Below are 982163 nucleotides of genomic sequence, written 5' to 3'. Positions count from 1 at the left end.
GTATGGCTGGGTACATAGTCGTGTTCAAATACTTATTGCCCCCCACTGTATGTGTGGACATGGACATCATACAGACAGCCATGGCAACCGCCAACATGAATCGGTGGGTGGTGTAGCTTGTGAAAATAATAATAATTATATCAACTCCAAAACCATCTTCCAGAATATAGCCATGATCGTCCTTGGGCATCATGGTAAATTCACTGGAATGGTTGTATAAATTTGTATACGTTGCTGAGCCACTCAACTAGCCTGATTAATCCGAGAGCTCTGGATTTTCGAAATTTTACGCCTCCCACCAACCATCTCCAGCTCATCTCCCTTCAACCCGTCCGACCAACTCCTCGTCCCTCAATCAAAAGGCTCCAATGAGCCACCCACGTATCCTCCTCATCAGCCTCGGCAACCCGGCGCCCTACCTCAACACCCTCCACTCCGCAGGCCACCACGCCCTCACAGCCCTCCGACCTCTCCTCGGTCCCTCCCAGCCACCCTTCGCATCCGAGCGCCATGCCTCCAAATCCGCCCTTGCATCCACCGGGCCCCACTACGCCCTCCTGCAGTCCCCGTCCGTCATGAACATCTCAGGCCGCTGGGTCTCGCGCGCCTACCGCGACCTCCAATCTCGCTGGACCACCCCGGCCTCAACTCATTCTCCCGACGCCGCATCACCACCAGCTACGGCGCAGTCGCCGCCGCCGCCGCCGTTAAGCCTCCTCCTCGTCCACGACGACCTGGAGGAAGACCTCGGCGTCGTGAAGTTGCGCAAATGGACCAGCAGCCACCGCGGCCATAACGGCGTCAAGAGCGTCAACGCGTCGCTGCGCCCGGCCGAATTCCCCGGCGCGAAATGGGCCAGGGTCAGCATCGGCATCGGACGCCCCGCCGCCCGCGAAAAGGCTGACGTCTCCGACTACGTCCTGCGCGAGATGACCGCGTTCCAGACGAGCGTGCTACGGGAGAAGGCTGGCCTGGGTGTTTTGCGCTGCTTGCAGGAATGGGAAGCCAAGCTTGGCTATACGGAGGTGTCGCCGTGATGAGTCCTGCGCTTCCCCCCAGCCCCGACCCAAAAGAAAACTCCTGAAAGAACTCCGAGGTTGACTTGACCATATAAGTTCCCTTTGTATTCATAATTTCATAATACTTCATTTCAGCAAGCATTGCTTTTATTTTCATTCTCACCAGCCATCTCTCTCAGCTAGTTTCCCCCTCCCTATTCCTCCCATCCAACCACTTGCTCATGTACGGACCGTCCAGCCAATATCCGAGCTTGGCATAATAACTCCTCACCCCAACCCCCGAAATGACGCTGATCTTGTCGCTGCCATGTTCGTCCCTTGCTATCCTCTCCGCCTCCTCCATCAACAGCGTGCCGAAACCCTGGTGCTGGAACTTCTTGGGGTCTCGCGCATGCACCGGGACGGCCGTACCGTAAACGTGCAGCTCGCGTACCAGGCTCGTCGGCTGGCCAACAAGCTCCTCGCGGTACGTGTACTTCTCGGTGCACTTGCGCAGCCGCAGCAGCGCCACGAGGATGTCCTGCTTGGGATCCTCGTACGCCAGGAACGTCTCCCAGCCGCCGTTGGCCGTGTAGTCGCGCCGGACGAGCTCCACCTGGTTGGGTCGGATCTTGTGCTTCACCTCGTTGATGCCCACCTCACGCGTCCGGACGTCGCGGCACGTCGTGCCAAAGTCCTTCATCCGCGCCAGCGCCAGCTCGCGCAGGTTGCCGTTCTCGACGCCCGAAGTGACCAGGGGCATGGGAATGTCGCGTTGTACGCGGTAGATGCGAGTCCACGGCGGAATGAGCGCCAATATCCTGGCGATGAGGTCGATCAGGCCGTTGGGCGTGTAGTTCTGGTATCGCCCCGTCCGCCACAGCTCGTACAGACCCGTGCCACGGATAACGAGGGTGGGGTAGATCTTGAGGCCGTCCGTCCGGAACGCCGGGTTCTCAAAGTACTCCTGGAACTGGTACATGTCCCTCTCCATGCCCACGTTGGGGAGGTCCGGCATCATGTGGCTGACCACCTTGTAGCCCGCGTCCTTGGCCAGGCTGAACGTCTCAGCGACGGCGGCCACCGTGTGCCCTCGGTTCGAATCCCGCGCCACGTCCTCATACAGCGACTGCACGCCAACCTCCAACCTCGTACATCCGTACCGCAGCATGTCGGATAGATGCGGCTGCAGACAGTAGTCCGGCCTTGTTTCGATGGTGATGCCGACGCACTTGATGTTACTCATCTCACCCGCCTCGACCGCCTCGTCCACGTTGGACGTCTGGTACCCGCTTAGCGCGTTGTGTAGCTGCGCAATGAAATCCTCCCGATATGACTCGGACAGCGACATGAACGTCCCGCCCATGATGATGTATTCTACTTTGTCGACCGAGTGGCCAAGCGACTTCAGTTGGTCGACGCGGCCACGTGCCTGTTCGAAGGGATCGTATCGCGCCCGGATGGCGCGCATAGATGTCGGTTCATAGCCGGTGTACGACTGCGTGCTGTACTCGAAATCCGAATCGGGACCGCCGGGGCAGTAGACGCAGATGTTGCCTGTGTAAGCGATGTGCGGGCACCGATGGGGCTTACACATTACCGCCACCACGGCGATACCTGATGATGTCCCTGCGGAAGAGTCAGCATATCAGAATTACCCAGCTACCCCACGATCCAGCGGAAACGCACTAATGGGCTTAGCAATCAGCTTTGGGAGGATGTATTTCTTGTAGTGCTCGGGAATGGCCGCGATGATTGCGGTCAAAGAGGGGATATTGGCAAGCTTGTGCTTCTTGGCAAACTTATTCCGCAGGCTGTTGAGATTGATATCCCGCGGGGGATTTTTTGGATCCTTGGACGCTTCATGGTCTTCGATGAGCGCGTTGGCGACATCAGCGCAGCAGCGAAGGAACCGCTCGTTCTCGGGGGGGAGATTCGCATTCTTTGGCTTGGTTCGACGGCCTGTCGTGACTGTGGCCGTTGCCGTTGCAGTCGCCATGTTGGCGTGTGTGATGGAAGCTTCTGTCGATTTGGCCTCCTCAAGACTTTGATGGTCGTAGTGGCGATTGGATCGAAGAGTGTGCTGAAATGATTCTGTTCTTGGGAGGAGTAAAGATCAAGGTGGCGGCCGACTGGATTTTAGTGGAGTAACAAGCGATAACGATAGACATGGTGGGGGAGAAGAGGTGACATGATTACTAATAAATGAACGCCGAACCACGTGCCGTTGGTATCCGGTCCACGACGCTAGAGTCCGAGCGGAATATTGTACTTCCGTGTCCACATGTCGCGAATTTTCCCGACTTTGTTGCTCCCCTGGAGCAATGCCGGCCGAACTAGGACCATGTCGGCTGCAGCAAATCGTCGAGTTCGCCAGTTTCAGTTTTAGCTGCCTGGTTTTATGATTTTGTGACGCCTACGAAGTCCTGTACGAGCTAAGCCGGAGCTTCCATCGTCGCTCTCTTCCCTCAGGTCATTCATTGTCAGCGCTGCGCCCCGTGCCACGCTCCTCATCCCTCCCTTTCGTCTTCCATATATCCCTTCGTCACAATGCAGGCTATCACAAGGCAGCTACGGCCGTCGAGCAAGCTGCTTCACCAAGCCGCTCGTCGTGCCTACGGTGTATCCGCCGCCGGCCCTTACCAGGAGACTCTTGACAATCTTCTCATCAATGCCGACACCAAGGTCATCTACCAGGGCTTCACCGGAAAGCAGGGAACGTAGGTTCCATCCCCCTCCCCCCTCCCCCCTCGGCCGTTTTTCTTTTCTCTCGACTTGCGCCTCGTTTCTTGGCCCTTTCAGGTAGCATGGAACCAAGCTGACACAAATACCTGCAGTTTCCATGCCCAACAAGCGATTGAATATGGTACGAACACCGAAACACATTCCCCTCCGACTGGTTGGCCGACATATTTAGTGATAGGGAGTCTGACAGTGAACAGGTACCAAGGTTGTCGGCGGAACCAACCCGAAAAAGGCTGGCACCGAGCATCTGGGCCTCCCCGTCTTCGGGAAAGTCAGCGAAGCTATGAAGGAGACCGGCGCCACTGCCACCGCCATCTTCGTGCCGTAAGCACTCCTATACCGAACCGAGATGCCGCATCTTCAAAGGTTGTTTCAAGCCAGCTAACCATATCCTCTCCCTCAGCCCTCCCGTGGCAGCTGCCGGTATCGAAGAGGCCATCGAGGCCGAGATCCCTCTTGTCGTCTGCATCACAGAAGGCATCCCGCAACATGGTACGAATGCGCATTTTCCGGCACTAGCCAGCGGCCCCAACTAACGCGCAAGGGTTTCAGACATGGTCCGCATCACCAACATGCTCAAGACGCAGTCCAAGACGCGCCTCGTGGGCCCCAACTGCCCCGGAATCATCGCCCCCGGCCGTTGCAAGATCGGCATCATGCCGGGCTTCATCCACAAGCAGGGCCGCATCGGCATCGTCTCCAGGTCGGGCACCCTGACCTACGAGGCCGTCAACCAGACCACCCAGGCCGGCCTGGGCCAGTCCCTCGTCGTCGGCATCGGCGGCGACCCCTTCAGCGGTACCAACTTCATCGACTGCCTCAAGGTCTTCCTCAAGGACCCGGGTACCGACGGCATCATCATGATCGGCGAGATCGGCGGCTCCGCCGAGGAGGACGCCGCCGACTTCCTCCGCGCCAACAACACCGTCAGCGGTGGCAAGCCCGTCGTCAGCTTCATTGCCGGCATCTCCGCGCCGCCTGGCCGTCGCATGGGCCACGCTGGCGCCATTGTCTCTGGTGGCAAGGGCGGCGCCGACAGCAAGATCGCTGCCCTTGAGGCGGCTGGTGTTATTGTCGAACGCTCGCCCGCTGGTCTCGGCAAGGCCTTGTACGATGAGTTTGTGCGCCGCGACCTGCTCTGAGCACGTCGTCCTTGACCATGTCGCAAGCTGAAGGTTAAGAGTATGTGTCTCAGGACGTGAGAAAGAAGGTTCTTATGTACTGTCTGTTTTCCATAGGGAAAGTGGACGTGTGCGGGTATGGGACTAGTGGCAAGCGACCATAGTTCTGCCCACCTAGGTTTTTTCCTTCTTCTTGTATCTTTTTCCTTCTTCGGATTCGTTATCAAATGACCAAATAGATTGGGCGGGCGTGGCGGTGAGGCACAAAGAAAGGCGCCGGGCGAGATCCACAACATCGCTGCCACGTTCAGTATCTGGAAATATCGTGTACACGGTTTGTCATTGATAGCGTACAGTATAGGTACCTTGGCTTGTTAATGAAGGAAGGATATCGTAATACAAGGAACAGACAACTGTCCATAAACGAGCTTGTCGGAATTTTGACAGAGACTTGGGGCCAGACGAGGTCTGGGCACCTCAAATTCATTCAGCACAAGTCACGATATCAGGCATCGCCGCATAACATGTTACGTGCCCCTAAACGCCGAGGAGGATAAGAAAACGGGGAAAAAAAAAAAAAAAAGCAACGGAACCAAGACTACCGGAAACACAAAAAATTGGCCAAGTTCCCTTCCCACGTTTCCTTCCGGCGCAATGCTCAATCGAAATCCATTCCAACTTGGGGCTAATCCCCTAAATCCCAACTCCCATAAATGCCGCGGGTCAAAAAATCTGATTAACTGAGGAGCTAGTGCTCATTGAAGAGCCGGGCGGTAATGTCTCCAATGTAAGCCTCCTCGAGTTCGTAGTCCTCTCCGTTGTTATGGTCTATGCCGACGTAGTTGAACGCATCTACGACGGTCTGGACTTCGAAGCCCATGCTGGCGAACCGATCCACGAGGTCTTTATTATAGCCTTGGTATCTGCAGGACAGATACCATGTTAGATTATTTCTTCTTCGTCCACGTCCTTTCCTTCTCGGTCTTTTGTTTATCATATTCACGCACCGGCTCTCGTCCATGGCTGCCTTTTCAGGGCTGCGGTCGCGACGGTAGCGACCTTTGTCGAGGGAAGCATTCGGAGGGGCACCAGCGTGAACGACGGCCCATTCGTGTGCCTTGATTGCAAACTCCTCAGGGCGCGACATCATCATCTTGGCGACTTCGGCGTCTTGGGGATCTTTGGCGTTGGGAAACTCGAGGAGCATGCGGAGGGAGAGGAGGGCCGTCTTCACGGTCTGAACGGGCGACCAGCCGGCCCCGAGGGTGTCGAGACAAATAGCACCCTGACAGATGTAGTGGGAACAGATGTCAGCCTTTGCGTGGTTCGAATAAGGAGACGAGGGAGGGAGAGCAGATCAGGTGTTGGAACAGGAAAAGGTGGGTGAACTAACAGTCTGACTGCTAATGTTAGGATGCCAGACTTTGGTGTCGAACTTCATAATCGGAGACTTGAAGGGGTAGTTGTCCGGGATCAGAATGTCAACGATGAAGCGGCCGCCGGCATAAGGTGTATCGGGAGGTCCGGGAATGGTGCCCTTTAGGTGCAGCACATTATGTTCACTGATAGGCTGCGCAAAGACACCTGAGTTGTCTCTATCGGCCTGGATATCAGCCAGCTCTTTCAGAATCCGACGCTCCCTTGGGGTCGACATGGCTTGTCGCGGTTGTTTTCGAAGCTGTTATCCAGGTGAGTGCTGGGTCTCGGCGGGGTTCGTGCTGTGTGACGTGAGGAGGGGTTGCTTCCGTGAAGTCTTATGTCGGGTAGTGATGATGTTAGGGATATGACCTGAAATTAGGAGGTAGAAAGTGGTAAGTTACGGTCAGGTCTACCCTCTTCTCCGTGGGTACACCAGAATAGTATTTCCACGGAATGTTCTGCTTACAGTACCTAACATGGAACGTAAAGGCCGGGACAATGAGCAGGAACAACGATGTTAGGAGGTGGCTGCCCCGCCACCAGCACCACCAAGGCCAATACTACAGACACGGCCCGGGGTGAGATTATCGGTCATTGTCACCCAACCCATCCCGTACAATGTACATGTACAACGTACCATATAACCCCTGTTTTATTGTGTTAAAGATACCTTCGCGGTTTACCCTTTTAGGAAATTCAAAAAGGTCCAAGAAACGTACCCTTACTAACAGCACCTATAATACAATATACAACGTATTCGTATATTAATCCTGGGTACGATTCCAATCCCCAGTTAACATCAGGTTCGGATAGCGAAAATACCAGCTAAAATAACTGCCCAGTCCCCGAGCAGTCTTAAAAAGAGAACAAGGACGCAAACAAGGGCAAGGACGATCGATATCAGTTACTTCAATGCCACGTTATTAGATAAGGAGCTACAAAGTGGACTAGCAGGATACTTAGTCCCCCTGGTTTGGTACCTCTAAACCCCTGTTTTTATATAGAAACGCCTTGCCTTGGATGTATCTACTTGTACTCTATCCGCTGATTTCCCTGATGCTATTGGTTTATTTGGATCCGCAAGTACACCACACACAATTAAACAGGGGTTGGGGTGTACATACACCAGTGATGAATCAGCAAGATATCATGCAAATCACGTGCACACTATACCCAATAAAGCATAATCAAATCCAAGGATGTCGCGTTCCTTTGGCGCCTTGAGGTCAGAGGTGGTCTGTAAGCTTGCCAACCTGCCTGGCTCTGAACTTCCCCATCAAGAACACCTTTCTCTTTTCCACCACCACCATCATCGCCATCCGTCCTGAACCCAGGTCGGTTCCATTGTTACATATCGACGTCGCGGCCGATTTTTACTCCACTTAGTCTTTTGCCCGACGAACATATTCAGAGCTCGCGGAGCTCCCATCAGGCATCATGGTACAAACTCGTCAACTACCACCGAAGCTCTTCCCAGGCTAACCATAGCAATTGCAGGGTCAAAATCAATCCGGAATGAGTGGCGGAGGCGAAGGTCGGGAAGACAAGGATAAGAAGGTACGCCGGTTGTCTCGCTACACCCACGCTCGCCGAATACCATACCTGGCTCGGCTTCCGATGGTGGCATCTCATCTAACCCTTCTTCGCAGAAGCAAAAGCCCAAGTACGAGCCGCCTCCTCGCCCAACCACCCGCGTTGGCCGCAAGAAGAGAAAGGCCGGCGGCACCAGCGCGGCGGCCAAGCTCCCCGCTGTCTTTCCCACTAGTAGATGCAAACTGCGCCTACTCCGCATGCAGCGCATCCACGACCATCTCATCCTGGAAGAAGAATATGTTGAGAACCAGGAGCGTCTGAGGAAGGCCAAGGCGGCAAAGGAGGGATCAACTGCCGGGGCCGAAAACGAGCTCGACCGCCTCGCTGACGAGCGAAGCCGCGTCGACGACATGCGCGGCAGCCCCATGGGCGTCGGCAACCTGGAGGAGATGATTGACGACGACCACGCCATCGTCAGTAGTACCACAGGACCTGAGTATTATGTTAGCATCATGAGCTTTGTCGACAAGGACCTACTCGAACCTGGCGCGAGCGTTTTACTACACCACAAAAGTGTGAGTGTCGTCGGCGTTTTAACTGATGATACCGACCCTCTCGTCAGTGTCATGAAGCTCGACAAGGCGCCCACCGAATCCTACGCCGACATTGGCGGTCTCGAGACTCAGATCCAGGAAGTGCGCGAGTCGGTCGAGCTACCCCTGCTTCACCCCGAGCTCTACGAAGAGATGGGCATCAAGCCCCCCAAGGGCGTTATCCTTTACGGTGCCCCAGGAACTGGAAAAACACTGCTGGCCAAGGCCGTCGCCAACCAGACTTCGGCCACTTTCCTGCGCATTGTGGGCAGTGAGCTGATCCAGAAATACCTTGGTGATGGTCCTCGTTTGGTCCGGCAACTGTTCCAGGTATGATTATTTCCCCTTAAGGCGGTTTGGTTTGTACGCGACATGACGGCTCGGCTAAGTATTATGTTTTCTTGTCTGTAGGTTGCCGCTGAGAACGCCCCCTCGATTGTCTTTATCGACGAGATTGATGCCATCGGCACCAAGCGATACGACTCGACTTCGGGTGGTGAACGGGAAATTCAGCGAACTATGTTGGAACTCCTCAACCAGCTCGACGGCTTCGACGACCGCGGTGACGTCAAGGTGATCATGGCCACCAATAAGATCGAAACTCTCGATCCTGCTCTCATCCGACCCGGCCGCATTGACCGTAAGATTCTGTTCGAGAATCCCGACCAGAACACAAAGCGCAAGATTTTCACCCTTCACACCTCCAAGATGTCGCTCAACCCCGACGTCGACCTGGAGGAGTTCATATCCGCCAAGGATGACTTGTCCGGTGCCGACATCAAGGCCATCTGCTCGGAGGCCGGTCTCATGGCCCTCCGCGAGAGGCGTATGCGCGTTCAGATGGCCGATTTCCGGGCCGCGAGGGAGAGGGTCCTACGGACGAAGCAGGAGAGCGAGCCCGAAGGCCTGTACTTGTAAGGTAGCCTATGGCTGTGTATATCAATGCTTCCAGGATGATAGAGAGCTGCGATGGGAGTGACAGGAAATACATCTGGTGGTGCCAAATACGTTCGAGTGTTGCTCCGTGTGTCTCGTTCTTCCATGGGGTCTGTCAACTAGCCCCCCAAGACTTACCTTGCGCATACGTTGCTACTCGTTTAAAACATGATGATCGCCTAAAGGTGTTCCGGCTTTTACCACCCGCGGTGGGAACTAGTAGAGGACGCACGTACTTGCGCTCGGACAAGGTCTGAGATGAGAAGAATACCATAACTAAGGAAAGGAGTAAAAAAGGTCAATACGCCGGAGCCGGAATATATGGCAGAACAGATATTCTCTGCATGGTTATAGAGCCAGCAATTCATTAACATGAGCACTGCCAAATCTTCGCCCCATTCGAAAATCCTCGTATGCAGACGCTTATCTGCCCTGGCAACGACTGGGGCACTCATTGCCCCGCCGAGAGATCTCTCTCTAATACAAATGGACTCGTAGCAGGCCATGCTATCCTCTCCAGGCTTCTGCATATCAGATCATCTTTTTCTATCTAGAAGCATCTGGCTTTATCAGGCATATTGGCAACCTGAGGAATCGAAACCTGACCAGGTATGTGACGAGAGGAACTCCGTAGAGTCCCCATATGCACTTCTCTTGCTTATGTAATGTGTGACCGGCCGAAGCCGCGCAAGGGGTAAAGACGTCACGCCGTTGGAAGTGGCTGGTGTGGTCCCGAAAGCCTTTATCCGGGTACCTTATCGTCAGGGGTACACAGGTACATGCGGTAGGTACACCCATTCCTCGGACAAATATTCGCGACACCTCGATCTTGCTGCTTCATGCGTCGGCCTACCCCCGCCGTAGGTCCGTTCCCAAAGCTTCGTTTCCCTTCAACAGCCTCATGCGGCCCTGTCTACAGAACTTGACGGCCCAGAGATGCCTCCAGAGACATCATGGACTTTGTAAGCTCGCCTCCCTTCAGGCTTTCGGCCATCCGCGTCCGTTGCCTGCACATCTAACATCAACTTCGTTCTCTGGTAGTGGACGCGCCTCCTAGGCACACCACTCTCGTCGAGAAACTCGAGGAGAGATGATGCAAAGAACCCGACGAAGCGGCTTCATCGCTTCGACAAAGAATTTAATCAGATCTTGGTATGCCGCTCGTTCTTCCCGGACCTACAACTACGAGGATCAAGTCGCCCACGCGGCCGTGGAGAGACGGGGCGCGAAGATCGTACTGACTCGAGACGTCTCAGCACCTGTGGAGGACCACGTCGAACCTCGCACAAGACGACGACCGTGCCGAAGCGATTGAACTCCGCCTTCATGAGCTCACCAACATCCTAAGCGACGAGGCGCGGAAACCCCTTCCCCATCCCTGTATCCAATACGCTGCCAAAAAGCAAATATACGTCCCCATTGGCAAGATCGCGACCACCTCATATAATGAATGGATCATCAAGGAAGCCGTCAATCTCTTCGCGACCCTCGTGGAGACAGACCAGGAATCTTTTGTCTCTACTCCTAGCTTCTCGGCAAGCGTGACGAACTTCCTCGTCCGCATCACGGGACTCAATAGCATACGGCTCGGCTCTGACACAGAGGCCGAGGTAGTCGAGCTCGCGTTCAGCATCACGACCAAGATCCGCATGGACCGCGATATTCTCCCCGCCTGGTTTGAGCCCGCGGTGGACCGGAACGATGGACGAGCTGGACCCCAGTCGGCCGCTCAGGACAAGCTCGAGAACTTTGTCGGACGCACCCAGAAGCAAGACTTTCCCCTTTTCTACATCCTGATGGACTACATCCACCATGAGGGCAAAATCGGCGATTTTGCGCGCACCGGCCTTCTATACATCATCGAGGCGGCAGCAAGCTCCGAGTCGCTCGAACAGTGGATAGTCGAAAGTGATCTCTCGACGCTCATGGCCACCGGCCTGGGAGCATTGTACAGCCAGCTGAGCCGCAAGCTCGTCATCGACCATCTTCCTCATGACCTTCCACCCGTTCTCGCGCTCTCTGACTACCAACACCCCGTGTCCAATCAGGAGATTGTCAGCTCCTGCTCGACCGAGTTCCAGCTGCACCTGCAGACCTTCCTTTCCCACCTTCTCTTCTGGCAGGATGTCCTGGAGCATTGCAAGTCGGTGGAGATCAAGCAGACGCTGCTCGAACATTTCCAGGTGATATTTCTACAGCAGTTGTTGTAGGTGCCCCTCGGTGTTCACCCCTTGACTGATAAGCTTCCTCGAATGCGCTGACGAGAATAGATACCCCTCACTTCTCGAGTCGTCCGATATTGATGGCGGCTCGTCCGTTGCAGTCCTGACCTACTTGCGACGAATTCTCGAATCCCTAGACCACCCCGACATGGTCCATCTCATTCTGCACTACCTCCTCGGGCTCTCAGATCGTACTTCCCCTGACTCGGCGGACGATAAGACGGCAATCAGCGACGCTCGCAAGCGCAAGTCGATGGACCTCGCCTCGATGCTGGCACAGACCCAGTCGGACTTGACGGCGACGCCTCTCTTGTTCAATCTCGTGGACCTAATTCTTGCCTGCCTACGGTCACAGAACCAACAAACCATTCATGTCACCCTACAGCTCGTATCAGCCATCCTCAAGAGGCATCACCGCTATGCCGTCATGACGCTTTTGCGAGCAGAGGGCGTCGTGGGAGAAGCGGCACGTCGGACGGCAGGCGCGCATGAGCAAGAAGTCGACTTCCTCGTCAACCTGGCGGGTTGCATCGGCGGCCGTGACAACTTCGACGAAGTGTACGAAAGCATTTTGAAGGACACCGTGGCCCGGCTAGAGGGCCACCCCTGCTCATTGAGGCTGGTGGCACCCAAGCTCTCCGCCCACAACCACCAGCTCCCAGCCGTTCCTGGTGGTTTGCCGGGTGCGCCCCGCAGTGTCCGCGAGCACACCTTACGTCCTGATGATCCGCTGCTCAACACTTTGCTGGACCTCATGGAGACGTTCTTCTTGAACCCCGTCGACACCAACCTGTCGCTCACCGACACCATCGTGAACCTGGCCACTTGCGGGTACATGACTATAGAAGGCTGGCTTCTCCGACATCCGAAACAGTATACGTACGATGAGCGACCCGCCGAACCTACCTCACCGACGAGTCCAACCACCTCTCCTGAGAGTTTGCCTATTGATACGGAGTCCCCGATGGGGGCTGAGCTGGAAAAGATCAATGCTATCAAGGGTTGTAAAAGACGTCCTCTATGGGCACCACCGACCCTGCCGCGTCTTCTGACTCTTTTACAAAAACTGTGCAATCAGGTATCGGAGTATCGTGGATCCATCCCCCGGTTTGACGATCTTCTTCAGCAGCGACGAGAGGCTTTCCATACGACCGACGCAGCTCAAGTGCCAGCGACGCCCCGCCCTAACCATAAAGCGACTCCTCACCAACAGGGGCCCACTCTCACACCTGATGGCGCGAGCCCCGACGCGGTATCCCCCGGTAGCGGATCACCGGCGCGACCCTCGGGCATTGAAGGATTCGCACAGCGGCTCCTGTCCGATCTCGGCACTCCCAGCCGGGGGACTAGCAGCCCCCGCGGATCAGGCGCCGTAAGCCCGTCGCCCAGAGCCGGATCCCTGACTGGCGGAGGAAGTCACGGCGTTGCGACCTCGACGGGACGGCCGACTCCCCCACCCAAGGATTACCCGCCGCACTACGAAGTTCGGGCGAGAGGCAGCGAACGAGTGCGTAGCATGTCTCCCGGTAGCGGCAGCGTGAGAAGTGCCGCGCAAGATGATGTGGTGACAAGTCAGATGGCGGCGTTCGCCGCTGTGGATCAAAGCATCCTGTCGAGGCGAGTCGGGATCCCGCAAAACGTGGAAGCGATACCCTTGAAGCTGGAGCGGGTTCAGGAGCTCTTTGGGGCCGAGCAGGCGACGCCGCATATCCCGCCTCCCAAGGACGACGATATGCAAGAGGACGAGGGGGGGGAAACAGAGGGCGAGGACAGTGGCGAGGGAGACGAAGGCGAGCACAGGGCAAAACAGGACGGAGATGATGAGGTAGGGGAGCCGGCGGAGGACGGCGAGCAAGACGAGGAAGAAGAAGAGGATGTGCGGATGGCATCCGTATCACATGTCCTTACCAACATTCTGATATTCCAGAGCTTTTTGTTGGAGCTGGCGGCCCTGGTGCAGGTGAGGGCGAGCTTGTTCGACGAGGTGCGGTTCGTCTGAGATTTCGGGTGGTCTTTACCTGAGCCTCCCTCCGATGAGGTGCTGGAGGCTTCATTTAGCGGCGTAATTTCACAGCCACACTGTTCGTCCTTATGGGTTTAGAGATGGAGATGGAGCATGCATCGAGTTTCGGGGCATGGGCGCAGGATGGCATATTCCGCTGTGTTACATTCATAGGGGTAATGGGCTAGGAGTCAGGATGCTCCGGGGCTGTGCGAATTTAACATTTTAGATGTTGTAGTTCTTAAAGAGCCTCCTTGACGCGTGGCTTTCGCTTCTTGATTCGGATGCGTCGTCGATCACGCTGCGTGTAAGGGAACAGGAGAAGACTGAAGTCGTTGGGATATCTTACACTGTGTACATACAGCGTACAACAAAAAAGCGGATTACCTAATTTGCCAATCGATAGTCAGTGACGTCGACGCGTCACCAACACGAATTCAGTCCAGCCCAACATTGAATGACTGCGTACATCGGCCCCAATTCCTCCACGGACAAAACTCGACGGCACGAAACGATCAGCGTCTCAAACATCGTCTTTACTTCCCATCCGCCAGCAGCGTAGACCCCTTGAAGTCACGGTCAAACGTTACCGTTATCAAACAACTGGGGCTACCCTTTATCCCCAGCCACGCGTTCCCCCGCCCTATAACGCCATGACGCCCGCATACGGTAAACGGCCAACCGACGACGATGCTCGTGGCGTCTACGCCTTCAGCCGACGCCAGCTCGACCGCATCATCAGCCCGTCCACGCGCCAGAATTTCTACGCCGCGACCCTCAACTTTGCCCAAGAGCGACCCCTCTTTTTCGTACGTTACACCAACCTTCCCCCTTCTCCTTTTTCCAGGTTGTTCCACCCACGGCCGTCTTTCTCGTCGATTTTTTCCCGAGGAATATCAAGGCTGCGATGGATATGTCCAATGTGCTGACACAGCGGGACCACAACGAAAAATAGGCCTTCGTCCTCTTTCAACTCCTCTTCTCCTTCCTCCCCCTCGTGACCTTTGCCGTCTTTGCGCTCTCGCTCGCCACGCTCGCACTCGGTGCGGCGATCGTATTCTCGCTTTTCTGGATTGGCGTCGCCTTGCTCGTCCTCGTGCCGACCCTGTTCTTGACCTCGTCCATCGGCCTGCTTGTCTGGGTTTGGGCCGCGGGGAGCTTCGTGGTCGCTAAGAGGCTCTGGGCGCTCGCGGCGCACGCTCCTTCTCATGAGCGGGGGGGCTACGACGGTGTGTGGAAGAGTGAGAAGAGGGGGGCGGATGAAAGGAATGGGGCGGCTGAAAGGAGTGCAGGTGGGATGAATGAGAGTGGTGAAGCGAATGGGGAGAAGACGGCGGTTGTTGTGAAGAAGGAGGAAGACTCGTAAGGGACTTTTTATTCATTTCATATCCTCGTGGACATGAATTGGCGGCATTGAGACACGGCGAATGGGCATATGAAAACGGCGAGAGGACCAGCAAGGTGGCATGGATTATTTGACGACAGAATGACCATTTGCTTTTGCCTTTGGGCTGGTACAGTTATGGAGATCCATGGGTATAGCAAGCTTTATGAGTGGGACATGCAAAGCAAGGAATAGGCCATGAGCTACAGATTTATATGCCTATTAGACGTTATTCTGGCATGGTATCTGATTGCGCAGCTCGATGGTCAATATCGGCCATATCGGAAGCGATGTGTCTATGAAACTTCCCCAGGTAACATCCGACTTCCTTACAAGTTCAGCCGTGGAGGATATGACCAGCAAGGCTCGGTCGTATTTCTTTGCAGGGGCAGGAACCGTAGATGCATACTATCACGAATATCCATCCTTCAGTGAATGCACGTTGTAAGCAGTGGTCGCCAGGTAGTACGTCATCCCGGAATTGAATTGGGTACCGAGACGAGGATGCAACTGCTTGGAGTGGGTTAGGTATGTGTCGGTAGGTAAGACTTGTTCTGGATTGGGAATAGCTGCGATGCAAGGCGCAGATCATCGTCGCGATGTGGGGATCCCGAGACACACCGAACGACACCGAGAACTTGCTGGCTCACCGAATATAGTGGTGAGCCTCCGTCTTTTCTTCAAAGTCTCTTTAGTTGTCACATTTATTAGGGAGATGCTTTGATGATAATGGTAGATAAACATGTATGGAGTTGTGATCTAAGGTTGCTTCCCCTGACTATAGTTGTTCTCTTCTTCTAGTCTTGTTCCTCCTTTATTATGAGGTGTAAAATATTATTACAGAATTACTCGGAGCCATTAGCTATTGCTCACTTGAAACATTGCTTGTTGATGCGTTGGCTTGTCTATCTCATTGCCTTTCTGGATTGGAGTCTCTAATATTCCCATGTCAGTCCACACGTATTGAAGACTGTGGTGGCATATTTGTCTTAACAGCAAAGGGTCTTCCATCTTCTGAGTCTTCCATTCCTCGATATAATGGTACCTACCCCCTTTCCTATCATAAGGCTATTAAGACTCTTTCAATCATAGTCCTCATCATCATCCTCCCCATCATCATCGTCGTCATCTTCATCCTCATCATCATCGTCGTCATCTTCATCCTCATCATCATCACCCGCTCCCTCCTCGTCCTCCTCTTCTTCATCATCGTCGTCATCTTCATCTTCATCACCCGCTACCTCCTCGTCCTCCTCTTCGTCCTCCTCTTCGTCGTCGCCTTCGTCGTCGCCATCCTCCTCCCCTTCCATTTCCGCTCCTTCCTCTCCATGGTCACTGCTGCCCTCTGATTCTTCATCAGCAATGTCCTCGTCGGGTTCGGGTTCCTCTTCCTCGGAATCGTTCGAACTTGACGACGAACTGCTTGCGACTGATTCTTCAATGTCTCCTCCTCCGTCTTCCTCATCCTCGTCTTCTTCTGGCTCGTCTTCTTCTGGCTCGTCTTCTTCTGGCTCGTCTTCTTCTGGCTCGGGCTCGGGTTCCGACTCGGATTCCGCCTCGGCATATTGCGACGCGAATCCGCGATCGAGGGTTGTGCCCTCGTCCTCCGCAAAGCGGTCGTCAAAGTTACGGTCTTGTGTGACTTCCTCGGACTCTTCTTCGTCCTCCGAGTCGGATGCTTGTACAATATTAGCATGTGACCTCCAAAAAAAAGGAATGGGGAAAGAGGAAACTGAACGCAAGAAAAAGTCGCGGAGAACGTACCAAGGGCGTTGGCAATCAGCGCACCGCCCAGTGCACCGACCGCAATACCTCCCGCTGCGCCCAGCAGAACCTTTCCGTACTTGCTGCTCTTTTTCTTCTTCTTCTTCTTCTGCTTCTCCGCATATTCGCCATCTTCATATCCAAAGGCCCTGTCCTGGCTCTGTTCGTACGGATTTTCGTGTCCCCGATCCTGCTCGTATCCGTAGTGCTGACTACCGCCGCGTTCGTAATAACCCTCTCCTCCGGCATCCTGTCGAGCCTGGAAGGAGTTATCCCAGTAACTCCGCGCCTCGCCCGTCGTGTAACCGTCGAGATCCCTTTTCTCTTCATCCAGGGCAGCCGGGTCATCTCCTCCGTCGTCTCTGTATCTGTCGTATGGGGATCGGGTAGGGGCCTGCCACTGCGACGCACCCGTGATTTTGTTGACAAAGTACCACTGGCCGTGCCGATCATCGTATCGCGCTATCCAACCTTCGGGAACCGGTGGCTCTTCGGGCTTTCTCCTCTCCTCCTCTTCATCATCTTCATCAACCAGGCTATCCTCATCGTCGCCGTCGCGTCTCTCGGGTCGAGGAGGGTAAGGCTGGGGAGAGTATTGAGAATAAGATGGGTATCCGGGAGAATACGAGTCGTCGGGTCGTGTAGCAGTTCGGACAGGATCGCTGGTGGAATAGTCCAGGTGTGATTGTTTGTATTCTTCTTCTCCTTCCTGCGGTCCCCCTGTGTATCCTTCAGGAGGCGCGCCAAAGTAACCCCCGTCGTAAGCCGAGTCATCGTGCGTGTATCCGTAGTCCTTATGACCTGGGCATTGTTAGAACATGGCCGACTGTACCCTCGTATGAAAAACACAACATGGAAAGCACGAGATAGAGATAGAGATGCGGCTGACCTTGGAGGGGCTCATCCGGATCGTCGGATATGTCGAAGATGCCCAACTTGGAGGCTATCCGGCTCACGTCTAGGAAAGACATGACAGGGTGCGGGGAATCGGGGACCAGGACGTGGATGTGGGACGAGTAGGTCGACTTGTCTCAGGGCCGGATTCCAAGTTGGCCGAGCTGCTTGGAAATTGGCGTGCCAATGGTGCACCGCTGCAGTCTGTACATGAAAGTTGGAAGTTCCTGGTCGCCAGTCACCGGGCAGGTGGGATGAAAGACGGGCTCGAGGAGGTTGACAGCATGGCGGGGTAAATGGGATGTCAGGCAGGAACAGCATGCATTGTAGTAGAAATGCCCAACCAATATCTAGAAGGCGCTTTTTTTCTTTGGTCTGCGGGCAGGTGGATCAGATGCACATGCAGTGTTACTCTGAGTCGTTGCACGGGACGCCGATTCTGATCTCCAGTGGCTAGGCTACCTGCAGGCCCAAGCCCCTGTTTTGCTCATTTGAGGATATTCCCACTAAAAAGCACGTTGACACCTAGAAAATCCAGCCACATGTTGGTGATTGGCAGGGTATAACATATGCCTCTTATAGTTAGCATGAGCCTGAGTAAGACGGCAATGGAAACTGTATATGGTTGTCGAGGAGCCTAGGAGCAATACTAGAGTCCGAAGGACTGGGTAAAAAGTAATAGGAGTTGGGAATAAGTCGAGGCAAAAACTGTCGAGATAAAGCAGGGGTTGAACTTTACCCACAAGTCCCTGGGGTGGCTCTCTGTAGTGCGATGGACTAGGCCGACCGCCGACCGAGGAGGTACGGGTGCTAGGGTGCATATAGCATCAAGAGGGCGTCCCGGGGTGTATCTTTACTCGCACCGAGACCCCTATACGGCGGGCACCGATAACAGCGTGACCGGCTTGTGTCCCATTTCTATCGGTGGACGCTACACCGTCGCTTCTCTGGGAGAAGCCGGCCATAGTCTGTCGCGGAACTCGCTCATGAATTTTCAAGTTAACTGGCTTTACGTTGGTAGCCACGCCAAAGCCAGACGACGGAGGGATTATGAATCACCGGATTAATTAGTTAATATAGCGCGATGCTTTTCGCTGTCCTTCTATCATAAGATAGATGTTTGTACAACTTTTCCCGTGTACCTTACACGCAGTGATGCAACCTTCTAATGACAAGATATAAGCCACCAAGTAAAAGCAAGGCGGAAGGGGTATGTGGCGCCAGCCCAGGGCGAAGAAAGCATTACGAGGGTATAATAATAAAGGCATTGGGTATAATAAGGGGGAGTGGTTTTGCAAGTCAGTCGAGGCGACATGTTGTAAGTGGTGAACATGGTAGGGGATGACGGCAGCGAAAACAAGAGTTAGCTCAACGCCTTCTTGCGCACATAGGGCCGGGCGATGGGCCGGGCGCTGACAACGCGGCCATACTCATCCTCGACAGGCACGGGACCAAGGGGCCCGACGTAGATGTTCATTATGTCGGTGGTGTTCATGCCGGCGGGATGGATCGACTCCATCTCTATGCGCATCTTGGACTTGGGCCGGCCGTCCCTGACGCGGCGCTTCTCGAAAAACACGTAGGCGCCGTAGTACACGCACGAGGTGTTGCCTGCGGTGGCGCCCTTCTTGGCGAGGAAGTCGTGGAGCTGCTTGGACTGGATCTTGCGCGGGGCGGGGAAGCTCTTGGCGATGGCGCGGAGGAAGTCGACCTGTCGGATGCCCGGCCGGCGCAGGAGCGCGTGGATGTTGCGGCGCACCTCGTCGCACGTGTCGTGGACGCGGACGGCGCCCTCGGCCTCGCCCGGCAGGCGGACGCCCGAGACGTCCAGGTCGTCCAGGCCGTCGTCGTGGCGCGCCTTCTTGGCCGGCGCCGGCTGGTGGAGGCCCTGCAGCTCGCGTTTGCGGAAGAAGCGGCACGCGCCGTAGTAGACGTCGCTGCCCACGCCGGCCTCGGGCCCGCTCTGCTTCATGAACCGCTGGTACGACGCCGCCGAGCAGTTGATGGTGGCTTGGAACTCGCCCACCCGCATGGTGCCCGACTGGATGAGGTTGCGGATCCTGCCGCGGATCTGGTCGCACGATTCCCACCCGAGGGTGTCGTTGAGTCGAGGGTCGTCGTCGTAGACCTTGCCATGAGAGAGGGTTGTGGGTTGCTCGAAGACTTCCGACTTGCGCTTCCTTGATGTGGTGGTTGTTGAAGCGGAATATACGTGGGTTGTGGTCGGAGTACAGGTGGTCGTTGACGTGTAAGTGGTCGTCGTCGTCGTCGTCGCCGGGGTGTAGGTGGCGGTGGTGGTTGTTGGGATTAGAGTGGTGGAGTAAGGACTTGTGCCGGGAGGATGAAGAACGGGGGCAGAGAGTATCGACGACGGGAGATGTGCATGCGGTATGCTCCCGGAGAAAGTTTTGATAGCCTGGACGGAATGGTTTTCATTTCCTGACGGTTCGAGCAAAGACGCCTGTAAATAATTCAAGAGCAAATGTCATTAGCAAGGTTTTCAAGAGTGCCAAGGCGAGTGGGAATACTAAGGAGTGACGGGACCGTACGATGCTCAACAGTGTGCTCGCCTGAGGAAGAGGGTTGGGACGAGAACTCTCATGGCTGGGTGGTGGGGGCTGCGTGTCCGTTTCCCAAGGCCTCCAGGACCGCATTGGAGGACGGCTGTAGAACCGGGACTTGAATGTTGGTGTGGTGCGGCGGGCTAAAGGGGGAACGACGGCCCAGCAGGTGGAAGACTGATTGGAGGTTCGTGGTTTCGTGATGGCGCTGATACAGTGAGAGAAGGTTTTGGTAATGATATAGCAGTATGGACGATGCTTCGAAGAACACTGAGATGTCGGTACGATGGGCGTATTCGTAGATCGGGGAACTAGATCGACAAGTAGTCTCGGTAGTTGGTGATGGAGTTTGGTCTCTGGGTGGGTGGTGAGTTTATGCGTATGCTTCTCCACTAACACTAACACGCTTTGGGCTGTAATTGACTGTAGATTGGTAATTTCAGCCCATGTGATACTTTTTTTTTCTTCTACACGTGTGATCCGCCTTTTGTGGTCGAATTGACGTTGTGTAATGGAGGCATATGTCGAGTATGGACGCTTAATATCCAGTACACTACCGAACCCCCTGTCCCGTGCCTGCATAAGTGTATATGGCCCACTCGTGCACACACAACACGTGCTGTGAGTGTACAACGTACTTGTACATAGAGGTACCGTGATGTATCTCATGTAGCCATTGTATCCGTACAAGTACCTTCGACCGTTAGGTCCACAACGGCTGGATCGGAGCCAGAGCCGCGGAGTTTCAACCCCCTCAGCCAACCAAACAAGGTCGTCGACGAGTACCTTAAGCCAGAAGAAGGCTAGCGTAATATGCCGAGTTACGTACAGTGAGTAAGCAAAAGTGGCGATTAGGCGACCCACATCCAAATGTTATCACGAGAACCTTATTTTGACCCTTCGAATATAAATATAAATAACTTTACGAATACTACTTCTAAAATTTCGGAAAAATTAGATTTATAGAGGGGAGTAACCGTATAAAAGGAATATCTAGTTATATCTTTTTAATACTTCGTGTACCACCCCCTAGCCGCGATATAAGCCTTAACCCTTCGCGGCATCGACTTAATTAGAGCCTATAGAAGCTCCTCTTTAAAATCGTTCTATACCTCCTCCGCGGCCCGGCAGAGTAATTCGTATAACGTTATCGTAGAGCCTATCCGTGCTAGACTAGGATTCCGTAAATAGATCCTCTTTTTTAGTATTTTCTATAGGTTTTCGATAGGATTAAGATTAGGCGAATACGGCGGCTAATCCAGGATAGTAACTTTATTCTCTAGACCCCACGGTAGTAACTAATTTTAAACGAGGCGCGCCTTATATACGGCAGCGTTATCTTAAACGAATACGCTGCCTGGTTCGTATATCGTAGGAAGCGCTTCTTTAAGCGTGCGCTTAATAACGGCTACCGTAACGCCTCTACGCGGTGCAGAGGGGTCCCCGTGAAGGGCGATTAATTCGGTGCGTTTATTATATAAAAAGCCGGCCCAGAATATCTGCGAATAGCGCGTAGGCTTATTACGAGGCTAAATAATATCCTATTAAAGTCGCTTTCCCTATAAATTTATTAGTAAAGGTATAAGCTCTTAATAAAGTTAACTTATAGGATAGCAGAAAACCTATTTCTGCCTCTACCCTTCTCCGCGCGCGACTATGGTTTTATCCGAAAAGATAACCCGTTTCTACTAGTCTAGGGGTTTAGAGGCGTGGCGTAGGCACCACTCTAAACGTATTTACGCGTGCCTTAGGGTCAGGGTCGGCCGGCGTAGCGCGCGGGAGTGCTAGAAGCCCTATAAACGAAGGTATCGTATAATAGTGTGTTTTAAGTAAGTAAGGCCTAGCTTAATCTTTAATTTAGTAGGTGATATAAAAGGGTTAAGCCCGATAGTATATAGGATACGTCTTTTTTTGTACGTATTAAGGGCCTGCGGGCGGCCAGACCGAGGTTTTAATCGGGCTGATATTTATGATTCGTAGCGGCGCGCGATACCAGATACCGACCCTAGAGATATATTGAATTTGATCCCTACCTCCCTTTGACTGAGCCTACTAAAATAGGCGTGCGCAATTAGGGTCCGTTTATGAGGCGAATGCTTAACGCGCGGCGTAATTGGGGGCATTTTCTGATTTTTGACGAATTTTTGAAGTTGAAGGGTTGATGGTGTTGAAGGAGGAAAACGCGCTGTAACGCGTTGGTGGGGTATTTCTAATCGTCAGTTTTGCTTACCCACTGTAGCTACGAATGACTCGCTTAATCGTTATCGCTCACGAGAGCTTCGTTCCTTATTCCAGCCTCGCCTTCTCCGCACCTCTCCCTCGAGTCACTCGACCCTCGGAACTCTCCATTTCTCCTTCTCCCATTAGTCTCTCCTCCTTCTCTTCTCTCAATTCTTCCGGAGCGTCCCATATTCGTCATGCGCAACACGTTCCGTCTCGCTCCTCTCGCCGTGTTGGCCGGCGTCCTCCCCGCCTACGCCCAGCAGCATGACACTGCCCAGGCCCCCATGCTTGGCCATGATGAACCTCAACAGCCCATCACGTCGGACAAGAAGCCTCTGGTAGAATCCGAGGCCCTGCAGAAGCTCATCAAGGCCGACAACCTCCTTGCCCGGGCAGAACATCTCTACGAAATCGCCAAGCTCGGAGAACCCGAATACAATCACCCGACCCGTGTCATCGGAAGCGAAGGTGGGCAGGCCTTCCAACCTCTCTGTTCTCAGTCTCCGTCTCCCATGGATCCAGATCGTTGACCCCTCCCTCGACCCTCCACCAGGCCACCTGGGAACGCTATCGTATATTTACTCCACTCTCGCTGACCTAGGCGACTACTACGAACTCACAAATCAGTCTTTCCCTGCCGTCACGGGCAATGTCTTCGAGTCGCGCCTGGTCCTGGGCACTGACGTTCCCAAGTCGGCCGCGCCCATGAGCCTGACGCCCCCGACCAAAGACAAGGGGCCCGTCTACGGGGACCTGGTTCTCGTTGACAATGACGGCTGTGACCTTTCCGACTATCCGTCCGCCGTGAGCGGGAACATCGCCTTCATCCGCCGCGGCACCTGCCCCTTCGGCACCAAGTCGGAGAACGCCGGAAAGAAAGGCGCCATCGCCGCCGTCATCTACAACTACGATAGCGAAACCGTCCATGGTACCCTCGGAACGCCGACTCCCGACCACGTCGCCACGTTCGGTCTTGGTGGTGACGATGCCCAGCCCCATCTCGACAAGCTCCGCCACGGCGAGGCGGTAGATGCCATCGCATACATCGACGCCGTGGTCGAAACCATTGAGACGACCAATATCATCGCCCAGACCGTCCAGGGCGACCCGGACAACTGCGTCATGCTCGGCGGCCATAGCGATAGCGTCCCCGAAGGTCCCGGCATCAACGACGACGGTTCCGGCACCCTGAGCCTCCTCGAAGTCGCCACCCAGCTCACCCACTTTAGCGTCAACAACTGCGTCCGCTTTGCCTGGTGGTCCGCCGAGGAGGTAGGCCTGCTCGGTTCCGATTACTACGTCTCCGTCCTTTCGCCCGAAGAGAACAGGAAGATCCGCCTCTTCATGGACTACGACATGCTGGCCAGCCCCAACTTTGCCTACCAGATCTACAACGCCACCAACGAGGCCAACCCCATCGGCTCGGAGGAGCTCCGCCATGTGTACGAGGATTGGTACGAGAGCCAAGGTCTCCACTACACTTTTATTCCCTTTGACGGCCGGAGCGATTACGACGGGTTCATCCGCCATGGCATTCCGGCGGGCGGCATCGCTACCGGCGCCGAGGGTGTCAAGACGGAGGAGGAGGCTGACATGTTCGGCGGTCGGGCGGGCGAATGGTACGACCCTTGCTACCACCAGCTTTGCGACGACGTCAGTAACCTCAACATGACCGCTTGGGAACTTAATACCAAGGTATGTTTCTTCCGTCCATCCCTCTCCCCCACCTTTCTTTTCTTTCTTCTCTCTCCTTCTTTTTACATTCATTTTTCTTCTCGGTTCTTTTTGTTACCCTGCTGATTTCCCATTCCCAGCTGGTGGCTCATTCCGTTGCCCATTATGCCATCTCCTTTGACGGCTTCCCGGAGCGAATCGACGCCGATGCTGCTGTGGCGTCTCGTCGGTACGCACATGAGACAAAGTACCATGGCAAGAGACTTTTCATCTAGGTGAGTGTCAACGATATGTCGATCGGCCGATGCATCTCACATCTCACAACTACCCGCATACACATGTCTACACATCAGACCATACCACTGTATCATCTGTAGCCACTTTGTTCATGTCACCAATAGAACTCATCCTTTTTCTGTCCAGTGTCGTGAGTGTCATTCGCATTAGACCGCTTCCTGGCCCTTTACCGCAGAGAAGCCAGGGTCGCAATCGCCCCGGGGGTTCCCTTCCACGCGCGGATGTTCTGATCCCTCACAACATCAGCCTCCTCCGGCGATCCAACGCTGAACATAGTAGGTGGAGTTCCAAAGTCATCACCGGGATTGATGATCTTGTCCCAGAGATACTTGTTCTTTTCATGTGTGTAGGCCACTGCTTTCTTGGCCTGCGCCTTCATATCATTGATGCGGGGCTCTGGATCTTGCGCCAGTTCAAGGAGGATGTCCTTCTGCCTGGTGATGGCGTTGCTCAGCCCTGCGTTTTCCAGGAGCGCCGCTTTCTCCTGGGTGGGCTTGGCGGTGCCGGCAGCGGAGATGATATCTCGGGCGCGTTGCAAATCCAAGAGGAGGCGAATCTTGAGCAAGGCCAGGCTGGAGATATGAGACGAGCTGAAGAAGTCGTGGTCCATAAACGGCTCGATCGGCTCTAGGGCATCGGCATCCTTGATGTTGAGAAAGTCCGCCCTGTCCTCCTCAAGGTAGGAGGCGGAGTCTTTATATCCGAGAGCCCACCATTTGATCAAGTCGTAGCACTCCTGGTCACGCCCGAGACGGAGCATCACGCCGGGCATCTCCTCGCGCACGCCCATGTTGTCCCTGACGGACAGGCGCAGCATGTCGAACTGGTGGCTTAGGCATTCCTCCAAGGCCAGGCGATTGTCCATGGCGGCGATGGTGTGGGCCAGCTCGTTGCGGGCGTGCATGTAGGGCCGTGTCGCGACGATGCCCCAGAAGTAGCCTGGTTGCTCCTCGAAGAAGTTCTTGGGCGGATCGCGTGGGTCCCAGGAATAGGAGCGGAGGGGGCGGGCTGCGTTCTCCACGTCGCGGCGGAGTTTGGCGATGATCTTGCAGGCGGCCTTGTGGTAGGGCCAGTGAACAGACTGGCAGTTTCTTCCGCAGTATTCCACGGCTTGGCAGGAGGCGCAGCGCTGCAGGGCCTGGTCTGGCGTGCGCTCCAGGTCGCAGGTCTCGCATTTCCGAGGTCCCAGGGGTGCGTCTGAGATTTGGTCCAAGAGGGCCTTGCCCTGGAGGGGAGCGTCCGATGACATTCCGTCGAGGGTCGTGGTCGAACTGGCGGTGAGCAAAACGGTCTAGTCGACGGTGCGGAAAGAGGAAAGCAACTATCTTTTTTTCTGAGAAGAAAAGAAAAAATAATCAGAAACAGGGCCAGCCCAGCCAAGGAAGACTTGTCGAGTGAGTGATGAGTGTGAATGTTGCTTCTGTGGGCGACAGAAAGAAGTTGATGTGATGACGATGTTAATAAGAAGGGAAGAACCTCATCTGGCTGGAGGGACATCAAAAGGCGGGGCGACAAGTGGGTCTCCAGGAACCGGCCGGGGTACGTACCGTTACAGGGATTCACACATGAGGCCGTTCTTGCTGACTCATTAGCTTCTCCTTTTAAATGGAGCACGAACTTCACGCTTTACACACTACAAGCGAGATTGGCAGAAGACCTAGGAATGCTTCACTATATCTAATTATCTATGACCGAAAGTCCTAAATCCAACCTGTCGTACCTTTCCCGCTGTCCATACTTGAATTCTACAAGCTTCAACTCATCTTCACAGAGGCCTTACCTTGCTTCCCTTCAACCCAGTCCTTCAGAGGTTGAATCCTCCCGTTCTGTCCCTGAACATGCCCCTCGGGTCAACATCCTCCCGCACCCTCGCGGCCAGCTCGGCCATCTCAGGCCTCAACCTGCCAGCATAGTCCTGGTCATAGAACGCATCATTCATGAACAGCGGCAGATACGCCTCGGGAAGCCGGCCTTGTTGCGTGGCCTCCAGAACACGCTCCCTCATCCCCACAAAGCCCCTGCGCACCGCGTCTTGCATCCTCGACGTGCTGGTGTCGAACGTGTGGCTCAGCGAAACCTGGAGTATGATGCGGTCGACGCTGTCGTCAAAATCGAGAAGATCGCCGCCCTTCTCGCGCGCGCGGCGGGCCAACCCTTTCGGGAACGGCTGGTAGGCGATGTTGGACGTCATGCCGGGCACGAACATGACGTCGGCGCGCACCGCCCTCCAGTGCTCGTGGATAGAGTCCAGGACGGAGACGTTCCCCGCCGTCGGCAGCGGCATGGTCTCGGTGCCTATGTGGTAGACCATGTCCTCCAGCACGCCAAAGTTGTTGGACGTCAGCAGCTGGTGGTAGCTTTGCCTGCGGCACGTGTTGGCGAAGGGCCCGATGGCGGTAAAGTTGTCAAAGGTGCCGGCCGGGGGCTCGGGCCCGTTGTAATATGCGAACACGACCCAGAGGTTGAGGACCCCCGCGCCGGCCAGGATGGCTGTCGGGATGACGGCTGCCTTTTCGTCCGGGTAGTGCTCTGTAAAGTCGCGAATGGCGCGGAGCATGGCGGCATCGGTGCTCGGTGTGGAGAGGTAGAAGAGCACGCCGCCCCAGATCTCGCCCTGTGGGTAGGCCTGCAGGAGGAACGAGGCCACCACGCCATAGGCGTTTCCGCCTCCCTTGAGCGCGCGGAACAGGTCCGGGTGGGTCGAGTCGGTGACGCTGATTACCGTTGCATTGGGCAGGACGAGCTCGTATTCGAGGACCGAGTTGGCGGCCCAGCCGTACTGTGTGCTCATGAAACTCAGGCCGCCTGCGAAAGACATCCACATGTCAGAGCGAGTGAGTCTCGGCCATCGTCATATCATCATACTCGTTTTCCCGTCCCAGCCATGGTCCTTCGCACTACGACTCACCTCCGAGCACAAACCCACCTACCCCGACATTACCGATGCGAGCTCCGACGGCCGTATAGCCAGTACCTTCCAGCGCCACGACGACATTCTCCCAGCGGTTTCCCGGTCCGACCCGGACAGTCTCGGCATCGGTATCTAATGTGACTTGGTTCAGCCTCGCGGTGGAAATCAAAGGACCGCCGTCGATGCTGGAGAAGTGGTTGTTCGCGTTATGGCCCCCGGACTTGACGGCGAAGGTCTCGTTGTTGTCCCGGAGGATGGACATGATGGCGGCTAGCTGGTCCGTGGTCTGGGGGTACAGGAGGCAGCTGGGCTTCATGTCCCCGGCGGCCCTCGACCAGTACTGCCTCTGCTCTCGGATGTATTCCAGCGACAATCGGTTGGTCACCACTTCGATCCCGCCGAGGGCGACGACATCGCTGCACGTGTCCGCGCGAGAGACTGAAGCCAGGGCGGCCAAGGCCAGGGCAAGCCTGAGGGTGAAGGTGGCGTGGCTGAACATGGTTCCACGCAACTGGAGGGAGTCGAGAAACGGAAGATGCATCAAGAAGAGCATAACTTGCACGTTCGATGGCGCGCTACTCGGTACTCTACTACTCCATACCGAGGCGTCCCTTTTTATACCCCCACTTTTGCGCTTTCAAAGCGTCTTGTCCTGCACTGGCTGGTCATACAGAATGTCAGATGCTCACTTGTAATCGGGGTCTACGTCGCGGCTTTGCACGTGGCCATAAATCCGACTAGACATGGGATGGCATATGCATGTAGGTCCTGTAGGCCTTGTAACGTAACAGCCTTACTCTGAACGAGTACCAGGTTGTTCGCATCATTGCGTTATCTTGGGATAGGTTGAAGACAAGTGCCATGAAATGGATGCCAAGCCGCTGCACAGGTTGATTGGGCTACGATAGGCTAGAATACATTGTGAAAGGTGCAAGTGACCGTTTCTCGTGATAAGAACCGGGCCTCAGACAGAGGACGCTGTGCGCCATCGTCCTAGGGGACCGTGGAACATCAAGTTTACCATGTTTCGGGCAACCTGGACCGAGTCTTGCTGCAACCTTGCTTGATAGCATGGAGAACCAAGTGGGTTGAGATGGAGAGGATCGTCAGGATAAGAAAGGCCAAGGCGAGGTCACATAGAACCGACTCACGAATGCGAATGTAACGTTATACACGGGGAGATACGAGAGGGGGGGAATCATCCGAGGAACAATCATTCGGAGTATAGCCTGCCAGCCTCCAGGGACAGCGCCTGGGGAGGGTGCGCAGTGTAGTCGCCGAGGTTGATGGGGCCTGCGCGTGCCTTACTGTGGCCAACATCCGTGTTCCGAGACACCTCGCCGATGGTTTCTGGAATTTCGAAATCCGGCTGGTAGTCACTGGTCAGTGATTGATGGGCAGTGTCCCGATGGTTTCACAATGACGACGCTCCCCCACGCGAATGAAATCGATGGTGTTGTGAGGTGAGTAAGCCTGTACGATCCGAGGGAAGGAGAAACAAAAAAAGGGAACGGTGGGGGAATAAGATCGTCTAAAAGAACCATCGATATGTCGTATCAGCGAGTATCACGGTGACAAAAGACTTTTTTCACTTTGTATCTATAGCTTGCTGTTATGAGTACTGATATCTGTCTGACATGGCGGGTCATATCAGACACAACAGTTTAACAACGTAATTAATTCATCAGGTCAATATAAGTCACATAAGAATTGAGTGTTCTGATCGTGAGTGTGACCGTCAAAAACGAGGCCGCGCCCCTTTTCCACTAAAGTCTCGGCCCGTGCGGCAGGTGACAACCACTTGGGCCCGGGTAGCCGACGCCGATAACAGGCCCACTTCGGGAAGGGGGCGGGGCGTACCGTACAGCACACCGTGTACCTACTGTACCTACACTACTTGGTGAGTCGTGACCTACCGAGTCATCTTCCAATTCTGAATTATATAATCGGATTCTTTAGCATTCAATATTGCATTTTGCATGTAATGAATAAAGTGAGAAATTTATATTTTGGGAATTAGACAAATATGCTGAGTAGGCCTGACCGGGCAGACATCCAGTCCTACTGATGGAGCTACAGTGACCAGACATAAGTGTCGGGTTGTATTCGTAGGTACATTGGCTCGACATTGACATTAGTGTCAAGTTACTGTACTTAGTAGTGTAGGTACAAGCAAATTCGGTGTGGTACTTATCAAGTCCGTTGGCTATGGCGTTATATGTCGCGGCAGCATTTTTAAACTCTTACCCCGAATTCCTGGCGAAAACTCGGCCACCACGATTAACCAACGTCACATGGCCGACGTGATCCAAGAGAAAACCCATAACGGGTGTTTCCAATACCAACCAAATACAGCCTGGTCGTAGCTCAACATTGGATCACTAGCCTTTGCGTTCGGCGGAGTGACCGGCGCCCGAGGATTGGCCCATGCCACCTTGCGAGGTCGGAGCCGACCCTTGACCTGCAGCTGCATGCCGATCGGCTGCACCCTGAGCACGCGCGGCGAATCCGCTAGACGTCATGTCACCTCCAGCCTTCGCCTTGTAGCGGCGAAGACATTAGAATCAACTCAAGTCCCTGAGCCCAGTCGCACGGACAGTTTGCTTACCTGGGATGACTGGATTCTGGAGGAATCCGATTTGCTCATTTCCTGCTTCGGCATTTTGCAAGAGGTGTGCAATAGAGAGTATAGTGGCTCTTGTTTACAGTGAGGCAAGATCAACACTGTTGAGGTTTGGCAGGTTGACAAGCTGAACTCGGGAAATGGTGAACCACATGCAGTCGCCAGACCTTTATACTGTCGTACGGAGAGGGGATTTCTCGTCTCAGACCACAGACAGTGATGTAAATTTGACCACATGCAGTGCTGTGAAGTCATCGGAATCGATGGCTGGGGTCTGGATGGGTTCGGTAATGTCATTCCACCCAACTCCTTGCCATGATGGCACGTGCATCGATCCGAGATCTGGCGACAGAGGCCTTGGAAACGCGTGCGTACATGCTAACTGACAATCGATGACAGCAATGAATTTGGCCGCCAAGCAAGTACATTGTACGTCTTTTGTCTAGGTCTCTATGGAATCTAGCCCACCGTAGATACTACTCTCCCGAGGTCCTTTCCTACTCCCAGTCGTAGTCCGCAAAGTACTTTCCGGTTGCTAGAACCCAGATAAGTGGGGCGTGGCCGGGCAGCGGTCCCGCGATATCGGTAGTACCTCCGGGAAGTAAGACACCTGACCTAGATTAGGCAGGTAACTTGTTGGACGCCGAATACCAGCGCCCACTTTCTACTGGATTGATGGCATGGGAAGAGATTGACTGCTAGCGTTGTCAAATTGACACCTGATTCCTGAGATCACAGGCGTTGAGTGGAAAGGGTATACAAGAGTGTTTTGTTTCCCGGTCGGAATCGGTCGACGGATTCGACACGGCGCCATTCGAAGTTTGGTCTCTAGGAGCTCCTTCGTCGTCGTTTTGAACGGGTGGAACCAAGGACGCGTCAAGGCTGCAGGGAGCCTAAAGAAATGTCATTGGTGACGTTGTCTTAACGGCTCTGCCATGCGTATTGTCCCTTGCATTCAATCTGGCATGGACTTTTTCCAGATCTCTTCGCGATTGTATTGTAGACTTCTACGTTCCAGCTAAAGTCAAGAGCCCATGTTGTCGCGTTGAGCCTTGTTCTGGAATGACGTACTGGGTAGGATGATCGGTGTGTTTCCAGACTGTTTCTAGGTACGAAGTAGGTATTGGTAATCTAAGGTACCGACCGAGTTGGAGCCGCTACACACATATTTGTAATCTATCTGTACGAAGTACGTGTACTTCGTATGTTGTATACTACACTGGTGTAGGTAGATTTGTAATTCGTAGGTGTTTGTAATCCTGACGCTTTGAAGTATATCTGTACGAAGTATATGGAAACGTGACGGAGATAAGAGCACCATCCGGCAACTAATTGCGAAGAAAATGGGAAAGCCTCGTAGGGCAACTACAGGGATTCCGTTGGGTGGCATGCATGCAAGGACAATAAGCGAGTGGACATGCTGCAGGTTGGTAATCATAGTAATCATGGTACACTACGGATGACGGCTGCGACGTCTACGCTGTGCAGTAACTTGACTTAAGTGTCGAGCCGATGTACCTACCAACCTATAACGCGGTGTTGTAAGTACATCGGCTCGACAGTTTTGTCTCGTCACTGTACACCAAGCCAGGATTGATACAGCGTACAGGGGCCAGGGGCTATCCCCGAGGTGATTTACACTAGGTGGATGCATGCGAGAGCTCATAGTACGTATGTTGTATGATTTGTAAAGCAACCGCCAACCCGTCCAAGGTCAGAACTCCCAGCCATGGGAATGGATGTACCAACGAGTATACAGGAGATATCGGAATTCAATTCAGAGCGACGATATCGTAAGCCGGCAATTACAAATCTCCGGAGAGTTAACTACCATGATGTGATTCATTTACGATCAAGTCGATTATATAAAGCAAGCGGACTTCAGGTTCATATGCTGACGCTGTTGTTCTTTGCAAGATAATCTGATATCCTATTCCCTCCAGACTTGAGCGTCTTCACGAATTCACAGCCAACTCATCAGCTTTCAATCCAGTCAAAATGGCCACATACGTTGTCACCGGTGTTTCCAGGGGAATTGGGGTGAGTTCAATTACATACAAAGATTCCATCCAGAGCCATGTCTGAACAATTTGCCAACCGCCCAACGCCCAATAGTATGCCTTCCTCGGCCTCCTGTCCCGGGATGCGAACAACACCATCGTTGGACTCGTTCGGAACAAGCCTACAACCGATAAGAAGATCTCGGAGGACCCCGACCTCAAGGATCGGACCAACATTCACATCCTGGAAGCCGATGTGACCGACTACGATGCTCTCAAGGTAGGGGTCAACTCTAAACTACCTGCCCCTGGTAACATTTGCTAACCCATGTGTCAATGGCGTCAGAAAGCCGCTGCCGACACCGCCGAGATTACTGGTGGAAGCCTTGACTACCTCATCGCCAACGCCGGTCTCGTGTCGCCTTTGGATGCCTATGATCCCATTGGACTTCTGTACGATTCCCCGTGTACTAACCCCCCGCCAAGGTTCGCATGGACGGAACGCTGATATGCCAACAGGGCCGACAAGCCCAAGGAGGTCGACGAGACCCTGAAGTCGCTGTTTAACGTCAATGTCATCGGAAACGTCCACCTGTATCACTTGTTCCTGCCACTGATCCTCAAAGGAAGCGCCAAGAAGATTATCGTCATATCCAGTGGCTTGGCCGACGCCGACTTCACCAACAAGTACGATATCGAACCCGGCTCTCTGTACTCCGCCAGCAAGGCGGCCATGAACATGATCACGGCCAAGTTCAGCGCCCAGTACAAGAAGGATGGCGTGCTTTTCCTGAGCATCTGCCCGGGCATGGTGGAAGTCGGCCACTACAAGGACGGTATGCTCTTCCCCCCCACATTCTTCTCATTCCTTGAAACTCTTTGGGGACAGGTCCCTGACACGTGCTCGTTTTCTCCACAGCAACCCCCGAGCAACTTCAGGGCGTTAGCGGCCTGATGGGCAAGTTCCTCGAGTATGCCCCTCACTTCAAGGGCCCAGACACCCCGGAGCAGTCTGCCCAGTCGGTCAAGTCGGTTTGGGAGAATGCCAGCATCGAGAAGGGAAATGGCGGCGACTTCCTTTCGCACTACGGCAACAAGCAGTGGCTGTGAGTCAGTTAAGCTGAGGGTAATACTTAGGGGGCCAGGAAGCGTCAGCAGTCGTAAATAAAGGAGTGGTACATGGTGAGCATGGATCATTTTTTACAAATCACCGCGTATTCGCCATCTGATGACACTTTGGTGACACTCGAGCGGTTCGTGTGGAGGTGGCCGTTATTCAGGGGGTGGCGGTCGTGGCTGTTGTGGCGTATGAGCGTTGAACGACGACTAGTCTTATATTCACTGTTCCTAGACCCGCAAAAGGCGGTTGCGCCAAGATGTACCTTCACTGTGCGCACGTCCCTTTTTGTTGCTTTTCGCCGGCAAAGACAGTAGTCCACAGTATAGAAGTGACCTGCTGCCCTAACAAATAGTCTTTAATTATCTTTATTTATCGGAGAGGTACTTCTATTTATATAGGAACGCCCGCCTAATTGGATATCACTCCCCGATAACGACCTGAACGTGCGCAACGCTTACTACCATACTATCCTGTTCGTACCAATCCTGTTTATAATAATCTTGTTCGTGACAATCCTGTTCGTAATAATCCTGTTTGTGATAATCCTATTCGTTACTATTATTAGAATTATACTTTAATTTTATAAGATCCTACTCTTAATTATAATTATATATTATACTTTAATATAACCTAAACGTGTATATATAATACTTATTCGTATTATATTATTAAAGTAAGTAAAGAGTATTAAGGAAATATAATAAGGTAATATATTAATACTAATATTACTAAATAAACTTTATATTTTTAATAAAAAGACGTAAAATAATAATTTATATAATAAAGTATATAAAGTAAATATTAATAATATATATAAGTATCTATATTATAAATAGTATAGGTAGATTAGTAATAAAGAAACGAATATATATTAGTTATATAATACTTTAGTATTAGCTAATATAAGCCTTAGTATATAGTATAGTATATAGTAAAATAATATATATTAAGATAGAAAATTAGCTATAAATACTATAAGATATATTTATTTATATTACTCTATTATAAACATTTTATAAATACGTATATAGCTCTAAGAAAGTATTTAAACTTATAGTAAGATTAAAACATTAAAGCATTATAATACGAATAATAATTATCTATAGTATATAATTATATAATTATATAGTATAAATAGTTAAAAATCTGAATCTAAACTTATATTAGGAGTAGAATTAGTTATATTAAAATAAGGATAATAATAAGGAGGAGAATTTTTCTATCTAATAAATTATAAATAAGATAGTTATATAAAGCTAAGATAGTAATAAGAAATATATTCTATAAATAGGTAATAGAATTTTAAACTAGGAACGGTAATATAGTATATAAATACAGGAAATATAAATATAGTGAAGAAAGGCGAAGCCGTCACTGTGCAGAACGGCTCCGCTAGGGCCAAAACAAACAACCAACCAATAGGCTAGCCGAAGGGATAGTCAGGCTCGTCACGGGTCCGTATCTAGAGCTAAAGGGTCCCGAGGAGACGGTCGCCGGGCCTCTAGAAGGGTCGGCAGTGGTCCGATCAGGGGAACGAATAGCTAGATAGGCAGGCGGGCCTACGGTCGGCTCTTCTGGATCGTCTAGATAACCAAAAAGGGAAGGATGATGCAAATTGTGATTGTGATGGGTGATAGGTGACGATCGTGAAAGATCGGACGAAAAGCTAGCTAGATATAGTGGGTCTATTCCGAAGAATAGCCGCATACAAGACCAGATCTCTGGGACCGCGTACGTGGTCACGTGATATCCATGACGTCCAGACCCGGAACACGGGTCTGCCCCTCTGCAATAGTATATATATAGCCACTATATAAAAGGAGAATAAATAGGGGGAGGGTAGATAGTATATAACAAGTTATATAACGAGTTATAATATAAATAGCCGGGCTAGAGTCTATACCTTAATCGAAATCTAAAGTCACGACTTTATAATAGTAAATAGTATTAAAACCGCCCTAAAATTATTAGAGTTATTATTAAATTTGCTTATATATATAATAAAGCTAATACTTAAAGTTTAATTACTTATTAAGAATATAAGCATATAGGTTTAGAAATAGAAATAGGATTAGTAATAGAAATAAGTATATCTTAGTTCTATAGTACCGTAGATATAGATTTTATAGGTCTTAGTATTAGTATTATTAAAAATGTATATACTAAAATAGAGAAAGTTACTTATAGTATTAAAGTTTATATAAATATAATATAATAACGTAGTAAAAAACTAATAAAGTAATTATTAGAGATTTATATAAGTAAATAATAGAATTAAATTAAATACATCTATTAGTATTTAATCTAATTAATATTTATATGTTATAATAAGTAGACAGGGAGTATATATAGGCTTTAGAATAGTTATTCTGTTATAGAAATTCAGTAGTATTAAGACTATATTATAACTATTTAACTTCTTCCTATACTTATATACTTATAATAATAGTATTATCTCCTAAGGTATTAATAACAGATTAGTGAATTTAATATAATAGTAAGGATAAAGAAAATTAAGTAATAGATAAAGTCGTATAGTATAAACTAATAAAACCAAATATATATATATATAGATATATAGTAAAGAGCTTTATAGGTAAAAATTAAGTTTCTTAGTACCCGATCTTTATTTTTATAAGCTAATAATATATACTATACATTATAAATACTCTAATTACTTATTTACGAAAACTATTTATAATAATATATTCGAATAATAATTTATTATATTAGGACCTTATTTACACCTGCTTAAGTAAATCGGACTATATATGGTTTAAAGTAGCTGTTCTATAATAGCAGTTAGTATTAAGACCTTTTTAGAGTTATTTAACTTATTATTATACTTATTTACTACTATAAGAGTATTATTCTTTAAATTATTAATAGGCAGTTAATTATTATTAGTTAATATTAAGAATAATAATTAATTAATATATTAATTCTTATAACCTAAAAAAATACAAAGGCGAAAATACTTCTTAGCTTTATAATAAAAGGATAGGCTTAATTATTAGTATATAACCTTTATTTTTATAAGCTAAAAATACTCACTATATATTAAAAATAATCTAATTAATTATAAGAATAACTAATTACGGCTATACGGTCGCTTAATAATCTATCGTATTAGGAGCCCACTTAAAATTAACGTGTAGGGAGCCAGCTAAAAATTGCAGCCGCGCCCGAAGGGCGAGATCTTCTCTCCTCCCCCGTAGGGGGAGGGGAGAAATCTCGTAAACGACACGCGATGCATGATGCGTGGATCGCCAAGGTATTATACATGCTCAGAGGATTCCTGTTGTAAATGCCCAGTAGGATATATTCAAATCATCAGCAAGTGTAAGTCATGACACATATCGTCTTTAAAACTCCTTGACTTCGTAAACATGGACACTGCCAGCCTTATTGCCGGCATAGAATAGACCCCCGTCCGCCGAGAAACACAGCTCGGTGATGTTTTGCGCATCCTTGGGCTGCTCCGCCGACCCCCCGGAGACTCTGGAAAAGACGGACGACCGCTCGCTGGAACGGGTCGACTCCTCTTCCCTGCCCAACCAGCACAGCTCCGTACCGGTCATAGCGTCCAGGACAGCCACGCCCGCCTGGGGATCACAGTAAGCGACGAAGCGACAGTCGGGAGAGACACAGGCGATGGCATCGGGAATGGCGTACGTCCGGGTGGTATTGGCCGAGAAATCCCACACGATGACGTGCCTGGCCGTGACGGGGACCGGCTCCAGCCGCACACCACCCTTTTTGCCCTTGCTTTCCACGGTACGGTAGGTGGCCGGAATCCAGATGGATACGGCGACGCTCCCGTATGTGGCTATGCAGAGAGGAAGGGCCATAGACAGCTCTGAGTGGGCGGCCGGCATGGTGAACTTGTATGGCTTGTGCGAGGGGCTGACGACGTCGTCTACTTCCCACGCGATGAGCATGGGACCATGCTCGGGGGGCGGATCACCTGGCCTAGGGGTCCGGGGCCCGGCGGCGGCGATGAGAAGGGGCCCTGTGGCTGAGTAGGCTAGCTCGGGATACTTGGGAACGTGCGGCAAGCCGGCGAGGCGGAGGTCGATTGTCCGAGGCTTATCGAATGGCTTGTCAAATGGCTTGTCGGCCCGGCCCTGCCTCAGGGGGTACAGGCGAATGGTGTCGCGGTCCTCTCGGTATGTGGCCAGGGGCGGCCAGTTGGCTTGGAAGATGTCGCCGGGGGCCGAGGCCCAGCGGTAGGCGTCGTCGATGGTCTGGAGTTTCTTGGACTTGGACCAGTTCCAGATCTCAATGGTATGGCCGAAGGCGGTGGCAATGGCGATGAGCGTTGCTGTTTCGGAGAGGATGGCATGGCTCCGGACAAAGTAGTCTCTCGATCGGGGTTGGGTCTGGACGTAGAAGCGGATTTGGATAGAGCTCGCCAGTGTACCTTCCGGCACGTCCCAGAGCCTGATGGTTTGATTGCCATGCTTGCTGGCCAGGACGGTCGAAGAGGGAGAGACGTCGATGTAGGAGACGCTGCCGCGATCCTTGTCGTTGTGCGAGAGCTGTTTCGAGGGAACGATGTCGATGCCCGGCGTGGCCTGGGACTGGGTCGGAGGAGGGGGGTTAGGTTGATATTCAGGTTCAGGTTCGGTGTGGGGAATGGTGACGGGCGAGGCTAAGGATTCAGCAAGCGCTTCGAGGTTGAGAGGGGTGAGTCTGCTTTCGCGGAAGGATCCGGTCCAGGATTCCCCTCCCGTAGACGCCGTGTGTTCTGATACCCCGGTGCCGTACGATGCTCTCGATGCCCGATGGCCTGGTGTTGATAGCGACGGTGTCGGTGATGTAGGCGACGCGTCGATGGTACTGTTGCATGGCAAACGTGGTCGAGGGACGGGTGGTAGAGGCTTCGTCGGTGGCGGATGCAGAGAGTTATCGGATCTTATGGTGAAGCGAGGCTTGGGCGAGGGTTTCGATGTTCTGGACTCTCTCGAGTCTCTTGACTCCCGTCTCGCCAACGAGTGGACGTCTCGTGGATCTCCAGGTTCCTGTGGACCATCAATGACATGCTGTACCCTTGGGTTCCTGACATCCCGCAAGGCATCGTGGTAGTCTCTCATCCCTTGCAGGGCATCATTGTTGCGTCTAGGTCTCCTCGCCTCGTTATACATGTTGCTATTCCTCTGCCCCGTGTTCTTTTGCACGAGCAGGGAGGAACGCGGTGCGAGGAACCCGCCTTGATCGTCGTCAGTGAACCAGGACGTGGACATTGCCTCAAAGCACGGGCTCAGGATGGGTCGGAGCTTGTCTCGACTCTCGAGAGTGAGGCCGAGGTTGAGGTAACGGTTCTCTCGGGACGAGTGACGAGGCCCAAAGCTTGCTTCATGTGAACGACGACGGAGAGGCGATCAGGTTTGTCGATTCGATTAGCCGGGACAGCCCAATAAGTAAGGGGTCAAGGGTCGCCAAGGTGACGACACCCATGTTGGTGTTGGGTAACTTGGGTTGGAAGAGCCAAAGGTCGGATATTCAAAGGCAGGCATGGAAGGATTGAGGGCCGGGCGAGGGTCAAAGCAAGGGTCGAGGGTCAAGGGTCGATGTAAAGGAGGAGAGTGGCAGATGGGTGAGACGGGGGAGGGAGGAGGGCGGGGGAAAGGGGCTTCCTTTCAGCTTTCAGCCACAACGTTGTTTCTGTCCCTATAAGGCAAGGATAAGCTTTTGAATCGGTCATTTACGCACTTGGCTGCGCCTCAGTATGACGTGAAAAGGGATTCGATTGGCGGGTTCTGTGGCTTGGCCCCTTGTCCCTTCTCCGCAACTCCGACGCCGCGGTTACCCATGTACCATGTACCCCGGGGCCCCATTCCCACGCGGCGAAATTCATCTGCACCATTTCCTTGTCGACATTGCACTCGTGACTTTGGGACTTCGGTCATTCCCTTGTACGTGTACAACGTATTCGTATCTTGTACATCTTGCCCCCGGGTCCCCAGGTCCTTCGCCCTTCAGTATGAAGTAGTAAGGCCCGGTGAAGAATCCCGAGGCCCTGTGATTGAACTTAAATTAGTCTACTCAAATAGTTAGCATCGCACAGATGCCACTATCACGAGCCGAAAACGATGAAGAACGAGTTGACCGGACGCGTATCGTTGTACACTAGGATGTAAGCGAGAAGGAGTGCTAAGCAGGGGGTACTTCGGGATACACTACGTCGGGGAAATTCTTGCCTAAAATGCAGGGGATATATTGGTTGGTTGCTAGCCGAACAGTTGTCACATGGTAAGCCAATAGAGTAAACCAATGGTCGGCGCCCGAGCGGAAGTAACCGGGCTGGACTTTGTTCTGTGAAGCAAACGACGGGAGTTGTCGACGGACAACTCCCGATCAAGTTAAAGCTCCCATTTAGTCAGTCCAAACGTTTCCCCATCTATCCGTACTGGATCTTCTTTTCGGCCCGACCACGATAACTCGCAAGCCACCAGACACGATGGACAAGGGACCGCATACAACGTACATGACGTACATGTTACAATTCATACGTTGTACGTATGCCTTGTTTGGCACTTGGGAGGGACGGTTATTGATATCCATTGCTCGGTATCTTGGGCGAGAAACACTAAGAGAAGCATGGCATTCTCAGCGCTGGCTATGCACCGGGGTGAAATTGCATCCATGGGGAAAGAGAGCAGTTCCGACGGGACTTTAGGATCGACTAGTATAGACGGTTAGCCTAGCCCAGGCACATGTAAAGACTTGGCAATTCAACAGATCGTAAACGAAGTTGGAATAGGAATTGTAACAGGCCGGCAAAGAAGCACGGGTGCCATCCAAGTCCTGCATCGACATAAACGCACTTCCGTGTCGAGTTCCCCGGAACGCCCCGCTTTAGCCCCGTTCACCGGAACCTCGGGTATGCCGTCTATCGGAGCCGATGAAGACTCCCGGCGCTTATTGCATCGAATTAAGAGCCGTCTCGCATACCCCGACTCGCGGTGTGTGCTGGGCTCGGGGCTAACGTAAGCCGACCAGGTACCACGTCTACATTCAACATTGTCTGGGCGGGATAAACTTGGGTATTTTCATCCAGTCTTGCCAAGTGGTCATATAGTGCAGTGTGCAGCGTTTCATTATAAGGCGGGAGGGAGGTAAGTTCTGGCTCTGAACGCTCAAGCTCTATCAAACTCCTCAGCTTGTCGAAGAAGCTGTCAGGGAGAGCGATCCTGTGTACTTTGCGAAAACAATCAAAACGCCCAGGCATAATGCGAAAATTCCAACCGCACAAAGCCTTGTCATGCACTGTATATACATGGGATATCGAGCCATGTATTCTCCAGCGCAGCTCCTACCTCGGCTCGTCTTTGCGTCCCACCAGAGGCACGACATTCAAGGATTCAAAAGCTGATAATGTTTGGTCCATGGGAACGAGGGTAGGGTACCTAATAAGTACGAAGTAAGTGACGGTTCCATGTCAGATGGTCACGTGTGCAATCTCATCAAATCTTATCACCACGTGATTTCGTGATTAGGCAGCGTTCGCGCCCCTCGCCGCCGCGGGTTTCTCGAGTCAGCGGTGACGCCGATGAAAAGTCCCCTTTCTCGCCTCCTGGACCTTGACTGAGACATCAATCTCTTCGTCATGACTTCTGTTCTCTCATTCGATAGTTGCGATGAGGACTACGACATTACCCTGGAAGAAGAGGCTTTGCTAAGTTCGCTCGTCACCGACCTTCCTCCTACGCCTCTTCCCGTCGAACTTCCCGTCGCGAAACCACCATTCGGCGGTGCGAGAACTACCTCCACCAGCTACCATGTCTCTTCAAATTTTCGCGGGCCGAATCGCCCGGCGAACAACACCATCGCTTCGGCCGTGCCGGGCCAGCGCACGGTCTTGGCGACAGACAGCCCAGTACAACCAAAGATTGTGTCGGCGGTCCTTCCGCACGACGACCAAGTTGTCAGCTATCCCGATTGTAAGACCGCTGGCGCTCGGTAGCTGAAGGGGTTTCATTGTGGAAAACTGACTGACTTGGAAGCGACTAGTGAGTAAGGCACTACCCAACGGCGGGACGCCCGAGTCCGTCAAGGAGGAGGAGGGGTCTGTCGCATCCGCGTCTACCGACGACACGCGGTCGCCGCTCCTCCGATTCCGCTCCTTTCCCAAGAAACCCTTCTCCGTCAGCGACCTCACGGCCGGATCGTGGTGCGAACTTCAGTACTGGTATACCCTTACGAGATTGCCTTATGGGAGGAAGACGCGAACACGTGCCATGAAGGAAGGAACAAGAGTGCATAAAGATCTGGAAGACGAAGTACATGTCACGGTCCGCATCGACATTGCCACGAAAGAAGACGCGTTCGGGCTGCGGCTCTGGAACATAGTCCAGGGGCTGCGGACCCTGCGCGACACGGGCTTGACGCGCGAGCTGGAAGTGTGGGGTTTTGTCGACGGGAACCTCGTCAATGGCATCATCGACGGGCTCAGCTCCGTGCACCCCGACCCGGAATTCGAGAGGGAACTGCGACGGAGCCGGGAACTCCAGCCGAACATCGCCGACTACTTCCCCCCCAGGAAACCCGGGAACGAGGGGGCCTCCCAAGTCTACTTGACCGACGTCAAGACGAGGGGCAAGCGCACAACGGCCAATGCGGCGTCGCTCCGACCCGCCAAGGTGCAGCTGTTCCTGTACCACCGGTTCCTGTCGGACATGGCGGCAGACAAGCTGGACTATCTGCGCGTGTTCCGGCGCTACAACCTCGACCCGGACGAGCCTTTCTCGGATTCCTTCCTTGCGCAGATGGCCAACCTGCACGACGAAGAGTTCTTTGACGCCTCGGAAACAGAGACGGATCTGGACGGCGACTTTGCCGCCCCGCCTTTGTCCGGCGCAAGCGACTCGTCGCAGTCCACATTCACGCAGCAGCAGCAGCAGCAACAACTCTCATCCAGCGGCCGGTTCGACAGCCAGCGCAGTTCGCCTCCCAGACAACCAGATCTGATCAAATACGGCACCCTGCGCGAGCTCGTACCGCTCCTCGTCGCCGAATTACGCCAGACGTTCCCCCATGGCCCGGACTCGGTGGGCCGCCTCCTCTCGGTCGAGTACCGCTACCAACTGGACGGCTCTCTCATCGACACGCGCATCTTCCCCATGGACGACCGCGCGTTGGACATTTACCTCGAGCACACCATGGGGTGGTGGCAAGGCAAACGGGAGCCCCGCGGCGTGTCAATCGAGGATGCGTGGAAATGCTCCACGTGTGAGTTTTCTGAGAGCTGTACTTGGCGTAAGGGCATGGACGAGGATCGGCTACGGAGTGTGAGGCGACGCCTTGAGATGAAGCGGGAGAGCAACGGTTGATTGGCGGTCTTTTTTCATCGTTTTCTTTTCTATATTTAGCCGCGGAAGGCCCCGGGACCTCTGGTTGGAACTAACGACTGCATGGCCGAGACGGACCATCAGATGATAGATGAATGCATGATATCATGATCTTTCCAATGTTCTAAACTCATATGGCGCATATGGCGCATATGTCTTTCAGACCGAGGATGGCTGGCCTCGGTGACCGCCTCTCAATGGAGCTTCACTGGTGGGTATTGACCGAGGTGCATAGACAGCGTGCACATAGCCCTTCGGCGTCGTGCACATTCTCCGATGAGGGGAGGAACATAGCCGACAGTCTTCCCGCTCCAGGAAGAACTTCCACCGGTCAACACCGATTTTTCCTGTTTTCACTCATTGACTTCCTGATGAGAAGGCAGTCAGGAATCGAAATGGCTTCCGACATGGTGTTCAACGGCAGCGGCATCGCCTTCAAAGACGCCGCATACGGGGCAAGTGACAGTCGCCTCCGTTGTGGCCAGTGATTGGGTAGGGGTGACAGCAGAAGCGGCTTCACCTTCACTGACGGCCCAGTTACCGAGATGCGCATTGTCGCCCCGTCCCTTCTTCACCTTGGCAGGCCGAATGTAGGCATCCAGCCCCAGCGTCTGAGCCGGGGGTTCATGCGCCTCGTCCTGCTCACGAATATCGCGATATCGCAATTTGGGTCCTCTTCCTCGACCACCTCGTCCCGCCCACCGGTCGTGGTCCTGGCCCAGAGCCTGAGTCTCGGCACCGGCTTCCCCAAGATGCTGCTGCTTCTGCTGCTTCTGCTCCTGCTGCTGCTGCTCCTGCTGAACGCCGTGACTAGCAGCGCTAGCGACTAAGGACTGTACCCTCCCGACCCGGCCATCAGTGAGACGGACCTTAATGCCTCTCGGGTGGTTGCCGCGGGTGAGGATGTCCTGCACGATGCCCGAGACGGTTCGGCCTGTGGGCTGGTCGGCCTTGAGGATGACATTGACCGATGCGCCGCGGATGACGGCGGCGGTCGTGGGCACTCGGCTCATGAGAGTACGTTGGTCGATGGACGAGAGTCAATCGTCATATCGGTTTAGAGTGAAGGAAGGAAATTTCTCACAGCGGTGTGTGATCCACAGGCAGGCAGCAACTTAAGGTACCTGGGTACATCGCGGGTACCTGGACCCACACGATATATCATGCGTCATTCGTCGTCAGCACGGACCACTGGTAACCGGATAACGTAATCGCGTGGACGCTAACCCAACCCACCGGCAGGCGCTCTAGGCAGCGCTATAGACATCCCACTGACAAAAGCCTCAGGTCTGTCTATTTTTGGCGATCGCACTCCCTTTACTCGACCATCCTCAACCCAACAGTCAACACGCAACACACACCTCTCTCGTACCATTAAATTAACTATGTGATGAAAATATCGAGCCTTAACCAAGGCATCTTGAACGTCGTATTCGCAAATGGATGACCGACAGCACCGAATCGGCTACTGATGCAGGCCGTTTCCGTCTTCTTGATCTCGACCATTCTAATCCGCCTTCTCTTTTCATTCCTGCGAGGACCTCCGCCTGTCTCCAAGCCGACCTTTCAGTGGGCAACATTGTACCCCCAGTTCTTCTGCGTACAACATCCATCTTGGCTTCAGCCCTACGTCTAACGGCGACTATCGTCGCCCAACCCTGTCGACCACCGACTGAGACTGATATACTTCGTACATAAAAAGTGAGTCGAGATCTCATCTCACCACGCGTATGTTCGTACCTGCAGTAACGAGCCGTCTCGATCCTATCGCTCAGGCGGAAGCGGTTCCGGGGTCCCTTGTCCTTGTCTTGAGTGGGGGACTTTATGGCTTCAACTCCAGGCAGCCGGAAAAGAAATGTTATTAAATTCCACACACATTCCCTCATTGCCATCCACCGACCGTCTTCTTGTTTTCATCGAGGCTCTCTGGTTTCCGGAAGGCGTTAGCACTTGGGTAGTGGTTACACCGCCGCCGACAGTTGGAGTTTAAACCGCCGTCTCAATCCACCACTGCAACTCCTCAACCACCCACCGCCACCACAACCAAATATACTGCAAACCTCTCGCCTCGTTATACCTTGGCTCACCTGTGCCAATTCTTACCACTCCCAAACCTAAAGCAGGCCGCACCATGGGAGCCCTCAACTCAGTCCTCGCCCCACGTCCCACCATGCCGCCAACACCACCGACACCACCAATACCTCACCACCACCAACAACCACCCTCACAACCATCCCCGCCAACCTCGTCCTCAACGCCCAACCCCAAACCAAAAGAAACGCCCACCTTCACCTCCCTCCCGACCGAACTCCACCTCCTCGTCGCCTCCCACCTAACCTACCCGGACGCCCTCTCCCTCAAACACGTTAACCGCCACTTCTACCACATCGTCGACACGGGCGTGAGCCTCAAGGTAGCCTGGCTAGTGGAGCGCCGCCTCCTCCACCTCGAGTGGCCCAACGACCGCCGCTGCGACCTCGGCAGCGACCTCAAGTTCTGCCGCGGCAGCGTCCGCCTCCTCATGCGCCGCCGCCGCGACCACTTTGAGTGCGAGTCCCGCCCCGGCCTCGGCTGCGTCGTCCTCGGCCGCACCACCTGCGAGCACCGTCGCCGCCGCCGCGCTCAGGAAGAGGAGGAGAGGGCCATGCGTCGCCGTCGCCGTCTTCGTCCATGGGGTCTCCTCTGTTCCTTGTTCTTCTCGCCTTTCTTCCTCGCGCCGTCGTCCTCGTCCTTATTCGCCCTCCCTCCCCCGGCCTTCGGAGACAGTCGCGACTTGGTCCCCGCCTTGTGTCGGGGCGCTTCCTCCGCCCTGCGATTGTGGCACGTGCTGCTCGTGGCTCTTATTGTTCCTCTTGTCCTGGCATGTGCACTTTGTGGGGTCATCGCTTTGTAGCCACTTCTGAGCGATGTTTACTGTGCTTGATGTTTTATGATACCATGTACCTTGCCATTTTATGCGATGTTTTCTCTTCCTCTTCTTTATTCTCATCCTTCTTCTGTTACTATTGCAATTCCTTCTTGTCGTTCTGTTTTTGTTTTTCCTTTTGGGTTTAGGGACACCCATCAAAAGCCAGCGAGCATCATTAATATAGTCCATGAAGCCAAGGCTCACACATACACATATAATGTATACTACATACATGCACCAGAAGGATGTTTGTGTGAGATCATCGTATTTACGCAGGCCTCATCCATATCCTCATACTCGTCCTCGAGTTATCTACAGATTATCCTCCATCTTTGGTATCGTCGCGTGCCATATCCCAAAAGTCCCACTCCATACTCCGTGTATGCATCATGTCTTGGTCCTCATGCTCGACTGCGCAGCGGCAGCCAGAATACCCGCTCCCTTGATCCCCCCATCGTGACAGGGACTGAGCACCACCCTAACAGGCGGCGAAGTCCCAAATTCTCGCTCCATAAGCCCGTCGACGAACCCTTGCGTGTCGGCGAGGTAGTCTTGGAAGTGAACGATGCAGCCTCCCGTATATCCCACACCTATTACCCGGGCCGTATCTCCGTTCGAGCCGTCTGTTCGTGTTGTTGGGTCTTTGCTCGTCGGTATATCTTCAGATACTTTCAGAAGAGCAATGATGGCCGCAGCTAGAATGCCGGCAGCTCGAGTTTGGACAGCCTTGGTGATGGTGAACAGGGAGGCAGCCATCTCCTCCGTCCACTCGAACGGCGGTCGAGCCGTGGACGCAGGGAACTCGGATTCGAGCAAGCCCGCGAGTGTCGAAAGGTCCGGGCCCTTGTATTTGCTGAGAAACGTAGTGGTGACGCCGAACCTCTTGGCGAGTGCGGTGGGAAAGGTGTCGGGTGCCAGGTTCAGGATCCGCTGGAGGTAGTCGACCAGAATGAGCCTGCCCAGCTCCCCCAGGTACCTGCCGGCCGTCATGTACTCCAGCGGTTGGAAGCCGGGGACTTCGCCGGCAGCGTCGAGGGCCGCGTCCCAATCGGTGACGAGGCCCAGTTTCCGCAAGGGCGCGGCCGTGCCGTTGATGCTCCACTCGGTGTTGACGGCGATGCGGACGTCGTCCAGGGACTCCCCGGGCAAAAGGCTGACGACGGGGGGTCGCTTGCTTTCGTGGAGGCGAGCGAGCTTGAGCGGCACGGTGGCGTTGCAGCCCGTGCCCACGATCAGACCCATGGATCCCTTGCCGTGCTCGCTCTCGCCATACTCGTAAATGAACGACACCAGGGTCGAGACCGAGTCATTGGCGATGGCGGTGATGCGCAGGGGGGGGAGGCGAGCGCCGCGGCGGGCCTTGTCGTAGCCTTCGAGGAGCAAGGGGCCGATTTCGAGGTTGCTTTTCAGGACGAAGCCTTTTCCCATGGCCATGAGGGTCGCCTCGCTAAGGGACCTCTGCACCATGGGGAAGCTGAAGGTGATTCCCAGGGGGATTTCTCTGTCGGGCGGGATGCTCCAGTCACGGCAGGCCTCGGCCACGACGGCAGCGATGCATTCGCCTATCCAGTCGAAGAGGTGGGTCGTGTCCATCGATTTGAGGGGTTCGGCAATGGGCCATGATCTCTCCTTGAGGCGAGAGACCCGCGGTGATGAAGCGCCATCGGTGCTGTCTGTCGATGCAACGCCGTTGGCAAGGGGGCTGTCAGATGGATGAATATCTTCCGAGAGTCCGATAAATCCGACTCGGAGGTTCGTTCCGCCGCTGAGAGGGAGGGAATGTCAGCACTCGGTCCGCTTGATGCCGGTTCGAAATACGGTCAGTGCGGCAGCCATGCCATGACGATGATACAGGTGCTGCTGCTTACATGTCTATAGCTAGATGTCTGCGACGAAGATTCAAAGGTTAGCCTCGGATTTCTCTCGTCTTTTTCATGCACAACAGTCGACTCACCTGCCTTGACCCGTTTGGCTCACGGGTCGCAGAATCGATTCGGATATAGGCGTGGGAAGAAATTGCTCGAGGTTGTTGGCGGCAAGGTCCACAAAGGTCGAGTAGAATGCGCTGCTGAGGTCATGAATGGTGTTGAAGTTGATGCGCATCGGGGCCAGAAAGTCCTCCAGGCTTTCCTGTGATTGAAACCCAGAATCCATGGTTTCCGTGGCTCAAGGATAATGGGTTGGCAGCTATGAAAGGAAAACCGCGGGCCTTGTCCTTGTGTGGTTGTGTAGTCGTGTTCATGCGGCGCTGGATGAGCATGTCAGCTGCGAGAAGGGTAGAGATGTGAGCCGATGACACCTGACTTACTGATGAGTTGGGGTTTGGCTAGAGGATAAACATGGACCCTGATTCTGGGGGAAAGAGGTCTAAATTATATTGGCATATTGAGGGTCTTTTAACAAGTGAACAGCGCGAGTGCAGATGGGCGAAGTGAAGCGGGAGAGGTCAGGTCGGGTCAGGCGCTGAGCAGCAAGAAATTGTGACTCCGTACCTATGTAGATAGTACGAAGTAGTTCGTGAATTGGAGTCGGGTCTTTTTACCCCTGAGTAAGTACCAGTCTTCGTATTCAAATGGCAGCTAAAAACACCAGACAGATCGGATAGGGATCGAGCGAAAAGCCTTATAGACTATACATGAACGTGGCTGCTTTGAAACATATGGCGTAGTCATTGCCTAGAATTGCGATATGAGGCAATAACGAGAAGCAAAAGAGGAAATGATTCCAGAAAAGCCTCTGTTGAAGCCGATGTATTCGGATTCCCAGGCCCAGAAGTGTACCTAGGTACTTGGTCTATAACGTATGAATACGGTGTACCGTAGGTACTCGTGTCTTAGTCAGAGGATTAGCTAAGGTAAGGAGCTCTTTCACAAAGTACCACCCGCCCCGCTCATTCGGGAACCAACATTGGCTAAGACCAAAGGCGTTAGACACATACATCTGGCGGTCGGGCCACTTAGCTCCAAAAAGAACGTACCACATTACCATCGTCATAATAAGTCCCCGATCTGTGCTCGCATCCATTCATCGACTGTCCACCGAGTCGAAATGGACAGATGCAACACCTACACCGTCCCCTCAATCCCCGCCTAGAAGACGTCTCGACCCGACCATCCTCAGTCTCGAATCCCCCGAAAAGATTTCCCGACCCAAAAATAAAGCCTTGTGACGGCGGCCCTCGCGCCCCGCCCCACGACAACCCGTCAACCATGGACGAAAAGAGAAGCCTCTACCTCCCCGCCGCCCGGCCCAACCGCCGAGGCCGGTCCATCATGCTCATGATGATGCTCTGCTTTGCGGCCTACACAATCTGGTGGACCGTCTCGAGCCCGGCCGTCGTCGTCACCCAGCCGCACGACACCGCGCCGGAGGTTGTGCAGAAGCAGCCCGAATCCGACGCCCAGAAAGCCCGAAGGCTGGTACCACTCGAGGCTCACATCATGAGCAAGTGTCCGGATGCTAGGGTGAGCCGAATCGGGGAGAGAATAATAGATCCATCTTCAACCTGAACATAGCCGACGACTGACTTGCGATGGGCGACATAGGATTGCCTGCGTGACATGATCTTGCCCGTCATGATGCAGACCCATGGAAAAGTGAATTGGACTCTATCATTCATTGGAACGTACGTTTTACCTTTTACAATGGCGAGGAATGATTTGTCCGTGTGCAACTTGTGTGCTGACTTGATTCGAACAGGCCGACCGAAAACGACGGCGTCGACTGCCGACATGGCCCCGACGAATGTCTGTCCCGATCCAATCTCTACCTTTTCCCACTCAAGCCTCACCAATGAACAAGCTAACAAGCCATGTCCTCCCAATAGGCATGGGGAACATCATCGAGCTTTGCGCCGCCAAGCTCTACCCCGATCCCAAGATCAACCTGGGGTTCACCATGTGCATAACGCGCGATTGGAGGAACATCCCCAAGAGAGACCTCATCGAAGCCTGTGCCCTTGAACACGCCATCGACTTTCAGGCGCTCAACGACTGCGCCGCCAAGGACGACGGAGCGTACGGTGTCGGCATGCTGCGGGACAGCGTGACGAGGTCGGCAAAGGTGAGAAGACCCAGATTTCCGTCCCTTTTTCCAGAGGCTCCTTCCCAGGGACGCCAGTGGAATCTAGCGTATATGTGAATATCTGTATATGTCTGTAGTGTATGTGTGCTAACATGTCTCACCCCTGTCAGGCCGGCGTCAAGTTTAGCTGCACCGTCCGGCTGGACGAGGAAATATACTGCATCCGCGACGGAGGTGAATGGAAAGACTGCCGGTACGGTCCGGGCGTGAATGACCTCGTGATGAACATTGAAAGGCTGTACCAGCGGCCGTCCATCGCGGGTCGAGGTTGACGGCCGTCGTTTATCGCAACAGATTCTGCTCCTTTTCTTGCTCCTCTTGCTTCTCTTGCTTCTGTTGCTGCGCCTTGAGAGGCGCAAACACCTCTGTCCATAGTTCGCTCGCCTCGCCTAATGTGTAGCTAAGAGACATGCAGTCCATGCCCCTATCGTCATCGTCCCCGCCCATGGCTTCCAACGTCTCGACGATGCTGTCCAACCCCACGGCCTTGCCTGTGGCCTGCGTGGCGCCGGCCTCGAGCTGGACGTGGACAATGTGGACGTGGAAATGGTAGTAGGTCGGCTGGTAATGCACGTACAGCTTGAGCTGGTCACGCTCGACCGACGGGTAGCGCGCGACGGTGGCGTCGACGAGGCGCGCGCGCATGTGGTGCAGCCAGGGGACGTGGCGGCGGCGCAGGTCCCGCAGGCTCCAGAGGTCGCGGCGCTCGACGAGGGCGAGGAGGTGCAGCGCGTCGAGCGTCGTGCGGTCCCAGTTGAGGTCCGGGAGGAGGAGGAAGCCCTCGTCGCCGGCGGCGCCGAGCGGGGTGCGGAAGATGACGTCCTCCACCTCGGTGCGCCCTTGGATGATGTTGTATACCCAGTTGAGCCGCCCTTGGTCCCGCTTGCGCTGCATGTACGGCCGCACGTGGTCGCGGTAGATCTGGGGCGTCTCTGTTACCAGCCGGACCGGTTGCTTGCTGTATTTTTTGATGTGCGTCTCCGTGCAAGGGTAGATGAGGTTGATCTTGAGGTCGGCGAAGAAGTCGTCGTTGTTTTCGGCGGCCGTCGTCGTGGCGGCAAGCCCGCTGCTACGGGCCAAGAACCAAAAGTAGACATCGTTCGCGCCCAGGTTCCGGAGCCGAGCGAGCGAAGTGGGCGTGGCACCGAGGTAGGCCGTGTCGGTAGGGAACGGGGCGCGTTCGAGGATGAGGAGAGCCGGTGTGCCGTCGATGCTACCTAGGAGGGAAGACCTCCTGCCACCCTGGTCTGCAGGGATGCACAAATCGAAATCAGTAAACGAGTGCAGCGGCTCTACTTGACACCATCGGGAAGTATTGTCCTGGAGGCAGAAGCACGATATTACAGTACGCAAAGGCCTAACTAACGATAGCAGGGTTTCTCTCCCAAACTTACCCTGATTAAGCAGCTTCTCAAGCTTGAACCGAGGAATCAAGGCCTCCGCGTTCGCCTTGGCTTCGGCCATGTTTGCTGGTTCCGGCTCCCCACAAAGACGAACAAGCGTACACTTCGTCGGAGAGAATGGCGGTATCGTATCGTGATGTATCGGTGTGCGTCTGGAGACGCGGTGGGATTTCGGTAGTTGCACACGCACAGGGCGTAGTGAGGGGTAGGTAGCTACACTGTGCCCCACCGAGGGGTACCTGGCCAATGTCACTCACTGATTCGTATGTTGATCTCCCTTCCGAAACGAAGACAACGAATACCTGCACTATATCCAAGTAATTGTACATGAACAATATGGAAATAGGGATAGATCCAGTACCTAATCACTCTCAGATATAGCGCCACAGACTGCATATCTTTCGGTCAAGATAAGTGCATCATACTTCGTAGGTGCTCACATCATTGTTATATTACTTCGTACGGACAGCGGATAAGCTAAAGCCATATACACGGATTACGGGCGAGCGGCATTACAGTCTCCGAATTCAACCTTGGGTAGCAGTACTAGTTGGCCAAGTACGACGTATAGCAGTCACCTTGCATATCGTTGTATAAGGTACCTACCTATACCTGTACCCCCCGGGAACGCGGCCGACTAGGTCCGTCTGCCCTCGTCTGGGTGATAGCGGCGACTATCAGGAGAGTATCAATATTGGTATCTCTGATATACGAATAGATTCCGGTCAATGTTTCAGGGTCCCTTGGAAGAATATCCTCTCGGGACTTAGAGTCGCTAAAGGATACGGTTCATAAACCGTTTGTGTAACATCGCGACGTGCTGTTATTGTTCCGTAGGTGGTGGATAATGTACTCCAAGTTATTCGAAGTCGTTTCTATCCTACCGCCACGTATTCCATTTTCCATTTTCTTTTCTTTTTTTGAGCCGCCGTTCCGAGGGAATTACAAAAAGTTAGACGTGCGCAACCTATATCGCCATATGTTATGAGAAGGGAAGAACGGTCAAAGACGTATCAAACGCAGACAGCTTGTTTCTTTTTCCTTTCCAGCTCGGATGAATGCCGGGAACAGTAAGAATATAAATAGGCATATCCCTGCCCGTCGCCAAATTATCCATCAGTTAAATGTGTATATATATAAGTTGCAAGTGCGCATGGAAAGTGCGGTATGGGGACCCCCTCGCCTCAAGCTTTCAGTGGTCTTCGCATCATCCGTGTGGAGCGGAACTGTACTTTCGGCGGCGCCACATCCATCTCGCCCAGTCCCTCGTCATCATCGTCGGCCTCTATGGGTGCATCATCGTCTGCCTCGATCTTGGCGGAGGCGGAGGTGTCGGTTGTTTGCCGCGCGGGTGTAGATGCGGGTGCAATGGCGGGTGCAATGGCGGGTGTAAGGACCGGTTGTTCCGCTTCGAACCCGTCGTCGACCTCGAGCTTCTCATCGACTGCCATCTTCATGGCCGCCGACAGAAACGGGCTCTTGGTCCGTGTACCGTTGTACTCCCGTCGCATGCTCGCCGGCCGGTGCGTCCGGGCTTTTCCCGCCTCGCTCGTGTCCTTCAGAAGATCTGGATCCTCCCGTTGTAACCTTTCCATCTCTTTATCCGCCAGGACCTTGGTCTGGGCGAGCTGTTTCTGAATGTTGCCTACTTCCTCCATGCAGTCGCCGTGGCGGAGGAACTGGTGGGCTGCATGCTCGCACATGGACTGGACAGACTCCAGTTTCTTGTCCAGGTCCTCGAACGGATCTTTCCCCGCGGCTCCCAGCACATTTCGCGGTGGCGTTTGGTAGTATCTCGGACCACCCGCCGTCAGGCCGGCCAGGCCTCCAGGACCCGTTGTACGCCTTGGGTTCATGTAACGCAGCGAAGGCAGCGGTTCTATATCGCCTCCGTTCGGTTCAGCGGGACCCGGATCCGGCTCGAACTCGGACCCGTCTTGTCCCCCCGTGTCCCGGGGAGCTTCCATCTCGGCGAGGCGGCGGATCTGGGCGACTTTGGCGGCCATCCTCGCTTTCCGCATGAGGTTTCGGCTGGCCGATACGAACTTGACGAGCTCTTCGAAGAAGCTCTGCACATAACTATCGTAGTAGACGATGATCATGGTTCGGGATCGATATTGGGTGGGCGCGTTCTCGGCGGAGATGATGGACCCGGGTCGGTGACGCCTCTGGACATGGGCGCGAGCGCGTGCCTGGGCCTTGGCCACGGCCTGCTGTGTTTGCCTCTGCACCGCCGACGGCGTCCCACTACTGCCGGGGCTTGGGGGCTGGTAGCTATTCCTCCCGTCCTGTCTTGTTCTGTCATCCGTCACGGGCGTTGCGGACATTCGGGCACAGGCGTCGTCGGGGTCGATGGGGTCTTTGAGCTTCAGCGACTCGGTGGAACCCTTGTTCTTGAGGGACCGGGCCGAGCTGCTACCGCCGAGGGCAGCGAGCTCGGCCTGGCGTTGGTCGATTTGGGTGCCGAGTCTGTCGAGTCGATCGAGCCAGTCGGGGACGTTGTTGGTGATGCTGCGGAGGGCATCCATGATCAAAACCCGGTGGTCGTCCGGGTGAGCCGTGGTGAGCAACTTGGCAAGACGTTAGGTATATTCCAACCTAACGTCTTTGGAAAAAAGAGATGGATGAATTAGGACGGATGGAAAGGCGAGGAGAGGAGAAAAGGAGCTGGAAATATAGGTATTGATCGTCGGAGATGGGGTGGGTATCCAATGGCTTGTAGCAATTGTGTTTTGTTGATGTTGAGGCGGCAAAGCTCGACTAACGGGAGCAGCAGAGGGAGGTGAAATAATAGGTCAGGTCGGTCGGCAGCTGTTCGTGCAATTCGTGCAATTCGTTCGGTAGGTTGAAGCTGTGTCGTACACTATGGCTTCTTTCCCCTTCTGCCACAAGCAGCGAAGCGGGCCAGCCGTTTTGTTATAAGGATGTCGTGTGGAATTGATCGGTCAGTCGTGTCGTGGCGAGCTGTGTGACAATGAGACAGAGTGGAAAAATGTTTCGGCAGTCGAGGGAGGCGCTAGTAGGCACTGTAATTACTTTGTGCCTCGTAAATGAGACCACGGGCGCGAACGGGCGAGACACGGAGCGGAGAGAGAGAGCAGAGTGTACGTTGTACGTTGTATACGTTGTAAGGTCGCGCAAAAAGATTGGGGTGAGGATGTGGGTTCGATGTTTCTGCCAATGAATTTGAATCTTTGTTGACGGGGCCGGCAGAGGCGGAGAGCGGGTCGAGTCCAAGGTTGTCCCGGAGCCCTAGCTCGTGGCCGCAGTAGTGTAGTAATACAACCCACTGCCCACTGTACATACAGCGCAGGTAGTGTATTCGTAGTTCGATAGCAGTTGCATGCAGCCAGGTAGGTACTAGAGTGCACTGTTCATCGACCCCTGTTCGGTCGGTGATCAGCAGACAAGAGAGGAGTAGATGTCCGCGCGCGGAACCCTGGCGAGCAAATTATACAATGGTGTCGGTAGTGGAAGCAGACTGAATATTTGTATGTATTTTTCCTTTTCCTTTTCTTTTTTTTCTTTTTTTTCGGGTATCCGGTTTCCGTATGCGTGTCAGTAGCAAGTATGCATGGATGTTGGTCAGGTGAAGGCGGGGAACGGGGCTGTTGTGGGTTTGTCGAAGGGGGGAAAGAGGTAGAAAAGGTTAGAAAAGCGTGGATCGAGGAGAAGGGGATCAGAAAGCTATTAAACGAAGCGTGTCAGATCAGATCGGAGGATGGAAGTTAGCTCTCGTCCATGCCTGCCCTACAAGATTGATGACATGCAAAATATGGCAAGTTCCGCGGCCTTACATCGTGGGATCGTGAGCTGTAAAGAGTGCAGGTACGAAGTATTACGAACTACGAAGTACGTACAACGTACCTACTACAGCATACTATTACATAAGGTATTCCGTGTGAGGTACAGTGTAAATACCGTACAGCTTAATTTACCCCAGTACACTTACACGTGTACTGCAACGGTGGAACGGCACGTAGTCTCCGCTTTCTGCTTCATTTTACGCCTTTCGACCGTTGGCAGAAGTGGGCCGCGATTCGCACGAAGAGTAATGGGAAAATCCAAATGTATTCGTACTTCCGAGTTTCAGAGATGCAAAAGTGATGCTTGTTCGTTTTCTCAATCAAGCTACCGGACACCTCCAACAACAGTTTGGAACAATGCGCTCCTCTCGCTTTACAGTGTTGATAAGGTACAAAGTTGGCCGCATACGTTGTAGGTATTCGTATGTTGTCATACAAGCGATGAGCAATACGAATAAGCAACCAACGCAAGGCTTCTGCTCCAACAGATTACCATTACCTCTTGGCAGTGTTTTAGGAAAGCATTGGACCGAGTCAGGTTTCATTTCGGCTTTCTATACTATTTGATGAGGTATGGATACATAATAATCAACCCTTCTTCCACGACGCGCTTTTGATGGTGCGGGCCGCCCCTAATTACCTACGTGCCCATACTAATTACCATACAGGTTACGATAGGTGCTTTGTAGGGTCCCGTGGTCACAAGGCATTTTACCCAATCTTGCAAAGGACGCGGATGCGTGTTTAATGCCGCAACTAAGCTTTCCCTCCATATCGACTGCCGTGGTTGCATCGTGTCAGCTACCTTTACTATTTGACTACATACTCCGTACTCCCTCGATTATCCTCGCCTAGGTAGCCTGCCAATGTTCATGTTTACATGCCTCGTACGAAGCAGGCGACGACGGTACTGATTGGAGCGGTCTGCAAGTGTGGTTTCATGCTTGATCTCGGCGTTCGTACTTCCCCACTGCCCTGGCCATTGATGTACCACTAGGTACCAAGCGAGCCCTATGCGTAGGTACATAGGTATGCACTTCATACCTTAGGTACTTACTGTACCTCTACCGGAGCCAGTGACAACTTGTTCTTCATGCCTGATCGATCGACAAACGGCTCCGCTGCCTGCCAGCCAACTCGCCCTCTGATGGGAGGTGTCTTGGATGCATGGATTCCGATCCCGTGCAGCATTCAGCTTCGCATGCCGCTGCTGTGCCACAAACAAGATTCCTTTGCTCAGATCGCTTAATCTGTAGATCCTCGCATGCGTATGGTACACTACGTTGTATATACGTTGTAGGTTCTTCGATCCTTCGGCACCCCCTCCACCCCATCGACATGCAGACCGCTAGATGGCCGCGCGCGTTGCGGTGCTTCTGCCAGCCAGTGCAATTGTACGCATCTGCGGCCGCCGCGGTCTCGCATAAGCCGGCCCCTTTTTCGGTGTCTTTGCACGGCCTCACAACGGCCCTCCGTGATCCTTTTGCTTCGGCGCTTACGATACTGGTCCGTATCCCGGGGCCACCTTTCTTTTCCTCTTTTTTACTGGTTCTCTTCTCTTCTTTCCCCTCCCACTGCACAAGGACTTTTCATTACCAGAGTACGAAGTACGATTAATATCCCTCCTACGGACCAACAACTAGCAAGAGAGTGTGGACCGCGAGGCGCGAGTTGAATACCCCAAAAGCTGCCGATATGCAGAGGAGTTGCTGCACCACGCACTTTGCAGCCCATCTATGTACTCAACCAATTCATTGGTCGAAACTCTTGCATGGCATATGCCCAACGGACGCATCGGGATATCTACTAAGTACACTAGAACAACAGGCATGATTAGCCCGGAGCTCACGGCGCAACCACCCTTTTTGGCCCATATCGGTTGTGGCTCGTTCGTAGTCCGCGGCATACCTAGGGCCGAATTCATTTCAAGCCGAGAGCGTCACTTTTCACATGCAACCATATATCCGCCCGTCACGATTTGATATCACGATAGGGATCATATTCGTAAGGTGCCTTCTCTTATCGCCCGTTGGCTCGGAGGTTGCTTCGCATGAGCCTCGCACACGTACCCATACCATATGCCATGTACCTTGCCGCACGGCTAGAATCAAGTGGGCTGCGATACGATATATCGCTTGTCTAAAGCGACCGACAGTCTCGGCCCGTTTCTTGGCCGACCTGTTAGCTTGGTATGTACGTAGGTACTCCTTCCCGTCCGCCCCCTATATCCGAGTACTATCCTCCAGAGAAAGGAGTCTCGCTCTCTCGGCATCGGAGAAGTGATGGCTTATTGCCGCGCCGGCCGTGTCGAATCCATCCGCGCACCGGCTCGGCCGTCCACCGCCTAAGCTTGGAAGTCGTCTCCGGGCCATTTTCATCCACGTTACACAACGCGTTCGTTGATGCATACGTGGTACGTCATCAGAGTCGGTTCGATTCGTTGCCGTTGCTAACGATACACAATGCGTCTCACTTTCCGCTGACGATGGCGGAGATTTTCTATTCCAGGACAGTTCGGAGGAGTCCGAGAAAGTATACAACGTAGTTTCAGGCCTTCCCCGGTTTTCGAGTCTCTTCCCGGAACCTTCAATATGGAGTCGGCGGGATGGCGCATTTCGGGAGGGCTGATGCGCATCAAGTACCTACAAAGTACTTGAATGGTGCCAAAATGGAACCCAGCCTTTCCTTTTTTTCTTTTCTTTTTTTCGTTGTTGTTCTGCGGACGCGAGTAAATCAACAACCGGAGTAGGCTGTCACTTGGCATAATGATTGACGTGTTTTGATCGAAAATACCTACGAACACATCGAGTTACAGCCGCTCTCTTGGCGATTCAATACCTATTGACGACACCGGTTCGTCATCTCATAACATTCCGTTTGTGTTGACAACCCCGAGATGTCTGACTGGTCCCTCGGGGAAGCGCTGCTCGATCCGGGTGGGGAAACTCCCGCGGTCTAGGCTTCTCTTGGAGCTTTGTAGAGCAATGATTTACGCCTTGGCTCCGTTTCCGCCAGGCACATCCCCGTCGACAATACAGTGTACAGGGCTGCCATGCGGATTAGCAGCGAAAACTCAGAAGCTGATCCGATTCATGAGGAGACGTGGCGAGAGGAAACGAGGCGGAAGAACCGGCACGCGACTTGCTATCATGATAGACGGGGAGGAGATTGATTGGATGCCAAACGAGATGGGCACTACGCAGTACTTCGTACGTATCGACTTTCGGGGGAGACAAACCAACGGCGCACACTTACACTACGACGTTCCGCACATCGAACGTCCGATCCATACACCCAACCACAGTCCCCGCGCCACCAATTCCTCGTATCTAGTGTACACTTACAGAGGGCGTTAGGTAGCACGCCAATACCCAACATCCACACGGCCATCTATTTGCATGTCCAAGGGCGAAAAGTGGACTGCGGCAGTTAACAACTACTCGGTGACATACGTTGTACTCGTATGGGCTAGCCTGGGTTGGAGCCGCTGCTTTGAAGACGCGAGGAATACGGTACGAATAAGTCGGTGAGGGTTCCCCGCTTGGCCACCATGTACTTCGTATATTATTAGCCTGCCGGCCGGATAGGCTAGGTTTGACGAATCAGCTGGCGCCATTCATGCCCGTAATAAACACCGTGTCCCACCCACGATCCCGTGGCGTCTGTGGCTGTGTTTATCGTGGCGTAGCGGGAAAGCGGCACGGCTCGACTACTCAGTACGCCTGGCATTCTGTAATGTAATCCGCTTTGCCATGTCACGTCGTGTGGACACGTGAGGTATTGTTATGTATTTCTTTCTATTCATTTTTGAAGAACTGATTTCGAGCTTTTTATTGTTAACGAATCTTGGCGAATGATTTTCTTTCGAATATTTCCCAATGAATTATATCATCTCTCCGTAGCCTACAGAATCATACTGATCAAACTACAGGCGACGACACCACCACCCACCCCCTTACATTTCTCCCATCAAACCAGCCCTCATCACGGCCAAACCTCCCTCTTTTCCCACTCCCCATCCAGAACCCTCCCCGCATGCTTCCCCTCCACAAGCTCATCGTCCCCTTCTCCGGCCTCGGCCCCGACCCGGCGGTACACCCACCGTCTCGGCCTCTGCGGGTCGCGGAGGTCGACCTGGTCCACCTCCCGGGGCACAATCACCACGACGCGGAAATTCGCCCGGGCCGCGGGGTCATACAAGTCCTCCACTCTCCTTCCCACCCTCTCGGCCGCATCGTCCGCTCCCTCCGGCGGAATCGGCGTCCCCGGTGCCGGGTTCGCAAAGGACCCGCGCATGAGGGGACCCAAGTTGCCGAAATGCGCCGTGACCTCCCTCGCGAAACTGAACCCTTCACCCCCCTTACCCGTCGTGTCCCGCATCTGGGATAGGAGGAATCTCTTCCACTTGTCCTTGCCCTCTTCCCCCCCTCTCCCTGCTCCCTCGCCCTCTCTCTTCTCCCTCCTCCCCTGATCCCCCACCTCATCCCGCCCCTCGATATCAGGCCCCACGACATACGCCTCCCCACGAATCCGCCACTGCGTCATCGCCTCCTTCCCGCCCTCGCGTTTCCTCCCGGGAGCCCAAAAGACCGCCTCGACGGGCCCTCCGCCGCCTGACCCCAACGTCCCCGCGCGCGGGGTAGCGGCGCCGAAAAAGTCGGGCACCTTGTCCATACGCGCGTCCGTGGTGAAGGCGACCATGTCGGATTCCATCCCCTCCCTGTTTCGGGGGGCCGTGTTCCGCTCGTTGGGGAGTAGGGTGCCGAACATGCCTCGGAAGATGCAGGTTCGCGCCCGCGGGACGTAGGTCTGCGGTGGCGGCGGGGGTGGTGCCGCGTCGTTGTCGTCGCCGTGCTTTCTTTGCATGCACGGCGGCGACGTTGACGTCAGGGGGTGCAGCGTCGCGAGGGTGAATTCGATGGGTTCCGCGCCGTTGTTGTATGTGATGTTGAGATGGTCGAGGAAGAGGTCGCGCCAGGGCGCGGGAGGGGCTGTGGATGTCATGGCCTTGTGGTGTGCAATGGACTCGTTCCGCCTGGATGGGGTGGGGTGATAGACTTGAGTATTGATGCTGCGACGGTGGATGGGGAATGTGAGGGTTTTGAGTGAGAGTCGTCTCATTTGAGGGGGATGATTAGTAGTAGTAGGGTGAGGTTGGTGTGGGAGATGCAGACTGGAGAAATAATGCATGTCCGAGCCCCGCCCGCCCTTGGCTACGTTCCGAGTCGCTGAGATTCCTCTTGCATCATTCAGACACCACCTCGACATCCGCCTCGAAGATTAGCATCACCCAAGGGAAAGAAAAAAAAAAGTAGTATTTCCATGGAATCGATAACCATGCAAATCGAGTCGGAGACCACGGATATTTTTGTATGCCGACCTGACACCTGCCGGCCCTGCTACAAAAGGAATCCCGACACAGCGAAATGGTGTAATTTACAGAGTCCAAGAAAATAGTCCATATGCGTCGGCATGAATGGGACAGACGTCCCTATTAACCCCAGGGCAGATCCCGTTCCCAAAAGAACCCAGCAAAATAAATCGTTCGCCTGCTGTACATCCCCATCATCCACACTCGATATATGAATCAGTTCTTCTCGTGGTCATCCCTCCCCGCGCCCGCAAGTTCCGACACACTCCCAGGCACATACCGAAACCCGTTCGCGATGACCGAGTCGGCCAACTCACCCGCCCCACCGGGATGGTTCGCATCCTCATATGTCGGCGGTCGCCCGTCGTCACTCGCGTACCCCGGCAGCGAGCTCGCCGGGCTCAAAGGGCGCCTCCACTCACTCCTCGCCTGGGCCACTCGCTCTCGCACTTGCTCCCGTTCGAGCATTCGCATCCTCCCTTCCCCCGCCGCCACCATGTTACTCACCACCATAGTCGCCTCCCGGAACCGCGCGAGGTCCATCTCCATCGTCGTGCTCATATCCGACACCCCGCTCTCGCTCTCGTTCTCGCTTGCCCCGTCATCGCTCTCGAGAAGACTGTGACCTTTCTCGTCGTTACTGTCGACATCCTCATCGTCCGAGTCTCTCCCCGACTCAGACCCTTCCGTACCCACCAGTGTGATGCTTTCGCTATCCCGTATGCTGCGCGGTCGGCCGAGCACGCGGCGGTGGTCGTCGGCTTCCTCGTCGTCCACATCACTTCCTATGGTGAAAAAGTCCACGGGAGGCGTGGCGACCCTATCGAACTGGGTGCTGTGGCGGTTGATCGGCACCCAACGCGGCGGTGGGGAGGGCCCGTGACCGTCCTCCAACACCCGCTGCCTTTCCGCTTCTTTTTCTTCGTCTTCGAGACTAGCACGACAGAAGATGCGGTCGAAAACCCTGCGTACGGACGCCTTTACGATAGCCCAGCGTTCAGTCACACGAGAGCGCCTCTCGGCCCATCGGCGGCGAAGCTCCTCGCGGCGGTTGTGAGCGCACCACGAGTCCCGGGACGCGCGGCGAGCGTTCCATCGAACGCAACAGCAGTGAAGCATGCATATGAGACTGATGACGGCGATAATGGGGACGAGATAGAATAACACGTCATCGCCATGGTCCTGGAATGCGCTCAGCCGAGCCGAGAGTTAGTCGGTATACCACGTCATACGCATCACGGGAGGGTGAAGTCGAGTTTGATGAACAGGAGGGACTCACGTCTAAAAACGACAAAGGCTTTTCTTCCCCAGCAAGAGAAGAGGAGGACCCTGGCGATGGTTCAGACTCTCCAACGAGCGGGTGTTCATGGGTTGGCTTGGGTCGCAGGATGGTGTCGATCGAGGTATCGGGATCCTCGGTCTGGTTTCGGTCCGACTTATCCCACGAGAAAAGGTCACAATTGCGGACCGCCTCCTCGCCGAAGATCTGGACGATGACCTTCTTGATCTGGTCGGCGATCCTCTGGACAGCGCAGCGTAACCGGCCCAGTTGGCACTCGCCCTGTTCGCCCGTCGTCGAGGTACGGAGACCATACGCCGACGCCATGTACGCCTGCTTACGGGCGACGGTCGCCTGGAGGTCCGCTAGCTGACGATGCAGCTCCTCGAGCTCGACGAGGTCGGCCAGCATGGACATCTCCTCCGCGGCCGAGAGCGCGGAGAAGTCGCCCTGGGCCACGACGGTCGCGGGGCCCATGATGTCAAGAATCTCGGGGTCGGTCTGGCGGAACTCAACAGCAATGTTGGGACCAATACGCCCGCCCTCGTCGAGGTCACGACCGCCCACGTCGCGTATGTGGAACAAAAAGCGTTGGAGTTCGCTGCCGACGATATCCCAGTCGGTGGAGTCCGGGTCAGATGGGTCTCGCACGCACTCGACGGCCCATACTGCTTCGATGGTAGAGATATCGGATGGAGCCTTCTCAGAGTCGACATTCAGGTCGAGGTCGCGGAAGACCAAGTCGCCAGTAAGGGGGGCGACGGAGGTGATGGTTGGGGAAATAGCTCTGCCATTCACAGTGATGTCGGGGGTGCCACATGGTGTGTCGACCTCTCCGAACTTGAGGTGGAGGTACTACAGATGCGTTCAAGTAGGACCATGGTGAGCAACAAGAGCCGTAAGGCGACACAGAACAAAGCTCTGGGAGAGGGACGCGAAAAAAGGGACAGGGCATGCCTACGTGAGATTCAGTGCGGTCGGAGCCATCGACGGCCGGAACATCGAGAGAGAGAAGGACATCGGCGGTTCGAGGGGATGCTGGCGCTCCTGCAGGTCCCGTCAATTAGCTCTGACCTCAATGACATATCCCGTCTTGATCAGGATTGAACCAGATTGGGCACTGATAATCAGGGGAGAAGCAGCTCACCCCGTGGTACTTTAATGTTGAACGGATTGTCCACGGCCAGGGCACCGACCAGCGGTGATGACCAGAGGGGCACGAGCAGAGCCCCGAGAGTGAGAGGCCCGCGCATGGCGGCTGTCACGGGGTACTAGGACTAGATCGGGGTGTGTCGACGATCTGTCGTCTGGCGGTCGGTCGGTCGACGTCGAAAAGGGCAGAAATCCGATCGGTCTGGCAGCACGCGACAACCGCAGAGTGGGATGTGGGAGGGAGAATCTAGGGCCTGCGGGAGAGAGATGCCCTTCTACCCGAGACGGTTCATGGGAGAACCCGATCTTCCCGTCGCGACAACACTTGAATGACGTGGCGGGAAACAGCGACAAAAAGAAGGCGGATTGGTGCTCCCGCCTTCGAATAATCGAGACGCCGTAAACGGGACGATACACTCGATGATTTGCGAGAGTTGGTTGATGAACGGCCGACTGAGTGAGGGAATGACTGAATGGACGATGAGTGGGAAAGGAACCAACGACGGGAAATGAGACGGAGAGGGGCTGAGCAGAGGGAAGAGGCTGTGCAACGTCTAGTTGGGTACTTTATTGGTACTTAATTATTGGTGCAATTACCGTAGGCTAAGCAAGTCACTGATAAGTAGCTTCATTGGGCGATCTTATTGGCGGCCAGGAATAACATTGACCGGGTCGAATTCTGGATTGATGTTGGGACCCTGTCGGAATCTGTACCGGCGACATGACACTGGAATATTCCGTCAGCCCACGGTTGGGCCTCGCCAAAAATCGGTAACCCTTTGGAGTAATGCCCCGTAAATTAGGACGTGTCCAGCTCAGGGACATATCGCTACCACTGATCTCTAGCCATTGACAGCTCTGTTAATTCGGCTGCCTGGCTGCACGCTTCCAAATGGGAATTGAAGAGCCGCCGTCAATCCATCTTTACCTTACCCTTCCGACAAGCTTGTTGACACTTGGCCTTATGGATCAACTAAACCCGGTAAAAGATCTGATACGGCAATTGACTCCAGACTCGGTCGTTGGCTTCTTGTCGTATCGTCGTCTATTCTTATACCTCCATGTGGTAGCCGATAAGCGAAGCCTGTGGGATTACTGCCCCTGTGAAATTTGTCATCATGCTAATGCTCTTATCCATTGTACGGAGTATCGGAACACTTTTGGACCGAACTCCGAGTTAATCCCGTCTTATTCCAGACTTCATGAACCCTACCCCCAACAACGCCAACTACCCATTGTACGCGACTCAAATTACAAAAACTCCCGTAACACTTGCACCCGTGACCGCGCCACATCCGACCCTTGCTCCCCCTCGCCCATGATTTGCATAATCTCAATCATCCGAGCTGGCCGCCCAACGTCAGCACTGCATGGCACAAGAAGAGGAGAAGATGGGAAGATATAGGGTCCGTCAGTATAAAGGGCACGCTACTCACTAATATCAGCCCGCGCCCGCACGAACAACGGATCCTTCGCCAGCAGGACCTCCCCGCCCACGTCCCTGGCCGCCTCGCGCAGTATGCTCCCGATGCACAGCGCCTCGAGGAACGCCCGGTGGTTGAACACCCACCACACGCGGGCCTCGTGCTCGAAGACGCTGAACAGCACGAAGAAGCTGTTGATGGCGTCGTGCGCCGCGTCCAGCGCCCCGCGCACGTTGACCGGCGCCTCCGGGCTCTCCGACGCGTGCACCAGCATCAGGTTGTGGTAGTAGTTGCTCGACAGGAACAGCGCCTGCCGCACCACCCGCTTGCTGCTGCCGTCCCCCGACTGCGCCAGCGCCGTCAGGCTGTTGGCGTCCCACGATCGGAACACGTCCGGGAACGACCGGTACACTGCCCGAAAGTCCGCCACCAGCCGCGACTTGTGCCGCGCCGTGGTGCAGATGGGCAGGTCCAGCGATCGCGGTGAGCAGATGGTTTCCTGCACGAGGTTGGCCAGGGTCCACGACCCGCGGATGTACGCCAGGTCTGTCGGGTCGCTGGCCGCGATCGCCGACCCGTCGTCCTGTAGGTCCTCCACCGACACGTCCGTGTGCGTGGCCGACGGCGGCAGCGATAGGAGGACCGTGAAGAACGTGTCCTGCAACAAGACCGCCTGCCACAGTTTCCTCCTCTGTTGTTTTTCAAATGGGCTTGCATCCGGAGTGACTATTATTTTCGATGACTGTCAGCAACCGGTTGTATGGCCTGGCTAGAAGTGTTCTAGGAGGAAAGGATGAGGCCAGGCGACCGGACAGCTTACCGATATTCGGATCCCTATGCAATCCCATTGCGTGTGCTTGCCGTATCAGTATTCCGGAAAAGGCCCAGCCGTCCGATGCATGATTGTCGTTGATGAGAAAGTAGGTTATCCTGGCGGTCCCAGGGTCAATTTTCGTCTCGGAGACAGAAAGAAAAATACAAAAGTACAAAAGAAGAAAACGACAAAGCAAAAAGACGTACAAAACCATGGCCTGTATAGACCGTATAGACGCCGTGCTGAGGTAGGAGAATATCCGCAGAGCCTGATTACTCGCCGAAGCATAAAACTCGGCCGTCTGCTTCCCCTGGTGCGGTGACGTCGAGACAAACTGGGTCCCAAGGGCCAGCATGGTGAAGATGAGCCCCACAAAGTCGGGATCGGCCCGGTTCTTCTCCTCGAGCGGCAAGCTCCAGAAATGCTCGTAATCGGCGTAGAAGGTCTGGCGGTGGATCATGGGGTAGACCGGGTCGACCACCTCGAAGTACTGCGACATGAGAATGTCGGCCTGGATCTTCTCGGGCAACACCGAGATGACCTCGGACAGGCCGCCCTCGAGGGTCCAGTAGTTGGCGAAGGGGTGCTCGGAGCCGATGCCGAAGACGTTGCTCGCGCCCGGCTGCGAGTAGGGGACGTTGGACAGGAGGCAGGTCGACAGACCGCGCGAGGTAAAGCTACGGCCGTCTATGGCGCCCCGGTCGGCTACGTTGGGGATGCTGGACGCCGGTCGGTCCCCGGCGCTCTTCTTGGGCGGTTTGGTCATTCGGCGTCCACTGGCCGCCGTACGGTTCGTCTCCCTGATATCCGGATGAGCTCGAGCCGATCATGACGGAGGAAAAAAGAAATTGGAAAAAAGGAAACATTGGGGTGAGAGTTGAACAAGAGAACCTACTCAAGCAAGTTGGCCACGGCGGCATATTTACATTCCGTCTGCCGCTTGATACAGGCCAGACAGTGCGGCCTCCCTCTGTCGCACTACGGGAGTGATTCACACCAGTTAGTATAAGACGGAGTTTTGTCTTGGAAGGCAATGCTGTAACACGTAGACATGGATGAGACGGCGCACGTACCTTGGTCTTCCTGTCGACACATGCCTGGCAGCTCAGCGTGGGCTTGTTCCGCTTCTGCTTTTTTCTAGGCGGCTGCTGATTCTGCTGCCCATCGACGGGGCTGGCAGGATTGGCAGGACTGGTATGACTGAGATAGCTTGCATGGCTGCCATGGGTGTCTGGGCTTGTGGCCGGATCCTCTTCCTTGACATGGCCATAGGCGTTATGCCCGTCGAAACCCAGGGGAGCGGCTCCAAGGCCGTTGGTGTGGCGGAGATAGGACCCGCTGTTCAGAGCATGGGGCTGGGGGTGCGGCTGGGGTGGCGGCTGTAGCTGCGGTTGTGGTTGTGTTTGTGGCTGGTATCTCCCGAATGTTGGGCCGGGTGAGTGGTAAATGTTCGAGGCGGCCGATATCGATGAGACCGATGTCGGGGTCAGGGCTGCATTGTGGTCGGGTGCGAAAGTGTGAGGGTCGGAGTGGTCCGTCATGACGGATGACGCTAGGGATTGTGACGTCGTTCTTTTTGCCTATTTTTTTCCCTCTCTTTCCCGTTTTTAACGAGGGAATTAATTGGCAACGGCTTGTCAGTTTACAGCCGTGTGCCGAGAATCTCGGGGCGTGCCAACAGGGCAGCCTTTTGCCGTCCCGACCGTTGCAAGTGTGTTTCTCAACGGCGACCTTCAACCCCGGAAAGTAATGCAGACGGGCGATGAGCTCCGCCGAGCCCGTTCCACGACCGAGCGTATTCCCAGGTTTGAGACAGTGGCCGGGGCCGTTCCGGTATTCCGATAGGATTGGTTGGGGGGTTGGGTTCCGGGAATAAGAGAAATGGCGCTGCTGTGCACCGCGGCGTTTCTTATGCCCTTTGCGACGGCGTCGGGGATGTGGCCGCCTTGTTACTGGGAATAAACGGGTGATGGGATGAAGCGGGAATGGTGGACTCGGGGAAGAGGGGGAGAAGGTGGGAATAACGGAGAAGAGGGGGAAGTTAAAAGATGAAAAGAGAAAAAAAGGCATGACACATGTACCTCCCCGATACTGATGGCAGGGCGCGTGGGAGGAGCCGGTAAGCTAGTGGGGTCTAGACTAGGTGGGTGAGCTAGCTTCTGCCGACGTCGCTGAGGGAGGCGATCAACCTGGACGGGGAATACTTTGGTACACCGAAGCTAACCCTAAACAAAAGCACATATACTACCTATCATGAGTAACGGATTTTCGCCGAGCATGTAATTACTATATTGCCGTGAATAAATGATAGGAAAAAGATGATATTATCTCGAATTACGTTCGATTTAGATACCCGTGTCTGGACATCCGAAGACGTACCCTCGGTCATTCCAATTGCTCCGTGCCATGCCGGTACAACATACGAAGTACATGTACTTCGCCCCATATGCCCGGAAACAGCGGACGGTACACAAGTTCCCTTCGACTCCTCAAGCATATCCACATACCAAACAACTCGCATCATGCTAGATACGTCTTTTGAATCTACCCAAGTGCCGTCTCTATAACCCTCCTTCGATGGAACTCTTTGTCTGGAAGCATGATCACGGGTGATGATCTTACCTTCAAGAGGTACAATCCCGCTGTACTTCCCAGAACCATCACCCAAATATGAACGCATGGTAGTTCTCCCCAATCTTCCTCACACCCTCTTCGAGCCCCCAACCCTTCACTTCACACACCTTGCGGTACATCGACTCGAGTGCCGCGTCCATCTCGTCACCAGCCACATGTAAATCGCTTTCCACCAACACCCCGTCGTCGGGGCACGTCCGCAGCACGTCCTCGAACTTTTGCAGTCCGCCCGCGGTCCCGAGGTTGATCGCCGTGGAGAAGGAGACGAATATGCGCGCCGGGATAGCCGGGTTCAGGTATTGCTTGAGCATCTCCGCCGGCCCCGAAAACGAGTGCAGGCATATCCTCGGTGGGTACGGTCCTCCCTGGCGACGCATCCCACTCTTATCCTCTCCGCGTTTCGCCGTCCTGCCACTCGCATGCATCGCATCCTCGCCCTCGTCCTCGGACGCCGATGACGACGACGACGAAAAGTCCTCCGCCCCCGGCGCAATCTGCCTCTTCTCCTTCCGACTCAGCACTTCCCGCTCGTGACCCTTCCAGCACGACGCCAGCGCATCGTAGAGGACCCCGTGCGCCTGCACGCCGTGCACGCTGACGGCCCGGCCGAGCTCTCCGGCCAGTCGGAGCTGCGCTTTGAGCACGGCGACCTGGTGGTCCATACGCACGCGCTGCGAGCTGAGGAGACGCCCGTCGCGACCTCCCGGGGTCTTTCCGTCGTCGGCGGCTTGGGTGGATCGGTCGTCGGGGAAAGGCTGGGGCAGGCGGAAGGCTTTGTCGAGGCCGATCTCGCCGACGAGGGCCAGCGGGTTGTCCAGGAGGCGTTTGCGGGTGGCGTCGATGTACGAGGAGATGGCTGCGGGCTCTGGGAGCGAGTCGAGAAAGGCGTCGTCGTCTGGTTTGGGCGCGGGAGTGAGAACGGCAGAGTAGTGGGCTCGCTTGGCGGAGCGGACATCCTTTTCGTTCCCGTCCGCCGGTGGGCGGTATGTCCTTTCGGATTCCGGGACGGTGTCGTCGTACAGCTGGTGGGAGAACCAGGGGTGCCAACCGAAGCAGGGCACGACACGTGCCTGGTTGCGGTCTCGGTTGCCGGCTAAAAGTTCCGAGACGTCTTTTTGGGTGCGAACAGCGAGAGGCGATGCGGCTACGTCGGCGACGAGGGATTGGTCCTGTGACCGGGTTGCCATGACGGTAAGGACGGCGGCATTCATGCGTGGGATATCCTCCAGAGAGACCATCGTGTCGGTGGGGTGACAATGAGCATCGTAGACGCCAAGTGACCAAGGGAAGGGATCCCCGGGGCCAGAGCCATCTCTAATGTCGTCGTTGGTTTGGCCGTGATGCTGTCGACACATGGTTGAAGGAAGAGGGAAATCCAGGCATCTATTACAAACCACTTTTGGGTATCAATTAATCACACGCGGGAGAACACGAGGAAGGCAAGCTCTAGGGAAGGATGTCGTGAATTCAATGGCTTGATTCTTCCTGGGGAACTGAACTGGATGACTCGATGCTGTGGTAGGATGATGTCAAACGGGCAACAAGAGGCCATTGCACGGACGGTACGTGCGGTGTACATACATCTGCCAAGTACCTACCTACCCACGGGCCACTCGTGAGGCACTCTGAATTACCCCGCATGACGACACCCTGTCTGTACTTAGTAGCTCTCTGTCAGTAATCATGGAATGCTTCACTGATTTGCCCCTTCCACAGTATCACATGGTAGAAGACCGACAATAAACGACTTTCGGTCACGGACTTTCAGTACTTCGTATTTTGTTTATTTAAGCTCTCACGGTGACGAGTAAAGTGCGGATACTCACTGCAGTGGTTTCAATTCCAACCGGTCGCCAGATTATAATCGCTCCAACGGTCTAGTAATAACGCCAGCCATTGTTCTTATCGCTATAGTTACGTACCTATTTCCTTATCAGCCAGGCACGCCGCAGGCATGTGACATTCCCGCCAGACTGAGACCATTCTTATCCATCGTCGCAACACCATAGCACTTCTCCCTCTGTACAACCTAGGATTATCCTCTCGTCCTTGTCATACATCCCCTCTTTGCGCAACGCCTTAAATTTACCTTCTCCAGTTTCTCCCTTATTAGTGTTTCACAAATATCTGGGAATCCCCAAGTGTCCCCGAGAGTCTCATCACTTGGCAATCCTATGCGCCCGTCCGGGCCACCCCGCCATTGCCGGCAGAGAGCGACCTAACTCTGTTGACACACCGTGGCTCGCGGGAAATTTAATCGACCTACTCGTCTGGCGGAACAGGATGCATTCTGGTTGAAGACGCCATTGGTTTGGCTGCGCCATCGGCACTCTGCCGACTTCAAATCATGATATTGAGATACTGTGAAGAGAATCAGAGCATCCGACTGCACTTAACAACCACCGTCTATCCATCACTGCCGCCCGATCGCCAGGGCTGTCAACTGCCCCCCATGGCTCTCATCAGCGCCTCGTACATCGTCATCTTCCCGTTCATCATGTTCTTCACCATCCCGCTCGCCATCCTTGCCGGCGTCACCACCACCATCTCCTTCGCCATCCTCATGTTCCGCCTCCTCCTCGTCTACGTCCAGCTCTTCATGTCTCTTCTGCCCTCCTGTCTCACCCCGATCCGCCACAGTTGGCACGCCCCGTACGGTCCCGTATCGCTTCCGCCATCGCCAATTTCTTCCCTGGGCTCCTCGCCGCCGGGCGAGTCGGCCCCGGTGTCCTCGGTCCCACTGCTTACCAACGCCTCTCGAAGCCTGAGCTTGAACCGCATCCCGCAGCGACGACGACCCCGCTCCCGCCGTCTGTCCTCGACCTCGGCCGCCGGCCGGGACGTCTCTGCCCCGCCACTCGCCAGCGAAAACGGCGGCAACGTGGGCCTCATCCCGAGCATCGGCATCGGCCGCGACTTTGAGGGCATTGGTGGCTGGCGGCTCGGATGCGACGACGAGACCGACGACGAGCGCTGGGCCATGATCAACTCGCGCCTCGAGTTCTTCGATAGGATGCATCAAGGTGCAAGACACCATCGCCGGGCTTCCAGCGGCGGCACCGATGGCGGCCTTACGATGAAGGGTAGGCGTCGCAGCAGGAGGCCCCATTCTGTGGTCAATAGCCCCGCCAGCGTCAGGAGCGTGGCGCGCGTGTCGCCCAACAGTTCGAGGGCGAGGATGCCCGGCGTCTCGTATTCCGATAGGGCACCGACGGAGGACGACGGGGAATACTTTCCTGCTGTAACTACTATCTAATGGTTGACGGGGTTGGCTTGACCGAAAGGGTTTGTCGTTTGACGCGCTGCTGTCTTTTTTACATGTTTTGCGAATGATGAATAAACGGCCAAAGACGGATGGGATCGTTAATGATCATCTTGGGCCAAGTAAAGGATGAAGGCCCGGTTGGTTTGTATGTGTTCTGAATCCGAGATTTCCATCGGCCAGATCGGAAACGAGGGAAACTGAAATGGAGGAACAGAAACCCTGCTCGTACGCCTATTCGAATAAAAGTATATTGTCAACATGAAATGCAAACGTTGGCTTCCGTGAACGTCCATCCGACGGAGAATTCACATGCCATTGGTATCAACCAACTCCAGTACGCCAAACCGTCACACGCCACCTTCTCCAACTACAACGTTTGCCAAAAATAATTGGCATAGAAAAACCGACTAAACTTCTTATCCATATTCACAACATGGACGTCGCCCTTGCGATCATTCCGCACGATGGCACGCGAGAAGGCCTCGCTGCCGCCGCCACCGCCGACAGAGGAGCGGCGGCTCTTGGTCCTCTCGTCGCCTCGCTCAATCTCGATGCCCAGGCTCCGGTACACGGTGAGGCGGAGCACGACCTCGTCCTCGAGCGGGTCGCGGGCGCGGCGCCGCCGGGCCTCCTCGTCCGCCATGCCGTCGACGCCCTGGACCTCGAGTTCCTGTAGCCGGGCCGTGAGGTCGGCGGCCTGCTGTGCGAGGCGCTCGGCCTCAATCTCGGCGTCCGACGCGGCTTTCGCTGTGCGGAACTTTTTGGTGTCGAGGCGGGCGATTTCTGATGCGTGTTTTGCAGAGGAGTGTGACGCTGTCAACTCGGTGTGTTGGGAGGACATGGTGTTGAGTGTTCGGGAGAGTTCTAGGTAAGGGTTGGTTAGCCCGGTACCATTCAGGCCACGAGAATGCTTATTTTTCATCATCATCATCATCATCATCCTCTTCTCCTTTTCCCTGTATTATCGTGGTGTCTCTGATTCCTGGCTTCGAGTAATGGCACCCGAGGGTGGGTGGCGCAACAGTGGGGCAATGTCATACTTTTGAGGGCATTTTCGGCTTCTCGAATACGGAGATCTCGGGCTTGCTGTAGAGTAGAGAGGGATTCGGCAACGCGAGCGCAGGCTTGTTTGTCGGGCTGAACATTGAAGTTGTTGACTGTGTGGTGGATAAGCTAGACAGAGAAAGCGGAGAGCGCCGGTCAGTCTGGGATGCGACAATTGCGAGGTTTTGGGGTGACAAACTGTGGCGGGATCCTCGGCGAGAAGCATCTTGGGCTAGTTTCCCGACTGGAACTTTTCGGTGGAAGATGTAAATGTGTTTTGACGGCAGGAATATCGTGATTCTTTCGCGTTTTTCGGGTTGTCGCGTGGTGTGTGGTGTTGACGAAGAGTAAATCCAGAAATTAGGAGTCCAGCCCCACGCCTCACGGTGAATGCCCAAACATGGACTGGTGTCACCGGGACGACCAAGGTCCGCGTCCCACTTATTCCTTCTTATCGGTTCTTATCGCGTTCCATGACCCCGTGACGTCGTCATACCGTGGCTGGCGCATCGCCGAGGATCATCACTCCTGGTTCCATGTACCTCGCGTAGGTACCCATAGCTTCTGTCACGTCCGAAACCGAACAAGTTTGAATCCATTTCCTCTACCAAGAACACCACTGAACACCACTCTCTGCATGCCGAAATCTTGATGCCTTCTCGCTTCAGAATTGCATCTGAAGAAGGGCGTTATTCGATATCTACATTTGACTGAATTACGCTACCATGCCGTCCGAACTACCTTGTATGTCCCCTCTCTCCGAAAAAGTCATGTCCCGCACCTCTCTGACCCCATTCGAGCAGATGCAATCGATGCCGAGACGTAAACCTCCTCACGATATTCATAACAAGAAAATAAAAGTCGTCCTCTAACAAGCGATCCTAGGCCTCTCAAGGCGTCGGAGCTCCAGGTCCTCCGCGCACAGTATGAAAAAGAAGGCGACATGGTCGGCGTTCAGACCAAGTTCAACTACGCCTGGGTACGCACCGAATGCGACCTCCCTGCCAACTCGTTTTTAAATTCCCTTGATCCCTCGAAGCTCTTTCGCGTGCGTAGAGGGCGAAAGATGTGCGACAAGAGAATTTGCGTCTCTGGGGTCTGGCTGACAGGAAAACCACTTTCTTTTAGGGCCTCGTGAAATCCGACAACCGACACGACCAGCAACTTGGAGTCCGACTCTTATCCGAAATCTTCCGCACGTCACCCGAGCGTCGTCGAGAGTGCCTCTACTACATGGCCCTGGGCAACTACAAGCTCGGAAACTACGCCGAGGCGCGACGATACAACGACCTCCTGCTGGACAAAGAGCCGGCTAACCTGCAGGCGGCCGACTTGCGGCAGCTCGTCGACGACAAGGTGGCCAAGGAGGGACTCATGGGCGTCGCCATCGTCAGTGGAGTGGCAGTTGCCGCAGGTGTGGTCGGGGCCTTCTTGATGCGGAACGTCCGGAAGAGGTGACGTGGGCGTTGTATGGAATTTGTGTGGATATGTGAGTTTTCTGCTCGGGGGGCAAGCACCACGACCGACATGGGAGAACTACACTTTGGAAGCCATTTGGAGCAGGATCCTGGGAGGAGGAAGCGAGATGTCATGAGAACACCTCGCACTGTCAAACCGTGTACTTTTACGAAACCATGTGTATTGGCGATGGCTGTGTCGATTTTATGCCAAGGACACGTAACTCTACATTCTAATGGACTAGCTTCCTTGCATGTCTAAACAATTTGCCACTGTAAGGGTCCCAATATGAACAAACAGTTTCTACCCCAGAATTGTCCAACCGTGTACCGCTGCAACTAGAGGGAGGTGCAACGCCTTCAACAAGTCTTTTCTCCGCAACGTCTATAACCCACGATAGATGGCGTCAGATTGGCTAAAATTTCCGAACTTAGTACCTAGTTAGAGGCAGTTTGCACTTTTGATAAGCTTCTGTGGGAAGCCGCAAACGAACCCAAACGTTACTTTTTTCAGAGAAGTTGATGGAATTCGGTGGAGCTGGGTTCGGCTCCATGATGACTCAGCAGACGACGTCCCGACCCTGAATGTTCCGATGGGAACGTCACTTTTACATTGGCAATAGCGTCAAGCTTGCCCCTCGATATCCCCTTTTTTAAACTAGCTTCTTTAATAATTACCTTTTTATACCTTAAACTTGCCTTCCGAACGTCAGAACGTCACGACTCATCAGCCCGAATTCTACGACGCAACTCAACCCGGAAACCTAGACAAGATCTTGAACGTGAATCACGTCCGCTCGCCGCCCTACCTAATCTGGACACATCTTACTTGCTCCACCTCGGTGCTCGCTCTCTTGATCGCGTGTACAGTCTCGGAATCGTGATTCAACACCCTGATTCACTATTGTGATTCAATATCGTGGCCATATCCAAAAAGAAAACAAGGTCGAGAGGTAAAGGTCGCCCTACATATACCAGCTGCACGTTCTTGGCCACGGAGGACAAGGCACCATCTCGGCCCAACCTACACTTCGTTGCAAGCATCGGGTTTGAGCACCGCTGACCAGGAACTCCTGGCATTTAGGCTCCAACATTTTATGCAACAGTTCTTTTCGTACGCCGGTTGACAATAAGTCATTGTCTTGCTGCCCTAACAGCGTCATATTCCGTACCACTCGCCACATCACGCTACTCTCCTGGTTGTCAGACTGAGTCCAGATACAAACAACTCTCCCAATCGACAGGCTGACCAAGCCGAGCTTCTTTGCGGTACTGGCATCGGAAACAACATTTGCACTGCGATTCATACATCGAAAGACGACAGCAACGACGCTCATTACTTCTCTCGCCGTATAACCCGGTTTCGCTCCTAGCCAGCCCAACTTTCGCAACCATTGCGTACCCGTCGTCAAAGTGGCATTCCGAGCGATCCAGACCGTCGGCCTGCTCGCAGGCCTTGGACTTACTGCAGTCGCCGCTCTGCGGCGTGCCCGAGAAGGGGCGGAAATGGATTTTCAAAACGTCAGCAGTGGTTCTGCCGACGCTTCGACCAGGGGCCGCGAAAGGGTCTTCTGCCACAATTGCGAGAATGAATGGTTCCGAGATGTCGCCGGCCTCGTGTGTCCCCGATGTGACAGCGATGTAACCGAGATTGTGAGTTTTGGCTCTTCTTTTCTTTTTTTTCCCCCCAGGGCAGTCGGAAATTACCCAAAGACGAAGGAGATGTAGCTGACAAAAGTATCCAGATTGATCCAGAAAACGATCCCCGCGAGTTCCACGATGGGCGCTCCCTTTCTTCGGGTGATGGGATGATACCTCACCTGCGCCGAGCCGCCGATACCGACTCAGATCCGGAGGAGGCCGATATAGAGGAACACGTACATCATGGGCCTCCTGGGTTCCACGTCCATCGCACCACCTGGAATCACGACGGACGCGGTGGGGATACGCATGGCCGCACACCCGGAGAGCGTAACCAACCGCCTGACCCCAGCGACACGGACCAAATCATGCACCGGTTCTTCGACATGCTCAACACGTTTGGCGCTGGCCTCGGGCCGGTGCCTCGGCCTGCGCAGGAGGATGAACCCCATTCAGCCCGGCGTAATTTTCGCATGCCCGGAGCGGCTTTTGGCAGCCCTGGAGGTCAGGTCAGGACGTTCACAACAAGATCGGGCAACGGTGGCTTTACGAGCTTCACTATCGCCACGGGACCCGTGCACTTTGGCGGTGCTGGTCGCCGTGGCCCCGGTGAAGCGGGGAATGATGATTTCCAAACGTACGTTAGACCCAAGTAGTTCTTTTCTTCTCCTACTTCCTCTCTCTTCCCCTGATGCATTTGCTAACTTGCTGAGCAGCGTTTTTGGTAACATCTTGGGCGGAGCGGGTCCTCCACACCCCGGCGGCAATAACCAGACTGGCCCGGAACAAGGCGCTCAACAACCCCAGAACCCGGCCGAGAACCTGGCGATAAGCCTCCACCAAATCCTGAACCTGTTATCTCCGGCAAATGCCCGTCATGGCGACGCTGTGTATACGCAGGAGGCCCTCGACCGCATCATCTCTCAAATGATGGAACAGAATCCTCAGTCGAACGCGGCTCCGCCGGCTTCGGAAGCGGCCATCAACAAGCTGGAGCGAAAGAAGGTGGACGCTGCACTGTTGGGACCCGAGGGTAAGGCCGAATGTACGATTTGCATCGACCAACTGAAGATAGGGGAGGAGGTTTTGTTCCTCCCATGCAAGCACTGGTTCCATGAGACGTGCGTCGTCATGTGGCTCAAGGAGCACAATACTTGCCCCATATGCCGTGCGCCTATTGAGGAAAGCAACAACAATAACAATAGCGATACCAATAACAATAACAACAACAATAACAACGACACAAACAACAGCGGCGAGGGTGGGCCCCGTCCCGACAACGGTCCGAACAACGGGCCCAGCGATTCTGGTGCCGGGCCGTCCAACTCGGGAGCTGGGCCAGCCCCTCCCGGCGGTGGTGGCGGATGGAACGGCATGGCTTGGGACTTCCCGGCTGGCGGAGCAGGTCCGTCCCCGCAACCGTCTAGTCGGACACAGGGCCCGCACATATACCGGTGGTCCTTCCAGTTCCCGCCACGGCCTACGGCGGGCGGTCCTGGAGCGAACGAAAGGTCGCGGAACGAGCGGCACATGTCCCGAGACTCCGACTCGAGAGCCGACACGTCACGCAGCCGGCGAAACTCCATGTCGCCGCCTTACGAATCGCCTCCGGTCCCAGTGCGGCAGCGTAGTCCGACGCCGAGCAGCCGGAGGCGGGACGAGGCACAGACGACGGGACACGCGCAGAACCAGGGCCAGGGCCAGGGCCCGTTGAGCTGGATCAGGAATCGGTTTTCGAGGGCGTCTGGGTATGGAGACGGGGATGCGGGGGAGCAGAGATAGCAGTAATGGGAGAGTTCTACTGCCAACGGCCGCTTGGGAGTTGCGAACAGAAAGAAAGGCAAGGCGGGGTGGGAATATACCGATACACATGCGGCTACATTAGCGAAAAGACGGCGCCCGCGAGTTAGTCATGACAGGACAGGCGTTTTCTTTGATGTTCCAGCCTCCCATTTACACTTGATGAACTCCCAAGGTGCCTGTTGAATATCACTTTCGTCGAGTAATACCTAGTGCTTGTGTTGGGCGAGGTAGTCCAATATTGGACTAGCACGATCTTCTCCGGCCATGACCACAGGAGTAGTGTGAATAAATTTGGATCGTTCAAAGTTACTCCTTCGATACCGAACCACCAAACTCAAAAGAATTGCAAAAAGGAAAAGGACATGAAAAGAGAAGGCATTTACACGTAAATCGACCTATAACAGGGAGAGGAAGGTGATGTACAAGTATTCGTAGGTACTTTGCCGGTACGTACTTCGTATGTAAGAAGGGCGTGCCCTGTCATCTGGATCAATCTCGCTTAGTAAACACGGGTCGGGTCGCTTCAGAGTTAACATGTACTGTACCTAGGGAGGTACAGCAACTCGCCACAAGTGTCAAACCGATGTACCTACCTACACACACCTATACCGTAGTGCTGTAAGTATATCGGCTCGACAGTTTTGTCTCGCTACTGTATGTACACTGTACTTTGTACGATGAGTAAAAGCAATGCGCTTTAGCCTATCATGGGCACCGCTGCTCGCTTTGTCATCCAAACCTTCGTGTCATGCGAGTCTCCAAATCGAAGCCTCCTCGTCTCGTCCCGTCTCCCACTCACTCTCCTTTCACCCTCTCCTTCTCTTATTAACTCGCTTATCCCAACCCTTGGCCCATCAGCAATTTCCACGTCGGAGGAACGGAATTACGAAGAAAGAAACGAGGAAAACAGCACTGCTCCAATGAGAATCACGAGCTGCTGATTCAGCCTCATGTCCTGAGGCCCCCGAACCTACACAACAGCAGCATTGCTCTCTCATGCCCGTTTCGATGATGCCACGCCTGTACGAGGAGGAAAGGCGACGACGAATATCGAAACAGTAAATGTCGACACGGCTTGCGGTCTCTCGGCATTTCCGATCCCCTTCCTCAGCCCGGAGCCTCGTCATACGCCTTGTCCTAGCCCGTCACCGAGTCCAAAAGCTTAACACCAACCCCTCGATTCTCATCTCACCGGATTTTTCTACCACTATAGTCCTTATTATCAACTAGCTACGAATCATCACCGTCTTCCGTTCAATTGACATCCTGTCTGCTTTGGCTTAGACTATCATATACGGTCACTTGAGCCCACCCCGTAACCCCGGACGTTGCCCTTGGCGGCTCTAAGGACTTTTCAGGTCGCCGCGTTTCTTCCCGATCCACTGATTCACACTGAGCCTCACCAAGTTGTCCCTGTGCACTGTTGTAGTGTATAGGTAATAGGAGCGGGAGAGCGGGCCACAACATTCCCAGCCATCGCTGAAGTAAGCTACCGATACGATACCGGTAGTCTTCTCGGCGCCGGAAACGACTTGTGACTCGGAAGAGTGCGTCTTGTCCGTCTCCTCCATCCCGTCCGTCTGGCCCTGCCATGGATGCTTCGCAGGACCTTCGCCATCCCGCACTGGTCGGACCCGATCCCTCGGGCAAGGGGGAATCTCTTGGCACCATGCCGGCCAAGGCAGGCACCGAGCCAAATCCCACACCTCCTCCCCTCAGCAAAAAGAAATCCCGCCGAGGTGCCGACCCGGCATCACAGAAGCGTCGATGTGTCAGTACCGCCTGCATCGCCTGTCGGAGGCGCAAGTCCAAGTGCGACGGCGCCCTGCCCAGCTGCGCCGCATGCGCCAGCGTCTACGGCACCGAGTGTGTCTACGATCCCAATTCCGACCATCGCCGCAAGGGCGTCTATCGGGAGAAGATCGACAGCACAAAAGCCCGCACGTCCACCTTGCAGATCCTCATCGAGGCCATTCTCAACGCAGCCGAGGACGACGTCCCCGATATCGTCAGGCGCATTCGCACCTGCGACAGCCTCGACGCGGTCGCCGAACAGATGCTCAAAAACGAGAAGCAGCCCGCCGATGCCGTCCCGGACGAGTCCCTGCAGGAAGACGACGGCGCCGCCCTGAGTCCTATCGAGGGCGAACGTGAGCTCGCCAGGAGGATGGGCGAGCTCCGGCTCGAGAAGGGCGCCTTCCGTTTCTACGGCGGCACCTCTCACCTCGTCTACCTCGGGGAGCCCATCGAGGCACCTTACCACGAAGCCGATTGGGATGACCTCGCCCTACAGGACGACGACCCCATCCTGACCTGGACCACCGTCACCAGGGACAAGGCCCTCATCAACCACCTCATGACCATGTATTTTACGTGGCACTACCCCTACTTCACCACCTTGTCGAAACACATGTTCCAGCGAGACTTTGCCAGGGGCCGCCACGCCCTGCCGACCAAGGGCATAGGATTCTGTTCGCCCTTGCTCGTCAACGCCATGCTCGCCCTCGGCTGCCACTTCTCCAGCGTGCCCGGCGCCTATGCCGTCCCCGGCGACAGCGGCACCAAGGGCGACCACTTCTTCGCCGAGGCCAAGCGCCTCATCTTCGAGAAGGGCGAGTACGAGAGGTCCAGGCAGACCACCGTGCAGGGCCTGGCCCTCATGTCGGTCCGCGAAGCCGGCTGCGGCCGGGAAGCCGCCGGCTGGGTCTACTCGGGCATGAGCTTCCGCATGGCCCACGACATTGGCCTCCACTTTGACGACGCCCGCGCCACCTCGGACCGGGAACACCTGGACGACGAGACGGTCGATGCCCGGAGGATCACCTTTTGGGGCTGCTTCCTCTTCGACAAGTGCTGGTCCAACTACCTCGGCCGCCTGCCGCAGATCCCCAAGAACTCGTACAACGTGCCCAAGTACGACGTCTTCCCCACCGAGGACGCCGAACCCTGGCTGGCCTACACCGATCATGGCTTCGACCGGACCGTGGCGGCCCAGCCCTCGAGGACGCGCGCCGTGGGCCTCGAGCTGTCCAAGCTCTGCGAGATTAGCAGCGACCTCTTGCTCTTTTTCTATCACCCCAACCACATCGGCCGGTCCAGCGGCAAGTCGGTCGAGCTGAAGAAACTGAGCGAGCTCCATCGTCGGCTGGAAGAGTGGCGCAAGGAACTGCCCAAGGAGTTTGAGCCGAAAGAAGGCCAACTCCCGAATGTCATCCTAGTCCAGTAAGTCGAGCCAGCCCAGAATAGTCCCCTTTCCCTATCGCAGACGACTAACATACGCATCTCCCATCGCAGCATGTTCTTCCACCTCCAATATATCCACCTCTTCCGCCCGTTCCTCAAGTACCGCCCCCACTCCTCCCCGTTGCCCTCCCACGTCTCGCCCCGCCGCATCTGCACGGCCAACGCCGGCGCCATCTCCAAGCTCATGCGCCTCTACAAAAAGTCGTGGGACCTGCGCCAGATCTGCAACATCGCCGTCTACATGATCCACTCGGCCTGCACCATCCACATGCTCAACCTGCCCGAGAAGACGGCCAAGCGCGACATCACCCACGGCGTGAAGCATCTCGAGGAGATGGCCGAGGACTGGCCTTCGGCCCGCCGCACTCTCAGCATCATCAGCGTGCTCGCCCGCAAGTGGAACGTCGACCTGCCCGAGGACGCCGCCGCCACCCTCCAGCGCACCGACGAGAAGTATGGCTCGTTCAACACGTCCGACGTCCAGACTCCGCAGTCGCAGTTTACAGTCTCCACCACGCCGTCGTCGGACCGGGACCACGACCACCGCGACGGATCTCCGCAGGGGGGAGGAGTAAACCTGCTTGATGAAGACGGGTTTGATCCCATGAGTCAGTACGCTCAGGCACAGCAACCGCGCTTCCCGTCTGGCCAGCAGCAGCAGCAGCAGCCCAACCCCCCGACGACGGACATGATGTTGAACGACGGGGTCACCTTTGCTTCGCTCAGCGGTGTCACCTTTCCGTCATCATCAGCCCTACCGCCGCAACAACATCAACACCAACGCCAACACCAATATCATCAACAGCAGCACCAGCAGCAGCACCAGCAGCAGTCGCAACCGCAACCGCCGCTCAGATCCATCAGTGGCGGCATCAACCCCGGTCTAGCGGACTGGTCCACCCCAAGCTACACTCAACAGCCACCCAGCTACCACCCCTCCAGCCATCACCACCCACAGCACCCGCCGATCGCCACTCAACGCGGCTTCAACCCGCTAAGCCAGAACACCCTGGGAAACCTGCCACCCCATCACCACCAACACCACCAACACCACCACCACACGCCACACTCCAGCGTGGCCAGCACGTCGACGAGACCCCTCGGCGTCAACCCTACCCACCAACCACCTCCACCGCCGCCGCAGGTATTCCAGGCCCTAGAGCAGGATTGGTTCCTCAACGACGGCGCCAAGTGGCATCAGAACTTTGAGGCGTGGGGAGTCGGCGTCGGCGATGGTGGACTCCTTGGCGCCGGCGGCCCGGAGCCAGGTCAGGGTCAGGGTCCGGACCAACAACAAAACATGTTCATGTTCCCGGGTGTAGGTCAGGCATCCGGGGAAATCGGCGAGGGATCGGGCGGCGCAGCGGCGTCGAACAGTCACGGCGGAATGCCGCGACAGGAGTCTGAGGACCGCGGTAGCAACAGTGGTGTGTTCGACTCGCTAAGCTCGCTTGGTACTGATACCGTTTGGTTACCTCCTGGTCTGGACTGACCTGGAGGAGAGAAGGAAGGAAGGAAGTGTGCAAGGTGATATATTACTGCACACTTGCGTATTCAGCTGTCATCTACAGATCTCTCCCTCGTGTAAGGGTTGATACAGACACGTATCCACACGCATGTATATACCGAGATGTACGTTTTTTCATTTGAATCACGATTTCACTTTCATATATGAATATATATATATATATATATATATATATATGTGTGTATCTTATGATTATCACGGTCCCAACACCCGAGGACGCCTCCGTCGGATGATTGGACTATATTGGCGTCAAACGGATTGGCATCAGGGGGTAGACAGACGGAGGGGACCACGACCCCCTGGACCATTTCCCATTCATGGAAATGGATTCGAATACAGCTCTCTCGTGTGAGTTCTTAATCCCATAGTATTCTCCAAACATGTCAGAAATAAAATATAATCGTCACGTATATACATGAAGGTATCATCGTAAAAAGGATATATGCCCATTGTCCCGTACCGTTGACCAACATGTTCACTCTCACTCCTCCCACGCCACTCGATTCTGGCTCTCAAATCGAAACAATAGGCGTCATCGTTGCACCTCTGTCGATCCTCTGCGGGCTGCAGCAGGCCAACCACCTCTCGACACATTCCTCCCTTCAGATCCAGATCCGGCCAAATCCCCGCAAGAACCCAGAGACTCCCGAAACAAGCAAAGAAAAGACAGATATAGATGTAATAATATAAATGGTCTCTGTTCCCACCGAAACCCCAGGATCAAGTAGATGAAGCAAGGGGCCAAGGCGGGCAGCAAGAGCCCGAGAATCGTAGGAATGGAAAGCTGCAAAGAAACTTCGCCACCATCACCGACTCGGCGGAGATGGTCCAACAGCCTCGATAGCTGTTGGCCTTGGGACTGTCGTCCCTCGAAATATAAGCCCGAAATACCCATCCTGGCGAGAAGAGGAGACGGCAAAGCGTTCCCTCTTCTGCCTTGTCCATAAGACGCCTACACGTCCCAATCGTTCCGTTTCCGTGCTGCCACGTGTGTTTCGCAATGTCCTTGCCGTGAGACTCCGGGAAAGAGAAAAGTAAAAGAAAAAATCCAAAATCCAAAAAAGAAAAAGAGCAAAGCGTAGGGGAAAGAGAAGAGGGGAAAAAAAAGAAAACCCCACAAAGGTTCCCAAGTCCAGATTTGCCAATTCCCAAGAGTGAAGATTGAGTGTCTCGAGCAAAAGTTCTCCGAACCCGGTCATTTCTTTTTTTCTTTTTTTTTCTTTTTTTTTGGTCATCCCGGCCATGTCCTCCTCCAGGAGAAGCGCGAAGAAATATCAGGAAACGCCGATAGAATCCTCTTACTTGATGGTGGTGGCATGATCAATCGTCTGACGGGTCGCTGGTCGCTAAAAGGGAAGAAACGAGACGATGGGGGAAAGGCGGCCCAGAAGAGAGAAAATGGCGAACAAAAAAGCAAAATTCGAGAATCGTACAGTTCGGTTTCGGGTGTCTGGCGTCGCCGAGGTAATTATAGAGCCAGGCCGGTGCCGTCGCCGGTCCATCGGTATAGAGCGAGCAGCTCGCGCCGGCGCTGGTTCTGTTCGCGTAGGTCTTCGGGAACGCGGCCGCGCACCTGGGCAAGGGCGCTGCGCATCACTTTGCTGAAATTACGCTGCAAGAGAAAAATACGTTAGCTTATTGTTTGTTCGGGAGGCTGAGTGTCCAAAAAACGTACCTGATACTCCGTATTCAGCGTGACTACGCAAGCCTCGTGAGCCCGGATAATAGTCTCGCACGCCTTGACGACAGCCGGGCTGGCCTCGAGCTGCAGCTTGTCGGCGATGAGCAATAGCAGGAACGAGCCCTGTAGCAGGTAGATGCCGAAGAAGAAGGGCATAAACTCGAGACCCGGGTCGAACTCGAGGATGTTGCTGATGGCCTCGGCGGCCGACACGGCGTGGCCCGTGGCGGTAATGAAGCCCTGGCTCGAGATCCAGAGGTCGTTGTCGTCGATCAGGTTGATGGGGTCCCACTTGCCCGCGAGCAGGATGTGCAGGACATGCATCACGTGCGTGCCGTAGGCCACGACAATCTTGGTCTGGATGTCCGACTCGGTCATGCGGTTGGACGAGTTGGTATGTACCGAGTGGACAGACGGGGTATTGGCGTCGACGGGCCCTGAATCGTTGGCCTCCGTCGCCGCCCCCGCCGCCTGCGCCTGTTGGTCGTTGGCCGCCTGCTTGTCTCCAAGGTGGAGCTTCTGGAAGTGCTTCAGACTGCTCTCGTAGGCGTTGAGGTGGCGCGTAATCTCGGCGGCTTGGTCGTCAAACTCCTGCGCAGCGCGGAACCCAACGCCAAAGCGGGGATGGTTCCGTGCGTGATGCAAATCGACAATCTCGCCGAGGATCGTCATCAAGGGCAAGAAGTAGCCGAAGATGCCATGACCGGTACATTCGAAATGAGGACCGCGCAGGCGGGTGTGCTGCTGTGGTTCGCCTCCGTTCCCGCCGTCGGTGACGACATTGCCGGTGAAGTTGTTGAAATCGCCGTTCTGCCATGCCGTATCATCCATGGGCTGCAGTAGGCCGGAACACTCAATGTCGAGGAGGAAGAGCGGCCGGTTGTAGCAAAGCGCAAGGTGACGGTCGACGATATATGTGAGCCACCAGATGCGGCGGCGCTCCTCGCGTTGCTCCTCCGTAATGACGCCCGGAGTGGTCGCGCCGGTGGTGAGGGGACCGTCGGGGTCGCCCGTGCCGTCAGGGCCGTTGCACATGGACGCCGGAGACGGGGGCAGCTCCCGACCGAGCTTCAACTCGCGGGCGAGGGACCAGGCCGCGTTCCACCAACGTATGCTCGCTCCCTTGTACTCGCTTGCCGACACGACGGTGGCCAGGTGAATGTAGGTGATGACGTCGTCGAGCTTGCCGGCAGCACCGAAGGCGCCCGATTCGCCAGAGAGGGCATCCATGCTCATGGAACCTGGCAGAGCAACACCGAGACCGCCCAGAGCGACGCCGTCGACGACGGGGCTTGGGGCAGGGGATCCCTCTCCCGTCGGCGTGTGGATGAGAGGCTTCAGCAAGCCGACGGTGAGCTCCAGGAGCTTCTGGCAAATCTTGCCTCTTGCCGACGGCACGCTGGTGAGGAAGGGGGCGTCGCTGGTCTGGGCTGAGACCCACAGCATGCTGGCCAGGAGCGCAGGCTGGCATTGCCTCGGCTGGGTCGGGTGAAGGAAAGATCGCTTCCGGAACACGTAGCCCAGCACGTACGGCGACATGGGGTGCATCTGGGCCGACGACGAGGATGCGAAATAGAGGTCGATCAGGTCGCAGGCGAGGGAGATGGGGATGATGTTTCCTAGGTGGGGGATCAGTGGTTCCAGAACCGGGTACCGCAGTTGCTGGCCGTAGCCGGGCTGCGGCATGTGCTGTTGCCGATACTGTGCCGTGGGCGAGGGCATGTCCATCCATCCCGGGGAGGCCGGGTCGCCGGCCATGGGGTACGTGTGCAGCGGGCTATTCATGCGGAACTGCGGATTGCTGGGAAAGGCGCCGGGGCTCTGGGCCTGCATGGGGTAGGGTATCTCTGGATAGGCCGCCATGTTGGCCTGCGTCGCGGCGTACGGTGCGTGAGGTGTCCCGTCCATCATGGACGGCCCCATGCCCTGCCGGTCGAAACCTCCGGGCATGTTCCCGTAGCCGTTCAAATCAAGAGACGAAGGATTCTCCATGTGCTCCCGGTTGATGCCGGGTGGCCCGGACAAGTGTTGCGGATGCGCTTGCTGGTGTGCGTTCATGTCACCCAGCGTGTCAAGTGGGCCACTTGTCTGTTCCGGCCGGATCGCGTTCTCGCTTGCATTCTCGGGGCCCTTCTCCTCCTTGGTCGGGATGTTCTGCGCCTCGTTCGGCGCGGGTTTTTGGTTCTTTTCCTTGCTGGCCGCAGTCGCTGACTCTGGTTTGTCAGATGTCTTTGCCTGCTCATCGTTGTCGGATTTGGCGGCGGCTGCTTGTGCGGCAGCTTGCTGCTGCGCGAGGTCCTTCCGTGACGCCTTGCCTCTCTTCTTCCTCTCTCGAATGTATTCGCAGGTCAAGCCGAATTCTAGCCAACTCGGTCAGTCCGGCACACTCCAGAAAAAATCCATCTCTCGTCTTTCGTTTTCCGTAGAAGCTGGGGGGAAAAGAGGGCATGAGGTGCTCACCTATACAATGGGCGCATGGGTGCTGTCCGTCGCACTTTGTCCTGAGTTGGTTACACTGGTCGCAGGCACGGCTGATCCTCCTCCTGACGGGCCCCGACGACCCGGACGCCCTGGTGCCCGGCCCGTAAGGATGATGTCGGGACTTGGGCTGCGGCGGTCCCGGTGCGCCGCGCGGCGCCATATGGGGATGCTGCACTCCTATATGCGGTTGCATGTGCTGAATGGGGTAGCCCTGTGGCATTTCATGGATGCCGGGGGGATGAGGGGGGTTGTTGGGAACATGGCCGTTGGAATACAAGGTGGAGGAAGGGACAGCGTGATATGGTGAGAATCGATGCAACGGATTTGAGAGCATCTTGTCCCTCATGCAGGGCGCATACAGGGAAGGGGGAAAAGAGAAGAAGGCGCTGGAGTTGTGATGTATGTTTGGCGGATCGAGAGCGTTTGGGTGCGGAAAGTTCGAGTCTGTTAATCGTAATTCATCGGCGGTCCAGTGTAGCCGTTGGAAGTGGCCAGTATAGTGAAGCGGCCAACGGTTATGGGCGCCGACTGTCCTTGCTGTAGTGTAGAGTTGAGAGAAGGTTATTTGGAATGGCGTCTTTTCAGACCTCCCGATCGGTCGTAATTGCGTCCCTCTGGACGCGGCAGCCAAGGAAAAAAGATGCTGGTCGACGGATTGGAGATGAGAAGCGGTAGACGATAGACAAGGAACGAGAGGCAGTCGTTTCTCAGAACGCCTTGTCGCAACGATTCGGTTTCCTGATGAGGGTTGAAGGAATGGCGAGCTGTAAGGAGCGGGTTTTTCTTTCGGTCGCTTTCTTTCTTGCCTTTTCCCGGACTTTGTCGACGCCTTCGTCGTGATGTCTGGCCGAGAACAGGTTACGCAGGTAGAGACAGTCAGACGGCAGGTTAGGCGAGTGGCGTGACGTTACGTTGAAGGGGCGAATACTTCACGGGTAGACGTTATTGTATGGCGTGTGTGTGCGTATGTGTGGTTGTGGTGATTATGGGGCAAAAAGGAGGGGAAGACTGCGGAGGAAAAGAGTAGAAAGACGTAATTAAGAATGGCAGTCTTTTTTTCATGAGACAGATCGCCCCCGGCCTAACTCGGACTGGGGAGGGGTGTGGGAAAGGGGCTCTCAAGCGAAGTCGGTTATCGACAGGGGTTCGAGCACCGCCTAGACCCAGAAGAACGACACTAGTTGTACTTTAGCAGCTTTTTCTTCATTGGGGGGCCCGTTGTTTCTTAGACCGAGTGACAGCCAGCACAGACGAGCACGGCGAGCAGGAGAGAAGGTGGAGCTGGATAGGTCAGGCCAGTGCAAGCAAGCCTTAGCCCTAGCAGATGCCGTGAAGGCTGGTGGGCTCGTAGGTAGATCCAGGTATCTGACTGACTCTCGGACTCTCGTCTCTCGTCTCTAGTCTCCGTACAACGTATCGTACTAGACTCATGTATGTAGTCAGTCTATGGAATACAAGTACAAGGTTGCGGGTCGGTCAACCGGAACGTGGGAGCGACGGATAGTCCATGTTCAGGGGTCTGAAGAGAGAGACACACACACACACACACAGAGAGAGACAGAGAGAGAAAGAGAGAGGCGCTGTCGACTCGCTCTGTGTCACGCCAACCCTGTTAGGGCGGGGATGCACAAGGCCCTGGGGCTTGGTCTCGGGGATTACCGTTACCCCATTCGTCGAAGATGGAGACGGTGGGTGACGACATGTTGCGGTAGGGGGACATAAAAGTCGGGGCCCAAGTTGACTCGTCAGTCCAAGTCTGGGGACCCCACCGATTCTCGACTGTAATAATAAACGGGTCCGAGTCGAGTCGAGCGAGTCGACACACAGCTCCTCGAGTTCTGGCCTGTGTCATCCTGGTTCTTAATTAAAGGAGTAGGAGTGCCGCACACTGAATTATGCGCTGGTGAGTATTAGCTAGAAACGACTAAGCTACAACGTACTCAGTACGCTGTATGTACAACGTATGTATGTACGTTGTATGCTGGGTCGAGGATGGCATGTCCGAGTGACCGAGTCCGCATTGTCGCATTGTCGCGCCACCACCTCGGTCAGAGGTCACCGGATCGGAAATGAAGCTGAGCATGGACTTGGCTCGTGTTGACCCAACACACGGATAGCACGAGGTCTTCGTGGTGAGGATTGGTGAGGAACTGGTGAGAATGGGTGGTGTTTGATGCGCCCACGCGTCTCTGAACTGCCAACCAACTTGACTGACTCCCTTGGGGTCCATGACATCGGGTCGGTGTGACGAGGTGCGTTGGGGGAAACGGAACACCGCGATGCGGGGATCACGGGATGCGATCTGCTACTTTGGTGCAACATGTTGACTGGAGAATCGCTGGGCACAAAGAAAAGCGCCCCTCTGTGATGGATCCTTCCCCAGATCTAAGCCGTGGCAAATCTTCTCCGCCGCGGGAAAGGAAGACCAATAAGCGAGGAGGATATTCCTTTGTAACGTCTGGTGTTGATTTTGGCTTGGACATACATTGTATGTACGTTGTACGCTGTAGAGGCTCCCGGAGAACTGGCAGCAAAAGGTGAGCAAGGGAGGTACAGTAGTGCAAAGACATGTCGACTAGGCCCCATGGAGGGGCCTACATCTACCGACCGATAGTCCGCGGCAAAGGGTTCCCGCGGCGGTCTGGTCTGGGGGAATGACCGGGACGGCTATCAGACGGCGTCCAGGTGCGAGCCGTTTCGCGGGGGACTCGATCACGGATACTTGCAAGTGGCGTCCAAGTGGCGTCGGTACTTTCAAAACAGGCACACAGGGGCAGCTGTCCAGGAGAGACTGGAATGGCGGACGACGGTGATTTGCTGTTGAGCGTACAGCGTACGTTGTAAGACACTGGGGTGGGGACTCGCTAATCTCTCTGTCCCTTTGCATGAACTCGTCTTGTCTTACCAAAAGCTGAGTTTTCTCCGAAGCTCGATACTTCGCACATAAAAGTCCGCGTCCCTTGCTCTTGAGGATACAACGTCCACGTACAACGTACATACGCTACGGAGAACAGGCAATCATTAGTGCGATGATGTCTCAGACCGGAGGTTGTCATAGCTTCGTTCCTGGGTGTTCTTGGGTCTTGGGGATGTCGATCCATGCTTTCCTCGCTATCTTTGACAATTCGGGGCAAGTCTCGGTGGGCTTTTCCCTTTCGTCGGCCAAGGCCCCAAGGTCTGGGGCCAATGACGATGAAGTCTCCGTACGTCGTATTTCTATTCGTATGCAGTAGCGGTGTAAATGCACCCCGACCAGGGGCAACCCCGGTTGGACAAAGGTGACGATGCTTTCGAGAAGCGCGGTCTGTGTCCTTTGATGATCGTGTCTTGTTTCTCCATTCGTTCTCCATTCGTTCTCCGTTTGTTCTTTTTTTGTTCTTCGCGCTTCTAGTGCAGTGTGCTTTGTTCGGCCAAGTCCCCTCGGACGTCCGATCATTGCCAGGTTGGGAACTAGGCACGCAGGACCCCCTTTAGCTCACAGCAGCTCCTATCTGGGATAGGAGAGAAACGGCCATTGTTAGCTCGGTCTGTACACTACTAGGAAGGTTTCGGTCTAGATAGAGTGACCGGAGAGACGCTTGCCGCGTTGGTACTGCAGCCGCGGCTTGTTGCATGCATGTGCCACGGACTTCCTGACTAGGCAGCGCTCAGACGCCGTGTGGCTGGCTGGTGGACAGATCAGTTGCCTCCTAGAACGGACGTAGAACAATCGTAGAACGTGCAAAAGAACAACGGAAGAAATTTGAAATTTTGACAAGGGCTGCGTTTGACAAGGGCTGTGCGCCCTGCTCGGGATGGCTTAGTGACGGAAGCCCCGGACGCCCTAGAAGGACAGCGGGGAGGGGTGTGAGTTGATGAAGAAGAAGGGGGAAAAGAGATACGGACTGAGAACATCGACTACGTAAACGGATAATCCTGATAATCTACTCGGTATTGCACCTAACGGATTGCAGTTAAGGCAAGCGTCTGCCAGTCAGTCGCACTTCCCTTTGGTTTATTCAATAAAAGAGGTGAGTGAGGGCGGATGGAGGAAGGCACGACCTGGCGTTACCGTTACATACAACGTACACTTGAAGCTCCAAAGTGTAGGTACATAGGTACGTTATAATTATGTACAACGTAGACGGCCAAGAAGGATAAGATAAGGTATGGGACTTACGAGGTACATTGAGGGCATTAAGACCTCGTACTATAGGTACATCTCCGCCAACCATTCCTCGTATGTAACAGAATGTACCATCGCCTAAAATCCACTCTAATCTTCTCAAATCTGCTAGTACATATTAAGTAGTACTTTGTACGTTATGCCGACTCCACCAGCCTGGATTTCAAGCTAATTGTTACCAAGTACGTAGGTAGTACCTACATCCAGGGCCCCACCGTTCGATGACTCGAAACTTTTTGGCGTGCTGGTTCCTGGCCACTTCGTACGAAACATTCTCGTCAACAAACCGAACCCAAAAAAGGCTTCAAGGCTTCAACCATGATCACCACGAATGTCAAAGCAATTGAGACTCATTTGATTCACGGCCCCATGACCCTGTATCTTGCACATGCCTGACTGTTTGACGAGGCACCCCCTCCAAAGCCAAGAAAGTCCCAGTCTCACGCCACATCGACGTCCACGCGTCCACCCAGTCGAAGGTCGGCAGCAAGGTCCATGGTCCAAGGTCCGTCCAGAAACACTCACCTGAAATAACAAAACACACCTCGTCCATTTGACACTACCAGGTTGGGATTCTTCCCCGCATCCTGCGCTGCTTACTAGCTAGCTGTCCCCACCGTCGTCTTCCATACCACCCACTCGCATCTCTCGTATCGTCACGACAGCTCCCCCCTTGCTAGTTGGGCTGCGGAGGGAAATTACCGTCTCCGCACTCGCTTCCCGCCCAATGCCGGATCTTCGTCTTCCTCTTCTTCTCGACCTTCTTTGTTCAAACCAGGTCCGTGTTTTTGTCAGGTCGGTCATGCCGGTATCCTGACACGCCGGGCTGTCTTTTCTGCTAGTCCTAGACGCAAGTGCGAACGCATGGAAGGGGACGTGATAGCTTTCCCATGACATAGTAATAACGAAATACAGGTCTGTCCCCAGCTTTTTTGGGGTGAAGAATGCCTCCCGAGTACTAGGTATTATTCTTCGGCAGCCTGCTCTGTTGACCTCCGTTGGAGAATACGGGTCATCCCTCCGGATTGGTCCTGCGGCAGGCTCCCACCAACGGCCGACGGTCCGACATTCCCACTTTTTTATTCGTTCCGACAAATAGCAGGGCGCCACTGCCTACGAGGGAGAAGTTGGTCTGCGGACCCTTGCAAGCAAGCATCGCCAGAATCCCTCCCGTCCGTCGTCTGCCACTCCGCCACACGACACGCACTCACCACATCGCACCACTCTTCTCATCCAGGTTCGAGTCGTGCTTCGTTCTCGCGTTCAGGGAGCCCGAGAGAAAGAAGCAGGCGACATATGAGTTTGTATTTCCCTAATGCTGCGCATCGGCGTCGTCGGCCACCCAGGCCACTGTTGACCATACGTTGGATGACGGGACTCCATGCCTTGCCAGTATCGTATGCTTGACATCTTGAAATCACTCCCGCCAGAAAAGAAAAAGGAAAAGAAAGGGAAAAAAAAAGAAAAGAAAAAGACACTACAAGTATAAAAGCATGAACAAAAAGCAAAACCACAGCATGCCATGACGGCCACCTCTCATCCTCTCATAGTAGGCTGACCTGGACCTTCCGCGCCACATATATCGTCCTATACCGCCTATGTGCCTGGCCTGCCCGTGGCGGCGCACATGGCTAACTTGGGAGGTTGGTTCAACGGTCCAGCACGATGCATTTCTCCTCACCGACACTCTCTCCGCTTTTTACTCCAGGACGGTCTTCGATGATCAGGAATTCCGGGGGGTGGGGGGAAACAACACACCAGTGGCTGATAGGACTGATCAACGCGACGGAATGTATTCGTAAGCATGCACCCTGCAAGACTTACGCCTGCTGGTCTCTTTGAACTCGGACGCAGGTCCGACTTCCCAAAACGGGTGGTCTCGCATCATCTCCGCGCTTACAACGTACTTCGTACAACGTACAACCACCACTCGACTGATGATGGTGGCGAGCCATGTCGTCGGTGTGCCTGCTGTCTGCCTACCGCGTAATGATTACCGTGCTTTTCGTGGACATTTGGACAACTTGTTTGGCTTTCCGGACATTACCATGGTTCGATCATCATCACCGCCATGCTGAGCAGTTGGTGGGCAAGAAGACAGGTGCACGTATACCACTACCCGTCACCTTTCGTCTCTCCATGACCCGTCCCTTCGTCTGTCTGAATCGGCCAACCATGGAAGAGCTTGTGAAACGACGGCAGGGTGATTACCAGTACACTGCCTAATACGAGTTAGAACGTCCCCTCTTAGCTTCAAGTCACCAGCGCCTGTCACAATTTCGATTTCATGCTGGCAGAGAGAGTCCATAGCTCTGAGGCTAGAGTCAAGGTAAGTTTCTCGGCATACGAAGTGCGAACGTCAGTTTGTGCAGCTCATTCAGCACGGTCTCGCGTCAAACTCAAGTGCCATTGCGTCCTTTTATCCACTCAACTGTCTCGTCCTTGTCCTCCTCGCTCGGTCCCCTTTTCATTCACCTCTGTCAGGACCAAACACTCCCGATCACTCGTCCATCACCCGATCGAGTGTTTCCTCTCCAGACCTCTCGGAAGGCCCCAAATTGGGCCACGGCGAGCGGGGAGGCCACCATCTGGACCCAGTTTCCCCGTTTGAGCAGCGCCCAACAGCAACACACAACACCCACCCCCTCCCCCCAGCCGACAGCGGGGCGGCTCAGTACTCCGAACCGTTAAAATCGTCCAACAAGAGGCTACGTTGTAGGCGGCCGGCACGCCCTCCTGTCCCACAGAGTAACCCAACCATGGCTCAGCAAGCGGAGCGCTGTCTGCAAGTAAGTAAACTGTCCGCTTCCTAGCCTATCTTTCCTAGTGTACGTTGTACCGTACCATGTATCATTATCCCCGGGTCCTTCTATCTGGTCCTTGTCATCTCGGGTATCTCTGATATCGAGCGTTATTCCCACCACCAGAGTGGTTGCGTTTGGAATACAAGAGGTATGATGGTCTGGCCTGGCTTGGCCTGACCTGTCATCAGAGCAGAAAGCTTGTAATATTTCAAATAGATGAATGGCCATGACCTATTGGCTGGGTGTGTCTGCAGGGTGGAATCCGGGGTACAGGCTCTTTCTCTTTCGTCTTTTGGCTTTTTACTCTGAATAATCACAAACACTGGCTGTTCTTGTTGGCCATCTGCACTGAAAGCTCGTACACCATATACCACCATCTCAAGCGTCCTGGGTTGTGTGGCTAGTTCGACTGACGGCCGAGGAAGAAGACTGCCAGCAAGCCTCCTTGTCTCACCTTCTACATCCACACTCTTCGACTTGGACCGCGCAGGCTGGCTGTCATGACACAGTTCCGATGGAGGATATGTGCCGAAGGATCAACAAGTCTGAACTCACCTAGGTGATACCCAGTGACCCGACCGGGGGATCCGGTGTTACCCGGTGACCCGGCGCGGGCGATCCTCTTGTCTGGTCCGACGTCTCGATCTCTTGAAGCTAGCCACCTTCGGCTCCTAATGGGGATGGAGTTGCGAGACATCACCAGGAGGAGGACAGGAGTCTCAGATGGGTCCTTTCACGCACACCTTCCCCATTTTCTCTGCTGTGATTCGTAACGCTTGCCACGCGCCACTGTCACATTCGATGCAGCGTGTCAGAGTGATAGACTAACCAGACCCGATACTGCCATCTTCCCGTCCAACAGAATCAATACCATTCAGAGTGGCAATCGTAGGTGACAAGAAAAACCCAGACCTTCATCCTTCCAATATGTCAATATGTATCTGGAACGATCCTAATCAAACCATCCAGCCAAGGGCATCCACCCGGAAACTGCCTAAATAGCTTCCGTGCCTGGTAGGGTCCATTCGGGTTGGGCCGACCTAATCTCACGGGTGGGAGGTAATATATTCTACTGGGCTTGCTTCCAGACCAGCATTTCAGTCTACACAGCATACAGGTCATTGTAGCCGGTCATATTTGTAAAAAGAAATCCAACCTTTAAGCATAGTTAGAAGAGGGTTCTGTCGAGGCAGGCAAGGCACTCAGTCCTTTTCACCCATCAGCAAGAAGTGTTGGTGGCTTTCCATAGAACCAACCATACACACGAACGCCCAGTCAGACAACGACACGCTGAAACTTGATAGCTGGAATTCTGGGACGAACCCGGTTTTCAAGTCCAGTAGCATGGTGATTTGCTTCGGTTTCGACTCGTTGTATCAATGTGGCCGCATTTCCAACCTACCTGATCTCGAGTAAGCTAGGTGATGATCGTGCGTAGTGCTGCCCCAGTCTTCGAAGTCAACCAACTAGTGCCGGAGAGGAGAAGTAGGGTGCGCCCTCGGACGCCCTTGTGGTGCTGGCCATCAACGAGCCAGCCAACCGCCCCTTGGGCTTTCTTCCTTATGTCGTCTCCTCGCCAGACCCGATTATGCGGACGGCAGCTCAAGAAGGGGGCTGAATAGAGTGCTAAATGGCAGTTAATCGCCTTAACAGGAAAGAGGAGTCGAACAGAGAAGTCGACGGCAGGCATATTCTGGACCGCCAGCATAGGTAATTAGGTGACCATGGATATGTATAGGCGTCTTGCATGGAAGCAAAAGGAAGTCTAAGGCGTGCCGTTGTAATAGTCCGAATGCGAGTCGCTGCAGGTACAGGTCACCCAAGTATGAAAGTAGGAGAAAGAACAGACAACAGACTTGGACTCGACGTTCATTGACTATCCATCCTCGGGGACTAGCTGGATCTCGCCGCTCCTCGCCTCGTATCGTCAGTCCAACCGCACCATCCTTCGAACCCGCGACGGCAAATCTCCAAAATCTCATCACCTCCCTTCATCTGCGTCCCGCCATTCCCAGGGCGAGTACATGTCTCCCTCGCGACCCTGGACTCGCTTCTGCGAGCCGCCAGCGCGTATGCTCATTTGCCTCTACTCAAAAAAACATCGCACACATGCAAAACAATTAAGCACCGGGCTCCTCTATCCCTGCGGCAGAGGCCGCTAGTGTCCCTCGGGCCACCATAAACACAAGGGACTGCCCTCCTCCCGTGCGAAGCAAAGGAAGGGGCAAGAAAGGTAAAAATAGGTGAAACGGACATGAACGAGAGTCAAGAAAGGATCCGCCTCAAAAAACTGGCGGATGCAAAAGAATGTACAGGAGAAGGGTGACAGCGACGGAGAGAGTAGCTGGGAAGTCGTATCAAAGTCGTCCCCGTGTGGTCCGAATTGACCAGTCTCGGGTCCGACGCTGAGGTATAGGCGATGACAGCTTCCCCTCCCGTGACGAGACCCGTTGATGAATCAATGGGCCCGGGAGGTAGGGCTGGCAGCGGACAATGCGTTCATCACATCGCCTGGCCGGGGAGTGGTTTGCGTCCTACAGGCCCAGTCGGCGGTCCTGGGGGTGATTCGGGCTGGCGGTGCTGAGGTGGTGAGCCGGCCGGGTCCATGCGACTCGGCTGAGGGGGGCTCCTCGCGACTCCAGCCGGGCTCTGGCTCCGAGCCATACCGTTGGGGCTCTGTGGCCGGGAGGCAGGAGGGCCCTGATAGCGGGACCCAGGGCTCATCCCGCGGGCACTGGAGGGCGAAGAGGGACGGCGGCCAGCAGGCGATGCAGGCCGGCCGGGCCCCGGCATGGGTCTCATGGGAGACTGAGGACCGGGGCCGGGGCCGGGTCGCGGAGGCCCGCCGTAGGGTCCGGGAGGTCCATGGGGACCTGGACCCTGCATGGGACGAGGATGTCCCGGGTGATGGTGAGGACCGGGCCCACGGGGTGGTCCATGAGGTCCGGGTGGCCCACGAGGCCCGGCATTCTGGGGCCTAGGCTTGACGGGACGAGTCGACAGGCAGGTCCGGGGAACGACACCTTGCTGGGAGCGGTCGAGGCGGATGCAGAGCGCCTTCATGGAAATGTGATTAGTAAGTACTTCCCTTCTACGTAGACAAGGGAAAAGACAGGGGGAAAACAACGTACCCATCCATCGTCGTATTCGTGGAGGAGGCGCACAAGCTGACCAGCCCTGAGCTCCATCTCATCTTCCAGGGTCGGTTTGAAGTCGAGCTGCACGCGATGAACGGTCGAGTTGGTTGGGCCTCCGGCAGCGGCGATGGCCGCGGCCGAGGAGGAATGTGGGATGGACTGGCCGGGAGCTTCCGAGCTGATACTGAACTCGGTGCCGGCAGGGCTGGGGGGCACTTCGGACAGAGGAGGAGGGAGAGTCAGATCTACGGCCTTGGGACCACCGTTGCGAGTAGAAGCCTTGCGAGTGAGGGTGCCGGCAGCCACGGCGGCGGCAGCAACGCCGGCGGCAGTGGCAGTCGCAGTCGCGGCAGAAGGAGCAGTCGAGGCGTGGGTGTCGATGGAGGGCGCAGATACCGGAGCAGGGCCAGGAGGAAGAGGCTTCTCGGCGGTTTCATTGTGATCGACGGGGTCGTCCTCGGGTATGGGCGAGGGAACCCGTTCTGCCTGCTGGCCGAAAGGATTGTTTGGGTCGGTGCTCTCGGCTGTCATGGGTCGGTCCGAAGGGCTCGGGCCCGGGGCTCCTGCAGCGATACCACCACCGGCGGCAGCGGTGGCGGGGCCCAAGGCGATGTTGGCACCCTTGCTCGCGCGCTTGTCGAAGCTGAAGTTGGGGAACAGTTGCGTGACGGGACGAAGACTGAGGCGCGGGGCGCGGGGATCGGATCGCGGGGTCGGGGAGGGTGGCCCAGCAGTAGCCATGGCGACGAATGGAGGAGGGTTGGCCTTTTCGTCGTCTTCCATCCGTTGTTGCTGCATTTGCTTCTTGCGGCGCCTGAAGAGGAAAAAGACGGCCAGGCCAATGACAAGCAGACCGGCGAGGACACCAATGACGATACCTGCGGTGGCGGCACCGCTGGTGCCCGAGCCTGTACCAGCTCCCGAGGGCTCCGAGCTGGCGGAAGCGGAAGCATTGGCGGCTCTTTCCGAGTCGGCGGAGCGAGTGGGGGTTGGGGGGATGACGGGGGTATTGGTGTCGACGGCAAGAGTGGCGGCCACACTCGATTTGGTCGGTTCGCTGATGACAGACGGCATGGTGGTGGTGGTCGTGGGCGAAGTCCCGGTGGTGGTTGTGGTCCGGTCGGTTCCGGATGTGGTCGACTGGTCGACTCGGATTGGAGGGGCCAGAGACTGGATGGTGGTAGCCGCAGACGGGGTCCGTGTAGTGGTGGTCGGGATAGCATCATCACCGCTGCTCAAGGTCCTGTAGCCAGCGATCTCGCCGGTGAAGGTGGGAGACAGGGTTTGGATGATGGTGCGCACGATCGTGGTACCTGCTTCGCGCGTTAGCTATCCGGTCATCCATGCGTACTCAGGACAGGCGAACGCCTGCTCAGCAACGCAGGAACGGGGTGGCCGATTCCAGGGCCTAGTGCACTCACCTCCGCCTGTTGTAGTCGGTTCATCATCGTCGCTGCCTTGTTGCCTCCTGTCATGCTGGTTCAAGCTGTCCCAAATCTCATCTGCCATGTTCTTCGCCCGTCGCGGCATCCGGTCAAGATGCCGGTGGTTATGATGGTGGGCCATGAGGGTCGAGAGATGTTCTTCGCTTCAAAAACACGCGCAGTATGACACGACGCAGTGCAGTATTGGGGTGGAGAGACCAGGATGGGCGAGACCGGGGAATGGTCCACGACAGTCGGGGTATGTATTGAATTGGTTGAAGGTCGTCGATCCCAGGAATTGGTCAAAACGAAGGCTGGGATCGAGGCTGGAATGTGGCTTTTGGATGCCGGAGATTGAGGTTGACGCCCAAGGAATGAGAGTGACGGGTAGTGGAGTATTCGTATATTGCCGAAGCGCGGATGGCTATTGCGTCAAAAGAGGCTGCTGAGTATATCGCAGGAATGAATGGAGTTGAAAAATGACGTGGTAATTGTACGGCCAGCGGGGGAAATGAGAGTCAAGTGACGAGACGATGAATTGCAACGTTCACATCCACCAGGTCAATCGAATGAAATGAATGGAGATTTGAGCTTTTGAAGCCACAAACAAGAAGAAAAAAGAATGGACGAATCTGGCAATTGTGTACAGGTAAGAAAATATTACCTGCTTCAATGCAGTTCTCAATCGCACACGAAGAGGAGGTTCGCGAAAGACCTGGCACCGACGTGAAGCGAAATCAGGTGGAAGGGGAAGAGGGAGAGGAAGAGAGATGGGGGCGGGAGATCAAAATACAAAATAGGAGAGGAGGATATGCCAGGAACGAGGAGGGCGGCTCGTGGTGCACAGATTCCCAGGGTTGTTGTCTTGGCAGGAAGTCGGTACAACGCTCTTTCCCTGCCTTCCTCACTATACTTCGGTACCAACTCGCACGAGGGAGCGGGTGGTTCCTGGGGAAGGAGTACATATTGCCTCCGCTTTTCCTTCCTTTTATTTCCCCTTCCCTTCCCTCCTTCCTTCCTTCCCATTTCCTTACCATATGTCTCGTAAGGATGTCTCTGACTCCTCGTAAAAACAACTCTTTTTTTTTTTCCTACAGCGCAGTCCATCCCTTGCTTTCTCTCAACCATTCTCTACGTTGTACAACGTACGTAGGTACTCTCAACAAAACACGAATGCGCAAAAGAAGACTCGGTAGGTCAAGGTACCTCTGTCAGGCTTTGGGCTTTGGGATGGCATCATACCCATGCATAACACGGATGGGCAGCTCCACTTGGACGACGCCTGTTGGCTGGCTTGTGAGGATCACACGACGATCATTATCACAAATCACACCTATTGTAAGTCCTTTTTGTTTTGTTTACTTTGTACGTCTGGTCAGCGAGTCCAGTAGACCAGTCAATTGGAACTGTCTACTCAAAGTACAACGACATACGTTGTGCCTACAACGTATACAACGTACCTTCTCGAGAGGTAAAGTGGTGTACTTCGTATATGACGCCGACACCATACGTCTGAGCTGCTCGGTCCTTCATATCCGGCCTCATCATCACTGTATCATATCGGATTCTTGTTCCCTTTCGTCTAGTACCTACTCACCGGTCCCATCTTCCTGTCACTCATCACCACCACGACGCCGCCCTCCTGGCAATGACCTCTCCTCGGTGCAACGGACTTATTACAACGTACAGAAGTACAGAGGCGCTACTGTCCGGACTAGCCAGGAACCCATGCAGGTACAAAAGGCTTTTAATTGGTAAGGCTCGTAGAGCCGTTGCTGGCAAACCACCTTTTTGACCAGTAAAAACGCCGTCTTTCGTTTTAGATGCGCGCATCCACCAATGGTATGCTTCGCCTTGTCCCACTGGCAGAAGACCCCTAGATTTATGGTCGCCGACTTGACCCCTGAATGAAAGCCGGAGTCCTCCCATCACATCCCCCTCACAGCACAGCCGCACAATGGGCGGAAGCTTTGGAGAGAGAAAACAATACGTTGTACCTCCTCGCCACACGCAATGGCCGCCAGCGTTGTCGGCAATCAGCATCGCATCCTCAGTATTCCTCCACGTGCTGGATTCTCCGTTTGGCTCGGAGCTTTACATTTGCTCTTCGGTTTCCAGCGCCCGCAACAACTCCCTCACGTCGAACATCTCTACAACGTACGTTGTGCTTGGGAAGACTCGGTCGCCATTTACCGCTTCTTGGCCTTTTACCAGCTGCTGCGATTCGGCAATTACCCGCAGCTCTCTGCAACTCGGTACATTAACGGCAATTGAATGAAGCAACGCTGAAGAAGACGGAAAATACAAAAATAGGAGAATACCCAGGGCTGAAGTCTCTTCGTCCCACCGCCTGTTCAACCGGGTCAGTCAAATTCGTTTGATGCGTTGGACATGAGGGCACTGCCAACTACTTCGTACAGTTTGCTTTTCTTCTGTTCTCCCCGTGCCCATCGTCACAACCAGGGCCTCCCCAGTTTCCCACCCAAAAGGCGAGGTGCCCCTGTACTTCTGAAACGCCGATGTCGAGTTTGCCCAGACTCTCGGCCCGCTTGCCTATTTCAGCTGAGTGCGGCTGTACATACAATGTACGTTGTACGTTGTATGCGGTGTGCAAACGTCCCTCTGATGCACACTTGCAAGGTACGCATACGTCTAGCTAGGTACTCTGCTTTTCCTACTCACTCTTATGTACGCAGATATGGTTAAGAGTATACCTAGTGTGATTGTCTTTGAAAGTCCTTTTCAATGCCCCAACGAAACCCAGCAAACAGGATGAAATGCGCAACTTGGGGATTATGTATGAGATGGATAAATACGCGCTGCGCGACTTTCCATCTCGAAGCGGCAGTTCACAATACCCAACCAATAATAGAAATCCGCGGAGTGTCCCGTGCCGGTACCTAGGTAGACAACACAAGCTCTCTGTTGTCCAAAACGTCTAATGCACTCACTCCATGAGATCAAGTGCCAGAGGGCGCAGCAGAGGGCGGCTTGGCCACACTACAACGTATTTACCCACCACTCCATCCTTAATTTTTATGTAGAAGAAACCCCAGCCAGCAGACTTCGTCCTCAAGGTCCCTGCTGTCACACTACCCCCAAGCCATCCAATCCCGTCATATCCCCCTCCCATTATCCTATCCCCCCGGAAAATCACCAAGCGCCGGCACAGGCAGGGTCCATCTGAGGCCCCGTCCCATATTCTAAACTTCACTTGATATATGAGGCGTGTCGGTGGGTAACAATAGGTACGGTGAAAGTTGAACGGCCCACAGATACATGGGCTGCCTCCGTCTCGGTTGGAAAGTTCAGGTTCCTCCAACCCAGCCAATTCTACCCCTGACTGTCCATCACTGCGGAGGGGGCGGCTGAGGCGGCTGCCATTGCGCCTGTCCCTCCCCGCCGCCAGCCTGTTTCTGCTGCTGCATCTGTCCCAGCAGAGCGGCCAGGAACGCCGGGTTGAGATACGCTCCCTGCGCGTTCTGCTGCTGCTGCTGTTGCTGTCCTCCATGTCCGCCGCTTTGCGGTCCAGGCGCCCAGTTCGGCGGAGGCGGAGGCACGACAGGGAACCCGCCCTGCCCAGGCTGCGGAGCAGGAACGCTAAAGTTGAAACCCGCTGCTGGCGGGTACCCAGCTGTTTGCGGTTGAAATGGTTGTTGCTGATACGGTTGCGGCGTCGGTAGCTGATGTGGCTGTTGCGGCTGCGCCCAAGAGTGACCACCGGAGGCTGGTGGCAGGGAGTGGCCATCTCTCGAGTCCCCCCGGTGCTGGAACCCGCCGCCTCCCCGTCCTCGACCTCCTCTGCCCCGGTCTCTGCCCCTGTGGCCCCGACCTCGAAAGTCAGCCCGTCCGCGATACGCGCCGAACCGCGGTTGGGGTTCTGGCTCCTGGCTAAAGTTCTGTTGTATCGGAGGACCCTGGCCGAAACTGGCCGGCCTTGCAAGGGGCTTGTATGGGCCGTCGTCCTCGTCGTCGTAGTTCAGTCCCGCGCTTGTCGTGTCAGGTTTCACCTCGTTCCGAAGCGGGTGGGGTTCTTTGCCTCCGCCCCGACCTCCCCCTCCTCCGCGGGCAGCCCTGCCTTCTCTCCTCTTTTGCTTAACCTGCCTCTTGTATTCCGCTTCCTTCTCATCGTCCGAAAACTCCATCTCGTCGTCTCCCACCTCCTCATCGTGGATATTACTCGCGTCTGATCCCTTCAGGTTCCGCAACGGCTCGGTAAATACGTACGACGCGTGGTCGACGGGGTAGTACACTTTTGTTCCCGTCGTTAGGCCGGCCTCGGTAATCGCCTCGGCCGTCGTGAACATGACCGTATACATCGGCTGCAGGACCTTTCCGATCGTCTCGGAGACGACGCCGAAGACGGTACGGTCTTCCGTGCACAGCACCGACCCCGTGTCGAGGACCTGGTATTCGCCGGGCGTGTAAGCCTTGACGACGAGGATGTTCTCGACAATCTGGTCGACCTCGCCGAGCGGCTCAATCTTGGCTTCCGGCGCGATGGTCACGTCGGGCTTGGGGATCACCTCTGGCGGCCGCTCGTTCTTGGTGCGCAATTGGCCTCCGCTGCCACCGCGGCCCCCGGCCCCGCCGCCTTCATTCTCGTCGTCGGAAGCCGCCTCCATCAGCATGCGCACCGTCTCGTCGATGCCCAGAAGCTCGTACCCTTCGTTGTCCTCGTCGTCGTCGTCCTCGTCCGAGGACGAGTCGGAGCTGCTCGACTCGGACGACGATTCGAGGGGTGATGAATCCGTCTCCCATTCCCGTTGTTCGCCTTCTCCGTTTTGTTGGGGTGCCTCTGATTGTGTCTGCGGTGTCGCTTGTGGCGGCGCATGGTTCTGGTCGTCCGTAACCATCGGTTCGGGTGGACCCAACGCTGCCTCCAATGCGCTCATCAAGGAGGGTGGGCTCGGTTGGCTGTCTACATTCATGGAATCGGGGTCTGCCTGCGGGGTGGCGGCCGAGTTTTGCGGTTCATCTGTCTTCTGCTCGCCTGTCGTCTTGTGATCGCCTGTCGCCGTCTGCTCGTCTGCCGTCTTCTGCTCGCCTGCCGTCTTCTGCTCGCCTGTCGCCGTCTGCTCGTCTGTCATCTTTTGATCGCCTGCCTCCTTCTGCTCGCCTGTCGCCGTCTGCTCGTCTGTCATCTTTTGATCGCCTGCCTCCTTCGGCTCGCCTGTCGCCATCTGCTCGTCTGTCATCTGCCGATCGTCTGTCATCTTTTGATCACCTGCCTCCTTCTGCTCGCCTGTCGCCATCTGCTCGCCTGTCATCTTCTGATCGTCTGTCATCTTTTGATCACCTTTCGCCATCTGATCGCCTGTCGTCATCTGCTCGCTTGCCGGGGCAGCTGTCTCGGCGTTGGCATCCGTTTCCGAGGGTTCATCTTTCTGCTCCTTGTTCTGCTCCTCTGTGGCGGCAACATCGGCGCCTCCAAAGCTAGCAGCAGCGACCAGTACGTCGGCTGGGACTGGAGGTAGGGTCTCGTTGGGCTTGGCGAATCCCAGGCCAGGAATTGTAAAACCCGACATGCTGGGCCGGCGAGAAGGTAGTCGGTCGAGTTCCTAGATTTCCGCCACTTGCATGGGGACCGGGCCGTAGTATCCTCGAGACGAGATCTTTCAAGGCACACAATCAGGCCAAGAGGTATATGGCGAATGGGGGTATCGCGTATGAAGAAGATATATGGTTTTGCAGGGGGAATATGAGCTTTCGAGAAGCAGGAAAGAGTAGAGGTAGAGATAACGAAAATTTTAGTGGAGACAGCTGAGAATTTTAGTGGGGCACTTCAAGCAATCTCGTGCTCACCGAATGCACCGAGATCAGCTGCCACTCACCGAGAACACGGAACTACAACTGAACAGACAATCGAGTAATTTTCCCCTTGAGATTCTCGTATCATAGGTAGGTACTTATGAGATACTGATCAACACTCTTTACTAATATCAAGATTGAAATGGATACGAAATATTCTTCATAAAACATAATAATGCAAAGTATCTAAATAAATCTAAAGGGTGATGCCAGCCCATGATATTGTTCCGAGTAGAACAGCAATATGGCATTAGAAAAATAGGCAGACTTGGCCCAGAGCCAGACACTGACTGACTGCGATGGCGCGTTAGCTTCTTGCTTTATATAGACGCATGGCGTGTATTCGACGACGTTGAAGATTCTGTCTATACTACAGATAAGAGAACTCTGAACAGCCAGAAAGAAATGTAGGAAAATAAAAGAAGGAACATCATAAGCTGAAAAACATAGAGGGGAAGATTAGAAAGCCGCAGCAAAGATATATTTAGTCCTCGTCCAAAATGAACACCAAACGAGACGATAGAGCACAGATGCTTATATGGCCTAGGCTTGTGTCTCATGGGCAACTTGAATCGTGAATCACTTTCGGGTTCAACAGCAGCCCTGCCACTTACTAAATCCTCAGACCATAACCGAACTCACTACCCCGGAGTTCTTACTAATCTAAGACTATGTCTATTCACGTACATATGATATGTTTATAGAGTAGATACAGATAGTTTAAATATCTAAATACAGAAGTTAAAACTTATAGAGCCGCTTTGTATATAATATTCTGTTTCTAAATACCATGATATATAACCGTAATATCTTTAGGATATAAGTTAGTAGTATAGTCGGCGGCTTATAGAGGAATTTAAATGATATGCTATTAATAGAGAGAAGTATGTATCTCCTTCCTATAGAATCAGCAAAGAATCAGCATAGGTCATGACTTAGTCGGCGGTCCCTATCAGTAAGGGAAGTGCCAATCTTAATCACTGTGTAAAGTCGTTACTTCCTGCTATGAACCAGAAGTTTACCAGATATAGCTCCTGACTATAATCATATATGGTTTCTTATGAGGCAGGCGCGTTATATGCACAACGCGTAACTTTCTTTTCTTTAGCAGACTCCTTATTTTGGTTTCTTTTTGTATTGCTCTGCAATATCCTTTTCCCTTTCCCGTTGCGCGTCTAAGGGACTGAACTGAACGTTCTGCTCCCTGAGCTTACTTGTTCCTGCAGGCAGTCCTTGCTCTAGGATATTTTGTTGCCTCCCGCACTTTGGCTTCTTAGGAGGTTAGTTACTATGATTTCCTTGTTTCTGTGCATGCAATCCTTGGCTTGAATCTCCTTGGGATGATGCTAGCGGGTGTCTATCATATATCTCTATCGTATATTATGCGTTCTCAAGCCGATCGCTGATCCTTTGTTCGGTCCAGAACATACATTATCACTTCCAAGAGTCCTTGCATGTTAGTTCTTGTGCCGGGACTGTCAAGGACTGCCAAGGCAAGACAGAGCGCGTACTAGTTGACTTGCTGCCTACATCCTTTGACCCCTTGCTTACACCTTCTGACCGTGAATAGGAAAAGTCCACCTTGCCCTACTTATCTCGACCCTCTACGGCTACCATGTCGTCATCAACAAAGACCTCGCCCCCTGGGTCCACCGATAGGGGCGATCCCGAGATGCTGGCCACCGAGGAACAGCACCTACGTCTCCGATCTTTGACCTGGATCCTTTCGCACACGAATGCCGGCCCGGTTCGGACCAACGATAACTCCGAGGATGGAAAGACAGGCGGGACCTTCCACCGGGCGCGAAACAGGGGCCAGCGGTTTTTGTATGAGAATGCCGAGATGTTTGCCTTTGTCCTGGAAAGACATCATGAATCCATTACCATCCTACCCAGTGATCGGAACGGCAGCCCTGCCTACGTCTCGCGGGCGTACGAGGCAAAGCCCCCCAAGCTCCTGGATCACATAGAGATAGACGTGGAAGAGCTCATGGCGTTTGGCCAGGTTCTGGGCATTCCCATGGAACAGGTCAGCCAAGACATCGCCGACCCTACCGGCTGGGGCCAGGATAGGTCTGCCTTCTTCGTAAGAATGTCTAAAGTGGCCCCCAACGACTATCCCGCGCCCACGGATGACGACCCCTATGCTGTTCCCTCTGGTCACGGTCAGTACCTCATGCGTCACGTCAAGGCCCAGATTAGCGAGAACATCTTCCTCACCGATATCTCCTTCAAGCAACACTGCGGAAACATCGTCGACGGCATCCAGCGCACTCACAAAGCCAGGAATGACCCGCTCAAGGTCAGCACGGCGCATACCAGCCTTGCCACCTACGTGTACATGGCTTCCGCCAGTGGCATCCAAGAGAGATTGCGGCGAGGCTTCACCGAGTTTGGCTTTGGACGTTATCTTACTATCCCCATGAAAGAGGTCTTGGAAAAGAACCCCGACGCCTGCCGCATCCCGCCCGAGGTGTACCTCGACGAGATAAACGTTGTTCCCCTTCCCGATGCCTTGCGCAAGCTTCAATCCGACCAGAGAACGGCCCTGGAAGACTTGCTGCACAACGCGCTGCCGGCGCACGGGATGGTGCATGAGGACTTCGACCCGGAAGCGCCCGGAAACCTCCTCGAACGGCCCGAGTTTTACGACACCCACGGCCGGATCATGTTCCACACGCTCCTCACCACCGTCATGAGCAGGCTGACCGAGGAGGTGAACAGCCTCGTCCAAGCGAAGCGGGCGGCCATGGAGGCGCAGGCGGCCGTCAACCGGGGCGAGGGCGACCACATCAGCGAAGCCCGCAGGGAGGAACTGGCCAACAAGGTCACGCATCACGCCAAAACGACGAGTGCCGTCTTCAAGATGCTGGACGCGCTGCGGGCCAACTTTGAATGGGCCATCAACAGCCACATGACCTGGCTGTGTCGCATCTTTGGCGACTTCCCGGAAGACTACGACTACGAGGCGGGCTGTCATCCCCAGGGGGGTTTCAAGGACCTTGGGCTCTTTGACGAGTTCGCGCCGCTGTGCCGGGATATCTTCGAGCGGGGTTGGCCCGTCTCGTGCGTGCACTGGCTTAAGTTGCTCTGCCTCCCCGAAGCGAGCATGAAGATGCTTTGTCGGCCGCTCCTCCGCCCGACTTCGCGGGACAACGTCGTGTCGGCCCACGTGTCCAATTGCAGGGTCGTCTACCTGGGCATCACGCCGGCCGCGCACAAGACGCGTATGATGCCCATCAAGCAGTGCCTCCAGAGCATGAATTATACCTCGGTGGAGATCAGCGACGTTATTGAGAGTCTTGTGGCAAAGGGAAGCATTCCCAGCGCCGAGGCGGTGGAAAAGGCCGAGTTTCAGGGCTGCGTGCACGCCGAGGCTTTGCAGACCCTCCTCATGAGCCTGAAGACGCAGAAGGAGCGACTCGAACTGTCCCCGGAAGAGGTGGCAGCATGGAATACACTGCAGAGCCGGCGAGAGTCCAACCAACAGCAGCAGCAGGAACAGAGACAGAAGAAGCAAGACCTCATCTGGTTGCCCAAGACGGCCATCACGTCGAGAATCCTCAAAGACCGCGCGCATGGGCTGGTAAGCAACAGCCCCTTCTGCGCCGGGTGCCGGGCGATCCTGAACTACGTCGCCAAAACGCACGTCTTGGACGGCAATACCCTCTTGCACAGGGGCAGCCGGGCGAATTGGACGCAGTTCGACCTGCCGCCCTGGACGCCGCGGGACGTCATGCAGGCGGCGCTGGAGGAGGCCGAGGCCGAGGTCGGCACGAGGATAAAAGACATACTGGACCTCGCGGAGCATAACCGGAGTCTCGCGGCGATGGACCCGGACACGGGGTTGTGGCCGTCGATCGAAGGGAAGGACGAGGACGGCAATTCGCAGTGGGAGGACTGCGATATGGACGATGATGCCAACGTTTGTTATTAGTGATCAACGAGGATCAGAGAACAAGGCCGCAAGTGGCAAGGTATGTATGCTCGCGCTGCTGAAAAGACGGGAATAGGAGGCAACGAGTTGGGGAAGAATGGACGTCAGACGTTAGGCAGACGGGATAGAAAGGCAGAGGAGACTGCGCGTGGGCGAGCCATGTATGTCCCTCTGAATGAGACGCTCGGCTGGTTGGCTCTTTGTTTGGCGTTTGGCGTTTTAGGATTCCATCATCCTTTGTCCTACAGTGGACCATCTGGGAGCGAGATGGGACTGGAACATGTCATTCTCGCTGGTCATGCAGAGATGACTATTGTCATGGTGTATCAGAGTAAATGAAAGCCGAGATACCCAGTTTTGAATTGGCTGTCGTTGAATTTGGTGTGGTTAAAGGAGACGGTGAAGATGTTGTTTGGCCGAGGACTCTGTGTTGTCTGTCCGTTGGTGATGATTTATGGTGTTGAGGGATGAGAACGGTACATGATTTGAAGTACCTCTACAGTATACACACTGTAAGATAACATGGTGGGGAATCGGCGATAATCGACGCCGACATACCGAAGTCTCCACTCTCAAGTCCCCGGCGTCGAAAAATTTCCAGAAGGCTGCTACGCTGCTGCATTTCTGCATCAGCAAACGAATCAAACCAGCCGGACATCGGAACTCGAGAAGTCGTCAGAAGGCCAAGATCGATCCTAGCACTCATTGTACGGCCCAAGAGCACGTGAAAAGAAATACAGACACGATGGCGCCCCCTACGAAGGGCAGGGCCAAAGGCAAACGACCGGTGTCCTTCAAGCGGGATCTCCGCCAGGAAAAGAGGAAGCAGCAGCAGCAAAGCATAGAAGCCCTCGAGAAGGCAGTAGAAGAGCTGGTGAGTAAGATGAAGAGGACACCTACCTGCAAAATATATTCGAGAGCTCACACAACTATAGGACCCTAAATCAGAAGAAATCAAAAAGTTCTCCGACCTTCCTCTTTGCCATGCCACCGCCGTTGGCCTCGAGAAATCCAGCTTCACCACCCTCACCGACATCCAACGACGAGCCATTCCCCTGGCTCTCAAGGGTATCGATATCCTAGGCGCGGCCAAGACCGGGAGCGGAAAGACCCTCGCCTTCATCGTCCCCGTCCTCGAGAAGCTGTACCGCGCGCGGTGGACAGAGTACGATGGCCTCGGAGCCCTCATCATATCGCCGACGCGCGAGCTGGCCGTGCAGATCTTCGAGGTCCTGCGCAAAGTCGGCCGACAACACGCCTTCTCGGCCGGGCTGATCATCGGCGGCAAGAGCCTCAAGGAAGAGGCCGAACGCCTGGACAAGATGAACATCCTCGTCTGCACGCCGGGACGCATGCTGCAGCACCTCGACCAGACGGCCGGCTTCGACGTCGACAACCTGCAGATCCTCGTGCTGGACGAGGCCGACCGCATCATGGACCTGGGCTTCCAGTCGGCCGTCGACGCCCTGGTCGGCCACCTCCCCGCCCAGAGGCAGACCCTGCTCTTCAGCGCCACCCAGAGCAAGAAGGTGTCGGACCTGGCGCGCCTGAGCCTGAAGGAGCCCGAGTACGTGTCCGTCCACGAGGTCGCCACGCCGTCCACCCTGACCCAGCACTACCTCGTCACCCCGCTGCCGGAGAAGCTCGACACCCTGTACGGCTTCATCAAGGCCAACCTGAAGAGCAAGATGATCGTCTTCTTTTCGTCCGGCAAGCAGGTCCGCTTCGTCTACGAGAGCTTCCGCCACATGTCGCCCGGCATCCCGCTCCTCCACCTCCTCGGCAAGCAGAAGCAGCTGCAGCGCATGGAGATCACCAGGCGCTTCGCCGAGGCGAAGCACTCTTGCCTGTTCGCCACCGACGTCGTGGCCCGCGGCGTCGACTTCCCCGCCGTCGACTGGGTCGTGCAGGTCGACTGCCCCGAGGACGCCGACACGTACATCCACCGCGTCGGCCGGACCGCGCGGTTCGAGCGCGACGGCCGGTCCGTGCTCTTCCTGGACCCCAGCGAGGAAGAGGGCATGCTGAAGCGCCTGGAGCAGAAGAAGGTGCCCATCCGGAAGATTGTCGTCAAGGAGAACAAGAAGCGGTCGGTCAGGAACGAGCTGCAAAACATGTGCTTCAAGTACCCGGACCTGAAGTACCTGGGCCAGAAGGCTTTTATCAGTTACGTGCGGTCCATCTTTTTGCAGCGGGACAAGGAGGTGTTCAAGTTTGACCAGATGGACCTCGAGGGCTTCTCCAACAGTTTTGGATTGCCGGGCCAGCCGCAGATCAAGTTCCGCAAGGGCGAGGACGTCAAGAAGCTGAAGAACGCGCCACGCCAAGGCATGTCGAGTGACGAGGACGAATCCGACGCCGAAGGGGACGAAGACGGTGTGAAGAAGAAGAAAAAGAAGAACGAGGTGCGGACCAAATACGACCGCATGTTCGAGCGGACCAACCAGGATGTCCTGTCTGGTCATTACAATAAGCTTCTCGACGGCTCGGAGCCGGCACCTGACGCGGGTGGTGATGATGACGACGACGATTTCCTCTCGGTCAAGCGGGTGCTGAACGGCGACGAGCTGGATAACGGAGGCGGGCACAACGGCGTCAAGAAGCTCGTCTTTGGAGACCAGGAGTTTGTGATCGACTCCAAGCGGCGAGAGAAGGCCCTCCTGTCCAAGAAGAAGATGCTCAAGTACAAGGGGAACCCGACGAAGCTGATATTCGACGACGACGGCCAGGCGCGGCCCATATACGAGTTGCAGGGCGAGGAAGACTTCGAGCGCGACGGTCCCGCCGAGGAGCAGCGCGCGCGGTTCGTCGAGGACGAGGCGGCTCGGGTGAAGGAGGCCGACGTGGACGACCGGGAGACGGCCAAGGCGAGGTTGCGCGAGAGGAGACTGCGGAGGAAGCTTCGCGAGGCCGAGGAGAGGGGCGACATGATCGGCGGGTCGGCGCGGGCGCAGGCCGCCAAGGCGGTTGTGGCTACTGGGCCGGGCGATGACGAGGACGAGGATCCGCTGGCGCTTTTGCGGTCGTTACCCACTGCCGGGGGCCCGAAGAGCGAGAGCGGAAGCGGGGACGATGAGGCCTACGAGCGGGAGAGGCTTGAGCAGGAGATGGAGGAGGAGAGGGAGAAGAGGAAGAAGAGGAAGGATGAGGAAAAGGAGGCGGAAAAGAAGCCCAAGGAGGAGAAGAAGAAGAAGAAGGCGAGGAAGTGGTTCCAGGATGATGAGGATGAGGAGGAGAGGCCGAAGAAGAAGACAAAGGGTGGCAAGAAGGTGCTGGAGATGGATCGCCAGCCCGAGACATTGGAGGATTTCGAGGCGATCGCGGCGGGATTGCTGGACGAGTAGTTGTAGTTGTAGTAGATGGACCTGGATACCCGAGAATGCACAGCATGCGTTTGTCGTTGATTCATCCCAGTATATTACTTGCTCAGGCCTCGCGAGACGTAACCACAAAGTCGTTGCATACATCATTCAGTCCGTGAATCAAATCTCAATTCAGTAGGAGGCGGGAAGAGGGTATAGAGAACCATGAACGCCGATCCGTCCTATGCAACCCCTTTCGCTTCCCTCTGACCGGCCACGAGAGTGGCAACAGACTAGCAATGCCGGCGAGCCAAAAGCAGAAAAATAAAATCAGAAAAATCAAAGGTAGAACAAAACCACACCAGGCCCTTGAGATTCGGAGTCTCAGAATGCTTGCCCCTTGCTCCTTGCTCCTTGCTCCTTGCTCCTTGCTCCTTGCTCCTTGCTCCTTGCTCCTTGCTCCTTGCTCCTTGCTCCTTGCTCCTTGCTCCTTGCTCCTTGCTCCTTGCTCCTTGCTCCTTGCTCCTTGCTCCTTGCTCCTTGCTCCTTGCTCCTTGCTCCTTGCTCCTTGCTCCCTGTTCGTTACGCGCAACCGGCTCGTCTAAGAATAATCAAGCAAAAAAAACCCCAAAACACCGCATGAAGAACAGAACCCCAAGGCCAATAGCCCAGGTATAGAGAAAAGGTGGCTCACGTCGGCTTCAACGGCAACCCCTTCACGGCCTCGCCGTACATCCTGACGCGGTAAAAGCACGTGTGGTCCTTCTGCCCGTAATTGCTCGTGGCCCGGAGGATGATGTGGTCCGTCTCGATGCGCATCTCCTGCAGCGCCGGGTTGAGCCGGTGCACGTACACCCCGTTAGTGGCCTCGCGCGACTCGTACTCAAACTGGCCAATCTTGACCCATCCCTCCTCCCTGAACGGCCGCGCCGCCCGTCGATCGGCAACCCCCGGGGAAGCAGCGGCGGCGTCGCGCGGGCGGCTGCTGGATGGCAGGGCAAAGTGCGCCTGGGAGAAATCCTGGGCCACCTCCCGCTGGGCGGCGTCGTCGATGTAGGCCCACACCTCGATGTCCTTGGGCCGGGCATCCGGGTAGAGCGTGGCGCCGGGGAGGATGTGCTCGACGACGATGTACTCGGGAATGACGCGGTGGCCGAGCTCGATGGACAGAGAGACGCCGTAGGGGAGCTTGAAGCGCGTCTGGGTCAGGGAGCCGCACCAGCACTCGCCCGCGTTTCTCCAGTCGAGGAGCGCCACGTACGGCTGCATGATCCTGGGGGAGCGGAGCGAGTTGGCCGAGCTCCGGATCCAGCCCTTTCTGCCGCCGCTGTCCTCATGCAGGCCGTTGTCGTCGTAGTGGCCGGTCCCCTTCACCTCAAAGTTGGGCGAGGTGTGTGTGGCGTCGATGACGGCGCCGTTGCCGCGCGCGAAAAAGTTGACACGCTGCCGCAGGTCGTGGTCCCATGTGGCGCTGATCTTGCCCTCTGCAAAGGCCCTCAGCCCGGCGCGACTCACGGCGTTGCGGATCTCGGCGTCGACGATCTGCAGCACCTCCACTCGTGTTACGCCGCCGCCGGTCGACGACGATGACGGCGACGACTCTCCCGGGTGGTAATTGGCGGCGCGCTCGAGCATGTCGTGAATGTAGGACGTGAGATTGCTCTTAAGAATCCCCTCGGTCTCGGCACGAATCTCGTTGCGGTATGTGAGGAACTCCGACTTGAGATGGGAGAGGAACTCGCCGCGGGTGAGCAGGGCACCGCCACCACTGGCATTTCTGATGGCTTGGTTGGCGTACTCTATGGCCGATTTCTCGAGCTGCTTCTCCACGTCGGCCGTCACCTTCTTCATAACATCGTCGCTGCTCAGCGGGGCGGCGGGGTTGAGAACCGGGCCTAGAATCTCGGCCACCTTGTCACGGTTCCTCTTCGCCCAGTCGGCCCAGGACTTGGGCACCTGCGACTCGACGATGCGGTCGACTTCGCCGCGGGATAGACTCGGCGCCGGTTGGGTGGTCTGGTTTGGCGTGAAGAGGTGCTTCTCCCTGGCCAACCTCGTCTTGACGGCCATCCAGGTCTCGTCGGACACGTCGTAGTATCCGTGGGATCCTCGCTGGAGAGTGACAAGCTCCCTATCCGCCTTCATCAGGTCCCTGAGGGCGTGGTAAAACGCCTCGTTCACGACAGGACGGTTGTTCCTGTCCAGGTCCATGTAGACGACGGCGGGAACGATGTTGGCGAGCTTGTCGAGAGAACTGCGGTGGAAACTATTCGACGTCTTGAGATTTTGCAGTTCAAACTCGATCTCCCGCAGCCTCCTCTGATACTCGACGGCATCATCGCCGCTGAAGATGGTCGACGGACGTGCGAGCCAGAGCGGGACCAACTGAGCCAAGTTCCACGACCACGCGCTCAAATTCCAGCCATACCAGTTGAGCGACGGGAGCGTGAAAGATTCCGAGGGTCCCGAATTGGCGGTTTCGGGGAACACGTCGTAGGACTCCCCCCACGAGTCCTCGCTCATGTATTGGGACAACATACCGCCTCCCACGTAGGCCATGGTGACGACTACGATGCCGAGGAGGATCGGACTATACTTTGCGTCGATGATAAAGTCGAGGACATCCAAGACGCGGCCGAGCATTCTAAGCAGCCAGCGTCGGATGGCCGTCCGATACGAGAAGCGACGCGGTACCTCGGGTTCGGCGGGGGTATCCGGCTCTGAATCGGAATCTTCCTTGGGATGGGAATTCCCCACGAAAGGCAAGTACTGCGCGACCTGTGCGCGTGCGATGGCAGGTTGATGGTCCGGTAGGATCAGGCTGGGCGGGATGTTTTCGGGAGTATGCTGAAGGCTTCCGCCGCGCTGCCACGGTCGTTCGATGTTCTCCTGCTCTTCGTTCTCAAAGTCATGGCGATTCGCAATGGCGGCCATGGCCGATAGGGGGCGGGGAGAAGCGTCATCTCGGGCCCTTGGATGGATAGGAGAGGTTTCTTTGGGATCGGCTGTAGTAGCGCGGTCGTCTTGTCGGCTAATCCAAGAATTCCTGCTCGCGGATAGAGCCTGGCGCTGACGCTGGTTGCGGAGTTGATTGGTGATCTCTTGCAGGCGCTGCCTCTCTTCTTGGGGGGTTCGTTCTTCGTCCGCTTCTTCCTCTTCCTCTTCGTCGCCCTCGTCCCCATCCTCATCCTCCGGCGCCGCGGTGTCTCGCGGGAAGGGCGTCGGCTGACGTGTCATTCTGGCCTTTCTCACGGAGCTGGTCGGTTCGCCAAGAGGGATGGTCCTAGTTGTGGTGAGAGACGCCGGCATGGGGTCTGGCGACAGAGAGGTCGGTTCGATGGTGGGATGCTGGACGAGATTCTGACTGGGGTGAAGGGGGGTACCATGGGCGGTACCACCTGGGGTGCTGGCGTTCAGAGCCGCGCCGCCAAATAGTGAGCTCTCATCACCAAACGAGCGAATCGAATCCGGGCTCCCGATACGCTGTTGGCGCATTGGCGAATCTGCCATTTCCACGTCGTTTGGACTCGTGGCCGACGCCGCTGGTTCTTCTATAGAGGGCTGTGACGTGGAAGAATGGCTTCGTAGGCGTGAAGATGCTCTCCGTGGTGGAGCAAGCAGCTGGGAAGGCTTGATGGGGTTACGGATGGGTTGACGCTGGAGAAGGCCGGCCGACCTTGGCGGGCGACGGGGTCCGGGGCGTGGTGTGAAGGGAGCCTCGTCAGGGTGGTTAGGTTGGGCAGGAGGTTGCGGGCTCGACTCTGGGGGGCTCGTTGCCTTGCGAGGCCTCTTGTGTGGGGGTTCTGGCTCATGGGCCAGTTCCTTCTCTGGCCGCAATCGCGACTCTGGCTCTTGGTCCAAAGGACGAGTGCGCTTTCTCATATGGCTCGGCGTGGACTCTTTCTCGGCCGCCGATCCTGGAACGGTCGAGGCGTCCGGCGGAGTGGACGGCGCTGCATCGGTTTCATGACTTGGCACCGGGAGGAGGTCAATCTGTGTCGACGGCACATCGGAGTCTGAATCGGATGCCATGTCAGGCATAGCGACCAGGTCCACCTCACCATCAGGGTCTGGTCCGGGACCAAGATCAGATGCCGGCTCGTACTCTGGGGCACCTGAATGCTGTGAATCAGGCGACTGGGGACGTGGGTCCGGCTCCTCTTCGATTCGGGGACGCTTCGGGGGTGATTCGGCAGATTTGGACGTGGATCTGGAGGATGCCGACGCGGAAGTGGGGGTGATCCCAGGGGGGCCTAAAGAGGCATAGGTGTCATGGGGGGGAGAAGCTTCGGTGCCGCTCACGGCGTCTGGGTTCTTGAGGATGCCATCAATGGCCGCTAGGATGTTGCGTTCCTTTCCTCTCCTGGGGTTGCGGACGCGTGGGGAAATGGGTGCAAGGCTAGATCGGACGGTAGAGCGCCCAAGGATACCTTCGCGAGTATGGTCGGGGACGTCTTCGTCGTGTGCCCTTTTCCTGGGGTTCGTTCTGGGCGGCATGATGACGACAGAAGGTCGGACGTCAACTAAGGAGTGTGGTTAACAAACGGCTCGGGTCGGTAGAAGAATGTCGGGGCTCAGAAGTCAGAAGGTGATGAAGGCAAGAGACTTGGGATGGTGAATGGGAATATCTATGGGAAAACAGTGGTATTGTGATAACGTGTGGAAGAGGCGAGTTGAAGGAAGGGGGCGGAGGGGGAAGATATGGACGACAGGAAGGGGGGGAAAATGAGAAAACAAAGGATAAGAAGGAAATTGAAAATAGAAAAAAAGGCAAGTGCTCGGATGAGTTGATGAAATTTTCTGGGCCGGCTTCAAAGACTTCTCTCACCTCTACCTTTGACAAAGAAAGCACATGGAATGCGAAGGCGAGGTCGTCATGAAAGAAAAACTCATGCAACGACGATTTGGTGGTGTCGGGAGTTGCTCTTGGTTTGTAAGGCAAGGGAAGGGAAGAAAGGATCCTTTGTGCCCCAGGTTCAAGGGCAACAAAACGACGTTTGAGTAGGTGGAATGCGCATCAACAATGTCGGAATAGGATGCTTTGAGGTGGTGATGGGTTGGCGATGAGGGATGTGGTGTCGTCGCGAATAATAGAATGGTCGGGGATCTCGAGGGATAAAGCGCATCCGGTTTTGGAAGACAATCCGAATTTGGTTCGAGGGCCAGATGAAGGTGAGGACCGGATGAGGCAAAGGGTAACAAAGACTCGAAGGTGGTCGTTGTCGTTGTCGTTGTCTGTTGAATAAAGGCGCGCGCGCGTGAATACAGAGTTGAGGTGAGTCGAGAAAGGTGAGAAAGGGAAAAGAATGGGCGGTGTAATCGGATTGTCGTAGAGGGTTGGGAATAGAAGGCTCTAGAGGTGGACGTGATGAATTCGGATGGCCTTGGGTATTTCGTTTCGTTTCGTTTCTCGTTTCGTGCTGCAGAGATGCGTGGAATCGGAAGGTTGATGTGAAGTTGTTGTGGGTGAAGCTTGAGCAGCTACCGTGACTTCCAGGATGTTTTTCGCGACGGAGTTGGCGCCTGGGGGGAAAGCGCGCACGAGCCACGCTGGCTGACGAGGTTGGGTACGTACCGGACTGCCAAGCTAAGCACCTACGAATACGTACATTCAGGTTACTCTCCAAGGTAGGTACTTCGTATAACATAAAAAGTACTTTGTATATTCTATCGTGCCTCGAGGCAGCCAAGATGCTTCAAGATACGAAGAGATACGGTAATGAAGTCTCTTGAGATGATCGAAATGTGATAAAAAAGAACAAAGAAAAGGGGAAAAACGAAACAGAAAAAAAGTAAAAGTAAGAAAAGACAAAAGAAAAAGAAAAAATATTGGCTCAATCCGCGATTCGAACGCGGGACCACCTGCACCCGAAGCAGGTATCATACCTCTAGACCAATTGAGCAATTGGGGGTGCAAACGAATTGTGAAAGACAGCCGTGCAATAGGTCATTAAGTACCTTTGTTTGCCTCCAACCATGACGGTCAGTAAATGTCAACCATCTCATTTCTGGTCCATGGCCTTCAATTGGTCAACATTGGTCAACATTACTATTACGGACTTGTACCTGTACTAAAGTACGCTTGCTGGGAACTATTCGTATGCCGGTTCGTCCTACGCTCGGCAGTTTCGCCGTAACACGGACTCGACGAATGGACGCTGGCCAGCTGGGCCGAATGCGATGATATCGTCGACAGTTCCATTTTGGGTCCTCTAGTACCATCCTCAGTCGCGACTATAATTAAAGTTGCCTCGATCCACCTCCTCCTCTGTCCTTGGGTTGAACTGACCAGGATGGTTCTACGATGTACTGACGGTGACGGGTCTATTGATGGTGGCAGACAAAGGACATCCAAGTGGTGATATAATTGACCCGAGATGGTACGGTCAAGCGCCAGGACTCTCGACGGGTTATGAACACTTACACTAGCATGCTTAAGGTTGGGGCGTTGATCAGCATCCAATTCAATTCCAATTCTCGCCGTTACGATCGGCGTCCCGTCCGCCACACCGCTCGTTGCTGTGCAGCCAGCCACTCAAGCCCGGGATTTGAATGCAAAAAGTCAACACCAGCCCTGTCAATTCCATCCCAATTTTTTCCACCCTACCCACCTCAAGCCCCTCTCCCAGGACTGGTAATGGATTTACCCCCTGCCATCGCCGCTAAAATACCCCGCCATCCCTCCCAGACTTTCCTCGCCAACCTCAACCCCACGCCTAAGAAAGGGGGAAAAACGAAAAGGAGCCACTCCAATTCCAACCTTGGAACATCATCGCGCAACATATCAACCAGGACATTCCCGACCCTTGCTTGACTACGTCTAGTTTCGTGCATCAATCAGGTCGCATCATCCCGGACCTTCTACTCCTTACTCTCCAGCTCCTCGCCGACCCCTCTGGCCACCATGGCTGTCGGAACCGTCCTTGTTTGCGGGTAAGCCTCTATGGCCTGCTTTCCCTCTCCATCTCTAGGTTTCGCCATCAACCTCTGCCGCGTGAACCTGCGACTGATCCCCCTGGACGACCTGCAGAGGCACCGGATACATTGGGTCCTTCACTGCCCTCGCCCTCCTCGAACACGGCTACGATGTCGTCATCATCGACAGCCTCTACAACTCGTCCAAGGTCGCCATTGACCGCATTGAGCTGATCTGCGGGAAACGCCCTGCCTTTTACCAGCTCGACGTCACCGACGAGGATGCGCTGGACCAGGTCTTCAAGAAGCATCCCGCCATCGACAGTGTCATCCACTTTGCCGCCCTCAAGGTGAGTGCGCCACTTTTTGTCCTCGTTTCTCTTTGAAATGCACGCCCGCTGACCCCAACAATTGGTAGGCAGTCGGCGAGTCGGGCGAGATCCCTCTCGAGTACTACCGCGTCAACGTCGGCGGCACCGTCACCCTCCTCCGCACCATGACCAAGAACAACGTGCCCAACATCGTCTTCTCCTCCTCCGCCACCGTCTACGGCGATGCGACCCGCTTCCCCGACATGATCCCCATTCCCGAACACTGCCCCATCGGCCCGACCAACACCTACGGCCACACCAAGGCCATGGTCGAACAAATCATCACCGACCACATCGAAGCCGAGCGGAACAAGCTGAAAAAGGCCGGCCAGCCCTTTGAGCACTTCAACGGCGCCCTGCTGCGCTACTTCAACCCGTGCGGCGCCCACCCCTCGGGTCTCATGGGCGAAGACCCCCAGGGCATCCCCTTCAACCTGCTCCCCCTTCTGGGCAAGGTGGCTACCGGCGAGCGAGAGAAGCTGCTCGTTTTTGGCGATGGTTTGTTTCCTTTTTTCAAAGTACAGGGGGGTTCCTTCAGGGCGACTTGCTGACAGTGACGGTACCAGACTACCCCTCAAGAGACGGCACAGCCATCCGCGACTACATCCACGTCGTGGACCTCGCGCGCGGTCACCTCGTGGCCCTCAACTACCTACGGGAGCACAAGCCGGGCGTCCGCGCATGGAACCTGGGCTCGGGCCGCGGCAGCACCGTGTTCGAGATGATCAAGGCCTTCAGCGCCGTCGTGGGCCGCGACCTGCCCTACCAAGTCGTGCCGCGCCGCCAGGGCGACGTGCTGGACCTCACCGCCAACCCGGCCCTGGCCAACAAGGAGCTCAACTGGAAGACCGAGCTCACCATGGAGAAGGCCTGCGAGGATCTCTGGCGCTGGGTGAGCAACAACCCCAGGGGCTATCGTCAAGATCCCCCGGCGGAGCTCCTCGAGGCGGTGAAGGGTTCCAAGACTGCTTAAGTTTTGTGGTTGAGGGAGTCTTATGTTGCGTATGTTTTCATGTTTTCTTTCCCGTATTTTCTTGCTAGGTCGTCAAACATGTTGTCATTTTGGGTAGCTTTGCCTTTGGATAGAATCGGTCCAGTCGATTGCACGTCATAGACTTTGGTAATCGAAATAAAGAACAAAGAAACGGAACCAAATCAAATCAAATGATGAAAATAGCTAACAAAAAGAAACGACAAGATTGAGGCCCCTGTTTCTCTTTTTTTAACTTGAAAAGGAAAGCAACGGAAAGGAAATGGAAAACAAGGGGAAAAAGAATACGAAAAAGAAAAGAAAAGCCTCGTAAATCGACAAATTATTCCGTCTTAATCAGCAGCTTGCCGATGGTCTGGCGCCCCTCGAGATCGCGATGCGCACTGGCGGCATCGGCGAGGTCATACACCTTGTGGATGGGCACCTTCACCTCACCGGCAGCAACCATGTCCAGGAGCTCCTTGCCGTACTTTTCGAGCTCCTCGCGCGTAGCCACGTAGTTGTTCACCACCGGCCGGGCGAGCTTGATGTTCTTGGCCCCGAGCCTCAGGATGTCTACGGGCGGCACAGCTCCGGACTGTCGGCTTGTCAGCTTGCTCCCCACCTACTCATACACAGACCGGGCGGGGCGACGAATCGTGTTGATTCATAACCTACAGCGTTGCCAAAACTAATCACCCTAGCCTTCCGGGCGGCCACGTTCAGGTCGAAATCGAACGTCGCCTTCCCCACACCGTCGAACACGACATCCACGCCGTGGCCTTGGGTAATCCGCAGCACTTCCTCCGCGAGATCCTCCCTCCGCGAATTGAGGACCCAGCCGGCACCATGACGCTTCGCCACATGGAACTTCTCGTCGCTCCCCGCGGTACCGATGACGCGGGCCCCAACGGCAGCGAGCATCTGCACCAGCAGCCCCCCGACGCCGCCGGCCGCCGCGTGGACGAGGACCCATTCACCGCTCTTCACCTCGCCGGCCTCGCGGATGAACGTCCACGCCGTGAGACCCTGGAGCCAGACGGCGGCGGCGGCCTCGAGGGAGAGCGCATCCGGCACGCGGACGGCCTGGGTGGCGGGGACGGCGGAGAAGTTGGCGTACGCGCCTACGGTGCCCATGAAGACGACCCTGTCGCCTTCCTTGAGGTCGGAGGAGGCCGAGACGGACGGGTGCACGGCGACTACGGTGCCGGCGGCTTCGCGGCCCAGGGTCAGCGGGAAGTTCGAGGGAGGGGTGGGGTAGAGGCCGGTGCGGAAGTAGGTGTCGATAAAGTTGACGCCGGCGAAGGCGTTGCGGACGAGAATCTCGCCCTCCTTGGGCTTCGGGACGGGGGCGGTGTCGTGCGATAGGACTTCTGGGCCGCCGGTTTGCGGGATCCGGACGGCGGACATGGTGGACGGGATGGGGGCCATTTTCGCTTTGGCGGTGTATGTGGACGGCCTACTCCGTGCGATGTTTTGAGCAATGAGCTTCGGGCGCGATAAGGATGAGTATGAGTGTGAGATGAAGGGAGAGGGAGGTGAAGTTGCAAAGAGCGAGAGGGCTGCGGGGTGGAGGTGGGGGAGCTGGAGGTGGTGATGTCGCGGTACTAGTAAGCGGCTCGCCGTTGGGGGAGAGACGATGATTCGTGCTGCCATGAGTGGGAATGCAGTGGCTGACTTCGTATTCGAAGTCAATGGTAAGCAGGTCGTTCAGTGACAGGTAGGTAACTTGCAAGTTTACGAATACTGAATACGTGTGAGTGGGAGCAGCTTGAGCGCCTCATTGTCCCGATACCCGATGTCCTGGACTTCGTGATCGGATGGCGGACGACCGAGTTGGGTGATCATGTCCAATTGTAAGTTGTATCTTCAAAGTACTCTTTAGTGAAGTGAAGGTACTTGGCGCGATAATTCTTTGTAAAGTCACCTAGTTCTCAACTTTGATACTCCGCTGCTACTTGGAATGGCCGTACTCCGCATGGTCCGGCTGCGGTGTCGGTATGACGGCATCCGAATCGGAATCCAACGTCGGGACCACGGCAGTTTCAAGCCGACATGGACAAATGAACGTGGAGTATTCATTACCAAACGAGTTTTGCATTTGATATTCTCACGTCACCACCGACAGCCCGATTTTGATAAACTGCCAGGATAGGGGAACAGATTCACAGACTTATTAGTGATCCGCTATCATGACCATGCCATTCGAGGCAGCTATGCATGCATACTTGTTGGTAATCCACTGCCCTTGCTTGCCGACATACACTGTGATAAGCCACAGATCGGCTACCGGGAGAACCACGTCATGTCGTGCTGGCGCAATGGTAGCGCGCCAGCCTCCTAAGCTGGAAGTTACGAGTTCGAGTCTCGTGTACGATGACTTTTTTTTTATCTGCGGTCTTGGGTTAGGCTCCCAACTGATATGGATGAATACCTACTTCGTACTTTCGTATCTTGGAGAATTTCGATCGTGGTGTGTTTTTTTGTTGGGTGACATTGAAATCATTGCTTATGTAAGGAGTGAGGCCACTGAGACGGGTAAAAGAAGCCCAGGGCGCCACGGACTTATCACCTTGTGTTCTGTAATTGTCAAGCTGGATAACATTAACACCAATACAATCGCATTCAGTTGAATAGAAGCTATATAATGGAATAGAGATCAAGTGGTGAACGTCGCAGAGAAACAAGATACTGCGATATTTGCATAGGTACTGAAAGCCGTTGTGGCTGTGGAACGCCTGACGCGTTGTGGCGGGTCCTCGGACCCACATCGATAACGAGGCGCAGCCTTCGCATGTTCGTAATCCCCTGTGCCATACGAGCTTCCCGACTCCCTCACCACCACCTTAAGTTGTCTATCATTCTCTCATCAGCTCACCTTCGTTTCAGCTTTGCATTGTGTCTATTTTGCATTGAAACGCCAGGCTAATTTCCCCGATACTCTATTGTTGTCTTGCATCACGAGACGGTCGCTTATTGAACACTGATTCACATAGATATGGCTATTATGATGAGCTCTGATTCCATGAACTGAGTGACGACCCCCATTTTACGACGAGTTGACAATTTTTACCCTTTCAGCAATACTGTGGCCTCTCTCTACATTACATATTTGAGGCTTCCATGTACCATTACTGCAGACCGAGCCTCTCGGCCGAATCACCTCCCGAAGGCCCTTGAGCTCCCTTTTCGTCATCCCTCCAGCCATGCCCCTACTCCCGCCTCATGACACTCGCCAGCGCCGTATCGCTGAGCTCGCCGATCAATGGGGCATTGTCTTGCCTCCCGCCCATTCTGCCCTCGCGCGACCTGCCCATACGCCAACTTTCAGGAATGTAGACGACGACCTCCACGCTGCGGAGCTTGTCAAGCGGCGGCAGCTCTCCCACGGCCGCACGGAATCAACCGGGAATCTGAGAAAAGCCTTCAGCTCCAAGAAGAAAGCCCACGATCCTAGACTAGTCTTCGATGTCCTCAGCAGCCACGTCGCCAGCGGTGGGAGACCCGGCGTCGCCGAGTCGCTCATCAACCTCTTGATTGCTTCTGGCGGTGACGTCAACCTTCCGCAGAAACCGAAGACCAGCCTCCTGAGCCGCCGTCGGAGCTTGGAGACACTCGGCGAACGAAGCAAGTTGTTGCAGCAGGCCGTCAGCAACAACCAGACCGATATGGTCGCCGTCCTGATACCCCACGCCGACGCCGTGGCTCTCGACAACTCTCTTCCCATCGCCATCCAGAACCGGAATCCCGATATCCTCGAGCTGCTCCTCCAGTACGGCGCTGGCACTGCCTCCACGGCCGATGGCCAGGACGCCTTCCGGGACCTCTGTGTCTCTGGCGGCCAACCGCAGCTGGTCAGTCTCTTGTTGCGGTCCGAAAGCCGGCCCTCTGTATCCTGGCTGTCTCAATGCATGATCGATGCCGTTCGAGCGGGTTGCCTCGAGACCGTACGGCAGCTGAGTCGGTCCACCGCGGACGGGAACTTCGCCCACGGAGAGGCTTTGAAATTTTCCATCTTGCACGCGCGGCATGACATTGTCCTGGCCATTGTCGCCGGCGACCACCCGCCGCAGGGACAGGTTCTCAGCGACGCCTTTGCTCAGTTGATGAGCCATGACTCCATGAACCCCAACGAGAAGGTGCGCGTGGCCGAATTGCTGCTCTGTGCCGGCGCCGATGGCGATGCCACGGCGGCCGCACTTCTCAATGCGGCAGCCACCGAATTCCTCGACATGGTTCACGTCCTTGTCGCCTACGGGGCTTCCCTTGAATACAGAGACGCCATGGCCTTGCGCAATGCCATATCCAACGGACGGCTGGATGTGGCCCAGATTATGCTGAGCGGGAAGTCGTCTTTGAACCCAATGCATGCTTCTGTGTGCGTCCAACTCATCCCTACGAACCTGAGCCGCGAGCAACGACATATCCTGCTTGAGCTCCTGCTACGTAGAGGAGCCGGCGGTAACCCCTTGCACGAGAAACTCATCGAGGCTGCCGAGGACGGTGATGCCAGTTCTGTCGCTTTGCTTCTTACTCGGCAGATCCCCAACGGCCATCCAGTCAACTCCCATTACCCGGGCAGGAGAACGTCCGGGTCCGTGACACCTGAGAGGCATGAAGTGGCTTCTGTGGACTACAAGGGCGCCCTGGCCCTCCATATTGCCGTCAGGAGGTGCGATGTTCCCATGACAAGACAGATGCTTGCCAGCAATCCCAGCAGCGACAACATGATGCGCGTTTTTCGCGAGACGGCAACCTTGTCGCCTCCCGACAGGCTCAAGATGGTCGAGTGCTTTCTGGACAAGGGATTGCCCGAGGCGACCTTGCAGGAGGCCCTGCAGGAGGCCATCAGCGAGATGCCACCACAGCGAGACGAAAACCTCATTGCGCTGCTCCTCGAGCATACCACCGACATCCAATCGAGCGTTGGACCTCTGACAACAGCCGTCCAGCAGCAGGATATCGACCTCTTGGCATCATTACTGAAGAAGAACGTCTCGCCTCAGACCGCCGCCGACATACTCCCAACCGTCGTTACCACCAGGGATCCTAAAGCGAGGCTGGAGATGACGAGCTTGATACTCAGTTCTGTCCCAGGCACAGATCCGGGCAAGATTTCGCTGGCCCTTACCCACGTCTTGGAGTCGAAACCACCCGACATGAGATTACTCCAGGTGCTCCTGCAGCAGGGTCGTGCTGACATTAACAGCAACGAGGGTGTTGCCATAGTCGCAGGTATGTTTTGCCTCGCCGCTCACTCTGTTGCTCACGGGAAAGGGGGACAATAAAAGGCTGACGACGTTGAAGCAATCCGCAGCCACGACCCCCCGGTCCTCGACATACTGTTAAAGCAGGGCAATCCTTCGCCAGCCACGACAAACCGAGGTCTCAATGAGCTATCAGACCTGCCATCCTGCGAGAAAAAGGCGGCAAAGTTGCAGACTCTCATACGATACACCAAAGAAACGGCCCTTCTGGATGACATCTTGGTGAAGGAAGTCCATTCACTCATCGGTATTCCACCCGAGAACCGCATTTCGTCTATAGTCAAGGTGCTCTTGTCGTCCGGCGCGAGTGTCAACGCACATAGCGCCGCAGCTCTCTGTCACGCCGTCGCCGCCGCAGATGCGCACCTTACGGACCTGCTTTGCGCTGCGGAGCCCACCGCCGCCAGCCTGGCATACGCCTTGCCCCACGCCCTTCGCATTGCTGATCCCAAGGACCGACGGAGTTTTGCTAAGAAGCTACTGGACGCTGGCGCCCCGAGTGCTGAAGCGAGCCGTGCCTTGGGTTTCGCCATCAAGACGTACGCCGATGACATGCCGCTGTTGCGGACCCTGTCCCGAAAGGCCAACACGGCAGATGGCGAGGCCCTCGCCGCAGCAGTACAGCGAGAGCGGCCGGACATTCTCGAGTTGGTCCTGCAACAAACGCACTCCAACGCCGTCGTAAATGCCGCCTTTGCCGAGGCGACCAAAAGCCGCAACAAAGAAACTCGCGCACTCATGTGCACCCTCCTTCTCAAACACGGCGCATCCGGCCCAGTGGTGTCGGAAGCCCTCCAAGCGGCTGCGGCGGACGGGGATCTGGTGCTGGGAAACTTGCTCGTGCGTCACGGTGTCGGCGTCGACGAGCAGGCCATCATTCAAGCCTGCCGCTCCGGTGCCGCGGGCGTTTTGGCCATGCTTCTCAGCGGCAATGCCCCGGTCGACGAGAAGACGCTGGAGCGAGGGTTCCAGGCGGCCACCGAAGTGGGCGATCTCAAGACGCGTGCAGAGGTTCTTGCACCTCTACTAGCTCGTGGCGTGGGCGGCGATGCGCTGAACGGCCAGCTCGTCTCGGCCGTTCGGTTTGGCGTCGATGGCGAGGATCTGGTGAGGATCCTCCTTCGGGCGGGCGCGGACCCGAACTACTATAACGGCGAGGCCGTCTGGGCGGCCACGCAGAGCGCATACACGGGGAGCTTGGAAATGATGCTCGGCACAGTTCATGTTCCGGACACCAAGGTAGGTTAATCTCGTGATGGTTCAAACTCGGTCCTTTCACGGGTGTCTGACGTTTCGACAGCAACCCAAGCCTACGGCCGCCACGCTCAAGCGAGCTCTACACGCCTCGGGCAAACTCAGCCCACAGTCCCGGCTCAGGGTAGTCGAGATGCTTTTCCAAGCCGGCCTCCCCGTCTGCGAGGAACTTGATATGGCGCTGAACAAGGCAGTCGACGAGGAGGTGCCGGACGAGAGGCTCATCGAGGCCTTTGTCAGGCACGGTGCGTCGCCTCTATCGAGGGGTCGGCGGACATTGGTGGACGCAGTGACCAGGTGCCTGCCCTCGATTGTCAACCTGTTACTCAAGGCAGACGTCTCTGGCGACGACTTGGGTTTGGTCCTTCAGCAGAGTTTCACGGAAGCCGCAGTCGGGGCATGGTTCAGCGAGCAAGGCTTCCTTGTTTTGCAGAGTATGCTCGATAATGGTGCACATGGGCAGGGTCTCAGTTCTGTCCTGGCCCTTGTACTTGACATGGTATCCGACTCGCCAGAACTCGCGAACCGCTTTATCGACCTCCTTTCCGTGCATGATGTAGACGTCGACTTTGAGGATGGGAAGCTTCTCGCATCGGCCGCATCAGCATGCAACGTGGCCTTGATCAAGAGACTTTTGGACAAAGAACCGCACACCGAGACGCTTTCGCGGGCTTTTTATAACGTATTTGACAGGACGCTGTCAGAAGATGAAGCACTGGAAGTCATTTCTCTCTTCACGGAATACGCCAACGGAGAAGCTCGCCTGGATGTCATGCACACGATCCCCGATACGCCCCCTATCCTGTTTCTTGCGCTCACGAAATACCCGAGGTCGGCCAAGATTGTCAAGACGCTCCTGGATGCGGGATTCTACCACGACCAGATGACGGTTTTCCGCGTGGATCCCGAGCTCGAGGAGGAAGAAGCCGTGACGCTGCTGACCTGGTCGCTTTTGCAACCGCAGAAGAAGATCAGCAGCAACGCCATCCACATGCTCATCGGCGCCGGGGCAAAAGTGAACGTCGAGACGCGGGTGTCGCGAGTCACGCCGCTCATGGCAGCGATTCAGGCGCGCCGGCCAGACATTGTCAAGGAGCTCCTCCTAGAAGGCGCCGAGGTGGACGTGGCAGATGCGAGGGGAAACACCCCGCTGGCGATGGCGACGGAAATCGGGGGCGACTTGGCGATCACCATGATGTCGAGCCTCCTCGCGGCGGGGGCGTCGAGGAACGACGGGTCACTGCACAACGCAGCGCGCGAAGTCAACCTGGCAGCCGTACAGGTCCTCGTGGAGTACGGCCATGATCCGGATTTTCCCAGCCACTTGCACGATGGACGAAGCGCGTTGGGCGAATTGTGTCTCCGCGCGGCCGACTCTATCGAGTTCACTGCGGCGCGGGAGAAGGCGGCCGAGAAGGTGATGGACTTTCTCATCGAGAAGGGGTCCGACATTACTCTCAAGGTTGCCGGCAAGTCGATTCTGCACCTCGCGCTAGAGTCACGAGACGCTCTCACGACCACCCGGCTGCTGCTCAAATGCGGCATGTGGAAACACATAAACAAGAAATTCAACCTGTACACCGACGGCGGGTACACGTACTCCCCGACAATGTACGTGGCCAAAGTGCTCCCACGGTCGGAGGTCCACGACCAACTGCTCGCCCTGTTACGCGCCAACAGGGGAGAAGACGTCTACTACGCCGACTCTGGTCGCCAGCCTGCCGACGCGGTGGGCCTCCCCGACGACCTCGCGCTGCAGGAGCGCGAGAGGCGGGCGCGGGCGGCGCGGCTCGCCAGCGAGCAAGAAGACCACCAGCTCTCGCTGGCGCGAACGCGGGAGCTGGCGGCGGTGCAGGCGCAGATCTGGACGCAGCAGGCCGAGCTGGAGGACGCGCGACGGCGGCGCACGCGCAACGAAGACATGGTGGCGATCAGCGAGCGGGCGCGGGCCGAGGAGGAGGCGTTCCGGGCGGCGATGCGGCTGCGGCAGGAAGAACGGGCGTCGGAGGTGGCGCACCAGCGGACGGTGGCGGCGGCGGCGGCGGCGCGGGCGCGGCAGGAGATGGAGGTGGAGGGGCGGCGGCAGGCGCAGGGGCTCGAGTGGGAGCGCAAGATGGCGGCGGAGCGGGTGGAGAACGGCAAGGCGATGAAGGCGCTGCGGGTCGCGGAGAGGGAGGACATGGACCGGATGGATCGGCAGCAGCATGAGCGCGTCAACCGGCGGATCGCGGAGCAGAGGAGGCTGGTGGAGAGTCAGTCGGGGCTGGCGGGCCAGTTGGCGGGGGTGGGAGTCGATGGACGGCGGCAGATTGGGTACATTTCGGGGGAGTTGGCTTAGTCAGCAGTGGTACTCCAAACAACCATCAATTTAAAACCACGATAATTCAGCCATGTCCCCGTGAGGCCGAGGACGAATTTACTTGTGCCGTTCTTGAATTATATACTGGGCCCTTTCTGAATTATTCCAAGTAGATGTGGTAGAGTTGTTCATATGTGAGCCCAAAGGTACTACTCTACAAAAACGTCGGTACATTTAGATGTGGGCTACTCGACACTTTTGCCGGCGTCCTCGGCGTTAGGTGCTGCGAAGGGGGCGTGTTTGTCTGTTCTTCTTCTTCTTCTTTTTTTTTTTTTTATATTATTATTAGTATTATGATTATTTTCGATTACTATACCATATCCTCTGTCCTCCATTCACGGAATACGCTGTGGTTACACCCATCCAACATGGAATATTCAGGCACTCATCCGAATCGTCGTTCTCAAGTACTTCGTATGTACGTTGTACGTAGGTACTTCGTACAACGTCTGCTTATGTAATTAATTCCGTGGGCCGTTCACGTGTACAGACAGTCCATGTACCTGTGGGGCAAGCGGCACAGCTCGCTACACCACTCGACAAGGGCTTCGACACGGATCCAACCGTCGTTCCACCCACACCAAGCAAACACCTCCACCACCACCACCATCACCCCCCCCCAACGTTACAACGTATGTAAACCGTCTTGCGGCCTTGCTCGGAATTTGCCGCGCATCGTGCATTGTGATCATGCCTGCATTGCATTGTGTCATCGTGCAAAGTAATCCATCTGTCGTGAAAAGAAGCAGACGGCATCAGACGGCATGTCGACAGTGAAGAGACTGAATCATTGCCTAGACACGGGACACCGGGGATGGTTTGTCACTGGCGCCGATACACCGAGCTGAAAGTCCCTCGACGTTTTACGCATTAGGATTGGATCCATTCGCGGCAAGGCTGCTAGCACACTGGCTGGGCTTCCATCCTTTGTGAAAGCAAAGAAACGGGCTTCAGGATCGCCAATGGGTCGAAGGGAAAATCTCCTCTGCCATAGGTCCCAGGACCGAACGGAAGAGGGTCCCTGAACTAGGTTGATGGAACCTGCAACCATGAGACCTCTGGGACTCTGGCATTTCAGCCACATGGCATAGCGGGAACCGAGACCATCGTCGTCGTTCCCAGATCGCTTTTGTTTTTCCCGCACCTTATTCGACAGTGTGGTTCCGGAATAAGACAAGACCCACGCCTTACCACGAGGTTGAGTGAGGGGATGGTCGATCGAAATCACCCGGCGACGATTCATCATGTCGTTCGTCCATCCTTTTTGTCTTTCGGCTCGTATGTTGAAGCGACAGTGCCATCAAGCTCACCGGTCTTGGGAAGCCTCATCCAGTCTGTGCTGACAACCTGCTCCTCCAGAGTAGTGATTTACCGGAGATATACACTAGAGAAGAGAGAGTGAGAGAGACAGAGACAGAAGAATGGGTGGAGCCGCGTAGATCACCCATGGTCCTGGTCGTCGGGCTTCCCTTGGACCCCGGCACGGCTTTGCACAGTATCTCCACCCCACCACCAAGCCCGCCACTCCCACTCGGCCTCTTCATCCTCTTAGAGACATGGTCCGAGTTCGAAAGAGGTAATGGTCTCTGTATGGAGCACTCCTTCGACCATGCTTGTCGGCTGTTCCCTCGAATTAATTAATCCGCCACCCTATTATTGCACTACCACCATTCGTACCACCTTACCTTTCTGCTGTCATCTTCTTTTTTTTCTTCCCCCATTCTGACACTGACCAGCTTCAAACAACGCAAGTCATTTTTTCTTTCTAGCCAGCCTCTTCTCGACGAGCCAACCGATTAAAGAAAACAAATAGCGGGCCTTTCTTTGTTTTGTCGACAGTCGAACAAAAGACGAGAAACAGAAGAGGAAAAGAAGAGGGTCAAAGGAAGGGGAATTGAGAAGGAAAGAAAAGGGTAAAGACAGGAAACGAAGGGGGAAAAAAAGGTTAAAAAAAGGAAAACAAAATGACGACAGATCCCTATCATCACAGCAATGTCATCGTGGAACCCGACGACGTGGATGACAATGATTCTTCCATCGGCGACGACGGCGCGGTATGTAAACTCCATGATGCGCCCTCCCCTTGCGATTCATTCCATCATGCCCGACCCACGACCGACGACTGACTCCCGCTGCCTATAGGACTCTTCCAGTTCCACCGCCAGCTTAAGGAGTTCGATCCTCGAATACAGGGAAGAGAATGGGAGGACATATCACCGCTTTCGTGATGGAAGTTTGTCATCCACCTTTTCTTGTCTTTCTCTGGCCGGCCTGTGCCGTGTGCGATTCCATGAGCTGACGCGACATCCGTCTTTCCTCGTCCATAGAGTACCATTTCCCAAACGACGAACTCGAGACCGAGAGACTCGGTGAGCACTGCGCCATGTCCCAACTGCCTTGCCGGGCCATATCCCGCTAACCTATGCAACCCCTTCCGCCACAAAAGACCTTCAACACCACATCTTCTACCTAACTCTCGACGGCAAACTGGGCCTTGCCCCCTCCATCCAACCCGGCACCCAGGTCGGTCGCGTGTTGGATCTCGGCACAGGCACCGGCATCTGGGCTATGGATTTTGGCGACGAGCATCCGGAAGCTGAAGTGCGTGTTCCCCCGTCGCTACCTTTCACTCGACCCAACGAAAATCACCTCGTCCTGACGTGCTGTGCTATGTATCGCTAGGTCATCGGCATCGATCTATCGCCCATTCAACCTCTCTTGTATGTTTCCATTGCCATCGCCCTCCATCGGTCACTGCTTCAAGGCACCACCCACGAATTTGGCCGCTGAGTGTGTTTTTCTGTTTTGTTCTTTCCCCTCACTTTAGTGTTCCACCAAACGTCAAATTCGAAATCGACGACTTTGAAGACGAGTGGACCTTTTCGCGTCCCTTCGACTACATCCACAGCCGCATGAACAACTCCAGCATCGCCAACTGGGAAGACTTCGTCCGCAGGTCATATGAGTATGCTCTCCATCTTATCCCCCTCACGATCAAGGGGATGAATACTTACAATCGTCAGAAACCTCACACCAGGAGGCTACCTCGAGCTCCAGGAATTCACCCTCCCCCTCTCCGACGACGGCACCCTCACCAAGGACAACGCCCTGCACCAGTCCATGGCCCACCTAGGCGAAGCCGCCGCGAAACTCGGCCGCCCCTTCCGAGACCTCAACACCCTGAAACCCCTCCTCGAGAGCGTCGGCTTCGAAGACGTCCGTGAGTACCGCTACAAGTGGCCCTCCAACACCTGGCCCCGCGACCCCCACTACAAGGAGCTCGGCGCCTGGAACCACGAGAACATCGTCTCCGGCCTCCAGGGCTTCCTCATGGCCGCCCTCACCCGGGGGCTCGGATGGTCCGCCAACGAGGTGAACGTGCTGGCCGCCCAGGCCCGCCGGGACATGGCCGACCGCTCCATCCATGCCTACTGGCCCATGATTGTCGTCGTCGGGCGGAAGCCCATGGGGAATAATAAGCAGGCGACGGAGACGGCGACCGAGTTGGAGGCATGAGGTGGCGGGAATCAGTGGGAGACTTAGGTCGTCGTGGGCTTTGTATATGTGAGCGCGGTTGCGATGCATATGCATGCAGGACAAAAGGACGAAAGTGTTTCCAAAAGACATGATGGCATGACATGACCTCACCGGCGTTTGAACAGAACATTTTCTTCATTTTTGTTTCCCCTTTTTAATACGGCTTGCTGTCCACTCGACTGTTCATATCGAGCTCCATTATACATGCGCGGCCAAACATTAACACCTTACATCTATTCCCCCTACCAAGCTCAATGAACCCCAGGTGCTCGGAAAAGACAGCACATAATTTGTCCTTTACTGTCCCAAAGTCCAAGACCGAGGAAGGGATAATAATATTAATAATAAGACAAGAAACACTTGCTCTTTATTCGTTTCCGTCCTCTCCTGCTCTGGTCTTGTTTCCTGGCCTTCTAGCAACTATAGCCTGTCAAAAAGCTCGCAACCTTTAACATCCCACACATTTGGACGAACGATGCCTCTCTTCCAGCCAAAACAGCGCATGAAAATCAACCCCAAGTGCCACCACCACCAGACCGCCCTCCCCTCCGCTGCGCGCTGAGCCGCCAGTCGTCCTCCCCGGCAAACTTGTTGTACAGAGGCTGGATGCGCTCCGCCTGGCGCCGCTTGGACAGCCTATCCGACGGCGCCACCTTGAAGAAGGTCGGCGCCGCCTCGACGAGCCACTTGGGCTCAATGGCGGTGGTGCGGTGCATGTACTCCTTGGTGGTCAGCACGAGGGTGTCGTAGATGACCCACTCGGCCTGCTTGCCGAACAGCGCCGAGCTGGGGTGCAGGTAGACGGGGGTGCCCTCGATGAGCGTCTTGTAGCCCTCCTGCGGGTCCTTGCGCGCCGCGTTGCGGAAGAAGCCCGAGCACAGCGCGCGCCGCAGCTTCTGCGTGTCGTTGCCGCAGCTGACAATCGGGTGCCGGTACCGCTCCATGATCTTGACCAGCTGGTCGTGCACGTCCTTGGACCGCCGCATCGACCGCGCCTGGATGAAGTTCTCGAAGCACCACGGCGCCGAATACCCGGACCGCTTCCACCCGTTGTACACGTTGAGCAGCGTCAGGTGGTCGCCCGACGGGTCGTGGAACTTGGCCTTCTTCTGGTCCGCCTGCGCCTGCTTCTCCTTGGGCCGGTAGAACACGTTGGGGAGGTTCAGCATGGCCACGATGATGAGCATCTCCGTCGAGCACTGCATGTCCACCGACATGATGAGCACCTTGGCCAGCGACGGCTCCATGGGAAAGTCGGCCATTTTGCGCCCCAGCCGCGTCAGCAGCCCTTCGTCGTCCAGCGCGCTCAGGGCGTAGAGCTCTTCCAGCGCCGTGAGCATGGTGTTGATGGGCGGCGGGTCCATAAAGTCGAAGTGCAGGAGGTCGTTGATGCCCATGGCCTTGAGCATCAGGATCGTGTGCGACAGGTTCTGGCGTTGTATCTCGGGTATCGTCGTCGGCAACATCTCCGTCTGGAAGGCCGCCTCGGTGTATAAGCGGAAGCATTTTCCGGGACCCGTGCGTCCGGCGCGGCCGGCGCGCTGGTTGGCCTGGGCCTGAGAAATCGGCGTCACCACCAGCGAGTCCATGCCCAGCTTCGGGTCGTACGCGTTCTGTTTGACGAAGCCGGGATCTACGACAAAGTAGATATTGTCGATGGTGATGGACGTCTCGGCGATGTTGGTCGCGATAACCACCTTCCGGCTGCCCGGCGGCGCCGGCTCGAAGATGCGGCTCTGCATCTCGTTCGGGAGCGCCGAATAGACGGGCAGAATGAGCAGCTCCGGCACGTTAGGTCCTAGCGCTTTCATCCGCTCGTATAAAATCTCGCACGACGTGTCGATTTCCTCCTGCCCCGTCAAGAAGAGCAGGATATCGCCCGGCGGCTCGGTGAGGTGAATCTGCATGACCGTGACCAGCGCAGCGTCGAGGTAATCCGACTCGGGTTCCCGCGAATACAGGATCTCGACGGGGAAAGTGCGCCCTGGGATGGTGAAGATGGGACAGCCGTTGAAGTAGGTGGAAAACTTTTCGGCGTCGAGGGTCGCCGAGGTGGCGATGACTTTGAGATCCTTCCTCCGGGCCATGGTCTTCTTTAGTAAGGCGAATAAGACGTCGGTCGAAATGGTCCGCTCGTGTGCCTCGTCGAGCATAATAACCGAGTAACGCTTCAGGTCGGGATCCATTAGAATTTCACGCTGAAGCATACCATCGGTCATGTACTTGATCCTCGTGGCCGGGCTGGTACGGTCCTCGAATCGAATAGTATACCCAACCTCCTCTCCCAAAGTGCATCCGACCTCCTCCGCCACACGCTTGGCCACCGACATGGCGGCGACTCGACGCGGCTGCGTACACCCGATGATGCCTTGGTTGGCGAACCCGTCCTCGGCCAGGTACTGGGTCAGCTGGGTGGTCTTTCCAGAGCCCGTCTCCCCGATGACGACGAGCACCTGGTGGTCCCGCACGGCGTCGAGGAACTTTTGGCGGAAGGCAAAGACGGGCAGGCTTTCTCTCTGCTGCTTGATGCTGAGGTTCGTCCTCTTGCCGTAGGACTGGTCCTTCGGCTGCACGGCTCGCTTCCATTCCGGGACGGCATCGGACTTGGCCTGTTGTTGCCTGGCAGCCCGCAGGTCGGCGGCGAACTTGCGCTTGTCGGCGTCCATCATGGGGTCGTTCCACTGCGTCGAGAGGTCGACCTTCTTCTCCTCTTGTTCGGCCGCCTCGGCTTCCTGTCGTTTCAACTCTTTCCGTTCCTTGGCCAGCGACGTGCCCGACATGGCCGCTCGGTTCATCGAGCCGTCGGGTGCCTTGATGACGCGGATGGGCGACAGCTCGAGCGACTGTTTCGTCTGGCCGGCAAGGAACGGCGGCTCTTCCTCGCGGACCTCAATGTCGACTTCTTCCTCCAGCTCCATGTCGCCTTCGCCCCGCAGCGTGGCGTTGTAGTCTTCCTGGAGGTCCGGGTAGTCTGACGCCTTTGCCACGCCGGATGCGATGAGTTGTCGAATTTCCCACCGTTCCGGGGACGTCATGCGCTTCTTTTGCGGCTGTCGCGGGCGCTGGTTCGGCGGCGGCGCCACCCCATCGTCAAACATGTTTCCGTCGTTGGCCCCTCCCAGGGCCTGGGCATTCGCGCCCGTCACCGCCATGGACCGTATCCTCGCCTGCGGTTCCAGGTCCATTCCCGTCTCTTGGTCGACTTCTTTCATCGACAAGCTTATCCGGTTCCCCTCGACGCTGATGACTTTCACCTTGACTTCCTGGCCCTTGGAGAGCAGATCGGAAGGGTGATTGACTCGTTGCCCGGCCACCATTCTCGATATGTGCACCAGGCCGTCCGACTTGCCGCGGACGTTATGTAGATTGACAAAGGCGCCAAAGTCCTTGATCCCCGTAACGTGTCCATCGTAGACCTTGTGAAGCTGCGGTGCATCGTCGAGCTCAGGTGCAGGCGGCCGCGTAAGCCTGTCGTCGTCTTCTTCGTCGCGATATCGTCGTCTGCTTCGTTGTTTCAACGAAGGTCCCTGGTAGTCGTTGTCGTCGTCGTCGTAGTCGTAGGATCTTGACCGCGACCTCGACCGATATCTGTCCCGCCCTCGCCTATGTTCCCTTGATCTCGACCTGTCTCTTCGTTTCCGCCTTGAATCGCGCCCACTCTCGGGACTTCTGCTTCGTTTCCGCGACGCCTTCTCTTGTCGGGCCTTGCTTTCCAGTCCTTCCAATAGCGCAAGTGTACCGTCAATAGCATCGCCGTCTTCCGCGTCAGCACCGTCAAAGACAGGCTCTTTATCCGGCAAGGCGAGGCCCTTGAAGATCTGCTCCTTCTCGGCAGCGGTGCGGTGGTGGTGTTGGTCATGTTCGTCGCTACCTGCGCCGCCGTTCTGTTGTTTCCCACCCTTTCCTTTGAGTTTCGGGTGCAGGGCAAGTACGAGACGGTCGACACTTTCGACGAGACTGGGAGGGAAATCGGCACCGATGGATTCCAGCTTCTTCTTGAAGCCGTCGAAGCCCGAGTCTGCGCATTCTACCCGCTGGGCGATGATGAACTCGGCAAGGGTCTTGTCGGCTATTCCCAGGTGGTTCTGGAACTCCGACGCGACCTTGGACACGAGCGAAAGGTACTCGAGTTCCAGAAGATCGTCCATGTTGCGAAGCGGTCGTGTTGTTGCAGGGATGAATGAGGAAAGACGGTGCAGGTAGAGGGGCGAAAAGAGATATCACGAGTCCAGACGCGGAACACTCAAGGAGTACGTACAGGCGCTGTATTCGTATGTACTCTGTACACCGTACTTAATCGGTGGAGTCGGTAATGATGGAGAGCCAATCAATATCGACTGCCATGTTCCCGTTGAGCCTTAGTCAGCTGCATATGTAAGCTAGCCTTTTTCACTCCTTTTTTTTTTTTTTTTTTTTTTTTTCCCTTCTACCAAGGGAACCGTGAACGTGAGAAGCCATGGCATCTCCATAGCCCACAAGTACGCCACCGTAAAGACCAGCACATAAAGCTATGAGAGCTGTATTCATGGAGGCACAACAGAATCATTGGTAATAATACCGTAATAGACTACTGAATGCCAACGCCCAGCGCCATCTAACATGCAAAGCACCTGTATCGCATCGTCTCTCCCAGGGCTCAAGTAGCTAAACTCGGTCCATGTCTCCCTCCTCATAAGCCAATCGCCATGTCCCGGGGGTATTTCATCAGCCTTTATGATGCCTCCTCTTCCCTAAGATGCTCCGACAGTCATGATCAAATAGGCACGTGGTGTATGCCGTGCGACAAAGGCAATGCCCTCTCTCGACGAGCTCGCGCTTGAGCGTTCGATTTTGATTCTGATTCTCGTTCTTTTTTCCCTTCTCCGTGACCCTCTGTCAGGACCCAGCGATGCTTTGACGATTTTGTTTTTATCTACCCTTTTTTTACCAACTGTTCATGCAGCCAGTTGCTCGAAAATCTCTATCAGCTTGTCAACGCCCGTAATCACGTTCTCGTCGGGACCCAAACCAGGGGTCCACTGCGCATGCGCAAAGTCGATCAGCTTCAGCTGATATATCTTGGGCAGAGACGACACCTGGTCATCGTCATCTTCGTCCTCGTCGTTGTCCGTGCCGGGACCGTCCTTGGCGCCGTTGGCTCCGTCCTCGGCCATCTCGACCGCCTCGGCGGCACGGTTGTTGGCCTCGATCGCCTCCCGCAGCTTCTCGCCGTCGCCCTCGAAGATGAAGAGCAGGCTGGCCGAGTACATGCGGGTTTCGTGGCGGCGGAGTACGTCGGCGACGTGGCGCAGGTCGCGCACAAAGGCCTGGGCCACGGCGCGGCCGAGGTCGGCGTCGATGCCGGCGGCTGGGTTGAAGACGAAGCTGCGGAAGGCATCCACGACGTTGTCGGTGTTGACGGTGAAGCGGCCGTAGTCCCTGTCGTAGATCTTGTACTCCTCCTCGTTCAGCTCCGACTTGGTGGTGGAGCCGCGGTAGACGCGCATGCCGGCGATGCGGAAGTGCAGGGCGGAGTGGGTGGTCTCGGACGTGATCTTGTCGAAGCGCTGTTTCTTCTGTAGCGGGGCGTCGTCGGCCCACAGGCGCCTGCCCAGCTTGGCATCGAGGATGTTGGGCCGGGCGAAGCCGCTCGAGGCGTTCTGGAGGACGACGGACTGGTCCGTCTTGATCTTCTTTGACTCCTTGGGAATCCAAACGATGTTATCCTTATCTTCCTTGATCGCGGCAGCGGTGGCCGTGGCGGGGTCGGGCGAAGCTGTAGGGGCAGTGTGCTGCTCCTGGGCGGCCTGGACGACGAGCTTGTGGGTGTTGATGTCGGCAGCCGTCGCCGCTGCGTCCTCGGAGAGCTCCGCATCGTCGGTCAAACTAAGTGTGCCGTAGAATTCGGGCATGATTTCGGTAAATTCGGGGTGCCTGGCGCTGGCCGCCTCGTAAAAGTCGATTTCCGTCTTGGTGCAGGGTTTAATAAACAGCTCCCCGTCGACGTCGCACATGGTTCCGGCGCTGGGTAAGGGAAAGTCGGGTCAGTCATTTACGCTATGCTGCGGCGCCCCGGGGGAGAAAAAAAGACGACAGAAAGAGAGGGAGAGACGTACTGTCCAGCTACAGAATATCTATAGTCAATGAGATCAGATAGGGCGGGGATTTGCCTCCCCCCGGTCTGCATTTTGTGGGCTTCAAGATGGTCTTGGAGACTGCTTCTCAACGGAGTGTTGGTGATTCAACGATGGCGCATGCCTTCTCGGGGCAAGGATGGTTGTGTCGCGGTTGCAGTGGCTAGCAGCTTGGTTGTAGGCGAGGTGAGGCGAGGTGAGACGAGGTGAGGTGAGGGATTGGAGGGGCCTCGGTGGTATATCAAGCCATCGGGGTTATGGCATGTAGTAATAATACTGATAGGCAAAGAACACCAGAGGCGGCCGCCCAAGTCCGGCAGACCAGCCGCATGGGCGACGAAAGGTCGAACTAGGAGTGGGGCAAGGAACGACGATACTATGAGCAAAGAAAATGAGGCGTCGAGGTGAGTTTCGTAAGGCGTTGTTGGTTTGATGGAGCTAGCTGTGGGACAGGTTTCTGGCGGGGGAGGGAGAGACTCAAGGGAGCAGCGCCCGGCGCCCGAGAGCGCACGATGTGGATACAGGGCGTGGCAGCTGGGACATGTGGGGAAACTTTTTGGGTCGTGCCAGGTACGGATGCACACAATTATTACAGCGTTTCCTTCATTGGTGCGAGATGAGTACTCAGTTGGTATGTACTATTTTGTACTCGCCATAAGGTACTGAATTGAAGTACGTTGTACCTATATATGTACGAAGTACATATAGGAACCCGTTCCATCGTAGTACTTCGTAGGTATATGTATACGGGCGACGGTGCTTTCCACGGGGAGTTCAAGCTCTTCGACACTCCAATTCCATAAAATTACTCCATAACGACCTCCAGAAAGCTGCTTAGCGTTGAGGGTCGTCCCGTGGGGTTCCCAGGGTGCAGTAGTCGAAACATCGGCTACCGGGGCTTGTCGGGCTCCCTGCATGGTCACAGCAGCTGTGCGGAAGATCATTGCTACAATGTGCGCACGTGCGGAAATATAGGACCGATACAGGAGATGTGAGAGATACCTACCTAATTATAGGGAAGAAGGTCCGAAGCCCTGTACGTTGTATTCGTATGCCCATTGCTATGACCAAGCTACAAGCCCAGTTCTCCAAACTACCGACTTTGTACCACAACTACAAGTGGTTTTGTTTGTCGGTGAAGACTTGCTCATGTGCCAGGTGTGTACATGTGTACATGCCTGTACATCCCCTGTTCGCGTTTGGCAGCCGCCCGGCTTCTCTGACGGATTCAACCCCAACCTCAACTCAAGCCCCTTGCTTTTCGCTTTCTCCCGTGTCCGCGTCCTTGTCCAGCAGCTTACCAGACGGCACCTACCATGTCAAACAATCATGTGATGGACTTGTAGCCCGACGGCTTGAAGGGTCATTTCACGATGCAGCGCTAGCTGCGCAAAGCCGTACGTTGTAGGTATATTTTACACGACGAAGTACAACACGTACCGAAAGCCACGAGCTCATTATACAGGCCTGGGTAGGTACCTACAAAGTACCTATGCATATGCTTCTCCGTCCCCACCTCCCTGCAGCTTCTCTTTTCTTTTCTTCTTTTTCCCCCACAGGCCTCCAACAGCCATGCGAGGAGGGACATGGCAACATCTGTGTTGGGCATCCTGCTTTCGTCACACAGGCCATGTAGCCGTGTGACGCAAACTGCTTGGGGTGATTCAATTTGCAGCTCCCCCGCATGTTGGCGGGAAGCCATGGCGTTTCACTGGTTATCCGTGACAGCCGACCGGGAAAAGGGGATTAGCTCGGTGAGGTCGGTGAGTCGGTGAGATCGGTGAAGCGGGCGTAAGGGACATTTCATATCAAACGTTCCTGCTCCTGCCTATGATGACTACATCCAACAGTCTCCGGTAGGAGTAGTTAATAAGGCAAGACGCAAGATAGAAGCGAGTGTCGTATCGTCAACGCAGGCAGGCTCTTGCCGTCCGCACATGCCTGGCCTATATTCCTTGTGCCTTCCAAGTCTGCCTCCGTATTGTTTGCTAGGCATTGACGGATAAAACAAGATGAACCAACGCGAGCGTCTAAGAAATCGTATTTCTTCCATCTCCTCCCCCCGTCTTGACCCTGTGTTTTGCCCGCCAGCCATAATCGTGCCTCCCAGTCCCAACAGTTACGCTTCTCTTCTGCCATCTCGTTACTCCTGAAGCCGACGCCATGCCCACGAGAGGCAAGGGCGGGAATGAGAAACAGGTCCCAGCACGGGGCCCTCTTTCCCTACCCAGGGATCGAGGGACGGGATTCGAGTGTGAGTGGACCGAAGTGCTATAGTGTTGCCATCCGTTCTGACCTCGTTCGCAGTATACTACGCAGATCCTCCCATGACACCGGAGGAGGCTGAAACCGAGCGGGAAATATATTCACCGTACGTAGCGATTCTTCTGTCCTGCTTTTCGTGTTCCCTAGGTATATTGTTCTTGTTGTGCGCAGAAATAAGCTAACAGCAGACATCTAGACTCCGATCCTTCCACGAGTATGCGCCATTATCTCTTCTCGCCTCCTATCATGTCCGGGTGACCAAACGAATCGCTGACGTATGTGAGAAAAACAGACGAATCGAGGAGTGCATTCAACGGTACCGCTCTCGGCGCCGCATCGGTCCACAGCTCGTGCGTTACTTCAACGAGTATCTCTTCCTCGGCGGCGTCGACACCACCCCGCGGCAGTTCACCGGCGGCCCCACCAGGGATGACCTCGACAACATGACAGCCGAGGAGATCCGCATATCCACCGCCATCGACGCCGTCCACCGCTCGCGTGGCGGCCAGTGCAAGTTCTACGCCGGAGAGGACGTGAACGACGCAGCTTCCGGGTGGACCGTCGACTTTGCCGGCGTCGCCGCCGGCTTCCTCTCCGAGGTGCTCCCCTTCATGACGGGTTACAACTATGCCGACATGGCTGCCGCCATTGGTGTCGTCGATAACTTCCTCCGCTACGTCCTCCACCACGACGTCTGCCCCGACTACGCCCAGAACCTCCGCGACGCCATCGCCATCTGCGAGCGCGCCAACGTCGACCTGCCTCGTGCCCACGGCGCCCTCCTCCAGTTCCCGGGCCAGTTCAATCTCGCCGCGGCCGAGCTCTTCTGCCCGAATTTCGTTCCCCACTTCCGCGATATCGATCATGGCTTCCGTCGTCCCGAGGACTTTGACCCCGGTGTCGCCTTCAAGACGGCCGTCTTACTGGCTGGGTCCGCCAAGCATGCCCGCCATTTGGTCCATCTCCGGGGCGATCTGAGCAATGAGCGCGTTGTTCGCGAAGAGGAGCGTTGTCTCGAGGTGGTCGAAGTACACAGTCCGGACGAGCATCTTCGTACAAAGTTCCGCTCCATCCGCGTCAACGGAAAGCTAGGCGTGTTAGCCCCCGTCGGCACCGCGGTCATGCGACCCTGTAGAATTGAAGACGGATGGGACGACGGAGAGATTGCGCGCGCTCGGCCGCTGCCCACGGAGAAGCAGACCTACCTTCTCGACGCCAACATTCTCTTCTTCCTCCAGCCGGGTATGAAGCTGCGCCTTGTCGCGTGCGACCTCAGTTTTGGCCTGACGTTCGTCAAACATGTCCTGGAGGTCTTGGTCTCGTGGTACACCTTCCCCCCGCAGTCGCTGATGAGCGAGTTTCGGGACCCCCAGGCCAATGATCGCCCCGCGCCTTCGGTCAATGATATTGATGCCGCCAACGGTGTGGATGGTCACGATGATGGAGATGACCGCATCCTGGGATAACCATCTTGGTAAACTTGATTTGCAATAAATATGATGCCATTTGCCTAGAAATTATTCCAATGGCCGTACCAACATTTGTACTGTGATTCCGAAATTCCCTGAAATAAGTCATCCAATGCCTCGCAGCAAAACGCCATTCCCGAGCTTGAACACAAAAAGCCAATCCATAATTAGCAAGCCGTGGGTCACCAGTTACACGCACACCCTGGCTCCTTATCCCGTCCATTTTCACCCACCAGGCTCGTGATCGCAAGTTAAACCTCAAGGTGTATCAATGAAGTGTATCAATGCAGTGTAGTGGACACAAGACATAAGGCGCCGCAGGACCACGGGCCTAGAGTGGTCATGTCCCGGCGCATCGTGCCATGCCAATTCAACGCTGGTCTATGACTGGTCTTGGACCTTGTGATCGCCGGCGACGACTTGGGCGTAACTAGGCGGCGCGGCATCGCTGCTGCCGCCTTCGCCTGCATTGTCGTGGTGGTGCTGGTCCTGTCCCTGGCGCGGAGGCTGCGGCTGCGGGGATTGGGGAGCGCGAGAGCCGGACGACTGGCCATGTTGCGATGTTGTTCCGTAGTTCGCGGTGCTCTGGCCCTGGGGCTTGTACTGAGGTTGGCTTTGAGGCGGCGGGGTGTGGACGAAGACGTAGGTTACGCGACCGCCTTCGCTGTCATGGCCTGGGACGGCATCGTACTCGAAGGGCGGTTCGGGGAACTTGGCGATGATATACCAGGCGTGGATGAGGCCGGGGAGCTGTGCGCGATGTTAGCGGGGACCGTGGTCGCATTTCGAAGGACAGGACGTGGGGTGGGAGAACATACGAAGCCAAGCATGAGAAGGAGAATGTTGATAAGGGAATCGATGGAGCAAATGCCACATTTGACCCAGACTGTAGCCCATCTGTTAGCAGGCGTCGTGTGGACGGGGGAGGCGCTCTCGACGTACCGGGCAGTGGGGGGAAAAGGATGGCTAGGAAGCCAAGGAAGATATCAGTGGAGCACATGGCTGGAGGATTTCGAGAATGCTTCTGGTAGGAAAAATCAAAATCCGACGGTCGGTCTGCGATGGGACTGTTGAGAAGAGCTGGCGTTGAGAGAGGGGATGGTCTGATGACGATTAATATAAAGGGAGAAAGAGGAAGAGGAACGCTGTAGCCTAGTAGCGTATCGTACGAAGTATGGGACTTCCGGTCCTGGCCGGGGCTGCGTCAGTTTCGCCGCGTGACGTATGATGTTACATCGCCCGGAGTACTGCGAGTCCTCATTGGGTAATCCGGATCAATGTAGCTCCGGACCCCGCTTTCTCGTAATGTTATGTAACGAGTCTCTTATGTAACGGTACGTTGTACATCAAGCACCCACCCCGCGTTGGTGTGCTAATGCACAGACCATCTGTAAGGTCCCAATAGCTGGGGAGAGAGAGAGCTCCTTCAATACGGGCCATTTTCCTTCTCTCGCACACAATATCGCGGCAGTCTGACAGGAACATCATCCTCGTAACTCCCCATGAGCCCCAGGTAGTAGCGATTATGTCCATCCCTGGTTTAGGCCGGGAGGCTGTCTCCCAGGCATGTTCTACGTTTCCCTCCGCCTCCCTCCCTGTAGCCCACTGCAGCTAGCTAACAACTTGGTGAACAGCAACCGGCCGCGCCGATAAGCACAAATCGTACGCTGACCCTCAATCCGTTCTGGGAATGGCGCTTTGAGGTTGGCTTCAACTCCGAGATCAAAATCAAACTCATCTCCGGCACTGCCGAGAAGGATGGCACCGAATTGGCCTCCCAGCAGGCCTACCGTTTCAGCGGCATCAAGTCCAAAATCTTCACCTTACAAGGATGCCAGATCGAGGTCGACGGCGTCCCCGCCGCCGAGTTCCTGGCCCAAGTCTACCAGCCCACCGACTCGCCCATGAACTCCTACCTGAACCTACACTTCAAGCTCACCGCCATGAGGGAAACCGCCGCGGCTGTTGGCACGGACGGACCTAGGGTTATGATTTGCGGAACACACAATACGGGGAAGACGAGCGTCGCTCGGACGCTGGCAAGCTACGCGACCCGCGTTGGCTTCCAACCGTTGTTGGTTAATACCGACCCCAAGGAGGGCATGCTCTCTTTGCCCGGCACCCTCAGCGCCAGCGTGCTAGCTTCCGTCTTGGACATGGAGGCCGTCGATGGATGGGGAACGACACCTACGAGCGGACCCAATCAAGTCCCCGTTAAGCTGCCTCTGGTCTTCTTTTACGGGAGATCGTCGCCTACGGAGGCGCCCGATCAGTACCGCGAACTCGTTAGCCGGATGGCGGGGACGACGACGTCGCGATTCTCGCAGGACTCGGGTGTGAGGAGTTCTGGGATTATCGTTGACACGCCTGCGGTGGATGAGGAGAGCCAGGCTGACACGGACCTTCTCGTGCATACCGCCGAGGAACTTTCTGGTGAGAGTCACTCTGTGATGGCAGCGCGGATCCCCTTGGCGATTCACCTAGCTGACATTCGAGGATCCCAGTGAATATCATCATCGTTCTTGGGTCTCCCCGCTTGACTGCGGAGCTTTCTAAGCGCCTATCCAACGAACAGACCAGCCTCGGGGAGAGGATTCACGTTATCCCTCTTGACAAGTCAGACGGTGTCGCCGAGCGGGACGAGGGCTTCAGAGAGCAAGCGTGTGAAGCATCCATCAAGGAATATTTCTTCGGCAGCGTCGGTCGCACTCTGAGTCCCGCCACGCAGCAAGTTGACTTTGACAGCCTGACGATTTATCGTTTGAGCGATTGTGCGTGTTCTCTTCATCCCCGTCTCTGGGCATTTGTTCCGTTGTGCAGGTTACATTTTCCTAACCCCAGGTTATAGTCTCGGTGAATGGAACGGTCGATGGCGGAATCATGGTGACAGAGCCGTCACCTCTGATGACGCATTGGACATTGGCCATCGCGCACGCCTCTACGAAGGACCCGCCTGAGACGATCCGCACGGCCAACTTGATGGGTTTTGTTTATGTGGCCGACGTTGACAAGGAGAGGAGGAAGATAAAAATCTTAGCCCCCGTCGCTGGTCGGCTGGGAGATCGCCCTCTTCTCTGGGGGTCATGGCCCGAGCCGTTCGTCAACCTGCTGGGCTAGATGTGGTGCAATCGGGATATGGCGCGAATCAGAAGCTTGATTTTGGGGATACCGATCATGGATGGGTGTACGACTACGAAGACGCATGATAATATCGCCACGGTTAGGTTTGTGAGTGTTGCTTCTTGTCGTCACTGGGACCCTGTTGTTGATTATTTTACTCACCATGCTCAGGGATGCCAGCGAATAGAACACACAAGGAAAGAGTCACTGAAGCGAGGATGCTATCTCCCAGGTCACCTGCTAGAGCCAGAGGCCGCTGCATGGAACAATAGGATGTTACAGGATCAAAAGTCGGCGTACGGCACAATGGCAACGAGACATGTAACAAATAACCCAGCGATTGCGCAGCAGTGACGACAAAAGGGGATCATGGCTATTGTCCAAACTTCAGTACCTCCTGTTTGCCAATAGCGACATCTCGAATGGTATTGCTTCGCGCTTGAGGCGGACACAGCCGGATTTCCCAACGGTTCTCCATCGGCGACTAAAGTGATCAGCCCAGGATTACCGAATCTCTGTAACTTCTCAGGATTCAAAGAGAAATACTACAGCCCCCGTTGGGAGACGCATGGACAATAAAGAGCCACAGTTATCCAACATACGACTTTTAGAGTCGTCGCCATGGGACGGAAGTCAAGCCGGCGCAGTTCGCGTCTTGAGACGTGTGATGCGAATGCCATGATGCCCACGATGCCTACAATAGCCATCACCTGCAGCCGAATACCTAAGGTTATTTGAAAGTCAAACTCGAGTACTAGTAAACCGAATAGGGGGTCATTATTGATCAAACACAATGCAGTCTGCTCTACGGATGCTCATGACAGGCGACGGCCACCAAACCAGGAAATATAAATGTTCTCTCGCCTTTTCGGGTCCTCGTCGATGCCTACTCGTTTGCAGCAGTTTTGCTGCGAGCACCATTATCAGTACCGTCAACTCTCTACGCTGCCTGGTTACTCTGGAGATCGTTGTTCCACCACCCCTCGTTACTTCACTTTGGCTCTTTTGTCAGCATGGCTCTGACTCTCATCAACGGGAACAAGCCCCGACACCCGGTAGCCTTTGCCTTTGACGTGGACGGTGTTCTTATTAAGGGGAAGACGGCTCTTCCTGGAGCGAAGGAGACCATCGAGCTCGTCCAAGAGCTCGGCATTCCCTTTATCTTCCTAACAAACGGCGGGGTCCAAACTGAAGCTGAGCACGTCAAAAATCTCGCTGCTCACCTGGGGCTGGCATCCCTCCACCAGGACCAACTAGTTCAATCTCACAGTCCGTACCATGGCCTGGCATTGAAATGCCGCAACGAAACGGTCCTCGTGCTAGGAGGCCACGGAGACCAAATCTGCAACCTCGCACATGCATACGGCTTCCAGAATGTCGTCACCTCCTCCAATGTTCTAGCGATACACAAGAATATTCACCCGTTCCCCCGCGCAACGGGGACGCCTCGCTCCCCAACCACGGCCTCCAGCAGGACGAGCAGCCCGGGTCGTATTTCTCCAACTCCGACTTTGAGTGGGCCACGGACCAGTGCCAGCCGCGATTCGCGCAGGGCGCTTTCCGAGAGGCGCTGAAGGGTATCTGGAGACATGCCACGGGGGGAAAGGCCGAGCTGAAGTACTCGGTCGTGGGGAAGCCGACGGAGACGACGTACGCCTATGCAAAAAAGGTTATTTTTGAGATGGCGCTTCGACTCCGGGCCGACGATTGCGCTGATATTCCTCCCTCTTGCCCGTCGATGGAGATTGGTACGGTCTACATGGTGGGGGATAACCCTGAAAATGAATAGTCGGGGCGAGCTCGTTTCGGTCGAGACACGGATCGGTGTGGAGGAGCATTCTTGTGGAGACGGGGTGTTTGTCCCAGGAACTGTGCCAGCGCATATGCCCACAAAGATTGCACGAGATGTGGCACATGCGGTACAGTGGGCGCTGGCCGAGGAAGGAACATACTTGGGAGGAAGAGGGGACGAGAAAAAAGGAAGAGGATGGAAGAAACAGTTGCCCTGTTGTGATGTCCTCTGGTAGCTAACATAAACTGTCCGAATCTCCGGATATTGAGCCTAGAGATGATCGGGGCGTGTGCTCTCTTGTTCGCGACAGATTGTGGAATGGGCTTAGACGCGCGGGACATGGACTGAAAATTGGCATGCCTCGCGATTCACATCACCCGCTAACATTGAATAGCAGCGGCCTCTGAGTGCTCGAGAATGCCGGAGGACGTGCGGAGATGCCATATTGCACTCACAGGCTATGGCCGTAGGCGACTCTGCAGGCGGACAGCCCGACTGATCGAACCAAATCGGCCACTGTGCCGTTGAGAAAGGGAACTAACATTTAGCCGGGCGCAATCGTATTCTCCCACCTCGAAGCAGTGATGTCATTCTGGTGTCCGACTCGCCTTTATGTGTCAAGCGACCGAAAAGGGCAGTCGACGGGGGAAGCCAGACTATAAAGGGACGAATGGGACATTGTGTGACAAGATTCAGACATGAATGCAATGTTACCAGCAGCCATGGGATGGTCGTTGTATCACCCGGCGGCTGCAGTGGCACACAAATGTAGGTCCGCGCGGTTCGGTTCGGAGGCGAGCTTGGACTCTAGGTACGGACCCGGCAATGGGGACCGAAAAGGTACAGTACCAAGTAGGCTGGTTACCGTATTCCGTACGGAGTACGTACCGTTGGCTGTTGGAGTCTGGGGAGCTGTCTGCGTGGCATCGCTTGGGCTTCTATATTCAATGATCGGGAAGCGAGAGCGAATTGAAATGTTATCGGACATAAAGCGCGGGTAAAGAGGTCTAATGGTGTCGTGCGAAATACAACGTACTGAAAGTCATGGAGGGTGAATGGTCGACGGTTGGACGGGGAAGTTCGGTGATATGGCAGGGTTGTATGGAGGAAGAAAACAGACGCACACTGATCCTTTATCGGAGACGACTAGCCAGGGGGCCCAAGCTCCATGTAACATCGAGGACCGGATCGGCGTCACAGGGCGATCGGACGGAAAACGTGCAGCTAGATGGTTGGATTCCATTTTCATCCCAGGGAAAGGGAAAGCAAAGCGGAAAGAGTTGCCAACTTGACGAAGAGTTTGTACAAGCAAGCCCTAATAAGCGCTGTGGTCCAGCGATAGGGCGCTAAGAGTCTAAAAATGACACGAGGCGCGAGAAACATCCATCCATTGTCGTTCTGCCGGTGTTTCACTCGATTGTTTCAACCCCTGACAAGCGCCTCGGGGCCCACAGTAGAGTGGGGCGGCATCAACGGTCATTCGCCATCGTTCTTTCCTAGGCTGCGTGGCTGCGTGTGATGGGGAAGGAGCGACTCGCTTTCAGCTACTCAGTACCTGCCTTAGCGCACGTTGTACGACGTGTACAGTACCTAGGTAGGTACGAATTGACGCTTATGCGGGCGTGCCTGACTTTTTGCATCGTGGGCGCTTGAAACGTTTCCTTCGTCAATACCAATCATCTCCTGACCGAACGTCTTAGTGAAACGGACTAACGCACTCTGGACCTCGCTTTCCCACCCACAATGGACTACGGACCCAGCCGAATAGAACAATTACCAAGAACAATGGGCGAAAAAGGAAAATGAACGACCCATTCGAAATCGAGGGGCTCCTCAGCTCCTGCTCTCCGACTGACTGACGTCCCATCCGACCATCCGCCCCAAGGTCTGAACCCCTCGTCGGCCTTTCAAGCTCCACGAAAATGCGAGAGTGGCAGAGCGTCGTCTCGTACGGAGAAATATCCCGAAATGACCTGACGAAGCTGCCCTGCAGTCTAGAACCTGGAGCCAAAAAATCATCCTGGTCGGATCATGGGAATGGGCATGGGTAGTCCCTGTCCCTGTTCTTGGACCGTCAGCCTTGGTCAGCCTACCTCTCTACCATTCGTCCACTCTTCATCCTCCGAGTCACCCCCTGTCCGGTTTATCGATGCCGCCAAAGCAACCTCAAGCGGGCGAGCGGGTATCCAACGAAATCCAGCAGATCCACATGCGAATCCAGGGGCTGCCACGCACATCGACGTTCGAGACTCTGTCTCTTCTTTGCCGCCAGTCAGCCAATACATGATAATAACCTTAACCGATGAATCCACCAGCTTACCGCTTTCCCCTGTGCCGTCCATTCATTCTGTCGCCGCTCGTCCTTATTTGAGACGCCTCTTTGTCGTCCTCCGATCTTCTTCTCCTCTCATCCATCCCTTTCTTATCATTCCATACACAGTCACTCTTTGAGCGCTTCCTTGGCCTGTTGTTTATTATTAGTTTTTTTCTTTTCTTTTCTTTCTCCATCAGGGCTTCCCTGGTTGGATTTGACCGATTTACCAAAGAAGAAAGAACAAGGCCCGTCGGCTCCGAGAGCCCACCGTCCAGGTCCTTACTCTGGGGTATCCATCCTCTACGACATTCTTTATAAACAAAGCCTACCCAACATCGTCTTCCGATTCATAGAGACACAAGACAGACGCAAAAGCAGACACTGCCTCACCATGGCACCCTCTTTCCTTTCTACCGCCCTCGCCACGGCGGCCCTTTTCTCTGCAGCCGCAGCTACCAATACCTTGTCATATCAACTTGCAGACACCTACGACTCTTCCAACTTTCTTGACAAATTTGGCTACTTTGTGGTATGTTCCCAGTCTGCCAACCTCGAACCTCCCCGGGCGTTCCACCGTGTGTGACAGCGCCGTGCCGCGACTCGGCCTACCTTGTGCTACAGTACTATGACCGCAGCCTCTAACATCTTCCCCCAGAGCGACCACTCGTCCCCCGACTACAATGATGTCGATCCAACCAGTGGCTTCGTCAGCTACAAGGGCCCTGCTGAAGCCCAGGAGCTTGGTCTCCTCAAGACCGTCGGGGAAGACTTCTACCTCGGCGTCGACTCAAAATCCACCCTCAACCCCAACGGCATCGGTCGTGCCAGTGTCCGCCTCGAGAGTAAATCTACCTACAAGAAGGGTCTCTTCGTTGGCGACTTCACTCACTTCCCCAAGCCCACCTGCGGTACTTGGCCTGCCTTGTAAGTATCCTAGCCGTCAACCTTGCCCGGGCTTCCCTTCTGTTTCCTCTTCACAGAAATTGCTTCTCGAGATCACGATGCTGACCTTGTACGCCACCAACCAGCTGGACCTTCGGTAAGCCTTGGCCCAAGGGTGGCGAGGTGGACATCTACGAGGCCTGGAACCTAGACTCCGCCAGCCGCTTCGTCATGCACACCGAGTCCAGCATCGGCCAATGCACCATCAGTCCCGATGGAATGACCTCCGACATGCAGACCCCGAACTGTTCCCCTACTGCTCCCGGCCAGAACCCCGGTACCGGCTGCGCCGCTCGAGACCCGGAGCCGCCCTATGCCTCCGAGACGGGCGGCATCTACGCCATGGAGTGGACCGACTCGCACGTCAGGATCTGGGCCTTCACCCACGACAACACCCCCTCGGACCTTCTCGAAGGCCGGCCCGACCCCACTACCTGGGGCATGCCGCGCTTCGCCACCGGCGATTGCGAGGTCAGCAAGTTATTTAGCGACGCTCAGATCATCATGAACATCAACTTCTGCGGAGTTGCCGGCCACCCGGGCCACTGGGACACGTGCGAGGCCGAAACCGGCGAGTCATCCTGCCAGGCCTTCGTCGCCAACAATCCCAAGGCATTCAAGAACAGCTTCTTCCAAGTCCGTTCCATCAAGATCTACCAGCTCGGAGAGGGCATGGAAGAGCCCCAGCCCGAGCCCATTGAATCATCGCCTGTCTCCCAGATTCCCGTGCCTTCGGTCGAACCGGAGGAGCCCCTACCCGAGCCCGTCGAATCCCTGCCCGTTTCTTCCGAAGTTCCTTTCCCCACTGAAGCGCCCGAGGAACCCGAAGAGACCACCCAGGAGGCAGAGTATCCCGTCGACGAGACGACCTCTCTCGTCAGTTCCGCGCTCTCTCCTTCCGTGACCAGCGACGGCCCTATCTCGAGCACCATCGAGGAGAGCATCCCCGCGCCGACGACCCCTCCGCCTAGCAGCACCGGCGAGGACGGGTTCCCCATCACCACCAGCGAGCGCTTGACCACCTTGACCATCTCGGAGACACTCACGAGCACCATCACCTCGTGCCCCCCAGACGTCGGAGACGTGTGTCCAGGCAGCGGCGTGACTATGACCACCGTGGTCGTCGTCGAGACGACTACCGTTTGCCCCGTCACCGACGTGCCGACCACCATCACTGTCTCCAAGACAGTCACCAATACCATCACGTCGTGCGCTCCCGAGGTGCCCGGTTGCGCTATTGGCCAACCCACGACCACTGTGGAGACGGAGATTATCGAGACGACCACCGAAGTTCCCGTCCTCGACCCTACCCCGAAGCCAACTCCCGGAAAGCCCGAGGAGCCTGAGCAGCCCGAGCCGTGCCAGCCAGGTCAGCCCGGTTCGCCCTGCCAGCCCGAGGAGCCTGAGCAGCCCGAACCGTGCCAGCCAGGTCAGCCCGGTTCGCCTTGTGAGCCCGAGGAGCCGGAGCAGCCCGAGCCGTGCCAGCCAGGCCAGCCCGGTTCGCCTTGTGAGCCCGAGGAGCCGGAGCAGCCCGAACCTTGCCAGCCGGGCCAACCCGGCTCACCCTGCCAGCCCGAACAGCCCGAGGTACCTGAGGTACCATGCCAGCCCGGTCAGTCCTGCGAACCCGAAGAGCCTGAGCAGCCCGAACCGTGTCAGCCGGGTCAACCCGGCTCGCCCTGCCAGCCCGAGGAACCGGATCAGCCCGAGACTCCTGAACCTTGTCAGCCAGGTCAGCCCGGTTCACCCTGCCAGCCCGAGACTCCTGAGCAGCCCGAGCCGTGTCAACCTGGTCAGCCCGGCTCACCCTGCCAGCCCGAGACTCCTGAGCAGCCCGAGCCGTGTCAACCTGGTCAGCCCGGCTCACCCTGCCAGCCCGAGACTCCTGAGCAGCCCGAGCCGTGTCAACCTGGTCAGCCCGGCTCACCCTGCCAGCCCGAGATCCCTGAGCAGCCCGAGATTCCTGAGCAACCCGAGCCTTGTCAGCCTGGTCAGCCCGGCTCACCCTGCCAGCCGGAACAGCCTGAGGTGCCTGAGGTACCATGCCAGCCCGGTCAGCCCTGTGAACCCGAAGAGTCTGAGCAGCCCGAGCAGCCTGGTCAACCCTGTCTGCCTGGCCAGCCTTGCCAGCCCGAGCAACCCGAACAGCCTGAACTGCCTGAACTGCCAGGTCAGCCCGAAGAGCCCGAGCAGCCTGGTCAACCCTGTCTGCCTGGCCAGCCTTGTCAACCCGGCGAGCCCGAGCAACCCGAACAGCCTGGTCAGCCCGAGCAACCCGAACTGCCTGAACAGCCAGGTCAGCCCGAAGAGCCTGAGCAGCCCTGCCAGCCGGGCCAGTCTGGCCAACCTTGCGAGCCCGAACAGCCTGAACAGCCAGGTCAGCCTGAACAGCCTGAGCCTGAGCAACCTGAGCAGCCCGAGGGACCCTGCCAGCCAGGCCAGCCCGGAGACGCCGGTCAACCCTGCCAGCCCGGTGCACCTGAGCAGCCAGAGGAGCCTGAACAACCCGAAGTACCTGGACAGCCAGTTCAACCCGAAGAGCCTGAGCAGCCTGAGGAGCCTGGCCAACCCTGTCTGCCTGGTCAGCCTTGTCAACCCGGCGAGCCCGAGCAACCCGAACGGCCAGAGGAGCCCGAAGAGCCCGTTCCCGTGCCGCCCGTCTCGCAGATCCCTCAGGTTCCTCCTCCGCCGGTGCCCAGTTTCTCTACTATTCTCAACGATACCCTTGTCACGGCGACCTTCACTCCCCCCGGCGCCGCCGAGCCTTCCGGTCCCGTCCTCGTCGATGCAGCCCCCCGCCTGGGTTCTAGCGGATGGACTCTGCTGGCCGGTGTCGCCGTCGCAGCTGTGGCCCTCGTTATGTAAAACAAGATACATAAGTTTGCATTCGTATCATAGGGGTTGGGATCTACGAAATTATAATGATAGGGAGGACTGAATCCTCAACGGGCCATAGAAAGGTACACGCACATATTTTGTATATTACTGAAGATTGCAAAGAGGGACGGAGCGTCATTCATTTAACTCTATATATATAGCGATTTTTTCAATTCTCAATACAACTCCAAGGTTCCTTTGGGATAATCCTACTTCCTGCACTGCTTCACTCCGGGAGAGATCATCAAGCGATAAAGCCGTAGTAAACTTGTGTAAGTACGTTGTGTAGTACATCGGCCCTTGGTCGACCAAATCCCAATGATTGCCATGGAGCCTTCATCTCAAGGCGGATGTCTACACCTCTGCTGTGCTGGTCGTCCTGACCGTCCCTTTGAACGGGCTGGAATCTGGTCTTATTACCTGGCGCGATCCCCCATGTCGAACCTGAGGTTATATCGGATTTGACAGCAACGGCGTTCTGTTAAGTCTATCACGGTAAGCCTTCTCGATTATGATCCGTTTATGAGGGCTACGCTCAGCGTGCGGCGTCACAGGAGGCATATTCGGTTCTTTGACGTATTTATTTTTTGAAGTCGAAGGGTTCCTGGTGTTGGAAATGGGAAGAAGCGTTGCGACGTTGTATGGCCCCACAGACTATGCCCTAATGGGGCATAGTTGAGGGGAAGCAATCTAAGTGACCTTCACGCTATCCAAGGTCATTATCCACTCAGAGGGCGTATAGCTCAGGGGTAGAGCGCCCGCTTCGCATTCAATATTGTTATCTGCGGGAGGTCTTGGGTTCAATTCCCAATTCGTCCATTTCTTTTTTGTTTTTTTGTGTCCCTGTTGTTTTGACCGTCACTTTTCCATTGCGGCACATCAAGCGTAATACCGTCAAGGAGTTATCCTCATTTCGCCTTTATATGAACAATCCTTCCCAGTACTACGGAGTATAATATCTCACGGGTTATCTCTATATATCCTCGACACGCTCCTATAGTGTACATACGTTCTTCTTGTATATAATTACGTTGTATCTTCTCTACCTTGTACATTTAGGCTTAAGGATACTCAAGTGGAGCCATGACAGAGGCGTGACGCTTACCAAGTACTGGCCTAAGTTTGATGTAGAATCAAGTAGCCACGCACATATTGTATCACAGGAAAAACGATGTTTGTCTACCTTGCTGGTACATACATACCGGGTGCGGTACTTGAATCAGGAGACCAACAGCCAAGGCACTGGTGCAGCCCTACGAGGGCCAAAAGGTATTCGTACGCGTATTCGTACCTATCACAGCCACTGTCCATGCAACGCCAACGCCAACAGTAATGCTCTCTTCCTTTATCCCACTACACAGCCCTCTTGGATCCTCAATTGGGCAGATTGCAATGAACGTCACAGCCAAAGATAAATATAATATAGACCCCATGCGTTCCTCTGTTGATCGCAGCTGTACCACTGACACCGACCATCCCGTGTAATCGCCAAACGCCCATTTGAACCCCTGTATTCTCATCGCCAGTCAAAATGCAGTCCAGTCACCAACACAACCTCGGATACGCCTGGTCGCAGGATATCGCCTCGGTGATTATGAAGCCGGTACCCGAACCCATCGGCATCCTCGACCAGTACATCGCGAGACAGACCGAGACCATCGTGCTCAAGGAGAAGATCCTCTCTCTCACCGGCGACAGTTTCGACATCAAGCTTGCCTCCGGGAAGCCCATCCTCCGTGTCGATGGCAAGGTCTTCTCCCTCCGCGGTAGGAAGAAGGTCTACGACATGTCGGGCCGTTACCTGTTTGACATATACAAGGAGCATCTGCATTTCGTACACACCACCTACGTTGTCGAGGATGTGGAAAAGAACATGAAACTTATGCAGGTCAGGAATTCGTTTAAATGTATGTTGGTCCTGAGAACTTGCCCTTATTCCCACGGGCCACTTTGGTCTTGCCGCCTGCCATTGGCCAGCAGTCGATGCGTCTTTTCAGCCGTCCCATCAATGGTGGTTGGAAATGCCCCAAATCGCCGTCCACCACGAAGAGACACCGTGCTGACATGCAACGCTTTTCGTCGCAGTGCTCGGATCCAAAGCCAAGGCCACTTTCACCTCTACCGCCACGGGAAAATCTCAATCCCTCGTCATGGAGGGTAGCTGGCTCGATACCAGCGCCGACATCGTGGACGAGTCATCCGGCGCCATTGTCGGTCGGATCGACCGGAAGATGCTTAATGCCCGCGAGTGGTTGGCCGGCCAGCAGACGTATGCCCTCGTGGTGGCACCGGGGGTTGACATGGCCCTAATGTGCGCCTTGTGCATCTGCCTGGATGAGAAGAATAATGACGATTGAGGGCGATAGCTAAGGGTTTGATTTCAGTCGAGAGTACCGCGTGGCGAGGCGTTTGATTTATTTCCGTTCATTGCGGGCATGGGTGTTTGAATTCACGGTTTGGCAGCCACATGACATCTTTTGATTTGTATCAAGGCGGCATTTGTTTCTCTCTCCTTCCTTTCAGTCTACAGTGGGTTTCAATAAGCGACGAGTAACTGGCCCCACCGACGCGTACCAACGCGTTTTCCCACGTCCAACACCATGCACAACCCCTTCATTCATGTGGCTATTGATTTGAATTTTGCCTATTTTTTTGGGTGAGGATATTCCGACTGGGGCAATCGGATATTCCGACTGGGGTCCTATGTTAACAGCCGGTAACACCCGCCAGCTTGTTCCGATTATACCCAGATACTTCCACATAAAAATGACCGCAGCGACGATACCGACGATACACTCAATTGATCGTAGTGACGATACCGACGATACACTCATTCGATCGTAGCGACGATACACTCAATTGATTGTGTACGTGTCTGTAAGTATCTAGGCACAAGAGGAAGTTGTTGCAGCTGGCGTCAGGCGTTGTCAGTAGGGCCCCAGTCGGAATATCCAATTGCCCCAGTCGGAATATCCTCACCCATTTTTTTTTTTTTCATGTAGAATTCGTAAAGTATTAATTTGTATTGGTACTTGATGGCGTTTTTGTGCGGCCAGATCAGTACATCTCGTAATGAGGGAGTTACTCGTGACTTGTGAGTTCCGTCAGGGTGAAAGTTACAACTGAAACTTACTAAGTACCAATACCATCACTTGCTTTACTAAAATTCCTCCCACCAATCATCTCTTGCATCTCTCACCAAGCATCTCTTTCACAACCCTCAACAACAACTCGTGCTCTCAAGCCCTCGTCCATCCACAACTCCTAGGCAAGGCCATCAATTTTCCTTCGCGCTGCCAGTCGTCCTCCATTATCTCTACCTAAAATTCATTCAGTATAATGGAAATTGCCAAGTCCGATGACACGGCACCTACCCGGGATGAACGACGCCACGTCATCAAGTGCTCGAGCACTCAGATACAGACATTCCTGGCCATTTCCAAGATGGTCCATAAGGAGTATCGCACATATGAGTGGTGGCACGACGTTGCGCTTTTCCTTTCAGCGGAATGGCGGAGCCAATGTACCAAACGCAGAGTGACGCGAACAGTTTGCACAGCATGGTTGGCAGTCAGGGGAGTACGCGAGATGAAAGTGGACAACCTCCACAGGGACATTATCGAGGGCGACTTAAGTCCTAACGTCGAGGAGGCTTTTTACGCGGCCTACTGTATCCAGATGGAAGGAAAGGAACGCTACAGCCGTAAATGGCAACAAGAATGGCTGGCTGTGCATTCTCGAATGGCGCAGAGGTATATTCTGCTCGATAGTGAGAATGCCTCGGACTTTGCGCAACGTGCAATCGCCGAAACAGCGAAATACAGGTACTGGGAGCACCCGACATTTGGCACAGACGCTTGGGATGGGACAGTGCGGGCGGACCAACGATGGTCAGTGTCGAAGGGCGGTTTCGCCATGAACAATCCCAACCGGGTTTTGTATGGAGACGATGCATATAACCCCCGCAAAAGCCCACTAAGTTCACGGACCGCAAAGAGTGTGCCGACGACAAGTATCCGAAAACCGCCAAAAACCATCAACCCACCGAACAAGGCGCCGGGCATCCCAAAACCACCAAAAACCATCAACCCGCCGAACAAGACGCCGACGACAGGCATCCCAAAGCCACCAAAAACCATCAACCCGCCGAACAAGACGCCGACGACACGCATCCCAAAACCCGCAAACACCATCAACCCACCGAATGAGCCGCCGACGACCCAGCAAACGCTCCAAACACTTATAGCCAGAATGTTCCTCGATTGGCAATATGTGTTTCTCGGATGTGGCGGTAAGCTCAATGATGAACTGTCAGCACAGGTTACTTCTCTCATCGGATCCATGTTGCACGGCCCGCCAGACCTTGTGGACCGTCTCAAGGCCAAATTAGCGAAGGAGGAACCATGTCTACACTATGCTATCACACTGGCCCTGCGAGATGAATTCGTCGTAAATGCTAATTGGCCAAATTTCCAGCATCGGGAAATGATGACTGACAAGCTTCGCGGATGGTATGAGGTCGCAGGAATGCTCCAGGGAAGAGGCCTCGATCTCCCAGTTCCGCTGACGGAGGACACAGCCATAAGAGACAGAAAGCCCCTCAGAACATTCACGATGCACAGGGCACTTCGAATACGCAGACACTAACGGCTATCTCTCAGGAAACAACCACTTCGCAGTCACTTGGTGGTCCACAACTTGAGGAACGGATCCGAGGTATGGAAGACAGGCTCCGTCAACATTTTGACAATGAAATGCGGTCGCTGGAGAGAAAGCTCTTGGGGGAGATTATGGACCGAAACACAGTTTTCGAAGGCGCGCTTCGAGACCTGGACGGGAAAATCACAAAAATCTTCACCGACATGAATGATAATCTAACAAAGGAGTTGGCCAATCGTGATGCAACCATGTCCAACATGCGAAGTGAGCTGGCCCAGCTCAGCGCAGATGTTGGCAAGCCCAAAGGATACTCGCTGCAACAAGTGGAAGAGGACACATTCGTGACCACCAACGAAACTAACACGAACAACCAAGTCGGAGCCAATTCTGTAAACGCCGACAGAACCAGCTTGCACAATCCGGCGGGCGACGAAGCCAGAGACGAAGCCATCGGGATGGTGGTCCCAGACCTTGCCGAATGGTTTTAGTGTCTGGGTTGCGATCCCGGATCTGACAAATGATTAAGGGGGCTACCGAACCAATTCATGTATGATGCCTACCTTATTATCGTCTGGGCTTATAGACCATTACGCAAAAAAGGAAAACAAAGTGAAAAGGCGGTACCTGGAGGATTAGAGGACAGGTGAGCTTTACTGTTCAGCATCCGCGACGAAAAATGTAAAGGCCAGTAATCGGGCGAGTGCTTCTTTAGGAGGCGCCAGACACAGGGGAGAGCGGCTTAGCCTCAGAGGTTAGTCTGTAAGTGTAAAGATATGTAGACATTGCATCTGGCTTCATGGTCTGATCCGCGAACAAAACCAGAGAACCGTCACATTCCATGTAATATCTTTCGGTTCATGATCAACGCTCCGTAGATGGTAGCCTTAAGTCTCGAATATTCATTGCGTTATGACATTTAACCCCTTGGCTCGGCCTACCTATTCTTGACAATTTGAATAGTCATTGCTTGAGCCATTCTTTTGGAGCCGGATTTTGTGTTAAGAGCAGGCTCCAGCACCCAATTGCTAAAACCATTTGGACGAAGCAGCATTGTTTGACAACTTTGCGCTGTTACTCTTTTCAGTCGATGTTGGCACTTTTATGGCCTTGTACTTCCGGTGAGCCAGTACTAAAGTCAACTTGATCTAGCATGCTCATAGAAAGTGGCTCGCAAAACTTGAAGCCACAACCGTAGTTGTGCGGATGCCACAGTTAGTCCACTGCGAATTCGGCCACGCCACCAATCTTAGCCTCAAGTCTACTAAGTATGTAGCGATTCGACACTTGTTCGTACGCCTCTGAAGAAGGCTGTTAGGGATCCTCGCAAACCTTAACTCCACCGGGGGCGCATGACATGAGGGTATTTAAACACTACCCCCGACAGAAAGATCCTCCGGGTCGTTAGATCCATCGACAGAAGATAGCGTTCAGGTCAGCAACTGAAGAGATGACAAAGTTGGTGGTTGAGCGGTTCGACCGCTCTCAGGTCACAAGACAGATGCTTGAGGAAGCCTCCAGCTTGTTCAACGAACACTATGGACTCCGGGGTCATGTGCCTGATAACTATAATCGATATTGCCCATTCAAGCCAGGGCCTCCAGGTAATGCTGCCGATCTCCCGCCTTGTGATTCCTCCACTCACCACGAAGAAACAGGCAGCCGAGTTAGATTGAGCGCAGACCTCCTGCTGGCCAAGTTTCTTCCGGATGGATCACGGGGCTGTTATCTCCGAGCCACTGTCGAAGGAATTTTCGCAGGATATGCTCTGGCATGCCGGTGGGCGTACGGGGATCGTCAGGTTTGTTGGGTAACCCAGGTCGTCGTCCACCGCGGGTATCGAGAGCGCCGTCTAGCTACGGCGCTCCTTATGAATGTCCGAGATGAGGGCGATGACATATTCGGCATCACAAGCCCTCATCCAGCTGCATGCAAGGCACTTGTCAGGGCTTGTGGAGGTAGGATGAATTTCCTTTCCCTTTTTTTCTTTTCTTCCACTCTCCCTCCAATTTCGTGGTATCAACGGAAATACGCTGATAATTAATCAGATTTCGTTCTGCCTCACGCCCCCTGGACCTTCGCCAGACAGAACGCCACGGACATCCTGGCGGCTTCTCCGATCAAGCACCTAAAGTTTGCGACGCCCCGCGGACATCTCTTCCGGCTGGACGACCGGGGCGGGCTCGTATCCGGGGTAGACACGGGTGTTTTCCTGAATTCCAAGGAAATCGTCGAGGCGCTGAAGCGAGCAAGGGAAGAGGGCGAATGGCCGCTCGGTGACTTGCCCGGTGGTCATGAGTTTTTGCTTGTGTTCAACGTGTCGGAGAAGAGGCGGTCAGCTCGGATGAAGCGAGAATGTGGGGGTAGATGATGCCGTGTCGCAGTGACACGTGTGCATCTGAACGAGTTGGTACAGCGGCTCTGCAAAAGTTAGACGGTGTACTTTGCGTACAATATCGTATTTACCTGTTGGATGTTGGAGATTGACTACGTCACAAGTACTATGTACAACGCATGGCAAGCAGGGAATCCTCGTCCCATGGACAGGCCAGATTCCCAGTTCGTCGGGCGATACCGGCTCCGGACCTCCTGAGCCCGAAGGCCGAAGAGCCAATGATTGTCGCTTAAAAGAAACGGAAACCGGATTATGCAAGTCCGAACACCTAACAGCTCACAAGAAAAGAAAAAAAGAAAAAGCCATCGCACAGAATGGTCAATTCCCGTCCGATTCGTCACAGTGTCGATGCGATATTTTTAAAAGACATCCTTGTTCATAATTATGAGAGGCGAGACTTGAGTTTCGCATTTCCGCGGCTTCCTCCATATATTCCCATTCACCTCACTGGCAAGAGTTTCGCCCAAATTAAATACACCAAAAGAAAAACCAACAGTATCAGGACGTCGGTATTTCATCGGCCATTCGGTTCGTCCAAGCTGGAATGAAGAGGGTGTGTTGCGTCTGTACGGTACCTGAATGAATCGGGAAAGACGATTGTCGATCCGATACGGTTGCATCGCCATTTCCCCTGACGCTCGACGCTACGAAGTGAATGGGATCTTACAAAGGAGGACAAGAAAGAAAGAAGGAAAAAGAAAAAAAAAGTAACAAACGCAGAAAAGACAATTGCTAGTCCCAGGGCCACGTACGATGACAGCGGCCCGCTCCGGCACCTGATTGTTTGGTTTGAGCGCCGCGGAGATGTCAATCAACGCATCGTGCCACATCCACTGTATTACCAAGGAGGCCAGGGCGGGCTACCTTTAGCGTGGCCTGTGCGATTTGATGCAACCATTCTCTACCGTGCGGTCGGCATGGCATGCTCGTGAATAAATACTTGTTTCGACCCCAGCATTTCGTCGGTTGGAATTCCTTCCACCTTTGACTCGCCACGAACCGTTTACCCAGCCTTACTTCGTACGATACCTACTCAGATCACCAACACATCCATCATCACACAACCACCATCATGGCTCTCACAGCAGCCCAACGGGCCATCGTCAAATCGACGGCCCCCATCCTCAAAGAACAAGGCACAAAGATCACCACCGTCTTCTACAAGAACATGATTGCCGCCCACCCCGAACTGCGCAACATCTTCAACCTGGCCAACCAGCACAACGGCGACCAGCCGCGCGCCCTCGCCAACGCCGTCCTCTCCTACGCCCAGCACATCGACAACCTCGGCGCCCTCGGCCCGGCCGTCGAGCGCATCGCCCAGCGCCACGTCAGCCTCCGCGTGCTCCCCGAGCAGTACCCCATCGTCGGCAAGCACCTCCTGGGCGCCATCGCCGAGGTGCTCGGCCCGGCCCTGACCCCGGCCATCGCCCAGGCCTGGACCGCCGCCTACGACCAGCTCGCCAACGTCTTCATCAACCGCGAGGCCGAGATGTACAGCGAGAACGGCGAGTGGGTCGGCTGGCGCAGCTTCCGCGTCGAGAAGCGCGACAAGGAGTCCGCCCTCGTCGACAGCTTCTACCTCGTCCCCGTCGACGGCCAGCCGCTCCCCGCCTACCACCCGGGCCAGTACGTCAGCGTGCGCGTCAAGGTCCCCACCCTCGACGACATTTTCCAGTGCCGCCAGTACAGCCTCAGCGAGGCGCCCCGCGCCGACCGCTACCGCATCAGCGTCAAGAGGGACCTCCCCGTCGAGGATGGCAGCAGTGACCCGGCGGGGTTGGTGTCGAACCTGCTCCACGACAACTACAAGGCCGGCGACGTCATCCAGCTGTCGTTCCCGCGAGGCGATTTCACCGTCAACGTCGGCGACGCGGCCAAGGCCGACGTGCCGCTCGTGCTCATGTCCGCCGGCGTCGGCGTCACGCCGCAAATGTCCATCCTCGACGCCGTGCTATCGCCCGAGTCGAAGATTGCGTCGCGCCCCATCCACTGGATCCACGCCGCGCGGAACGGCGACGAGGTTCCCTTTGGCCAGCGCGTGAAGGAGGTGGTGGCCGACGGGAAGGCCAACATCGACACAGTCCTCTTCCTGGAAAAGGTCAAGCAGGGCGAGGAGAAGGGCCGCGACTTTGACTTTGACGGCATGTTCGACATGAGCCGTCTCGATCAGGACAAGCATCTCTCCTTGAAAGATTCCAGGACCGAATACTACATCTGCGGTCCCCAGGCGTGGATGCTATCGGTGAGGGACCGGTTGGAGGGCCTTGGGGTCAGCAGGGAACGGATGCATATGGAACTGTTTGGTACTGGCGACGTGAACGACCAATAATGAGGACAGGTTGGATTTTGCGTTTACTCTTTCTTTCTACTCTATTTAGACATAGAGGAGGAAAAGTTGTCGGTTTAAAATGCATATACGGAGTCTTGTGATATAGCGTTTCTTTCAACATCATGGGCTAGACGATACGAATACAATTTGGGTAGGCCAATGTACCCAGTACGCAGGAAATGATATCAACTGGCAAAGCCGAGTCATCTTTGTCACGGTACCTACAATGTACATGAGTTCGGGTTTCTGAAAGTACTATACTTCGTAAATCAATACCTACGATACAGCTCGGTAGTGCCAGCAGCTGATCTAAGCGGTCAACACTTCGTGGCCTACGTCATCGACTGCCATAACCAACTGAGGATGCAAAGGAATAGCAGCAATCCATTCTCGTAAATATCCCCCCATATTCTCGTTCAATTCAAATCAACCTAGTTCATTGTAAAGTCGTGAATTCAACGAAAAACGCCATGACCTCCAAGATGGTATCCCAACTGGCCGTCAAAGGCCCCGGCCTAGCCCGAGTAGCCCGGCCGGTCTCGGCAACCGCCTCCCGGCTCCGGGTTCCGGGGGCCTTGGCGCCCGGGACCCAAGGCCGCCCACTCGCCCCGTTCCGTGCCATGTCTGCTTCGCACCAACCCCACGTAATGATAGAGGACGAGAAGAATGGCTACGGATTCATTCGCCATAACCCGCGCGACCCGAAGCCACGGAAGAAATCCGTCACCGAGATTCGCGGGCCCTACTATTCCGCCATGGGGAAGAACTATCTCCAAGACGTGCTAGAGACGTGAGAGACGTATCATACTCTTCGTGTCGAATAGCGAGTCTATTGCGCTGACCACCATCTTCCTTCAGCATGGGCTATTACGTCGACGGCCTCAAATTCGCCGGGGGTTCCTTTTCTCTCTTCCCCGAAGAGAAACTCGCCGAACTGATCTCTCTCGCCCATAGCCACGACGTCTACGTCTCAACCGTATGAATTTAGATCTCCCGCCCCAATTCAAACTCGCACCAGCTAATGCATCCCAAGGGCGGCTGGATCGAGCATGTCCTAACCCACTCAGCCAACCCACAAATCGCAGTGGACCGCTACCTCGAGACCTGCAAGCGACTCGGATTCGACGTCATCGAGCTATCCACCGGCTTCCTGTCGCTCCCTCCCGACGACTGGATGCGCCTCGTCGACCGCGTACAGGAAGAGGGTCTCACCGCGAAACCCGAAATCGGGATCCAGTTCGGCGCCGGCGGCGACACGGCCGCCTCGGAGCTGCAGAGCATGGGCCAATCGGACCCCTCCAAGGTGGTGAGTCTGGGTAAACGCTTCCTAGATGCCGGCGTCGAGCGCCTCATGATCGAGAGCGAGGGCATCACCGAGAATGTCGAGGCGTGGCGCACCGAGGTGATTCAGACCATCTTGCGCGACTTGCCCATGGAGAAGGTCATGTTCGAGGCTGCCGAGCCGGCGGTTTTTAACTGGTACGTACGGGAGTTTGGCATCGACGTGAACTTGTTCGTCGACCACTCGCAGATTGTGCAGCTGAGCGCGCTCCGGGCGGGTATCTGGGGCATGTCGGATACCTTTGGGAAGGTCACTAGTTTTCGCTGAGGACTGGAGGTTGGACGTTGGAATTTGGGTAAAGAATGAAGGCAAAAGCTGTGTATGAACGCTGTGCAGCTAATAATGTGGTGGTTATGGAATGTGTAGCTCTGGGTAGTAATATATAACCCCTGAATCTCAGACGGCAATAATATCATCATCATGTAACCCCTGAATCTCCATATAAAAGCCGAGTCCTCCCAAGACTCACATCATCCACCCACAATGTCGTAAGTGCACATCCCAATCCTCATCTCCAACGGTAGTGTCAAAATATCAAGTCTTCCAGGAATCCAGTTCTCGAGACACATGGCCCAATACAAAACCACCAGATTAGTATACATAAAAGTTGGCAGTTTCGGGATTGGCCTCCCTCATCTTCCTATTCTGCCTCTTCAGCATCGTGCGCATGAACCAGGCCAAGATAACCACCCCCACAGAGAACGCAATGCTCGCCATCCAAGCCGGCAGGTAGCGAGGGCCATGCGATGCCGGCCACATGTACGGCATATACACAGACGAGAGGTTGCCCAGCGTATTGGCAATCGCGATGGCAACAGCCTTCTTCTCGTTCGTCTGCCCCAAAGAAGCCGAGATCCAGCCCAGGATGACGTTATTGATCCCAAACGAGAAGCCAACGAAGAGGAAGATGCCGACCATGCGTGCCGCGATATTGTACGTGGCCGCCGGGATGATGAACCCGGCCACGACGATGGTCTTGCACACCGTGGTGTGCCACGTGCGTTCGTTGAAGCGGCCCGAGCTGTAGGCGATGGCGACGGCCATGACGGCGGCGAAGAAGTAGGGGGGGAAGGTGAGCACCAGGGTGATGGTCGTGTTGTAGCCCAGCGTCTGGACGACCGAGGGGAGGAAGTTCTGGAAGCTGATGGACGAGAGGTGGAAGTTGTACATGAGGCAGAACACCCACGTGCGCCAGTCCGATAGCGCCTCGCGGAGCCCGACCCAGACGCTGGTGCCCTCGCGGCGGTCGGTGGTGTCGAGGACGATGCGGTGGTGGGCGAGTTGACGCTGCTCCGGGGTAAGCCACCGGGTTTGGAGGGGGTGGTCCGGGAGCAGGAAGAAGGCGAAGACGGCGACGAGGGCGGAGACGGCACCTTGGATGATGAAGAGCCTAGAAGCCAGGGTCAGAAGAGTGGTAAGGGAACGACGTCAGGGTCGAAAGAGATCATGATCTTTATGTATGGAATTGTGAGCACGCTTACCATCTCCATCCAGCCAACCCCTTGACACCATCAAGGCCGGAGAAGATGCCGGCAGCGATGAGCCCCGAGAAAGCACTCGCCAGCATGTTCGCGGTGTAGAAGAGAGACATGCGCGTGGCAATCTCCTTTCGTGTGTAGAACAAGCTGATGACGTAGAGAGCACCGGGGTAGAACTAGAGAGCGCATCTGTCAGATCGTGCTCTCAGGAGATGCATGCCGTCTTGAATGGCAGAGCTGCGCTGGGGTCTGAACATACCGGAGCTTCGGTAATTCCCAACAAGAACCGGCAAGCCATCATGCTGCCGTAGTCATCGGCGAGGTAAGTGAGCAAGCTGACAATGGACCATGCCAGGCAAAAGCCGGCCATGTACCAGGACGGCCTGATGCGGTTCAGGAGCATGTTTGACGGTACCTGGCCGCAGATATACCTGTCCAACCGTTAGAAGTCCGATTTTATGATGTGCTGCGTGCATTACCGACAAAGTGAGTTGGCGACGGCGACGGCGAAAACGTACCCAACAAACAGAATGGAGACGCAAGTGTTGTACTGCGTGCCCTCCAACCCAAGATGCTCCTCCAGACCGTTCAGTCTGGCGTTCACCAGGGCGTTTCTGTCGAGGTAGTTGAACAGGTACATGAACCAAAGGATGGGCTTGACGGCGTGTCAGCAACAAAGCAGTCCTTCAACGAAATGCCGGTCCAGTGCTTACCAAGATAAAGAGATCCAGCTTTCTCACGAGGGCGATTTCCCTCGGGTCGGTCTTGGCGTGGGCACCAAACCGGTCGACCTTCTCCATGATGGGCCCCTTTTGAAAGGTGCTATCATCCCCCGCCGACGTCTCATGCTCGAGCTGGTTCTCGGTCGGTTTCGCTGTGCAAATGGCATCCGAGTGCTCGACACCAGTGCCGGCGCCGGCAGTTGGCTTTTCGGCAGCCATGGTCGACGTGGTGCCGATGAAAGACGGCCGGGGGAGAGGACGACGTTGTGTAGGACTCTAGGTAAAGCAGACCCAACTAATGCACCACGAGTGTAGAGAGAAGCCCAGGAGACGAAAGGAGGAAGGGCTATACGTGGTGGTGATCGGCGTTGGACTGCAATTCCCGTATCGTTCTTATATATTCCCCCCCCGGCGTACGAAGTACGGCACGGAGATGGAAGCGATGCGGAGAAACGCGGGGGCAACCTCCACCGAAAATTCTCGCCCTGCTCTAGCGGCGAGCTAGTTTAGCAGCCAGTCAGTGGAGGCGGATTAATCGGGGCAGAATGCGGGGGAGGGTGGAGGTTCCTTGGGGTAACTCTCTAGCGTCCATCGGCACTGGCGCCGGCACCAACTGCCTTGGAAATTGACGTGAATTACGGAGCATTGGCCCAGAGGCCTGGTCAGGACCCAGGCTGCTTTCCACTCGCTTTCCTTTGTTTGCCCAGGGCACGTCCCCGAAGCGTAATGGTGAAGGAGCAAGGCGAAGATCTGTGGAATCAACACGAACCCACACGTCATGGAATTAAGCTTCAATAGGTAACGGTCCGGCGGTCGCAAGAGTGTTTGTCTTGTGTCTTGTATGCGCCCCAACCAGAGAGTCCCCAACCAGAGAGTCGGGTTAACCACCAAGTCCATCTCATGCCCGCAATTCATCAACAAGACAGCAGGTAGCTTGGTATGATATTGCACAGAGTAGAAAGTCCGCATCTTCATACCATGTACCCCGACTTCAATCTTTCTTCCCCTGGAAACGCGGCTTCTCACGGGCCACAATCACAAGGGAAATGGATTGATAACAAGACGTGACCAACGCCGCCAACCCCTGTCGTGGTGCGGGGATCACCCCACATTTACCCCAAACAATGTGGGGTAAAATGGCCCCTCGGCCAACTTGCCGATGAAAATCTCGGACACGGGGCCGACACCGGTCACACCATGTATCCGGCAGTTCGAGAACGCCACCTCCACGGCATGTCGTACGTTCAGCATTCTTGGAATATAAGCCCTACTATGGCCGAGGCAGCAAGAACGAATCTGTTCGGTAGAGATGCAAGCGGTAGACGTTACGAGGGACTACCAAAGTCGTGCTGCTGCACGGTGCACCGCGGATGCGACTAGGTCCATATTCCCTCCACGTGCCGGTGTCGCCTCACTGGATTTCATGCGCGCCCGGAAGAAAGCCGAGCGTGTAGTCTGATCCCGATCGGCATTGCCGCTGATGATAGATCCAAGTCAAAAGACCGAGAAATTGGAATTGGGTTGCGGTGTCTTTTCTATTTGTGTACTTTCTCCTGTAGTCAGGAAGTGGCTTGACATCTACATGCCATCCACATGTGCAGCTATTTACCGCACGCGCGTGCGCAAAAGAGCCCCACGACCTTTGGGTCAAGGCATTATACACATACATCTTCTCATGGTCACATATGTGCTCGATATTTCATCGCTTCACCCTATCATTATAGACCGAGTTATCGCAGTCCTCACCCAACGGTCCACTACCTACCGCTGGCGAAGCGGTCCCTCTAGATCTTCCGATCAAAAACGCCCCTCGATGTCCTCTGGGTCTTGTCGGGCAGCTCGGGCGGCAGACCCTGGTCCGACGTCGCAAGTTCCACCGGAGGTTGGGGAATTTCTATACATTCCCCGGAGAGTTCAGCGCTTATCGCAAGGTTCCCCGGTAATTCGGCATCTGGTTGCCTTGGACCCTGCTGCGTCTGCAGCTGCGGGAGCTGGGTTCGGGGCTGGGCAGCCGATCCGACATACACAACGCCGGAAGGTATCGGCGTACTTCTTTCGTTCTAAGGGAAAAACAAGATCAGTACTCATCCCCAAACATTTCCAGAGAAAGGAAGGACGAAACACGCACCCGATGTGTTGCCGGGATCATCTTAACCCAAGCCGTCGCCTTGGAAGCATCGGTCCAGGCAAGAACCACGGATTCCTCTTCAGCGAGCGTCATGAACGCCATGGAAAACGAAGTCGATTTCGCCGTCAGCTCCTTGGACGTTGCCTTCTTGACGATATCCACAGGGCTCGAGTCCAGATTGGAGACGAGGTACAGGTGCCCCTTGTCGTTCACCATGGCCAGCTCCTTGCCCGAAGGCGAGAAGGCGGCGCATTGGATCCGGCTGCCAAGCTTCCCATGACGGCCGGGCATGTCGGTCTTGATCTCGCTCTTGTGGCCGTCCTGGGGCTGAATCAGCACGGGGGTGCCGGACTGCGTCCAGGTGGAGATGCAGACGAGATTCTCGGCTTCATGGGCCGGACCCGGTCGGAATATCGCCGAAGTCACCCCGTTATCCTCCGACTCGTGCAGCGGGACGGGGTACCGGCACGTCACCAGCTCCTGGAAGTCCAGGAAGGGGAACCGCCAGAGATAGACTTGGATCGTGCCGTTCTTCGCACTCCTGGTGCTGGCCACTAGGGAGAGCCCGTCGTCGGAAAAGGCCAGAGTGTCGACGGATGGAGATGCCCGGCCCTCCGGGTGGTAATAATCGTGCAGACGGTATTCTTGAGGTTGTTCCGAGTCTGTTGCTGTTTTGAAAAAGCGGACGACTGAATTCTCGAAACCTACAGCGACGCATTTCTCCTGTGGGTCGATGGCGATGCTCTTGCACCAGGGCGATGAAGGTATACGATACTCGGCTGCGGGGGATGACGGTTCGACGAGGTTGACAAGGCGGACCTATGGGTGCACGTGTTAGCGTGGACGAGAGGACGGGAACTCCACTCCTGGGGTTGGTTGGGTTTCTTGCCGTCAATTTCTGGTCCCTGGTCCCGATAATGTAGGCCAGGTAGCGTCGGCCGACTGCGGCCAGAATACAAGGACTTGCGGTACAAATTGACCGAGTCATTGTGGGAGGGGAGGTGCCCACGTCCCATAGCTGTATAGAAAGCTGAGCCCAGAAGAGCGCCAACGTCGAACTCCTAGAGAGGTGGACGTTGATGGTGTTCTTTGCTGGTCTGCCTTTGCTGTTTTTGCTGGATGCCTTCTGGGCTGAAACCAAAGAACCCAACGGGATCTCCTCCAGCCTTTGATCCTCGGCGGTCGTAGACGACAGGGAGCTCGAGTCGCCACCCGAGATGGCGACCGAAGGCTGTCTCCTGGACGAGCTGGTAAAGGGCAGTCTCCATCGCGACCTGCTTTTCTCGGCGGTCCTTGTTGAGTACATGCCGGTGGTGTCGGTAGGGGAAAGGGGCGACAGCTGGTCGCTGGGGGTATGGCTTGGTTTCCGAAAATTGGTGAAGCTCTGGATAAACGGCGTCGGCCTTGTAAAATGGGAAAGGCTCCTCCTGAGTTGGGGTTGGTCCGCTGAGTACTGTGATTGTTGTTGTCGCTGTTGTTGCTCGGAGATGCCCCCTTTTCCAGCCACAGTGAAGAAGTTGTGGTGCGGAAAAAGGCCACTGGGCTGGAAAGTGTCGGGTGCGAAGTACGTGGTGGTGGTGCTGGGGTACGGAGAGGTCACTTGGGAGTCGAAGCGGGTGTACTGTGAGGCGTGGGTCGATTCCCCTGAACTGCTCCCATGGCCTCCCCCTCTCGCTCCGCCGGCGCAAAGCCTTGGTGGTTCCAGCTGGAATTGGGTGGGTAGGTGTCGCTCGGCGTTGATGGCCTCAACGTCATGCTCGAAATGGCGGAGGCGGTCCCACACTCTTCTGGCCAGAGGCACCTCGCGGGCCAAGGTCACGGTTTGGCCGCAGGTAGGACAGGTCGATGACGGGGGGATACGAATCTCGAGGGCTTCTCCGGGATCAAGCTGACAAAACGAAGAAAGAAAGAAACGTCAGCTACCAGCCCAAGACGGTGTTGTTATTCGCTGCTGGAATTTTCGTCGTTTCGCAACGTACCGGAAGATTGATGCCCGCCGATCTGAGCTGGGACCCCCCGACCAGGTGGCAAGCCGAGCAGTTCAGCACGTATAAGCCAGGGTGGGCGGTGATGTGATACTGGCCACCGGACGGGTCATCCTGGGCAAGAATCTCCTTGGTGACCTGGGCCACGGCGTTGTTGAGGTCGATGTCGCTCACGCGATGGATGGCCTGTCGCTGGGCGAGCCTCTCACAGAAGAGGCCCAAGGCGTCGAGCTCGTCATCGTCCGGGTGCGAGTCATTGGAGGGTCGTCGCGAAATGCCAAGGGTGTCGGGGAGGATGATGCGAAAGATGGCGTCAAAGGTGGCCAGCAGGTCGGTCTCGGAAAGGTGGCGGGGGAGGCGGATGTTGTTGGCGGCGTTGAGGACGGCGTTGCGTGCCTTCGCCGACGATGTCTGGAGGCGCACGTCGCGGGACTCCTGGTTGGCGGTGTACTGTATAGACGCGCCGACAACGAAGTGGGAGACGTCGCGCAGAACTAAGAACTGGGCGAGCCAGTCGCCAGGGAGTTCGTAGCTTGGCACGAGGTCTGCAATGTAAGGGGGCAGCAAGCAGCGTGGAAGGGGATACTAATGAACACCAAAGGGTGAGAAGAGGTGTGAGACGAAGGCAGGTACTGACTACGTTGTAGTGTAATTAAACAACCGAAGGACCAGACAGAAGTCCCGTCCCATCAGAGTGGGGTCAAGGGGCCCTTCCTTGTCGTTTAAAACGCGATGATATAGGTAGGGTCTAACCAGAAGGAGAAAGACAGACGAGACGTACCAATTCCGACGCCAAATTGGGCAATTCATGGCGCATGCGGTGGGGGAGGGCAAAAGCGTTGGAGTCTTCCTGGAGATGGGCGGTGACCTCCTGGCACACGACCAGCAGAAAAGATTTGGGGCCCGGGTAGGCGTCGGCGACAAGTTCCAGCGACTTGTGAATGCGGGCGAAGCGGTTGCGGCGGCCCCTCGCCCTTTGGTTCGCGGGAGGACGAGGGTGAAGGGAGAGGAAGCGAAGGGCGGAGAGCAGGAAGTCGGGCAGGTATTTGTCCCTGACGGACCGGGCGTCCCAGAGGCTATCGCGGCCTTCGGTGACGACCTGGCAGACAAACTCGACGGAGCGAAGGGCCACCTCCCAGCTGACGAGGAAGCCAAGGAAGCGACCGACCTGGTGGGAATCCGAGGGCAGAGTGAGACGTTGGAGGTAGAAAATGACGTTGAGCTGGGAGAGGAGCGATGTCACGAGGCGTTGGTAGGCCTCTTTGTTCTCGGGGGAGGAGGTGGTGGTGGTGCCGGCGTGGATTCTTTCTAGGGAGAAACGGCCGAGCAACTCGAGTATGATGTCGTCGACGTCGCTGCGGAGGGATAGATGCCTCCAGGTGTCTACCAAAAGGGTGAACATGGGAGACGACGGGCCTGGCGAGGCCATCACGACGTGGACGGCGTGGGGAGCAAAGGAGCGGCAGGGCGCAAGGTCCACGACGGACAAGAATGTGTCCTGATGATATGCGTCGATGAGCACATGTCGTGGTGGCTGGGGCGTGTTCGGCTGAAGAGTGCCGGACAGTGGAGAGTCGCCCCGGACGATAGGGAGGGAGAGTCTCAGAGGGCCCCCGAGGAGGTGGCTCCGGTAGGCTATCCGATGACAGATGTGCTGTGACAGGCTATGGGACGGTAGATCCAGGGCATGTCTAAGGGCGTGCTAAGTGACTCGGACCACCTGACCCCGTGCTGCTTTAGCGCTGTAGATAGTGGGGTGGTTGTACCGGTACAGCGTACGTTGCGTTGTAGTGTACTGTAGGTGCCTGTAGCGGGACTGTGACGGTACGGCACTCTCCGTACAAGGACGTACCCGGAAGGTCACGTACCCGAGCCTGTCGATGCGGGGCTGGGGCCGCCCGTTGCTGGGTCTTTGTTTTGACCTTTTGTTCCTTCCTCTTCTTTTTTTCTTCTTTCTTTCTTCTTCGTTTTCCCTGGCTGATGTCTTGCGGCCTTGATTTGCCGACTAGTAGCCACAGCTGAATCAACTCGACTTTCGTAGATTTTCGTGAGCTTTCGTAAGCCGCGACTGGAGGATATCGAGTGGGTGATTAGTTGAATGTTAGGATGACTCGGCGAATAGAAAGGCGACTGATTGGACTTACGATGAATCGGCAGTCCTATGGACTGTGTGATGAGAAAAGAGGAAGATGATCAAAGGTCGGGCGAGAGAGTAAGAGGAAGGAAGGAGAAAAAGAGGCGGCTGGAAGAGAGTGAAAGAAAAAGAGCCGATTGGGATCTTCTAAGCAAGTGTAAAGTCGGTCGTCACTTCCCGGGCAGATCACCCGTGCGTAGGTAGATTAAGGAGGGGGCAATCCACTGTACATAGGTATATTACCTACCTTATGAGAAACTCTGCTGGGGCTCTGAGGATGGAGAAGAGACTCGAGTACCTAGCGGAACATGGAAGGGCATGTGCATGCTGCAGTAAGTACGTTGTACATATGTAATGTACCAGACATCGACGGATCGAGCAAAGTCGACACGTACAACGTACGTTTTACTGAATATAACGCCTTTTGCTTTGACTCGGCTACGATGTGCCCTGTACAACGTAGCTGGCTGTCCTTGGCGTTGAGTATGAGGTACTCAGGTGGGAGGTAGGGTTACATCACAGATATGTACGCCCTTACGCCATTCAACACGTGTGTACGTTGTATAGCGATTAGCGCCCAGTTATTGGTGGAGCAAACTCGATAATCGTTCTTTCTTGTGGGAGTGCATGTACGTTGTACCTGTACATGCTAAGCAGGTACTTCGTATGTCAACAGGAATGTCCTCGGGGACAGAGGTAGAAACAAAACGACAATGAAGAAGGAATATGTACTTACTATTAGAAACGCATCGACTCGTCGTGAAACCCTCCCAGCCTGTCGGGCTGTTGTGCCCAACGTTTTGGTTTACCGGTATGTAATCAGCCTAGCTCAGCCACAACCACGGATACGTTGTACGTTATATGATCGATTTCCTCCGGTCCGCCACGGCGGAGCATGCGCCATGCTACAACGTAAATCCACAGAAACTTGCTTTGATCGCCGACCACTTATCGATCCATGTAGTGTACTGCATGTACCGGAGCCTCACAACAAGCATGGACGTTGTACGTTGTCTCGACCCCAACTCGACTCCTAGATGGCATCGTAAAATCCGACAGAACTATCGACATATTAATTATTAACGAATTTACATTTTTCCACCTGGAAAAAGCGACATCATACAATGAAAGGAATAGCCGTTTTCACGGAGTACATTCGCCGTGCCAGGTTAGGTGCTGCCCTAGTTCATGCGCCGGGGCCCCTGGCCCGTCTGAGCCAAGACCACGGTGCAACGTCGCAACAAGATGATTACCTACCACAGCACTTGCTGCATATACCCCTGCAAGCTCGCGTGCCCTTCGCGGCACATTGGTCCTTGGGTGGAGGACTTTTCGAATGGGGAAGCAGATGCAAATGGTGCACAATCCCCTCTGTTGATGATCATCCAGTACGGATCGGGAAATTGGACATTGGAAGCCAGGCCATCCTATAAGGCCAAGAAGGGACCCTGTCCTGGCAGTGTCCTATGGACTGATTCTTGCCGGCTAATTTTTGCTCTTCTTTGGCCCGTTTCCCAGAACTGGGAAAAAGTCCTGCCTGGTACTGCTGTACCCGTGCCTACAACGACGAGGCTCCTCGTCACATCTTCGTCGCCAGTGTTCACCATGGAGCCCAAAATGGTCGCCACTCCTCAGATCCTGCACCATGCGATGCACAGCGGCCATTCTCCACATCCAGACGACGTAGACGAGGGTCCGCCCAACGAGGGCCGGAGGGAGCGTCGAGGTGAGAGTCTATGGTATGGGGCAGATCATCAACAGCCAGCTTTTTTTTTTTTTTTTTTTTTTTTTTTTTTTGCTCGGACTTTGCGTCGCGAGGGTTTCCAACAGGTCAATGATACCTTTGCTGACACGCAACGTTCCTTTGCTATAGGCGCGTCTTGAGCGAGAGGCAAATCAATGTAAGCCCGCGAGACCTCCCTTCCATGGACCATGGACCATTCCTACGAGACTCACTTCCAATCAGGGCAACAAAACTGACGGCCATGTCACGAAACTAGATGATAGCCTTTTCGGGGTTCGTACACCGTCGTTGTGCGACACAAAATATCCTCCTGTTGTGGTTCTCGGCCTAACATGATCACCGTTTGTCTTGACAGAACGATCGGAAATGGTAGCTTACCACCCTTCCTTCAGTCGCAAAGCCCTCCGAAACGCAGACTCACACAACAATCGCTTCTCTTGGCATTTAGGTCTATTTCTCGGAAGTGGCAGATCAATTGCCGGTGCAGGACCCGGCGGCGCCGTCCTCTGCTACCTCCTCATGGGCACCGTCATCTCGTCCGTCATCTCCAGTTTGGGTGAGATGACTGCTCTGATGCCCGTCAATGCCCCCATGATGGAGTTTCCCCGCCGTTTCCTCGATCGCGGTGTCGGCTTGGCCGTGGGCTGGATGTACTGGTAAGACTGGGAAGAAGAAAAAAAAAAAAAAAAAAAAGGGGGGGGGACCAGGAAAAGGGGGGAAAAGGAGGAGGTTTATTTGACATCTTTGCTGACTGCGCTTGGGCCCATCAGGTTCGCCTACACCGTCCTCGCCGCTGCGCAGCTCGTCGCCGTTTCGAATCTGATCCGATTTTGCTACGACGACGGAAGGACATTTCTTAACTGGGAGACCGGCCAGAATGTCGACAATGCCGTCTGGATCACCGCCTTCCTCGTCATTGTCATCATTGTCAACTTGTTTCCCGCCAAAGTGAGCATCGCCAAGGGGACCACGATCGCATCACATCCGCTAACCACGCCTCTCAGTACTTTGGAGAACTGGAATACATATTCGGAAGCCTCAAGCTCGCCTTCATCGTCGTTCTCATTTTAGGAATGTTCGTCCTGGGCGTTTGTGCACGTAAGTCGCCAGATTCCCTACTTTCTTTTCCATCCCAGCACCTTAGTCCTAACTTGTACCTACAGCAAATGCAGAGGCGTACTATGACACCGCCTTGGGAACAAAGTGTATGTTGTCCTCTCACGTTCAAGAAGCACCTCCCCCAATGATGAGCTCGAAAGCTGACCGATGGTAAAAACAAAAGTATGGAACTCACCTTACTGGTTCTTCAATTTGAACTACCCGGTCCGCGACCAGGAGAACGAGGTCCAACGAGTCATCACCGGTCCCGTCGGCACCCTCCTCGGCGTTTGGTAAGACCAATGTCACGCATTCCTCTCGACACAGCTTTTCCCGTGCTTACGAGCTACGCCGCCGTCACCAGGACAACATCCATCAACGTCCTCTTCTCCTTTGTAGGAATGGACATCTTCGCCGCCACCGCCGCCGAGAGCCGCGCCCTCTCCGACTCGGAGAGCATGAAGATGGCCGCCCGCAAGATCAACATCCGCATCATCACTCTGTACACGCTCTGCGTCCTGACCGCCTCCTTCCTCGTCCCCACCGACCATCCTTTCCTCAACGGCGGCGGCCAGTCGGTCGGCTCGCGCTCCGTCTTCATCATCGCCGTCGTCGAGGCCGGCATGCCCGCCGCCGCCCACGCCTTCAACGCCATCTTCGTCTTCTCCTCCTTCACCTGCGCCATCAACTCCCTCTACATCGCCTCGAGGGTGCTGCACACCTTGGCGCTGCGCGGCCAGACGGGCCCCGAGTTCATCACCAGACGACTCAGGCAGTGTCGGTCGGGCGTTCCCATGCGCGCTGTCATGATGACTTCTGCCGTGATGCTTATCGGCTACATGGGCCGCTCAGGTTCACCAGGCGCGGTGCGTACAGCCCTTCATGTCCCTTTTTCCATTGTATTACGACTGGATGCACGTGATGCCAGAAAGTGGGCAGATTCTAAACTCCGTTGCAGAGATTGGATGAGCTGGCCAACAACTGCACCGTGTCGTACCTAATTGTGTACGGCACCATCTGCGCGACATACCTATGCTTCTATAGGACGTAAGTATGCCCCTGGGCCCTGATCTACCATGGGATCTCAGGATCTGTAACGGGCTCTATGTCCATGAGCTCGCTGACTCTTTATTATACAGCCTCGAAGATGCCAAGACATACGAGACCACGTCCGAAGTCCAGGCTGCTAGTTACGACCGGAACAACCCCCTGTATCCGTACAAGTCGCACGGCCAATGGCTCAAAGCCTGTTACGGAATGGTATCTTGCGGTATATTGATGCTTCTCAATGGCGTAGGGGCCTTCTTAGAGACGCCCTTTAACGCCAGGAAGTTCATCTCGGCCTACATCAGCGTACGTGACTGCAGAAGATCGGATATATAATATACAGCGTCGATCGTGCTGGAGAAACAAAAGCTGACTTTTTGGTACGCCTAGCTTCCCATCTTTATCCTCCTCATAATGGGCTACAGGCTACGGAAACACGGCCTTCGCTTTTCCAAATGGGGCTTGGAAAGGTCCCTGGATTTGGGCGGTGCCGTGCAAGCCGCGAGCGAGAAGCGGAAGGGAAGGCTGGAGTTCCCTGACGAGGGCTTCACAAGAGATAACTGGAGGGAGTTGTTCCATTGGGTTTGGGTATGGTTGCAATAACATTGCGCGTCTGGACCCATGTTGAAAATGTGCTGTACTTGATTGCCATGTTGGATGAGGTTAATGCCGGTTCGTGCCGGAGTCGGCGGGGTTGACAAAATGTATTGCTACGACATTGATGTCATTGATGAAGGATTCATGGGGATAGACTTTAGCATTTTAGAAATACCCTAGAGGCGCGGGCTTAGATGCTCATCCGTGCCGGTTCTGTCGTTATACCTGACGCTATTCCGAGACACGGTTAAAGGAAATATTTCTCCTACTGTAACCTGTTACACCGCCACGGTTGCCGCTGATGAGTTGCCCGGATGTCAAGGCAGCAAAGTAAAGAAAAGTAACATCCCCTTGAGATCGGCCCCACGTCCGCCGGGAAACCGGTGGGTCTACGGCAACCCGGAGGTTGGGTAGGCCGGCATCCAAACCTGAAACTCTCGAGTGAGTCGTCTCCTGCTCCGGTCCAAGTTGAAATCCACTAATAGTAGTCTGGAGTCTGGGGATAAGTTATAGCCACGTGTCAACCCCGAACCTGGGACCTTCCGGTGTCGGACTGGGAGTCGGGACTAGAGAGTCGTCTCGGAATAGCATACTTTCGCTAGCAGGCCACTACCCGCAATAGTGCGCGACTATGGGCCCCTTACAAAGGTGTCCTTGGGGAAGAGTCAGATTTTGGGTCGTAATCCATCCACTACCATAATGACTCCATGGTGACGCCCCCGGCGCAAAACAATTTCATCAACGGGACAGACGACCCGATAGCCGCTTTGTTCTCTTACACTTGTCAAAGTCACAGCCTCACGCCAGTTCTCATCAAACCAACCAACACGGTCAAGCCATGGTATCCTCGTCGGTGATAAAGCAACTAGCCCGGTTTACCAGCTGTGACGTTAGCATCCCGCTCGGATCTCCAGGTTTCGTCCACGCTAGCCGAGAGAGTGCGACTAACCAGGTGTAGATCGGGGATGCGCTCGTCAAGCTTGGCCATCCGTACGGAGGCTTCCTCAACGGCATTCGCATGTGGTCCCCTACTTTCTGCGCCGGGTCGCGGAAGATGATCGGACCAGCAGTCACGGTGAAGATGGTCGAGGCCAGCGACACCAGCGCGCCGCAGCCTGGCCGACATTTTGCCGACTACAACGAGGCCGGGAAGGTCATGTACGTCCAGCAGCCCAAGGGGCTCTATTCGGCCTGCTGGGGCGGCTTGATGTCTACTCGGGCGGCCTTCCTGGGTGCTCAGGGCGTTGTGGTAGATGGTCGGGTGCGAGATCTCAATGAACACCGCGAGAAGGATATCCCGGTGTGTTGCTGATGCCAACCTCAGCCATGTTAATACGAGTCTTTTCGTGAGAGATCAAGCTGGGTACATGCGCATTGCATGTCTGCCCCCCCGCTAACTTGGACGGTACAGGTCTTCGCTCGAGATACTTCCATTCTCGGCTCTAGCGGTTTTAGTCGAGCTTCCGAGATTGATGTTCCCTTGCAGTTCGATGGAGATGTCTGGATCCATCCTGGCGACTTTCTGGTGGGCGATGTGGACGGCGTCGTGGTTGTTCCCCCTTCCTTACTCGAACGCGCCATTTCTCTCTGTGAAGAGCGCGCCACGGTTGATCGGAGAATATTGAAAGCCCTTCATGAAGGGATGACCATGGAAGAGGCCATGGCGAGGTTTCGAAACTGAAGCGAAGATGCTGTCGCGTACCATGTTTTGTTATTGGACGATCAGAATTGATGTTGGGGCGGTTATGTGGCGAGCACGGGGCGTCGTTTATGCACGATGAGGAACTCGTGCTGGCTACCGTCTGGTGTTTGAGGAGGCCGAGGGCGTTTGACGCCAGGACGGGACATTTAATTACCTGGTGACCGTAAAACTCGCCTGGCGTGCTTATAGGCAGGTTGTCGGACTGAGAAACCGTTCACGCATGGTGCCTTGTCACGTCCCGACTCTACAGAGTAGCAGGGTGGCCGGTTCTTGGTGTCGAGCCGATTATTTGTCTCCTGCAGTCGTCGTATTTTGCGGCTTCTCGTAAATAACGGATCAAGCCAACGCCTTGCCTAGTTCGGAAACACTGCAACGTATATGCACGTGGCCCACTTCCCGGTGCTTACTCCTTAGGCTATATATCTGCCCCCTTGCCGCTCTTGAATGTTCAGTTGTCTTTAACCTTGCCGAAGAGCATGTTTAGAACGACAGCCCCAGATATTAAAGGTCAACTACACTACAGTCTATACTAACGGCGGTTAAATACAATCCTTTACCGCTTATCTCCCTGCCTCCTTCTCTACTGTTGTCCTTCACACGTACGCGACTAGGTAGCCGTGTCTTTGGAAATGGATGATCCCATCGCCTTTACTTCCTTCTACGAGTCTAACACAACCACGATCGTCCTCTTACACGGCGCCACCTCTTCCAGCCGGGAATGGGACTTTGTCGTCCCACACCTCTCCAAGTACCATCTTCTGCTCCCCGACCTTCCGGGCCATGGCCGGTCCCGGTCCCACGGCCCCGCAACTATCGACAACTCCGCCGCCCACGTCGCCAGCCTCATCCGAACACACGCGAAAGGGTCCAAGGCGCATATCGTCGGTCTTTCCATGGGAGGCTACGTCGCACAGCGCCTGGCTCTCGACTCACCGTCCCTCGTTATCTCCCTGTTCGTCACGGGTGCGTCGCCCTTTCAGGGCTGGACTAGATGGATGGCCGAACGCCCCAGCCTCATCTACTGCTCGTTGAGCGCTTTTGTACACTTGCTTCCGACTTGGATGTACTGGTACATTGCATCCGCAACGGGATTGAAACGGCACGATCGACTGTTGGAGGATCAGCGGCTGAGCCTCACAGTGCAGACTATCCGAGAAGTGTACGAGTCGATACTGCCGCTGGACTTTGAGCAGGTAGGACAGCTTCGCGTTCGGACGTTATTTGTCGCGGGTGGTCAACAGGATGATGTTCCTGGCATGGCCAAAATTGGTGAAATACTCAGAAGCCGCGCGACGGAGGACGGCTCCCGTGCCGTGGTTGTGCGTGAGGCGTTGCATGCCTGGGATTTACAGTTCCCGGAGCTCTTTGCGCAAGGTGTGCTTGGCTGGATTGAAGAGAAGCCGTTGCCGGATGAGTTCAAACCACTGTGAGTCTGTAATTACTAATTATGTTTGTGGACTGGGTGGTATGGGGTGACAGTTGTTTGAAGATCCTGAGGTGGTCAAGTTCGTACCTGGTTCCATGGAGAGTATGTGGGTAAAGTTCCCGCGGCGAGTCGCCGAGTCCTAGGGGGGGATTGACTGCAGATGATCGGATTGAACTCTACACCTTCAGCCGCTTTCATGAATTTGCACCTTTAAGCGTGGCATGGCATCAATTCTTCAGGGGCTCAGGGGAGGGCCGGCCATGAATGGGAGCACAGAGAACACTTGAACTACAGCAAAGGCGAGGATGGCACCTGACGATGATATCAATTGCTAATGGCTGGGAGGTGAAACGCTTTCATTATTATAGCTAAATACACATTCACATCTTACTATTATCGACATCAGCGAATATAAGAGATTCTCCTGCAAGGTTTGTCAAAACCCACGAGGTCCTACTGGGCCGGCCCATTAGAGCCCGTGGACTGCATGGGTCCAATTGAAATAAGCAGGCTTCTACTGGTTTCTGTCCACTTTCCCAATGGGCGGCCCATTTGACGGTTCGAATGAGTTTTGACAGTGCTCAATGCTAGGCGGTTGCGAAGAATGGCCTTCGCAACAGCTGGCAAAGTCGAGCAAACGAGTTCGAGCACGACCGGATTCCGGAATAGGACATCTATGCTGGTCCGAGTCGCTCGCTATACGCACCCAGCCAGTTGTTTCGGGTTGGGAAACCGTCGCCCAGGCGAGCCGGATCCGAATCGGGCCCCGAATAGCCCCACTTCGCCGAGCCGGCCGAGGAGTCCGGTGGTGGGTCTTCCGGCACCGGCGAAATAGCTAATATCTAATAGCGAACAGGATCAAGACGATGAATTCAGACCACTCCCTCCGTAACTGCCATATAACGACATACTGTAAATACAGACTTTTCGCTAATGGATTCAATATAGGCTTAGGCAAAACCCAGAAGAACCAAATAGGCTGGACCCATATATAAAGCTATAGCCCAATAGGGGTGTCCCAGGTAGGCCCAGGGGCTTAGATAGGCGTACCTAATTAAGCCGTTAAGTATAAACAGATCTTAACGGGTACCCGGCAAAGCCCAGACGTCAAATTAGGCCGCCTATATAAACCCACTGCGTTTATATAGGCTTTATTAGGCGACCTGATTAAGCCACTAGGTTCTACTAGGTACCTATTAGGAACTATTTATATTTAACGGCTCTATTAGGTACGCCTATTAGAGCCCCTGGGCCTAACTAGGGCTTAGATAAGCAGGGAGGCGATAAGCAGGGAGGCGATAAGCAGGGAGGCGGTAACGGTTAGCAGGGCGCCGAAGTCGAATAAAGTAAACCCCTCGCGCTACTAAGGGGATAAGGCACGATCTTCTATTACAGCTCACCTCTTACCTTATATTCGGGCTTATATTTAGTATACGATAATAGATTTTATTATTACGATAATACAATTAGTTATAATATAATAAAGTATACCTAATTAAAGAACTATTCTGTTATGCCTATAGGAGATATCTTAGAGAGTATACCTAATTTATTATATTATTACCTATATCTACTATTATAAAAGAACGTTATTCGAGCTATCTTTCTTTTCCCTGACTCTCCTTCCTATAACTATCCTGCTCCTTTTCTTTAGTTACAGAGCATCGCCATCACCACCGCCTTTTATTCTATTTACTATACCGCCGCCACTATACCTAAATTTATAGGAAGTAAGTTATCCCTTATACTCCCTAATATCTTTATTATACTAATCTTATTACGTAGAATATAAGGCAGACTCCGAATATTCGGAGAACCCCTACACGAAGCGAGCCTAAGAGTAGCGGGACCGTATAAATCCTAATACTAGGGCGATCTTTAATATTAAATATAAATAGACTTCGAAGAAGTCCCGCTGTATTATGTAGTTTAAAAACTCTACGGAGTATAAAAATATATCTAAGGAGTAGTAGAAGGCCTAGTTAGCCGTATTTAAGTAGTAACTAGATAATAAACGGTACGTATATATATAGTACTCGATATAGTAATTAATATAGTAATTAATATAGTAATTAATATAGTAATTAATATAGTAATTAATATAGTAATTAATATAGTAATTAATATAGTAATTAATATAGTAATTAATATAGTAATTAATATAGTAATTAATATAGTAATTAATATAGTAATTAATATAGTAATTAAAAACTAATAATATCTAGTAATACCGAGGTGGCGGTAAAGGAGGCCAGATAGGCTAATAAATCCGAAGCCGCCTAGGAAGACGCTAAGTCTAACGATAAGGGCGATAAACTTAACGTCGAAGTTAAAACCAGAAACGATAAGCTCTAGTATAATAGAATAAAGGCCGCCCTGCCGTTTAAGTATTTTATAGTCTGGGTTATAAAGAAGGAATTCTACGATTATAATAAAGATATCGAGGAGGGATTAGTTAATAAGTCCGTTATTATAAAGTGGCTATATAGTCTTCTAGATAAATTTAAGATTCCGTATAATAGCGGCCTAGAACTAATTATCGCGTTTCTGCACGGTTAGTATAACGAGTTTACTAGTAAGGTAAAAGCGCCCTCTAACCTTCGGCTCTAGTTCAGGGTAAGTGATCTGTTTATCCCTTAGTATTAGGAGTATACTAATATTAATAGGCTATTACCGAGTCCGGATCTAAATAGGCTTAGGCTACTTACTTTGCCGAGGGTATATATAAGCTATACTATAAGGTACTAGCGTATAAGCTAGGGGCGCTTAATTATCAGGGGCCCCCTATCGATATTAAAGATATCACGACCGATTTCGAGAAAGTTATGATTCGCTGTATTACTCGGCTTAATAACCGGGCTATTTTCCCCCGCTAAAAGCGTAAAAGGTGTGTTATAAGCTCCTATACTAAAGTCGAATAATTAACTAATAGTACTAGGGCTAATATAGTTTATCGGCCCGTCGGTCTCGGCTTATTAACGGACTATACGGTGCCCCGCCTTCGTAAAAAGGCCACTTTTAATCTGCCTCTTTTATACTAGAAGAAGTAAATTCGGTTTATTAGGGATTTCGTGAACCGTTATCGACGCTCCTATAAGTTTAAGTACTATATTAATTACTATATTCTTTAATTACTAATATATCTATATTTAGCGGTTCTATTAGATAGTCAGGATCTTAAAACCGCCTTATCTAGTATTACTATCTAGTAGGCGCGTGACTTCCTCCGCGGCTTAGTAGAGGCAGATTTAGCGAAGGATTTTATCGCCTCTAAGGATAAGTAATAGGATAGTAAGAGTTTATACAGGGTGGTAGTAGGCGGTGTAATAGTATTATAACGTTTTCCGCTCCTAAAATTATAATTAGCTCGTGATATACGTCCTTATATTAACCTTACTTATACTCGTTATATTATTATATATTAAAGTAAGAATAGTATAAGTATTCCTTAATTAAATATTATTATCGCTTTATTATAGTCTATTATAAGATATCTTAATAATAATATCTTTAGTACTTATATACTATTTAATTTAGATAATTATAACTAAGTTAACTACTATCTATAAAAAGAGTTATAGTATATTATACTTTCAAGGCTTTATTAGTATATTAATATATACTATAATATAACTAAACGTAGTATTACTTTGCTTTTTTTAAGTTTTAAGAATTTACTCTAGGTATATAATACTATATTATTAATTATAAGATATAGATATCTATATAAGCTAGACTATATATAGCTTTACTTTTATTTATACTATACTATATACTATATATTCCAATATATTTTAACTAGCTAACTATTTTATATATTTAGTCCTAGATTATAGAATTATAAATAATATATAATTAGTATTAATAGAAGCCTATAAGTGTTCCTATAAGACTTATGGGTAGATTTATATTAGAGTATAAGGAATATAAGTAATAAGTAAAGTAGGTATAAGTTTACTTAATACTAATATCTAGGAATATATATTATATTTATAAGAGTCTACTAGTAATAATTATATATGGAATATTCTCTAAGCTAGATATATATAATTAACTCTATATTAATTAAGTAGTATAAGATAGTACCTTAATTATAATATAATACAATGCCTAGATAGCTAGTTTAGCTTAGCTAGGCGAGAATAGTATACTAAATAATAATATAATATAAATAGATCGTCTAACGTATATAATATTATATATCTGGAATCTAATTCTTATTTTACTTTAAGGCTTACCTTATTATTTAGTATATTATACTATATATATATAATAATATAGTAAAATCCTAATTATTACTGATTCTATTTATACATTAAAGGCTATTGTATATATTATATATATATAACTATAATATATATATATAGACTATAACTTTATATTATATTACTTAATATATAATACTAAGATATCTTGTAAGTATATAATCGTAATTATATAAACTATATTAAGCTTATATATTATTATAATGTGATATTATATATAAGTTAAAGTATAATATATATACTAGAGTATATTTATATATATTATATATTTAGTGTATTCTTATATAATAGCTAAAATATATTTATAATATATAATACTTTTTATATATCTTAGCTAATAACCTAAACGCAGTATTTATATCTTATAAGATATTATACTATATAAGATATATATTCTTAAATATTCTAGATAGTATAGTCTATAAGTTACTACTTTATCTTTCCCCTTCTAGTTTTAAGATTATATATAGAATTTTATATAAGATTTAAAAGTTCTATATTATATAGTATTTCTATAAAGGCGTTTTATCCGGTCTTAGACGTAATTTTTCTTTAGAAAAGGAATAACCCTAGATATCTAATTAAGCAGCCTAAATAGGTATAGATATAGTAATAATAATATAGTATTTCTATATTATATAAAAAGTTTCTATAACTAAGTCTTTATCTTTTAGTATTTATATAAAACTAGTATTATATTAAATTTACTATTCTATCTATTAAGTTAATTATAATCACTTATTTATTTAATAAAAGATATTTTAAAAATCAAAATACTATATTATATAGACGATTACTAACTTATATCTACCTAGTATATTCGTATAAACTAATATATCCTTAATTTCCTAGCCGATAAGCCGTTACCCGCCGCCCTGACCTTATCGATACCTATATCCTATCTCTGCCTTAGCTACTCGGTGATTAAAGACGGAATTAAGATATCGGGGGAGAGCTAGGAGGTATAGATCCTAGCTATATATGCTACGAGCCTTGCGACTCTTAAGAGTCTTGCTCCTGCTATTATTGCTCCTGTTACCTTTACTGCCCTTATTAGCCCTGTAGCCCTACTGTATAGATCACGGATAAGGCGTCTAACTAAGGCTCGGTTATTACCCTATCCGCTATATCGTAATTAAGAGGGCGTTAACTAGTTAAAAGACTTAGTAGCTTAGGCGAATCCTTAACTAATTATAAATAGAATAATTCTAACCTAATATTACCCGGGGTATATATATACTAAAATAGTTATCGAAGGTTATCCTGATTATCCTTATTCAGATCGTTATCTTTATACTCCTACGGAATTAGTCTCTCGGGTACTATTAGATCCTTATACCAGGTTATTAGAATCAGAGCTATAGCGGTAGTCTTAGGTATAAGCCTGGATCGTTAAGGTATATAAACCCGCTTTATAAAGCTTTATACTCGTTTAATATTAACGGCTAAGGGAGGAATATAAAATAGATCCTTTGCTAGGGCGGCGAAGCCTTAATACGAGCTCTCGTTCCGTCTCTAGAACTCCGTAATCGTCTTTATAGGCCGTTTCCCTATTATATATATTAGTAATTAATAGTATAGTAATTAATAGAGTAATTAATATAGTAATTAATATAGTAATTAGTATAGTAATTAAAAAAAAGGAATTACTTACGTAACGCTAAGAATTCTCTTACTTTTACACGAATATAGTTATTATCCGAATTTAGTGCCGGCCTCTAGTATATCCTTTAGTACTTCGTAAATACTTACTTTAACGGATAAGTTAAGTAGGGTAGTTAACTTACTCGCGTAGGGCTAACTAGTAACGCACTAATAAAAAAGCTAAGACGCTCCCTATTCGCACGATTTATTACCCTATTATTCTCCTGATCATACTCTTTATAGTATAGCGTGTATATTATTATTAAGAAGCGAATAGCCTATTACTAGGGGTTATAATTAGTAGGTGCCTCGAAGAACCTCCCCTAATCCGTAAAGCGCTAGTTATCTTCGCCCTCTAAGATCGGGTATAAAAGACTAGTAATAGAGTAAAGGTCGATATTATTTTCGCTTTATATAAAACCGATATATTTAGCTAGCTTCTCCTTTATAAGCTTAATACCCTCGCGGAGTTTTATTACCTAATTATCGCTATAATTTTCCTTAAGGAGACTATCGACGCGAGTTAGCCACTTATTTAATACGATATAGGTCTCGGTTAAGTTCTAGACTATTCTAATCGACTAGGAACCTATATTATTTATAAGCTAAGTAAAGAATTTCGTGATATCGATAATAAACCCGATCTAAGTCTACTCCTTTTCGGTAAGCTATTAAAATCCCTTAGATTTATCTATAGTGCCGATATATTCGTGGATAATAGCGCGAAGGCGCCACGCCCGCTTAAGTATTAGATAGGTTAAACTTTATCGGGACCTAATATCTTAAACTAACTGCATAGTATCTTCCCGGCCTATAATCTATCGCTATAGTTATTTAAAGGCGTGCCTTTATTTAGGTAAGCGATTAATATATACTATAAGCTTCCTAACCTTTTATTATATTAGTAATATATAAGTAATATACTAAATATAAATATTACTTACTATTTTAATATAGTTAAATCCGTGTCTAACTATATCGTCGTTATTATCTTCGCCTAGTCTAAGGCAACTTAAGAGGTCTTTTAACGTAAGTTAGATAATATAAAAGATACACCGAATATACCGAATCCTGCTACTGCTCTATATCGTGAAGTCACTAAAGGAAGGCGAGGTATCGCCGTCTTATATTATTAGGCCACGAATAGTCTCTTTAATTCGATCTACGTTAAATAGACCGCTATTATCCGAGGTTATTATTCGGACTTAAGACCAGAGTTTATACTTTTATAGGCATTCCCTAACCAGGGTACTTAACCTAATCTTAGTATTATCGCCTTAGACGTTAACGATATCAAGGAGCAGCTACCGGCGGTTCTATTTCTCGTTAATCTAGTGCACTATAATACTAAGTAAATTAAAGTTTATAAACGGGGTTAACTAGTAGTCGATTATTAACGCTATATATACCTATAAGGGGATTTACCGAAGCTATTCGGAGATAACCTCGCCGGTATAGGTCCTAAACCAACGTGTAAGAGTACTAGCGTATAGAATCTAGGCGGCGAAACCGGGATATAGCTATTCCACGAAGAACTTAAATCCCGGGGCTATAGTTATATTAAAGAATAAGGTATATATAGTAACTATTATAATAAGACCTAGCTAGGCGTTAGTGAATCTAGTACTAGCGATATTATCGAACTTCACTTTATTAGTTTAATTACTATATCGAGTACTATATTTTTAGAGACCTATATTTACCCGATTCCGCTCCCTATATAGGGCCCTGTTTTATACTACTACCCTATATACCTCTAATCTAAGGTGCCTAGTCGCCGTAATAGTGCTACTCGATTATCTAGGCGGGAGGTTCGGATACTTTAGGTATATATAATAACCCCTATAGATTAGGCGAGGTGTTCCGACCTATCTTTTAGCGCTAATAAAATACTTATCGGCACTCCTTATTACCCTACAGGATATCGGTTAGATAATAGGCCGTAGAAGAGTCTCCTCTAGAACGCCAGCTCCACGCTAGTCCTAGAACCATCCTATCGTCTTCTACTAATCGATCCACGCCTACTACTTAGTAGTATTATCCGGGTTATATATATAGTGGCTATTAATTACTATTACATAGGCTTACCTACCGGGGGGGGCACCGTCTAACTCTATGGCTATAAGCGAAAGCCGTGCTTCGAAGTCTTCGTTTTACAAGGGTTTACTTATATATTTTCTCTTACTTTATCTACGTTTTAATTATTTTTATCCATAATCTAATTATTTTTTATGTTCAAATCTTTACCTAGGAAATATATCTAATAAAAAACAAAAAGATAACTTATTTCCATCGCCTCCCGTTTACCTTATCCCTTTTAGGTTATACTAATAGGGTACTATTACGTACTAGATATAGAACCCCTGGACCATAACCTATCTCCTCTTTCTTTTATTTATCTATCTCTTTTTCTTTTCTTTTATCTCGCTCTTATATCTTCCTACTACGCGGCCTTATATAGATAAAAATACTACTAGTAATTTAATCGAGTTCCCCTCCGTTAACCCCCCCTCTATCAGAGACTTTAAGTCCTAGTCCTAATAATATTTCTAAAGATTCCTTTATATATAAATTACCGCCTCTACCTCTAAACTTTAATCGCCCCGTAGATTAGTATTACGATACTAAATAATTAGTTATTTCGCTATTATTATAGCCTATATAGCCGGAACGATTATCCACTATATAATCGCCTACTCTATAGTTAAAAGAGTCCTTATAATCTAGAGAACCGTCGTAATTAGGAGAGTCGTCTACGCAGCTAGGCGGATCTACTCCTTAGTCGGATCCACTATCTCTACGCCCTCGGTTAAGGGCATAGACCGCTACACGAATAGGGACCGGTAAGCCCCCTATTTAACGGCTTATACCGTAAAAAAGACGTCCGTAAACATAAATAAAGAAGCGGGTTAACCGTTAGACTATAAGGAAGACTCTAATAAAGACGGCGAAGAAAATACCAAAGCAAGCAAAAAGGGCCACCTCTTAAACAGTGCGGCGCAGGCCTAAGAGTAAGAGTATATTTTTCTTTTTTCTTTTTTCTTTTTTCTTCTTTTATTTCCTTACTAATAAATAGAGTATAGGTCTAATCGAGATACGTTAATCTTAGCGATAGTTCGATCTTTTAATTCCCCGATTATCTTTTACGAGGCTTATCCGAGAGGTAATCCAGGATATAAGTAAGAGGATAGACCTATAAGTATACGTAACGGTAATAGGGGCACTTTAAGAAGCGGCAGAGACTTAGCTTATAACGATATTCTAATATACTTAAATAGCAGCGATTTATATAAACAGGATTATAGTCACGGAGAAGGATATAAAATATATTAGGGATATATTAGCTTATTATAATATTATTCTATAATAACCCTCCCCCCCTACTAATAAAAAATATAATACTTATTAAGTACTGTATTTCTTAGCCGAATAGAGGGGTCGGGTTAACTATCTATATAATAGTCTTAATATACTCTATATCTTCGGCCTTAATAGTAACCCTCTTAGTATAGAATACCGCCTTTTAAGATACTAGTTATTATTAGTTAATTAATTACTATTTCCTTATTACGTTAATTTATTAGACTTACTAGTAAAAAGTGTTATTAGCCACTATTCGGCTAATTCTTAAACCGCTAGGATAGCGTCGCGCTGCTAGCGTATATATAGCCGGAAATCCTAGGAAATTTCCTTTACTAGGCGTATAAAGGGTGCATATAGAATCAGAAGTTACTTAGACTTCTAATATCTACGGATCTCCCGTAATATAACGGCTATAGTATAGTTAGTATATATACTAAATTAGTAAATAGGTTAGTTTACTTATTACACGGCTTATTATAGCGCTTTTTCTTTATAGCCGAAACTAGCTGCTTCCTAATAGCCCGATAAGCTAAACCCTTCTTAGGCGCCTTTCCGCCGGTGGCTTTATTAGCGGGAAACCAAGGTATACCCTTAGGGCGAGTATATAACAAAAGGAAAGTCCGTAGACTTCAGTCAAGGAAAAGATATCACAGAAAAGGCTCGATAGCTTAATACCATAGAGTAATCGCAGTATATTCGTTAACTAAGCGCTGACTTTAAACCAAGACTTTAACTTAAGGGATTAAACTGATCCCTTAACGTACACACAGAGATAGGTTCGGATCGGTGGTCCGTGCGCGGCTATCGGTCCGACTATATACCGATAGGTCTACGATTATCTTATTATACTGCCCCCCCCCCCTAATAAGTCTAGTCCCGCAGACTTATATTATCGTGATGCCTCTAATTACGCGTTTATCGCGATTAATTATCTTTATCTGGTTCTACGCGAGCCCTCGTTAAAAACCCGTAGGGAAAAAGAGTGGCCGCTCCTTTTATTTACCTTTTTAGTGTTCTATCGCCGACTATATACCTCGTGATTTATCCGAATATTACTATAAAAACTCCGCGATGCTTATTATTATTACCTATAGTTATCTAACCTTTCGCGGATAATATACCTAGCCTTAGGTAACCGTTTAGCGGCGAGTATATAGTTCCTTATATAATTTCCCTTATAGCTCCTACTTTTCTTCCTATAACTATCTTCTATTATCATAATCGCCGACTATTCGCCGATTATTAGTTTACCTATCTTAATTCTATTACTATCAATAATATTAATATTATCACGCCGACTAATCACTATTATATTATCGGTTAATTTATAAGTTACTATAGCTCTTCGCGAGCTATAATATAATACCGATAACGGGTAGGAATCGGTCGTTAAGGATAAGGCTCCCTATTTATTTTATATTTCTCGGCTAGATTTATATATTAGTATTAACTGTTTCGATAAGGCCGGCGATAGTATAGGGGCTAGTCGCTACGTCGCCTATACCCGGGGTTATTAGTAATACGTCGCTATAGGTTCGCCGACTCTTCGGCGTTTTTCTATACTAATTAGTCGTTAAATCCCCGATTTTATACTAGGTGCTACTTAGTTACTATAGAATAATAATAAGCGTATTTATATAATAGATAATAATTTAACGCCGATAGCCCGGCATCGCTCTTATAAGCGTATCTCTAAGGCCTATAAATAGTTCCGCGTAGTTATAGACCGCGGTAAGAAAAAGCTTACCGCTAAGGATATAAGTTTAATCGCTAACCGCTCGGCTACCTATTCCTAACGATTAGCAGTCTTAAATACTAGTTCTAGACGAAATCTTGTCCTTACGCTCTATAATAACGGTTAACTTTATACACCGTCTTAGTCGTATTAATAACGCCGAAGCGTCGGCGTTATTAGATTAAACCCGCCCGCCTCGCGAGGGTAACCTCCACGACGTTAAGTCGCTTATTTCTTTCGTTAAGGACTTAGCGATAAACGGTTACTGCCTGTTCGATTATAAGGATCGCCTTTAAGGCCTTAAGGCGTTTCCGTCTTTAGATAGGCTCGCCGACCTCTTAGCGGCTATTAATAATCCCCGATGCCCTACTCTAGCTTATTGTTTTATTAGTCGCTTAGCGGCTACTCGCTATAGTTATGCTTTTATTAATAATAATAATAATCCTTTTAGCGATAGTTTTAGCGAGGCTATTAAACCTATTCCTTATCCCGCTACGGCTTGCCCCCGCTATCCTACTTATTATCGGGCTTCCGCCGCCTTATCGGCTACTAACACCCCGGCTCCCCCTAATAATACCGCGTATACGCCGTTAGCGTTTACCTTATCGGATAAGGACGATATCCCTTATCGGCGTATTCGTATACCCCGCCGTTATACCCCCGCCGCCTAGCCGGCCCCCGCTAATAATAATAATATCGTAGCCGCCGCTATTAGTAATAAGACCGACTTTTTCGGTTTTAGTAACTAAAATTTTTTTTTTTTTTATTCGCCGAGCCACCGCTAGTAATAATCGCCTAAAATAGCGTTAAACTTTATACGGATAGTTTTATAATTTTAGGATTAGTTAGGGCTTAACCCTATTTTATCTAGTTATCGTTAAGGAAAAAGGTTATTATAACTTATAATTAAGTTCTTATTTTTATATCCGATAACCCTTTAGCGCCTTATATTATCTTATAGTTATCCTACTTTTTATATATATGCTTTTTATGCTTCTAGTACCTTTTCCGGATCCCTAGAGCGTTTTCTAAGTAGTCCTCTAGTTCCTAGGTATTATATTCTACCGGCTAGCCTGCCCACTTTATAAGATAGAACGTTTTCCCTTATTCTTTTTTATAATTAATAATATCTTCTACCTCCTATTTATTTTACTCCTTTTCTAGGAGCGGGAGATCCTTCGCCGATAACTCTACGGCTACTCGGTCTTTCCACGGCTTTAATAAGGATACCGGGAATATATTATGTATCCTTATATACTACGTAGGAAGGCGAACCCTATACGCCTACTTACCGATCCTCTTAGTTACTTATACCCGAATATATTACGGTGCTAGCTTTAACCCTTACCGGAATCGGAAGTTCTTCGTGGATAGTCTAACGATATCGCCTACCTTATACTGCTACGGTTAGTAGCGCTTATTATAGTGCTAAGCCTAATGCTTTATAGCACGCGCTTAGTATTCACGGACCTTTCGCCGAACTTCCGCTAGCTTCTTAATACGTTCTTAGACGCCCTGTACCCGGGTATCGTCCCTAGGTCGAATATATTCTATTATACGCGGATAGTACCCGTATAACGCTTTATATAGCGAGATACTAAGCGAGGAGTGCTTACTATTATTATAGGCGAACCTAGCTTTTAATAACTAAATAGGCTATTATATTATTATATTACCGGCGATCGTTTATAAGTACTTAATCAGGAACTAATACGTTTATTCCGTCTAACTATCCGTTTACGGGTAGTATATAGTAGATAGTCGCTAAGCGTTCGCCCGCTTACGGTAAAACTCTATCTAAAACTAAGTAGTAAATAGCTTATCCCGGTCTATTACTATACCCTTTAGGCTACCGAATCGGCACTTAATTTCCTTATATAGCAGCGCCGCTAGCTAGGGTGCTATTAGGTCCTTCCGTATAGGAATAAACAGAGCGTACTTTATATACCGGTTAACGATTACTAGGATAGCGTTATATATTTACCCGTCTACCCCTTTTATAGACGGTAAACCCGTGATAAAATCCATACTAATCTCTTAGAACGGATATATAGGTAACGGCAGCGTCTATAGCTAACCGTACGGCTTATATCGCGGCACTTATACCCCTTAACACGCTAAATATATAGCGATATAATCGTAAACGTCCGCCGCTAAGTCTACCTAATAAAACTTTCTTAAAATCAGCTTAAGCGTCTTATTCGCTCCTATATACCCGGCTCTAGGGTTATCGTAGTGCTATTATAGGACCTCCGCCCTTAGGGCGCCCTATATAGGTAATACTAACCGTCCCTTAAATAATAGTATATCCTTATTTCCGAGAGAGTACCCCGCTCTTTTTCCGGTCCCTTAGCGAATATTCTTAATTAAGGATATATAACCCGGGTTAGTAGTTTATAGCCCTTTAACTAGATCTTTTAGTTCCTTACTAATAATACGCCGACCTGCCGTTTCGTTCCTAGCTAGCTCTTAGGCTATAGAATATAGGATATACTAATCCGGTATTATAGTAACCCTAGCCTTATTAGCCTCGGGTATCGGCGATATCTTATCGGCGACCCTTCGCTAGGCAGTCGCCCTATACCCCACGTCTTATATTTAGGAGCGGGTAATAGCAGCGATAATAACACGCCGTATACCGTTAATAGGATATAGGGGTTATAGCCTTTTTCTGTCCTCGTATTCTCTTAAGCTAGGCAGGGCCCCCTCCTATAGAGTCTATGCCCGCTTATATTTACTAGGCCTATATTCGGGTAGTATTACCCGAGCGGCTTAAATATATACAATCTTTACCGTGTTACTTATTAGGGTAAGATAGATACTCGCGATCCGTTAGCGAACGCTTATTAGGAGGTCGCTAACTAGTTATAATCTTTACGATAAGGTAGGAAGCACGTTATCGTATAGCGTCTTATCCACTATATAATCCGGCTATCTTAATAGGCCATTTACCGGGTTCGTCTTACCCGGGCGGTATTAAACCTTAAAGTTAAATAACGATAATCAGTATACCTATCTAGTAAGCCTTCCGCGAAGGTCCCGCGCCGGCGCGTTTAGCACGCCCTTAAGCGCCTAATAGTCTATTAGCACCGTAAACGCCTATCCTATGCCTTCGAGATAGTGGCGCTAATACTTAAGGCTCTTTATTATAGCTAATAGCTCCTGCTATCCTATACCCTATCGTTACTCCGTTTCGGAAAGCTTCTATAAGAAGTAGGCGACCGGTCGCTATCTAGTCTTATACTTCTAACTTAGGATCCCGGAAATAGCCTTATTTAAGGCGTCCGTCTTAACCCTTATATCTAGCACTAGGTTTTAGTGCCGTAGAATAATCGCCGACCTAAAGGCGACTTTTAGTAATTTAAACGCCCGCTTAGCGCTATCCGGGAACTTAAAAGGTCCTTTCTTTTTACCCGCCTAACTGCCTTTTAGTAGCGTAGTTAACGGTATAGTAACTCTAGAGTATCCCTTAATAAACCTCTTATAGAAATTAGTAAAACTAAGGAAAACTTAGATATCACGAAATAACCCGGGCACCGGCTACTCGGCGACCGTATATACACGTTCCGGGTCTATTATAATACCCTCGCGGGTTACTATAAACCCTAGGAAATCCACTTAGTTATAGTAAAATTCGCACTTTAATAGTTTCGCGTATAGCTAGGCCCTATAAAGCTAATCCAAAACCTTCTTTAGGTTCTTTATATACTATTCCCTTAACGTGGAATATATAAGGATATTATCTAGGTAAGCGATATAATATATATCTAGTAAACCGGTAAGCGCTTAGTAAATATACGCCTAGAAGGTAGCCGGAGTATTTATTAGCCCGAATAATATAACCGCGTACTTATAATAGCCGTATCGCGTTCTAAACACCGTCTTCTAGCGGTCCTCTTTCTTAATCCGGATCCTATAATAGGTATCTCGGATATCCACCTTAGAAAAGTACTTTGCCCCGGCGAGCCTATCTAATAGCTCGCCGACTAGGGGTAGGGGGTACCTATTCTTAATCGTTATAGCGTTTAACCCTCGATAATCGATATAGAGTCGTAAGCTACTATCCTTTTTAGGCACGAATAGCACTAGTAAGCCTATAGGGCTCGTTGACCGTTAAATACGATCGCTCGTTATCCCTTTAGCGATATACTTCTTTAGCTCCTTTAGCTAGGCTCGAGACAGGGGATATAATAGCCCGAATAGCGGTTCCTTCCCGTTTTATAAGTTAATCGTGTATTCGGCGTCCTTTAGTAAGGGTGGCTCCTTTATAGCCTACTCCGAAAATATATCCTAATAGTTAGCGATTTCCGGCGGTAGTTCGATAACTAGTCCGTATATCACCTTATCGTTATCTATAGACGGAATAGTTATATCCGGCGTCCCCGGTACGATAATAGTAGCGGTAGCGATATATATAATATACGCCTTTGCTCGCTTTTCGATAACCTTATAAGCCTATAGCTCGGGGTCTATAATTAAGATCGGCCCGTAGATAAACGTTCGGCGGGCCGTATTAATTATAATACCTTCTTAACCTATATTATCGTTTAAAAGCAGTAATTATCCGGTACCCTTAGGTCGATCCGTATATAGGAAAACCCTTTTTAATAGGCGTGGCCGCCCTTCTGCGTCTAGTAAATAGAAAGCTAAGCCGTACGCTCCGCGAACCCTCGCCGGGCTACTATCAAAACCTTTAATCTCCGGAGTCTCGACCTCTAAGAGCGGTTTTAACCTTAGGCGTTCCACTAATACTAGGCTAATAATATCTACCTACGTATAGGTATCTAAATCCACGCTAAACTCGATCTCCTTTCTATAACGGATTACTATCGCTATAAATCTCGCCACCTCGCTAACTATAATCGCCGGCTAGTTATTAGGCGTAGGTCTAGCCCCCTTATTACCTACGCCGACTTATTTCCCGATAAATAGAGTTCTCTAACCCGAATATCGTTATTAAGGTTATTACGTATAGTATACACGTTACTAACACGGGCATAAGCCTTCGCCGCCCCGTTATCGGTTATCTATCGTTCCTTATTATTATAATAGTCCTTAGAATAATAACCCTTTTTACTATAGTTATAGTACTCGCCTATAAAGGCACGCGTACTAGGCTACGCTTATAGAGGCTCTAGACCCGAGCCTGATACCTTTTAACCCGTTAGGGGCGCCCCCTTCGAGTCCGTCTTACCTGGCTCGGCGGGCGTACACCGACTAGTCGCCGGGGTGCTTACCCGACTTAAACGACCGTCCGAATACTAGAAGTTTAATAGGGTCCTCTTATAACCGGTATCTAATCGCTTACTGCTCGCCTTCTTAATAGGGTTTATATCCTAGAATAGCTACGCCTCTTAAGCTAGCGTCACCGCCTTATCTAATTCGGTTTTCTGCTCCCGTATCTTATCCTTAATACGTAGGGGTAGCCGACTAAAATAGTTATAGGCACGCTCTTCGCTTCTGCTTATTTCCTAGCCTAATAGCCTATATAGGTTATCCTACCGTTTAAATAGCTTTATCGGTATTATATCGCCGGTTATTTATAGCTTACGAAGTTCCTTACGGTAATAGTACTATTATATATCCCGGGATAGGTACTCTTACCGAATAAACGCCGTAAAGTCGTTCTAATTCGGGTTAGTAATCTTCCGGGCATAATACCTCTAGGATATCTAGAAGGTATATTCGAGCTTCGTTAAAGCCTATTCGATCTGCTATAGCACTAGGGCACCAGGTCTAAACTAGTTCCTAGCCTTAATCGCTACTAACTAATCGTCGATTTCTATAACCGTGGATAACTCTTTAATTAGCTTATAATTATATACCGGCGGTTTTTTATAATCGCGCTAGGGCGCCGGTTATTTAGTAAGCTTCTTTATAATTACTCGATTAATCTCGCTTTATTACTAAAGATATTACGAAAACATCGTAATTAACGCCTCTTATATCGACGTTAAGGGGCCGGCGATAAATCGCCGATCGGCCTATAAACCACTATCTTCGGGACCGAGTATAACCGGTATATCCGTTAACCCCTTATTTTTATCCGACGGTTCCTATTCGGCCACCGTCGTTATTAACCTTAGTACGGCGGGCGGCTACCCGGTGTCCGCTTTGCTAGCTCCCCCCGGGGGGACGCTCGTTCCTTAAGTCCTTCTTAGTGGTATCTTCGGCCTAACTACCTTAAAGGTATAGAAATTAAAGAATTATAACGAAAGGAAAGTCCGTAGACTTTAATTAAGGAAAAGATATCATAGAAAAGGCTCGATAGCTTAATACCGTAAAGTAATCGCAGTATATTCGTTAACCAAGCGCTAACTTTAAACCAAGACTTTAACTTAAGGGATTAAACTAATCCCTTAACGTACGCACAGAGATAGGTTCGGATCGGTGGTCCGTGCGCGGCCATCGGTCCGACTACATACCGATAGGTCTACGATCATCTCGTTACAGAGTACTAGCGCGACTATAATAAGTTAGTAAAATACCGATCGTATAGGGTCTAGATAAAAACTTATAGCAGTATAGTGGTAGTAATAGTGGTGGTAGTAATAGTAAGGGTGGTGATAATAGTAATAATAGTGATAATAGTGATAATAGCGGCGTAAGTTAACGTGATATTATAGATATTAATAATAGTTAAAAAAAAAGCAGTATAGCTTTATTTAATTATAGAATAAAAAATAAAGGCGTTATTTACTTCTTAGACTATTATTTAGTGCTTAAAGGAAGATACTACTAGATATAATAAAGGAGGTTTATTTAGGCAGCTTATAAAAAATAATAGTATAAAGGCAGGAATAAAGGCAGGTACGGTTATTATTATTCCTTCCTTAATTAATACTATTATTAGATTTCTTTTATATTTCTTTAATATTTACTACCTCTCTTTACGATTAGGACTATTATTAACGAGTATTATTTATAAAGCTTTACTCTTTATTTAATACTAGTTTATATTTTGCTTCTTTTAGCTTATTAGATATAGTACTTAATATAGTACTTAATACCTATATATAGCGGCTTTACTAGGCCGCCCCACTATTATCCGCTTTAGGCCTGCCTAATTAAACCCAGACCCTCTATTAGGCGGCCCAGGAAAGTCTTAGAGTCCTAATAGGTAGTCCCGCTCTCGCCTAGAAGAACCCAGGGGTCTAAATAGGCACCTAATAGGAACTACTAGGTTCCTTTAGGGCTAAGCGGGGTAACCCATTACAACGCCGAGACATACTTAGGCCGCCCAGTAAAGACCCCGGCTTCTAGTAGGCAGGCCTACTAGAACCCCTCGATCCAATTAGGGCCCGTTCAAACAGGCAGGGCCCTAATGGGTTAGGTCCACTTTTTCGTTTAGGCGCCCAAACGGCGGTTCAAATGGGTTTTGACGAAGCCTAATTCAATATCATTTCCATTCTACTTTGTAGCATATAGCCACCGTTTCTTAGCACCATTTTCCACCTGACATGTATATCATGGGGACCAACATCAAGGACAACATCAAGGACCTGGTCCTAGATTTCATGTCCTTGCTTGACTACGTTATAACGCTGCGGTGTCACGTCTGTCCGTTAACAGTCTGAGGATCATGAGCGTCACCTCGCAGCTCGGGAGGACCTTCGGTCTTGGGCGACATTTCTTCGATGGTCGAATGTCTGCGCTTGGGGTAATCTTCGCCATCCGAGTCCTGCCCAGGGTTGCAGTCCTGATAACGCATGGAGCGAAGTAGAGCGTAGAAGCCGCAGGCCAGCAACGATCCCAGGATGGGGCCCACCCAGTAGATCCAAAAATACCCGGGGAACGAATGGTTAACTACTGCGGGACCAAGAGAGCGAGCCGGATTGAGGGAGCCGCCGGTGAAATAAATTCCTATCAACGAAGGAGCAAGAGATTAGCACGGCTTTTACCTGTAGGGGAAGTGGTTATGTTACTCCCCCGCCGGTAGATCAGATGGCACGGGAAAAGGAGGAAAGGCCTAAAAAGTAAAAAAAGAACAAACACACCAATTAGTTCCGCCAGGAAGAAGGTCGTCCCAATGGCCACAGGTGCTAGGTAGGTAGACCGGTGTTTCTCGACAGCAAGCATAAGGATGACAAAGACGAGCTGTGCCGTCAGGAACATCTCAATGAAGAGACCCTGGGCGATATTGGCGTGGCCTCCTAGGAGCGTATCGACCGGCATCGGGCCCGGGAAGAGAGCCGATACCACCGCAGCAGCAGCAATGCCGCCGAGGAACTGGGCCAGGACGACGCAGATGGCACGGATGAAAGGGAGACCCCCGCAGAGCACCAAAGCGAGAGTGACCTAAACGGCGTGTCAGGGGTTGTCCGGAATGGTGGTGATAAGAGGGGCTGGAGCCATTGGACGTACAACAGGGTTAAAGAGGCCGCCGGTGATGCGGTAGAACGCCCAGACATTGGCGGTCAACGAGACGCCGAACGCCAGGCTGACGAGGATCAGGGCCGCATGGTTCGGAGGCGCGCCCTCGACGGGCTTGGGGGTGTTTGCAATCTGGGTACCGGCGAAAGAGAAGAAGAGGAAGAGGAAGGTCCCCACGAACTCGCCTATAGTGGCGACAATGTTGTTCCGCGTGGTGTCCGGGAGGAAAAGCGTCGGGAGAGGGCCCTGACCCGTGCGTCTGGCGCTCGATAACCGGCTTATACCCTGGGTAAGACTGTTGACCCGGCTGGAGGACGAAAGGTGTCGGAAGGCGTGCATTTTGGAGAATGGGCTACGGCGGTATCTAGGAGAGGAGCTTCTCAGGCATGAAATGATGTAGTTGTTGGATACAATCGAACAGATTATCCAGCCATGTGGATGTGGGTGACTGGTGTTGGTGTGCTTTTGTATTCGTACTCTTGGTCTTGACGACAGCCCGCAATAGTAATATCTACCGTTAAAATGGAGGGAGGGATCGCCGAATATGACATGGAAGACAGGTCATGATATATAAAAATTTCAACCCCGCCATCCTCTGGCCCGTCTGGCGTTAACGGGAACTAAGAAAGCTCGAAGCTGTACAGAGTACTCCATCGTTGCGACCTTGGGAAAGCAGCGTTTACACGGGTTACGTACCTAACCAGGGCCGGCATAGAGCCTAGGAGGATAAGGAACACGGGGCGTCCTACGAGGTATAGAGCCCACCCTCTCAAAGCATAGTCGTAGCATCCCATGATAATGCGGCGTAGTCTAGAGCGGCAATAAAGTTCCGGGCAAGGTACCCCGTGGGATAAGGTGCGGAGACCTGCCGCCTTCTGCAGTGACCGGAGTAATTACCGATTCGCTCCTCCACTACATCCCCTCCTCCACTACGACATAGGGCTGGTCGAATTCAAAGTCACGTACTCAGTACGAGCAGTTCGGGGGTTGCGACGGCTATTATTACGACAAACTTACGTATTCGTACATCCAGCTTCCAAGACGAACTTTTGCTGAGATTGACCCTTTGCGCCGAAATTTTGGACCTGATAACAAAGCTGGCTGACGGAAACGTCCATGTAAGTTATAACGTTGCCCAATCGAATGTCGCTGTGGCAAAATCAATGGCTCTTTGTATGAAAACAGCATCGATGGGATGGGGTATGGGCCCATGGGGATTCGAGCGAACACTGTTACACGGACTGGATGCGGAATGAACTCAATTCCAGCTGAAGACGAAAAAGGGTCTAGACCGACTGTCGGGGCTGCGTCCGCACCAAGTCATGTCTGAACCAGGTACGCCGATTCAATCGAGTTGAACTGACGGAATACCAGGTAAAAGAAATCGTCATCGATCTCGATGGAGATGGACACTGCGAACTATACAAATCGATGCACGGATCCCATCTTGCTAACATTTGATTGAAATGTTTACTGGAACGACTCAGACGAGTGACTTTGACTGAAAGGATGGACATTGTCTGAACCAATATCCGTTCGGAAGCTAATAGATAACGACGAACGGACACAACCAAGTGCGCGGGATATTTTGGCCAAGCCGGCGGCCTAAGAAAGCTTCTTTTCTCCAACGCCTGAGATGGCTATCAGTTAGGCCTGGTCGGCGGATCGCTGACATGCAGCGAATCAACGGGTCGAGGCATAAGAATGGGGACAATCTCTAGAGTCAGGGTCCGTCTCTCGTAAGTCGTCTGAATAGACAAACAAAGACATGCATATCACAGGGCTGAGGAACCTACCAGAAAGAACTACACTCACACTCTTATCCTCTCCTCCATCACGTGAGCCTCCCAGCAAGCAACCTCCGAGTCTCGTGGCGGCAGAGAGCCTCCTAGTCAATTTCAACCAGAAATCACGTCCTTTGTCCCCTTGATCCCTTGTCGTAACATTACCCTACTGCGACCTATATCTCCAATGCAGTAACGACGTATTCGCATATCAAGCTTCCCCTTGTACTAAATCAGTGTATGCTGTTGGTTGATGATATCGAGGATAAGGGTGCTGTGCTGGGGCTTGTTTCTTTATTGCAATGTTCTCTATGGATAGGACGTCTCTTTCATGAACAATATCTGTCTGTGCTACTCTCTTTGAACTGACCTGAAAGACTTGTTCAAGGGCGAGCCGACAATGCCTTGTCTGTATTACTCTCTTTGAACCCGACTTGCAATGGGCTTGTTCATGCGAGGTCGAACCTATGTTGTTATTCCTGAACAACACTGTAAGAACATTCATGATGATTACGATCTGAATGATTGTTTGTCCGTTTATGAATACCATAAATACAGGCGAGTTAGACCTCGACTTGAACTTCTCATTCCAACTCGGCCATCCAACATCTACTACTTTCAGCATTCAGCCAATACTCGACTACTACTACTACTACTACAAGCTCAAAGCAAATACACAACACCCAAACAACCCAAAGAAACCCATCCACCAAGCAACAATGCATTCTTCCACTCCCACTCCTGTCGCCGCCTCCAAGGCTGGCGCCACCACCCCCTCCACCAAGAAGACGGAGAACATGTCCGCCCCCGTCAATGCGGCCCAGGTCCAGTGCACTTGCGAGTGCGGCTGCCGCGTGGTCGTCCGCTTCCCCGGCGGAAACTTGTGCGAACGCTGCAACTTGTACTGCCAGTAAGTTATCACGGTATGTGCAGTATCTTGCTAACCCTCGCTTCCGTTGCGAGCTGTCGCCTCGGAGCTGAGTTGATCAGCTTCTCAAGGCTGGGTCACCATACTACCTCGAGTATGGGATGCGCTGGATCGCATTCATAGGTAATAGAGTAATAAACAGGTATACTCTCACTTTTCGTCTTACAATATGCATCGTGACTGTTAAAACTTGGTCGTTGGGTGATAGGAGATAGAGTCTCTTGTCTTCTCCTGGCGGAAGTATAGTAATTGCGTGAGTGAAGGTTTTGGGCCAGAGCTATGGCCATCATGGCATGTTGTTTGGATGAGCTGTTCGGCGCTTGTTAGAGCACTGAGATGTTATTCACTAAAATTCCCAGGCGTACAGGGAGGTCGATGGTATATTCAGGGGTTAGAACTTAGGGGGTTTGTGTCCGGGATAGGTAGGCAATCCACCGATTGCTGGCCGGGAAACCTGAAGATCAGAAAGATCATGATCTCTCTTTTCCAGTCGCACAGACCTGGTCTCGCTGTAATGTATTCCATTCTTACCTTCTTTTCGCTCCAAATATCTGGATTTAAAGGAAATCCCAAAAAGTATAGACTGCCAACAAAGTCAGGACGGTCAAATTCACTTTTATAGTATTACAGATTTAGATTAGATAAGCGGACCCACAGCTCGTTAAATGTTACCGGCTAGGAGTAGCGTCAAGACCAGCTGGTGGCATCTGACAACCGGGACAGACTTCTCGCGCCCCGCGTCGCGACTCGACTTCCTAACCACGTCCTCGACCAAGTCCACACACCACACCCCGCGATCGAAGAATTTTCCAGGAGATCCATTCCCTCTATTCGTTTCCCCCTTCTTCGTTAGATTCTGCTACTTGCCAGGTCGCGGAGACACTCAGAGCTCATCACCAATGGCGCTGCCACTCCCCTGTGGCCTCGTGCCCAACGAGGTCGGATTCCTTTGCGAGATGGAATCCGTGACGGTCGTCCCCCGGCAGAGGCTCGATAGCATCGACCTGCTAAGTGTGAGTATATTCGGTGGACTGTTCTCACCACGCTCTTCGACCCAAATCTCATACTGACGTCCACCACCTCCAGGGTCAAACTCCCACGCTCCGCCCTCCATACCGCGCCAACCTCCCTCTATGGCTGGCCCTCCTCCTCAAAAAGCAACGACGAGCGAACATCGTCCCCCCGCCGTGGCTGCACCCCGATTCCCTCCGCGAAGTGATACACTACGAGATGAAGATCGACCCGGACGCCTTCTCCCCCCCTCCTCCACCGCCCGCCCGTGCCGATGCGCGCGGCAACGCACACCACCACCCCACGAGACGTACCAGCGACGACGACACCATCCTCTCCCCGCCATTCCTCTCCTCCTGCACGTCCGACGCCCCCGCCGGCGCGCTGCCATACCACTGGTTCGAGGTCGCCGAGATGCTCCTCGCCCACGCGGCCGACGACATCCCCTCGGCGTCCGAGGTGCGGTCCCTCCTCCGCGACCTCCACGAGATCCGCGCGGCCAAGATGCGCAGGAGTACAGCCGACCTGGAACAGGGCGTCGGGGGGGTCCTGCGCCTGCGCGGCGTCGGCGCCATGGAGCTGGCCGAGAGCCGCGCCTTCATCCTGGGGGTGATCGAGGGCGTCCGCAGGCTGGGTGCCAGCGCCGAAGCTACGCGTCGCGAAGAGGAAGAGGAGGGTCGCGGCCACGATGGTGATGAGGATGACGAAGACGATGACATGTTCGGATGAGATGCCGACTTTGGTTTCACTGTTTCAAACCGCTAGCGAGGAACTCGCTTGCTCGCTCGTCAAGAGTGGTCTTTCTCCGCCGCTCGGGAGGACGCTGCTACCAGGGCCGTTCTCGCGGTGCTCACACCTCTTGTGCGCCTCTGCCTGGGCCGCGTTTGGACTGCGCACTGGGTACACTCGGACTTGACACTGCGAAACGCATTTTCTCACGGTTTCCTCGATCGCGACGAATCTACTTTCAGGTAACTTTGAATCATGTTACCGGCTATCTATCGCTTCTCATTACAAACCCTTGTCATCTTTCAAGGGGCGTGGGGAAAGAAACAGGTAATCGTCATCTTGCGGGGAGCATCGGGTTCAGACTCTGCTGAAGGCTGTGGGCCCTCGGATGCAGTGGGCGAAGAGGCGCCTGAAACCGACGGTGAATACAACTCCCCAGCCGAAGACGAGTTCGAGGTATAGGTGGATGTCCAAGTCCACGACGTGGAAGATCCCGAAAGCGACGTTGGGGCCGATTCGGCTGAAGAGCGAGATGGGCCTGAGAAGATGGACGGGGCTGCAGGCGAGGGAGAGTCGGAAGAAGGCGGTGGAGTCGGGAAGACCCAGGGAAGTGGAGTGGCGGGGAGAGAGGCAGAGGAAGGTGGAGTGGGAATGGGAGGAGTGGACGAAGGTTGGCTTTCTCCCGGCTCGATTGTTACCTCTTCCTCCACCGCGACGACCTGGAAAGCTTCCGGGGGTGGCCGTCCGCGCTGGTCCAGGCCTTGGATCGCCCCTTCGCCGGCCGCTCGGGCTGACGCGCGGGTGTGTCGCCGGTTGGGGCCGTGACATTGCGGGGCCGGACGACCCTGGACGCCCGAAGCCTGGCTCTTCTTCGAGCTGTGCCTCCCAATGGCAGATTTGCCGGGGGTGTGACGGTACGCCGGAGTGCTGGTGGTTGTCATTTGGATGGATTTCGCTGGGAATCGACGGGTCTTGTTGGGATTCCGAGGTTCGATGAGAGGAGTGACGGAAAGGCTTTTGTCCAACTGGAATGCCTGGTGATGTTACTTGGTGCTGGACGACTTGTTTCTGCAGTTCTCTCTAATCGATCAGAACCGGATGACCTTTATACTTGGTGCTCTCCACCGGTTCAAAGAGGCCAAAGTTCCGTGGTCTTTGTATTCGAAGTCCAAGAGTCGTCATGTCGATGAACACCATGGCCAACATACAAAGAGATGCAACTGTTCCATAAGCGGCAGTATTCGGTTTATTGTTCACTCGAACTTATTTTCATGTCAATAAAAGAGACAAAGGTCGAGGAAATGTCGGGCAGAGAGAAGGGGACAATGCGGTGTCTATTGTTTGCAGCCTGCGGTCGTGAACTTGGGCCCAGTAACACCAGTGAGACGGAACGGAAACAAAGGAAATCAGAGCCATCCAAGTTGACGATACGTATAAGAAGGGAAGAGAAAAAAGAAAAGAAAAAAACAAGAAACGAAGATAAAGAGGAACAAAGCAGAAGGAAAATAATTCATTGAAAGACGATGTACAAAGCCTATACTTGGTGGCATCCGCCATGGTAGTTCATGCGGTTGACTCCGTAGTTGGTAGGACCGGAAGTTCCGACTGTGTATGCAACCGGGCGTGCAGGTCTAAGGCCGTTGGGCAGTGTCAGTACTACAGTTCAGCAAAACAGTTTGACTTTCGTAACTTGCATCTCAATACTAGCAAGGTCCGTTGATGGCGACTTGCCGGGCCAGACAAGAGGATTATCCACGGCCACTATATAACGGAGCTATGTACCGGCTCCCGGCCCCCGGCGCCTACACCGAACAGCCAATGTATCTTATACGTACTGTAGTCACATCAGTGGTCACCCACACCTTGGCTAGCGGCCCCCCGGAGCGGGACGACGGGAGCCAGCTCCAAACTTGCGCGTCGGGCAGGGCGTGGGATGTCACCTTGCAGGGGTTAAATTATCACAAGGGGCTTTACCAGGAACATGATGGTTAACTTGCTCAAATACTCTCATAGATCTGGTACCGTACCACACCCAAGACTCCAAGACCGCATATCAACCAACCTTGGGCTCACTCCTTGACAGCCAAACCTCCAATCCTACCCTTCCCATTACCAATACCTGCACACCGGCTTACAGAATTGTGCATGTGACATGTGATTCGGTAGCATATACTCCGTAGCCTTCCCCTTCCCCTGAAAGGGCAAGCCGGTGTTATAAAACCCGCACCTCCCAGACGCGCGAGCAACAGCACAGCGCGACAAGAGTTTCAGCGAGCAAGACGGTTCCCCCATGTCGACGATCCCGAGTGCCTGAGGACTGATTGACTCTCCCCGACCATCACAATGCGGTCCCGGTCCGCCATTCTCGCCCTCGCGGCAGCCACCGTGCCAGTTCCCAGCCGAGCCGTCGGCCTCACCGGCATCGGCACCTTCCCCGAGAACCCCCACTGCGCCGACGCCTGCTACAGCTCCCTCGCGACCTACCGACTCGACTGCTCCGTCGTCCACGAAGACGACAGTGCATCCGGCGGGGACCACCACCACCCCCACGTCGAGACCTCGCCCGAGTGCCGCGCCAACAACGACCACTTCCTCCGTTCCCTCGCCTGGTGCATCAGCACAAAGTGCGCCGACGCGGGCCTCTCCACCCCCGACATTGAGCATTTCTGGTTCCGCGTGAGCACCGGCGACCCGGAGGTGCCTCCCAAGTGGAGCTACACCGAGGCGCTGCGCTCCATCGACGAGCCCCCCGTGCGCGACCTTGGTCATGGCGATACCATCAACTCGACTGTGCGCACCCCTGAGTTTTGGTCCGTCTTGTACGGCACACACTCGACTCTCTACCATGAGACCAGGAATGGGTCCATCTTTGGGTGGGTTCCATACTTTCCAGGCCCCTCCTTTCCCATCCCCCATCTTTTCTGTCTGTGTTGCTGCTTTTTCCAAGCTGACCTTTATGATAGACTCGTCATCCTTCTCACCGGCTTCGGTGTCCCCATCCTCCTCTCCTGGCTAGGCCGCTTCCCCTACATCAGCACCCTATACGACAAAATCAACCCGTACCTCGTCTACCCGAGCCTGGTTGGCACCTACCAAGTCCGTCCCCTCCCCTACCAGCTAGGCAACGCCCCGACAATCGGCCAGGCCCTCTACATAGCCCTCATGGTCGTCGTCAACGTCATCGTCAGCGCCGTCGATTATCGCACCACGCCGGCCCATCTATGGTTCCAAAATACCTCCCAGCAGGTTACCGGCTACCTCATGTACCGCACCGGCGTGCTGTCCTACTCCATGGCGCCGCTGCTCATCCTCTTCGCCGGTCGGAATAACATCCTGCAATGGCTCACCGACTGGCCGCACTCGACCTTCCTGCTGCTGCACCGCTGGATCGCCCGCCTGTTCGTGCTGCAGGCGCTTCTGCACACCATCCTCGCCGTCGCCGTGTACTCCGAGATGGGCATCTACGACGCCGAGTCGGTCCTCGATTACTGGATCTGGGGCGTCGTCGCCACCGTCCTCGCCTGCGTCATGTGCGTCGTCTCCGTCGGCTACTTCAGGCGTCTCTCGTACGAGATCTTCCTCATCGGCCACATCGTCATGGCCGTCTTCGTCATTGTAGGGTGCTGGTACCACGTCGTCTACCGCTTCGACATCTCAGCCGGTTACACCACCTGGCTCTACGCCGCCTGCGCCGTGTGGTTCTTCGACCGCCTCGTCCGTGTTGGCCGCATCCTCAAGGCCGGCGTCCGCTACGCCAAAGTCACCGACATTGGGGATAACCACGTCCGCGTTGACGTCGAGGGCATCCGCTGGGGGGCGGCCCCGGGCAAGCATGCCTATGTCTACTTCCCGACCCTCAACCCGCTGCGGCCGTGGGAGAACCACCCCTTCTCAGTGCTTCCCACGTCGTTGTTCCACGCGACACATCAGCCTGGCACGGAGGCCGGCGAAGCCACCGTGGCAAGCACCGGAACAGACTCGGAGCAGAACGATGTGGAAAAGCGCCAGGCGAGCCCAATCGTGTCAACGGCCTTGAGCACCAAGGGCCCTACTCACAGGACGACGGCCGGGGTGACGTTCTTCGTGCGTAAGTCGGAGGGAATGACCAAGTCCCTCCGGGCCGAGAACCGACTCCTCACGTTGCTCGATGGGCCATATTCCAACAACTCGTCCAAGGCCGTTCTCAAGTGCGATCGCGTCCTTTTGATTGCGGGTGGCATTGGCATCACGGGTGTCTTACCCTGGGCCAAGGCCCATCCCAACGTGAAGCTCCACTGGTCCATCAAGGAGAGGGACGGGTACCTTGCGGATGCCTTGGGCGGGGCGTTGCAAGATGTGGCTGAAAGGGACATCAAGAGGGGCGAGAGAATCAATATTGAGGCCGTCTTGAATCAGGAGGTCGAAGCTGGGTGGACGAGAATCGGCGTGGTCGCCTGCGGGCCAGGCGGCCTGTGCGACGATGCGAGAGCGGCCGTTGCAGCGGCAGGCAAGAAACACAAGACCGTGTTCGAACTGGAAGTCCACGCCTACTCTTGGTAAGGTAGCTGGGCGTGTTGGGAACAGGCTGTGCCGCCATGTCGCTTCTATTTGCTTCCGGTTTTGCGTGCTTCGTTTGGTTAGCCGTCAGGCCCCGTCTTGGGTTGAAGACGGTTGTGTAGACCTAAGTAGATACCCATCATAGCTTTGAGTGGCAGAGTGAAAAATAGCACTGGCTCATTCGTTGAAGGCTGCCGCTGTGGGACTTTCTCCTCCTGGCGTTGGTTCAATTAGACGGATGACTGCGACTGTTGGCGCTCAGGGGTCGGAAGTCGGGCACCCTTCCCTGCCCTCTTGTCAAGGATGGCGTTTGCTGTTCCGAGGCCTGACTGCAAGCCTTCCAATGAGATATTGGGGCTCGGCAAATGTAGGTTACACTGGCGATCAGCAGACATTCTGTGCAACTGTGTCGGTACAAATCCTCAAAGACCAGCCCTGCCATCTTGAGTCGTGGCGCGGGCCAAATGGCCAGGTCCGCAGAATTGGTCCTTTCTCTTGATCCCAACAGCATTTGAGCGTCCGGAGAGCCGTTGGTGATTCTGAAGTCCTGTGTATAAAGTCGGGGGACGTGGTGTAAAAGGGCCGCTGTAGCCCACTGCCTGTTGAACCAAGGATCAAGAAGGCTCGTATTCGGAATAGATTATCACCGGTAGACTTGCAGCCGTCAGTTGAGCTCCTTCAGAATGGCTACCAACAAGAAACGTCTTTACATTGCCTTGTACCCCAGCGGAGTTAGCAACAATGAAGAAAGAAGGTGATTGAATCCACAGCCTCACGCCTGCTGCAAACTTGCCACGCTCACAATTTGCAGGTTCCATTGGGCTTTTCTGATTGGGCTTAAGTTCGAAAAGAAGGCTGAGGTCCCCGGCGTGCGTCTTCACGTGAAGAATCCAATCAACGTAGACTGGGTTTTCGAGGAGGGTGAGCTGCGAAATGTGCAAAACACAGGTACCCTACTCGCACGTGTCCTGATCGCAAAGATTGTGGACGAGGAGAGACTCCTTCACATCATCCGCACGACGCCAGTCGTCCAGAATAATCCTAACTGGCGGTGCCGGACGTGGGTTGCCGAAGTCCTTTCTAGGCTGGCCGAGGACGGAGGGGCTGTTGGTACCGCGGAGTTGAACTGGTCCAAGATCGAGACGGTGGCTCGCGACTATGTCCAGAGGAAAATTGCAGAGGGCAGGTACGCAAGGGGTTCGGATCCGAGGATGCCCAAGCCGACATGGGACATGCTAAGACGGAGGGAGATCGTGCCCTGAAGGCTGAGCGGCGGGGTCGGTGGCCGAGGCCCGAAAGTCGGGTGCTTGCTCGGTGCTCGGTGCTCATGTCGTTGATCCAACGCGGCTTGGAAGGGCAGCGCATATTGAAAAAGTCGATGCGACGTAACAAATACTCTGCATCTCGACTCAAAAGTCTCCCCATCCTGTTTGACGTGCAATGTCCATTTTCGATTCAGCAGGGCAGGGATCGAGAAATTCTGGAATCATGTCTTGCCATTCTTGCCGATACCTGTTTCCGTACCACGCCGAGGTATACTCCCAATAATGAGGATACCAGCCGGCGAACTCCCAGTCGATGATACTGACGACACGATCTCCGCGAACGAAGATGTTGGAGGGATTCAAATCTGCGTGGGTGAACACGGGAGGGGGCCATGGCCCATCTTGCATCGTTATCATACGCTCAATGTCCTTTCTGGTCCGGTCATCTTTGATTCGCGAACAGTCGTCCAAGCTAAAGCCTTCGCGAAGCCAGACATGAAAGTCCTGGATGGTTTTGAAGGGCCCAAACCTAGGCCTGGCGTGAGGAATACGGGCATCTGTCATGGAACCTCCCGCGCAGCTCTGCACCCCTGTTCCCGGAGGGGGTCGAAGGTCCCTAAGCTCCCGAAATATTGTTCGCAGCTGCGCCAGGATGCTTTTCATGTCGGCTTCCGATAACGATTTCCAAGCCAGGGCGATGGACTTTCCCTTGATACGCTCCATGACAATGTAAGCCATGTTGTTGTGGACGAAGGCGCAGTACACACGCGGCACGGGAATCGAAGTATTGGACGCGACGAACTGCATCGTGGCGGCCTCTGTGAGGTGAACGAACGGTCCCCGTTTGACAATAAGATTCCTAGAAATAGGGATGCAGACGCTGTCGGCCTTGTAGAATCGCGCCGTGGTCCGGAGCGCGAGGAGGGTAAGCCAGCGGCGGGCGAAGGTGTTGTTGACGGCCAAGTGTTCCGTGCCTTGATGCTGCGTGTCGTAGTCGTACGCAAAACGTTTGTCTAGTTCGGCCATGAGGTCGGCATCTGGATCGGCCATGATGATACACGAGCGACTATCTGAACAGATGCTGTTGATTATCTGCGTCTGTCGCGCATCTGCCTACTGCAGTGGTGAGTTGAGTGAAAGTTGTAGGCAACAGAATCAGGGAAGAAGAAGGGGAACCACAAAAATGCGGGGACTGGTCACATTACATAAGATCTTCCTTGGATTGTGGCGTTGTGGCTGAGTAGATACGTACCTACCGCCGGGAAACGAAACGGCCACTTAAATCTGCCGAGTGGGGCGGGCACGGCTAGCGTCGTAAACTTCAATGACCGCGCAGCTTCACCAACTGCCGGTGAAACCCTAATATATTCGCCTTACACTACCGCCGACTTGTTTGGAGATTGATTACCTACCCAGGTACATACCTACAACACTTTCCGACAACATGGTCGAGGCAGACATCTCGGAAATTTCCCGCCTCCATTACCATGCATGAAAAGACGCGGGGCGGCCGCGGCACGCGCCGACCCGGCTTACTAACTCGGGCCACTCCCACGTTAGCTGGCACATCGACGCCGCGGCGCGAACCATGCGAATATTCCATGGGACTGATCTTCACGCTGGGACTGTGAATCCTACGATGTTGCAGAAAGCCATATGCAGCCCTAAGATAAGTCATCAGACATGACTGGATGACTGGATGAGGGGTCGTCGTTTGTCCGTTACAGACTGAATTACTGAACAGTGAAAAGTCCATGAAGTTCACGATGGTGGTCCTATCAATCAGTAACGTCATCAATTCGTCATCCACTGAGCTGGACGATGCAATATAAGGTCCAGGTCAATCACACATTCAAGTGTCAGGTCATATTTCCTTTCTGCTTAACACGATCTCCGGAAAATGGTTCAGACACGGAGTCGACAGCGAGACAGAGCCAAGGGTTCTGCGGGGAACGCCCAGCAGAAGGAGGAGACGGGAGCTTCGCCGTCTCGGAAACGAAAAGCGGATCAAAATGGGACGAATACCCACCAAGATGACTCGCCTTCAAAACAAGCGCGACGGGCGAATGGCGAAAAACGCCCAAAGACCGAAGAACGTGACGCGAAACCATTGTTGGCCCGAGTGTTGACCGAATACGGCGGTCGGCCCCTGAATGGTCTGATTGACGAGGAGAAGACGCCGGCGAGCAACGTCGTCATGGCACATATACTCAACGCGCTCCTCTCGTCCGCTCGTATTTCGCATGATATCGCCATGTCGACTCTCCAATGCCTCATCGAGGAGGACTATCATGACCTTAATGTGCTCAAAGAAACCTCCTGGGAGCAACGGACTGAAATATTGACCAAGGGAGGCTATGCGCACTACAGAGACAAGACGGCCAACTTTTTGGGGAATTTGGTGGAACTCATGGAGGAAAAGTATGGTACGTATTGAGCGAAAGAAAAATCGTGGCCGTTGACACGTGGAACAGCTCGCGAAGGCATAACTGACATCGCATAACACATCAGACAACGACGCTTCTAATATGCTGCCCAGAGACAAGCGCGAGGACGAAGCGCGCAAGGCTCTCAGAGAAAGGGTGCAGGAAGTTAAAGGAATAGGACAGGTCGGATCCGACATCTTCCTCGGCTCCATCCAGAATTTCTTCCCCAATGTCGCGCCGTTCCTAGACAACCGGAGTCGCAAAACCGCCCACAATATTGGTTTGGGAGATGACCTGGACGACATCTTCAAGGCTGTCGGCTCGGATGTCGCGAGGATGGCTGAACTGGAAGTCGCCTTGACCAAGATTCGGCTGGATAAAAGGGAAGCCAAATTTACCACGTAGTGTCCCAACCCCTAATTGTTTAATCACCACCATATGCCTCATCAATGTGTTCAGCTGGGCCATCGGCCGTCTGGACTTCAAGAGGTGCAAAATACGGATGCTCAAGTGCTTTGATCGCAGTAAGCCGGTCCTGAGTAAGGGGTTAAAAGAAGTCGGATCGAAGTTTAGAGGAGCGCAACACACCTGATGATCCCAACGTAGTAGTCTATCCACGAGGTCGATGGCAGCATCATGGGCCAGGTGCTGATTCTCCTGGGTGACATAGCTGACCCAAGATCTCCCCTCGTGGAGTGGGATGTCGCTAACGTCGGGTGCGTCCATGTCGTATCTCTCGACGTAGTTGAGGAGTCCTTTCGTCCCCAATGTGATGGCGATTTGTTCGAGGTGGCTCAATCTGCTGACGCCAAGGAAGAATGGTTGTTTCCTGAAAACCATCGACGCCAACATCTCACCCAGGCACCACATGTCCAAACGGCAGTCGTACGTCACGAAATCCAGTAGAAGCTCGGGGGTGCCGAAGATTCGGGCCGCGCGTGCATCGTATGTTGTCCCCGGAACGTAGACTGCGGCCGAGCCCCAGTCGATCAAGCGCAACTGTTAACTTACTGTCAGAGCCCGGCATGGCAAAATAAACAGCAAAAAGAAGAAGAAGAAAAGAAAAAAAGAAGGAGTGTCCGTGCTGGCTTCGTTCTGTGCCAGTGCTTGCCTTTCTTTTAGAGGGATCGATCAAGACGTTCTGAGGCCTCACGGCCCTATGCATGATACCCTTGCTGTGACTGAACTCGAGGGCTCTGACGAGCTCTCTTATATAGTACCTGATTTCGATGCCGTCTAAGAGGGGATAAAGGCAACGGAAATCGACGCTATCTACCAACTCGAAGATCAACGATGTTGTGTTATTCTGTGTGTGGGGTGAGTTAGAGTAGGCCTTAATCCTTTCGTCTTACCCGTGAGTTCCGGCCTCGGATCGGGTTTCCTACCATAGGGTCAAGCACAACGTCCAATAGTTCGATAATATTGGGTCCGCCTCGTAGAGCCTGCAGAACCTTGATCTCGTTGATAACTTGTGTCTGGTCTACCGGTTTTAACGACTTGATGGCGCATCGTCGATAGTCGACGAGTCGAAGACCTTCGAAGACGTCGGAAAATCTGCCCCGGCCTTGAATTGAAGAAGACAAGAGGGGTAAGTCCGTGAAGCTACCCTGATGAATTCCACAATTCTCACTCACCCAGCCTACGAAATATCTCGTAGCTGTCTATTTGGCCGTAATCTGTCGGTGACCATGACTCGTGAGTTCTCACTTCTTAAGAGGCTAAGACGGGAGTCGGGAGATGAGAGACGTACTGACTTTATGAGTCCCTTCGTCTATGAAATTTCGTGGGGCATTCTGAACGTGTCCGTCAGCCGCCATGGCGCATACTTCAAATGACGCGGTCCCATGCTAAAGATTATGGTGAAGCGATCTCTGGGTGAAGTTAAGTGATTGAATCTGACATCACGTGGTCTCCAGACTATATGCACAAGTTTTTGTATGAATAAGCACAAAAAAAATTCCACCTATTACGAAGTACACGTGCACATGCACATATGGATGCCACATGTACGAAGTAACGAGTCAGTTGTGCTTCCAAAAGATACAAGAAAGATGCTATGACTTCATCCAGGGGCAGATTTTCATAAATGACATCATTGACAGGTCTTATCTGTTTTTATCGGCTGCCACCAACTGCCGTCTGAAATATATCCCCTGGGAACCTTCATCGCCTCGTCCTCGTCCCTTTTTATCTCACACCTCACATCACCAAGGCAAAACCTCAGTAATACTCACTGCTCAGTCAATCACTTGCACATTTACCTTACCCATCCAGAGACGAAAGATAAAGAGTGCAATACTTGCATCCAGGCTGCAACTGTTACCTATCTGGCCAGATGTGAGAGCTCACCATGTCCGAGGGCGAAGACGTTAACCCCGTCCAAGGCGTCGCGAGATGGCGTCTCGCCGCCAAAGCCGCCATCCTACGATCCGCTGCCTCCCTGGCCTTTACTCTCAGCAACTATACCGCGCCCGTTCCTCCCTCGCCGACGCAGACCGTATGGCTCGACTCGACCATTTCCCACTGGAGGGAGTCAAAGGCCATCCGTGTGTACGTGTGGGACCCGGCGTCGGCTGGATCGCCCAGCGAGACCGACGAGCCCACGACGCCCGCGTCGGCATCCCGTTCCAAATCCGAATCCGAGTCCGAGTCCGAGTTGGCACCCGGACCGGCATCGGCTGCATGTAATCAGGGCAAAGGCAAAAGCATTGGCAAAGACAAACGCAAACGCAGGGCGCTCATCAACTTCCACGGGGGAGGTTTCCTCCTCGGTTCTGGGACCGACGACGGTCGCTGGGTCGCCGCCGTTCAGGATACCGCCGATACCGTCGTCTTCTCCGTGGAATACCGGCTCGCCCCGGGTTACCCGTACCCCACGCCGGTGGAAGACTGCGTCGACGCCATACTCCAGATTCGCGAGAGGGCGGAAGATTTCGGCATAGACCCCGATAATATTATTCTCTCGGGCTTCTCCGCCGGGGCGACCCTGGCCCTTTCAAGCTGGGTGATCCTGCAGGACCCCGTCCGTTGGGGGTACCAGATAACCCGCCCACTGCCATCACCCGGGGACGGCCACGGTTTCATCGCCGGCATGGTCCTCTTTTATCCAGTGTTGGATTGGACTATCAGTCGGACGGAGAAGCGAGAGCGGAGCGCCAAGCCGGGCGAGACGCTATCGAGCAGCATGACGGACCTTTTCGACGCCAGTTACATTCACCCGTATATCCCTCACGCGCAACGCCTCGACCCGCGGCTTTCCCCCGGACTCATGCCGCCCGAGATGGTGGGCAAGCTGCCACCCATACATCTATGCTTGTGCGAGCACGATATGCTGCTGGCCGAAGGCCTCCAGTTTGCCGACAAGGTGAAGGAGGCCGGGCGAGTCATCACGTCGAGGATCGTGCCGGGCCAGAAACATGCCTGGGACAAGGCACCCCTTTTCAGTGCCATCCACTCGAGCGTGGCGGTTGAATACGAAGCAGCCATCGTGGCGATGCGGCACTGGCTGAACGGCGAGGCGGCCAATCTGAATGCCAAGGATGTGAGCCAGATCGACGACACGGTCGAGATGCAGGTAGACTTGCCAGTGTGAGCTTCAGAACTGGGTCTAGCTGGGTCGGAATGGAACCACCAACACGGCCGCCGTCGGGCGGAAGTGATACAGGAGTCGGAATCATTTTCTGGTATAGGCTATGCATGTGACAGGCGCCCGATGGAAGCTGCCCATGACTTACGGCTTTTTTCTTTTCATCATTTTCTTCTTCTTCGGACCGTTGGGAGTGTCCGTCTGCCCTCATATTCGTGAGTCGTCAGTCCCCATAGACACGACATAAACGCGGCGCTTCACGATCCATGGGCCACATCCTGCCGGCCGAATAAAGTCCACCAATCATCACTCATCGTTCCACGACATCTCGACTTCTTCAAGGCGGTATCCAGCTTGTTTCTCGCGCCACAATCACAAACTTCGCCTTACGCCATCCTTCAAACGATGAAAGGAACAGACGGAGCGCCTATGTTCCGCCTTGGCCCCTGATGCTTTTGGTTCATGGTAGTCCGGGGTGGGCGGTGGATCTATGCCACCAAGACAGAAAGAGGCAGCAATCAAGCACCCTTGTTCCAGAAGGAGAGCGTCCTGATTCATGACGCCCACTGTTCTTACGCCAATAGTCGATCCGTGACGGTGAATAGGTCGCTTCCCGTTGGCAGAACCAAACAAACTAGGCCCTTATATGACCATGGGTGCCTATATCAGGCAAGACGATTCGCAGCCTCGCATGAGCCTTGACCTTCGGACTGGCCGGTCTTATCAGACACACGTTCCCCGGCTGTCTCCCTCCTAAAGTGGAAGCCCGGACAAGGAGTTCCCTTCCACTTTCGACGTGGGCAGACCCGGGGAACCAGTCGGTTCTTTTGACATCGGAGCAAAGATGCTTAGCCTAAATATCACCCCGCAAACTATCGAAGAACCGCCCGTCCGGCCGTCCGGCTCTGCACCTATTCTCATCACATTCAGGGTTTTCTTTGGCTCCCTACTGGCTGCGACCCTCCCTCGCCTAGGCCCGACATTGGTGCATGCATCCTCATGCCGAAGCGAGAAGGTGCCATGCAGACATGTGCCGGCACTGTGAGGCTCTCTTTGGTTCTGTCACCCCACGTCTCGACGTATGACAGGTTTGACAAGTCAAACAGCTTGGCAGGCCGCCATGTCACCGTTCTCTCAGTCGACCAGAGTCGTGCTCAGGCTGGAACCGGGGACATACAACGTACCCACGTGAACCTCTCGCGATCATATTCTCCATACTACCATTCTTCCCTGGGAATGCACGTCTGGATGGGATGTGACAAATCCATGCGTTCCCCTGGCGGACCCGGGATGGTATTCGTGCCATCCACCCACTCACACCCAGCTCGAGCCGGTCCATACTGTGCAATACTAGATTATCTCGATGCCCTGACTGTTTCTCTTGCTGGGGACGAGTTCCCAGGGTATATATAGGCCCCGGCAGATCAGGCTATGGTTTTCTGGGAGTTGATATTCTCTTCTCTTTGGCAGGTAGAAAGCAGACCCGCAGATCCCAGGCCTGTCAGATCACTTTGTTACCCAACTGACTGTCAACATCCTTCTCAGCGCGTGGGAAAAGCTTCACGGACAACATGCTACCTAAGAATCTCGGGGCTCTCCTCGCTGGCGCCTCGGGCGTCAGCGCCATGCTGCGCTTCTCCTGCTCTCAGCTTCTCATCGACCGTCTCGACCCGTAAGCCTCGACCGAGGAAATCAGTGCTGCTAACATGCACTGTTTCCCACCCAGCCCCCAAAGATTCAACCAGTTGACTCTCTCCTCTCAGTCTCGTTCAGCCCGGTGCCAACCCATCCGGCCATGTGCACCAGATTGTCGGCGGCGTAAGTTACAGAGGGCCAAGCCGCCTTTTACCCCTGGTATGAGAAACACCCTGCTGATCAACAGTCTTGACCAGAACGCCTTCAACGTCACCATGGACCAGTCCCTGGACCTTGTTGCCAGCAGCACGTGCACGACTTGCACCTTTAGCGAGAACTTTTCCAACTACTGGACGGCGAACATGTACTTCCGGGCCCGCAACGGGACTCTCATCCGTGTGCCCCAGTTTGCCAACCAGTTCCTCGAGGGTGCCGACGGCGGCATGACCATCTATTATATTGACCCTTATGATGGTAGCAGCGTCACTGCTTTTGCGCCTGTAAGTAAACACGAAATCCTCCAGTGATTCGGCCGACAAAGGAAGAACCAAGAAGAGAGGGAAAACAAAGCAAGAAAACAAATCTAATCGGAGCAAACATAGGGCTTCCGTATGCTCGTCGGCAACCCCTTTCTCCGTGAGGACGAGAATACCCAAGACCAGCAGCAGTCCAGCTTCCGATGCTTCGACGCCAACTTTGGAGGCGAAAACGGCGCTCCGGGCACCGGTACTGATACAAGGCACTTCCCTACCCGGCCTTGCCCGGGCGGCATCCGTACCAACCTCTTCTTCCCCACGTACGTTTTTCATCTAAAGCATGGGGACGTATTTGGGTGGTTACGGCATAGGCCAACTAACAGGCTGCCTTTTTCTCGCTAGGTGCTGGGATGGTGTGAATCTCGACAGCCCCTCCCACAAGAGCCACGTTGCCTACCCCGTCGGCGGCACCTTTGAGATGGGCGCCCCCTGCCCGGCCAGCCACCCCGTCAAGCTTCCCCAGCTCTTCTTCGAAGTCATGTGGGACACGCGCCAGTTCAATGACCTGAACGAGTGGCCCGAGGACGGCTCGCAGCCTTTCGTCTTTAGCTACGGTGACGTGTAAGTCGGAAAAAGAAACAGAAAAAAGAGACTCATATACCCTTCCCTGGCATGGCATGGAGGAGTGTCCTTGAAACTGACCACGATCAAAACCGTGTAGTACCGGATACGGTCAGCATGGCGACTACATGTTCGGTTGGAAGGGTGATGCTCTGCAGCGTGCCATGAACGACCGCTGCAACGTCGTCTGCCCGACGCTCCAGACGCAGTCCGTTGCTGCCGCCAACCAGTGCAAGCTGCCCAGTTTTGTAGGCGAGGACGTCCACGGACGTGAGTCGAGCGCTCCCTTTCCCGGCAACCTTACCCCCTGGCACCTCTGTCTTTCCTACTTGACATTAGTATGCTGATGAATCATGTTCTCCTTGGTTAGCCTTCGACAAGCTCCCCGGCGACAACCCCATCACGGGACGCATTCCTGGCAACGGCAACCCGAGCCCCGGTCCTAGCCCCGGCCCCGGCCCAAGTCCTGGCTTTCCCCCTCCTTCGGGCGGTGGCGGTCTAGCCAACCGCTGGGACCAGTGCGGCGGCAATGGCTGGACTGGACCGACCCAGTGCGTCGCTCCTTATACCTGCCAGAGGCAGAACGACTGGTACTCCCAGTGTCTCTAGACCTATACATAGGAGGAATCCCAGCTCTCCGAGGGCCGAGACATGTCAAGTAGCAGCTTGTATGGACGCCGTTTGATGCACGGATGCAGTCAGCAGTTGTATTCTGACCTTTGCCCCCTATATTGACAACCAGCCGGTTTACTACACGGCCTCTTTCCGTTCTGCATTTCACGCTCGCTTTAGTATACTTCTGCATAGTTGCTTGCACCTTTGATAATAGCAAATACCTGACAATTGCTGAGTACAAATGGACTTGTTCATCGCAAACTTGACAACTCCTGAGAAGCGCGAATGGTTTAGTGGTAAAATTCTCCGTTGCCATCGGGGAGCCCTGGGTTCGATTCCCAGTTCACGCAAGGAGATTTCCAGCCTTTAAGGCGATCCTTTTTTGTCTGGTTGGGCACTTTTTTTTTTTTTTTTTTTTTTTTTTTTTTTTTTTTTTTTTTTTTTTTTTTTTTTTAAACAGCTGGTGGGCGTTTGACGCCCCGCGGCTCCGCAAACTACGAACCTCCTAAATGTCACTGATACACACAGTTTATTCAGGTACGTTGTCTATCATGGTATGTGCGCAGCACTGTATAAATACTGTATTTAAATCGTATGCAAGGCGGACGACCACTTTAGGCGTCCTTTGCTCTTCTTAGAGATAGGCTTGGGCAAAACCCATTTGAACCGCCGTTTGGGCGCCCAAACGAAAAAGTGGACCTAACCTATTAGGGCCCTGCCCGTTTAAACGGGCCCTAATTAGATCGAGGGGTTCTAGTAGGCCTGCCTACTAGAAGCCGGGGTCTTTACTGGGCGGCCCACGAAAGTCTTAGAGTTCTAATAGGTTACCCCGCTCGGCCCTAGAGGAACCAGCAGTTCCTATTAGGTGCCTATTTAAGCCCCTAGGTTCTTCTAGGCGAGAGCGGGACTACCTATTAGGACTCTAAGACTTTCCTAGGCCGCCTAGTAGAGGTTCTAGGTTTAATTAGGCAGGCCTAAAGCGGATAATAGTAGGGCGGCCTAGTAAAGCCGCTATACGTAGGTATTAAGTACTATATTAAGTACTATATCTAATAAGCTAAAAGAAGTAAAATATAAACTAGTATTAAATAAAAAGTAAAGCTTTATAAATAATACTCGTTAATTATAGTCCTGATTATAAAGAGAGGTAGTAAATATTAAAGAAATATAAAAGAAATCTAATAATAGTATTAATTAAGGAAGGAATAATAGTAACCGTACCTACCTTTATTCCTGCCTTTATACTATTATTTTCTATAAGCTACCTAAATAAACCTCCTTTATTATATCTAGCAGTATCTTCCTCTAAGCAAATAATAGTCTAAGAAGCTAATAACGTCTCTATTTTTTTTATTCTATAGCTAAATAAAGGCAATACTAACTTTATTTAGACTATTATTAACTTCTATAATATAATATTAATTTACGCCGCTATTATCACCACTATCACCACCATTATTATCACCACTATTACCACTATTATTATTATCACCCACCACCACCACCACTACCGCTACCATACCACTATAAGTCTTCGTCTAGAACCTACACGATTAGTATTTTACTAACTTATTATAGTCGCGCCAGCACTCGCCCTAAGGGCATACCTCGTTTTCCGGCCAGTAAGGCCACTAGTAGAAGGGCGCCTAAGAAGGGCTTAGCTTATCGGGCTACTAGGAAGTAGCTAGTTACGGCCATAAAGAAGAAGCGCCGTAATAAGCCCGGTAGTAAGTAAACTAACCTATTTACTAATTTAGTATATATACTAACTATACTATAGCCGTCGTATTATAGGAGATCCGTAGATATTAGAAGTCAGAGTAACTTCTAATTCCCCGTGCCCCCTTTATACGCCTAATAAAGGAGATTTCGCAGGACTTCAGGCTATATATACGCTAGCAGCGGGACGCTATCCTAGCGGTCTAAGAATCAGCCGAATAGTGGCTAATAACACTCTTTACTAGTAAGTCTAATAAATTAATATAATAAGGAAATAGTAATTAATTAACTAATAATAACTAGTATCTTAAAAGGCGGCATTCTATACTAAGAGGGTCACTATTAAGGCTAAGGATATAGAGCACGTTAAGACTATTATATAGATAATTAACCCGACCCCTCTATTCGGCTAAGAAATACAGTACTTATTAAGTACTGTATTTCTTACTAGTAGGGGGGGAGGGTCATTATAAAACAATATTATAATAAGCTAATATATCCCTAATATATTTTATATCCTTCTCCGTGACTATAATCCTATTTATATAAATCGCTGCTATTTAAGTATATTAGAATATCGTTATAAGCTAAGTCTCTGCCGCTTCTTAAAATACCCTTATTACCGTTACGTATACTCGTAGGTCTATCCTCTTACTCGTATCCTGGATTACCTCTCAGATAAGCCTCGCAAAAGATAATCAGGGAATTAAAAGATCGAACTATCGCTAAGATTAACGTATCTTAATTAGACCTATACTCTATTTATTAGTAAGGAAATAAAAGAAGGAAAAAGAAAAATATACTCTTACTCCTAGGCCTACGCCGTACTATCTAAGAGGTGGCCCTTTTTACTTACTTTAGTATTTTCTTCGCCGTCTTTATTAGAGTCTTCCTTATAGTCTAACGGTTAACCCGCTTCTTCGTTTATATTTACGGATATCGTTTCTACGGTATAAGCCTTCGAATAGGGGGCTTACCGGTCCCTATTCGTTTAGCGGTCTATACCCTTAACCAAGGGCGTAGAGATAGTGGATCCGACTAAGGAGTAGATCCGTCTAGCTGCGTAGACGACTCTCCCTCTCCTAATTACGACGGTTCTCTAGATTATAAGGACTCTTTTAACTATAGAGTAGGCGATTATATAGTAGATAATCGTTCCAGCTATATAGGCTATAATACTAATAAAACAACTAATTATTTAGTATCGTAATACTAACCTACGGGGCGATTAAAGTTTAGAGGCAGAGGCGGTAATTTATATATAAAGGAATCTTTAGAAATAGTATTAGGACTAGGACTTAAAGTCTCTAAAGGGGGGGTTAACGGAGGGGAACTCGATTTAATTACTAGTGGCATTTTTATCTATATAAGGCCGCGTAGTCGTTTATCTATACGTTATATAGTAGTAAAAGGGATATAGGAAGATATAAGAGCGAGACGAAAAAAAAGAAAAAGAGATAGATAAATAAAAGAAAGGGGAGATAGGTTATAGTAATATTAATCGTTTTATCCAGGGGTCCTATATCTAGTACATAATCGTACCCTATTAGTATAACCTAAAAGGGATAAGGCAAACAGGAGGCGATAGAAATAAGTTATCCTTTTATTTTTTATTAGATATATTTCCTAGGTAAAGATTTAGGGGAAAAAAAATAATTAGATTATAGATAAAAATAATTAGAATATAGATAAAGCGAGAGAAAATATATAAATAAACCCTCGTAAAATAAAGACTTCGAAGCACGGCTTTCGCTTACTTTATATATCCATAGAGTCAGATAGTGCCCCCCCCGGTAGGTAAGCCTAGTTAACGGTAATTAACAGCCACTATATATATAACCCGGATAATACTACTAAGTAGTAGGCGTGGATCGATTAGTAGAAGACGATAGGATAGTTCTAGGACTAGCATAGAGCTAGCGTTCTAGAGGAGACTCTTCTACGGCCTATTATCTAACCGATATCCCGTAGGGTAATAAGGAGTGCCGATAAGTATTTTATTAGCGCTAAAAGACGGGTCGGAACACCTCGCCTAATCTATAGGGGTTATTATATATACCTAAAGTATCCGAACCTCCTGCCTAGACGATCGAGTAGCACCACTACGGCGACTAGGCACCTTAGATCAGAGGCATACAGGGCAGTAATATAAAACAGGGCCCTATATAGGGAGCGGAATCGGGTAAATATAGGTCTCTAAAAATATAGTACTCGATATAGTAATTAAACTAATAAAGTAAAGTTCGATAATATCGCTAGCACTAGATTCACTAACGCCTAGCTAGGTCTTATTATAATAGTTGCTATATATGCCTTATCCTTTAACATAACCACAGCCCCGGGATTTAAGTTCTTCGTGGAATAGCTATATCCCGGTTTCGCCGCCTAGATTCCACACGCTAATACTCTTACACGTTAGTTTAGGACCTATGCCGGCGAGGTTATCTCCGAACAGCTTCGGTAAATCCCCCCGTAAGTGTATATAGCGTTAATAATCGACTACTAGTTAACCCCGTTTATAAACTTTAATTTACTTAGTATTATAATATACTGGATTAATAAGAAATAGAACCGCCGGTAGCTACTCCTTAATATCGTCGACGTCTAAGGCGATAATACTAAGATTAGGTTAAGTACCCTGGTCGGGGAATACCTATAGAAGTATAAACTCTAGTCTCGAGTCCGAATAATAACCTTAGATAATAGCGGTCTATTTAACGCAGATCGAATTAAGGAGACTATTCGTGGCCTAATAATATAAGACGGCGATACCTCGCCTTCCTTTAGTAACTTCACGATATAGAGTAATAATAGGATTCGGTATATTCGGTGTATCTCTTATATTATCTAACTTACGTTAAAAGACCTCTTAAGTTACCTCGGACTAGGCGAAGATAATAATAACGATATAGTTAGATACGGATTTAACTATATTAAAATAGTAAGTAATATTTATATTCGGTATATTACTTATATATTACTAATATAATAAAAGGTTAGGAAGCTTATAGTATACGTTAATCGCTTACCTAAATAAAGGCACGCCTTTAAACAACTATAGCGACAGATTATAGGCTAGGAAGATACCGTGTAGTTAGTTTAAGATATTAGGACCCGATAAAGTTTAACCTGTCTAATACTTAAGCGGGCGTGGCGCCTTCGCGCTATTATCCACGAATATATCGGCACTATAGATAAATCTAAGGGATTTCGATAGCTTACTAAAAAGGAGTGGACTTAGATCGGGTTTATTATCGATATCACGAAATTCTTTACTTAGCTTATAAATAATATAGGTTCCTAGTCGATTAGAATGGTCTGGAACTTAACCGAGACCTATATCGTATTAAATAGGTGGCTAACTCGCGTCGACGGTCTCCTCGAGGAAAATTATAGCGATAATTAGGTAATAAAACTCCGCGAGGGTATTAAGCTTATAAAGGAGAAGCTAGCTAAGTATATCGGTTTTATATAAAGCGAAAACAATATCGACCTCTACTCTATTACTAGTCTTTTATACCCTATCTTAGAGGGCGAAGATAACTAGCGCTTTACGGATTAGGGGAGGTTCTTCGAGGCACCTGCTAATTACGACCCCTAGTAATAGGCTATTCGCTTCCTAATAATAATATACACGCTATACTATAAAGAGTATAATCGGGAGAATAATAAGGCGATAAATCGCGTGAATAAGGAGCGTCTTAGCTTTTCTATTAGTGCGTTACTGGTTAGCCCTATACGAGTAAGTTAACTACCCTACTTAACTTATCCGTTAAAGTAAGTATTTATAAAGTACTAAAGGATATACTAGAGGCTAGTATTAAATTCGGATAATAACCGTATTCGTGTAAAAGTAAGAGAATTCTTAGCGTTACGTAAGTAATTCCGTTTTTTTTTTATTACTATATTAATTACTATATTAATTACTATATTAATTACTATATTAATTACTGCACTTTTAATTACTAATACATATAATAGGGAAACGGCCTATAAAGACGATTACGGAGTTCTAGAGACGGAATAAGAGCTTATATCGAGGCTTCGCCGCCCTAGCGAAGGATCTATTTTATATTCCTCCCTCGGCCATTAATATTAAACGAGTATAGAGCTTTATAAAGCGGGTTTATACACCTTAACGATCTAGGCTTATACCTAAGACTACCGCTATAGCTCTAATTCTGATAACCTGGTATAAGGATCTAATAGTACCCGAGAGACTGATTCCGTAGGAGTATAAAGATAACGATCCGAATAAGGATAATCAGGATAACCTTCGATAACTATTTTAGCATATATATACCCCGGGTAATATTAGGTCAGAATTATTCCACTTATAGTTAGTCGAGGATTCGCCTAAGCTACTAAGTCTTCTAACTAGTTAACGCCCTCTTAATTACGACGCAGCGGATAGGGTAATAACCAAGCCTTAGTTAGACGCCTTATCCGTGATCCATATAATAAGGCTATAGGGCCAATAAGGGCAGTAAAGGCAACAGGAGCAATAACAGCAGGGGCAAGACTCTTAAGAGTCGTAAGGCTCGTAGCACACACAGCTAGGATCTGCACCTCCTAGCTCTCCCCCGATATCTCAATTCCGTCTCCAATCACCGAGTAGCCAAGGCAGAGATAGGATACAGGTATCAACAAGGTCAGGGCGGCGGGCAACGGCTTATCGGCTTAGAAATTAAGGATATATTAGTTTATACGAATATACTAGGTAGATATAAGTTAGTAATCGTCTATATAATATAGTATTTTGACTTTTAAAATATCTTTTATTAAATAAATAAGTGTTTATAATTAACTTAATAGATAGAATAGTAAATTTAATATAATACTAGTTTTATATAAATACTAAAAGATATAGACTTAGTTATAGAAACTTTTTATATAATATAAAAATACTATATTATTATTACTATATCTATACCTATTTAGGCTACTTAATTAGATATCTAGGGTTATTCCTTTTCTAAAGAAAAATTACGTCTAAGGCCAGATAAAAAGGCTCTATAGAAATACTATATAATATAGAACTTATAAATTTTATATAAAATTCTATATATAATATTAAAACTAAGAGGGGAAAGATAAAGTAGTAACTTATAGACTATACTATCTAGAATATTTAAGAATATATATCTTATATAGTATAATATCTTATAAGATATAAATACTGCGTTTAGGTTATTAGCTAAGATATATAAAAAGTATTATATATTATAAATATATTTTAGCTATTATATAAGAATACACTAAATATATAATATATAAAAATATACTCTAGTATATATATTATACTTTAACTTATATATAATATTATATTATAATAATATATAAGCTTAATATAGTTTATATAATTAAGATTATATACCTATAAGATACCTTAGTATTATATATTAAGTAATATAATATAAAGTTATAATCTATATACATATACATATATATATATATTATAGTTATATATATATAGTATACTAAATAGCTTTTAACTTATAAAATAGAATCAGTAATAATTAGGATTATACTATATTATTATATATATATAGTATAATATACTAAATAATAAGGTAAGCCTTAAAGTAAAATAAGAATTAGATCTAAAATATATAAGATTATATACGTTAGACGATCTATTTATATTATTTTTAAGTATACTATTCTTGCCTAGCTAAGCTAAACTAGCTATCTAGGCATTGTATTATATTATAAATAAGGTACTATCTTATATTACGTAATTAATATAGAGTTAATTATATATATCTAGCTTAGAGAATATTCTATATATAAGTATTACTAGTAGACTCTTATAAATATAATATATATTCTAGGATATTAGTATTAAGTAAACTTATACGGTTATACCTACTTTACTTATTACTTATATTCCTTATACTCTAATAAAAATATACTTATAAGTCTTATAGGAACACTTATAGGCTTCTATTAATACTAATTATATATTATTTATAATTCTATAATCTAGGACTAAATATATAAAATAGTTAGCTAGTTAAAATATATTAGAATATATAGTATATAGTATAGTATAAATAAAAGTAAAGCTATATATAGTCTAGCTTATATAGATATCTATATCTTATAATTAATAATACAGTATTATACACCTAGAGTAAATTCTTAAAACCTAAAAAAGCAAAGTAATACTACGTTTAGTTATATTATAGTATATATTAATATACTAATAAAGCCTTGAAAGTATAATATACTATAACTCTTTTTATAGATAGTAGTTAACTTAGTTATAATTATCTAAATTAAATAGTATATAAGTACTAAAGATATTATTATTAAGATATCTTATAATAGACTATAATAAAACGATAATAATATTTAATTAAGGAATACTTATACTATTCTTACTTTAATATATAATAATATAACGAGTATAAGTAAGGTTAATATAAGGACGCATATCACAAGCTAATCATAATTTTAGGAGCGGAAAACGTTATAATACTATTACACCGCCTACTACCACCCTATATAAACTCTTACTATCCTATTACTTATCCTTAAAGGCGATAAAATCCTTCGCTAAATCTGCCTCTACTAAGCCACGGAGGAAGTCACGCGCCTGCTAGATAGTAATACCAGATAAGGCGGTTTTAAGATCCTGACTATCTAACAGAACCGCTAAATACAGATATATTAGTAATTAAAGAATATAGTAATCAATATAGTACTTAAACTTATAGGAGCGTCGATAACGGTTTATAAAATCCCTAATAAACCGAATTTACTTCTTCTAGCATAAAAGAGGCAGATTAAAGGTGGCCTTCTTATAAAGGCGGGGCACCGTATAGTCCGTTAATAAGCTAAGACCGATAGGCCGATAAACTATATTAGCCCTAGTACTATTAGTTAATTATTCGACTTTAGTATAGGAGCTTATAACACACCTTTTACGCTTCTAGCGGGGGAAAATAGCCCGGTTATTAAGCTAAGCAATACAGCGAATCATAACTTTCTCGAAATCGGTTATAATATCTTTAATATCGATAAGGGGCCCCTGATAATTAAGCGCCCCTAGCTCGCACGCTAGTACCTTATAGTATAGCTTATATATACCCTCGGCGAAGTAAGTAGCCTAAGCCTATTTAGATCCGGACTCGGTAATAGCCTATTAATATTAGTATACTCCTAATACTAAGGGATAAACAGATCACTTACCCCGAACTAGAGCCGAAGGTTAAAGGGCGCTTTTGCCCCACTAGTAAACTCGTTATACTAACTATACAGAAACGCGATAATTAGTTCCAGGCCGCCGTTATACGGAATCTTAAATTTATCTAAAAGGCTATATAGCCACTCTATAATAACGGACTCGTTAACCAGTCCCTCCTCGATATCTTTCTTATAATCATAGAATTCCTTCTTTATAACCCAGACCATAAAATACTTAAACGGCAGGGCGGCCTCTATTCTATTATACCAGAGCTTATCGTTTCTGGTTTTAACTTCGACGTCACGTTTATCGCCCTTATCGTCAGACTTAGCGTCTTCTTAGGCGGCTTCGGATTCATTAGCCTATCTAGCCTCCTCTACCGCCACCTCGGTATCACTAAACATCGTTAGTTTTTAATTACTATATTAATTATTATATTAATTACTATATTAATTACTATATCGAGTACTATATATATACGTACCGTTTATTATCTAGTTACTACTTAAATACGGCTAACTAGGCCTTTTACTCCTCCTCGGATACGTTTTTATACTCTATAGAGTTTTTAAACTACGTAATATAGCGGGACTTCTTTAAAGTCTATTTATATTTAATATTAAAGATCGCCTTAGTATTAGGATCTATACGGTCCCGCTACTCTTAGGCTCGCTTTATATAAGGGTTCTCCGAATATTCGGAGTCTGCCTTACGTTCTATATAATAAGATTAGTATAATAAAGATATCAGGGAGTATAAGGGATAACTTACTTCCTATAAATTTAGGCATAATAGCGGCGGTACGGTAAACAGAATAAAAGGCGGTAGTAATAGCGATACTCTATAACTAAAGAAAAGAAGCAGGATAGTTATAGGAAGGAGAGTTAGGGAAAAGAAAGATAGCTCGAACGACGTTCTGATAGTAGATATAGGTAATAATACAATAAATTAGGCACACCCTCTAAGATATCTCCTATAGGCATAACAGAATAGTTCTTTAATTAGGCATACTCTATTATATTATAACTAATCGTATTATCGTAATAATAAAATCTATTATCGTACACTAAATATAAGCCCGAATATAAGGTAAGAGGTAAGCTATAATAGAAGATCGTGCCTTATCCCCTTAGCAGCGCGAGGGGTTTACTTTATTCGGCGCCCTACTAACCGTTACCGCCTCCCTGCTTATCGCCTCCCTGCTTATCGCCTCCCTGCTTATCGCCTCCCTGCTTATCGCCTCCCTGCTTATCGCCTCCCTGCTTATCTAAGCCCTAGTTAGGCCCAGGGGCTCTAATAGGCGTACCTAATAGAGCCGTTGAATATAAATAGTTCCTAATAGGTACCTAGTAGAACCTAGTGGCTTAATTAGGTCGCCTAATAAAGCCTATATAAACGCAGTGGGTTTATATAGGCGGCCTAATTTAACGTCTAGGCTCTGCCGGGTACCCGTTAAGATCTGTTTATACTTAACGGCTTAATTAGGTACGCCTATCCGAGCCCCTGGGCCTACCTGGGACACCCCTATTAGGCTATAGCTTTATATATGGGTCCAGCCCATTTAGTTCTTCTGGGTTTTGCCCAAGCCTACTTAGAGATCTCCTAGACGTTAAATAATATCATCACCATCATCATCATCGCAAACTTGACTCGGAGAATTCATTCAGACAGTCGCCAGCGGTACCTAAGCGGATCCAACTCAGAGTCTGATATCCAATGGGCGATTGGTTTAGTGGTATAACGTCTGCTTAGCATGCTGAAGGTCCCGCGTTCGATTCGCGGATTGTCCATTATTTTTTCTTTTTTTCTTTTTTTCTTTTCTTTTTCTTTTCTTTTCCTTCTTTTTGGTCTCCTTGGCTCTTTTTAGATATTTCCCGACGACAACAAGCACAACAATCCATGTGTTATAGAAGTGCCATGTTCTTATCCTCCCGAACCAGTCCTCGATGCATGAACTGAGCCGATTGAAATCAAATGAAACAAAAAATCACTAAAAGCAGCTTCATAACCTGTGACTACTACTACTAAACCACGGAGATCCCATTCTTACCCGTTACACGCAAATGCCCCTCTCGGCAGCAAGCTCTCTCACATAGTCAATGAGAACAGGACCGACCTGTCTCGCGATGAGGGCGTCACCCGCAGCATTAGGATGAACACCGTCCCGAAGCATACCCGTCGTGTACCCAGCGTTGGTCGAACAGTCTGCAATCTCGATGGGCGATTCGGGGGAATCAAGTCGCTGCGCCCATCCTGGGATTTGGGCATTCAGCGCATCAATGGCTTGATTGTTGAAAGCGGCCGGAATCACGAGATCAACCTGCATTGAAGGTGACGTGTAAGCGCACAATCCCTTCAACCCCCTTCCCTTTTTGACAGCAATCAGGCAGAGCAGGTGGCGGATGGCGGGGCAGCGGTCGTCAAAAGAATCCCCACTCACAATGATCCTCATCTCCGGGTTCGAAGCCCTCATAAGCTCGACCATGCGCGTATAAGCTGCCATGATATCCGTGGTCGACCTCCCCTGGAACACGTCGTTGGTGCCGAGCATAAATTGCACGATATCAGGCTGCGTATTGGCCAGCCACCCCTGCAGATGCTGGTTGGCGATATCGACGGCCAGCCACCCCGAGTGGCCCTCGTGGTTGAGGTCGAAGGGACCAGACTGGGCGACGCAGTTCTCCGGGTTGTTGCTCATGGAGCCCACAAAGTCGACGATGTCGGCGAGACCCTCCTCGACGAGCATGTCCCAGACCATGGCGCGCCAGCAGGTGATCTCCGTGATGGAGTCGCCAAGGGGCACTTTGGTATCGAGTGTCAGCTGCGGAAGAGAGGAAAAGAAGAGCAAAGAGAAGAGGTAAAAACCCCAAGACGTAGCTTCTAGAGGGAAGATGCGATCTTACTAATTTTGATCTTTTCTTGAGCCAGAGCCCCTGACATGAGACCAAGAGCCACGAGGAATCGAGAGGACAGCATGGTGGGACTTGAGAGAGAGGAATGGATGAGGCAAGGGCTGAAGGGAAAGCAACAACGTTAAAGTCCGACGAGCAACGAAAAGACAATGAGGGGCTCCTCGATCCACGATGGTAGGATTCTGGGGTGCTTTCTTACATATTTATTCGATTCACGTCCCCCATGTAAGCCGTAAGACATCCCCCCAAGTTCCAACTTAACCGGTGACCGGGCATTTGGAGGTGCTGCAACTGCCGAGAAAAGCACAGGATATATTACGTGCATGTTCACTGCCATTGATGAGTTGAGCAAAACGACGGTAGCGCTTCATCTATTGCCTGTTCAGGTGGTCGATGTTACGTCCCCCACACGCGTGCCTCCTTTGGTCCGAAGCTAGGATGATAGCAACCAGACGGTGAAATGGAAACGCACGTATGGTTTCTTTGCTGGGTAATTCGCTTGGCCCGGAAAAAGCGAAAAGGAAGACGGGAGGATGCGGGATGCGCAGCCGGAGCTAGAACGGTGAGCCACTTGACCAGATGTCGTACACGGAGGTCTGTATAGATGTGGATGGTGGGTAGTTGAAGATGGATCGTCCTCTCATGGATCGTCCTCTTATGGATCGTCCTCTTATGGATCATCTCTCGTCGAAAGACAGCCGAGCCAATCCCACAATATATCCCAAGCTAGAATGCTGCCAAGTCATAATTCATAAACAAATGCGTCGACGGAGATTCGGTGTAGACTCCCAGAGGCGAAGCTCATGCCGCCAGGATGCCGCTGGCACGTGTTTCAACAACCTTGAAGCCATCGGTATTTCCTTTGCCCACAGCGGCTCGCTCGTAGGCATCATCACTCCTGTACCAACTCGTTAGCAAATCCCGTGCCGCCAAACTTTCCGTTTTGCTTCCCGGGGCGTTGGCTCTGACGCCAGGCCTCCAGCTCACCTGTCACAAAGAATGTCCAAGTCGTGGTCACTCAGAATCTCCTCGGCGCCAGTGTTCTTATACACCTGTGCGTCCTTGAGAAGCAGCGCCTTCAACGTCTCCTCGTCGACCCCCTCCTCCTGCTTCGCCAGCTTCTGGCCCATGGTCCGGTAGCTGCCCCCCTTGATGACGAGCTTCTCCAGCCGCCTCTTGGCCTCGACGCTGAGGAGCAACTGCTCCTCGACCGTGCCCTTGGTGGCCAGCCGGTACACGATGACGGGCCTGGTCTGGCCGATGCGGTGGCACCGGTCCTGGGCCTGCAGGTCCTGCTGCGGGTTCCAGTCCGAGTCGAACAGGATCACCGTGTCGGCGGCCGTCAGGTTGATGCCCTGCCCTCCGGCCCTGGTGGCCAGCAGGAACACCTTCAAGTCGGGGTCCTCGTTGAACTCGTCAATCTGGAGCTGGCGGTCCTCCTGCGACACGCTGCCGTCGATCCGGCACACCCGCAGCTTCCGCAGCGTGCAGTAGTCGTGCAGTATGTCGAGCTGCGTCTTGAATTGCGAAAAGATCAGGACCTTGTGCCCTCGCTCGAACAGGGCCGGCAGCAGACGGTCGAGAAGGAGCATCTTCCCCGACGCTGTGACGACCGTCTCGTCCACCTCGGCCCCGCCGGCGATGTTCCAAGGATTGTAAAAGTTATGGGGGCTGTTGGCAGCGAGACGCAGCTGCATCAGGGGGTTGCCCATTTTCTTCCGTGCCAGTTCCATCCTGGCAAGTTCGAGGCTGTGCGTGCGCTCCACCTCCTCGGGCGTCATGGCCGAGGCCGCGTCGTCATCGTTTTCGTGCGCCGTCTCCTGGGCCACCTCTTCTGCCAGCTTCGCCTCAAACTCGTCATCCGACAGCTTGTCCTCGTCGGAATCTGCTTCGGTATACCGGGCCCGTCGGGTGTTTCTGCGATTGCCTCGAGTGGGCGCCGCTGCCGCCGCGGGTGTAGAGTGACGGCTCGACTTGGCGCTCTTCGATGCGGGAGTCTCCGAGGTGGGTGGGCTTTTCCTCTTGGCCGGCGTGGATGATTGCCTACTGGACAATTGGGTCGGCGGTTCCGCCTTGACCATGGGCGAGCGGCCTCGAGTCTTCTTGCCCATCATGACGGAAAATGCGTTGGTCGCCGGCGCAGCGTCGTTGGAGTCGCCCCGAGTCTTCCGTGGACTGCTCCGGACAGGAAGCGAGAGTTCGGCGCCGGCTCCATGTTCATCGTCCTGCCTTGTCGAATCCTTAGCGACCGGCGCCGTGAGAGAAGAGAGGACCTTGTTCTGGAGATAAGCCCGGCTATCGACATTCGTGTCGGCAATGGCGTGGTAAAGATCACGCTGCTCCTCGGTCAACGGTGCATACAGGATGTATTCACGTTTCTTGGGCAGATACTTGGCCACGTCGGCCTTGACTCTCCGCAGCAGCAACGGCTGCAGGATGAGATGGATCTTCTTGACGAGTTCTTGTTTCATTCGGTCCCCGATGAACTCCTTGGTCGTCTCCGTGTCCTCCAAATCGCTAAAGTCAAACCAGGATTCGAAGGCATCCCAGTCGGTGAAGATGGCCGGAAGCAAGAAATGTAGCAGTGACCACAGCTCCCTGAGGTTGTTCTGCAGAGGCGTTCCGGTAATCAGCATTCGAGTGGCCGAAGAGAAGGTCCGCAACTCCCTGAACAGCTTTGACTCGAAGTTTTTCATGCGATGGCCCTCATCCTAACTCTGTGTCAGTTGACCTTGTGTGACTGCGGGGCAAAAAAGAAAAAGAAAACGAGTAGAAGCGTACTATGATGATGAAACCCCAGTTGACCTTGGAAAGAGATGCCTTTTCTCTCAGGAGAATCTCGTAGGATGTGCAGACGACGGGAAATTTCTCGGTTGGGCGTCCCCTGTCCAGGTGCTTCGCGACCTTGGTCTTCCACATTTTGGCTCGTTCTTGTGGCGTTCCGTGGAATAGGATGGCAGGGATAGAAGGACACCACCTCTTGAACTCGTTGATCCAGTTCGACAGCGTACTCAGAGGCGCAATGACGAGATGGGGTCCCAGGTACTCTTCCTCGCGCAAGAGCGCAATCAACGAGATGACTTGGACGGTTTTGCCTGTAGTTACAAAAGTTGGCTAATTGCGCTTGTGAAGAAAGGGGTAGGGACACGAGGACCATACCTAAGCCCATCTCGTCGGCCAAGATGCCAGACATGCCCTGCTGGCAAATCTCGAACATCCATGTGAGACCCTCAAGTTGGTAGTCGCGCATCGTCCCACCGACCAGGGATTTAGGTTGCTGTGCCATTTCGAGGTCGTGCTCGCCCAGGGCCTTGCCATCCAGACCGCTGCCCACACGGCCCAGAACCTGGGTCTTCTTGGTGAGAATGTCGCTAAAGGCCGCACTCTTTCGCAACAAATCATCGAGCTCGCGGGCTTTTTGTTCCCTCTCAGCTTTCGTCTCGGGCTTTTTGCCCTTTCGCTTTCTCTTCAAGGCAGCCTGGCGCTTCTGTTCCTCCTCCAGATTGGCCTGGCGCGCCTTTTCTTCCTCGTCCAGTATCTCGCGCTTCGTTTCGAGGGTAACAGGTTGCGCCGCGGAAGGTGGATCCGTGGGAGGAGGCGATGAATTAGGACTGGTCAGAGATTGGCTCCGCGACATGACAGAGTCGGCTTCTGAAGCTGAAGACGGGTCCATGGTGGCTAGGCTAGAGTGGGATCTGCGACTTGGAAGCGAGCTCGGATCAGCCGGTTGGAAGGAGAAGCGCAAGGTGTCGAGAGCGGTGGAGGGAGTGAGTCTTCGAGTACTGTCAGAGTCTTCGGAAGAGGGAACGGTACAGTTGTGAGGGTAAATAGTGGCGTCTAAGGTTGAAGCGATGTGGGAGAACAAACGGAGTTGAGGTCAGAGAGCAATGAAAATCCTTAGGTGGGACCGGGCCAAGGACTCTGTGACAATGAATTCGAAAGCAAGGTGACAAAGAAGTGAGGTAAAGAGAAAAAAAAAAAACAGAAACGAATGAGGAAGCAAGTATCGTGAAAGTTGTGGTTGCCGAAAGAAACCCTGGGTCGCGGAAATGGTCCAAAATTTCATGACGTGCCGAATTTCGAGTCGGGAGACGCGAAAAGGAAGCGAGGTCACTGGACCAGACGCGGTCGACGTGGGTGGGGTGGCTTGGACGCGGTTAGTAAGCTTCACCAAGCCACAGAGAGTGGCGCCATACACCGTTGGCTTAGCCCGTTGCACGAACAGCTGATAACAACTGGCGAGTCAGGGCGTGGGCGGCGGCAGACGGCAGAATGGCGGGGCACCGTTATTTACCCCGCTACCATTGGAATCCCGAGACGGAAATTTCCTTCCCAGACCAACGACCTTGACTCGTCCGTACCATTTTTTTTTTTCCCGTCAAGATCTTCAAGTTCGACTTCTCGTCCCTGTTCCTCACAAACCGCCAAGCTGCTGCCCATCCGCTCCCTTGCCCGCCCGAACTTCCTTCGGAGCATCACCACCGCTGCCACCACCGCTACCGCCACCGCCATCAACATGCAGGCCGTCTCTTCCCAGACCTACACTCCCACCGAGGAGGCCGAGATCCAGCAGTGGCTCACCACCGCATCTCGCGTCGAGGAGCACGCCAAGGCCAACTCGACCAACGACGCCCAGCTCCGTCCCATCCTCGACACCGTCAACACCCACCTCAGCACCCGCACCACCCTCCTCGGCAACAAGCCCAGCCGCGCCGACACCGCCCTCTATGCCGCCATCCGGCCCCTAGTCTCCGCCTGGTCCCCGGACCAACGCACCGGCGAGAACGGCTACCCGCACATCGTCCGCCACCTCGACTTTGTCCAGAACGCCCCCTCGACCTTTGATCTCACCGTCTCTGACGCGGACAAGGTCGCCGTCGACCTGGACGATGTCCGCTACGTCAAGCCACCCGTCGACGCCAAGGCCGAAAAGGAGCGCCTCAAGAAGGAGAAGGCTGCCGCTGCCGCCGCCGGTGGTGCTGGTGCTGCCGACGGTGCATCCTCCCTCCCCGATCGCACCAAGAACAACAAGGCCGGCGCCGCCGCAGGCCAACCCGACGGCAAGGCCAAGCCGAAGAAGGAAAAGAAGGAAAAGGCCCCCAAGCAGCCCAAGGCCCCCGCCGCCGCCGCCCCGCTCTCGCCCTCCCTCATCGACCTGCGCGTCGGCCACATCCTCAAGGCCGTCAAGCACCCGGAAGCCGACTCGCTGTACGTCTCGACCATCGCCATGGGCGACCCCGCCGGCGACGACACCACCGAGTACGAGGGCCAGGTATGCCGCACCGTCTGCTCCGGCCTCAACGGCCTGATCCCGCTCGAGGAGATGCAGGACCGCAAGGTCGTTGTCGTCTGCAACCTCAAGCCCGTCAAGATGCGCGGCATCAAGTCGTCCGCCATGGTCCTCGCCGCGTCGCCCCGCGTCAAGGAGGGCGAGGTCGACGACCACAAGGGCCCCGTCGAGCTGGTCGCGCCCCCCGCCGACGCCAAGGCCGGCGACCGCGTCTTCTTCGACGGCTGGAAGGGGACCCCCGAGGGCGTGCTGAACCCCAAGAAGAAGGTGTGGGAGACCATCCAGCCCGGCTTTACCACCACCGACGACCTTGCTGTTGCGTTTGATGCGGCCGCCGTCAAGGAGCTGGGCAAGGAGGGCGTGGGCAAGCTCGTCACCGAGTCGGGTGGCGTCTGCACCGTCCCTACGCTCAAGGGGGCCGTGGTTCGGTAAATGACCTATACATCGTGCTGTCGCAGGTAGACAGAGCAAAGACCTGGAAAGCAGGGTCTTGTGAGAGCTTAGAGCTAGACGTATTCCACTAGATGCATCATAGAAGCTCAGAACCAATGTTCCTAAACATACATCTCTACCACCGTTCGTTGTGAGAAACACCAATCGACTTGGCCACTGGTTTCTAAATCTTTTAAATGTTTTTATATCGCCCGAGAAGGCTATGATACAGTACCTATCTTCTAAGGAGACCAGGCGTAGTGTACAAAAATATACAAGTCTTCGACGAGCCCGAGCCATCCCCCGGGCCTCATCCGAGTTTCTTTTCCCTTTTACATGAAATAGATAGCATAGCTGTATGCTCTGTGCCCATCCAACGCCGGCCCGTGTCACCATCAACATGCAATTAACGCCTCGGCACACAAAAGGCAATTCATACAACCCTTCTCCGGTACTATGCTTCCACCGGTCATGGAAATCACCACGGAAATTCTATCCCCAGCTCGCATTGAGATCGTTTTCCCGCCCGTAGATTATGAGAAGAAGTATTCACTCTTCCGTAGCCGCTGTACGTCAAAGTCGCCCTTGGCCGGGATCGCAGGGAACGACAGCGGCAGCCAAATCTGAATCGTCTTGACCGGCGCCTTCTTCTTCGCCGCGCTGGTCGCGTTGACCACGTTGTCGAAATGCGACCGCTTCAACTTGTCCAACATACCGGCGAGACGGGCATTCTCTTCCTCCTCGGCCTCGGCAGCCGACTCGTCGGCCGCCGCGTCATGCTCGTCCATGCCGTCCTCTTCGTCGACCACCTCCGCGGCAAACGCTCCCGCCTCGGCGGCGGCCGCCGCTTTCTCCTCGGCCTTGATGGCTTCGATCGAGTTGGCCCCCTCGGGGATGTCGCCGAGGCGGATCTCCTGCATGTCCTCGGGCTCGGCGAGGGCATCCGCCGCCGACATCTCCTCGAAGATGCTAGCGGGCGTCGTCATCTGCCGTCCGCGTTCGACTTCGGCGGGATCCTGCGACTTGAGGAGGCGCTGCCGCTCGTACTCGGCAAGCAGCTCATCCTTGGTCGACCACCTGGCCTTCTTGCGCCATTCCGAGATTTTCTTCTCCACCTCGGTGCCCTGGTTGATCTTGGCCAGGTAGATGGACCCCTTGTAGCGAGCCTCGAATTCGGCAGCGAGCCGGCCAATGACGTCCTCCTCGTGGATGCGCACGAAAGCGTCGCGAAGGACCGCGTTCATGGCGTCGACATCGGAGGCGTGGGTCCAGAACGAGTCGTGGACGGCGGCAAACTCGAGGCCGAGGTCGTGGCACTCCAGCGCGGACAGAAGCATGTGGGTGGCGTCGAGCGAGTGGATAAAGTTGGGCGGGAAGGCCTGGAGCTGCTTCTTGCGGTTGACGGGGTCGGACCGCTCAGGCACGGTCAAGGTCAGGTCCTGCAGCGAGGTCTTGATGACGCGCGTGCCGCTCTTTCGGTAGGGCTGCGCCACGGGCATCTTCAGCGGCGTGGTCCATACGATGGTGGCGCGGAATTGCGCCAGCAGATCGTCCGTCGTGTCCTTCTTCTCGTTGATCTTGAATTTCTTCACTTTAGACGAGTTGGGGATAATGCCGGTGGTGGCGATGCGCTCGAGCTGCTCGGCAGAGAGCGCGCGGCAGACGCGGCCTCCGATTTCGCCCAGCCAGTACTGGATGTCGTGGGCGCCACGGAACATGGACGACAGGGCTTTGAAGATGAGCGACGCGATGTAGGATGCGAGCACGATGGCGCTGAACCCGCTCTCCTGGGGCAGGTCCGGGTACAACGCGTCGAGCTGCTTGCACACCTGCTTCTTGGCACCCTGAAAGGTGACGCCGTAGACGTTGGTCATGACGGTCTGCTTGACGACCTTTCGCGTAATCTTGCCATCGACCGCCAGGGCAAACGGATGGCCCGCTTCGACGTCCTTGGCGATGTACCCCTTGACAATGTCGGCCACGGCCGAGTAGACATCGGCAGGCTTGTCGCCCGGCTCCAGGTTGACCTGACGAGCGCCCCACGAGTCGCCTCCCAGAGCGGCGTAGTGCTGAAGGCCGTTGCAGGTTCCGTCCTGGTGCACAGGCAGGTGCGACACGAACTTGGTGGGATCCGGGGACTCCAGGGCGGCCTTGAGCTCGATGCACGTAGCCAGGCATTGCCAGGGGTCCTCGGCTTGTAGCCACCAGCGGTTCCCCGTGAGCGGCTTCGTGGCCGAATCGAAGATGTTGACCACGTTGTCCGTGGCGAACGATTCTCTTTCCTTCAAGCTGGCCTTGTCGAAGCCGTACACGTTGGCGAGGTGGACCTTGAGCCACTTCAGTCCCCGTTCACCGAGTTCCTTGCCCTTGGCGAAGCGAAGCAGGCCGCGGACGTGATCGGCGCCCATGTGGTTGAGGTAGGTGGGCAGGGGATAGGCGCGCCCTCGGAAGTCGATGTTATGGGGGAAATAGAAGGTCTGGTTCCGGAAGGCCCGGGCAATCTCGAGTTGGAAGTTGATGAAGCACCGGACCGAGTGCAGACCACCCCGCTCGTTCTCGGCAGCCTTGACGGCGCGGATCCAGTTACGGCGTTCGGTCGGGTCGGCCGAGGAGTCGGGCTCCCGGGGGATGGGAATGTCCGGGTTCAATGCGGGAATGTTGGCGACAGCCTCGCCGCTATTCCAAACCTCCAGCATGGTATTGAAAACCGGCGTGTTGATGCGCCAGCCCGTCTTTCCCAGCACATCCAAGCCCTTGAAGACCTGGTCCATGTCGCCGCGGCTGATGGCTGCCTCGGTGTAGATGCGCTGGTCCTTGTCGCCGTGCTTGATGCGGACCAAGTTGGCGGAGCTCTCGAGGAAGCCGCCCTTCTCGAATTGGGTCCAGGGCTCGGGCTCGACCACCATGGGAAGATGTTTGGCCAAAAAGTCGCCTTGTGGCTCGCGCTTCATGATGGAAACCAGTTCCTTGTTGAGCAGCACCATGCCGATCTTCTTACCCCGGCGGAGCTGGGTGGCGTGCGAGAAGGCGGGCTGGTACTGGCTGATGAGGGTCTTGGTGTCCGGGTGCTCCTTGACGACCTTGATGCGGGCGGTGTCGATGAGGGCCGAGAGCAGGGCGGCTCCCACCCTCGCCTTGACGGCGACGGGCCAGGGGGTGTCGGGTGTGGGATCGGTCTCCTTGGTAGCGGTTTCCGGGGCGAGTTGGCTTTCTGGGCCAAGCTCGGCGCGGGCGGCATCGAGCTTCTTGGACGACTTGCCAGGGACATGGACGACGCGCCTCTTCTTGGACTTTGATTTTGTCGTTCGCAGGGCGGCTTGCGACTGGATATCCTCCTCTGCGAGTTTCGCCAGACTGCTGATGGCGGAGGAGAGGGCGATTCCCCTGTCGATGCCGGCCATGGTGGTGGCGCTCAGGGTACCGAGGATGGTGACGGCAGCCAGCCTGCTGGGGGTGGACATGCGGAGGAAAGGGCCGTACAAGCAGCGGTCGTAGTCCTCGGGGGTCTTCTTGGGCTTGGCCTCGGCGTCGTCGACTTTTTGCAGTTCTTCGGTGAGGCGAGCTTCGAGGGCCAGCTGCCAATCGTACAATCGGGAATTGAGCGTGGCGCTGGACACGGACGAGTTCAAGCCCATCTTCTTCAGGGATTCGTTCTCCTCCCGCCAGCGTTCGACGGCGGCGTCGATGCAATCACGTTCCAGCCTAGCTTGAATCTCCCTCTGTTGCTCCCGGGTGAGTGTGGAGATGTCGCAGTCTTGGGGCATCTTATCGAAAAGGGTGAGGGTCTGCTTCAGTGTCTTCAAGCCAAAGCCCTTTTGCGGTGTGGCCAGAACGGCGGGGACATTGTCGAAAGCGGCAGTCTTCTTCCCTGTTACGTTTTCCGCAGCAGCGGGTTGTACCTCCGCCGTAGGAATGGCGGACGTGGCCGTGGGAGGAGTATCGGGAGCTAGGTTGTAGGTGGGACAAATGTCGGTGATGACGGCGAGATCCTGGTCATTCAGGATATCGGCCATGGAAAGGACACGCAGGCCAGCGTCGCCCGGCGCCATGCTCATGTAGCGGGTGACCAGACGGTCCAGCCTGTCGGGTTGATGCTCGGAAAGCAGGGATGCCTTCAGCATACAGGCGACAGTCTCGGCGGTCTGGGGAAGACCCTTACTCCTGACGAACAGTTCATACCACTTGTGAAGCTCCTCGGCCCTCCTCTTGTCCGGGTACAGTCGCAATCGTTCCAGCGAAGCGCGCAGGTATCGGTTGCCCAGGAGAATCAAATCATGGCCGGGGATCTCCTCGACGGTTCCAAGGCGTTTCAAGACCAAGGCCGCCCGGTCCAGATTGGCTATCCTGAGACAGGCGTCGAAGATGGCAATCATCTCGTCGACATCACCCGGGATGCCGTGTGGGTTGGTGCGCGCTCGTGGGATGGGCGAGGCGGGCTCCTGGACCATGAGCGGTGCCGAGGGGTCGATGGGCCGTAGGTGATGATGATGTTGCGGGCGAGCAGTGAGCGGCTGGTATTGCGGTAGAATGGACGATTTGAGGGTATCGTAGGAGGATGCTGTATGGGGAAGGTGCGCGTCGTCCATGGCAGTGGCGAGAGACCGGGCATGGTAAGGCGTTGCGGGAGAGCCGAAACTTCTCCTCCTCCGCCGCAGTCCCAGCTGGGTGTGGGTGGTTAGACATTTGGTACAGACCCTACTGGGCTGAGACGCTATCGAGGGGCTCCTTGCGAGTGGTCTGGAGAGGCGGGTGACGGAGGCATGTTGGAGGGAGAGGTTTCTTCGGCTAGATCGTAGCAACATGTTTGCGAGGCGAGACTGGGATTTTTCGTGTTATTTCGGTCGGTCTCACGCGACAGACGGCGGAGGGAATGGATTTGGAGCTCCAAGGAGCTGGAGGAGCGAAACGATATCAAAGTACAATCAAATACATGTGGCTAGAAACAAAGGAATAAAAATTAAGATAGGTGCATATAGTTTAAAAGAGAGGAATTAAACTCGATGGGGGGTCGAGAAGTGGGAGAGGAACGTGGACATCGAGGAGCGGACGGAGAAGGCGAGTCGTCAAAATCTCGAAGCAAAAGCAATGGGTAGAAAAAATTTCGGGGACCTCCTGGGCCCACTCTTTACCACCAATGGAATGCGAGTGGGGCATGACTGACATGGGACGTTGAAATTGAGGTCACGTGCTCTCGCGTTTCTCTGGAAGGTCCGCTAGAAGTCAGCTTTATGAGCTGCAGAAGTCATCATGATGACAATGTTGATTCGGGATATCAACATCGCTTCCATTGTCTATTTCAAGGAAGATTTAGAAAACCTGGCATATTTACAATGTAGATGCAGGCGCCGTAAGATTGTCGAACTGAGTAATGTCGTCCCGTTCTATTCTGCCAGCTGTCAACTGTTGATGGCGGGTCCTGCCACTCCATTCTGAAGCGTGATATAAACGTGATATGATTGGTTGTTTGTTCTTGAGTGGATACCAGGTCTGGGCGCGAAACGATGGACTAGGTACTTTGTAAAAGTACTTCGACGAGGAGAAAACATCAACCATCAACCATCCACGAACCCATCTTGCCACTCTCATCTTTAGCAATCATGGCGTCCAGACCGGTTACGACGGCCTTCAGCTGTCTTCAATGTCGGACTTTGGTATTACGGGCCTTCTCGTCGGCCGCGTTTCCAGCCGCCGCCACACAGTTTCCTCGTCGCATCGGCCGCACAATACAAAGGCCTGACCTTGGCCAGCCTCGACAATTTATGAACACGGCGACGACAAGGTCAGCCGTAGATGTCGATGGGGTCAGAAGTGACAAAAAGGATGGACAAGTCTCTGGGGCTGTGTCGCAACAACCCGTCGATGCGACCACCGAATCACCAGCCGAAATCAAACAAGGCGACACAGACACGCCCTGGTATCTCCAGGTCGAGCCACCTCTCCATGCCCCCGTCGAACACATCCAAACCCTCCCCGACATCCCCGAAGGCTCTCCGCCCATCGTCGAACCGTTGGTGAATTTCGTCTACCAGGAGATGGGCCTCGATGACCTATCCCTGCTGGATCTACGCTCGCTCGACCCACCCCCAGCCCTGGGCCCGAACCTCCTCATGCTCTTCGGCACAGCCCGCAACGAACGCCACCTGCACGTCTCCTCGTCCAGCCTCGTCAAGTGGCTCCGAAACGACCATCGCATCGACGCCTCCGCCGACGGCCTCGTCACCCCCGGCGAGCTCCGCACGAGGCTTCGCCGTCTGCGCAAGAAGGCCAAGCTCCTCGGCACGAACGCCGTGGTGACCGGTGGCGACGACGGCATCACGACCGGTTGGATCTGCGTCAACCTGGGCACCATCGGCCTGGAAACCCACGAAGCAGCCCGCTTCGACGACGACGGCCGCCTGTCGGGCTTTGGCGGTCCCGTGCTCGGCACCACCATCATCGTCCAGGTCATGACCGAGTCGAGGCGTGCCGAGCTGAATCTGGAGGAGCTATGGACCAAGCAGCTCCGCAAGAATGAGGAGGTCGAGGCGATCCGTCTGCAGTCTGAGGAGAGGGAGTTTCAACGCAAATTTGGAAAGATTCTCAACACCTCCAGACCCAAAAAGAAGTACACCTCGCCGACCCGGTCCCAGGCACGATTCTTCTCCACCTCAGCCAGCGCCGCCCGTCCCCTCGCCCCTCTCACGCCACGCAAACAGCCCACCGCGGCTACTGTACAAGCCCAACCAAACACCGCCCCTGAACCCGGCACGCCGTCGACCTTTGACCAAGCCCGCACGCGCATCCGCGAAATCCAGCTAGGAGGAGCCGACACCACCGCAGAAGAAACATCCACCCTCCTCAGCGCCATCTTCCGCTCCGCCGCGCGCGACCAAGACCTCCCCTCCACCCACGCCGCCCTCGCCGTCTCGCTCCTCCAAACCATGCACGAGCGCGGCCTCCCGCTCCTCACCCACGACACCCTCGTCACCACCATCGAAGCCCTCCTGACCTCCGGCGCCCGCGGTCCCCGCGCCGCCCAGGTGCAAACCAGCCTCGAACACCTCCTCACCCGCGCCGTGCCCGCCCCGCCGCCCGACACCGCCCTCCTGCGCCTGCTGGACGCCTACTTTCGGCAAAGCGACAGCGACCGCTTCTGGCGCCTGGCCTGGCGTCTCCTCCCGCAGCGCGCCGCCCCGCGCGGGCCCGTCCTGTACGAGTACGTCCTCCGCCGCGCCGCCGAGACGGCCAACCCCGCGTGGTGCGCCGACGCCCTCCGCGTCTGCGTCCCTGAGATGCCGCACGAGGATCCGCCCGTTCGTCCCGTCGGCGCTGTCTGGGACGCCCTCCGCGCTTGTCTCGGCGTTGCTGACCCGGGTGCTGAGGAGCTGGCGTCTGCTACCTCGGCTGCCGTCGCGAGGGACCCGGAGGACCCGGACCTAAGCCGCCGCGCGAACGGTGAGTTTGTCCGTATGTACCGGCAGCTTCATGCGTGGAGGCAGCAGACAGTTGGTGTGTAATGTGGTGGAAGGAGGTCAGCCAGAAGTGTATTGTAGAATATCAAATGTAGATAGTTGGCATTTGCTGCGATGCTTCTATTATTGTGTAATATATAGCACGACGATGTTCGATGTATTGGTCGTATGCCCGCTTGTGTGTGTGTACCTATATCATCCGCTTCAAGTCCCATTAGTTCTGCGCCCCAGATCTCCTGAATTGTATTTTGCAACCCGAGAACAAGACAAAAAGGAAGGAAAATGAGAGTGGTCTGCTCGATTAACTCCATAGAACCAACTACAAGACCAAAGGCTCAGCCCTAATGAAGATACCAGCTGGGACAGTAGACTTGGCAAAAATCCGAGGGAACCCCGTGTTTGATATCGCTAACATTAGCTAGACAGTAACACAAGACGAGAAAGCAGGAGCAACAATCCATCGTCCTTCAGCTGACCACAAACATCTGGGACACTCTTCTGCTTCGCCCCATCATAATAACCCAGCCCTCGACCGGAATGAGAAACGCTTTTGCCAAGAAGGGTGCTGTATCGTATCAACCAACGCCCATCGCACCAGAACCCTCCTCGTCAAATTCGCCCACGATAGTCTGAAAACTGTACCGCACCATATCCTTCCTTTCCATTCCTCCATCCTTCCACTCGTTTGTTTTTTGGTCCTTGCCTCTCACCAGTTTTCCTCCTCTAATCGTCAAGGCCGGAAACTTGCAGCCAGGTCCATCTCGTACCGTCGTGGGCCCATTCACGTTATCATATGCTGATTACACCCATCTCCCTTTCCCGTTATCAGAGTGACCGCGCACTGACCATGTCGTATGCCTTTGTGAGAGTGTACGGCGGCATCTTTTCTCGCCAAAAGAATGCCTCGATGTAGGGATTTCGGTACCACGTTACGAGGTCTTCTTGGGGGCCGAAGCACCGCTCATGTAGCGGTTGATGTCGGTGTAGGCGTAGAACTGACGAACGCCGGTCTTCAGCCCCTCCCAGACTTGGCGGGCCTGCGGCGGGGTGCCCTGGTTGCCGATGGCCGAGTCGACGCGGGCCTCGAGCTCGGCCAAGCTGTTCTGGACGTGCGAGCTCTGGGCGTAGCGGGCGCGGACGAATGCGGTGTACAGGACGATCAGGATCCAGGAGCGGCGCTGGAATAGGAGGGCGGCGAAGAAGACGCGGAGCCAGAGGGCGAGCTCGAGCCTGGCGACAATGGACATGGACGAGTCGTAGTACTGCTTGACGAAGGCGCCGATCTTCTCGCCGATGGGGTGCGGGGCCGGCTTTGCGTTGGGGGAGGCGCCCGCGGCTGGAGCAACGGGCTGGGGCGGGCTGATGGTGGGAATCAGGTTGGCACGAGAGTAGGTGGCGACATGGAAGATGGAGTAGATGCTATAGGGCAGGAGAGCGAGAGGGTACTGCGGGAAGAGGAGCCACACAAGAGCCATTCCTGGAAGGGGTTAGAGGTCTAGGAGGAGAGCAGGATAGGTAAAACAACAAGAGCGACTCACCCAGGTACTGGACGTTCTCGTCACGGATGATGGTGAGAGGATGGGCGAGGTTCTTGGCGCCGGCGCGAGCTCGTGCCCTCCAGGTCTTGTAGACGACGATGCCGTAGGTAACGGCAGCGGCTAGGAAGGCGGTCCGGTAGGAGAACTGGGCCATGCCTGAATAGTAGTTCATGCGGATCCATGATAGGAAATAGCGGAAGGTGCAGACGATGAGGATAAAGTGCCTGGCGGGTTGTGGTCAGTATAGTGACGAGTCTGCATTGGCATTGGGGGGTGATGTGGTCAAAACACGGCAGATAGAAAGAGCAATGGCAGATAGTCGAGCCACAGGGTAGCCACCCTCGGCAGAGCATGATCGGAATCGTCCACGTCGGCGATGTAGGTTTCGGGAGATTGGGCGAAGCGACAAGGTAGGGTAGATCAAAAGGGAATCGGGAATCAGACATACCCAGCGAACCAACCGACTAGTCAAATAATGCGAGTCAGCATGCATCGGACAGAGACAGGCATCAAACGAGGCAAGAGAACGAACGAGGAACAAGGAAAAAGGAAACATACACTGCAAGGTCTGCGCAAGTTTCAGCAGCCTCTGAGACAGAGGAAGGTCGGCAGGAGGGGGCGCCATGGTTGGGGTGTGGTGTTGAAATATGACAGTCGGGTGGGAACGAAGCTTGTCAGAATAATCCCGAGGAGGGCTCCAGGAGCAAGAAAGAGGAGTGTTTTTTTTTTATCCGGTGTTGTGAATCAAGGCAAACGATCAGGTTGAAAGTCGGCAGCAACAGGAATATTAGAAACTAAAAAATCGGTGGTGAGGGCGAGTGGTGTGAGCGTTGAAGCCTTGTCGGGAAATCGGGTAGGTGGCAGGAAAGTGGAAAGATGCAGAGGAGCTGAAGTGCTCGATAGGCGGGTAGCAGGGTAAGGTACTTCGTAGACGAAAATGGTGGCGAGGTAAGGTCGGATGTGGCTTAGCCTGGCTGCGTGCAGCGAAGTGCGGGAGAAATGGGGCTGAAACCTCGTGATGATGCTTACGGAGAATTTATTAGCAACCCAACCCAGGTTCCGATTCACGTGTTGACAATCGACTGTCCTGTTGCATCACTTACGTTTTTCTTTTCTTTTTTTTTTTCCTTTTCCTTTTGAAATGCTTTCTTCCCAATTCTTTTCGCCAAACAATCGAATGGCTATTGTCAAAGTTGAGGAAAACGAAAGTACAATGGGAAGACGGTCCGATCGGAATGTCGTAGTGTTGTTGCAGAATCCAAAGGAATTCAGAGCCTGGGAAGAAATATAATATTTCAATATCGTACAACTACATTCTATACTCTCTGGTGCAGCTTCTTATTATAGCAGAATACTTCGTAGCAATGTCGATGTCGACGTCATGAATTACGTTGTGCCCTTTGCTGCGTGATTGCCCTTCGTCACCGCCGTATTAGGGAGCTTGGGCCAATGGCTGCACTGCGTACGGAATACCCATTCAGACTGTGCATCTCCTATTTACTGTATGGTTTTACAGTGTCAAGACTTCTCTCCAGACAGTGCGCGATACTTTGAGATACGTACCAATTGGAGAAATGCGGGACGAGTTGGGGAAGCTACGAGAAACGTTGAGCCAACATCTCCATCCAGACTCCAGCTTCAACTCTGCTACTCTTTCCAGTGTCCAATTCACACATGCTCGTCCCCTGAGCTGACACGGAAAAGTAGCGAATATGCCTCCTCAAGCTTCGCAACACCGGCAACAGCGAGAATACGTCCATCCTGCTGCCAGCCATGCCAAACGAAAGTGCGTCTTCAATTCCAATGGCCCTCACTTCACCTTTGCCTTCAACTCACCTCACCTCGCCTAACATCACTGTCAATTCCCTCCTCTCCCTTCAACTCGAGCCGACCTCCTTATACTAAGAAACCCCCAGACCCCCCAGTCCCTACGCAATAACCCCCCGCTCCGCCTTCTACTGCTTCCTCCTCGCCGCCCTACTGTCCGCCTGGTTCGCCCCCATCCAGGACTGCGACGAAATCTTCAACTACTACGAGCCGACCCACTACCTGTCCCACGGCTACGGCCTCCAGACCTGGGAATACTCCCCGACCTACGCCATCCGCAGCTGGCTCTACATCGCCCTCCATGCCGTCGCCGGGAACCTCCGCCGCCTCCTGCCCCGGCCCGCCAAGGTCGCCGAGTTCTACTTCATCCGCTACGCCCTCGCCCTGGCCTGCGCCGTCTGCCAGACCCTCTTCTACTGCGTCGTCAGCACCACCCTCAACGCCCGCATCGGCGTCTTCTTCCTCGTCGCCACCGTCCTCAGCCCCGCCAACTTCCACGCCAGCACCGCCTTTCTCCCCTCCTCCTTCGCCATGTACGCCGCCATGCTCGGCGCCGCCGCCTGCATGAACTGGCGCGGAGGTGTCAAGACCGCCCAGGGAATCACCTGGTTCGCCGTCGGCGCCGTCTTTGGCTGGCCCTTTGCCGCCGCTCTGTGTATTCCTTTCGTCTTGGAAGAGATGCTCCTCGCCTTCATCGGCGACCGGGAGAGCTCCATTGAGGCCATCCTCCGCCTCATCCGCGGTGTGACCGCCGGCGTCATCCTCTTGGTACTTTCCTTTCCTTCCCCTTTTTGGTTCCTTCACTCAAATCATTCGCATGTCACAAGTGCTGACACAAAAGCGTGCCAGCTTGCCGACACGGGCGTCAACACCTTCTTCTTCAGAAACATCGAGATCGTCCCCTGGAACATCGTCAAGTACAACGTATTCGGAGACACTGGCGGTCCCGACCTCTACGGAACCGAGCCCTGGACATTCTACTTCCGCAACCTACTCCTCAACTTCAACATCTGGTTCGTCCTCGCCCTGCTCAGCTTCCCCCTCTTCCTCCTCCGAAAGATCGTCGCGCCCTCCTCCCAAGACGTCCGCTCCGGCCTGCGCCTCTTCGTCTTCATCGCTCCCTTCTACCTCTGGCTCGCCATCTTCACTCTCCAGCCCCACAAGGAGGAACGCTTCATGTACCCAGCCTACCCGTTCCTCGCCCTCAACGGCGCCATCGCCATGCACATCATCCTCACCTCCCTCGGCCACGTCAGCGCCGGCACCCTCCTCGGCAAGATCCCAGCCCGGTTCAGGGCTCTCTCCGTCCTCGCCGGCCTGGTCTTCTTCGCCTTGATCGCCCTCGCCCGCATCTACGGCCTCGTCACAGCCTACTCTGCGCCTCTCGAAATCTACGCCCCGCTCGGCACCCCGGCGTCCGAAGGCGGCATAGGCCCGCACCACGGCGACTTTGTCTGTCTCGGCAAAGAGTGGCACCGTTTCCCGTCCTCGTACTTCCTCCCCGACGACATGCACGCCAAATTCATCCGCTCCGAGTTCCGCGGCCTCCTGCCGGGCGAGTTCTCCGAGGCCGGCACCGGTTTCGGCATCTGGAGCGGCACCTGGCTGCCCACCAGCGGAATGAACAACCGCAACCAGGAGGACCCGTCCAAGTACGTCGACATTCGCACCTGCTCCTTCCTCGTCGACACCCAGTACCCCGAGCGCACCGACCCGCTCCCCCCCAACGAGCCGGACTACATCGCCGACGAAGACAACTGGGCTGTCGTCAAGTGCGTGCCTTTCCTCGACGCCGCCAGCACCCACGTCCTGGCCCGCGCGCTCTGGGTGCCTGATTCGCCGCTTGTGCCGGAGAAGTATCAGAGGAAATGGGGACGTCACTGCCTCTTGCAACGGAAGAAGTGAAGAAAGAAAGGAGAAGAGGAAAAATCAGCATCGAGTGGAGAAATGGTTCGGGCGAGTAAAATTCGCCGTGTATATTGTTCTTCTGTGATGGATATCTACCTGTAGAAATGTATAAAGCCTGGAAATAAAGCCCACGGCATGATGACCTGCAACTCCAGGGTGCCGGCACCTCGCCAGCGTGGTGGCCATGGCCAGTCTCACGAATAAGCTAACCCCTGACACAGTAGTCCCTAGTTTGAAGGGGATAGGACAAGTTTGCGGTCTCATGGCATAGGATATCCGCAAGTTTAATCGTAGTGAGGAACTATGGTCTACGACAAGGTGTCTCGCCAGAGCCGACCCCATGGATAGCAAATTGGATTCGGGAGCATGAACTTGAAGGTATCAAACTGGCTCAAGCTCCGCTTACGATGTTTATTCAAAATCCAATTTGCTGCCCAGTGGGAAGACATTCATATATGTATGCCTCTCGCCGGTCGGATGCGGACCAGCGGCGTATAATTGGCTGCTAGACAACGATATTGAACTCACCTTCGACGCTGTCTCTCATTGTTTTACCAGAAGAAGAATAGAAGTGGTCCAGCCACTATCAGACGGCCCTATGGCCTACTCATCAGCTCGATGGGACGTGAGTCGAACTTACATGGAATCCCTACATCGTAGGCTATCTGAATCCTGGTGGAAGATCGAAGACCTAAGCTGCGGACGGGCGAATGAGGAAAACTTCAAATCTACAGAGTTAGCGTTCAGACAGTGGTCCTCAGGGCGTCGTGTCGTTAGTATGCGGCTAGCTGGTGTCGGCTTTACGAGCGCGGACGGGCCTGAAGGTAGGTCAATAGCTTAGAGAGAAGGTAAGGAAGAGAAGATGGTAAGAAAAGCAAGCGGTGGTCGTCGAAAGTACGAGACGTAAGCAAGGTGTCCCCCACGCCGCCAATGCGGCGGGGAACTAGAATTTTGAATCGTCGGTGTCCTGCCTCAGAAAGCGAGGCAGGCCACGGAGACAGCCAGCTTTTGAGTCTGAAGATTATGGGGCGCACGCCGACCTGGGAGAAGACCTGTCCAAATCCCATCCCCAACGCAACGAAGGAAAAGAGAAAAGGAAAACGTGGCCATGCGTCCCCCAGGACCCCAGACCTGATCCTCCGTCGTCCAGGCTTCCTCTGCTCGATCGCTGCCTTTGCTTTCCAGAAAAGAAAAAGGGAAAGAAACAAAAAAAAGAAGAAAAAAAAACATTCAAACTTCTTCAAGGGACATGCCCCTTGGGGGTATATATATTGCGAACCGAAAGCAAAAGGAAAAAAACTCCGAGGCAGTGCCACAATCAAGTCCGTCGTAGCGCAGGGGTTACTGCGGCGGAGATTCCCTCCTCAGAGAGCTCTCGTCCGTCGACACGGCAGGCGGGCTTTCGTCCTTCTTCTCCTGGCCATCTACCGGACCACACTGGCTCCCGGACTCCAGTTGCTCCGCCATCTCGGCATCCAGGCTTCCGAGCGTGACGAGGGGTGCATAGTCCATCTCGCCGTCCTTACGGCGCTGGGGCGGGACCAGGATGTCGAACCATCGAGGTAGGATGAAGCCGAGGGCGATCATGATCAGGGCGATGTGGGCGATGCCGAAGCCAAGGATGTGCAGCGGGTCCTTGCGACCTTCGGCGTAAAAGGCGGGATAGGAAAAGCTGTAGACGATGGCCAGGATCGGGGCGGCGATGTACTTGACCAGCGGGCCCCAGAAAACCGGGATATCCCAGTTTTTGCCGGAACCGACGATGACGTTCAGGTCGCGGCGAAGTTGCTCGGCCTATGGGAAGATAGTTAGAGAGGGAATGTCAAGGTAAAAGGAAAGAAGAAGAAAAAAAAAGAGGTTGGGGAGGGGGCTTACCGAATAGAAGGCCATGTACCAGAAGCGAGACAAAAAGGGATTCCTACCCCAGAAGGCGGGGGCGGGAATGTCTGGGGTCTTCGCAAGGAACACAGCGGCCACTGCGGCGACGGCGTAGACACCGAAACCGACACCGGCGCCCGCTTCGGCCGAAACGGCCTGGGCGACAGTCACGCCGAGAATCTGACCACCGAAGAAGGCGAGCTGGTAGGTCCAAAAGGCAGGCTTGCCGACCTGTCCGGCAACGTCCTTCCAGCGGTAGACGGTGGTCGAGGTCACACACTCGGCCCAGACGACGAAGACGAGGGCAACGTCGTTCACCCAGCGGTCGACGCCGGTAAGCAGGTGGTAGCCAAACTCGGTGCAGTAGGGGAGGGACAGCAAGAGCGAGAGGACGGTGAGGGAGGTGACGACGATGGGGCGCGGGGTCTTGATGCCCGAGTCCATGACCATGGTGACGACGGCGTCGAGCATGGCGAAGCCGGAGCTGAAGCCGAGAGTCATGAGGGTGAAGAAGAGGGCGACGGCCCAAAAGTTGGCGCCACTCATCTCCACAATGGCGAGCGGTAGGGTCTGGAAACCGATGGTGAAGCCGCCGATGCGGACGCCCTCCTCGGGCCACATGCGGCTGAAGCCCACGACGCCGTACACGGCGAAAGCGGCGATGTTCTCAAAGGCCACGTTGCTGCTGACGATGGCGATGGCGTCGACAACGGCATTCGAGTGTTTGCGGTTATACGATGCGTACGAGGTGAAGTAGCCAAAGCCGACACCGGTAGAGAAGAATACCTGGGAGAATGTTAATGTTCATGCTGCGTGCTACATGGACGACATGATAAATCATTGGTTTTGGCTGGGAAAGAGGTTGGCTCACCTGTCCACAGGCAGTTTGCCAAATCTCACCACGGCCAAGCAAGGAACCCCGCCACGTGGCCCAGAATAGCTTTACACCTTCCCCGGCGTTCTCGAGCGAAAGCGAACGGCCGATGAGGACGATGGTCATGATGATGGGGAGGCCCATGGTGAAGTAGACAACGCGACCGGTCAGGCCGACGCCGCGGAAGATGCAGACCCAGATGAGGAACCAGGTAAAGACCATCCAGCCGGTGGTTTCGGCCAGCATGGAGACGCCGGGGTATTCGCGGTAGCCCGAGGCACTCTCGTCCGGCTCGACGGGGACGGGGTTCATGACGACCTGGTCATCGAAGAACTCTTGGCCGCGGCCGGTCCAGGGCAGGGGGCTGGTGAAGGAGTGCCGAAAGTAGGTCATGATCCAGGCGAGGTTCACGGCGAAGTAAGGGCCGACGACAAAACTAATAAAGAGGAGGCTCATGCCGGTGCCCCGGAGGCGGCGGTTGATGTTGTTGAAGGCGATGACGGAGCCGCCGCGGTAGGCCTGGCCGATGGCGATTTCGAGGACGAGGACGGGGATGGCGATGAGGAAGACGGCCATGAGGTAGGGGATGAACCACTGCAGGCCGTGGTTGTTGTAGACCTGGGACGGATAGCGCAGCAGGTTCCCCATGCCGGCACACCCGCCCATGGAGGCCAGCAGGAAGGATGCGCGGGAGGGCCATTGGTCGCGACCATCGGCGGCCTTGGCGGGCGGAGGGGCGAGCCAGCGGCCGACCTTTTTGAGAATGGTTAAGGGGCCCATTGTGGTGTACCGAGTTGGTGAACGAGTGAAGAGGGAGGGAGACGGATAGAGGTGCTCTCTATGGTCTTTATTGTTGTCTTGGTGGGTTGAGGAAAAAGACGCAGACGCAGACGCCACAGAAAGGTTCTTTTGCAAAAGGATAATACCTGTTGAGTAATGGGATATCCGAGGTCACCAGCTCGAGTCTCAACGCATGTACCTGGGCTGGATGAAGGTTCACAAACAGGCCCAAGAAGTTGGCCGAAGATAACCAGGTCAGGAGTTTAAAGTACGAATTCTCCCAAGATTTTCTTTCCGTTTCTTTTGTCTCTCCCAGGGGTTGACCTGCAAGAGGTTTCTGGCAAGACCTCAAAGCCGAGGCTGTCGAAATTGTCGTTTAATAGTGAATGTCCACCAGCGTGGTAATGAAGAAGAGGAGGAGGAAGAAGACGAAGAGCGAAGAAAGGGAGAGAGGAAAAGGAACGGGGGTGCTAGGAAGAGATCGACACTTGGCTGCGGTCCCAATGTGTATTTAAGCCACTCTGGGACAAAGAGAACGAGTGGAATCGTCGAGTCGAAAGGAAGTGGGATCTTCGACCTGACCGAGTCGAAGCAAGCAAAAGGAGCGTGATGGCAAGATGCGAGCAAGGTTCAAGCAAGGAGAGGAGAACACCCCGGGTCTTGGCAGGGTCTTGGATGACCATACAAATGGAGTCACCGTAGCCCTAGGTGGTAGATGACACATCATGTCGTTGTACTGCGGAGTATTTGTACTTGTAGTGTAGGTAGACATATCAGTACCTTACTTCGTAGGTACATAGTATGTGCGTTGTACACATTGGGCTGGGGGCGATATGAGTACCTAGGTAGGTAGATACCTACATGCAATACGCACCTTAGGTTCGGGTGATATACACTACTTCGTAGTGTACCTACCTTAATGATGGATGCGTCTGTGTACATGTACAGCATGGCCATGTCGGTGAATTGTCGCTGATCGTCCATCCTCCTTCGATACCCGGCGGTCATCATGCAACGCCGCATGGTGTTGGCGCTGCGCGATCTCAAAGTCAGTGTAAGTGTAAGTACACTCAGTCAAATCATAACCCCAACTGCTCGGCTTCCCGTACTGGTACAACCGATACTGGTAGGGATACCTCTGACGGGTGAGGAAATGTCTGTCGGTAAAAGTTTGCGTATTGGCATGAACGAAGCGGTGCTCCGACAGACGCCGCTGTTCTCCGCAGCGCAAATACAACGGGGGTAATTGCGTGCTGCTTGAATCTCAAGCGAGGTGAATGTGAAGGCGTTTATGGACAGTGGTTGGCTAATCGCGGTGAGTTCGGGGACGCCAGCTTAGACTGTATCCATATAAGCCCCGGAAATCCCCAGGCGTCACTGTCCGTTTGGAACATTGGGAGGAGTGTACTCAGTACGCCGAGCCTGCGAATCTTGGCTCTTGGCTTTTCCAGCGGAGTATTTCACAGCCGCTGCCCCTCCACGGCGCGTCACTAGACCAGCCATGGCGCCTTGGCTGGACAGCCATTCCCGTCCGGCATATCACGGTGGGGCCCCGTGGGGCAGAAAAGAAACAAGTACAAAGCGGGATTTTTACCTTTACGCGAGGTGTACATGTGTACGTTGTATGTACGTTTATAGTGGGTGTGGGTAACCATTAATGACGAGTAGTTTCTTAGCCACGCATGCGCCTTACCTACTCTGTACCTCGGTGGGGGGTCCTGAAACCGTCGTCGCTCAGCCCAACAGACGGATCATGGCGCAATATTCGGTCGCCCAAGAAGTACACTACCGTGATTATACCTGTTATCCGTTGCTGGCGCTATTGTTATCATAACGTCAATGGCGGAATGCGGCGTACGGCGGCATATAAACCGGCAGACAGGAGATACCGCATGCTAAGTACACACAACGTACGAATTTTGTTGTACGTCATCTCATATAGGCTCAACCCTACCTACGAAGTTTTGTAATTTCCACCTTCAAAGTATTCCGTACGTGTAAATAGGTACCTACCTAGGCAGTAAAAATGTTTATTGGAATAGAATTTTTACCTTCTCCTACTTCGAGGTACACGACGAGAATCTGTTACCAAGGTACTTTACATATACCTAACATCATGCATGTCTCTATCGTATTACACGTACAGGGAAAGTAAGCACGATGCTTTGTACATTCAGGTACTTCGTAACACAGGACCGCTTGTTTAGGTACACGACGCCCGCGCCGCAGCTCCACTTTATCCAATGACATCATCATAAAGGAGATGTCGTCTTTACCGAAATTGTCCTGCTGAAAGAAAAAGAACTCAAACTCAACTTGTCGGCAGATGACCGAGGGAATCTAGCATCCTTTGTGCCCTTCAACTGACCCTTCCGGCTGATTGGCGCCGCTCTCGACTGGACTTGATCACTCCTCTTTTCGACACCACGTTGTCATATGTCCTCAGTTCCCGATCGGCACATTTATAGGCATCCATGACCTCGTGGACCCAGACTGAGCAAATGCAGAGGGATCAATCCTGCAAGTAAACGTGCAATGGCCCGTCTTTCCCGCGAATGGCACGGTGCTGCAAGGTACTCAATCGGAGCGGGCATTCATCTTAAGCCATTTCAGTATATGGCCTGCGCTGGCGCCGTCGAAGGCTTCTGTGCAGCGTATTGGATGCAAGTCTCGTCTTTCTCCGCCAGGTCAGATCACGACAGTGGCCGGCCCGTCCAATGATCCTTATTTGCTGCGATAGTCACTGTACACAGCCTGGGCGCAGCTCGCCCACAGCGCTAAATCTGTTCTAGTGATGCTGTGCCTGACGCCAGCGGCAGGGCAACCGGGAACTACCCAGGACTAATGACAAATTACACTCAAATTGGATATATGGTACCAAGCGATAAGATGACCTTTGTTATTATATCTTAATAAGAATTACCATGGACCTATGTGTCAACAGACCAGATCGAACATTCATTGGGACAAAATCTTGGCCTACCTAGTGCAACATTATGATCTGGAACACCGCGATGGAAGACGTCGGCCCAGCAGCCATACATAGGTATGGTTGCCGCAAGCCAAGCCAGTCAACCATGTTCAACTCATTTGCTCCCTTTACATGAATATGCGAATATCTAATGTCCCTATACACTAGAACATGGTTTCTAGGCGAGTCCATATTTGCAAAGATGCACGAACCGGCCATGACGCCCATGCAGTATCCAAAATATTGTCGAGACTCGACGGTCAGCCTCAAATACAAACAACAACTGCCAGTCCATCGCGCGAATTTACGATTATGCCATGCCCTACCCATCATGCCAGTCTACGTGATTGGCCATGGCGAAACGCATCAATGATAGCGGGAGCGCGGAAATCAAGCGGGCAGAAGCATCACCCAGAAACGAAACCAGAAACGCCTTGCGCCACGCCGCCAAACGACTGCCATGAAAAGAAAAAGAAAAAAAAAAGAAAAGAAAAGAAAGATAACCGCAGACCCAACTAACACCAACTAACAAGATTCCTTTTTGATTCCTCCCCATGAACCCCAGGATATTTTCGCTTCCCAAGATGGACGGCACAAGCTCTTCAAAGACCCCATTGCAACCGCTGCGCTTGCCGCCGTCTCTCGCGCCTCCTATGATGATCCAGAGACGACTGGCGGCAGGCGTCCACGCAGTGCATGATCATGCACAAGAAGTGGAGGATGGCGGCGGTGAGCTGGAGCCAGGCGTACCAGGGTGCCCAGACGGCCTTGTCGTCGCGGTACGGGTCGTGTCGGGGCCAGCTGGCGCCTTGCTCGGGACGCCAGCGGGAGCTGATCATAAAGTAGAAGAAGGACACCATGCCGAGGGCGCAGAGGACGAGGTCTATTATCATGAGCATGCCGGTGCGGAGGCGGGGGATCTGGTGCGTCGAGTTGGCGAGGGTGACCATTTCGGTCATGGAGAAGAGGATACCGCAGAGGACCTGGGGATGGTCAGTTTTAGGCGAGGAAAACAAGGAGGGGGGAGGGTGGGGAGAGGAAGAACGTACGGCTACATAGCCTAAAGGTAAGCTCTCGCCATAGCGGGAGAGGGTGATGAGGGAGGCGAGGGCGCAGACTTCGACGACGACGAGGACGAGGCGACAGCAGAACTGGAATATGCCGTATAACATGGGTAACCTTGGACGGGTCATGATGGACTATGTCGGATGGCGGAGATTTTGAGGTCTTGGAAAAAAGAAAAGGAGGCTGGTCGTGGGGATATCAGATGCTCTCGCCGATATCCAATCTGGGTCGATGGCGGAAGAATAGTCAAGGTCTAGTCGTGTCTGTAGCGATGGCGACGAGAAGGAAGGCGAGAATCGAAGAAACTGCACATCAAAGGCGTGTGTAATGGGTGCCGTGAGAGGGAGCACGGCATTCAGTCGTCGTGGAGGCGGGCGAGCTGCCCTACCGCGTCTTTTCCCGTCCGAGGCACATTCGAAGCAGGCCAGTCTAATGGTTTGCCAAGGTAGATCAAGAAGAACCGAGAAGGACAATGTTTTGTCTAGTGTAGTTGATTTGTGGTCGTGTCGTCGTCTTGTTTTGCGGCGGAGGGAATGCTGATTACAGGTTGGCTGGATGACGACGGCCAGGTGACTTGGGTTGTTGGGGGACGCCCGTATTTCCATGTTGACATTTGAGAAGGGAACATGGAAGTGAAGCTCAGCCACTGGGTGTCAATTGAGGCGCTGTACGAGTGTGGCGCAGCAGACTATGACGAGAAAACGAGGTCCCATGCACTCTCGTGCTGACCTTCTGCCTATTCCCCAGCTCCCGCTACCCGTCGGCCCCTAACGTACACGTGTGCCATGTTCCTATCGTCCCCCGTCATGACAAACTTTTCAAACGTGGTCTTGAGCGAATCGCCTTCTTCCCGCGGCGTCATGACCGGCCTTAACGACGTATTCGATGTCGTGACCCACACCGCATCAAACTGCTTCCCAACCTCAAAGTTCCCAATCTGGTCCTCGAGACAGAGGACTCCCGCTCCACCCAGCGTGGCCAGGTAAAACACCTCCTCTAACGAGAGGGGAGCCTCATTATCGTCATCATCGTCTCCGGCCCCTCCCATCACCGCCCTCGCATTGGAAGCGATCATGGCCTGCCGCATCACAGCCAACATCTGCGACGCCCACCCTCCGCCGCTATCGGTCCCCAAACCGACCTTGATCCCCCGCCGGAGAAAGTCCCGGACCGGCGCGACCATGAAACCCCCGCCGACAGTCATGTTGGCGACAGGACAGTGCGCCACGCCGCATCGCAGGGCCGCCAGGCGTGCCTTGTCATAGTCGGTCATGATGGTGCAGTGGGCCAGAACGGACCGTCTACCCAGCAGCCCGAAGGCCTCGTAGAGATCGGCCTCGCTCTCGTACCCCGGGAAGAGCTCCCTGGTAGCCCTGATCTCCTGTTCCGCCTCGTTGAAGTGCGTCTGCATCGCGAGCGTGTCGTCCCGCTCCATCATCTCGCCCAGGCCCTTGAGGAGCTCCGGCGTGCAGCTGATGGCGAACCGCGGCGTCAGGATGGGTTGGACGAGCGCTTCTTGTCGTTGTTCCCCGCCGCGCGTTTCGCCCCCGCCGCGTCCCGAGAGGCCGCGGATGTACCGCACGCACTCGTCCGTCTCGCGGAGTGACGCGGCGGCGCTCTCCTCGCGGATGTACTCGGGCGCGTTGCGGTCCATGTTGCATTTCCCCACAAAGGCGCGCTGGCCTTTCTCGTGACAAACGTCGGCCAGGATACGCGTGGCCTCGGCGTGGCGGGAGCCGTAGTACGAGGCGGTTGTGATTCCGTGGCGGAGAAAGTCGCCCACGCATTGCCCGTACGTCGTCCGGGCGTACGAGGCGTCGGAGAAGCGCGCCTCGACGGGGAAGGTGACCTGGTCCAGCCAGTCGAGGATGTGAAGGCCCTGGCCCAGGCCGCGCATGGGCCATTGCGGGGCGTGGTTGTGCGTGTCGACGAAGCCGGGGATGAGAAAGTCGCCGGGGGGGAGTTGATGGACCTTGGCCCCGGCAGGGATGCGTAGCTCGGGTGTACCTCGGGCGGATGATTTCTGAAAGGCGGCGATGCGGCCGTCGGCGTTGATGATAAGTGTTGCATCTTCTAGGATTTCGAGCTGAGTGAGATGTAGAGAATGGATCACAGTTCCGCGGAAGACGAGAGGCGAGTCCATGGCGGCTAAGGGAACAACGGTGTTGATGGAGGTCAATGAGGGGGTGGTTGGGTGCGTTGAATCAACATTGGACTAGATGGTCATGTAGTCGGTCTGATCCCATGACTCTAGCCAGTAGACTGTATGTATGTCGTATGTCTCACTGCATGCAGAGGTTGCAAGATGCGACAAAGTATCACGGTATAGATAGTGACGGAAGATGGCAACTTGCGACGCACCTATCACAGGTACCCAGACTCACGTACATACCTGTCAAAGGTACTTGCGTGTCAACGCAAAGAAGTAATCCAGGAACTGGAAATGTACATGGATGCGACAGGCTAAAAGTCTCTCGAGTTAAGCCTGTCGTACTTGGTACCTACACTCAACTCTGCGTATCAAGCCGACCGGATCTGTTGGCTGAGGTACTAGGTATGAACTTCTGCCACCACTGATTCCATCTCGTCTGTGAAGACGCCTTACCGATGACTTTGGTTGCCTACTATACAGCATGACGGCTGGATCGAACCCCGCCAACGCCCAGACATTCCGTGGATAAATCTAAGGTTATATACAAGTAAAAATGTCCGCCATTTTCCATTCCGTGTTCTTATCTATGCCTCGGCTCCTATATAGTACCCATGCTATGCAATCGAGACGAAGACACCAAGAGGTATCTGGAGGAAAAGGTGTGAGGAAAAAAAAAGACAAAAAGAATCTTGTCGGTGGACCGGACCAACAGAGAACGGTCTTCAGGGAGGAAAGCGGTTACTTCTCCTCGTCCGACTTGCTCTTCGCAGCGAGCTTGGCCTTGCCGGCCCGGTACTTGCGCCATTTCTCAAGCATGTAGCGCGTCGCCCGGACCGGACCGGCAGTGAAGATGCCCTTGATCGACTGCGCGGCAGCGGGCCAATAGACCGTCTGCTGGATCACGCGCCGGACAATGGACCGGAGCTCGGCCGGATCATCGTTGGCGATGCGACGCTCAAAGCCGCCGCCCTGAGAGTACTTGAAGGACGACGATCCCGAGGCGACCGCCTCGGCCTCGTCGCGCGCCGTCTGCTGGATCATGGCGTCGAACTCGCTGGCGGGGACCATGAACTTCTTCTGGTACTGGAAGTAGAGCCGCGTGCGGAAGGCGCTGGGCAGGCGCCGGACCATGTTGCCGCGCTTGATGGGGTCCATGTCCTGTTCGAGGTGGAACGTCTCGTCGGGGTCCGGGGACGAGGACGCCAGATTGCCCGGCGTGGTGCCGATAAAGTCGACGTTGGGGAGTGTTTCGATGAGCGGGGCGTACAGCTGGCGGAAGGCGAGCATGTTGTTGTCGACAATGTCGGTCACCTTGCTCGGACTCTCGGTCGGGAGGGACATGCGCGGGTCGCCCAGGTAGGACAGGCCGGCGATGGTGGCGTACAGCTCGCGTTCGGTGAAGTGGGTCGGCAGGAGGAGGAGCGCGGCGCGGACGGCCGAGAGGAGGTTGACCTGGTTGGCCAGGCGGACGCGGGGGTGGTCCCGCAGGATCTTAACCGGCTTCTGCAGGCGGCCCGCGAGGTAGAGGTTGTTCCACGAGAGGAGGTCGGTGCAGAGGTTGTCGAGAGTAGTGACACCGTACTTGATCTGCATGCCGTTTTGGGTGACATAGGGGTTGAAGTAGACGCCGGCGCCCCAGCGGTCCTGGGTGACGGACACGAGGCCGGAGCCCAATCGCTTCAGGGAGGAGTAGTGGTCGGGGTGCTGGCGAATGTTGAGGGAGTGCCAGTGCTGCGTGTGGGATACACCGAAGATGAGGTCGATGGACCGAGGGCCGGAAGCCTGGACCTCCTTGAGAGCGGCCGACGGGTGGGGGTGCACGGCCCGGTACTCCTCGTCGCTCACCGCACGACTGCCCGCTTTGGCCTGGGGGAAGACTCCGGAACCGTAGGCGAAGGCGTACATGATGGGGGCGCGGTACGAGCGCAACAGCTGGGTCAGCTCTTTCTTGAACTCTGCGTGGAATTCCATGTGCTGGTTGGTGCCAAAGAGCTTGTAGGGCAGCTCGGTAAACTCCTCGAGCTTGGCGTCGGCATGGTCCTCCCAATTATCGGCCGACAACGCAGGGCCGTCGCGACGGTCTGACTGGAAGTGTTCCTGACCAGGCCAGGCGAAGTTGATGGCGGAACCGCGGCGGACATAGGGGGTATAGGCGGGCGGCTTCTCGGCATCGCCATCACGGTTCTTCGCGGCGCTGCTGCTATTTGTCTTGACATTGCCATTCTCGGGAGGTTGGGGGGTCTCCTGGGTAGTAGGCCTCGACTCCTCCTTCGTCTTTTCCTCGACGCCCTTCTTTTCAAGTCTTTCTGAATAACCGCGTGTGATGATGATGATAGGACGTGGGAGCACATTGTTCGTACGGTAGATCGGACGGGAGAAGGCGCTGCGAATGGGAAGGGCTCCCTTCCGAGGGAGAGGGACGAGGCGGGTCGACATTCTTCGCGGGTTTGCGCCTCGGGAACGAAGGGATGTTCGGCCAGTTAAAGATGAGGGCTCGTGGGTTGTTCTATAACGGCGGCGGCTCACGTATGGCTAGGGTCGGAGTGGTCTCTGGGATGCCGCAGTGTGGTGTCCGGATACACTGGTGTCGAAGGATAACCGTAGTTGATGGCGGACACGGACAAGTGATAATTAAGGGGCATTGCCAGCCCGAGGCAGCGGCGAGGAAATCAGGAACGGAAACAGGCCATGTGTTTCTTGTTCGGGGCGGTCGGCACGGTGGGAATGACAAGGGGCGAAAGGCGAAGAAGTCGAGCTCGCCGGATCGGGGCGGCACACGGCGGCACGGGGACTTGCGAGACGAGGACAAAGGCTGCCCTGTACAGGGAACCTGGAGAGATTTAGACGTCTCGAAGTGGACAGGCGGCTTTGGTGGTCAATTTCTGGTGTGGATAGCAGTTGTAAAAGAATGAGTGTCCGTGGGAGGGAAGTGGAGGGGCAATGGACAGAGGGAATGCTTTCTGGATGAGACGAGAAAATCCCACGACGGGAGCTCCTACCTTGGTCGATGAGCACGGGTCGGGACGCGGTCCGTGCTATTACAGCGACAGGGACCTCGGAGTACTTGGAAAGGTACACGTACGGATCCGGGATAGGGCACATGTACCGGTACATCATTCCAAGCTCATCACCTGTTCACCAAGCTAGCAACCAACATTGATAATATAAAGGGCCCTACTAAGAAAGAAAGAAGGAGGTTTGGTGTCGGAAGGAAAGCAAGAACAAAGAGAACTAGAAACAATAAAGGAATATAAATCAGGGACCGAGACATAGTCAGCAAGCAACGAAACCCATGAGTTGGCCTAGGTAACTTCCTTAACTTCCTACCATCAATTGGGCTTCGGTCACCAAAGGACATTCATTGCCCGTCCCCGCCAGAGCTGATTCCTCATCAATTGATGGGGAAATGCCTTGTCCCATCGACCTCACGCTGGAACGACCGAGTTCGGAACGGGGTCAGTCGGGATCGGTGTCTGTAAGTTCCGGTCCAGGGTACCGTGACAGCGCCAAGGATGGTTTCAGGACGCCAGCGCAACAACATCACGTGACCACGTCTCCAATTCCACCCCGGACCTTTCCCGTCTCGTCGAATCCGCCAAACAAACATCGTCGTCCGTTGCTTGGACGCGTCGTCGACTTGCGAATTCCAGCCATGAGACCCCACACTCCGTCCGGTGATCCCCCCAGCGCACGCAGTGCACGGAGCTCGCTGTCTGGTCGGTTTCGCGCCAGCAGTGGCTCTGCTCTACCCCGACCCAACTTTCTCCGCGAATCCAGGGTATGTCTTGGAGCACACAAAGGCTCGGGTTTTGGTTCCCATGTCGCCAAGTTGGGAAAGGAAACAGTGCAGAACCAGCAAACTAACCCACTATTGTTCCAACCTCTTAGACATTCCGAGCTACCCAACCCAGCTATAATCTCTTTACCGGTGCCGAAAGCCCCTCCCAGCGACCATCGTCCCGCCACAGCCAAGCCCATGCGGTTGCTACCGAACCCGCGCGTGCCGTGTCTAGAGAGAGCTCCAAAGAGAACCTCGCCCCGGCCGACGCACAGGAATACGAATCGCAGCGTCATGTCATCGAGGAGCTCAAGGCCGAGGTCAGCGCCCTGCGCTACACCATCAGCACCTTCGACTCGGAGAAACAGATGGCCGACGCCCGCCACAATGCCGACATGGAAGACCAGCGCCGGCGTGCGCAGGCCGATTTCACCGCCAAACAAGCCGCCGAGTCGGAGAAGTCCCAGGCACTGCGCCAGCTGGAGGCGGCCAGGCACGAACTCGACGAGATGAGGGAGTCGTCCAGCCAGGAGAAGCTGAGTTGGGAAAAGAAAGTCCGTGACGCCGAAGAGGAGGCTCGCCTCCTACAAGAGCAGCTGGAGGATCTGGCGACGGCCAAGGACGAGGCGGCTCGCATCAACGAAAAGAAAATGACAGATCTCGAAATGCAGCTGCAGGCGGCGCAGAAAGCAACACGGGAGATGGAGCAGGAGGGACAAGAACGGGAAGCAGCCCTACAGCAGGTCCAGGCACAACTCGCGGAAAAAGACAACCAGATGGGAGACTTGGAGGCCGAAGTGTTGCGTCTCAAGGCCCAGACGGGCGACGCAGAGACCATGGCCATCATCAAGAAGGAACTCTCCGAGCAAGTCACCCACATCAGAACGCTAGAATCTACCAATCGAGAACAGCTCGCCGAGTTGAAGCACCTACGGCAAGTCACGAGAGCCGTCGAGGTGGTGGAGGAGGAGAAACGCTCTTTACAGCGCAAGCTGGAAGCGCTCCGCACCGTCGAGGACGAGCTTGCCGAGACGCGTATGCAGCGCCAACGCCTCGAGGACGAGAGGCTAGCGTGGACGGCCTACCTGAAAAGTACCAACGAATCGGGCGACGACGACCTCGAGTTCGACTCGCCCGAGGCCGTGGCGCGAGCCTTGGTCCAAGAGCGGCTCACATCGGCTTCGTTCATGGACAAGATGGGAGAGCTCCAGGCCGAGCTGGCGGCGCAGGAAAGCACCATCAAGTCGCTGGAGACGGATGTGTCGAGGCTCAAGTCCGAGGTCGAAAGGGCCAAGGTCAGCGCCAGCGCCTCCAGCGCGGACAAGATGCGCCTGCGGCTGGAGCGGCAGCGGGCCCTGGCGGCCAAGGAAGTCGAGTACCTCCGAGCCCAGCTCAAGACGTTCGACACGGAAGACGTGACGTTCCAGCCCGAGCAGTTTGACGAGGAAAAGGCAAAACGAATCCAAGAACTCGAGGACCTCGTGGACCAGTACAAGGCCGAAGTGCAAAGTCTACACACGGAGCTATCCTCCCGGGAACCTGCCGAATCGACACCGACCCCGGGCAACAAGCGGCCACGCCTCGACAACGACGACGACCGCGAGGCGGCCAACTCGGCCCTCGCGGAGCAGCTGGCGGAACTGACGAGGAAGAAGCGGAAGCTGCAGGACGACTTCTCGGCGCTGCAGTCCCAGCACGCGCTGGCGACCAAGGAGCTGTCGGTGGCGCGCGAGCAGGTGCAGGCGCTCCAGTCGTCGTCCAAGACGCGGATCCTTGCGCTGCGGTCCAACCCGACGTCGGACTACGAGCGGGTCAAGGTGGCGACGCTCAAGGCGCTGCAGGCGGAGAACGCGGAGCTGGTGGCGCACATGCGCGACCCGCGGCGGGCGCACGGGTTCCCGACGGTGCCGGCGTCGCAGCTGGCGGCGGCGCGGCGGGAGGTGGACGAGGCGCGGGCCGAGACGGCGAGCGCGCAGAAGCTGGCGCGCCGGCTGCGCGAGGTGTGGGGGGCCAAGTCGGCCGAGTTCAAGGAGGCCGTCTTCTCGACCATGGGGTGGGTGGTGACGTTTATGCCCAACGGCAAGATGCGCGTCGAGTCGCAGTACCACCCGTCCCGGACGGACGAGCACGAGAACAGCATTGTGTTTGACGGGGAGCGCGGGACGATGAAGGTGGGCGGTGGCCCGCGGAGCCCGTTTGCGGCCAAGATTTCGAACCATATCAAGTATTGGGTTCACGACAAGGGGTGTATCCCGGGGTTCTTGGCGGCCTTGACGATTGAGTTTTACGAGGAGAAGATGGCGGGGGAGTAGGGAAGAGTGACGATGTATAATGACGGGGCCTTTTCCTACTCCTTTTCCCTTCCCCATTCCTCTTGTCTTTTTTCTCTTCTTTTTTCCACTGGTTCTCTTCAATTTCTGGATGTACATACGCATCTATACCCATGGTATGGCAGGGCAGGACGGATCACCTTGGAGTGTTGGGCGTTGAAAAGGGCTGTAGATCGTGGGCCCTGATTTTTTATTTTATTTTCTCTTTTGGACCAGGACTTGGCTTTTCACATTATTGGGCCGTGACTTCAAGTAGTGTCCTGAAAATAATCCATTCCAGTCTTGAGCCTCTCCGTCAGTTCAACTGGGGTTGTTATATAATACAGAGTACGCCCTTTACGAAGTATTTGATGCCCACGAGGTCACGTGTACGAGAGTGGCGGCAGTCTTCCCCAGCCACTGTGGCTGTTGCTTACGCGTTCCCCTACCCCGCCCCAGTGTCCCGCGCCAGGGTCTTTCTTCCCTTTATCCTTCCCACATCCATCTCCATACTCGCCTCCATTTTCCATACTCGCCCTCAGTCTGCATTGCCCTTGAAAGGAACCACGATTCTTGCCTTGGCATTCCGCATGACAAACAGTCGGTAAAATGAAAGTCCTCGGTAGCGGTGAACGGCGCTTAGCTGTCTGTGCGCTGCTCACTGACGCTCGAGTCAGAATTGGCACCCTGTGTCCTCATTCTTTTGGCCCAGTCTCTCAATCATGTCTTACTTAACTGCCAGTGCTCGCGTCCTCTAGGCCAGGAAGAGCCGTGCCAACCATGCTCGGCACATCGACGAGCCGATCGGAAACATTCCCGTTCCATTGAGCCGGGGAGCGGGAATGACAAGGGTGCAGATTTGGGACATGCAGCCTACACGATTGCCCTATTTTTTTTTCTCCGTATTCGCCGTTACGAAAAGGCCCTCCCCGTCTTTCCCAAGCAGATGCTCCATCGTCGATAGGCGTCACCGCTTTCTTTTCTTCGACGGGGTCGAAAGCAACGGTGTGTGCTTTCAGACACTAGCAAGTCGTGTCATTTTCCTGGCCAACCGGCAACCGCCCAACCCAACCCACAACCGGACTGGACTTGTCTTGCACCCACCCCGCTGGCTCAAGTCAGCCTCTCAAGGCGGGAGTGATACCATACCGCCTCCTTCTTGTCATTCCTGGTGTGCCGATCCGCAGCAAACGGTCATACGAATATTCCTAACCATCTCGTTATCGCATCCGGGCTCGGTTCGAAGTCTCTAGTCAAGCCACCGGGCGGGCACTAGCTTGCACCGGCTCACTGTCATCGGCTGAACTAACCTGCCATGTTTCTCAGATGCTGGTGACGTCGTCCATGGCGTTACACGTACAGACACCGTACAACGTACCGTACCTCGCATGTCGCATACCACCTATTAGCCGACGACTTTTTGCTGCAGTCTCTCCCCGACTTCCCACCTGGTGACCGGCCGGTTCTTCCAGAGCTTCTCGTCAAGTTGGCCCGTACCTTGTGCCCCCCGAGCCCCGTCTTAGCCCAGCCCTATGTCTCTCATGTTCCCAACCTTCCATTGTTGTTCGTGTCATCATCAACTCTGCATCGTCAGCAAAATTGCGGAGCCTATCGAGGCTTGAAATTTTCATGGTACGAATATTTCATCGTCAGTCTTCCCCACACGTGGAATTCTACGTTGTACACCTTGCGACTACAGTGCCAAGCACACCGGCCCTGGCCTACCGTTGGACGTCGACGTCGGTAGGCGATTGACCAGACTCGAACGACTGACGGCAACAGACATACATCCGCTGAAACATCAATGATCCAGGGCCTTTCCCTTTCCGTTTCCTGTCCGTCGTTTTATCGTTTACCACCGGGGAATAAAACCTGCACTCGTCAATTAAATTACGCAAGACCGGGTGGTACCCACCTGACGCAACCAAGATCTCCGGGCCCGTCCGCCCATTGACAACCCGTTCCAAACCCGGGGGAGCTTTCGCCTCCAAGGGCTTCATCTTGGACGGGCAAACATTATATTCGTATTCGTCTCACTGAACTGGGACGGACAAGATCGAAAAAGGAGAGGAACTATTGATTCTCAAAATATTGTTCCACCAGAGTTCGATTTTTCACATAACCCGCGCACTACCAGCCGCCACACCGCCCGGCGGTACCATCGCCAACGTCGAGCGGCTCTGCCTTGAATGCGCGCCCTATGAGGAAATCCGTATCATCACTTGGTTGCGAGGAGAGGTATGCCACTCCCCGCGATCCGCCGCCATAGCCATGCCGCCACACTCCAGAGGGGCGTCGTCCCCTTCCAGGCCTGCGACCATCTTGGTCCGTGGTCTTGTCCGCGGCGGGTATGATGCCGAGAATGACCAATGGCACGCCTTTACCGCTCACGAGATTCACATTGGCCTATCTTCGTCCTTGGCCGTCTCCCTCCTCACCTTGGTCGCCTTGGCAATTGTTCTCTACTTCTTCTTCCGCATGAAGAGGAGGAGTTTCCGTCAAAAGTGCGTTTCCCCGGGCGTCACATTGTTGTAACGAACAAGCCTCACTCCGCCGTGGGCTGGCTGACGCATCATGCGCAGGCTGATCATGCTCCTCATGCTCTCCGACGGCTTACAGGCCATTTCTTTTTTCATTTTCCCCATTGTCGCGTTCACCATGGGTCCCATCCAATCCAAAACCGTCTTTTGCCAAATCAACGGCTTCATCCTATCCCTGGGCATCGAGGCTTCGGACATTGCCGTGTTATACGTTGCCATCCACACAGCTCTCTACGTCTTCAAGCCGTCGCAAGCCACCGGCCAGCTGGGCTTATATCCCTACCGGCGGGGAGCCTACGTTATCATCTGCGTCGTTCCCATCTTACTCGCCTCGCTCGCCTTCATTAACAAGCCGGCTTATGCTAGCGACGGCCTCCTCTGTAACCTCCCCGTGACCGCTACTTGGCCATGGCTGGCCCTCAGTTGGATTCCGCGCTACGTGATCATCGCCATCCTCATTATTCTCTACAGTTCCATCTATTTTTACGTGACCTTCCTCATGAGGAAGTTCGACCAGGTCGGCGGTCGAGGCCAGCACTGGTCCCTCTTTCGAGGCTGCTGTCATGATCATGGGGGGGAACGGGCCCGGGGTGAGGAGCGTCGACGTCCGTCCGACTCGTCGCCTTCAACCCCTCCACTCGCTTACCTCCACCCCGCCCGCTCAGCACCCGAGTTACCCCCGTGCTCCGCAACAAATGGAGAACGACAGTGCGGGACGTCGGCGTCTTCGGGGACGTGCCCTGCGGATCAGAAAAGAGCCGCCAACCTATCCGATGGGCGGCGGCGCACCTGGAAGCCGTCTTTCTTCCAGGAAAGATGGCGCTGGAGATGGCCAATCTTATTGTCCACGAAAAAGAAGGCCGACGTCAGCCGCCGGTCGAGAAATGTCCCTGCGGCCCCTTCTCCTGGCCACAGTACGGCGACAACCGCGGTGGCGGCAGCGAACCGTCCCAACGCGGCGCCTCCGCCTCTCGGCGACGACGAAGCTGGACCGGTCATCCTGCAACCCGCTTCTCATGCCGCCTGCCCGGTCAGCCATCCGTCGTCAGCTCACAGTATTGCCGAATCCACCACATCTCTTTCCCCGACACCCCTGCCGGAATCTGCCCGTGATCCACGGCGTGGTAGAAGTGATGATGAGCTCGGGGATGGTCCACTGGCTAGGGCGACTTCCACCCGTTCGGACTACTTCAACCGCCCCTATCTCATCAGTAGCAGGCACCAATGCGACGAAGAGCACGGGCAAAGGGAGAGCACGGATCCTACTCGGAGGCCCCACTCCGACAGTCTCGGCAATATCCACCCCGCTCACAGCCACCACTGCACCTGCCCGCTCGCTCCGTGGCTGGCCGGTGAAAGTGCGTCGTCCATCGGCACGGCAGACCGAGCCCGTGCGGGGGAGGGGAGGGGAACGCAGACGGAGGAGACGGAGGCGCCCGACTCGATGGCGGACCAGCGCGACCAGATGCGGCGCCAGTTACTCTACCTCTTCATGTACCCCCTCGTCTACGTGCTGGTGTGGGTGGCGCCCCTGATATCCTACGTGATGCAGTGGCGGAATCCGGACGGCTACGCCCCCTACGCCCTGGTACTGCTGAGCCTCATCAGCTTGTCCGGCCAGGGATTCGCGTCGGCAGCGCTGTTCGCGAGCCGGGAGAAACCCTGGCGGTACGGGCGAAAGCGCACAAAGGACCACCCGGACGAGGAGTTATCTGGCCCTTGGTGCGGGGAGTGGATGGGCTCGTGGTCGCGGCGGACGTGCTTCGATTGGAGGGCGTGGCATCACCATGGACATTCCGGGGTCGGTCCGACGAAGGATGAGATGCATGTTCATGGGCGCCTGGCGCGTATGCGGAGGGATAGGGAGTGTGCCGAGTTTGAAGAGCAGCGGAGGGCGCGTGGCTCTGCCGGATGGAGTAGCAATGGAGGGGAAGGGCAGCAGGGGGGGATGGAGTGGTGGGAGCGGCTTGAGAATGTGTATGGGTCTGAGTATGGCCTTGATGTGGCCTCGAGAGGGGATGGTGAGGAAAAAGGAACTGGAGTCTGAGGTCGGTCGCCGGGTATACAATTTAGTCTGTCGGGAGCATTCATTTGGCGTTCCAGGTGGGGGAAAGCTAAAATGGACGGGAACGAGGATGGGTGGCGTTTGGTGGTTCGATGGTCGTCAAGCATCCGGACGATATTAGCCTGTTGACCGGCCGGCGTTGATGAGATGGGGGCCTGGGATTCTTTTCACATGAGGAGGGGATACCATTGCCGTCTAGTGGAAAGGTTTTTTTTTTTACTCATCTCAGAAATAATGTGGAAACCAGGCCAAGAGGGTCAATAGTTGGAATATTGGATGTAGGTGTCGGTGATGTCTATTTACCTGGGCGGCATGACAACCTGTCGCCCTCACGAGAGCTCCTTTTTCACATCTTAATTACCCCTGAATTCGCCATCCAAGATCACTACTCCCGCAAAAAGCGTAAAAAGCCCCGCGCAACAGCAACGCCATCATGTTCCCGGTCCGCACGGGCGAGGGCCTCTTCCACAAAGTCGTCGGAAAAGATGCCCTGTTTATTGCGGGTGCGCAAGATCTCGGTGACGATGGCGCCCGTGAACTCCGGGTGGCCTTGGACTGTGACGTAGCGTTGCGGGCGATGGAAGCCCTGCACGGGGCAGAGGTCCGTGTGGGCCAGGGAAATGGAACCGGCCGGGTTGTCAGTTACGATGTCGCGATGCATCTGGTGTATGCGCTGTAATTCCGAATATTTTGTCAGAAGGCAAAGAAGAAAAATCGAAAGGCCGGCCGAAGCAAAGGGAGAGGGAAGGATGACAACTGACCAGCTTCTCCAACCCGAATAGACGCTTTCCCGTCTCGGTCAAGTCCACTTCCACCACGGCAACCTCCCACCCCTTATCGCTCCGCTCGACGGGGACGCCCAAGGCGCGGCCGACGATCTGGTGGCCGAAGCAGACGCCGATGACACGTATCCTCCCGCCCTCGATGCAGGAGCGGGTAAAATCGACGAGGTCGCGGATCCACGGCTCGTCGTCGAAGGCGTTGTGCTTGCTCCCCGTTATCAGGATGGCGTCGATGTCCTCCGGGGAGGGGTAGGATACTGGGGCGACGTCCGAGTCGGGGACGACGTGGTGGGCTGTGATGGTTAGGAGGGAGGAGAGGGGGAGGGCTTGAGATGTGGCGGCCCGGTCGAAAAGGGAGGTGAAGACGCCTGAGTAGCCGTTGTACTGCTCTTTGGTGTTTGGGAGGGGGGTGTCGGTTTCGAGGATGGCGAGCCGGGGGGGTGGCGCGTGGGAGTTCATGGCGACGTATGGAGTGGATACAGGGTACAGAGCCGAGATATACAGGTAGTTTCGAGTATTCTGGGGTTTCTGTGAACAATGAAAAATGCTGAGTTCAGTGCAAAAGGGCAAGTCGAGATATTCCGTGTAGTCCTCGGGCGCGCCCGATGGCGACAAGGTGAGCTCACGGCCGATAGCGGGGCATAAGACGGAGGGGCGATAAGATAGTGGGGTGAGATAAGGGCGATAAGGATCATCCCTACGTGTCTCCACCAGCGTCCAGAAGCGGCCCTCACGGTGCCTCACCGTGAACTCTTGATGCTTCCTAGGCCTGCGATGGTCGGACAGAACACCGGCAAGTCGCGCGACATGCCATTGCGCCCTTCCCTCACTACCTTCCTAGCCAAGGCCAGAGAGGTATTGGCTAGCCCAGCTGCACAGCGGCCCAGTCCATTGACCTTGGTCGTCGGCAACGAGTCTGCAGGTAGCATATCTCCTCTCTACTACCCCTGGCCATTTACGAACGAATGACATGATCAGAAACCTAACACCTCTAGACCTCGACTCCCTCTGTTCCCCCATCGTGTACGCCTACCTCCGCAGCACCACCTCGCCCAACCCGACCCTCCACATCCCGCTCTCCAACCTCCCCCGCGCCGACCTGGCCCTCCGGCCCGAACTCACCACGGCCCTCGCCCACGCCCGCCTGCGCCCGTCCGATCTCCTCACCCTCGACAACCTCCCTCCCGCCCTCGACCCACGCGCCACTCGGTGGCTGCTCGTCGACCATAACGCCCTCACGGGGCCCCTCGCCGCGCGCGGGTTCAGCGACCACGTCGTCGGGTGCGTCGACCACCATGCCGACGAGGGCCGCGTCCCTTCCACAGATGGGACGGGCGAGCCGCGCATCATCGAGAAATGCGGTAGTTGCGCCAGCCTGATCGCGAGCTTCTGCCGACCTGCATGGGAAGAGGCGTTGCGTAGCAGTGGGTCCCGGGGCGAAGAATCGGATGCACACCTCGCGCGGCTCGCCCTGGCGCCCATCCTGGTCGACACGGCGGGGCTAAAGGCGGAGGACCGAACGACCGACACCGACGTGCGGGCGGTGGAGTTCCTGGAAGGCCTGCTCAGAGACGACGCGAGCTACGCGCGGGAGGCCTACCTCGAGGAGCTGACGCGGGCAAAGGAAGACCTCTCGGCGCTGGGGGTTCGCGACATCTTCCGGAAGGACTACAAGCAGTGGGACGAGGGGGGTATGGCGCTGGGCATGTCATCGGTTGTGCAGGGATTTGATTACCTCCTGGGTGAAAAGGCGGGGGGAGGCGGCCCAGAGGTCGTGCTGGGTACGTTCCGCGCGTGGGCGGAGGAGAGGAAGCTGGACGTGGGTGTTATCATGACGACGGCGCACCCCGGTGGAGAGTTTCGGCGGGAACTGCTCGTCTGGGCCTTCAACGAGGCAGCCGTGGCAGTGGCTGAGGATTTCGTGAAGACGTGTGGTGAAGAGTTGGGCTTGGAGACTTGGGGCGACGGGAGGTTGGACCTCGTTGAGGAGGGGATGTGGAGGAGGGTGTGGTTGCAAAGGAATGTTGCGTATAGTCGTAAGAAGGTGGGACCTATGCTAAGAGAAGCGATGAATGGGAGTTCGAGGTTATGATCGCCAGTGTAGTAAAGCGAAGGGGAGAAACTTGTCTCCCGCGGAGCTGTGGGTGAACTTGAGGGCAAACAAGACAATGACCTTATGTTCTAGTCATGGGGGTATGGTCTAGTGGTATGATTTCTGTTTTGCATTCCTGCAAATTTACAGACGGTCGTGCGTTCAATCCGCGCTACCTCCAACGTGTCTCTTTTTTCTTTTTTCTTTTTTCTTTTCTTTTTGTTTTCTAGTGCTTGTGTGCAGATACATAGAGTACCTTATCTCAGTGGGCTCAGACCGTTTCACAGGCATGTGTAGGTAATACAACTAAAATGCACGCTAGTATTTGAAGCGCTGTGATTGGCTAACACGGAAAGTAGTGGGTCTAACGCGTACATTTATGCGTGTAATTGTATCTTATCGTCTAATTATATATCCCGCGCCACTCCAGGGAGGTCTGAGCCTACTGAGATAAAGAGTACCGACCTTGGGCGTCCTTTGCTCTAGGTACAGTATATAGAGACACCACGACGTTAATAGAAAAGCAATACGGATAAAATAATCGTCCCTGGAATCGCCCTCCTAGTCATTGAGTTCCTCATTGCCTAGGCTAAAGCTTTCAACGACATCTTAGACATGGTAAGAATCTCGCTCTTACGTAGATGCTAGATAACTGAATCTATGGTACATACGTGCCTTGGTTACCAGACATGTGGATCTGATAATCTGGTAGGGCTGAGAATAATAGCACGTGAACGTGGAGACGATCAACGAAAATATATTATATAATCACACGTTTCCGTCCGAGGTCAGTACTTATTCGTATTCGTATGGTTTTCTTCCCTTTTCCAGGCGAGATCACGTCTTTGAGTGGTAGGAAATCCGCCATGACCTCCCGTTACTTGGCCTTCTTTCCTTACCATGACATTTCTCGCTTGGAGCAGGTACTGTTCAACAGGACAATATTCTGCCACAGCCCACATGATCTGTCCACAGACGTAATCACCGGTCCACCGTCGCCCAGTTATCCTCTCTTGGGACTTGCTTCTCTTTTGAACTGCATGCCTGAAGGGATGCCTGAAAGCTTTGTTTCCGCAAAAAAGTAAGGCATGGGCACTCCGGACTATGAATAGATTCGCCAGGATCAGATCAGGTGTAATCCCTCTGTAGAGGCGAGATTGGCCCAACAGTACTGGGAGGTCTCGTAACCATGGGGATAGTATTTCGTACGTCTCAGACAGGCGGTTAGACAGACCACCTCGGCGACCCGGAACCAATTTCTTCTCTATTCGCGAATCACAAACAACCCTACTGTCCATTGGCCTGATCAGACCGAGCTGGTCTCGTCATACGGGGTTCATACCTTCGAGGGGTGAGGTCTGGTTTTGGCCCGTCGGCACAGCACTCCCAGGCTTACGAGACGACTCGGCGAGAAAGAAGAGAGGGAAGGAAAACACGACCATCCCGCTCATCCTGGAACACTTAACAACTCTGTCCTCGATTAAGAAGCCATAAAAGTCAAGTCTGGTCTGGTCTTACAGGTCCTTAAGACAGCCATGGCATCTTTGCTTCTTAATTATTGACAGTGGAAGAACGCGACGCATCGTAGCCATTCAGCCAGCCTGGATGGATTCTATATTATACGACGAATATAGTTACTTTCCTTTCAATTAATATATACTATTCCGTCGTCCCCGATTGCTGGCAAGGACCAGACGGTGACAGCTGGATCCACTCTCCTACCCCTGCTGCGGAACCGTCGACTTCTTGGACGGCATCGCGACTCGCAAGACACGCGACACAAGCTCACATCTTCATCTCCTCCCTCTCTCCCACGTAATTGTCTGCCTCTCACTCCTAGTCATCCACTCGATCCTGCAACGACCAAGTCGACCGACAACAGACCATGGCCATCTCGGGAGCTTCGCCCAAGCAGGGCCGCGACTACTTCTACCTGGCCATTTTCACCATTCAGCTTTGTGCCATGCTCCGTGCGTCCTCCGCCTCATGATTTTCCTCGCACATTGACCTCTTATGCTCTCTCTCACCCCTGACCCTGATCCTTCGCCCTCGAAGCCATCGCGAAAAACCACCATACGTGCAGATCAAAACACTCACACTGAACTTGATAGTCGTCGACCTCCCCCCGCTATACCCATCTCACCTCTGGGAGCCAGAAGGCTCGCCCCTGAACATCCTCCTCGGACTGCGCGGACTGTACGCAAAATGGACCAACGACCCTTACTTTGTGACGCCGCACGCCGAGCTGCCGCCCTGGTTCCGCCTCTTCACCTTCATCGAGGCTGGTTACCAGCTGCCCATGGCGCTGTGGATGTTCCGCGTCTTCAAGGACAGCCGACGGGGCACTACGCCTGGCTTTGAGCTCGCCTGCGTCGTCTTCGGCCTGCAGGTGGCCCTTACCAGCCTTGTCTGTGTCTGGGACGTCGCCTATTGGGATCCCAGCGTGTACTCTGTCTGCGACAAGAACATGTTTGTGTTTGCCATTTACGGTCCTTGGGTTATCATTCGTATGTTGTGTCCCTACTCCAATCCCTGTACGTGTTTCGTGCTGATGGGCTGACGGCAATGGCTAGCGACCGTCTTCGCTGTAGATATGGGCAAACGTTTGCTTGCTCGGATTGAGGAGGGCGAGAAATGCAAGGCTGCATTGGAGGAGAAGAAATCGCAGTAATGAGTACTCTTTGTTGTACGCGTAATGGGAGGCATACCCCCTGTTCTGCACTGTATATCTCCTGGCTCTGTCGAGGCATGCATAGCGACACTCCAGACTTAAGCCCCTGCATATTCCAATCACCTAATGTGCATCAACAGGGCATCTGCTAATCCATGCGCTTATATCCCCATCCATTGCCCACCCCGTTCACCCCAAACCCAAGAGGCGTCGCCCCGCCGAGGCCGCGACCCTTCAACCGTCTAGGCAGCACAACGCCCAAAAAGTAGGCCCCCGACGCCACAATGCCCGCAAGGAAGCTCACAAGTGAATAAAACACGGTGCTGGCGTAAATATGACCGCCCATGCCCTGCCACTCCACCAGACCCTCCGTCTTGGGCAGCGCAGGCGTAGGGAACCACCGCACCGACAAGCGCAACGGCAACGCATCGCCAATGACCAGCCTCGTCGACGACTTGGGGTCCAGGGGGCTGGTGCTGTACGCCACCCCAGAGTCGAGGACGCCCGAGTCCTTGGGCTGGATATGGCGCTTCGGCCTCGCGTGCAGCAGCACGTTCATGTGGGTGCCGATGTGCAGGTGGGACAGCTGGAGGGTGCCGGCCAGGGCGAACACGAGGGGGATGTATTCCTGCACGTAGGGCTTCTGGCCCACCACGTGGACCTGCGGCGCCGGCCGGACGGGCAGGCGGCAGGTCATGGGCGCGTCGTTGTGCACGTAAAACTCGAGGAGGTGGTAGGTGGGGTCGTCGATGAAGGGGATCGTGCAGTTGAGCTCGCCTTCGTGCCCGTAGCCGAACTCGAGCGGCCTGCCCGTTTCATTGCATGCCGGGAATGGGATCCATTGGAGTTGGTCCTTTTCGTCTGCGATGTGTTCGCCCGTTTCCCTGCCGAGTCGCTTCGTTAGAGATTGTAGGTGAAAAAAAAAAAAAACGCTTCTCGCAGCCGAATCCCGGGGGAGAGGTTGACAAACAGTCAGAAGACGGCAACGGGCACTCACGAGCTCCGGTCCAAACACTCCACGTGAATTGGCGCCCCGTAATGGTACGACGGCAGGCTATCCTCTGGCTTCGAAGCTGCTGCGGCCTGCAACATGCCTAGGCCGGCAAGAATCGCAAAGGAGATGCGGGCCATGGTGATGGTGGTGATGGCTCGTAGCGTTGCAGTCGCTAATGATGCACGCACGCACTATCTGATCGTCACACGCGTGCGTCTCTGGGATCCAGTCCAAACATGATTATGCGATCGACCGACGGGCAACGCAAATTGGGTTCCAAGCACGCAAATGAGGGTTGGATTGTTTTGGTTCGGCCTTGTCCCCGAGCATTCCATCTCCTTTTTGGGAGGGAAACATGTCCATGCTTGGCTGAATGTCACATGACTTGATGACAAAGTACGATTGTGGCTGTGCTCTACTGTGGCTGTGCTGTGGCGTATATATGGATCAACGACCATGGACCGACTGTTCAACTCAACACTTTTAGGTACATCGCATCTTCACGCAAGATGAAGGTCATGCGGACGGTGTCATTGATCAGGGGTATCATTACTCGTAAAGACTATCCCAAAGCGCCCCTGCCCCGGCTATAGTACAGAAATCACGCACACGCCCAGTGATTGCCTCAAACATGGCATGAGAAAGGACGCCCGGCCATCAAGCTTTACCGATCCATCCCCAGTTGACGAAACAATCAAAAATCCGGCTGCCCTTTTGAGGATCTAGGCGGCAAATATCCCGAACTTGCTTCTTTTTCAGATAGCCGTTGCCGCGCACCGCCTCTTTCATGATTTCGGCCTTGATGAACATGTACGCCTTGGGCTGCAGCCGGGTCACCTCACACAACTTAAGCTCGTGCGGTGTCATCAGCTGCAGGTCCGGCGTGCCCGGGTTGTGCTGCACGGGGTTGATGCCCGGGATGGGCGCCGGCATAAACAATGAACGTTTGGCCGGCGCCGGCGTTGCTGCGACGTGCGCACCGTTCGTGCCGCTCGTTCCGTTCGTCTCCGTCTTTGGCTGCGGGCCTGGAACCGGGTTGCCATCGGGATCGATGGCGTAGGGCGCGTTCGTGAAGGGGGAGAGCCGTTCGGGAAGCTCAGGGGTCACTAGCAAGGAGGCACCGCTCGGTGGCTCCGGCGCCGCCGCGACGGCCTTATTGCCGCGTTGGGCCGAGGCCAACCGATCGAGGGAGCTCATGGGCGTGTTTTTCTGCGCACGCTGGGCCTTCTCCTGCTCGTATTTCTCGCCGCTGCGCAGGTCGCCGATCCCCATCTGGCGCCACTCCTGAAGCTGGGCGATGGCCTGGCGCAGGTTGATCTCGTCCAGGAGGCCCTGGACAAAGTTCTCATAGTCGGTGCGGTTCATGAGACGAGCAAACGGCTTGGTCTTGTTCACCACGTCGCGCTCCTCCTTGGTGCGTTTCTTCTCTTGTTTGGTGTTCTCGCGGTACTCGAGGAGGTTGTGTTCGAACATGATCTTCTTGCGCTCGGCACGTTGCGTGAGGCGGGCATTGTAGATATCCATGGTCACCAGTTTCAGTTCCGTCTCGGGCTCGAGTTCGCCCGTGCGCGGATTGATACCGTCGCCCGGCTCGAACTGCATGTGCTGGACGGCCTCTTCCGCCTCGTTTGCGTATTCCGTCTCAAACTCGAGACGACCGGGCATGTAGCCTTGCACTTCGTGGCACGACGGGACGGACGCTGTCGGCTTCGTCTTAGGTTGCAGAGCGGGCGCGTTCTTGGCAGCTTCTTTGCGCTCCTCGATCCGTCTCTTCTTCTTGGCCTGGAAATCCTCGCGAGAAATCTGGTTGGCCAGCTCCATGTCGTGGGGGCTGCATCGTTCCGGGAGTGGATAGCGGGACGACTCGAGGTATGTCTTGTAATAGTGGTCGCGGACCTCATCCTTGTCGCGGAAGCCGCCGATGTGGTCGGCGATGTCCCCCCAGGAACCGAGACCATAAATCTCGGCACCTTCCAGCAGCAGCAGCTCTTCGTCTGCGCCCCAGTCCGGGTCAAAGATGGGGAATGAGTTTTGTTCGATGACGCGAAAGGGGTGCGTCTCTGGTTTGTGGTTGCCGCTGGACGAGCCTTGCGCAAAACAACTCACGCAAAGGTCGTAGTCTGGACACGCGCTGTGGGCGCATCGGATGCGCACCTACATCTCAGGGTAAGCATGCGGGCGTACTCAGCATTGATTCGAGCATTGCGAAAAGAGAAAGAAAAAAAAAAAGGGGGGGGCGAAGGGACGAAGAAAAGATGCCGGGTCTGCTCACAGTTGAGGTGATATCGACGGAGCAGACATCGCAGTGGTATTTCACCCCTCCCTCCCCGCCGCGAGTAACGGTTTTCTTCCTAATGACACCCATACCGTCCGTTCCTGTCGAGTCAGCTGTATCGGCCGAAGAGGAGACGCCGGGTGCGTCTTTGGACCGGGTGGACAGTTTGTGGTACTCGGATGCAGCGCCCAACCGCGCTTGGCCCGAGGGGTGGGGAAGGACTGGGAGCGCAAAGGTAGGGCGTGTCCGGTGTGTCGGGGGTGCCCGTCGGCAGTTCTATCCGTAACCACAGTGTAAGAGTTGTGGTCGGTGTGACAATTCGGTATTCGTCCTGGTTTAGGTGTGTTTCAAACGGGTGACGGAGGAGAGACGGGCTGAGAGTACGATGGCGATGGGCAACGGAAGTTGAATGCTGGAAGGTTATCGAGGTGGTACGTCAATGGTCCGGTTCTGGGGTAAAGTGGATCCTCAGATCGATGGCTAAACCTCGGGTGTAACTAGGTCGGAAACCAGGAAGCCCGAAGTATACCTAACCAATACCATCAAACGATCACTACACTACACTACGAAGTACTCAGTACTTCGGAGACGGTGATTCTGTGCGGATGTCGATGGTTTGAAGGAGCTACATGAACGGTGCGAGATTCCAGCCCAATGTGTAGCCCACTCGACTTTGAATTTGAATGTGGAGATTCTGGAGATTCTTACGATGATATCGTTGGAGCAATAATGGAACCAGTCCCCGAACAGAGACAGAATGAACTTGACCGTGACTCGGGAGAGTTGTAGCCGACGGTCCTCCCACCACATCGTCTACCTAGGTACCTCGACGAATATCTGTTCTCCTCGCATACGTCTAGTCCAATACGTCTAGTCCAATTCCATCTCCGAAATCATTCATATCAACCTAGTCTTCCCAGGAAACCAGGTCAACTTGCTGCTATTCTCTCGTGGTTTGCTCTGTCTCTTATCCAATGACAGTCGACACTTCGGGGACGGACCTCGGCGTGAAATACCCCGCCATGGGCCGATCTGATGCCTTGCCCCGCCATCGTCATTGTTGCGCCAACCTTCAAAATTCCACCCGCTTTCTCATTGAAGAGGCACAAACTATCGGATTTGAAACTACTACCAAATCAATCCCAATCTAGATTGCGAAAATAGAAATGCCACATCAGATCCTGGACGACATCTCCCATCGGAGATACAATCCACTCCGCGGCACCTGGCTGCTCGTATCACCCCACAGGACCAAGCGACCATGGCAGTAGGACACACAGGGCGACCCGACCCCTTGAAGGACGAGAGCATCATGAACCGGAACTGAATCGCCGTCGTCTAGGGGCCAGGAGGAGAAGCCCTCCAAGAACCAGCTTCCCGAATACGACCCGGAGGTAAGCCGACTAGGCTGAGGTGCCCTGGCCTTGCGCTGTGCTTCTAACTGACACCATGTCTTTACCCTAGTGCTATCTCTGCCCTCGGAATGCCCGCGCGGGTGGCCATCGGAACCCTGACTACACGAACACCTTTGTCTTCATCAACGACTTCAGCGCCGTCAAGGAGGACCAGGCTACTTATAGCACTGAAGTCTCGCCAGATGGTAAGGAGAGCACCTTGCGCCTGTTCTTCAACCATCCACGACGTCTCCTTTTCACTAAGAAAACATTTTCATAGACATCGCCTCGACCCTCCTCCGCGCTGAATCTACCACTGGACGATGTCATGTCCTCACTTTCTCGGCCAAGCACCACCAAACCCTCGCCGACATGACAGCCGAGGAGATCCTCCCCGTCATCCAAGTCTGGACCCAAGCCTACGCCGCCCACCTCCGTCCCGACGGTCCCCTAGCAGCCGCCGCCTCGGCATGCGTCGCCAGCCTCCCGTCCCTCCCGCCCGAGAACACCATGACACCGCCGAAGACCCAGCTGCGCTACATGCAAATATTCGAGAACAAGGGCGCCGCCATGGGCTGCTCGAACCCGCACCCCCACTGCCAGATCTGGACCACCTCCAGCATGCCCGAGGAACCCGCCGCCGAGATGGTCCAGCTTGCGCGCTACCGCGCCGAGCACGGCGGCCGCCACCTGCTGGCCGACTACGTCCGGGTCGAGATGGAAAAGGGGGAGCGCGTCGTCTTCCAAAACGCCGGGTTCCTCGTCGTGTGTCCCTGGTGGGCCATCTGGCCGTTTGAGGTCCTCGTCATCCCGAAGCGCCACGTCCGCGCGCTCGTGGACCTGACGGACGAAGAGAGGTTGCAATTTGCCGAGGCCATCCAGGAGGTGACGAGACGATATGACAACCTCTTTGAAACGAGCTTCCCTTACAGTGAGTGGTCTTTCCCGTGGGCAAGCTCCATTGCACGGTCATTAGCAAGAGATAAAAGAGCAGAACTAAATCATTTGCAGGCTCTGGAATCCATCAAGCTCCTCTCGATGCCACCGAGGAAGAGGCCGATAACAGCTACCTTCACATGCACTTCTACCCTCCACTGCTCCGGTCAGCTACTGTGCGCAAGTTCCTGGTGGGGTACGAGCTCATGGCCGAGCCGCAGCGAGATATCACGCCCGAGCAGGCAGCGGTGCGTCTGCGAAACTGTGGAGGAGAGCTGTACCGTAATCTATTATCATAATCATACGTAGTGGCTTAAGACACGGCCTATATAAGGTAGGCATCGGTTTGGTGTCATCCGAAGAGGCATCAGGAAGTTTGAATTCGTAGGTACACAGTGTAACACGCCTGCTACTTTGACAACATGAAGCCACAGGAAGTTGCCCCCCAGCACCTTCCACTCCCGTAACGTGCCTGCCCCCTTTGCCAGCGTGGCGGTATCACATGCCCTCGAGGGATGATTCACCGACATGGGAAGGAACCTAAGGTTTATATAGCCCTTCCGCCCAATTACTTTCAACCATCAGGTCTCCGTCCCCTTGCAGAGGTGGAATGGTGCAGTGGCTAGAGGTGTTAAACAAATACCCGACGGGCAAGCCTCTAGGTCCCATAGGGCGCGCACAAACGTGGGCGTGAGGAGGAGTAGTCGGCGCGATCGAAACGCGCTGACAGCTCTTTTGCTTCTTTTTTTTTTTTTTTTTCCTTTTTTCTTTTTTGCCTTGCCTTATTGCTTTTGATATTACATCACCTCCTCTTTCCATTATACTATCCTAGGCTGATATTCATATCAAGACTAGCATAGAAAGAAATGCTTTCCCAACCACCCTAGTATATCGACCCTCTATGTGTATTCCTTTTCATTTCTGCCTCTTCCCACCTCCTCCCACCTCCTCCACCTGGCATGCTTACGGAGAATCCACGTAGTAGCTCCTCGTCAGGGGCATCCAGAACAGGGCAAGCGAAGCAAAGACGAAAGGTCCAATCTGGGGTTTGCCAAAGGTCATGCTCTTAAAGATGAACATCTCGCTCGAGAAGTGGCTAAAGGCGATGACATATGTCCACCACGCGAGGTCGAACATGTGGCCGTGCCGCAGGTGGTAGGCGGCGTACATGCGGACGATGCTAGTGATGAGGGTCCAAGTGCCGAAGAGCCGGCCCATGAGCGGCGTGACCTGGTCGGCGGCGTTGCTCGAGGCGGCCGCGGTGGTCGCGGGGACGAGCTTCTTGGCCGAGTCTTCCGGGTCGTAGTTGGCGGTCTTGGGGGGTAGGTTCGTGTTGGCTACGAAGCGGCCATTGTAGACGCGACGGGTGAAGTGCAGGGTCAGGAAAGCTTGCGCGGAGTTTCCTACGGAGATGAGGGAGAGCTAAGGATGGGTGTATTGTGTCAGTCTGGCTTGGCAGTGGTATTGACTGATTTCTGCTGACAGGAACGTCGTCGGTCGTAGAAAGATGGGGGACGTACGAGCACCATGTAGTAGGGGAGAAGCCCATCCCCGGGAGGAAGAATATCGGATAGGGAGACCATTGTCGGAATCGAATGGTAGGCTGAATGGCTGGTGTTCTCAGGTGGGTTTGCTGGATTCCGAGGTAGTCTTATGGTTCGTTGGGAAGAAAGCAATTGCTCGTGGGACCGTCTCGGGAAGTTTTGGAGTCGCGTTTGTGCTACAGCGCCGGCGCCAGGGGTCAAGTGGGCTCGACCATATCCACATGCCCAGGATAAGTGCCGCGTAGTCGGTACTAAAATTAAGACGGTTAACATGTGCGTCAGTGGGGTACTGGTACCTCTTCGTAATCAATCACGCTCTCGCGTTGTCCGGCCCAACAAAATTCCAAGTCCTCCATTGTCCCTACCACTGTCGCCCTCACGGAGTACTAGTTGGGGAGCTTTCTTTTTTTTCGTACAACCCCTCGCCAAACCATCTGCCTCCCAATTGACGATTGTTGGAGCTTTGCCGCATTCGAAATTATCAAGATATTGTTCCATTTTTCACATTCATTTCGACACACAGGCACGATGGAGGCGATTGTCGAGTTGGCGGAAAAGATCCCCCAGCCAGTCTTCTTGGCTCTCGCTGGCCTGGGTGCTCTCGTTGTGGGCAAGAAGGTCCTCGCTTACCTGAACTTCGTCGCCAATGTCTTCCTCCTGAGCGGCACCAACGTGAGTCCTAACCTCAGCCCGTCTGTTTTCGTTTGAACTTCCTAGCCCGCGTTCCCTCGTACCACCGCTAACCCCATGGTCCGTCCAGCTTCGGAAGTATGGTGGTCCTGACAGCTGGGCCGTCGTCACCGGTGCCTCCGATGGCCTGGGCAAGGAATTCGCCTACCAACTGGCCGCGCAGGGCTACAACCTCATCCTCGTCTCCCGGACCCTTTCCAAGCTCAACGACCTCGCCGAGGAGCTCCAGAAAAAGTACCCCAAGGTGAAGACCCGGGTGCACGCCATGGACTTCTCCCGCGACAGGGACGAAGACTACGCCCAGCTCGAAGCGGTCGCCGGCGACGCGGACATTGCCATTCTCATCAACAATGTCGGACAGAGCCACTCGATCCCCGTCCCCTTCCTCGAGACGACGCGCGAGGAGCTCCAGAACATCGTCACCATCAACTGCCTGGGCACTCTGAAGACGACGGCGGTGATCGCGCCCCGCATCGCCAAGCGCGGCCGCGGCCTGATCCTGACCATGGGCTCGTTCGCCGGCTGGATCCCGACCCCTTACCTGGCGACGTACTCGGGCAGCAAGGCCTTCCTGCAGCACTGGAGCAGCTCGCTCGCCGAGGAGCTCAAGCCCCAGGGCGTCGACGTCCAGCTCGTCCTCAGCTACCTCATCACCACCGCCATGAGCAAGGTGCGCCGCGCCAACGCCATGATCCCGACCCCCAAGGCCTTTGTCCGCGCCACCCTGAGCAAGATCGGCTCCGGCACGTACCAGAACTGGGCCTACACCTACACGCCCTGGTGGTCGCACGCGGTCATGCTGTGGGCTGTGGAGAATACCATTGGCGCCGGTAATTCGCTGGCCATCTGGTACAACCTTTACATCCATAAGGACATCCGGAGGCGTGCGCTTCGCAAGGCTGAGCGGGAAGCCAAGAAGGCGTAGGACTGCGACGTTTATGGGCTTGTCGCGGACAATTATTCTTTGCGTTGAGTGCCATGTCATACGGCAAAACTGACGTTAGAAACACTCTTGCACTCTTTTCGTGAGGGCGCCATTGTATTAATGACGGGTGTTTCTGGTGCGAGGGATTCGGTCTGTACGGTTCGGGAAAATGAGCGACTTGGGACTCGGACAGTATTTACAGTAGAAAATGTAAGGTAATAATGGTACATGGGGACGGCTGAAGGTCAAGCCGTGGTGTGTAATTCCAGGTCCAATTCAACCGAGTGTCTGAAGCAAGCCGTCTAAATAAATAAACAAAAAAGTCTACCAGCATGAATTGTAACCTTCAATGGACGCATTTTGACAACACGGGGAGGTGTCCGGCATTTCCTGTAAATATCACCGAGAATCGTGTTCGAAGCTTTATAGGTACATTGTAGCTCCATTGGGTACACCGAGATCTTCAACACGTGATTGGATGGCCTCTCGGTGAGAGCTTGACAAAGCTCCAATGACCAGAGCCTTGCGCCCGATTCGGTTTAGCGCATTGATGGGACCTTGCTCTCAGCGCCAGGGCTGTCGCGAAAATTCCACGCGCCTTCTCTCGATTCTCTCAACTCTTGCCTGTTGATCTTGCAGCTTCTTCCTCATTCACCACCAACAATCATCCGCTCGAGGTGTCAACCCCCACCTCCCTTCCATCACCTCGCTGCTCTCATTTTTCTGCCGGGGTTATTTCTATTTAATTTCGTCCAGACTCACTCGGCCCGTCTGCACGCACCCTCTTGATATCTACTCTGTCTCGGTGTATGGTTGCCTCAACCCCCGTCGAGCCCTTGCTGGCCACGCGTTGCCTGCATCAGTGAAGCCGTTCCCAGTTTGAGAGATCGTTCGCTTCTCTGCTCCGCTACTCCATCGAAGATTTGTCGAAAGAGCAGGCCCCATCCTGCCCCGTCGTCGACATCGACAATGTCGTATCCTCAGCTTACGCCGGCACGTCCCGTTCCCGGCGCCTTCGTCAATACCCCGGCAATATCGCGCTTTCAACCCAGCAGCAGCGATGACCCCGTCAGGAGGAGATTGTTTGGGAACGACTCGGGCACTGCGGCATCCGGCGTAGGGGCTGCCGGTCCCCTTGGGTCGAGGCCGAACCAAGTCGCCCCCCCGGCTCAGCCGACTTCCGGCCCCAGTGGTGCGCTGGCCGTGCCTCCTCAAGCGCCACAACCGCCGCAAGATGTGCCGCCTGTGACCAAGGCCGCCCAGGCTATTAATCGCTTTCTTCAGGCCGACCAGAGCTTTCCCGAGCTCGACTCGTACGCGAGATGTATGGTTGCCGTCTTACTATCTCTCTTACTGCTCTCATCCCCTGGCGTCATCCATTTCCATGGTTATCAAATGCTAATCGGTTCCATCTCTAGCCGGTGTTTCTTCGGACTACGATCTCATCAATATCGATTCTGCCTGGGCTCCCTTTCACAAGACGCACATGTACCCGATTCCGAACGAAGTCTTCAACCACTACAACACCGGTCAGCTACAGACACTGATGGGTCTGTTCGCCGAAATTAATCATGCTTGGGTTGCTATCGACAACTCGCTGTTTCTGTGGGACTATACTCATCCCGACCCCGAGCTTATCGGTTTCGAAGAACAACCTCACACCATCCACGCCGTCGCTTTGGTGCCCCCCAAGCCTGGCATCTTCGTCGCTGAAATCACCCACATGCTGGTCGTTGCCACAGCCTCCGATATCCTCCTTCTGGGTCTTTCGGCGAAAACCAATGCAGCCGGCAACAAAACCGTCTCCCTCTTCCAGACCAAGCTCAACCTGTCCCTCCGCGGCACCGACGTACGAATTCTCACCGGGTCGGCCGATGGGCGCATCTTCTTCGGCGGAAGCACCGACATCGACATCAACGAGCTCTATTACCAAGAGGAGGAGCGGTGGTTCTCCAACCGCTGCGGCCGCATCAACCACACCCATCCCAAATGGACCTCGGTTGTGACGCTGCAGCCTTCCTTCTGGACGGCCAAGACCCCGGAGTATCTGATCCAGATTGTCGTCGACGACTCGCGCAAGCTTCTCTACACGCTCTCGTCCACCTCGACGATCCGGACGTACCATATGGAAAGCCCCAACAAGCTCACCAAGGTGATCGAAAAGGAGAAGAACCACTGCTTGCGAGACATCACTCACATGATCAATGGCTCGCCCCTCATCAACGACAAAATGCACATCGTCTCGATTAGCCCCATCTCCTCCAACGAGACCCCGAAATTACATCTCATGGCCCTCACCAACACGGGCTGTCGCCTCTTCCTCAGCGCTACAAGTGCCGCCTCATACATGCTGGGCGGCGCGTCCAGTCTCGCCCCCCAGAGTATGATGGTCCAATACATCAAGTTCCCCCCGTCCGATCAGCTAGGCCATGCCGTAGCAAACAGCGCCGGCGAGACCGTGCTGAACCTGGCGTCCCGGACCCTCGAGCAGAGCAGGCTGGGGGAGCGATTTGCGCCCGGTTACTTTTTGGACTTTGTCGTAAAGGAGACCCAGCCCAACTCGGACCTGCTCTTCGTCTCGGCCCCGGAAACCGGTCGAATCAAAGCAACGGCCCCTACTACCGCGCTCAAGTACTGGGAGCACGGCAATTGGATCGATATTGGCAGCCGCGCCGAGGCCGTCGGCCTAATCACCAAACCTTTCGCGGCTGCCAGTCAGCCCCTCGGCTTCGGCAACGAGCTCGCCGTCCAGTTCGACGATCCCCCCAGCGAATTTGCCGTCCTTACAAACACCGGCGTCCATGTCATCCGACGACGACGTCTTGTCGACGTTTTCGCGGCGGCCATCCGGAGTGCCGTGGGGGATGAGGGTCTGGAGCAGGAGACGCGCAAGTTCATTCAGCTCTACGGCCGCGTGGAAACCATCTCTTGTGCTTTGGCTGTAGCTTGCGGGCATGGGGGTGATGCGCGCCCCGGTGCGCCTCGTGCGATCGACCAGGTCACGGAAGATCGGGCCCGGACCGTCTTTGTCGATTACGGCGGCCAGCCGACCATTGCCGAGACGGATAGCAGGCCTCTGACCACCGAGTCGGTGCGGCTCTCCTCGAGGCACGACGCCCTTTGCGTCTACCTCATCCGCCTTATCAGGACGCTCTGGAAGTCCAATGTCATCGAAGTGAAAGGCGCCGCCGTCACTTCGCAGATCGCCACAACCAAGCTGATCACAGTGCAGGAGCAGCTGGAGAAACTACGGCGGTTCCTGAATACCAACCGCGGCTTCATCCAGGGTCTCGCGGGACCCGTCGATCTCCAGCAGGTGGCCAGCAAGCAGGAAGAGGTCGCCTTGCAGGCCGAACACCAGGCTCTCCACGCTATCCAGAAGCTCATGGAGGGCATTTCCGAGGGTATCTCGTTTGTGCTCATGCTCTTCGACGAGCGCGTTAGCGACATCTACATGCGTCTTGAGCCTGCCACGCAGCAGCAGCTCAGGGAGCTCACGTTCGAGAAACTCTTCTCTCAGGCCTCCGGGAAGGATCTCGCCAAGATCCTCGTCAAGTCCATCGTCAACCGCAACATCGAGAACGGATCCAACGTTGAGACGGTGGCCGATGCCCTGCGGAGACGATGCGGGAGCTTCTGCAGCCCCGACGACGTGGTCATTTTCAAAGCCCAGGAGCAATTGAAGAGGGCATCGGAGCAGGTGCTGAACAGCAACCAGTCGCGGAGCTTGTTGCACGAGAGTTTGCGACTGTTTGAGCGCGTCGCCGGCAACTTGTCGTTCATGAACCTGTCGTCGGCCGTTTCGCAATACATCGAGCTGAAGTACTACGCCGGTGCCATCCAGCTGTGCCTGGTCGTGGCGAAGGAGCGCGACAGGGGGAACAGCGCCCTGACGTGGGTCAACGACGGCAAGCCGGCGAACGATCCCCGTGCCAGCGCGTTCGCCGAGCGCAAGCGGTGCTACGATCTTATCCACGATGCGCTGCGCCACCTGGACACGGCCATCAGCCAAGAACCCGAGGAAGTGGACGGCCGGTTGACCCTCCTCGGTACCAAGCGCCTCGAGGCGTACGAGGTCGTCAACGGGTCGGACGACGAGGTGTTCCACTTTGACCTCTACGAGTGGTATATTCAGCAAGGGTGGAGCGACCGTCTGCTAACGATCGACTCGCCCCACGTCGTGACCTTCCTCCAGCGCCTGGCCGGGACGAGCGTCGAGCACGCGGACCTGCTCTGCAGGTTCTACACGCAGCGATCCAGGTACTTTGAGGCGGCGGAAGTGCAGGCCGAGCTGGCCATGTCGGACTTCGCCATTGGCATCAAGGACCGCGTCACGCTGCTCAGCCGGGCCAAGGCGAATGCGGAAGTGAAGACGGTGGGCGTCAGCCAGCAGCAGCAGCGGATCCTGATCCACGGCATCACCGAGCAACTCGACGTGGCCAACATCCAGGCCGACCTCCTCGACAGGTTACGGGCGGACTCGCGTATTGACGACGAGAAGAGGGTTGAGATTAACCAGGTTCTAGACGGCACGGTTCGGGACCTTTCCGAGGTGAGAAATGAGAAACCCCAGCCCCAACAAAGAAAGAAGATTTCCTGGCCCTTCCCCCTTCCCAACATGAAAAAAGAAACAAAAAACGTCCCGGATGATGAGAAGCTAACGCACATGCAGCTCTTCAACAACTATGCCGACCAAGCCTGCTACTATGACTTGTGTCTCCTGATTTACGACGCGGCGAATTATCACAACTCTGCGACGGTCAAGCAGACATGGTCGAATCTGATCGAGCAGTCACACGATGAGGCGACCCTACGGCTGCAAGAGGCCGGCGAAGGCGTGTCGGTCGTCCCCGCGCAGTACGAGTCGGTGTCGGACAAGATCCTCACGATTGCGCACCGCGTCCACCTGGACAGCGCCATTTTCCCCATCGAGTTTGTGCTCGGCGAGCTGTGCCGCTACTCGATGGACTACCACCAGGACGGCGAGATTGGCGCGCAACCCACCTGGCCGGTGAGCCTCTTCGCGCGGCTGAACGTGCCGTACCACCAGATTGTCCGGTCGCTGGAGAACATCTTCGACCGGCAGGAGACGGGGTTCACGGGCAACCGGCGCATCCGGGTCATCGAGCTGATCGTGTTCGCGGTGGAGGCGTGGCAGAAGGAGGCGAGACGGCACGGCGGCGTGACGAACAATGGCGAGATTACGTGGAACTCGGTCAGGGACCTGCTGACGCGGTGCGAGGCGGCGCTGCCGTCGGCTGGGCAGCCGCAGGCGAACTTGAATCCGGGGGGTGCGGACGTGGCGGATCTCCGGCGCGAGCTGCGCACTGTCCGGAGGGATGTGGAGGGGCTTGTCGAGAGGAGCCAGGGTAGCCTGCGTTTCTTGTAACCGCCCATTGGTCTCTAGGGGAAGGGGTAAACGGGGATAGTGGCGAAGTAGAAGAGAAGAAGGGAGAAAAGCGTCGCTTTGCGTGCTTGTACATAGCAAATCAAGGAGAGGGGGATGGGCCGGCTTTTGATGCGCCCCGGTTCTCTGTCCCTATGTTGTGTGTGGAATGGATACCTCGTTTGGGATGTTTGTTTATTTATTACATGTTAGGTAGAAGAACGGTGTCTGCCCTGGCCAAGGCATCAGGGGCCGAGGCGGTTCTGGCTTTATTCTCATCAACCTGCCATTTTACGAGGGGAGCTCCGTGAATGTGTGCCGAGTATGATGGTTCCCGCAGACTTAGACAGGGCGTGAATGTATTGGTGATATATATCAAGCTCTCAGCATTCCTTTGCTGAATCTTATCCTATCGATATGTGGATGCGTTTGTGAGCCTACGTATCCCTTTTCCCTTGCGCCAACGAATCCAAAGTTCGAGGGTGAACAAGCCGTAACCGTCCAGGACAGTCTGGAGATTCCTAACGCCATCCATTTCTGAGTATCAGTGCCGGCGTTTCGACAACCGGGGCTCATTAACAGTTGTCGCGAATGGTGCAACGCCAACTGTATCGGTATGGTCCCCCAACCCGATTTCACTCGTCAGTTGGCGGCGCCTTCGAGCTTGTCCTGCTCATATATGACGCGCTCGGCAACCTTCTTCTCACGGCGGTCCTTTCTGCAGAAGTACCAAGCCGCGATGGCCAGCAGGGCGGTACCGACGACAGATCCGATGACGATACCGGCGATGGCACCCTTGGAAAGTCCAGATGAGCTGCCACCGTCGTGATCATGGTCGCTGCTGTTGTCATCACTGTCGCCGTGATGGTCGTCATGGCCATGCAGCTCGAAATTGCCGGTAAAGTTGAAGCAGGGAATGTCAAAGGTGAAGGCCTGGGCGGGGACGAGGGTGACGTCGGCGCAAGAGTAGAAGGTCTCGTTGGAGGCCATGTGGCGCTTCACCATGTCGCGGCGGTGGTGGTGGGCCGGGTCGACGTACTCGGCGGTGTAGCGGAGGCGGATGGTCGCGTTGGTTGAGTCGGAGTCGGCATCGGCGGGGAGGGAGATGGAGGGGAGGTCGATGCAGACGTGGGACCAGTCCATGACGCGCATGCGCTCCTGGGGGATGAGGACGTTAAAGTCGTTGGCGTCGGTGGGGTCTGTGCCGTGTAAGTCAGCCGTGACCAGCGCAGACACAATGATGTGGTAGCCTCTATGGGATACCATGTGTGCCACAAGTGGTACAGATGTGAAGCCAAGAGCTTGCATTGGCCGGGAGGGGAAGGGGTTGGGTTACGGACCATTGTCGAAGGAGATGGAGACTTGCAAGTCGTAGACATTCTGCTTCTGCTCCAGAGACAGAGCGCCGTTGGCTACAACCGAGAAAATCTTGGAATTAGCATATCAATGGCAAGAAACGTTGATTCAGGGGTCGAAGAACGGGCTCCTTGTCCGCCGTGCCGCGAGACCAGGCCACTTACTCAGGGGAAATTCGGTCCTGTCGGCGGGACCTTGGTCGGTACCACAAGGCCCCGTCATTCCCATTTCGTCGTCTACCCATTGGCGATCATGAGGCCACATGAAGCCCATGGGGCCCATGTTGTCAAAGTCCTCCTCGGAATGGGCGAGGCATGGAGAGGGTAGGACGGTGCCGAGGATCACGGAAGCTCCGAAGAGCAGCTGCTTCATGGACGCCATGTTACTCGTTCCAAGAGAGAACACTTATAGGGGGCTCCTAGAATGTAATCTGGGGCGGTAGAGATGGGGATGGGGATGGGATAGGGGAAAGAGGAGGGAATTCATGATGGGGATGGAGAATCCCATAGATAATGGTGAAAAATCATAGACGAAGCGGGGTAAGTCCGACGATCGCCTAAATGTTAACTCATCGTAGTATCGACTAGTGGGGGAAGAAGAAGACCCAGAATAAAGGTAAAAATTAAATAAAAAAATCAAGGCACGAAAAAAGGCCCTCCACCTTGGACGGTAAATGTACCAATTCGCGGCATGTTAGTGGTGTACTTCGCCGGTCCGATGCCCCACAATGCCGGTCCGGTGGCTTTGCCGGCCGGCTCCCGGTCAAATGAATTGAGGGTATGTACCTGGGCGTGTTATTAAATTTCCCGTCTATCGGTTTTAATAACACAATGGCCCAGGGAAAATTCCAGAGAAACGAGACTTATAAACCCCGTTCCTATATATTGGCTACCCGTGCTGCTGGGACGGTAACCGCTAGCCCGAGCCACATGGTTCTCTGCCGAGACCCAGGAGCTTAGACCAGCACCCAAGCTTTGCCAAGGAAGCTACCATAGGATCTTACTGGCGCCCCGGGATTAATCCCGATTCAGACAGCATCTATAATGTGCCGCAGGAGGAGATATCAACAGAGAGTTTTGTAATAGATTGCAATTACCTCGTCCATGTCCCTTTGAGGACCTACGGATGATAATTAGTCCGTAGACAAAGGCTAAGACTTGGACAAGCCACACTTTTGCGGGTACTAGCCACATCTAGGCAAGCCACAGTGATGATCTCCCGAGGACAAGTGACTATGACGTCAGAGACTGGCGTCGACATCACACCGGCCAAGTTTGGCCCAGGAAAGAGCCTAGACATGAGGGACTTGTAGTGGGAATTTAATAGCGCGTGGTACGCTTGGGACGCGTATAGTTGTGAAGTACCGAGTGTCCAGAGACGTTTATTTTATGAAATCACACCATTCCCTCTCGACTGTCGAGTCTCGTCCATATTATTTAGCCGCCATTTCTCGAAACGACGAAAGACTACGGCAACACCTTATAGCTTTACTTGGTTCTCGACTGAATTCAAATCACCATGCCGTCCATGCTAGGCCTCACTACAGACCCGTCGCCGCACGGGCTCAACGCCCCTCGCACCCAGCAAGAGCGCTTCGACGTCGACGACGACTCCAACCAAGGCAAGCAGCTCGCCACCCGCGCAAGCCACGCCATGACACGCGGTGCACCCGACAACAACGACACCCGTAGCGCCCAACCGCCGCAGCAGACACAAAAACCGCAGAGCTCGCCAGACGACACCAAGGGCCGCGAGAACACCATCAAGGCGCGGAGCCACGCCGCGGCCGTCGAGATGGAGAAGCTCCTCTGGCAGACCCTCTGCGACAGACCGTCGTACGCGTGGAGGTACATGGGCAAGGACGCCGTCATGTCCAACTGGCCTCTCTTTGGCGACTCGGATGCGCGGGAGGGCGACGATCTCCGCGAATCCCTCGAGAAGGCAAACGACGAAAACCGGTTCCTGTCAAGCCGCATGGGCGAGCCCCATGTCGCTGAGATTGGCCTCATGGCCGTGGCTATCGCATACCCTATTACCCTGTTCCGGCCGAGTGGGAAGCCCGAGGCGGATGGGAGTGTCCGGGTCAAGACGGTGGAGGCGCTGGTGTCGAGTGCCTGGAGGCAGGTTGCTAGCGGGGATTGGGAGCTGGCCTCTACCATGGTTGCGTGATGGTTATGGGCTGATAAGGGGTGCTTTTCTCTGCATGCGATTGTATTGTAAGTTGTGTTATACCGTGTCAGCTAAGGCGTTTTTTCAGTACTCAGGAGTCGTTACAAGTATGGCATCATGACAATAAGAATGACAGTATAATGGAAGGAAGACGGTTCCATAAAAGAAAGACATGATTGATTATCCTGCTTCACCTTGGAAAACATGAACACTACAGATACTCGTGCATATTCGCATGCACCGGACGGTTAAAGGCATTCCCAGCCCGAAGCGAAACGTGCTGCCGCGGTTCCACCATGCCAGCCAACCTCACACTCTTCCCTGCGTTTGTCAATAACACCTTGAACGAGAACCCAAGATCATCACACACGGCCCGCTGCAGGCACATGACAATCTCGTACACCTGGTCCCGCCACCCGTGCAGCATGGTCTCGAATTCCGATATCCCATCAATGACGCAAAACACCCTCGACTCGCGGGGACTCTGTCGCAAAATACGGTTAAAGCAGTGCAGCAAGGCGCCGAGGTCGTGCTGGGCCAGCCAGTGGCTCAACTCTGCGTCGACGAAAGCGAGCGTCGGGGCGGGGAGATCGGGGTACACGAGGAGCTGCATGACCAAGCTCCGGATGAGACCCAGGGGACCGGCGAGCGGATCGGACGGCGACTTGTGGGCGCCGCAAAAATGGTGCAGGACGATGGACCGCCCCGCACTAATAAGGCTGGAGGCCAACGAGCCGGTAAAGACGGCCATGGGAGACGTCGTGCCATAGCTGCTCCCGGAGTGGCCGTCTACCACCAGGATATCTGACGGGGCGGACGCCAGCCAGTGCCGGAACTGGTCCGTCTTGATGAGCCAAGCTGTATGGCCGAGGTCTTTCTCCTTCAAGCTTTTGGCATGACGCTGTACCCTTAGGAGGTCCTCCGTCGGGGCCAGATGCGGGACGGCTATGGCGTCTAGGAGGTCTTCCGTCGTAAACCTCGGCCTCTCAAATCCGTACGGTGAAGGGCTTCGAAAGTGCGATATGTTGGCTGGTTGTGTATCTGGGTCAGGGGGTAAGTAAAATTGTAACATATCAGTAGGCTGGCGAGAAGTCAGGGGAAGATGCGAGGGGCAGTGACGGCTGCCCAGCTCCTCACCTTGGACGTATTTGTGTTCAATCACGATTCGGTATATCCCCGTCTGAATCAGGGCGTCTAGCTCGGCGTTGCCGCTTTGTATGGCTATATCCCTCTTCGCACGAACCTCTTCACGGAGCGTCTCGACGACCTTGGTTAGGGTCTGTACCTGTTGGTCAACCCCCTGTACACCTGCACGCACGTCTTCGCTGTGTTGGACGACGGTATCCCGGACGCTCAGCATGCCGGACCGAATATCGTGTCCCGTGGTCTGCACCTCGGAGATTTGGGTAGTGAGTTGCTCGTGGCTCTCCTGGGCGGCCATACCCATCTTGTCCAGCTGGTACTTGGTTGCGTGGACGGTCTGCCGGATGGCTTTTGTCTGCTGGAGCCCTTCGACGACTGTCTTTTCCGTTCTGACGAGTTTGGCATCTACAATGTTCTCGCGGCACTGGCTCAGCTTGAGCGTTGCTATGGAGATGTCGTGGAGAATCTCGTCGATCAGGACGGCCTCTCGCGTGGGCAAGTGATTGAGGATGCGCATAGGATCTGGGGGTTTGGTCAGATATATATCAACAGCTTCCGTCTGTTCTCGACTCAAGCTCTGGATCGATAGACGTATACCTAATAATGATGCATTATGCTTATGAAGCAAGATATCCGCAAGCTTGGGGATGGAGTAGAATAGAGTCGCGCAAAGGTCCTGGACGCACTGCCGGAGCTGCTGATCGCCGGGGAATATTTTGCACTTTTCGCAGGCGTTGCTGAGGACCATGGGAATCTCCTGAAAGGTGTGGAAGATCTTCTCGCGGTTTTCCTCGCGCTTTTGAACCATCTAGAGAGAATCGATTAGGGTAAGTAATGAACTGGAGCCGCTGGATACTGCTCTTTGAAGCACATCTTATAAGGCGATAGCAATGTCACTGAATGTTTATGCGTACCTTGAATATAAACACCAAGCCACCTCGCAACACACTCAAGCCGTCTTCTTCAGGGATCATCTCTGCCAAAGGGCCCAGCGTCTCGCCGATTACCCTGCCGTGCCGCAGAGCTGTCCGTATCGGGTTGCCGCTTGCTCGTGCTGTGTAGACGGACTGGGCCGCCTCCATGTGGTCCAAGACCTCGTCCCAGGTACACCGCTTCGGGTCTTTGTCTAGCCTGATGACGGACTGGTACTGGGAAAAGACATCCTCTAAATTGCTAAAGACGGAGTGAGTTATAAAAGCTGGGGCAGCTTATGGGAGGCGGGCAGCGGGTAAGGCTTACTGGTGTGGTTTCCGAACCGTAAAAGCAGCTGTCTGTTTCTCATAATGAGTGGCCGTCTTCATGGCCGAGAGCATGTCGCCCCCTGAGGCGCTCCTCCACTCTTTATACACATCGAGTTCCTTGTCGTCGTTTAGTAGCACTTTCATCTCCCCTGACACGGGAGCTGGTCGAAACGCTTCGACCATACTTGCTTGAGACGATGACGAGGAGGATGAGAGGAGCTTTGAAGTTGCTACGCAGTAGCTATCAGAGCACTGCTAGTAAACCTCTACGACTGAATGTTAGCTTGACAGATACTCCCCCTTATCAGCAGAGCTCTTTAGAAACTTACTTTAACAAAGGTGACACTTATTTGACCGGTATGCTGTAACTGGCTCACTGTTCAGTGTTCGGCAGCGTTACGTGGATCGCCCGTCGACCTCAGTTGGTGAAGATCTCACGAAAATGCCGCGGTGTCGTACTATGTAATAGGGGTACACCGAGTCTGGAAACTATGATATCAGTATCCCTTGTAGTCGACACGGCCTCACAGGCGCATGCAGCGCCAGCGAGCAGGCTGGCAGCAATCAAGAGGCGACGGAAGTGAAAGGGATTTGTTTAGGAAGGAGGGCTCAGAGGGGAACAAGACCTGTAGACAATAGTCTATAGTTCATGGGCTAAGTATGCTCATGTTGTATTCGATTCTTCATGCATGCATCCCGAGGCTTTCTGCATACCTTTGTGTGCACATCATGACTTGAAGACGAGGTGAGCTCGCCTACCTGGGTATTAAGAGCCCCAGTTCCTACGGCGGGATAGGGCGAGTCGCGACCCCTGTCATGTTGGCTCGGCTGGCAAAGGGCTCTACCGTATGGATGTATGGCGGCATGGGGCACACCTACAGATAGAACCCTGGTTATATGCAGTCTGACAAGCAATCTGACAAGGTGGCCAGAAAGGCACAAATCAGGTGTAAGCAGGGCACATATCCCGCCATCGTGACCCATCTCGACTCGGTTTATGCCCAATGACTGTTCGTTTCTTCCTGCAGCTAACCCCTTACGTTGTAAATCATGCGAAGACTCGACGAGTGAAAAAATGGCAGTATGTAGCACCGTGGCAGGCTCAAGAGGGGCAGTAGGCATGGCCGCATGGGCTGCGGGAGAAGTCTGTAATGTCTGTCTGTATTTATAACTTGAGCGGAAGCCTTAGTGCAACGTCGTTTACTCTCTGTGACCCCGATCGCCCGTCACTTCTCTCTGTCCTGCAGCCGCCATTAGAAGGCTAGCAGCCAAAACAACAGGACAGCATGTCCGAGGGTCACAATGAATGTGCCAGCGATGGAGGTGAGAGTGAGACTGTCGACAAGCAGGAGCAGGAGTCGCCGATCCTAGATATGGGAAACGACCGAGAGTCCTTGAGAACCTCTCAGCTTCATGCTCGCATCGCAGCACTCGAGCAACGGCTGCAACGCGTGGGGGATAGTAAAGTTCGCGGATCGGGCGACTTGAACTCGGAAGACGGCAAAGACGAAGCCGACGACGAGACGGACTTGAAGTTCCCGGAATCCGTCATACCCAAGGTGCGCTTCTGTAACTGGGAACAGTTCAAGAACCGATATTCCGAGGAGGAGGGATCCTACGCCATCGAAGCCCTCTGGGTCCATCCCGGCTCCGAACAGGAGATGCTAAGGGAGGCGCATCGGCGAGCCCCTACCAGGGCGAGAAAGGAGTACATCTCCGCTCTCCTGAGTTTTATGAGCGGGCACCCCAACAGGCGTGAAGAGGCGACCGATTCGGAGAAAGAATGGATCGGCAGGGTCCGCATCCAGTCACCCGTCGTTCTACAGGCTCTCAACAAGGTCTCTGGTGTCAAGACCTGGGGTGCTAAGCCGCACACTTTTGCCCTCCCGTTTCGCTACTTCATCTACCACCAAGACAAGATGAAGGAGGAGTTGGCCGTGGTAGAAGCTATGCAGCAGCGCAAGTCCGTCTCGAGGTCAACTTCTTCTTCTTCTTCGGTCGACGCGGGGCAGGGGACCAAGGTTATCGGAGACGCTTCGTCGTCGCCTTCTAGACCCAGTTCTGACTGCGGCGGTGAGTCTTCGTCGGCCACAGAACCGGAAGATGAGCATATCAACACGAATACCCCCTCGACCGATGCGGACGACCATAATGATAATAACGGCCATGACAACGACAAGGAGGCTGAGGATGAGAATGAGGATAAGCTGTCCTGGATCGAGCTCTACAGGAAACCGGGGTCCCTCGAGGAGATGCGCTGCTATGTCAACTTTGTCGAGGAACACCTCATGCCCTTGTATCGTCGATTCGACGACGTGGATCCCACGAAAACCTACAAGATTCGTCACGACGAGCTGTGGTACATCTTCCGCTTTGGCGAAATCCTGTATTACCCTCCTCCTCCCGCAGACCTCCTCACCAGTCTGAGCAAGGAGACGAGGGACGAGCTGTCGGGTCGCCACAGGCTGTGGAGGCTATACAAGCTACTCCCCCCTCGCTTTGAACATGAAGGCGACGTAGTCGACGATGGGGTCCGAGACAGTGAAAACTCCCGAGCAACAACCGAGACGCAGGTCTGGTGCTACTACATCGACCACGATGGCAAGGACTGGGGCGCCATGACCGACATTATTCGCATCAGCGAGTATGCCGGAGAGAAGGACGTCCGGAAACTGGGCATCTACCCCCTCCGCTTCCATCCCGACCGGGACAAACTGTTGCGCGAGGCGAGAGAGCTGGGAAAGAAGGTGGTCGAGTCGACCGAGAAGAAGCACGTCGCGTACAACGGGTGGACCGTCATCAAGGACCCCCTTTCCAACCCCTATCTGACGTCCGCGGGGACGGACATGACCAGCCCGGACCACATCGACAGCGACATTGTCATTGACGCCAGGGAAGCCTTCAACGCGCTCCCCAGCTGGGCCCCGAGCTTCGAAACCTACTCCGAGTACAGCATCCGCACGTTGACCGCGGCGGACAACGTCGCCATCAACGTCTGGTCCGACGCCAAACGGACCACGGTCCGGAGGAGGCTGCTCGAGCTCGTGGTGGTGGACGACGAAACCGACTCGTTTGAATACAACGAGAACATCAAGCGCGACAAGTTTATTCGACAGTCACAGGAGACTGGCAGCGACATGGACACAGCCCCGCTGAGCCCGACCTTTGAAGGGGACGACTACGCGCTCCTCCCGCCGCGGCTGTTCGCCTACGCCCTCCGCGAGCGCAAGTTTGTCATTGTAGACGTCCGCGGCATCCAGCCCGTGGCAGAGCAGCTGGACGCCTTCCAGTACCTCCAGATCGAGGAAAGCCACCGCCGCATGATCACCTCCCTCACCAACGCGCATTTCCGCAAAAAGGCCATCGAGAAGAAGACGGGCCGCATCGTCACCCAGGACATGATCCGGGGTAAGGGCCGCGGCGTCGTTATCCTCTTGCACGGATCGCCCGGCATAGGCAAGACGGCCACGGCCGAGGCTGTCTCGCTCGCCCATAAGAAGCCCCTTTTCCCCATTACGTGCGGCGACCTCGGCTTCACGCCGCAGACTGTCGAATCGTCGTTGAGCGAGATCTTCCGTCTGGCCCATCTGTGGGATTGCGTCCTGTTGTTGGACGAGGCAGACGTCTTCCTCTCCCAGCGGACGAAGGAGGATCTACAGCGGAATGCTCTGGTTTCCGGTGCGTCGGCCTTTCCTATCTATCCCCGTGGTACACCCTTGGAGCTAACTAGGATCGACAGTGTTTCTCCGTATCCTCGAATACTACAACGGCATCCTCTTCCTGACCACCAACCGTCCGGGGATTCTCGACGAAGCCGTAAAGTCTCGGGTGCACGTCTCCCTCTACTACAAGCCCCTCGGCGAGCGCGAGACGGAGAACATCTTCAAGATGAACATTGACCGCCTAGAAGAGACGGAAAAGATCCTCAGCGAGGCGGGCGGGGAGCAGCCCCTGTACATCTTCAAGGACGAGATCCTTGCCTTTGCACGCGAGCACTACTGGAGGCACCAACACGGCATGGGGAGGTGGAACGGCCGGCAGATCCGCAACGCCTTCCTCATCGCCGCCTCACTGGCCCACAACGACGCCGAGGAGAATCCGGGCGCCCAAAAACAACTCAAGGCGTCGCATTTTAAGATTGTAGAGGACGCCACCCTCAACTTTGACCAGTTCCGAGCCCAGGTCCTCGGGAAGGTCGATGGAGAAATCGCCCTGGAGAGGGAAGAACGCTTCGACGGGTTCCAGGCCACGGCCCCTGAGCGTCAGGGGTATTACGACCCATCGTCGCGTGGCACGCCGTATGGCGCGCATAGTCGACAAGATTACCGGAGGACGCCAATGTCGACTCAGCCCCTGGGATACCCTCCTCCTCCTCCTCCTTCTCGTGGTCCCACGTCACCGTATAGCGGCGCACATACACGGCACAGGTCACATTCACAGCAGCACCAGCTCCACGCACCGTCGCCGTACACACCGCAGACGCCGACGCACAGCCACGCTGCACATACACCAAGTCCTTCACTTGTCCCTGGTTCCGGCGCCGCAACCAGCGAGTACAGATACGGGTCCTCGGGTCCCTCGGAGAAGGGATACGGACAAGAGGCCACGTACACCGGGCAATATCAGCACCAGCCTTACGATCGGGACCCGGCTGGCCCTCCTGTTCCTCCTGGTGCTGAGGGACCCCCTAGCCAGTATGACACGCCTCCGCCCACTGCACATTCAGGTCCGGAACAGGGGTATAATGGGTCTGTAGGTCGGGGGCGGGCGTACTTCCCGCCTGCATCTGAGATGTCCAGTGGCATGGGGCCGGGTCCGCCGGTTGGATGGTAAGGACTCGTGGAACTGCGTTAAACAAGTCTATGAGTTGTAACCTATAACTTCAATATAATAAATCATCTAACTGTCCGTGCCGATAAGATCATGCGTGGATATAATGTGGGCATTGTGGCTACTATACAGTTTTTCTATCATTCTTATGTCACAACGTAGACCAAAAGCCCAGTAGGAGATGGTAGATGGACATCGAATGAGTCCCGACTGCTTGCTAGTCCGCTTTCTGTTTCGAGGCTGGGTAAAATGCAAGAAATAATGCAGATTATAAAAGTCAAAAAAAAAAGGAGGGAAAGGGGGGAAAGGGGGCCAGGGGGCCAGGGGTAAAGGGGGAAAAAAAAAGGGACCCCCTCAAGTCGAAGAAACATCAACGGAAACCTCCTCTAGTCGCCGCCTCTCCTTCTCCCGCATCTCAGCCAGTGCTTTATACCGCGCCGGGATCCTCCTCTCCCGGGGCCCCCCGATTTTCCACTCGGGCAACGAATCCTTCCCTAGGGCCCTCATAGTCGTCCGTTCCACCAGACTGTACTTCCCGTCCGGGCGGTTGAAGCTCTGCGGCTCGTTAAAGTGAACCGGCGGGTTAGTGATGATGCGCAACTGGCGGCGTGGATTCGTAGATGCAGAATGCACCATGAAGGGATGTAACAGGAACACATCGCCGACTTTTCCCGTGACCTCGACAAAGTCTTTTCTATCCAGAGACTTGACCATGTCAAAGTAGAAGCGTAGGCCAACTTCCTTGTCAAAATCGGGATGGTCCCGAGGCATCATGGAAGGGGACACGCCCTGGGGGTGATCGTAAAGGTGCTTCGCGATCCTCTGCATCCCGGCAGGACAGAGCATAGTACCGCCACCGCCCGGGCCAATGTCGGAGAAGAGCGGGATGACGAGCAGAGCCTGCTCGGGGGAGTCGAGGTAGTGCACGAAAAAATCGCCATCAACGTGCCAGTTATCGAGGTCGCGCGGGTCCGTGTCTTTCCCTTCGTTCTCGGCGGTGCCCAGACTGACGATCAGGCCGTCGCGCCACTGCCGCGACACGTCGACGAGCTTGTCCTCGCCGCCGCAGAGCTCGGTGATGGCGGACCAGGCTTTGGGGGCAAGGATGGAGGCGTCGAAACTGCGGTGCGACGGCATGTTGGTCTTGCCGCGCCAGGTCGACTTGTCGTTCGGGTCGGAGCCTAGGCGCGTCCAGACATCCTGTACGACCCAGTCTGCTTGTTCTTTGGTGAAGCAGTCGGGGATCCGAACCCAGCCGTGAGTGAGGAAATGCTGCTTTTGCTCCTCGGTTAAGGGTCTTGGTGCGTGGCGGGGGTCGTTTGAAGAGGGGGCGTCGGCCCAGGTGGTTTTGAAGGGGAGTTCGGGGATGATGGTGGGCATGTTGGGCTGAGGGGTCAAGGGTGTTTTGCGGGAAGTAGGATTTTCGTTCTTCACAGGAATGGCAGCGACCTGACGATGATGTTTGTTTTCTTTTACAATGACGATGCTCTCTCAGGAGTCAGGAGTCAGAGACTCGGAGTTCCCAGAGCCGGGAGGTTTACGAAGCAGAGACGCAGCTATGATGGTCAGCACATCCGCGTGACGTGAGCTTCAACAACGGATTGGCGGGAAGATTCCTCGTACATGAAGGAGATCCATGCTGATGGGCCAGCGAGACGACGGCGGGATGTCGGGTCCGGGATCCGGAAGTAGTCGACAAATAAGAGGCCGGGGCTGAAGGCCGAACAGTGTCCGGTTGTGACATAAACACTGTACATGCACCGACCCAAAGCTCCGGGTGGTAATGGCTTCACTGTGTCCCCGACTTGGTAAGACGAAGACAAAATATGATCCGAAGGCGGATATGATGTTAACCGTGGGATATATATTGGGGAAGATTATATCCAGCGTAGTTGATTTTGACATCGGTAATCTTGTGACTACGTACCAGATTGTGCTCTTTTTTGTTCAATTTTATAAGTAGGAGTCCTTTTTTCCCCCCTCCCTTCATTTTTGTTTCCTTCCTTTTTTTTCCCCGGCCATGAGTTGCGTGGCATGCCTGGAGTCTACGTTGATAAGTATATCTTGCGAATATCCTGATACACAAATGTTTTCCGAATAGATGAGGAAGAAATAGCAAACATCGAGCGTCTGATTAAGTTCATCTTTAGCACAGGACTAACATTATGGAATGAAACAGAGCTGTTCAAAAGATTGTGAATTGTCTCTCTTCTGTATAGCAAGATATTTGAGAATGTCAATGTGGCGGTGAGCTCCGTTTCTTTCCTCCTCCCCTTTTTTCCTTCCCCCCCTTTACCGCGCTCTTCGCCTCTTAGACGCTACCCCAGAGACCACTGGGCCCGCCTGTGCTCGCAATCCCCTACTCACCATGGTGAGTGAAGTTGCCGTATCATATCCACGGCAAACTCGGGGCACTGTCTGATTGTATCAGCGTATCGTCGCGCCTTCCGCATCATGCCGGTGTTAAGAGCAGCAAATGAAGCTAGCAAATTCCGTAAGGCGTCCCCCTTGCGGGTGCTTCCATACGCGTGAAGAATCGCGATTGCCAAATCATCGTGGGCATGCTCATAATCCCTTAAGTGGGGGAGGGTTCTGAAGAGTTTGAAGAGACACAGACGCTTGAGGTGCCCAATCCCATGCATTCTCGCCAGGAGATAGAGCTTGACATGGCACTGGAAGATGGCCAAGTATCCGTCTCCATTTGAAGGCTCCAGGTCAGGCTCCCAGTTCCGAAAGCGTTCACTTGGTGTCGGATACAGCTCCCTTCCTCTCTCGACGAAACCCTTGTAAGCAGTCAGAATGATTGCGTGCCTGCTCTCTTGGAAGGCTACTTCATCTCCGCCGCCGGTATCCATATCCCAGTCGTAGTCTTCGAGCGACTCCATGATTGATGGGGGCTCATTGAATAATTCGTCGTCCAGTGGCTCCAGTCCCGGCACAGTATAGTCGCCGGTATAGGCATACTCGATCAAATTCGCAAACACGGAGGGGTCGACGTTTTTCCAGTGAATGGACTTGATGTCCTCGCTGCGATTAGACTGGTCGAGTGCGGCGCATACATCACCGAGCACACCAGACTTGACGATATGAGTGTGCACATGGTAATGCTTCTTTGCCTCGCCGACCACGAAGGTGATTGTCTCTTCCCCAAGACGGCTTGGTAGCCATCAAATACCCAAAGTTAGCTCATGCAAGTGGGGCAGTTTACGGCATAAGGTGTACAGACCTGTGAAAGTCGGGAATTCCACTATTACTCTGATGAGTCGGGCCCATGTTGACCAGGACGTGGGGAGACTGGTCCTCGCAGGGCGTTGACGACGATCTCTCGCGAGGTGAAGGATATTAGAGCCCAGAGGTATCGATAGCCTTAAGCTTTACGCACACCGGCTCGTGGCGTCGATGATGGCAAATACACGAAAGCAGTGCCAACGGTTGGAAGTAGAAGAGAGAAAAGAAGAAAACAAGAGGACGCAAGGCAGGGCTTTATAGAGACAGAAGCCGGGAAGACGAGGTTCGTGAAGAAGATCCGAGGCAGGCAAAAGTGATAGAAGCTGGTCGGAAGGAACATGTCGTATAGTCGGCAAGAACTGAAGATTAACCGATATAGGTATGGTAGTACTACCACGTTATATCTGATCTCCCGCCTGGTCTAATATTCATTGTTCTCTATAAGGGGGAAACTGGATATAGATATTAACTACTAGTCTACTACTTGCCAGGATACGTCCTCGAATCAAGATTCTGTGACTTCTTGGGTTCGTATTGTAAATTGACAACTTTAACGACCTGAAGCACTGTTTTGCTAATGATGCTCGCAAGTCCCAGATCTTTGAAGAGTAATAGAAAGCTTACCCTACGCTACACCGAGACCTTGGTCTCTTCCATGCGGTATAACGACTAAATTCTGATTCTCCTCTATGCAACCACAACTAATTCTGAAAGTACACGCACCTAGAAGAAGCATAACAAGTCTCACAACTGTCCGTGTTGTGTAGTCTAAAACATGTTTGTCTTTGGTCTTCTTTTTCCGTCTTAAGAACAGCCAGAAAGCCCAGGCTTCGACTTGAATTGTGTAGACGAACAAGAGAGATAAGACTCAGTTCAGAGATGGAAGTAACTGATGGTTGTAATTCAATATGGGACTAGAACCATAATTAAAGCTATCATAATCCACCATTATCGCAAAGTCGTCCCATCAAACCGTGTTTTCTGACTCCTCCTGATAGTCCACCCTTGACAGGACAAAGCTCATAGCTTTCCAGCTTGCTTCAGAGCCTTCTCCCCATCAACGAGCACACACCACCCTTCACTGCCGCGCCCACCCTCCCCGGCCACAACGGCCCGGAAGGCGCCATCCTCGCGCGCAAAAGCCAGGACAGCGTCGTCGAACGACCCCGGCTGGAGCCACACGGCCGGGACGCCCTGTTCGCGCGCCTCCTTGAGAACCTGTAGCGTGGCGGCCGGCGGGGTGATGACGGAGAGGGACGTTTCCTTTGGGTGGGTCAGGGAAGAGACGCGCGGTACGGCGGGATGCTCTTTGTTGAGGGCCGAGATGGTTGCCGAGGTCGGATTGATGGGTGTTGCGGGGATGTTGTGCGCGAGGTACCATGAGAAGACTGGGAGGGTTAAGCGGCTGGAACCAAAAAGACAAACATAATTATTTGGGCCGAAGGGTTGGTTCTGGCTGACGTACTTTTGTGTCCAAACTTGGATGGGTTCGAGCTGGCGCCTGCGACGGCGAAGCGGGGGGAGGAGAAGAAGGCGCGGGCGGCTGCTTCGGTCGACATGATTGTCAATTGCTGCTCAACTGGATGAATGAATTATGACGCGATAAGGTGTCCAGCGGGGAAAGTTTAGTTGTTGTAGACTCGGCGAGGAAGAAAGATGGCGAGATAAAATGAAGTGGCGAAGGAGGAATTAATAAGTAGCATCAATGTTGGAGTGTAAGACAATCCATGGACCCCTCACCGAGCCAGGTGAATACTTCACCGACGGGAATCAGGTTCTCGTGCCATTCCGTTCCCCTCCCTATGTCCGAGACTACCGAGGAGCCCAAGACTCTTAGCGGGGATTTTACCATTGATCGACGATACTCGATTGGCTAATAGACCAACATGACGAACGGGTTACTGGTATGGAGGCATTGCGCACTCGACCAAAGTGAGATGGAGTGGGAGGAGATCGATCCATAGTATAGATCTTGGACATTCCCGTCTCACGAGCGGCATCACTTCACATTTACCTGGTTTTCGAAAGTCCCGAGAGGATTCACTTTTCAAGATCTCGAAATGGCCACCTTCTCGTTCGTAGCCCATTCGGTTACCCTGTCCGATTTACCAACGACTAACGCAAAAACGTCAGTCGGTCAACCTTTTCAGCTGCTAACTACGCAGCCTTCCGCCCCTCCTACCCCCCATCCCTCTTCCACTCCATCCTTCAGCGTACCCGCGCCCGAGGCGCCACCGCGCCCTCTCCCTCCGGCACGCTCCTCGACCTAGGCTGCGGCCAGGGACTCGTCGCGCGGGCGCTAAGCCCACACTTCGACCGCGTGGTCGCCATCGACCCCAGCCCGGGCATGGTACGCCAAGCCGCCTCGGCGACCCCCCCGGACGACCCCAAGATCACGTTCCGGCAGGGACAGGTCGAGGACCTCTCGTTCCTGGCGGACGGGACGGTCGACCTCGCGGTGGCCGGCCAGGCGGCGCACTGGTTCGACTACGACCGCGCGTGGCCCGAGCTGGCACGCGTGGTCCGGAGCGGTGGCGCCCTCGCCTTCTGGGGATACAAGGACAACATCCTCGTCGGGCGGCCGGGCGCCAACGCCGTGTTCGACGCCGCGTGCTACGGCGAGGAGGACCTCGCCCCGGGTGTCGAGAGCATGGCGCGCTACTGGGAGAAGCCCGGGCGGGATATCCTGCGGGATTCCCTACGGGCGGTGGTGCCGCCTGCGGAGCAGTGGAGGGACGTGGAGCGGATCGTGTACGACCCGGACAGGGAGACGGCGAGCGCCGGGGAAGAGGGCGGGGAGGCGGCGTGGTTGCGTAAAGGACTAAAACTCGGGGAGTTTGAGGGCTACGTGCGGACGTTTAGTGCGTTTCGCGCTTGGAGGGATGCGCATCCGGAGGTGAAGAGCCGGGAGGAGGGGGGACGGGGGGACATTGTCGATGTGCTTTTTGATAGAATCCTGGAAGTTGAGGCGGACTGGAAGGCCGAGGGAGACAGGTGGAGGGATGTCGAGGTGGATTCAGTTTGGGGGACGGCCCTCATTCTGGCCACGAGGAGGTGAAGACAGTGAAATGCCTAGGGGTATTACTTGTGGACCTGGAGTGAGAATTGTGCTTTTTTGTGCTGGTTCTTAGCGCTGCATATTTCAGGAGCTGGGATTTATGCGTAGGGAGCAAATGGAGGACGAAGCTGGGAGGAAAAGAGTACAAGCTACTCGTGGTGTGATTGGTTGTTGTCTTGCTCTACCCACTGGTTGCCGCGGCAATGGGCTTTGTCAGCAGAGTATTGTACCTAGCAGCTGGCAATGCGTCCAGCTGGCCCTCACCGCCCTCGGCCGCAGTGCTTGGGCCCTCGAATTATGCTGCATCGCACCATAGCACTGTGGGTTTGGGAAGGGAAGATTACATACAAACAATGCAAATGGTCAGGGACTAGAAGCGGTCTTTCAAAAGTCACTTCAAACGTGCAAGAAACATCACCACTTCCTCAACTCCTCGACGTTTTTGGGACGTGATTTTTCGATTTTCCCCCAACAAAACAAAATGGTACGTCTCTTGTTCCTCCATTGTTTACATTCCCCTCACGGAGTGTAAACAATTGCCTTTTACCCACTAGGACCGCGGATTTAGCGCTGGTTGGCGGGGCAGTCTTCCCACGGGGGGCGCCATAAACAGGGAAAGAGCGTCACGTTTAGCGGGCAAGTCGCTATAACTCGAAGGCGCGGGATCGGGAATTTGGTGTGCATCCATCACGAACGACTCCAAGTTCCGATTCTCTCCTTTTTTCTCCTCCTCCCGCGTTCCGCCATAACCACTTGCATCTGTCCAGCTTCATTCCTTTTTTATTCCCCATCTTCGTATCACTCGTTATTGCCAGCCGAGATACCAAAAGAGTCACCATGTCATCTAACCAGTACGACGCCCAGGCATCTACCAACTACAAGGAGGCTTTCTCTCTGTTCGACAAGCGCGGCAACGGCCGTGTTGCGCTCGACAGCCTCGGCGACCTCCTCCGCGCCTGCGGCCAGAACCCTACTCTGGCAGAGATTGACGAGCTCGAGAAGAATGTGGGCGGTGACTGTACGTCAATCCCTTTCTCTGTTTAGACCTTCCCGTTGCTGCATTTCTCCGACCGGCCCTTTTCTCGCCCGACAACACCACACCACATCACAACCCAACAGCTTTGCGATTCGAGACGATGGACAAAAAACTGACAGCGCAATGGTAGTCGACTTTGAGACGTTCCAGCGGGTGCTAAACCGCCCCGGCGGCTTCCGGGACCCGGGCGAGCCCGACGAATACTGCCGCGGCTTCCAGGTCTTCGATAAAGACATGACGGGCTTCATCGGCGTCGGCCAGCTCAAGTACATCCTGACCAACCTGGGCGAGAAGATGACCGATGAGGAGGTGGACGAGCTTCTCAAGTCGGTCGATACAAGCTCCGGTCAAGTCAACTATACCGGTACGAGTCCCTCGTTTTTCTTCTGTTCTTGAACCTTGTAACTGACCTGTTCTGTTCCACACACCAGACTTGGTCCGTACCATCCTCGCCAACTAGGCTACATTCAAATTACCTACGGTTGACTTGACTACCGGGAGAAACATGACACGATACGCGGAAACGAAGTCGTAGCGGACACTCGGGATGGCCTGGCATGGCCCAAATAACAATCTGGGGGAAATGACGGCGTTTCTTGCGTGTTGGTTCTTTTACTGCTACTTTTTATGTTCATACCTGAATCGACGCGCATTGCTCGGCTGTATTGCGCAATCACGGCATTTTTCCTTGCAGTGGCGTGGCTCTGTGGGCGATACTGAGCTGCCCGAGGGAGTGGCAGGACGAGGCGTCTCTGGGAAGTGGGAATATTCTCATTGCTGAGATAAATCCCCGCTTTCTTTGGCTTTCGGGGAAACACGAGTGGACTTGCCCAACGCCACTTGTCTCGATGTCGTCAATAATTGAGCCCAATTATTGGGACCTGGGACGCCATTATAATAGATTACATTGCATTTCATGTCGAAATAATTGAACGTCAGTGATTATAAAACTTGACTCTCGTCCTGTCTAGAAATGCACCAACCTTTGAATCCCTCGTCAGTTCCTGTTGGCCCTAGCAACGGTCTACCAGTGCCAGCCAGTGCCGGCCAGTGTTGTCGACTACAAAGTACTTTGAAACTCAGCGAGTCAGATGCAAATGGATTCCCAGGCCAGTGACGAAACTGCCAAGAAAGGTCCAGGATCTGGTACCGGTACCGGACACCAGCACTGGAACTCGGCACCAGCACAAGTACCAGAGACAGCACAAGTACATGCACAAGCCCAGGCACAGGACTCCCACATCTGGCCCCAGGTCACGCTTCCTCCCTTTGTCGCTTTTCCGTCACGTCTTAATAAATTGTAATACTGTCACCTACTCCTTCCATCTACACATCTACACATCTACTCCATCTGCTATTCCCACGCCAATCGATCTGCGAGACGTCCGTCTGACCTTCCCCACAGTACTAAAAACGTCAATCCGATCCTTCCACTCGTCGAACCCCACGTCGATAACCCTCGGACGAGCCGTTACGCCACCGAGAAGACGACTACCACGCCGACTCCTACCCCGACTCCCACCCCGCCTCTAAACCGACGCCGCTCCTTCCCCTCGTTCCCCTCACCAGCCCTGGCTCCTCCCAGAACCCCCCGTGGCCCTTTGTGTCTCATCCTCTTCACTCTCCTCCTCTTCACCTCCGTCTACCTCATTACCGTCACCCTGGCGTCCCCACGGTCATTCACCCGTCTTCAGTCTCTAGCTACCCAGCTACGCTTCAAAACCGTCGTCGCCAGTCCGCTCTCCGCCGCCACCACCAGCATCGTCGCCACGGCTTACCGACCCTTGACCACCGCCGCCATGGCACCCCCCAAATACCAGTCGCCTCCGCAGGCGCCGCCCTTATTCGTCGGCACCAAGGACTCCCTCGCCGCCGATGCCAAAAAGCTGTGTGATACCACGCGCAGCTTGCTCGACAAGGTCGTGGCCGAGGTCTCGCCCGAGCAGGCCACCTTCAACAATGTCATGGTGCCCATCGTCAGAGACGAGAACCTGAGCGCCCTCCAGAGCCGCATCCTCGGTTTCTACCAGTATGTCGCCGCCGACGCCGAGCTGAGGACCGCCTCCACCGAAGCCGACAAGATCCTGGACGACTTTGGCATCGAGTGCGCCATGCGCGAGGACGTCTTCAAGCTCGTCGATGCCGCCTACGCCCGCCGCGACAAAGAGACCGACCTCGACCCGGAGAGCCTCCGGCTCCTGGAGAAGGACCGCAAGAGCTACATCAAATTCGGTCTCGGTCTGCCCGCCGGACCGCAGAGGGACCGCTTCAAGGAGATCAAGAAGCGTCTCAGCCAGATCCAGATCGAGTTCACCAGGAACCTCAACGAAGAGAACGGCGGCGTCTGGCTGACCCCCGAGCAGCTCGACGGCGTTCCCGAGGACGTCCTCGTCGGCCTGGAGAAGGGCACGGGCGAGAACGAGGGCAAGCTCAAGCTGTCCTTCAAGTACCCCGATCTCTTCCCGACGCTTAAGTTTGCCAAGGACCCAGAGACCCGGCGCAAGGTCTTCATGGCCAACGAGAACAAGTGCAACCAGAACGTCCCGCTCTTCCAGGAGGCCATCGTGCTGCGCGACGAGGCCGCCCGCATGCTCGGCTACCCCAACCACGCCCAGCTGCGCATCGAGGACAAGATGGCCAAGACCACCGACGCCGTCAACGACTTCTTGTCCGACCTGCGCTCGCGCCTCACGGCCGGCGGCGCCAAGGAGGTCCAGCATCTCCTGAAGCTCAAAAAGGCCGATACCGAGGCCCGCGGCATCCCCTTTGACGGCAACTACTACCTCTGGGACCACAAGTTTTACGACCGCCTCATGATCGAGAAGGAGTACAGCATCGACGAGACCAAGATTGCCGAGTACTTCCCCATCAGCTCGACCATCTCCGGCATGCTCAAGATCTTCGAGGAGCTCCTGGGCTTCGTCTTCGTCGAGCTGCAGGCCGAGGACCGCGCCCGCCTGAGCCCCACCGGCAAGGCCGAGGACATTGCCTGGCACGAGGACGTCATCCTCTACAGCGTGTGGGACGACGCGTCGGGCGGCGACGGCTTTGTCGGCTACCTCTACCTCGACCTCCACCCGCGCCCCGGCAAGTACGGCCACGCCGCCAACTTCAACCTGCAGCCCGGCTTCCTGTACGAGGACGGCACCAGGCGGTACCCGGCCACGGCCCTCGTGTGCAACTTTAGCAAGCCCACGGCGACCAAGCCGTCGCTCCTCAAGCACGACGAGGTCGTCACCCTCTTCCACGAGCTGGGCCACGGCATCCACGACCTGGCCGGCCGCACCAAGTACTGCCGGTTCCACGGCACCAGCACGGTGCGCGACTTTGTCGAGGCGCCGTCGCAGATGCTGGAGAACTGGTGCTGGACGCCGAGCGTGCTCAAGTCGCTCTCCAACCACTACGAGTCGGGCGAGAAGATTCCCGACGACCTCATCGAGAAGCTGCTTTCCACCAAGCACGTCAACTCGGCCCTCTTCAACCTGCGCCAGCTCCACTTTGGCATCTTTGACATGACCATCCACAGCCCCAAGAGCCACGAGGAGGCCAAGGCCTTTGAGTTTTCCAAGCTGTACAATGAGCTGCGCAGCCAGATTTGCGGCATCAAGGGGCCCGAGGTTCAAGGCGAGAAGCCGTAAGTTTTTTTTTTTTTTTTTTTTTTTTTCCTTTTTTTTGACGCATGCTAACTCGTCCAGGGACTGGGGTAACGGCCAAGCCTGCTTCGGCCACCTCATCGGCGGCTACGACGCCGGCTACTACGGATACCTGTACTCCGAGGTCTACTCGACCGACATGTTCTACTCGGTCTTTAAGGCCAACCCGATGAACGGCGTCGAGGGCCGGCGGTACCGCCAGACTGTGCTGGAAAAGGGCGGCAGCCAGGACGAGATGACTTCGCTTGAGAACTTCCTGGGCCGCAAGCCGAGCACCGAGTCGTTCTACAAGGAGCTGGGTATCACCCAGTAAGCCGGGGCGGTGCGAGCATGCGCTCTTTCTGGTGCTTTCTTGGAGGTATCATCTTCCAGGCGCATTGGAATGTAAGGAGTAGAGGGGTTTTACATCATTTTTAAACTACAGTAGATTCCACTCCTGGAGGTCATTCGCCCTCCATATGTACTTAACACCTGAAAGACGATTAGAAGTCACCTTGTATCATGCTCCGTGCTCTATTCCCTGATGTTAAGCCACATCGGCCCTCAGCCACAGCTGCGCCACCCCACCCGTTACCGGGCCCACTTTTACTGCAATGTAAACAAACGCGGTCCCAACCGTGACCCTTTGCCTCGTCAGTTCCAATCGCTGCCTCCCTTTGTACTTTCATCCTTCAACCGATTCCTACAGCACGACACTTGACTTGTTGACGCTCCATTGGCATTACGCTTTTTTTTGCTGCATTTCCATCTTCCCACCTGCTTTGGAATCGCGTCTCAATGGACAATCTCTAGCTGCGCTTACTGAGCACATCACCTCGATCACTCCTCGAATCCGGTCCGCGACTTCTTGATCGACGGGACCGCATCCGAGATGGCGCGGGATTCGACTCTCAGGATGGTGGCCGCACCCGACGGCGTCCCTCCCGAATTCACCTACGATGGCCGCTTGGCCTCTTTCAAGAAGACGTTTGCTGGACCGAGGAAGCGCGGTTCGACGGCCGGTGGCCGTCCACCGAAGGGGTCGACCTGGCCCCATTCCAAATACCTGCCAGCGGACAAGGTGAGAAGGGTCCAGTCTATCAACATTGCACATGGCTCGTTTGTACATGTGTGTATGTGTGTCGTTCGACAAGGGCTAACCGCGTTCTTATCACCAGCTTGCCAGAGCAGGCTTCGCGTGGCAACCGCGCCCCGAGGCTCTCGACAACGTTCGCTGTTTTCTCTGCAATAAATCCATGGACGGCTGGGAAGAGGGCGACGATGCGCTGGAGGAACACCTGAAACACTCTCCCCATTGCGGCTTTGCTATCGTAGCGGCCATTGCGGCCGGCTACGAGCACTATGGGACGGAGGATCCCAGCGCACCTTACATGGTTGAGGCGCGCAAGGCGACCTTTGCGGAAATGTGGCCGCACGAGGGCAAGAGAGGGTGGAAATGCAAAACCAAACAGGTATATACGTGTCTTTTTCCTTAGCAGCGGCATGTGCTGAGCTATGACTGACATTTACAAGCTGGCCGAGGCGGGATGGAAATGGACACCGCTCAGCGAATCCGATGATATGGCGACGTGCCCGTACTGTGAACTTGCATTGGACGGCTGGGAGCCAGGCGATAAGCCCATGTGAGTGCCTTCCGCCCATCTCTACTTGACATTTCGACATTTTCTAACTGAATCAAGGGACGAACATTATAACCGATCGCCCGACTGCCCGTTCTTCACACTGACCCACCACTACGCGACCATGAAGAAAGCATCGAAAGGCAGAGGAGGTAGGGCCTCCAAAGTCTCTCGCGCGTCTGCTCAATCGATGTCCACGGCCGTGTCCGAACTTCCCTCCGTCATGGAAGATGTCACTGCCAGCGTCGAGGATAGCGTCATGACGACGGCATCGACAGCGGCTGGCAGGAGAGCCGGTCGTCCTAAGAAGACGACGGCAGCGAAGGGCCGCAAGACGAAGGCGAAGAGGGACGAGCCCATTGAGGTGATGGAGAGCGAGCCTGTAGAGGAAGAATATTCACTACCGCCTCCCACCAGATCCACCCGCGGTCGAAAGAGGAACAGCGATGCCATGGATGATTCGATGGCCACCGTGTCGGAAGCCCCTGCGCCGAAGAAGAGGGCCACGCGAACTCGCGCTGGCCGTGTGGTGGAAAGCTCAGTAATTGAGCACTCGGATGATGACATGGACATGACGGACGCGCCGCCCGCGAAGAGCAGGGGCCGAAAGAGGACGACGCGGGCATCCACGACGCGGAGCACGCGCAAGACTTCAAGCGCGTCAGTACATGCCACTGCTTCCACGGCATCCCTGCGAGCCACGCCCGCAGATTTCCCCGACGATGACGAGATTGAGCGGCAGCTCGAGGCCGACCTCGAGCGGCCACTGACAGACGACGAAGACATCTTGCAAGACTCGGATTCCGAACGCAGGAGGGCACCTGCTAAGGGCAGGGCAGCCAAGGCGGCAAAGAGACAGGCACGGAAGAGCGAAGAGGTGGAGGAGCCTCCCGAGTTTACTCTTGATCCTTACCCTCCAGAGGATGAGGAGGAGGTGGAGGCGGAACTGCAGAGACTGCAGGAACAAGTGCATGCAGAGGAAGCAGCGGCAGCGGTCGCGGCAGCTGCTGAGGCTGAGGCTGAAAAGACTAAAGAAGAAGAAGATGATGAGCCTCTGGTCGTTCCTAAGAAGGGTCGTAAGACGACGGGAACACGTAAGGCGTCCAAACCGACCAAGGCTCAGATGGCGAGAGAGGCCCGGGAGGCCAGAGCCGCGGCCGAAGCTGCAGCGCGGGCTGAGGCGGAGGCGGCTGAAGAGGCGGCTCGGGCTGAGGAGGCAGCTGAACGTGAAAGGGAGGCGCTGGAGGAGGACGAGAATGAGCACGACGACTTTGTCATCCAAGAGGACCCTATGCCCGTCGAGGATAACGACAGCAGCACGGCCACGGTCAACAGGATATCCACCGACTCGCCTGGCAGCACCGGAAGGAAGCGGGGTCGGCCGTCTAAGAAGTCCGCGACGTCCCGCGCGTCCCGCTCATCGGCCCAGGACAGACAGAGGATGATGGATGAGGATGAACTTGCGGTGCATGAGGATGAGCCTGTTGCGGAAGAGGCCGAGGCACCTGTGGAGGAGATGGAGGAACTCGAGGAGCACGAGGAACACGCGGAATTCGAGGAACATGTGGAACTCGAGGACCATGTGGAACTCGAAGAGCACGCGGAACAAGAGGAACACGAGGAACAAGAGAAACACGAGGAACACGCCGAACAAGTGGAACTCGAGGAAGCCCATGACGCCGTCGAAGACGTTGCCGCGACTTCAGACGCGCCCGAGATGCGGGAATCGCCTGCCTCGGTTCATCAAACACCAGAACCAGAAATAGAGCCGGCGGATACACCAAACGCGGCAGCCTCGTCTCCCGAAGGCCCTCCGTCACCGTCGCCCCTGCCGCGAAGCAGAAACCTCCAACCGCCGCCATCGACGCCCAGGGCACACATCTCACCGGGCACGTCGGCGCGGCAACTGGGAGTGTCGCCGTCTCCGTCGCCACAGGCATCCGACGCCGAGAACCAACCGCCGTCCGTGCGGCCGGCCAACATAATACAAAAGCGAGTGGCGCTGGCGCCGATCACGGCGACGCCCAGGCGACCGGCAGCGGGGTCGCCGTCGAAGCGCAACGTGGTGGCGGGGCTCCGTAGCACGGTGCCCTGGACGGCGGTGGACCTGGAGGCGATATTCGGGACGCCGCGGAGGGACAGGGATGGCGGGGAAGGGGACGAGACGGGCAAGGAGAATGACTACGAGGGGGCCATGGCGCGGTTGGTGGCGCGCGGGGCGGAACTGACGAGCCCCGAGAAGAGGATGACGGTGGAGGAGTGGATCTACTTTAACGCGGAGAAGGCGGAGGAGCAGCTGAAGCACGAGTGCGAGCGGATGGTGAGCCGGTTTGAGAGCGAGGGGACGCGGGCGATGCGCGTGCTGGAGGGGTTGATTGTGGACTGAGCCACGGTTTGTCTGGGGTTTGTTTTTTCTTTTTTGCATTTGTTCATGATCATGTTGGGATTGGATGGCATACGGAATGGAGTCTGTTTGGTTTACGGGTCTAGGGTCGGATACAGGGCCGGGATGGTTCATAGGTTCTCTCACTGCTGCGTCTGTCGAGATGGTCGTCTAGGTCAACGTCTAGAGTCGTGGGAAGGATATGATGGACATTTGCTTGTCCTAGTATGTCTACTTGGAATGCTGGCGCAAGGCGACGATTCCAGAACATTAATGAATAACACGAGCTCTATTGAAACCAACGACCGACTTGTTGCGTTTGTTTTCCCTCTTTGCTGTACGGCTTGGGGAGTCTTCGGCGATGCCACCTCGGTGAGACTCGGTGTGAAAAGGGGTCACCGAGCACACCGCCTTCGGTGTAGGTTCACAGTGTCTGTCCCACTTTACATACTGTCCGGCCCCCCTTATCGCGGCATCACCATGTCCTCCCCTCCAGCAACCCAAACTGTACTTCCTAACGGACCTTTCTTTCAATATCGTCGTCTACCCATCCTATAACGTCGACCCATCCTGACGTATTTTGGCCTGGCCTGGGATCCGCTCTGACTTTTGCGACGGTCCCTCCGTCACTGCCAGTCGCATCACGGTCGAGGTAGCCGGCTATTCAACATGGCTGCCTCACCTGGCATGTCTTCTTTTATGTTTTCCTCTTTCGCATCTTGAATAATATTCCGCTTGTCATCATGCCGAGTGTTTCTTTCATCGAGGAATTGCCCAACGAGGTACGTGTGCTGCCTGTTGTCTTCCCAAGCAACGATCAAGTGCTAACTGTCCCACTACAGCTCCTGCTCGCCGTCATCGAACCCCTCCCGACCCCGACCCTTCTCGACCTTATGCTTGTCTCGCACCGCGTCCATACCATGGCGACCGAAGCGCTCAAGCGCCGGCTCCTGGCCACGGCTGACCTGGGTCGCCACGAGATACTGCTAGAGTGCTACCACCCCGCCGCCAAGCTCACGACGCCATCCCTCGCCTGCCGCGCACGCTCCATCCAGCCCCTGGGCTCCCCCCTATCGTCCTCATCGTCCTCATCGTCCCCATCGTCCCTTCGACCCCTGGATTCCGCAAACTGGGCCCTCGCGGACCTGGGCCGCCTCTACTCGCACTTCCGGGTCGAAGTAACCGATACCCGTGGCGGCAGGAGGGTCGACGCCCAAGAAGGAGCGCCTAAACCCACGCAGCATGTGTTTCTGGACGACGCCGAGCTGTTCTCCCAGCTCTGCGCGTCGACGAGCATCGTGCGCCAGGGTCCGCGGCCGGGCATCTTCCTAAGCCACCACGGTATCGGCGAGGGCGTGGTGCGGGTGTGGCGCGATTGGTTGGCTGAGGCGGCGGGGAGGGGCGAGTCTGGCGGGACGAACAATGCTGCTGATGGTGCGACGGCGAAAGGGGAGGGCGTGTTATGGGCGGATGCGCAGAAGAACGTGGGCTTGCGGTTCACGGTGCGTAAGACCGAGTCGGACACTACGCGGGCGCAGGGTGGGCATCTTCTCGTTTTGACGGAGGAGCCGCCTGTGGAATATACTCTTCAATATGAAGGTACGTGTCAAGATACAAGGAGAGGGAGGCTGTGCTGACGTGTGATGCTAGAACTACTGGTTCGCACCACCAAGATTCTACGTGCCATGGAGAAATCCGCAGTGCAAGAGATTACCAATGCAGGCAATGCCATCGTCATTGCGTCGTATCAGGTTTGAGAGTGGGAAGGAGAAGGACAGAATCGACTACTGAGTTTTCCAATTATTGTCCACTACGAGCGCCTCAGGGCACGTTAACGGTCCACGCGGTTTCTCGCCTTTGGAGGGCCTACGATGGCGGTCATGTCATAAGATAGACGGCGATCAAGACAGACAACGTCAGTTTGACGCACGACGCATATCCCTTGACAGTCTGTTACAGCGAACGGTCTTGGCACAGAGCACAAGGCAATTCTGCACGGCAAGGCCGAAAGTAAGTCATGATGCATTTACCTCGATACGTCTGGGCCAAGTCGACTCGGATGGTCGGATAACCGCAGGGCCGATGATTCTGTGGCGGGCGCCGTGTCACGGGTAGCGGAACTGTCAGATCTGTCCCGTCTCTTGCCGACCTGTACTCGACCTATCCTGCCTCTTGGTCAGTCGTTTCTTGTTTCTGCCACTGGTCGATAGACTTCCCGTGTCGTGATCAGGGGCCAGGGGTCAGGGGTTGAGGTTGCATCTGTCACAGGTGAACGGGTCCTTGGAGGTGCAGCCCGTCTATAATAGCTCCCTCCTATAGGTGTACGAAACACCTTTCCATGTCGCTGTGCAGATGTCTGGCTCTTCGTCGAGGCGTTGCGAATGGGATCATTGATCACGTTGGCATTGAGGTCTGTCTGCATCGAGGCCTGTCAGCACTCAGACCTCATCCTAAATCCTCTACCTTAAACGACATCCACCATCTTATTCTTCCCTTCTTTCTCGTCTTTCTTCGTCTCTTGGCCCTCAAGCCATTGTTTCGGATTGTTCCCCGTCACTGCCACCCATGTCCCGGCTCGCGCGTCGCGACGTCAAAGCGTCGGCATTGCCTGTTCGTCTGCGCATGATCCTCTGTCTGATTTACACTCCGCGTCCTCGGTTAGCAGGGGGTCCGAATCCGAATCGCGACACGATGCTACCACCTCGTCGGTTGCGAACCAGGATGTTACATCGCGACCAAAGTAAATGTCGCGTTGGCATGGGTAGGGCCCAAGACGTTTCTTCTGTCAGTCCCTCGTGTTTGAAGGCTTTCTCGTTTACATCTTCGTGATCCAACCTCTCTCACTTGATCCTATACCCAAGGACGTGCGTGTGGTGTTGCAGCTGGCCTGCTATTTCGCTTCTTTCTGATCATTTTTCCTTCTTTTCTCCTCGTCATCCTCTAGATGGCTGTTTAATTTATTCTTTGGTCTAATTATTGTGTTTCTACTTCTTCACTTCTTCTGCGAACCTGCTGGGAAGCCCATGGTCATGAGGACCGGTGCCCGGTAGGCGACCTCACTCCACGAAGGCTGGCCCTCCGAGTTTACATGGGAGACGGACAACCGCCGACTCGAAGCCACCTAGTCTCCTCCCCTTTTATTTACTTTTTTATTCACTTAGTTCAGCCATTACTTTCTTTCTTTCTTGGGGCAACAGGTCAAGACCACGAGAATAGCCGAATCAAATGGAAACGGACCAACCGAGGCGGGACGACGGGCCCTCAGAGCCAGGGAATAACCTCACGACAGCGACATTGAGCGCACAGCCGCGACTCCCCTCACTCGATCTCCAAGTCCCTCCGCCTGTACCGCCGAAAGATGATCCCCCGGCGTCACGCCCTGGGACGGCTTCGACTGCGGGCTCTCGCACGGCAACCAGAAGCGGGAACGAAACCACGGGACGCAAACCAGGCACGACGACGAGCTCAACCCCGGCTACGAATAATGCGACGCCCAAGCAAGGGGCGGAGGCGAAAGGCAAGAGAACGACGGGTGCGACGGGCGCGACGGGTGCGACGGGACCGAGCATAGCGGGCACCATGTCGACGTCCCGGCCTCATCATCGCTCCCACCCCAGCACGAGTACGACCGTTAGCAGTCACTTCGGCCCTCCCACCGCGCCGCCTCCCGCGAGAGAGTTACCACCGCCACCCACGTTGGCAAGCGCTTCAAGACCCAGCACCGGGAGGCCCGTGGGCGACAAGTCTGGCACGGCGGAAGAAGTCGAGACAGCGCCTGTCCCTGATCCAGTCCCAGTTCCAGTCCGGCCTCTCCCCGACTTACCACCGTCCAAGTGGAACGAGGCGAGAGTGACGGTCAAGACGGCCCTTTCAAGGGCAAAGAGCGTTGCTTCCGAGGCGGGAAGCAAGCTATCTGGTTCGACTTTGACCATCGCGACCAGTGTCAAGACGAAGAGTAGGTCATACGCATCAGCGTGGTATGGCGCCGAGAAGGCCGAGTCGGATCCTCCCACAGCGTTGATACCGCAACCTTCCGACGACCAAGAGGATCCCCTGGTATGCACCCTTTCCCCCCTTTTCTTTTTTTTCTGTTTTTTCCTGACACCCCCAGAACTGGTCCTCGAGGAAAAAGGACCTCACCCTCTTCGCCCTCCTAACGGCCCTCGCAACAACCTCGGCCACCAAGACAATCCTCCTCCCCCTCGCCGCCCCCCTCGCCTCCCACTTCGCTGCCTCCCCCGCCGCCGTCGCCGCCCTCACAGCCGCCCCGCTCCTCTTCTCCACCCTCGCCGTGCACGCCAGCGTCGTCGCCTCCAAGCTCTACGGCAAGCGCCCCGTCTACATCGCCTCCCTCGCCCTCCTCCTCAGCGGCTGCGCAGCCTCCGCCTCCGCCCCGACCCCCGCCACCTACCGCGGCTTCCTCGCCGCCCGCATCATCCAGGGCCTGGGCTGGGGCGCCTACGACGCCCTCCCCCTGGCCTCCGTCCACGACCTGTACTTTGAGCACGAGCGCCGTCCGCGCCTCGCCCTCCTCGACGCCGTCACCGCCATCGCGACCTGGGGGTCCCCGCTCCTCGTCGGCGTCGCCGCCCGGGACGCAGGAGCCGAAGGAAGCCGCGCCGCCCTTGCCGTTCCTTTCCAGGTCGCCGCCGCGTTCATCGCCCTCTCGATCCTCCTCGTCGTGTTCGCCGCCCCGGAAACCGCTTTCGATCGCTGGTTCAGCGGTACCGGTGGCGCATCGCCTACACCGTCGCGGCGTCGCTCGTCCGTAGGCACGACATCCACGAGGACGACGACGACCAAGCAAATCGAATTCGGGACGTGCTGGACCGTCGAGGTCCGCGTGCCGTCGCGCGAGACGACGGGCCATTACCTGAACCGCATAAACCCCGTCTCGAACTTCCGCGGCTACCGCGACGCCCGGACGCTTCTCCAGGGACCTCGCGCCGTCGTCACCCCCACGACCGTCCTCCTCGCCCTCCTCACCATTCTCCCCACTTCGGCCCTCTGGGGTCTGACCCACGTCGCGTCGACCCTCTTCGCCGCGCCGCAGTCCGTGGCTCTCGATCCGGCTCAAGTCGGCGCCCTCCTGGCCGCCCCCTTTGTGCTCGTCGTGCTCATCTCGGTGCTCTCTTCGCTCTCGACCATGTCGGACCGCCTGGGCGTCTCACCCACCGCCGTCTCCACCTCGCACATCACGGCGCGGCGCCTCTTCGTCGTCATGGCGGCGGGTACGGTGTTGATGATGATAGGAACCCTGGCGTTCGGTCTGGAAACCCACGCCCGCGCCGATGTGCCGGGCTCCCTCTCGTTCCCTCTCCTCTCTGTCCTGCTCGGGTTCCTCGCGGCGGGGATGTACGGACTTGGCGGTCTGGTACGCCCTCTTTCCTGGCGCTCGGCACGGGACAAAACGGACAACCCGCACGTCTGTCTGAGGGTCGTGGCGGATATGGAAGCTGGCGTGGGATGTTGGCGCGCTTTCTTCGCCGGTATTTTCCTCCTGGCGGTTGCTAACGCCGTGGAGCGGTCTTCGGGGGTAGACGGCCCAGCTGAGGCGGCTGCCGGAGTGTTCATTCAGGGAACCCGGGGTCTGCGAGCCGCGGTAATCGGCATGTCTGTTGCTCAGGTGCTCATCGTGGGAATTGTGGGTGCCGTGTGGTGGCTATGGGACGAGAGGGTGCTCCGTTTGGACGGACGGGTGCTGGGGCTGGTGGATTTGGCCACGTTGAAGAGGTCGGCCAGTTTCTTCGACCATGATTAGTGTATGCGCATCTGGTCTCTAATGTAGTCCTCTTAGTTGAAGGAGATAAAAGGATGGCAGTGAATCGTGATGAATCGATGGACTCTTCCCGTCCCTGTCTGATCACGTGATACGGGTCTCACCAGCCACACAGCTAAGCCCCACCGTTTTGTCAAGCCACCATTCCCTTGTCCGACAAGACCGCATGGTGATATGTCGTGTAAGTGCTCTTATATGGCCTGGCGGATTGGCATGGCCCTAGATTTACGGTGAAGTCCTTCGAGAATGTTACCAGCCATCGTTCCATCCGCAGTAGTAGTCTATAGTAGTCTATAGAGACGTAACAAAATCCACCCTTCCAACAATACCAGGCTACCCAAGGAGCGCCAACTCTCATCTACTCTCCACCATATCTTTCGTCACATTCCCCCCTGACGACTCGTCCCTCCTGGCCTCCCCTTCGCCGGCGTGTGGCACTCCCAGCTCCTCCTCCCCAGCAGGCCCGCTCACCCTCACGCCAGCCAACGACTCCACCTCATCCGCTGTGCCCTGTCCTCCTTCACCCACCGTCCCGACCTCTCCCCCTTTCTCACCCCCACGAGCTCCCTCCCCACCCCGTACCCCTACCTCCAGGCTCTTAACACTACTCGCCTTGCTAACGTCGGCGCTAGCAGGGTCCGCTACCCGCAACCCCAAGTCCTTCTCCCCCAGCGCCGGCTCGACCTCGCCATCCCCGCCCGCCCAATCCGCCGGCTCCATCTGCGGCACCTCGGTACCCTCAGGCGGCTCGTCCACCGGCTCCCCTCCCGCCTCCGTCTGGTCCACCTTGGCGCCCGCCGTCTCCGCCGCCCCAGGTACGCGCCACACGACCACCATCCTGTCCAACGCCCTGGCGCCCTTGCGGCTCGACCCCTTAATGCCGTCCATGCTGTCCCAGTCGATGGTGAACACGCCGCTCGCGTCCGCTTTGCCGCCCTGCTCGGGCCCGTTCCCTTCGAAGAAGGCGTTGAACCACACGTGTGCGACGGCCGTCACCATGGTGAGGCCGAGCGAGGTTGACGTGCGGTTGCGCCGCTCCACGGCGATGTCGACGTCGCTGTTCGGCACGCGTACCGGCGTCTCGGGGCGTAGGATGACCGCCCTGCCGCCTGGTTCTTCTTGCTGTTCCGTTTCGTCCTCCGCTTCGCTGGCCTCGAAATCTGCTGCGACGTTCGGTGGTATACGTGAAGATGATGCACGCGACGAGGCGAGTGCTTCGTCGACGGTAGCGGCCGTCTTGTGTGTGAGGGCCGAAATGTCGTTTGAAGCCTGTTGCAGGAATGTCGCTGCCCGCGAGGAGAGACCTTTCACGGAAGTCGTCGGCGGTGTCGTTGTCGCCGTCGCTGAACTATTAGACTTCGAACCAGTATCATCTTCACCTCCTCCCTCATTGTTCCTCTCTTTCCCCTCGTCAATTGTCTCCCCCGGGCCTTTCCTGTTACCCGCCACGTTCTCCACGGCCTGCGACACCGAAACACCTGCTAAATCGCGCATCATCTCCGCCATCCCCCCCGACTCGGGCGGGTTCCCCTCGACGATATGGCGCTCGTTCCTCGTGAAGCCATGGAACACCTTGATCCTGCGCCCTCCATCTGCGAACCCCTGGACATCAACCTTCACCCCGTCCCGCAGGCCCCAAATGTGAATCTCGACAATCTCGACCGGCCGGTCCACGTAGCGCTTGCCGTGGCGCGTCCAACGGTCGACGTAGCTTATGGTGCGCAGCTGGCTGGGGATCGACACGCCGGCGCCGAACCTGGGCCGCATGCGCCGCTCGGTGAACCGAGTCAGGGCTTCCTCTGGCTTCCACCCGCATTCGGAGATGAGGTAGCTGCAGGCGACGGTGCCGCTGCGACCCTTGCCGGCTTTACAGTGGACCACGGCGACGCGCCTCTTCTTCCTCTCTTTCCGCTCGTGCTCCTTCTCCTGGTCATTGGACCATGTCATGCCGTCGCCAGCGGCCTTGTCGGTGGAGGCATCCGTGCTATGGTGGAGTTCGCCGCCGTGAAGCCAGTTGCGCATGCTAGCCATGATCATGGGGACGAGTCGGAAAGGCGGCGGGTGGTGGTCCGGCCAGGGATAGTGTCGAATGCGACCGTAGACGGCTTCATCTGGGTAGCCCGTTCCCTCGGCTCGGAACTCCCATATAGCCCAGTCTTCTCCATGTTGTTCGTCTAGGAATTGAACCGTCTTGTCGAGCGGATTTCGATAGGCCCGTTTCGGCCACGTTGCTGAGGGACCGGAGCTTTAGGCAAACATAGATCATAGCTTGTCAGGTCCCGGCGGCACGGTGCACCATGGGCAGCGTCAGAGAGGGGATGGCTTACATGGCGATAAGATTAGACGTTATGTAGGACAGATCGAGGTTACTCTCTGGATGAGGCGCACGAGGTCCTGCCACGAGCTGACGGAGGAGCGAAGCCATGCTGTCTAAAGAGGACGACGAGTAGAGTCGCGGGACAGCTATGACTATGGGTCCGGAGAAGCTCAGAGAAGCGGGAGGCGGGGGCTGCTAGGAGCAATGATAAACGAATAGTGAATGCGGACAAGAGTATGTAGGGTCATCCTCGATGATCTTTCGCCGTATTACTCGCAAGACGACGAACCCGACCAGCTGGACATCTGACGTCACACGTAGTGTACGGGGTACGAAGTACGAAGTATGTACAGGACTCGGTCAGAGGCGTACGGCACGGCACGGGACCCCACTCCAGGGCTGGGTCACCTGACCTGTCGAAAAGGGGAAGTCAATCTCACCGACTCACCGCTCACCGAATCATTGACCGAGATTCACCGACCAGCCGCTGACATTGTACTCCTTGCCAGCTGCTGGGTTCAAATATACCCAAGCGAACGGGAATCGATACTATAAAGAAACGCTGTCGATGGTCGGTAGTAGACTAGATAGTCCCGCCTGGCGCGAGCCCGTCAACCCCCGCCCCCAGCAGCAAACGGACTCTTCCTCCTCAACGCCTCGCCATACCTCCACAACAGCACCGGCCCAGGCCACCCAATGACAACGCCCAGCAGCGCAAGCAGCGTATTCCCCCACCCGTAGCCAAGCCGGTCGTACATCGTCGGCGCGAAGAGCGGGAACCCAAACCCAGCAAGACTGCGCAGCACCGTCGCCGCCCCGACCGCGCTGGCCGCATAGCGCGGGTACGCGTCCACCAGAAACCCCTGCACGCACTGGAACCCCACCACCAGCCCTGCCGCGAACACCCCGGCCCCGACGTCCGGCCCGGCCCAGTGCGTCCGCGCCTGCGCCGTCCACCCGTACACCAACAGGCCCGCCGGCACCAGCACCGCCCCCGGCGCCATGGTCGGTGCGCGGAACTCGGGCCGTCCTACCCCGCCATGCCGCCGTTTCAGTGCCGCATAGACCCGGTCCTGCGCCGGCGCCGTCAGTTGTGCCCCGAGGAAGAGTCCCACGCCCAAGGCGATATAGTGGAGCCCCGCCAGTCCCACGGGTTGGCCGTAGACGCCGGTCCAGAGAGCAGGGAAATTCGAGAGGACGAGGTACATGATGCCATATAGGTACATCATGTAGAGGGAGAGGAACTGGACGATGGGCTGGGTGGCCAGAAGCCGGAAGGGGCGCGTCAGGGCTGTTGCCACCACCATGACTGTGCGCGTCTCCTCCTCCGGGCCGTCAAACTTGGTGCGCAGCGCCGTGTTGCCCGTCTCGCGGATGAGCCGTTCCTTGCGACGGCCCAGCAGCACCGGCGCGTACGTCTCCTGCAGGACAAAGTACCCCGCAACCTGCACCGCGGCCCCGAGCATGGTCGTGCTGTAAAAGATCCAGCGCCACGTCGTTTCCTGCGCGATGAACCCACCCGCGATCGGCCCTACCGCCGGCCCAAGTAGCGGCGTGAGCGTGTATATGCTCATGGCGCGGCCTCGCTCCTCCGGCGTAAATAGATCGCCCAGGACCCCGCCTCCGATGGCCAACGGCGCGGAACCGCCCATGCCGGCCAGGAAGCGGAAAGCGATCATTTGGGCTTTCGTACGGCAAAAGCCGCAGCCCAGGTTGAACGCGACGAAGATCACATTGGCGAGTTGCAGGATGATGATGCGGCCGTATACTTCCGAGAGGGGACCGAAAAGCAGCGGCCCGATGGCGTAGGCCAGCACGAAAATGGACATGGTCAGCGCTTGTTCGAGGGAACCGGGGATGTTGAGGTCTCGGCCGATGTCTGGGAGCGCCGGGGCCACCATGGACGAGGTCACGGGGGAGAGGAAGGTAAAACATGACACTGCGCTGAACAGTCAGTTCCGTTGTCAAGCTGGCCTACCGTACAGTTGAGGAAGGGGAAGCAGGGCTGACTAGTTCAAAAGGAATAAAAAAAGGAAGTGCAAAACATACCGCAAAAGACGGCTGCCCACTTCCTTCTCCTGGACCATTGTTTTGGATTCTCCGGGTCAAAGGGCTCCTTCCAGGTAACCAAGTTGGTATCTCCAGACGTCTCATCCCCCTCCTCGGCCTTCTCATGGTCATCGGCCCTGCCACCGCCATGCTCGAGATCGTGGCGGGCCTCGATGGCGTCTCGGACTTCAGAGTCCGTTGGCGATGGGGCCTCCCGAGTCACCTGCCCATCGTCTTGCTGCTGATGATGATGGATAGCCCGCATTGCCTTCCAAGGCAGAGTGGAATCGTTCCCTTCGTATCATGGGATGAAGGGATATTCACAGGATCCCGGAATGTCAAGGTCAGACACTCGAACTACGGTGGTGTGTGGCCAGGATTCGCTGGGAGACGTAGAAGCTGATGCAGGTGTCGAGCCGATGTAAGGTGAGCGGACGAGTAAGCGGACCAGTGAGGAAGAAAGAAGAAGAGAAAGCATCTAGCCTCTCCATCAAAACGAAGACCTCCATGTTCGGTGTTAATATGTCCATATTCCCTCGTCCCCGGACTTTGCAGCTTCATGGTGTCAGTCAGCCCGAGAGGTGGGAAACTTGATCCATATGGAAAGCTTCCCGATCCTCTCACCCAATGGCATTGCCCAATCGATGCTGAAAAGTGGCGACCCCAACGATCGATTAGCCGATGCCGGGAGCCGCTAAGGCGCCGAACTTCCGGGCAGCGTGGATGGGTATGACGCGGAGGGAGCGAGTGGAATTGACTGGTCTTCACGACCCGACGGACTGAAGTGAACTGCTGCGATGGTATAAAACGAACGGTAGGAAAGAGTCGGCGGTCGAGTTGGGTCCACAGATGGCTGCACCCTATGAGCGGATCATGGGCGTGGTGTAATAGAACCTCATGTCCATTGGGACGCTTTCTGCGCCGTCCCCTTTGGCAACGTTTTGCGATTTCTGCGCGATATGAGATAATACCGGACCGAATGCCGGGGGTAAAGCCCTCCTAACGCCCGAGCCTGAAAAATGCAAGGGATAACGAAAACAAAGTAGAGAACGGATTCGACAACCCATGCCAGACCAAAACAGTCCATATGGCAATCCACAATAACACTACACACGCCGTCCCGATCGACGCCGTCCCGATCGATGTAGCCCAATGTCTATCCACCCATCCGTGTATGTCCGCCGTACATGTGCCGTTCGCCAGACTGATTTTTCCATGCCCTCGCCGTCGTACATGATTCAATCGTCACGGAACCGGTGTCGGTACCGGTGCCTAGGCGGCATCTGCCTTGGTATCGATTTTCTTTGCTTGTGGCTCGGCAGCGCGGTCATCCTCCGACCGCGGTCGCTTATTGTTCGCAGCGGCCGGCTCGCCGCTGGCCGTGGTCGCTTGGATCATGGGTTGCGCACTGCAAAGTCGCAGTCAGTACAAACTCTAAAAAACGCTCTGAAAAGAAGGGGATAAAAAGAAAAAAAAAAGGAAACGGGACAAAAACATACCCATTCCGGTCGTCTCTGGGCTCTTGGTTGCCGTTCCTATTTCCGTCATCGCGATCCCGACCACCCCGGCCAAACCCTCCTCGGCCCCGTCCGCGACCACCACGGCCACGACCGCGACCATGACCGTTTCGGAAACCACTCTTCTGGTCGCCCTCGCGACGCTTCTTCCAGTCGTCCTTGTCGACCCGACCGCCCTTGCCGCCGCGGCCGCGCGAGTGCTGCTTGCTGCCCTTCCCTCCCTGGCCCTCCCAGAAGCGCCTGTAGCTGCTCTTGGGCTCAATCTCGCCCTTGTCGATGAGCTCCTTCTTCTCCCGGACGTACGCCTCCTTGGACATGATCTTGAGGTCGTGGCCCTTCCACTTGGGCTTGGGGTCGAGGTCCAGAAACTTCTTGGCGCCTTCCTCGTCGTGGAACTCGACAAAGACGGAACCCTTGAAGAGCTTCTCCTCGGTCCGGCGGAGGCGGACCGAGTTGACGTGGCCAAACTGGGAGAAGAAGGCCTCGAGGTCGAACTGGGTGGTGGGCTCCTCGTCGCCAAAGCCCTTGACATACACGCTGCGCTTCATGTGCTTCGACTTGTCGGTGCTGAGGACGTAGGGGACCTTGCGCGAAACGGTTTCCTCGCCCGGCTCGCCGGCAATCTTGAGCTCGGCGCTTTCCTTGAGGGCGGCGACGAGGGCCTCGTAGTTGGGGAAGCGCTGCATGCGCGAGAAGGCAGAGATGTGCTTGAGCGGGACAGGCTTGTTCTCGGGGCCGCCGGTCAGGTTCCACATGTGCTCATCCATGGGAAGGTTGGCATCGTTGAAGTAAAACTCGACCTGCACCAAGAAGCGTTGCACGTCAGCAATTGGCCAGGAATGCCGTGGGAAAGACGAACGAAGAGACTGGAAAGTAAAAAGTAAAGAACAGGGACATCTAGCTTACCTGTCTGCGCATGGCGTCCGGATCTTCGGAGGGTGGGAGCTTGGACGCGTCATACTTGCTATTCTTCGAGGGGTTACGGTGATCGATGGAGGCGGTTGTCTTTAGGATATTGGCCGGCTTCGAGTCCTCGGTGGACTTGGCAGACTCGGTCGCCTCGGTAGGCTCGGTAGGTTTGGAAGCATCCTGTTTCTCATCACTGGGCGCGTCGACTTTGGCGGGCTCCTCAGTGGTAGCCTCGGCCTTTGCCGGTTCGTTCTTTTCTGTCTCGACGGCATCGCCAGTCTTGACGGGCTGTTCTTCGGCCTTGACAGGCTCCTCGGCAGGGCCAGTCATGGTTACGGCGAATTGATCAAGAGCGGGTTCTGGTCAACGGAAGCTTCCAGGAGAAATGGCCGAGACGACGGTATTCGGTCGACGGAGGCTAACGGGTTCGTCAATGGGCGAAACAAGATGAAGAATTCGCTCGACGACAAAAAAATATGATTGTTGCACTTTGGGAGAGAAGGCGATTGGGGACGAGACGGATAAAAAAAAGCGGAAGGGGAGAAGAAGAAGAACTCGGTGGCGGGGTAAAATTTGAGCGAGACGCGCGAAGCGAAGAATCAGACAAAAGAAGTCCAGTGACTTTAATCCAATCAGCTTACATACCTCGAAAAGGCGATTCGGTACCTTGACTATTCGTATAACAAAAGATTTTTTTCTCTTCTCTTCTTATTTAGACATTGAAATAAAAAGAATTGTACGTTGTCTTGTTAGATATTTCGCGCGTCGTGTTCTCTGTTTTGCGTTTTGTTTTATTTTATTTTATTTTATTTTCTCTCGGCGGCTCGTCCCTAAACTTCTCGTGTGCTGCTTCAGGGAAAGCGCAGGGGAAGGCGGATCTAAACAATCCACATGCCCACTTGCCGCCGTCCGCTTGTCCTATTTTTTTCCTACGTGCATACAGGAAGCAAGCACAGCAAAGCAGCAGCAGTTGCACCTGACTTGGCCACAGCCAATTGGTCATTATTGGGGAACATGATTCTCGTCCAGTGGGAAGCTTTGAATTCTGCCGCTCCACATGCTATAACTTTTCTGACCGCCCAATATATCGTCTTTTGGCCCCACATGGCTCCAGTGGAGACGTGAGCAGAAACTTCATTTGAACGACAGGGAAAAGAGAGAGAGGAAGTGGTCCAAGCTCGCGACCACATAGTCACGTGACCTTACTTCGGGGACGCGGCATCACCAAATTTTTGGACGTTCCGTCTCTGGCGTGTCGGTATCGCATGCTTCCTGGGTGTTGTCGACTCCAAACACAACATCCTTCTGGTCCAGCATTCTCACTTGGCCGGACCAGTTTTTCTCCCTTCTATCAAAATGAGGTCACGTAGACCCAGGTTTTATAACCTGAAGCGGCCAGTACGTCCATCTGCGTGGTCCTAACCTCCCATCCCATCAGCCTTTCGTCTTTCGTCCTCCGTGCCGACCATCACCCCATGTCTTTCTGGTTTACCGCAGCCAGGGAAGCACAAAACTGACAATGCCTCTCACAGAAAGTCCGCCAGTCATGGAACAAGTTCAACCTCTTTAACCTGGCCCGCCTCACCGCCGGTCCTATGGGTCGCTACAACCGCACCTTCTTCCAGCAGAAATGGATAGCCAAATCCATCGCCCGAGGCTACCACGGCCCCCACGTCCGAGAGCGGGATTGGGAGCGCATGTTTTCCCGCCGCCTCCTATCCTCCGTCGAGCTTCACCCTTCCTACCTCGCTCAACATGACGGGTCCGAACAGGCCGCCGGCCGCGGTTCCGGCCGCGAGCTGGATCCCAGCGGCGACAACCCTCCCGTTTCGGCAGAAAACTTCTCCCCCACCGAGGCACTGCGTCGCAAACACTTCGACCAAGGCGCCGAAGCGGAGGACGGAGCCCGCTGGGCTCACGCCAACGCCCGGTATTTCAACCGCGACCATCGGACCCCGCCCATTTTCGCCAAGCCCGTCCGCGACATGACCCCTTATATGCAGATGACCTTTGCTCCTCTAGAGAGGCGTCTCGACATTGCCATCTTCCGCGCCATGTTTGCCAGCAGCACTTTGCAGGCTAGGCAGTTTTGCGTTCACGGCGCCGTCAAGGTCAACGGAAAGACGGTAAGACCTCCATACGTCCTTCGTTATCGAGCCCTCGCTTTCCATGTTTGGCCCCTATTCATCTGTAATGATCACCACTGATCCGGCCACTTTTCCAGATGAGACACCCAGCGTACCTCCTCAACCCAGGCGACATGTTCCAAGTCGACATCGAGCGCGTCCTGTACGCCACAGGCGAACCCAAGAACCCTAAAGAAGCCGCCCGGATCGAGAAGATGCTCCAGCAACAAGAAGAGCGAGAGGCCGCACGGGAGGCCAAGGCCGCCGCCCTCCACGAAGCCAAAAAGCAACAGCTCGCCGACAAGTTGAACGCCGGCCAGCCGAGCGGCAGCGAAGGCTCCCAGGCCGAGGCCTCCGAACAGGCGGCCACCGCCACCGACACATCTGTCGAGGCCGAGACCGTAACTGCGGACGAGGGGGCCGCCGCCGAGGCGACAGCTACCACCGGCCTCGACAAGGACGGTGAACCGCTCACCGAGGAGGAACTGGCCGCCGAACACCGTAGCCAGCTCAAGGGCCTCATCCGGGACGCCAAGCGTCTCCTCAGCGACAAGGACAACATGGGCGCCAAGCAGAAGCAGCGCGTCCGCCTCTTCATGTCCGAGGCCAAGCGTGCCCTAAGCCGCCTCGGCAAGACCGAAGCCGCCTCCCTCGAGGATCACAGCGTGGGAACCGCCGCCGCCGCCCGCGAGGGCCTCATGAACCACCTCGCCGCCGTCCTCAAGGGCCTCGACCTTGACCAGCACCCGAAGCAGGCCGCTGCCGAAGCCGAGGAGGGTACCGACGCCGACGCCGAATCTGCAGAGGGCTCCTCACCCCGCACGTTCGAGGAGGAGATCGAGGGCCTCTCGCAGGAGGAACAGGCCGCCCTCGCCCAGCTGCTCAAGGAGGACGCCGAGAACCCCGTCGACGAGTCCAAACCATACCTGACGCCCTGGCGGCCGCGCAAGTACCTCGCCCCGTTCGCTTTCATCCCCCGCTACCTCGAGGTCAACCAGAACATCTGCGCCGCCGTCTACCTCCGCCACCCTGTCGCCCGTCGTGGTTCCGCCGAGGTGCCCACGCCGCTTCCTTACGAGACGAGCCAGCTCGCCTTCAACTGGTACCTGCGGAGGAGGTAAACCCGCTACTATAGTGCGTAGGTTGTGTATTGCTTGGAGGTATGTAGGAGGCGATGAGAGAGGTGGGTGGCGTGTCATGAACTGTATAATACATAGACCCGAACGAAACCAACGGACAGCATGTACAATCTACTACTACCAAGTTGAATGTAGACGCGACGGGGGGAAAAGGCGATTTGGGTAACCTTGGCTGAATGTATCATTATTTCTCTTACCTGTAACTCGCGACACATTGCGTAGAATTTTATGGATCTTTAACTTTGGGGAACATGGCAATCATGAATTGTCACAGGCACGTTGTCGTGACATGATGCCGGCACATGTTGCCCGATGGAGACACGTGCTGAGTAATCACTCCGTACAAGAAGCACTGGTTCACATGGAAGGGTACGGAGTACTCAGGTACATAGTATACAAGAAACCATTTACAATTAACAGAGAAAACTGAGAGCTAGCGAGAGTGACCAAAGGGGAATACTGCAAGGAAACCCAACGTGCTAAGAGAAAAAGGTGTCGGAAGACGTCCCAAAATATAGCCGTAGAACCGACCATCAGCCAACGGGGAGGTCAACGTCCTCGCCCGAGACCTCATCCTTTCCTATCCTGCTTTTTTTTGCCTTTTCCCAGACGTTAATAATCCCCTGCCACCTGGTGTAGCTAGAATACAAACGTCCATCACTTTATTACTAAACCTTGCGACGCCATAGGTTAGGAGAGTATAAGGGGGCCGGGGAGGAGCCAGACGACCAGGATACACAGATGGCATCGAAGTATGTCTTCGTCAATTAGGTATAGAAAGGTGCTCGGCCTAGCCTCAGCCGCAGAGGGCTTTGCTTCGGGGAGGAGACGGGAAGACGAATTCCCTGTAACCGCCTCGCTGCACGGTCTCCAATCCTCGTTCCTCGCTGCAGCTTCCATGCCCTCCTTGTTCCCTCGGCTCTCGAGGTGGACCGGACAAGCGAGGCCCGACGATTGGCCTTGGGCAAGTTGGTTCCTCAAACTCCATGGTCGTCCGAGATGCGTAGCCTCCCAGAAGCTCGAATCTGCTTGGTGATATGTTGGTTCGACGTAGGCTGTCGAGTCGAGGATATGATTAGAGGTGAAGGTCGAGAGGAAAGGCCCGATAAAGACACCAAGTCAAAAAGAAAATAATAAAAAACAACCAAAGAAACGCGTCGAGCTGTAGTTGTATGGGCATCATGGGTACTCAAACATGGGTCGTAGAAAAAAGAGCCAAAACGGGGCCAGCTGCCATCAGGCGTTCGTCCAAGAGGTGCTGCCATGTCCTTAGCGGAGTGAGAAGCCGCCCCTCTTCTTGCCCTCCTTGCCGTCTATGGGCCGGCCGCTCTCGATGCGCTGCTTCTTCTCCTCGAGGTCCATCCGTTGGCGTTCTAGCTGCTCCTTCATCTCGCGATGGCGAGCGTACAGCTCTTCTTCGCTCTGCTTGAGCTTGCTCTCTTTCTCGGTCACCTTTTGCTGGAACACCATCTTCATCTCGGCCTCCATCTTGGCGAGCTTCTGCTCGTGGAGGGCGCGCTCCTCCTCCTGCTTGACGGCAGGGTTGACCTCCTTGAAGACGCTGGGGTCCTGGGACACGCCCATGGCGATGAGCTTGTCGGTACGGTAGTTCTCGTACAGGGTGTTGTTTGTGTGCTCCTTGAGCTCCTCCATGTGGGTGCGGATGAGCATCTGGCGGAGCTTGACAAAGTCGCAGTGCTCCTCATTGTCCACCTCAATGATACCCCAGGGGTAGGCACGACCGCGAACCTTGCGGCCGTCGGGGGTGGTCACTTCGTTGCCCGCCCCGACAACGGCGAAGGGGACCTTGGACATAATCTCGTTGTTCTCGGCAATGGTCTCTTCATCGTCAAGCTCGTACCTCGGACCCTCGAAGATCTGGATACCATGGTACTTGATGTCGGCCAGAATCTGTGTGGAGAAGACAAGTCAATAAAAAAGACAAGCCACCAAGCGAGATATTGTCAGTGAACATACCCTGGCCTTGAAGCTGCTAATCTCCTCATCGGTGAGGGTGTCAGCCTTGGCAATGACGGGGATCAGGTTGACCTTGGTGTGAAGGCGACGCATGACCTCGATATCGAGAGGCTTGAGAGAGTGGCCCGTGGGCTGGATGAAGAACACGCAGGCGTGGATACGGTTGTCGACAATGTTCATGCGGTTGACCTTGTTCTCGGCGTCAAGGTAGGCATCGTAACGCTGCTCAATGTTGTCGACGATGGGCCGCCACGACTCGTCATTGTTGACAAAGTCGCCAAAGCCGGGGGTGTCAACGACGGTCAGGCGCAGGCGGACACCGGCCTCCTCAATGTCGGCGCTGATGGACTGGATGGAGACGGTCTTGGGAACAATGTCGAGGCTAGGGCCCTTGCGCTCCTTGGGAGGGTAGAGCGAAGTGTTGAAGAGCGTGTTGACGAGTGTCGACTTGCCAAGGCCGGATTCACCTGAGAGAGCAGGTTAGATAAGGGAGGTCGTGATACGGCGTTGTGGAGAAGCGGGTAACAAACTCACCGACCACCATGACATTGAAATTGAAGCCCTTGCGCACACTCTTGCGGTGCCACTGATTGGGAAGGTTGGCAAAACCAACGTATCCGGTCAATTTGCGGCGGACAATGTTGCGCAGGTCAGCGGAGGACGCAACTGGCGAAGAGGTCAGCAATGTTGAAATGGGTCCGGCCATTCATTCGCGAGGGGATGGAGAACGCACCCGACGGGGCTGAAGGAGCGGGCTCCTGGGGGGGCGGCGAGCCAGCAGGAGAGACGTCGGCGGAAGCTATATAGCGGAACAGTCAGCGGGCCGCAAAACATGGGCAAGAAAAGAAAGAACGAGGTAATAAGTATGAAAGCGGCGTGGAAAGGCAAGAGGAGCTGCGCTGACGATTGCCTAACTGGTTAGTCCAGGCGCTGGAAGCATCGCCGACCGTCATGCCAGTACAGGCCGCGCCGTCAGCACCGAGAGGGGGACTAGGTGGCGGACGCGAAGGTGCACAGGCCAGAGGAGTCACGGCGGCATTGTGAACAAAGTCATCGGTCGCAAAGTCATCGGTCGAAGGTTGTCCAGGGCCAAGCACGGGAGATTGGAGATCGAGCATGCTCTTGGATCGTTCGTAGCCATGAGCCGTGGCAGAACAGGTTCCAAAGTCGGTCCAGTGTGGTAAGCTGCTGGACCTTGGAAAGGTAGAGACTGAGATGACATCGTCCTGAGCATCCAAGTCGCTGCTATCATCGCTTTGGTCCAAGTAAATGTTCCGCGGCATTGATTCGACGTGTATGACCTCCATTGACAAACGATGTAGGTGGAACAAGATAGACACTAGGTCGGGAATGGTTTCTCGCGTCGTCTAACTTCTCGCGTTTACCGGACAGGCCAAGGTGGAGCTTCTTCAAGGTAGGTCGATATATGGCGTCGTAGGACCGGCTGACAAAAAACGCGTCGTTTGCCAAATACCAGTGTGCTCGGGGGATGCGAGAGGAACTGTCTGGAGACCCAGGTCTGGTCGTGTAATTCCCCTTATCGACGCAGCCAGACAACGCAGAGTACCTCTTGCCTTTCTTTTCTCGCAGTCTCGCAAATGGGATGTCAGGATACGAAATGGTGGCTTACCCATGTTTCAAGGACGAAGGATCGGAAGTCGGACAAGAAATGGCAGGATCTAGGTAGATAAGACGGCGGTTAGCAGGTACGATGGAGACAAAAGCTAGAGGATGGCAAAGCCGTGCTGATAGGGGAGAATTGAAGCCAGGGAAGGGAACAGGAAAGGTAACGGAAAGTGGTAAGGGAATCAGCGTAGATGGCAGGAGGCATGAACACCGCCAGCCACCCCAAAGCACCACACCACGACAACAGTATCCCGGCGCAACGTGCCTGCGTGTCTTGGAACCTTGCCATGGCTCCTAATATAAGGATGACGAGAGACTTTGTCGAGAACATACCGAGAGAATGACGACTAGTCGCGTGTCGAGCAAGGTCGCAACACGATGAACAAACTCAGGGGCCAGGTAGCAAACAAAACTGACTGCCGACGACGAGGGCACAGTATCAGCCGACGGGGCGAGAAAGAAAACAAAAAAAAAATCAGTAGACGAGCGAGCGTTCTGAAGTCCCAGGACTGGGAGGTTGGAATTAAGAAACGTCTAGTAGAGACGATGGGGAGGTGGTGAAGTGGAACAGGATGGGTGACGGGTTGGGTGGATAGAATAGCAGACACGAAGAATAATTTAGGGGAGATGGATGCTCCAGCCAGCAAGTAAAAAGTGGGCACCGCGAAAAGATTCATTAAGATTGGTGCTGAGCTGTGCGGTACGACTTTTGTTTCAGGGACGTGGCTTTCCCCTTGCCAGTCCAGTCCCGTCTTAGTAAGCCAGTCCCTAGCAAAGTCCGTATCTCGTCCAATTTTTGGCTCTTTGTATTTTCTTTTTTTCTTTTTCCCCTTTTCCACCCTTCGTTCCTGCTCCCAATGTCTCGTGGCTGGCAAAAAGACAAAAGGGGTACTTGAGTTGACTAGTCCTACTTTGGGCCTAGCACTCATTTGCTTGACCCTGGCGACAGGGGCAACTCTGGGATGACGGTTGGGCCGTGCTCCGGGGACACCCAAGTTGATGTTGTTGATTGGCCAGGTTTCTCGCAAGTCCAAATGAGATCAATTGCTCGACCTGGGGCGACCTCATAATCACGGCGTACCACGTATTACAGGGTGGTGAGTACTGGATGTACAGTCTGTACCTCGACAAACAAACGTTGACTTTTGTTTGCCTTTGCTACACAAGCCGGGTGCCAGTTGTGAGTCTCGTCAGTTGTTGGGACGAAGTAACCCGGTACTTCGTTTGCGACGTCCAGACTTCAGTTACCTCGGTGTATCTCGGTGTGTTTCGGTGACGGATAAACCTCGAAAGTCACTCGCCAGGACAATGAAGGGACAAGAGGCAATCAATGCTAACCTGAGAACTAACAAATACCTTCAGTGGTTTCGAAATAAAATATCTAATTAGGTACAGAACAATAGTACTCAACCTACCAGTATCTCTACAGTATTGATGCCCAGCTTTCGCATCATCTCCCAACCTTTACGCCCATCTTACGCCGCATCTCTTCACGATTTCCTCTTCCTGGGAAACGCCCTTTCCCGCTCCTCATTCACCCGAATAATCGCCTCTCGCGCCCCAGCCCAAGCACTCCGTTTACCCGTCTCGAAAAGCCGGTACATATGCGGCGAATAGACGCCCCAGCCAATCATCCCGCACAGCTTCCTCTCCCTCAACCAGAACCACCACCCGCGCCAACCCCAGCCCATGTACTCATACATGCCCGTCCCTGCCGTCCGGTGCAGGAACTCCATCCACGGGTGCATCCTGCCCTTGCCGAAGTACGTGGCCGGGGCAACCCGCATCCGCCACGTGAGCCATCGCTGATAGTCGCCGACCTGCCTCTCCATCGCCTCCCGCGACGGCAGCGACGACCTGCCCGCCCACACCTGCGCCACCGCCATGGCCTGCAGCTCGCGGAAGGGGGCCGCGCCCTCGGTGACGATGCCGTAATTGAGGCACGCCAGCGAGTCGGCGTACGCCGGGGGGAAGATGTTCTGGAACAGGTCGGGCAGGGCGGGCACGTCGTCGCCCCATTGCGTGAAGGTTAGGTCCGGCAGCAGCGAGAAGTCGGGACGGTACCCCGTGCACGCGATGACGGCATCGATCTCGTCTAGCACCGAGCCGTCGTCCAACTCCAAGGACCGCGGACCCGTGAACCGCCGGATCCCGCGCACCGACCGGATCTTGCCTTGCCGTACCAGGGGCACGAGATGGTCGCTGCATATGACGTGGCCTCCGTCCCCTTCGAGGCCCCATTCCGAGACTGGCTTTTCGGCTTCGTCATCCGTGGAGTCTGGCCTACTCAATCCTTTGTTGGCTTCGACACTGTCGCTGCCGCTGCCACTGTCGCTTTCAGCATCGCAACGTTTGATGGTACGACGCTTTATCAGACCGTTGACGACCAGCTGGAAAAGACTCGGTACGTGATGTTCTGCCCAGAAACAGAGGCGGATCTTATTCCAGGAGAAGAAGGTGTCCATGGGTCCTTCCTCGTTACTGCGTGGGACGATTTTCGCGCCTCGTCTGTGGGACAGGTAGACCTTGGAGGCGTAACCGGTGAGTTCCTAGTGATGTAACGTCTTAGAAATGAATGTCCTTGCCCGGGTATTGGAAGCAACTGGCGAGAGACCTACAGACGCGGTATCGGCAGCTGAATTGCCCATTCCGAGTACGACCACGTTCTTGTCTTTGAAGTCTACGGGACTACACGAAATTTAGAATCCGATTTCCCTGGCCAGGACGGTAGGGGGCATGGTTTCTCATACCTCTTGTATGCTTGACCGTGGAGAAACTGGCCCTCAAACTCATCGTGCCCTTCTATGACGGGCATGATGGATTTGGTCTCCGACCCTGAGGCAAAGACCACTTTGTCAAACGGTACGGGGTCTGTTTGGCCCTCGAGGTGGATGAGCCATTTCGCATTATCATGATCCCGAGTGATGACCTTGATTATCGTGTTGAACTTGATATGGTCGTATAATTTGAAATGCCTCGCATACTGACGATAATATTCGGACCACTCCTTGGACGGTACATGGACCGGCGTCTCTAGAAAATAGTCAGTTGATGCTCCGCTGATGCCAAGTACCCCGGCATGTCCTACCGTCCGGGAAAGGGAAATCCGACATGGGCGACTAGTTATTTCCGTGTTAGCCATTCCATCGTTCGCACGCATTCGGATGGACATGGCTCACAATATATTTGCTGAGCTGAGATCTCGTCCAGTCGGTAGCCGACGTGACGGTCGAGTCGTCCGAGAAGGTGAAGATGCCACCAACCTCGGACCGTCTTTCGTACACCGTCACGTCGAATCCCACCTCGCGGAGCTCTTTAAGCGAAGATAACCCTGCCGGTCCTGCATGCCCATTAACGACATCAGTGATCTAACGATGGTGTCGTTTCGGAGGGGAGAACACCCTTAATACCTGCACCGATGACGGCGACCTTGACGGTGGTGGGCTGGCCCCCGCGAGAAGAAAGCAAGGGACGGCTCATATCGGAGTCTTGCCAGTGGTATGGCCGATCGGACGCGATGGGAATCCAGGAAGCAGTAAGCGAAGACCGCCAGAACATGCTCGCCGGTGTCAGTGTCAGGTGTAGGGCGAAATAAATGACATGGGATTCCAGGAGACGCCTCTCCTTATAAGGCGTCCGTCTTGGCCTGGCTGCACTGCATGGCGATCCCCAGTCTTCACAACCCCTGGGCGACATCTCTAGAGTGGAATGGTTGGCAGCGCGCAAGCGGGCGGGACATTACGGGCAGAACAATGGCGTCGGTATTTGAGAACAATATCAAGCCAGCACCCTAGCGTAAAAAGGGGGGTACAGTCTACTTGGGTCTTCCGAGGCTGTCAATAGACGAAGATGAATCCTTGTTCGTTTCTCTCTGACAGCAAAGGGAATGCTTATGGACCCAGAATAGGACCAAAGCTGAGATGCCAACATTTGCTGGTTTTACTGGCGTCGTTGTTGGACTTGGTTTGAGTTGTACGGAATACCCGTAGCTTGTACTGTGAGCACGCCGCTATTAAAGATACCTAGGTAGGTCATATTATAAGCACGTAAACCACGTATTGTTTGTTTCTTTGTCCATGACCTTCGTACGCGCCTTTCATTTTCCCATGAGGACTCTTTTTCGTTTCTAACAAACCAAACCAGCTTTAATTGTAAAGCGAAGCCATCAAACAACGCACTCTTAAAAAAAAAAGTTGTTTATCCCTCGCTCGCCGATAATCAACCAAAACCTCTGTTGCTTTTTGGCGTCAAACTACAAGCTCTTCGTCGGCAAGTACGTAAAGATATATAGCTCTGGCAGGCCCGAAGAGACTTACCATGGAACTATAGCATGTCTCCTCATATTCGGCCGTCCGCCACCATCTCCTCCCATAATTCTGCTTAGAAAGCGACAATGGTGGATAAAGGAGGCTATAGAATGGCGAGTGGAGAGGCCATTGAGAAGGTCTACTACGATGGGCAGAAGGCCACTAAGGCTCTTCAAGCCCTGGAGAACATCTGGGTAAGTTACCAGCACTTTACTTAGGCCATACATGGGTTATATACTGATAATAACAGGTTAAACGTGACCTGATTCTGCGTGAACCAAAGGAGCTCAACCTGTCGCGGCCGTCTAACAGGGAAGCCGTTATGATGACGATCGTCGGCACGGCGGCGCCAACAGAGTGCAAGAGTTGCACCAAAAAAGACGGGCCGTTCGATGGATGCTTCGTGGTCCCGGGTGTGGCCCGCGGCAGTTGCAACAACTGCCATTGGAACTCGGAAGGCATCAAATGCTCATTCCGGCCCCCCTCGGCCAACGTCGACGATACGCCCGCTCCTCGTAGTAAGCGCCGTGCAATTGAGGGTAAGCTTAAGCTTCATAACCGTTGACGACCTCTACTAATTATTTTACGAACCTGTAGAGCCCACCACCACCGCCCTCTTCAAGAAGAAGGCCGCCGCCACGGCTATGACTGCGACGGCTGCCCAGGATGCCACTACGACGCCTGCTCAGGCTGTGACTATGACGCCTGCTCCCGCCGCGGCCAACGTTACGGTCGGCAACTTCGAGGTCCTGCCGCTTATACTTCCTCCTAGTATGACGAACGCGCAAAAGCGGCTGCTGATCCAGACCTTCCAGAACATGATCATTGTCTTGGAGAATAGTCTGACAGATATGGTCTGAGGATAACGACGGATCTTTTGTATGACGGTAGGAGAGGGTTGGTTCTTAAAAAAAACAAAACGGCCCAAATGAAGCCAGGCCGGTCAGAGTCTCCGTCGTTTTTGATAATGGGTTCTTGGAAGAGTGAGTTACGGAAGAGGATAGTAAGACGTGCGAGTTACGGGCCAGGCCGTTAGCATGATTAATCTCCTAGAGTGACTTGCTATTTTGCTGTACGAGTTATACATAAGGAAGTACCTTGGCCTCGACTGACAGAAAACCATGCTGTGCTGAGGTATCGAGTACTTGACGGGGTTTACAAAGTCCAAGATGGGCGGATGCGGTGAGGCCGGGGCGGGAAGAAAAGTGTAATTATACGATATCCAGCAAAGCGTAAACTATTGTGATATGAGTATAGCGGAATATTGTTGGCATTGACCAATCATCATGTCGGCACTGCATGCATCCACTTTTCCCTTTCGGGGCCTGGGCCGGGTGGCTTCAATGATGTCACACGTCAACGGAATGAGGCCTCGACTAGAAACGGAAAGTGCTGGCACTCATTCTCCGCCGAACCTCAACAACACACACTCTCTCCCTCCTTTTCAACAACCAGGGAACAACATCACACACGGGATCAGACCTTTCCCTGAATGAGCGCATAAATTGAACGTTTTGAATTCAAAGACCAAATCATCAGAGCTACCTTTGTACAATATCGTACTTTCTATAACTTGTTGGAAGCATCACATCACACAAGCATCGCTTCAACATTGACGATACCATAACATCCTCGGCAGCTCTTGCTGTCTAGCTGCCATTGACTACCGTCGGCGACACGCTACGCGGCTTGTCATGTCTCAACTCCTTGGTGCCTCTCGCATCCCGTCACCACAGGCACCATGAGACTCGTCCAGGCGTATTCACCGTCCCACTTGCTGCGACCATGGACGACATGCTTACACCTCACGGCGAGGGATCGCTGCTCCCCGCACGTGAACCTCCGGACACCCAGAAGCCAGCATCGTTGCCTCTCCGCCGATACCTCGCAGAAACCGCGCTCTCCCGACCGTAAGTCCACCACTTCCATCCCTGCGGCTATCGCCTTCGCAGGCCTGTTCATATGGTGGCTTTACCCCACCGAAGAATTTAACCGACTTTCAGAAGCAGCCAGGCGGTCTGAACGTGGGGAGCGGGTCTCGGACGAGGAAGGCAAGGACGGCGCGCCCAAAGACAGGAACGGCACCTCTGCCGCGTGGTCGCACTTTGCGTCGGCGTTTGAAACCGTTTCCGACGCCGCCGCCATCGAGTGGTCGGCCGTATCGGACAAGATTGTCGACTCGATTTTTTCCGAGTGGCAAAAGATGATCCCGGGATATCTGCGGAAGCTGCAGCGCGAGATGTCCATGGCTCCCGGCTCCCTCGCCGACGAGATATGGAAAGAGGCTCATGATCCCTATGTGCACCCGGAAATTCGACACACGGCCTCGGTCCGCGTGTCGAACCAGCTCTGCGACGAGGAGAAGCAGTTCCTCGCTCGCCGGAAAAAGTTCACCAGAGCCGCGCTGGCCCGCTTCCTTGACATCAACGAGAGCGATATCCACCCCGACGACGTGCCCGTCATTGCCATGTGCGGCTCCGGCGGAGGTTTACGCGCACTGGTCGCCGGTTCGGGCTCCCTGCTTGCCGCCGACGAGGATGGCCTGTTCGACTGCGTCACCTACACTGCGGGCGTTTCTGGGTTCTGCTGGCTTCAGGCACTGTACTTCTCCACCATCGGCCAGCGGAGTTTTCCCCGTGTGGTCGACCACATCAAATCCCGAGCCGCCGTCCACATCGCCTACCCTCCTGTCGCCTTCCACTCCCTCGTCTCTGCACCCACCAGCAAGTACCTCCTAAGCGGGTTGGTCGAGAAGCTGCGGGGTGACAACCACGCCACGTTCGGCCTCGTTGACATTTACGGCTTGCTGCTCGCCGCCCGTTTTCTCGTTCCCAGGGGCGAGCTGGGCGTCTGCAGTCGGGACTTCAAGTTGAGCAATCAGCGCGATTATATCCAGTACGGCCAGAACCCGCTACCCATCTACACTGCCGTGCGGCACGAGATTCCGGGACTCGACGGTGCAGGTCGTTCCGTTTCGGCCGAAGCGGCCAAAGAGGAAGCGGACAAAGAGGCCTGGTTCCAGTGGTTCGAGGTCACCCCTTACGAGCTCTTCTGCGAGGAGTTCGGCGCCGGCATCCCCACCTGGGCCATGGGGCGGAAATTCTTCAAAGGTGTCGACGTCGAGCCGGAGCAAGGCCTCCACCTGCCGGAGATCCGCATGCCTTTTCTCATGGGCGTCTTCGGCTCCGCCTTTTGCGCCACGTTAAGCCACTATTACCGCGAAGTCCGCCCTCTCGTCCGGTCCATCACGGGATTCAGCGCCATCGACGAGTTCATCTCGGGACGCTACGACAATGACCTGAGCAAGGTGCACCCCATCGATCCGGGAACCGTCGCCAACTTTGTCCACGGCATGCATGGGAAACTTCCGCACACGGTACCGCAATCCGTCTACGACCGGGAATACCTCGAAGTCATGGACGCCGGCATGAGCAATAACCTCCCCATCTACCCGCTCCTTCGGCCCGGGCGAGACATCGATGTTCTCATCGCGTTCGACGCGTCGGCGGATATCAAGACGGATAACTGGCTAGCTGTGGCCGACGGTTACGCCAGGCAGCGAAAGATCAAGGGTTGGCCCATTGGCATCGGCTGGCCCCAGGCGGGCGAATCGCCGGAGAAACACGTGCAACAGCTCGAAGAAGCCGAGGCTACCACAACAGCGGAAGCAGACGCCAGATTGCAAGAAGCGAAGCGGGACCAGAAGGTCGCAGAGAAGACACAAGACGCCCCAAAAAACGCCACTTCCACTGAGTCGTCAGAAGCCGTCAAGTTCAGCCCGGGCAAGCCCGGCTCGGGAGATCTGGGCTACTGCACGGTCTGGGTCGGCACGATGCAAGAAGGTACCGCCGAGCCACCCCAACCGGCCAAAGCCCTCACGGAGGATGACGCGGAAACCGAGCTCTCCCGTCCCGATGCCGGCCTGGCCGTCGTGTACCTCCCCTTCCTGGCCAACCCGTCCCGGGTTCCCGGTATCAACCCCGGCACAACGGATTTCCTGTCGACGTGGAACTTTGTGTACAAGCCGGAGCAGGTCGACCAGGTGGTCGAGCTGGCGAGGGCGAACTACGACGCCGGTCGGAGGCAGATCCGCGAGACGCTGAGGGCGGTGTACCTGCGCAAGAAGAAGGCGAGGGAGGAGAGGGAGGAGGCGGCGAGGACGGACAGGTATCGGAACCGGGTGAGGCGGGGGGTGGGGACCCGGTTAGGGGAGGGTGATCACTTTAGCTAACGGTGGGAGGAGAAGGTGGAGAGCAGAAGAGATATCGGGAGATACCCCAGAGAGGAGCACGGCGCAAGAAATAGAGAACATCTGCGAAGATGAGGAAGAAACTGAACTGTTGCAGTGATTCACTATTGGTTATACACGAATTTTATACATCTACAGACGACGTACAGCTAGCCTGACTGTGCGGGTACCATTTCCCCTGATTGCACGGAATACAAGACTTGTGTTCTGATAAGAAAAAGAAAAAGGTATACACTGCCCGGACAACCCGAGCAAAGGCGATGATGATGCCGCCTTGCAGTATGGCGTACATGACCCATCCACCATACAATCTTTTACATTCCCTTCGTTTTCCCCCAACGACATGATGTTCTCCGTGTCTTGTTATGGGTACACTTAAATAACCTCTCCAATATCAACATACACAGGCTCCCACTTCTTCGCTCCCTCGCTGAGCATATCGCTCGGCACACGGACGTTGTGGCCAGGGCTGTAGAGGTACCACGCCTTGAGGGCGTTCATGCAGGCCTTCTGGCGGGCAAAGTCGAGGCTCGCACCGGTGCCCTCGCCGAGGAGGTCGCGGCCGCTGTAGATGCCGACGACAAAGACGGGAGTGCGGCTGCGGCGACCCGTCTCGCTAAGCAGGCGAGCGACGGGGGGCTCGAAGCCCTCGCGGGCGCACAGCATGGCGAGTTCGCGGGTGGGGAGCTTGAAGCTGAAGAGACGCTCGAGGTCGACGTGGCGGCTGAGGACGTGGGCGCGGACAAAGGCGTGTGCGGCGTCGCGTCCCGCGTGGACGTACAGGGCGCCGACGACGGCGCGGACGAGGGCGGCGTGGGCGTCGTCCCTCAGGCCCTGGCGCTCGGCGGCGGCCAGGTCGTCGGCGCGCTGGGGGTCGGCGGCGAGAGCCTCCTCGTCGCGCGGGTTGGGGTTGGGGTTGTGGACGGTGTCGCCAAACTCGTCGTCGAGGACGGTGCGGGAGCTGAGGCCGCGGCGCCAGCGGAACTTGTCGAGGTGGGCGGCCTCCTTGCGGACGTAGCCCCAGCGGGTGTGGCGGACGCCGGCGGCCGGGTCGAGGGAGAACTGGAGCAGGCCCGGGTCGACTTCGGGGCCGGGGGCGGCGGCGTGGTCGACGCCCCAGGAGCGGGCGACGCTGGCGAGGGCGGCGGGGCCCGAGTAGGCGCGCATGGCTTCGAAGAGGACGGCCATGGGGAGGCGGGGGTAGGAGACGACCAGGCGCTCCGAGGTCAGGTAGCTGAGGAGGGAGGAGCCGACGAGGGCGAGGTTGGCGTTGTTGAAGTGCGGGTTCGGGTCGGCGGAGGGGTCGACCAGGCACCGGGCCAGAGTCTGGAGGGGGAGCTGGGAGGGGAGGGAGAGGCGGGCGTGGAGGGCGGCCAGCTTGGGCGAGGAGAGGGCTCGTTCGGGGAGGGGGGAAGGGTAGGGCGGCTCGCTTTCGAACGGGTTGGCGTGGTATTCGGCCGCAGCGGCAGGGGGCGTGGCGTCTGCAAACGCGGGAGCGACTGTCGATTGTGACCGGACGGATTGCCGGAGATGTGTTGTCGCTGCTGGCGTCGTCGCCGCCCTATGCAAGGAGAGAGGTATGGGCTTGGTGCACGAGGTGGAAGCCCCGGTCTGGGCCGAGAGCAATTGCCCTGAGCATCTTGATATCCGTAGTCTCTTCATCTGGGGGAATTGGCAATGAAGAGAAGAAAGAGGGGCAGACAAGAGAAGGGAGAGTGGCCCAGGTGATGGCGAGGATATGGTAGCTCCTCGTGCTGGCTTTGGTCTCTCGTGACGAAAAAGTTTCCCGAGTCCCAGGCGAGTCGGTGCAAGGTCCATGAGAGGGTAGCCAATGGGATGATGCTGACGGGGGCATATTATTCCGCTCCGGACCAGTCAATCACTCGGTGTACAGGTACAACGTAATTACTTACATCGGAAGTTCTGTAAAGGTAGTTCCTCAGATAGGCACATGTATTTGTACTACATGTCTAGGAGCTCTCGCTTTATCATAGGAACGGTAACACAAGACGCTACAGATGGGTATGATTCCCGAAATAAAGGCAACGATTTGTGAGAATCTCGTTTCGACCCCTTCTACGCATATAGGCCATGATGTCGGCCCAAAAATCAACAGTCAGCATCCGCCAATTGCCGAATTGGTCTAGTGGTATGATACCTGCTTCGGGTGCAGGTGGTCCCGTAAGTTGCAACGCCAACCATAACAGTTTGTTGGAATCTATTTCTAACAAGTCTGCAGGCGTTCGAATCGCGGATTCGGCCAACTTTTTTTTGTTGCACTTGGAAATTGCGTTTCTTTGGCATGTTTTTTATTTTTGTCGTTTCCGGTGCTTGATTCTCTTATAGCCTGTTTGAGAACTCAAATGTACTTCGTAGAGTACCTAGGTAGGTAGTAAGTACTTTGTAATTACCAGTCGCGTACATTACTTGGGTACATGGTAGTGGGTCCACGAACTAGTAAACCACGTGACCTCCAATTGCGAGAATCAGTTACCGGCCTCCATCAATCGACTCCATTCCCGTCATACCGTGATCCAGCAACAACCATTGACATTCCCCAACTCCCCGAATCCGCTCATTTCGTCTACAGTCAAGATGGTAAGTGTCGATCGAGTGCCATGCTCCAATTTTATGCTAACCGTCTTTGTAGGGTGGCGGTCCAAGAGTCCCGTGAGTGCTCTCCTCCCCGACTCCCTCCCACGATCCGACGAGTTCACCCCCGAACAATGCGACAAAGCCCGCCGACCCTAACGCCTCGATCTCTCTAGGTATCCCAAGCACGTCTGGTCGCCGGCCGGTGGTTGGTACGCGCAGCCGGCCAACTGGAGGAAGAACACGGCCATCGCGGGTCTCGTCATGTTCGGCATCGTGGCCGGCGTGTGGAAGCTTAGCGCCGAGCGGGAACACAGATACGTCATGCCCAAAGAGGGCTCCTTCTTTCCCAGCAGATAGTACGTCTTCCAACGCGACGGACCTCCTCTTTTTGCCTTCGGGACTAACATGGAGCGCAGCTGGTCGAGGCAGTTGATCGAGTACGACCGGGAGCAGGCGGCGAAGAAGGCGGAATCGAGCGAGAAGAGCTCCTAGGATTGGTTTCCTTCCGGTGCATCTGGGAAGCTGTACATGTATCTCGTTAGAGTGGGAATGAAAGAGTTTTGAACCCATTGGGCCACAAGTCCGGTCCGGTCGTCATCCAGTCATCTCCCGCGATGGTCAATGTGTCCTGCTCTGTCAAGGGCTGGGCAGGCCCTGGACCAGCGTTGCAAGACGGCCCTCTAGGTCTTCGGCGAGTATTCTCGGCCATGACGAACTCGTTTTCGAATCTAATCCGTTGCCACACTAAATGTCCATCTATCCAGGTCAGTCGGAAGAGATGCGCCTGCAAGGACTTCAAGTTTCTCGAGTAATCACCTCCACCTGGTCCCATGATACCTCAGATTCCGCAGTCGACGATAACCAAGGCAAGGCATGGCATAGCATCCCGTGATCGGATGATTATCCTCTGACTAGTAAGCATTGGCGACTTTTGGGCATCAGCTGAAACTGGTGTCTAGACAACCACTCCCTTTGGGCTCCCCTCATCCCCCTGTTCGCCATTGTCCGGTCCAAAAGCCCATTAGACTCTTCCTGGCCATGACTAGCAGAGCCAATATGGTCCTTCATCGTCCCTGGCCTATGGGTTTCCGCTTCAGTTCGTTTTTCTCTAGATTTCACAAAACAGATCGGCCCTCGGACGAGGCTCTATTTACGACAGAGAATTCGTTTAACCTGTCGTATGTCCCGGGTCGATATATGGCTTTCAGGATGGGATTACGAAGAAGCGTCACAGCCCTCTATTTGCTGGGAGGTTCTCTGCTGTCAACAAATTCTGCGAGACATATTTCGAAATACTGCCTCCAGTGCGCATGCGCCAATCGTACGTTTCCCTAGGCCTTTGGTTTTGTCTACCCTCCTCCCATTGCCCTGCCCTCTGTCTCCCTTTGTCTCCCTGTTTTGTTCCACTTTTGCGGACGAAAAGATAATTCAAACCTAGTAAAGACAGGAACGGCGAAGACCAACAAAGAATCCTTTGCTAATTCCACTCCTCGCATCCTCCCTCACCGTCTGCCCTACACCCCCTGGTCAACCCCTTCCCTTTCAGGCCGTGCTGGCACATTGGCGTGGCGACACGTTACCTCACTCCTTCAGGCGGCCCCGGGTAGAAACTTACGCCGGCGTTCCTTGTCCTCGTCGAAGAGAGTGGAGGACTGGATGACGAGACGACTAGGGAATGGCTGAGGAGATTTGGAATTCGCCGTCCGTTGCCACTTGTCTGACGATCATTTGAGCTCACCTCTCAAGAGCCTGGCCCTCTTTGACGAGGTGTCTGCCCCTTGTCTCCTTTGGCATTCAAGACTTGTTGCGGTCGGCCGTTGTATTGGACACAATGGAAAGAAAAACGGACAAAGAGCTCAGATGCTGGACGTCTTTGTCTTGATAAAGAACAACGTCTACCACGGTTCTTCTTTCTCCCAGTCTTCTCATCTGGAGTCAAAGGCCTTATCCCCACGCTGGAGGCTCCAAGCTCATAAGCCATTGTTTCCTACAAAGAGGTCTCGACAAAGTCTTTGAGACGACTAAGGACATGCGAGTCTTCATTATGAGCCGAATGAAATAAGGACAGACAATAATGAAGAGCTTCAAAGGCATGCTCATACCAATATCCTCACATAGGGTCGTGTTTCTTTGAGAACTTCGACGAGCATCGCGACAAAGCCGTGGACTCGAATTAGTAGGCATCATGGCATCGAGGGTTGACTTACACAGACTCGACGCTTGGCAGCCCAGTCCTACACCCAATTTGGTGCGACTCTTTGTTGGCTGGACTCTCGAGCCTGTGCTTTGTTCCCGTCTGGGACAGTTGTTCACTCCTTTGACGTATGTTTTATAACTCGAGTGTTTTTCCAATGTTTTGACCAAGATTGATCTCAGTATCAGACGTGTGAATAGCAATGACCAGTTTGACCGTGGATGAAGCTCAGAAACCACCCATTCCCTACAACCAGTCCAGCTATCCATATCCAGCCTTCAGCACTCACACTACTTACTCTCGACAATGCTCAGTCCACACGAGGAGGCCGTCGCCGAGATGGCAACTGTCCTACTCCGGCCCTTGGCCTACCTGTGGTCCGAGATGAGAGCCCCGTCACCCAAAACCTACACGATCCTCTTCCTCCTCATCCTCATCCTCCGCTGCACCCGCATTAACAACCCCAGCCGCATCGGACGCAGCTACAGACCCGTGCGCCCGAAATCCAGATCCAAGCGCTACACCCAGAGAGACGTCACCGTCATCCTCCCCACCACGAACCCGGAAAGCGACTCCTTCGCCGAATCCATCGTCACCATCCTCGAATCCCACCCCTACGCCGTCCTCGTCGTGACCGTCCAGGGGCCCCTCGCCGTCCAAACCCAGCGCGTCCTGGAAGCCTACCGCCACTCGTACCCGCAAACCCGCATCGGCCTCGCCGCCACCAAGGACGCAAGCGAGAGGGTGCGCATCGCCCACGCCGTGCGCAGGGTCGCCACCCAAATTACCGTCCTCGCAGACGACACCGTCTCATGGACCCGCGCCATCCTGCCGTGGCTCCTCGCCCCTTTCCAGGACGACGACAAAGTCGCCGTGGTCAGCATCGAGAAACGCCTCCGCCGCATCGGCGAGGGGGAATGGTCCCTCGCCTCGGCCGCCAACCTGCTCGCCTGCCTCTGTTTTACCAAGCGCGCCCACGACCTGCGCGAGGCATCCAGCGGCCGAGGAGCCGACTACAGCCTCATCACCGCGTTCCTCCCTTTCCCCTCCGGCCGCACCACGGCGTATCGCACCGCCTTTTTGGACGACGAGGCCATCCAGGCTCGACTCCGCGACACGAAAGTACCCCTATCTGGTGTCTGGGGAGGGTATGGCAAGGGGAAGCGCCCCAGGGAGGAAGCCGACGACATGGACATCGAGACGTTCCTCGCGCGCGAGGCCGTGGAGAGGCGAGGCGCCAAGCTGGTCTTCCAGTCCACCTTCGCCCCGGTCGGGGACGACCCCGTCGTCGAAGTCACCCCGGCCGTCGCCACCCTGCCGAGCTTGAGCCACCTGCTCGCCCTCGACGCGAGGCGGACCGTCCGTGCCGTCCTCGCCGCGCTGTGCAGTCCGAGGCTCCTTTTCCAGAGGCCCAAGTCGTACATCCTGTCGCTGTTGACGGCGTTTCTCACACTCCCCCTGGCGTGGGACTTGGCGCTGCTCTGGACCTTCTCGCGCGGGACGCTATGCCGGTACGTCGATGTACAGAGTGGCATGGGGTATTGGTCTCGGCACCGGTTCCTGGCGCTCTGCGCTTTGATGGTCTTTGTCAAGTGCTTCCGCTTCTCATCGCACTTTGCGCGGTACCCGGTTGATCTGGTCTACCTTCCGTGCCACGTCTTATTCGGCTTGGTGCATCCCGTAATCAAGATCTGGGGCTTGTTCACTTTCAAAGTCGATGCTTCGCGTCGTCAAACCTCGGACAAGCTGACGGACAAGCTGACGGACAAGCTGAACGGCCCAGCTGAAGGGTTTGTCGGGGACATGAACTCGTGGAATTTTCGTGCTGTGCTGTGAAGGTAGGGAGACCGATTGGAGTAAGGAAGTTGGTGAATGTCGTGGGTGTCGTGGGTGTCGTGGGTTAGATCTAGACCTGGATCCCTGGGCGGCTTTGTCTGTTTGATAGTCCTTGTTCTTGTAAGAGTTGGCGATACCAATGATATAGATTGCCGTGTAACGCCGTGTCGCAGTCGCTGGGCCCAAGTTCGTTGCATGTCGAATAGTGTGTGGGTTGTTCACCATGACATCTGACTGCCGGGGAAGAAATGTGCGTCCTGGATATAACTTCGTAACCCCTGACTTTCTGTGCTGGGTCATCGTACAAATATCTGGTATGCCCTGCTCATACCGTCCCGTCCCCCCATATACCGTTCACGCCTGCTATTCATGCTATGCCGAGCAGCTAAAGCCTAGCTAGCCCTGGGTATCATTGCTCCTTTAACGCCAGAGAACATATGTTTTATGCACCACCCGTTGAAACGCTACTACCACGCCATCCTGGACCAGTTCTAAATGCTAAAGCGAAGCCGAGTCGTGAGAAAAACTAGCGGCGTCGGTGTCCCTTCCTGCGATCTCGGTTCCGTGGATATGGATGCGAGTTCCATCCGTCGCCCCTCTCCCTAGGGTTCCGACGCTCGGGCTCGGGAACCTTTTCGATCACGTCCATCTCGACCTCCTCGTAGTCCTCGTGCAGGTACGAATTGATCGCCTCCCGCTCCTTCTGGGCCTGGTCCTTGTCGAAGACGAACCGCATGGTCCCCTCGGCGCTGCGCGCGCTGCGCCGGACGGCAGGGTTGCTGCCCGAACCCACGGTGGCGGGAGACGTGGCCGAACCGGGGGTGACACCTGGGGTGAAGCTCGGTGTGAAGCTCGGCGTGACGGCCAAGGAAAAGCCCGTCGGCGGCGGCTCCACTTCACAGGCATCACACCAGAACGGGATGGACTTGACTGTCTTTTCCTCTTGCGCGGCTTCAATATCCTTATTGATGTCGATGCGAATCTCGATGAACCTGTTCAGGTCGTATTTGGACCCGAGTTTGGTCGCTTTGGTGTGATGAGTGTAGAGATCAAGAAGGTCGACCAGAGTCTCGAGCACGTCGTCGCGCGTCGTGTGCCATTCGGATGGCTGGACGCGTCGGATATCCTCCACATGGGTTCCGGTGATACGGGCCGCGAGCTCGATGACGGCCAGGGCCATGGTCCAGGTTGCATGCTTGATGGGGGCAAAGGTTTTGTGGAGGTCAATCCCGATATCGTAGGTGAGGGTGAAGAAGTCCTTGGATGCCTGCGGTCCCAGTATCACGCGGGTGGCCTTGACGATGTATTTCTGGACGTATCGGCTGCGGAAATCGAACCCGATGGTCTCTAGAATGAGACGCTCCAAGCCTGTAATTATCCGCGACGGCCCTTCGAACATCTAGACCAAGTTAGCGCTAAGGTTGCAAAGGCAGTGAGTGCATGGCCGTAAAAAATACCTTGTCGTCTTGGGTCGTAGGGTAGTCGGCATTTTTGATGTTGTACGCAGCGCACAAGATCTCCTTGGACTTCTTGATGGTGTCTTCCACCTTGCAAGCCAGAAAGAGTGATGCCAGAGCGGCGTCCTGGTAGTTGTACTCCACGTCCCTATGGCAGAGTCGGAAAAGGTGGTAATAGAAGCAGGCGGTATCGAAGGTGCGGACGGGTCTAGGGAGACCAAGCGTGGCTTCGTTAGCTTTGTTCGTGTGACAGCAGTGGTGCAGGGAGACAGCATCGGAGCAGCAACTCACAGGTGGAGGCTTTCGCGGACGCTATCTATCAAATGAACGCCCTGCAGCCGGTAGGTGTCCTCGCGCGCCGGGTCACAGCACTGCTCCTTGAGCATACGGCGCAGCTTTTGTTCCAGCGTGAACTGGCAGGCTACTTGGACATGGCCCGGGTGAGGTCCCCTGGGGGGATCGGAATGATCTAGAGGCACGACGCCATCGGGGATGGGTGATTGTTGAATGAGGTCGTCGGCAGCATCGCGCGAAAACGCTTGCGACCGAGGACCGTTGGGGGGCATCTTGGGTCGACGCAGACGGCTGATGACCAGGCTATAAGCGAATCAAGGCGGCGCTCCTCCAGTTGGCATTAGGGGTAAGGGATGAAGGAGGTCCAAGCCATGTCCCGGAGTGACCAGAGATACCAGAAGTGCTGTATTGTGGTCGAATAGGCCGGAAGTCCGGTATAGGTCGATATGACGACTCGAGACCTATATATGGATGTAGGAATTGGGAGAGATGTCGCTTTGGAAAAGGGAACTGTGGCTCATGATCATGTCACGAGCATCGCGGAGGCCAAAATTAGTTCTGCCGTGAAAGTAAGTGATGCGGTTTGATAGTGGTAGAGGCTGTATAGCTGGAGAGTTGACCAGGTTGAAAGTGAAGCTATTCAGCTCGCGGTCGAATTCTTGCTGCTGGCTGCCATGGGCGCCGCGTTCCGGATCCCGTCAGTCCATGTCACGTGGGTAGTAGGTAGCTTGACAGGTGGTCCGTGCGTCCTTCCCGCGACAGAGGTACATTCGCTTCGTATTCAAGTCACTCCGTTGGGTCTCGTCGAACCCCCAAATCACGAAACATGTTGCTATTCTCCCCAATAAACCCCCTCATCATCTCCGTATACGTCCCCAGTACCGGTATTCTTGAGCAGGCGGTGTCACAAGTCCGCTAGGAGACCTCACTGACGCCACGAGCTGAGTACAAGTCGTTGCATGGAAAACGTGAGCGACACTGGAACGGGACCATGTAGCCGGCCAACGGCTTCAAATGCTCACCTACTGGTTACGAATGCGCCGCAGCGAGCGTGCGATAATTAATATTAGTTGGCGCTTTGCACCAGGCATCGCCAGTCGTCACCCATCTACAGCACCGTCCGTCACAAAGCAGTCATACCCTAGCCCCGTTGAGTTCCATGGAAGAAAGCCCACAGAGAGCTCAGCCAGTCCTTCGAACGCAGGAGAGGTGTACTGATTAGACCTGAAGGCCTGTGGAAACCCCCGCGACGGATTTGCACACCTACGGCCATGAGAGACACCAAAAGTCCTAGGCCGACCAGCCGCGTACGGAACAGCGCAATCGGGGAAGCCCTACTCTTCTCCAAATCATTGGCCACCTCGTCGATGGTTGCGTATTGGCCCCTCCAGCAACGCATGATGATGTATGCAAGAGGGCCCGGTACACCCTCGAGGCTGGGATACTGGTGTTTTGCAAAACGACGGCGGACTTCGTTATCGTCGAGGTCTCGCCACAGGAGGTGGCCGGAACTAATCTCGTAGAGGACAGTGCCGAGAGCGAAAAGATCGTTTCTCTCGGTTGGATCTGACTGGTCCTGATGTCTCCCTGGCATGGCATAGGGAGCTGGGGCGAACTGGAGACATTCGGAGCCGTCGATCCTCGATCCGCCGAAATCAGCTAGTGCTAGGCTTCCATCGCTTGTCACGAGGATGTTATGGCAACCAAAATCCCCGTGGACGATGCTGCACGAATGTATGTGTCGTATGGCTTCAATCACTTGTCTCGCCCACCTTGGATTGATACATGTTCGTTAGAATTTCAAGGAGCAAAGGGCGGGAGAGGGTTGACTTTACTCGGCTCGCAAAGTCCTAGTGCTCGTAGTGGAGATGATCTTATCCAGTGTTCCTTGCTGGTGGTACTCTAGAATGAGGCCTCGTAATACTTCTTCGCCCGAACTTATGCAAGCCTCGCCGAAGAATCGCACGATATTAGGATGGTGTCCTAGGCGTTCGTAGGCCATCTTCTCTCTGTCGAAATACTCATACGCGTTATTAGACGGGACTTTGACGACATATCCCGACTTGCCGACACGCCCCACCTGGGCAAAGGTGCCGAAGCCAATGCCTTCGATGTCGTTGACATTTACGTGGTAAGGCACAAATCCAGCCATGATGTGATGGACCAAGTGTTTGATAGATCTACAGAGGTACTCCGTAGGTGAAGGGAGACCAAATGACGGCTATACTTCGGCTTTGAGCATACATCGTCGTCTTGACAGTTCCGACATGGATGGCAGCGGAATGCCATTTTTCTTTCATTTGAACATGGTCGTCGGTGTTTGGTCGTTGCAGAGTGTGTACTTGACCGGACTGTAGGAGTAGACACACATTGTATACTTGTCTTGAAAGATAACAGCTCAGTTAGCTGACAGGCACCCAAACTAAGCCTCCCAGAACGAACACACCTGACTATAAGAGTCAGAAGGTGGAATATTTCGTACTTGCATTGATCACGGAAGACGCGATGGCGTACGAAGTCCTCCGGCTCAATTGCTCCGAGCATTGGGCATCTCGACTTTCATTTGACCGCTCGGCACACTTTTAAGCACAGCTGATCTCGGGCTCGAGATCCTGGTTTGAGACACCCAATCAGTGCGACGGCTTCGAAATGTGTAACAGAGCCATGTAAGCGTGACATTGGTTTATTCGATTGCCTAGGTTGTTTGCTATATACCAATGATCCTCTAAACGACCAGTCTCGCAATAGCCTACGGCTACCTGGGACATCAACCGCGACGCGACAACACCGAAGCCTGTGAATGTATTAGCCGCGATCCATGCATGCATATGCTCTGTAATATCGAGGTGGAGAAGAAATCTCAGCTACATGCTTGGTTTCATGGTGAATCAATCCCGTCTTGAAACATATTTGGGTGGGTTGCATATCATCAGGTAGTCTTGAACAAGGGACGCAGAGGGTGAGTTGCACATACCATAGTGGCCTGGACTGAATCGCAGCGCCTTGTTAGCAAGATTGGCCAGTCTTTTTCTTTCTCCATCTGGCCAGCAGACCACGTATTCAGCCCATGCGCTGGGCCAAGTCGCGACAAATTTGTAAGGACAGGAAGAGGTTTATTTTAGAGAAGAATATTCCGGAACTTCTGGACCAGCGAGACTTTGCACTGCATTGGTCCGAGCGTTATCGGGTCATCATTGTACCGCTTCCGTATTTCAGCTGATGATTAATCTCAATCAGATAAGCTAGCTCAGAGCGCTACTGATTGCTACCTATTGATAATCACATCACATGGATAACCGCCGCCCGTCCTGACCACCACCAACGTTCACATCTCCCATCTGAACACCCAACATGAAGCATCTCCTCACCTGGGCCCTTCTGGGCCTCAGACCCCTAGTCACCGCGGCGCCCATTTCCGACGACACCCCCCTCCCGCTCGTCATCTGGCACGGCCTCGGCGACGCCTACAACAGCGAAGGGATGCGTCACATCGCCTCGCTCGCCGAGGCCCAACACCCGGGCATCTTCGTGCACCACATCCAGCTAGGCGACGACCCCAACGCCGACCGCTCGGCCACCTTCCTCGGCAACGTGAGCGCGCAGCTCGAGACGGTCTGCGCCGACCTCGCCGCGCACCCGATCCTCTCGACCGCCCCCGCCATCGACGCCGTCGGCTTCTCGCAGGGCGGCCAGTTCCTCCGCGGCTACGTCGAGCGGTGCAACCAGCCGCGCGTCCGCACGCTCGTCACCTTTGGCGCGCAGCACAACGGCATCGCGCGGTTCCGCGCCTGCGGCGACCGCGACTTCCTCTGCCAGGGCGCCATGGCCCTCCTGCGCTTCAACACGTGGTCGTCGTTTGTCCAGAGCCGCCTCGTCCCCGCCCAGTACTTCCGCGACCCGGCCCCGGACCAGTTTGCGCGGTACCTCGACGGGTCGAATTTCCTGGCCGACATCAACAACGAGCGCGCGGAGAAGAACGCCACCTACGCGGAGAACCTGGCCCGCCTCGACAACTTGGTCATGTACATGTTCGAGGACGACAAGACGGTCATCCCCAAGGAGACGAGCTGGTTCGACGAGGTCAACGGGACGGAGGTGGTGCCGCTCCGTGCCAGGGCGCTGTACCGCGAGGATTGGCTTGGGCTGCAGGCGCTGGACCGCAAGGGCGGTTTGAGGTTTAGGAAGATTCCGGGCGACCACATGCAGATTGGCGACGAGACTCTGAACAAGACGTTTTCCGAGTTTCTCGGGCCGGCCGGCAAGACGTTTGCTGCGGAGAATGCGGCGGATGAGCTGGTGTTTGAGGAGTTGTAGTTGTGTTGTCTGTCGTTTGTCGTCCGTCTTTTCTTTCCGCTTATGGTTTAGCTAACAGTAGAGCAAACAGCGCAATAAACTGATCAGTTGTCATCGCAACGATGTTCCTGTAATCTAGTGTATGTTCTTTCTGTCTACGCTTCGCCATGCCTACAGTGGAGGCTGGTCTTGAGTGGTCACAGTTCCTGTCGACGAAATGACGAAATGACGAAATGAACGCCGTACGCCCCTCCCTCCCGTCATGCATGGAATGAATGTACAAACATCCCCCCCGGGCCATGTCTCTCCCTTTTTCTCTAGTCCTCGAGCGCCGCCTTGGCCTTGGCCTTTTGTTTCTTCAGCTTCGCCTTGCGCTCCGCAATCTGCTTATCGAGTTCCTCATCGTTACTCGCCGGCAGCGCAGCTTTTTCTTTTTCCTTGTCCTTCTTTTCCTTTTTCGCCTTTTTCGCCTTCTTGGGAGGCGTACCCGTAGTCGCTCCCTCCTGCTCCTCCTCCTCCTCCTCCTCTTGCTTCCCCTCGGTCACAGCCTTGCGCTTCTTCCCAATGTTGGGCTTCTCCTTGATGGCCTTCTTCTGCGAATCGGGAAGCTCGGCCACGACGTCCGTCTCCTCGAGCCACAGCTCCTCGGTCAGCCAGATGGGCAGGGCGGCCGTCTCGGGCCCCTTGACGTAGATGCTCTTAACGTTCTTCCACTTTTGCGGCACCCACTTCTCGACGAGGCCGGCGACGACGGCGTCGACGTTGGCGGCGAGCTGCTCGGGCGAAAAGCGAGCGAGACCGATGCGGATGCTCGTGTTGGTGGAAGGCGTCAGGTTGACGAGGGCGGAACTGAGGGCCTTCTCCACCTCGGCGGCGATGCTTTCGGCGCTACCGGCATTGTGACCCTCCTTCCCGTCCTTGTCCTTGTTATTGCCTCCCTTCTTCTTGCCGTCCGACTTGGCGGCCTTGGACTGGATGACGACGGGGATGGGCCGCTTGGTGGTGGTCTTGTAAAAGGTCTTGCCGAGGACCTTGGGTAGGCGGTTCACGATGCGGTCGTCGCCGAGGAAGACGTCGTGCTCGGAGAAGAGCTTCCGCTGGGCCTCGTACTGGCTGAACTTGGCCTTGAGGTGGGAGTAGTCGATGACGCGGGTGATGCGCTTGCGCAGGGCCTCGGGGAACTCGGGCGACGCGACAATGTCCTTGTAGGCGCGTTGCGGGTCGGCGGTGATGAGGCAGACGGTAGCGTGCTCGTTGTCGTTCAGGGAATGGGGTAGGCGGATCTTGCCGGGCTTGAGGCGGCTCGAGTCGGCGATGTGGCGTTTGGTGGTGAGGTTGAGCCAGATGGGGGTCTCTGCGATGGCATCTTCATCGTCCACGAGCAGATTCTTCTTGCTGGGGTCGGAGGTCTTGGCCTTTGTGGTCTTGTGGATGTGGGCGTGCAAAGCTTTGCATGCCTTGAGGGTCTGGGAGGGCGTAAGTCAGTATGCGCGCGGAAAGGAGAAGGTTTTTTTCGTCTTTTTGACTCACCTGGTCCGGTGAGATGGTGGCCACTGTGGTCTGTGACCTCGTAGCAACCTCGTTGGAAGGCGACATGGTGATTATGGGAGGAGGAAAGAGGCTGGATGGTGGGGAGTATCGTATCGTTGCGATTGCGAGGTTGAAAAGAAGATTGTCCAGAATTTTTTTTGGGTGGACCCACATTCGAGCGGTCTGCAAATCTGCGCCAGAGCTGGGCCGTTGGAGTCGGAGGATCGGAGCGCCGGGGGCCGATAGTGGGTCTGATTTATGGCACCCGATCGGTGTTGAACTCGGTGCCTCACCTGGTATTACGCTTCCTCCGTCCTTTCACCTCGAATAGACAATGAGTGCTATTGCAGTCATACGACGATGCCCATTGTCATAAAGCCTTGGGCAAGCCAGGGGAGATTGTTCAATGAGTTCAAAAAGGTGGCTGCTTATTATAGAACTACATGGAACATCAATTATCTGGTGTCCATTGTACTACTACAACGTACGCTCTTTCCCATATCCAGCGCAGGCGAAGAGGTAATGGTAATAGCTATTGAGGAATGATACAAGTCAGCATCGCTGAGGCCATTTTGAGGATTGGCAGTTCGGCGGCGGTGGATGGTCCGTTCTGAGGGACCCACGATTCCAAGACGGTATATTCCTGCTTTCGGCGCTTGGCTCAACCGGCCACCAGTCGCGTATCGGTCGGTTCATGACGCGGGATATGATCACTTGGGGCCCAATGCGGTGTTTTAGTATTCTAGCGGATGCATCCAACGCAATCGGAAGGGAAGGTCTTCCTTGGCTTGACAGCTGATCAGTCACGAAACACCTGAGACCAGTCGGAAGGGAAGGCCGAGAGGAGTAATGACAGAACCGAAGCCCGGGAATACAATTGTGCAAGCACTACAAGTAATTAAATCAATGTAGTGCATGCGTTCTTGCCATAACAGGGGCTTCTTCTTGGCTTGGTCTGAGCACTAGCAAGGACGCGCTTCGTAGGATTGATACAGGCGGGATGGTGGGGACGTGAATTCGAGGAGGCTGGTGGACGGACTGAAGTGACGCAAATGCCTCAGACCTCAGATTTCAGAGATGGAATAGGAAATGTATGAGAGAACTGTATTCTGGCCACTGAATTGATGGTAATAGAGTCAAATGGAGGAACAGAATGAAGAAGTAGAGAAGGAAGGGGAGAAGAAAACCCAAAGAACAAGTCCCATCGTGGCTCATTCCGTGATAGTACAGACCAAGTACATTGTACTTTAGAGGACCTCCCTGTAACCAGCCACTACGACGCGTCGTCCGTAGAGGCAAGCCCCCTGTAACCGCTGAAGATTGGAGGCTTACAGCGCATATTGTGGCGCCCGACAGCAAAGTACAGCCACCGTACAGTACCGTAACACAGGCGACCCACAGCACCGTGTCAGGGATCCGCCCAACGCCAACGCCAACGCCAACGCGATGCGGCCGCGTTTAACCACCAAGACACGCTCCTCAATTTCCCTCCCCCGCGCTCCGGGCCTCGATCAAAAAGGCCACAGATCCCACGCCTAGCTTTTTTCTTTTTGCCCTTGGCCTCTTCAAACCCGGCCTGCCACTACGAACTTTTTGTTGAAGAATTGGTTCTTTTCTTTTTCTGCATCCCTTGGAGCAAGAAAGATCTTCTCATCATCCACATATCATCCTCCACCCATATCATACTCCCATCACCCGGCATTGGAAAGGCAGGTTAAGAAGCCGGCACGAGACCCAAGACACGTGATACTTGACTTGACGTCTGTCTCTACATCTTCTCCAATACTGTCTTTTTGCCTTTGCTCTCTTGTGCGTCAGTATCGAACACTCAGCAGTTTCACCCTGATGCAGAGTCGCCCTCAATGATGGACTCTTCACCCCCCACCAAGACCCAGGAGCCGACCCTCCCCGTCGCGGGCACCAAGCGTCCCGCCCCCAGCCTCCTACCCCCCTTTGAACCTCTCAGCTCCTCGCCGAGCTTCCCTCGACCTCTCAAGCGTCAGGCCCGACCCGGCTCCGTCGGCTCCTCCGGTGCCTACCTCAAATATCCGACGCCCGTCCCGACATCGAGCACCGGCATCCTCTCTTCGTCCCCCCCGCGTGTCGGGCTCGGCCTCTCCCCGTCCCAACAACATGGAAATAATGGCACATGGTCGCAGGGGCGGCACGGCCTCTCGGAACGCGCCCCGCTCGCCTCGGTCCCGGCCGTCGAGCTCAACGAGAACGGCGACACCCTCCTGCTGGGCCGTTCCAGCAACTCGTCCCACTACCAGCTCTCGGGGAACCGCCTCGTCTCGCGCGTGCACGTCAGGGCGCGGTACATCCCGGCCTCGACGCCCCTCGAGCCGAACAAGGTCGAGATTGTCTGCCACGGCTGGAACGGGCTCAAGCTCCACTGCCAGGGCCGCACGTGGGAGCTGCTCAAGGGCGACTCGTTCACCTCCGAGACCGAGGGCACCGAAATCATGGTCGACGTGCACGATGCCCGCGTCATGATCCAGTGGCCCAGGAAAGACGCCCGCGGCGGCAACCTGTCCGACTCGTCCTGGGACGACTCCCCCCGCTCCATGGTCCGTGGCAGCGGTGCGTCAGGGCTGCAATCGAGCCCCTCCAGCCCCCTGCGCCGGGCCGCACGCATCAAGACCCCCGAGTCCCCGACCCCCGGCGTCAGCAACCTCGCCTCGTCCCAGCGCATCGCCTCCCTCCTGCCCGGAGGAGACGAGGATGGCGAGATCCACATCTTCGAGGACCCGAACTCGGAGGATGATGCTGAAAAGGAGGAGAAGGAAGAGGAGGAGTCTCGGGATGTGGGACAGAGCTTCGTGACCGAAGTGACCAACTCGTTCTCCTCCGATCTCAGCGAGCCGGACGAGGACGAAGACGATAATAACGGGGACCCGGACGAGGAAAACGATCCCATCGTGCACTCGTTTGGTCCCTTTGGCGCCGACCTCTCCAACCGCCTCGCTTCCATCACCGCCACCTCGCCCCGGAACCCCGCCATGTCTCCCACCAAGCCACGCTCCCGCAATCCCCTCTTCGCCAACAACCAGGCCAAGGCGGCCTCCCGCAGCCTTGCCGCCATTCGGGAAGCCCTCTCCCCGAAGAAGAAGGACGTCGAGATGATGCCAAAGGAAGAGAACACGGCCGTCAAGAAGGAGGCGGATGGCACGTCCCGAGACTCTTCTTCGTCGTCCCTGCTACACAACGTCGACGTGCCCACCATCCGCAACCACGTGGTCAACCAGCTCGCCTTCTCGCGCCTCTCCTCCTCCCCCCTGTCCGCCATCCTCGGCAACCTGCCCGCCGACGAGCGCCGGGACCTGGACACGCGCCAGCTGCAGGCCGTCATCGAGGCCACGCCGTGCATCGGCATCATCACGCGCCAGGGCAAGGATGCCGCGGGCCAGCCCCTCGAGAGCCAGTGCTACTACATCCCCGAGGCCGACGAGGACGAGCAGCGCCGCCTGGCCGTTACTGACGGACTGCGGAAGCCGAGCCTCCGTGCCTGTCGGAAGCAACACAAGGTTCGTCCTGCGTCTCCATTTGAACAACGTTACACTGGAACTTTTAGGCTGACATTTGTCTTTGCAGCAATACTACTGGAAGCGTCCCAGGACACCTTGATTTGTTGCCTTGAGCAGGCTGCCGTTGTCCATTTTTGTGTTCTTTCTCTGTATTATGACGAGACGAGTTGGCCATTCTCGTGTTTATTATACCCACGACATAACCCCCTGCGTCGAGTATACACCCATCATGTTCCCCCTATTCCCCTGCATAGCGCAAGGCGTCTTGTTATTTTATTTCCCCCGGTTTACCCTCTCGACTAGTCTTGAAGGGGGGCATACTTTCGGCTCATGAAAAGTCTCGGTCTTTTTCATGAATGGTTTGTTTTTCTGCTATTCTCAGGAGGTTATCTGTCTGCTCTGGATGGCGCCATGGCAAAGGTTGTGTCTGCATTTCCCCCTTTTCTTTTCCCACTACCCTCGATCAGACTTGGTGTCTTCGGTTTGTAAGGCAGAGGACATGCGATCGGACGGTCCGACTGAAATGATAATGGGAAACATTGTTCTACTACTGCCCACACTAAGTCCTTAGTATTGGATCCGCGTCGTTTGCCACGAGTAGTGTGGCATGATAGTAACGCCTCCATCTCACCAGGAGCCCGACTGTTTTATTATAATGGCCTGTCTTTAATCTCGCGCCATCGTTCGTCTTGGCTCCTACTGGAACTTTTTATAACTCGCTGCATTCGTCGTACACCGGGACTGCCCGGCCACTAGGTCTATTAGCCACCCGTAAAGTGGCAGCTCTCTCTGGCGACGGTGGCGATGCTGAGTGACACAAGGGCGTCATTATCCACCTAGGACGTGATGGAGGGCGCCATGCTCGGCGACAATCGTAGCATACCAAGGTAGTAGTGAGATGCAGTGCCGTCTGTTCCTTATTTCTGCAAGGTTACGTGATGCGTTGCATGAAATATAAGACGTCGAGTTGCCTCTGGATACTGGAACCATCACATCATCAATACAACATCGTTCACACATAACAACATCACCGATAATCACTGATAATAACATCACTGGTACGGATACAAATTCATTTGGCTCATCTTGGCCAGGAACCAATTCATATAAAAGCCACATACCAATCCAAATAAGCAAAAAACCAACCTCCAACCAAGAAAACACCACAACCAAAACATACAAGAACACAAAATGTCGGGCCACCAAGATCTAGACAAACAAATCCACGACCCCCTGACCTGCACCTCATCCTCCCCCCCTCGCCAGTACCGCTCCGCCCATGCCGCCACCGAGGCCGCCCGCGCCATGGAGCACACCAACAGCTGGACCCCCTCCTTCGCGCGCCGCCAGAGCTGGAGCAAAGAGGACATGAAGCACCACGTGCAGATGGGGGGCATCCACGAGTCGGTGAGGACAGGGCCGGGGTTCACCGAACGGGAGAAGGCGATGGGTGGTCGAGGGTAGAGGACCGCCTGAGAATGGTCCCACGAGATTTCGGCGATGGTAGCGAGCAGAACGGGAAGAGTGGTGGATATTCCCCGGTCGGTAGATTGACGGCCATGTGTTTTGTTCTCAGTTGCTTTGGGAATGGCCAGCGAGAGCAATGGAAATGAAATGGAAAAAGGGGCAAAATTGGGAATCGTTCAGGGGCGTCAGTAGTGTACAGCGAGGACCGTATGGATTCGTGGGAGATAATAGCTACGCCAGGAACATGAACATCAGAGACTACAAGGACGGCTCAATGGTCAATGTACAACGTACGAGCAGACAAGGGACCGAAAGGGATGTAAAGTAAAACTCCATGCTCTCATTCTCAGTCCGGTCCTATCGCGTAAATGGTATCCTGATATTCCCAACGCCTGCCATTTCCTTCCCATCCCGTCCAGTAGTGGGCCTAATCCATACACAAAAGGAACGTTGGAAAGAAAAAACATAAAAAGAAAGAAAGGAGAGCCGCAGCCAACCTGTGGTGCGGACCGTCCGGCCGATCAAACCCTCGTGGGCTGCCCCGTGCCCTCCGCACCCCCGGTCCTAAAGTACTCGCCCAGGAGCCCGACCGAGTACGAGAGGCCCCCAACCCCCAGCGCCCCCAGTACAATCTTCTTGCCCCGTCGTTTCGCCTTGGGAGGCTTGCCGCCCGAGTCCGTCCTCGCCGATCCCTTGGATTCCGTCGACCCCGTCGATCCCGTCGACTTGTCTACCGTTCCCGTTTCCGGCCTCGTCTCCGTCTGAGACCTGAAAGGAGGCGGCGGCCTATGGGCCACCTCGGCCGTGTCCGCGTCGTAGCCCACGTACCCCGTCGGACTCGCCGAGAAGGGACGCGGCGTCACGGGCTGCCTGCCCATCAGGTCGATCGGGTTCACATTCGAAGGTTGGAATCGCAACGGCTGCTCCCGCCGAATGTGCGACGACGGCTTCCCGCCCCGGACCTTGCGGAACACTAGCACGTCCCCGCTCCCCGAAACCATCTCGTAGCCTTCTTCTTCGAGCACTTCGAGGTGCGGGAGGAACTTGACAGGGTTCGACAAGCGCTGTAGCACCTCGGGAGGTGCCAGAGGCGTGATTGTGTCGGCCACGGTGGACGTTGTTTCCGCCGTCATGACCGTCTCCGATGCCGGGTCATACGCTAGGATCTTGTACTGCGACGGCTCTTTGGTCTGCTTTCCACCTGCATCGTCATTCGATTTGGTCTTCTCCGAAGGTGGTTCCTGGTCAGGCTTGGTGGCGGACCCTTCAGCCTTGATGGATTCGTCCTTGACAGCACTACCGTTGATGTCGTTCCCAGTGCCTGTTCCCTTGGCAGCAGCGCGCTCCTGCGTCCTGTTGGCAGGGGTAACGCGGTTCAATGCGGGTTCCAGTTGGCCAACCTGAGATGCCGTCTCGAGTGCCGGGAAGCTTTCGTCTAGAGACGCAATGTCCACCTCGGCGCCGGCTTCGGCCTGCCCTGCAGTCGCAGATTGGCCGAGCAGAGGACTCCACGACACCTGAAAGTCTTCCGGGAAATCCCGGACGTAGTTGCCGGTCAACTGACGTTCTTTTCCACCCGCTTCCGTCTTGTATGCCATGTTAGCACGAATATCGCTGGGTCGGAGCGCGTCTAAATCTTCGGCCGTCTCACTGGGCTCATGACGAAACGGCTGCTCATAGCGATGAAGGTCGGTGTATTGCTTGCTGGATTCTTCAGGGTCCATTGGCGGCTTCCCGTCCGGCTCGTTCCACTCCACTTTGCCGTATTGGTGGAGATCAGTGTATACCTTGCTGGTCTCCTCTGCGGTTGGCGCAGGCATTCCATCAGGTTCGTTCCATTCCACCTTGCCATACTTGTGGAGGTCGGAGTATCGCTTGCTGGCTTCCTCCCCAGTCGGGGCAGGCTTTCCGTCCGGCTCGTTCCATTCCACTTTTCCGTACTTGTCCAGGTCGGTATATTGCTTACTATTCTCCTCAGGAGTCGGTGCAGGCTTTCCGTCCGGCTCGTTCCACTCAACCTTTCCATACTTGTTAAGGTCGGGGTATCGCTTACTGTTCTCCTCAGGAGTCGGCGCAGGCTTTCCATCCGGTTCATTCCATTCCACCTTGCCATACTTGTTAAGGTCGGTATATTTCTTACTGTTCTCCTCAGCAGTCGGCGTAGGCTTTCCGTCTGGCTCATTCCATTCCACCTTTCCGTACTTGTCGAGATCGGTGTATTGCTTGCTATTTTCCTCACGAGTCGGTACAGGCTTTCCATCTGGCTCATTCCACTCGACTTTTCCGTACCCGTCGAGATCCGTATACTGCTTACTGGCCACCTCGGCCGTCATCGGCGGCTTACCATCGGGCTCGTTCCAGCTTACGGGCCCATAACGGCGAAGGTCGGTGTATTCCTTCGAGCGCTCCTCGGCGGTGGGGGGCAGTAGGCCGTCGGGCTCGTTCCACGAGAAGGGCCCGCCGTACTTATGCAGGTCGGTGTACTTCTTGGACAGCTCCTCCGACGAAGGAGGTAGTTTCCCATCGGGCTCGTTGAAATGATAGGAGCCATTGTATTTGTGCAGGTCGCCATACTGCTTCGAGAGCTCTTCCGACGAGGGAGGTAGCTTCCCATCGGGTTCGTTGAAGTGGTAAGGGCCGTTGTAATTGTGCAGATCGTCGTACTTCTTCGAAAGCTCTTCAGTGGTCGGCGGGAGCTTGCCGTCGGGCTCGTTCCATATAACGGGTCCGTAAGTGTGGAGATCGTCGTAGTTTTTCGACAACTCCTCGGCGGTTGGCTGGGGCAAACCGTCGGGTTCTCTCCACCGTATGGGGCCGTAGTTCCCCAGGTCGGTGTACATCTTGGACCGCTCCTCGGCGCTGAGTGGCGGCAGCCCGTCCGGTTCTCTCCACATGACCGGCTCATAGCTGGAAAGATCATCATATTGGGTTTCGGTCCTAGTCGCCGAGGCCGCATCTGGATTGTGATCGAAGTCCGTAGGCCTATATTTTGCAAGGTCATCGTACTTGGGGGCTGCGGAGGACGAGTCGGCTGCTGTAATTTCATCCATGACTGGCTTGTACTTGTCAAGGTCGGAATATGCCTTCGATTCTGTTTCCAACGGTTGCCACGGCTTGTCGTCAATCGTGACTTGACTATATCTTTGCAGCTCTTCTGTAGACGGAGGTCCATTTGAATGAACGGGCTCAACCCGGAGTGACTTGGGTAATGTAAAGTGCGAATGAGAGACTTGGCTGGCCTTGGTCTGTTCGACAATAGGGTTTGACTGAGACTCGGTGATATTTTGTGTAGCAAGGAAATTACGGATGTTCCGCAACGGAGACTGCCACGGGTTGTACTCGTATGGATGGGAAGCCAAGGCAGAGGCAGACGCAGGGGAAGAGGTAGAGGGATCACTGTGGCCGAAGAGATGGTTGATGGCGCTGCGCTCCACATCTTCAATATTCCGGCCTGGGCGAACCCCGGACAGTTCGTCCGACCACGATTTGATCTTATCGAGATCTGTATATCGACCGGTTGGCCAGGAGGCAGAGGCGTCCCAGTAACGGGTCATGAACTTCTTGAAGACAGCCGTAGGGTCTTCGGCGGTCGGGTGTTGCTGCCAGGAAAGAGCCCGGCTCATACGAGATGAGATGTACTTGTAGCCAAGGCGGTGGTGTCGGGAACGGAGGTCACCACGGCATTCCGATCCTGGGTGGGAGCACCACCTGCCGAAGCGGAAGCCGCGAGCCTGAACGCGGTGCCGCGATTGAATGAGGGAGGCGGTTGCTGGGAAACCTGGGAGTCGGTGTTGCACGGGAGAGCGAACATGTAAGAGCCTCGCCCGAGGTGGAACACGAGCGCCCGTCATCGACATGGTGAAGAGAGAGCACGAGGGCCAAATTATATGCTTAGCATACTATCGGTTCTGTGGTCACGATACTAGTTAGCATCCACGCGTGCCAAGTGCCACCAAAACAACGAACAGCGACGTGACAATGGCATGGAAGCCTTACGAAGTATGGCAGCGCAAAAGGTGGAAGGGGGCTGAGACGTGATGTAGGGAGAAACCGGAACAACTTACATGGTGGGCTGATGGAGAGACGGCAAGACACAGCTGTAATCCCAAGGTCATGAAGAGGAAGTCCAGGTATGGAGAGTCGAAGAGGAAGAAGAATGGCAAAACAAAGCTCTGCTCTGTAAAAGGTCACACGGGTTCGAATGCGAGAGACGAAGGAACATGGTTCGAGGCCCCCCAGGGCGCTTGCGTGGGAAAGTAGCGGGAATTTGAGGGAAGCAGTGACCGGATGGTCTCGGGTGCGTTTCCCCCAATTCTGCGACTCCAACCTTTGCTGCCGCGGTAGCCACAGACCGAAGTGGAGCACAAGCACTAACGCGTCCAATCAAACGACGCAACAAGGGTTCACAGTGCTGCTAATTGGCTTGGCAAATGCGGGGTAGCTGACCCACCTGCACTAAACCCTGTTCAGGGCTCTCCAAAAATCGTCCGAGAGGCCAATGACGACAGCCATCTATGACCGCATCGCCCTGTACCCTTACGGACCACCCACCCGCTCATCCGCGACTCCAAGTACATGCGTACGAATAGGTACACCGTACACGTCAGATCAGGTACCAACATCAGCCCAAGCTGAAAACGGATCTGTCCGGGGTGGTTACGTCGTACTGTATGATTTAGTTTTATGTTGTTACTCCTCAATTTCACACTCAATCTAGTACAACGAATAAGCCGAACATCAAAGTGAAGATGACAATCTCAAAGATTAGAAACAGAAGTAGAACAACCACGTGACGTAAGGCTGGACAGATGATTCCTCGGTGAAACAAGTCTTTGGCAGCAATCCATCTCATTGGACGGGGACGGGTGAGTGACATATCTCGCCCCACTGGATATGAAGTACTCGGTACTTTATACGGGTACTTCGTATGTACATACCTACCTTCATCACGTGTTGACCAATCGTAAACGTCTTAGTCGGAAATTGTAGGCTGATTACTGTACAACGTCCGCCCCACTAAAGAAACCCCACCAAACAAACCATGACCTGACCGATGACTGCATTATCGCGGGGCAGCTTTGTCCACAAAGAATCAATTCCCCGGCCTGACTCAACGCCACTGCCAACTCCAACCTGTCCTCGTCACCTACAAGGCCAATCCTATTCCTGATCTCCAATCACGTCTTATCGGTATCTGCAGCCTTGTGATACCACGCGACAGCAGCGAGCGAGGGGACACGAGCGTTTCCCCTCTGGCGCATAGCATTTCGTTTTGAACGACCTGAGCTCATGCCCCCAGCTTTCGTCCCCGGATCTCGTTCAATGGACTTCAGCTGTTCCTTTACAGCTCCTTTTGTCTTCCTGCTCTAGTCGACTCGCATAGTCGATGCTTGCTTTGTCCATCTTGTGCGCGCAAAATGTCTCGATCACAAGGTAAACGGGGTCGCTTTACTGGTGCCAATGGTTTTGCATCCGGCGCCTCCGCCTTTGGAGGCTTCTCATCTTCCTCTGGCGGTAGTGGATTGTCCTATTTGTCCGAGCCCCCCAACCTCTCGACCATCTCCGATGCCAATGTTGGCGTTTCCTTCAAAAACTTGCTCAAGAAAGATGCCACCACCAAGACAAAGGCCCTGGAAGACCTCGTGGCCCATGTGAAGGCACATCCGTACGACCAGGGCGGAGGGGCTGAAGACGCTATATTGGATGCTTGGGTGAGTGCTCCCGTCGTCGTCTTTTTATTTTTCGCAACTATTTCTGCATTGCATGAGAACAGCTGGTAACAACAATGTGCGTAACAGGTCCAGGTATATCCACGTATCTCGATAGACAACGCGCGCCGTGTTCGCGAACTCGCCCACATCTTCCAGGTCGAATTGATGCGCTCCGCCCGCAAGCGCATGGAGAAGAGGGTTCCCAAGGTAGTCGGGCCCTGGTTAGCCGGACTCTACGACAGGGACCGCGGTGTCTCCAGGGCCGCAAACGACGGATTATCCTCGTTCCTCAATACACACGACAAAGTTATGCAGTTCTGGAAGAGATGTCAATCGCAGATTCTGACATACGCCACCGATGCCATGCAGGAGACCAAGGATACCCTGAGCGACGAGAGATCCACCACTTCCGATGATGCCGACGCCAAGTACTTCCGTGTCGTGGGAGCGAGTCTGTCCCTGGTCCTGGGCCTTTTGCAGAAACTCGACCAGTCCGACCTCGATAGCGAAGCCGACGCCTATGACGCCTTCTTTTCCGAGGACAAAGTCTGGAAGTCCGCCACCTTTGCCGAACCAGCCGTGAGGAAAGTGTCCTGTCAACTCCTCTGGATTTGCCTCGACAGGCGCTCGGAATCCGTTGCCTCCCAGCTCCCCCAGATAAAGAAGATTTTCGTCTCCGAGGGTCTAAAATGCAGCCAGGTCGGCTCCGCCACCGAGTTCATTCGTGTCTTAACCCGACTCACCAACAGGCACCCCGAGATTTGGTCCTCATCGTCAGGCAGCAAGAGGCCGCCAATATCCCGGCTCTACGGCTTCCTTCAAAAAGGTTCACAAGCCAGTTCCCCCAAGTTCTGGGAATACCTTGAGCACCTATTGCTCTCGATACCTCAGGAGAGCATACCCGACGGTGGTTCGTCGGAGATTATGAAGTCGTTGCGGACTGGCATCACGAACCGCGAGGAGCCGCGTATGCACGCACCCACGGCATGGACTAGTTATATCCGTACCGCCAAGCACTTCATGGGCACCCTCCCGGCCGATGGACCTCGTACGGCGTTTGCCCGAGACCATGTATTCCCCCTCACTGCACATTACCTGCACCGTACCCCGGAGAATGCTGGATGGGATATTGGAGGAGCTGGCCGACTTGCTGTACTGGTTGAGGCCTTCAATGCCTGTACTGATAAGCATCTGGATGATGTGTCAGAGGCAACAGTGGAGGAGTGGAAGACCCTGTCTTCGGCTTTCTGTTCGAGGATATCTAACTCTGTCGCAGGGGAGCCGGAGGACTACGAGAAACTTCAAAACGCCCTCTCGGAAGAAGGCGCTCGATGGTTTACTCTCGTCGGTCAAATTCATACCAAGGGCCTGGCGGCACACCAGAAAACCCCTACTGTCCTCGAAGCTCCTTGTCGAGATATTGTCGTCACTTCAATACGTCTTCTTGCAGATCGCAACTTGGAGCCCTTCGGTGCGGCAGGGATACTGTACCATGTTGGTAAAGGCGCTCCGCACGTCTGGGAGGATGAAACTACGGCGTCCAAACTGGAAGCGTTTCTTCTGGAACAGGGGCGAGAGAACATGGATGCCATCCTAACATCGCGTTCGGCCACAAGCCTCTTTGGCTGCCTAGCTGCTCTGGGAACTCTTCAAAGCCGTCGTGAAATGCACAAGAAGGTTTGGAGTGTCTGGCTACACTCGTTGCTCCTTCGCCACGACCAAGCAGCAGCACTTGACGGCATCAAAAGCTTGGTCTCCCACTCGTCTTCCGCAGAACTAGCTGTCGAGCACGCCGAGCTGCAAAACTTGATCTCGGAAAAAGTCGTCCAGTCCATCCACGGCACAGCTGACGCATTGGTACTCCTTGAATCCGCTCTCTCCAGTGATGCGATTTCCGACTCGGTCACCAAGCGGATCGCCGAGGAGGCACTGGCTGCGCTCGGCCAGGACATGCCAAGGGCGTCCAGCGCACTGCGAGTCCTGGAAATACTAACCAACAACAAGCCCGAAATATTGTCGCAGGACGATACTCTGCACATGGCTCTCGTCACTGCACTTCTGGGCCTCGCCGAGCTGAGCGACACGGACATTTCGTCCCGAGCCCAGTCGCTTCGTGCTCTTCTAGACGACCGAGCTGATGGCAAGCAGGCTGCTGCAACGATCATCCAAAAGAATTTAGGAGACGCGTCGGCACAGTCCTTGGGAATTGGCACACTCTCTCAACAGGCGCAGCAAGCTCTCGCAGCTGCCGCTGTCTCGGCCGAGGACTTGTTCCCCAACACGAACATCTGGATGGAACAACTGCAGCTTTTCCTACACAGCGACGTCAACCCATCCCTGGCCGTCACTAGTAGTGTCGGAGGTGCGCAGGCCCTCGTGCAGCCGGAAGAGGTGGCCGCGCCGCCTCGGCTGAGGAGGGACCGCGAGGGCCGTTCGATTCCTGCTAGGATGGCAATGTACGCCTCCAAGCTGCTGTCGTCTGGGGTCGATATAGAGTCGCTTGCCCGGCCTCTTCTAGTCGAGGTCCTCTTCCTGCTTTACGTTTCCGTCCACCTAGTTACGGACCAGATCACTCTCATGGAGGAGAACAAGCTCTGGGCCAACTTGACCTACAGGAATTCTCTCGCGGAGGCATCAGACTTCGTTTCCGAGACGCGAGCATCCCTCAAGACCATGGTAGAAAAGGCAGAAGGGTGGAGAGACGGCTCCGACCCAGCATCGAGTGGGCTCATCGAGGATCTCATCTCCCTCATGATACAGCAGGCCCAGAAGCTGACTCCCATGGGACTGTACAGCTCGAGGGCACTTGGCGAATTGATTGAATCTCTGACGGAACAGCACGGTGCTCCACTGGCGATCGACGAGAAACTCTCCAAGTTTGACATCATGAAGGCCTCCCCTTCCACTATCCTCGGGGCCGTAGCTATGCTATCCGGCTTTAAAGGAGCGCTCGAATCCTCCAAACTGGTCAATACCCTCACCAACCGCCTGGTCAGCGACATCGCGGGCCTCAGCGCGCAGGCCGATAAGACTCTTCTGACTTTGGTCCTGCTCAACGCATGCGCCGAAGTCTATGAAACAGGTGAATTACCTGTTGCCAACAATCGGCTCGTCTTTGCGGTCAGACAGATCACTTCTTGGCTCGAAGATCCCATCGGACTATCACCCGCTTTGTCTGCAGAGATCTGCCGTGCGCTACAGAAGATTTTGCCTTGTATACCGGAAGTCTACGGTCCTTACTGGGAACGCACTCTTGAGTTTTGCACGACCCTTTGGGCAGACGCGTCCGACGACGATATGGATGATGCCATCCCGTATATCCATGCATCATTGAAGCTTTTCACGACCTTGGAGTCACTGGCGGACCCCAATGATGACCTCGAAGACGCCTTGAAGGAGGTGGCGGAAACGAAATCCCAGGCCCTTCTCAAACTCCTCGAACTTCCTCGGGAGAGGAGCACCCAGCCGATCGAGATTGTGGATCGCATCATCTGCAGGCAAGTCGAAAAAATCCCCTTGGGCCATCTCGACGACCTGTCCGACCTTTACCACTTGGTCGCCTCGGATTCGCGCGATATCCAGACAGCTGCGTTCGACCTGCTTCATCGCGCCCTGCCGGCGTCCCAGGAACAACTCTCGGTGGATATTCTCCTGGAGAAGAAGGGTAAGTCTCGGATGGTGTTGTCTGTAAACCGTTCTGCTGTTCTCTAACATGTGTACCCAAAGATGCCCGGCTACCCGACGAGCTGCTCTCCCTGCTTCTCGATGCACCGACGCTAGAAAAGTATCCCGACGACATTCTCGCTCAGTTCCCGACGTCCATCCGCTCATACCTCCTCTCGTGGCACCTCATCTTCGACGCCTACAGTACTGCATCGGTCAAAGTCCGAAACGACTACACCGAACACCTCAAATCCGAAAACGCCGTGGCCCCGCTGCTGGAGTTCACCTTTGACGTCCTGGGTCACACAGCAGCCCACCCCCTGAACCTCGACCGCGAGGGCCTGACGACCGACCATATCAGGTCATACGACCTCGGCGTCGCCGACGCCGAAGCCGACGAGCGAAACCTCCACTGGCTCCTCGTCCACATGTACTACCTCGTCCTGAAATACGCCCCCGGCCTCTTCAGAGCGTGGTTCATCGAGTGTCGCTCCAAGCAGACCAGGGCCGCCGTGGAAGCGTGGATGACAAGGTACTTCTCGCCCATCATCATCTCGGAAGTCCTGACCGAGGTGGCTTCCTGGGCCGCGTCGCAGGGCCATGCAGGCGACGACGAGAAAGAGCTCGTCGTCAAGGTGAGCCAGGCCGGGAAGGAGATCACGGCGGGCTATGAGGTGGACGAGTCGCTCGCATCCATCGCCATCAGAGTGCCGCAGGGGTATCCCCTCGAGGGCGTGACTGTGGTGGGCATCAACAGGGTGGCCGTGAACGAGCGCAAGTGGCAGAGCTGGCTCATGACCACGCAGGGCGTCATCACCTTTTCGGTATGTTCTCCCTGGTTTTCTTTTCTTTACTTTACCTTTCTTTCCTTTCTCCCACCTTCATTCCCCCCCTTTCCCCCCTTCCTGTCATCCTATGTTCAGGATTCTGTCTTAACACGGGTTCCAAAACAGAACGGCAGCATCATCGACGGCCTGACCACCTTCCGCCGCAACATCATCGGCGCCCTCAAGGGCCAGACCGAGTGCGCCATCTGCTACTCCATCATCTCGGCCGACCGCAAGATGCCCGATAAGAAGTGCCATACCTGCCGCAACTCCTTCCACCGGACGTGCCTGTACAAGTGGTTCCAGAGCAGCAACCAGAACACATGTCCTCTGTGCCGGAACCCCATCGATTACCTTGGCGCCGATGTCAAGGGTAGGCGTGCGGCTGCTGCGTGAAAGGCAGGGGCACAGGGTCGTTTGGACAGACGGACGTGCTGGACGCTGTCGAATTCCTGTCAGAATAATCATGATCATGATATTAGACGCAGGAGGACGAGGCCTTGCCATCATGCCTTCATTGACGGCCTCCTCTCCATAGAATCATCTTGTTCGAAATACCCACCCTCTAGCAATCTCATCCCGGAATAGAGACACATGACGACAAAGAGATCTTTGGCAACAGGACGGCATAATCGGCGTGTCAATAAATCGGTATATCGTAGGCAGACCCCCTATATAGGGAAACAGAGAAAACATGTGGAAATCACCCACATAGGTACCTACGTACTATCAGACAACAGGAACATCCGTCAACCTGTCCGTACATCTCTGTCCTTCTCCTTCCCTTTACATGCTAGGCTAGAAGAACAGGAAAAACCCAATGAGATAAGAACGAGCAAGACCATATCCAGGCCAAAAACGAATGATGAACGTACACCCTCATACAGCGTCATACTTGCCACCCACCATCTTTCGCACCAGCGACACATCCACCCACCGCTGCGCGTCCGGCAGGGCAGGCGAAGCAAGACTCTCGTCGGCGAACGGATCATCCGACTCGTCCTTTTCCTTCTCCTTCTCCTTGCCTTTACTCTCCTCCAAAGTCGCAATCGAGATGCCGCTGCCAACGACGGTCCCTTCCGGCGGCGAGTACTCCCACCTGGCCTCGACGTGTCCCGGCTTGGGTTCGGCGTTCTCGGCGCCGATGATGCGACACACAATCTTCTGCGGCTCGGACGTGAGCGTCACGTCGCCCAGCCGCCAGTATACCAAATGCCTGTCTTTGAGATGGGTCCCCGAGGGCTTGGTCTGCGCCCCCGAGGCGCGGGCTCCCTCGTAGGTGGCGACGAAGACGACGTTGTGGAGGGTGATGGGACCGGGGACCCGGAAGGCCGGGTTGAGGGAGTACTGCAGGAGGAGGCCGAGCTTGTCGCCCTGGGGTTTCCACACGGGCCGCATGAGGAGCGGGGCGTGTTCGGCCAGGCTGGCGGGGTCGCCGCCGGGGATGTGCATGCGGTATGTGAAGGCTGGGGAGGTCTTGTTGTGGAGGTGCGAGAGGTCGAGGGTGAATTCGTCCGGTCGGTCGGGCGAGACGTTGTGGACGAAGATGCGGTTCGGTCCGATGGCTTCGAGGTTGGGGAAGTTGTTGACCCGGATCGTCTCTCGTTCTATTTTTCGTTCGTTATGTTTAGCAAAAGGAAGCAAGGTGTAACGGAAACAAGAGGGAAAACACTAATTGGCATGGGAAACTCACCTCGGTCGTCAAACTCGTCCCGACGATACGCAAAGGCAATTTCGCCACCAATCTTAGCATTCTTCACCGCGCCGTCTTCAAAGGTCGCGGATACCGTCTCGATAATGGAGCAGCTTAAACCGGGTCCGGCCAATTCAGGGTGCCTGATGTGGGCCAGGCTGGCGAAGGAGTTGGCGGAGCGGATGGATTGCGTGTCAGAAGTGCCAGCGACGCTCGCCTCCGAGGCAAGGGTCGCCACGGCCGGTGGCCTGGGGCTTTGTGTGACAGGCTGAAAGCCGGACGGGGGGAACTGCTCGCTACCGAGCTCTGGTGATGTGACGGGAGAGGGGAAGTATATGGTGTTCCTAACATCGCGTCTCCCTCTGACGGTGCCGAGCCTCCGGGATGGGGCGGCCATCTGCGTCAAGGTGCTCGCGACACTGGATATGGCTGCCTTACTCGCTTCCGGGTCTTCCTCGGCTATGGGCGAGCTGGAGATGTTGAGCTTGAAGGGCTGTTCGGATTCCTCGGCGGCCTCCCGCTGGGCCTGAGAGATGACATCGTTGGCGGGCGGGGGGATGGTGAAGCCCTCGGCGTCCTTGGAACCCGGCACGTTCTGCTGCGATGCCTGGGCGGAGGTTGGGGAAACCTCTTTCGTGCTGACATTGGCAGCTCCATTGATCGCAGTGGACGATCCACGATCGGATGGCACGGCGTCGTGGGGCTGAGCGTTACTTATGCCGATGCCGATGCCGTTGGTCCCCTCATGGTGGGACCTTTCGTCCTTATGACCCCCAGGCGACTGCGGTTCTCTGGGGGGAGAACCTGGCGTTTCTGCCAGGGTGGCCAAGCGGCCGGTCGACTCGGCTAGATTGCTCGACGACGCCTTGGGGGACAATCGACCGTGACCGCTGTTTGACCTGGAGAATTGACCCGGGCCCTTGTTGGGTGAAAGTGGACCAAAGCCGGCATAGGTGCTCTGTCTCCTACGACCGAGCATTGTGCCAATCTTGCTTCGCAGCTTGGACTCTGTTTTGATCCGTCAGCCTCTTGTCGTGGGACGGAATCCTCACCCGGCGCACGCCTCGCCTCGGATGGATTGCCATTACCTTTCTTCTCCTCGCGTTTCGCTTCATGCTTGGGTTCCACTGGCTCTGGTTCTTGCCTGCTTTCGACTGGGGTCGAATGCTCGCTGACGGTGTCTTCCTGCGGGGTGGCCAGGCTGCTTCCCTGTCTGCTCGGCGCGGTGCCTCTCCTTTCCAGCTTTGGCTTCCCAGCCACAACGCGTTCCTTGAAGCTCGCGATTTCGAGGTCGGTGCTGATCTCCAGCATGGCGGCCAGGGTTTCGGCGGCGGTGGCCTGGCCACGCTGGGCCTTCTCGGTCTCGTAGGTCTGGTATTGCGTCAGGAGGTCGCGCAGCTGGTTGATACGGTGCTCATCGAAGGCCTGCAGGGATTCGAAGATGAAGGGGGCTTGGGATTCCCACTGCTGCGTGGCAGATTCGAGCTTGGAATGGGCGGCATCGAGCTTTTGCATGTTGGCCTTGCCGGCCTTCTTGGTCTGTGCTTCGACTTTCTTCTGGGATTCCTCGAGGTCGCGGGCCAAGGTGGTCAGGTTCTCCGAGGTGGCTTGGATGTTGAGGGCCTCGCTCTTGCTCTGGAATGCGCGAAGGGGCCCTTCGACTTCGTTTTCGATGCGACCCGCGAGGAGATGGTGGGAGTAAGCGGAAGCCTCAATGGCTGCGATGACTTTGTTCCAGGGGGCCTGAAAGACACTGTGTAGATGTTCGTAGTTAGTTTGAGGACAAGAATAATAATTAAAGACGAAAAAAATGGATGGCATACCCAAGGTCTGACTGGTTGTTGGGAACCCGAAACTGCATGAGCCGATGAAGGCCTTGGACATACTGCTCCTCGACCCGTCTCCGTTCCTGCATGCGCGCGATAGTCCGTCAGCAACGCGAACTGGCATTCGGGCTCAACGGCGGCATCTTTGCATTTTCCGTGTTGCCATTCGTCTTCTCAGTGGCCACCACGCGGCATACTAGTCCGACGGGGTGGGGTTGGCGCGCATCATACCTGTAGCCAGTCGGCAATCTCGAGATTGATCTTGTTTATCCTTTTTAGTCGGTCATGAAGTACGGTAACGGCTTGGCCCGGCTGCAGGTGATCCTAATTGTGGCCGTTGCAAAGCGCATAGAGTTAGTGAGTGGTAGCGGGATTATGGGAGCGTGGTGATGCCCAAGGTAGGGACCGGATCGAGTGTAGACGAAAGACAAAACAAGCTCAGGCGGGTGTTAATAAGCATAAATGAAAGAACAAGACATCCAAGACGTAAAGAAGACGAAAGGAATGGTCGATAGATGAAGTGAAGGGGTTTTTCCTACCAGCATAGCCGGATACTCCGACCGAGACGTGTCGTCCATTGTGATTCAACGAGGAAGATGTGACGGAGAAGCGAAAGCGAGTCTAACAGGTGTTTGCAAAACCATGTGCAGAGAAATCGGCAACAAGAGCACGAAACATAGCGCGCATATCTATGCTTCTCCTATGTTCGGATCTGGCGACTCGAAAGTAATCGATTCAGGAAGACGATAGTCCGGTTGGGAGAAGACTGCACGGCACTGCAGATTCGACGAGTGGTGATGGGGAAGAGAGCATACGAAGTAGTGACGGGGACACGGGGGTCCAAAAAAGCAGTGATCAGAGCTCCGGCCTAGCGATAAACAGGTAACGGGTATTACCTCAGTAACGAATTGCGACTTGTGCGATTCGGCCCACTGTTTTGAACCCATCGGCCGACCACAATATGTCGTGATTGGACAAAATCGTACTGGTACCACTAATGTTACATCATCTTGTACTCGCATTACTTTCGTATTTCGCTATCTAATTAGGTAGTTATCGTACGTGAATTGATAATTGCATATCAGGTGGCTTCTAGAACTTCTCCAAGCTAAGAACGTACCGTAGTACCTTAGGTACGTACCAAGATGACAAAGTACAGGTACGGAGCAATAGGTACCTAATTACTCCGTTTGGTCTTTCGACCCAGCTCAGAATCGAGTCTCACCGACCAATGTTCACCGTCAGACAAGATGATGCCGGACATAGCAACAGCAGCAAACATACAAGCTTTGATTCCAGAGACGCTCTTCTCATCTGGTTTTACAAATCTCAGGACATCTTCTTTGCCCTGTCGATTCTAGCCTTTCGTCAATATAGTCAAGACAATGTCAGACTCGGCCGAGTCGGACTGGCGGCGTTCTCTCACGGCGTCTGAGCGCTTTGAGAATATTCAGAGAATGTGAGTGCATCCCACGCAATGAATGCACGTCTGGACTCATTAACATGCTTTAGAAAAGCGGCCTTGGAGTCGGCTGGCGCACATGATTCCTCGGCGTCTCAACCGGAGGCCTTCAAAATGGAGACCCAGGCTTATAATGAATGTACGAGCCGGGTGAGTACACCATCCCTGTCCACTGCGTCCTTATCATCATACTTCCAAGCTTAGATCTGATCTTCTCTAGTCACAATATGATCAAGTCTGTCTTGTCATAGGCCAAGGGACCCCAGCACCGTCAGGGCGAGATACTGCCACCTCCAGCGACCCCGATGATGTCGGCGTCACTATCGGCCCCTATACAGGCTGCCTGCCGGTCTCCAGCGGCGTCACCTCGGAGGTCTTCCGGTGTAAGGACCGCGCCCTCAAGGTCATCGTCGAGACGCGCAACATCGAGCCACACAACCCTCATCGCGAAACCAAGATCCTTGCCTCTTTACGCCGTCCCTGCATCCCACTTCTCGAGACCTTCCGCGATCAGCACCAGCGGCTCGTCCTGACTTTTCCCTTCATGCCAATGACCCTCGGCGACCTCCTCTCCAAAGGCGCCGTTCCTCCTCCCCGCCTGCGAGCCATATTCCGAGACGTCTTTACCGCCCTGCGGGACATTCACGCCCAGGGGATCATCCACCGGGACGTCAAGCCAGAAGCCGTGCTGCTTGAGAGCCCCGATGGGCCCGCCTACCTATCTGACTTTGGCACGGCCTGGCATCCTTCCATGTCAGCCGTCTCGGAACCACCCAGCGGCAAGATCCTCGATATCGGAACCGGGCCCTATCGTGCCCCTGAATGTCTCTTTGGCGACAAATCATACGGTACGGCCGTGGACATGTGGGCGGTGGGGACGGTGCTCGCCGAGAGCTGCCGTGATCCGCCCCGGCCCCTTTTCGAGTCGAGGGCGGCACATGAGGATGGAAATCAGCTGGGTTTGATCCTCAGCATCTTCAAAACCCTCGGCACTCCCACCAAAGAGACCTGGCCCGAAGCAGCGCACTTCAAGACGCCTCCTTTCGAGATGTATAGGATGATGGACGGCCATCCTTGGGATCAGATTCTGCCCGAGGTTGACCCTGTGTTTCGAGATCTCATCTCACGACTGGTGCGCTATGACAGTCAAAGGATGGTTGCCGAAGAGGTGAGTCTAGATATGCCAGAAATGTCCCTTCATCACGAATTACTATGCTTACCAAGGTTAAAATACTCACACATCCAGGCTCTGAATCATGAATGTCTATCAATGTCTCCTTGACTCGCACTTTTCTGATGATAAAAAAATGAATACAACTGATTCAGCGTGCCTTGTATGTTCTGACAGGAAGTTGCCTTTCACTTGTGGTGAGCTGCATTGCTTGTTCTCTTGCCGTTATTCCAACTCAACCCCTACTCAACTTCGCAACGTCTGTTATCTTTTATTCTCGGTTGCCTTCTTTCTGACTCAAACCCTTCAGTTCTACTCTTGATTCTGTGTCCTTTCCCTCGACTTGAGCTTTGCCAGCAAGCCTCGACTCAGTTCGTTCTCAGCCCTTTGATCTTGAAAGTCTTGGACGATACGACGATTCCTTAGACGGAAGGCAGTTTCTTGATATAGAAGGAAGTCTGTTCCAAAGACTTCTTTCCCTCTTTTCGTCCATGACTTCCTTCCATTAGACTAAACTCATCTTACTCTCTCCTCCGACTCAGTATCTGAGTGTTATACACCCTCAGACCTCTCGATTGAATTTGCCTCCCTCTCTACACTTGAACTACGAAATCTCTTCGAAATCTATATGCAGGTGTTGAATCATGAGCTTGCCAACCCTTCGCTTCATTCATTTCCCCTGCTGCCGTCGTTCAAACTAATATTGCCTTTGATATTATGACACAGTTGACCTCGCCCATCCACCATCGAGCCAACACTTACACAGCGGACATGCCGGTCAATCATCAGGGCCAGTCGACCAACTCTCCTCGGCCAGAGAATGCCCGAGAACAGGCAGCGGTGCGGCATAGTAAGGAACGGCGTGAGTTCAAGGAGCATGTTCGACGGGAAATGATTATCAACGGACCTGATGTATCGCCGGAAGACATTCGACTGCCTCAGTCCAACACGCGAAGGGCATGGTATGGAAACGCCGGTGATGGCTCGGCCGATGAAGAAGATGTGAACGGGGACTCGTCCCATATCCAGGAAGACGCCGAAGCCGCCGTAGTGAACAAGAAGCGACGCTTCGAAGAAATTACGCAGTCCATCGGGGAGTCCGGGTTAAATAACCGCCACGCATCAACCCAAAAGGCCGACCTGGAGGAAGCCATCACCGTCTTCGGCTACAACAAGGTTGAGTGTATCCAGAAGGACGGAGAGGGTAGCCTTTATAGACTCGCGGGAATGAAAGTGCTCCTCAAAGAGTGGCAGTTGGTCGCCGTGGCGTGGATGGTCAAACGGGAGACGGATATATTCCCACCTTTTGGCGGTGTCCTCGCCGACGTGCCCGGTATGGGTAAAACGGTCGTCTCGCTGGCCGCCATTGCTGGGAACCCGCCCACGAAGGAGGATGACGAGGCTCAAAGGGCAACACTCATCGTGCTGCCCAATGCGGCAGTGTTGAAGCAGTGGGAAGAGCAGATTCACATTCATATGAAGGTCGCAGACAGCCAGAAGCCGTACATCTTCAAGGGCAGCCAACAGAATCAGCTCAGCAAGGATCAACTCGGTCGTATGCACATTGTGTAAGAGATATACCATCCATGGCGCTGGGACATGCTCATTATATGATATCACCCTTGCTAACTCGACCATCCTTTCTACTCTAGGCTTACGACATACTACGAGCTTCAACGAAATCATCCGTCTCGAAAACAGCTTTTCGAACTCCAAGAGAAATATACACGCAAAGCTGACGGCGGCTCCAAGGAGGAGGTCTTTGACCGGCCTGCGTATGAATCGGAGAGGCTTAAACGCGTTGGCGTTCTCTTTCGTGTTAAATGGTACCGCGTGATTCTCGACGAAGTCCATCAGATCAGAAATCACGACACTCAGAGTGCGTAGAGAACCTGGTACCTCTTGATCCCCTTCCTGGACACAGGGACTCATGCAAGTTTGGTTACTAACCTTGACGATATAGCCTCCTTCGCAACAGCGAAGCTCCAGGCAAAGTATTTTTGGGGCCTCAGCGGCACACCATTGATCAACCGCCCTCGAGGTATGCTACTTTTGCGTCCCTTAAACACTCACCTCAGGACTGGTGTCAACTTGGGGCAACTGCTAAGGAATCCCGTATAGAGCTGTTCCCTTACTTGAGGGTCATAAAGTACGAGGACGCAGAAACGCTGGAAGACTTTGATGCGAAGTATCTCGACGATGTGAGATATTCCCCTCTAATGAAGCCCCTGTGTCCTTCTCGTCCACGGACCATGGGTGTTGGCTCACATATCTGGCAGACCAAGGAACGAGAGGATCTTGACGCTCTCATCTACCTGATCACATACCGGCGGTATTTTACGACATCATCCAAGCACAGCAAGCAGAAGGAGCTAACTCATTGCAGGACCCAAGGTGACCTTTTCCTCGGCCGGAAAATGCTCAGCCTCCCACCATCGCATCCGGGCGATCAGTGGGTGACCCTGTCAGCCGAAGAGAGAATCATTTACAAGTAAGGAACAGAGAGCAATGCTTCCACATCCATCACAGAGCACACCCTTTCCCGCCTTTCCTCGCTAATATATATTCTATATTCCTAGTCTAACCACTGAATGGCTTGGGAATCATCCCGGTTTGCTTCACCGCCAGCAGCAAGCTGTCTCGCACCCATACCTGCTGGAGAAATTCTTCCGGGAGGCAATGGAGAGCGATTTCCTTTGCAATTATATCGAAGAATTATCCAAAATCGAGGGGCAGACGCCCGTGTATCTCCAGATGGGAAGCTGGCAGGACCGTCACACGCTGTCGGATTCCGACGAGCCAAATCCAGGGGTCGCCACGGCCCGGCCTCACCTTGAGCCTTTTGGGAAATCCCCATTCGGGGGCACGTTCAAGATAACCGAACTCCTGGGTCTCGTGTTGAACGAGTTGGTCCTGGAAGAGGCGGAGTGCGGGATATGCAAGGCCGAAACGGAAATTGAGAGGCCCGTGATCACCAAGGAGGTATTTCTTTGGCTTTCTCTCGTTTAATTCTTCCTGGCCCCTGCTCGATATATGGGGGAGCAATTTCTAACATTGATTGATAGTGCAAGCATATCTTCTGCCGAGACTGTGTCCGTAAGGAGATGGACAAGTGCGGGATGAGCGGACCTCTGGCCATGAAGTGCCCGACCTGCCAGGCGGTCTGGAGTGGAACAGAAGAGTTCGAGACACTTGACACTTCGAAAGAGCGAGCTGCCGAGGCCGCCATGATGACCAACAGGAGCGGAGTAAAGCCCAAGAAACCTTCCAAAAAGAAGCGAAAGAGGTCGGCGAAGGCGCAGACAGAGGCTCCGAGTAACGACGCGATGCGGCGACCGGGCGAGGACTTCTTGGGCATGAAGCCGTATTTTGGAGAGAACGAAGGGGATTTCTTCACAAAGGCCGTCCATTCCACGGAATGCGGCGGCATGGGCGTCCCGGCGCCCGGGGCCAAGATTACAGCCGTCAAGGACACCGTCTTGCGATGGCAGGAGGAGGACCCAGACGACAAAGGCATCAGTAAGTCGAAGAATCAAGACACGGAAACGGGGATGTTCATATGGTATACCGGTATACTGACAAGCCCATCCTTGCGGCAGTCTTCACTCAGTTCATCATGACGTCCCAGATCATCGGACAAATGTTGCTTCTCGAAGGCATCGAATTTGTCTATCTGAACGGCAGGATGACGGCGAAGCAGAAGCTCAAGGCTGTCAAGGTCTTTCGAGAGAATAAAGATATCAAATACATGGTGAGTCTCGTCCAGTTCTTCCCAAAGGTAACGAAAGCGTTCCTTTCACCAGTGCTCCCTCTAATGACATGTTCCGGGTAGATCGCATCGATGCGCTGCGGTGGCCAAGCGCTCAACCTCACATGCGCGAACCGGGTCATCATGGTCGATGCCTGGTGGAACAAGGCAGCCGAAATGCAAGCGTTCGGACGGGTGTTTCGACTCGGCCAGATCAAGGAGACGCATCACGTCCGCATTCTGGCGCGCGAGACGGTGGACGAGCGCATACGCCAGTGGCAGGATCGCAAGGACGATGAGATTGCGCGCGTGCTCCAGGACGACGGGCATGTGCTGACCGAGTCCTCCGAGTGGGCGGTTATCTATCGCCTGTTCCCGGACTTGTACAACAAGATTCTGGAAGAATGTATGGACGAGATCAGGGCCGAAATGGCCGAGGGGGGAGGTGATGGTGACTCTGGACCTGTGCAGGAGATGGAGATTGATCCTGTGCCTGCGACGGAGGAAATGGAGATTGATTCTGTTCCTGTGAAGGGGGAGATAGACGATGATCCTGTGCCTGCGACGGAGGAGAGGGATGATGCTAAGGAGGAGAGGGATAATAATGAGTGACGGCTTCTCTCTCCTCAATACGGGCCACGATGATACATACCCGGGTTGGCGGTCTATTCGGGGAGGCTTGGGCTGTTGTCGACGGGGTCGTCACTTTTCTTGCTTCAAAAGTTCAAGTAGCTACAAAAGGGGTAACAACAGAGGAAGCTCACACCAAGTTACATACCAGGGCTGTCTCACGCCTCTTTTATACCATGAATCAATCAAACAACGTGCCTACTTCTTCTTCTGCTTGGCCGCCGACTTCCGCTTCACCGACGCGACCAACCCGCTCAGCTCCCCCTTGCCATCCCCCTTGGCCTCCTCCCTCTTCGGCTTCTTGACCTCCCGGACGACCTCCTGGCCGTCATCGGCCCTGCGCTTCTTCCTGCCTTCCTCGAGCAGCTTCTGCATGCCCTCGGTGGGCTTGAACTTGGGGTTGGACGGGTCGATGGCGTACTCGTGGCTCTCAAAGACGGCCTTGAACCGGTCGTCGCCGACGTCCATCTTGAAGCCCGCCTGGAGGCCGCCGCCGCGCTCGTCGTCGTGCTTGCCCTTCTTCTTCTTCTGGAACTTCTTCTTCTTCCGCGCCTGCTTCTCCGCCCGCGTAATCTCGTTCATGTCGAAGTGGTCGAGCTGGCCCGCGCCGTCGTCGTCCTCCGCCATGAGGAGCTGCAGCTGGGCCTTTTGCTGGGCCTTCTCGGCCTCCTCGGCCTCCCGCGCCGCCCGCTTGGCGAGTCGTTCTTCTTTCCGTATCGCCGTCTTGGTCTTCTTCGTTTCCGCCGGTTCGGCTGTGAAGAAAGGGTCGTCGAAGCCGAGATCCTCGTCGTCCTTGTCCTTCCCGCCCTCGTCGCCCTCCTCGTCCCCTCCTGGCCCGCTGGCGTCCTCCTCGGCCGCCGCCGCGTTGGGGTCGTGGCCCTCGCGCCGTGCCCTGGCAGCTTCGCGTTTCCGTTCTTTCCTCTCCCGCTCCTTGCGCTTGTATTTTTCGATTGTTGTTTCTTCCTCCTCGGTTTTCTTCTCTTCGGCTTCTGTCAGGGCGGGGGTGAAGGTGATTTGCATTTCGCCGACGGGGCCTTGCTTGTTCGACTTGGGCGCGACCTCGTCGCCCAGACCGAGTGCAGCTCGCATCTTGCGCCGCGCCAGCTCCTTCTTGGAAAGCTTGCCCTCCTCACCCTCCCCGCCGTTCTGCCCTTCTCCGTCGTCCTCCGCCTCGGTCCCGTCGTCGCCGTCGCTATCGCTGGCCAAATATGCGCGAAGGTCGTTCTCTTCAATGTCGTTCCGGCTGCCCGTGAACGCCCGTTTGATCGTGTCTTTCCTTGCGGCCTCTTCGGGGTGGAGGTCCCAGGTCAACTTGACCTTGGAGTGCTGCAGAGCATCCGTGGTAAATTCGACGGGCTTGTAGTTCTCGGGGACCTTGTCGCATTCGTCGCGGGGCTCGTCGTCGAAAGTGACATCGTCTGGGACGAATCGCAGATCCATAAAGTTGGACGACGACTGGTATTCCGTGCCGTCTGTTGCCTCGTAAATTTTGTGTGCGGTTTCCTTGTCGGAAAATGTGAGGACGGCGTAGTAATATCGCAGGCGGTCTAGTTGGTATGCCCGTAATGCGTCGCTGTCAAAGTCCTTATCGTCCCCTTCCTGGATGAGAGACTTTTTGATCTTCTCGTCGGCTTCCGGATCGCTCGAGTCGTCGCTGTCGCTGCCGCCGTCGCCGTCCTCGTCATCGGAGTCGGAGTTGGACACGCGGTTTCGGGACGACCTGAAAAGTTCCCTGGGCGGGCCCTCGAGTTCCTCTCGCTGCATCCGTTCCTTGCCGAATTCGCTGGGGTAGATGGCGATTTTTTCTATCCTGCCGCCGTGGGGTGGGAGGAAGCTGCTAAACAAGGCCATGAGGTCGCGGGATTTGACGTGGTCCCAGTCGAGGTTGACGACGGCGATGCGGTTCGTGATTTCGCCGGCTTCCACCTGCGCCTCTTCGTCGCGCAATCGCTGCATGGAGGCCTTGCCGTCGACGGCCGCGTCGCCATCCTCTTCGTCGTCTTCGTCGTCGTCGCTATCCGAAGACGAATCCGAGTCGGAGGACGAAAAGCCCCCGCCTCGTGCGGGATCGTACTTGGCATCGGCTGCCGCAAGCTCGCGCTCGACGTCATCGTCATCATCAATCTCGCTTGGGTCCTGCTCCTCGTCTGACTCTCCTTCCGACTCTTTGCCTTTATCCTTTGTCTCCTCGTCGTCCTCCTCTTGTTGGTATAACCGTTGGAGAGCCTTCTTCCTGGAGTCGGTCTTGATCTTGCGGCCGTAGCGATCGACCTTGGAGGCGGAAGTGAATTCCTCGTCGTTGAGGAGGCGTGAGAAGCGCTTGTCGATTGTGGTCTTGGCTTTGCGCTTCGACGGCAGTCGGAAACGAGGGTCCGTCTCGAAATTGGCGAACCGAGGATCCGTAATCCTATTAGCTTTTACCATGGTGTCGAATTTGGCTGGCAAAATAGGCTACGGGGTGGATGTGACGGCGCGATCAAGTGAAATTGGCAAGCAGTCGGCAATTCTACTTGCCAATTTTCGTAGGCAATGGCGGAGGGGAATTTTTTTAGTGGGACATCCGGCAGAATGCTTGAGCGAGACTCACCGAAACTGACCGCCTTACTACAATGTGTAGGTAAGCAACCTTTGATTGGCCATGAGTTTCCTCCAATGAGACTTCATCCCAACGGTCCAGTACGCGATACGGAGAGGTACCTAGGCATGTACCCGAGACTAAAAACCACCCAACGTCATCAGACACGATGCCGTGGTACCTGGCTTCTTCACTTCAACGGTCAGTCAAACTTCCGATGCTCCGAGTTTTGGTCCGATATTTTAAGCATTGGCATGGAAATCCCCCGTCTCTCGGGCTATTTCCGTCAATGTGGCTGTCCCATCCCACACCGTCCCAGCACCACCATATCACAGCTCTCGAACGTGCGGACAATGGACCTGATGTTGACGCCGAGTATGAATGATAGACGGCAAACCAAGATCAAAGGCTATGTAAATGGGTATAAACGCATGCATCTGTTTCTGCTTGGTCGTCGAAAACATGAACTCAACCCATTGAAAGCCCAGTCCACCCGCTCTACAACTACGTTGTACGTTTGGGTGAATCCAACTCACTGCGTAGTTGCTCGCCGAAATGCGCTACTACGAAACCCAAGATGGCAAAAATAGCCATAGACCATGGCATTGTATTATTTGATTTGATCAACGCCTTCACAGTTACCAGGGAAACATGAGATTATATCGTAATGCGTTCCCGCAGCATGACATTTTATGAGATTCGGAGATTGCAACAGCCACGGAGTGGAACGAACGGAAGACCTTGGGTCACGGGGCGACAAGGACTTGTCGGAGTGTGGAGGCATTTTAGGTGGAGTCCCCATCGCTCCGGTGATCACAGTGGTGTGGTCTCACGGCTGCGAGATAAAATAGTGGAGTTTTTCTGATGCTTTGCCTCGGAAGATTCGACTCGGCCGGAATTATACATACAATGTACACTCTCAGCACATGTGTATTGGTATTAGGGGTGGACATGTCAGTTATAGTTGTGAAAAGAACAAAGTCCTGAGAGCGAAGTAATTCGAATAAGTGCCCTCGAGAATTGATCATAGGTGTCGATGAATGACTCGTAGAGCAGCCGCCGCCCACTTGATTCAAATGATGCAGGCCACCTTTTATTTCCGTCACTTCCAATTCATCCCAAAAATGAAAACAAAATACATAAACAATGGCGAAAACGATGCCACACGGCGCCGCCACCATTGATCTCCCTCCGTGAAATAGGGACGTTGAGCTTGGTGCTGCCGCTGGTGCCGATTCTGACCCCGGACCGAGTCGCCAGCCGTCCATTCAGTGCGTGCCACGATAAGGTGAAAGACGGGGGCGGGGCAGTCTGCATATAACGTACATAAACGTACCTAGCGAATACGTACAACGTACAACGTACATATCTGTTCCGTACCTAGTGTATACATATGTACTCCGGACTCGGATGCACAGATCTGCGAACTCCCCGCCGCATAACAGCACAGCATAACACAGCGCCAGTGATGCGAGGTCATGGTCTCTGAGTTCAAGGTTCCCAGGTCTCAAACAAGAAACTAGACTCCTGACTGCAAAAGCCACTGGTTAGAGTCTGTCAAGCGTCTATGCCGAGGACGATGTACATTACATTGAGGTCATGCTGCTTTATGCACGTCATATCATTCGTACCGTATGTAAGTAGATTCATAGCCCATGGCGTTTCTAGGAGTAAAATCTGTATCAAGGGACGTGGCTGAGGAAGGGACGAGGTTGGGCTTTCTACCTACCAGCTAGGTATTGTTTACTTGTAATTACCATGTCTTGTCTTTGGAACCCCAACCTCTTGGTCACACCGCAGGAGTAACATCGGAACTCCTCGGTTACGAGCCCTCAAATGTCAAGCGCTCAGCTTCAATACGGAGTACAACGAACGTACAATGTGACATTCGTTCTCGTGCCAGTCTATAATGCTCCCAAAGATGCCGCCATGTCCTACATGTCCATACGGCTAGATATATACAGGTAGATACGAAATATTTATGTAGTAACATGTCTTTTGTCCGTCGAGGCATCACGGGTAGTGACAATATGATTGTATTTCGTAGACCTTACCAAAGCTCGAGTACCTGAGTAATACTCCGTAGCTCGTACTCTTTAGTGCCTGGTGTTGCTCACACTAAAAAGCTACGAGTGGCGGGGCCAGACGCTAACTGGGCAGGTCACTGATCAGGGTCCACCATGCCCCTGTCGATTCACAGGGTCCCCTGTCAGGTTAGCAGTCTAGCCTATGAGCTTGCGCCAAAAAGGCCAGCCGCTCATTTTATCACCGAGTGAACCCGCCTTGACCATGAGGTGACGAAAAAAAGGAAAAAAAGAAACAAAAAGAGGAAATAAAAAATACAAACAGAAAATACCTGCAGCATAAGCCGACCGCCTTTTCACCACGGACCCCCCCATTCCTCTCTTCCCCTCCTCTTCTTCCTTCCACCCCCTCTCAAAACCACTTGTCAGCCTGCTTGCATACCAGGCGTCAATTTTCTCTGCTGCACATTTTATCGTTTTGCTCACGTCACTATGGGCAACGTCGTTTCTGTCTTTTCACCCAGTAGTGGTGAGGACAACCCCAAGGGGGAGAGGGCCGACCTCGAGAGGCATCTCGCCGAACAACTAGAAAGAATTGACGCTCTCGAGTCGGACCTTTCCAAGAAGGAGAAGGAGTATAACACCATTTCAGAGGAGGCCAACGACCTACGCCAGAAGATCACCGAGCTTGACGCCCAGTTGACATCAGCCCGGAAAGAGGACCAGGACGAAATCACCCGGCTCCGTTCCGAACTCCAGACCAGCAAGGACGATGCTGCCGCACGGCTCCGTGCCAACGACGAGGCCACCGCCGGCCGACTCCAGGAGCTCGAGGCTGTCAACAGGCAACTGACCTCCTTGCGTGAGCAGCTCGAGGCACTCCAGCAGGAAAAGTCGACCGTGGCCGACGAGCTGGCCGCCGCGAACAAGGAATTGGCCGAGGCCAAGGAGGAGCGTGATTCCCTCGAGTCGTCTCTGCGGGACGAGATTGCCTCGCTGCAGGCCAGGCTGGCCCAAACCGAGCAGGGCGAAGGCTCGCTGCGCGAGACCCTCAGCAAGGCCGAGTCCGACGCCGCCTCGGCCAACAAGTCGCTGTCGGAGAAGGAGGAGGCACTTGCCGCCCTTCAAGGCCAGCTGTCCACTCTCGAGGGCGAGCACCAGAAGCTCAAGACCGACTCCGAGGCCGAGCTCGCCGCCGCCAGCTCCAAGTACAGCGCTCTGCAGCAGGTGCTGGACAAGCTCAAGGCCGACACCGAGTCGGAGCTGTCATCTGCCAAGCAGGACCTCTCCGACGCTCAAGAGAAGCTGGGCTCCCTCCAGCAGAACCACGACACCCTCAAGTCCGACTCGGAGTCGCAGCTCGCTGCCGCCAAGCAGGACCTGTCTGACGCCAACGACAAATTGACCGCCCTACAACAATCCCACGATACCCTCAAGTCCGACTCGGAAGCCCAAGTGGCCACGGCCAAGAAGGAACTCGACACCCTCCGGGAGGAGCTCGAGGCCCTCAAGGAGACCCATGACAAGCAGAAGACCGACGCCGAGGCCGAGCTCACATCCACCAAGAAGACCGTGGCCGAGTGGGAGGAGAAATACAGTGCCCTGCAGCAGGCCCAGTCGGATGCGGACGGGCAGAGCTCCCTTCTCCAGAAGGACCTGGCCGAACTTCAGGCCAAGTACTCCGACCTGGAGAAGACCAGCGAAGCCCAGAAGGAGACGTCGTCCGCCGAGCTCGAGGAGGCCAGGAAGGAGGTTGCCACCTGGCAGGAGAAGCACACCGCTCTCGAGGCGTCCCAGGACACCCTCACCAAGGATCTCGAGGCTGCCAAGCAGGACACCGCGAGCTGGCAAGAGAAGCACGCCAGCCTCGAGGCCGCCCGCGACACCCTGGCCGGCGACCTCGAAGCCGCGAAGAAGGACCTCGCCACCGCCGAGGAGGAGAAGAAGGCCGCCGAGGCCAAGAACGACACCCTCACCGCCGACCTCGAGGCGGCCAAGGCGGACGCTACTTCCTGGCAGGAGAAGCATGCTGCGCTCGAGACCGCCCGCGATGCCCTGACCGCCGAGCTCGAGGTCGCCAAGAAGGATGCCGCCACCTCGCAGGAGAATGCCACCGCTCTCGAGGCCGCCCGTGACACTCTGACCGCCGACCTCGAGGCTACCAAGAGCGACCTGGAGTCGGCCAAGAAGGACATCACCGCGGCTGAGGAACAGAAGAAGGAGGTCGAGGCCAAGGTCGAGGCTCTGACCAAGGACGTTGAGGCTGCCAAGCAGGAAGCCGAGGCAACCAAGGCGGAGCTGGAGTCTGTGAAGAAGGAGGCCGAAACTACGAAGAGCGACCTTGATGCTGCGAAGGCGGAGGTTGAGGCCACTAAGAAGGAGGTCGAGAATGTCAAGACCGAGCTCGAGTCCACCAAGACCGAACTCGCCGCCGCCAAGGGTGACCTGGAGGCTGCTTTGAAGGATGGTGCCTCTGCTGCCGAGCAGACCAAGGAGGTCGAGGCTAAGATTGCGTCGCTGACAGAGGACGTTGAGGCGGCCAAGAAGGAGGCCGAGACCACCAAGGCCGAGCTCGAGACTGCCAAGGGTGAGGTCGAGTCGACCAAGGCCGAACTGGACGCGGCCAAGAACGACGTCGAGGCCACCAAGAAGGAGGTTGAGACCACCAAGGCTGAACTCGAGACTGCCAAGCAGGAGGCGGAGACGACCAAGGCTGACCTCGAGGCCACGAAGAAGGAAGCTGAGGCGACCAAGACCGAGTTGGAGGAAGCAAAGAACAACGTCGACGCGGCTAAGAAGGAGGTCGAGACTACTCAGGCGGATCTCGAGGCTGCCAAGAAGGAGGCGGAGTCGACTAAGGCCGAGCTCGAGACTACGAAGGGTGAGGTCGAGTCAACCAAGACTGAACTCGAGGCGACGAAGAGCGAGGTCGAGGCCACCAAGAAGGAGGTCGAGACCACCAAGGCTGAACTCGAGACTGCCAAGACGGAGGCTGAGACTCTGAAGACTAGCCTCGAGGCGGCCACCACCGACGCCGAGACGGCCAAGAACGGCAACGAGGCGCTGAAGAAGGACCTCGAGGGCGTTCAGACCGCGCTCGACACGACTAAGGGCGAGCTCGATGCCGCCAAGAAGGAGCTGGAGACGGCGCAGGCTGGTCTTGCCGCTGCCGAGGAGCAGAAGAAGGTCAATGCCGATCTCGAGGAGGCCCGTAAGAAGCTCGAGGATGAGCTCGCCGCCGAGAAGGAGAAGGCGGCCAAGGATGTTGCTGAACTCGAGAGCAAGCTCAAGGCTTCGACTGAGGATCAGGATTCTCTGAAGAAGGCGTCCGAGGAGCAGGCTTCCAATCTCCAGGCTCTCCAGGAGGAGCACGACAAGGACGTGGCCAAGATCAAGAGTCTGGAGGAGGAGCAGGCTTCCCTGAAGAAGCAGCAGGAGGAGGCCGAGGCCAAGGTGGCCGCACTCCAGGAGCAATTCGACGCTGCTGAGGGCAAGGCGACCAAGACGGCCGAGGAGCTCGAGTCGCTCAAGAAGGTAAGCCACCTCCCGTCCCTCCCAAATCTTGATGATCATCCACTTTGATTTCCGGCTCGTCTTGCTCTAACACGCTGTTCTCACAGGAGAAGGAGACTCTCGAGGCCAAGGCTTCCGAGCTTTCCGCCGAGGCGGACAAGTCCAAGAAGGCCGAGGCGGACCTGAAGGAGCTGCAGACCAAGCTCGAGGCCGACCTCAAGGAGCTCCAGACCAAGTTCGAGGAGGCCGAGGCGAACCTGGCCACGGCCCAGGGCGAGAAGCAGGCCGCTCTGGACAAGGTCGAGGCCAGCGAGAAGAAGCTCAAGGAGTTTGAGGAGAAGCCTGCGGCTGCGACGGAGCAGGCCGAGGCTGCGTAGACGAAGGACCACGGGCGGAAAAAAGGAACAAAAAACGGGGAGTGGAGCGGTTCATGATGCATGAAGTTGAGAGACGTCCCCCGCAAGCGGAGGAATTATCATGACTGGTGTGGTGGCCCATGAATGAGCAACGCAACGCAACGCAACGCAACTCTAACGCTAACGGCTAACGCAACGCAACGGCTGATGCACTTGTGCTTTCTATTCTCCACGATGATACCTATTTGAGTTTTTAATTCTTAATGTATGAATGCTTTTAGTCTTAGTTTAGATGAGCTCTACTCCATGCAACAAAATGCAACAATGATTTACCTATAATGTCTTGGTGTGTTTTGATCTATGGTGTCGCTGCTTGTGGTCGAGACTGACGACCAACTCGTCATTCGCCGGCTAATATGGAGGGTCACTACTGCTGGTCTTGCTGTTCATTGAGTCGTGTTACCTATGACACCCACGTTCAAAGCAAGGATTGAAGATGAAGACATCGTGGGTCTCGCAGCAACAGCAACTGGAGAGTAGAACATGGCTTGCCCGTACAGATGAATAGCTTGACTCTTTGCTGTTACTACGTAGTCTCCGTGTGGCTGCAGCTGTCCACGTTGGCTTTTTTATTACTGCAAGTCACGATAGCAGCTGGAACTCGGCGTTGGATAGAACCAAAAAAAAAAAAAAAAAAAAAAAAAAAAAAGAAGAAGAAGAAAAGGAAAGAAAGAACGAAAAAAAGGAAAGAGAAAAAACAAAACAAAATCAAAAAGGTAGCATCTCTTGCGAGATGCTAGACAATGTGGACAATCCGCGAATCGAACGCGGGACCTTCAGCATGCTAAGCAGACGTTATACCACTAAACCAATCGCCCATTGCTTGTTGAACAGCGACATGAGATTTCTGTAGAAGAGACTTCGCCCGGATTAGGGCTAGTTGACTCGGAGGACAATCCCGTGTGGAGTGGGAGGGACGGAGATTGAAGAGCCGTTGAATTTCTAGAGTCCGGCCCTGGTAGTGCGTCTAGCGTGGGGTCGGCATAAGCACTGCGACCCTCTCGAGTCGACTCCACCTAAATTGCAGTCGAGATGGGGTTAAAAGGGGAAAACGTGTTTACTGTCCATTGCAATACATGATGATCCTGCTCCTGGGATCTAAATCGCACAGACCGCGAGATATCTACTGCCTGCCCATGGATGATACCCATAAATAAGGAACGAAGCAACAAATACCTCTTCAGAAACAAGAGAAGGAAAAGACAACGCGGGTGAGATGACGCTTTAAGGACCGAACCTGCGATCCCTCAAGACGCCCACAAGACAGGCAATGGAGACAACGCCTCAGACCCTCTGGGCGACCAAACTCATATAAATACCCCAAAGCAAGCCAACAAAACTCAGAAAGACAATACGCCGGTGAACAGGCACGAAACTGAAGCTGATGATGGACGCAATCGGCCAGATCTTGTACCCAGCCACAATAATCGGGATGGTTTCCTGCGCAGTCGCGTCAGCCGACTCCATCTCACCTCTCACCATTCCCTTTGTCGAAGAACAAGGGAAAATAAGTGAAGCAACTCAGGAGAGGACACAGAATACATACCGTCTGCAGATTGTACCAAATCTGGCCCCGGCCCTGCCCCTTCATGAACCCCATGATGACAAGAAACGCGACCGTGTTAAAGATGGCGCCGAGCGTGATGCAGTCGACGAACCACTTGGTCAGCGTGTTCTGCAGACTGAACCTGGGCTCGTCCGCCGCGGACGGCTCGTCGTCGTACTTCTTGTCGGCCGCCAGGGCCGCGTCGACCGGCTTCATCTCCACGTCGCTCAGCCGCCGGCTCGGCCGGGACGACGCCGCCAAAGGGGACGGGTAGGCCGGGAACGTGCGCTCGAGGAACTGCTGCCAGTGGTAGTTGGGCGGCGCCGTGATCAGGGAGAGCGTCACGAAGCGGAGGAACTGGATCACGTCCAGGGAGAAGGGGCGCTGGGGGTTACAGTGTTAGTGGTGCATGTTTTTTTGTACGTTTTTTTGTTGCTTTCTCTCCTCTTGTGATGATGCAAGCCGTCCAGCTCGGGGTTAGGAGAATACGGGATTGGGGGGATCTTCGATGAGAGTGACGCTGGACAGATATAAGGTCACGTGATGGTGATGTTTGGAGAGAGGGATCAAGGGGCCAAAGTGAACAAAGGAAGACATGACGAGGGACTCAAACTCGTTCTCTCAAGAACAAGTTTATTCAATTCGCCTGACCTTGTCTTGATACGCCGAAATAATCTGTGCACAGATATTGGAAGCCGACGACAGGGCAGTCGCTTGGAGCGTGGCGGTGACGATGGGAGACGGCATCTTAACGAGTGAATACACGGAGGTGAGGGAAGGAGCGATAGTAATGATAGAAAAATAGAGACAAACGACGGGATGGACAGGTTTCCGACTCGACTGTTGTCACGGTCGCCAAAATACTCCCAAAATACCAGACTCAGAAAAGCGGGTAGCAAGTCACGTGGCCTGGCACATGATGATCGGCGGTCTATCATTCTTGAGCCCCTGAGCCCCTGAACCCCTGAGTGTCCTGGGCCCCATTTCTATCAAAACAATGAATTCCACCCAACATAACCAAATATTGTCCCCGACAATCAGAATCCAAGCAAGGGCAGAACAACATGCCAGGCATTTCCTTAACCAGAAAAGAAAGCCACCACATACAACTCATCCCTTGACAGATCGCCAGCGCGCCAAAACCCCCTTCAACGGATTACGTCCTCGAAAACGCAACCACGTCGCAAAGTAGACGACAGCATAGTTGAACGCAATGAAGCCGCAAAAGATGCCAAAGTCCCGCCAGATGTTCCGGTAATACACGCTAAACGTGCGTCCAAACTCGTCGCCCGTCGCATACTGGCAAAACTCACACATGCCGTCCCCTCCCGTCCGCACGTACCCCATCCCCACCTGCTCAATGTACGGCTGCACATACTCATCGCAGCTCATCCCGTCGGGCGCATCGAACCGCGCCAGCTCGTCCCGCGCGCACTCGACCGGCTGGCCATGCACCGCGGCCGCGAGGAACGCCTCCAGGAGATAGTGGAACGGCGAGAGCCAGTACATCCAGCTGCGCCAAAAGGCCGGCAGCTGCGCCGGCGGGACCACGACGCCGCAGAAGCTGACCACGAACAGGAAGAACATGGGCACCAGCAGCGACGCCAGCAGCTTGTTGGGCGCCAGCGCCGCGATGGCCTGGCCGAAGCTGACGTAGTAGAGCTCGAAGAGCAGCACGAGCAGGAACGCGAACCCGGACGTGAACGACGACACGTGCGTCCCGAACACCCCGAACCACCAGCAGCAAAAGTACACGCACCCCGCCACCACCGCGTACGGCACCTCCGCCGCCACCGCCCCCGTCGCCCACGCCGCCCACGAGTAAATCTTGGCCCCGTTCTCGCGCGACTGGAAGATGTTGCGGCTGTCGAGGAACACCGGCTGCAGCTGCTGGATCAGCGGCGGCGAGATGGTCAGCGTCATGAAGATGGAGAAGAGCCGGTTCTGGTAGTCGACGCTCGAGTACCCCAGCTTCCAAAACGTAAACGTGTTGAACAGCCCCGTCAGGATGTGCAGCATGAACTTGCCCACGATGTACCCCGGCGACCGCCAGTATGCCACGAACGACCGCTTCATCACCTGCGCCATCTGCGTCCGCAGCGGCGTCGCAAACTCGCGGTCGTCCCGGAGGTTGGTCGACGGCTCGACCTCCCGTCGCTGCGCGATCATGTCCTCCATCTCGCGCATCCGCTCCTGTCGCTGCTTGGATCGCTCCCATACGTCGCCCCAGTCTTGGCCGCGGTAGTTCGGGTCGCCCGCCCCGATCGCCTCGAGCATGTACTCGGCCGGGTTGGCGTGAGGAGGGCACTTGGGCGCCCCGTTTGATTCCAGGTACCCGATGAGTTCCTGGCTGTCTTCACCCAGCGGTCCGTGGTACACGATGCGCCCGCCGGGTTTGAGGAGCAGCAGCTCGTCAAAGTGTTCGAACAGCACGCCCGACGGCTGGTGGATGGTGCAGAGGATCGCTTGCCCTGCATTGGCGAGTTTGCGGAGGAACCGGACGATATGGAATGCCGCTCCCGAGTCGAGACCCGACGTAGGCTCATCGAGGAACATCAGAAGCTCCGGTTTGGACGCGAGCTCCACCGCGATGGTGAGTCGTTTGCGCTGCTCCGCATTCAGACCCTTGCCGACCTCGCCAATCGTTGCCCCCGCAATGTCGCGCATTTCCAAGAGGTCGATAACCGTCTCGCAGTAGTCGAGCTTCTCCTGCTTAGGCACTTCCCGAGGCTGTCGGAGCAGGGCCGAGAACTGTAGGGCCTCCCGGACCGTGGCCGTGGGTTCATGCACGTCCATCTGTTCGGCGAACCCGGTCGCTCGCTGGAAAGATTTAGGGAGCGGTCGCCCGTCAACCAGGAACTCGCCCGTGACGGTACCAAAGTTGAGCCGCTGCGCTAGTGCATTCAGCAGCGTCGTCTTTCCAGCACCTGTTACAGAGTCAGCAACCGTGACGACATGAGTGAACGAGTAGCCTGGGAGACCACCATACCTGAAGCACCCATCAGGGCGGTGAGCTTGCCGGGACGGACGTAGCCTTGGATGTCCCTAAGAAGCGTCCTGTCGCCCTTCTCGTACGGTATTGTGTATTGAACGTCGCGGAAGGTGAACACGGCCTCATTCCTTGCCACTCGATGGGCGGCACTGTCGCTCTTCTCCATCCCTTTCTTCTCCGAAAAGCCATTGCCATTGGTCATTGCCTCCGTAGAATCGATAACAGGACCCGACTCCTCGTCGGAACCTTTCTCGCGGCCCCCGGTTTCAATGTTATTCTCGACCGTCTTTGGGACCTGACCCCTCTTGAAGACGGTAATCGCACCTCCACCGGCGTTCGGCTTCATCAGTTCCATGCCAATCGCGCCCAGGAAGACGAAGAAGAGAAGGAAAGCCCAGAGGAAACCAAAGTTGCGCCACAAATGCGCCCGGCTGTACGAGAAGGATGCGTGGATGTAATTGGAGCCCTCAACCGACGTCGAACCCGGCTCGCTCCCCCGAAGCGTGCACGACTGGTACGGCGGCCTGGCCTGGGGTCCCAGCGGGACCAAGTAGGGCGGTTCGCACGCGAGGTCGAGGTTGTAAAACTCGTTGGCGACGAGGCACTCGAAGCCATACTGGAGCCAGTTGATCCAGCGGAGCCAGCTGAACCACGGGTGCATGGAGGTAGGCGGGATGAGGTAGCCGGTGTAGACGACCAAGATCTGGACAGAAATGCCGGTGAAGCGGGTAGCGACGTCCATGGTTTTGCACCAGGCCGAGATGGCACGAAAAAAGGCATACGTGACCATGGTGACGAGCCACAGAACCAGACAGGCGATAAAAAACTGCGACGCCGTCCGAGCCAGGTTCGACATGAAGTAGATGATAATGTTGAAGAGCATGATTTGGACAAAGACCAGGGGTATGTCGACGACGGTCTGCGCGATGGCATAGGCGGCAGGACGGTAGAAGGAGAACGACTTGTGCTTGAGCAGGATGGGCTTGGACTCGAAGGCGGCGGTCTGCTCGGCAAGCGCGAGCAACGCGTTGAAGAGGAGGAGGAGGAACAGGGTACCCCCGCGGGGGAACGCCCCTGCGGCGGTGGTCGGCAAGTTGAAGAAGAGGCTGCCAACAATGAGGCCCTGGAAGACGATGCCGCCCCATTTTCCGAACAGGGAGGCGCGATCGCCGGCCATGACGAGGAACTGGCGCTTCGTGCAGGCAATGACCTGCTGGTGGAAGGGAAGAGTGTAGTTCTTCTTCTCCGTCTTCTTGGTCGTGGCGGCCTCCCGCTCCCGCCGCCGCGCCTCCAGCTGGGCCTCAAACTCTTCCATATCGGCCTTGTTCCGCTGGTAGGCCTCGCTGCGGCGGTAGGCGTCGAAGAAATCGTCGGCGGATCGGGGGATGCGGTCTTCCCAGCCGGGACGCACGCTGCGCTCGTGCTCGTCGCTCACCGAGGTCAGGAAATCGGCCGTGGTCCAGCGGTCGGGGCAGTCGAAGCCCAGGTCGAGGAAGTACTGCTTCGCGGACTCGGCGGGGCCAAAGTAGAGACACTTGCCCCTGTCGATCAGGAGGACCTTGTCGACGAGGTCGAAGAGGGGCTCGCCGGCCTGGTAGAGCGAGACGGCGGTGGAGACGTCGGCCATGTTGGTCATGGCGCGGATGGAGCGGACGTACTCGAGGGCCGAGCTGGCGTCGAGGCCCTTGCTGGAGTTGTCCCACCCTTGGACGGAGGCTCGCGTGATCATGGCCTCGGCGATGCTCACCCGCTTCCTCTCGCCGCCCGAGACGCCCCGGATGAACTCGTTGCCGACCTTGGTGTCGAGGGTGTGCTCGATCCAGAATAGCTTGGTGACGACGCGCATGAACTCGCGGACGTAGTCCTTGCGGGTCTCCCCTTCGAGGCGGGAGTGCTTTCCGGGGGTCCGGGTGCGCAGGGCGAACTGGAGGGTCCGCTTGACGGACAGGGTGGCGTAGTGGAGGTCGTCTTCGGGGTTGTAGATGATTTCGCCGCGGAACTGCTTGGCCATATCCTGGGCACTGGTCCCGCCGTAAGTGACGTCTCCCTCGACTGCCTCGAAACCGGAGCGCTGGTTGCAGAATCCCTTGAGAAAGGTGGAACAGCCAGCGCCGGGGCGGCCGAGAACCAGGAGCAGCTCACCCGGGCGGACGCAGCCGTCGAAGCGACTGATGAGCTCACGGACTGGTGGTCTGGCGAAAGCGGCCCGTGGGCCCTTGGTGAAGAGGTTCTTGAGGGTCCGTGGCAAGCGCATGAAGATGTCGCTGACGGTGGGTTGCAGGCTGGCACCGAGTCCGACGCCCTTGACGGTGAGATCCCGGAAGACGACGCCACTATGGCGAGTCTGGGCTTCCTCGGACTGGTCTTGTCGCGTCTTTCCGAACATGCGGGCCATGAGCATATCCATTTCTTCGGCTTCCCCTTCACGGTCCTCCACAGTATGCGCAGTGGCAGACGTGCGACGGCGGGAGAGCATTTGGAACAGGTCCTCCTCTGTTAGTGTGGTGCGTTGCTGTTGCAATGTTGGCCTCTCGGTCCTGGGTCTAGGTTTCAGGGGGACATGTTCCGTGGTCCCGTCAGAAGAGTAATGGGAGCTGCTGGAGTGGGCAGGATAGTCGGGAGAGGTCGAGGTAGATATGGCGGCAGCATCTTTGTTATCATCCGGCAGGCCCCTTGTTGCCTGAGATATTAACATGGCCGTTGTCAGAGGAGTGCTGTCGTCTTTGACGGTTGGATGCTTGTCCGTGGAAGGGTCTTTTTTTGAGGTCGATCCCTGCTCCAAGGCAGTGGGGGGGAAGTAGGTGCCAACAGCATGTTGTGGATCTCTAGCAGAGACAAAATAGCCTGCTGAATGGCCGGCATTGTCGACATCATGTTCTTGCTGGGCAGGAGTTGAATGATCGCCAGTCGACGCCTCCAAAGTGGGAGTCGTGGGGTATCCGCCGGGAATCTCAGTATCCTTTGGCGTCTGCAGCTCGACCATGGCGACAGGGTATTAGGGCAAGATGAGAGAGGGACCAAGGAGCACTAGGTCATGATAGGGCACTGGTTGACTCCTCAAGCAATGGCTCTATGGTCAAGGACGATGATGCCAAGGCGACACCAAGACGCGAGGATGCTCAAAAAAAGATAAGATGACCAGCCGCTAGGACAGGCACAAGAATGAGCTTTATCAAAGAGAATATAAGCAATGCAGGTCGGTCATAATAAGGGCAGTGGGAGAAGGCGAGAAGAGAAAGACGGATGCTCACAGAGATGACGAATTCCGTGGCCCATGGGACGGGTTAGGACGGATCCGGCAGTGGAAAGACTCCATTGCGATGATGACCAATTTCCCGACATGATGGGAGGAAAAGACCCAAACGATCCGGATCGGACGCAGCGGCCAGATCGATCGGCATGGTTTCCAGTCCGATGTGGTGATAGTGTGGGATCGGTGGACGCCGTTCAAGAGTTGCCGTGGTGTAGTTTTGCAAAAGAAAAAAACGAATGCACGGGTACGTACAGGTACGAATACATTATACCGTTTAAAACGGCCTAGACCCAGCCTAGACCCTAGCCAGCCACTAACGGCTCCAGGGGTCCATTGCCGATGTACCGGCGTCCAATAAGACGGAGCGATGTCGAGCATTGGAACCCACATTCGGTGTTGAAAAATACCCTTAAATTCGGTCATCAGGTATAGACGTCATTGATTTCTACCGAGTCACTCGTTTGTACCTAGTGTACAGTCCGATCCTCTCCATAAAGTACACTACCTAACACAGGTAGATACAACAGGATTTTCGCTGAAGAATCCGATTGGAAACCGAAAATGGAGAAGACGAGAGCTTCAAGTTCTTCTTTCCTTGCGTTTGACTCTCACCAAGTGACTCGTCTGCTTTGGAACCCCTTATCAAAAGCTCTAAGCTGAACTACGTTGTACGAACCTGATTGAGGCTTAGAGGCTAAGAGGTTATACGTCATTTCTTCCGTCTCCTTTTTCTTCTTCTGCTGTTCTTTCATCTGCCATCATCCTACGTGACTACAATAATGCAGTCTATACAACTTCAGGACGCTGCACAGGTAACAGCTTTGCTAATAATGCATCACTGATGATATCGGGAAACCACAGGTTGCAATGGCTGCAATGCCTGATCAAATACAAGGCATCTTAGTAACTCCTCTTTATAGAAAACCCAAGATTTCATGAATACATCCTTCTTTACCTGTCGCCAAGTTCTAACAAACACAACTACCATGTGTAGAGATCCATCAGCTCAAGCTGGTTTCTTGCCATCTTTGAGCTCAGGGTATCACGATGGGTACCTTATCCTATGTACCTATTCAAGGGTTTGAGGAGAATGACTTCTATCGTGACGAGTCTGACGACTCTAAAGTACCAGTCTTTTAACGCACATGGGAAAAAACTTCCCACACGGCAGGCATAACCCATGGGTCAACTTCCGGCTGGTCCTTATCTAGGGCAGCCGCAGCAGAGGACCGCAGCAGAGGACTTCTTTGATGCCTTCTTTCCTTTTTCCCACTTGCTGTGCTTTTTTTTCCCCATTCTATTTTCTTCTTAGTAAGACCTCACTCTCACTGCTTGGAGGATTCCTCTTCATACCATTCAACAGCTGACACTTGGATAATTGAGAACTGGCTGTGGCAGATTTCCGTTTGCCTTTTCCCCTCGGATATCAAAATCTTCTCCGTAGCCCTTCATTCCGCTATTCTTCTCCCATCCGCATCCTCCGTCCGTCTCGAACTAGCTAGTGGCTACACCAGAGTCGTCTCGCGCCCAGAATAGTCCTGACGGACTCGACGAACACGCCATGGCCAACCAGCTTAGGACCGACGAAGGCCCCTATGATGGACGGGACGCGGGTCAGGGCCGACTTCCCAAAGTCCGAATCAAAGTCGAGTACGCTTTTCTCCCATCTTTCCCCTTCGCCGCGGTCTTGCTCTCTGGACCTAAACTGCGGATGAACATAGGACTACGAATGGAACGGGGGAAACCTGGAGCTGCGATATCAACTTTGAGAATCCCCCGCATGTCCACGACGACATGGTTCAAGAACTCCGCGGCCTTATCACCAAGCTGCTCAGAGTGTGAGTCTCTCGTAGTCGTGTCTATACTCCCGAGTCCCCATCCCCGCTTCTTTCGTTCCCAATATAACTTATGGTCTATTTCCGTCGGCAGGGAAACTATCCGGAATGTCAAGCGTGCCGTCATTGTCGAGGACGGTCCCCGCTCCGACACTGGTAGGGGTAGGTCAACTGTTGGCCCCGCCAGTTCTGTTACCATCTCTCGGGGTTCCCCTACCAGGCCGGTTCTCAAGTAAGTCCACATGTGTTCCAATGCCGTTATCTTCATGCTGACAAGAGTCGATCGAACTTCAGCCCCAAGGCTCTCCCGTTTTCCCCGGTGACTCGACCAAATACCCCCGTTCGAATCACCAAGCCCAGCGTTGCTGCCACCAACGACGAAACCAAAGTGAACTTGGCTGTGAAGCAGACTCGGCCCGAGCCACAGAAGCAGGACGCTGTCGCTCTGTCCGTTGAACGCTGGAACAGCATTCTCTCTTCCGACCCTCCATTGCGCGACATGCTGACCAAGAGAGGGCACAAAGTCTATGAGTTTTACGAGTTGGAGGACGCTCGCAATGGTCCTGACCCGGGCCATGTGGAATCCCAGGAGAATAACAAGGATGGTAACACGGAGAAGAGCATGGAGAATCGCACAGACTCCCCTACCAAAGAGCGCCACGACGTTGAGGTGGACGGCAAGGAGGAAGGGGAGGTCGTCGTCAACAAACTTGACCCGGAACCTGTCGTCACCCCTCCCGCCCCTCAAACGACCCAGGAAAGCGCCCATGTCAACGGGTCTACGGACGAATCGAAGCGTCAAGAAGAAGGCCGCTCTCAACCTGCACCCGGACCTACCGACACTCCCATGCCTTCGAATAAAGGCATGACTTTGATTGACTTCGACGAGGTGGTGGCTGCTGATCCCCCATCCAAAGCCCAAGAGCAAGCCAGCAACACCGCCTTTGTACCTCCTCCTGCCAACCCAAAGCCGCAGCCGATCACCCAGGCCAGCCGGAAGATTCTCGACCCCCTGATCTGGAGCCAGTTTGAGAAGTTCCAGCTTTCCATTACTTCCCAGAAACCAGATAATCATGTTGCAGGAAATGCCGTGCCCGTTGCTGTGGATAGCTCCGACTCTCCGGCTGACGATACGAAGAAGTCCTCTTCTCAACTCTCGGCTGCACCTCAGCCTCAGGACCCCGATTGCCGTTCGTCTCAAACCAATGCAGCCGAGATGCGGACTCGACAAGTCGAAAGGCATCAATCCCAGGGCTCCGTAGGTTCTGGCTCCGCCCCAGGTTCCGAAAAAGGGCATCAGCGAACGGTGTCACAGCTTGCTCGGCGCCAGGCGCGGAGCCACCCCAATGTTCCACCAAAAGTGCGGCCTCACCAAGCTAAGGACAAGGGTCCCGTAAAGGTCGAATTGCCTCGCAGCGACGTTGATACTGCCACCTGGCGCTCGGCCCCTGCCAGATCTCCACCCAGGAAGGTGGTGGCTCCCCCGGGATTCTGGTGAGAGTCGTAGTACGCGTATTCTAAGACTGTTCATTGCTTGTGGTGTTGCGCCCTGCATCTTTGCAGGCACTCGTCTTACCAAGAGGGCGCTTGCATGTAGTGGCAACAGGCTACGGATACAGGTTAAGTGGGAAACTATGCGTTGTAATGAAGTGACATGGATTTTACGGATGGTTTCTGTGCAACAGGGCGACAGACTAAAAAGGGACAGAGTTAATGAAAGAACAATTTCTGTCTACTTGGCCAGCGCTAGACATGGTAAAGAGAAATGTAACCGTGGATAAGAGTCTTGCAGCGCAGGGGCTGTTGCACCTGACCAGTTCTGTGAGAGCATAGTGTGACGCGGACCGGGGATAGATAGATGATGACTTTGGAGGTGGGCCCTTTAACTTGGTCGGAAGAGAGAAACTAGACATGCACGTCTTCTCGGGGGTCTTTATTTCTTTAGAAAGACGTAGTCAAACTAGAAATGTACCAGGTTCTAACCTTGGTTGATGAAGATAACGTTGCCGGTATACTATAACTTTATCAAAGCCAGAGCGCCGCCTCATTCAGGAATGCGTTTCGATGCTGATGGGCCCGCCCGACGAAACCACCATCGTCGTGGCCAGGGGGTTGCTTACGATCTTCTGAGGGACTGGCGAAGGTGTCTGCCGATGGACTTGAGCCAATTTTCGCCACGGAATAGAACCTCCGCATCCTGAACCGCCCGCTCTTGGTACCGAACTCTGTGGACTTGCTTGAGCTGCTGCATGAATGCAAGCAGATCGTTCACGACCGACAAGGTCTGGTCTTCCGGCAGGTTTGCTTCCGTAACGGCCGCCGCGATGTAGTACGAGAAACGCACAAAGGGAGGTCCCTGGGCACGAGTTGGCTTGGGCTCCAGTCCGCCATGCTGTAGTTGTTCCCATACTCGGCCGTATCGTTCCTCACACCCAGGGATAGACCTTGTCCGCATTCGCCACTCGAGACGATTCCACATAATGCAGATCTGGCCGCCGGGGCGAGGAAGCCCGAATTGTTCAACCATATAGTCAGCCAGTTGACCCAGCTCCCAGCGAAAGGCAATCAAGGCAGCAATATCGTATCTCCCAGAGCCGACCTGTGTCCCCTCTATGAATCGGCGTAGAGTGCCATGCACCAAGGGGCCCCAACCGTTGTCCCAGTCGTCTGGGCATGTCTGAAGAAAAAGTCTGGCCATGGTCTCAAGGTGGTTGTTGCGTCTGCTCTCAGTCGTGTGATCAATGATTGGATTCCCAGGCTGGGGACCCATATTGAACTTATCGTCCGCCGAACCTGTGTATGGGATGGATTCAAGTTCATTCCACCGAGCTTCAAAATGACCAAGCGGGGTGCCCGTTCGGCCCGTCCACGAATCTGCCCATTTGTCATCTTGGGCATTAAAAGTGAACCCCTGATGGGGCCAAAGGCGGCGAACCCGGTTCTCGCAGATATCCAGGACTGAGCGACAAAAGGCGTTATAGGTCATGGTTTGCTCAGCGTCGGGTTTCTCGGGCTGAAGGGTGGGTGTAACTGTATTACCCGCATCATTACCATCTGGACCATCGATGAGGGGGCTCGAGGCGGACGTCAGCGTCTCAATTAGCGCGCTGGCAAACACGGGGCCGCAATAGCGGCCTATGCTAAGTGATCTTTGCCATGCATTCGAGGTTCCGAGGCTGTCGGCCGCTGCGCGCATCGCGGCATTCAGGGGGATGTGGGACGGATCAGTAAGATTTCGTGCAACCCATCCGCCTGAATAACAGGCCGTTGAGTAGAGCGTCGCGCGACACCCAGGCTCGATGGTCTTTGCGAGACGCTCCACTATGAGCCCTCTTTCCTCCTCCTCGTGGTCTAGGAGTAACGTAAAGTTGGGCAGGCCATGACAAAACACTAGAAGAAGCAGTGGGGCATTTTGCTGCTTCGCTCGCACCGATGCTGCCCTGACTTCACTGACGAAGCGATCAATCATGCCGGTGCTCTGCACAACGGTGACAGGCGTCAATTCGCCTCTCTCAAGCAGATCGCGACTGAGCACAATCTTTCGGTCCTGATACGGATTTCCATGCAGGTAGGGTTCCGTGGAAGGGCCATCCGCCTGGAGGAGTTCATGCGGGTCCTATGGCGAGTCGGTCAGTTAGAGATCATACTGGTTTGGTACATTTCGTTAGACGTACCGCAGCCGTGAGCCAAAGCTGTGAAGACCCCAGACCCTTCAATAGGTAGTTGAAGGCGTAGAAATCCGAGAGAAACCAACCGTCACTCTGCGGATGACCCGCCGTGACGGTAGGGGAAGCGGCCGCGATGATGATGGTATTTTCCTCGACGACGGGTGGTGTCGAGGAGATGAAAGACGCCTCGCCGCCTATGACGAGCGGCTTCTGGGCCATGGTGTCGAGCCACTATACGTCGTAGGAGAGCAGAGTGGAGAGAGTCGTGGATTGTTCAGAAAGTGGTGAATCCGATGGCTCTTTTATATTCCAATCTATCCCAGACAAATAGAATCGGAGTTGAGTCATAAGACCTATTTTGGCAATAACTTTCTGAGTCTTTGGCAAGCTTTTAAAGAGAGTTTAGAGTGCTTACCGAGATAAAGGTTACTTGTCATTGTGGCAGGTGGGAGACGCTGAGACTGGCAGTAAGTCAGGCGCCTCCTGTCGCACATGCCACAGAGACTTTGCGAGCATACGCGCTCCATTTTGGAAAGTCGAGGGAAAAGAGGAAGGGGAAAGGAAGGAGGAAAAGGCGTGGGCGGAAGGGAAGGCATGTCGACGGTTCGAAACGTCGAGTTAGAGTCCGGACAGGTAGGTGCTACTCACCGGTGGTCCAGTCCCGAGCAGACGGTTAAGATGAGTCAGCGGGTTTAGTTTAGTATCGCCGAAGATTATCCACCCCCTGCCGGCGAGGATTCCCAACTTCCCTTGCCCTTGTGGACGAAACTAAAATTAAGGTTCTACGAAGTAGCATCTCCTTTTGAAAGGAACTGAACTTGGCCATTTTCAACTCTGTACGACATTCTACTCTGTTGGGCCCCTTGAGGAAGCTGGGGAAAACCCTTGTATTGGACACGTACTTCGTACGAAGTACAAACGCGCACTTTGTACGTTTCGCAGTGTCCATAATCGATGCGTCTCACCCACAACGCCTGAAGAACTGAGTCTATGACACTTCCCATGACGCCGCAAAACCCTGGGTCGATGTTGGTTTTCAATACTTGGTGCGCCCAGTGGAGTGGTGGTGGCGGATTGCTAAGAATCTGTTTGGATTTCTTCTTGTTGACTGCAGGTCGACTTGCACTGCCCCGTCGTTGCTCGATCGCGCTGAAGAATGAGTGGGTGAGCAATTGAGAATCGGGCTGATTGGCAGCTTCGAAGCTTCAAATTTGAGTTGCCGTTTCCAAGGACGTATCTGCATACAGTATGTCTGTTCCATCTCAAGGGCGCTTTTTTACAGGTCCCGCGTCGTGGTACTCTTTCGTCTTCCCACTTTGGACGCCATGCATTTCGGAGACGAACGAGACAACCAAGCATGAAAATCCCTCCCAAGCAGGCGTAAACAAAAGGTCTGCGGCTAAAGGTAATGATTCTTGTGTGAGAGTGCTAAATTAACAACACCATTATGGAAACTGTGGGACCATTACGCCACCAAGTCCCATGTTGGAGTGGAAGAAAAGTACGAAGTAATATCCATTACTTCGCAAGCCATCTTCTTTGTATGAACGGTTGAGCTCTCAACCCGATGCTGGTGATGAATCATGAAACTACAAACATTCTCAACGTAATATGTAAGTTTACGAATACTTCCCCTTTCTGTTACTTCGTACAATCTTTTTCAAAGGACAGGTGGCTGGTTTCAGCTCCTCGCTGCCTATGGCGTCCGCGTGATGAGTTCTGAGTTTCGAGTCGACGGCGTGAGGCGCCGAGGCGTGAGTATTAGTTTCCAGGGGCTCGGGAAGCTTCCATCCATCGCATGCCTTGCGCAAACCCATGTATAAATAACTGGCCATCCTCTCCTCCGGCGATGGATTTTTCTCTTTCCTCTCTTCATCCGACATTTCAGTTACCAGTCTCACTACTCCACCAACACCCATCCACCTGGGTATGACGAGCCACTCTCACGGCTTCGCCGCTCCTGCTAGTCTACTTCCCGCCCATCGCACCGTCTGGCTATGGCAGCTGCTGCTCACCGCCGGCTGCTCTATGCTTCCCCTCTTCCGGGCTCTGGCCTGGAGGAATCCGGAGCCGCAATAGCTTGGTGCGAGGGGCCGGGAAGATGGGAGTCCGAGCTTTGCCGTTCGGGGTGGCTCGGGCATCTTTCGAAACTCCTTGTTCTGTCCCGGCGTTTCTTCGACTATGAGACTTGTACATCGTTACATACGCCCAATCATGTGCCATCCCAACACGACGACGTCGACGATCTACCTTTCACGCCGGGCTGTCGGATCGGACAAGGAGCTTCGGAAGTTCAAAATGACCAAGACCACATCAACATTGCAATCTTGGGGAATGCACATACTTACGATGCCCAACGGCGCGGGATGAGCCGGGGTCATCGATGTCCGTTCTATTCAGCATGTCCCGTGAAGCTTCCGCTGGACGGCTTCCGGGACTCATCCATAGCATTGCAGAGGACAATGGCATGCCACGGCAGGGCCTGACGTTTGTCCATTCAGTCTGCGCGGTCTCCTTTTCTCTTCCGGTCTGTCGCCTCTACGTTCATGGGAGCCCTTGCAAAAGCTATCCCACGGACCCGAAACTCATACCACCTGCACCGGTGTCGCTTTTTATGCCCTGTTTTGGGTTGACGTTTCCAACAACAGCAACCACAACGACCAGCATCAGAATTGCGCCCGGTGTTCCTTTTTGGCTTCTCGGACACGATACAGCCAAGGTTGCACTCAAACCTGTCCCCCCTTGACAACTTGACGACTTCAACATTCAATTTTACCCGACCATCGGTCAATGGCCGGGGCCTGAACAAAGAACACACACGCTCATAGTGTCACACACTCTCACAGTGTCAAAGACATGACCTTTTGCCCAGTATACCCCAAGCTGGCAACATTAGAATCAGACCAACGTCGCGACATACAATCACAATACTCCAAAGGCCTGGATCCCGTACATTTTCCATTTCCGACTCCTCGTTCCCACCTCCTTTGCATAAGAGGAGTGCTCGGTCGCTGGTGCCTCAGTCCGAGTGCATGGGCTTGACTATGGGCATTGGGAGCACAGCTGAAGACGAGATGATGTATGGAATCCCGCCACTACATTAGAGCTGTTGAGCAAAGAAGGGGGCCAGTTGCAGAGCATGCACCTTCGCTTTCACGTCCCATGGCGACAAAACAGGACAGGTGGGGAGACTTCGGACTTGGCGAGGTCGTGAAGAATTGGACCAGCCAGCAAATGAGAAAGAAAAAAAAGACCAAGAAAAAAAAGCAGGGGAGGATCAGGTCGGATTGGGTGTACCACAGTTGGCATCATGAGACAAGACGAGCCGGTTGCAAAACACGAGTCAACGTCTCTAATGCTGCGTGGTCGGCCATGTATGCCGGGACCTAATCACCAAGCCCAGCACTTTCTGCCGGATTGCCCACAGGGGCTGCCGGGGGAAGTTGGCGTGCTTTGGTGGGATCAGGGGACGCTCTGTTCAGGTTTACTAGTCGGAATCGAATCACAAAGCCCAATGCTTTCTCTTGGATTACCTTCAGAGGGGCTGCCGGAGAAGCTGGTGTGCTTTGGTGGCATCGGGGGACGCTCTGGTGAGGTTTACTAGACTAGCATACTTAGCAATTCAACCTGATTCCTCTCCATCTTGTCTGTACTTATTACCCTGAAACTATGTAAGTGACTCGTGAGACGCCAGTCAGTGGCAGTCCTTCATCTGGGCTTGCTCCAGCAAGACTGTCAACGGTGTTGTGTGAAAACCTCCAAGGAGAAGGGAGACCGAGAAGCCCAGTCAGTCTTTGTCAGTCAGGGAGTTGGCGTCCCAAACTCTTGTCAATCTGGGGTTCAAGTGATTCTCGCATGAGGGCTGCAAGTGTAAGAACTGTTGGAACTCTTCATAATACTGCGAGCCGTCTCGTGTTTCCCGTGATCAAGGCGCTGTCCGGAGCGTGGGAATTGCATTTAAACCCCCGTCGTGTGGCAACACATTACGAGCTTGTATGTACCTCATCGGATCCTTGAATGGCCTGCCGCAGGATTTATTCTCTCTATTGTCCATGCGTGAAAAGTCCTTGGGCGGCTATATCGTGGTTATCTCAGAGTAAGGAGCTTGAGTGAGTGCAGTTGTTGGCGTTCCCCAAGTTCGACAAGAGTTTCCAAGAAAACATGAAATAGATTAGAGATTATAGCATCCCACCTATGCAACTCCCTTACGTCGGATATCAAAGGTATAGATTGCCGAGATTACATTCAAAACTCAGTGACAAACATACCTTCCCCCTGGAGAACCTCTCGGTGTAATCTGTCGTCTTCCTCGTCCTCCTCTTCGTTCTCCTCCGCCCCATCCACTTCCATCATGCCATCCGCCCACATCCGGATTGTCCTGCGTCTGTCGCTGATAAACTTGCGACCGTAGCGCTCCTCTGCGCCAGCGTCCAGGTGCGCGAGAATACGCCCAGCCACCTTGCGGTTGACGGGCTGTGTCGCGAGAATCTGGGTTAACATCTCATCCCCGATGCAGGGCTGCAGGGACGTCAATCGGACGAGGTTAACGCCAAGGAACCTCCTCGGGAAGCGCTGATTCAGCCGCTTGAAGACGGGAACCGCCCAGGCCTGCCCGACGACGATGATGCCGCGCAGACACCGGACGAACATGTCGGCCGGGATGGGGGAGAAGTCGGTCGTGATTTTGACTATTTCCCTGGCAATGTTCGCCAAACAGTCGTCCGAGACCTTCAAGTTGGTCCATTCAGGCTTGGGAATCGTGCCGGTCAAGCCGAGGAAGTGCTCCAGGGCACGCTGGCCCGTCTCCTTCTCGAACGCCGCCGCGGCGCCGCGCTTGATGAGGCACCTGACGGCCGTCACGAGCGAATCAGCCACATGCGCCCTCAGCATCCACTTCTGCGAACCGTACGCCCAAACGTGGACAATGTCGTGCAGGAATCGTTCCCAGAGGCCCCGGCCTTTGGAGTCCACCGAGGCGAGCACGGCCGGGGTGAGGAGCTGGTCGTATACAAGAGGGTCCAGGGCCCGCGAGCACGCTGGATGTTCCGTCCTGTTGGGCAGCCGGTCGACGTCGTCTTCAAACATCAAAGGCGGATAGCCCTTGGCGTATGCGAGGAAAATAGCCTCTGCCGGCGTCTTGCCATGTGCGTTCACCTGGGGCGCCCTGTGCCACCGAAAGAAATCGACCAGGTCTCGGGTTGCTGAAAAATTAAGGCTGTGGAGTGCCGAGTTGCCTCGGTCGTCGACCTCGGCCACGTCAGCACCGGCATCCAACAGCCCCTGGGCTAGCCCCAGGCTGCCCCATTCGGCTGCGGCGTGGGAAAGAAATGCTGGGGTGGAACCCTGGACAAAGGATGGCTTTCCCTTGGAGGCCTGGAGGAGGAGCCGTGCAGCAGCATAGGGGCTGCGGCTGGGATACCCCTCGCCGGCCGTCGTGGCCCGCAGGCCCTCGAATGGGTACGTCATGGCTCTGGCAATGGGAGTCTGGCCAGTCTTCATGCGCGCTGCTCTGTTGGCCTCTTGATTTGGGTCGTTGGCGAGCAGCCACTCGAGCATGTGGCAGTCGTTGTTAGCAGCGGCGATGTGCCAGATATTGTAGCCCTGTGCATCGGTATCCGTGGTGTTGGCGCCGTACTCGACCAAGAGCTCGAGCGCCTCCCGCGACTCGGCAACTAGGATGGGCGTTTGGCCGCGGTGATTCCGAGCATGCACGTTCGCGCCGGCGTCCAGAATGTCGCGCATGAGCGACAAGAGGTTGTCCCCCACCGCCATGTGCAGTATGGTGCCGGGGGAGTCGACAGAGCCGGAACAAGGGGTATTGGGATCCCACCGGGGGTCTCGGATTAAGCGGAAGACCACGTCATGCTCATGCATCTGAACAGCGTCCCTGGCAAATTTTTGAAAATCGTCGTCGCTAATGCCCGCGATCTTTTGGCGGTAGCGAGGCCTGTCCCTCACCATGTCCAGTTCGTGCTCTCGCATGATGAGCAGCATGCAATTGAGTACGTGGGGATTGTCGATCTCTTCATATCGTGCGACGTGAGAGTCGAAAAGGCAGGTAAATAGAGGGTTCAGGAACGGGCGAAGGCTTTCGGACGTGTAATTCTCCCAAGACAAGGGCTTTAATAGATGGGTGACGACAACATCCCAGAAATTCTCGCCCAGGTCGAGGTACGGGGCCATGCGAAGGAACGGTTCGTGAGCCCGGAGGCGGAGGCAGGTATGGAAGGCGAGTGTTGACAGTGGGAGCAGCTCGCCGAGGCCGGGACTCGCGGCCGTCTCGGAGACGCAGCGAGGGATGGTTCGACGTGTGAAGAGGTCGATGGTCTCCGCCTGGGCGGTGCTGCTGCAGGGCAGTTGGGCGAGCAGGTTCATATTCTCGGTGCTGGCCAAGAAGGCCTTGGGGCCGATGAAGGAGCAGTATAAAGGTGTGCCGATGGGACTATACTGCCCAGGATCTGCATTGAGGTCGATCAAGTGGTCGCAAAGCTGGGCTAGACCGAGAGCGGCGGCGGCGTGAAGGGGTGAGAAGGGAGAATCCGTGACGATGGACAGCAGCTGAAGGGTATGGGCATGGTTCAGGGCGCGGTCCCCGTAGACCTCGGGCCATGTCTGTCGACAGTACTCCATGATCCAGTGCTCAAAGTTGGGCAACTTCCTGGGGTGAAACAGCTGAATGATGAGATGCTTGCATTGAGGCCAGAACTCCTCGGCGTAGCCTGGCCACGCGACGGCGCTCTTGCGGAAATCGTCCGTCTTCGTCTTGGCCGAGGCACGGTACTCGTCATAGCTGGAGATGCGCGTGCTGTACTGAGGGTCGAGGAGGGTCTCCAAGGCGCGGGTGAAATCATGGAGGGATTGTTGGTACGTCTGGGGCCCATGAATTGGGTCCGGTTGAGATGGGCCGAGCTGGTTGGCTGTGGACGCCGAGAGACAGAACGACGGCGTGGTGGAGAAGCACCTCTCGAGGGCGGGAAGAGATGTGGCCTGGGACGCAAGGTCAAGGCGGACTTGCAGAGACAGAAAGGCCTCAGCCATGCTAGAAGTGAACGAGTCGATATCAACAGTGCCGAGCGTGAGGTCGATGAGGCGTGACAGGCCATGAAGCGCAGAGTCGCAGGCTGCAAGGTGTGCCCGTCGTCCCTCAGCCTGGTCAGCCTGGGGTTTGTCGTGGCATGGTGAGGTGGCAGCCAGTTCTTCGGCAAGTAGCGAGGTGGAGTGAAGTTTGCCGGAAAGAGAGCGGAGAAGCGGCAGAAGCGGCCTCAGGGTCGCTGGACCGTTGTGAGGGGCAGCCAGGACAGAGTGGTATACGGTGTCCACATGGCACCTTAGGCGCATCAGGACCGCCGGGAGGGTAGAATCCATGTCATCTGTCGGCGGAGTAGGTGAGCGTTTGCGTTTGACCATTGTCGCGTCGAATAGAGGATTTTTGCACTGCGTTTCGTAGATGGAGGAGTAGACTTCCAGAAAACTTACAGCGAGTTGGGAGAAGACTGTGAGAGGCAGAGAGATGGTGGGAAAGGAAGTAGCTGGTGGTGAGGGCTTGGAGGGGGAGATTTCATAATCTATTCGTATGTATGGGTGGCTGATGTTATAGTTTCGGCGGCGATATCATGACCCAGCAGAATGTAGAGAGTGGAACACACGGTGTTGAATATCGCAATTCTGTACTTTATACTGTCTATTACTAATGTGGTCTGAAGGGGTTGTGCTTTGGTTGGGCCAATGGCAAGTAGGTACTCTCACGAAGTCTCCGCCAATCCTGACACGAGAAGGAACCCAGCATGACTCAGCTCGCGAATCAGTATTACTCAGCACGTCTACTAATGAAACACAAAAAAAAAAAAAAAAAAAAAAAAAAAAAAAAACCGTCTGGGGTATCCTCGCCTTCCGAGTCCAATGATCAATCATAACACATAAGAGAAGGATAGGAAACACGACCAACCAGTCTTCGCAAGTCACACAGGCAACAGAATGAGAACCACCCATTCCACAGACCCCTCTACGTCCTTCAAGGGCGTCCAGAAGCCCACGAGCCTTTCCGCGAAACCCATCTCCCCGACGAGACCCGACATGCCGCTCCGACTCAGTGGGCGACTGGGCCTCCTCTCCCTCCCAATCTCCCTCACATCCTCCCTGGACTGAGACAGCGCAAGGCTCGCCTTGTATCGCGAAAAAGTCGATGCCGACGCCGACGCCGACGCCGACGTCTTGCCCAGCACCAGATCCGCGGATGCCTGCTTCCCTTCCTCCAGCACCCGTTCCATGATGGTGGATCTGAATGCTTTCGTCACGGAGGGCGAGTGGGCGTAGTCGGCCAGCACGGTGAAGATGTCCTTCCCCGCGACGGCGTCGGGGGGCATGTGGTCCAGGCCGAGGGCCGAGAGGGCCGGTGGGGAGGCAAAGGCGACTTCGAGGCGGCAGGCTGACTTGGTTCCGTGCCTGTGCATGTTCGAGGAGGACGACGGCGTCCTGGGTCGTGCGGGCCGTACGTTCTTCAGCACGAGGTGGCGGGTATAAGGGCTTGGATTCTCGGGGTCCCAGGCCGCCGCCGTCGTCGCCGTCGTGCTCGACGAAGAAGAAGATGTCGGTGGTGGAGATTCGGGGATCGGACCGCTGATGCTGGCCGTGCTGATGGATGGTTTCTTGAACGGTTTGAAAAAGGACCGGGTTGCGCTCCGCGTCGAAGACCGCCGCCCGTTTGTGCTCACGTTTGTGTTGTTCGCGCCGAGGCTCGCCCGCCGACCATCTGCCCTGGTGGTGGTGGTGGTGGTGGTGGTGGTGCTGTCCCCTCCGCCGCCGTCCCGCGCGTTGCTCTGCCGCCTCCTCATGGGCGCATCCTGGTCTTTCTCTCCCTCCTGGTCCGAGCTGTGTCCCAAGATGCGGAGCACGTCGTCGTCATCGCCGACGGTTTCCGAGACGTTAATCTGCGCTCCGAGATAGAACTGCACGGTCCCGTGCTGGTCTGCGAGGGGAAAGAGGTGCAGGTAGTTCCAGAACGGCCAGCTGTCTCGTCTGTAGTTGAGGAGCAGCTCGACGGCCTCCTCGCCTTGCGCGACGGCGTTTCGTATCCTCATGGTGGAGCCCGAATCGGTCTGCGGGCCCTGGAGAATGGAGCCGTTTTGTCCTGCGATTTCCGTCCTGTTATACCCCGTCAGAGAAAAGAAGCCGTCCGACGCGAACTTGATGGGATCGTCGTCCGGCGCCGCTTCGCTGAGGCAAAACGAGGACCCGAGACCCGGGAAATCGTTTTGCCGGGGCCCATGGTTGAGAAGGGCCGAAGTGACGCAGGCGGCCAGTTGGTTCTTTACGAAAGCGGGCCAGAGGTGCCGTTGCACGCGCTGCTCGACGTGCTGCGCAGATTCCGTAAACAGGTTCTCGAGCCCCGGGATGACCGAAGCCATCATGTGCCTCATGTCGGAGGTGAGGCTCCTGGACACGTGAAACGGCAGGCCCGTCGGCTTGGGGACGAGGACCGCTTGGTCGATAAACTGCTCCAACGAGTGGGCGTAGCACTGCACCCTCATCAGGAACTCGACGTCGCCCTCGCACCCTTGCTTCTGCGCAAACTGGAACAGGCGGTGGAATGTGTGAGGGTCGGCCAGCGCCGCGTGGAGCATGTCGCGGCTGAAAAAGTCGGGCACGGGAAGACGGGGTTCGGGGTCGGCACAGTTGGGGGGCCGATCGACGGTCGTCGCGTTCGAATGTCGGCGGGCGCGGCCCGACGCCGGGCCGTTGATGCTACCCCATTGCACCGGGGCGAAGATGGGAGTCCGGGGGGTCCCATCCGAGTTGTAATCGGTGTATTGCCTCAGCGCGTCGTCGTTGGTGTGGAGTGTCAGTCCCGAGCTGCTCCTGAGACGAACGGACGATAGATCGTCTGGTGAGCCCAATACGGGAGTCAGCGGGGGCGATGCCAGAGCGATGCGGTTTCGCGCAGAGTCGATGGACGCATGTGTCGAACTATCGCTCGCACTCCCGTCGGTTCTGCACCCCATGGAAAGCCGACGATGGTGTTCTGTGGGAGGGGTGGGTGGCCTGGTCCTGGTGTAAGTGGACATTTTTTTTTTGTTTTTCCCTTCGTTCCCCTTTACCCCTTGCCGATATGATGTGAGGACCTGTTCTGACCACAGAAAGAGAAGGATGAAATGGTCAGTGAGTGAAAGTCTGAAATAATCCCAAAAGAGTGGCATCTGTCGAGAATCCAGGGAACGAGACGATTATCGGAAGCTAGAGTCCATTTCGTTCTCTCTGGGCGCTACGAAACGAAGGAAAGAGCCTCAAAGTTGGTGAGATGTCAATTCCTGAACATACCAGCAAGGACGCAAGAGACTAGCAAGAAAGGGCAGGAAATGGGAAAGAGGCGCAGGGGAAGCTCTCGCGGCAGGGGTTGTTATATGGTAAAAGGGCAGATCGAGCGTCCAAGAGCGCAAAGTGGATATCGTGGCGCTGTTAGTCGGTGAGGGAAAGCTGATAATTGCCACTCTAGCTGTCATGTGTTTCTCTTATTTCCCCCCCTTTCTTCAACTCCATGGGCAGAATCGGCCCCGAACGAACCATTTGTCTAGCTCGACGCCATGGTCTCCGTTTGCGGCAACGGGAGTGGGCCGAGCAAGGCGCGCCGCGGTCCGCTGATGGTCGGTCTCAGTTGGTCTGGGATACGGAGTGCGCCGGTAGGCCCCACGACTATCGACCGTTGGTGTCAATGCGTAGGCGACCGAAGACGATTCGGTGTTGAGTACTGGGCCCACGGGCACTGAGACCGTTAGTAATAGATCGCTAACCGACCTAAACTGATCCTGTCGAGTCAGGGGAGCGAGCAGTAGAAGAGTGGCCGACACGGCCGCTTTACATCGTCTCGGGCGAGTTGAGAGCACGCACGTTTTTCCGTCTTGTTCATCAGAAACACCAAAACACTCGCCCAGCATGGCGAAATGGTACAGGAAATAGTTGAGTACTGATGGTCCCATGCTCAGCTGAGAAATGAAAGATCATGACGCTTTACCCTGAATGGTAAGGAGTGTGGCTTTTCGCCGAGCACAGATGGGGTCTTTGCAGGGGTTATCCTGTCCTTTGTAAAGATTGGTGAGCTGCTCGGAGATAAGAAACTGAGACAAGAGCATTCTGGATCGTAGGGGGTCGGGTCGTTTTTCGTTTGCTTTTCCTTTCTTTTTCCCTTGGGTGAAGATATTCTGACCGAGGCGGCGCACGACAATCAATTCGAGTCGATCAGCAGTCAACAAATCCACGGCGTTTCCGTAATAACCAAGACAAGAACTGTCAGGACTGTCACCGACGTGAAAAAGAAGTATAGTTCTGTAGGTCGTTGTCGCCCTCAGAAGAGCGCAGTCGGCATTCCTATACAAAGCGGCCCCCAGGGGGTGCAGGGCTGGTCTAATGCAGACAGTTCGAGACTTACTGATCGGCAGCACGCGAGAGCTTTGACATTCGCTATAGATACGAGCCCCGTTTTGCAGTCCTTAAAAAGACCCTTATTGCAGTTCTCGTGTGATTATGTGATTTGCAGATCAATTGATGGATATGGATTGATCGACTGATCGACTCTGCAGGCACTGGGATTGATTGACAGGAGTGACGGCTGGGCTGTCAACACCTGAACGTCAGTCGAATATCCTCCTCCCTTTTCTTTTCTTTTCTTTTCTTTTGTCTTTTTTCATTTTTTTTTTTTATTTTTTTGCTGTCGTCAAACCTCCTTCGAGCTGCTCGCAGCCATCGCCGGCTTTAGATGTCTGACAGTCCCTGGCGAACCTGTCGCCACAACTTACCCCAGATAATAAAAACATCGACAAATGGTTCATTGTTCCAGACATGTCTGTTGCCCTCAAGCGCTTCTTCCATGGAGATGAGGGACATGTCGTGTGGACGCTCCGGGTCTTTGAGTATCTTCAGAGGCGCTGCTATCGGAAGAGAAGCTGGGATATAAGAGGGAAAAAGACCTCAAGCTCGATGCCAGTACAGGCCAGCGCGAGAGAATGCGTCGCATTGGGTCTATTATTCTATTCGTACGCTCGGCACGTCATGCCCTGCAGACTAACGCCCGCACGCATTACCGACTCCCGTTTCCCCACGTCGGTTTGGCTGTCGTGGATAGCGTCAAGTTCCGACGAGACGCACTTTCGGTCATGTCAATGGGAGATGAGATTCAGGCGGGAATGAAGACAAGAACCCCGGGGAATTGGACGATAAATGCCCAAGGTCGTTCTGCCTGATCATGGACTAAGGGGAAGCTCTGGGGATTTATATTGTTTACAACATTGAAGACTCTGACCCGGGAGAACTCCATGAGAGCACATGTGCATCATTCAGATCAAGAGAGCAGCAGGGGGGGCCGGGGGTTTCATTGCCGCTTCCATTGCCGCAGCATGACCCGACGTCAATGCCGTGATCTGGGGTGTACGGCACCAATGCGACGCTCTATGCTCGCTTGCCGTCAACGAGGAGGTGGCTTGCCGCACCTGCAGAGGAACGGGTCGTCAAAGTCCGAGACCGAAAGGCGACATGGAGAATCCGGAACATGCTGGGGCGCTCGGAAAATACCTCTCCGGTGCATGATTCGGGCGGCCACCCACGATTGCCTCTAAGAAGGCCAGGAGATGTTTATGCCGACTTGACATCTTGACGAGAGTCGTTGGATGATGTGCAAGATGGAAGGAATTGTCGCCATCACGACCAGAGACGAAATACCCACCGTCCGTTTCTTCTTTTTTTTTCTTTTTTTTTCTCTCTCGCCCTTTTCGTGGTTCCCTATGGACGTCAATTGGAGGAAAACAAAAAAGAATCCGATTTGTCCGTATATGGTTGGATTCCGCATGAGCAGCCATGAACGGAACATGAAGACAAGGAAACATTTCGACATGAATGTGCCACGAGGCAACCAAACACTTGACCTTGAAACTCCATCACAACTTGTGGACGGTCGGACTTTGGATGACGGTATGCCTTCTCTAGATCCTCCCGGTAAATAGCCTGAAAGTAAGCAGGTGGCATAGCATGGTGTACAGTATAACGTGCGGCATTCACGTGGGCCTATGACAGCCCGACTTCACTTGCATTATACGCTCGAATAAGGCGGCTTCGCACTCACATGGGAGGAATGAAAGAGAATTGGTGAGAATGGCGGAGGGCTTGGCCTGGGGGGCCAACTCCGGAGGCTAAGGTCCGACGATCCTGATCAGGTCTTGGGGCAAGCCGGGGGGTGACAACCCGCTCGTCGCAACCATGACCCAAAAGCGATTGTTCCGTGGAGGTACGTTGTATGGGTCTGCCCCAGAAAACGTTGATTCTGATATATCCTCGTGATGCGTATCTACAACGTACTTTTGTACAACAGCGCATTCGTCAGGGTAAAGTCGTCGCACTCCCCTTTGCCCACGGATGCTCGCTCGAGCGTGTGGACCAAGAGCCGGCAGGAAAAGCTGGAGAAAGCGGGGGGAGATCGACCCCCCGTTGTCCCGGCTCCTCATTCGGCCGTCGCGGAGGATTACTGCCAATGAGACGGGTGCAATGGTGCTAGCTGGGTAGCAATATCAAGAGGGGGAACAGGGTCCTTTCGGAGATGGGAATCCCTATTGGGGTCCTTACCTTGGTCCTGTCTTTCTCGATTGGGAACTGTCGAGAGTCGACAGCAATGAGATTTAGCCTAAAAGCCAAGCCTGTCGAGAAGGCCTTTGCTCAAGCGGTGCCTTGCCCAGTGTCCAGTGCCGCATCACCGCCATACCCAAGACGGGAGCCGATAGAGGGACCCGAGCTGCGTCTGAACCTTGGAAGTTGGAACCCATGCCGGGCCAAGGTCCCACAGCTTGGTACGACGCGGGGCGGAGGAGGAGAACCGGGGAAGCCTGTGGGGGTTAGCAGCAATGAATAATAATATATATAAGGGGATAGGACGTCCGAGAAATGAACATAAGAGACCCTGGTTCCCCCCAAGACCGCAAAGTCAAAGGACCAACACCAACACATCTGTCGCCTCTACTCAACACGGTCGTTAAGATGAGGTACACCGGTGTCTCTGCGCTCCTTCTCGTCGCCGGCGGGTTGCTGAGCGGCGTTGCCCTCGGTGCTCCCTCTCTCGAGGAGAGACAGAGCTGCTCGTCCCTCTGGTACGTTTTTTTTTTCTTCGTTCCACCACTCCATCACCCTCTTCGACTTTGACTGACAAACATCGGCAGGGGCCAATGCGCTGGAAACGGCTGGTCGGGCCCTACGTGCTGCGAGTCCGGTAGCACCTGCACGTACCAGAACGACTGGTACAGCCAGTGTCTGCCCGGCTCGTCGCCTCCTCCTCCTCCGCCTCCGCCTCCTCCTCCGACTACTCCTCCTCCCCCTCCCCCTCCCCCTAGCAGCACCACGACGTCCGCAGTGGATGACTGCCCCACGCCGAGACCCCGCGCCAGGCGCAGAGCGCCCTCGGCGTAAGCTTCCGCAGGATATCGGATCCGGATTATTACAGCCGCCGGCTCAGGGCAGCCGAGACCGGAAGCAGGTTGAGGACGCAGGGAAACGCTTGTCAGGATGGATGGAAGTTACATACGGAAGGGTACCTCAAACGGATCGTATTTGTATAGGAAAGTCCCTGTATATAAGTACCTCCACTCAACCCCATCTGGGATGGAGTGGCCAACTGTTCCTAACAGTTCCTTACAATTGACTGGTCCCCTTACGCAACTTCTGCTAGGCTGCTCCCAATCTCACACTCGGGAGCTACGGCGTGCCCTCCTCTCCCGACCGGACTCGGCTATGCATCGCAGAGCCTCTCGGGCCCTTTCACCTTCCACAGCGGCGCCAGGGTCAACTCGGCCGCTATGTTGAGTGCCGCCAGCGCGAGGTGAGCGCGCTCATGCAGCAGTATGAGCTCGGCCACCTCCCTCCCCCGCCCCAGTCGGTGTCCGCCTCGTACTGCGGCAACACACTGTCCATCATCGCCTTGGGCGGCGCCAGCATCCCCGTCCCCAACGGCGCGGCCACCATCACCTTCAACAACAACGAAATTGCCGAGTAGCAAGACGGTTCGTCGCGCGGCCGCGGCAAGTTCTACAACCTGTACGGCAACAGCCACAGCGCCGGCGCCATGACCGCCTGGGCCTGGGCCGTCTCCCGCATCATCGACGCCCTCGGCTCGCTCGACTCGTTCGGCTTCAGCCAGGTCGGCGGCCACCAGCACTGCTCGTTCAACATCGGAAAGCAGGGCACCGAGCTGTCTGCCTTTATCAGCAAGTTCCTGCTCAAGTCGGGCGGTGGCGCCACAGACATCCTGCGCACCGAGCGCAACCATGGCAGCTTCAACCTTGGCGACTTCGCCCCGTGGGCCGTTCCCAACCTCAGCTAGAGGTATGTGGTCATGAAGTTGTGAAGCGGATCGACAGGAGTCCAGGAAGATGAATGGATAACGGCTGGAGAGCGTCAGGATATTTCCTAGGGCGGTTGGAGAGGTTGACTGGGCAGCAACAAGTCATGGCTGGAGAGCTTGAGCTGAAGGCTCGCAGCTTCGACCTGCGAAAGTTTCATATTTCGTACGTAGTACAATTCAACAGTCTCATGGAATTCTTCCAGACTCCGAGTAGGAATAGGACGTAGGTGTTGAGATTCAGGGGAAAAGGTGATGACGAAATCATGTCGCGTATACGGTATTGGGGAGATGAGATTGATGAGTGCGTAATTTTCGCGTCGAGATAAGCCGAGCGTAGTAATCCTTCGGGCCAAGATACGCCGAGTGTAAATTGTACCTTTGTACACAGTTTCATGCGTGTCTATCTATATTCACACGGTGTATTCAACGGTCGCCATACTGGACAAGTCAGTGGAGATACAGTACGTAATCAATTCCATGTGTACCTCCCCAGGCTCCCCTCCAGTACAAAGTCGCATCCACCCCTCTCACAGCTCAAGGAGAGCGTCGTCTTCGCTTCGCCTCTCCTTTCCTACGCCGTACTTTGTCCTTGTCTCTTCGCTCTCCCCTTCCACCGCGACCCTCGACTCTCGACACCATGTCCAAACACCCCGCCCAAGACAGCAGCACGTCCATCCTCCACGATGGCCTCGCGCTCCCCAAACTCATCGTCTTCGACCTAGACTACACGCTCTGGCCCTTCTGGATCGACACCCACGTCTCGCCGCCCCTCAAACCCCACGCCTCCCACACCCGCGCCACCGACCGCCACGGCGAATCCTACGCCTTCTACCCGGACGTCCCCTCCATCCTGGCCACCCTGCCGCGCGCCGCGGGCATCAAGCTCGCCGTCGCCTCGCGCACCCACACCCCGGACCTCGCCCGCGACCTCCTCAAGATGCTCCACATCTCCCCCGCCGCGGCGCTCCCGTCGCCCAGCGGAGAGCAGGCCGAGCCATCGTCGTCGTCGTCGGGGCGCAGCAAGAAGGAGAAGCCGCGGAAGGCCATCGACTTCTTCGACGCCGGGCTCGAGATCTACCCCAGTAGCAAGATCCGACACTTTGAGTCGATCCAGCGCCGCACCGGCATCGCCTACGAGGATATGCTCTTCTTCGACGACGAGAGCCGCAACCGCGACACCGAGGGGCTGGGCGTCACCATGTACCTTATACGCGACGGGACGTCGTGGGTCGAGATTGAGGAGGGGATTGCGGAGTGGAGGCGGCGGAGAGGACATGCGTGAGATGTGAAGAGAGGGGGGAGAGGGTGGAAGAGGAAGGAAAGAGAACAGACGATAAACGTTCCGAACAAAATTCATAGAGCGAAAGATATATATCCTATGGTTATATCTGCTGTGCTTGGCTCAGCACACAACGCAGGGCTTGAAGGGGAAATAGAGGAAGAAGAAAAAAGCGGAGGATTTGCAGCGAAACGGCTTCCCATCTAATTTATGGGTATAAATGGATAGAGAATCATGATGCTGATGACTGAATGCAAGAAATTTCCAACCCAAACACCAACCAGCGCGCCCTCTTGATCCCTCCAATTCGATCGTGCCTCGTGTGCTATAGTATATGACCCCTTATCTCTCCTACGGGGCTCTTTATATCGTGTTCTTCGTTTCCGCGTGTCGTCTAGGTGCGCCAAGTGTTTATGCTCCTCCTCGCTCGCTCACTCTCAGGCCACAGTCGAGGACGGCGCAGCCGCAGTCTCCTGTGCAGCCATCTTCTTCTCGTCTGCCGGCTGGCCGTCCGGAACGGTGTTTTCCGAAACGGACAAGCCCTGAACGCCGTCTGTCAATTCCGCCGTCTTCTCTTCCGTCGTCTGGTCCGCCTCTGTCGCATCTTCGGGCCCCGGCCAGGTCCGCAGCACGGTGCAGATGCGCACGTTCCTCTGCTTGCCGTTTTCGGATCCGAGGCCGATGCCCTCGAGTCTCTTCCCGTCCTCGGTGGGGCGCCATATCATCGGACCGTTCGGGAACGCTGTGTAACCGTTGTCCCACTCGAGGCAGCCGTCCCAATTGGGATCCGTGACGGGGTCCATGCCGAAACCAAAGTCGAGCTCGCCGCCGTACTTTTTGGGGATGTTGCGCGGCTCGATGAAGGCCTCGAGGGTGGGCTTGACTTCGGCTTCGCTGAGGATGAAGATCTTGGAGACGGTGATGGGGTCGAACCAGCGCTTGATCCAGCCCCAGACGGTGGAGAAGAAGGCGGGGGCGCCGATGATGAAGATGCCTATTCGATTTAGAGTCAGGTATAAAGAGAAAAGAAAAAAAAAAGGACATACGGTCTAGAGTCTCGGGATAATGCGCAGTAGCCAGCTGGCTCGCCGCCTGCATATGCCCCTTGAGGTTCCAGAACTGGCGCAGGCTCACGCCGGAAATGTCGACAATGTTGGTGCTCATGGTGATGGGGACGTTGGGCGGATCGCGGTCCTGCAGCTGGGTGCAGAGGGGCATGGCAAAGAGGGTCAGGTTCTCGTACAGCGCGAACAGACGCAGCAGGCCGTTCGGGGTATTGCCGTCGGTCTTGGCGTCGCTAAAGGTCCCGCCCTCCTTGCCCTGCTTCTCGTACTCGCCGACGGCCTTGGAGTCGAGGTGGCGGACCTCGAAGACGTAGAGCGGGATGCCGCGACGGTCGCGCCGGCCGGTCCATTGCGGGTAGAGGCGGCGGGCGGCATCGTAGGCGGCCAGGTCGATGGTTTTGTAGAGGACGTCAATGTCGTTGGCGGCGCGCCAGGCTTCGGTGTCGGCAAACTGGACGGCGGCGTCGGCGGGGAACCAGCGGCGGGCGCGGAGGTAGCGGCTGCGAGGGGAGGGTTAAGAATGTGTACTCTGGTCAAATGGAATGGATGGAACCGGGCATGGGGTGAATGTACGTACAGGAGTAGGGGATCGTCGTGGGAAGGAGGCGGGCCAGGCTTGTAAAGACCGCGCTCGGTCAGGAGCTCCTTGAAGGCGACAAACTGGGACTGTTGGTAATCGTCGAGGTGGCCGCAGTGACCGTGCGGGTAGCCCCCGTCGGCGGTCGTCATGTTGGACGGAACGGGCTGAACGGGCTGCGCAAGGCCGGCGGTGCCATTCGTTCCAGCGTCGGTTGCCATGGCTGGTAGGTGAAATGCGCAAGGACGAAGATGGGGAGCGGAGTGGGCGGAGTCGTCGGAGGAGGAGGAAGAGACCGGGGGGAGGAGGACACCAAGACGCGAGGGAGAGTCAGGTTGAGGTATGCGGGGCCGCGGCGAAGTGGTCAGCAAAAGGAAAACAACACGGATCACAACATGTAAACTACAGTCTTCGACTTGAGTTTCGACGTCTGGTGCAAAGGCGACGATACCGCCACTGGAGAGATTTGTGAAGCAAAGGAAAAAGGAGCAAATGACTGGTGATAAAAGCACGCCGGTGTTTCTGGCCCGGTGGCTTTAATGCCGTTGGTACGGGTACGACGTTCCTGTAATTGCTGGTATTGCAGGTAGAGGTACAGATACAAACGATGGGTCTGGGGAAATACCACGCTGAGCCGGATGATTACAAATTGCTGGCCAATACGAAGTATGTTTGTACTGTACAACGGCTGGGTCATTACTCAGTACCAACACCTGGTCATTAGTCAGTGCAAACATCTGGTGATTACAAACCAACTGTACTGCATGTACATATATGTACACTGGAGTACTATTTATGGCCTCTCCCAGTCTGCTTTTCCGATAACTCCAACCTCCATTTCTACCGTTAAGATCCGAGTTTCAAATAGCGATAATAATAGCGATAATAAGCTGATTAAGGAGAAATATACGATCCTACCTATCAGCCTTCTGGAAGAACCAAGCACCAGCGTCAACTTTCACCACGCCGCTTATACATACGGCAACCGTCACAGGACACACTCCCTCCTTGCACTACGTACAGCACACTCTATAAAACACCGTATTTATTCGTATTATTGAGACAAATGCCGTTATGAGCGTTCTTCTCTTTGGATCCCAACGTCGAAGAATACAACACCATACATACCCGCGTATACGTATTATGCAACCACCTCTCCAAGCTCTCATAGCAAGGCGACGGTATTCATGAGCTGCACGTGGGGTGGCAAAGCTTCGCCCAATATCGAGGCCAATGGTCTCAAGTGAGATGTTCATCACAGTACAGTCTACTAGCAACCAGCAGCCAGCTTAACGCCAATAATAGTCGTAGAGGCACATCATTCATGGATCAGGGCGGTAGGTCCAGGTCGCATTGGATAGCATCTTACTAGCAGACGATTACTTTGTATTATCAAGATATATAATCGCAATACACACCTCTTACCTGTACATATATCTAGACAAAAGTAGGACAGTCTTATTTGTGCTAATCAGTCAATCATTGTACCTTTCTACAACATTTTTTGCCATAGGTCTTCTATTCCTCTAGCCAAGTGACGTTGCTGTCCAAAAGGATCACTAGAGCTCTGTGTCCGCCATACAAACCTCGCCATCGGCGGTGCGAGTCTGTAATGTCTTCTTCGCCGAGGGCCACACGGACTTCTTCACAATCTACCATCAATCGTAAGACGGGCCGTAAACCCACCGCTTCCTCCCGTTCCCCCCGCCCCCCCACCTCCCGACGAAGCCACACTAGGCTTTCGACCACAAGGTCATTTTGCGAATGCCAGGGTGTCATTTCCAGTGAAATCACCATTATCTTGAACTAAAGCTGTAGGGAGTTATAGTGATACAGATACTTCGTAGGCCAATACGCGGGTGCAGCTTAGGCGTCATTAGCCGCCCATGTCTCTTTAAAAAGACAGAGGATGGATCTTCAATATAGGTTCAATGTTGAGAAGAAGTGTTTGGTAAAGAGCACTTGAGGGTTGAGGCATCTACACACCCACAGATATATCCTGTCCGCTCAGCGCCGAGCAGCAAAAAAGAAGTGACCGATGATGATGATATTATTATTTAACGTCTGGGGGGTCTAGCAAAAAGGACGTCCAAGTGGCAGTCCGCCTAATGAGCAAAAAGATTGGGCGCCATCCGGGGATTGAACCCGGGACCTCTCGCAAGCTGTGCTTTTGGGTGTTACCCTAAGCGAGAATCATACCACTAGACCAACAGCGCTGTTTTTGTGTGATTGTGCTGGTCCTGGGGCTGGTCGATCAAGGAACCGACGAGCAGCGGCAAGTCGGCGCTGGGGTCAATCGGCCTTGGATTCAGGGGACAAGTATGCTCCCAATCTGCAGCTCACATCAGTCACTTTCTTTCTTCCTTTCTCCACTCCTCAACGGGAGATCAAGACGGCAGCAGGGAGAAAAAATGAAAGAAAATGAAAACTCACCCGATAATCGCGAAACAAGCACACATCAACGCGCCCTTCAGACCTCCCGCCTTGAGCGAACTGTTCCCGTCATTCAAAATCAAGAGGTTGACCAACAAGACCGATCCAACCAGGGTGGCCATCTCGAAAAAGTTGAAAGTGAGCGCTAGATTCCGATGGAGGATCCAGCCGGCAATGACGGTCAGCGGCGTCACGCACAGGGCAATCTGGATCGACGAGCCGACCGCCACGGCGATGGCCAGCTCGAGCTTGTCCCTGGCCGCGACGGTGACGACGGTGATGTACTCGGCGAGGTTCCCCACGATGGGCAGGATAATAAGCCCGATGACCGGCTCGGAGAGGTGGCCCTGGTGCGTCACGTCGTCGATGGCGCTGACCAGAAACTCGGCGTTCACCGACATGACCATGGACGCCGCGACGAGCACGATGACGGATTTGAGGCGCGCGCCGGTCGGGCGGGGCGCGTGGGCGGACGCGTGCTCGTAGGGGTAGCCCGCGGTGGAAATGTCGGATGTGACGGCGGCGCGGTTGTCGCGGAGGATCTGGAGGGTCGTGGGGCCCGAGCGCATGAGGGCTGTGGCGGAGGAGGACTCGAAGCCCGGGATGGCGCTGCCGGGGCCGAAGAGGTGGGAGGGGCGGGTGATGGAGGACAGGGAGCCGGAGTGGCGGTGGGCGATGCGCAGGGGTGGACGGGTGGAGGATGGCGGGCCGGGGCTGGAGGCGGGGCGGGTAAGATGGGGGCGGTGCAGGTCATCGCGGTCAGCTGTGGCGGGTTGGGAGGATGGGTTGTCGAGGTTTGCTAGTTCGATTTCCTCGGTCGTAGTAGTCTGCGGTTGCGTCTCGCCGTGTGTGGTCGTTTCGGACCAGGGCCTTTGGTTTGCGTTGGCGAAGCGCACGGCGCGCGGGGGTAGGGTGTTGGAGCGGCTTCGGGCTTGGGGTCGCGGTACGGCCGTCGTCCATTGCGGGACGTTCATCTCTTCGTCGGAACCGGGGCGTGGGGAGCCGGGCGCAGGTGGGGGACGTTGGGCGAGCGGACCGGTCCTGAGCTCGTGGATGAAGTAGAGCACGTAGATGAGCAAGATCATGAGGGACGATATCCTGCTCATCTGGAGGATGGCTTCGTCGGCGGCAGCCGAGCGTTCAAAGGTGTAGTCGAAAGCCGTCTGAGGAAAGTTGTGTTAGTCTTAGCTTTAGGTGTCAGGGATCTATAGGCTAAAGGGGTCAATAGGGGCAGCTCACAGGCACGAGGAAGACGAAAAGGGAGACCAAAAGAAGACAGCTGAGAAGTTGGGTGTTGGAAATGTGGCAGGCCGATGAGCCGCCAGTCACAGTGCTGGCCAAAAGAGCCGAGCCGAGGATGAGCAAAAGATTGACGAGGATGGAGCCGAGAATGGAGGCTTGGACGATGCGGATGTGATTGTTGACGAGGGCGACACTGGAAAGTGCACGTGGCGTCAGTAGACGAGGTCCAGGACTGAAGATGGTCAGGTCTTTACTCACACACTGGACAATTGTTAGTGACATGGATCAATGAGACAGAAGGTAAAGCCACGTGCATCCAGTGGCAACTCACAAGATGATCAGTTCGACGAGATTGCCCAAGCTAATGTTGAGCAGCGCACCAATCGTGTCGCCGGCATCATTGGCGATCTGTTCGGTGGCATCGGTGAGCAGAGCCGACAGGGGCACGATAGCAACGACGTTGGTGATGAAGGTGAGGATGGGGCTCGTGCCAAACACGTAGCTGGCGATGCCAATGGGGACGAAGACGAGAAGGGCGTTGACCCATGATGAGAGTAGCAATGCGCGGAAGCCGGTGCCGTGGGACGGAGAGGGGGCCGGCGGGGGAGCGGGAGCGGGAGCGGGTCCGGGGTCCGCCGAGGAGAGTCTCGGATGGTCCCGGTCAGGACCCGCCGCGTCGTCGGATTGTGGTACACGCGTCCAGGTCTGCGGCCGACGCGGGCTCATGGGTAGCCAGGGGTTGAGGGCGCGTTGGACGCCATCTGGTCTGGATCAGAACGGTTGACTTGGTAGGAACAAAAAAAAGAAGAGAAAAAATAAGTGCACTCACCTCGAACACGCGACCGGAGGCGTCCTCCCAGACCGCGAGAAGAATCCCCAGCTACACGAGCATGAAGATGGGCTTGGGTGTGATGGGGTAGTAGGTCGCTGTTGGGAACGTCGTCATCCTCGTCGCTGGCAGAATCGGCTACGCCTTGGAAGGGGATAACCTTGGGGCGACTGGCAGAAGCAATATCCATCAATAGAGGGCGGGCGATAGGCGCGCCGGCGTGTGAATGAGACGCGGGCGGCTAGAAGGAGGGGAATGGGTTTTGAAAGGACTAGGGAGAGAAGGGGAGAATGGGAGGACGGGGGGAACGAACGAGAGGAAGGGCGGCGAAAAGGAGTGCACAGAGAGTGAAGCTACCCCCTTTTTTTTTTTTTTTTCCTCTTTTTTTTCCCCCGTACATCATTGGAAACCGTTGGCATTTCATTGCTTCATCTAACGTCGACCCGGACCACTCGGCTCGATCCCGCTTGCTTGTCTGATTTGCTGCTATTTCCATCTCATTTCAGAAGGGCCTGGACTGTTCTCACGATACGCACAGATGGTCACTGATAAGAAAGATCAGCGGTGATCTCTTGGGAAGTGGGAGATCAACCTACCTAGCAGATTACATAAGGTACTTACGTTACAAGGAACTGTTAGACTCGATCGGTTGAGTGAGGTACTTGTACACAGGGACTTTCCCATACAAATACGATCCGTTTGAGGTACCCTTGCTCATGTAACTTCAATCCATCCTGACAAACATTTCCTGCGTCCTCACCGACGTTTTCCGGGAGAAATCCGTCATCGCTGCCCTGGGCCGGCGGCTGTGATGATCCGATCCGGACTGTGCCGTTCCGATGCTTGCACTTGCTTTCCTTCAATGTTCACTTGTTTCAACTTGTCTTGGGCTGCACATTTTAATACGTCTCACCCACACTCCAACTCGCTTTTATATTCAATTCGAAATGTCCAGTTCTTGTTGAGATGAGAGTCCATCGATGACCGTGAAGGCGACACGGTCCCTTTTTTTATGACTTTTCAAACGACAAAGACGACACTCAGGCAGATACAGATACATTACATATGTATGCCATCTTGGGCATGCGACCTAGAAGATACAATAGATACATTCAACCCCAAAATACCGTTTGCGTCAATTCAATGTTCACTAGCTGCGAGTCAAAACCCTCCCCTTTGCGACAATGCCCTTCGATTCATTCATACCAAGTATTGTCATCTCACCACATCAACCTTCGACCTGCAATGCTCTTCTTCACCGTCGGGGAAGCTCATCTCGTGGCGATATCCCCCCTCCTTGAGGCAAACGTCGTGGTGCTGTTAACCTGAGCATACGAGGCACAGCTGCACATCCCCCGAGCCACAGTCGCCATGGCGTCCCTCCAACATGATCGCCTCCCGCAGCCCGAACCGAGCATCAACACACCGCAGCCTACCCCGCCGCCCCCGGATCACCATGAAACCGCCGAGGGGTTGTCTTATGACGATCCCTCGCCAGGCATGTTCTCCTCCCGGTCCGCTCCCTCCACTCAGTTCCCGGCCAATTCGCATTCGCTATCCAAACATGCCCAGAGATCTAATCGGAAACATAGAGCGGCGGCGGGAATCCCAACATGACAAGACGGGTGAACATGGAGGGAGACCAATCCAAAAAGTCAACGACGATGACAATGGTGACAACGACGACACTGGAACGGCTGGCCATCAATTCCAGGGCCTGGCCGCAACGAGAAAATCGCGAAAGACAGCCTATTTAAAGCTCCTGGCCCAGTGGGCTACCAGCCTCGTCTTCGTTATCGCCGTATACGCCGTCCTGGTCGGCTATTCGAACAAGTCGGTCGTGACAAAGACTCAGAAGCGGCAGTTCAACGCCGTCATCACCGGATTGCTTATAGCACTAGGTCTTTCCACCGCGAGCCTCTTGACAGATGTGGCCATGGATTTGAGATGGTGGATCCTCAGTCGGCGGCCCAGGTCGCGGCGAAAGGTGAGCTGCCCACCGAGTATACGTTATCTGACCGACATGGGACTTTATCGGGTCCGGTCCCACGCGTTGACGACTGCCACAGGTGGAAGATATTCTACAGGCTCATAGCGTGAGGCGGGTTATCATGCTGTCGGCTCGTTCAAGCCGCGCTTCCATACACATCGTTGTGGCTTCTTGGGTCATCCTCATCATTGTAAGATGCCCTGGATGCCCCAGTCATCATGAAAACTTGCAAATTCGGTTCGATGCTCACCCTTCACAAGGCCTCCCAAGTCGGCTTCGCTTCGGTCAACCTATGCTATACGTTCGAGACCTCCGAGTCGAGCGCATTGCTCTCTCCCGGCAACGTTTCCATTGCCAACGTGTCAGATATTCAGACCACCAAGGTTGTCAAGTCGTCTACCTCGCAAAGAGCACAGCAATATACGGCTCACAGGTAGGAAAGACGACCCGGTCGCTACACTCGAAAAGATCGACTCGTAGGAAAACCCACTGACGGGCGCCAGCTTCGGAACCATCTCCCTCGCATTCCACACCGGGTCAACCGACGACAAGCCCACGCCCGGTGACCTGTGGTACTCGGACGACCCTCTCGTGTTCTGTGGTGCCAGCTACTGCCAGTACATCTTCCACGAGACGAACCCAAAAAGCCTAGACAACCCCGACGCGGTGCCCATCACCATCGCCACGAACCGCATCGTCAACGCCACCACGACGTGCGAGAGCTGGCCTGTCGTGGCCGGCGGGAGCGGCGCAGAAACCAACATCACCATTCTCCTCCCCTCGGACGAACTGCGGACCATTTCCCTCCCTGTACAAGGCGGACCCGACCAGACGACCTTTCTCACCGACATGGGCGACGATTGCGGGCGCGGGTGTGGAACCGTCACCGCCTTTGAAGCATCCAACACGTCCCCCTGGTTCTACCGCTGCAATACGACCATCGGCACCGTGGCGAACGCGACCCGCCGCGAGCACCACGTGGGAGAGAACCTTGCGCGCATGGCATCGGTCGCCATCGCCTTGCAGGGCTACACGACGGCGTCGCCGCCCGTCGACTACGCTCCGCGCGTCCAATCCGTCCTATTCCCGTCCCAGTCGACCTTTGGGGTGCCCCTGAACGGCTCCGCACCGGGCATGGCCTTCTTGTTATCCCGGTTCGCCATCGGCGTCGTGGCCGTCGCGGCAGAGACCAACGACATGATCGTGGTGCCGGGGCGCGTACCGACTGTAGGGCTGAAGCTGCATGTCGAGCATTGGAAGTATATCCACGTCATTTTACTTCTCGCTGCCGGCTTGCAGCTGCTTCTGGGGTTGGGGGCCGAGTGGCTTGCGAATAAGGTGGTCATCCCGCGGGGAGGTCCTGTCGCCGAAGCGCAGGTCGTCCGGGCCATGGTGGCGCGGCCTACTTTGGTCGGGAGATGCGATGGCGCCGGTGGGAAGGGCAGCAACGGCAAGTCTGTCTGGATATATCGGGATGTGCATGTGGAAAATGGCGTATATGATCTCTACATGGAGGAGAGGGTAGTACAACATGGGAAGCTCGCAGCAGTTGAGGAGAAACAGGAAGCTCAACCTCTGCCGGGGCGATATGGAGGAGCCATTTAGGAGGTGGTGGAATAAAGATCAATGAAGATCAATTACACCTCTGCAAGGATTAAGAAGGTTAGTTTGTGAATTCGCCCCACGTCTCAATCGCTCATTGGATTATGCTGCCGATCGGTATCTTCCCATACATTTTTATATAGAGAGGTACAAAGGGTTATGCCGATTTGAGACCGACGTTTAATCAGGTAAGTGATATCTAAAGCCATTGAAGCTATCACCACTCTGCCTACCCCAATACCATAACTGTAATTACTTATAACTTTACCAGTTATTCTATAATCCGTATCTTTAAGATATCAACGGATTTATCAGAATAACAGCTAAAAAATACCTTTATTTCACGACCTGCCTCCCCTACGCGTGCCTAGAGTCCTTAAGTGGGATATCGGGATACTGATTATTGACGATACTGATAGTGTTGAGTGGAGGAGATGATTTTTTTGAATAAGTAGAGGTACTTTGTTATACTCCTATTCTACGTATATAAATAGGTACATATACTTATAAACGTATTTGTGGGCCCTAGCCAGTCATATTTGATTGTATACACGCTAACCTTCTTAATCCTTGCAGAGGTGTAATATGAGACATGAAAACGAGGATCCATCTCGACTGGACTCACGTTCAGCCATTTTGCCGACAGCTTTGTCACGAATCCTCATACATCCACATCTCAGTTGAACCATCCCACTATAAACATACAGCCAAAATCATTCAACCAAGATGCCAATATATTAGGTTACGTTCTACTGTATCATCTATTGAAGAGACATGGACCAATAATGACATTAACCAGCATCCCAATAACGTTTGTCTATGAGCTACTCTGACGGTACAATGATGCAACAAACACTGATCATCACCTCCGGTGTCACCATGGCGTGACCACAGCCAACCACAAGGTCTCCAACTCCCATCGCCACCCTGCCATACGATCACCGGGGTAAAGCCAAACAATGGAGAGGGGAATGAGTCCAGTTAAACGTCGCCGATGGAAGATCGGCCCATCATGTTGATGAGACGCTGACCACTGACCACAGGTCTTGTGCCACGAACAAACATACGGCCTACCCTGTAAAAGGACGTCGCTCCCATGAATGCATTGCTTTGCTGTGCAGGTCTTTTACACCAGAAAGCTCCCCAATCGACATCCCCATTAACAGCACGCTTCATCAACCCTCTCAACTCCAAGAGACCTTCAGGGACCAAAAGTCGACCTCCATATCATCTGGATTGATACCACAGCCATCTCATCGAACAACTCGACTTTGCACTCCATCATCATGTCCACCGCCGCAGAAAGAGCAAAAGCCAAGTATCAGGCTGTCCTCGACAACCCAGGGAGGAGGGACAGCTCAGGTACGTTGAGAAGCTCGAACCCATGGTCAACAAAACAAGACAGAATAGAATAGATAAACAAAAAGAAAAAGAGCTGAAATCATCGTGCCATGTGCTCGCTGACAACCTGCGCAGGGATGAAGAATCGAGTGGCCACGACACGACAACCTTCGACCGGCGATGGCGGCATGGCCAACCGAATCGACCGCCGCCCAAGTCACGCCAGCCAGAATGCAAAGCAACACGACCGCTTCAGGGATACCGTCAAACGCTGGTTCTCGGGCCCGGCGTATTGAATGGGAGCGACCGGCATGGTCGCATCGTGCGAGGGAATTGTTTCAACAAGTCACGTCGGGCGGAGACGGTTGTCGGCATTTCTGCGTGGGATTGAGCAGTCTTCGGGGAAGCATTTGTATTGTGTAGTGTTTTGTACGAGAAGGGTCATTGCAATGGCCTAGTCCAAAGACTGTCAGCTCGAAAGCTATGATTGCTGGGGACATGAATCTTCGCTGCCTCGATTTTATGTATCTCCAAATAATCAAATAAAATAATAGGAATAAAATAAAAAACAAGAAAACAAAAAAAACAAGGTTCTAAAATGAAGTACATAGTAAAAACTGCCGTGGCTACGCACTGTGATGTAAAGCCCCACCTTTTCTCCACACTGTAACGCTGCAGGTTTACGTTATGCCTAGCCCCACTCCGATCACAACCCCCCGCACACCGCGCACATGTCCTCGGGTTTGCAATTTTCCCCTTTCGTTTCTAGCCCGGTCTGGAATCAGCCCCGACAACGCCCCCAATGCGCCAATGCACCGCATCGACCCTCTCAGCTACCATTGTGCCTAGCCCTGTACCTAGGTAATTCATTTTCGGTTCCTGCTACGACTTTTGTACACAAGGAGGAAATAATTCCGCTCACTGATCAGCCATGCAACGACCAGGAGACTGCATGTGGACCATGCAGGTGGCTGCTTGTGCAGAACCTCCAATACCCCTTTCCCAAAGCAGGATGCCGTCCGCATGACTGTGATTGAACAGTTGGTGACATTCTTCGCCTCTCGCAACAATCTTCAGTCTCTTCCCGACTGAGTATATCGAAAAAAAAAAGAAGAAGTGAGGGAGACAGAGAGAGAGATGGGGGGGGAGAGGTACAGTAAATATTACAGGGGTAGCCTATTATAAGCTTCCCCGGCTGCGATCAGCCGTCGAGTACACCCTGGGCCCCAGATCCTGATAATCCGTCGACAAATTCCCCTGGTTGTCTTCCCCCTTGGCCGAGTTCTTGTCGTCATACACGATATCGACGTCGGTGGTGCGCACAATGCCGGTGTACCGCATGATTTCCTCCTCGCTGGTCGTCGGGGAGCTGCCGGCCACGGTAGACCGGCCGCCCCCCTTTATGCTCCTCATCTGGTACGTTGAGTGGCCGTTGCTCTGGAGGTGGCTGGCGAGGTGGCCCGATTTCACCTTGGACTGGTTTCTGTCTCCCGTGCCTCCCTGATATCCGTACCCGGGCTGCTGCGACGTCTTGAGCGAGGCGAAGAAGCGGGGGAACCACTTGACGAAGAGGCCGCGCAGGGCCGGCGCCGAGGCGGCGATGATGGCCAGGTTCGTCTCGACGGCCGAGTAGGTGAAGCGGATGTCGTACATCGGGTCAGGGCCCATCGGGTAATACGAAGTCTCGACCATCCAGACGAGACGCAAGATACTCACGATGGTGACGCTGATCAACAGGGGCTCGAGTCAGCGGGCTATTTGGAAAGAGAGAGAGAAAAAAAAAAAAAAAGAAAAAAGCAGAGGCACGACTTACATGCCACCAAGCGCAAAGACGGCAAGGAGTGCAATCTTCACCCTCCTGGCCATCTTTAACCCCAGGAAGATGTAGAACGGAAGAGCCAACACGAGAAGGTCGGTGAAGACGTTGAGGGACGACGTGGCGACATAGAAAGCGCCCATGTCGATACATGTGCCGTTCGGGTCAGCGTCGGGCCCGACCCTTTCCCAGAAATGGTCGATGGGTTTGCATTGGAAGATGACGGTGATGAAGATGGCCACCATGAGCGACAGGTTGAAGGCGTTCACGCCGTGGATGGCCCAGCGGATGCGGCGCTGCTGGCCGCCGAGGCGCAGCAGGAAGAACAGAATCGACGTCTTGACGAGGGCGAGGATGGGGTTGTAGAGGATCTGGATGACAAAATTCCACCTCTGGCCTTCCCTGGGATCGGCCTGGGGGGGGATATCCCATATATGGATACCGATAAAGGCCTTGCGCATGGCGACGTAGGAGGCGCCCGTTTCAGCGATGGAGAAGGCCTGCAGCAAAAGAAGAGCACGTACGTCAGTCATTGCGTCGAACTGGGAGCCGCGATTTTTCCTGTGGGAGGAGCTTACCATGGCCAAAACGATGAAAAAGTCGTCTAAGATGAAGTCAGCCATCGATTTCACCATCTCATCTACGATTTGCTCACTGGCGATTCACGTACCCCATCCAGGTTGCTTCATTTTTGCCCGTACGTAGATCCGCATGGCGACGGCGATCAGGGCGAGCGACGGGAAGAAGAAGAGGATGAAAAAGCCGACATGCTGAAGCGGCGAGTAGGGATACTCGTAATCGTCGCTGTATTCCGGAAACTCGGCCGGAGGGGCAAGCGAATCCGTGAGGTCAAACAGAGTGTCACCGTCTGGTGCTCGGGCGAGGAGGGCCCTGGCGGCAGCCTCGATTGCCTGGGCCATGGTGGGCGAGATTAACGAACCAAAGACGACAAAAAAAAACAAGTAAGAAGTAAAAAGTAAAAAATCAGGGCTCCGGCTTCATGCTGAGGTGACGCTGTGCTCCTCTTTTTTTCCCCGACGCTTCTCTGGACTTCTCAAACGCTGGGCCCGTTGTCGAGGTGAGGGCGAGAAGACAACCGAAGTTGAGCTGATGGTAGTGAGAGAGGGAGAGGAGGAGGGGGGGGGGGGGGAGACAACGACTTGGACAAAAAAGAGTGGAGGGGAGGGAGAGAACCAGGACACCGGGAATCGAGCCTTTCAAATATGGGTCGATGTCGGTACAAAAAGCATTTGAATATCAACACCAAGAGACGCAAAGGAGAAAGAGGTGTAATAGTGCGTACCGGTATAGTTAAAAGAGTTTCTTGCTAACCGGAACGTCTCCGCCACTCTAGACTGCCGGTCAGACATAGAGGGGCGCCAATCGTCACGTACCGTTGGGCGCCTCGCGTCTCCCATACAGCTCCGAGCCTACGGGTACCCCAATGGGTTCTGGATGTGGCGTCAAATGACGAAGCGAGTGAAGCAGTACCCCAATGATATCGCATCAGTTGCGAGCGCCGCCGCACTAGAGTAACACCGTATCGCCCCTAGGCATATGCCGAGACGAGTAGCGTGTACGCTATGTGGATTTCCACGAGGCTCCCCGGTTGGGCTATCTGGAGCGAGGGGGATCAGACCCCCCCTTTCGCTTCTTGTGTACGTTGTAATTATGGTGAGTGGTGAGCGTAGGCTGTGGCTGAACGGGATCAGCGCATCGTCAAAGACCTTGGAAATACCGCCCGCCGCTTCTCCGGGCCTTGCCGCGTTCGTCCGTTCGCAGAATGGGCTGAGGCATACATACGAAGTAGCTAGGTGCGAGGTAAGTAGGTAGGTAGTTGTTCAATTGAGGGGAGGACTGCACGGAGGCGTCATCTAGGTGCACAAAGGGACCAGATGGAGGAAAGCATGACAAAAACATTGGCATGTGGCTTCGTTTACGGTGAAAATGAGAGGCTCGAGCTGAGGTTCACCTGGGGTAGCCTGGGTAAGTATAATAGAACCGTCTTATTACTATATTATGGACCCTCCAGTCTGCATAGCAAACTTGTAGCTCACGATGTGTATATACGAAGTAGTCGATAATAAGATTGTGGTAGTCACGATGAGGATATGGTGTAGTGTATTACTATACGTTGTATTCCGCCCTCGAGCGAGCTCTGCGAAGAGGATGCATGTGATTGAGGAGGCGAAAGTGGGGCGAAATCATGGACGAAAACGGAAATGGGTACAACGTACAGCGCATGTACTTTCAAAGTATATGTACAGAAAACCAGTAATAAAGACAGAAAGACGAATCAACGCAGTGGCGGCACCCAGTTATGTACTAGATACCTTGTATGTACGAGTAAATGTCGACCGAGTCGAGACCCGTTGAACGATCAAATCTGCAGCCAACCATTGGACGCCCCTTGGACCGACAGTTTGGTTGGGGCGTCGGCGAACCCCAAATATGGAACCAAGGCGATTTAGGACACCGGTCATGTACTTCGTAGTGTACTTTGTAGGCGCACTGGATTCACGATACAGCTGCCAGACCGAGCTGAAACCGGAGAGGAAAGACAAACTGAACTTGTAAGCGACTGGCACCCAGGTGGTCGCATTCTTCAAGGTGCTCGTACATATATACGTTGTCCTCTCATGCAAGTTCAAGGGCATGCAGGAATTAAACAGAGAGCAGAGTCCGAAATTTATCTCCTAATTCGTAGCGTGATCCGTGGTCTCTCGTCTCCTGAGCTAGAGCTAACCAAACATCTAGACTCGGCTATTATTGCACCATACAATGAAAAGCCCTGGGTGGGAACGCTCTAGTGCAGTTCGCCAACTATCACCAACCAAGCCGAGGTCGCCATCTTTGACCCGCAGACTACATAGTGAAGATATTTTTTTAGCTTGCTCTTCTTATAGGTTATTAGGACTGCGCTATTTGACGCGATACCAGCCACACGACGACGGTTACCGACCCAATGCATCGGGTTTCTTCTTGATCTACCCACGTGTGGCCATTGTCTGGTTATCATCATGCTACCCCGGATTGTTCATCGACTGCTGATGTTTATGACAGAATTTGTCGTTCCTCATCTCTGCAGATTACAATGTACAGCGTATGTACATACAACGTACCTATACAACGAAGTGAGCGGCTGCAACGGACTTTGTTAATACAACGTAGGGGCTGGGCGGACGTCGCCTTGGTTTCTTTGATGCATTACCGATCTCTGTACAGCGTAATGCAGACATGGATCACCCTGTGGCATGATACAGCGGTCCAGGGCCTAGCAGCGACAGTTTGCGACGGCGTGCAGGTCAAAGCGGCGCCGTAGCGTGGCATTTAGGGGCCCATGCACTCACCGCAACCTGCAGAGGCATGGGTAAGTGGCACCTCTTGGCACGGCGCCCCATATGCGATAATGAATGTCTCCTAGTGCCAGGGGCCAGGGGAAGAGCCAGGATGTGATGTACAACGTACGTTGTATTGGAGCTGGAATGCTGGACCAAGCATGCCTTGGTGTTTTCCCAGCACAACGCCCTAGCAGATAGGGTGTATGTGCGGATATTCGTACAAACTAGCGACAGTAGAGTCGAGTTGTATTGTACGTAATTAAACTAGGAGAGAGAAAGCCGACGCTTCGGGGCAATCGCCTCTATGAATGATGTTTCCGACGCTATCTTCGCGGGATGCTCCGCTGGCACGGATAACACGGAAAGGCGGATAACTATGTTGTTTGTGAGACCAGGAGCGAGACAGCCCTTGCATCAATGGAGTCAAGTATGGCGACGAGAAGACGTCGAGGGGCAAAAGAGACGATCCCCAGACAAAGAGCAAGCAAAGGGTGGCAAAGGCGCAGTGCGGAATTGTCCCAACATGAAGGCTGCAGGCACAAGCACTGATTATAGTAGGCATGCAGCCCACATTCCACGCGACTTTACAAACTAATCAGCACGGAATTCTCCTAGTTTGTTTATGAGTCTCCATAGAAGCTAACTCTTTACAGCACGCCTGAGCTTCAACCTCGCCCTTGGTCCCTTTGGTCTCCCAATGGCACCCACTGGCATGCATACGTTGTACAAAATACAGCCGACTGACGTATAGTCCGTACAAAGTAAGAAACATGGAAGAAACATCGAATAGTGCCGAATAGCACATACCAATATCGATACTACTATGAGTGGTTGCATGTATGGGTTGCTTGGCACTAGGGAGGCCAAATATAGCCCCCACTGCGACCCCCTTTTCCTCCATAGCCCCTATTTTCCAGGGGCACATCCAGGGTAAAGGTCATACAACGTACACAACACATTAACCGAAGAAGTTTCAATGCAGAAACAAAATAGGTATTGTATTGAGGTCTCATTGTATTTTATCACATTCCTGTACTTCATATGTAATCAGCCATAAATGACATGTCGGCAAAATGGACACATAACCCTGCCAATGCGGACATGTCAGCCGTCGGTAATCATCTCGCCCCCATCCCCGACCCTCTAAGCAAAGATTCCCCGTAATGCCCATCCATCCATGGCCTTGAGGCCTGCCGCGTCTCTATACTGCATAGTATACTGCAACTATTGCCTATCTATTGCCCCCAAGGCCGCGGACAATTATCTTGGACGATTCACGGGCCTTACCACGGGCCATGCTCGTTCCCGTTGCCCACATGACGTCTCTCTGTGGCCAATATGCGCTCTTTTCTTCCTCGAATGTGTCAATTCTCGGTTCTCGTCCTCGTGGCTCCAATATCCCCGGTCTCTTGGCCCTGCGCTCAGCTCCTGTATCGGGTTATCGACTGGGAATCCTCCCCCCACCACGGCCCACGATCCATCCGGCGGGTCGATGGAGCTTATTGATCCCACCATACAGCGTATATAAAATGCCTGCGTCTCTCTCCTTCATCATCTCCCGACCAAGCCGATTGCATTAGCCTCACGCTTCCCTCGCTTTGTCCCGCCAAAACACGTGGTAGCCATGTTTGTCAAGCGATTGGGTCTCACCGCGGTGAGCCTCTTGGCTCTCCGCCAAAATCTGGCCCTTGCCCAGACCATTGTCGTCAATGGCGAGACAGTCCGTAAGTTGGAAGAAGGAAAAAAAAAAAAAAAGGAGAGGGAACGTTCACTGACACGCATTCTTCTGCAGCGGCCGATGAAGTGACGGTGTCTCCCGCCGAAGAGGCCGTCGAGCCCCCTCCCGCCACCATCCTCTTCCCCGAAGAGACCACGCAACTGACGGATTCCGTCCTCGCCAACCTCACCGAACTGGAGCTGTCCAGCATCGACCTCTTCTCCTTTGACGACGACGAAGTCGACGATGACCCCGCCGTGCAGAAGCGGAACCCCCCCAACCAGTGCAAGACCTACCCGGGCGACCCGCGGTATCCCGTCCAGGCCGTGTGGAACGTGTTCAACCTCTTGTCGGGCGGCAAGCTCATCAAGACGGTGCCCTTTGCGTCCGTCTGCTACGACGACTTTGGCAACTTTGACCAGGCCCGGTGCGACTTTATCAGCGCCAACTGGATCAACAACTCGTACATCCACATCGAGGACCCCACCTCCATCAACGCCGTCCTCTTCGAGGGTGCCAACTGCCTGCCGCAGGCCCTCGACCCGGCGTCCACCGAGTGCCTCGTCGGCGGCCTGCCGTCGTACGTCGTCGAGGCCCGCAACGTCGCCCACGTCCAGCTGGCCGTCAACTTTGCCCGCAACATGAACCTCCGCCTCGTCGTCAAGAACACCGGCCACGACTTCGGCGCAAAGTCCACCGGCGCCGGCGCCCTGTCCATCTGGACCCACCACTTCAAGAGCGTCCAGTTCTTCCCGAACCACCAGGCCGACGGCGGCTACCAGGGCCCCGCCTTCAAGGTCGGCGCCGGCGTCCAGGCCTACGAGCTCTACGCCGCCGCCCACCAGCACGACGTCACCGTGGTCGGCGGCGAGGGCGCCACCGTCGGCGTCATGGGCGGCTACGTCCTCGGCGGCGGCCACTCCCCGCTGTCCGGCCTGTACGGCATGGCCTCGGACAACGTGCTCTCGTTCGAGGTGGTCCTCGCCAACGGCCGCTTCGTCACCGCCAGCGCCACCAAGAACCCGGACCTCTTCTGGGCCCTCCGCGGCGGCGGCGGCTCCACCTACGGCGTCGTCACCTCCGTCACCGTCAAGGCCCACCCCAAGATGCACGTCAGCACCCTGACCTTTGAGCTCGCCACGGGGCCCACCGTCACCCCGGACCAGTTCTGGGAGGCCATCCGCGCCTTCTTCGACGGCTTCATCGAGTACGCCGTCGACCACGCCAACTACGAGTACTTCCGCCTCGCCTCCTTCGGTCCGGGCTTCTTCCACTTCGACATGGGCCCCTGGTTCGCCCCGCAGATGACCTCGGACGAGCTGCAGGACCTCGTCGCCCCGCTGTTCGCCCGCTTCGACGCCATCGGCGTCGAGTACACCCCGGTCTTCCGCGACTTTGACAACTTCCACGACGCCTGGCAGGCCTCGTTCCCCCTGGAGCCGTGGGGGTCCAACTTTATCCGCCAGGCGAGCCGCCTCTTCCCGCGCGCCAACTGGGAGGACGAAGCCAAGCTCAACGCCACCTTTGACGCCATCAAGTCCACCGTCGAGGAGGGCAACTATGTCATCGCCTTCAACATGGCCGCCGCGCCCGCGGGGTACCCGGACACCGCCGTCAACCCGGCCTGGCGCGAGACGGTGATGCACTGCATCGCCGCGGCCATGTGGGACCCCGCGGCGCCCGAGTCGGCCATCAAGGCCGCCAGCGACAAGCTGACCTTTGACTGGATGCAGCGCTGGCGCGACGTGTCGCCCGGGGCGGGCGCCTACATGTCCGAGTCGGACTACATCGAGCCCGACTTTACGCAGGCCTTCTGGGGCACCAAGTACCCGCAGGCCCTGCAGATGAAGAAGAAATACGACCCGCGCGACGTGTTTTATGCGCAGAACGCCGTCGGCTCCGAGTTTTGGGAGATGTCGGAAAACATCCTGGGCAACCTGCCGTCGCAGAACAGCAGGCTGTGCCGTAAGAATTGAGTTCAATGTTGGCTACATGGAACAGGAATCTTATGAGATCAATGCGTAACAATGTGGATAGAGTAATGTGGAGGTTTATATCTAGGGGGCGATGCCGCGATATTTTGGACATAGATTTGAGTACTGAACAACACACGCAGCCTCTGCCGATAGAGGAATGACAAACAGTTAATTCTCAACGTCCTACTATGTGATGCTGCGAACGGCGGACTAAAGCATACATGTAGTCTCTCACGATATCAAGTCACATGTCCTCGGTTGTATCAATGTGATGATCTCAATCAAAGGCTGTCTTTGCCTCTGCTCTGCCTCTACCCCCTCAATTCCCAGTAGCATGTGCCCTCTTGGCAGACCGTCGGTGTTGCATTGCAGAGTAACTACTCTGCAGACTGCTCAATCTGCATTGCAATACGGCTCGTTGGTAGTCGTTCGTATGCTCCATGCAGGGGCTGCAGCCTTTTATCAGTTGGCCGTCTCCGCCAACCCACCGAAGGCATCCTGGATCACAGGAGAATGCCCTCACCGCGATATTGACAATCGAGAGCTGTCGACTCTATGCATAGTTGGGCAAGAGATATCTAAGTTCTGGATGGTCATCCGTGCCCTTTATACCTAGCATATAACCCTGGTCCCTGCTATAGGTCTCGTAGGCTATAGCGGACCATGACGCGACAGGGGTATGGAGAAAAGAAGAAGAGAAATGGGAAAGTAAAATAAAAAGAATTAGAATAAAAATGGTATACCGGTATGTACGTTGTATATGTTTGTCTATACATACAATAGAACGAAGAACGACAGATAAAATCACCACGCAGAGCCCCATGTGAAGAGATACGAAGACGAAGACGAAAGCGAAAGCGAAGTCAAAGCGAATGTTTCGTTCGTCACGGCGTCGATCCTCCGGACGTCAGAAGCAGTAAAGGGGGAGGGGTCAAAGGGCCATCTCGGACAATAGAAAGAGCCCGGCGGCGACGTTTAATATGCCCAACTGCACTAGGCCCGGCACTTGGCAACTAGCTCCAATGAAGTGCCGAGTCTCGAGGCTTGACCAACTGATTTAGGGGGGATTCGGTGTCCAAGTCCACCGGCTCCCCCTGTCGCCCAGGCTGGGGAGATGATTGATCGGCAGCTACCAGTAGGTTCCCGCAACTTGGCGTGTGGGCAGACCCAGCATGGTGTAGTAGTGTAGTGTCGTGTACTGATGATTTCATTATCGGTCTGCACCATAGCATCGGATGTGCGCTATTTATATAATCGTCTGTGACCCTCCCGCTGTTCATCATTGGAAGGTTTCGTCCCTCTGAGCCGTCTTCTTCCTCGTACGTACGACGGACTGTACCCCGTTGGTCCTTGGATTTCTGTCGGCCTCCTCCGTCTTGGACGACCATAGCCGGCCATGAACAATCTTACTGCAAAGACGGATACTATCGGCGCCGGCGACGGGATGGCGCATTGGCCCGCGGTGGCCGTTAGCATCATCACCGTTTCCGTCGCCCTCGTGCTGCAGTGGCTGCTGCGGGCTGATCCGCTGGCCACTGTGCCTGTTGTCGGAGAAGGAAACAAGGCCAGTCGGAGAAAACAATTCGTCTCTGGACGCGCGAGTGCCCTCTATTCCGAGGGGTACAGAAAGGTTGGCCTCCATCTCCCGTAGTCTCGACTCCTTTGGGCTGCAACATGAAGTTTGGACGTTCCGGTTAACCTCCTTGAACAGTTTCGAGATGGCCTTTTCCGAATCGCAACGCCAAGGAGTGAGTGTATCTTTTAGGGAGATCCGATGACTGGTGCGTACGTGTGAGTGTGAGTGTGTGCTTACAAGAGGTTTGTGTAGATTCCGAGAATATCGTCATCTCCACCAAGTTTGTCAACGAGCTCAGGAATCTGCCAGACGATGTTCTGAGCTTTGAGAAGGCCGTTTTTGAGGTAGGCCACTCTGCTCCGATTTGGGCACGAGGGCACGCTCATGAATTTTCATGTTCATCACTAACATCACTCACGACCAGTCCATGCAAGCGAAATATACAAAGTTGCAGACCGAGGTGCCGGCGTTGGCTCACACCGTCAAGGCCTCGCTCACTCCCGCTTTGCGTAAGGAAACATAAACACTCCGGCCCCGTCATCTGGCACTGCGAGACCTGCAACATGCATGTGGTTGGCCTACTAACGCACTGCACGAATGACCACAGCGCGCCTCAACGCCTCGGTCGCCGACGAAGTCGTCGAAGCCATGCGCCTGGAGCTGCCCCAGTCCGCCGACTGGACACAAGTCAACATCAACAGCAAACTCCTCCGCATCGTAGCCATGGCGTCGGGCCGCGTCTTCATCGGCGCCGAGCTCTGCCGGGACGAGAGGTACCTCGACGCCGCCATCAACTACACCGTCGACCTCATGTCGGCCGTGCAGGCCGTGTCCCGGATGCCGGTGTGGTCCCGGCCGTTCCTCGCCCCGAGGTGCGCCGAGGTCAAGAAGGTCGAGGAGCGCATGAAGACGGCCGACGAGTTCCTGCGGCCCATCGTCACCGCCCGCAGGGAGGCCGAGGCCGCGGCGTCGCCCGACTATGTGAAGCCCGACGACATGCTGCAGTGGATCATGGACTCGCAGAAGAAGTTTGGCGCCAAGAATGACAAGGAGCTCGCCAATTATCAGCTGGGTGTGAGCTTTGCGGCCATTCATACGACTACCATGACGACCACCAATGCGTATGTCTTTTGGAGGGAGAGGGGGAAACCTTTTCCCAACATTGAATACATGTGGAATACATGCTAACGGAGACCAGCATCTACACCCTCGCCGCCATGCCCGAGCTCCTTCCGGTGCTTCGGGAGGATATCCAGCAGGCGCTAGCTGCGAGCGGAGGCGAGTTCACGAGCTTGGCTATGCAGAACATGAAGAAGCTGGATAGCTTTCTCCGAGAGATTCTGCGTTACTACCCGGTATCCGCAAGTATGTCGTCTCCATTCACTCCAGTCTTCGGTACTTGCGTTAACAAAGCATCACCTCCCACGACAGCCTCCTTCCAACGAAAAGTCCTGAAGCCCTTCACCCTGTCCAACGGCCAGGTTATCCCAGCCGGCGTCGTCATCGAGCTGCCGGCCGCCGACGTCGCCTTTGACGGCACCATCTTCCCGGATCCCGAAGTCTTCGACCCCCTGCGCTTCTACAAGATCCGGCAGGCCAAGGACCAGGCCGGGTCCGGTGTCAAGGCGGCCGAGGCGGTCGCCAACGCGCAGTTTGTCAGCGTCGGGGCGTCGAGCCTGGCTTTTGGATACGGACGACACGCATGCCCCGGACGGTTCTTCGCCGCCAACGAGATCAAGATGATCATGGCCACGCTGATTCTTCAATACGAGGCCCGGTTACCAGACGGGGTGACGGAGAGGTATAAGAATCTCGAGTTTTCTGCGCAGGTGAGTTCAATCGTGTTTATTCATTTTCTTCCACAACCTCTTCGAATCCGTCGTCTGCTTCGGTTTCCCCTGACATTTCGCTAGTCTATCCCTGATCCCACCAAGACTATTTTAATCGGGAAATTATGAGAGACCCACTGAGTGAGAATAATGTGGCTCGAGTGGGTTGAGGCAATCTGCGGATAAAAGTGCAGGAGAGTGGAGAGAAGGCTCGGGCGTCTTTAATGAGGCGTATTCGTAAGGAAAAGGAACAGAAGAAAAAAAAAAAAGGGAAACAAAAAGGAAAACGATACACGATCATGGCCTGATGTAGTAATGATCTCCCTAGTCTTATTCCTGTCAACAAGGGGTCGCAGTTCCTATTCATCCGAGACTCCGAAGCCGACTCCGCTTGTCGGCTCCGGACCCACAAAAGAAACAAGAGCCAAGTCCGCGGCCTCGGCCGGGACTGGACAAATCTCCAATCACATGGGTCCTACAAATCATCCCCTTGTCTTTTCCTTTTCTTTCTTTCTTTTTTTTTTCTAGTCAAAAAAAAGGGAAGCCCGTCGACTACAGCTGCCATTGTCCCCGCCAATTCCAACTCCATCTTCTTTCTTCCCTTCGATACTCTCGTTGACTAACATTATCCTTCCGTATCCTTCCCTTTTGTTTCTTATTTTTAATTATTTCTTTCATTCCACCCTGTAATGGTATTGTATTTACCACATAAGGAGCGATCATGAGCACCCAGACTGTCGACCCAGCGGCAGTCGGTAAAACTGACCCGGCAACGCAAAACTTGAACTCATCCTCACCAACCCCAGACAACCACTTCGAAGAAAAGGTGGCAGCAACACCAACGTCAAACGAAGACAACGAAGACCACACAAGTCAACAGCAACTTAACCAACATGAAGACGACAACACAGTGTGGTGGGACGGCGACGACGACCCCGAGAACCCCTACAACTGGCCGGCCTGGAAGAAATACACCAACTGCGGCCTCATCAGCTTCCTCACCTTCGTCACCCCTCTCGCCTCGTCCATCTTCGCCCCCGGCGTGCCGCAGCTGATGCAGGACTTTGGCAGCACCAACCAGGAACTCGCCGCCTTTGTCGTCTCCGTCTACGTCCTCGGCTTCGCCTTTGGGCCCATGCTCATGGCGCCGCTGTCCGAGCTCTACGGCCGCCTGCCCGTCTACCACATCAGCAACCTGTGCTTCGTCGGCTTCACCGTCGGCTGCGCCCTGGCCCCGACCCTCGACGCCCTCATCGCCTTCCGCTTCCTCGCCGGCGCCATGGGCGCATGCCCGCTGACCAACGGCGGCGGCAGCATCGCCGACATGATCCCCCAGGAGCAGCGCGCCGCCGCCATGTCCATCTTCAGCATCGGGCCCCTCCTCGGCCCCGTGCTCGGCCCCGTCATCGGCGGCGTCTTGCAGGAGCACAAGGGCTGGCGCTGGGTCTTCTGGGTCATCGCCATCGTGAGCGGCTCCCTGGTCATTGCCATGCTGCTGCTGATGCGCGAGACCTACGCGCCTGTCCTCCTCGAGCGCAAGGCCCGCCGCCTGCGGAAGGAGACGGGGAACCCGGCTCTCCGGTCGCGCATGGATAAGGGTCTCAAGGAGAAGGACCTCGTCGCGCTGAGCATCGTTCGGCCCTTGAAGCTTCTGCTGTTCTCGCCCATCTGTACCATCTTTGCCCTGTACATGGTCCTGGTGTATGGGTACCTGTACATCCTCTTCACGTCCGTGCCGTTCGTTTTCCAGCGCTTCTACGGCTTCAGCACGAGCAACGTCGGACTGGTGTACCTGGGGCTCGGCGTGGGCTCTTTGCTCGGCATGGCCTGGTTTTCGGTGGATAGCACCAGGGACGTCAAGTCGATGAAGAAGATGCAGGCCGAGGACGACACCGGAGACGGAAACGTCGAAGTGAAGCCGGAAATCAGGCTGAAGCTGCTACCGGCTGGGGCTATCCTCTTGCCAGTCGGCTTCTTCATTTACGGATGGACGGCCGATTATCAAACGCACTGGATGGGTCCCATCATGGGCTTGACTGTGATTGGAGTTGGTATGTATTACGAGTCGAGTCCTTCCCCGACGCCCGTGCCCTTTACCACGTCTCCCCATTCCCGTTACGTGGACGCATATTAACAAGTCCTGTGCAGGCAACATCCTCTGCTTCATCACCGTCACCATGTATCTGGTCGATGCCTACAACATGTATTCGGCCTCGGCCCTTGCCGCCAATACCATCATCCGGTCCATTGCCGGTGCTGTCCTGCCGTTGTGCGGCCTAGAAATGTATGACGTGTTGGGACTGGGCTGGGGCAATTCCCTCCTTGGCTTTATCGCCACAGCTTTTATCCCCATGCCTTTCCTGATCCTGCGGTATGGCGAGAGGTTGAGGAAACAGTTTAATATGGACAGTCTCTAAACCCATGTCCCTTTCCGGGTGTAGTCTTGGTCTCTCCACTTTCGTCTTTTGCCTACCTCATGATACCTACTTCATAGCGTTAATCTATTCTGTACAAGCAAATAATCACGGTGCTAGATGAGAATCATACATATTGGCTAGACCTGAATTCGTCGCTAAGCCATGGGAATACCATTTTACTAGTAAGCACCTAAACAGTGGTCCTATGCCAAGGCCAAGTTCACGTGATGGCCCACTCTTGGCCGGTGATCGGCTTCCCACATCCGCCTCGGGGTCAAGGAAGACTCCGGTTTCCCGATCTTAGTAACCTCCCCATTTCAACCCGCAGGAGAAGAGAAGTGCTCGCCCGCGGAAGAGGTCGCTCAGTGAGATTCACCCTCTATTATGCCCCAGGAAAGGATCATGAGAATGCTCCCTTCATGAGCGGGTTTTCCTCAACTCAAGTTGATTTCATGTTAGTGATACCTACTGATAGCAATTCCCGCCCATTACCTGTGATTCGTGTTAATTATATTCGCCCAAACCTCGCAAACAGGGGAAATCGACCAGAATAGGTTTTTATAGTACCCCATTGAATGCAACTTGGAAAAGCGACCCTGATCTTTAAAACGGCCTGTTCCGATCCAATTCATGAGGATTGGTGATATGATCGCGAAGAGACGGACTCTTGCTTACTCGGCGGATAAAGGAGATAATAAGGAAGACTAACAAACAAAGGAACAGAGAACAAAGGATCTGGCAAAGGCTATCAGATAGATGCCGTTATCCGTCCAAGACATCCCGGACCTGGCCCGGAACCTTATTTTTTCGACCTATTACGGTGCTTTTCCGACACATTAGGATGTCGCATCAAGATCTTGGACTCGAGCGGATTGGTGCACTCAAGATTGAAGCAACCATTTCGTCATACGAGTCACCCAACATGAGAATGCCCATTTCCGTATTCGTCCTGTTCTGCCGACAGGAGGATGAGCCGCATCCTAGGCAGTCCAAGATGAGTACGTTGTAGGTGACTGGGTGGTTGGGCGATTTGGTTGAGTGCTGTGGTGTGAAGGATAATGGCTACAGGGGGGTTCCCGAGACGCAAGAAGACGACGTCACCAATATGTCATCTGCATGCAAGAGAGCTGCGGTAAAACTGATCTGATCAACGAGGATTCTCTCGAAAGTTAATAACCTCCAAGCCAATCAAATCGGGGAGGGCTCTTCTTTCTTATAATTGGTGACGACGGCTCAACGACCTGGGACGAACACAACCCTTGACAGTGCTGAGGTTCATGGTCCGGACGGGATTTGAGGTCTAGCCCAGTAGCGACGGAATAATTGATCGAGTTGACGTCTCAATGACGCTGTCCTGAACCCTGCCGTCAACCTGAGCAGTGAGGGGTCGAAAGGAAAGGCGTAGTTTATACTTAAAACTCTTCCCGGCTCGCTCATTCTCGGGAGTGACCCTCAGTCACACCCGTCAGCGACACTACAAGTCTATACGTAACGTCGGACTAATACCGACGCGACCGTGCCTTGCATCGCCGTCCTGGACCTCCGATCCGTGTCCTACGCCGCGAACTTGTCAACTATCCCCGACGAAGAGCAGCCGAGCCGAGCCTTGCGTTCACGACCCGCAACAATGCCGCCTCCCATTATCCCAGGCCAGACCGGCCCCTTTTGGCCCCTGAAACGACACGACGATACCGCACCGAACGTTCTCGCCGCCTCGGGCTGCACTCCAACCGTCGACCGCCCGACCCTCGTGGCCCGTCAAAACGGTCCTGCAACCGCAACGGTTACCGTGACCGAAATCCCCGTGGGGGGAAACAACAACCAAGGCGGCGGCGACAACAGCCTCAGCGGCGGCGCGATCGCGGGTATCGTCATCGGTTCCATCTTCGGCACCCTGCTCCTTCTGTGGATCATCCGGTCCCTCTGCAACCTGGGCGGCGCCGCTCGCCAACCCGGACCCTGGTATGGCGAAAAGGAACGTCACCACCACCATCACCACCGCCATCGTTCCCCTCATCGTCGGCGTAGCCGCGGTCGTCGTCGATCCTCGAGCATATCTGCCCCGCCGCCGGTAGTCATCCACGAGTATTCGAGGAGTCCGCGACGACCTAGCAGGGCGGGATACTGAGAAGACGATACCCATTCTACGTTGATATGTACGCAAAAACTGGGGATTCACGAGCGACGATCTTTTGGCGTTTATTTCGGTTCTCTTGCAATTATGTATGGTGTAATATTATACACGGGATGGCACTATGTGTCGATGTGACGGGGGTCACTCGCTCCATGGAGTGTGTAACAGGTGACGACAACTTGAGGAAAGAGGATATATTCGTATGTGTTCACGATAGTGGGGTCCCCTTCGATATAGTCGAGTCGGCCACATTGGCATGGGAATGTGTGTATGATAGAATCTATTTGCAAAGACGAATAAGCATGCGTTGAAAACTGATCAAGTGCGCTGTGCTTAGCAGGGACTCTGCATTATTTGAGTTAGTTGCAAGCCGAGTTGGTTATGGTGTCTCCCTACCGAATCGTCGCGACCACCACAGCATCTCGAAGTGGGAAGACGAAAGGGTCGGGTCAATCACCTCGGAAATGCCAAGGTACCTACAGTGACTAAGCATAGGTGAAGAGTAGGTAACGCGGACAGGTGGCTAAGAAACTACTCGTCATTAATGCTTACCCACTATAGGTCAAGGTCTCCCTGTTGCGTTACGTAAGCACCAGGTGACCAGTTCTGACACTTTCCCCCACCAAGATCACACTGTAAAGCTAAGTAGTTCGTACTGTATTCCGACCCCCATTCATTTCACCGCGTTCATCCCACGTGCCTGGAGTCGCGGCTATAGCAGCACGAAATCAGAGATCCAAGACATTCGTGATACCTTTAAAGGACGAGCTGAAGCCGGTGGTGATACTGCCTCGTCAATGTACTTGTACATTTACATTCATCAACCATGGCAGCTCACTACCACGCGTCAGTGGGGAGCAATGAGTTCGCATGAGTCAGTCATTAGGTCTACAAAGTACCCGTCTCCACCGTCTAATCAAGTACCCTAGGTCGGCTGCCATCGAGAAATAGTGGTACTTATACATAATGCGTCCATAATTGGCCCTGTCCGAAGAAGAATGCAATGAAGGTCTTGCGGAGAGTTGGATGAAGTTGTGTATCATTGTCAGAATCCTGGGGAATCCGAATGCCCTCCTCCTCTGCCGGCCAGTTCAACCGAAAGATATCACTGAAAAAGTACAGATACTTTCGAGTATGACTCGTGGCCGGATGCCGAGACGGCCTACAGTGGGTGTACAGTGACTAGACACAACTGTACGAGGTATTTACACCTTATATAAGCCAATATCACGGAGACCTTTGTACGACCTCATTCGGAGTACAGTATCCCTACAGTGCACAGCGGCAAGGGTTGGTGGGGTACTGCTCCAAACACCCACGAAGCCACGAAGCCATATTCCTCGCTCCTCATCCAACGCTTCCAACGTCCTACTCATCACCTTTTCCCGGCGAACAGGACGGGGCTTCAAGTCCATCATCTAGATTTATGTTTTTCACCTCGACTGTATAACTTTCGCCCGTGACCTCTCTCTTCTTTCCTCCCGCCACCTAAACCAGAACATCGTCATCGCGCATCATGGCTATTTACAGCGCAGTCCCCCCTCCACCGAACCTAGACCCCGCCAACGAGGCAACACCGCCGCCTCTAGCTCCCGCCGAGCCGCCCGATATGATGGCCCCCCAGACCCCGAGCCACCAGATGAGCTCCCGTCTTTTGGACATCGAGGCGTGGACTCTCTCGGCCCTCCAGTCGTTGAGCGTCAGTCCCCTCGCGCGTGGCACTGGAAGCCCGCTCGCCATCCCGCTCGACGACGTGGACCGTCTGCAGCATTCGCCAACCGCCCATCGCTCCGTCACCATTGCCATTGATGCACCCAAGGAGCCCATCCGACGGCCGCCGAGTCGTCGCGACGGCCAGAAGACGCGCGAGGCTCGTCTCAGAGGCCATGAGGGGAGTCGTCAGCGCCGTCGCTGGGAGAACGGTCCGTCTCTACTGCTGCGTCTACACATGGACATGCCATTTCCCCCTTCCCATTGATATGTCGAATCAATCTCAGACAGGGCGAACCTGCCATGTACCCCCCTTCATCCTCACTAATGTACACGCTTCGGTATATAGATCGCCTCCTCCACGTTCCCAATGTCGAACCCCCCCTCCCCTCCGACTTTGCCCCGCACCCGACCCACCGCGTCCAGCACGTTCCCTACCACCTCGCCGCCTACTGGGACCGCGAGCCCAAGAGCGGCGGCGCCGCCCTCCGCCAGCGGTTCGACGAGAAGCACCAGGCGCAGCAGGCCCGGCGCAAGAAGCAGCAGCTCGCCAACGGGTCGGCCACCGGCCTAGGCGCCGGCATGGTCCCCCGCGACCTGCGTGACTACGCCAAGCGGTCCCCCGCCGTGCGCAACTGGCTGCAGTACCTCGAGGAGCCCGTGCGCGGGTTCGCCCGGCGGCAGAGGGCGGCCGAGGCCGCCGCGGCAGACGAGGAGACGGACATGGACGGGCTTGATAGCGAGGACGAAGAGATTGTCTTTGTCGGGCGGAAGAACCAGGCGGCCGCCACGAGTGCGGCGCATGGCTGGAAGAGGGCGACGAGGGAAGTCGGCGGCAGCGGAGGACCCGTCGAGTCGGGGGTGGTGTTTGACGATTTGGGGGATGACGAGACTGCACGCTTCAAGTACGTCGTCCTTCGTTACCCCTCCCTTGCGGCCAGGCCAGACATGGCTCCATGGGTGCTGACAAGTTTTCGTTGTTTCAACTTTAGGCGCTGGCTCATTCATTCCCTCTCCACTTACTACGGCCTCCAATCCCGCTCTATTACGACCGGGTCGCCTCCCAAGAGGGTTGTGTACGTCGGAATCAAGGCTATGATTCCGAAGCGGGGACCTATCAACCCCTTCCGGAACGATATGCCCCGACCTCTGTGGGAAGTCTGCTGAATGACGAACGTGACGATGACCCGAGGTTGAATACTAGACGATGGGACGACGCATGGCCATTCGTTGACTTTCATGGACACATGGCGAAACCGAAACATGTGCTTATTTTGCTCCTGATCTTCTTATCTGTTGTCCAGACTGGCGGCATTCCGGTGATAGGACGAAACAGCTCGTTTTACCATTTTGAATACGATTCTTTCTTCTTCAATATGGGCCTTTTCGCAACGAGTCATGTCCATTGTGAACACGGAGCCCGATGCTGGACAGATGCCATGTTATTTCGTGCCACTTTGGCCCCTTTGGGATTTGATTGTCCTGGACCAACACAGAAGGTTGCAGATATCTCCATACGTACTGGGGTATATAACAGTATATATCCCGACTGAAAGAATCGCTAGTAGCTAGTGCAAAATGGAAGCGCCGGTAATGTATCATTCTCCCATAAAAGGCTTCAGCTTGCCCATGGTATGGTCCCACAACTTATCATCCGCTTGCTCCGTCCGAAGCTGGGCAAAAACGACCTCCTGCTTCAAAGAGTTCATTCCCATATCGACCAAGAACAACGCGCCTCCGTCCACCTCTCCGTCCACGGTCGTTGCCCTCGCCTCTCCCTCCGGTAAAGGCACGCCGGCGCCGCCATAGCGTGCGTTGGTAAGCAAATACAGGCAGCGCTCTCCGCTCTGCTCGGGCGTGAAGCCGAACAGCCACATGAAGGGCCAGACGACCCAGCTAGCCAGCGTGCCGAGGAACCCCCAAGCCTGGTGGAGCCCGGAGCCGAGGATGGACGTGTTGACGGCGCCGGGGTGGGTGTGGATGACAGTGACGGTTGGATTCTCCCTCGCGATGCGGTCGAAGGCGAGCGTAACATACGTCGACAGAGCCTTTAACATGGGTAGCACGCCCGAGTTCCTCGGCTGGGCGAGATCGAGGTCGTCGAGCGGGATGGTCGGGGACTCGAACCCGCCGGAGAGATTGACGACGACGCGCGGGTGCTGGGCGCGACGGAGCAGCGGGAGCAGCAGCAGGGTCAGGAGGACGCGCGAGTAGTACTGCACGGCGAAGCACTCTTCCAGCCCTTCTTCGGTCTCCTTCCTCTCGCCGAGGGGGAGGAAGCCGGCCGATAGGAACAGGGCGTCGACAGAGTCCTCTCGGGAGGCGATGCTGTCGGCCAGCTTCTTCACGTCGCGCATCCGGGACAGTTGGCCCTCGAGGTAGATGAGCTCGGCGGTCGGGTTGCTGGCGCGGAGGCCGTCGAGGAGGGCGGCGTGGCGGGTCGCATCGCCGCGGCCGATGATGTAGGCGCGGACCGGGTGGCCGCGGGAGACGAGGCTGGCGAGGGTGGCTTTCCCTATGCCGGCTGTTGCGCCGGTGAAGACGACGACGCGCGGGGCGGTGGACGCAGTGAGCTGGGCGTTGGCCGACTCAATCTGACGGAGGGGAATAGCTGTGCGGCCGAGAAAGGCCATGGTGAAGACTGATGTGAGTTGTGGCAGGACGAAGAAATGTAGGTGCCTAGAACCAGACGTCCGGGGTCTGGCGTTCAGAAGGAGTCCATGTCCCTCATTTATAGCCACCCTAGCTCATGGTGCTGACAGGCTCATCCGACGTATCTGACGCAATGGACAGCCCGGTGTGCGACAGGACTCGAACTTACTATTGACTCGAGCTTACTATTGTTAGGTCTGGCGATTACTAAAGTCCATTTCATTCAGACCATCTGGGGATCTGCGGAGATCGGAGTATTCGCAGGTATTCGTATGAACGAACTTTTTGTAGACTGCGGATTTGCGGGGATTACATAATTTCTTGATTTGTGATTACTTTGCACTCTTTACTACTTGAAAAGTACAATTAGTCATCTCGGCAGTAACAAAGTCCGTTCCGATTCAATCACGCGCGACTACAACCCACTTCATCCCACGGAGTCTCTCTTCCGACTTTTCATGCCAGCTTCCATCATCCCCGACGTTTTCCATATGCCACCCTGCAGCCAAGTCGGCTCCTACCCAATCTCCTGCATCTTCGGAACACCATGCCGAGTTTCCCAGCTTCTGGAATCAATCACTGCCGAGTGGAGACTTCCTAGGGCTCACCCTGTGGCTTATATTACCTATGAGTCTCTAATTTACAGCCCGCTGTCGATCTCCATCCTTCGTCACAATCCATGTCGAAGGCGTAAAATCAAGGAGGATGACAAGAATGAGAGACACGAACAGATGGAGCTCCGTCGATCCTCCCAATTTCGCAGCCGAACGCCCTCGCCTACAGAGCAGATTGAAGGCACACGGAACATGGACACTCTCTCCTCGCTGTCCCAACTCCCCCAGCAGTTCGTCGCCCGGGACGCTTTGATTCTGCAGGTCCGTGCGGTGTCGTTGACGTAGGATTTCATGCTGAAACAGAACGGGCCACATAATCACGACCTGCCCTGCTATTGCTTCGTTTATTTGACAGCCGGCCCAAGTGGGATTGGGTGGCAGCGGAGCCGCTTGCCCAATATCAGTGACGTCGAACTATAACGGAAAATATGACCACCAATCTCGCTCAGCATGAATTCAATTTGGCTATTCTCTCATTTCTAGGCGAGAACCGCCGGGGAGGTCGACCGTGGATGATCATCTTCCATTCGTCCCACCACTCTCCTCGCCCGTCGATCCCTGCCTCAGCTCTCTCTCCCTCTCTCTTGCCTGACTTTGCCGGTTAGAGAACACTCTGGCAATCCCGCTGTCAAAGTAGTCACAATCATTTCATTCCCACCTTCTGTCCATCGTCTCCCCCAGGGCCTCTCCGCCCTTGGATCACTCACTCCGTCACGTCATGTCGTACTGCAGGACATGCAAGAGCTTGAACATTGACGAGCTCGACGACAACGATGTCCCGTTTCATGGCAAGCTCTCCGACCTCAAGTCAAGCGCGCGTCGCTGCGAATTCTGCCATCTCTTCTGGCAATGCATCCTCGGCTCGTGGCAACCCGCCATAATCGACTCGCTCTTGAAGGGTAGGCCGCCGGCCGTCGCGAACTTCGATGTTGAGACGGGCAGCGGTAAGGAGGTCGCCTGGGACCAGACCCTGTGGCTCCGTGGCGAGTGCGGTGCTGGCCGTTCAACGTGGCAATATCCCATCAAAAATGGTGCCGGCATCTGGGTGAGCTGCGGCAGGTTGCCTTTGCAGGATTTTCCAAGCTCTCCCAAATTCTTGACCCTCGCCGCGCGGTTATCCATTTATGCGTAAGTAGACTTGCATTTGGCTTTTCTTTTCCCCCTCATTCTTTTGTTTTTCCTCTATTTTTGTCTCTGTTTCCTGACGTCGGCGCAGCATGCCTGGAACCCAGTGGTCGACACATTTTCGCGAGCGATTCTCAACATCCAAACACGACCCCGATCTGTACAGCGTCCTCGGAAGAAAATGGCTCCACGAATGCGTCACGTTACACCAACAGTGCGGTGCCGGTACCAACATGGCCCTGCCACAAGAAATGCCGACCCGGGTCATCGACCTCGGAAACCCACCAGGTCGGATCCCGCCCCGTCTCCTTCTCACCTCCCCGCAAATGCGCAAAAGCTACGTCGCGCTGTCATACTGCCGGGGCTCGTCTCCGAGCTTCTTCACCCTCAACAAGAGAACCATGGGTGGCATGTTACGCAGCTTCGCCGAGTCCAAGCTTTCCAAGACGCACCGGGAAGCCATCACCGTGGCGCGGGCCTTGGGCATTCAATACGTCTGGATCGATGCCCTTTGCGTCCTGCAGGACAACCCAGCCGACTGGGAACAGGAGACGAAGCGCATGCATCGCGTGTTCGGTAACGCCGCCTTGACTATCATCGCGGGACGGTCGGCGGAAGCCAAGTTGGGCTTCATCAACTCACAACTCCGCCAGCCGGCCCGCTCTTGCCCGATACCCATGGGGACCGCGTCTTACCAAGGTTGTCTTTTCGCCGCGCTCCCGAGGACACGGAAGGTCGGGCCCGTCACCTTGCGCAGGTGGTGCTACCAGGAAAGGCTGCTGAGTCGGCGCATCCTCGTCTTCGGCGAGGAACAGCTCTTCTTCCAGTGCCGGACGGGCACACAATACGAAGACGGCGAATCCGTCCTCCACGGGCCGGACGGCACGCTGTCCCCACCAATGCTGGGCGTTTTCCCCCCTACCACCAATGTCGACGCCGATCCCTCCGAGCGCAGGGAGTGGGCGCTGCGCCAATGGTACGAGATTGTAGAACAATACACCATGCGCCGCCTGAGCAACCCGCACGACATCTTTGCCGCCATCGCCTCCATCGCCACTCTCGCCAACGAGACGCTCCAGTCGCGCTACCTGGCCGGCCTCTGGGAGACAGACCTTTCCGCGCGGCCTGCTGTGGAAGCCGCGGTACCAGGCGGAGGAGGGACTGTTCCAGCCCGTCGCACGACCGGCGCCGTCCAGGCTGGCGCCTTCGCATCCCGTCAATCGCGCGCCGTCGTGGTCATGGGCCGCCGTCGACGGGCCAGTCAGCCAAATATACGACGAGGGCAGCTCGTCGCTCTTTCGCGACACGGACTGGGTCAAGATCCGGCCGCAGGATCCGTCGGGGCGGTGGACCTCGGCGGACGAGTGGGTCGCCCGGTGCAACGGCGTGGATAAGTTGCACATGCCGTCGTGCGAGCTGCGCATGGTGGGGAGGCTCGCGCTGGCCACGACCCTCCCGCTGGAAGTGCAGGAACACCTCCCCTTAGGCAAGGCGCGGTGGGTGGACTGGAAACACCCGTACCCGCCGGCGGCGCTGCGAGCGGACGCAATGCTGCTGGTGGCGGAGGACAGGGCGACGGCGCCGATACCGCGGGAGCTGCGCGTTGTCGTCGCCATTGGCGTGCTGGACGTGGGCAGTGAGATGCATGACGGGACTGTTTGGTGCCTGCAGGTCATCCCGGACGAGGGGCTGATGCTGCGCAAGATGAGCAACGGCTCGTTTTGTCGCATCGGGTGGTTTTTGTTGGAGCAGCCGAATTGGTTTGATCAGTGTAAGGAGGTGAACATTAGATTGGCGTGACTTTTTTTTGATTTTTTTTGTCCTTTTTTACTCCCTTTTCTTTTTCTCTTTCTTTGCTTTTTCGTCCAGAGCTACACTTATATACCCTTACGATATACGCGGAATGGATGTCGGGATATCACCCAAGGGTAGCATACGTAGGTGATCAAAATTGCGTTGTGCAGAGTGCTTCCCTGCCATACAACATATTAGATGAATTATTACCAAGGTTCTAAAGCCATTAACCACTGCCCTGGTATCAACAATCAGATGATTTATATAGTCCTGTCTGAACTTTTCCTCTACATCCCATTCCCTTCTAAACCCTCTGAACGCTCTCACTATCCGAAGGCTGGTCCACCGCCAAAGTCTGCTTCTCGTTCAGCTTCGGGTTGCGCATGCAGAGAGAGAAAGCGACGAGAGGCACGGCGAGGCAGATACCAGTGATGCACAGCAGGCGCTGGACATGCTGGTAGGCGGCGATGATCTGCGCGCGCTCCGGGGTGCCGACGGGGTACTCGGCGACGGCGGTAAAAGGGTCGGCGTAGGTCATGGTGGCGATGGTGTCGTTGTTGAACTGGGCCAGCTTGTCGGCGAGGGTGCCGGGGAGGACCTGGGACCAGAAGACGCCGGAGATGGTGTTGCCAAAGGCGGAACCGACGTTGTAGGTGGCGAGGTAGAGGGCGGTCATGACGGCCAGGTGCTCGTGGCGGAGCGAGGTCTGCAGCGAGGCCTGGGCCGGGTAGGGGAACATGCCGCCGGCGATACCCAGGAGGACCTCGGCGCCGATGACGCCGGCGCGGGCGGAGCCGGAGACGCCGCCGCGGTAGTGGATTAGCAGGCCAAAGGCGACGAGGAAGAGGCAGGTGCCGATGACGATGAAGATCTTGAGGCGGCGGACGCGGTAGACGACGAAGCCGAGGAGGAAGCCGACGATGACGGAGGTGAAGGAGTAGAGCGAGGTGACGCGGGTGGCGGTCATGATGCTCATGTCAAAGGCGACGATGAGGACGGTGTAGAGGTAGTTGCCCTGCATGTACCAGGCGAAGTTGAGGAAGAAGGCGATGCCGAGGGCGCCCCAGATGCCGCGGTCCTTCATCTGCCAGTAGGGGACGAGGGCGTGCGGGGAGCGGGTCTGCCACCAGAAGAAGAAGGGGATGACGCAGATGCCGACGACGAGCGGGGCGATGACGTGGGCGCGGGACCACTGGGCCTCGAAGCCGCCGGCGATGGTCAGGGGCACGAGGATGAGGGCGAACATGGCGATGAGGAGGATGATGCCGATGACGTCGAGGCGCCAGAAGAGGTCGACCCAGCCCTTCCGCCAGCCGAGGGTCTGGAAGGGGGTCTTGTGGTGGAGGAGGAGGCCGCGGCGGGCGGCGCGGCGGCCGACGATGTAGAGGGGGAGGATGAGGGGGACGGCGCAGGCCGGGTAGATGATGCACCACATGCCGATGCCCCAGCGCCAGGTGGAGTGGGTGAGGACGGCCTGGGAGATGTCGCCGCTGACCCCAGGTGTTGATGAGGAAGGGGGTGGCGGGGACGTAGGAGAAGAGCAGGCGGGCGCGGGTGGAGGTGATGTCTGCGATGATGACCTGGACGAGGAGCATGATCATGGTGTAGCCGACCTGGTAGATGATGGCGCCGGCGGAGAAGGTGTCGACGTCGTGGGAGACGGTCTCGACGACGGTGCCGAGGACGTAGAAGAAGATGGAGACGCAGAGGAGCTCGACGCGGCCGAAGACGTCGGCGATCTTGGCCGAGGTGGGCTGGGCGGCGGCGGCGATGACGGAGCGCAGCACGTTGACGGTGGAGAGGAGGGAGTGGCTGGAGAAGGAGGCGGTGGCGGTGGGCTGGTAGGCGTAGCGCAGGGTGCCGTCGAGGCCGTAGGCGTAGGAGACGAGGAAGATGCCGAGGAAGATGAAGAAGCGGTCGAAGCGGGTCATGACCGAGGTGATGGCCTCGATGCGGGCGACGCCGAAGGATTTTTCTGGTTCGGTCACGGAGGAGGTGGCTGAGACGGGGAGGCCGAAGCCGACGGCGTGGGGGGTCTTGCCGTTGCTGTCATTGGGCTGGTGTTCCTGTTGCGGTTGGTGTTGTTGTGGTTGTTGCTGCTGCTCCTGCTTCACGTCTGTCGCGCCCATGGGAGGCGACGGCCCGACGGCCTTGTCGTCCGCTTGAGAGGACATGATGGCGCCTTGCGCGTCTGCTGTCACCTTCCGATCAGTCAGTAGGAGGTCGAATGTTGCATCATTTAGTTGGCATGTTGAGGAGGCGGAGTGTCGAGTGTGGTATGGACGAGAGAGGAATGAGACGGAGAGACTAAGGGCTAAAAATCCCCCTGTGTTCTCCGCTCATGAAGGTTCGGATGACCTTAAAGTTTATCCCAGACAGCTCAGGAACGTACCAATTTTACCAATTGCCAGTGCCGGCCGGTGGAAGTAAGCTCAGTCGGACGTCAAGCCGTCAAATGTTTGGCCCTTGGTGAAAAAAGGGGGGCGGGAGCGGGAGCGGGAAAGGGTAGGGGAGGGAAGGGGAGGGGATGAAACGAAATCCCCCGTCTTATGTGAAAAGAGACGATGGACGTGACATTGGGAAGACAGATCGGGGCAATGGAAGAGGACGACAGCCACGTTTTATGCAGGTTATGGCGGAGAGTAATGGAGTAATGGTGGAGAGTAAGTTGGTCGGGCGCACGAAACAAGTTGCTTTCCGAAGATCGGGCTCTGGGTCCCTTTTTTTTTTTTTTTTTTCGTTTCTTTTTTTCTCCGACCGTACGGTATTCGCTAGTGACGCCCCATTATTTCTTTGATTTCTTCTTCTTTTTTGCTCTTTTTTCCATTCAGTAGCTGGAAATCTCCGTCCAGATGGGTACTGTCAAAGGTAGAGGGGCATCCGGACCAGGTTGATCCCCGGTCTACGGACCATAGGGAGCCAATGATGGACCTGAGAGCCTCCTGGGTTCCGCTAATTCCATCAGATAAGATTGAAGATTATCGAGAGCATGGCCAGGTGGGGAGAGAAAAGCTCAATGCTGATGGCGACGGGGTACTGAGGGGGCATCGGAGTTTCCAGGACCAAGGGTTGAAGGGGTTCGTGGTCGTGTACGAAGTAGATGAAGTGGATCTTGGCCGTTCCCGGCGTTCTGGAATCCGGTATTGTGATGCATTGATGGCGTGGACTGATGAACAGTCGAGCCGGACCGATTCATGTCATGCTGGACGGTGTTGAGCCTTGGACCTTGATGGGTTCCATGATGCTGGTTCGAACGCTCGACAAACCAAAGAGTGTTTGTGACTTCACGGCATGCCGACAACCATCTCGTCTGGTCTGTTCCGAGGTGTCGAGTCGTCGTGACTGTGCATGGCTTGTGGTTGGCGTGCAGTGAGTGCAGTGAGAGTGAGTGTAGTGGGAGCAGTGGGAGTGGGAGGCAGTGGGGTTGGCGGGGTACGGGAACAAAAGATTGCAGATTTTTCCTTATCAGATGCCGAGATTGGCCATGGGACCCACTTGCCTATCAATCAGGACGCTCGGCAATCGCCAAGCCCCACTGCCCATCTCCGGGAATTGCCGGATGACAGACCGAAATTGAAAAAGCAAGAGCTAAAGTACTTGGTACGAATGCGCTCGTACGAATACCTACGAAGTACGAGCAAGAAGACCAGGAGGGCTGCGCATGATAAAATAACTTACATCCCTACTCCATGATTATTGAATCCATTCCCATTCCCGACCCAAGAAACCATTTACGTACAAATACTTTCCAAAGATGCCGTGGCAGATGGCGCGATCGTCCCAGTTTGTGCCTAGCCCCGAGTGAAGAATCCATCTCACTCCGCGAGGTACATACCCACTACTTAGTATAAGGTACCGAGTAGATCTCTGCGGTATCTCCTACTTGTCTACCTCGGCACCGTCGATTTCTCCTTTCGCAATGATTCACCACCAAGGTACATAGCTCCTCGCTTTACCATTTCCCTGTCTTTACTTGAAACCTTGCTGGACTTCGAGTGGGCGGCACGGAGTCCGGTAAATAATCATCCGCCTTCAGCTCGGCTCTCCGAGTTCATCCATCTACTGCAGCCTGTGGCCTATTATAGGTACCAAGCCCATCCATTGTCTATTACGAATCACGATACTACGAATGTATGGCAGTATTGATTCCATGCATATGCCATCCGGACCATGTAACGGTTGGCTCATCCCCGGGGCTTTCATTACACCCCCACCATATAGCCTCCTAGGTAATGACTTTGTCAGTTACGATGCACAGTTACCAATGGTTACGGTTACGTGTGCCACTCGGGAGTCAGAATAATAAAGAGCAATCAATTCCTTTGTTTCATTCCTTCCCTCAGTATCCGTATAGAGCCTGGACGTGACTCGAGCCGTCATTATGGGCTAAGAGCCTACTACACCAGGGAATGCCCATGCTCTGCTGATGCAAGTCAACCAACCCCCAATGACGGGCTCCTGTGGCCAGGGATATAAGCTAAGGTACATATCCCATTCATGTCCGAACTTGGGCTCATGGAAGACCACCTTCCCTCTAGCAATACCCAATGACTCCCTCGCCAAAACGAGACAGCTTATAGCATTCAGTCGTCGTCGTCATCATACGTGTGGTAGCTCCGGTAGGGCGTGCCGATTCCGCCGGGCCGCAGGAGGGGTCTATCCTCCCGGAGCACCTGTCGCTCCTCGCGCTCGCGCAGACGCTCCAGCTCTTCCTCCGTATCGGCATATCGCTCGGGGTGCGCCGTGTACGGTCCCGGCAGGCCGTCGTGCCATCCCTCCGAATAGGTGCGGACGGGGTTAGGCCGGCTCGGAAGCCTCGGCTCCTCGGGATATTCCTCCGACTCCTCCGCGTCATCCTGGCCCGCACGGTTCTTGCACTCGTAGTAAATGGCCATGAAGAGCAGCACGCCCTGCATCGAGGCCGTCAGGAGGTAGATGCCCCAGGTGCTCCAGCCCTCGCCGCCCAGTCGCCTGTACAGGTTGAAGGCGAACGCGAAGCCGCCCGGCGTCTGCATGCACATCATGGGGATGCTCAGGCTACCGACGTGCGCGAGATGGTACGTCGTCCAGATCTGCGGGATGTACTGCACGGCCGCCAGCGCAGCCGCCATGACGCCGAGGAAATTGGCCCAGCCCGTCAGATGGCCACGGAAGCCGAAGGCGAAGACGCTGGTCACAATGATGACCAAGAGGCCGTGGAACAGGCAGACCAAGCCCACCGTCACTGCCGTACGCGCTCGAGGAGGCGTACCGGCCAGCTGTTCTTCGGGGACGCTCGCATCGTCGTATCGGAAGAAAACGAGGAAGAGGATTAGACTGTCCAAGGCGCACCACGTTAGTCGACCATGTCATGGAGAATCGTGTACGGGGAAGGGGGACTTACATCAAGGCGAAACAGATCCACTGGACGCCAAGCTGCGCAATGCCCAGCAGACCGACCAGGCACTCGGAAGGTTCGACTTCGCTACAGCACGCAAGATCCTGGCGCGAGGGCGGGACAGTGAGGATGTTGGCGAAACCCGACGTGGCCGACGTCGTACCCAGGAGGATGAACCAAGGCGAGATGCCCTCGGACGTGCGACGCGAGACGATGCGATAGTGCTGCGGCAGGTACGAGATCAGGAGGCCAAAGAGGATGACGCTGGAGAGGATATACGTCAGCCATTACGCCCAAGGTCGACGAGGTGCCCAAACACTGCGCCCAAGAACCAAGAATATTCTCCTCTGTTCAAAGCAAGCTGACTCACATGGACAGAGACAGGTTGAAATAATCGGGGTTCCGAAGCGCTTCGCAGCGGTCGTCGAACGCCGTGGGCAGCATCTCGAGGTATCTGGGCGTTTGCGGGCTGGATTCAAGTAGGAACTTCCAGTTGCTCGCACCCGTCTATCATGGGTTCTTCTGTAGAAGAGATAGATCGCAAATCGAGGATATCGTGGGCTTGTCGCAACGGGACAAGTTTCGTTGAAAAGGACGGTATCGAGAGACGAAGGAAGAAGACCGTGGAGAGAGGGAAGAAAAGAGAAGAACAAAGGGATATTGGAAAAGCTCTTTATTCAAAAGGAGGGAAGAGATTCAACCAACGAGTCGTAACGGAAAGCGGAGTCTTTGAAGCTGTGAGGATGGCCGGCGAGTTGGGACCTCACCGAGCTACCTCGGCATGGTGCAATAACCTGCGTACAATGACCAAGGTGAGGCTCACGGCGAGTCGTCCAGGTCGGTGAGAGTGTGTTACGACCAGCAGACCAAAAACGCGTGAGTCAAACAGGTGTGATAGCTGGATATAAGGACGGAGCAGAATGAAAGGGGGGAAGATCGACTTTTGGCTGTGATGCCTGTGGAGGTGGCTTTGCTGGGCGGAGGGGGCTTGGGTGGAGGACGGAAAACAGAGCTAGGTACGGATACGGTGTAGCCTGGGGATGAGGTCTCCACTTAAAATACAACCTTCAGATAATTCACGGCGGCGACAGCTGTCAGCAGTTATTTCCTCAGGTTCGCCAGGTGATAGCGAGCTAGGAAGGATTGAACTGTGCGCTCCACTCCCAGCCAATTGGATATGGGGACACTGGACCCTGAGTAATCGCGACCTGTTAGTAAAATAGTGACGTCAATGTCTCCCTGTATGCTTTTATTTCGGTAGGGTACTTGTGCAAAAGCATGAAACTAACATGGCATAGCTCGACTAGTAATACCGTATTTGTGCATTTGTGCATTCCGTATGGACTGGTTTCACATACTGTATTTTACACCTTATTCCCAACCATAGCACAGTACAAACTAATCCCTGCTACGATGCAATTTCTTGCTTCAGCCTTGTCTTCATATTTCGCTTCTCCCACTCCCGACTGCTGGCTGCCCTCTAGGGCGTCAGGTCAAGTCAAAGGTCCCAAAATTGGCTGCCTGACGAATCCTCGGATGGAATCGCACTCACATGGCGTCGAATATGGCGAGCCCGGCGTCCCAAATGGAAGCACGGCAACCTCCCACAGAGCAACCCGATGATCCACCACCGCCTACCGTGAAGGTGGTGGCGTCGACGGAGCCGCGTCTTCCCTCAAAGGGCAGAGACAGAGACCGCGGCCCCATGTCCGCCCAAGAAAATCATCCCGAAAAGCCTCACCCTCGTTCCTTCTACCGCGGTCTTCAGTGGACAGCCGATGGCACCGCAGTCATCACCTCTACCTCGGACAATAAGATCGCCGTCCACGTCCTACCCGAAGACCTCCTCGCTCCCAGAGACCAGCCCTTCCACCTGGAACCCGATTCTCAGCTCCGCTTCTCGGAACCTTCCTACACCCTCGCCGTCTCGCCATACTTCTCCCTTTCCGAGCCCCTTTCCCAGACCGTCCTCGTCTCCTGCAAAGACCACCCCATCCAGCTTCATCACCTCTTCCCCAACCCGCCCGCCAGCCCCTCGCCATCCAACCCCGACCCGCCCGCCAACTCCCTGGTGTCCAGCTACAAGCTCATCCGGCGCGAGACAGAGGCCTACATCTCGGGCGAGTCCCTCCTGTGGACCTGGCCCGGCACCCACTTCCTCGTCGGCTCCGTCAACCGCCTCGACTACTTCGACGTGACGCGCACCGGCTCCGACGGCCCCGTGCTGACCATCCCCACCATCCCTTCCAAGAGACACCTGTCCAAGGGCGGCGGCGTCGGCATGAAAGGCATGGTCGCCGCCCTCGCCAGCCAAAGCCCGGCCGTGGCCACCGACTCCCCCCTCGTCGCCGCGGGGACCTGGACCCGCTGGCTCGGCCTGTACGACCCGGCCCGCTCCAACAAGGCCGTCGCCAACTGGTGCATCAGCGGCGTGGTCGACGCCGAGTTCGGCCACAACGACGACGGCGCCGGAGTGGTGCAGACCCTCTGGAGCCCTTGCGGCCGCTACCTCGTGGTTAATGAGCGGCAGGCCAGCGGAATCCTGGTTTACGACGTGCGTGGCACCGGTCGGCCCGTCAACGTCCTCGTCGGTCGCGACGCCTCCACGCAGCAACGCCTCACTTGCGATGTTTTCGCCGGCAGCGCCACGTCGGAGGGGGGCTTCGAGTTGTGGGCCGGGTCGAAGGACGGGAGGGTCCTGGTGTGGGAAGGAGTCGGCTCCCGGCACGGCATTCTCAGCGAGTCTTGGGACTTGCGTGCTCACGAGTCTCCCGTCGGCGGGACCATGCTCCATCCCGGAGGTTCGGTCGTGGCCACCTGTTCCGGTGCATGGACGACGCCTTCGGACCACGAGCTGGACGAACAGATGGGGACCACGAACGACGTGGGCATTCCGAAATTGGCGTCCCCTCGTCTCACTGACGACTGCAACCTGAAGATATGGGCGCTGGGGATGGACACATCGTATGATGCCGAAGACGCTCCAAAGGGTGACGGCCTATAATTGTCTGCGGCAACATAGACTCCAGTCGAAATCTCAACCTCGGCGACTCTAGGGAACCAAGCTTTGATGTCACCAACTCGATGGGTTGTCCCGGAAAATCAATCTCCTGCCGTCCCTTTGGCGGCAATCCGAGTCAGCACACAGGTCGCAGTACGGGAATTGTGACACTGCACTACACCGCACCAGAGGATGCAATCAGTCCTGTTACTACTGCCCTGGTACTGGTTGGGATGGCGCAGCTCTCTGTGAGATGGTACCCCGGCCGCCCACGGATGCTTCGGAAGCGTGTACGGCCTACCCGATGGGATTTTAATCCGTCTTTCCCACCCGCCGACGGACTGTCTGTCAAACAAGACCTTCATGTCTCGTGCTTTGCTACGAGGTTGAGCTTTCGAGTTCCTAAGCCCAGAACTCTCTGTCCCAGCAATTTGGATGCAGTACTCCATACAGCTTTTCCCAACGGATTCTCTTATACTCTGGAGTCTAACTGGCGATCCATACGCTGGCCGCAGAACACGAATGCAGCTGAGGGTTCACCGTCAATTCTCACCCATAGACATAATCTTGAAGCTTGCTACAATCAGATACGACCGCTGAGAAACCGTCATCACGACTGATCGACCAGACCGTCTCTTCACCGACACGTTTCAATCACAGCCCTACGGGGCGGAGATGGTTCCCTTCGGCCTGTAAGCATCACCGGACTATAAATAGAGTAACAAGGGTGGTAGCGGGTAGTGACCGTGCCCCTAGGTTATGGCCTGGGTGGCACGATCCTGAGGCTTGTCAACCGCTCCTCTGTATTGCATCGGCAGGTCTGTCAGCAACTCACCGGCCCAGTACCCCTGACGGACATAATCCATTCTTTCAGCTTGGGTTTCATTGTTTCTTAGTCTGTCCTCCAGTCGTTCGATACCTTGACTTGCACGGCCTGGTCCGTCGGTCATCAACGCCCAAGTCAATCTTCGTTGCGATCGGCTATCGCCGTGGCCGACCTGGGAGCTAGGGTCTCTCCGTCAAACGACGCGAACATCCATCCACCAAGCTTACCCTGTAGCTGATGGTCCAATGGCCGCAATCGGATGCAACTCCGTTCTTCCTTTCTCGTCGAATCTCACCCAAGCACGACAGGTTGAAGCACGTCGAATTCAGATCTTACTCAACCCGCCTGCCACCGTCGGCATCCTCTCGGTGTCCTCAGCATGGGACAAGGTCCATTGCGGTTGCGCGGACCTTCTTCATCGGCTGTCACGATAAGATCTCACCATGGCGCTGCGCCGTTATGCCATTGTCCGCTGTGCCGCATTTCTACTTAAAGCCATGCTTTTGCTCTTCATCCGACATGCAACCCACGATAACTCACCACCATTGACTTACATCCCATCCACCCTAGATCCATACCCCCAGCTCTAAATTCCATTCCTCATCCTTGCGCTCTTCCTATCCTTCGACCCTCCTACCCACCATGAGGACTTCGCCTTTCCTCGCGGTCGCCTGCACCGCCGGCTTCACATTAGCCTACCCGGGCATGGACAAAACCATGTCCGACATCCAGGCCCGACAAGGCGGCAGCGGCCGCTCGACCGCCCTGCTAGGCGACCTCATCCATCTTTCCGACCGTCGACTCACCCGCACCGGACGCGAGATCAAAGCCATTCTCTCCGGCACCGGCAACCCGCAGGACCTAACCTCGTCCTACATCCTCGGCGCCCCTCCCCTCGGCTCGTGGCTCTGCGACATCGACACCTGCTGCGTCTGGAAACACATCGCCGACGAGATGGCCCCCGCCCTAACCGGCTCCGCGGGACGCTGCAACGACCTCGCCCGCGCCCTCATCCGGCTCGGCTTCCACGACGCCGGCACCTGGGACATCCACTCCGAGGGCACCGGCGCCGACGGCTCCATCGCCCTGACGGACGAGTGCAACCGCACCCCGGAGAACAACGGGCTCGGCACCGCCTGCGACCAAGTGCGCGCCTGGCACGCAAAGTACGCGAGCCACGGCGTCTCCATGGCCGACGTGATCCAGTTCGCCGCCCAGGTCGCCACCGTCGTCTGCCCGCTGGGCCCACGCATCCGCTTCTTCGCCGGCCGGAAGGATGTCGCCGTCGAGGGTCCCCGTGGCTTGCTGCCGGGGCCCTTTGACGACGCCGACAGGATCATCGAAATGTTCGCCAACAAGACCATCTCCACCGGCGGCATCGTGGCCCTTCTGGGCGCCCACAGCGCATCGCAGCAGCACACCGTCGACGTGGACCGCGCCGGCGACCCGCAGGACTCTACGCCGGGCGTCTGGGATACCGACTACTTTTCCGAAACCCTCGACACGGACGCCCCCTCTCGCGTCTTCAAGTTCCAGAGCGACATCAATATCGCCAACGACCCCCGCACTCACGCTACCTGGAGGTCTTACGCTGATCCTTCGGCGCAGTCCAGCTGGAATGAGGTTAGTTGGTCGATTCTTCTCTTCACTCCGCCCGCTTCCCCCCTTCTTCTTCTGTTTTTCTTCTCTTTCCCCTTTTTCTTTGCCCTTGCCTCCTTCCACCCGGTCCTATCTAATCATTATCCTGCCCATTACTGTTCCACATATACTAACAGTCTTTCAAAAAGGCCTATGCAGCGGAGTATATCCGCGTCAGCCTCCTTGGTGTCCCCAAGCTCAACACCATGACCGAGTGCAGCCGTGCCCTGCCCCCCTTCCGCGGCACTTTTGAGGCGCCTGACCAGTCTCAACTCGATCGCTTCATGCAAGGTCTGCTCGACACGGCCACCGACGTCCTCTACAACGGCGATTCTATCCCCGCGGATTTGCAGTGAATGACTCCTGTCCATTAGCTGAGGTTCGTAACTGCCTTTTAATTATTTTTGTACATATTTTGGGCTTGTATATTAGGGGGACTTTGCATGGCGACATATCAGCATTTTCCATGCATACAACATTGCATAGCGGAGGTTATATATGGGCATCAGCATGGGGATAAGTAACCGGGATCGGGAGTTGGGGTTTCACTTGCGGCTTTCCTTGTATAGAGCATCTCGAAGCGAGTTACCTTGTCATCTGGTAGAAATCTTCCTACCCTCTACCCGCTCACTTTTCCCTGCGTCTCGTGTTCCGCCACTGTACATTACTGTCGTGCAAGTTTGTATGGCAGGATATAGCAGTAACATCGTGACAAGATATCAGCAACGCTGCGAACTCGGTATTCCCAGCAAGCTTGGCAAGGTTACCCAGGTCACTGAAACGACCAGACGAAATTTGTCTCTGGCATATCACTGGGGATGTCCATGTAAGCGCTCCGACACTCTTCCCAGAAGTTCAGTTCCCAGCACGGGACCTTCAAGGGCGGTCACTTTTTCGTCTTTCGACATCTGGAGGAACATCATCAGGCCCTCACCGCCATACCTCTCCTCTAGACAACGAGTCAAAACCTGTGCCGCGTAGACGTTCATGCCGCAGCCGCGGAAGAAGGTCTCCCACTTGGTCTCCTCTGCGGACAGCATCTTCTGTACATCGGCGGGAGGCGTATTCTCGCATGCGATCCACGCAGCCCAGGCGCCCAATGTACGGGGCCCACCAGGAACATAAAAGGTCTGTACACTCGTACCCTTGAAAGACGTGGCGAAAAGGACAAAGTCAGAGTAAGCAGAGGCGTCGGCCTCGGATAGCTGCCCGGCTGTCTCGTCCTGGGCGTCTTCGGAGACGAGAACGATCAACCTTTCGTACAGTGGAGCAACTTTAGCAATACGTTTGCGGATTTTGGACATGACATTTTCCGATCCCGGGAGAGGCTTTTGGCGGACTTTGAGAAGTGTGGTGGCAATGATCCCAGTTGACGGGGAAACTACGATATCAGCTTCCGAGTCGAGCAGCGAAATATGAACCCCTTTATGGTTATGTTTTTCTGGGGCCAAGTTCCGAGAACTTTCGGGGAACAAAACACGATCCAGGAGTTCTACACCTGGTAGATGGTTGCGGAGGCTTGACATGAGGCTACGTGGTGTTGTAGTGGAGATGATGAGGCGAACGGGTTCGACAGGTGGATGGGACTGCGGGCTGGGAGCTGGCCATCGACATGGCGCCGTCTCAGTTTTCGGAATCTGCGAGTGGCTTACCCTGGGCTGGTTCCTTGTTCGAGGAGCATCCGTTGGGAAGTGCTTGCTGATAGTCAACTTGGCCTTTTTGGGGGCCCGCATGCTGATATAGCTTGACAGCAGCTTCTCTGTTGCGTGTGGATCGTCCTTGTTAGTGAACAGGGGTTCCATATGCGAGGCGTTGAATGTGGATGGTCGTATATGCGAAGAGGGGACATCTCGATTAGAGAATTCATTCCAACTCCTAGAATCGGACTGTCGCTTCCTGACCAAGGTCATAAGATCGTCGTCACTTGGCGGTGTGGCTATGACTGGGGGAAAAGGGGCAGAAATGTTCCTTTCACCGTCCAGCTCGGCTGTACTTTCTCTTTCGTATTCTGGAATGGCTTCGTCCACGTCATCCGGATGAATGAATCGGAGACCAGGTCTCGATGGAAGGTAATCTGCGTGAAAAGGGCTGGGTGAACGGTTGGAGATGTCGAGTTGTAGAGCACCTTCACTAAAATCGTCGATGGTCTCTTCCAGGTTCACGATGGCGGCTTTGGGTGGGAATGGAATCCAGCGGAGCTCCTTGTCGAGCCAAAAATTTCTTTTGCACGGCTTGGCGTTGTAGTGAAGTGCATGGGCTTGGGAGAGGTAGAAGAACATCTCCTTGGAAGTGGCAGTGTGCGTCTTCCAATCGGGGTCAGGCATGTCGAAATCGAGTACCGGGACGGGAATCCTGGCAGTCCCATCAAGGGGGTCCAGATGTTCTTGAGTAATCTCTCGCATTATCTGCTCACCTGTGTTCTCCATGAGCTCGAGTAGCTGTTTCTCATGAGTCGTGGAAGCTTCTACGTCGTTGGTAACGCTTTGCGTCCCTGGAGGGGAGCTACGTAGGCCGTCCTCGATAGACGCACAGATATCAAGGGAAGATCGGTCAAGAGTGGAAGGAGACCCGACAGTTCGAGATAGGACAGGGGGTTCCAGTACTAGATCCGACAGTTTGGCGTGGTGATCCGTCAAGGGAATATGGCCAGGCTCCGACGGACTGCTTGGGAGTAAGACAGTCACGTCTCCCGATAGCTGTTGGTCGTCGTCCAAGGCATCGCCCATGACTTTCTCCAAGTCTTCATCCATTAGAGTAGACGGATCCGAGAGAAAGGGCACATAGGCGTCTGCCTGAGAGGGGACGAAGGGCTCGGGGCTGTCGGATGCCGGCAGCAAAGGAGGTGTAAGAGCCTTGGGTCTATCCTATAAAGAAATGAGTACATCGCTAGAGGGTCTTATAAGGGCAAGGTCTCCGGAGCCTTCTCTTACTCGATGCTGGTCCAGCTCGTCAAGGACCAAGGAGGACATGTCAATCGGCGTCGGGTCGATGCATTGACTTTCGGCCACAAGAACGAGATGTTCCTCATTGTAGTCGAGAACCTCATGTCGCAGTTCGTCATCGAGACGCCTGCGAAAGGCATGGGACGAGGAAGGAAATTGTAAGCCGGCGTCTTCATGATCGTCAACAGGCTCACAGGGTAGAATAGACGTGCGCAAGGGGCTTGGCCGCGACTCGACCGAGAACTCGGCGAGAAACCGTCTGAGATCAAGTCCAGGGTCGCTCTTGAGTAGAGGAAGCTCTAGTTTCAAGTTGAGAACAGAGCGGGAGAAGCTCGCGAGGGCGGCTTCGGTAAGGTAGTGAGGGTCGGGAGAAGCATGACTGTCGTCATCTAAGTCGTGTAGGAGGATGGAAGCTGTCTCATCAGGGGGGTCGAGAGCGGTATCGAAGTCGTGGAACTGTATGGAGAGTGGCTGAGTCCATTCGGCCAGCAGCGGGACATCGTCGTTACTGAAGAAAGGCACGGATTTAAGAAGAGCTTCCAAGCGTCGTGAGGGTCGGTTTTGGCTGTCAAGAATGTGACCCGAAGCCACGAGGTCTCTCCGGACTTGCTCTAGAGTGGCGTGGTATTCAGCTATGCCATGATGATCATACCGAGCCCAACCCTCCATGTCCTGGCCAATGGAGGGAACACTATAGATAACTCGGCTCTGTAGGTAAGGCACGGCGTAGCGAAATGTTGGCGATGGGAGAGGGTTGAGTGAAGGGAAGAAAGGAAGGGAAGAAAGGAACAAGGGAAGCAGGAGGCCAGAGTCGACTCCTTTTGGGACGGGGCGGGAAAGGGCGACGAACACGCAGGGCACGGACTCGCAGTATACAACTGGCAATCGCTAGGTCCCAGGTACTCCGTAACCGAGTAGGTACGACCCGGAGGGTGACGTGCCTGAGGAAGTGACTTCCTGCCATGACATATGTGACGTCGGTAAACATCGGTAAGCCCTCACCGAGACTCGGCGGCCGACTCACCAAACTGCAGGGTTACGGACTACCCCCAGCCGTTTCTGTAGTCTTCATTGAATACTCACTACAGAAACAAGGTAGTAATCTGCATCATTCGTTTTGGCGGTCGTCTCGATCTCTCTCACACATATCTTTTTTTTTTTTCAAGGTAGTGAGTGAGTGAGTATGTGAGGAAGAGAGAAAGAGAGTGTACATAGGTGTTCATCACATTGAGCAGCGTCCTCTCAGTCGACCTTGACTCATTCGGTAAGGATATCCACATCAAGGAGTTTGCGATGAGATGTGGGCCAAATGGGGTCCTTCAGGGGTGATTTATTCACCTTCCGCGGGGTCCCCCGCACTCCCCATCACACGCTACAACGAGCTCCCTTCAGTCCCAGGACTTCCTCAAAAGAAGCAGCCTAACTAGGTAGAGAAAACACCACTCCCATCTTCCCGAGTCAGATTTCCCATGGTATAGTCGCTCCGGTGTCCGTATTGACTCAAATGTCCCGCCGGCCCGCCATCCCCGTCGAAATCCGCCGAGTTTTCGGGACCGAGTCCGACCTGCCCCTGCTCCGCCGATGCGCGGCCGTCGAGTCCCTCGCCTTCTCCGGTAGTGAGATGAGCCGTGTCGTCTTCCCAGGCCCCTTCGGTCCCGAAGCCAACGACAAACGCGCTCGCGACCTGCTCTCTCATTGTCGGGAGGAGCCAGGCACCCACATCTTCGTCGCCGTCAATCCTGAAGTCGACGGGGACGCCGACGATGCCGTGATCGGTTGGGCCAAGTGGGTCGTTTATCCGGACGCCACTCCCCCGCCGAAACCCCGCGTCTGGGGTCCCGGCGTCAACGAGGAGGCGGCCAATTTAATCTTTGGTGCCATGGATAAGATGCGCGAGCGCACCGTGGTCGGGAAGCCCTGCGTCTGTAAGTCTGCGCGCATCGCCGTGCCCATCGGTTGAATCCTGTCCCGTCTGTATGTTCTGCTCGGATTCGCTCACGACGTTGCCGCTCTCCCTTGCCAAGATCTTCAAATCTTGGTGATAGACCCGAAGCACCAGCGCCGTGGCATTGGCCAGCAGCTCATGTCATGGGGTGTGCAAGAAGCTGCCCGCCTCAACATCCCCTCCTTTCTTGAATCTTCCAATGCCGGGAGGAGGCTCTATCAAAAGTGTGGCTATCGTGACGTCGACGTGGCCGAGACCTCTTTGAAGCAGTACGGACTGGAGGAAATTCATCGAAACTGGGGCATGCTATGGGAACCTGTGAGAACCTCCTAGCAGAGTACTCATAAATATATCCTCTTATACTAGAATATCAATGTCTGTGCTGACGGAAACAAGTTCATAACGAATGCCGTACAAAGTAACCCGGCTGAAGAATTTCTTGGTCCCAACGCTTCTGAAAAATGATGAGCTGGAAGAACGTTGAACTGAGCGATGCGGTCACGAACGTAGAAGTATGGGGTTTCGTGAGATGGCTTGAAAAGGGCAGAGATTCTGGACGTCTTTTCGGTATGCTCTAGACCATCATGGTTGGGATAAGCATCAAGGGATGAAATATCATGATAGGGGTCTGCATGAGGCCGAGATGGGCACAGCCGCACTCAGAATGAAGATGATGAGTCCAAGTACAGATGGCGTATGACGGATCGGTAGCGGCGGCTTCATTGCCTCTTGAGAGACGTCCTCGATTCTTCAAAGAGCCATATAAAATTGTCAATCATAAGGAGTGTTTTCGTGGGAAGCTTCATAGACACAGGCGGACCTCTTTCCGTGCGACGCCGGACTTGTTCAGAGCGCTGTATGTCCAGGTGTACGAAGTAACGCGTTTCAACGCCTTGCTGTGTGGAGTGTATGATATGATTACGGAAGAAGCTGACAAATCCTGATAGTGGGGCCATTGAGCTATCTGGGCGAAAAGTGGGGTCCAACGTCCATCTTATCGATAAGCTACCCCAGCTCTGTGGGGCTTGTCATGTCCGAAGCCAGGAGCTCTTCCCTCCATCACATCACCGGTCGAGATATTGGGCTAGAGGGATACTCCGCCAAGTCACGGACTGTTGCTCTCTCGTCGCATTACGACAGTATGGCCTACATTGCACCCATCCACCGTCCAAGCAGCATACGTGAGGCCATCTCGATACGCCTCTGGCCGGATGAAGACGTTCTAGTGACTGCGTAGGTCTCCCACTCGTCCAGCCACTTAGGAGCGGCACCATTAGAGCATCAGAGAGCCGCAGCGAGCTTGTCTTGGTCGTTCAATCTCCCTCCTACGGGACTATGGGCGGCACTCAATCTGCTGGATGATCATCATACAAGCTCTTGACCTGCTTGGCCAGACCAACCCCTCTCCCAATGCTACTACCCCTCTACACCTGCCCCTCTGCCCTTGTTGTGACACCTCGACGACGGCCTCCGCTGACATTCTCCTAGAAAAGTAAACAGGATAGAGATTTCCCGCGTCAGTATCGATGGCATTACCCTGGTGAGCTCCGCCACCGTGTGCGGCACCATTACGTTCCTGCAACGACTCCAGCCGAAAACCTCCGACACGGACCTCTTATTCGTCGGCACCGACCGATTCCATTACTTCACGGCGAGATGGGATCCCGAAGCGAGGAGGCTACAGACCGAACAGGTGATAGATGACTTGGCCGAACCGCACATGCGCGAATCCGAGAGCCAGAACAAATGTCTCGTCGACCCCACAGGCCACTTCATGGCCATGCACCTATGGGAGGGTGTCTTGAACGTCATGCGACTGGGGAGCAGGAAGAACACCAACCTGAGGATAGAGAGGGACTGGGCCCAAGTGCGCCTTTCCGAGCTCTTCATCAAGTCGAGCATATTCGTACCTACCGAGACCAAGCACCCCACCATCGCCTTTCTCTACCAGACTGCCATCGATAAGGAAGATGCCAGCCTGTCCGTCTACCGGTTAATGTCCGACGATAGGAACACGGACGTCTCCCGCTTCGACCCTCGAAAGGACCGCGAGCTCGACCTCGAGATACCCGACCCATTCGCCCGAATCCTCATACCCGTCACTGTCGTGGAACCCACCGTCAAGAGGTATCATCACCGCGACACTACCGGTGCAAAGGCCCAGCTCGGCGGGTTGATCGTCGTTGGCGAAACGCTGCTCATCTACATCGACATCTTGACCAAGAGCCGAGTCAAACACACCCTCGAGGAGCCAAAGATATTCGTCGCTTGGGCGGAGCTCGATGTCTCCCACTACTTCCTCGCCGACGACTACGGCGGCATGCACTTGCTCACCCTTGACGTTGACGATGCTGTGGTGACGGGCATGTCGATCAAGCATATAGGAAAGACCTCCCGGGCGTCATGCCTTGTGTATATGGGGAACGACTTGCTCTTCCTGGGCTCCCACCACGGAGATTCGCAGCTCTTCTTGTTCGACATCGCATCTGAAACCATTCGCCTAGTACAAACCGTACCCAACGTCGCCCCGATACTGGACTTTGCCATCATGGACCTCGGTAACGCCGGTGATAACCAGGTTGGGAACGCCTTCTCGTCAGGGCAGGCTCGGATTGTCGCCGGCTGTGGCGTGCACCACAACGGAAGCTTGCGGAGCATCCGGAGTAGCGTTGGCCTAGAGGACATTGGCGTCCTGGACGACTTGCCGGGCGTGCGCGGGCTCTTTTCCCTGAAATCGTACGGCTCAGCTCAGGTAGATACCCTGGTCGTATCCTTCGTCACGGAGACGAGGGTGTTCCGCTTCGACCCAGAAGGCGGCATTGAAGAAGTCCCTGACTTCCAGGGTCTCGTCATGGACCAGCCTACCTTGGTAGCCGCCTCCCTACCGAGCGGTCACATGTTGCAGGTCACGCCAAGCACGGTTTCTCTTTTCGATTCGGAGAGCGGCATCAGCGTGAGTACCTGGACGGTACCCGAGGGGAGTTCCATCGTTACGGCCTCGGCGAACGACAAGTGGGTCCTACTGTCCGTCGACGGCACGCGTCTCGTGTCATTGGATATACCAGGGAACTTTGCTGCCACGGAGCAGGTCGTCGGGGGGGACATGGGGGGTGAGAGTGGCCAAATTTCCTGCGTCCATGTCACTTACGATCTGCCCGATGTGGGAGTTGTTGGATTCTGGTCCAAAGGGTCGGTGTCTATCATCAATCTACGGACCCTCGAGGCGCTCCAGGGACACACAATCAAACAAAACGACGATAGCGTCTCCGTCCCCAGAGATATCGCATTGGTCCAACTTCATCCGCCAGATGTTTCGGGCCCCACGCTCTTCGTCGCCATGGAGGACGGACAGGTCGTCTCGCTCAATGTATCCAAGGACGACTACTCGTTGTCTGGCCGCAAGAGCGTTACCCTGGGGAGCCGGGAGGCGGGGCTACACGTGTTGCCCCGACCAGGTGCGCCGGGCCAGCGGAACGTGTTTGCGACAACAGAGCATTCGAGCCTGATTTACAGCGCCGAGGGCCGCATCATCTACTCGGCCGCAACGGCGGAGAATGTGAGGTACATTGCGCCGTTCGACTCGGAGAGCTTCCCGGATTCCGTCTTCGTCGCCACAGACGAACATATCCGGATCGCTCAGGTCGACACGGAGCGGAGAACCCACGTCAACCCACTGCACATTGGGGAAACTGTGCGTCGCGTCGCGTACTCGCCGGGACTCAAAGCTTTCGGGATTGGCACGATCAAGAAGGAGCTAGTCGGGGATGAGGAGATGGTGTCGAGCGTGTTTCAACTCGTCGATGAGATTGTGCTGGGCCATGTCGGCAAGCCTTTTGCGCTCAATACCACGCCGTCGGTGGAGATGGTCGAGGCCGTCATCCGCGCAGAATTGCCCGACAGCACCGGGCACAAGGCCGAGCGGTTCGTGGTCGGGACAAGTTACCTCGCCGACCCCAGCGTCCAGGATGCGGGAGACGTTTTAGGACGTATCCTGGTTCTCGGCGTTGACTCGGACAGGAACCCGTACCAGATCGTCAGCCACGAGCTCAAAGGCGCCTGTCGCTGCCTTGCCACCATGGACGATCTGATCGTCGCCGGGCTGAGCAAGACGGTCGTCGTGTACGACTACATAGAGGAAACGACGACAAAGGGGAGGCTTCAAAAACTTGCTACCTTCCGGCCATCGACGTTCCCTGTCGATCTTTACGTGTCGGGCACCATGATCGGCGTCGCTGATCTGATGCAGTCCATGACAGTGATCGAATATGTGCGGCCACAGAATGGCCAAAAGGCGAAGCTGGTGGAGAGGGCGAGACACTTTGAGTATGCATGGGCTACGGCCGTGTGCCATCTCGGGGGAAATTCCTGGCTGGAGGCAGACGCACAAGGCAACTTGTTGGTATTAGAGCAGAACACGGACGCACCGACGGAGCACGACCGAAAGAAGATGCGGATGACGAGCGAGATGCACCTCGGAGAGCAAGTGAACAAGATCCGGCCGCTGCACATCACCCCTGGCGAGAACGACCTCATCGTGCCCAAGGCTTTCCTCGCAACGGTAAGTCACTTTGTCGGTCCCCTGTCCTGGACGACGAGCCGGCTAACACAGAAATACTACAGGTGGAGGGCTCCCTATACGTGGTGGCGGACATCAACCCGGCCTATCTAAACGTGTTGCTCCCGCTCCAAGAAAAACTGGCCAAGGTGGTGCGGTTCCTGGGGCAGGGCGCGTCGCACGATCCGGCGGGGTACTTTAATTCATGGCGCGGGTTCCGGAACGCGAAGCGGGCGGCGGATGCGCCATTCCGGTTTGTGGATGGCGAGTTTATCGAGCGGTTCCTCGACCTGAACGAGGTGCGGCAGGAGGAGGTGGTGGAAGGGCTTGGTCCGTCTGTCGAGGCGGTGCGGAATATGGTGGAAGAGCTGCGGCGGATGCACTGAGGCGGAGGTTTCAGTAGAGATAGGAGTAGCTATGACGACTTGTAGATGACTTGTATGATGTGAGTTGGATGAGAAGACCATCGCATTCCTGGTGGGAACGAGCAATGTAGTTCCCGACGAGAGTGGTTTGCTGTCGTCAGGCCTGTGGTGATTATTACCTCCGGAGTTATTAGAAGAGCAAAAGCCTTATATTATAATGAATACTGTAAACGCATAGGTAGCAGGGCGGTTCACCATTCACGGATTGTGCGCATTTGTGCGCTCACAGTCCGTATCTTGGGCCGCAGTCATCCACCCTGATCCCTAGAATAACACCCAACCCGAAATGAGCCAAGGAGGAGTGGGAGCTCTCGGCGGACGATGTTATGATGTGGCTATGACAAAGCAAAGCACTCGGTTACCCGAAGATATTCCGTAAGACGCCGGACCCTTCTCAGCCAATCACAAACACCAATGGCGACAGTCCCGAGAATTGCATACAAAGACTTGGATGTGCATCTATCCGTGTCTTCGGTTCTCCGGGATCGTCCGGGCATCAGGTGATAATCCGACCCAATGACAGACGTTCAATTTCAGAGCGGGTATGCCTGAGGCACCTACCAAAGCTTCCCATTCGGCAATTCGATCCAAAAAACCACCAAGACGCAAGTGACGACCGTGACACACGGAACTGGAAAAAAGAAACCGCTTTGCCACAAACGTCCATCCACGCACAACCCGCCCGCCAACACGGCCTCTCTCTCTCTTCCCTCCGTCCTTCGTTCTCCGACATATTTTCACGATGGCGCCCCTCGCACACGCTTCCCGGGCCTGCGTGCGCCAGCTCTCGCGGAGCGGTGCGCCCGTCCGAGCCCTCAGCACGACCGTCGCCCGGCCCGACTCGACCACATCCTACTCGAGCCCGTTCAAGGGCGCGCAGAAGGGCAACGAGATTCCGGATTTCAGCAAGTACGTCAGCAAGACGAGCGGGCAGAAGAACCACCTCTACTCGTACTTTATGGTTGGTGCCCTCGGTGCCATCACCGCTGCGGGTGCCAAGTCGACTGTGCAGGGTACGTCTTCTCCCTTCATCTGGTGGTGGGCCATTGAGGGCAGGTGCATGACTGACCGGCTGCTGGGGGATGACTTGGATGTGGCGGTTCAATTGGGCCGGGAAAACGTCTGAATTCGGCTGACATGAGGTTGATGTAGAGTTCCTCGTCAACATGTCCGCCTCCAGTGACGTCTTGGCCATGGCCAAGGTGGAGGTTGACCTTAGCACGATTCCCGAGGGCAAGAACGTGGGTTTTTTCCTCCTCCCCGTTTGTTTTCTATCCTCGCAAAGAGGAAGCCGGCTCTTTCTTTGACAAGGGTTTATGGGCGCGATATGGCGTGATAAAGAACTGGGAGCTGACGCAAAAAACAACAGGTTGTCATCAAGTGGAGAGGAAAGCCCGTCTTCATCCGCCACCGCACCCAATCTGAAATCGACGAGGCCAACAAGATTGATGTTGCCACCCTACGGGATCCCGAGACCGATTCGGACCGTGTTCAGCAGCCCGAGTGGCTCGTCATGCTTGGTATGTTTTCTTCTATTCCCTTTCCCTCCCCTCCCAAAATAAAAAGAGTCAAGGAAATGAGCCTCTGCACGAACGTCGAGACTGATATACCTCCTTCCAGGCGTCTGCACTCACCTCGGCTGTGTTCCCATCGGCGAGGCCGGCGACTACGGCGGTTGGTTCTGCCCCTGCCACGGCTCTCACTACGACATCTCGGGCCGTATCATGAAGGGCCCTGCGCCGCTCAACCTCGAGGTTCCCGAGTACAGCTTCACAGACGACGGCAAGCTTGTCATCGGTTAAGTGTTGGGCCATCCCAATCCTTTTTGTACGAATATCTAATTCGCGGTGTGGAGGTGGAAGGGGATAAAAGGACGAGACAATGGTTAGCGGAGGGTAGAAAACAAACACTACGCATAGATTCACGGACACAGCCCCAACCCAACCCAACCCGAAACAGACCCGACGCGAGACCGCCTTTTTTTCTTTTTTCACTTGTCTCTTCTCTTTGCACTTTGGGAGGGACGTCTTAGACAAGGACGAACCGGACGGGGGCATGTGTTTGCCGTTGTATAAACACCGCAAGTAGTTGAATGAGCGAGTAAAGAGCACAACAAGTATGGAGCAACTAGTATCTTGCATGCCACCTACTGACCGTGTTGATATCGGTGCATCATTGCATTATTGACGTCAAGGTAGGCTCTGATGTTCAGCGAGCATTGAGTGCCTTGGAGGCTGTAGAGTAGGCCCGGCACGTGCTTACATAAGAAATCACCAATACGTACCAAATCACATGACCTCCCATTCAAAGTCAACGATGAGACGAAGATGAGACGAGGAGATGTCGTCTCTCCCCACTATCACGACAACGGCGTTTGACCTTGGCCGGGTCTCCTTTTTCCCGTCTCGACTTTGCCCTTTGTCTCACGTTTCCGAGAACGGGTCGCTTTTCCTCAAGGACGACCACAAACTGGACTCTATTAGCCGCAGCATCTGTACCTGGCCATTGGGATGTAAAACGTCTGGCAGACGTAGTCGTTGTCATGGCTCGTCATCAACTTGAATGGCAATGCAGGCCGAAGCGACTCGACAACGAGCTTCAACTAACTTTGCTCTACGTTCGCCTTTCAAAGTTGACTCAAATCGGAGGACCAGGGGTTCGAGACGCCATCGGCTTTGTCATACCGATGTTGACACTACCAGGTCCTGTTCTCGATCTGACCCCGTCCGTGCCCTTGCCCATGTGTCCGACTTTTATCATCAACGCCTAGGATGCCCTCTGGATACAGTTGCGCATGGACAAACCGATCCAGGGCCCTTCTCGGACACTCAGTCAAACGCCAAGCACATTGACCCATGGCATGGACCTTGTGGCGTCGCTTGACGATACCAAGTCGTGCTCGACCGATTAGGCCTCTGGATCGAACATGCGGCCGACATTCGAGACGAGAACATGAGACGTGCCCTGGACGAGCAACGATTCCCCGTCAGGGCGAGATGTTTGATCTCCCTATGTGAAGCCATGCCATCTGATCTTCAGTCCATGGTCGAATGTCACCCACCCCCGGTCCATGCCATGTCGACATGATATATAATCCCCATCGTATCCTCGCCATCGTATTTCTTCTTGCTTCATCTCACCTCAACCAACCGGCCTAGCATCTTCTCATCCTAAGTTCTGTGAACTTGTTTCTTTCCTTCTTTTTCTTTTTCTGTTTCTTTCATTCGCTTCAAACTCAGGGCCGGCCCTTTTATTGTGAATTTCCCTTTACACCTTTGTTCATTGTACGATATACGAGATTTTCAACTTCTCTTGATATTGTCCTTTTCTTTTCATTCATCTTTGGACACGTACTATCACGACTCGACGACCAACATCATGAGATACCAGAGCTCTATCGCAGTGGGGGCCGTTTTGGCCGGCTTGGCCACCGCCGAACTTCCCCAGGAGCACTCCCACCGCAAATACCTGATCGCCGTCAAGGAGCTCCTCGAACTGAACAACCCCTTCAACATCTTGGACCCGGTCTTTGGTTTCCTCGGAAACGCGGCTGCCGCCGAGGGCGCAGGCGACGTCACCAACCTCGACTGCCTGCACCAGATCACCGCCGACTCGGCGTTCACCGGTGCAAAGCAGGCGGGTGACATTGACGGCATGGCCAGCGCCCTCATCTTCCGCGCCCTCGAGCGCAACACTGTCGAGGTCGGCCTGAGGAGCGTCATCTGCAACGAGACGGCCGTCAACCCGGAGATCGACGCCATCTCCCAGCACCAGGACCCGGCCGCTGAGAACGCAGCCGAGGAGAACAAGGCCATCACCCTTGCCCTGGCTCAGCAGCTCGCCCTCATCGGCGCTGACCCGATGCTTGCCCTCGAGTCGGGCACCTTCCCTCCTGGCGAGGTATGTGCGAGAGTCCTTTTCTCCATCCAAACCACAAGTGTGCCGCATCGGGAATATGGCTAACGGAGGTTCAGATTGGCGACCCTACTGCTGCTGGTAACACTTGCAACGACGAGACGGACGATATTGGCTGCATCTTCACTCTGGATCTGCTGGTTCCCGATGCCACACCCGAGGAGATTGAAGCCGCAGTCGCCCAGGTCCTCGGTGAGGGCGGTAATGCGAACGCAGACGACTTGGTGGAAAGTCTCATCCCTAGTAAGCTTGGCCTTCATCATTTCTCTAGAGGAACCCAAAATTCAACTGACATCGTTTTCAGTCTGCCAGTCCATCGGAGTAGATGTCGGCCTGGGCCTGGAGGATGAAGACGAGGCGGACTTGATCTCCATCCAGCCTCCAGGCCTCGAAGACGAAGTCGTCGAGGTAGAGGACCCCACCGGCACAACAGGCGCAAACATCCAGACCTTCACAGGCAACCTCGGCGGGCCCGCCCCGCCCGTCATTTCCTCAGCGGCGGACCCAGCGCGCCCCTTCGAGGTCAACGGCAACACGTTCCAAAACGCCGCCGCCGCCCTCTCCCGGTCCTGCGCCATCCAGAACAACGCCTGCTTCAACGCCGCCAACTCGGGCCAGCTGGCCGAGGGCACCGCCGCCTGCTCCGCCCAGGAAGACGCCTGCCTCGCCGCCGCCTCGCTGCGCAAGATGCGCCGCAACGCCCGCTCCATCACCTACTCGCCCAACGGGCGGTTCCGCTTCGCCCGCGCCGAGCCCCGTCTGGCCAGGCGCCAGGCCCTCGACTTTGGCTCCTGCTCCGATCCCAGCATCCTGTTTGCCGAGGGGCTCGACGGCCGCGCCGAGGCCACCTTTGGCCCCGCTGGCGACTTTGACCACGGCTCTGCGCTCAATGTCGACATTATCACTAGCTTCATTTGCGGACAGCTCGCGAGCCGCTGCGGTGCTCCCGATGCGGCTGTTGAGGCTTGCGAGGATGGCGCGGCCGACGCGAGTGGCCTGGAAGGACAGGCTGCTGCTGATGCGTTCAATGCTGCTCTCGGTATGTGATGAATTTGGGAATGCGACTAGATTGATGGATGTCAATTGAGAGAGGGAGGTTCTACGGGACACACTCGCCCTTCCCGGGAGCATTCAGAACGACCATGTACCCCAATGAACACGAGCCCACAGGGGCTATGCAGGTCGCCCTGGGGATGATACAGGAGCAGCACGGGGGAATTGGACTAACAGACATGTCCGGGGACCAACTGATATTCCTGCTGGGCACCTATATGAGGCGGCTCAGCGTAACGGCGCAAAATAAACATAATAAATTCATAAAAGACGTCAGCACTCGCTCGAGACAGGTTTACTGCGAGGTTACAAGAGTTAGCATGGCTTACTTTTTCTTTTCTTCATGTGGCTAGGTCCATCGTCTACCGTCCTCTCAACTGGTCCGAACCCGACCCGGCTCGATCTTCTATTCATCACAGCTCTCCCCCTTGGTCTACATCGGCCCTGGTATCCATCCGACCTTACCCACAGAAAGAGAAGGAACATAAAGCAAGTCGCTCCTTCGTGTATATCGTGAATCCCATCCCATGTCATGATGCTCGGCCTTGATGGAACTTCACTCTTTTTTTTATAGCTAAAACCTCTGCGCCCACGGCCGGCCGCTGCACCGTTTTGTGTGCGGTTAAAAAACGATTTCCCGTCCAGTCGATCGCTCAGTAGCTTCGTCCGAACATGACCCATTTCTTGGCGAGCGCCGAGCATTCGGGGCTCAGGCACTTGGTCTGGCCCTCGACAAGGCCATCGGGCTGCTCAAAGGGGATGCAGAGACTCTTCATGCCCATGGACGGGGCCCGCTTGCCCTCGGGAAGCAGCTCGTTCTCGGGCGAGGTGCTGACGGTGAGCTCCTTGATGCGCTCCTCGCACTTGGGCTCGAGGCAGAAGGGGATGATGACGACGTTCTTGGCATCCAGGGCGGGGACGACCTTGCTCCAGTCGGTGAGTTGGATCCTGTGCTCGCGGAACGACTTCTCGGCCTTGTTGTACATGTCCTGCTGGATGGTCTCGAGCAGTTCGGGGACCTTGGTGGCCACCTCGGTGAGGGGGATGGTGCCCTTTTCGCCCGTGTCGCGGCGGGCGTAGGTGACGACCTCCTTGGCGGCGTCCTTGGGGCCGAACTCGAGCCGCAGGGGGACGCCCCGGAGTTCCCAGTCGTTGAACTTCCATGCCGGCGTGTACCCCTCGCGGTGGTCGACGTCGGAGCGGACGCCGGCGGCCTTGAGACCGTCGGTGATCTCGTCGGCCTTGGCTTCGAGTTTCTTGCGGTCTTCGGGGCTCATTTTGGCCGTGATGCCAACGGGGACGACGATGGCTTGGATCCTGGCGACGCGGGGAGGGAGGACGAGGCCCTTGTCGTCGCCGTGGATCATGACCATGACGCCGATCACACGGGTGGAGAGACCCCACGAGTTCTGCCAGACATGCATGTGTTCGCCTCTCTTGTGGGGGTCTTCGATGGTAATGTCGAACATTTTGCTGAAGTTCTGGCCAAGACAGTGGGATGTCGCGCCCTGGATACCTCGACCGTTGGAGGGGATATAGCCTTCGACAGTGGTGGTGTAATAACCGCCGGCGAATTTTTCATTCTCCGTCTTGCGGCCCTTGACGACGGGGACGGCGAGCAGCTGCTCGTAGACTCCGGCATACAGGTCGAGAATCTCCAACACCTCCTTTCCGGCAAGCTCCTCGGACAGATGCGCCGTATGACCCTCCTGCCACAAGAATTCCCTCGTTCGGAGGAAAGGCGTCGTCTGCTTGGCCTCCCATCGCACGACCGAGTTCCACTGGTTCAGACGCAGGGGGAGATCGCGATGACTCCGGATCCACTTGGCGTAGTAAGGGTACATGACGGCTTCGGATGTCGGGCGGATAGCAACGGGAACCTCGAGGTCCTTGTCGCCGCTGTGTGTATGGGAAGGTGTCAACTGAGCTGTCTGCTTTTCTTAGGTGTATGGGTAGGAATGGAAAGGAAGCAGACCAGGGTCTCGCTTGGGTCACTTACGCCTTGGTAACCCACGCCAGTTCGGGGGCAAAGCCCTCGACGTGGTCCTTCTCCTTCTCGAGCGACTTGGACGACAGGAAGAGGGGGAAACTCGTCTCCTCGACACCCATTGCCTCGATCCGAGCAGAAAACCACTTCCGGATAGCGCCCCAGATGTACATGGAAGCTGGGCGCAGGACGAAGAAGCCGGCAATCTCATTATAGTATTCAACCATTTCGGATTTGAGGACGACTTCCTGATACCAGGCCGAGAAGTCTTCGTTCTTGGGTACGGTGATGCCGATTATGTCGTCGGTCTTCTTTCCTCCGACCACGGGGATAGCGGCCTTCTTGGAGGCCTTTGCGGCTTTCTCTGCGGCCATCTTAGCCTGCTTTTCAGCCTTTTTGAGCGCGCTCTTGGAAGGCTGCTGCTGCTCGGGCTGCTTGGCCTGCGCCGCAGAATCGGCCATGGTGGCGGGCTACGTCGAGGTCGGGAGAGAAGAAAACCGACGAAAAGAGACAGAGAGAGGAAGAGAGAGAGGCGGGGTACGATAACGAATCGCGGGGTTACAGAAGACGGAGATTTTGATGGCAAGTGGAAGACCAGAAGGGGGGCGTCCTAAAGGACTCGAGTATCGGAGAATCCCACAGGCGGACAATGGAAAGCGATGTTGCGAGGAAATAAATATTAGGAGGTCATGGGACCTAGAAAGAAGTTGGCAAGTCAGGTAGGTATCAATTTTTTGGGGGGGCCACGGGCGTCCAGGCCCGAAGTTCTCTGATAAGGTATGAGCATATGTAACACCCACACACACATAAATTCCAACACTGCTGGCGCCCTGAGTCACAGTACATGGGCTTTATTAGCAGTGCCCCGCATTGGAAAACTGAATTCAATGTACCGTACCTACAGCTGTCGTGCTAGACATGGGGTGGGGGGGTATGCAAAGGGGGGTGCATGGACGACCCCACGGTGCCCTGCCCTGGAGCGAGGGGTTAGGTTACCTAATTCAGAAGCCTGATTGTGGCTTTGGTGGCTGGACCGTTTCATTAGTAATCGGAAATCTCGCCATTCAGTGCGAGAAGGCGGTCAAAAAGCGTCACCAGCCACAGCTCAACCGGGACATGGATTAACTACCAAACCGAAAAAAGTTCAGGTTGGGGGGGAAGAACCAGGAGCTTCCATCACCGTCTGTCTAACCTACCGACCCGACCGCCTTGACCCTTCTCATCGGACGTTTTAATATCATACATACTCTTCAAGAGGAGAAACTACGCGCAGTCATTCCCTTATCATCGAGGTTTACCCGACTCTTCTCATCTGAAAAGTCTCAGTCCTCCCTCTTTCGTTCCCACCTCGTTTCCTCGCAACATAGCTGCCAGGATGGCGTCCATGTTCGAGCAGTCCGGTAGCGGCACCCTCTTCCTCGGTGGCCAGAAGATCTCGGGGCAAGATATTAGAGATAGAAATGGTACGCTATCCTCCCTGCTCTCGGACACCTTTTTGCCTTTTCGACTTGGCTTCTTCTTACGCTTTTATGTGTCCCGCAGTCTTGGCAACACAGGCCATCGCCAACGTCGTGAAGAGCTCCTTCGGCCCCAGCGGTCTCGACAAAATGATGGTGGACGACATTGGTGTACGTTTTATTACTATTCGGTGTCACTATGCTCTTTTCTCAGGCTCACTTCTTTGAGTAGGACGTCACGGTAACCAACGACGGCGCGACTATCCTCAGCCTCCTCGACGTCGAAGACCCGGCCGGCAAGATTCTCGTGGATTTAGCGCATCAGCAGGACAAGGAAGTGGGTGATGGTACTACCTCGGTCGTCCTGATTGCCGCAGAGTTGCTGCGCCGGGGCAACGATTTGATGAAGAACCGCATCCACCCGACGACGATCATCACGGGTTACCGCCTGGCTCTTCGCGAGGCCATCAAGTACATGAACGAGAACGTCAGCGTCAGCGTCGAGAACCTCGGTCGGGAATCGCTCATCAACATCGCCAAGACCTCCATGTCCAGCAAGATCATCGGTCCGGACTCGGACTTTTTCGCCAACATGGTCGTCGATGCCCTCCTTGCCGTCAAGACCACCAACAACCGCAACGAGACCAAGTATCCCGTCAAGGCGGTGAACATGCTCAAGGCTCACGGACAGAGCGCGCTCGAGTCGATTCTCGTCAAGGGCTATGCCCTCAACTGCACCGTTGCATCGCAGGCCATGCCGACCAGAATACAAGACGCCAAGATTGCCGTGTTGGACATGAACCTGCAGAAGGAGCGCATGAAGCTGGGCGTCCAGATCACTGTCGACGACCCGCAGCAGCTGGAGCAGATCCGGGCGCGCGAGTCGGGCATGGTCCAGGAACGGGTCGACATGATCCTCAAGGCGGGCGCCAACGTGATCCTGACCACCAAGGGCATCGACGACCTCGTGCTCAAGATGTTCGTCGAACGGGGCGCCATGGGCGTTCGGCGGTGCAAGAAGGAGGACCTGCGGCGGATCGCCAAGGCGACCGGCGCGACCCTGCTCAGCACGCTCTCCGATCTCAACGGCGACGAGAGGTTCGAGCCGTCCTACCTCGGCCACGCCGACGAAGTCGTGCAGGAGCGCATCTCGGACGACGAGTGCATCCTGATCAAGGGCACCAAGACGCACTCTTCGGCGTCCATCATCCTCCGCGGGTCGAACGACCTGCAGCTGGACGAGATGGAGCGGTCGATCCACGACTCGCTCAACGCCGTCAAGAGGACGCTGGAGAGCGGTGCCATCGTACCGGGCGGCGGCGCCGTCGAGACGGCGCTGCACATCTACCTGGAGGAGTTCGCGGGAACCGTGGGGTCGCGGGAGCAGCTGGCCATCGCCGAGTTTGCGCAGTCGCTCCTGGTGATCCCCAAGACGCTGGCGGTGAACGCGGCCAAGGACGCGGCGGAGCTGGTGGCGCAGCTGCGGTCGAGGCACGCCCTGTCGCAGCGCATCCAGGAGGGCGAGGCAAACGAGGACGAGAAGGTGGTGGCGCACAAGAAGAACTACAAGAACTACGGCTTGGACCTGACGCGGGGCAAGGTCATCGACGAGATCAAGGCCGGCGTGCTGGAGCCGACGATAAGCAAGTCCCGGCAGCTCAAGAGCGCCGTCGAGGCGTGCATCAGCATTATGCGTATCGATACCATGATTCAGCTAGACCCCGAGCAGCCGGGTGAGGAGGACGATGGACATGGTCATTAGACTTTCGTGTCGTCGGGAGCTAGAGGGGAGCATTAAGGAGGCGAAGAAAGAAAAAAAGAAGGGGAAGGAAGTATACGGTGTACCGGTGAGGGAATATAGGGGAAGAGTCCCAAAATACAGGGTGATAATAACGCCTAGGCGTTGTATGAAAGTTAGGATCCCCATGAAAAGCTGACTGATAGACCACGACCACCATGATCAACCACCATTTATACTGGAATCATGCCTCGATATACGCCCGATCTAAGTCTAACCCAACCATTCACCGAGAGGCCCCTTTTTATGAGGGTTTGTATTTTCATCCTGAAGCGCTCAATCTAATGGCTACTCTCCATGGCGTGCAGCGAGCACACTTTAGCTATCCAATGCCCATACCCTGACGTGTTGATAAATCTCGAGCCGTTCCTCGCATCTTCATAATCATATACATCTATGACAGGAAAGGACGAGACAAACGGACCGTCGACACTAGCACCAGGCATACTTCTCATTGAGGACCCAGTCCACCTCGCCCGGGCCATACCACCTCAGACTCGCGATGCTATCACTTTCCCTCTCGACAAACTGATGAGGCAAGCCGGTCCGCTCCGTCAATCGGCGGAGTCGAGGCGAAGGGTTCCAGAACTGCACATCGTTGACTTTCCACCGCGCGGCCTCCTCCCTCGCGATGCTCAGGACGGCACGCAGGCCCTCGACGAGCTCGGATTCCCCGCCCGTGGTACCGTCGCCGACGTCCCTCTCCCCGTCCTCGTCCTCCAGCACCAGGCGGAGGATGTGCAGCGTGTTGCCCACGGGCTTGCGCAAGCCGCCGTAGTAGCCTCGCATCCAGATGGCCCAGACGCGGCGTCCCGGCTGGCCGTGCATGGCGCCGCGGACGGTGGGCGCGGAGCCGAAGATGTGGGTCGTCATGTAGTCCTCGCGCATCATGTGCCAGAGCAGGGCGTCCAGGTCCGGGAGGAGGGCTACGCGGGTCTTGGGTTCGGTTCCTGGCGGCAGGGGGCGGGCGAGGCGTTTGCGGAGGAGGGACTCGTCTATGGAGGTGAGTTCGGCGAGGTGGTGGTAGGAGATGGGCGTCGCGGGGGGCGTGGATCCGGAGGTGGAGGTTGACGAAGAAGCGTCGGGGGAGGAGGGAGTAAGGGCAATGTGGGTGGACTTGTAGGGTAGCCAGCCGTTCTTTGCGTAAAAGGACTTTCCGATGTCGGAGTACAGGACGGAGAAGGCGACTTCTGGTTGAGGAGTGGTGGTAGTAGTTGTCGTACTAGCCGTGGCGTCACGGGCAGCTTGGCCTTGTTCTGCTCCTTCCGTCGCCTTCCCTGCCGGCATCCCGTCCCCTGGGACGACGGGGGAGGACGACGGGGAATAGGGGGAACCCTGCCAAGAGGCGAGTTGGGCACCGAGGAGGGCCAACATGCGGCTCGCGTAGCCGTGGCCTCGGTGCTCGGGCGAGGTGAAGACGGAGGCGACGCCGTGGGCGAGTGCCTCTTGGACGGAGCCGTCGGGCGAGGCGACGAGGCATCGCTTGCGGATGGACTCGCAGGCGGACAGGATGGGGCGGGCATCGGGCGGCGAGGACGGGTCGGTGACGATCCAGCTCGTGATGCCGCCGTTACGGGCCATGGGGACGGTCTGCAGGTAGGCCTCGCGGTGGAGGTAGTCGTCGAGGTCGAGGGCGGTGCCCCATTGCGGGTGGGTGGCCTTCCAGCATGCCACGCGCTCTGTCGGGGTGGGGTGCGTGAGGACGAGAGACGAGGACGCGACGGGGTCTGCCGACTTGGAGCCCATGGTGGAATCGTGGGATAGGGGCTGTCTTCGGTTCGTGTAAAAGATGGTTTCTGAACCCGGAGTGACGATGGGCGAAAGGAAAGAAATGGGCGTTGAAGAGACCGGAAGACGAGGCTGAACCGTTCTAATATGAGGTTTGAAGGTGGGATTAGCACTCGGGAGTCCGGGTGAACGAGGTCGAGTACGGACGGTCAGTTGAGTTTAGGTTTCTTGCTCGTGGCACCCAAAGAGGCGGTCAGCTGGTCCGCTAAGCGATATTTATGATTCCTGATTTTACGTCACTGGTCTCACGCTTTTAAAGGATCGTCACCCCTTTCTCATGGTGGTTTTTATTCGAAGGAGGGGTCCTTAGGTAATCTGGGTAAAAACTCCGTCGAGAGGTACTGATACATCGTCATACTCAGTACGAAGTATACCGCATGGCATAGCCGGTGGACGTTAGAAGTTGGTGGAGCACCCCCACCGAGTCACCTGGCCCTGTGTAAGCCGATGGTAGGCGTGACCCGGCGGGGTGACCCGGCCACCCTCCTTTTGGCCAAGTTTATATCGGCATGTCGAAGCAGCTGGAGATTCAAAGTGTGATCCAAAGTGGCAGATGGCCTTTCGTGGTCCCATGCACGCCTATACATATACCGCAGTAGGCCCGGCTTTCATTCCAACCTTCCTCTTCCGCAAGAGTAGTGGACGTAGGGTGTGTTAACGACTGGCCACTGGAAGCTCGGGCAAGACCTGATATGTAAGAAGGCTTCGTAGACAACACCATTGTCTCAGAGGCCACGATACTCGAGTTCCAAACCCATGATGGTGGGGGGAGGGGTACTGACGAGACTGGAGCTGGAGCATCTGTCTCCCCACATTGTTCACAATGCACTGAGATGTACGAACAAGTCCGAAAGCACAGGAAGGGGAGATGCCGATCTTTTTACCCCCCCCCCCCCAAAAAAAAAAAAAAAAAAAAAAAGAGAGAGAGAGAGGGGGCTCACTCGGACTCGCACCCGCTTGTGGCTCATGTCTCGCATCAATCAGCCACCAAAAGAACGCCACAAGAACGCACGGATGTCAACGGTCGAATCGCTTCATGTCTTCCCCTCGCACTCGCTTATCTTGACCCACAATAACGTCCTGACCTCCAATCATACAGCACTGTCTCCTTTCTCGCTTTCTGATCACTCATCAGTTCCTAGCATCACTATCCTCTACCAGACTGTCATGCCTCTTTGCCTTTCCCCTTCCGACCCGATTCGTCAGTCTTCATCTCGGAAAGTATGTGATCGTCCAGTCGTCCCATCAGCATGAGTGCCGGCCTTGGGACTTCAGCCCTATCAGGAAGCCAGGGGTCAGTGCAGGTCTGCTAGTCCCTGGCACCGCTTCGCATTCGGACTGAACGAAGCAAGGCAACAGGAAAGGGGCGAGCGAGCCTGTCTGTTGATTGATGAACTGCGTTTTCTCATTTGACCAACCCTGCTTGGCGGGAACCTCGCTTTCGCATAGCACAACGAGCCTGAAAACATGCTGCCACGCTCGGCATCATGTCGAGGGTCGTCCTTGGCAGCAAAGCTTTACTCGCGACAATGCAATCTGCCGTCGATGGCTTTATAAGTGTCGTCGACTGGTCGTGAAAATCCTGATCCTTTCAAATTTGTCCTCAAGCTTCCACGATCATCTCCAAACTCGTTTCTCAGAGTGCCATTGACTTCTTCATCTGACTTGAAAACCCCCTTGTCTGGCTATTTTGTCTTGCCACCATGGTCACACCAGCTCGTCCTCCGGCAAATGGCCTTGTCCAAACCCTCCGCCGCATCTACAACCCCATTGGCTTCTCCAGGGGATACAACTTTGTTCTCTTCTTCGTCCTCGCCGGTGCCATGACCGGCTTCTCGCTTGCCCGCCTCCCTTACCTGGACTACCACGGCGTCTTCTGCGGTCCCAAGGAGCCCCAGGGTGCCATGCCGGGAGAGTGCTACTGGGTGGGCCACGGGTACCGGATGGTCGGCCTGTGGATGCACATCGCTACTGTCCTCCCTGCAGGGCTCCTGGTTTGTCTCCAGTTTGTGCCCGTCATCCGCCATAAAGCCGTCCTCTTTCATCGCATCAACGGGTACCTTGTCATTCTCCTCTCGATTCTGAGCACTGTGGGAGCTCTGATGGTTACGAGGCATTCGTTTGGTGGGGGTACGATCGATGCCCAGACGGCGTCCGGCTTGCTATCCATCATGTTCTTGATGTCCCTCCTCTTGGGGTATATCAACATCAAGAGGCTGCAGCTCGAGGAACACCGAAAATGGATGCTTCGGGCTTGGGTCTACGTGAGTCGCCCGCTAGCCCCTTTTGCCTCCTCTGTCCTACACCTTGCCCAGTTGGCACAGTCCCCCCGTTCCCTTTTATTTACAGACTATGGACTGAACAGCAACACGTCCCAGGCCGGAACCATCATCACGTCCCGTATTATTGGGATTCTCATGACGACTATTGTCTCCGCAGCGGGCGGTTACTACGTCGCCCGCCCTTGCGCTCAGATCGACTTCACCTTTGACGGGAACCAGAACATGACCCTTCAGCACTACCCCGACTGCGCCGCCTTCTACGACGGCTCCGACCCGGACAAGTACGTCGTCGTCTCCGCCGACTTCAATGGTCAGGTTGCCGAGATTGGCGCATCCCTTAGCAGTGTGTTCGGCGGCGCCATGTGGCTTGCTTTGGCCATCCACACGATCGGCGTCGAGGTATACGTATGTCGCTCCTTGGTTTTGATTTCCCGTGTCGCGGGATCGTGTAGAGGCTAACTCAGGGGGGAAAAAACAGCTACAACTCACCCCGATGGAGCACGAGCGTCTCCGAAATATTTCCTATGTCCGTCAGCTTGAAGCTGGGATGAAGAATCCCGGCAGTGCTGGCTTGACCGCTGATCGGTTCGGCGATGCCAAGAAATGGGTTCCCGAGTCAGCAGGCTCGAGGGGTGACGGCGAGATGCAGGCGAAATTTGGCCAGGCGGATGCCGCGAGTCTCTGCGAAGGTAGCAGTCACGCTCATTCCCGGGAGTAGATTGGCGTTGGTATGAAGGCAGAAGATACGCGTTGTACCATGCATGGGTGGACGACGTTCTGAACGAGGATCAATCAGGTGCCGTCTAGATATTCGTGTCTAGATATTCGTCTCCAAATAATAAGAATTCAACCTAAACATGTTCAGAGACTTGCGGAAGCAAAGCCCTGAGATTAACTGGCTAGGTGAAGAGGCATGCCACATTCAAAGAGCGGAGGAAGGTGGGGGGGGGAAAAAAAGAGAAAAAAAAAAAAAAAAGAAACCAGATGGCTTCTGGTGAGAAGGACAAAAAAGAAAGGAATTGAATTGCCTCGTACTGGAATCGAACCAGTGATCTCCTCATTACTAGTGAGGCGCTTTACCACTGAGCCAACGAGGCGCAAAGCATCAATCCCTTCAATCCCTTGCCAGAACACGGAATCGAACCATGGATCTTCTGTTCGCACTTGGATACGAGACAGACGCCTTACCACTGGGCCACTCCGGCTTTTTGGGTTGTGATAACTGGTCCCGGCGAGACTCGAACTAAGGAGCTCTCGCAGTACCATGCATTGGTACCGTACTCTGACCAACTGAGATATGGGACCTGTTGAGCGGTCATTGGTGAGCACGTTTGTCTTGGTCGTCTTCAAGAAGCACCAGCACAACTTGTTATTATGCTTACAATTAGCGACAAATAATGACCGAATTTATCCGCAAGTACTTCGTAATTACATGCGGAGATTTGCAAATGAAAGTCGTCGCACGCTCCAAGGTCTTGCCCAACATCTTCTTCGTCCCCCAGAGTCCGCATGCAGACAGCGCAAAAAAAAAAAAAAAAAAAAAAAAAAAACCCTGTGGATTCTAAGCATTGGAGGACTTGCATGCACAAAGTCATGACTCTCTTGCCCAAGTCGGAAAGCTACCTGACTAGGTAGTAAACTCACCGGCGAAGAAAATCCCAGTGAACAACATGCGACCACACGGTGATTTACTGCAAGATTCGCGAGGCGCAAATCTCAAAGTCAGTCGAACACACCCATGCATACGAAGTATGGCCAGCAGGGATTCTACGAACCAACCACTCCGCCTAGAACAGACTCGGCGAGATTTCCACGTTCGACAAACGGGATATCGCGGAAATATGCCAGAGCTGTGATCCCTCGAAGGCGCCCGCCAGCAAATGTATCACAGTGTACTCGTGACAGGTCCGTACTGTACGTGGTACTTTCAGGGTCCATACGTTGTACTTCGTACGGACCTGTGCTGTTGCAAAGGATTCGTATCTAGTCTACCACAGCATCCAGCTCACCAACCTCATGAATCCTTCGTCACTATCCTCATCTGGCCATTCCCTGTCCTCAATCGCGCCGCGCGTCTCCTGGGCCTTCTTCGTCAACTCGGCAATTTTTTCCTCGTCTCCACCAATCTTGGCTTCGACTCTGGCAGCGAACCAAAGTGCCCTGGCCCGGTGTGTCCTCATTTCAGGAGCATCCTCGCTGATGCGGATGATTTCGCCCAACCATTTGGTTGCCAGGACAAGTCCGCCATCATCCTCGAGCATACGGGCTACCGTAAAGAGCGAATCCGCAACCCTCGGCCCGCCCTTCTCGCCGTACACACCGCGCCGCATCGTGACCGTGTGCAATGCGAGCTTCCGTGCCGCCGCCTTCTTGCCCTGGAGCCAGAGAATCCGCGCGAGGAGCATAATGTCTCCGCTGTGCTTGGGATAACGAGACTTCTCGATCTGCTCTTGCGTCATGTTCTGCAGCGCCCAGCACCCGTGTAAAGCCTCGAGCGCCGCGTCGGCCCGGCCCGCACGCAGGTGCGTCATGGCGGAGATGGCGAGCGTCCGAGACATCTTGCTCGAGTCGTGTGCATTGTGCACATCGGCCGCCCTCTGGAGATACCTGAGCGCGTTTTCCACCTCGCCGAGTTCCGTGTAGGAGTAGGCGATAGAGTCGCAGACATCGGCAATGGGCGGCGACTCTGGTGTCTCGAGCTCCTCTCGCAGGGCGAGCGCTTGCCGATACGAGGCAAGGGCTGCTCGCGGCTGGGCAAGATCGAGAAATACGTGCCCCAATAACCGATGTGCCTGAGCCGCGATAGGACCGGGGAGGTTGCTCTCGATTCCCAGGCCGAATTGGAAAAAGGCCCGGGCAAGAGTTGGCTGCTCTTTTTCCCACAGGTAACTTGGCAATCCAAATCATGTCAGCTATGCACAGCTCGCTCTCTCAGAGGGGCGAGTTAACTCACGTTCCAGTTCTAAAGACCAACTCTGCCCATAATGCAGAATCTCTAGGCCTAATCTTGTACTTTTCGGAAACTTGCATCAGTCGACGAACATGTGGCAGGATGGCACTGCATGTTTCCCAGGATTCCCAACCATGCCCCTGGTGAGCACCTCTCTGCTGCCAGGTGTTGGGGAAACCGAAATACAGCATTCGAACCGCTAGGTCAAAATTGGCGACTCGGTCATCACCCGGCATCTTGATAAATACGACGAGTTGTACGAGACGGTGCATCGAGAGGGACTTTGAACTTGCAAGTCGACTGATCATGGATGTCTGCGTCAATTCCACAGCCGCGTCCGCAAACCTAGGGGGTAATCGTTTGTTACACGGCATGCCAATAAGTATCCAGGGTGTGTATGTAGTACTCACTCGAACTCATCGAATAGGAAATCAAGTCGCGCATCCCCCATATGCGCCTTAATGTTCCTGAGAAAACGCTCCGGCACGAGATCAGGATCAAAAAACACGAGCAAGTTCTGCAAAGCCGTTGCTTCGGGGGATAGCGTCCGGAGCGAGGCATCCCAGGTGGCGAGAAGAGTGCGGTCATAGTCAACCGGTATCTCTAGCCTGGCGAAGACCTTCTCTGGGGATGTCTCAAAAATCCTCAGGAACTCCGAATATGAATGGTCCCTGTCGCGGATAAAGTCGCTAATTTCCACCACGACCAAAGGCAGTCCGCCGATGAGCCGACATATCTCACCAACTGCTGCCGTATCGTCCTGATCTGCCGGTGGTCTTCCTGTGAGGGACTGTAGTGTGGATCTACCTGTCTCGTCCGAGAAAGGTTTCAGTGCGATTGTCGTCGTGGCCCGTTTCGATGCTTGGGACGGCGACCTTGTCGTTATGATAATGGATCCGTTACCAGTCGCGGGCCAGATTTGACTAAGGAGCTCGGCATTTTCGACATTGTCAAAGATGAGAAGAAAGGTCCTGTTGGTGGTATTGAGCCAGTCTCGGACCTTCTGCACACACCGGTGGCCATTCTCGTTTTCTCTGTCTGTCAGGCCTAGCCTTCTGGCGATATTGGTCAAGGCTTGCACGAGTTTGGTCTGGTCATCTGCCTGAATCCAAGCGATCAGCTCGTACACGTCTCTTGACGTGTTGGCGTAGTGAAGCGCCAACTGAGACTTCCCAACTCCGCCGAGGCCGTGAATGCCGGCTGCACGAAGGCTTGTGTTTGACGCGGTAGGATCAAGAGCTTCCGTTAATCTTCTAAGCTCAGTGTCGCGGCCAAAAAGAGGCAGGTTGGGTCCATGAGGAATCACGAAAAGGGGAAGGTTGGCGCCGCCAGAAACACGCTGACGCAGATTCCGCGAGTCTCTCTGAACAGAAACTGTTTCAGTGGTGTACACCACCTTTGAGGAGCGAGGCTTATCAACGGTTTCATCCACCGTCCTGGAATACTCTTGGATAGCGCCGATCATCTGCGCACATTTGCGATTGAACTGGGGCCACAACCTGGCGCGATGCCTGGCTAGGTTCGGATTGTTGCGAAAGAAGATAATGGCGTGAGCAAAGAAGATGAGGATCTCGCGGTACATATCGACAAGTGCGTCTTCCAAAGACTCTGTCATTGGCGACTTTTCTTTGTACCTGCGCATTCGAGGAAGAGTACTTTCAAGGCTCTGAAACATTTCAATGACTTCTGGAAGAAAATCATGGGAATACTTTGCATTGTTTAGTAAGACCTGTGCCCGACTGAGACTGAGGGAACAGGAAAAGAGAGGGAGCCGCTATCCCTTGGCTAGGAGAGAGACGGTAGAGGTTGCGTTACCTTGACGATCAGTCGGATCGAGCCCCAGAGGACGACAGCTAGGGCATCATCCAGTGCCAACGCCCACGCGGAAAGCGCGGCAAAAAAGTCACTGAGACCGAACAGCACGGGCTGAAGCTGGCCCATTGACCGGACATGTTCGAGGGCAGCGATCTGTGCCACCAGCTCATTGGGACTCTGAATGCCCCAAAGCTCCTTGTTAATAGAGGAGGCTTTAACCCCTCCCTTGGCGAGTTCGCGGTAGTATTGATCCAACAGGGCCTGGCAAAGGGGGTTTTGGGGACTCTGCGGCTCCTCAGCCCTGTCGGGTTCAGCCTCGGGGATCACGACTGGGTGGGTGACACGAGAAGAGGAAGCCATATCCGAATCGTCTCTGGCCAGTGAGAAAAAGGATCTGTGCAACCCCAATGAGAAGAAAGGTAACACGATTCGACGATCTGTGTAACCCCAAGAAAGAAAAGTAACAGGATTCGGAGATCTGTGCGACTCCAGCGAGCAAAAACGGGAAGGGCAAAAGGCGAAAGGGTGATGCAGTGCTGTCCTGGCGTGGAGGCGACGAACAAGTGAACATTGAAATGAACAGACCAAGAACAGTTCATATACGGATAGTTGGCCAACTACAGACGGGGAAAGGTTCGATTTTCAATCATTCATTCCCCCGGGAAAATCTCAACTTTCTTCACAGACTTCGTGAGGACCCAGGTGCGCGGACTGGTCGCAGATACGTGCTCAGATGCTCACATGCATACTCAGCGAGGATTTCGATTCATCAATCGTGTCAGCAAGCAGTCGCTAGGCAGCAGGGCGGCAATGGCAGGCGCCTAGCATAGCTCCTTTGACTTGATTGTACGCTCAACGCCATGGGACTGTTGGTTTTAACTTGTGTTGTATTGACTGGTTATGGTCTAGCGTGGAATTGGTACGCGATTTCATTCGACGCGGGTTGCGAAGACATCGCCAGCGCCGGCGCGCCGGGATCTCGGCGGTTAACCAGTTGCTAAGAATGAACATTTCCCAGATCAAGATGGCCATGGCGTCCGCATAACCTTCGGACAGGTGAGCGAATCAATATCAAGAAATTGGGGCAGCGGCTCCGTCAATGTTACGACGACATACAAACACGCAGTCTGGTTTGCGAAAGCGACCTCGAGATCACAGACTAGGATGATCTCTTTGGTATACCGCGTGCTTCGCCAACAACCTGGCGAACCTCGTGCGAGCCTGTTGGTACATTGCAGCACTGTACACGAGACAAAGGTGCTCGCTTATAATGGCACCACACCGCTGCGGCAAGCATGTGTGAAAATTAAGGGCTCGGCATCAACGAGATGATAATTTTTGGTAGGATAGAGCACTTTTTCGACGCTCCTCCCCCATCCGCCCGCTTCATTTTCGAGCGGACGATAGAAAGTTCGCAGTACTTTTGCTCCGAGAGTGGGCTCGGCTCGGTGAGGACTGGCCCAATCGCCAGGTGGCGGCGGCAATGGGCGGATGCCCAGCAACTGATCTGAGGATCTGAGTACTAGGAAGCGCGTAGTTTCCCCTGATAAAGAGGATTGGACTAATGGCGCTCGAGACTACCCGGCCGGATTTCATCAGGGATCTCCTGTGTGACAGGCGAGACACTGTCCAGTTTTCACGTTCTGGCTTGTCGCCATCGGACTCGTCAGCGTAATCTTAGCGCCGTGCAGGTTATCCTGTAGGCATTCCAAATCGCGGAGGATGCTGAGAAAATAATTCATGAAAATATGATGGGGTTGTCGGCGTATCCGGCGTTGAGACGTATAGCTGACTAATACTTCTTGTTTATCATGTGACCTCATTATAGTCGGACAAACCCCTCCTTCAAGTTAGGTACGCAGGTAGCTTGGGGTAACCACATCGTCGTTTCATGCATCCTGTTTTCCATCTTACCTTCTGGTTTTCTCCTGTCACCTAGTTCGGTTTTCTCGTGTATTTACATTTAGAAATACCCAATTATCAGAATCTCACAGTGATCTCTGCTTCTAGCATCACACGCACTCAGCCATGTCTGTCACGCATACCGTGCTGTTCCAGTTTAAGAACGAGGCCAACCCTGACGATGTCAAGGCGGTGCGTGGGCACACTATGGATAGCTTCACAACAGTGCTAAACAGAAAGTGCTTTCGGGTGCTGACTTTTGGAACCGCAGGCCTGCGCTCGATTCCTCTCCTTGAAGGAGAACTGTCTTCACCCGACTGGCCATACTCCCTATATCGCATCCCTAAAAGGTGGCAAGGACAACTCGCCAGAGGGGCTACAGGTATGGATCTACTCTATTGATCTGCCGGCTCCGAATCGTTTTTCTAAACCAACATCAGAATGGAATCACCCACGGATTCGTCGTTGAATTTGCCTCTGCCGAAGACAGGGACTACTATGTCAAGGACGATCCAGCTCACCAGGCCTTCGTTAAGAGTATAGGAGGTTTGATTGAGAAGGCAGTGGTTGTCGACTTCACCAGTGGAGTGTATTAGCGTGGTGCATGCAGAAACGATACATGACTTGTCTAGTGCTTCGTGAGCCCGTTCCCGGTGCTACGTTACTAGTGGACTAACTGCATTCTTGGAGACGGGCGACAGGCGTCTTAAGTGTGCAACGTGTCTTAACGTCGTCTGATCAGCAGTCAACAAACTGACCTCAGCATACCTTCGCTTCTACGTACGAGGGAAATTCGGATAGGGGTGCAGGACTGCAGGTACAGCATCTGCCTTATTGCTTCCCCTCTCTCACCGCAGAAGATGCAGAGATTCGATATACTTTTGATTCAGTAGGTAGTCATGGTTACGCACGCATATGTTCTAGGTTTCCTTACGGATACACAGGCGCCGTATTCGTACGGGGCAACGCGTCTAGTGTAATACCGGGTGTTGGTCTCTTTCCGGCCCCCGGTCCCGCTCGGAATGGATTGGCCCGGCCCCGCTGGCCCTCTTCGGGGCGTGGCGTGACGAAGAAAATGCAAGTGAATAATCAGGCCGTATTGCTTTTAAAACAGTCGTCCCATCACCTCATCAGTAGTTACGAATACTCCGTATGTCTTGCATTCGTGATTTCGGCCCAACTAGAACGCGCCGTGGTCAGGGGTAAAAAGCAGGTACGTTGCAGGTACCGATAGTTTCATGTTGTCTTCGACGTAAGGTATTTTGTCCACGCCAACTCACCATCATTTCAAAGCTCTTAGAGGAGTTCTCCTGTATGGCTCTCTGAAAACATCAGAATACATTACCTGTCATGATATAGCCGAGTATACAGGCGTTAGGTCGACACCTACAACGTCATCTTAGCGTGATATTTTACAGGTCAGGCATTCTGGGATATCAGGAACTTCTTTGGATACAGAGTCCAGGTAATCAGAAGTCGCTTTGCATGTTGCCTATTGTTGCCAAGCGGGAATAAAATGTGGAAGGAGGTGCATGAGAATGTGGGCGGCCTCACAACTGCGGACCCCTGTGAGGTGAGATGCAACGTCTTGTCTTCTCTTGAGACCCACCCGTGATTTACCCGCAGCTGACGAACACCCGATTGTAGCCGAAAGTCCCTGCAGCGGGAAAAATGGATGGCCATCGGGATAAGTCGGGGCCCCTATCACAATGGTAGTAGACGCAAAGGATGAGCTGATAAATCAGGAGGCCAGGCATACGTTGTAGGATTCTTGTTTCCCTTTGAGAATGATGAAGGGAACGCGATATCATGGAATGGAAGGGTTATGATATGGACCGGTAAAGGACAAAAGATGATGAAGAGACATAGGATTGCAAGCCGAGATGTGACCTACTGAGCTCCCATGTAACACATGATACTGTTTAATGGAACTCGGTTGACGGACGTCCTATAGGATTCCGATATCCTGCAGACTTGCTTTGTCGGCATGCTATATGTGATTGCGCCCGGATCGGGGCGAAATGTATTATGCGGCCGGAGAACTTGTACACACGGAGAGCTGAGTAAGGAGATTATTTTGCACTGCATGCGGAAGAGTCAGGCCACACCGCAGTAATCAGTCGATCGTCTTGGATGAAGAGAAAAAAAAAGTATAGACGGGACTATGATGGGTTAGATCCAGTTTCAACCGACGGCTCGTCTAGAACGCATCCGAGTCGAATCTATAGAGTTCTGTGGTAAATTGCAATGGTGAACCGCAGACGTGCCGGATATTGTGCTACCGGTGTATGTATGTGAGACACAGCAGACACCATCTGTGGCCAGATCGATGGTCGCCGAGGGCCGATGACTCTGAACTCGGACTCGAGAGGGTTCCCGCAGGAGCGGGACAGAAAAGCTTCTCTTCAGCCATCTTTTGAGACGTGTCGATCGCTGAGGCCCCCGACCTCCCTGAGTTAGGGGACCGCCTATTTCTGTGTAATCCGGAATGAAGGCATCGGGCCTGTCGGGGCCCGGGATACTAGACGTATTGTTCTTAACGTTCTTGCTATTCGCAGCTAGTTGTACTTGCAGGACTACGTTGTACACTGCTTCGTACTGCGACGACTCCATAGTGCGGAGTACATGTGCGACAAGATGGCGGATAGTCGATAGCCGCCATTGGCGATGGGGATGCGTCCGTTAATTTGGGTCTGGGAAAGGAAGGTGGCAAAAGGCCGAATGGAACGAAAGCCAGCGTCTCAATATTTCTCAACTTGGGAGACCAAAAAGCGCCTGCCTGCATGTACAATAATACACTACGAACGTCGGAAATGTTGCCCCTGGCCAGCACACGGAGGCCACCGCGCTAAAATTGCCCAAGCTACGAGCCTTGGTTGGGATGACGAGTGCCAAGAGAGGCGGCGGAATGTGGAGGCGTGGAAGGGAAAAATGTGTTACCGACGATGAAGGCCCGATTGGTTGCGTTGGGCGCCAGGGACAGAATTTGCAAGGCACTGCCTCACGATTGGCCTGAAGGGTAATATGTAGCACCCGAAACAAAGACAGAGGGACCATGAAAATGTCGCGCCTGAAAATGTCACGTCAGGGGACACAAAAGTCCGAGTTGAGAATAGTACGAAGTACTGTGTCGTGCTGAATCCGTTGTAAAGCAATAGGTATTCGGTCCGGTGTACAGTCAGGACTCTACGGACAAGTACGTATGCACGATTGATCTATTGATTGTACGGGCATCGCCTGGCCGTTGCTCCGCTGCCTGGCGTCAAGAAAATAAATTAGAATCCACTAAGTACGTTGTACAACGTAGATCAATATGTCCACGATCGCTGATGAAAAAACACAGATTGATTTACTTGGCAGGTCCAGACACTCGGCAAATTTGTTGAGAACAAGGAAAATATATTGGATTGGCATTGGCATCAGGTGAGGCAAGACGATGGTTCGGATAATAAAGCTGTGTGTGGTTAGATGGAAGGGAAGATACGGAACAGGACGGTAAGCCCGGGGTTGGCCGGCCGTTTCGGAGCTTCTAGGATCATGAAGCAAAAAAGACGAGAAGCGGGGCGACAAATTCTAACCAAGACCAACGCTCAGCCCCAACAGTGATACTGTGCGGACCCGGCTCAGCGTCAGTCACCTCGATAGCTCACGGTGTTCCTCGGTCGCAAGCTTGGGCGCTTGAGGTTAATGCCTCGCTCGTGGCGATGATCCCTCGAACTGCAAGATACACCGTAAGCCTCACCTAAAGCAAAAACCCCTCAAGGAGGGTCCCTCTATCTCCCTGGATAAGCAGCGAGGCGAATCGACATTGTGTGTTGAGTGGAACCCAACCATAAATCTCCGTCTGTTAGGCGACAAATAGATGAGCCTTGCAGCATGGCACACCTCAAGAGGGAGTCTTGCAGGCGAGGCAGACCAATCACCTGTCCCATGCATCAAGAATGTCCGCACCATTCGCTGTGAGGACTTCCATGAGGATATGACGACCTTTTATGCTCGGTGCCTCGTTGCCCGGGTCCCCACCTGAATCACACTCTGAATTCTCCTTCGTGAAGTCGCAGAAGGGGGAAAGGCGCAACTGTAGATATGGGCTTCTTGGTCTCCAGTGATGCGTAAAGGCTCGACGTCAACGACACTGGCGAGAGACAAGTCGGCAGGCGTCGCGTTCAGTGGAATATATGGAGGTGTTAGGAGGATAATCCAGGCCGCCTCGTAGTACGCTCGTCGTTCTGATCGGCCGTGCGACTCGGCCGCGGCCGTCCTAGGTGTAGTCCCGCAAAGAACCACCCCTCCCGGATGTCAGGTACGGCGGCGGGGTGCAGGAGAATACAACCATCTCATCTGGATGGAGCGGCAGCCTCACCCGTCACCCCGAAGTTGACGAGTAAACGCGATGTCTCTGCGGTGAACAGCTGAGAAAGCGAGTGAGTAGGTATGTACTTCGTAGGGATCATACGAGATTATATTGGGGTAATCGTCGCACCGCCTCCAAAGAGTGGCTGAGTCTGAGGAGGACAAGACCTGAAAATCCGAACCGTAGTGCGTAGTGTACCTTTGTCGAGTGATGCCATCTTGCGTATCTTTCCCACCCCTCCTGAATTGCAATCTGTTTCTCCACAGACCCTCAATCATATCGACGGTTGGACCCCCGATGTGTGAATCTGGTAAATACAACGTACCTACACTCACGGTATGACGCCGGCCTGTTTCAAACCCATCCAAGCATAACCCGACTTCTGTCCTATCCTGCGATGGACCCTATGATGGCATCACAGCTGCCACCATTCCTCTTCTGGTCTAGTCTCGAGTCATCTCCTGCGTTCCCCGAGTTGCCATTGGATGCTTTACCATGACTGGACCCACTATATGCCCCTTCCCTCACCAAGCAGAACACTGAACCCAGCCAAGACCGCCAAGACGCCAAGACGCCAAGGAAACAACGAGGGGTACGGATGCTCACTAGGCTTGTACTCCGATACTCCCGTATCGATGCGCTCACCCTCACATCAAGGAACTAGGCAGTTGCCAGCCTTGGTCCCCTTTCCCTCGACTGGTTTCTATATAAGATCACGTTACCCCATGTGTTGTAGATCTCCTCTATCCAAACCCAACTTCATCCTATCGTGCTTATTTCAACGATACGAACCTCATCTTGATTCAATCAGTCAAAACATTGACTCTCAACACCTTCGCATTCACAAGCCCCTCCATCCTATTGAGGTGCTTTCCTTACTTCAACCCCACCACACCACACCTACTGGCAACACACTCAGCAACCCGCAAACATGGGTAAGACAGCTGTCCACTTTGGCGCTGGCAATATTGGTACGTCCCTCTCGATAAGCCCCTTTGAGCCTTGCGGAGACCGGGCTTGGTTATGATCGTCGACTAACATGCTTTGCGCTCTAGGCCGTGGCTTTGTCGCCTGTTTCCTCCACAACTCTGGCTACGACGTCGTCTTTGCCGATGTCTCCGATGCTCTTGTCGACGCGCTCAACTCCACACCGTCCTACCGAGTGATCGAGGTCGGTACTGCGGGTACAACCGAGAACGTCATCACCAACTACCGCGCCATCAACTCCAGGACCCACGAGGCCGACCTGATCAAAGCCATCTCCACAGCCGACGTCGTCACCTGTTCCGTCGGCCCCAACATCCTCAAGTTCATTGCACCCGTCATCGCCAAGGGCATCGACCAGCGCTCCGACGACCTCAACCCCGTCGCCGTCATTGCTTGCGAGAATGCCATTGGCGCCACCGATACCCTCGCCGACTTTATCAAACAGCCCAACAACACTCCCGAAGATCGCCTCGCGGACCACGACAAGCGCGCTCGCTACGCCAATTCGGCTATTGACCGGATCGTTCCCGCGCAAGAAGCCAACGCTGGTCTCGATGTGACGTTGGAGAAGTTCTTCGAGTGGGTTGTCGAGAGCGACCCTTTTGCCGAGACCGGCCACCCGGAGATTGAGGGAATCAACTGGGTCCACGACCTGAGCCCCTACATCGAGCGCAAGCTGTACACAGTCAACACGGGTCACGCCACCGCCGCCTACCACGGCTACAACCGCAGCAAGCGCACAGTCTACGATGCTCTCCAGGACAAGGCCATCCTCGCCGAGGTGCGCCAGGCGCTCAAGGAGACCACTGAGCTCATCGTCTCCAAGCACGGCATTGATCTCAAGGCCCAGCAAGAATACGCCGAGAGGATCATTCGCCGCATCGGCAACCCCCATTTGGAGGATGCCAATGAGCGTGTCGGCCGCGCCCCTCTCCGCAAGCTCGGCCGCAAGGAGCGCTTCATTGGTCCCGCTGCCGCCCTTGCCGAGGACGACAAGGACTGCTCCGCGCTTCTGCGCGCCATCGAGATGGCCTTCCGGTTCCAAGATGTTGACGGCGACGATGAGAGCAAGGAGCTGGCCAAGATCATGACCGAGAACAGCCCCGAAGAAGTCGTACAGAAGGTCTGTGGCGTGCAACCGTCAGAGAAGATCCACGCCAAGCTCGTTGAGGTTGTTCGCAAGGTCCAGGCCGATGCCGAGGATTGACTCGCGTCGAAACTGTGAATTCTTCTTCACACCTGTTCTCTTTTATTTTGCTTGCTCGTGGGACAGCCAGCATTTACGACTTGGGACTTTTTTTCTTCTTCTTTTGTTTTCACATCACTGGGAGCCGGGATAATGGGACTACATGGCAGCAATTGGCGTTCGGGTAAAGGGTTTAAATGTTATATCATGAGGGTGCGCAGGTTAGACTCTACCTGTGCTACAATGACGAGTTCCATAGCTTTCTCTGGTCTACCGCACCGAGAGCAGGCTGCATGAGGAATGGACACAATTATCAACAGCAAAAAATACAATGTGTTCTTGCTAAAATTCGTTTGATTTGCTCGTTGTTTCTCCAAGGTGAAGACAGGTGTTCTCTTACGACTTGAATAATTGCATAGAGTCAATTCTTCGTATTACCCTCTTGTGGAGGAACTCCCGGAATTCCCAGAAACCACCGCGTGAACGGCCCAGGGGACAACATTGCCCTTTTTCTTTCCGCTACTCGGCATATAGTATAGATTCGTAATGCATGAAGGCTTGTACGTAGAATGTTACGAGGAGACCGAGATGGTAGGTTGTCGCGATCGGCTTTTTGCGTGATTTCGGTACCTGAGGAGTGTACAGTTTTGCGTTCAAACATTTTGTTATCCTCCAATATCGATGACCACCAGCGAATACTCCTTGGTTGAAGGAATATCCTTTTCTTTTGGTCTTTGCCTTTTTTTTTTTTTTTTTTTTTTTTTTTTTTTTTTTTTTTTTTTTTTTCCTTTTTTAACAAGATCCCCAATCCCAAAATGCTGGTACTTTTTTATTGTCGGTGAGCATTGAGCGTGGGAGCTTCAGTTTCCAGCAAGTGAAATGTGGGGGGTACGTTCCAGCTGCCGCCAATTGTAATATTCATGCCTTACAGTACAAACCAAGATAAGGCATCCACAATCCCCTGGATGCCTGCACGAGTAGGTAAGGGACACATCGAATCAAGCTCCAATCGCCAAAGGCCAAAATTACGTCCACCGCAGCTTGGAGCCAGCTCGACCACCACCACGAAATTCAACCCACCCTTTCCTTCTTGCTGACCGATTGCACGGCTGTCGAACATCGGACTCCCGTAGCTTAGCTGCATCGACGAGAAGCACTCCCGTCAGCGCAGCCTCCAAAAACCCATGAACCGCTACTAAAGGCGACGTTGCAATAACACACCCCGCCGACCGCCTCTCTACCGTTGCATCCCTTTTTTTTCTATTCGTGCCACCACAGATTGACATATCATGAGGGTCGACGTGAAGGTTGGTTTGGACTGGATTTGCGGCTTCGTGGCAGAACGATGGCTCTTCTCGTCACCCTGAATATACTAACGCGTGTCGCCAGCGGCAACTCTTCGCCCGGAGCGAGAGGGTGAAGGGCATCGACTTTCACCCTCAAGAGCCATGGATCCTGACCACCTTGTACTCCGGTAAATTCCTTGCTCTCCTTTTCCCAAGCGTCACTCCATCGAATCTCGGATATCTAGACCTGTCGGTTTGTTCTATTGGCGTGATACATGACTGACGGCCGCGACACATAGGTCATGCTTACATCTGGTCCTATGAAACCCAGCAGATCGTCAAGACGTTCGAGCTCACAGATGTCCCCGTCCGAGCCGGCCGATTCGTGGCGCGAAAGAACTGGATTGTCTGCGGATCTGACGACTTCCAATTGCGCGTCTACAACTACAACACCTCTGAGAAAATCACGACCTTCGAGGCGCACCCGGACTACATCCGCGCCATCGCCATCCACCCGACTCAGCCTTTCGTCCTTACGGCGTCGGATGACATGACCATCAAGCTCTGGGATTGGGAAAAGGGTTGGAAATGCGTGCGGGTCTTCGAGGGCCATGGTCATTATGTCATGGGGCTGGCCATCAACCCCAAAGACACCAACACCTTTGCGTCCGCATGTCTTGACCGTACCGTCAAGATCTGGAGCCTGGGATCCTCGACGGCCAACTTCACACTGGAGGCCCACGAGACCAAGGGCGTCAACTATGTCGACTACTACCCGCACTCCGACAAGCCGTACCTGCTGACCACCTCCGACGACCGGACCGTCAAGGTCTGGGACTACACCACCAAGTCGCTCATCGCAACGCTCGAAGGGCACACCAACAACGTTTCTTGGGCCTGCTACCACCCAGAACTCCCCGTCATCATCTCCGGCTCGGAGGACGGCACTGTGCGGTTATGGCACGCCAACACGTACCGGTTCGAGCAGTCGCTCAACTACGGCCTGGAACGCGCCTGGTGCGTTGCGTATCAGAAAGGACAACAGGGCGTGGCTGTCGGTTTTGACGATGGCTTGGTTGTTGTCAAGCTCGGCCGGGAGGAGCCCGCGGTGTCCATGGACGCGTCCGGCAAACTGATCTGGGCGAAGCACAACGACGTGATTTCGGCGATCATCAAGGGCGGAGATGCCTCCATCAAGGACGGCACCCCCATCGTCCTTCCGACCAAGGATCTCGGCAGCTGCGAGGTGTATCCCCAAACGCTCCTCCACTCTCCCAACGGTCGGTTCGTGGCGGTTTGCGGCGACGGCGAGTACATCATCTACACTGCCTTGGCGTGGAGGAATAAGGCCTTCGGTTCGGCCCTCGACTTTGTCTGGGCGTCCAAGGAGAACAGCAACGACTTTGCCATCCGGGAAACCCCGACAAGCGTCAAGGTGTACAAGAACTTCACGGAGAAGTCTGGCGGTCTCGACGTTGGCTTCCAGGCTGAAGGCCTGACCGGTGGTGTCCTGCTGGGCGTGAAGGGCCAGGGCGGCATTTCCTTTTTCGACTGGCACACCGGCGGCCTCGTCCGACGTATCGAGGTGGAACCGAAAGAGGTGAGTACCTGTTTCTCCGAGATGATAGGCAAAAGTCGTGGGGGTGAGACAAAACTGACAGGCGTCCTGTAGGTCTACTGGTCGGAGAGCGGCGAACTAGTCGCCCTGGCCTGCGACGACTCGTTCTACGTTTTGCAATTCTCCCGCGAGGCCTATGTGGAGGCGGTTCAGAACGACCAGGTGGAGGATGACGGAGTAGAGGCTGCATTTGAGGTCATTACGGATATTCACGAGAGGTTGGTTCTATCCCTACGATTTTTTGCTCCATGGTAGCTGTACGCCAGGAGAATACTGACACGGCTCTAGCGTACGGACTGGCGAGTGGATTGGCGACTGCTTCATCTACACCAGCTCAACGAATCGGCTGAACTATCTGGTCGGTGACCAGACTTATACGGTTTCGCACTTCGACCAGCCCATGTACATTCTCGGCTACATCCAGCGCGATTCCCGGATCTACCTCGCCGACAAGGATGTCAACGTCACCTCATTCGGACTGTCTCTGCCCGTGGTCGAATATCAGACCCTCGTCCTCCGCGGCGACATGGAGACGGCGGCTGAGCTGCTGCCCAGCGTGCCCAGCGACCAGCTCAACAAGATCGCGCGCTTCCTCGAGGGCCAAGGCCACAAGGAGTTGGCGCTCGAGGTGGCGACGGACCCCGAGCACAAGTTCGAGCTGGCGCTGGCGCTCAACCAGCTGGAGATGGCGCTCGAGCTCGCCAAGGAGGCGGACGCCGAGCACAAGTGGAAGACGGTGGGCGACGCTGCACTCGCCGGGTGGGACGTGGCGCTGGCGGAGAAGTGCTTCACGCACGCGCGGGACCTGGGCTCGCTCCTGCTGCTCTACTCGTCCACGTCGGACCGCGAGGGCCTGGCGAAGCTGGCGGAGCAGGCCGAGGCGGCGGGGCTGCACAACCTCGCGTTCAGCGCGCAGTGGCTGACGGGCAACGTGGCGGGGTGCGTGGACATGCTGGTCAAGACGGGCCGGCTGGCGGAGGCGGTGCTCTTCTCACAGACGTACAAGCCCAGCCTGACGGCGGACTTGGTGGCGCAGTGGAAGCAGAGCCTGGACAAGAGCAAGAAGGGCCGGGTGTCGAAGCTGCTGGGCGTGCCGGGCGAGGACGAGGAGCTGTTCCCGGAGTGGGAGGAGTGGCTGAGGCTAGAGGCCGAGGGCGGCTCAGTGGAGGACAAGGCCAACGGGGTGAGCGAAGAGGCGTCGGAGGCGTCAGAGGCATCAGAGGCCGAGTCTAGCGACGCATAGAAGGCCTTTGCGAACCGAGGGGCGAGAAACAATGGTCAAGACTCGGTGGAAGAAGGGGCAGGGTTGAGGGGCGGAGGAAACCAAAACATCTAGACGTCGTCGCCGACGCTGGAAACAGCTCTCCATAGGCGTTGTATGGTAATGATGGTGTGTGATTTTCGTAGCAAATGGGACAGACGTGCATCTTTTGAAGGCCAAGCGGTGCCTGTCTACCTCTATGATACAGCTGAGGTTGGGAGGGCGGTATTGACTCGACTGGAAGTGACACTCATGTCAGGGCGAGGAAGACGTTGGGTTTCCTACGGGCGGGGGGGCCGGCGATACATGATCTGGGAAGACGCGGAACGAACCCAGAAGGGCAAGCAGAGACATCTCGCGAATGGGATCAGTGATTACCGGGCACTCTTTTCCTTCATTTTCCATTCTTTTCTCCTTGTCTTGCGAGACGAGAGGAATGATATGGGTGAGACAGGCAGCCACCCATGCGTAAGCCAGGATGTTTTGCTAAAACTTCTCATCAAGCTAGAGTATCGTAATAATCACCGCAAAAATACCAATGACCTAGAGCTTGCTGTCCTTCCAAATAGGCTTGCGCCTCTCCACAAAGCTCTGGACACCCTCCATCATGTTCTCCCCTCCCTCCATTTCCCTGTAGATGCCGGCCTCGACGCGGATGGTAGCCTCCTGCGGGTCCTCGGGCTCCAAGCCGCTCATGAGGCCCTCGCGCGAGACGACCACGGCGTCGGGCGCATTGCCGGCCAGCTTGGCCGCCACACCCAGGACGACGTCCATCAACTTTTGAGGATCGGAGCCCTCGACGACGCCGTTGACGAGGCCCCACGCCCGCATCTGCTCGGCCGTGTAGTTGGTGTCCCCCAGCAGGGTCATCTCGGTGGCGCGCTGGCGGCCCAGGATGCGCACGAGGCGGGGCAGGGCGCCGGCGATGGCGACGACGCCGCGGGTCACTTCGGGCAGGCCAAAGGTGGCGGTGGAGAGGGCGTAGACCAGGTCTGCGTTGGCGACCATTTCGAACCCGCCGCCGAGACAGAGGCCGTTGACGGCTACGATGACGGGTTTCTTGCCTCGGCGGTTGGAGAGGCCTCCGAAGCCGCCTCTTGCGGGCCACTTTTCGGAGGATGCTGACGATGATGGTAGTGGAGATGACGAAGAAGAAGAGGCTGTGGGGTCATTGTTGGTGTGCCATTCCTTGAGGTCGGCGCCGGCACAAAAGGCGCGGCCTGTGCCGGTGAGAATGGCGACTCGGAGGTGCGGCTGTGCGTCGTACCACTCGTACAAGGCCAGAAGGGCGGCATGTAGAGCCTTTGGCATTGAATTGAGTCTGGATGGCCGGTTGAGGGTGATCACCAAGACGTGCGGAATAGGGAAGGAGAGGAGGACATCGGGGACTGGAGGGGGTGGGGAGGTTAGGGATGATGGGAGCTTCATGATGATGGCTTTGCTTCTCGTGGGTCCTTAGAGTCGGGTAGATATCTGATTTAGATGGCAGTAGGGGTGAGTATGTGAAGGATGCGAGTCGTATTGGCTAGTAAATGATTCTGAGTTCTCTTCCTTCTTTGTCTCTGTTCCTGAGGTGATGAGGATAAGGTCAGGTCCTTTTCAGAAGACTTCCTTCGGTGATCAAGTAGCGAAACAAACAAGCGATTCGTCTTGGGTAATACCGTAAAGTATGATGAATAAACACCTTGTCCGTTGCCTCGGTTGGTCGGCTAGGAGTGGGCGGAAGACGCGATGATCCTGTCAGGGGTAAGATTTGGGGTGCGGGGGAGTGTGGGGTACACCGACCATTCTCGGTGAGGACTGACGGTGAGAGTTGTTGTCCTGGGTACCTTTACGAGGTATTACTTTGTACAGTAGGTACGGATACATACGTACAGTAGGTACCTCGTGGTTGCCCACCGCTTCTTCAAACACAAGGTCAGCAAAATAAACAAACCCCAACTTCCCAACCTACGCATTTTCCCTTTACACCTCTAAAACCCAGGGACCACAATGTCACAATGGCGACCCTACCGCCCAATTCGCTTCTCGCTCGCTCTCGGTCCCTGCGCAGCACCAACACGAATACCACTACATCGCAGTCCACTGCCATTCTGAACCCCATCACTCCAGCTACGATAACTCGCGCCTCCAACATCTCCGTCTTTCTGACGAACCTCCGGCTTCTCGATCTCGATTCGTACCCCGACTGGCCTGGCTTCGACGCCCAAACCTTTTCCATCCAGAAGAAACGCATCCAAAGCGTCGAATGGGCGCTCTACCAGCTTTTTGTGCTCTGGGATCCCGAGGAAGCGCAAACTGTACGTTCAATCTGGTCAATGAAGAAAGATTTATTCATATTTTCGTCCGCTATTGTCTTTCTCGTGCTGATTTCGTGACCGGCCGAATCCGCAGAAACTCGCTCCCTACTTCCCGCCTCGCGATCAGGTCCAATCCCTCAACCTCCGAGCCGCCCTCCTCAAATGTCTCGAGCAAGCCAAGAAGAACGGCGTCCTAGGCCGCGATGCCGTCGTCCGAAAGACCATGCTGGACGAGTGCAAGGGCGAGAGGCTTGAAGAGGTTCTCGCCGCTTTCTCCTCCGCCGTGCTCAAGAAGCTCGCCGCTGCCGCCACAGAGGCCGAAGGCGACCACCCTGCCGTCGCACAGCAGTTGGCCCTCGAAAACCGGGGTTACAGCGACGACCGCACCGAGCTCGTCGCGCTGACCCTGGCGCACAGGGTATCGCTTGGCAACCTCCTGCGGCGGAAAGACGAGGCCCGGAAACAGTACAGAGATTTATCCGAGTTGCTCGACGTGAAAGAGCGGAATATTGCCAGGAGACGCGAACAAGCCAGGGTTAGAAAAGAAACCGCGACAGGAGCAGCAGACGTGGAAATCACGGAGGATATTCGTCTGGATACGTGGAGGATGGTGCGTAATAATTGGGCCGGCAACGAGCGCTGGATGGAGACCCTCCTACAAGGGGACGCAAATGCCCGAACCGACAGTGTCCTCGGTTCACCCTTTGACAGGGTATGGAGGAGGGTCCAAGCCGATCGCCTCTCCGAGCTGGAGGACGAAGGGAAGGGGCTGCTCGAGCAGCTTGACCACCGCGTCAAGGTGCAGCAGGAGAGCCTGCAGAAGCGTCGAGATTTGCACCGAAAGATGTGCGGGCATGAAAATGGTGGAGCAGCGCCGCCTGAAAAAGAGCCGACCGAAGAGAGGAAGCGCGGTATCGATCTCGGTTTCAACGCCCACGAGAACTTGCACCTGGGCCGCATGGGTCCCAAGAAACAGCTCATCACGCAAACGCAGACCTTGATTCCCGAATATACAGCACTCCTTGAAAACTGCAAGAAAGAGCTGTCTGAGGCCGGACAGACGAAAGTCAAAGACTTCAAGTTGCCCCTTGCCCCCAGGACTCGCCAGCCTACGCGGCCGCAGATTACCCCTCCAGCCGCCAAAGGGCTTGAAGAGGACGCCATGTCCGATTGGAGCGACATTGAGGAGCCGCCTGTCCAGACATACCCAACACAAGAGCCTGCAGCGGAAACTGGCCTTCGGCAGATTAGCGAGCGTGGCGTTACTCTTACTCGGGGATTGTCACGGCAGGGTTCTTTGAAGCGGCCTGTTCTCAAGAGGATTCCGTCGCCGGGTTCAAACGATCCTCCATCTGCACCACTCTCACAACACCCGCCGCAACCCTCTGGCGCAACTCAGCCTTACGCAAGCAGATCGCCTGTCCGATCGCCCGAAAGGAAACCACGACCATCCGTTGTTATCGAGTCGCAGGAAATGGACGAACCCCCATCCCCCGCGCCTCCATCCCCCACCCAGCAACTGGCCGACGAAATCCTCGCATCCGTCACCAACGCCTCCCCTTCACCCGTCAAGCAGCCGAAACCTCGCCACACCCTCTCACTCGCGGAGCGCACGCGTCTCTCCATGGCGCGCCTATCCCGCGGTGGCAAGCCCTTTGACCTCGAGGACGAAGACGAAACCATCCCGCCAATTCCCCGCACACCCGGCGCCAACGCCAGCCCGTCTCCCACCGATGCTACAGCGGCGGCGACGAACGCCGACTCGGCTGCCGAGGGAGTGTACGAGGACCTCGCGGCTCGGACACGGAGGAGCATGGCCGGGTTTGAAGCAGCTCGGCAAAAGGCGCAACTGGAACGACGTAGGTCGCAGCGTAGGTCCAAGATGGCGCCGCCGAGGAGAGAAGGGAGCTATTTCCCAAAAGTCGACGAGGAGGGTGGCGGAGGGGACGGGGACACGTCGGTGTTGGCGACGGAGCTGATGGAGCAAGGAGCGGAGGATGTGGAGGCCGTGTTTCGGAGCCGGCCAAAGTTGCAGACGAGCCCATTGCCTTCGCCCGGGGGGACATGGGCCCAGTATGAGTATGATTAGCCTGGCAATGGGGCGTTTGATGGCTTTTTACGTTTATGTTTTTCAAAGGGAAGCGGGTAGATCTGGAGAACCACCTATGGGTCTGCCGGAGGTCGGCATGACATGACTGAGATGATAATTATAAACTCCCGTCACAAGGATGTCGTCCATTGCATGACTACCGGGCCGCAGAATGTGCTCTATTGTACATAACCGGATACAATACAGGGTTGGTCCTGGCCAACGAAACCCTCTTTTCCAGATCATATACATGTCCGATTTCTTTTCCCTGAATGCTGTGCTCACATTGTGATTCCGAACCCGCACCCGTAATCCTACACGACAAGAACCATACGTCTCACCACCCCTGCTTCTTCAGCTCCTGCACTCGCTTCACGGTAGCAACAAACCCCTTCTTGAACCGCACGCGCCAGCGCTGGCTCTTGAGTCGCTTCCGCTTGAGGCCGGGCCGCTCGTGGAAACGCTGCAGGGTGGCCTGGTGCCTGACCTTGTTGGCACCGAGGAGCGAGTTCAGCCTGCGGATGGCGCCGGCCATGTCCGTGTTTCCGGTGATGTGGATGGTGCGGCCCAGGACGGGCTTGGTGCGCATCTCGGGCTGCGGGCGGTCCGTGTAGTGCGCCCGCATGAAGGCGGCCGACTCGTCCGCGATCATCTTGGAGAGGTCGAATGTGTCCGACGTCGCGTCGTAGACGTGGTCTGTCGCTGCGGCCTTGTCGAGGGCGTTGGCGCCGCTGGATTTGCCGGATGAAGCAGCGGGCGGAGGCGGCGGCGGCGGCATCGTCGGCTGCGTGGACGTTGGGGGGTTGGCTCGGGAGGCCCAGGTTGGTTTCGGGTGGTTGGCGGAAGGGCGGAGGACGTCGCGAGGCGTCAGAAGGGGGGCGGTCGTTGTGAGAAGGCGAGGGGATGGGAGGGATGTCGGAGAAGATAGCTTGGAGATGTATGGTCTCGAGGCCCAGGGCAGGGCCCTCGGTTGGAGTAGTAGCCTTCTGCTTGCCATCCTCAGTTCTGTCGCCCTGTCGAGCGATTGTTAGAGTATTGTCGGTCCTTTGTTAAGAGATGGGATACTCACATATCGATTGCAGTAGCAAGTCGCCAGGGCGATGTTGAAATGGCAAAACTGAGGGCCCCAAAAGTTGGAATCTCGCGATGTGATATTTCTCGGACTCTGAAGCTCAGAATCTACAACGGAAGAATATTTTCCCGGATGCCGGACGTCTCCACTTCTCAGGCAGCCCGGACCAATCAGAAGGTAGTCGCGTCAAGGAGGGAATACAGAATATACGCGGGTGACTTCAACCAATGCCAAAAATTGTACACGAATGAGTCCAGCCTCGACTGTTGCCTCTCAACTTCCATTCTCCATTACACTACCTATTTTCTAAAGCATCGAGAACCACTATCGTCTTTTGTGCCACTCGATTCGAACGTTTTCGCGGAATTTGAGACTACCATAGGTCAATTTTCGTCGGCTTCAGTTTCAACCAGACAAACCAACTCAGCCCGGCCAAGAGGTTCTGCATCCATCCACCATTCTCTAGGATCGTGTCTGGTCTCTAGTTGAGCTGCTCCGAACAACAATATCTCTTGCGGCCCCGTCGCCAGAAGCGGCATCATGGCGTACAATCCGTATGCACGTAAGTTGCCCTTACCTTCTGTCCCGCTTGGATGCTTTAATGCTTACCGCCACAGCCAACCCTTACGGGCCGCCTCCAACTTATGGAGCTTACCCGGGAGCTGGCTCAGTTCCACCAGGTATGGCACCGCCGCCTGGTCTAGGTATGTCAAACTTCCCCGTGCGGTCGGCTTTCTCTTACGACTCATGCTAATCGCTGCCGACACAGGTCCTCCGCCAGGCATGTCCTCCGCTCCAGGCATGGCACCACCTCCCGGTGTTCAACCGCCCAGCCACGTACAAGCTAACCGACAAAGCGGTCTGCCACCGAACTTCCAAACCCCAAACATCCCCAACTTCGACTTTAGCGCCCCGGTCATTCGGCTCTCTGCTTTAGGCGGCAAGCCCAGCACCCCTGTCGACAGTGGCCGAAGAGATAGCGCAACGCCTACATCCGGCCGACCCGGCCTGGGCTCGGAAAGAGGCCCTGACCAGTCCAGAGCCGCCGCTGCACGAGAGGCCTTGCAATCACTCGTCCCTCCGACCCACGAAGAGCGACTCCGCACCATCTTCATCCACAAAATCCCCGCAGGCGTCGGCGGCGATAAAGGAATGGAAAAGTTGCTCAACGCGCTAGGTCCATTGCGACGATGGGACACGGCCGCTTCGACACTTTCCGATGCCCAGGGCGCCAAGTTTGGATTTGCTCAGTTCGAAGATGTCGAGTCGTTCGCAATAGCTGTCGAAATCCTCGAGGATACCGAAGTACCAGCCAAACAACAGAGTCCGAAGAAAGAATCGGACGAGGGAGATGCAGCCAGCGACGTGGACATGGTAAAGCTACAGGTTACGATCGATCCTGCGTCACGCAAATACCTGGAATCTTACAAGGAGAACAGGGGTGAAGATTCTGCCGCCGAATCGAGACTGCAGGCGGCCAGAGAGGCATTCAAGCAAATCGTTCAAGAACTTGCCCACCCCAAGGCGGCCGCACCGGCGACAGACACCGACGGCGACGCGGCCATGGCCAACAGCGGAGAAGACGTCGAGGTTGTGAATATCGCCCTCGCGCAAGACGACGAACTGGCCGATATCCCGGCCGAGATGCGCGAGGTTGTCGCCGCCGAGATTGCGGCTTTCCGCGAGCGCAGCATCCAGCGGGATATGGAACGGCTGAAACGTGAAGAGGAGCTGGAAGAGCGAGAGAGGCGGGCGAATGGGGCGCCGCGGCGATCGAGACTCGACAGCCCAGGACCCGACAACGCCAACAATGTCCCCGTCGGACCCCGCGGCGCGGGGAATGTGCCATCTGGTCCGAGGGGAGGCGCCAACGGAAACCGGTCGGTCTCATTCGTCAACGGCGGCGTTGCCAGTGCCGAATACTCCATCGACCGAGAGGACGAGGAGAGCGAGGCGGACGACGATGAACTCTACCAGAGACGCGTCGAGAAGGAAAAGGCAGAGGAGGACAAGATGTACATCGAGGCGGAGCGCAAGTGGTTCAACCGAGAGCGGTCCCGACAAGCAGCACTGGAACGAGAACGTGAGCGCGAACTCCGAGAGGAGGAGAGCATCGAGAGGCGGAGGCAGGAACAGCTGGAGCGGGAGAAGGCCTGGGACGACGAGCGGGAGGCGTCTCGGAAGACGCACCTGTACTACCGCGACCACGCCGCGTGGGTTCGCAAGCGACAAATGGAGAGGGCCGAGGAGGCGGCGCGAGACGAACACGACCGCCGGACCGAGGTGGAAGAGCGGCGCAGAGAGGAGACGGAGATGGAACGTGCGCAGGGCATGGCGGATTCGTTCCTCGACCGGCAGGCCGAGGAGATGGAGAAGAGGCAGCAGGCGGCGGCCGCCGCCGCGCCAGCCCCGTTCAAGCTCTCGCTCGGCGCGGCAGCACAGCGGGCGCAGGCGCAGCGGGTGGCGCCGTCGAGGCGCACGATTGCCGAGGTCGAGGGCCTGCTGGACGACGAGGAGCAAGAAAGCACGACCAAGCGGCAGCTCATCCCCATCCAGTTCGAGCCGACGACGGCGGCGGACAAGATGACCGAGGAGGAACTCAACAACGCGATCCGGGCGCTCGCGCAGGAGATCCCGTCGGAGAAGGAGGGGCTCTGGAAATGGGACGTGCAGTGGGATCACCTGGACGACACCATTATCCGGGAGAAGCTGCGGCCGTTTGTCGAGAAGAAGATTGTCGAGTACCTCGGCGTCCAGGAGGAGTTGCTGGTCGAGGTGGTGGAAGAGCATCTGCGGAAGCACGGCAAGCCGGAGGACCTGGTCGAGGAGCTCACAGGGGTGAGTTTTTTTTTTTTTTTTTTTTCCCGTCCCTTCCCCTCGGCCACTGATTCTCAAGACGCTTACTGACAAATTTTGCATCTAGGCACTGGACGACGAGGCAGAGGATATGGCCAAGAAGCTCTGGCGCATGGTCATCTTCTTCACCGAGTGCGAGAAACGTGGATATCCGGCTTAAAAAGGGCTCAACGGAGAGGGGACGGGTGTGGATGGGGGGTGGGGGGGACTGGACTCGATTCAAAGTGCATCCCTGGAAGACACGGGCGCGGAAATTGTGAGGAACAGGGACATGGAACCAGGCGAGGAGATGTCTTTGATACTCAGTGTACAACACAACCCAAAAGACATGTAATACGACAAGATTATGTTGCACGGGTGCCTCGGTCATCGTTGATGCCGGTGTTGGATTTGCCACTCTTGTTCGGCATCCGACGGGCCGGCCGGACCGGACCGGGCGCGGACTGACGAAGGGGCGGTTGCGCCCGAACACGGGGCTAGGGGCGACGAAAGGAGGTGAGCGGCAAAGGAATCGCACGAGCTACACAAGAACCTCACTCCAGTTATCTAAGACATTTCCCTTCTAACTCCCTAATCACGTATAGGTTCCACCAAGGTATTCATATTGAACACCAAGTCTCTTGCTTGAACGGAGCAACGCCAAGCTAATAGACATATCTGAACCCGGCGGCCCTCCTATCGCCCTCGTGGCCCTCTGGATCGGCGCCCCCCGTCTCAGCACGCTCCAGCTTCTTATTCTCCCATTTGTGCAAAAAGCGCAGCAAGAGCGCAAGCGCGGCAACCACGAGGCATACCACGGCGTTGGCGCTTCCGCCGGGGACGTACTGCGGCGCATCGGAACTCGGATACATGTAGGAGCCGTAGATACTGGCGGTGTTGCCGATCATGTTGGCGACAGCGATGGCGACCGAACGCTTGACCAGGGGACGGGGGAAAGAGTTTGCAACCCAGGAGACGATAATCTGGTCTGGAAGAGGAACGGATTGTGTGAGTGATTGGTTGTCTTTTATTGGAATTTGGACAGCATTGGCGCTGAAATGTCGACTTACATGCAGATACGGCGCCCATGGGCATTAGGAACATGGCGAAGAAACGCGCACCGAGTGCCGTAGTACCAGTTGCAATGGCATTCCCAATAGCTGCCAAGACCATGAGGACGGCGATATGAAGGGAGCGGTCTCTCGTCTTTGCCGAAGTCCATGTGACGCAGACGGAGATGAGGAACGTCGCGAACTGTTCAGAGGAGGGCGTCAGTTCTCAGGAACTCGTTTGTTTTCGTCTCTTTTCTTCTATCCTCCGTTACAAAAGCTCACATGTCACTTACCCAGACAGGAGCCGTAAGCCAGAGCGTAGTAATGTTGTCGTAACCGAGGGTGCCGACGATGGAGGGGAAGAAGTACTGGAAAGTCTGCGAGAGGAGACTAACGTGCTGCATCAAGACGAAGATGTAGAGTCGGTAGTCGGCCAAGGCCAGCTTCAGGCCGGCCCAGACAGTCCGGGCGTGGCGCTCGTCCTCCTCGTTGATGTCCTTGAGCAGTCGCCAGGCGGCAAAGGCCCGCTCCTCTTCGCTCAGCCAACGGGTCGTGTGGGGGTAGTCGGGAAGAACAAACCCGGCCAGGACGGCCAGGGCGATGGTGACGACTCCTTCCTGTTGGTACACGGGAGCAATGTGAGTCTCAGTCGAGTCTCTTGAGTTTGGCCTCTCGCGGTTGTGCAATGTGTTCGGAGAAGACATTCCAGGGGGAAAAGAAAAGGAAAAAGAAAAAAAGAAAACAAAGGGGGGGGAAGGGGTAAAATAGGGGCTACGAGGGCGGACTTACAATAATAAACAGCCACCTCCAACCGGCAACCCCCAGGCTCATATGGAGGTTACCCAAGATAGCAGCGCCCAGCAAGCCGCCAAACATGTTCGCCAGAGCGTTGCCGGCGTAGAACCAGGATATTCTCCGGGTGAGCTCGGCGCGCGTGTACCACGAGCTCATAAGGAAGATGGCACCGGGGAAGAAGGGGGCCTCGACGAAGCCCAGGAAGAAGCGCACGACAACTAAGCTCTGGAAGTTCTGCACGGCGGCGTTGCAACTCGAGACCGCACCCCAGAGAGCGCAGGCGGCGCTCAGGTATAACGAGGGCCTAACCCGCGTGATGAGCATGTTTGAAGGTAGCTGCATGAGTAAATACCCTATAGTTTAGGGGATTCAGTCAGCACAGCACAAGCAGTGCTTCGCGTTTATTTGAGACTCCGGAGAGTGTTCACCGAACGTACCAACGAAAAAGATGGACGTGGCGAGGTTAAAGTCCGTCCCGGACATGCCCAGGTCCGCCTCTAGGGTGCCCAAGCGAGCTTGAGCCAAATTGGAGCGGTCCAGAAAGTTGAGGAGATACATGACGATGAGCATGGGGAGGAGATGGGCATCCATCTTGCGTAGGAGCTTCTTAGACGTCGCCTTGCGCCAGGCGTCGCCTTCGGCCTCGAATTTCCCTACAAAGACGGCCTGCTTCTCCTTGGCACCGTCCAGTGGAAGGACGGACTGCTCCCTGAGTTCAAGACTCGGCTTGGGGGACCCGTTGTCCTTCATAATGAATATCGATGGGATGGTGACTGGTGAGTGTGTGATGGGACCGTGGGCGTAAGGGGAGGATAAAGCTCATGAGAACTGGATGATCACCGACACTGAAATCCACGGTGTCAAGGGGGAAAGGGTAAGTATACGAGGTGGTTCGCCATTGTTATAACCAAGACAGCAGGCTTGCTTCCACAGGGGGAACGAGACACCGAAGATCTTCTCCTGATTCTCTCCATGAAATCTGGGTACAACAACCATTGTTCGGCGAAAACGCCGATACATGGCATCATGTCACAAAGACCGACGTCCAAAGCCTGCTGCCGAGCCATGGAGCCCTGGAGTTTTATCCGCTTTGTTTACCCCGCGAGTTGCTTCCATCCTGCAGTTGGTTATCCAATAGAGAACATTGAACACGTCCGCATGTTGTTTGCCCCCCGGTCTGACCCCTGACCTATGATCACCTCCCACCTAACGTGCAGGATCCCCTCTGGGCCACCCAACGGCATAAGACGATCCAGCGTCTCCACCAGAGCTTATATACGCACCATTGAGGCGTGAGATACTTGACAAGTCGTCGAATGTTGGTGTGTGACGTAGTTGGACTGGGTTGAAGTTGCGCTGCCAACGGCGGTGACTATGTGCTCGGCGACGGAAAGGCGTCTTGACCCTGAGACGAATTGCACTCAACCTCATATCGGTTAAGGACAATCACGGATGGATGAACATACTTATAAGTCCTCTCCAGTGAAATACCGAGCCTCGAGTCTCAGTCTTTAGTGAGAAGCAATAATAATTGTTGTGGACGTCTGGCAGAATCCAGGTTGAGTTCCACCGCTCGGCAGTTGTCAGTCCCTTTATTCTTGGACTTACTTGGCGAATGCTTACCTACCTAGAATGTATGAGCCTCCCTTAGCCGACATCACGCATGCATTACCGGACGCCTCCTATTCGTGTCCCGGAGAAATTACCCCGCGGAGATCGGCGCGGCAAGGTGGCCAGCGGACATCTATACTCTGTGGGGAACGTACATTATCAAGACCTGCGGCTCACGTTCTGGGTGTCCCTGTATGCTTGGATCGCATCCTCTGGAGCTTCTTGAAGACATACTTCGTAGGCCTCGACATTGGACATTATCATGACTTTTACTGGCGTTCTGATCATTAGTTGGAGCCTCATGATCTCTACTTACGCTTAGATATGGAATCTACGAAGGACAGGTCGGCTGTTGGAATGTCGTCCCCTGGATCCCTTGGGCGTCTAAGGTCTTTGTGACCGTGCCTTGTGCATTTCATCCACGTTCCAACTCAACCAACGTTAGGATCATCGTCTTTGTCGGATCAACTAGATGGCTCGAGATCCATATGATATCTAGACTCTACATCAGCCCGGCATTGTTGCTGACGCCGTTTACCAATAATCCAAGCTCTGCTTCACCCTCGAAGTTATATGTTTCCAAGCATCGGTTCTGCGAAATTATTCACGAATATGTCTCGGATTCCTAGATCCCAACTCTTGACATTAGAGATGTTACAGTGCATATCCGAGTCCCGGGATGGTACGGAGGTCATCTCACCTCTTCCTTGTCCGTAGGGGAGTGTTGGTGGGCTTCAGGTATGCCTTCAACGCCTGTATGATATCTTTGACTTCCATTGTGTGATCGTACACATGGTTAAGGCCGCGAGACACGGTCTGCATGATATACAAGCGGACATGTTTGAGGTCTCGGCGTTGGCTGTCATATTCATCCCTGCGGTACCGCCAGATTGAATACTCACGGTCCCATGCAGCGGTATCCCATTCGGACTCGGAGCGTATGGTTGGAAAAGGGATGTCCTTGAGTCGTATGGGTCGTTCTTCTTCGTTGGGATCAACCAGGTCCTCAACGCCGTACATGCGGGCTATGAACAGGACCGATCGCAACCAAGGATGCCAGTCGTCTCGCCAGCGTAGGGGCTTTGCAATCGCTGACCATCCTCGGCTGGCTCTGCAACCCTTGGCCAATCCATCGCGGCTCGATAACAAACTGACTGCTATAGCAGATCAAGGTCGGTGAGCGGTGTTTGCACGGAGTGCCGACAGCTCTAGCCGCAATCGAGGCGTCGACGGGGTTAAACGGAGGAATCTAATCTGTAATAAGGGTCCATTGATGCTGCCCTTTGGATCGACCGGAATAGGATCGTTTACCAGTGCCGCTGCAGGTGTAAAAAAGATGCAGTTTCGAAGGTAAAGTACTGCGGACCGTGGCAAGAGACCTGTGTGATGTCCAACTATATAGAACTTGAAAATAAAGAGAACACACCGTAGATATATTGCCCATCTGTAAAGTCTTGTGTTGACGTGGCCCTGCAATGTAACCCTGGCCTTGGGCAGCTAGGCGGCAGGCCTGACAACTCCACTGCCGGAACCCGAACATGCGAGTTATAGTCTGTTCAGGGGGCGAACCCCGTCCAAGAATGCCACGGCATGGTGGCATTAAGGGGCAGTGCGATAGTCGGCTGAGTGCTTGGATAAAAAAATGCACCTGGCGAGAGCTTCAGGGGTAAAGGGGGAAGGGTATTGTATGAGCAGAGGAGTGGAAAACCAAACGACATGACTTGGGTAGACAAAAAGCTTCTTGATAGAACGTAGACCGGTAGAGACAAGCTCACACCGGGCTTCATCAACTATTAACACGCTCCTTCATTACGGAGGCTTAGGTATCTCAAGTACGAGCAGAAAGTCCACTCATAAAGAACAAGAAATCGAGATGGGGGATATCAGACATGAGTAAAAGTAGAGGATGTGAAATCATAGAGCATGATCCCGGCGTGGAGTGCTCCCGTCATGACCTTCCAAGTTCCCGTCCGTAGACGGTCAACACACGGCGCCGAACTCCAGGCCGTCGAGAGAAAACACAATTTTCCGCCGCGATCGAAAGAAGAAGAGGCATTATGAGGGGAAAACAGGATAGAGGTGAGGGAAGGGGGAATACAAAAAGAAATCAAAAAAAGAAACCAAAATTGAGGCTCGCTCCTCACTCGTCGTCGGACTCCCAACCCCCAGCATCTCCCATGACCTCAACCTTGGTCCCCAGGGCTTCCTTCCCCTGCCGGATCATCTCCTTGAGCCGCGTATTGAGGTCATTCATCCGCATATCAGCATCCTGCTCGGCCCTCCTACGTTTCGCCGCCAACTTTTTCGCTTCGGGCGTCAGCCGCGGGCTGTCCAGGAGGATCGCCTCGTCCCGCGTCTTGGGCGCACGCGGCGACGCAGCCGAGGCCCCGCTCTGCGTCCGCCGGTGCGTATACGGCGCGCCGCCGGCGTCGCCACTCCTGTCGCGGCGGTGGTACGAGTCGGCCGAGCTCGACGGCCGCGCGAACGGGTTCGGGCCGATGACGCCCCCGCCGGCGGGACGCGACGGCACGGGGATGCGGCTGGGGGAGGGCACCGCCGGGGACGAGGGCGTCGAGAAGGAGAGTCGCGCGCTGGCGAAGCTGGCGGGTTCGCGCGGGCTGAGGCTGGGCGACCCGGCGTGCGAGATGCGGTTCTGGTACGCGTGGGGGGTTCGACGGGGCGAGGCTGCTGTTGCGGCGGCGGCGGCGGCGGCGGCGGTCGGGGTGGAATGGAGTCGGGAGGCTGGGACGCTGATGCGACGGCCTGTGGAGATGGAAGGTCGAGAACTCCGGGACGGCCCGCGGGCCGATACTCTCGATACGGGTCGTGGATTCCTCTTCCGGGTTGACGCCGGTTCGTCTACGACGATCCAGTTCCTGCGCAGTTCGTCGGCTTCATCGAGCTGCCTGCGCTTCGCGGCCGGTCGTGACGGCGTCGAGTCGGGCGTCATTGTGTTTTCGAAACATTCCGGCCTATAGGGCGCGTAGTCGGACTGGGGGAACCCGCCCGGCACCATATGGTTGGCGACGGCAGAGGGGTTGAAGGTAGGAAAGTATCCATTCGCGTTCGGGGCTTCCTGGATGTTCGCTCCGTTGGCTGCTCGGGGATCGCATGCCCTCGGGGCTTGTTGCTTGCTGTCAAGATGATTATTCAGCGCGTATCCTTCTCCCCCACCGGCATAGAACCCCTTGAAGGCGCCGGTCTTGCAGAATTCCCAGAATTTCCCCACGACACCACCGATGGTGCTGAAAGCGAGTTTGCTCCAGCCTTCGCTCGGCTCGGTTTCGCGGTTAGGATTGACCAGCAAGTTCGGGTGGCCGTTCGCAGGTGACTCGGTTTCGGCAAAAGGTCTCTTGGATCCTAGGGCTTTTCGATAGTCGCTGTCCGAGTATAGACTGTTCTCAAGGCTGCCATTTTCGCCCGATCGCGCGGCTCCTCCCGGCGTCTCAAGCTGACCAGCAAGAGTGTACCGACCCAAGTTGGCTCCTTCTAGTCCTCCGGCCGCTGGGGTATCGAGTCGGCGTACGTGATCGGCCGCACCGTCCATGTTCATGTTGACGTCGGAGCCGGACCACTCTTGTAGCGGCGTCTGTTCGCGCGACGAGTCGTTTTGGTTTCGTTTCCGCTTGGCCTGCATGGCAGACGACGCGTTCTCGGATACCAGGCTCGCGGCTGACTGGGCGAGATGCATCGACGAGGCGGCGGATGAGGAGATGGGAGGCCGAAAGACGCTGGGGTGGATGCCAGTGGCTTGGCTGTCTAGGTATGCGCCCGGCATATAATAGTGCGACGATCGCGTCATTGTGCGGCGCTTTATTTCGGCTACACAAACTCGAGGATTTCGAGGCCGGGAAATGGGGTGGCGGTTCGGTTTGTGGTCAATCGGTCGTCGCTCTGATGATTGTTTTGATCGCTTTGACCGCTCCCAGCTGTCAATAGTTGTAGCGAACGACTATAGCCATCTGGAGGCGGCGCAAAGGGATAGCTCTTGGATGGTTTGTACGTCGCAGCAACCGGGAGGTGCGGAAGAAGTTGGTTAGGCTGCAAACGAACAAAAGGGTGAATTGTCCGACTCCAAAGCTCGTGATACCTGGACGACTACGAAGGTTGGGAGCTTCCTTTCTCAGTGGCCCGCCAACGGACATAAACAGACTTTCTGTAGTGTACTTTTGAGTGGGGAAGGGTCTGATAAGATAAGCATGATAAGATAAGCTTGATTAGGTACTTAATTACCCCTTAGACGGGGAGAGAGGAGTCGCCCCTTTTTAGAACATCACCCTTCCAAGTGGGCTGGCGACAACTATACCGTACCAATACCATGCCAAAGTGGCCAAACAGCCTGCAAATCTTTCGCGGAGCTTCAGAACCTGACCTTCAGCTGCATAGGGCGCCTTTGGTGAGAAAACGCCGGCCAGCCCGTCGAGATCACGGCCATGACACCGACTCCGAATCTTATACCTCTTCCCACCTACACGGCTTCACCGAGAGGAAGTCTTGGGCTGGAAAGAGGGTTGCCAGGCTTATCTACGGACAGATCGTCACTTGGAAACAGCTGAGGAGGTACATGGCATCATGCCGCTTTTCTAGGGAATTTTCTTCCTAGCCCCCTGGCCTGTCTTTGCGACATCCAACTCGAGGAACAACAAGACGCACACTCGCCTCACGAATACCAAGTCACAACTCGCAAGCCAGGCTTCATCACAGCTCAAACTCACTGGATCCAACAAAGGGTCCCACCCTCTAGTTCCTCGTCCTCCAGAATCTTCACTCTTGCACTTCCTTGGCTTCCCTCCCAGGCCACCACGCCGACGAGCATGGACAGATGAGAACCAAGCCAAAAAGAGCGGGACCCCAACCACGCATCGAATATCTCCTTGGTCTTTATCGTCCCTTCGGAGCGCGTCGTTCTGCGAATCGCCCAGTTTCGCGCCTGGAGATACTCTTGCATCATGGGAAACGTACGGTGCAGGTAAAGGTCGTACACCCCAAAGCTCGTGTGCACCTCGCCCATGCTTACATACATGGTTGATTCGTTGTTGAAGCGATCGAACCAGCTCTGGAACTCGGGGGTGTAGTCATCCACAATGTAGTATTCGACAAACGGATTGATCGTGACGCCATGTATGCCAGTAAACTGACAGAAGTAAGTAAAGGCCCGACGTTAGGCACGGACACCACCATATCTTGAACACAAAATAGCAGCGCGTCGCGGTAGAAATGAGCTAGGAGGGTACTTACGGCTGCTCCTGTCGTCACGCTCAGATTTGCCGAGTAGGTGATGTCCCTGTCACGATATGTCAGCATTGGGATTCGGGCTTGCCATGCCATGGCGAGATGCTGCCACATCGAGGAAGCCGACTCGAGCCTCACATCCTAGAATTCTTACCTGAGACGACTACCATAAGGCCGGTGCCAGCCCAACCCAAACGTCAAGGCCAGGTCATCGTTCCACTCCACACTAATAGCACCGTCTGGTTCCAGCGTGTATGCAGTATTAGGAGCCTCGTAATTGGGCGTATTCGTCCACCATTCATAGCGGTAACCTCCATGCGGCCCAGATATAGGAGTCCGGACGTGCGTAGCCGGAGTCGGGGCTTCGGCCTGCCTCGCTTGTAGATGGCTCTCTCGCGCCTCTAGAATGACACCGCTGGAATCCTGCGACGGCAGAGCCGTGACACCAACGACCGCCGCAAGGGCCGTAATAAGACCGACTAGAGAGATCATGCCAACTAGTCAATCACTAGAAGCTAGTCAAGAGGGATGTGTAAGGTAATGATTAAGGGGAAAGACAGTAGTGGACAGTGGCTTGGTCGGTAATGTTCAAGACAGAGAGACCGGTAATGCCGCTCCAGAATCGACTTTATATAGACGATATGTACACTGAACAAAACAAAAAAAAAACGCCGTGTCGTGATAGCTATAGTCGGGGGTTTCGAAATGCATATCCCGGCCCTCAGCGAGTCCATTGTTATCTGCGTGTCAGCCTGGCCAGGCTGCAGGGTTGCATTTTTGCATCCTCTCAAGGCCTCCCCTCTTGATTATGCGGTGTATCTCACCCTCCAACACAGCCACTCCGCAAAACCGTCGGAACTTAACCAATTGTTCTTCATCGGTTAAGGTAAACGGGCGCGGGAATGGCTTGTCGTTGTCGAGGTCTATCTGTATATAGACAGACGATGCGTCTTACACGCAGCACTTGGCAAACTGTGGGTCCGCCACACTTGTATGATCTCTTTTTCCCTTATTGAAGTCCCGAGGAGACGAGAGAAACTGTATAAAGCAACGGGACTGCATGAGAGCAACTGACCGTTGAACGAAGGCAGCAGGGCACTGAGTATGGACCATGGTATCCTCGCTTGCCCGTCACGTCACTACAAGGCGACGTCGCCTCTCTTGGTCTTCATCCCCAGTCCCCAGAATCTCGATGCCGGGCCGGCGGGGTTCGAGTCTTGACGCCAAGATGTTCGGCACGCAAAGACCTGGCCTTGTGGCTTATGCCGTAACCCCATTGTTGACTTATGTCCCGAGTCTTTCTCTTTGCATAATGCAAGACGCAGATCTAGCTTGTCCAAGAACAGGCCAAGAGAGTCACCTATTCAAGGTCGTCTCGAGCGTGCCCAGTCTAAAGCACCAAAAATGCAGCGTCCGAGATACATGTACTCGCCGCAAGGAGGCGAATAGGATCAAGGCATAATAAAGTGGAGAAACAGAGCGGGATCGGCCGGCAGCTCGGGAGGCCCCGTCCCGTCCGCTCAACCCACTGCCGTCGAGACCGACCACTCTTGGTTATGCACCAGCCTTTATAAGTAAGGTAGAGGTATTCGTGTTTGCTCAGGAACCTGGAATCCAGGAGACACATGATTTCCTTGTGCTCCACTGTCGAGTATAGCGGTCGTAAATCTGGATTTCCTTGTACGGGTGATCCCTGACCCTGATAGAGCAAATATCGAGTGCTTCCTTCGCATGCTCCTTGCGCGAAAGCAATCCGGATCGTTTGTCGTATCCCCCTCCTCCGAGGGGCTGGCCATGTCACACGCAAGCGGAATCACACCAACCGAAGAACGGCCTCGATCTTCCCACGCACCGCTCCTACCGGCAAGCTCGACTTGTCCTCGGCCAGAGCGTGTATATCATCCCGGAGACTCTGAAACTGCTCGTAGGGCTGATTCTCGACGAGCATCCGCACCATGGCCTCGTTGCCACGGCGGATCGCCGCGCTGATCGCTCCCACGAGTGGCCAGTGGCCCCGCGCGGCCGGTGCAACCCCCCCGCCCGAGACGAGCTTCTGCAACAGCAGCTGAACGCATGCCTCCACGCCGCTCCCCGCAGCCAGCTGAAGCGCGTTCCCTCGCCCCATATCCACGGCGTACAGGTCTTCGACGGAGAACCAAGGGAGAAGCAGCCGCAGCATCGCCAGGTTTCCGCGGCTGGCTGCCATGTGTAGCGCTGTCTTGCCGTCATCCGCCCTGGCAGACGCGAGCTGAGGGCAGTGATCTAGCAGGATCGTAGCCATCTCGAGATTGTTATTCGTCACTGCTATATGCAGGACAGTAAACCCGGCCGCCGAAATACCGGCCATGTGCTCCCTAGGCCACCGATGGCAGAGGGCCTCGACCGTCTGGGTGTGCCCGCCTTGCGCGGCGAGGTGCAGCGCTGTCTCGTCGGAATGCGTCGTGGCGGTGACGAACTCCTGAGGTAGCCTTTCCATCAAAACCTGAACGTCCTCCGTGCGTCCGTTCGCTGCAGCGTCGTGGAGCGGTGCGGCGGCGAACCAGGCTACGGTGTCCCGGTCTGCCCGTGGTAGTCGCTCTCTAAGGATCCGCTGCATCGTCGCGTATTCGGCGTCGACGCGGGACAACTGACGGTTGTCGCTGAAATTGACAGAGCGACGCTTGCCGGGCACTCTGTCGTCCAGGAGTTTCAGCACCGCCACGCTTTTTCTCCGTGCTGCCAGCTCGAAGACCGTTCTGCCCGAGGTCATCTTGGCGGAGACGTGTTTCGGCGGCCAGTGGTCCAGCAGAGCGCTGACGGTTTCGGGATTGCCGCTTTCCACCGCGAGATGGAGGGCCGTCATCCCCAGAGACGTCTTGGCCGTGAGGTACTTCGGCGGCCAGCGCTCTAACAACAGCCTGACGCTCCCGGCATATCCTCCCTCAGCCGCGAGGTGGAGTGCAGTCTCCCCCCCGTCCGTTGTGCACGTAAGGAGCTTTGTCGGCCAGCGGCTCAGTAGGAGTTTGAGGGTCATGTCGTGTGTGATTGCAAAGTGAAGCGCCGTCTGGCCCGCCTCTGATGGAGCTACCATATCCTCGACCTCGGGCATCCAACCCATAAGGGCCTCGAGGGCCTCGACGGAGCCTGGCTGATGAATACGAATCAAGCCATCGAAAGTGCTCCGCCAGGCGTCCCTATCGAGAGTTCTGCGGCCCTCTGGCCAAATTTCAACGAGCAGATTAAACATGCTCGGAAGGTGGGACGCAGTTTGAGGAAGCAGAGAATATTCACCCGATACTTCACTAGCAGCAGCAAGAAAATCTTGGGAAAATCGATCCAGGAGGACCGTGACGGCTTGAGTGTTTGCCCGAACTATCGCGACGTCCAGTGCGGTCCATCCTTTTGACGTCCGAGCTGTGACATACTCCCGAGGCCAGGAATCCGCCAAGAACTCGATGGTCATACAGCTTTTGTCGCCCGCAGCAAGGTGAAGTGCGTTTTCGCCGGACCCGGAAAGGTCAGCGACATGTTCGCGGGGCCAGCGGCCCATTAGGGCCCTGGTGACTTGAAGATATCCTCTTCGCGCGGCGAGATGAAGCGCAGTATCTCCAGCGTGTGACTTGGCAATGATGTGCTCTTCCGGCCAGTGACTGATCAAGAACTCGACCGCTTGCAGGTTCGCGTTTCGTACGGCGTGGTGGAGGACCGTCTTGCCAGATCGATCGCGTGCGTAGATGCTCCCATCAGCTACGTACTTTTGCAGGATGGTCACGATCGGGTCTTCAGGCAGACACCTCGCTGCCAGACTCAGCGCCGTGCTCCCGAATTTGTCCTCGATTCTGAGAGTGGCAGAGTCCAGTTCTTCCACCAGCCATTCAATGACCATGGGATCATTCCTGGCCACCGCTAGATGCAGGGCCGTCTGCCCCCACATGTCTTGTGCCCGGATCATGTCGAGGTGCAGCTTCAAGTTTAGGAGGACCCTAACCACGCCTCTCTGGTTGCTTCGGATGGCCACGTGAAGACAGTTTCTTCCGAATATATCCGTTTCTGCCAACGACACTCCTGCCGTCCTGAAGGCGTGCAGCACCAGCTGAAACGTCTGCATGTCCCCGACCCCTGCGGCCCAGTGGAGCAAGGTTCGGCCGTATTTGTTCTGGCTGGATATCTTGCCCTTTGCGTTTCTCACTTCCAAGATACGATTTCTCGCCACAGACATGGGAGCTGGTCGACCGTCCGGAAGCGGTCTAATTTGCTCTGATGTCGGCCTTGCGAGGCGAATGGAGACTATAGTGCCAGGCCCTGTGCCTGTAGGTGGCGTCGGCTCCGTGACGTATGTCTCAGCAGAGCCGCTCGTGGGGGTCGAGGGTTGCACGGATGTGTCACTTTGGCTGCTAGCGGGCGACGGGTTGTCGATCCCCCCCAGGTGTCGTAGCATGTCCCATGCGTCTTCCTCATCGTCCAGCTGCTGCCATCCCTCGACGTCTCCGATAAGAAGGTCAGTATGGGGGGCATGCTCAAGGTCAATTCCTGAATGGAAGAAGAGCGATCCCAGGTACTGGCACTTGAGTTTTGAACAGTCTTCTCGGTGCTTCCAGAGCTTGACCAAAATGCCTCGACCGACAGACTCGGCCGTCGGCTCGGCCAGAAGAACACACATCCTCTTATTGGCCAAGGCAGACTGCATCGCTCTCTCGACAAGGGGGTGAGACAATCCCCAGATGTAGGTTTCGGCAGGGATGGCATCGAGGTGGACGACTTTCCAGGAGCCCCTAAGCTCTCCCTGATCGGTGACTCGCAGAATGGAGCGGACATCTCCCCGAGCCCGGGGCAACTGGAAAAGGCTCGTGGAACACCAGCTGAAGCCGCCCGACATGGTAGCGTGCTTGTGGAAGAGGTGTCCGTGAGAGAGCTGGCCAATTTTGAGCAGGATGTCCTGGTAGATGGTTCTCTGGGCCCCCGACGCATTGCTGATACCGCTCAGGAGACCGGCAATGACGGCCATGTCTCTAGTCCACGAGGTGTGTCTCGAACCGAGAACGTCGAGAAGATCATCGAGCTGCTCGATTGGTCTCCGAAGAGCCCGGATGGATTTCGCTGCGGGATTGCCGTCCTTGACCACGTCTAGGATGTCGGCGTCGAGGTCCACTATCATGTCGTCCGCAAACACAATTTTGACACAGGGGGACTTGGCTAGTTCTAGGGCAGTCCATCCCCGACTGAACCAGGGTGACATGATGAGGGCAAAGCAGGCAGCGTCCGGGTCCTCGATCCACGGCAGTCTCCGCAGGAAGCAGTCATGCACCAGCGTCACTGCCGCATACTGATAGTTGATGTCCATGTTGTTGACGGCCGCAGACCGAGCGTCCTTGGCACTGGGCAGGCACACGGCGTCCCACCAGATGCCCTCGCACTGGAAGCTGCGAGCAATCTGTTCAAAGTACCGGAACAAGCAGGCATTTACCTCGCCGGCAGGCCAGCCGCCCATGCCGGTTCCGTCCGACCAGACGTGAGAGATGGCCATGAACGGCTGCGAGGGGCTGACGATGGACAGTCCATCCAGGGCCCAGGCAGTGGGACGTCTTTCGGTGAAGGACAGCTCCTTGACCAGGAGCCGCTCGTCGAACAGGCCCTGGAGACGGTAGCACGGCTCCACGCAGTAGAGCGGCTCGTGGCGTTGCACGACATTGGTAAAGTTGAGTGCTGAGCGTTCGCAGAATTCGACTGTGCAAGCCATGTGGTCTTGGGCATCAATCGCCCGGCCAATGTACTCGCCATACTGGAGGAGTAGCCGAGGGAGCTGGGTCTCCCAGTCGTCAAAGCGTGAGCCGATCTCCCAGACCCGGTTCGGACATATGTGGCAAGCGGTCGAGGCGTACTCGATGGCGTCGAGAGGCTCCATGGAAGCGTAGGGAGAGGTTACCCACGAACTAACTAAAGCCGGCACGGCACGGCTCGACAGCTCGGACAGGCGAGTCATTAGTTCTTGGACTAAAATGATTACTAAGGCTGGATCCGAAACAGCTAGTAACGGAGATCTCTGATTGGTTGTATCCAGAAATGGCTCAGCCTTATGAAGCCGCACAGCCCCAAAGCCTGTGGCTAGGTAGGAATCAAGGGGCGGCGGCCTCCACGTGATATCAGCCTCTGGTCGCCAAGCCTAAAGGCAGCAGCCCAGAAGATCGCACACGATGTCTGTCGGGTGATCCGCACACAACCTACCAGTCCTTGGGCACTGCCTTTTTCCAGTTTGCGGTGGCTAGGTAATCAGCAGCGCAACTCGGCGACGAACAATAATGGTCACGTATGCGTCCATGAATGGGACCAGGACGAAACAAGGCGCCTACTCGCCTGCCTGCCTTCGGCTCAGTTTCGTTAAAATGTGAGACCATTCTCCCGGTACGTGAGGGGCGTCAGTCACGGCGCTCACTCTCGCAAACTGAAGATAATAACATGGTGACCGTCGATTTCAACGCCCTGCTTCGGACGCACGACTGGGTCGAAGAGCTCGGCGGTCTGCTCCCCCTCTCGGCCCTGCTCGAATTCCTCGATGCATCGCACGTCTTTCACATCTATCAGCTCACCGGCGCCACCGCCTGGTGGTGCTGGCCTATTACCCCGGCCGGCTTCCGGATGCTGCGCTCGTGCCGCGTGAGCGACGAGACGTGCCTCCTCGACGAGTTTGACGCGAGCACGACGCCCGTGTGTCTCGACGGCCGGTACGGCGACAAGTACCCCCTCGCCAACCCCGAGACCCTGCGCCTGTGCCTGGGCGCCTCCAAGTCGCATCACGTCCCGAACAGGCACAAGAACATGCTTCGCCGTGACATTCGCCCGCACACCGTCGACCTCGTGCACGTCGTGCGCCACCCATCGGATGGGAACAAGCCGCCGCCGTCGTCCTTCTTAGACCACCCTTTTAACTTCTTCTCCCGCGTCGCCGGCTGGGTCGTCTGGGCCGGCCTGGTCGCCTTCTCGATCGTCTCGGCGAGCTGGCTTCTCCTGACCTTCCTCCTGCTGGTCACAGCCACCGGCTTCGTCGTGTCCCGTCTCTTTCCCGCCGGCCCGCGGCGTCTTCGCGTCGACCGCGGCAGCGGGTACAACCGCCTAGTCCTCTCGGCGCAGCACATGAACGCCACGCACTGGACCATCTACTACGGCGAGAGCAGCGTGGTCAATTCACTCCTCAATTGGCCGCTGCGGCTCGAAAGGGCGCCCGAACTAAGGTTAGTCGATGGGCAGGAATGGCAGGCCGTCTGGCTACGAAGGCTCCTGCACATGCTTATCCTCGGCCAGTGGGCCATGACCGTCGGCTCGGCGGCGCTCAAGGACTGGAACGCCTATGGCATCAGCTTCTGGATCTTCTTCTGCATCCTCATGAACACCTGGAGCTTCGCCACGGAGCACAGCGCCGGCACCTGGTTGCGGCATGTCGCCGTTGGCCTGGAGAGGTATACGGTAAGGGTGAGCTCGCGCCGAACGCTGCTCAACCTGGTGCTGGCGTTGAACCCGGACACGTTTGCGCTGGACGCGCAAACCCAGAAGACAGAGGTGAATCGCTTCTCGCCCGGGGCGGTGGCGTGGATGGACGATATCCTCAAGGCCGGGGATTCTCGCTCGGCCTGGGAGGACGCCTCCAGGCTAGCTATGATTAGTGCGATGGAGGCCAAGGGCATAGAATTGGGCACCGGCGTCGATAAAAGCGGCATAGAAAAACACGAGTTTATGGCTGCTGTCGAAGAAGGGCTGGAGAGGTACACTCGGATGTACTGGTTTGACTTTATCGGCGAGGGCATTCAAGTTGCTCAAGAACTGACAATGGCGGCAGGCCTTGGAGGTAGGATGGTCAATGCCGAATCGCCTCCCTCTAGATAGCGTTAGTTGAACAACATGCACCGCCTTCAGGTCCGCATCACTTCCGTCTTATTTATGCTTCCTCTAAGCAAGACTTCCTGTCTGCTCTTCTACCAGTAAGGTTCGGATTTGTGGCTGAGTCGGTGACGACGGGCGAATGGCCGGTGTTGTATGCGTTGTTGTTTTTGTTGAGTTTGTCTCTTTTCTTTCATTTCCCTGTCAGTTCAGAGCGCTTATAAGAGCCTCCCGTGGTTGTTCCTGTCACATACGACCATACCCACTGGAAAGCTCGGGATCCCGTCCGCTCTCCCATAGATAAGTCAGTGAGGGCCGGATTAGTAGTTGGGTCGGTGACGACCAGCGAATACCCGGTGTTGTATGTTCCTTTTTGGATTACCTACCTACTTTTTAGAGTATGTCTCCTTGAAAGGCTATATAAGAGCCTCTACACTCTTACACTAGTACATACGACCATACCCATTGGAAAGCTCGGGATCCCGTCCGCTCTCCCATAGATAAGCCAGTGAGGGCCGGATTAGTAGTTGGGTCGGTGACGACCAGCGAATACCCGGTGTTGTATGTTTTTTGTTTCTTTTCTTTTTCTCTTTTCTTTTTTGTTATTGCTTGCATCATACTTTTTTGTGACTATGGTAGGTACTCCTTGTACATCTTGTTATCCTTTCCTAGGCCACGCTTCTACATCAAGCCAAGAGTCCAAAGATGATGGGAAGAACCAGGGAGATTGTGAATAGCGTCTTGGTCATGACTTCCAGTCCTGCAACTCCGTTCTCGTCGTCAACTACCTCCGCCGACGGTTGGGGCGGTCCCTCGGAAACACCAGTCCCTCCGCTGGGTTGATTGTTGTCGTCGTCGTCGTCGTCATCGTCGTCGTCTGGGCCGTCTCCAGGAAGATAAGGCGGCTCTTCGACACCATCGGGGCAGTGCCAATGATCGTCATGGGCTACACATTCCTCGTCACCCGGGGGAGAGGTGGGCTCAGGGCCAGGCGTCGGGTCGCAGTGCCCTGCCGCATTAATTTGTCAGACAATATCCAATAGGCATACATGCGCACTTGATGGAAAGGGGAAGAAGGAAAGAAAAAAGGGGAAGAAGGAAGAAGAAACAAACACAGAGAGAAAGACAGAAACTTACAGTGATCCGCATGGGGACTGCAGACGGACCCTGTGGGCGACGGCGGCAAGGTGTAGCTCGTCTCGCAGGTGGTCGTAGTATGCAGCTCGGTGATGACGGTGTATCCGGCCTGGGTCAGGGCGTGCGAATCGTACACCCCGTACCCGGTGAAGCTACCACCCGGGTAGGTGTACACAGACGTGAAGATAAAGACCTCCTCACCGCTGAAAGTCACGCCGGAAGTTGAGTGGGCGCTGTCCATGGAGGTCATGAACCCATCAAAGTCGGTGACGGTGGCATCGATACCCAGCTGGGTGATGGTGACGGTCGAGCAGGCCGACTCACAGTCCCAGTGGTCCTCGTACCAACTGAAAATTCGCAGCGTACCAGTCAGGATACACAGGCACAAAGTTCTGATGGAGGAAAAAAAAAAGACGGCGGGAGATTGACAGGGAACACAACACAACTTACGTGCAATTGTCACCCGGCGGCGAGGGAGTCGCAACGGGGCTTTCCTGTGGAAGTGCCGCGGCTGGCAAGGCCAGTCCCGCGAGGAGCGGAAAAGCCGTGAACGGTTTCATGGCAAGCAGTTGACGAGATGGGTTGTATTGTGCGTCTGTAAAGTGGTGAACTTCCCCTTGGTATTGGCTGCGGGAAGATGTTTAGATTTCACTCGTCCTGGAGCTGCTTGAGGGTTGTAGCATAGGTATCTAATTTACTCACCAGTCACGCGCCTTGCCGACTCTTCTTATATACCTACAATATTGTCCCTAAGTACTCTTTCTCCATAAGGCAGGTGCTTAACTTGCCCTCCCTGGCCCCTTCCCGACGACCGTTGAAATGGTGGTGGACTCCCACCCTCTTCGCTTGACTTCCCTCTAAGCGAACACCACCTCTAGAGTCTAGACTACTCTGGGCATTTACTGTGAAGACACATGAACCTCTTTCCGTTTTGATGTGGTGTGGAACTTGCAGATATTGAACACCCTGATGGCCTCAGTCGACTATCACGGCACACCACTACCTCGAGTTAGGTAGGTTCCCGGTCATACTCGCATTGTCACACCCACTCAGAGCCAGCGCTCAGAGCTCACCCTCAACGCAGTCTGCAATACGACGTTTCGACCCATCTCACACGGCAACAGCTCATAATGAAACCCCAAAACTCCCAACCCCGCAAGAATATCCCAAGGGAACTGTAAACTTGTTTGCTAGGCGCTGCCGTCCCGTTCGGCGTCGGACAACCTAAATCTGGCGATGCAAAGCTGTGCTGAAAGAAGGAATCGGGATTCCCAAATCGAGTCAGAGCCGTTACGGATGACAAGAGGGACGAAGGAGATGGAGGACGATTCGACGTGAAGATAGACTTCATAAGAGATTATCCATGGCTATATAAGGAGCGACGGCTTCCTGGTTCCTGGGGATGAATCAGTGCATCCCATCATCGCACGTCTCGCACAGAACCACTCCCGAGTCTACCAGTTTAACGACTTCCAAGTCCACTACCATTCACTATTCAAGAACCAACATGGTTTCCATCAAGATCTTCCTGGCCGTCCTCCCCCTGGCCCTCCAGGCCGCTGCATTCCCCTCGCTGCTCAATCCCAACGAGGCCCGCGCCTGTATCGCTCCCAGCAACTGTTCGCCTATTGGCAACTGCCAGTTTTGCTGCGCCAAAGGAGTCAAGCCAAATAGCTCGAAGTGTCACTCTCACGGCGACACCGCCTGTGGACCGAATTTCGATCAGTACCACTGCGATGACCATTAGAGGGAGCTCTGCTTCTCGTTCGCCTCTTATGACCTTGACCAACCAAGATCCAACTACCCACACGCTCTCTACGATCGCTCACGGCCTGTTATGACGCCACAATGGGATTTCAGAAGCCCCCCACGGGCCTGACTTATGCTACATGAAACGGGTTAAAGGGAAATCGGAATTTGGAAAATCTCGCAGAGGACAGAGATGAACATGGACAAGGAAGAACAGGTGGACGGAACACGAGAAAAGCCCGTTCATTGGTAGCAGGCTTTCCCCCCAGGCATTTCACCACAGGGCTTAGGATCATGACAGTCTTCTAGTTCGCGTGGTGCGCTCTTTTTTCTTTCCTTCCCGGACATGGTGGTAAACTTGTACCACCGGTTCGCACTTTAGCAATATACGTCCTTCCACATGCCCCTGAAATGTTCAAACGTTTGACCAACGACGTGCAGAGACAAACCGTTGCCATGACGCCACACCCAAGCCAACTCGTCCACTCCAAGAGCTGTTGTGACACCCCAGATCGGCTGTTGTTACCCATTTCGAACCATGCTGTGATCCCGACGGGAAAAGCCGACTTGATAGTAACATACTGCTGGCCATCCGGGTGCCCATGCAGTACAGCACACCACCAACGGGAACCACCAGAGGGTGGGGCGGGAGACCGGGAGACGACCATCTTAAGACCGGGGAGGGGGGATCAACTTTGCGGTTAGAACGGGATGTACAGGGAGCACCAGACAGACATGTCTGTGAGGTCTGGCCCTGGCGGTTCCCGATAAGGCCCCTGTCGCAGGCCGGGACACGGGGAAGTAGGGAGCGGAACAGGGCTGATTGGATAGATGAGATTTGAATGGCTGTCTGTATGTAAACGCATTAGATCATGATGGTAATCGGCATTTTACGCCAAAAAGTGTTCGTGAAAAAGAAAAACCCACAGCACAAAATGAGTCAAGTCCGCCGCTCATGAATGTCGTCGTAGGACGCCCAGTCTATTCCGCCCCGTGTCCCGGCCCAATGCAGTTGTCTTCAGAAATGCCGCAACGCAAAAACCGTCCTCAACCCAACCTTAGAACCACCCCTCGTCCACTCGTTCACTCCTTGGTGTAATAATCGTCCTGCTTCTCCTTCGTACCGGGCGCCACCCCTCCCTCGACCCCCGCCTCTCCATGGACGTGCTCCACGGACCCCCAAAACTCCTCCCTCTCCTTGAGCAAGGCGTCGGCCCATTCCCTCGTCTCCGGCAGCGAGAACTTGGTAGCCACGTACGCAAACTCGCCCAGGTCAAGCCTGCCGCGGCCGCGCTTCTCATACTCGACCATCTGCAGCAGGAGCTCCATCTTGTCGAGGTCGTGCACGAACTGGCTCTCCAGCGTCTCGCTGTCCTCGTACTCCTGCCAGATGGCCCGGATCTCCGCTCCCGCGAGCCCCCCGTACACGTTCCCCAGGAGGTCCCGCGTCAGGTAGTTCATCGTGTCGGCCTCGCGCCGGTTCTTCTCGGGCTTGGCCACGCCGTCGACAGGCGTGATGTCGCCGACGAGCGACTCGGCCATGTCGTGTATCAGGCACATCTTCATGCACCGGTTGAGGTCCAGGCGGGGCGCTAGGGTCGGCGGAGCGAAGAAGGTAAGTAGGGACATGCGGTACATGTGGTCGGCGATGGATTCTCCCCTGCTTGCGAAGAAGAAAATGCCGGTCAGTCACAGTCTCTAGGATCGTGGTGGGGTTATCCACGCTCGTCGTTGTCCAGGGCGCAGGGCACATACCTGTCGATGCCAAAGCGTCGCCATCCTTCGCGTTTGGTCGTCTTCAACCGCTCGAGCATGTGGAAGAAGGGTAATGGCGAGCTGGTCCCGGAAGACGATGGCGCATCTTGAGAGATGGAAGCGACCACTTTCTCAACCGTCCATGGACCGTCGACTTTGGGCGTCTCGACGTAGCCAAGATCTGCGGACGAGAGCCGGGTGTCAGGACAGCCAAACACAAATCGGGGGAGAAGACAGGAGCGAACAGGCTGAGTGAATAGATATGCCACGCACTGCTAATGTCCACCTGGTCGTCGGCTTTGGCGCGACCGCCTACGCTATCCGCAGCGCTAGGAGACATGATTTCAGCCTTCAGCGTCCTCAGGCCTTCCAGGAACGTCGCGCGGACGGACGATAGGGGCGAAGTGGGTGGTTGGGCCGGCGAGGGAGCGGTCGGGGAGAAGAGGCGTTGGAAGTTCACCAAGTAGGTGGAATCAGTGATTGCACTGCGAGGGTCGGATTTCGCGACACTGGAAATTTGCTGTAGTGTCCTGGCGCAAACGGGGGTCTCAGGTGGACAAAACGCACCCCGCCAAAGGAGGGGCTGGCGGGGCGCCACGACTGAAAGTGCACTACGCCGTTGTACCTGAGGGGCCCTGACACACCGTTAGTAAGCAACGCCAACGAATCCCAGCCAGGGAGATGGTCATCCATCGCACCTAGGTAGGTAGGCAAAGAGCATCAACGATACCAGGATGTAAAAGGTCTTCGAATTCCAATGCCACGTTATCAGCGGTCATCGCCTTCAAGGAAAGCAGGGAAACCCAAAAACTTAGGCCATTTCGCCCTCGGGCTGTTCCATCCACTTATTTCCAGAGCCTTTAAGCCTTTACAACGTATGCACCTTTCGCCTCATCCACCGCGTTACCGGTATAAGGTAAGGGTCTATTTCGACTCTAGATCTAATCTGGGTTTGTATGGTATGATTATAGTGGTCCATCGTCCACATTGCCAAGCGGTTCCCATTTTCGCATCGTTCATAAGATGTCCACGGAGCTCACACGGGCAGCGAAAACATGCTGGAACTCGTCCATAATCGAACCAACCCCTCGACGAACTCGAACGTTGGTTGTTCATCGTTACTGGCGAGTTGCTGTCACGACAGTGCTCGCAATTGCACTGCGACCTACCACTAGAGCCCATGTAACCGAGGATTCCATGTTTCAGAGTCGCGCGTGGAGCTGTCCTAGATGCCCAGCAGCTTCTGTCATGTAGATTTACCTGGGAGCGAGGCCCGTGTTCGTCGCGAGACCGCTAGAACCGAAGAGGTCACCGGAAGGATATTCGTACGAGCAAAGGACAGCCCAGGAGAGGCCGAAACCTCCAAGCCAGTCCGCGGTCCTTGGAGGAGACGGCGTAGCGGGTAGGCGGACGTTGGCGCCAGCTTAGTACCCGTCCTTCCAGAGTTCCTTGTTGTATCCTTCGGTCAGGCGCTCATCCTCGCCATATGTTTCCTGCCAGCCGACGAAGCCCCGGTCGAGGAGGTAAACGAGCTGGTTGGGGTCGGATTCATCGGACTCTGTCGCCCCCGCCTCCGGCTTGACGAGCCGATCGCGTTCTCTTAGATACTGGAGGGCAGCGCTGGGCCCACGTTGCTGGGAAAGAGCACAGTGGAAGACGACCGTCTTTTTGTCCTGTAGTCGGCGAACGAGAGACGGCATCATGGCGTCGAGGGTGTGCGAGGGGACATTAATGCTGCCCTTGATATGCCCGCCGATGTAGTCTAGGAGGGATCCCGGTTAGTAGTCTCGTGTATGCAGAGAAACAGAAGATGCCCAGCCCGACTGGCCCGGGGAGAAAACGCACCATCGTCTCGGACATCGATAACCGCAACGGTGGGATCGGTGGCTGCGGCCTGCTCGGCGAGGAGCAACTGCGAAAGTTTGTTGGCCGTAATGCGCTGGAGACTGGCAACGGAGATGGTTGACATTGTATGTTTTGGGAGTAAGGAGTGATTAAAACTGGGACACACCCAAGAGATGGGGGATGTTCTTGGAGGGGTCCTCCTTCAGGTATCAGTACTTCGTACGCAGACCTAACCCCTCCCTCTACCAAGGGTCACGTGACTACGCGCGAGTTTTCGACGCGTTTATGCCCCCGCGTCGAGAACTCTTCATCTTCCCAACATCTCCGGACAGAAAACAGCCAAACGACTCGACAAAGCACATATTTCCCTGAAAGCCGACAATCGATGCCGGAATTCAAGACTATTGGGACGCTTCAGTCCTAGCTTGTCCCCGTTGGCAGGCTCGTTTCTGCCGCGTGGTTCAAAAGTCGCCGCCACATTATCGTGCTCTCCAGCTCTGGCTCTGCCCCCGTCAGCGTCGCCCGATTCCCAATGACGATCAGCCCGGATCGACAGCGCGTGAGTGCAACATTCATACGCCGCATGTCAGTCAGGAACCCGATCTCCCGATTCTCGTTGCATCGTACCGTTATGAACACCACTATGTCCGCCTCCCGGCCCTGAAAACCGTCAATACTGGAAACCTCGATGCCGCCGGTCAGACCCGACAACAACTGCTTCGTAAACTCGGCCTGACGGGTGTACGGTGTGAGCACCGCAATGGACTGTGCCGCGGCTGGCCTCCCTTGACCTGCCATGCCATCACTCGCCAGGAGCATCTGACAGACCCGAAGACACATCTCTCCCTGTGCCTTGTTCAGCTTGGACTTCTGGCCAAGTTCCTCCCTGGCAGCGCACTCAAGGAAGACCATACGTGGCGGCGGTACGCCACCAGCCGCTATCTGTTTCTCTGGGCCTCCGAGTCTCGCTTCTGGCCAAGGAAATGCTGACTGGACCGGGACTCGATCCCGCTCGGAAATGCCCGTCAGCAGTTTGCTATCATAGAACTGTTCTGATATGAAGCTGCAGATACGTGGATGCATTCGGTACTGCGTATCCAGCATCACTTTGGCAGGTGCGCCGCGGCCCTCGTTGCGATAAAGCCTCTCGAAAAGGGAGACGTCGAACCCCACCGAGGTTGCGTGTTGCCGTACAGTCGGTCGTAACTGGACGTGATCCCCGACCAAAATCGCCTTGCAACAACCCTTGGTCAGAGGCACCAGAGACGCAGGTTCCGTCTGCTGAGACGCCTCGTCGATGATAACGAAGCCAAAACTGAGCCCACGAAGCAGTCCTAGCCCGGCGCCCATGCAAGTTGTGAAGATCAACCGACTTTCTTTGACCTTTTTCTTCGCCTGTCTCATGGCGGCGTGGTCGTTGTATATTTCCTGTCCAGCCATGGCGTCACACGTGTACTTTCTGAGCTCCGCTGCTACTTTTCTGACCTAAGAGGATTCAATCGCCTGTCAGTCAAACCACCTACCTACCTACCTTGAGATATACTGCGGAACCATAGGTCGGGACTCGGGACTCAGGGGTCTTGACGATGAGACGACTCACCTCGGTAGACACCCGCAAGGGCTCCCTTTCGTCAGACTTGGCCTGATGTAAATACCTAGACATCACATTATCCACTGCATTGTGCGTTGGTGCGGTGACCAATATCCGATCCCTCCATATCCGTTCTCTGGAGGGATCGGATGATTTGCACGATGGTCTGTGTCTTGCCAGTTCCTGGCGGACCCCAAATCAGCGTCAGCGAATTCCTCACGGCGGCATGCACAGCCGCGGCCTGACTGCTGTTGAGTTGTGGAAATGCATCCCCATCCTCTTCTTTGGGCTTTGCTACGGGTCCCCAGCCGCGAGTTCCCAGCACCTCGTTCACGATTGGGCAGCAGTCGTCGGACTGCGTGGCCAATTTTCGCGCCGCGTCAAACATAGCCGCCGCGGTTACGAATGAACCGCAATAGCGCATCCTCCAAGAGCAACGCGGATAGAATGGGGGGAGCGGGTGAAAACACTCAAACCGGGCCATGCCCTGCTGGCTCTCGCGGACAATAGCGTCGATGGTATACCGCCTCCCGCTGGCAGAATTCGTCGGGGGGCCGGCCGCAAAGAAACGAACATGCGCCGACATCTCAGGGGTCCCTCCGGGGGTGTCTATACGAAATGGGACCTCAACCAATGGGTAGCGAGTGGGCTGGTCGCTACATGGACGGAGCTCGAGCAAACCTTCGCGCGTCTTCCCTCCCTCTCGAACCTCGCCGATGTGATCGAGCGCGATGCCAATCACGCTATGAACGAAATGACGAATTACCGCTGGCCGCCCCGTGAGGAGCCGGGTGCTTTCGGCTTCCAGGCACTCCAGCAAGAGATCGAGAGCGATGTCTGGTGACTGCACCGTCAGGGAAATCAATTCTACAACGTCGGCGAACTGGTCAAGAGTCAGAGACTTGACTTGGGACAAGACCGTTCGGAATGGCGCGACGACAAGAGTCTGGTTCACTTCCACCGCTAAGACGAATGCTCGGAGAATTTCGGCCCCGGATATGTCAAGGACGGCCGTCATGTCTTCGGGGAGTCGGTTCCAGTCTTCGAGCTTGGAGAAGCAGAGGGCAAGGAACGGGGCTTGCCCCAGAAACCCCAGCATTTCCCACAATAGGTCCTTGGGTTCGATCTGGCCGAGGCTGCCGTCTCGCATTTCTGACAACAAGAAGTCGTGACACCGGATCAGCAGAGCCTTCTGGTCCCTCTCCAAGAGCCAGCTAACGAGGTCGCGATACGCTTTGGTCGTCTTGAGGGTCCTCAACGTCGTCACGTTTTCGAACTTGGCGATTTGAGCGATATGTTCTTGTTCCGACGACCAGTCCACGTCTCGCAGCATGGATATGACGTACTCCTTTGGAGTCTTCTCGAAAAGCTCGTGTTTCTCTTCGGTGTCGATGTGCTGGAGCCACAAGTCCAGGGTGCGCATCGACTTCATATCTCGATTATTTATCACGTAAATCTCCTGCATAGGGATGCCATCAGAGGGTTTTGCTAGCAAGGTCCCATAAGGCGCCAGAGGGCACCTAGTCCAGGGTAAGGGGAGAACTCACCGCTGCGGAGACGCCACTTCGGTTTACGCGGCCAACATGGGTTTGCAACCCTCGACTGAATTTGTCCAACGCGATGCTCACTCGAAAGTCGAAATTGTTTCCCTGGTCTAAAGTGGCCTGTCGCTGTCGACGTCTGTCTCCCTTGTTCTCGATTCCCCGGTAACTGCTGTCGTCGGAAGCGGCTCGACCGATGAAGATCCAAGTATTACCACGCTGGTTCTCGAACAGCTGAAAAGTACTTCCGTCGCAGTATAGGCGGTATCGCTTCTTCGTCGGGAGGGCCAGCCGGCTCCGCCTCTCTCCACCGTGCGAATGAGGGAAGGCCAAGAGACGTACCCGGTCGTCGACGAGGCAGTCCTGCGATGCTTCGATCTTTTGTGGGACATAGATCGCAACGGTTAAGCGCTCGTCAACCCGAATCATGAGAAGCTTCTTATGAAAAAGTCCCAGGGCCTTACTGCCTGCCTCGAGGAACGTGGCGAGGCGGTCTCGGGAGGAAGTGTAGAATGTCTTCCACCGTATTCCGGGTGCGCCGAGTTGAAACCGGTCAATCTCTTCCCTGTTTAGTAGGTCAGAGCTGTACAGGGCGTTCATGACTAGACTCGGCGAATCGGCAGAGGGTGGCAGCTGGGTCATGACCCAGGCCTTTTCCTCGGCAGTGAGAAGATTGAAGTCGAAGAGGTGGAGGAATTCCTCCAACGAGTAGTCGCTTCGCCTGCACCACTTCAACGTCAGTTTGAATAGGTCAAACTCTGAGACGGGATATGGTCGCGGCTTAACAGCAACTCGAGGGCATCAAAGGTGTATCCTTCTAGATCGGCCATCCCTTTATCTTCGATGACCCGTCTCGCTGCGTCGTGGAGGGCGTCCAAGATGAACGGGGCCGTCTCTGGCGTTGGCGTTGGCGCGTTCTCCAGCTTCTGTGGTACTTTGATGCGATTACCGTCGACGCACTGGGAGAAAAGTCGATTCAGCTCCTGGCACTGCGGGCTCATGGGACCAAGAACTTTTGCCCAGTCGAGGTAGAGGATCTTCACTCGTCCAAGAGAAGCATTGGTATGCTTGGCAAAGTACACAAGCCTATCATCGTCCAAGATCGGCTTGAAGTTTAGCGGCTCTCGCCCGCCGGGATACTCGGCCGGTTGAGAGATGGTTCGCGGTATCAAGTCCGGGTCCCAGCATACGAAGACTTGTAGCCCTCGTCAGCGTTACAACATGACTGTGTGGGGGGAGGGGGGGGAGATACCCAAAATGGCTTACATGTATCTCCGTCCAAATCACCACCGGACATCAAGTCTGCAGCAGGCCTCTTCCCACGCGTGGAGAAGATGATGCAATCGGTAAGGTGAGAAAGTTCGTCCCGTTGGACAACCTTGAACTTTTGCAAGTCACCTGGATGCAGACAGGGATTCCTCGTCACGAGAATTTCCATGCCGCTCAAGGCGTACGGCTGCCCGTCCCCGTCCCTAGTGACTCTTACGGCACACTCGCCTTCTTTCAGGACACCCCAGGCGTCGCACACACCGAACAGGAGCCGAGACTGCGGGACAAGGATGCGGCATTTTTGCTCGTCTCTCTTGTTCAGCATCTTGTCGTATTCGGAGTTGACCAGCTTGGTGATGGCGGGACGAACGTCTTCGAGTGAGGTCATGAGCACCTTCTCTGCTAGATCCGGTCTGTTGAGGTAAGACAGGAAGCGGAAAGCGGATCTCGAGTCGGCCTGGGCGGCAGCAAGGAAGCCAAAGTGCTCTTGCTGCTTGCGAAGGAATACGGACTGGTGTATTCCGAGGAACTGCAGTAAGATGACAATCTCGTCATTGAGATAGCCGAAGACGAAGGGCTAATGGCAAGCAGGTCGTTAGAACAAGGAGAAAACATGGGATGCTTTAGGGGTTCGGACTGAAATACTCTGGAATGCTCGACAACCGCGAAGGAATAGTCGCCGCCACCGCTGAACTTCTTCATCGACTTGCGAAGCTTAAGCACAGGGCCGGGCGGCTTCATCCTCGGATCCACGGTCACGACGCCCTTGTACCCCCGATATCGAATTTGAAACACCGAGGGCGTGTATCGAGTGTTTCTAAAGACGACGCGGGTTCGCCTCGCCAGGTCTTGGGCCAGCCGCGGAGCGATCAACCCGCAGCCGTCGGTGAAGGTGTAACCATCCAGTTCGATGTCGGGGATATCCTCGCAACGGGCCGGATCGATAGTCAGCACGGTACGGGAGGTGGAAAAGAGCAGACCTATCCGTTTTGCCATCTTGGCCACGGTCTTCAAGCCGGAAAAGTCGCCCAGGGCGGCGACCTTGGCGGCAATCTCGTCCCGGGAGGCGGCGAAGAGGAAGCACGTGCGGGACTTGAGCTGGCTGTTGCTGTGGCCGTAAAAATTGTAATGGGTTCCCTGGATGCGCACGCCGGCGCGGAGGAGGCGGATCAGATATTCGGTGCATTCTCTTCCCGTGGCCGGGTGGTTACCGCTGATCTCCTCGCTGGGAGATGTCGGTCCTCCGCTCGCTGAGGCGCGGGCATGGAGGGGACGAAACTCGAGGGCAGAGACGACGAGAAAACGACTGGGAGGGTCGCCTGCTACTGCGCGGTTTGTGTTTAGAGATTCCAGACGGAGGCGAATCTCCTGCCTTCTCTTCTCGGCGTTTGTGATGAGGACGATTGTCTTGACAAGGTTGTGCGTGTCGAGGATGTACTGGGATGGAAGGTTGGGAATTTGGAAGTCCCAGGCACGGTCATCCAGGGTGATTGTATCCTGCAAGACAGCGTTAAATGATTTAGGATTCATGGTCCTTACTTTTCGGTCTCGCAGAACTTGGTTAGTGAAGTATGTCGCTGGAAATCCGCGAAAGTGGAGAGAAACGTTCCGAGTGTTTCGCACCGTGTTGGAACGGGAGGGTGTGGACTATCATGTAGTCCCTTCGTCCATGTCGAACTTGGGCGAGAGGGTCGCCTTTGTGATGTCCCGATGGAGGGCTTTGGGGATGGCGGGGTCAGGAGACGAAACGGACGGGGTTTAATATGCGGATGTAGTTGGGAGGGGAATTATTCCCGTTTCTTCGTGTTGTTATACATACCTCACTTCGATTCTTCGGATCCATTTTACCCTGCCTTGTAGTGTATAAAAGACAGATCTCCTTGGGATGGGCTAGGAGGTGTTTCCTGAGGGTACCATCCAATGCCCGTGATTCTTGCACAGGTGGTGCGGGGTCACTTTACCCCACGACCGCTCCAGTGGGCCCACAAGACCTCAAGCCCCTCCACCACCTCCCCCACCTCCCCCACCTATCCCAACTAAGGCAATCATACTCTTGAACTCATCCTATGATTGGATGTCACTGGTTGCCTCGGGAATCGGACAACCCCCACGTAAGTGTCCCCTATTCCGAGATATGAGCCCCTATTCTCGACGATTCGCTCTCCTATATCCAAGTGTATGTACCCTTGGGCAGAAAATGATGATTATAAGAAGCGGCCTACCATGGTAGAATTTCCTGGTCCGTGGGAAGCCTAGGTTTTGTTCCTTTCTTGTTTCTTTTTTCAAACTCGATCAGCTTTGGTCACCATCGTCGGATCGTGAATCGTCCATCAAATCAACCCCTAGTCACTATTCCCGCATCACTCTTGGCCATGCCTCTCCAACTCAGTCTCAACGGACAGACTCGAATTATCCAGGCCCTACCATTAACGCCTAAAGATTTTGCTTCGTTCGGCTACGTGCACGAGAATCCCCAACCCGACGTCCACCCTTCCGTCGAACCAGTGCCTGACACGCTTTCCCCTTCCGCCATTCGTTCCGACCAAGTCACAGCCTTCAAGTTCCTCTACCCATCCATACCTCTAAATCTATACCAGCAAGCCCCTTCTCAAAAACCCGGCGAAACGTCTCTCGGTGTCTTCGTGGTTGCCACACGCCCTCAGGACGTCCGAGACGGCCATTACTCTGTCCGCCTACTCGAGCGTCACCCCTTTACCACCCAAACCTTCTCTCCCATGATCACCCCGCCCGGCTGCTCTTACCTCGTTCTCGTCGCACCGAGTCTGCCACCACCGGAGGAGAGGAAAGATTGGGGCTTCCCCCTGAAACCCGATGCCCAGGGCCACGGCACTCTTCAAGGGAGTGGGCTGCCTGACCTGAGCCAGTTGCGTGCTTTCGTTGCTACGGGACAGCAGGCCATCACTTACGGTGCCGGTACATGGCATGCTCCCATGGTAGTCCTGGGTCCCCGAGGTGCGACGATGCAGTTTATGGCCTCGCAGTTCTCGAATGGTGTTCGCGAAGAGGACAGCCAGGAGGTTGTCTTTGGAGGGGGAGAGGATGAGGGGAAGGGCTGGATCAAGGTGCAGCTGCCGGAATGAATAACATGTCTTTGTGAAGTTTGAGATAACTGATAGAACCAATTTGTAAATAAATTTCCTCGCGGATTAACCAAAATATATTAACGCTCGGTTTAGAGTTAGGGTTTATGGTTGACCTCGCAGAAAACAACTATCAGCAGCCCAGACACCAGACACCGTGCTCTGGACCTCACCTTGAGATGAGAAAAGTTGGGGATTAGTTAATATGTATTTCTATATTCCCTACTCTTTGGCGATCAATGGATGTTCCTGACTCGACACTTCCCCCACTCTTCGCGATTACTCATTAGACACTGCAAACGTTGCATCATGAGTAACAATTGTCCGAATGCAAAAATAGTATGTACGTCAATAAAGAGGTGTGTTGACCCCCCCGCTAATAGGGTGACTAGATACAGATCGGTGTAATTAATACTCCGTGGTCCCTTCAAAGCGTTCACAGCAGCTGCGGTATGGAATTTAGAGAGTTCCAGCCACGCTCTGCGTGATACCACCGTCGATAACAAGATGCGAGCCCCAGATGTAATCGTTTGTGGCAAGCGTGAGGAGGCCCTACCGGTCGTCAGGTTAGCAGATTTCATCATATGCAGTCTGTGTGTCTGAACTTACGCTTGCAAGATCTTGTGGCTTGCCCATACGGCCAGGGGGAACGCGGGCACCCATGCCGACCATCTCCTTTTGGAAATCGGCGTCTTCCTGTGCTTGGCTCTCGTTGTTCTCGTTCGAGCCACCAGTGGTCATCTCACTGGGGTACCATCCTTCAAAATTCTACCGTCAGCTTTTTTTTCTCTCTCTTCTCTTGGTTTACAAGAGGATGATAGAAAATGGGGACAGCTCGACGTACCTGGCGCAATGGCGTTGACGCGAATCTTGATGTTCTCGTGGCTAAAGTCGTAGGCCAGTTGACGGGTCATGTGCACCGCGGCAGCCTTGCTAACCTGTATCGTGGTGTCAGCTTTGAATAGGAGATGGACGGATGCTGCAGGGGTGTAAACTTGCATTGTAGGCCAGCTGAGAGGCCTCGGACCTTTGTATTGTCAGTATCTTCAGTGTCTGGTCGTGCCCTGACGACAGGCTCATGGGAAACTTACATCCTAAGATGACCGCTGTTGGAGGTGGTGTTGATCACGCTACCCAACCGGCCAGTGTGGCTAGTGACGGACTTGGCCAGCAGCGGGAGGAATCCGGCAGTTACAAAGTAGATCGAGGTAGCATTGACAAGGAAGGCTTTCGGCGGAGGTGGTTAGCGTATTGACTGGCGAGAAATATAGGAAAGGCCTCGGAAGTGATTACCTTGCTGCCAAAGGTCGATCGACTGCTCAAACATGGAGTTGCCAAACTTTTCGGGACCATCTTCCGGGCCCGCTTCCGGCTTTGTCGTCCATACGCCGGCATTGTTCACAAGTCTGTTCCAATAGTCAGCCAATTTCCATCATGTTCACTCCTGGTAATCACATTATTCTCATGTATATTCCTAGTCAGTTTTAGCTGGGCAAGACTTACACATTAACATAGCCGTCAGTCTTGGTGATGTGCTCCACGGCAGCCTTGATGGTGTCCTTGTTGGTAACGTCCATGACGAGGGGGACGATTTTACCCCCAGAAGAGCCAATCTTGTCCTCAGATCCGTGGACACGGGCACTCGTTTCCAGGACTTCCTGACGGCGGCCGGTGATGTAAACCTTGGCTCCATTGGCGGCGAAGGCCTGAGCGTACACTTTACAAACACGTTAGTGGGCCAAAAGTTCCGGTATATGACGGGACGCACGGCCGGCTGGATGGTGCCGCCGCCACGGCGTAGGAGTAGTTTGGATGACGAAGAAGTCGTACTCAGTCCAATTCCGGTACCACCACCAGTTACTGATTGGACAAGATGTTAGTAGTGGGACTCGGAGATTTTTCATGTCTCTTTTTGCTTTTTTTTTCACTAACCGACAACAACCCAGTCCTTGACGCTAAGGAGGGAAGCTGCTGAAAGAGGGTTGGCGGTCATTGTGGTAGATTATGCAACGAATTTCTCAACGCTGGTGAATTTGAGTAAACAAAGCAAGGTACTGTGAATTATTGTGTTGATTGAGATGATGTAGTCGAATGCACAAGGTTGGTTGATTGTTTGTTCATTTGATATACGGATTCCTGTTACTACGACGCCTTAAATATCATGTTCTCAGCGTTTCTTTCTTCATACAGAGCCCTCACTATGAAGTCTGCACCCCGCGTTCGGTCGAATAGATTGTGATCCTTTGATCCTTCCCGAGATAAGATCGATCAATTCGAGTTGAAAATGCTCCGGCGGCCGATCACGTATGAGTATCTTTTTAGAGTCTCGGGTCATACCAAAGGTGCCAAGAGCCCGCCGTTAAGCATAAACCGAGATGATTGTTCACGGTCCATGGAAAGCCGAGTTAAATCCTAGGGCCGTACCCTCCAGGCAGCGCAATCCTCCGAAAGCGCCCGTTTAGTGCGAGGAGCGGGCCGTAACTCAATCGGGATACTAATGCAGCTGGCTGACCGTCCCCCATTAGCGTATCCGCTAGGACGCTAGTGCCTACAGCGATTGACAGGGGCGGTCAGCCTGTTGCATTAGCGTGGGGTTGCGTGCCCGTTCCGGGGTCTTGGCAACGGCCTAATAGCGCGAAACAACGGTCGGCTAGTGGGCTGACAGGACGGTCAGCCGATTGCATTAGCGTGCCAAGACATAGGGGCTCCCATGCCACGCCCTCACGGCTGACCACATAAGGCTATCACGATTCACCAGCGGCCACATCACTTAGCTGCGATCACGGCACTTTTTCAAGGGAGCATTGTGTTAGAAGAGAAGGGAACGATGCGCGGCATTCGGAGGTTTATGTTTCCTTTTAGCCAGGGTTCTGCCAATTTCAAAACCCCCGATGGACAGATGTCCATGATCCCTGTCCAGGTCTAAGCTGACCAAACCCATGATTACCCCCCATGCCAGGAGACACCGGACCATACAAGCCCAAGTATGAGTCTTGCGAAGATTCTTGATGGAACCCATCAGACGCAAGTCATCTCGGCTGTTCGCTTTCCAGGGACTGTACATACATGATAATATAATGTTCGTACCCACCTGTGGATAAGACAAGAGGTTCAGACTTCATAAACAAGCATGTCCGCCGATCATTTTTCTCCGGTAAGTGGCTGACTTCCACGACGGTCATCCGTTTGCATTCTTGGCTAGAAATTGCTACCTGGAATTGCCTGACAGAAGACTGACAGCCAGGAGATGAAGGAAGCTGGTTGGTTGGATAGGTTGGTTCTCTTACAATTTATTTGAGCCTTCTCGAGCCCTCCAGTGGTTCGAATTATTTCTAGCCCCTACACCGATTACAAAACGAGTCGCTACGGCTGACAAAAGGAATTTCAACTCGCTGCTTTAAAGGAAGCCTGCGACCTTCTCGACTCTCACCATTCGAGGTTCGACATTCCATCTTGTCTACCATACAATCAATTCCTCCCTACCTTTCCTCGTGGTAAGCCGCCGCCTCCACCTCGGGCCTCACAGGCGACAAGACAGTTAGAGGCCGTGAATCATTGCTGCGAGAGCATCTCCTCTCATCTCCTGTTCTGGTTTCGCCATCTTCACCGCGGCGTCCATCGCTCACCAGCCGCCAAAATGAGCGATCAAGAAAAGCAGGCGACCCTCGCCGACAGCCTCTCCACAAGCAACGCCGCCACCCCGCCGCGCGTCGAGAGCCCGACCGCCGATCCCGAAAAGTCAGCCGACTCGACCGACGGAGACGATGCGGGTCCCGAGTACAAGCGCGAGATTCACGGCGTCAAGTGGGTGTTGACCGTGGCCGCCATTCTCTCCTGCGTCTTCCTATACGCCCTTGACACCACTGTGGTAGCGGACATTCAGCCCGACATTATCGCATCGCTGGGAGACTTCCAAAAGTTCCCATGGCTCGCCACCGCCTACGCCCTGCCGTCCACCGCGCTGGTGCTTATCCAATCCAAGATGTACGGACTGTTCGACATCAAGTGGCTCTACTTTGGCTACGTGGTTCTCTTTGAGATTGGCAGTGCCATCTCCGGTGCCGCCCCCACCATGGACTCTCTGATCGTCGGGCGCATGATTGCTGGTATTGGTGGCTGCGGTATCTACGTCGGCTCCTTGACCCTGTTCAGCGTCGTCACTACCCCCAAGGAACGCCCTCTCTACATTGCTCTGATCTCTCCCACATGGGGTATCGGCACCGTCTTGGGCCCAATCGTGAGTTTTCTTTCCCCAGCCCCTGACTCCATACCACGCCTCACCGCAAGGCTGACCTTATTCCGCGCAGGTCGGTGGAGGCTTCGCAGAGAGCAGCGTCGGTTGGCGATGGGGTTTCTACATCAACCTGCTCATCTTCGCTGTCGCCGCGCCCATCCTCATCTTCCTCCTGCCTTCGATCGATTTCGCCAAGGGCCAAACCGCCAAGGAGAGGACGAGCAAGATCGACTGGCTCGGACTGGCCATCTGGACCGGCTGGTGCGTTTCCTTCTTCATGGCCATTACCTACGGCGGCACCCTGTTCGAGTGGGAGTCCCACAGCATGATCATCCTCTGGGTCTTTGTCGGTGTCCTCGGCATCGGCTTCATCCTGACGCACAAACTCCACCCCTTTGTCAAGAAGGAGAACCGACTGTACCCCAGCCACATGCTCCGGAACTTCAAGCTGGGCATCTTGCAGTTTGCCACCTTCTCCGCTGCTTCGGCCGTCTACATCCCCATCTACTACATCCCGCTGTACTTCCAGTTCGCCCGGGGTGAGTCGCCCGTGGAGGCCGCCATCAAGCTTCTGCCTTTTGTCATTGTGATTGCCACCGTCGCCATTCTCAACGGCTTCTTCATGTCGAAATTCGGCTACTACATGCCGTGGTTCTTTGTCGGCGCGCTCCTCGCCGTCGCTGGAGGTGCCCTCATGTACACGGTGGACATTGACACGACCGTCGGGGAGATTTACGGATACAGCATCCTGCTCGGCATTGGCGGCGGTTGCTTTATGATCACTGCCTTTGGGTGCGTCTCGGATATTGTCGAGCCCAAGGACGTTTTCAACGCCATTGGCGTCATCAGTCTTCTCCAGTGTATCGGCATCACCTTCTTCCCCTCGCTCAGCGGCAGCATCTTCCAGAACATCGGCGCCAAGTACGTCGCGCGGGTCCTGCCATCGGACTTTGTTAGCGACCCGCGCGTTCTGCTCGCTGGTGCGAGTAGCCCGGAGTGGCAAAGTTTTTCCGAGAACATCCAGGCCCAGCTTGCTACGGCCATTGTCGATGCCATGAGCAATATCTACACCATGACCATTGCGGCCAGTGGTATAACGGCCATCCTTTCGCCGTTCCTTGGAGTATGTATTCTCTCGTCTTACCACGTTCGTTTATATTGTACTAATCAGATTGCAGTTCGGAAAAGTGGGCGGCGACGCAGTGGCTGCCGGCGGTGCTTAATCGGAGACGAAATATCGGCGCGCTATTTCGGTGACAGCACGGCCACAGGAGATGGAATACGGCAACATGTAACAGAATTGGTCAGATGAAGGTGTTGCAAGGCCGCACGCGTGCTATTTTTATTATTTTATTCTCCTCTTCTCCTTATTCTCATTTCTCTTTTATTCATGCTCTTCGCTGCTCCCGGCGCGGTTGTTAAAGTTGGTTAATGTCACATATGGACTACTGTCCTCGTGCAGTTTGTCCTTGCAACTCTTAAAATCACATCATGGAGATAGACAGATCTTTGCGTGTTCATTCTTTTTTTCTTTTTCTTGTCGCATATAGAGGTACTGAATCCAACCAGTCTCTGGCACACTCTGCTGTCTGGTCTCTACCATTGTGCAATTCGAGTCTTCACCAGTGCCGAGTGCGAGTAAAAGCTGACATATTTGGCCAACCAGCTGTGCCAGTCTTCTTCAACACTTCTGGTAAACAGGATCATGTACTGGGCTGGCTTGTTGACCATGTGCTGTTCGTTGGCATGGAAGAGACGACGAAGATTGGTCTACGGTGGCATCGAGTCCATTCCTGATGCACAGGAGAGGAATCATTGTCTTTACATATAGATTTGTCTCAACTGGGTCTAACATAGTATGCATCACATCCGGCACATCATAGATTGCATGGGATTTTCCTGCAGCAGCACCCTCAGCTCGTGCCCCCAAACATGCAATGCAGTATAAGCCTGTTGGTTCGGATGGACGTGTACTCCCGCGGCATCAGTGCCGAAGCAAAGCCAATTCCGAGACTGTTGTGGATTATAAATATCAGCCAACCTACCGAGATGAAAGTGCCTCGATGGACATTGGTGCCGTTCCTTGCAGTCGTCTGGTCTCAACGTTGAAGATGGCCCGAGTCTCGATCCACACTCAACTGACATCGACCCCCCCATCCTTTGACAATCTCCTCGGTTCAACACGGAGAACGGACACTTTCGGGGTCTTGGCGTGGCTTAGAAAGCCAGCTGATGGTATTGGTGGTGTAGCACGTCCGCTGGTCCCGACGCCAGTGCCGATGTAGGCTGCATCCACGTAAGCTGGCGTATTGGATGTATGCAAGTCGATCCTGTGGCGAGGAACAAGCGGCAGACAATAAGCAAGCGGCACGGGTAGTACCGTCTATGTCCCGAGCCGGTCTCGACTTCCCGGTCCTAAGTTGGGGGGCGAGGAGGCGGGATAGGTACCGGGGACTGTCGTCCACCATCTCCGACTCCCGGTCCATCCGTCGAATGACACAGCGCGCATGCCATGAGCTCACCAAGTACTGAGAGATTCGACGAGTCCACATACTCGGAAGTAGAGCCCAAACCCGCCACCCGTCGTGATGACCCTGTCGCACGTGACCTGCAACTTCTCCATGTATATCAATGTTAACAACCCTCCCGAGGATCCATGGTATTTTCTGTAGGATTGTCCTTCCCACACAGCTTACACACCTCCCCAGCTCTTGTCTCTTTGTTACTGAGGAACGAGTCCCGTGTCCCGGTCCCGTATTTCGGAGGCTCATTCCTGAATTCCACTGCCATGTCGAAGACAGTGGAGAACCACGATATCAGCGAGGCAAGCTCAGGTTCCGAAAGGACGGAGAAGCCTCTCAGTGGCCATGCCGCTAGGTATGCCAAGGTGCATAGGTTCTTTGGCTTTACCCACGGATACAACTTTCCTTTATGTAAGTTCAACCGGTGTGTATTGTTCCTGTTCTTCGTTGCGCATTTCTCACGCGCCGTCCTTCAGGGGTAATCTTCGCGGGCGGCATGTTAGGGTTCTCTCTTTCCCGCCTTCCCGACTTGGACTATGACGGCCACTTCAAGGAGAAATTTGCCCTGGTGCCCGGCTACTGGTACTACTTTGGCGAGGGTCACTACCGCTATGGCATGCTCATCCATCTCGCCACCGTGTTGCCCGCAGGCATTCTCATGGTGTTGCAGTTTACACCCGTCCTCCGCCACAAATTTCTCATGTTCCATCGCATCAATGGCTACATCGTCTCGCTTCTCACCGTGATCAGTAACCTCGCGGCGTTTGTTATCATTCGACACCCGCAAGGTGGAAATCGGACGAGCAGCCATGCCGTCGAGACGCTCATGGGTATCATCACGACCGTTGGAATCGTCATGGCTGTGTGGAACGCTCGTCGGAAGCAGATTGACCAGCACCGGGCTTGGATGCTACGTACCATGTTTTACATGGGTGTCACCATTACGGCCCGTCTCCTCAACCTCGCGGCCACGCCGATCATTACGCGCATCGGAACGTACTGGGCCGTCTGGATGTGTGACGAAATCAGCTTCCTTTACACCAATTTCGGCCTGGACTTTCCCAAGGACGAATATCCGGACTGCTTTTTGCCGGACGGGTCCCTGGACCGCTGGAAGCACGTTGCTGTCAGCGCGGTAGAAAACCCGCAGCGGCTGGAGCAACTGGGCTCCAGTTATGTTATCGCTTTCGGGACCATGGTAAGCCCTTGTTTCTTCATTACGTGTACCCATGAAGTGTTGCCATGTCTGACGGGAAGAAAACAACAGCTTTGGATCTGTCTCTTTATTCACGTGGTCGGAGTGGAGGTGTATCTCCGGATGACTCCTAAGGAGTCGGAAAGACTCCGTCGCGTGAGCTACGAGAAGCAGTTGGAAGCCGGTTACCGCAACCCTGGCAGTGCTGGTCTCGTTTTGGACCGATGGGCCGACGCGGACCCTTGGACTCCTTCAAAGTAGGAAAGAAAAGAATGCGGAATACGGAGCATCTTTGGCTCGCGATCGGATGAAGCAACCCATGCACAAGATCCGCCGGAGGTCCACAGCGGCTATGATTCATGAACTGTAAGCGGCATCCTTGGACAGAAATAAGACGAGAGTTGGTAGACGTACATAATACACCGGAGAACAGGCAAATAGATTTCTAGACAATAACAGACTTGACACCTTTGTCCTCATGGCATTGGGAAGCGCTCATCTGCCTTGTCCTTGACTCTGAGAGGGGTTTAGAATTACTCCACTGCTTTTCTTGGTATCTGCAGAACGCATACATATAAGCAGCGAGTGGCCCATTACCTGGTTCCGATATCGGTATTGATACCAAGCAGGACGTATCAGGTGAGCTTGATAGGAATCCTTCGAGCCCTCACGTGCTTCCTTCAGTACCCAGCTCTGAATGCAGAACGCGAAGCATGGCGCCCCAGTACCGTAGCCCAGATGAACTACCACCTTGTTCGCTGGAGAGTTTCACGTAGTATGGGGTAATGGGACACGATTGAGGTCATAGAAGGGGTTAAAAAAAAAAAAAAAAAAAAAAAGAGGAAAAGGAAAAGGAAAAGGGGTAAAAGGGGTAAAGGGGGCAACAGGGGTAACAGGTTCTCAGGTACCTGTCATCACGGTAGTAAACCCCTTATGTAATCATCACTGGGTTGACTTGAGATCAGGAGAATCAATGTTGATTTGGCCATGTGGTCACCCGGGACTCTCTAGACCGCGCTGCATAGAAGGATTTAGTCTAGTCAGCCGTTCTTGGTTGCACTGGACAGTTCCGATTTTTTCCACCAAAGGAGCTCTGGTCTACGGCGTACGTTGTACCTATTAATAACGACCCCTGTGTCAGGACAGGACACTTGCTCTCCTCGACTCCACAACGCCAAGTATGTACGAACGTGGTTTAAACGACCTTTCATAATTAGTTAGACCCTAGACCCTGACGCGAATTAGAGAACCCATCGTCTACAAGTGCAGTGCTCCGTAGTGGCCGGGGTCTTCCCTGTAGGCGTTTATAATGGTGTGCGACTTGTCAGCCATATGCATCTTGGGCCGACATTAAAGTCAGCCAAGTGCACCACTTGGCACTGACACGGTCAGCCATACGCCTTGAAACGGGGTCCAGTCAGCCGAAAGCATCAACGGCGTCAGCCAAATGCATCCCTAAATGATGTCAGCCAAGTGCGCCCTCGCGTTTCCCCTGTATGATAGCCTACAGGGTCCCGTTAGACACAGGCTCTAGCCTCTGTTGAGACCTTGAACGTGAGTAAATGCGACATTCCCCTAATCTCGTGACACAGGGTCCACGCCAACACGGGAATGGAATGTCGGAATGGGATGAACATGAGCACCTCGTCGTGAATAAATAAACCGGGATATCTTTCTGAATCACAATTGATCTGATCAAACAGGTTCCAGCAAGTCATCGTATTCATCCCATAAAGTAATCATGGCCAAAAAACTCATCACCGTGCTTGGTATTACTGGAACGCAGGTATTCTCGGAAAAGTCCTTCACGCAAAAGCGCCCAAGCTCCGATCAGACGATAACCTTTTTGACTGTAGGGTGGTTCCGTGGCAAGCCGGTTCCTCAGCCACGCCGACTGGCGCGTCCGCGGGCTCACACGCAACCCCGCTTCGGCCAAGGCGAAGGAATGGGCCGGTCGAGGGGTTGAGATGGTCAAAGGCGATCACGATGATCTAGAATCGCTCAAGGCGGCCTTCAAAGGCGCGCACGCCATCTTCGCCGTCACTGATTGGGCCGCCAACTACTTCCGCGTCAGCGAGGACACGGCCCTACAGGCGCAGGCAAAGGCGGCGGGAAGGACCGTGGAGGAGTACGCCGGGGACCTCGAGAAGGCGCACGGCATCAACGTGGCGACGGCGGCTTCTGACCCGGAGGTCCTCTCGACCCTGGAGAAGTTTGTCTTCTCCACGCTGCCTGCCGTGCAGGCCATCAGTGGCGGCAAGTACAAGCATGCTTACGAATTCGACTCCAAGGCCGGCGCCGAGAGTTACATCCGGGAACGGCTCCCGGAACTACGCGCCCGGCTGAGCACGGTCACCATGGGCGTCTTCCAAGAGAACTGGGCCGACGTCGCCGCCTTTAGGCCGCAGAAGAAGCCAGACGGCACGTTCGAGTTTTTGCGCCTCAATGTTCCGGGCCCTCACCAAGAGACCCCCGAGGTGATTGCCACCAAGGACACCGGCGCCTTTGTCGAGGCCCTGGTCCTTCACCACCCGCCCGGCACGGACGTCCTGGGTGCCAGTGACATCCTCACCAAGCCAGAGTACGCGGCGCTTTGGGGTCGCACAATGGGAGTCGAGGCGGGCGCGCGAGACGTCGAGCTGGAAGAGTACCTCAGGTACATCCCAGAGGGGTTGGAGGAGACAATAGTCGACGATCTCAAGTTTTTCGCAGAGTACGGCTACGCTGGCGGGAACCCCAACGTCAAGACACCAGCGGAGCTGGGCATCAAGACCACTCCTTTGGAGGATTTTTTTCGGAGCGAGGAATCCGGTGCAGCATTGAAGGCCAGTCTATGATGCTGATTGGTTGATATACGCGCCGACAGTGTATTACCTACACGTTGGATGATCATTACCTGTCTATGGAGTACTGTACCGAGATCGAGGTTCCCATTCTGTTGGCATCACATCACCTTGGTTTTCTTCTCCCGAGGAGGGAAATAAAGAGACTACGAGTAGGTCCAGATGAATATCCTTAGAATTTCTTGAAAGAATGGCGAGAATTCTAGGTAGTTATACAAACAAATACGTTGTGTAAAGTCGAGTGTATCCCCATTCCTACAACTTACGGGCTCAATATACATAGGTAGCAGGTACAACGTACAGCGTACTTGGACATATCCCCTCTTCAGTGGACCTTATGTCTTGGACAATAATTGCTTCTGTCTGTAATGTACACTGTAATGTATGTACAAGCAAATGATCGTCCCATGCTACTCTTGAACATCACCCGGACTCGCCAGCGGCTTTTCGCCTCTTCGACTTCGCCAGTGATTGGTTGACACTATAATCTCTGGACAGCCTCGTATTACCCATCCCCAGTTTCGCAGGAAAGGTTCGCTTATTTCCCAACTCTGAGGATCCCAAGGCTCTCCCCAAACCACGAGCCCAGCCCATTCGTTCCTCCCTCCGCCCGACTCCATGACATCCTCAAAGAGCTGTTGCTCGTCGTCGGCCGACATGGTGCTCGCCGCCATCAGCAGGTTGTCCCGCATCCTGGGCAGCGGAAACAGGTCTAGCCACGGGTGGTGTCTCGTCCTCAGTTGCAGGCCCGTGGGCATGAGGCTGCTCGGTACGGTGTGCGCGAATGCGATCACCGGCTTGGAACTCGGTCCGTCGCGGCCAAACGGCGAGACCGAGTCGCAGATGAGCCAGTCAAAGTTGAAGCCTAGCGCCGCCGCGTTTCTTGTGAAGCCGTTGATGGTGTTGAGCTGTATGACTTTGAGGTGGTGATCGGCACACGGGTCGGCCGTCAGGTAGCTGGTCAAAGCCTGCTCGGCGAATCGCTTGAGAATGGCTCGCTTTTGCGAAACGTTCTCCTCGGAGCAATGACTGAATGTCGTCATGAACTTGTCTAGCGGAGAGGATGTCGCATCGTATCGTGAAAGACTCGCGGGGGAGGTCGTCTCAGGTGAAACAGTCCCCGCGGAAACGGCGCCGGGAGAAGCAGCCCCGGGAGAAACGGCCTCGGGGGAGGCAGTACTGTAGGCATTTCTTCGTTTCCTTTGCCTTGCTGATTTTTTTTCCCGTTCAGCTCATATTCACTTGTTACAGTGAAATTTGGGACACAAAACCACGCCAATCTCAAAAAAACTCACAAACTCGTTTATTCAGCCTATTCTGCAATTTCTTTCGCTCTTTCGGATCTGTTATACCTGACCAGTCTTCTCCGCTGTGTCGTATGTTGACTTCATGTGGCATGCGTTGCAACTCGAGACGATGCAAGTTCTCGACGCGCGAGACAGCGTGAGGGGACGCCATCATGATAACCAATGATGAAACGACAATGGTAATGGTGATAATGGAAGGGTGAGGTGAGGAGGCAGTGGAATGCTGCGCGGCAAGCTGCACGGGCTGCGTTGGGCCGTCTCCAATTTATAACTGCACTCGGCTGACCGTTGGACCCACCCACACCAACTCGCCTGGACACATTGGTCACACTCCGGTCTCCGCTGCATGCGGCTGACCTGCGGGATCCACTTGACTGGCCCGTGCTGCACCTGGCTGACCGTCTTTTCTGGGCCCCACCGTCCTAACCCGTTGTGTACCTAGTCGACGATCTGGCCTGAACCACCTGCACCTGGCTGACGATCTGATCTGCGCTTTGCACTCGGCTTGTTTCCGTTTCCAGCTTATACAGTATTCGTATTACTAATATCTATATACTTCGTACTTAGTAATGAGGCATTTCGTATCATCTTAGCGTCGTAGTAAAAGACAAAGTAAAAGACAAGTATAGAGCTATCTTATGCTTTAATCTATTAATACCTTGATTAACCTAATAGGTTCATCAAAAGCCATAATAATAACTCACTCGTATTAATCGTAAATTGAGAAACACTCAAGACGGAGAACAAAAGAAAGACCGAAGAAGTACGTTGTATCCGTGTCAAGGCAGCATGCGCAAGAAGAATAGGTTTACCGAGATTCTACAGGACAATCGTATTTCATTGGTAGAATCTTTGTCCATAAGGATTCCCACCCCTGGTTCGTTTTGCCGTGTGTGTCCGGCAGTCGCTGTAGACTCCGTGGACTCCCGATCCCACCATTACAAACCTTGCTGTGTCTCTCTAGGCCCTTGCTTAATACCACTGCGCCAGTGAATTGACGCTGTGACCCACTGATCTCTCCACTGACACGTGGAGAGAGAGTCGAACGATTGTAGTTATATTCCGTAGGGCCGCCCACTCATGCGACAGAAAGATTCCAAAGCTCTTCCCTCCTACCCGCCAAGGCCCAAGTTGGTTGCATCCTCGACTATCACAGCGAGGCGCTTTTCCGTGATTGGACGTGGCATAGGGTCACAGGTATATTGATGTTTGGCAAGTATGGCACTCGCGATTCGCTAACGTACGCGAGCACCCCGTCGCCTAGTAAGGCTGCGTCCATCGTCTACTTCGTATGCGAACTGGTGGGACTCCGGGGTCGCCACTAGGAAGCAGGTATCATCCTGCATAATCGGTTGCGCATTAATAACGCGGACCGCGCGCTCCCGCCGAGGGACCAGGCAATCCTGTAGTGGCCAAGTCGGATGGGAATCGGAATCGTTAAGCGGCACGGGCCGTTACAAAACCTAGGTCGTGAAATCGGCACTCCCTCCTATATTCAAGCCACCGTTGCAACCCTTCTGCCTCGTTTCCGGTGAGCAGCGGGAGTCTTTAGCCTGTCTCGCGAGGTAGTATAGTCATCGATCGCCGTTACATATTGGAGGATGAGAACCCTGGTTCGTTCTCAAGGCAGAATAATCCTTTCGCGCCCTCCCAGTCATTCCTTCAGCCCCTTAGAGCCAAAAAATGTAGAAAAATAGACGAGAGTTCGGCATTAGCATCGCCAGGCGGCAGGAGGCAAGTGGTCAACCTCGTATCTCCTTGAGAAAACCGAGCACGTCAAAGTGCCCATTTATTGTATAACTAAACTACTCGAGCGCTTCTTCCCCCTATAATAGATGTGAGCACGACTTTTTGCCCTCAATACTTCCCAGGATCGCCCATTGCAACACATCCCCAAACACCCCAATCCCACTACACCCTACTATCCTTCATTGTTACCTTACCCACCCTCCTACTTGTATACAAAATTGACCGCTGGTCGTTGGTCCGTTGGTGCCCGTCATTGCCCGTCATTAACAATGCCCCCTCCATCGGGCGTCCGGCTGCGTGAGAGCTGCCAAGCTTGTGCAACTTCCAAAATCAAGTGTTCCAAGGAAAAGCCGCAGTGCAATAGATGCATAGACAGAGGCACAGAATGTCAATACCTAGTCACACAGAGAACTGGCCGAAAGGTCCGTCCTCGAAGTGAGTCCAAAGAGGATCGGACGCAGCGACCAGCTTCTGGTCACAAGACCACGCGTACCTCACCCGCGACCTTGCCCTCCCTGGAGGGTGTATCGACGCCCGAATTCTCCCTGCTGGACTCGCAATTCGGCACCCTCGACACGGCAATGCTGGATCCAACTTCTCACGACTACTTCTCGATGCTTTCGGTGGACCCCAATTTCTCGCCCATTCAGCCCTATGCAAACGCCCCAGGTTCCTCTGACGGCTCCATTGACGACACCATCGGAATGTCTCACGGGACCTTGGCTGCAGAGCCTTGTGTCTCACATCCGTCCGACCTACACTTCCCGGCAGACCAATTTTACCTTTCTGGCCACGATCCGGTGCTCCCGGGCGGCGCACCAGACGGAACCGAATCAACCTTCACTGCCGGCGGCGCAGCAGCAGCAGCATACTCCCTCCCGCATAAGCAGCTATTCCAAGAACTCGGCAACTTCCAAAGTCAGACCCTTTCTCGGCAGCCGGAAAGCATAAAAATGGCCTTGCAGCTGATGGGACAGCTCTGCTGCCCACCTGACACGCCCCCCGACGCCGATCTCTCCCCATTGGAGCTTGAATACCGGGCCAATACGCTCATCGACGAATCCAGGGTGGTGACAGAGACCGTCAACGAAATGCTAAAGTGCCCCGGTTCCGACGACGGCTACTTCCTGGCCGTGGTCTGTTTAGTCATGTCCAAGGTACTGGACGCCTACGTCAAAGCAGCCCACGCCCTGAGTGTCCGCGAAAGGGAGGGGCAGATGTCAGGCGCATCTTCATCCTCGGGAATGTCGTCCTGGTCACACACTGGGGCCGACTCTGCCTCCAGCACCTCGCCGACAACGAATGGGAGAGACCCGAAAGCGGCGCAGCAGCTGTTGGACGACCTCTACCAAGTGCGGACATCAATGAACCACTTAGGGGCCAAGATTGTATCCGTGTGCTCAAGACGGGATTGGGTCCTGAGCGGCGACCTGAATCCTTCAAGCCACGATTCTCTCGTGGCGACCTTTCCTTTTTCAGCCGCGATTTTGAACCAGTTGTATGAGGAGCTGCGGAGGCGTCTAAGTGCCATATCTCTACAGTTTATCAATGAATTGAAGCAGTTCTGGGTGCAATGACAACCCATTTTAACCAATTTACCCGTCCCCTCGAGGACAAAGCTGACCCCCATGCACTTTGGTGACAAATAAAGAACCCTTGCACCGGCAACCTTTTTTCGTGATTGTGTATGTGCCGTGCATATACCTTTTTGCCCGAGCTGCCCATTGACTCTCCATATCCGCACATCAAGCCGCCATGTCATGTAGTGACAATACTTGCTAGGGCGGTGTACTGACCACGTGTGATTCGATCCAGGGTGCTGCTTGTGCCACGCCCCCTTCAAGTCGTAGTCTTGTTCTATGTCGGCGTTCGGTCTAATGACAAACTGATACAGTTCAAGCTGTTATAGCGCCCCTATTTTGAGTCTGGGACCAACATCGTATTATAAACCTAGAGAAGGTATCGTGATCCCTTACTACTAGTAGGAAGCCTATAGAACTCTATACCAACCCCTCTTTATATCTCTAATGTCCCCCCGCCCCCGAGAAGGTATAGATTCAAAACGCCGGTTAGGACCCTATAGTGCCAAAGTGCATCTTCGAACTAGACTATATATAGGACCCCTGCCTCTTTAAGAATAGAACAAGGTACGTAACGTGGGGGGATGGTCATGGTCCCTTAAGGTGAAATCGGCGGAGGATAAATCAGAGGTCGAGAGACGTTGATGATAGATAGAGTAAGGCGACGTAGCCACCAGCGTGTGAATCATCGAGTTGACCTGGTATTCGTTATATAAACAACAGTGTTGATTGTAAAAAAGCCGATATGGAGAACTTTGTAGAAGATTCTGCTGGCTTCTCTGCAATATTCGTACCACGACAAACGCGCGGCGTTATAGGAGGCATACTCGACTTTTCACGATTTTTTGAAGTTGGAGGGTTTGTGGTGTTGAAAGGAGGAAGACTCGTCACTTCTTGATACCCACTGTACCCTCTGTACTGCGTCAAGCTGGCCTCTCGTTGTGTTCCCTGAAGCGCCTGGAATGGAGGCTGGCCTATGGCCGAACTTGTGACTAGGCCGTCAGACGAGATCGTCGGCGAGTGATTGAGGCGGCTGTGGAAAGTTACCCACAGCTTCTGCTTAGGCCTCACTACCCTGTGGACTGAAACGCAATCTGGCGTTGTTGGTATTGCAGTTGCCTGGGTCTTAGGAGGGGCGACGGAGCTGTGGCGGAATGGATGGTTATCGAGGGGAGAAGATCGGGGGACTTGATGGTAAAACTTGCAGAGATCCAAAAGCCAAATAGAAGGTACAGTGTACGGTGTCCTTATATAAGGTACTTCAGGGTGTGTATCCCTGAACCTTGAACCTAGACCGCCCTCACGGCATCATCTTCGGCAGTGCTCGTCCCAAACATAATAGCACAAAAGCCACAGTGTCTAGTAAAACTGAGCTGTTAGTAAGAATCTGTCCTCACCATAAGACATGCGACCGGCGCCGCGGCCGCGCGATGCCTGGGAAGCCGACCGGAATCCTGCTATGAAACCAGGAATTATAGCACGGTTCGTTCGACGGCGCTAAACACATCTTTCTGTCTGCAATCACATCTATCTAACAGGCTGTTACTCTGCTCCGACGCGACCAGATTATCTCACCTTCTTCGACCATAGCCCCTAGCTCCTCCAGTCACGGTCTTCCGGGCCCTGAACAAATACAAATGGCTGTAGAAGCTGTTGCCTGACCTCAGGTGGGACGTGGCATAGGCATGTGACCCATATGTATGAACTAAAGAAAAGGTGGGCAGAGGGCCAATTGGTCTCTAAGGTGGTAGATTAACCGCACGATGTAATGTGTGGGAAGGGATGCTGATACATCTTAATACCTTAGTAACGTTGCTTCTACCTAGACCTCTTGAGATTTCTGTGTGCATAAACCCCACTCAGGGGCGTTCTATTTTCTGATATACCTAAGATATCGGACTTCCTGGGCTTGATTGGTCTCGCCGGAGCCACTGCCGACAACCCGCAGAGGACGGGAGGTCTGGTAGTTCCGTTTGTAATGAGTTTTGAGGGCTCTTATTGGAACTCTTCGCATGTCTCCTTTCTATTGATCTATATACTGCAGGCCCCCTGTCTATGTTGATGTCTTGATTAACCTCCTATAATTGCCTGTTCTCACTGCCTTTACTCTTCCTGAACCCCCACCGAGAACAAGGCGCTTCTGAACACTCCTATAACTTTCTTTAGTCGTTACTTTCTTAAATAAGAGCTGGGAAAAGGTATATGTTCAGTCTTTATATTGCTCTGTACTAGTCATAAGTCTATCTACGACTAACTCTGCTCTATTACCTTACACATTTACGACATTCTTATAGATTTTATTGAAATTTGAGACGATAATTCCCTGACTAGTTCACTACACCTCCCATCCAAGCATTTGAACACAAAAAGGTGGGAAGTTAGCATCAAGAGTTATATCACGTACTTCACAAAGACTCTAATTTACAAAGTAGACTTCAAGGAGAACAGCTGTCTATTGTTCATTTTCTACAAAGAAAATCTAAGATGTGTCTAAATAGCAACTGCTTCCAGAAAATCATCCCATGTCATTCATGCACCATCGTTCACGCAACGCGTTCCATCGCCATTCAGGCAGCAGCGACTCCATTGGCATTCATGCGACTGACGCCACTGACCAACGGAGCCATGTTGAGGGTGGTGCCGTTGACTGGGTTGAGGAGGCTGGCACCGTCAACACCGTTGGTGCCATTAGTGCCCTCCCTATCTCTCTTGACCAAATCGAAGGCGAGGCGGGCTGCGCTGGGCAGTCTATTTTTGTCACCGCTCGCTTCAATGTCGAGCATCTCCTGAGTCCACGAAATGATCGAGTCAATCAGCTTCCTGACTTCGTCCTTGGTGTTATGGGCGTGCAGCAGCAGTCGCACTCGGTCCTCTCCCTTGCCGACAATGGGGAACACAATGTAGCATCCGTTGATTCCGTCCCGCGTGAGGTGGAAAGCAAGGTACAGCGCGTGTTTGGAGCGCGGAGTCCAGAGCGGCACGATGTGGGTGATGGGCAACTCGTGCCAGCTTCCGTCCTCGTGAAGGGGCATGTCGAGAATTCCCTTCTTGTGGGCCTTCTTGTAGACGGGGTGAGAGGTAAGCGTGTCGAGGTAGAACAAGGTGAGTTCGTGCAGATAATCACGAGCCTGTGATGAGTTAGCCTGGATAACACAGAGAAGTAGGATATAATGGGATATATTACATCTTGCATCTTTTGGCTCTGCATGAGTCGGAGTCCGGCACGGCACGCGGCCAGCAGTGTGAACGGAGGCGCAACGGAGCAGATGAAGACCTTGGCCTGGTTGATAAGGAGCCAACGGATGGTGTTGTTGGACAAAATACATGCTTCGCATAATGTTAGTCGAAGGTCATGGGGGGTAGTCTATGGCAGTGGGCTTCGGGGCTCACTTACCGCCAGACCCAGCCAATGCCTTGCCAAAGGTAATCATGGTGATGGCAACCTCGTTCTCAAGGCCCTGCTCCTTGACGAAGCCCAGCCCCCTGGGACCGCAGACTCCGAAACTGTGGGCCTCGTCGACGATGAATTGGGCGTTACCGTGGGGGAAAATCTCCTTGGCGGCGTCGATAAGCTCCTTCAGGGGGCAAATGTCGCCATCCATACTATACCAGCTCTCGACGGCGATGATGACACAACGCTTGCCCGACTTGACGAGCGGGGTTGATTCCTTGACGGACTCCATGACTTCAATGAAATGGTCGACGTCGTTGTGGCGGAAAGGGATCTGCTCCAGGGCCAAGCTGACCTTCATGCCGGAAAGGGCCGTGGCGTGCATCAGCTCGTCGTACACAATGACATCGCCAGAACGGGGGACGGTGGAGAAAATGGCCTGGTTGGCGGTCCATCCGGAGTGCACCACAAGGGCCGACTCGACGCCCATGAGCGATGCCAGCTCGCGCTCGAACATGTCGTGGTACGTTGAAGTGCCGTCCAGGAGGCGCGATCCACCCGCGCCGATCTGGAAGCCGGGGTTGGCCTCGAGTTCTTTCATAAACTCCTCCCTCAGAATGCCGGTGGCGCCCATTCCGAGAACGTCACAGGAGGAAAAGTCGGTGGTATGGCTGGGGGTGTGAATGGGAAAGCCAAGGCCGATTTGTCGGGAGAGGTCCAGTTCTTCTTCGATATTTCGGTAGAAGACGGAGCTGTTCTTCATGCTGGGCCCCTTGATCTTCTGGGCAACGGCCCATTCCTCTCTCCACTGGCCGCCCAAGTCTTCCCCGGTCGTTGCCATTGTGATGATCGAAATGTGAGAATTAGAATAGACAAGCAACAGGGGCAAATTGGCTGAAGATGTGTTTGGGTGAAGATGAGCTTGAGTGAAGATGAGCTTGACTGAAGATGTGTTGGAGTTGAAGTTGTCAAGATTTGAAGGTCAAGTATCTCTGACTCGGGATCGAATGAATAGGCCTCCAAAGGCTGGCTGTTTATATATATCTATACATATATAAATGTAAATTTATATTCATATTTATTCCTGGAGCATGTAAGGTAGAGATCATATGGACTAACCTCATCTGTTTATCTTGCTCTTTCAGTCCAGGTGCATTACTACGTAATCCATAGCCGGGCAGCTAAATTGTACGGGTTGTTGTTTCAGCCGAGTTTTCACATCCGACGATACTACAAGCAGTGCGCAGACGGCAGAGCATGCCGGAGAATGAAGCGTCCTATCTAGGCTCCCGAATAGGCAATGCATAACACGCTATCCCCCGATCTGCATTAATTCCCCGATCAAATGATTGCCCGATCTTACGGCACGAGCCGCACGCCAGTGTCAGTCGGCTTTTCATTGGGCCGATCCCGTATCTTGGACCCACCCCCTATCCAAGCCCCGATATGGTACCTAGGTACAAGCGCAACACATTTTTGAGCTTGCCGAAGGATTTGATCCTTCGGTCTCTTGGCATCACGTGCAAACATCGGAGTGGGCTCGGACTTCTGGTCAGCTTTGGCCACTCATCGGCCAGTCACCATCTCCCAACTCAAAATCTCTGACCTCTCGACAACAACCATCAGCCGTCTGGTGGCTTATCGCGGACATAGAGCATCAGAATTCTCTTCTCCGAGCACCTCTCGGAGCTGTCGTCCCTATGGCTAAGGCGCCGAGCGGCCGAAGGATTCTGGCTGGACCCCTGATTCCTTGCCTTCGAGTTTAGAGTCTTCGAGTCGCGACAGGCAGCAGCATCTCGCAATGGAATCCGACTTCCGAATCTCAGCAATACGTGAATACGAGGGAGGAGATGCTTTCCATCCTGGCTCACCGGCGTTCAAGCTGCGAACCGGGCGTTTGCTTCCACTTTCGAGGGTCAGAAGAGCTCGACAAATCTTGATATAAGAACCAGAGCGCCTTCCTCTCCATGACGATCTTTTATGAGACAGACACAGACACAACAAACATTGTCCGACAAGAAGTCCACCCCACGACCACACTGTCCTTCAAGCGGTTCATTCGGCAAACACTGTCCTTCAAGCATTTCGGACAAACCAGCACTATCTTACAAGCAGTTTGCCCGGTAAATAATTGGTCTCACAAACAGCTTACCACGCCGTAAAACCACAACATCAGCAAAATGCCGGCCATCACGACCATGAACGGTACCAATGGTACTAACGGCATCTCAGACGCCAACGGTACCAACGGCGTCAACGGACACAGCAACGGCGTCAACGGACACGCCAATGGCGCCAATGGACACGCCAACGGCACCAACGGACACGCCAACGGCACCAATGGACACGCCAACGGACATGCCAATGGTGACTCTCACGCCAATGGTGTCAACGGTACCGACGGCCTGCACATGGACAACCCCAACGAGAAGGCCATCCCCATCGCCATCTGCGGTATGGGCCTTCGACTTCCCGGAGGACTGTCGACCCCTGAGGAGTTCTGGGAATTCCTCGTCAACAAGGGCGACGCGAGAGGCCGCGTCCCCGAGACACGTTACAACGTGTCGGCATACCACGAGACCTCGAAACGACCAACCACTGTCGCCACCGAGTATGGCTACTTCCTCGGCGAAGACGTAAAACTCGGTGCCATGGACACAAGTCGCTTCTCCATGAGCCGTGCCGATGTCGAGTACGCCGACCCTCAGCAGCGGCAGTTGTTGGAAGTTGTTGCCGAGGCCCTTGACGACGCCGGCGAGGCCAAGTTCAGAGTACGTGTTGTGTCTTCCTTGCTTTGCCATGGTAGTGGAAAAATCCGCACAGAATGCTGACAGTGACTTTGTAGGGCAAGAAGATTGGATGCTACTTCGGCAACATGAATGAGGACTGGGGCGAGATGATGAACAGGGACCCCCTGTGGCATGGTGCCAACAAGATTGACGGTTACCAAGACTGGATGCTTGCCAACCGCATCTCGTACGAGTTTGGTCTGACCGGACCAAGGTATGTTTTGCAGAAACCCCTTACTCATGGAGGGAAGGCAACAGGCGACTGACACTACGTAGCATGACCATCCGTACAGCCTGCTCATCGGCTCTGACTTGTCTCAACGAGGCCTGCCATGCCATTCAGCGGGGCATCTGCGAGAGTGCCATTGTGGCAGGTGGCAACTTGATCCTGGCGCCCGGAACGACCCAGCAGATGACGGAGAAGGGCATCTTGTCCCCGGAGGGCTCGTGCAAGACTTTCTCTGCCGATGCCGACGGCTATGCCCGTGGTGAGGCATTCACGGCTGTGTACGTGAAGCCTCTCGACGCTGCTATTCGAGATGGCAACCCGATCCGGGCCGTCATCAGGGCCGCCGCTGCCAACTCCGATGGCAAGACTCAGGGTATCACGCAGCCCAACGGGTCTGCCCATGAGGCGATGATCCGTCTGGCCTATAAGCAGGCTGGTATCACGGTAAGTGGTCGATGATTCCCCCGCCGGCTGGACGAACGAGGCACACGAGGCTGACATGTAACCCATTTTCTCAGGATTTCTCCAAGACGGCGTACTTCGAGTGCCACGGAACTGGCACTGCAGTGGGCGACCCCATCGAGACCGGAGCCGTCGCCAACGTCTTCGGAGACCACGGCATTCACATCACCTCCGTGAAGCCCAACGTCGGCCACACCGAAGGTGCCTCTGGCCTGGTGTCTCTCATCAAGGCCGTCATGTCCCTGGAGAACCGCACCATCCCTCCCAACATCAAGTTCAACATCCCCAACCCCAAGATTCCCTTCGCCGAGCGGAAGCTCACTGTTCCTGTCGAGCCAACGCCCTTCCCCGAGGATCGCGCCGAGCGTGTCAGTGTCAACAGCTTCGGTCTCGGCGGCTCCAACGCCCACGTCATTGTCGACTCGGCCCGCAGCTTCGGCATCCCCAAGCCAGCGCCCCGGGACAGCGAGCGGGAGTCGGACCCCCAACTTCTTCTCTTCTCCGCTTCTTCTGCCCCGTCACTCAAGTCCATGATCGGTAACTACGAGAACTGGATCGCGACGAACCCCGACGCCGCCGAGAAGCTCCCCGATCTCGCCTACACTCTCGCCAACAGGCGTGAGCACCATGCCCACCGCTCCTTCAAGGTCGCGGGTACCAACGACATCCCGGCGTCCCAGGGCAGGAAGATTCCGGCCCAGCCCGTGAACCTGGTCATGGTGTTCACTGGTCAAGGCGCACAGTGGCCTCGCATGGGCCGTGAGCTGCTCCTTCGCGATGATCTCGTCTTCCAGCAGACCATCCGAACCCTCGACAAGTACCTCGAGGAGATTGCCGAGCCCCCCCAGTGGACCATTGAGGGTGAGCTGCAAAAGTCGGCCCGGACGTCGCGTGTCCAGCTGGCGGAGCTCTCCCAGCCGCTGTGCACCGCCGTTCAGATCGGCCTGGTCAACCTCTTGGCCAGCGTCGGCGTCGAGCCCGCCGCCGTTGTGGGCCACAGCAGCGGTGAACTTGCCGCCGCCTACGCCGCCGGCGCCCTGACCGCAAAGGAGGCCATGATCGGCGCCTACCAGCGTGGACAGGCCGCCAAGCTCCAGAACAGGAAGGGCGCCATGGCCGCTGTCGGCATGAGCTGGGACGAAGTCGAGCCCTACCTGAATAAGCCCCATGTCGTCGTCGCCTGCGAGAACTCGCCCAAGAGCGTCACTCTTTCCGGTGACGCCGACGAGGTACAAGCCGCCGTCAACCGTATCAAGGAGGACCATCCCGACATCACGGCCCGTCTGCTCAAGGTCGAGAAGGCGTACCACTCGTACCACATGCAGGAGATTGGAAACGACTACAACGCCATGATTGAGCCGCACCTTGAGGGCAAGCAGGCCGTCAAGCCCTTCTTCTCCAGCGTGACGGGCACCGGTGAGCCCGAGCAGCGCAAGCTCGACGCCAAGTACTGGCAGCAGAACCTCCAGTCGCCCGTGCTCTTCAGCCCCGCCGTCGCCGGCGTGATCAAGCACATCAAGAACCCGGCCTTCATCGAGGTTGGCCCCCACGGAGCCCTGGCTGGCCCCGTGCGCCAGATCTTCGCCAAGGCGTCCGTCTCCCCGCCATACCTGTCTGTCATGACCCGTAACGAGGATTGCGTCGAGTCGTACCTCGCCGCCATTGGCAAGCTCTTCGAGCTGAACGTCTCGCTCGACCTCGAGGCCGTTACCCCCGTCGGCCAGACGCTCCCCAGCCTGCCGCGTTACCCCTGGCACTACGAGGCCGAGTACTGGACCGAGTCCCGTATGTCGGCCGAGTGGAGAAACCCCAAGTTCCCCCGCCACCCGCTCTTGGGACGTCGCCAGCTCGAGAGCACCAGCCTCGAGCCCAGCTGGAGGTCCCTGCTCAACATTGAGGACGCACCCTGGCTCCGCGACCACCAGGTCCAGGGCGCCGTTGTTTTCCCTGCCGCCGGCTACTTCGCCATTGCCGGCGAGGCCATCCGCCAGCTGACCGGCGTCGAAACGTCGTACAGCCTGCGCCATGTGGTGCTCAGCCAGGCACTGATCCTGCAGGACGGTGCCGACACCGAGGTGGTCACCAACCTGCGTCCCCACCGCCTGACCGACTCGGCCGATAGCCAGTGGTGGGAGTTCACCATCGCCTCCTACAATGGCAACTCGTGGGTGAAGCACTGCGTCGGCCAGGTCTCGGCCGTGGAATCTGCCGAGCCGGTCCAGGTCGAGGAGGTCAAGTCGCTTCCTCGGAAGCTGGATACCATGAAGGTCTTCCACATCCTGGACAAGGCCGGCATGGGCTATGGACCAGCCTTCCAGCGCCTGGACAACATCACTGCGGGCACCCTGGAGACCAAGGCGGTGAGCAGCGTGACTCGCGATCTGAACGGAGACGAAGACAAGTATCACCTGCACCCTACCGTCATTGACGCGGCCCTTCAAATGGGTCTCGTCGCCGCCAGGTCCGGCAAGCTCGATGCCAGCAACTGTGCCGCCATGCCCACCTTGATCGAGGAGGTGACCATTTTCAACACCGCCGCCGACGCCGAGATGACCGTGGCCGCGTTGACCGATGTGCAGCCTGGCAGTGGCGAGATTCGTGGTCACTTCCAGGTCATTGCCGATGGCAAGGCTGTGCTGAACATGCCCAAGGCCGCCTTCACCCCCATCGAACAGGGCGACAAGGACGTTGTGCACAAGCTCCCCATCACTGGACGTATCAGCTGGATGCCTCACATTGACTTTGTCGATGCGGCCTCTCTCATCAAGCCCGAGTTTGACGGCGAGAAGTGGACCCCCCTGCTGAACGAGCTGGCCGAGCTCTGCTTCATCTTCTTCCAGAGGTGCATCGAGGGCGTCACGCTGTCGGAGAACCCCACCATCCAGAAGTTCGCCGCCTGGGTCGGCCGCCAGTTCCAGGCCGTCGCCAAGGATCACCCCGGACACGCGCTCGATATCCCGCAAATCGTCGACCGGGCCCATGCCATCGGAGAGATCACGGCTGGGTCGCCTCTTTCTCCCTGCGCCGACTCCATCCTCGAGATTGGCCAGTTCATTGTCGAGCTGCTCACGGGCGACAAGGACATCTTCGAGGTCCTCTCCAAGGATGATCTCCTGACCAGGCTCCTGGCTGCGGCCAACACCGTCAACCGCTCGGCCTTTATCAAGACTCTGGCCCACGCCAGGCCCAGCCTTCGTATTCTGGAGCTCGGTGGCAGCACGGGACAGATGACCGCCCCTCTGATGAAGGACCTGCTCCTCCCCAACGGCGCTTCCCTTTACTTCAAGTACACCTACACCGACCCCACGACCGACTTCTTCGCCGACGCAAAGAAGCGCTTCCAGGACCTGGACAACATTGAGTTCCGCACGCTCGACGTCAGCAAGGACCCGGCCGAGCAGGGCTTCAAGGAAGAGGACAAGTACGACCTGATCGTCGCGACCAACTTTGTCCACGCCACGCCAAGCCTGTCCGACTCCCTGAGCAACATCCGTAAGCTTCTGGCACCCGGCGGCCATCTCCTTCTGCAGGAGCTCGACCCGGCCTCCAAGTGGATCAACTGCATCCTCGGCTTCCTGGATGACTGGTGGGTGGGCGAGAACGACGGCCGCCCCGATGAGCCCTACGTCTCCCCCGACCGCTGGGAGGTTGAGCTGAAGCGCGCTGGCTTCGCTGCGCCGGCCGTGCTGCACGACGCCCCCGCGCCATACCAGATGAGCGCCGTCATGATCGCGAGACCCGAAGAGGACGTCAACCCCACCCCCAGCAAGACTGTGACTGTGCTGGCCTACGAGCTCGACGGGAAGAATGTCGACGTCGTGAGCCAGAAGCTTGAGAGCCTTGGTTACACCGTCGACAAGCGTCGCTTCGGCGATGAGCTTCCGGAAGGGTCCAACGATGTGATCAGTCTTCTTGACGAGCAGGGTCCTTTCTTCGAGGACATTGACGAGAGCCGCTTCACGACTCTGCAGCGGATTCTCGCCAACATTGGTGAGAAGGGCCTGTTCTGGGTCACCCGCCCGTCGCAGATGCAGTCCACCGACCCACGGTACGCCACTGTCGTCGGCGCCATCCGCTCCATCCGTCACGAGGACACCATCGACTTTGCCACCTGCGAGGTTGAGGACGTGAATGCATCGCTCGACCGGGTCATTGACGCCTTTGTCCACTTCCAGAACAGATACGAGGACGAGTTCTTCCGGCCCAACTATGAGTATTCCATCATCAACGACACGATTAATGTTCCTCGCTTCTACACCTTCACTTTCGGCGACGAGCGGGTCGCCAGCCGTGTCGCCGAGGAGCGCGTATCTCTTGTGGCCGAGAAGCCGGGCCGCCTGTCCTCGCTGACCTGGGAGTCGCATCGGTCCGAGCCCCTGGTTGGAGACGAGGTTGAGGTCGAGGTCTTCCATGCCGGTCTCAGCTCCAAGGTACGTTTACGCCTCTTGCCTAGATTTGCTTTCCATGATACTCTCGTACTAACTCGACTTCACTCACAGGATGTCGCTGAGGTTATGGGCAACAGCCCGTACCCTGCCGGAGGTCTTGGCCGAAGCGCCAGTGGCAGAATTTCCGCCGTTGGCCCCGACGTCAAGGACTTTGCCGTGGGCGACCGCGTCATCGGCCTTGGGTCCGGCAGCTTCTCTTCGCACATGCGCACGTCCGAGGCTCTGGTTGAGAAGATCCCCGACAGTATCTCGTTCGAAGAAGCGGCCACTCTCCCGGCTGCTTACGCCACGGCCCTCGCGGCTCTGTACAACGCCGGAAACCTGCAAGCCGGACAGGTAAGGAGCCCAACCAATTTATATTCCCGACTGGAAGGAATACATATGCTGACACTTTCGCGTAGTCTGTTCTGATTCACAACGCCACTGAGGACGTCGGCTTGGCTGCCCTGCAACTTGCAAAGGCGCTGAGGGCTGATATTTACGCCACTGTCGGCACTGAGGACGAAGTTACCTACCTCGTCGAGAAATTCGGTCTCCTGAAGACTCGCATCTTCTCGTCGCGCGACGACAGCTTCCTGAACAAGATCTTGGAGGCGACCGGTGGCGAGGGTGTTGACCTGGCCCTGAACTCACTGTCTGGCGACCTCCTGCACGCCACCTGGAAGTCTGTCGCCGAGTTCGGCACAATGATTGAGATTGGCACGGCAGACCTCGTTGGTGCTGGCAGATTGGGCCTGGACGCGTTCCTGGGTGGCAGGACCTACACTGGCGTCAACCTCGAGGCTCTCGTGGCCAAGAAGAAGTCGGTCGTCAAGGGGTAAGTGAAAGCCGTCGAAGCATCCCCTACCGCTCTCAATCTGATAACTGACCATGAAGCGTAGACTGCTGCAATCCACTGTCAAGCTCTTGACCTGGGGCAACATTGTTCCCATCGCTCCTCGTGTCGTTTACGAGGCCTCGGCCGTGGAGGATGCCATCAAGCATGTGCAGGAGAACAAGGACACGAGCAAGGTCGTCCTTCAGCTCCGAGACAACGATGGTGCTCTCAAGATCGGCGCAAGCCCTGTCAAGGTCGCCGACGACACCTTCAAGGTCGACCCGACGGCCTCCTACATGCTAGCCGGTGGTCTAGGTGGTATCGGAACGGTCATCGCCAGACACCTTGTGGAGAACGGCGCGCGCCGCATTGTCTGCCTTTCGCGAAACCCTGGATCGCGTCCTGAGGACAAGGACACCATTCGCGAGCTCGAGAGCATGGGCTGCGAAGTGGTGCTCGTCAAGGGTGACATGGTGAACAGGGACGACATCTTCCGCGCTGTCCAGCAGGCGCCCAACCTGAAGGGTATCCTGCACTCGCCCATGCTTCTCCAGGACGAGGCCTTCCGGAACATGACGATCCAGCAGTGGATCAAGGCCACTGGCCCCAAGGTCAAGGGAGCCTGGTACCTGCACGAGGCCACGGTGGAGGCGGGCATCGAGCTCGACTTCTTCGTCTTCCTGTCGTCCATGTCGGGTATCACCGGACAGCCCGGCCAGGCCAACTACGCCGGTGCCAACACGTTCCTGGACGCCTTCGCCCTGTGGCGTAACAGCAACGGGCTGGCGGCGTCGTCCATCGACATTGGTGCCGTCGCCGACATGGGATACGCGGCTCGTGACCAGCAGCTGCTGCAGAGGCTCCTGAGGAACGGTTACTCGGGCGTCACCGAGTCGGAGATGATCGAAGCCTTCCGTGCGGCCGCCTCGTACACGGTGCCCACGCTGGACATCGACACCAAGACGGCGCCCTTCTCCCACCAGAACACCTTCGCCACGGGCTTCGGCTCGGACAAGTCCCTCAGCCACCCCGACAGCCGGCTGCACTGGAAGAAGGACGTCCGGATGGCCATCTGGCACAACATCAGCGACGGCGACGTCGACGCGGCGGGTGCTGGCGGCGATGATTTCAAGACGTACCTCGCCACGGCCAAGAGCGACCCGGAGATCCTCGGAAAGCCCGAGACGGCCAACCACATCGCGCTGGAGATTGGAAAGCAGCTGATGAGACTGCTGCTGAGGCCCGATGACGACCTCGACATCACCCTCCCCGTCCAACAACTTGGTCTCGACTCGCTGGTGGGCATCGAGCTGCGCAACTGGTGGCGACAGACGTTCGCGTTTGACATTAGTGTCATCCAGCTTCTCGGCTATGGTACTCTGGAGGAGCTTGGCAAGCAAGCTGTGATTGGGCTGACCAAGGCGGCGAAATAATGGGTTTGTGAAGAATGAACGCTAAATGTTGTTTATAGAATATTGTTTCGATGTTTCTGTATCTCTTTTGTCTTGTTTGTTTCTTATTTGGCGTTATATGACATAGACATCTGTTTCATAGCAAATCCAAGTTGTTAGACATTCACGATATTGGGGACAATGTGAAAACGTACATGTAGCGCCTGTTGCTGTAACGGGTGCGGAACAACGATATTCCGAGATGTAATTTGGCGAGGGTAACATTTGCCGCAAGATCTCAAGGTAGGATTCTACACACACGTCCGAGTCAATTGAATCAACGGATTTACGCCTATTTTGAGATCAGTACTGCCGGTACCCGGGCCTAGATTTCCATGTTAATATATAACATGATTTGAAGGGAAACACCGATTTTTATAGTGAAAATCATGAAAACATGGTTAGAATCATGTCGCTCCCAGAAATCATGTCCAGGGGTAACATGGAAATTTGCTAGTTTATATGCTGATTGGTTAGAAATTTATGTGGCTTAAGATAACTGACCAATTAACGACATTCATGGTTATGAAGATGTACCTCGATTAAAATGAGGTACCATCAATTGAAATGTACACGACGCACCCAGCCTCCTGTCCCCTCAACTTGCTATCCAGCCACCAGTTCAATATCAATCAATTGATTCCCGTTGTGGAAGAGGGTCCTGTGTGGAAGAGGTCCTGTTGTTGTGGAAGAGGTTAGCTTGATGGGACTCTGTGGATGGGACTCTGTGGATGGGACTCTGTGGATAGGACTCTGCTTACCTCTGTTATCGTGGAAGAGGTCCTGCTGCTGTGGAAGAGGTCTGCTGTGGAAGAGGTTAGCTAGATGGGACTGCTTGATGGGACTCAGTGGATGGGACTCTGCCTACCTCTGGTATCGTGGAAGAGGTCCTGCTGCTGTGGAAGAGGTCTGCTGTGGAAGAAGTTAGCTAGATGGGACTGCTTGATGGGACTCTGTGGATGGGACTCTGCTTACCTCTGCTATCGTGGAAGAGGCCTGCTGCTGTGGAAGAGGTCCTGCTGCCGTTAGAGTGGTTCTGCTGCTGTGGAAGTTAGCTCTTCGTCACGATCTCTAAGGGGGTGGGAGGACTCTGCCTAGGAGGGCTGTTGTTGTAGGAGGGCTGTTGTTGTAGGAGGGCTGTTGTTGTAGGAGGGCTGTTGTTGTAGGAGGGCTGTTGTTGTAGGAGGGCTGTTGTTATAGGAGGGCTGTTGTTGTAGGCTGTTGTAGGAGGGCTGTTAGGTGGAAAAGGAAGATCTTAAAGGAAAAGAAGATCCTAATCGTATTGAGTCACACGGCAGAATAACCACCGCCTACGCTGCTACTCCTGCCTCCCGAAGATATCGTGGAATCGCGGAAGGACCTACTGCCTGTTATATAAGGTAGGTAGGTACGACCCTTAGCCCCTTACTCGCTATTGGTTGGTTTCTAGGTTATTTGCCGGTTAACATGGATCCACGCCTTCGGGACATGATTTCGATGCATGTTGACATGATTTTGATCCATGTTAGCATGATTCTATGCAAGTTATCTATTTTTTGCCCTGGAAAACCCATGGTTATCATGATTCTAGGCATGAAATAAGTACCCCTACATGGAAATTCTGATCCTAGGACCCCCGCTAATGATACTCATTGTATTACGTTCTACAGGTCGAACGCTGCTGCAATATCTGTAATACCATGCTATGCATCCAGATACTCCCAAACGCCTTGTCATGCCTGGCATGTCCCTCGTCATCGCGAGACTAGACATGGCCACTAAAGGATGGTGGCCCGAATGCCACTAGCCTCCATATCGCGAAGGACACGATCCATGCAAGTAATATATGTTGTATCCAGCACCTCCTTGTCCTTACCAACCCCAGCCGACACGATGCCCACTATACGACCGTCCAAGTCCCAGACGGCCGTCCCCGAATCACTAGGTAGGGAGAAAGCCTGTTGCGGACCTGTCTCCGGGTGGAAAACGATGATCACGCAGATTTCCCAAGTCGGAATGTTGGTTGAAAGGTGTCGAGTGACAGACTTGACGTCGTTCATGATGCCGAAGGTCAGGTCGGACTCCCCGCCATACTTCCCTACTATCCTCTTATCCTGCGCCAACGGTCCTGTTCCTCGTGGTCAGGAAACTTCATTAAGTACCGGTCAAGTTTCTCCTGTGCGGACTTTGCCGCGTTAATCGCGTCTCTGGCCTGCTGCGGGATGTTCTCGCTGGTGGGAACGTCTTGGCTAATAAAATGTCGCGATGAGAGCTAAGAATCCCAACGGTAAACCTTTCCTGTGTCGCTGTCGTATCTGAAAACAACGTGCCGACAGGTGAGAATCGCGGTACAGGGCTCAAATGACCAGGTGTCGGGATTGGTCGGGGCAATTCGGAGGTAGATACCCTTCGTTCTGGCGTAGTTTATCCATGCGTCGGGAGTTAGACGAGCCCCAATACAGTCGGATAAGTGTCGTAGTGGAGCTATAAGTTTCCTGAAAATCGGTGGCGCCCCGGTGAGTACTTAAAAGATCCCAGGGTCGCGACTCGCCAGAGTAGAGGCAGTGGGAGTCGTCCATCGCAGCATCAAAAACGGTTGACGAGAGGTCTCCGAACTAGGACTCCTTGATCTCGACTTCAATATCGTTAATATCAAAGAGACTCAGGATCGCCTTACAGTCCGACGCGACAGGGTAGGCAGCTTCCCACGTAGCCGAGCCAGGATAAACTGTGATGAACATAACGACAGGGAGAGTCTCCGGGTCAGACTGGTCGGAAATCGATTCTCCCACACGGAAGATATCAATGGCGACCCAGTGAAGGCTCTCGACGGCGTCTATAATCCGAGAAGAAAGATCCTCGCCTTCTCTCCAATGTTCGGCAATAGGATGCTTGCCGCCAACTGGTACCAGAAACTTGTAATATCCCCAAAGGTCTTCGCGCGTCTTGGCCCACTGCTTGGTGCCAGTACGAGCAATAAGCTTTGGGCATGAGGGCAGGCCGCGAAAGTAGCAAAGTTGCTCCCATTCGGAGGGCGCCGATGGGGTGTTGTCGAAATCCATTGATGATGGCGTTGTATTCCGTGTTCGTCTAGAAAGATCGTACTATCTGAACGGGCTCGTACGTGCCTTGGCCAAGTGCGTGATGTGGAAGAGGGAGGGGTCGCCAGAGGATGTTCCAGTATGTATAGTAATAGCCCCATCTACCGATTGAGTTATGGTTATTCACTGTGGACTAACTTTATCATGCCACAGACAAGGTTTTAGCCTCAAGAACCTGTATATCCTTTCTCCTTAATAAACTCTAAGGGGCGTATAATATTTACTTACCTTTTAGATCGAATGCTTTTAATCCCTTAGTATTTATAGAGTACTCCGTGACATAGACTTTAGAGGTTAGGGTCTCGGGAGAAGTTAAGGGATACAGGAGAGGCGGGATATTCCGACTATAATTCTAATATATATACTCGTTAATTATTATCTAGCTATTATTTTTTACCTTAGTAAAGGAGATAGCGGTATAATACATCGTTATAAAATAATAGGAAATAATAATACAGGAATAAAGATTTAGGAATATAACGTATATATAGACGTAGGCGTAGAAGAGGTTATAGAGCTATTTCTATAATTAGCGTTAAACAGAGCAACAAGAGCAACAAGAGCAACAAGAGCAACAAGAGCAACAAGAGCAACAAGAGCAACAAGAGCAACAAGAGCAACAAGAGCAACAAGAGCAACAAGAGCAACAAGAGCAACAAGAGCAACAAGAGCAACAAGAGCAACAAGAGCAACAAGAGCAACAAGAGCAACAAATAAACAAATAAACAAATAAAAAGGGTAGTATAGTTAATGTAAACAGTTTGCAGTATCATCTCTCTTTGCTTAGGAAAGAACTAGGCAACTGTCTTTGTCACACTTGCCATTTCTTGCCCTACATACCACGATTATACATTCCGGTAGAGCATTGTCTTTTCTTCATCAATAAAGATACGTGTTTCTGTGTGCCTTGTCTATGCTCTGACATAATCCGAAAACACCAAATGGATGCCTTCAGAGGCAAGTTCCGTCTTATCCTGTGTAATTACGAATTCTGTGCCATCTGGTCCCTTTGCCTTGCAAACGAAATACGGTCTAATCTAGCTACTTTTCTTCTATGCTCCCTTTCTCTGAAAGAAGTACTTAGAGTCTATTATGCTACTATTGTTTCTGTGGTATAAAGCAATTGCTGTACTGTCTTTTATATCCTGCTAGGCTACTACTACGATTATCTCCGTCGGACCTGCCTTCTCCTTTAGCTGCCTCCTTCCCCTACTATCCTTTTATATTTTATTCCCTTCCCATCGGCTACCTCCGTCTATGTTTCCAATTCACCATTATAATACTCTCCAAGCTCCTTCCTCTATTGCTTTTTAAAAATTTCCCTATATCACTCTGCAATACTTCGTCGCATAAAACCCAGATCTTTCTCATTCAGTCTCTCCTTGGTTTTTTATCGTCTCTATACTCACCAACCTCATTACAAGAAGCCATCGGAAACGCCTACTTCTAAGCCCGCAGCCTGAAAAATTGAGAATCATGGCCAACGAAACACCCAGTGCCACGGTCACCACGCCTGCGGCCATCTTCGAACCATTCGTGCCTCCCGCCAGGCCTGGACACGATATGGCCCGGACTTCTTTGAGGCAAAGTGGACCGAGGAAATGCAGTGTCCAGTCCCCACGCCCTGCCCCCGGCCCAGGCGTGTGTTCATAATATCACCTGCACCATTCCTCCTACTGACGGCAGTAGTGCTGCGGCCACCTGAGCGCCGTTTGCAATTTCAGCCGCTTCGTTCCTCATCACACTCATTGGCGCAGGAGCTTCTTCAACTTCGTGCGGAAGCTATTCTGCAAACGACCCTTACCCAACGCTGTAGACGATAGCGCAGCTAAGGCCAAGGCCAGCGCCGCCAAGGCTAAGATGGTGTCAACATGGCTCTTAGCGGTGTCGACATGGTTCTTGGCGGTATCGACATGGTTCTTGGCGGCGTCAAGAGCCATGTCGACACCGCCGAGACCCATGTCGATCCCGCTAAGGCCCACGTTGCGAGCTGTGTCAAACTTGAGGATAGGTGTGACGCCCTCGAGACAACGTGCGCCGCCAAAGTCAAGATATTTACTAGGAAGTTGGTGGAAGGAACGGCAGAATTCCGAATTGGTCGTGTATCATCGGTGGGTGGGCACTGCGACATATACCTCAGACGCTGGGAGAAGGGACAGGGGAAGGTCAGTGGTCCCTTGATGTATTTGTGGGCGGCGCCTGATGGAGTCCTATGCTATGGCTGTAACTTTAATAAACACCTTCCCGACTAAACTTGTGTGTTTTTCACTATTTGTATTTACTTTGTAAGAAGTAGACGATAATCCCATTGTATTGAGGAGTCACGGAATTCAACAAGAGGCACGTTACTAGTTATGCCGACTACTGTTTGGTTACTCCGACTGACAACTGTATCTCTAATTGGTTCTAATCTTCTTATCAATCTCGTCAACCTACGTCGTTAATCGATATCGTTAATAATAATCCACGGATACAGGAGGCGGCGCGTTCCTTTGCCTAAGATGGCAACAGGTGTGGACATGGGCGTGGAAGAGGAAACCGACGACAAAGAGAACGAGTCAATCAAGCCGGTAATCTTGCTCGTGTGCGAATATAATTCTGCCGGGTCAATATTCAATCATTTCTTAATGGCGTAGTGTGGCCTGCGAGCGAACGTGTAATATCAATAATATTGATATTACCACCACCATCACCAATGCAAATTCCGGTAACAATAAACGTCACCATCACGATTCGCTTATATAAATAGCCATAGACGGACGCATCTCAAAACCCAGATCTCCCGCTTACTTCCATCCCTTGAAACATTTCCAGCACACCACACTGTTAAACATATCCACGGCCACTTCGCGTTCTTTGCCCTTCCTAAACATTTTGGAAAGTACAGACGACTACTACTACTCTACAAATCACCATGGCCTTAACACTCTGCGAATTGTCGACGGTGATGTCCGTCATGGCGATCATTATCACCTTCTTCAAGGAATGCGTCGTCCCGTACAATAACGACAAGATGTTGGGCGATATCGCCAAAAACGCCAAGATTGTCGCCGAGGCCGCTAAGACGGCTACCGATGCGGCTAAAACGGCTACCGATGCGGCAAACACGGTTGTCGATGCAGCCAAGACGATCGCTGATGCCGGCAACACGGCTAAGACGGCCAAGAATGCGGTAAGTGGCCACTGACTTCCGGGCCGCCGTTAAGATCCCTGCCTGACAAGTCGCCTCTCTACAACATACAGTAGCCTACACCACTAGCCTCTGATTCCTGAGGCTTTGCACATATCATCTCGGCTACAGCATGTTCATTGGCGATGAGGTCATCGGAGGAGGCTGTACACCAAACGGAACAGGGCAGGGCGGGCGGAAAGTTCCGGGCAAAGATAGCCATAAATATAAGAATGGCATTCCTATGTCCTCTTATTATCGAAGACTTATCCGAGTTCGTAGGGACAGCCGTGGTCAATGCTCGCCTGCCAACAAACTGTCTACAAGACCCTAATCGAGAACGACTTTTGGCACACTTGGACGCCTCGTACAAGCTCGAGCACACCGTACTCTTCCCCAGGCTTGACGTTGACCTGTCTAGGATCCAGGCGGCGATCCCTCACGACATTGTTAAGGATGGAAAAGTGTTCCTGGAGCAGTGCGCTGAAAGGTACACCGGGGCCAACGAGCAGATTGGCAACGCTGGTTGGATACATCGTAGATACGTCACTGGAGGGCCCGGGTCATTTTCCATGTCTTAGCCTGGGAGTAACAACTTGGATGGCAGAAGTCTCGCCGCCGACGGCTTCAGTGTGGTCAATGTGTGCGGCAGGGAGTGTGTTTAATAGGAAATATAACGATGGGTAGCAGCAGTGACTTCGATAGGTCGCTGGTCCTTTCCATTTTGGAGAGGCCAGCCGTACATCATTTATACTCAATGTCTCGATCAACCCTACTCTCTAGAATTTTCCTTGTACGTGAAAAGAAAAGGCCCTTATACTGACTGCGTCTTAATCTCTGGTTACCTCCACTTTGGTCCAGTGAATTCCTGCCACATTTTACATGACTACTAGGTACGATAGTACGATCGTAGTCAAGTCCAACATCTTTTAGCTGATAGTTTTTACGGATCCCTGGGATTTATAGAAGGCATCCCATGATATAAATTAATGTTAATAGCTCCTTGGCCTCCTCTTTGCAACAATTGCTTAGCCCTCGAGCTCGGGCCAGACGTTAACTCTTATTAAGTTAAAGGGATGGATTAATTGGAACTGTAGTCGGAATATCCTAATATCGCCGTTGAAATAAGGGGCCTTACTAACGACCCGGGCTTGGTGACTTATGGGCAATGTATTGGTCAGACTGTCAGAAGACTAACCTATATATCGATGTTGACAGTTGGACCTCTGGACTGGCTCTGGACTCTGGTCAAGACCAGATTCTCTGTTCGAGTTTTGCCCTACGCCGTTTTCCGAGGCCTTTCCTTTCTTTCCTTTCGCCCAATAATTCTGGCCTCGGTCCCAGTTCGAAATTAAACTCCTTGCAAGAAGGCCAGACCTTCCATCTTGCGAAGAGTTGGCCATTTTCCTCCAGGATCTGCCGTAGCAATTCACCCCGATCCTCGACAGCAACAGGCCATCCATCTTGCCTATACGGCTCCATAACCTTTAACGCTTCCCTAATCCATTGCTCTGCCTTACTCTCCTCCTTAAGCCTGCCCGCCTCTACCATCCGCCGCTTCAGATCGTCGATATGCTTCTCCCTCTCTATCTCCGTCTTAAACGCGGCACGCAAGACATCTAAAAGCAAGTGCGATCGCATTGCATAGTCCAGATTACCCATGCTCGCATCGACATTCTCCGTCTCTTTCACCGCAACAGCTGCCAAGAACGGAAGCTCCTCTTCACCTCCAACCTCCGGGTCCCACCCTCTGCGCCACCCCATATAACCCGTCCCACCGTCCGGCAACCCGCACCACCATATTTCGCTCGGGCGCGACCCATCCAAATCCGGCTTAAGAGTAGGAACGCCATACGAATTCTCCCATCGTTCCCGCGAGTAGTCTTTCTCCCACTCCCATAGATCGTACCAGCCTTGTGCGACGAGATAACCGAACCTGTAGTGTTCCCATATGTACTTACCAATAGGGATATCATTATCGTCTATCTTCATAACCGCATGGAGCCAGTAGCTGGCTTGCGTCTCCGAGTAGGGTTGAATGTGAGGGTAATCCTTCCGTTGGCGGGAGATGGTCTGCTGGAGGGTGGAGAGGGCGATCTCTATAATGGTTTCGAGGGGGAGGGGGCCCGGCTGTCTCTCGTGCGTCCTCGCGACGTTATATGCCCAGCGGGGGAGTTTAGTGAAGTGGCCGATGCCTTTCTGTCGCGGACCCCCTAGCGGGTCGCTAGAGTCTGGTAGGTCTTGCAAGTTAGGGAGGCGGTAGAAGCGAGCCGATATTGGCTGCGCAAGGAACTCCGGCGAGTAGTACTGCTTCCAGGCGTCCTTGTTAAGCAACTCGTGGTAGCGGGCGTAGAACGCGTCAAAGTCGTCTTCTTTAAGAAGGTTATTGGAACGCAGCTGGTCGGTCCAGCGGTAGGTACCGGCTGCTATTTGGGCTAGGTAGAATATATCGAGAGTGCTTTCTGCATATTAGTTTTCCTCTCGAACAGAGCAGGGAGTTTCTACTTAGCAGCCATGATCGCACCGGTTGAATTTCAAGTCCCCCTCGCCAAATGACCACCCGTACTTGTGGAGTCCTTCAACAACGCCGAATACTCCATGGTCAAATCCGCCGTATCCCCACAAGCCTTCATACAAGTAGATGAATGCTATTCGCAAGACTTGGTCATGGCTATTGATCGTAATTTCCCCACTTTCGGCCTTCGCCCAGAATTCTTTAGCATTAAGGTGGCTCATGATGGTGATGATCACGGTCTGTACCAGTCGGTGGACGTTGTTGTGTACGTGAAATTAAGGAGGTGGGGATCCTGAACTGCGCGGTTTTCGGACTACGGGGTTTAAGTGTAGGGAGTAGAAGCGGACCCTCAAGAATACTTCGTACATGTAGGCAGCCATCCAATCCGGAACGGAATAACCCGTTCCTCCTGTTTTGGTCCAGCCTGTGCAACAGATCGTTCTACAGAGTCAATTACAGCACTGTACAGTAGTTCTTCCGGCTTTTTTCAGGAGTGTAAACGGTGGCTTTAGTCTGTCTGCTGGGAGTTCTCATGAGATGTCGCGCAGCGTTCTGGTGACTACCTAGATTGGTGGAGGGAAAACGTGGGATCAGAGGTACAGTTAGAGAATCCATAGGAACTTGGCTGAGAGCCAGAACTGGCAAGGCTTTATTCTCTATTCAACATGGCGTACTCGATTATACATCCGTCTGTGCCTTCTTCATCTCGCCCTTCATACGGGTGATGGTTCCCGACCCCCCATAGGTAAGGCCGGTATACACCATGGCGATGCTGGCGCCCGCATTGAGGATGCGGAGGGCCTGCTCGCCGTTGGTGATGCCACCCGTAGCGAAGATGACCTTCTGCTCCGGATCACGAGCTCGCTCTTCGCCCGAGGTCGCAGCGGTCTCGTCCGCCTCGCCGGCGGAATGAAGAGTCTGCGCATCGAGCATCTTACGATACCTGCCGACGAGATCCAGGGTTCGGTCGAACATGGCGGGCCCAGAGTAACCACCCTCTTCCATCAGGGCCTGCTGTTCCCGGGACGTCAGCTTAACGCCGTCTGGGATCACACCGGTCCGTCGTCTGGTGGTGTTGCCGACGATGACGCCGTCGACTCCGCTCGCGCACACGGCCTGCACGATGCCCTCCATCTGCGTATCCTCGTCCTCATCAGGCGACACCTTGACCATCACCCTGGGCTTGGTATTTCTGTCGGTCTTGCGAGCCTCGTCGACAACAGCGGTGAGAAGCGTGGTGAGGGGCTCCACCGCCTGCAGGTCGCGCAGGCCCGGGGTGTTGGGGCTGCTGACGTTGACGACCAGGACGTCGGCATAGCGGGCGAGGGCGCGGACGCAGTAGACGTAATCGGCCGCGATAGCGTAGACGTCGCGCTCGTCGGTGCGTTTGTTCTTGGCGATCTGGACGGCCAGGAGCTTGCCGGGGGCCAGACTCCCGGGGTTGACGCCGGCCTGGCCGTCGAGGACCTCGGATTCCGACAGACCAACGGCGCGGGCAAAGATGCGAAGGCGTTCACGGAGGCGGCGGGCCATGGCGTCGGCACCCTCGGAGTTGAGGCCGTAGCGGTTCACCATGCCATCGAGACCGACTACGCGGAAGACGCGCGGGCGAGGGTTTCCCTCCTGGGGGAACGGCGTGCAGCCGCCCACCTCGACGACGGCGGGCCCTAGCGCAAAAAGAGCGTCGGGGATCTCGGCGTGCTTATCGAGGCCGGCCGAGATGCCGATGGGGTTGGAGAGGGTCGTGCCGAAGACCTCGACGGCGAGGGAGGGGTCGGAAACAAGGGTGGGATCACGCTCGCGCGGGTGCAGCCCTAGATCATATAGAGTCTTGAGAGCCGTGGTGCCGGCATGATGGGCGTCCTCTGCGTCGGGGAAAATGGCCCGGAGCAGTGGGGGGACGAGCCAACGGTGGACCGAGGCGCGGGTGTCGGTGGCGTACAGGTAGGCTAGGTAGAGGGAGCCGGCGATGGCACTTCCGAAGAGGATTGTTTTCGCGCGAGCCGCCATCGCAGAGTCGGTTAAGGTCGAGGTAGAAGACGATGAAGAGGACGAAGAGGAGGACGACGACGAGGAGGAGGAAGAGGAGGCATGGCGTCGGGAGAGGTGGTTAGGTAGTCTTCGAGGTCGTGTGCTTGATGAAAAGGCGGTTTTGGTAGAACGCAAGGCCAATTGCGGGCGAATGCACCGCAGAGAAGGTGACGCCATGGCCAAGAACAAACGCCGTCACAACCTGGCCACTAGAGAGGGCGATGGTGGCCGGACTTCAATGCGTATCCTGCGGGTGATGTCGAGGTGAAAATCATCGTGGGGTCTCGACAGGATGATTTCGGCTCTTTTCGGACACAGTGCATCACAGTATGCATTGAGTACAATGGATACGGTGTTGACGCGTGATTATGTAATCCGTTTGGTTGAATTCGTGGGCAAGGTGATTCTTGGGCGTCGGCCCTAATTTCATAGCATCGTCGTTACTCATCATTGTCGTGTCGCGTCTATACGAAATATCTAGGAACCCTCGGGCCCTTCTCAGTCGCGCCCGTCATACCTTTTATATGCTTCATGTATTCACTTTGTGCAGAACTTAGAAAACCAAGCACAAAAGGAAAGAAAAGAAAAACCACACAGGGTATATATCCTCCAAATCTAGGCCTTCATCTTCGCCTCCTCCCCCGACATCAACGGTGTGGAGGGTAGGGCTACTTCGACGAGACCTTCGTCGACTGCAACCTCCGCTTCGGCCGCCGCGGCCTCCTCAGCCCGGCGGTTCAGAAAGCTAAGGTAGGTCTGCCACCCGACGGCGATGACCCCGGCAAAGACGCTACGGTACTCCATGGGGATGAAGGTGAAGCTGAAGGCCGTCACGGCCGGCCACAGCTTGCACGAGTTGATGACGCTGGTCGGCACCGTTCGCCGAACCCGTTCCACTACCTGCCCGAGGCTCTCGCCCGCCAGGAGGGCCTGCATGCCGAAAAAGTACGAGTTGAACAGCGGCGTGAAGAAGGCCTGGTTGACCGTAATCTTGACCGCTAGTGACAAGATGCGCGACCCGTAGTTGAAGTTTTGCGACAGGAAAATGAACCTAGCAGCTGTTAGCCCGACGTTTCCACTTCTTTCCTTTTCTCCCCGCTGGTTCCCTTTATTCTTCCCCGCTATCCTCCGACGTACCATCTGTAGCTGGGAATCGACGCGAGCGCCCCGATAATCAACGATCTGCCCGTGCGCTCCGGCGTGTATTCCTCTCCCCCCATGTTTTGCGCCGAAATGTCCGCGCACAGGTAAATGACCAGGGTGGTGCAGAACTGTGTCCAGTACGGCCTCTTCCTCTGCGACCGGCCGTATGATTCCGCCGCCCTCGTCAATGGGCCAAGCCGCTGCCAGAGGGGGATCGTCGCAATGGTATTCGGTACGGGGATTGCTTCGCCCTGCATCTTCGGCTCGGTGGGGAATGCTTCGGGGCTTCGGCTCTCCTGGGCCTGGGCCTGGCTCTGGGCGTTATTGCCGTTCGTCTCCAGATTCGCTTTGCTCGACTGCGTGCGACGCTGGCCGTGGCTCGGCCCGGCGCGACTGCGCATCCAAAACGGGTGCCATGTCAGAGTGTGTCGTCGCCGGGTCAGGGGCCTCGACAAGGCAGTCGCTACGGCCATGACAGGTCGTCGAGTTCACGGTTCACTCGCCTGTAGCTACCATGGTCGCATTCACGTATTGGCTACCGGTCGAGTTGTGTCTGGTGAGTAAAAGGGATGAAAGGGACAGAGACTCGGCATCTTCGGTTGTCTGTGTGGTGTCTTCTCGGCTTTTGGACTTGGCGATCCCCCTGACCAACCCCATACAGTAAGTCGACACAAATGTCCAGCAAACGTACCCACCTACGCCTGCCTATTAGCGTGGAGTTGCAAGTATATTTGCTCGACAGTTTTGTCTCATCACTGTACGTGCCAGAGTGGGACGTGTCTCCCAACTGACAGCAGCTCTGCCGGATTGATTGTCGGGGGGCGTCACACGTGTATGGCAGCTATGCAGGTGTTCGCACCTGATGCCCAGCAAGACTGGGCGATTGCCCCAGTCGGATAACCTCACCCTACTATTATCATTGCTATAATTGTCATTATCGTTGTTTTGTTGCTTTGGTTGCCGTTGTCCTTGGCGTTAGAGTTATGTCATCGCATTAAAGTGGTTAATAAAGGATTGACAGTAGATGGGTTGATCGACTGGCGGATTGTGCGCTGTGCCAGTTGCGGTAGCTCATGGCAGGTATGTGTAAGTTATAACTGCAACACTCAAGCCCAGCCCCCATCTCAATGTCCGGTTGCCATAGTCGGATAATCCACACTCTTTACGTCGTATATTAGGGCAGGGTAATGATGAGAAACCTGTGTCGAGCGACAGAGGACAGCGTCATTGGGCCCATTCAGCGTCTTAGGCGCAGCCCATCGGTTGATACGTGAGGTACAGATACATCTGTGGCCATAAAGGCACTTGCCAGATATACCCATGCCACCTTGTAGTTCAGTATTACGAATGGTAATGCTCACTTTACATTTATTCTGGGAAAGAAAGTGGTTGGAGACAGGCTTCGGGAAAGATTTCCCATTTTCAATATGCTAAACACGTCTAGTCGAGGTTCATAGGCGCCAGCGATGCCCACGAAGGTGGACTCGGATTCGTACTTCGTAGTGGTGACACGAAGGAGCGGGCGCATAGGCCAGGCGTCAACGCGACGAAACGTTCCACATTCTACCCCGTCCGTTTAGTGTAATGGGTAGCCATTGCTTAACTCGTTACCCCTGGGTTAGCCACCCAATCAGGACTGTTGTACCAAGAGCGTTCCCCACTACGTAGTCGAGTACTGATACATGTGTGAAGGTACCAGGTGGCTGGCGAGATTAGGTTGCGCCTGTGATGATTTCCGCGATAGTTGCTGGAGCTCCCACTTTTCTAATCCTCTTCAAAACATACCGTACGCAGGTCGTCTCCCCTTTTTCTCATAGTATTACGCCTGTTTGGGTTAATCTTCTCATTTCACGAAGAAAGAACAGGAATCGCTTCATCATTACTCAAGTGGTCTAATTAATCATCGTTGGGCCTTTTGCCTTGGCTGCCCCCGAACACTGCGCCACTGGTATCCCACGACACCACTGCACGACATCTCCATGGCTCCATGAACAACGCAACAACCGGGATATTTGCAGAGACTTTAATATCTGCACAAAAACGCAAACTGGTCCGTCTCTGCTTTTCCATCTACCCATCCTGTATCGGGAAACGCATTGTCGAGCTGGCTCGTCGGCCCCCTTTTGGGCCTTTCTGTCACAACGTTGGCTAACCCCAAGTAGGTCCCAGATTCCGTCTCGACAAGGCCGAACTCTGTAGTAGTGGCCCCGACTTCTTTCCCGACACTGTAAATCAGATCATTCTGTCTACCGAAGATTATTGTTTCCAACAACTTGTTCCGTCGATCTAACCGGCCGCTCTACTCCCCACGCTCTCCCCGTTTCATACGTGCCACTGGTTCCCTTCGTCGCCTGCACCTGCCGACAACTTGAGTCTCCCAACCTCGTTCTGAGAGATTCTCGGTACCATATAACAAGATACCTGCATTTGAGGGACAAGAGAATATAAGAAACGGTATCAAGCCGAGGCGCACCGAGGCCGCCTTCACTCGGCTCACCGGTGGCCCGCCCACTGGACGTGTGGAGTCATGGACCACGATCCAATCCCTCCTCACCTACTCTTCGCAGCCCACGACTTGTACGCTCGAGCAGGCGGCCTCGATGTCGACCCCGCGGATCGACCACCCATTTACAAGGTCATTGGAATCATCCTCGCTGCCGCCTCCGGTCTCTTCATCGGCGTATCCTTTGTCTTGAAAAAGGTCGGCCTCCTCAAGGCAAACGAGAAATACAACGAAGAGGCAGGCGAGGGATATGGCTACCTCAAGAATGGCTACTGGTGGGGAGGTATGGTTCTCATGATCCTCGGCGAGATCTGCAATTTCGTCGCCTACGCCTTCACCGACGCCATCCTCGTCACCCCCCTGGGTGCCCTCTCCGTCGTTGTCACCACCATCCTCTCCGCCATCTTCCTCAAGGAGCGCCTGAGCCTCATCGGCAAGGTCTCGTGCTTCCTGTGCATCGTGGGCTCCGTCGTCATAGCCATCAACGCCCCTGCCAAGTCGGCTGTCGCCACCATCCAGCAGATGCAGAGTTTTGTGGTCCACCCTGCCTTCTTGTCATACGCCGGCGTCATCATCGTCGGATCCTGCGTCTGCGCATTCTGGGCGGCTCCCAAGTGGGGAAAGAAGAACATGCTGGTCTACATCACCATCTGTAGCTGGGTCGGCGGCTTGAGCGTCGTAGCCACCCAGGGATTAGGCGCCGCTGTCATCACCCAGGCCGAGGGAACGCCCCAGTTCAACCAGTGGTTTCTCTACGTCCTGCTTGTCTTCGTCATCGCCACCCTTCTGGTGGAAATCGTCTATCTCAATGTAAGCGGCAAATACCTCTCTCTTTTTCATCCTGTTTCTGTACTTACGCCATCACACAGAAAGCCCTCAACATCTTCAACGCCGCCATGGTGACACCTACGTATTACGTCTACTTCACTACCACCACAATCATCACCTCGGCCGTGCTCTTCAGAGGTTTCAGGGGAAGCCCCAGCGAAATTGTGAGCATTGTCATGGGATTTTTGACCATCTGCGCCGGCGTGGTCCTCCTTCAACTGTCCAAGTCGGCCAAAGACGTGCCGGATACCGCCGTGTTCGCCGGAAACTTGGATCAAATCCATACCATTGCCGACCAGGAGCAACCCGAGACGGAGCCCAAGGCCGATTCCATTCGCGGAACGGCTGCTATCGTGCGCAGGATTTCTACCGCGAGACAAAAGATGGAGATGGAAGAACTGAGGCGGCTGCACCAGGAGAAGCTGATGGAGCAGCAACATCAGCTCGACCAGGTAGACGAGGACGGCGGCCCGATGTACGAGTGGGACGGGTTGCGAAGGCGGAAAACTGGCAAGTTCGGGTCGCAGAGCACGCGGGCGAGGTCTGGGACAAACTCGAGCCTTTTTACTCTGCCAAGAACGCCAGAGGTCCATCCACCGCTCGGCATGACACGTTTCCCTACAGAACATGATCGCATCGACGAGGAAGACCGGAATCGCCCGACCTCAGCAGGCGTGTTGTCGAGCATCGGAGGGACCATTCGGACCCGGGCCAGGTCATTCTTATCGTCCACGCAGGCAAAATACTCGGCGGACCCCACACAACAAAGCCCACTTCATCCCGTGGCCCTGACAGAGATGCCAATGACGGGTCAGAACAGGAGAGCGGGGGGAGATGCGATCGACCAACACGACTTCATAGACACGGAGTATACGGGCGCTAAGGGCTTCTATAACGGACGGACTAATTCCCAGAGAAGTGACTTGAGCAGCGGCAGCTCCCATCTCGCCCCAACGCCTCCACCGCACACGACGAGGAGGATGTTCTCGTTCCAAAACATGTTCCGGCGGAGCCAACAACCACCGGTACCGGAAGAGGACCATCCGGAGCTGTATCACCGACCCAGTTACCACGTGAGCCGGTCAGCTCTCGGGTCGCGGGGACATTACGGACCCCAGGTGAGGCACGCCACGGAGGAGGAGCGTCTCGGCCTCGTGGAGAGGGATTCGCTACCGAGATCGCCGTTGGGCCAACATGGACGTAGTGTAATGCGGGAGGACGACGGGGCTCTTGACTCGGACTTTGACTCTGACAATGACAAGTACCCGAGGCCGGCGCCTGGGAGCAGCAGCCCTCCACAATACCACGAGTCGAAGTATGGTCGCGGCTTGACGGGGTCCCCGCCGAGAAGGGAACGCGACGATGAGAAGTTGGAGTACGAAAGCCCGCGCGGGAGGTCCAATACGTTTCGGGGCCGGGGTCACGACAGTCCATCATCGTCACCGTCGCCGCCTCCCCCACCGCCGCATCGCAACCTCAGGATGCGACACGACCGCGATGAATCCCTCCTCTAGGCATCGGAGTTTGCATGTGGCCTTCTCGAACATGATGCATTTAATTGCTTGGCCGCATGATGGCAGGACGAAACTGTACATACATGGATAGTAGGGGCGCACAGATATCGAGCGTGGGAGGAAATGTCAAAAGTAAGCATGGCATAGCGGTTCTTGTTTGGGATTCGACACATATTATATAGAGATGATAGTCCGCATCATACAGGATGCTTTTGGGATTTACGATTGATGAAAATCGTCACGATTCACATGATTCTTCCGCATCCCCACGTAAATACTAGTGTGTATGCCATACTTGAGTGGTAGATGCAAGGGATGGAGATGAAAGGCTCCATACCCACGCGGCTTCAGACGCATCACTCATACCTACGTGCAAAGCAAGACAACCACTCTCCGCTGGAGCAACGTCCCATCTCCATTACAAGCTGCGGCCAACGTCCCGTCCCTTTTCAGCATGCGTGCCCTCCCAGGGCTTCAAGCGTGCTTCGGCGTCCGCGATGTGCTTGGGGAGCATGAACCCGACCCCGAAGAAGACGAACAGGGCCCACTTCCATCGGAACGGGTTGAAGGCGATGCAAAAGACAAACCACCACAACAACTCGAGGTAGGTGAAGAAGTCGAAGGCGGCTGTGGGGGACGTTTTCTTCAAGAGGCGGGTGAAGTCGATCCAGGCGCGCATCCAAAACGGGCGCGGTCGCGTCAGCGAGTCTACCAGGAACATGAGGAGGATACGGGTGTAGATGCCGATGTGCCAGTTGCCGACCGTCCCGATGGCGTTAACGTAGGTACTGTCGCGACTTGGTCAGTACTGTTCTCGTACTATACATATAAAACGGCCGGCACCGAAGACGGGGAGAGAAAGAGGGAGAGACACGTACCAATTAATGGCAGAAATAGATGGATGCGTTGGCGGAAAAGTCTGCAAATACCAGTTGGGCGGATCATACGGCGGGTCGAAGCAGTCGTCAGGCAAGAACGATAGAGAAGGCCGCTTATATCCCGTGGCCATGACGACGATATCGGCGGGTATGCTCTCCGTTTTGCCCGGTCCGTTCTTGGGAACCCCCTTGCTCCGCCGGTTCATGATGACGCCCTCGGGGGTAAAGCGCTGGACGTCACCGCGCACCCAGTCCGCCTTGCCCTGGCGGACCTTGTCCAGGACGTCGCTGTTCACCATGGGGGTGTCGGTGAAGATGCCCTTCTTCGCAGGCGCCATGTCGTCCAAGTCGCGGTAGAAGAAGCGCCGCAGCAGGCGCTCGGGGATCCACGACAGGGCGGTCTGCTGGCCGAAGATGTTGAGCGAGAGGAGCGTGTCGACGACGATGTTGCGAGGGATGATCCACTTGTCGCTGCGTGACAGGATGTACGTCTTTTCCGCGTCTTCGGCGGCGGCCCACTCGAGCGCTTCCACTGCGCTGGAGCCGCCGCCGACGACGACGACCGTTTTCCCACGGGCATCCTTGCCGGACAGCTGGCTCGAGTGGTAGACGGGACCCTTGAACGATTCGATGCCCTCGACGGTCGGCATCTTGGGGTCGCCGCATGTGCCCACCGCAGCGATGATGCCCTCGAACCGTCCGTTGGATGCGTCGTTGACGATCCATCGGCCCCCGTCGTCCTGGTAGATCTTCTCGACGGGAGTCTCGAATTTGGTCCGCGTGTCGAGGCCGTACCGCTCCCAGAGCTGTTCCACCTGGCCGACGATCTGCTTTCGGTCTGGGTATCCTCGCTCCCACTGGACGGAAGGATGGAATCGGTACATTACAGAGTGGATTTGCAGGCTGGACGTGTTGTTGACTTTCTGCGGGACGAAGTCAGAGATAAGCCTTGGGTTTTGCAGACTAAGGTAGACGGAATAAGGAACGTACACTCCATATTCCTCCTAGGTTGGATTTTGGTCCAGCTTCGAAGATGACCACATCGAAGCCATGGCCGACGCAATGCGCCGCAGCGGTCACGCCAGTGATGCCGGCTCCAATGACGGCGACCCTGGGCCTATGCAGCCTTGTACAGGGATCAGGTGGCGTGGGAGACAAGGCCTTGTCGAGGAGCCATTGGATCAGCTGGTAAAGGAATAGAAATGGGTGGGTTAACGGATTGAACATGCTTGATTGCGAAGTCATTGTCGGGGTGAAGAGGTTGAGATCCTTTGGTGGCGCTTTGAGTAGACGTATCTGGGTGATTCTCCCTGACCGCAGGCCTCCACGGAATGTGAGTTGCAGGGTACGAAGTAGAAGTCAATGGCAGCAAAGAGGCTTGAGGGAGGGGGGAGGCTCGTTAAGAGAAGGTTCTTCATGTTTGCTGAGTTCTGGGACATGTGAAGATGGATACTGACGTCACCACATGCCGTGGCACTTGGCGACGAAGCTTTTAGCGGAGTGTCAACGGAGGAAAATAAAGATGATGGTAAAATAAATAAGAAAAAATAAGGCTCGTTGGACGGTTGATGACTGGTAGCATTGTCTAGATTGTAGGAATGTGAATTGGCCCATCTTGATGGAGGCGCGAGTACACCGACGTCACCGATGTCACCGAGTCACCGGCTCACCGCTCACCGCTCACCGCTCACCGACCCTTGCCCCTGTCCCGTCTACCAGCCTCCAACACCTTGAGGCGCTTCTGGTACCTGTCGCCGATTTCGGGCCCGTGTCCGCTATCCCGGGGACCGTCAGTCGTGTCCCGTCCCCGCTTGCGGCTCTTCTCGAGCAACGCCTTGGTCCCCTTGCTCGTCTCCTTGCGGGCCGTGAGTCGGTTGATGCGGTCCACGCCCTCGCCCAGCTCCCTCCACTCCTCGCCGCCAAACTGCATGCGCCCGCTGCGTCCCGCCTGCTGCGCCTGCTTGGCCTTGTCCTTCTTGCTCTGGGTGGGGAGCCGGACAAAGTTGGATTCCTCGTACTCGCGCCGCTCCTCCTCGGCCTTGCGCTCCGCGGCCGTCTTGACCTTGCGCCCGCCCGAGACCACGTTGGTGCCGATGCTGGGTTCCGCCATCGGCGCCGTCGAGAGCTCCGACTCGATAAACTCGTCCATTGTGGCCGACTTTTGCGGGCGCCGATCCGCCTTTGCGCGTCGCTCCGACGGCATGATGGTCGGCGCGATTCTGGGCGCACGGTAGATGCCGTCCTTTTCGGCGGCGGCGACGGCGGCCGAAACGGCGGCTGGTTTGACAAAGGCGTCGGGCCTGGCATTGAACATGGATGCCTTGAGGTGTTCGCTTTCCTCGCCGCTCTCCTCGTCGCTTTCTTCCTCCTCGTCATCATCGTCGTCGTCACTGTCTTCGCTTTGTGAACCCGTTTCCGATCCGGATTCGAAACCAGAGTCTATCTTGTTCTTCGACTTGCGCGTCCCCTTCACCTTGTCCGTCGGGTCCTTCGCCTGGGAAGACCGCTCGGCATCATCGGCCGCCCTCAGAATCTTCTCGATCTGGTAGCGGAGTTTATCTTCTAATGGTCGCACACCTTTCTCCAGATACAGCCGGAGTTCGACTAGTTTCTTAACCACGGGCTCCGTGTCATTGTCGCTCTCGTCGGATGAACCAGTCTTTGCGTTGCGAAGCTTGAGGAGAATGAGGAAGACGAGATTTTGTAGGTAAGAAAGCAGTAGTTCGTTCTTGACATGGAGCAGCGAGATGCCATCTTCGGGCTGCTGGATCGAGGAAAGTTTTGGCGCAGAGTCGAGCGTGGATGTCAGAGACTGTGTGAGGGAGTCCAGCAAGGCCGGAAGGGAGCTTGGGGCAGCCATGGCGACGTGAATGTACTTGGGGGGAAGGAGGTGGTGTAGAGAAGAAAATACAAGCCATATTCCCTTTCAACGCAAGTAACATGACTTTTTTTTTTTTTTTTTTTTGCTCGGTCTGAAAACTGCCGAAGGGACCCACATCTCTGACACCTGGCACTTGCTCTTGGCAGCTGGTCTCGCTGAGACTAGTGGTCATAGCTCGCATGACTAAGCCAAATCTTAGAGAGTATCGAGACAGCTGTTCCATCACTAGCAAGGGGAGACTGTAATCATTTGGCAATACCATCTGCACTGCCAGCGGAAACCCATAACGGCTTCAACCGATTCTCGTGCCGAACCAATCTAGACGCCCATCACTGCTGGATCAGTCTTTCTACTACTTACCTCTCGGGCAACACGGGTCCATTGCGGCCTCTGAACAAGGCACGCGTATTGGGAGTGAAACTTGTATGTTGAATCGTTGCCAGCTCGTCCTCCCATATATTCCTCTTCTCTCCCTCGTATCACTCTCTCTCGAGCTAATGCTTACCCTGACCCCCAGTCCATGCCTCGCTTTGCATAATAGAATCGATTGAGAGATGCACATCCCGAACATCAGCTCGCCCTCGGCCATCTTGGCCGCCGTCCTCGCGGCCGCGCCACAGCTGGCTTCGGCCTTCTACCTACCCGGCGTCGCACCAACATCATACCAACAAGGAGACCGCGTTCCCTTATACGTCAACAGCATCAAGCCCGTGGCGGCCCCGGAAGACGCCCGGCTGCACTCGGTCGTCTCGTACGACTACTACCACCCAGCCTTCAAGTTTTGCAAACCAGAAGAAGACGTCGAGCATGTATCGGCAAGCTTGGGCAGCATCCTCTTCGGGGACCGCATCAAGACATCGCCCTTCGAGCTGCTGATGCTCAAGAACGAACAGTGCAAGCGCCTCTGCTCCCAAAAGTACTCGGGCGCGTCCATCGGCTTCCTCAAGCGCCGCATCGAACAGGGCTATAGTCTCAACTGGCTCGTCGACGGCCTCCCCGCCGGCCAGCAGATCCACGACGACTTCACCAACACCACCTTCTACAACCCGGGCTTCCTCATGGGCTGGGCCGACGAAAAGGGCCGCATCGTCTTCAACAACCACTACGACATCAACATCGAGTACCACCCCGTCACCGGCGACGAGTCCCTGAACCGCGTCGTCGGCGTCATCGTCGAGCCGAGCTCCCGCAACTACAAGGGCGAACCCGACTGCAGCGGCGCCGTCGACCCCGTTGTCTTGGACGACGACGGTCTCCAGCGCGACGTCACCTTCACCTACAGCGTCTACTGGACCAAGTCCGACACCGCCTGGGCCACCCGCTGGGACAAGTACCTCCACGTCTTCGACCCCAAGATCCACTGGTTCTGGCTGATCGACACGGCCATCATCGTCGTCATCCTGATCGCCACAGTCGCCTCCATCCTCGTCCGCGCCCTGCGGAAGGATATCGCCCGCTACAACCGCCTCGACGAGATCAACCTCGATGACCTGTCCGGCACCGGCCTCGAGGAGGATGGCGTCCAGGAGGATTCCGGCTGGAAGCTCGTCCATGGCGACGTCTTCCGCAGCCCCAAGTACCCGCTTCTGCTCTCCGTCTTCCTCGGTAGCGGCGCCCAGCTGTTCGTCATGGCCGGCTTCACCATCTGCTTCGCCCTGCTTGGCTTCCTATCGCCCTCGAACCGCGGTTCGCTCGGCACCATCATCCTCGTCCTCTACACCATCCTGGGCTTCGTGGGCGGATACGTCTCGGCCCGCACCTACAAGGCCATGGAAGGCGAGAAGTGGAAGGTCAACATCATCCTTACGCCGTTGCTCGTTCCCGGCATCGTCTTCTCGACCTTCTTCCTCCTCGACCTCTTCCTCTGGGCGCAGCAGTCCTCCGGCGCCGTCCCCTTCACCACCATGCTCGTCATCGTAGCCATCTGGTTCATCATCTCCGTTCCCCTCTCCGTGGCGGGCTCTTGGCTTGGTTTCCGCGCTGCCGTCATCGAGAGCCCCGTCCGCACCAACCAGATTCCTCGCCAGGTGCCTCCCGTCAGCACCTACCTCAAGCCCATCCCCAGCATGCTGCTTGTCGGCCTGCTGCCATTTGGCGCCATCTTTGTCGAGCTCTACTTCATCATGAGCTCCGTCTGGTTCAGCCGTATCTACTACATGTTTGGCTTCCTCTTCCTCTCCTACGGCCTCATGGTCGTCACCTGCGCTACCGTCACCATCCTCATGGTATATTTCCTCCTCTGCTCCGAGAACTACAACTGGCAGTGGCGTTCCTTCCTCGCCGCCGGCACTTGTGGAGGCTACATCTTCGCCAACTGCCTCCTTTACCTCGTCACCAAACTCAAGTTGAGCGACCTTGCTGGCGCCATCTTGTACATCGGCTACAGTGGTCTCATCTCCTTCCTGTTCTTCATTCTGACTGGTAAGTTTCCATCTTCACGCATGGCGTATACCGTTTTTCTCTTGTTTTCTTTTCATTTGCTGACATCTCTCTGTAGGCTCCATCGGCTACTTCGCCAGTTGGTGGTTTGTTCGGAAAATTTACTCCTCGATCAAGATTGACTAAGTCCAATAGCCGCATTCGGCCTTGGCGAGAAAAAGATGAGAATGTCCAAAACAGGAGGACTGGCACCCAGAGTTTGATCTCTTCCGTGTGTGGTGACATATATTGTACGAGTACGCCTTTTTTTTTTCCCTTATTGTCCTGTTCCACACCGATCAGCGCCTGGGTTGGGTTACTTCACTGCACTTTCTGGAAAAGGCGTGTCGCTATGGAAGGGTGACGATTTCGGCGTCGTTTGGGGAGTCCTCTTTGACGGCCAGCAGCAAGGGGAAATGATCGCTAGTCTTGGTTAAAAAGTAAAATCGGTCATGACCGTTAGACGCTATGCAGCAAACAGCACAGGCAGCATACAGATATAGATGGAGGAATTCGTTAATTATATTGGGTATCCGAAACCACGCCTTCGATGCTTTCACCGGTGGGATGATTATACAACAGTCAAAGTCCGTCCCGCAAGATTTCGTCCTCCGTGGTATGTGATCAGTCGTCATCGTCGTCGTCGTCGTCGTCCATATCCATACTCGTAAACTGAAACTGAGTCTTCTTGGGCTGACTACCGGCGCTCGTTCCGGCACCAGACTCGGCGGCGCTCTCCCTCCGCTGAGCGTCCATGGCCTGCCTCCGCGCGGCGTTGGCCTCCCATTCCTCGCGCCGACGCTTGTCTTCCTCGCGCTTTCGGCGTTCCTGCTCCTCGCGCGCCGCCCTCTCCTCCTCCTCGAGGCGACGTTTCTCGGCCGCCACGGCCTCCGGATCGTATCCCTTCGGGTCGATGCCGCGTTCCGCTAGTTCCTGGACCGCCGCCAGTCCGCCGCCGCCAATCTGGTACTCGTTCGGCCAGGGGATGAAGTGCACGCCAAAGTTGGGATCGAGGACGTTCCGGAGGCCGTCGGGGAGGGTGGTCCGTGTGGTGCTGCCTCCGCTGGGGGAAGCGACACCTGTGTGTTGCGTTGTGGGTGGCTCGCTGGGGAGCTGAGAGGAGGAGACGCCGTTCGGGCCCGGCTGGTCCGTGGTCTGGCTCACTTGTTGGGATTGGGCGGTGGGAGTTGGCGCAGCGCTCGTGGCGCCGCTCTGGATCCCATTGACGGCACTAGGCGGTTGTTCTCCTGAGGGATGGTCGCTTTCCATGACCAGACCGTTGGTCACGCCTGCTGGGGGAAGAGTGGTCTTGCTAATGCGACGGGCAAAGTTGAGGAGTTCATCGTATTTGATACGGTGGTGGGGTCCATCTTGGTCGACGGTGATGTGCGTCGTGGTGATGTCTCTTCGGGTCGAGGCGAGACTGGTGAGTGTTTCGCGTATCTGTGCGTCAAGGGAAGAAGAGGTAGCTCGTAGCGTTTGAAGTCGAAGGTGATTGTTTTGGTGCCTCTCCACTGCTCACCGAATGGTCAGCCAACTCCATATCCCAACATACGAAGACCTGCCCAGTATGTTGCTACCTTCTTTCAGACCTTCACTAAGCTCTCTGTCGGTGTCTTGAAGGTCATGCGCTTGTTTGGCGTATGGGTGGTATTTAGAGACAGATTCGACAAGACTGGCCAATGCCCTCTCCACCCGCTCGAACCGGACATCGATGTAGTCGTCCATGTCGGTAAGCCGGAATCCTGGCTGGCGTTTGATGTTTCCAGTGAAGATCCAAGGCAAGGCTGAGAGCCGTAACATTTCGGAACCTGGAGGTCCGGATGAGGTTAGCGTGAGTATCACGTGACTTCGGCAGAACTCGGCCGGAGTCTTTGAGAAATTGGAGCTCGCGATAACCTCACTCACTACTCGTCCCTATCGCATTTGCAATTGAACTTGTTGATCCGCGTGAAAACGCTCAGTATTAACCATGGCCGGCCCAGTAAGTGGTTCTCTTATCTGCGATACCTACGTCTACCCAAGGATAGAGCCAATGGCTCCCTTCCGACACCTACCGGACCGACATGTCCCTGCTAACAGTGTATTGAACAGCGCGAGAACCCGATCTATCCCACTACCTTCCGCAGCAACTATGGTCCCAAGTACGTCTACGATTATCATTCCATCCGATTACATCTCGCTTGCTCCTTCAGAAGAACGGCAATCCGAGCTGGGGTCACGGTTTCTTTAAGAGATGGGGGAATATGGGCTGATCCGAGGTTTCTAGGTACCACTACCAGCCGAGCGTTGCCGGGCTAAACTTCAGGCAACTCGCCCGAGTGTGAGTCTCTATACCTGTTTCTTTCTTTTCCCGGTCACTCTATGGTTGCGAGGGGAATCCGTATGGCCGACTTTTCGATATCTCCTTCCGAGGACACCGAAGGACGGACGGATGGGGCAACAGTCGGAGTTTCAAACCAAGCGTGGCCTTCCTCCCATCTACAGACAGACATCGTCACTGCATATCGCGTGTTGTGACAGTACTAACACTGTCGTAGGGGCGCCAAGGCTGGCGCCATGGGCGGCGTTGCGTTCGTGGCCCTCGTCTACTATGCTTCCGGCATTCCAAGGGTACAACAAGATGTCCTGCAGGTATGTGTCTCTCCAAGGGAACCGTGTCGCCGCTGGCTTCATATTCTGATACTCCGTGATAGAAAGTTCCTGTTATCGGTGGTCTCTTCGTCAAGGAGCCCATTCCCGAGTCTGACAACGTGAGTTTTTCCCTTATCGCTGCATGGCACAATACTGTATTCTTATTATTAACGATTACATATAGCCCTTCTAAGGGCCCCGTCTCTGGTGTCGTTCCAACATTATCCAGGATATGCACGATAAGCCTGGGCAATAGTAGCAGCGGGAAGCCGAGAGGCAGGACGACTTGTGTACTACATAGCTATGACAGTGAAATAGACTCTAGACTCAATGTTTCGATATGAAGAACCTCCAGCATCCGGCAGTGCCACTCTTGTTTTCATCCACGACAGGCGACGGAAGTGAGCCAAGATATTTCATCCTCGTATATTGGCGGGATTTTTACAGTGTTATACGGACTGTATTCTCACGCCAAAAACATAATATATAGACAGTGTATATCCAGGACGCACTGTATCATTCGAGCTCGTCGACTGCCACGTCTCTTCCTTGACCATTCAGCCAGTTTTCACGTCTCGTGAAACTTGTTTTAATCGGCGGCGGGCCATCAGGAGGCCAATCTGCGTAAGAATCTGTTCAGTCTTTATGCTTCATCCCCTTTAACCTGGTTGTTTTTTGGTAGGCCGTTCTCTGTCGACAATGCTTCCATTGGCCATTCCTATCCAATCAACCTCCGTCAGTGCAGTGCACCTCTAAGCCATTCATTGCTGAGGCGCAACCGCAACGCTTGACCAACGTCTCTTTGTCGGGCCGGGTCATTACGATTAAGCCCCTCGTCTTGTGATTCCCGCTCCTCTCGGGTAGGGCCATGGATGGCTTCGTCCTGCGGGAGAAGGGCCTCGTGGCTGCCATTGGCGCTGGCCTCCTCGCATTCGGCAGCATCTGGTATTCCACCGTGAACCGTCACGTCCCAAATCCATATTTGGTATGTTCCCGGTTTTTCTCTCTTCAAACCACACTGATTGCTCATTGGCGTACAGGATGAGGTTTTCCACATTCCACAGGCGCAGACATATTGTCGCGACAAGTTCTTCGAATGGGATGACAAGATCACCACCCCTCCTGGACTGTAAGCAGTAGTCCCCGGGAGAGCTGTTCACCTCTGAGTACACCATTAACCTGAGATATAGATATCTCATCTCCAGAATCTCTGCTGCCGCCAAAGCCCGGCTGTTTTGGACCTCCGTTGAGGACCAATGCGACCCAGCTGGACTTCGATTAGACAATCTCATGGCTGCCATCTTACTATTCCCCCTGGCAGTCATCACCCGGCACAGGATTGAGCGATGCCTGGCGGCTCCACGCTCCAAACAGCCTCTCAACTTTGTCTCACGTTACGCCATCCAAACAGGCTTAAACGTCGCCCTTTTCCCCGTCCTTTTCTTCTATTCCGGCCTGTACTACACCGATGTCTTTTCAACTCTCGCTGTGCTCCTGGCCTACAATCACCATATTGGCCGCGTCAGTAGGGATAGGAGCTCCCTAATCAGCGACGCTTGGACAATCCTTCTCGGCGTCATGGCGCTGTTCATGCGCCAGACCAACATCTTCTGGGTTGTCGTGTATATGGGTGGACTTGAAGCCGTTCACGCCATCAAGAGTCTTCACCCGAAGCCTGCCAGCCGAGCTCCGATGCACACCGTGTCAGAGCACACAAGATACTTCATGGAAAGATGCTCAGTGGGCGATATCCACGACCCCTCTATCGATCTTGCTTGGCCGCATGGTGAGTCCATGCCTCTACCCCATCCGCGTTCAACAACTAAGAACAGTGCTCCCAGACCTGTGCTACTCCATTGCTGGCATTGGGTTGGCGGCCATCTGTAATCCAATCCGAGTCCTGAAGCAAGTCTGGCCTCACATCACCGTCATGGGCCTTTTCACCGCGTTTGTAGCTTGGAACGGGGGAGTGGTGCTTGGTAAGTGGACCATCTGGTCACCGACCCTATTCGGCATGTCTAACTCTGTTCAGGGGATAAGTCGAACCACATCGCGACCATTCACTTGGCCCAGATGCTCTACATTTGGCCCCTTTTCGCCTTCTTCTCGGCTCCCCTCTTCACCCCCACCTTGTTGAGACAGCCTCTTCGTCTTTTCGGTAGCCTGAACTCGTGTTTGGTGCCCAAGTCGAAGTCGGCCTCTATCGATAATCCTCACCAGAGTGCGAGCTCTGGTCCTAGTGACAACAAAGAATCTCGCAACGACCATACTTCCGCATCTGTCCCTCTGACGTCTAGGGATGATGTGGATGGTCTGAGGGACTCTCCTTATCTCCGGGCTGCCAAACTCATCCAATCGCCTCGAGCATACGGCATCCCTCTTGTCTTCCTCATCATCTTGGCTTCTTGGCTCATTGTTGTCAAAAACACCATCATCCACCCGTTCACCTTGGCTGACAACCGTCATTACATGTTCTACATTTTCCGGTACACCATCCGTCGTCCGGGTCATTTCCGCGAGTATTTGGTTGGCGTATACTTATTCTCTGGCTGGTTCTGCTGGTCGGCTCTATCGGCCCTCGAGAAGCCTAGCTCCCCCGATCAGCATAACCGCTGCGTCAATTCCGCCGCCGAGCCCGCATCGTCTTCGACCATCGTCTTGCTGTTCGTCGCCACCGCCCTGTCTCTGATCACGGCCCCGCTCGTGGAGCCACGGTATTTCATCCTTCCCTGGATTTTCTGGCGTCTCCTCGTGCCCGCCTGGCACCCCGAAGAGAACAGTCGCAACCACGGCCGTGTCGGGGTCGCGTCCATTCCTGGACTGGCCTGGTTCGTCGAGTGGGGTCGCAGGTATGACCTGCGCCTCGTACTCGAGACGCTGTGGTTTCTCATCATCAATGCCGTCACCATGTGCATCTTCATATATCGTCCGTACGTCTGGCGGAACGAGCATGGCGAGGTGTTGGATGGCGGCCGTTTGCAACGTTTCATGTGGTGATGAATAGAAGTGTGCAGATCAGAACGGGGCTGTGTGCCGACCATGCCCGCTCGGTGGCTTGATGATGGCAGGGCGATACATGGATCCAGGTTCATTGGGTCATCAGAAGACTCCGGGGAGCATAATCAGGAGCACTGGATCCAGCCAGGCTCACATTGTGAGAGTAGTTATGCAATAACAGTTCTCCCAATTCCTATGGTCACGTATATGTCATTTATTCGTATGTCTTTCCTGATGATAACGAATGCCATCGCATACGTCCAGCCGACACGGCATTTTTCTAGTCTTATCTTGTCCCACGTCGCGAAGCGAGCGAATCGCGAGATCCCAATTCCCTGAACGCCGAATCCCAAAATTTCAATGTTTCCAAGGTTGGTATGTGGCCCAACCTCCAGAGGAGTCCTGTGCATCTCCCGTTCATCCCGTGCCGCTGTGTGTATGTATGCGTTTATGTGAGTATCCAGACAACCTGGTCCAGCATTCTGTCCCGTCCTATCAGGACGCATCCTATTCGTCGTGATTCATTTATAAGCTGAGGCGATCTAAGCTCAACCCATCGTTGCTTCGTACGCGTCTCACGACGCCAAGTTTGAAGAAGCGCTCCTCTCCGGTGGCCGTCCGTCCGCCGATGTACCATTTATCTGAGCCCAGGACCTCCCGGAACCCTTCGCTGGAGCTGTCGCTGCCACGTCGTCGGCCTGGCGAGGCTCCGGGGATGGGAACTCCGCGGGGGCTGCTGGGACCAGCCGTACCGCGGGGCGAGTGGAGCGGAAGCTGGTTGACGACACCCCCAGAGCGAGATGATGAGGAGGTGCTGGCGCGGGCGTTGTTGGAGACTGGTCGCGGTGCGGATGCAGAAGCGGATGCATTAGACTGCTGCTGCGTGGTGTAGGAAGCGGACGAGGACTGCGTGGTCTGGGAGGCATGCTTGTTGGGTTGTTGGGAAATGGGATTCGATGTTGATGTTTGTCGGAAGGAGGCGAAGAAGGTAGAGAGGAAAAAGGGGCGCTGCGACGGCATTTTTTTAAGGTCGCTTGGTGATCTAAAGTTCGGTGGTGGTGGATAGTGGGAAGGCCGTTTTTAAAGGCGTCGGATCTCTGATGATGTTCCGTGAATCCCGTCGACGGTTGGAGGTTGAGCTAGGTACCTGCCCTGCTCGTTCGTCGTGCGACGCCGTCGGCGATCTGTGTAGCGCGACTAGATTTGGAGACGTCGTCGACTCCCAGCACAGAGGGAGGCGACAACGACAAGTCGAAGCCCCAACCAAGAAGAGCGTTGTCGGGTGCGCAGTTGTACGCTGACGTATCGGTATCGTGGGTTTTCTAGGGTCGTGAAGTCGCCGGCATGAAGTGGTGTAGCACACGTCGTTTGTGGCTGTAATGTATATTGATTATTTTCTCGCCGAAACTGGTGGTTGCGATAGACGAACAAGGTGGGAGTTTATATGACCGGAGGCTTGTTGGAGGAGAAGATGTCTCCATTAAAATCCTGACGTCTATGTCTGGGCAAGAATGACATGCATGCAGCGTCGTTGCTTCCTTCTTCCCGAGATGGTCCGTGAGGTTCCGGTGGTGCTGACCAACATGTACACTAATGTACACTACCTCGGGGCGTTCTGGCTCCACCAATCGCAGAAGAGAGATTAGAGGATGTGGAGATTCGTACTGGAGCAATAATGTAATCGGAGTGAGACTATTGGTTACAATACCGCGGTTGTCGGGACCAAAGTGATCAACTCCAGCGGTTGACACATCGTGCAGGATAGCGTCGGCTGGGCTTGGCCTAGTCACGCCGCTCAGTATCCGCGTCAGGAAGAGGCGACAGGTAGATCGTGGAGATTGGAAACTGATCCCAGAACTGAATCAAAGTCGTCGTGAGGATAGAACTGTTTGAGAATCCTGGACTTAATTTCCAAACCAAGCGAGTGAGAGCTTTGGGCCTGGCTTGTATGCTCGGGGCGCTTCAGAAGGGGTATATTGATGACCGGATGCAACGGGCGATACAAAGGCGGCACGGATACCAGCGGATCAAACGGTGCGTGGTCTCTGCTACAGATTAGAGTCTAGTAGCAAGTCTCTAGTGTCAAGCTTCGGACATTGTTGTACGAATCAGTACGATACAACGACTAGCCTGGCACCTGCTTGCTTTACGAATACAGTTGTGAAGAGGCATGGCTGCTCCGTATCATGAGGCTGTATAATATAACATGACCAGCAAAAAAAAGTATGGATCGCTTTATTCTTTTCGGATGGACTTTTACTCGCGCTGCAATATCACGACGAGGCCCATCAATCCCAACATGGCCGTCTTCAGCCATGGATATTCGGAGAGTAGAATCGTCACGTATCCGACAAAGGGAATATATCCCACCACCCCGCCAACGATGTCATCCGGCCCCAGGTAGTCCTGTCCCTTGGCGAACAATTCGGTGTCGTCGGCGTTGTTATTATCACCCTTGGTTAGGAGCTTCGTGTCAGGCCTAGATATACGAATTAGCCAGAGCCAAGGAAAATACAGCGGTGAAGCAATAAAGGGGAAGAGGGGCGTGTGTACCCAGTGCCAAACTTCCTGACTATCCGGTGAACAATTGGGATCGGCTTGCCCTTGACTTCGTACACAACGACGCTGCCGACGTGGTCTGGTGCTGGGTTGTTCCAGAGAAAGAGAAGGTCGCCGCGTTGGAAGGCCGGCTCCATGGAGCCGCTCAGCACTACCACAATGGGGCTTGGACTGTCCGTTATCACGGACAAGCCCTTCCACATCTGCCGCGGAGGTGGTCAGGAAACAGGTTTGCGCTCACGGGCCCGGGAGGAAGGCAGGACGCACCATGAAAGCTGTGCTCAGAATCAGGCCGAAATTGAGCAGCTGAGCGGCCGCCTGCCGCGGGTTCTGTAAACTCGACAGCATTGGAGCAGGGGGTCGGCGTGCGAGTTCAGTTGTTGTTGCGAATGATGCGCTGGGCGTCGTCTGAGTTATCCACGTGGATGTGGGAGAGCAGACGTGTCAAGATAGTGTACCTAGGTACCCATCCTGTGGCGGTGCAGGACAGCCACTTTACTCTCCGCCACTGCATACACAACAAGTCAACGACGTACCAATCTTGATCGACACGGTACATCTACTTCGTACGTAGGTAGGTAGTTACCTCTCCTCAACCCTCCTCGTTTCTCTCTGTTTTTCCGTTAACGTAGGATACCTATGACTATGATTGAATTTGTTTCTTCTGTTCTCTCGCAAATCTCAGTGACAATATCATGTATTGTTCTGTTGGGATTTGCTTTTTGTCTTTGGTTTGATGATGGAATCGACTTTCTTAGGGTTCCACGATCCAGCACAGACTGTGAATCAGTGTATTTCCCCGCTGCGTCCTTCGACTGCCTGGCCGAAGTATTAATGTCCCGGACACCACCCCTTTCAAACGACTCAGTACAAGGTGTACCTGCACCAGTGTACCTTGACGGGAGACACCAACCTGGAAGAGAGCTGGCTTCCAGGAAGTCACTTTACCTCCGTGGTGCTGCCTTCTTACCCGCTCTTCCCCAGGGCTTCACGTCCCCTCTGTCCTCTCATCATTGACAGCAATAAACCAAGCAGTCCGACAGAGCAGACAAGAATATGCATAGCCCATTCGTCTACACAATTCGGCTCGCAAGACGCCAGTGATACGAGACGTAATCGTAATCGATGGGAACATCAATTGGACACACGATGAACGATCACCATGAAATCCCTCTAGAGACCTACGAAGTACGAAAAGAAAATCACGATTCCGAGATGCGGGACGGAGCTGTCTCTCCTTGTTTCTAGACCGACCGAGTCTGCCGGAACAATCCTCCGAATGCTCCACCTCGGCGATGTCTATCTACTAAGATTATATGCGGATCTAGGAATTTCGGGGGAACCAGTTCTCCAGGAGCAATCTCCCAGGCCTTCTGGAAGTTTCCAGGCACCGGATAATCCAATCCATCCCTCAACGCGGCTTAGAAATTACCACCCACGGACCCCGCAACACCCGGCCGTGTGGGCAACCGCATACGTGAGTGCGACCATTTGAAAACTGTCCGACTTGCCACAACTTGCCATGCGCAATCATCGTCTACGCTCCTTTCAACTCTCCTTTAGTGCCTAACGGACATCGCAACTTGCCTGTCAGGCTTGCTCGCGTGGTGTAGTCATTAGCCTTCTTTCTCTGCGGCATCTCGCCCAATCCTTTTTTTCTTTCCCCTGGCATAATAGCATTCGGGTATTCCCAGGTTTTATGCTCTCCATTTTTCCAGTGGCTCTATGCTATATCTCTCAGTATTGTACTGCCCTCACATACACCGGGCAACGAAATCACCACTAGCGCCATCTGCAGCATAATACGCAAAATCCTACTCGAGTATCAAGCCGATAGCGATCGCAGCCACGTTTATCTTTCGCATCAATCCGACCCAAGCATTTTTGTACCAGAAATCGCCGAACATGTCTGAAGCCAAATCTCAGCAACTTAAAACGGAAGGCAACCGCTGCTTCCAGCAGGGCGACTATGTCGGCGCCGAAGGCTTCTATTCCAAAGCGTACGGCCGCCCCTGTTCGTCCAACGGACGGGCGCATTCCCTCCATATCCCATCTTTTGTCACACGTGCTAACAAGAGCTGGTTCTACAGCATCATCGCCAACCCCAAGAACGCATTCTTCTATACAAACCGCGCCATGGCTCGCCTCAAACTCCAGCTCTGGGACGCCGTCGTCAGCGACTGCCACGAAGCCCTCGCGCTCACGCCGAACAACATGAAGGCCGAGTTCTACCTGTCGCAGGCACTGTTACCGCTGCGCGACCATGAGGGTGCGGTGAAAGCGGCGATGCGCGCGCACCGCCTGTGCGTCGAGTCGTCCGAACGAGCGTCCCTGTCTGCGATCACGGCGCAGGTCCTGCGGTGCAAGAAGGAGCGGTGGGAGTACAAGGAGAAGACGCGCAGGCGGGAGGCGCAGTATCTCGAGGAGGAGACTGTCGAGCTCCTTTCGCGGGAAAAGTCGAAAGCCGTCGAAGAGGCCGAGGGCGAGAGTGAGAAGCAGGAGCTGGCGAGCGAGTGGGATGCCAAGATCAAAGAGCTCAGGAACGTATTCGAGAAGAGCCGGAGCAAGGACGACCAGAAAAGGGAGGTGCCCGAGTGGGCGATCGACGACATTAGCTTTGGCATCATGGTGGACCCCGTCATTGTATGTTCCATTCTTTCTTTGTCTCTTCTTCTATGCCTCCCCATTTTCATCATGTTTTTCGCTGCACTCTTTGGCACCCGCGCCGATGCACCCTGCTAACTACGTACACAGACCAAGATGGGCAAGTCCTACGAAAGGGCTTCGATCATGGAGCACCTCCACCGCCACCCGAGCGACCCGCTCACGAGGGAACCTCTGCTCCCATCCGATCTCAGGCCGAACCTCGCCCTCAAGCAGGCGTGTGAGGAGTTTTTGGATGAAAACGGCTGGGCGGTGGATTGGTGATGGAGGTCTTGCCGTTTCGTTTTCTGCATCGAGTCGAGTCGGAGGGCGCCTTCAACATCTCATGGGAGGTTAGGCAGCGGGTCTTTAACGTCCTGTCGTTCCATGTTACTTCATGGCAGGATGAGCATAGCACGGCGTTCACGGAGTTTGGTGTCTTCACCCCAAAGTAGTTTGTATTGAAGCGAAGCCAGCGCGAGGGATGATGGATCAATGAAGACGGTAGCATTGGGCCGATAACTCGGAAAGCAAAGTGGTACCGGAACAGTGGGGTTCAGGTTACTCGGTATGGTTTCTCTGCCTAAATCTATTCATCAGCTTGTCCCTAGAGGATTAGTACGTAAGGACTTGGCCAAGGTGATGTGATGGGACCAAGTGCGACACGACACCTTGAGGTGGCTCAGGGGGTCGCCGACGCTTGAACACAGTGTATCAGTGCTTGTTCTCGAAAACTGACACAGTATGTGTCTGGTGGGACTTGGTCCGTGTGTCGCAAAAGAGCTTCCGCTTCTTCTGCTTCTGCTCTGCTTGCTCTGCCCAAGAACCAACAACGGTGTGCTATGGTGAGATCCCTTCCAGATTCCATATGGACAGGGTCATACTGTCGGCGCCAAAGGGAACCAAGAAAAATTGCTTTTCCAATGCATCACAGCAGTTGATTTTCTGACCATTCGCCTACAGTTCTCTATTTCCCAATGTCCAACTGCGGTTCGAAAATGAAATCCAACAAATGAGTGGTATCATGCAAGACAGCTCCTCGTTCACCGAATCATCTACAACCAGACCGTAACACCGTGTTCTTCTATATCAACGTGGCCTTCCCGTGTTGATTCGAGATGACATCTTCTCCTGCGGGCTTGCTCGACACTTTAGCTTCCTCGTCAAATCGCTCCTGGCCGCTATAGCTGTCGGGGCTGTAGGCGACAATAACCTCGTCCAAGTCTTCCCCGCCGACCTCGGCCCACCGGTCGCTGGTGGCGGGAATGGGGAAGAAGTGACAGAGGAGCCAGTACATGGTCGAAGAGACGATGAAGCCGGCGAAGAAGTTGACCCGGTAGATGTACACGGCGCCCATGGGGACCGGGGTGCCGACGGCATCGGCGAACCCGACGACGTTAATAAGGATGCCGGCAACGTAGGCGGCGTAGGCACGCCAGTGCAGGCCAAAGGTGAAGTAGTACGACGTGCCCTTCTTGGCACGGTACAGGTCCTCGACGACGATGTAGCCCTTTCGCACAAAGTAGTAGTCGGCGATCATGACGCCGGCGATGGAGCTGAGGAAGACGCTGTATGCCGACAGGTAGGTGGTGAACTGGCTCGAGTCGGTCAGCAGGATCCAGGGGTTGATGGCGAAACCGACGGCGGCGCAAATGTAGCCGCCGCGGCGGATGTTGATGAAGCGCGGGAGGATGGCGGTCATGTCGGTCCCGGCCGACACCGAGTTGGCGGCGATGTTGGTACCCAGCTGGGCCAGGGCGAAGGACAGGCCGAGGACGAAGACGCCGAAGCGCTCGCCCGAGTTTCCGCCGTCGATGAACTTGTCGAGCACGTCGATGGGGTCCCAGATGGGGTCCCCCTCGTAGAGGATGGCCGACGCCGACGAGACGATGATGCCGATGAAGGAGGTGACGGCGAAGCCGACGGGGATGGTGAAGAGCTGCGACCACAGGGCGTCCCTGGGCTTGATGGCGAAGCGGCTAAAGTCGCTGTCGTTGACGATGAGGGTGGCAAAGTTGGCGATGGACGACATGATGCCCTGCACGAACTGCCAGGACCATTCGCTTCCCGAGACGCGGGCGGGCTGGCGGATTATGGGGCCGACGCCGCCGGCGCGCACGACGGTCCAGATGAGGAATGCGAGGCCGGCGGTGGGGACGACGTAGGCCTTGACGGTGAAGAGGTGGCGGATCTTGTGCACGGGGAACCAGATGGCTGGCAGGGACAGGAGCCAGAAGATGAAGAAGGAGACAAAGTCGGGCGTTGTCGTACCCGAGTCTCTGGGGAAGGTATTGAGTATGTCGCCCTACCGAGGGGTCAGGGGGCACCTTTCGTTGGGATGACTTGAAGGGGCGACTCTTCGAGGGGGGTGTCCGACAAGGAAAGGGAGCAAGGCAAAACTCACCCAGTTGGTCCATATAGCCCTGATCATGACGTATACGCAGTGGCCTCCGATGTAAGCCTGGACGCCGTACCATACGCACGCTAGGGAGACACCCGTTGTCAGCCAAGGACCCTTTTTTCCCGGGGAACGGGGAAAACACTCTGGAGGAGACTTACCCATGACGGTACGGTTAAAGACGGGCCACAGGCCGCCCCAGACGCCAAAGGACGATCGAGCAACGACGGGAAAGCTGATGTGGTAGACGGCACCGACACGGCCGGCGAGGACGACGAAAACAGCAGCGACAAAGTAACCGATCCAGACACAGAGCCACGCCTGCCACCACGACAAACCACCAGCGACCATGGCGCCACCTGTTATCCGAGGTGTGAATGTTTGCGCTCATTTCAAAGGAGAGAGGGGTGGGGATGGGGAGAGACTGTTTACCGATCATCCAGGTGTTAATGTTAAAGCAGTCGGCCACCCAAAAGCCGACAAAGTTCCATGGGCCCCAAACACGCCTCGCCTTTTCGACGGGTTTCAAGTCTTTGTTGGTGAGCTATATGGGAAAGGAGGTCAGCTAAGAATCGAAGATGGAAGGAGATTTTCGACTCACCATAAGTTGGCTGCTTGTCAGGCCAGGTTCAGCTTCGTCCACAGCGAGCTTGTTGGCCCAGTATTTGGTCCTGGAGCCATATAGGCGCCGGCGGGCTCCTTGAGAGTCGACAGGATGCGCCGTTATCTCTGTCGGTCGGAAATAACTCGCCATTTTGACAGGGAGTGTGGTTTTATGGTAAGTAGACAACGTGAAAGGTGGAACGAAATTCCCCTCTCTCTTCGAAATGCAACCGGCTTTGTATCATCGGTTGACGGGGGTAGGTTTGATGTGATTCAAGGGGGGAAAACAGAAAACAAAATATATCCACCAGTTGGCATTCTTTGGATCAAGCCGCGATGACGTACATGGGACGCGGAGAGGGACAGGAACTGGATGCCACGGCGGGGGCCGGCGCAAGACAAGACGGCTGGGGGGCAGACGGTATATAATTACAACTTTGGGTCGAGGACAAGGCTACAACGTTCAAGGTCAAAGGCCGATAAGACGATCCAGAGAGGGTGATGTTTTCCTCCGTCCGAGACACTCGAGGCTTCCCTGAAGACTTATCTACCCATCTACACTACCTAGATAAGGTACCCGTGCTAGGCCAGGCCCAAGATAACGCAGTCGGCGAGGTACCTAGGTAGGTACAGATACAGAGTCGGCTATCAGGGACGATCACCTGTAATTAGACACAGTATCTCGCACGGGACCCAGCAATCCAATGTATGGAGCGAACAAGTGACGTTGATCCAGTGTTTTCGGTGGAAGGCCATCGAGTCGGTGATCCTCATTCTTCCCCTTTCTAGACGCGGGGACAGACATATGCCGGGACCTTGCGGTTCGCCTCCGCCTCCTGAGAAAGGGGGTCATACAGAACCCAACCATCAGATGTACAGATACAGACATGATATAAATACCAGGTACGGCACTCCCACCAAACCTCCAGAAAGTACAACAACTCGTCGAGAGGAGCAGTAAACTGAATACCTATACAACGTAGTCCCTAAACCATTCGTTCCGTACCGCAAGCCAGTTGTGCGTTGAAGTGACTACGTATTGGCGTCAGCCATGCCGTGTGGTCAAACGAGTGATGGTGATGTGATTATCCAGGTCTTCTCACCTGTTGGCTGACAGCTATGATATGATACATTTCGTATGGGAGCAACGACAACAGAAAACTTGGCATTAGGGCTGTAGGCCAAGCCGCCAAGGACGCTGCTCAGTACCTACCTAGGTAGGTAGGTAGCTGCCGGGAATCCGGAGGCGGCAGGTTTAAGGTATGTACACCCGCCATACAAAATCGCTGTCCCAGCAATGTTATCGTACAATGTACAATGACGAGAAAAACTGTCGAGCCAATGTACTTACAACACCACGTTATAGGTGTGCGTATATACCATCCAACCCCTGTTTAACTGTCTGCGGTGTACTTGCGGATCCAAATAAACCAATAGTATCACGATAATAAGCGGAGTAGAGTACAAGTAGATACATTGAGAGCAGGGGTTTTTCTATATACAGTTCCCTAGGGTAAGTATCGGACTTTCCTATATACCGAGCTAAAAAGGGACTAAGGTGGTCCACTTCCTGATACTTTATACGGCCCCTGCTAGCTGACAGCCCCTAGCACCTGTTACGTACTGTCTCCACTCGGTTCCGAACAGGCCAATCTAGAGCCGTGAATAGGCCTATAATTATTCGATAAAGAGGGTAGGGTAGAAGTTATACTAGGAAAGAAAGTATCTTATTATACCTGCTTTATTATAGGGGTCAGAAGGTATCCACTTTTCTACCCCTGTCGCGTGGGTCTATACTTCTTAGGTATCCAAAACTTAGGCCTATAACCGTTATAAAATACAGGGGTTTAGATATACTAAACCAGGGGGATTTAGTATCCTATTAATCCACCTTATAGCTCCTTACTAATAAGTAAGCAACTAACCGCGTTAATAACTTTATAGGAACTGCCTCCTATATAGTATATATTATATACTTTATACGGCTACTTTAAGTATAGGGTTAGTATAGGGGCGTTATACGTTATACGTTATATATTATAGTTATATTATTAATTAGATTATATAAGGCCCGGGTATATTAGTATAGGTATAACGGTATTAGGGGTAAATATCGGATATCTTAGTATAGTATCCACTTAAAACTGGGTCTAAAGTGGATACTACTAGCCCCCCTATAATAGGGCAGGTATAATAAGATACTTTCTTTCCTAGTATAACTTTTACCCTACCCTCTTTATCGAATAATTACAGGCCTATTCACGGCTCTAGATTGGCCTGTTCGGAACCGAGTGGAGATAGTACGTAACAGGTGCTAGGGGCCCCTGTTAGCTAGCAGGGGCCGTATAAAGTATCGGGAAGTGGACCACCTTAGTCCCTTTTTAGCTCGGTATATAGGAAAGTCCGATACTTACCCTGGTGAACTGTACGTTTCGAGAGGATTCATTACTTGCCTAATAAGGCAAGTAATGTAAGTACCTTTAACATAATTAAACAGGGGTTATATGGTAGGTACATTGACTTGACACTTACCTATGTCGAGCTACAGCTACTGTACCCATGTAACCCCGTACCTTCGCCGCTCCTACCTAGGTAGGTAGGTAGGTTCTTTTTCCTTTCCCCTGATAACGACACGAAATCTTCCACCCGGCAAAGGAACGTGTCGTAGATACACATATTACTCAATCTCATCGAGTCGAACTGTCCGCTGTGCACCACACACTTATTTCTGCGCTCGTGTGCTCACGGCTAGGCTTGACCGGTATGAGCATGGGTATTTCTCCATCAACTGCTTGATTCAAGGAACTACAGATGCCCAGCCATCCCATCCCCTTTAGCTTGTTCTCTCCACGATCACGACGAAGGAAATCTTTTCGACGCCCAGCCCAAGCAGACTTGCCCGACTTCTCCTCAATCCCAACCCCATCCAATACGGAATGGAATCTGGCTTGGCACCCACCCGGAACCCATACCAGATACCATTAATTACATCCAGAAATTGCTCGGCGGAAAAGAGTGGGGATGGGGAATGCACCAAAATGAACACAAGAAACAGGGACCAAACACGGGAAACATGTTTAGAGTCGCGGGGGAGCACCGGTGGGGTCTTAATGGAGGTCCCTGTGTCCCACAGAGCCTCGGTCGCACTGGGCTTCCCCTCTCCCGCTGCGACACCTTCGCGTTCCATGTCGTTGGTCCCGCCCGCCCACCTTGATCATGCACGCCGCCCAGGGACCCTTACCCTTGTCCTGATCGCTTTGCCGGACTGCCACTGCTGCCATTCAATGCTAACATCTACCAACGTTGTACTCTAGCAACCTACATGTGATCTATTTGCCGGGAGTGCTCGGCTCGCCGTCGTCGACCATGAGAGAAATCATCTTGAATCCCTTGTTCGATCACCTGCATCCTCGGAATGGCCTCAAAGACGGGTCTCTTTGCGGCGATATACACACATATATCGAAAGTGTTTCGCAGTCACCGTCGACCCCACCGTGGATCCGCAGCATATCCCGTTTCCGAGATCTACGAAACACTCTTGCACTTTGTTTCCTTTCAACAGCTGCCCAATCGCATTTCGCATCTTGCCTCTGACCTCACCCTACCTTTGCTGCGTCCGTCATGAAACAACAATCCCCGAGCCTACAAGTGCACGGCCTGCTTCATATGCCCCTCCGACTTTAACCCCGCCTCTTCCGGTCGCCGCCTTTTCCTGTCTGGCTCACATTCGATTCGCTCGCTTTTACATCTCGTCTCCGTCGTAGACAAACTCCGTCTGCCGATTTCAGGTCTTCGTTCTCCTCGAACATAGCTCCCCAGACAACACTGCCACTCCCGTCAGAGTCTATGCCCGAGAGGGGAATACGGCCGAGTATATTCTTCCAGAACCCGGGCTCGTTGGCATCTCCGTGAACTAAAACATGTAGCGCAAGGTGGTCAAAGTCCAGGTCGACCTCCATCTGTTGAAGTTCGCCGTGGCAAGCTAACCTCTCTGGCCTGCCCTACTCCCGCACATCCTGCACTGCGAGACCCCTTGTCGGCCATGTCGGCCGCACAGAACCCATCTGCCCATTCACCCAGGAGATGTGACCCTGGGATGACTATAGACGAGAAGCCATCTATATAAGTTGGCCTCCCGACGCACCATGAATCCATCTCCTCGTAATCCACACACAATCGCCATTCTCTTCACTGTACTTCTTCCTTTCGATTCTCGGCCCTGGAGGCACGTTAGTATAGATTGCTTCACTTTTTCCTTTTACTTATCTTCTTTGACTGCCATTCAGTTTCCTCCAAACCCTTCTCGTACCAATTCCCAAGACAAAGAAAGACAAAATGCGCTCAGCTCATGCACTCCTCGTCGCTGCCCTGGCCGCCAGCGTCCATGGTCATGGCCTGATCGTCTCTATCCAAGGTGCCAACGGCGTCACCATGCCAGGTCTAACCGGTGAGTACCTGTCCTCCCATGTATCCTCGACCCTCTCCTTCTCCACTAACATCAACATGCCAAAGTCGCCGATGGCACCCCCCGTGACTGCAGCTCCAATAGTTGCGGCTCCCAAGCCGATACCGCCATCATTCGCGACGGGGACATTTCTTCAGGGCGCACTGGTCCGCTCGGTCGCACTCAAGGAAACGGCCCCGTCAGCGCCGAGACCATGATCCGCAACTTCATGGGCAGCGGCACAGCCCCCACCAACAACGGCCCCAGCGACTCCGTCGGCGTGGAGGACGACATCTCCATCGGCAGTAACAACCGCAACAACAGGCGTCAGTTCCTCGGCGGCCTCTTCGGCGGAGGCAGCAGCAACAGCGGCGGCGACAGCAACAGAGGCGGCAGCCGTCTGGGCGGTCTCTTCGGCGGAGGCGCCAGCGGCACCTCCGCCGACGGGCCACCCGAGAGCCGCGTCGCCGCCTCCGCTGGCCAAGGCGCCGCACGCGGCCTCCCCACCGCCTCGGATTCGGGTCTCGTCACCATGACGTTCCGCCAGATCAACCAGGACGGCGCCGGGCCCCTGACAGCCGACATTGACGGCACGTCTGGCGGCACCGAAGAGGCCGCCTTCCAGCGCGCCGAGGTCGTCACCGACGTTCCTGGATTCTTCGGCGGCCTGTCCCTCGCCACCAAGACCGAGTTCCCGCTTGAGGTCCAGATGCCGCCCGGTATGACCTGTGACGCCTCCGTCGGCGGCGCCGACAACGTCTGCATTGTTCGCGTCCGCAACTCCGCCATCGCTGGGCCTTTTGGTGGTTCTGCTGCTTTCACCCAGTCCCCCGAGGCTCGCAAGCGTGCCCTGGCTTTCCGGCTTAAGAAGCGTATGGAGATCCGTGCTTGAGGAGCGACTGACGGGGCGAGGGGAGAGGGCTTGAGTGCTGGTCACATTCGCTTTTGGGTTGATTCGTGAGTTAGTATTTCCCATGACATGTACATGATAAGGGACAGGAGTTTCTACGCCACTCGGCGCTTTGCCTGAATATATACAGAGATATATGTGCTTCGACTGGTCGTCGTTTTCTAGTGGCAAAAAAATGAAGCTTTGCGCTTGACATTCGATCGTCTTTGTCAAGCTAAGATGTCTTTCCGTGAGATGAGTGCGACCAGGCCATAGATGTGAGGAGAGGTGACGCAGCATGTCAGTGTCATTGGGACAAAAATTCAATGTCGCTAGAGAAATGCCGCGATACAGAGGACGGCACTATTGAAGGCTATCACCATGTCATCGGCCTTGCTCCTCTTGGTCCTATTCGCCGCCTCAAATGCTCGCGCCAAGGTAGACGTAACCAAGGAGACGTAACCGAGGGCAACATGGTCCTTCCGATCCATATCTAGATTCCACAAGCAATAATCTAGCCCTGGGTGACCTTGTTCACAAGACTCCGGGACAACAACCAAACAGAACCCCAGAAACTCCATCTCATAATCATAATGCGTGAAGTGGCAGGGCAAGCATAGACCCCCTGTTTTTGCAGGAACGGCTCTGTAGCAACGAATGTCGGTGATTGTTGGGACGGCAACTGTTGCATGTCTCCGAAGTCCGCCGCCCCATTGAGGACTAAGGCCGTGAGACCTACCATCTCCGACTTTTCTTGCTGTCAGCCAATGCGTCCCGGCCATGAAGACGAGAAGATCAAAAGAAAAAGGAAAAGAAAAGGACAAGGGGACGGAAAAAGAGCAATACACGCTCATTTTACTCACCTATAAACGTCGTTCAGCTTGGGAGCAGGTCGTCTCTTCCGCCTGGCGGCATGCTTCCCACTCTTCTTGCGATCTTTCCCGCGCTCCTCCTTCGACCGAGGCGGTAGGCCGAGAATAGCCGCTTCCACAGACGACAGGTCACTGTCGTTGGATCCAAACGAAGCGCTGGACTGACGTGAGCTTGGTCGACTCTCAGGACTGGAGCCCCGTGAGCTTCGTCTGCTTTGTGGTGGGCTTCCTGCAGGTGACCTCGAACGGCGATGAGGCGGGCTTGGCGTGGTAGCCCCCTGTCGGGAAAGAGAGTTTCTAGCATGGTCTCTTGACGAATTTCCGCCGGATTCTTGATACCGTCGCCGGTGCGCTGTGTGATGTCCTTCTTGGCGGTCAAGAGAGTCCAACAAGGTCCGCGTTGGATCCGGATCACTCGAGTAGGACGGCCGCCTGTCGGTGACGTCCCGTCTCGCATCCCCGGTCGAGAAGGTGCCGCTTACTCGACGAGAGTGGCCGTGTTCGGTCGGATGCCTCTTGTGATGGTATCCTCCACGCTGCCCCTGCTGCTCACGAGGACCGCCATGGTGATATCTCGACTGCTCATATCGATCCGACGAATGTCGTCTCTTCTGGGGACGCCCGTTGTCTTCGTGATGATCATGCGAAGATTCCTCGCGGGTGCGTTTATTACGCGAGGACAGCCCGGCACCGAGCTCCATGGAAGGGAAAGGGCCAGCCAAAATTTCGGCCGGCGTCTTTTCCTTGCGTTTCGGAGGCGCGGGCGGCGGTCTTTTCCCATCCTTCCAGAAAGCCGGATCATCTTGCATGGCTTCGAAGAAAGCTGTCTCTCGAATAGGCCGGCTGAATTCGGCCATGTTGTCCATATTGACGAATTCCGACTCGATGCAGCTGGCATTCCAAGGAGGAGGAAGCATGACATCTTCATGATAATCAGCAGGATTCGGCAAGGGCTTGCCAATCTCATCAGGTGCATGTGGTGTGGCGGGCTCTTTGAATATTGCACCAAATTCCCATTCCCAGTCCTCCCTGTCACCATGCTTGCCATCGCTGATGTCGCGTAGAGATGCCCCAGGGGATAATGTCGGTACTGGCTTACTTGTTTCTGAATCTTCAGCTTCTTCCTTTTTGCGTGGTTCGCTCTTCTCGTTGCGATCATCGCGGTCATCGTTAGTCTGGTGAACATGTTTGTCCTTCGGCTCGTTGGCGTCAAAATTCTTCCTTTTCTTGTTTCGATTATGCCTGTCTCGAGTCCCGTGCTGCTTGGAGAAATTCACATTTGGCGGATTGGGGAGGGGCACAGGTGGCCGCGGCGGGAGGCCGGCACCCGGAGGCGCCGGAAGATGAGATGGACGGCTGGGTCCTGGCTGCGAATGACTACGTCGTTTCGGGTTTGGGGGCGGAAAAGGACGTCCAACCGGCGGAGGAGGAAGAGTATGAGAAGGAGGGGGCGGGAGGGGAGGTTGTGGCAGCGACGGGGGCGAATGATGGGGGAACGCAGGAGCTGGCGGAGCAGGCGGTGGATGAGGTGGATAACTAGCTGCTGGAGGGGGGTGATACCCGGGCTGCGGTGGGTGCGGCGGTCCTTGATACCCTCTAGGCTGTTCGAATGGCGGTGGAGCATATGAAGGGGGAGGTCGGTATGGGTCGGACGGACCGTACGGCGGAGGGTGTCTAGGGTGCACCGGTGGTCTATGAGGTGGTCCAACATGTACCGGTGGTCTAGGAGGCGGTCCATAGTGTGGCGGTGGAGGATAGTAGTTACCATGAGGCGGAGGTCCGTGAGGCGGAGGTCCATAGGGCGCTGGAGGAGCGGGGTGAGAATAGGGACCGTGGGGTGCTGGAAGTCCCGGATAGTATCCCGGAGGAGCAGGTGGCCCACTTGCGCCGGGCGGTGGAGGGGGCGGTGGGTGAGCTTGAGGTGGAGGAGGGGGAGGGGCATATCGTGTCACTATCATGCGTCCGGAGGTATGAGGCCCGCCCCCTCGCTTCCCTTGATGAGGCCCTCTAGATCCTGCATGAAGTCCGTCCTGATGCTGTCCTTGGCCATTGTTGCGATGTAGCCCACTGAGATGAATGTTAGCTTCTAAGACGCAGATAGTGAAGTCGGACATGTACTAAAAAAGAAATCGATCGTTTGAAGCAAGCCAAAACACGTACGCGGGGACCTTTCTTATCGGCTCAGGGCATGCGATCGCCCAATGACCCGTTTCACCACAGTTGAAACAGGTAGGGTCTTTGGAGGAACCCTGGCCCGACGCGTTACCCGACGCATTCATAACGAGGGGGTCAGAAGGGGAAAATCAAATGAACGCCAGGTTTGTGTGTGTAGAGTAAAGGGAAGCGTGGTTGGTGAATTGACTTGGAGTGTCGCAATGGGGTTTCCACGATGAACTCTTTGAAGAAGACAAAACGCGACGGAGGGTTTCACAAGGCCATGGAGAGCGATGCTTTCGAGAGACTTGGCTGTTGTGATGCTTGGCATGGAAACAAGTTTGTCTGTCGATTTCGCGTAGTCAGAACAAATGGAAGTGAAAAGGAAAATAAATAAATCGGTGCGTATAAACGAAACAGGTCGAATATGATAGGGGAGGACAACCGGAAGTGATAATAATAATACGCGACATGGGATATTGAGATTGAGGCGTAACGGGTAGAAACAGGAAGTGATACTAACCTGAATATCTGGGCAGGGAATGCTCTGCAGCCCCTGCTTTATGATAAAAAGGAATGGCCTCAGAATGCAAAGCTGATACACCGAGCCAGGTATGCGACTGGTATCAAAGTTGAGAGAGGTTCGAGGCAGGATAGGCTGGGCGACGAGAATGCATGTCGACCAGCTTTGGAATATCGGGTTTTACGGATTGCAGCTGAGAGCGAGTTTGGGTGATGCTACGGATAAGTGCAGTGGGAAACAGCTGCACAAATGTCGGCGCGCGTGAGAGAATCTAAAGAGTAACAATCCATCAGAAGAAACGAACGGAACGCATGGGATGGCCAACGGTGCGATGGGACAGGCGGCGAAAGCTGAAGTCGCGCACGGGCCCACCGAGTGACATTCGTGGGCTCTAGCCTCGTCGGCTAAACTTAGGCGCCGAGCAGCTGGTCAAGCTATTGGTGGAGCGACAAGACGGGTTGTAGCCTTGCCAGAAAGGCTGACCACATCACGTGGAGGATGAGGCTATTTATGTAGAGGCAAACGCATCATCACTTCGACGTGTGGAAATTCGATAGCTTTTGTGATGTGATGCGGCTTGGAATAATTATATACAGCCTTTGATCGGACTGCTGCAAGGGGCTATGGCGGAATGTCTCTGACAGCGCCAATGGGTAAAACTATGCACATGGGATCCCTTCAAGTCACGGCAAGTATAGCGTAAACGCTCATTTTCTGCAGTGGCAGGCCAAACATATGCGAAGGAAAGAATTGGATGTTGGGAATGTTATGCTGGCTGATGGGCGGTGAGAATCAACGCTCAAGACGTTCGGTCGCTCTAACCGGCGAACCAAAACATCCTGAGACTCGTGAAGGGTTTGAGACAAATGCTGGAAAACAGGTCATTCAAAGATAGCTTCGGGACTATGGATGCGATCTTGAGAGACGTAAGGAAATCGAAGACAAGAACAAGAGCCCGGAAATCTTGGATCCAGAGAAAGCAAAGTAAGATATCCGAAAAAGGGTGGGCAGACAAGAAAATAGAGCATGGAGAGAGAGTAAGACGTGATGTGATGGTGATAGTGCAGACCATAGCTTGGCGAGACGAAGAGCAGTCTGATTTCGGCCGGGACAATGGCGACCAGTCTCACTTCTGGTCATATATCCCAAGAACCGCAAGATATTGACATGTGGGAGGAACGAGAAGAAAGCTGGAAGCCCAGGTATTGTGAAAAAGGAAACGTTCAGTGCTTGGGCGCAGCAAATCCCGTTGGTGGAATGGTAGGGGAATTCGGCGTAAATATAGGGAGAGATGTGATGGACCGGACCGGAGACTTGGAGATTTCGACGATTAGTTTGAAGGAGAATAAAACTTGCTGAGAAGACAAAGGGATGGCGGGGCGGCGACTGCCTTTTATTCTCTCCGACCTTCCCACCTCCCCAGCTTCCACCACTACTAGTGACGCTAAGTCTGGCGTCGGAAGCTCGGGCCACCATCGTAGTTTTACAGTGCGGCGAAGTAGGACGCACTGGACTGCCAGGTTGACGTACTTAGTAATGCAGGAACCCGCCAACTGTCTGTCCTGGTACCACCACTTGACACCTGGCAGGCGGCGTCCTTTGTCCCTTTGCATTTTCAGCTCCAACGTCGTGAAGAAACTCGTTGGGCGCCGGGTCGTAAGAAATATCCCCAGCCGGCTATGGATTCTCGTCCTCCAACTCGACAGATTTGTACTCTGCGTCCCTTCCTTAGGCTCTGTCTTTTTATCGTTGTATAGCCAGGCTCCTTTTACAACTTGCACACCGAAAGCCAGCTACCACCGCCCTCTACCTCATGTAAAGCCCGGCGACCATCCTCTCCGATCATGCTGATGCAGCGTCAACCAAGTCTCCCCCCCGAATTTCGACTGCGCCGCCCAAAGCAGCCACCCGGATCGAAGCAGGCTAGCCTTGCGAGCGGTACCTGATCCTTCGACTCTAGACGGTCTCGACGACCCAAGAACTACATTTGCTATATCCGCTTCCCATCCACCCCGTCTCGCAGCGACAGCCTGTTGCTGCGAACACGCCGGCATACCTCAAAGATGCCGAGCCTCCCAGGTTCGTGCTCCCCCGCATTATGGGCGCCGTACTTCCATGGCCCCCATACTACACATGAGATGCCGGAGTTGGCTTCGTTCAAACATGGCCACCGGGCCAGGATTCCCTCGGATGGTGCGGTGCAGTGGGACGGGAGGCTGACATTGCTCCCTTTCTCCTCGCAGCAACTATTGACCTGGACGAGTGCATCTCGCGCCTGTACAAAAAAGAACTCCTCGCCGAGCCGGTGATTGCTGCAATATGCGCCAAAGCGAAAGAGCTGCTCATGCGGGAGAGCAATGTTGTCCATGTTCGGGCGCCAGTGACTGTTGTCGGTGATATCCACGGGCAATTCTACGACTTGATCGAGATTTTCAAGATCGGTGGCTGGTGCCCGGACACCAACTACCTTTTTCTAGGTGCGCTTTCCGTCGCTCCTCTGTTCTCCTTGTCCCGTCGTGTCGCCCATCACGAACGGACCCGACTCGACGCGCAGGCTCAGTTCCATATGCTAACACTATCCTTTGGTCTACACAGGAGATTATGTCGACCGCGGCATGTTTAGCGTCGAGACCATCTCTCTTCTTGTCTGCTTGAAGTTACGATACCCGGACCGCGTTCATCTGATCCGTGGAAACCACGAGTCCCGCGGAGTCACTCAGTCCTATGGCTTCTATACCGAGTGCTCAAGGAAATATGGGAATCCCAGTGTTTGGCACCATTTTACGGACATGTTCGATTATCTCACTTTGAGCGCGGTCATCAATAACGAAATATTCTGCGTCCATGGAGGTGCGAAACTACCATCTTGTTAAAATCTGCCATGTTACCCTCCGCCGACTGACTTTTTCTTTTCTTTTCTTCTCTCAGGCCTTTCCCCGTCCATCCATTCTATCGACCAAATTGTCGTCATCGACAGATTCCGCGAGATCCCCCACGAAGGCCCCATGGCCGACCTAGTCTGGTCAGACCCGGACCCAGACCGCGACGAATTCTCCCTGTCCCCGCGAGGGGCCGGTTACACTTTCGGCGCCCAGGTGGTGAAGAAGTTCCTGGCCGTCAACAACATGAGCCACATCCTCCGAGCGCACCAACTCTGCCAGGAAGGATACCAGGTCCTCTACGACGACCGGCTCAGCACCGTGTGGAGCGCGCCCAACTACTGCTACCGTTGCGGCAACATGGCCAGCGTGCTCGAGGTTAGCGACACGGGCGAGCGCTTCTTCAACGTCTTCGCCGCCGCCCCCGAAAACGACCAGGTCAAGGACATGCAACTCTCGGGGATGGATAAGACCGCCGATGGGAACGCCTTGCCCGATTATTTCCTGTGATTCGGTTCAGGTTGCGGATTTTTGGATGCAGTCACTGGATGGCGGAAGAAGGGTTGCGCCACAGGCATTCCGCGAAATAATTACCGATGAACGGACAGCGGCAGGCCGAAGGCGCTGGGCAAACCCAAAAGGCATATTGGAATCACCTCAACAGGCGTGGGTTCGGAGGTCCAGAATCCGATAAGAGTTCCAGCGGCAACCTTAGCTGGCGTATGGATATCGAAATGAATGGATATGAAGGCATTGACAGAGAATAGGACATATCCCAGCACTGTGAGTCGAGGGCAGGGTGGTTCCCTGAGGGTGTAGCCAGGCGAGTGTCATTTTCAACCTCGCAGTCCCTGCTGGTATAGCATTTCAGTGTACATAATTACAGTGGAAATACCTCGAAAGGCATTTCAGATTCACGTATCGGAGAAGCAAGTGGATTGAAGAGACTCGAAGTGTCGTCCGTGGGCGGGTCCTCCGATAGCATGATTGCTCGACGACTGATTGATGATTGCTTGATGATTGATAGGTTGTTGATCCGCTTCATGCACAGAATAAGAATATGATAGACCTCCGTATACCTTTAAGAGGTGACCCGCCTCACCTCGAAGGGGAAGAAACCTCGTTTTCGTGATGAATCCCCAGAAAGGTTCTCCACCTGATGTCCCCAGTCCAGCTAGCTTTTCATCGACGTGTCCACCTCAGCCCATCTGCCCTTGCCTCTGTGGCGCATTACGCTAACATGTTTCATGAGGGTGCTGTTCTCTACCGGCCGTTTAACTGGGCGAGGACAGTGCTGTTCTGGGCCCAAGCATGAGCGGGAAGAGACATGTGAGGCTATTTGAATCGAGTGTGCTCTCGTTGCCCAAAGATAGAAAAGATCACAGATCACCAGTCTTTGGCAATTTCGAAGGACCACTCGAATGACAAATGGGTCTTCTTGTCATCGTCGACAAAGCTGGAGACGACTTTGTAGACATCACGATACACTCTGCCCGACGGCGCATCCTCTTCCTGGACTGTGAAGGAGGTCATGTTAGCATCTGCGAGGCAAGGACACATGTTCGGCGAGGAAGTACTCATGGCCGAATGGGGAGGATTGTCCGCGGATCATGATCCACAGGGAAGACTTACAGCGCTTCTGGTAGAACGGCGTCTTGTCGGTGTTGGGGGCAAAGCTTCCCTGCGAAGAAAGTCAGCATACCATACCAGCAGGCCGCGTATAAGACCAGCGACGGTCAATAATAGTAAAAATAAAGAAAGGGTACTCACCAGCATTTCCGAATCCTTGGAGACGCGGATGCCCCTCCGCTTGACGACCTGGACATACTGAAGGCCGCTAAGGATCTCATGCTGGACCCTGAATTTGGCGACCATGGTGAACTTGGCACCCTCCTTGATGATGAAGGGCTTGTCCTTGAGGGACGTCTCCGAGCCGGGCTGCGAGAGGTCGATGGTGACGGGATCACGGCCGGGAGATTCCATGGTCAGCGAGTCGATGATGCAGACTCGAGGATCGTTGGGGTCCGAGAGGTCCTTGCCGCCGCCGAGGCCTAGGGACTCTTTATAACGCTGCAGGGAGTCATCGCCGGCATCTGTAAAATAGCGTTCATATTTGTTAGACATGGTGTCCACGGGGTAGGGGGCGGTTCATGGTGTGGGGTCTAAGGGGAGTGTGCGTATATGTCGGTGTTAGGGAATATATGTGCGAGGTGGTGGACGAAAGTAAGAGTGTGTCAGGGACCGAGTCGTCGACGCCATGGGAGTTCAGAAATCAGAAAAACGAAAAACAGCCAAGGTGAGTAGCAACAAGTTATACGGACAATGAGGCATGAACGTCAAAAGTGAAAGGCGTATAAAGTAGCAACAGGGAGTGGAATAATACAGCATAGTGCAGCATGATAAGAGGGAGGCGTGGATAGTTGCCTCGTTGTTGAACTCGGTGGGAGGCGAGAGTTGAGACGAAGGTGTCAAAGGACAAAGGTCTCACACGATTGACCAACCCCACGTTATCAACATCCCAGAGCCTCACTTGGGTCTTTGACGAAAGCATGCCTGGAGCTAGTGTTCTGCTCTCCCAGCTCGTCGGTGTATGTTGGGCTGTGTTGAGGGAGGATACAAGGAGAAGCGCCTTGTCGAAGTGACTGGCCGGACAAGCTGACAGGAGAAACATCAACGAGTTGATGCCGTTGTCTACTCACCCATGTTCTGGTATTCCGCCAGACTCTGCTTGGGCTGCGAGAGCTTGTAGCCCTGGGTCTCGGGGGGCATAGTATCATCGTCCTGGGAAGGCATAGTGTCGGTGGGAGGTGTGTAGGTTCTGGCTGGATACAAGACGACGCGGTGTGGATGAGGTCAAGTTGGGATTGGTACTATCGAAGGCGACGAATAAGGGAGTGTAAGAGGAGAATCGACGAGAGATATCTGACCGACTTTCGGTGTCAAAATAAGCGGTTTACCAGGTGAAGGTGTGGTAAGGCAGGTACTTTGATGTTGGAATTGAGCTTGAAAGACGAGAATCGGAAGTCGGACCTGCCCCTCATCCCCTTAAAAAGTGCGGCCCCTCCTACCCCTCGGCATCCTCCACCGCCAAATCAGGGGGGCCACCCCCCCTGAGGGTCAAGGCTTAGAATCCAAGAGGTGGTCTGTTCTTCATTTTCAATCCACATGGAGAGGGGCGGAGGGGCGACCTGGGGTCTAGCTTCAGAGAGCTGCGACTGTCTGGCATTCGCGTCGTTGGCCAAGGGGTTTCATTGGGTGTTTGATCTTCAACCAATGCTTTCCATGGATTTCCATTTTCCTTTCAAGCTGCAGCTCCAGGTACCTGGGCAACCAGATCGCAGGCAATCGACAAGCACCAACTAGGTGCCGGGACAGACGGACGCGCTAGGTTCTAGCAGCTTTAGACGCAACTTGCTATGGTGGGAGCTTCTTTAATCAACGAGAGATCTTTCTTCTCTTGACTGTCGCTAGACGAATCGGCGGACGTTCTTGTAGCGCACGAAGTAGTGGATCAATCTCTCCAGCTAGCATCCGGAGCGATACTGTGGGGCCGTCGAGAATGGAACCTAAAACGACGTGTTGATGATGAAGTCTGGGATCTTGATCAGCAGAACACAAGTAGTTTCGTTTTTCCTTTCATAGAAAAGTCCTGCCGGAATAATCAAATACTTTCATCATAGCGAGGAGCTGGCGTATACATAACACTCAGATGGCATTATGAGCACTACCCAAGGGTTATCGTGATCCAGGTAGCAAGTATAACCAGTTCGTTGCCTCTATACGAAGTATATTTTCTACGATGCAAAGCTACGTATCTTCTTGACCCGGTGGTCCATCACTGATTTTTGGAGGCGTACGAAGACGGTATGGATGGTCATGTCATAGTGTAGGTACAGAAAGAACTGGCCGTCCTCAAGAACGAGAGAAAGCCGAAATAGGGGCCAAGAGGGCGGATCGGGTAAAATCAATTCTTGACAGAAGGAAACTGATCAGATCTTGTCCGATCATGGGCGGATACGGATTTACTAAAGTCCGTAAATATGTACAACGTGTCTACGACAACACTCATTCAAATGGATGCGGACGATAAGGAGGTACAAAAGATTGTTGCAGTTTTCCCAGAAGAAGCAGGTTCCGTCTTAACAGATTATCTATGAACAACTCGTTTCTGGGGACGTGGCTTTCTCAGAGCAACCACCCCCTCAGCGCAGTGGACAGTGGCCAATGAAGGCAGAGATTGGGTAGTTTACCCTTTTGGAAGTGGACCAACCGCAAGCAGAGCTTCGAGGAACGAGGGACCACCCGCTCCGCACTTTGGCACGAACTACTGAATGGGTGCTACTTCATCTCCCCCCCGTTCTGGGCGACAAGCCAAATTTGCGCCTGGCATCCCTACTTTTTTTTTGTTCCACTCATCTCTCCCATCCTCCATCTTGTCTCGGCCTGTCTTCCTTTATTCTCCAGACGGTTCAGCCTTCTAGGCAATACAATCGAATACTAATTTCTTTTTCTTTTTTTTGTTTCTTCAAGTCTCTATCCATTATTGTATGGAGCACTTCTTTTTTTAAGGAATCTCTGCGACGCGTGGTAAGCGACACCTGTCCCATTTCAGTTCGCGCCTAAAATCTGGTACTCGTGATGGATCCGAGTCTTCGCATCCCTGACAAAACTCGCGACCAGACTCTCTTTTTCCTCTCCCCAATAATACTAACACAGCTTGCAGTCATAGTAAAACGACGCGACTTGGGCTGAACCAAACCGGATTCCCATCGAACGACGCGCTCTTCCCTCCTGGGTTCCTTCGTGAGATCCCGCCCACCCCATACAGTACTCGACAGACTGCGGGTCGCGTAATTTTATTCCACCCGCCCAATTTTTTTTGGGCCTCTTCAACCCCCTTCTAGCGACGACGCGCCTTGGATCAACATGCCCGCTCCGGTTTCCGTCCGCCCCTCGATCGAGCGGCGGGCCTTACCCGCGCGACATAACCCGCTTATGGTCGAAGACATCCCGCCACGTACGTACATTTCATGTCCTTGCCGATTCTCCCCAACTTCCGCCAGTTCCCTTTCGAATAGTTTGTTCCACAACCCCCCAGAAGTCAGCTCACACCTTGAATAGATGGCGAACTAGTGGCGCGCCGCCGGTTGGGTCAGACCCAGCTGACGGCCAAGATGGTCAGCCAACCAGAAGACGAATCAGGCTCCTTCGGTGTCTTTGACTACGCCCATCTCCGCGCACCTTTGCCGAAGGGTATTGTTTCCGGCATCTTCAAGTCGAGTCCGAGCAGCTACTTTCTCATGCGCCGAAGCCACGACGGCTACGTTTCGGCCACCGGCATGTTCAAGGCCACGTTCCCCTACGCTGAGTGTGCTGAGGAAGACACGGAGCGCAAATACATCAGGTCGCTGCCATCCACCAGCCCGGAGGAGACGGCCGGCAACCTCTGGGTTTCACCCGAGTACGCCCTGGTTCTGGCTGAGGAATATAACGTTCTCCCCTGGATCCAGGCGCTCCTGGATCCCGCTACCATCCCGGTATCGAGCCAGTCGGACAGCCCGATCAAGAAGATCCAGGCGCCTCCCAAGTTCGACCTGCAAAGGAACCAGCCCGAGCTGGTGCCCCCGACACCAACTTCGCTACCGCGGACGATGCGTACGCGACGCTCGGTGAGCCCTACCAAGACTCTAGCGCCTCGACCAATGAAGTCGCCCCGCAAGCGCAAGGTCAAGTCGGAATCGATGGAAGATCAGGCGGACGAGCCGAAGGAACTTGCAGCCGCCGCCGTGGCGACCTCAGTCGAGGTGAACGGCATTGTTAAGGAAGACAAGTCGGCTGAGGCGGAGGCAGAGACGGAGACGGTCGCCCAGACGATGGAGGCCGAGTCGGCTCCCATGTCGGACCCGGCAGAGGAAAAAGAGGAGGAGGAGGAGAAGGAAGAAGAGCAAAAAGTCCAAGTCGAAGCGACGATTGACGACAAGGTTGAAGTGGACGAGGAGGAGGGCCAAGCCGAGACGAAGGTCGAAACAGTGTCGCTCCAACTTCCGCTATCCACCACCGAGCCGCCGAGTGCCGAGGAGACGGCGCGCATGATCGCCGAGGCCAAGCAGATGGTGGAAGCTGCGACAGCCGAAGCCGCCGGCGACAGCGAATCGGGCGAGGCCGACGACGAGGGTGCCAAGGGCAAGCGGAAGGCCGAGGAGATCACAGTCGGCGATGAGTCCGAGGAGGAGCAGGCCGACACAGAGGAGCCACGCAGCAAGCGGGCCAAGCCCAACGTGGAGCTGAAGAAGCGGCGGATGCGATCGCGGGCGTTGTTTGGCATCAGTGCGACTCTAGCAGTTGGGTATGTCACCGGGTCTCTCGCAGCCCTCCTTCTTTTAATGGACGACCCCGTTTAGTTCCCATGGATGTCGCTAACACCGTCACAGTGCTATAGTTCCTTACCTTATGGGGGCCTTTTAACCTGCCCCATTGCCCAAGGCGTTTTGACATATTTTCCTCTTGTTATACCGTTGTGTTGCTGTGTGTCTGGTTCATTCTCTCCAATGGTGTAAGACGGCGGCTTGAGGATCTTTTGTCCCCTGGTTTCCTATTGTCTTCTTTTTCTACGATGGAGGAAAGAGGGATTGTGGTGAAGAAGGAGAGAAGATGGTCTCTTCCATTCGTTTTTTCCCTCCAATCTTCTGCAACGACTTAGGGTGGTACGGGTTTGCGGAGCTATTGCTGTGAAGACTTGGGCCTTGTGTTATCTTTTTTGTGTTATTTTTCTCCTTTCGTTGATACATACCCCCTTCCTTCGACTTGAACCTCCAATATTACCTTGCCCCATTGTCATACATACTCACCATCGCCATCACCACCACCATCGCCACTACCATCAACATCGCCATCAACATCACATCACATCGCATCACCATCACCATCCATATTCTCCCATCCTACCTAGTTCACCCTTACAGACTGGAGGTTGGCCTGCTCTTTTTTCGCAGGCCAGTTCAAGTGGCCGATCTTTTTATACGTTTCGGTGTTTTTTGCTCACATGCTCGTCCTCGACTCGACGTTCATGATTTGGAAGGACAAAATGGAACACCAACATTGTTTCTAGAGACACGAGAGACGCGGACGGGTGGACAGACCGACAAAACTCGACCGCCCTTCACGAACTGAGTGGAGCATACGAGGCGCCAGTGGGCGGGCTATCCTTAGAGGAAGTTGTCATATGGAGAACGCACACTCCCTATAATAATGATTATACCACCACCTCACCGTGCTGTATATACTATTTACCTTGTATGGCATATGATATCTTGATGGTTTCTTGTATGAAGACCGAAACATGCCTTGGCTGTCGGAAATAATCACTGACAGCGACTGCTTAGGCGCTATCACCCCCATCCCACCCCACTAATTGTGCACCTGACCCGCTAAACCCCAAAGTCTCCAGGGCCGATCCCCCACCCCGGAATTCCGGTCTGGCCCTTTCACCGACCCCACGCCCCCAGCTTATGTACTGTACCACTCACCGGCTGATGGCTCATCACGGGAATGGCTAACACCGGCAATGGCCGGCTTTCCGGATAACCTCACCCCGCAGTCCATTCTTCTACGAATATCCTCTCAGTCTTGCGACACTTACCTTTCACTTTACCTCTTTACGAGGATATCTCATCGTCTCTTATGCCTAAAGTCCTAATATCGCGCCTGCTAGAGCTAGAACAAGAACAACACCACACGAAAACAACCAGGCCAGTTCTTCACAATGCGAGCCGGTACAGCCAGGCTTAGGACAACCCTACGCGCTCCCTCGCGTAGGGGCTTTGCGACGTCTCCCCGCTGCCTCGACAAGTATGGCTTCATCGGCCTCGGACAGATGGTAGGACCTCCCCTGTGTTCGACCCCGGGATACACCGTATGTGGTTCGATAGGACTGACACGTTCGGCTCTGCTCGCCATCATCAGGGCTACCAAATGGCCCGCAACTTGCAATCCAAGCTGCCTCCGACCGATTCCATCAGCATCTACGATATCAACAAGGACGCCATGCAACAACTCAAGGCCGAGATGGAGGGTGCGCAAGCCGGCGGCGCCAAGGTGTCACTAGCCGAGAGCGCCCCCGAAGCATCAAGTGAAGCGGTATGTGTTTTATTCCCAATGTTCGCTCCTGTTTCGTATTCTATACACGTAGATCCAATAAGACGAATGCGCCTCGACTGCTTTTGCCAACCGTTCACACCTCGGATAATGCGGGACGACTGTTTACTGACCGCCTACGCTCCCTCCCACCCAACAGGACACCATCATCACCGTTCTTCCCGAACCGCATCACGTAAAATCAGTATACGAAACCATCCTCTCCAGCCTCGCCAACAAGCCGAACAAGGACCGCCTCTTCATCGACTGCTCGACCATCGACCCGCAAACCTCCCGCGCCGTCGCCTCCTCCGTCACCGCCGCCTCGCAGGGCGCCTTCGTCGACGCGCCCATGTCGGGCGGCGTAGTCGGCGCCACGGCCGGCACGCTCACCTTCATGCTCGGCGCGTCGGCCTCCCTCCTGCCGCGCGCCGAGCCCACCCTCCTCCGCATGGGCCGCCGCGTCCTGCACTGCGGCGACCAGGGCGCCGGCCTCGCCGCCAAGCTGGCCAACAACTACCTCCTCGCCCTCAACAACCTCGCCACCGCCGAGGCCATGAACCTCGGCGTCCGCTGCGGCCTCGACCCCACCGTCTTGGCCAACGTGCTCAACGTCAGCACGGGCCGCTGCTGGCCTTCCGAGGTCAACAACCCCGTCCCTGGCGTCGTCGAGGGCGCCCCTGCGGGAAGGGACTATGCTGGCGGTTTCGGTATCGCCCTGATGAAGAAGGATCTTGGTTTGGCCGTCGTGGCTGCCAGGGAGGCCGGTGCGAAGCTGGAGCTCGCCGATAGGGCGTCGGAGGTCTATGCCAATGCTGCCGCCGACGAGAGGTGTAAGGGCCGCGATTTCTCCGTCGTGTACCGGTATATGGGCGGTAAGGAATAAGGAGATGGGCGGTTGGCTGAGAAAACATGACGCCGCATGGTCGGGGAGTCGGGCGGAGAGGGTGTACGACCAGGTGATTCGAACGCGGCATATGAAAGCATATAGACTTGGGCTTCCTGTGACATGGACGCCACGTACAAAGCTAGGAGGGTAATGATTCGGGCTTTGGAAATATAGCCCTTCCTTCTTCATCCCATTCCCTGCCTATGGGTTCGCTGCAGAATATGCCTCTCATCCATCCCATGAACCACGTACCCAGAACCACATAATGAAACCCTAGCATTCCACAGCTTCTAACGGGAATATCGGAACCATGTCATATCTTGACATGTCACACTTGCTCTTTACCTCAATCGCTCTCACTTGAGCTGTCAGATTCGTCATCATCATCGTCGTCATCGTCATCGTCTTCTGTATCGCCTTCATCGCTGTCAGCTTCTTCCTCCTCTTCTTCTTCTTCTTCGTCTTCGTCTTCATCTTCTTCCTCCTCCTCCTCTTCCTCCTCCTCTTCCTCTGCCAGCCAATCATCCAAAGTCTTCGACCCGACAGCGACGCCAACGCCTGCCGCCGCACCCACCCCTGCTGCCGCCTGAAGCCCGTTTGCGCCTTTTGGTGCGGATCGTGCCGCCTCGTCCAGCTGCTGGCCAGCAGGGGCCACCCTCCCCTCGCCGTATCCCGTGGTCTCGGTGTCCCGTAGTCCGGGATCGGGTTCCTGGCCCTCCGCAACCCAGTTCGGGAGCGCCTCATACCCGCGAATGCCATGTAGGCCGCCGCCGCCGGCGAGAACGAGCGTCGCAGAACCGAGTCTGAAGCCCTTCCGCGTTTCGGACGGGCTGGGCGCTTGCGGGGCGGGCTTGGGCGCGAGGAGCATGAGAGTGGCGAGTTGGGGGACGGCGAGGAGAGCGCGATACATGCGAGCCCGATCGCGGAGATCGTACGAGGTGTCGTACCGGACGAGGAGGAGGGTGTAGTTCCAGAGCTTGGCGACAGGGTGTTCGTCCTCGTCGGGGTCAGACGGTGGTGGGGCATCTTCTGCCCGCTTCTCGGTTTCGCGGTTGAGGTGGTGGAGGTAGACCTTGGCGGCGAGAAGGAGGATCTGTCGCTTGGCCGCCTCGGACTCGTTGACAAAGTCCCGCAGGAGGATGCGGACCACATCGGCGGCGATGTTGTCTTCGCCGTTCAGGCCGGCGAATTCGCCCACCAGCCATATGATGGTCGCCCTTGCTTGGGGATCCGTCGCCGAGTCGAGGTTCTTTGCCAGCCGGACCACGGTCCCGACATGGCCCTGCGGGTCCTGTTGGATCAGGTGGCGGATGACTGTCAAGGATTCGGCCGCCAATGTCCCGTCGAGGCTGGTGATCTGCCCCAGGAGCAGCCTCAAACACCTCGCGGCCGTTGTCGGGTCGCCTTGCGCACACCGGCCGATGGCCCTCACCGCCTCCTTGACCAGCGCTTTGTTGGACGACCCGGAGAAATGTTCCAGCTCGCTGAGGACGAGACTCTTGACATAAGGTGTCGCGTAAGGGAAGATGAGAGTTAATACCTCCAGCTTCAGCTCCCACACTTGTGGCGAGTCGGTCGCCCGGATGAGGAAGTGACTGGCGTATCTGACAAAGTCCTGCGGCATCGCAAGACATACCGAGACGATGTTGTAGAGAGCGATCTGCTGTATATCCTGGGGACTGCGGAGTAGCGCAATGAGTGGGCCGATGGCGTCCTTGACGTACTCGGGGGTGCCAAGTTCGATGTAACAGCGGATGACGGCTATCACGACGGCCGAGTTCCGACTTTGTAAAAGCGGGTTGATTCCCTTTAGGAAGAGCACTAAATCAGGGTCCAGCACGACGACCTTTTTCTCCGTGCTGTCTTCGCTCGGCGAAGGTTCCCCATAAAAGTCACCCAGATCCGCCGCCGTTTTGTCTTGGGACTTGAGAGTTCGCGTCCTCCTGGGGAAGCATTTCCTCGCGTAAAAGGTCATCATGCGCATTGTGGCAAGTTGGCTCCACTCGTCCATGTCTACAATCTTCTTGACGAGCCCCCGATAGTGTTTGTGGATGAGGTCGATGCGTTCGGGGCAGACCTCCATAAAGGCGGTCACGGCGGCGCCGGCCACATAGTACTGTCTGTCGCCGATGAGAGTAGAGAGGTAGTCAACCAGCTGGGGTAGCTGCGAAGGGTCGAGGCGGTAGCACTTGGGAACGGCGAGGGCGGCTGCGCGGCGGACGTAGGGGCTCATGTCGGCGACGCCCTTCTTGATGGCGAGGGAGACGATCTGGCTGATGACGGGGACACGGATACCGGACATGGTTTTCAGGGCGAGGGCACGGACTTGGGGGTTGGTGTCGGAGAGCGCCTTTTGGATGGTGTTGATGGATAGCAGGGCGAGGTCGGGTTCCTGTTCGGCATGGTGTATGAGGTAAATGTAGACCAGTTTGCGGATTTCGAGGTTGGGAGACGCGACATTCTTGACGACCGAGGAGAAGAAGGGTAATGTCTTTTGGCCGCGGTACATCATCTGCAACAGAAAGCCAGGGAATCAGCGCGAGACGACAACATCTAATTGGAAAGAAAATGGCTGGGGCACCGCGCGGACACGGACGGAGGCGTTCGAACGGAACATACAGAGAGGACGCGACGTAGGCCCTCGAGAACGTCGCGGTCATTTCGGCTATCGAGGAGCTTCTTCATCTGATTACGGTCCAAGGGTCGGCTCGAGAGGCGAGAGCTGCGGGCAGCCGAGGCCGCATCGATGGTGAGCTCGCGGGCTTTTCAAAGTTAGCAGCAGCCCCAACATTACTGGGGATTGGCAGAGGCACATGGCGTGGCTTGAGAAGAGATGAAGCCTACCATTTTCTAGCACCGAGGAGATGGATGCTATTGTCTCCATTTTTGGCGACAGGGAGAACCCTGGATCCAGGAACGTTCAGGCGGCGTTTGAACCTGGCAAGTCTGCGAAGACGGAGGACGGAGGAGGTAAGGTGTGAGGTGAGTGTCGAGAAGAAATGACGTCTCGTGCTGTGCTTCTGCCTCTTCGGCGGTCAGGAGCACGGTCCACCTAGTGGAGGGGTACCCTGCAACCGTTACCAGTTGGTAGCACGCCATGCCAGCCCCACTTGCTGTACTTCTGCTCTCCTCTCAACTTCTCAGTTATTATCGACCGATCCCTAAGCCGACTCTTGAACGACAGTATCACTACAATCTACCGAGACCAGGTTTCTTAAAGCTTTCTAATTACCTAGTTAGACAGTATGGGGCTGTCAAGAAATATGCATTACGTGTGACACAATGAATACGCCTATGGTCCTCTCACCAGCAACTCCAACTGAACTCCTCCAATATATCCTCGCTTATCAGACACACCCAACCACTCTCCTCATCTGCTCTACACGCGCCGATTTTCTCTCCTCGCTCGCTCGCGACGTCCAAACCCAGGTACCGCAGCAAGACGAAAGCAGGTGCGACGACCGAGATGACCGAGACAACCGAGATCCAGGACCGGCCCACCTACCGTCTTCCCTTCTCGCAGCCCCAATCTACCAAGTGGCAGTTGCACGGCACATCCGCATCCTCTTCCTCCCCACCGTAACCCATCTACGCGCCTACCTTGCTATATTCACACCGGAGGACTCCAAAGTCCCACCGCCGCCGTTACCACGAGCCAAAGGCGTGGAAGCTACCTCGGCATCGACATCGACATCAACATCGAACCGCCATCGTCCGCCTCTGCTCCTAGCTTACGGCTTCTTGTCCCAGCACCGCGACACGAGCGAGTGGAGCGCCCAGGGAATTGGCACTACGGCCGCCGCGCTCGTGGAGGCCGCTTCCCGACATGAGTTTCGCGCTGCGCTTGTTGAACCCCGGGACGATGGAGGCCATGCGACCTTTAATGCGCTTCTCTCTGAGCCGGCGCCGGTTCTAAGCGGAGGGGCAAGGAGAGACGAGGGCGGGTGGATGGGAAGAACGGTGGAGGTGCGCAGTGTTCTGGCACGCTGGTTTCGGTTCCAGATCGGGCAGTGGGATGTCAAGTAAATCCGATGATGGCCAGGCGCTCGTCCAGGAGATCCAAGGTAAAATCTAACAATGTTCAGGGGTATATTCAATTGGACTCAACTCCTGGGCTCAATAACCGATAACCCCTTTGCCATAAAGTCAGGTGTCCACCCTTCGCCATTTTTCCCTCAACGCCGATCGCCTTGTAGTGTTGCGTATGTACGCATTGCATCCCTCGTGTCTCATCCAGTCTGCCTTCGTACAGTCATTATCCAATACTCGCTGCCAACCAAAATAGACACAAGTAGAAATGTCGTGTGCGAATCTGACGCCGCTACGTCACATGCCGATATGCTGCTCCATCTCTGTCATGTACAGATTGATGTGCGCCTCCAACTTGAGATACTCGTCGTGAGAACTCTGAATTTCGTTTTCGATATTCTCCTTGAGATCCAGCATCTAGAAATGCATCGTCAGTAACAAAGCTCAAAAGAAAAATTTCCAAGTCAGAGAAAAGGTGTCGGGGCATGCTCACTTTCTTCTCCGTCTGCTCGATCCGCACCCTCCTCCTTTCCATATCCCTGCCCTTCTCGGTCCGCTCCTCGGTCAGCCTGCGATGCACGGCGCGGAGCTCCTCCATCTTCTCCTTGGCATCCTGCGCCTTGGCCGCGCTCTGCTCCCGCAGCCGGTCGGTGCGCTCGTTCCACTTGAGCAGCTGCCGCTGCAGCAGCGCCTCGGTCCGCTCCACCTCGCGCACGTTGTTGCCGCGCTCCGAGAGGGCGTCCCGCTGCCGCGCGTTCCGCAGGTTCTCTTCCTCTTCCTTGGCGAGCTCGGTCGCCACCTCCTCCAGCACCTTGATGCAGGACGCCACGTCGGCCGAGACGACGCCGAACGAGTCGGCCGACGTCTGCAGCGCGCGCGACCGCCGGTCCAGCGAGTCGATGCGCGCCTTCTCGTGCGCGAGCGTGTTGCTCAGCTCCGCCAGGCTGGCCTGCAGCGCCGACGGGCTCTGGAGGACATACGGCCGGAGCTTGCCGCTCTCCTGCTTGCACACCAGCTTCGCCGTCGTCTTCTCCTCGAGCGCCGCCGTGAGCTCGTTCTTCTTGATCTTGGCCTCCTCCAGCGTCGTCGCCACCTTCTCCTGGTTCCGCCGCAGCTCCAAAAGCGTCTTCTTGAGCTCCTCGTTGCGCTGCGTCTTCTGTCGCACCTGCGCCTCCATGGCCCGGCGGTTGCGTCGCATGTCCTCGAGCCGCGCCTCCATGTCCTGGTTCTCGCCGTACAGGGCTTCGATGCGCGCCTTGGTCGTCTCGGCCTTGTTAAAGTGCTCGTCTATTATGCCCGTCTGGCTCTCGCGAAACCGTACAAAGTTGATGAGGTAGCTGAAAATCTTGACGAGGCGGTCGTGGTTGGGTCTGTACAAGTCGTTGAAGCTAAAGTCGTTGATGCCGCACTCGAGCAGGAGCTTGCGCAGCGACACGTAAAACCCCATCAGATTGCGCGTGTCCGGTGGCACCACATCGGCGTATTCGCCGCAGATATCTTCGGCGGCCGCACGCATCGCCGGCTCGACCGTCTCGCGCGTCGCATTGAGGAGCAGCTCGGCGAACCATTCAAATATCATCTGCACCTGCACCGGGTTGGGTTTCTGCAGGTCGGCCACCGTGAAGGGGATGCCAATGTCCGTGATGCACCCCACAATCTCCCTGTCTGGCAGTCGCATGAACGCGTCGGCCTCATCTTCCTTCTTCCGTGAGCGTGATTGGGTCTGGTGGCTTGGGATGATGCTCATGCGAGGATTATACGCCATTATGTCGGTAGGGTGGCGACGATGTCGCCAATCGTCGGAGTGCGTGGCACGATGTAATGAAAAGTGAACCCGATAATTGAAAGCCGATATCCTGGGGAACGATGTCGGTCGTGTTAGGCTGCGATAAACAGATAGGAGGAGGTTGCTGTGACAACAATATTACTCCCAATTTAGCAGATAGTCATGTGATAAATCACATGATTATCACATAGTTTTCCCGTCCCGTCCCTGAGCTCCTCCATGGTCCTCTGCTCGTCGCCCTTACTTCGTACGCATGAAGGATCGGAAAACGGCGCGGACTTGGTGAGACATTTGGCGAGACATCGCCAAGAAGTCACATTCTTTATCGAGGTCTGAGTCGGGCAATTATTAGGCCCTTTCGAAATTTCCATCTTACCAGGCGAGGCATGAGAGACCGCAACCAACCTTGTTGATCGGGTCGCTTCTTTATCTCGGAAAGGATCGCTGACCTAGTCGGCTCGGTCTCGTATCTGACCACGACGCCAGCAGTGCGTACATATGCCGCCAGACATACTTAGTACGTAGGCGGTCTTGGAGCAGCATCACCTTTCTGTCTTCTGCCGGCCGCCTTCCAAATCACGGGCTCGCCTGTACAACGTACGGATCATTCAGGGGCATTATGCCACCATGCCGTGACAACATTCATCGATGCAGTGTTACGGAGAGCCGATCTGCAATCTCGCCTTTGTGAGACAATCCGAAGATCATCGACCGATTTGATGACAGCCAATCTCGTTCCAGCGGATGGCTGAGAGGTGCCATTGGCGAATAATAGGTAGGAAATCCGGACTGAATCGTGCCAAGGGCAGAACCACGACAGGGCTGAATACGAAGGGAAGGAGGGATAAGAGAAGCAGCAGACAGGGGTACGCAATATTCAACTGCAGGTGCCCGTCGAGGATGACGATGGCATCGTCTTCTCGTACGGTTCCTCAACTTGGTCGGCTACGTAATTGCCCTCCCACCCGGCCCAGTCGCCGTATATCCAGCCCCTCCATACGCCTGGGCGGCTACTAGAAAGAAACCTGTTGTTCCCACTCTCAGCCCAGTGTCGTGAAGTCGGCAGAGCATAAATGGATAAGGGCCCTCCCTATGCTCCAACTCATCTATTAACCTTGGCAGGCAGCTTTCTCGTCATCAACTGCGTCATGACCAGAACTACAGTGTTGAGTAGGACACATCATGTCCGCAATACAATGTACAATGTGTGGAGTACCCAAACGTTACGGATACACTGTGTCGGCTCCGATATAAAAACAGCACACAGTACGTACTTTAATTGAGGACTATGTGTACATACAGTCAAGTCCTCAGCCAAATTTGTACTCCGTATCCGTGAGAGGTACTTTTACTGTTCGTCACTGATGAATTATTGGCTTCAGCCTTGCACGAGTCACGCAAGATCGAATGACAGGCCAGCCCCGACTAGGCAGGATGGACGACGGCGCGCTGGCTGTTAGTGGTTGGCTCAATGCGAGAACGGGAGCGGGATGCGCTGTGCTAGTGTGCGGTTCGACAAGACGTGTTGCCGTTTTACAAGCGGTGTGTGTCAGTTGAGTTGTTGACAAGACGCAGGACAAAGTACCAAGTAACTACGAACCCCAGGTGGACAAAAGTGACCATTCTTCGGCTACCAATATGCGTACGAGCTTTGGCAAGGTTTCGCTCCTACCTATGCACTAAAATTACCTGATACTTTACGATGATATACGATGTAGGTGCGAGGTATAAGGAGGAGGACAGGGCGGATACTTCGTATGTAGGTACGTTGTCGTACGTTCTGGATGTACATAGGTATTCGTAGTGAAGAATTCATCGTACCGGTACCTGCAACTTGTCGGCGCAAGGATGGTAGCGGTACCTCGCTTCATGCCAAGACTCAAGCCACTATTGAAATGGTACAACTTAGTACGGTACTAACTAATTACGTGACGCATGTTGCCGCGAAATATACACTGTACAACACCGTTTAATCACACTTGTGGATGGGTCTCCATGCGGTCTTGCTGCCCAATTCGCTATGACGGAAGACGGATGAAAATAAGTCGCGACACCGTTTTTCTCCACCGAGTGGATAAACGGTGGCTGGTGACCAGTGACTCGCCCGACCGGGTACTTCACAGGCTACATGCCAGGTACTTGGGCTGAACCTTGAGACAGCCAGGGGAATGGTTCAGCAAGATGTAGCCTTGACCAGCCAAGATGGGCTTGGTTTAGTCCCCATGGACCCATTTTAAGCCCATTAAGGCATCCGCAGCTACCCCATGTCCCGAGCCAGCCCTCCCCAGTAAGGGGATAATGTGGCAACAGGGAAGGTCCAGGTCCCTTGGCCCTGAGTACTCCCAAAGTCTGGGCCCCGTCTTCCCATATGTCGGTTTCTCAACGCTCCCTGACGCACACCCACACTCACCAACTCACACGTCAGGTATTCTCTTCTTTTTTCTTTCTTGTCTACCTACCCAACCTAAACCAATAGGCAATTACCTGCTTTCCCTCCTCCACGCCTACGCCTACTCCATCCATCTACACCTCCACCTACAGCGATAACGTCCGACTTCGTCTCTTTTTCGGAACGTATCTTCTCCCTCCGCCTCACATACCACATATCCGCTACAAGACGACTCCTCTGGGCAATCGCAAACGACTCGGCCCCCCGACGATTCGACGATCGACGATATCTACGTACCGAACCGAACCGACCAGCGCATGCCCTCAACGATACAGTCACCGTGTTCTCGTCCATCACAGTGACCATCATGCTCGCCTCTCGTCTCCATTACGCCTGCTCTTCTTGTGTTCGAAATCAGTGATACCCCACTGTGAAAGATGTCTATATGGCCTTTTCGGAGGAAAACAGGGCGGAAACGCTCCCGCAGCGGCAGCGGCTCCGCCTTGTCCGATAACGAATGCCCTGCCCCGACATCCCAGGCGCTCCGCGACAACCCTTCCGCTACCGTCTCTGCTACGAGAACCGCCTCGCAAAAGAAGCAGCGCACAGAGAAAAATACCGCCAACAAGCTGAACCGGCAAGCTCGCACGTACAGTTTTTCCCCAGGACGCAATGATTCCATCCGTGCCTCGGGAAGGGTGGATTCGGTCCCACCACATCCCTCGACCGAATCACCCCAGTCACAGTCAATGGAGGACGACAAGGGACAAGGTGCGGCCTGGTCCCGCGTTCCGACCCTACATAAAAAGGATTCCGGCCGACGTGTTCTCCGACGGAAAAGCACCAAGAGCAGGAGAAAAAACACTGGCCGCGAGGCCGAGATCAAGGCCATGAGCAACTTTGCTCCCGTCCGACCAGCAGTTGGCTCGTGGCCTGATGGCCGGCCTGTCCGGGCGGAGAGTAAGAGAGCTAAGGGGGGCATCACCAACGCCGGTACTTGGAATCCTGCTTCCGACGTCTCTTTGCCCCTCCAAGGGTCCATCCACTCGACCATGTCTTCCGAATCCGAACACGCCTCCTACAAAGTTTCAGCCCTAGAAGCTCTTGCCCCACGCCCGACCCTGCGATATGCGTCCAACTCACGACACAGCCCCTCCACCGGTTCACTTCCTGCTCGGACTTGCTCGCAGAGGAGGAGGCTCGTCAAACAGGAACCCATATCGGAGGCGACCTTGAAGGCTCATAAACGAATCGATAGCCTAGCCGATGACCTCGACGCAGCTGGCTTGCGGGAGCTCATGGAACGTGACAAGCGTCGGAGGGAAAGAAAGAAACAGCGTGAGCAGGAACGGATCGAAGGGCGCTTGTCCCGACGCGCAGAGAAACAAAAGGAGGCCGAGGCGGAAGCCGAGGCCAGAGGCACACCGTCTCCGCAGAACCTCGAACGGGGTGTGATGGGGAGGGACGTCGCGGGCCTGGGTCTCGACTCGACCTCGGCAGTCGTCACGTCATCGAGAAGACGTCCGTCAGATGACTCGATTCAAAAATCCTACAAGTCGCCCGAGGCTGGCAGGCCAGTACAGGAGGCGCCCGGCGCCGATGCTCGAAACCACCAGGCCGAACCTCTTAACAAATTCTACAGGACAGACAGCATACCCCAAGATATTGAAACCTCGCCTCCAGAGCCGATCCCCCCGAGCGCAGCCCCATCACCAGTGGCTGAAGAACCCAGGCCGGCCAGGATGGCCTTTTTACGATCGAAAAAAACAAGGTCACGGACAACGTTGGCATCGGACGAGAAGCGCAATCTCTCATCCTTAGCATCCAAGTCAAATGACTCCGTTGCCGCTACCAAACATTCAGACACCAGCGGGCGAGGCAAGTCCACTCTCTCGGCACTAATTAGGTGGGGTACAAGGAGCATACGGAGGAGCTCAGGCCCATCTTCATTCTCCAACACGTCCCGCGAAGAGATGCAAGCAGCGGTGGCTCAGGGGCCTCCTGCACATGCGCAAGCACAGGCTCAAGAACAGGCACCGGCGCGGGCGCAGGTCCAAGCTCAAGCCCAGCATCGGAATCAGAACCAAATCCAACCAGAACATCAATTGCAACCTATACAGACGACACAAACAACTGGGACAATATCCTCTGCGGTATCAACGGATGCGCCTGCCCCCTCAGCGGCGGCCTCTCAACCCAAGACAATGGGCACCCGAGTCCCTAGACGGACGCGATCTCGCTTCAGGGAAGACCTACCTGAAATGCCGATATCACCGCCAGAGTCGCGTGCGGCATCCCAGGAGCCCGAGCACAAGGCGGCCATGGCCGGCGATTCCGAGAACAAGACACACGAAGCCATTCCCGAGGATACGGCTCCAGAGCTGGCTTCGAGCCCAGCAATACCACGTGACGCATCGGCAGCCGAACCGCAATCCGCCCAGCAGGAAAATATGCGGCAGACACCAACATCACTCCATCGACTTCCGCAGAACTCCCCTCAACCACACTCCATCTCCCTCGCGTCCATCGACTCTGAGGGGTCCTGGCTTTCCGGGAAGCTCGGGAAGCGGTCCTCGTCTGGCATGGGCATGCGAGACAGCCTCGCTCGCCAACGACAGGCCAATCGGCGCCGTTCCGTCCATTCCACTGGCGGCACAACCGAGGACGAACTTGCCGACGACGAGTATCTGTCCAATCTCGCCACGCCACCACGAGAAAGGCAGCTGGAGGAGATCCAACACGGTCGGCCTTCGTCCGAGGAAGGGCGTCCTAGCAGTGATGATGAGCAACTCGCGGACATATATGCGGGGAGGAGTGAGGTGACTGTGGGAACTGTCAAAACTCATCATCCGCAAATACACCGGCAGGAACACCAGGCCTCTCTGATGAAGAGCCGAGAGGGCCTCTTGAACGAATTCGAAGAAGACCGACACTCGACGCCTTCGGCTGAACTAGAGCTAGGCGAAACGTCTCCTGTCCAGCGCGCGGCCAGCATCGATCTGGGCCGCAACAGCCATGCCCGGCGCATGAGCGGATGAGAAGGAGGTTGCTAATTTCTAGGACATGAATGACACGACAGCGGAACCAGGCCCGACCCAGATACCAGCCATTCAGCGCAAGACGACCGGAGAAACGCGATTCATACCAATTATACCAACTTGTGGCTCGACTTGACGAGTTGACCATACACCACGCTCCTTCAACGAATTTCTTTACCGTTTACACTATACTCACCCTAGTCACTCTTTTCCAACGTCTTTCCTTTTTACGAACTATAAACGAACAACACAAAAAAAATAAGAAAAGATGAAAACCCAAGCGACCAAAAAAATATCAAAGCAACAGACAAGAATGCGTTTCTCCTTCGTCTTGGCTGGCTCTGGGGTTCGGCTGGGACATTTGCGCTGTTCGTCGAATCAGTTCATCGACGCGTGTAAACACCACACGCTCGGCACCTCTCGTCCATCTCCATTCTTAAGAGGTGCCGCCTATGTTTTCATCTATACCCCACCTACCACTTTATCAATAATACCCAATTATGAAGACTAATCGGATAATGCGGGCCGGTTCAATAGGAGAGAAGGGAGAAAAGAAAGGTCCAGGCAAGGCAAGGCAAGGCACCACAGTTCTCGGCATGTTTATCTACGCCTTGTTTGCTCTGCTTCACGTTCACGTTTTTGGCATGGGGTATTCGCAAAGAAAGGATTTGTTTTCCTGCGCCGGCCGTTCCCGTCGTGGAGAACAGGTGGAATTCCCCATTCATGTTCTTAATTCACCTGCTTGGTTGTTTAGATGCGAAGTGTGTACAGCCTTGGGGATTTTCGGCGTCTGGTGAATTCTCGGGCGAGAGCTGTCAATCAATACAGCGCTGTACATTGTCAGGCGCTACCGTCAGACAAAGGATACAGGTATGCACTTGGGAGGCTGGTTCTGTTACATTAACAGTCGAATATTGACATCCCCTTCCCACTAATCCGGGATGGCTTAGCATCTACGGAGTAGATCAGCCCTATTGAGGAACAGAGCATCTCTTTCCCTCCCTCTGCCCGTCGCACGCACATCTTATACATTCAATAATACAACACAGTTCTTATGAAAAGCATATTAATTGCCCAAGGAAAAACTACTCCCGTTAGCCTGGACATGCCCATTTATTCGGAGCGGCCCATGTCTCCAAGAAGCTGGTCACAAACCAGGCAGTGTTATGTATACCTACTTATTAACTAAGATATATGGGAATATTATCTTCTACTTCATCGTTTCTTGTACGGTACCTATGGCGCAGTAAGTTGTAACTACATGTACTTTGTCTTATTACCACCGTCACTGCCATACGACATAGACATAGGGCGGCGGCGACTTCCCGCTTGCTCAGCGAGGTGCCTGCCCCGAAGGAATCTGGACACATATGTAACCGTTAGTCGACTCGGTCCCTCTTTCCATGTCATCTGGTTTAGCCTGGTCGCGCCTACCTCCGTCACCGACTAAGAGAAAGTACCATCCGGTCGACCCTTCCGCCTTTTCTCAGTACCTAGGTATTACAACACGAACGGTCTTTGAATAGGTACCTAGCCAGATCCCCTCCATATTCGTCACCCCGCTGTCGACTCGAAGCTTCCAAAGACAACCACTAAAACAACGGCCAAAACATCATCACAACAACCGCCAACGCCTGTTCTGGCGCCGGGCGTTCGGTGACCAAGAATCGACGGCGGCTGCGGCCTTGTGAGCCACGACGACGCCTGAGTTGTTAAAAGTGACGGCAGACGCAGCCGCTGAGACGGCCAAGGCGGCTACTCAGATTGCCGCCAACATGACGAACATGACCAGTGCTGCCCATGGCACAGCACATGCGGCGGCCACTAACACGACCCTAGCCGCCAAACGCCGCGACCGGTTAGTCTGCATCTCTGCTTCCCCGTGTAACACTACCTATAATTAACAATCTATTCCCTTAAGGTCTATCTAAACGTTCCGATTACATGCGCAGGCATCGTAGGCCCACGCTTCAGAAGTCACTCTTCAGGGAGCAACAGGAGCTCAGCGCCAACTTCAGCTCGAGGATTTATGTGATACCCGACATTGGGTCGCCGCTTTCCCTCGACCAGCCGGCCACATGCCTTGTCGTTCAACGAGAAACTAGGAGACTCCAGTCATTTACTAAATGGACGCCATCGGAATACTGACACGGAACACAATGCACGACGGTCTCCAGCTTGGCCCATGCCCCAGTTTAGTCCCATGTACGGCTATAATTAGCCACGTCGCACCGATTCCAAGACACTCATGCCACAGAGACCCAGATATGAAGTGGAACGCGGAACGGCCCGGTTAGTGCTGTGCAACTCGGACCCGAACATTCTCTTCTCCGAACTATCCCATTCCGTGCCGACATACGAAGCGAGCCCACCTATTCGAGGGGCCCGTTGATGCATTCGGCATGCACGAGACGAGGGTCACTCAGAGCACCTCACGCATCTCCCGCTGCTCCGCTCGTTCCGCCATGATCTGTTCCTTTTCCTCGCCCGTCTTCCCCATAAATGGGAAGAGCAGCCCCGGATGGAAGAGGGTCAAAAGCATAACGGCGAGAAGAATCATGGCCCCGTCCAAGATGAGGAATAGCGTCTCGTTCTGCATCAGCTCGTTTGCCCAGCCCATGGACATTTCAGGAATTCTGCAACATCACCACCCATCAGTTCCAGTTTCTCGTTTTTGTTTCAAAACAAAACGAAAAAGACGTACCGGTAAATGCAGCGGATGATGATGGCGATATAGGCCGTTGTGAGCCCTGCGATGAATACTTTGACCATATGTTCCTCTCTATTCGCCGTCTCCTGACCGCGCAGCAACGCCAGCAGGTTCCACGTCTTCGGCCCGCCAGTTTGGTCGTCGACATTGGCCTTCTGCTTCATCGCCCTCTTGCGTCGCCAGACATAAATCATCATGAGCCCACCGCACAGCACCATGTTGGCCACCTGGAAGGACACGCCTGCCACCAACATGGCAGAGCCCGCGTCGTACAAGTCCCGGCCGTCTTCCATGCCGTTCGCAATGGCCGAGATTCCGCCTCCGGCGCCTTGGATCACGATGGATATAAAATCGGTCCCCACGAAGACCCAGGGGTAGAGCTTGGGCTTGATCATCGACCACTCCGGCCCGTACCACAGGACCAGATGCTTGAACGTGACGGAGATGGCCGCCGCCGTCAGCGTCGGGCCGAGCACGAGCATCATGCTGTTGATGACGAGCCCCTCGAAGGACCAAGGGTTGAAAGACATGTAGATGCGCGCCGCGTAACCGATCAGCTCGAACAGAGTCCCGGCCGCCAGCCACGCGACGAAGGCCCAGGCTCGGGAACGCCATCCGAGATATGTCTGCGCGACGAGAAGTGTCCCATAGATGCCGACGAAGAATGCGCAGGCTCCCAAGGTGAAGTAGTCGCCGTAGGTCGACGCCTCGACCGGACAGCGCTCGGAAACTCCGTCACATGTATCATATGTCGGGTAGAAGAACTCTTCCTCGGATTGATTCATTTTCGTCGGCGGATTTGGGCGCACGGCGATTGCGCCAGATAGCACTCGAAACGTAAGCAGGTTTTCCCGTCGACTTGGATGGTTGTGTGGATGTCGATTTCGATTATTCGATTATAATTATCGCCGGGCAGGGCTGGATGATTAGCCAGTAGCAGAGGTTTTCCGGTCGTCCATCATCAGTTTACAATGCGAAAGGAAAAGGAAAAGACATGGCACTGTCGCACCGAGGACGCGAGAAACAGACAGACGGAAAGGACCTGGCTTCGCATCAGTGCAAGCAAGGGAATTCGCTCGTTTCCCACCCCCTCGGATTCTGCCATCAATCTTCCGAACGCGAATACGACTCGGATAGACCCCAGACAGGCATACTCGTAGGTGTTCTTCGGAGGTGGTCTCCTTGGCCTTCCCTTCTCGGTGGCCGCTTATTACCATCCAATGGCACGCTGCGATTTTTCGCTGCCTAATCTCGAAACGGTCTTCGCTTGGAGAAATGATTCCGGACTTCTAACATGGCTTGGCGGATGTCGTTTTCTTGGACAGGGGTAAGATACTTGTCCCTCGAAGCTTCGTGCTTGAAATACTGGTAGAGCGCTGCTACTGTAGCTGTAGCTGCTGTTACTATTGCCGTTGTCGTTGTCGTTGCCGTTGCTTTTTAGTTAACTCGGTTTATACTGCCACTCCGATTCGTTTCTCCCTCTGCGGCAGCACTCCGCTGAAATAACGACGTGTGTATTAGGGGCTGTGTCATAGGACGACTGGCAGGATGACTGCCTTGGCGGGAAGGGTCCCGACGCGGGATGATGCGAAGTCCCACCAGGGGACGACAGGGACTAACGAAAGACTTCTGACGTCCCCATTGTCTATTGATAGCATTTCCAGATTCCAATCTTCTCGGTAGAATCAGTGAGACACTACCCCCATCTCACCTGTACGTAACCGCCGCCAAAGCTGCCCTGGCGCTTAACCACACCCAGGCGGCTGTTCGGTCGAACCGAATCGATCATCCGGCTCTACTATCGCCCCCATTTAGCATGGATAGGACAAACAAATCCATCAAAGAGCGTGGATCATCATTCATCCACGTCAAATCGTTTCGCCTTTTGTAGACCAGGACCATGTCGCCCACCATTGGTCTCGCTGGTCTCAGCCAGAGAATCCAACAGGCCACAGCCCTCGCAGTGCTGCATGATCGCAGCGGCTGTTGCTTCTCTTGATTGGCGACGTTGGCCCGATACAGTGGCCCGCTCCTTCAAGGTTGTCACATATCCTTATTCTGGGTGTTTCCTGCCTGGCCGTGCACTGCCTACAGCGAGTCCCCAACTCCCTCAAATGGAGCCGGGCTGCCCGCCTGATGCCTCGTGCAACTTCACTCTGTTCAATTTCGCTAAGAGTTGAAACATTGAGATGTGCTACCGTCTCTGATGCTTGATTCTGTACCGTCGACATGCTGTGCTCCTCGACTCGATCCGCATCATCCGAGTCTGTGACGTTAAAGGGTTCGGGGACAAGCGATAGCGACAATGAGTCCCGGCCTGTCCGCCTGCTTTCCCTCGGTCAGTAACCCCGACAAGGTGACTTCTTTTCATCACTAAACTGTGGCGTGAGCAGATGGAGGCGGCATCAGGGGAATCTCGTCTATCCTCATTCTTAAAGAGGTAATGAAGCAGGTCAACGCTGGTCGTGACCCCAAAGATGAGCTTCAGCCATGGCAGGTATTCGATTTGATCGGTGGCACGAGCACAGGCGGGTGAGTGAAACGTGGTTTTGGCGTGCTGGAGGGCGTCACAGGGTAACTGACGACGGTGATAGGATCATCGCCATCATGCTCGGGCGCCTGCGAATGACGCTCGACGAATGCCACGACGCGTATATCCAATTGGCCAAGTCCATCTTCAAACCCAAGCGATACAGATACGACATCTTTAGCCGTACCGTTGACTTCCTCTCGGCCAAGGAGAGGTTCGACTCATCCAAGTTCGAACAGGTCGTCAGAAAAATCCTACGGGAACGGACGGGCAGCGAACACACCCCTCTTCGGGACTCTGATCAAACCTCACCTTGCAAAGTGTCAGTTATAGGGTCATTATCACCTAGAGTACTCCTCCCAGCTGACAGTGGCATCTAGTTTCGTCTCCACGGTCCACGCTGACCAAAACGAGCTCGTCCTCCTAAGGTCGTACGACAACAGGGGAGCCACAGATCAGGTCCCGGCCAACTTTGAACTCTGGGAGGCCCTCCGCGCCACGTCTGCCGCGAGCACCTACTTCAAGGAATACCGCCATCGTGACAATTCAGGATACGTCGATGGCGCGTTCAAGTGCAACAATCCCATCTTCCAGGTCCATCACGAGGCGAGGGACCTGTGGCCCGACCGCGATGTCTTCCTCATCAGCATTGGGACGGGCACGAAGCCGTCTGTTCCGCTGCGGGGCCACGTCGTGAAGCTTGCGCGCAGTCTGTCGAAGCTCGTGACGGAGACGGAGGAAACCTGGAGAAGGTTCCAACGGACACACAAGGACTTGATTTCCGGCAACATGCTGTATAGGTACAGCGTCCCGGAGGTCGGCGGCGTGGATCTAGGTGACCATAAGCAGATTGAACGCGTCAGGGCGAGTACGCTCTGCTTCCTCCGGGACGAATCGGTCAAGAAGGACGTCAAGACGTGCGCCGCCAAAATGGTAGAGATTGAGACGACGGACTATGCCGCTTTACGAGAGGCAGAGGAGGTTGCCACAACCGGGCCATTGGCCCTCTCCGACGAAGAAAAAGGTGAGTCAGGTTGTCGACGTCGGCGAGATTGCTATCGTGCGCTAACACACTTGCCCACCTACTGCAGCGTGTCTCAAAACCCTCCACTGCGCAGCTGTCGATTACGAGTCGCAGAGGCTGAAGGTTGAGAAGGCTGTGCCGGGTACCTGCGAATGGTTCATCGAGCATCCCAAGTTCACCGCCTGGCTTGCCGAAACATCCGCTTCGATGCTTTGGGTGACTGCCAACCCGGGTTGTGGCAAGTCCGTCCTTTCCCGTTTCCTGGTCGACGAGTTGAGTAGGATGTACGGCGAGAAGGGTCTCGTGTGCTCGTTTTTCTTCAAAGCCGGCGAAGATACGCGCCACCAGGCCAATCAAGCTCTTTGCGCCATTCTACACCAAGTCCTCGCGTCTCATCCCGAACTCGTCAAGGTCGCCATGAAAGACTTCTCTCGTCGAGATTCCCTGGCGTTCACTAGCTGTATCGAGGGAATATGGCGGATTCTATGCGCAGCTTCGGCACAGCTCGGTCATCTGCAGATAATTTGCATTGTTGATGCGCTTGATGAGTGCACCGAGTCGACTCGAAATGAATTCTGCAGCTTGCTCTCCTCCAGCTTTCGCTCAAACAATAGTGGGATTGCCCCGTTCAATCTGAAGTTTCTCGTCACATCTCGGCCCTGGCCAAGTCTGGAGTCCCGTTTACGACCTTTGCGGTCCATCCGACTCCGAGGCGAAGACGAATCCGACGCCCTTGCGCGAGACATCGACAAGATGATCGAGTGCAGGGTACAGGAGCTAGAGGATGCTTCGGAATTGTCTGAAGACGCAGCTCGTACCTTGAGAAGGGAACTGAGCAAGGGAGCCGACCAGACATTTCTCTGGGCAGCCTTGGTCCTTGATACTATTGCCCGCATGCCGTCGAGGAAACTGAGTTCCATCAATGAGACGCTGAACGGCATCCCTCTGAGCCTTGATCAGCTCTACGAGAGCGAACTGGCTGGCTTCAAGGACCAGACCGTGTCAATCAAACTCCTCGAAGCTCTGCTAGTGGCCCGGAGAGCACTGACGCTTGACGAGATCAACATTGCACTGAACATCACGGGCTCAAGGCGGTCAGTTCGAGGCCTGGAGGAGGACATGGAACCAAACATCGAATGGACCGTCAAGCGACTCGGCGGCTTCTTCGTCCGCATCGGCAACGGCACAGTCTCTCTGGTGCATGAGACTGCTCGCGATTTCCTTTTGAAAGCATCAAGAACGGATGGTGGTCCAAAGCCCCCTCTCATCAATAAAACAAGAGCGGAACTCCAGGCTGCAACCTCATGCGTTCGGTTTCTCCTTCTTGAAGGGATCCCTCAGAGGGAGGGAGGAGTCCCGCCGGTAAAGGAGCACTGGGCCAAGTCAAACGAGGATTATCTTGGCGCAGCCCCTAAATGGCTGAGCGGATATCTCGAATATGCCTCGACAAACTGGTTCCGCCACTGCAATGAGTACACGTTTTCCGACATGGGCTCGGAGCTTCGCGGGCTAGTCAAAATACTCTGCGATCCTAGACGGGAGCATTTCGCCAAATGGTGGCCATTCTACGCCACCCCACAAGTACGGGAGAACCTGCGTCGCGATACATTGGCACTTCCAAACCCGCCACGTTACTACTTGCTATTCTCATCTGGTGGTGACTGCGATTACGCCCACTACGCTACTGCCCGAGGTCACAGCGTGATTGTGCGTGGCCTCGTCGAGTCCGGGTATTGCAGCATCCTCGACGAATGCAACGATGAGCTAGACCTGCTCGCTGTTGCTGCATTCGCAAGATACTTTTCCTTACTCGAATGGATGTTGGACCGTTTGGACAGCAATCTAGATTCCGTCGGCAGCGCCCTGCTTTCGGCACTGGACGCACGCTGGTCGAGTGCTGTTAAGCTGTTGCTCTCGACTGGTGTCGACGTGAACCAGAAATATAGACTGGGTAAGAGAAGCTGTCCGGAGAGCTGGAGTGATCCTATGGCGATCCTTTTGGATTGGACAAGGAATCACGACCGTCAAAACATTAGTATCCCCAGCCTGCACATGCTCCTGGACAATGGGCTTGTCGTATTAGACGAGCATGTCGTTGAGGTCGCCTCCAGTGGTCTGGGGGAGTTCCTAAGGGTGATGTTGCAACATGACTCGAGGCCTCTTGAGCAGAGGCTGCCGCGGCTGAGAAAAGCGTACTCGGCAGCAACGCGGAGCGGACGGCTTGAATGCCGGAGGCTCGTCCTCGAGATTGCAGGGGGTGCGCTAGCTGACGACGGCGATCTCTCCGAAGGACTGAGTGCGGTCGCTATTCGAGACGATTTCAAAGCAGCCGATGAGATGGTGCGTTCGGGAGCCCGTGACAACGGCGATGCCTTGATCTGGGCCGCTCGTTATGGGTCACACGACATGTTCGAGACGCTTCTGAAAAGCCAGAGCTACAGCCATGCGCAGCTCGGCAACGCCTTGTCAGTCTTCTTCAACATGATCAATACGCTTCAGATACGGGAGTACGAAGAGATGAAAGGCATGAGAGCGCTCAATGGCCAAGGCATCCTAGAGCCCAATGGTCAAAGATGCCGGGTTTTCAACGAAATCAAATACGCGACCACTTTCTGCTCGGGAAAGACCAGTATTCCCGACATGCTAATGGAAAGAGACGCACGGTCGACGGGGGCCCATCTTATTGGGGCTTTGGCGACAGTAGTCCCGATGGACGAGGAGTTTGGACTCTACCTAGTGGAAAATATGCACCGTCTGCAGGACGAGGTTCGACCAGCGGAAATCTTCCTGATGGCCTGCTTCTGGGGAAAGGAAACGATCGTTCGCAAGATACTGGACGACGAGCCGGATATCGACGCAGCCAACAGCTTTGGTGTCACACCTATCCTCACGGCGACGGCCTCCGGGAATTGTCGAGTGGTCGAACTGCTATTGAGTCGGGGTGCGACGGTGACGGTTAAGCCACCACTACATGACCACGGAAATGTCGTGCCTGGGACAGTTGACAGCGAAATGGTGGTCTGGTGGCGCAAGCTCAGTTCACTCCTCGACGGAGGCGAGCTGTGTCCGGTCACGTTGGCACAGACATTGGGATATGACGATATCGAGAAGCTCCTCACCGGCGAGACCCCAAGTTCTGGGTCATGATTACCAAATACAATGACTCGGAAATAATTATTAATAATACAGTGCATTACCAAGCCGAGTTCGGAGTCACGAGCCAAGGTTCCACAGCATTAGCGAATGGCGTCATCCCAAAAAAAGAAATCCCCGGCATTCAAGCCCGCCATCCAGCGTGGATACTCGCATACTCGCATATGGACAGAGAAGAATCTGCACCGTTCCTGCTGCTTCCCCTCTACGGAAAGCTCGAAAAGCGTATTAGGAAGCACTTTGACGTCCCTCAACAGTGACTGGCGTCATTTATAATTCCGCTCCTCCAAATAGTAAACCCGCCACACCCCGCACTTGAACCCGCCCCTAATGTCAACCACCCTGCTATCACGTTCTCTTCGGCCACTCCTTTCGCGATCATATCCCAGATTCCCAGCAAAGTCGTCAAACCCATCGATTAATTATTTCCACGCCTTTACTGCCAACATGAGCGATACCAAAGAAACCGCCGCCGCCACCACCGCCGACACCACCGCCGCCACCGCGGCCCCCGCCAATGCCCCCCCCAAGCACTATGTTTACACTATTGCATCGTAAGTCCGGCCAGGAAATTTGCTCCGTGGTCGTGGCAATCCAACTTCACCAAGACTCGGAAACCCCGTCAATCAGTGGTCAACGCCCAGACCCGTCAGTCGAGTAGCCAGAGCTAACCATGGGATTCGTAGGAAGGATGAATTCCACAGAATCCTCAGAGGCGAGGAGGTAGCACTCTTTAGAGAGAAGACCAAGGACCTACTGCCGGCTAAGAAGCTCGTTATCTTGGACAGCTTTGCCGACTGGTGCGCTCCCTGCAAGGCTATCGCGCCTCTTTATCAGAGGTACGTCAGCTTTCTTCAAGACTCATGCACGAGAGTTTTGCGCCCCCGTCCCCCTCTTAAAAATAAAAAATAAAAGAAAAGAAAAACGGGTCCCCAGGCAGAATAGGATGTTAATGCCCTCTACACTTCAACAGATTGTCCAACCAAAAAGAATTTGACAGCGTCCACTTCCTCCAGTTCGATGTTGACAAACTGCTCGATCTGGCCGGGGAGCTCAACGTTCGTGCCATGCCGACATTCTACGTCTTTAAGGACGGCAACAAGGTTGAGGAATTAAGGGGTCTTCATGCTCCTATCGAGAGCACTCTCAAGAAGTATGTGGGCGCCGCCTAAAAGTTCTATGGGTGTATACATGCCTGGTCATTTGGGTGCTTTCTTTTGGGCGATATTCACGGGAAGCTGCTGTATCAGGAACCCCGGGGGATGAAGAATCGATTAATGGGCACTGGGTTATAAGGCTTGCTCCTATGATCCGTTTCTACAGACTATATCCATATCAGCCGATGTCTTTGGGCACTGCCCAGGAAATAGGGACTGAATGTTCTGAAACTTCTCTGTCATGGTCTATTGGTATCGTTCCATGAGAATAATTTGACCATGAATATTTCATGGCGTTGTGTTGCCGGCCAGACAACTAAAAACCAGCAGAGTTGCGCCGGTAATGGTGGTTACCTTGAAACTGGTAGGTAGGTTCTTGCCATATTTGGGAAGAAAGTATCTGAATAGGTAGGGAAGGCACAGCAAATTTCTTCACTGAGGATGGATCTTGGGGGAAATATCTATCTTTCTCTTCACACAACTTCCCGTACTGCATATCTCACTACCCTTCTCAACAGTCTTACTCTTTTAACTTGGACAACGCGTCACAGCATTATACTTCTGTTGTCAGGCATCGAGACACTTTACTACGCGCTCACCATGCCACCTCAAACTGAACCAAAGACGATCAAAACGCGTGTTCTCTGCCTGGCCGGCACCCACAACAAGGAACTGCGGCACCTACCCCACGAGGCAGTGGATGTGGTTCTACACTGCGGCGACCTCACAAAAGAATCCAAGCTCTCGGAATACCAGAAAGCCATCCAGCAGGTCACGGGCATCGAAGCACCCGTCAAGATTGTCATTCCAGGATTTAACGACGTGACTCTTGATGAACATGCCTATTTAGGGCCTATCGAGGGGATGAACCACCGTGATCCTGAATATACCCACCTACGGGCTCAGAGGAGGCTAGAGCATCACCACGTCCTCCAGATGTTCAGAGTTGCTGCAGCAGACGGCATCATGCTCTTCAACAAGAGAGGCACGCACAGGATCGCCCTCCCGAACGGCGCCTCCTTGACGTTGCACGTTCGTCCCTACAACCGCCCGGTAGGCGGCTTCTCGGAACTCAAGTACGAACCGGCCCCCGTTTTCGACTTTGCCGTCGGACCCGACACCGATATCATCATGTCAAGCCATCCCCCCCTGGGCGTCCTCGACAAGGGCCGCGACGGCACGCTGGAAGGATGCCCCAACCTCTTCAAGGCTGTTGCGCTCGAGAAACCCAAGCTGCACTGCTTCGGCCACGTCCACGAGAACTGGGGCGCGAAGGTGGTCAAGTGGCACGATAGCAGCACCATCACCCGCAAGTCGACCCACTTGACCGCCATCAACAAGAGGGAGTCGTACACCATCGAGCTGGCACGGGATTTCAAGATTGACGGTGCTGATTCCCGGCTGGAGGCTCAGCGCAAGGAGGAACGCATCCGGCACTGCGAGGCGAGTGGCTACGTCGAGACCTGTTGTCCCACCGGCGCCACGTTGCCTGGGCGACGCCGGACCGAGACGCTTTTTGTCAACGCTACCGTTCATGCACTCTCGGAGGACTCGGAGGAGAATTTGCCCTGGGTCGTGGAGCTAGATCTCCCGAAGACGGTCAACAGGCCACCTGTTGAGGGCAGCTGGTTCGAACGTGGGAACACGCCTCCGTTGCGGTAGGAATTTCTTCTGATACGGTGCCTGACAGCTAGGCATTATGGCGAAGACGTGTAAAAGGATCGGCATAAGAGAAGTCGGGATCATTTACTCCTAGTCTCATTTGGGTAAAAACGAAGTTAACATAGAGATCTCAAGCACGTTTTGTGCAACATGCTGAGTGGTGATACAAGGTCGATCTGCATTTCATGCAGGGCATCCGATCCGATCCGGGTGTCTGCATGTACTTTGTATTACAGGTGGCTTCGGGTATCAGCTGTTGTACATTATACATTCACCCCGCATGCTCACCAACCCCGCCGACCAACTCCGGTCGCGGCGGCGAAATAAAACCATTCTCACCATCTCACCGATACACCGACGGACACTTCCGTTCTCCTCCACCAGGTGCCCCGGGGAATAGCCAAGTATTTTCGGCAGGGGTAAGGGGTTTGACGGTTATCGACGGAATTGACTAACCCGGCCCAACACAAACGCCAAATATCTTTAGGCCTATTGTACGGTCGCTCATGCATGTGAAGGATTTGTGTCTTTAATTCTTCCCTGAGGATAGGCTTGCGCCCAGAGCAAGAGTGCATTTATCTAGGTAATATCTACGAAGATGACGAAGAATATTGTGGTTGTCGGGTAAGCTGCCAGATCAGAATATCTCGCAACCCAACGGTTAGTACTGACATGATAGCAGCGCTGGGGTGATAGGCCTGACGTCCGCCCTGTTGCTCGCCGAGGACCCGGCCAACTCGGTGACGATCGTGTCGAAACACATGCCCGGAGACTACGACATTGAATACACTTCTCCCTGGGCCGGTGCGAATGTCATGCCGTGAGTGACGGGCACAACGGGATGCTACGAGGAAGCTGGTTCAGATGGCTCACCCGCTTCGACAGCATGTCTTTCGAGGAGAACAGCAGGTGGGAACGGAGAACATGGCCTGTTTTGAAGAAGCTCGCCGAGGAAGTGCCTGAAGCAGGCATTCACTTTCAGGGTGCGCCGTTTCTTTCTCTTGTCTTTTCTTTTCCTTTCCCTTCTTTTCGTCTTGCAGCAATATCCATAACATGCGACTGTCACGCCGTGCAACCCACTCACCGAAAACACAACAGGCGTCCGAATCTACCGCCGCGATAAGGACATCATTACAGGAGCTGCCAGCTTCGACGGCCTGTTCGTCCCTGACCCCTGGTTCAGTACCCTCTTCGACGACTACCGCGAGCTTCGGCCCGACGAGCTTCCCCCGACCGCCTCGTCGGGTTGCGAGTGGACCTCGGTCTGCATCAACACGGCCATCTTCCTCCCCTGGCTTGTAGGTCAGTGCCGCCGCCACGGCGTCGTCCTAAAGCGCGCCGTGCTTTCGCACATCCGCGAAGCCAAGGGCCTGCACCATACGGGCCGTCCGGCCGACGCCATCGTCAACGCGACTGGTCTGCTGGCATGCCGGCTAGGCGGCGTGGAAGATAAGAGCGTGGTGCCGGCCCGAGGCCAGATCGTGCTAGTACGCAACGAGGTGACGCCCATGGTGACTATCAGCGGCACGGAAGACGGGGAGAAGGAGGTGTTATACATGATGACGCGGGCTGCAGGGGGGGGCGCGGTCCTGGGAGGCACGTATGACCTTGGTAATTGGGACCCCAATCCGGATCCGAACATCGCGATACGGATCATGAAGCGGTGCATCGAGCTGAATCCGAGCCTGACGGGGGGGAAGGGTATCGAGGCTTTGGATATCATTCGTCATGGAGTCGGGCTCAGGCCGTACCGGGCGGGGGGTGTCCGCATTGAAACGGATAGGAGCATCTTGGAGGATGGCACGCCGGTGGTGCACAATTACGGACACGCTGGATGGGGTTTCCAAGGCTCATATGGCTGTGCTGAGAAAGTTGTGGAGCTGATTCGAGCGATACAGACGCAAGAGAAGGCGAAGCTGTAAGGGATGGGACAGCCTCTGTGTGGTATATATACGACTCACGACTTTTTGAATACAATACTTATTTCTCATGGTTGAACTAAAGGTTATGGATACCTTTGGCCGTTCTGATATTGATGGCAGATAAAGGTGGTGAATGCGAAGAACTGGATGTTGGTCAAAATGCTGATCGACACCGAAGATACCATACAGTGTGGAATATTTACAAGGAAGATTATACACGGTGTAGATACGGTCGGAGTTTCGCCAGCAAAGTATTGTGACAAGCTCTCCCAAAGCCTTCCTTTTCGTCGCCTGTTCGCCTGTTCAACAACTACCTCGCGCGCTTTCGGTGCGCCATATCAATCTGCATGTAGCAACAATGTCCGACAATAAGAAGCCTTCAATTCCGGCCCAGGCAGCAAATCTGGTCCTCGACATTGCCAATGGCCGACATAAACTCTCCAGGGCCATCCCCGTGGCCCTTCTCGTCCTCGATGCGTTCCTTTGCGCGGCAATCATCCTGAAAGTGCCTTGTGAGCGACCCTCTCCTAGTTTTTTTCCGAACCTCCTCTATCCATTGTCGACACTGGAGCCATTTGTTCTTCTTTTTGGCGTCCTTGCTAAGCCAATCGTCTTCCAGACACCGAGATCGACTGGGTCGCATACATGGAACAAGTCTCCCAAATTGTCGCGGGCGAGCGGAATTATAGCAACATCTGGGGCAGCACTGGTCCCCTCGTCTACCCGGCCGGACACGTCTACGTTTACACCGGGCTCTACTACCTCACCGACGAGGGGAAGAATATCCTACTGGCACAATGGTTATTTGCAGCGCTCTATCTGGCGACCCTGGCTACTGTCATGGCATGCTACTGGCAGGCAAAGGCAAGCTAATTGACCATGGAACCAACCCTCTCGTCAGGAGGGCCTCGTTTGCTAACTTGAGAACGCCTCTTTTCTCCACGTTAGGTGCCCCCATATATGTTCCCGCTCCTGATACTCTCCAAGCGACTTCACAGCATCTACGTTCTCCGCTGCTTCAACGACGGCGTTGCCGCCCTCTTCCTGTGGCTTTCGATTTTCTTCCTCCAGCGCCGCAACTGGGTTGTCGGGGCCGTTCTCTACAGCCTCGGCGTCAGCATCAAGATGACCCTGCTGCTCTCCGTGCCGGCCATCGCCGTGGCCCTCTTCCTCGGCCGAGGTCTCTGGGGCAGCCTGCGTCTCGCCTGGATCATGGCCCAAGTGCAGATCGCGATCGGCATACGCTTCTGGCCCGTCAACCTCCGAGGCTACCTCGGGCGCGCCTTTGAGCTGTCGCGCAAATTCCTCTTTAGGTGGACGGTCAATTGGCGGTTCGTCGGGGAGGAGACATTCTCGAGTCAGGGGTTCTCGCTGGCATTGCTGGGAGGCCATGCGGCCGTCTTGTGGCTCTTTATTGTCACGCGGTGGCTCAGGCCGACGCAGCGGCCGCTATCTTCCATGATCCCGTCTTTCCTCCAGGCCAAGTCGCCCTTCTCGCCCATCGAGGAGGCCCGGGTTTCCGGCTACATCACGGCCAAGTACATCACCACCACCGTCCTCTCCGCCAACGCCATCGGCCTTCTCTTCGCCCGTTCCCTCCACTACCAGTTCTACGCCTACCTCGCCTGGTCGACCCCGTACCTGCTCTGGCGCAGCGGCATCCCTTTCCCGCTCGTCTACCTTCTCTGCGGCCTGCAGGAGTGGGCTTGGAACGTGTACCCCAGCACCGAGGTCAGCTCGGCCGTCGTGGTGGGGATGCTGGCTATGACGGTGGCGGCCATCTGGTTCGGCACGGCAAACGATGCGCTCGAGATTGCGCCGCTCCCCAGGCCGTCTTCTTTGAAGACTAAGCCCGAGGAGAAGAAGCGGTGAAAAATGGTTGGGCGGCCGCTGGTGTTGTCGAAAATGATCTGCATATTACTGCTCGTCTTCCGAGTCTGAAGGGGGCAATTTCCCGACGGTAGAGTCCTCATCTTCTTCGTCTTCCAAGCCGCTGTTCTTCACAAACTCCTTGGGCCTGCAAAAAAAGAGCAAAAGAAGAAGACGCATGTCAGAAACTAGATCGCGACGTTCCGTTTTCTTCTTCGTTTCTCACATAAGGAGTGATAAGCGCAAGCGCGCTGCGATATCACATGATTGTACGATAGGGAGGACTTACCAATATGGCTGCTTGCGCCAGGTCTTCTCATCGCCCACAACGTTGATGATCTCACCTACAAGGCGACCGTTCTGCTGCTCTTCGGGAAATCGTTCGGTAAGGACGTAGCCGCCTCGCTTGATCCATACCGCGTTGCGGAAGCGTTGGGCTAGCTCGACTAAAATCTCTTTCTTGTTCGGCAACTGGCATGTGTAGAGGTTATTGCCCTCAGCCTTGACGACGCGGCCGAGGGACTGGTTCGGCTGCAGGGCGTCTGGGGGCGTCGTCGACTCCTGAGCCGCAGCCACGACGTTCCGCTTGGGTCGTGCCATATCACGATATTTTTGAGAGATGAGAGTCTAGGGATACTAGATAAAAGCCTAAGTGAACCACGGATTCCAATTGATCCTTGGTGTTTATTCGTAGATATCAATTTGGCAAGACGTGATTGTCTTTTTTTTCTTTCGGGTTTGACACGCGGGAGGCGGGGTACACTGAAAATGTCAATTCTGCCCTCAATTACGAACCAAATCGAGGTACACATTATTAGTAAGCAATCGACGGGGGAACGGAACAGTGAATTCGTCCAAGTACCTTGGTCAGCCTCCGTACGCAGTAGACTGCGCCTTCGGTCTCATCACCAGGAGATAATTACACAAGTCGGTTTCTATGAGGCCTTCGCGCACAAGACTCGCAAAGTATTGCAGAAGGATGAACGGGAACCAAAAAAAAAAAAAGGAAAAGAAAAAACTATCATTTTTACATGAATGAAAATCCTAGACAGTCTGTGAATATCTCATGGGTATTCTATTTTATGATGACAGAAGAGTCCGGTTTTAAGAAATCCCTTCTGTAAAACCGTACCTTCCAGTTAGCTACCCCTCTATGAATGGGTGTGTCTAAGGTACCGTAAAAACTCACAAAATCCGACTTTGAGCTAACGACTTGGCGCCCCATTTTACCCCATCTTTCAGGAATTTCAGCCAATGTACGATGGTCCTTTTCATGGGGGATATGACCTGACGTAACTCACAGCGCGGTGTGATTGGTAAACGTCTAGATTAAACTACTGGGACCAGTGCTAACGTGGTTTAGCTCAAAGTCGGATTTTATGAGTTTTTACGGGTATGGTCCAATCTATGCATCGTCTATCGAGCAGATTGGAACCTTTCTTTTCTATGTCCGATTCCCATCCTGACCTTTCTGGTCCATGCCGAGGGAAATGAGAAAGTAATAATAAATAAATAAAAATGAAGCATTACTCATGAATGCGACCCAGCGCAGCGTCCTTGGGAGTAATCTTGCCCTCGTAAATATCCTTGATGGTCGCATGGATAGTGGTAAAGTCCTGGAAGGTGACGAAGGGGATCTTTTCCGTCTCGCAATAGGTAACCAAGTCTAAGAAAACATAACTCGGTCAGTCGCGAGAGCCATTTTGGAACATGGAAGAAATTCATTGAGGAAACCAAGGAAAAAAAAAGTTGGAACGCACCTTTCCCGGCCTTGGCAAAGAGGAGATCAGTCTCCTTGGCAGCAGACAGGTCGGACACACCATCACCGGCGTAGAGCATGATGGGGCGGTTGGGCAGGGAAGAGTACTTCCGGATCTCGGTGCTCTTGTCGTGGCCATGGACACTGTCGTCGTAGAACTTGATCTGCCAGCCTCCCTCCTCGTTGATGGACTTGCCCTCGCGCGGGGCGACGTCGTTGCTGACGACCTGGATGTGGCGCGCCTCGTCGCCGAGCCACATCTCGAGAAGGGAGCGGATGACGGGCTGCATGCCGCCGGAGAGGACGACGATGGGGACGTTGTTGGCGCGGGTCCAGTCGAAGAAGGCGCGGAAGCCCGGGTCCAGCTCAATCTTGGACCGCAGGGTGGCGATGCACTGGTCGAAGGGGAGCTTGATCGAGTCCATCATCTCCTGGAACGAGTCGCGGAACGGCCGGCCGTTGAGCACCTCCTGGTTGCCCTGGCGCCGGCGGTCGTAGCCGAAGCCTAGGTTGTCGGTCATGTAGTCATTGGAGTCCTGGGAGCTGACGGTGCCATCAAAGTCGGTGAAGAAGATGAGGCGCGGGTTTGTCGCCATGGCGGGGATATCGGGGGAAGTGGCGGAGCCCATGATGATTGATGGGATTTGGTGAAAGAAGATGGCAGAAATCGAGTACTTTTGTCTATGGAAATTGAAACCGAGTAAGGACACTAGAGGTTCACTGAAGATATCGATAAAGTCGGGAGATGGAGATATGAATAGTTAAGGGTCTAATGTAGGGTAACGGGAGATGTTGATCCCCATTTATTAAGAGCAGAAAGATATATACTACTAATAACGGGATACATCCAACAAAAGATCGGCACCAGCCTGCCCATCTACCAAGACAAAAGTCATGTCCTGTTCTGGTTCCAAGGATTAAAAGTTGAACTTGTTAGTCACTGGGAGCTGAAGGCGTTGACTGCCCCTCCTTCCCCTCTATCTCGTAAAAAAAGCCGCCGTACATTTGCCAATTGGCAATTGCCCCTCCATTGGAAGAAAAGTGGACCGTGCCAAGACATGACTTTATTAGGGGACCACAGTGCCGTTAAAAACCATTGACTTTTCTCAGCATTGGGGCTTTGGGCCAAGTCCCCTCAGTGGCCCCCACGCCGTCCAGGTACAGTGCGTAGGTAAGTGCGAGGTACAACGTACATACCTAGGTACCTAAGTACATCTGTCGACGTATCCATCCTAGAATAGAAAGCGGTGAACCAATGTACGAGGTATCTCCGGCGTCCCGACAGCCGTGAAAATCCCACCAACACGTCGTCTCAACGGTCTCGTACCGAGGGCCGTCCTTCCACTCCTTCCCGACTCCTCCAAACATTGTTTTGTCGATTATTTTCACACCTCCCGTCTCGGCATAGACCCGAGACGTCGTGGGTAGTAGACATGCAGCCATTGACGCTGATGCGGCCGGCGTCATGGCGCCTCGTCTCCCGCCAATTGCTCCGTCCGCTCTCTGATATCCCATCGGCTCCTTCAATACGGACGGTGAGCACGGCATCTCTTGCACCCTCGAATTCTCCGCTGCTTGCAGGTTTTCAATTGAGCTCCCGGCGGTTATATTCCTCTTCTTTCCAGCCGCCGCGAGTGCCAGATTCCGACTCGAAATCCGATTCTCCTTCACCCGACCCAGCTCCGTCGTCATCGGACAGCTCCAGCTCTTCTCCCGCCTCGAACGCCGAATCAACTCAATCACAATCGGCAGCTTCGTCATCGCAGTCCCCCGAGAGCGATCCCGACTCTTCCACCTCCAACAACCAACGCCCATCTTCAACCTCATCCTCCTTCCCCTTCTCCTCGTCCGCATCATCCTGGGCATCTTCCACCGCGTCAGCATCGAAGCTGTTTACCACGTCCATCCCCCGCCTCATCGACAGCCTCCAAGCCCGCCTCCTGACCGCCTCGCACACCCTCAACGACCTTACGGGCTACACGGCCATCGAGTCGATCAAATCCCAAAACGCCGCCCTCGAAGCCTCCCTCACCGAGGCCCACCACCGCCTCCGCGCCGCCCGCAACGCCTTCAAGTCCGCCACCTCCACCCGCGCCGCCACCCAGCGCGAGACAACCACCCTCCTCGCCCGCAAGGAGTCCTGGGCCCCGCAGGACCTGGAACGCTTCACCGAGCTCTACCGCCGCGACCACTCGCTCGAGCGCGAGGTCGCCCACGCCAGCGAGACCCTCAGCGAGGCCGAGGCCGAGGAGCAGCGCCTCAGCCAGGCCCTCGTTTCCGGCATGCTCCGCCGTTACCACGAGGAGCAGATATGGAGCGACCGCATCCGCCGGGCCAGTACCTGGGGCACCTGGGGCCTGATGGGCCTCAACGTCATCATGTTCGTCATGTTGCAGTTCGTCGCCGAGCCCTGGCGGCGCAAGAGACTCGTCCGTGCCGTTGTCGAGGAGGAGAAGGAGGTCCTCACGAGCGTCAGGGAGGAGTTGGTAGCTGTCAGGGGTGCCCTAGCCGAGAGGAGCGTTGGAAGGGAGGCCGTCTCCGGAGGTGAAGGCGAGGCTACTACTGCCATGGCCGCTTCAGAAGAAGAAGATGGTGCTGCCGCTGTTACCGCTGTTGCTGCTGCTGATGGTGATAGTGATGGGGAGGCCGCCACGACATTGGAGCCAGAGCCTGCAGCAGAACCAGGAGAGACGCTGACGCCACTGCCACCAGCGGTAACATGGGCCGAGCTGCTCTCAGACCCGGCGCTGTTGAAGGACAGGATCGTCGACTTGTACAGTGACCGCAGGATTGACCTCCGCATGAGGGACGCGTCTCTGCTTGCTCTCCAGGGCGCCGTGGCCGGCGCTACCATCGTCGGAGGGGCCACCTTTTTGCTTCTGAGAACAGCGTAGACTCCCCCTTATTTAAGACAACGCATCTATCCAGCCCCTCCCACCCTGGATACCGTAATGACCCGCAGTCCACCCTCACTGTACAATAATTCTCCCGCTCGGAAGACGAACAATAGACCAAATGTTACCGACTCGTCCCATGTCACCCTAGGCCATTCCTGAGATAACGACACTCATCTATGCGTGTTCTTTGCTCGCTATGGAAGCAAATTTGGTATTCGGTATCATAGCATCTGTTTCCTCCCTACCACATCATTTACTACCTTTGGTACACTCTGTTTGGGTTGTCCATGTCCTAGGCATGCAGTTCGTAAAAGTGCCCATGTCCGCCGCAGTCCTCTAACCCTCGTCCTGGTCCAGGGAGAGAGGCCGCTGTGGAAGAATTAACTTTTATTCATCTCGGTCATCGCCGCGTTCCCAACATCATCAATCGCTCTCGACTCATTCGCTCATCTCGCATAGCCAATCCCGTCACTCTCGAAACCCCGAGGGGTTAACTGCTCCACCAGAAGCAGAGCTACGCTTTCCCATTTCTGTCCAGAAGCCCTGGAAAAACAACCAATCCAAACGACTGCCCGCCCTTATTCAAAATCGGCAGTATAGGAGAATCCACGGAACTCTTCTTGCATGGCTTGCGTGAGGACTACACAACTGTCAGTGGCTTGTCGATGTATTTTGGTCGGTAATCTCGTCTTCTGAGACTAGACGACAACAAGGGGGGGGGAGGGAGGAGGGTTAAAAACGTACCAGACTGGACTGGGGTCAGAACGGGAGGTACACTGGTAAACTCCGAGTCGAAATTGCTCGTGTCTGTGGCGTTTTTGATGGTCGGAATGAAGGGAGGCTGCACGCGTTTATGGAAAATGTCATCCCAGTTGATGTTGCGGAAGAAGGGCTGGCTCATGATCTCCTGAGCGTCAGTCGGTCCGCTACCCAACCGCTGATCAGGCTCGCGAGTAAGCAGCTTTTGCAGGATGGAAACGCTGTCCCGGGGCATGTGGATCGGGTATAACGGCTCGTCCGCGAGAATGGCATCATAAATCTCGTCCTCATCTTCGCCGCGGAATGGCGACTGCTGGAGAAGCATCTGATAAATCAGGACGCCAAACGCCCACCAGTCGACTGCACGTCCGTACTTTTTATCCAAAAGAATCTGTTGATCGAGGTCAGTATTGGGAGTCAAGGGGGAAAAGGTTGTCGCAATCGGTAATCTCGAACTCACCTCGGGCGCCATAAACTCAGGGGTACCGCAGAACGTGCTAGTCGCCGACCCGAACCACATATCCTCCTTACACAGACCGTAATCGCCAATCTTGATATGGCCATCAAGCGACAACAAGATGTTGTCGAGCTTGAGATCACGGTAGATCACACCATTCTCGTGGAAGTACTTCAGGGCCAAGCAGACCTCGGCAGCATAAAATCTGGAGATGCGTGTCAGATCGTGGGCTGCTCTGTCGACAAACCACTCCAAGGGGTCAAAACTTACTGAGCACGCTTAGTTCCAAATTGTCCCCGCTGAATGTGAAGCATGAGATCACCACCGCTAACGTATTCCATAACGAAGTAGACTCTGGTTTCTGTCTGGAAGCATGCGTGGAGGTTCGTAAGGAATGGATGCCGTTCACGGTTGGCAATGAGGAACACGCGCTTCTCGGACCGGATACTTTCCACCTCGTCGTTCTCAATGATAAACTCCTTCTTGAGAACCTTGATCGCATATAGTCTCTTGCTTCGCTTCGTTTCGGCCAACATGACCTTGCCAAAGTTGCCTTTGCCCAGCACGGCCAAAAAGTTGAAGTGATCCAGTCCGATACGCTGGCCAGTCCCTGGATCGGTTGCAGAGGGAAGTGGCTTACGTCCGCCGCTGACAGTGGAAGGAGATGACGGAAGAGTACCGGAATCCGTCATGGGCGTCTTTCCGACTGGCGCCACTTGTTGCTGGTACATGGGCGACTGCTGGTGCTGCTGCGGAACTCCTTGCTGCTTCTGAGCATGGTGAAGCTGTTGTTGTGGCTGCGAAGCCGGCGGCGGCTGAATAACGAGACGACCCCCCGCCTGAGACTGACCAGGGTAGGCATTGACGTTGGCGTAGTCAGCCGGGTTATACTTGCGCTGTTGGGCAGCGTATGAGCCATATCCATCGTCCTGGGGCTGTTGCTCGGGCTGGGCACCGTAGGCACTCCCGAAACGTGCGTAGTCGGGCGACTGTTGTCCCTGGCGCCCGGGAGACGTAGCCGTCCCGCTCATGGCGGCGGATGCGGCGGCTGTGGCGGCGGCGGAACCGGTTGACTGGCGGTCGGCCTGCTGAGACAACCTCTGAGATGACGCCTGTTGTTGATAGATGAGCTTGGCAGCTTCTGTGGCCTCGGCAGATCCGGAGGTGTACGACGGCGCAGTCGATCCGGCCAACGTGGACGAGCCCGCACTACTAGTAGGGCTTGCCACCGATTGGTTACGGAGAGTCCGCTCGCTCAACGAGGTAGTGGCCTTTTGCTTGTTGATCTGTTTCGTCGTGCGGATGCCTTCGAGAATCTTGTTGGCGACGGCCATGGACATGCCGCAGAAATCCGGCACGAGGTGCACGCAGTGTGCGTGAGCGGTAAGACTGCACTCTGGAGAGGGAGGCCGAGTTAGTTATTCTGAACTGAGAGCGTAAGGCGAGCGAGAGAGTGGGCCCCAATGTCCAAGGTCTGTCTAAGTGAAATAAATATATGGACGTACCTGAGCATTTCCGACAGTTCTTCTTGCCGAAAGGCAGGATGTAGCCGCAATGACAGCACCAGTTGGCCGTCATGTTAGGGTATGCCTGGAAACGGTGAGGGATGCGGTGGTTGATCTTTTCCTCGTCGGGATCCGTCTCAGCATTGCTCTTGCTGATGCACTTGGTGACGACGCTGGTGTAGCACTTGGTGTGGCAGGTATATTTGCAATCCTCGCACTGCATGCCGGCAGAGTACTTGAGGAAGTCGCCGCAGAGCGCGCAGCGCATGATGTTGTAGAACTGATGCTGCACAAACTTGTGCCCGTACATCTCATGAACTTCTTCCTTGCGCTGGCGGATGGCGCCCTTCCGATTCAGGCCGAGATCGACCGGGCGTCGTTCCTTGTTCTGCTTCACGAAGCCGAGGGTGAGGCGAATCTGACCGGCGGGTTCCAAGTTGAACCAGCCATCGATGGGCTGGGCGACGACCTGGGGTGCGGGTTGGGGCCCCATGTTGCCACCGGGCTGGCCACCCGCGGCTCCTGGCGACGAAGGCGGCGGCCCAAACGACGTGGGCTGTTGCGGGCTCATGGGGAATTGGCTCGGCGGAGCACCCATTCTGTCGGCGGACACCCAGCCGGAGCTGTTGATCTCGGCCTCGATCCTCTTCCTTCTCATCTCTTCCGCAATGTCGGATATTCTGACCCACAGCATGGCGATGGGAATGGCGTGCTCGCCAGACCTGTCATAGACGGTGAGCTCGACCTCATTCGCTTTGTCAACGTCAATATTAAACTGCTCAGCATCCCACCGATCGTTTCGTGACGTTCGGGTGCGGGCAACGACATTGTCCTCGACCTTGATGGCGACGTAGGTTTCGGGGCCGCGGCTGAAGCGTCCGGTAGAAGCATGGTCGACGTCCTTGATATTGGAAACGCGAATGGTCAGCTGGCCAGTAAGAGGCTTGCGAAGATTGGGCATATTGATCGAGTCATCTGCGAACGGACCAGTGTTAGATAATGGCACTTCCAAGGAAATGATGAGGGCGGCGGCGGCGGGCTCGCTTCATGTGCGGGAACTCACCGTCTGTGCTATCCGAATCAAAAACGTCAGCAATGTGCAGCTCTTCATACCGCTTCAAGGCCTGCTTGAGCAGCAGAATCTTTTGCTTGCTCTCCACCCTACGGGCAGCAGCATCGGCTTTGCTTTTCCTATCACCCTCCATGCTGTAGAGCTGGACCATCTTCTCGACGCCCTTCAGATACTGTTCCTCTACCTTGAGCTTGAACTGAAGCTGGGAGAGCATGAGCTGGATACGCGGACCGAGGTAGGGGTTATCATATTTGATCAGATCTGGCGAGACGAGGGGTAAAGTGGTCAGTAGTGGTTCCCGGGGGACGCAAGAACAGAATGGGGGAGACGATCGGAGAGGCGTTACGAACCGAGTTTGGTGTAATTGGGACGCGGCTTAGGTACCCCGGCGCCCGGGGCCAGAGGGGCATAGGGGTGGCGAGGAGGCATCAAGTCGCCATGCTGGCCGATCTGGCTGTACTGGGCAGAGCCGTAGGAAGCGGTGCTGCCGGAACGGGCTGACGAGGGCACCCAGGAGGAGGCGTCCTTGGGGGGCGGGGGAGGAGGACCCGAGCTACCGTCGGCGGCGCCGTCGGTGTTGGCTTGGCCAGTCGAGCCGCCGAGAGACAAGTGGTCCATGCCTGAACTGACGCGGCGCATTTGGAGCTCTCTAAGCTTTTCCTCGAAGAACTGGAGGTTCCGGTGGCCATCCCGGATTTGAGAATTGAGGCGGGAGCGGACCGAGTCGTTATCTGTCTGGGCCAGCATAGCATTGGCGGCGTTTATGAGTGCCTTCTCCCGCTCAATCTTCTTGTAGATACTCTGGACCGGATCTTCGTCGCTCATGTTGGGCAGATGCGGTGCGCGACTCCTCGCGCGGGGTCCAGGAAAGGAGAAGGTGTCGTCGGAAGAATTGAACCAAAGGTTGTGATGCCGTCACGGGAATGACGGTAACGTGACGGTATTTGTTGGTGCTTGCTTAGTGGACGAGATACTGGGCCTGCAATGCAAATCTCGAGGCAAGGAACGGCGAGGAGGTCTTATGCACCTTGACCCAGTAGCCCGCGGGAGGCGATGAGTTGAAAGCCACGGCGGGACGGGAGAAAAAGATGCCCTCAAAAGGATGCCCGTCGAGTTTTGTTTGCAGGGCTAGCGTAGGAGAGGCGCCGGCTCCTGGTGGCTGTAGAGGCTGTCACGGTGATGGGGGTTCGATACGTAATATCTTCTAGTATGGGCGCGACAGAAGGTGTGGGTAATAAGGAAGGGTTCGGCAAACATAACAAGTCGGTTGCGAGCAAACGAGAGAGGGTCGGAAATCATCCCCCTACTGGAAAGAGATGAAAGAAGATGCTAAGCACGCGGGGGACCTGCTCCGCCTGCAACGCACTGAAAGTATTGATGTATGTCGACAGCCAGAGTGGATATTGGACTGAGTCGGCTGTCTTGTATGTGCAGTGTGTCAATGTGTGTGTGTGTGCATTGTGGTGGGTGGGTTGGATGGAGTATGTTTGTGCTGGAGGGAAGAAGGAGGTTGGATAAGACGTTACAGTAATTTGGCGGCGGGAGAAGGTCATTTTAGGCCTTACGACCGGGGGGAAGAACACTGACGCACGCCAGAGAAAGCGGGGGGGAGTTTGCGATGGAGAGGCGGGGCGATCAGAGTACCTTTCAGTATCTTTTCCGGTAGCCCGCTGTATGGTGGGTGACGAGTACACGGGAGTTACCTATTCGTACATTCTAGGAAGATAGGGGTGATGTCTCCGGTAGTATTAGAGGGAAGAAAAAAAAAAAAAAAAAAAAAAGAGAGAGAGTCCTAGACATCCCGACTAGCCAACTCCGTCCAAGGACTCGGTACCTCGAAGGGGTCATGACTTCAAAGAAGACGTCCTCCCTGGCGCTAGGCTACGAGACCTTTGTATGGCCCCAAGAGGTATGAATACTTATTTGTTCCGACGTCCTCGCATCAATCATTCTTTATTATCCAGGGGGTTCCGTTTACTTTTTCCATCTTCCCCCCGTACTGGCAAACAAGCATATATATCTCATATACCGCATCGGTGAATTCCCAGTTGTAGGTATAGACATGCGCGATGGTTGGGAATCACAATATCAACAAAATAGTACGGATACGTTCACTACGCCTTGGGTCTGGTCTAGTGTGATATAGGAGCCCCTTCCCCTAATAACGTTCGGTGGATGACAGTCTAGGTCAATTTTTTACACTTTCCGACCATAATACCAATGTCAGACCGGAAAAGCATCTCTTACCCCTCGACTGCGATGCTGATCGGCCCGTCTTGGTTCGCAGGCCCTCGCCATCGGCTTCCCCTCCCCTCGCCTTGACAATGGAGGGCTGCATGGTGAAATGGAATGGGAGCCTGAAGTATGAGGGCTAGTGGCTACTGCCGTCGACGGTGACGCTGGAAGCGTCACCACCCGCTTCGCTCCTTTCGTAAGGCGAAGGCAGTCGACTAGTGCCCTCTTGTCTGTCGAAATGCACCATACTGGCCTACCCCTTGCTCTGCTTTGGTCTATGTTACTCCATCTTCCCACCTACTATCTGTTTGAATTGGACCGACTGCTCCGTTGGAGACCAGTCATTAGGAACCAAGTCATAAACCTCAAGAACGAAACGTTACACGGTATCTTTCTGTGCTGAAAGGCGAACCTTGAGCCAACCTCGAGCATCGAGAGTCTATTTCTCTTGTATATAGACACTCTACTATAATAGGCGGATTCTCAATGTACCGCGAGACAGACTATAAAGTACAGCATGGCACCATGCGACTCGGACTCTTTAGCAGCCGGCTAGCTTCCCTGCACCGGCGTGGTGCAGAAAGTACAAGACCCATATGCTCCTCTTTCCGAGCGAACTCCTTACATGGTGTAATCCTTCTGCAACAGCTTCGCAATGGTGTTGAGCTGGATGTTGCTCGTTCCCTCGTAGATAGCACCAATCTTGCTGTCCCGCCAGAACTTCTCAGCCGGGCCGTCCCTCACGAAGCCCATGCCGCCCATCCATTCGACGGCCAGGCCGCTCACACGACCCGCCACCTGCGAAGCGTAGAGCTTGGCCATGGCCGCGTCCACGACAAAGTCCTCTCCGGCCTCCTTCTTACGCGCGGCATTGTACACGAGCGCGCGTGCCGCCGCAATCTCCGTATACGATTGCGCAATCTGGTGCTGCATGCCCTGGAACTCGCCCACCAGCTTGCCGAACTGCTTGCGGTCGTTCCACACATACCTGGCTTGGTGTTAGAAAATCATAAAGAAACTGTCTTTTGGACAAACGTCAACGTACCTGACGGCATTCTCCCACGACCCAAGCGCGAGTCCAGTCATCTGCGCCGCGATACCAATGCGGCCCTCGTTGAGAAGGCTGATGGCGTACTTGTAGCCCTGGCCCCTCTCGCCGAGGAGGTTCTCCTTGGGGATCTTGACGTCGTCAAAGTTGATGACGCACGTGCTGCTGGCCTTGATGCCGAGTTTCTTCTCCTTCTTGGCGATCGAGAAACCCTCGGTGCCCTTCTCGACAATGAACGCCGTGATACCCTTATAGCCCTTGCTGGGGTCCAAATTGGCGAACACGATGAAAAAGTCGGCCTCCACCGAGTTGGTGATCCACATCTTGGACCCCGAGATGGTGAACCCGTCCGCCGTCTCGGTCGCCTTGGTCGCCAGCGCGAACGCGTCAGATCCGCTGACGGGCTCGCTCAGGCAGAAGCTTCCCACCGTGTTGGTGGCCAGCTTGGGCAGGTACTTCTGCTTGATGTTCTGGGACCCGTAGTTCATGACCGCAATGTTCACAAGAGTGTTGTGCACGTCAACCATGACGCTGACGCTGGGGTCGACACGTGCAAGCTCTTCAATCGCAATGATGGCTGATGTAAAATTGGCTCCCGCGCCGCCGTACTCCTCCGGAATCTCGATGCCCATCAGACCCTGCTCGAACAGCTGCTCAACCACGGCGGGGTCCATCATCTCGGCCTCGTCCATCTCGCGCACTTTAGGCCCGATGACGTCGTTGGCGAACTTGCTGACCGTTTCCGCCATGGCCGTTTCGAGCTCGGAGAAGTGGGTAATGGGTGTGGGAGGAATGTCGGTAATATCGGTGTAGTCTTCGTTGAGGCGGCGTGGTGTCGTGGAGAGGGGCCTCGCGGCACTACATAGGACATGTCAGCAGTGGTGGGTTAGGAGAGGGTCGTTGGAGTATCGCCTTGCCTCTGAATCGAGGGCATCTTCGTCCTCGTCGGTGCAGAACTCCTGGTAGATGCTATCGCCGCCACACCTCGACTCCTCCGCAACGCGGGGCGAATGATCCGTGAAAGCGACGACATGATGCAACTGACGAGGGGATCTGGACCAGGGTTGGAAAGTGCCTGAGGAAAAGTGTAGGAAGTCTACAAGAGAACAAGGAGAAGCAGATTAGAAAAGAGTTATTTAAACATCCATTAACCACACGCGGGAGAAAATGAAGAAAGGAAGAAAAAGATCAAGGTCCGGAGTGCCGACTCATTAATCCTATGGTACAGCGACGTAAGTGGGTAGGTCCTCAGCCGAGGATAACCATCCCCGAAGCTCCCCACAATGGGCTGTCACCGGCGATGCTGTGGAACGGCTTATTCACCGGAAGCGGCATGTGATTTATTCCCGGGTCTAGCGCGTGAGCGATCAGGTCACGTGATAGAAAACAACGTTCATTATGTAAGCAGCGATATGCGTGTCGCAGGTCGAAAGATTCCTCTGAAGCGGTCGAGACGACGACGGACGTTAACCAACAAAGCGCCAGATTGGAACAACAACATCCAAAATGGCCAGTGCAATCTTTGGTCGACTTTTCGCCCCGTCATCAAGGCGGTTGGCATTTGCAGCTCCTGTCTCCTACGCTACTCCGGCCTCGTCTATCAGCAATTCCCTCCGCCAAACACGTCTCTTCTCTTCAACTCCTACCCAGAATGCAACTGTAATGCAGGTCCTGCGGGTTCGTTTTCCCCCTTTCTCCCATCACCCCTTACGCATGCGCGCTGTGTTTATGCGTGCCACTAACCCATCTCCAGGGCTGCCGTAAGGGCAAGCGAGCTCGCCACGCCGTCTCCCCCGCGCTTGCGGAAACCAAATCCCCTCTCCTCAAGGGAGTCTGCATCAAGGTCGGCATTCAGCGTCCCAAGAAGCCCAACTCGGGCCAGCGAAAAACGGCCCGTGTCCGTCTCTCGACCGGTCGTCAGATCACCGCGTATATCCCTGGCGAGGGCCACAACATTCAGCAGCACAGCGTCGTCCTCGTGCGCGGCGGACGGAGTCAGGATTGCCCTGGTGTAAGATATCACCTTGTGCGTGGCGCGCTGGACCTTGGTGGCGTTGCGAACCGGACAAATGCCCGTAGCAAGTACGGCACGCCTAGGCCGAAGAAGGCGACGGCTGGATAAGATGCTGGCAGACAGAGACGATATTACAGTGGACGGAGGAAGGACAACAGTAATGTGACCTCGGGAGGCTTAAGAGTGGAGGCCATCACAATGTACCTATTGTAACAAAATTACATCACGTCATGTCGGTAATGCCGACAGGTCGTTTTACAAAGAAGCAATTTTCATTCCAATCACGACAATATTTGAGCAGCCCATGAGAAATCCTTGACGCCTCCCACATTAAATACCGATCCCTTGACCTGCCTGTTGTCCTAACCAATTGCGGGCTAGTAGAAGGCAAATCCCCTCCCTTGTCATGATAAATGCAGTCAGTGTTAGTACAACCAGCTCAGCTGCCCTGTCTCCTCCGGGGCAGATCTCTCTTAGGTTTGGGACTCCCAGCCCTCTGGCTTCGCCATGCCATTGAGATCGAAGAACCGACTCGTGCCTTTTCGCTCAGTCAGCGGACAAGATAAGGAAGTGGGGAGTATGGATAGGTTACTTACAAGAATATCCCTTCCAGTCAAAATTGTCGTCAGGGTTACAATGGCATCGCAGGTCCAACCTGAGCTGCTCGCCAGTTGGGCAGTGCGTGAAGGGATTATGGAAGTACCCAATATCGTTGAAGAAGTGAATCTGTTCTTTCGGCAGCATAAGACCGGCGGCAATGGAATGCACGGGGGCATCACCCCAGCGTTCGTAGAAGAAGCCGCCATCCTGGTCCAGCGACTGGAAAAAGTCAGTGTAAGCCTTGGACCGGAGCCAGTCCAGGTTTCCAATTTCGAAGTTTGACCACTAGATGCCTGTTAGTCGAGGAACTAAAGTCACAAGAGACGACAGTACACTGGGCAGGGGTCGTACAAAGTGACAACGATTGTATGTCTCGCCGCCGTCGTCGCTCAGGAAGCTCATCGAGTTGCCTGGGGCAATATGCTCCGGGTGGTTCTTCATGAACTTCTTGGTGCTCTCCCAGAGGGTCGGAATGGTCTCCGCGTACTCGTACAAGCTCAGGACAAAGCTGTACTTCTTGTTGTTCTCTTTCATGAAGCGGAAAGGATCGTAGTGAAGGTCGCAGAAGAGCGAGATGGAGGGTTCCACGCGCCAGTAGTATTCGTAGTTCAAGAGGAGCGGGTGGTGGAAAAAGAAGCCGGATTCAAAACGACACATGTGGCGATAGCTGATGGAGTCACCGTAGATGACCTTGCGCTGGCGCATGTCCTCACGGACCCGGGCTGCCTTGTCCTGGTCAATCCACTCCGGGAAGGACCAATGTTCGGTGGGAATTTCGCCGTAAAACGTGTTGCCGGACACAAGAGAGGTGGTCACCTTCTTGAACGTCTCATCGAACGGCTTATCGTTGAGGAAGACCCAGTCGTAGTTATACCGACGGTTGAAACGATCTTCAGCGTCTCGGATGGAGCGCGCAATTTCCCACACATCGCTGTTCCTCGCCAGGGTGACAAATGTGGCGTTGACGCGGGGACCTGGGGCGGTGCCAACAAGGTCGCCCCAACCAGGATCATTGGGCGTCATGGCCATCGGGTAGTCTTTGGGATCATAGTCAGACATGACGCGTGGTTTTTCAGCAGGAGGGTTGTCGGGCTGCGGGGACGTCTGCTGGTTCTCGCCGCTGCCAGGGCCTGTTTGCGATCCGCCAGGAAAGGTGCCATCCTGCAGTCGTACGCCTTCATAGCTCGAATGCGTGATGAAGTAGAGAATCGTAACGGCCTAGAACGATGATGGGATGTATTAGCAATCGAGGCTAGGACGGCGACTGATGCGTTAGGGGGAGATGGCCAAAACGCCTATGGCCGGGTATCCTCAAACTAGAGGTTAGCACAAAATGGGATTAACTCACGACGAAAGCGAAGAGAATGTATCGCACGTATCGTGCTGAGCCTGCCGCCATCTTGACGGGTCCCGACTGACTGAATCGATGGATGAAAATGTTTGGTGAGGGTGAGAAGGTTGAAGGAAAGAAGGAAAGAAGGGCGGTCCAAACTGGATTTATGACTTTTCCCTCGAGGGAATGCAAAGGCTGGTTGCAGAAGGTACACAGCGTAGTACCTTGGAGACGTTAGCCAAGGGTGAGACACGGTAGGTATGTATATACTGTACTGTAATACGTAGTCCCTACCCCAGGGAGAATAATTACCTAGCTACGAAACTGGACAGAACGGTTGCGTAGAAAGTACGCAAACGCATCACACAAAGCAAGCCGACCTTAAGATTGGGCGGGATAGCGTGATAAGTGTACCCAAGCTCCACAGTGGGAGTTGACCAAAGAGTCGGCCTCACATCAAGATGTACATACTGACTGACGTGACGTTTCATAGAATATTACCTCTGGTTTCAAATACATACAGATAACTTTGCCAAATTTTACTTAGACGAACTCTGGAGAAAACCACCACGTATTCCAAGAGCAACTTACAGGATAAATACGCTTCTCCGGGTTATAGGAGACCTAGTTGTATTATTTTGAGATTTTTTCAAACTCCAATGGTTGTTAGCACAGGTACCTTATATAGAAAGACCAAAATCGCCGTCATGACGCAGAAAGTCACTCGACACTTGTGTCGAGCCACTGTGCACCACGAACTAATTACGTTACGCGTTAATAAGTTAGTAAGTGCCACGTTAAGCAGGATTACCTAATTCCTAAGACAGCAAAATGCTTGACGATGCAGAGCTACCTATGAAACACGGATACGGATGTACCTGGTATATGAGTACGTACCTGCTGGGTGAGCAACATCGCATCACGTGTTTGGGCTCGCGATACTGATAATGTTGCACGATCTGATTGATTGGTTTGGAGGAATTTCGGCAAGTCAAGACCACCCCTCTCCCGCAAGCTCTTTCCTCCCCTCCACAACCCAACCAACAGGGGCCAAGAAACGGTGCAGCCTAAGCTTTTCGGAACAACATAACATCACCACCTCTGTCCCTTTTCCTCAGTTCCTCTGACCCCCGGCGCATTGCGCCACACGCTTTATTTTCTTCTTCTACTCAATTTAATACGGAGACGACTTGACCGAGCACAGGCAAAGTAGCCTTCCGGGACATTCCAGTCTTCATCCGTCTTGAGTCCGGTTTCGTTTTGACGACACCATGTCAGGTCTGAAAATTGTGCTTCACCGAAACTCCTATCTTTAGTGGTTAGTATTGCTTCCCCTGTCGGACTTTCTCTCGTGAGTTGCTGCCCCTCGTCCGTGGATTTACGACTGGCATTGCGCTGTTTCTGTGGCCATTTACTGCGAAGTTCAGTCCCTTCTGCGTACCTTCAGTCCTTCTGGCCCTGGCCTATAGAAAGCCCTTGGCCCTCATTGCGTCTTATACGCTCCTTCCACAATTACTTTGTGTTGAGTACTGACAATTCACAGAACGAAACGAATTCTTTTCTTGACGAGGAGATCATTACCCGATTCAACCAAACACTCGGCATGTCATTCTTTGGTTTCGACTCGACGCGCCACAATACGGCAGCGCCGGGGTTCTCTCAGGCCCAGGACCCGTTTGCTGGCCTATCCCAAAGAAATCACGACGATGACGATGCTGTCGACTTTGAGGATACGTACGATGGTCTGGGGGACCAGCTAGATGAGAGTGGCGATGCGTTCAATGACGACACTTTTGGTGGTGGTGATGATACTGGGTCAGCGCCAGTCGGAAAGGATTTTGATTTCTTTGGCCAGACTGCCAAGGTCTCGGGCGCCATTGAAGAAGAGCATATGCTTTACAATCGGCAGCAGCCAGCTCCCAAGGCGGCTCCTGCCTCTGCACATGCCGCCCCGCCGGTCACATCCTCCACGACCAGCGCACACTACCCCCAGGCGCATCATCTTTACACCCAGCCTGTCAGGACCGGTTATGAGAAGTACAAGGAGCCCGAGGCTGAGCCCATCCCTGACCTTCATGTTGATGCCTCGCTCTGGGGCATGCCGGCCAAGAGATCCACCGCCGAACCTGCCACTCAGTCGCAAGCTCAACCACCCGCGTCTGGTCGCAAGGTCTTGAGCTTGGAAGAGGTCGAGAGGGCGATGCGCGAGCAATCCCAGCGCCAGGGAAAACCTCCGACTGAACCCGCACCTCAGCCACAAGAGTACGCCGCCGACCGCGTTGACTACTACGGGCGGCCTGATTCGGCCCAGCGACAGCAACCATATGGGGCGGAACAAGCGCGGCTCACTCAACCTCCTATACATCATGGCCACGGTCATCCGGTTACAATCCTGCAACGACCTCAGTCTCAGACGCCAAAGCAAACCAGCCTTGTTCCCAATGTGCCTAGCCCCCAAGCTCTGGGTCATCATCAGTTGCCTCAAGCTTCACCTGTTCAACCCACTCAGATTCTTCAGAACCCCAGTCGTCTTTCTGGCGACAGTTCGCGCATCGGTGTTCCCTCCCAGCCTGCCCACCGCCCGCACGGCTCCGTAGTCCGTAGCCAGCAGCACCACCACCACCACCAGCAACAGCATCTGCAGCAGCAACAACACTTTGCGCAACTGTCTGAAGAGGACAAGGCTGCCTACCTGGACCAGGAGACCAAGCGGGCCAAGCGGAATCACAAGATTTGGCTCTTGTCCAAGGACAACGGGCTCATGACGCCGCAAGACAAAAACTTTATTACCCGCATTCAGCTGCAGCAGCTGGTGTCCGCGACTGGCAACCCGATCGAAACAGGAAACGAGGGTGCGCTGGCAGAGGATTTCTATTACCAAGTCCTCTCCCAGATTCGTGGAGGCCAGCGTCAAAACCCCCACCAACCCCTGAGCAACTTTGCACAGACATATCTTTTCCAGACAGGAAGTCGACAAGGGGGAATGCGACGACAGGGCCGGAGCGCCGAGAACCACGCCCAACGAATGGAGCAGCAGGTGCAGCGCGCTGTCGAGGCGGCGAAGAACAAGCCTAAAAACCCGCAGCTTGTCATCGCGGGCAGTCTGGGCAAGATCTCCTTCAGCAATGCCAAGACCCCGAAGCCGTTGCTGAATATTAAGCGCAGCGAGAACGCAGGGGACGGTCACCGAGCTGCTGCCAGCAAGCGAACCGGCGCGTCCTCGACTGCGCTCGACAAAAAAGCCATCTTGAGGAATATTGAGCGCGTCTACACCACCATCATGCTCATGGAAGACCATGCGCGACTAGCGCCGGCGCCGCCTACCAACGGAAACCATGATGAATTCCACGCTAAACACCGCGAGTGGTTGGCGACAGCACATGACTTGAACGCTAGGCTCTGGGATGAACTCAAAGTTCACGAGCCGATCCGCGAAAACGCCGTCCATCCTTTCATCGCATTCCTGACATTCCCCAAGGGCAAAAAGGTGTTCTCTCGGGTTTTCCGTCATATCAGTTTCGAACAGCGGACCACGATCCTCACCATGATCATCTTCCATCTCGACTCGCTCGATGTCGTCCGCGACGCACAGCTTACGCACGGGGAGAAGAACCTCAGCGCTCAGCTGCGCGAGAACATTGAGCTCTTCTCCATGTCTGTCATGCCCAGTCTCTTCGCGTACTTTAACGATACGCAGATCGACATCGTCACAGGCGTATTGGGTATTATCGCCAAGTTGAACGTTGATCAGATCGCCAAGACGCGCGTCGGCACATCTATGCTGACCCTGGTGTTGAGCCGGGCCGAGTTGCTTAAACAGGCTGGAGGAGGCGACCCTCAACTTTGGAACGATTGGTAAGTTTACATCTTCGGTGACAGCCGATGACTACCCCTGACATGAGCTGACATGATGCAGGGACCAAGTGTTCGACGCCTTTTTCAACGTTCTCGAGCCAACCCTTCCTCACATGTTCCCCGGCAGCGTAAATGCCGGTGAGGACGTCCTCGTTTGGCAGCTTCTGGCCGCCATCGGTGTTAGCGCCAACCCCGAGCAGCAGCAGCGTCTTGTACTTGCTGTCAAGGACCGCGTGCTGGATACGGTTGCGCATGCGAAGACTCTCCCCGCGTCGCTCGCTGCGCAGCGCCTGGGAACGGTCAATTTGTTCATGCACTCGATTGGATTGGATGTTGAACTGTTGCAGTAACGGCACAATAGCCTCGATGTAGGATTTGCCTTTTTTTCACATTTTTCTTTTTTAACGTACTTATTATGGGACCATAATCCTTGCATCGTCGTCGACTCGCGCACTTTTGCACGCTCCCAGAAAAAAGAAAAGTTGCATTCTCGGTTATGTAAAGCGGGTTTTCTTGATGAAAGGTACAGGATTTGGAACTGATTAGAGGCATGCGGGCCTCTGCTGGGTGGGACGGGCAGTTCAATGATATTGGCGAGGGGAAAAAGACAAATCAATGACATGACGGGGTCACGGTTCTGAAGCGACGCGTGGGAGTAGATGACATCGTGGCAGCTTCGGCCTTTGCTAGGCATACAGGGAATGGGTGAGTGCTCGACGTAGCACTCGTCTTTGCAACTTGCATGAACGAGGTCACTCACATATGATCTCCTCCTGCCCTCATGCTCTGGGTATCAAAGTAGACATGGTCGCACGCACTGCAGCGCGACTAGGCTTTTTACGTGAGGTCCATAGCAGCAGCAGAGCTTCCACCACGTGCTGCCGGGACACCTCGCCCTCGACCGCCACGTCCACGAGCCATAAGCGCACCACCCCTGGTCCTCTGGGCCGCTCTCCTGGCATCCATTTCCGCCTTTGCCTTGGCGGCTTGTGCTGCGGCGGCGGCTTCCTCCTCGGCTTTCTTCTGCAGCTCGGCCTTGGTAAGGCCCTTGGGCTTCACAATACCGCTGACGGCCTCGAGCAGGTCCTCGTCGTTCCAGGTAGTGTATAGCCTCCCCAGGCGGTCGGAAGGATTGCTCTGCTCGACGGGTTCCTTGCTCTCGACGCCTTCTTTGCTGTCGGTGCCTTCTTGGCCGTCGGCTCCCTCCTTGGGCACCTCCTCGGTCGCACCCGGAGCGTCTTTGTGGCGCAAGATGAAACTCTCGTTATATACATCCCATGCGGCTTCGTCGTTTTCGTCGGTATACCTCAGCTGATGCCACTTTTCACTTTGCACGGCGCGGAGTCGATCCAGCATGGTCTCCGTTTTGATGGCGTCGTTATCGCCTCCTTGTTTGATGGTCATGTGGATGGCCCTTGCTGGACCGGCTGCCGCGCCCGCGCCGCCTCCGCCGGCGGCTCCGTCTTTTGCGGATGCGGAGTTGGAAGAGAGACGTTCTTGATGGGCCACGGCGTCGACGTGATGGAGTTGGGGGCGGAGGTGTACGAGGTTGGAAACAGGCGTCAGGTGAAGCTCGTCTAGGGAGAGCATGAAAAAGTGTTAGCTGCGGCCTCGGCTATTTCCTTTGTTCTTTTTGTTGAAGATACAATACGTGAAGCTCTGGTGAAGAAAAAGGAGGGGTGCAACGAACTGCCTTGAAAGACGCCGATCATATGTTGAACCTCTTTCGTATCGGGACAAGTACCGCCAAGGGATTGGGTCCTCAACACTTTATCCTGTCGTAGGGCCTCTGCCCAGTCCATCATTAGGTCGTCGTCGCGGTCCTCGTCGCGCTTCTTGGGCCTCAGGGGTGCGGCACCGACACCGAAGCCGCCGGCGAGACCGTGGGATCCGCCGTTCTTAGCAGCGAGAGAGTTCTTCAGATGGCGGCCCCAATGCATGCCCTTGTCCCGATCGTAGGCGCGCTGGTAATCGAGGTTAATGTCGACCTCGACCATGCCGGTCTGAGGTTTTAGGCGCATGGCACAGGGAGGGGCCTGGTTTAGGTCGGTGCGGTTAGGTTGTTGTAGGACCCAGAGCTTGCGGTTTCCGGGGAGAGACGGATTGAGAACGACATTGTAGGAGGCGACAATGGGGTCGCTTTCGACTTCTCCGGGTTCCATGATATTTGTAAGTGTTTAAATATCGTATCAAGCGAGTTGGGAAAGTGATAATCGACAAATCGAGGCCAGTTTGCGTTCTTGGAGCTGCGTCAGATTCGAATTTTGAGGTTGGGTCCGACGCGGCAGAGGCTCCTGTGCCTTCGACATTGACATTTTGCCCCGCGCTTTGTTATCGATAAGAGCTCCTTGTATCGATAAGCAGATTGAAAAGAAAGTGGATCAGCTTAATAAGCCTTGGCTTTGGTGACGTCGTCCTGCTTCCCCTGCCCATGTTCCATCTTTATCATCCCGTCCTTCCTTCGCCTCTATCGCATTGCCCTTATGCGTTACCCTTGTTCTTCTAGCTTCCGAATAGCAACGAAAGTCTCACTGTCCCAGGACCACCGAGCCATTTTCACCTCAAGTCGTCTATCTAGGGCCCAGCCACACCAATGATAACTTCTTGGCCTGGGATGGCATCAAATCCGTCTCCCGTGAACCTCAAGCATTTCTTCTCGATGACCAGCGCTTTGACTGGCCTTGCTACCTAGACGACCATGATAATGTGTCCGTCCGTCGCATTTCGTACTTCCTTGATCCGAACGACCTGATTTGTTTTAGAAGATCAAGGTAGTTCAAAGACTGCGGCCTGTCTGTCGCTCGTTATCGTCCCGCCATTCCACTTGCAAGGCAGCGTGGATGACGAATGGTCCTCATCATCCGCTTCTGTATCGAGGCTCAAAGGCGAGAACACTGTTTATAGACCGATGTCTTGAACTCGTGATACGCTCCAAGTATGGCCTCCGTCCAAAGTGTTTGAATATCATTGGAAAAGGAGATGGTCACAATATGAGGAGTTGAAGGGAATGGGGGAATTTGGAAGCCAACTGTCCACACGGCAATGACTTGTTATAACTGAATGTGCGCCGGCCTTACGGCCCCAACATCTCGGTAATACCACGTCATGTCCTTCTCTTCTCTCCCATGCCATACAAACCTACGTAGATGCACAATGATGCCGATCGGCAGGCTGCTTGCGCCAAAGGCCACTGCATAATTAGTAGTTTTCATTAAGGTTGACCGCCCATAGACATACGGTGGATTCGTGAATCTAAATATATATACCCGCATCAGATCAACTGCCGATTACCGAGTCATGGCCTACGCCAACTCGTTCAGCTTGGCCTTCTCTCCCTCGTTCAGCATCCCGTACCACTCCTGGAAGTTGGCCACGTTCTCCCGGGCCGCTCGGATGAAGAACTCGGTAAGGTATGCTTGCGTCTCGTCGTCGCGTTGGCGCGCCCCGGCGAAGTCGATGAAATTCATTAGCTCCTCCTTGGTAGTGCCCAGGCTGAGGTCCAGTGTATCGTCGTCTACCCAGCCATCGTCGTCCTTGTCGGCATCGTCGAATTGGGCAGCAGCGGCAACGGCGGCCGCTGCCGTTGACGAGGCCGCAGTGGCGCCGGAAGCCGAGAGCAGCTCCTCGATGAGAACTTTGATAATCTTAAGGGTGGCCGGGATAATGGTGTACTGATCAGGGTCTGCGGGTTCTTCAGTGAGTATGCTGAACAATAAACCGGATTGGAAGGGGATGGTAGGGAAAAAGGGAAGGCAGTTTGGAGGACTTACTAGCTCTGGCGCGCGAGCGCGTCAGGATCTTCCCGTCGTTGTTGGTGTTCGGGATCAGATCACCCTTGACCATGACCTGGGCGATGCGGGGGTCATTGAGAGAATACAGCTTCGAAAGCGCGATGACGTTCTGGCGAATCTCATCGTAGCCGGCAAAGTTGATGGAATTTTCCAACCATTTGCTTAGAACCACTTGCAGTCCACTCTTGTTGTTGATCTGGATCTGGCCGAGGAACTCCACGACATCATGAGCGCCGACCAGGGACAGGCGCGCAAAGACGAGGATGAGCGACTGGATAAAAGGAGCGGCTTCTGCTGTGGCAAGCCTCGTGGCGACGGCCTGGAGAAGTTGGGGCAGGAACGGGCCGAGGCGTTCATTGCCGGCCTTCTCAACAAGTTCGGCGGCCAGGCCTCCAACTTCTGATGCCGAATTGTCCTCGACGGATGGGGTCAGAAGGCGGTCGATGATGCGGAGGCACACTTCAAGCCCTGACTTGCCGTCCTCTTGCCAGGCGAAGACTTGATGGTGATCGTGCATGAGGAGATACTTGACGGCCTCGGCCGCGGGACGAAGTACTTCGCCCTCGTTCGACTCCATCAGCACCTTGCTCAGCTTGGGCAAAGTGGCCGCCACGAACCCTGCGGGGAGGGGTTCCGAACCGTGTTCCACAAGCGAGGTGAGCAATTCGGCGGCAGTCTCGTCGGCACGTCAGCAGGTAAAAATCGCAGAGCATGCAAGTCTGGGACAAAAGGTAGCTGACGAAAATAAAGACTTACAGTAACGAGTGGATCGTTCTCTGTCACAGCAGCAGTGTTAAAGGCAGCCATCAAAGTCGGGAGAACCCTGGCACACAACGCGGCATAAGAAGCAGAGTCGGACAGGCCGCCGACAATGTCCTCAAACGACTCGTTGACAATCATAATGGCGTGGAAGTTGGCCGCAGCGTGCTTGATGATGGCGAACAGCAAGTCGACGGACTGGACATCGGGGGCCTGAATGACGACGCGCGGATCGAGATTGATGGCCAGGCGGATGGTCTCGGCCAGGGTAACGACGAGTTCCTCGTAACTCTCGAGCTCGTCGGGGTCCTTGTTCTGCATGTACTGCGAGAGGGCCGCGAGCATCGGGACCTGCCGATCGGCCAGCACGCGCTGCGACCGCATGAAATACTCGAGAGCCTTGACACACGACAGCTGCACGACCTCCTCCGTCTCGGACGAGATGCAGGCGATGGTGCGATCGAGCAGGGCAGGGGGCGTCGGGATGGCCCGCGTCAAGTTCCCTCCGAGGAGATAACCCCTCGATCTCAAGAACGGCGCCTCGGACTGGTTGATGGTGTAATCGACCAGGTTCAGGTAGGCCTGGGTGATGTGGTCTGGAATGACCTTGTCCATGTCCAGGAAGTCGCTGAGAAGCATGCTGAAGAGGAAAAGGGCGGCCTCTTGGGTGACCCACGGCGCCTTCTCCGGGCCGAAAAGGGTCTGGGTGTGGGCGAAGAGAGCATCGACGGCCCTCTGGTTGTACCACTCGCCAAGTTTGATGAGGAGGTCGCTTGAGGCAATGCGGGCCGTATAGTTGGCAGAAGCCGACGTCTCCTCGACGAGGTAGAGGGAGCAGTCAATCTCCCACATCTCGAGCTCCTCGCTGCCGATACGCGAGTAGGACACCAGCATCTTGGTAATATCCACCATCCAAGGGACCTCCTGGCCTGGCGCATGTTGTTCCAGCTGCCCTGCCAGCTCGGCAATAACGGGCGGAGCGCGGAAGCACTGGTTTAGGAAGTCCAGCTCCTCGACGACGAGGAAATCGAGGGTGAAAGGGAGGGCGTCGGAATCCTCCATGCGGCCTTGGGCGCCGTGGTTGATGTAGAGTTCTTCGTACGGTCCTTGCAGGTTCTGGAGCTCCGACCAGACGCCGGAAAAGAGAGCGGTGCTGTGGGGCGTCAAGAGGTTGGGGAAGACCGTCTTGACCTTGAGCAGTGTTTTGACCACCTGGATCTTGATGGAGATGACACTATTCCACGCTTCGGGCTGTCGGAGGTTGTCTGAGTTGGGCGGGGCCGACTCGGGAAGGGGCGCCTTGAGAATCTGGAGGAAGTAAGGGAGCCATTCCTTGAGGGCTTCGTCGGCAAAGCCCTTGACTTCGGTAGGGTGGTCATCCTTGACAATATCCATGAGATCGAAGCACCCGCGAAAGATGGAGATGGCTAGGGCGCGAAGGTTGGGTCTCCGATTCTCGTCAAAGGCAACCTGCGTGACGGCCTTGACGATTTCCCTCGCCATGCTAAAGAACTGGTCCTCGCTGAGCGTCTCGTCGATAACGTCGCTCAGTATCTTAAGGCCTCCGTATACTTGGGCGTCGGAACCCCCGGGCACGACGGTGAAGAGGGTAGAAAGGAGGTCGGGCCATCGTTCGGGGTAGTCTTGGGCTGCAATTTTACCGACAGAATAACTGGTCCCAGCATTGTCAGCCTCAGCCTCTCCCGGCTCGCAAGGTCGTAGGCGTAGTTCGAGCCTCTTTAAGCTCTCAAGTAAGATCATATTCCTACCTGGTCAATGCTTTAATCTTTCGGTTATCCTCGTTGTTGAGAGCAAGCTGGAGGAGAGAGTTCCGAACGGCTTGTCTCGTCGCTTCTGGAATCTCGAAGAGGGGTTCCTCCGGATCTTCTTCTTGTGCCCAGTTTCTGTGGATGAATTTGTTCAGGGTGGTCATGGCCAGAGCCCTGACGCTTTCGTCGACCGAGGCATGGCTGCCAATGTTGACCAGGGCCGTGGGAAACGCGGGGTTGCCTCGAGAGCGTCGCAGGTCGATCTCGGCTTGTTGTCGTTTAGCCTGGCTCCCGGCCTCGGAGCTGGCGTGTGCAATGTCTTGGAGCTGGGCGATCAGCTGGTCCTCCATGCTGCATAGATATCGACAAGGCAGGTGGGGAGCCTCCGACTATTGTTGTGATTGGGAAGGAAGGGAAGCAGAAAAAGAAAAATGGTAAAAAAGGGACAAAAGTTGTTCCCGACTCGGTGTGCGGAGAGATGATGCTTTTTGGAGGGGCTCACAGTATGTAGGTACATGCGTACATGTATGTAGGTACATAGGTTGATAGGTACCTTCACCGCGTCTTGGCGTTATTTTGAGCTGCCAAACCCCTCCTCTTGTGCCTGCAGGTCCCCTGGCCGCGTCCTCCGCTACTTCCCCAGTGGCGGGGTTCATTCCGACGACCGTATTCCGACACGCGATGCAGCTCTACAGGCGGTCAGCGCGTAATTACGAAGTAGATCTACTACCTGTATGTAATTACTTCGTACACCGCGGCGGGCTGCTTTTAAGGACAATCCACTGCTCTAGAGGCATGGGAATAGACCAAGATAAAAATCTTCAAGGGAAATCTGATTTTATTCATACTATCGTCAACTGTCATAGTCATGATCACGTTACAGTACATCTCTCATAACATAGTGTTACAGATACCGGAACAGTTACTCCTCCACCAAATACATCCTAGATGATGTCGCCCCCAAAGCCACCACCAAAGCCACCAAAGCCTCCTCCACCAAAAGGGTTCTGTCCTCGGCCCCCTCCCCTACCACCTCCCCTACGAGGAATACCTCCGCCGGGACCAACAGGATCCCATCTTGCCCCGGGAGGAGCTTGAGGATCGTATCCGCCTTGGTTTCCCGGTCCCCCAAATAGCGGATCGTCGAAAGTTGGATGCATTCCCGAACTGCCACCTGGACGGGGCAATCCGCCGCCAACAAATGACGGCCTCAAGGGGTCATGGGGCCCCAGGCCAGGGGGGTTCAGATCATCATGGCCGATGTTGTAGGGTGAGCGGCCAGGGACGGCCAGGGGATGGCCCCTCGGTGGACGGTTTATCTCGTATTCGTCCTCAAAGCCGGGAGGAGGGAAGTCCCCGGCGGGTACAGGTGGTCGGAGTGGCGGTTGTGGCTCGGCAAATGGGTCGGCGAGGGGAAACGGTCGTCCCGGCTCGGGAGGTCTGTCGTACGGGAACGGTCTTCCCGTCTCATCACCCGCCCGTCCACGCGCCTCTCGCTCGACATTGCCCCCGGCATCTCGGTCATCGGGCGACTCTTCGTAGCCCTCCATCTGCAACTTGGGTATGAGCTTTTGAATTATCTTGACCTTGAACTGTTCGATGATCTCTGCGATTTTGGCTTCGGACACAAACGCAGCCTTGAGCTTGTCAGGCAGATCGGATCGATCTTCGGAGCCATCTTCCCGAAGGGTGATGCGCAGAGGCAGCTTGGACGAGTTGACATAATCGCGAGGGACGACTTCGAGGCGGCGGATGACGTCGTGACCGATGGCGAGGCCGCGGATTTCGGCTTTGTTCCCCATTCGGGTGATGTTGATGAGGTCGGTCATGGACGTCTGTTTATGGGCGTAGACGAAGGAGAGGGCGCCGAAGCCGGCGTTCCATGAGGGTGGCAGCCGTGGGGCATGGGTTTGAATCTCTTGTTCTATCCTCTTCTCCTCGTCGAAGCCAAGGAGGCGGAACTTGAGGGATGCCATACAGGCATGTGTGAGGAGGGCGAGAAGCTCATAGGAGCTGCTGACATCTGAGGTCGTGTCGCCCGGCGGAAGTGTGGGGATGGCATCGGCCATCGCTTGCAGGATAACCTGCACGTCCAGAGGATTCACCATCGCGGGGTATGTAGAGTGGGCTATTGGAATACGGACTGAAGAATTTGGTCGGCAAATGATAAATAAAGAGAGCTTGTTTGAGTCGGCAGGTTCACGGAAAACTAAATGTCGAATAGTGCAAGTTCTTGTGTCCAACGCCGATGACGATGGCTGGCGGCCATAATATACAACAGGTAGGGTAGGACTAGAGTAACCTCGTTCTCTAATGTAGTACCGTAGAAACTTAACGGGCGTCAAGCTAAGCCACCTGTAGTCCTATCCCCACTTCCCCGTATTAGCTAAACGTCTTCCAATCACGCCACGTCGACTATTACGCCGGGCTCTACTGAATACCAAGGTCCAAATACGAATACCTTGTAGGAAGGACCATCGTACAATGGCTGGTTTCAGGAATATACGGGGAGAAAACGAAAATCCAGTTTGTTGTACTTTTAGGGTAATACGCTACAGTACTTACACTTTCGGATGTATTTTCTTTGGGCTCCTGGAATGCGTCATACATGTCGCATAGCCATGGCTGCCTCCCGAGTTCCAGGCAGCTGCCGGCGACTAACGCTTCTTATCTTATCGCGCTGACCGCCTTAGGCACCGCTCACACGTGACTCGGTGTCGGTTTCGTGAACCTGCAAACGCGTCATGCCTCCCGCAACTCACCACCGCCGCCAGCAGAAGCAGAACAGAAGCACTCCTCTACTCAACCAACTTCGCAAATGCGCCCGTGAAGTCAACTCGGGACACGTCTCTACGTCCTCCCCATGTCGTCCCCAGCACATCAACCAGCCGAACCCGGCTCAGAAGTACCCCACCAACAAGCCCGCACCCTCCTCTCGACCTTCACCACCTTCCTGACCCTCACGCTGCACACCATCCTCTACCACCGCGGCCTGTACCCACGAGAAACCTTCCTTCTGGCCAAACACCATAACCTCCCCGTCCCGCAATCCCGCCACCCAGGCCTCTGCGCCTGGATCTCCGACGCCGTCGAGCACATCCAGCCCCTCCTCGCCGCCGGCTCCCTCGCCAAAGTCTGCATCAACACTCACCTCCCCCGGACCCTCGACGTGGCCGAGCGCTGGGTTTTTGACGTCCGTCAGTTCCCAACCTGGGCCGAGGAAGGCGCCAAGCCCGGCGCCTGGGAGGAGAAGGACCGCAGGGAACGCAGGACCCGGAGGCCCCTTGACGAGGAGGAACTTGACGAGCTCGAGCGGGAGAGGGCCGTCAACTGGGTGGACGTCGACGAGGCCATCCGTGGTGCTTTAAGGAGAATCGCGTACGCGGCTGAGACGAAGGGCTTGCTACCAGAGGGTAGTACATTCACCGTCGCTGTCGAATTGAGAGACGAGGCGCCTGCGCCGATTGAGGTGAGTTGTTTCCCCCCCTGTCTTTCTGCTTCTATTTTATATCCTATGCCTTTCTCTTGTGTGAAGCCATCTCCATAATCTATCTAGCTGACATTTTGGGCCCCAGCATTCCCAACCCTGGATCCCTACCGAACCTGCCCTCCAACCAGCTTCCCGCTCCAATCCCGTCCCAGGTTCCGCAATAGGTGGTACATCGTCAACACCGCTGCGAACGGTTCAGGCTGGGCCACTCTTCTTCGAGTGCTGGGTGGAAGAGGCGCAAGCCCCTCCACAGACTGCCGATGATTCTACTCAGACCTCTTGGTTTTCATGACTCGAAGAGAAAAGGGCAAGAAAAAGAAAAACAAACTCAAAGGAGAAAAAAAAAAAGCCTTGAAAGAATATCCATTGTCCTTCATCCAGTTCGTTGGTTGATCGTAATAATGGCAAAACAAAAAAATACCGTCGTTCCTGACAGGACGTGGGCTCAGTGTTCTCATATCATCGGCCCCCGAAAAAGGACCTCGTCTTCCGTCACAATAAAGCCGTTTCATTTCATCCCCGCCGCAGTCGTTTCGCGTCCGAAAAGCCAGTCGACCAACCGACAGTCCCAAACATTAATGCACAAACACGAGCAATCCCAAACGCCCACCCTGGCCGGATCCTGTCCCTACCAGCTTCCATCCCAGTCCCAAACGCCACTCGCCTCGTCCAGTAGAATGAGGACGACCCTTGACAAGCTGTCCTACGCATCGTCGCCTCCCCCACCCCCCTTCAGCGCCGACCGGAGACTGGCCATCTCCCGCCGCAGTCGCATGTTCTCCTTCTTCAACCGCGCCGCGTCTTCGCTCTGCTCGCGCAGCTTGGCCACCAATTCCTCCTTGTCTTCGCGCCCCTTGCCCCGCAGCGCCTTGACGATTTTGCCCAGCTCACCGTTGAATTTTTCGTAGAGGAGCTCGTTCTCTGCCCTTGCCTCCTTATAGAGCTGATCGATCGCCTTGGCCTTGGCTTCCGTCGCCTTGAGTGTGCTGTCCATATCGGCCTGGATCGCGGTATGCCGCTGGTGGAGTTCGCCCATCACCGTCGGGATCCGCTCTTCTAGAGCTGCCACCGATTGCGCCAGCCGCCTGAGGTCCACGGTTCCGGATCGGTGTCCGAGGCCGCTATTGACGCGTGACATTTCCTCGGCGATCTTGCTGAGCTCCGACCTAAGCGACGCATCCACCTGGTCTACGGCCTGTTTCTCCGTCTGCAGTCTCTCCCGCAGCTTCTGCGGGGACTGCAAACGCAATCTGCCCGACCCACTCGTTTTGGTCGGACTTGTGGTCGGTCGCGTTGACATCTCGCCCATGCTGGGAGGTGCGCTGCGTGCCGGCTTTAGGGTCGGGATTTGGGATACGGACAGCGCTTTCGAGTGCCGTCTCGGCGACTTGTCGCTGATCGTCGATGGCGATGGCTGGAATACTTCCACCAGGCTGAGGTTTTCCTTCTGGGCCCGCGGAGTGCGCAGGCTTTGCGACGCTGGGCTGACTGGGATTCTTGACGGCGTTGGTGGCTTATTTCCAGGCGTCGAATTAAACTTATCTGATGTCTGCTTATTGATGCTGAGGGGCATCACGGCCTCGGCCTCGGCCTCTTCCTCGGGATCTCGGATTGTCGCCGCCTCCATAAGACTCTTCAAGTCCGACAGCGAGCTGCGTCGTTTCTTCCTAGGCGACTTGACCGGGTAAGCCTCAGGACCCGGCTCCCCGATCGTCTCTAGGCGGGGGTCATGCCGGTGAGAGCTGGGTGGCCGTGTTGGATCTTCGAAAGCTCCCACGATAGGCGGCCTGTCCCGCGAGTCGGGACGCCTGAGCTTATTAGGCTGCCCATAGCCGTTGCCCATGTCAATAGATCTAGTCCTGCCCACCGCCGCCCTGGACAGACTGCCATGGCTGACGTCCCCCGTCGCCGGGTTACGGCTGTGCTTACTGAGCGTCCTCCAGACAGAGAGACGGTCCTCGTTCTTACTGTTTTGTCGCAGAAGCGTGTCGAACCCGAACTTGCGACGGATCGAAGAGGTGTTCGATGTAAAAGAGCCAGCTTTGATGCTGCGTGTCGTCGAAGTTACCGAATCGTAAGCTGAGTTGCCTTGGCTTGGATTGGACCCGAATCCGATGTCCTCGAAAATCCGGTCGCAATCGTCGACGAGCCTATCCAACAGGTTGATGTAATTATGCGCGGTGCCGTCCGGTACAAGAAGCTCTGCGAAAGCCACCGTCAAAACACCGCGATCACCGTCGTTGCCGCAGCCATCGAGTAGGTCCGCCAGCAGCTTAATCAAGGCGGTAAAGGCTCGTCGGTTCTGCGGCGCCATATCGCCGAACATGAAATGGACAAAGTCGGAGAAATTCCCGGGCACCTGCCTGTTCACCCGCTCCTGGAGGGTGTCGAGGGCTTGGATCGTCATCACCGGGCCCATCTGCTCCCGCCAGGCAATGCGAAGGAACTTCTCGAAAGCGACGAATATGACATCAGGGGTGAGGTCCGCAGAGGCTTCCAGGTCAAAGGGGCTCTCGATGAGTCGGTTGTATAGATCGTTGACGGCCAGCTCATCAACCACCGCCCTATTCAGAAGCATCCGCCCGACGATGCTTCCCTTGCGGGACTGGAGGCTGGCCACGTATCCCGTAAATGTCTGCTCGAGCCGCACGAGGGGATTGTCGGGTTTGTCATCCACATTGACTCGGACGCCATCTCGGCTTCTTGCAGACCCGAAGATGGAATTCGTCTCGCTGTTCCCGCGGGACATTGAAGGTGGGAACGCGCTGGAGACGGGTGTTCGTGGATGCTTCGGGCCCTGATCCGTATTGGCATTCGAGCCGCCGCCCCATATAGTTGACAAGAGTCCCTTGACGGGCGAGGAGGCAAGAAACGATCTCGTTTTCTCGGCCCGGTTCGACACCTGCATGCCCTTGAGGATCTTTGTATAGTATGAGACCAAGGCAGGTGCGAGGCGCAGATTAGAGACATTGAACTGCATGCTCAAAAGTTGGATGACTGCGCTCTTTGTGGTTAGTGGGCGATGACTTGGGGGGCAAAAAACGAGAAGGGGAAAAAAACAATGCTTACTTCGACGGGAAAGGGTGGGAAGGAGGTCTTCCACGGCGATCTCATCCGAAAACTGCTTGCCATTCAAGCCGGCAGTGCGCATGCTTACGCGCCTCAGGTCACCGCAATATACGTCGACGGTAATTTCCACACCGTAATGGCCCACTGGCGCGCCTTTGGTTCCTTTCTCGTGATCGACGACGACGCGGATAGGGGCAGGCTCTCTCCTCCCTTCGATCAGCTGGTCCGCACCTTCCTGGAAAACAGCGGCGAACAGGCCAAGGTTATTATCCGGCATCCTGACGGACCGCAGTGTCCAGCAAGGGTCATCACGCTCGGCCTCGGAGAAACGTCCCTCGACGCGGGCCTTGACGATATCTTCGGTCCATTTCGCAGCTTTCCCCTCGTAACTCTCGAGCAGCATGAAGCAGCGGGACGTGACCGCCGTCCCCGTCACCCATTCTCCCGCATGGGCCCCTTTCATCTCCTGGGTCGACGTCATCCATACCAGAGTACCGTCGGACGACTCGGTGAAGCGGACGCCGGCGAGATTGTGCCATCCCGTAAAGGCAAGTTCATACGAGGCGGGGCCACCGGCAGCGTTCGTCATGGAGACCAGAAGTCCGGCGGCGGAGGGTTTATCGATCTCGCGTAAAAGATCGCGTCCGGTGACCATGGTCGGACCCAGTTTCTTGAGGATGACGATGCAGTCGGAAAAGAGGAGGAAGATACCAGATCGATCGGGAATCTCGGATTGGTCGATCATTCGGAAAGGCGCAGGCAGTTCGACAAAGTCGGCGGCAAGGAGAAGCCGACCGTGTGGCTGGAGGTCAAAGGGCCAGCTCTCGACCATGTTACGGAGACGATTCGTGACCTGGGGCTTATCAGGTAGCGGGTCGTCCATAGAGCATATGTTGGTGATGATGTCTCGTGCCTTGAGCAAGGGCTGCAGGGCCGGATGTGTGATGGGGAGACAGCTGACGACCTGGTCGATGAGAAGACTGTACCGCGGCAGCCTTTGCACTGGTTCGATCAAGATGGATCGCACCGTCTGCTCGCCTGTCTGAGCCACTCTCTGTCGGAAGCTGGACTGGTGATCCAGGAATGAGGTGAGCAGGAGGGGGAAATGCTGGCTAGCGCGGATGTAGTCCTGATAACAATCGGTAAATCTGGGGAACCACTCGAGAAATATCCTCGCCATGGCCAGAGCACCACTGGGGTCCTTTGTCCGCGCGGATGCCCCCAACTTGGAACCGGTCATGGCAACGGTGGTCATCTCCATATCCTGGATGGCTTCGTCCTCGGTGTCGTCCATGATCCTGCGCAGCTCTTGCATGAAGGCCGAGTTGATCTGCAGGATGCGATCGGCGGATCGGGGAAATAGCTTCTCCAGCTCCTCTTCAGACGGGCTCAGACTGCCGGGGGCCCGTTGCTTGGCACTTTTCCGAAAGTCGTCGGCAATATGATTGACCAACTCGCCCAGTTTCGCGACGTATCTCTCCTCGGTATCGACGAGTTCGCTGAGCTTCATCCTCAGTTCCACCTTGCGGTCCCTGGTGAAGGACTTGCCTCGATTGAGCGACGTCGGTTTGGACGGGGCTCTGCGCAGCCTGGTTGTGGGCAAGAACACGGGCTCCCCGAAGAGTTTCACCAAGGGCGTGTAACCGCCATACATGCGCAGTGTGGGATCCAGTATGTCGTCCTCATCGTCCGGAACTTCCTCCCAGTCCTCCGGCCGCAGGGGCACGATGGCGCCCGGTGGTAGGACGAGATCGATGTCCACATTACTCAAGTGCTGGGTTTGGAGAGCCGTCTGCAGGGTGGAAATGACGTCTGCGGTGTGATCGCTTTGCACCAGTTCCTTGGCCAAATCGGCGGCGTGTTGTTCCCCGAACAGCGCCGGCGCGCTCCCTGGGCGCCTGCCCCTCGTAGTCGGGTAGGTGTTCTTGAGGTGGTTCTTCACTACTTCTGGCAGTTCGGTGAAGTATTTATAGAGGCCGAAGGCGAGGCCGCGGTAGATCTCGTCGCCCTGCCATTCGCGAGGCAAATGGTTGACAACGCTATAGAATGGCGAGTTGGGACTGATAGTGAGGCGTGGAAAGGACTTGAAGCCGGCGGGGCTGTAGACGTGGACCTGAACGCGGGAGCTATTGAGGGTGAAATTGGCGGTGGTCGAAGGGCCGTGGAAAACAAAGACGGGGAGGTGGCCGAGAAGAGGGTCGGTGGTATGGTAGAGGGTGATGTGCTCTGGTGAGAGAGCCAGCTCGTCCGTGACACGAACCATGACAATGGCTGTGTTGTTGGGTGGGCTTGGTCTTGTTAGCAGGTCGCCTGGCGCATCGCTCGGTTCAAGGACGGGGCAAAAAGCCCAGTTTCGGCTCGGAACAAGAGACGGGATCGGATCGCGGCGACAAGTTGCTGATGAGGAGGGAGCGAAAAGCCAAGATTAGGCCCTTAGGTCCTGTAAACAAGGCTCGGAGATGATATGACCGAGACGCGTCGCCGTGCAGCCGTAGTCCTAGTGCGGGATTTGGCCGACCGACGACGAGACATGGATGAACCAAGTGATAGAAATGGAGAGCTATAACAGAAATGCGGTGCAGTGTAGCCGTCGGCGCCACCGTCCTCGCGTGTGTCCCAGGAGTGACGCTTTGTTCGTTTTCTTATCGCAAAAGGCGGGGATGGGTGTCAGGAATGCTGGGTTTCGGAAAGAGCCTCGTCTAAGTATAATAAACGAGTCGGGGGAAGACGATAAATCGAGTCTCAGGTTGGTTGTATTAGAGCTACATCAACCCGTGGTCAAAGCAATGGTTGTTGGATCTGATATTGACTTGGGTTAGGCCGAAGGCAGGGGAAAGTTTTGGCAACATGGAGTCCTTGGGTTCCGAGTCGGTCGGTCAGGAACATCACACACCGCCCAGTCGCATCAGTACCTGGCGCCTTGAATAATCAGGTACCCGGGCCAACCAGGAACCTGATAGTCGCGCCTGTCAGCCAATTAAAGTCGGTTATTCGTCTCCACTGTAAACACTCGCCAGGTACATGCTTAAACAGGTACTCTGTACTTCCCACGAAGTACTCAGGACCCCTCTTTCCCTTTCTGGAGGCCCCACAGGTGACCTCATCCTTCCCCTGACTCTTTTCCCCGATGCTTACGGATCGAGAAGCTGGCCTGACAACTCTGAAAACTTCAGCCTTGCCCTTGATCCCAAAGAGTTGCGGCTCAAGACTCGATCAGCGCGCCTATCTATGCCCTAACTCCTAACAAAGAACTAGTAACGGCAACACCATTGCACCGCAACACCGCACCAGCACTGGCATCGCTGTGCCCCGTTCAAAGCCTACCTCTTCCTCCCATTCCCCATCATGCCCTGCCACGACGACGCCGGCATTCGTCTCGACTTTGCCCCAGATGGAAGAAGTTATAGGCTCTTTGAACTGCCACCTGAGCTTGAGACTCTTCTACAATCTTCCACCGCCCCTGTGTAAGCTTGAGCTCCTCGGCCTCTGACCTTTCCTTGGCTTCGATCCCACGTCGCCGCCTCGACCACCGCATCTTACTAACCCCCACGGCTCAGACTGTACTTGAAACAGCCCGAGAACGAGACCTCAGCTGTTCTCACCAATGTACAAGGAAAGACCTACACACTGCAGCAGAAGAACACCTCCAACTCCCTCCTCCTCCTTGCCCCTTCCACGGCAACATCTCAGCCCTTACAACCAGGCGACTCAACTCAATCCTTGGGCCCCGGAATGACTGCTGTCGCGCAATTGCATGAGACCATCGAACTTGTCGCCCAGGCGGCGACAGCTGAACAAAAGACACGGGGTAAATGGCACGAACGGTTCGGGAGGAATCGATGAACCTGTTCTCACCGTATTTTTCCGCTTCCGCTCGAGCTAAATCGCCATATACGTGACACGGGTCAGAACGCTCGATCCCATCGCTGGGATTGGTTTCCGACCACAATTCTCAAAATATTTCAAAATGCCTTACTGGTTTCATCATCGCAAAATCTATCCCAGTCCCACGTCCTTGTGCGCCTGTTCCCTGACTCTTTTGGTCTGCTCAACCACGGGCCTGCAGTTATAAGTCCCAGATTGGTCAAATTCCTGTCTGAGCACCCTATGGCATGGGAACATGCGCAGCTCTTCATGATCCAACATTTAAAACGGCAAGACATGAGGATTTGGACGGTGCGCCCCCGGAGCTCGATGGCGACGGGGCGGGCCATTGCGCCTCTGTGCTTGACCGGCGGGCCCTGCCAACGGTACATTCGCGGCTTCTGGGTACGGGTGAGCATCCCGTATAAAGTGGTCGGCGATGAAGGGGTTACGTGGTGGCCCGGGACCCGCAAGGCGCATGTCGGCGACTCCTGGCTCCTGATAATGCCTGGCGTCCGAAATGTGCCGCCGTCGACGGTCCTCCATCTCCACCCTTTTGGACACGTGGATCTGTAGAAGCTCCGGATCGACGACGGGATTTTCTGCCAGAACCTTGCGACGAGCCCTCTCCTCAGCTCGCCGCACTTCTTGGTCGTGACGCGCCTCTTGACTGTCGAACAGCGGACAGTTACCCTCTTTACCGCCTCGATCCTCGTCATTAAAATGATCGTACGTGCAAGACTCGGAACAGACATAACACTGGACGTTTCCACAGCCCTTCTGTGGGCAGGTCATCTTGTTACATCCACCGGTCTTGACGAATGGAATGTGGCCTGGGATCAGCTGTTAGCATGGGTTGGCTCCTTCTCCCCCGCGGTGTACCTTGCTCACATTTGTTGCATTTCCTGATGAGAGCAGACGACATGGCCTCCTCGATCTGTCTCCGAGCAGGGATGCCACGCTCACGCGCCGCCTCCGCGCATGACTTGGGTATGTGTGATTCCTCCTTGCAGAGGCGGCAACTGACCAAGAGGCACTCGGAGTTGCCGCACCGGAACTCTTTGTCTTCTGTGACAGGGGGATACTCGGCGGCATACGGGCATGCCGGACACGTCTCCAGGTTCGTAATGCCGGCCATCCTGAGCACCGTCTCGGTTTCGATGCGATCCAGAGCAGCCGTCAGCTTCTTGTCAAGAAAGATCTTGCGCTGGTCTGCCGGGAAGTTCGCAGAACAACCACCCGTGGACAGGCACTTCAACTCGTATTTAGACATGCCGACGACGGTTTCTGCATTTCGCTTCGCGCAGCCGATGCAAAACCACTGCGTCTCTGTTAGATTGGCGTAGCCTTTGGGCCGGCACACCACGCGGTGGCCATCCTTCTACTTGTTGATTGTGGGAGATGGAGGGAACGACTTACATGTGCCACGTCGCTGTTGCAATAAACCATGCAGTTCATGGGGAAGTCACCGAAACAGCACCCACACTCCATCATGGTACCTTCGGCCTTGGCCCGAGCAAGGTTTTCTTCGTCCTCCTGTTTCTTCTTGTCGGCCACGGCACGTTTCGCGGCCAACCTCTGGACCACCCATCTTGCTGCCTGCAACTCTTCCAGGGCTTCTTTCTCGGCCGGGACAGACGAGGCCGCAATCGTGGCATCGAGGCGGCGAGGGGTAAACGGCAGGTCCTGGCTAGTAAGGCGCTGCTCCGCATTCAGCTGGGCGAACCCATGGCCACCATCCCAGTCCCGTGACGCAAAGGCCTTATGCAGTGCTAAATAAGCAGGCAGTAAGAGATGACCGTTTTGGGCAAGAAGTAGAGCCACGTCCTGGTGGCGGGCACGGGGAAACTCCCAGCGTAACACACTCTTCCTGCTTCATGGTCAGCATTCCGGCGACATTGCGTTGGGCGTGGAAATACATCGCCAAGATCTGGATCCCGCCGCCAACATCCAAGGTGCAAATGAAAGTGTAGGGCCACCACGCTCCGACTTACGACATGGCGTAGTACGCTGGATCCTTGTTCGTCATTTTGCGTGCTGGATTATCGAACCTGGATATGTACGCCTTCAGCTCGTCGGTTTGTTTGGAGTTGGATCTTTTTCGCTTGCGTTGGACCATCTTCGGTCGCTTCTTGTAGGCAGCCCCCCTATCCACCAAGTCGAGAATGTGGTCGATGATGGCCTCCTGGTCGAATCCATGCTGGCTCGCCGTCTCTTCGAGATAGTCGGGACAAATGTCTGGGAAGATGGAAGCCACGGCCTCCTTGCACGCCCTTTTATCCTCATCCGACGGCGGTTCTTCTGGCATGGCAGGAGCGATTTCGCGCAAGTCCTCTCTACTGCTGGGCCTGTTCATGTGCTGGTCATGGGCTTGGGGTTTGATTCTGACCTGAGGGGGTGGAAGCCGGGGTACGGGACTCTTGGCTCGTGGGGGTGCGGGTGCTTTTGAGGACTCTGCATTCATGACCGGACGCCCATCGGGTGGCCTTTTAACGGCAGCACGATGGTCGGGGGGTTCCCCTGCACGCGGCCTGAACATCCGACGTATCCTAGCCAGCATGATAACCCTTTGTGCATCCATTTATCAACGCCGAACAGGGCGGAAGGGGCGGGATATCGCCGTAGTGTGCAGTAGGTTGATCTAGATGTATGGGGATACGGGGACATACCATAAAGGAGAAAGTTGAAACACGTCTTGGTTTTAGAGACCAAAACGCCTTTGAAGCGTGCTCTTTTTCCAAAGAGGACGTTTTCAAATAGGACCGAGAGACGCTCGAGTGTGATGGAACAAGTCCAATATCTCTGGATCGTACAAGTAGATATGAGCAACACGCGGAGTAGCCAGATTGATGGCACCCGGTGGCTACCGAACCTTACCTTTGTAACTACAGCCAGTGACGAGGCCTTGACGCCTCATGCGTCGTATACAGCCAGGCAGGTTGTGATTAGGGGAAACATAGCGGACTCGTCCATAGTGATTGCCACTCTGTATTGCACACAAGAATACCGGATAACGAAAACGATTGATCTCTATCCTTGATTTTATTCTAGCGAGAACTCACAGGAGAGTTGTTATAACAATGCTACGTGTCTCGGTAGGTCAAGTCAAGACGTCCAAGGCAAGGCCGGTCGGATTTATTCGAGGCCACCGTGGCGTCGGGGGCTGAAAGTAGCCACTCGGAATATCAGGACAGATCAACCAATTGACAAAGTCAAAAGCAGCATTCGTCTTGTTACCAGTATCATCTTGCAACATAAAGTTGTCGAGTGGAACTCTCTTTGGTGGCCAAGCCCCCTTTACAAAGCCATGCCACGGGTCCGATCTCGTCGGCAACAAAGGGTCAACTCTTAAGTAGTGGATATTTGTCTCTTGCTCATGCCAATGTTAGATGGCTATATACAGTAACATAGGAGCAATGAACTATAAAAGAACCTGGGTGAAAATATGGACAGGAGAAGAATACCATAAATGGGTAGATGATGTGCGAGAAGACGCCACCAATGACCACAAGCCTGCGATACCTCTGTGAGATGCTCAACTGAGTCCATCCCAGAAGACAGCCTATTGCCAGAAACTAAACCCGGTACAAGCACGCCGGGCCAAACGCGGAATCTAACGCGAAAAGCGTCATTTGGCTAGGTGATCCCAGACTTAGGCGTTGATCTTACGGATCAGGTATCTAGGCGCGCTGATCCGAGCATCGGTGGTGTACAAGAAATGCGCAGGAAGGATGAAGAGAGAGCCATTGCAGACGGCATCCGTGGTGCGGCAGTAGATCTCGGTCTTGTCGGTGGGGAAGTTGGGGATTCTGCGGTTGTTTTGCTCATTCTTGGTATAGCCGAACAGGACGACGCCCTTGATCTGGTCCTGGATGGCCGACCCCAGTTCGCTGATGGCGTTGGACATGACTGCCGTGCCCTGGCTGTGTGGAGCTTTAGCGACCAAGTCATGAAAATGTGTCGGTGAAAGAAGAAAAGGGAGGGCGAGGGGCCAGTGACGGCCAGGAAAGCTTACCTATATCCACCAGCGACAACAGACGAGTTGGGACACTTGGTGTGTGCCATGGTAAAAAGACGCTTGCCCTCGTCGATGGCGGCTCTGTTCGTACCGGCGGGCAGCAAATTGGGAGCCAATTCGGCCTCATAAGGGCTTCCGACGCCTTGGACCCAGAGGTCATTGCCATATTCAGCTTCCAGGCCACGGGCAACCGAAGGGCCGGCGCTCGATCCCTAATGGAAGAAAAGAGAAAATGGTAAGCGACAGGAGAACTTCTTCTTCATCGTGGAGCGGGGCTATTGTACCATGTTCCCAGACTCCCCAGAAGCACGGGCAAAGATGAAGATGACACTGGGGCAATTGCTAGCGCTCCCATTCTCAAGTTCGCTGCGCGTATTGGATTGGCGAGCCTCGAGGGCTCCCGAGCTGACATCAGTAGGCAACGCCCACGCCAGGGCAGCAGCGACCGAGAGGAGAGTGAGAGTCTTCATCTTGTTGACGACAAAGAGCAAACGGATCGGAAGAGTTCGGTTCGTTTGGACGGGATCGGAGACAAGAACAAGTCGGCGGAGGGTGCGTCTTGTCGATTCTGGGTTGAGGACCTGGGACCATTCGAAAAGGCTATGAAGAGGGATCATGGTCTATACGTATTTATACGTCTCCAGTAACCTCCTCGACGGTGTGTCGACGATCCCAGTCTGGGCCCAGCTGGGGAAGGGAAATCATCCGAGGCTATCTCAGCACCAGCCCTTCCTGACCCTTTGTTCCAAGTACGCACGAATGATTCCGTGGATTGGATTGGGTCAATCATGGGAAAGTGTCCTCTGGTCAAGGCGAGTGTGTGGGCATCGTGAAGCCCCTTCGCAAGGTGGCTATGAAAGAGGAAAAGACCGTCGACGATCCTGTCGATATGCCGAATCGAAACTGAGTGGAGGTTTCGTCGTCACAAAGAGTACCCCACTGTACCTGGACGATCTCGCTTACTACCCCGCATTCTGGCCCACATTTCCCCCATACTACACTAGGCCCGGGGTACCTAAATCGGGTTAGTCGCAACGTGGGGAAGCATCTGCCGTGTCGGTCGGTCTTGGTAATATAACCGTCGTTCTTCTAGATATACGAATAGTAATCAGTCGTTTCTTTTCTGCCTCTGGGGGAACACAACTGGACTGGCAAGCTCTAAAATGGTCCGAATGTTGCCCTGTAGTGATGCTTAACCTCGGTATGAAGATGAAAAGACCTCGCGGTAAATAATCCGATAGGATGACCGGGGAAATTCCAGGTAAGCTTCCAACAGAGATGCCGAGGCTCAACTGAACTTTTGTCATCTCAAATCGGGCAGGAGCCATATCCAACTCGATGAGCTAGTAGATCATGGATAGAGATCTCCATCTAGTGCCATTGTCCCGTTTTGGTCTTGCTTGCGAATGTGATGCAGCTAGAGAGGGGAAGGATCGTGGCAGCAGGAGCAATGGCGACAAATATCGTGCGTGGTGCTTTTCTGGGAGATCAGTTCGGCATCATGAAATTTGCATGTGAGAGTTCGTGATGCAGGAGGCAGACGGTCTAGAACTCACCAACAGGTTCGGTCTCCCCCAAAATACTTGCCGCGTCCGAAGATACTGTCGTCGGGACTCTCGGAGAGACTCGAGAGTCAGCTTCTCCGGGTGTTCGTAATTTCTCGTGTCCACTTCCTCCTCTCCTTGTTGTCATTTGTGGCCATTTGGTTCTCGACAAAAGCTCGCGATGTTTCCAAAGTGAGAAAAGTTGATCGTGCTTTGTCACCGCTACATGCCGCCATGAACCGATACCGGAACATGTTCTATTCCACACGTCCAAACGAGGGGATCGAATGAGTGACCAGTCTCGGCCCCAAAGCGTGCAACCTGACGACTCCTCTACGCCCTGGAAATACCCCATCTAGCCCTCGTCCGATTCCAAGTTTTCGTCAACATCGTCCCCGCCCTCTTCATCCTCCGCCAGACCTGGTCTTCGTCGTCGTCGACTTGATCTTCTACTCGCAACAGCAGTCGGAGCCTTCCTTTGAGCCCGTGGCTCAGCGAGGACCGGCGCTGGAAGTCCCGAGCCACCCTCTTCTTCTTGTTCCCCTTCTGCCTCCGCGCCCGGATCACGCTGGTCGTGAGGATCCCCATAGTCTACGAGCAGGCCATCTGCGTCCTCTGCATCCTCATCGTCGGGATCAGGAAAAAAGCCCGACGTGTGCCGCACTGGTCGACTCCCGGTTTCCGCCGGCGAAACCTCTTCTTCATCGTCATATCCGTCCGGTAGAAACCCACCGCCCATATCCTTGTCCTCGTCTTCCTCTTCGTCTTGCCCTCGTCGCAACTGGCCCCTCTTCTCATCTCCAGCAACCGAATGCCCGCCTCCACGCCCAAAAACGTGTATGTCCACGCCGTCGTCAATATGCCCGTAATCCTGCCGGATGCGTTCGACGATTCGCAGTCCCTTGATAAACTTGCTCCATAACCGGAGTACTTCTTTCCGCTTCTTCTCGTCCTCTTTCCGTGCTCGCTCGGCCTCATCCTTGCGGAGTTCCTCCATCACTTGGTCGTGATATTCCTCGGCAATGACGACGCCCTGGATCACAGGCACAGCCATCCGATGGCCAAACTCAAAGTCGACGACCGCCTCGGCATAGTCGATCTGCAGCCGCTTGCACACCTTGACGACGCCACGGAATGGGACATGGACGGCTCCCTCCGGGCACATGTGCTCGGCGAAAAGGTCAATGTTGCCATACCCGTTCTTCGGAATGATGCCGTTCTGGATGGGCGGTGGGATGATCCAATCCGTTTGGTCAAAGCTGTACAGACCCTGCAGCACCTTTTCCCCGCTGATCGCTTCTGCCTCGGCAATCTCTCGTCGTCGGTTCGTCGTCGCTGCCCGATAGGGTACCTTCTTCAGGGGCTCCTGGCCGGGCAAAGGCGCCCGACCTTGCTTGTGCCACGTCTCTGTGCTCTTGACGTTGACCACGTCTTTCCGCAGGTACACAGGCTCCTCAGCCGGCACGCCGTCTTTTCCCTTGCCCTTGTTTCTGAACATCTTGACAGGCTTTGCTGTCGCGACGAGGGCCTCTTCGCGCTTGAGATGTCGTTCCAGACAAAACTCCTTGGATTGCTTGTAGTATTGCAGCGTCTCTTCCCCGTCTTTGACTACTTTCTTTTCTGGTCTGGTTGGTTTGAGGTCGGTCGTGTCTTCCATCTCGTCAACCTCAGTGATGGGGTGCTTCGGCCCCCCTCGGACGAAGCTTTTCATCACCGTCTTGAACCAGTCATACTCTTCGTACCTTTTCACCTTGCCATGTCGATTGTAAACTGGCACTTTCTCGACCGACATTCTCACGCCCTTCGTCTTCCCGGGTAACATTTTGCGTTTGAGATACCGGACCGTCACATCCTTTGCAGTGCCGTCTTGGGAGAAGCCCACGACGTAGGCCATTACCTGCTTCGCCTTGTCGGCTTTCCCGCCCCGTGGTTCAAGGGATTCCACGAGTTCCCGGTTCGTCGCGACGACCTTTTTGACAATAGGGTCAACCGGAAGGTAAGTCTTGGTCACTGGTGACAGCACTTCCGTCCAATAAAGCGGAAACTCGAGATCTTGATCGAATTTCTTCAATGGTTTTGATACGTCATTGTCGGAAGGAGGTTCAATATCAATGATCGCATCTTCGTCGCTGTCGGGGTACTCGAGAGCCAGTTCGTCCGAAGGGGCGGCACGCGTGGCACGCGTCTTGCGGCCTGCACTTGAGCGGTTGACGGGGGTCCCTGGCGCGGTCGATGCCCTGCTCAGGTACGCACTCTCCATCGACTCACTGGCCTCACTGTCTCCCGCCTTGGCCCGCTGCACGGCCCCTAAGACGCTTGTATCCTTCTCAGCATCGGCCTCTTCCATCTTCGTCCATCCGAACCCCAGTGGTTGGAGGCTGGCCACCATGCGTGCTTCCATGCCTAGCGCCCTCAACAGCGCGGTGAACAGCTGCGAACCGACATCCCGACTACCGGAACAACTGATTGCACATTGTCGAAACTCATCGAGATCACAGATCCGCTCGCCTTGGACATGTATATCGTCGATTCCGTTCGCCCACCCCTTTGTTAGTCTATCCAGGCGTTCCAGTGACATGTAGCCGAATTTCCTCAGACCAGGAGCCGTGATGCGAAACCGTTGCTTCCACCAGGCTGCCAGTGCCTTGATAAGCCGGAATAACGGGTCCCCGTGACTCATGTCAACGGCACCCTCTTCTATCTTGTCGGCGGCTGATCCCCAATCTCGTACGCCCTCCGCGTCATGAGATCCATGTCTTCGTTGTCGCGGCGCTCGCTTTCTCTTCGCATCCTTTGGTGTTATATCCTTCGGCTCCAGCCCGCTTTTCTGTCTCCATCGATCGACCTCGTCAAAGAGGCGTGGCGGGACATGGGACATCATGATAGCCTGGATCTCCTGGTCGCAAATCCATGTGTTCCGTATTGCGTTGTGCCACAGTAGGCATTGCACATGCACGCAGTGCGTGGCGTTCCTAATTCTCCTTTCAATTTTCGATGGTCCCTTCTTGTTCCCAAACGGATTCGCAAGGGAGATTCTCGTATCGCGATGGAGAGTGAGTTCCAAATCGCCCGTGATTGCCGGTGTTTGGGATGTCGAGACGGGAGGGGGCGCTACATCTTCGAATTCAAGGTTATCGTCGTCATCGTCATCGTCGGCAGCTTCAGATGGCCGTTGTTGCTTAAGAATCGAAACATCCTCAAAATCAGCGTCGGACAGATCCGTCAATGAGCTCTCGTCGCTTTCTTCGTCCAAGGCCTCGAGAAACGATTTGCCACTCTGAGCGCTCGTCCCAGCAGTCGCATCCAAGTCGTCGTACAAGCTGGCCTTCCGGGGGTTCCTCGAGGGCCCCGCTTCGTGCGATCCGGTCGCTTGTCTTCGCTTTGCTGTTCTATTCGACGGGGAATCCTCGCGCAGGCGTTTGCGGGGAATGATGGGGGGCATTTTGCTGAGACGTTGGACGTGGCTGGGATGGACTGTGCATGGTGACGTCGAAGCAATGCTTCTAGCGAGGAGTCGCGAGAGAAACGCGAAGCCACGTGATGGAATTCGGCTATGAAATGATCCGTTTGGAGTGGGCACATGTACTTCTGGGGTGGGGAGGTACTCCGTACAGTCCCGAACCAAACATTCATACAGTGTTGTTGTACATATCTTAATGAACTGAAGTGCATAAACTTAGGGTGACATTGTTCCACGAGCATGGTCCCGGCTCCCCACACGGGGACACGCATTCCCCGCTGCGTACGTATACCTCACCAACTCGCGGTTCTCCTATCGAATTTGCTGGGTGCTTCCACATCCTTCGCCCGAAGGTTTCGTCAGCACGACTCGATTATAGCGACTCACGAGCGGAATGAAGAGTCAAGTCAATTAACAATCAAGAAGTATTGCGAATTTTACGTGGATTTACCCCTAGTGCAAGCGAAGTCCTCTGAAGCGTGGCGGTAATCGCAGGAATATATGAAAGCGCCAATTACGGACATACCTACACTCGAAGAACCCTTGTCGCCATGGCTTCCAATATGGAACGGAACGAGACGAGTTATGTGAACATGGAAGAATCGAAAGACGGATTCGACGCCAGCCTCGTGGGGAAGCACTGCGACTTCGAATACTGCAACCAACTCGATTTCCTGCCTTTTTTCTGTCAGTCCTGCAGGAAGACTTTCTGCCTGGACCATCGAACCGAAGGCACTCACAAGTGCGCCAATGCGGGCGCTTGGGCCGAGAAACGTCGCCAGGCCGCACTCGCCAAACCCTCGGCCGGCCAGGGCCGCCAGCTCCGCGACACGGTATCCCAGAAACCATGCGCCTCGCCCGCCTGCAAAACGACCATCGGCACCTCCCTCGTCCCCGGCGTCCACTGCACCAGCTGTAACCGCGACTACTGCCTCAAGCATAGGCTGAAGGAAGATCACGACTGCAAGAACCTTATCCCCATCGGCGCGCGACGTCCTGGCCAGGCCGACCTCGTCGCGTCAAGGACCAAGAGCGCGTTCGAGAAGTTGAGGGCATGGGGGTCGGCGAAGAAGGAACAGGCCGGTCGAGCGCTGCCCAAGCCCAAGCCCACGTCGGCGGCCCAACGCCTGATTGCCGTCAATACCTTGAAGAAGACCGCCAAGGGGGACGACAAGCTACCGATCGAGAAGAGAGTGTATTTGTACGTCGAGGCGGAGGCGGAGACGGCCAAGGCCAAGTTCCCCAAGGGAGAGTTCTTCTTCTCCAAGGATTGGGTCGTAGGGAGAATGTTGGACGAAGCGGCGAAGCGCTTGCAGGTCGACAACATCAACAACCGGTCGTCAGAAGAGAGGGACAAGCTGCGGGTCTTCCACGTAGAAGGGGGCCGACTGCTCGAGTTCAACGAGAAGGTCGGAACGGTTTTGGTGAGTGGGAATACGGTTATCCTGCTCCGCGGAGTAGGGCCACCCCCCGACTTGATCGACCTCTAAATGGGAACGCCTTCGATGATGACGACGATCCACGACCATTACCAAGACGCCTTCCTTCCTTTTGCATAGCGGACAGTGGCGACGTACATATCTATCTATTTATGCCTCATGTATATATACACACAACGCCCCGAGGTCATGAGGGCAGCTTTATGGGATGCGCCCATGAGAATGCACCCATGACGCGGTACCTATAAATCCTTCTCCTTCTTTGCCAAGAGATCTTCACGCCTAGTTTTCGGCGCATTCTCCACGTAATCCTTGCCCCCGTATGCCTCGAATCCCCTATAGAACAGCCACTCGACCGCATTCTCGACGGGCTCGTCAAACAGGAACGGCAACACGGGCACCACGGCTAAGCCGAGCCCAATGGGTCCCCACGTCCGGAGCTTCGTGTTTTTCATGTTCTTCATCGCTCTCCCCGAGTACTTGACTGTACTATGAATGGTGAGAGCGGGTAGTCCCATGCTTGCAAAGGTCTGGAAGATACCCCGCTGGACCATGACGGTGCGGTAGTCTTCCAGTGGGGAAACCTTGCCGGGTTGAACATGCGACCCCTCCGCCGACTCGACTCCTCGTCCGCCAACCGGCTTCTCATGATGCTCCGCGGATTCCAGTGACGGGTTGAGAACCCGCTGGTTATGCCAGTAGGGTTTGTAACCCTCGTAGCTGACGTCACCGAGGATGTAAAGCCACGAGATGCCATAGGCGGCGCGGACGAGGTTTTTGTGCGCCACGGGCCGGAAGGACTCGCCGATGTCGGATGTGTAAGCCACATAACGGTGGGCAGACATCAGAATGGTGCGAACACGCGTCGCGTAGGCGGCATAGCGGATGTTGGATTCGGTGGACTCGGGAACGCTGCGACATTCAGCTGCTGAGTTGCGAAGCAATGGGGGAGAGTGTCGAGATATTCTAGGCACATACTAGCCATCGACAAGTTCGTTATAGAAGTTGTCCTCCTTGTCCTGGCTATCTGCGATTCTCTGTAGAGACGCGGGTAATTTCCCCGACTTGGACGGGTTGTCTGGGTTGGAGGTTTTATCATCGTGCCGTACGCGAGACGCCGGTTCCTGCGCTTTATCGTCCGCCGCGGGCGCCTCTTTCGCGTCGTGTTTTTTCCACAACATTGTATGTAGAAGGGTTTCAGTGCAACTACGAATAGGAATAACTTTGTCGAGGCGCCGTCAAACGCGACTACAAGTGTCGCAACTATGAGACCTGGCGGTCCAAGATACTTGACCAGTTGCTTCGGCGACTGTCATTGTCTTGATGACGCAATTATCGAATTTTGCCCGAGATACCTTAATGAATGTACCAAGTTCGTACTCCGTACATCGCGCAGAGAAGTTCTGGTAAATTTAGGCTGTGCAACCTAAATTTACCGGAATTTTGCGGTGACACTCATAATGCCTCTGACCTCGAATGCATCGTTGGTTGTCCATGTTTCCAGCTTTCACATTTCTGGATTAATTCTGGAATTAGTGTTAAAAAAAAGAGAAAAAAAAGGAGGGAAAGAAAGGAAGTTATAGGAAGAAACTTATTGCGTCCTTCTGTCCATGCGAAGTGTCTACGAAGTACGAAGTATCTATCCTTGCCTTATGTTGTACTTTTCTGTTATGTAATATACGTAACCGTCACCTCACCCCTCACGATTACCCCGCACCCGTACCTTAACCCAATGGTTGTACGGATAATAACATCGTGATTATACTTTTTCTATACTGCCCCTCTTCGAAGGCCCTTTCAAGCTTATCCGCATTTTCCCTCACGGCATCTTCGGCCTCAATTCTCTCAACACGCCTAGAAAATCTCGGACAGCACCGATATTATATTGAGCGGACACAAATTTGGATAGGTAAAGGTATAGACCCTTTACTGCCTCCTCTATGGATTCAATTTCATTTCTACGTCTACAGCTCCCCATGTCGGATCACGTCATTATCCCAACTGACCCGAATACCGACAGACCAGATAATTCAACACGCAGACACCCAAACAAATCTCTACTCTCCTCCACTCCCTCGCATCTGTCCATTGCCTATCGGACCTTTGTCAATTAACATTTCTACTAGTCGCCTCTTCACAATGGCTCCCGCAAACACGCTGCCCGCCTGGGCTGAGCTCCAGGCTCACTGCCAGAGCGTCGGCAAGAACTTCGTCCTGAAGGAGGCCTTCGCCGCCGACCCGGACCGTTTCTCTAAATTTTCTCGCACCTTCTCCGACCCTGTCTCTGCCGATATCCTGTTCGACTTTTCCAAGAACTTCCTTACCGAGGAGACCCTTGACCTGCTGGTCAAACTTGCCGAGCAGGCTGGCGTGGAGAAGAAGCGCGATGCCATGTTCGCTGGTGAAAAGATCAACTTCACCGAGAATCGTGCCGTCTACCACGCCGCCCTGCGCAATGTTGGCGGCTGGGACATGAAGGTCGATGGTGTTGACGTCATGAGCGGTCCCAACGGCGTCAACACCGTCCTCGACCATATGAAGACTTTCTCCGAGCAGGTCCGCTCCGGCCAGTGGACCGGCTATACTGGCAAGAAACTGACCAACATTGTCAACGTTGGCATCGGCGGCTCCGACCTCGGCCCTGTCATGGTCACGGAGGCACTCCGCCACTACGGTGCCTCCGACATGACCCTCCACTTCGTCTCGAACATCGACGGTACCCACATGGCCGAGGCCCTCGGCGCCTCCGACCCCGAGACCACCCTCTTCCTCATCGCCTCCAAGACCTTCACCACCGCCGAGACCACCACCAACGCCAACACCGCAAAGTCCTGGTTCCTCGAGAAGACAGGCGGCAAGGGCGATATCGCCAAGCACTTTGTTGCCCTCTCCACCAACGAGCCCGAGGTAACCAAGTTCGGCATCGACCCGGCGAACATGTTCGGCTTCGAGAGCTGGGTCGGTGGCCGCTACTCCGTCTGGAGCGCCATCGGCCTCAGTGTGGCCCTCTTTGTCGGTTTCGACAACTTCCACAAGTTCCTGTCCGGTGCTCACGCCATGGACAAGCATTTCCGTGAAGCTCCTCTCCGCGAGAACATTCCCATCATCGGTGGTCTCCTGAGCGTGTGGTACTCGAACTTCTTCCAGGCCCAGACGCACCTCGTTGCTCCGTATGTGCACCCCTATTCCGTCGTCGGATCATCCGGCCGCCCCTTTTTTACCCCTGTTTCCCCCCGAAAGTTTTGTCTGAGAGTCGCATTGTGTGGGATTTGAAACTGACCATGGGATCGTGTCTCTGCGAGTTTAGTTTCGACCAATATCTTCATCGTTTCCCTGCCTACCTGCAACAGCTGTCCATGGAGTCCAACGGCAAAAGCATCACCTCGGATGGCTCCACAGCCAAGTACACCACTGGTAAGAAACTCGAAACTCGCGTCTCCCCCCCTTCCCTTGTTTCTTTCCAAGAAGAAAAGGAACGATGAACATATGTCTCGGATAATTGCGTTCGCGGCCAACCAGTCTTTGCTGGCGGCGGCAGCTCCTCATACCCTCTAGCTGGGCTATGCCTCACTCCACCCGTTTAACCATATCTTCACTTCCTGTATGAATTCTGACGCGATCAACAGGCCCTATCCTTTTCGGTGAACCCTGCACCAACGCCCAGCACTCGTTCTTCCAGTTGGTGCACCAAGGCACCAAGCTCATCCCCGCCGACTTCATCCTAGCCGCCAAGTCCCACAACCCCCTGTCGAACAATGTGCACCAGAAGATGCTGGCATCCAACTACCTGGCGCAGGCCGAGGCCCTCATGGTCGGCAAGACGGCCGACGAGGTCCGCGCAGAAGGCACGGCGGAAGAGCTTGTGCCTCACAAGGTCTTCCTCGGCAACCGCCCGACCTCCTCCATCCTGGTCGGCGGCCACATCGGCCCCGCCGAGCTCGGCGCCCTCATTGTCTACTACGAGCACGTCACCTTCACCGAGGGTGCCGTCTGGGACATCAACTCGTTTGACCAATGGGGTGTCGAGCTGGGCAAGGTCCTCGCCAAGAAGATCCAGAAGGAGCTGGACGAGCCGGGTAACGGCCAGGGCCACGACGCTTCGACCGCTGGCCTCATCGGTGCTTTTAAGCGCTATGCCAATCTGTAAGCGGAAGAGCTACCACGCATGCTTTTTCGCGAGTTTGAAAAGTTAGATCTCTTCAATGAATAGCTGTATTGAAATACCACCATAGACATTTTTGAATCTATCATGCAACGTCACCAGGTGTCCCCGTAGCGTCTCGACCAATCCTCCCCAAATAGTCTGGGAGGGGAAGGTCTACTCCGATCCATTCCAAGCAGTTCAACTGTTTAGAGTGCTCGTGACAATAACGTGAAATATCCTGTATGAACCTATCAATTATAAATATAACCCTTTCTTCCACGTCTCGGTCCGGGGTTTATACGTACCTAGGCCCCCGCTTGTGTTATAACACAAAGTCGCGATTGGGAAATCGGGGCGCTCTCGAGTTGCTTAAGCCAGATAATGAGACACTGTTCTGCGTCTCTCAAGGGTAGGCTTGAGCTGCCGTCGCGGCGACTTCCTTCCATAAGCGTGTTTTATTTAAACTCGTCCTCCCACTCCTATACCCGAGCTGAGGGAACGGTACTCCAAGATTCTCCAGATGAGGACGGCAAATGTTTTCTCTGATGGGAAGGCATCTTTCGCTTACCGCAGTGAAAGATTCAACTGTCTTCTCGAGCACTTCTCGTTGCCGCACGACACGCAGTTTGTGAACAGGGTCCTCGAATCCTACGAAGCCACCCTGGCCGGCTCCTACGAGCTAAAATGCGGAGCCGTCGGCATGCCGTCTACTCTGAGGAACACGGGCAAGAAGATTGCCGTCATCACCAAAGGTCCGCAGGATGCACAGGAACGAGCGATCAACGCTCTTGGCATCAACGGTCATATCGACTTTCTCGCCGCAACGACTCACTTCGAGTCTCCAAGGTTCAGGGCTTGTTCTGCAAAGTCCTTCAACACCTCGGTATTACCTCCGGCGATATTTCTTACATTGGCGACAGCGAGCGGCGAGACATGGAGCCCGCTATGGCTGAAGGCATATTCTCTATACATCTTGCCGAGGCAAAGAATGTGTCCTTGAGCTTGTTTCCGCCACAGGTCAATACATTGAGGAAGCTGCAATGCATCCTCTCCGGGTGAATTGGTGTGGTGGCTGGCATTGATGCTCGCTGTCGGGGGAGGCCAGCAGGGTGGTGCCTGTGAATCAAGGTGCTAGGATGATTTCGGCGACGGCGTCGTTCGCACCGACTGCATATCCGACGTCCATCGGCTCGTCGGTCGTTATAACAAATAGATGTACGTATTCGGCCGTGATAGAAAGTACAAGGCAAAGCTGTTTTGCTTGGTCTGGCGATTCCTCGAAAGGTGCCTGGCATTACCATTCTACCCTTATCCGAGACTGCGTTCGATCCCTTAGCAATCAGACGGCTGGAGTTGTGGACGGTAAATGCTGTCTCGCTGCAAGTGGTATGCGGTTCTACTGGTAAACCGGGTGGATGGGTGTCCTAGTCAACTTTGTCAAATAGCAAGTTCCACAGCCATGGTAGTATATTGATACAATCGAATGAACAAATCGTAGGCGGCAGATTGACTGCGTTGACTGCGTTGACAGATCGAGGGTACGGAGATTTCTGGGTTGGTGTATATGTACATGTCTGGTATGTACATGTAGGCATTACCATTCTCGGTTTATTATTGTTCCGCTCCGGATCTGTCCATCCGTGGGCCGGCTATGCGACGGTAATTATTTACGGATCCCAGCATCAAACGAAATCTGGAGCTTTAGCATCATAACTCGGACGAGCCTCATATCTCCCAGTCATCAATCCACCCTACCTCATCTAGACAACCCGCCGGTTTTTCCTCCCCGACGCCCAACATGGTTCAAATGTACACTATCGCTGGCCGCCAAGTCGGCTCCCACTACGTACGTTCCCCGTTGACCTCCTCTCCCGACGTCCACCACGCGCTTACCAAGAGACTTGCAGTTGGCCATGGGCATCCTCGGTGCCCTCTTCGGTGGCATCTACACTGCTACCAGGGGCGGCGGTAGCAAGGCTCCCGCGACCACCCCGCCCATCAATGCCTCCAGCCCCGGCGAGGCCGACTTTATCAAGTGCGTAAATTTGTTCTCCCGTTAACGGGGCCGCCAGTGCTTCGCTCGACCAGGGGTTGTTTCGGCTGACTCTCCCTACAGGAACTTCCTCGACGAAGCGGATAAAGGAAAGAAGGATGCGAAACAATAGAGCTTCCGGCGCGACGATACCCGCAGAATGAGCGGTCGTTAGGACCTGTGTACATATAGCAATGTTCGGTTGGGGTCATTCGACGTCGGGGAATACGATTGGCACCCGCTAGAGGACGCAGCTACGCTCGAATAACAACGTACCCGTTCGTCCATGTATTGAGCCTCGAGTCTAGGGATGGAAGTGTTGCCAGGAACATGATGCTGTCGTTCGTCCATGTCCATGCTGTGTCATTTCCACGCTACTACGCCAGCGAGGTCGTACCAATGGGTTTTTACAAAGCCCATAAGCCACAAGAGTCTTGATGTCGCAATAGTATCGAGTCATATTCCATCGAGGGGCGTGCTTGACCGTGGCGTTTTCGACTTCTCGCCGAGACAAAGCTTAGCGTGCCGTACCTAGATGATGGCTCGTAAAAGGAGAAAGCACCGTGCCTCAGCTTTGCGTCGGGGTACTCTATAACCTCATAACATCCACATACGTTATGCATTGTATCAGATTATCGCAGTCTCATGGTGCATTCCGGTAGCGATATCTAGGTAGAATTCGAGTTGAATAGGTAGGTACTTAGTGCAATTGGAAGGAAACGAGCATGCGCATATGAAGATCATGGAGTTATGCAGACCCTCAATAACGATACAGTACGCAGCACCGTACATTAAACCTTACGATATCCATAGAAAACTCTCTATCCAAGAGAATCCCCACACCGTCACAGTACCGTCACACAGTATAATACTGTATTGTCCCATGGCTCGACAAGCCCCACATATTGCCCCCAACCCCCAAACCCGCCCACTGAATTTTCTGCTCCCTCACATTTTCTCCTTAACTGCAAATCGCCCATCTCCACCGCATCGCATCACCACTGCTTCGTACACGGTTACAACGATCATTTCTCACAATTGAATCGCGGCCTAGCTACACCACCGTCGAGGCCCCTTCGCGATATATACAAAAGAAGAGGCGCCGACGCGTCGCGCATCATGGCCGATCAACCTGCTTTGCAGCAACGCCCTCTGTCAGCAGATGGCCAGGGAAGCCATGTAGGCCATGCAGGTCATGAAGGTCACGAAACCCACGAAGCCCATGAAGACCACAAAGTTCACCAAGACCACGAAGACCACAAAGTTCATCAAGGACATGAAGCTCACGAAGGCAATGAAGGTCACCAGGTTCACCAAGTCCACCAAGGCCATAATAATGGCCACGATAATAACCAAGAGACCGTCGAGACAGCGGCTGCTTCGGGCGTCGCTCCCCCCGTCACTGCTCCTCTAACACATCCTGTCGCCACATCCACGCCTCCCGCCAAGGAGCGGCATTCGTTGACCCTCGACCAGCGACGCGCGCTCCGTCGCTGGGCCAATTCACAACCAAACCGTCCAAGTCATAAGCTGTGCATCGAGTGGTTCTATTCGCAATATGGCCAACACATTTCCCAATCAACCGTCTCCCACTCGCTGTCCCCCAAGTACTCCCGCCTCGACGGCGACAACCCGCAACTCTCCGGCTCGCGTCTCCGCTTCGGAAACTGGCCCGACGTCGAGAAGCTGGTCCTCCTCTGGTACCAGCAGGTCCAGGCGTCAGGCCGCCAGCCCACCAACGACGAACTCGCCGAGAAGGCAAAGTCCATCTTCTCCCAGCTGCCGCGGTACAAAGAAGAGCAACCGCCCGAGTTCTCCCCGGGCTGGATCCATCGATTCAAGAAAAGGTATGGTCTTCTCGTCCGCCGCCAACGCAGGCATGGCGACACGACCATCGACCCCGCCGATAACATCGACTACCTGGCCGACTGCATCCCCCGGTTCATGACCGTCTCTGCCGACACATCGCCCGCCGCCGTCAAGGAATCCGTCCTGCGAGTCCTCGGCGTCGAGGCCACACTCCAGGTCTGCGCCCTTGTCCGTGACGAGATCCTCCGCCGCGCCCAGCCCCAGAACAACCTAGCCCTCTCTGGCACCAACTCACCGCAAGTGCCGGCCCCCAACATGGCCTCGCACCCGCAACACCCCCAACACTCCCAGACTACCCACCCGACCGACCCTAACCTGGTCGCCGCTGTGCCCCCTCCCAGCGGCGACACGCCGATGTACGGCACGGGCGAGGATGATCCCGAGGTCGTCTTACAGAACGCCTTGCGCCAGCTGCAGCAGGAGGAAGCCGATGCCGAGGCGAGCGCCGCTGCGGCCCGCGAGGAGCGCGAACAGCGAGAACGTGCCCAGGGTACCGCAGCGGCAGCTCTCGCCACCCCGGCCATGCATCATCGGCCATCCACCACCCAGACCCGCTTCACCCCGGTTCCCGGCGCCACGGCCGCTATGCACGGCGCCCACGGCGACGACCTCTCGCTCACCCCGATAAAGTCCGATGACCCCATCTCCCACCATGAGCGCCCGGTGCGATGTCCCTTTTGCGTCAATCAGCGCATGCTTCGCACCATTAAAGAGGCCGTGGAACATATGTCGACTCATGTAGTTGTGTAGCATATGAGACCAGAGTCTACCAAGCACTTTTGTGACAGAGCAAAAGGATGTATGCGAGCGAAAACTCGTTTATTTGCATACACCCAAACAGGAAACAACGACAAGTTGCCGAGTCTATTTTTTTTATTGGGATCCGAACTCGCCTCTTTGATACACATTATATGGAAGCGAGGGGTTGGCGTTTCTCACACGTATTGGCAATTGGCACCGGAGGCATTCGGAACAACGGATTCGGAGGCACCTGCTGCTTTATACAACCTGCGCTGGATATGGGGATTATCCCCCTTCTTTTCTTCCGGAGAATGCTAGGACACTGGGTCAAAGGATAGGGCATGATCATCCCAGGTAGTGGTCGCGTTTTAATTAGTGCATGTACACTAATGGTTAGAAAAAAGGGGGAAACTGAGGAATGAATCAATCGAGGCGTTGTCCATGCGCAAAGAACACTTGGGAGCGGAGCAACTGGATCTCATTGAACTAGGCATAGTCGATGTCTGGCCTTTCTTTGAGCACCGCACCGGTGATTTGTCTACACGGTGATTTCCTTGGCTTCCTTTGTGATCCCGGCCCAACATTCCACGGCGGTAAGAAAGGCACTGGATTGAAACTAGTACGATCACCCAAGTCATGTCTGGTGGGCGATTAGAACCAGTCACCATCTACTTCCATGTCCCTCGCATTGCATATGAAAAGTTAACACATGGTATAGTATCCTATGCTCCCCCGTGCCCTGTCACCGTACCCCAGAGCCAAAGCCTTCGCCAAGGCCTCCCGCACTACCTTTCCCCCTCCTCCCAAACGACGTCCCCTTCGTCACCAGTTCGAGCACCAAGCCTTAACCTGGTGTGATGTAGCAAAAACAGGAGTTACACTGCCCGGACCGCCAGAAACGCAGATGTGTTAAGAGTTGACGGGGGGGACTTCTGTGAACTATTTCCAAGCCAACCAACAACCATATAAACGCCGTCCCTAGTCAATCCCCATGCCGGCAACGAAGCACGCGCCCTCTTTTTACCCTATAGCTCTTAAATAGGTGGTCGACTGAAAGGTAGAGAGGAAGAATGGTGGCCAAAAAAAGGGGCGGGGAAGAAAGCGGAGAAAAAAAGAAAAGAAATTCCACGGTACACATGAGTATCATAAGCGTTCTGTCTCATCCATCATCCATCGCAAAAAGGGAAAAGCGAAAACAGCAAAGGTAGCCGCGCTAAAACCTGCAAAAGGGGAAAGAGGGGGGAAAGCGGAAGAGCCCTGTTGGTATGCCCGGTCGACTATGGTCAACACATGGTAGATCAGACCGCGGGCAATAAGGGGGGGAGGGGGTAGTCGGCGGGCGAGATAATGACAGCGACAAGACCACTGGCAGCCAATGCGTTGCGCGGGAATCCAGAAAAAATATGATGCTGCAACGGGACGGCCAGAATGTCACGTCCTTTTGCTTTCCCAACACAAGGCCATGCCGCGGAATGCATCGCATCGCGAGACTCCAACCAGGGGCTGTGATCAGATCGGCTCAACGTAGAGCATAAGCTTTTCGTTCCTCTGCAGAGCGATATCAAGGTCGTTGTCGCTCATGAGGCTGGGCTTGTCGCCGCTGGGCTCATCCTTGTAGAAGAGCTCGATGGACTCGTCCGCGGGGATCTTCAGTCGTTCCCGCACCTTATCGCTCAGCTGCTGGAATTGGATATCGGTGGGCACCCGGATGGCGATGAGATCACCGTTGAAGCACAGTTTGACCTTCATTGCGGCGACCTGCTGGTTGATCCCCGGGGAGATGGATGTTTGGGAGGGCTGGGACATTGAGGAGCCTTGTCCAGACACGCCAGACATGCCCGAAGTGGCTTGGTGGAGACCGGGCCGCTGCGGAGCCGCCGAAAGGCCAGAGTAGCCCGCACCGTTGAGGTTGTTCCTCGAAGACTGCCGTGATGCGTCGTCGGCGGGAGACTCTGTAGACGACGGGTGGGAACCAGCCGACAGTCGGTAGTCGTCGCCCATGGAGTTCGGGTCAATCTCGTAATCGCCCTCGCGCGGGGCGAAGAACTGCTTCACCAGCATGCACCGCGAGATGTACGGCGGTTGCGCCAGCAAGTTCTTGACGTATGCGTCAAGGTTGTGCAGCCTGCCCGCGGTAATGGCATCGGTGACATAATTGACTGGACCGGGCATGTACGGGAGTGTGCGCTTTTGTGTGCCCGTGTTGCCGGCCTCGGCGGGGAACTCGGTGAGGAGGGCGATTTGGAAGTCGTAAAAGTCTGCATAGTAGCGCGACAACTCCCAGTGCCTTCCATCTTCCAATGTGGCCTCGATGACAAACCAGTACTTGTCCCCGACGGCGCAGTATCGCGGGATACGAGCAGAGACGGGAGCGTACATTTGCGAGACCGGCTTGGGAATGTGCGGGTTTTGCACAGTCCCTTGCTGGGAGCTGCGGATCTGCTGTGGGTGGGCCTGTAGATTGGAATAGTCAGACTTTTGTTATGTCACATCCCCTTCTGCGCATTGCTGTACGATTCGCTCCGACGCGCAACACTCACCTGGTTCATGCCGTTCTGGCCACTTATCTGGGCCTGTTGTTGGAGGCTCAGGCGCTCCATGCCCTGCTCGACGTTCTGGCCGTTGCTGCCGCCCTCAAACTTGCCCAGTGTGATGCTGCTGTTCTTATACTCGGCAGCCATCTTCTTCCACTCTTCGACTTTGGGGACACCCGCCTTCTTCACTGCATCGCCCGGGTTTGGTACTGCTTTATCCGTGGCCATATCGCGAATCTCGACGAAGGAGACGGGGATCAGACCGGGCCCGCCGAGGCGACCGATGGGCTTGGCGACGAACCATTCGGGGTTGGATTGCGCGATGACAATGATCGCCTCTCCGGCCTTGGCTTCAAGTTCATCCCCCCGCTCCGCTTGAAAGTCGTACATGACAATGCCGTACACCATCGCCCCCGACTTGCCCGACCGAGACATTCGTTGATGTGCGCCAGCGCCAGGGCCGGCGTTTGAGTCGGAGCCGGGCCGTTGAGGATGTGGAGCAGGGCCTTCCGCGTAGCCGGAATCATGATCGGGATTTTTATAAACCGTGGCTGCAGGAGCCTGGCCGCCGTCGGACTGGCCGCTGTCTCTTTCGGTGCGGCCTAGAGCCTGGAAGAAGGCGACGGGGACGAGACCACGAGCGTCGGGCAGGGCGGGGTTGCAGGCCTCGTACCAATCAGGGTCATTTTCCTTTCCAATGACATGGAAGAAATCGCCACGAGAAAAGCTGAGCTCCTGGTCTGATTGTGCTTCATAGTCGTAGAGCGCTCGGATGACCTAGCACAGGCAACGCCAAGTTAGACTCATGGCCGGGTTGGGCCGGGTATTGAGTAGAAGGCGCACCTTTTTGGGGGGTACTATCGCAACTGCGGATTTTGGGGCAATGGACACCTGAGGCTTGTCCTTCTCGCCTTTGATAGATCGCCGGAGGGCCTTTAAAAAGAAAGACATTGTTAGTACCCCATAGAGTTAGACCAAGCCAGAAGTAGATTGTCGTAAAAGTGAGGTCGGGGGTCATGTAGATACCGCGCGCACAAATCGCAGTTGGGTATTAAAGGAGGCTCATACACCAAGTGTACGACTCCCTTCATTTCCTACACGGGTAGGTACAGCACACTGGTAGGTGTGGGTGGCTGACCGTATGTGCATGCGCGTGAGAACCCCTCAGAACAGAGAAAGCGGGCAGCCGCAGCGGGTTCCAGATATTTCTTTCCAGGTATAATGCGTGACAGCAAGTTAAGGGAGAGAAGTGCCGGTGACAATGAATAGAGGAATAGAGTAAAGGGGTCCACGAACCTTCATTTTGTGTGACTAAGTAAATCCACCTCTTACTCACAAGACCTAGATTTAAGGAATTCTCCTTCGGGCCCTCGTGATTCGCGTCTTGTTTATCGTGTTTTGCTTCGAGAGTCTGACGTGACTAGGCGTACTACGGCGAAATGGCTGGGTATGCGACCCCAGAGAATGTGGAATGCGTCTTGCGCGAGCCAATGGGCACGAAATGTCTTTCTTGATATGCAGTGCCGCGGATCCTGGACGCCTGTGCCGCCTGCCTAATCTTGAGTCGAGATCGAGAGTCGAATGCCGGTATGGAGAATCGACGTCGTGCAATCCCCGGAAGAGATTGTCTCAAATTACGAGATTCCAAGGTATTCCGTCTTGCGAGGTCTTCTTTATGCCGCCTGCTGCGCTCCTCTCGAAACGGGTGACTGTCGCGTATATCGCCTCAACTGCGTACGTCGATTTTCGTGTGGTGCTCCCGCCTAGGGGCTCTGAGACGAACACTTCCTTCGTGCTGATGGCGTTTCGATGGGAAAGTTTATCTGCCTGTCGTCTTGACTCGGATTTTCGCTCCTCGGTATGGTGTCGCAATATTCGATAGTGGAAGCGAAGGCGATGTAGGTGTGGCGAAAAGAGGGGCAACGGCGACTCGGCCTATGCTTTTGGAGTTATGCACAAATCCCTCAGAAATCTCGGTCGCTCGGTCTGGGCGAGTCGCTCGTCAAAGTCGCGAGGGGTCACTGGGACTCAGCACCGTCGTCGTTGTTGCGTGGCCATGAATGCCGCCTTGGTGATATTTGCTCAAGTACGGAGTTGGAAATAGAATGTCGGGGAGAGGGGGTTTGCAAAATCCAACGGCTTCTGGGCTGAACAGAACGAGGGGACCCTAAGGGGCAGGTCACACAGTGGCTGAAGGTACGTACTTATTACTTTGTACTTGTACATTCAGACGGTTTTGGGGACGACCAAAGTACTAGTACCGCTTGTCGACAATGACAATGAGCCACACACACCCCATTACTGCACGAGCCCTAATATAGTAAGGTACAGACACCTTGCTGGCTTAGTACCTGTACTTCCAACGTGTCTGTTCTTCCTTCAGGGGAAGGCCTTCCCCCAGTTCTCGTCCCATATCGGTTGGTAGTGTATTGTTGTCCCTGAACTTGAGCGGAGCCATCTACCCGTCGGTGCACATTCCTCCGTGTTGTAATTATGTAACGGCCTCCTACAAACATGTACAATAGAATAGGTACGGTAGTACATTAGATCGATATACTGTACACTACCATACTTCACAGCGATATCACCATGATTCTCTTTTTTCCTCTTAAAACCACAACGACTCAGATAAGATGATCCGTTCTTCGGGACACCAAACGATACCCAGAGCTGGAAATACCATGTTACAAAGCAGTTCCTTGGGGGGCGACTCGTCTTCAGATTCGTCGACACAAAGAATCGCGGAGTGGAAAGTTAACGGCAAGGCAACTAACTGCGTCAGGCACTCGATACATGTCCTGCACGACTCGCGGCAGGATGGATACATCCGGAGGAGCACGCACTGTCTGGCAAGCTGCAAAGGCACTTGGCGATGCCTACGACGTACGTAGTTCAAGCCGGAGGACCAGTGGATTATCCCCGGATGGCGATGCGTTGTGCTCCGAGATGTTGGGAGTACGACGTATGCGCACTCCTGGGAAGATCCGTTATCGCTGGCCTCCAAGCTGACCTCGCGATCCAGAGTTCCCACGAGGCAGATACCATACTTCGTACGAATGATACTACACGTGTAGAACGGGAACCCCGACAGAGGCTATAAGGGTGGGGCGAACGACCTTCCCGTCCGGAGCCGCCGTAAGAAAGGTCGCCACTCCGTTAGCACGTGTCCTTCACGGAGGGGTCTCTATCGAGCCAACCCTACCTAGTTGATGTACGTACATAGACATATTTCATTAATGAGTTCTAGGATGGTAAAGTTGTAGTTATGTCAGGGCGATGTGCGCAGTTCTCCAGCGAAGAAAGATATCTGTCCTGGCTTCTTACGTAGTGCTTTCTAGAAGCCAACCAACCCTAGTTAACCGCTGCGCCTGCCCGGCTGAACGACTTGAGACATGGATACCTAATGGAAAGGAGAAGGAATGTGCCCTTCTGGGGCATCGACGTCTCAAGTGCCAGTGCTGAACTCGGGAAACCCATCCGTTGAAGGAACAACTGCCACGTGATGACATCCCAGGAAACAGGAGCCAGAGCGTCACTTGACTGCGACGGTTGAATGATCAACCGAAGGGAATGGCTTACATCGTCATGCTTTGGGATCCAGAAGCTTCGAAACGCATGGGCGTGCATGAGGAAACTACAGAAAATCGCGGCTCCAACAACGCCCGAAACCTGCAGCGTCTCAACAGGTCTCGTCGATCTTAATGCACCGCCACATGCCGCTTCACCCACGTGCAACTCTTCACGTTCGAGGTTCCGCGCCTCCACGCCTCCAGGCCTCTGCAATGTTGGTTTTCACGTGTTTCATTCATGCTGCTAATAAACAGTTAGACAAACCAGAACCCCTTGCCGGCCGTAATCCATTCCGCAAAGCGACGCAGCAACGTCGATTCCCTATTTTTGACTGGAGCCTCCCAAAAACAAATGCGCCGCAGCATCCGGACCTCATGCAAAGTATATAGAATATACTGCCAACCGTCCGCCTGCTGAACACGCAAAGGGTATCAAAAAGAAGTCGCAGTAACCCGCCAAGCCGTGCCCAGAAGACCATCTCGAGTCTCCAGTGAGATAGGCCATGACCATGTCTGTAGGTTTGTGTGTCTGGAGTATTTATACGCCGAGGAGCCCCGCGCTCAAACTTCATACCATGATGAAAGCGCAAAACCGGAACACTATCCGCCAGCTCTGCAACGAACGACAGGTTGCCAACGCGACATGTCGAGCATGAGATGCGAAATCGCAGTTCGTCCCTGCTTGGGCGAACAAGTATCATGTCGATGACGCCTCGTTGCATGGTGCCGGTAGAATAAAAAAAAAGGAAAGAAAGAAAATCGAAGGCAAAAAAGAAAAAAAAGAAAAAAAGGCTACGATGTTGAACCCAGTTCCAATATTTCTCGGCTCTTAGACAGGGTCGACGATGAATCCGAGCCGCGTGTCTCAGGAAGGGAGAAAAGTATGAGAAGTGATGTCGAGAGCTGCTCGTGCATGGGATGACAGTCGGGTCAGATTTGACCCTTAATGTCGACTCTACGGAAAGCCTCAGCGCGAGCAGACTCGAAGAGAGAACCAGCTTTTCCAGTCAGCAAAACAATGTGTTCTCCCCGCTCCTGGAGCAGATGCTGGCCCTTGTGGTCGACTATAAATTGGGCGGCATCATGGTCCGAATCGAACGCGAGTTCTTCGGTAATGAATCTCAATTTCACATCTGGTTTGTAACTGGGATTCGGTTAGCTTCTATACGACAAAGCCCATCAGGGCTGAGGCGAAGGGGGAAAGTTTTGGGGGTGGGAAGCGGAGGACTCACGCTTTGCAGATGTTGCACAAAGCAGCAAGGCGTTCTCGACCGACAAACATGTCCATCAAGTATGCGCCCATGTTGGGTGTAAATAGGTAGAGTTGAAAGAACCTGTGGTAGTTGCCAAGCGCAAGGGCGGTTCGGACATTCAGAGCGTGTTTTATGGGCTCCTCTCGTTTCTCTGCAGTGGTTAGATCTGCCAGCGCGTCATTCAATCCGGTACGGTTGGCCGTGTGGATGAAGTAGAGAATCCGGTATGCCTTGAACTCGATGGGGTTCCCCGCCAGGCCCAGCGCGTATAGGCTTCGCAGCTGGGTCTGGCACTGATTATACTCACCGATGTCCCCTTTTTCCAAGGCAATACGGGCGTGCAGTTCGTATACACTAACGGTGAAGTTGTTCTTGATCCGCTGCACAGTGAGATCTTGGCGCACAGATTTTAGCTGGTCGCAAATGTACGAGTAGTTGTTCTCCTTCCTCCACTTCTTCTTGAGCAATTCGACCGACTTGTGGAGCACACGCTCGGGACGAACTTGGGAAGGGACGGGGGCGGATGTCAATCGCAGATACCGCTTCTCGAGCACTTCACTCGTACCGACGACAGGTCCCATGCTTGGCGGCGGCGTCGGCGACCGAGGCGCCGACTGGTAGTTACCCCATCGACGTTGGCGCTTCTCCAATTGCTTCTGGAACTTACTAGATTTAGGGAGGGGCTCGTCCATGGTAGGGCGACTGTCGGCTGGAGGCTGGGTGATACGATCTCCCAAGGCCGGTGACCCGGCGTTAGTAGAGCGCCAGGGTGTCGTCGCAACGTCTGCTCGGTCCGACGACTTTCGCTTTTTAGAGGCTGAGCCGTTTGTTCCGACAGGCGAGGCGGGACCAGGGTGAGGCATATTATTCAACCGGGCAAGGCGGTCTTTCTTGATCAACTCGACAGGCAGGGGCATCGTGTCCCAGTCGGTTGTGTCAAGAAGTCCGTTATCGGCAGCGTGGGAGATGGTCTCCTTGAGCTTTGCTTCGACTTCTTCTCTCATGATCGTAGGGTCCAGGTTGGCCGGTAGGAAAGCGCGCCGAACATAATTGCGGACGGAATCGGAAAAGGAGATTTTGCCTTTTGGCGGCGGGGCGGAAGAAGTACCATCGGTAGGCGTCGAGTTAGGCGGCACATTGGCATTTTGGTTCACTTGGGCGGGGATCGGGGCAGGAGCAAAGGGGCCGAGGGGATTTGTGGAGGACGGGGAATGAGGATACTGGCCGAAGCCCTGTCGAACTTGGACGGGGGTGTAGGCTGGAGCTGTACGCGAGCCGTTAGCAGCGTGCACGAGAGATAGGGGTCAAGAGTCGGGAGCCAAAATTCGGGTAAAAACATACCAGTAGAGTAGACATGGTTTGCAGCCGAACTTGGAGCCGGTGACACAGGCCAACTTGAGGGCATCATGGTGGCAAACAAAGCGCACGAGCGACAAAGTTGCCAACTTTTGATGAGTGAAGGATTAGTATAATTACGAGTACGCAGCACCGAAAGTGACGTGGGTGTAGTTTGTTCTATCGTGGTGATACGCGCACGATTAGACGAGATCAAAGAAGGGATAATGTGTGGTGAGCAGGCAGGTTAAAGGAGGAAAATGAAGCGGTGCGGACTTCACGGTGGTTGTCAAAGCCTAAAAGCCCACACATAATTTCTGTACTCTGAATCTGGAGGTAAAAGTCACGTGAGAGACACATTATGTAATACACAGATATGGAAGAAAATCCTGGGATGGAGATTGCATTATTAGTCAGCTCTAGACTAAAAGAGACGGACGATCATTGACGAAAATTCTCGGTGGCCGAGGTGAGGTGACTGGACTGCACGCGAGACAATGGCGGCATAAGGCGAGCAATGAATGAGGCCACCCGTTGATTCCCCTTACCTGGCGGACCGCGACTCCGATACGGCGAGCTGTCCTAGGCAGTCAATTTGATATCTGATGGTAGGATAGTTTCAATCAAATAATGTTGCGAGCTCTCGATGGTTGATATACCCGACGATAATTAGTGTGGCAGAAGATGCTGAGAAGAGGAGTTTGAGGTGGGGAATACAAAACGACAAACCGCCGGCATCGTACTGAATATACGTTGTAATTAAGGTACGGATCGATGTTCTAACTGTTTCATCCCCGTGTGTGTTCCCGTCTTCTTTTCGTCTTCTCTTCGTCTCTATTCGGCTTTGAAGAGGTCTCACGTTGAACATCCTCAACTCCCCTAACACATGTTTTAACGAACAACGATATATTAGTGCTGATATAATTGAAGATAGTTGGGTAATTATGTAATACCTGGTAAGCCTTTGCTCTATACGAATATTGTTGATAGCGCGCTGGCACGCACCCAGAGAGAGAAGGGCCGCCGGGTTACTAATTATCGTACAATGTATCTTCAGACTCGGCTTATTCGTATATGAACGTCCGAATACATACCTACCTTAGCCAGGCAAGAAGACGAGGATAATACTGACTGGATACAGTTATTTCCGCATAGTACACGTTACGTTCGTCCTGGGAGATGACGTATCGTAAGTGACTTGAGACATGATAACTACCTATCTTATCACTAAGCTATGGCATGGACGTTTACCCCGCATTCTTGGAGCAGCACGATCACCCACCGTTCGTGATGCCTGTACCCCGATGTATCATCTCGTATAATCTCGCCCAATGTACAACACGTATCTCAGTTTTGGGAATCCGAAGGGTTTCGTTTATACAAGGTGCTTAGGTACTTACGGACGTCCATTTCAATTGAAGCTCCGTTTCCGAGTGCGCAGACGTTCTTCAATGAGGTACGTTGTACCTAGGTTCTGGCGTTAGTGTACTTTTGAGGGAGAAAGTACTTCTGTACATTAGGTACCTACTCCGTAGTCTTGGGGTAACGGTGACCTCGGTCGGGTTTTAGTGGGTCCTCACCGGTCCAAGCGCCCATGTCACATTATCAAAGTGAACGTCCACTGATACATCTCTTGGTTTTCTTCCCCAAGTTCCGATCCGCCTATTGCCGCCATAGCCCTTCATGGCTTACGAATGGCCTATGTATAGCTACGAATACAAAGGTCGGTACGTCGGTTTGAGAGTAGCTGGTTCGTACCAGGACCGCAGGACGAGACTTGCTAAATGGGGGCGTTTGTCGGTGACGCCCCATCTAACGACGGCACAAGGGAAAAGTGACGCTTGGTCTGCTAGTCGGTCGACCATCACCCAAATATCCTATTCGTACAACGTATACGCCAAGGTACATTCTGCTACACGTTTTCAGCCTGTTTTCCCTTCAAGTACCAACTATAGCGATCCGTGTTCATCACGCGCGCTCTCTGCCAACCCCGCACTCAGCCCGACACCACATGGTATATTCGTACTAAGTAAGTAAAACAACGGCGTACTCTATGTACTGGCAAGCGAGACAAGTATCTTCACTCGACATGGCTATTCGTAGGTCTCATATCATTCGCATCTAAGGGTCTTCACATTCAAATCCAACGGAGAAGGGAACAGGCTGGTCGTTACGGCGGATTCTTTGCTGCCATGAATCAACACAACTTTCGAGTCTAGTCTCCTTCGCAAAGCTTTGCCCACCTAACGGATATATGGGTAGGCGATGCAGATTGTCTGCGGTTCCCAGAAACGTGAAGGTAGTTGGTACAGAGTGGTGATACCTAGCGATGTTCAGAGTACTTTAAAACGACATCTCTGACACTGGACACTACGCCGTAATACTCCTGCCCACCCACCCCCCCTTCTCCCGGGTCGGTAACGACGTTCACTGCTCGTCGGTTGCCGTCTTGTACGTACGCACTACATCCTCGTAAAGCAGCCACTTCCGACCTAGCGTGCTCCCTTCGTCAAGGCCGATCCCCCTCGGGCCCCCTCACTTATAACCCCCCCTTACGCATCATCATCATCACCATTCCCTCCGCTTCCCTCTGGCCACCCTCCCAGTCCAACCAATCTTCTCCTCCTTCCTATTCTTTTGGTCCTAGGCTTAGGGGTCAGATTGGCAAGGCACCAGGCACCCGCTTTCCACTTCTCTTCTTTCTACTCCCGCTATCTGCTAGTAGTGTCCATCGTTTGGATACCCTCGCGACCTCCACTGACTCGGCTCGGTCCATCAACGATCGCTTTGAGGTTATCCAGTTTCATTCGGATCATCTCCTGAGTCTACGACCTCGCTTGGGATCTCGCCATCGACGGGACAGATCAAATATCCCACCCGCGACAATCGCCGACCATCATCAGATCTGGCATCGCCACGATATCGAGTCCCTCAAGCCTTGCAGACTAGACTACGTGAGGCGTGAAGCTCAGCCGTCTTCCATCTCCTCACGTACCTCGACTACCCCTAGCGGCCAACCCCGCCTTCTTGAGATCTAGGATTCATCTCGGCCGACCATACCTAGCCCAGTGTTGTGCCTGCCAAGCAACCCTTTTATCGACATAGGCTTGTTAAGCAGAACATCAACACCAAGGCTTCTCTTTGGTAAGTCATTTCGTGGTCTTTTTATTTCCATGCCCATCCGCCACCAGCACATTGCAAAGTCATTTATGTTATATCCCATCGTGTTGGCACCTTGGGTTGTGCTTTGGAGCCACACACGTACACACCCCACCCAGTACCTCGATGTGGATTCCGACCGGAGACGACAATCCCTTGCTAGCGGAGGAGCTAGCCTTATGAATGGATCTCAATGAGAATTATTACAGTCGAAGGGCTGCCAGTCCTGCGGCGAGAAATCCGCACCACGCAACAGCCGAACGACTTGGAGAGGTGACCAACCGAGTCTTAGAGAGAGGCTTCGATTGACCTCCCTCCACTCTTGATCCCCGGTCCTCCGAATCCGAGTGATGAAAATCGGCTGCAAACTCGGATATTGCACTTCTTGGCCACCCGCCCACCCAGTCGGTGGCTTCGCTCACAACCATGGCTGGTCTTTGCGCCTCGTCCTTTCCAAGGTCGTGTCGTAGCGTTCGAGCACATCAAAAGCTTCATATGCGCGGTGCACGTTTCCTGCATGTTGGGCGTTGGGCTCTAGTGTCTCCACAGCGCCCACTCTCTTGCAGCATCGGGCGTCTGGCAGGTTCCTGTCGTTCCTATCTTTCCCGATAATAGGTGGTACCTTGCCAGTCGCTCGCCGCGGACGGGACGGGACCAATCTCCAGTCATCCATCAGCTCTTTCCGTCTCCACTCGGACGACAGGGCCAGTTCAGTTGAAGGGACGGCCGGGTATCTGGCATCCTACAAGTTTTCATCCTTCCCGGCATACGGATCTCACTATACCTCTTTAATAACCCGCTTTTAAGATGGACGGACTTTGCACTGGCATTTGAATGGGACCCTGGTCCTTGGCAGCTTTCCCTCCACCCGCTTGGACTGCCAGATCATATCCTCCCCGCTGCCGGGTCAGGCCAATGCAGACATGAAGGAGTGGACGGCAATGCCATTGTCGACCATCAGCGAAACGTCTTATTACCGCCTCTTTTCCACGGCTGACAAGTCCCGGGATGGGATGGTCCACCGATCCTATTGCTCGCCAAGCCTCCTTTTCAAGTCACAGGCTCACTGAAGATGGGATGGGCTGCGGGCAATTGTTTTGGCTCCCGCCCAATTCCCTCAATTTGCGCTGGGCTACGTCGTCCCGCGGAGGGCCTGGGAGAGACAACTACCGCGGACATAACTTTGTCCTAGCCGGCTGTCTGATCCGCGGCCGTCTCACTAGGACCCCTCCTCCACGACCCATGGCATGGCCGGCCGGCTATCTGGATCTAGGAGGAGGCGGCTTTCAGCGGGCTCATCTCCTCTTTATGTCCTCTACTTATCTCACATATCTTACACCTACTCCCCGTGTGTCATGCTGACTTGCTTTCCCTTTCCATTCAGACCCATTCCGAGAAGGCTTCAAGTAATACCCTACCTCGACAGGGCCTCTTTCACTTTGTCTTGCTCAAGTCAATACCGAGAGCAAGTTATCGTTGAATCCGTTGACCCATCTTTCCCACCAGCCGAATAGACATTGCAAAGAGGTTCGGCTCTGCAGTGAGCTTGCTGTCTGCCACCGGACACTAAGACGTGAGCCCAGCTGGCTTCCCTTCCGCCGAAGCACCTCCCGCCCCCCTCTCCCACTTCTTCTCCACCAGCCAGTCATGGGAGCCACTAAGAGCGACACGGCGATCGTCGCCCATGACTTTCTCCACACCCCTCTGGTTAGGGCGGCCCTGCCCTTCGTCAACGGCGGCATCAGCGGCATGGTAGCCACCACCGTCATCCAGCCCGTTGACATGGTCAAGGTCCGCATCCAGCTGGCCGGCGAGGGTGCTGCCGGCGGGCCGAAACCCACCCCGTTCTCCGTGACTCGCCAGATTGTCGCCTCCGGCAAGCTCCTTGATCTCTACACCGGTCTCTCCGCGGGTCTGCTGCGCCAGGCCGTCTACACCACCGCGCGGCTGGGCTTCTTCGACACCTTCATGGGCACCCTCACTTCTCGCGCCAAGGAACAGGGCCGCAACGTTGGCTTCGCCGAACGTGCTTCGGCCGGCTTAGCAGCGGGCGGCCTGGCTGCCATGATAGGAAACCCGGCCGACCTGGCGCTCATCCGCATGCAGTCGGACGGGCTCAAGCCCCTCGCCGAGCGCAAGAACTACACGTCGGTCATCGACGCCCTGCGCGGCATCGCCCGGTCCGAGGGCGTGGCAGCCCTCTGGGCCGGCGCGGCGCCTACCGTGGTTCGTGCCATGGCGCTCAACTTTGGCCAGCTGGCCTTCTTCTCCGAGGCCAAGTCGCAGCTGAAGCAGCGCACGTCGCTGAGCGTCGAGGCCCAGACGCTTGCTGCGTCGGCCGTCGCCGGCTTCTTTGCCAGCTTCTTCAGTCTTCCGTTTGACTTTGTTAAGACCCGGCTGCAAAGGCAGACGAGGGGCCCGGACGGCCGCCTGCCTTACAATGGCATGGCCCACTGTTTCGCCAAGGTAGCCAAACAAGAAGGCATCGGGCGGTTCTACCGAGGCTTTGGAACATATTATGTTCGGATTGCACCCCATGCGTACGTTTTCCCCTCCACGCTACTCTCCATAAGATTTTACCCGACACTCGCCGTTATTGTGTGCTAACTGTGTCTTCCCTTGTAGGATGGTAACGCTCCTCGTGGCCGACTATCTCGGTTTTCTAACCAAGTGAGACCACGTCATAAACCCCTGACTTCAGGGAACGAAGCCTGAATGGAGTTTCGATTCTGCAGAGAATGCATCCCGACGAGGCAAGGGGTCTTATGGCATCATTGCAGCATTGGTTCAGGATACAGTTTATGTCTTTCGTTTTCTTTTCCTTTTTCTTTTTACCTTTTCTTACTTATCCCTTTGCTTTATGACTGGCGCAACAGGTGGCATCGAATTATTACAGGTTGAGTAGATACGGGTTGAATGCGGTCCAGGCCACACTACATGACTACGAAGGCTGGACTCGCACCCGGAGCTTTTTGGAATAGCAACTGCTTGGATCGGATTTGAGATGTAGTCCAAACTAATACTATTCCTATGAACGAATCCGACGAACATGAGACGGGTGATAGGCTCACGAGGAGTGTGAAGAGGTCCCATGATATGGCGAATAGCACGCACTAAAGACGGTGTCTCGTTAGCCTCGGATGGCTTCAAGATTTGGATTGGTTCGAGGGCAGGTACTAAGGCGACGAGAACGAGGCCTTGGCAGTGAAACATACGTCAAGGAGATGAAGAGAGTTGTTGTAGTGTAGAGGGTAGATCCAACGGCGGAAGCCTGTTTACTATGTCCGAAGCCCCTTTCGGTAGTCAGGTTCCTATGCCCACTCCACCTAGGTAGCCGGATATGCTACCCGCGGCAATGTCGTCCTCGTCACCCCCTAGCACGACGTCCTCCTTCACACCGGCAGACCAGCACAGCATACTTTGGCAATCCATTCCCGACGTTGTTTTAGGAGACTGACTGATGATGGAATGTGAATTGATAAGTCTACTTGATGTCTTTTTGTTTGCCTGCATATCTCCGCTGGCTTGCTTCGCTGCAATGTCTTCACACCCCATATTCCCTCTCCAGGCATTGATTATTAGTTCCCATCCAACTCCGTGCCAAATAAAATACAGGAAAAAAGGGGAGGCTGAAAGATGAACTGGGGGACGGAAGGAAGAGAGACAGGGCGCAAATAATCCCAAACCAAGGAAGAAACAAAAGAAAGAAGGGGAAACGAGACGCCACCGCTCTAGTCTAGGCCTGTCATTAGACGAATAAGATGATATTTTGGGTTCCCTTGTCGTCCGCTGTTTCCGCTCGAGTTGTTTCCATGAAAAGAAGTCCGTGAGTGAGAATAACGAGTACAATCCTCCCGTCCTTAGCTTACAATGCATGCTGGGCGGTCACATCCCCCGTGTCCCCCTCGCAAAGCGTTTTCTTGCTGCTCCCGTCCGTGCACAATGTCGCCGTGTCGTCTCCCTCATCCGCGTCCAACATCTCCCAGTTAGGTTCGAGTTCGGACGCAATCTTGGAGCTGCAGGACCCCTAGTCCTGGCTGGCGCTCGTGTCTGCGTTCTTGTCCCATAGAGCCCGCAGGATGGCGTCGACATCGTCGCTGCCGACCGCGGTGACGTCTTCATCTTCGCCCCCGACGAGGCTCGACCCGCTGAGCCCCGTGCTGGCCTCCCCTTCGAAGCTCGATCCGCCTCCGACGCTGTGTAGTGTCCGTATCGATTGAGCGCGGGGCGTCACGGGGAGGCGGTCGTCGGCCAAAGCCGCCGCGTCCCGGGCGAGGCTCACTTGTCGCGAGTGCGCTGTTCCGGGTCGGGAGGGAGGCGCGGATGACGTGGTCGTCTTGTGACCATTGATGGCTGCTGCGCCGGGTGGATTGGCGACGCCGTTGCGACCGGGGGTGGGGATGTGCTGGGTCTTGGCGGCTTCCTCCATCCGGGCAATGCGGTGGAGAGATCGGAGCACGGGGTTCTGGTACCGCCGGACGCTGAGGTACTCCATGCCGGTCCGCTCGAGCTGCTTGGCGATCCGAGGATCGCGGCTCGCGCTACCGTCGTAGCTTGCGCCGGCCACGCCCACAAATGGGGTGGCGCCTCCAGGTCCCATACCCATGCCCATACCCGTTCCTATATTCAGTCTTCCCATGCCCATTCCCATTCCCATGCCCATGTTGCCTAGGCCCATGCCTCCACCACCGGATTGGCCTGGTTCTATGGCGGAGCTGGCGCGCTGAAGGTTGAGCTTTTGTTGGATCCGGGACTCCTGGGCCGGCGGGGCGGCGCGTCGGGCCTTTCGAGGAGCGAGAGCGCTCCCATCGTCGTCATGGTCGTACTCGTCATTGTAAAGAGATTGTTGCGTTTGAGAGGACGCAGGTCGGCGAGTGGTATCGTCAGATCGGCGGCTGTTGGGACGCGAGGCGTCGCTAGTCCGGTACGAGGGCCCGTCTTGGGTGTTGGCGCCCGAGCTGGAAGCGCCGACGAAATGTGACGTCAGTTCGGCTCCATCCGAACTTCCGGTGGCGGCTAGGCCGTCGTTGAAGCCCATGTGCGTGAGGGTTGACCGGGGCTTGGAGGGGTTGGGAGAACGGTTTTGCGACACCAAGGCGGTGTCGGCGGTCATCATGGGCGGGGCGCCTTGGGTGGGCGTCCTTTGGAGGAGTCTCGTGGTCAAGTATTCCCTGCGTTGGGCCGTTTCGCGGTCGACGACAGTTGACGCGGGGGGAGACGAACCTAAATTTCTCGTCGCTACCTCTTCTCTCCTCGATCCGTTTTGACCTTGTATGGGTCCTGTCGCCGCGTCGCGTGCGTCTCCTGGGGTCTGGGGTCGCGAACTACTCGTGCTGCTGCAGCCAGGCTTGGCCGAGGACTGACCGCTGGCCATGGAACCGCGACGGGAGAGGTAGGGAGAGGCCGAGGTGCTGGCGTCGACCCATTCGTCTTCCTCGTCCTGGTCGTCGGTGCCGAGGTCGAAATGAACCTGGGATTTAGCGGGTGTCTTGGCCCTGTGTTCCGGGAAGTGGGAGGGCGAAAGCTGGAACTTGTCGGCGGATTTTGGGCGGCTCTGGACGTCGACTTGGGACTTGTTGCGCCTGAGGTTAGCAGAAGAGGAGTCGCGTGACAGTTTGGCTTCGGATTGGACGCGTCGGTGACCGTGGCCTCGAGTACCGTCGTGGGTGGTATATCGCTCGGGTGAGGGAGAAGCGGTTCGTCGGTGGTTCAGCCTAGCGGCATTACCATGCGGTTTATACAAGGCTTTTGCGGAAGGGATGCGGGCATTCAGTCGCCCGACGCCAACGACGTGTCTCTGGGGATGATGTCTGGGCCGCTGCTGTGGCTGTAGGGAGGGTTCCTGGGTGTGTGATGTGGTGGTATGATTGCTGTCGCGAGTCTGGTCGCTTGCCTGAGATCTGTCGCTTGTTCGGTGATTAACCCCAGGACGCATTGATTGGTTGGGCGCAGCAGGGTTCGCATGAACGGAGGTGGTGGTTGGAGACGGCGCATCTCCGTTGAATTTGCTCTCGTCTTTCGCCATGGTATTGGCTTTTTTTTCCTCCCTCTCTTTTTCTTTCCTTTTTTCCGCCCTTCTTCCGTTTGCCTTTTCTCTTCCGCTGCTAGTTGTCTTCAAAGGCAGATATGCCCGATATTATTGGTTGGATGCACAGTGTTACCATGTGCTGCTGGTCATTATTTGACGCTGCGTAACGTCGGGATGTATGTGTTGGCCGAACAAGGAAAGTCGGTAACGAGGAATGGTGACGCGAGTTAAGAAAAAGGGATTTACTGATAGGCTGCCAGGATGGTGGGATCCAATGGCAAAAGCTATCGGAAGCCTTATTTTTCGGATCAGACTGTCCAATTGGACAAATTGACGGAGGCCCCGGGAAATTGGTAGGCGTGGGGAAAAGAAGTGATGCGTGGAGTCTGATGCGTGTGATATGATGTGATGGGTGATGATAATGTACCAGAGCTGGAGAGCGGTTGCTGGTGAACAAAGATAAATAGGACTAGAATAACTGGAAAAGGAGACGCAGAAGGGTGAATTAGGGATTATTAAGATCAGAAGCATTAGCGTCCGTCTTGGTAGGACAAGTACAAAGTATGGTGAAGGAAGAGGTGGGTGAGAAAAGATGACACGATAAAGAGATGATAAAGAGGAAGGAGCTTCCAACGTGTCCAGCCAAGAGATAAGTTGTCATGGAAGCCATAGGGAATGATACAATGGTACGCACAGGTTGCGGGCATGTACGAAGTTGTGTATATTACTTAAGATATTTATGCTACGAAGTAGGTACTGTCATAACTACGGCATTTTAAGGCTAAGAGGTTTCAGCTCCACTACGCCTTCCTTGTCCATTGATAAGGGTATTTCTGGGCCAATCAAAGGGTTATGGTCACTATCCGTGGACTAAGAATTGAAAGAAATTTCATCATAGGTATGCACGGGCCTCCAAGATGCTAAGTACCTTAGTAAGAACCTGGGCCGATAGTAAACACGTGATCCGATGGTACTTGCGAAGCCAGGCTCTGTCTTGTCTTCCACTCCGTCAACTTGAAGCTTGCTAGTCCAGTCCATACCAGAGGGGCAACGTCAACGCATCCACCTCATAATCCATCATTTCTTGTCGTCAACCTCGGACATTTGCACCCAGAGCTTTTCTTCTTTACTTCCGGCGAAAAGAGACGAGAACGAGTGACAGCTTCCCCCACTCCCATCACCCCGAAATCAAACGAGCACTTGACGCGACACCACGTCCTCTCTCTCGTCCATTATGGCCACCCAACTCGCCTCCCTCGAGGAGGACCGTAGGCAGTACCAGGAGCAGGTATAGCCCCAAAGCTTGCCAGTCTGCGCGCGATCCTTCGTGCGTCTCTGCGTGCCTTCAAAATACTGACTATTGGTGGTCTCGCAGCTCGACGTGGTCCTCGCCGGTCTCAAGGACGACTCTGACAATGCCGAACTAAAGACACTGCAGGCCGAGTTGAATGACATGATCTCCCTAATAGACGAATCCATTGCTGAGCTCAAGCCTAAGCAGCCGCACAAGCCAGCTCCGCCAGGGCCTCCCGCGGACGCCCCGGCGCCTCCCCCGTCCGAGGAGAAATGGTCGCGAGAGAATCATCCCGCCTTTAGGAAGCCGGCTCCGCCTCCCGAGGAACCCCAAGAGGCGTCCATTCCCGTCCACTACAAGGTCAACGATAACGTGCTCGCCAAATGGGTCTCGGGCGACAAGTCCTTTTATCCCGCGCGCATCACCTCCATAACTGGCTCCTCCACGGCCCCGATCTACATCGTCAGGTTCAAGAGCTACGACAGCACCGAGACGCTTCGCGCCAAGGACATCCGCCCTATCTCCAATAAACGCAAGGCTGACGGGACACCAGCTTCCACCGGCGCCTCCACCCCGGCCACGGCTTCGCAGTCCACACCGCCTTCGGGCGCCAGCCCCGTCTCGGCCACGCTGGCACCTGGCTTGGCGCCGCCCACCCACAGCGACAACGGCATCGTCACGTCGGCGTCGGCGAGTCTCTACCCAGAGCAGCAGGCCAGACTGGAAGCCCAGCGGAACGCGGCCGACGCGGCGGCCAAGCCCCCCAAGGCGAAGAAGCTCAGGGCGTCCAAGGAGCTCGAGAAGGGCAAGAACAAGTGGCAGGAGTTTAACGCAAAGTCCAAGTTTGCCAAGTCGCAGAAAAGGGACAGCATGTTCCGCACCCCGGAGGGCGTACATGGACGAGGTACGTATCATTCGTTCTCTGGCGCTGGCAGCCCGACTCTGATCGTTTTCGCTCACAACTCTGCTTTTCGCAGTGGGTTTCACCGGCTCCGGCCAAGCCATGCGAAAGGACCCTACGCGTACCCGGCATGTCTACCAGCAAAGCGATGATCACGACTGAGCTTCGCGCTCGGGCGACGAAGGAGAAAGGCGCGAATGGCTGGCGTTCGGGACGGTTTGGGAATTTTTCGTTTTCATCACTGGTAACCCGCCTTGACCTGTCATGACAGAAGCTAACTTGTTGGGTGTATGCATACACGTCTTGGCCATACGTCCCTGGCTGGCTTTTCTCTTTTTATATATACTTTTACGGCCGCGCACTACGGGACTCCTTGGCATGCGCTATTCCCCAAGTACGCCATTCGGCTGTACACCCCAAGTGTGGGATGGGCTGGAATGAAATGGCCGTGGATGCTTCAAAAACCTTTAAAAGCGAACAAGTCGAGTAATACACGAACAGAAATTGTTAAAGACCTGAAATGGGCTCCCTGAAATAATTCCTTTGGACATTGTCGTCGCCGCTTTCCTGTGCAAAACCTTGGATGTTTCGATGTGTCCGAATCAACGGATATGAACCACATAAGATGCACGAGTGTAGTAGTAATACACGGTGGTAGTACATAACCGAGGCGAAGAATATACAGTAAAAAGGAAGAGGAAAAGAAACAAAGGTAAACTTTTCCCTTTCATGACTTGGGGAGATGGACTTTGGCGGCAACGGTCTCGGCCAATTTGATAAAGGCCTCGGCCCTGGGGCTCTGAGGCTCGGCGACAACGGTCGGGCGGCCGCGGTCGGCATCGTCGCCGATGGAAGGGTGGAGGGGAATGTCGGCGAGGAGGGGCAGGTCGAGGTCGCTGCACATGCGGAGGACGCGGTCGTGGCCGCCAAAGACGTGGGACGGGTCGCCGCAGGAGGGGCAGCGGTAGAGGGCCATGTTCTGGACGAGGCCGAGGATGGCGACGTCGACGGCGCGGAACATGTTGACGCCGCGGACGGCGTCGCGGACGGCCAGGGCGTGCGGGGTGGTGACGACGAGGGCGCCGTCGAGGAGGACCTGCTGGGTGATGGTCAGCTGGGTGTCGCCGGTGCCCGGCGGGAGGTCGAGGACGAGGATGTCGAGGCCGGAGGCGCCCCAGTCGACTTGGTGGAGGAGCTGCTGGACGGATTTCATGACCATGGGGCCGCGCCAGACCACGGGGTCGTCTTCGCCTATGAGGTAGCCCATGGACATGGTCTTGACGCCGTAGTTTGTCAGGGGGGTGAGTTGGTTGTCTGTACGGTTTCAAGAGTTAGTGTCGTCGTTACGGAGGGGAAGGTGGAGAACTGGGAAGTGAAGTGGGAAGGAGGCCACGGACTTTCGGATAACCGTGGCTCGCCAGAGAGGTCGAAGAGGGTGGGGATGGAGGGGCCGAAGATGTCGAGGTCGAGAATGCCGGCGCGGTAGCCGAGACGTGCAAAGGCGAGGGACAGGTTGGCGGCGACAGTGCTCTTGCCCACGCCACCCTTGGCTGAGGTGACGGCTACGACACGCTCGACGCCGCGGATCTTGCGGCGCTCAGGACGCCTGGGCCAGTGTGGCGGGGTCCCAGAGCGGGGGAGTCCCTAGGAGGTGAGGCCAGGAAACAGTTAGACTGGTGAAATACAGAGATGCCAATGCAGAGGTGTTTTACCAGTGGGTTCTCATGTCCGAGGCGTCGGACGGTGGAATGGAAAAGACGGGGTAATGTCGGTTTCATGAAGAAAATATGGACTGTTTTCTTCGATATAAAGCACGTAATTATGAGCGAGTTGTGGGTGTTCCAGGAAGTAAAGACGCGGTTCTAATTATGGGTTGGCTCAGATGAATTGAAGTGTATGAGAGGTCGTTTGAGAGATCTCCCAGTGTCAATTGTCCACTAAAGTCCGCAGCTCTACAAGCTGTACGAGGTCCCACTTATTAAGCAAATCGCGTAAATCGATTGGCTGGCACAACGCGATTCACCAACCTCCCATCCTACGCCGACGCGCTCTCTCACAAAGAGTAAAGGTCAAATTACTGCGTTTTGTTTCTTATGAGACATGCCCTGTTGCCGCAAGTTTGGCATGAATTGAAATTCGAAGAATGACCAACCCAAGTCACATCTTTTAGTGTACTGTACATCTTTTTGGTGAGTTGGTGTCAGTCTGTTTCTCTGTTCGTTCAACTAGCACCCGTCAAGCTTTGGAAGCTCTCATGGACGGACGAGCAGCCTTGGGGATGTTGAGATGGCGGGGAGATAAGTCGATACGTCACCAAGAACATTGGCTATCCCCTTTCTGCCAGTTCAGTGGACTAAATGGTTCACTGAATGGCGCCCCGTCAGCGCCCGTCTTAGCTCAGTCTGAGAAAGCTCATGACCAAGTCCTTCATGCGCCTGCGACTCGCCCGTGCCACCTACCCCGAAAGCTCTTTCATTTCCATCACTATACCGACGTCACATGACTTCTTGGATATCCTAGTACTACATTAGACTGACTTGGTAGCCAGGTACCGAGCGAACCCATCTCAAGAGAAAGTCCCAAGAGCAAGCTCCCTTTCCCGCAACAGTCGAGCTCGACAGAGGGAGGTCTCGCCTCTTCCCCCCACCAACCTCCCATCCCGACGACCCCCCCAGGCCCTCAACTCCTTCGCCATGCCCCCCACCATCCACAACTTCGACATCCACCAAGCCCGCCACGACTTTGCCACCCTCAACCCCGACTGGCGCGCCAACATCCAAGAAGCCTTCGCCCTCATCGACACCCAAAACGTCGGCTCCCTCTCCGCCCGCGAGTGGCCCTTTGCCCTCCAAGCCCTCGGCTTCACCCTCCCCAAGCCCGAGACCTACACCCTCCTCTGCGCCCACGGCGTGCCCCCGGACGACTTTGACCCGCACGCCGCCACGGGCCCGGCCGCCCCGCCGCAGCAGCAGCACCAGTGCCCGCCCGTCCGCCTGCGCATCACCCGCGACGTCTTCGAGGCCATCGCCGCCTGGCTCATCGCCCGTCGCGATCCCGCCGAGGAGGCCGAGGCTGCCTGGCGCCTCTTCGACCCCCGCAATTCCGGCCGCATCACCGTCGACGGCCTCCGCGCCGTGTGCCAGGAGGTCAACAGCCCCATGTCCGAGCCCGAACTCAAGCGCATGATCGAGGCCCTCGACCTCACGGGCAAGGGATGGGTGAGCAAGGACGAGTTTATGGACATGGCGCGCGGTGCCGTGAGGGATCGGAGGACGTGAAGACGAGTGAGTGGTCGAGAAGGGGGAAAGAATGGGAAAGAAATTGGCATGGGACGAGCGCGGGGGAGACTCGCATGGTAATAATCATGTTCCGACAGGAGGGGCTGGATGAGGTGTGCTATGGAGGCGATTGAACATTGTATTTGACTGGGCTACGGCTACAGTGAGGGTCGGTGCCGTCAGACTAGAATCGAATGCTAGGGTGCAAGAGGTGCAAGAGACTTCCTACGATATCAAACGTCCCACCAACTTGGCATATTGCCGAGTTGACCATTATTCCTATTGATATAATAGATCGACGTCCTGACAGGTCAGACACAACACACCCTCTGGGCTCATACAAACACGCATAACATGGACAGATAATCAGATGGGTTTCGCTCAAGGCGAATAGTTGTTATTATTTTCTTGGGCCTCGGGATTTAATCCTCTTCTCCCGTATCTCGGCCTAGTACCACCCAGTATCCCCCCCGGCCGTAGTTAGTGGTCCCACAACACGTCTACAAAATCTTATTGACATCATGCCAAGTCGTAACTCTGCCTCATGCACATCTCATTGCACATCTATTCCAAGCTTTGGTGGATTTGGTGAATTTACAAAACGCCGGCAGCATTGAACTGGACCAGGGCCTCCTTGATGCGAGCGACCATGCTCTTCTCCGACTCGCGCACCCAGACACGAGGGTCGTACTTCTTCTTGTTGGGCTTATCCGCGCCCTCGGGGTTTCCGACTTGGCTCCTGTGACGTGGGTCAGTATACAAGGTCGAAGCAACTCAACGCTGCGGCGAAAGCACGGTACGCACTGGAGGTAATCAATGTTCTTGGTGATGTAATCACGGACGCCGGAAAGATAGGCCCACTGCAGGTCGGTGTCGAGGTTGACCTTGATGGTGCCGTGGCTGATGGCTTCCTGGAACTCAGCCAGGGACGAGCCGGAACCGCCGTGGAAGACGAAGAAGACGGGCTTCTTCTCGTCGGTGCCCAGCTGCTGCGAGACGTAGGCCTGGTGCTTGCCGAGGAGTTCGGGGTGGAGCTTGACGTTGCTGTGCACGTTTATTATTAGTGGCGGCGCTATATACAACGATAGCATACTAGAGGCTTACCCAGGCTTGTAGACACCGTGGACGTTACCGAAGCCGGCAGCGATGGAGAAGTAGGGGCTGATGGGGGAGAGGGTCTTGTAGATGGCCCAGATATCCTCGGGCTGAGTGTAGAGGGCATTGTTGTCAACATCCTCGTTGTTGACGCCGTCCTCCTCACCACCAGTGACTAGAAGTACATGTCAGCAGGCTGGTCGCGGAGCCATAAAAAAAGGTCGAGTCATTCAAAAGTGAGACTTACTGCCAATCTCCATCTCGAGCCACTGCTTCATCTGTTCGCCCATCCAAGTCAGTACACAAGGCACGCGCAGAGGCAAGGCGATGACGGCACGGTAGGGAGATGACGTACGGGAGCAACGCGCTTCAGGTACTTGGCTGTGATATCGATGTTCTCCTGAACCTCCTCCTCGCTAAGATCGATCATGTGAGAGGAGAAGAGGGGAGTGCCAGTCTTCTTGAACTCCTCCTCATCGGCGTCAAGCATGCCGTCGAGCCATGGCAGGAGCTTCTTACTGTTTCGGACGCGTCAGTAGAGTGCGTTGCGCATGCAGAGAAAGTCAACTTACGCGCAGTGGTCGGTGTGGAGAACGACGGGGACGCCATAGATGGGAGCGATGGAGCGGATATAGTGGGCAGCGGCAATGGAGCCAGCAACGGAAGCCTCCTGCTTCTCGGCGCTGTTGGTAACACCCTTGCCGGCGAAGAAGGCAGCACCACCCTGGGATCTATAATTGCAGTTAGGACCAATGAGGTTCTTCTCTCGTACTTGTATCTTCGCGGATCGACCGAGGATGAACGCACGTCTGGAGGATGATAGGGGACTTGGAGTCACGGGCGGCCTCAAGGGTAGCGATGACAGTGGAAGAGGAGGTCTAGCAAGAACAAACGGAAGTACTGTTAGCAGAGTTTTCTCCCATGAACGCAGAGACAAAGAAGGCGAGGAGATTGTGAAACGGCGAATGATGGAACATACCACGTTGACGGCAGGAATAGCGAAGCCCTTCTCCTTAGCGTAGGTGAAAAGCTTAAGGACATCATCGCCGTAGATGACGCCAGGCTTAAGGTTGAGCTCAGATAGGATACCCATGTTGCCGGTTGTGATGGAAAGCTATAACGGTTGTGAGTTACAGGCTGATGATGATGAGGATGGAGCAGAAGACGAAGAAGATGATGAGGATGATGGCGGGGTAACTAGGACAATTGACAAGGAAGAAAAAATTACTCGATGTATGATGCGGAACCGGAGGAAGATTTACCGAGAATGTTTCCCAAAGAGAGGAATTAATATATAGAGCAAAATATACAATTCGCGTTTTGCTTCTTTTTTTTTCTTGGGTGGACGAAGAGAGGTAATAGTATGGCGTGAGTGATCTTTTCTATTAACGCCAGGCCAGAGGGATTTCCAGTGAGGCGGGGTCGAGGGGTCGAGGGGCCAGAGGATGAGTGGATCCTATGACGGTGAACCTGGGTCGTAATTACATAAGGACTGGATGACTCTTTTGATGGCTCGGCAAAGTCACTTTCCCAACCAATTACAACGACGAGATACATCAGGCCTTCAGGGGGGGTTCAAAGGGGGGCTTTTTATCACTCACCCAATCGTTGCCCCGCACCTAATCATGACCAGATTCCCGCTAAGCAATTTCGCAGCTTGTCTTGCAACAAAACGGCCAGCCGTCCACGCTCGTCCACGCAATGCCCCCATGAAACAGACAAGTCCGCTATTTTACAGAATTTTTCTCAGTGAGCGTTTATTCGAACCTCTCCGAAGCCGGACGTCCCTACCCGTTCTCTCACGGAACAATTGAAAGAAGGAAATATTGGCCCTAAACACCGGGGTATGGGAATCAATCAAGTCACCTGACGGTTCGCTCCTCGTCCAAGTTCGGATATCGTCGTCGTCAATTCTCGTGACCTTCCTTTTAGTCTCTCGTCCCGAGCTAAGGGGGAACCCGTACAACAAGTCAATGCCGTACGGTACGACGGCATGAGCTACGAATCGTATTCCGGAGACAAACTCAACACCCGCATTAGCTGACATTGGCCTCTTGGACCAATGACGGTCTAGAATCGTCGGTTCGAGACAAGCCCAACGCAAAGGCGCCGCCCATTCTCTTCCTGACCTTCTCACCTCACTACCCCAGGAATTACCGAACGTCGCCGGCAAGACGCGGAAGGAAACGGTGCTCTAGCCTTGTGCTTGGACCACACCATAAACATTCCCTTGTTGACTATTGGCACTACTCCATAAGTTGGTCCGCCAAATTGGAGACCATTTGGAGACGACCTCGGGTCTTTTCGGTTGATGCCGCGATTCACCATGCGTCAAACCCGCCATGACGTCGTCCCTGTCGAGGTTTACAACGTACTCAAACGACGGGTCTTTCACTCGGATGGCACGACAAAGACATGCCTAGACTTATCGTGTGCTACGTCCATCGCCTTCTACAACAATCTTTCACCCTCATCCTCAGATTCTCCTCTTCTTTTCTTTTCTCTCTTCTGCCAAGACATTGTCGTGGTGTCGCAAAACGTACGCATTATGTCCTTTCCTTGACCGGGCCAACCAGACACTTTTATGTGCGAGTCAAAAAGCCTCCATCTGCCATCGTGACCTGTATTACGCCTGGAAACGCCATGCCATGCATTGCTGTACAAAGTAACAAGTAACGTCACCAGTTCTCAAGCTCGGGGATTTTCCCCACTGGCCCATCACGCGCGCCTCGGGTGCAGCTAGTCGAGGTCTAGCCGCTCCAGCTCCTCGGCAATGAAAGCGTCGTCGCGAACCTGGCCCACTCGTCGTCCCCTTCCCGGTCCCTGGCCCTGTCCCGGGTGTTGTGTTCCGCCACCGTTGCCGCCGCCGGTGATGTCTCCCAGCCCGGACCCTGCTGCGGTATGCCCCATCGAGTCGGTCTCCTCATCCAGCTCGCTCCGGGCCCCCTCGCTTTCCGTCTCGGGAGGCGTCGGGAGCCCCGTCGTGTCACCTCGGACCCCTGGGTTCCGCTTCAGCATGCACATCTCCACCGCGATGCCCGGGCCGAACGCACACCCGACCACATAATCACGGACCCGGCCGCCGGGCGCTACGGCATCCATATCCTCGTCCCGCAGCCGGTTCATCACGCTGAAAATAGTCGCCGAGCTCGAGTTCCCGTGGTTGATGTACGTGTCGTAGCTCGCGCGCATGTGCTCCGGCGTAATGCCCGTCGCCTTTTCCGCCATGGATAGGATGGTCGCTCCGCCGGGGTGCATCGCCCAGTCAAAGTCGTCGGCGTTCCGGTACGAAGGCGGCAACGCCGGCACGGAAGCCAGGAGGTCCGAGAAGGTCGGCTCCACGACTGAGGTGGCGAGCTTCGGCACCCGTGGGGAGAGCACGACTTTCCAACCCAGGGGATCCACGTCGAAGCCGAGGTCGGCCTCCGTGTCGGGTATGATCCTGTGCTGCCAGCCCAGCAACTCGTATATAGGCTCGACGCTGGCAGATGGGTCCTGCCCGCCGATACCGTTGCTCAGCACGGCGGCGCTGGCGCAGTCGGAGAACAAGGCGACGCCGATCCTCGTCTCCTGCTTCTGATGGATGCTGTCGAGCTCACTGCGCACCATGGTGGTGCTGACTTCGAGGGCGACGCAGAGCACGCGGGCCGGTTTCCCCCTTGCGGTGTGGCCCAGGGCCAGGTTGGCGGCCGTCCGGAGGGCGGCTAGACCGCCGCTGCAACCGACGCCGTGCAGCAAGACCTTCTCGACCTGGTGGGTGATGCCCAATCCCTTGGCGAGGTAGTGGTCGTAGCCCGGGTTGGCGCTGTCGGTGCACGTGGTCGAGACCATGTGTGTGATCTCGGAGAGGTCGATGCGGGCCTCGTCGATGGCCTGGCGGGCGGCGCGCACGGCTAACGGCAGGCCGTCGCTGAGGAAGAGCGAGTGTAGCTCGGCTATGGAGGGGGGTTTGTCTTGGTTTACGATCGGATGGTCCGGGGTGCCGATGGAGGATCGAGTGTCGATGCCTGTGAAGCGGTTGATGGAGAGTACTTTCGACATGCTAAGGCGTCACGACGAGTCAGCGGGAATAGGGCGACGCGACTTTGATCGTTGCGAATGGGGCCCTTACGGCACTGATTCTGGGTAATATCTCTGGCTCAGGATCTCCAGGGAACTCGCGTCCAGGTCGTAAGGGGGGTACTGAGTGCCCATGCCGATGATGGAGAGTCCAAGCTCTCCGAATGTATCGGGCGCTGACATGATCGTGGGAGATGATGAGGCAAGCAGATAAGCAGAGACTGAACGGGAAATCAAGGGCAAGGAAGTGCAAATTGTCTTGCCGCCAAGTATGAATGGATTCTTCGAGCTGTATCTATGTTTAAGTCTTTTATCTTGACTGAATGTAGAGGTAAAGGCAGGGCTTGCATCAGAGAAAGTCAGAGGCGAGCACGCGATGGGAATCACACTGGTAATACACGGACATCAAACCACCTAGAAACTGGCTTTCTGATTAAGTCACGGGAGAGGACGACGTAAGACGGGGGTCCTGCGCCTGCCATACTAAACTATACAAGATTCCCTATGGAATTGTCATCGACTAGACGTCTCTGTCTTATGGGGTTTGTGGTGCGGTGCCGGTCCAGTTAGCCTAGCATTTCGTTTCCATGCCATACGCATGCATATACGTTGTAAATCTCAAAGTGAGGTAGACGGCACGTCATTGAAAAGATCCCTGCTCTCTCACTGACAGGAAACGGACCTGACAAAACCTGTCAAATCAAAGAGAGAAAGCTGGAGCTATCCCCTGTCTCTTGTGCGCGCCTCGACTATATGATGGTTCGCAAGTGGCAGGTGAGAGAGTATTGTAGTACGTCCAGGGTCATCTGAATCAACCTGATGAGGTGAATGGAGTTCGCTCCCAGTCAGTAGGCACTTCAGTCACCGGATCGTGCCATCGGCTGATGCTTGTTTGGTTTTTCCCTTGTCGAAATTCAGGCGTATACTAAGGGTTCGTTTTGGGGAGCATCAAGTTGATGGTCAGGGGTCGTTGTCGAACTTGATACTTGTGGTTACATGTGAGGACAGCTGGGGTACATCGCAATGCTACTTTACAAGCAGTCGATGACGCGTAGATGTTGGATGTTGGAGAGGAAAGGAGTACCCCGGCTTGAAACCACGGGTACCGTATCGGTTCACCGCCGACAAGGCATTACTTTGTACGAATAAGTACCTACTGGACGGGACGCCGACAGAACACCTACTGAGTAGGTAATTTGATATCTATAGTTTACTCTCAGCCTATTGAGAACTCCCCCATTGCCTTCCCTTTTTTGTTTGGTCCATTTCGCTCCCGTTGAATAGAATTAACTTTCAGCTCCGCCAGTCCGTCGCAAAATACAAGGCGAAGAGCCCAACACCGTGGCACTAACAACTGTAGCACTTGGCCGGATCCGAGCGGCTCGGAGATCATCAAAGGGAAGATACGAAGTACGAATAACTTGAAGATACGAATAGGAGAACAAGAAAATGTGAGCCTTGACGTAAACTGCCCTTTCTCCCCCACGCAACCGTCGAGACAGCCGCTGCCATCTCCTTCATCCTCCACCCAGACTCACAGTTAACCCGGCCCGTCTCATCCTCCCCCGCCGCCCACCTCGTCCTGCAATCCCTCGGTGGCCTCTTGCTCTCGACCAACTTGGTGTGCCTCGTCTTCCTCGCGCGCCCCGGCTTCGACGACACCAGCCGGCTCGTGGTTGCTTCGTTGGCTACCTGGCACGTCTGGGCTTGTCGTCGCGCCTGGCTGCGGCTGACCATGTATGTCGACGAGGACGGCGGTGGCGCTGGGTGTGAAAAGGCGGCTGGGCCGGGCGCTACTTCGCGGCGCACGTTCGGGGGTCCGGCTGTTCATCTTGGAGTGCATGTCGTTTTGTTGGCCTCGCTACTCGGTGTTGCTGTCGCGGGTTAGAGGACACAGAGAGGAGACACAATCGAGTACAAGGTAAAAGCAGAGCGTCATGCTGGTTAGAGGAACACGAACACAGCATTACCTATATCCATGTCAAATAACGGCACCTTTATATTTGAAATCACATGCCCCAAACAAGGTGGTCTGGTATCCTGTCCCAAATTCACCTGGCCATCCCATTTTCGCCGAGTGATGCAACACGTATGGAAGAAACAAGTCAGTTCCTGAACAACCTTAGTCCTTCTTCTTCGGCGTTCACTTCGTCCATCTCGTCATCCGACGCCCCTCCCTCGGTAAGCTCCATCTTCTGGCCGAACAGAGTGCCGAACAACCTGTCGATGGCGTCCTGCTCCCACTGCCGCCGGTCCTCGGGCGCCATAAAGTTCTGTAGCTTCTCGTGGATGTTGAAACGGAGCTTGCGACCCTTGCTCGCCCGCCGGTCCACCTGCTTCTTCACCTTGGCTTCCTTCATGGCCGCCGCCCACCGCACCGTCGCCACTGCGCCCCCGCCCACCGCCGCCCCGGACGACTCGTCCGCCGTGCGCTGGTCGACCAGCTCCTTGAGCAGCAGCTGGTAAAAGTCGGCATCGTCGTAGATGGTCGCGTCCTCGCTGATCTTCTTCGCCACCTGCACCGGCGCGCAGGACCGCGGGGTGCGTGCGCGCTTCAGGAGCCGGTCCGAATTCACCAGCTGATCCTCGAGCGTCGCCACCAGCGACTGCTGCGACGCGATGAGGTTGCGGCTCTTCACCTCGACTGTTGTGCTCTTGGTCTTGTTCGCCCACGTCTCGAGCACCTTTTTCCGTTGTTTCGACACCCGCGCCTCGGTGTCTTGCAGTTCCTGCCACAGGGCTTCCGAGCTGGTATCCTCCGTGCCGCGCTTCCGCTTCTCGCCCACCATCGGAGGAGGCACGATGCTGGCGCGGACGCTGTCGAGGGTGGTGAGGAGCTGGAGGGCCGCTTCCTCGGCCGCCTGATACGGTGTCGAGTCCTTTTCGTCCCCGCTGTCCTCGTCAAATGCAGAAAAGGAATTGGTGGCCACCAGCGCTTTCTGCAGTCGGATGCGAAGGTTGAGGAGCCCGTCAAAGACTTTTCGTTGCTGGCGCACGGCCAGGCCCTTTTTCGCATCTTGCTGCGCCGCGACCGTTATGCTGGCCACAAGCGCCTTCTGCCCTTCGTTCATCAGTCTCCGCTGCTCGGCACGGGCGGCGCTCTCACTGCCTTTAGATCGGCGCGCCTTTGCATCTTCGTCGTCTTCATCGTCGTCATCGTCGTCGTCGTCGTCGCTGTTGTCGTCCTCTTCTGCCTCTTCGTCTTCAGACTCCGACTCATCGTCGCCAACGATGAATCCGTCCAAGTCACTAGCCTCATCCATTTCGTCGTCGTCTTCTTCCTCCTCGTCGTCATCATCATCCTGGTTGCCAGACTGGTCCGTTTCCTCCTCTGCCTCCCTATCGAGGAGATCCGCGCTGCCAACGTCCTCGTCGGATTCCTCTTCGGAGGAGGATAAAAAGTCTGCAGCGACAGGTCGCCTTTTCCTCCCCACGCCGGTATCTCTAGGTTTTGAACTGCCCCGAAAGACAAAATCTCGGAGTTCTTCGGTTTCGCTCTCTACGAGAGCGTTGTCACTGTCGATTTCTGCGTCGTCGTCCGCACGGGCCTGGGCAGCTGTAAGGTCGGCAGTTTCTGGATCGTCATATTCTTCTTCCGACTTGTCGTCACTGTCCTCGTCTTCTTCTTCCTCCCCGGAGTTCAGTGCCTCCCGGGCATCGGAAAAGTCCTCGCTCTCCTCTTGGCTCTCGTCGCTGTCTTCAAGAGCCTGCCGACTGACCCGAGCACCGCGATACTGTGGCCCTAACGAAACCGAGTCTTTCTGGCGGAGTTTGCTCTTGCTAATTCTTGCATTAGTATAACCTTCCCTGCTAGGTCTCGATTCTTCCGTCTCAATTCGTACCCAACTTCCACGTAATGCTCTGTGGCTGCGCGGTTGGCAGCCTCGTCGGCACTTTCGCTGTCGCTGTCGCTATCTGCTGGATGGTCGGCATCTGGGTCGTAATCTGCACGCCGTTTGCGGTCAGTAGGCGTTGGTTAAAGACAATATCACTTCCGCAGTACATACCTTTAGGGGCCTTTTCTTCCCATTGGGAAAATCTCTTGGGCACAGCCATTGTGAGGTGCGGTTTGGCTGTCGTTGAATGCTTTCCCCCTTCCGTTTCTGTCGAAATTCCCTGCTTGTGCTGGACCCTCCATCAAGAAACTTTTTGGCGGTGAGATGCGGCATAAAAATGTATCCACCCATGCATGGGCATAACCCGCAGCTTAGTCAATGCTGCAGCCTGTGAAGCTTTATGGCGTCGAAGTAAGAAGTAGCCAGTGTATCACACTGTACGCTCCGTGGAGTGAGAAGAATAAGGCGACAATGTCTCCGAGCTCCGAACATGTGGGACCTACAGTAACTTCACACAAGTGTCGAGCCGATATACCTACCTATACACACTTATCACGTCGTCTTGTAAGTACATCAACTCGACAGTTTTGTCTCGCCACTGTACTTCGTAGGTATTTCCATCGCACTGCATGTGCACAAGTCTTACACACGTTGTACCGAGTACTTTTAGGCAGGTACCTACCTAGGGAAAGGGTTGCGTCGGTTGAAGGACAATTCCAGCGACTTGCCCAGGTCTTCCATAAAATCTATCAGACATGTCTCTGTCTTTGTCCGTTGGACGTGGAGAATAATCCCGAGTCCTCGAGTGCCGAAAAAGAAAGGCATAGGGTGGAGCATGACAGCATAAGCGAAGCCAAGACACGTCAATCCTCCAAGACACGTCCCTTTGCGGCTAATGCTATATGCCCCTTCGTCTCTCGTTCACCAGGATGGATGGTTTTCCATTCTGAACCAGTGCAAACCCCGCCTTCATTCCATCCGCCGCCGTGCCTGTCACTCCAGCCGAGAATCATGGAACAGATCGAGACGCAGGTCAGCGACCTTCGCTACTTGACAGAGGCTCCCGTCTCGTTGCCTGCAGACCGACTAGGTGGCGTCGGCGGCATTGCCTTCGGCGCTGCTCCACATAGCCAATCGACAGCTACAGCAGCTTCGAATACAGCAGCAGCCTTACCAGGCCGACCCAACACTAGCACGGCGACGCGCTCATCAACCCTTTCCGCGACCCCCGGAGACAATTCCGCCCTGTATACCACAGCTTCGCAGACAGCATCAGATGCCGCTATTCGCAACACAGGAGGAGGGGGAGGAGGAGGAGGAACCAACAAGAGAAAGTCCGAAGACGAGGGCTCTGGAACGAAGCAACAAAGGAGCAAGCGCAATCGAGTGAGTCGGCCCGTCCCTTATCTTATGTCTTGTTTCTGTCCCATGATATCCTTGATTACCGGTATCATGTCATGCCACTCCATGTCCGGCAGCGCGTCATGCGAGCTTCCGTCGTGTCTCGTACTCTATTTCGCATTTTCTTGTTGTGTAACCTTGCCCAAAATGGCTGGTTCATGGTGACCTGCTCCGCTAACGCATTATTTCGCCATCTAGTACATCTCCATCGCATGGTAAGGCATAGAAGCATCCCAACCCGCGCTGTCGAGCATCGTCTTTCATATCACGCGCACGCCACTCGTCCCGTTCGAGGCGCTGTTCTTCTTCGTTTCGCCGCGACAAATCACGATCAAAATCATGTTCGCTGACCCCTCCTCGTCATCTTTAGTAACGAATGCAAGAGGCGAAAGATCAAATGCAATGGCGAAACACCATGCCAACGATGCGGCAATCTCAACCTCGCCTGCCTCTATGCGCCCAACTGTTGTTCCAATTCCTTCAAGGATTCGGACGAGTACAAGCGCATGTCGGGCCAGTTGACGCGCCTACAAGAGCAGGTCGACAACCTCTACCATAGCTTGGCTTCTCTCCGATCCGAAACCCTATGCCTCGCTCCGATTAAAGACAGAAACCTGCCTCCGCCATCGGGTAATTTCGCCGCCTCTCCAGCAAGCACCTCAACCTATTCCCACTCCCATCGTCCCGAGATGGCCCACGCCAAACTCGCCTCGTTTCGCGGACCGACAAGCACTGCCTTTAGCCTCGACGTCGCCAACAATACCATCAACACCATGGGCTACAGAAGCATCACAGAAGGTTCTGAGGCCAACGGCACATTGTCTGAAGATACCGGTGCGGACCTGCGGCTCCACCCTGATACGGCGGCGGATCCGCTCTGGGAATATGGCAGGGACGAAATGGTCCGTCTATGTCGTGTCCACGGGGATGAGCTCGGGATCATGTACCCCGTTCTCAGGGTGGACACGGTTATCGAACATGTAAGGAGATTGACTGCCGCCATGGAGAGGGCGAGGATTCAGGGGACGGCACCTCCCAGTCTGGACGACGATGCTACGCTGCAGCTTAAGATGATCATGTGCTGCGCACTCGCCGTCGAGGGACACGGCCACAGCGACCGAGCAGTCAAGCTGTACAACAGCATGGAGTCCATCATCAACCGGAAACTCATGGCAGAGCCCTGCGACGTCAAGAACCTTCCCGTCCTAGCGGCGTTGGCTGGCTACAGGTTCGTATCCAATGACGAGGTTCTCGCTTGGCGAGTGGTTGGCCAGGTCGCCAGGTTGTGTCTAGAATCCGGGATCCACCAAAGAGCTGGCCTTATGAAGATTGAGAATGACGAAGAACGGAGAAATGCCCTCCACTGCTTCTGGTCGGCCTACGTGTTGGATCGGCGATGGGCCTTTGCCACGGGTCTTCCCTACACCGTCCGAGACGAGGATTTAGATCCAGAACTCCCCATGCCGGTAAGTCCTTTTGCTTCCGGTGCATACTTTTCGCGTGTCGTACATTTGCCAACTCACGCCGCTTCGTGCTCGTAGGAAGAGTATCCCTTCCTCGTGGCGATGATATCCTATTCCCGGTTGTCGGCCAAGGTATGGCGGCAAGTAGCTCACTTTGGCCCCGTGCTAGCGCGGGAGCATCGGCAACAAGACTTGGAACAGCTGGATCGAGAGATCATGCAGTGGTACGACTGCGTTCCCGAGGAGGTCAAGCTAGGCCACCGGGACAAGGAGAACCCATTAACCTCCACATCCTCGTACAATCTCCAACGACTACGCGTCTGGACCTACCTTCGTCTGAACCAGGTAAGAAATTCGCGCGTAGCTTCGTCACGGGCGACCAACGGGCGACGAAAGCATCAAATTGACATTCAGAGGGCCGGTGGGTGCTGACTTGCGACCAGATCCGTACCTGGCTATACACGCCGATTCTTTACAGCGCCACAAGCATCATGGGAAACATGCAATATGCCCAGCTCGTCGTTGACCTAGCCAAGGACACCATCCGCTACCTGAGCCACCTGAACAACACGACCAATTTCTATCGTAAGCTCCAGGTCTTCTACCATCAGTTTCTGAGCTCCGCCATCGCCGTGCTCTTCCTGGCGTCGGTTCATGCGCCGGTAGAGTTCAGCTCGGGATGCCGGAAGGAATTCTACCTAGGCCTGGAGTTGGTCAAGGACCTGTCTGCCAAGAGCTGGGTGTCGCAGCGCCTGTGGCGGACCGTGGGCGCTCTGAAAGAGGTCGCTCCTCGCATCGGGCTCAGGCAGCAAGACGACGACGACGCGCACAGCACGGCGGCTTTCACCATGGCCGGCCTTGCCGCGGGTCACCACAGCGCGCACAACAGTCCCGCTTCCATCAGTCCTTTCGGCCGAGGGTCCGTGGTGTCGACGCCGGGCGCGGGTCCGCCGCCGCAGAGCACCCCGGCGATGGGGGGGCCGCAGTCGCCCGATAACGGTGTCCGACTCCAGAGCGAGATGAGCCGGATATACGAGGGATATGTAGGCGTGAAGAGCCTGGCGTCCTCCGACCATGGCGGTGGGAGTTCGACCAGTGGCGGGATTCGGACGCCCAACTCGGCGGGAGGTCCTGGCAACCCGTTTACATCCGCCGATGCCACCGTGTTTCAGCATTTCAGGGAAATGTTCTAAATATTGAGCGCCTTGGCTCATGGCTTAGTTCATATTCATCAGTTTGGAATGCCTGGACGACGCTCGTCGCTCGGTTGATGCGGTCGTTTGCTACCGGACTGCAGGGCTTTTACCTTCTCTCGTCGGCTCAAGGGTCGTGACCGCGACAAGGAGGAGATGATCCCTGTAGCAGCCTCGCAACTCCTCCCACACGCGATCTAAAGTTCGAACTCGGACTTGCGCATCCATTCCAGTTCAGTGTTCGGTAAGTACCCAGCATGCACTCCGGCCCCGACAGCCGACTCATGCACGTTCGCTGGCTTTCTAACCCTGATCAATAGACGTGTTCTATCATGACAACAGCAAACATTGAGATGGTAAAGAATTCCTGTTCTGCCGCACTCATGGTGTTGGAGTCAGCACATGGCGTTTTGTTGGTAAAAGGCCATGGGACGCCGTTGGAGAATGCCGACTTCTACGAGGATTAATCTTTTGAAGGTCGACAAGGCACGGCTAGTGACAGTTCACCAGCTGATCTCCCCGTCAGCCTCTTCTCTAGGACCCAGCCGCAGCGGGTTTGTCAATTACCATGGGAAGCCGACATGGGTGAGACCAGGTCAAGCATAGTGTTTGCTTGCGGTGTCCGCGGAACTTGGGATCGAGGTGCCCGTGAGGACAAATGAACGGCACAAAAGGTTACGGCGAGAAGTCCTCGAGTCGCGGTGCGGGCTTCTCAAAGGAACAAGATGATTGATCGTTACGGCTAACCTTGGAAGAAACAAAAAAAGAAGAAGACGATGTACTGGAAAAATGATGGACAAGGCCGAGGTTCACTCCAGACTTTGCAGTCCGGGAGCGGCGCCTGCGTATCGTAATGCGCAAACCAATATTGTATGCAGCAATACCTTCCACGATTCGGCCTGCCGTTTTCTGCCCGTTGATCTATCTGGCGTCCTTTTTTTTGGGTGGGCGGATGCTGAGACTGAGGACAAGAAGTGGCACCTTGTCGAAATATGTATCAGTCAACAAGATAAATCCTCGAGTCTCTCATTACAACTTCTCTCAACAAGGGGCACGTGAGGCGGTCCGGTCTATCTGTTTACAGAACTCAACCATCCATCAGAACCTCGGCGAATATTGTAAGTAGGTATTATCATTTAGTTGCCCGTCCTTGCACTTCGTATTCATCGCTTGGCATTGACTGGGGGGTTAGAACTTGATCACATCCATCTGCATTTCTCTAAACTGTTCAGAAGTGCCACGTCGTCAATCGCCCGGACTTGAACCACAGCACCGCACGACTGCTAACAGAATTTGCTGAAGTTTGGTATGTATCAGTATGGCCCATTGGCCAAACTAGACGAGGTTGTGCGCCATCGCCAAGTCCCGGCCACGACTTGACAGGCTCTATGACTATTCGGCACATCGAAGAGGCGATGCAATGGACTAGAAATGACTTTCTGCGGGACTTGATTGATACGATGGAGTGGGAGTGGCGTGGAGAGGCACCTATCAACCTACATGACCTCTGGCAGTGAAGTACGGGCATTGAGTTACTATTTTGGGCCATGGGTGACGAACCAGCCCAGCTCCAGTCACATGGTGTGCACGCACACACGATGCCACCCTATATCCGTCTGATATCCCTAAATGCGACGGCCCGAGAGTGCTTCCCCCAGCTGGTAACACCAAAAGCATGGACTAGACGGCGCAGTACCTAATAACAAATAACTGTCTTAGGCACGATGCTCACCGCTGGTCGGCCCACTTGGGAAGGGATCGACAGACAGCGGGCTTGAGCTGGACACCCGTTTTCCAGGGGGAGGAAAAGGTGACAAATCAGTGCAATGCTTGGGGGAGACAACCAAGTGTGATATGGGCTGCAGAAGTCGTCTGATCCGATCCGTGGCCCCTATACGGATACCGATATACAACGTACAAACACTTCAAGAGATGAGGGTTGGAAGGCTGCTGTACAACGTACTGCCAAGGACACCACCTGCATCACAGGAACGTACCCAAGCCGTAAGCTCGGTTCAATGTTTTAGGCTGCATTACCCACAGCTCGAGGCTCCAGGGTCCAAGTTAACATGGATCAATAGGAGCCTATAGGATGACAATCAAGTGGTGACGTCGGATGGGGATGTCTATTCGGCTGCCTGTCCTTGGAGAGAATAAGCCCTAAGGATGACAGCTGCACTAATTACGCTACCACCAGGTTCACCCCATGGGCTAGGGTCTTTGTTCAGGTGCCGCGATACGAGCCTTGGCCGCTGGGGTCCCGTCGCTGGGCACCCCGCCAAACTCGGAATCGGAGTGATCGGCGAGACGGCAGATCAACGACCGGGGGTTTTGCTGGGAATCCTAGTCAATAAAAGTGGCCACGAGCGACAAGTTTGCCTTGTCAAACATTTGACTGAAGCAGATATAAATCCCAGCTCAAGCGCATCTCGTCAAAGGCCGCACAGAGTCAGAGGCTTCCTCACTTCATCCTCAATCCACTGACGGACTCTATCCCCGGACAAGAGAATCATCATAATACATCGACATCTCCGACATTCTCAACTTTGCAAACCTTGAGTTATCAGTTGGTACTACAAATCGTACAGCAGTCTACGGCCCGCCCTCTCAACTGCCGCTGCCATCATCACCCTCCGGCGTCCCGCCTCAAATTACCCGATTGTTCGAAATCTCCAGTCGATTCCTACCAAAGAAACTGACCATGCGCGCCAACCTTTTCTTCGGGGCCATCCTTGCGGCCAGTGCCACCGCAGCGCCAACCTCGACCGCTTCGTCACCCGCCGCCGCCCTCGCCCGGCGCAACGACGACAACACGTCGCAACCTTCCTCTCCCTTTGCGAACTGGCACGCCACCGACTTCAACTGGGGGTCATCGCCCGGCGGCACGGCCGGAACCTTCAACCTGGCGGCCGAGGCGGGCTACTTCAAAGGCGCGCCGGGGTTCAATGTCGTCTGCCACCCCATCATGGCGCAGCGCGGGTGGACGCCGTGCGAGACCCCCGAGGGCGACGACCTGGCCCCCGAGAACCGGGTCGACGTCATCTGGCCTTCGAGCCCCGTGCAGGGACGCTTCTACTTTGGCGTCGCGCACATCTTCCAGATCGCCGAGGGCGGGTCGTGGGTGAACGCTACGGCGAGGACGGATATCGAGGCCCCGCCGCCGCGGGAGGGCGCGAGCTTTGAGCTTTCTGTTACGCATCTTGCTGTGGGCGGGACGGACCCGTCTTCTTGTGGAGGACATTAATTCCCGATTTCACTTCATATTTGTCTACATACGTTCCTTCTAGTACATACTTTTATTTCCGTATCATGTCAGGGGGTGGAATGACATTCCTTATTTCTAATCCAGGGCCACGCTCCCAAGCTCCCGAGGGTGCCATTATAAATTGCGACTTGATCTCTCAGACTCTCATATTAGAAGGCAGCACTGCAGAACTGCGGCTATAACTTATAACCAGCTCACTATTGTAGCCATTGTAGCTAGCCTTTCTTACTGCGCAAAGCAGCAATCCAGCCTCCTTCATCCCTGGCCTGTCTTTTTGAGTTGGTAAAGTCTCCTGTTCTTCTTTGGTTGATTGATAATGATGGTATTATTTAGCGTCTAGGATCTGGTATCTCCAAAAAGAACAAACGACGCACAAACTGGTCGTCGCCTTTGCATACAATATAAATACACGTGCAGTATTCAAAAAAAAATAGGACTGAGAAACACCAAAAAAATGTTGACAGGAGTGGGATTTGAACCCACGAGGGTTGCCCCACCAGGAAACGTGCTAAGGTGACCTTAACCTGGCGCCATAACCAACTCGGCCATCCTGCCATTGCTAAAAGAAAACGAAAACGGATGTCCCCGGTGAGGGTCGAACTCACGACCTTTAGATATCTCCAAATCTTATTGTTGATTTGGTCATACTGAGCAAGTATGAGACTACTGCGCTACCGCTGCGCCACGGAGACAGCGATGTTCCTCTTCGGTTGGGAGAGAGCCTTGCCCCCGCCGCTTATATGGAACTAATTCGTGGGGTTAATATACCCACAAAGACGTTGAATTAAAAATACCAATGTCCTATGCCGTCACCCTGGAATGTTCTCTGGGGCCTGGATTGACCTATTCTCTATTCATATGTCCCTTACGGGGTTTATCCTGTGCAGTGAGTTGGGCAAAATTAGTTCCTCACGTTCCGTGAATCAGTTGTTCTTACCTCGGGGACGGGGGGGCATGAGTCCCGGAAGAAGATGCACGCCGATCATAACTGTAGTAATGCGACTAATACCTATTCGTAGAAGGCTCGGGCGGCGACAGTACGTCAGTCGTGAGTTCAATCCAATCCAGCGTGAAGTAATCCACGATTCAGGGGACAGTGTTCACTTACAGCCATCGCCAGCCTCTCCATCCCAGAATTCGCCCCATCTGCAGAACACTCACGGTGTAAAACCACCAACGAGCAGTCTGAGCAGACATTCAATGTCGTAAAGCCTTGTGAGGTAGGCCTGATATCAGGCCACGATGGGTCAGCCTACATCAATCGTCGAAATTCACCCACAGCCCCAGTGATGAGGCCATTGGGCAACTCGGCAGCCAGAAAGGAGGCGAGAAGAACTTGTAAGCGTGGAAGTACTTCTATGTGTTTCCCATTCTGAAATCAGAAAGAATTAATGTCACGACCCGTTTGACATTGGGGACGCCTTCATATCCATGCCAAAACAAGGGAAGCCGCATATTGTTAAACCTGGGACCTGGCCGCCGGGTCTTTCATAGAATATGTTTGCCAGCTCAGATAGCAACCGTCCTTGGTTTAGCTCAGTGGCCCTGTTCACGTGGAGAGCCGGCGATGCAGATTCCCCAGCAGAGGAACAATTGTCTGGGCGAGTCGCAAAGCCTCACCTAAATTACGGGTGGTGTGACACGGCGTGATGGCTAGATAGATAACAATAGCGCTCGATATCCATATTCAATGGTGTTATCATGTGAAGCTGATAGCACGAAATACCGTAGTTACGACTCCGACGTCGTATAAGACCTTTTTTGGACGTCTTTCTTCTATCATTGAACGTCTTATAAAAGCTGTAGAGATCTCGGACTAGATCGATCTCTCTTGCCTTGGTGAATTGACGAATATCATACCTTTAACCATGCTGTTATTGAGTGTCATAGAGATTCGGCTGAAGGATGGGGCCTACATCTCGCAAAGGGCAAGGATTCAGAGATGTGGGCAAGTGTTGTCGCACCATGAATACGGCTGGGCTGTATGATTTTTTTCGGTCGAGGAATCCCTCTCTCAATCGGCGTGGTCTATCGGCCGAGTGTCTTATCTGATACTCGGCTCCGGCCTGCTTCCTTTCTCCGGCTTGGATTCTCCACTTTTCCGGGGTTACGGAGGCGGGGTACCGAATGCGGACGGTCCATCAGACCCACAAAAATAGCTGCAGCCAGACTTATGATTATAGAAGCTGTCGTGATAATGACTTGTGCCTTGTGGAGAACAAAAGGTTAGAAATTATAGCCTCACTGACAAGCCGACCACAGTCGACGGAGTGCCAGAGTACGGCTCTCTGTACGCCCTTGATGTCCTACCCACCGAGATGACCGAGGACAGGTTGAGATACCGGGTCGTACATAAAACGCACCAGAGGATTCGACTGGCAGATATGGAATTTGAACAGACAGAACGTCAGATTGGCCTCGGTCGGCCTGGCCCTCGCATCCAGACACTACCTGCCTATAAGACCGTTTGTTCTGGGCCGTTTCGATCACACACAGTCACTTTGTGGATTCATCCCCTCTTATGTATTATTACTGCGAATAGTGTCGGTCCTGAGATATAAGGGACCGAAACGTTTCTTTACGACGGTATGATGTCCCTGAAACGACAGCAAGAGCTCTGAACGGGCTTAGTGCCGCTTCCCACTCGCACTATCCAACTTCAGGGGATAGCAGGCAGTTTGGCATCAGCCAGAAATGCCGTCTCTGCTGCTGTTCCCGACGTCAAATATTCAGCAGTTCACAGGTCTGGCCCCTTGGTCCTTTCTGACCTCCGGGACCTTGCCAGCAAAGCCTTGCATCATCGCGCCGAGTTTCCATTCAAATATGAACTGCGAGCACAAACATTGTTCCTCTTCCGTGAAAAGCGCAGACATTCTTTTCAGTCGCTGGGTCCGACTATAGTCTATATAAACCATGGCGTCAACTTGGTACAGCAGGAAAGACCTGCAGGTATGCATCTAGAATGAATCTGTGCCATGTACACAGTAGCCTAAATATAAGCACACGCAATCACGATACGACTGTCCGGTTCCTGGATGTGGCTTCGGATAGCACGTATCGGACCGTCCCTGTGCACCCAATCTCTTATCGTGCCTTGAGACTTACAGACGATGCGATGCTAGATTCGGGAAGGTTGCCAGATCCAGTGCCTGGGAATGCAGGTACAAATATGCAACGACGTGCGACTTGAAATACATTCTAGGCCCAAGCTGAGCGCGTCGGACGGTAAGTGGAATGTGCCAGTACGTTCCCTAGAGATCCGAGACCCCTGAGAGAGCATTGAAGATGCTCACGAGTCCAATCGTCTGAGGTTCGAATAGATAGCTGTGTTAACACGAGACAAATTGCACCTTGCTGGCGACGTCTCAAACCGTCGTGTTGAGAATGAAGGCTGACGCCTTCGGACGGACGATAGTGGCGACAGTTGGGAGGCTGTGGGCTGGATACCGGGGGGAGTCGTAAGCGGGGTCCGTCGCGCTTGGCTAAGTGGGTCAAGTCAGCATTCCCCGGATTTTACCCCAGAGTTTATACGGGGCAATCGCACGGTGACCAAGGTGAGGGGAATGGAAACCCGGCGCTAAACTTGATCCAGACAAACATAGACCCACGTGACGTAAGGATCAGAGCTCCCTGACCCGCTTGTACGTTGGTCGTTGCAGCTATGTTGCCTGATTCAGTGATGTGGGCTAAGTAGTCACGCGATGATGTGGTGACGACCGGTCGAGAGGTACCCGATGATTGGCGGACTTTAGACAGGCCTACCCCGCCCACTGAAACCATCACCATCATTGGGCCGGGGGTTTGACTGGCGTGGTCTGGGGCGTGACGTGACTGGACGGATAGGACCAGGTAGCTTTGCAAGTTCACTTCAGCTTGCCTGTAATACAGTGTTTCTTTCTTCGTCGGTACGAGTGCGGTGGGTACCTGTATCGTACATTGATCGTTCCAGACCGAGGCAGGGCGGGACTCTCGGAGACGACAGAGCGAACAGCTGACCTCGACTGACGGTATACGATTAACGTACCATCCAACCACCTTTGGCTGAACGCGGTAACTCCATCCCATGTTGCGCTTATCACAGTTCCTCATCGTATTAGAACCTGTGCACAAAGGTACTGTGTGATAAATTACACTGTACATATCAATGGCTTAGGCCATCATGTCCCGATGTCCATCCATGTGTTACCATGTCTCCTCTCAATCCCACCTGCTGATCGGCTGACCCTTTTCATAAGGGGAAATTGCGTGTACCACAGGTACGCCAGATGAGATCAGCACTGTTTGGATTCTGTCCCGTCTTGCCTCCATCATGCACATCGCAACCCCTCTCGGTGTCCGGTATCTACGAAGTACGAGGCACATCGCAAAGGTTCCGCGATAGCTGTTCTGGCTAAAGTCCGGAATCAAGTGTATCAATGTCAGGTCAACGTTTAGGTGGTACTTATCCGGAGGCATGATACTTCCCCCTTTCGTTTTCATGATGCATTGGAGACCAAACACCGTCCGAGTCTTGGATTGGCCAAATGGTCTGCCGAGAAGCCATGCGAAGGGCATCGAACATGTGAGACCTGCGGAGGAAGGACGCCACCCATATTCGTACGAATACTTCGCAACGGTGCCTGTGTGCCTGAGCGTCTGGGGAAACACGGGCGATCAATAGTAGTGTGGGCAGGGATGGGTAGCGACGCGGACGTCGGGTGATATGTGCCGGTTACGTACCTTCCCTTCTCCTCATTCATATATCCGCCCTCCGCATCACCTAACCTATACCTCTCTCGCCCCCTTTTTTACAACCACTACGTCCGCTTCCATCTCGTACCATAAAGGTACCATTGCCTACCCCTCTTCTTTGTTTCACCTACTAATACTAGTAGCTTCCCCTCCCCTCCATCTCCTTTCTCCTTTTCCTTTTCCTTCTCACCTCTTCATCATCATCATCTGCTTCTTCTTCGACAGATCTCTTCGGCATCGCACCTATCCCCCTCGAACTATTACAAACCAGTCGAACCACCATCATGTCAGAACCACTCACCAAGGTCGACTCCGCCGTTCAGGGCCTGTCGTCATCGCCGCCCAAGGAGAAGGGCCATAGGAGGGCCAGCTCCAGCGCTGCTGGCGTGATGAACATCAATGATCTTGGTAAGGTCCCTTGCTTTGCATTCGATTTCTAACCTTCATTTCACTCGCTCGTTCATTCTCGGAATGGATTTCTGCGCGAAACAGGAAACTAATTCCCCATCTCACTTCGCAGAGGCCCAAGGCATCGAGCTGAAGCTCGAACCAGACACACAAAAGACCGGATGGTAAGTCTTGCTCGTTTAAAGATTCTGTACCATTCCATCGAACATGTCCCGACGATGAATAGTCCATCTGTCCGACGAGGGTATATCTATATTGGATCTAGACTAACCAATATGGCTCCTCAAATAGGAAGATCAACACATCGCCAAGCTCAATAGAGGATCCATCTATGCTCAAAAAGCTGCTGAGCACACCCCCCGTGAAGAAGATTGACCTGCAATTCCCGTTAGGAATGGAGGTGACCGCAAGGAACCTCAAGGGGGTAACAATCAAGGACACTTTGGATGCCATCTACAAGGCGTATAAGAAGAAGGTATGTCGGTTCTCATTTGTCGGTGGTTTTCTTTGGCCAGATGGATCTGACTGGTTTTCCGGTGTTATAGGCCGACGACGAGCTGGATGAACCGTACCTGTTGGGCTTCGAGTGGGACAAGGAGGAGTCGTGGACGCGGCTCAAGGTGCACCTTTCCAAGAACCCGACTACCACACCCATGGGTGGTGGCGGCGGCAAGAAGAAGAAGAAGAACCAGGAGTAAAGAGGCCCAGGCCTTTCCACCGGGCACGCGTCTCGGTCATCTTATCCAGTACTCCCCTCTACATTATATCCTTACGTCATCCCCACAGGGTCTGATATCGCCGGTTTCTTCGGCGCCTGCGCAACCAACTTGGGTGCGCAATACCATGTGACGGGGTATTGCGATAAATGATTGTTAGATGGGACTGGAACTCTTACATTTCTGTCGCGGGAGCACGGCCGGCGTGCCTTTTTGTTGTCATTTCTTTTCCATTGTCCGGTACCAACTACTCGGACCGTGTGTATCATGAGGTTTTAATCTGGGACGGACGATTGTCAGCTTCTTAGTATCCCAGGGGACTAGCAGTATGAGTTTGCTATGAGCCCTGGTACTCCAATACAACCAAGGTTGAATCGTCGCTTGAGAGGTTTCCTTTTCCAAGTTGATGAAGTGTTCGATTCGGGCTCATCTTTTGCGTGACCTCGGTGTGACGGTGTCTGCTGGGCTTATGTGTCTCTGGCGTTGACTTTCCCCGCACTGGCATTCTCAGAGCTCGGGCATCAGATAGAGTGGACTCACGTCTCTGAGACGGCCTTGTCCGCTTCAATTTTAGCCCTTATTGTCACTGGGTGCCGAATCGTCAAGTCGGCTATCTGTTCATTGCCACGAATTTTGGTGTGTTTCGCGTTGACGAGACCAAATAAAAATGAAGAATCTGCTGGAACCCTCAGTGATTTGGATACCTTAACGTAAGCCGGACTTGCGAAGATCTGTACACTGGAACTTTGAAGTGCATAGCACTGACTGAGTAATGGGACGTTGTCGATCTGTGTATGTGGACGTGACGTGACGTCAAGTTTGTTGCTCCGCTTCATAGCGGGTCGATCTAGTCTGGGTACCGGGTCACGTGATGACTCTGAGTAAGTTAATGTGGGTCCCGGCTACTATCGGCAGAGGCTGGTCGCAGAGCGGAAGCAGAGGAATCGGCTTAAGCTGGATGTACATGGACAACCGACTCTCCTCCCCCTCCCCAGAGTTTGATGGCTGTTACGAAGCTCGTCATCTGTCTTCTATTCTTTTAATAATCACTTGCCTGCAATGGACTCTCCGTTTTCGATCATAACCTCCTTTGACATCGGGATCAAGTGATTTGAAAAGAATTGCCTACGTGCAGTTAGTCCGCCGGTTCTTGCACGTGCTACCATGCCCGTCACCACGTTCGACTTCCCTGAGAGATACAGGTATCAGACGGGCTTTAACTCACACCTCGAGTCTGTCCCTCCATCTTTGCCATGTGCCTGCCATGTGGTCTATGTTGGGGAGCGTTGGAACTAATTGATGACATGCCGCTCTAGGTCTGAAGCCGTCCCCGACTCGCTGCCCATCGGTCAAAACTCTCCGCAGAAACCGCCTCATGGCCTTTACGCCGAGAAACTCTCCGGAACCGCCTTCACGGCACCCCGGCGCGACAACAGGCAGGCCTGGCTCTACCGCATCCTCCCGTCCTGCGCACATGCCCCATTCGGCCCGGCCATCGCCTCGTTAGCAGAGAAGCAGGGCCATGAGGTGAACGGGAAGAACGGCGTGCGACCGTCGCCCAAGCTGCACTACATCCCCAACCAGCTGAGGTGGGATCCTTTCGACCACGACCAGTCCAAGAGCCTCGACTTCGTCTCGGGGCAACGCTTGGTTGCCGGCGCCGGCGACCCCACCCTGAAGCAGGGCATCGGCATCTACGTCTACGCCGCCGGCAAGGATATGGAGGACTGCTCCGCTTTCTACTCGGCCGACGGCGATCTTCTCATTGTACCTCAGGAGGGAACCCTTGATATTCGCACCGAGCTTGGCTATCTTCTCGTTCGGCCCATGGAAATTTGCGTCATCCCTCGGGGAGTGAAGTACCGTGTATCCCTTCCGTCTGGCCCCGCTCGCGGCTACGCCCTCGAGCTGTACCAGGGCCATTTCAACCTTCCGGAACTCGGACCCATCGGCACCAACGGTCTCGCCAACGCCCGCGACTTCCAGGGCCCCGTCGCCGCCTTCGACGAGGACTTTGGGCCCACCGCACAGGAGGGCACCCGCACGTACACCATCACCGTTAAGTTCAACAACACCTACTTCCAGGCCCACCAGTCGCACACCCCCTTCGACGTGGTCGCCTGGCACGGCAACTACTACCCGGTCAAGTACGACCTCGGCCGCTTCAACACCATCGGCACCATCTCGTACGACCACCCGGACCCTTCCATCTTCACCGTGCTCACCGCGCCGTCCGGCGTCCCCGGGACCGCCATCGCCGACTTTGTCATCTTCCCGCCCCGCTGGCTCGTGGCCGAGGGCACCTTCCGGCCGCCCTACTTCCACCGCAACACCATGAGCGAGTTCATGGGCCTCATCACCGGTGGTTATGACGCTAAGAGCGCCGGCTTCGTCCCAGGCGGCGCGAGCCTTCACAACACCATGAGCGGACACGGGCCTGACGCCGCCAGCAGCGAGGGGGCGCGGAACGCGGAGCTCCAGCCGGCGAAGGTCGGGGCCGGGAGCTGCGCTTTTATGTTTGAGAGCTGCGCCATGGTCGGCGTCACGGACTGGGGTCTGCGGACTTGCAAAAAGGTTCAGGAACGGTATGCCGAGGAGAGCTGGGGCGGTATGCCTGTGCACTGGAAGCGGCCTGACGGGACACCAAACGGTGCTCACATGCTGAAATAGGGGTTGATTAAGTTAATTTCAGGGGTATTGTTCTCTTTGTTGGTTCAGGTCTTGGGCTTCCCTCAGCCCCGGCAGTACACCACCTTCAGACTAGGATTTAGCAAAACAATAATCTATACTTTGTGTGAGCGGAGTTGGTGTATCTCATGTCTTATGGGCTATTCGTCAGGGGCGCTGCAGCGTGCCTGTGCCACGATCCAATGCTCGAGAGGATCTTCCACTTTAAACAAACGCTTCAGCCGTTCTCCATAAGGGATGATGCCGAAGATTTACATGGCACAAAGATTCGACCAAAGGGATATCAGTAAGATATGTCGGGAGCTTGCCTTTAGATAATCATCCCGTCGTGGCCAAGAATCGAACGTGGATGCACCTGTTTTAACAGAGCAGCACTGCTCTATTTATTCAAGATATCAAAAAATAATCGCTTATGAAACAGTAGCGACTGGCTGGTCTAGTCCCCCGTGAATCAACGCGCCGCCAAGTTCATGGCTTCGCGACATGGCCCCTATGCACTCGCCCTGCCAGCTGGTATAGACGATAGCGGACCTAGCAAGTAGCTACTTTGCTCTCGTCAACGTGGTTGTGCATGAAACGCCCCTAGTAAGCACCCTTGGCCGCTTCGCTCTGACCGTCCGTCATATATTCGTAAAAAGCACAGCATGCTGATCCCCTTCTTGTGTTGGACTCCGCGGGGCGAACTGCTCCCTGTACTCTTCCCACATCTCCACCATTCTCCCGTCCCATGTATTATATCATGTTGTACAATCACGAAGCCACTCTTTTTGAGCTCCAGATTGCGTTCTGTCATCCTATTCCTCGCTCCTCGGTAGGTTCCCGGCAGCGTTGAGTTGGCGACAGAATTAGATCACCTGATGAAACGCCGTCATACCTGCGCCCATATCATACGCCTCGTCATCCACCTTGAATAGAAGATTAGAGGGGACCTCACTCCAGCGGCTTCCGGCCATAAATGGTGAAAAAGTTCATATAAGCATGGTTGCGCGGGTCCCGAACATGGTCGCGCACGGTGACAAGCAGCATCTCGATCTGCGGACGGGTCCACCCGATGGCGGCGAGCGGGCGGGCACTGAGCCCCCAGATGCCGGCGATGAGCGACTCGGCCAGCAGCCCGCCGCAGACGCGGCGGCGTTCGTCGGCGGCCCAGGTGCCGACGGGACACTTGCGGCAGTGCTCTTCGACCTCGAAGCCGGCGGCGCGCATCTCGGCGGTGGCGTAGGATATGGCGCGCAGGTCGGACCCGCAGCGTGTGCGGAGCCCCGAGGCCACGGCGTCCAGCCAGGTTCGCAGGGCGTATTCGTGGCCCGGCTTCACGGTGCCGTCATCACACCGGACGATGCATTCGACCTCCTGCACTTCAAAGTAACCTCCCGGCTTGAGGTGTCTGTGAGACGAGACGCGACGGTTAGGGTTATTGGGACAAGCAAGGCCTCACGAAAAGGAGGTTGACGCAGGTGGGAACACCACTCACTCGTATGCCCTTCGGAACAGCTCAGGCATGTTTCGAACGGAGTGAAGGGTATGTCGGAGGTGAATAAAGTCGAACTTGTTCCCATCCACGTTCCATCCTTGCTCGTGTTCCATGTCGTCGACGTAGAAGCGCACATTGGGAGGTACTTCGGCCGACTGAATGGGTGAGAGGTCTATTCCCTCAAAGGAGGATAGTGGGTACTTGTCTGCCACTACGAGAGATGGAGGGGGACGGGAAGGACGGAGATGGGTGGTCAGTAAGGGATTGTCTTGGCGCTGATCAATGGGGTGGGTGGGTGTTGTGTGACGTGACGGTGGTTGGGGCGATAAGACAGTGGTGATGGATGCTGAAAAAGGGGGGATGCAGAAAAAAGGGGGGGATGATGGGGTGTTGGAACCCGGGGGGCGGGCGACCCAGCGGGATGGGAAGGCACCTACTTTGTTCACACCAAATCCCAATGCCGGTAGCTGGAGTTGGGAGACGAAACCAGCAGTTAGTCCCTGTCCGTGCCGCTCTGTTGCCTCTTTGTGGGGAGTTTCCTCTTCTTCTTGCGAAAGACGGCAGCTGCATTGTCCCCCCTGGGAATCACTGGAAGACGTGCCCACATACCTAGATCAAGAACCTGTGCTCTCATCTCCAGCTGCTTCTCCACCGGGGCGAGGAAGTACCTTTCTTCCCAGAAACGAATACTGAGCTCGTGCATGACGACGTCGCGTTCCTGCTCCGCCTCATCGTTGGGGAACGAGTACAGGCCCGGCCGGTAGCCGTGGTACCGCAGGCCGTACTCATAATTGTGCTGGCGAATGCTCGAGGTCAGGCTGGCCGAGTCGGCGCCGTGGTCATAGTCAATCGGCGGGGCGAGGGCGGCAGCGGCTGCTGCTGCTTCCGCTTCTTCCAGGGCCGTGGGCGACGCGGCCGAAATGTGAGAGGCATCCGAGCTTGTTCCGGCCAACTCCGAGTTGGGCGGTGTGGCCTCTATCCGACGGCGCTTCTCGCGGGAATCCTGTCGTGCCATGTTTTCTGTATAGATGCTGGAATGTGGGAACTGGTAGGTCGAGGCGTCGTGGGCGGCCCCGTGGCCTGCTTGAGAATGGATAGACTGACTACTTGTGATGGTGCAAGTAGAGTCGGGAGCTGATGTTGAGTTCATTTTGCGGACTACACCCGGTCTGTGTATTGATGATCTGGGACAGTTTGCCAGCAGTGCATCAAAAAAATGATGGGCAGTGTTGATTTTGTTGTGTCGGTTTGCGCCGAGAAAAAGAAAGTAGAAAAAAAAAAGATCAAAAAAAGATCAATGCACTCGGCTGCAAGCGACGTGTTGCGTGGTTTTGCACTGGGAGTCGGTTCTGGCGCAATGGGGCGGGCGGGTGTGATGCGCGCATCCACCTATCTATCCACCAAGCAGCCTAAAAGGGTCAGTGGAAATGTGATCGACGTGTGTCACTATGACTGGAGCGTAAAAGGTTGGGCGACGAAGTGAGGGACCTGAAATGGAGTCCGGTTGTATGAGAGAAAAAAACGGAAATGAGAGAAAAAAAAAAAAAAAAAAAAAAAAGGGTCGCTCCCGAAAATGTAGAGGCCAGAGAGAATAGGCCAAGGACAGGTCAAGGGTCAAGGACGGGTCGGTCGAGCCAGCGTGGAACCAAGCCGAATAGGGAATATCCTCAACGTCGTTGTACGCGTCGTTGTAGTCTGCGTCTTGTCCTGGTTTCTTCTTTTTCTCTTCGCTCCCGAGGGGATGGTCGAGGACACTGCCACTCTATATAAGATTCGGTGGGTGGAATCAGTGAGGGAGCAAGCGAGTACAACGTACGTAGAGAGTACATACGGACTCGCGTATAAGCCGGCTTTTCCTTTTTCTTTTTCTTGTCCTTTTTCCTTTGTGTGTTCTCACCCCCGTCGGTTCTGTTGTTCGTCATTCGTTTCTTTTCGTCTAACCCCATCGTCCGGTAATGTGGGAGTTACCGTGGTGTGGGAGCTGGGAGCCGTGGGGCACACACTTTTGGACGACCCCCAACCCACCTCCCTGGTCCCCTTAACCCCTCCTGGCCAGCACGGGAAATGGGGCCACCGGCGTTTGGCTGGCGAGACTAGCACAGTACCCACTCAAGATGCGCTTGGACCAAGGATCTGTCCAGAGGGGATCCCCGACCCGGCAACGTCGCAATCTCCACTGCGGAGACCCCCGACCTTATCGCCCTACCAAGACGACGGCGCCATAGGCAGGACGTTTGCGTTGTGCGTTGTAATTATAGTGTAGGTAATTGTAGTGTATTCCTGTTCCGTTGACCGTTTTGGCGTGTAGTGTAGGTATGTGAAAGAAGTGTCGCGCTGGTGCGGACGACAGGCCGACGATTTGACGATTAAATGCTTTGGGCTTGCGATTGTCAACCAACTGACATGGAGACAGAAAGTCATGGGCCAAACGGGACTGAGACAGCTGTGTGGGGGACAGCTGGCGAGAGAATTGAAATGTTCTCGTTGGCTCATCGTAGGACCTGCTCTAGATTGCAACCAACCATAAATGTAGTGACCGTCCAGAGCTCAGACTATACCCTTCTAGGGAAATGCAATGCAGAAAGTGAACATTGGCGGAATTGGTCGGCCGTAGAGAGAGGGTGACGGAAACTATGTAGAAGAGAGAGAGAAGCCATCCCTATTCCCTTCCCTGCAAGGTAATTGACGCGAGTCTCATTAGAAAGCCAGCATGGAGTACAACGTAACATGAAAAGCTGGGAGGGCGAGTGTAGGCATGTTACGTACGTTGCACAACGTACCGTTCACCGGGGAGAAGCCAGAGTTCCCGAGACTGTTCCAAGCCGTTGGGACATCCGGCGACTATCTTACTTTGTCTTTCTCTCTCACTCCTCGGCCCAAAGCCAGACACGTTATGCCGCCGTAAAGCATACGTCGTACTGTAGTGGTGAAATGTTCGAGCACTATGTACATTGAGGCAGGGGGGTTTTCACTCTTGGCCGTCCTTGTCCCGGTATTGTTTTCTCTGTCTCACAGATCCATTTCTCTTGGGAACCTTTGTCGGGTTCTCAGACAATCCTGCATTGGGCAAGGCGGGTGCAGTGTGCATTCGAGAAAAGCCTAAAAGGGATCCCGGCATCTTGAGCTTCGGCCTGGTGTTAATTAGTAATACAACGATAGGCAATGGCCCCTTGCATTTTACCTGGCCTGGGCCGGGGCATGCGCCCTAGCCACTCCCGGCAGCACCACCCTTCACCCCACCACCCTTCTCGCGAGCAAAAGATCCTGGTCGCCGGGTCACTGTCAATCAAGCCGGCCAAAGGGGTTCGAACCCAAGCAATGGGATTCCAGTGGAAATCCGTGGAATACAACGTAAACACGGCCGCTCGCGGGAATGTGCCAGTCGATCCATGGGCCAGCATCGTCTTGTTAATGCTTCCCAAGTCGCATTCGCATTGTCGCCTATAATCAATGCAAAACACGGCTGGCCTAGACGGATATCCATTACCCGACTGTGAGCGACGCTCCAAGTGTTTGAGCATGCTTCGGGGATCTGGGAACCCAAAGAAAACAAAGGGAAAAGTCCCGTGCATACTGAATGACCGGTCGCTGTCAGAGAACAGGTCTATGGGCATTAGTCATGGAACCAAACAACCAACAATGCCCGTCGCCAGTCATCAGAGACAAAGGTGTTGGCCGTCGAGGGCGCCAATTGTACGTAGCCGGGATTGCCGATCAGTAGCTACGTTGTACGTGTGCATGGGGTTTCGACTGAATGACCTCGAAACGGAAGGAGAAAAGAAGGGAGAAGGAGGGAGGGAAAAAAAAAACAAGGTCGAAGAAGAAAAAGAACAAAAGAAGAACCGCCAACTCACAAGCAAGTGCTACTCCCAGTCAAAATGACCCAGCCATTCGGACCGTTTGGAGTGCCGCACCCTGCTAATTATCACGTCCCTCTGCGTAGCGTCTTTTTCGCTGCGGGGGACGAGCGGCACGGACAAGTCTGCCGCCAATGTTTGCTCCAGGCTGGCGTAAGTGCATTAACGGGGCGAAACGACTGGACAGCAATGGGAGTGGATTGCACAAGCTGCATGTGTCCTGCACATTGTACATATGTAAATTGCTTATCCAGGGAGGAAGGCCGCAGGATATGAGACGACAAGCAAAGGCGGGAATCTTCCGGTCTGACAGGTCAGTCTCGAGAGGCCATCGCCGCCCACGCATTCCCTTGCATCCCAGAACTCCTCTAGCTGGGTCTTATCGGATCCGAGCGACACGTCGGGGCAAACCACCCCATTTCTCTAGGGTAGGACGAAGGATACCTGCATGGCCTTGAGCCCTCTACATCTCTGCTATATGTAGAAAAGAATAGCGAGAGCCAGACCGAGGAGAATAGGACAAGAACCGACGATGTGGTGTGAACCTGACCCAGCACCGCGGGTTGGGTGTCCGGAGCCGCCCGGCTGGTTGGGTTCTCCTGACAGACCAAACCGTCGCCTGCATTGTAGTCCGACAGGCCGGTTAGACAAGCGGGGTGTCAGACCCAAACCGGAGCCATGGAACCAACAGTGCATGCGTGTGTACTTTGCTTGTTTTGGGTGTGTCAGGTGCAAGTAAGCATACGTGTCTGAAGACTTTACGCCTCGCCTCGCCTCGCCTCATTCAATGTCTCGGCTCTGTACGAGAATCAACTGGCGTATGTCGGACACCATCAAATCGTCTCAGCAAACGCTCCTCACTTACTCGAAAGGCATCCGGAAACCAAGCTCTCAGCTCCTCGCCGTCGCGACCTGACATCATTTCCGAGAGCGCCTTACCGCATAGCCAGCACAGAGCCATTCCGTGGCCTTGGAAGCCGGCAGAAACCCACAGACCCGGCCGGCCGGGCATCTCGCCAACAAAGGGAAAGCCGTCAGGGCTGAATCCCATGATGCCAGTCCACTCTTTGCGGACGCGTCCGTCGGGGTGGTCCTCTCCCCACTTTTTGGACCCAAAGTAACGCGGCGTGGTTCCATACAGATACTTGCTGATGACGGGGTTCAAGGTCGAGTCATCGGAGTTGCCATACTCGTCGAGACCCAAGTCTGGTGCTTTCACCAGGCCCCCGCCCATCACGATATCACCTGCGTGGCTCGAGCCCTCTGCCTTGGACACCATGTACTCGTACCCATCCCTGTAAATAAAGCTGTATGTCATCTGCAGCCCGTCTTTCGGCATACCAGACCCGGGTCGATGGGCAGTGATCTGGCCTCTCAGGGGGACAATGATGCCCTGGAACCGGGGCTCGACGGTGGCGGTGTACCCGTTGGTCGCCAGCACCACTTCCTTCGCAACAATGAGACCACGCGGGGTCTCAACCACCCATCGATGTCCCTCATCGTCCGCTTCCTCCAAGGCGGATATTCGCGTTGCCGGAGTGGACGTCTCCAGACTGAGGCCTCTGTCTAGACATAACTTTAGGACGCCAATCGTGAAGCGGTAGGCAGAGATACTTCCCGCCTCGTAAGAGATGCCGCCACAGACTTCGCCCTCTTCGAGATGGAACCGCTCACGTACCTGTTCTGGTGTATGGAACTCGTAGCGTGATACGTCCTCACCCGGCATGGCTTTCCCCATAGCTTCCGCTGCTTCATGGGCGTGGGCCCACTGGTCAGGGTCGTAGATGGCATCGACGGTCCAACAGGATCGGCTCTCGCAATCGATACCGTGTTCCTTGGCAAAGGAGTGGACCTCTCGAATGTTGGCCAGCTCCATCCGGGCTATCTGGCAGGCCGCCTCGATGCTTCCGAGCGCACGCTCGTGGGCGAGAAAGGAACGGTAGGACGCCGCTTTTGTATGGCCGCCATTCCGCCCCGTGGCACCAGAGCACGCCTGACGGGCCTCAAGCATCACGACACGATTGGGTGGGAGGACCCGCGCCCCGACGCGCTGGTGCGTGGCATGGTTCATGAGTCTGGCATGGTTTTGTTGGCCCGCTGACTTCGCTCTGCTGAGGAGATTCCAGGCGATGGCAGCGCCAGTGATGCCGCTCCCGACGATGACGACGTCGGTCACAGCTGGCAGCTCAGGAGCCTGGATGTCTGCGATGTCGGCCAGCGGGGTCTGCCAGAGACTGGCGGTCGGATTAGCACAGGGTAACGAGGCTGGGAGGCGTGCTCGTTGGTCCATGGCACATGCTCAAGGGTCCTCGACGAGGAGGCTAAAGTCTATTCCCGCGTTCTTTCCAAAAGTCGGAATGAGGAGGGTGGATCCTGCCCAAGAAATTTCACGGCTACTTGCATATACCCAGGTGAGGTGTGTAGGTCCTAAGCGAGGAGGCTGAAGTCTACCGCACGCTTCCGAAACTTAAATACCGAGGGTGGGTCTTTGTAGAAAATTCACTGATACCTGCATATATATACCTCCCCATAGAATATATGTGTTCAGTGTAGCGTATTTGAGTAAAGGTGCGTACCTACCTAGTGAGTCATCACCCACATTTTTGGCTGGTCAGTCTCACATTTCGTAATTGTTAAGGAAACCGCTACATGATGAGTGGGGCGGGCGGATCGGGGGTAGGGTACGAAGTAGGTACAAAGTCGACGCGGACTGGTACTTACAAAATCAATCGCTGATTCAACTGACAACGCAGAAACGTTAGTGGATCATGTGACATTTCCGACGTCCTTCTTCACTCAATTGAACTGACATCTTCGCCTTTTCTATACACAGAACAGGGAAATATCTCTAAATTACTCCTGAATATTGAAATAAGAGCACTCGTTCGCCCGGTATACAACGTATTTGATACGTCTTGCTGACTACAGATTACGGGATGCCAGATGATGTTCGGGGAATAGGGTCCCTTTCCGGACCTACTTTTAGGGCGCGACTATAACATGTGGGCCTTGTGTGAAGCCATTGACGAGGTGGGGGGAACTTACCAACGAGATGGTGTAAATTAGGTATCTGAGAAGGCGTTCATGGAAAAATCGGGAGCTGGGTGTCCTGCACACAAGTCCAATCCATGCCATGCCTACCTATCCACCGCATGTCGAGGTACTCCAGTGGAGACCGGGTCCTGTGTAGGGGAAATAGAGCTAGATACCAAACGGAATCAAATAAAACATCAACCATAATACAGAGATACGAGTATACACATTTCACGCCGGAGCATATACTCTATATCAAGAGTAATGGTCTACACTTGGCAGTCTGCCGGTCTCAAACAACAGAATATAGACTGTACATGTGCAATATACATCATTATTTTCTTCTTCTTTTGGGCTTTGCATGGAGTACCTATACAGGGGAGTAACTCGACTACATTTCTCCCTTCATTTCCCCGGCTGACATTACAGGTGGTATAATCATTCACTCCCACGGCATACGATGAAATACCCCGTTCTGTTCCTGGCTCGTTTATCAAGATAAGAATGCCTGGTACCCTGGTAAAAGTTACTATCTTCTGTGTTGTCAGGTCACTTGAGCAGGTCCCACCGTCCTTGACTCCTTCCCAGCAGGTTCTTGGGTCTGAAGAAGGAACAGAGGAAATAACTTTGTCTGCGCCTCCCCTGATTCCGACTTTTGTGAACCCTGAGGTCTTCTGTGTCCCATCCCCCAGTGTGGATTGACTTTGCCACTCTAAGTGAACCTGGTGGCTGACACGCCGGACTACACGATAACGTGCATCCAGCACTAGCACTGTCTTGATCCAAACGCCCCTCACACCCAGTACGCTCGCACCCGGTACTTCACGCCTGGTATTTTTGAGGGTAGTATTCTGAGCCCGGTACTCTTGATTTGGTACTCTCACCGCCAACACCCCTATATTTAGTACCTCCTTACCCGGTACTCTTAGCCCGGCTCTCATGAGTCCGGTACTTTTGAGCCTGGTACTCTTACACTCGGTATTCTAATTTCTCGCATTGGCTGATCCTTCCCCTGACAGAACTCAATCCGGCTGATTCGAATTTCGGGGTCATCGTAGGAATTACACCCTTGGGCCTTATACGCCTCGTTGATACAAAGTGACTTGTTGCCACCTTGGAGAGCTTTGGGAGAAGCGTCGAGATACGCAAAGTGGCCAAGTTTTGTATCCATTTCCGGCTCCCGTGCTCGAGGAATCGGAAGCCTTCAGGTCGTCGCAGAAAGAGCAAGCAGGAAATAAACCACCGGGGAAGTTGCGAATTCTGTATATAGAGGCAGTCGTTGGCGACCCAGTTACTCTATCCTTCCCATCTACAGTAGACCCTAAGACACCTGGGTAGGCACTGGACTCCATTTCCCATCTTCGAGCTGGGAGATCAGAGATTCCAGACAAATAAGCTCTTCACCACCTACTCCTGGGTTGAACTATCCGCACCAGGTGACCAGTCACCAGAGTATAATACACGGTACGATAAGTTGCCGGGAACACTATGATGCGTGGCGTCTACCAAACCGGGCTTAAAAATTGGCACCTGCCCCAGACTGGATGCTTCGCGAAGAGCAAAGTATATTCATCTCAGAATCACGTCCCTATGGTGATACATCGCGGTAATGTACCAGTTCAACGTCATCATTGGCTCTCAAGGCCATGGAGGGACTTGTATCTGTGACAAAACCAGGAAGACTTCCCAAGCTAGCCAGTTGCGTACTTTCTCCTTGCCAGCCACTGCCCACCTGACCAGTGAAGTCCCGAATCTAATTCAAGCGGGATCGTGGGATACATCATACATGCCAAAACATACGCAACCTTGAGACCACCACGAATCACAATTTTTACTTTGCATACGCATCTTTATTTTAGACTTTGAAGAGAGAGCGCCTGCTTCACGATATGCTCAGATCACTCGACCAGATGAGGCCTCGCTGGGCTCTATATTAGAAGGCCCTCCCCCCGCGTGAACTGGTTCGGTTTTCATCTTTCACCTTTCGTCTCACGGTCTCAGACAGCTGCAACAAGTTGATCACCAAGCAAAATCAACATCTTCAGACTAAGCATCATCCTTGCTCCCTTGCTTAAGTCAATCCAGCTCGCTCACTTCCTCGTCCCCGATCCACATTCACCTTCCCTCTTCTTACCTTACCTCTTATTTCCAGATGAGCAACATGACTACCAACGCCCCTACTGCCGCTGCCACTCCAGTGCCGGCCAAAAAACGGTTGACGAAGACAGAGCACGCTCATAGGCAGGCCGAAAGGATCAGAAGCCTGGATCAGCAGGCGCCTCATCCCTGCCAGAGGTGCTCGACTTTGAAAACGGGCGGTTGCTGCTTCTGGGACCCAACGAATCCGACGGGTGCTTGCAGTCGGTGCACAAAGATGAAGGAGCGGTGTTCCTTCACGGGGCCCACCAAGCGCAGGAACACAGCCGCACTGCCGCTGCCGACTACAACCAGTGCCTGGACTCCTATTAACAAAATAAAAACGAGTCCCAGCGACGACGGCAGCGGCAACAATGGCGGCGGCGGCAACAGCGGTGGCGGCAAGAACGGCAGCGGCAGAAATAGCGGCAACGCCAGCGATGTGGAAGGAGTGGAAGACCCCAAGAATGGGGAAAGATCATGGAAATCCGGGCGGATATCGATTGACAGTTTGCTTAATTGACGTGGAATTTAATTAGTAACGTTGACTGGTTTCCGCGTTTGGCGTTTGGCGTTAGATGGGCCGGGCCGAGAGATGGAATTTTAGCTTTGCGAGTATGCTGTACGTTGAATGGGTACCTGAAATAGAAACGATGATACAACGAATCAAAAGACGAGGAGTAATCTTATCAGATGATCAGCATGTTATTCCCCGATCAGTAGTCCATGCAGTACCGGGACATACCTAGTATGTACATACCTAGTACATACCTAGTACATAGTAGGTGCCCACGGCTGCCGGAAAATTTGACTCGGAGTATCAACTGCTCTAGCACAACGGTTTCAACTGTTTCAATCAACCAATCAGCCGATTACAGCCCTCAAAATATGCCGTTCAATTGTATCAGTTCGTTGCTTTGACAAAGTCTTGTATGCGACAGAGCGCCCGCAGGAATAAGACTGTCGGAGAGGATGATTTTGTCCCTCTTCAGAACCGAAACCACCACAGAACCACGGCCGGGTTTAAGGCAATCTGTTATCGGAGCCGGCATCGTCGGCTCCGTCGGCTCCGTCGGCTCCGTCGGCTCCGCTATAGCACACTTCCTCGTCGTGTCCGGCAAGGGACGATCCATCACCGTGCTCGAAGTCGGATTCAGTAGTGAGTGGCCCGTCGCCTTGCATTTCCCCGCAGATGGGACGGCGAATGCTCGAGTCATAGCCAATCATTACTGAGGCGCGGCAAGGAAGGCGGGCGTGCGCTCCAAGCCGAGGCCAAGGAACCACGCATCAGCGAGGTGAAAATGGTAGGTGTCGTCGCTCGAGCCCCTGACCGGAGACGGATCAGACTCGGTTCTCCGAAATCTTGACGCGGATCATGTCATTGACTAATTGTGGCCACGGGCTTATGAGCCCAGGAACTTGAGACGGACTTGGGATCCCGATCCCATTGGTACCCGCCGGCCATCCGTACATGTACGGCTGATCCAGCGCACCGCTTCCCCGCCGCCTACCGTCTGTCCGGTGGCCTGAGCACTAGGTCTGCGTCCGAGACCACGAGGCCTTTTATGGAATCGGCACGGAAAATATTAACGGAATCTTCTTCAGGACACGTGACAACGTGTCGTTGACTGGTGATGCCAAGTCAGTGACGAGATTGTACGTAGCTGTCGCGGTCCGGGTTATTCTTGCGGCCGGCACGGCCGTTTACTACCAGGTTAGTCGAGGAAGAAGAAACCGATACGCAGCAGCGCAAGTCGTTGGATCCTGAGTGTTTGAAGTTGAAAGTCTCTCCACGGGCTGGCGCAGCAGAGCTTCAAAGGATGCAATTACATTACAAGACCGAGGTGAACGGGGGTTGATCAAGGCTTCGTGAAATCGTGTTTCAATTTGGCCGACTATCAATCGTCTTATCGCCTCGTTTGACACTCCTTGTACAAGCTGAAGTCAAATTTTTCGTCCCTCCCAAGCAAGTTCCATTATTAGCAATTAATCGGACACGTGTTATTCTGTCCTTGCGATTAAGCATTCGATTCCGCGGCTGTCCATGCCACATTAGTCTGGCCAGCTGCATCCTTGGCAGAGTCCCGTGTCCTTCGAACACGAGATACTAACGCCCTCTGTCAGAAGCCCCAAATATCGCCTCCCATTCTCATGCAACTTGATCCATCTCCTCCTCATCACACTTTGTGCGGTTCTTGCCCAACTCACTGCTTTTCGTTCTGCGCATAGATGAAGTTTGCCGCTGTAATCAAAAACATCAGTCTCGCCATCCTCCATCAAGACCGTCTCGGGATGAACATACCAATCGGAACAAGCCCATGCTTCTGTACCCAATCTTGGACCCCCTGTCCCGCCTTATTGCCGCCCCAGTGCTTCCGACCGCCGGGCTTCGATAAATTCAGCTGCTCACTGGTACCGTTCGCCGGAACAAAAACGAGGAAGACGTAGCGATGCTTCCCCGTTTCAGGTGGCGGTGATGGCGGCATGTAAGGAATGACGTCCTTCAGATCACTCAGGACGAAGGACGAGGAACTGGAAGACGAGGGGGGCACAAGTCCCGACGCGATCCAGTGGCAGAACTCGGACCATTTCGGATCGTCCCTCGAGGGAGCGTCGGGATCGGTGACGGCAAGGACGTAGGTCATGCCTGGGCGTACGATGCTCGCGGTGCTGGAATCCCCTTCTGTCTCGGCTTTTTCAAGACGAACAGTTGGCGGGGATTGGAGGTGCGACGGCTCGAGGGTGTTTCCCAGGAAAGCCACATCTTTGGGATCCGTCCACTTGACCGATAACCCCATGATAGGCTTGAATTTGTCGATGACCGTAGGAATAATCTCGGCTTCGTTGAGGCTATATATAATAGGGGTGTAAGTGGAAGTCGACTTGCCATCTTGGTTCTTCAATACGTGGGGACAGGGAGACGTACCGCTTCTGGACCTCGACCATATCGTTGTTATTGGAGGACATGATGTATTGATCAAAGGAGACGGAGGAGGCAACTGTGGGTGTGAGTGTTAGAAGGGCAAGAAGGGTCAGGAGTCTCTGGATGGTGTCCAGCATGGTGTAATTATATCCAAAATCAGATCTCTGGGGGAATTGAGATGCAACTTTATCCCAAGAGTGGGCGGACCTTCGATGAGGGATGCCATTAGGTGAGAAATGCGTAAGGCGTTGCATGATCAAAAGTGACATCGCTACTCGCGGGGTCCATGATGTCACGACTCACATGGAGCGTCCGGCATCCCCTTCTGCCATTGTACTCACCAACTCACCTACCTATGCATTACTGAACGACAGCGTATCACGGGTCTTTATAAATACCAAACATTTATCGGGGTAAACCCCAGGGTTTGTTCCCGTCTCCCAAACGTGGGCCTATGGAGTCTGGTGCCGTCACATCCAGCGTCCGTGATGCATCTTATTGACTGTTGCTCGTTTGGCTTATATGACTTAACCTATTGGGCGTGCTTTGTATTGAATTCTTTCCATATCAATTCCCCTCCGGAAGTCCCTACTAAGTACTTTTGATCAACATCCCAAACTGTCCCCTGACTTTACCTTGGCCTCAGACTCATCAGATTTCATCCTATCGACTCGTCTTTTATCACGCACCGGCTTGCATCGCCGTTTCTCTTCACATCTCTACTCTAATGCTTGTGGATGTCTATTTTATAAGACAATTCTAAGATACTGAAGAAACGCTGGATTTGACTTGCTACTCTTCTGACTACGCCCCAACCACAGGAAATATAGCCCGCCCATCTCACTTTCTAACCTTTCCAGTGCGGATTCAGCGGTATTGGCTGTTGGATACCATCTTGCCTGTTTATTTCTATAACAAGAGAAATGTCCAGACAGCGGTAGGTCTGCGCTTTCTCTCTCTTCTGCTCCTATGAAGGCGTCTCGCAAATTATCCATCCTGAATCATCCATACTTTACTGGGGGCTTCTCCCCACTTTTAGCAAATAAGGCGCCGGCGGTCACCAGTGTAAGATCTGAGCACGAGGAATATTGTAGAGTTTCTGAATTTGGAAACAGTAAACCACGCTAGGATGCTCAAAAGCTATAACCATATGGCGCCACATTGCAGAGTGCTTCTTCAAGGCAGACACTGTTATTAGCAGACTTCTATGTTAGTCGGGACCCAAGTACGTGGGCTCCTCGACGTAGAGCTCTGGAGAAGCAGTCGACCTAAGTTATGACACAACTGCTTTCAAGAGTAGATAAGCGTCGTATTTTGTCAACTCTTCCAATGGTTTCCCACGACCAGCCTGAAACTCAGACTACTCGCCCACGAGCAGGCGAATTGTCAGTCCGAACCATTTTCAATAATATATCAGTACTAACAACAGCATACGATCAGTTGATTGCGCTCAGATAACTCAAAGAGCACAGGCGGTGCTCTCTGGCGGCAGATCCCACATCATTCTGTTCTGAGAGAAGTCATGAATATCTTGAACGTTGCCAACCCAGCGTATACCATGCTACTCTTGCTGATTTAGGAACACTCAATAGTTGAGAACCTAAATCTCATATGTAGAAACAAAAGGCACGTAGGCATCTACAGAATAGGGTAGAATGCGCTTCAAACGGTGCTCTATCACGCCCGATGGCACATGCGCCTTGATATTCTGAACCCGTGGCCGCGGATGAATGGGAGGGAGATTGGTGCGCACTCTCCCCATCAAGAATTATGTATGACGCTTAAGGCCCGGGCCACGGAAAGACTAAAGGAAAACGTTTCATGCCTGAGTCGTAAACCGTCCACCGACTACTTTTGAGGAATCTGGCAACCTTGCTTTCCGATGCCGGAACAGATGCCCAGGTGTCTTGGACTCCAGCGTCACATTCATACTCTCTCACGGCATTGCGCAGAACAGGCACGTATTCGTTTACTTTGGCTACTCACAGAAACACTGCGTGTTGGAAGGACGACTACGCGCTATTCCTCCAAGGTTCATGAGATAATACTATATGATCCATATATGCGGACGGACCTCGTCCAGGCAAGACGGTCGCACATTATATGAAAGTATGAGAGCAGTGGACTCCACTGGAAAACGAACCAGAGGGTTAGTGAATGAGGCAAGGACAAATAGAGGGACCACCTGCCGGTCACCGGTAGGCAGATGGACAACGCATGGACACCGCCTTGATCCCAGCCCCGGCCAGCCCGCTGCTTGGGTCTCTATATTTGTGTTGGCTCGAGCCACTTGGCTACCTGGTGCCAGGGAAATTAGCGGCCACCCAGTCGGGAGACACGCAATACGAAATCGCAGAGGGCGCCAAGCCAGTGTTCCTAAGGATATAATCTCTGCTGCCCAGGCATCTCCCAGTTTCTCTCCATGGCCCAAGAACTAGGAAAGCACATCAGGCTTTCTTTCTCTATGGCCACTGCCCAACCTCATCCATACACCCGCCGAAAGACGGGGAATTTCAGTCCGCAGAAGAGTGCGCGGCTTCATAATCCGCCAGCGTAAGCGTAAGTGTGTGAGTCACCAAGTCTATGCACTGGCCAGCATTACAGACGAGGCCATGATCTAGCCCTTGAGAGAAAGTCTCAGTCGCTCTATCCGTCGCCCCCTCCAGTAAATCTGAATGATATTTCGAGTTCATACCGTCAAACCTGTGCAATACGACTCTGTCGTCAAGGAGGGGCAGAGGTAGGAAAAAGGAAAAAAAAAAAGGAGAACTGGAGGGGTAGGGTCGGTTCATGATTATTCGTTCCCCTTGATGCCCGACCATCGCAGCCACATCGCATCTCGCGAAATCAGCTGTAGGCTGCATGATTAACGAGAGAGTCATGCAACCTGCTGCACTCATGCGTCACTATGAGTTGTTGGATTTCGGGATATGGCGAAGGGGAGGGAGGGTGTAGATTTAGACATGCAGAGCCGTTCGAACCGTTTCTTTCGAGTCTTGAGGAACGTTGTTGCTCGACAAAGATGGAAGGTCGAAAAGGTCGTTCGCCAAGCCATCTGACACGTCAAACCCCGAGCTACGAAGTACGAAGTACATACTTCATACGAACTTACTAAGTATGCGCAATGATAGAGACATCACGTGATGACACAGCCACAACCACTGCCGCGGTATTGTGGCTTGTTCGTCCCCTTTGTAGTCTCGATAATTTTGTGTTACGGTCCGGCGGTAGGGCTAATCGTCCCGACGATACTTTTCCGAGGCCTCTGAGCCTTGACCCGCACTTACTTCGTACAACGGACTAATAACAGCGCAATCGGAGCACGCCTACAGTATATGTACTCGAGTCTTCCGAGGCGGTGATAGATAGCCCTTGTATCTTTGAACGCCGTGTTTGAAAATGTCGCCTAGGTATCTGCCGATTCCAGAACAATCTCGCGACTGCCATTCGTTGAACGCACCGAGTCCTGGAGATATTGACGAGCCCATCAGGGCACGGAGCTCATCCAGCCCTATATTGCGATCTGCCTGCTGTGCTGCCTACGGAACGTACGGAGACTAACCCAATAGGGGACATGTACATCGCTCTTCGACAAGGGGGAGGGAGAGAGGGAGAGAGAGATGAAGCGGTGACGGTTTCTCAGTCGTTAGCCTTTAGGCGTGCGTCAAACAAGACCCAGAGGCGTGCGGCTCAGAAACGCAAAGGTCCGCTTGTCGGCCGCTAGGCCCTCCATTGTATTATCAATCGCGCATGATCTTCTGTGGAAGCGTTTGCGGTGTGAACTCGGGATGCGTTGCGATGGCACCTCTGCCACCAACACTTTCACATGGTGGGATAGTACTGGGTGTTTGGGATAAGACGGACCGGCCGCCCTGCCAGGTCACACACGTCCCGAGTCCGTGATGCCGGATCGCAATGACTAGCAAACGAAAGAAAAAAAATACGATAAAGTCACTATTTTTTTTGAGTCTGAATTTTGGTGATGCTGTGTGGTGAGTTCGGTGGAGGTCTTGCCTTTTGGTCCTGATGGGGCGAGCGGCCTGGCTGGAGCCAATGGCCACTTAGCCGTTGATTTAAGTGTCCGATGAGATATGCGCGCTTTGCCTGCCGCCACTGCAGGCCGAGGGCTGCAGGATTGCACGATGTAATTAATACGCTGCAGGTTTCCCCGTCGACGCCGTAGAGACCGGGCCGAAGCCGGCCCTTGACACGAAGCCTTGTTTGTCATCACGGTGGTCAGTCTCTTTGTGTCCTCTTTGTTCGCCCGTGCGTCTACTAAGTACTATGTACTAAGTATGCCTCTCCGGCTCCTTGCCCTTTGTCTGGATGTCTATTTTTATTAGGAGCCCAAACAATTACGCTGCATCTTGTTGGGGACAGTCCGATTCGGTTTGCGTTCCAAGGAGAATTCGGTGTCAAGTCAAGACTTCATTTTGCCTAGTTTGGGTGTGCGTCTGTGGGTTCGTGCGACATTGTACACCACCGAGCCCTAATGCCCTGGTGTTACCCAGTCCCTGAGAAGAATTGGAAGGGTGTGCCTCATCTACATACGTAAATAACCACACACCGCATCATGCAGGCTGCAGACCGCAGACCGCAGGATACAGCGTATGTACGCTGAGCGGAACATTTTGATGGTGTAAAACAAAGAAGCAAGACCCTTCCCCCGGCTGCAGGTCCATCCTCGCCCGGGAAACAGGCTATGTGACTGGTCGGCGTTGGCTAAAAAAGGCCCAGAGTGTGTCGATGAGTTTTTTTTTTTTTTCCGTTGAAAAATAAAATAAAAAAGTAAAACTGTCGGTGAGACGACGGATGTTGGATTTTGGCCAGAAGAAACGAGTACGTCTAGCGAACATCGACTTCAACTCGCTCCCTTGGTTAATTTTTCTCTTGCACCCCAGTAGTATCGTGGCAAGCACACTGATTACAGGCAAGAGATCATCGAAAAGATGCCAGGGGTAGCTGCGTTTTTTTTTCTTCCTCGTTTTGAGAAAAAAAAAAAAAAAAAACAGCATCGTCGAGTCGGGAGGACCGGGCTACTTAGCCTATGCTATCCGCTCGTTTCACATCCACCCACTCGTTCGCTCCTATCTGTCATCTCATTACAACGACATCATTGCGCAGGGCCATAAGCCATACGGCGTTGCGCTTAGATGCTGCACGTGGATCCCATTACCAATGATGCAGCATCTCCCTCCTACCTTGGTGATATTCACGGCGACAGCCAGGACGAATGGATGTGTAGTCTGCTATCTGAATGCTGAGTGGTCTCAGGCTGCCGCGCGACGTGTTCAGTATTTCGTCACAGGGACCAATAGGCGCTGACAGACAGTCCGTCCGATTCGTCCACAACTCCCCGAGGGTTGTCGACCACAAATGGGCGTTGGACAGCGATGCAGCAAAATGCATTGGGACGCAATGTCGTCCCGCTGGAAATGATTTGCTGCCAATTATCATTATTCTTATTTTTCACTGGTGAACTCCTCTAATAAATCCATATGATATGAGTCATAACAGCGGTACGCTTTTCGCTCTGTTTCTGGTGGTGTGAGGGCAGGAAGTGGTCAGAGCAGAGAGCGAGGCTGGAGGCCTCGAGTGAAGGAAGGCGTGGTAATTTCGGCGAAGATTTTCTTCCTCGTTCGACATCCGGGAAAAAGGCAAAAATGACAATCAGAAAATTCAGAAGTAAAATAAAAGGGAGCAATGCGGCCGACGGAAAAGTGAAGCGCTGGTGCACATCCGGACCGTGCGTGTGTGACCAGGGAAGAGGAAGCAAGCCACTCCTGGGGGATTCTGGAAGAAAATTTGGAGGATTCCGTCCGGGCCCCACCCAAAAGGCCAGAAGACTGGGCAGGGTGACGCCATCATTCCAAAGCGTGCAGGGGCTAAGGGCTGAGGTATTCGTAATTATTTGCCCTAGGAGGGCCTCTGGATCTTGGCCACAGGGGGTGTACGATTATCGATGTCGACTTTGTACGTTGTATGCAAAAGCGAGTTCGTGTCAGCTTTCAGGGACCGAAAAACAGTCTGACTATCTATCGCATACTGTGCGGCTGGTAATGCCAGTGGGCAATTATTAGAGAGGAAAAGGGAAGAGGGAGGGAGAGAAAGGCCGGGAGAAATACCATTACAACGTAATTACAACGTACTGTACCTTCCACCCTCTCGGAGCTTTATGGGTTCAAACTCACCGACGACACCGTCTCGGTGTGCCGTACGTTGCACCTTCTTTCAATGATGCTGACCGAGGCGCGTCCCAACTAGAAACGGACTAGGCAAGACCGCGGATGCAGATGCACCCCGACGTGTTGGGCAAAGACCACATACGAAAATGGGATTCTGGGATGCTGGCTGATCTGCGCTACCTCTCTTGTTGCAGCGGTGTTCTGTTCGAGACATACCTACCTAGGTAGTCAGAAGTACCTACAAATGTCATGTTCGTGAAGGTTAGGGGGGTTCTTAAACCCGTTAGCGCATGCATTAGGTAGTCCCACTCCGCTTCTCTCCCATGAACATGTGTCCCTATCCGTGTACATAGTGTATATGGAGACCTATCGTTTCTGCTTCAGCGAAACGTAGACATGGCAGTTGTCTCCAGGAGATTCTATTCCTTCCTTCACCATTTTCCCCGTTTCTCCCTTTTTGAAAAAGAAGACAAAACGAAAAAAAGAGAAAAAAGAATGCGGGGGGGAATCACAGGAGACATGGGCAAGTGTAGTGTAGACACACGCTAGGACATCGCCATGTCCAGAGCTAACAAGTTGTTACCTATCTCAGTATCGTCTTGGATACGACAGAGGAAACTATCGAGAACTACTCAGTAAAGTCGGGTCTACCTAATTTTTAGACAATTTTCGCATAGTGATTACAAACAGCACAGTTGAGGCCAAGTCGGAATGTCGCGATCACGTGGTAAGAATCTGAATAAGACGATGGCCACAAACAGTCCAGTCATCTGATCATCCCCGTTGCAACGTCCCCGTTCTAGCTTTGCCGGTCTTAACCGTTTATACCAAGCTCTGCACGATAACGACTTGTTCTGGAATAAATCCCATTCGACATCAGGGGGCACTGAACTGCGGTGGTCGACCCGCCCCCGCACCCGCACCCCACGTGATGGACTGCGTCTACTGAAGGTTCCACAGCCCGGAGTAGCAGCATGGCATGGCATGTGGCGGGCTATCGCGAACCCCAGTTAGACTTAGGCCAAGTACGGTAAAGCTCTCAGGCGAGATGGGACGAAAGAGCATAGTTGAGATGATGGAGCGATATGATTTTCAGGAGAAACAGTATTCGTATGGGCACTTGTATTGTGAGATGCACTAGCCGCTGGACTTCCCGGGACCTGTCTCTGTTGCAAACAACGAAGGATCCAGGGCGATATTTTTACACGGTAAACAAACGAAACTCGCATCATCCCTATGAGTGGGCGTGATGGAACACCGGCTTCTCTTCTCGTCTGCGGTCCGTTATTCGTTGGCTGGGAAGAATTGAACGCTGGTAGTGTACCGTACCTTCCAGATACGTTCTGGCTCTGTGAATCGGCCGTTAGCGGTTAGCGTGCGTAGCCGCTGCAAGTACCCCAGGTTATTCCGTCACCATGCACAAGCGTCCTTGTGATATTCGACGAATTCCTCCACTCAGCTCGCGAAATGACAATCGTGAGCTCTGGGATCGGACCCTGAGTTGTTTGTTTTCCCGTCAGGTGGAGGTGTGCAGGATGTGAGGACGCATGATTTGATATTCGTGACGCGCTTTCTTCCCCTCGTGCTCTCCTCGGCTATCGTTACTCGGCTACATGAGAGAGCAGTAGAAACAGGAGAAAACATTGACGACGCAGGCTATAGGAAGTGGACGCATCTTATGACAGTCTGTATGGAATTGTGTACAAAGCACGTACGACAGCACATCACGAAGTTATCGTTATTGGCATGACTCTGGACGCGGGGTAGTAGCGGCGCTGGGCAGTGGCGGAATTGAATCGGCGCGGCAAGGGGCCAAGTAGCGAAGTACATATGTACTTAGTACCTGGCCTATGACAGGGCGCCAAAAAGAGGCTAATTGTCCACTCCCCTCCTCTCGGACCGTGCCTCTGCTGTGTAATCAAGAATTCGGTGTAAATTTTGTACATTGTATGTACAGGACTTCGTAAGGCAAGTTGCCTTGGGCGGCGTGATGACGACTGTCGTAAGAAGATCATCGCATGTCTTCGATCTGCAGTTGCACTCTACCCATGAGCTGCCCCATTACCCATATCTATAGACATCATATCAAGATCCTGCCAACCAGAAAATCGTAACACTTTCCAAACTTCATGACCTTCATCATTGACGGCCTTATACCCCTTTTATCCCTTTCTGCCTTCTTCACCAACCTCCGTGGCCTTGCTGATGTGGATATTTATCTGACAAGTTTATTGACATGATCTATGTTTCTCCCATATTCTCACTCACTAGATATCGCTGCTTATGGCATCATCCTGCCACTGCACCGTGCTTTCCTAGGTCGCACGGGGTTGGACTGAAACCGCCCTGGCCGCTCTTCTTTCGTACATTTACAGGTCCTCGGCAATTTGGACGTCATGGCCGTTTCCACTTGAAAGTTCCGCTGCCCCAGCAATCAGCTTTCTACTCTCCGAACGGCGATACAGAAACACATCCATCGCATGGTTGATAGTGTTATTAGGGCAAGGAAACCCCAGGACCCATTCGCATTCCTTCTCGCGCATTCTCGAAAAGCCACGGAACCTCGCAGGCCGCCCTTATATACGCACCTGCGTATGCTATCAAGCCTTCGTTCTCTCGTTGGTGGATACGATGCGAGGCGAGTGCAGAGCACAACGTAAGATCATCACCATCGGGACGAGGCGATTTGAAACCATCCCAACACAAAACACCGCTCTCCTTCGCCCTACCACCACCGCCACTTTTTTGACGGACGACAAGGCAGCACAGATATCGCGAGACACCCTTCGTCTCTTGTTGGCGGCCAGGCTTAAATTGTTGGCATTGCCTTCATGATCTGTCTTGCTTTCATATTCCACATAAATGGGTCGAGGAATCGCACTCTCCGAGTCCACATAATCCCTTGCATGCCTGGGCCTCAATTCCGCCGGCGCCAGCTGATTGGCTTTGGGTGACGCATTTGTAACCCAGGCTATTCTCGCAATTACAATTAACACAGCCCCCTGTCCAAGGCCGTGTGATTGCGGCAATCAAAGACCACGGTCTTCATGGGAGAAAAATTTTCACGCGGCACTGGGACGTGAGATCCCGCTCCGGTGCTGTTAGGGCCCGTGTGCTCCTTGACAGTAGTGTACCGTACCATGTACCTTCCAATCTCGCTTACCCGTCGGAGTTTTCGGTGGAGGACCTTCACCGGGGGAGACACCCTGTCCACCCAGCCGTTCCTTGTTACACTGGGAAGGTAAAGTCCAAGGGGCTGGCGACGAGTAAGGACCGATTTTTTTCATAAAGACGGCAGCCTGGTTCTCTCTTCTCGAGGCGGGCATCCTCTTCCGACTTATGCTGTACTGTGTCGTCTCGGCCACAGAGGTAAAAATTAATGTCCTACCCGACTCGACGGGAAAAGGCGACAACCTATTCTCGCATTCCATTCCTGTCGTCGACAGGGGCGGCGCCATACAACGTATATTCAGGACGCACCGGCCAAGGGCTGCTCACAGCCCTTATTGCCACTAATTTCGGCGAGTCAGCGCGCATTATTCGTATCACATTACACCGCAGCGTATGTAGACCGAGGATCCTACGGAGGAGTAGGAAGCTGAATCTCTGTCTATCCTCTGGCATCTCGCGGTTCGCGGTTGCCATTTTCGTGAACGAGGTCTCGATTTTACATCATTTAACTTCACCAGCACCTACAAGGCCTCCGTGTCAGGGAAATCTTTCGACACGGTGTGGCTGAATCGGTATGAGGCTGACCGAACCAAAAGCTCTTCCTTTCTGGACCGTACGAACGTACATGTTCCACCGTACGGTACGGGAGTTGATACATTCACACCATCTTGGCTTCCGGGTAGACGGGAGCCACACTATTCAACGAACCTGGACTAGGGTCAACGCCCGGCGTCACCCCCTCCCCCTGACCGTCTCTATTAGGCTGAGCTTCCGGTACTTTTCCTTTCTCACTTTTTTTTTTTTTTTTCTTAGCCTCAAACCGTGAGCCCTGGTCTCCCTTGGCATTACCCCCCCTGTCCCTGTTAGGCAAGACACTTTCTTCTTCCCGCCACACCCCCCTTCCCTCAGGAGACGCCGCGCATCGGTCCGGCACCCACAAATTTTTGGTAAGAATATTAAAAGGCCTCGTCCTCACGCAACCCCCCCTTCTTTTGCTCTTCTTTCGCACAAATTGTGGCTTTTGCCAACCCAAAATCATTTCCCACTTTACATCGCAACATTTGGTAATCGCTTAGCGCGAGAGCCCCGACAAGAAAAGAAAAGAAGAAAAAAAAACGCATCATCGTGTTGGCAGCTTCCCCAAGCATCCAGCACATTCCAGCATCGAGCAGATTCCCCATCTCGCTTGGTGCCCTTTTCCATCCTTCCAGTCCCGGAGGATATCGACACAGGAACAATACTGGACATGTCCGGCAACAGACGACAGTTTTTGATCCCTCCTTTCTCGGACCGCATACCAAGGTGACAGGTGTCACTATTCTCACGCGTCTCGACATCGGCGCGACCGGACTGGACTTGAAAGCCACGAAAACAAAGATTCGACGACGTTTGGAGGAGAAGTAAGGCAGGAGGTTTTATTTGGGTGTCGAGGGACATCGCAAGAGATTCGGGAGAAAGAGAATAAGAAGACGAGACAGACAACAAAGAAAAGATGGCCTATTCGCCCTACACCAGTTCGACTCCCGGCGACGAGTACTACTACGGCCGGGAAAGATTTCAGTCCGCCACACCAACACCATCGCCTCGGGCATCGCACGCCTACTACGCCCAAAGCAGCACACCACAGCGACCAGCCACTCGGGCACACTTCCGAAACGCCAGCACTGGCTACAACGAGTACAGTCCTCGTCCCCCGACGGCGTCGCCTCGGTACACGAGCGATGGCTACTATGCCACTGCCAATGTGAGTAGTGGTCATCATTCGCGCAAGGCTTCGTGGTCCACTCCGACACGTCCCAGGGACGAGCGCCGGCGTTCCTTCGTCTACGTCCGGTCCTCCACCCCCCATGGAGAATCCGATGAAGACGAGATCATCGAGGTCGACGGCCGTACCTACATCATCCCGGCAAAGTCACGTCAGTCGGGTGGCAGGACGTACCTCGAAGATGTTTATTTTGACGCCGCTCGTGGACGTTCCACTGATTTCCACTCGTACCCGCAGGGCGGCTACACGTACCACGATCGCGACGCTGCCTACGAACCCCAGCCTCGCCCGCGAGCCACTCCCAGCACCCACGCCCGCCGATCGTCGGCCACCGTGCCCCAGCGGCCGGCCACCACGCGTCCCGCCAGCTCCCACACGGCCAAGAAGGCCGCCGCCCCAGCCCCAGCCAAGGCCACAGAGGCCGACGCCAAGCGACACCGCATCCCCCCGGGGTATTCGCTCAAGAACTGGGACCCGGCCGAAGAGCCCATCCTGCTCTTGGGCAGCGTGTTCGACGCCAACTCCCTGGGCAAGTGGATCTACGACTGGACCGTCTACCGGCATGGACCGTCTACCCCCATCGCCGATGTGGCCGGCGACCTGTGGCTTCTTCTCATTCAACTGGCCGGAAAGGTGAAGCGTGCTGAAGAGTGTGTTGAACGAGTTCGTTCTAGGGAAAACCGGGACATCATCGAGGACTTCATCGACTCGGGCGAGCGGCTCAAGGACAAACTCCGCAAGCTTCTCAAGGCGTGCGAGCAGCCTATGCTCAAGGCCGCGAGCACCAAGAAGGGCGGCTCCCAACTCGGCAAGAACGCCGGTGTCGAGTTCGTCGAGACCCTTTTCGGCCGGGAGCGGGAATTGGACAAGACGGAACGGCTCATGCAGGGTGTTCGTCTCTTCAACTTCCGTTTCGACGCCAACTGTGAGGACATTATCCGGAATCCCACCAAATGAGGAGCCCGGATTTTTTTCCCTTTTCCTGTTTTGTTCTTTCCCCTTACCACGGTACTGGCTCAGGGATTTTTACCACCAACCAACCCATTGGTCTCTCCTCCCCATCACCCTTTTGTCCGCGGAGAGAACTATTTACCCCCCATGGACCGGCCGTCGAACCACCATGATACCCATTTGAGTACTACCAACCCAGAGCACCAGGGGACGGAGCACCAGGGGAACCCGATTGTACCATTAGGACCTTTTTTTCCGGATTTACCCAGGCATTTCCTTTTCATCCTTGTCGAGTGGTGGACTTCTGGTTTCTCTCTTTTTTCACCAACTGCCATAAACATTAATCAGGCGCAAGCTACCACGCATCGGGGCCCTTTTTCTTTGGAGAATTTTTTGGAAATTGTCCTTTACGATACCCGTCCGTCCGTCGCCGGGCCCCACGGATCCGAGGAGGAAAGAAAAGTTTGAAGGCCGGATGTTCCATCGACGACGAGGCCATGGAATTTCGTCTTCTCAGCGATTTATGTCATTTTGCACGGCGCCAGTCGATAAAAGTACGGGGCACGGAAAAATGGGAGGCCGGGATTTTGCTTTTGTTCTTTTCATGTTTCCTTTGTTTTATTGACTCGAGCGAAGACATCAAGGGTCATTTCACATCGATGCCACCCAGGCTCTCGATCATACCTATCTAGTACAGCTACCATCGGAAGATGAGGATTTCTTGCGACACCTGGCGCGGGTTCAGCGCTGACGGGCTTTGGCGCCTATTTCTTTCCTTTGTTTTTCAAAATTCTATTACTCGCACCGGTGGCGTTTGTCAAACACCTTTCCCGACTCGAGATGAATCGAGTCGGCGAGGAGGTTGGGGCGGTGATTTGTGCTGGCATGGATATACCCTTCCTGAACTTATTGGTTTTGTTATCGCGAGGGAGGACGAGCTGTGGGGGATGACAAAGGCAGCTGATAGATAGAACAATCATACATTCTCACAATAGCCATCTGCAGATTGTGTTGTTTGTGTTTTAATTTGAACGTTACAGGTAGCATCATCTCGAGTATTCACTGTTAATGCAGACGTTCATGCCAGGTCGGTGGTAAAAAAAATGCATCGCGTTGTATGTCCTTGCTAGGTATGTTATGTGCACACCCTACTTTCAGTGTAGTGGTAATCTATGCGTGAATCGTTCCAAACGCAAAGCCGTACGATGATCTACTCTATAGTGGCAACTTTGTTCCCGGACACGGTTCGTCGTGTGATGATTGGGGTGGTATTGTTGGAGTAGTGATAGTTCTGCATGACTTCATCAGCTACGGGCTATTCTACTCTTGGCGACGGGAGTCCCCAACTCCCCAATGGACGAACTGAAAATGGCTGGGATTTCATGTGACGGAAATTACAAAGTCATTCCGAATGATAAATAATAAGGTATACGAATAGATGAGATGATCTACAACCTGCCGCGCGGCATGGTTACCTGATGCCACGATACATGCGATGCAATGCGCGTCACGGTAGGAGGAACGGACTTGCATTTGGAATAGAAAGTAAAGACGACCCGAGTGCTACTGAGGCCAGGTGTATAATTAATCATGGGCTGAGACCCGACCCGAGAATGATGTGAAATCGTACTTTTACATTCTGCTCCTTTAGGCCGACTCTGGCGTTCCACATCCCTTCGCTGTATTGGCGAGCGAAAGGATGCGGCCCAGCCTCGAGGCCTCGGCAGCCTGGAATAAATAGTACGCATCGGGCGTCGCTGGACTAGAAGCAAAACAAATGGGTCAATAAGCACCTAACTTGGCTCTCTCCAGGGACAGACAATTTATTTGCCTTCCGCAACGTGCCGAGTGGGATACTTCGAGTCCTCGGTTTCCGGCAGATATTGACAAACCTGACGAAGCACCCGAATGGTTGATATTCTTCGCTTTCAACGGTCCAATAGCGAAGTATGCACCCTGGCATATCCTAAATTGGAGTCTTGAACAAGGAAGCCATAGCCCGTGTCCCTGGGCTTGGCTTCAGCTGAGCAGATGGTGTACGTTGTACAAGACGGATGATGATGGATCGTCGCCCGTCGAGAAACATGTCACAGACTGTTTCACCGAGACTCACCGAACCCCGCCACCTTCCTTCGGTTCTCCCTGGCGTTGGTGGGAATGTGCATCCTTTTCCCTACTACATACCTCAGGGGTATACGAGTGAATCTCCAAATAAGAAATCAAAATAAGAAATCCATCTTTGGCGCATGTTGCCGAGTCGCACAAAAAACGATAAATTGTAAAACTGAGGACTGACGGGATTTTATTGGCTCTTGGGAGGTCTCACCATCCTTCCCTCCAGGACTGAAAACCAGAATCGCACCAGTCGCCCTCTCTATGTTTCCATCTCCTTATTCTCCCTACCGAGGAGGAAATCCATTTGAAATGAGTCGGAACTCGTGCATACTGTACGATGGTAAATGTGCCGTTTTTCTTCTTTCTCTCCTGTCGATGGTGGTGATAGGGCAGGGTCAAGGGCAACCCCGCCAGGATGACCTGCACACAACAGCCAAGTGCGGTTAGCGGGTACGGCAGCCTCTGCATGTCTCGGTCATGCTTCCGAAATACCTAGATTTGGAACCATCTTTGTTGTGGCTGAGCGTTATTGCTTTTTCCCCGTTTTCCTTTTTTTTTCTTTTTGGTGACGTAGGAGTGGGTATTGTTGGGAATCGTGTCTGGTCTGCCATTCGAGTCGAGATACCTATCATACGAGCATCGCAAAAACGTTCAAGATTGTCGATACTCGTATAATCCTTCCGTTTTTGGTCCACCTGGGGTGTGATGGTGGCCACCCGTGGGATGCTCCCGGCGCTTAATTCGGCATCCTGAACGGCATCCCGCTCCCGAAGATTGCGCGGCGTGCCACCACATTTTGAGGCTCGATCCGGTTACTTTCCCGTTGACCATCTGTTGAAGGCTAGGGGCGGTTCCTGACAGTAGCCTAGTGTAGAACGCAGGTATTGCGGGCGTAAGCACTACCTGCACACCCCCACCATCATGTCCAGTGTGCTCTACGAAGTACGTTGTAGACCTACACGACTCACAGTACACTGTGTGCGATTATTCGACGAGCGCTTCGATGGCCAATGGGCCGATGTAAATCGGCAGATGAGCCCATCCTCGTCGCGCCCACGTGTGCGGGCAAGGGACAGATGCTACCAGTTTGGAGGGGGCGAATAGTCGGGGGCCAGCCGAGTCAGTCAGGAATATAATGTCCTGTGGCGGGATGGTGCATGGTATGACATGATAGGGTGCGCTTTGCCGGTGGGATAATTAGAGGTGGCTGGGATGGAGGAGGAAATAAGGAGCGAATCGCAAGTATTATTCAGAGGTGAGGGGACGCATGATGCCAAGGAACCAAGAATCCAACATGGATGTGACGATGAATCGACGGGAGAATGGTGATGGTAAAGCAGCTGAGAGCCAAAAATACCGTTTTTCGGAGGGCACTGATGTTTTCATAGTGAAGCTAGGCTGTGTACTCCATAGAGATAGAGGATCGATCGTATCAAGTCCTCTCTACCAGGCTCTGAAGGTTTAGATCCTCTCCGAACGGCTGTTGAAGACCGAACGTCCGACATGGATGGCATTCTTCCTGCGGCCCCCTCGCCCGGCCTAGGTGACACTGCAGTAGAAACCTCCCTCCACAGCCGTCTAGAAGCCACCTAGTAATTATTAATACATATATATGCACGCAGAAAATGGGAGAAGATGCTTGAAGCTGTTTCTACCCAGATGGCGGGGGGTTTCCCGGATGACTGGCATTTGGACAGGGGGCAGTGTCCGTGCGATGGAGGGCTAGGAAGAGACAACAGAAAGAGAATGCCCAGAGTGAGTGCACTGGCTGACATGCCACCAATCACACTCCCAAAATGTATGCATCTCGCAGATGGAACGGAACGAGTGCTGCGGCACATGTACGTTGTACATATGCTACTGCGCCCATATGCATGTCTCCTCCCTTTCCCGGAATAGACAGACTGATGACGTGACTCTGGTCGGATGAGGGGCTGAGGGGTTATTTGCGTCAGAATGTACGTACCTACCTAGGCACTGTAGGTACACAAGGTAGGTAGAGTAGTGCGATATCTACCATGACACAACTTGGTCCATAACAGGGGGATGGCAACGGGATTCTGTTGTGCTGGTACCAGGTTGATTTCTTGGAGATGGTCTGTAGCGGGATCTCGACGACGAGGTGTCCAGGGCTGGGCTGGGGGGGGGGGGGGGGGGGGTTGGCCGGCGTTGTGAGGATTCACTTATGCCCCGTTGCGAGAGCAATCCATTTTCTATGCTTTTGGCATATCTGAGCTGCGACACGGTGGGAATGACGTGGGCGACAGCAGCTTTGGATATGTTTTAAGAGTTGGTCGCATAGTATTCCTTTTGCCCCGATGTCGTGTTGCTGGACGAAGACTGACAGCAGACATAGAAACCTCGGAGGAGGTTGGAGATGGGAACCATACGACAGAATGCGAAAGGGATAGGGGAGAAAAGCCACAGGAACCAAAACAATGCTCGTAAAACACTGGCTGGCGTTTTCGTCCTTTCTGCTGCCAAGTCAGCCCCGCCGCCCTGGATGCGATCCCACCCGCGCATCGTCGTAGTGCCCGCCACGTTCGTCACGTCCCGTATGTTCGCCAACGGAAACATACCCCAGAGCCATCCGAGGGCCTGCATCGTGGGACTGCTGGCTGCAACGTCCTTTCCACGCCCCCCGTCGTACATACATGCCCCTTCCCCCCACGCCATCGTCAAGACAGTGCGCTCCTGTTACTGCAGAAGCACCTCTGGGTCGTACTTCCACACACTCGATCTTATGATGTTCTTCAACCTTATTCTCTTGATATGCCTCACTTAAACCATCGTAGACACCTTTGACCCTCTCCACCTCGCCCCGCCGTTGCTCGTGGGCCCGGAAGAACTTGCTGTCGCGGTTGCACAACGGGTGGTGTATGAGGGCGTCGTCGGCCTCGCCCTGGGACCGGATTCGGAAAGCGGACTTGAGAATATCGATATTCGAACGAAATCATGGAGCGGCGGTGGTTGTCCTCTTAGGTGAAGAGGGTTACAACCCCGCAAGACCGACCACGGGCGATACCGCTCAGGCAGAGGCTGTAGAGCTTGTGGGAAGTAAGGAAGACGCAGTCCTCTCGAGGTTCCGGCCGATTTGCCGGCGTCAGGGAAAGGAGACGATGTAAAAATTGTTGGATGCGGTTGATCTCGCCGTGGAGGGGGGATGACGCGCGCTCGTTGTCCGTCGCTACGGTGTACGGGGCTCGAGGGACTTCGACGAGATGATGGCTTCACCGAAGATTGGCGTCCCCAGCTCACGTCGGCGTGGGTAAGATGGACAATGTCGGATTTGGTGGTGCGAAGACGCGGCGCGAGCACATCTTCGGGCGTATGTGATGGGCGGCCGGTCGAATGCGATCCCTTTCGTTATTTGATCAGAATTTCTCCCCGGAAAAGGCATATGTTTGGCTCTGATATTTCCTGAGATCCACGGCGGACCTGTAGCTAAACAGAGCGAGGCATGTTCCGTCGACGAAGTCATCGATCCCCAGGGAACCATCACCGCTATCGTTGGTATTAGAGCTGGTTGTTTCGTCGGTAGAGCGCCGTGGCCGCCCATTACGGACACTGCCGACATGGGTTGGTTGAAATGTTCGTCATTGTTCGTTGACAAGTTGAAATCGTAAGTGAAGCACGAGCTAAAGCTCGCCCCTTGGGCGCGACTGCGATTTTTAGCTGGCTCCCTATACGATAAATTTAAGCGGGCTCCTAATATAATAGATTATTAAGCGATTATATAGCCGTAATTAGTCCCCCGAATATTAATTAGCTTATTTCTCTTAACCTATAGTAGGTATTTTTAGCTTATTAAAATAAAACTTATCTATTATATTCTTTATATATATAAATAATTATATTTATTTATTTCTTAAAAGGTTTATTATTAATAATCGTTTTACTATTAAAGACTATTAAATAACTAAATAATTAATTCATAACTACTTAATTATACTTTGTTAAATTAACTAATAATATTACCCATTAGCCGCTCCTCTAAATTCTATCTATTCATTTCTCTTTATAGTGTCTAAGTTAAAAGTAGTCTTTTAACCTTTAAGTACCTCTTACTATTTCTTATTAAGAGTATATTTTATTATAAGTGTAGGCTATTAAGTAACACGGCCCGTTATATTATACGTTATTTATAGGCTATATAGCTCTATAAAGCGACCTCCGGCTACTCTCTTAGCCACCTCTACTTATTTAGCTATTATATTTTTTACTACTTATTTCTTAGCCTTAACATAGTCTCCCTTAATAGTATAATCTATTAGAAGCATAGTATATTAAATAATATAGTACTTGATGTAATATAACATATTTCTTATTAACTATATACTTATTATTAGATTGTTAACTTTTTAAGTTATTTTTATATATTACTTTTACTGTATAATAGCTATATTATATATACTTAAGTAAGGTCTTTACTGCTATTTGCTTATAAGTATAGTTATTATTAATTATAAGACCTTCTATTATAGGCTTAGTTTTAATATTTAGACTAATTAATAAAATATTTATTTATCCTTAAGTATCTAAAAATAGATATCTGATTGGTATAACGCTTAGATTATATAATATACGTAAATACGTTTAAATTACTATTTACCCTTCTCTTTTAATTTTCTTATATATTATCGAGTATTATATTATATTATATTATATTATATCATATTATATTATTGAGTAATATATAACGCTACTATTACTACTATTGGATAGTTTAAATCCTTTTATATATTACTCTCTAACTAATAACTCTCAATATTATATCTGTTTGATATCTTTCTTATTTCTATAGTTACTACTCTCTCTTTTACTCCTTTAGTTCTTTATATTTTTATAACTTAAAAGTAAGTCTTAATACTAATAATCACTATAACGTACCATATAATCATATACTTGCTAGTCATACTCTTATTATATTACTTCTATTACTACTCTCTTATTTTATTATTATAACACTAATATATTATGGTTTCTTTAATATCTCTTATAGATTTATTTATTCTTTTATAGGTATATATAATAGCTAATGATGCTTTTAAAATAAAAGTAAGTTAAAAGTTTATCATTATAAATATAAAATATATAAACTAAAGACTATTTATATACTATAATACTTATAGAACTTAATTATAGTCTTTATATATTTTAAAGTATATATTATTATAGCCCTAACGCTCGCCCCTTAGGCGCGACTGCGATTTTTAGCTGGCTCCCCATACGATAAATTTAAGCGGGCTCCTAATATAATAGATTATTAAGCGATCGTATAGCTGTAATTAGTCTCTCTAATATTAATTAGCTTATTTCTCTTAGTCTAATAGTAGGTATTCTTAGCTTATTAAAATAAAACTTATCTATTATATTCTTTAGATATATAAATAAATATATATATATATATATATATATTTTAGAAAGTTTATTGTTAGTAATCGTTCTACTCTTTAAGACTATTAAATAACTAAATAATTAGTTAATAACTACCTAATTATATCTCTTTAAATTAACTAATAATAATCAACCCCTTTACTATTTATACTAAGTAAGCAGATATAATTAACTAAGTCTAAGAGTTATAAAGACAGTAAGTACTAACATTAATAGCCGTAATAAAATATTATATAATTGAAATTAAGTTCATTATTCTATGCTTATTAGTTATACTACTATCCCTCGGTCGCTCCTCTAAATTCTTTCTATTGATTTCTCTCTATAGTCTCTAAGTTAATAGTCTTTCAGCCTCTAAGTACCTCTTACTATTTCTTATAAATAGTATAAATTATTATAAGTATAGACTATTAAGTAACACGGCCTCTGATATAGTATTATATATTATTTATAGACTATATAGTCCTATAAAGCAATCCCCGGCTACTCTCTTAACCTTATATACTTATTTTAGCTATTATATTTTCAATTACTTATTTCTTAGCCTTAATATACTCTCTCTCTTAATAGTATACTCTATTAGAAGCATAGTATATTAAATAATATAGCACTTTATATCATATAATATATTCTAATTAACTATATACTTATAAGTAGATTTTTAACTTTTTATGTTATTTTAATATATTACTCTTGGTCTATAATAGCTATATTATATATACTTAAGTAAGATCTTAGTTATTTTTTCTTATAAATATAGTTATTGGTAGTTATATAACCTTCTATTATAGGTTTAGTTTTAATATTTAGATTAATTAACAATATACATATTTATTATAGAGTATCGAAAATAGATATCTTATTAGTGTAAAGCTTAGATTATATAATATTACGTGAATACCTTTAAATTACTATTTACTCGTGTCTTTTAATTTTCTTATATATTATCATCGATCGAGTACTATATTATATTACATTATATTATATTATATTATATTATATTATATTATATTATATTATATTATATTAGTGACGAGCATTGTTCTTCTTCTTGGGTTGCTTCTTCTTAGGAGGCATCTTGAAAACAGTTAGCACCGGACCCGTAACCGACGCGCACCCCCCACGGCACCCCTTTACTCATAGTGACGGTTCTCTTGTTGTTTAATCTAATCGTTGTTGTTGTTGTGTGATTAACTATAGCCTATCCTGTTAGCCCGCTCTAAAACCACTGGCCTCCCGCCCGCGCTACCACTTATAATTTGATGATATCAAAGACCCTGTATCTTCAGATACGTATTATTAGTAACTGCGGCATAGAGCCGGGCGCGGAGACGGGAATAGAGGGGCGGGCGGCCCGTGGGTAAACCTACGATATCGTGACGAGAGGGTTAAAGGAGGAAAAATAAGAAGAAGGGCGGAGGCCCTTAAAATTTTTAATTAACCTAACTATAGTTATGGAAGATTGCCGAATTCGGCAGGTATATATAATAAAGGCAGGAGCGCCTGCTAAACCCCCCGCCTAAAGGGAAGGTGCAAATAAAGACGGCCACCCCGATGCAGGGAGACTCCCCGGTAGATAGGACCGCTACGGCCCTTTTTCGGCTCCCTATATAAGTATGCCGCACCCTAGGCTAACCCAGATCCCTAGCCTGCTACTTTCCTGTTAGCCACTAGACTGGAGGTGTGATCTAGATACGTATTAAGTCACCACCGGGACCCCCGAGGCCCCGACGCGGCACTAACCCTAACGAGGAGAGTATAGGAGTTTTTCTACCCGTATAGGTTTTTCCCCCCTGTAACTAGCTAAAAAGGACCGTATAGCCTAAGCCGGGCTCCTAGATTAGATTAGCTAGGATAGCGGAGTAAGAGAATAATAATAATAATAATAATTATATTATATTATATTATATTATATTATATTATATTATATTATATTATTTTATATTATATTATATTATATTATATTATATTATATTATATTATATTATATTATATTATATTATATTATATTATATTATATTATATTATATTATATTATATTATATTTTCTTTAATACCTCTTAAATATCTATTTAATCTTTTAGAGCTATATATAGTAATTAATAATACTTTTAAAGATAAATATAAGTTAAATAGTTTATTATAATAAATATAAATAATATAAATTTAAAATATAAGCGTTATTAGTAGTTATATAAGCTATAAAGTAAATATACTATATAAAAGTATATACTTTATATACCCTAAATCTAAGACTATTTATATATTATAAGCATATAACCTCCTATTATATAGTATTTATTTCTAAATCTTATACTTATATAGAGCTTAATTATATTATTTATATATTTTAACTATATATTATTATAGACGTAAAGAATAGAACCTTAACGGTATTTATTTTATATATTCCAAAGGTAGTATAGGTACATAGGTACATAGGTACATAGGTACATAGGTACATAGGTACATAGGTATATAGGTACATAGGTATATAGGTACATAGGTACATAGGTACATAGGTACATAGGTATATAGGTACATAGGTACATAGGTACATAGGCAGAAAGGTACATAGGTACATAGGCATAGGGCAAATACATTAGAACACAGTATTAGAAGTTAGTATAAATAGTGATTCATACCGTACAATAAGTGGGGTGCAAGACAGTGACTTATAATCTGGCTGGCCCGCCTATATATTATGGAAGTACCTTTGATAATTGTTAAGGACTTTTTAATAATTGTTAAGTTTGCGGTACCTGGTACGATACTGTGAACGTAAGTCACGAAACTTAGCAGTAAAATTAGCAGAAAACGGCCGACCGCAGGTACCTGTACTAAATGAATAACCACCTTTGAGGTGGGTCAGGCTCAGTGTATATAAGATTAGGAATGGCATGGCAGAAGATACGACCATACCGACTGGTGATGTTGAAGGACGAGACTTGCTCTCGTGGTAAATACGAACAGCAACCGAGAATAAAATGATGACTAATACAACAATCAAATCCTTGGCCGACCTCGCTTCCCTTCTCCCCAGGTACGTACTGCAAAAACACCCGTGATAGAACAACATTTCATCCTACCGCCTGTAATTGTGAATTTCAACACTCATTGCCAGGCCGGCCCCTCCCAATCGATAGCGATTGCGCTCGATGGTTTCTATCGGTCTCTGGCTATGATGTCGAAATGCATTACATCCGCTTCCTTCGCCCGCCCTCGCTCTCCCACAACCAGGCCAATGTGTCCACCGTGAGCGTCTCGGTGGTCATAACCACCGACCTAGGCGATTCCTTCCTCAACCCAGGCGCCCCCATCAAGCTCAAAGCTGGCGTGTATAAGGCGGCTGCCGACAGGGACGGCCAGAAACCCGGGCCTGCCGACATAAAGGCCTACCAGATTCTCGAATGGCGGCCCGGCACGAGAGCCCTCAAGTTCGAGCTTACTCTGCCCAAGACATCCGCACTTCTTCGCGTCTTCATCTTCCCAACCGCCCAATTATGGGCCGGCAGTACTTGGGATGTCATGAACTCCCTCAGCCATGCCGATGCTGGCAGAATCATGCCCGCGTGGGCCGACGTGCATGGGCCGGGAACCAATTGTACCCACGTTTCCATTCGCCGTTTGCGCATCGGTGTGGAGGATTCGCCGTCATGTCTCGAGCTAGAGGAGGGCATTGGGGAAAGCATTGCCCGACATATCTGGGATGCCGGTTTGGTCGCGGCTTCGCTTCTCCTTCACAACGAGCCCGTTTCTGCACGGGATTCATCCCTGCTCAGATTGCGCCAGCGCCTCGCCTCTGACCAGCCGCTGAACGTCCTCGAACTCGGATGCGGTGTCGGCATCCTCGGCCTTGCCGTGGCATCTGCCCTGACTGAGTCTGCGCGGCCGCGGTCCCTCGTCCTCCTGACCGACCTCCCTGATGCGCAGGAGACAGCATTGGCCAACATCTCTCGCAGATCTCCGCCATCCCCGCCGGGAACTGCCTGTCCGACGCAATTTGAGAGCTTAGACTGGGAAGAGGGACGGCAGGGCACGTTCGGTCCCCTGGTCCGCTCCCGACCTTGGCCCCTCGTCGTGCTGAGTGATTGCACCTACAATGTCGACATGCTGCCGGCTCTAGTGGGGACGCTCTCTGCATTGCATGAAGCGAACACGGCGTGGAAAGACGTCGCGGCTAGCCCCCCAGCAACGTGGGTTCTCCTGGCGACGAAGCCGCGCCATTCCTCGGAGGAGGCCCTGCACGGCCTCATGGCGCAGCAAGGTTGGTCCGTTATCGAGAAGGCGGTCTTGCCTCTTCCTGTCATCGGCCAAGAGATGGAGTCTGTCGAACTGTACGTTTTTGAACGGTGATCAATTCGAATACCAATCGCCGCCGGCTCGATTCGTGTCTGCTGATGTGCGTTATGCGGTATTATGCATCTCTGTCATCCTCGGTTCCAGAACCACGTCGGATTGGTCTGAGGAGATGTTCGTTGGAACTTGGTCGAGGCGGGCCAACTTTCAAAACCCACTATCCTGGATTAGATTTGCAGGCTGCAACGGGCGGACCTAGAATTCGACATCTCGCACTTCCACCTGCCTTCTCTTAAAGGGCACTCTGACTGCTTCCATTGCCGCCGCCGTTGCCATTGTTTGCTGCGAGTAGTATCATGCCTCATGGGTAAGGAGAGAGATGGAACAGAGCCCAATGTGTATCCTGCAAGCTCCTTTTCAAGTGAGGTCAGGCCGTGGCTTGGACCTTGCGCCATGGGAGGGTAACACAGCGTCTGCCTTTTGATTCTATTCGTCAGTACGTTACATGTGGCCAGCCTCTCACATATGTATCCCATTGCCAAAACATCACTGCACTGAGATTATTGCGATTCGCCTTACTTGGCTGCCTACGCATGCCACCATCTCGCAATCAGGGCTTTGAGGTCCAAGAGAGATAAGAAGGGCAACACCCCCTCACTCGTTCTCTGCAGCGAGGCCCGTTGCATTGACCGCTACACGAAGCACTCGATACGCGACCTTTGACGGAGAGATACCTACTTGCCACACAGCATGTCTCGACCCTGCATCCATCATAGACCCTTGGCGGAGCTGGAGGCCGAAAACACCGATGTGAGGAATAAACTTGACCATGAATCGAGACACAGGGCCTATATTACACAAGACTTCCGACGGAGATTCGGCAGACACCTAGGGGTGAACGATTATTCTTCTCGAGCACTAGATGAGCTTTTTGATGAGCTCCAAAAGCTCGTGGAGGCGTTCGAGAAGCAGATCAGCAGTTTTTCTAAAAGCCTAAAGGAGAAGGGGGCAGTACTGATCAGGGCGCAACTGAAAGAAGCAGAACTACGGAGTCGCTTGGCGGCGTTCCTGAAGGAGAACAACACTCTTTCTAAGAGTCTGAAGGAGAAGGAGACGGAACTGGCCAAGGCGGAACAGAAAGAAGCAGAACTACGGAATCGCCTGGCGGCGTTCGAGAAGCAAAGAAACACTCTTTTTAAGAGTCTCAAGGAGAAGAAGGCAGAGATGGCCGGGGCGGAACAGAAAAGAACCGAGCTCCAGAAGCGCTTGGAAGAGGCCCAGAATAAGGACAGCCAACAATTGACAGCTCTGCGTGCGAAAGGGATGGAGCTGGCCAGGGCGGAACAGGAAGAAGCAGAACTACGGGATCGCTTGGCGGCGTTTGAGAAGCAAAACAACACACTTTCTAAGAGTCTGAATGAGAAGGAGATAGAGCTGGCCGGGGCGGAACAGAGAAGAACCGAGCTCCAGACGCGCTTGGAAGCATCCGAGAAGGAGAACAGCGAACTTTCCAGAACTCTGATGGAGAATAAGAAAGGGGCTGAGCTAAATCTGGAGGCATTGCATGCCTCGCAGCTTGAGCTCAAAACCTTGCAGAAGGACGTGGGTCATGGACGGCTGCAGTACTTCAATTACGAGCAGCGGAAAACACTGTGAGCTTCGTGGGGATACTCATGACATTCAAGGAAATTGCTGACCACCCACGGTTATCCTAGACGGAAAGATCTCGACTCATTGTCTAACAACTGCGACATCCTAGTCTCTATGTTTCTGCCTCACACAGGCACGGTGGTAAGTTCAGTCCCGGCAAATCTATCTTGCGTGGGTGGCTTGTCCTAACAGTGATGGCATTTCGGCCCAGCTGTACGATCCTCGTGCCTTTGTATCACACCCCGTTACTAAAAAGATTCGCTTACCTCCTATCAAAGATAGGAATATTCTCCTGGATCCAAGTACATCTCCGAACGTCACACATTTGTATCGCACCGCTGTACGAGCTCGTATCGCGGATGCTCTGATTAACTTCATCTTTTGCCCATTTTATGTCCCCCAAGGCGTCAAACAGCCCGCCGAGGAAGTACTCGACCATCTCTCTACACAGGGCGAACGATCAATGATCACATTCCGAAGCTTGATGCTCGGATTAACTAGCACTGACGATGATGATGTCCGGGATTCGATTGTCGAATCGGCGTTGAGCAGCATCTGCGAGTGGTTCTTACCCTTAGTAGCCGCAACAAAGAGCGTGGACTTAAAGAACAGGCTTCGGGTGTTGCTTCGGAGGGCATTCGAAATCTGGTGCCGCGCTCAGACGTCCAAGGACCGCATCTCGGCCGGGCGGTTATCTCATTCCTGGGACTCCATTTACTACGGGGACAATCCGCCCCGGAGATGCGACAAGCTTGACAGCAAGTCGAGAAGTCCCGCTGATACGGCCCAGGCATCCGCTTCCAAGCTAGAATCCGTTATTGCAATGCTATTTCCGCGAATAATCGATGAGACGGGTGAAATCTTGCACCCAGGAATCGGCCTTTGGGACGAGTACGACCAGGAGGATGTGGTTCATAAGGCAAGGACGGAAATCTACGTCGCCTCTGCGTTCAAACGGTTCCACCAGTTTTGCACTGGGGTTCAGGTCTCGCCAATGGCGACATAGGGAGGGTCTATTGGATCTTGTTAGATGGGCGGACGAAGCGTGTATGGGAACCATGGAGCCCTTAGGGGGAAGTTGGAGAAGATGCGATGTGGCGAAATTGAATTACGTGACTAGTCACGTGACATTATCTCCATGATGAGTAATCCCCAAAACTCCTGCCTCCATTATCAGCTGCCCATCTGCCTCTCGACTCATCCTTGACAAGAGCGCGTGTCCCTCGTGTATAGCAGTGTTTTCCACTTATCTATTGGTCCAATTCCATTACCCTCCCTACCCTTCCTCTGCACACAAGCATACCCGGAACGAGAGGCGGCTCCGGACCCGAATCACGCGACAGTTGCGCCATTCCGGCGCTACCCACTCTTATATCCTGCCCTTTCGCCGCGATTCACGGCACGCTCACGGCGTCAGAAGCAAGAGGCTCGGACATCCTAGCCGGGCGTCTCACCGGCCTGAATCCGATGATGGTCTCCACGACAGAGACGACGTCGGAATCCGCTCCGGCGCCGGTGCCAACGAGGAAGAAGTTTGCAACCCCGCCCGTGAAAAATGCTTGCCTTGCGTGGTAAGTCCCGTCTATGAACCGCCAAACGAGCCCCTGGGGCTCGTATTTACCAACCCCAGTGCTATTGAACCAGGAAATAACATTGCACAGTCGAGCATCCCGTACTCGCTGCGACGGTGGCAAGCCATGTGCCAATGTACGTGGAAATTTGATCAATTCAAAGGCTAGAGCTGTCTATACTGGATGACTACTGACTCACACATACGTTGACAGTGCCATACCAGGAACCGGCAATGTCTGTACGAACCCAGCAGGAGGGGAGGTGCTCGAGTACGGAACAAAGCAAAAGCAGGAGATGCGACGCAGCCGCAGCCCATTAGCTTCCCGACTCCCTCGGAAGAGGATCTGCACCAGAATCGTGTGCTTCAACTCCCTGGCTCTGACCATGCATCCGGCATCTGGCTAACTTTTTTACCACAGCCCTTTCGGTGCAGAACTACATCGATCCTGGGGCGGGTCTGAGACAGCTCCAGGATGTCTTCTTGGACAGCGACTTTATCTTCGACAGCTTGTTCATGCCGAACATGTCAACGGCTATTGCCAATGGCGACAGCGCGCCTCACGCTGCTCTCGGGCTCCATAACCTTTCAATTCCTATGGTGAGGACGTACAAGAGCGACCGTGCGATGTAAGTATCGCTTGGTCCCATGTCGGCGTTGTTCCCCCACTCACTATACCCAAGCCTCGATGCCTACTACGTCTTCATCCATCCCTACTTCCCGATTCTGCCACCCCCCACAAGTACACCCATAGACCAGGCAGTGCCGAAGCTCCAGACAGACACGGATCGCTTCGAGCACGGCGTTGCGTTTTCAAGGCCCATTAGCCTGGCCATATCGGCGATTTTGGCCCTCATTCCGTGCGCCGACGACCCGAACCCCGCAGGCCGAGAATGTCTGCTTTTTCGACGACAGTATGCCCAGTACCTTGCGCAGTGTACAATCGAGGCCGTTGAAGACGAAAACGAGATCCCCGAATCCTCGGTTGCACCTCACCAAGCCTTGGATAGGTCGCCAAGCAACAAGACTCGCGATCCGTTTCACCCAGCTGTCCCGCCTGAGCTGGAGAGCATTGTCGCCTTGAACATCCTCAGCATATACGAGTATGCCCAGCGGGGCAACATCAAAAAGACGCAGGCTAGGGCGGGACAAGCCCTCCTGTCGGCTATGGAGTTGTCTCTGCACTGCTCTACGGAAGAGGATGAGTACACAGAAGCTAGAAGCCGGGTTTGGTGGATGACAGTAGGTCTTGCTCTCGTGTGTTGTGATGGGGCCATGAGTATTTTGATTGACGATCTTCAAGTACATCTGTGCCAGTCAAAGCGCCGTCGTGGCCAACGTGGTGAGTCTCGTTTTCTCTGCTGGATAACGCCCTGCGCTTACATTGTCATAGGAGCCAAGTTTCGCGGCACTCGCACCGACCATTACCGCCAGATACCCGACATTGGCATCCGATTCCGAGGTATTTTGATGCCCATCCGTGCGAGTGAGAGGCAACGCGCTCTAGTACACCACTGCTGACAGGGGCTGCAGGGCTTCGAGATTCTCATTCAAGCGCAGCGAGCCATCGTCAAGGCGACTCAATTTGTCCAAGACCTCAAAAAGACTGTCTCCAATCACGGCGACATGAACCCTATCTATGATAGAATGCACGAGCTCGAGACTTTTCTGGAGCCGCTGGTCAGCAGGGCCGATAGCTGGATATTACCATCTTCTACCACAACACCGGTCGACCCGACGGAAGAGGTGGTTTCGCGGGCAATTCGGTGCATAGCTCGAATTAAGCTGAACAGGTAGTTACCTCGACACACTGCCTGTTTCTGGAGCCTCTTTGACGACAAGTACATTGATAAGGGAGTACTGACGGCCATTCTAGTGCGAGAATCAAATGCCACCGATACTGTGCCTTTGCCGATGCGCCCGTGTTCAGCAGGAAACATTGCGATCTCACGAGCAAATCAGATGAAGCTGATGGCGTGCCTGGGCTACAACGTTGGCCGTCCTGCGCGTGCAGCGCTTTGTCGACGCCAGCCATGTGCACGCCTTCCAATTCGAACTCTGCGTCGCCGCATTCGCATCTGTCATCATACTCCGATGGTCTATCCGTGCCCGGCGTTGGTTTTCCTTTCACAAGCCACCAGTCTGCCAAGATCTGTCTCAAGGCGGGCCTCATCATTGCTCAATCGTTTGACGACATTCCGTATCCCAACCCGTCCGGACAGTTGTGTCTTGGTCCATGCATGCTGAGTCCGACATCGGGTATCGTTGCGCCGAGGACTATGCCATCTTTTGCCTGCTGCGCAATGCAGTCCGCTTACGCACTACTCATGGTACACGAGAAGACGAAGATGGTGTATGCGCAGAATGGGGCGGAGTGGCCGGGGCCCATGGCACAGACCCTGCTGGCACGGTTACAGGGCGGGCTGACGTCCCTTTCCGCCGCGCTGGAAAACTACGCTACGGCATTTGAGGCGCTCGGGGGGATGCGAGGTGAGTCTGGCAAGGAGCGCTTTGGAAAGCGGGTGGATCTGTGACTGACAAGGAATGACAGACCAAATTCGCGGAGGGATTTCGCCGACAATGGTATTTGCGACCTGATCTGCTGCGGCCCGGAAAACTAAGTGGAACGGACATGGTGTCCCACGTACGATCCCACCTCACACACCCGAGGGATGCACTCCAACGACGCAACTATCACCAGCAGCTCCCCTGCTAACGGGACGTTCAACGAGATGTTGCGCGGTCTCTCGGGGGTTGCTGTGACTTATGGACACCATGTGGAAGGGAAACTCAGGGAGTCCGAGTCAAAAATAACAGTCATCACTTGTCCGTCCTTTCACGGCCAGAGGCAGATATGTCTTCACCAGGCTGAAGCAGCCCGATGACCGCGACTCCATCCTTCCCTTACTTCTGCGCCAAGCAGATAGATGTTCAGGGTCAATAAAAGTAACCGCAATGCGACACTCCGGGTGTTACTGTCCACGCCACCTTTCCGTCTTATCCGAGCAGGGTGACGTTCGCGTTACCAGACAAGCCGACACAGACTCTTTCCGTCAACAGTCACGACACCCATCATCATTTGGCGCGATGAGTCCTGAAGAATGACGCACAGGGTGCCTCTCTCGATCTGTATTTCATAAATATACGGCCTTCGGACCACCTCCTCTGTCCTCTGCAGGAAGAACATGTCTGCCATCCCCAAAATCACCGTTGCATAACCACCGAATACTACACTTTGCATCTTACCGAACCTTTAGCCAAGATCCTTCAACTGAATCGCATATTTCTGATCAAAGCAGCCGTCTCAGCCGAATCAACTTGGACACCGACAATGTCTTCGCAAGCGGAAGAAGGTCCTCGCGACGTTCCCACCCACCCCAACACGCCAAACACGGAATCCACTACTCTTGATTCAACCCGGGATGGCAAAGCCCCGGCGTCTGGTGGAGACCAGACCTCCAAGAAGGAGGATTCTCGGGACCCAGCGCACGACGGTGCAAAGAAATCAGGAAAGTCCCAGCACAATCACCAGGAAACATCTGGCCCAACCCCGACGACCGATCGACCCAGGAAACGTCTCCGAGGATCTCGCCAAAAGCGTTCGTGCAGTGTCCTGTGAAACACAGGGAGGCGGCTTTCCGTGTGGCCTGGGGGGGTACCAAGTGCGATGGCGCACCGTCGAGTCGCACAGTGAGGTGTCTGAATACAAGCAGTCAGTCTCGTTGGAGGAGGGAGGGCAGTTCATAGGAGGAATATGAGGGAGTGACACAGTCAAGGGAAAGGGTTGGAGGGTAAGTGTGATTGTCTCAAAAGCCGTTATGTTGCAATCAGCTGTTGTGCTAACGACCATAACCGGAGTGTCTAGGGAAATCCATGATCTTGCGATGAATTGACGAAGGTTGCTACCTGTGCCTTCATACACATACGGACACCCAAGCGCTGCCTTTCCAATACATATAGGTGAAAATTTGGAATGTTTTCTTCTTCCAAGCCCTTGCGCCTCTATGTGACTGGGTGACTTTGATGGGATGCCGAGGTGCAACTTCTCTCGCACGTGTACACATTGACACGGAGACATACAGATAAACCACGACCCGTGTGATCATATCAAGCCACTGCTGCCTTGGTGTCACTCCTCCTCCTAGCCCATCGGTTCCAAAACAGTTCCACATCGCCCGACACGTCGCGTTGCACCCGGTTCGACTCCCACACGTTCCCCAAACGGTCGACCTCATCCAGCCAGGCATTCATGGAAGCCTCCCTCTCCGGATCGCCGGGGAAGTGGGCCAGGAAGTCGCCCCGGCGGGCATGGTAGTCGCGCAGCTTCGGCCCCTGCTGGGCACCGTCCCTGCTGTCGCCGGCATAGGCGCGGGCCGAAGACGCGCCGGAGGGGTGGGCGTAGGCGTTGAACCAGGTCTGGGGCACCTCGAGGGCGCGGGCGCGGAAGCGCGGGTCCTCGGCGATGAGGATCTCCATGGCGGTCTGGTCGAGGTAGTCGAGCTCGACGGTTGGGCGGAGGAAGCGGAAGCCCAGGACGGCGGTCATGAGGTTGACGGACCAGCTGCTGACTCGGATGAGGAAGACTCCGTTGTTGAGGCCCAGCATGTCGTTTGTGTAGAGGAGGTGGGGGAGGCCGTCGTTTTCTTCCTCGTCGTGCTCATCGGTATCGTCGTCGGTGTTCGTCTCCGGAGGGAGGAAGGTGGTGATGGGACGGCAGTGGTCGAGGATGATGGTGTCGGCGTCGGCCCAGAGGAGCCAGTCCAACCGTTCGGATTTGGGCTTGGCCATCTCGGAAAGGAGGACGGAGAGGACGAGGGTGGGTTTGTTCCAGTAGATTTCGAGGCGGTTGGCGAGGGTGTCGGGTGCGCCTTTGGGGGCCTGGATGGTCGGGGCGCAGAGGAGGTGGAGGTCTGTCTCGTGGACGAGGGCGTGGACGAGGTGCGTCTGGATGGCCTTTTGGTAGTAGCCTTTCGGGTCGCCCCATTGGGCTGTCAGGGTTGCCACGCGGGGCCGGCGGCTTTGATCGTTGGCGGCCGGGAGGAGGGCTGAGAAGGGGGACGAGGCGCGGCAGGATTCGCGGATGGAGGCGGCCTTGTTTAGAAGGGCGGTGCGGGATGCCGAGGGCGGAAGACATGGTCCTTGGCCGTGGAATTGGAGGTTGGGGAGGGTGGTGGGCGAGTCTGATGCGGAATTCGGTTTGTATGCGCCATTGTGATAAGCTGCTGGTCGGCCGAAGGGCCAGGGAATATGGGTTAGGATGAAAAGCAGAAATAGGACGGCGAGGAGTTTAAGGGCAAAGACTCGGAGGGTGGAAGGTCGCGGCATGGCGATATGGAAGTGCGATGCTGGATAAGTGGTGTGGGTGTCATCTCTGTGAGAGTGGGTGAGGTTGTTGATTGATATTTATATGAAATGAACGGCGGGCATGGGTCTAGCAGTGAGATGCTTGGCTTTGATCCATGGTTTCGGGTCTCGTGGCGTGTGAACTTCTAACAACAGCCTTGGCATGCTGCATTTGGTTGTGAATAAGGAGTTTGCGACTGGGTTGGTCGGCTATCTTCTCTCTCCCGGCTGTCACCAGCTGTCGTGACTTTCAGTTCACGTTGTCCTTATAAGCTGCATGTCTGGATGATGATCAAAGAGGATGCGAATAAATATAAATCCTTCCTTTGGTGTATTGTTAAAGTAGAAAAGGGAGAGTGGAAGAGGATTCGTTATACACCGTGAATTAAAATCATTACCAGAAGGCATAACCCAAAAAGCCACCATTTCAAGAGAATAGAACGTTCTCAGAACTCTGGCCGTTAAGCCCCTGAAGACAGCAATTTCAGGGGTTGGTGGACTCGCCTCACCACCCAGGAACGGCAAAAAAGAAGGGAAATTCCAAGAAATAAATCACAGCTCATCCATAATACAGTTCCGCTTGCGTCTTCAAACCTTTTCAGTTCCAGTCGTCTTCTTGGCTTCCAAAGTAATGTCTCCGACCCCCTTGGCCAGCCCACTAAAGGGACAAACACCATTCGATGTCGACGACGGCCTCGGTAACCTGGAAGGAGAAGTAGGCGAGCTACCCCTGTCCCCTCCACCTCCAGTCCCGTTCAACTCCTTGTCATCTATCATCGTCACCTCGTCGAGATCCTCGAGGATCTTTTGCCCGTGGAGATACCCTTCCTCCTCGACGACCACTTCCTCGCTGTCGGCCTTGATGTACTCGGCGCCATCGCGCACGTGCCATTTCGCCATGAGGTCATTCTGGATCCATATGACCTTGCCGAGTGCCTTGACGAGACCGATCTTGCGCTGGAGATGCAGTCGCGGATGGGCCAGGATGGCTTCGGTCATGATATCTTGGATGAAGCCTAGACAGATGCCCAGGTGGATGTATTCGATGTGGAGAGGGTGGGCTCTTCCTAGGCCGACATGCATCATTCTGTTTTTGGACATCACGCGGTTAACACGACGAATCGAGGCGGTCATGCTTATAGAGTTGAAAGGGGCAATGATTGAAGTTTACACACCCTACTTTGTCGAGGTACTCCCAAAAGTCCATCCGGCTGGGATCCGAGCATAGTTTGTTTAGATAGGCGCGAAGGAACTTCTTGCGGTGGAGGATCTGCGGGCTATCTTCGTCGGGGTGCTCGTCCAGGGGGCCCTCGAAGCTGGTCGACCGCGTGGTGAAGGCGCGGGCTGTGATGTCGTACTGCAGGAGCTTTTGGTACACAATGTTGACCACGGCGGGGATGAGCGCTTTTACATATTTCGCCCCGGTTATGAGGGCTTCAATGTCTCCTGGAACTCGGACTGTTAGTTCTATGAATTACAAGACAGTAGCTGGGGTAGCTTAAAAGAGAAGGGGGGAAAGGGGCATTCTTTCGAAAGAGGACGCGAACCACTTACTACTGCTAAAGTCTATGAAGGAATGGAGGTAGCGGATTCGGGCCTCGAGGTCAGTGTAGAGATCTTCCCGACTGACGTGCGTCATATGGCGTTGGTTCTTCATCTTTGGTGTGTTGCGCGTCTGATGGTCCGAGTATAAGAAAAATGTATTAGACGGTGAAATCGGTCGAAAATTCGTGATGACGTTCGCAACGACAGAATATTCTACATGTGATATTTGAAAGTCATTGGCGCGGAAAGTTGAGAGGAAAGACGACATATTATGTCCAAGGACTAATAAGGTGTTGTACTGCCCGGGGAAGGACTCAGGGGTATTCGAGGGAGCTAAACCCTTTACCCCAGCCCTCGACCGACGGCGTCATACGAGTGTGGGAAATCAATAGGCGATGAAGCCATTGGGACGTAAATGAGCTGATGTTGAGGGTTGGTCGCGTTGCGATGCGCTGTATCTGAAGCACCGTTCGATGATGGTCCGATGGTGGGACCAGGCCCGAGCCCCCGGGAGAGCGGGGTTGAGCTTCCGGGATTGCGGTCCCGGTGACACCCGATCGGACGGCGACAAGTCTCGGGACCACTAAGTACCAAGGCACACATACGCTCTCATGCATCTCAATTCTGAGCGACACTTGTCCATGATTTATATTTCTCTCATGGGCTACTTCCTAAGTGAACAGTAAATTACCATGGTGCATAACTGATCAGAGATTCACAGCCCGGGTATTCAACGATGCTTGCTGTCGCTGATAAGAGCCTGACCATCCGTCAGAAACATGTATGCATCTCCAGAACTAATCCTAGTATCTCGACATTTTTTAGATTCCGCTGAAGGATATCCTCAGTAATTCTCTAGCTGTCCTTCGGTCTTCGATTTTTTCTTGCGTTTCTTGGGAGGAGGTGTGTCGCCACCTGGATTGCTCTGCAGCGTCTGGGCTCCGCCGGCAGGATCCGCGTTCTGCTGCATCTTCCCATAACCTTTGATGGTATTTTGGCCAGTCCAAGGTCCGCCGTTCTCGCGGTAGTACTGCGTTGGCATGGCTTCGCGACCTCGCGGGTGCAAGGAAGATGTCCTGAGCTTACCACCTCGTCCATATTGTGCATTCCGAGCCGCGCCCCTGAACGAAGTTCCGGGCGGCGCAGACGGGACATGGCTCCGAGCCAGTGACTCGGGCCCAGTCTCATGGTCCCATTGCCGCTTATGGTTACTCTGGAAACCTTGCCCATACCTGTTCCTATGGCTGGTAACAAAGCGTCCCGGGGTTGGCGCCGTCCTCATGGGTGTATGCGAGGATCCGGGAGTCAAAGACTCCTTCACAACATCGGCGGCGTGGGCAAGCGTGGCGGCGGCTTGTTCTGCCTTGGCCTTCTCCTCCGTCAGGGTTCGGATCGTCTGTTCGTGTTCGGCCAGCCTGTTTCGGAGGTGGTGCAGTTCTCGATCTTGCGCGGCCAGCTCTGTTCTGCAACTCTGCAGCTCATAGTGCGAACCATCCGATTTCAGCTGGGCGATCTGTCGGGAGAGCTTTTCGTTGACATTCGCACTGTTGTTCCTGGCGCGCCGCATACGCTCTCTCTCCTGATCGACCTCATCTCGCTCCTCCTTCAAAGCCGCGTTCTGTTGCTGCAGCACCTCAGCAACGATCTGCATCCGCGCCGAGTCGAAGACTTTCCACTTGCCGCTCTTGAAAGGGCCGTCACATTCGGTTGTGCAGCAGTTGATGATATTGCGTCCTCCGTTGGTAACCTTGATCCACCGAGGGCGGAACACACCGGCATTGCCATCGCCATTACCACTGCCCTCGTTGTTCTTAATAGAGGCTGGGGCGCCCGCATTGCCTTCCAGGCTGGCTCCGTGGATGCGACAGGGTCGCGTAATAACCCAACCTGCGCGAGTATTGGAGCTCTTGCCAGCCTTGGAGATTAGGGTGATGGCAACAATGTCGAAGATGAAATCATCTTGGCGGATTACGTCGAGGACAAACTTCCACATCTCCGTGTTGACGCGCAGAGTGCTGCCCGGGCCAGTAAAGATGGTGAGGTATCCATTGATAGTCTCGAAGGTGCGGGCTGGGAACTCAAAGTTGTCGGCCAGATTCTCCATCACCGCGCCCCAAGTGTCCCAGCACTCGGACGTGATGGCGAGAGGCATCTTGCATATGGCTAAAGATTGGCTGATGACGATGTGGATGATATCAGGGAGCGAGAAATGGCAAAGGGTTTTGATGTTGGGATGTAGTGTATGCATGCCATGCCTGGTCAGAAATTGAAAAGGAGAAGAGAAGAATACAATAATTGTTGTGGCCGTGGTGCCTGGTCCTTTGGAAGGTAGGAGCGTGCCTTCCCTGATGGTCATTGGCAGTATGGGATAAAGAAAAATACATGGGCAGGTAAGAAGGAACGAATATAACCACACTTTTAATATATCTGGTTACCGGTTTCTATGTGATGTTGTTCCTTACGAGCCTGGCTTTGTTAAACAAGTTAATGTCATAGCGATAAGAATGTAGCCTTGTATTTACTTTCATATAAAGCCTTTATAAAAGGTTTACTAAAGCCGTAGTATCTATTAACTTAACTTAGTGAAAATTAATATATAATAGTTATTTAGATAACACGACCTATCTTATATAAGTTTTGTATTAGTATAAGACTAAAGAGTTATATAAAGCGATATATAGACGGGTATATCTAGGAATAGTCATATTATACTCTAGGTGAATAGATAGGTGGTAATAATAAAGCCTAGAGAATCCAGGGCTAAACTCCTTAAGGTACTATATTAAGAGAATAGTACCATTATAGTATACTATAGACATCTTATTATATAGAAACATGTTTCGAGAGGATTCCATGCAAGCTCTGTTTAACTAGCATTTAAACCTGAAACGTCACGGAGTGGCATATCTTAGACGATAAAAAACTCCTCTACCTTGCCTTTGCCTCTCTTAAAGTAAGAGGACGTGATAGGCCCTGTGCAACGAAAGAATCCTACTCGTTTATACCTCTTAGGAATGGCCCAGAATGATGCCTCCTCGACTTTTCCCATGATTATTCCACTCAGCCAGGGGGAGGCAGAAAAGCTTCCCATCCCATTTGCTTAGCAGCCTCGCAACACGTCTCGTCATGTCCAAGCCCCCTTCTTAGACCCCCTCCTCGTCAAATTATGCCGTCCCGGACTCTCGGTAATATGCACAAAGCAGGCTCGCAAGCCTCAAACCAATGAAAAGCACGATTGATCTTGTCGACTGCCGGGTAGGTATTTTTAATCAGTAGTGGAAGGAAATCTATCCCCCTCCCGCCAGGTGCCGGATGGGAAAAACTCAACATGTGCGAATATGTCTTAGGAATCCTGGAAACTCGAGCAATTGAGGTCAGTGTCCAGGCTAGCCCACCGCTATTCACAATTGAATTACACAGGAACCCCCTGAGTTTTCGAATTAATTCAATCATATCATTAGAAGAAGGGGATAAAACGATCGTGACCAAGATATATAGCCTCTGGTTGCCGTCTAAGTCCGATAAAATCCTCGGCATAGAAATAGAGACGGCAAAAGATGTACAGAAACGTCGGAATGAGGAAGGGTCCCATCCATCGAAGCGGGACCTCCATATCGGGGTCCTGGTCGAGCGAGATGTTCCTCCAGCGGGCGATCCACGTCGTGAACCCCGTCTTGGCACGTCGAAGTGGCCTGCCCGGCTCTGTCTCCACGCGCGGAGCCCCAGGGCCAAAGAGGGTAGCCTCATTCCGCACCAGCTGTGCCTCCAAATCAGAACAGGAAGAAGAGGGCTCGGAGTGGTTCTTCTTATGGTAGACCATCCGCCCCGCACCAGAGTTTGCATCCGCTTCGCTCTTGACCAGGCCCCCTACTGTCCGGAGGCTTATGAGTCTCTCACCCCTACCGCGGAGGGAACCGAACAAGAAATAAATGGTGCCAAGAAGGGAGTAGGCGGCGTGGAAGATGCTACAGGCGCGCCAAGCCCACATCTCTCCGGTGGAAGGGAAGAACATATTCCAGCCGGCGAGGAAGGCGAGGCTGAAAGGGATCTGGATGAGGAGGCCGAAAGGGATGGTCCAGCCCTCTGGAGCGATCCAAGTGTCGGAGGGGAAGCGGTCCCAGGGAACGGTCCGGACCTCGCGGTTGAAGAGGGGCACGCCGACGATGTGCGTCAAACGCGCATAGTACTGCCAGTGCTTGTCTATGTGAAAGTTGCGGCGTGAGATGAAGTCAAGTGGGGTCCGGTACCACTTTATCGGTAGGTTGGGGTGAGTCTGTCAACGTCGGGAGAGCGTTAGCAGGTTTGCCTTTCAGGGACAATATCAGGGGAGAATTTGGATATAGGCTTCACCGTATGCCGGGCGCAGTCTCGGATAAAATCGACTGTTCGCCCTTCCCTTGTCTCGAGAATTTCCGCATTCGAGATGGATGGCTTGAAGTACCAGACTGCCGAGGTTGCAACCATGACGCAGGCAAATGTCAGGGCCGTCAGTTCGAGGGTGGTGATGGGGTGGCCGTTGGCGATGCGGTTGAACTCAGTGGCACTGAACCAGATAACTTGCCACAAGACGAGGACTCTGAGAGGCATAACGTTAGATAACGCATCAGGAGAATGAATGGTGGAGCTATATTATCCAACAGGAACGTACCTAGAGAGCGTGTCTGCCTTGCTCTTCTCCTTAATCCTATCTAGGGTCAACTGCGGGAAGTCCAGATGACCGTGTTTCACGAGGTAATAAAGCTGCTCGGCGTTGATGGGGAATCCCAGTGGATAGTCAGGACTGGTGAGGACGAATCCACCCATATCAGCGTAAAAGGCGTGTGTTAAAGTCCATAGCCGCCCTTGGAGCAATTCAGGACTGTCGCGGAACATCTGCAGTTGTGAGGGTCTCTCATGTCAGCATCCCGGAGGAGAAGGGCGAGAAGCCGGATCATGAGAGATGCGAGCTGGGGTAACCGGGAAAATTTGCGGACCTTGACACTTCTTCTCGCGCTGGTCAGCTGGCCGATAGCGATGCCGAATAAAAAGTCAGGGCCTAGAAACCCGATGCAAGCAAGATTGAACTTGTCCCGAATATAGTGATACCAGCGGTCCTGAGGGGATGGTACGTTGGGATATGTCGAAACCCATACACAGAGGACGATGGTAAGGCAACAAGAGAACAAGATGTCGACGGTACCGCGATCATCACTAGACTTCACCCAGCCCACGACGGCAGAGTCCGGCTCGATGACGGGGGCTTCATTGGAGAATGTCGCTAGATTTGGGCTGGTAACCGTTGTGTTGTCGAAGGTGGACATTTCTCTCGTGATTTGAGCACGGAGACTGTCGGTTGTGGTGTCGGAAGACTTCGATGCGGCGGAATACCCTCGAGGTCCAGCCTGGGGAATCCTATGACCAAAAACGAAAGGAAAAGCCAAACGAAGGACTAAAAGGTGGAGATTCCTGTCTCCAAAAGAGAACCGTGACTGACTGCTCGCTGGCCTCTGCAAAGCGAAAGATGGCGAAAGGAAGGCATCAGGACAGCACTGAAAATCCCGCCCAGGAACGGGGAGACACTGAAGCTTTGAACCCCGAGGATGATGTGCTCGAAGAGAGTGAAGTCCCCGGGCGACCAATGCAGCGCCCAGAGGTTAAGATGGCAGTTGGCCATGTTGGCTGCATGATGTTGAGCTTCTAAATGCAGCCTTGCAGTAAGATCGTGGGGTGAATTGCGTCGTTTGTCCTTTAGGAATCGGTGAAAACGACTGCGATGGGTCTCCGAAAACCAGGTCGACTGGCTGATCGTATATCCGAATTACCATTGGTAGTCGGCGGGTTGATTGCGGAGACGGCCCCGCTTATCTATGGTCGGCCCGGGCCCCCGGGCGGTAATGGGCGGCTACAGCCCCGTAATTAGCGGGACACGACTGGCTAAGCGGCAGTCCTAATCGACGCCTCAGCGTTTGGACGTTAGCTCGCCCCGTTTTCAAGGCATCCATGCATGTACCAGGGGCTGGCTGTTCTTATCTTATCTCCATGGCAGAATCGAGTTCGTCGCCAACTTTCACGCAATTCAACACTTCGCCTTCGAGACACCGACCCCCATCAATTGAACCGCCGCCCTTGCATCGACCATAGCGAGATTCTGGTATGCACAGCCACCTAACCATTGCTAAGGCGGACTTTTGACGGCAAGTATAAAACTCTAGAAATGCGTTTATCGTGGCTAACTATTGTTTCTCTTCAGACAATACATTTGTATTCACTCCTCCGCCCCCCTTTTTTTTCTCGCCCGCTTTCTCGACTTCCGCCGCCTTTCGCGTCCATCGCCCGTCCGCCCATCGATTTATCACTGGAGCTTCTGGTAGACATAAAGACAGGAAACACCGATACACCAGACACAAATAATCATGAGCACAGAGTCGACGACGGCGGACGCGCCGCTAATCAACAACAACCCCTCGCTCCTTTCATACTATGGCTCCCTCGAGTCGCGCATTGGATACCGCTTGGTGCTGGGAGGTACCCGACACTTTGGTTATTGGGATAAAGACACACGGTGGCCATTCCCCCTTGGTCGAGCCCTGCGCAAGATGGAGGAGAAGATGTACACCCGGCTCGACCTACCTCCCGGGTCGCAGGTCATTGATGCCGGCTGTGGCGTCGGCCACGTTGCCCTATTCATGGCTAACAAGGGCCTACGCGTCACCGCATTCGACTTTACCCCACACCACGTCGTAAAGGCGCAACGGAACGTCCAGCGATCAGGCTTACCCCAAGGCCAGGTCACGGTGTCTCGGATGGACTATCACCACCTCGAGTCGATACCGGACGAGTCACACGACGGCGTCTACACCATGGAGACGTTCGTCCATGCCACCGACCCGGCTGCCGTCCTGGCTGGCTTCTACCGCGTGATGCGCCCCGGTGGCCGCATTGCCATGTTCGAGTACGACCACGAGTACGAGTCGGAGGAAGCGCTGGGACACCTGGCACGTCCGATGCACCAGGTCAACGAGTTGGCGGCGATGCCCATGAACAAGGTGTCCAAGAAGGGACACTTCAAGCAGCTGCTCGAAGAGGCCGGCTTCCGCGACGTCGTCATCGAGGACTATTCGGAGAACGTCCGCCCGATGCTGCGCCTCTTCTGGGCCATGGCCATCGTCCCCTATTTCTTCGTGAAGCTGCTCCATCTCGAGCGCTATTTCATCAATACCGTGGCGGGTGCGCGAGGACTGGAAGGCCAGAAATACTGGCGTTACGTCGCCATCACGGCAACGAAGCCGGGGCCGGAGATCGAGCCTCCCAAAACCAAGTGACCAAACAAATCATTATGTATACATGCATGTATTGCAGCGAATCTCTGTGGTGGAAATACCTCTTGCGTCGAAGTTTAAAATACCAGCCAAAGGGCAAGGCCAGACATTATTCTAATATTTGCTTTTCTGATTCCTCCATTCTCCCCTCTCGTGCCTTCTCTGTGTTAGTGGTCATGTGCTGGGGCAGTGCCACGGCTGAGACCTGACCGACAGCCATCCGCATGAGCACCAGCATCGGTGAACCTACTCGTACATTCCGGGAATTCTTACTCGCCGAAATCATGCTCGTAGACTTGGTTTGTGATTTGGGCGGGGTATGTCGTCACAATGCTGACCCTCGTGGGATGAGGCCATTCCCCCCCGGGCCCCTTCGAAGAGCAGCGAGTCGGAACGGGCATCGGCATGTTTACCGAGATGTACATCCTGATTATACCAAGTCGTACACCGAGCCGCACGCCTAAAATCCCCCTCGATCCCCAATCGACCTCTGCATGCCACACTGCGTGCCATACACCCGGGTAATCAGTGCCGTATCACTTCGGCTTATACCAGAACATACCGGTTATATTATCCTGGAGATCCGAACATTGGGCACCGAAAAGCACGGCAGTTCCTCCCAAAGAAAAGAATAATCTTCATCATGACAGACGCCTTGCCCGACAGCGGGGACTCGATGTAGCTTGGCAACACACGTGGTTCGGCTATCCATGCTGCACCACCAAGTCCTTGCATATGGCCTAGAAGGCCTCGAGAATGCCATGATCAGGGTTGTTTTCCAAGGCTTGCCGACATGCAAATTCCATGCTGCACGCTAAAAATGTTCCATGCATGGAAAGGAACGAGGTACGGACTATTACGGAGTATATCTCATCTCCGGAGTTGTCTCCACTAAGTCGGATCCGCAGCGCCGGTTCCTCGGACGAATGAGCACCGGTCAAAATCCCACGTGAGCTCCGAAGACCGCTCCGAAAGGTTACAACGGCCATCTCTGGCTCCAGATGGTACCTTTTGACTTTCTGGTTCCTAAACTCTCCATCAGCACAGTTCGATGACCGTGCGTGCGATTTCGCGACACGTGCGCGGGGTCGTCTTTTTTTCTATGACGAAAGAACTCCCAACCTTGAACCCATTGCCCCGCGAGGTCTGACATGCACGTGTGGATGCGACATGGAACCTGTAGGACGGAGGGAAGGGGGAAACGGCCGACAAGCTATGAAAAGCATATTTTGGCACGAATTGGCGTCGACATAAATATGCGCCATTCCCCGGCGCTATATCTGTGGCTTATAGTCTATCGTCAGGCCCCTTCCCTCGCAGTTGAGTCCAGACAAATACGAACCCGAACGCCTAGGCGCATTCCGCAAAGACAAGGATCAAGATGAAGTCTGTCGTCCTCCTCTCCACGGCTGCGGCCCTCGTGGCCTCCGTCGCCGCCTCCACCAAGCAGCTCAGCGTCAACCCGCGCCTCATCTCCTACAACATCCGCATGGCGCCCAACAACCCCTCGGCCCCCGAGCCGCACTGGCGAGACCGCTTCCCGGCGCTCCTGTCGCAGCTCAACTACGAGACCGTCGCGCGGCCCGAATCGCTCGTCTGCATGCAGGAGGTCCTCCCCACGCAGCTCGCCGACATCTCCGCCGGCCTGGGCGCAGACTGGGACTACGTCGGCGTCGGCCGCGACGACGGCGTCGCCGGTGGCGAGTTCAGCCCCATCTTCTACCGCCCGGACACGTGGGACATGCTCGACAACACGACCTACTGGCTCAGCGAAACCCCCGAGGTCCCCGGCTCCAGGGGCTGGGACGCCGCCCTCCCGCGCATCGTCACCGTCGCGCACCTGCGCCATATCAAGTCCGGTCTCCCGTTCGTCTACATGTGCACCCATTTCGACCACGTCGGCCAGGTCGCTCGCGTGGAGAGCGCAAAGTTGCTCGTGCGTCTTGCGGAGCAGTATGCCGAGTCGACGAGCACGGGCGGCGAGGCGGATGCTACGCCTGTTTTCCTCGGCGGTGATCTGAACATTCGCCCCGACAACCCTGCCTACCTCGAGATGATTGCCGAGGGCAACTACCATGACGTTCGCGACCTTGTCGGCGAGGACCGTATCCATGGCCACTTTTACAGCTTCACTGGTTTCCACGCCGGCAACCCGCCCGAGAGCTCCATGAGCCGTATCGACCACATTTTCGTCTGGAGGAAGGAGGCCAGGGATATGGACCTTCTCACCTATGCTGTCGTTGAGAACCGCTTCGACGACAATCTTTGGATCTCCGACCACCGCGCCGTTGTCGTCGACGTCAACTTTCAGGTCACCAAGGACTGCGTGCCAAAGAACGAACTCTGATAGCTGAAACGGCAGTGTAAATGACCCTCAAGAGTAAGAATAACATGAGTTGTTCGCCTCAGATATTCAACACATAGCTGTTTTAGTTGGGTGCAGGGAAATATAACTGTTTCTGAAGGACGCGCACAGTGTTGTTCGTGCACATGACCTCTGGCTCTGTCTAATCAACCCACAAAAATGGTAAGCTCAGTGACACTGTCCGAAATCGGCACTCAGATTAGAAAAGAAGAAGTGGCCGACCTTGCTACAAACGGTCAACTCTGCGGATACCAATAGGAGAATGACCGTACGAGACCATGAGCAATAGGACCTAGAGTGCAATGCGTGCACATCGAATGCCCCGGCTGATGATGGCCGGGAGATACCAACTCAAGAAAGGGACAGAAAGTCGCTCGCGCTGCTGCCCGAGACAATCGCCTTGCCATTATGGAGGGGCAAAGCCGTGGCGTTCCAATCTAGTGTGTCGGGAGTCTTGAGATTCGTCCTGCTCTCATGATATGTCGAGCAAGGCAGAGGTCGCCGGTGGCTCGGTGTAAATAACCTCTCGACTCAAGACTGAAAGGAGGGACGGCAATCAAAGATGACATGACATGGTGGGATGGGTGTCAAGGTCCCTCGCGCTTCCTAATTGGCACAAGTCGAAGACATGGACGGGCAAGGGTGCTGCCCTTTGCATGTCGGCAGGGCTGTGATATGCTGTGCCTCACTCCCTGAAAATATCAGCGTGAGCCCCGGAGGCAAGTCCCTGGTCCCCTGGTGATCACATGAAGGCGGCCTAGAACCAGAGGACTGGGATGGGAAAGAAGTCGAAGGAGAGGAACTTCAAAGGGACGCTGGGGCTGATCCCGACATCTCCAGTGTCATAGGATTGACGATCAGGAGTACGACATCCGCCCTGCATTTCTGCGTGACGTCCGTCGTGTGGATAGAGTCGTATTGGGCCTTTGGTGTCTCGCCTCGTGCCTATTTATCGTTTTTGTCCCGTCTTCCACGAACTTCCCCATAGCGTATGTACGCCGTGGCCGTGGCCCCCTCAACAAAGAGCATCAGGGGCCTAGAGCGACAATTCGATTGAGTGGCTCAAGTCATAGCTAGGTCAGGATGCGCTGGCACCGGATTCTTCTGTGCTCCAGAGCCAGAATACGGGAACTATCGAGAGGAGTGTCGCGATAGCCCCTGCCGCCCAGCGGTCGGATCCCACAAGTGTCGCCGCAAGTCACAAAAAGAGGAAGATAAACAAATAGAGTGACGTATAATATGCGCAGACAAGCTGTAAATATAATCAATAAAACCAGTCAAGATGGGGTGGATAGGGGGCTTAGACTCATGATGCTGTGAAGAAGTTTGTAAGGGCCTTGATTGACGGTGAGGAAACGTTGGGGTGGCGTGACCGAGGCACAACGAACGAATCCACATGCAATGTACCTTGCTTAGGTAAGGTGGGTATCATGGTACCCATGAATGTACTTATACCCGGGACCGCCCGACGAACAAGTCCCAATGCTCATCATTGTTGGCCCGGTTTGAATTCTTCTTACAACGTACACGGGTCGCAGCAGAGAAAAGTCCATCCGTGCCCAGCGTTGTTCGAAGCGGTTGGGTGTCACCGCCTCCCGACTCTTTTTGACATCTTCCATCTCCCGCATGTCGACCCCGTCGGAAAAGGCCGGACACGGAAGGGGCCCCATGGAACCACGTCGTTCGTTGGAATGTTGAACTCTTGCCCAAGCTTGATCCCTCGCGACTGCCGAGTGGCCAGTCTCGTTCGAGATCAAGCTGTGCCACGACGTCCACGCATGCACGTATGACGGTTACATGCTTAGGTCCTGCATCGACCTTTATTGGAGCCGGCTTGATATCGGACCATGAATGCTGGAAGGACAGATGGATTGGGCGAAGCAGATATATAACCAATCCCCCGGGATAGTATTCCCGTATGCTGATTGACAAAAAGGAGAGAGGAACCGGAGCTATTCGTCATACCACTGTTTCCTCCTCTCTTTGGCGACCGATGGCCTGCATATAAGGCGAATCGGAAAAAGCCTTGTCTCACGTGCAGTGCAGTCCGGAAGTCTGTCCTCAAAACGAGTGAGAGACTAGTGAAACGCTAATGTTTTGTACCACGACTACAGCTTTACCCACGGCATCATTCATTTGTACACTACAAGTCAGCATTCATCATACTCCACATTCCTCAGGATACCCCATCTCACCAACCCTTGCTCACTCTCACGCTACGTCCTCATAGTCGTACCTATTCTCAACTACCTACCTACGAATACACATCCCAAGTTGAAACACCCCGCAGCTTGGGATTTACATCATTATTAACGGATAAAACGACATTCGACAAAGAAAATGTGCATAGCCCTCCTCACGACAGCCCATCCGGACTACGCGCTCATCGCGATAGACAATCGAGATGAGTTCATCCTCCGGCCGACCAGCCGTCCGCACTGGTGGAGGCACGAGTCTTCGGGCGCCAACGTCTTGTCGTCGCGCGACCTCCAGCGCGCCGAGATGGGCACCTGGCTAGGCATTACCGACCAGGGCCTCTTCGCCATCCTAACAAACTACCGCGAGATGGACCCCACCGACGCCAACCACCCCGTCAGCGGCCAGCGCAGCCGCGGCGGTATGGTGACGGCCTGGCTGGGCGCCGACCCGGATGCCTCCGTCGCCGACAACATCCACCGGCTCGTGCGCGACCAAGGCGTCAAGGGCGTCGGCGGCTTCTCCATGGTCGCTGGCAAACTCCGAAAGAAGCGCCAGCCGCGCTCTCCGTCCCGTCCAGCAGCCGCGGCTTCTCTTGTCAATGGGACGACGACGGAGCGGGGGGAAGAGACGGACGAGAAGAAACCGGCGGGCGAAGTGGATGCGACGGCCGCCGTGAACGGGATGCACGGGAAAGTGAGGCGGGACGAGAGCCCCCTCGAACCCATCGGCATCATCTCGAACCGCTGCGCAGACATCCACGACGTGCCTTGGATCGCTGGGGCGAGGGGCGAGGTGTACGGCCTCAGCAACGCGACGTACGATCACCCGGACACGTGGCCCAAGGTCGTAGACGGCAAGCGACTATTGCAGGAGACCGTCGACGACGCCGTCGCCAACAATCACGACGAAGACCAGCTGGTGACGCGGCTTTACGCCATCCTCGACCGCGACACCCTGCCACCCCCCCGAACACCCGAAACGGGGTTCGACGAATACCTGTCCGAACTCAAAAACTCCATCTTCATTCCTCCCATCGGGGATGCCAGCCACCGGGCCGAGATGGAGGCGGCGATGGCCAAGGGGAAGGGCGAGTTTAAAGACTTGAGGGCGACCGAAGACCCGACAACGGGGCCTACCTCCGGCGGCGGCGGCGGTATCGGGTTCGAGACGGGCCTGTACGGGACGCAGCGGCAGACGATCATCATGGTGGATTGGGACGGCAATGTTTCGTACCGGGAGCGGGCGTTGTGGGATTCTAACGGCAACCCACTAGAGAAGGGGGAGGCGGATGTGCTGTTTCGCTTCAAGATTCAGGGGTGGGAGGATGACGATGGCCATGGCAAGGAAGAGAGGGGATAGGATGGGGGAATAGAGAAGATGGAGAGGAAGAACATAAAACTTTTGAACATGGGTATCATGGTCACAAGTACTAGTACGCATTAGTAGAAGAGTGTCTTAAGTAGGTACCTAGATAAGGTAGAGATAGCTACCAGACGTACACGAGAGTTCTGTATTAGTTATTTTGGTGTTTTCGTTTCGAGGGCGTGCGTGGACAGGTTCGAAGTCGTCGACCGTCTTAGTCTCTACCTTTATCTGTATCTCCTTGATATAGATGTTCCAGGCACATTGTTCTGGACTACAAGACTCGAGATGGGCGTCAAGGGAGTGATATCAACAGCAACAGGGCACGTATAGCCTCGAGTAGGTACTTGCTCCGCGTGTTCCGTATCCAGTCCGGTATGTCAATCTACCTCCTTCCTTACGTTGCTTGCCCCCTTAAGGCACTGTACATCACATACTTTCCCCACCTACCTGCCAGTCGTCACTTCCTCGAGTGAGGTGCTGGGAAGGGATCAAGGAGATGGAGCAGCAGAAACTTGCAAGGCAAGAACCCCGCTCCTTCGACCCGGCGAGGAAGGTTCGACCGTGACCTACGGTTGTCTGGGCGATTCTCCTTAAGCCCAGGCCTCGACTCTGATTCACTTGGTCTCTTTCTTCCTCGCCCCCTCAACAACAAACAACAAACCAAACATCGTCACAATCAGCACCACTACCTACCAACATCTCAGCAACAGTACATCGGAATAGCCCCTTTTGCTGCCTCTTCGTCAACGAGTATTCAGCAGTACCAGTCGCTTATCTCTAACAACCAAGACGGAAGAGAAAGAGGAGAAGAAAGAGAAAATATCAAGTTCGTACACGCGCCGGACCTCAACTTGTCCCAATGAAGAAGCCCTCAAGCTCCAGTTTCAACACAGCCCATACGATCCTTCAGTCCATCCAAGCCTTCATCTGGGCCATTGTATTCAGCCTCATCCGGTTGTCTCTTTACTTTATCCGACTTCTCCTCAATCTTCTCCTCTTCGTCTCTATCCCTCCTCGGCTCGTGTGCCATCAGCACGAGAGCTCGCTGCTCTCCACCTTGTCAATTCTCCTCTCCAGAATCGGCCTAGTCGCCTACCGCAGCGCGCACTCGGGGTGGGACCTTTTCTGTGCGGTTGTCGTCTTGTACGTCGAAACATGCGTGGCAATACTCGTCATCATTCACGACTCCATACCCGGGATGCCGTCGTCGAGACAAAACCCCTTGCTAAACTGGGGCCGACGCTCCCGCCTGGTGACCAACTACGAAGCGATATGGGAATAGATTTCTACATTGGCGCCGCCACCATCCGAGCCACGGGAGCTGCCCTCCAGCCCAGAGCTGCCTCCCCGACAGGAGCTGCCTCCCAGCCCGGAACTGCTTCCCCGACCGCCGCTGCCTCCCCGACCGGAACTACCTCCCAGACCGGAGCTGCCTCCCAGACCGGAGCTACCTCCCAGACCGGAGTTGGCCCCCAGTCCGGAACCTCCGAGAGAGGAGCGGCAGCCTACTCCCCCGCCCAGCTACCGGGCCAGTCCCAGTCAGTCAGGGTCCAGTCTCACCTTCAGCCCCCCAGGCAGCGAGAGACTGCCACCGGTCGCCCATGCCTGGTCCTCGACGAGCACCCTACAGGCGGCTTCGCCGACACAACTCCTGCCCCTGTCCACCCCGCCATCGCCTCTCGGCAGGCCCATACTGACCTCCCCGGAACTAAGGGACTTAGGGGCCTTTTTCCGCATGTTCCGAAACGCATCCACCCCACCACGACGAGCGAGAAGCGCCTCGGCTCCCCCGTCAGAAAGCCGCAGCAGCTCACTAGATCAGGGCTCCGAGCCAGCGGAAACCGACGCCCAGAGAAGCCCCTCCCCTCGCTTCCCAGTCGCCAGTCCACAGAGTCCAGATGTGCCTCAGGTGCTGGGTGCAGGCGTTCAGCCGCAGGAACCCCCATCCCTACCCAGCAGCCCATACCTGCCCCCCGCGATTATACCGGTTCAGCAATCCTCCTCCCCAGCCACCAACCACCAGGAGACGCCACCCGGGAACTCGGCTGCTGTAACCATCGGCGACTCTCAGCAAGCTTCCGATCTGCCCAGCCTCCCAGGAGCAAGCCCACCGTCGACACCACCACATCTGGTGGTACCGGAGTTGCATGTCACTCCTCCTCCGGAAGATCTGCCGCATCCGAACCTTTCAGACCTCCACCTGCGCGCGCGCCGGCGTCGGAGGGCCAGTCAGAATTTGCAAACGGCGTGCAATCCGCGACGCAGTCCATCAGGACGAATATGAACTACCCACGTGCCCCGCCTCCCAAGCAGCGCTTGCTGCCCAAGTCGCGTGCCCTTGCGGCAATAAGCAACCTGACGGCCTCCATATCTCGGACCTCGTTGTCGTTGTCCGTGTCCTCTTCGGAGCGCAAGATGAGCTCCTCGTCACGCCTACCACTCAGGAGCCCATCCGACTCGGCACAGGCACAATCGCTACCATCCGCGGTTTCGACAGGCACCGTCCCAGCGCCACGGCCCAACGAGATCACTGCGGCTCAGCCATCACCATACTGGACAGGCCGCTTTATGGCGTTGCAAGATCACTTCCGATCCAGGTCATGCCTGGCTTCCGAGTCATTGGATGAACTCGTCAGGGCAAGACGCGCTGCTGTCGCAGCGCAGCCCAGGATCAGACCGGCCGGGATAACGCACAGCAACACGACCATGGCATTGACCACGCTGTCCCGCCTCCCATCTGCCTCCTCTCCACACTTGTACCCGAAGCCTGTCTCGGTCTCGAACCCGCTCGCCAATTCGACGTCCCGCCGCGTCCCTACACAAGAGGGTTGCGACGAAGACGATACACGAACACTCGCCGTCTTTGCTAGCCTCGAGGGTTTGTGCGTGACAGACGAAGCAAAGCTAAGCCTTTAGGAATGGCAGCAGTCGTTTGCACGGAAAGCCCGAAAGAAGACCCTACTCCCGCAGGGCGGGACCATGACAGATTCTGCATGGGGCTCGGGCCAGGGTGTCGTCGCGCGCTTTCTCGGACGGAGCAGTATAGGTGCGAAGCAAATCGAGGACCTGGGACGTAAATTCAGTGGTGGGAGCGACCGCACGGAAAACGACAAGGGCCGTGACAAGGATCGGGCCAATGCGGGCCCAACAAGGAAGAAGAGGGCGAGCATCTTTTGAAAAGTATAAGTGTGTTTGACTTCAGACACAGAGCGGTTCTGTCCATAGGCGCCTCAGCGTCGATGACCAGCGGAAGTCGTGTGTTAGTAGTAGCCCAGTAATCGGTGGGACATGGCAATGGCGGAAGGGACGTCGTCGGGTGTGTGCTGTATTTTAGTCATGACGATGCAGCGTCTGTTGAGTAATGATCAGTTTTCGTATTTTACTGAATTTCCGGGGCGGCCTGCAGCCGTCAGGTGTCTATTTTACCTACTGTTCACTAACCGGGTACTCCCACTGGAAAGCCTCAACGCCTACCAGTCTCGGAATCGTGCTTGATACCACGCCCTATGCAAAAACATTCACCTTTCCCCAACTCCGTGGTAAAGATTCAAGGCCACCCTTTGAGCATCCGCCGCCGCTGCACTCGGTCCCATCAGTGTTCTCGTTCGCTCAGTAGCGATATTTGGAGGAAATGGGTAAAACTGGAAATACAAGGAGGATCGGGGGGTGTGCGAAGGCACTAAGAATAATACAACTAAGAACTCGTCCCGTGATACAGAATCAGGAACGACATAGACGACTGGTGTTTACTCGCAAATCCCCAATGGCCGGGGCGGCTACCGCGGCACTTGCAGCTGCGCATTATTGGCCTTCTATGCCTTCTTGCGGAGGCGGAGGTAATCGCGGATCTGCTCGTGCTTGGAGGCGAAGAACATGCGACGGCGGTCGTTGCGCCAGACGAGGACGCCAATCTCGTCGGCGTAGGAGGCGATATCGACGTACTCCTTCTCGTCGACAAAGTCGAGAAAGAGGAAGCCGGAATGGGTCTTCATGCGCTCGTTCTCGAGCTGCCAGAGGCGGATCTGGTCGACGACGGTGGGCGGGAGGACGGGCTTCCCCTGGGCGGCGGCGAAGGCGTGCATCTCCGGGTGGGCGTGGGCGCCGAGGTAGGAGATGATCTGGTCGGCGGTGATGCCGAAGGTGATGGCGCGGCGGACGGAGTCGCGGGTCAGGCGGCCCGAGACCATGTCGGGGAAGCGGGCGGACATGCGGCAGAAGAGGGAGAGGACGGCGATTTGGAGGACGTTTTGCGTGTAGGCGTAGAGGCGGAAGTTTGTCTCGACGATGATCTTGCCCTTGCTCGCTTCTTCGTCGGCGTTGGGGGAGGAGGAGGACGGAGAGGCGGAAGACGCGGCGGGAGGGGCGGAGGCGGCGGCCCAGGCGGCGCCGAGGGACCGGGTGGTGATGGAGCGGCTCGTGTCGGTGAGGTCGGTGGCGAGGCGGGTGGGGAAGTACTGCTGGGGTTTGTGCTGGGGCACGTAGACGAGGCCAAAGTCGGCGAGGCTGGGGAGCATGTTGCGGCGCTGGTCGGTGAGGGCGCCCGTGTCGTAGGGTTTGCCGAGCTCGAGGGTGGCGAGGAGGAAGAGGAAGGAGAGCATCTCGGTGGCTTCGAGGCCGGAGGCGGGCGCGTGGTCCATGGCCTCGATCCAGAGGAGGAGCAGGGTCCAGACCTGGGCGTTCTTCTCCTGGAGGAGGAATGTGAAGCCGGTCTGGGTGATGGAGGTGACGCCGCCCTGGCGGCGGACCATGCCGCCGGCGAGGAGCAGCTCTTTGACGGACGACTTGGGGCCGCCGGCCTCGATGAGGCCCGGAGCGACGCTGTGTACGATGTAGTGCAGGATGGCGTCGAATTTCTGGCGGGCGTGCTCGTCGAGGAAGGCGATGGTCACCTCGGGCGGCGGGGGGAGGTCGGAAGGTACGCCGAAGGAGTTGTGGCTGCCGCCGCCTTCGAGGGCTAGCTGCATGGAGCGTTTGAAGTTTGTGGTGAGCTGGATCTCCTGCGGCCGGTCTTTGGACGGAATCGAGTACTGGATCATGTGGAGGGTTCGGAGCACGGCGAGGGCTTGGTCTCTGCTTCTGGAAGAGGTCAGTATTCGGGGAACGGGGAGCGGCGGCGGAGAAGGGGGAAGCAAGAGCGCACTGTTTGAACTCGGGTTTGACTCGGGCATCGAGGTCATCTATTCTATAAGGGTGCGACATGTATAGCATCCACATGACGAATGTCTTGGCTGCTCAGACGTCAGTTCCTCGAAGCACTTCGGACCTGAGGTCGGCCATTGGCAAGCGGGGTGAAGAAAGCCGGCCACGACAGCTCAAGAGATTGGCCAAAGAGACTGAAATGCGTACCGAGACTAGGAAGCATTCGACGAAATATGGAAAAGGCTGTCGACGGCTGCTGGTAGAGCTTCCTGAAGGTCGTGCCCGGGAGCTTCTCCAGATAGTCGGCCAGCTGGAGCGACTGGCCCATGCCGACCGACATGGTGGCGGTAGGAGGGCCAGTCCGAGACGGCCTGGCGAAGTGAAAGGAGCGGAATCGAGAAGCAAAGCTTGGGGTCGGACGATTGTTCCGTCGGCGTGATCGTTGCGGCTATTTCGAACCCGGAGTGTGCGTAGATCGAGATGGATCGTGAGAAATACGTAAAGAAACTCGTCCAAGATCACCAACCATCAAGACGCGAAAGATAGGCATCCGCGAGGTGGTCCGAGCGTATCGTCTTATCGTTATCGCTTCGTTATCACACTCTTATCGGAGCTGCACCGTGTACGTACCTTTGTTCAGCAGCCGAGTCAAGCCGATCGGGTTCCACTTGTCGTCATCCCCGACTGAGGTCAGGGTCGAGATGCAATTGCAAGATAGCGACTTGAAACGGAACAGAACAAATCATTCATGATATCACGTTACAGGTTGATTTAACTGACTTATTTCTGCGCATACCGTCTTCCGTTTTCTCTCATTTCTTCCCCGCCAGAATCATCCCAAACGACAAGATGGCAGGCCGATTGACCCCCGTTCGCTTCGTGCGATCCGTATGGTCCTCCGCCTCCTGACAATGCCTGTCACGTCCATGGCACATTCAACTGATTCGACTCGTCGCCTTAGGTCCTCAGGTCGTTCCAGAAAGACTCCGGCCTCGAGCCAAGGTGCGCCGATTGCCTTCTTATACTCACCCGAGTCTCAATGGCTGACTTTCTGGCCCCAGATTATTAGGGAATAACGTGAGTTGGTTGACTGCCCCTGCCATCATTCTGCACTTGCATCCCACTGACTTCACCCTATAGTTTCGCGTGACGGATGCGTCGAACGGCACAGTCAAGTTTGAGCTGGACATTAAGAAGGAGCACACCGTATGTTCTCTCTTGTCTCTCAACCACATCCATCAGCAGCACCAAACTCCAGCATGTCATTAACTCAACATGCGTTAGAACCGCCTCCAAACTATCCACGGCGGAACAATCGCCAGCATCGTCGACTTGGGCGGTTCCTTGGCCGTTGCGTCCAAGGGACGTTTCGCGACAGGTGTGTCGACCGATCTCAACGGTTCGTCTCCTCTGTTTCACCCCACGACATTAATTCAGGTCACTAACATGCACCCTGTCAGTGACATATCTCAGCCCCGGCGGCCTCGTCGGAGATCGCATGACTGGTACAGCCATCTGCGAGAAGAGTACGTGACCCGACCCACTCACATCCCGAACTCATCTTCCCCTCTGCCATTGAGTGTGGCGATTGGCGGCATCCGTGGGTGCTGACGTTCTATCGGCCATTAGTGGGGAGGACGCTCGCGTTCACGACGGTGAGCTTCTACAATAAGAAGGGTGAGCTGGCTGCACGCGGCAGCCATACCAAGTAAGTTTCCGTCCCAACGACGCACTTGCAACGAAACGCCGCAAAGTGAGTTTTTGTCGCTAAGCAACTCTTCCCCTTTGTGCCTAGGTACATCGCCAAGACGTGGGAAAACGAAGACTTTGTGGCGCCCGAGGAGTATGTGGATGCGGAGGACAAGTAATGTCCTCTTGAGAGGATTCGGCTATGCAACTACCAAACCCTACTGTGCATGGGGTCGGCAGCCTCCGTTAGAAATGTCATCTAAAATAGGTAGTATAGTGTACATGTTGCACGTATAGAACCAATTACAATTCTGGGTATATGAAAATCACATCGTATAAATCGACGAGACCCCCCGCTTCCCCATCCTGGACCTGGACCTCTCACTTCACATAGCCTCCGCTCTGTGTCGACTCGTGGTGTTGCGGCTGCGTATACAGCTGCGTGTACTGCGGGGCCGGCGAACTGCTCATCTCCCAGGCGCGCGGGTCCGACCCCAGCTCCCCCGGCCGCTGATACCCGCCCAATTCGTTCACAGGCGACGCGGCGTTCAGCTCTCCCGGCCCCACTTGCATCGGCTGTTGCCAGGCCGCGGGAGGAGGGGGATACTGGCCCTGGTGATATTGCGCCATGGCCTTGTTTTCCGGCAGGGCCCCGTAGTCGCCGTATCCTGGTTGCGGAATGCCAGCACCGTGGTATGCGGGCTGGGCCTGGACCCAGGGGGGTACCACTGTCCAGAGACCGCGGGCCTTCTTGGCACCGAGGGCGAAGAGGAGGGCGAGGACGATCACAGTCAGCCCGGCTATGAAGATGGCGGGGAGGATGTTGGTCCAAGGCTCGCGTGAGACGAGGTTTTCGGGCCTGGACCACAGGGCGGCCATAACGACCTCGTAGAGACGCCTGAGTAGCCAAATAATGGCGGACGCTAGATATAGACGACAAGCCTGCACGGTTGAAAGGGAAGAGAGAGTCAGCCCCTGCATAGCATTACATAATCCCGGACGGAAGATAAGAAGAATGGCAGAAGGGAGGGGGGAAGGCAAGCACGCAGGATTCGTTCAACTCGCACTTACAAAGCGAACATGTGGCTGGCTATTCCGAGATTTTATCGCAATCCACACGGCTGCCACTACCGCGCCCAAGGCGACAACAAAAAAGAGGGAGATTAGGGCGAGATTAATCCGGTAGATGTGGTTCATGAAGGACAAGTACTCCCTGACCCCGAGGCTGGAGATTTTTGCGGGAGATCTGATGTGGATACTCATTGCGAACGCGGTCAGAGCAAGGGCGGCTAGCAGTGCGGCGAAGCCGTACGACAGCCTTTGCGCCATTGCGGCGGGTCGACTAAGGCTCCCGTCGCGGGCCAGCGTGATTCCGAAGTGAAGATGCGCTAGAACGAGGGAAATGAAGATGGCGGTGAGGTCTGTGGCGAAGCTGCCGGTACTCAGGAGGTAGTCGACGATGCCGTAGAGCGTATTAGTATATACTGCGTTTAGTATCAATGCCACTGCCACCAATATTGTCTCGCTGCGACGCAGGTCGCGTTAGCTCATTTCCGGCCCTGGAGATGTAGCAGATGACAGAAACGGGAATGGAGCTGTGAGAGGAGAAGACGGTGATGATGGGACGGACGTACACCACGAAGACGGGAAAGGCGATGCGGAGGAGGACGAGCCATGTTCGCGCTGGGTCATTGTGCCGTTTCGCTACGGCCAGAGAACAGACAAAGAGGATAAATGAAGCGACGGCCGCGAGAGCGTAAATGGCCCCGGCCGCCAAATCAAAGACAAAAGGGGATTCCATCGTCGACGCTCTGCTTTTTCACTGCACGCGAGTGCAGCACTGGAGTGGTTCAAGACGGACAAAGTCGCACAAGGCAGCGGGCGCAATGGAGAGAAGAGGGTGAGTATTCATAGTCGTACGCGCTGGGGAGATTGAGTGGGTGTTGCTGTGCCGCTTTGGCTGTACGTACTGCTGACGGCTTGTTTTATCGAGTCGTGATTCGGCAGTGTTGTTGTACACCTCTCCAAGGATTAAATACGTTAGTTTGTGACTTGGTCCCACATCCTAAGCGGTCATTGGTTTATATCGCCGATCGGTATCTTTATATATAAATTTATATGGAGAGGTATAAAGCAGTATGATAGTATAGGACTAACGTTAATCAGGTAAATGACATCTAAAGCCATCACCACTTCCTGCCCATATATAACGTATAACGTATAGGCCAAAACACCCTAACTTAAATCAATTATACCTTTTTTTTTAACTATCCGTATTTAAAGATATTAATAGATTTATCAGAATAAGCTCTTCACGATAACATCTATTAACCCCTGGCCTCCCGTACGCCTACCTTACGTTATTCAGAGGGATAGCGGTGATACAGACTACCGCCTATTAATAGTGTTAAGTCGAGGAGCTGAAAATTTGGATAGGTATATATACATCGTATTATTAGTATTTCCCTTATATTTGAGTGTGCCTCTACCTGCGGGGCTATTGCCGATCCTTATCCAGTTATATTATATTGTATACAAACTAACGTATTTAATCCTTGGAGAGGTGTACAACAGCCCTGTAGTACTGATGAAATTGCAGCCGGGGTGCCCCGCCCATGGTACGAAGTAATTACAAGGCAGACTCGGAGTAATCAGCCCGATAGAGCACAGCCCGAAGAGACCATGGATCCTTCTCGGTTGGTAGGAAAAAGGGGAGACAGAAAAAGAGACAGAGAAAGAGAACCAACGAGAGAGCAAAATATAACGGGACTAGAATTCCCACACGCGCGGCGCTATGGTACTGCAATCAAATCCCTGGAGTGGTGGTTGTTTCGCTTCTCGCTGGCCTAGTGTGTGTCCGATTCTGTGTATTTCACGGCCTCGGAATTCCGTAGAATCAATGCAGACAAGGTCAAAATAGCAGCGAATTTGCGATTTGGAGCATGAAGTGCGAGTTGAAGCGACTGTCCCTTGTCTATTTTTGTCGCGATATATTCGTGGTACCTTGGTGTAACGTACCGGAACTTAGGCTCGGAGACTAATTTTGTAGGCGCTGTTTTGGCGGGCCCATCTCCTTCCCAATCGCGTTAGGTGAAAAGCCAATACCAGATAGGGGCTGCCCCTTACCGCTCAAAGGTAGTGTGGCTGTGCTCGCCAGCCACCACAGTCCGCCGCTCTGCTCTAGCAAGAATGCCCAGCATGGCCAGCGACAAGGACGCGAAGCCCATATCGCAGACGGCGTCCATATCGTGTACCTACCGCAGCAGGTGCAGGCACAGAGGATATTTCGGGCCCGGTTCGTGCAGGCGATCTAATGATTCTGCGAGGGTAGTGTAAGCCTAATAAACATTGGTTTCTTCGGCGGCGCGGACATTAGGCGAGGCCTAGAACGCTTATTCCCGAAGGCATTAGCCGCTGGAAAGGCAGTGTGCGATCATTTGGACGTCTGGGAGATCAGGGAAGAGAGAATCTTCCCAACTTGGAGGGTTTAAAGTTGGATTCGGGCTCGAGAATGTGATTGGAACCTGCGATTGAATTGGGAGATGAAGCTTGCCCGGAGTTGTGACAAGCTCATGGAGCTCGGAACGTTGGGCGTTACAGTGCGGGGGATGCGTTGCTGCGGGTATCCGTACACTGGTACAGTACTGTGCACAGTATACTCGTCGTTAGTGTGGGGTTTAGTGTACTGAGTACACTGTACAGTCGCACAGTAATTACGAAGTAGGTGCTCGCAAAGCGAATGGAGACTGCCAGAATTCTCCGCGAACTTGGTCTGTAATAATTACAGCGAGAAGGTATGCTGCTGATGCGCGGACGAAAAGACAAGCGGAATATGCGATGACGATGCGACGAAGGGCCAAGAATGGCGATAAGGCCAGGATTCAGAGCAGTTTCAAAGCCGCTGTAATCTCAGGCAGCGTGAAATGGAATTCGAGATGATCCCTGGAGCTGGGAGCTTGGGGCTTTGATGCCCGCCGCCTCTTTGACGAACAGCTGCCAAAAGGTGCTTTGCAAGGCCGTGGATGACAATACGTCCAATCGGAGGACACGCGGGACTGCGACGGTTGGCCGCGAGTGAGTTTCCTTCGTACATGGGATGCCTTGCGTGAGCCCCGTGCCTGTCGCGACTCGGGAGTTGAGGCTACACAAGGACATCGGGACCGCGCATACGGGTTCCTGGGGCACAGGCGCAACTTTGTTTCGACACCCGGTCGTCTCCGGCGTGCGAATTCTGCGGAAGACCCTGCGATAGCCAGTAGCCCGCTGAGCTTCCTCTGTAGGGCACTCATTGGACGGCGCATTCGGCGCTGTCCAGGGACAGATGTGACCACGACATTTGACATTGACACTTGACAGTGCACCCCAAAATGTGCAAGGACCATCTGCTGACGCTGGTTGGGTAATTCCATGAGACAAATGACGAGACGGCAAGGAGAGGCCCTGCATGAAGCCCCCCTGAACCGACGTCATATTGCACGGAGCTTCTGGGCGTGTCCACTAGGTAATTACGACTTGGCGGACGTTAGGCTGGCTGGTTGGCGGCAGTGCTGCATGCCCAGCCAGCCATCTGCGGCTCCTTTCAGTGGAAGCGGAAGTCGTGATGATAACAAAAAAAAAAAAAAAAAAAAAAAAAAAAGAGATTACAGTAGCTAGTTCTCGGACCCATGGCCAACTGAATGAATTGTCGCTGCGCCTGCCAGAACAGACGGCCCCATGTGATGTCTGTATTCCATCCCCCATAAACTGGGCGCAACGCCACGACGCATCCCCAACGGTTGTTCCATTTCTTCGGTAGCATCGTGGGTTCGGTTAAGGGTGGCTTGGCTGCTGTGGCAAAGGTCGCAACGTCGCAAGGTAAAGCGTTTGAGTGGCTGTTGTTAGGAGTCGGGTGATTTTAGGTAACAAGATACCTCTGCCTGCCCGGGAAATGCCCCAACTGAGAGGTGGCGTCTTAACAGTGACCACCATGGGCTAATTAACCACGGCACTTGGACATGTGACATGTTCCTCGTCCGTCTCGATACATCTCGCACCTACTCCGTACTCGAACTCGAAGCTCCGTCCTTGATCTTCGTTTCTTTGATGCTCTAGCACAAAACTCTCTTTACCAACTGACCAACCCCTCCCTTTTCCCTTCTACTTTTTCCCTTTCTCTTTTTTCGTCCTTGCACATATCGAACAATCAGCTGGGTCTATTAAAAGATCAAGCTTCCCTCTGCTACCCTTGTCTTCGTCCCCTCGATTCTTCCACCCAAGTCCCAAGACAAGACCGCAAACTATAAGTGGGTGGGCGACTGAAACCCATCACCAGATCACTCGGAGGGGTCACAGGCAGCTGAGAAACCAGCCTGGTCACCCTCCATCGACCCTTTTATCGACTCTGAAATAGTGTCGGCTCCATCTAGCTCTGTCTAGTGTCTCCCGACTCACGAGAGAAAAGTCACAAACTTGACCTTTCCGACTTTGACGTCCAGCTGGTTTCCTTCATGTAAGGGGTCTCTGGAAAAGGTGAACAAGAGGCGCTTTTCGTCGAATCAAATCTCGTTGCATGTTGCATTTCCATCCAAGCCCCTAGACGGACGGATCCACTTCTTCTCGGCGAGTTGCGTCATCGCTCATCGCTTGAACCAGCTTGGACCTGCGATACCTATACCCCCCACCTCGGCATCCACTTACCGTTGACGACGACGACAATCAATCCCTACCCATCATCAAACCTATCGACCGCCATTTTTTTTTCTTTCCTTTCTTTCTTTTTACTCCTACTGTCTACCATCTTTCTGTGCTATCCCAACATCCCTTGGTCTCGTTTCACACGCTGTTTAAAAGTCGGGTGATGCCCTTGATTCTTGTCGACAGTCAATCCAGCTGCCACTCGCGTCATACGTTTCTTCTCCCATAATGGCCTCCAGGTGGGATCGTGACCGGTTCGCCTACGAGCGGGATCGCTATCCCGATGACCGCCCACCTCGTTTCGACGACAGAGATGATGACTACTACCCCCGCCCTCCCCCTCCCGCTCCCAGAGACCGATCGGTAGACAGCTACAACCGAAGCTACCGGGGAGACTTTGACGATGACTTTGTCCGCGACCGCCCTTACTACGACCACGAGCCCCGCTACGTCCCCAGGCGGGAACCCGAAAGGGAGTTTGACCGCCGGGTTTTCTTTGAAAAGGAGCGCGATGTCGACTTCCGCAGTCCCTCACCACAGCCAGCCCGTCGTCCCAACGTCATGCTCCGACGCCAATCCTCCCTCGACACATTCGATCGCCGACCGGCACCCGCCCCGCCCCTGCATTTCCTCAACAAGGACCACCCCCGCGAAGACTACGGCCAGCTTGCTCGTCGAGATGACTTTCGCCGGGAGCGCGAAGACTACCGTCGCGACCGAGAGGAATTCCGTGCGCCGCCCTACGTGCCCATCCCGCTACCGCGGTCCCGAGAACGCCCTCCGAATCGCCGCCACTACGAGGAGATCCAGGTGGCCGACCCGGGTCATTACGGCGATGAAGAGTTCCGCGCCATGCCTGAGCGAGTGAGGGAACGCGAGGTCTACCGAGGGTCTCGTCGCACAAGGGGTCGCAGTCGCGAATCTCGCTCCACCCGCACTTACTCGACCACTTCCCGCACCTCCAGCACCTCGAGCAGGTCCTCGAGTTCCAGCGGCGGCACCACCATTCGGAATGAGTATCCCAAGAAGGGAAAGACACGCATCCCTGCTCGTCTTGTTTCCAAGCGTGCCCTCATCGAGCTAGGTTATCCTTATACGGAAGAGGTTCGTCGAGTGACTCCCGGGTTCCCCCTTCGCTCTTTCTCTCGCAATTGCTAATCCAATCGACAGGGCAACACGGTCATTGTACTGAAAGCTCTGGGCCAAGAGAACATTGACGAACTGCTCAAGCTGAGCGAGGACTTTAAAAAGAGTGAGTGACCAGCCCCTGTTCCCCCCTTCTTTTCCTCTCCTTCCCCCAGCCATGACTGACGAATGTACCAGGCGAATTGGAATTGGCCGCAGCCCGCTCAGCAGCTGGCAACATCATGGAGGAGCGCCGCGAAGAAATCGCTGTTGCCCAAGCGCCACCTCCCGCTCCTGCCGTCGTCGTGGATGCCCCTCCGCCAGCAAACGTCGAGATTGTAAACAAAACCGTCGTGCGAGAACCTTCGCCTAGTCGCTCCACCACGTCCTACACCACCAGCTCCTACCCCTCGACGTACTACGACCGCCGCGAAGACGAGCTCCCTGTCGCCGTGGTGCGCCATCGATCGGCCTCGCGATCGCGCCGGGATATCCGTGCCGAGATCAGGGCTCTTGAGGACGAGCTGCGCGACACGCGGGTCAGCCGCCGCCATCACCACCACTACAGGCTCGGCAGCCGGGACGGCGCCGAGCTCGTGCGAGCCGAGCGGCTGCCCGACGGTGCGCTCGTGCTCGAGGAGGAAAAGGTCGAGAAGGTCGAGGAAGGCTACCGCGGGGTGCGTATCGAGAAGGACAGGAAAGGTAGGATGTCCATCAGCGTGCCCAAGTACTACCGATGAGGTGCGCCCTGTTCACGTCCTTTTTTTTTTCTTTCTTCTTCTTTTGACCATAAGCGTCGTGTTGGGAAACGAATCAGTGTTGACATGCTTCACTTCAGGCCCCCCTCCTGCGCTCATGCGGGCCATGCTGGCTACTCTCACATGAGTCTCCGGCGCCCCGTTTCCTCTACGCGATCTCCGATTCATGATATGTTCGTTTTTCTGTCATTCCTTAGGCGGCCACATGATGAGTTTGTCGTGCCGCCGTGTCACGCATTGGGATATTGAATACTGTTGCGCTTGAAAGAATGCGATTACATACAAACTCGCCTTTCCCGAGTATGGACTGCTGTTGGATGATACTATGGACCAGGAGTAACGGGTGTGCGAGTGCGGCGAGTATACCTTTATTTTGTATACCTTTTCTGATTCACGAATCACTTGACGGACAAATGGCGCACGGCAGTGTATGTTGATATATCTGTATGCACGTGGAGGCACAACAATTCAATGGGAATAATCACGACATGTGATGAATTGAGCGCTGATATTTATTGCCACATCACTTTAGTAGTGACTTGAGGGTGTGATGATGCGTGTGTGGAATCTGGACAGTGTCTTGAGGCGGTTCTCCCTGAAGTCCCCTTACTTGTAAGTCCAGAAAAGTCCAGCCCAGTCATTGCGAGTGCGTTTAGTCTCCGTTAGCGAGAGCCCTGAGACGCGACGCATCGCCGTTGAACCAGTTCGAATCACCGCCCTGAGGATACTTGTCGTTGTACTGCCAGAAGGTGTAAAAGCCCCAGCCATTGGGCAGAGTGCCGACGGAGCTGGCGTAGCGGGCGATCCACAGCGGGCAGCGGTTCGCGAAGCGGTTGGAGTTGCCGGTGCACTGGGTCCACCAGTCGGTGGTGGTGTAGATGACGGGCCAGCGGGAGGTGATGCCGTGGTAGGTGGTGACAAAGTCCTCGATCCAGTTCACCATGGCCGATTGCGAGAGGCCGTAGCAGGTGGCGCCGTTGGGGTTGTACTCGATGTCCAGCGCCCCGGGCAGGGTGATGCCGTCCTTGGACCAGCCGCCGCCGTTGCTGGCGAAGTATCTCGCCTGCGCGGCGCCCGAGGACGCGGCGGGCTGGGCGAAGTGGTAGGCGCCGCGGATGAAGCCGTTTTGCGTTGCGCCGGTGTACTGGCGGCTGAATGCGGAGCTCTTGAATGTGGTGCCCTCGGTGGCCTGGTAGCAGTGGTAGGGGGTTGATGTTAGCTTTCCGGTGGTACGTGGGGGGCCGGGGGATGGGATGCTGCTGGGTGCGTGAGCTGCCCCAGGGCAAAGGAGGCGGTCACAGTCTTGTCTCGGGTTCGCAACTTGGTGGCAAGGTTGAACGTACCTTGATGTAGACGAAACGATCTCCATTAGCATACGCCCTTGCAAAGTCGGTGGTCGGTTGCCAGCCCGAAATGTCAAAGCCGGGGATCCGGGCGACGGCGAGGGACGCCAGACTGGCCAGGCCAATCAAGGAGGGAAGAAGCTTCATGCTTGGTTTCAGTGCGTGGACTTTCTCTTTCTGCCTTGGGTAGAAGTCGTCTCGATGACTGCCTTGTCGTTTCTTCTAAATTCGAACGTCCGGGTCTCACGCAAAGCTTTATATAGTTTTCCTCAGACTTACATTGCGGAAAGGGGTCTTGCCGTTATCCCCCATTCGACGAACAGACGGGAAGCGGCCTGCAAAGCTGCATGGAGTGAAACTCGCGATGCGCTTCTGTAGAGCGGTTCGGCAGGGTGTTCATCATGTCCTAATCCGACTCTAGCGTCACCAAACAACCTTCCTGAGAAGAAAGGTAGTGGGATCGCGGGCTGTTTCGACCACACATACTACCGGACCTTCCATGCATCGTGTGGTGTTGAGGTCCCTCATCCATTCCCACATTCCTCTTCGAGGAAAAGATCGACGGCTCTTCGCCCACGCAGGACGATAATGGAATGGCGAATCAGACTGCGAGCTTTGCCACGGGCCCGGGGGCAAACGGAGGCGGCTATCATGGTCATCTCAGGACCTGTTCACCTTTGTTTTCCATGGTGTTACATCGGCAACTTTAAACCCGCCTACGTGGGATGAGGCATGCTATGATGTAAAATTATGGGATGTTTCCCGCATCACATGCGGCACGCAAAAGAATATCCAGGCCACGGCCTCGGTATTTGTTCCCGCTGTGGAGTCGTCCTGCGGTCCTGCCGTCCTGCCTTTGTAAGCTGCATGCAGGGCCGTATATTCCACGGCGCCATATCGGCTCCTATCGAAACGTGCGGCCACTATGTTATCAGTGTATACTTGCCTACATTCAGGTGTCGGCCGTTGGTTAACCACTGTCCCGTGTAGGAAGCTGGAGTATGCCTCCCCTCAGCCCCACCACCGGAGGGCCTCGTGGGGTTTCTGAACCTTCCCCTACCTGCCAACGAGCTTCCTTCTTCTGTTAGCTGTTAGTCTCCAACATTCCTGGACGCCCGCTTCATTGTTACACTCGCCTGAGGAGCTGCAGGTTTCGGATCGTTTTACACGACGTCTGAAAACAGGTGTAAGGTATTTCCGCTCCATTGCCGTCCACCGGTCTTCAAGGGGAATATTTCAGCAGTAAAGACCAGGAGGAACTTCAGCCTTCACCCACAAAGGGGCCAGTTTATATGTGCATGGCACCATCGTTTCAACGCAGCATGAGGAGCCATTGAGGTTGATGGATAGGAGAGATTCTGCAGGTAGACTTGATTGTCCCGCCATACCTGATTCCGCCAGACGCAGTGGGAAATTCGCGTCGAGGTAGTGAATGGCTGTATCGAATCGTAACCCAGGTCCCAGAGACAGCCTGGCAGGCTGTTCGTCAAGTAGTCAGCACCATAGTGCCCAGATGGAGGGTATGGCTCCTTTGGTGGGGTGTTCGGGATTGTCGGAGAGGACGAACATCTCGGCGAGGGAGAGCTCAGAGGTAGAGCGGTGGGACGGACGATAACCTCGTCGTTGAAGGTGGGTGGTGCAGGACTTTCATCTCTGTCGCTCGATTTCCCTGCCAGCAGCTGGAGCGAGACAAGGTTGGGCCGTATCATGTTGATGGACTTGAGATGCTTCAGCACAAATATCAGAATGACCGGAGGCCAAATTCGAAGCCAGAGTCCTGGTCTGGTCTCATTGTCTCAATCTCATCACCTCTGGGGATATCTCCAGGAGCCCAAACATAGCTGCGAAAACCAGGTGATGCGGAGGGAGTCATGATTGCAGGACAATGCGCTGCTCGAACAATCGTTGTCACAATGTCATTGTATCGGCTCGTGGTTGTCACGCAGATAAAAGCTCTGGAGCCCCGTCTCCATGAGGCGTCCTCATGAGAGATGTTCTTTACTTTCTGATTGGCAGCAGCTTTTCGGGAATGTCGGGCTTGGACATACCAAGTAATTACAGGGCCAGTTCCCTAGTGTGCATCCATGCGTAATATCATGTGATGTGTCATGTGATTACCTTGCTGATGTAAGGCTAAAGCGTCACTGTGGACGAACACGCCGCCTCCCCGACCCTCATCACAACTGTGTTTCCTCCTGAGCCCTTTTGGGTGAAATTATGTTTCTGTGGTTCTTTTTTCTTGCCTTTTTCAATACCACGGATATTTCTGCGAATCAGAGTCAGCGATTCGAGGAATGGATATCCTAGCAGAGCGACACATTCGACAGCCACTTCAGGACGCCGAGTCGAGTCACCGGCGTCGACGTTTGTGAGCCAAATCCACATATCAGCATAGCAACGGCGGCAAGACGACACCAAAGTCATCTTTATATTGGGAATAAATACTTCGAAAATTGCCTCATCGTTTCGTCACATCCGCCAACTGCTGTCTAGATCAAACTGCTAGCAACCCGCCAGCTGACGCTCAGGACCTGGATTTTGTTCCTTTCCCAACGTCGTACTCCTGCCTCTCTACTTCTTTGATGATACCGGCTCGTCACCACTCCCATGCGGAACTCTCCGAAACCCTCCTTCGCAACCCCTTTGCCGCAGTCCAATCGATCCGAGGTTCTTGAATGGCGCTTTCCCAAGCCGTATCACCAGAATGTTCTCACCGGCAGGTCTCGAGCCGCATGGCACACCTCCTTCGTCATCCCCCAGCTGGACCTCCTCCTCGACGCCGGGCTTTGCGTGAACAAGCTGCGGCCGAAGCACGTCTTTTTGACTCACGGTCATCGTGACCACACTCTCCTATCTCCGGCCTTTACCGACCGGCAGGACCCCCCGGATATCTTCTGCCCGGCTGATATGGCCGCAACCTTTGACGACTTTATCCTCTCCAGCACCATGATCAACGTCGGCGGCCTTATCGGGATCCAAGACGCCGCCGAATACGGACTCGACGTTGAAGAAGATGATCCGCGGTCGCCAGACGGCCCCAACGGCCACAGCAACTTCAACGCCCGCCAGCACCGCACCGCCAACGAGAGGGCATGGCTCAACACCCACCACACGCACGGCGTGTACCACGGCGACGTGGTCCATCTCCGTCGACTCAAGGGGATTACGGCCACCGTCTTTGACTGCGACCACTCCGTCCCATGCGTCGGGTACGTCTTCAGCACCACCACCCAGCGCCTGCGTCCCGAGTACTCGGACCTGAAGGGTCCGCAGCTCCGCGACCTGCGCCAATCGGGCGTCGAAATCACGGCTCCCCATACGACGCCCATGTTTGCCTTCCTCGGCGATACCACGGCCGCGACCCTTGCCGCCGACCCTCCTTGGCTGCGCGACGGCATTCCCGTCGTCATCACCGAGTGCAGTTTCCTGTATGAAGAGCACAGGAAACAGGCGGAAAAGACCAAGCACACGTACTGGGGCGACTTGGAGAAAGTCATACGGAAATGGCCCAAGACGACGTTTGTTCTCATGCATTTCAGCATGCGGTACAGCGACAAGGACATATGTGCTTTCTTCAGGGGGCTGGAGGATCCTCCAACCAACATGGTCATATGGGCTGACGGCGAAGCTTAAGCTGCCCAACGAGTGGCATCTCGGAGTTGTCTGACCGCCAGGTAGAAGTACTATCGGTCATTATCTTACGACTGGAACCGAGTCACGAACGATGCACATGATTGAGATGTTCAACTTATTGGATGTGGATAGCGTCTACCTACGTCTGATCTTTATCCCCAAACCTCTGGCATTCCACTATCAAAAAACGGAATGATTCACTTACCTGAATTGGCGTATGCTCACCTCGACGTTTACCTGGCTTCTACCTACTCACGCGATCTTGGCTTCCGACGGCTTGCCAACCCGCTTCATGCGGATACCGTTCCAATCGCGGATGATTTCGTCCATATCGTAGTGCCCGGGGTTCGCGCAACAACACCAATACATGGGCCGAAAACCAACAATCTTTCGCAGGAAATTGTACGCCTCCCCGTAGGCAAACCGGGAATACTCCGTACCGGCCGATTCGTTGAAGGCTCGCTTCAACTCATCGCGCTTGGTCTGGGAATCCCGGCCGCTGAGGTTCATCCCGCAGGTCCAGTACATCTCGGGCGGCTCGCACGCCATGAAAGCCGGTTCCAGCATGGCGCCATCCCAGTCCAGCACGCCCGTGATGGAACCGTCCTCGGCGACGAGGACGTTTGAAGGCCACAGATCCACGTGCCGCAGCGTGACGGCCATGCCCTCGAACCAGCCGTCGTCGTGCGCTTCATGGATCAGTTTCGTGAATGCCGTAATGTGCGCCAGGCGGATCGGCTGGCAAGCTCGGCACATGTGGCTTGCCAAACGTGCCGATACCCCTTTATAGCGCTCGAAATCCCGGAGGAGGTAGTCCCGGATCGCCGTCTTGGAGGGCATGACACTCTTGAGCGGCACCTGGCGCCATACCGCCCCGGTACCACGGTCCCGGACGCCCACGCGGCTGTGTACACTGGGGGCGCTGCCGTCCCCGACAATGCTAAAGTCGCATGCGCCAATGACACTGCTTCGCACTTGCAGAAGTTCGCAGAAGATGGCACCGTAGTCGGACCAGAAGCGGAGCTTGCGCCCGTGGTCCCGCCAGAAGGGGACATCGGCGGCAGACATGCCGGGGAGTCGATTCTGGACGAGGTAGGGGTTTCCGAAAGGATTGCTATCCCCCAGGTCGAAGTGCACGGTGCTCGGTGTCGTGAGCTTGGCATAGCGGTCTGCGAAAATGAAGGCGGCGACCGTCTCTCGGAAACCGGCATCGTGGTTCGGGACCCGGACCACGAAGTGGTCGGGTTGCTGGCCGTCCCCTTTGGTGGAGGGTCGGGTGACGCCGATGATGCGGTTGTTGGCGCCGCCGCAGACGTGGCTTAGCTGGATGCTGTTAGGGCTCACGTCCGGCCATACTATCGTCAGGGCCTGCCGGGCTTGGGCGTGGAAGATCGGCAAGGGGACGGGGTGTTTGCATCTGCAGGCCAACAGGTTTGGGGCGTACGTTAGCTCGGAATAGGGGGGTGACTTACCTGGACTGTTGTCCATCTGGTACGTGTATGGCGAATTTCGAATAAGGAGAACTTGTAGTCGCGATGTGATTCTGAATGTTGATACTCATGCTGTCTTGTCCAATGTCTCCCGATGAGAAGGAAAACGCTGACTTTATAGAAGTATTCCGTCGAGACATTGTCAAGAATCAGACTATATGTTTCTATGCACGGCATCTGCACCTTGCGACCTGTCTTGCTGTTCGAATCCAGTGGCGGATACAGAGGACCATGTTGAGACACAATATATAGACGATGTAATGAATCTTAATACAAAATTCAGTGGACAAAGGCAATGTTCCCGTGTCTTTCAAATTCAAAGCTGCCTGACTGCTCGGTTGGACCGGGCGACATGACAGGCTACCATTGATATCAGAGTGTCTTTGTTCCCTTTGGCATCTTCGATCACTAGTCAGATTGCCCAACATCCATCGAAGAATGGTAGAAGATGTGGTTCTGAGTTGATAAACCAAGTACTCTTGCACAAGATCTATGGCATGTTCATTAATTCGAAACCCTTCCCATCCCGTTGTCCCTGGTGCTTTATAGATTCTTGTCTTATTACATTCCTGCCTCCCCCTTCATAGCACTCCTTCACTGTTTAGTCCGGGATGAGACTTCAGCATTCTCATGGCCCTCAGGAGTTGGCTTTCCCTCGCTTTGCAGCTCACACTGGGCCCGATTCCCAGCCTCGAGAAGGGTCTTATTTTGCTCCTCGGCGATAATTCGATGCTTGGCAGCGAGAGCCCTCCGTCTATGGTACTTCATCATCCTTATATGGTTCGAACGACGTTCATGAATGTTTTGGTTTTTCTCTGATGACATGATATCCTGGGTAATGTCAGCAGGCCTTGAGTCCCAGTCTCCGTCGGTCCTTCAACGGCGGATTACCTTGCGCTACCTTTGAGTAATTGTAGGGGAAGTAAGTTTGGAGTTGTAATAAATCGTATATTATGTCGGTACAGCAAATTCTGGATGGTGTGCATCAGTGTAGTTGAGGATTCAGCAATGGTCGCAGTTCCAAGGAACCTCATGACTTTATATGCACGCCTTAGCCAGTCAGTCAGGAAACCCACGAGAATTGAAATAAAGATCGGAGTGCATAGAGATTAGTTTCGAAACAAGACATGGCCTGGATGAGTCTGGTTTCTATTCGATGTAGTTACCGGACCAAACTCGTCTGCTGTTTCGACGTCCACCGTCCATATCAGTTCTCAGTTCTTATCACGAGCCTCAACTCCACCATTTCTTTGTCATATTCACACGCATCATTTACACAAACCATTGAAACCTACCATCCTACGTCCTTAGCTTTGTACTACGCAAGAGTCTCATTCATCTCAGTCCCCCCATGATAGGGACAGGGAGGATGTGTTCTAGCCACTTCTAGCACTCTGTAGAGGTGGATGTCGAGCTGTCTAGGACAACCATCCCGCACGTCGGTTGGCTATACATGCCGACGCTCACCTACTAGTTGTCTCTCATCCCTTCATACTTGTTTCCCAAACTCCATATTCAGACCAACGCCAAAGAACCGTTACAACTGGCTCCTAGTCATAACGAATAGCCTCCAATATGCCAATCGACTCAACGACTCCCATTCCCAAAGTAGCCCCCAACAGTGTATTATCCTCTCGCAACACGAAACTATACCGTTCAGTCACGACGAGCCCGCTTGCTGGAACGCGTGACTGGAGTGGTAGGTTCCATGTCCTGGCTGGGATTATAGCTCAGAAGCTCAACAAGTGGGCGAACACGGCTCTTAAAAGCCTGTAGAGACTTGACCTCTTCCCGAGCCTCTTCGACCTCGTCGTTTTTGGCCGCGAGGGCAGCCATGGTCGTTTCGTTTTCCTTTTGCTGCGCCTCGAGCGTCTCGCGGAAACGTGCCACCTCGGACTCGTGCGTCTTGTTCCGACCGTCCATCTCCTCTTTCAGAGCCATGAACTCCTTCTTCAGCTTGTCGAGTTCGGCCGCCAGAGCGGCTTCTTTGTTGCCTTCCTTGGCCTCGGTCTTTGGAGCCGCAGCAGCGGTTGCGAAATGGCTCTCATCGTCGTCTTCGCCGTCGTCGACTTGCATGTCCAGCATGTCGTGGTTCTTCTTCCCCTGTGGAGAGCTCTGCATGCTGCTGTTTTGGGAACTCATTCCCTCCAGCGCGCTCTTTAGGCTCTCGTTCTCGGCCTGCACCGCGCGGAGGGCGTTTTCGATGCGGTCTTTCTCCTGGCGAAGATGGAACATCTCTTCGGCGTCCAGTTGGCTGGAGGAGCGGCGACGACGGTCCGCCTCGGCGGCAAGGGAATTGAGACGGGCCATCTCCCGCTGGACGGCCGTTGGCAGGTGGTCCTTTTCGTATTGACTCAGGCTCATAATGGCGTCCGTGTTGGTGTCGAAGACTTCCCAGCGGGGACAGCACCTCTCAAGCACGGAATGTCCCCTGAGTTCGCCTAATACGTTCCAGTGACTACAGATGGGTGTGGGATCGCCGCCGTCGGCTACGGCCTGGGAGGACATCTTGACCGACTCGTTCGCGTGGGTCAGGGAGCTGCGCGTGGCGACGAGGGAGAGCGTCCCCGAGAGGAGGACGACGGAGAGAACCATTAGAGGATTTGCCCTCGTGGGCATCTTGATAAACTCGATCCGGACGGTAGCGCGGGAGCTGGTGAAAGTCTCTTCGTAATTTCCATTGTCTCCTTTCGCGACCCTGCGGAGGCACCGCACGACGTTGGCGCGGCAGCCTAGAGTCTGGAAAGCCCAATCTCTCTCGAGCTCTCGAAAGATGGGCTCCCAGAGCTTCCAGTGTTTGATTTGGATACCGGGCATCTCGACTAGCGATGCTGGACCTGGCAACGGTGGTGAGTTGGATGGATACTGCATAAAGGTAATGGTTTGATGGACTTACCGCAATAATCGTGATGGAGGCAGGTTTGTTGGAGATGAAGTTGTAGAGGCAATCGTTGGTTTGTGTGGCAAGAGGGAGAGGTTTGTGTTTGTGAATAGGCAGAGATATAGTTTAGCTAGTCATATGACGCATGGGTGATGATGGAAAGGTGGAAGGAAGCAAGAGGACTAAAGGGACTAAAGAAGCAACAACAGGTTTAGACGTAGTTCGGTATGAAGCTGGGACCTGTTTGATAGCAAACGATAGGCTGCGTTGTTTGTGTGGAAGAACCGCAAGTTAGCTGATAACGCGATGTGAATGCGTGTGTGTTAGCAGAGCCAGAATAGCGAGTGTTCAGGGTATAGAAAATTCGATTCTGAGTCAAGTTGTGCCGACGATCCTCGGTTAGCAGTCAACGAAGGTAGGTTGCCAAGTTGCTTGGATGTCAAGCTATGGGCGTAAATACCAATCACTATAAGAAATGTGCGCGTGTGTGCTGGAAGATAGGGTAGCGAGGGTTCGGTGGAGACGATATGTTGGCACGGGACCAAGGCATCATTGTTATGTTCTCTGGTGATCTGCAAGTAGTATTTGCCATGAAATGGCTTATCAAAAAGCTTCGAGTTTTGAGTTTGCAAAGTATTATGTTTCCATTCGTTTCCCTGCTGTTCATAGCTCTGACGTTTGCCCCGCTGTTTTCATACTAGACTATTATCATAGACAGCTTGCTTGACTTTAAGTTCTAAGCGCCTAAGTCACTGGTGTCTTATGTGTGGCATGCTGAGGAGTGAATAGTATATATAAGAGGTAGAGCCCCCCGAGCATACGCTTCAAAAAAACTTATCAAGGCGACATTATTTCAGCCTTTCAGCCTTTTACTACCTACCGGGTTTAGGGGTTTATAGGTCAGAGCCCGATGACTGGTCAGACTGTCGACAGTCTTAGAACTTCATGTTGACAGTTGTACCTCTGACCTGGCTCTGGTCAGAGCAAATTCCTCTGTTTAAGCTCTGACCTACACCCCACCCAACCCGGGTAGGTATATACATTAGCCTCTCCGCCCGGAAGTGACGACGAGAGCGAGTTGGAGGGCGATAGCGTCCATAATAACGGCCAGCCGCCTAAAAGCGTTCAAGGTAGTCGGGTCGCCCTTGGGCGCGTAGCGGCGTTAGGCCCGTATTATTTATAATAAAGCCTATATAGCTAAGAAGAAAGACGGCTCCATCTATCAGCTCCTCTCCTGCAAGCTATATAACGCATAGCACGGCGTTACCGCTACTCCCATAATTGGCTCTAATTCTATTAACTTAGAAACCTATGGTATAGACGCCTGTCAAGACGCGAGGTGCATGAAGACTCTAGTCCTACTACTCCTGACGGCGATTTGCTTGCACCCAACCATGCATAGGAGTAATTTCCAGAGACAAGTACGAAGATAAACGCGAGCTAGAAGCGCAAAGAACTCTAAGTGGTCACCTCTACTATACAGACGCGATACTTCCTACTCCTACCGAGTCCGAGGACTTCACTTTCTCTACAACTGCACCGGTGCATACCTGGATTATACAACGTACATAAGAAAGGACGGCATTGTTGTCCACGACAGTGATTCTAGAACGTCTATAGTACGACTAGCGGGATCTAAGCGGATGCATTGCATGCAGCAGGTGGATCGTAGGCCGTGTAATTTGACTAAATAAGCGAGGAAAGTCGTATCTTTATGAACCTCTTAAGGATGAGGAATCACCTATACGAAGTACAGTTTTCCATAGCTTTAATGAAGACAACGACTGTCTAAATAACTACCTTACATCCGTTCTTTTGCTTGTCTCATTACATATGTATACAATAGTGACTGAATTGCAGGACAGATGAATGCCCGAAGACTGAGACTGTGTACATAGGTACCTTGCGTGGATACACGGGAACGGCTACGCCCGGAAGCTTATGCACAATTCCCCGAAGCGCGATGGAAATAAGAGCCAAATCTCGCAAGCCCGACTTATCCCCGTGCCGAAGACGCCATGTGGGTCACTTTTAACGAAAGCGGAAGGTTCGTAGGAAAAAAAAAAAGTACATTTATTATGTGAAAGGAAGAGTCAAGACTTTCCCATTTCCTGTCCCTTTTGAACTGAGTCAGTTTCCATCCAATCTCAAACACTGGCAGCTGTTGGGCTTTTGTCCCTCTCATGGTTGTTTCACCGCAGTTCGTAGGGCTAGGCTTCTAGGTTTCTAGGTTTCTCCTTACTCTCCGCCTGTGCGTCCTTATCATGGCTTCGTCGGACGTGCGCCACCAAAACGGCGGCGTTCGACCGGCATCACCACCGCCTGCGCACGGCGTGTCTGACGCGGTGGATGCGAAGCACGAAAAAACCGAATGCTCACAAGAACCTCTCCCGGAAACCCCTCAGACTGATAGGGACTCTGGTTCGGCATCGAGTGCGGATACTGTCGAAGAGTTCAAGGAGGGAGGATACGGATGGTGAGTGTGAATTTCGGGTCCGTCTTCTTCGTTTAGGGAAATGTTTCATTCGTTCTCGGCGCTCACTAGGATTGTGTTAGGGTTGTCGTTCTTTGCGTGTTCCTCATCAACGCTCATACATGGGGCCTCAACTCAGTGAGCCTGTGCTGCCTTCTGCCCACCAGCTCAGTTCCATCTGCTGACCATCAAGTCCTACGCCGTCTTCCTCGCCTATTACCTCAACTCCGGGGCCTTCCCAGACGCCGATCCCATCACCATTGCCTTTGTGGGCGGTCTCTCATTCTCCATAGGCAAGTATTCGTCTTCAAACCCCCTCACGCCCCGGGCATCTCATCCAAGTTCTAACATGCACGAAACCCCAAATTGCAGCCCTCCTCGTCGCCCCCCTCGTCACAACATCCGTCCGTCTCACCAGTACGCGGAAAGCCCTCGGCTTTGGCGTAGTCACCCAAACCGTAGCCCTCGTAGCCGCCTCCTTCAGCACCCGCATGTGGCACCTCCTCCTCAGCCAGGGCATCGCCTTTGGCCTGGGCATGGGCTTCAACTTCAACGCCACCGTCGGCATCGTGCCGCAGTGGTTCCATCGCCGCCGCTCCTTCGCCAGCTCCCTGTCCACCGCCGGCTCCGGCTTCGGCGGCCTCGTCTACTCCCTCGCCAGCAACGCCATGATCGACTCCGTCGGCCTCGCCTGGGCGTTTCGGATCCTCGCCATTCTCAGCTTCGTCGTCAACGGTATCTGCTGCCTCCTCATGCGCGACAGGAATAAGGCCGTCGGGTCCGTCCTCGCTGCCTTTCGCCTCGATTTGTTCCGGAGGAAGGAGTACCTCCTCTTTCTGAGCTGGGGCTTCTTTACCCTGATCGGCTATGTAATCGTCCTTTTCTCGTTGTCTGACTACGCCCAGAGCGTAGGATTCAGCGCGAGTCAGGGGTCCATTATTGCTGCAGTGTTGAATTGTGAGTTTCTCTGTTCCCCCCTTTTTTTTCACATTTCCGCTCCCCTTCAACCCTCGACTCCACCTACACATCAACCGTGCTGACACCCCCCCAGTATCTCAAGGTATAGGTCGCCCCCTGATCGGCCTCGCAAGCGACCGCTGGGGCCGCATCAACGTCTGCGGCATCGGTACCCTCCTCGCCGCCCTCTCCACCCTCTTCCTGTGGACTTTCGCGGGGAAGCACTACCCGGGCACCATCGTCTATGCCCTGTTCGGCGCCTTCGTCGGCTGCATCTGGCCCACAGTCGCGCCCGTGGGCGCCGAGGTCGTCGGCCTGCAGATGCTCCCTTCGGCCCTCTCCATCTTCTGGACTATCCTCGTCCTCCCTACCACGTTCGCCCAACCAATCGCCCTCGCTATCAAGACGCCCGGCCCGGACGGGTATCGGCGGGTGCAGCTTTTGGCCGGGTTCATGTACATTGGTGCTTTCATTTCCAGTGAGTGTTGCCTTTGCTTGTCTGCGGTCGTCGTGGACCTTTTTTTTTGTTCTCTCTCTCTCTTTTATTTCTTTTTTGTTTCTTCCTTCGCTGATGTGATTGTTAGTCTGGCTGTTGCGTGTATGGAAGCTTCGAGAACTGGAAAAGGCCGATTTGACGGCGCAGGAACGACGTGCGGCTGAAGAGGACGATGATGTTGTTGCACGGGCTACTTCCCGCCGGAGTACCAAGACGAGCCGACCTCGTATGATTTTGAGGGGATTCCTATCTCTCAGCCATGTATAGTTGTGAATTAATAGTAGAACAACCAATTGTCAGTCTTGGTCGATGAATGATATGGGTCACAGTGAGCCCCTGCTTGCTCTCGGGAGGCCATGTACTGACTGAAGTATAGCCAGGACAAAAAGAAGAAATTGCCAGTGATGATGGTAAGCATGTAATGAAAAGAATGCATGGATGGTACATCTTTTCTTGGGGACTTGATTTCATACACCAACAGCGCCAAAAGACGGCAACTGGACCGTCCCCAAACCGTGCTTCAAAATGCCATCGCCAGATATCCGACTGACCAGCACGTTGTAAAGGCTACTACTGAAGCCTAGAATGATTGGCTCAACCAGTGGAGAAATATGCTGTAAGCTAACGGATAGCGCAGCCGATAGCGTGTCGTCGCGTGCCCATGATCGCCGAGAGTATGGAACCACTGCGGGGAAGGCCGGGGATAGCACAGTTCGGTTCGTGGCTAAATAATAGTTCAAGGTCAAAGCCAATGTTCAAAGTGGGAAGGACAACGGATGAAATCAAACACCCTCACTGTCTTCGGACTTCACTCTCACGCACGAGTCACCATGGCTTCCCCAACTCGAGGCCCGGCCTCCCTCATCCCCTTGCCATGCAAGCCCCGAATCTTCATCTTGACGGACATTACCAATGAGCCAGACGATGCCGAGTCGTTCTGCCGATACCTCACATACGCGAACCAGTTCCGCACCGAAGGCGTCGTGGCCGTCACGTCCACCTGGCTCCGTAACGAGGTTGCGCCGGAGAAGCTGCACGAAATCGTCGATGCGTACGAGAAGGTTGTGGACAACCTCAATGCCCACGTCCACCCAGACTCGCCGTACCCTTCGCCGCAGGCTATCCGGGGTGTCATCAAGTCCGGGCCTCCTGTTCGTACACCGTTTATCCTGCCCCTGAAATTGACACTGCAAGTCAGCTGAGTGGTATGTACTCCAGGTATACGGTATGACAGCCGTAGGCGATAACATTCCCCTTAGCGAAGGAGGAGACCATCTCCTCGCAAGACTGATGTCGGGGGACCCGGACCCCCTCTGGGTCCTCGTCTGGGGAGGCGTCAACGTCCTCGCCCAGGCCCTCCACAAGATCCGTCACCGGGCCGACGCGGCGGCCCTCCGCGCCAAGCTCCGGGTCTACACCATCTCGGACCAGGACGACTGCGGCGCATGGATACGGCAACAATGGCCTGACATATTCTACATTTGCTCCGTTCACGGCTGGAACCAGTACGCCAACGCCACCTGGACCGGCATCTCGGCCGCGGTGGATGATGGCGGGCCGGACCCGTCCAGGGTGACGAAGGAATGGGTGAAGGAGAATGTGCAACTCGGGCCTCTGGGGGCCGCGTACCCGGATTTCGAGTACATCATCGAGGGTGACACGCCGACGTTTCTGTATCTGGTGCAGAACGGACTGGGGGTTCCTGAGGAGCCGTCGTTTGGTTCCTGGGGAGGACGCTACCTCCCCGTCAACGTCAGTGAGCAGGGCGTGCCGCGACGGGGACACTTCGCAGACACGTCGGACACGGTGGTGGGAATGGATGGGCGCAAGTACAGCTCGAACAAGGCCACGGTGTGGCGGTGGAGGAACGCGTTCCAGGACGACTTCGCCGCGAGGATACAGTGGACGCTGACGCCGGATTTCGACAAGGTCAACCACCACCCCGTCGTTTCGGTGAATGGCGACGTGGGTATCCGCCCCATCACCGTCGAGGCAGACGCGGGGTCGACCATCACCATGGATGCATCGGCATCGTACGACCCTGACGGGCATGTCCTCTCGTTCAAGTGGTTCCAGTATCGCGAGCCGAGCGCGACGCAGATCTACCACGGCCCGGAGGTGTGCGAGCTGGCTATCAAGGAGGTTTCCGAGGATGGGAGCAAGGTGGAGTTGACGATCCCGCCGGCGGAGAAGTCGTGCGCGATGATTGGGAAGACGACACTCTTGGAACGAGGACTTGTTTTACATTTGATCCTCGAGGTGACGGATGACGGGACACCGGCTTTGACGAGTTATCGAAGGATTCTCATTCAACCGGTCAACGGGAATGTGAAGGAGGGGGTGGCGGAGAACCAAGCTGGATGGTCACATGGACACTCAACGGGAATCCCATAGGTGTTGAGAAAGGCTGCCGAACTTCCCGGACATGATGTACATGTTCGTTTCAACCTCTAGATTGAGCGGCTAATTGATTCGACGATGTTGCCATGGGTCGCCGATGGCTATGTGCCTAGATGTAAGCTTCTTGTTTCCATGGACACGGTATTCTTGGATGCCTAGCGGTTGAATTGGACACCTCATCTCCAGCGGACGAGGACGCGTAAGCAGAGTGCTCAGACATGGCGATGGAAAGGGCAGTTTCTCGGGTTTCCAAGCTTATCGAAAGTTGTCCTTTGTTGATGGGTTAGGGGTTCGTCGTGAGAACCAAGATGCATGCAGCTGCTTCATGCTGATGCTGGTGCCTGATGCTTGAAGCTTGAAGCTCGAAGCTCATCGGTGCTCCCTCGGATAAACACGGCGAGTCGCTTATCTAATCAATCCAGTCCAAGTCATATGAGACACGCACGGTACATCTATGACGTACCATCACCCCAAAGCAATCCGTCCGCGTGAGCCAAACTCAATACGAATACTGCAAGTCCCATCAAAGACCCCTCCTGCAAGGTCCCAAGGGTCCTGTTAGTGATACGCAGGGCTGGCCTGGCGAATCGCTATCAGTTATATTGCCGAAGAAACCCCCCGCGTCTCGGTCGAGCCTGATTAGAGTAGAAAGTAAGACCCCCCCCATGACGAACCCAAGAAAGACATGACATTCCAACCCTCTCTCCATCATCGGATGCGTCCATAGGGCGACCTCACCTCCAGACCAACTTCCCTGGCTCTCACCTCGCGACCTCTTTGACCTCTTTGACCTCTTTGACCTCATTCTTCTTCAAACCAAACTCGTCTTCCTACTGATTCCGCCACACGTCAGTTTGCACTCCAGTCTCGGTCGTCCGATTCCCTGGCGACCCAACTCTTCTCACCGAAGCCTCAAAGTCTCTACCCCTCACCAAGCCACCATGTTCGGTCTCGTCCCGCATCTTCTGTCGTATGTCCCGGACACCCTCTGGAACGGGGCTCTTCCCCTTCCAAGTTGCGCCTACGCCCTGCTAACGCGCACAGCTCGCTCGCCGCTTTCCTGTTCCCCGTCTTCGCTTCTTACAAAGCCCTCAAGTCGTCCGACCCCGCCCAGCTGACCCCATGGCTCATGTACTGGGTTGTCCTGAGCTGCGGCCTCCTCGTGGAATCCTGGCTTGACTGGATCCTCTTTTGGTACCTTCTACCTCATGCGCCCCCCCTTTTTTCCCCAGCGCCTCTTCTTACCTTGGGACCGGTCTAAACAATCTCGCGCAGGGTTCCCTTCTACTCCTACGCGCGCCTCCTCTTCCTCCTCTACCTCGTCCTCCCGCAGACCCAAGGCGCCCGCTTCCTGTACGAGACCTACGTGCACCCGTTCCTAGAAGACAACGAAACGCACATCGAACAATTCATCGCCGACGCCCACGACCGTCTCAAGGCCGCGGGTATATCGTACGTCAAGCACGCCATCGAGCTCATCAAAACGGGCATCCTCGGCATGCCCCCTTCCGAACCCGAACCCGAACAAGCCCCCGCCAGCGCCGCCCCGCAGTCCTACACCCAGTCCCTCCTGGCGCGGTTCAACGTCCCCTCGCCCGCACGCGCCAACGCCGGCGCAACTGACCTCTACAACCTTTTCGCCGGGGCCATCGCGGCAGCCGCCAACGCGGCTACCAGCTCCTCCGGCCCTGCTGCTGCCAGGGGCGACGACGTCTCCTCGGCGGCGACAACATCGGGCGCGAACCTCTCCAGCCTCGTACCGCCCAACCTGACCGGCGCGGGGAAGATGACCTTTATCGCCACGCAGCGGGAGCGCCTCAATGCCGTGCTCGGCGCGCTGGACCGCGAAGCCCGGGCGCTGGATCGCGAGGCGACGGTGCGGGCGGACCGGGACGGGGACGACGAGGCAGGGGCGGGAACAACGGCGCAGGGAGACGCTAGGACGCGCAGACCGTCGAACAGCTCGGGCGGGTTTGCGGAAATAAACAGGAGCCGAAGCGAGTCGGAATTCGAAAAGGTCGAGGCGGAGAGCGGGGCCGAGGAGGAGGGGGAGGATGGCCGGGTTCGTCGGCGGGCGGCGGCGGGCGGTGGTGCCGGCTCGTGGATACCGTTTGGCTGGGGCGGGGATGTTGGTAGTACAGGCGACACGTCTACGGGTCAGGATGGGCGGCAGGGGAGGAGTTCGGGGGTCGATGCCGACTTGTAGGTTCTGCGTTGGAGTGTGTTTGATCGTATCGTGACTTGTCGTTGTGGGAGAGCGTTTGGCGAATCTGCACCGGCGATGGAATGGCTGCCCAATGACCGCTTCAACACCGAGTCTTGCCCTACACTCTGTGCTACATTGTTTTCTTTACACACTATCCTACACCGTACAGACGTGACGTATTCTATGCTCTAATGTCACACCGTCTCCCTGTCCTCCATATATCCTCCATTAGACCTTTTTATAAGGATAAGCGGGATCGAGGCCCTTCTTCACCCACACCTGCCTCCTCTTCTTGGTGGCGACGTGTTCGACCCAGACCTGCTCGACGTGCTTCTTGCGGAATTCGCGGATGTAGACGGGGTCCCAGAGCTCGGAGGCGACGCCGACGTCCTTGCAGCAGCGCATCAGCGCGTTGGACTTGCAGCCCTCGACGGCGGAGGGGAGGGCTTCGAGAGTAAAGTATTGATTTTCGCCTTGGGCTTGGGAGATGAACCTGAACGGGTGTCAGTCGGCATTGCCCAGCTCTCTCTCTCTTTTTTTTTTTTTCATTTTAAGGAAAAAGAAAAATGTAGTTGAACATACCTTCCCTCAGCCACCAGGGCGTATTCCCTCGTGACAACCTTCTCCCCCACGACGGGATCCCCCTTGGGCACCAGGCCCCATCCACCCGGGCCAAAGGCGGTGTTGAGGATGCGCCGGTACTTAATCTCGGGGAGGTAAATGATGCCGTCGGGCTTGACTTCGACGTCGGCCGGGTCGACGGCTTGGGTGAGTACCTCGGCGACTTCCCTGGGGAACGGCCGCTCGCCGAGGCCGTGGAACGAACGGGACCAGTCGATTTCCGTCTGTGGGGCGCGCGGGCTCGGGCGGGAATGGACTAGGTTACGGGCGGCGTTGATGTTGACCGCCGGGGCTGTCGGGGAGGAGGGCCGAGGGGCGGGGCCGGCGGGGGCGGCGGCGGTGGCGGCGGCGGGAGCAGTGGTGGCAGCCGCCGGGGGGGCGGGTCTCGAGGACGTCGCAGGAGGAGGAGGACGGGAGGTGGAGGAGGGTGGTTGTTGTTGTTGGTTCGCGTGGAGGATGGTCGAGATGGAGAGCTGTCTCAGGCTGGGGCGGAGGACTGATGGTGCCCTAAGGATAGGGCGCATGGCGGAACGGGAAGCCATACCGACGCTGCTGTGGTCGTGGAGAGGGCGGCGGGTGGTGGGAGTTGTGGTTGACAGGTGCTAGGAGTGAGAGGATGCAACCGCTCCGTTGAATTTTCTTCTTGATGCGAAGAATCATCAACCTGGAGCTTGGGCCACCTCCAGTGTACAGTCTCAGGTGGACATCCGTACTGTATTGGACAGCGATTTCTCGCCGATTCTCATGAAAGAGTCGTCCAAGTCGAAGTGTTGGGCTGGGTGGGCCTTGAGATGATATGATCGACTGATTGATTCTATTGTAAAGAGTTGAATGGAAAGGTACATATACACAGCGCCAATGCGTAGATGTCAAGACCCTAATTATCCGTCATGCTCGTCCGCTTATCGTTGCCTTTGAGCTTCCAACATCTCTTGAACAACTCCATCTACCATCAAACAAGACACAGCCGTTGTCAATCGTTTCATCCATCGAGAGTTGATGTGAAAGGAGTCAGCTTACCTCGGCCGTACACTTCCTCCAGTCCTTTTTCTCAAAGTAACAGTCTGTCAGCTTGTTGTTTTCGTCTGAGTTGATCCTTGGTTAGCAAGTCAGGCCCATGATAAGCTGTCAATGGCACGGGTTGCAGAGTATCAAGCGTTGAGTGTCGAGTCTTGTCGTACCTGCACATCCTGTGCTGAAAATGCGCTTGTCCCTGCATCGTTGCGAAATGTCAGTCCACTGGAGCTCGCCTGTCGGGACGCGCCGCAGATGCGTTCTTCAAGAAATTCAAGGTTGGTTACTGCGCACCATTCATCAGGTTCATCGTCAACACTTGTCGCGGCGGCTTGCGCGGCATTGCTCTCGTCCTTCGACATGATTGCGCGACCTTTCTGTTCGTTCTGCGGTATGTCCGTAAGAGGCGGTGGTGGTAGTTTCTATAGGTGAGGCGAGTAATTGAAAAGCGCTTTCAGAAGCTTGACCTCGGTGTATGTGTCAAGGTGTCTTAGCCGCGCTCGGTGAAGCGGCATTAGCAGGGCTGCTTCGGCATCTCGGTGGGCCGATCTCCGACCCTCACCAAACGTCCCCAATTGGTGAGGATGCGTAATACTATGTACTCACCCACCCAGTATTCGCAAGTCGCTCACTGAAATCCTTCCCCTCTCACCTCACATATCAGACATCTATTTTCCACCGTCTTGTCTCGTTTAAATAGGGCGAGCCTCATTTCACGTCCCGGCACTTGCTGGGAGTAGGGCAATTCCGGTTAGAATCTGCAGGTTGAAACCTTCACCTGAGAGAACATCATCATGGCCTCCCGCAAGCTCAACGTCCTGGTCTATACAGGTTCTTCCTCTCTCCCCCATTAATCCGATTCAAACAACCTTGGCGCCGCGGACCGATATCTTACTGTTGCTCAGGCCCCGGAAGCACGACCGAATCCGTCCGTCATGCCATCTGCGCCCTCCGCCGCCTCCTGACTCCCAACTACGCCGTCACCCCGCTCCCGGAAGCCGTCCTCCTCAACGAACCCTGGCCGCAAACCTGCGCCCTACTCGTCATCCCGGGAGGCGCCGACCTCCCCTACTGTAGATCCCTCAACGGCCCCGGCAATCGCCGCATCATCGACTACATCCGCGGCGGGGGTGCCTTTCTTGGTCTCTGCGCGGGGGGTTACTACGGCTCCGCCCGGTGTGAGTTTGAGGTGGGGAATCCCGAGAAGGGCATGGAGGTCGTCGGCCCTCGCGAGCTGGCTTTCTTCCCCGGCACATGTCGCGGCGGTGCGTATGCCGGTTTTCAATACCATTCGGAACACGGCGCCCGGGCGACGAGGTTGAGGATAGAGCGCGATGCCTTTCCCGAAGAAAAAACACTGCCGCTAGAGACAGTGTCCTACTTTAACGGGGGCGGCGTCTTCGTTGACGCTAAATCGCTGAGGGATCAGGGAGTTGAGGTGCTGGCGAGCTATGTCCAGTCCCTCAACGTCGACGGAGGGGATGGTGAGGCTGCGGTTGTGTATTGCAAAGTGGGTGACGGAGCTGCTATCCTCACAGGGCCTCATCCAGAGTGCGTACTTGTATTCTCCAGCAAGAACCCCATCGTTGCCGCACAGCCGTAGTTTATCGGGCTGACTGACCGTTCGTTACAGGTTTGCCCCCGAGTACCTCTTTCGCCAACCGAATCTTCCGCATTACGACCAGTTGATCGAGGACCTCAAAGCAGAACATGCTTCACGGACGGCCTTCCTCAGGGCCTGTCTTCGCAAGCTGGGCCTCGAAGTACCTGACCGGGACGCCGAGATTCCCTCCTTGTCGAGCTTGCATCTCTCGTCTCTCCACCACAAGGAGGTCGAAGGCCTACTCCAGGAATGGGCAGACATCATCACTGTCGAGGACGACAAGGAGTATATCCGTGCCGAAACCGACACGTTTCGCATCGACCGCGAGGGCCGATGGTCACTCAAGGGCTTGCAACACAGCCTCCCGGGAACAAAAGAAGGCGACAAGGACGGCGATGACAAGGGTAGGCTCTCGGCCGACGGGTCGGCCATCGACTACAGCCACGTTGTCAAGGACATTGTGCCACACGACGGCGCCTGGCCCGACGAGGGGGCCACACCTGATTTCGACCACGGCTTCTTCTACCAGTGCTTACGGGCCTACCAGCTTATGGAATTCGGCGCCAGAGACTGGGGTCGAATCCTCCTCTACGGGAAGGTGGTCACTAGCACCAACACGCTTGTCGACAAGTAAGAATCCCCTCTCTTCCCATTTGTTTGGCTGGTCATTCATTACGCGAGTCTTGGCATTCTTTTTCTCCGGCCGTCCCTTTTTTTCTCTTCACACTCTTTATTGAGGCCTGCAGCCAACAGGTCCCAAAGGGGCGGAACTGTGAGCGGGGTCAGATCAATGCTTGATGCTAAACACGACTCGACCATGCCAGGAACCCGAAGCTGCTCGCGACGCTGCCCACCGGTTTCACCATTACTGCGACGCACCAAGTCGCGGCGCGAGGCCGAGGGGCCAACGTCTGGGTCTGTCCGGCCGGCAGCCTCCTCTTCTCCACCGTCATCCGCCACCCGGCTCATCTGGCCGCCTCGCGCCCCGTCGTCTTTCTGCAGTACCTCGCGGCCATTGCCGTTGTCGAGGCCATCCAGACGTACGATAAGGGATACGAGGATATGCCCATTCGGGTGAAATGGCCCAACGACGTTTGTAGGTTGCCCCGGTTCTTTGTGTCTTTTATTCTGCAGTCTCCTTGGCCATTATCCCCCCGCCCAACAAAGACAAAGGCCACCTTTACCCGATTCGCGCATCACAATTCTCCGATGTCCCGAATGCGGTTCCTGCATCACGTTGCATACTGTGGTAGAGTGCTTACCAATCTATTATCATGCAGATGCCCGAGACCCCAGCTCATCCCCCTCGAACCCATCTTACGTGAAAATCGCCGGCATCCTCTCCACCTGCACGTACACAGCGGGGAGCTACACGTGCGTACTCGGCATCGGCATCAACGTCGCGAACCCGCGCCCGACGACATCCCTCAACGACCTCCGGCCGCCGCACCTCTCCGCCTTCCGGCTCGAGAAGTTGCTCGCGCGCCTGCTGACCCGCATGGAGTGCCTCCACAGCGAATTCCTGCGCGACGGCTTCGGCGGCGGCATCGAGGAACGGTACTACCGGCACTGGCTGCACGGGGGACAGCTCGTGACGCTCCAGGACGAAGAGGGCGGAGACGAGGGAGGCCCGGCGAGGGCGCGGGTGATTGGCATCACGCGCGACTGGGGCCTGTTGCGAGCGATCGAGGTAGACGTGGATGGCCGGGCGACGGGGAAGGCGTGGGCGCTGCAGAGCGACGAGAACAGTTTTGATTACTGGAAGGGGCTCATTCGGAGGCGTGGTTGAGACGAAAAGAAAGAAAAAAGAAATAAATGAAATAAAAAGGGATAAAAAGGGATAGAAAAGGAGGGCAGAAACATAGAAAGAGAGAAGACCATAAGATGGTGTGCCTGTGGAAAGTGTTGTTGCGAGGCGGGAGAGCGGCGCGGTGTGCGGTACAACCACAGACTGGTTGCAGTAGCTGGGTCGACGAGCCAAAGAACAGGGCAATGGTAGGTCTTTTGACGATACCAGTAGCTGCCTACGCATGAGTGTACCAGACAAGAGGCTCCAGGCGGCCGTAAATAGGCTGAAGAACCAGGTAAGCGAGGGCGGGCTCAGGACGTAACGGGAATGAAGCGAATGCAACGCTGTCCCGGCCGGCTGGGCCCTGAAGCCCTGGAAGCCCTGGAATCCCAGGATCGTTGAAAAGGCGATTCCCGTAATTGTGTCGCCGAAATATTGGTGCCACCACACACGACGGATCTGGGGACGAACGGGGCAGCTTCTTGGCCAGCGTCGTATGTGGCTATTTGATTCCTATTCTCTGATTCCCTCGTCTTTTGTGGCTCGGGCGCAGAACATCAAGATTACACTATCAAGCTCTAAAGCCTCCTTCGAAAGACGTGCGACTTCACATGGTCGGGGTTCGGCCGAAGGGTCTAGCCGAGATTGATATTGATCACTTGGCTGAATCCCGACCATGGTTATACCTGCAGCGAAGTCGTTTACCCAGGTGCGAACACTACCGGTCCAATTTGATATTACCGTAAAAACTCACAAAATCCGACTTTGAGCTAAACCACGTTAGCACTGGTCCCAGTAGTTTAATCTAGACGTTACCAATCACACCGCGCTGTGAGTTACGTCAGGTCATATCCCCCATGAAAAGGACCATCGTACACTGGCTGAAATTCCTGAAAGATGGGGTAAAATGGGGCGCCAAGTCGTTAGCTCAAAGTCGAATTTTGTGAGTTTTTACGGTAGTTGAGGCGATTAGAGCGGCAACACCCGTCAGCCTCGGCCTGGTGATATCCGTGGGTTCGAGGAGAAGCTTCACACCGTGCTTCAGAGAGGGAGCCGACACAGCTGGTAACACCTCGCTCGAGTCTAGAGAACATGGAGCGCGCGAGTGGTTTTTTCCAAGCATCTTCGCATACCGCCTCGTGGTTTGTATGATTACATATATTCCTGATCCCAGTCGAGTGTCTCCAGTTCCTGGGGCTCTGGAGCCCTCGTACTCGTAGACGTGGATTCTGGGGTACGAGGCACGGGAGGAGCTTTTGCAGACGTCAAAGAGGTAAGCGAAGAGGGGCACCGACATGGGATGGGGATAATTGAGTTGCAGTCTCGCGTTGGATAGGTATGTACTGCATTCTGCAGGGGTTGACGGAGTCTGGACGAGACATCAGTCCCTCGGTGCCCAATGCAGCTGGACAAGATCATTTTGCCTTCCAAATCCAGCATCGTGGAAATCGCAGACCTGTTGGTAGACATCAGTCAGCACCGTATGAACCCCGGATGAAGGAAAAATGGCAAAAGAACAGTCAGCCGTGAGATGGACAGCGCCAACCGACAAGCTGCTTAGTACTATGAAGTGGTCTGTAGATGGCATGCCCCTTTTGGAATAGCGTGGAAGACATGAACCGCCAGGCCGGATCAGGCGGCGGAACACGGCCCGCCACTCAAAAAGGCACGGACGAAAAGGGCAGTGATTTTACCCCTGAGCGCCACCAGGAGGTCTGGCAGTATTAGCCGTCACACTAGGTAGCCAACTACCTACGGTATGTCTTATGCCAAAACCCAACGGTCGGCATGTTGGCATCTAGCCCTCCTAGGGTTACCTCTGCCGAAGCCGCATTGTCTCCCTCCTACTCACCTGCTCGTCCCCAAGAAGAGCGGCATAAAAGGGGTGACCACTTGGCCGCCGATGATGACGCTCAAGTCGGGGACATAATCAGCCGGGGAACGCAAAGACGCGACTCGTTGTGACGGGGTGAATCGCTTGAAAATTCCGGGAATCTGGGTGCGATGCGATGCCCGAGGACATCTTACTAATTTGAGATGCCCAGCCGGTTGCTCGAGCGCAGCTGGTGGCCCGTGTCCAATCAACGCATAGTATCTAGAGTTGCGTGTGACGATCTCGGACACGGCTCCCGGGGGTGGCGCATGAGGGCGGCATGGGGAAGAGGCGGGGAGGGTCATCTAGCGTTGGTTGTGGCTGGTGATGGAGGAGAGTCGGAGCCGGAGCCGGGAACACTGCGGTGGCTGGGCTGGGTGTGGTACCCAAGGGAAGATGCGAATGGCGGTGGGATATCGGCATACGCGCTGATCAAGGCAACAGCGAGATGGGGGACGAGAGACAGTATGGCGATAGCTTTGCAACGTAGATAGTGTCGACCGCTCGACGAGATGAGTCCGAAAAGCGCAGAGGGAGGTACGAGATGGTGAAGAGATGCAAAAGACAAAATGATGACGGGTCATGTGACGATCGAAGTCGAATAATCGTTGTACTTATTTCCGGGATATACCTAGTCCGTTAGTGTACCTTGGTATTGTTTGATCCGCTCCCACGAGACGCGGGACAGGAGAATCAAATCTCCATCTGTACCTTGTACTTCGTACTCCACATGCAAAAGATCCAACGTCCTCACCAAGGGCAATAAATCTTTCTTCAATTGGCGTCTTCCGCCTTTTGGATTCTTACGTTGTATTCTTATCTTTATTTTGTTTATCGCAAGTTTCACTATCCAGGAAGCGAAGCAGACAGACGTACATAGTTACATGCGACGTACTGCACATACTTTGTCACATCACCATCACATCACGTATGGTTATCAATTCGTCAACCAACGAGAAAGATGGACAAAGAAAAAGGAAAGAAAAAGCTGGGGAAGCGGGGACGCGGGGACGCGGGACGGGAATGGAATGGAATGGTTGCGTCGCTACCATCAGAGCTCTATACTCAGCATACGACGTGGATCTCCTCGTCCTTCTTGCTCGTTCTGGTTGGCCAGGATTCAGGGTCAGGACAAAATCTCGCTTTACCCGATCGAGTGGGTGGGATTTCGGCCCTGACGCTTTTCGTTCCGAGATCCCGGCTGCCCAACTGGGGTAAACAGAGAACGGAGGAGTTTGCAGAGCCGCTGTACTCTCAAGTGGAACACGGGACTTGCCGGTGAAGGAATAAGGACGCCACTAGATGATGTTCGTCTGGTTGTAGAAGGTGTGGCACTTGGCCTTTTGTTTTCGAGAAGCCGGAGCATCGAAAATGTATGAAGACTATGTCCAGGCAGAAGCACTAGAGACTCTTTGGTTAGCATGCGCGGGTTGGGAGGGAGAGGGGCAATTCCCCAATTCCCGACAAAGAGAATCAAGAGAGCCAAGAGCAACACTAGCAATGGAAATGGGCTGTTGGTGTAAATCGAGCTGAGTTAATAGTTGTACTTCAGCCTAAGGAAATGGTTCTAGGTAATTCTTATTTCCCGGTTAGCAGAGCGGTTGGTTGTTAGTCGATGGTTGGTGATGGTGGTGGTGATGGTGTGGGTGGTGGTTGGAAACCTCACTTCTACACTTCTTCTGTTCCTGGATGGCTAGTTCCGCCTCTTCGGCGCAGTCACTACGCGAGGCCCGGATGGACCGGTCAAGACCCCATTCGAACGACGCGACTGCGGCCTGTACCCAGCGTATGCCCCATTGCCCTACGAGAGGGACCCCTCCAACGCCCATCAGCTGGGTGTTTCCATGCCCATCCCGCTCCCATCCCCGTTCGAGGCTTGTCTTGGGTCGCATTAGCCTGCTGGAAAAACGTGATGGGTGGGTGGGTGGAGGATCGCATGGCCCAACGGCAGGCCCGTGACATGCATCCGAATCTGGGGATGGCCCATTATCCCACCCGTTCTCTCTGCGCTGCATGTTGTTGCATGTGGTTCATTGGGTCCATGTACGTCGTCACTAAGATATATGTAAATGAACGCATGCCTCGGATCCTTTCCAGGTTCGTCTTCTAGGGTTCTGTCATCTTTTTTTCCTTCATCATTTTCTTTGCCTGACGAACCCCCATCCTCCCAGGTAATGGGATGCTTCGGCGACACGCAAGGGTTTTGCCATGACAGCAGTCCCATCGGCCTTGTTGAATAGGAGATCAAGAATAAAGTGAAATAATACGACCTACCGAGAAACGAAGCGCCACGCATTATAAGCCTTCTCATCGTCGTTTGATATCCAGCCCCTGATATCTCCGCCTCTATTTACCGGAAATCACTTACATCATGGACGACGGGTCCCTCTTGGCCAACTCGACCTCAAGTCCGGGGAACCAGGTCGGTTGTTGATCTTCCCATCCATCTCAATTTCATCTCGTCCCCACTAACATGAGATTCCGGGGTTCGCAGGCGGCCAAAGACGATGTCGTTGATACCGGCCTCCCTCTGGCCCTCCTCGGCCTGGTGCTCCCGCACGGCGTATGCGCCCTGTTCATCCTCGGCCGCTTGTACGCCCGCGTCGTGCTCCTGCGCAAGTGGTTCCTCGACGACACCCTCATCGTATTGTCCTTCCTCTTCTCCACCGCCGTCTGCGTCATCTACAGCGTGGCCTCCAAGCGGCCCGACATCCTCCACGCCGACGAGGAGGCCCTCCAGTCCAGCCTGGGGCCCGGCAACCAGTGGGCCGTCCACCCCTACATCCTCCGGACCTACCTGGGCCTCATCTTCTACCAGGTCTGCCTCTGCCTCAACAAGCTCTCCATCCTGTCCTTCTACCTGCGCATGTTCAACTCGCGCCCCAAGGAGCGCATCCTCGTCCTGTGCACCATCGCCTTTGTCATCGCATTTGGCCTGCCCATGCTCTTCATGAGCATCTTCCAGTGCCACCCGACCGCCGGCCGCTTCTTCGGCCGCCCCATGTACTGCTTCAAATTTGCCGACCTCCTCATCTCCAGCGCCACCTTCCACGCCCTGACCGACACCTGGCTCCTCCTCATCATCGTGCCCGTCATCTCCGGGCTCGACATCCCCGCCAAGCAAAAGATTGTCCTCTCCGTCGTCCTCAACCTGGGCATCTTCGTCATCACCGCCGGCGTCGTCCGCCTCATGCTCAGCCTGCGCGAGAACTTCCGCCCGGACCTCGTCGGCGTCACCACCACCCTCGGCTTCTTCATCATGACCATCCTCGAGTGCGACCTCGCCATCATCTGCGCCAGCGCACCGACCCTCCGGCCCCTGTTCGCCCGCGTCTTCCCCTGGATCATGCGCGACCCGCGCCGCCGCTCCATGCGGCCCGGCTTCGTCCCCGGCGTCGCCCTCACCTCCCCCGCGAGAAGGCTCACCACGCGTCGGTCGCCGAACAGCAATAAGAACAAGGACGACAGCGGGAAAAGTAACGGCCGCGACTGGACCGAGCCGGTGCGCATGACGACCACCACCACCATGAACACCAGCTCGCCCCTCGTGCACAGCCGCAACGCCAGCAACGGCAGCCGGTTCAGCAAGCTGACCAGGAAGGGGGGAGGAGGAGGAGGAGGGGAAGCGGGCGGCCTGGCGACCCCGGCGCCCGTGCTGGGAAGCTCTAGCACCCGAACCAAGACCAGCAGCCACAAGCGCACGGCCACGACCGCGCCGCTGAGCTTGCGGAGCATGGCGTCCGTCATTGGCGTCGGCGGCTCGGGGAGCAGGAGCCGCGAGCACACCAGGACGGGCGACGGCCGGCCCATCTTGGATAACAGCCAGACCAACTCGGTCACGAGCGACATGCAGTTCGAGGCTGGCCGGTACGACGAAAGGCCGCCGCAGCAGTATAACCAGAGGATCCCCATGGTGCGGTGGCGGCAGAGCCGGGAGAGCCTCGTCGTCGGGGAGAACGACCCCATGGGCCGCGTGAGCCCGCCGCAATATGGCTACGAGGTCCACGCGTGGTCGCCGAGGTCCGGCGGCCGGGAAGGGGGAGAGATATGGGATGGGAGCACCACGTGGGACGGGAGGGACAGGTGGGAAGGGAGGGATGTGTGGGATGACCCCAGGCTAGAGCGGGGAGGTCACGGCTAGCCAGCTGTCCTGCCCGGTGGGTGTGTGGTTCTGTGCTTTACCTTTCCCCTTTGTTCCCAGCGGTTGATTTTTTTTCCTTCTTCTTGATTTTCTGTTTATTATTCCCCCCGGCCCCAGAGAGAGGCATGGCAAAAGGCGTTGGCAGGGTTTTGGACATGACGAGCGCAAGAAGACGAGATTCATGTGTGTAAAATGAAAGGAGAGTGTCTCGAGAAGAGCCATTGCCGGGCCCACGACGGAGCCTCGACTGAGATGAGGGTCTTGAGATGAGGGTCCTTGGCATGAGGACTCTGTGTCGACGGTGAGCGGCGACAGATGTCCCGATTCGGACAATTGGTCGCCGCATCGAGTTGTCATTCGTTGTCCTTTAATACCATATTCAATGTCAATGATATGAGCCTTACAAGTTTCAGTGTAACGTCAGGTTCGGGATCGACGTTGCCGAAAGCCCTGCACCTGCATATTGACAAATGCTCCTATGGCGATTCGTAATTTCCATTGCACGTTGGCGACTCGACTCTCAACCGAAAACTCGACAGGGAGTTCCCTGGACTTCCAAGTGAGGGAGAGCCTGGGAGGCAGGGGGAGTCGATCGTCCGGGATCTTTGCTTGCCGATATTACCGATTCGGCTTGGGCTTGGGGATTATGAAAAGATTCGAGAAGCTCAAGAAGAGACAAGGACGGGTTGCCTTTTTCCTTTGTCATAGGAAGGTGGTGATGCTTCGTTTTTTCCATGTACGGTGAAGCGGTGAAGACGGTAAGTGCAGATTACATAATCTAGAAGAGGTACGGTAGGTCACGAGTATGGTCACGTGAAGTGCTTGGCGAAAGTCCATGCACTCCTCGCCATGTCTCGCCTGGGTTTCGGATCTGCCCTTCGACTTTGGACTTGGCGCCAATGTCCCGCGTAACAACGTCTCCTCCGTATCGCAACCCCTTTGTTGCTATCAAACACGTGTTCGACCATGTTCAAAACTGACCAGGGACACCTTATCATTGTCGGGAGACGAGTGTCTTGTCATACGCGACATCCGGAGAACAGACGCACTCAGTACAGCTCTTCCTCGTCCTCGTCCTCGTCCTACCGGAACGACGATATGGCCAGATGCCACAAGCCGCCAGGGGCATCAGGGGCCAGTCTTCCTTCCGTCGCCGGTTCCTGTAGTGGAGAGACTCTCCACAGGCCATGATTACTTTCTACGCACCCCGTCTCTGTAGTTATCTTTGATGCTAAAGGTAACCATCCCACCAGTCCGCGACATCCATCCCGTCAATCTCGACCAGGCTTCCTGAAAGGACCTGGTGCCTGGTGCCTGAAGAACGAATACCCGGTGAACTCAAGGTCTTGGCTTCATGCTTGTGTCGCCGCCCATGCACCGGTGTTCCGGAAGTCGGCGCCAGGCCAGGGGCACCCCAGACGATACGAGACGACGCGGCAACCCATGCGTCATATGTGCAACAGTCTACAATTGACCGACCCTACAATGCATGCGAACCATCTGCCTCGACCATCGCCATGCTGGGCTGAGGCCATCCCATCCTCGTATCCATAGTCCCACATGCGTTCCGGTGACCTGGTGAGACCCCTTCAAGAGCGGCACTTCCATCTCTAGTGATGGCCCCTTTAGCTTCCTCCATTACATGGTTACTCGACGTGGCTAGCCGGGCTCAAGGGAATATGGCCGTTCCCATCTCTGCAATCCCTGTATCTTTTCGAACTACACTTCTAAGACCGGGGAGCACATCCCTCGCCAGTGGCCTTATCTACTTCCCCTTCCCCGCCCGCTTCCCTGCCCAGCTGTCTCGTCTTAGTCCGCATCTTGTTGTCATTCCTGCATCAGTATCCAGTCGAAACTGTCGAGTATGAATGCTAGTCGCGTCTACCACGGCTTCACTTCCAGCTCTGCCGGCCGTTACTTGTGCAATATCTCTCGTCGCTCGTCGCCACCACAGCCTCAACACACAGCCTCAATCTGTCACCTACACCATCGGCCGCTTTACATGAGGGGTTCGAGTAGCACTTGAGGACAGAGAGGACATCAAGAGGAGGATGTCCAGTGTCTTTCCAAAGCGGTTGACGAACGCGAGGGTAGGCATTCGTACGCTGCGTTCCAAAGGCGAGCCACAGCGGAGACCGGGACTCGAGTTTTATATCTCGTACCATCTATCACCACCTGACCCATAGAGCCGACGTGTTCTATCCACAGAAGACTCAATGCAAAGCCGATGGTTCTCAAGGCTCGCTCCCGTCAAGCGCCAACTAGACGGTATTGGGCCTCCCAACAATTCAACTTCCAGGTCCACTCTCGTAACAATCACCTCAGTGCCAGCTCCCACAGCAACAGTGTCCATTGTCACATCGGCATTCTTACCATCGGGTATGATGCATCCAGTACGAACGTGTCGAGGGAGGCTAACCGAAGATTAGATGGAAATGTTGTCTCTGAAACGTCGCTCTCGACTCTACCTACTGATCCCACGGACTCTGATGTCGCCAGTCATTCGTCCATCTCACACCGGCCATCATCGCAGACTCCGTCCGGTTCGACAGAATCTTTACCCATTCTTACCTCGATCCCAGGCGTATCAACCAGCGCCATGGCGTCTAGCTTCATGCCTACCATGTCGGGCGACAGCTCATTGCCGACCTCATCGTCATCCGAAGCCCCTACCTCCGTCAGCACGCAATCATCTGCGACGATCGAATCTTCCGCATCAACCGCGTCTCCTCTCACCGCCGATGAACTCGGCGCAATAATATCAGGCGCCCTCATCTTCCTCCTTCTCGCCGTCATCCTCGGCATCATGTTCTGGTTTCGCCGAAGAGAGGAGAAACTTCTCGACCCAGAGCAAAAGTTATCAGGGGCCACTCCCGCAGACCAGAGCCCCGCCAGTTCCCATCATAGTAAAGCCAACCCCGAGATCCTGGGCGAGCCTGCCGTCACTGGACCTGACTGGTCTGGCTGGCCGACGGAAAGCCAGGTTCGAGTTTCCCGCCAGCCTCATCCTCGGCGACGGACGTTGAGCTCGGAGCTATCGCCATTCGGCTACCTTACCCCTCCACCTGGCATGGCCCTTACCACAAATACTGTTTGCAATATGGACGGCAGGGTTTCTAGGAAGGCCGCTGGAGGAAGGCCAACGCAGTCCCCAGAAAACAACGAGTCAGATGCAGGCCAGTATCGACCTGTATCGGGCAGCATAGGGCGCGCTGTCCACATGACGCCGCCACCACCTCCGTCACCACGTCCGCCCCGACGTCCAGTCGCACGCCCTGTCTCATGTCCGTCATCACGCCCAACATCACACCCAACATCACGCCCAACATCGCGCCGGTCACCTCCACCACGTCCTCCCCGACCCCCGTCATTGGGCACTCCGAACTATTCATAGTTCTCGTGCCGAGCATTTGTTCGGAGCCTAGGTTTTCGGATAAGAGGCGCAGTGCCTGTGAGAACTACGATATGTAAGGGCCGAACTTTGATGGAAACCTTTCTATGCGTAGCGTTTAGTGATCTTCTCATGTGTTACTACTTAGATTGGAAAGAAATACAGATACCCCTGGGATGACCGTCTTTGCGCAAGAGGTGGAAGTAAGGAATGTACAGTTCACTTCATGCCGTAAACCTAGACCATTTTGACCACCGGACACGCAACTGATCGTATGATGTTCGCCGTCGTCTCAACACTGGCCGTGCCGGATGCCGGATACCGTATCGGATCCCGTACCATCCGCGCAGACCACTTCACCGGAGAGCAATACATCTCACTGTCACGCGCATCCTCGATCAAAAATGAGGCGATCCAGCGAAAGGGTGGAGACGCTTTATAAGATACAGTAGATACACTCAAGGGTCCCCGTCTCCACGGCACCCTTGCCTCCAACTAGCTCCCCTCCCCGTTCTTCCACCTCTTTCCGCCTCGATATTGTACAGTGGATATTACAGCAAAGCAAGCAGCTCGTTGTTTTTTATCATCTAAAAGCGAATCCGTCCAAAATGTCAGCATGGCCCCACCCCGCTAGGAGCCAGCGATCACCCCAAAAACGCCATGCCGTGCTATGTCCATGCGAAATCGAGAGAAGTGGTGTGTGTGAGTGTGCGCGTCGCGTGCGTTGTGTGTATGCGTAATACCCGTTCAGCCACAAGTGCGGGCCATCGTCCTCTTCGAGTTGTACAGAGGCGAATCGTCGAGCCCATGTTGTGTCGATGGCCCTAGGTCCGAGAACCCCAGTCCTCCTCGGTATGTTATCGCGATGGCTCCAGAGGAAGATGTGTTACGACCGTGAACGATGCAAAGAGGCCCATCAAGTAAAACGCCGCGGAATTCAAAATCGAGAACGGTAAAAGGTGTTGCCCCTTTCACCGATTCTTATAAATCTTGGGCTTGAACCCTTCTTTCACCTCGGCCTCCTGCTCCTCCTTTTCGACCATGGGCTCGACCTCACTTAGCAGCCTCTCCCGCGCGCGAACGACCTTGCTCTGCAGATAGAAGCTGCCGCCCTTTTCCGGGTCGTTGGCGTCGAAGAGGCGCTTGTACCGCTCGGCGACCTGCTCGGCCGTGGCGCCGCCGGCGCCGTCCTTGGGCGGCTTGACGTTGAGGATCTTGCAGGCCTCGTCGAGGGTCATGCCGCTGGAGATGTTGGCGTGGCCGGCGGCGGCGGCGCCGCCCATCTTGGCCTGCGCGCGGGCGAACTCGGACGACGCTTGCGCTTGGCGGTAGGCGGCCATGAAGGACCGGCCTACGATGCGGCTGCCGACGAAGACGATTTGGGTTATTAGACGGTGCGCCTATGAAGAAGATGGTGGGTTAGTACGGCGAGATGTCGCATGCATGGATCGGGGTCGTGGACAGAGGGGACGGCAAAATGTTGGCCAAGGGGCAAGGGGGATGATGGGGCGTCGAAGGCAAACGAGAATCCTGTACCATTGTCGCTGAAGACGAGCACGAGTTTGCTCGTTCAACTTGCAGATGAAAAATCGATGCTCTCGGGGAGGTCTCGGTGGGCTCGGAAGAGAAGCGGGCTTGGAGGACGAAGCAAGTTGGAGTTTTTGTCGAGTTGAACGTCTCGGAGATCTGCGGTTCGAAAAGAAAAAAAAAATACGAGCCAATAGATGAGGCCGCTGCCGACCAGACCACCTGGAATATTCCAAGGCCCGGTTCTCGGCATTCCGTTCTGAGCCGATTATTAGCCGCGATCAATGACTAAGGCAGATAGATTATATAATCAATCGTAACGCATTCCTCGCAAGATACAAGTGGTTGGTACCTAGGTAGGTAGGCATCCACAAGGCTGTCAACTCGACACGGTGGCTGACATAAGTCGTCATCCTCGACTTGCCATCACGATACCTTTTGTGTGCTGGGTCCAGGTGTCACTGAAGCTCCATTTCTGGACTCGACGCAACGAATCTTGGGACTGCTACGAACCTCATCCCAAGCTCCCGTCCATCCGCCCACTTTGCTGTCGCCCGACGTCTCAGCTCAACTCCCAGTGTTATTCTGCGCTCGTTCCAACACATTGCTCTCGCACGAGGATCGGCTCCCCTAGAGCCCTCCATTAAGGACCTCCCTCCGGCTTCGATATCAGCTTCTCTTCTTCCTGTCCTCCATCGAACACACCGCGCCAGCCATGTCTAACTACTACAACCCGCAACAAACGTCTTACGGCGCACCGCCCCCGGCTGCCGGAGCCCAAAACCTCCAGTTCTTTCCATCTTCCTACGCACCCGGCGTCTCGGGGCAGACCGCATCGCAACAGAACTTTGGCTTTGCGCCTCAGACTGGTGGGCAATATGGCGCCGGTCCGTCGGGGTTCAATTCGGGGTTTGCCAATGGGCCTGGCGTGACGGGCCGTATGGGAGAGCAGGGCGGTCTGAGGACAGGATGGCTTGCCGCGTTCTCGACGGAGGGATATGACGGAGAGCCGCCTCTATTGGAGGTAAACATTGATGTTCACTGTCGCATGTCCTGATCGGCTCTTCAAAACTAACCCGATGTTCAGGAGCTTGGTGTCAACTTTACACACATTCGAGCAAAGGTTCGTCAAAATACAATCCCCGGCAGAGATGACACCACGCACCTATACTCTCTTCCACTGCCTGCCCTCTCCTCTCGGACAGCCCGCTAACCCTGCGTCTTCTCCTAGACCCTCGCAGTCCTCAACCCCTTCCGACGCATCGACCAACACATCATGGACGACTCGGACCTCGCTGGCCCCATCATCTTCTTCCTCCTCTTCGGCACCTTCCTTCTCTTCTCCGGCCAAGTGCATTTTGGATACATCTACGGTATATAAGTCCCACAACACAAGTCGTGTATCAATGCTCACTCTGACAAAAACACAGGCCTTGCCCTCCTGGGGTCCATTTCCCTCCACACCATCCTCTCCCTCATGACCCCTGTCGGCCCGGATCCGGACGACGCGCACCACCCGACCGGACCGCAATATGATCCCTCCACCCCGGGCTACCCCGGATCCTCGGCGGCAGGTGCTTCCACTTCTGGCGGGGGAGGCCCAGGGCGACCGGGCCACTTCTCCAGCACGCTAACCTTTGCGCGCTCGAGCTCTGTCCTGGGCTACTGCCTCCTCCCGCTGGTGGCTACGAGCCTGGTGGGCGTGGCGATGCCGATGGACACGCCGGTTGGGATCGTCCTTACCGCCGCCGCCATCTTGTGGTCTACCTACTCGGCGTCCGGCATGTTCTGCGCCGTCGGGCGCATGCGCAGCATGCGTGCGCTCGTCGCCTACCCTCTCGCGCTCTTCTACGTCGGCTTTGGTATCATGGGCATTTTCAGCTCGCGTGGCGGTGGTGCATCGCTTGCCAAAGCTGCCGCGGGGCTCAAGGGCTAAGAAGATGGCACTTTCTGGGACGATGGATAGCTGTGAGGCCACCCCTATGTATGGATGGAGGTGAACCGGCTGCACATTACTCTTGGATGCGAATCAGTGACGAAGGAGATTTGGTGCTGCGACGTATTCGGACACCGCTGGGAGCCGCTTGATCGTGATGCTGCGGGCGAGTGCGGCTGCGTCGGTCTAGTCATGAAGTTGAGGAATGGGACCCTAAGCGGCAGAGAGCAAAACCAAAACCTCTAATGTCTACATGTCTATACAGCGCGGTTTCGGAGTTGAGATGGGTGGCGTTGCATGACGGGCTGGAGTTCATCTGGTGTCGGCAGACTGGTAGCGACGCAGGACTACTTGACAGTCTGCTGGGGCACAAAGCCATGATTGTTCCACAGCGAGAAGTATGGTAATGATAACCCCACGAGCAGCAAGAGAAACAAAAAAGCAAATATATCTTGTTGCCCATAAGTTCATTCCGTGCCCCTTTTTGCGTCTATGAAGGTAAACAATCGAAAATCCAGGTCCGGGTCTCCTCCATCGCTATACAGACGGAGCAAGTCGATATGTGTCTCCATACATCGAGCGCAAAGCCCTCGATAGAAGCGCACTATTATAAAGCCCTCTCATCAATCGGGTCTGGGGAGGTGGTCTCCTAACCGCAAAGCGGGAATGCAAAAAGGCCTCCCGGTTTGGAGAATCAAAAACAAAAGTCCTGCCAGCGCCGCGAAAGCCTGCACGTCTAATATCCTACACCTTCATGTTCCCCTCTTCTCTCCAGCGCCAAAATGAAATCAAAACTCCATCCCCTGAAAGAAGCCCTAGTAGGGAGCATGTGCTGTCGGTTATAGGGACTTTCGACAGGTTAGGTGGAAGAAATAGCGGAGTTTCCACATAGATGTACTGTGAAGACGGAGGTCCGCAAGAATGTCGCTCTCATTTCCCAACTTGCCGAGGCTATAGGAGGGTGCTGTTTAAACTCTGATCAGTGGCCGTTGATGCCGTTGGGTTGGCTGGCATTGGCCTCGCCAGTGAGAAGAGAGAACTGGCCGCCGGCGAAGGCAGCGACAATCTTCTTGCCCCGGACGGCGGTGTTGTCAATCAGGGTGGGCTCTTTGATGTCATCGATGGTGCCCTGGCCCGTCTGGTAGTTGATGGAGAAGCCCCAAGAGTATGCCTTGCCGTCCGACGTGACGGCGAAGTTGTTGTCGGTGCCTGCAGAGACCTGGGCGATGTTTTCAACGGCTAATGCAAGTCAGTCACATGTCTTCTGCGGAATACATCCTTGGAAAAAGCTGGGCAGTAATGGAATAGGAGAAAATGCGGGAGGAGCTTACAGTCGACGACGGTAGGGACGGCCAAGATACGGGGGGTGCCGTGCTCATCGCGAATGAGGGCATCGTCGTCAACCTCGTCCACGGAGAGGCCGACTTGGTGGCCGTCGAAGCGGCCCCAGGTAATAAGGGTGCCGTCGTCGGCGCAGGCGAGCGAGTGGTGCTGGCCACCGTCGATATCGACAATCTTGTGGTCGGCGAGGGCCTCGACGACGGTAGGATGCAGAATCATGGCGTCATCCTCGCCGGCGCCGTCGCTGATGCCCGTCTCGGCAAAGTTGTTGAGGCCCCAGGCCCAGACCTTACCGTCGACATCGATGGCGAAGCTGTGGTATTGCCCGCAGGCGATCTTCTCAATCTTCTTCCTCCCAAGACCCGTGCCCTGAGGGATGAGCGAGGTCATCTTGTTGCGCTCGATGATGCGTCGGCCGAGCTGGTTCTGCTCGCCGCAGCCCCAGGCGAGAATGTTGCCCTTGGCATCGAGGGCGAGGATATGGTTGGATCCGGCCGCGAGGGCCTTGATGTCCTTGAGCTCCGACATGAAATGGGGGGTGTACTGGACCTTGACGGATGGGCTGAAGCCGAGGATGCCGTCGCTAGACTGTAGTAGATGGGAGACAGATTAGTTCGTGTTCGTGGAATGAAAAAAACGAAAGCGGATTCTTGCAAGAGATACGTACGCGGAAAGTGCCCCAGCCGTAAACGCGTCCATCCTCGGTCAGGGCAAAGGTGGCGCTATCGCTGGCCACGAGTTGCACGAATTTGGCTTCGGGGGCGAAGTGCTCAGCCGAGACCGCAGTTGGTGTGCTCTCGAGGGGGTTGAGACCAGAGTCATCGTCGTCGTCGTCGTCCGAGTCCGAGTGGTCGGCTTGGTCCGCATCGCGAAGACCTCCATCCCACTTGGTGCTGCGGCCCAAGGCGCCCTGATCGTTGACACCCCATGTGAGGATGGTGTTATCTTTGGTAAGGACCGCGACGTGCATGCCGCCGCAGGCCACCTGAACAACGCCAACCGAAGCGGCAGAGAGGTTGGGGTTGAGGCGCGGGCGTTTGACGTCGACGGGCTTCTTGCCATCGATGCGTTTGCTTCCCAGGCCCAGCTCGCCCGAGGAGCCTTCACCGAAGACGTAGACGTCAAGGATGGTGGTGGGCGCGTCATTGATCTTGGGACCGATCTGATGCGGGTGCGGCTTGGGCTCGGCCGCCTTGGGCTCGGGGGTCTTCCTGGGAAGCTTGGCGGCCTTGACGGGCTTCTTCGCCGCGGGCGTGGCAGCCCTCTTCTTCCTGCCATTCACCTTGGCCTCGGCTGGTTCGACGGTTGCCTGGCGTTTCGAAGCACCGGTGGCCGCCTTCTTGGGTGCGGCCTTGGCTGTCTTCTTGGGAGTCGCGATGGTTCTGGACTTTTTGACTCTGGGAACATCTTCGGGGGAATCGGAAGCCTCATCTTCGGCCTTGCGCTTTTTGGAAGCCGCCGTGCTCTTGGTCTGTTTCGTCGTCTGGTTCAGTTTTCCAGGCTCGGCCTTTTTGAGCGCCGTCTTGGAGAGCTTGGCTGTGGCCGTCTTGGTAGCCGTCTTGGTGGCCGTCTTCGTGGTTGTCTTGGTAGTTGTCTTCTTCACATCAGGACTCGCTGCCTTCTTCGGCTTTGTCTCAACAGCCGCGCTCCTTCTCGCTCTGGAAGACATGATGATAAGGGTGAATGGAGTGTAGTGTGTCTGGCTTGGATTTCTCGCGATGGAGGAACGCGCACCGACAATGTAGGTGGTCAGGCAGGAAGGGGTCGCACGAATTCGCGACTTTTAGAAGTCGAGGGAAATGTAATGGGCCGCGATTAGGTAGATGCGGCAGAAATAAAAAGACACCAGATCCAGAGACGTGTGGAATAAGTTGAGGGTCGAGGGTTGGAAAGATGGAAGAGAGAAAAAACAAGTGGTGCGACGCGCCACGGAGCTCGACAGTAATAATAAAGAAAAAAATGACGAAAAAAAGGGTGTGGAATTTTGTAGCTTGCCTAGCTGGTGGCTGTATTGTGGCCCGATTGCTGAATCAGCAAGAGCTCTGCAGGTTTGGACACGGCATCTAGTCTATAACAGGAATAGCGTCGCTTTGTATCAGATGCTCTCATTGTTCTGGTGTGAACGACAAAAACCTCGAGGTAGCTTTCAATGAAGCTCCTGATTGGGTATGAGGCAAAAAATGTCGAGACGCAATCTTTGCTGGTTCAAATGAGGCCAGACCAGACGAGACGAGCCTGCTCTGCTCTTGGTCACCTCGGTCAGCACCTCTTGATTATACCGGGACACACTCAGGCCTATGTTTGTCGCAGACTTTTACCACTACGCTAAAAAGGAATATCCCTTATAACGATAGGGTAAAGTACTGCTTATATTGGTTATAACACACCCCCTTAGCCTATAAAGAAAGGAAGATCTCGCACTTTAGAGGTGTAACGAGATGATCGCAGACCCACCGGCATGTAGTCGGACCGATGGCCGCGCACGGACCACCGATCCGAACCTATCTCTGCGCGTGCGTTAAGGGATTAGTTTAATCCCTTAAGTTAAAGTCTTGGTTTAAAGTCAGCGCTTAGTTAATAAATATACCGCGATTACTCTACGGTACTAAGCTATTAAGCCTTTCCTATAATATCTTTTCCTTAACTAAAATCTACGGACTTTCTTTTCGTTATAATTCTTTAACTTCCATACCTTTAAGGTAGTTAGGCCGAAGATACTACTAAGAAGGACTTAAGGAATAAACGTCCCCCCGGGGGGAGTTAGCGAAGCGGATACTAGGTAGCTACCCGCCGTACTAAAGTTAATAACGATAATAGCCGAATAGGAACCGTCGGATAAAAATAAAGGGTTAACGGATACGCCGGTTATACTCGGTCCTAAAGATAGTGGTTTATAGGCTAATCGGCGATCTATCGCCGGCCCCTTAACGTCGATATAAGAGGCGTTAATTACGATATTTTCGTAATATCTCTAATAATAAAGCGAGATTAATTAAGTAATTATAAAGAAGCTCGCCGAATAACCGGCGCCCCGGTATAATTATAAAAAACCGCCGGTATATAATTATAAGCTAATTAAAGAGTTATTTATAGTTATAGAAATTAATAATTAGTTAGTAGCGATTAAGGCTAGGAATTAGTTTAGACCTAGTACCCTAATACTATAATAGATCGAATAGGCTTTAATAAAGCTTAAATATACCTTCTAAATATCCTAAAGGCACTATACCCGGAAAATTACTAACCCGAATTAGAATAACTTTATAACGTTTATTCGGTAAAAGCACCTATCCTAGGATATATAATAGTATTATTACTATAAGGAACTTTATAAGCTATAAATAACCGGCGATATAACGCTAATAAAGCTATTTAAATAATAGGATAACCTATATAGGCTATTAGGCTAGGAGATAAGCAGAAGCGAAGAGCGTACCTATAATTATTTTAGTCGGCTACCCCTATATATTAAGGATAAGATATAGGAGCGGAAAACCGAATTAGATAAGGCGGTAACGCTAGCTTAAAAGGCGTAGCTATTCTAGGATATAAGCCTTATTAAGAAGGCGAGTAGTAAATAATCGGATACCGGTTATAAAAGGACCCTATTAAACTTTTAGTGTTCGGATAGTCGCTTAAGTCGGGTAAGCACCCCGGCGATTAGTTAGTATATACCCGCTAAGCTAGGTAGGATAAACTTAAAGGGGGCGCCCTTAACGGGTTAAAAGGTATCGGGCTCGGGTCTAAAGCCTTTATAAGCATAGCCTAGTACGCGTGCCTTTATAGGCGAGTACTATAACTATAATAAAAAGGGCTACTATTCTAAGGACTACTATAATAATAAGGAATAACGGATAACTAATAATAGGGCGGCGAAGGCTTATACCCGCGTTAGTAATATACACGCTATATATAACGACCTTAATAATAATATTCGGGTTAAAGAACTCTACTTATTAGGAAACGAGTCGGTATAGGTAATAAGGGGGCCGGACCTATACCTAATAACCGGCTAGCGATTATAATAGGCGAGGTAATAAGATTTATAATAATAGTAATCCGTTATAAAAAGGAGATCGAGTTCCGTGTAGATTTAGATACCTATACGTAGGTATTAGCCCGGCGTTAATAAAACGCCTAGGGTTAAAACCGCTCTTAGAGGTTAAGACTCCGGAGATCGAAGGCTTTGGCAAGGGTTCGCGGAGCGTACGGCTTAGCTTTCTATTTACTAAACGTAAAAGGGCGGCCACGCCTATTAAAAAGGGTCTTCTTATATACGGATCGACCTAAAGGTACCGGATAATTACTACTCTTAAACGATAATATAGGTTAGGAAGGTATTATAATTAATACGGCCCGCTAAATATTCGTTTACGGGCCGATCTTAATTATAGACCCTAAGCTATAGGCTTATAAGGTTATCGAAAAGCGAGTAAAGGCGTACGTTATATATATCGCTGCCGCTACTATTATTATACCGGGGACACTAAATATAACTATTCCGTTTATAGATAACGATAAGGTGATATACGGACTAGTCGTCGAACTACTACCGGAAATCGCTAACTATTAGGACGTATTTTCGGAGCAGGCTATAAAGGAGCCACCCTTACTAAAAGACGCCGAATATATAATTAACTTATAAGATAGGAAGGAACCGTTATTTAGGCCGTTATATCCCCTATCTTAAGCCTAGCTAGAGGAGCTAAAGAAGTATATCGCTAAGGGGATAATAAGCGGTTATATCTAATAGTCGATAAGCCTTATAAGCTTACTAATACTATTCGTGCCTAAAAAGGATAGTAGCTTATAACTCTATATCGATTATCGAGGGTTAAACGCTATAATAATTAAGAATAGGTACCCCCTACCCTTAATCGGTAAGCTATTAGATAGGCTTACTAGGGTAAAGTACTTTTTTAAGGTGGATATCTAAGATACCTATTATAGGATCCGGATTAAGAAAGAGGACCGCTAGAAGACGGCGTTTAGAACGCGATATAGCTACTATAAGTATATAGTTATACTATTCGGGCTAATAAATACTCCGGCTACCTTCTAGGCGTATATTCACCGAGCGCTCGCCGGTTTACTAGATATATATTATATCGCTTACTTAGATAATATCCTTATATATTCTACGTTAAGGGAATAGTATATAAAGGACCTAAAGAAGGTCTTAGATTAGCTTTATAAGGCCTAGCTATACACGAAGCTATTAAAGTACGAATTCTACTATAACTAAGTAGACTTCTTAGGGTTTATAGTAACCCGCGAAGGCATCGCTATAGACCCGGAACGTGTATATACGGTCGCTAAGTAGCCGGCGCCTAAATCGTTCCGAGATATCTAAGTTTTCCTTAGTTTCGCTAATTTCTATAGGAGGTTTATTAAGGGATACTCTAGAGTCGCTATACCGTTAACTACGCTATTAAAAAACAGTTAGGCGGGTAAAAAGAAAGGACCTTTTAAGTTCCCGGATAACGCTAAGCGGGCGTTTAAGTTATTAAAGGTCGCCTTCGGGTTAGCGACTATTCTATAGCACTAAAACCTAGTACTAGATATAAGGGTTAAGACGGACGCCTTAAATAAGGCTATTTCCGGGATCCTAAGTCAGAAATATAAGACTAGATAGTGACCGGTCGCCTATTTCTTATGGAAGCTTTCTAAAACGGAGTAACGATAAGGTATAGGATAATAGGAGCTATTAGCTATAATAAAAAGCCTCGAATATTAGCGCTACTATCTTAAAGGCATAGGATAGGCGTTTATAGTGCTAATAGACTATTAAGCGCTTAAGGGTATACTAAACGCGCCGGCGCGGGACCTTTATAAAAGGCTTACTAGATAGGTATACCGATTATCGTTATTCGACTTCGAGGTTTAATACCGCCCGGGTAAGACGAACCCGGTAAATAGCCTATTAAGATAGCCGGATTATATAGTAGATAAGACGCCGTACGATAATATGCTTCTTACCTTATCGTAAAGATTACGACTAGTTAGCGACCTCCCGATAAGCGTTCGCTAACGGATCGCGAGTATCCACCTTACCCTAATAAGTAACACGGTAAAGATCGTATACGTTTAAGCCGCTTAGGTAATACTACCCGAATATAGGCCTAGTAAGCGTAAGCGGGTATAGACTTTATAGGAGGGGGCCCTGCCTAGCTTAAGAGATAAGGACGGAAAAGGGCTATAACCCCTGCGTCCTATTAACGGTACCCGGCGTGTTATTATCACTATTATTACCCGCTCCCGAATATAAGATATAGGGTATAGGGCGATTACCTAGTAAAGGGTCGCCGATAAGATATCGCCGACGCCTAAGGCTAAGGCTAGGGTTACTATAATACCGGATTAGTATATTCTATATTTAGTAGCTAAAGAGCTAGCTAGGAATAAAATAATAGGTCGGTATACTATTAGCGAGGAACTAAAAGATTTAGTTAAAGGGCTATAGACTATAGACCCGGATTATATATCCTTAATTAGGAATATTCGCTAAGGGACCGGAAAGAGGGCGGGGTACTCTCTTAGAGATAAGGATATACTACTATTTAAAGAGCGGTTAGTATTACCTATATAGGGCGCCCTAAGGGCGGAAGTCCTATAATAGCACCACGATAACCCTAAAGCCGGGTATATAGGAGCGAATAAAACACTTAAGCTGATTTTAAGAAAGTTCTACTAGGTGGACTTAGCGGTGGACGTTCGCGATTATATCGCCGTATATTCGGCGTGTTAAGGGGTATAGGTACTATGATATAAACCGTACGGATAGCTATAAACGCTACCGCTACCTATATATCCGTTCTAAGAGATTAGTATAGATTTTATTACGGGTTTACCGCCTATAAAAGGGGCCGATAAGTAAATATATAACGCTATTTTAATAGTTATTAACTAGTATACTAAGTATACCCTGTTTATTCCTACGCGGAAGGACCTAATAGTACCCTAGCTAGCGGCGTTATTATATAAGGAGGTTAAGTGCCGATTTAGTAGCCCGGAGGGTATAATAATAGACCGGGATAAACTATTTACTAGTTAGTTTTAAATAGAGTTCTGCCGTAAATAGGTAAACGCTTAGCGACTATCTACTATATACTACCCGTAAACGGATAGTTAGATAGAACGAATATATTAGTTCCTAATGAAGTACCTACGAATAATCGCCGGCGATATAATAATATAGTGGCTTATTTAGTTATTAAAAGCAGGTTTCGCCTATAATAATAGCGAGTATTCCTCGCTTAGTATCTTATTATATAAAGCGCTATACGGGTACTATCCACGTATAGTGGAATATATTCGACCTAGGGACGATACCCGGGTATAGGGCGTTTAAGAATATATTAAGAAACTAGCGGAGGTTCGGCGGAAGGTCCGCGAATACTAGGCGCGTGCTATAGAGTATTAGGCTCGGTACTATAATAAGCGCTACTAACCGTAATAGTATAAGGTAGGCGATATTATTAGACTATCTATAAAGAATTTCTGATTCCGGTAAGGGTCGAAACTAGTACCGTGATATATTCGGGTATAAGTAACTAAAAGGATCGGCGAGTAGGCGTATAGGGTTCGCTTTCCTACGCCGTATATAAGGATATATAATATATTCCCGGTATCCTTATTAGAACCGTGGAAAGACTAAGTGGCCGTAGAGCTATCGGCGAAGGATCTCCCGCTCCTAAAAGAGGAGTAAAATAAATAGGAGGTAGAAGATATCGTTAGTTATAAAGAAGAATAAGGGAAAACGTTCTATCTTATAAAGTAGGCAGGCTAGCCGGTAGAATATAATACCTAGGAACTAAAGGACTACCTAAAAAACGCTCTAGGGATCTAGAAAAGGTACTAAAAGTATAAAAAGCATATATATAAAAAGTAAGACGACTATAAGATAGTATAAGGCGCCGAAGGGTCGTCGGATATAAAAATAAAAACTTAATTATAGGTTATAATAACCTTTTTCCTTAACGATAACTAAATAAAATAGGGTTAAGCCCTAACTAATCCTAGAATTATAAAACTATCCGTATAAAGTTTAACGCTATTTTAGGCGATTATTACTAGCGGTGGCTTAGCGAATAAAAAAAGATTTAGTTACTATAACCGAAAAAGTTAGTCTTATTACCGATAGCGGCGGCTACGATATCGTCGTTATTAGCGGGGGCTAGCTAGGCGGCGGGGGTATAACGGCGGGGCGTACGAATACGCCGATAAGGGATATTATCCTTATCCGATAAGGTAAACGTTAGCGGCGTGTACGCGGTATTACTAGTAGGAGCCAGGGCGTTAGTAGTCGATAAGGCAGTAAAAGCCCGATAATAAGCAGGACGGCGGGGGCAAGCCGTAGCGGGATAAGGAATAGGTTCGATAGCCTTATTAGAATTATCGCTAAAAGGATTATTATTATTATCGATAAAGGCATAACTATAGCGAGTAGCCGCTAAGCGACCGGTAAAATAATAAGCTAGAGCAGGGTGTCGGGGATTATTAATAGCCGCTAAGAGGTCGGTAAGCCTATCTAAAGACGGAAACGCCTTAAGGCCTTAAAGGCGATCCTTATAATCGAATAGGCGGTAACTATTTATCGCTAAGTCCTTAATAAAAGAAATAAGCGACTTAACGTTATAGAGGTTACCCTTATAAGGTAAGCGGGTTTAATCTAATAACGCCGACGCTTCGGCGTTATTAATACGACTAAGACGGTGTATAAAGTTAACCGTTATTATAGAGCGTAAGGATAAGATTTTATTTAGAATTAGTATTTAAGACTATTAATCGTTAGGAACAGGTAGCTAAGCGGTTAGCGATTAAACTTATATCCTTAGCGGTAAGCTTTTTCCTACCACGGTCTATAACTACGCGGAACTATTTATAGGCCTTAGAGATACGCTTATAAGAGTAACGCCGGGCTATTAGCGTTAAATTATTATCTATTATATAAATACGCTTATTATTATTCTATAATACCTAAGCGGCACCTAGTATAAAATCGGGGATCTAATAACTAATTAGTATAAGAAAACGCTAAGAGGCCGGCGGACGTATAGCGATATATTATTAATAACCCTAGGCGTAAGTAACGTAACGGCTAGCTCCTATACCGTCGCTAGCCTTATTAAGGTAATTAATACTAATATATAAATCTAGTCGGGAGATATAAAATAAGCAGGGCGCTTTATCCTTAATAATAGATTCCTAACCTTTATCGGGATTATACTATAGCTTATAAAAAGCGATTATAACTTATAAGTTAACTAACGATATAATAATAAATAGTTAGCGTTAATACTAGTAATAAAGGTAATTAATAGAAGGATAGGTAAAAGAATCGCCGTATAATCGGCGATTATAATAATAACTAAAGATAGTTATAGGAGGAGAATTAAAAGCTACGGGGAAAATTACGCGAGGAACTATATACTCGTCGCCGAACGGTTACCTAAGGCTAGGTATAATATCCGCGGAAGGTTAGATAACCATAGGTAATAATAAGTATCGCGGAGTTTTTATAGTAATATTCGGATAGATTACGAGGTATATAGTTAGCGACGGAACGCCGATAAGCAGGTAAATAAAGGAGCGGCCACTCTTTTTTCTTACGGGTTTTTAATAAGGGCTTATATAGAACTAGATAGATATAATTAATCGCGATAAACGCGTAATTAAAGGTATCACGATAATATAAGTCTACGGGACTAGACTTATCCGGGGGGGGGGGTAGTATAATAAGATAATCGTAGACCCACCGGTATATAGTCGGACTAATAGCCGCGTATAGACCACCGATCCAAACCTATCTTTATACGTGCGTTAAGGGATTAGTTTAATCCCTTAAGTTAAAGTCTTAGTTTAAAGTCAGCGCTTAGTTAACGAATATACCGCGATTACTCTACGGTACTAAGCTATTAAGCCTTTCCTATAATATCTTTTCCTTAACTAAAGTCTACGGACTTTCCTTTTATTATAAGAGGCTAATCTCGGATATATCACTATACTATGTCCCTAGGATAAAAAGATCCTTAGGCCCTTAGCAGTGTTAGTGGCTCGTATTCTTATGCCTTAAAGTATCTTCCTCGGCTAGGGTTATTCGAACGTGTTTCGAACCGGTGCGGTGTTCGGCGTGCAGGGAAGTTATAGGAACGTGTTCCTCCCGGGCTTATTACTATTATAGAGTTTTACGACTACGCTAAAAAGGAATATCCCTTATTAAAGAAAGGCGAAGCCGTCACTATACAGAACGGCTCCGCTAGGGCCAAAACAAACAAACAACTAACTAACTAATAATAGGCTAGCCGAAGGGATAGTTAGGCTCGTTACGGGTCCGTATCTAGAGCTAGGGTCCCGAGGAGATAGTCGCCGGGCCTCTAAAAGGGTCGGCAGTGGTCCGATTAGGGGATCGAATAGCTAGATAGGTAGGCGGGCCTACGGTCGGCTCTTCTAGATCGTCTAGATAACCAAAAAGGGAAGGATAATATAAATTATAATTATAATAGGTGATAGGTGACGATTATAAAAGATCGGATAAAAAGCTAGCTAGATATAGTGGGTCTATTCTAAAGAATAGCCGTATATAAGACCAGATCTCTAGGACTAAGTAGTCACGTGATATCTAATATCCTGACCCGGAATACGGGTCTACCCCTTTATAATCGGCCCTAAATTATTAAGCCACGCCTTATAGTCTTAATAATTTTATAATAAAAGGAAAGTCCGTAGACTTTAGTTAAGGAAAAGATATTATAGGAAAGGCTCGATAGCTTAGTACCGTAAAGTAATCGCGGTATATTCGTTAACTAAGCGCTGACTTTAAACTAAGACTTTAACTTAAGGGATTAAACTAATCCCTTAACGCACGCATAAAGATAGGTTTGGATCGGTGGTCTATACGCGGCTATTAGTCCGACTATATACCGGTGGGTCTACGATTATCTTATTATACTACCCCCCCCCCCCGGATAAGTCTAGTCCCGTAGACTTATATTATCGTGATACCTTTAATTACGCGTTTATCGCGATTAATTATATCCATTTAGTTCTATACGAGTATTATAGGTTTATATAAGGAGTAAAGAGAGTCGTTAAGACTATAATAAGGACAGGTCACGAAGCTAACCTTAGGGGAGAATAATTATAAGATTATTCGTTAAGCCCTTTTTACTTAGGACTTAACGGGAAACACCCTACTTAAGGGCCAGTGACTATCCTCCCTAGGACTAGTATATAATAATCTAAGGCTCTAAGATAATAGGCCTTAGGCTAGCTTAATAGTCCTAAAATATAACTCGGTCCTAAATATCTCCTAGGGTTAACCTTAGGGCCGGTTCCGGGTTCCTAACGCATTCCTTACCGCCTCTAAGTTCTATCCGACCCCCTCGAATATAATATCCCTAATATTACGCCCCTCCTTCTAAGGCTCCTATCCACGGGAGCCGGTAACCGTTATTAGTCCGGACCTGTCCGTTAATCTATCCCGACCTAGGGACGGATAGGCCGGCCTAAACCCCACCTATTAGGGCCACTAACGCCCTCCTTATCTATCTAAGCTAACTAAACGTCCCCGTTAACCTGGCCTAACCTTCCTTTAATTAATCCCGTCCTCCTTATATAGTATAACCGTAATCCTTATAAACCAGGAGACCCCGTTATCTTTAGATAAAGCATAACTCTCCTAGGTCCCCTTATTTATTACCACTACTACGATTATACCCTAATAAAGCCCCGAGCGCTCTAGCCGGGGCCCCTCCGATAAAGGGCTTTAGTCTAGATAAACTATAATTCTAAAGGCAGGTATTATATTAGTAAATAATAGCACTTATAGGTAATAAACCATAGTCCTTATTACTTTAGTAATCCTCTAGGGCTCCTTTTATCTACTCTTCTTATACTATTATTATTATTAAGGCGGCCTAAGATATATATATAAAGGGCCTATCCTAAATAAAGCCTATTATAATATAGTCCTAAATAATAAAGAACTTGCCTTATTTCCTTTATCGCCCTCTCGCGGCTTATCTAGCTTAAGGCCGGGTAATAATAAGGCGTGATATCTATTATAAATATTAATAATAATAAAGCCCCTTTATAGACGCGTATTCTATAATAGCACCCTAGACACGCCCTTTATTAACTAAATAACCGTATCGTAGAAACCCGTAATAGGTAGTCGTATCTAGGTAAAAGGGGAAGGAGTAATATAAGTAGGGCCTATATTAGATTATACGCCTATTCTAATATAGGACTTTTCTATTTACCTAACTTATCTTATTATTTTTCCTTTTCCTTACCTATTCTTATTTACCTATCTATAATAATAATAACGCTATTACTATTAATAGTAAGTTATCCGCCCCCGTTTATATTAAAGGTATTAACTTATCCTATTAACTCCTTATTAGGGTACGTATTATCTTTATATAGTTCCGTGTATTATATATAGGAACACGGGCAGCTTAGGGTCCGGCTAATATTATAATAGATTATTATTATTATTACTACTACTATTACTATTACCATTATATAAGTGTTATACCCCCTTCGCGTAGACTATAGGCTAACTTATAGTATTAAAGCAGACTATTATTATATAATAGCGCCCCCTGCTTTAGTTAATAAGCATAAAAAGTCCGGTATAGCCGGTAAATCTAAGAAGTCCGGTAAGGCCGGTATAAAGTCTATTAAGGTGGTACCTAAGGTTATTAATAAAGGGATAACTAAGACTACTAAGAAGAAGGCACGGCGGGCCGCTAAGAAGGCTTAGGCTAAGGCTAAGGCCGCGGCTATAGCGGCTACTTTTAAGTAGTAGTAGTAGTAGTAGTAGTAGCAGTAGTCTAACTCTTTATCGGACTTATTATCGGATTCGTCTTCGGATTCGTTATCTTCTTCCTCCTTAGAGAATAAAGCTATTAAGTAGCTAGGTACGGCGGCTACTCTAGCTAAGTAAGCTACGCCGGTTAGGACCGTTAAGAAGCCGGCTATTACGGCTACTCCGGTCACTAAGTTAACTAGCCCTCTCCTTTTAGGGCGTAATAACTCGCCGTAGGGTACTCTTAAGCCCCTCGGTAACCTAAAGGGTATCCTCGACTATACTAATTAGGACGTTATTATAAGCGGTAATACCGATAAAGCTACCCTCTTTAACGATAAGGAAGCTAACTCTAATACGTTATCGTTATCGGAGTTCGCTCTATCTATAAACGGGTCTAGTAATAGACCCTCGGACTTTAGCGACGGCGATAGCGTTAAGATACCGGTACGTCCCGTTATCTTAGTTAGGTCGGGCCTAAAGCTTCGTGCTCCTTATAGGCGGTACGCCCGCGTACTAGGTTTCCTAGTACTATATAGCGATAACGCTACCGGTCCTATTACTATACGGCCCTACCGCGGTAATAAGGTATCTAATAAATACTATTACTACTATAATAGTAATAGCCGCGATTATAAGTTAGTATATTTATATAGCTATAATCCCCTTTACTTTAACCGCTCCTAAGGTTACTAACTAGATATATAGCTTTTATTATAGGCGGAGAGGGTAGCTAAGAAGCTATAGAAGATATTAATAGCGGCTATATAGGGCGGCGGTGGTCTAGACGACTAGGCGTTTATAAGTTAGCCTAATATCTTTATAAAGAGCACCGCTAATATATATAAGCGCCGGGCCTTCCGGGTCTAAATTAAGTTACGCTAGGCCTTTAAGGCTATAAAGAAATACGCCCGCGATAATAAGGGGTTCGACCCCCTAAAGCGTTATTGCTAGGAGGAGGAGGAGGAGGCAGAGAAAAAGCGCCGCGATACTCCTATTAATATAAAGCGCTACCTACCTATTATTACCCGCCGTTTAGGCTAGTTAGTTAAATAAAATTCGAAGTTAGCCGGTCTTCGTAAAAAAACCGGCTATAAAAAATAAATAAGGACTATTTACGGTTATTATTAGGCTTAGACTAGGGGGAGTTAGGGGTAGGGGGGGGGCGTTAGCGTTTAGTTTTTTTTTTGATTTTTCTTTTTTTTATTTGTTTTTTTTTTTTTTTCTTTTTATTTTTTCTTCCCCGGCCTAAATAAAAAAAGACCCTACGGGGCACCGATAGTACTATTAATTAGCTTCCCTTTTCCGATTATAATACGCCTTAATAAGCGTGTTAGGGAGGTGTCTTTATGGTTCCTAAGTGTTATATTTATACTTATACCCGGCCTACTTAATAAGGTATTCGCGCTTATTCCTATTATAGCGATAAGCCAGGACTTCCTTTACCTTATATTTATCCGACTTTTATAGTTCGACCTTAACGTCTACGGGTATAGGCGACCTACTATCCTAAGACTTTTATAGTTCGAGGAGCGAGATCGGGAAAATATTATAAATCTTTATTAACTCCGGGAGCTATAGCTTATAGGCGAGCCTATACTAACCTATTACGGAGGTGATTTTATAGGGGCTAAGGAACTTATTTAATAGTTTCTTATTAGGGCGATATTACTTAATATTCTTTAAAGATAGTAGTATATAGTCGCTAATCTTAAAGCGCTAGGCTACTTAGCTAGCGTTATAGTATCGTTTATAGGTAGTTTAGGCTTTCCTAATAAGGACCTTTATAGCCCTACGATTTAATATAAGGTGCTTTACCCTTTACTCCGCTATAGCGGCATAAACCTTACCCGACTTATATATTTATATATTATATAGTCCGTATAGGTTAAAACCTATTAGCGTAATAAAAGGGGTTTACCGGATAGCTAAATACTATACGGTATTATAGGTGAACTAGGCTAGGGGTAGCTAGTTAACCTAGTCGTCCTATTATAGGGCACCGAATACCCGTAGAAAGTACTCTAAGTTCTGGTTCTATTATTCTATCTAGCTATCCGTCTAGGGGTAAAACGCGGTTAATAACCGCCGCTTAACGCTTAGGAGGCTATATAGGGTGGTCTAGAACTTACTAGTAAATAGGGACCCTTAGTCCGAAACGATACTATTAGGTAGGCTATAAATACTAAAAACGTGTACTTATAGAATACTAGTAAGACCCTTAGCTATTAAAGAGCTGCTATAGGGGATATAGATCGCGTACTTAGTATATTAACACACCACGACTAGGATAGAATCCCTTTTCTTTCCCTATAAGGTTATAGGGGTGAGGCTTATTATAAAGTCTATTAAGATCTCTTAGAATAGCTATTCGGGTACGGGTAGAGGTACTAGGTACCTAAAGGGCTTATACTAGCGCGGCTTAGTCCTTTAATAGATACTATATATAGGCACGAACTTCTTAATATCTTATAAGAGATATTCCTAGTAGTAGGACTCGGAAATCCTCTTAATCGTCTAACCTAACCTATAGTGGCCCGTAATAGGCGCGTTATAAAATACCTAGAGGACCTTATCGCGTAAACCTAACTAGTTTAGTATAAAGAGACGGTCCCTAAAGTAGACCGTACCCTAACTATTATAGGACTATAAGTCCGCTAAGTTATCTTTTAATACTAAGGAGATATAAAAGGGATTATCCTTTTAGGTAAAGATAATCTTATCCTTTAGGCTAAATAGACCCGAGGGCTTAGGTATACCTCGGGCCCTTATAAGGCTAATAACGAACTTCTTAGTGAATCCCTTAATAGGTTTCTGCCGCTCCGCTTCGAGATCTGCCTAATCTATAGCGAGCTACGGCTTCCGTAAGAGCCTATCTACGGGGTTCTAAACGCCTAGGCGGTAACGGATCTTAAAATCAAAGCTTAATAGCTCCTTTAGCTAATAGGCGTGTTAAGGTTTAATTCGAGGCTTATTTAGTAAATACCGGTGGTTTAAGTGGTTAGTTAGCACCCCTACTAGGGTCTAACTATACGCTAAATAGTGGCGCTATTACCGGAACGCTTTAATAATCGCTATTAACTTAGTGTTTAGTATCGGATAGTTTAGTTTGGGTCCCCTTAGCTTCTTAGATAGGAACGCCACGGGTCGCTAGGTTTAGTCCTTATACTAGCTAATTATAGCGCCTAGTATAAAGTTAGACGCGTCGGGCTCTATACGAATAGGCAGGGCTAGGTTAAAATACCGTAGTATAGGTACCGACTAGAATAACGATTATAACTTCTTAAAAGCGGCCCTCTTTATATCCCCTAACTAGAACGTACCTGGTCTGCCCTCTAACCTTAATAGGTCCGTAAAAGGGGTAGCGACCTTAGAGTAGCCTTTAATAAAATGTTAGTAGAAACCGGTAAAACCTAGGAAGACCTAAATCTTCTTAACGGAAGTGGGTTCCTCCTAATCCTTAATAGCCTCGACCCTTTTTAGGTCTATAAAGACCCTATTAAGGCTATATATAAAGCCTAAGAACTCGACCTTTTATATCTTAAATATATACTTTTAAGGGTTTACGAATAAGGACTACTCCCTTAGGCGTATAAGGATCTCCTTAATATATACGCGGTGGGTACTAAGGTCCTTACTATAAATCAGGATATCGTCTAGATATATAACGTAGATAGTATCGATAAGACCCTTTAAGGCTTTATTAATATAACGCTAGAAGCTAGCGGGGGTATTATATAGGCTAAAGGGTATTACTAAGTACTTAAAGTATCCGTACTTAGTTTTAAAAGCCGTTTTTTACTTATCCCCTTTTCGAATTCTTAAGCGATAGTAGGCGTCCTTAAGATCTAACTTAGTATAAACCGTGGAGGACGCGAGGCGGTTAAGGATCTTATATATTAGGGGGAGCGGGGTATAGTCCTTACGGGTAACCTTATTAAGGCCTTAATAGTCTATATATAGGCGTAGTTATCCACCCTTCTTTAGTATAAATAGAATCGGGGCGCCCGTAAAGCTTATCGATAATCGAATCCACCCTTTAGCTATAGCCTTTTTAATATATTCTTATAGGACGGCTAGTTCTTACTCGGCTAAGGGGTAGATAGGGCCGAATAGGGGTAACTTACCTTCCTTTATCTTAATAGCGTGATCCTAACGCTAATAGGCGGGTAGATAGCCGGCCTTTATAACGTCGAAAACGTCTAAAAACTCTTAATAGTGCTCGGGGATAACGTTCCCTAACTCGTCCTTATTTAGCGACTCTTAATACGGCCCGGGATTAAGATATTCTAGGATCCTTTTATTTAATCGGGTCGGGTTAAGGGGTATAGGGGGTATAGGTTACGACGGGTCTAATTAGATAACAGGGATTAAAGGACTATTAGGTAACGTGTCCTTTTTTTCCTTAGTAGCGTTTTATTTCATGCTAATAACTCGGCTAATACAGGGGGCACCGGACTTTATAAGGCGGATAATAAGCTATATATACTCCTTCGCCTTCTTTAACTCTCTTCGACCCGGGATACCTTAAAGGTCCTCTCGCTAAAGTCGATATATCTATTCGCCGGACCGGAAAGAGGTAATAGGGTTATATTCTACTAACTAGGGTATACTAAGGATAACTTAGGACTTATCGGGGTCTATATCTAATACCTCGAACTTAATCGGATATATCCGGGTCCGGTCCTAACTATCTATAACCTTAATATATATCTTAAAGGTCCTAATAGACTATACGTTAACCCTAGGGATAATCTATCTAAGTCGTTTCGGTGGTCCTAGGGGACTATAGGCGGGAGGCAGGGCCTTTTAGTCGATTAGGTTAACCTCGGTACCTCTATTAAGCTTAGCGCTCCGGCAGCCTTATCCGCCGCTTAGCCGTATCTTTAACTTGGCCTTAATCACGCCCTTATTAGCGAAGAATAGCTAAGACGGCGGCCCTTCCTAGGCCTAAGCCTATTTAATAATAGGGTGCCTCGTGTTAACCGGCAGGTTATTCGGGTTCTAACTAATAGAGTATCCTAATAACTAACCTAACTTAGGGGGTTCCTTCGGGTATTTATTCCGGTAATACCCCTTTTTATTATAGCTAAAATATATAACGCTAGGGTAATAGCGCCTCTTAGGAGGCCCGGGGGCTTTTATATTATCTACTTTAATTAATTCCACGAAACCTTAAAGAGGTATAAAGGGCCGAATAATTATAGTACGGGCCCTATTAGGGGCCCTATTTCGCCTACGCTTCTCGCCGCGGGGCTACCTTAGGCGATTATTCCAGGGCGTCTCTTTTTTATTCTTATATAAAAGAGTAATCTCTGCTTATTAGGCTATAATACCTAACGCCTTATTATCGGTAAGGATACTAGCGGCTATAATTTAGTTACGTAGCGGCTTATTAAGCTTTATTAAGATTAACTATATACGCTACTTATTAGGGAAGGGTAGGGATACCTTATTAAATAATAAGTTTAGCTTATCGATAAACTTAGTATAGGTTTAATTAGGTTTCTATATAGTCTAGTCCGAGAATAGCTTCTTAGTTATAGATATTTTACGGGTTTTATTATCGACTAACTACTTAGTTAGGAAGGTCTTAAGGTCCTCCTAGGTAGCACCTCTAGTCTTTCTATAAACACGCCTATAATAGGCACGCTATTAGGATTTTATAATCTTCGGTAATAGGGTAAAGGTAAGATAGATTTTCTTTGCCTTAAACGGCTCGACCTCGTTAAGTATAAAGCGCTCCTTAATTTCTTCGATAAATGTCTAGAACTGGTTATAGGACTGCCTATCCTATTCGGGGAGCTTTTATAGGACCTTATACTAGCTTTTATAGGAGTCCCCTTAAGGGGCATGTTTAGAGGTATCGGGGTCCTTCCCCTATTAAAGGGTAAGGAGACGCTTCTCCTTCTTTTCGCGCGCTTAGCGGTCCTCGTGGTGCTTAATTAGGAAATCGAGTTCCGCTAATAATAGAGTACCGGGGGGGCGGCCCTTAAGGTCTTTAATATTAAATTAGGGTCCTATACGGATAACTTAGGGGGTCCCTTAGTTAAGTAATAGTCCTATTATAGGATTATAAACGCCCGGGTTAGCTTATCCGCGAATCTCGAATTCGGGGTTACTATCTTTATTCCCTAACTCGGGTATAAAGGATTACTCGCGATCGATGCCTAATAGCCCGGCTTCGGCTTTTTCGATAACAGGGGAAGTATCCCGGGTATAAACGGGGGCGGTACGCTTAGGGGGTATCTTAGGTATTAGTTAGGGGTAGTAGTAGGATTTAAAAAAATAACTAGTCTTTTAAACTCTTAACGGTTATTATACCCGTAAACGGTTAGAATAAATAAAATATTATAGGTTTATATAAGGAGTAAAAAGAGTCGTTAAGACTATAATAAGGATAGGTCACGAAGCTAACCTTAAAGGAGAATAATTATAAGATTATTCGTTAAGCCCTTCTTACTCAGGACTTAACAGGAAACACCCTACTTAAGGGCCAGTGACTATCCTCCCTAGGACTAGTATATAACAACCTAAGGCTCTAAGATAATAGGCCTTAGGCTAGCTTAATAGTCCTAAAACATAACTCGGTCCTAAATATCTCCTAGGGTTAACCTTAGGGCCGGTTCCGGGTTCCTAACACATTCCTCACCGCCTCTAAGTTCTATCCGACCCCCTCGAATAGAATATCCCTGACAATAAGCCCTTATTAAAAACCCGTAGGAAAAAAGAGTAACCGCTCCTTTATTTACCTGCTTATCGGCGTTCCGTCGCCGACTATATACCTTATAATCTATCCGAATATTATTATAGAAACTCCGCGATACTTATTATTACCTATAGTTATCTAACCTTCCGCGGATATTATACCTAGCCTTAGGTAACTATTCGGCGACGAGTATATAATTCCTCGCGTAATTTTCCTTATAGCTTTTAATACTCCTCTTATAACTATCTTTAGTTATTATTATAATCGCCGATTATACGGTAATTCTTTTACCTATCCTTTTATTAATTACCTTTATTACTAGTATTAACGCCGACTATTTATTATTATATCGTCGATTAACTTATAAGTTATAATTACTTTTTATAAGCTATAGTATAATCCCGATAAAGGTTAGGAATCTATTATTAGGGATAAAGCGCCCTACTTATTTTATATCTCCTGACTAGATTTATATATTAGTATTAATTACCTCGATAAGGCCGGTAACGGTATAGGAGCTAGCCGTTACGTTACTTACGCCTAGGGTTATTAATAATATATCGCTATATATCCGCTAGCCTCTTAGCGTTTTCTTATACTAATTAGTTATTAGATCCCCGATTTTATACTAGGTGCCGCTTAGTTACTATAGAATAGTAGTAAGCGTATTTATATAATAGATAATAATTTAACGCTAATAGCCCGGCGTCGCTCTTATAAGCATATCTCTAAGGCCTATAAATAGTTCCGCGTAGTTATAGACCGTGGTAGGAAAAAGCTTACCGCTAAGGATATAAGTTTAATCGCTAACCGCTTAGCTACCTGTTCCTAACGATTAATAGTCTTAAATACTAATTCTAAATAAAATCTTATCCTTACGCTCTATAATAACGGTTAACTTTATACACCGTCTTAGTTATATTAATAATACCGAAGCGTCGGCGTTATTAGATTAAACCCGCCCGCCTTATAAGGGTAACCTCCGCGATATTAAGTCGCTTATTTCTTTTATTAAGGACTTAGCGATAAATAGTTACCGCCTATTCGATTATAAGGATCGCCTTCGAGGCCTTAAGGCGTTTCCGTTTTTAAATAGGCTCGCTAACCTCTTAGCGGCCGTTAATAATCTCCGACGCCCTGCTTTAGCTTATCGTTTTACTAGTCGCTTAACGGCTACTCGTTATAGTTATACCTCCGTCGATAATAATAATAATCCTTTTAGCGATAGTTCTAATAAGGCTATCGAACCTATTCCTTATCCCGCTACGGCTCGCCCCCGCTATCCTATTTATTATCGGGCTTCCGCCGCCTTATCGGCTACTAACGCCCCGGCTCCTATTAGTAATACCGCGTACACGCCGCTAGCGTTTACCTTATTAGATAAGGATAATATCCCTTATCGGTGTATTCGCACGCCCCGCTGTTATACCCCCGCCGCCTAGCCGGCCCCCGCTAATAATAATAATATTATAGCCGCCGCTATTAGTAATAAAACCGACTTTTTTGGTTTTAGTAACTAAATTTTTTTTTATTCGCTAAGCCACCGCCGGTAATAATCGCCTAAAATAGCGTTAAACTTTATACGGATAGTTTTATAATTTTAGGATTAGTTAAGGCTTAACCCTATTTTATTTAGTTATTATTAAGGAAAAAGGTTATTATAACCTATAATTAAGTTCTTATTTTTATATCCGATAACCCTTCGGCGCCTTATACTATCTTATAGTTATCCTACTTTTTATATATATACTTTTTATACTTCTAATACCTTTTCCGGATCCCTAAAGCGTTTTCTAGGTAGTCCTCTAGTTCCTAGGTATTATATTCTACCGGCTAGCCTACCCACTTTATAAAATAGAACGTTTTCCCTTATTCTTTTTTATAACTAACGATATCTTCTACCTTTTATTTATTTTACTCCTCCTTTAGGAGCGGGAGATCCTTTACCGATAGCTCTACGGCTACTCGGTCTTTCCACGGTTCTAATAAGGATACCGGGAATATATCGTGTATCCTTATATACGGCGTAGGAAAGCGAACCCTATACGCCTACTCGCTAATCCTTTCGGTTACCTATACCCGAATATATCGCGGTGCTAGTTTTAACCCTTACCGGAATCGGAAGTTCTTCGTGGATAGTCTAATAATATCGCCTACCTTATACTGCTATAGTTAGTGGCGCTTATTATAGTGCCGAGCCTAGTACTCTATAGTATACGCCTAGTATTCGCGGACCTTTCGCCGAACCTCCGCTAGTTTCTTAATACGTTTTTAAACGCCCTATACCCGGGTATTATCCCTAGGTCGAATATATTCTACTATACATAGATAGTACCCGTATAGCGCTTTATACGGTAAGATACTAAGTAAGGAATACTTATTATTATTATAGGCGAAACCTACTTCTAATAACTAAATAGGCCACTACGTTATTATATTACCGGTAATTATTTATAGGTACTTAATTAGGAACTAATATATTCGTTCCGTTTAACTATCCGTTTATAGGTGGTATACGGTGGATAGTCGCTAAGCGTTCGCCCGCTTATAACAGAACTTTATCTAAAACTAACTAATAAATAGTTTATCCTAGTTTATTACTATACTCTCTAGGCTACCGAATCGGCACTTAACCTCCTTATATAATAACGCCGCTAGCTAAGGTGCCGTTAGGTCCTTCCGTATAGGAATAAATAGGGTATACTTAGTATACCGGTTAATAACTATTAAAATAGCGTCGTATATTTACCTATTAGCCCCTTTTATAGGCGGTAGACCCGTAATAAAATCTATACTAATCTCCTAGAACGGATATATAAGTAGCGGTAGCGTCTATAGCTATCTGTATGGTTTATATCGTGGCACCTATACCCCTTAACACGCCGAATATACGGCGATATAATCACGAATATCCGCCGCTAAGTCCACCTAGTAGAACTTTCTTAAAATCAGCTTAAGCGTTTTATTCGCTCCTATATACCCGGCTCTAGGGTTATCGTAGTGCTATTATAGGACTTCCGCCCTTAGGGCGCCCTATATAGGTAGTACTAACCGCTCCTTAAATAGTAGTATATCCTTATCTCTAAGAGAGTACCCCGCCCTTTTTCTAGTCCCTTAGCGAATATTCCTAATTAAGGATATATAATCCGGGTCCGTGGTTTATAGCCCTTTAACTAGATCTTTTAGTTCCTTACTAATAGTATACCGACCTACCGTTTTATTCCTAGCTAGCTCTCTAGCTATTAAATATAGGATATACTAATCCGGTATCGTAGTAACCCTAGCCTTAGCCTCGGGTATCGGCGATATCTTATTAACGACCCTTTACTAGGTAGTCGCCTTATACCCTATATCTTATATTCGGGAGCGGGTAATAATAGCTATAATAATATACCGGGTACTATTAATAGGATATAGGGGTTATAGCCCTTTTCCGTCCTTATCTCTTAAGCTAGGCAGGGCCCCCTTTTATAAAGTCTATGCCCGCTTATACTTACTAGGCCTATATTCGGGTAGTATTACCCGAGCGGCTTAAACGTATACGATCTTTACCGCGTTACTTATTAGGGTAAGGTAGATACTCGCGATCCGTTAGCGACCGCTTATCGGGAGGTCGCTAACTAATCGTAATCTTTACGATAAGGTAGGAAGCACGTTATTATACGGCGTCTTATCCACTATATAATCCGGCTATCTTAATAGGCCGTTTACCGGGTTTATCTTACCTAGGCGGTATTAAACCTTAAAGTCGAATAACGATAATCGGTATACCTATCTAGTAAGCCTTCTATAAAGGTCCCGCGCCGGCGCGTTTAGTATGCCCTTAAGCGCCTAATAGTCCGTTAGCACTATAAACGCCTATCCCGTGCCTTCGAGATAGTGGCGCTAATATTTAAGGCTCTTTATTATAGCTAATAGCTCCTATTATCCTATACCCTATTATTACTCTATTTCGGAAAGCTTCTACGAGAAGTAGGCGACTAGTCGCTATCTAGTCTCGTACTTCTAACTTAGGATCCCGGAAATAGCCTTATTCGAGGCGTCCGTCTTAACTCTTATATCTAGTACTGGGTTTTAGTGCTATAGAATAATCGCCGACCCGAAGGCGACCTTTAGTAACTTAAACGCCCGCTTAGCGTTATCCGGGAATTTAAAAGGTCCTTTTTTTTTACCCGCCTAACTGCCTTTTAATAGTATAGTTAACGGCGTGGCGACTCTAGAGTATCCCTTAATAAACCTCTTATAGAAATTAGCGAAACTAAGGAAAACTTAGATATCTCGGAATGACTTAGGCGCCGGCTACTCGGCGACCGTATATATATATTCCGGGTTTATCATAATACCTTCGCGGGTTACTATAAACCCTAAGAAGTCTACTCGGTTATAGTAGAATTCGTACTTTAATAGCTTCGTGTATAGCTAGGCCTTATAAAGCCGATCTAAGACCTTCTTTAGGTCCTTTATATACTATTCCCTTAACGTAGAATATATAAGGATATTATCTAGGTAAGCGATATAATATATATTTAGTAAACCGGCGAGCGCTTAGTAAACGTATACCTAGAAGGTAGCCGGAGTATTTATTAGCCCGAATAGTATAACCGTGTACTTATAGTGGCCGTATCGCGTTCTAAACGCTATCTTCTAGCGGTCCTCTTTCTTAATCCGGATCCTATAATAGGTATCTCGGATATCCACCTTAAAAAAGTACTTTACCCCGGTAAGCCTATCTAATAGCTCGCTAACTAGGGGTAGGGGGTACCTATTCTTAATCGTTATAGCGTTTAACACTTAATAATCGATATAGAGTTATAAGCTATTATCCTTCTTAGGTATAAATAGTATTAGCGAGCCTATAAGGCTTATTAACTATTAGATATAACCGCTTATTATCCCCTTAGCGATATACTTCTTTAGCTCCTTTAGCTAGGCTTAAGATAGGGGATATAACGGCCCGAATAGCGGTTCCTTCCTATCTTATAAGTTAATCGTGTATTCGGCGTCCTTTAGTAAGGGTAGCTCCTTTATAGCCTACTCCGAAAATATATCCTCATAGTTAGCGATTTCTGGCGGCAGTTCGATAACTAGTCCGTATATCACCTTATCGTTATTTATAGACGGAATAGTTATATCCGGCGTCCCCGGTATAATAGTAATAGCGGTAGCGATATATATAATATACGCCTTCGCTCGCTTTTCGATAACCTCGCGAGCCTATAGCTCGGGGTCTATAATTAAGATCGGCTCGTAAACGAATATTTAGCGGGCCGTATTAATTATAATACCTTCCTAACCTATACTATTATTCGAGAGTAGTAATTATCCGGTACCCTTAAGTCGATCCGTATATAGGAAGACCCTTTTTAATAGGCGTGGCCGCCCTTCTATATCCAGTAAATAAAAAGCTAAGCCGTACGCTCCGTGAACCCTCGCCGGGCTACCATCGAAGCCTTCGATCTCCGGAGTCTCGACCTCTAAGAGCGGTTTTAACCCTAGGCGTTCTACTAACGCCGGGCTAATAATATCTACCTACGTATAGGTATCTAAATCTATACGGAACTCGATCTCCTTTCCGTAACGGATTACTATCGCTATAGATCTTACTACCTCGCCTACTATAATCGCTAGCTAGTTATCGGGTATAGGTCCGGCCCCCTTATTACCTACGCCGACTTATTTCCTAATAAGTAAAGTTCTTTAACCCGAATATCGTTATTAAGGTTATTACGCGTAGCGTATATATTACTAATATAGGTATAAGCCTTCGCCGCCCTATTATCGGTTATCCGTTATTCCTTATTACTATAGCAGTCCTTAGAATAGTAGCCCTTTTTATTATAGTTATAGCACTTACCCGTAAAGGCACACGTACTAGGCTATACTTATAAAGGCTCTAGACCTAAGCCTAATGCCTTTTAACCCGTTAAGGGCGCCCCCTTCGAGTCCGTCTTACCTAGCTTAACGGGCGTACGCCAACTAGTCGCCGGGGTGCTTACCCGACTTAAGCGACTATCCGAATACTAGAAGTTTAATAGGGTCCTCTTATAACCGGTATCCGATCGCTTACTACTCGCCTTCTTAATAGGGCTTATATCCTAGAATAGCTACGCCTTTTAAGCTAGCGTTACCGCCTTATCTAATTCGGTTTTCCGCTCCTATATCTTATTCTTAATATATAGGGGTAGCCGACTAAAATAATTATAAGCATACTCTTTATTTCCGCTTATCTCCTAGCCTAATAGCCTATATAGGTTATCCTATTATTCGAATAGCTTTATTAGCGTTATATCGCTAGTTATTTGTAGCTTATAAAGTTCCTTATAATAATAATACCATTATATATCCCGGGATAAATACTCTCGCCGAATAAACGCTATAAAGTTATTCTAATTCGGGTTAATAATCTTCTAGGTATAATACCTTTAGGATATCTAGAAGGTATATTTAAGCTTTATTAAAGCCTATTCGATCTACTATAATACTAGGGCACTAGGTCTAAACTAGTTCCTAGCCTTAATCGCTACTAACTAATCGTTAATTTCTATAACCATAAATAACTCTTTAATTAGCTTAGGATTATATACTAGCGGTTTTTCGTACTCGCGCCGGGGCGCCGGTTATTTAGTAAGCTTCTTTATAATTACTTAATTAATCTCGTTTTATTACTAGAGATATTATAAAAATATCGTAATTAACGCCTTTTATATTAATATTAAGGGGCTAGTAATAAATCGCCGATTAGCCTACGAACTACTATCTTTAGGACCGAGTATAACTAGCGTATCCGTTAACCCCTTATTTTTATCCGACGGTTCCTATTCGGCTACTATCGTTATTAACTTTAGTATAGCGGGCGGCTACCCGGCGTCCGCTTCGCTAGCTCCCCCCGGGGGGACGCTTATTCCTTAAGTCCTTCTCGGTGGTATCTTCGGCCTAACTACCTTAAAGGTGTAGAAGTTAAAGAATTATAATAAAAGGAAAGTCCGTAGACTTTAGTTAAGGAAAAGATATTATAGGAAAGGCTTTATAGCTTAGTACCGTAGAGTAATCACGGTATATTCGTTAACTAAGCGCTGACTTTAAACTAAGACTTTAACTTAAGGGATTAAACTAATCCCTTAACGCACGTATAGAGATAGGTTCGGATCAGTGGTCTATACGCGGCTATCGGTCCGACTATATGCTGGTGGGTCTGCGATTATCTTATTATAAATTTCTAAACATAAACAGTAAATATATCTTTATTACCCTGATCAGGGTATCTATAAGCAACCTATACAGCAATAGCTTCCGTATCGTCCACCTCTTCCAGCTACTCGTAGTAGTAGTCCTTCTTTCCTTGTACACGTATTCCAGAAGACGTCTCTCGAAGACGCAGGCTCGAAGGATAGTGACCTCGGAGATATAGAGGTGACCTCGCAGGTCCTTTATGCGTAAGCCAGGCGGCGGCGGCGGTGGCAGTAGGCGGCGGTAAACCAGGCGGCGGCCCTAGCGTAGTCTTCGAGAAGACCGTGACGACGAACGCACACACAGGGCAGGCGGCGGCGGCCTCTTCGGTTCCTGGTCGTGACCATAGGAATAAGGCAACGCGGCGGCCCTAGTAAAAAAATCAACGACGCAAAACGCAGAACTAAGCGACGCAGAGTATATCTATCTCTTTCCATTACCTAGAAGGCAGGTAGTCCACTTCTCGGTTCGTAGGCGTAAAGCACGCAGGTCGGATCTTTTTGTGGCGTGGTAGGTTGGTTTGTCGGGTCTCGGCAGGAATCGCGGCAGGCTCTTCGAGGCGGTAGAATCGTGGCAGGGCTCGAAGGAACAGGAAGAAAAGCAGGATCAATCAGATCAACTGGATTAATTGGATCAACAGGATTAATCAGATTAACTACAGGCAGGCGGATCAGGCTCAGGCCGATTAGAGGAACGAAGATATCAGGAAAAAAAGAGGGAAAAGAAGAGTAGTAAAAAAGAGTAAGAAAAAGAGAGGGAAAAGGGTAAGCAGGTTAAGCTCGTGGTGACTCTGCCGGCAGAAAATAGCAGGCAGGCAGGATTAAAAAGGGTAGGCGGTATTAGTGGCACGTGGTCTGCTTCGAAGAGACGACGAAGATATCCAACGCGTACCACCAAACCAACCGATAACAACTTAACAACTAGCAGGCTAAATCAATTAAAATCGGAGCCGTTCAATCGCTCTTCTTCTGATCAGGCTAATATGGTTACGAGCGAAAGAAAAGGTGAAGAACTGCAAAAGATATAGTCCAAAGAAGAGGTGAAAAGAGAGGCTGAAAAATCGGTAGGTTGCTCCTATAGACTCTTGGGCTGGGAAGAATCTATAAAAAATCGGCAGGCTCCCACAGACTTATAGGCTGGGCCCTGGGCCCAGTTATCCATCGGCCCCAAAGCTATACAAAGAAGCTCCTGCGCGTACAGCTTTCCACACAAAAAGAAAAGAAGAGAGGTGGGCAGGGTGAAATCGGGGGAGGGCAGGACTCTATATCCATCGGCCCTAAAGCTGTACGAAGAGGTCCCCCTCGAGGGCAGCTTTCTAAACAACCCAAAAAACAATAAAAAGGTCCTGATCAGGTCAACGGAGTAGCTTCGGGGGAAAAAAAAAAAAAAATCCGGCCCCAGGGCGTAATCAAGAAGACGCGGCCCCAGATACGAATCCACAAAGGCCATAGTCGCGGCCTCCGTCGATCAGAAGACGCGGCCCCCGTCAGGAACTAGAAGAAGCTCCCACGGACTCCACGAACGACTTCTGCTTCCGAAAACGATTCTATTACCCTGATTAGGCGAAGGGAAAGGAGGCTGGAAAAGGAAAAGGGAAAAAGAGGTAGGAGGAGGAGGAAGATAGTAAGGAAAAATCCCTCGGCCCTAGAGGCAACTCCACTAAAAAGGAAGAAGACGTTAACGGCCGTTAAGAACTAGAGAAAGCTCTTATAACTTCACGAACGTCTTTGTCTCCCGAAAACGATTACGTTAACGCCTAATTATAAAGGCCCTGCTTTCGCCACACCTCTGCTTCTATCGTCTTTATTACCTGCTATAAAGCTTAGATCTCCACCTTCTTCACCTCCTTTTTAAGGGAGGTGCCGAATAGCTCTTCGATTTATAGCCGGCTTAAGGGACTGTGATAGCCTAGATACCACTGTGGATAAGGATTTTCGAAGGTGTTAGGTAGCAGGAAACCCGTCTACCTAGGTAGGCGAGTAAGAAGGTTAACGAATGGCTCGGGACCGGCTTCCACGGCAGGAGGCAGGCCTATAGTGTATCGCCGTTCCTCTTCGTCGGCCTCTTCCGTATACTTATCGACGTAGGCCTATATTTCCTCTTCTAAGCCCGGAGGCAGGTAGAAACGCAGGTTATTAAGCGGAGCAGAGGCAGACTAATCGACGGGAACGGTGGAGTCTATAGGAGGACTCCGGATTAGAGGAACGGAAGGGGCGGTGGCGGCGGTAACTAGAACGGGTGCCAGGGAATCGGTAAAGGCGGCAGAGCTAGCATAAGAGCTCTGCGGCAGAACTAAGGGAACGGCGGGAACGGGGGGAACGGTGGAGTCCACGGGAGGACTCTGGACCAGAAGAATAGCGGGAGGGGTGGCAGGCTCTTTCGTCACGGAGTCCACGGGAGGACTCTTCGGAACCACAGAGCCAACGGGGCTCTTCTTCTGGGCGGGCGCGGCAGAGCTAGCACGGGAGCTCTTCGAAGTCTCGGGATCAACGGACTTAACACGCCAGTTCTTCTAAAGCGCGGAGCTATCACAGCTCTTCCGGATCACAGAGCCAACGGGGCTCTTTATCTTTTTCGGGCACGTACGCCTTCGGTGACCTTCCTGACCGTAGGAATAACACCTAATCAGGCAAACAGGAACGTGCCGGGCGGGACTCTCTTCCTGACTCTGCTATAGAGTCGTACTTCTGCCGCGGCGGCGGCTCTTCCGACTACTGCTTCGGCTCGGGCTAGATTACCCACGAGCGACGTTACTGTTAGTCTAATTAGACAAACAGGAAGCAAACAACAGTAACGAGTCTTCGGATCGCAGAGAGTATAGCTCCTGCAGAGCTGCCTCGCACGCCTTAAGCGTGACTCTCGCGATAACCTTAAAACAGGAGGTTAGCCCGATTAAGAGGAACAGAAGCGTATCTCACGCGCGGCTCTGACTACCCTAACCACCGGTATTTATCCTCCTCCTTCCACGACGTCGCTATCGTGATATCTTCCTCTTATATAGGGACTATTAATATACAGGTAGTCTCTGCGTCGGGATAGTGTATAGCTATTAATAAGCAGGCAGCCTCTACGTCGGGATAGACTATTCTTTCTAAGCAGGCAGTCTCTGCTTTTCCGTATCCGTATCCGTGGTACTAGGACCCGTCGAATCGGAACTAGTATCGGATTATTAATCTACAGGTAGTCTCTGTGTCGGGATAGGTCGGGGCTATTAGTAAGCAGGCAGCCTCTACTCTTCCGAAGCACTATCAGGATCGCTTTTCCGGAGACTCGGGCCCTAGGAAACTATTTTTATAGCTTTTATTATATATAGTGTTTTTATTATTTTTATAGTTATTTATTATAGGTTTATATAAGGAGTAAAGGGAGTCGTTAAGACTATAATAAGGATAGGTCACGAAGCTAACCTTAGGGGAGAATGATTATAAGATTATTCGTTAAGCCTTTCTCCCTTAGGACTTTTCGGGAAAAACCCTACTTAAGGGCTAGTAACTATCCTCCCTAGGACTAGTATATAATAACCTAAGGCTCTAAGATAACAGGCCTTAGGCCAGCTTAATAGTCCTAAAATATAACTCGGTCCTAAATATCTCCTAGGGTTAACCTTAGGGCCGGTTCCGGGTTCCTAACGTATTCCTTACCGCCTCTAAGTTCTATCCGACCCCCTCGAATAGAATATCCCTGATATCACGCCCCTCCTTCTAAGGCTCCTATCCACGGGAGCCGGTAACCATTACTAGTCCGGACCCGTCTATTAATCTATCCCGACCTAGGGATAGATAGGCCGGCCTAAACCCTACTTATCGGGGCTACTAACTCCCTCCTTATCTATCCGAGCTAACTAGACGTCCCCGTTAACCTGGCCTGACCTTCCTCTAATTAATCCCGTCCTCCTTATATAGTATAACCGTAATCCTTATAAACCGGGAGACCCTATTATCTTTAGATAAAGCATAGCTCTCCTGGGTCCCCTTATTTATTACCACCACTATAACTATACCATAATAAAGCCCCGAGCGCTTTAGCCGGGGCCCCTCCGATAAAGGGCTTTAGTCTAGATAAACTATAATTCTAAAGGCAGGTATTATATCGGTAAATAGTGGCACTTATAGGTAGTAAACTATAGTCCTTATTACTTTAGTAATCCTTTAAGACTCCTTTTATCTACTCTTCTTATACTACTACTATTATTAAGGCGGCCTAAGATATATATATAAAGGGCCTATCCTAAATAAAGCCTATTATAATATAGTCCTAAATAATAAAGAACTTACCCTATTTCCTTTATCGCCCTCTCGCGGCTTATCTAGCTTAAGGCCGGGTAATAATAAGGCGTGATATCTATTATAAATATTAATAATAATAAAGCCCCTCCGTAGACGCGTATTCTATAATAGTACCCTAGACGCGCCCTTTATTAACTAAATAACCGTATCATAGAAACCCGTAATAGGTAGTCGTATCTAGGTGAAAGGGGAAGGAGTAATATAAGTAGGGCCTATATTAGGTTATACGCCTATTCTAATATAGGACTTTTCCGTTTACCTAACTTATTTTATTATTTTTCCTTTTCCTTACTTATTCTTATTTACCTATCTATAATAATAATAACGCTATTACTATTAATAATAAGTTATCCGCCCCTATCTATATTAAGGGTATTAACTTATCTTATCGACTCCTTATTAGGGTATATATTATCTCTGCGTGGTTCCGTGTATTATATATAGGAACGCGGGTAGCTTAGGGTCCGGCTAATATCGTGGTAGATTATTATTATTATTACTATTACCGTTATTATTACTACTATATAAGTGTTATACCCCTTTCGCGTAGACTATAGGCTGACTTATAGTATTAGAGTAGACTATTATTATATAATAGCGCCCCCTGCTTTAGCTAATAAGTATAAAAAGTCCGGCGTGGCCGGTAAATCTAAGAAGTCCGGTAAGGCCGGTATAAAGTCTACTAAGGTAGCACCTAAGGTTATCGATAAGGGGATAACTAAGACTGCTAGGAAGAAGGTATAGTGGGCCGCTAAGAAGGCTTAGGCTAAGGCTAAGGCCGCGGCTATAGCGGCTACTCTTAAGTAGTAGTAGTAGTAGTAGTAGTAATAGTAGTCTAACTCTTTATTAGACTTATTATCAGATTCGTCTTTGGATTCGTTATCTTCTTCCTCCTCGGAGGATAAAGCTATTAAGTAGCTAGGTACGGCGGCTGCTCTAGCTAAGTAAGCTATACTAGTCGGGACCGTTAAGAAGCCAGCTATTATAGGTACTCCGGTTACTAAGTCAACTAGCCCTTTCCTTTTAGGGCGTGATAACTCGTTATAGGGTACTCTTAAGCCCCTTAGTAACCTAGAGGGCGTCCTTAACTATACTAGTTAGGATATCGTTATAAGCGGTGGTGCTAATAGAGCCACCCTTTTTAATAATAAGGAAGCTAACTCCGATAGGTCGTTATTATCGGAGTTCGCTTTATCTATAAACGGGTCTAGCGATAGACCCTCGGACTTTAGTGATAGCGATAGCGTCGAGATACCGGTATATCCTGTTATCTTAGTTAGGTCGGGCCTAGAGCTTTATGCTCCTTATAGGCAGTACGCCCGCGTACTGGGTTTCTTAGTACTACGTGGCGATAACGCCACCGGTCCTATTACTATACGGCCCTACTATAATAGTAAGGTATCCGATAAATACTATTACTGCTATAATAGTAATAGCCGCGACTACGAGTTAGTACGTTTATATAGCTATAGTCCCCTTTACTTTAACCGCTCCCGAGGTTACTAACTAGATATATAGCTTTTATTATAGGCGGAGAGGGTAGCTAAGAAGCTATAAAAGATATTAATAGCGGCCGCACGGGGCGGTAGTAGTCTAAACGACTAGGCGTCTATAAGTTAGCCCGATATCTTTATAAAGAGCACCGCTAATATATATAAGCGCTAGGCCTTCCGGGTCTAAATTAAGTTATACCGGGCCCTCGAGGCTATAAAGAAATACGCCCGCGATAATAAGGGGTTTAACCCCTTAGAGCGTTATCGTTAAGAGGAGGAGGAGGAGGCGGAGAAAAAGCGCCGCGATACTCCTATTAATATAAAGCGCTACCTAGCCACTATTACCCGCCGTCTAGGCTAGTTAGTTAAATAAAATTCGAAGTTAGCCGGTCTTCGTAAAAAAACCGGCTATAAAAAATAAATAAGGACTATTTATGGTTATTATTAGGCTCGGACTAGGGGGAGTTAGGGGTAGGGGGGGGGGGGGCGTTAGCGTTTGGTTTTTTTTTAATTTTTATTTTTATTTTTTATTTTTTCTTTCTATTTTTTCTTCCCCGGCCTAAATAAAAAAAGACCCTACGGGGCACCGACGACACTATTAATTAGCTTCCCTTTTCTGATTATAATACTCCTCGATAAGCGTATCGGGGAGGTGTCTTTATAGTTCCTAAGTGTTATATTTATACTCGTACCCGGCCCACTTAATAAGGTATTCGCGCCTATTCCCGTTATAATAATAAGCCAGGACTTCCTTTACCTTATATTTATCCGACTCTTATAGTTCGACCTTAATATCCACGGGTATAGGCGACCTACCGTCCTAAGACTTCTATAATTCGAGGAGCGAGATTAGGAAAACGTTATAAATCTTTATTAACTCCGGGAGCTATAGCTTATAGGCAAGCCTATACTAACCTATTATAGAGGTAATCTTATAGGGGCTAAGGAACTTATCTAATAGTTTCTTATTAGAGCGATATTACTTAATATTCTTCGAAGATAGCAGTATATAGTCGCTAATCTTAAAGCGTTAGGCTGCCCGGCTAGCGTTATAGTATCGTTTATAGGTGGTTTAGGCTTTCCTAATAAGGACCTTTATAGCCCTATAATTCAATATAAGGTGCTTTACCCTTTACTCGGCTATAGCGGCACGAACCTTACCCGACTTACGTATCTGTATATTATATAGTCCGCATAGGTTAAAACCTATTAGCATAATAAAAAGGGTTTACCGGATAGCTAAATACTATACGGTGTTATAGGTAAACTAGGCTAGGGGTAGCTAGTTAACCTAGTCGTCTTATTATAGGGCACCGAATACCCGTAGAAAGTGCTCTAAGTTCTGGTTCTATTATTCCGTCTAGCTATCCGTTTAGGGGTGGAACGCGGTTAATAACCGCCGCTTAACGCTTAGGAGGCTATATAGGGTGGTCCAGAACTTATTAGTGAATAGGGACCCTTAGTCCGAAACGATACTATTAAGTAGGCCGTAGATACTAAAAACGTGCACCTATAGAATAATAGTAAGACCTTTAGCTATTAAAGAGCTGCTATAAGGGATATAGATCGCGTACTTAGTATATCGATATACTATAACTAGGATAAAATCCCTTTTCTTTCCCTATAAGGTTATAGGGGGGAGGCCTATCACGAAGTCTATTAAGATCTTTTAGAACGGCTATTCGGGTACGGGCAGAGGTACTAGGTACCTAAAAGGCCTATACTAGCGCGGCTTAGTCCTTTAATAGATACTATACGTAGGCACGAACTTCTTAACGTCTCGCGGGAGGTATTCCTAGTAATAGGACTCGGAAATCCTCTTAATCGTCTAACCTAACCTATAATAGCCCGTAATAGGCGCGTTATAAAATCCCTAGAGGACCTTATCGCGTAAACCTAACTGGTTCGGTATAAAGAGACGGTCCCTAAAATAGACTATACCCTAACCGTTATAGGACTATAGGTCCGCTAAGTTATTTTTTAATACTAAGGAGATATAAAAGGGATTATCCTTCTAGGCAAAGATAATCTTATCCTTTAGGCTAGATAGACCTAAGGGCTTAGGTATACCTCGGGCCCTTATAAGGCTAATAACGAACTTCTTAGTAAATCCCTTAATAGGTTTCTGCCGCTCCGCTTCGAGATCTACCTAATCTATAACGAGCTATAGCTTCCGTAAAAGCCTATCTACGGGGTTCTAAACGCCTAGGTAGTAACGGATCTTAAAATCAAAGCTTAATAGCTCCTTTAGCTAATAGGCGTGTTAAGGTTTAATTCGAGGCTTATTTAGTAGATACTAGTGGTTTAAGTGGTTAGTTAGTACCCCTACTAGGGTTTAACTATACGCTAAATAATAGCGCTATTACCGGAACGCTTTAATAATCGCTATTAACTTAGTGTTTAGCGTTAGATAGTTTAGTTCGGGTCCCCTTAGCTTCCTAGATAGGAACGCCACGGGTCGCTAGGTTCGGTCCTTATACTAGCTAATTATAGTGCCTAGTACGAAGTTAGACGCGTTAGGTTCTATATAAATAAGCAGGGCTAGGTTAAAATACCGTAGTATAGGTGCCGACTAAAATAACGATTATAACTTCTTAAAAGCGGCCCTCTTTATATCCCCTAACTAGAACGTACCTAGTCTACCCCCTAACCTTAATAGGTCCGTAAAAGGGGTAGCAACCTTAGAGTAGCCTTTAATAAAACGTTAATAGAAACCGGTAAAACCCAGGAAGACCTAAATCTTTTTAACGGAAGTAGGTTCCTCCTAATCCTTAATAGCCTTAACCCTTTTTAGGTTTATAAAGACCCTATTAAGGCTATATATAAAGCCTAAGAACTCGACCTTTTATGTCTTAAACACGTATTTCTAAGGGTTTACGAATAGGGACTACTCCCTTAGGCGTGTAAGGATCTCCTTAACGTGTACGCGGTGGGTACTAAGGTCCTTATTATAAATCAGGATATTATCTAGATATATAATATAGATAGTATCGATAAGACCCTTTAAGGCTTTATTAATATAACGCTAAAAGCTAGCGGGGGTATTATATAGGCTAAAGGGTATTACTAAGTACTTAAAGTGTCCGTACTTAGTTCTAAAAGCCGTTTTCTACTCGTCCCCTTCTTAAATTCTTAAGCGATAGTAGGCGTCCTTAAGATCTAACTTAGTATAAACCGTGGAGGATATAAGGCGGTTAAGGATCTTGTGTATTAGGGGGAGCGGGGTATAGTCCTTGCGGGTAACCTTGTTAAGGCCTTAATAGTCTATATATAGGCGTAGCTATCCACCCTTTTTTAGTAAAAATAGAATCGGGGCGCCCGTAAAGCTTATTAATAGTCGAATCCACCCTTTAGCTATAGCCTCCTTAATATATTCTTATAAGACGGCTAGTTCTTACTCGGCTAGGGGGTAGATAAGGCCGAATAAGGGTAACTTACCTTCCTTTATCTTAATAGCGTGATCCTAACGCTAATAGGCGGGTAAACGGCCGGCCTTTATAATATCGAAAATGTCTAAAAACTCTTAATAATACTCGGGGATAATATTCCCTAACTTATCCTTATCTAGCGACTCTTAATACGGCCCGGGATTAAGATATTCTAGGATCCTTTTATTTAGTCGGGTCGGGTTAGGAGGTATAGGGGGTATAGGTTATAACGGGTCTAATTAGATAATAGGGATTAAAGGACTATTAGGTAATATATCCTCCTCTTCCTCGGTAGCGTTCTACTTTATACTAATAACTTAGCCGATACGGGGGGCACCGGACTTTATAAGGCGGATAATAAGCTATATATACTCCTTCGCCTTCTTTAACTCTTTTTAACCCAGGACGCCTTAAAGGTCCTCTTATTAGAGTCGATATATCTATTCGCTAGACCGGAAGGAGGTAATAAGGTTATATTCTATTAATTAGGGTATACCGAGGATAACTTAGGACCTATCGGGGTCTATATCTAACACCTTAAACTTAATCGGATATATCCGGGTCCGGTCCTAACTATCTATAACCTTAATATACATCTTAAAGGTCCCGATAAACTATACGTTAACCCTAGGGATAACCTATCTAAATCGCTTCGGTGGTCCTAAGGGACCGTGGGCGGGAGGCAGGGCCTTTTAGTCGATTAGGTTAACCTCGGCACCTTTATTAAGCTTAGCGCTCCGGCGGCCCTATCCGCCGCTTAGCTATATCTCTAACTTCGCCTTAATCGCGCCCTTACTAGCGAAGAACGGCTAAGACGGTGGCCCTTCCTAGGCCTAAGCCTATTTAATAACGGGGTGCCTTATATTAACCTGCAGGTTATTTGGGTTTTAACTAGCGGAGTATCCTAATAACTAACCTAACTTAGGGGGTTCCTTTAGGTATTCGTTCCGGTAATGCCCCTTTTTATTATAGCTAAAACACGTAACGCTAGGGTAATAGCGCCTTTTAGGAGGCCCGGGGGCTTTTATATCGTTTACTTCGATTAATTCCACGAAACCTTAGGGAGGTATAGAGGGCCGAATAGTTATAGTACGGGCCTTATTAGGGGCCCTATTTCGCCCACGCTTCTTACCGCGGGGCTACCTTAGGCGATTATTCCGGGGCGTCTTTTTTTTATTCTTATATAAAAGAGTAATCTCTGCCTATCGGGCTACGACACCTAACGCCTTATTATCGGTAAGGATACCGGCGGCTATAATTTAGTTACATAGCGGCTTATTAAGCTTCGTTAAGATTAACTACATACGCTATTTATTAGGGAAGGGGAGGGATACCTTATTAAATAACGAGTCTAGCCTATTAATAAACTTAGTATAAGTCTAATTAGGTTTCTATATAGTCTAGTCTAAGAATAGCTTCTTAGTTATAGATATTTTACGGGTTTTATTATCGATTAACTACTCGGTTAGGAAGGTCTTAAGGTCCTTCTAGGTAGCACCTTTAGTTTTCCTATAAACACGCCTATAGTAAGCACGCTATTAGGATTTTATAATCTTCGGTAATAGGGTAAAAGTAAGGTGGATCTTCTCTGCCTTAGACGGCTTAACTTTATTAAGTATAAAGCGCTTCTTAATTTCTTCGATAAATATCTAGAACTAGTTATAGGACTGCCCGTCCTATTCAGGGAGCTTCTACAGGACCTTATACTAGCTTTTATAGGAGTCCCCTCGAGGGGTATATTCGGAGGTATCGGGGTCCTTCCCCTGTTAGAGGGTAAGGAGACGCTTCTCCTTCTTTTCGCGCGCTCGGCGGTCCTTATAGTGCTTAATCAGGAAGTCGAGTTCCGCCGATAATAAAGTGCCGGGGGGGCGGCCCTTAAGGTCTTTAATATCGAATTAGGGTCCTATACGGATAACTTAGGGGGTCCCTTAGTCGAGTAGTGGTCCTATTATAAGATCACGAGCGCCCGGGTTAGCTTATCCGCGAATCTCGAATTCGGGGTTATTATCTTTATCCTCTAACTTAGGCGTAAGGGATTACTCGTAATCGATACCTAATAGCCCGGCTTTAGCTCCTTCGGTAGCAGGGGAAGTATCCCGGGTATAAACGGGGGCGGTGCGCTTAGGGGGTATCTTAGGTATTAGTTAGGGGTAGTAGTAGGATTTAAAAAAATAACTAGTTTTTCGAACTCTTAATAGTCGTTATACCCGTAAACGGTTAGAACGAATAAAATATTATAGGTTTATATAAGGAGTAAAGGGAGTCGTTAAGACTATAATAAGGATAGGTCACGAAGCTAACCTTAGGGGAGAATAATTATAAAATTATTCGTTAAGCCCTTCTCCTTTAGGACTTTTCGGGAAAAACCCTACTTAAGGGCCAGTGACTATCCTCCTTAGGACTAGTATATAATAACCTAAGGCTCTAAGATAATAGGCCTTAGGCTAGCTTAATAGTCCTAAAATATAACTCGGTCCTAAATATCTCCTAGGGTTAACCTTAGGGCCGGTTCCGGGTTCCTAACGCATTCCTCACCGCCTCTAAGTTCTATCCGACCCCCTTGAATGGAATGTCCCTGACATTATTACTGTATTATATCCGGAATCAGAACTCGTATTATAACCTTCTCTTTCTTCTTTTCTGCTATCTATATAACACGCTATTCTTCCGGGCCTTAACCTAAGCCCTTCGGCCGCTATTAGAGGGTAAATCAAAACCGTGCCGTATCGTGTCTAAAGCTATATCTAAAACCGAAGCTGTATTATAACTAAGACTATATTAAAACCGAAGCTATGCCGTGTCTAAAACTATACCGTATCCGAAGCCTATGCCGTATCCAAAACTATGTCGAAACCAAAGCTATATCGTATCCAAAACTCAAGACCAAAGACCAAAGACTTAAAGGGAAAACCGTGACCGTATCGTATTAATTAACGTTAATAGGCCGTTCGTTTAGGCAGGCCGGAACTACCCTTAAGCGCAGGAAGGTCCCACGCTGATTATATCCGCCTCCGAGCATTAATTAAAGAAAGGCGAAGCCGTTACTATGCAGAACGGCTCCGCTAGGGCCAAAACAAATAAATAACTAACTAACTAATAATAGGCTAGCCGAAGGGATAGTTAGGCTCGTCACGGGTCCGTATCTAGAGCTAGGGTCCCGAGGAGACGGTCGCCGGGCCTCTAGAAGGGTCGGTAGTGGTCCGATTAGGGGAACGAATAGCTAGATAGGTAGGCGGGCCTACGGTCGGCTTTTCTGGATTGTCTAGATAACCAAAAAGGGAAGGATAATGCAAATTATGATTATAATAGGTGATAGGTAACGATTATAAAAGATCGGACGAAAAGCTAGCTAGATATAGTGGGTCTATTCCGAAGAATAGCCGTATACAAGACCAGATCTCTAGGACCGAGTGGTCACGTGATATCTAACGTCCTGACCCGGAACACGGGTCTGCCCCTCTATATTATAACGATAGGGTAAAGTACTGCTTATATTAGTTATAATAATGTTTCTATATAATAGACTTATATTAATAAGTATATAACTACTTTACTTACTCTCTTGCTTTCTTTTTTATATTTTTAAGTGGAATTATCGTGATCTTTAAGACGAGCTTATATATAGACTATAACTACACTTTTAGTCTTAGCCTTAATGCTACTCTTATAAGAGTTCGAGCTCCGTATTAGATATTAGAGTGGCATATTAGACTAGCTGTATTCTATACGCTATTCGTAATACAGAAACTAGGTATATCGTGCCTAGTACTAAAGTAGGTCGAGCCTATATTACAGCCATATATCGCGAGGTACCTTCTTCTATTTACTCCCCTATGCCAGGGTAAATCAAATTTAATACCAGATATAATCACATAGGTATCTTATATCATCACAAACTTTTACTTTGCAGCGCACATAATGATGGTCTTCCACGTCTCACCAATGCTCCTCTTGGTTCTATATCCACGCCAAGACCCCTTGACGTGATGGTTCTCGTTACGAGTCGTTTAATTCTCACATGTGCCTCATGAATTTGCTATCCAGAAGGAAAGATGCCGGATTGCCACAAAGTATCATGTGCATCCTCATTAGGGTTATACCTACTCTGGGTAGTCCTTTGACTCTGGAGTCCTTTCTTCCACGCCTCTAGAAGATAGAAGGAACAAGGGACCGTCACCCGCAAACCCTCTACCTCTAAACCTCTCTCCCCAATCTCGCATCCATCAACCAAGCTGCTTTCATCATTAGAATATCTACAGGGTATATTGCTTCTCTTCGCAGCTTTGCCAGCCCACTCTCCCGCCAACCAGGTCGGACTGGTGCCAGTTTCCCAGGGCAGTGGTAAGCGTGTCATCTAATTCTCCCCTTTCCCTAGTGGAAATGGGACCGAGAAACAGAAACTCGACTAACCATGTCATCGCAGATGTTTGCGGTCAAGTCATCCCGGAGACGACATCCGTGGGCCGCGAAACCGATCAAGGCGTTGGACAACCTCGCTCCGCGATGGCCGTTCTCGTGGTCTCTCTTCCCGCTCCTGTCTGCGTGGTGGCCGTCTTGGTCCTCCGCATGGTTCGCCTGGCCACGGCTCTTGTCCTGGGCCACATCTATACACGTTGAATCAGCAATTTCCTCGTGGCAGTACTGGGACGCATTCCTCGTCATGCAACTGGTGTCCGTCCTCCGTAGCGCCGTTTCCCGCTAGTATCGGATACGAATTGCGCCAGCGGCACCATGGACGACAGGCCTGGCACTTGACAGGGGGTCAAGCTGGGAAGAACTTCTCAGTCCGATCGCCGCCTTTACACTCGAGGCATTCTTCCTCTCCCTGTATTATGTTCCGGCCATCCCACGACATGCGGCGAATGGAATTCGAACAGTGGGAAGATGGATGCTGTTGGCCATCCGATCCTGTGCCCTGACTGCACTGTTCATTTGGGGATATTGGTGGGGAATGGGTGGAATCGAGCTCGACGAGCCTGTGATTGACAAGACCAAGGGCGTCGAGGTTGGAAAGGTAGAGTCGGGGCCGCCGGCCGGCCCTCAATCGGCCCAGGCTAAGGCGCAGGCCGGGAACAGCTCCAACAAGACCGGGGGCCGTCCCGAGAAGAAATCGTGGAATAGGAAGGGTCGCTTCATGGACGGTAGACGGCGGCATCGTTGAGCGGAACATGTGTCATGAACTGGACGCTCCCCTCTGGATCACCGCAAGTCATGGCAGATCATTACATACGAGGTTTTTTGCCTTTCCCCGTTTTCCTTCTGCTTTTGGTGAGATGTGACCGTGGAATCAAAGTGTCAATGACAGTGTTGTCACACACGGCTGCAGAGGATGTCATCCTCGCGCAAGAGGTCCACAACGTGCGGGCGATGAGCCTTGGAATCGGATGCGCTGTGATATCCCTGGCATTTTGTACGGCGATGGGCAGGTCATATGACCTTTCGTTGGAAGGACATTGTAGTATACGTTGTGGATTTTGTGTCTTTGCTACGGGCGACGCTCTGGATAATTAGCTCTCCAAAAAGAAAGTCGACACCTTCCACAACGGAGTGTAGCGTCTGAAGTTTTGAACGACATTAGGTGGTATGGAGTTAAGCCGGAGTTAGGCCCTTGAAATGTCCAAATGTCCAACTTATGTGGAGCCATAGGCATAGCCAGTAGGACAGGGCATGACAGGCTAAGGATCAATCCGTCTCGGCAAACGCGACTGACAGAACGTGGGATGCGTTGGGGTTTACCCGTCCCCAACATTCGCTTCGCGTTGATACCTACGAAGCACTCATTCACTGACTTGGAAAAGAGAACGCAGTTACAGATAGATCGCCGAAGACACGAATGTGAGAGCGGTGAAGATTCTAGTGGGGAAACGGCCTCGGGCATAGCATCTAAGACACGGGAGGCGAAGTCGTTTCTTAAGTCCGTACTGTGTAGCGAAGATGCAATGAGACAGGCGTGTCTGAATGTGGAGAGTGGGTTTTTCTTTTTTTCTTTTTCTTTTCTTTTTTCTTCTTCTTTTTTTCCTCGCTACCTGGATACATATTGTTGTTGTGGGGTTGGGGGTGTAAAAGTGACATGGCCTTTCTCCTGTAGAAGGTCGCTAGAACGGAGAGAGAAGACGAGGAACGAGTCGGATCCGAGACCTTGTACCATATCTTGATATGAACCTGTCCCCAGCATTTATGCACCCCTTGTCTCTCGCGCGGGCAATTAGTGGATCCCAGTTTAAGATAATTTCCTGCATCCCGGAAATTTTACCGCACTGTTTTGGTACGTCGTAGACGATACAACGTACATACGAAGTATGTGTGTATATATGTAATATGTACGTGCTACGAATATGTGCATCGTAAATACGACCATCAACTTTCGAGACGCGACGTTAGAAAGACTCTAGAGTTCATGTCCATATAAGCACTGGGGTCGAGGTTATCGGAGACTAGGAGCCGCAACGGAAAAGCCGCCCACCGTTAGCGTCCGGATGAAGAGGGGGCAAAGATTTTTCGCCCCGTAGTGCCTATTCCGTATATGTACGTTGTATATGTACATGATACATATCTTTTTGGCCTGTCAGGTTGTTCCCCAAGCCAGTCGACGACTCTGGATGCTGTATAAAGCGGCGTGGGGGTTCAGCGTGCCTCATGGCAAAAGTCTCTGGTTTCATTTGACACCTTGTTGATTCTTAAGCAGCAGCGCACGTACCCTGACGGCAATGTGTCATTCGGTGAGATGGGCGAGATGAACCCGACGGACAAACACGGATTGGCAGGTACAACGTAAGTATCTAGGTGCTTGCAACGTACCTGGCACTGTCCTCCGTACTTCCAAATCAAGCAGTGTATGGTACAGTTGTACGGATACCGCACCTACGCCGTTTGACTCCTTGCCGGACGGCAGTCAACGGTGCGGATTGTGTACGGTGCATTATAGGTACTTTGTAATGTGAATCTGTAGACAGTACGGATAACGTATCCGGACTCCATGGTCCGGTATGAGTATACAGAACGCTAAGACCCAGGGTTTTGTTCAGTGAACGCCAGGAGCCCACCTATGTGAGCTTGATTGTCATTAGCCGAAAACACTAAACACGATAGACTACTCAATGACTCGTTGGTTCTTGTAATAAGTGGTATTTTTGTTGAAGTAGTGTCGTAGGGCGAGCTCGAGAGCGGAAACCAACCCATAGGTTTATTACTAATCCAAGATTTGTGCAGTAAGTAGCTGATGATTGGTGAATTAGGCTGGACAAAAACGTTTTTACTGTACTCCACTTTCCACCTTTCCGCTTACAAACAACGTCCAGCACAGCGCAACAGCGAATTTCTTTTCTTCTTCTCCTCCTTTTCGTTTCTTCTCTCGCTTTCTTTCGGACGTACAACTACACTAGTTTTGTTGCAAAGCAGGCCTTGGTACGCTAGGTAGCTAGACATTATTCCTGATTTGTAATACGACCCACATCTGGGGACGGACTTATGCACGTAGTACCCGCAGGTAGTGTGGTTGAACCCCCCCTTGGAGACGTACCCTACCTACATAGGTAATAGCAGAGACTCGGTCTTCGGAGTATTTATTGATACCTGACTTCAAACTTGAACCCTCTTTTCATGCTCCTTCCTTTCACTTCTCATATTTTCTCTAATCTCGTCACGACTTTTGACCATCTTCCCTCGTTTTCTTTTTGTTTTCCTTGTGTGCTTCGACCTTCTTTGTTCACTTTTGAACACAAAGCACTGTTCTTATCCCGTGTCTGCATCTTCGCATCTACCTCGGGAATCGCATAGATCGAGCCTCGGATCCCGGCATCGTGGTCGTCAACGGGCGTGGATTCGCCACGGCCACGACTCAGATTGACCCTCTGCATATTATACAAGTCGTCTCATCCCGCCTGCGCAAGATTATCCGTCCCAAGGAAAGAGGCAACTCTCGGTGTTGTCGCATTTTGACGGTGGGAGGAAGTATCCCAGATACCCATCGGCACAGCTTCCCTCCTTCCGCCAACATGACTGAGAAAGGCCTCGTGGAGGGCGCCGTCCACCGGATTTCCCAGGAGGGGGCATCATCAACCGATGTCGAGGATATGCGTGAGGAGGCCCGTCGGGGAAACCCCCGCGGATTTACAAACGTCGACCAAGGCGTCTCGGTCGAGCGGGCCGAGGCCGACTTTGCCGATTTGCAACGTGAGCTGTCGGGCATTTCTCGTGCCAGCCGTGTTGCCAGTCGCCGCAAGTCGGGTGCCCACGTCGATATCGAGAAGGCCGCCGACCCCGTCACATCTTCCGACAGCAGCTTCGAGCAGTTCGACCTGGAAAGTGCCCTGCGCGGTGGCCTCGACCGCGAGCGCGAAGCTGGTATTCGTCCCAAGCACATCGGCGTGTACTGGGATGGCCTCACCGTCAAGGGCATCGGCGGCACCGACAACTACGTCCGCACCTTTCCCGATGCCTTTGTGAGCTTCTTCGACGTCGTCAGCCCCATCATCAAATTCCTCGGCCTGAAGAAGGAGGGCGTCGAGCGCACGCTGTTGGACGACTTTCGGGGCGTCTGCTTGCCCGGAGAGATGGTCCTCGTCCTTGGCAGGCCCGGCTCCGGCTGCACCACTTTCCTCAAGACCATCGCCAATCAGCGGGCTGGGTACACTTCGGTCGAGGGCGACGTCCGCTACGGACCCTTCACCGCCAAGGAGTTCAACCGCTACCGCGGCGAGGCCGTCTATAACCAGGAAGACGACGTGCACCTCTCGACCCTGACCGTCGAGCAGACGCTGGATTTCGCCCTCGAGACCAAGACCCCGAAGAAGCGCCCAGCCGGCATGTCCAAGAACGAATTCAAGGCCTCCGTCATCACGACCTTGCTCAAGATGTTCAACATTGAGCACACGAGGCACACCGTCGTCGGCGACGCCTTTGTGCGTGGCGTTTCGGGAGGTGAAAAGAAGCGCGTGTCGATTGCCGAGATGATGGTCGCCAACGCTTCCATCCTATCTTGGGACAACAGTACCCGGGGTTTGGATTCCAGTACCGCCCTCGACTTTGCCAAGTCTCTCCGCGTGCGGACCAACCTCTACAAAACGACAACCTTTGTGTCGCTCTACCAGGCGTCGGAAAACATCTACAGCCTGTTCGACAAGGTCATGGTCATCGACAGCGGGCAGCAAGTCTTCTTCGGCCCCATAGCGGAAGCGAGGGCCTATTTCGAGGGTCTCGGGTTTGCTCCCAGGCCGCGCCAGACCACCCCTGATTACCTGACCGGCTGTACCGACGAGTTCGAGCGGGAATACGCCCCCGGACGCTCTCCCGAGAATGCGCCCCACAGCGCCGAGACCTTGGCCGAGGCGTTCAGGGCGTCGGAATTCCAGAAGCGCCTCGGCGTCGAGATGGAACGCTACCGGACCAATCTGGAAGAGGAGGCTGACCGCCACGAGGACTTCCGCGTCGCCGTGCGCGAGGCGAAGCGCGGGTCGTCCCACCGGTCCGTCTACGCGGTCGGCTTCCACCTCCAGGTCTGGGCTCTCATGAAGCGCCAGTTCCTCCTCAAGCTGCAGGACCGCTTCCTGCTCTCCCTTTCTTGGCTGCGGTCCATCGTAATCGCCATCGTCCTCGGTACCTTGTTCTACGACCTCGGCAGCACCTCCGGCAGCGCCTTCAGCAAGGGCGGTCTCATGTTCGTCTCCCTCCTGTTCAACGCCTTCCAGGCCTTCTCCGAGCTCTCGGGCACCATGATGGGCCGTGGCGTCGTCAATAAACACAAAGCGTATGCCTTCCACCGGCCATCGGCGCTCTGGATAGCCCAGATTCTCGTCGATCAGGTATTCTCCGCGAGCCAGATCATGGTCTTCTCTATTATCGTCTACTTTATGAGCGGCCTCGTCCGGGAAGCTGGCGCCTTCTTCACCTTCTACCTCATGATCCTATGCGGCAACATCGCCATGATGCTCTTCTTCCGTACCATAGGCTGTGTCAGCCCCGACTTTGACTACGCCATCAAGTTCGCCTGCGTGCTCATCACCTTCTTCGTCGTCACGTCGGGCTATCTGATGCAGTACCACTCCATCCCGCCATGGTTCCGCTGGATCTTCTGGGTGAATGCCCTGGGCTTGGCCTTTGGCGGCCTGATGGAGAACGAGTTTAGTCGTATCGACTTGACCTGTTCCGATGAGTCGCTCATCCCCTCGGGCCCCGGCTACGGCGACATTGACCATCAGGTGTGTACCCTGCCCGGTTCCCAGCCGGGCACGACCTTTGTCGATGGGTCCGAGTACATTTCGCAAGGATTCTCGTACCACCCAGGCGGACTCTGGCGCAACTTTGGCATCATCATGGCCCTCATCATTTTCTTCCTGATCCTCAACGTCGTCTTCGGCGAGCTCGTCAAGTTCGGTGCGGGCGGCAATACGGCTAGGGTGTATCAGAGACCGAACGCCGAGCGTAAGAAGCTCAATCAGGCGCTGCTCCAGAAACGAGACGAGAAGCGAAAGTCCAAGAAGGAGGCCGAAGGCTCCGAGGGTCTCAAGCTCGAGTCCAAGAGCGTGCTGACCTGGGAGAATCTCAACTACGACGTGCCGGTTCGGGGGGGTACCCGTCGGCTCCTCAACAACGTCTATGGGTACGTCAAGCCGGGGCAGCTCACGGCGCTCATGGGCGCTTCGGGTGCTGGAAAGACCACCCTCCTCGACGTGCTCGCGGCACGGAAGAACATTGGCGTCATCAGTGGCGACGTGCTCGTCGATGGCATCCAGCCGGGAAAGCAGTTTCAGCGCAGCACGTCGTATGCCGAACAAATCGATCTACACGACCCGACGCAGACGGTCCGTGAGGCGCTTCGGTTCTCGGCCGACCTTCGACAGCCTTACGGGACGCCGCAGGAGGAACGGTACGCGTATGTAGAAGAGATCATCGCGCTACTGGAGATGGAGGAGACGGCGGACTGCATCATCGGCACGCCCGAGATGGGGCTGACGGTCGAGCAGCGCAAGCGCGTCACGATTGGCGTCGAGCTGGCGGCCAAGCCCGAGCTCCTGCTCTTCCTGGACGAACCTACATCGGGACTCGACAGTCAGAGCGCGTACAACATCGTCCGGTTCCTGAAGAAGCTGGCCGCGGCCGGCCAGGCTATTCTCTGCACGATCCACCAGCCCAACGCTTCCCTATTCGAGAATTTTGACCGATTGCTGCTGTTGCAGAGGGGCGGTCGCACGGTCTACTTTGGGGACATTGGTCCGGATGCCTCTGTCCTGCGTGGCTATCTGAAACAGCACGGTGCGGAGGCCAAGCCGACGGATAACGTGGCCGAGTTTATGCTCGAGGCCATCGGGGCGGGGTCGACGCCTCGCATCGGATCCCGCGACTGGGCGGACATTTGGGACGAGAGCCCGGAGCTGGCCAAGGTGAAGGAAACCATCTCGCAGATAAAGGAACAGCGGTCGGCGGCGGTCGAGTCGGTGGACCCGAGCCTCGAGAAGGAATACGCCAGCCCCGTGCTCCACCAGCTGAAGGTGGTGGTGGCGCGGATGAACCGCAGCTACTGGCGCAGCCCCAACTACCTGTTCACCAGGCTCTTCAACCACGTGGTGGTGGCGCTGATCACGGGGCTGACGTACCTGAACCTGGACAGCAGCCGGATCAGCCTGCAGTACAAGGTGTTCATCATGTTCCAGGTGACGGTGCTGCCGGCGCTGATCATCACGCAGGTGGAGGTGATGTTCCACATCAAGCGGGCCATCTTCTTCCGCGAGTCGTCGTCCAAGATGTACAACCCGTTCACGTTTGCCAGCGCCATGGTGGTGGCGGAGCTGCCGTACTCGATCCTCTGCGCGGTGGTGTTCTTCGTGCTCATCTACTTCCCGCCGGGCTTGCAGGCGGAGGCGTCGCGGGCGGGGTACCAGTTCCTCATCGTGCTCATCACGGAGCTCTTCTCGGTGACGATGGGCCAGGGCCTCGCGGCGCTGACCAGGTCGTCGTTCATCTCGAGCCAGTTTGACCCGTTCATCATGATCACGTTTGCGCTCTTTTGCGGCGTGGTCATCACGCCGCCGCAGATGCCCGGGTTCTGGCGCGCGTGGCTGTACCACCTCGACCCGTTCACGCGGCTCATTGGCGGCATGGTGACGACGGCGCTCCACGGCGTCGACGTGCAGTGCACGCCGGGCGAGCTCAACGCGTTTTCGGCGCCCGAGGGGCAGAACTGCGGCGAGTACATGCAGGACTTTTTCGACGCGGGCGGCCCGGGGTACCTGGTCAGCAACGATACGCAGTCGTGCGAGTACTGCGCGTTCAAGGTGGGCGATCAGTTTTACGAGCCCATGTTGTTCGATTTCAACGTGCGGTGGCGGGAGCTGGGCATCTTCCTCGCTTTTGTGGGCAGCAACTTGATTATTCTCTTCACAGCGGTATGCCTTGCTTTTCGATTCTTTTCTGTTTTCCCTCTGCGAACGGTACACTGACTGGCGTCCCTGTAGTGTCGATACCTCAATTTCAACCGGCGATGAGCTACTCGTGGTGTGTTGGTGCTATCGCTTATACCAACCATATGAGACAGGTCCCCCACGGCGGCCTAGAGCACACTGAAGTAAGCCATATAGAGGGGGGCCGCGGAGCATAGGCGCATGGAGGAACATTTCTTGTATTATTGCATTCTCTCTTTCCCTTTTCATTCCTCGCGTCATATAGCGTACTATAGAGCAAGGCAACAGACTTGATAGTTGCGAATCAAGAGTTGGTGGAGCGCCCTGGTTGGAACGAGTAGGCATACACGGGGAGCGGCGTGGTGAAATGCAGATGTGAACAAGGACTGTATAGTCCTGAAGGGGATTACAAGACAAGCGTCAGAATCCAACCACCCGAAGCGGTGATGTCTAGGACACGGCGGAAGGTTGCGGAATGGACGACGGTGTCCTGGGCCTGAGCCTCCCTAGAGCTTTGCTAGCTGGCATCACCGTCTCAGCTTTTTCCACTGCTAGTACCTACGCTAGGACGTCAGAGTACTTCATTCCGTACGGAGTGTACATAGGTACATATACCAAGTCGACACCAATGTCGAGCAAAAGTACTCATTTAATTAAGCCTTCCTATTGGCGTGGAGTTGTAAGTACAGTTAGTTAGGTACTTTGCCAAACAGCTGCAAGTGGATCCTCCATGGCGGTGGGGATGGGAAGAATTATGTAAGCCCCGTACAAAGTACTGTAGCAGGCAGGCCCGTCTCCTCTCTTTCCATGCACGTTTTTTATCTCCAGCGGATGACCGACACTCGACCGCCTGGACAGCAGCGACGATATCGTTGACAGATGGCTCCGAAGGACCTCCCGATACCATCCGTAAGCAATGACGGGAGATGGATCTATAACACCCGGGCCAAGCGGCCTGGACATCCATGCCCACCACGGCGGCTCGACGTGGAAAGATGCCCTTTGGGAGCGTCGATGAGGGAATCTTTGTCGTTACTCGAAACAAAGGGCAATGAAAGAAAAAAATAAAGACAAGGTTGGTAGTCGCTGCCACTTGCGTCGCTATCCTTCGTTTGGCCCTCGTCCTCCCAGCATGTTATACCCGGTCAAGTGGCCCTGGGAACTTGGAGTCCCACCACGGTAAACGCCTCAACATTGCACATCCACCAACCAGTGTTCAAGTGACACCGGCCCGCAAGAGCTGCTATCATCAGGCCCAAGGACCAGCGCCGTCAGCTTGCCACCGTCGACACACCTGCTGTCGAGACCAAACGAGTAGTCCCGAATGTTGATGCCCCGCTTCGAGTCGTGGCCGTAGAAGAGAGCCAGCGTTTCCCCCTCGGGGTTCGCCCTCTGGACCTCGTTCCAAACCTCAACCCACCACTGGCCGTCATTCGTATCCGTAGGGACGAAACCGCCGCCCGCGCGACCGCCATACAGCTCCAGCATCTCCCGTCTCACGGCAGCGATTCGGTCATCGGAAGGCTCCTCCATCCCGGGGGTCGTGTCCCGCAGCTTGGTGCGAATGGCCTTGTCGAACGCAGCCCCCTCTTCCTCGCTCGCGAACTCGCCGTCCTCGTCGATGCGAAGCAGTGAACGGACGTTGTACATGGCCCACGGGTCCTGCTCGTCAATGGCCACGCCGGGAACCATGCCCGCGTGGACCACGGCCGCCTCGCCCAACCCTGGCAAGTCGCCGAGGCGCAGCGTCACCGGCAGCGCGGCAGACCAGGCGCGCTGCTCGGGGGTCAAGGTCCGCGCCGTTTGGAGGGCGTCCCGCTCGTTTCCGCTCAGGCGACCCTCGTACTCGGCGACGGCGGCGTCGGCGTCCTCGCCGTTCGCGTCGGCCAGGGTCCGGGCCGCCTCGGCGCCGGCCCATGTTCGCAGCACCCTGTCCTCGTGGTTGCCCCGGACGCCCGTGGCGTTGAGTTGCATGGCGAGATGGAGCACGCCGGCGCTGTCGGGGCCCTTGTTGATCAGGTCGCCGGCGAGGATGACGCGGTCGCCGCGCGAGGGGGAGTAGTCGGCTTTGTCCAGGAGCTCTTCCAGCTTGGCGCGCATGCCATGGACGTCGCCGATGATGAGGAGGCGGGGGGCGGCGTCGGGGGTGGAAGGGGGCGCGTAGGGCGGAGAGTAGAAGGCTTGGCGTGTCGGGTTCTGGATGCGATGTATCTCGCGGCTCAGGCAGGCTGCGTTGCCGGTGGGGAGAGTCGCCATGGCGAGCATGGCCATCAGCGCCACGGATTTGATGACCATCTGATTTGGACGTACAAAATGGCGGCTCAGAGCTGTGGGCGGATTTTCGAATCTCGAGTTTCACCAGAGCCGACGGTTCGTGCAAATGGCCACTGGAGAGGGTTTGGCGGATGCATAGGCCTATAAGTATGAGGGTGAGGGTGCTGTCGGTCTGTCTTTCGGCGCAAGGTTCTCGACCCACGTGTTGACGCCATCGCCTCTGTTGGGATTCTTTAGCTTCGATTCTGGGTCTAGATAATTGGCTGGCAAGCTCGATTCTATTCTTCGACTGCCCATTGATGATCGTGTCTGCGCCCACGTGAGAACGGGGACCCTGACATCTTTGACACTTACTTACATAGTAGCATCTTTATCTTGTCGAAATCCCTGCTTTGCGTCCCACTGAGCCCGTCATTTTGGATCGATACTTCGGCAAGCAACCCGGCTGTCGGTTCTCGACTGGATGCATGAAAAAGCAGGCATTTAGTATATTGTGACAACGGCTTGATTATGATGCTCTCTCTTGGGGCGAATTCACCCGGTATTTTGAGGCGAGACAAATCAAAGTGAGGCAAATTATCATAGGCGGCAACCAAGTCGCCTCACGGTTTGTATTATTATTATTATTAGTACTATTATTTTCTATTGGAATTTTGTTTTTCCTATTATACATGTATGCTCATTATCACTACTCCAGGTGTTGAGACATGGTAAAAATAGCATTGGATATTCTCCAAGATCAGTAATGAGGCGAATCTATGTCAAGCAGAAACCGAGGCAATTTCTGGATTTCCGGATAAAACGAGGGGGCTGGTAAAGGAAAGGAGCCAAAGGCGCTGTGATTCAACCCGGCCAAATAATCCATCCGCTTTATACCACACACCCTTGGACAGAATTCTGGGCCATTGACATACCGTACGAAGGTTATCAAACGGAGACCATCTTCACCATCTTCTACACTGGACGCCACGGAGGCCAACTGTTCGTATTTTAGGACTATTGTAGTTCGCACCCATGGACGAAGTGTGCCAGAAACCACACACACAAGACGGCACAAATGCCAGCGATGGTTACAATCAAACTTCCCAGTCTAGCGGGAGCTCGGCATCTTCATCCGCACGCCGAAGGCAACCCTGCAAAGGCGTTGCGCCGCCACCTCTCGTACGAGAGGATGCGAGGATAGGCAAGGAACCCGAAGAGAGAATGAGAAGACCAATATGACGAGTGCCAATAAACGAACCAAAAACAAGACCAAGGCGACAGAAGACTCGCCGCCAGAGCCATGTTCTAGAGAGAAGAGCATATCACGGACGGAAGGCAATGGAGACCAAGTTGAAGTATGTACTCGTTTATATATTTGTGAGAAGTTTGTATACGAAAATACAAAAGTATGTCCCAGAAAGAAGAGGAAGCTGAGAAGACAGTTCAGCTCTTTATATACTTGAAAGCCTCCCCAATCCCTTGCTCTCTTTTCCCAACATCCGCCACAGGACAGAAGCTAAGAGCAGAGAGTAAAAGGCACCCGTTCGCCGACCCCCACCTCGGAAACTATCTTGACAATGACGAGGCCGGCTCAAGCGCCAGATGCGCTTACAGGCACTGAGAGTACCAGGGGTTCTGCTCCTGGCAGGAGCCCTGCGAGCAGCAGGTCGGGCCGCTCCAGCCCTGGCCACCGCACTGGCCCCACATGCCGGCGCAGTTGCCGCCGGGGGGAGGGTTGGTGGGAGGGGGGTTGGTGGGAGGGGGGTTGGTAGGGGGAGGGTTGGTGGGGGGAGGCGAGGTGGGAGGAGGAGAGGTGGGAGGAGGAGAGCCACCGCTGGTGTTGTGGGTGGTGCCGATGGGGCCGAAGCGGATGTTGGACCAGGTGACGGCAGCGTCGGGGTGGTTCCGGATGACATCGGCGGGGGTGCGGCCGGTCTGGGGGCAGCGGCCACGGAGAGCACCCGGGATACCCTCCTTCTCGGGGGGGTAGAGGGAGTCGAGCCACAGCATGTTGGAGTTGTGGTCGGCCCAGATGGAGAGGACGAGGACCATGGGCATGCGGAGGGCAGCGTTGAGCTGGGTGTGGCCACCAATCTCGCCGTGGCGGTCGCGGTCCTGGAAGATGACGGGGTACTCCTCGCAGAACTCGGGGGTGATCTCGGCATCGAAGTGGGTCAGGCCGGGCAGGTTGGGGGCAGGGGGGTTGATGACCTGGCCGTTCTGGATGAAGACCTGGTAGGCACGGTCCTGCTCAAAGCGGGAGATGACACTGTTGATGTTAGTCAAGTGAAGAGAGAGGAAGAGAGGCATGGAGAGACGTACGTGAACTTGGAGTCAGTGTTGATGGTGTTGCCGGAGCCGGAACCGTAGAAGTTGTGGTTGCCGAGACGGTAAGGGTTGTAGTCGCAGCCGTTGGCATCGCACTTGCCGGCGTAGCGGTTCTCGGAGTAGGTACCGCCGCAGTTGGTGCTCTCGCAGACGTGGTAGAAGTTGTCAGAGCAAGCGTGGGGGGTGAAGGCGAAAGACTCGCGGTTGGACTCCCAGATGTCAATCTCAGCGCAGCAAGAGCCGAGACGACCAACACCGGCGTTCTCGTCGGTGGCAGAGGGTTGCCAGCCGTCGTGGTTGCCCTGTTGAGGTCAGCATTTTTGCCTTTTCGGAAAGGTTCGCGGGGAAGAGAGAAGACTGTGGGAAACTTACAACACCGCCAACCCACTTGAGGTCACGAGCGCACTGGGCGTCGCAGTAGCCGGTACCGTACTTGGCACCAGCGTTGTTGTTGGGCTGGCTGGCCATGCCACCATCCTCCTCCATGGGGACGAGGTAGAGGGCCGAGTTCATGCCGCAAGGAACCTTGGACAGGTCGACATCGAAGGCGATCTCGTTGTCCATGAGGGTGAACATCTGGTACTTGGAGTCGCCGTTCATGAGGTAGGTACGCGAGCCAATGTTGCTTCCATACTCGTGCTCAGTGACGAAGCGGAGAGTAAGAGCATCGCCGCTGGTCGAGACACCGTAGGTCTGCTGGTAGTTGGCACCCTCAATCTCGCAGTTCTTGGCGCAGTCGTCGTCGCCGTTGCAGACGCCGGTCCACTCGTTGCCCTCGAAGCAGTTCTCGTAGCCGCCGACATCGTGGGCCCAGCGCCAGTTGGAGTCAATGACAACAGCGGCGTTGACGGTCTGGCAGCCGCTGGACGAGCAGTTCTGCCAGGTGATCTTGGGGTGAGTCTCGGTCTCGAGGGTACCGGCCTGCTGGGCCATGGCGGTGGCCAGCAGGGTGAGACCGCTGATGATGGAGCGCTTCATCTTGGGCGATGTAGAGGGAAAAGGCTGGTTGGTAGAGAAAAGAGGAAGAGAAATGGGAGGATTGGCCTGCTTCACTTGTGTGGGAGATTGAGGCACAGGAGAGCTGGGTGAGGAGAGAAGAGGGAAAAAAAAGTCGATAGAGTCGTCGAATCCGTCCGTCTTTATACTACTTTGACGTCCACTTGCTCCCTCCTATTTTCCTGTATCTGGCAGTCTGGCTTGGCTCCGCAGCATCCATTCTTGGGAGACGGAGCGGAAAGACGAGATCCGAGAGAGAGAAGCTTCGGAGCAGACGCTGGGCTACTCCGGGGTAGCAAGCTCTGTCTCCACCTGGCTTCCCTCGCCTTCGAACGTCCCCCAGGCTCGGTCGGACGCGTACGACGCAAGTTTTCCTTCCATTGTTCTGTGCCCCTCTAGCCGCCCCTCGGGCCCCTCCTTGGCCTTGCCTCTAGCCTCTCGTTTACCACGTACGTTGTAGGGGACCAGCGTAAGAGTACAGGGGATCCCCCAGCAATGCCGAGGGCGTAGCCGCCCTCTTTCGTCTCTCAACCGCCGGCGGAAGGACGATACCGTCGATCCATAGTGCGACGCCGCACCGCCACCACCCCAGACGGGATATCCGGAACAGAAACAATGGGGCTGTCTGGGGTTCTGCATTGGGGCCACACGGATGCTTGATCTGGGTCGGATTTCGGACTTGCGCCCAGCTTGGACTCGCGAATTGTATGGCGGGGGAGGCGGTTCTCGTTGCCAAGGCACAGGACGGGTTCCTCTCCTCGACTGGGCCAAGCGCTATGGGGAGTGGCGGGATAGCAAGCTGAAACGGTGGAGACGTTCGCTTCATCCTGCTCATCTGTCGTTGTCGTATCCATCGACTCAATGCCGTAGTCTCCAGACTTGCATACAGAAGATGGAGATTACATGTGGGGAGACAAAGTGTGGCAACCCCCGATCCGTCCGTTTAGCTTACCCCTGGCCGCCCACGTCCTCCCCCGTCCACATCGCATCCTCCTGGCATGCCGGCAGGGGTCCTTTTTCTTTTCTTTTCTTCTTTGGTGCGGGGGACACGATTCGGCTAAATGAGGAGAAGGAGGAGGAACATCTGGAGAAGCTCAGAAGCAGAGATCAGCGATTTCGAACCCTCTGATCGTCGTCGATGAGAGAGTCGTTGTCGATCGTTCATATGATTTTTGCAGCGATTATGAGCTTAAGTTGATGTCGATTCGTCTTGATAGAGACGATCTTTTCTTCTTTTTGGATCTTGCGCAACCCCAATACCAATACGTTGGGAACATTGAAGAATCCCCAGAGCCAGCAAAAGCAGACTGTGGGTGGTGGAACTGCAAGTGGTAAGGGAAGCCATAAGGGGTTTAGTCGGCCAAAGAAAAAAAACCCCTTTTCGACTTTCGGAGCATGGAACCCCGAAACGGAAGAAAAGAAATACGAAATAAATAAAATAATAAAAAATAAATAACAATACCAATACAATAGACAAATCAAGGACAGCACTCGTCCTGTCATTCTGACTAGTCAGCCGACTGCTCTTGTCCACTTCCGTCCAAACTGGCTCCAAAGTGCGCCTTTGGAGAAGAGCCCCCCTTGGCTCTCGGATATGATATGCTTGGTTTGGGGAATTAACGCACGATTCTAGACCAGGGCAAGGGGTCGCAGCCAGTAGAATCCTCCATCGAGAGCCGTGGCGTTACATGGGTTGATGGGTAGGCATGCATTAGCCCGGCACCTGGGGCCCCTGTCCTGGCATCTCAACGGGACTCGATCATCCGTGATTCTTCCGTTTTCAGAGTCCCCAACCAGACGAGGCGTCACGGAGATGGGTGGATGTCTTTACAACGTACGAAGTATGTATGCCAATCAGTTCATCACATGATCATCATGCCTCTTGAGACGACATTGAGTATTGTCTATTATGATGATTACAGTATGTGAACTCAGGTACCATTCATCTGAAGCTGCATTTCCAGCGTCATGCATCGGGCCGTCTTACTCTCTCTCATCTATGCATCATGACCGGTTTGTTGAAAGGAATACGGATATGGGCGGCCGAGCACCAGACGGCATCGGACGCCGAGACATGGATCGAATCGGGGCATGAATTGGAGAAATTTGGAGTCGTAGACGTTGACATATCATATTGACCGTTGCTATAGCTTTGCGAGGTATGATGGCATATTCTGCTGTAGCTCTTCGCTCGTCGGTCCGCATCCCGAGAAGACGCCCGTGGCCGGGGTCTCCGTTATCGACGCAGCTAGCGAGTTGTATATTCCTTCCATAGTCACACGCTCCGTACGGGCTGGTAGCCAAGCATTACGCCTCCCAAGCTGCCGAACTGACGTACCAGGCATGGCCTGTTTTCGGCATCTTGCACTGCAGTCCCGAGTCCTCGAGGGGTCGCATTGTCATGTCGGAGGCGTACGCGCTAGTTTCCGTTGCTTCTATTTGCCCTTCTTCGCGCGTCAACCACCCGTATTGGCCCCGTACTTGGGGAGGCCAAGCATTCACCAAGAAAGGGGTCCAAAAGCTCTCTACATCAGGTAGTCCTGTATGTATATGATCATGCAGTCCCCCACAGTCACCCTGACCTGGACTCGTGTTCCGTCTATCCTCACAGCTTCATGATTTGCCCGTGCCGTTCCTCGTATGGCTGTTATTGGTCTGACCCGAAGCACTTCGCTTGCCTTTGGAAAGTTGATGCCTGTAACGAGGACGGACTCGGACTACTCGGACTGTCTCAACATGCCCGAAGACTATAGTTTCTCAGGATATCGCCCCGGGGAACCTGGAACAGCGCCAAAGGTTCTGACGGTCTGACCCAATGGAATTTCAAGAGTGGCCAATGCTGTTACACTGTTTTCATGGTAGCTTTACTTGGTTCGCCAAAGAATTCCATCACGGACAACCAGTAATAAAGGGACCGCCCGCCTAGCCAGCCGCAAGACACTGATGTGATACCTAAGCCACGTTGGCCGCCAGCCTTACATGCACTTGTCAGAGCCAGCACTCGAGGACTTGGCCAATCTAATCTAAATGAATGTCTATATATGTCAACACGGCTCTCCATACGGGGTACACATGGCGTGACATCGTTCGCCGAGAGCTTTCAAACATGCATCATCCGTACCACCGACTCCAGGGAGGCGGCATGTGATTTCTGACACGGCATTCAGTCCCGTCCATAACATCACGACGTGATAGCTCCGAAGAGCATGAAGAACATCCATTCTGAAGAAACCACATAGGGACCTACCTCTTCCTCCTCCGTTGCCAAATTCGTCCCATTTGAAATTGTCCGAGGTGCTCTGAGAAGCCTTCCGAGAATCTCTCCGCGGAACCCTCTGCCGCGCATTCCACCGAGCATGCAGATTGAACCCTTCTCGACAGGACCCGCTCCTTTAAAGTCCGCCAAGTCAAGAGCTGCCGTGCGTATCGAGCAAGTTGTGGGGAAGTAAGTATCAACAGGCGGTAAGCTAGGTTTCAATCTCCAGCCTCCCGTCATGAATGCATAGACGCAGGGCTTGGCATATCTAGGAGGTCCGGCCCTTCATGGCACTGTAATATCCCATACTGTCACCTTTCCGAGACTTCACCGCCACAGGTATGCAGTTTGAAAGAGTCCGCAGGGAGTGGGTAGTTGAGGAATGTCACGGGACCTTCTCCTTCTCTCACGAAATTGTGGACGGATCAATGAGAGAGTGCAAGCTCACTACTTCAATGTCATGGAACCAAAGCATCCGTTCGATTGGAAAAGTCCTCGGGCCATAAGCTCATCCCGTCTTGGAGTAGTGCTTTGATAAAATCATAATACTCTACTCCGTAGAGGCGTTGGCCAGGAGCTGTCAATTCGTAATGAGTGACGGTAATCTTTGATTGATGCCCCTGAATGTTGATGTTGCTGGCTCGTCTAGGTCGTCGAGATTGTCACCGAGCTGGGAGTTGGAGTTCACATGCCTCTCTTTCGCATGAGTGATAATGTTGTGTATTCAGATACTGTTCCGTATTCATAAACTGTAGTCTCTAAAATCTAGGGGTTTTGAGGCTCATGTTCCGTATTGATAGTTATTTCATCGGCTTTAATCGTAATAAGTGTGCTCGCGAAGAAATGTTGTCAGTTTAGAGCCAACAATCATGTCCGTCAAGAGCAACATCAACTGAACCTATGGTCCTGTGTAGTAGGGAGAGACAATTCGCCAATTCGCTGTGAGGTAGTAAGACCTCTCTCTATTCTGGCTTGATGGGTTCTTGGATGGGAAAGGCGATCAATGGGTAAAGGAAGGTGAGCACTGGATATCACCGGACAGAGAGGAGCACGAAGAGAAGGAGAAAAATGACATCGACGAGGTCGAAGATGGTTCGCTACTTGATGCATTATGAGGACGATAGCTGGAGGGGTTCCGTCTCTTTCTAAATAATAGGTCAGGGAGGCTCGTCGTAGGTATAAAGGTTCCGAGTCGTGATCTAAGATGATCGACGGCGATATTCCTCGGTTTCGGGAGGGAATCTAGGGTGGATTGAATGTGGTGTCTTGTGCTGTAAGGACTATATGAGAAAGCTGATAGCGTATGAGTGAGCAGTATTGGTAGTGAGTGTGGTTGAGAATACATATGTATGATTAAGATTGAGAGTCAGTGAGAATAAAAGGGAAAATGAGAGTGGAAATGAAAATTATAGAAAGAGTGTGAGCTAGAGTGAGTGAGATGAGAGTGAGTGGATGAATATATGAGAATATATGAGAATGCACGCACCACAGACCGGATGAAGATATATGTTCTTAAGGGACTATCGACTCATATGTCCATGTCGCCAACACCACATCCCCTGGCCAGGACCTTGAAATACACTATAGTTCTTTGGGTAGTGCCCTGGGTGACATCATCATTCGATGGAAGTTTCCCTACAGTCTTGGTCGGACGTCACTATTCCGACTGGGAGGAACATGTGATTTAGCTTTCTCAAGGGGCAACTTGAGTCTGGAGATTGCGCATACGCGTGTTTCCTCTCTTTGAACAAAGGATGTTTACTCAATAAACAATATATTCCACCAAAAAACGTGCGAAACGATGGAAAACGTCAAGGATCCGCCAGGAGACCACTCAAGTGAGGATGAAAACATTCCGCAACAGTCTCCAGCACAAGAGGCCTCGCCTATTACGACCCAGCCGACCGCAGAAAATCAAGTATTAGCCTCCGACCCACGATTATCGGCCAGCGAGGACTACTCGGTTGCGAACCGTCGGCGCGCTCACCGTGGGCGGCGCCGGAGCCTCGACAACATGCACGCCATGACCGCACGCAACCGTTCTGATGTGCGACAAATGCAACAAGCCCCAAACGAAAGTCAGATTACGGAGACTCGTGGCCGAAGGAGCAAGAGCGGTGCGCCTGCGGTCCGTCTTGACATGAACCTTGAGCTCGATGTTGAGCTGAAGGCTAGGATCAATGGCGATATCACACTGTCCATTTTGTACGTGTTTCACTCGGAGAGCTCCTTTTGGATACGATTTTCATGGTCACTAGCTTGAATTCTCAGGAGCTGGGCTAAAGTAAATGCTTACATACATCAGGGGCGGCGAACAGGACCGACGGTAAAGAGATGGTGACGGTTTGACCTGGTTCGCCTGCGACGCGAGCATTCGGTATGAAGGGCCCGATGGGCAGCCAACCTGATTCTAGCCTTCCAAAGGTAACGGATTTCTTTTAGGCACATACAGTTGCTCTAAAAAACGAAAGCACGGAATACTCAATGTTATTTGCCGTTTCTTTTTGGACGCTCAGAAATGTGTTGATATATCATATGCGCGCAGTAGTTCTCTTGACTTTTCCCACTTGGATATCCAAACCCATATGCACCATGAAGTGACCTTCGAACTGAATCAAGAGCGGCGGGATACATTTGATGATGGATAACTACGAGTCTGGCGTCTAGTTTTCACCCTTGCCCATGCCTCTATCTAACTCCTCATTATCATGCAGACTGACAGTATATCGGGCGCTTGATGGCGATGGCGACATGTTTTCCCAAGGTTGAACGATGGGACCTGCTATCCTGCGGAACCGATTACTGATCATTGTTCGTCGTATGATTGGCTCTTTCTTTGCTTTTTCGCTTTCCCCCTCATGTGGAGTTGCCCACGTTTCATAGCTTACTAAGCAGGAGCACAAGGCTGAGCACAAAAAAAATATTCTCATTTCCTTGTCAGGAGGAGTCATTTGTGCCCAGCTTGCCTGCTTTACTCACCCTCGGACCTTCTGGTGAAATAATTCCTTCACGATGAGCGACGTCAATGAAGCGGCTGCGCCGCATAGCACCTTCGACGTATGTACATTGAAGCCGTCATTGATAGCCTTTCAATCGGTTCTCACTGACGTACAAAACCTAGACTATCTTAGTGCTCGACTTCGGATCTCAGACCAGTCATCTCATCCTCCGTCGTCTGAGATCGCTCAACGTGTATGCGGAAATGCTTAGTTGCACCACTAAGCTTGCGGATCTTACCTGGAAGCCCGTTGGCATCATTCTTAGCGGAGGTATGTGATCCTTCTGTCGAGGTTCCATGCAGCCCAGCATTCTAACACGTATCAGGCCCATATTCCGTTTACGATGAAGAAGCTCCCCGTGAGTGGTTTGCATTATTTACCGTCCAGTCGTCAATTTCTAATGGTGACCAGATGTCGATCCCGCAATTTTCGATCTCGGGGTCCCCATCCTGTAAGTTTCTACACGGGCCACTGACAGGGGTGCACGGTCCGCTGATAAGCACAGGGGTATCTGCTACGGCTGCCAGGAACTCGCCTGGCGTATCGACGCGCAGAATGTCGTTCGTGGTACTGCACGGGAGTATGGCGAGACGGACCTTACCATTCACAAGGTTTCCCCCCACGCCGACCGGCTGTTTGAGGGACTTGGGGACTCACTACGCGGTTCGTCTACCCCTGCATGAAAGCCGACTCTCTTCCGGCCTGATGTGTATCTGACATCTACTACTGGCTAGTTTTCATGAGCCATTTCGACAAGCTTGTTCGCCTTCCTGAGGGCTTCACGACCATCGCCAGCACGACGAATGCCGAGTTCGCTGGCATCGCCCATCAGTCGAAGCCCATCTTTGGTTTGTACTCCCCCGGTCGTGTCAGATTGGTTAGGAACGGGCTGATGAGTTTCGGCGACAGGGATCCAGTTCCACCCCGAGATCTCCCACACAGCGCGAGGGACCGACATCCTCCGCAACTTCGCTCTCGGGGTTTGTGGCGCTCGCGCAGATTGGGAGATGGAGAACTTTACCGAAAAGGAGATTATTCGGATCCGGAAGCTTGTCGGAGACACCGCCCAAGTTGTATGTGTTTCTTCCTACTCCAGCCTGTAAGATGACTTGCTCACAAGCCTACAGATTGGAGCCGTCTCCGGCGGTGTCGATAGCACAGTTGCCGCCAAACTGATGCAAGAAGCCATTGGCGACAGATTCCACGCTATCCTCATTGACACCGGTAAGCCAAGAAGGCATCCTCACGGACATCGGACTGGATCTCTAATTCTCCCCTTATAGGTCTGATGCGTCTGAACGAATGCGCTCAAGTCAAGGAAACCCTGGCGCAGCATCTCGGTATCAACCTTACTATTGTGGATGGCTCCGAGCTCTTCCTTAGCCGTCTTGCCGGAGTCACTGAACCCGAGGCCAAGCGGAAGATTATCGGCGGGACTTGTGAGTTGTCACCTGGAAAGCCTGCTGGCTCACCATACTGACTCGGACAGTCATCGACCTCTTCGAGATTGAGGCACTCCGGTAAGCCCGCATTTCATCAAACGCCGCTAGAGAGCTGTGGAGAGCTAAGAAGAGACACTTTCAGGATTGAAAAGGAAGCAGAGAACACACCTCTTGCCGGCAAGGTTGAATGGTTCCTCCAAGGCACCCTCTACGGTTAGTCATCGAATCGATCTGCTCACTTATGAGGTCAGAGTAGCTAATCTTGGCGCAGCCGATCTCATTGAGAGCCTCAGCTTCAAGGGGCCTTCGGCAACGATCAAGTGTACGTTTAGCCGTTTTTTTCCGTGCGCCCCTAGATAACCATGACTAACACCCTTATAGCCCACCATAACGCCGGTGGTCTCCCGGCGCGAATGCAGAATGGCGTAAGTCGGACTACGCGGGACTCGTGGAGATGGGAGGCTAACGTGAACGACAGGAGGCGCAACTCAAGCTGCTCGAGCCCCTTCGAGAGCTGTAGGTCCATCGCCGAAGTCCCTCCCTTGTCGCGGCTGCTCACATTTGTTTTAAAGGTTCAAGGACGAGGTGAGGAGTTTCGGTCGCCAGTTGGGAATCCACGAGGATCTCATCATGAGGCATCCGTTCCCGGGCCCGGGAATCGGGGTGCGGATCATCGGAGAGGTCACACCCGAAAGAGTCGAGATTGTCAGGAAGGCCGATCACATCTTCATCTCCATGATCAGGGAGGCCGGCTTTTACAACGAGGTTCGCGTAAACGCCCCGCCGTTCCGAAGATACGTCGCTAATAGAGGACAGATCACCCAAGCCTACGCTGCACTTGATTCGAACAGAGGTGCGTCTTTTGTATTTTGTCCTTGAAACTTGAGCACGGCTGCCATACCAAGCACACCGGTCATGGGACGTTTTACTGACTGATGATTGTGTTGTAGCCGTGGGTGTGCAGGGCGATTCCCGGGTGTACGGGTATATCTGTGTTCTGAGGGCCGTGACCAGCTTGGACATGATGAGCGCCGAGCCGTACGAGTTTCCGTGGAGCCTCCTCAAGGCCATCACGAGGCGGATTATCAACGAAGTCGACGGCGTTGCGAGGGTTGTCTACGATACGACATCGAAGCCTCCCGGTAAGATGGCTCCCTCGGCTTTTCCTCCTAAATGTCGCTGCGAGCATGCAATATTGACACCGTACACCACAGGCACGATCGAATTGGAGTGAAGAGTTACTCGTATGCTCTGAATAGACGGGTTCCTTGGCTGCGTTATTAGTACGTACCTGCCTTGTGTCGAGCCTGATGCAAGATTGGGACGTCACAGAATACACGCTTAGAGAGGCAAAAGAGGCAAAGGGGCGGTGTCCTGAGTCGGGCATGGTGCGCCTCATAGAAGCAATTTATTTGCGAGGTCTTCCGCCTGGCAGCGACTGATAAGCAGTCACAGCAACAAGTCCAGGAAAGGGTATCAGGTTAGTTAGTTCAAAGAGTCGTCTGACGGAGACTCGCCGCAAGCCAGCCCTCGACATTGCTGGCTTGGACGTGAAGTACTGGGTGCGACCAGGTTACGCGTCGCGAAGATAAAATTTCGCCGAGAAAAAGAGAAGTTAGTTATGTTCATAGAGACGTGGGGTGCAGCATGAAAAATATTTGTTAGCCCCGATTTCTGATGGCATACGGTCATCCACTTTCCCTCTAGATCTGTCGTTTCTGCCTCTTTTTTTTTTTTTTTTTTTTTTTTTTCTTTCTTTGTGCTTGCAGCGTGTTCGGTGGGGAAGCCTGAACGTCGCAGTGTCATGCCGCCGACGGGTTGTAGAGAAGACGAAGCAGACAATAGTGGCCAGTTGGAGGAATTCGTGGGACGAGAAACAATCGTGACCCCTGTTCTGTGATTGAGAGCTGCCGCGCACAGACCAGCTTTGCCCCACGTGACGTTAAAATCAGGAGGATTCGGAAAGCTGCCCGAAGGCTGCCCCCATAATTATGTATCCATTGCATTGGGAGCCACACACACCTTCCATTCACACGATGGCAGATGACTCGAGTATCATCACGTCCGACCTCGCAACGAATGTAAGTCGCTATAGCCTCCCAGTTTTGATGTAATTTCGGGGGCGATAATTGGATTATGAGAGGTGTGAAGAGGGCGAGGAGAGTGAGCAAGTTGGAGGAAACAGTGGCACGAAGTAGGAGAATAAGCGCGATTCGCGACGACTGGGACTTGCGCTGATGCGGTTCGGATACCGCTAGGACGATGAGACTGAGCAGACCATTGCTCACCATGACCGCGATGACGATGCCGACTCGGCGTATGATGCAGTGAGTTTGATCCTTATCGTCTTACCAGAGTCGATGAAGCTGTACTGTAGTCCAGACCCAGACCATTCATTTCTCACGCGCCAGCAGACGAGCCTCGCAAGCTTTGCCATGTCCATCCCGTCTGCCATTATGCGCCACCGCATGGAGAATGGTCGACGATATCATGCATACAAGGAGGGCAGTATGCTGGATTTTTTCTCATCTCATCTCATCCCCGTCTATCATTATAGGATTCTGACATCTCACCTCAGTATATCCCCTACCCAATGATGAAGTGAGTCATGGCCTGTTCAGTCCTCAATGCTCATTTTCTTCTCTGTTCAAATCGACAGAATGGGAATCACTAAGTCCCTTTAGCCTGAATCAGAACGGTTAGGTTCGTAACTCATCTCATTCCTTCTCATCCAAGACCTGACCTCCATTCTGCCTTTCATCCTCCATGTTATAAACTCTGGTGAGACGCAGTCATACTCAACGTCTCGAACAGATATTCAGCACCACATGATGCAACTCACTTTTGATGGCAAGCTACACCTCTGTCCCCTTTCAGAGAAGAAACAGCTCCATCGTGTCTTGGACTGCGGTACCGGCACCGGAATATGGGCCATGGACTTTGGTGAGATGACAAAATTGGACGACTCGATGACTTGCACTCATTCCCTTGTCATGCTGATACATGCCCGTCACAGCGGATGAACATCCAGAAACGGAGGTCCGTTCCCCATTGCTTCATTCACGGGATGTCTGAATGGATCTTGACCTCGCACAGGTCATCGGCGTCGACTTGAGTCCAATACAACCGCCGTTGTACGTCTCCTGTCTCCCTTCCCCGTTCACGCCCCTATCCTGACGCCCATCACAGCGTCGCCCCAAATGTCACATTCTACATCGACGACCTCGAAGAAACGTGGACATTCACCACCAAGTTTGACTTTATCCACTGCCGCATGATGACTGGGGCGATAGCCGACTGGCCTCGCTTCTTCGAGCAATGTTACGAGTTGGTCTATTGTCTCCTTCAGCCTGCACCCGCGGTCCGGTCCGGCAATCATCGCACTGCTCACTAACATCTGCCGGAACAAAGCAACCTCACCCCGAGCGGCTTCATCGAAGTCACAGACATCCTTTTCCCCGTCTCTTCCGATGACAACACCATACCCCCCGACTCGGATTTCGCGAAATGGTCCAACCTCCTCCTCGAAGCCGCTGCCAAACTCGGACGTCCTATCGACAGCGCCGGTCGCTATCCCTCGCAGTTGGCCGAGGCGGGCTTTGAGAATATCGTGAGCAAGGGATTCAGGTGGCCTCAAAACCCGTGGCCGAGGGGTCGGAAGTATAAGGAGCTAGGTTGGTTTCACGGCGATTCATCTTCTTCCTTTTTTTTTAAATCCTTTTCGCCAGTTCCCCTCCTTCAGCACTCTTCTTTCGGGTATACACTGAGCCTTGGACTGCCACACTGATCCATTATTACTACACAGGCGCATGGACCCTGGAGAACATCACCAAAAGTTTGTCGGGGATTAGTATGGCATTTTTCACCAGGGGCCTAGGATGGTCCGCCCATCAAGTTGAGGCTTTCCTTGCTGGGGTGAGGAGAGATATGATGAACCCGCATATTCATGCATATTACAACATGTGAGGATTCTTTTCCTTATGCTTTGCTTGCATACAAAGAAGAGGAGATGCATATTAACAATACGTCTGCCATAGGCATGTGGTCTATGCTCAGAAGCCGGCATGAGTTGGAATGACTCGACACTGGCGGGCGAGTCTGGATTGGCATCGTACAGGAGGTTGGATAGCATATAACGATGATACCCTGCTGCTATGATCACGGAAGACTTTCGCCATGCTGAGCGGGAAGGGTTCAAAGAAACCCCTTTATCAATTCGTCACTCTCGTCTTGGAGAGAAATATGCGCAGATGGCTGGTTTTCTCCATCCGGTCGGTGGACGTCAACACAGCCGACAACGATGACATCTGCCCTTTACTCGGGATACATTTCCCCCGCGTCCCACTGCCCAACTCGTGAATCAGCATGCTCATCATCCTCAATAGGTAGTCAAGAGTCTACGCACTCGGCGACGGGAAACTACGACATGTACTTACGTGCTCAACGATACAGCCAGACTCCCAGCGGAATCGATCCACAATCCCACCCATTCCGCCAGAAATATAGTTCAGCCAGCCCGTATTGCACTGAAATGTCGTTCGGAGGACGGTTAGATCCGTTGTCGGCCACACGGGGCCGAGGATATCCAGCGCTGCCGTGGGACCATCCTCAGCCCAGGGGCTATGATTCTAGATTAAGGGTATCACAAAGCCGTCTTAGTATTACACATGCCATCAATGTGAGGGGTCCCTGAGGGTTACGCACGATGTACGTGGCAGAGATGTACTCAAACGCTTCAATGAGGTTTTTGGTTACCAGGAAGGCGTTGGCGAACCGATTGCACCTCGCTTCTGTCTCCCCTTGGCTGGGCTCCAGGACCATTGGTTCGTAGGGAGGTGGTGTCACAACGGCTTGGCGAGCGTCGAGGATCTTGCTCGGTGGCTCGGCCCTCTCCTGTGGAATCGAGAGGCCTGCAGCTGAGGTGGCTAGTAGGGCTGGAAGTAGGACCGAGACTGGCTTCGGGGTGCTCAGAATGGTAGACGATGGCGGCGCAAGGTTCTTTGGTTCCAGCACGTCCTTTATAGATCACGATGCATGTCTAGACGGGGCCATGGGGTCTTATATGTCAGAAAAGGAACCGGTGCATGTTTCCTTTGGGATAGATCAGGCAAAACGTCAGATATATGCTATATATATGGTTCATGTAACCCAGGCATTGAAGCCATCAACTCATTCGACGGCGTTGATATCGAATGCGGTCATCATATCATTTGAGACCGCGAATATGGGTTTGTTTCTTGGATGTGAGGTCGCAGGGTCGCACCATATCGACGAGAATACTGCGTTCACGAGTGTCCATGTCATTACAACCCAAGCCCTCCGAACCAATTCGGATGCTGTTGTCCCGACCACGATCACTGTCCACGAGTGGAAAAGGATGGGTATATGTCCACGATGAACGGTTCACTCCGCAATCCTCGGCCAAACGGGATGTAGCCTAGCCAAGTTTACTAGGCTATATTATATTCCCCAGTTCTTAGAATGTTTGCCACGGTCTTCTCTAGCGCTCGCCTTTGCGCGCAACGCTCTCTTTCTCGTCTCTTTCATTAGTTGTTCTCAAGATCTCGCGAGAGATTCATCAAATCATGTTAGTAACTATTAGAGCTTGAGGTCGCATGATAACTTCTTGCATCCTTCCATTTTGAACCTACTCTAGATGCGCAAACTTTGAATACATGAGGCCTCGAAGGCATTAAAGTGTGTCTGCCAAGGCCAGTAACACGGCGTCTCCTGGGCCCCCCCTTGTCACCGCCATGCCACAAATGTCAAACCCATAACTACCGAGGCGACCAACAAGGGGCATAAAGAGTGCTTGGCACTGCATCTTATACGGAGTCAATTCTTAGACATGTCCCATAGAGGAGTGTCTCGAGAATAAGACGGAGCCTGTTCAAGCTGGAACGAGTTCTAGACGCCTTTATAAGCTTTAACCGCACTACATTTATATCATACATCGAAGGGTCGAATCATCTCAGAGCTCGCCATCAAGGACACTTGACATTTTCTTTCAACCGACCCATCGTCTCCATGACACCCGTGATCCCTCCTCAATCCTTGCCGGACCTTACCCCCTTGGACGCCCAGCCCACAGCGGCCCGCAGCTCGCCAGCGCCAATTATGACAAGTCGAATGCCGAAGGGAGACACTCCCCACTCGGCCCACAGCAGCAGGGGTTGACTTAGCAAACATGGCGTTGCGCAAGGATCGCCGACTCTTGAGTGACCTATCACGAGCCTTATGAACCGGCGGCGCCTGCTTAGAATTGTGCAAATCTATACGCAATTCAGGGTGACTGGGGGGGCAAAGCGTGGAGGGGAGTATTTGAGAAGTGCTTGGTCTGTTCCGTCGAACAATAGCATGGTGTCCTCCCCCCCACACCCTCACACACGCCACCACCATCACCTCTGCTGCCTTTCCCTGTGCTCTCTTTTCCATTCCTTTTTTGCTACCTTTCGCCGAGCCAGGGGTTGGTAGGGTAACACAAGGAACCAAAACGAGCGAAAAAAGAAACCAGGGACCTGCCCGTCTCGATTACCTCTGGCCCTCAGCGCAGTCGCCAATACATTGACAATGGCGGACCGGTCCAATCCCAGTCACAGACGCAGTCTCACGGATAGACCAAATCCGTCTGCATCGCCGGATCAAGCTGCCGGCAGGCCACCACTGGCCACCGACGATTACATTGGACTGGAAGTCGATGTGAGTCGAGAGTTCCCGTGCTATGAGGTTCGCTCTGTCTAGGGGGTGGTTGCTGACTAGGAAAATCACATGCATCAGACGGGAGATGCGGATTCGGCGTTGGGTGTGGTAAGTTCAATGTAACTGAGGGACAACATCGGACTTATCGCTGAACGTTCTCAGGGTTCAATCGGAAGCCGAACCACGTCCCTGACGTCTAGCATCGCCAGGTATCGTGTTGAGAATGGCCGCACATACCATTCCTATAAAGACGGATGTGAGTCGAGACCAGAGGACGACACGACTCCCCCAGTTAGTGGTTAGAAAAGCCCCTGACCTGGTTGTCTTGCAGCATACATCTTGCCGAATGATGACGGCGAAAATGAGCGACTGGGTAAGTTCTATCCCGCCCTTGGTGTCCAATAAGTGGTCTCTCACAAGCTGGAACGAATGCTGACCCGACATCAGACCTTCAACATCACATCTGCTGCCTCACCTTTGACGGCAGACTATACACATGTCCCGCCGGCCGGGATAAGCCCCTGAGGCGCATTCTCGATGCCGGTTGCGGCACTGGCATCTGGGCCATTGACATGGGTACGTGAGCTTCTCATCTGTGAAAATAGTGATGAGATTTGCAGAGGCTAATGGATCATGGTGACCAGCGGATGAACATCCCGAGGCAGAGGTATGATAATCGAGCTCTTCTTTTCGCCTTTCTCCTAGAGAATTTCCTCTCCCTCGGCCTCCAACTCCATATTAACGCCTCCGACGGCATAGGTTATTGGAGTAGATCTGAGTCCCATCCAGCCTTCATTGTCCGTTGAACCTCTATCCCAAGCTCGCAGGGCATTTTCCCCCTAACACGACTTACTACCAGTGTACCGCCCAATCTCTCATTCTACGTGGATGACCTCGAAGCCGAGTGGACATATAACACGCCCTTTGACTTTATTTACATGCGACTCCTGATGGGATCCATCGGTGACTGGGACAGGTTGTTCAGGCAGGCATACGAGTACGTTTCTGCCTTTTGTGTCCCATGTCTCCAACGATAACGACCAGACATGTTGCATTCCACCCCCCCGGGCCCCTTTTATATATTTCTTCCTCCGTTCATCAGAGCTAAGACGAGACAGCAACCTCGCCCCCGGCGGCTGGATAGAGCTTCTGGACGCCATGTACCCGATGCAGGCCGACGACGACTCCTGCCCACCCACGAAAGCCTGCTGGCGATGGGGCGACTACATGAACCAAGCGGCCAAGAAGCTGGGCCGCTCCCTCGACTCGGCCGAGGAGAACAAGACCAAGCTCGTCGAGGCCGGCTTTGTCAACGTGACCGAGGCCGTGTACAAGTGGCCCATCAACCCGTGGGCCAAGCATCCCAAGTACAAGGAGATGGGCATGTGGAATCTCGAGAACGTCGTCGGCGGCCTTTCCGGTCTGAGTTTGGCGCTTTTCACCCGCGTCCTCGGGTGGACGGTCGAGGAGCTAGAGCTGTTCCTGGTGGATGTCCGGAGGGATATGAAGGATACCAGCATTCACGCGTATTGGAAGATGTGAGTATTTCCGTTCTTTACCTCCGCGCATCTAGACAGAACACTTTGTCTAACGAAGACGTGGGATATTTAGCATTGTTGTCACCGGTCAGAGGCCTGAGCAGGCGATATAGGGATTGACTGTTCAGCGAGCGTCCCTACTGACAGACTTGGCTTTTTTATTGTTGAGAGGACAAGCGAGAAGCATACTTGGGGATTTTTCATATTCACATTCGCCCTCATTGAGGATGTGAGCTGGTTCTTTCCTATCGGACTGCGCTTTGACTTATATAGCATGCATAAACTCTCGATACCCTCAACTACATATCGTCTTGATATTCACTACCATTACTTCTTTAGGCGCTGTCTGCCGCCGAGCACTTCGCCACAGATTCTCCCTATGACGTCGAGGTGATGTTGTGGATGCATGTGTTGTGGAGTGGCCTCGTATCACGGTGTAAGATATGCGACCATCGAGGATCGCCAGAAGCGCATCACAGCCAAGCCATACCTTGCACAATCAAAGACGCTCAAACAGCTTGATAAGAGATTTGATTCAGAGTTTTGTTTCTTTGAATCCCAATCCTCACCGCACCGACCAAAAGTTCAAGTTGTCAACAAGACAAGCGACACAATGTCAGGGACAGCACCAAACGATCCCGCGCCAGGCGGTCATCCCAAAGACCGAGGCATCGAACAAACATCCCTCGACTCGAATCAACACGGACAAGCACAGTAATGGATTCCCATCATTGGCGCTATCTGCAGATGAAAAGCACGGAGAACTCGACTAACAGACGCCGTACGGTGCGTTGACAGGAACATCATAGACGAAACCAAAGATAACTACGGCGGCACAGTCGATCAAAACATAGGCGAGACAATTGACGCAGGCAAACGTGGAGCACAAGGAGAGAGTGGGCTGTCAGCTCGCGTGGACGACTTGCTAAACAAACCGCCCACTGGCGGAGGGAACGCAGGCGCAGGAAAGGCCGGGAGGAAGGGAGAAGCGACGAGGAGAGACGGTTTCAGGGTTGGGGATGAAGCTGGGAAAGACATGCACGACTTGGCAGGACGGAACCAGCCTTGATGGTAAGGGTGAAGCTGGAGAACAACATGATAATAGATAATGTTATCTCTGCCGTCTTCAGAATGATGTCCCGACCCTTGCCTACACCTCTAGCACTTCCTCCCCCTTCCAAACTCCCCAAGGGGATAGTTGGGTGATATACTACCCGCATCGAGCGAAATCGTCGGCACAGAGGCGTAAGGACTCGTCACCTCCACGCTCGCGTTCGCAAAAACCGGCATGCGCCTCAGCTGCGCAATCCCGCTCAGATGCCGCGCAATGTTCAGCAGCTTGTCCTCCGTCCACGGCAACCCCATAATCTCCATCCCGATGGGGACACCGAGCGGCGCCGTCTCGGTAGGCGGGGAAAATCCGGCCGGGACCATCACGACAGGCACGCCCGTCAGGGCGGCGAGTATACCGTTCCGACCGGCCTGGGACGGCGACCCGATAGGCACCACCAGGTTCTTCTGCTGCGGGTAGATGAGTGCGTCGAGCTCCAGTTCGCGGAACGTCGAATGCAGATTCAGCGTTAGGTTCTGCACGAGACGCTGCCTCTCGAAATAGGTCGCGTTGGCGGTCGACCCCGTCCACGCGGTCTCGATGTAGCCGTATTGCGCCGGGATGACGAGGAAGTCGTCGCGGCCGTAAAACTCGTAGAAGCTGCGCGGGAAGTCGCCCTCCAGGTCATCGCGGGCGAGGTACTCGTCCAGCAGCTCGCGGTACTCGAGCTGTTGGAGGTCCATCTTCGAAATGATGGCCGTGGCGTTGTACAGCGGGGACGTGACGTTGACGACGTGCGCCCCCGCCCCCTGGAGCAGGGCGACCATGTGCGCCATGGCCTCGTTGACGGGCGTAGTCTCGTTCGAAGCCTCGTAGTTATGCAACCCCTGAACGAGACCCAGGCGTTTCCCCTTCAAGTTGCCGCCGTAGAGCGCCGACCGGTAATCTCTGCCGAGGACCTCGGGCGGGATGAAGGCCGTGGTATTGTCGGCCGGGTCGTAGCCTACGCTGGCCATGACGGTCAGCGCGACGGCCAGGTCGTCCAGGGAGCGGGCCATGGCGCCGACGGTGTCGTGCGAGTAGCTGTTGGGAATGACACCGGCGCGGGAGATGAGGCCCCGCGTGGGCCGGAAGCTGAAGAGGTTGTTCGCGCTGGCGGGGCTGCGCAGGCTGTTGACGGTGTCGCTGCCCGTGCCGAAGACGGCCAGGTTGGCGGCGACGGCGACGCCCGTGCCGCCGCTGCTCCCGCCGGGCGTGCGCGCCAGGTCGTATGGGTTGACGATTTGGCCTCCGAGGGAGGAGACCGAGAGGCCCTCGAGCGCCATCTCGTGCATGTTGGCCTTGCCCAGGATGAGGCCGCCGGCTCTCTTCAAAGCCGTGACGGTCGGCGCGTCGACGAGGGGGTACAGGTCGGCGAGGGGACGGGCGCCGCTCGTGGTGGGCATGCCGACGGCGTCGAAATTGTCCTTGAGTAAGATGGGGATGCAAAAGAGGGGACCCGTGGCGTTGGAAAAGGCAATCTGGTTGTCCATGTCGTCGGCGATGGAGAGGGCATCGGGGTTCAGGCTGATGACGGCGTGGAGGGAAGGGTTGAGGGCCTCGATGCGCGCGATATAGGAGGAGACGACATGGCGACAGGTGGTCAGACGGGTGAAGAGGGCATTGTGGATGCTGTCGATGGTGGCTTCACGGACGTCGAATGTCGCGGTAGTCGCTGCCAGCGAGGCGTAGAAGACGGAGAGAAGAAGGTTGCGCGACACCATGGAGCCGAATGCCGGTAGTTTGCGACTTGGACGGTAGATTTCTGGGAGGCCGAGAGGGAGAATCAGGGTATAACGGTGTCAGGCGTCTGAATTTTGATCGAGGGACGATTGAATAATGATTCGACGCACTCTTGTACGTCCCTGACCAAAGCGATAGTTATATCGTGGCTCTGCCTGGCCATGCATCTGCCTAGATCTGTCGGGCCGCGAGCGCAGAGTGCGTCTAAGTGAAGGACATAGAGCTTATATCAGGATGCAGCGGATGGCGGAGTGTCGGCATATTCCCGTCTGCATCACGCCAAAGACGGTGAATCTCGGGTCGCAAAGGCATGAAAAGTCTTTAAATAACCCCGTGCCGCTTATCAATAGCCCGTCCTGGGACGGCAAAGGTCAGGAACTTAATAACGGCAGTTTACGGTCCGGTCGGGATGTGCCGTTCAATCTTGGCCAATATCCTCGGGGCATTCGCCACTTGTTATAACGGCACTCGAGTATGACATTACAAAGAAGAAGCTTCACTTTGCAGGCCACAGGCGGATTGGGCCAACAGGGCGTTATTTCTTGGGCGATGGCGGTTTATATCTCCAGACTCCCAGGCCCCCGGCCCAGTTTCGACACCCCTGAGAATCACCGGGAAATCAAACAGTCGAGCAAGCTGCATATTCTTCCTTGGGACATTTTCCCTTCACTGGCCTGTCCCTTAAACTTGCCAGCACAAACAACGACGCCAGACTTTACCTGTTCTCCACGGTAACAGCTTCGGCTTCAGGGGCCTTGTTCGCCTCGACAATGCCGCCCGGCTGATCGCCAACGGGCTTCTCAATCTTAATGTTACCCTGCTCAATCTCCCTCTCCAGTTCATCCAGGCGAGACCTCTTGACGTGGGTGCGCCAGGCCGGGACGCCCGAGTCGAAAACATCGTCCATTTCCTCGAGCGTGAAGCCCTAAGAAGCGGACAACAGTCGTCAGCTTACTTGTAACCAACAACAGCAGCCGGTACACGATGCACATCAAAGAGACACTCACCTTCGTCTCGGGCGCCATGAGGAACATGTGAATAAAAGCAAGACCATTAAACGTGGCGAAAATGTAGTACATGTTGTAGTTGATCGACTCCAGCAGCGGCGGCACGGCAAAGGCCAGCGCCGTGTTGGCGAGCCAGTTGGTCGAAGTCGACAGCGAGACGGCCTTGGCGCGGACCTTGGACGGGTAGATCTCGGCCGGGTAGGCCCAGGAGGTCGGGCCGATGGTGGTGGCAAAGGTAGCGACGAAGAGGTACGAGGCGGCCACTATGCCGATGGAGACGGACTGTTGGCCGCGCACGATCCAGGTCACGTCCTGGTTCTCGGGCGTGCGCGTCTCGTCCGTGTTGGGCTCGCCGTAGGCCTGCTGCAGCCCGCCGCTGACGAAGAGCCAGAGCATCATGCCGAAGAAGCCGGCCAGGATGGGGACCCGGCGACCCCATTTGTCCAGGAAGATGATGGCCGGGAGCGTCATGACCACGTTGACGATGTATTGCACCGCGGCTGTCAGGAGGGGGGAGCCGAGGCCGGCCCCTTGCATGATGTAGACGATGTAGTCTGAGGGGAGGTTAGGGTGAAGTTGAGAAAGAAAAAGGGGGGCAAAAGAGAGAAAGGCAATGCTTCCACATGTCAACTCTCATTCACGTACACATCATAATGTTCATGCCGCTGAGTTGAGACCACAGCTGCAGACCACACCCGATGACGACGCGCCTCAGAATGCGAGGCTCCGTTAAGGTCTTGAAGCTGGTCTGCGCCTGCTCGTGCTCCAGCTTGAGCGTCTCCTCAATCTCGCGATACTGCGCCAGGACCTTGGGGTCGTCGGGGTTCCCTTTACCGTGGACCCGGACCAAGACCTGCATGGCCTCCTCCCAGCGATCCTTGGACGCGAGCCACCGCGGGCTGTAAGGGCAGAAAAACAGTCCAAGCCCGAGTATGACGCCGGGCACCATCTGGACACCCCACGGAATTCGAAAGGCGGCGGTGGGCTGGTTCGGGTCAGTGGGTCCACCACCGATACCCTCTGCGGCGCCGTACTGGATGAAGTACTGGATCAGAATGCCCCAGGTAATGGCCCACTGTTGCAGCGACACGACGCGGCCGCGAATCTCCCTCGGGGCGATCTCGGCCTGATAGACGGGGACGATGGCGGAGCAGATACCGACACAAACCCCGGCGATCCACCGGCCGACGCAGAGCATGGCGACGTTCTGGGCGGCGGTCTGGAAGGTGGCGCCGATGACCCAGATGACGCACGAGAACTGAATGGCGCGTTTGCGCGAGAAGCGGTCGGCGATGAAGGACGAGGACAGAGCACCGAAGAAGGAGCCGATGGGCATGGACGCGGTGATGCCGCCTTGCCGGTAGCCGAGCGGGTGGTCGAAGTAACGTCGGTAGGCTTCGGTGCCTAGCACGCCGGACATGGACGAGATGTCGAAACCGAAGAGGGCGCCGCCTTTGAGGGATGCAAGTGTTAGTCGAGGGGATGGACAGGCAGTGCTGCATGTAGTGGGTGGGACGTACCGATGGCCGCAAAGGCGCAGATGCCGTAGACGTTGCTGGCCTGCCACATGATGGGCGGAAGCTCAGTCTAGATCAATGACGAGAAGCCTGTGCCGGTGTATGCTATCTGATGGTATCCTCTGTGGGAGAGTGTGGCCGCTGGACATGAGACTGAAGAGATCCTATGGACCAAGCTGAGCAAAGCATCATTCTAATAGACGGGGCGAGAGATGCAGGGAACACGCTTATATGTAGCTGCTGCACAGTCCTCAGGAGCTACCATAACAATCATTAGCTCGGCGTATTGACACCATGTCCCATGGGTAGGGTACTGGATGTAACATTGGTCCGATGAGGGATGAGCTTGTTCAGGGGACAAAAGGCGAGTGACCCAAGGGAAAGGTAGCAATGTGGCACCACGTATCCCCCCAAATGCGCCGGGGACTGCGTTCAATGAATGATTCAATCAAGGAAAAAGATCGACCTCATCATGTGGGCGTCTTCACCCCGGATGGTCGAGAGGTTGGCAAGACCCTGGACTCCGATAAGCCGCTACCACCTTCCAGATGCACGACTTGAAGGCTGAATCTGACACCATCTCGATCGATTGACACTCGTCCTGCCTTCGAGTAGAATCTGTTAGTTTGGAATGGTCGACGGACCTCTTTCGGGACGACTCTCTAGACTCTCCGCCCGGCCCCCCTAACATCCGTCTCCTACCATAGTGTAGAATGGCGGGCTACTCCAAATCAATTGCTCGACTTTCATCGTGCCGCCAGTCAATACTCGCCTCTTACGTCACATCCCTTCGCGCTATTCTTCTCCGTCTCCAGCGGTGAAGAGGAAAAGGGGGGGCGGATAGGAGGTAGCCTCGGTAGTTTGGCCGAAACACCACCGGTCACAACCAGTCACGGCCCAGCATGACCGATATGTTGGTCGGGAGTGAGTGCGGGGGGTGTGGGTGGTCGAAGTATGGTCGCACACTGACAACTGCGAGACGGATCGTCGGAAATGAGTAAAAGGAGACAATGGGGAGACAATCGCCTGGCCTTGTGCGTCGAGGGTACGTTGTATTCGTATCGCTCGGGCGCTATTCTCCCGCACCGGGGTCGAGGCTCGGTGTATTCGACAACTAAATGGCCGAGACGCGGAACCGGCTTAGTAATCAAAGGGAAGAACCCACTACCCGATGCTTCGGGAAGGGTTCCCCAGATTCCCCAGAACTGAGAACTGTCGCCGTAGCGTGCCAACAGAGGCCGGCGAAGTGCTTGACACAGTCCCTTCACACCCATTGGCGACTGGTTCTTGGAGGTGGCCGGCCAAAGTATCGCGGAGAAGGCCATCTGATTGATGTAAAGTATCAATCATTCCATTGCCTCCAACTCTGCCAGTATCTCGGCGCCTCGATCTAAGTAGACCGGTCGCACTCGGACACATCTGCATACCAGTCTACTCTCCTCTCCACGGCCATGCATCAAGCACGATCCGCAGTGAGAAAAACTCCAGTGCCAAGAAAGCACCGACTCGAGTCGGTTCTCAAAGTCGAAAAAGCCCTGTGAAGAAATAAGAAAGTCAGCTTCGCAAGTCCAAACCCAACAGTTTCGCGTCGCGCTTCGTTTGGCATCTCATCGCGGCGGGTCGGACTCTGCATCATTATCATGTATCTCCATTTCATAGCCCACTGGTGAGAGACACGCTCTGGCCGCCATCCCACGCCGAGATGGGAGGCAGCCAAAGGGCATGACGGCAGACATGCTCTCTCTCCAAGCAGTCTGCAACGTTTGCGACAGCAGCGAGTCTGCATGTCAGTGATAAATGACAAGCCACTACCTCTTCAGTTAGTCGAAGCAGGGAATAAAGAAAACTGAAAAAAGAGGGAGACAACAAAGGTAAACCCTGCAGGGAGGAAGGAACAGGACAAGAAAAATCGCCAGAAAGAACAAAAAAACAAAACACCCTCCCCCCAAGGGTATCATAACTGAATCCACGCCTGGAGAAAGCCTCGTGGGCTGAAATTCCCCCACCATCCCCTGAGACGCCGTTCCACATCTATAAGCCGTTCCCTGAAATCCGGCAATCCGTGCCGCGTCGCGTCGCCATGACGGTCACAGCAAACGCCAACCGAAACCGAAAACTCCAAACCGTTCTCAATGCGCCTCTGATCCGTTGCCGCTTCGTTTTTTCATCGTGTACGCCTGTTCGTGTTCGTGCGCCGGGATGCCAGATCAGTCCATACGCCGCGCCGGTTCACTGCATTCCCAAGGCTGCGTTCAATCCTCGCAAGGTCCGATGTACTTCTCGTGCAGACGACGCAAATGGGCCCGTTGCAGCCTGAACAACCGGTAATTTCCTGCGAAGATGACCTCCAAGATGCTACTCGCCTGGGTGTGCTGCTTCGACTTGTCCTGGGCGATAGCGGCCATCCGCTTTTTGATCATGGTGTGGGCCAGGCTGAACTCGTACACGACGGCCTCGATGTTGCTGGAGCCGCCCGCGACGTCGTTGGATGAGTTGTTCGGATCGATAATGGAGAGTCGATCCATGTTCTTGTATGTGAGGTTATGCTTGTTGGACGACTTTGGGGTCAGAGAAGTTAGTAAAGAGACAGTCACCTTGCGGCTCGTGCAGACGCGCGAGTTTGAAGAGTTGACAAGGAGAATGTTTGGGCAGCGACTTGCCTTGCGAACGTAACCGGGAGGATTGATGCGGATCGCCGTATTCCTGTAATCGAATCGGTTGCCGTACAGGTCGAAAAACTCCATGAGCATCTCCCCGAGATGGTGCTCCGGGACGAGGCTGCGGCTCTGCACCTGCGGCATCAGTTGTAGCATGCTCATAACCATGCAGCTGACAGAGAAGCTGCCAATGCCTCCATTGACCGGCTCATGCAGGCCGCGCATCATAAGGAAATGCTTGACAAGTGTCACCAGAATGGGCAGGGCCGGGTATTGTTCTTTCCAGTTCAGGAAGGTCTTGATGGCCGAAGGTCCATCCATGCGGTCAAAAGAAATGTCCACGCGCAGACCGGTCACCACGTCGATATACTTGACCAAGGGTACACGGGCGCGACCAATAACCTCGGTCGACGAACCATCGGCCAATTTATTCGAAGTGAGGAAGGCACGGAACCTGTGAAGAGACGACGGCGTGGGAAAGGCGGTTGGCCTGTGTTGGAGCCAGTTCTTGGAGCAGATCACAATGTCCATGTCGGCATTGGGAAGGTAGAGGCCCGACATGAAAGAGCCGAACGGAAACACCTGGCAGCCGTTGTACTTGGTGTTGGTACGGAGGCAGGCTCGTATCCTCTCCACAAGCTCACTTCGCATGCGATGCTCGAAGGCTCGGGGCCGGACATATTCGTAGAAATCGACAATCTCCTTGTGCAACCTGACGGGGTATCGTCGAGTTAGAGGGTTTCTAGAGAGTAGGAGGGGAAGAAAACAGCCATGAAAGGGAGAGGACAGCAAGGGAATGAGGAAGGCAGAAGAAATAAAAACGAAAAAAAGGAAGGGACGGGCGTCGCAAAACTCACCAGACACTCATCTCCGAGTCGCGAGAATGGTCGGTCGTAAGCCAAGGCCAAGAGTCTTCATCCGGAATGGGCAACCACTCCGGAAGGACGTGACCTTGGACGGGCATTTTGCTCACTTTCTTCAGTGGACCGTAGCTAGGAGGTTTGATCTCGTCATCAATGGTACGCTTGCGAGATCCGAGAGGGTCCGAGGTACGAATGTTGTTGCGCATATCTTGAAGCAGGTTCGTAGATGGGGCCGGGGCAGGAGCATCCCGGGAAGTGCTGGTACCGTTCTTTCCACTTTTGCCTGTCGCCGGTCCCGGCGTCGGTGGGGAACCATCACCCCCATCCGTGCCACCAGCCGCATCATCGCCGCCCATATCAAACGAAATGAAATCCTCCGCCTCCGTCGAGGCCGCAAGCTTCGCTGCAGAGTTGTCCTCGATGCGCGCTTTTCGGATCAGCTGCACCATGTTCTTCTTTTTGCGCGTCCCCTCGTCAGGCGGCGGCAGCGCCGTCTCCGCGTCGGGGTTGGACCACTTGGGCACGCTGTCGCCCGACGCGCCCTGGCTGGCGGCACCCCGGGCGCGCTTGGCCGAAGGCTGGCCCGCGTCATCGCCCGACTGGTCCGAGATGTCCATCTCGGCTTCCTCGTCATCGGAAAGATCCTCAATGTCGCGGTACGTCACGCTGTTTTCACCATAGGCACAGAGGTCTTCCCGCACCTGGGACTTGTGGCTGCTCAAAAGCTGTCGCTCGGCAGGTATGACTTTGACGTAGCCAGAGCGGAAGCGTCTCGGGCCCGGGTGACGCCCCCGGCCGCTATCATACCGCCTGCCCTGATCTTGTCCAGGGCGATACGAATTTCCAGGGCCCGTGTCGCCTACGCCGGCAGGTTTCTCCATGCGGAAAGAAAAGTCGCCTTGGGGCGGTCGGGGTTCGCGGAAGTCCTGGGGGCCGCGACGCGCGCCGTCGTTATAACGCGGCGGAGACCGCATCCGAGACTCGCGGCGGTCATAGGAACCGTGACGCCAGTGATCAGTACCGGGTGGAGGAGGAGGGGGAATGAACGAGGAGGGTGGCGGGACATTTTGATAGCCGCGGTAGGAGCCAGCGTTGCCGTTACGGCCGTCGCGATTATCGCGATCGCGCCAGCCGCCTCTGCGACTGGCGTATTGGGGTCGGTAGGTGCTCATTTGAAGCCGCCTCGAGAAATCATTCGATGGATTGCGGGTAATTCGGGGAGTGTCCGATGGTCGTGAAGGGAAGAAGCATCCGAGTTCGAATCGCCTGCCAAAAAATGTCGACCTTGGAAAAGGTTGCTCTCAACCTTGAATCGCAAGCGGTGGGTGGGTGGCACTTGGTGGGTACGTGCCCCACTGATTCAAAGTCACGTGATATGTGACGCCTGCTTTTCACGGAAAACACCAGGACCAAGACCGAATGCCAGATACTAAGTACTCGCGAGAAATCCGGATACAATCTGCACTTTCCCACCTGTTCGAATTCGATTCATCGTAATTGACCCATACTTTTTTAAGGAAGTTCCAAGACCGTATAAGTACCGTCGCCTAGAAGAGTGGATCCAGGTACTGTGGTCACGTGATCTCTACGCCAGATGCCCCACACATTTTTGTTTAAGAATACGAATACAATAATGCGGTTCGGTTCTACAGCAAAAATGCGCACAAAATCGGCGCGTACCGACGCGTATCATTCGGCACGGCTCGTTTGAGAAGTGAGAGCGCGTCGCCTCAGTTCCGTGTTCCGTCTTTTATCATCCCACCAACCTGATTTGGTTCGTCCGATCGATATCAACTCCGGCAACTTGGGTCGCTGGCCACACCGTTGAATCTGGGACAAGACGGGGATGAATTAATAAAAGATTCGCAGCATTAAACCGGCTGCTGAGACTTTCAGCGGCCTCGGTTTAACGACTGTTTTACGTGTGTCCCTCTTGAACGCTTGAGCAGGCCCACGGAATGGCCATCTCCAGAGAAAGCTATCGTGGACGAACGTGTAGAGGGATGGGGCCGGCCAGCTGGGAATACATATGTGCATTGTAGGCGGCAGGTTTCCAAATGGCTTCTCCCTGATCGCGAGGACCTTTTGCAGCCAAGGCTTTCTGTATCTATCGATGCCAGTGCCTTGATTGAATACTGGCAGGCCCGACCTCTATCCTCTGGCTAATCTGGCAGGACCTTTGACGTCCGGACTGCTCTCCTGTCCAGCGTCTAGCCAAGACATCGATTGGGGCCGCCGAGCGAAGATGGGTGCAATTTGCAGTCACGAGTTATCACTATGGTTCAACAGACTCCACATTGGGGGAGGTTCGATGAATCGATGTGGAAACCCGCAGTGAGGGGTATAACCCCCACGAGGTTCCTCTTTTCTACAAGTGCTACGGGCATTCCGGCAACATTCGGGTTTTTCTTGTCCTTGGCGCTGAGGAAATACCAGAAATGAATGGAAAGTTGTGGACATCAATTCTTCCGTTTAGGCTGGCGTGCATATGTGTACGTTGTATGTACGTCGCTTACATGCAGCAAGAATCCAGACCTACACGTTGTACATATGCCTCAATTTTTGTTTTGCATTTTCTTGTGGGTAATAACCGTTGGACGATCTGATCCCACGGTTGATAAAGTCCTAGACCAGTCTCGTGGGCCGACGTACAGGGCTTCGCTTCATCTCCATTTGGGGAACCCTCCTTTGAGAGAGCCGCAATCTCAACTCAGACTACTTCGTATACTTCGTACTCGGCGAGGAGATGCGCGTCCTCGGACCCGATGACCCTGGGCCCCTCCGGGTTCGATCGGTCATCTGACCCGACAGCAACGGCGGATTGACGAATCATGGTGGACCGGAGGATGGGATGTGGAACGCCCGTTTACTCGCAGCAGGATATCAAGCTTTCTCGGTCCGCGATCACGCTGGTTTGAATGCCTCGAATGGTACGTAGCGGTGTGTCCAGAAGGGCGTTTCCGGCATTCAGCATGCAGGATCCTGGTCGGATTCATTTGATACCTCGTTTGGGCAAGGGGTGCACTGCTCGTTCTTCGGAACATGGAAATGCGGCGCACAGTTCAATGCCCAATGACCTGTCTGTCTGCAGTCTGGGGGCGGGGAACACAGCCTCAGACCCGGCGGGGTTGGTTGGACAAAGCAACTAGGAGTCGAAGAGAAAGGCAAGCTTGTATGAGGCCCGCCGTTCTTCTGAGGCGCGACCTATTTTCCGAAATTCCTTTTCTAACTGGACACGGGACGAACGAGTAGTTGCCCTAGTGCTATTACTTCGTACGTCGTAGAGAGCAGAGGTCGTTGAGATCTCACGTGGAGGATTTTGCGGCGCCGTGTAAATGGTGGTGATGGGGCTGCATTGCTGACTGCATAATAGCGCTGGTCCGCCCTTTCGAACGGAACCTGTGTGTCCTTTCCTGTGGTCAGATCGTGGGAGAAGTTTCCGCAGGCTCGGTGTCTTTGGAGTTCTTGATCTCAACAACAAACCCCACGTAGTCGAGACATTCCGGTGCCTCTGGAGCTGATAAGGCACCGTACACGTACAGCTTGCGTTCCTGGTTTGAGCTCCAATAATGTCATCAATGGTCCCAGGGCGAGGTCACCAGATGTACATTTTTATGCAAACCCCATACTAATGCACTGGTGCGCGTCTAGTGCGAGTACTTCAAAGGTACTTCGAATTCCCCGCGGTGAGGTGGCGAAGCGAGAGTACGCGGCAGACGTGCCCCTAATTCCGTTCCTAGCGTTTAGCGCTAACGGCCAAGGCCGACAACGAAGCTCTCTGCCCGTAGTAACTGCCATCAGTCTTCCAGTAATTATTGTCTAAACAAGATTTTGAATCCTTCGAATCCCAATCGCGCCAATGCAATTGATACAGCCAGTCCTATCCGCAAAGAAAAAAACAGGTTATAGCGACGAATACGCGAATCATGTACCTCTAGCAACGTCAGCCGAGACAACCAGGTACAAGCAAGTACGGTACATCCAGGTTACTCAGCCACCCAGGTACCGACAGTGTGGAGTCGCGGACCCGCCTAACTGGCTCATGCTTTGTACTTCGTACAACTACGTTGTACCTATCGCCTTGGTCTTGGCGCCCTGTTTCTTCTTCCCACTTCCCCATGTCCCCCAAATTGTCAGCCTTGACCCCTTAACAGTGCGACCCTCTGATTGTTTCCTTTTTTTTCTTTTTCTTTTCTTTTTTTTCCTTCCCTTTCCTTTCCCTTGTCCTTCTCGCCTTGCTATGGTGTTAGGTACTCGTCCTCTAGCTTCTTCTTGTACATCCAAGTGCCGTGAGTGTATGGCTCGACCTCTGCTTCCTCTTCTCTTGGCTCTCGGTTAGGTATCACGACCTTGCCCTCTCACGCCAACGCCCCTCTCTCGCGCGTCCTTCTTGGCGTCTTGTCCCCCCAGCACTCAGCGGACAGTGATGAGCGACGAGATCAAGGCGTCGGCAACGAGCCAGCCGCCGGGCACAGATGTGCTTGGCTCGGATGCCATTACCATTGAAGGACAGTCGCCTACCAAGGCTCTCGCTGAGGATCGTTTCGACACCAAGGTTCTTGACGCGCAGCCTGCTGCCGAGCGTCCCAAGAATAACAAATTCGCCTTCACCCCAGCCCAGTTGAACGAGCTTATCCTCGCCCGCTCCCTCCCCGCCCTACGAGCCTTCGGCGGCATCGACGGCCTCGCCGCCGGTCTCCGTACCGACACCAAGGCCGGCTTGAGCGTTGACGAATCTGGCCTCGACGGCACCGTTACCTTTGACGAGGCCGTTGCCGCTGCTCGCGAGAGACGCCAAGCAGATATTACCCCCGTTCTCGTCTCCGATAGCGACTCAGCCTCCTTCCACCTTGACCTCGACCTCGACATCGTCGGCCACCATGACCACTCCTTTGCCGACCGCAAGCGCATCTTCGGCCTCAACCGCCTGCCCAAGCGGAAACAAAAGTCCTTCTTCGCCCTCGCCTGGATCGCCTTTAACGACAAGCTCATCTTCCTCCTGACTCTCTCCGCCACCGTCTCCCTCGCCCTCGGCATATACGAGTCCGTCGAAGCCACCGACGACGCCAACAAGATACAATGGGTCGACGGCCTCACCGTCGTCGTCGCCATCATCGTCATCGTCTTTGCCAGCGCCGCCACCGACTGGCACAAGGATCGTAAATTCGCTAAACTCAACGAGCGGAAAGAGCAGCGCGATGTCAAGGTCACACGCTCGGGAAAGACACGGAATATCCCCATCGACCAAGTCCTCGTCGGTGACGTGATGCACGTCGAGACGGGCGACGTCGTCGCAGTGGACGGCGTCCTCATCTCCGCCGCCGGCGTACAGGTGGACGAATCGTCCATCTCGGGCGAGTCCGAGCTGGTCCACAAGAGCATAGTCGGCGACTGGGACACCCTCGCCTCCAGGGCCCACCCGCCCGATCCCTTCATCATCAGCGGCACCACCGTATGCGGCGGCATTGGCACCTTCCTGGTCCTCTCCGTCGGCGAGCATTCTTCCTTTGGACGGACCCTCATGTCGCTCCGCGAGGACGTCGAGGAGACGCCCCTGCAGCAAAAGCTGGGTCTCCTCGCCAAGCAGCTCATCACCTTTGGCGCCATTGCCGGCCTCATCTTCTTCCTCGTCATGTTCATCCGCTACCTTACCCAGCTCAAAGATATGGATCCCAGCCCGGCAGCAAGGGCCGAAGCTTTCTTCGAAGTCCTCATCCTCGCCATCACCGTCGTCATCGTGACCGTCCCCGAAGGCCTGTCCCTGGCCGTCACCCTAGCCCTCGCCTTCGCCACCAAGAGGATGTTGCGCGACAACAACCTCGTGCGTCTTATTCGCTCCTGCGAGATTATGGGCAACGCCACGTGCATCTGCTCCGACAAGACGGGCACCCTGACCCAGAACGTCATGACGGTTGTCGTCGGCAGGCTCGGCGTGGTCCCCTTTGGCGACAGTGGTCCTACCAGCAGTTCGGCCCCTCCGGCGTCGGCCGCAAGCGACACGGAAAAGACGGTCCACGACGCGGCGTCCGGCCAGCAGTCGACGAGCATCCCCGAGTTCGTGGCTTCCATCGACGGAGAAGTCAAGGCTCTGCTCAAAAACAGCATCGCTATCAACTCGACCGCTTTCGAGAGCGATGACCCGGCCAACCCGGGCTTCGTGGGGACCAGCACAGAGACGGCTCTGCTCAAATTCGGCCGCGAGCACCTGGGCATGGCGCATCTGGACGAGGAGAGAGCGAACGGCAACATCGAGAACCTGTCCCCCTTCGACGCCGGCCGGAAGTGGATGGCCGTCATGCGCAGGGTCAGCCCCACCGAGTGCCGCATGTTAGCCAAGGGAGCTGCCGAGGTCGTCTTTGACAGGTGTACCGACATCCTCGCCGACCCTAGATCGGGCCTGGCGACGCAACCCATTACCGACTCCATCCGCGAGGAGATTAACGCGTCCATCAGAGAGTACGCGACCAACATGCTCCGTCCCGTCGTCATCGCCTACAGGGATTTCTCTCGGGCGGAGGCGTTCGAGAGCCCCGATGACCCCGAGTCGATTCCATTCGACAAGCATTTCAACAAGCTGACATTTATCGGCATCTTTGGCATTCGCGATCCCCTGCGCCCCGAGGTGATCCAGTCGGTGCGGACCTGCCAGGACGCTGGCGTCTTCGTGCGCATGGTGACCGGAGATAACTTCTTGACCGCCAAAGCCATCGCCACCGAGTGCGGTATCTATACCCCCGGTGGCTTGGCCATGGACGGCCCTACCTTTAGGAAACTGACGTCCAACCAGCTCGACCTGGTCATCCCCCGTCTCCAGGTGTTGGCGCGGTCGAGCCCGGAAGACAAGCTCTTGCTCGTCACCCACCTCAAAAACATGGGCGAGACGGTCGCTGTCACCGGTGACGGTACGAACGACGCGCTGGCTCTGAAAGCCGCTGACGTTGGATTTGCCATGGGCATTCAGGGCACCGAGGTGGCCAAGGAGGCAGCTTCGATCATCCTTTTGGACGACAACTTTGACTCCATCGTCAAGGCCCTCCTCTGGGGCAGGACCGTCAACGATGCGACGAAGAAGTTCCTTCAGGTATGTGAAAGACAGTGATTCGTCATGTCACTTTTTCCTCCCGGTCGCCAACATTAACTGTTTTTCTAGTTCCAATTCACTATCAACGTCTCAGCCGGTACGCTGACCGTCGTCTCTGAACTCGCGGGCAACGTCATCTTCAGCATTGTTCAGCTCCTCTGGATCAACCTCATCATGGACATCTTCGCTTCTCTCGGTCTGGCCACCGATTATCCCTCGCGCGATTTCTTAAAGCGCAAGCCCGAGCCCCGTACTGCTCCTATCGTCTCCATCACCATGTGGAAGATGGTCCTGCTCGTGGCCATCTACCAGCTAGCCGTCATCTTTACCTTCCATTACGCGGGCGAGTCGCTTTTCCACCCGCAAAACGACCTGGAACGCAAGCAGCTCCAGACAATGGTGTTCAACATTTACGTCTGGATGCAGTTCTTCAACCAGCACAATTGCCGCCGCGTCGACAACAAGATCAACATTTGGTACCAGGGTGTCCTGCGTAACCCCTGGTTTCTCGGCGTCCAGTGTCTTACCCTCGCCGGACAAATGATCATCATCTGGTTCGCCGGCCAGGCCTTCGACACCGAACCGCTGAACGCTGCCCAGTGGGGATGGTCCATGCTGTTCGGCGCCCTCGTGATCCCTCTCGGCGCGCTCATCCGCCAGATCCCCGACCGGTTCGTCCTCATGTTCTTCCGCGCCGTGGCCCGGGCGTTCCGGCCCGTGAAACGCGGCTTCCTCGCCATTCTCCGCCTGCTCACCAAACCGCTGCCCGAGAAGTGGCGGCCCAAGAAACACAAGAAGGGCGGCGACGAGCTGGGCGCGACGGAGGCATGGGTGCTGCAGACGGGGGCCGCGCTGCTCCGACCCGTCAACTACCAGTGGGGCCACTCGGGGCCGCCGCAGTCGGGCCAAGTGGGACGGACGCAGAGTATCACGCCGGCGCAGCGCGAGGCCCTGGCCAAGGCGATCAAGAGCGGAGCCGACAGGCAGGCCGAATTCGACATTGTCGCCCTGATCGACCAGGCGCGGAACAACCCCGGTAGCCTCGGCCTCAATATCGAAGTTCACCCGGGGACGTCCAAGGAGGATCCCTTTCTGCATACGCCGGGCACCAAGAACACGCCCCCTAGCCAAGATGCGCATGTCTTGGATTGGGTGAGGGTCGGGTCTCGTGCGGAGGGCAAGCAGAAGGGGGAGGCCGAAGCCTCATGAAGCCTTACGAAGCTGTCTCGAAGCGCGAAACTTCCGTTTACTGTCGAAAGCGTTGCGAATGCCTCGTCCCTATACCATGCCGACTAGTCGACTACCTGGCGGCACCTTCGTATCTATCATTCTCATCTTTGTCTTTTTATTTTACTTTACTTTATTATGGCCTCTCTAGATGCATCACCTGATAGAAAGGGGTCGGGTTGCCTCCTACCGGCACTGCCCGGTGGGCGGGCGTTCTAGGGACTGTTGGTTCTCGATTTCTCACAGCGTTCAGGGTCCGTTCAAAAGGGGTTTGACGAATTTACGACTTTTTCATTTTCTAGATGTTTTTATACCCGTTCCTTTTCTTACAGCCGACTACCTATTTTACATTCATATAGGCGTCTCGTCAGCACATCAGCATGGACTTACACGGGGGATGGAATATACCATTGCAGCGGGGGATGTTGTCTCATAGCCTTGTCGGGTTGATGACGGCCCTTACTGGCAGCATGTTTATTATAATTGCATCATTGTTTGAGCTCTAGCCTTCAAGTCACGTCGAGAATGCGGCTCACGTCTTACACCGCCACCAGCCCTTGGGACGCAGTGAGTTGTGTGCAAAATACACCAAGTTTGAATACTAGTCCGAAATGTTCAAAAATACTAACAGAACCTCGTATTACGCCGCCAGGATCCGTTAATTAGGGCTATGCTGAACGCGTGGCAAATTGGGGGCATATTCAAATCGTCGTGATGTTTGGAAGTTGAAGGGTCATGATGAAAGATAATTACTTCGTACTTCGCACTGTGCTTAGTCACTGATATTTATTTCGGAGCTAGTTGTCCCCGCACCCGAAGCTCTGGATGTGGCCTGTGCTGTGCAGCTATGTAGCTATGTAAAGTTGCCCATCGGGATGAACAAGCGGCTTTCTTTACACAACCATCGCACCGTTCATTCAACGCAATCCATCTTTTACGTCACCAAGGCTGTGTGCAGCACACTACATCGCACGGAAGATCCAGAGGGATAGGATCCGCACTGCAACCGAAGCCACAGGGAATCATCAACAGCATGACGTCCTCGTTGCCATCTTGCACCAAATGCAAAAAGTCGCCTCCGGAAGTCAAACTCAAGCGCTGCGCCAAGTGCTGGAAATCGCCATATTGCTCGCGTGACTGCCAAAAGGCAGACTGGAAAGCGCATAAGAAGATATGCAGGACGCAGGAACCTGGCTCGTCCGCCGACTCGGACAACCCTCCTACATCGCCGCCCAAGGGTCTCGACGCCCCTGTCGCCAAGCCCTTTACCCGCCTCGAAAACGGCACCTGGCTGCATGACCGCTCCGAGAAGGACGTCTACCGGCTCCTCATCGACGCCTATCGCCTGCGCATGGAGGACAACTACAATCACGAGGGGGAAGCCGATGACGACAGCATCTACGGCGGCGCGCCCCACGGCCTCGTCGGATTCCGGCGCTTCCTCGACTTGGTGGCCGAGCGGGACAAGTTGCTGCCGCCGTGGTGGGATGCCGACAAGAGGAAGGCGTGCGAGGAGATGGGGATGGACCGTGGTGGCGGCAACTTCTACAACCTCGCGGCCGCGGTCGAGAAGGGTGAAATCATCGACCGTTATGGGGATCAGCGGTTCCCTATGCAGCTGCGTATGTTTGCCGAGGCCGTGTATCTGAGCGGCCCCGGCGGCGCGGACGGCACGAGGATGAGGGAGATGATGGCGTCGATGGAGAGCGGTGAGGGACAGGGCGGTATGACGTTCCTTAGCATGAGGTAACGCACTCGCAAGCCCACAGAGCGTCCAGGTGGTCATAGGTGGCTATGATCTCTGGGCATCCAGACGGGTTTACCAGGTGCATGGAATATGGAAGCACTCCTCGTCAATGCCGATAATGCCTCGCCATGACGCTCAGCCCAGGGCCGTGAGATTCTATGCACCAGGTCGGCATTGAAGCTTGCTTTGATACCCGTGGAAAAATAGTAACAGTGGCAGCTGGGTCTACAAGGAGGCCCAGGAGGCCCAGGAAGCAACCCATGATCTCTATTTTTGGAATGGCTCTTGGCAAAAGTTTGTTATAGTTCCTCGCAAGGCCAACTTATGAATAAGGCCAGTTGAATCTATAACAGATAAAATCCACCCCGGTTCTTTAGAACATAGCCCAGATCGGCTCAACAGTCAACACCTCTACCCTCCTTAACATGTAGGTGGTCGATACCAATGAGCCGGCGCGGTAAAGGAGCAAAAAACATATATTGTTTATGAGACAGGATATTCCGACTGTAGTTCTGATATAGACCCACCTTTTCCCTATTTCGGAATAACATACACATAGCTACGAAGTACGGTCGCAAACCACTCTAACGCCTTATAATGCCTTTTAACGCTTTGGATTAATTTGATCGCTTAGATTAATTAAAGGCAGTAGTTGTTATTGTTATTATTGTTATTATTATTGTTGTTGTTGTTATTATTGTTGTTATTATTGTTATTGTTGTTGTTATTATTGTTATTATTGTTGTTGTTGTTGTTGTTGTTGTTGCCTAGTCGCGTGGTTGATTGAAGTTGATTGACGATGATCTTGATAGCTTGATGGGTTGAATTGGCAATCGTACCTAGTATTTTGTGTGTGGTCTACGAAGTAAACGTTGATTGGCTGGAAAGGTGGGTTCCCTCAGAACTACTTCGTATAGTCGGAATATCCACTCTTGTTTATACCCCCTGGACTTCACCTAGTATATTATGTTGTAATATAAGCTCTTGATCTGATATATTGTCTATTCAGCATTGTACCCATTTGGCAACTACGCACCTTCCGAAATTCAAAACAGGCCTAAGCGGAATATCCTACATCTTTCGATATCCTATATGTCATAACCGTAACCTTCGGTCTAGTCCAACTACATTGTTGTCCAAGAGCAACGCTGGCTATAGGCTTCTATTCGTGGCTATTGGTTTCTAGAAAGTCACACGGTCTCTTTTTATGGACGTTTCTGGTAGCGTTTAGTCGCGTAGTTCGATTACCCTTTTCTCGCCATGACGTTGGTTGTCTAGGTCAACCTTGGCCAGCACAAACCCCATAGCTCCCTTCAGAGATCAGTACAGGAGGCCTTGCCTTCCAAAAACTAGCCGTAGCTGAGAATCTACGAGCTGCGCTAGCATTGGCTCTTATAGTCCATAGACTCCGGAGTGTGTCTATAACATACCGAAAACATGCCATCCGAGAAAAGCCATATGAAACTCACCGGGACTACCTTACTTCGGGCCCGAAAGCAGCGCCGGAACAGAATCATTCGCGAAATCTTTCAGAGCCTGGACGGCTTTGATTATACTACATATTCACAGCGCAAATGCCTTGATTCCTTGTCCGCCCACGATCGTGGCCAGACGCTCTTCAAATTCTTTGGCATTGACGAGGGTACGCTTGACCAAGACGAAGACACGACCTCGACTCCGACTGCAGAAAGAGTCGGGCTATGGGAGGTTATCGCCCCCAAGCTCGTGCAAGTACTTGATGCCGCCCTAGAGGCTTCCTACGCCAGACCAGATGTCAAAATAACTGCCAGACCAACTGATGGCGAAGCTGCGACTGCCGTGCGGGATAAGCTCATCGACCGGGACACCTGGCTAGACGAAGCACCCAGCTCGCAGCTGAAATTCCTCACTGATATCGTCTACCTGCTAAAGTCCGGGCGCTCCGCTTACCTCAAGACCCGTGACAAGGAGGTTAGCATGACAGGAACTCAGCTCACTGAGAACGACGACAATTCGGAACCGGCTCATGGCAGCTTTCTTTCCGACTCGGACGAGACGGTGAGCTGAACTAGAGCCTCGTATGCAAATGAGTCACGTCGGCTAACTTGGCCGAAAAACAGGTCAACATACGAGATGAGATGATTCATCAACTACAATCCTCCGCCGACGCATTGATCCGCCAAGTCGCCGAGCTCTCCCGCAACCGAAAAACAGCCCGTACCCACAACGTTGCCTACGAGGAGGAAGCGGCGATCCAGGCTGTCCAAACAGTGTACGAGGTGCTTCAGTCACCAGCGAAGCTGCAGAAATACGACCAAGAGGAGGGGCGAGAAGGCTCAGGGGCGTCTGAAGGAGACGAGGCTGATGCTGCCATCGACGGCGGAGCATCAGGTATCAAAAGGCGCATGGGAGCGGCCAAGGTGAAGGCTGCCCGCGTTTACGTCAAGGCGCTGGCCGAGACCTCGGGGGAGGAGGTTGACCTGCGGAGCCGAAAGATGGCTTTCAAACGAGGGTGGGACGCGTGTCAGGTGGCTCACGAGACGACGGGGGACCTCGTCCTGGAGAGCCTTCGAGACGCGTATAGCGCAATTTCGGCCAAAGCGGAAGAACGCGAGAGGGCTCTTGCTGCAGCGGTCGCTGAGAGGGATGCCCTACTTGGATTGCTTCGGGGGGTTGAAGGGGTTGAGGAATGGAAACCGGCCGCCGGCAAGCTAATGAAGCACTAAAACCGACGCTGGTGATGTGATGGACGGCCGGGGATACTGAATTTGGCTGAAGGGCTGCAGTTTGTAGCTCAACGGTGAGCTGTTCGCTGCATCAGGAAGACTGTGTGCTGTCCTGTCAAAGATGAGAAGTAGTCCATGCGGTGAGATACCTGGAGTCTGGACTCGGAGGTCCGGAGAATCGGAGAATTAGTGAGGTGCGCAAGGGATGACTATGATTGGTAGAAAGTGACTGCTAGCTTCCGTACTTTTTCCCTGGTTTAGCCAGCTCGGCGCGCAAGCCCGCTGGCGATCTGTGCGTCAAGTGGTTTCTGAAAATGGTAGTTCCGCGCAGATACACCGCAGAAGCACCACGGTGGATGCACTGCATCGCATGTATCCCCGTAGTTGCACCGGCTGACTTCCAGGATGTACCCTCGACTCTCCCAGAATCGACTCCAGAGACCGCCGATCCTTGATCTTGATCTTCATCGTCGCGTCGACTCACGATGCTACCGTCCATCTATACATTGTCGGAACCCCCCGACGATAACTAACCTCCGTCTCATTTTCGCACCCGTTTCCTCTCTCAGAAACTGCCATAATAGCTTCGGATCGTCGGGACCGAAGCGCCGTCGTTCTTTGGCCACCTGACCTGGAAACATCACACTCGAGCTTCCAGCGCTGCTTCTATCAGAACAATAAAGTCCAGACGCCTCTTGCTATCGAAACCACTCTATATCCTGGCTCACCGTCGGACTCGCCCGCCTCACGGTCCTCACCGCGCACCGACCTCGCTAGCACCCGAGTCTGAGTTATGGCCACCACCACTGTTGAAGCTCAACCCGCCAAGCCTTTGGAGGCGTATGAGCTCCGTGACGTAAAGCGCACCAGCAAGCCTCCCTCCAACTCGTCAGAACAACGGGAACCCGCCGAGCCGCCCAAGCTTGGTCTCGATGTCTACTTCAAGATTGCAGCGGCGGGCCTTTCCTTCTTCGTCTCTGGCATCAACGACGGCAGCGTTGGCCCTTTGATGCCATACTTTATCCGCGAGTATAATCTCAGCACCGCCGTCGTCTCCACCGTGTCTGTACCCCTTGGATAGCTCCTGGATGATCGAGAGAGAAGAGGGGAAAGGGAAAATACCGTACTGACTGGACCTAATAGCTATGTTGCGAGTTTCATGGGCTGGCTGATTGCCGCCCTCACCAACACCTACTTGATGCAAGTCCTCGACCTCGGAGGCCTGCTGGCCGCCGGCACCATTCTCCAGATCCTCGGCCACGCTCTGCGGTTCTGGAAAGCCCCGTTCCCCCTTTTCGCCGTCACCTTTATGATCGCCAGTCTCGGACAGGCGTACCAAGACACCGGCGGAAACACGTATTGTTCGGGCATTTTCCGCGCCCACCTCTGGTTGGCTTTCATCCACGCCATGTACAGCGGCGGTTGCCTCGTCGCTCCGTTCGTGGCTACCGCCGTCGCCACCGCGAACACCCCGTCGCGCTGGTACCTCTACTACACCTTCCCCCTCGGCATCGGCGCTATTAACTCCGTCGCCACCATCTTCGCCTTCCGGGATACCATCAGGATGCGGTTTTGGAGGAAGCGCGAGGACCGCTCCGACACCGACCGTGCCGCCCGACCTGGCAATGCGGAAGACGCGGCGACCGATGGAGGTCAACCGGACCCCGACCCCGCGCAGCAGACGGCCGGGCACCTCATGAAGCGAGCGCTGGGCCTCAAGAGCGTCTGGCTGATCAGCCTGTTCTACTTTTTCTTCCTCGGTGCCATCCTCACCGCCAGCGGATGGGTCGTGGAATACCTCGTTCAGGTTCGCGATGGCGATCTCGCCCTGATGGGGAACGTTCCCGCCGGCCTCAACGGAGGAGCCTTCCTGGGCCGGTTGTTGTTGGCCGAGCCCACTTATCGCTTCGGTGAACGCAGGATGATCTTCATCTACGCCGTACTGTGTTTGGCTTTTCAACTCGTATTCTGGCTGTGCGCATCCTGTTCCCCTTGAGACGTACGACTCCGTCGCTAACTCGTGGAACAGCGTGCCGAATATCATTGCTGCCTCGGTCGCCATCAGCTTTGTCGGTTTCTTTTCCGGCCCTTTCTTTGCCACGGTTAGTCAATCTTGTTCTTTCCATTTCCCCTCCGCTCGTCTCCCTCTTTCTTCGCCTACTTTCATCCATCATGACGACAGCCATGCCGACTAACCAACTACTTTATATCCAGGGAATGTCTGTGGGTTCCAAGCTTTTCCCGCGGGAGCTAAACTCAACAGCCATGGCATTCGTGTTTGTCTTAGCCCAGTCCGGTGGGGCCATGTTCCCATTCATCACCGGTGTTCTCGCTTCGAGGGCTGGAGTCGCCGTCCTGCAGCCTATTCTGGTGGGCCTCTGGGTTGGCTCCGGCATTAGCTGGTTGCTTGTCCCGAAGGTCAAGAAGGATGAGAACCCTGATTTGCATGGCGAGTAATTTATCTGAGGTGTTGTAATCATGTCTTTTTACGATATTCTGGCATCAAAATCATAGGCAGGCAGTTCTGTCTTTGCTAGGCAACCGAGCCTAGTCAACGATTTCATAGAGTGGAGAGTTGGTTAGAGTTGTATTTGGCTTCTTTATAATAATTAAGGCTTCTTAGAATGACTTCAATGTTGCCAACTATAGTAAATCAACACATACTATGCTGCTGACAAAACGGCTCTGATATGAAGAGGAAAGGGTTTTCTGCTACTCTCTACTCTACTCCTGAGCCCGTAGCGACCAAACAGGAAGGCACTGGTGCCTAGAATATTTAAAATTATGATTCCTTGCTTTAATGGTGACCGCGAGAGTGATTGAGGCTGCCTTAATAAGTGAGTAGAAGTCACACCCTCTTTCACTTATGTTGTTATAACGCACCTGCCACTGTTATAACTCTGAATAGAGACTTATCCTATCGCGTCAAGATCTATCATCGTTTGCCTCTATTTAAAGCCCACCCTGCTTCCCACTGTGTCTTCCTTGGCTTTCCTTGTATCCTTCAACTCTTTCTCTCTCTGCATTTCTATCCATCTATCTGCAAACCACTCTCGACCATTATCAACTCTTTCTATTAAGACTTCGTCAACTACCCTTCTACGTATCTTTCACGACACAGTTTTACCTATCAAGCAAGTGAAGGAGTTGCCTAACACAATCAAGTTCTCCCGGGCGCCTCGCGCGCACAAGAGCATAACAATGGCCCGGATAATTTGCTGGCCTGGAAGAGCCAAGATACCAGCACTTCTTCTAGCACTTAGCTGCCTCCTGTCATTTGGCATTGCCACAGGCACGTCACTTCTTTTCCCAGTCTTGCAATGGTAACCAGCTAACTTGTATACACGAATTTGTGTATTCAGCCAAAGAGAACGTCGTCGTCTGTCTTGAAAATGATGCGAATAAGTTTGTTGTCGTCGACGGGACTACTAAGATATGCCCTTGTGGCAACTGCGACTCGGGCTTCAACCCAAGCGCGGCATCTAAGACCATTGCCACGAATCGTTTCAGCCTGGAAGAGTACCAAACCCGTTCTGTTTACCAGGCTTCCACCACTCCGGTAGGCTCCAGCTCTGAACAGCCAACCCCTATGAGCACACCGACCGGTGTAGTCAGCCATGTAATCACAGTTTCGGTATATTTTCCTCACCGAGAACACGTGACCCAGCTGCTAATTCATGTCAAGGTCATTGGCGAATCGGATACCTCCCCCACAACTGGCGTGCCCCACCCGGGCTTGGACCCTGAACCGACCTGTCCTGCCTCTCCAACGACTCTCACTGTCACGGAATACAGGACCGTTGACAACACCGTCTTCGTCACTGTTGGGGCCGAGACCACCACGGCAGAACCTTCACATTCTTTGACTCAATTGATTCCCAGTGTTGTCAACGAGTCGGAGACTGGTATTTCCAGTCCCAAGCCTTCCCACCATGGCCCAGATGACGAGGCGCCGGTCGCTGCTTCGCAAACCACCACTTTGGTCGTCACGGAGACCGCCTTGACGACTGAGTTTGTTGACGCTCCGGCTACCGTTTCTCTAACCCCCATCTCGGTTGTCACGGAGACTGTTTTTACGACTGAGATTATTGAGGCTCCGGCTGCTGTTTCTCAAACCACCACCTTGATCGTCACGGAGACTGTCCTGACCACGGAGACTCTCGGTGCTCCTACACCAGTCACGAAAAATGGGGCGTCTACCGTATCCACATCTGCGCGTGTGGACGAGGATGCCACGGCTTCTCCCGTCGTGACGGCAACTTCACGTTCCACAGGGGGGCCTGCAAACACATCGTCTCTCCTATTCGATGATGGCGCGAGTGAGGCACATGGTCCACCCGACACGGCTTCCTTGGAACTAGCCACAGATGCCTCGTCTACTGAAGTTGAAGCCACCGCTTCGATCGTCGATGCAAGCACCTCGCCCACCGGTTCAAGTCCTGACACCAGCACCTCAGCCATCGATATCCCGGCCTCGATCATCCACACTTCTGCCCGTCATGACGGCATTGGCAGTTTGAGTGCTGGCACTGGTGCCTCACCCGCCTCGACATCCACGTCCATATTCTAGGGTAGCGTCACCTCCGTTCATCATGCCGACGGGACCTCCTCCGACACTCTGGGTGCTGGGCCAGTTGAGACTGCTACTTCGATTATCCAAAGCCACGTGTCTTCAATTAACACCTCAACTGGTGAGACCTTTACCACCTCGAGCATGGGAACTGCCACTTCAATCATTAAGAGTATCGCTTCGGGTGTCACGGCTTCTGACTCGATCAACCCAGTATCCTCCCATGTCTCTTCCCTCGTCTCCACCCGTAGTATCTCCTCTGGAGGGACGGGTGTTGGCGGCAAGGTCGCGCCTTCCGAGACTGCCACTTCTGTTATGCAGAGCAGTGTCACTTCAATTGGCGATCCTGGTGTCAACACAGACAGCCTGCCCGTCGAGATTCCTAGCTCGAGCAGCCGTGTTACTACCTCGGCGCGTGATGAAGTGGCTACTTCTACGCTCGACGCGAGTAACGCGCCTGCTGAGACTCCAACCTCGACCTCGAACGTCCACACCAGCACCTCACTTGTTAGGTCCGCTGGTTCCATCAGCAGCACCAGTGCATTTTCGGTTGGCACGAGCTCTACGCAAACAGGCAGCAATGCTGCATCGCAGCCTCAGAGTGACGAGTCCATAGCCAACACGAGCACACCGCGCGCTGGCACAAGCATGTCCATCGTCAGCTCAGGCGTTGCGACCGACCAGCCAACAGCCCCGAGTGTGGCTTCAAGTTCGGCATCTGTGACCACTGGCACCTCGAGCATTGAAGCCAGCTCCTCCTCCCATCACGAGAGTGCCTTGAGCGCTGAGACAAGCACCTCGGGACTCCCTGACGAGGATTTGCATGATGGCGCTGGCTCGACATCTGTCCCCTCGCCCAACGCTACAGCTACTGAGAGTGTCTCATCCAGCATCCCAACTTCGACCAAGTCCTCAGCGACTACGCCGACGTCACCTAGCAGCACTTCTAAGACATCTCGTCACCCATCTCACCGGCCAACCTCTTCCGAGCCCTCACCAACTGCGTCCGCAGCAGGCTCCAGCAGCCTTCCCGCCCAGACATCTGGCCCGCTTTCTTCTGAGCCAACATCTACCCAGTCTTCGTCAGAGAATGAGGAAACCAGGTCCTTCGAGCGGAGCGCCTCTAGTTCGTCTGGCTCGCCTGTTTCCTCTGCTCTTTCATCACCCACTTCTATTACTCAGCGTCCTGCTTCAACCACCAAAGCCTCCAACGACAAGGAAGAGAGCAAAGACGATGAGGACGATGAAGAGAAGGACGATGATGAAGGGAAAGAAGACGATAAAGACAAGGACGACGATAAGGACAAGGACAACGATAAAGACAAGGACGACGACAAAGACAAGGACGACGATAAAGACAAGGACGGTGGTGAAGACGACACTGACGAAGATGATAAGGACAGTGATAACGATAAGGAAGGGGACGGGGATGATAGTGATGATGGTGAAGACGACAAGGGTGACGACGATGATGATGACGATGATGATGACGATGGCGACGATGATGGTGAAGACAGGGATGACAATAAGGATGAGAACAACGGCAATAATAACGGCAAGAGCAACGGAAAAGACAATGGGAACGACAACGACAAGAACAAAGGCAATAACAAAGGTGGCGGAGGCGGAGGAGGAGGTGGTGGTGGCGGCGGCGGGAACCTTCCCGACGGTATCCTCCCTATAGGGCCACCCAGTATCGGTGGCGGCGGAGGCGGAGGCGGCGGTGGAGGCGGCGGTGGTGGTGGGAATCTTCCCGACGGTACACAACCCATAGGGCCAGGCGGCGGAGGAGGTGGAGGCGGAGGAGGCGGAGGCGGTGGTGGTGGGAATACCAACAAGCCCGACCCAGTAGATCCGGAGCAGGATCGAGACGACGACCTCACCACCACGCAAACCACCACGACCACCGACACTTCTACTTCTACTTCCGCTTCCGCTTCTGCCTCGGCCTCGGCCTCTGTTTCAGCCTCAGTCTCCATTTCAGCCTCGGTCTCATCCTTTTCCGCCTCGTCCGCTTCCGAATCATCGTGTACCGTCAGCTACACGGTCGCCCCCGATTGCTCCCAAGTCTGCGACGTGGCACCCGTGACCATCTCGGGGGTTGCTCATCCCACAAGCCGGACCACCACCTGCTACCAAGCCGCATGTGCCACCACAGTTCTCTGCAGCACCGTCGAGACAACAACGACCACATCCTTCTCGACGTCTACGCCAGAGCCAACGCTTGTTTGCGAGCCTGGCCTATGCGGTTTCCCGGGTGGTGCCTGTCTGCGGGAAGATGGCGCCCTGGGCAATCTCAATGGCGGAAGTGAGAAGCGCCGCAATGCTGTCCAACGTCGCGGCGTGGGAGATGGAGACGTCATCCTCACACAAGAACTGTCTCTCCCATCCAACTGGCGGCCCGGTGAGAACGACTGGTGGAAGAAGATGTGGCGAGTCGTCATGGACTACGGTGCCGGGGACGGTACTGACTTCGGGGTTGCCGATCATGCTTGGCGGAAGGTGCCTGGCGCGTCGTCCAGCACGTGGAATGCCTTTGAGGAGCCTTTCCAACTCCACGGGAATGTCCAAGTGCCTGGTCTGGGAGGAGGCTCTGGTCCCGTCTGGGGTTGCACAATGATGGTCGTTGCCTCGAAACACGGCGTGTACACCAACCACATCTGGCAGGTCCCCAACATGATGGAGGGGAATCCCGAGCGCTACCCCTGGGCACAACGGACATACTTCGAGGAGCGCGTTACTAAATTCCTCCGAGAAGGTAGTCACGGCAGCGATCCGAACATGGAGTTCTACCCACCGCTCTTCGCCTATACTCAGCCAGGAGGTGACCTCGACCCCCAGTCCCCCGACTTCTTTGGGGTCTGGATTGTGACGTCTGCCAATCAGGACTTCCCAGCCGTTATGGAAACGCCCCAGTCCATCTACAAGATCCGAAGCCAACTTGTAGCGCAAGGCATTCCCCAGTCCAAAATTCACATCAAACTGTACCATACGAACGTGCAGGTCCGAGATGACTGGGCGAACTATGGTTCTGATGGGGATGAACTCGGCGGCAGCTTTGATGGCAGTTCCAGATGGTGGTCAGGTCTCTTGTCCTGGCAGTATGCCCCTGGCAGACCTGGTCGTTCTCGCGAGCTGGTGATCAGGTTCGAAACTGAAGAGCTGCTCCGCAAGAAATGGTGTGATTGGGATCAAGATTCCGAGGCCGGACTTATCCGTCGGCAGGATGCAGATGGGAAGCACGCCGATGAAGAGGAGTGGCCGTTGGTCCTCACGGACGACGGCGCATGTCATGTCATGAAATGCTCTCCGCGTGGCTGTGTGGACTGCCAGACGACCCGCTTGATGGCCAGACAAATTGACGCCCAAAGCATGGAGGAGGTGAAGGACATTCTGGGTAACAAGCCTACTTCTCCTGCGACTTACAAAGGGGGCGAGAGCTCTGTCGAATGGTGGTTCAAGACGTATGTGCTGGCCCGAGAAAACGGACCTCGGATCGACTACACCACCAGCAGCGAGAGCGACGAGCATACTACAAGTCGCCTCCATCTGTTCGCGACGGGCGGTGGAGACGATGACGAGGACGATGACGATGGGGAAAGTGAAGTTCCTATGGGAAGCGGTGTGGGCCCCATTCGAGGCTGCACATCTATCATCGTCACGTCCCCCAAGGGCGTCTGGGAATCTCATATATGGCAAGTTCCGTCCTTCGATACTGAGGGCGAGGAAGACGACTATCCCCAAGACCCTGAATACTACTTTCAGAGAGATGTCGTGGACTTCCTCCGACAAGGCTATGGAGAAGGTAAGCAACCGGGTCTCCTTGAATACACGCGAGAACGCGGCGACCCGTTCCATGCGGCATCCCTTAGCTGGTTGCGAGTCTGGATCATCACACCGGGCGGCCGCTTCAACGTTCGCAAGCTCAGGTATGAAGACCGCATCTCGACGGTGTACAAGCTGCTCGTTGGAGAATTCAAATTCCCTGCCAGCACGATCACCATCGTGCCCTACTCCCCCGAACAAGCGGATCTCGAGGAGGAGGTGTCGGAGGTGCTGGACAACGAGTCCACTTCCCTGGAGACTAAGATGGAGGACTTCAACGAGGTGATGAAAATGCATGCCTTCGCCCCCTACAAAGGCCTCGCGTCATGGCAATTTGGACCTGGATTCCCGGACGACAAAGACAAGGAGGATTCCGAAGTTCAGGTGGCCGAGACGAGCGGCATGGTCGTCATCCAGCCACATGCCACAGCGGTTCCGACATCGACAACGACACAGGCAACGCCTTCTCCGGCCGCCGAGGCATCCCAGACTCCGGTTCGCGTCCCTCCTCGGGCGAAAGAGTTTGTCCTCCTCTGGCAGAACAGAGTCCTTTTCAGTCACTCGTGGTGCGGAAACGGTGAGCGTCCTCAGGGCTCACGTGGTCGCGCGGGTGGCGAGCTCCAGCACGGCGATAGTTGCTCTGTACCTCCTCCTGCAGTCGACTTGGTACCTCGGTGTGGCGAATGCGACGAGTGCATTGAAGACATGCGCGACATCAGCACGCCCAAGGGCAGGCGGCAGCAGGAGCAAACTTTAGCCGATGCTATGGAAATCGTCACCAAGGAGATTTTCGACCCCCAGAACTGGGAACATGGCGAGGTGGACTGGTGGCAGAGACTCAACATGATCATCGCGGTTAACGGCACAAGGCCCGGCCTTGGCTTGGGGGCAGCTACCAACACGCATGTGTCTACCGGCACACTTACATTGCTCAAGCCTACCAATCTGACCCAGGGGACAATTCTTACGCCTCGGATGGGAGGCGTGGCTCCGCTCTACGGCTGTGTCGGCATCATCATTGCCTCACCGGAGGCGGTCTGGACTGGACACATCTGGGAAGTGCCGTCATTCACTCTTGGGGTCGGCTGGCCCGGCCAGGAGGAGCTCGGCGAGAAGTTTCCCGGATCTCTGTCTGGCTATTACGAAGACGGCGTCACCAATTTCCTCCAAGACGTGGACGGCGCAACGCAACGTTCTGGGCTTGCGGAATATCTCGCACCAGGAGGCCCACTGAGCCCTGTCGATCAGGATTGGATCTACATTGGCATCGCGGCACCGGCGGAAAACCAAGTCGCGACGGAGGACGGGGACAAGGTCGAGCCAGTGTTTCTGAACTACATCCAAGACGCCATCACAGGCATCCAGACCGAGCTCGGAACGGCAGGTCTCGCGGACAAGAATACATTCCACGTCCTTCCCTACGAACGACACGACCCTCGCAACATGACCAGTCGGCCGCCATGGGAGAACCTGCTGTCGTGGCACTTTACACCTGGCGACCAAGTCGACGCGGACGATTTCGTGAACAGGGTAGTCAACGCGGAAAAGGCACGGGAACTGGTGATTCGGCTCGGCAAGGACACGGTGTTTCATCGAGGGTGGTGCGGTCCCCGGGCGGTGAGGACGCAGGAACCCAACATGGACATGATCTGCGTCGACCAGAGGGGTCTCTGCGGCGGTACGTGCGAGCTCTGCCATCGAGCCACGGGCAGCTTGGGCAGCCCGGATGACGATCCGCAGCCGCAGCCGGACATGTTCTCGTGGAAGGCCTACAACACGTCCCACTTGCACGGCCCACAGCCCGAATGGTGGGACAGGATGCGCGAGCACATCGATGCGACGGGGCCCGGGTACGGGCGCACAGGCGAATACGACGCGCACGAGGACCGGTGGTCGACCAGCGCCTACTTTGACTTCCTCGCGCCCGAGTCTGGCGAGCTGGGGGTCTGGCCGCGCGGCGGCGGCATCCCGCCGATTGCCGGCTGCACGGCGGTCCTCGTCGCGTCGTCGCGCGGCGTATGGGCGGCGCACCTGTGGGAGGTCCCGGCTTTCACCAAGGGCAGCGGCACGGCGGAACACCAGGACATCGAGCGCCTGTTCCCAGACGGCCAAGACGTGTACTTCCGAAAGATGGTGACGGAGTTCCTCCGGGCCGGCAACACGCGGGGCGGACGCAGGAACCCGGGGTTGGAAGAGCACGCTAACGAATTCGACTGGACCAAGGAGCCGTTCGTGCACGCCATCATCATCACGCCGCAGGCCGGGGCCGGGCGCGACCGCGTTGCGTACCCGGAGCAGGTGGAGGCGATCAAGCGGGTCCTGCGGGACACGGTCGAGATTGCGGACGAGGAGATGCAGGTGTACTTGTACGTGCCTGCTCCGTCTCTCGGCATCGAGCGGCACATTGGGAGTCAGCTGGCGTATGACGGCCTCACGTCGTGGCAGTACTCGCCGTCGCACCACATTACTGTCCGGGGCGAGAGTCGGTGGGTCAGGAAGTTGCAGGTCCAGTTCAACGCGCATCCCATCTATGAGCAGCACTGGTGCCTCGGGGGGGAGACGTTTGGAGTGCCGACCAGCGACAGCATTGACGATTTCTACGTCCCGGAGAGTTGCCCTTCTGTCATGCCCACGGCCACGGGGGAGAGGTGCGAGAGTGATGCGGGTTGCAGGAACCATGAGTGCGTTGGTGCTAATGAGGAGGCGCGGTGCACGTATATGGGGTTTATGCAGGGAGAGGACGAGATGGAGTCGATTAGGCTTGATCGTTTCTGTACCTGCGTGGATATCAGTGTGGGATGAAGGTAGTTGGTTAGGGGTAGATTATTATGGCGGCGACGTCACATAGATTTGGGTAGAGGAGTTAAACCGGTGTCCCTGTCTTGTCAAAGTCGATTTCCTAGATGACACACGTGCATAGGATTCGTGGACTGAGGATAAATCTTGTAGGTCACATCTGCTGTCGGCATAAGTAATGTGCCCAGTAGCGGGTTGCCACCACGGGCTGTCGTGTTCGGAACATGATGAAGATGGTGAGGGAGTTAATAGCCACAAATGGGGACTAATAATATAGTAAACCAATATAGTAAAGAAGGTTGAAGCTTGTCGTCATCTGCACGGGGCGGGTCCATTCCGGAGGAACTACGAGGCCCGATCGGACCCGGCATCGGAACCTGAGGTACCTCCGGGAAGCTCCGCCAGCTGACAACGGGCCTGGAGTACGTTGTAGTGTCCATACAACGTACATTGTAAACTTGAAGGTAAATCGGCAGGAACCGTTCTCCTGCCGATTTAACGGAGATACCTACCTTTAAAGCCTATCCCTGATTGTTTCCCATGACGCACAGAAGTGTGAGACATGGACTTGAGTATTTCGTGGGGATGAAAACGGTGGGGAAGAGGGTGGGGGCAGAGAGGTGGGGTGAGTTTCAAAAGCCATGGTACGTTGTACGTTGTACAGTAACTCGACATAAGTGTCGAGCCGATGTACCTAACTACGCACACCTATAACGTGGTGTTGTAAGTACATTGGCTCGACAGTTTTGTCTCGTCACTGTACCTATTTGGACGGTGGCCAGCCCCTGAACGCATCTCCCAGCCTCATGCGACATGGTGCTACAGTCACCGGGCAGTTCCTTGGTGGCGGATTTACGGCTTGACGTTGGTCGAGTTGCGGCTGGATGGACCCGGTACGTACAACGTGCTTGTACAGTTGTACTTCGTACATCTTCGTATAATTACCTGTATCCAGCAAAACGTCAGAATAACGAACAACTGACAAAGGAAGCACAGAATACAAAGGTAACGTGTTCCCTCCGGGCCATCCGCCGTCGTTTATTGCCTCAACTCCTCTCGCTCTCCTCTCCCCTCTCCCTCCTTGAGCGCCTCTGTTGATCTGCATGCATAATACCTTATAACTCTTCCTGAATTTAGACGACACGGCTCATTCCACAATATCCGGTCACTAGACCCGCTTGAGCTGTCGATCTTGAACTGAAACATCTGCTTCTCTGCCGGCCGACGATCAACTACCGGGCTCGGCCATACCACGACTAGGAGATTGCAAGGAAGTTGATTCCCCATGGGGTATTCAGTCCGGTCTCCCCTCCGGCTTCATCAATCGACCCCTGGGTCCTGCACCGCCCATTAATTCCCATTATTTTCCTCCCGACATCTTCTTTTCCCTTGCAACGTATGTGTCTCCGTCTCTGAACCTGCCAGAGCTCCCTTTTCAAGCTCCCCTTTGTTCAGTCGACAGCATGGGGAAACTCATGGCGGGCCTCTACAGTCGCACACTTTCTACCCGACTCCGATATACCGCCATTGCCGTCTTCAGCTTGACCCTGGGCATCTGGCTCCACGGCACCCTGTCCTCCGTCTTTACCACACCATCTTTCGTCTTCGCCGCCCCCGTGGTTCCCCCGTATAATCGCCATGTGTCGACAAACATCACATACGATGCCATCGTCGTCGGGGGAGGGCCTGCCGGTCTTTCGGCGCTCAGTGGCTTGGCCCGCATGCGCCGCAACGTGCTCATGATTGATTCGGGGAGCTACCGCAATGATCCGACGCGGAGAATGCACGACATTCTCGGTTTTGACGGTTGGTCTTTTCTTTTTTCTTTTTTTTGTCACTTCTTTCCTCATCGTGGCAATACTCACTCTCGTGTTCCGACAGGCGTCCCCCCCGAATATCTTCGCCATGTCGCGCGGGCCCAAATAGCCCACTACAGCACAGCAACCATGGTCAACGGCACCGTCACCGCCATCTCCCCCGTCTCCTCCCCCTCGACCCCCGACCACGACACGCCCACCTACCCCACCCTCTTCTCCGTCGACGCCCGCTTCCCCTCCCACACCCCCGAAAACAAAACCCTGCACGCCCGCAAGATCATCCTAGCCACCGGCCTCCGCGACGTCCTCCCCTCGACGCCCGGCGTGCGCGAGGCCTGGGGCAAGGGCATCTTCTGGTGCCCCTGGTGCGACGGCCACGAGTACGCCAACCAGCCGCTCGGCATCCTCGGCCCGCTGCGCAAGATCGCCGGCATGGTGCGCGAGATGCGCACCCTCAACCGCGACATGATCGCCTTTGTCAACGGCACCGACACCCCCGAGGCCCGCGCCGAGATGGACGCCTCGCAGCCCCGCTGGGAGGCGTACCTCGCCTCGCACAACGTCAGCGTCGATAACCGGCCCATTGCCCGCGTCGTGCGGCTGGTGGGCGACGAGGAGGCGTTTGGCGAGGAAGAGTGGCGCCAGTTTGACGCCATGGGCGTGCCGTCTGTTGCCCACCGGGATCTCTTCCGCGTCGAGTTTGCTGGGGATGCCGATGGTGGTGGTGACGGCGGCGGCGGGTTCGTCGAGCGGGCAGCGTTCCTGGCGAGTTTCCCGACCGAGCAGGCGTCGAGCGTCGGACCGGACATGGGCGTCGCGCTGCTTGGAGGTCGCATGGCCGTCGATCACGAAAAAGGGCTCCTGACGAACGTCCCGGGTGTGTACGCCGTCGGGGATGCAAACTCGGATAATGTGACCAATGTACCGCATGCGCTGTTTAGCGGGAAGAGGGCGGCTGTTTTTCTGCACAGTAAGTCGCAAGTCGTGCCCTCTCTCACTCAATTCCTCTCCCCTTGCCCGATCCCCGTCAGGTGCATAGCTGCCTCATGCTGACTTGGGTCGTTTTTGCGACAGTGGCACTCGAGGATGAGAACGAGCAGATGGAGTCATTGAGATACGCCGCGCCGAGAGATCAGGGAGCGAAGCGACCAAAGGGCTCGCCAAGAGGCGGGCGAAGCGTGACAT

General features: G+C 54.1%; 359 protein-coding genes and 12 non-coding genes across 372 annotated transcripts in view; 190 read left to right on the top strand and 181 right to left on the bottom strand.

The window, feature by feature from the left end:
* Positions 1 to 59: 59 nt before the first annotated feature.
* Positions 60 to 937, top strand: ACRALDRAFT_205669 (uncharacterized protein; the record flags this gene model as incomplete). Its single annotated transcript, XM_071021782.1, has 3 exons — positions 60 to 107; positions 164 to 194; positions 313 to 937. Coding segments are annotated over 3 exons (704 nt in total), but the record flags the coding sequence as incomplete, so codon positions are not given.
* Positions 938 to 1194: 257 nt separating this feature from the next.
* On the bottom strand, positions 1195 to 2997 carry ACRALDRAFT_2094326 (uncharacterized protein; the record flags this gene model as incomplete). The annotated part of the gene is made up of 2 exons (XM_071022665.1): positions 1195 to 2627; positions 2688 to 2997. 2 exons carry the CDS (start codon positions 2995 to 2997, stop codon positions 1195 to 1197), a joined length of 1743 nt encoding a protein of 580 aa, XP_070879382.1.
* A 551-nt stretch (positions 2998 to 3548) lies between these two features.
* Positions 3549 to 4885, top strand: ACRALDRAFT_1053886 (uncharacterized protein; the record flags this gene model as incomplete). The annotated part of the gene is made up of 5 exons (XM_071015796.1): positions 3549 to 3718; positions 3836 to 3864; positions 3941 to 4067; positions 4147 to 4235; positions 4296 to 4885. 5 exons carry the CDS (start codon positions 3549 to 3551, stop codon positions 4883 to 4885), a joined length of 1005 nt encoding a protein of 334 aa, XP_070879381.1.
* A 727-nt stretch (positions 4886 to 5612) lies between these two features.
* Positions 5613 to 6518, bottom strand: ACRALDRAFT_1046443 (uncharacterized protein; the record flags this gene model as incomplete). The annotated part of the gene is made up of 2 exons (XM_071015448.1): positions 5613 to 6149; positions 6258 to 6518. 2 exons carry the CDS (start codon positions 6516 to 6518, stop codon positions 5613 to 5615), a joined length of 798 nt encoding a protein of 265 aa, XP_070879380.1.
* Positions 6519 to 7538: 1020 nt separating this feature from the next.
* Positions 7539 to 9706, top strand: ACRALDRAFT_1046446 (uncharacterized protein). Its single transcript, XM_071015449.1, has 4 exons — positions 7539 to 7723; positions 7781 to 7840; positions 7933 to 8739; positions 8821 to 9706. Exons 1-4 carry the CDS (start codon positions 7721 to 7723, stop codon positions 9325 to 9327), a joined length of 1377 nt encoding a protein of 458 aa, XP_070879379.1. The 5' UTR covers positions 7539 to 7720; the 3' UTR covers positions 9328 to 9706.
* Positions 9707 to 10386: 680 nt separating this feature from the next.
* ACRALDRAFT_1027579 (uncharacterized protein) lies at positions 10387 to 13566 on the top strand (the record flags this gene model as incomplete). The annotated part of the gene is made up of 3 exons (XM_071014822.1): positions 10387 to 10497; positions 10602 to 11551; positions 11616 to 13566. Coding segments are annotated over 3 exons (3012 nt in total), but the record flags the coding sequence as incomplete, so codon positions are not given.
* A 448-nt stretch (positions 13567 to 14014) lies between these two features.
* Positions 14015 to 15449, top strand: ACRALDRAFT_1059809 (uncharacterized protein). The gene is made up of 2 exons (XM_071016109.1): positions 14015 to 14378; positions 14525 to 15449. Exons 1-2 carry the CDS (start codon positions 14223 to 14225, stop codon positions 14933 to 14935), a joined length of 567 nt encoding a protein of 188 aa, XP_070879377.1. The 5' UTR covers positions 14015 to 14222; the 3' UTR covers positions 14936 to 15449.
* Positions 15450 to 15782: 333 nt separating this feature from the next.
* On the bottom strand, positions 15783 to 17930 carry ACRALDRAFT_1073755 (uncharacterized protein). The gene is made up of 3 exons (XM_071018145.1): positions 17607 to 17930; positions 16718 to 17518; positions 15783 to 16631 (listed from the first exon to the last, which is right to left on the bottom strand). Exons 1-3 carry the CDS (start codon positions 17686 to 17688, stop codon positions 16036 to 16038), a joined length of 1479 nt encoding a protein of 492 aa, XP_070879376.1. The 5' UTR covers positions 17689 to 17930; the 3' UTR covers positions 15783 to 16035.
* Positions 17931 to 18974: 1044 nt separating this feature from the next.
* Positions 18975 to 20841, bottom strand: ACRALDRAFT_1078892 (uncharacterized protein; the record flags this gene model as incomplete). The annotated part of the gene is made up of 3 exons (XM_071018830.1): positions 18975 to 20072; positions 20570 to 20595; positions 20811 to 20841. The coding sequence occupies 3 exons, from the start codon at positions 20839 to 20841 to the stop codon at positions 18975 to 18977; spliced, it is 1155 nt and encodes a 384-aa protein (XP_070879375.1).
* Positions 20842 to 22679: 1838 nt separating this feature from the next.
* Positions 22680 to 24344, top strand: ACRALDRAFT_1026055 (uncharacterized protein; the record flags this gene model as incomplete). Its single annotated transcript, XM_071014777.1, has 3 exons — positions 22680 to 22863; positions 22949 to 24090; positions 24210 to 24344. The coding sequence occupies 3 exons, from the start codon at positions 22680 to 22682 to the stop codon at positions 24342 to 24344; spliced, it is 1461 nt and encodes a 486-aa protein (XP_070879374.1).
* Positions 24345 to 24532: 188 nt separating this feature from the next.
* On the bottom strand, positions 24533 to 25761 carry ACRALDRAFT_1078894 (uncharacterized protein; the record flags this gene model as incomplete). Its single annotated transcript, XM_071018831.1, has 1 exon — positions 24533 to 25761. The coding sequence occupies exon 1, from the start codon at positions 25613 to 25615 to the stop codon at positions 24533 to 24535; it is 1083 nt and encodes a 360-aa protein (XP_070879373.1). The 5' UTR covers positions 25616 to 25761.
* Positions 25762 to 26170: 409 nt separating this feature from the next.
* On the bottom strand, positions 26171 to 27776 carry ACRALDRAFT_1067077 (uncharacterized protein; the record flags this gene model as incomplete). The annotated part of the gene is made up of 2 exons (XM_071017406.1): positions 26171 to 27171; positions 27275 to 27776. The coding sequence occupies 2 exons, from the start codon at positions 27774 to 27776 to the stop codon at positions 26171 to 26173; spliced, it is 1503 nt and encodes a 500-aa protein (XP_070879372.1).
* A 1585-nt stretch (positions 27777 to 29361) lies between these two features.
* Positions 29362 to 30071, bottom strand: ACRALDRAFT_1073757 (uncharacterized protein). The gene is made up of 2 exons (XM_071018146.1): positions 29886 to 30071; positions 29362 to 29817 (listed from the first exon to the last, which is right to left on the bottom strand). Exons 1-2 carry the CDS (start codon positions 29937 to 29939, stop codon positions 29659 to 29661), a joined length of 213 nt encoding a protein of 70 aa, XP_070879371.1. The 5' UTR covers positions 29940 to 30071; the 3' UTR covers positions 29362 to 29658.
* A 326-nt stretch (positions 30072 to 30397) lies between these two features.
* On the bottom strand, positions 30398 to 31734 carry ACRALDRAFT_205680 (uncharacterized protein; the record flags this gene model as incomplete). The annotated part of the gene is made up of 11 exons (XM_071021785.1): positions 30398 to 30435; positions 30534 to 30564; positions 30620 to 30793; positions 30827 to 30848; positions 30912 to 30970; positions 31045 to 31057; positions 31121 to 31320; positions 31353 to 31396; positions 31450 to 31475; positions 31542 to 31620; positions 31710 to 31734. 11 exons carry the CDS (start codon positions 31732 to 31734, stop codon positions 30398 to 30400), a joined length of 711 nt encoding a protein of 236 aa, XP_070879370.1.
* A 164-nt stretch (positions 31735 to 31898) lies between these two features.
* On the top strand, positions 31899 to 33010 carry ACRALDRAFT_1067078 (uncharacterized protein; the record flags this gene model as incomplete). The annotated part of the gene is made up of 5 exons (XM_071017407.1): positions 31899 to 31940; positions 32016 to 32180; positions 32247 to 32386; positions 32420 to 32736; positions 32820 to 33010. 5 exons carry the CDS (start codon positions 31899 to 31901, stop codon positions 33008 to 33010), a joined length of 855 nt encoding a protein of 284 aa, XP_070879369.1.
* A 3072-nt stretch (positions 33011 to 36082) lies between these two features.
* Positions 36083 to 38646, bottom strand: ACRALDRAFT_1059814 (uncharacterized protein). The gene has a single exon (XM_071016110.1). The coding sequence runs from the start codon at positions 38264 to 38266 to the stop codon at positions 36386 to 36388; it is 1881 nt and encodes a 626-aa protein (XP_070879368.1). The 5' UTR covers positions 38267 to 38646; the 3' UTR covers positions 36083 to 36385.
* Positions 38647 to 40806: 2160 nt separating this feature from the next.
* ACRALDRAFT_1091053 (uncharacterized protein) lies at positions 40807 to 42613 on the top strand. Its single transcript, XM_071019546.1, has 2 exons — positions 40807 to 40966; positions 41037 to 42613. Exon 2 carries the CDS (start codon positions 41264 to 41266, stop codon positions 42353 to 42355), a length of 1092 nt encoding a protein of 363 aa, XP_070879367.1. The 5' UTR covers positions 40807 to 40966; positions 41037 to 41263; the 3' UTR covers positions 42356 to 42613.
* Positions 42614 to 42756: 143 nt separating this feature from the next.
* On the bottom strand, positions 42757 to 43507 carry ACRALDRAFT_2039011 (uncharacterized protein; the record flags this gene model as incomplete). Its single annotated transcript, XM_071020921.1, has 2 exons — positions 42757 to 43381; positions 43458 to 43507. 2 exons carry the CDS (start codon positions 43505 to 43507, stop codon positions 42757 to 42759), a joined length of 675 nt encoding a protein of 224 aa, XP_070879366.1.
* A 1036-nt stretch (positions 43508 to 44543) lies between these two features.
* On the top strand, positions 44544 to 45266 carry ACRALDRAFT_1067082 (uncharacterized protein; the record flags this gene model as incomplete). Its single annotated transcript, XM_071017408.1, has 1 exon — positions 44544 to 45266. One exon carries the CDS (start codon positions 44544 to 44546, stop codon positions 45264 to 45266), a length of 723 nt encoding a protein of 240 aa, XP_070879365.1.
* Positions 45267 to 45668: 402 nt separating this feature from the next.
* Positions 45669 to 47435, bottom strand: ACRALDRAFT_2024349 (uncharacterized protein; the record flags this gene model as incomplete). Its single annotated transcript, XM_071020213.1, has 2 exons — positions 45669 to 46983; positions 47236 to 47435. 2 exons carry the CDS (start codon positions 47433 to 47435, stop codon positions 45669 to 45671), a joined length of 1515 nt encoding a protein of 504 aa, XP_070879364.1.
* A 1265-nt stretch (positions 47436 to 48700) lies between these two features.
* On the top strand, positions 48701 to 49612 carry ACRALDRAFT_2062089 (uncharacterized protein; the record flags this gene model as incomplete). Its single annotated transcript, XM_071021991.1, has 5 exons — positions 48701 to 48745; positions 48827 to 48906; positions 48981 to 49027; positions 49108 to 49343; positions 49475 to 49612. Coding segments are annotated over 5 exons (546 nt in total), but the record flags the coding sequence as incomplete, so codon positions are not given.
* Positions 49613 to 49646: 34 nt separating this feature from the next.
* Positions 49647 to 50828, bottom strand: ACRALDRAFT_2024347 (uncharacterized protein; the record flags this gene model as incomplete). The annotated part of the gene is made up of 2 exons (XM_071020212.1): positions 49647 to 50611; positions 50759 to 50828. The coding sequence occupies 2 exons, from the start codon at positions 50826 to 50828 to the stop codon at positions 49647 to 49649; spliced, it is 1035 nt and encodes a 344-aa protein (XP_070879362.1).
* A 785-nt stretch (positions 50829 to 51613) lies between these two features.
* Positions 51614 to 53875, bottom strand: ACRALDRAFT_1059817 (uncharacterized protein). Its single transcript, XM_071016111.1, has one exon. It carries the CDS (start codon positions 53293 to 53295, stop codon positions 51952 to 51954), a length of 1344 nt encoding a protein of 447 aa, XP_070879361.1. The 5' UTR covers positions 53296 to 53875; the 3' UTR covers positions 51614 to 51951.
* Positions 53876 to 56623: 2748 nt separating this feature from the next.
* Positions 56624 to 58384, top strand: ACRALDRAFT_205690 (uncharacterized protein; the record flags this gene model as incomplete). Its single annotated transcript, XM_071021789.1, has 10 exons — positions 56624 to 56684; positions 56729 to 56762; positions 56854 to 57085; positions 57119 to 57233; positions 57303 to 57318; positions 57389 to 57905; positions 57930 to 58085; positions 58180 to 58233; positions 58262 to 58305; positions 58351 to 58384. The coding sequence occupies 10 exons, from the start codon at positions 56624 to 56626 to the stop codon at positions 58382 to 58384; spliced, it is 1263 nt and encodes a 420-aa protein (XP_070879360.1).
* A 25-nt stretch (positions 58385 to 58409) lies between these two features.
* ACRALDRAFT_1059818 (uncharacterized protein) lies at positions 58410 to 59050 on the top strand. Its single transcript, XM_071016112.1, has one exon. The coding sequence runs from the start codon at positions 58427 to 58429 to the stop codon at positions 59042 to 59044; it is 618 nt and encodes a 205-aa protein (XP_070879359.1). The 5' UTR covers positions 58410 to 58426; the 3' UTR covers positions 59045 to 59050.
* Positions 59051 to 59884: 834 nt separating this feature from the next.
* On the bottom strand, positions 59885 to 62823 carry ACRALDRAFT_1059822 (uncharacterized protein). The gene is made up of 4 exons (XM_071016113.1): positions 62371 to 62823; positions 62185 to 62270; positions 61224 to 62078; positions 59885 to 61126 (listed from the first exon to the last, which is right to left on the bottom strand). Exons 1-4 carry the CDS (start codon positions 62474 to 62476, stop codon positions 60161 to 60163), a joined length of 2013 nt encoding a protein of 670 aa, XP_070879358.1. The 5' UTR covers positions 62477 to 62823; the 3' UTR covers positions 59885 to 60160.
* Positions 62824 to 63428: 605 nt separating this feature from the next.
* Positions 63429 to 66611, bottom strand: ACRALDRAFT_1059824 (uncharacterized protein). The gene is made up of 6 exons (XM_071016114.1): positions 65687 to 66611; positions 65509 to 65591; positions 64820 to 65413; positions 64620 to 64729; positions 63812 to 64525; positions 63429 to 63721 (listed from the first exon to the last, which is right to left on the bottom strand). The coding sequence occupies exons 1-6, from the start codon at positions 66152 to 66154 to the stop codon at positions 63627 to 63629; spliced, it is 2064 nt and encodes a 687-aa protein (XP_070879357.1). The 5' UTR covers positions 66155 to 66611; the 3' UTR covers positions 63429 to 63626.
* A 96-nt stretch (positions 66612 to 66707) lies between these two features.
* On the top strand, positions 66708 to 67226 carry ACRALDRAFT_205692 (uncharacterized protein; the record flags this gene model as incomplete). Its single annotated transcript, XM_071021790.1, has 4 exons — positions 66708 to 66719; positions 66770 to 66821; positions 66987 to 67165; positions 67212 to 67226. 4 exons carry the CDS (start codon positions 66708 to 66710, stop codon positions 67224 to 67226), a joined length of 258 nt encoding a protein of 85 aa, XP_070879356.1.
* Positions 66907 to 68776, bottom strand: ACRALDRAFT_1059826 (uncharacterized protein). Its single transcript, XM_071016115.1, has one exon. The coding sequence runs from the start codon at positions 68600 to 68602 to the stop codon at positions 67274 to 67276; it is 1329 nt and encodes a 442-aa protein (XP_070879355.1). The 5' UTR covers positions 68603 to 68776; the 3' UTR covers positions 66907 to 67273.
* Positions 68777 to 69699: 923 nt separating this feature from the next.
* Positions 69700 to 70503, top strand: ACRALDRAFT_2038997 (uncharacterized protein; the record flags this gene model as incomplete). The annotated part of the gene is made up of 1 exon (XM_071020920.1): positions 69700 to 70503. One exon carries the CDS (start codon positions 69700 to 69702, stop codon positions 70501 to 70503), a length of 804 nt encoding a protein of 267 aa, XP_070879354.1.
* A 376-nt stretch (positions 70504 to 70879) lies between these two features.
* Positions 70880 to 71888, bottom strand: ACRALDRAFT_2130374 (uncharacterized protein; the record flags this gene model as incomplete). Its single annotated transcript, XM_071024000.1, has 3 exons — positions 71756 to 71888; positions 71553 to 71685; positions 70880 to 71376 (listed from the first exon to the last, which is right to left on the bottom strand). The coding sequence occupies exons 1-3, from the start codon at positions 71780 to 71782 to the stop codon at positions 70880 to 70882; spliced, it is 657 nt and encodes a 218-aa protein (XP_070879353.1). The 5' UTR covers positions 71783 to 71888.
* Positions 71889 to 72445: 557 nt separating this feature from the next.
* Positions 72446 to 73014, top strand: ACRALDRAFT_1028054 (uncharacterized protein; the record flags this gene model as incomplete). The annotated part of the gene is made up of 2 exons (XM_071014833.1): positions 72446 to 72535; positions 72685 to 73014. Coding segments are annotated over 2 exons (420 nt in total), but the record flags the coding sequence as incomplete, so codon positions are not given.
* A 680-nt stretch (positions 73015 to 73694) lies between these two features.
* On the bottom strand, positions 73695 to 74508 carry ACRALDRAFT_2031416 (uncharacterized protein). Its single transcript, XM_071020681.1, has 2 exons — positions 74098 to 74508; positions 73695 to 73966 (listed from the first exon to the last, which is right to left on the bottom strand). The coding sequence occupies exons 1-2, from the start codon at positions 74348 to 74350 to the stop codon at positions 73899 to 73901; spliced, it is 321 nt and encodes a 106-aa protein (XP_070879351.1). The 5' UTR covers positions 74351 to 74508; the 3' UTR covers positions 73695 to 73898.
* An 11-nt stretch (positions 74509 to 74519) lies between these two features.
* ACRALDRAFT_1053905 (uncharacterized protein) lies at positions 74520 to 76436 on the top strand (the record flags this gene model as incomplete). The annotated part of the gene is made up of 3 exons (XM_071015797.1): positions 74520 to 74666; positions 74759 to 75291; positions 75371 to 76436. The coding sequence occupies 3 exons, from the start codon at positions 74520 to 74522 to the stop codon at positions 76434 to 76436; spliced, it is 1746 nt and encodes a 581-aa protein (XP_070879350.1).
* An 830-nt stretch (positions 76437 to 77266) lies between these two features.
* Positions 77267 to 81391, top strand: ACRALDRAFT_1073768 (uncharacterized protein). Its single transcript, XM_071018147.1, has 2 exons — positions 77267 to 79679; positions 79752 to 81391. Exons 1-2 carry the CDS (start codon positions 78049 to 78051, stop codon positions 81190 to 81192), a joined length of 3072 nt encoding a protein of 1023 aa, XP_070879349.1. The 5' UTR covers positions 77267 to 78048; the 3' UTR covers positions 81193 to 81391.
* Positions 81392 to 81576: 185 nt separating this feature from the next.
* ACRALDRAFT_1059831 (uncharacterized protein) lies at positions 81577 to 82446 on the top strand. The gene has a single exon (XM_071016116.1). It carries the CDS (start codon positions 81700 to 81702, stop codon positions 81916 to 81918), a length of 219 nt encoding a protein of 72 aa, XP_070879348.1. The 5' UTR covers positions 81577 to 81699; the 3' UTR covers positions 81919 to 82446.
* Positions 82447 to 82454: 8 nt separating this feature from the next.
* ACRALDRAFT_1038680 (uncharacterized protein) lies at positions 82455 to 86388 on the bottom strand. The gene is made up of 3 exons (XM_071015106.1): positions 85370 to 86388; positions 82904 to 85269; positions 82455 to 82840 (listed from the first exon to the last, which is right to left on the bottom strand). The coding sequence occupies exons 1-3, from the start codon at positions 85734 to 85736 to the stop codon at positions 82697 to 82699; spliced, it is 2877 nt and encodes a 958-aa protein (XP_070879347.1). The 5' UTR covers positions 85737 to 86388; the 3' UTR covers positions 82455 to 82696.
* A 5813-nt stretch (positions 86389 to 92201) lies between these two features.
* On the bottom strand, positions 92202 to 93101 carry ACRALDRAFT_2031411 (uncharacterized protein). Its single transcript, XM_071020680.1, has one exon. The coding sequence runs from the start codon at positions 92585 to 92587 to the stop codon at positions 92264 to 92266; it is 324 nt and encodes a 107-aa protein (XP_070879346.1). The 5' UTR covers positions 92588 to 93101; the 3' UTR covers positions 92202 to 92263.
* A 1050-nt stretch (positions 93102 to 94151) lies between these two features.
* On the top strand, positions 94152 to 94775 carry ACRALDRAFT_205699 (uncharacterized protein; the record flags this gene model as incomplete). Its single annotated transcript, XM_071021792.1, has 6 exons — positions 94152 to 94182; positions 94214 to 94429; positions 94485 to 94520; positions 94549 to 94564; positions 94623 to 94721; positions 94751 to 94775. 6 exons carry the CDS (start codon positions 94152 to 94154, stop codon positions 94773 to 94775), a joined length of 423 nt encoding a protein of 140 aa, XP_070879345.1.
* Positions 94776 to 94861: 86 nt separating this feature from the next.
* Positions 94862 to 97005, bottom strand: ACRALDRAFT_2024336 (uncharacterized protein; the record flags this gene model as incomplete). Its single annotated transcript, XM_071020211.1, has 3 exons — positions 94862 to 95416; positions 95491 to 96809; positions 96918 to 97005. 3 exons carry the CDS (start codon positions 97003 to 97005, stop codon positions 94862 to 94864), a joined length of 1962 nt encoding a protein of 653 aa, XP_070879344.1.
* A 1775-nt stretch (positions 97006 to 98780) lies between these two features.
* On the top strand, positions 98781 to 99289 carry ACRALDRAFT_1059835 (uncharacterized protein). Its single transcript, XM_071016117.1, has one exon. It carries the CDS (start codon positions 98934 to 98936, stop codon positions 99192 to 99194), a length of 261 nt encoding a protein of 86 aa, XP_070879343.1. The 5' UTR covers positions 98781 to 98933; the 3' UTR covers positions 99195 to 99289.
* A 1696-nt stretch (positions 99290 to 100985) lies between these two features.
* ACRALDRAFT_1038681 (uncharacterized protein) lies at positions 100986 to 101850 on the bottom strand (the record flags this gene model as incomplete). The annotated part of the gene is made up of 1 exon (XM_071015107.1): positions 100986 to 101850. A coding segment is annotated over exon 1 (828 nt), but the record flags the coding sequence as incomplete, so codon positions are not given.
* A 2496-nt stretch (positions 101851 to 104346) lies between these two features.
* On the top strand, positions 104347 to 106668 carry ACRALDRAFT_1067098 (uncharacterized protein; the record flags this gene model as incomplete). The annotated part of the gene is made up of 1 exon (XM_071017409.1): positions 104347 to 106668. One exon carries the CDS (start codon positions 104347 to 104349, stop codon positions 106666 to 106668), a length of 2322 nt encoding a protein of 773 aa, XP_070879341.1.
* Positions 106669 to 107413: 745 nt separating this feature from the next.
* Positions 107414 to 110434, top strand: ACRALDRAFT_1073773 (uncharacterized protein; the record flags this gene model as incomplete). Its single annotated transcript, XM_071018148.1, has 3 exons — positions 107414 to 107542; positions 107604 to 109005; positions 109042 to 110434. The coding sequence occupies 3 exons, from the start codon at positions 107414 to 107416 to the stop codon at positions 110010 to 110012; spliced, it is 2502 nt and encodes an 833-aa protein (XP_070879340.1). The 3' UTR covers positions 110013 to 110434.
* Positions 110435 to 110540: 106 nt separating this feature from the next.
* ACRALDRAFT_1059836 (uncharacterized protein) lies at positions 110541 to 112910 on the bottom strand. Its single transcript, XM_071016118.1, has one exon. The coding sequence runs from the start codon at positions 112902 to 112904 to the stop codon at positions 110661 to 110663; it is 2244 nt and encodes a 747-aa protein (XP_070879339.1). The 5' UTR covers positions 112905 to 112910; the 3' UTR covers positions 110541 to 110660.
* Positions 112911 to 115801: 2891 nt separating this feature from the next.
* On the bottom strand, positions 115802 to 115873 carry ACRALDRAFT_t14. The gene has a single exon. It is a non-coding gene; the product is annotated as a tRNA-Pro (tRNA).
* Positions 115874 to 116874: 1001 nt separating this feature from the next.
* ACRALDRAFT_1059837 (uncharacterized protein) lies at positions 116875 to 118229 on the top strand (the record flags this gene model as incomplete). Its single annotated transcript, XM_071016119.1, has 4 exons — positions 116875 to 116903; positions 117001 to 117235; positions 117304 to 117754; positions 117823 to 118229. 4 exons carry the CDS (start codon positions 116875 to 116877, stop codon positions 118227 to 118229), a joined length of 1122 nt encoding a protein of 373 aa, XP_070879338.1.
* A 340-nt stretch (positions 118230 to 118569) lies between these two features.
* On the bottom strand, positions 118570 to 119657 carry ACRALDRAFT_1026203 (uncharacterized protein; the record flags this gene model as incomplete). Its single annotated transcript, XM_071014783.1, has 2 exons — positions 118570 to 118824; positions 118905 to 119657. 2 exons carry the CDS (start codon positions 119655 to 119657, stop codon positions 118570 to 118572), a joined length of 1008 nt encoding a protein of 335 aa, XP_070879337.1.
* Positions 119658 to 120533: 876 nt separating this feature from the next.
* On the top strand, positions 120534 to 120605 carry ACRALDRAFT_t59. Its single transcript has one exon. It is a non-coding gene; the product is annotated as a tRNA-Arg (tRNA).
* Positions 120606 to 121144: 539 nt separating this feature from the next.
* Positions 121145 to 127179, top strand: ACRALDRAFT_2056446 (uncharacterized protein). Its single transcript, XM_071021766.1, has 3 exons — positions 121145 to 123461; positions 123534 to 124732; positions 124794 to 127179. The coding sequence occupies exons 1-3, from the start codon at positions 121433 to 121435 to the stop codon at positions 127083 to 127085; spliced, it is 5520 nt and encodes a 1839-aa protein (XP_070879336.1). The 5' UTR covers positions 121145 to 121432; the 3' UTR covers positions 127086 to 127179.
* Positions 127180 to 129070: 1891 nt separating this feature from the next.
* On the top strand, positions 129071 to 130622 carry ACRALDRAFT_2038980 (uncharacterized protein; the record flags this gene model as incomplete). Its single annotated transcript, XM_071020919.1, has 7 exons — positions 129071 to 129160; positions 129249 to 129339; positions 129434 to 129475; positions 129553 to 129707; positions 129789 to 129826; positions 129934 to 130071; positions 130130 to 130622. The coding sequence occupies 7 exons, from the start codon at positions 129071 to 129073 to the stop codon at positions 130620 to 130622; spliced, it is 1047 nt and encodes a 348-aa protein (XP_070879335.1).
* Positions 130623 to 131152: 530 nt separating this feature from the next.
* Positions 131153 to 134791, bottom strand: ACRALDRAFT_2024327 (uncharacterized protein; the record flags this gene model as incomplete). Its single annotated transcript, XM_071020210.1, has 1 exon — positions 131153 to 134791. The coding sequence occupies one exon, from the start codon at positions 134789 to 134791 to the stop codon at positions 131153 to 131155; it is 3639 nt and encodes a 1212-aa protein (XP_070879334.1).
* Positions 134792 to 135586: 795 nt separating this feature from the next.
* Positions 135587 to 136794, bottom strand: ACRALDRAFT_2067159 (uncharacterized protein; the record flags this gene model as incomplete). Its single annotated transcript, XM_071022098.1, has 2 exons — positions 135587 to 136646; positions 136739 to 136794. Coding segments are annotated over 2 exons (1116 nt in total), but the record flags the coding sequence as incomplete, so codon positions are not given.
* A 1013-nt stretch (positions 136795 to 137807) lies between these two features.
* Positions 137808 to 140487, top strand: ACRALDRAFT_1091071 (uncharacterized protein; the record flags this gene model as incomplete). Its single annotated transcript, XM_071019547.1, has 14 exons — positions 137808 to 137875; positions 137898 to 137907; positions 137963 to 138074; positions 138103 to 138153; positions 138210 to 138354; positions 138393 to 138442; positions 138485 to 138515; positions 138543 to 138605; positions 138673 to 138724; positions 138769 to 138820; positions 138867 to 139010; positions 139064 to 139127; positions 139169 to 139181; positions 139237 to 140487. 14 exons carry the CDS (start codon positions 137808 to 137810, stop codon positions 140485 to 140487), a joined length of 2106 nt encoding a protein of 701 aa, XP_070879332.1.
* On the bottom strand, positions 140470 to 141597 carry ACRALDRAFT_1059844 (uncharacterized protein). Its single transcript, XM_071016120.1, has 2 exons — positions 141309 to 141597; positions 140470 to 141240 (listed from the first exon to the last, which is right to left on the bottom strand). Exons 1-2 carry the CDS (start codon positions 141318 to 141320, stop codon positions 140872 to 140874), a joined length of 381 nt encoding a protein of 126 aa, XP_070879331.1. The 5' UTR covers positions 141321 to 141597; the 3' UTR covers positions 140470 to 140871.
* A 418-nt stretch (positions 141598 to 142015) lies between these two features.
* ACRALDRAFT_1053919 (uncharacterized protein) lies at positions 142016 to 143607 on the top strand (the record flags this gene model as incomplete). The annotated part of the gene is made up of 4 exons (XM_071015798.1): positions 142016 to 142054; positions 142125 to 142923; positions 142995 to 143261; positions 143339 to 143607. The coding sequence occupies 4 exons, from the start codon at positions 142016 to 142018 to the stop codon at positions 143605 to 143607; spliced, it is 1374 nt and encodes a 457-aa protein (XP_070879330.1).
* Positions 143608 to 144623: 1016 nt separating this feature from the next.
* Positions 144624 to 145674, top strand: ACRALDRAFT_1078921 (uncharacterized protein; the record flags this gene model as incomplete). The annotated part of the gene is made up of 2 exons (XM_071018832.1): positions 144624 to 144879; positions 144984 to 145674. 2 exons carry the CDS (start codon positions 144624 to 144626, stop codon positions 145397 to 145399), a joined length of 672 nt encoding a protein of 223 aa, XP_070879329.1. The 3' UTR covers positions 145400 to 145674.
* A 315-nt stretch (positions 145675 to 145989) lies between these two features.
* On the bottom strand, positions 145990 to 147269 carry ACRALDRAFT_205713 (uncharacterized protein; the record flags this gene model as incomplete). The annotated part of the gene is made up of 11 exons (XM_071021795.1): positions 145990 to 146010; positions 146090 to 146152; positions 146222 to 146259; positions 146291 to 146409; positions 146439 to 146527; positions 146601 to 146689; positions 146770 to 146814; positions 146855 to 146911; positions 146988 to 147050; positions 147121 to 147131; positions 147187 to 147269. The coding sequence occupies 11 exons, from the start codon at positions 147267 to 147269 to the stop codon at positions 145990 to 145992; spliced, it is 678 nt and encodes a 225-aa protein (XP_070879328.1).
* Positions 147270 to 148341: 1072 nt separating this feature from the next.
* ACRALDRAFT_1025740 (glycoside hydrolase family 16 protein) lies at positions 148342 to 149318 on the top strand (the record flags this gene model as incomplete). The annotated part of the gene is made up of 2 exons (XM_071014765.1): positions 148342 to 148640; positions 148745 to 149318. Coding segments are annotated over 2 exons (873 nt in total), but the record flags the coding sequence as incomplete, so codon positions are not given.
* A 2949-nt stretch (positions 149319 to 152267) lies between these two features.
* On the top strand, positions 152268 to 152354 carry ACRALDRAFT_t60. The gene has a single exon. It is a non-coding gene; the product is annotated as a tRNA-Ala (tRNA).
* Positions 152355 to 153004: 650 nt separating this feature from the next.
* Positions 153005 to 154295, top strand: ACRALDRAFT_1073783 (uncharacterized protein). The gene is made up of 2 exons (XM_071018149.1): positions 153005 to 153442; positions 153621 to 154295. Exons 1-2 carry the CDS (start codon positions 153067 to 153069, stop codon positions 153890 to 153892), a joined length of 648 nt encoding a protein of 215 aa, XP_070879326.1. The 5' UTR covers positions 153005 to 153066; the 3' UTR covers positions 153893 to 154295.
* A 2760-nt stretch (positions 154296 to 157055) lies between these two features.
* ACRALDRAFT_1059849 (uncharacterized protein) lies at positions 157056 to 158377 on the top strand. Its single transcript, XM_071016121.1, has one exon. It carries the CDS (start codon positions 157642 to 157644, stop codon positions 158233 to 158235), a length of 594 nt encoding a protein of 197 aa, XP_070879325.1. The 5' UTR covers positions 157056 to 157641; the 3' UTR covers positions 158236 to 158377.
* Positions 158378 to 159457: 1080 nt separating this feature from the next.
* On the top strand, positions 159458 to 161255 carry ACRALDRAFT_1059850 (uncharacterized protein). The gene has a single exon (XM_071016122.1). The coding sequence runs from the start codon at positions 159659 to 159661 to the stop codon at positions 160916 to 160918; it is 1260 nt and encodes a 419-aa protein (XP_070879324.1). The 5' UTR covers positions 159458 to 159658; the 3' UTR covers positions 160919 to 161255.
* A 129-nt stretch (positions 161256 to 161384) lies between these two features.
* ACRALDRAFT_1059852 (uncharacterized protein) lies at positions 161385 to 162682 on the top strand. The gene is made up of 3 exons (XM_071016123.1): positions 161385 to 161708; positions 161777 to 161894; positions 161952 to 162682. The coding sequence occupies exons 1-3, from the start codon at positions 161566 to 161568 to the stop codon at positions 162525 to 162527; spliced, it is 837 nt and encodes a 278-aa protein (XP_070879323.1). The 5' UTR covers positions 161385 to 161565; the 3' UTR covers positions 162528 to 162682.
* A 169-nt stretch (positions 162683 to 162851) lies between these two features.
* ACRALDRAFT_1078926 (uncharacterized protein) lies at positions 162852 to 164679 on the bottom strand (the record flags this gene model as incomplete). The annotated part of the gene is made up of 5 exons (XM_071018833.1): positions 162852 to 163650; positions 163742 to 163914; positions 163998 to 164169; positions 164257 to 164393; positions 164452 to 164679. 5 exons carry the CDS (start codon positions 164677 to 164679, stop codon positions 162852 to 162854), a joined length of 1509 nt encoding a protein of 502 aa, XP_070879322.1.
* Positions 164680 to 165983: 1304 nt separating this feature from the next.
* On the bottom strand, positions 165984 to 170018 carry ACRALDRAFT_1073788 (uncharacterized protein). The gene is made up of 5 exons (XM_071018150.1): positions 169355 to 170018; positions 168568 to 169158; positions 167478 to 168476; positions 166589 to 167407; positions 165984 to 166520 (listed from the first exon to the last, which is right to left on the bottom strand). Exons 1-5 carry the CDS (start codon positions 170000 to 170002, stop codon positions 166245 to 166247), a joined length of 3333 nt encoding a protein of 1110 aa, XP_070879321.1. The 5' UTR covers positions 170003 to 170018; the 3' UTR covers positions 165984 to 166244.
* A 2294-nt stretch (positions 170019 to 172312) lies between these two features.
* Positions 172313 to 176874, top strand: ACRALDRAFT_1067117 (uncharacterized protein; the record flags this gene model as incomplete). Of its 2 annotated transcripts, XM_071017410.1 has the most annotated exons (12): positions 172313 to 172433; positions 172900 to 173107; positions 173222 to 173386; positions 173523 to 173549; positions 173588 to 173604; positions 173734 to 173842; positions 173914 to 174415; positions 174508 to 174596; positions 174689 to 174902; positions 174987 to 175184; positions 176152 to 176493; positions 176605 to 176874. In XM_071017410.1, the coding sequence occupies 12 exons, from the start codon at positions 172313 to 172315 to the stop codon at positions 176872 to 176874; spliced, it is 2262 nt and encodes a 753-aa protein (XP_070879318.1). The 2 variants fall into 2 exon arrangements, with proteins under 2 accessions (XP_070879318.1, XP_070879319.1); XM_071017411.1 differs by lacking the exons at positions 172313 to 172433; positions 173588 to 173604; positions 176152 to 176493; positions 176605 to 176874 and adding an exon at positions 173615 to 173656 and having other exon boundaries at positions 172818 to 173107; positions 173222 to 173399; positions 173456 to 173549; positions 174987 to 175199.
* ACRALDRAFT_2015379 (uncharacterized protein) lies at positions 175384 to 175784 on the bottom strand (the record flags this gene model as incomplete). Its single annotated transcript, XM_071019802.1, has 3 exons — positions 175384 to 175424; positions 175469 to 175649; positions 175719 to 175784. 3 exons carry the CDS (start codon positions 175782 to 175784, stop codon positions 175384 to 175386), a joined length of 288 nt encoding a protein of 95 aa, XP_070879320.1.
* A 650-nt stretch (positions 176875 to 177524) lies between the features above and the next one.
* Positions 177525 to 181014, top strand: ACRALDRAFT_1078928 (uncharacterized protein; the record flags this gene model as incomplete). The annotated part of the gene is made up of 7 exons (XM_071018834.1): positions 177525 to 178321; positions 178728 to 178752; positions 179976 to 180056; positions 180177 to 180180; positions 180546 to 180562; positions 180932 to 180937; positions 180988 to 181014. 7 exons carry the CDS (start codon positions 177525 to 177527, stop codon positions 181012 to 181014), a joined length of 957 nt encoding a protein of 318 aa, XP_070879317.1.
* Positions 181015 to 196302: 15288 nt separating this feature from the next.
* Positions 196303 to 198580, bottom strand: ACRALDRAFT_1073789 (uncharacterized protein). Its single transcript, XM_071018151.1, has 3 exons — positions 197693 to 198580; positions 197326 to 197626; positions 196303 to 197191 (listed from the first exon to the last, which is right to left on the bottom strand). The coding sequence occupies exons 1-3, from the start codon at positions 198038 to 198040 to the stop codon at positions 196881 to 196883; spliced, it is 960 nt and encodes a 319-aa protein (XP_070879316.1). The 5' UTR covers positions 198041 to 198580; the 3' UTR covers positions 196303 to 196880.
* Positions 198471 to 199647, bottom strand: ACRALDRAFT_205721 (uncharacterized protein; the record flags this gene model as incomplete). The annotated part of the gene is made up of 11 exons (XM_071021797.1): positions 198471 to 198576; positions 198618 to 198666; positions 198729 to 198850; positions 198885 to 199005; positions 199066 to 199096; positions 199139 to 199151; positions 199176 to 199202; positions 199268 to 199341; positions 199375 to 199449; positions 199519 to 199568; positions 199605 to 199647. 11 exons carry the CDS (start codon positions 199645 to 199647, stop codon positions 198471 to 198473), a joined length of 711 nt encoding a protein of 236 aa, XP_070879315.1.
* A 78-nt stretch (positions 199648 to 199725) lies between these two features.
* Positions 199726 to 200399, top strand: ACRALDRAFT_205722 (uncharacterized protein; the record flags this gene model as incomplete). Its single annotated transcript, XM_071021799.1, has 5 exons — positions 199726 to 199761; positions 199805 to 199829; positions 199863 to 199892; positions 199944 to 200012; positions 200044 to 200399. 5 exons carry the CDS (start codon positions 199726 to 199728, stop codon positions 200397 to 200399), a joined length of 516 nt encoding a protein of 171 aa, XP_070879314.1.
* A 26-nt stretch (positions 200400 to 200425) lies between these two features.
* On the bottom strand, positions 200426 to 200938 carry ACRALDRAFT_205723 (uncharacterized protein; the record flags this gene model as incomplete). The annotated part of the gene is made up of 5 exons (XM_071021801.1): positions 200426 to 200462; positions 200495 to 200519; positions 200568 to 200732; positions 200812 to 200867; positions 200910 to 200938. The coding sequence occupies 5 exons, from the start codon at positions 200936 to 200938 to the stop codon at positions 200426 to 200428; spliced, it is 312 nt and encodes a 103-aa protein (XP_070879313.1).
* A 221-nt stretch (positions 200939 to 201159) lies between these two features.
* Positions 201160 to 202640, top strand: ACRALDRAFT_1078930 (uncharacterized protein). The gene is made up of 2 exons (XM_071018835.1): positions 201160 to 201426; positions 201500 to 202640. Exons 1-2 carry the CDS (start codon positions 201313 to 201315, stop codon positions 202151 to 202153), a joined length of 768 nt encoding a protein of 255 aa, XP_070879312.1. The 5' UTR covers positions 201160 to 201312; the 3' UTR covers positions 202154 to 202640.
* Positions 202641 to 203424: 784 nt separating this feature from the next.
* On the top strand, positions 203425 to 204467 carry ACRALDRAFT_205726 (uncharacterized protein; the record flags this gene model as incomplete). Its single annotated transcript, XM_071021803.1, has 7 exons — positions 203425 to 203573; positions 203687 to 203776; positions 203816 to 203868; positions 204003 to 204140; positions 204167 to 204294; positions 204320 to 204362; positions 204397 to 204467. The coding sequence occupies 7 exons, from the start codon at positions 203425 to 203427 to the stop codon at positions 204465 to 204467; spliced, it is 672 nt and encodes a 223-aa protein (XP_070879311.1).
* Positions 204137 to 206965, top strand: ACRALDRAFT_1059855 (uncharacterized protein). The gene has a single exon (XM_071016124.1). It carries the CDS (start codon positions 204497 to 204499, stop codon positions 206690 to 206692), a length of 2196 nt encoding a protein of 731 aa, XP_070879310.1. The 5' UTR covers positions 204137 to 204496; the 3' UTR covers positions 206693 to 206965.
* A 1133-nt stretch (positions 206966 to 208098) lies between these two features.
* ACRALDRAFT_1078932 (uncharacterized protein) lies at positions 208099 to 209004 on the bottom strand (the record flags this gene model as incomplete). Its single annotated transcript, XM_071018836.1, has 1 exon — positions 208099 to 209004. One exon carries the CDS (start codon positions 209002 to 209004, stop codon positions 208099 to 208101), a length of 906 nt encoding a protein of 301 aa, XP_070879309.1.
* Positions 209005 to 209854: 850 nt separating this feature from the next.
* Positions 209855 to 210785, top strand: ACRALDRAFT_1078933 (uncharacterized protein; the record flags this gene model as incomplete). The annotated part of the gene is made up of 2 exons (XM_071018837.1): positions 209855 to 210380; positions 210466 to 210785. The coding sequence occupies 2 exons, from the start codon at positions 209855 to 209857 to the stop codon at positions 210783 to 210785; spliced, it is 846 nt and encodes a 281-aa protein (XP_070879308.1).
* Positions 210701 to 212197, bottom strand: ACRALDRAFT_1073791 (uncharacterized protein; the record flags this gene model as incomplete). The annotated part of the gene is made up of 6 exons (XM_071018152.1): positions 210701 to 210915; positions 210969 to 211379; positions 211492 to 211686; positions 211766 to 211944; positions 212015 to 212041; positions 212131 to 212197. 6 exons carry the CDS (start codon positions 212195 to 212197, stop codon positions 210805 to 210807), a joined length of 990 nt encoding a protein of 329 aa, XP_070879307.1. The 3' UTR covers positions 210701 to 210804.
* Positions 212198 to 212730: 533 nt separating this feature from the next.
* Positions 212731 to 213972, top strand: ACRALDRAFT_2094977 (uncharacterized protein; the record flags this gene model as incomplete). Its single annotated transcript, XM_071022701.1, has 2 exons — positions 212731 to 212948; positions 213087 to 213972. The coding sequence occupies 2 exons, from the start codon at positions 212731 to 212733 to the stop codon at positions 213970 to 213972; spliced, it is 1104 nt and encodes a 367-aa protein (XP_070879306.1).
* A 1565-nt stretch (positions 213973 to 215537) lies between these two features.
* On the top strand, positions 215538 to 217307 carry ACRALDRAFT_2094895 (carbohydrate-binding module family 1 protein; the record flags this gene model as incomplete). The annotated part of the gene is made up of 7 exons (XM_071022693.1): positions 215538 to 215638; positions 215730 to 215784; positions 215859 to 216101; positions 216204 to 216397; positions 216480 to 216698; positions 216799 to 216968; positions 217069 to 217307. 7 exons carry the CDS (start codon positions 215538 to 215540, stop codon positions 217305 to 217307), a joined length of 1221 nt encoding a protein of 406 aa, XP_070879305.1.
* A 285-nt stretch (positions 217308 to 217592) lies between these two features.
* Positions 217593 to 217663, top strand: ACRALDRAFT_t61. Its single transcript has one exon. It is a non-coding gene; the product is annotated as a tRNA-Gly (tRNA).
* Positions 217664 to 227942: 10279 nt separating this feature from the next.
* ACRALDRAFT_t62 lies at positions 227943 to 228014 on the top strand. Its single transcript has one exon. It is a non-coding gene; the product is annotated as a tRNA-Ala (tRNA).
* Positions 228015 to 228277: 263 nt separating this feature from the next.
* ACRALDRAFT_2093893 (carbohydrate esterase family 3 protein) lies at positions 228278 to 229027 on the bottom strand (the record flags this gene model as incomplete). The annotated part of the gene is made up of 2 exons (XM_071022644.1): positions 228278 to 228544; positions 228665 to 229027. Coding segments are annotated over 2 exons (630 nt in total), but the record flags the coding sequence as incomplete, so codon positions are not given.
* Positions 229028 to 229937: 910 nt separating this feature from the next.
* On the bottom strand, positions 229938 to 232773 carry ACRALDRAFT_2096563 (uncharacterized protein; the record flags this gene model as incomplete). The annotated part of the gene is made up of 4 exons (XM_071022788.1): positions 229938 to 230034; positions 230124 to 231847; positions 231918 to 232231; positions 232296 to 232773. The coding sequence occupies 4 exons, from the start codon at positions 232771 to 232773 to the stop codon at positions 229938 to 229940; spliced, it is 2613 nt and encodes an 870-aa protein (XP_070879303.1).
* A 705-nt stretch (positions 232774 to 233478) lies between these two features.
* On the top strand, positions 233479 to 235033 carry ACRALDRAFT_1059862 (uncharacterized protein). Its single transcript, XM_071016125.1, has one exon. It carries the CDS (start codon positions 233653 to 233655, stop codon positions 234856 to 234858), a length of 1206 nt encoding a protein of 401 aa, XP_070879302.1. The 5' UTR covers positions 233479 to 233652; the 3' UTR covers positions 234859 to 235033.
* A 9-nt stretch (positions 235034 to 235042) lies between these two features.
* ACRALDRAFT_1091089 (uncharacterized protein) lies at positions 235043 to 240411 on the bottom strand (the record flags this gene model as incomplete). Its single annotated transcript, XM_071019548.1, has 8 exons — positions 235043 to 235221; positions 235282 to 235360; positions 235412 to 239675; positions 239710 to 239750; positions 239856 to 240014; positions 240114 to 240139; positions 240188 to 240251; positions 240282 to 240411. 8 exons carry the CDS (start codon positions 240409 to 240411, stop codon positions 235191 to 235193), a joined length of 4794 nt encoding a protein of 1597 aa, XP_070879301.1. The 3' UTR covers positions 235043 to 235190.
* A 44-nt stretch (positions 240412 to 240455) lies between these two features.
* Positions 240456 to 242527, top strand: ACRALDRAFT_2024301 (uncharacterized protein; the record flags this gene model as incomplete). The annotated part of the gene is made up of 2 exons (XM_071020209.1): positions 240456 to 242292; positions 242451 to 242527. The coding sequence occupies 2 exons, from the start codon at positions 240456 to 240458 to the stop codon at positions 242525 to 242527; spliced, it is 1914 nt and encodes a 637-aa protein (XP_070879300.1).
* Positions 242528 to 243238: 711 nt separating this feature from the next.
* Positions 243239 to 244472, bottom strand: ACRALDRAFT_2024300 (uncharacterized protein; the record flags this gene model as incomplete). Its single annotated transcript, XM_071020208.1, has 4 exons — positions 243239 to 243786; positions 243848 to 244071; positions 244296 to 244311; positions 244406 to 244472. 4 exons carry the CDS (start codon positions 244470 to 244472, stop codon positions 243239 to 243241), a joined length of 855 nt encoding a protein of 284 aa, XP_070879299.1.
* A 1087-nt stretch (positions 244473 to 245559) lies between these two features.
* ACRALDRAFT_1053937 (glycosyltransferase family 22 protein) lies at positions 245560 to 247579 on the top strand (the record flags this gene model as incomplete). The annotated part of the gene is made up of 3 exons (XM_071015799.1): positions 245560 to 245633; positions 245764 to 246442; positions 246524 to 247579. The coding sequence occupies 3 exons, from the start codon at positions 245560 to 245562 to the stop codon at positions 247577 to 247579; spliced, it is 1809 nt and encodes a 602-aa protein (XP_070879298.1).
* Positions 247580 to 248923: 1344 nt separating this feature from the next.
* Positions 248924 to 251114, bottom strand: ACRALDRAFT_2038952 (uncharacterized protein; the record flags this gene model as incomplete). Its single annotated transcript, XM_071020918.1, has 3 exons — positions 248924 to 249376; positions 249458 to 250246; positions 250332 to 251114. The coding sequence occupies 3 exons, from the start codon at positions 251112 to 251114 to the stop codon at positions 248924 to 248926; spliced, it is 2025 nt and encodes a 674-aa protein (XP_070879297.1).
* Positions 251115 to 253459: 2345 nt separating this feature from the next.
* On the top strand, positions 253460 to 254548 carry ACRALDRAFT_1059869 (uncharacterized protein). The gene has a single exon (XM_071016126.1). The coding sequence runs from the start codon at positions 253650 to 253652 to the stop codon at positions 253833 to 253835; it is 186 nt and encodes a 61-aa protein (XP_070879296.1). The 5' UTR covers positions 253460 to 253649; the 3' UTR covers positions 253836 to 254548.
* Positions 254257 to 254553, top strand: ACRALDRAFT_1073799 (uncharacterized protein; the record flags this gene model as incomplete). The annotated part of the gene is made up of 1 exon (XM_071018153.1): positions 254257 to 254553. A coding segment is annotated over one exon (297 nt), but the record flags the coding sequence as incomplete, so codon positions are not given.
* Positions 254554 to 254563: 10 nt separating this feature from the next.
* On the bottom strand, positions 254564 to 255704 carry ACRALDRAFT_1078942 (uncharacterized protein). Its single transcript, XM_071018838.1, has 2 exons — positions 255135 to 255704; positions 254564 to 255068 (listed from the first exon to the last, which is right to left on the bottom strand). Exons 1-2 carry the CDS (start codon positions 255276 to 255278, stop codon positions 254688 to 254690), a joined length of 525 nt encoding a protein of 174 aa, XP_070879293.1. The 5' UTR covers positions 255279 to 255704; the 3' UTR covers positions 254564 to 254687.
* ACRALDRAFT_2045704 (uncharacterized protein) lies at positions 254794 to 255704 on the bottom strand (the record flags this gene model as incomplete). The annotated part of the gene is made up of 2 exons (XM_071021515.1): positions 254794 to 255068; positions 255135 to 255704. A coding segment is annotated over one exon (420 nt), but the record flags the coding sequence as incomplete, so codon positions are not given.
* A 182-nt stretch (positions 255705 to 255886) lies between these two features.
* On the bottom strand, positions 255887 to 257293 carry ACRALDRAFT_2092571 (uncharacterized protein; the record flags this gene model as incomplete). The annotated part of the gene is made up of 1 exon (XM_071022597.1): positions 255887 to 257293. One exon carries the CDS (start codon positions 257291 to 257293, stop codon positions 255887 to 255889), a length of 1407 nt encoding a protein of 468 aa, XP_070879292.1.
* A 747-nt stretch (positions 257294 to 258040) lies between these two features.
* ACRALDRAFT_2068071 (uncharacterized protein) lies at positions 258041 to 259390 on the bottom strand (the record flags this gene model as incomplete). Its single annotated transcript, XM_071022118.1, has 1 exon — positions 258041 to 259390. A coding segment is annotated over one exon (1350 nt), but the record flags the coding sequence as incomplete, so codon positions are not given.
* A 1385-nt stretch (positions 259391 to 260775) lies between these two features.
* On the top strand, positions 260776 to 264160 carry ACRALDRAFT_1078944 (uncharacterized protein). Its single transcript, XM_071018839.1, has 2 exons — positions 260776 to 261080; positions 261191 to 264160. Exons 1-2 carry the CDS (start codon positions 260955 to 260957, stop codon positions 263390 to 263392), a joined length of 2328 nt encoding a protein of 775 aa, XP_070879290.1. The 5' UTR covers positions 260776 to 260954; the 3' UTR covers positions 263393 to 264160.
* Positions 264161 to 265660: 1500 nt separating this feature from the next.
* ACRALDRAFT_2024293 (uncharacterized protein) lies at positions 265661 to 267976 on the top strand (the record flags this gene model as incomplete). The annotated part of the gene is made up of 2 exons (XM_071020207.1): positions 265661 to 265893; positions 265972 to 267976. 2 exons carry the CDS (start codon positions 265661 to 265663, stop codon positions 267974 to 267976), a joined length of 2238 nt encoding a protein of 745 aa, XP_070879289.1.
* A 403-nt stretch (positions 267977 to 268379) lies between these two features.
* On the bottom strand, positions 268380 to 269235 carry ACRALDRAFT_2038946 (uncharacterized protein; the record flags this gene model as incomplete). Its single annotated transcript, XM_071020917.1, has 2 exons — positions 268380 to 268667; positions 268756 to 269235. The coding sequence occupies 2 exons, from the start codon at positions 269233 to 269235 to the stop codon at positions 268380 to 268382; spliced, it is 768 nt and encodes a 255-aa protein (XP_070879288.1).
* A 348-nt stretch (positions 269236 to 269583) lies between these two features.
* ACRALDRAFT_2093897 (uncharacterized protein) lies at positions 269584 to 270868 on the top strand (the record flags this gene model as incomplete). The annotated part of the gene is made up of 2 exons (XM_071022645.1): positions 269584 to 269698; positions 269772 to 270868. 2 exons carry the CDS (start codon positions 269584 to 269586, stop codon positions 270866 to 270868), a joined length of 1212 nt encoding a protein of 403 aa, XP_070879287.1.
* A 97-nt stretch (positions 270869 to 270965) lies between these two features.
* On the top strand, positions 270966 to 271049 carry ACRALDRAFT_t63. Its single transcript has one exon. It is a non-coding gene; the product is annotated as a tRNA-Ala (tRNA).
* Positions 271050 to 272753: 1704 nt separating this feature from the next.
* Positions 272754 to 273428, top strand: ACRALDRAFT_1067140 (uncharacterized protein; the record flags this gene model as incomplete). Its single annotated transcript, XM_071017412.1, has 2 exons — positions 272754 to 272838; positions 272980 to 273428. 2 exons carry the CDS (start codon positions 272754 to 272756, stop codon positions 273426 to 273428), a joined length of 534 nt encoding a protein of 177 aa, XP_070879286.1.
* A 259-nt stretch (positions 273429 to 273687) lies between these two features.
* ACRALDRAFT_1053945 (uncharacterized protein) lies at positions 273688 to 274670 on the bottom strand (the record flags this gene model as incomplete). Its single annotated transcript, XM_071015800.1, has 2 exons — positions 273688 to 274423; positions 274537 to 274670. The coding sequence occupies 2 exons, from the start codon at positions 274668 to 274670 to the stop codon at positions 273688 to 273690; spliced, it is 870 nt and encodes a 289-aa protein (XP_070879285.1).
* Positions 274671 to 275006: 336 nt separating this feature from the next.
* Positions 275007 to 277204, bottom strand: ACRALDRAFT_1073804 (uncharacterized protein). The gene is made up of 2 exons (XM_071018154.1): positions 276806 to 277204; positions 275007 to 276687 (listed from the first exon to the last, which is right to left on the bottom strand). Exons 1-2 carry the CDS (start codon positions 276896 to 276898, stop codon positions 275191 to 275193), a joined length of 1590 nt encoding a protein of 529 aa, XP_070879284.1. The 5' UTR covers positions 276899 to 277204; the 3' UTR covers positions 275007 to 275190.
* Positions 277205 to 277779: 575 nt separating this feature from the next.
* ACRALDRAFT_1059876 (uncharacterized protein) lies at positions 277780 to 279557 on the top strand. The gene is made up of 5 exons (XM_071016127.1): positions 277780 to 278075; positions 278151 to 278202; positions 278273 to 278408; positions 278483 to 279133; positions 279214 to 279557. The coding sequence occupies exons 1-5, from the start codon at positions 277975 to 277977 to the stop codon at positions 279435 to 279437; spliced, it is 1164 nt and encodes a 387-aa protein (XP_070879283.1). The 5' UTR covers positions 277780 to 277974; the 3' UTR covers positions 279438 to 279557.
* Positions 279558 to 279893: 336 nt separating this feature from the next.
* Positions 279894 to 280829, bottom strand: ACRALDRAFT_1078949 (uncharacterized protein). Its single transcript, XM_071018840.1, has 2 exons — positions 280659 to 280829; positions 279894 to 280560 (listed from the first exon to the last, which is right to left on the bottom strand). The coding sequence occupies exons 1-2, from the start codon at positions 280719 to 280721 to the stop codon at positions 280102 to 280104; spliced, it is 522 nt and encodes a 173-aa protein (XP_070879282.1). The 5' UTR covers positions 280722 to 280829; the 3' UTR covers positions 279894 to 280101.
* A 264-nt stretch (positions 280830 to 281093) lies between these two features.
* ACRALDRAFT_1046520 (uncharacterized protein) lies at positions 281094 to 282626 on the top strand. Its single transcript, XM_071015450.1, has 2 exons — positions 281094 to 281354; positions 281443 to 282626. The coding sequence occupies exons 1-2, from the start codon at positions 281211 to 281213 to the stop codon at positions 282295 to 282297; spliced, it is 999 nt and encodes a 332-aa protein (XP_070879281.1). The 5' UTR covers positions 281094 to 281210; the 3' UTR covers positions 282298 to 282626.
* Positions 282627 to 282966: 340 nt separating this feature from the next.
* ACRALDRAFT_1046523 (uncharacterized protein) lies at positions 282967 to 287998 on the top strand. The gene is made up of 3 exons (XM_071015451.1): positions 282967 to 283621; positions 283716 to 286849; positions 286970 to 287998. Exons 1-3 carry the CDS (start codon positions 283267 to 283269, stop codon positions 287684 to 287686), a joined length of 4206 nt encoding a protein of 1401 aa, XP_070879280.1. The 5' UTR covers positions 282967 to 283266; the 3' UTR covers positions 287687 to 287998.
* On the bottom strand, positions 287982 to 289495 carry ACRALDRAFT_1073809 (uncharacterized protein). The gene is made up of 3 exons (XM_071018155.1): positions 289204 to 289495; positions 289024 to 289095; positions 287982 to 288882 (listed from the first exon to the last, which is right to left on the bottom strand). Exons 1-3 carry the CDS (start codon positions 289418 to 289420, stop codon positions 288326 to 288328), a joined length of 846 nt encoding a protein of 281 aa, XP_070879279.1. The 5' UTR covers positions 289421 to 289495; the 3' UTR covers positions 287982 to 288325.
* A 901-nt stretch (positions 289496 to 290396) lies between these two features.
* Positions 290397 to 291396, top strand: ACRALDRAFT_1059881 (uncharacterized protein). Its single transcript, XM_071016128.1, has one exon. It carries the CDS (start codon positions 290558 to 290560, stop codon positions 291206 to 291208), a length of 651 nt encoding a protein of 216 aa, XP_070879278.1. The 5' UTR covers positions 290397 to 290557; the 3' UTR covers positions 291209 to 291396.
* A 23-nt stretch (positions 291397 to 291419) lies between these two features.
* Positions 291420 to 293775, bottom strand: ACRALDRAFT_2024281 (uncharacterized protein; the record flags this gene model as incomplete). The annotated part of the gene is made up of 4 exons (XM_071020206.1): positions 291420 to 292873; positions 292949 to 293159; positions 293266 to 293524; positions 293591 to 293775. 4 exons carry the CDS (start codon positions 293773 to 293775, stop codon positions 291420 to 291422), a joined length of 2109 nt encoding a protein of 702 aa, XP_070879277.1.
* Positions 293776 to 294878: 1103 nt separating this feature from the next.
* Positions 294879 to 298425, top strand: ACRALDRAFT_1067150 (uncharacterized protein; the record flags this gene model as incomplete). Its single annotated transcript, XM_071017413.1, has 2 exons — positions 294879 to 297270; positions 297332 to 298425. 2 exons carry the CDS (start codon positions 294879 to 294881, stop codon positions 298423 to 298425), a joined length of 3486 nt encoding a protein of 1161 aa, XP_070879276.1.
* A 295-nt stretch (positions 298426 to 298720) lies between these two features.
* On the bottom strand, positions 298721 to 299912 carry ACRALDRAFT_1073811 (uncharacterized protein). Its single transcript, XM_071018156.1, has one exon. It carries the CDS (start codon positions 299800 to 299802, stop codon positions 298777 to 298779), a length of 1026 nt encoding a protein of 341 aa, XP_070879275.1. The 5' UTR covers positions 299803 to 299912; the 3' UTR covers positions 298721 to 298776.
* Positions 299913 to 300785: 873 nt separating this feature from the next.
* ACRALDRAFT_2024278 (uncharacterized protein) lies at positions 300786 to 301695 on the bottom strand (the record flags this gene model as incomplete). The annotated part of the gene is made up of 2 exons (XM_071020205.1): positions 300786 to 301578; positions 301649 to 301695. 2 exons carry the CDS (start codon positions 301693 to 301695, stop codon positions 300786 to 300788), a joined length of 840 nt encoding a protein of 279 aa, XP_070879274.1.
* Positions 301696 to 302524: 829 nt separating this feature from the next.
* On the bottom strand, positions 302525 to 303347 carry ACRALDRAFT_1073812 (uncharacterized protein). Its single transcript, XM_071018157.1, has 2 exons — positions 303116 to 303347; positions 302525 to 303038 (listed from the first exon to the last, which is right to left on the bottom strand). The coding sequence occupies exons 1-2, from the start codon at positions 303207 to 303209 to the stop codon at positions 302671 to 302673; spliced, it is 462 nt and encodes a 153-aa protein (XP_070879273.1). The 5' UTR covers positions 303210 to 303347; the 3' UTR covers positions 302525 to 302670.
* A 282-nt stretch (positions 303348 to 303629) lies between these two features.
* Positions 303630 to 305088, top strand: ACRALDRAFT_2130241 (uncharacterized protein). The gene has a single exon (XM_071023996.1). The coding sequence runs from the start codon at positions 303998 to 304000 to the stop codon at positions 304706 to 304708; it is 711 nt and encodes a 236-aa protein (XP_070879272.1). The 5' UTR covers positions 303630 to 303997; the 3' UTR covers positions 304709 to 305088.
* Positions 305089 to 305367: 279 nt separating this feature from the next.
* On the top strand, positions 305368 to 306705 carry ACRALDRAFT_1038732 (uncharacterized protein). The gene is made up of 3 exons (XM_071015108.1): positions 305368 to 305726; positions 305875 to 306108; positions 306176 to 306705. The coding sequence occupies exons 1-3, from the start codon at positions 305546 to 305548 to the stop codon at positions 306202 to 306204; spliced, it is 444 nt and encodes a 147-aa protein (XP_070879271.1). The 5' UTR covers positions 305368 to 305545; the 3' UTR covers positions 306205 to 306705.
* Positions 306706 to 307061: 356 nt separating this feature from the next.
* ACRALDRAFT_1046528 (uncharacterized protein) lies at positions 307062 to 309906 on the top strand. Its single transcript, XM_071015452.1, has 2 exons — positions 307062 to 309378; positions 309440 to 309906. Exons 1-2 carry the CDS (start codon positions 307544 to 307546, stop codon positions 309708 to 309710), a joined length of 2106 nt encoding a protein of 701 aa, XP_070879270.1. The 5' UTR covers positions 307062 to 307543; the 3' UTR covers positions 309711 to 309906.
* Positions 309907 to 310089: 183 nt separating this feature from the next.
* Positions 310090 to 313702, top strand: ACRALDRAFT_1091107 (uncharacterized protein). The gene is made up of 4 exons (XM_071019549.1): positions 310090 to 310457; positions 310555 to 310848; positions 310910 to 311019; positions 311077 to 313702. The coding sequence occupies exons 1-4, from the start codon at positions 310269 to 310271 to the stop codon at positions 313400 to 313402; spliced, it is 2919 nt and encodes a 972-aa protein (XP_070879269.1). The 5' UTR covers positions 310090 to 310268; the 3' UTR covers positions 313403 to 313702.
* Positions 313703 to 313930: 228 nt separating this feature from the next.
* Positions 313931 to 315473, top strand: ACRALDRAFT_1073816 (uncharacterized protein). The gene is made up of 3 exons (XM_071018158.1): positions 313931 to 314181; positions 314242 to 314998; positions 315050 to 315473. The coding sequence occupies exons 1-3, from the start codon at positions 314143 to 314145 to the stop codon at positions 315154 to 315156; spliced, it is 903 nt and encodes a 300-aa protein (XP_070879268.1). The 5' UTR covers positions 313931 to 314142; the 3' UTR covers positions 315157 to 315473.
* ACRALDRAFT_205759 (uncharacterized protein) lies at positions 315221 to 316569 on the bottom strand (the record flags this gene model as incomplete). Its single annotated transcript, XM_071021810.1, has 13 exons — positions 315221 to 315265; positions 315312 to 315340; positions 315382 to 315487; positions 315521 to 315559; positions 315600 to 315658; positions 315725 to 315827; positions 315873 to 315916; positions 315963 to 316033; positions 316090 to 316181; positions 316264 to 316300; positions 316396 to 316458; positions 316488 to 316509; positions 316557 to 316569. 13 exons carry the CDS (start codon positions 316567 to 316569, stop codon positions 315221 to 315223), a joined length of 723 nt encoding a protein of 240 aa, XP_070879267.1.
* A 409-nt stretch (positions 316570 to 316978) lies between these two features.
* Positions 316979 to 319160, top strand: ACRALDRAFT_1067156 (uncharacterized protein; the record flags this gene model as incomplete). Its single annotated transcript, XM_071017414.1, has 2 exons — positions 316979 to 317454; positions 317510 to 319160. The coding sequence occupies 2 exons, from the start codon at positions 316979 to 316981 to the stop codon at positions 319158 to 319160; spliced, it is 2127 nt and encodes a 708-aa protein (XP_070879266.1).
* A 372-nt stretch (positions 319161 to 319532) lies between these two features.
* ACRALDRAFT_1059887 (uncharacterized protein) lies at positions 319533 to 321603 on the bottom strand (the record flags this gene model as incomplete). The annotated part of the gene is made up of 2 exons (XM_071016129.1): positions 319533 to 321423; positions 321506 to 321603. The coding sequence occupies 2 exons, from the start codon at positions 321601 to 321603 to the stop codon at positions 319533 to 319535; spliced, it is 1989 nt and encodes a 662-aa protein (XP_070879265.1).
* Positions 321604 to 322028: 425 nt separating this feature from the next.
* ACRALDRAFT_2116551 (uncharacterized protein) lies at positions 322029 to 324084 on the bottom strand. The gene is made up of 2 exons (XM_071023750.1): positions 323545 to 324084; positions 322029 to 323434 (listed from the first exon to the last, which is right to left on the bottom strand). Exons 1-2 carry the CDS (start codon positions 323807 to 323809, stop codon positions 322107 to 322109), a joined length of 1593 nt encoding a protein of 530 aa, XP_070879264.1. The 5' UTR covers positions 323810 to 324084; the 3' UTR covers positions 322029 to 322106.
* Positions 324085 to 325090: 1006 nt separating this feature from the next.
* Positions 325091 to 326207, bottom strand: ACRALDRAFT_2074589 (uncharacterized protein; the record flags this gene model as incomplete). Its single annotated transcript, XM_071022252.1, has 2 exons — positions 325091 to 325861; positions 325968 to 326207. Coding segments are annotated over 2 exons (1011 nt in total), but the record flags the coding sequence as incomplete, so codon positions are not given.
* Positions 326208 to 327230: 1023 nt separating this feature from the next.
* Positions 327231 to 329482, top strand: ACRALDRAFT_1073820 (mitochondrial 37S ribosomal protein uS4m). Its single transcript, XM_071018159.1, has 3 exons — positions 327231 to 327368; positions 327503 to 328096; positions 328195 to 329482. Exons 1-3 carry the CDS (start codon positions 327327 to 327329, stop codon positions 329215 to 329217), a joined length of 1659 nt encoding a protein of 552 aa, XP_070879262.1. The 5' UTR covers positions 327231 to 327326; the 3' UTR covers positions 329218 to 329482.
* Positions 329483 to 330430: 948 nt separating this feature from the next.
* On the bottom strand, positions 330431 to 333430 carry ACRALDRAFT_2045685 (uncharacterized protein). The gene is made up of 6 exons (XM_071021514.1): positions 333172 to 333430; positions 332843 to 332891; positions 331946 to 332011; positions 331747 to 331878; positions 331213 to 331679; positions 330431 to 331146 (listed from the first exon to the last, which is right to left on the bottom strand). Exons 2-6 carry the CDS (start codon positions 332844 to 332846, stop codon positions 330505 to 330507), a joined length of 1311 nt encoding a protein of 436 aa, XP_070879261.1. The 5' UTR covers positions 332847 to 332891; positions 333172 to 333430; the 3' UTR covers positions 330431 to 330504.
* A 771-nt stretch (positions 333431 to 334201) lies between these two features.
* Positions 334202 to 336318, bottom strand: ACRALDRAFT_1078963 (uncharacterized protein; the record flags this gene model as incomplete). The annotated part of the gene is made up of 5 exons (XM_071018841.1): positions 334202 to 335387; positions 335457 to 335526; positions 335589 to 335785; positions 336018 to 336178; positions 336249 to 336318. The coding sequence occupies 5 exons, from the start codon at positions 336316 to 336318 to the stop codon at positions 334329 to 334331; spliced, it is 1557 nt and encodes a 518-aa protein (XP_070879260.1). The 3' UTR covers positions 334202 to 334328.
* A 913-nt stretch (positions 336319 to 337231) lies between these two features.
* ACRALDRAFT_1067162 (uncharacterized protein) lies at positions 337232 to 338005 on the top strand (the record flags this gene model as incomplete). The annotated part of the gene is made up of 3 exons (XM_071017415.1): positions 337232 to 337339; positions 337396 to 337663; positions 337743 to 338005. The coding sequence occupies 3 exons, from the start codon at positions 337232 to 337234 to the stop codon at positions 338003 to 338005; spliced, it is 639 nt and encodes a 212-aa protein (XP_070879259.1).
* Positions 338006 to 338930: 925 nt separating this feature from the next.
* On the top strand, positions 338931 to 341376 carry ACRALDRAFT_2024265 (uncharacterized protein; the record flags this gene model as incomplete). Its single annotated transcript, XM_071020204.1, has 2 exons — positions 338931 to 339055; positions 339159 to 341376. The coding sequence occupies 2 exons, from the start codon at positions 338931 to 338933 to the stop codon at positions 341374 to 341376; spliced, it is 2343 nt and encodes a 780-aa protein (XP_070879258.1).
* Positions 341377 to 341769: 393 nt separating this feature from the next.
* ACRALDRAFT_2024264 (mitochondrial 54S ribosomal protein mL44) lies at positions 341770 to 343347 on the bottom strand (the record flags this gene model as incomplete). The annotated part of the gene is made up of 2 exons (XM_071020203.1): positions 341770 to 343025; positions 343308 to 343347. 2 exons carry the CDS (start codon positions 343345 to 343347, stop codon positions 341770 to 341772), a joined length of 1296 nt encoding a protein of 431 aa, XP_070879257.1.
* A 582-nt stretch (positions 343348 to 343929) lies between these two features.
* Positions 343930 to 344532, top strand: ACRALDRAFT_1091117 (uncharacterized protein). The gene is made up of 3 exons (XM_071019550.1): positions 343930 to 343992; positions 344045 to 344345; positions 344406 to 344532. The coding sequence occupies exons 2-3, from the start codon at positions 344251 to 344253 to the stop codon at positions 344479 to 344481; spliced, it is 171 nt and encodes a 56-aa protein (XP_070879256.1). The 5' UTR covers positions 343930 to 343992; positions 344045 to 344250; the 3' UTR covers positions 344482 to 344532.
* Positions 344533 to 346489: 1957 nt separating this feature from the next.
* Positions 346490 to 348019, top strand: ACRALDRAFT_2024263 (glycosyltransferase family 2 protein; the record flags this gene model as incomplete). Its single annotated transcript, XM_071020202.1, has 1 exon — positions 346490 to 348019. One exon carries the CDS (start codon positions 346490 to 346492, stop codon positions 348017 to 348019), a length of 1530 nt encoding a protein of 509 aa, XP_070879255.1.
* Positions 348020 to 348545: 526 nt separating this feature from the next.
* Positions 348546 to 350042, bottom strand: ACRALDRAFT_2093004 (uncharacterized protein; the record flags this gene model as incomplete). Its single annotated transcript, XM_071022612.1, has 3 exons — positions 348546 to 349418; positions 349477 to 349684; positions 349768 to 350042. 3 exons carry the CDS (start codon positions 350040 to 350042, stop codon positions 348546 to 348548), a joined length of 1356 nt encoding a protein of 451 aa, XP_070879254.1.
* Positions 350043 to 350815: 773 nt separating this feature from the next.
* Positions 350816 to 351922, bottom strand: ACRALDRAFT_2050569 (uncharacterized protein; the record flags this gene model as incomplete). Its single annotated transcript, XM_071021587.1, has 2 exons — positions 350816 to 351542; positions 351606 to 351922. The coding sequence occupies 2 exons, from the start codon at positions 351920 to 351922 to the stop codon at positions 350912 to 350914; spliced, it is 948 nt and encodes a 315-aa protein (XP_070879253.1). The 3' UTR covers positions 350816 to 350911.
* Positions 351923 to 353121: 1199 nt separating this feature from the next.
* Positions 353122 to 354084, top strand: ACRALDRAFT_1027131 (uncharacterized protein; the record flags this gene model as incomplete). The annotated part of the gene is made up of 1 exon (XM_071014809.1): positions 353122 to 354084. One exon carries the CDS (start codon positions 353122 to 353124, stop codon positions 354082 to 354084), a length of 963 nt encoding a protein of 320 aa, XP_070879252.1.
* Positions 354085 to 354380: 296 nt separating this feature from the next.
* ACRALDRAFT_1053969 (uncharacterized protein) lies at positions 354381 to 355659 on the bottom strand (the record flags this gene model as incomplete). Its single annotated transcript, XM_071015801.1, has 2 exons — positions 354381 to 355529; positions 355594 to 355659. The coding sequence occupies 2 exons, from the start codon at positions 355657 to 355659 to the stop codon at positions 354381 to 354383; spliced, it is 1215 nt and encodes a 404-aa protein (XP_070879251.1).
* A 1602-nt stretch (positions 355660 to 357261) lies between these two features.
* Positions 357262 to 359781, top strand: ACRALDRAFT_1078969 (uncharacterized protein). Its single transcript, XM_071018842.1, has 2 exons — positions 357262 to 359120; positions 359188 to 359781. Exons 1-2 carry the CDS (start codon positions 357456 to 357458, stop codon positions 359218 to 359220), a joined length of 1698 nt encoding a protein of 565 aa, XP_070879250.1. The 5' UTR covers positions 357262 to 357455; the 3' UTR covers positions 359221 to 359781.
* Positions 359782 to 361108: 1327 nt separating this feature from the next.
* Positions 361109 to 364444, bottom strand: ACRALDRAFT_2024257 (uncharacterized protein; the record flags this gene model as incomplete). Its single annotated transcript, XM_071020201.1, has 1 exon — positions 361109 to 364444. One exon carries the CDS (start codon positions 364442 to 364444, stop codon positions 361109 to 361111), a length of 3336 nt encoding a protein of 1111 aa, XP_070879249.1.
* A 1560-nt stretch (positions 364445 to 366004) lies between these two features.
* ACRALDRAFT_1053971 (uncharacterized protein) lies at positions 366005 to 371184 on the top strand (the record flags this gene model as incomplete). Its single annotated transcript, XM_071015802.1, has 4 exons — positions 366005 to 366298; positions 366386 to 369962; positions 370025 to 370785; positions 370915 to 371184. 4 exons carry the CDS (start codon positions 366005 to 366007, stop codon positions 371182 to 371184), a joined length of 4902 nt encoding a protein of 1633 aa, XP_070879248.1.
* Positions 371185 to 371667: 483 nt separating this feature from the next.
* On the bottom strand, positions 371668 to 374885 carry ACRALDRAFT_2093633 (uncharacterized protein; the record flags this gene model as incomplete). Its single annotated transcript, XM_071022635.1, has 6 exons — positions 371668 to 372395; positions 372461 to 373487; positions 373610 to 374234; positions 374305 to 374390; positions 374539 to 374631; positions 374847 to 374885. 6 exons carry the CDS (start codon positions 374883 to 374885, stop codon positions 371668 to 371670), a joined length of 2598 nt encoding a protein of 865 aa, XP_070879247.1.
* Positions 374886 to 375593: 708 nt separating this feature from the next.
* ACRALDRAFT_2130194 (uncharacterized protein) lies at positions 375594 to 377051 on the top strand (the record flags this gene model as incomplete). The annotated part of the gene is made up of 3 exons (XM_071023995.1): positions 375594 to 375766; positions 375820 to 375919; positions 375990 to 377051. The coding sequence occupies exons 1-3, from the start codon at positions 375693 to 375695 to the stop codon at positions 377049 to 377051; spliced, it is 1236 nt and encodes a 411-aa protein (XP_070879246.1). The 5' UTR covers positions 375594 to 375692.
* A 3721-nt stretch (positions 377052 to 380772) lies between these two features.
* Positions 380773 to 380958, top strand: ACRALDRAFT_2062131 (uncharacterized protein; the record flags this gene model as incomplete). Its single annotated transcript, XM_071021992.1, has 1 exon — positions 380773 to 380958. A coding segment is annotated over one exon (186 nt), but the record flags the coding sequence as incomplete, so codon positions are not given.
* A 241-nt stretch (positions 380959 to 381199) lies between these two features.
* Positions 381200 to 383762, bottom strand: ACRALDRAFT_1059903 (uncharacterized protein). Its single transcript, XM_071016130.1, has one exon. It carries the CDS (start codon positions 383740 to 383742, stop codon positions 381517 to 381519), a length of 2226 nt encoding a protein of 741 aa, XP_070879244.1. The 5' UTR covers positions 383743 to 383762; the 3' UTR covers positions 381200 to 381516.
* A 2566-nt stretch (positions 383763 to 386328) lies between these two features.
* ACRALDRAFT_1059904 (uncharacterized protein) lies at positions 386329 to 390120 on the top strand. The gene has a single exon (XM_071016131.1). The coding sequence runs from the start codon at positions 386410 to 386412 to the stop codon at positions 389497 to 389499; it is 3090 nt and encodes a 1029-aa protein (XP_070879243.1). The 5' UTR covers positions 386329 to 386409; the 3' UTR covers positions 389500 to 390120.
* Positions 390121 to 390592: 472 nt separating this feature from the next.
* Positions 390593 to 390664, bottom strand: ACRALDRAFT_t13. Its single transcript has one exon. It is a non-coding gene; the product is annotated as a tRNA-Ala (tRNA).
* Positions 390665 to 391130: 466 nt separating this feature from the next.
* ACRALDRAFT_2093926 (uncharacterized protein) lies at positions 391131 to 392139 on the bottom strand (the record flags this gene model as incomplete). The annotated part of the gene is made up of 3 exons (XM_071022646.1): positions 391131 to 391286; positions 391393 to 391776; positions 392044 to 392139. 3 exons carry the CDS (start codon positions 392137 to 392139, stop codon positions 391131 to 391133), a joined length of 636 nt encoding a protein of 211 aa, XP_070879242.1.
* Positions 392140 to 392502: 363 nt separating this feature from the next.
* Positions 392503 to 397367, bottom strand: ACRALDRAFT_2024250 (uncharacterized protein; the record flags this gene model as incomplete). The annotated part of the gene is made up of 2 exons (XM_071020200.1): positions 392503 to 394319; positions 394382 to 397367. 2 exons carry the CDS (start codon positions 397365 to 397367, stop codon positions 392503 to 392505), a joined length of 4803 nt encoding a protein of 1600 aa, XP_070879241.1.
* Positions 397368 to 399198: 1831 nt separating this feature from the next.
* On the top strand, positions 399199 to 400734 carry ACRALDRAFT_1067178 (uncharacterized protein; the record flags this gene model as incomplete). The annotated part of the gene is made up of 4 exons (XM_071017416.1): positions 399199 to 399287; positions 399359 to 399475; positions 399567 to 399704; positions 399767 to 400734. Coding segments are annotated over 4 exons (1312 nt in total), but the record flags the coding sequence as incomplete, so codon positions are not given.
* A 114-nt stretch (positions 400735 to 400848) lies between these two features.
* On the bottom strand, positions 400849 to 401353 carry ACRALDRAFT_1059908 (uncharacterized protein; the record flags this gene model as incomplete). Its single annotated transcript, XM_071016132.1, has 1 exon — positions 400849 to 401353. A coding segment is annotated over exon 1 (179 nt), but the record flags the coding sequence as incomplete, so codon positions are not given.
* Positions 401354 to 401413: 60 nt separating this feature from the next.
* On the bottom strand, positions 401414 to 403359 carry ACRALDRAFT_1067179 (uncharacterized protein; the record flags this gene model as incomplete). Its single annotated transcript, XM_071017417.1, has 3 exons — positions 401414 to 401432; positions 401593 to 403088; positions 403147 to 403359. 3 exons carry the CDS (start codon positions 403357 to 403359, stop codon positions 401414 to 401416), a joined length of 1728 nt encoding a protein of 575 aa, XP_070879238.1.
* Positions 403360 to 404989: 1630 nt separating this feature from the next.
* ACRALDRAFT_205785 (uncharacterized protein) lies at positions 404990 to 407315 on the top strand (the record flags this gene model as incomplete). Its single annotated transcript, XM_071021817.1, has 14 exons — positions 404990 to 405067; positions 405108 to 405525; positions 405555 to 405640; positions 405706 to 405821; positions 405860 to 405967; positions 406013 to 406219; positions 406255 to 406347; positions 406456 to 406596; positions 406651 to 406730; positions 406828 to 406874; positions 406904 to 406926; positions 406986 to 407008; positions 407071 to 407196; positions 407260 to 407315. 14 exons carry the CDS (start codon positions 404990 to 404992, stop codon positions 407313 to 407315), a joined length of 1602 nt encoding a protein of 533 aa, XP_070879237.1.
* A 1850-nt stretch (positions 407316 to 409165) lies between these two features.
* On the bottom strand, positions 409166 to 410705 carry ACRALDRAFT_1091129 (uncharacterized protein; the record flags this gene model as incomplete). Its single annotated transcript, XM_071019551.1, has 2 exons — positions 410617 to 410705; positions 409166 to 410510 (listed from the first exon to the last, which is right to left on the bottom strand). A coding segment is annotated over exon 2 (1340 nt), but the record flags the coding sequence as incomplete, so codon positions are not given.
* Positions 410706 to 411001: 296 nt separating this feature from the next.
* Positions 411002 to 413512, bottom strand: ACRALDRAFT_1059909 (uncharacterized protein). The gene has a single exon (XM_071016133.1). It carries the CDS (start codon positions 413199 to 413201, stop codon positions 411099 to 411101), a length of 2103 nt encoding a protein of 700 aa, XP_070879235.1. The 5' UTR covers positions 413202 to 413512; the 3' UTR covers positions 411002 to 411098.
* Positions 413513 to 414652: 1140 nt separating this feature from the next.
* ACRALDRAFT_205787 (uncharacterized protein) lies at positions 414653 to 414944 on the bottom strand (the record flags this gene model as incomplete). Its single annotated transcript, XM_071021818.1, has 2 exons — positions 414653 to 414744; positions 414851 to 414944. The coding sequence occupies 2 exons, from the start codon at positions 414942 to 414944 to the stop codon at positions 414653 to 414655; spliced, it is 186 nt and encodes a 61-aa protein (XP_070879234.1).
* A 2197-nt stretch (positions 414945 to 417141) lies between these two features.
* On the top strand, positions 417142 to 418749 carry ACRALDRAFT_1078978 (carbohydrate-binding module family 1 protein). The gene is made up of 4 exons (XM_071018843.1): positions 417142 to 417260; positions 417330 to 417572; positions 417862 to 418155; positions 418213 to 418749. The coding sequence occupies exons 1-4, from the start codon at positions 417151 to 417153 to the stop codon at positions 418484 to 418486; spliced, it is 921 nt and encodes a 306-aa protein (XP_070879233.1). The 5' UTR covers positions 417142 to 417150; the 3' UTR covers positions 418487 to 418749.
* Positions 418750 to 419105: 356 nt separating this feature from the next.
* ACRALDRAFT_2094236 (uncharacterized protein) lies at positions 419106 to 419789 on the top strand (the record flags this gene model as incomplete). Its single annotated transcript, XM_071022660.1, has 2 exons — positions 419106 to 419476; positions 419528 to 419789. Coding segments are annotated over 2 exons (633 nt in total), but the record flags the coding sequence as incomplete, so codon positions are not given.
* A 434-nt stretch (positions 419790 to 420223) lies between these two features.
* Positions 420224 to 421648, bottom strand: ACRALDRAFT_2096211 (uncharacterized protein; the record flags this gene model as incomplete). Its single annotated transcript, XM_071022772.1, has 3 exons — positions 420224 to 420780; positions 420833 to 421350; positions 421428 to 421648. The coding sequence occupies 3 exons, from the start codon at positions 421646 to 421648 to the stop codon at positions 420224 to 420226; spliced, it is 1296 nt and encodes a 431-aa protein (XP_070879231.1).
* A 1903-nt stretch (positions 421649 to 423551) lies between these two features.
* ACRALDRAFT_t12 lies at positions 423552 to 423643 on the bottom strand. Its single transcript has one exon. It is a non-coding gene; the product is annotated as a tRNA-Pro (tRNA).
* Positions 423644 to 423719: 76 nt separating this feature from the next.
* ACRALDRAFT_1059913 (uncharacterized protein) lies at positions 423720 to 426121 on the bottom strand (the record flags this gene model as incomplete). The annotated part of the gene is made up of 5 exons (XM_071016134.1): positions 423720 to 423759; positions 423861 to 425023; positions 425100 to 425295; positions 425434 to 425863; positions 425932 to 426121. 5 exons carry the CDS (start codon positions 426119 to 426121, stop codon positions 423720 to 423722), a joined length of 2019 nt encoding a protein of 672 aa, XP_070879230.1.
* A 936-nt stretch (positions 426122 to 427057) lies between these two features.
* Positions 427058 to 429695, top strand: ACRALDRAFT_1059914 (uncharacterized protein). The gene is made up of 5 exons (XM_071016135.1): positions 427058 to 427429; positions 427524 to 427918; positions 428001 to 428111; positions 428182 to 428354; positions 428425 to 429695. Exons 1-5 carry the CDS (start codon positions 427303 to 427305, stop codon positions 429524 to 429526), a joined length of 1908 nt encoding a protein of 635 aa, XP_070879229.1. The 5' UTR covers positions 427058 to 427302; the 3' UTR covers positions 429527 to 429695.
* Positions 429696 to 430205: 510 nt separating this feature from the next.
* Positions 430206 to 431404, top strand: ACRALDRAFT_1059917 (uncharacterized protein). Its single transcript, XM_071016136.1, has 2 exons — positions 430206 to 430885; positions 431000 to 431404. Exons 1-2 carry the CDS (start codon positions 430810 to 430812, stop codon positions 431158 to 431160), a joined length of 237 nt encoding a protein of 78 aa, XP_070879228.1. The 5' UTR covers positions 430206 to 430809; the 3' UTR covers positions 431161 to 431404.
* Positions 431405 to 431453: 49 nt separating this feature from the next.
* Positions 431454 to 433628, bottom strand: ACRALDRAFT_1091133 (uncharacterized protein). The gene is made up of 4 exons (XM_071019552.1): positions 433351 to 433628; positions 433259 to 433284; positions 432678 to 433180; positions 431454 to 432590 (listed from the first exon to the last, which is right to left on the bottom strand). The coding sequence occupies exons 1-4, from the start codon at positions 433598 to 433600 to the stop codon at positions 432044 to 432046; spliced, it is 1326 nt and encodes a 441-aa protein (XP_070879227.1). The 5' UTR covers positions 433601 to 433628; the 3' UTR covers positions 431454 to 432043.
* A 36-nt stretch (positions 433629 to 433664) lies between these two features.
* ACRALDRAFT_205795 (uncharacterized protein) lies at positions 433665 to 437034 on the bottom strand (the record flags this gene model as incomplete). The annotated part of the gene is made up of 24 exons (XM_071021821.1): positions 433665 to 433683; positions 433732 to 433894; positions 434049 to 434207; positions 434278 to 434468; positions 434565 to 434652; positions 434706 to 434725; positions 434783 to 434927; positions 435014 to 435066; positions 435097 to 435191; positions 435243 to 435316; positions 435456 to 435486; positions 435515 to 435545; positions 435611 to 435667; positions 435708 to 435762; positions 435830 to 435869; positions 435904 to 435954; positions 436031 to 436208; positions 436306 to 436395; positions 436426 to 436551; positions 436593 to 436612; positions 436673 to 436728; positions 436829 to 436842; positions 436877 to 436927; positions 436979 to 437034. The coding sequence occupies 24 exons, from the start codon at positions 437032 to 437034 to the stop codon at positions 433665 to 433667; spliced, it is 1863 nt and encodes a 620-aa protein (XP_070879226.1).
* A 518-nt stretch (positions 437035 to 437552) lies between these two features.
* On the top strand, positions 437553 to 439925 carry ACRALDRAFT_1038748 (uncharacterized protein). The gene is made up of 2 exons (XM_071015109.1): positions 437553 to 437745; positions 437814 to 439925. Exons 1-2 carry the CDS (start codon positions 437646 to 437648, stop codon positions 439712 to 439714), a joined length of 2001 nt encoding a protein of 666 aa, XP_070879225.1. The 5' UTR covers positions 437553 to 437645; the 3' UTR covers positions 439715 to 439925.
* A 1233-nt stretch (positions 439926 to 441158) lies between these two features.
* On the top strand, positions 441159 to 443248 carry ACRALDRAFT_2038897 (uncharacterized protein; the record flags this gene model as incomplete). Its single annotated transcript, XM_071020916.1, has 8 exons — positions 441159 to 441344; positions 441426 to 441462; positions 441543 to 441634; positions 441715 to 441799; positions 441898 to 442411; positions 442489 to 442655; positions 442722 to 443119; positions 443204 to 443248. The coding sequence occupies 8 exons, from the start codon at positions 441159 to 441161 to the stop codon at positions 443246 to 443248; spliced, it is 1524 nt and encodes a 507-aa protein (XP_070879224.1).
* A 553-nt stretch (positions 443249 to 443801) lies between these two features.
* Positions 443802 to 445666, top strand: ACRALDRAFT_1046548 (uncharacterized protein). The gene is made up of 2 exons (XM_071015453.1): positions 443802 to 445170; positions 445268 to 445666. Exons 1-2 carry the CDS (start codon positions 443841 to 443843, stop codon positions 445534 to 445536), a joined length of 1599 nt encoding a protein of 532 aa, XP_070879223.1. The 5' UTR covers positions 443802 to 443840; the 3' UTR covers positions 445537 to 445666.
* A 1058-nt stretch (positions 445667 to 446724) lies between these two features.
* ACRALDRAFT_2015301 (uncharacterized protein) lies at positions 446725 to 447063 on the bottom strand (the record flags this gene model as incomplete). The annotated part of the gene is made up of 4 exons (XM_071019801.1): positions 446725 to 446768; positions 446801 to 446875; positions 446956 to 446987; positions 447047 to 447063. The coding sequence occupies 4 exons, from the start codon at positions 447061 to 447063 to the stop codon at positions 446725 to 446727; spliced, it is 168 nt and encodes a 55-aa protein (XP_070879222.1).
* A 63-nt stretch (positions 447064 to 447126) lies between these two features.
* On the top strand, positions 447127 to 447997 carry ACRALDRAFT_1059921 (uncharacterized protein; the record flags this gene model as incomplete). The annotated part of the gene is made up of 1 exon (XM_071016137.1): positions 447127 to 447997. A coding segment is annotated over exon 1 (448 nt), but the record flags the coding sequence as incomplete, so codon positions are not given.
* A 1059-nt stretch (positions 447998 to 449056) lies between these two features.
* Positions 449057 to 451336, top strand: ACRALDRAFT_1073841 (uncharacterized protein). The gene is made up of 3 exons (XM_071018160.1): positions 449057 to 449592; positions 449730 to 450285; positions 450373 to 451336. The coding sequence occupies exons 1-3, from the start codon at positions 449187 to 449189 to the stop codon at positions 450545 to 450547; spliced, it is 1137 nt and encodes a 378-aa protein (XP_070879220.1). The 5' UTR covers positions 449057 to 449186; the 3' UTR covers positions 450548 to 451336.
* Positions 450979 to 452262, bottom strand: ACRALDRAFT_1078987 (uncharacterized protein; the record flags this gene model as incomplete). Its single annotated transcript, XM_071018844.1, has 1 exon — positions 450979 to 452262. The coding sequence occupies exon 1, from the start codon at positions 452011 to 452013 to the stop codon at positions 450979 to 450981; it is 1035 nt and encodes a 344-aa protein (XP_070879219.1). The 5' UTR covers positions 452014 to 452262.
* A 1892-nt stretch (positions 452263 to 454154) lies between these two features.
* ACRALDRAFT_1059923 (uncharacterized protein) lies at positions 454155 to 455580 on the top strand. Its single transcript, XM_071016138.1, has 2 exons — positions 454155 to 454849; positions 454878 to 455580. Exons 1-2 carry the CDS (start codon positions 454173 to 454175, stop codon positions 455569 to 455571), a joined length of 1371 nt encoding a protein of 456 aa, XP_070879218.1. The 5' UTR covers positions 454155 to 454172; the 3' UTR covers positions 455572 to 455580.
* A 53-nt stretch (positions 455581 to 455633) lies between these two features.
* On the bottom strand, positions 455634 to 458158 carry ACRALDRAFT_1059924 (uncharacterized protein). The gene is made up of 2 exons (XM_071016139.1): positions 457095 to 458158; positions 455634 to 457039 (listed from the first exon to the last, which is right to left on the bottom strand). The coding sequence occupies exons 1-2, from the start codon at positions 457737 to 457739 to the stop codon at positions 455870 to 455872; spliced, it is 1815 nt and encodes a 604-aa protein (XP_070879217.1). The 5' UTR covers positions 457740 to 458158; the 3' UTR covers positions 455634 to 455869.
* Positions 458159 to 458316: 158 nt separating this feature from the next.
* Positions 458317 to 458930, top strand: ACRALDRAFT_2031320 (uncharacterized protein). The gene has a single exon (XM_071020679.1). It carries the CDS (start codon positions 458488 to 458490, stop codon positions 458779 to 458781), a length of 294 nt encoding a protein of 97 aa, XP_070879216.1. The 5' UTR covers positions 458317 to 458487; the 3' UTR covers positions 458782 to 458930.
* Positions 458931 to 459861: 931 nt separating this feature from the next.
* Positions 459862 to 461901, bottom strand: ACRALDRAFT_1059926 (uncharacterized protein). The gene is made up of 3 exons (XM_071016140.1): positions 461313 to 461901; positions 460949 to 461206; positions 459862 to 460881 (listed from the first exon to the last, which is right to left on the bottom strand). The coding sequence occupies exons 1-3, from the start codon at positions 461384 to 461386 to the stop codon at positions 460149 to 460151; spliced, it is 1065 nt and encodes a 354-aa protein (XP_070879215.1). The 5' UTR covers positions 461387 to 461901; the 3' UTR covers positions 459862 to 460148.
* A 514-nt stretch (positions 461902 to 462415) lies between these two features.
* On the top strand, positions 462416 to 463946 carry ACRALDRAFT_2130158 (uncharacterized protein; the record flags this gene model as incomplete). Its single annotated transcript, XM_071023994.1, has 1 exon — positions 462416 to 463946. The coding sequence occupies exon 1, from the start codon at positions 462495 to 462497 to the stop codon at positions 463944 to 463946; it is 1452 nt and encodes a 483-aa protein (XP_070879214.1). The 5' UTR covers positions 462416 to 462494.
* Positions 463947 to 465486: 1540 nt separating this feature from the next.
* Positions 465487 to 466763, top strand: ACRALDRAFT_2095732 (uncharacterized protein; the record flags this gene model as incomplete). Its single annotated transcript, XM_071022734.1, has 2 exons — positions 465487 to 466392; positions 466557 to 466763. 2 exons carry the CDS (start codon positions 465487 to 465489, stop codon positions 466761 to 466763), a joined length of 1113 nt encoding a protein of 370 aa, XP_070879213.1.
* Positions 466764 to 467216: 453 nt separating this feature from the next.
* On the bottom strand, positions 467217 to 470018 carry ACRALDRAFT_2024229 (uncharacterized protein; the record flags this gene model as incomplete). Its single annotated transcript, XM_071020199.1, has 2 exons — positions 467217 to 469271; positions 469338 to 470018. The coding sequence occupies 2 exons, from the start codon at positions 470016 to 470018 to the stop codon at positions 467217 to 467219; spliced, it is 2736 nt and encodes a 911-aa protein (XP_070879212.1).
* A 664-nt stretch (positions 470019 to 470682) lies between these two features.
* Positions 470683 to 471695, top strand: ACRALDRAFT_1073845 (uncharacterized protein). The gene is made up of 2 exons (XM_071018161.1): positions 470683 to 471274; positions 471374 to 471695. Exons 1-2 carry the CDS (start codon positions 470854 to 470856, stop codon positions 471625 to 471627), a joined length of 675 nt encoding a protein of 224 aa, XP_070879211.1. The 5' UTR covers positions 470683 to 470853; the 3' UTR covers positions 471628 to 471695.
* Positions 471696 to 472348: 653 nt separating this feature from the next.
* ACRALDRAFT_1073846 (uncharacterized protein) lies at positions 472349 to 476569 on the top strand. The gene is made up of 3 exons (XM_071018162.1): positions 472349 to 472527; positions 472783 to 475852; positions 475915 to 476569. The coding sequence occupies exons 1-3, from the start codon at positions 472436 to 472438 to the stop codon at positions 476233 to 476235; spliced, it is 3483 nt and encodes a 1160-aa protein (XP_070879210.1). The 5' UTR covers positions 472349 to 472435; the 3' UTR covers positions 476236 to 476569.
* A 316-nt stretch (positions 476570 to 476885) lies between these two features.
* On the top strand, positions 476886 to 478548 carry ACRALDRAFT_1046554 (uncharacterized protein). The gene is made up of 4 exons (XM_071015454.1): positions 476886 to 477287; positions 477427 to 477515; positions 477644 to 477794; positions 477895 to 478548. The coding sequence occupies exons 1-4, from the start codon at positions 477017 to 477019 to the stop codon at positions 478074 to 478076; spliced, it is 693 nt and encodes a 230-aa protein (XP_070879209.1). The 5' UTR covers positions 476886 to 477016; the 3' UTR covers positions 478077 to 478548.
* A 268-nt stretch (positions 478549 to 478816) lies between these two features.
* Positions 478817 to 479157, top strand: ACRALDRAFT_1059931 (uncharacterized protein; the record flags this gene model as incomplete). The annotated part of the gene is made up of 2 exons (XM_071016141.1): positions 478817 to 478976; positions 479045 to 479157. The coding sequence occupies 2 exons, from the start codon at positions 478817 to 478819 to the stop codon at positions 479155 to 479157; spliced, it is 273 nt and encodes a 90-aa protein (XP_070879208.1).
* Positions 479158 to 479652: 495 nt separating this feature from the next.
* Positions 479653 to 481236, top strand: ACRALDRAFT_2024225 (uncharacterized protein; the record flags this gene model as incomplete). Its single annotated transcript, XM_071020198.1, has 3 exons — positions 479653 to 480174; positions 480249 to 480432; positions 480494 to 481236. 3 exons carry the CDS (start codon positions 479653 to 479655, stop codon positions 481234 to 481236), a joined length of 1449 nt encoding a protein of 482 aa, XP_070879207.1.
* Positions 481237 to 481895: 659 nt separating this feature from the next.
* On the bottom strand, positions 481896 to 483690 carry ACRALDRAFT_2024224 (uncharacterized protein; the record flags this gene model as incomplete). The annotated part of the gene is made up of 2 exons (XM_071020197.1): positions 481896 to 483141; positions 483242 to 483690. 2 exons carry the CDS (start codon positions 483688 to 483690, stop codon positions 481896 to 481898), a joined length of 1695 nt encoding a protein of 564 aa, XP_070879206.1.
* A 914-nt stretch (positions 483691 to 484604) lies between these two features.
* On the top strand, positions 484605 to 486448 carry ACRALDRAFT_2038881 (uncharacterized protein; the record flags this gene model as incomplete). The annotated part of the gene is made up of 3 exons (XM_071020915.1): positions 484605 to 484692; positions 484772 to 484857; positions 484919 to 486448. 3 exons carry the CDS (start codon positions 484605 to 484607, stop codon positions 486446 to 486448), a joined length of 1704 nt encoding a protein of 567 aa, XP_070879205.1.
* A 152-nt stretch (positions 486449 to 486600) lies between these two features.
* On the bottom strand, positions 486601 to 489758 carry ACRALDRAFT_205811 (uncharacterized protein; the record flags this gene model as incomplete). Its single annotated transcript, XM_071021828.1, has 17 exons — positions 486601 to 486623; positions 486708 to 486765; positions 486802 to 486934; positions 486975 to 488354; positions 488386 to 488439; positions 488522 to 488542; positions 488600 to 488613; positions 488702 to 488830; positions 488942 to 488975; positions 489027 to 489100; positions 489214 to 489242; positions 489285 to 489304; positions 489358 to 489388; positions 489421 to 489426; positions 489467 to 489549; positions 489596 to 489652; positions 489691 to 489758. 17 exons carry the CDS (start codon positions 489756 to 489758, stop codon positions 486601 to 486603), a joined length of 2214 nt encoding a protein of 737 aa, XP_070879204.1.
* A 217-nt stretch (positions 489759 to 489975) lies between these two features.
* ACRALDRAFT_1067205 (uncharacterized protein) lies at positions 489976 to 491272 on the top strand (the record flags this gene model as incomplete). The annotated part of the gene is made up of 2 exons (XM_071017418.1): positions 489976 to 490959; positions 491033 to 491272. The coding sequence occupies 2 exons, from the start codon at positions 489976 to 489978 to the stop codon at positions 491270 to 491272; spliced, it is 1224 nt and encodes a 407-aa protein (XP_070879203.1).
* A 307-nt stretch (positions 491273 to 491579) lies between these two features.
* Positions 491580 to 491651, bottom strand: ACRALDRAFT_t11. The gene has a single exon. It is a non-coding gene; the product is annotated as a tRNA-Thr (tRNA).
* A 26-nt stretch (positions 491652 to 491677) lies between these two features.
* Positions 491678 to 491759, bottom strand: ACRALDRAFT_t10. The gene has a single exon. It is a non-coding gene; the product is annotated as a tRNA-Thr (tRNA).
* A 3598-nt stretch (positions 491760 to 495357) lies between these two features.
* ACRALDRAFT_1059936 (uncharacterized protein) lies at positions 495358 to 495891 on the bottom strand (the record flags this gene model as incomplete). Its single annotated transcript, XM_071016142.1, has 1 exon — positions 495358 to 495891. A coding segment is annotated over exon 1 (322 nt), but the record flags the coding sequence as incomplete, so codon positions are not given.
* Positions 495358 to 496830, top strand: ACRALDRAFT_1091147 (uncharacterized protein; the record flags this gene model as incomplete). Its single annotated transcript, XM_071019553.1, is given in 8 exon segments — positions 495358 to 495779; positions 495816 to 495952; positions 496015 to 496094; positions 496145 to 496187; positions 496229 to 496312; positions 496344 to 496532; positions 496549 to 496551; positions 496628 to 496830. 8 exon segments carry the CDS (start codon positions 495727 to 495729, stop codon positions 496828 to 496830), a joined length of 792 nt encoding a protein of 263 aa, XP_070879201.1. The 5' UTR covers positions 495358 to 495726.
* Positions 496831 to 496883: 53 nt separating this feature from the next.
* On the top strand, positions 496884 to 498547 carry ACRALDRAFT_1091148 (uncharacterized protein; the record flags this gene model as incomplete). The annotated part of the gene is made up of 12 exons (XM_071019554.1): positions 496884 to 496929; positions 496953 to 496984; positions 497023 to 497093; positions 497148 to 497249; positions 497287 to 497312; positions 497346 to 497413; positions 497493 to 497603; positions 497662 to 497803; positions 497865 to 497931; positions 497964 to 498110; positions 498146 to 498434; positions 498479 to 498547. 12 exons carry the CDS (start codon positions 496884 to 496886, stop codon positions 498545 to 498547), a joined length of 1170 nt encoding a protein of 389 aa, XP_070879200.1.
* On the bottom strand, positions 498402 to 499166 carry ACRALDRAFT_2031306 (uncharacterized protein). The gene is made up of 2 exons (XM_071020678.1): positions 498522 to 499166; positions 498402 to 498434 (listed from the first exon to the last, which is right to left on the bottom strand). Exon 1 carries the CDS (start codon positions 498902 to 498904, stop codon positions 498641 to 498643), a length of 264 nt encoding a protein of 87 aa, XP_070879199.1. The 5' UTR covers positions 498905 to 499166; the 3' UTR covers positions 498402 to 498434; positions 498522 to 498640.
* Positions 499167 to 501066: 1900 nt separating this feature from the next.
* ACRALDRAFT_2031305 (uncharacterized protein) lies at positions 501067 to 501681 on the top strand. Its single transcript, XM_071020677.1, has one exon. The coding sequence runs from the start codon at positions 501084 to 501086 to the stop codon at positions 501246 to 501248; it is 165 nt and encodes a 54-aa protein (XP_070879198.1). The 5' UTR covers positions 501067 to 501083; the 3' UTR covers positions 501249 to 501681.
* A 562-nt stretch (positions 501682 to 502243) lies between these two features.
* On the top strand, positions 502244 to 504208 carry ACRALDRAFT_1059938 (uncharacterized protein). Its single transcript, XM_071016143.1, has 2 exons — positions 502244 to 502546; positions 502631 to 504208. Exons 1-2 carry the CDS (start codon positions 502507 to 502509, stop codon positions 503767 to 503769), a joined length of 1179 nt encoding a protein of 392 aa, XP_070879197.1. The 5' UTR covers positions 502244 to 502506; the 3' UTR covers positions 503770 to 504208.
* A 558-nt stretch (positions 504209 to 504766) lies between these two features.
* ACRALDRAFT_1046563 (uncharacterized protein) lies at positions 504767 to 508107 on the top strand. The gene is made up of 5 exons (XM_071015455.1): positions 504767 to 505055; positions 505138 to 505222; positions 505334 to 506634; positions 506707 to 506870; positions 506941 to 508107. The coding sequence occupies exons 1-5, from the start codon at positions 505038 to 505040 to the stop codon at positions 507893 to 507895; spliced, it is 2523 nt and encodes an 840-aa protein (XP_070879196.1). The 5' UTR covers positions 504767 to 505037; the 3' UTR covers positions 507896 to 508107.
* Positions 508108 to 508289: 182 nt separating this feature from the next.
* ACRALDRAFT_2130128 (uncharacterized protein) lies at positions 508290 to 509529 on the bottom strand. Its single transcript, XM_071023992.1, has one exon. The coding sequence runs from the start codon at positions 509339 to 509341 to the stop codon at positions 508457 to 508459; it is 885 nt and encodes a 294-aa protein (XP_070879195.1). The 5' UTR covers positions 509342 to 509529; the 3' UTR covers positions 508290 to 508456.
* ACRALDRAFT_205820 (uncharacterized protein) lies at positions 509392 to 509871 on the bottom strand (the record flags this gene model as incomplete). Its single annotated transcript, XM_071021833.1, has 4 exons — positions 509392 to 509520; positions 509598 to 509713; positions 509785 to 509817; positions 509850 to 509871. The coding sequence occupies 4 exons, from the start codon at positions 509869 to 509871 to the stop codon at positions 509392 to 509394; spliced, it is 300 nt and encodes a 99-aa protein (XP_070879194.1).
* A 3-nt stretch (positions 509872 to 509874) lies between these two features.
* ACRALDRAFT_1079003 (uncharacterized protein) lies at positions 509875 to 512302 on the top strand (the record flags this gene model as incomplete). Its single annotated transcript, XM_071018845.1, has 2 exons — positions 509875 to 510213; positions 510308 to 512302. The coding sequence occupies exons 1-2, from the start codon at positions 509914 to 509916 to the stop codon at positions 512300 to 512302; spliced, it is 2295 nt and encodes a 764-aa protein (XP_070879193.1). The 5' UTR covers positions 509875 to 509913.
* On the bottom strand, positions 511956 to 513430 carry ACRALDRAFT_1073856 (mitochondrial 37S ribosomal protein bS21m). The gene is made up of 2 exons (XM_071018163.1): positions 513372 to 513430; positions 511956 to 513315 (listed from the first exon to the last, which is right to left on the bottom strand). Coding segments are annotated over exons 1-2 (678 nt in total). The 5' UTR covers positions 513374 to 513430; the 3' UTR covers positions 511956 to 512639.
* Positions 513431 to 513663: 233 nt separating this feature from the next.
* Positions 513664 to 516638, top strand: ACRALDRAFT_1073857 (uncharacterized protein). Its single transcript, XM_071018164.1, has 4 exons — positions 513664 to 513936; positions 513992 to 514078; positions 514144 to 516212; positions 516298 to 516638. Exons 1-4 carry the CDS (start codon positions 513915 to 513917, stop codon positions 516388 to 516390), a joined length of 2271 nt encoding a protein of 756 aa, XP_070879191.1. The 5' UTR covers positions 513664 to 513914; the 3' UTR covers positions 516391 to 516638.
* A 236-nt stretch (positions 516639 to 516874) lies between these two features.
* ACRALDRAFT_1054004 (uncharacterized protein) lies at positions 516875 to 518647 on the bottom strand (the record flags this gene model as incomplete). The annotated part of the gene is made up of 5 exons (XM_071015803.1): positions 516875 to 517197; positions 517280 to 517463; positions 517555 to 517878; positions 518051 to 518409; positions 518494 to 518647. 5 exons carry the CDS (start codon positions 518645 to 518647, stop codon positions 516875 to 516877), a joined length of 1344 nt encoding a protein of 447 aa, XP_070879190.1.
* Positions 518648 to 521807: 3160 nt separating this feature from the next.
* ACRALDRAFT_1067214 (uncharacterized protein) lies at positions 521808 to 523469 on the bottom strand (the record flags this gene model as incomplete). Its single annotated transcript, XM_071017419.1, has 1 exon — positions 521808 to 523469. One exon carries the CDS (start codon positions 523467 to 523469, stop codon positions 521808 to 521810), a length of 1662 nt encoding a protein of 553 aa, XP_070879189.1.
* A 767-nt stretch (positions 523470 to 524236) lies between these two features.
* On the bottom strand, positions 524237 to 525448 carry ACRALDRAFT_1079006 (glycoside hydrolase family 11 protein). The gene is made up of 3 exons (XM_071018846.1): positions 525054 to 525448; positions 524906 to 524951; positions 524237 to 524801 (listed from the first exon to the last, which is right to left on the bottom strand). The coding sequence occupies exons 1-3, from the start codon at positions 525389 to 525391 to the stop codon at positions 524379 to 524381; spliced, it is 807 nt and encodes a 268-aa protein (XP_070879188.1). The 5' UTR covers positions 525392 to 525448; the 3' UTR covers positions 524237 to 524378.
* A 4453-nt stretch (positions 525449 to 529901) lies between these two features.
* Positions 529902 to 530858, bottom strand: ACRALDRAFT_2095344 (uncharacterized protein; the record flags this gene model as incomplete). Its single annotated transcript, XM_071022718.1, has 1 exon — positions 529902 to 530858. A coding segment is annotated over one exon (957 nt), but the record flags the coding sequence as incomplete, so codon positions are not given.
* Positions 530859 to 531331: 473 nt separating this feature from the next.
* On the top strand, positions 531332 to 533159 carry ACRALDRAFT_1079007 (uncharacterized protein; the record flags this gene model as incomplete). Its single annotated transcript, XM_071018847.1, has 3 exons — positions 531332 to 532715; positions 532784 to 532848; positions 533145 to 533159. 3 exons carry the CDS (start codon positions 531332 to 531334, stop codon positions 533157 to 533159), a joined length of 1464 nt encoding a protein of 487 aa, XP_070879186.1.
* Positions 533160 to 533354: 195 nt separating this feature from the next.
* ACRALDRAFT_1059943 (uncharacterized protein) lies at positions 533355 to 534764 on the bottom strand. Its single transcript, XM_071016144.1, has 3 exons — positions 534335 to 534764; positions 533885 to 534231; positions 533355 to 533756 (listed from the first exon to the last, which is right to left on the bottom strand). Exons 1-3 carry the CDS (start codon positions 534442 to 534444, stop codon positions 533434 to 533436), a joined length of 780 nt encoding a protein of 259 aa, XP_070879185.1. The 5' UTR covers positions 534445 to 534764; the 3' UTR covers positions 533355 to 533433.
* A 292-nt stretch (positions 534765 to 535056) lies between these two features.
* On the top strand, positions 535057 to 536036 carry ACRALDRAFT_1059944 (uncharacterized protein). The gene has a single exon (XM_071016145.1). The coding sequence runs from the start codon at positions 535392 to 535394 to the stop codon at positions 535629 to 535631; it is 240 nt and encodes a 79-aa protein (XP_070879184.1). The 5' UTR covers positions 535057 to 535391; the 3' UTR covers positions 535632 to 536036.
* A 315-nt stretch (positions 536037 to 536351) lies between these two features.
* On the bottom strand, positions 536352 to 538159 carry ACRALDRAFT_1059946 (uncharacterized protein). The gene is made up of 3 exons (XM_071016146.1): positions 537662 to 538159; positions 537389 to 537569; positions 536352 to 537293 (listed from the first exon to the last, which is right to left on the bottom strand). The coding sequence occupies exons 1-3, from the start codon at positions 537726 to 537728 to the stop codon at positions 536717 to 536719; spliced, it is 825 nt and encodes a 274-aa protein (XP_070879183.1). The 5' UTR covers positions 537729 to 538159; the 3' UTR covers positions 536352 to 536716.
* An 80-nt stretch (positions 538160 to 538239) lies between these two features.
* ACRALDRAFT_1059947 (uncharacterized protein) lies at positions 538240 to 539428 on the bottom strand. Its single transcript, XM_071016147.1, has 2 exons — positions 539234 to 539428; positions 538240 to 539150 (listed from the first exon to the last, which is right to left on the bottom strand). The coding sequence occupies exons 1-2, from the start codon at positions 539355 to 539357 to the stop codon at positions 538813 to 538815; spliced, it is 462 nt and encodes a 153-aa protein (XP_070879182.1). The 5' UTR covers positions 539358 to 539428; the 3' UTR covers positions 538240 to 538812.
* Positions 539429 to 539653: 225 nt separating this feature from the next.
* ACRALDRAFT_2056344 (uncharacterized protein) lies at positions 539654 to 545168 on the bottom strand (the record flags this gene model as incomplete). The annotated part of the gene is made up of 6 exons (XM_071021763.1): positions 544280 to 545168; positions 543632 to 544211; positions 543131 to 543560; positions 542372 to 543086; positions 540985 to 542283; positions 539654 to 540718 (listed from the first exon to the last, which is right to left on the bottom strand). The coding sequence occupies exons 1-6, from the start codon at positions 545162 to 545164 to the stop codon at positions 539654 to 539656; spliced, it is 4974 nt and encodes a 1657-aa protein (XP_070879181.1). The 5' UTR covers positions 545165 to 545168.
* An 838-nt stretch (positions 545169 to 546006) lies between these two features.
* On the top strand, positions 546007 to 546735 carry ACRALDRAFT_1067221 (uncharacterized protein; the record flags this gene model as incomplete). Its single annotated transcript, XM_071017420.1, has 1 exon — positions 546007 to 546735. One exon carries the CDS (start codon positions 546007 to 546009, stop codon positions 546733 to 546735), a length of 729 nt encoding a protein of 242 aa, XP_070879180.1.
* Positions 546736 to 547194: 459 nt separating this feature from the next.
* On the bottom strand, positions 547195 to 548728 carry ACRALDRAFT_2096313 (uncharacterized protein; the record flags this gene model as incomplete). The annotated part of the gene is made up of 8 exons (XM_071022777.1): positions 547195 to 547287; positions 547345 to 547493; positions 547580 to 547690; positions 547731 to 547762; positions 547827 to 547962; positions 548029 to 548141; positions 548239 to 548452; positions 548668 to 548728. The coding sequence occupies 8 exons, from the start codon at positions 548726 to 548728 to the stop codon at positions 547195 to 547197; spliced, it is 909 nt and encodes a 302-aa protein (XP_070879179.1).
* Positions 548729 to 550372: 1644 nt separating this feature from the next.
* On the top strand, positions 550373 to 552192 carry ACRALDRAFT_1054010 (uncharacterized protein; the record flags this gene model as incomplete). Its single annotated transcript, XM_071015804.1, has 3 exons — positions 550373 to 550972; positions 551043 to 552092; positions 552148 to 552192. The coding sequence occupies 3 exons, from the start codon at positions 550373 to 550375 to the stop codon at positions 552190 to 552192; spliced, it is 1695 nt and encodes a 564-aa protein (XP_070879178.1).
* Positions 552193 to 553987: 1795 nt separating this feature from the next.
* ACRALDRAFT_2089318 (uncharacterized protein) lies at positions 553988 to 554557 on the top strand (the record flags this gene model as incomplete). The annotated part of the gene is made up of 1 exon (XM_071022537.1): positions 553988 to 554557. A coding segment is annotated over one exon (570 nt), but the record flags the coding sequence as incomplete, so codon positions are not given.
* A 1870-nt stretch (positions 554558 to 556427) lies between these two features.
* On the top strand, positions 556428 to 557523 carry ACRALDRAFT_2092573 (uncharacterized protein; the record flags this gene model as incomplete). The annotated part of the gene is made up of 2 exons (XM_071022598.1): positions 556428 to 556472; positions 556543 to 557523. 2 exons carry the CDS (start codon positions 556428 to 556430, stop codon positions 557521 to 557523), a joined length of 1026 nt encoding a protein of 341 aa, XP_070879176.1.
* Positions 557524 to 557939: 416 nt separating this feature from the next.
* Positions 557940 to 558987, bottom strand: ACRALDRAFT_2096696 (uncharacterized protein; the record flags this gene model as incomplete). The annotated part of the gene is made up of 2 exons (XM_071022794.1): positions 557940 to 558739; positions 558825 to 558987. The coding sequence occupies 2 exons, from the start codon at positions 558985 to 558987 to the stop codon at positions 557940 to 557942; spliced, it is 963 nt and encodes a 320-aa protein (XP_070879175.1).
* Positions 558988 to 560854: 1867 nt separating this feature from the next.
* Positions 560855 to 562162, top strand: ACRALDRAFT_1067227 (uncharacterized protein; the record flags this gene model as incomplete). The annotated part of the gene is made up of 2 exons (XM_071017421.1): positions 560855 to 560882; positions 560985 to 562162. The coding sequence occupies 2 exons, from the start codon at positions 560855 to 560857 to the stop codon at positions 562160 to 562162; spliced, it is 1206 nt and encodes a 401-aa protein (XP_070879174.1).
* A 688-nt stretch (positions 562163 to 562850) lies between these two features.
* On the bottom strand, positions 562851 to 564179 carry ACRALDRAFT_205835 (uncharacterized protein; the record flags this gene model as incomplete). Its single annotated transcript, XM_071021839.1, has 11 exons — positions 562851 to 562944; positions 563005 to 563055; positions 563085 to 563198; positions 563240 to 563365; positions 563470 to 563488; positions 563563 to 563599; positions 563647 to 563672; positions 563741 to 563765; positions 563795 to 563870; positions 563928 to 563950; positions 564066 to 564179. The coding sequence occupies 11 exons, from the start codon at positions 564177 to 564179 to the stop codon at positions 562851 to 562853; spliced, it is 705 nt and encodes a 234-aa protein (XP_070879173.1).
* Positions 564180 to 564732: 553 nt separating this feature from the next.
* Positions 564733 to 566397, bottom strand: ACRALDRAFT_2038857 (uncharacterized protein; the record flags this gene model as incomplete). The annotated part of the gene is made up of 2 exons (XM_071020914.1): positions 564733 to 565367; positions 565560 to 566397. The coding sequence occupies 2 exons, from the start codon at positions 566395 to 566397 to the stop codon at positions 564733 to 564735; spliced, it is 1473 nt and encodes a 490-aa protein (XP_070879172.1).
* Positions 566398 to 567967: 1570 nt separating this feature from the next.
* On the top strand, positions 567968 to 575853 carry ACRALDRAFT_1046570 (uncharacterized protein; the record flags this gene model as incomplete). The annotated part of the gene is made up of 6 exons (XM_071015456.1): positions 567968 to 568333; positions 568408 to 568559; positions 568622 to 569018; positions 569093 to 573820; positions 573886 to 574301; positions 574366 to 575853. 6 exons carry the CDS (start codon positions 567968 to 567970, stop codon positions 575732 to 575734), a joined length of 7428 nt encoding a protein of 2475 aa, XP_070879171.1. The 3' UTR covers positions 575735 to 575853.
* Positions 575854 to 575868: 15 nt separating this feature from the next.
* Positions 575869 to 578793, bottom strand: ACRALDRAFT_205838 (uncharacterized protein; the record flags this gene model as incomplete). Its single annotated transcript, XM_071021840.1, has 16 exons — positions 575869 to 575922; positions 576014 to 576044; positions 576150 to 576167; positions 576257 to 576289; positions 576363 to 576477; positions 576514 to 576573; positions 576621 to 576693; positions 576728 to 576754; positions 576819 to 576984; positions 577220 to 577292; positions 577409 to 577496; positions 577594 to 577859; positions 577894 to 578046; positions 578084 to 578145; positions 578192 to 578339; positions 578409 to 578793. The coding sequence occupies 16 exons, from the start codon at positions 578791 to 578793 to the stop codon at positions 575869 to 575871; spliced, it is 1752 nt and encodes a 583-aa protein (XP_070879170.1).
* A 980-nt stretch (positions 578794 to 579773) lies between these two features.
* Positions 579774 to 581035, top strand: ACRALDRAFT_205840 (uncharacterized protein; the record flags this gene model as incomplete). Its single annotated transcript, XM_071021842.1, has 6 exons — positions 579774 to 579825; positions 580208 to 580420; positions 580447 to 580473; positions 580539 to 580644; positions 580715 to 580864; positions 580918 to 581035. 6 exons carry the CDS (start codon positions 579774 to 579776, stop codon positions 581033 to 581035), a joined length of 666 nt encoding a protein of 221 aa, XP_070879169.1.
* Positions 581036 to 581671: 636 nt separating this feature from the next.
* ACRALDRAFT_1059949 (uncharacterized protein) lies at positions 581672 to 582254 on the top strand (the record flags this gene model as incomplete). The annotated part of the gene is made up of 2 exons (XM_071016148.1): positions 581672 to 582008; positions 582076 to 582254. A coding segment is annotated over exon 1 (262 nt), but the record flags the coding sequence as incomplete, so codon positions are not given.
* An 878-nt stretch (positions 582255 to 583132) lies between these two features.
* Positions 583133 to 584820, bottom strand: ACRALDRAFT_1059950 (uncharacterized protein; the record flags this gene model as incomplete). The annotated part of the gene is made up of 2 exons (XM_071016149.1): positions 584526 to 584820; positions 583133 to 584459 (listed from the first exon to the last, which is right to left on the bottom strand). Coding segments are annotated over exons 1-2 (1391 nt in total), but the record flags the coding sequence as incomplete, so codon positions are not given.
* A 228-nt stretch (positions 584821 to 585048) lies between these two features.
* ACRALDRAFT_1059951 (uncharacterized protein) lies at positions 585049 to 586814 on the bottom strand. The gene has a single exon (XM_071016150.1). The coding sequence runs from the start codon at positions 586524 to 586526 to the stop codon at positions 585195 to 585197; it is 1332 nt and encodes a 443-aa protein (XP_070879166.1). The 5' UTR covers positions 586527 to 586814; the 3' UTR covers positions 585049 to 585194.
* A 256-nt stretch (positions 586815 to 587070) lies between these two features.
* ACRALDRAFT_1079014 (uncharacterized protein) lies at positions 587071 to 588244 on the bottom strand. The gene is made up of 2 exons (XM_071018848.1): positions 587685 to 588244; positions 587071 to 587598 (listed from the first exon to the last, which is right to left on the bottom strand). Exons 1-2 carry the CDS (start codon positions 588161 to 588163, stop codon positions 587163 to 587165), a joined length of 915 nt encoding a protein of 304 aa, XP_070879165.1. The 5' UTR covers positions 588164 to 588244; the 3' UTR covers positions 587071 to 587162.
* Positions 588245 to 589500: 1256 nt separating this feature from the next.
* On the top strand, positions 589501 to 592535 carry ACRALDRAFT_1091162 (uncharacterized protein; the record flags this gene model as incomplete). The annotated part of the gene is made up of 3 exons (XM_071019555.1): positions 589501 to 589740; positions 589853 to 591003; positions 591063 to 592535. Exons 2-3 carry the CDS (start codon positions 590218 to 590220, stop codon positions 592533 to 592535), a joined length of 2259 nt encoding a protein of 752 aa, XP_070879164.1. The 5' UTR covers positions 589501 to 589740; positions 589853 to 590217.
* Positions 592536 to 592953: 418 nt separating this feature from the next.
* ACRALDRAFT_2096116 (uncharacterized protein) lies at positions 592954 to 594658 on the bottom strand (the record flags this gene model as incomplete). Its single annotated transcript, XM_071022766.1, has 3 exons — positions 592954 to 593323; positions 593414 to 594336; positions 594404 to 594658. The coding sequence occupies 3 exons, from the start codon at positions 594656 to 594658 to the stop codon at positions 592954 to 592956; spliced, it is 1548 nt and encodes a 515-aa protein (XP_070879163.1).
* Positions 594659 to 594936: 278 nt separating this feature from the next.
* On the bottom strand, positions 594937 to 596306 carry ACRALDRAFT_2056335 (uncharacterized protein). The gene has a single exon (XM_071021762.1). The coding sequence runs from the start codon at positions 596271 to 596273 to the stop codon at positions 595101 to 595103; it is 1173 nt and encodes a 390-aa protein (XP_070879162.1). The 5' UTR covers positions 596274 to 596306; the 3' UTR covers positions 594937 to 595100.
* Positions 596307 to 596848: 542 nt separating this feature from the next.
* ACRALDRAFT_1026234 (uncharacterized protein) lies at positions 596849 to 598859 on the top strand (the record flags this gene model as incomplete). Its single annotated transcript, XM_071014786.1, has 2 exons — positions 596849 to 598715; positions 598792 to 598859. 2 exons carry the CDS (start codon positions 596849 to 596851, stop codon positions 598857 to 598859), a joined length of 1935 nt encoding a protein of 644 aa, XP_070879161.1.
* A 477-nt stretch (positions 598860 to 599336) lies between these two features.
* On the bottom strand, positions 599337 to 600440 carry ACRALDRAFT_205846 (uncharacterized protein; the record flags this gene model as incomplete). Its single annotated transcript, XM_071021843.1, has 4 exons — positions 599337 to 600155; positions 600235 to 600273; positions 600305 to 600343; positions 600375 to 600440. The coding sequence occupies 4 exons, from the start codon at positions 600438 to 600440 to the stop codon at positions 599337 to 599339; spliced, it is 963 nt and encodes a 320-aa protein (XP_070879160.1).
* A 31-nt stretch (positions 600441 to 600471) lies between these two features.
* ACRALDRAFT_205847 (uncharacterized protein) lies at positions 600472 to 600648 on the top strand (the record flags this gene model as incomplete). Its single annotated transcript, XM_071021844.1, has 2 exons — positions 600472 to 600546; positions 600571 to 600648. 2 exons carry the CDS (start codon positions 600472 to 600474, stop codon positions 600646 to 600648), a joined length of 153 nt encoding a protein of 50 aa, XP_070879159.1.
* On the top strand, positions 600623 to 601689 carry ACRALDRAFT_1059955 (uncharacterized protein). The gene is made up of 6 exons (XM_071016151.1): positions 600623 to 600696; positions 600807 to 600856; positions 600982 to 601035; positions 601253 to 601346; positions 601409 to 601465; positions 601531 to 601689. The coding sequence occupies exons 1-6, from the start codon at positions 600685 to 600687 to the stop codon at positions 601537 to 601539; spliced, it is 276 nt and encodes a 91-aa protein (XP_070879158.1). The 5' UTR covers positions 600623 to 600684; the 3' UTR covers positions 601540 to 601689.
* Positions 601690 to 602268: 579 nt separating this feature from the next.
* Positions 602269 to 604343, top strand: ACRALDRAFT_2068737 (glycosyltransferase family 59 protein; the record flags this gene model as incomplete). Its single annotated transcript, XM_071022126.1, has 5 exons — positions 602269 to 602331; positions 602387 to 602475; positions 602537 to 603132; positions 603188 to 603325; positions 603379 to 604343. Coding segments are annotated over 5 exons (1851 nt in total), but the record flags the coding sequence as incomplete, so codon positions are not given.
* Positions 604344 to 604868: 525 nt separating this feature from the next.
* ACRALDRAFT_2024186 (uncharacterized protein) lies at positions 604869 to 605363 on the bottom strand (the record flags this gene model as incomplete). Its single annotated transcript, XM_071020196.1, has 1 exon — positions 604869 to 605363. The coding sequence occupies one exon, from the start codon at positions 605361 to 605363 to the stop codon at positions 604869 to 604871; it is 495 nt and encodes a 164-aa protein (XP_070879156.1).
* A 943-nt stretch (positions 605364 to 606306) lies between these two features.
* Positions 606307 to 607314, bottom strand: ACRALDRAFT_1073870 (uncharacterized protein). Its single transcript, XM_071018165.1, has 3 exons — positions 607170 to 607314; positions 606897 to 607105; positions 606307 to 606822 (listed from the first exon to the last, which is right to left on the bottom strand). The coding sequence occupies exons 1-3, from the start codon at positions 607248 to 607250 to the stop codon at positions 606600 to 606602; spliced, it is 513 nt and encodes a 170-aa protein (XP_070879155.1). The 5' UTR covers positions 607251 to 607314; the 3' UTR covers positions 606307 to 606599.
* A 1493-nt stretch (positions 607315 to 608807) lies between these two features.
* Positions 608808 to 609830, top strand: ACRALDRAFT_1067238 (uncharacterized protein; the record flags this gene model as incomplete). Its single annotated transcript, XM_071017422.1, has 2 exons — positions 608808 to 609545; positions 609657 to 609830. 2 exons carry the CDS (start codon positions 608808 to 608810, stop codon positions 609828 to 609830), a joined length of 912 nt encoding a protein of 303 aa, XP_070879154.1.
* A 637-nt stretch (positions 609831 to 610467) lies between these two features.
* ACRALDRAFT_1046582 (uncharacterized protein) lies at positions 610468 to 612697 on the bottom strand (the record flags this gene model as incomplete). The annotated part of the gene is made up of 5 exons (XM_071015457.1): positions 610468 to 611850; positions 611950 to 612029; positions 612105 to 612302; positions 612376 to 612487; positions 612545 to 612697. The coding sequence occupies 5 exons, from the start codon at positions 612695 to 612697 to the stop codon at positions 610630 to 610632; spliced, it is 1764 nt and encodes a 587-aa protein (XP_070879153.1). The 3' UTR covers positions 610468 to 610629.
* A 3775-nt stretch (positions 612698 to 616472) lies between these two features.
* On the top strand, positions 616473 to 618092 carry ACRALDRAFT_1079022 (uncharacterized protein). Its single transcript, XM_071018849.1, has 2 exons — positions 616473 to 616993; positions 617059 to 618092. Exons 1-2 carry the CDS (start codon positions 616882 to 616884, stop codon positions 617880 to 617882), a joined length of 936 nt encoding a protein of 311 aa, XP_070879152.1. The 5' UTR covers positions 616473 to 616881; the 3' UTR covers positions 617883 to 618092.
* A 36-nt stretch (positions 618093 to 618128) lies between these two features.
* ACRALDRAFT_1059960 (uncharacterized protein) lies at positions 618129 to 619822 on the bottom strand. The gene is made up of 2 exons (XM_071016152.1): positions 618743 to 619822; positions 618129 to 618627 (listed from the first exon to the last, which is right to left on the bottom strand). Exons 1-2 carry the CDS (start codon positions 619615 to 619617, stop codon positions 618615 to 618617), a joined length of 888 nt encoding a protein of 295 aa, XP_070879151.1. The 5' UTR covers positions 619618 to 619822; the 3' UTR covers positions 618129 to 618614.
* An 899-nt stretch (positions 619823 to 620721) lies between these two features.
* ACRALDRAFT_205854 (uncharacterized protein) lies at positions 620722 to 621807 on the top strand (the record flags this gene model as incomplete). Its single annotated transcript, XM_071021848.1, has 10 exons — positions 620722 to 620810; positions 620895 to 620907; positions 620972 to 621073; positions 621120 to 621219; positions 621246 to 621282; positions 621326 to 621355; positions 621390 to 621397; positions 621445 to 621637; positions 621670 to 621689; positions 621722 to 621807. The coding sequence occupies 10 exons, from the start codon at positions 620722 to 620724 to the stop codon at positions 621805 to 621807; spliced, it is 678 nt and encodes a 225-aa protein (XP_070879150.1).
* Positions 621808 to 621990: 183 nt separating this feature from the next.
* Positions 621991 to 622760, bottom strand: ACRALDRAFT_1059961 (uncharacterized protein). The gene has a single exon (XM_071016153.1). The coding sequence runs from the start codon at positions 622498 to 622500 to the stop codon at positions 622246 to 622248; it is 255 nt and encodes an 84-aa protein (XP_070879149.1). The 5' UTR covers positions 622501 to 622760; the 3' UTR covers positions 621991 to 622245.
* A 731-nt stretch (positions 622761 to 623491) lies between these two features.
* ACRALDRAFT_1054024 (uncharacterized protein) lies at positions 623492 to 624817 on the top strand (the record flags this gene model as incomplete). Its single annotated transcript, XM_071015805.1, has 4 exons — positions 623492 to 623504; positions 623669 to 623905; positions 624024 to 624278; positions 624357 to 624817. The coding sequence occupies 4 exons, from the start codon at positions 623492 to 623494 to the stop codon at positions 624815 to 624817; spliced, it is 966 nt and encodes a 321-aa protein (XP_070879148.1).
* Positions 624818 to 625693: 876 nt separating this feature from the next.
* On the bottom strand, positions 625694 to 627100 carry ACRALDRAFT_2092706 (uncharacterized protein; the record flags this gene model as incomplete). Its single annotated transcript, XM_071022602.1, has 4 exons — positions 625694 to 625824; positions 625940 to 625988; positions 626078 to 626400; positions 627007 to 627100. The coding sequence occupies 4 exons, from the start codon at positions 627098 to 627100 to the stop codon at positions 625694 to 625696; spliced, it is 597 nt and encodes a 198-aa protein (XP_070879147.1).
* Positions 627101 to 629233: 2133 nt separating this feature from the next.
* On the top strand, positions 629234 to 630772 carry ACRALDRAFT_2038839 (uncharacterized protein; the record flags this gene model as incomplete). The annotated part of the gene is made up of 3 exons (XM_071020913.1): positions 629234 to 629324; positions 629429 to 630653; positions 630739 to 630772. The coding sequence occupies 3 exons, from the start codon at positions 629234 to 629236 to the stop codon at positions 630770 to 630772; spliced, it is 1350 nt and encodes a 449-aa protein (XP_070879146.1).
* A 1297-nt stretch (positions 630773 to 632069) lies between these two features.
* On the top strand, positions 632070 to 633326 carry ACRALDRAFT_2038838 (uncharacterized protein; the record flags this gene model as incomplete). The annotated part of the gene is made up of 3 exons (XM_071020912.1): positions 632070 to 632183; positions 632270 to 632443; positions 632601 to 633326. The coding sequence occupies 3 exons, from the start codon at positions 632070 to 632072 to the stop codon at positions 633324 to 633326; spliced, it is 1014 nt and encodes a 337-aa protein (XP_070879145.1).
* Positions 633327 to 633675: 349 nt separating this feature from the next.
* Positions 633676 to 636289, bottom strand: ACRALDRAFT_2056323 (uncharacterized protein; the record flags this gene model as incomplete). Its single annotated transcript, XM_071021761.1, has 3 exons — positions 636174 to 636289; positions 635949 to 636091; positions 633676 to 635841 (listed from the first exon to the last, which is right to left on the bottom strand). The coding sequence occupies exons 1-3, from the start codon at positions 636211 to 636213 to the stop codon at positions 633676 to 633678; spliced, it is 2349 nt and encodes a 782-aa protein (XP_070879144.1). The 5' UTR covers positions 636214 to 636289.
* Positions 636290 to 636611: 322 nt separating this feature from the next.
* Positions 636612 to 637355, top strand: ACRALDRAFT_2093097 (uncharacterized protein; the record flags this gene model as incomplete). The annotated part of the gene is made up of 1 exon (XM_071022619.1): positions 636612 to 637355. One exon carries the CDS (start codon positions 636612 to 636614, stop codon positions 637353 to 637355), a length of 744 nt encoding a protein of 247 aa, XP_070879143.1.
* A 23-nt stretch (positions 637356 to 637378) lies between these two features.
* ACRALDRAFT_1079027 (uncharacterized protein) lies at positions 637379 to 639234 on the bottom strand. The gene is made up of 2 exons (XM_071018850.1): positions 637852 to 639234; positions 637379 to 637775 (listed from the first exon to the last, which is right to left on the bottom strand). The coding sequence occupies exons 1-2, from the start codon at positions 639121 to 639123 to the stop codon at positions 637656 to 637658; spliced, it is 1392 nt and encodes a 463-aa protein (XP_070879142.1). The 5' UTR covers positions 639124 to 639234; the 3' UTR covers positions 637379 to 637655.
* A 2736-nt stretch (positions 639235 to 641970) lies between these two features.
* On the top strand, positions 641971 to 644571 carry ACRALDRAFT_2038827 (uncharacterized protein; the record flags this gene model as incomplete). The annotated part of the gene is made up of 1 exon (XM_071020911.1): positions 641971 to 644571. One exon carries the CDS (start codon positions 641971 to 641973, stop codon positions 644569 to 644571), a length of 2601 nt encoding a protein of 866 aa, XP_070879141.1.
* A 1904-nt stretch (positions 644572 to 646475) lies between these two features.
* Positions 646476 to 648066, bottom strand: ACRALDRAFT_1079029 (uncharacterized protein; the record flags this gene model as incomplete). Its single annotated transcript, XM_071018851.1, has 2 exons — positions 646476 to 647207; positions 647276 to 648066. 2 exons carry the CDS (start codon positions 648064 to 648066, stop codon positions 646994 to 646996), a joined length of 1005 nt encoding a protein of 334 aa, XP_070879140.1. The 3' UTR covers positions 646476 to 646993.
* Positions 648067 to 649456: 1390 nt separating this feature from the next.
* ACRALDRAFT_1073881 (uncharacterized protein) lies at positions 649457 to 650786 on the top strand. Its single transcript, XM_071018166.1, has 3 exons — positions 649457 to 649619; positions 649675 to 649813; positions 649876 to 650786. The coding sequence occupies exons 1-3, from the start codon at positions 649511 to 649513 to the stop codon at positions 650189 to 650191; spliced, it is 564 nt and encodes a 187-aa protein (XP_070879139.1). The 5' UTR covers positions 649457 to 649510; the 3' UTR covers positions 650192 to 650786.
* Positions 650787 to 654435: 3649 nt separating this feature from the next.
* ACRALDRAFT_1054032 (uncharacterized protein) lies at positions 654436 to 655160 on the top strand (the record flags this gene model as incomplete). The annotated part of the gene is made up of 3 exons (XM_071015806.1): positions 654436 to 654542; positions 654675 to 654827; positions 654962 to 655160. The coding sequence occupies 3 exons, from the start codon at positions 654436 to 654438 to the stop codon at positions 655158 to 655160; spliced, it is 459 nt and encodes a 152-aa protein (XP_070879138.1).
* A 27-nt stretch (positions 655161 to 655187) lies between these two features.
* On the bottom strand, positions 655188 to 655720 carry ACRALDRAFT_205866 (uncharacterized protein; the record flags this gene model as incomplete). Its single annotated transcript, XM_071021851.1, has 6 exons — positions 655188 to 655229; positions 655314 to 655391; positions 655424 to 655461; positions 655500 to 655580; positions 655628 to 655647; positions 655695 to 655720. 6 exons carry the CDS (start codon positions 655718 to 655720, stop codon positions 655188 to 655190), a joined length of 285 nt encoding a protein of 94 aa, XP_070879137.1.
* Positions 655721 to 655772: 52 nt separating this feature from the next.
* ACRALDRAFT_2116378 (uncharacterized protein) lies at positions 655773 to 656619 on the top strand (the record flags this gene model as incomplete). Its single annotated transcript, XM_071023748.1, has 1 exon — positions 655773 to 656619. A coding segment is annotated over exon 1 (609 nt), but the record flags the coding sequence as incomplete, so codon positions are not given.
* A 334-nt stretch (positions 656620 to 656953) lies between these two features.
* ACRALDRAFT_1073883 (uncharacterized protein) lies at positions 656954 to 658803 on the top strand. Its single transcript, XM_071018167.1, has 4 exons — positions 656954 to 657431; positions 657490 to 657627; positions 657693 to 657790; positions 657906 to 658803. Exons 1-4 carry the CDS (start codon positions 657406 to 657408, stop codon positions 658727 to 658729), a joined length of 1086 nt encoding a protein of 361 aa, XP_070879135.1. The 5' UTR covers positions 656954 to 657405; the 3' UTR covers positions 658730 to 658803.
* A 209-nt stretch (positions 658804 to 659012) lies between these two features.
* On the top strand, positions 659013 to 661320 carry ACRALDRAFT_1073884 (glycosyltransferase family 58 protein). The gene is made up of 3 exons (XM_071018168.1): positions 659013 to 659241; positions 659349 to 659593; positions 659678 to 661320. The coding sequence occupies exons 1-3, from the start codon at positions 659088 to 659090 to the stop codon at positions 660599 to 660601; spliced, it is 1323 nt and encodes a 440-aa protein (XP_070879133.1). The 5' UTR covers positions 659013 to 659087; the 3' UTR covers positions 660602 to 661320.
* Positions 660647 to 661198, bottom strand: ACRALDRAFT_2038821 (uncharacterized protein; the record flags this gene model as incomplete). The annotated part of the gene is made up of 2 exons (XM_071020910.1): positions 660647 to 660746; positions 660888 to 661198. 2 exons carry the CDS (start codon positions 661196 to 661198, stop codon positions 660647 to 660649), a joined length of 411 nt encoding a protein of 136 aa, XP_070879134.1.
* Positions 661321 to 661874: 554 nt separating the features above from the next.
* ACRALDRAFT_1038797 (uncharacterized protein) lies at positions 661875 to 663136 on the bottom strand. The gene is made up of 2 exons (XM_071015110.1): positions 662359 to 663136; positions 661875 to 662264 (listed from the first exon to the last, which is right to left on the bottom strand). The coding sequence occupies exons 1-2, from the start codon at positions 662984 to 662986 to the stop codon at positions 662125 to 662127; spliced, it is 768 nt and encodes a 255-aa protein (XP_070879132.1). The 5' UTR covers positions 662987 to 663136; the 3' UTR covers positions 661875 to 662124.
* ACRALDRAFT_205869 (uncharacterized protein) lies at positions 663015 to 665748 on the top strand (the record flags this gene model as incomplete). The annotated part of the gene is made up of 10 exons (XM_071021852.1): positions 663015 to 663072; positions 663226 to 663253; positions 663295 to 663398; positions 663439 to 663520; positions 663622 to 665247; positions 665286 to 665331; positions 665403 to 665434; positions 665482 to 665519; positions 665551 to 665575; positions 665616 to 665748. 10 exons carry the CDS (start codon positions 663015 to 663017, stop codon positions 665746 to 665748), a joined length of 2172 nt encoding a protein of 723 aa, XP_070879131.1.
* Positions 665749 to 665832: 84 nt separating this feature from the next.
* Positions 665833 to 669872, bottom strand: ACRALDRAFT_2024165 (uncharacterized protein; the record flags this gene model as incomplete). Its single annotated transcript, XM_071020195.1, has 7 exons — positions 665833 to 665894; positions 665999 to 666404; positions 666474 to 666675; positions 666741 to 667866; positions 667976 to 668950; positions 669039 to 669308; positions 669398 to 669872. 7 exons carry the CDS (start codon positions 669870 to 669872, stop codon positions 665833 to 665835), a joined length of 3516 nt encoding a protein of 1171 aa, XP_070879130.1.
* Positions 669873 to 670893: 1021 nt separating this feature from the next.
* Positions 670894 to 671740, top strand: ACRALDRAFT_205871 (uncharacterized protein; the record flags this gene model as incomplete). The annotated part of the gene is made up of 5 exons (XM_071021854.1): positions 670894 to 670956; positions 671059 to 671182; positions 671235 to 671421; positions 671454 to 671660; positions 671689 to 671740. 5 exons carry the CDS (start codon positions 670894 to 670896, stop codon positions 671738 to 671740), a joined length of 633 nt encoding a protein of 210 aa, XP_070879129.1.
* On the bottom strand, positions 671608 to 673511 carry ACRALDRAFT_1073887 (uncharacterized protein). Its single transcript, XM_071018169.1, has 3 exons — positions 673248 to 673511; positions 672328 to 673188; positions 671608 to 672270 (listed from the first exon to the last, which is right to left on the bottom strand). The coding sequence occupies exons 1-3, from the start codon at positions 673361 to 673363 to the stop codon at positions 671904 to 671906; spliced, it is 1344 nt and encodes a 447-aa protein (XP_070879128.1). The 5' UTR covers positions 673364 to 673511; the 3' UTR covers positions 671608 to 671903.
* Positions 673512 to 673836: 325 nt separating this feature from the next.
* Positions 673837 to 674452, top strand: ACRALDRAFT_1027809 (mitochondrial 37S ribosomal protein uS12m; the record flags this gene model as incomplete). The annotated part of the gene is made up of 2 exons (XM_071014823.1): positions 673837 to 674007; positions 674084 to 674452. 2 exons carry the CDS (start codon positions 673837 to 673839, stop codon positions 674450 to 674452), a joined length of 540 nt encoding a protein of 179 aa, XP_070879127.1.
* Positions 674453 to 674817: 365 nt separating this feature from the next.
* Positions 674818 to 676343, bottom strand: ACRALDRAFT_2094713 (glycosyltransferase family 15 protein; the record flags this gene model as incomplete). Its single annotated transcript, XM_071022682.1, has 4 exons — positions 674818 to 674882; positions 674941 to 675229; positions 675296 to 676162; positions 676293 to 676343. The coding sequence occupies 4 exons, from the start codon at positions 676341 to 676343 to the stop codon at positions 674818 to 674820; spliced, it is 1272 nt and encodes a 423-aa protein (XP_070879126.1).
* A 1537-nt stretch (positions 676344 to 677880) lies between these two features.
* ACRALDRAFT_2096918 (uncharacterized protein) lies at positions 677881 to 680482 on the top strand (the record flags this gene model as incomplete). The annotated part of the gene is made up of 2 exons (XM_071022804.1): positions 677881 to 680132; positions 680194 to 680482. 2 exons carry the CDS (start codon positions 677881 to 677883, stop codon positions 680480 to 680482), a joined length of 2541 nt encoding a protein of 846 aa, XP_070879125.1.
* A 487-nt stretch (positions 680483 to 680969) lies between these two features.
* Positions 680970 to 682294, bottom strand: ACRALDRAFT_2094219 (uncharacterized protein; the record flags this gene model as incomplete). The annotated part of the gene is made up of 2 exons (XM_071022658.1): positions 680970 to 681709; positions 681823 to 682294. 2 exons carry the CDS (start codon positions 682292 to 682294, stop codon positions 680970 to 680972), a joined length of 1212 nt encoding a protein of 403 aa, XP_070879124.1.
* Positions 682295 to 683354: 1060 nt separating this feature from the next.
* ACRALDRAFT_2045619 (uncharacterized protein) lies at positions 683355 to 686850 on the bottom strand. The gene is made up of 4 exons (XM_071021513.1): positions 686452 to 686850; positions 684680 to 686354; positions 683903 to 684599; positions 683355 to 683814 (listed from the first exon to the last, which is right to left on the bottom strand). Exons 1-4 carry the CDS (start codon positions 686799 to 686801, stop codon positions 683435 to 683437), a joined length of 3102 nt encoding a protein of 1033 aa, XP_070879123.1. The 5' UTR covers positions 686802 to 686850; the 3' UTR covers positions 683355 to 683434.
* A 423-nt stretch (positions 686851 to 687273) lies between these two features.
* Positions 687274 to 688677, bottom strand: ACRALDRAFT_1059978 (uncharacterized protein). The gene has a single exon (XM_071016154.1). The coding sequence runs from the start codon at positions 688557 to 688559 to the stop codon at positions 687396 to 687398; it is 1164 nt and encodes a 387-aa protein (XP_070879122.1). The 5' UTR covers positions 688560 to 688677; the 3' UTR covers positions 687274 to 687395.
* A 548-nt stretch (positions 688678 to 689225) lies between these two features.
* Positions 689226 to 690237, top strand: ACRALDRAFT_1073892 (uncharacterized protein). The gene is made up of 2 exons (XM_071018170.1): positions 689226 to 689920; positions 690027 to 690237. Exons 1-2 carry the CDS (start codon positions 689315 to 689317, stop codon positions 690231 to 690233), a joined length of 813 nt encoding a protein of 270 aa, XP_070879121.1. The 5' UTR covers positions 689226 to 689314; the 3' UTR covers positions 690234 to 690237.
* Positions 690238 to 690290: 53 nt separating this feature from the next.
* Positions 690291 to 695367, bottom strand: ACRALDRAFT_1091186 (uncharacterized protein). The gene is made up of 2 exons (XM_071019556.1): positions 693011 to 695367; positions 690291 to 692938 (listed from the first exon to the last, which is right to left on the bottom strand). The coding sequence occupies exons 1-2, from the start codon at positions 695271 to 695273 to the stop codon at positions 690645 to 690647; spliced, it is 4557 nt and encodes a 1518-aa protein (XP_070879120.1). The 5' UTR covers positions 695274 to 695367; the 3' UTR covers positions 690291 to 690644.
* An 851-nt stretch (positions 695368 to 696218) lies between these two features.
* Positions 696219 to 696963, top strand: ACRALDRAFT_1073894 (uncharacterized protein). The gene is made up of 2 exons (XM_071018171.1): positions 696219 to 696474; positions 696568 to 696963. Exons 1-2 carry the CDS (start codon positions 696356 to 696358, stop codon positions 696851 to 696853), a joined length of 405 nt encoding a protein of 134 aa, XP_070879119.1. The 5' UTR covers positions 696219 to 696355; the 3' UTR covers positions 696854 to 696963.
* A 156-nt stretch (positions 696964 to 697119) lies between these two features.
* On the bottom strand, positions 697120 to 699768 carry ACRALDRAFT_1079042 (uncharacterized protein). Its single transcript, XM_071018852.1, has 4 exons — positions 698869 to 699768; positions 698294 to 698744; positions 697766 to 698195; positions 697120 to 697707 (listed from the first exon to the last, which is right to left on the bottom strand). Exons 1-4 carry the CDS (start codon positions 699453 to 699455, stop codon positions 697157 to 697159), a joined length of 2019 nt encoding a protein of 672 aa, XP_070879118.1. The 5' UTR covers positions 699456 to 699768; the 3' UTR covers positions 697120 to 697156.
* Positions 699769 to 700526: 758 nt separating this feature from the next.
* Positions 700527 to 701362, bottom strand: ACRALDRAFT_1067265 (carbohydrate esterase family 5 protein; the record flags this gene model as incomplete). The annotated part of the gene is made up of 3 exons (XM_071017423.1): positions 700527 to 700797; positions 700890 to 701104; positions 701177 to 701362. 3 exons carry the CDS (start codon positions 701360 to 701362, stop codon positions 700527 to 700529), a joined length of 672 nt encoding a protein of 223 aa, XP_070879117.1.
* A 1429-nt stretch (positions 701363 to 702791) lies between these two features.
* ACRALDRAFT_1046606 (uncharacterized protein) lies at positions 702792 to 705878 on the bottom strand (the record flags this gene model as incomplete). The annotated part of the gene is made up of 1 exon (XM_071015458.1): positions 702792 to 705878. One exon carries the CDS (start codon positions 705876 to 705878, stop codon positions 702792 to 702794), a length of 3087 nt encoding a protein of 1028 aa, XP_070879116.1.
* A 581-nt stretch (positions 705879 to 706459) lies between these two features.
* On the top strand, positions 706460 to 707386 carry ACRALDRAFT_2095763 (uncharacterized protein; the record flags this gene model as incomplete). The annotated part of the gene is made up of 1 exon (XM_071022737.1): positions 706460 to 707386. One exon carries the CDS (start codon positions 706460 to 706462, stop codon positions 707384 to 707386), a length of 927 nt encoding a protein of 308 aa, XP_070879115.1.
* Positions 707387 to 707577: 191 nt separating this feature from the next.
* On the bottom strand, positions 707578 to 708516 carry ACRALDRAFT_2038804 (uncharacterized protein; the record flags this gene model as incomplete). The annotated part of the gene is made up of 2 exons (XM_071020909.1): positions 707578 to 708247; positions 708314 to 708516. The coding sequence occupies 2 exons, from the start codon at positions 708514 to 708516 to the stop codon at positions 707578 to 707580; spliced, it is 873 nt and encodes a 290-aa protein (XP_070879114.1).
* A 605-nt stretch (positions 708517 to 709121) lies between these two features.
* On the top strand, positions 709122 to 711608 carry ACRALDRAFT_1046611 (uncharacterized protein). Its single transcript, XM_071015459.1, has 4 exons — positions 709122 to 709250; positions 709356 to 710505; positions 710643 to 710749; positions 710962 to 711608. The coding sequence occupies exons 2-4, from the start codon at positions 709475 to 709477 to the stop codon at positions 711480 to 711482; spliced, it is 1659 nt and encodes a 552-aa protein (XP_070879113.1). The 5' UTR covers positions 709122 to 709250; positions 709356 to 709474; the 3' UTR covers positions 711483 to 711608.
* Positions 711609 to 713148: 1540 nt separating this feature from the next.
* ACRALDRAFT_1073900 (uncharacterized protein) lies at positions 713149 to 714208 on the top strand. The gene is made up of 3 exons (XM_071018172.1): positions 713149 to 713325; positions 713387 to 713514; positions 713596 to 714208. The coding sequence occupies exons 1-3, from the start codon at positions 713278 to 713280 to the stop codon at positions 713642 to 713644; spliced, it is 225 nt and encodes a 74-aa protein (XP_070879112.1). The 5' UTR covers positions 713149 to 713277; the 3' UTR covers positions 713645 to 714208.
* A 489-nt stretch (positions 714209 to 714697) lies between these two features.
* Positions 714698 to 716130, top strand: ACRALDRAFT_1067270 (uncharacterized protein; the record flags this gene model as incomplete). The annotated part of the gene is made up of 2 exons (XM_071017424.1): positions 714698 to 714811; positions 714871 to 716130. 2 exons carry the CDS (start codon positions 714698 to 714700, stop codon positions 716128 to 716130), a joined length of 1374 nt encoding a protein of 457 aa, XP_070879111.1.
* Positions 716131 to 717630: 1500 nt separating this feature from the next.
* ACRALDRAFT_2095733 (uncharacterized protein) lies at positions 717631 to 719606 on the bottom strand (the record flags this gene model as incomplete). Its single annotated transcript, XM_071022735.1, has 3 exons — positions 717631 to 718563; positions 718662 to 719432; positions 719499 to 719606. The coding sequence occupies 3 exons, from the start codon at positions 719604 to 719606 to the stop codon at positions 717631 to 717633; spliced, it is 1812 nt and encodes a 603-aa protein (XP_070879110.1).
* A 2834-nt stretch (positions 719607 to 722440) lies between these two features.
* Positions 722441 to 725078, bottom strand: ACRALDRAFT_1079049 (uncharacterized protein). The gene is made up of 3 exons (XM_071018853.1): positions 724819 to 725078; positions 723457 to 724741; positions 722441 to 723368 (listed from the first exon to the last, which is right to left on the bottom strand). The coding sequence occupies exons 1-3, from the start codon at positions 724883 to 724885 to the stop codon at positions 723155 to 723157; spliced, it is 1566 nt and encodes a 521-aa protein (XP_070879109.1). The 5' UTR covers positions 724886 to 725078; the 3' UTR covers positions 722441 to 723154.
* Positions 725079 to 729618: 4540 nt separating this feature from the next.
* Positions 729619 to 730645, top strand: ACRALDRAFT_2038799 (uncharacterized protein; the record flags this gene model as incomplete). The annotated part of the gene is made up of 2 exons (XM_071020908.1): positions 729619 to 730511; positions 730597 to 730645. 2 exons carry the CDS (start codon positions 729619 to 729621, stop codon positions 730643 to 730645), a joined length of 942 nt encoding a protein of 313 aa, XP_070879108.1.
* Positions 730646 to 730999: 354 nt separating this feature from the next.
* On the bottom strand, positions 731000 to 731950 carry ACRALDRAFT_205887 (uncharacterized protein; the record flags this gene model as incomplete). Its single annotated transcript, XM_071021856.1, has 5 exons — positions 731000 to 731037; positions 731093 to 731115; positions 731158 to 731242; positions 731298 to 731769; positions 731861 to 731950. 5 exons carry the CDS (start codon positions 731948 to 731950, stop codon positions 731000 to 731002), a joined length of 708 nt encoding a protein of 235 aa, XP_070879107.1.
* On the bottom strand, positions 731427 to 734591 carry ACRALDRAFT_1059993 (uncharacterized protein). Its single transcript, XM_071016155.1, has one exon. The coding sequence runs from the start codon at positions 733994 to 733996 to the stop codon at positions 731999 to 732001; it is 1998 nt and encodes a 665-aa protein (XP_070879106.1). The 5' UTR covers positions 733997 to 734591; the 3' UTR covers positions 731427 to 731998.
* Positions 734592 to 735233: 642 nt separating this feature from the next.
* Positions 735234 to 736356, top strand: ACRALDRAFT_2038797 (uncharacterized protein; the record flags this gene model as incomplete). The annotated part of the gene is made up of 3 exons (XM_071020907.1): positions 735234 to 735287; positions 735375 to 736197; positions 736271 to 736356. The coding sequence occupies 3 exons, from the start codon at positions 735234 to 735236 to the stop codon at positions 736354 to 736356; spliced, it is 963 nt and encodes a 320-aa protein (XP_070879105.1).
* Positions 736357 to 736555: 199 nt separating this feature from the next.
* On the bottom strand, positions 736556 to 736816 carry ACRALDRAFT_2015210 (uncharacterized protein; the record flags this gene model as incomplete). The annotated part of the gene is made up of 3 exons (XM_071019800.1): positions 736556 to 736626; positions 736694 to 736772; positions 736802 to 736816. The coding sequence occupies 3 exons, from the start codon at positions 736814 to 736816 to the stop codon at positions 736556 to 736558; spliced, it is 165 nt and encodes a 54-aa protein (XP_070879104.1).
* A 105-nt stretch (positions 736817 to 736921) lies between these two features.
* ACRALDRAFT_2097068 (uncharacterized protein) lies at positions 736922 to 737972 on the bottom strand (the record flags this gene model as incomplete). Its single annotated transcript, XM_071022811.1, has 3 exons — positions 736922 to 737508; positions 737592 to 737838; positions 737907 to 737972. The coding sequence occupies 3 exons, from the start codon at positions 737970 to 737972 to the stop codon at positions 736922 to 736924; spliced, it is 900 nt and encodes a 299-aa protein (XP_070879103.1).
* Positions 737973 to 738620: 648 nt separating this feature from the next.
* Positions 738621 to 739736, top strand: ACRALDRAFT_1059995 (uncharacterized protein). Its single transcript, XM_071016156.1, has one exon. It carries the CDS (start codon positions 738888 to 738890, stop codon positions 739470 to 739472), a length of 585 nt encoding a protein of 194 aa, XP_070879102.1. The 5' UTR covers positions 738621 to 738887; the 3' UTR covers positions 739473 to 739736.
* Positions 739737 to 739841: 105 nt separating this feature from the next.
* ACRALDRAFT_1059996 (uncharacterized protein) lies at positions 739842 to 741947 on the bottom strand. The gene is made up of 8 exons (XM_071016157.1): positions 741547 to 741947; positions 741375 to 741445; positions 741140 to 741298; positions 740923 to 741085; positions 740815 to 740845; positions 740577 to 740742; positions 740277 to 740516; positions 739842 to 740211 (listed from the first exon to the last, which is right to left on the bottom strand). The coding sequence occupies exons 1-8, from the start codon at positions 741658 to 741660 to the stop codon at positions 740067 to 740069; spliced, it is 1089 nt and encodes a 362-aa protein (XP_070879101.1). The 5' UTR covers positions 741661 to 741947; the 3' UTR covers positions 739842 to 740066.
* A 788-nt stretch (positions 741948 to 742735) lies between these two features.
* On the bottom strand, positions 742736 to 745060 carry ACRALDRAFT_1059998 (uncharacterized protein). Its single transcript, XM_071016158.1, has 2 exons — positions 744679 to 745060; positions 742736 to 744609 (listed from the first exon to the last, which is right to left on the bottom strand). Exons 1-2 carry the CDS (start codon positions 744807 to 744809, stop codon positions 743307 to 743309), a joined length of 1434 nt encoding a protein of 477 aa, XP_070879100.1. The 5' UTR covers positions 744810 to 745060; the 3' UTR covers positions 742736 to 743306.
* Positions 745061 to 745163: 103 nt separating this feature from the next.
* ACRALDRAFT_205894 (uncharacterized protein) lies at positions 745164 to 746707 on the top strand (the record flags this gene model as incomplete). Its single annotated transcript, XM_071021860.1, has 12 exons — positions 745164 to 745172; positions 745202 to 745249; positions 745278 to 745400; positions 745451 to 745532; positions 745591 to 745624; positions 745698 to 745813; positions 745856 to 745967; positions 746005 to 746077; positions 746125 to 746477; positions 746515 to 746540; positions 746575 to 746606; positions 746654 to 746707. 12 exons carry the CDS (start codon positions 745164 to 745166, stop codon positions 746705 to 746707), a joined length of 1062 nt encoding a protein of 353 aa, XP_070879099.1.
* Positions 746708 to 746731: 24 nt separating this feature from the next.
* On the bottom strand, positions 746732 to 748572 carry ACRALDRAFT_2094513 (uncharacterized protein; the record flags this gene model as incomplete). Its single annotated transcript, XM_071022672.1, has 2 exons — positions 746732 to 748406; positions 748469 to 748572. Coding segments are annotated over 2 exons (1779 nt in total), but the record flags the coding sequence as incomplete, so codon positions are not given.
* A 901-nt stretch (positions 748573 to 749473) lies between these two features.
* On the top strand, positions 749474 to 752519 carry ACRALDRAFT_2096950 (uncharacterized protein; the record flags this gene model as incomplete). The annotated part of the gene is made up of 6 exons (XM_071022806.1): positions 749474 to 749552; positions 749640 to 749848; positions 750062 to 750078; positions 750234 to 751329; positions 751405 to 751671; positions 751770 to 752519. 6 exons carry the CDS (start codon positions 749474 to 749476, stop codon positions 752517 to 752519), a joined length of 2418 nt encoding a protein of 805 aa, XP_070879097.1.
* A 2242-nt stretch (positions 752520 to 754761) lies between these two features.
* ACRALDRAFT_1060000 (uncharacterized protein) lies at positions 754762 to 756048 on the top strand. The gene has a single exon (XM_071016159.1). It carries the CDS (start codon positions 755221 to 755223, stop codon positions 755761 to 755763), a length of 543 nt encoding a protein of 180 aa, XP_070879096.1. The 5' UTR covers positions 754762 to 755220; the 3' UTR covers positions 755764 to 756048.
* A 194-nt stretch (positions 756049 to 756242) lies between these two features.
* Positions 756243 to 756339, bottom strand: ACRALDRAFT_t9. The gene has a single exon. It is a non-coding gene; the product is annotated as a tRNA-Leu (tRNA).
* A 25-nt stretch (positions 756340 to 756364) lies between these two features.
* ACRALDRAFT_t8 lies at positions 756365 to 756476 on the bottom strand. Its single transcript has one exon. It is a non-coding gene; the product is annotated as a tRNA-Met (tRNA).
* Positions 756477 to 756580: 104 nt separating this feature from the next.
* On the top strand, positions 756581 to 757408 carry ACRALDRAFT_205897 (uncharacterized protein; the record flags this gene model as incomplete). The annotated part of the gene is made up of 8 exons (XM_071021862.1): positions 756581 to 756644; positions 756712 to 756742; positions 756831 to 756853; positions 756895 to 756999; positions 757021 to 757030; positions 757066 to 757122; positions 757171 to 757313; positions 757344 to 757408. The coding sequence occupies 8 exons, from the start codon at positions 756581 to 756583 to the stop codon at positions 757406 to 757408; spliced, it is 498 nt and encodes a 165-aa protein (XP_070879095.1).
* Positions 757409 to 760799: 3391 nt separating this feature from the next.
* Positions 760800 to 761621, top strand: ACRALDRAFT_2038789 (uncharacterized protein; the record flags this gene model as incomplete). Its single annotated transcript, XM_071020906.1, has 4 exons — positions 760800 to 760923; positions 761036 to 761087; positions 761215 to 761398; positions 761469 to 761621. The coding sequence occupies 4 exons, from the start codon at positions 760800 to 760802 to the stop codon at positions 761619 to 761621; spliced, it is 513 nt and encodes a 170-aa protein (XP_070879094.1).
* A 71-nt stretch (positions 761622 to 761692) lies between these two features.
* On the bottom strand, positions 761693 to 762663 carry ACRALDRAFT_1091205 (uncharacterized protein; the record flags this gene model as incomplete). The annotated part of the gene is made up of 7 exons (XM_071019557.1): positions 761693 to 761889; positions 761927 to 762064; positions 762093 to 762145; positions 762180 to 762225; positions 762268 to 762318; positions 762361 to 762491; positions 762617 to 762663. 7 exons carry the CDS (start codon positions 762661 to 762663, stop codon positions 761693 to 761695), a joined length of 663 nt encoding a protein of 220 aa, XP_070879093.1.
* A 23-nt stretch (positions 762664 to 762686) lies between these two features.
* On the top strand, positions 762687 to 764468 carry ACRALDRAFT_1060002 (uncharacterized protein). Its single transcript, XM_071016160.1, has 2 exons — positions 762687 to 762871; positions 762956 to 764468. Exons 1-2 carry the CDS (start codon positions 762804 to 762806, stop codon positions 764307 to 764309), a joined length of 1422 nt encoding a protein of 473 aa, XP_070879092.1. The 5' UTR covers positions 762687 to 762803; the 3' UTR covers positions 764310 to 764468.
* Positions 764469 to 764682: 214 nt separating this feature from the next.
* ACRALDRAFT_1079062 (uncharacterized protein) lies at positions 764683 to 767312 on the bottom strand. Its single transcript, XM_071018854.1, has 4 exons — positions 766411 to 767312; positions 766239 to 766268; positions 765802 to 766012; positions 764683 to 765714 (listed from the first exon to the last, which is right to left on the bottom strand). Exons 1-4 carry the CDS (start codon positions 766949 to 766951, stop codon positions 765258 to 765260), a joined length of 1239 nt encoding a protein of 412 aa, XP_070879091.1. The 5' UTR covers positions 766952 to 767312; the 3' UTR covers positions 764683 to 765257.
* A 3130-nt stretch (positions 767313 to 770442) lies between these two features.
* On the bottom strand, positions 770443 to 771948 carry ACRALDRAFT_1067286 (uncharacterized protein; the record flags this gene model as incomplete). The annotated part of the gene is made up of 1 exon (XM_071017425.1): positions 770443 to 771948. One exon carries the CDS (start codon positions 771946 to 771948, stop codon positions 770443 to 770445), a length of 1506 nt encoding a protein of 501 aa, XP_070879090.1.
* Positions 771949 to 774852: 2904 nt separating this feature from the next.
* ACRALDRAFT_1067287 (uncharacterized protein) lies at positions 774853 to 775350 on the top strand (the record flags this gene model as incomplete). Its single annotated transcript, XM_071017426.1, has 1 exon — positions 774853 to 775350. The coding sequence occupies one exon, from the start codon at positions 774853 to 774855 to the stop codon at positions 775348 to 775350; it is 498 nt and encodes a 165-aa protein (XP_070879089.1).
* A 1681-nt stretch (positions 775351 to 777031) lies between these two features.
* Positions 777032 to 777887, bottom strand: ACRALDRAFT_1067288 (uncharacterized protein; the record flags this gene model as incomplete). Its single annotated transcript, XM_071017427.1, has 3 exons — positions 777032 to 777069; positions 777130 to 777677; positions 777754 to 777887. The coding sequence occupies 3 exons, from the start codon at positions 777885 to 777887 to the stop codon at positions 777032 to 777034; spliced, it is 720 nt and encodes a 239-aa protein (XP_070879088.1).
* A 7724-nt stretch (positions 777888 to 785611) lies between these two features.
* ACRALDRAFT_205906 (uncharacterized protein) lies at positions 785612 to 786478 on the bottom strand (the record flags this gene model as incomplete). Its single annotated transcript, XM_071021863.1, has 8 exons — positions 785612 to 785621; positions 785687 to 785783; positions 785820 to 785845; positions 785896 to 785964; positions 786015 to 786060; positions 786121 to 786154; positions 786237 to 786313; positions 786346 to 786478. The coding sequence occupies 8 exons, from the start codon at positions 786476 to 786478 to the stop codon at positions 785612 to 785614; spliced, it is 492 nt and encodes a 163-aa protein (XP_070879087.1).
* Positions 786479 to 788598: 2120 nt separating this feature from the next.
* Positions 788599 to 789828, top strand: ACRALDRAFT_2094857 (uncharacterized protein; the record flags this gene model as incomplete). The annotated part of the gene is made up of 1 exon (XM_071022690.1): positions 788599 to 789828. One exon carries the CDS (start codon positions 788599 to 788601, stop codon positions 789826 to 789828), a length of 1230 nt encoding a protein of 409 aa, XP_070879086.1.
* Positions 789829 to 794220: 4392 nt separating this feature from the next.
* On the bottom strand, positions 794221 to 794613 carry ACRALDRAFT_2038784 (uncharacterized protein; the record flags this gene model as incomplete). The annotated part of the gene is made up of 1 exon (XM_071020905.1): positions 794221 to 794613. One exon carries the CDS (start codon positions 794611 to 794613, stop codon positions 794221 to 794223), a length of 393 nt encoding a protein of 130 aa, XP_070879085.1.
* A 10140-nt stretch (positions 794614 to 804753) lies between these two features.
* ACRALDRAFT_2095780 (uncharacterized protein) lies at positions 804754 to 807387 on the top strand (the record flags this gene model as incomplete). Its single annotated transcript, XM_071022741.1, has 9 exons — positions 804754 to 804854; positions 804945 to 804990; positions 805068 to 805212; positions 805275 to 805482; positions 805537 to 806095; positions 806157 to 806195; positions 806247 to 806315; positions 806387 to 806649; positions 806712 to 807387. The coding sequence occupies 9 exons, from the start codon at positions 804754 to 804756 to the stop codon at positions 807385 to 807387; spliced, it is 2106 nt and encodes a 701-aa protein (XP_070879084.1).
* A 1573-nt stretch (positions 807388 to 808960) lies between these two features.
* ACRALDRAFT_2129951 (glycosyltransferase family 34 protein) lies at positions 808961 to 810227 on the bottom strand (the record flags this gene model as incomplete). The annotated part of the gene is made up of 1 exon (XM_071023987.1): positions 808961 to 810227. Exon 1 carries the CDS (start codon positions 810176 to 810178, stop codon positions 808961 to 808963), a length of 1218 nt encoding a protein of 405 aa, XP_070879083.1. The 5' UTR covers positions 810179 to 810227.
* Positions 810228 to 810502: 275 nt separating this feature from the next.
* Positions 810503 to 811974, bottom strand: ACRALDRAFT_1079068 (uncharacterized protein). The gene is made up of 3 exons (XM_071018855.1): positions 811751 to 811974; positions 811372 to 811642; positions 810503 to 811283 (listed from the first exon to the last, which is right to left on the bottom strand). The coding sequence occupies exons 1-3, from the start codon at positions 811851 to 811853 to the stop codon at positions 810785 to 810787; spliced, it is 873 nt and encodes a 290-aa protein (XP_070879082.1). The 5' UTR covers positions 811854 to 811974; the 3' UTR covers positions 810503 to 810784.
* A 611-nt stretch (positions 811975 to 812585) lies between these two features.
* ACRALDRAFT_205911 (uncharacterized protein) lies at positions 812586 to 814097 on the bottom strand (the record flags this gene model as incomplete). Its single annotated transcript, XM_071021865.1, has 1 exon — positions 812586 to 814097. The coding sequence occupies one exon, from the start codon at positions 814095 to 814097 to the stop codon at positions 812586 to 812588; it is 1512 nt and encodes a 503-aa protein (XP_070879081.1).
* Positions 814098 to 815177: 1080 nt separating this feature from the next.
* On the bottom strand, positions 815178 to 817309 carry ACRALDRAFT_1060009 (uncharacterized protein). Its single transcript, XM_071016161.1, has 4 exons — positions 816715 to 817309; positions 816390 to 816613; positions 816092 to 816317; positions 815178 to 816014 (listed from the first exon to the last, which is right to left on the bottom strand). The coding sequence occupies exons 1-4, from the start codon at positions 817039 to 817041 to the stop codon at positions 815199 to 815201; spliced, it is 1593 nt and encodes a 530-aa protein (XP_070879080.1). The 5' UTR covers positions 817042 to 817309; the 3' UTR covers positions 815178 to 815198.
* A 541-nt stretch (positions 817310 to 817850) lies between these two features.
* On the top strand, positions 817851 to 819181 carry ACRALDRAFT_1079070 (uncharacterized protein). The gene is made up of 2 exons (XM_071018856.1): positions 817851 to 817914; positions 817971 to 819181. Exon 2 carries the CDS (start codon positions 818134 to 818136, stop codon positions 819040 to 819042), a length of 909 nt encoding a protein of 302 aa, XP_070879079.1. The 5' UTR covers positions 817851 to 817914; positions 817971 to 818133; the 3' UTR covers positions 819043 to 819181.
* Positions 819182 to 819308: 127 nt separating this feature from the next.
* Positions 819309 to 820304, bottom strand: ACRALDRAFT_205914 (uncharacterized protein; the record flags this gene model as incomplete). The annotated part of the gene is made up of 8 exons (XM_071021866.1): positions 819309 to 819334; positions 819369 to 819529; positions 819638 to 819721; positions 819762 to 819853; positions 819894 to 820047; positions 820085 to 820185; positions 820210 to 820252; positions 820276 to 820304. 8 exons carry the CDS (start codon positions 820302 to 820304, stop codon positions 819309 to 819311), a joined length of 690 nt encoding a protein of 229 aa, XP_070879078.1.
* A 116-nt stretch (positions 820305 to 820420) lies between these two features.
* On the top strand, positions 820421 to 821386 carry ACRALDRAFT_1091215 (uncharacterized protein; the record flags this gene model as incomplete). The annotated part of the gene is made up of 1 exon (XM_071019558.1): positions 820421 to 821386. The coding sequence occupies one exon, from the start codon at positions 820421 to 820423 to the stop codon at positions 821384 to 821386; it is 966 nt and encodes a 321-aa protein (XP_070879077.1).
* Positions 821387 to 822919: 1533 nt separating this feature from the next.
* ACRALDRAFT_1091217 (uncharacterized protein) lies at positions 822920 to 823717 on the top strand (the record flags this gene model as incomplete). Its single annotated transcript, XM_071019559.1, has 3 exons — positions 822920 to 823320; positions 823451 to 823474; positions 823519 to 823717. The coding sequence occupies exons 1-3, from the start codon at positions 823256 to 823258 to the stop codon at positions 823715 to 823717; spliced, it is 288 nt and encodes a 95-aa protein (XP_070879076.1). The 5' UTR covers positions 822920 to 823255.
* Positions 823718 to 823744: 27 nt separating this feature from the next.
* Positions 823745 to 825188, top strand: ACRALDRAFT_2129937 (uncharacterized protein; the record flags this gene model as incomplete). The annotated part of the gene is made up of 2 exons (XM_071023986.1): positions 823745 to 824169; positions 824314 to 825188. The coding sequence occupies 2 exons, from the start codon at positions 823745 to 823747 to the stop codon at positions 824960 to 824962; spliced, it is 1074 nt and encodes a 357-aa protein (XP_070879075.1). The 3' UTR covers positions 824963 to 825188.
* A 935-nt stretch (positions 825189 to 826123) lies between these two features.
* ACRALDRAFT_1067299 (uncharacterized protein) lies at positions 826124 to 827884 on the top strand (the record flags this gene model as incomplete). Its single annotated transcript, XM_071017428.1, has 1 exon — positions 826124 to 827884. The coding sequence occupies one exon, from the start codon at positions 826124 to 826126 to the stop codon at positions 827882 to 827884; it is 1761 nt and encodes a 586-aa protein (XP_070879074.1).
* A 451-nt stretch (positions 827885 to 828335) lies between these two features.
* On the bottom strand, positions 828336 to 830592 carry ACRALDRAFT_1073921 (uncharacterized protein). Its single transcript, XM_071018173.1, has 3 exons — positions 830315 to 830592; positions 830109 to 830196; positions 828336 to 830044 (listed from the first exon to the last, which is right to left on the bottom strand). The coding sequence occupies exons 1-3, from the start codon at positions 830445 to 830447 to the stop codon at positions 828781 to 828783; spliced, it is 1485 nt and encodes a 494-aa protein (XP_070879073.1). The 5' UTR covers positions 830448 to 830592; the 3' UTR covers positions 828336 to 828780.
* A 364-nt stretch (positions 830593 to 830956) lies between these two features.
* Positions 830957 to 831975, top strand: ACRALDRAFT_2024120 (uncharacterized protein; the record flags this gene model as incomplete). The annotated part of the gene is made up of 8 exons (XM_071020194.1): positions 830957 to 830995; positions 831069 to 831109; positions 831169 to 831184; positions 831248 to 831313; positions 831392 to 831485; positions 831568 to 831633; positions 831737 to 831815; positions 831903 to 831975. The coding sequence occupies 8 exons, from the start codon at positions 830957 to 830959 to the stop codon at positions 831973 to 831975; spliced, it is 474 nt and encodes a 157-aa protein (XP_070879072.1).
* Positions 831976 to 832177: 202 nt separating this feature from the next.
* On the bottom strand, positions 832178 to 833597 carry ACRALDRAFT_1054073 (uncharacterized protein; the record flags this gene model as incomplete). The annotated part of the gene is made up of 3 exons (XM_071015807.1): positions 832178 to 832738; positions 832868 to 833321; positions 833431 to 833597. 3 exons carry the CDS (start codon positions 833595 to 833597, stop codon positions 832178 to 832180), a joined length of 1182 nt encoding a protein of 393 aa, XP_070879071.1.
* Positions 833598 to 834344: 747 nt separating this feature from the next.
* ACRALDRAFT_205922 (uncharacterized protein) lies at positions 834345 to 835041 on the bottom strand (the record flags this gene model as incomplete). Its single annotated transcript, XM_071021868.1, has 6 exons — positions 834345 to 834380; positions 834419 to 834565; positions 834598 to 834642; positions 834673 to 834770; positions 834835 to 834869; positions 834923 to 835041. 6 exons carry the CDS (start codon positions 835039 to 835041, stop codon positions 834345 to 834347), a joined length of 480 nt encoding a protein of 159 aa, XP_070879070.1.
* A 162-nt stretch (positions 835042 to 835203) lies between these two features.
* ACRALDRAFT_205923 (uncharacterized protein) lies at positions 835204 to 836764 on the bottom strand (the record flags this gene model as incomplete). The annotated part of the gene is made up of 9 exons (XM_071021869.1): positions 835204 to 835273; positions 835321 to 835429; positions 835483 to 835704; positions 835788 to 835972; positions 836004 to 836103; positions 836138 to 836280; positions 836318 to 836372; positions 836459 to 836667; positions 836700 to 836764. The coding sequence occupies 9 exons, from the start codon at positions 836762 to 836764 to the stop codon at positions 835204 to 835206; spliced, it is 1158 nt and encodes a 385-aa protein (XP_070879069.1).
* Positions 836765 to 837697: 933 nt separating this feature from the next.
* Positions 837698 to 839334, top strand: ACRALDRAFT_1067303 (uncharacterized protein; the record flags this gene model as incomplete). Its single annotated transcript, XM_071017429.1, has 3 exons — positions 837698 to 838573; positions 838640 to 838721; positions 838793 to 839334. 3 exons carry the CDS (start codon positions 837698 to 837700, stop codon positions 839332 to 839334), a joined length of 1500 nt encoding a protein of 499 aa, XP_070879068.1.
* Positions 839335 to 840004: 670 nt separating this feature from the next.
* ACRALDRAFT_1067304 (glycoside hydrolase family 25 protein) lies at positions 840005 to 840842 on the bottom strand (the record flags this gene model as incomplete). The annotated part of the gene is made up of 2 exons (XM_071017430.1): positions 840005 to 840541; positions 840696 to 840842. The coding sequence occupies 2 exons, from the start codon at positions 840840 to 840842 to the stop codon at positions 840005 to 840007; spliced, it is 684 nt and encodes a 227-aa protein (XP_070879067.1).
* A 2069-nt stretch (positions 840843 to 842911) lies between these two features.
* Positions 842912 to 844456, top strand: ACRALDRAFT_1079075 (uncharacterized protein). The gene has a single exon (XM_071018857.1). It carries the CDS (start codon positions 843303 to 843305, stop codon positions 844326 to 844328), a length of 1026 nt encoding a protein of 341 aa, XP_070879066.1. The 5' UTR covers positions 842912 to 843302; the 3' UTR covers positions 844329 to 844456.
* Positions 844457 to 844467: 11 nt separating this feature from the next.
* Positions 844468 to 845958, bottom strand: ACRALDRAFT_205927 (uncharacterized protein; the record flags this gene model as incomplete). Its single annotated transcript, XM_071021871.1, has 4 exons — positions 844468 to 844492; positions 844585 to 845745; positions 845801 to 845816; positions 845853 to 845958. The coding sequence occupies 4 exons, from the start codon at positions 845956 to 845958 to the stop codon at positions 844468 to 844470; spliced, it is 1308 nt and encodes a 435-aa protein (XP_070879065.1).
* Positions 845959 to 845984: 26 nt separating this feature from the next.
* Positions 845985 to 847430, top strand: ACRALDRAFT_205928 (uncharacterized protein; the record flags this gene model as incomplete). Its single annotated transcript, XM_071021872.1, has 10 exons — positions 845985 to 846051; positions 846111 to 846121; positions 846178 to 846346; positions 846435 to 846619; positions 846664 to 846725; positions 846808 to 846876; positions 846960 to 847121; positions 847177 to 847189; positions 847241 to 847354; positions 847386 to 847430. 10 exons carry the CDS (start codon positions 845985 to 845987, stop codon positions 847428 to 847430), a joined length of 897 nt encoding a protein of 298 aa, XP_070879064.1.
* Positions 847431 to 847474: 44 nt separating this feature from the next.
* ACRALDRAFT_205929 (uncharacterized protein) lies at positions 847475 to 848689 on the bottom strand (the record flags this gene model as incomplete). The annotated part of the gene is made up of 1 exon (XM_071021873.1): positions 847475 to 848689. The coding sequence occupies one exon, from the start codon at positions 848687 to 848689 to the stop codon at positions 847475 to 847477; it is 1215 nt and encodes a 404-aa protein (XP_070879063.1).
* Positions 848690 to 850963: 2274 nt separating this feature from the next.
* ACRALDRAFT_2038769 (uncharacterized protein) lies at positions 850964 to 852892 on the top strand (the record flags this gene model as incomplete). Its single annotated transcript, XM_071020904.1, has 6 exons — positions 850964 to 851175; positions 851256 to 851310; positions 851366 to 851465; positions 851545 to 852129; positions 852224 to 852607; positions 852714 to 852892. 6 exons carry the CDS (start codon positions 850964 to 850966, stop codon positions 852890 to 852892), a joined length of 1515 nt encoding a protein of 504 aa, XP_070879062.1.
* A 563-nt stretch (positions 852893 to 853455) lies between these two features.
* Positions 853456 to 855019, top strand: ACRALDRAFT_1026733 (uncharacterized protein; the record flags this gene model as incomplete). Its single annotated transcript, XM_071014802.1, has 2 exons — positions 853456 to 853776; positions 853844 to 855019. 2 exons carry the CDS (start codon positions 853456 to 853458, stop codon positions 855017 to 855019), a joined length of 1497 nt encoding a protein of 498 aa, XP_070879061.1.
* A 947-nt stretch (positions 855020 to 855966) lies between these two features.
* Positions 855967 to 857231, top strand: ACRALDRAFT_2038767 (uncharacterized protein; the record flags this gene model as incomplete). The annotated part of the gene is made up of 3 exons (XM_071020903.1): positions 855967 to 855995; positions 856070 to 856219; positions 856301 to 857231. The coding sequence occupies 3 exons, from the start codon at positions 855967 to 855969 to the stop codon at positions 857229 to 857231; spliced, it is 1110 nt and encodes a 369-aa protein (XP_070879060.1).
* A 237-nt stretch (positions 857232 to 857468) lies between these two features.
* Positions 857469 to 858073, bottom strand: ACRALDRAFT_1022909 (uncharacterized protein; the record flags this gene model as incomplete). The annotated part of the gene is made up of 2 exons (XM_071014750.1): positions 857469 to 857724; positions 857814 to 858073. Coding segments are annotated over 2 exons (516 nt in total), but the record flags the coding sequence as incomplete, so codon positions are not given.
* Positions 858074 to 859532: 1459 nt separating this feature from the next.
* Positions 859533 to 862606, top strand: ACRALDRAFT_1073927 (uncharacterized protein). The gene is made up of 5 exons (XM_071018174.1): positions 859533 to 859697; positions 859772 to 860417; positions 860500 to 861099; positions 861294 to 861565; positions 861750 to 862606. The coding sequence occupies exons 1-5, from the start codon at positions 859661 to 859663 to the stop codon at positions 862256 to 862258; spliced, it is 2064 nt and encodes a 687-aa protein (XP_070879058.1). The 5' UTR covers positions 859533 to 859660; the 3' UTR covers positions 862259 to 862606.
* Positions 862607 to 863115: 509 nt separating this feature from the next.
* On the top strand, positions 863116 to 863986 carry ACRALDRAFT_1067311 (uncharacterized protein; the record flags this gene model as incomplete). The annotated part of the gene is made up of 5 exons (XM_071017431.1): positions 863116 to 863201; positions 863304 to 863400; positions 863433 to 863531; positions 863615 to 863784; positions 863863 to 863986. The coding sequence occupies 5 exons, from the start codon at positions 863116 to 863118 to the stop codon at positions 863984 to 863986; spliced, it is 576 nt and encodes a 191-aa protein (XP_070879057.1).
* Positions 863987 to 866247: 2261 nt separating this feature from the next.
* ACRALDRAFT_1073928 (uncharacterized protein) lies at positions 866248 to 868694 on the top strand. Its single transcript, XM_071018175.1, has 2 exons — positions 866248 to 866553; positions 866626 to 868694. Exons 1-2 carry the CDS (start codon positions 866503 to 866505, stop codon positions 868270 to 868272), a joined length of 1698 nt encoding a protein of 565 aa, XP_070879056.1. The 5' UTR covers positions 866248 to 866502; the 3' UTR covers positions 868273 to 868694.
* Positions 868695 to 870499: 1805 nt separating this feature from the next.
* Positions 870500 to 871666, top strand: ACRALDRAFT_1067313 (uncharacterized protein; the record flags this gene model as incomplete). The annotated part of the gene is made up of 1 exon (XM_071017432.1): positions 870500 to 871666. The coding sequence occupies one exon, from the start codon at positions 870500 to 870502 to the stop codon at positions 871664 to 871666; it is 1167 nt and encodes a 388-aa protein (XP_070879055.1).
* Positions 871667 to 872060: 394 nt separating this feature from the next.
* ACRALDRAFT_1079081 (uncharacterized protein) lies at positions 872061 to 873355 on the bottom strand. Its single transcript, XM_071018858.1, has 2 exons — positions 873200 to 873355; positions 872061 to 873063 (listed from the first exon to the last, which is right to left on the bottom strand). The coding sequence occupies exons 1-2, from the start codon at positions 873200 to 873202 to the stop codon at positions 872635 to 872637; spliced, it is 432 nt and encodes a 143-aa protein (XP_070879054.1). The 5' UTR covers positions 873203 to 873355; the 3' UTR covers positions 872061 to 872634.
* Positions 873356 to 873905: 550 nt separating this feature from the next.
* ACRALDRAFT_1067315 (uncharacterized protein) lies at positions 873906 to 875126 on the top strand (the record flags this gene model as incomplete). Its single annotated transcript, XM_071017433.1, has 4 exons — positions 873906 to 874214; positions 874278 to 874313; positions 874422 to 874563; positions 874621 to 875126. 4 exons carry the CDS (start codon positions 873906 to 873908, stop codon positions 875124 to 875126), a joined length of 993 nt encoding a protein of 330 aa, XP_070879053.1.
* A 979-nt stretch (positions 875127 to 876105) lies between these two features.
* Positions 876106 to 878136, bottom strand: ACRALDRAFT_1054083 (uncharacterized protein; the record flags this gene model as incomplete). Its single annotated transcript, XM_071015808.1, has 3 exons — positions 876106 to 876365; positions 876458 to 877055; positions 877135 to 878136. The coding sequence occupies 3 exons, from the start codon at positions 878134 to 878136 to the stop codon at positions 876106 to 876108; spliced, it is 1860 nt and encodes a 619-aa protein (XP_070879052.1).
* A 25166-nt stretch (positions 878137 to 903302) lies between these two features.
* ACRALDRAFT_205939 (uncharacterized protein) lies at positions 903303 to 904666 on the bottom strand (the record flags this gene model as incomplete). Its single annotated transcript, XM_071021877.1, has 9 exons — positions 903303 to 903328; positions 903406 to 903478; positions 903522 to 903550; positions 903678 to 903836; positions 904067 to 904129; positions 904208 to 904269; positions 904347 to 904417; positions 904506 to 904532; positions 904577 to 904666. The coding sequence occupies 9 exons, from the start codon at positions 904664 to 904666 to the stop codon at positions 903303 to 903305; spliced, it is 600 nt and encodes a 199-aa protein (XP_070879051.1).
* A 747-nt stretch (positions 904667 to 905413) lies between these two features.
* Positions 905414 to 906951, bottom strand: ACRALDRAFT_205940 (uncharacterized protein; the record flags this gene model as incomplete). Its single annotated transcript, XM_071021878.1, has 4 exons — positions 905414 to 905446; positions 905520 to 905711; positions 905804 to 905838; positions 906936 to 906951. The coding sequence occupies 4 exons, from the start codon at positions 906949 to 906951 to the stop codon at positions 905414 to 905416; spliced, it is 276 nt and encodes a 91-aa protein (XP_070879050.1).
* A 9391-nt stretch (positions 906952 to 916342) lies between these two features.
* On the top strand, positions 916343 to 917703 carry ACRALDRAFT_205941 (uncharacterized protein; the record flags this gene model as incomplete). Its single annotated transcript, XM_071021879.1, has 7 exons — positions 916343 to 916407; positions 916469 to 916517; positions 916582 to 916771; positions 916848 to 917036; positions 917064 to 917093; positions 917149 to 917520; positions 917570 to 917703. The coding sequence occupies 7 exons, from the start codon at positions 916343 to 916345 to the stop codon at positions 917701 to 917703; spliced, it is 1029 nt and encodes a 342-aa protein (XP_070879049.1).
* A 31-nt stretch (positions 917704 to 917734) lies between these two features.
* Positions 917735 to 918716, bottom strand: ACRALDRAFT_205942 (uncharacterized protein; the record flags this gene model as incomplete). Its single annotated transcript, XM_071021881.1, has 6 exons — positions 917735 to 917744; positions 917783 to 917860; positions 917959 to 918307; positions 918347 to 918378; positions 918459 to 918609; positions 918683 to 918716. 6 exons carry the CDS (start codon positions 918714 to 918716, stop codon positions 917735 to 917737), a joined length of 654 nt encoding a protein of 217 aa, XP_070879048.1.
* A 244-nt stretch (positions 918717 to 918960) lies between these two features.
* ACRALDRAFT_2015160 (uncharacterized protein) lies at positions 918961 to 920000 on the top strand (the record flags this gene model as incomplete). Its single annotated transcript, XM_071019799.1, has 8 exons — positions 918961 to 919053; positions 919107 to 919195; positions 919269 to 919338; positions 919374 to 919408; positions 919450 to 919483; positions 919575 to 919627; positions 919660 to 919828; positions 919902 to 920000. The coding sequence occupies 8 exons, from the start codon at positions 918961 to 918963 to the stop codon at positions 919998 to 920000; spliced, it is 642 nt and encodes a 213-aa protein (XP_070879047.1).
* A 175-nt stretch (positions 920001 to 920175) lies between these two features.
* Positions 920176 to 925556, top strand: ACRALDRAFT_1038837 (uncharacterized protein). Its single transcript, XM_071015111.1, has 2 exons — positions 920176 to 924804; positions 924874 to 925556. The coding sequence occupies exons 1-2, from the start codon at positions 920419 to 920421 to the stop codon at positions 924901 to 924903; spliced, it is 4416 nt and encodes a 1471-aa protein (XP_070879046.1). The 5' UTR covers positions 920176 to 920418; the 3' UTR covers positions 924904 to 925556.
* Positions 925557 to 926007: 451 nt separating this feature from the next.
* Positions 926008 to 927075, bottom strand: ACRALDRAFT_1067319 (uncharacterized protein; the record flags this gene model as incomplete). The annotated part of the gene is made up of 1 exon (XM_071017434.1): positions 926008 to 927075. The coding sequence occupies one exon, from the start codon at positions 927073 to 927075 to the stop codon at positions 926008 to 926010; it is 1068 nt and encodes a 355-aa protein (XP_070879045.1).
* A 1608-nt stretch (positions 927076 to 928683) lies between these two features.
* On the bottom strand, positions 928684 to 930381 carry ACRALDRAFT_2094189 (carbohydrate-binding module family 1 protein; the record flags this gene model as incomplete). The annotated part of the gene is made up of 3 exons (XM_071022656.1): positions 928684 to 929344; positions 929398 to 929705; positions 929776 to 930381. 3 exons carry the CDS (start codon positions 930379 to 930381, stop codon positions 928684 to 928686), a joined length of 1575 nt encoding a protein of 524 aa, XP_070879044.1.
* Positions 930382 to 931291: 910 nt separating this feature from the next.
* ACRALDRAFT_205945 (uncharacterized protein) lies at positions 931292 to 932980 on the top strand (the record flags this gene model as incomplete). Its single annotated transcript, XM_071021883.1, has 10 exons — positions 931292 to 931436; positions 931466 to 931712; positions 931873 to 932005; positions 932038 to 932077; positions 932115 to 932216; positions 932258 to 932296; positions 932335 to 932519; positions 932583 to 932619; positions 932700 to 932941; positions 932972 to 932980. The coding sequence occupies 10 exons, from the start codon at positions 931292 to 931294 to the stop codon at positions 932978 to 932980; spliced, it is 1179 nt and encodes a 392-aa protein (XP_070879043.1).
* Positions 932981 to 933012: 32 nt separating this feature from the next.
* Positions 933013 to 933473, bottom strand: ACRALDRAFT_205946 (uncharacterized protein; the record flags this gene model as incomplete). Its single annotated transcript, XM_071021884.1, has 5 exons — positions 933013 to 933116; positions 933179 to 933238; positions 933300 to 933321; positions 933361 to 933373; positions 933451 to 933473. The coding sequence occupies 5 exons, from the start codon at positions 933471 to 933473 to the stop codon at positions 933013 to 933015; spliced, it is 222 nt and encodes a 73-aa protein (XP_070879042.1).
* A 222-nt stretch (positions 933474 to 933695) lies between these two features.
* ACRALDRAFT_205947 (uncharacterized protein) lies at positions 933696 to 935343 on the top strand (the record flags this gene model as incomplete). Its single annotated transcript, XM_071021885.1, has 7 exons — positions 933696 to 933833; positions 933906 to 933930; positions 933980 to 934112; positions 934537 to 934596; positions 934652 to 934672; positions 934698 to 934747; positions 935147 to 935343. Coding segments are annotated over 7 exons (624 nt in total), but the record flags the coding sequence as incomplete, so codon positions are not given.
* An 84-nt stretch (positions 935344 to 935427) lies between these two features.
* Positions 935428 to 936217, top strand: ACRALDRAFT_1060029 (uncharacterized protein). Its single transcript, XM_071016162.1, has 2 exons — positions 935428 to 935860; positions 935961 to 936217. The coding sequence occupies exons 1-2, from the start codon at positions 935457 to 935459 to the stop codon at positions 935983 to 935985; spliced, it is 429 nt and encodes a 142-aa protein (XP_070879040.1). The 5' UTR covers positions 935428 to 935456; the 3' UTR covers positions 935986 to 936217.
* Positions 936218 to 936616: 399 nt separating this feature from the next.
* Positions 936617 to 939791, top strand: ACRALDRAFT_1046636 (uncharacterized protein). The gene is made up of 18 exons (XM_071015460.1): positions 936617 to 936712; positions 936777 to 936924; positions 936980 to 937012; positions 937066 to 937105; positions 937160 to 937317; positions 937389 to 937502; positions 937564 to 937727; positions 937782 to 937878; positions 937938 to 938093; positions 938144 to 938174; positions 938239 to 938309; positions 938368 to 938418; positions 938478 to 938521; positions 938575 to 938612; positions 938669 to 938861; positions 938913 to 938949; positions 939047 to 939238; positions 939311 to 939791. The coding sequence occupies exons 1-18, from the start codon at positions 936668 to 936670 to the stop codon at positions 939328 to 939330; spliced, it is 1632 nt and encodes a 543-aa protein (XP_070879039.1). The 5' UTR covers positions 936617 to 936667; the 3' UTR covers positions 939331 to 939791.
* A 2619-nt stretch (positions 939792 to 942410) lies between these two features.
* On the bottom strand, positions 942411 to 943010 carry ACRALDRAFT_2096107 (uncharacterized protein; the record flags this gene model as incomplete). Its single annotated transcript, XM_071022765.1, has 3 exons — positions 942411 to 942440; positions 942533 to 942724; positions 942801 to 943010. Coding segments are annotated over 3 exons (432 nt in total), but the record flags the coding sequence as incomplete, so codon positions are not given.
* Positions 943011 to 944666: 1656 nt separating this feature from the next.
* ACRALDRAFT_1079087 (uncharacterized protein) lies at positions 944667 to 946629 on the top strand (the record flags this gene model as incomplete). The annotated part of the gene is made up of 7 exons (XM_071018859.1): positions 944667 to 944795; positions 944874 to 944903; positions 944958 to 945051; positions 945127 to 945168; positions 945243 to 945371; positions 945898 to 946333; positions 946407 to 946629. 7 exons carry the CDS (start codon positions 944667 to 944669, stop codon positions 946444 to 946446), a joined length of 900 nt encoding a protein of 299 aa, XP_070879037.1. The 3' UTR covers positions 946447 to 946629.
* An 862-nt stretch (positions 946630 to 947491) lies between these two features.
* ACRALDRAFT_1067323 (uncharacterized protein) lies at positions 947492 to 949147 on the bottom strand (the record flags this gene model as incomplete). The annotated part of the gene is made up of 1 exon (XM_071017435.1): positions 947492 to 949147. One exon carries the CDS (start codon positions 949145 to 949147, stop codon positions 947492 to 947494), a length of 1656 nt encoding a protein of 551 aa, XP_070879036.1.
* Positions 949148 to 949648: 501 nt separating this feature from the next.
* Positions 949649 to 951888, bottom strand: ACRALDRAFT_1060031 (uncharacterized protein). The gene is made up of 4 exons (XM_071016163.1): positions 951694 to 951888; positions 950819 to 951625; positions 950174 to 950727; positions 949649 to 950091 (listed from the first exon to the last, which is right to left on the bottom strand). The coding sequence occupies exons 1-4, from the start codon at positions 951740 to 951742 to the stop codon at positions 949882 to 949884; spliced, it is 1620 nt and encodes a 539-aa protein (XP_070879035.1). The 5' UTR covers positions 951743 to 951888; the 3' UTR covers positions 949649 to 949881.
* A 515-nt stretch (positions 951889 to 952403) lies between these two features.
* Positions 952404 to 953834, top strand: ACRALDRAFT_205952 (uncharacterized protein; the record flags this gene model as incomplete). Its single annotated transcript, XM_071021887.1, has 12 exons — positions 952404 to 952507; positions 952592 to 952614; positions 952670 to 952724; positions 952835 to 952915; positions 952950 to 952996; positions 953031 to 953062; positions 953121 to 953227; positions 953258 to 953309; positions 953350 to 953480; positions 953575 to 953641; positions 953669 to 953752; positions 953784 to 953834. 12 exons carry the CDS (start codon positions 952404 to 952406, stop codon positions 953832 to 953834), a joined length of 834 nt encoding a protein of 277 aa, XP_070879034.1.
* On the bottom strand, positions 953322 to 956426 carry ACRALDRAFT_1073934 (uncharacterized protein). Its single transcript, XM_071018176.1, has 3 exons — positions 955205 to 956426; positions 954351 to 955059; positions 953322 to 954248 (listed from the first exon to the last, which is right to left on the bottom strand). Exons 1-3 carry the CDS (start codon positions 956380 to 956382, stop codon positions 953943 to 953945), a joined length of 2193 nt encoding a protein of 730 aa, XP_070879033.1. The 5' UTR covers positions 956383 to 956426; the 3' UTR covers positions 953322 to 953942.
* Positions 956427 to 959433: 3007 nt separating this feature from the next.
* On the top strand, positions 959434 to 964065 carry ACRALDRAFT_1046644 (uncharacterized protein). Its single transcript, XM_071015461.1, has 2 exons — positions 959434 to 962291; positions 962361 to 964065. Exons 1-2 carry the CDS (start codon positions 959637 to 959639, stop codon positions 963498 to 963500), a joined length of 3795 nt encoding a protein of 1264 aa, XP_070879032.1. The 5' UTR covers positions 959434 to 959636; the 3' UTR covers positions 963501 to 964065.
* A 326-nt stretch (positions 964066 to 964391) lies between these two features.
* On the top strand, positions 964392 to 965662 carry ACRALDRAFT_1060033 (uncharacterized protein). The gene has a single exon (XM_071016164.1). The coding sequence runs from the start codon at positions 964552 to 964554 to the stop codon at positions 965266 to 965268; it is 717 nt and encodes a 238-aa protein (XP_070879031.1). The 5' UTR covers positions 964392 to 964551; the 3' UTR covers positions 965269 to 965662.
* Positions 965663 to 965904: 242 nt separating this feature from the next.
* ACRALDRAFT_205955 (uncharacterized protein) lies at positions 965905 to 966651 on the bottom strand (the record flags this gene model as incomplete). The annotated part of the gene is made up of 6 exons (XM_071021890.1): positions 965905 to 966104; positions 966283 to 966301; positions 966374 to 966389; positions 966460 to 966466; positions 966531 to 966576; positions 966616 to 966651. The coding sequence occupies 6 exons, from the start codon at positions 966649 to 966651 to the stop codon at positions 965905 to 965907; spliced, it is 324 nt and encodes a 107-aa protein (XP_070879030.1).
* Positions 966652 to 966702: 51 nt separating this feature from the next.
* Positions 966703 to 967970, top strand: ACRALDRAFT_1067328 (uncharacterized protein; the record flags this gene model as incomplete). Its single annotated transcript, XM_071017436.1, has 2 exons — positions 966703 to 967302; positions 967365 to 967970. The coding sequence occupies 2 exons, from the start codon at positions 966703 to 966705 to the stop codon at positions 967968 to 967970; spliced, it is 1206 nt and encodes a 401-aa protein (XP_070879029.1).
* Positions 967971 to 968444: 474 nt separating this feature from the next.
* On the top strand, positions 968445 to 970489 carry ACRALDRAFT_2116202 (uncharacterized protein). Its single transcript, XM_071023745.1, has 4 exons — positions 968445 to 969032; positions 969114 to 969944; positions 970000 to 970072; positions 970185 to 970489. Exons 1-4 carry the CDS (start codon positions 968764 to 968766, stop codon positions 970425 to 970427), a joined length of 1416 nt encoding a protein of 471 aa, XP_070879028.1. The 5' UTR covers positions 968445 to 968763; the 3' UTR covers positions 970428 to 970489.
* A 4155-nt stretch (positions 970490 to 974644) lies between these two features.
* ACRALDRAFT_2056244 (uncharacterized protein) lies at positions 974645 to 975199 on the bottom strand. Its single transcript, XM_071021760.1, has one exon. The coding sequence runs from the start codon at positions 974982 to 974984 to the stop codon at positions 974673 to 974675; it is 312 nt and encodes a 103-aa protein (XP_070879027.1). The 5' UTR covers positions 974985 to 975199; the 3' UTR covers positions 974645 to 974672.
* Positions 975200 to 976115: 916 nt separating this feature from the next.
* ACRALDRAFT_1060034 (uncharacterized protein) lies at positions 976116 to 976648 on the top strand (the record flags this gene model as incomplete). Its single annotated transcript, XM_071016165.1, has 1 exon — positions 976116 to 976648. A coding segment is annotated over exon 1 (476 nt), but the record flags the coding sequence as incomplete, so codon positions are not given.
* Positions 976649 to 977798: 1150 nt separating this feature from the next.
* Positions 977799 to 979460, top strand: ACRALDRAFT_1060035 (uncharacterized protein). Its single transcript, XM_071016166.1, has one exon. It carries the CDS (start codon positions 977809 to 977811, stop codon positions 979165 to 979167), a length of 1359 nt encoding a protein of 452 aa, XP_070879025.1. The 5' UTR covers positions 977799 to 977808; the 3' UTR covers positions 979168 to 979460.
* Positions 979461 to 980244: 784 nt separating this feature from the next.
* Positions 980245 to 982163, top strand: part of ACRALDRAFT_1060037 (uncharacterized protein) — a 2130-nt gene continuing 211 nt past the window's right edge. Inside the window, exons 1-3 of the mRNA XM_071016167.1 lie at positions 980245 to 980967; positions 981043 to 981948; positions 982053 to 982163. The exon at positions 982053 to 982163 is cut by the window's right edge and continues 211 nt beyond it. Of these exons, the coding sequence (XP_070879024.1) occupies positions 980625 to 980967; positions 981043 to 981948; positions 982053 to 982163 (1360 nt within the window). The 5' untranslated portion in view covers positions 980245 to 980624. The remainder of the gene's footprint in view (positions 980968 to 981042; positions 981949 to 982052) is intronic.

This window comes from Sodiomyces alcalophilus, assembly GCF_042370955.1.
Source record: "Sodiomyces alcalophilus JCM 7366 unplaced genomic scaffold ACRALscaffold_1, whole genome shotgun sequence".
Lineage (NCBI taxonomy): Eukaryota > Fungi > Ascomycota > Sordariomycetes > Glomerellales > Plectosphaerellaceae > Sodiomyces > Sodiomyces alcalophilus.
This window is presented reverse-complemented; position numbering and strand designations above follow the sequence as displayed.

Bases quoted from the DNA above. Each gene is read 5' to 3' on its own strand.
- ACRALDRAFT_1046446 (XM_071015449.1), top strand. The intron at 7,841-7,932 runs GTACGCCGGTTG...CCTTCTTCGCAG, and splicing joins GGGAAGACAAGGATAAGAAG to AAGCAAAAGCCCAAGTACGA. The intron at 8,740-8,820 runs GTATGATTATTT...TCTTGTCTGTAG, and splicing joins TGGTCCGGCAACTGTTCCAG to GTTGCCGCTGAGAACGCCCC.
- ACRALDRAFT_1059809 (XM_071016109.1), top strand. From the start codon at position 14,223: ATGACGCCCGCATACGGTAAACGGCCAACCGACGACGATGCTCGTGGC. The intron at 14,379-14,524 runs GTACGTTACACC...AACGAAAAATAG, and splicing joins AAGAGCGACCCCTCTTTTTC to GCCTTCGTCCTCTTTCAACT.
- ACRALDRAFT_1073755 (XM_071018145.1), bottom strand. From the start codon at position 17,688: ATGTCTTTCCTAGACGTGAGCCGGATAGCCTCCAAGTTGGGCATCTTC. The intron at 17,519-17,606 runs GTCAGCCGCATC...AACAATGCCCAG, and splicing joins TCCGGATGAGCCCCTCCAAG to GTCATAAGGACTACGGATAC. The intron at 16,632-16,717 runs GTACGTTCTCCG...ATATTGTACAAG, and splicing joins GCTGATTGCCAACGCCCTTG to CATCCGACTCGGAGGACGAA.
- ACRALDRAFT_1073757 (XM_071018146.1), bottom strand. From the start codon at position 29,939: ATGCCGAAGCAGGAAATGAGCAAATCGGATTCCTCCAGAATCCAGTCA. The intron at 29,818-29,885 runs GTAAGCAAACTG...CGCCGCTACAAG, and splicing joins CCAGAATCCAGTCATCCCAG to GCGAAGGCTGGAGGTGACAT.
- ACRALDRAFT_1059814 (XM_071016110.1), bottom strand. From the start codon at position 38,266: ATGTCCACGTCCTGGTTCACTGACGACGATCAAGGCGGGTTCCTCGCA.
- ACRALDRAFT_1091053 (XM_071019546.1), top strand. From the start codon at position 41,264: ATGAAGGAAGGAACAAGAGTGCATAAAGATCTGGAAGACGAAGTACAT.
- ACRALDRAFT_1059817 (XM_071016111.1), bottom strand. From the start codon at position 53,295: ATGGATGCCCTCCGCAGCATCACCAACAACGTCCCCGACTGGCTCGAT.
- ACRALDRAFT_1059818 (XM_071016112.1), top strand. From the start codon at position 58,427: ATGATTTTCTTTCGAATATTTCCCAATGAATTATATCATCTCTCCGTA.
- ACRALDRAFT_1059822 (XM_071016113.1), bottom strand. From the start codon at position 62,476: ATGCGCGGGCCTCTCACTCTCGGGGCTCTGCTCGTGCCCCTCTGGTCA. The intron at 62,079-62,184 runs GTAGGCATGCCC...ACGCATCTGTAG, and splicing joins CCGACCGCACTGAATCTCAC to TACCTCCACCTCAAGTTCGG. The intron at 61,127-61,223 runs GTGAGTCCCTCC...AGCGCATTCCAG, and splicing joins AGCCTTTGTCGTTTTTAGAC to GACCATGGCGATGACGTGTT.
- ACRALDRAFT_1059824 (XM_071016114.1), bottom strand. From the start codon at position 66,154: ATGACGGACCACTCCGACCCTCACACTTTCGCACCCGACCACAATGCA. The intron at 65,592-65,686 runs GTACGTGCGCCG...TCACTCCCGTAG, and splicing joins GTGTCGACAGGAAGACCAAG to TGCGACAGAGGGAGGCCGCA. The intron at 64,526-64,619 runs GTAAGCTGTCCG...CGAAAATAATAG, and splicing joins GCATAGGGATCCGAATATCG to TCACTCCGGATGCAAGCCCA.
- ACRALDRAFT_1059826 (XM_071016115.1), bottom strand. From the start codon at position 68,602: ATGTGTCGACAGCATCACGGCCAAACCAACGACGACATTAGAGATGGC.
- ACRALDRAFT_2031416 (XM_071020681.1), bottom strand. From the start codon at position 74,350: ATGAGCGTCGTTGCTGTCGTCTTTCGATGTATGAATCGCAGTGCAAAT. The intron at 73,967-74,097 runs CTAAATGCCAGG...GGCGACCTTTAC, and splicing joins GTTGCATAAAATGTTGGAGC to CTCTCGACCTTGTTTTCTTT.
- ACRALDRAFT_1073768 (XM_071018147.1), top strand. From the start codon at position 78,049: ATGGATGCTTCGCAGGACCTTCGCCATCCCGCACTGGTCGGACCCGAT. The intron at 79,680-79,751 runs GTAAGTCGAGCC...CTCCCATCGCAG, and splicing joins CCGAATGTCATCCTAGTCCA to CATGTTCTTCCACCTCCAAT.
- ACRALDRAFT_1059831 (XM_071016116.1), top strand. From the start codon at position 81,700: ATGTTCACTCTCACTCCTCCCACGCCACTCGATTCTGGCTCTCAAATC.
- ACRALDRAFT_1038680 (XM_071015106.1), bottom strand. From the start codon at position 85,736: ATGAGGGACAAGATGCTCTCAAATCCGTTGCATCGATTCTCACCATAT. The intron at 85,270-85,369 runs GTGAGCACCTCA...CGAGTTGGCTAG, and splicing joins CCCATGCGCCCATTGTATAG to AATTCGGCTTGACCTGCGAA. The intron at 82,841-82,903 runs GTACGTTTTTTG...TTTCTCTTGCAG, and splicing joins CGCTGAATACGGAGTATCAG to CGTAATTTCAGCAAAGTGAT.
- ACRALDRAFT_2031411 (XM_071020680.1), bottom strand. From the start codon at position 92,587: ATGGCCATTCATCTATTTGAAATATTACAAGCTTTCTGCTCTGATGAC.
- ACRALDRAFT_1059835 (XM_071016117.1), top strand. From the start codon at position 98,934: ATGGCCGCCAGCGTTGTCGGCAATCAGCATCGCATCCTCAGTATTCCT.
- ACRALDRAFT_1059836 (XM_071016118.1), bottom strand. From the start codon at position 112,904: ATGGCCGCCATTGCGAATCGCCATGACTTTGAGAACGAAGAGCAGGAG.
- ACRALDRAFT_2056446 (XM_071021766.1), top strand. From the start codon at position 121,433: ATGCCCCTACTCCCGCCTCATGACACTCGCCAGCGCCGTATCGCTGAG. The intron at 123,462-123,533 runs GTATGTTTTGCC...ACGACGTTGAAG, and splicing joins GGGTGTTGCCATAGTCGCAG to CAATCCGCAGCCACGACCCC. The intron at 124,733-124,793 runs GTAGGTTAATCT...ACGTTTCGACAG, and splicing joins TTCATGTTCCGGACACCAAG to CAACCCAAGCCTACGGCCGC.
- ACRALDRAFT_1073783 (XM_071018149.1), top strand. From the start codon at position 153,067: ATGCAGTCCAGTCACCAACACAACCTCGGATACGCCTGGTCGCAGGAT. The intron at 153,443-153,620 runs GTATGTTGGTCC...TTTTCGTCGCAG, and splicing joins GGTCAGGAATTCGTTTAAAT to TGCTCGGATCCAAAGCCAAG.
- ACRALDRAFT_1059849 (XM_071016121.1), top strand. From the start codon at position 157,642: ATGACAAAGTTGGTGGTTGAGCGGTTCGACCGCTCTCAGGTCACAAGA.
- ACRALDRAFT_1059850 (XM_071016122.1), top strand. From the start codon at position 159,659: ATGGCTCTCACAGCAGCCCAACGGGCCATCGTCAAATCGACGGCCCCC.
- ACRALDRAFT_1059852 (XM_071016123.1), top strand. From the start codon at position 161,566: ATGATAGAGGACGAGAAGAATGGCTACGGATTCATTCGCCATAACCCG. The intron at 161,709-161,776 runs GTGAGAGACGTA...ATCTTCCTTCAG, and splicing joins CTCCAAGACGTGCTAGAGAC to CATGGGCTATTACGTCGACG. The intron at 161,895-161,951 runs GTATGAATTTAG...ATGCATCCCAAG, and splicing joins ACGACGTCTACGTCTCAACC to GGCGGCTGGATCGAGCATGT.
- ACRALDRAFT_1073788 (XM_071018150.1), bottom strand. From the start codon at position 170,002: ATGGCCTCGCCAGGCCCGTCGTCTCCCATGTTCACCCTTTTGGTAGAC. The intron at 168,477-168,567 runs GTACGTTGCGAA...TCGTTTTGTCAG, and splicing joins CGGCGGGCATCAATCTTCCG to CTTGATCCCGGAGAAGCCCT. The intron at 166,521-166,588 runs GTGCGTGTTTCG...TTTTTCCCTTAG, and splicing joins TGATCCCGGCAACACATCGG to AACGAAAGAAGTACGCCGAT.
- ACRALDRAFT_1073789 (XM_071018151.1), bottom strand. From the start codon at position 198,040: ATGCACGCCTTCCGACACCTTTCGTCCTCCAGCCGGGTCAACAGTCTT. The intron at 197,627-197,692 runs GTACGTCCAATG...CACGCCGTTTAG, and splicing joins GCGGCCTCTTTAACCCTGTT to GTCACTCTCGCTTTGGTGCT. The intron at 197,192-197,325 runs GTGTGTTTGTTC...CTTCGTTGATAG, and splicing joins CTTCCTGGCGGAACTAATTG to GAATTTATTTCACCGGCGGC.
- ACRALDRAFT_1078930 (XM_071018835.1), top strand. From the start codon at position 201,313: ATGGCGCTGCCACTCCCCTGTGGCCTCGTGCCCAACGAGGTCGGATTC. The intron at 201,427-201,499 runs GTGAGTATATTC...CACCACCTCCAG, and splicing joins ATAGCATCGACCTGCTAAGT to GGTCAAACTCCCACGCTCCG.
- ACRALDRAFT_1059855 (XM_071016124.1), top strand. From the start codon at position 204,497: ATGCGGTCCCGGTCCGCCATTCTCGCCCTCGCGGCAGCCACCGTGCCA.
- ACRALDRAFT_1059862 (XM_071016125.1), top strand. From the start codon at position 233,653: ATGCAGGCCGTCTCTTCCCAGACCTACACTCCCACCGAGGAGGCCGAG.
- ACRALDRAFT_1059869 (XM_071016126.1), top strand. From the start codon at position 253,650: ATGGCCCGTCTTTCCCGCGAATGGCACGGTGCTGCAAGGTACTCAATC.
- ACRALDRAFT_1078942 (XM_071018838.1), bottom strand. From the start codon at position 255,278: ATGACCCGTCCAAGGTTACCCATGTTATACGGCATATTCCAGTTCTGC. The intron at 255,069-255,134 runs GTACGTTCTTCC...GACCATCCCCAG, and splicing joins TACCTTTAGGCTATGTAGCC to GTCCTCTGCGGTATCCTCTT.
- ACRALDRAFT_1078944 (XM_071018839.1), top strand. From the start codon at position 260,955: ATGAGACCCCACACTCCGTCCGGTGATCCCCCCAGCGCACGCAGTGCA. The intron at 261,081-261,190 runs GTATGTCTTGGA...CCAACCTCTTAG, and splicing joins ACTTTCTCCGCGAATCCAGG to ACATTCCGAGCTACCCAACC.
- ACRALDRAFT_1073804 (XM_071018154.1), bottom strand. From the start codon at position 276,898: ATGGGTGTCATTAGGAAGAAAACCGTTACTCGCGGCGGGGAGGGAGGG. The intron at 276,688-276,805 runs GTGAGCAGACCC...CCTGAGATGTAG, and splicing joins CCGTCGATATCACCTCAACT to GTGCGCATCCGATGCGCCCA.
- ACRALDRAFT_1059876 (XM_071016127.1), top strand. From the start codon at position 277,975: ATGCCACATCAGATCCTGGACGACATCTCCCATCGGAGATACAATCCA. The intron at 278,076-278,150 runs GTAGGACACACA...GCCGTCGTCTAG, and splicing joins AGGACCAAGCGACCATGGCA to GGGCCAGGAGGAGAAGCCCT. The intron at 279,134-279,213 runs GTGAGTGGTCTT...AATCATTTGCAG, and splicing joins TGAAACGAGCTTCCCTTACA to GCTCTGGAATCCATCAAGCT.
- ACRALDRAFT_1078949 (XM_071018840.1), bottom strand. From the start codon at position 280,721: ATGGTCTCCCTATCCGATATTCTTCCTCCCGGGGATGGGCTTCTCCCC. The intron at 280,561-280,658 runs GTACGTCCCCCA...ACCCATCCTTAG, and splicing joins TCCCCTACTACATGGTGCTC to CTCTCCCTCATCTCCGTAGG.
- ACRALDRAFT_1046520 (XM_071015450.1), top strand. From the start codon at position 281,211: ATGGAGGCGATTGTCGAGTTGGCGGAAAAGATCCCCCAGCCAGTCTTC. The intron at 281,355-281,442 runs GTGAGTCCTAAC...TGGTCCGTCCAG, and splicing joins TCCTCCTGAGCGGCACCAAC to CTTCGGAAGTATGGTGGTCC.
- ACRALDRAFT_1046523 (XM_071015451.1), top strand. From the start codon at position 283,267: ATGTCGTATCCTCAGCTTACGCCGGCACGTCCCGTTCCCGGCGCCTTC. The intron at 283,622-283,715 runs GTATGGTTGCCG...TTCCATCTCTAG, and splicing joins GCTCGACTCGTACGCGAGAT to CCGGTGTTTCTTCGGACTAC. The intron at 286,850-286,969 runs GTGAGAAATGAG...ACGCACATGCAG, and splicing joins CGGTTCGGGACCTTTCCGAG to CTCTTCAACAACTATGCCGA.
- ACRALDRAFT_1073809 (XM_071018155.1), bottom strand. From the start codon at position 289,420: ATGGCGTCCATGAAGCAGCTGCTCTTCGGAGCTTCCGTGATCCTCGGC. The intron at 289,096-289,203 runs GTAAGTGGCCTG...TCTCGGTTGTAG, and splicing joins CAGGACCGAATTTCCCCTGA to CCAACGGCGCTCTGTCTCTG. The intron at 288,883-289,023 runs GTCCGTAACCCA...TACACGGCACAG, and splicing joins CTCCATCTCCTTCGACAATG to ACCCCACCGACGCCAACGAC.
- ACRALDRAFT_1059881 (XM_071016128.1), top strand. From the start codon at position 290,558: ATGCCGTCCATGCTAGGCCTCACTACAGACCCGTCGCCGCACGGGCTC.
- ACRALDRAFT_1073811 (XM_071018156.1), bottom strand. From the start codon at position 299,802: ATGCCCACCATCATCCCCGAACTCCCCTTCAAAACCACCTGGGCCGAC.
- ACRALDRAFT_1073812 (XM_071018157.1), bottom strand. From the start codon at position 303,209: ATGTCGACCGAAGCAGCCGCCCGCGCCTTCTTCTCCTCCCCCCGCTTC. The intron at 303,039-303,115 runs GTACGTCAGCCA...TAACCCTCCCAG, and splicing joins ATCCAAGTTTGGACACAAAA to TCTTCTCATGGTACCTCGCG.
- ACRALDRAFT_2130241 (XM_071023996.1), top strand. From the start codon at position 303,998: ATGGTACGCCAAGCCGCCTCGGCGACCCCCCCGGACGACCCCAAGATC.
- ACRALDRAFT_1038732 (XM_071015108.1), top strand. From the start codon at position 305,546: ATGTCATCTAACCAGTACGACGCCCAGGCATCTACCAACTACAAGGAG. The intron at 305,727-305,874 runs GTACGTCAATCC...GCGCAATGGTAG, and splicing joins GAAGAATGTGGGCGGTGACT to TCGACTTTGAGACGTTCCAG. The intron at 306,109-306,175 runs GTACGAGTCCCT...TCCACACACCAG, and splicing joins CGGTCAAGTCAACTATACCG to ACTTGGTCCGTACCATCCTC.
- ACRALDRAFT_1046528 (XM_071015452.1), top strand. From the start codon at position 307,544: ATGGCACCCCCCAAATACCAGTCGCCTCCGCAGGCGCCGCCCTTATTC. The intron at 309,379-309,439 runs GTAAGTTTTTTT...TAACTCGTCCAG, and splicing joins GAGGTTCAAGGCGAGAAGCC to GGACTGGGGTAACGGCCAAG.
- ACRALDRAFT_1091107 (XM_071019549.1), top strand. From the start codon at position 310,269: ATGGCGCGGGATTCGACTCTCAGGATGGTGGCCGCACCCGACGGCGTC. The intron at 310,458-310,554 runs GTGAGAAGGGTC...TCTTATCACCAG, and splicing joins AATACCTGCCAGCGGACAAG to CTTGCCAGAGCAGGCTTCGC. The intron at 311,020-311,076 runs GTGAGTGCCTTC...AACTGAATCAAG, and splicing joins GAGCCAGGCGATAAGCCCAT to GGACGAACATTATAACCGAT.
- ACRALDRAFT_1073816 (XM_071018158.1), top strand. From the start codon at position 314,143: ATGCCGAGTGTTTCTTTCATCGAGGAATTGCCCAACGAG. The intron at 314,182-314,241 runs GTACGTGTGCTG...GTCCCACTACAG, and splicing joins TCGAGGAATTGCCCAACGAG to CTCCTGCTCGCCGTCATCGA. The intron at 314,999-315,049 runs GTACGTGTCAAG...GTGTGATGCTAG, and splicing joins ATATACTCTTCAATATGAAG to AACTACTGGTTCGCACCACC.
- ACRALDRAFT_2116551 (XM_071023750.1), bottom strand. From the start codon at position 323,809: ATGCGGGCTATCCATCATCATCAGCAGCAAGACGATGGGCAGGTGACT. The intron at 323,435-323,544 runs GTATGTTTTGCA...TGTTCAGCGCAG, and splicing joins GTGGGCAGCCGTCTTTTGCG to TGTCATGTTTTACCTTCCTC.
- ACRALDRAFT_1073820 (XM_071018159.1), top strand. From the start codon at position 327,327: ATGAGGTCACGTAGACCCAGGTTTTATAACCTGAAGCGGCCA. The intron at 327,369-327,502 runs GTACGTCCATCT...TGCCTCTCACAG, and splicing joins TTTATAACCTGAAGCGGCCA to AAAGTCCGCCAGTCATGGAA. The intron at 328,097-328,194 runs GTAAGACCTCCA...CCACTTTTCCAG, and splicing joins TCAAGGTCAACGGAAAGACG to ATGAGACACCCAGCGTACCT.
- ACRALDRAFT_2045685 (XM_071021514.1), bottom strand. The intron at 331,879-331,945 runs GTGCGTTCTCCA...CCTCTTCGCCAG, and splicing joins CGCTCCTTCAGCCCCGTCGG to TTGCGTCCTCCGCTGACCTG. The intron at 331,680-331,746 runs GTGAGTTTGTTA...CTGCTCTCTCAG, and splicing joins TTTCAATGTCATGGTGGTCG to GTGAATCCGGCCTTGGCAAG.
- ACRALDRAFT_1091117 (XM_071019550.1), top strand. From the start codon at position 344,251: ATGTTCGGCATCGTGGCCGGCGTGTGGAAGCTTAGCGCCGAGCGGGAA. The intron at 344,346-344,405 runs GTACGTCTTCCA...CATGGAGCGCAG, and splicing joins TCCTTCTTTCCCAGCAGATA to CTGGTCGAGGCAGTTGATCG.
- ACRALDRAFT_1078969 (XM_071018842.1), top strand. From the start codon at position 357,456: ATGATGGACTCTTCACCCCCCACCAAGACCCAGGAGCCGACCCTCCCC. The intron at 359,121-359,187 runs GTTCGTCCTGCG...TTGTCTTTGCAG, and splicing joins CCTGTCGGAAGCAACACAAG to CAATACTACTGGAAGCGTCC.
- ACRALDRAFT_1059903 (XM_071016130.1), bottom strand. From the start codon at position 383,742: ATGGTAAAAGCTAATAGGATTACGGATCCTCGGTTCGCCAATTTCGAG.
- ACRALDRAFT_1059904 (XM_071016131.1), top strand. From the start codon at position 386,410: ATGGGCAACGTCGTTTCTGTCTTTTCACCCAGTAGTGGTGAGGACAAC.
- ACRALDRAFT_1059909 (XM_071016133.1), bottom strand. From the start codon at position 413,201: ATGTCCACTTACACCAGGACCAGGCCACCCACCCCTCCCACAGAACAC.
- ACRALDRAFT_1078978 (XM_071018843.1), top strand. From the start codon at position 417,151: ATGAGGTACACCGGTGTCTCTGCGCTCCTTCTCGTCGCCGGCGGGTTG. The intron at 417,261-417,329 runs GTACGTTTTTTT...AAACATCGGCAG, and splicing joins CAGAGCTGCTCGTCCCTCTG to GGGCCAATGCGCTGGAAACG. The intron at 417,573-417,861 runs GTAAGCTTCCGC...CACACTCGGGAG, and splicing joins AGGCGCAGAGCGCCCTCGGC to CTACGGCGTGCCCTCCTCTC.
- ACRALDRAFT_1059914 (XM_071016135.1), top strand. From the start codon at position 427,303: ATGGCGTCCCTCCAACATGATCGCCTCCCGCAGCCCGAACCGAGCATC. The intron at 427,919-428,000 runs GTGAGCTGCCCA...CGACTGCCACAG, and splicing joins GGCCCAGGTCGCGGCGAAAG to GTGGAAGATATTCTACAGGC. The intron at 428,355-428,424 runs GTAGGAAAGACG...GACGGGCGCCAG, and splicing joins CAGCAATATACGGCTCACAG to CTTCGGAACCATCTCCCTCG.
- ACRALDRAFT_1059917 (XM_071016136.1), top strand. From the start codon at position 430,810: ATGTCCACCGCCGCAGAAAGAGCAAAAGCCAAGTATCAGGCTGTCCTC. The intron at 430,886-430,999 runs GTACGTTGAGAA...CAACCTGCGCAG, and splicing joins AGGGAGGAGGGACAGCTCAG to GGATGAAGAATCGAGTGGCC.
- ACRALDRAFT_1091133 (XM_071019552.1), bottom strand. From the start codon at position 433,600: ATGGCCCAGGCAATCGAGGCTGCCGCCAGGGCCCTCCTCGCCCGAGCA. The intron at 433,285-433,350 runs GTACGTGAATCG...ACTTCATCTTAG, and splicing joins AATGAAGCAACCTGGATGGG to ACGACTTTTTCATCGTTTTG. The intron at 433,181-433,258 runs GTAAGCTCCTCC...CTTTTGCTGCAG, and splicing joins TTTTCATCGTTTTGGCCATG to GCCTTCTCCATCGCTGAAAC.
- ACRALDRAFT_1038748 (XM_071015109.1), top strand. From the start codon at position 437,646: ATGTTTGTCAAGCGATTGGGTCTCACCGCGGTGAGCCTCTTGGCTCTC. The intron at 437,746-437,813 runs GTAAGTTGGAAG...ATTCTTCTGCAG, and splicing joins CGTCAATGGCGAGACAGTCC to CGGCCGATGAAGTGACGGTG.
- ACRALDRAFT_1046548 (XM_071015453.1), top strand. From the start codon at position 443,841: ATGAGCACCCAGACTGTCGACCCAGCGGCAGTCGGTAAAACTGACCCG. The intron at 445,171-445,267 runs GTATGTATTACG...AGTCCTGTGCAG, and splicing joins CTTGACTGTGATTGGAGTTG to GCAACATCCTCTGCTTCATC.
- ACRALDRAFT_1073841 (XM_071018160.1), top strand. From the start codon at position 449,187: ATGGCTATTTACAGCGCAGTCCCCCCTCCACCGAACCTAGACCCCGCC. The intron at 449,593-449,729 runs GTCCGTCTCTAC...TTCGGTATATAG, and splicing joins GCGCCGTCGCTGGGAGAACG to ATCGCCTCCTCCACGTTCCC. The intron at 450,286-450,372 runs GTACGTCGTCCT...TTTCAACTTTAG, and splicing joins GACGAGACTGCACGCTTCAA to GCGCTGGCTCATTCATTCCC.
- ACRALDRAFT_1059923 (XM_071016138.1), top strand. From the start codon at position 454,173: ATGGGTGGCATGTTACGCAGCTTCGCCGAGTCCAAGCTTTCCAAGACG. The intron at 454,850-454,877 runs GTCGCGCTACCT...GGCCTCTGGGAG, and splicing joins CTCGCCAACGAGACGCTCCA to ACAGACCTTTCCGCGCGGCC.
- ACRALDRAFT_1059924 (XM_071016139.1), bottom strand. From the start codon at position 457,739: ATGTCCTCTCAAGCGGACGACAAGGCCGTCGGGCCGTCGCCTCCCATG. The intron at 457,040-457,094 runs GTCCCCGCCACC...GACATCTCCCAG, and splicing joins CCCGCCTGCTCTTCTCCTAC to GCCGTCCTCACCCACTCCAC.
- ACRALDRAFT_2031320 (XM_071020679.1), top strand. From the start codon at position 458,488: ATGATGGACCTGAGAGCCTCCTGGGTTCCGCTAATTCCATCAGATAAG.
- ACRALDRAFT_1059926 (XM_071016140.1), bottom strand. From the start codon at position 461,386: ATGCTGCCCACGGCGTTCGACGACCGCTGCGAAGCGCTTCGGAACCCC. The intron at 461,207-461,312 runs GTGAGTCAGCTT...TATCCTCTCCAG, and splicing joins TTCAACCTGTCTCTGTCCAT to CGTCATCCTCTTTGGCCTCC. The intron at 460,882-460,948 runs GTAAGTCCCCCT...CGCCTTGGACAG, and splicing joins TGGATCTGTTTCGCCTTGAT to TCTAATCCTCTTCCTCGTTT.
- ACRALDRAFT_1073845 (XM_071018161.1), top strand. From the start codon at position 470,854: ATGTCCCGCCGGCCCGCCATCCCCGTCGAAATCCGCCGAGTTTTCGGG. The intron at 471,275-471,373 runs GTAAGTCTGCGC...TCCCTTGCCAAG, and splicing joins GGTCGGGAAGCCCTGCGTCT to ATCTTCAAATCTTGGTGATA.
- ACRALDRAFT_1073846 (XM_071018162.1), top strand. From the start codon at position 472,436: ATGGCCTACATTGCACCCATCCACCGTCCAAGCAGCATACGTGAGGCC. The intron at 472,528-472,782 runs GTAGGTCTCCCA...ACATTCTCCTAG, and splicing joins GAAGACGTTCTAGTGACTGC to AAAAGTAAACAGGATAGAGA. The intron at 475,853-475,914 runs GTAAGTCACTTT...GAAATACTACAG, and splicing joins CCAAGGCTTTCCTCGCAACG to GTGGAGGGCTCCCTATACGT.
- ACRALDRAFT_1046554 (XM_071015454.1), top strand. From the start codon at position 477,017: ATGGCGCCCCTCGCACACGCTTCCCGGGCCTGCGTGCGCCAGCTCTCG. The intron at 477,516-477,643 runs GTGGGTTTTTTC...AAAAAACAACAG, and splicing joins CGATTCCCGAGGGCAAGAAC to GTTGTCATCAAGTGGAGAGG. The intron at 477,795-477,894 runs GTATGTTTTCTT...ACCTCCTTCCAG, and splicing joins CGAGTGGCTCGTCATGCTTG to GCGTCTGCACTCACCTCGGC.
- ACRALDRAFT_2031306 (XM_071020678.1), bottom strand. From the start codon at position 498,904: ATGGCCATCCATTTTTCCCGCTGCAGGGACTTTCGGCTACAATCGGGT.
- ACRALDRAFT_2031305 (XM_071020677.1), top strand. From the start codon at position 501,084: ATGAGCCTTGCAGCATGGCACACCTCAAGAGGGAGTCTTGCAGGCGAG.
- ACRALDRAFT_1059938 (XM_071016143.1), top strand. From the start codon at position 502,507: ATGGGTAAGACAGCTGTCCACTTTGGCGCTGGCAATATTG. The intron at 502,547-502,630 runs GTACGTCCCTCT...TTTGCGCTCTAG, and splicing joins CTTTGGCGCTGGCAATATTG to GCCGTGGCTTTGTCGCCTGT.
- ACRALDRAFT_1046563 (XM_071015455.1), top strand. The intron at 506,635-506,706 runs GTGAGTACCTGT...GGCGTCCTGTAG, and splicing joins TCGAGGTGGAACCGAAAGAG to GTCTACTGGTCGGAGAGCGG. The intron at 506,871-506,940 runs GTTGGTTCTATC...ACACGGCTCTAG, and splicing joins ATTACGGATATTCACGAGAG to CGTACGGACTGGCGAGTGGA.
- ACRALDRAFT_2130128 (XM_071023992.1), bottom strand. From the start codon at position 509,341: ATGAAGCTCCCATCATCCCTAACCTCCCCACCCCCTCCAGTCCCCGAT.
- ACRALDRAFT_1073857 (XM_071018164.1), top strand. From the start codon at position 513,915: ATGGCGTACAATCCGTATGCAC. The intron at 513,937-513,991 runs GTAAGTTGCCCT...TTACCGCCACAG, and splicing joins GGCGTACAATCCGTATGCAC to CCAACCCTTACGGGCCGCCT. The intron at 514,079-514,143 runs GTATGTCAAACT...CTGCCGACACAG, and splicing joins GGCACCGCCGCCTGGTCTAG to GTCCTCCGCCAGGCATGTCC.
- ACRALDRAFT_1079006 (XM_071018846.1), bottom strand. From the start codon at position 525,391: ATGATCTCTCTAGTCGGTCTTATTACGGCCCTTGCGGCGGTCGTTGGT. The intron at 524,952-525,053 runs GTAAGAATTCTA...ATATCGTGACAG, and splicing joins CCTTATGGTAGTCGTCTCAG to GGACATCACCTACTCGGCAA. The intron at 524,802-524,905 runs GTAAGTACCCTC...TACTTCTGTCAG, and splicing joins GCGTGACGACAGGAGCAGCC to TTTACTGGCATACATGGCGT.
- ACRALDRAFT_1059943 (XM_071016144.1), bottom strand. From the start codon at position 534,444: ATGAAACCGTTCACGGCTTTTCCGCTCCTCGCGGGACTGGCCTTGCCA. The intron at 534,232-534,334 runs GTAAGTTGTGTT...GCGAATTTTCAG, and splicing joins CCGCCGGGTGACAATTGCAC to TTGGTACGAGGACCACTGGG. The intron at 533,757-533,884 runs GTAAGTTTCTGT...TTAATGCGGCAG, and splicing joins CAGTCCCCATGCGGATCACT to GGCACTGCGACCCGACGCCT.
- ACRALDRAFT_1059944 (XM_071016145.1), top strand. From the start codon at position 535,392: ATGGTTTCCATCAAGATCTTCCTGGCCGTCCTCCCCCTGGCCCTCCAG.
- ACRALDRAFT_1059946 (XM_071016146.1), bottom strand. From the start codon at position 537,728: ATGTCTCCTAGCGCTGCGGATAGCGTAGGCGGTCGCGCCAAAGCCGAC. The intron at 537,570-537,661 runs GTGCGTGGCATA...TCTCGTCCGCAG, and splicing joins CGACCAGGTGGACATTAGCA to ATCTTGGCTACGTCGAGACG. The intron at 537,294-537,388 runs GTATGTGCCCTG...CTTCGCAAGCAG, and splicing joins CGACGCTTTGGCATCGACAG to GGGAGAATCCATCGCCGACC.
- ACRALDRAFT_1059947 (XM_071016147.1), bottom strand. From the start codon at position 539,357: ATGTCAACCATCTCCGTTGCCAGTCTCCAGCGCATTACGGCCAACAAA. The intron at 539,151-539,233 runs GTGCGTTTTCTC...GATCCCTCCTAG, and splicing joins TATCGATGTCCGAGACGATG to ACTACATCGGCGGGCATATC.
- ACRALDRAFT_1059951 (XM_071016150.1), bottom strand. From the start codon at position 586,526: ATGGCGGCTCGCGCGAAAACAATCCTCTTCGGAAGTGCCATCGCCGGC.
- ACRALDRAFT_1079014 (XM_071018848.1), bottom strand. From the start codon at position 588,163: ATGGCCGTAGCGACTGCCTTGTCGAGGCCCCTGACCCGGCGACGACAC. The intron at 587,599-587,684 runs GTACGTCGGAGG...AACAGCTGCTAG, and splicing joins TCGATTCCCAGCTACAGATG to GTTCATTTTCCTGTCGCAAA.
- ACRALDRAFT_2056335 (XM_071021762.1), bottom strand. From the start codon at position 596,273: ATGGCTGCCCCAAGCTCCCTTCCGGCCTTGCTGGACTCCCTCACACAG.
- ACRALDRAFT_1059955 (XM_071016151.1), top strand. The intron at 601,036-601,252 runs GTGAGTCTCTAT...ACACTGTCGTAG, and splicing joins TTCAGGCAACTCGCCCGAGT to GGGCGCCAAGGCTGGCGCCA. The intron at 601,347-601,408 runs GTATGTGTCTCT...ACTCCGTGATAG, and splicing joins TACAACAAGATGTCCTGCAG to AAAGTTCCTGTTATCGGTGG.
- ACRALDRAFT_1073870 (XM_071018165.1), bottom strand. From the start codon at position 607,250: ATGCTGTCGAGTTTACAGAACCCGCGGCAGGCGGCCGCTCAGCTGCTC. The intron at 607,106-607,169 runs GTGCGTCCTGCC...CCTCCGCGGCAG, and splicing joins TTCTGAGCACAGCTTTCATG to ATGTGGAAGGGCTTGTCCGT. The intron at 606,823-606,896 runs GTACACACGCCC...TCGTATATCTAG, and splicing joins GTCAGGAAGTTTGGCACTGG to GCCTGACACGAAGCTCCTAA.
- ACRALDRAFT_1079022 (XM_071018849.1), top strand. From the start codon at position 616,882: ATGCGCTCAGCTCATGCACTCCTCGTCGCTGCCCTGGCCGCCAGCGTC. The intron at 616,994-617,058 runs GTGAGTACCTGT...AACATGCCAAAG, and splicing joins CACCATGCCAGGTCTAACCG to TCGCCGATGGCACCCCCCGT.
- ACRALDRAFT_1059960 (XM_071016152.1), bottom strand. From the start codon at position 619,617: ATGGACAACATGGCCGAATTCAGCCGGCCTATTCGAGAGACAGCTTTC.
- ACRALDRAFT_1059961 (XM_071016153.1), bottom strand. From the start codon at position 622,500: ATGGTCTGCACTATCACCATCACATCACGTCTTACTCTCTCTCCATGC.
- ACRALDRAFT_1079027 (XM_071018850.1), bottom strand. From the start codon at position 639,123: ATGGCGTATAATCCTCGCATGAGCATCATCCCAAGCCACCAGACCCAA. The intron at 637,776-637,851 runs GTGAGCATGCCC...ATGCATTTCTAG, and splicing joins TCGAGCAGACGGAGAAGAAA to ATGCTGGATCTCAAGGAGAA.
- ACRALDRAFT_1073881 (XM_071018166.1), top strand. From the start codon at position 649,511: ATGCTGTGCTCCTCGACTCGATCCGCATCATCCGAGTCTGTGACGTTA. The intron at 649,620-649,674 runs GTCAGTAACCCC...TGGCGTGAGCAG, and splicing joins TGTCCGCCTGCTTTCCCTCG to ATGGAGGCGGCATCAGGGGA. The intron at 649,814-649,875 runs GTGAGTGAAACG...CGACGGTGATAG, and splicing joins GGTGGCACGAGCACAGGCGG to GATCATCGCCATCATGCTCG.
- ACRALDRAFT_1073883 (XM_071018167.1), top strand. From the start codon at position 657,406: ATGACGAAGAATATTGTGGTTGTCGG. The intron at 657,432-657,489 runs GTAAGCTGCCAG...ACATGATAGCAG, and splicing joins AAGAATATTGTGGTTGTCGG to CGCTGGGGTGATAGGCCTGA. The intron at 657,791-657,905 runs GTGCGCCGTTTC...AAAACACAACAG, and splicing joins AGCAGGCATTCACTTTCAGG to GCGTCCGAATCTACCGCCGC.
- ACRALDRAFT_1073884 (XM_071018168.1), top strand. From the start codon at position 659,088: ATGTCCGACAATAAGAAGCCTTCAATTCCGGCCCAGGCAGCAAATCTG. The intron at 659,242-659,348 runs GTGAGCGACCCT...ATCGTCTTCCAG, and splicing joins AATCATCCTGAAAGTGCCTT to ACACCGAGATCGACTGGGTC. The intron at 659,594-659,677 runs GCAAGCTAATTG...TCTCCACGTTAG, and splicing joins CATGCTACTGGCAGGCAAAG to GTGCCCCCATATATGTTCCC.
- ACRALDRAFT_1038797 (XM_071015110.1), bottom strand. From the start codon at position 662,986: ATGGGCTCCGCCACTTCCCCCGATATCCCCGCCATGGCGACAAACCCG. The intron at 662,265-662,358 runs GTGCGTTCCAAC...ATGTTTTCTTAG, and splicing joins CTTTGCCAAGGCCGGGAAAG to ACTTGGTTACCTATTGCGAG.
- ACRALDRAFT_1073887 (XM_071018169.1), bottom strand. From the start codon at position 673,363: ATGTCGTCGCTTTCACGGATCATTCGCCCCGCGTTGCGGAGGAGTCGA. The intron at 673,189-673,247 runs GCAAGGCGATAC...TGTCCTATGTAG, and splicing joins AAGATGCCCTCGATTCAGAG to TGCCGCGAGGCCCCTCTCCA. The intron at 672,271-672,327 runs GTACGTTGACGT...ACACCAAGCCAG, and splicing joins TCGTGGGAGAATGCCGTCAG to GTATGTGTGGAACGACCGCA.
- ACRALDRAFT_2045619 (XM_071021513.1), bottom strand. From the start codon at position 686,801: ATGGAGGACCAGCTGATCGCCCAGCTCCAAGACATTGCACACGCCAGC. The intron at 684,600-684,679 runs GTAAGTCTTTAT...CGTGCCGACGAG, and splicing joins AGAACGATCCACTCGTTACT to ACTGCCGCCGAATTGCTCAC. The intron at 683,815-683,902 runs GTAAGTCCTCCA...AAGAACCCGCAG, and splicing joins GCGCTCGCGCGCCAGAGCTA to ACCCTGATCAGTACACCATT.
- ACRALDRAFT_1059978 (XM_071016154.1), bottom strand. From the start codon at position 688,559: ATGGTGAATCCTCTGGACGTGCAGGTTATCCTGCAAGCGATGGCCGAT.
- ACRALDRAFT_1073892 (XM_071018170.1), top strand. From the start codon at position 689,315: ATGTCGTCCCCAGCACATCAACCAGCCGAACCCGGCTCAGAAGTACCC. The intron at 689,921-690,026 runs GTGAGTTGTTTC...TTTGGGCCCCAG, and splicing joins AGGCGCCTGCGCCGATTGAG to CATTCCCAACCCTGGATCCC.
- ACRALDRAFT_1091186 (XM_071019556.1), bottom strand. From the start codon at position 695,273: ATGGTTCGTGTCACGGACGAGCTGGCTCTCTCACCAGAGCACATCACC. The intron at 692,939-693,010 runs GTAAGCATTGTT...CAAAGAGCGCAG, and splicing joins TCCCACCCTTTCCCGTCGAA to TCATCCAACTTTTGAGCATG.
- ACRALDRAFT_1073894 (XM_071018171.1), top strand. From the start codon at position 696,356: ATGCCCTGCCACGACGACGCCGGCATTCGTCTCGACTTTGCCCCAGAT. The intron at 696,475-696,567 runs GTAAGCTTGAGC...CCCACGGCTCAG, and splicing joins CAATCTTCCACCGCCCCTGT to ACTGTACTTGAAACAGCCCG.
- ACRALDRAFT_1079042 (XM_071018852.1), bottom strand. From the start codon at position 699,455: ATGGATGCACAAAGGGTTATCATGCTGGCTAGGATACGTCGGATGTTC. The intron at 698,196-698,293 runs GTAAGTCGTTCC...ACAGAGACGCAG, and splicing joins GCAACAGCGACGTGGCACAT to TGGTTTTGCATCGGCTGCGC. The intron at 697,708-697,765 runs GTGAGCAAGGTA...AGCTGATCCCAG, and splicing joins CATCAGGAAATGCAACAAAT to GCCACATTCCATTCGTCAAG.
- ACRALDRAFT_1046611 (XM_071015459.1), top strand. From the start codon at position 709,475: ATGGCTCCCGCAAACACGCTGCCCGCCTGGGCTGAGCTCCAGGCTCAC. The intron at 710,506-710,642 runs GTATGTGCACCC...CTGCGAGTTTAG, and splicing joins CAGACGCACCTCGTTGCTCC to TTTCGACCAATATCTTCATC. The intron at 710,750-710,961 runs GTAAGAAACTCG...CGCGATCAACAG, and splicing joins CACAGCCAAGTACACCACTG to GCCCTATCCTTTTCGGTGAA.
- ACRALDRAFT_1073900 (XM_071018172.1), top strand. From the start codon at position 713,278: ATGGTTCAAATGTACACTATCGCTGGCCGCCAAGTCGGCTCCCACTAC. The intron at 713,326-713,386 runs GTACGTTCCCCG...AGAGACTTGCAG, and splicing joins GCCAAGTCGGCTCCCACTAC to TTGGCCATGGGCATCCTCGG. The intron at 713,515-713,595 runs GTGCGTAAATTT...CTCTCCCTACAG, and splicing joins GGCGAGGCCGACTTTATCAA to GAACTTCCTCGACGAAGCGG.
- ACRALDRAFT_1079049 (XM_071018853.1), bottom strand. From the start codon at position 724,885: ATGATGCCCTCAAGTTGGCCTGTGTCACCGGCTCCAAGTTCGGCTGCA. The intron at 724,742-724,818 runs GTATGTTTTTAC...GCTCGCGTACAG, and splicing joins AAACCATGTCTACTCTACTG to CTCCAGCCTACACCCCCGTC. The intron at 723,369-723,456 runs GTGAGTCCTCCG...ACCGAATCCCAG, and splicing joins TTGTGCAACATCTGCAAAGC to TTACAAACCAGATGTGAAAT.
- ACRALDRAFT_1059993 (XM_071016155.1), bottom strand. From the start codon at position 733,996: ATGGCGAAAGACGAGAGCAAATTCAACGGAGATGCGCCGTCTCCAACC.
- ACRALDRAFT_1059995 (XM_071016156.1), top strand. From the start codon at position 738,888: ATGCCCCCCACCATCCACAACTTCGACATCCACCAAGCCCGCCACGAC.
- ACRALDRAFT_1059996 (XM_071016157.1), bottom strand. From the start codon at position 741,660: ATGGGTATCCTATCTGAGCTCAACCTTAAGCCTGGCGTCATCTACGGC. The intron at 740,846-740,922 runs GTACGTCATCTC...ATGGGCGAACAG, and splicing joins ACCTGAAGCGCGTTGCTCCC to ATGAAGCAGTGGCTCGAGAT. The intron at 740,743-740,814 runs GTAAGTCTCACT...ATGTACTTCTAG, and splicing joins GCTCGAGATGGAGATTGGCA to TCACTGGTGGTGAGGAGGAC.
- ACRALDRAFT_1059998 (XM_071016158.1), bottom strand. From the start codon at position 744,809: ATGTCAGCGCCCGATACATTCGGAGAGCTTGGACTCTCCATCATCGGC. The intron at 744,610-744,678 runs GTAAGGGCCCCA...GTGACGCCTTAG, and splicing joins TATTACCCAGAATCAGTGCC to CATGTCGAAAGTACTCTCCA.
- ACRALDRAFT_1060000 (XM_071016159.1), top strand. From the start codon at position 755,221: ATGCGCGCCAACCTTTTCTTCGGGGCCATCCTTGCGGCCAGTGCCACC.
- ACRALDRAFT_1060002 (XM_071016160.1), top strand. From the start codon at position 762,804: ATGCCCGTCACCACGTTCGACTTCCCTGAGAGATACAGGTATCAGACG. The intron at 762,872-762,955 runs GTCTGTCCCTCC...ATGCCGCTCTAG, and splicing joins GGCTTTAACTCACACCTCGA to GTCTGAAGCCGTCCCCGACT.
- ACRALDRAFT_1079062 (XM_071018854.1), bottom strand. From the start codon at position 766,951: ATGAACTCAACATCAGCTCCCGACTCTACTTGCACCATCACAAGTAGT. The intron at 766,269-766,410 runs GTATGTGGGCAC...TCCCAACTCCAG, and splicing joins AGCACAGGTTCTTGATCTAG to CTACCGGCATTGGGATTTGG. The intron at 765,715-765,801 runs GTGAGTGGTGTT...CTCGTCTCACAG, and splicing joins CTGTTCCGAAGGGCATACGA to ACACCTCAAGCCGGGAGGTT.
- ACRALDRAFT_1079068 (XM_071018855.1), bottom strand. From the start codon at position 811,853: ATGAAGAACCAACGCCATATGACGCACGTCAGTCGGGAAGATCTCTAC. The intron at 811,643-811,750 runs GTAAGTGGTTCG...TCCGAGTTCCAG, and splicing joins CTTCATAGACTTTAGCAGTA to GAGACATTGAAGCCCTCATA. The intron at 811,284-811,371 runs GTGTGTAAACTT...GTCCAAAAACAG, and splicing joins GAGTACCTCGACAAAGTAGG to AATGATGCATGTCGGCCTAG.
- ACRALDRAFT_1060009 (XM_071016161.1), bottom strand. From the start codon at position 817,041: ATGTCCACCTTCGACAACACAACGGTTACCAGCCCAAATCTAGCGACA. The intron at 816,318-816,389 runs GTACGTTCCTGT...TATGCCTCTCAG, and splicing joins AAGGCAGACACGCTCTCTAG to AGTCCTCGTCTTGTGGCAAG. The intron at 816,015-816,091 runs GTGAAGCCTATA...CGACGTTGACAG, and splicing joins GAGACTGCGCCCGGCATACG to ACTCACCCCAACCTACCGAT.
- ACRALDRAFT_1079070 (XM_071018856.1), top strand. From the start codon at position 818,134: ATGAGCACAGAGTCGACGACGGCGGACGCGCCGCTAATCAACAACAAC.
- ACRALDRAFT_1073921 (XM_071018173.1), bottom strand. From the start codon at position 830,447: ATGTCGGTCGGCATGGGCCAGTCGCTCCAGCTGGCCGACTATCTGGAG. The intron at 830,197-830,314 runs GTACGCATTTCA...ACGTCTGAGCAG, and splicing joins TCGAATGCTTCCTAGTCTCG to CCAAGACATTCGTCATGTGG. The intron at 830,045-830,108 runs GTGCGCTCTTGC...GACCTCTTCCAG, and splicing joins GTCAAACCCGAGTTCAAACA to AAGCAGAGACCAAGCCCTCG.
- ACRALDRAFT_1079075 (XM_071018857.1), top strand. From the start codon at position 843,303: ATGCGGAACTCTCCGAAACCCTCCTTCGCAACCCCTTTGCCGCAGTCC.
- ACRALDRAFT_1073927 (XM_071018174.1), top strand. From the start codon at position 859,661: ATGGCCTCCCGCAAGCTCAACGTCCTGGTCTATACAG. The intron at 859,698-859,771 runs GTTCTTCCTCTC...ACTGTTGCTCAG, and splicing joins CAACGTCCTGGTCTATACAG to GCCCCGGAAGCACGACCGAA. The intron at 860,418-860,499 runs GTGCGTACTTGT...CGTTCGTTACAG, and splicing joins CTCACAGGGCCTCATCCAGA to GTTTGCCCCCGAGTACCTCT.
- ACRALDRAFT_1073928 (XM_071018175.1), top strand. From the start codon at position 866,503: ATGGACGACGGGTCCCTCTTGGCCAACTCGACCTCAAGTCCGGGGAAC. The intron at 866,554-866,625 runs GTCGGTTGTTGA...CGGGGTTCGCAG, and splicing joins CCTCAAGTCCGGGGAACCAG to GCGGCCAAAGACGATGTCGT.
- ACRALDRAFT_1038837 (XM_071015111.1), top strand. From the start codon at position 920,419: ATGACTGAGAAAGGCCTCGTGGAGGGCGCCGTCCACCGGATTTCCCAG. The intron at 924,805-924,873 runs GTATGCCTTGCT...GCGTCCCTGTAG, and splicing joins TGATTATTCTCTTCACAGCG to TGTCGATACCTCAATTTCAA.
- ACRALDRAFT_1060029 (XM_071016162.1), top strand. From the start codon at position 935,457: ATGGAAAACGTCAAGGATCCGCCAGGAGACCACTCAAGTGAGGATGAA. The intron at 935,861-935,960 runs GTACGTGTTTCA...TACATACATCAG, and splicing joins GATATCACACTGTCCATTTT to GGGCGGCGAACAGGACCGAC.
- ACRALDRAFT_1046636 (XM_071015460.1), top strand. From the start codon at position 936,668: ATGAGCGACGTCAATGAAGCGGCTGCGCCGCATAGCACCTTCGAC. The intron at 937,728-937,781 runs GTATGTGTTTCT...ACAAGCCTACAG, and splicing joins TCGGAGACACCGCCCAAGTT to ATTGGAGCCGTCTCCGGCGG. The intron at 938,862-938,912 runs GTTCGCGTAAAC...AATAGAGGACAG, and splicing joins AGGCCGGCTTTTACAACGAG to ATCACCCAAGCCTACGCTGC.
- ACRALDRAFT_1060031 (XM_071016163.1), bottom strand. From the start codon at position 951,742: ATGTGGCAGGCCAGCAACGTCTACGGCATCTGCGCCTTTGCGGCCATC. The intron at 951,626-951,693 runs GTACGTCCCACC...CATCCCTCAAAG, and splicing joins CTGCGCCTTTGCGGCCATCG to GCGGCGCCCTCTTCGGTTTC. The intron at 950,092-950,173 runs GTGAGTGTCTCT...TCCGCTTCTTAG, and splicing joins TCATGGCGCCCGAGACGAAG to GGCTTCACGCTCGAGGAAAT.
- ACRALDRAFT_1073934 (XM_071018176.1), bottom strand. From the start codon at position 956,382: ATGAGCACCTACCGACCCCAATACGCCAGTCGCAGAGGCGGCTGGCGC. The intron at 955,060-955,204 runs GTGAGTTTTGCG...ATACCCCGTCAG, and splicing joins GACTCGGAGATGAGTGTCTG to GTTGCACAAGGAGATTGTCG. The intron at 954,249-954,350 runs GCAAGTCGCTGC...CTGACCCCAAAG, and splicing joins CTCCCGGTTACGTTCGCAAG to TCGTCCAACAAGCATAACCT.
- ACRALDRAFT_1046644 (XM_071015461.1), top strand. From the start codon at position 959,637: ATGAGCGACGAGATCAAGGCGTCGGCAACGAGCCAGCCGCCGGGCACA. The intron at 962,292-962,360 runs GTATGTGAAAGA...CTGTTTTTCTAG, and splicing joins CGACGAAGAAGTTCCTTCAG to TTCCAATTCACTATCAACGT.
- ACRALDRAFT_1060033 (XM_071016164.1), top strand. From the start codon at position 964,552: ATGACGTCCTCGTTGCCATCTTGCACCAAATGCAAAAAGTCGCCTCCG.
- ACRALDRAFT_2116202 (XM_071023745.1), top strand. From the start codon at position 968,764: ATGGCCACCACCACTGTTGAAGCTCAACCCGCCAAGCCTTTGGAGGCG. The intron at 969,945-969,999 runs GTGCGCATCCTG...CTCGTGGAACAG, and splicing joins TTTCAACTCGTATTCTGGCT to CGTGCCGAATATCATTGCTG. The intron at 970,073-970,184 runs GTTAGTCAATCT...CTTTATATCCAG, and splicing joins CCGGCCCTTTCTTTGCCACG to GGAATGTCTGTGGGTTCCAA.
- ACRALDRAFT_2056244 (XM_071021760.1), bottom strand. From the start codon at position 974,984: ATGACGACTCGCCACATCTTCTTCCACCAGTCGTTCTCACCGGGCCGC.
- ACRALDRAFT_1060035 (XM_071016166.1), top strand. From the start codon at position 977,809: ATGACCAGTCGGCCGCCATGGGAGAACCTGCTGTCGTGGCACTTTACA.